The sequence below is a fragment of the Polypterus senegalus genome, chromosome 3 (genome assembly GCF_016835505.1).
Source record: "Polypterus senegalus isolate Bchr_013 chromosome 3, ASM1683550v1, whole genome shotgun sequence".
NCBI lineage: Eukaryota > Metazoa > Chordata > Cladistia > Polypteriformes > Polypteridae > Polypterus > Polypterus senegalus.
Window position 1 is genome coordinate 85,572,601 of NC_053156.1, and position 1,084,220 is coordinate 86,656,820.

The 1,084,220-nt window shown below is 38.9% G+C and overlaps 2 protein-coding genes and 1 long non-coding RNA gene across 11 annotated transcripts in view; 2 read left to right on the forward strand and 1 right to left on the reverse strand.

The window, feature by feature from the left end:
- The first annotated feature begins 34,300 nt into the window (after window positions 1-34,300).
- sash1a (SAM and SH3 domain containing 1a) lies at window positions 34,301-954,227 on the forward strand. Of its 9 annotated transcripts, none has more exons than XM_039747549.1 (20): window positions 34,301-35,876; window positions 861,816-861,944; window positions 872,189-872,239; window positions 872,582-872,631; window positions 889,052-889,092; window positions 891,554-891,640; window positions 891,778-891,890; window positions 893,045-893,146; window positions 909,921-910,053; window positions 915,566-916,464; window positions 919,694-919,768; window positions 924,777-924,929; window positions 929,256-929,391; window positions 930,587-930,756; window positions 930,875-931,084; window positions 933,795-933,945; window positions 936,972-937,100; window positions 939,830-940,821; window positions 950,759-950,890; window positions 952,154-954,227. In XM_039747549.1, the coding sequence occupies exons 1-20, from the start codon at window positions 35,406-35,408 to the stop codon at window positions 952,412-952,414; spliced, it is 4,485 nt and encodes a 1,494-aa protein (XP_039603483.1). In that variant the 5' UTR covers window positions 34,301-35,405; the 3' UTR covers window positions 952,415-954,227. The 9 variants fall into 9 exon arrangements, with proteins under 9 accessions (XP_039603483.1, XP_039603484.1, XP_039603490.1 ...); XM_039747550.1 differs by having other exon boundaries at window positions 924,780-924,929; XM_039747556.1 differs by having other exon boundaries at window positions 34,309-35,876; window positions 915,566-915,948.
- Window positions 791,107-832,886, reverse strand: LOC120525341. Its single transcript, XR_005632941.1, has 2 exons — window positions 832,764-832,886; window positions 791,107-791,290 (listed from the first exon to the last, which is right to left on the reverse strand). It is a non-coding gene; the product is annotated as an uncharacterized LOC120525341 (long non-coding RNA).
- Window positions 954,228-979,656: 25,429 nt separating the features above from the next.
- Window positions 979,657-1,084,220, forward strand: part of usta (uronyl 2-sulfotransferase a) — a 396,647-nt gene continuing 292,083 nt past the window's right edge. The window contains exon 1 of the mRNA XM_039747559.1: window positions 979,657-980,272. Coding sequence (XP_039603493.1) covers window positions 980,047-980,272 — 226 coding nt within the window. The 5' untranslated portion in view covers window positions 979,657-980,046. The remainder of the gene's footprint in view (window positions 980,273-1,084,220) is intronic.

A 1,084,220-nucleotide genomic window follows, 5' to 3' on the forward strand; every position in this document is an offset into this window, starting at 1 on the left:
CATTACTAGGCACTTTCTGGATGGTAGCCCAGCCATTTTAGAATGCTTGGTCCATCCAAAGTCAGTGACTCAGAAGAGCCAGAGTCGACACCCAAATTGTAAACACTATTTACTCCTTGTTCTACCTGTCGATAAATTTTAGATGAAGCAAATAGGATTTTAGAAAGAACAGGAGATGGACATTCCAAAAATAGCCAGAAATACTGAAGCCCAAGTTGAGGAAACACACTAGAAAATGTTTGCCTTTTAATCTTTTATCAACACTAATCACTGCAAATGTTTTTTGAATATCCACAACTTTGGACAACCAGGAAATGTAAAATCCTGGTAAGTTGTGACAGACGAGTATCAGCAAGAGTGACAGGGAGTTGGTTTGAACATGTGCAGAAGAGAGATGCTGAGTATATTGGGAGAAGGATTCTAAGGAGGAAAAGAGGAAGGCCTAAGCGAAGGTTTATGGATGTGGTGAGAGCGGACATGCAGGTGATGAGTGTAACAGAACAAGATGCAGAGGACAGAAAGATATGGAAGATGATGATCCGCTAAGGCAACCCCTAACGGAAGCAGCTGAACAAAGAAGAAGGAGGAAATATAAAATCCCAACCCTAATGGTGTCAATTGCTGACACCATGCATTGTCACTTCCATTTCTCATTTGTCAGAAACAACAAAGCTAACAACACTACACAAAGTTTTCCAAACTGGTTTCACCCCAATAATAAAAAATGGCCTGCTGCTATTCCATACAAAACTTGCCACCCATCTTTTTTCAGGACTAGGACAATCAGCAAGGCCCAGGACAGTTCAGATGGCTCACCAATCCCAGGATCTAACACTCTTAATGCTCTGTTTTTCAAAGCGATTATCAGACATATTCCCAATAGCTATCAGTCCATGCTCGTAAACCGCTCTCTCTCTATCAATCAGTCAGTCCATGAGTTTGGACATTTCTCGATGCTCTGGACGTATTCCAGGTTAGTGTTCTAGCAGTCTGTGTGACCCCGCGACCTTATTGCATGTAGCTGCCTCCTCTTGGTTTGACTTTCTCACCAACCAACATGTCACTGGCATTGTAGAATCCTACTTTTAATTCTTCCATTTATTGATGGAATGTTTATTAATGTGTCCATAGACTGCATAATACACTAGAGCAAAAAATGAGTATAAGAATCTGCAAACGCCAGTGGTGCTCTCACCAACCTCTCCCAACTCTGTCCCATTTCCTGGACTAAACTTTTTGCTTTGGGGCCGATTATGTCCATGTTGAACTGACTAATTTGTGAGTCTCGTGCTCTCATAAGTTCTTATGCCAAAATCAGTGTCATTAAAATAAATCATGAACAGGAACAAACCCAGGACAGACCCCTAAGGGACTCCACTGATGACATTATTTCATGTGCAGCGTTCTCCTTTTCTCTCTACCCTTTGTCTCCTGCCAGTCAACCAACTTGTGGGCTATCTTTGATTCCTACATCTTCTAGTTTTAGAATTAATGTTCTTTAAGTAAATGATGTCATATGCTTTGGTTTTCTTAACTATTCCAGTTGCTCGTTCAAAAAAAATCTACAATTGGTTTGGCAGATCTTCCTCTCATAAGCCCATGCTGGCTGTAATTTAGTATGCCATTTCCATACAGGTGCTCTTCTAATTTATTTTTATTACAGTTTCCATAATTTTCCTTTTACAGAAGAAAGCCATTGGGCTGTAGTTACTGTTTTGTCTTTCTTGAAAACTGGAGTCACATTTGCCAACTTTCCAGTCCTCCGGTACTGCTACTGCTGCCACCTGACAGTATAAGGCAGTGTTTCTCAACCGTTCTTGTGTCACAACCCACTTTTTTCCCCCCAGTGTCTTCATGGCCCATTTTGGGGGTTGTCACCCATGATGAATCGAGTGTGATCATTTGGGTTCTTGTCTGCCATTGTCAGAAATGGGGAGCGTGGTCCCCCTTAATCAGTTGAGCATGATCAACAGAGTGGTGGGGTCGAGACATCACCCTTGGTGAATCAAGCATGAACATCAGAGTGGCGACCCTCCTTTACCTACTAGCATTATAAACAATACCAATTCACAACCCAGCAGTGGCAGCTCAGGACCCAGGACCCAAAAGTGGGTCTCTACTTAGTGGTTGAGAAACACAATGGCCCCCGTGTGCTCTACATAAGCCTAACTGCAAGGATCTCACCTGGATAGGAAGGCTGGATGGCCTGTTTCCTTCTCATCAACCTCCCAGTTGCCATCTATTTGTTATCCTCTTCCACCTTCAGTCTTCTTGTACTGTTTGCCAGAGTGGCCCCTGCTTGGTATAAACTCAGTGCACACTGGGCAAGAGCAGACATCTGTTACCTACACAATGTAGGGCAGCCATAGACCAAACGGTGGCCAGACCAGGCCAGATTCAAGTAAGAAGTCCTCCCAAGACTGAGATATACCAACACAGAGCCAATGAGACTTCCTGAGGTGCTGTCAGTTCTCTGTCCAGAAGGCAAGGATCTTTGCCTTATTTCCCATGACATAAGACTTCCGGCCACAGCAATGCTGAAGAGTCTTGGATTGAAAATGAAGATCAACATGAAAGAAAAGTTGTAAATAGCAGTCAAAAATGACTAAATAATGTACGGTGTACGTATCAATGTAATCTTAGTGTTTGAGAAACTCAATGACAGGTAGCCTTGAGAATCGACACACCCCGGAAGTTATAGCTACAGGGTCCGAATCTCAGCTTGGTCAGTCTTTGTGTGAACTTTGCATGTCATCCTTGTATTTTCATGGACTTCAGATTTCCATGATGTGCATGAGTGTGTGGGTCCTCTGCTAGGTCAGCCTCTGCCTCGAGTTCAAACTAGAGAGTTGGGCTCCACCAGCTGTGACCCTAAATTTTGATTATACAAGTGCAGAATATAGAAAAGTGTGAAGGTCATAAAATCAGACATTCAACCAAGGAGATGAAATCACAAGGTGGTCCAGGGTTACAAAGCTGCAGGATTCACCAAGCTTTGTGCTTTGGTCACGTCACAGCAGAGCTCCTTGCCCTGTTACAAAGTGGATGTCGCCCATTGTGCTTTCTCATGGCCCCTCCACAGGTTACTGGATTTCTACGGTGGCACCCCAAGCTAACATAAGTGCTGGGAGGACAGCGCAACGGTGCATCACTTAAAATTCACGCTCAGATGACCCTTCAGCTGACCTCTGACATGATCGTTGCCCCCGATGTTTGTTGTGCCATTGCTTGTACAGCTCTAATGTGAAATAAAGAAGTGCATTTCTAGCCAGCCCACCTGGATAGAAGCCCACTTTAGTTCTCATAGTAATTCCACTAGCCTGATGATATAAAGAGAGTGCATTAAAGAAAAGAATCCATTCAGCCCGACTGATGAGGGTGTATGTGGGAGGATTCTGCATGCGGCCATTTGTGAAAACTACATGCGAGTGCTTAGAGGCCATTGTCACCGGGAATTACGGTGCAGAGAGATGTAATGCACAGGGGAAAAAGGAACAATCTGCACCCTGAGAATGAGAGCTGTCAGAAAACTGCGGAGGATGGCTGGGGCCTTTTATCTTCAAGGGGAGACCCTAAGTAACCGGTCTCATTAAACTGTCAAGTGAAACCGAGGCGTGAATAGGGAGGCACAATTTAGGAGGCAATTTAAGAAGCCGACAGAACTGGGATACCTGTGGGTGCTCGGTTAGAATACGGAGGGGGAAAGCTTGATTGTTGATGACAACAGAGAGGGCAGAGGTGGCATCTCAATGGCTGTGTCACTGGGAAGCCTTCCTCCTGGGGTCTTAAAAGCCCTGAGACAGGGGTGTCAAACTCCAATCCTGGATGACTGTAGTGGACGCAGGATTTTGTTCCTGCCAATTCATTCGTAGCCGGTTACTGCTGGAGATGGAACTGCTGTCTTTTAGTAGACTTCCTCTTTAAGGTTCAGGACCTTTAAATGTTGGGGAATTTTTTTTTTCTTAACAATAAAGAGATGTAAAGTGAGCCAAAAGAAGAGCAGCTAATTTGAATCCGATCAAACAATATCTGCTTCCATAAAATGTTTTAAAAGAAAGAAGTGAATGTCTGTTGAGGAAGAAGAAGCACACTGACAAGTTAAACAACAGGGTCCCTTAAATCCAAGGACTAGCTTTGTGTGGAGTGAAAATGGAGCCCCCCTAAAAAAAAAAAAGAGACCCCCTTGTTATCTTATCATCTGTTACGTCACTTTGAGTGGCAGATTAAGAAAACCAGAAACAACTACTGGTTCTGAATCTTAAAGTACAGCTCAGTCAACTAAAGAAATCTGTGCCCTTAGCAGCAGTAATTGGTTACTAATTATGAAAACGGTTGAGTTTCAGCCTGGATTCTCCCCTCGATGGCCTTCATATATAGCAATACAGTGTGTTTAATATAATTGATGTATATAAAGTTATAAACGCTCTAACAGTAAAGGCCGCTGACATAAAAAGCAGAGGGGTGACGGCCCCCTTTGCCATGCAATCCAGATTGCCATTTTTCCGTCATTTTGCCACAGTCTGAATTAGGAGTCCGATTAGTGCTAGATATGCTATATAGAGTAGACGCAGACATGCTGCGACCCATATAAACCACTCACGTCTCCTCAGGCTTCCCAGGACCCTGGCAGCTCCACACTTGTTGATTTTTACATTACAGATTTCTTGGGAGACTCTCGAGCTCAATACGATTTGTGCCTGCCTCACTAAACCCCGTCTGGCTTTCAAGTCGGAGCCTCCAAGTGAGATCCAGGACTGCGCCTAATTGATTGCCTTCTGTCAAAATACTGGGCCCAGGAAACAAGGTTATTGATGCCAATGTGTCGGACTCCTCATTGGTCAGGTTGCCAGTATTGATGAAGGTTTTCACCCTGAAATGTGAATTGCTTAATAAAGCACTTTTGAGGGATTGCTACCAATCAATGGCACTATACAAAATAAAGATTGATGGGCTTCAGTAAAGTAATTAACATGTTGGATTTTAGCAGTAATTAATCAGTTATCTAGTCACTGTGATGTGAGAGTTTTAGCTTCTTAACGTTTTAAAGACAACCCATGTATTACATTGATGTGTTCGGTCTTCTACAGTTAAAGCATGCTTAGTGTGGAAAAAAACTATTTCAATTACAACAGACAAGCAGTGAATGTATTCTCTTTACATGACCTCTGAAACCTGCCTAGGCCCTGTCCACACCACCACGTTTTCTATGTTTTATTTAAAAAATGCAGACATTACTCTCTGTTTTTGGCTTTCTTCCACACTAGCCCAGCGTTTTCAGCTCATAAAGACTTGAAAATGCTCTCCAGAGCCATAAACCTCTGAAAACACCACCTCAGCATTGCAATGTAGACGGGTGAAAAGGCAGACTCTAAACGTGATCTGATTGGTTCAAGCTTATTACATAGCCTGTTTCTGATTGGATCCTGTTCATCACAAACTCTCATTCCCATGTTCATTCTTCATGACAGACACCATATTCCAACACGGCAGACATAGAAGCTTTGTTTTTTTTGCTTACCTGTATGCATCTAAATTGCGTTTTGTACAGTTTAACTCTGTTTACATGCTCAAAATGCAAATCATTTACCAGTTGCTACAGTTCTGCCAGAAGTTCCTTAGCCGGTGGAGCAACCTACCCGTTCAAAGATGCACTCATGCCTAGTGTTGGTGAATTTCTACATCATGCGTGTTTATGATCATCTTAGTTTGGAAGGAGATGCTTTCGTACATAATGTGAAAATGCCAGCGTGGATGGAGATCTTTTTGGTAGAAAATATCATCTCTCTCTCTCTCTCTATATATATATATATATATATATATATATATATATATATATATATATATATACTGTATATATATATATATATATATATAATCCAATGTCTGTCTGTCTGCTTTTATTGAGAGAATTATTTAACAGATTTAGATCTGTTTTTTTTTTTTATAATTTGCTTGAATAGTCCAATTGATTTTGCAACTTCTCTTATTGCGCTATGGATCACAGTTCGCTTGCAGTACCAATTTAGTTGCACGAATCCGAGAGAGATGCAGAGGGGGGAGCGTTCCCACTCACGCGCCAGCCTCAGGGCATATCTTATATCCGCTTAGCTAGCGAACGAGAGAACTACTTAACGGATTTAGATCAGGCTTTTTTCTTGAATTTGCTTGAACATTCCAGTTGATTTTGCCACCTCTCTCACCTTCTCTCATCGTGCTAAGTATCATAGTTTGCTTGTGGTACCGATTTATTAGCGTGAATCCGAGAAACACACAGCGGGCCGAGGTTCCTTACCTCTGCTTAGCCATCAAATGAGAGAAGTACTTAACGGATTTAGATCAGGTTTTTTTCTAGAATTTGCTTGAGCATTCCGGTTGATTTTGCGACTTTTCTCATCGTGCTAAGCATCATAGTTCTCTTGCAGGAGCGATAAATTTGCGCCAATCCAAGACCGAGGCTGCAGGCCAAGGGGAGGTAGGAGTGTGACATCAGGAGTTGGGAGTTGGCCTACCTCTGTGTTTTGGAGTGTACCTTGCCTCCGCTTAGCTAGCGATAAGTTTTTGTTTATTGATTTTTAAAGTCTGTCCTCTTTCACTGCTACGTGAGCAGAGCTGCGGGGGACATCTAGTTTTTAAATAAAAGCGACAGCCAGTGCCAATCCTGGCAGGAAACAGAAATGGAGGAGGCACTCGTCCATCACTGAGGTAACTCACAGACACACTCACACACAGTAGAACTTATCCAAATCTAATGTCTTGGGTGGAAACCCAAACAGACAAGAAGAGAACATGCAAACTCCACAATGCAAGATTAGCACCCTGGATCCATGAGGCCACCATGCCTCCCCACTGCATCATTGTCTTAATTATTAAGCAGGAGACAAAATTACCCAGAAATGTCACTAAGCAGTGCTTCTTCTTTCATAGCTGGACTATTCATTATGAGCAGAATGTGAAGGCTAAGAGAAACTCTGTATGTGTTGAGCTGTTCCTTCAGGGTACACTCGAGTTCTCTGCATAGTGGGAATACAACTTAATTCTTTTCCAGCGTAACTGTAGGTTTTTCACAGTTCCAGTTCAAATTGTTTTGTTAAATAGATTGACGACAGTGAAATTCTGCTTGTGTATCTGAACTCACCTCAGCAGCAGCTCATTCCAGAAGACACTATGAGAAAAGTAAATGCCGAAAACAATAAGGTCTCTCTAAATTTCACAAATCCATTTTTTGGCCCCAAAAAGAACTGTCACCCATAATAGTTTTATATATTTTGACATTTTAAGTAAGCCTGCGTTTTGAGATTACGTTATACAGTATGTCATGGAGCATAAACATTAACTAGGTCAGTAAGCAAGTGGGAGAAAACCATTTCAAAAAAAGGAGGATTTTATACTCGGCTTGAAGTGCAAGAAACATTTATGTCATACTAGCTGTGCCACCTGTCTAAGACGGGCAGAAATCTAAGTAATTACTGTGTGGTTTTATTTCATACATGGGTTATCCATTGTGTCTCGTATAATAATACGCACTCGATTTCTTTCCTTTGAGGCATCTTTTCCTGTTCGGAATTGAGCTGCCCATATTTACTGCTTCATCTCAGCGTCGCTGGCCGAAGTGACCACTCTTATAATCAAATTGTTTTGCTTGGAAGTGGCAGTGGTCGCAACCTCATTGACCTGGTTTAGTGACTCCAGCCACGTTGTGTCAGGGCTTTGGTTTCCCAACATGCGTGCTGATTTATCATTATTTTCACTCACACGTTACAGCTATAAACCTCATTCATGTTGGCTGAGCAGGTGCAAGAAAGCTGGATAACAGAATAGGCCCATAAGACCAATGTCCTTATTTTTAGAAACTTACTTAGTATTTTCATTATAATTTTTGATTTTTCTGGCCCTTATTCTACATGTTTGTGCCTACATTTAAATTTTTCTTCCTAACCCTGGCAACCAGACAGGCACATAGTTACACAGACACTTGTTATTTTATGAAGGTGAATAAGCAGATTTCTGGCAGGCAGTTGCTCTCTGTTTGACATATTCAGCATTAATGTTTGCAGTGCACCATCTATTGGAATGTATTTTGTATTGCATTAAGTAATAAAATGCATTGCATTTTTCATTCCAACAGATGGCACATGACAAACATTAGCACTGCTTTTACAAATCCCATATCATATAGCATGTGACAGACACTTTTTCTGTTATTAAGGTATATTAGCCATCAGTTAAACCAACATTAGTGTAGTATTGTAAGCGATAAAGGACACAGTAGTGTCACCAATAATGCCAATGCTGTATGCCAATTAAGCCACTCTGAGACAATTACTAACTCTATTTTGTCACCATCTGTTTCAATATTACAAGAATAATTTTGGTACCTTGTACACTTGTGTCATTCTCACTTGGGAGACAAAGTCAGAGAGGCGAAATTGCATTGGTTTGGACATGTGCAGAGGAGAGATGCTGAGTATATTGGGAGGAGGATGCTAAGGATAGAGCTGCCAGGGAAGAGGAAAGGAGGAAGGTTTATGGATGTGGTGAGAGAAGACTTGCTGATGATGGGTCTAACAGAACACGATACAGAGGACAGAAAGATATGGAAGAAGATGATCCGCTGTGGCAACCCCTAACTGGAGCAGCCGAAAGAAAAAGAAGAAGAGGTAGACTTGTGTCATTCTCTAACCTGCTTAATCCAGACCAGTGTCACCCTGGGCTCGAGCCTATTCCAGGTAGCAGAGGGTGCCAGTCCATCATAGGGCAAACACACATACACCTAACACACATTTGGGCCTATTTAGCATTACCAGTATACCTTACATGCATGTCTTTGGACAGTGGGAGGAAACCCTACTGGACCACAACAGTCAGTTAATAAACATCTTTTAGATTAAGGATTTGGGCATGGGTGCTACCATTTTCTGATCAAATGTGTACAGCAGCCATTTTGTTGCTGGCAATGAAGCCGATTACTGTGTCATGTAACTTGACGCTTCAAGATGCCTGACATTTCTATAAAAGATGGCGTTCAAGCTGTTGGAGTCTGTTGCAGAATTCTTGTGTTTATTTTGGTTATGTGTTCTCGGATACATTAAGGGTTGCTGATTTCTTGCTTAGTTATTTTTGGCCACAGAACCACCTCTCTTTTTGATCCTAGTCATTTCAGTATTGCATAGCCTTCTTGGCATGTCTGACCCTTTGCTACTTTTGCTGATCTTTCTTTCTTCTACTCCCAAAAATGCAGTTAATGTACTGGTCATTTACTGTAGTCTGCATTTTGGTGGAAGTTTTATGAGCATGTGCACAATACCATTTTATCTTCACTATGTATAAACAAACATTATGATAGAAATACATTTAAGGATGGACATGACAAAAATATTTTCAATAATTCAACAAAATGTCTGATGCATTTATTCCAGCTAACATGCTATAGGATTGCCGCTGGGGAGGGATTTTGTCACTTTTAAGTTAAAATTAATATCATTTACCATATAGAATGGTGTGGTCAGTGGTGTCAAAGGCTGTGCTTAAATCTAACAGAATGATGACTGTAGCATTTCCCCGATTACTGTATAGCAAATATCCGAATGTTGTTCACATTTCAGACTCCTAGCTCCCATGCCTTCTTAAGATTAACCCAAAATCTATTCTGATTTACAACTTTTATATATATATATCTATACTAATAAAAGGCAAAGCCCTCACTCACTCACTCACTCACTCACTCACTCACTGACTCATCACTAATTCTCCAACTTCCCGTGTGGGTGGAAGGCTGAAATTTGGCAGGTTCATTCCTTACAGCTTCCTTACAAAATTAAGCAGATTTCATTTCAAAATTCTACACATAACGGTCATAACTGAATCCTACTTACGCATATATACGCCATAGCCTACAGCTCGGTCGTTTATATCGAAATTCTACGCGTAATGGTCATAACTGGAAGCAGTTTTTCTCCATTTACTGTAATGGAGATGAGCTTCAACGCCGTGAGGGCGGAGTTTCGTGTGACATCATCACGCCTCCCACGTAATCACGCAGTACATAGAAAACCAGGAAGACCTCGAAAAAGCGCTGAAGAAAACATGCATTATATAATTGAGAAGGCAGCTAAACAATAAGAAGCGAGCGAAAGTGACATATACAACCATATTCATGAGTTCTGCTACTCGAAACAAAGCACGATGTAAACCTACACTTTAAATTAAGTTCATAGACAGGCTGCGCTGGCGCTTGTAATTTAGTGCCTGCCCATATAAGGCCGTCCGTCAGCGGCAATCCAATAGCAAACTGCCACGGGTAAATATTCACGGGTGAAGGACTGTGCTTATGGAGAGGAAGATGAGATGGTCAGGGTGGTGTTTGACACAAACTCAGCTAAACTGCGAGAGAAAGTTTTAAGTGCCAGGACTAAGGTAACATTAAATACAGCCATGGACATAGCACGAGATGGCACCAGCACAGCTGGGAACCTTCGATGCATGTACACCGAGCGGCTCACGGAACTGACGAGTGCACAGATAAAAGCAACAGTTCCAAAGAGCGCTGAACAAAACCGAATTACACAATTGAAAAGGCAGCAAAAATATGAAGCGCCTGATAAGCATATTCATAAATCCAGCTACTGCGGAAACAAAGCACACGTGGAAAAAGTCAATGTCCCGCTAAAGGAAGACAGTGTAAAAAACCCGTGCATGCAGTGTGTCAGGTCTCAGATAAAGAAGAAGACGAGCTGTTTATTGATGCAGTAAGAAACGAATCGATGAATGAAACCTGTCATCTTTACAACGATTGACAAACACGGAATGTAACTTGAACACAACACATCCTACAAATACGAACCTGATTGAAAGAAATAATGATAATCAAATCCTTGATGACAGCAACACTCAGTAACACTCACAAAACAAATACTGTATATTGACAGTCATGTTACGTTATTTTTAAAATGTTCCCTTTTCTTTTCTAGCTTTTTAACACACTACTTCACATGATATACGCTGGTATATATATATGTATATATATATAACCCGATCTACATACTCGAATAATGGATACTTTATTCGCCATCAATGATTGTTTTGGTAAAGCCATACTCAGTGTATTCATTAGATGAACGGTAAAAAAGTAAGAGCGAGGGGAGGATGACTTATTGAGGCATGCAGGCTGTAGTGCGCGCCAACTCTATCTGAATTGCGCGATCACATTTGAAAAATATATCTTTTCAAGTTCTATTTAGTCCATATGTGTCAAACTCAAGGGCAGGGCCACATCCGCCCGCGAGATCATTTTATATACTGTATTATTGTTATTAAAGCCCGGGTATATGAAGCGCTGGTAACACAATAAACTACAGATCCCATAATGCAGCGCTTCAGCTGCCTTGCCGAACACTTACGCGCTAATCAAGTCTACCTTATGATGCTGCAAGTTATTGCGAAGCTAGCTCACACGATGCTGAAGAGAAAAGTTGATTCTGAAAATAGAGCCTTTAAAACCGATGGGAGGCTGAGTATATGTTTACTGAACCCGTGTGTCTCATTTGTGGAGCTAATGTGGCTGTAATTACAGAATTTAATCTAAGACGGCACTATGAGACAAAACATCAGGGTAACCTGAATGCAATGCAGAAGATACAGAAAGCAGAAGAATTAAATAAGAATCTGACGCTTTTACCGTGCACAATCACAAAGTGATTTCAAGTGAAGCTGCTTTTATGGGAGACACAAACCACTTGCCCCACTTTCCCTGTTGCCAAGTAATGTTAAACCAAGTCGTCACTACGGTGTTCCCAAATCGCACTTTGCTGATAAACTGAGCGCACTGAGTTTGCACGGCGCTTTGGTGACTTTGAAGAACAAAAAAAGTCCGTCTACATGCGGCTCGAACCTTGTGCATGTTTGGTAGCACATATCTGTGTGAGAAGCTCTTCTCAGTGATAAAGACTAACAAAACAGCACACAGGAGTCGCCTCACTGATGAGCACCTGCAATCCATCCTGAGAATCTCCACAACACAGAACCTCACACCAAACAGAAACAACTTGTTGCCAAAAAGATGCCAGGCGTCCAGCTCTAAAATGACATATGAGCAAAGACAACTGAATGATTTGATTTGTTATTGCTGAAAGGAACACATTTTATTTATATTTCTAGGTTTTGTTATGCAGCATGTTCATATTTGAATTTGTATAATTTTGACAGGATATATTTTTATGGAGAGCAAAATCTTTTGGGATATTTAAAATCTAAGTTTATTTTTTATATAAAATTACATAAGAGTAAAGAAATTTGAATGTTTGTTCTTTTAATGTTTACTTTATTTCTAACTTGTATAATTTAGACAGGATATATTTTTATGGAGAGCAAAATATTATAAGTTGTTTAAGGTTTGAGTTGATTTATTCAGGAATAATATTCCTGTCTGTTTTACCATTCCTACCAAAGATATTTCTGTCGACTAAATAAAAATTCCTTCTATTTAAAATTTAAATAGAACTTGAACAAATACGATAGTTCATAATATCCACGCAGACTTGCACGTAAGAGCGGGAGCTATCCGTTTTAACAAGCAGCGTATTGCACTGATACGAAATAGCTGTGTGTGTATATATGTAGATATGTATGTATATGTATTGTGAACTTGACCCAGGACACAGGCAGACAGACATCGTTATGCTCACCACACACTCGTTTATTTATACTATTTACAGATTGTCCCGCGCTCAACTCCCCAGTGCCTCTTGCACCGATTCAATAGCTCTAGGCCTTACAACGCTCTGTCTCTCTTTCCAGGCCTTACAATCCCTCTTTCTCTCTCTTTTCTCTGGCGCCTCCAGTCCTCCCGCTAGCTCCGTCCTCTTCCACCCGACTTCCGCTCCAGACTGAAGGGAGGCGGCCCTTAAATAGTGCTCCCGGATGAGCACCAGGTGTTTCCGGCATCCACTCTTGGCCACGCCCCAGCGTGGCGGAAGTGCCGGCTGTCCTCCCGGCAGCTCTCCGTTCGCCACAATAAGTCTTCCCCCCGGCACTTCCTGGTGTGGCGGAAGTGCCGGGCTCCCGGGATAATTAGGCACCGGGCGCCGCCTGGCGGTGGCCACGGGTCCCTACAGGGCTGGGCTTCAAAGCCCTGTACCCGAGGCCCCTGTCTAACCAGGACGGACGCCCCACGGTCTGGAGGAGGCACACGCCTCCTCCGGTCCTCTAAGCGCCCCGCCGGGCTCCACCCCGGCCGAGGCCACCCGGGATGAACCGGCATCGGGCGCCGCCTGGCGGTAACCACGGGCCCCTACAGGGTAGGGCTTCCATGCCCTCGACCCGTGGCTCCCAATAGAACCAGGACGGACGCCCCTCGGGTCTGGAGGAGGCACAAGTCCTCCTCACGTCCTCCTGGCCCCGCCGGGCTCCAGCCCGGCCGGGGCCACAGTGCCCCACCGCTAGCGAGGACACGTGGGTCGAGCGGCACAACCCGAAGGGCAGCACGCCCCCGGTGAGGGTCCTACTATGCCCCCAGGGTCCAACACGGCACCCTGGGACATCCGCTTCGGCACCCCCGCCGGCGCAAACGCGCCCCTGTGGTCTCGCCGCGCCGCCCCGCTGTTCCCCGCAGCTGGGACACTATTGGCCTCTTGGCGTGGAGCCCTCCAGCGGAGCGGCCCGTTTCAGGAGGGCAGGTCCCTGACGACGCCGTCCTCAGCGCTCGTCGGGGCTTGGGCCTGTGGAAAAAAGGAAAGAGGGCCAGAAGCACTGCCAGGACACTCACCCCGAGTGCCCTGCCGGTCTCCGTACCGCAGTGCTCCTGCCCCCTCCGACAGCCCCTGACTTGCCTGCCAAGTCCTCCGTCGCAGGTTCCATGCCCGTCCGCCTGTTGTCGCGGCACGCTCGCAGGCGGCTCGCCCAGCCGCCCAGGGATCTCCTCTGCCCGCACAGAGGGCGGCCTTTTCGGGCAGCGCACCAGCGCAGCGCCCTCCTGTCCGAGGAACCGCATTCACCCTCGGTTCCTCCCTCTCTTCTTGACGTTGGCGGTCTGGGTCTGAGCATGGCAATAGCTCAAACCCAGCCCGTCTGCGTCCCTGCAGAGCGACGGGAAACAGCCAGCGGGCTTGGAGCGCAGGGCGCTAGGACCCGGGGCACTTTGCAGCCCTGATCCTACCAGCCCCTGCGGTATGCGACCTCCTCGCCTCGCCAGCCATCTGCACCACCGCGTCCGCTGTTGGGAAGTTGCCTACTTGGAGCCGGTCTTCCCGTAAACGGTCACGGCCATGTTCGGCGAACCCCTACTTGCTTCTGGGGGCGGCAACACTCACCACCCCCGCAGTGCTCCGCCCGGCCTCCGGTTCCAGCGCGCGCCGATCCTCCGTCTCACCCGGCGTCTCTCCCGGCCGACCGCCTTCCCCATCAGCTCCTCCAACTGGCGGCGATAGCACTCAGCATCTGCATCATAGACGACTCGGCGGGCCGAGGATTCCCCGACAGCGCCGAGCCGCTGGTGGAACAAAGAGACAGACGCCGGTGAGCTTACCTGTCGATCAGCTGCACTCGGCGCCTGCCTCCTGTGGGCCACTCCTCCTGGCCCAATCGGGTCTCTTCTCCGCCGGGACTGGCATTCCTTGGACCCGCCTCTATCAATCATCGGGCGGGTACGCAAGACACACCGGCCAATCCGTGCCTGTCAGCGGCGGGACCACCCGGCCCGCGGCCATCTTGTCTCCCTGCGCTGGAGTACGGAGGCGTGCCTCCTCACGCGTTGTAGCTGCGGCGATTCCTCGAGCCGCAGCGGCTCCGATTCCGCAGCCTCCTTTGCTGCCTCCGTAGCCGCACTGCCGACAGCCCGTGGCCCGCGCGCTCCTGCCACGGAGGCGGATCCGGTCTGTCCCTCCCTGTGGAAAACAAGGTATGACCGACCCCGAAGGGCCGATTATTGCAGGGCAGGGTACTCACCTCCCGGATCCCGTCTTGCCGAGGCCCCCCCTCGGTGTGGCCTTTTGCGTCGCCCCGCCGGCCTGGCTGTCCGTGTCGACAGCGCGACTTTCGGAGCCCGCTGCGCTCCGGCGATGTCTATTCCTCCTCCGCACCTGGGATATCCATGCAGCGGTCGGCGGTTTCGAGCAAAAGCGCACCGGTTTTGCCGGGCCACACCTGCAACGAGTGTGGAGTCCCCTGCTGTGCGGGTCATTCACAAAATATTTATCGTTATGGGGCCCCGTCTTGCACCAGACGGTTGGCCCCGTTGCGCCATTGTGAACTTGACCCAGGACACAGGCAGACGAACATCGTTATGCTCACCACACACTCGTTTATTATATACTATTTACAGATTGTCCCAGCTCAACTCCCCAGTGCCTCTTGCACCGATTCAATAGCTCTAGGCCTTACAGCGCCTCTGTCTCTCTTTCCAGGCCTTACAATGCCTCTTTTCTCTCTTTTCTCTGGCGCCTCCAGTCCTCCGCTAGCTCCGTCCTCTTCCACCCGACTTCCGCTCCAGACTGAAGGGAGGCGGCCCTTATATAGTGCTCCCGGATGAGCACCAGGTGTTTCGGCATCCACTCTTGGTACGCCCCAGCGTGGCGGAAGTGCCTGGCTGTCCTCCCGCAGCTCTCCGGTCGCCACAATAAGTCTTCCCCGGCACTTCCTGGTGTGGCGGAAGTGCCGGGCTCCGGGATAATTAGGCACCGGCGCGCCTGGCGGTGGCCACGGGTCCCTACAGGGCTGGGCTTCAAAGCCCTGTACCCGAGGCCCCTGTCTAACCAGGGCCGGGCGCCCCCACTCGGTCTGGAGGAGGCACGCCCTCCTCCGGTCCTCTAAGCGCCCCGGCGGGCTCCACCCGGCCGAGGGCCACACGGGATGAACCGGCATCGGGGCGCCGCCTGGCGGTAACCACGGGCCCCTACAGGGTAGGGCTTCCATGCCCTCGACCCGTGGCTCCCAATAGAACCAGGAACGGACGCCCCTCGCGGTCTGGAGGAGGCACAAGTCCTCCTCACGTCCTCCTGGGCCCCGGCGGGCTCCAGCCCCGCCGGGGCCACTGTGCCACCGCTAGCGAGGACACGTGGGTCGAGCGGCACAACCGAAAGGGCAGCACGTCCCGGTGAGGGTCCTACTATGCCCCAGGGTCCAACACGGCACCCTGGGACATCCGTCTTCGGCACCCCGCGGCGCAAGCAGCGCCCCTGTGGTCTGCGCCGCTCTCGCCCCCGCTGTTCCCCGCAGCTGGGACACTATTGGCCTCTTGGCGTGGAGCCTCCAGCGGGCGCCCGTTTCAGGAGGGCAGGTCCCTGGCGGCGTCGTCCTCAGCTCGTCGGGGCTTCGGGCCTGTGGAAAAAAGGAAAAGAGGGCCAGAAGCACTGCCAGGACACTCACCCGAGTGCCCTGCGGTCTCCGACCCGCAGTGCTCCTGCCCCCTCCGACAGCCCCTGACTTGCCTGCGAAGTCCTCCGTCGCAGGTTCCATGCCCGTCCGCCTGTTGTCCGCGGCACCGCTCGCAGGCGGCTCGCCCAGCCGCCCAGGGGATCTCCTCTGCCCGCACAGAGGACGGCCTTTTTCCGGACGCGCGCACCCAGCGCAGCGTCCTCCCCTGTCCGAGGAACCGGCATTCACCCCTCGGTTCCTCCCTCTCTTCTTGGACGCGTTGACGGTCTGGGTCTGAGCATGGCAATAGCTCAAACCCAGCCCCTCTGCCCCTGCAAGCGACGGAAACAGCGCGGGCTTGGGCGCAGGGCGCTAGGACCGGGCACTTTGCAGCCCTGATCCTACCAGCCCCTGCGTGTACGACCTCCTCGCCTCGCCAGCCATCTGCACCACCGCGTCCGCTGTTGGGAAGTTGCCTACTTGAGCGGTCTTCCGTAACGGTCACGGCCATGTTCGGGCGAACCCCTACTTGCTTTCGGGGGCGGCAACACTCACCACCCCGCAGTGCTCCGCCCGGCCTCGGTTCCAGCGCCAGCGCCGATCCTCCGTCTCACCCGGCGTCTCTCCCGACGCGACCGCTTCCCCATCAGCTCCTCCAACTGGCGGCGATAGCACTCAGCATCTGCATCATAGGCGACTTCGGCGGGCGAGGATTCCCCGACAGCGCCGAGCGCTGGTGGGAACAAAGAGACAGGCGCCGGTGAGCTTACCTGTCGATCAGCTGCACTCGGCGCCTGCCTCCTGTGGGCCCTCCTCCTGGCCCAATCGGGTCTCTTCTCCGCACGGGACTGGCATTCCTTGGACCCGCCTCTATCCAATCATCGGCGGGTACGCAAGACACACCGGCCAATCCCGTTGCCTGTCAGCGGCGGGACCACCGGCCCGCGGCCATCTTGTCTCCCCTGCGCTGGAGTGCGGAGCGTGCCTCCTCACAGCGTTGTAGCTGCGGCGATTCCTCGAGCCGCAGCGGCTCGACTCGCAGCCTCCTTTGCTGCCTCCGTAGCCGCACTGCCGACAGCCCGTGCCCGGCGCGCTCCTGCCACGGACGCGGATCCGGTCTGTCCCTCCCTGTGGAAAACAAGGTATGACCGACCCCGAAGGGCCGATTATTGCAGGGCAGGGTACTCACCTCCGGATCCCGTCTTGCGAGGCCCCACCTCGGTGTGGCCTTTTGCGCCGCCACGCCGGCCTGGCTGTCGATGTCGACAAGCGCGACTTTCGAGCCCGCTGCGCCCGGCGATGTCTATTCCTCCTCCGCACCGGGGATATCCATGCCGCGTCCGGCGGCGGTTTCGAGCAAAAGCACGCGGTTTTGCACGGGCCACACCTGCAACGAGTGTGTGGAGTCCCCTGCTGTGCCGGGTCATTCACAAAATATTTATAGTTATGGGGCCCCCGTCTTGCACCAGACGATTGGCCCCACGTTAAGCGCCATTGTGAACTTGACCCAGGACACAGGCAGACAGACATCGTTATGCTCACCACACACTCGTTTATTATATACTATTTACAGATTGTCCCGCGCTCAACTCCCCAGTGCCTCTTGCACCGATTCAATAGCTCTAGGCCTTACAACGCCTCTGTCTCTCTTTCCAGGCCTTACAATGCCTCTTTCTCTCTTTTCTCTGGCCGCCTCCAGTCCTCCCGCTAGCTCCGTCCTCTTCCACCCGACTTCCGCTCCAGACTGAAGGGAGGCGGCCCTATATAGTGCTCCCGGATGAGCACCAGGTGTTTCCGGCATCCACTCTGGCCACGCCCCCAGCGTGACGGAAGTGCCGGCTGTCCTCCCGCAGCTCTCCGGTCGCCACAATAAGTCTTCCCCCCGGCACTTCCTGGTGTGGCGGAAGTGCCGGGCTCCCGGGATAATTAGGCACCGGGGCGCCGCCTGGCGGTGGCCGCGGGTCCCTACAGGGCTGGGCTTCAAAGCCCTGTACCCGAGGCCCCTGTCTAACCAGGACGGACGCCCCACTCGGTCTGGAGGAGGCACACGCCTCCTCCGGTCCTCTAAGCGTCCCGCCGGGCTCCACCCCGCCGAGGCCACACGGGATGAACGGCATCGGGCGCCGCCTGGCGGTAACCACGGGCCCCTACAGGGTAGGGCTTCCATGCCCTCGACCCGTGGCTCCCAATAGAACCAGGACGGACGCTCAGCGGGAACACAGTATATATATGTTTATATATATGTGTGTGTATGTGTGTATATATATATATGTATTTGTGTGTATATATGTGTGTGTATGTATATGTATATGAATAGATATGTATATATATATGTTTATGTGTGTGTGTGTAAATATATATATATATATATATATATATATATATATGACAACAACACTCATCACTCACAACAGTGACAAAACAATAACATTGACAATCATGTTACGTTATTTTCAAAATGTTTCCTTTTCTTTTTCATTGCTTCTTTAACACACTACTTCTCCGCCATGTAAAGCTGGTATTTTACTAGTATATATATATATATATAATTCTTTTCACGTTTGAAACAGAAATTACATATTACCACAGAACATATTATAATACAGGAACTAATCACTTTGTTTGTGGACGCCATTTTTATATCGTCTTTATGAATTGTTATTATTTCTGTGAGAGTTACTTTATTGATATTGAAAAGAAGTAAACACAAATACGCCAATCTATCCCATAGAAGTGCGCTAAGCCATTCGCCATCAGGCACATTCTGACAGAGAAGTTTTATTTATTCGTCCACGTGACTGTCGCGGAAACTGCCACATTATAACTTTTTTTTTTTAATTGCCAGTACTTGATAGTAGAAGAGATGAGGAAAACAGCTTTGCGTCTTTCTACTTTTTAACTGTGCTGAGCTGTAAACAATGTGAAGACGACAATCAGTGGCAATGGGTTGTGAGAGCAAAGTGGACGATCAGAGGCGCGGAATATCAGGCTGCTCTGCCGGGTTGAGAGCTTTGCAGTTTTGGGCGGTGTCCTCTCTTCTCGTACTGTTTGTGACACTTCGAGTGCCCCATCAGCTCCTGCGATAGTGGAAATGATTGCGAATGAGTGTGATCGGCGCCATCGAAGCAAAGCTCTCTTTGTAAATTGCGCTTCACGACTACTTACTGTCCCTTAAGCCTTAAGGCTTAAGGTGAGTTCAGGTCACTAAAACCCCACAATATTCAAGTTTGCTTTTGTAATAAATTCTTTTAAGAGGATTGAGGGTTTACATCTAAGAAGATGTACCGACCTCTTCATGTTAAGTTTTGGACTTGGGAATTGTTTGGACCTTCTGCCCATTAAGCACAGAAGGACAGCGTCCACATTTCTCAGAATACTTTTTCTCTTAAATCATAGGCACATAGTGCAAGGTTGTCAGGCAGAAATTTGCAGGATCGCATAGAAGGGATCTGCTACCGAGAGATGATCCAAATACATTTAAGCTACTGTTAGTGCTACTTAGCTGTTGTGTTATAACAACAACAACATTTATTTATATAGCACATTTTCATACAAACAGTAGCTCAAAGTGCTTTACATAATAAAGAATAGAAAAATAAAAGACACAATAAGAAAACAAAATAAATCAACATTAATTAACATAGAATAAGAGTAAGGTCCAATGGCCAGGGGGGAACAGAAAAAACAAAAAAACTCCAGATAAAATAAATAAAATCTGTAGGGATTCCAGACCATGAGACCGCCCAGTCCCCTCTGGGCATTCTACCTAACATAAATGAAACAGTCCTCTTTGGTTTTAGGGTTCTCATGGAAGGACTTGAAGATGATGGTCACGTAGACTTCTGCCTTTTAATCCATCCATCATTGTTGGAGCATCATGAAGCTTTGAGTTGGTGGAGGTGGCACAGGCCACCACCACAAGAAACCAGAAAAAGAAACAGAAGAGAGAGTGGGGGTCAGTACGGATTTTAGAGCCACCATGAATAGTTATAATGATGAATTGAACATACAGAGTATCAGTATTAAGTTAAATTAAGTTATAGAAAGGCCATGTTAAAGTAATGTGTTTTCAGCAGTGTTTTAAATTGCTCTACTGTATCAGCCTGGCGAATTCCTATTGGCAGGCTATTCCAGATTTTAGGTGCATAGCACCAGAAGGCCGCCTCACCACTTCTTTTAAGTTTTGTTCTTGGATTTCTAAGGAGACACTCATTTGAGGATCTGAGGTTACGATTTGTAATATAAGGTGTCAGACATTCCGATATATAAGATGGGGCGAGATTATTTAAAGCTTTATAAACCATAAGCATAACCTTAAGTGAAAAAATGCTGTCCTAGTGATCTAATTAATATGCGATTTAAAATTCAGATTACAATCAACAATTACCCCAAAGCTTTTTACCTCCGTCTTGACTTTTTAATCCTAATGTATCCAGTTTATTTCTAATAGCCTCATTGTATCCATTATTGCTAATCACTAAGATTTCAGTTTTCTCTTTATTTAACTTGAGAAAGTTACTATTCATCCATTCTGAGATACAACTCAGACATTGTGTTAGTGAATCACCTTTAAAACGTACTTTAAACTATAGCGCCTTTAAAACGTACTTTATCCAAAAGCACTCCAGTACTGTTCAATGTATCTTTACTTCTTACATGTTAATGTTTTACTGTTTAATAATTTATATACTACATTTTATTTTTTTTCCCTTACACTCAGTGAGCGAAGCCACTGGGTAATCAGCATATATATATACTGTATATATTGTGAAAGGCGCTATATAGCGCCCGACCCGGCACAGACCACGCAGAGGCAACGCGTGTACAACAACACACAGGTTTTATTTTCTTCAGCCGTGGCACACGCCTTCCCCGTGTCCCACAGGCCCAACACAGTCCCAAACACAGTCCCAAAGCACAAACTCACAATTCTCCACCACTCCTCCCAGGCAAGCTTCGTCTCCTTCTTCCTCCCAACTCTGGCTCGCCGAGTGGTGGTGGCTGGGCCCTTTTATAGCCCACCGGAAGCATTCCAGGTGATTAACCACCTGGTCCCGATTGCACCTCCGGGTGGGGCTGAAAGCTCGTCCAGCCGGGCTGTGGGAAGCAGGCAGCTCCCCCTAGCGGCCACGCCGGGCCCCAACCAAGCTGTGGAGGACTCCATCTCCCATGGAGCCCTGCGGGTGGTTGGGGAGTCACCGACGGCCAGGGAGGCTGCCACCAAGCGTCCCGGGAGGTATTGGACTTCCCATGGCGGCTCCCCCGGAACATAAGCAGCAGAGGCGTCCCTACCGGGCATGGGACCCGGCTGTCCTTCACAGTTCCCCTCCCTCAGATGAGGCTTGTGGGGATCATCGGCCTGCCCGAGAGGGCCGGTCCTCTCCAGGACAGGGAGTCGGCATCCTTGGCTCCACGGCTGTGCCCTGTAAAAACATAATGAACAGGTCTGGGGTGCTGCCCGACGCCCCTGCCACTCGGACGCCCTCCTTGGACAAACCCTCCAGACATGACCAGCGTGACCACAAGAAAAGCACAACCGCACCCCTCCAGCTCGACCCTTGCGGGAACGGAAGCAGGCAGGAAACTCCTGCCCCCTCGCCCACTCCGGGAGGGCTGGTGACGTTAAGCCCCTCCGCAGCGTAGCCCTCCTGCAGTGCCACACGAACGGGCTTACGCTGCACCTTGTCAGGAGTCCCCGACCTCTTTGTCCGGGTCCTCCTCTTCCTCTGGGGTGCACTGACGGTCTGGGTCCCCTTATGGGAAGAAGGGAGACCCTGTGCCGCCTGCACCCCTTTAGACGACTGCGAGACCGTGCAGGCAGAGGGGACGGGTTGTTTGGCAGCCGACATCCACCAGCTGCCTCTCCACATGTTCCTCTGCCACAGTATCGGTCCACACGGCGCGTCTTGTGTAGTGGGCGGGCGACCTGGCAAGCAGCACTGATCATATCCGCAGCCGTTGCGCTCCGCCCCTTTCCTCTACGGACCAGGCTTCACCTACCTGAACCGCTGTGTCCTGCAGGCAGGAGGCTGACGCCCCGCCTCCAGCCATTTAACAACGGCCGCCATCGGGGCGCCGATCTTCCAGTCCAAGTCCTCCTTCGTCTCCTGCAGGACCTGAAAAACCTTAACTAAGGACTGCAGAGGAAGGAGAACATGTTTCAACTCCTCTACAGCCCAAGAAAAGTTAATGCGTTCGGTCGGCGCTGGACTTGAAGTCCCCTTGTTTCCTCCCACCGACCGCGAGCCAACAAGACCCTGCGGACCCTCCGCAGGTCCGTTTGGGAGTCCGAGAGGCTCGGGAGAAGGTCCGTCACCCCCGCCTGCGAACTGTCCTCGGCGGGCGGCTGACACACTCCCCTTTACCTGTTTCGGAGAGGAGCTCCTGCTCCTCTAGCTGAGTCACCGCATCGGGAAACTCCTCCGGGTTCTCCTCCTCCGGCTGACTGGCCGGCCCGAAGGGAAGACACAGCCCAGCCTCGCTCTCCCCGTCGCTCTCTGCGCCGTCACGCCACGAACAGAGGCCATCTGCCCACCAACAGGTGGTTCGTCCCTCGGGGTCCAGGAGGTAGGCTGACGCAAACGCGGAAAACCCTTCCCGTGGCCCTTCCCTCTTGAGCCCGTCACCTACCTCCGGTTGTGACCCGTGGAGCGGCTGGCATGCCGGCGTCTGGAGGCTGGCTTCTGTGTCCGCCCGGCTTTTTCCCCATGGCGCGGTGCCTGTAGGAGATCTTTGGCGGCCTCAGTTGCGCTGTGCTGTGCTGCGCTGGCTGGCTTGCTTGCAGCTGCGAGCGCGTTCTCTCAGCGCTGTGCTGCGCGTGTCCGCCGGCAAGTCGTGCAGGCGCGTGCCTCGCGCTTCGGCCTCGGTGGCGCGCTCTCGTCGGGAGCGTGCCCTGCTGCAGTCCAAAGGCCGCTCTCAGCGCTGTACTCACAATAGAGCACGCTCTCTGCCTCGGGAGCGCGCTCAGCACTGCGGTACGGTGTGCGCTCCTGCGCTGAGCTACACGTGCCCCCAGGTGTTGTGCCGGGCCGTTACACACAATTTTATGCAGGTCCCGGTCCAAATGGACGGCCCGGAATCCTGCCAACTACGCCAGATGTGAAAGGCGCTATATAGCGCCCGACCCGGCACAGACCACGCAGAGGCAACGTGTACAACAACACACAGGTTTTATTTTCTTCAGCCGTGGGCACACGCCTTCCCCGTGTCCCACAGGCCCAACACAGTCCCAAACACAGTCCCAAAGCACAAACTCACAATTCTCCACCACTCCTCCCAGGCAAGCTTCGTCTCCTTCTTCCTCCCAACTCTGGCTCGCCGAGTGGTGGTGGCTGGGCCCTTTTATAGCCCACCCGGAAGCATTCCAGGTGATTAACCACCTGGTCCCGATTGCACCTCCGGGTGGGGCTGAAAGCTCGTCCAGCCGGGCTGTGGGAAGCAGGCAGCTCCCCCTAGCGGCCACGCCGGGCCCCAACCAAGCTGTGGAGGACTCCATCTCCCATGGAGCCCTGCGGGTGGTTGGGGAGTCACCGACGGCCAGGGAGGCTGCCACCAAGCGTCCCGGGGGAGGTATTGGACTTCCCATGGCGGCTCCCCCGGAACATAAGCAGCAGAGGCGTCCCTACCGGGCATGGGACCCGGCTGTCCTTCACAATATATATATATATATATATATATATATATATATATACACTCACCTAAAGGATTATTAGGAACACCTGATCAATTTCTCATTAATGCAATTATCTAATCAACCAATCACATGGCAGTTGCTTCAATGCATTTAGGGGTGTGGTCCTGGTCAAGACAATCTCCTGAACTCCAAACTGAATGTCAGAATGGGAATGAAAGGTGATTTAAGCAATTTTGAGCGTGGCATGGTTGTTGGTGCCAGACGGGCCGGTCTGAGTATTTCACAATCTGCTCAGTTACTGGGATTTTCACGCACAACCATTTCTAGGGTTTACAAAGAATGGTGTGAAAAGGGAAAAACATCCAGTAGGCGGCAGTCCTGTGGGCAAAAATGCCTTTTTGATGCTAGAGGTCAGAGGAGAATGGGCGAATGATTCAAGCTGATAGAAGAGCAACTTTGACTGAAATAACCACTGTTACAACCGAGGTATGCAGCAAAGCATTTGTGAAGCCACAACACGCACAACCTTGAGGCGGATGGGCTACAACAGCAGAAGACCCCACCGGGTACCACTCATCTCCACTACAAATAGGAAAAAGAAGCTACAATTTGCACGAGCTCACCAAAATTGGACAGTTGAAGACTGGAAAAATGTTGCCTGGTCTGATGAGTCTCGATTTCTGTTGAGACATTCAAATGGTAGAGTCAGAATTTGGCGTAAACAGAATGAGAACATGGATCCATCATGCCTTGTTACCACTGTGCAGGCTGGTGGTGGTGGTGTAATGGTGTGGGGATGTTTTCTTGGCACACTTTAGGCCCCTTAGGGCCAATTGGGCATCGTTTAAATGCCACGGGCTACCTGAGCATTGTTTCTGACCATGTCCATCCCTTCATGACCACCATGTACCCATCCTCTGATGGCTACTTCCAGCAGGATAATGCATCATGTCACAAAGCTCGAATCATTTCAAATTGGTTTCTTGAACATGACAATGAGTTCACTGTACTAAAATGGCCCCCACAGTCACCAGATCTCAACCCAATAGAGCATCTTTGGGATGTGGTGGAATGGGAGCTTCATGCCCTGGATGTGCATCTCACAAATCTCCACCAACTGCAAGATGCTATCCTATCAATATGGGCCAACATTTCTAAAGAATGCTTTCAGCACCTTGTTGAATCAATGCCACGTAGAATTAAGGCAGTTCTGAAGGCGAAAGGGGGTCAAACACTGTATTAGTATGGTGTTCCTAATAATCCTTTAGGTGAGTGTGTATATATATATATATATATATATATATATATATATATATATAAATAAATGATTTAGATACGAATATAAGTAACAAGCTGGTTAAGTTTGCTGACGATACCAAGATAGGTGGATTAGCAGGTAATTTGGAATCCGTTATATCATTACAGAAGGACTTGGATAGCATACAGGCTTGGGCAGATTTGTGGCAGATGATATTTAATGTCAGTAAATGTAAAGTATTACACATAGGAAGTAAAAATATTAGGTTTGAATACACAATAGGTGGTCGGAAAATCAAGAGTACACCTTATGAGAAGGATTTAGGAGTCATAGTGGACTCAAAGCTATCAACTTCCCAACAGTGTTCAGAAGCCATTAAGAAGGCTAACAGAATGTTAGGTTATATAGTACTCTGTGAAGTACAAGTCCAAGGAGGTTATGCACTGGTGAGGCTTCATCTTGAGTACTGTGTGCAGTTTTAGTCTCCAGGTTACAAAAAGGACATAGCAGCACTAGAAAAGGTCTAGAAAAGAGCAACTAGGCTGATTCCAGGGCTACAGGGGTTGAATTATGAGGAAAGATTAAAAGAGCTGAGCCTTTACAGTTTAAGCAAAAGAAGATTAAGAGGTGACATGGCTGAAGTGTTTAAAATTAAATTAAAATTAATTAAAAAATAAGTTTAATAAGAACACATGACACAGTTGGAAACTTGTTAAGGGTAAATTTCGCACAAACATTAGGAAGTTTTTCTTTACACAAAGAACGATAGACACTTGGAATAAGCTACCAAGTAGTGTGGTAGACAGTAAGACATTAGGGACTTTCAAAACTCGACTTGATGTTTTTTAGAAGAAATAAGTAGATAGGACTGGCGAGCTTTGTTGGGCTGAATGGCCTGTTCTCGTCTAGAGTGTTCTAATGAAGTACCAACCTCCTAGATGACAAAGGACACCTGTTTAAAATGCTGCAGAATGACTTGCACTACAATGCGTTATGAAACACACACTAAAATCATTCTACCCACCTGTTCTCCAACTGTACAAAGAATGTGAGCAATTGAATGATCTAGCTATACACGTAAAGTGCTTTGGGGAAACGTTTGCCATAGACACATGCTATATGATATAAATGCTTTATTTTGTTCCCTTTGTACCAGTCAGTTTTTACTTTGCTGTTTTCTTTTTGCTCATTAAGAGCTACTTTACCGTAGGCAGACTCGTACCTTACCATGCACAATAGGATCAGGTGAACACATCAAACAACAATGCCTATATTTAGCACTTTAAAAAAAAAACAGTCTAGTGTTAGGATCTGTGAGCTCTTTTTAACACATTCTTCCAATTACTACTAAAATTGAATTAACTTAATGGCACTCTTTTGTTTCTATAAAGCGTTTGTAAATTATACATTTTGTACTTTTCCACCCAGAGAAAAAAATATTCAATGTAATTACTTAATGACATTTAATCCTCATAGGAAGTTCAAAGTAAATGTAAATGTTTTAATTTTTAAAAACTAAACAACTATTGAGCATACATTTTACTATAATGTAAATATTCTGCTTTATTTTGGAACCTGGCAAGGGATGGGCTAAATAAACTAATACTACATTATCTCTGACCTTTTGGATCTGTCTGTTTCTGCTCTACTGGTACCTGGCAGTTTAAATGACCGTGTGCATCTCCAGCCACACTAGCACCATCACAGGTCTCCTTCACACCCACAGATAAACAGTCTGTTGAGGTAACATGTCTTAGTGTGCCAAGAGATGGATTAGTGCCATATCCTCCCTTTCACCAGATGCTACCTGGGCAGGTTTCGCCCTTTCGGCCTGTGAGCTCCTAAAATTGGATCATACTGGGCAGGCCAACAGATAGATGTGTCAATTACTGTGGTCTGCTGTGCATGAATATGCCACTCAATGGATTACCTCTCCATCCAGAAATGGTAGCTGCCTTAATGTGACAAAATTCCTCCCCAGCGGCAATCCTATAATATGGAATAAAAGGATTCGGGCTGTGTACGGATTACTGAAAATATTATTGTCTTGTCCATCCTTAAATGTGTTTCTATCATAATGTTTGTTTATACGTAGTGAAGATAAAAATGTGTCTTCAGAGGTATTCTTTCTTTTCTTGTAACATTTGTGCAGATCACATTTACAGTTAGTCACCTACATAATTGACTCATATTGCTATGCATTTTTTGCCCCTAGACAAAATCCTTTTAGTTAATTTCTCTGTATTATCAATGTCTGGTGTTCTGTCCTACATAGTGGGTCCCTTACAGGACACCGCAGTGTCTGCATATCTGCATTCTTATTTCATTGAACGTTCTGTATTGTAGACTGGTGCCCCTGAAATTGATTAAGTGGGTTTGAGAATGTTCTGCATTTCAAGCTTGTTGGGTCAGTAATTTATACTGAAGTTTGTGTTATCAACCTCAGGCCTAGGGGAACCTGGGCCAGGCACAAGCCACTGTTGCTACAGGGTGTAGCCACAGCAATATGGTGTAAAGCATAAAAGAAACAGACAGCAGTCCTGAGTCTCAGACCATACTTCTCTGTCCTCTCTTTGTTTATTCTCCTTTTCCCAGAAATATGTACAGTATATGCTTCAATTTCTGCATAGATCAACATGGCAAGCAGTGAAAACAATGGTGCAAGCCAATTTCCTCTGCATAATAAATAGTGTAAAAACATTTACTTTGAGTCCTTGATTAGAAACCAATTTTCAAAGGAAGCAGACAGTTCTGTATCCCTACATTTTGTGTAGATGAGATACTAAATCAAAGCAGTCTGACTATTCAAAGCAGGTGACTCTTTAGCAAGACAGGTAAATATGTATGTCCTTGTAGATAGCCATCAGTAATAACCTGTAGCAGAATTTTCCAGAAATTCTGCCTTTTCTTTAAAACACTGGTTTATAGCCCATTACACTAAGCAACACACAGAAAAGCCTTTTCTTAGAATACTGAATTCTAGCCCATTACATGGGCACGATATAGCAAACAGAATGAGTGAAACTGAGAAATGTTTAATGCAAGTGGATGACACTGACAGTAGACCCACATGAAGAAGGTGATGCATTCTAAATAAAATACAAAATACACACATTAGTGCGGAAAAGATTAAGAAGCCATGATTCCTCAACAACTTATTTTCTTAGTAAACTATTGAAAGGAAAGCCCTCCATGAGGAACACTGGGCACAGGAGTACAAGCTACAGCATATTTTATTACCTGAGTCCACAACACCAAAGCATTAGTTCTGAATATTTAATTAATTTAATGTATAACTTGTAACTGCCCCAAAACAGTCAAACTGATGTTTTTTTTTCTTCTATGGAAGGAACCTGCTGTGGCACATGAAAAGGTGAAAGCTCAGAGCCCCTGGCAGCACATCCCTCACTGGAGTCCATCTTCTCAGCTCTATTACATTAGCTACATTATATTCAGTACATCTCCGGGTCTACTGGGCCCAAACTGGAGATCCGCCCTGGCACTCCCTTTATCTCAGTTTCGATTTTCTTTTTTATTTAATTTTCATATTAATAAACTGTTGGGAGTGATGCTGCATTAACCTGTTACATAGGTGGGTTTATTATTAAAGCACCCACCTGAAGAAGTAAAGAAAGAACTCACACTAGACTGAGGCATTATATGTTAGTCCCACTCATGAGCCCAACTACTTTTGCATTTTCCAGCCTTCTAACTTCCATCTGGGGTTATGAGTCTTGATTATCGTGTAGGTTTTATTTTGGTTAGCCCTTTTGTATCAGTGTGCTCATATTTATAAGTATCTCAGAGTAGAAAATTGGTCCTAACAGGCTCCAAAATTTCAGAGTGAGGCAAATTTGGTCCATTCTTGAGTGGAGAAGTAAAACCATTTTATCAATTGCCCCAATTTAGGAAGGGACTCCTAGCTTCACCAGGATTTAGAAGAGCTCTTTAGGAGCTGCCAGAAGAAAAGCAGAATGTTTTGATAACACTGGACAATAATGGACTACTAAAAAAAGATAACAGTTTGACAGAGATGAAGTAATATTCATAATATTATAATAATCTTGTACTAGCCATCCCCCTGCTGCTCCGCCCACGTAGTAGTGAAACAGGACACGTCACGCTCCCCCCTCCCCTCTGCTCGCTGCCTCTCTGATTACCGCGAATATATCGCTCCTGCAAGCCAACTATAAGTCTTAGCGCAATGGGAGAAGTCGCAAAATCAACCAGAACGTTTAAGCGGAGTTACGCCCCGAAGCAGACGCGTGAGTGAGGAGGGGCTTGCCCCCCCCTCCCCGCAGCCCGATAAGTAATAAATCGGTACCGCAAGCAAACTATGATACTTAGCGCGGTGAGAAAGTTACAAAATCAATGGAATGTTCAAGCAAATTATAGAAAACAACCCGATCTAAATCAGTTAACTTGTTCTATCGTGAAAAGCGGACAGACAGACGTTGGATTTTATACATAGAGATGGTACAGGATCGACCCATCTACATAAATTAAACTGTAATCACTTATCATTTTATTCATTTCGATGGTTTGGTTGCTTCTTTGTAGTTTTCCGTTTCTTTAGTCCCACATCTAAAAAGGCAACGGTGCCACCATAAGGGCAGCCATTTACACAACGTTTGTGAGAAATGATTCATAAGCGGACATTTACTAGCCAGAGAAAGCAAACTCTGGGATTAAATTAAATGCACACTTGCTTCAAAGCATGCTTGTTTCCTTTTAGGAGTTATTTAACTTTGCTTTGTACAGATTCCTTCCATTGATTTCACTTTATCTGTTCTTTGACATCAAGTGAAACCCACAAATTTCATTCATTTACAGGACTAAAGCAGAATTTATTTTGATTTTGGTGATGGCCAAGGCGGCACTATGAATAGTTTAAAGAGAATAAAAAAGGCTCCAATGGGAAACGAGGATTTGATCACAGCTGAAAAGGGGGATGCAGTGAAACTTAAAAGCAGCACAGCAGAAGACTGCCGTTTCTTTTTAAAGTTCCGATACGGATTCATTAGAATATTTTATCTTAACAGAAAAACTTGAATGTTCAATCTGCACAGCATTAAAATTTTTCTTTCCACTAATGAGACTCATTTTAAGAAGTTAGAGCACAAGAATTGTCATCCTGATGGCCACTACTTCAAAACCTAAGCACTTGGAAAATGTCTTGCAATTCTCATGAAGTGTGTCTTATTCGCATATTTAGAAAAGCAGCTGTGCACCTGACAATTTTATTTCATTTATATAGCCTTACTTAATCGGCATACCACATAATTTAAAATGGCCATGCACTCATTTCCAAAGACCCCCTTCACCGATTTGACACCAGTCAATGATGAGGCTCACCACACAGGCATGTAATCAGAACTGGGCAATTAATTATTACAAGTTAACCAAACACCACTTACCACCATCTTTGGGTTTCAGGAAGAAACTTGTTCTTCCCAAGAAGCAGTTTGTTGACACAGGGATAAAATGAAAAACAGCTCACACGTAGGGCCTGGAATGGAGCCGAGATCTCTGACAATATAAAGAAGCCTGCGCCACCATACTGCCCCACTGTCAGCACTGAAAGAAAATGAACAAACGTTTTTAAAAAGTCCACAAATTTATTTTTTTTTTGAGAGATTTAAGGACCAGGAAACCTTTTGAAACATTTTGTCACTCAAGCTCTTCTCACTTACAATTAATAAAAAATACCCAACAACTCATATTACAGAAAGAGTAAGGTTTAGCTTCTTCTAAACACACATCCATCATACCAGGCAGGCTGTCACTAGGCCCAGTGGCGAGGCTAGGGGCGGACGGGCGGAGCGGGTGGTCCGCCCTGGGCGGCACATTTTTGGACAAAAGGCGCAGTACAATTCGTGTGTAAGCAGCAGGGTTCAGAAAAATATCAGTCATGAATGAGAAAAGTAAAATTCTCTGATTTTTATCCACAAATGCTTCAAAAATAATTTTCAGACTGTCCTTCTGTGACGGCATCAGACACAGCAGTTTAAATTTATGAGGCAATAACAAAAACATCAACATTACACCGATAAACCACTAATTTACAATTTATAATTTCATTTCGTTATCAATCCGAATGTGCTCTTGCTCTGCGCAGAAATCATCCCCACCTATCACTTGTACACTACACTGGTTGTGGTCTTCGCAGCATAATTATATTAAATTAATAATTAGAACACAGCTTATACAGTGCGTCTATACTATATTCTTGCCTAATTGATGCTTATAAATAATTATGTGTGAAAAACGATTGCTGTCTCTCTATATATGAATAAATCTGTGCAAAATTTCTCCTAATTTTTCTCTCTACGTCACTTTAATTTTCTGTTTAAATAGCTTAACATATTCAGATATGTTGGAGGGCGGCAAACTGAAGCCCCGCCCTGCGCGGCACGAACTTAAGCTACGCCCCTGAAGGGGCCTACATTTGTGCAAAAACCCCATATACCAGTCCTAATGGCTAGAACAAATACGCCAGCCTGGATCTGAACAGTACCAGGCTGCTAAGGTGATCTCCCACCCACCCTACTATGTTTCAGGCACCACTTGAGCTCAAAGCCTCACTGGCACAGGACTTCGGGAGTTCAAGAGCACACTGAGCCAGGGCCACATGAGGCAGCTGACTCAGTGCTTCACACAGAAGAGGCTCGTAACCGGACCACAGACTGAACATCTCAGAGTTTGATTTGATATCATTTACAACAAAAAAATGGGTTGCAACACCATTTTCATTGAACATACACTAAAATCCGATTTCTCGACTTGGCCTCACAACCTCCTTGCTCTCCTCTTACTCAGAGTGTGAACCTTCCTTCCAACTGAAATTCTCTGTTAGTTGACATGTTTGCACTCAGCAGTTCTTCCTTAAGTGTCAAGATTAAGCAGAGAATCCTCGTTTTTCCTCAGGGTAATTTATTGAGCAAGCTCAAGATAGAAAGAAATGGAAGAAAATGCATCTTCACACATACAGTGGATTCCGAGAGTATTCAGGCTCCTTCACCTACTACACGATTTAATTTTAAAGGGATACATTTGCTATTTTGCCCTTCAACCTTCACACAATATCCCATAACGGCCAAGTAAGAACATGTTTTTCAGAAAGGTTTGCAAGTTTATTAAAGGTCAAAAACTGAAACCTCTCATTCATATACTTATTCAGGGCCTTTGCTGTGGCACTCCAAACTGTGTATCCTGTTTGCTTCGATTATCCTTGAGATTTGTTGAGAAGAACTTGATTGGAGTTCAACTGCGGCAAACTGAATCGATTGGGCATTGTTCAGAATGTCCCACAGTTCACACCGCATGTCAGGGCAAAAAATAAGCTGTGAAGTCCAAGGAATTCTCTGTAGACCTCTGTGATAAAATTGTGGTGCGGCATAGATCAGGGCAAGGGTGTAAATGTTCCCAGGAGCATAATGGCCTCGATAATATTGTGAAATGGGAGACATCTAGAAGCATCAGGACTCTTCCTAGAGTTAGCTATCTGTCCAAACTTAGTAACTGGACAGGAAGGTCTTTGGTCAGTAAGGGGAGCAAGAAGCTAATGATCGCTCTAATAGAACTTCAGAAGTCCTCTATGAGGTGGTAAAACCTGTGAGAAGGACTACCACGTGAACAGTATTCCAATCAGGCCTTTAAAGTGGCTAAGTCCCTCTTGGAGTTTGCCAAAGGGCACTTACAGGACTCCGAAAGCATGAAGAAAGAGATTCTCTGGTCTGATGAGACACATACTGAACTCTTTGGGCAGAACACCAAGCAATATGTCAGGCACTGTTCATCAGCTGCCTAATACCATCCTCACAGTGAAGCATGGTGGTGGCAGCATCAGACTATATGGGTTGTTTCCCAGTGGCAGAGACGGGGAAACTGAGCAGAACTGAGGGAAATGATTGAATGCAGCCAAATACACAGTGGGCTTGAAGAAAACTGCTCAAGAGTGCACACAACTTCAGACAGTTCACCTTTCACCAATGAACCTATACAGGCAGCCAAGACAACACCAGAGTGGTGGTCCAGGCTATCACCCCAATAGAACATCTGTGGAGTGACCTGAAGATGAGGGTATACAGACGTTTCCCATCCAATCCACCAGAGTTTGAGAGGATCTACCAGGAATAATGGAATAAACTGCATATAATCCAGGTGTGCAAAGCTTGTAGAGACCTGAACCTGTTATGGCTGCAACAGAGGTTTCTAAGTATAAGGGTGGAAACCTTGTAAAACATGTTTTCCCATTGTCATTATGAGTCACAGAGTGTTGATTGATGGTCAGACAAAACTTCACATTTATCCAATTAAAAATAAATCTACAACACAATACGGAGAATGTGAAGAGGTCTGAATATTTACTAAATCCACCAAAGCTCTAAATTAGCTTTTATCTCGCCATTTAGGAATCGATTAAATACATTCTTTACAGAACCTATTTGAATTTAGGGTGCTGCAGCACAGCTCCAGTAAGAGTGGGTCCAAACCTAACGAAGCCCCTCACCGTGCGGAGTTTGCATCTACCATCGCCGCCGCGAGGTACTCGGGCTTCTGGCCACATTCAAGGTTGTGTAAATTAACGTTTATTCGATCGGTTGGAGAGGAGGCAAAACAACTGTCACACCTGTATTGACCTCGAACCCCAATTTTTTTTAAATGAAATACGTAATGGTGTCAGTTTAGGCGGGATACCACTAGGTGCCACCGACGCTACAAGAGAGTCACTTACCGTATGCAGCACAAGGCTGGGGCATTTCACGGTTCATTTTAGTACTCTATAAAACGATTATGCTAATAGTAAAAACGATAAATACCAGTGCGTCTGTGTTTTAGAGAAAATAAGAGAAAATTGTTTTCTACAAACAGAAGGAACAAATGAAGTATCTTTTCAGAAGGAAAGCTTTACGAGCACGCCGAGAGTTTGCGGCTAATCTTCGGCGACGTTCAACGCCAGGCGGCAGCCGGGCACGCGCGAGCAGCGAGCGAGCGCGCGCGTTTGTGTCTCTGAGCGCATGCCCGTCGTTTGCACGCTGGCAGTGAGAGGGGGCACTAGAGCCTCATCCGAGAGAGCGTTACACGCGCTGAATGGGCAGCCCCCCGAGTGAGACGACACGCTGATTGTAGCCCACTGTACAGGAATGGCATAGCTCTATGAAGGGTTTGTGGCACAGGATGAAGCGTGAACGCTCCCGGGAAGTTTAGCCTTTATGAAAACTACTAAGAATGGTGCGCGCAGAGGCTCGACAGCGCTGAAAAGCACGCGTTAACAGGATCAACGTGCAGAAAGGAAAAAAGGAGACGAGTTTAGTGGTTATTAGAATTGTCATCCTAAACAGTTGCAGCGTTTGGAGCTACACAAGGAACAACCAGCTGGGGGAAAAGCAGACTACCGGTGCTTAGTTTGTGCTAACTGTCGAAACATCCAAATGTCAAAGAGGAACTGACAACAAACCTTAAAATAAGAAGCCGGAGAAATAGGAGCGCGCGCGTAGACGCACCTTGCCGGTCGTATTTCTCACAGCGAGAGAACTGAAGCGACCCCCACGAGACAGCAGCGTGCCGGTGGGATGCCGTGCAGCGGTTGGGTATCTGGCCTATAAACTTTCATCAGGTACCACGTGGAAGCCCGCAGATCAGTGATGGGAAACTTTATTTTTTTATTTTTTGTTTCATCGCCTGTGCCAGCCTGAATTGTGTGAACGGGCTTAATTAGGGCGTCTCGCTGTTTATCCAATAAGTTTCAGCTGCTGCGCTTAAGTAAACGTGCCAATTGTTGAATTGCTGTCGGATGATGGATTGTGCGCTCGTTCGGCACAGTTGGCAAACTTAAACATTCCCGGATCGCCAAGAAGCAACCCGCTCGATTTATTATCATCATTAGCAGCCTCGTTTGAAATGCTGATGCGTGACAGCCTTGGGATTTAATGATGTTTTACTAATGCGTTTGATGGTTGATTTGGCAATGGAGCTTACAACTCTGAGATGAGACCGGACTTTGGGAATCCTTATATCTGACTGCCCGCTTCCAGCTGCTGCTACTTCAGCTTTATTCGCTGTCATTTTTCGAGCTCCATAAAATGCTGTCGAGGTTTTGGTGAATTGGGATTTGGATGAAGCTGCCCTTGCTACAGTAGCTAGTGTACGGGCGTCCACTCCGTGGCCATGAGCACCAGTATTGTGTACGAGTGGCTGCGTACTCTGCAGCTTTGCCAATACGCCGAGTCCTTTCTGGACAACGGCTACGATGATCTGGAAGTTTGCAAACAGATCGGGAATCCGGATCTAGATGCCATCGGCGTGCACATCTCATATCACAGACAGAAAATTCTGGACGCTGTGCAGAGGCTGAAAGATGAGGAGAAAGAAAGCACAAGTGGACTATACTTCACCCTGGAGCCAGAGATGCCCGCCACCACGGATATCTACACTAGGCACATGGCGGAGCATTATGAACCCAAAATGAGAGGGTCTAAGTCTTGGACAGAAGCTAAGGGTCGGCCCCCCGTCAGGAATAAGCCGCAAGGGACCCACAAGGAGCTCGTCACGTATCCCAGACTGAAACTGAAGATCATGATCAGAGACAAGCTCATCCGGGATGGGATTAATTTGAGTAAGCCGCCGTACTCCAAAAAGGTAAGGGTTCTGCCACCTTTTGAGTTCCGTCTTGGTTTGGTGCCCCCTCTGTCTTCCATCGGCATGCGCTTAACAGTGTCTGATGGTGTCTTCAGATCCCCTGGGACAGGGATTTTCAAATTCGGTCCTAGGGACCCACTGTGGCTGCAGGGTTTTGTTCCAGCCAGCTTCTGTTTTTAATTGGACTCCTGGGCTAATTTATGTGAACTGTTATTTCCCAAGTTCTGTGTTTTGGGAACTATATAAATTAGAAAACTAAGTTTTTTTGTTTAAAAAATATTTTAAGATATACTAAGCACTTATATGGGAATTTTTTTTTTCTTTTTAACAATATTTTCATTCTACTTTTCCAGGTGTTCAAATTGTTTGTTTAATCCATTACTTACTACCCTATTTAGTGAGTCTGATGCTAAAGTAGTTGCTGCCTTTCACGATTCAGTGTTGTCGGCATGGGTGTCTGCTCTGCTAGTTTTAAGTGTCATTATTAAGATACAACGAAGGGAGCAAACTATACAGAGAATGGACAAAATATAATGAAATCAACAAAAGAGAGTTGAGCATTTAAATCTACAACAAAAACAGATTTCTAAAGGTCTTAAATGTAAATATCATGCTGCTGTGCATTTTTTTTTATGTAGACTAAGAGATGAGGGAAAATACCAGCTAATTTAAATGAGATCAGCGTTATCAGTTGTCGCTGATTATGAATCTGGATGGGAGAAAAACCTGCAGCCACAGCGGGTCCCCAGGACCGAATTTGAAAGCCCCCTGCCTTAGGATATCACGATGACGCGGAGACGGTGCAAGTTTTCTGTCACTGAAAGAAGTTGGCACCGCGTGTGCGAGCGTCACTGGAGCTTACTTAAATAGTCAGATGCCAGTTAATGTGCAATGATGTACCGCCGATTTACGTTGTTGAAGCTTACTGTTTCAACTGAAGTCATTTTTTGGAGGAGGTTTTCGACCCTTTTTTGCGCTTTCAGGGAAATGTACCCTGATGGTCTAGTTTGTTGATTTGACGAAGATGCGCCCCTTATTTGCCTGTTTCAGGGCTCGGTTGGCACTCCTGATCAGGTAGCCGCTTCATGTTGTGACAGTTCGCCAAACTGATTCCAGGACTAAATTTCTTTTTGCTTTGGAAAAAGACTGCCGTTTACTCGCGCGGAGATAACTTTGTAAATAAAGGTGCGCGTGCGGGTTTCCTAAGGTCACTGTCGTGTACTGTAGCAGCATCCTGCCGCTTGCAGCATCGTCCTTCTGTGTCGCTCAGTGATTGAGGGCACTTTGACGAGCCGGGGAGCCAGCCAGTGAGGTGCGGCGTCTGGCCCTGTGCAGGTCCCCTCCCGAAAGTGTTTAACGTGAATCCAACAACTCGATTTGGTTCCTTCGTGCCGTCTTTTAGTGACTAATCGGCTGCAAACCCGAAAGGTCATTGAATTTCCCTGCCATTTCAAAATAAGTAGACACGGGAGCAAGTCCGCCAGCTGGAGATGTAGTGTTGGTAAGCAATGAAAGCTGCGTATTAACCACCAATTCGCTGCTGTTTTGCATATGCGGTCAAACAGATCTGAGATCTTGGTACGCAAAGCTTAATAATGGGGACTATGTTGAAATGAAGGTAAAAATCACGTTGAACAACAGGCCGATATGTAAGTTATGCAAACCCGGCGAGTTCTGCAGTGGATCTCGGCATGAGCACGCAGGGCTGCTCTGGAAGTGAGCGACTGGTGAGGGACTCTTACGGGTTCACTGACGAAGTCATCACCCCGCCCTTTGAAATAGGTATCAAGTTCAAGTCCGTTCGCGGGTTAAAAATAAACCGCATCTGATCTTTCGGAATGTGCTCTGGTAATAAATTCTTGAAGCCGTTCAGTTTGTTTTGGTGCGCACGCGGCGATTACGACCTTGCCAGGGGCTTGGGAAGCGAGCGGATCTGTGAAGCCGCTAGCCGTGCGCACCCGACAGCCTTGGATAGCAGGCAGGCCAGCGGACGTGAGCAGTAAGGAGCTGCAGATAAACGGATTTCAGCAAATCTGACCAATGGTGTTGAACGAGAGGGAACAAGTGAGCAGTGCCGTTGCTCATCAGTACTATATTTGATTTCAGTTGCAGCTTTCAAAGTTTTTCACAGCCCAATTATGGAAATGTTGAAAGCTCTCCTGAATCGCATTCATTTTTTTTTTTACCTTTTAAGTAAATGTGTTTATTCCCATGCCTTGCCCTGCTTCCTTGAAAACTGTACGGGAGACAGTGAGCTGAGATAAGGAGTGTACGCTTCCTTCTTGGTAGTTCACCGCTTTAATCAAGTTAGTGTTTCTCATCTGGATTTCCTTGTTTTAGTCTTGTGAAGCATTGTGCAAACACTTAGTAAGGAGAAATAAGTCTTAAGATGACAAGGTTACGGGTATGAAAATACTGTACATATGCAATGGGAATTGGGTTTGTCTGTGCTCATCCATATTATTCCATGTGCTGTTCACAGTAGTTTGTTGTGGCCTGCCTTCAGTTTATTTATTTAGCTTTTTGTTATTTACCGCCCTGAAGAGAGATGTGCACAATGCTCATTAGTTCTTTAACACACACTGCCTTGGGTGACTGAAGCTTGACCCCCTTGTTCATGGGCCCATCCTGTGAATTTGGACACAGATGGTGTGCTTGAGGATGAGCCTTGCATTTTTTTTTTTTTTCTTTTTTGCTGCACTGGGATTTATGATTATCTGAGCAGCAGTAGTTTGAAATGCTTCATCCGGCATTTTTGCCTGGTTTGACTCTAGGAGAATCTTGTTAGTGCTGACCTGCAGCTTTGTGTGTGATTCAGAAATCTTTGCCTTTTAAAGTTCCATTAGGAAAAATGCCAACAACACTTCAAAAGTTTGTTGAGGGACCTTTATATTCAGTTCTGGCACAAACCTCATCCAGTACCCTCGGGACAAGTGGGTTGCTTTTTGAAATGTGTCTTGACCTGCAGCATACTAAAACGTAACGTTCTCAATCCTGACTATTTATTTATTTATTTGTGAATTTTTAATATTCTTGACACTGCACTTACCCAAAGACCTAGAAGGGCAACAAATATACATGCTGTTATCTCAAAGCAGGTTATTTTCTAACATGCTTAATCTTAAGGTTCCTCTTGGCTCAGAGCAGGCAGTCTTGGTTCATTTAATTTGAATTTATTTAGAATTAACTGGAGTCTATTCATGTAAGGAAGAAAATTATTCATTGATTATCATTACAATACACTTCAAATGATTCACAAAAATATACATTACAAGAGAATTAAGCAGGTTGTATTTTCTGCTCCACAGTATTGACCACGTGTTTAAGATCTCGTGCCATACTGCATTGAAATTCTGCGTGGATGTGTGTGGAATGTTAAACAAGATTCTTCACCTAGTTCAGTGTCCACTTACTATTCGATTAGAATGGGAATTGAATCAAAATAAGTATCCTTTCCAAATCCTAAACACTTTCTATGCATTCATATTGATACAAAATATGTTTAAGACACTTAGATGGATTTGGAATGTGAAGTCAACTGCCAGAAAAGTCTCTGGTAACTTTCACTGTAATTTCATAGGAGTTCTTCCAGAATCCTTAAGCATAAATCTCCAGATCTGTGATTTCTTTGTATTCTTATTCACATCATTCCTCTGCTTTGTACCTGATGAGTGGGGGACTTGAAAGAAAGTTGCTCTGTTAGTGTGGTAGAAGCTAGGGTGCATGGGCACAGCCTCTGCCCAATCCTAATGGGTCAGTGCCCTTGGCATCTTACAGCAGGGCAGTGTCTATGACAACCGCGGACACAGTCATTGAGGCAGTGCTTATGCTTCCTCACCTTTCCTTCCATTTAGGGCTTGAGCATTGAATCAGAAGAGGCCCCCAAATTGAACTTACTGTCCCAAGAGCTGTGGCTCAAGGACTGGACATAGGACTACATAAACATCTCTAGTTTCTAATGACTGCTGAGAGAGATTTCTAACGGTCACAAATGTATCCAAGCTTTGATTTTGAACTTGCTGAAACTGTGAAAACGTCAGGGATGGCCTATTTCTTTCTTTAAGATATTTAGTATCTTGTACAATAATGGCATCAAGTCCTTTTTAGATGGTTATTTTCATGATGGGAAGGCAACTGTCTCCCTTAAACCTATCTTCAACTACTCAAAAACTGAGGCCAAAATAGCAAAGAAACCCAGGCGGACACAGATTTTGTGTTTTTATTATTTTATTTTTTATTTATTTTTTTATTTTTGTTACACAGTATGTTTCAAGTCCAAACAATGTCCAGCGAGTTCTTTCACCTTTTGAGGTCTTCCCAGACATGCTAGCAGTTCCTGTGAAAAGTTTCATGTTGATAACCCAAAGACACAAATAGTTCGAGCATTTGGGAAACATAGGTACCCAACCACCTCCAGAACCTTTTCACCTGGGGATGCCCAAACCATAGGTCCAGGGTGGTGCAGGGAAACGGAAAATTTTCAATTGACGTTCAATGCACGAATAAACACATTTAATGAGAAAATGTATTGCACAGGATCTGCAATTAATAATGGTAATCAATGCTTATTCAATATTCATTTTATGTTTTGAAGAAAGCAATTTCTCTGCACATTCTGACAGCCTATTGTGGAAATTCTGCATTGCTTAACGTAACCTGTCAAGAGGAATGCCAGCAACTTCCTCTTCAGTCCTACTTTTTAGTCCAGCAATGGTTTTAGTACGTGTGCAGTACACTTGGCTTTTAAGAGGTCCCCACTGAAAAAAATCACAAATAGTGAGATTTGGGGATCTCTGAGTCCGTGGAATGTCGCTTTTGCGTGAAATGATGCACCTTCCAAACAATCGTTGAATAACTGCCATCGATAGTCGGGCAATATGCGAAGTGGCTCTACCATGGGGACTTTTTTTTTTTTTTTTAAGGCTGCACTTGTTTCTTTGAATTTGCACACATTTTGTAATCCTATGAGCAAACAGGATGCAATCATGACATCTTAAATAGTAATGACACCGAATTTCCCAACACCTAGTTCCAAAATTTCCTGTTTCCTTACTCCACCCTGTATAAATAATATAAAATTGTATAAAACATTTATGTAACATAGTTTCTCATATGTATAATACTGGCCGTTCCCCGTGGCTTCGCCCACCACGTAGTGAAACAGGACAGCGAGGAGGGCCCTGCCCGGCTCCCCACTCCTGACGTCCCGCTTGGATTACCTCGACTATATCTCTCCTGCAAGCAAACTATGATTCTTGGTGCTATGAGAGAAGTTGCAAAATCAACCGGAACGTTCAAACAAATTCTAGAAAAAAAAAAATCTAAATCTGTTAAGTAGTTCTCTTGTTCACTAGCTAAGCAGAGGTAAGATACTCCCCAAGGCTGGCGCGTGGATGAGGAGGTATCCTGCCCCTCGGCCCACTGCGCGTCTCTCAGATTCACGCAACTATATCGGTAGTGCAAGCAAACTATGATATTTGGCGCACTGAAAGCGGTCTCAATCCACCAGTATGTTCAAGCAAATTTATAGAAAAAAAATTGAAATCCGTTCTCCCATGGAAAAACGTACAGACATTGGATTTTATTTCTAAATACATACAAACACTAGGGGGTACTATTTCCCCAGCCCCCACCCCCAACCCGCTTGCTTCACTAGCCAGCCACTTCGCATCTCTGCTGCTCACGTTGTGAAGAGGGGGGCTGAATGCACTCCAAGGAGACGCAGTTGCTCCTCCGAAACCCTCTCTTAAACAGAGATATAATGGGAAGCGAATACAGTTTATTTTATTTTCTTTAACCTCATCTTTGCTCGATCAGCTGCTGGCTTGCTACTGCTGCCATGCCGCATGATCTGCATCTCGCGCAGCGCTTTGAACATTTAAAAGCCTGTACAGCAGCTGTCCTACTGTCTTTTATTTCCGGCCACGGGCATGGTTAAATCCCTTGGCACAAAGTCTCGTCTTGTGGGATGTGGGTTCTTGATATTTTTTTAGTTTATAATTTAAAAATGGAATAAGAATCAATGAAAATTTCAATAAATTCTAAAAAAAGAATGTTACCAAACATATATATGTAGGTTTTAAAATAAGCCTAACAAAATAAGCGTGCCAAAAAGGTCACAAATTCGTTACAAAAAATCGTGCACTTTTAGGTGTATGTATGTATGTATGTATATATTGTGTGTGTGTGTGTATATATATATATATATATATATATATATATATATATATATATATATATATAATATTGTGGAGGATGGCGGCTGTTTATCCCGCCAATACCCCAAGCCGCCAGGTGGAGCCCTCCTTGCAGCATGGAGGTCCCCAGAAGACCAGCAGGGCATCATGGACAATGGAGTTTTTATGCACCGCCCTGCTGGATGCCATGGGGGCCACGAGAGGGAGCTGCAGGGAGGACTGAAGAGTTTTGTGCCCTATGACCCGGAAGTTCGTCATAGGAAGAGCGACGGGCTTCCGGGGTGAGAAAAGCATTGTTTACCCTGACCCGGAAGGAATAAGGACTTATGGACTGTTGGATTGGGAACACTTCCGGGTCGGGGAATATAAAAGGACTTTGGGAACTCCCAGGCAATGAGCTGAGTTGGGAGGCAGGGTGGCTAAGCGTCTGGGAGAGTGGAGGAGGATTATTATTATTATTATTATTATTATTGTTATTGGAGTAGTTGGGAGTGGAGGGTGCTTTGTGCACATTATTGATATAATAAATATCATTATTGGACTTTTACCTAGTGTCTGACGTGGTGTCTAAGGGTGCGAGCAAGCACTTAATCTGTTAATATATAGATATAGATAGATAGATAGTGAACTTGGACCCGGACACAGACAGACAGACGGACATCTGTTTATTTACAATAATCGCGTGCACAAACTCCAGCACCGATTTCCCCCAATGTCCAGGCCACACAGTCCTGTGCCTCTTTTCCTCCTGGCCGCCTCCAGTCCTCACTCCAGCTCTGTCCTCTTCCACCTGACTTCTGCCAATGACTGGAGGGAGGCGGCCCCTTTTATAGGAAGCCGGATGGGCTCCAGCTGCTTCCCGGCAATCTCCCGCAGACACACCCCCGTGTGGCGGAAGGGCCGGCTGCGCACCGGAAGCCGCCCGGGTGTCCCCTGTCGTCTTCTCCCCGGCACTTCTGCCACACCAGGATAATAAGGCACTGGGGCGCCGCCTGGCGGTGGCCACGGGCCCCTACAGGGCTGGGCTTCCAAGCCCTTTACCCGAGGCCTCCAGTATAACCAGGACGGACGCCCCCTCGCAGTCTGGAGGAGGCACAAGCCCTCCTCTCGTCCTCCTGGGCATCCGGCCGGGGAGAGAGAGATATATATATATATATATATATATATATACACACACACACACAGACACCCCCAAAAAATTACAAGTTTCTTAGTGAGCTTGCTCTTGCCAGTAACCCTGTGAAAACCAAGTAATGGAGTGAGCAGTTTGTATATACTGTTCACGTCTCCAGCACTGCTGACATTAGTGGTACACCATCTATGGGAATGTAGAAGCAATGCCTGCTGTTAGGATCATCAAACAAATGACTCTGTGCTTGCTTTCCATGTGCCTTTGTCTGACATATCCCAATGAAAAAACTGCAATCCTCTACTGTACCCCCCCCGCCACCACTTGTAATGACCTCCACAGAAACATTTCATTGCATTCAGATTGGAATGTCGGTGAAATATAATTATTTTCCCTACCCCTTTGTCTAATATAGATGTTATTAGTGTGGCTGCTTCATAATATAGGAATTGCGTCCCCAATGTTATCAGTGTCTATGACAGCACAAACACAGAAGCAGTAGCACAGTATTGAGAACAGGGCCTAACAATTGAATATTCAATGAATGGAAGTCAACCCTTCATTCACTCCTCTTCAGTCTGTGCCAGAAATAGGTGATCACTTTAGAAATCATATTACTGTCTCTTGATTTAAAAAATATGCCACAGATAGATCTTACATGTAGGACATGTTTTTTTTGGGGAGGATTGTCTGTTGATGTTTGGGGAAAGGGAGTTAGGGGGGAAAATTCCTATTAATTCTAGCTTCATCAAGCCATTCCATATGCTTTCTGAAGGAGCTTTTTAATTCCAGACTCCACAGCACAGAATCTCTTCTGGCAGCCCTTGTGCAAGGTAGGAAAGCACCCTGGACAGGATGGCAGGTCATCGCAGGCCACATGAACGTTGCATGCCTACTCATCTCGAGTAGGTTTAGATTCTTCTGTTAACTTTGCATTGATTGCTTGGCTGAGGAGAGAAACTTATAACATTGGTGGGGGGCACGTTACTAAAAGAACACGGAGACAAACAAGGAACTGGCGGTTGAATCCTTCTCTCTAAAAATGGCAGGCAAATGCACTGATCCTTGTTCACTGTGCTGAAGCCATAAATGAACGGGGGGGATTGGAGGTGAGCAAAAACAACCATATTTGGAGTGCTTACAGTCTGGGATCTGTAATGAAACGAACACTTCACAGTGAAGCAGCCATCTTAACTAAAGCAGTCTATGGCCGTATTGTAACATGAATGTTAGTGAAAAGGAACAAACCGTTCAGCTCCAGTGGAATTTGTTGGTAGAGTAGAGAAAATGTGAGGGGGCGGTGGGGAGTTTACTTGCTCTTTTTGCCGTTGAGGGTCTTTATACTATACAGGATGAAACCAGCGTAAGAAGCAAAATTGCACTCTAGAGAATGGCAACAAGAACAATAATTAGGCCTGTTCCCATGTTTTGAATTGCTTTAAGTACTTTTTAATCTCTTCCCCCCAATAATTCCATGAGAACGGGAGCAGCCGCTGATCTCCAACACAAAGAAATAAGCTTAGAAAAGCACCCCTGGAAAGCTGTGTGCTTGGATCCTTCTAACCTTGGTACGCAAAAATCCAAACAACTGCCTTGCATTTCTAATCCACATACAGACTTGTGAAATTTTCCTTTTTAGTTGTCATGTGTTTCATTCTAATGCAGGATTTTGATTTTAATACTGGAAAAAATAAAATCCTCTACTTTAAAAGAAAATGGAAAAATACTGTAGGACCTCAAATGAGGCAGAAGTGTGATTTCTGCTACTGAGGTCCCGTGTCCTCTTGGACGTCACCTTGCCATAGACGTATCCTCTACTGTAAAGGTAATTTTAATCCTAACAGAGTCCACTTTTTCTGACACGCCCAGTTTCATGTTTTTTCTGGTGTCAATAAAAGGAGCCAAGTCTGTAGTTCTGATTACAAACGATAACGGAGGAATACTAAACCTATATGGATGGTTTAAACGTAAACATGGAGAAGTTTGAAATTTTTGCAGAGGAGAAGTCGTTTGACAAATGATTGTTTAAATGTGTCTGGCCAGGAAGACATCAAGTACTTCTACATTCTTAACCAAAATAGCCAAATGTAGCCCAGGCCCATGAGTGTGCTTTCATTTCCACATCCCCACTCACCTGGCCAGTAGGCCTCCAGGCATGTTTGCTTTGAGTCTGTGGTATGGTGTTTTTGTTTTATTTCCCATGCTCCATGCATTTTCTTCCTAAACTAGAGGCACAATAATGAGTGGTAATGGAGACTGACCCCAGGGCCACAGTGGGTAACGCTGCTGCATCACTGTTGCAGAGTCCAAAGTTCAGAGCCCAATCTGGTCATTGCCTTTATAAATCTCGTATAATTTATGTTCAAGACCCCCAGACACTAAAGGTATCGCTGTTTTCGCTGTTCTTCTGAGGTTTTGGATACATGGCAGCTCTAAACTTAGCAGTGTGGTTGGTGGTGTGTGCTGAAGAGTGTCTTGTAATGTACCGGTGCCCTATTCCAGGCCAATTCACAGTGCCAGGATGACCCGCTAAAGTTATAAGCACATCTGTAAAATGAATGAATGAGTTTGACCCTGAAGAGGAGAGGATTTTTGGTAGATAACGTGAGATTGTACCCTGCTGAAACAATTGGTCTCCTCCAGATGGCCATGCACCTATTGCTCATTACTTCTGTTTGTGGCTCTTTCTGTAGAATGTTCTTATGGTGCTTTTGAGCCATAAATACATTTTATGTCATGGTATCTGGATAAGAGTTTTATTCCTCTGCCCATTTCTGTTCTACACAATGCTAATAATGCTTATCCATACAAAAGCAAAAAGTTAATTGCAGAGGCTCTGCTATAATGCAGAGTCCAACTCTGGTGCTCCATCACAGACCACTTAAAAAAAAAAAAAAAAAAAAAAAATCTGATTACCTAATATGTATATCTTTGCGATGAATCAGGTAAAAACTGAAGCATTGACGACTGAAAAGTAAATTTTTAAAAAAGGGAGCCTGATGTGCAATGTCAGAAGGAAGAAAACGTGAAATGCTCGTCGTCCTTCACCTCCTAGGAGACTAGAGTTTAGCTTGCTGATGTAATCCACTTTGGAACATGTAGAGAAGTTAGTAAAGAATGAACCGGGGGGGAAGGCAATAGGTTAATGGCTCCCATTTGCTAACGTCTGCCAGTACTCAGTATTCACTTTAACAGGGTAGCAGGTTGTTTCAATTGTAAAACTCAGTTCAGGTTTTGCACGAGTAATGGCTCAATCTTCTTGTCTATATTCTGTTTACTTGCTGTGGCAGAGATCTCATTTAGCGCCGAGGTAGAACCCAGTGTCTTGGGTTTATGTCCCATCCCTGCCGTTTTTAGGGCTGGCAGTGTCAACCCTGAGTGATTCCTTGCTTGTGACACATTTGCAGTACAAAGTCCACTTATGACTGTGGAAGGCGAGTGATGTGAGTGTTGACGGAGATCTCCGAGGAAGGCCGGAATAGTCTTTATTCAGTCACAGGTGAGTACTTGGATTCCACATTGTACGTCCAAGAGGGGCTTCAAAGAAGGAAAAGTCATCTTTCCTGTTTTCTAATGGATGCATGCTAAATAAAGAAGTTTTCCTAGGTCAGCTTCCTGCACCCTGTCTTACGACAGACGCCTGTATGAATAACCTGCCGTTATAACAAAACAGCTTTTAATCCTTAGCAGCTTACAAGCAGTTATGAGGGAGCTGATTGCAGATTGGGTATCCCTTAAATTCAAAGCTAACACCACCTGTAGTCGGGCAGTAGGGCCTAAAACATTGGTGCCAGATTGTCACACATGTGCATCCGAGGACCACCCTCCTGGCTCAACACAGGCATGCAGTACCCCTTTGAGGTGAGAGGGGGCAGTGTTGCTAACAGCCTCATCTTTATTTCGCCTCCTTTGCAGCACTGGGAAGATGCACCTTGAGGGAAAATCACTCTGGGGGCTATGGGGGCCCTTCTAGCAGCAGGGCTATGGGGGCCTTCTAGCAGCAGGGCTATAAAGGTCCTACGCCTACTGATGTTGCCGTCTCATTTGGACCCGGAACTGCTCTCAAGAGCCAAAGCCGCCTTCTCTTAGCAAAGAAGACTGCTTATTTGATTTCCACTTTGTGCCCTCGAGCACTGAATTTTGATTTGTAGAATTAAAAGGGGCGACCCCGTTGGCACCCCAATACTTGTTGGTCTTGGCCATCGACAGCTATAAATAATAAACCATCTTGTTCAATCCCAACTAGTAATTTGTTGCTTGACCCTGCCAGTGGTCCACTTGTAAACCAATAACCTCCCACTCTCAAGCTGCTTCATCCAGTGCTGGATGGCGGAGAGCTGGAGCCTGTTGTGGCAGAGCAGCTGGCACAAAACAGGAAACGTTATTGGACAGGGCGCCAGTGCATTACAGGGTTGATTTGCACAGCAATAATACAAAGTCATAGTTTTACCTTGAACACCGCACTTTTCAGAATGTGGGAGGAAAATGTTAATACAGCAAATATGTGAAATAAATATATACTGTAAAGTTTGCTGAAGGCTTCTAACCTGAAACACAAAACTGTTGGCATTCCTTTTGGGTGGACCTTTTAGTCTCTTTCTGGTTAAAGTCCTTTTAATACTTTTATCCTAAAGTAGCAGTTTAGTGAAGTTTACATATTATAAGGTTTGGCTGAATTGGGTGGCATGTCCACTTTGGGTAATTTTCCTGTGTTCTCTAACTGACATTAAAAAATGAAAGTTAGGAAAGGGTGAGTGTATGCAGTTAATATAAACGGATGATCACTGATTGCAGGTTTCAACCATAATTCTGTTTCTCTCCCTGACTTAGTAATTTGCTGGTTTTGTGCTGGGTGGGGGTTTGTGCTTATGATGTGAATTTGCTCATAAGCTTCTGATTACAAAATTACTGCCAGGGGAAATGGTAGCAAATGGAAATCGATGTTGAAGGCTTTTTTTTTTTTTTCTCTCTCTGTGTATATTGGGGTGGGGGATTTTTATTTTTCTTCACAAATTTATTGTGACTTATTACAAACTGTATCTTAGTCTTGCAAGATAAAGAATAAATAAGGTTGTCCTGTGGTGGCTGCAAATAGGTTGTGGGATTTGGATGCGCACTGGTTGCATGTATCAGTGTTTCAAGTTGAGAATCCACGCTGGGCATCATCTTTTTGTTTCATAAATTAAAATAATAGGATTATCCATAAAAAAAAAAAAAAGAAAAACTGCATGCTTTCAGATCTGTCCTCATATTTATGTAAATCGTATTGGTAGATTATGCAGTGCTTGCCACATGAAGGGAAACATTCAATGGCTGGATTCAAAGGGAAAGAGGAGCGATCCTACTGTGCAGATTAGAGCTCCAATTCCATCTCAGTTTCCGAGCCCTGCATTTATGTTCTGCTGTTTTTAAAAAGGAGTAGCTCTCTCGAATGGGGCGATTCAGGCCTGCTGGGAAGAACAGTACACTGTCCTTTTAAAAAAGAAACCCCTTGTTTGCTGCTCAGAAATGCAGGTTCTGGTCGGTTGTCACCAGTTAAATTAAGAAGCGTAGGGGCATTGGGTGGGCTAGAGAGACCAAATCTGGCCATAAAGCCTCGCCTGGCATTGTCCTGATCGGCCGTTGGAGTGTTTTTATCAAAAGAGGCTGACTTGATTGTTTAAACACTGTGTGCATTTAATGCTTAAAAATGTATTGATCTCTTTGTAATTATTGGTTGCCCCACAATTGTCATTTAGGTTTATTAATTCATTAATGCATTTATTTATACAGAAAATACTCACAATATTACATTTCGCTGTCTATATATTTAATCTATTACTACCTACAGTGCTATGTAAAAGTTTGGGCACTGTATCAATTTATAACTTGCTAAGCTTTTGAGGCAGCATCTTCATTTTTAATTTATTTTATGCAATATGGAAACGGCAACATTTCAGTAGTGAAATGTTTTTTATTAAACTAACAGAACCAATTTTAATGTGCATTTAAACAAAAATAGGCAGGTGCATAAATTTGGACGCCCCAAAGGAATAAACTAATCAATAATTAGTAGAGCCTCCTTTTGTTGAAATAACAGCCTGTAGACCCCTCCCATAGCCACTGACAAGTCCCTGAACTCTGGCTGGTGGTATTTTGGACCATTCTTTCATAGGAAATGCCTCCAATTCAGTCCAGTTTGATGGCTTCTGAGGTGTGGATGACCAGTTTCAAATCAACCCATACATTTTCAATGATGTTCAGGTCTTGGGACTGGGATGGCCAATCTAGAACATTGTACTTTGTGCCTCTGCATGAGTTCCTTGGTAGATTTTGAACAGAGCTTTGGATCATTGTCGTGCTGAAACATCCAACCCCGGCGTAACTATGAGCAACTCTTGAACATTCTTGTCAAGAATCTGCTGTTACTGGGGAGGAATTCATGCAGCCCTCAACTTTAACAAGGTTTCCAGTACCTTTACTAGCCACATAGTCCCATAACATGATGGACCCTCCACCAAGTTTTACAGTAAGCAGCAAGTTCTTCTCCTGGAATACTGTGTGGTTGTTTTTTTGTTTTTTTTTTTTTGCCATGCATGGTGCCTCTGGTTGAGACCAAGTTAGTTATTTGGTAACATTTGTCCACAGTATTTTTTTCCAAATAGGTTTTTCTTGTCCAGATGCCCTTCTGCATACCTCATACGACTCTTCTTAGTCCTTGTACAGTACAGCGTTCCACAGTCCAGCGCACTTTGCACCAGGAACAAGGACACCATCAGCAACCAGATGTTCTTGTAGCTCTTTGGAGGTGGTCTGTGGTTTGTCTGTGACTATTCTAACCAGCCTTTGGCTGTCTTTTTCAGATATTTTTCTTGGCCTACCACATCTTTCCTTCACAAGGACTGTTCCTATGCCCTTCCATTTCCTAACTACATTTCAGACTATGAAGACAGACAGTCCAAACCTTTGTGATGATTTTTGTACCCTTCTAATTCATAACAACAAATCGCCTTTACTTTTAGGTCAGTAGAGAGTTCTTTAGAGGTTCACATATTGCCACTATCTAAGAGAATCAAGAACAATTAAAACTAACAATTACCTACGTTAAATAACCTTTTTCATGATTAGTTGCATCTGTGTTTGTCTTTGTAGCTTAAGTTCTAATGAGCTAATTAAAGAAATGTTGTTGTCAGCAGTAAATGACTACAGGTCTTCAAATTAATGCAATTAAAAGAGATCCTAAACTTTTGCTAATCACATTTTTTGCATTTTGTTTTATTTCATACAACTCAATAATGCTAAACCGAGTCTGATAAACATACCCTTGTCTACATTTCTCTATCAAAAAATGGCATATTGCTGTGATCTTCTGTTATGAAGACAGCAAAATATCATGCAACCTTTGAGGGGTGCCCAAACTTTTACATAGCACTGCATGTTCCTGTTTTAAATCCGCTAATGTGAAGGCCTAATCTGCACAATTTATTCTTTCAGTGTCTTTGTGTACATACTACTGTTTTTATAATGGAGCAAGCACATCAAAGGCTTTCCTGGATGTGTCTGTATTGGTTTTCCAAATGTTTTACTGGAACGCGGTCAACTCGGGTGTGACATTGTTCCCGGGTAAATGGAACGCCACAAAGGCACAGGAATTCTGTCTTGGGGAATCTTTTTTTTTCTGTTCTTTGCCAATCCTGACTGCTGCTTCTTGGTTATCCTGTTAACGCTTGAATGAGCCAATCGGGTGAACTGGCTCATCCCTCCTCGTGTCTAGACATTTTCTATAGTCTGTCACTCTCGACACAACCCACTGCCTGACATCAATCTGTGGACCTGGAGAATCCTCTTAATTTCCCTGTGAGCCAGTGAATGTGAGTCATTTAATCTTGTGCTCCTCTGCCCATTCTAAGGATGACTAAAATTTTTGACCAGTCATCGGGCCTGTAAATCTTCAGTACAGATAATGCAGTGGGGCCAAGACTGCAGATTTCCCTCCCAATCGGGCCATTTATGAGTAGCGTCTGTGGGGAAAACAATTGGCTTTCACGGATTGCTTATTTTTTTTGTTTGGGTGTCTTTAACAGCACGGTATTTTGGGCTATTTTTTTCAAACCCCTACATTAAATATTTACCACGTTTTACATTAGCACTTGTGTGTGTTCTTTACCATTGTCAAATCTCCAAGGGAGTCCAAGCCCCCTAACCACCCTTCGTCACTTTTGATAGTATGTACCCAACCCTCTCTCTCTGATGCTGCCCCCTACTGTCCAGTTTGTCATTTTTCTTTCCTCACGTATTGAGGTATTTATTTAGGTCAATTCAGTATTTTCAAGCTGTCCTTGGGCTGTGCATACACTGGCCTTCTCTTAGCCACTAAGGCAACTAAGCGTCCTCTTTTTAACCTGCGCCGTACCAGGCTGAAGATGAAGCTTAGCATGGTGTTGTGCATCGAGAGTGCATGAAATTCATGCTTGATGAAAAAGAGAACCTCAGAAAGGTTACAGGGATTTGGTTAGCATATCTAATTCTGCTGAATTCTCATTTTAAATCAGTCTTGCATGCTCATAACAAAATGGTAAAGATTCATAACCGAAACTGTCCATTGCAAATGAACAACATTTAGATTCTTTTATTTTGTCAGTGACATGATTTTGTAGCATATACATGTTGCTTCATTCTTAGTTACACCATCGTTTAATCTGATAATCATTGCAAAATGATACAATTTTATAAACTGCAATGTTTTTGTTTTTTTTTAAATGATGACAAGTAATAATACATTTTAAATTCAATTCTCATTACTCTTTTTCCAGCAAGAGACAAAAAAATGGTATTAAAGGTTAAAGAGGAGTGGGGGGGATGTATCTAATGTTAACATTGGCAGTTGTAATTTTACCAATTCTAAGTTCGTAAACCTCAAACACTAAAGTAGTGGAGAGAAGTTTATAGCAATATATCAGAAAAAAATATCAAACTTGAAGATATTGTACGATCAGCCCTAGTGTGCGCCTGCCCTCGCATACTGCGAAGAGTTTATAAAACATCAGTCAAAATAATAACTGGAAAGAAAGCCCCTTGTCATTTCTGACAAAGTTATGCCATTATTTTGCAGGGTACATGCAAACAATGAGAATGATGTATTAAATTGAATTAATTACACACCTCAATAATTAAGTGAATTTGACCCCTTTTATTGTTTTGATTCGTTCATATTTTTTTTGCAGTTGTAAAATATTAAAAATACTAAATGTTTTGTAATTGAGAATATGCCAGTAAAACAGAAGCACTCGTTATAAAAATGGCCAAGTCTGCTCTGGTAGTCGTGACGACGTTCACATACAAATGTTTGTGGTTACATTCAATGCTTAAAAAGTGTGGCAAGTGAATCTCTGTAAAGTGCATTTATCTAAAGTCGTGTCTGTGACACTAGATAAGGTTGTTTAAGTTTCCCAAATGTCATCGACTACCCTCGTGTGTAGGCAATGGCAGTGATGAGCTAATTAGAGACTGAATATGTGAAATACAAATCAGTACACATGACACTGACCAGTCGTATTGTGCACTAATTATTAGGACATAATTCATACAGTGATATTCAGACGATAAAATGACAAAGTAATACTTAAAGGTCCGCCGAAAGACTAAACAAAGGAAAGCACTCTGAGGGGGACAAAACCCTGACCATGAGATGCCCCAAGCACCCACAGCCTTGGCACCTTCTATCTCCCAGGACATTGTCATGTGCCCAGGATGGACCAGAGAAATGAGGGCACAAAGAATAAGGTTTAGTGCAAAAGTGCATTGTGTGTTTTATACCAGACAATCCATGTCCAGATTAAAGTGCAGTGCAAAATCTTCAATAAGTGTGAATCCCAATGTGCAAGTAAATTCAAAATGTTAAAAGCACAGAGTTAAAATCGGCTTGTGTGTGCGTGTGTGTCTCACGCTTTCTCTGAGCCCCAATGTGTCCCTCATTCCCATCTACTCGGTTCACTCCTCTTGGGTCTGCTCAGTACAGCCGAGACGCTGGCAAGCTTAATCGTCTGTCTTCAGCTTTCATCCCAGCTGTCTCAACCAGTTAACTTGCTGGGACACTCGGCAACCCTCAGCCTCCATGAGATGACCCCTAATGCCTTCTACTACTCCTGCTCCTTCCAATGCTCTGCATGAGCGGCCTGTCCCTGGAGCGTCGTTTCTCGCAGTCCCTGAGCGTCCACCCCACCTGCTCGATCACGTGATTTTTTTTCTCTTTGTTCTCCCCAAACTTAATTTTTCTGTCCTTTTTCTTGTCTTTTTCTTGCCCTTTGCTGACCTTTTATACTTTTGTTGGATGTCGATAACATTCTCTGACCCAAACACCAAATCAGAGTGTCAGTAAGGGATGGCTAGGGTGATTGCACTTGCGCGTGAACAAGCAGTCGGCCAGTTTCCTCCCTGAACACACCTGGTGGCTGCACAGCTTTCCACTGGGTCGCGCTTCCTCCCTCACATCTTGAGCCACACTGTTTCTATTACATTGCAGCACCACAGACCACTGAAGTACTGTACTTTTGAAACTGTCTTCTTCAAAATTATAGAGAGGACGCATTTGACAGGATCTGTGCTACAGGCCTTAAATATCAGGGTTCTTTCTGCACTCTCACTCTGATTGTGTTATGACCCCTGAAGAAATGCTGCCCATAAAGTGCCAGTTAACAAGCGCTGGTATTCTGATCTAAACTTCAGTCAGTACCATAACTGATTAGCCATCAGTGCCCCAATCGGCTTGAACTTAAAGCAGCACACGCAATCAAAGCAAGATGTTTTTATCAGTAAATTTGATTGTCTTTGTCCATTTTCATAATCATAGTGATTTTCTGTAATTAGTTGTCCATCCTGGTAAATTGTTTTGAATAAAATGTGTTTCCGTTGTTGGCACTAGACCCTATTTATGAGTGCCAGTTGGGGCATTTTGCTGTCAGCTGCATGTTGTTTCTCTACAGAATTTGGAACTTCATGCTGGTTTGTTTTGTGGAATTTCCAAAGTGCACATTTTTGATCCTTCCCTTTGAAGGAGTAAGAAACCTTTAGGACACACATGGTGTAGGCTGCACTAGCAGTTTTTAAAGTGGACTGGTCTATTGTGCCAAAACTGCCGGAAATGAGCAACATGAAGTCCATTTCCAGCTGTCGGTAAGAAAACCATATAAGCAAATGCAAAGTAAGCATGCCCAAAGACCTGCCCAAGCAAGCCCCCTAAATGCTCCGAGCGTCCTTATTTGCCTTCTATTGGAGGTGGGGGAGAAAATGAATCATCCCTTGTCAGCATGGGCTTCCTGTGGTGACCCCAGAGGTCAAAATGCAATCCAAACGGTAAAACATTCTCGACTATAAACAAGATCTTGAATTTGGTTTCCTCTCACATCCAAACAGATCAGTGTGAGTTTATTGCTAGGTTCACACAGCACAATGAAATTACCTCCTCAGAATGGTGACAGTAATGCAATACTAAGAAAAGACAGCAAATTGGCATAAAAATCTGTACGCACACATTTTAATGCAAAGTCTAATATATATGCAACACCAAAAACAGAATTTCTTGTTATGACTGGCTGTTTAGTAACCTTTTGATAAAAAACTGGTGCAAGTGCAGTTATCCTAACGGATTTACCAGAAGAGAGACATGCGGATTTGTTAGACGCCGGGCTCTGTAATCTTTAGAGAGGGTTGTATGTGTCTTGAACAGAAGGCAGCTGGATGCTGGCAATACTCTGAGCCGCCATCACCGCCCTCGTCAGTGCTTTACATTCTTGAGCCAAGCAGGTGCCCCACGTGAATGTAATGTAGCCAGCGAAGATGGATGCCGCCATGAACCTGAAGAAGATAATGAGACCAGATGGTGAAATCCAAGCTTTCCACAAATGTCTGAGGAGGCAGAGGCTTGCGTGAGCCTTCATGATGATCTCGGACATGTGTTGTGTTCACTTCATCAGTGATGGTCTCTCCCACAAATTTTAAAGTTGCTTACTCTCTCCACAGCATTCCTTCCACTGCAGAAAAGATTTAGTGGTGTGCTTTCTGAAATCTGATTGTTGTCCACTTTATAAGCAGGGAATCCTTGTCTCTGCAAGCAGTGGAGTCACTGAGGGTGATCAGGCCTATGATGGTGAGATCACCAGCTAATTTTTATGTTTCATTCTACTCCAACATCTAACAAAGTCTTTTCAACAGTAATTGTGATATGTTGAGTTCTCTATAGCTCATCAGTGATGGTGCAACCAAGAAGTGTTAACCTGTTGTTCACATCCTTACTGAGGTAGATGGGAGTGTGGCCTGCCTCCTGCTTCCTAATGTCTGTGACCACTACCCAAGTTTGACAGACATTAAGGGAGAGATTATCGTGTCATAATTCAGATCGCTTTTCTGTAAGCTGTTTCATCTGAAGATGGATGTATATCAGTTTAAGATGGGAATGCAGCGTTTCTAATTCAGTTGATACGGAAATGGTCGAAAGAGCCTGCAGATATGATGATGGAAATTAGTATGATTTTAAGTTTGCTACACTGCAGCATATCGTTGGCGTAGGAGCCAAACATACCGTAGTTTAAGTAACGTACCGTCAGCTGGTGTAAAACAAGTGTGGCTTATCAAGGTATTAAAGTGATGTAGATATTTGGGAATGGCAAGTGGAGTAAATTATGATGATGGGTATTTTAGGCTGCTGTAATGTGCTGCTTTCCGACGTAACTGTAGAGCTGTATAGAAAGTCATCATCTGATTGGAAGACACTATTGTCAAATTACTTGAGTGTTGATGTGTAATAAAAAAAAGTTAGAGCTTCTGCACCCTAGATTTGAGCAAGTTCTTTTAAATTAGCTCACCCTTTATATTGAATGTCTGCAAGGAGCCATTGTCTGTTTCAGCTTCACTGTGCAACAGTGGTCTTGGCTCTGATGCTCTGTTGAAGGACATAGTAATGCAGCACAGCCATTTTGACTAATTTGTCAGCTTAATGTATACAATTATTTTGACCAGAATATTTTGGGAATGTTGAAGTCTGAGTAGGTGTCAAAAAATGATTCAACAATATAGAAAAGCTATCTCAAAGACGATGACAGACCACCAAGGAACCTGGGGTAACCAGGCGTTGGTGCCATCTGCTGAACAAACTTGGAGAATGGCTTACTTTGTTATTCGGTGTAATTGTCTTCTATTTAAGAAGATGCCCTCATTAACAGCTTTCTTAAAATGATCCTTTCAGGTGCATTTTATGGATGCGTCTTCAGTTGCTCTCTGGCATATTGAGATGTATCTCATGCATGACATTTGGAGGATTACAGAGTTCTGGCTGTTCAGGGCTTTTTTCTAGAAAATATAAATCCTTTTCTTTGACGCAGCATGCCTTGCCAAGTTGTGTGGTTCTTGCGGTCTGCAGTCTGCTATTCCTGGAGGCCAGATTTAACCAAAGAGCGTTCTGTTCAACACAAGTCACAAGCAGCTGGCTGCACTGTTTCTGGAAGTGGTCTGCTGGCCGCTTTCCTCGCGGCACCCAAACTCCTTTTCCACGGTGGAGACGGGCCTCCATGTGCGTCGTTGTTGTTGTTAGCACCTCTGGCAAACAGCTTTACACGTTTGAATTGCAAACCACTGATGCTGTAAGCATAGATAATTACGCAGTATCATAATAAGGCAAATTGCTGCCCTGCAGATGTGTTTTGATTTAACAGATTTTCCTAATGATGGTTTGTAAATTCGTATTGTCTGCAGATTATCAAGGACTGTGGCAAGTGAAAAAATGAAGGCTTATCACTCAGCGCGCTTACCATCTTTGGGATTTATTGTTAAATGCAATTTTTTTTGATTGTACAAATATATGTATGTATATATGTGTTTGTGCGTGTGTAATAATATATTTATTATTTTGGCTAGGTTACAGTTATTTTCACTTCTTGGTTTAAAGAGGTTGCATCGCCTTGCTGTGTGATGTACTTTGTTGTTTTTTGGGTTTTTTTGCTGCTTCATTACTCCGCTGTGTGTGTGTGTGGTTTTTTTTTTTTGTAGGGCCTTTTCCAAGTTGAGCCATCACAACATGGTTGTGAGATTACAGTAAAATACATAAAAAGACTGTTGCAGAATTGCAGTTAGCAGTGGTCTGATAAAAGTATATCTGTCTGTGCTTTTCCAGTTCAGGTCATTCAAGTCAATCCTGACATCACTGAGTATATGGCAGCCGCCAACCACAGACTGCTCCAGACAATTGTAACCTACACACAAGCACTTGCAACACGTCATGTCACGAGGCCACATCTTTATTCATACTGTGATACCTGCAGAAAAGCCCACATGAGCACCGAGAGAAGGTGCAAAATGTGCACAAACCGTGGCCGGCCTGGGGGTTTGTAGCCAGTCTGCTGAAGATGCGAGGTGGCCATCCTAATTACTGTCTCAGTCTGCTGCTCATAAATCATTTTTTTCTTTACATATGAAAATTCATTATTTCTCTTGGAGTTCATTATAACTGGGGTCTCAAGTTCAACTCTGTTCAGTAGGTGGGAATTGAATATGAAGAGAAATTCTAAGGGTTGATCCATAGTATACTCCTTACTCTTCTGAAGCCTTTTTTGTGATCAAATTTTTATTAACAAAGTATAAATCAAAAACCATTACAACAGCTTAATGAAAAGGTACATCATAATATAGCAATAAAACTGCCACCACACCCACACCTGGCCTTATATGAATAAAGATGGCTCTGGAGTGGAAGGCGCAACAAAAACAAAGGGGACAAAAACTCTTCTGAAACATTAATGGCTCCTTTTACATTTTTCTATTATTCTCTTAGTGGACACTAATATCTGTGACACTTTGTGACACTACAAGACTGTGTTTTTTTTTTTTTCTTTCAACACCTCCTGTCATTTTTCATACTCGTTGGATCACACACTTAGCTAAGGTGTGAGACTGTAAACCTGTAAAGCACAAGGTTCAGTCTCCCACCGCCATCCCCCAATGGCTCCCAGTGTGCCTGCCCCTACTTGTTCAAAAATACTTGAATAGCATGTAAAACATCCAGAATAGTAAGATAACCACAACAAAACATTTCCACACCATTCTTTTAATCCAAATTGAATCCCAGAGTTCTGGAGCTTATCGTGGCAGCACTTGATGCCATGCAGAAGGCAGTCATAGGCTGGGCACCAGGCCACCACAGGGTCAACAACAACATTTATTTGTATAGCATGTTTTCATACAAATCATGTAGCTCAAAGTGTTTTACAAGATGAAGAAAGAAAATAAGATTAGGCAATACTAAGTAACAAAGAATAAAGAAACAAAACAAAAAAAATCTCCAGAGGGCTGAAGAAAAAAAAAAACAAAATCTGCAGGGTTTCCGAGGCCACAAGACCACGCAGGCCCCACACACAAGCCTCCACACACCCACCCATACCCACATTTTCACGGTGATGATTTCCAACCAAATAGTTAACCAAACCTGCCATACTTATGTGAAGGGTGGTGTTATAGGCTACTTTGAGGAAAATCTGCAAGATGTGAGGCCAGCATGTGAATTGTAGACGTGCGATTCAAACCCAGAATGCCAAATCTCTGAACTGATAGCACTGAGCCTTCACAGGAAAGTGTGGAGTAACATGAAATATTTGTATATGCCCCTTGTTGTGAATAATAAATCTCACTCTGGTTATTCTGGCGCCTACCCAGGTGACTTACACAGCCATATCTCCTTGTACAAAAAAAAAAAAAAAGTACAACTTGGAGAGCAGAATGTAAACGGGCGTCAGATTTATAATGAGCTGTGAAAAGGGAGTGGCGGGATGGATCAAATATCAACAAAACAAAAAGAATAAATACACTAAGGCGTATGGATGACATTTTCTTTTTATTCTTCTACATCCCAAACTACGTTGTAGTAGTAATAATAATTAATTACATAGTGCTTTTCTAGCCTACTTGAAGCATTTTACTTAGACAGTGGGGATCCACTTCAAACACCACCAATGTGTGCCATCCAACTGCATGATTCAATAGCTGCCATTGTTACGCCATGTCGTTACACAAACCAGAGGGTGAGCGCCTCCTGGTGGCCTCATCTATAACTCTAAGTAGGGCTGTGCAATATGACCAAAATCTTATATCCCGATATTTCATTTCATATCCCGATATCACGATATAGTACATTTTCTTTGTATTCAGTGAATAGTTTATATAATCACCACTCCTTTTTTTTTCATTTAAATTAAAAAAATCAAAAATGAGAAGTACTCAACTTGTAATTATTTCTGTTCTTTTATTTAGAACATTTGAGCAAATGTTTGACTTAGAATGTAAACATAAAACGTTAATGTATCAAATATAAAACACTTTTCAAAAACAAATTACTAAAGGCCCAATATAAAATACTGCTATATAAAATGCCTGACATAAACAAAATGTGAACTGTAGCAGCAATAACTCTCACAACATATATTAAATATAAAAGGATCAAAGCACTAACAACTAAACTATATAAGGCCAATAAACCCTTTAAACAAAATAAATACAAGTCTAACATTAACTGTCAAAACCAAATGTAAACATTGTACTTCAAACTGTAGCAGCAATAAGGCTTACGACAAAAATATATTAAATATATAATATTAAATATAATATTTTTAGGCTACATTCTAGTAAAATGTTAATTTGCACATCGTAGTGTGGCAAATCTGCGGTAACTCGTTAACGGAGATTTGCCGTGTTAATGCAGTTGTGGCGTAAACGTAATTTTAACAAGATTAACGCTGACAGCAAACGCTGCGAGAAAATTATGCCTTAAGCAAATTGTTTTGGTAGCAATTAATCTTCCAAGCTTTTAACATACTCGTTTAAATAGTACCTTTACAACTGTAATATCCTATGTGGCCTGCCTCTCAGTTGTAAACTCTCTGCATGCTCGCTCACGTGCTTTTTGCGGAGGTGTAGAAGAGGTTTGTCGTGTTGGAGTCTGTGGTAGCGATCGGTTTGCAGCATAATTTGCACAGTACCGTTTTCTGGTCCGTGTCAGACTCTTCAAATCCAAACCATCTCCATACTACAGAGGTAGCCCCTCGTTTAGGAACAAGGTCCTTCTGTGTGGAGCTACCTGGTGTTGCCTCGTCTTCATCAGCCATGCTAGTGTGTCTGCATCCACGTGGTGGCCATCAAAACAATGAAAAAAATATTGCCGTAAACCGTTTATTTTGCGACACCACGAAACAAACGATAGCGTAATGTGCAGCGATAGACGTTTTTATATTGTCATCCGATATATATCGTTATATCGAACAGCCCTAACTCTAAGTAGTAACCCAAGCTTTTTGTAGATGTTTTCCCATCCAAGTACTGGCCAGGCCCAAAGATGCTTAACTTCTAGTGGATTACCTATTGAAGAATAAGTGTGCCAGACTTCAAAAAAATCGCTCCGCTAGGGTGTTGGCAAATTTTTAAACTGGCTCAGTATGAACAGGTGTGATGGTGTGACTTGCAAAAGCCCAAAGCAATTGATATGGGCTGCTTCCCTGTAAGTGGAGAGGAAGAAACTGTATGGATGGCAGTAGGCAAATGATGTTAATTAGTCACGTGTCGTGTCACTGGTGGCCATAAAGCATGGATCATCAAACCTTTCAAATCAGTCAATTTTTTTGTTCTTTGTGTACAACACAACTTTAACATTATTGTTATACAGTATATAGTAATTTTATTTTCAAGGAATGAGAATTCCATTGAAGTGACAATCTCTATAACAAATAGGAAAAATGTAGGATATCCTTGTAGCACAGGACACAGAGCAGCCATGTTTTCCCCAAAATAGGATGACCATAATTTCATTGTACACCTAATTGGATTAAACAGTTTTGTTAACTTGTCCTTAGGATGTTGGAGGGAGACTAGGCCACATGGTGAGAAGCCATGTTGAATATGCCAGCTCCAAACTGGCAATAACGGAGCTTAGAAGTCAAACCAGGGTCTCTGAAGCTGTGAGCTACTAGGACAATGTCGCTCCATAATAAAATCAGAGAAACTTTGTTATGCAGTCTGCTTTATGGTGAGCGATATACCAGAATGAAGCACCCCTAACGGCAAAGTCTATAGTCCTAAAGTCGGACACAAGTCAGTGGGCATTGAACTGAGGGGGGGGGGAGGTTGTACCTCTTAAACCACCATTCAGAATTCATTGCGGTTCTAAACTGTGAATGAGAGAATAATTTAATCCGGTTAATGTTGTTTTGTTGGCGGACATTAAAGCCCCTAACAAGTGCCTTCATTGAATACAGTGCTGTATAACCTTCACCCTCCTCCTCCATGGTTTTCTTTCTTTTTTATTCTATCGTCCTTAATTAAATCGGGTCCTGCCATGTGCCATGTAATCTGCCACCCATTACCTAAGTGAAAGAAACTGACAAATCTCAGTTATGAATTTTGGATTTTTTGTCCTTTAAAAACCTAATGCGGTATAGAAATAAGACTGAAAAGACTTAATGTGATTGGTTGCTGGAGGGAGGATTAAGCAGAGCTGTGAACCAGACACCTGTGAAGATGGGCAGTAGAGGGTCTCGTGTTAATGAACAAATAAGCCAACAGGCAGCTGGCAAATCTAAAACAAATACGTAAGTGTGACTTTAAGGGGCTGTGATTTTTCTGTTTTGGTTGTAAAGGGGTGGAAAAATGAATTCAGACCACGTTGTCCATGGCCTGGAGCCAAACCGCTCTTCTAGTTGTTAGTCTGTAGTGGCTGTGAGAGGCTAGTACCTCGCTTCAGTTTCCTGGTGTGTCTGTATGAGTCAATTTTACAAACGTCTCTTTGCAGACTTTGAACAAGCCCAATGTTCTCTTTTCCAGATTTTGAAGAATGATGTTGGTCTGCTTGAACAAAATTTGTCAAATACTGATTTTTATGGCTAAAAAGATGAGTGAAAAATATGGGAAGTGCTAAATGTTATTGTTTGAGCCAACTTCCAGCCTAGTAGTGGGCCCCTGATCTGATGAGGCAGTGGGCATCTGCTTAGCTGGAAATGTATGAGCTGAACATCCCGCTGGTGAACCGCAGGAAAACAGTGTGGGGAGTGAACACTAAGCTGGGGTGCCTTAGAATATAGAGAAGAAATGCTGCCTGGCATGGGAATTAAATCACGTACTTGTCCTTGTGTGCAGCCTGGCTTTGCACTAAAATGCTTTATGGTTTATTTGTGGTATATCTGGGGTGCACTGCAGCTACCATGTGGCAGTGTTGTGTGACTGACCAGGTGTGATCCCGGCGCTCATCCCACGGCTAGTTATAAATGGCTGTTTTCTGCCATGGTTAGAGAAACCTGAAAGAGAGAAGTGCGAGAGATGATGTCTCTGGACTGGTAGAGTAGCTTTCTAGATGTAATAGTGAATATCCTCTCTAGTGAGGCCCATGCTAGGGATGCAAGCTTTTTCAGCTTTCCTAATCTGATATTCAGTTATTGCTTTTAATTCGTGAAAGTACCAATTTCATGGCTCAGTTCATTTAGGTTTGTGATTCTGGACTGTTCCTGCGGATTCCATCATGATGTACTAGGCTGCCAAAGGCGCGGGTTCTCAACTGTATGTCTGGTTCAAGGGTAACTGTGTGAAAGCAGGTTCAAAGTGACCAGATGGTATAATAAACAACCAGATAATATCGCTTGATGTAAAAATCTGCAAGCTGTTTCTGCTTCTTAGTGCAAAGAGAAAATGCACATGTTTGCATACCGATTTAACTCCTAAAACCAAAATCACTTTCAAGGAAACGTTTCCCATATTGCTGACTACATGTGCCTTTCAACCTCTTTTTTTTTTTTTTTTTAAAAAAATAGCCCTGCATTTACATTTTTCAAATGGACGTCATCCATTCCCAATTATTCTTTTTCGGGAGGAGAAACAGGAGTGTGTTTTGGCATCCTGGTTCATGCCGGATTTAAAAAAAAAACTAAATTTAATGCCAGATCTTGACAATTTGTGGGAAAATTTTTAAGTACTATTAAGATCTGTCCAAATAGGTTTGGGTTTCTGTCTGTGAAACGGCTTCCATTGCTGACTTCATGTTAATGTGCTTATGAGATCGCAACAGCTGGTGTGACCTCCTGCATTCTAAAATATTCCATGTCCAAATATTGAATTTATTATTACACTTCGCGTTGGCTGCTTAACGATGTTATCTGGGTAATTCTGAAGTTGGGAGGATTTCTCAGAGGCCAAAGAGTAGATCTTGGAAGACTGGGTTATATTTTCTCAATAACAATCTGAAGTCAAAACATCTCTCGACCTATGAAAACTTTAACATCTAACACAGGTGTGGTTTGCTTAGGTTTCTAATCCAGGCATTATATTAAAAAACCTTTTGAAAGGGCCCTGTGTTGAGAGGCTGTGTGTTAGGCTTTGTGTGATGATTAACCGCACTTTCTGTCTGCAGATTAAAGTTCAAAGTGGCCGTTCACTGTTCAGCAGGGATACTGTAACCCAAGCTGGAGCCCCGTTTATGATGGGCAGATTTTGTACAGAATGGTAACCACAAGGTTCGTCTATAGTACTTTGTCGTTTTATTTATGGGGACAGATCAACTGGCTTCTCCACCCCTAAACAATAAAGTGAGCAAGGCTGCAATTTATCAAAGACGACATTAGCCTGTTCTCCTGAAAATGGCTTCTCTGTCAATGTTGGATGCTTCAGTTTCCATTAGGGTTTTCCTATTGCAAAACTGTTGTGCACTGCATTAGCTCCAGTTAAGTTGGCGCTTAAGATGGCACACACTCCCTCTTCATTCTGTTCATATTGATTTCCTTTGGGAGAAATGTGAGGTTGCTTTTGATTGGCTGCAACATTTGCTGTCTCTTTTTTTTTTTTTGTGGATTAAATTAGTTGACTATTGCATCCCTTCACATACATGATCACAATGGCTGAGCTGCTTTAATTTTGCTTTGCGGTGGAAGAGCAGAATTCTGTCAGAAGCACAAGAAATCATGTAATACAGTTAAGCTCTGTATTTTCCTACTGTTGGCTGCCACGGGGGGATTCACATGAATGCAAGGTACTATAAGTCGGGTCTTGGAGGAAGCTTGTGGTATAATATGCTTGGTTGTAAATAACAACTAAACTTAATCCAGTCGATGCAACACTTTTTTTTTAATTTGCCTTTCTGCAAATTCGAGTGACTGTTTCCTGGTTCACTTTTTCAGCCGTTACAGGTGTTTTCAAGAAGATGTGTGAAAAAACAAACATGTCGTCAGTCAGCAGCTCATATGTGACTGAATTATGGTAGTAGTGTAACCTCAAGTGAACCAAAGGTGCACTTGCACAAAGTTTTGTGTCTGCTTACATAATGGTGTGCTACTTAATGAAGCAATAAATCAACTAACCCAACCCTGACTTTTTGTAAAAGTAATGTTTGTAGTAAAGCATGTCTTACCAGAGAAGAGAATCCTCAAAGTTCTTATTTGCAGACTCCTTGCACTTTTCTTATTGCTGGAGCCAGACTGATTATTGATTCCTGCACAGTGTCCACCTTCTACTAAACACCCATGCAGGCATTGTCTCTAAACACTAGAAGACCTCCATACCCAGCCCCACCTGCATGGTAGGACTAAGTGGATGTGGCTTTGTCATAATCGATTCTTTAGTGAGAAAGATCCACGTATTCTCACAGGACCAACTGTATCTTGTAGTGACAATTCCACTTTTGCATATACTGTGCTGATGCAGAGTCAATAACCAGTTCTCCTCGCTTTCAAGTGGAAATCACTAACAATTTCTCCTTTTGACAACACATATGTGATCTTGCATATCCATCTTTTGACTGTTCTCAAACTGGCTTTTTCTTTTTGGCTCCCATTTAATTTGTACTGTAGTTCTGACAAGAAAACCCATAATCGGAGTCGTCACTGCATATCTATACAAAGTCGCCCATTATACTGTACATCTAAGACCAGTATGCATGATGTACTGGTTATAGCCATGTTCTACAGCACTTTCTGGAACAATGTAATTATTTTAGGGGAATGACTTAAAAGAAAAGATGTTTGTGCTAATGGCAATTGTGTAAGCTGCCTTCTTCAAATCTAACAAGAAATCTGAAAAATCTAAAGGCAGCAGCCCAGGTTAAAATGATACAGGGTTTTATCATGATGGTTCACTGCTTAGGGGAACATTAATCATTTATAAACTAGCAGAAATGTAAAATAAAAGATATACCGCTTGGTATGCACAACATATATTTAAAATGCATTAATATCTTCTTATATAATACGGTACCATGGCTGTTTATTTGTCTGTCCAGGATTTTAAATCTCACCTATAGCTCGCAAACCATTTGAACTATTGACCTGAAATTTGGTACACATATACTACGTGATGTCTACTATCCGCTTTCGGGGTGAGGATTGATCTCCAAGGCTATTCCTCTTTTTTTTATTTTTACTTTATTTTATTGTAGAATCAACTCTCGGGCAGGGCGCCGTTCTCATCCCTACCACCTTTGCCATCACTTCCTCTACCTCTTCATATTTTAAATCATTCTTGAGGCAGATTGAAGACTTAAGTGCCAGCTTAAGTGAAAAATTAAGGAAAACGTACTAATTGCAACATGAACATTGACTTAATCAGTTTTAACATGAAAAGATGCAAATAAAGAAGAGAAGAAGCTGGCCACTAGGGTGGAGAAAAGAAAGAGCTGCTCAGGAAGCAGCAAGCGCATCAACCTCTAAGCAAACGAATGCAAAACGTACAGGGATAGACTGCTCAAGTCAAGTGTATTCTGCAGTGCGCCGTTACTGGTATTTAATTTATAAAAAAAAAAAAAAGGTTTAAGCACAACTTAAGTAGGAACTTTATTCTCTGACCTTTGCATTAGGGGGCTGCAATTCATCTCTCGTAGTGTTAATTTGAATTGTTAAAGTAGATCTTTATATTTGTGTGAATCCATAGCATTTTTTTCAGAGTAGAGATCTGAAAATATCTTTTTGACTGATCTCACTCCTCTCTTGTGTAAAAGGTTTAGCTCCTTTCACCAAGATTGTAATCTTGGGTGTATACATTTAAAAATGGAAGTAAAAGATCCAAGCCACTGCCATTTTCATTCTCTAACTCGCTTTGTTCGGTTCAGGGCTGCAGGCGGCCCGAGGTTAATCCTGGCAACGTTAAGTGTGAGGCAAGACCCAACCCTGGAAAAGATGCTGATCCATTGCAGGCCCAACTCGCATAACAGTCTTTAAGTTTGTTTCCTCTGCTTTGAGTAACGTATTTTAAATAACAGTTTGTTCTTTGAAGATTTTTCATGCCTCATTTTGTTTAACATTGTAATGTGATCAGTCATATCAGTCTTTTAATTTGATTCTTCTTTAAGCTTTTTCTTAAAAGTGTCTTGTTAGGAGCAGTAATACATTCTCTAAGATTCAACATATTCATAGGGTGTGATTTGAAATGCCAATCTAACAATTGTACAATTGGATCTACCATTTTTCTTTTATGTGCCATTGGAAATAATGTGTGACACTTTAATCTTCAGTGTCGTATCTGCAAGTGATGATCCCCTACCCAGAAGAAAACTTTATTTTGTAGGTGATAAAGAATTTGTGATTGTTTTGAATTTTAAATTTAAAAATGCAATGCAAACCTTTTTTCTGTTGTAACGTTTTGACTTTCCATTCATTGCCTAATGTTTTTTTGAAAGGCAGTACTCTGTCCTTCCTGCCTGCAGTGTTCTTTATGAATTCTCTAAAAGCTGTTCAGCTAATGGAAAAATAATGAGACCTGACTGGTGGGGAAGGTGGGGTTTACCTAACTGTAGAGGCGTTGGTGCTAGACTGACGAATCTCACATCATGAAACCATCGTCCTACTCCACTTGGTGGTGTTTCTCCAGAATCGGGGCAAAACCCCATTTAGGGAGACTGGACCATGGAAGTAGTATGCAGCAATATCGCACATGAAAAATGTCTTTTATTGGTCATTTCAAATGAGAATGACACCCCTCTGTGCTTCACGTGTGGTCTTAAATGGATGAGGAGCTATAGATGTTTGGACGAGAGGTACTGTTTCAGAGAGGCATTTGTAAATTGTGTTTCTCCTTTCTATTCTTCCATTGCCTTCTTGGTCTTTCACATGAATTGGACAAACCAGTTAAACATGAAGTGTCATTTGATGAATCATTCAGGACTACAAGCAACATTTCCTAGCTAGTGTCCCTGAACTGGCCTTTCAGTGGTAATAAGGGTGACCTTAAATCACTCTCCGTCCAGTGGACTTTTTTCTGCAAGATCATGGCTATGATGCTGGTACTTTTTGCCTCTGCGTGTGGCAGTCTTCTATGTTACTGCACATAATCTCCTGGAGGTCGTTTTTTAAAAAAAAAAAAATCTCACAAGCAAACGTCTGTATTCTTTTGTTGTTTTCCACATGATCTTTCTTATTGTAAACCTCTAAGGAGCATTTTTTTTCAGTTTTTCTCAATTTGTTTTATACAGGTTTCTCTTTTCACTCCGAATAATAGCTGAGTAATAGATAATCCAACTTGCAAAGTAAGTTAATTCAGCACAAATATATAAATGCTCTAAACATTTTGGGTTTACAAATATGTTAGTGTTAATACAACAAATAAATGGTGCCGCTTCATCTGTCTGTGCCCTGGAAAATAAAATACATGGCTGCATGTCAGGAGAATGTCTGCTTCTAAGTGTTGATATATTTTAAAATGCCCAGCCTTGTTGTATTTTATTTATTTATTATTTCTTTTGCTCGTGGTTCTGAAATTGACCCCTGGTGGAAATCTTTCCTCTTTTTGGATATTTCTATAGATATTTTGCAGTTTGTATTTTCTTTGAAATCGAATGCTTAAAGTCTGCAGTCCAAGAGCATTTCTGGCTTGCCGGGAGCAAACTCTGCAAAAGCAGGCAAGGAGCTCCCAGTAGAATGTATTTCTCTTAGAAAGATAGCTGTGTTTATTTACAACATGCCCTATGCAACCCCAGGTTTGATTATGTGCAAACAAATTTTATGCTTGTTCCAGTTTGGTCTTGACAAGCTTAAGTTCTGTACCAAATACTGATGCTCGGAGCAATAACTGCTGAATTGGTGCTGTCCCCTGAAAGCACAGGGGCTTCTAAACGCGGAGGTCTGAATTGTCATTTGGCTTGCTGCTAATTGCACTCCCTGTGTGGGTATTTTAAGCACGTTGTCCACGGAGTCTGTTGCTCGTCTAACTTTATTTATTGTGGTTCACAGTAACTGCCTGTAGATACTGACTTGTTAAAAACCAGCTTGTGGCCCTCGGCCTTTTCCGGTAAGGATGTTTACAACATGCTGCACCCACAGCTCATCAAGCACTTGCTGTTGCAATCAATTCCCAGACATTTTAACTGCATTCCTCCATCACGCATGCTTCCTCACACAGACACATTCCCATTGATTTGCTTAATGGAAGGCCTGGAAAAGTTGCTGCTCTCCACCCAGACCTCTGCCCCATTTGTCCTGCTTATGGGCTGTTGCAACTTGCAAACTTTGCGATGAAATCGTTTACATTTGTTTTTCCAATTGGTTCACAGCAAGTGACGTATTCATGGTTACACAGTGTCAGTTGCAGGATTTGACCCTCCATCCTCGGGGTATGAAGTCCAAGGCCTTAGCCACTGTGCCACACTGTCCAATTCTTTAGAATGCTTAGCTTTCCCAGTGATATTTGACTTGGAGTCATCATTCAAGTTGAGCAAGAAGTACTTGGAGCAGTGTGACTTTGAGAGTGACAGGTTTGTTCTCGTATGCTACTTACAAAAAAGAATACGTAGGGTGGGATGGTAGCACATTTGTGTTTGGCTCTGCTGCATCACGGATTCATTGAATCATGCACTGCATTGTCTGTGTGGAACTTGTGCATTGTCTGTGTGGAACTTGTACATTGTCCAGAACTCTATTTTGTTTTTCTTCCAAAAGATGTGTAGGTTAGGCTAACGGGTGATTCTTAGGGTAGACTGGTGGCCTTCAGGATGTTTTTTTGCCAGCACCTGATGCTTTCAGAATAGTCTGTCGCCCTCTACACCTCTGATGTGGATTAAGAGGGTTAGAGAGTAGAAGGCTGCTTTCTTTACAATCCAGTTATTATTGGAAACAAATGGTGCCTACACAGATGCAGAATAGAGCGAGGACAAGAGCAGTTTTACAGGTGTCCTCCCAGTTAGTTGGTTTTCTGACGTTCTAGAGACTCGGAGAGCTTGGTTAACAGTGTAGTGTATGGGAAGAGCAGGAGAAGAAATGAAATGAAAGTTCTTTTCTTAATATAGGTGTCCCGCATAACTGCACCATCCAATGTTGACTATTAACCCGTTGTTTTGATTGTATTACCACCTTGGTAAGTTGGGATGTTCCATAATGTTCATGATGTAAGGCAGTGCAGACTCTACGTCCAAATTATTGAGAGGGCTGTTCTAAATTGTGAAGTTGTGGTAATATCCCATTTGCACTTAATGGAAAATTCCTGTGCTTAAAAAATGTACCCTTTTTTGTCTATTCATTTTGTTTCCCTCTTTTTATCCTTCAATCTCTCTGTCTGTCTGTCTTTATTGCGGGTTGTGAGTCGTCTCAGTCTCTCCCACATGGCTTGTCAGGCTGCAGCTTGCAGGGATCTTAGCTTGCTTTTCCTACGAGGACATAAAATCCGACATGGAAGGAAACGGAATAAGAGCCGAAGGTACATTCCTCTTTCGTACGTCGGCAGAACTGTCAGAAAAATGAATTCTTCTGTGTTCTTAACCAGGCTTAATAATGATTTATTTTTCTTTTGGGTCAGTGCCCAGGATTTTAAAACTGGAAACCTCTGGGGATTGCCTTTCCTATTCTGCCTTGTAAACGTTTGCACAAATGTAAACGCAGAAAGCTTGCTTCAGACCGGCTTTACCATTTCCACTGCTAAGGGGAACACAAACACAGATTTTTGTTTTGAGTGACATGGTTTGCAAATCGAGTCACATTGTTGTTATTGTGCTCCATTTAAGTTTGCCACACAGAGTGTGGCATTCTTCCCATTCGAGCCTCAATAGGAGCATGAACTGTTCATTTAATGAATATTTGTGCAGTGTTGCTCTCTGTTACATTGTACATAGTGCTGGTTGGCGCCCCAGACTTTGAGTACTTTTTTTCTTATTTTAAATAACAGTTTTGATTTAGCAGCTAAGAGCAATGCTTTGGGACTTTGCACCCCTCGTACTTGAATGACGAAAATCTGGAAGGACTTTAGAAATTCTAGTAATGTTTGGAAGAGAGGAGCTCAGGTTGTTGTAGCCTGTTTAGCTGCTGCAGCTGCACATGTGTAGAGAGGCACACCTTGTGTGCACCAGCACATCCCAGTGGTGTGGAATAGCTAGTGAAACAGCATTGGTGATGCAGTCTTCCTTGGAATATCGTTCAAAGCTTTGTGCAATTCCCTCTGGGATGAAAGTGCGAATAGAGGGCCAAGAAACTTGGAAATCCAAATTTAAAACAATCAAGTCTTAATTCTTATCTTTGTGTTTTGTCCATATTTTATACATAGATTTAGATTTCATATATACACATAAAATTATTCTATATAGAGTATAAGCTCCATTGTACTGTATATACCTTCTGCCTTTTACCTTCTACTCGGAAGGTAATACATGCTGTTTTCACTATCCATTGTCTGCTATTGACTTTCCACCAGAATGCTGCCTTTCTGGAAGTCTTTGAGCTATCTAGCCTTTGGACCTTCTCTTTCAGTTAAGTCCACCTCAGCAGAAGAAGTTAAATGACAGCCAGCGAGCACGCCCTTGTTCCTGCTGTAGCAGAGACTTCCGTTTGATGATTTTAATGTGCTGCATTGATGACGTTAAACCAGCACTAAAAGTTAAGATGGATTCTGCTGCCTGTTAAAAATGTGTAGGATTAACAATTGGGTCTGAAAAAAAAAAAAGACCCTAGTTTTTGGGGGAGATGGTATCCCCTGCAAAATCGGTACTTTTCAGGCAGCTGCACATATATACAAGATGCCTAGTATTTAGGGGTCTAGCCACTCCACACTTCTAATTTAGAATGTCAAGCATCAAAGCACAGAGGAGAAAGTACTGGAATAACTGCCTGGCTATATTTAAGTTAACTCAAGTTTTGCCTTAACTACTATACCAGGCTGTTGAGGCTCCGGGATAGTGACCAAACATTGTTCACATTCATAGTATAGCACTGAAGTGCCATGCTTTTATTTATCTTAATTTGGTATTTTATAAGTTGGGATCTTTTTGTTGTATAATTGTTTTAGCTTGCAAGGCATTATATAAAGTCCCCCTTTTTCACATGGTGGTCCTCTACAGTTGTGTGTTGGCTGGTCCATGTGCCCACACTCCCAATAAATAGACCTCGATTGCCTTCCTTTACCTCCTATAAAGACTCCTTCACACCCCATGGCCTCATTTCCTCCCACCAGATGCTCTCTTTCCAGTTGCTGACATGCCATGTCTAAGCACAGCTACAAACTGGCTGGAAGCACTTAGCCTGGAACTGGCCTTGAATACTTCCTAGAGAACTCCATCAGAAATGGTCTTGACAAATACGAGTTGTATTCTCCTAGCACTCCTCCTAGTGGCCACATTAGTCCCTGCAAATGTAGTCTATTAAAGTGCCAGGCATCTGCCGGGTAAACCACCCAACCACTCCTGCTTCATTATCCATTGTCCCAAAATGTCCATTCATTAAGTGACCACTTCTGGAGTTCCAACCTCTGCTGCTCTTTTCTTAAACCTTCTGGCATAGCGAACCCTCTTGGAAGTGATTCAAGTCTATTGATGCTGCCACATTAATATGCATTGCTAGTGCACTCTTCTCCAGGGTGACCTATTGGCCCACATCTGTCCTGCACAGGCTTAAAATTTCTACGTTTGTGCTCTCAAGTGGATTGCAATCCCCCAACATCCAGAGAAAGAAGAAATTTCCATATATTGGCTCCTTGCCTAAATAACCTCAAGCTGTCCTTGTTCCATTTTCTTACATATAGCAACCTTTACACACCATTGCTACTTACAAATAACAAAGAGAGAAATAAATATCCCCTGTTTAAGTTCAAAATTTGTCAAAAGTTTACAAAATTCCACATTTTGAACAGCAGAACTTGTTTGATAGTATTGTCAGAAGAAATTTAAAGCTCAGTTTAAGCTACCTTTAATTCTTTCTGCTGTCTTGGTGCTTGCCACATTATTGCTGTACTTGAGTGAAATGCACGCGCCTGGCAGCATTAATCGCCTGGGGACTGGGCACCTCTCTGTCCACTTACAAACCTGACCATTCAGCAATTCAGAAAGGACCGGATAGCAGGAGCAGGCACAGAAGGTGACCTGAGTCACCCTGGCTCAGGTCGGAGTCTGACTGTAACTTAAGAGCGGGGTCTGGTTGTTGTTGGAATAAGTGGTCATGAATATGTTTATATCTCTGCATGAAAGAAATGAAAGTCCATGAATAGAAACTTGGAAATTAAGCATAATTCAGGTTTGTGTTTATTATTTGCTATCTGCCCACAAAACATTTTAGTTGGCTTTTCTTGAAAATGTACTGAACTGAGATACAATCCAGGACTAGAGAGATTCACTTTATTTTAGTTTTTCTGCACTATATTTTAAATTCTGAACAAATCTGTCACAGAAAGCCTTGCTTTTTCCTACTTTATGGCAAATAAGTGCACCTCCGATTCCTTCCAAAGAGCACTGCTTCTGTCTGCCCCAAACCTAAACTTTGCTGCCTCTTACTAAGTATGGTATAAATGCTGTAACTGGATGAAAGTTAATAGGTAACTGTTTTAATGTGCTTGGAAAAGAGGAAAAGAGTCAAACATGGTTCAGTATTTATTACCTAGGAACCTACCCGTGTTATGGTTTGTGATGACGGAATCATCAATTCGCTTTACATGTATCTTGAGGATGCCAGAAACCAGAAGCTCTGGAGGAATAATTCACAGAGATGCTGGGGGAAGAGTGTGGAAACTCTCCACAGCTAGTTCCAGGACTGGGAATGAAATCCTTGTTCCTCACAGCAGTGTTAATGTTTGCGTTGCCCTCAGATTACATTTTTCTTGACCCAATTAAATGGCCTCAATGTAAAAAAACAGTCTTTGTGGTAACATGATGCTGAAACAAAGTTTTCTTTAATCTTTTTTTTTTTTTTTTTAATAAGTGCTTTTCAGACCCGCAGCTGGGATTTCAGTCTGTGAGGAGATGGTTTCATTAAGGCTCGAGCTCTTTGCCAACTAGACCCCCTGCCCTCCTTTATGGCTAATGGGTCATATGGACTTTCAAAGGTGATCCGCGATTTTAAACATTAGCTAACCTGCTTGGAGGACAAAGTGTGATGGCTCAGTGTAGTGCTGCTTAGTCAGAGCGAATGTCATCCATACACTCCAGTGTTGTGTGTCAAAGCAGAAGAACAAAGCAATAAGCCCACATTCTGGAATGAGAAACCGTACGCTTGGGATGCGCATGAATGAATAGAATCTGACCTGGACACTGATTATACAATACTTCAGTTTCAAATAAACATTCAATTTGGGTTTTTACGTAAATGAAAACCCAGTTTTATCATACAATTTTTAAGTTCAGTTTAATTCCCCAAGGCTACTGCATTTTGGATAAACCCCACTGTTCTTGCAAATAAGTGAATATTTCAGATATGTGTTTGGGTTTTGTGTAATTGTATAAATTTAATTGATTTCCTGTCTCATTTGTCGAGTTATTGATTTTGGAGGCAGGCTACTGGGAATCTTGAATGCAGCTGACAGACTTCTGTACTCCACTTTTCTTATGAAGTTGCGGAGCCTAGACAAGTGAAACTGTAATTTTGGGATTCATGCAGGTTAGATATAACTGATCAATGGAAAGGAATAAAGCGTATGTGGTGAAGAGGTGTTTCTACAAAAAGAGGCCAGATCAGGCCTCTTCTCACTGCTGGCATTTCTTTCCAGGTTTGTCTTTATCATTTTGTAATCATCTGCTTAAATATGGATTTAATAACTACCAGTGTAACAAATTAAATCACCATTCTTTTAAGGCAACATTCATTGAAAAATAGAATATTCCTTCTTGCGAAGTTCAGTAGAATTGTTTTATCATTTTTAATAGAAACTAAGAAAGAATATACTAAAACGCCATGCTGTTCAATGTAGGATATCAAGGTTTTGTTAACCGTGTAGCACTTGGTTTTCCTTTGTTTGTACTGAAAACACGTGACAATAAACTTGACTTAATGGTCAACATCAATACATTTTACAGGACTCAAACAGTGAGCATGTACACCGCTTAAATGCAAATGGCTTGCTCCTGCTTCAAAATGGTGCCTGTGTTTTAGCGGTTTCCAGCCCTGTATTTATTTTTATCTATTTATTTTTATTTTTTTTTTATTGTTTTAGAACTTGTGTTTTTTTAAATGGTAACCGCACAATATACAGCATGTAGAACTTCTGTCTCACAGCTTGAGAGTTAGATTTCAAATCTGGCTTTGCCACAGTCAATGTGGAGTTGCACATTACCCCCAGGTCTGTATGCTGCTTTAATTTTCTTTCCCCGTCCAAAATACATGCACGTTAGGTTAACTGCAACTAAATGGTGCCCGAGTATGCGGGTATAAGTCTCCTATGTGTTGGATTTGGACTTGTGTCCCACCCAGGTTTGTCTCTTGTCTCTCACCATTGCTGCCCAGTACCCCTGGAGAGACTGGCAAACTGGGTTAAGAGACCTACCCAGCTGTAACATTCTCAAATCCACTTATCCCACTTAAAGTTGTAGGGGGGCTGCACCCTACTCCCATTGGGACCAGACTACTATGGACAGGTCGGGGCCACTCAGAGGCCACTAATGTGCAAATCCACATTCACACTCGCGCAGGGGCCAGTTTAAACGTGTCTTTAAGAGTTAAAAAAAAATAAAACCCACAAACCCCATTTGAAGACTTCCTACTGATAATAGTGAGGTGCTGAATTATAATCCAGCGTGCTGGGACTGAGAGGCAGCAGTGCTAACCACTTTACCTCTGTTAACATATATCACTGTCAAACTGCTTATACCAGTTCATGGTCACCGTGTGGCCTGTCCCTATCCTGAGTGGAGTTGAGGTCTTTCTACAGTATGTCCTGGACTACGGATTACAAGAGACAGTCAAGCACACACTTATTATTTATTTTTTTAACACCTTGCCTGCTGGCTTTTCTTATGCCCCTTAAGGGTCTAGCCAGAGTAGGTAGTGAAATATGACACTTACTGTACCTCTGTATAAAATGATACACCTGCACTTAACAAATAAGGAAGGAATGTAGCAAACTCAGAAAAGGTTATTTGTAGCACCAAAAAAAAAAGTCTGGTCTTCATATTTTTCATTCGTTCTAAACATTGCTAGGCGTATGGAATGGCTTTTTTTTTTGTAATTTTTTATATTTGTGGCCTTAATAAATCTCTGCCAGCATCTGAATTTTCTTGTCGGCAGCACACTCTTTGCCTCCTGTATTTCACAGGTTCCCCTAAAGCCTCACGTCTCTTTCTGGCACTTGACCTTTTGAAGAAGGTCTGTCCCCGCCGCCTTTAAACACTTTGTGATCAGTGCCGTGAAGTGACGCTTGAAGAACTTGAGAAATTGCTTTTTTGCTGGTCCATGACAGATGAGTTTTGGTGGCAGGCCTCATGAAGCAGCAGGTTAAATGCTCTTTCACTTTCCTACCTGTTAGAACATGCTCCTAGCTTGAAGCTCCGCAGGCAGAAGAATTTTGATTTCTGGGCACCTGTGAATGTACGTGTGCGCCATGCCCCTGGACAGGAAGAGCTAGAAAGCTAGCAAAGTCATTGTGGCCCTGACGGCAATGATATTGAAAGTGTCAAGTTACCACCTCAAGCATGGATATGACCGAGTGTTTTGCTTTTCCAGTTGTGGCATTATGTATGGATGTGGAGTTTGTTTGTTTTTTTATTTTTTTTTTTTTTTTGTACCCCAAGCGTTTTCTCTATCTGTTTGGTACAAGTGTGAAGTGACCTGATGACCTAATTCTGAGTGATTTAACAACAAATGATGAGTCAGACAGAACACCACCAAGTGCCTTGTGTGATCTTAAGAAAGCTACTCCATCATCACATGTGGTGTCCATGAAAATGTCCATTCATTTTCTATTGTGATTACTCGGTTCAGGGTCAGTGGGCCTGGTGTCTGCTCAGGTAATACTGGATGCAAGGTGGACACTAGCCCATGAAAATAATGACCCGGATTTTGGCACTCGCACGACTACATTATAAGGTACTGATCTCCTCTGGGCCACAAGATTACCTAACAGACGCTTATACCGACAATTGCATGATGGACCTGATGGGTGTCCTTGTGTGCTTCTTACAGTGATATATTTAATGAATGTTGTTTGTTGTACTATTATCCCTCATTTATGAGGAGATGTGCAAGTAAGTTTGTGGATAGATGACCATGAAGTTTAACTTGTGTTGTTAAGAGGGTCTAAGATGACAGTTGCTATGAAAGGTAGTATATAAAAGTTTGTCTAAAATAACTCCTCAGCCAAACCTGGGATGAGGATTAAATCGGGCTTCTACCAGAGACCTGTGTCCGTGCTGTAATTAACAGGTCTGTCTTTTTGTGTCTGATTCAACATGTGTTTGGTGACTACTAAAGCTTTGGCACTGTGGACCTGCCCCCTATGGAGACCTTGATGTCCATTGGAGCCAAAGGTCAGGAGAAGGAGGACCGATGGATTTGGTTTAGAAGTCATCCAATGATGTCGGTATCCTTGCTGGAGAATGAGAATTCCATGAGGCTTGGTACTGGTTAGAAAGTTGCAGCTAATAAGTGTTTAATTCCTGCCAGCTGGCAGCCATTTCTGTGTGGCCTCCCCTCATGCCCCTGAGCATTTCTCCACCTTTTTTGCCTAGGTGGATTTAAAAGGATTGACTTTGTTTCCATCTTCCACCTCATTTTCGACTGTATTTTATTTTATTAATGCAGAAGTGAACTGTTGCCCCATCTGAGGTTCATTCATGCTTTGTACTTGATGCCACTCAGGACTGGCTCCAGTCCTGACCTTGAATCGGCTTAATTGGGTTGGATAATGGAGAGTAAGGCAACTACTGTGTCATGCAGACCTGACAATCCCAGCAGAAAAACTTCAATTTCCAGTAAGCAAATGAGTGAGTGAGTGTGAGTGAGTGCAAGTCTTATAATGCCCTCATGTACCAAGTTTTAATTGTTGATGTTTATTTGGCACCTTTCATGATGACCATCATAACAAGGCCCTATAAAAAACAAATAAAAGGATAAATTGTTACTTGCATATACATATCAACTTAGTAGAAATTGAAACTGAATTGTTTTTTATTGTGAGGACACTTTATTGCTTCTGGAATAGCTAGTGTCAAAAGTGGGTGGTGAAAGCTGGCTGCAAACTTGAGACTTCCTGTTTAAACGTTGACCTTTTTTAAGAATCACTCCTAGCTTAGCCATACATACTTTACATCATACACAGCCTTCCCTATTTGCATTGTAGTTGTACCAGCCTAATGCCATACCAGGGAGCTGTTAAGTTAAATGATAGAGGGTTTAGGTTTCTGCTCATGCTACTTATTCTACCACTTTGCCCATATTCTCAGCCCCTGTCCTCAATCCTACCCCTCGGCAGGGGTCACCACCAACATGGGGATGTTGCTGTCCTGTGAGTCACTGAATTATAAGATAAATAGGACCCAAACCACTCTATACGATTCAGATTAGTTGTGAAAAGAACCTTTCACTTTCTAAACTAGTGCACAGAATATTTACTGCCTGGTTTTTTAAATGTTGCTTATGATTTATGATTTACCTCAATGATAAGGTTGCCCAGCTCTCTTTTTATATAGCAAGATGCCCATCATTCTATTCCCGAGACACCACTGCATCTCCTTTCAGTGATGCAGCGAATGCAGTCATGATGAATGAGGTGCCAGGAAGTTGGTTTTTGCCATGTTTGTCCATTTGATGACGGGAAAAGCAATATATGCCCCAAATAACATAACACACACAAAACATCTTGTCATTTTCTGACCCAAATAATCCAGACCAGGGCTGCAGGGTTGCTGTAGCATTCCTCAGTTATCAAAGAGTGCAAGGCAGGCACAATCCGTGGGCAGGATGGCAGTCCATTGCAGGGTGAACACACACTGGGGCCAATTTAGCATCGCCGGTTCACCTAACATACAGGTCTTTGGAAAGTGGGAGGAATCTGGCTTACCTGGACGAAGCCCATGCAGACACAGGGAGAACATACAAACATCACAAATGGAGGGCCTGGGACACATACACTAGACAATTTGAGACACCTGTGCCAAGAATATTCCACATTTCTTGGTTGAATGCAACTGCAGGCATCTCACTGATTTGATGTGATCTTATCGACTCCATCATGTTTTCTCCTGTTATGCCAATATCTGGTCATTAGTAGCTGGTTTTAAATAAGTGAAGTAGAATTATTATGTGCTATTCTTATTTGAACTTTAAATTAGAGATGTTAAAAGCAGTATCTTAAAATTTCCCCTTTGCCAGTCACTTTATTATGGTAGAAGTATAAACACAAATTACTGAACAAAACAGGGTGGGTTTAAATTTTACTTTGAAAAGTTGTCCGGGTGTAAATGGGGTCGAAAAGGTTGGGAATCCCCATTTTTAGTGGAATTGGACAGTTGCTACTTTCTCTTCTTCTCACAAACAGCAAAGCCAATATATAATGGTGGCAGACTTAGCAATGAGCTTATTGATTACTTTCTGGGTGTCGAAGAAAACCAAAATACTGAAACCCCAAAGTGGCTTGAGGGAAGATGCTGTTGTTGCTAGTCTCAGTCCAGCTTTAACAATGCTGTGTTCATATAAACGTCAATACTACCTACAGACATTTTTGAGTTTTTTTTGTTTGTGTTGGTGAGTTTTGTGTCTTCTGATGTAGACATTCTAGAAAATCATCAATGACTGAGACAAAAGTTTCTTCTCAGGCTCTCAAACACTATTCGGCTTTTTTTTTTTTTTTTTTTTTAAATCCATGTTGTGCATTCAACTTCTGCTTTTTTTTTCTGCTGTTCTTTTGACTCAAGGATTTTATTTTAAAGTACAGGAAATCAAATATTTTTCTATCATGTGGTGTGCATGCTGTATAGCCTTTTTCTGAAGGATAAAATACTTTGGAATTTTTTCACTTTTAGTACAGTACCTTTATTAAAAATCCAAGTGGTTTGACTGTTGGAGGCCCTATCATATTTCCAACAAGATGGGGTGATGTACATTTTAAACTGGTCTTTAGGTCATCATTTTTAATTTTTCTCTAAGGAATATAAATCCTAGATTGAAATGCACGTTTAGGAACCTACAAGATTTATGAAGATATGTTTTATGAAGAAAAATTATTCAATTAAAAACTGCTATAAAAACATGTGGAACCCTTTCTAAAATGTATTTATTTTGTTCATATACCGTGTTAACAGTGCCAATTTATTTAGTTCCTTTACAGTAGTATGGTTTCTGTTGTGTTCTGTGTGTCCTGTGGCTGGTTCCCCAAGTGTCAGAACCTCCTGATCATCACCGTCAAGGGACTGCCCTAAGCCCTGTAAAGGCTGACAACTCCTTTTCCTGGTTCATGTTGAATGTACCCATGGATACCTTGGATTTGTTGTTTTTTTTTTTTTTGGAACCTGTGCTCTGTTTCTTGTTTTTGGGCTTACATTTGATGGTATTGCCTTCTATGCCTGCTGTGTCTCTTTGAAGTTTATTTTTATCATAGGGAATGTTTGTGAGAATGCATCTTGTTATTCCTAAAGGGTCTTTCTGGCCAGTTTCGTTAGTAGCCAAGGTGTAACAGATATTTACCCCACTAGTGGGTACCCTGAGTATTTTGTGGGACTTAACGTGCTTGTGAGCTCTTTAGTTCATAACAAAAACACAACCCAACAAACCGCACTCCTATGGATGTTGTGATTTGGAGTTCCATATGTGGTGAAAAGGTTTGAGGCCTCCAAAATAATCCAGAAAAGCAGGGGCACGACCTTCAATAGCCAATCCAGAAGAGGCTCAGCCAGTCCGAAGTGCCTAGGTGTAGGCTTCGGCCTAAGCAATTCCCAAAAATGGGGAACTAGTTTTAAAAATTCAAAATAAAAGTTTCCAAATTAACAAAAATGCTTTACAAGCAACAGGAAATGGCAGGGGGGGACTTTTTGGATTGGGAAGACAATCCAAACAGTAGTCTTGATAAACTGAGAGTTTATTTAACAAGAGTAGAAAAATCTAACAGAATGCTCTAAAGAGCAGAAAAGTATAGGCCCAAAAAGGCAATCCAAAGCAAACAAGCCAAAAGGCAAATACAAAAACAGGGCAAGAAAATCCAATTTCAAAACTTGCAATAACAATACTCCCTTTAAATTCCAATACAAACTTAATGCTCCACTGCTGGTTCTCGCTTCTGAGTGCGAGATTAAAGCCAGAAGGATGATCCAGCAGCAGTGATATCAGGGTGGTCCCACCTCCTGGGACACATGAAATGGCAGCACATTTAAAGTTACAGCACATTATTAACAAATTCTAAACAAAACTAACAGAAATTAACATATAAAAGCATGAAAAAAACCCAAGTAAAAACAATAATAAAAAAGAAAATAAACCCAAGCCAAGTAATAAACCCTGGCTGTAGCATACAAATGAACAGGCACGTTGTTTCCTCTCACCAGATGATTTCAGTTCATGTTGAGGAGCTCCTTCATTTGCTTTGCTCCGTGGCAAATCTCATTGTGAAAGTTTGCTGATGACCAGTGAATGTAAACAGTCAGTAAGTCAAATGCACTGCAAGAAACTGAGTTTGAATATTAACTGAGCTATAAACTAATTCTCCACTTGAAAACCAAAGCCCCAACTCTTAGTGAAGAAATCTTAATTTTAAGACTATTTGTGGGATGATCAGAGGGTTTTGAGCCTCAAAAGGTTAATCGTGAATATTAATCCACATTTAAAAAATCTCCAAAGCTTTTCTAAGCAATTCAAGTAAAATGTTTTGTTTTGCTTGTGCAAATGCTTCAGTAGCTCCCCTATCCATCATTGGCATAGTGTGTCCCATGGAGGTAGACCTTCAGATTGTGGACAGAAGGAGTGTGGTATCTCTTCAGTTTCTCAAAGGGGCTTTTGCAATGTATTCAGTGTGAGTGGGGGTGATGTTGTGCAGAAGAATGAAAGGGGCAGCTTTTCTCGCCCCCTTTTTTTTTTTTCTTCTTGATTGACCTGCTGTAAATGCCAATGCAAATCATCATGATCTTGACTGATTTTATGTTGGCCTTTTGAGCCATTTAATCGATAGCAATTACACTTGTGCACACGATCTTCTAGGCACAGGCCCAGACCCTGTTGTTGTTGGAGATTTCGTTGGTTTTGATAGTTTTTTGAGTCCTAGGGATGTACCCCATTTTTGTAACCCTTACATTTCTCCCAGTCTGAATTGATCAGCCTGAGATTCTCCTTAGGCTGTTGGGTACAATGATGCTTTATTTCAGGAGTCAACATTCTTCATACTCACCTTGCTCGTGTTTAGCTGTTCATAATGAGTTAATTCAGTTGATGCATAACTAATCCATATAGTGCCTATTGTCTTGCACACTTGCCACGTTTTGATTCTCCTTGCAGTTCACTCAATGGTTGCAATATTTTTATCTGTTGTTAATTATCAAAGTCTGGTCAAGCCTTGTGTCCTCCTTTTGAAGGCTATCTTGCCATAATGAAGTTCTGTAGTCCATGTTTTGACTAGAACAAGGTCATAATTGTATGACCCGATGAGACTGAATCTCCAAAGTTGGATTGTTTTCTGCCAGTACAAGGCCAATGACCACCTAATACATGATGGTGTGGTTTCTGGCTGCTTTCTTAATTTGGTCCTGAAGCCATAAACGTACGAGAGAGAGCACAAATGCCAGAAACCTTTAATTCACATATTTTAGTGTATAGGGTCTAATTGTTGGCGATTTACAAAATCCACACTGTAGAATACTCCTTTCAGGCTCAAGCATTTTTGAATACCCTTTGCATCTTTTGCCTTGATGGATCTAAATCTAACAAAATTGTGTTTTGTGGATCTTTCAGAACAATAGTGAAACGTGTTCTTGAGGGTACATCTCAAAATTTAATGAATATTCAGGGCAGAGAAAGGGAAGCACCTTTCCCCAGTACAAGTTGTGAAGACCTGGAACAAATACTGAATCATGTAGCTAAAGTCGATGTGATGTTTGGAACACTGCTTACCAAATACAGTATGTTCTTTATTGCTTGTCCATTTCTTAACTAACTACTTTAAAATCATATGAAATTGAAACTTTTGACATTGCAGAAGAAAATATTTCCTTCAATTAAGTTCGATCGCAAGCTATTTGAACCTAAAATCCTTAGGAAGTTTTATTCTTTCTTCATCTTTATTTGAATCCTAGATTATTTATTTAACTTTAGTTCAACAACCCTCTTCTACTTCATCTCCTTGTTTATTTCAATATTACATTAGCTAATATTTAGTTTGCAAAAAATTTTATTTTGGAATGGTAGACAGGTTACAGTTTCTGAGTCCTGGGTTCAACTTCTTTTAACTGCAGAGGAGTTTATTTAGAAAAGCAATAAATGTTTTTGTAACTGATTGCAATTTATCTCTCTAGTGAGAATTAAAACCGCATCTTTGCAAACATTTTTATGAAGCTTAAATCCAAAGAACAAAAATATGCCCCCCTGGATCTGAAATAATTAGCTAATCATAGCTAGTATTTGATGCATTACTTCAGATTTTTTTTCCTTTTATTGCCATGTTTTCATTTCTGATGAGATTCTGTCTGAGTTTTCAGCAGGAATTGGAAATTAAAATCATTCTTCACTGAATAAGTGCCAGACATCTGTGAACGGGCTGTGCAGAATTTAATGTGAACACTTTCTCACAAGTACAGTATTTAAATGCATGATCCGTTAGAAGCTTGCAACCTGTGACTCTCCTTTAAAAGTAAGGCAGATAAAAACTATTTGACATGGGGAGCTCTTGGGCATCTTGGGTAGTAAAGATATTTCTTTTAGTTCAGTATTTTCATTCATTATTTTATATAGTGCCTTTCACAACAAGCCAAATTTAAAAAATGCTTTACAAAACCGGTAGGTTTGTACTATGTTTACTGGCAATTGTTGAGTTTGCATGTTTTCTGTGTATATTCTGGTTTGCAGCCGAATTATAAAGCCATCGTTGCTAGGATAACTATGAGGGAATTTCTCATGATGTAGGTGATAGGCTGCCATCATGTACCCAGTGCATGGGATGGAGGAGGATTCCCTGTGGATAATGTGGTTTTGGAAAGTGGGCAAGCAATACCATTAGAGCATTGCAGCAATTTTGATTAGAATCTGCCCGTCAGCCCAAGAAAAGCTCATCAATTCGATTCAACTAACTTTGAGCTGCTTTGAGTCTTTCTGTCTTCCACACTACTGGAAATGCTGTGCATGTGTCTGTTGTTTTTCACAGACAACAATTTTTCAGTGTAAGTATAAAATTTACCTTCTACAAGTTCCATCTATGTGTTCTGTTATTGAAGAACAGATTTTAAAATAAATGCTTGAATTGACTGTACTATTTTTTTTTTTTATTATTTTTGTTTTTTATAATTCTGAACATTTCAATCACAACACCCCTTACTCTTTGTGTACACTGAAGTTTCATCTCCTTCAGTCTTTTCTCATAGTTGATACTTTGTAGTTTTAGAAACCTTAGTTGCTCTTCTTTGAACTTTCTCTGGTCCTGCTGGGTGTATTTTTTGTAATATGGAGGCCAGAACTACACACAGTACTTAACATGAGGCCTCACTGTTGAATTATATTAGCTTATGTTATAACTTCCTTTGACTTGTATTTCTGCTAGCCGCCTTAATGGCTTCTGTTCAGATCTGGATATACTGTAGATTGTGAAGTGTCCAGCATGATTCCTTTACTCAGAAGGCTTGTTTTTAAGTTTTAAACCTCCTTTTGTCTAATATGTATCATGTATTAAATTTAATTTGCCATGAAATTGCAAAGTCTGAATTCTGTACAGGTCATTCTGTAATTATTCATTTGATTCTACATTGCCATTCCAATTTAATTTTGTATCATTTGCAAACTTAACCATCTTAATTATATAAAAATCATTTATGTATAAACGTAGCAGCCCCAGCACTAATTCCCGAAGTATGCCACTTTTCACCATATTTAGGAAGTTCTTCTTTCCATTACCTTTTTGTTCCCAGTGTTTTTAATACAGTTTTTTACTTGCCTCTCTTCTTCACAGAACTCCAGAATATCAATGAAACACGATCACCCCATGTGAACCCATGCTGACAGCAACAGAAAAAAGTACAGAACAACATAGAAGGAAAAAATAAAAAAAAGAAGAGTTCCATTTGGGACGTGTAAATATCTTGGCACCCAAAGCAAATACTAAATAGTGCACAGAATGTACTGTATATGAGAGTCATTTGAGCGAGGGATATGGTAGAGGGTGCAATGCACTTGGCCTCAAGCAGAGCTTTGGGTGGAACCACCTTGTAAAGTTATCTAGTTTAACTTTTTAAAAATTTTCATACTTAGATTCAAAAACTGCTGTTTTTTCAGTATTATAATGTGAGTGATACGCAGTAATATCTAACCTTGCAGCTCCTTGTCTCCGAGGTAAAGGGTGCTACCTTACCAGCTCGGGGAGGTCTATGGTTCTTGCTTTTAATTTAGCTGAAAACCTTTTACCAATAGTATTTTAAGCTTGTTATAAATATCGAGCGGTAACTCTGAATCATGAAGGCTGTACAGAGTTAACACTTTTAACTCTGACATGACATGGGGCCGGGCTCTGGCAATGTGTTATTACAGTAGGGAAATTGTTGTCTGTAGCCAGAATGCAAGAATCAAAGTACAAGCTACTGGAAAGACAGGGTGCAGGGCTGGGTACAGAGGGAGGAGGACAGGAATTATCATCTTGTAAGAAAGAATCAAGCTAGTTTAGATACACTGACAAGCCAAGTGAAGTCGTGTTTTTTTCCCCCCTCTTTAATGATTAGGTTACAGGATGTTAGTTAACACTAATCTTTGTACTAATGGCATCAAGGAAATTAAATAAGTGAGAATGTAATTTGATTTTGCATTGTCAGACTCTATTTACAGGTTTCTGGTGGGCCTTTTGTATCCAAAACTATCACCTTGCTTATTAAAGGCTGGAGTTACATGCAGAAAAGTTGTTTCTTTGAGATAATCTGGATTAGATTGCACTGTTTTGATCTTTATTAAATGTTGAATTCAGTAAAGACATCTCCAGTAGTCCAGTACTTTGTTGTAATCCCCTGTGTATCTGTTAGATAGGTCCATGAATGTGTCACTCTTCATGCTTGTCCAGGTTGGCGAGTTGCCCTGGACTGGACCGTGTGGCTTGTTCTGTCATGTTCATCAGTGGTGTAGTAGAGGCCTCACTATTTGAATTATACTGTATTAGCTTATGTTATAACTTCCTTTGACTTGTATTTGTGCTATCTAACATTCTGTTAGCCTTCTTAATGGCTTTCAACTGCGTAACTCCATAACACATTACAGTTTTGGCAGCTTACCATTGTCCTCTTCAGTCATGAAATTACTGTTGTTCAAAGGGTTAGTGAGCCTCACATTTTGCTGTGCATATTGGAACTGTTCCAGCTAACAAGCCAACATGTTTACAGGTATTGTTATGAATGTGAACACTTGGTGAATGATTTTATTGTAGCATTTTTAGTATTCTGTCTAAAACAATACTGAACTCTGTGCAGTGGGTCTTTCGATTTGCACAAACAGTTGACTCTGAGAGCTAAATATATTGTTCAAGGTGTGAGCCAGACAGTTGATACTTGGCATAGGTCACTTACGACAGTAACAATGTACTATTCTGTAAGAGTAGCAACATGAATGAAAGAGTGTGGACTCTCCAGTTTCTAGTCTTCCACGCAGATTTATTAACCTTTTACTTATTAATTTCAAAATTGGGTCCGTACAGCATTCAAGTTGGAAAGCCCTTCTTATTTCTCATCTTTTTAAATAACATGGCCTGTAATTATCATTTGACATTGGCTAACTCTTGAATGCAACTGTCACGTGTAATGGTGTCCGCTCCCTCTACACAGAGTCTAACTTTGTCTCTTTGTAAAGATTGGACATGCACTATGGTTAAAATGTGCAAATTATGTACAATAGTTATGCACATTGGCGTAGATATTTTTAATTATGATTTTCTTTTTTAATGGTTTTAATTCAGCTACTTAAAACACATTCATTAACAATGTAAGAAACTGAGTTTAGGTTTAACATTTGCTCAAGTTGCTGATGAAGCTCTAGGTATCGAAATGAGCATTGATGTTTGCCCTCTAGTACACATTTAGTAGGTGAATTTGTAAAATGGTTGAATTTAAAATTTAGTCTTGCGTTCTAAAGTGTATGGCAACAAACTATCCGTTATACTTGCGCAGTTTTTGTTGGCAAAGCTTTCACATTATTATGTATGGAAAGCGAATCCACTGCTGTACAAATTATTAAATAGTGATGCTGCATTCAGTGCAAAAAATGGCAAAGGGATTTGCTTGTCCAAGTTTAAATTCAGCTGAAATTAGTCCTACTGTAATACTTAAATAGTTTTCTTCACTCGAGCAATACAATAATGTCCTTTTTAATTTTGTTATTTCAGCATACCAGTATTGCCATATAGTTTAACATCCAAAAGAGCAGGGTATTCATTGACATACGTGAAATGCAGATCTATGGTAGTGATCTTTTCATAAAAGTAAAGACCTATATACTGTGTTCATTTAAAGTAAAGATATGCCTTAACAAAACTTCATCTTTAGGGATCTATGTTTAACTTGAAAGAATTGACAATACAAATGGCTGGAAATATATGCACAACTGCCTACCTCTTCATATTTGTGGGGTGAGATTCAATGATCAAAAGCAAGGAAACAATGCATTTAAGTTGAAAAGTAGCACAGCAGAGAGAGGTCTACCATCAGTTTTAAGGAGGAAGAGGAGGAAATGATTTTTCATTCTTTGAAGTGAAGCGGTTTTGGTAGTTGAATGAAGCTGGAATCCTGATTTTTTTTTTTTTTTTCCCCCCCCAATGTGGTTTTCAGTTTAATACACCTAACAATGGCAGATGCACCTAAAAGAACAGAAAATGTTATTAAAGATTTCCCCTTCTGCTGTTTTGGGCTACAGTACCTCACAATCTTGACGATAAGCAGAGCCTATGAGTGGCACTATATGACTGGTTACACTTACTCCAACATCAGTTCATTTGTGTTTTCTCATCCCATCCACCATAGCCGCCTTTTAACTTAAATACCATAGTTATCCGACTCCCCTACCCACTTCCACCGCCAGGCTGTTTTTAAAATAAGAGACTAAATAAAGGCTTGCTAAACAGTTCAATCATTAATTAAGGTTGCTTTAAATTGCACTCCTGCCTTGCATTGCCATCAGAAGTTGGATTTCTGCTTTGTCTGGAGTTGGTGAGAGTGAAACATGCATGTGCTTGTTAGGCTGAAATGGCTTTGCAGAGCATCATTAAGTGTGATTGAAAGTGATTGATTAGTTTTTATTGTGTGTTTAACTGTACACAAAAGTAAAGACATACTGCTGTGCACATTTTCCCTGTCTCACTAAGTACATGTTTTTGAACTACCACCATTAGATCATGATAATCGGTTAGATCTTTGGCCTGGAGTGTCTGGAAAATTTTCAGCAGGAAGTGGCTACTTCAGACCAACATGGCTATTTGAATTATCTGAAAGCTGATGAAATTATTGAATTAATAGTACTGCATTTTCATAAGTTTTTAAATGCATAAGTCAGCTTTCCACAGGACTTTTGAAATTATACTTCTGTTGGCCCCTCTCTCTTCCTCATTCTCTCTGTTTGGTCACATTCAAAGTCCGTTTTTATGCTATTTTGGTATCTTCATTGCCAAAGCAGAGTGAATATACCCACTGTTACTAGGTGCTGTAACCTTGAATGAAACCTGCCATAATAGTGCTCAAAAATGAACTTTTTATATCATAAAATTTTAATAAAAAAGGGTGAAGGCAAAAAAGAAAATCGGGAGTGTGCTCCCCTCGACTTTCTTGTATACTGAGATAAAGGAAAAGTTCATCAGAACCACTTTCAGTTGCGCAATATTACTCAAATATCATCATATGTCTTTGTTTCTCATCATAACTAATTGATAATATCAATGCACAATTATTTATCTCTATGTATAATCAAATATTACATTAAAATTATATTTTCGCACTTAGGGAGGTCAAACGGTGGTGGTTTTTTTTTTTTCATGATTACATATGCATTACTTGGATTATGTGCAAAGTAAAAAGAGATATAAAAAGAGAGTCCCTTAAAAACATTGAAAAAGTGTTAATATTGTATAATATTTGTTACAATAAATTCCTATAGGTAAAAGTACATTTAGTTACATTTAATGATGATGATGAAGTAAATCAAAAAAAAAAAAAAAAAATATCACAAATTTAAATGCATTACCAGGAACATGATGGGGACGTAGCTGCTTATTGTTCTCATTACATCTTTATATTTACATGACATGTTCCAGGTTTACCCGTTATTAACTGATTATGTATAAATTAAAATTAAAATTGATAATTATTGAAAGAGTATGCATTATATTGAATACAGTTTTTAATATTGTCTACACATTTATATTTCCATGATAGAAAAAATTTGTATAAATAAAATATTTCAGGTTGAGTAATATTTCTCAAATTTCATATCTGTTTGCTTTTTTATCATTAAAAATATCTATTCAAAATTTGAATCCTCTATCTGTAATTATAACCATAGTATACTTGAAAATTTGCAAAAGTTTTCGGTTAAAGTACCACTTCCAGTTGCCAGAAGTGGTCTAAAAGTTGATGGGATTCTGTATTTTTGATATAAAGCAGGTGTGTAAAATCTCCTTGACCTATAGGTACAATACAATCCAGTTTATTTTTGTATAGCCCAAAATCACACAGGAAGTGCCGCAATGGGCTTTAACAGGCCCTGCCTCTTGACAGCCCCCCAGCCTTGACTCTCTGAGAAGACAAGGAAAAACTCCCAAAAAACCTTGTAGGGAAAATGGAAGAAACCTTGGGAAAGGCAGTTCAAAGAGAGACCCCTTTCCAGGTAGGTTGGGCATGCAGTGGGTGTCAAAAGAAGGGGGTCAATACAATACACAGAACAGAACAAATCCTTAATACAGCATAAAAATAAAAATTTTAGAAGTACGGAGCAGAATTTAACAGTAGATGATATCACATAAGAAGATTTGGATATTTTTAGAGTCCTGGAGACCTCATCCATCAAGCTGCCTCCCCATTTGACCATTCCACGGCTGAAACGCTGTTGGCCAGCCAATCCGATGAAAGGACCCCTTTTTCCCCATGATTCCTGTGATCCTCCATCAGGAATGCCTTTACCACAGGCAGGCAAACAACTTGGCAGGTGGGCCGTGGCACCAACTGCCACATTTGAGTACCGAGAAAGAAACAGAATAGGTGAGGGTTAGTATTCAAATTATAACAATCCTGTTACTTTATGTTTTAGTGCTAATGACTAACAACAGAGATGCAGTCTGTACAGTTAATCAGCAGCTCTAGTCAGGATATGCTAAACTGAAGTAGTGAGTCTTCAGCCGGGATTTAAAGGCTGAGACGAAGGGGCATCTCTTATGGAAGCAGGAAGACCATTCCACAGTTTAGGGGCCCTGTAACTAAAAGCTCGACCTCCCACTGTTATTTTATTAATCCTTGGAATCCTAAGCAGACCGGCATCTTGAGATCTTAATGTGTGCTCAGGTTTGTAAGTCATGATAAGTTCAGACAAGTAAGTCGGACCTTGGCCATTTAATACTTTATATGTTAAAAGGAGGATTTTGAAATCTGCCCTAAATTTAACCGGAAGCCAGTATAAGGATTTAAGAACTGGAGTTATGTGTTCATATTTTCTTGTTCTTGTAATTCTTGCAGCCGCATTTTGGATTAACTGGAGGCTGTATAAAGAACAGTTTGAACAGCCAGTGAACACCGCATTGCAGTAGTCAATCCTACTAGAGATAAATGCATGAATTAATTTCTCACAATCCTGTTTATTTAGAAAGCGCCTTAATTTCCTAACATTTTTAAGATGGAAAAACATGTTTTGGACAACTTTGTAATATGTGCTTTAAATGACATGCTAGAATAAGAGAACTCCTAGATTGCGGTCTGATTCAGTAAAATTAATTGGGATTCCAACTGAGTTAAATGATAAAATATTGCTGTGATCAGCGTCATTGCCTCCAACAATTTAACATCTCTGTTTTATCTGTATTTAAAGACAAGTAGTTGTCATTCATCCACTCCTTTAATTCACTAACACAACTAATTAAAGACAACATCGGAGAAACTTCATTTGATTTAAATGAAAGGTATAACTGGGTGTCATCTGCATACAAGTGAAAATTAACATTATGTTTCCTAATGAGAGATCCCAGTGGAAGCATGTAAAGTGAAAACAGTAAAGGTCCCAGTACTGAGCCCTGCGGACACCATATTGAACTTCTGTGTATAATGATGGAGTACTGTCAGCACATTTCTGTACATATTGGAATCGATTTGATAAATAAGAACTAAACCAAGCGAGCACGGGCCTGTAAGCCCAACATCATTTTCTAGCCTGTGCAGTAAAATAGAATGGTCAATGGTGTCAAATGCTGCACTTAAGTCCAACAACATAATTACAGTGGAGTTTCCTTCATCAGAGGATATCAGAATGTCATTTACAACCCGTGTTAGTGCAGTTTCTGTACTATGACCAGTGCGAAAGCCAGACTGGAATTTCTCAAATTGTAATGTGTAAGGTGTGACTGAAGCTGACTGGCGACTACTTTTTTCTAGCATTTTAGCGAGAAATGGTAAATTTGAAATAGGCCTATAATTATTTAGTATGTGTGGGTCTAGGTCTGACTTTTTAAGTAAAGGTTTAATGACTGACACTTTTAGTGCATCAGGTACGCATGCAGTAATGAACTATTGATAACGGTTAGAATAGGCGCTGCAAGAACATCCATTGCACTTTTTACTAGTTTTGTTGGCACTGGATCTAGGGAACAAGTAGTGGGCTTCATTTTAGTAATTAAAGTTAAGACTTCCTGCTCAGTTACAGGATTAAAATTACTAAAGTGCTGAATGCAATGTGCGGCACGGTCTGCTAAGCTAGTATTTGGTTTGTACTGTGATGCTGAGATCTGGGATCTTATATTTTTAATTTTCTCATTGAAGAAGTTCATAAAGTCTGTACTGCTAATATCTGTTGGTATTTTGCACTGTTGATCTGAATTCCCATTTGTTAATTTAGCCACTGTTCTAAACAGTACCCGAGGATTTTTATTATTGCTATCTATTAATGTAGAATAGTATTCTGAGCGAGCTTTAAAGAGGGCTTTTTTATATTTATTAACACTCTCTGTCCATGCAATTTGAAAGACATGTAGCTTTGTTGTTCTCCATCTGCGCTCCAGTTTTCAACACTAATTTAAGAGCTCGAGTGTTTTCATTAAACCAGGGAGAGTTTCTATGTGCTTTGATCACTTTTGTTTTTAGGGGAGCCACTGTGTCCAGAGCATCTCTCAAGGTCACATTATAATGTGATGTTAGCTGATCTAAATTGTTTTCCACGTTTACATTTGATGTTAACTGATCTAAATGGTTTTCCACAATTACACTCGACTTACTCAAGGTATCTATAAATTTTGAAGCAGAATTACAATCTAGATGTCGCACTGTCTTTGTTTTAATCTGTGAGTGTGTTGGCATGGGCAGAACTAAATCAAATGTAATTAAGAAGTGATCGGAAATAACTACATTTAATGGAGTAATATTTAAATTTTGAATTTCAACTTTGTAAGTTATAATTAAATCTAATGTGTGGTTATGATTATGAGTTGGACCTTTGACAATCTGACAAAATCCTACTGAATTTAACAAATAAGTAAAACATTTGCTAAAAGTGTCAGTTTCCACATCAATGTGTACATTAAAATCCCCCATCAGAACTATGTGATCATAATTTATAGCCAAATCAGATAGAAGGTTGCTAAATTCAGTCATGAACAATGAATATGGCCCTGGTGGTCTGTAGACTAGCACTATAATTGTGTTGGAATCTGTTTTAATATTTAAAATGAATGCCTCAAAGGATGTAAAGTTGCCTAAATTTTTAGAAGTGATTTGCATTTTGTTACAATGAATTATTCCAAGGCCTCCTCCTCGACCAGAATCTCTAGACTTATGAAGGAACGAGTATCCATCTGGTGACGCCTCAGCTAGGGAACAGTGTCACATTTACTAAGCCAGGTTTCAGTAAGAAGACACGGATCAGATTTTGTACTTAATATAATATCATTTACTAAAACAGCTTTAGTGCCAAGAGATCGAATGTTCAATAAACCGCATTTAATACTGCATGTTTTTTTCTGAACTGGGTCAAAGCGTCATGGTGTTTACACACAGACAGACATAATTTCAAAAATGGTAACTTTAGACTCGTCAAGATTCATCTAAATCTCAAGGTCAGATTTTTTTCAAGATTTCTATACTAATGTACGCAAGAAAGTAAGAAGAAAAAGGTGCAAGATCTCCTGGCACAGTTTTTTGGACCTAACTGCTCTGGTTTTCATTCTGTCTTTGAAAAATGCGATTGCTAAACCACATGCCTTCCTCAAAGCACACGTCTCAGTGACACTCTCACACACTCACTACTCACTGTCTGTCCATTTCTTACCACTTTGGCTACAACCTGGTGGGCCTTCATCCAGTTTGACTTTTGATTCTAAACTCCACAAGCACTATTTGGACACAAATAAATAAAATTAAAACCTGCTCTTTTAGTTTAACTAAGATGTCATTCCTAGAAATGAATGGGACTGTCAGGAGCTTATGAAAAAATCTAGGGTGCCCAGGGTGTGCCTGTGGTGTCCTTAACCATTTGCTTTACTTAGTGATAAGTATATAAACATTTACACATGGAAGTCTGTCTGTCTGGCGTGGAAGTGCAAGGCTACAGCAAGAAGTTCAAAGAGCTGGCAAAGCGGCCCCAAGTTAGCAAGTTGGAGGAAGAAAGAAATACAAGGCTACAGCATAAAGCTGAAAGAAAGCGACTCCATTGCCAAAGTCAGACTGCTGAGGAAAGACAAACTCGCTTAGCTGCCAATACACAAGCACGTCCGCAAAACAAAACCACCAACTCTGCATTTCAATTTTTTTTTTCCTGCCGATTTTAATAGTTTCTAGAAGCCCGAGAATTTTTTTTTTTTGAACAGGCCATTCCGCCTAACAGAGGAAGCCAGTCCTATCTACTTAATTCTTCTGAACTCTTCTTAATTCTAGTTGTTCTAAAATATCATCAACTTGATGGGCCTTTTATACCCTGGTGACCCATGTCTACCCAAGTATATGGGCCTACTTTGGTTTTAAAAAACTCTCCAGCCTACATTGACATTTTCTTACCTCTCCCTATATCAAACTATAAAGCAATAATTTTATTTTGTGAGAAGCCAAGTTTTTATATGAGAAACGAGCAAGAAGTCCACGTATGAAGTTTAAAATTTATTGGGGTGACAGAATTCTGATTTCTCCTGCTCACCTATTCTAAGCTTGTGTGCGACAGCCTAAGTTTACAGAGTAAGAGATGGAGCAGCTCCTAGGGAGTTATACGCAATGAGATGAGGGTGCGCACAAAAAAAAAATCAGCTGCTGATTATCACGCAATGTATATCACAATGTTTGCTGATTACGCTACACTCGGTTAAAAACAAGTATCTGTTGCAACTGATTATCACTAAATATACTGGAATTAGTTCACTAACATTAGGGAGCCATCTGCCATCTGGGAGACCATGAATTACAAAATATGATGTTTCATTTAACTCTGTAATTGGCTAAAATAATTAGCCTGTAAATGGATTAACAGATTCAGAAAATGAATGGATGGATAAAAAAAACTTTAATTCCTTGGCACATTTTTATCATTCCTCATCTCTCAGGACTGAATAAGTCATGAATTTTGAATTTATTTTAAGGGCGAGCAGTTAGAACAGGCTCACTTTACACACGTTAAATTTAATTCAGTGTGACAATATGGTCACTCTTAATGTTGATTGTGACAATAAAGATATTAGCCTTCTGTACAGAGCAAAGCACTGACTTGCAAGTTTGCATTCTATTATTGAAGGATGGTTTTATCTCCCAACAGGTTTTCACCTTACAGGCCTTTTGAGTGATTAGTTCAAGTATTGCCACTGCATCTGCACGCTTGTTTAAGGTGAAAACCTCTGTGAAGACCGGGTATCTTTCTGTGGTCTAGTAAGGGTGCAGTCTGCAAGCTCCTGTACAGCTTCACTAGTCATATAGCTTCACATTAGTGTGGGTGGGGGTGGCACGGTGGTACTCTTATTAGTGATGCTAACCCACCGTTCCCAACCTGGTCACTGCGTGCTTGGACTTGACACATTTCTCCATACCCATGTGAGGTTTTCTCTGTGTATATCCATTTTTTCTCTCATGGGGTAATAGGAATTGATGATCTTTGAAATGACCCCAAGTCAGTTGGTGTGTGTGTGGCCATAACGATGCCCGGAAAATGAGTTTTGCATAAAATATTAGAATATGCTTTGGTACCTGTAAATGTGAGCTGCTTCAAGTATTTCATGAATGATTGATGAATACAGTGCCTTTCATAACCAAATCCTATTATTATCTGTTGCCTTATGGAATAGTTCTGGTAGATTTTGTTCAAATATTTTTATGCTCACTTTTATGTATTCTTTTGACAAAAACAAACCACTAACTTGAGCTAATTTAAAGGTAATTTTAGATGTACTCTCCAGGCATGATTCAGTGTATTTGGGATGGAAGGTTGAATTTTAATTAGGTAAAGCAATAACGGAATATTGCAAAGACTCCTAAGGGATGATATCTGTAGGTGGGGATGAGGCTTTGTTAATAAAATGACTAATATAAGTAAGGGAATTTCGTATGTCTCTTCTTTCCTTTATTTGCATCTTCGGCTCTTGTGTTACAAGTAATATGCAGTTTTAGGCACAAAAATGCAGGAATCCAAACTTGCTCAAACCCCCACCTTCCAGCAAATGCTTTGAGGTAATTGTAAACTAAAGACCTGACTGCTTGGTTTAAAGAAATATGAGCCAGGAGAGAGGTGCTTCTGACACTGACAGTGTTAATGATAGCTAATGCTTGAAATGCCCAGGATATGGGGATGCAGGTCAATGCTGCCTTTCAGTTCCACGGGTGTTTTTCTTTTTATTTAAACACACATTGCAGCTCATTTTCCTGCTGAGGCAGCGGAGGGTTTCCAATGACTAAAAATAAGCACTCTGTGTTGCATGTCAGTAGAAGGATTTTCGTCTTAGCAGCAAGGCTGATTCATTTTAGTAGCATATAACCTTGGGAGTCTTTGAACAACATGGCTGGAGAATTAACTGAAAAGCAATAAATGATAGAGTAGGCGTCTGGGCTTTTCCAGTATGTTGGTCACTGGGTGTTACTTATTACAACACTTGTGATAAGAACAGGCCATTCAAGCCAACTAGCTCACGCTCCTTTGTCACCTAGATTCTCCATAACAACATCGTCGAGGTCTGAATGTCCCCGTGTACCCTGCTTTTTACTGTTTTAGTCAATTTGTGTTGAAAATCTGAAATATAAAAATGAGTGGCTAAAATAGAAATGCAAAGATTGTTCAAAGGTAAGACTTCATGCTTGACCATAGCTGATTTTTTTTTTTTGAGTCACTGAACTGGGTCCATCTACTCCACTTTTGTGGCATATTTGGTTGTGTAAACTCCAAACGGTTAATGCCTAAGCCAGTTTTCTCCCAAACCTGAAGCATTTTGAGCTACTTTTTTGTATGAAAATGTGTTATATAAATAAATGTTGCTGCTGCTGTAGTTAAGCCAACCGTCCCATTGTAGGTAAGCGGATGACTTGCAGGGGTTTAGGAGACATAGCTGACGTAGGTTTTAAAGGTAACTTAACCAGAGTCTGACTTATGAGAGTTAACAGTTGTTCTGCTGACACAATATGCAAGTGATGCTAACTCATCACAGATATTTCTAGAGCCATTTGTTAATTATCTGACCTTCCAAAGTTTGAAATGTTTAAGACCTCTGCAGTTGTATAAGGTTAATCAAGTTTAGTAGAGAGAGAGAGAGAGAGACCGTGTGCCCTATGGGGTAGAGTGCCAGACTTCAGCCTACTGGAGAAAAATGCCACAACCAAAACGTAAACCCAGCACCGCATTCTAGACTAATTGTTAGTCATACTGCGGCTTTCTAAATGCAAGCAAAACCATTTTATTGTTGTAAGTTAGGTACCATTGGTTAGTTACTGGATATTGCAGCTCTCAGCTTGTATGTGTGTATGTCTGTGCTCAAGTGTATTTAGCGGCTCATAAACACTACGTTTTCTGCTGAAGGATGCTACCCTGTGGCTTTGCACAGGCCTGTGGGCAAGAATACCTACTGAAGGTATAAAGCAGAATCAGTAGGGGTTCATAAATCCCAGCATGCACATCTGCACGATTTAACCTCCTGTGTTTTTGTTTTTACTTTAATTATTAACTAACAGAAATACGCTTACGAAATTTGCATTAAAAAGCTTTCATTCTGTGTTTTTACAGTGAGTTTTGAGGCATTGCCACCTTTGTAATTTTAAAAGTGCATAAATCCTTCCTTACTTGTACATACATCTGCTGGGCTGTTCTGTTAATACATTACTGTTATTTCAAAAGAAATGAAACCTATTTTGGGGGGCTAACTCGTAGTCTTCTATCAGCAAACTGCAACCTAATTCTGCTGCCCCAGTAGGAATAGCACTGTAGTCCAAAAGTTAAAGCTACAATCTGAAGGTGAGATGATAACTGCTATTAAATACCCACTTGTCCTGCCTTCCCCCAACAATATACAGTAAGTGTGTTACCCGGAGTCATTTTTGTAATGAAATATTATCAAGCAGAGCTGTGGGGATGTCTTGGCTGTTTGGTTTTATTGTAAGATATGCAATGGACGTTCAGCCAAGAGGATTAGAGGCCAAAGGTCAATAGGTTAACTTTGATCAGCTTCCCAGATCCTGTATTGCCCTGTATGGTCATGCTTAGTTGTATTCACTCAGGAGCCTTTGGCTGTGCTTTGTGTGGTCAGTGATATCAAATGAGTGTCATAATTTTAAAACTATCAAATTATTTCTTAAGAACATAAGCTTCCTAACTGTAACTGTTTCATATGCATGCATTGCCTTTTTTCTTTTTTGCATTTTTCTCCAGTAGAAAGATGATAATAGAGCTATGATGACCGAAATGTTGAGCTATGAGGATCTGCATGTTTTGTTTAAGAACAGGTGTGAGGGATTTGTTGACAAAAGAATAAATTTATTTGCAGAATGAGACCTTGAAATGGTCTGTGGCAATTCAAACGAGGACAAAAGACTAAACCGAATTCTAGACAGAAGTATGTGTAAGGTTATTATATTTAATTTTCAATTTTGTTTTGCTGCTTCTAGGCACCAGAGTATACAGCACATTATTAATATGCATTTACAATATTTAGGCAATGTGCTGCAGTGATGATTAAGGCACTGGACTGTAAAGCAGAAGGCTGCCAGTTCAATCCCCTGCTGTTGGCTAGCTCACCTAACCTACTTCTGCTTAGATTATACAAGGGACTGTGATTTGCAAATCAATGTGAACTTGTATGTTGAGTAGAACGGAGTATTTGAGGCCAGTAGTCATTATGAAAGAGGCAAAATGAAGTAAGGATTTAAAAGAAAAAAAACACCAGGCTATAAACTGTCTAACACACTGAAGCACTTGATGTCAAAGTTTTAAAACACAGTACAACACCACAACTATACATGCCAAAGTGTAAATTCCATTTATCCAGACGAGAGGCTCATGCTTTTTTTTTAAAAAAAAAAATATGCTTAGAAGATTTCTGTGTTTAAATATCATCTGGTGATGTTTGTTACTGGCCTACAGAACTAAAAACACTGACAGATAAACTACGAAAAAGAGGATATTCCCATGAGAGAACCAGAAATGGAACTTTATAGTACTACTGCACAGTGTGTGTGTGTGTGTGTGTTGGGGTTAGTGCTAAGAGAGGCTTTCCACACACCAAAAAAAACCTAAATGGTAATGAGGGGCAATCTGATGTGACTTATGTAATCACAATGGGCTTAATACCATTGTTGTCAGGACATGTATTTTAACAGAATGTAAAGCATGTATTTTCACCAAGGTGCAGATTAACCTTAATTAATATGTAAATAAAAAGCACTGTTTGAGGCTTGTGCTTGCAATATGTTTCCTCTTCTAGGCTGACCCTAAACACAAAGGTTATTTGCTTATGATGTTCTCTGGTCATCTCCTTTCTCTCACCCCACTAAAGCCAAACAGCTGCTAACTGCAGTGTGCTCATTTGCCAGTCCAATGGTGGGGACTTTTACTGCCCGAGTGTTTTAGCCAAGATGCTAATTAACTGTAATCTGGAAGGAAAGTGCTGACCCAAAGGCCAGTGCACCCAGCTGCTGTGCCCATGTCTGTGGATATCACTTCATAGATTTTTTTTTTATCAATTCATTTTGGCACTTGTGGTCTACTTTTACATGCATTAAAAACACCACCCAGGAAGCAAATTCGCTCAGCTTTGCATCACGTCATGTAGCCTTTTAATACCAATTCTGGGTGTTTTACTGTGGTGGCCAGTTGTGTCTAGACTGGGAGTTACAATATGTCCCAGGTGATTGCGACAGCTACTGAACGTGGAAATCCACAGCAGTATACAGTGAATTATAGCAGCCAAGTGACATGGAAGTAAATTTTGACTGCATACATGACAATACTACTACATGTAGGATGGATTATCATTATTTTGGCCATGATGCCGTGATTTCACAGGAGAGAAGCGACATTTGCCCATTTTGTCTTTTCTCTAAACATGTTAACTCGATTTTATGATCGCAAGAGCCTAAAATTTCAGCATCATTATTTAACTTCAGGTTTTTTACTTTTCACATATCAATAGTATCCACTTTTGATTAAAATTAGAATGGGCTCCGCGTACGTTTTTATTTAGCTCAGCCTTACTAAGTCAACATAATTTTTATAGAGATGAGTTTGTGTTTCTGTCCTATGGGCTGAAAGTGCTTTCCCTGCTGATCTGCCTCTATCCACATCCTCCTTGTGAATCTCTCTGATGTGTGAACAGACTGGAATGCATGTTTTCGGGGCAATCTACCTACTAGCTGTGTATTTGTGCCTGTGATTTTTATTCTTGAGACACTTTTATAATGACCTTTTCTAATTACAAGCTATTTGAAGTCCATCGTTCTCCAGGATGGATTGGTAACGGTCTCAAATGTTGTCCATTTATAATCCCTCTTCCTTGGAGATCAACGTCAGAAGTTCTAAATACACAAAATCTACACTTAGGTACCTATAAGCATCTGACAACATGGTTCATGTTATGTCAAGAAAGTCTGAACAAGTATGGCTTTCATTGAAAGAAAATGGGCACAATTTGTGGTTGCAATGCTATTCCACAACTTTCTTTTTGTTTATATTATGTAGAGAAAAGCCAAGCAAAATGACACCTTTTATTGGCTAACTAAAAAGATTACAATATGCAAGCTTTCGAGGCTCCTCAGGCCCCTTCTTTAGGCAAGATGTTTATATTCTGGATATACCACACAAAAGTAGACTTATTTGGTTGTTCTAGACAGTTCTAAGTTTAACAAAAAACAAACCCAGCATATCGCCACAAGAACCTCATACAACCTTTAAGCAGGATGGAAAGATAGTAGTAATTTCAGGTTGTTTTACAGCCTTGATGTCTTGCAATTGCTGAGTCAATTATGAGCTTCACTTTATACCACAGTATTCTAGTGGAAAATTTGAGGTCTTCTCATCAAAGCCTAAAGCTTGGCCAAAAGTGGCGCATACAACAGACTGACTAGCTGATTATAAACAATACAAATTTTGGAAAGGCCAGACATTGTTGTTGTGGGAAATGTAGATTGCAGTACAAAAATGAATGTCCTTAAATTGATGACCTAAAGCAGTGTTAAAAGTAAATGATCCGTAATTCCTGTAGTACAGTGTAAAAGACGGATCAACTTCAGAAAATTATTACTTAAAGATACCGCTGGTAAAGGTGCCGCTACAATCTATTGAATCATGGCATGTACTTATTTTTCACGTTTTGTTGATTTTAAATACTGACAATATTAAATCTGTTTGATGCTTACAACCAGAAGTTGAATTAATCTTGGTACTCAAATGTTAAAGTATAAAACGTCTGGATGGCCCCTCTAGGGTAATGGGCCTCACTGCTCCAGTTTAGGGAGAGGATGTGTAACGTTACTGTTCCTAGTTTGCCTGTACCAGGTTTGATGTTCACACTGTATGTAGAAGAGAGGCTCTTAATAGGAAGGGAGACAGGTGTGAAACAGAGAAGGGGAAAGCACAGAAAGAGCATTTATACAAAAATAAATTGTATTTGAAAAAAATAATGACAATGTTGTATTCAAGAATGTTTTGGTTTAAAATGTTCAGGCATTATAAAGTGCAAGTGCTCTTCTTCTGGACCAGGCTCATCTACTTTGCCTTATGGAATGTATAAGAAGTTTGGAACTGCAGGCCCAGTCTTGTAAAATAAGCGAAATGTACAGAGCTTTCATAGAGTTTCAAATCTCTCTAATGACCCGATTTTCTCTTAATTAGCTAGGGCAGACCATTGCTTTAGTCTGTCGGGTTTCTTATGAAATTACCACACTGTTTCTCTCTCTCTCTCTCTCTCTCTCTCTCTCTCTCTCTCTTTCTTTTGTGCTTTTTTGAAAAGATTAGTAATCACTTGGAATTGAGATCAGCTCAGAAGTGAGCCAATGTTAGAACTGGCAAAATGCCCCAGGTGACATTCCTTACAGGTTTTGCAGCTTTGCAAGTGTCTGTTGGAAATGTGTGTCATAGACATTCAGTGGTTTAGCTAAACTATCTTTTTTTTTGGTGTAGATTTATTAAACTTTTTTTGCCTCTTTTGAAAATGGAATGTTGTGCACACCGTTTTTCTTTCTTTCTTTCTTTCTTTCTTTCTTTCTTTCTTTCTTCCATACAAAATGTAAAGAAATTGAAAGCTGTTATTTCTGGACATACAAGTATAGGACTAAACTATAGTGTTATTATGGTCAGAACTTGGTGTAAACTACGAGTTCATGGATTATTTGTGCCTTGTGCCAAAGGTACATACTGCTGGTGTTACGATGGTGCGGAAAACGAGTGACAGCCGCACTCCTCAGCATTTATTTGGTCTGGATAGTATCTCGGTGATTGGACATAAATCAATATACATACTAAGCAACAAAGTTTTCCGTTTCTCAGACAGATATTTCCAGCAGGATAAAACTCAAGTCTCAAGTTGTTTGTAGGAAAGTAACTTCTGTTTGTTTCAATGTCCTGCACAATCCCCACATCTCAGACCAACAGAACACCTTTTAGATGAGGGGGGAAAGGAAGGTTGTGTGGCTGAAAAATCTGCAGGAATAACATGTTTTATTTGATCACAAATAATTATGTGATAATATTGTGTCGTCATGGAGTTTTCAGGACTTTTAATACAGATTGTGTGTTGGATTGTGGGGGTACTAGATGGTACCCAGTAACTTCCATCTATCCCATCCATTTTTCCAACCCGCTGAATCCAAACACAGGGTCACGGGGGGTCTGCTGCAGCCAACACAGGGCACAAGGCAGGAACCAATCCTGAGCAGGGTGCCAACCCACCACAGGACACACACAAACACCAAGCACACACTAGGGCCAATTTATAATCGCCAATCCACCTAACCTGCATGTCTTTGGACTGTGGGAGGAAACCCACGCAGATACGGGGAGAACAGGCAAACTCCATGCAGGGAGGACCCGGGAAGTGAACTCGGGTCTCCTAACTGCGAGGCGCCACCGTGCCGCCCACCCAGTAAATTGGCCATTTAAATATACAATATGTCTTTCTCTTGAGAGCCTGTTACAAGTGAGCACTTGGAGTCAATAGTATGAACTGGTACTGGAGACAAATGGGGTGAAAAAAGCAGATTCCTCTCATATACCAAAGACCTGTTCATCAGTAACATTAAAGTTTCCTTTTATACGCCCTACAAGGGACTGGCATCCCAGCCACAGAGGGGCCTTGTCTTGGTCCAGACCCATTCATGTAGTGGAAAATGATGTTTAGTAAATGGATGACTTCAACATTTTATTATGCTCTAAAAAAAACTTTAAGCCCAAGGATATTAATTGGATGGATTTCATAGACCAAGTAGTTTGTAAATTAACAACTACACTAGTGGGCAACAATGAACTTTTTTAAATTTCTATGTAAACGTGGAAATGCGCATGATGCAGTTTTGAGTCCCTCATGTTTCTTTTATCATGTTCTGGTAAATGCTCATTACATTATTAATTGCAAATGGAGAGAAACCAGAGTCATTCACGTATGTTCACTATTTATAAAATTTAGACCTTGAATAAATGAAAAACTAGGATTATTCTTCAGCATAATAATATTGTGAGCCAAGGAAATTCACCGGGTGATTTTTGTTCTCCTGTAAATTACATGAACTACTAACATTTTTCTTCATACTGCGCCTTATCTATCAAATACTTGGCCATGCTCAAAGCTGATAGCATCTTTTTTAGTTTTTGGAGTGACAACTAAAAACCATCCAGGCAAGGCAACAACATTTCATCATCCCTTAAGCAAAAAGACCTTTAGTCCTACAAATGTAATCCTCTAATGAATTAGAATTTCCATCCTGATGATGTTTCCATCAATTTGGAAGAAGTGGCAAAAAAATTTTGCTGTTGTGCCAAATGAAACCCTTGCATTTTATTTTTGAATGAAATAGATATGGCAGTTACTACTGTATCCTTGGTATGTTAACTGCTGAATGATGAAGCATTTGGCATTCAAAGGTCTCCATGTACCAAAATAGTGCAGAGGTTTGCGTGGTCACTATTGTCATGTGTACAGAGAACCATGAAATCCTCATAATCAATATGTAACATCTGTTATGAAACTTGAGTTTCAAAGCACAAAGTCCCAAAAACCCACAAAAATGCCCACTAGAGTAGAAAACCATTAAACCTGGCTAGTGACAAGGGCCATCATAGGATCTTTATTAATAAAAAGATTTTATTCTTCACAAAAATGTAATTGCCTGGAGAAGGCAAAGGCAATTCAAGGCAAGCAAAGTTCCAATTCAAAATGAAGAGAGTGGTCCAGAATAGAGCAAATTGTTTGCTTTTTTTTTTTTTTTTAAATATATAAACTAAACTATCTCCAAGAAACACTAACAAACTCTTGGTGAATTCAAGTGAACCGCAATGGTTTGTGGGTTATCCTTTCGTCTGTATAGGGCTGAGGGCACCTCCTTGCAGTTATGGGCTGGTGGTTCTGTCTATTAGAGAAAGAGAGAGCAGTTGGGAGCATGGTGAGTTGCTGCACCCACCACACAATGAACCACCTGGATTGGGACCCGAGTACAGCAGGTGACACCTCAGCACCACACAGGAACAGCGTGAGGTTTTTATTTTATAGTGGCTGGAGTGCCAATTCTGCTACCAAACCCCATGTTTTCCCTGTAGGGTGGAGGACCTTCTTGCAAGGCTGGATGCAGGTTAACGTCATACCCAAGAAAGAGCAATTGAAGGTTAAGGGCCTTGTTCAAGGGTCCAATGGAGTAGAGTCACTTTTGGTGTTTATGGGATTTGAACCCCAACCTTCTGACTTGCCAGTGCAGATCCCAAGCCTCCGAGCCACCACTTTGGCCTTGGGGAACCTCCCACAAAATACAAGATGCATAACATCAACATTGGGAAATAATAAAACAAAATCAAACGCTCAAAAATGAACAAAAAAAGGCAGAAGAACTTTATAACACAATCATTGTCTGTTCAACATGATGTCAGTAGTAATTTGGTGAATCTACTTTTGATTTCAATATACTGCACATACATTACTGTACCGGTTTGTGTTCAGTCCCTTGGAGTAGCTTGTCAGTGCAGTATCTATCTATCTATCTATTGCCCCATGTAAAGTTGGGATTGTTGCATGCTATTTCCTAATTAATCATGTTAGTGTATTTATTTTATCCGTCTGGAACACTAGATCATTCCTTGCACTGACGACATCTACGCCCTTAGATGCCACTAGACTAAGAGGAGCCACACTTTGCTAAATTCTTTTAAAACCACAAGTTAAGGTGCTGAAACTGGCAACTTTATGCTTCATGTTCATGCACATACAGTTCATTATGTTCACTTGTACACATTTATCTAGTCCTTAACATATTTATTTAAAAAGATTTAATCTATCTGTACTTTATAACATGAGACGGAAAGTTTTTTGTTGCTTGATTTGCAATAAAAGATTTTGTTGACAGAGCATTTTGTGGTTTACAGTTCCGCAGAGAAATCTATGCCGTGAAGGATTAAGAGCAGACCCTGGCGGGGTCCCATCTGTGCTATTGTACAGGCGTGGTTTTCATCTTGCGGTGAGAAGTAACACAACAAGCCGATAAAATCTAAATTGCGGACATTAAACTTGTGTTCATACAAAAGCCAGCATTCAGGTTTTGAGGCGACTGTGCGTAAATCTGGCAAAACCAGGCACCTCATCGTTCAAAATGCCACTTCCTCAGGGCGAAAGCTTCTTGTTTAGCAGACCTTATTACTAGTTTGCACTGTAATATGTTCCTTGTAAAGTTTTATGAACCTAAGCCATTTCAGTTGAATTACAGGCCTCCCGCTGGATGTCATTATCAAAAATGCTGGAGTGGTAGCTGCTCAGGCTCGCAGAGTTTTGCTGCCAACTCCTATAGCCTGGACCGGAGGGCATTGCTCACCAAGGTGTTTTTTTTTTCTTTTTCTTTCAAGAAAGAGACGTGAGTTTGCGGCCCACACACTTTGCTGATTAGGAGTGAGTGCTTGCCTGAAGGCAACCACGAGAAGTTTGTGGTGACTCTTCATAAGAATTCAGGTGTTGGGGCAATGACCTCAATCATTGTGCACAATTCGGAACATCCATCCAGCCATTTATTCATTTTCTAGTTCAGTGTCTTGGGGAGCAGTAGTGTATTGTGGCTGCCTCGGGTATAAAGCAGGAACCAGCCCTGAATAGGGTGCCACCTTACTGCAGGGCCGATTTAGAGTCACCTGTTAATCCAACTACGTAATCCGTTCTGATGGTGACAAGAATGAGAATCAAATCTGTGTCAAATTCATGATTTGTTCAATCGAATTCCTTTTTGATGAAGGTAAGGAATGTCATTGCACCATGCCAAGCAGCCAATCAAGGCTCACTGTCTGGCCTTTATTACCAGTATAGTGGTGCTGAGCCTGTTGTCCATTTAGATGTGCAGTATTTGAAGATATTGAACACCAGCAAACAAACAAGCAAAGCAAAAGCAAGCAAATGCAGACTTCGAACATCCACCGGCTGTGTTGCCTAACATCTTGGACTGATGGAGCCTCTTGAAATGCTTCAGTCATGTACAAATTCTCCTTTGCTGATATGCAATCAACGTGTTGGTTGGGTGACTACCACTCCACCTATCTTAGCACTCTCTAAAACAGGTCAGCTTTCCATCCATCCATTTTCCAACCTGCTGAATCTGAATACAGGGTCACGGGGTCTGCTGGAGCCAATCCCAGCTAACACAGGGCACAAGGCAGGAACCAATCCCAGGCAGGATGTGAACTCACCGCAGGACCCACACAAACACACCAAGCACACACTAGGGCCAATTTAGAATCGCCAGTCCACCTAACCTGCATGTCTTTGGACTGTGGGAGAAAACCAGAGCGCCCAGAGGAAACCCACGCAGACATGAGGAGAACATGCAAACTCCACGCAGGGAGGACCCAGGAAGCGAACCCGGGTCTCCTAACTATGAGGCAGCAGCGCTACCACTGCGCCACCGTGCCGCCCCCAGGTCAGCTTTATTAGAATAAATTGAATATAGAAGTTAAGGTCTTGAAGTGATACATCGGTGGCCATGCAGTCCTCTGCTTTTGTGTAGGAGCTTACCCCATCTCCGCAGCTGCTTTGCTATGGCATCCCTCCTGGCAGTTTGGGCCCTATTGTTTTGTGCCTGACAAGATTTTAATTTTCAGCTTGGCTTTCTTCTTGTGGATTGTTACTTGCAGGCCCATGCCACGTAGAAGAAGAAATATGTGTGTTTCCGTGTTATCACCCATGCACAAAAATGTGTAGGCTGTATTTGGATGCAAGTACAGGAGGAATTTTGAGAGAATCAGTAAATTTTTTTTAAGCTGTAATTAAAGTGTATTGAAACCTGCTGCTCTGTAGCTGTGCTCAAATTCTCTTATAATCTCAAGTGGCGCATAAGAGCCATTCTGCGGGTCCTAATTGGAGCACTGTGGGCCGTGCTAATGTGTGGAGCTTCCAAAGCAAAAGATTCTGAAAATAAGAGTCGCAGCAAAAATACCATACCCTAGTGTGGGAATCTGCTTATGGGGTGCATGTTCCTTTTGTTTGATGACAGATTTAGTAGGCTTCAATATAAGGGACATCAATACCCAGATGATTACAGGGAGGAATACTGCAGCGTGACAACATGACGAAAGAAAAGGAGGGTTGCTTACACATACAATGGAAAAGGCAAAATCTACCCAACTTATTTGCCTTTGCTTTGAGTTTTTAGTTTCCCTCCACGCATTGCCATTGCTGCGTTGACCAACCGGTTCTTTGCAAGTCTTATTTTGTTTTATTTTTCCTACTGCACTTTTTATACTTTACTATTTACCGGTTTTCTAAGATTGTGAAAAAATTGTTTCTCTGCTATGTTATGAGTCCAGGGTCTTGCATTTGATTCAGTCACTGTTCTTGCTGTGTCCACTTGAGTTTTTTCAGGGTACCTGGGCACCCACATCCTAAAGACATTAGAGTTCATTTTAATAGGTTATGAGTGGTGGGTTGCTTCCTCTTATGCCCCTGATATTGCTAGGTGTCATCTCCTTGCAATCTTAGGAAGTGAAAAGTGGATCTGTTGTTTTCTCTGTTTTGAAGAAAAGTTTGTAGATATATTTATATGACTGTGTAAGAATTTGCTGGGCTGGCAAAGAAGAAAGGGGCTTTGGGTGAATATGTATGAAGGGCTCAGGTATATTCATATTGTCAAAATGCAGCCCACTTTTGCAACTGGAGAGTCTGTCAAAGAATTAGGCAGATGGTCACCAGGCGGTGTTGTGTTTTTTGGATTTAATGTGGGAGAGCGCAGTCTCAAGGACTGGGCAGGAAACCGAGAAGGCTACCAAAGCTGTCGGGTGGCAATTTAGGACCCCCATATGCTACTTGTGCCACCCTAATAACAGTTAGCTGGTGCAAAGGCTTGCTTGGTGGTGAGACTGTGTGGCCAGAGAGTGGAGATGGAGAGAAACAGCATGTTTGGGATGCGAGTGGGAGAGAGATGGTGCTTGTAACCCTTGGTGTTTAGTACGGTTTGCCCAGAGAGGCAGGAGAGTTTGGATTAGCCAGGAATCAAAGTAAAGTCACATCAGAGTTTTACATTGTCATTGATGTCTCCATTTCAAAATATGGTTAAGATGGCAACACATGTTGATAGTTCTGCATGCAGGGTGTGTGTCATAGTGTGACAACACTTCAGCCGTTACATTTAATATTAAGATTCATTTTCCTTGAAATTTGTGATAATAAGGATAAGAACTGTTCGTGGGCGAAGACTTGTCTTGAGCTATTCTTTTTTTAAGAAATAGTTTAGGTTTTCATATTTTTGTTTTTTTTTTTTTTTTTTAAATCTAGTGACTGTAACTTTGTTTTCCTTTTTGTTTGTTTGTTTGGTGTTTTTTTTTTTTTTTATTCTGTGGTGTACCCAGCTCTGATAATATTTTGATCTGCCATTCTAACTAAAGAATCACTGCTAAGGAAAGTAACTCTTGTTATGCTTTTAATCGTTTCCATCGTAAACTGAAAAGTGTTATTTATACACTTAGGTGTGCATTATCTTTTTATTAAATTTTCTTTGAACACCTGAAACTATTTGGTGCAAATGTTTGCAATATCAGGCATATAATTTCACATCACTGTATGGCATGTAATATGTTATATTTTTAATATGGATGGTGCATATGCACTCTTTTTTGTTGTATGTAGTGGCTGTTGGACAGGCCGCGTCCTTCTCAGAGAGCTGTGCACAAAGATAAAGCACTGTGAGTCGCGCTAATCCTCTTCAGACAGCTGGCCAGTGCCCTCAGAAATACTTCAGATGCTTACCTTGGACTGAAATCTCTACACCATTACAGGCTTAGTTTTAGGGAACCAGTGACTTTCACGAGGCTTGGCGCACATTTGAGGCTGCCTTATCAAGCATCTTCTGTTCCTGCAACTATATCGAAACATTAATGCAAACCGACTCGCGGCTCTGCATTGTTTAGTGAAATAACAATTAAAAGGCTTTATTCTCTACCTTCATGTCAGATCTTCTAGTTTGTAGTACTAGTAGGAATGACATGAAAAGGTTTTTCTTTAAAGACTGCATATTTCCTTTTAGAAAGGGGAAGCCCATGGGGTACATTTTAAGTCCATTTTTAATTAAGTGGCGTAATGGCTTTAAGATATTCTCTGAGCAGCTGAGCGCAAGGATTTTTATTTATTTATTTATTTTTTTTTAATTTTCTTTCCCCTGCATAAACTCGACCTTCAGTAAAGAAAATGAAAAATTTGTGCTGTGGGCTTATCACCCACAAAGCCTGCCCAAATGGCATTTCGCTGAGCCTTTATGCATTTAATTTCATTGAAAGGCCCTATAACCATTACCTCAGCATTAACAGGATCGCTTCTGTGTAGGAGTGGGGAGGGCAGTGGGGCTGGAGATTCAGGTCCTGATGATGGCCATTTCTTATTAACCTGTTAATTGCTCTTACAGTGGGTACCCATAGTACTAGGGGTTCTGTTCCAGGGATGTGGGGTTAGCACCTGACGTGAGGACTGGGGGATGCAATGATGGCCGTTCTCTCCCCATTCATTTTACATGACAAGCTCCGATACTCCAAGGATGCCACTGATATTTACCCCACTGTAAGACCACAGTAATCGCCCTGTCCACTGATGGGGGTAGATTGGGACTTTGTGTGACATTTTACCTTAGAATATTGATGATACTGATTTTAATAAACCAGATTAGTACAGTGGAACCTCGGTTCATGAACGTCTCACCACGTACAAATCGGTTTACGACCAAAAAGTTAGCCAAACTTTTGCATCTGTTCACAGCCACACACTCGGTATATGAACAAGCCAGTTTCCTTTTCAGTTTGTGCACGCCGATGATTTCCACACGTGTTCAGTCTCTCCTTGTGCATTCCCTGTGCAGCGAGAGAGAGACACACACACACACATATATACATACAGAGGCACACGAGAGAGAGAGAGCGAGAGACACACACGCACACACAAGCGAGAGAGAGAGACGGCTGGATGCATAAGGCCGAGAAGGCAGTTAAAGAGTGCACCGGGCTTGTTTGTAAAGAGACAGATCCGAGCATTGTTTTAACCTTGTTGTATTTAATGAAGACTTTTTTTTTTTATTGGATTTTAACCTTCACTTCTGTTTACAACAATCGGTTCATAGCGTGCATTGTTGCAACGTTACTTTTCTTGGTTGTTAATTAAATTACGGATTTTTCAAATGTTCATTTTTTTCCTTGTGCTTAAAACTCATTTAAAAAAAAAAAAAGTGTTTTTAGCGAGCGGTTCCTAGCGCTATAAGCGCAAACTCTTGCAGTGTTAGTTTTCTCTGTTGTGCAAGGTTTTCTCAGTGTTATTCAATGTTTTTACATTTAGTTTACTATTACGCTCTGCATTCTATGGTGTAATTAACTATATTTGTGCTTAAAAATCTTTAAAAAGATATATATTTACACACAGTTCGTACGGTCTGGAATGGATTAATTGTATTTACATACAATCCCATAGGGAAAATTACTTTGGTCGTAACCCGATTTGGTCGTGAACCAGAGTTTTGGAACGAATTATAGTCGTGAACCGAGGTTGCACTGTATGTTGTTAATGAGTATATTAGTACAACATGCCACAGGCGATTCAATTCTTCATACCTTTCTACATTTCTGTGGATGACTAAGGCACTGTAAAATCCTTGATTTCTCTTTTGCTATTATCCTTATAAGGTTTGGTTATGGTGGGTGCAGATGGGTAAATGTTTCATTTTTGTTAGAATTATTTAAACGTAAAACCAATAAAAAAATGTCTGATTATTCTATTCTAATATATGTCATGTATTCTAATGAATCATTCACGAGTCTAACCCGGGGCATACACCAATTCAATTCTTTTTAGTCTGGACTGTCATGAAAACCCCTCAATAACATCAAACCACCAGCCAGTGTAGAAGGACATTTAGAATACACTGAGAAGACCCAGATTTTTATTGAATGAGAATTTGGCTTCCGGACCCTGAAGATGTGAGGCAGCAGTGCCAATCAATGCACCACCGTGCTGCATGCAAGGACATTAAAGTGTCTTAACTTGGATTTGTGCTCCATCATGGTATACTCCACCAAAAAGACATTGGAAACGGAAGCTATTATGTTACAGCTAACAAACTGAAAACAATCTTTAAAGAGCCACCATATATATATTTTTTTTTTTTTGTAATCTTATGGCATCTTCTGCAGAATGGTACATTGATAAATATCTTTAGAAAGGCATGTCCGTTATAGAATAGTTAATGTTACTTCATGCATCTGTAGAGATGTAAATCAAATGTTGCCACTTATAACAGTCATCTTTTAGGGCTAACGCATTTCCAAAGAGATTTGCAATGGATTCATCCCAAATACCTGTTCAGAGATACAACACATCAAAAATCTTCATTTTATAATGACCCGTGTGCAATGCTCGCTGGTTGCTTATCTTTTTATTGCAGTTTGTACGACTGACACAATTCATTAAACCATCAAAAAAATGCGATTAAGTGTCCAGCTTTCTAAAGATCATTTCAAGAATATATGTGTTTAATAAAAGTTTTTTTTTTTGTTTGACTATATATCAGTCGGGGTGGAATGGGATATACTGAATTTTGTATCCTTTCCATTTGACAAGCTTACATCATTTGGAGATTTGAGTTACAGTATAAGATGCTTTTACTAATTACTTTTGTTCCACTTTCCAAACCAAAATTAAATCTAGCTTCTTTCCCAGTGTCCCTGGTTGAAATTCACAGTCCACCAAATTCATTCCTCCAAACTTTTCCAGAATGATAACACATTGTTTGAAAATCGCCTGATTTCTTAATAGCAGCCTGGGGGACCTGCACAAGTCAGACACTGTTGGTGCATTTGCATTCCTACTGCAGTAGCTGCTATGGAGTCATAGTGTCCTGAAATGTGAAAAGACTACAGGATGTTCTGGGCTCTGGCTTTCAAAAGATTGGTTTGAATTTACAGACATTTGTTGGATGAGCTATTTTCTGTCTGTGATTATGAAGGAGCTAATTGATTAGTAAGATCATCTGCCTGATGGGGGTGTAGCTAGGTGCACATCTGCACAGCTACTCATAGGTTAATCTGAAGCGATGGCTCTGTACAGCTTGGGGGACACTGGGGAACATTTTCTCCTCATGGTTGAAATTTATTAAGCAAGGTGCCATGCGCTCTGCAGATATCATTGCTCAGATATAACAAGGGCTCTGTTTAGCTCTGCTGAATAGTTTTTTCTTTCTGCAAAATACTTATTTGCAGTGATGTCTTACATAGGTCTATGGCAATCGCTAAACAGTGGGCATCCTCGCAGACTTGAATCCATGTTCACCAGACCCCTTTATTCCTCTAGTAACATTGCTGATGACAGAAATCACTACTTTAATCCTAGCTTAAGTGAGCCAGTGTTTTCCCTCTTTAGCTCACACACAAGTGTACCTGTATTGACATTTTAAAGGGAAAGCCACATACAATCAAGCATGCAGTCTGCAAGGCAGTTCCTTAGTGGCCCAACGAGTTATAAAAGATTTGCCTCAGGTTTGGCATGTTGGAGACGTCCTAGAGATTTTGTAGGCATGATGTGGAGGATCCTTCCCCAACAACAAGGTGATCCCTCTCGTTTATAGACATGGTTGCTGAGCTTTACATATTCTAAAAAAGAGGGAGACCTAAGGGTGCCATTGGGTTCAATTTGGATTGTACTGTATTTCCATTCAGTTTGTGGGATGAAATTAATGAATTAAGCCTAGTTTGACAACCAAGGTGTATACTGGAGAACAGAAGGGTGGCAACTGCAAATGTGGGAAGGGAGGGGTGACTTAAGACATAGGTGCATAAATGGAGGCACATATCATGCAAGCTGGTGACCCTCAAACTTGTCTTCTGATTGGCTTGTGACTTTGGGTCTGCCAGATCTCTTCCTATCAGAGTTTCTTCCATTTTCCTTTGGATTGTGTAGAACACCATACTCCCTTTTTTATTATTTTATTTTTTTCCCTAAATGAAAGGTCTTCACTTCTAAGTACAATAATTCATTTGTCAATTGCCATTTTCTTGTCATTATCTTTGGAATATTATCTAAGTAGTACTTAAGAGGGTGTAGTAACAGTCTATTTAATTTTCTGCTTTAACACAGACAGAGGGTCTTTAAGTAATCAACAGAAATTGGGACACCTGTGTAAATTGTTTGCTTCAACTTGCAAGGCTTAGTTAACTTTAATTGCTGCTGAACATCTGTAGGTTGTAACCTATTCATTTTTCTCTGAAAAAGGCCCATTTGCAGTATTCTAATTTTCCTGTTTTGAGTTTTTTCCGAACCTAAACTTCAAATTTAAACCTCTGGCAGTTTTATTACTTACATTTTCACCATATTTGGCCATTCACTACATTTCAGGTGATTAAATTTGAAGAAAGATTGGAAAAACTGATATGTTCTAAAACTTGTGACCAGCAGTGTGTGCGTGTGTGTGTGTGTTTATATAATACAAGTTTTAGAACATCTCAGTTTAGGTCAGTAAATGACCTAAAATGACCATACCCTTTATACAGGTATTTTGACAATTAAACATCACCCATCCTTTGCAATGCATGCACAGTTTGCCAGTGTAATATGGTGACATTACAAGTGTTACACTTTGCTTTTTGTTTATAACATCCACTTAGCTTTTTCTGACATGCGTGTGAAACAGAAGTATTATACTTAGGACTGTCACTATTAAGTGGGAAGTCTCTCTTGGTGTGAGCATTTATGAAATGTTGTGTAACAGGGCTCTGGAACAGTAAGAAGAATATTGTTCTGGAGATGTTTAACTGATGTAAACTATGTATACAGCTTAGATGGTGTTTTATCTTGTTAGAGTAATTATATTGCTCTACTTTCCCCTTTTGTATTATTAATATGTAGCCTTTGTCAGAATGCCTAATCTCACAGACTTACCACTGTTTTATACGGTATTATTGTATGTAACTTCTCCCCACCTTACCTTCTATATCTATAACCTCAGGCAATTAGATGTAGTAAAAAGACAAGCAGCAGTTACATTACAATTTAAAATGTATTATTGGTAATATTCATAAATAATAACAATATGCAAAGTACATTTGAATATTTGCAACCATACAACCTGATTGGGAAAGAATCAGGTGAGAAAATGGTGATGTGTAGTTTCAGGTGGCACACAAACTAGTTTGTTATTTAAAATGTCTTTAGTTAAGACATCATTGGTGCTCCGCTTTCTTCAGAACAGGCCGCAAGCCTGGTCAATATAGCTGCTGAGCTGTGCTCTTCATTGTGTTATCTTCATCATCAGAGGTTAGTAAGAGATCAGAGGTTAGTAAGAGAGAGAGATTTCATTATCACAGATTAGCAAGAGAGAGAGAGTGAGATAAAGCAAGCAAATTTATGGGTTTTCTGTCCAACCCCTGCAGCCAATAGGACATCATGGTACTTAAAGGCCTCTGAGACAAGCCAATTCCAAACAGCCATACCTCAGACGAATGGGGGAATAGAACATCTTAACACCTGCCACTCCCCCAAGACCATATGTTAAGGTAACCTGGCTTCCTTGCGGGGGTTGAAAGACTCTAGCAGAGAAACATTTGTGTCAAGCACTTCCTTCCCCCAACTCTGTCGTAAAATTCAAAGAGACTCCGTTGTAAAAGGGGTTTAAACACTAAATTACATTGCTTTGCCTAAATTACAAATAAAGACATACAAAATATTTATCAAGTTATATGCAAAATCTTACAGTAAGTGACAACAGATGGGTATTCTGGGTTTTGAAAGAAACTGGTAGATACTTTATTAATCCACAAGAGGAGATTCACATACTCCAGCAGCAGCATACTGATAAAAACAAGCCTAATTAAATAAAAATGCAGTGCAAGTTAAAAAATGCAAGGTGGAGAGTGCCAGGCAGGTATAACAGACAATAACATTGTATAATGTTAACGTTTACACCCCCGAGGTGGAATTGAAGAGTCGCATCCTGTGGGGGAGGAACAATCTCCTCAGTCTCAATGGTGCAGGACAATGACAGCAATCTGTCGCTGAAGTTGCTCCTCTGTCTGGAGATGATCCTGTTCAGTGGATTCTCCATGATTGACAGGAGCCTGCTCAGCGCCCGTCGCTCCGCCACAGATGTCAAACTGTCCAGCTCCATGCCTACAGTAGAGCCTGCCTTCCTCACCAGTTTGTCCAGGAGTGGTGCGTCTCTTCTGTATGCTGCCTCCCGAGCACACCACCGAGTAGAAGAGGATGCTTGCCACAACTGTCTGATAGAACATCTGCAGTATCTTATTGCAGATGTTGAAGGACGCCAGCCTTCTAAGGAAGTATAGTCGGCTCTGTTCTCTCTTGCACAGAGCATCAGTATTTGCAGTCCAGTCCAATTTGCCATCCAGCTGCACTCCCAGGTATTTATAGGTCTGTACCCTCTGCACACAGTCCCCTCTGATGATCACAGGGTCCATGAGGGGCCTGGGCCTCCTAAAATCCACCACCAGCTCCTTGGTTTTGCTGGTGTTCAATTGTAGGTGGTTTGAATCACACCATTTAACAAAGTCCTTGATTAGGTTCCTATACTCCTCCTCCTGCCCACTCCTGATGCAGCCCAAGATAGCAGTGTCGTTAGCGAACTATTGCATGTGGCAGGACTCCAAATTGTATTGGAAGTCCGATGTAAATAGGCTGAACAGGACTGAAGAAAGTACAGTCCCCTGTGGTACTCCTATGCAGCTGACCACAATGTCAGACCTGCAGTTCCCGAGATGCACATACTGAGGTCTGTGGTATGCAAGTTCGCAGTGGAGGTTTAAAGAAAGTTCAATACTTGTCAGGAAACAAGTGTAGATGAGCCAGCAAAGAGGTAATGTGGCCATAGCAGACTCTGGTAGAAGCATGCTGAGGCTTTTGTAAGTTGTTGAAACTAAAATACGTTTAAAAATAGAATTACAGAAATAAAGCTGAGGAATGAGCCCACCTAGAGTGGCAGGGTCAGACTTGGGAGCACGGATATATACAGTAGATTAGAAAATGAAGTTTTGACTCTAGCAGGAATGTAGGGTTTACAGGTCAAGTAATTTAATTCCAGGCTTGGTCACAAAGGATGATGGGATCATTCTGAAAACAGGAAGGTTTATTGAGAAGGAGTCAATTTCCTTAAATTGGCAAGGTGATCACACAAAATTCAGTTAAGACAGTTACTGCAGTGCTTGCTTCTGGTCAGCTTTTTGTGCTTTGTTGTGAGTTTTTGTGAGGTCTCAAGTTCCATACAGTTCATATATTCACATTGAACACTAATGCGTTCCATGTGCCATTAGCCTGTCATTACAGATAATGGATTAAGGTAGTTTATGGTGTGATATTATTTTTTCTTTTAACCACTTCTTTTCTGTTCATGCTTTCTTCAGAATTTCTCTGAGTCTCTAGTTTAACATGGCCAATTTAGGGCCAGGCAGCGTGCACCACCAGGTTGCTACCCATCTTTAGTCTTGCACCAGCTGCAGATGAGCTCAGCACAACAACTGCTCTTTAATATCTCTGAATAATCGGACATGACAAGCGGGGATAATGGGGATACATGAGAGAATAGACAGTGAAAGCCAATTTCTTTCTTTAATTTTTCAGATGTAGATTAACCTGCATGCCCTTTGAACTCCTCTTCTTTTCAGCTGGCAGCTACTTTGTCCTTTTACTCTGCAAGGCAGACAGACTTGCAAATTAGTTTTTTTTTTTTTTTTTTTTGCCAAGCCTGTATAGTACAGTAGTTTCCACTACAGCAGTTGCTGACTGTAGCCTAATGATCAATGGAAGCTCAGTGACACTGATGTGGCAAGCAGGACATACAGAGTGAGGAAGGAGTGCTAATCTGGGCAAAGATTTAGTAATTTGGGTGGGGCCCTAGGCAGGGGTAAGCTTGGGGGCCCCGTACATAACCATAATTAATACAAAATCCACACACACTAAAGTTAAATTGTCATGGGAATCCCTGAATGTAAGAAACAAGGGAAAGAACTAGTTATATCGCCAAGTTTTTAAAATGTCCCATCTGATTGTAAAAATCCCAAACAAATCATTCTTGAACAAGATTGCGCTGCCGATGCTGCATTTTCGGGTGGCACAGTGGTTTGTGCTCCTACCTCACAACATGTATATCGCAGCCTAGAAGCTGTTTGGTGTAGTTTGTACTCGCGTTTGCATGTTGTTTGGAGTTTATTTGGTTCTTATCTTTCATCTGATCCTGACCCTGCACAGGTAAGCTCCATTCCTCTGCAAAATTCTATTCAACCTTGCCAACTTTGAGCTTGTTAGGCTTGTATTTAATTTTGTGCTGTGTAATTTACAGCTTGCTGTCCCTGAGAATGTGCTCAACAATGCTAGCAGTGGCAGATCCAGATTTGTCGTCATTGCAGGCAGTGCTAATTTCAGGGCAGGATTTTAAACATCTGGCATGTTGCTGTTGCCGTTGTAGTATTCTTTCACAACGACTACGTTACTTTTGAAAAATGAGAATTTATTTAAGACCAAAGTTAGCTTTTTTTTTTTTTTTTTTTTTATTTATTAATTTTATTACAATCAATACATAGCAATCAAGTTTTACAAAAAAAGAATTATGCTAAGAACAGATCGATCCCCACCCTTGAGAGAGAGAGCAAGCCAAACGGTGTAAAATTTAAGGCTTTTAAAAATACCTAAATCAACAAATTCTCTGTGCTTTATAAAATCATTTCAAAATATTACTGATTAGATCCTGCCATGTTTTGAAAAAAGTCTGCACAGATCCTCTAACTGAGTATTTGATTTTTTCCAATTTTAAATAATATAACACATCAGTTTCCCACTGACTTAAAAGAGGAGAGTTTGGGTTCTTCCAGTTTATCAGAATAAGTCTGCGTGCCAACAGTGTAGTGAATGCAATCACAATTTGTTTGTCTTTCTCCACTTTAAGACCCTCTGGAAGAACCCCAAACACAGCTGTTAATGGGTTAGGAGGGATTGTGAGTCCAAGACTGTCTGAGAGGTAATTAAAAATTTTTGTCCAGAATAATGTTAATTTGGAGCAGGCCCAGAACATGTGACCTAGTGAGGCTGGGGCTTGGTTGCAACGTTCGCAGGTTGGATCATGCCCTGGAAACATTTTGGAGAGTTTTAGTCGAGACAGATGTGCTCGATATATAATTTTGAGTTGTATAATTGTATGTTTTGCGCATATGGAGCTCGAGTGAATTCTCTGCATTGCTACTTTCCACTCCTTTTCTGATATATTAATTGAGAGGTCATTTTCCCAGTGTCCTCTTGGATCTTTGAAAGGAAGGGATTGTAAAAGGATTTTATATATTGTAGAGATGGAGTCTAACTCCTTGAAATTGAGCAATAATTTTTCCAGCGTGGATGAGGGTGCAAGATGAGGAAAATCTGGAAGGTTCTGTTTAACAAAGTTCCTGATTTGAAGATAGTGAAAGAAATTTGTAGCTGGAATGTTAAATTTGGAATGTAATTGTTCATAGGATGCAAAGACGTTGTCTATATAAAGATCTCTAAGCAAGTTAATTCCAAATTTTTCCAGATATTAAAACTGCATATGTTTGTGAGGGTTGAAAGAGGTGGTTCTTTTGCAGGGTGCCACAGAAAGAAGCTTCTCCGTCTTAAAATGCTTTCTACATTGGTTCCAGATTCTAAGTGAGTGGAGCACAATTGGGTTATTAGTGTATTGCCGATAACGTGTGTTTATTGGAGCACAAAGCAAGGAATACAAAGAAGTACTGCAGGATTTTACTTCTATTGCGGTCCATGCCTGTGTATGTTCTATTTGTGTCCAGGTTCTTATCGACTGTATATTTGCCAGTAATAAAACTGGAAGTTAGGTAGAGCCATGCCACCTTCTGCCTTTTGTCTTTGTAGGGTCGCTCTTTTGATGCGTGGATGTTTAGAATTCCAAATAAATGAGGTTATTGTTGAATCTAATTGCTTAAAGAACGATTTATTAATGTATATTGGTATGTTTTGAAATAAAAAGGAGCTTAGGAAGAATATTCATCTTAACAGTGTTAATTCTTCCAGCTAGTGTGAGATGAAGGGTTGACCATCTATGCAAGTCTTGTTTAATTTTTTCCATGCAGACGACGAAATTTTGTTGATAAAGAGCTTTATGTTTACTTGTGATGTTTACCCCGAGGTATTTAAACTGTTCTGCAATGATAAAAGGAAGGGTGTCTAATCTAATATTATATGCTTTGAATTCACGGAAAGAGTACACTTTTATTCAGATTAATTCTGAGACCAGAGAGCTTTTGAAATTCTGTGAGTGCTGCTAAGACTGCAGGCACAGAATTTTCTGGGTCCGATATATACAGTACCATGTCATCTGCATATAATGAGATTTTCTGTTCCAGTCCTTCTCTGCTAATCCCCTTTATCTGATCAGTATTTCGACAATGTATTGCCAGTGGTTCAATGGCAATTGCAAACAGCAGTGGTGACAAAGGGCATCCTTGTCTTGTGCCACGCTCTAGTTTAAAGTAGTCTGAGCAAATGTTATTGATGCAAACTGAAGCTTCTGGGTTAGTATACAGTAATTTAATCCATGCACAAATGTTCGGGCCAAACCCAAACTTCTCCAAAATAGTAAAAGGTATTTCCATTCAATCATGTCGAATGCTTTTTCTGCATCCAATGATAATAATATTTCTGGGGTGTTTGATTTAGTTGGTGAGTATATTACATTAAACAGGCGTCGAAGATTTGAAGATAAGTGTCGGCCCCTAATAAATCCAGTTTGGTCTTGTGATATTACTGAGGGGAGCACTTTCTCCATCCTTCTAGCTATGATTTTAGAGAGTATTTTAACGTCGTTATTCAGAAGTGAAATTGGTCTGTATGATGCACATTGTAATAAGTCCTTATTTTGTTTTGGAAAGACAGTGATTAGTGCTTGGCGAAAGGTTTGTGGAAGAGATTGGTTATCTCTGGCTTCTGTAAATGTTGCTAATAGGAGGGAGCTAGCTGAGCGGAAAATTTCTTGTAAAACTCTGCAGGGTAGCCATCAGGGCCTGCTGCTTTTCCACCTTGGAGTGACTTTATAGCATCCAGTAATTCTGATAATGACAGAGGTTTATCGAGCTCCTCCACACTAATAGCGTCAATTTGTGGTATCTGTAATTTATCCAGAAATGCATTAGATTGTATATTGTCTTCTTTAAACTCAGTAGTATATAGGGATTTATAGTAGTCTCTAAAAGTGTACATTATATTTTTGTGTTCGATGATTTTATCTCCGTTCGTGTTAGTAATTACGAGATTGCGTTGCGTACATCTTGCTTGTGAATTTGTTGCGCTAAAAGCTTATTAGCTTTCTCTCCATGTTCATAATAATGATGTCTGGATTTGTAAATTAGTTGTTCGGTTTCTTTAGTTGTCAAGAGGTTTAATTCTGAATGTAGAGCCTGCCTCCTCTTATGTAGAGTCTCGCTTGGTAGTCTGGCATGTTCTTCATCTATTTTAGTAATTTCGCTTTTTATCTCTGCTACTTTCTTCGCTTCGGATTTATTTCTGTGGGAAAGATATGAGATAATCTGTCCTCTTAAGAAGGCCTTAAGAGTTTCCCAGAGTATTCCTGCAGAGATCTCAGGGGATGTATTTGTCTCTAGAAAGAATTCAATTTGTTTGGATATAAATTCAGTACAATTCTCGTCAGCTAATAGAAGCGGATTGAGACGCCATCTGCGGGGTGAGTGTATGGGGCTTAGTAATTTCAGCTCCAAGATCATCGGAGCATGGTCTGAAATAACAATAGCATCGTATTTACAAGATTTAATCTTAGGCAAGAAGTTATTATCTATAAAGAAGTAATCAATCCTTGAGTAGCAATGATGTACTGGTGAGTAGAAAGAATATGTTCTTGAATTTGGGTTTAAAAACCTCCAGGGATCTGATAAGTTGTGATCAGTTATAAACTTTGTAATTATCTTTGCGGTGTTAGTTGCGTTCCCCTGTGGAGGAAGTCTTATCTAAAAGTGGATTTAGAACACAATTAAAGTCCCCAGCCATTATAAGTTTATGAGTGTTCAGATTGGGAATGGATGCAAATAAATTTTGTATAAATTCCTTATCATCAACATTAGGTGCATAAACATTTATCAAAATCATTTTACAGTTAGATAAGTCTCCCATGACCATCACATATCTCCCTTCAGGATCCAATACTACATCTGATGCTACAAATGGTACTGTTCTATGTATGAGAATTCCCACCCCTCTAGTTTTCTTTGTAAAACTAGAATGGAACATTTGGCCAGTCCAGTCTTTTGCAGCGGAACTGATCCTTACTTAGTAAGTGGGTTTCCTGTAAAAATACTATTTTAGCATTTAGACCTGTTAGGTGAGAAAGTACTTTCTTTCTCTTTAATTCGTGATTCAGGCCTTTAACATTCCAGCTTACGAAGTTAACTGTCCCATCATGGAGACACTGATTCTGAGTTTTTGGTGTCATATTATAGTCTTAACTGGAAGTGAAATAGTTTAGGTCTTAATTTCCTATTCCCCCAAGAGTTGTTGCCATGCAGCTTATTATTACGTTGATAGTTATAATTATAAAGATTGAGATGATAGATTAGATATAGATCAAGCCTGCTCTCTTTCTCTTCCCCTTAACCCCCACCCTCCCTTTTTGCCTCCCCAGGTGAGGCTAAAACCCACTTCATGCAGTCCCAGTCCTCTGACATACCCAGAGACAGAGCACGTCCAAAGCACATCAAGCCCCATGCAGTGGCGCTTTAAGGTTAAAAGATAGAGATATCTGTTACCAATATAGTCTTTAAAAGAGGAAAAAAAAAAAAAAAAAAAAGAATTTTGCACTTAATATATATATATATATATATATAATCTTCATCAATTTTAGTGCATTAAGATGATATCCCCAGATAATAAACCCAGGTGATGGTGTTAAAGATGTGTCCAAAACAAGCATAACAAGTCTTAATGCAGTAATAGCAATAACAGTAAACCAAGGGTATGATATTGAACAGTCTCATTTAGGGTACACATGAAATAATTAGAAAAGAAAAAAGAGGAGGAAAACGTAATTAAGCACAATAAAACATAAACATTTAGCGCCCTAGTAATACTAAGTAATGATAAGTAAGTAATAATAATAATATAAGAATGAGAATATATGCTGATAAAGTTAGCTTTTTAATTTGAACATTTTCCCATTTGTCAAATCTGTTTAAAAGCAACACTTTGTATTTGATGTCCTACTAAGTTGCATCATTCAGCAAAAAATATAAGTGTCGATTTTGAGGTTATGTGGCTCCCCTCACGATGCACATCAGGGGATCCTTTTCTGAAGATTATCTATTGTGACAGGGGCTTGGCGCCCTTACCTAGCCGGGACGCCCCTGCACACTATATTCAGGGAGAACAGCCATGGACGTTGCAATACCTCCCACTGAACGCTAGTTGGCCACCTCCTTGGGGTGAAACAGTATATCGGGTTCCCGCAGGGCATCCTGGGAATCGGAGTTGGGTGCAGCCCTGTTGGGTCCAGCAGGTACCACCAAGGGTTGCTATATTTGGGACTCCTGAGCCCGTGAGGGCAGCCAATCCATTATACCCGGAAGTAAAGCAGGAAATGAGGGATCAAGCACCTGGAGCACTTCCGGGTTAATTATAAAAGAAGCCAGCGACCACCACTCAGTGGCCAGTCGGGTGGAAGGAGGACGAAGCTTGGTGAGGAGTGGTGGAGTGAGAAGAGGAAAGTGTTTTGTGTGCTTGGGACTGTGTTGGGCTAGTGAGACACGGGGAAGATGTGTGTCACAGCTGAAGAAAAATTTTATTTAATTTTATACGTGCCTCCCTTGTCCAATCTGTGTCGGGTCGGGCGCTATATCTATATCTATGCCCAATTGTAGACCATCCCTATCTGCTAGTATCCTGACAAAGTGGCAGGTAGAGGTATTTGAGTGCTTTTTCCACAGTTTCCAGTATATTTGTTCTTTAATGGGTTGGCACTCCAGTCTCTTCTACAGTCTTACTGGATCAGCCTTCTGCCATAGTGTCCTGACAGGTCTAACTTTAATTATACAGTATTTTTAAAATCTCCACACGCCTCCTTGGCCTTTTTGTTCTCATGTACTGCTTGTATTCCAAGTCCAAATTACCACCGGTGTGTTTGTAAGACAAAGCTCATCCCGGATGGAGATACTGACATGTTGGAGGCATTAATCAGTCAGTGTGAATAGAGTTTCAGTTTTTGAATTATTATAGTGGGTTTTATTAGTTCTAAAAAGCAATCTTTTCCTGTTTTAGTAAGATTTTGCATAAGCCGCTATGAATTGAAGCAGCTTGGGGAGATTTGGGAGGAAGCTGCTGTGTGTGATGGGTCACTGCAGGAATAGAATTCTGATTAACAAATAGGCTGCAATATTAAATATGAACTGCAGCCAAGCAAGGAATAATCATTTTACTGGTATAGCAGTAACTGACAGATAAACTCAAAGACATTGTTGATAAATTTGCCATTGTTATACTTTTGGGAGTCTTCTCAGGTAATTGCTTTTTCATACAGGCAGTCCTCCTCTTTTTTTTTTTTTTTTTTTATTAGGCAAAACCCCAGGCATGCTGCTGGAGTGCTGTGGTAACTCTAAAGGCATGAATGCTTTTTGTTCTGTCAATCTATCCTTCTTTCTGCTGCTTAAGTGTTACTGGTTTGGGAATGGAGCCTATCCTGGCAGCAGTGGGTGCAATGCAGCATCCAGCCCTTGACAATAAAACATAACCTGCACATCTTTAGGATTTCTACCACTCAAATTGAAAATAAAAGAACCCAGAAACATTGGGAGCTGTGGAGTGAATTACATGCCATGCTCTGCTACTGACTGCTTCTGGATCATTTCAATTGAGAGACGCTCCATTCTGCTATAATGTCTTAATTGTGTCAGGCTAATAATTTTATCAGTTAAGATTAATGCGACCAAGTTATTTGCTTGTTGCTGTGGATCTTTCACACCTATTGTCCTTACATAAATTTAATGGGGTAATTTTAACAAATGGATACATATACAATTTTGAAATGAAAGTCTAACTTGCAGGTTGGCAGCATATTTCAGTGACTTCTTTTTGCAAAATTCAAATCGGAGAAGCCATGAGGCAATTTAAGCCTCTGCCTGTCTTACTGTACTGCTTAAGCCATGTGCATCACTACATCAGCTTGGCAGTTCATGTCGACTTGAAATAACGATCATTTTCTGTGGCTTTTTTCTCCTGAAGTTGATTTCAGATCTAACCGTGCCCTTGAATTCTGCATTTTTCATGCCCTACTACTTCTTGGTTGCTGTTAAGGCTTCAGACTCGCCAATGTGATGTTTGTGTTTTAAAGAGTAAATTGTTAAAGTTAATGCAGGTAATCACATTTGACACGCTGAAACCATGGAGCTGCCATCTCCTTTGCTTTTCTGAATTTTTCTGTCTTTGTTGCAAGCAGGGCTAAATGTAGTGAGGACGAGGGGCGTTTTGTGTATTTCTTGCAAGTAAAGCAATTTCTTAATATGATGAAAAGCCGTGAGATCCTTCACTTTCACCTTTGTAGCAGAGGTATGCTTGCAATTGATAAATGGACTTTGATGCCTTTTTTTTATTATTTTTTTTTAATATATTATATCTACTTCGTTAGCTGGCACATTTATCCTCAGCAGCCTACAATCCACCAGTGTAATTGTTTGTTTTACGATGTGAACCCTGGCAGGTTTAGTGATTTGCTCAGGTTAGAAAGTGAGTCCGTGAACCAGCAACCAGAAGCTCTATAGTCCAGTGCTGTTTACCATTTCAGGGGATATTTCTGAATGTGCAAAAGCAAACAAAGGGCTAGAGTGTTACACATTAGTGGTGCTGTATAAAGCTTAGACCTTCTGATGAGTTTTTGTGCTCGTTTTCATTTGTTTTTGTGCCATTCGTGGCATTGCTGCTGCCTAGCTCTGGGGACATGGAGTAGAAGTACATTTCTAGTCTGGTCGCTGTCTTTAGGGAGGCTGTATGCTTATTTTTATAAATTAAATAAATTAAATTTATAAATATATTTTTTTTTTTTTGAGTAGTTGATGAACTTAGCAGGCACATCTTTGCGATGTGGGAGGTAATCCTGTGGACACAGAGAACGTGCAAAATCAACACAGATACACTGGATGTAATTAAAGGATGGCAAACCTGCAAGACCGCAGCAGTGTACCATATCTTTGAGAAAATAGCATTCGCTAGTTTCAGGAATGTTGTTATTGTAAGCAGTGCTGTTGTCTTTTTAAGGTGTTTGGGGATCTTATTTGATGTACAGTACAGTTAATGTGTTCTCCAAGTATTCTAGCCATACTTTCCAAAGATGATAATCTTCTAATTTTAATCTTTTTCTGTTGCATGTCCTGCACTTGCCTCCTCTTTTCCAATCCAACTGTCTTAATGTATACGTATAGATCTTTATACAATAGTGTTATAGGGTCATTGTTGCGTAAAAGAGTACAGTACATTGAATTTTTCACTTGCAGGCAGTAATTAAAACGCAACACGTTGCCACTGTCCGGCGCCATGACTTACTAGAGCTACCTTACCTCAAAATCTCGGAACATGTTTGCCATTAACAGATCAACAGACTTTGGGACGCCGGTTTCTGTGTACATCGTATTATTCAAGGACAAGAACCAGAGCCCTTCTAGATAGCCCTGGGTGGAACCTCCAATCAGCCGCAGGCAAGTCTGTGTGTGTGCGCGTGCAGTTGTTACATTTCGCAGCAAAGGAAACTGGGAAATGTCTTACAAAAGCAGTGCATTGGTATCAACTCACCAGCAGAAGAAGAGCAAACATGGCTTTATGAATAGACACTCCGTTAGCTCCACAGACTATGTTGCTTACTTCTTTCACTTTATGCAAGATCTAAACTGTGCAACATCATGGGGTTTTTAATCACTACAGCAGATATGACATGATCTTGTTTCACTATATATTTTTTTTTGATTATCATTTAATGAAAAGCTACATTGCTGGGTTGCCGTCCTTTACGTAAAATGGGTTTGTTTTCAATATTATATACTCAAACAGTTGTGCCTATTTATTTTACATTTAGAGCATAAATGTTATTTACGGAATGCCTTTTATCCAAGCCAGCATAATTCTGGAATTTTATATTGCAATGTTTGCACATTTTTTGCAGTTGGAGCACCTGCAGTATAAGTGATTTGCTGAGAGCCATTGAGTCAATCGCAGGATGGGCCTGGCCTGGAGTTTTGAAAATTAGCCGCTCCACCACACTGCGTGGCTTTGTTTTATCATTGCAGATTCTAGTACTTTGGTGGAATTAGGAGCCTTGCTGATTGCGTGTGTACCTGCTGTAAAGTTGACCGGGAATCCAAGCACAGAAAACACTAATTTGGTTCTACTTTGTGATTTTTATATCCATATGGCATTTTCACAGATACTGCACCACTACTGCATGTTTAAACTGGATAGAATGCACATTTTTATTCCTTTTCCAGTCTCATTTTTCTTATATTCATTGTCTAGGCAGACTGTTCTCAGTTTTATGTTTTAGCCTCCTTAATTTATATTTTTCTTGTTATTGAAATGACATTGAAACCATGGCTGATGTCCTGCAGACAATTCAGGATTCACTCTGTCCTTGGGCAGCATCATCTAGTAAGCAAGCTGTTGCCAGTAGCGTTCCAAGGACGCTAATTGGAATAAAATGTGAGGCTGATTGGATTTTTGAATGGGGAATAATGAGTTGGGGTGGTGAGGGGGGCGACTACTTACTTTGGCTTTCTTCTGCCAGCTCCATGGTGCCAGTCCCGGCGCTTAGTAAATATGCTGCTCTGAGTGTTTTTAGAAATCCATTATTTCAGTTGCTGTGGAAAGTCTGTGAGTTTATTTAGCTGCTTAGTGTTTGGGTTGATATTCAGTACATTAGAAGCAATGACTAGGTGGGCCTTTATTCATTATGTAATTTGTTGAGGGTAATCAGTGTTTTTCTAACTTAACACACTGTATTTCTTAATATGAAGAAAGGTTATACAGGAGGGCTTTGTCTCCTTGTCTTTTTTTTTTTTTTACAGTACGGTATGTTTTTAAGAGTCTGCGGCACTGTAGTAATATAAATCCTGTATTGCAAAGATGTCAAGTAGATTGAGCTTGGCAAATATTTTGGATAGGTCATATATTTTATGACCCGTTTCCATTTCTTTAAACTGAAGTACCATGATTCCCTGCAATCATTTCCCCAGAACCTTACAGAATTTATATTTTTTGGTTTAATACAAGCAAACAGCATGTGTGTACCCCCGTGGAGGCTCACTCAACTAAAGTATTGAATGTGCAGAACAGCCCCTCTTTGCGGGCTTCACTCTCACCGGGAGTAAAGACGCTTTCATTGTGGCATCTAATTGGATAGGAGTCGCTACAGAAGATGAAAAATCTGTCAGTCTTTGTACTGTTCTGCCTTATTGCAGGATCCGGGAGTTCACTTGCACACATAATGTAAAGCTGTTGATAAACGGTGAAGGTTGTTTCTATTTATTTATATAGTTTTATTAGTAACTGTGCAGAGTTCTGACTGGCTGCTGTTTTGGTGGCAGTCTGGGAAAGCTGGATGTCATTTTTGTTCTTTTTTTGGCTGCATGCATAAAGTGGATGTACGTTTTTATTTTATGAGATTCCTACACATGTTAAACAGTCTATTATATAAAGTACTACAGTATATTTACTGTTTTGTTTTCAGTTTTGTTGTTGCTTTGAAACCATAAAACAGCATCCAGCATTTTTGTGCATAATGTTAGTGTCCATATGTTAAGCTATGAAGCCTGCATTTGAAAATATCAGGGCTGGGAAGTTTGTTTTTTTTTTTTTAAATTGTATCTCAGATTAAGGAAGTCTGGGAGGCAAAGAAGAAGAAAAAAATTAAGGCTGATATGGCACATGGGCAGGAACTTCATTTCTTTAATGGTCTGATGCTGGCTTTGTTTCATTCACTGCATCACACAGGGGTGAGAGAAAGTGTGACACATGCACTTCCCAGACTGTTACTCTGTCTGATCCGATGGTGTGTGAAAAGAAGAGAGAATACATTCTCTTTGTTGGTGTTCTTTATTACTCATACCTGTATGAATTGGCACATGAAAGATGGATGCATGTGCCTCTCATACCATTGCTCGCGCATTCACTGCTGTGCCTTGTGACTCAAGAAAAAATGAGACATGGCGCCTCCCCTAGCTTTCCTTCATCTCCTCTGCACTGCTGTGCCAGTCTTGAGTATCCAAAGCAAATCTGCTGCCCCACAGCATAGACACCTGCTTTTTCAGTTCCAGCCAACCTCTCTGAATGTCCTGCTGACAGAAAGAGAATGTGAGCGATTGTGAAGATGGAGTTAACCAGACATTACGAAATATGTGTTGTCACACACGTGTGCCTGGGGGACAGTTTGCAGGCTCAACTAGTGTTTGTCAGCCAGACCAGGGGTTGGCACTCTCCTCTGATCCTCTCTCCTCTTGTTCCTCTGCAGCCCATCTGAAGACCCTGATACTTAATGACATCACCTTTGAGCCACCCACTGTTGACCTCGCTTCCGGCCAACCCTGATGACATCATTTCCGCTACCAAGACTTCCCCTTTCTGCCACATCAGTTCCTGTTCCGGCTGTCCAGACTGCACCTCTTCCTCCGACTCACCATATTTAGAGAGTAGTCTGAATCTGTTAGTCAGTTCAGTTGTGAACTCCGCTCCTGTAAAGACGTCTTTCTTTTCATTTGTTTTTTTTTTTTTTCTTTTTTCAGTATACTCCGTGGCCATCACCAAACCTTTTTCTGTCTGCTGACTTTTTTTTTTTTTTCTTTATTTTTTTTTTAATGAAGCAGTGCTCTGTTTTAACTCTGCTTTGGATGTATACAAGATGTGCTGTAGCCTTCTGTACAGTGCCTGAGTCGCCCACAAAACAACATTACTGTGCATGGGAGGGTATGTTGTATTTAAAGGTACTAATAAAGATACCTACCTGACATATTAAGGTGCTATGTGATATTTTTCACTTAAGACAACACAAAGCAATGAAATATTACTTTATAATATATTACATAGGGACATCCTGCTGTGTGCCTTAATGGCTTCTTGCATTCTAACTTTGGGTGCACAGACTGACTGCTACTGTCACTAAAGGGCCACTTAACTGCAAGGTTAAAAGTCATGAGAACATAAGAAATTTGGTAAATGAGGAAGCCATCCAGTCCAGCAAGCTTGTTTGTTTAACTAATAGCTAAGCTGTCCCAATATCTTACTTCTTAAAAGTTTGTCAAGGTTTCTGCTTTAACTCCATGTCTTGGTATTTAGTTCCAGATTCCCACAACTTTTTTTAAAGTGCTACCTGGCTTCAGTCCTAATACATTTGTTTTACAGTTGAAAGAATTTGGCTGGGTCTTCTTTATCAATGCCTTTTGAGAATTTTGAAGACCTGAACTAATTTATTTCTCATTTGTTTCCGCTAAACAATGGTCTTGTGCCTTTATGAAAGAAACAGTTGGCGGAGTCTCCAATTGTCTATCACCCAGTTACGTGACTGAGTGCAAGGTAATCGCTACATATAAAATCTCGGCTCTATTCACATGTGTCAAATGTTTTTCTATTTTATTTTTCTAATGCGGGTCTCTTAGTCTGTTGCCTAAGAGATGGGGCCATGGTTAGGTGTGAATAAGTACTGCTTGCTACCGTAAGGTATTCAGGTATCATCACTACAATAGAATTTTTTTTTTTTTGGGCAAGATCCATGTACCTTGAAATAAGCAATTTACAATAGACTTTACTGGAGAATTCTGCTCTCTAAATTCTACCTTCAATATTTGTGCTCAATATGGGGGAATTTCACTGCCACAGGTCTGGCTCTAGCTTTTTGCTGCCCTAGGCAAAGGTGAAAATGTCATGACAAAATTGCAGAGTCTTGAAGAGAACTGCCAGACATATTATTGCTTATCAAAGATTCAGTGGTGGAGGGCCTTGAAGTTTCACACGAATCGTCCACGAACATCAGGCTGAAGAGTGGGTGGGGGGGTGTTTTTGCACCTAGACGTTTTTGTAAAATCAAAGAGCGGAGAGAGTGGTAGTGGTGTATGGCTAGGAATATCAGGGACTAGGCGAAATGGACCTCCTGAAGCAAATCTAAAATCTAATATAGTTGACAAAATTCCGTCCACCAAAAACTTTGTTGCCCTATGGCAACCACCTAGTTTGCTTGTATGTTAGAGCCGGCCCTGCACTACCAGTACAAATAAGAGGAGAAAAATCATGATACTAAAGTCAGTTCTGACTGGGAAATCGGCCTGCTCAAGATTTTCTAATCTCCAGCACCGTCATCCCATCGGTAGCCTTCAAAATGTAATATGTGTCATGAGAACACCCCCCACATCTTTGAAACTAAAGTTACGGGAGTGACAAATGTTCTGTCACACTGGAACACATCTTTCAGCAGGCATGTCTTTTTTTCACACTGCAACTGCACTGCATTTTTCACAGTAAAACAAATCTGGAGTATGTTAACATTGGCATCTCTCAAGCTCCATTGTAAGGAGGATTACTAAGTGTTGAATTATATCAATTTTAGTGTAGTTTAAAAGTGCAGAAAGAGAGAGAGGTTAGGAGCACACGCTGATACAGTGCATTGCCGCACTCGCCACATGACAGACCAACTCGGGATCCCAGATTAGGACTCAAGTGCAGCCATGCAATGTGTGACACCTCAGCATCACACAAATTAAGATGGAATGGACCAGTGCGAGGTTTTTTATGGTGGCTGGAGTGCCATTTCTGCCACCAACCCCCATGTTGCTCCCTTTAGGTTGGAGGGCCTACATCCAAGGCTGGATGCAGATTAACGTCATACCCAGGATGAAGGATAGAATTTAATTATTTTCAGTATTTTTTCCTTTTGCTTGCTATCTGTCATTTGATGGACTATAATACTGAACCAAAATTTAATTGGAAAAATTGTTTCCTGGCTATATAAAACCTCTACCCAACAATCTGGCTTTATTAATATTACAAAAGTGATCATTTCTAAAACAAGTGTAATTTAAATTATGTTCTTAACACTAACATAATACATATTTCAAATCTGTTTAGCTCAAGTCAGTATTGTGGAAGGCCTCAGCCTGCCTTTGCAGCATCAAGCACAAGCTTGGAACTAACCCTGGCTGAGGGATGCTGGTCTATTGCAGGGCCCATTCGCTAAGACACCCCAAACATTAGAATTGTCAGGTAACCTAACATGCATGTCTTTGGGGTATCTGCTGTTGCCTGTTATGAAGCTACCAGATGAGTCTGTTATTGGCTAAGAGGTCATTTAAGCATTCTTTCTTTTTTTTGTGAATTTTCTTATGATGATAAAGGGAATTTGATTTGACTGGCCAGAGAACTTTGTTTTGCTGCTTTCCTTCAAGCAACTTAGCTTTGATATTTTCTGTAGCACAACGGAAAAGTCACTTTGTTGATTTAGTTTTATAGCCTACTATGCATGTGTGGAAGGGGGTTAAGAGCACATATCCTTTTGAAGTGAAGATTGCTTCTTCCTGGCTTTTCACATTTATTTAGTTCCCGTGTCTAGATGCTGTCATTTCAGTATCCTAAGTCGGCTACCATTTTTGAGTGTGTAGATTGTGCAGCTTCACGATTCCAAGTGCTCTCCGAGGCTCATGGTTCAATGCCCTTGGTCAGTACAGCCTCTCATTCAGCTCTTTCCTGATGGATCACAAAGCCGCTTTTGTTTTACGATCAACATTTTAAAGCTGCTGCTTAGGGATACCAGGAGCAAAATTCTCAGTTTTGCGCTGGTTGTGTCTAACTGCCTCTCCGTGCCCCAAAGCATTTAGAGAAACTCTCAGATCAAAGGAAAGTGAAAGCTAACTAGTGCTAAAATGGTACTAAATCAGATCTGACTCGATTATCCACTCAATTTTGTCATTTGAGGAAAGCAAATGTATTTTTATACTGGTTTTGTATGCATGACATTTGGAAATATGAATCTCCTCCGGTTGCGACATCCAAGCTTTCCAGAACGCACACATCATCTAAGGCAATTCTGGCAAGGGGGTCTGTCAGAGAGAAGAATTATTTATCTTTACTGTGGTTCATACTGAATCATTCTTGAATGTGTTCATTTCCTAAGCTAAATTCTCTCAGGTATTGCTAAGACTGTGTATGCAGATGTTATGGACTAGGTTGAGGTGGTGTGTGTGTAGGATAAGAGAGGATCTTTAATACAAATTTTTTTTTTTTTCATTATATTTTTGTTAAGATAAAGCAAATTTGTTTAAAGATCATTCTGTTTTTCTTCTAAAACTTTGTAATTCTCTTTAGTCTTAGCTTATATATAGTTGTACTTTCACAGTATCAAAGCCCAAAACATTACAAGTTTAGCTCACTGGCTGGTATGGATTTAAGGCTGTTAGTTCATTCACCTAGCCTCTTGTTGGTCCAAACCATCACCATGCAATGCCCTTTGCTGTGTTTTTTTCCTTGCTAAGTGATGGTCACTCGCAGCAAGCATTGTTGTTTTGATCTTACTAACAACAGTTTAAAAGAAAAAAACGTCAAATCTTAGCTGCAGGATGAAATAGCTAGAATCCTGAAATTCTGAACTGACTGGTAACATTCACCCGACTGTCGTCAAGGAAGAAATATCATCCAGCAGCTTTCTTGAGGCTGAAGTCTGCATGGAAGCTTATTTTATTTTCGTGACAGCCTAAGAAATGAATTTCTTTGAACATTCTTTTATCTTTAAAAGTTTTGACAAGCAGTGAATGATAAGTGCCATGAACTTCTTGGGTCTGAAATGGGCTCTAGGCTGACCCTAGCTGGCTGACTAACTGACTGCATATCAGCTTAGAATTGTATCTAGCAGTGATGAGCTTTGTCTGCAGCACAATGTGTGTGTGTGTGTGTGTGTGTGTGTGTGTGAATCTGTTGCAAAGGCATTAGACCTTAAATCAAATTAAATCTTAGACCTAGTTCATTGGTTGGAACCCAATCGGGTGCCCAGAATTCCAATTCAGTTTTAAGTGAATAAAGAGAGCAAGGTGGCTGAAGAAGTGCAGCTGTTTCATACTTTGTCAGATTTTTATTGTTCTGGAGTAACCAATTAATTAGGGCATTATAGTTCTTCCCGTTTTCTCATGTCCTGTGCTGACAAATGTCACTACCAGCCTCTGATGGCACACTCTAGCAGTGTTATCTATCCTTGTTATCAGTGATGAATATGCTAACTGTGATTTCAAAAATACACCTGAACATGTCTGTCAACGTGCCATGACCTTAGTCCAATATATAATATGTTGTGCACTGTATACAGAAGTTGGTTTCCCCTTCATGTGAATATATTTCCCACTTGCTGATTTCCATCGTTCACAGAAAAAAGGAAAGTGGCATTGCTGTTCCTGAACTAGCTACAGTCACTGAATAAATAAACAAGTAAAAAGAGCTTTTGGTCCTTACCTAACATGCCTTATGGCAGTATCACCACAATAAACAATGTCTTCTGTTTGGACATTCAATCAGAAACACCTTAACTGCTATCTCTTCTGATTCTGATGGGAGAAAAAAGCATCTGCACATAAGGACTTACTAGGTGTAGTTTTTTTTAGTCCAGACTAAAATGTTATGACATCGCATAGAGTCCCAGAAAAATTCACAAGGGACTCGCAGGTAAATTTATGGATCTAGACGTCCCATTAATTTTTTTCATCTTTTCAAATCTCTGTATCACGATGATAAAAATAGAAACAAAAGTGGGAGTGCAGTATTTGCATTCAAATGGCAGAACTGGGAACTGGTGAACTTGTAGAATTAGTTGTCTCTGTGCTTCGCATAACTGACTCACAGCTCCCAAGTACCAAGTTCAAAACGGAGGTCAGTCGTGGTCTTTATCGAGTTTGCATGTTCTCATTCTGTCTGCTCATCTTATCCTCCCTCACCCCAAGATGTGCCATTCAGTTAGTCATCGATGGCCCCATTATGAGTGACTGTGACTGGGTACATGAGTGTGTGGTGAGATAGATTGGCACCTCGACTGAAGCAGCCATGTAGCCCATATCAACCAGGCAATGCATAGATAGGATTTCAGAGTTGTTATTTAAATGTACTGTATATTTTGTACTCATGAAAGGACCCGTGTTAATGATTCTTCTTCACCCACTTATAAAGTCATCTTAAAGGGAGTTTGCAAATGGGGCACCAGAAGAGAGAGCATTACCGCATATGGTTGTACCTTTGTTGCTAAACACATTGCAATGACATGTAGGTTGGGTTCATTCAGAATTACCCTGGCGTGAATGAAAGGTGATGTGTGTGTGCTCTGTGGTGCACTGGTGTCATGTCCAGCTTCAGCTTTTGTCCTCTCTTTATTGCTGTTCTGATTATTGTTGTTGTTTTTTTCTGTTCTTTAATGACAGTGGTTATGGGTAAAGCAGGTGCTCAGAATGGGCGATAGCTTCAGCTCACACATTATTCTGCATAACTTAAGAAACTTCATGTTATGGTTAAATATAAACTTGCTTGACCAGCGTCTCCCAGAGGCATTGTTGTCAGTCCCTGCCTCACAATGCATCGGAAGCTGACAGGATTAGCGTGCATCAGTTTAGTAAAAAGCCGCGTAGCTTCTATTGCTTTCAGTTAAGCTTTGCTCTTTTATTCAGCCAAAAGGACTGAAATATGGCGTGACCACCCACTAGACAGGTTTTAATGTGTTCCCTCTGCTTAAACCCTTTCATTTGCAACTATGTCAGAGCTGTCATATGGTGGTGTGCAATTTAAGGAAGCACAGGGTTGAACCTGTGACCTTTGAGAGTGACTGTTCTATGTACTTGGCATAAAGGTCAAGTATATTGGACTAGGGTGAAAAGTGCAAAGTCCAGCGGTTAATGGTTCACCGGTTTGTCTTTTATCAATGCCAGAGTGTGCTGGCTCAGGGGTCTCATTTGTAAGGTATCTGGAGTTGCAGCAGCACCACCCTGCAAAGCTTTGGCCTTCCTATCCTTTTTTATGTGTAAATATTTACACACTGGCCTCTCTGTTCTGTGACTAAGAATTATTTGGGAATTTGTTTTGAGTTGATGGTAAAAGTAAAGAATATTTAAAATATTTTGCTTTATTTTATCCACTTGTGAATTTGACAAATGCATATTTCAGGATAAAGTGTAAAGCAGGTAGCACTTTTCAAAACTATGCAACTGTTTTATATTATCTATGATTAAACATTTCTGGAAACCTTGCAAAATATGTTCATCTTCTACAATATGAAACATGGGAGATACTCTTAAGTTAGCGAGTTACCTGCTGAGAATCATTTTAAAGACGATGATGATGATGACAAAGGAATTGAGTACTTTGTCTTGTTTATAGCTATTGGTGGAAGGAATCGTGAGAAGGTTTTTGTTTATGGCAATGAGGGGCCTCAGGTGGGTCATGGTCATTACTTTGTTCCTAAACCATAGTCAACGTGACATGAACAATTGGCCATCTTAACAGTGGTAGACTGCTGCTTTCTGTTTAAATGGGTGAGCTCTTTGTCTGCATTATTCCCCCCCTTTGAGACTTTGAAAGCAGACAGGCATGATATCTGAGTTCACACTCCTATGCTGTCCCCTTAACTCGTTCAGGCATCCATCAGAATGCAAGTTTGACTCAACATCTCCAGCACCAGCAGCTTCTAGTGACGCCCTTTCTCTGTTAATGTCCTGGCTTCTAGTATGGAAATTTTTATTAGTCAAAAATGAACCCATCCAAACAATTGTAACCCACTTATCCAGTTTAGGGTTGTAGACAGTTTGTGCTAATCCTGGCAGCTCTGTGAAGTGGGTGAGAGCCAAACCTCAATGTGGCACTAATACATCACAGAGCAAACTGAAATGGGGTAATCAAACTCCGAACTGGAGTCCGTGCCTGAACTGACATTCACTGGTGGGGCTGACTTCAGCTTGGCACAACGCTGCAATAGTAACCAGGGGCTTCAGAAAGTGGATGAATTAATAAATGGAGCCTTGTGAATATTAATATAGCTTGGTAAAACATGCATGCCAACAGATAATGGTCTTGGTTTGTTCAAAAAAGGTAGAAGTCACTTGACAGGCCACTGAACCCAGGGCTGCAGCGACTTTGCTTTGGAATTCAGACTGAAGCATTAAACTCGTGTAAAGGAACATTGCTTTGAATTAAAGTACTTCACTCGCACTGTAGATGCACCTCTGACCGTAAATATCTAGCAATAAAATGTAACCTGTTGTAGTTTTCTTTTATAAATTGGCATTGCTTGCATACTGACTTTTTTTTTTTTCTTTTAGTCACTTTATATGTATCCTATTTGACTTTTTGGGTATTATAAGTGGTTATTTTATTTAAAGCAGTGGTAGGAGGTACTTTTGGTGGCACCTTGGACATTATTTGAAGGTAGAATTGTTAGAAAACAAGTAAACCTTCTTGGTCCTGCAGACTTGGATACACATGGGGCATAACTCAAGTTTTATTTTCACACATGGCTTTTTTGTTGTTGAATAGATCATTTATGCCTTGACTCACTGTGTGTGCTCAAACTGCTAATAGACAATTAAATATTTGGATTTTGCAAGTGCCTTAAATACATAGATCAGTAAAATATATTTTTAATATCATTGTTGAACCCACTGTAGCAGGAGGTAGATGGTTGATAGTTCTGTCTTCATGTGGAAAACTATGGAATTAAAGGAGGGTTAACATATATATTTTTAGTTCTGATTTTAACAAAAAAAAAAAAAAAAAAAAAAACGCTTTTAATGAAGTGGTGGTGCCATATGTTCCCTGCTTGATGATGGCAGATTTGGCATGAAACACAATGCGGTTCATTTGCAGTGACTGCTTTCATCTCCCTGCTGTTATGCCAGGTGACTATACAAATACGAGATTGTAAAGCTGAAAACTGCATGTGAAGGATAGATTGATTACTGGAAACATATCGGAATGTAAAATTTCAAGTGCTTATTCTCCATTATAGTCTGGTCCCTTTTTCGCCTGTCCTTTAAGAACTCTGCTCTATTTTTCCTGAAAATTTGGCAAATACAAAAAGGTAAATGCTTAAGTCGTGTCTTTTGAAAATTTACAGTATGCAAATTTTAGACATGGGCATCTTGGTAACTTTTTAAGTTGTCATTTGTATCCATTGCTTTACTAACACACAGTATACACACACTTATTCTATGTAAGAAACTACCATTTGTCCCCACAACTTGGGGTGCAAGGCAGGGACGACCCATGGAGGGGATGCTTCTCAGTGCCTGGGAATGGTCCTGCACCTTCCCTTACCCACACTCACCCTCCTGGTGTCCGTTTGGAGTCAGTGAAACATCTAACAGTGTTGGGTGTGTGAAGACGCAGGAGTCATGGACACTCTGCATATGCAGAAAGGGTCTGCAGTGCTGCATCCTGTGCCACCATGTTATAAATGTATATGATTTAGTCACACTGGCTTGTGCAAAAATATTGGCTTGCTTTATAGAATTATGTGTGCTGAATCCTTGTCTTGAAATTCCCCTACCAAAAACATCTCTGTGAGATAATCGACTTCCATCAATTTTTTTTTTTTTAAAGTTATGTTTGTTTTATGGTATAAGTATTTTTCATGCTCAGAATATTATTATGATCTAAAAAATGGCAGTCTTCCCCGTTCTTAATGTTACTTGATTTTTGGGTTGTTTCCAACTCCGCTATTTGATACACATTTTTTGCTCTCAATCAGGGCCCAGTGTGCTGGGGTGTCTGCATACAGTATGCCCAGCAATGGACTGGTATCCTAAAAAGTTTCTTTACCTGTTGCTCCTGCAATAAGCTCCATATTGAAGAAAGAAAAAAAAAAAAATTGTTTCTCAACATTTTGTGTCCGTCATCCCTACACAGTTTATCAGTTTAGGCACATCTAGTGCACACAACATGGCATTCAGTCATAATGGATTCAGCTCTTTACAGTTCCCTTAACAGAACATTTGGCATTTTAGGGGTAACATGATGGTACGTCAATTTTCAGTTCCATCTTTGTCTTATAAAATACATTGCATTTATTTTTGTTTGCCAGCTCTCAATAATAATTGAACTAGAAATGTGCATTCAAATTGTAGAATACTGGTGGTGGTTCAAAGCACTGTAAAGTCAGCTAGAAGATAGCCAGGCTGAATGTGCCATATTAACAACTTCTCTGATTAGACAGGGAAAAAAGTGCTTAGTGAGTGTCTTTTAGGTTCCATATCCTGAGGTACTCGCTCTGTCGGCCACCCTGACATGGCTACTGTTCTCTCCTAGCCACATTATCATAGCTGTAATTCTATAAGTGGACATGGTTAAGATGGCTCCGAAGGCAGGGGACTAATGCTAACTAAAAGCTGTCTGACCTTTGTGCCCCCCGCCCAGACTGTTCTGCCTGCTTGCATATATGACTTCAATTTTAAAGCCACTGAAGCACTAAGTGAGCAGACTGAACCCTCTTCACCGCTGCTGGTGCTATTCACAGTGTCAGCACTTTTTCTTTTAACGTGGGCTTCAAAGAGCTGATAATTCTTTTTTGGTGTAATTAGTGGAGTTGCACAGCCACAGTTAAACATTCCAATTATCTAATCAATTACTCTAATAATTAGTCCTCCCAATTTCCTCCAAGACATTTTTTTTTTTTTTTTTTAAAATAACGTCTGACGGCAAATTTTTTACAAGCTGTCACTAGCAGGGAATTTTGGTGCCTCACTGGAAGCCAAGCGCCTTCTGGTAAATGTGGGTTTTTAATATCTTGGCACACTTTGGGTTCTGCTTTGCTGTGGGGCTCGTGGATGCAGAGCTCTTTGTGTCGTGGGTCCCTTATCCGCTGATAGGCAAGGGGAAATTGTGAATTAAAATGGCCTTGAATGGCAGTACCCATTTCTTTAGACTGACCACTGGAGAAAATGTATTTAGTGAGCTGTCACATTGTATTTTATGGGGTGGGGTTGAGGGTGCGTTCCATATCTGAAAGGAATAAATCACTTTTAGTGAGCAATGCGACTAGTCATGATGTTGGATGTGCTATAAATAAAAAAAAGCACACATTCTTAATACCCAGGGGCAGGAGAATACCACTGTAAACTTGGCTATCTTCAAACAACTGTTATGATACTCTGACTCATGATGAACTTATACAGTCTGTAAGATTTTCCAGACAAACTCTGCACTTAGTGGGATAGTTGTTGCCGTTTCTGCCCTGAAGCCTTGTTCTTGGCTTTCTTGAAGTGCCAAGCTGGCCATTTTCTCAGCACAGACCTTGTAATGGACTGCTAATCCTTCCGTATTCTTTCATTTTTATTCTGTAGGCCTTTACATTTCTTTACATCTTTGAGTGTATATGTTTCAAAATACAACCTCACCAATGAAATTGCTGTGTGGCTCACATATTTCATTGTACCAAATTTCCTTTCCTTTTTTTCTACTCCACCTCTTACATGCCATGTTCTTGTTCTACTGATCTTTAAGCCATCTTTACACTGTAGCATTTGGTGTCGGATTTTATTTATTTTTTGCCTTAATGTTGACGCTTCTTTATTTGCTGCCTGTACCTGATCCCTGCATTTACACAGATTTGAATTGACAGGCATATACAAATGAAGCGGAGCCTAGACGTGAAGTCACGTTTACGCTAATGGCGTGACATGAAGTAATATGTGACATATTAAAGAGCTGTGCCATCCTGCACAACCACTGTTTTTTTACTCCTCCATTCTAGCCAGTGGTACTGGAACATTAGGAATCTCACGGTAGATTCAAAGACCGTTTTGATCCATAGGCTGTAAGACTATTCAACAGCTTCCTGTACATTCGACTGTTTGAATGTACCTGATAAATCACCTAGTGTGCTATTTAATGTCTGCTGCTGTTGGCATTGTGCTGCTCTCACTGGCCTGTGAGAGACTAGTGCCTCTGCACACATGATGATGATGATGAACATGCACACTCTTGCTATCCTGATGATATCTGAGCTCCAAGGGAGTACTTTTCATGACACAGTGGGACATGCATAATAGTTAATGCTCTAGTGGTGCTTTTTTAAAATTCGATTATGGGCATAGGTTGAGCATTAATGCCAATAAAAAAGTTCTTTTTTCATTCATTCATTGATGCTTCCCTACGAGACACTATACAAGGGTTTGGAGTTTATCCCAGAAGCACTGGGCACAAGTCAGGAACCAACCCAAGTACAGGCTAACACCAATTGATGTTACATAAGCATCCATATAAGCTAGTGCTTCACAAACTCGGTCCTGGGGAATCCCTGTGGCTGAAGATTTTTGTTTCAGCCAGCTTCTCTTTTTAATTGGACTCCTGGGCTAATTAAGTGAACTGTTATTTCCCAAGTTCTGTGTTTTGGGAACAATATAGAAATTAGAAAACTAAGTTTGGTTTTAAAAAAAAAAATTTAACGTACCAAGCAGTTATATGGGAATAGTGTATTCTTTTTCTTTTTAACAATATTTTCATCTTGGTTTTCATTTTACTCTTCCAGGCGCTCTAATTGTTTAATTAATCCATTATTTACTAATTAGTGGGTCTGATGCTAAAGTACTTGCAGCCTTTGATTATTCAGTGTTGTTTGCCAGTGTGTCTGCTCTGCTCATTTTTAATTGTCTTTAATAAGATACAATGAAAGGGGAAAACTGTGCAGAGAAATGGCAAAACATAATGAAATCAACAAAAGAGAGTTAAGCATTTAAATCTATAGCCAAAGCAAAAATATTTCTAAATGTCTTCTAAATGTAAAAATCATGTTGTTGTGCTTTTCTGAATGTAGAATAAGAGAAAAATAATCCCAGCTACTTAAATGAGATTGATGCTATTAGGTGTTGTCACTGATTAGGAATCTGGTTGGAACAAAAACCTGCAGTCACATTGGGCCCCCAGGACCGAGTTTGGGAAACACTGCTATAAGCAAAGATAATAACATGAATGCAAGAGGGAATATTTTTTCCCCTTTTAATTATTTGTTGCTTTCACAGAAACTATTTTTTAATCCCCTTTCAGTCATAATCCATCCATCCATTTTCCAACCCGCTGAATCCGAATATAGGGTCACGGGGGTCTGCTGGAGCCAATCCCAGCCAACACAGGGCACAAGGCAGGAACCAATCCTGGGCAGGGTGCCAACTTCAGTCATAATGTATTGTTTTAAATACATTTTTTATTCTTGTACTAGTTTTGCCTGCTCATAATGTAAAATTAAACCTGCCACCTTTTTGGTGGCACGGATACCAGAATCTGAAATGAATATCTGTCGTCGTTCAGTTTAGGCACAAGTAGATGATGCCGCTATGAGAGTAAAGAGGAAAGAATTCCAATAGCTTCAAAAATCCAATTTGAACCTCGTGACACAGGTCACATTCTGAGGTGTCTGTATTGATATCCACATTTAAATTTCTCTGTCCTTTCTGATTAAACAATCTTTTTACTGTTTGCCCTGCTAAGAAGAAAAATGTAGGCCAAAAAATTTGAATTGGTTGAAACTTGTCATGTAAATGGTTTAAAAATGTTCTGAGCTTCGGCCAGTTGTTTCTCAGATGTATGGTTATGTAATGTCGTTCAGCACTTACTTTAACGTTACTCCACTTTTATTTTCAAGGCCCTAAATAATAAATAAGAAGTCCATGTGAGTTAATTCAATGCTACAAAGGTAAAAGTTAGAAGCATAATGTTTAGGTTGTTGACTTTTTGTTTTCTTTCATGTAATATATTAACTTATTTTTACATTTTGAAGATAGTATGCATATTGACAAATCCAAACCCAAACTACTTCAGATAGGTGTCCAGCAAAGTATGCATGAATGCCTGTTAATAATAATAATTTTAAAAAATTACAGAATTGAGAGCAAATATTGTGGGCTAAATCTTGTGTGACACTTGGAACTGCTATATTGCGGTCTGGGCCTCGCAATTTAAAAAGCTAATTTGTAGCCCTTAACAATCTATAATTTAGTCACTGGCTGAAGTCCTTCAGACAGAGCCAGGCTACTGTAGGTGCAGTTGATGCTCCTTCCAAAATGTGCTATATAACTTTAGGCTTGATTAGGGGCTGCAGGTTCTGCACTGTCCTCAGTGCTGATGTGCCAGCATCATATGATGAGGAGGAAATCTGAAAAGCAGTAGAGAGAATGGAGCTGGATCATTCAGTCTTGGGCAGAGTGTGCATGGGTCACTTCCACAGGCTCTTTGGGTCATCCCAAACAAGTCTGTTTACCTACCTGAGCTCTTTTCTTCAGGTGAAAGATTTTCAAATAATTGCACAGTAGACATTTTGGGAGGGCAGTCAGTGTACATACAGTGGTGTGAAAAACTATTTGCCCCCTTCCTGATTTCTTATTCTTTTGCATGTTTGTCACACAAAATATTTCTGATCATCAAACACATTTAACCATTAGTCAAATGTAACACACAATGCAGTTTTTAAATGATGGTTTTTATTGTTTAGGGAGAAAAAAAAATCCAAACCTACATGGCCCTGTGTGAAAAAGTAATTGCCCCCTGAACCTAATAACTGGTTGGTCCACTCTTAGCGGCAATAACTGCAATCAAGCGTTTGCGATAACTTGCAATGAGTCTTTTACAGCACTCTGGAGGAATTTTGGCCCACTCATCTTTGCAGAATTGTTGTAATTCAGCTTTATTTGAGGGTTTTCTAGCATGAACCGCCTTTTTAAGGTCATGCCATAGCATCTCAATTGGATTCAGGTCAGGACTTTGACTAGGCCACCCCAAAGTCTTCATTTTGTTTTTCTTCAGCCATTCAGAGGTGGATTTGCTGGTGTGTTTTGGGTCATTGTCCTGTTGCAGCACCCAAGATCGCTTCAGCTTGAGTTGACGAACAGATGGCCAGACATTCTCCTTCAGGATTTTTTGGTAGACAGTAGAATTCATGGTTCCATCTATCACAGCAAGCCTTCCAGGTCCTGAAGCAGCAAAACAACCCCAGACCATCACACTACCACCACCATATTTTACTGTTGGTATGATGTTCTTTTTCTGAAATTCTGTGTTCCTTTTACGCCGATGTAACGGGACATTTGCCTTCCAAAAAGTTCAACTTTTGTCTCATCAGTCCACAAGGTATTTCCCCAAAAGTCTTGGCAATCATTGAGATGTTTCTTAGCAAAATTGAGACAAGCCCTAATGTTCTTTTTGCTTAAAAGTGGTTTGCGTCTTGGAAATCTGCCATGCAGGCCGTTTTTGCCCAGTCTCTTTCTTATGGTGGAGTCGTGGACACTGACCTTAATTGAGGCAAGTGAGGCCTGCAGTTCTTTAGACGTTGTCCTGGGGTCTTTTGTGACCTCTCGGATGAGTCGTCTCTGCGCTCTTGGTGTAATTTTGGTCGGCCGGCCACAACTGGGAAGGTTCACCACTGTTCCATGTTTTTGCCATTTGTGGATAATGGCTCTCACTGTGGTTTGCTGGAGTCCCAAAGCTTTAGAAATGGCTTTATAACCTTTACCAGACTGATAGATCTCAATTCAACAACAACATTTATTTATATAGCACATTTTCATACAAACAGTAGCTCAAAGTGCTTTACATATTAAAGAATAGAAAAATGAGAGACACAATTATAAAACAAAATAAATCAACATTAATTAACATCGAATAAGACTAAGGTTCAATGGCCAGGGGGGACAGAAAAAACAAAAAAAAACTCCAGACGGCTGGAGAAAAATCTGTAGGGATTCCAGACCATGAGACCACCCAGTCCCCTCTGGGCATTCTACCTAACATAAATGAAACAGTCCTCTTTGGATTTAGGATTCTCACGGAAGGGCTTGATGATGATGATGGTCACGTAGACTTCTGCCTTTTAATCCGTCCATCATTGTTGGAGCATCATGAAGCTTTGAGTAGGTGGTGGTGGCCTGCACCACCACAAAGAAACCAGAAAAAGAAACAGAAAAGAGAGTAGGGGTCAGTACGGATTTTAGAGCCACCATGAATCGTTATTATGAGGAAATTGAACATATAGAGTATCAGGATTAAGTTAAATTAAGATTAAATTGAAGTTATAGAAAAGCCATGTTAAAGTAATATGTTTTCAGCAGTTTTTTTTTTAAAGTGCTCTACTGTATCAGCCTGGCGAATTCCTATTGGCAGGCTATTCCAGATTTTAGGTGCATAGCAGCAGAAGGCCGCCTCACCACTTCTTTTAAGTTTTGTTCTTGGATTTCTAAGGAGACACTCATTTGAGGATCTGAGGTTAAAATTACTAGTAATTTACAATTACTTCTGTTCTCATTTGTTCCTGAATTTCTTTGGTTCTTGGCATGATGTCTGGCTTTTGAGGTGCTTTTGGTCTACTTCTCTGTGTCAGGCAGCTCCTATTTAAGTGAATTCTTGATTGAAACAGGTGTGGCAGTAATCAGGCCTGGGGGTGGCTACGGAAATTGAACTCAGGTGTGATACACCACAGTTAGGTTATTTTTTAACAAGGGGGCAATTACTTTTTCACACTGGGCCATGTAGGTTTGGATTTTTTTTCTCCCTAAATAATACAAACCATCATTTAAAAACTGCATTTTGTGTTTACTTGTGTTATATTTGACTAATGGTTAAATGTGTTTGATGATCAGAAACATTTTGTGTGACAAACATGCAAAAGAATAAGAAATCAGGAAGGGGGCAAATAGTTTTTCACACCACTGTAGTTCTAAATAAAACAATGTTTTTTGATGTGTGTTGTTCTTATTAGGAAGAACAAAAAGAGTCTGACTGAAAACAGATGCTGTTGTGCTTTGTAGATTTAGTCAAATATGATGTTAGAAAAGAAGTGCTGGGGAAAAAAGTATAACTGATGAAACAAATCCTAATTCTCAGAACTCAACCATGGTGGGATGAGTTGAGAGATTAACAAGTACTTGATAGCTCCTTTTCATGCAGTGTTTGTTGGGTCAGCACTAAATGTTTGATCTCGAGCTTTTTCTTGTAATTATACTAGGAGGCTTTGCTCGCCCACCCCCATGTTTTGGTTTACCGGTTATACAATACAATAAAGAGATTATTTTCATAGGAATTGTTATTTGCATTATTTTAACTTTAAAAACTTTTGTAAAAACAATACTTGTAACCACGCTCGGGGCCGGAAATAAAGAACATCTAAGCTGAGCAACAGCTAAGGAGATGCTGTCGGATCATCTGCTGCTGGCAAGTTGCCTGCTCTGATTGTCGCATGTCATTGTTTTAAGAGCTTGGGAGCACATGATGCATGTCTGCCAACAACTGCTAGGTTACATGTCCATGGACTTGCTTTAAATGATAGCTCACTGCCTTGTCTCGCGTGACGTTGTAAAAACAATACTTGTCCTTTATTTCCAGCCCCGGGCATGATTAAATCTCTTTCTCACAGGACGTAGAACACTGCTCGCGTTGTGAAGGGGGGGCAGCTGCTATCGTGCTGCCCGACGATCATTTTAAAGCCAGTACAGAAGCTGTCCTTTTTGCCACTTTGTCTCTGCTGCTCGCGTTTTGAAGAGGGAAGGTTATGGTGGCTGAACGCACACAAGAAGTGGTCGGATCATCTGCTGCGAGCTGCGTGTTTTGCTTGTCACTTGTCATTGTTTTAAGAGCTGGGAGCAAGTTAAAATGTCTCTTTTTTATAATGGAGAGAAATTGCTGCCATATATATATATATATATATATATATATATATATATATATATATATATATATATAGGAGAATAGAAATATCTATGAATCGAAGGTGTTGTATATCATTAACTTGACAAGTTCATGGATGGAGAAAGTGGCTTGAATTTTTATAGGACACCCTAACAGAAAAAGGTGAGCAGCGAGCAGGTCCTTCAGGCTTATCATACTAGTATGTACTTGCTGAACTTGTTAGCATGGTCATAACCCAGCAGAGAGACACTAATTTAACCATTTTCAGATGAAGTTGGGCTTTTTTGGTTTACTCCATTAGAAACCTCTTCATGTTCTTACTGTAACAGCATTTTCATGATGGGCTTTTGTTAACAGTGTCTACCCAAATAGGAATTTATATAATGTGTGTTGGGACAACATGGTGGCATACTTTCTAGAGCTGCTGACTTGCACATCCTGGTCTTGGGTTTGTCGTCCTCGTGTACAAATGCATGTCTTTAGCCACTTTGAAAAGGACATGTAGGTTGGGTTTTATTGGTGACACCAAATTTGACCAGTATGAGTAACTGTGGGTGTGGCCTGTACAGGATAGGTTTACACCTGTTGCCACTAGGGGTAGGCCCACTGCAATAGGACAAGCAGTTTCTAAAAATGATATGGATATTTTATGATGCCTTTGCTTCTAGCATAGTGACACCTTTGGAAAGAATGTTGGACTAGATCGGAGCAGCTTGCCTTTTGGTTCCGCCAAGGATATATTATTAGATATTTGTCTTTGATGTGACCATTAACTCAATTTTTTATTTCTATGTGAATTACAATGAATTTTCAACAGCTAAGTAGTTGCAATGAAATGCTTCTTTGGAAGGCACAGACTTGGGTGATAAACAAGAAGAGCAGAGCATTTCCGAATTGTGTACAAGGTACACACTGCCTTATAAGATCACGTTACTAATTGGCATAGCCTTTTCCTTTAAGCCGGTACATTGAATAAGTTATGTGTGGACCTGCTGGGCAAAAGACTTGTCAGATTACCTGAATGGATGACATTGTGTTTGACAGATCACCCCCTGTGGAAGGCTTAGTTTCCTTTCTGTCTTTGCCTAGATCATCGCATGACTAACAACTGTCAGGAAGCCTTTCCCATCAAGATAATCGGCCTGTCTCGCCCTTGGCTGGTCCTTCTGTCTCCCCTGAGAACTTTTTACGTGCATCCCAAAGCGCAGGGATGCTGCGGAAGGCTGGACTGCAGTGATGGATTTTTGATTCAGCCTCCTGTTTACTCCATTTTGTGTCAGCAAGTCTTCATGAGTAATGTATACAACATGGCTTTCCAAAGCCCTTTAATTATAATGTATAAATGGGCATTTTTAGGTTGGCTTGTGTTTTGAGTCGCTGCACACGAACAACAAGTATTTTTGATATAATCTTCCATTTACTCACCTCAATTACTAGTTAGACAAAAATAAATAAAAAGTGTCACATTTTCCCCTAAATCAAAATGCAATTTCTTCAGCTTTCTTGTGGGTTGTATTTTTCATTAGAATAAGAATAATTAAATTAATGTGTGGTTAGTGGTGAGTAATGAGAACAAAATTTAGCTGCACAGAAGGTTCAAAAGAGAAATGCCATGCTGGTGGTGATCAAAAGCAGTGAACAGAATGCAAAGTGCTTCACGTCCAGACTGCTGTAAATGGGTGGGAAGAGATTTGTGGTGAGAAATGTGCCTGCAGAACTGAGACGCAGTGAAAATCCAGGCAATGATGCAGGGTGACAACTAGTAATTAGGACGTCTGATGCCTCTGGTAGGTAAGGAGCATGCCAAACTGTGCATTTTTGTTGGGAGAACCTGGATTGTTTCCAGGGCGAGAGGTTGTGTAATACAGTGATGGGATAGAGCCTGTTTTAGATAACATTTGATCCCTAATTGCTTTTGTTGTCCATGTGTTTTTTTTGGGTTTTTTTTTTGAAAGAAAAGAAGTGCTTAAAAGTGCAAATGGAAGAAGAGTTAAAATTTGTATTAACAAGGAAAAAAAAACAACAGTTGCGTTCTGTTCAAAGGAGAAAGCTGCTTTAGCTCACTTTAAGAATATGCTTTGGCAAGTAGCCAACATAGGAACCTTTACGCTTATATTTGAAAGTGATTTCTGCTATTTGACTGAAACAGGAAAATAAAATAAACTGTGAATAAACAGTTGACTAAGAAAAACAAAACAAAAGAGTGCAGGATGAGCTGGAAATGGAAACCATACACATATGAACCGGTGTTGTGTTACTCAATAATGCGGCTGCAGCCATCAGTTTTCTTTAGCCACTATTGTGAGTACTGAAAAAGCAAGCAGTGTGGCAGAGTGGTTAAGGCTTTTGACTTCAGACCATGAGGTTTTGGGTTAAAATCCCACCAGTGACAGTGGGACCCAGAGCAAATCCATTTTACTCACCAGTGCTCCAATTGGAAAAAGAAAAGAAATGTAACCAATTGTATCTCATTTGGATAAAAGTGTCAGCCAAATAAATAAATGTAAATGAAAACGGTGGGCACCAGGTGGCAACAACACTGAAGGGAAAGCAGTATCTTGATTTACCGACTTTGCTTTGGCAGTGTATAGTCACCCTGTTTCAGCAGTAACAGAATGCCAGAAGATGATGTATACAGCAAGTTTAGACATTCACCTCCGCCATCTGTCCATCCAGTTACCAATCCCGCTTTTTGGGGTCAAAGCCTATCCTAGTAGAACTGGATTCAAGGCAGGAAGCAGTAATGGACAGCACCAGTCCCTTGGCGCGTGACCACCAACACCCCCACTATCGCATGTTTGGGACCACCTTAGAATTGTCAATTAGCCTGATGTTAGCTTTACATCTTTAAAATTTAGAAGAAAAATATCTACAGAAATTGGGCAAATGTACAAACTTTATGTGGACAGTAGTTCAAAGCAAACTCCTTGATTTGTGAACTGGTAACATTTATCACTGTGTCACTCACCTGCACTACCTTCAGGTTTTCCATATACTACATCACAAAACACTTTATTGAGCAAAAATACAGAATTAAATATACAAATGGATCAGTACCATGATGTGTTACAGCAGTAGTTTTTTGTTTGTTTCAACGCTGTTTTGTCTTTGTTGCATTTAATTTTTTGTACAGTGCATTGGACTTGTATGTGGAAGTGCACTTGAAAATAAATTGAATTGAGTATATCATCTCCAGCAGACCCCTGTGACCCTGCGTTAGGATATAGTGGGTTGGATAATGACTGACTGACTGATAATCATAGCCACAAAGGGAGTGTATTTGATATTGTTCTTGGTTATATTACATTTTGCAGAATAGGCAGAAACCCTTATCCTGTGCAACTTGACAGATTAGGTTACATGACAGTTGTTTCCATATATATGATAAAATCTATGTATATTACGAAGTTGGACTTGAAAGGAGATCCCTACAAATGGTAGGCAAAGACCAAACAAAATTAAATGTACATTTGTTGCATATTTTAATTGACAAAGCCACATACAAAGAGTTTATAATTATGCCCATGCTGAAGCAGCCTGTCCGGGTTTCTGCTGGCATCTCATTTCTGGTGGACGTGACTTTGGTGATTCTAACAATAAGCCTTTGAGACTCTGCCAGCTGACATGTAGCCCACTGTTTCTGTTATAGCTGATTTTAATAAGCTTTCAAAAATTCATTGTGATTTGAGAAAACCAAAACTACAACATATTGGATTTTCTTCCAAATTTTTACAAAGGGCAATCAGACATTCCTTCCACATCAGTATTATTGGTTTGCTTTACTTGTTGTTCTTAGCTGCCTATATGAAATTCCTTTGTGGTTTTTCCCGGCAGAATAAGAGATATGGTTAGTGTACGTACAAAACCATACAGACTTTTGGAGAAAAATTACATATGTTATGTACAATTATATATTATACTAGTTATGTAAGCCCGTGCTGTAAAAAGCCTGGGTTCCCAGAAACTATTGAAATCGTTCGGGGAAAAAAACTGAAATGTCGAGATGTTGGTTAATTGAAAGGAACTACTCTGGGCGTCTTTCTCCCAGGAGGATTTGTTTTGCTGACGTGCTCACATTGCTTGTGCATTTGCATACGTGCTGGCCTTGCTTGTGTTATTAATGCCTAAGCTAGTTTTCTGTTTCCTTGGGGGCAAAGCCCTTACCCCGACTCCACCTCTCGCTTCTGGGCCGGACAGACACAAACTGACCCACACAAACACACTAGACGTTTATGTATAAGATAATAGGCAGTGCAGTGGTTTGTCTTGCTGCTTTACGTATCTGGGGTACAAAGTCTGTAGAATGCTAGACTTTTCTGAGTGTATTGTTTCGTTAGCCCTGGGTGATAGTTTTGTCTGCCTGTAGTGCTCCTCATCTTTTTCAAAAGGGAGTCCACATAAAACCGTTGAAGTTTCAAATCTCATTCTCTCTATTCTCTTTCTACCTTGAGCATGTCTCATTATTAACACTCTTGGTGATATTATTGATAGACCCTGGGTTACTGAGATTCATGTTTCCTATCATCTCCTCCAGCTGAGGTGAGTCCTTGCAAGATGTACAGTACCATGAGCTTCTCCTCTTCCTACTCTCCATGTTATACGTTCAACCTGGCAATATGACCTCTCATACTCTGCCACTCTATTCTGAAATACCAACATATTGTAAATTGTTACTGATTGCTCCAAATGTCCAAATCAACATATTCAGTTAAAACTTATTCCTATCATTCCCCTCGCAAACATTTTTTTTACTTGTTGAGTCTGATGATTGACATTTATTGCTCCAACTGTTCATTAAATGCTGTTGGATCGTTACTTTGTGTCTACTGTATATCTGATTTTCTAGCTTTCCTACTTGGATCTTCTCTACTATGTTATTCTCTGTTCCCATTCTTGCCTTGCATCTCTCTTTACCTCTCTCACTTTTATTCAGATGAGATTTAACACTGGCCTCTTATTAGAAAGTCCCTAACTCTTTTGCTAATTTCTGCAAGTTTTCCTTTTATATAATTGTATACTTCTTAACCAGTCTGCTTCAAGAATCAGTGGGTCTTCAACCTCTGATAATAAGAAGTAGAGGTCTTTTGCTCAGCTTGTGAGTATCTGTGTGGCTTTCTTTGGCGACCCAGGGGACTCGTTTTTCTTCATGGTCCTCAACTTGATATCTGTCTTATATATAATAAAGAATGTGATCACAAACAAAAATGTTTTGAACTCTTTTTGTATCACAAAGTCAATTTACATCGCCTGCATAATACTAAAATGATGCTTCCTTGTAACCTAGTAGTGTAATAACTAGTTACAATTAGGACAAAAACTTTTATACTCCATGTGGTCTTGTGGCTGAACCGTAAAGCACAAGGTTGCCAGATAAGACTTCACAACTGATTCAATATGTGACCCTGAACAAGTCCCTCCTGTTGTAGGAATAAGGAAACAAGAGTCTGTTACTTGTTGATCTTTAAGACGTTTGGGCAAAACAGTATAAATGTAACACACATTCATTTCTGCTAGATTACTGTAATGCAGGACGGCCCTGATCAGGCAAAAGTCAAAGGAAGACATGAGTGAAATATTGAAGGGATTCTATTGTAATTAGTCTGTCAAATGCAAACTTAGAAAACAGTTCACATAAAACTGAAAACTTCTCAGCTGCTTAATGATTTATGTCTGAAGGTGCTCACTGGAGATGGTGCCCTAAATTGAGACATTGGCCTCCATTGAAATGAGAGTTTCAGTAACCTACAGTAACTGGTGCTTTTAATACTGTTTTCTTGATCTCTGCACTTTTAACTTTAGTCTGCAGCACTTTTAAGGAAAACAGCACCTTGTTGACAAAAATGATAGAATAGAGCAATGAGCTCTACGAGCCTTCTATAATAAATCTGACATTAAAATGCATTTGCATATTTGTTAACTCCCTCTTCCTCCCTGCTCATTTTCTGAAATGGTCTCTTGTATTAAAACTAACATTTTCACTGAGATGCCTGATAGATTTTTAATAATCTGGGAGCCAATTATTGATGATTCTATGAAATTGTAGCGACACCTGATTTTTGTCATTTATACAGACTGCATTGCTATTCATATAAAATTAAAGATGATAATGAAAGTTCCTAAATGATCAGGTAATATTTCAAAGAGATAATTATTACTGTTCTCTTTTGATTTTTGTTTGCTTTGTGCCTTTTCAAATTATGCCATTTCCAAAAACCTGAAATAAATGATATGCAATAGTAATAATAGCAGTTCTCATGAAGAGGTATTTGCCTTTAAAAAATATTATCATTAATTTGATAGAGCTCCCTACCTTTGCCATAGTTTAAACTTTATCTGCTGGTAACAAGCCTCATGATTCTCTCCTGGTGATCATTTGTCAGGGCTGACTGGCCTTCAGTTTTAACAATGTTTATATGGACAAAATGCTGAATCAGATGAGTACGTTGAGCCAAAGAAAGCAATCAACTAAGTGGTGCATTTCCAGACTTGGAGAAGAAAAACAAAATCACCTTCATGCCACTTCCAGATTGGTGATATTCAGTAAAGCTAATCTACTTATCTGGACCAGTCATAATTTTCTCCAGTTCCAGATGGGAAACATTTATCAGAATCTTTCAGTTCTCTAACTGTACATATCCCAGGTTTATTGTTGTTTTTGGGGGGGATTGCTGGAGGTTATCCCCCACAACATTAGGGGTGGACCACAGGAGCCACGCAGAACAAGAGGGGGCAGTCTATTGCAGATCTTGCTTGTGGTATAGTGTCAAACGTGCAAGTCAATAAGTCAAATGGCTTTGGGTTATGAGAGGAAGATTGAATTAATCATACAGGCATGTGGAGATTAGGTAGACACTAACATGTGTCTTGTCAATATCATGAACTTTTGAATTACACAGCATATACTTTCGAGTTGTGCAAATTTCTTTCCCTGATGTCCCAGCTACTGTGTTTCAGATACTTCCCAAAATGTTCCCTTGAAATGTTACTAAAGCTGATCATATCATTTATAATCTTGTCTTTCCGTTGCAGCATATAATTGAGCTTGTTTGGCGTGCCAGTCATTTGCTGACTTAAAGAGCCATTGTTTCTTTGTCCTTTTAGCTGTTTCCACTCTTCAAAGACTACAGTAATTAGAAACTCCAGCATCTCCAGTCCCAGATCTCTAACCTGTGTGTGGCAAGAAATGCATGACTTGGAGGCCATATGTATGTTCTAGGAGTGCTCAAAATGGGTGTGTTTGCATTGGTCAAACCCAGACTGATCAGATAGCCTTGTGGATGTTCTCATTCCCTTTTTCATGTTCTTGGTGATTTGCATGGTGGTTATGAAGGACAACATGAAACAGTACAGAGTGCTTTATACTAGTCTGAATTTACACACATACACATACAAAAGTGTCTAGCTTGGGATGGGTATTTGAGTCACTAATAGACATGAGATGATGAACAAACGTTTTAAAAGTATAAATATCCAGAGGTAAAATTTTGAGAAGAAGGTTATCTCTGTAGTCCTTGAAAATCAACAAAATTTCTGATTAAAGTGAAAAGAAGGCACATACAGTACTCATATATAGAGTTGTATTGCCTTTTGGGCAAATGTACTGTGAATAACGCTATATAGCGCCCGACCCAGCACAGACTACGCAGAGGCACGTGTACAAAACACACAGGCTTTTTATTTTTTCTTCATCCGTGGGCGCACGCTTTCCCCGTGACCCACAGGCAATACACAGTCCCAAAAACACTTTAGTCCCACACAACAACTCTTCACCTTGTACCATCACCACTCCTCTCGGGCAACCTCGTCCTCTTCCTCCCGATTCTGGCCCTTTAGTGGTGGAGGCTGGCCCGTTTTATACCCCACCCGGAAGTGTTCCAGGTGCTTAACCACCTGGTACCAAAGCACCTCTGGGTGGGGCTGATGACTCGTCCAGCCGGGTTCTTGAGTCTTGGCAGCGCCCCCTAGCGGCCACCCCATCTCCCAACCAGGCTGTGGAGGACTCCATGTCCCATGGAGCCACGCGGGAGAGTGGGAAATGAATATTGGCCAGGGAGGCTGCCACCAAGCGTCCCGGGGGAGGTATTGAACTGTCCATGGTGACTCCCCCGGAACATAAGCAGCAGGGGCGTCCTGGCCGGGCAAGGGACCTGGCTGTCCATCACAGTACCTAACAGTTGAATAAGATATGGAAGTGGGGGCGATGCCATTGCTGCGGTCTGTTATGTTATTCATTCTTAATGCGACCTTGTTGGCTGTCATTGAGCCTTTCAGCTTTTGAACCTTTATGTGAGCTTCCATTTAAGAAATGTTTTTGTTCCCATTGTACCAGGGACTCTCTTGTTTAATTATCTTAATATGGTGCTTTTTGGGGTATCATATAGGCAGATGAATCTAAAATAAGGCTTCAGATAAAATTACCTTTTTGTCAGGGTTTCCTTTTTCACTTTTTAATAAATAAAAAAAAAAGAGATGGAATTTTGGTTTGCAATTTCCTCAGCCTCACTCTTACCTGAAGAGAAGGAACATCACAGGCTCATAGTTGTCTATTAAGAATGAAATCCATAGACCTAATACTTTACTACCATTTAAATTTGAGCCTTAAAAGTGTTTTCCATCACTTCCAATGTCATTTAGACATTATTAGGATACTAATTTTTGTATTTGACTACTAATTGTTTCAGATTTGAAACAAAGTCAATTAGCAATAAAATGAATTGGTTATCACTATATTGAAATGGTAAGTTGTGTTCTCCAATATGATGTGTTTTATAGAATTGTCCTACCTTGGCTGTCCTTGCTCTTGAGTGTGGCTTTAAAACGAAGAATGTTTGGCAACCTGTATTACATTGTGTATTTCAGGGAGACTTAACAAGATCAGGATACATTTACCACCGTTTAAACTCTGAATGTAATTTAAAGATGGAGTACGGGCAGTTTAATTGACTTGCAAAGCGTCACACAATTTTACACAAAAGTGAGAATTGAACTGTCATCCTTGTGGATAAAGCCCCGTTCCTTGCATGCTGTAATACTCTAATTATTTGCTTTTTTTTGTTTCAGACTTTTTTCTTTACATATAAGTATATCCTTGTAGATTATTTTAAAAACTGTAGAGGAGTATATCCCCATTTTCTCTTTCTTCATAATGATGGATGATTGGTAGGTGAGACACACACTCTTTCCAGTATTTGATATTGTGGAGAAAGTTCTTCTATCTGAGTTGAGTACAAGTTTGAGGTTTTCATATTTTTTGCAGATTGACTTGATTCTGGTAAATCTGCACATTTAATGAACATATTTGTGTCTGGATTCAAGCAGGCTATCTAAAGAATCTGAACAGACTCAATGAGTTAACTGTCACTCATGTTGCTCTGTAAGCGGTTTGCCGTATTGTAAGACACCCACTGTACATCTGAGGTTTCAGGTGGTTTATTTAGTTGCTATGGCAGCAGTGCAGCAACAGCAGGAGACTGGACAGATTTTATGCCACTCAATTTTTGATGTTTCAGGCACATAAAGGAGAGAAGAAGCAAAAAGAACAGTCTTGTGAACTTTGGTGATGCAATGTGATTGACCTGCCAAATTAACTTTTATCACTAGACAATTCAATACAAATCGGAGTGATTTAACCTGACAGTCTTTGCACCCTGTTAAATATATATTTATGAAACATACTAAAAGGTGTATTATGTCGCTCCAAACACAATTCAACACGTCCATGGAGTTTTAATTCAGTTTACACCATTTATGTATATAGCTTATCTTTATTTGCATTTTTTACAGGCAAGTAGAAAATTAACTATTGTGGCAGACGGCTGGGGGTGGTACCCAGCCGGGACGCCCAGGAGGAACAAAAGAGGGATTGCGCCTCCTCCAGACCACGAGGGGACACCTGCCCTGGTTACACTGGGGACTTCGGGTGCAGAGCTTGGAAGCTCAACCCTGCGGTTGCCCGTGGTCACCACCAGGCGGCGCCCTGGACCTCAGCACTTTCGCCATACCAGGAAGTGCTGGGGGGAAGAAGACTGGGGACACCCGGAGGGCTCCTGGGTGCGCAGCCAGCACTTCCGCCGCACAGGGGAGTGTCAGCGGAGGAGTGTCGGGAAGCACCTGGAGCCCATCCGTGCTTGTATAAAAGGGGCCGCCTCCTTTCATTCGAGGACTGGAGTCGGGTGAGGAGTGGACGAAGTCTTGCTGGAGAAGAGTGGAGGTGGCCCGAAGAAGGCAGGCACTGGAAGGAGAGGCCTGGACTTTGGGGTTCGGTGCAGAGGCACTGGGTTGTGCACTAAAGTAAATATGTAAATAGTGTAAATAAAGATGTGTGTGTTGGGTGACAAAACGTTGTCCGCCTGTCTGTGTCAGCGGCTCGTTTCACACTATTAACTCGAAACTCATGAATCCACTGAAATAGGAAGTTTATACGTGACAACATCAGAGCTTTGAAATGTGAATGCAGCTTCTCTCACTCTTTCCTTCTCTTTCTCTGACCAACTTTGAGCTGTTTTCCTCCCACCAGTCTAGTGTCTCCTCCGCTATCCCCCAATTGCTGCACTTGGAGTGGCTTTAAACCCAAAACAGGGCTTTCTTTTGGCCAAGCCCCAGACTCCTTCATTGAGGCAGTGGCAGCCTTCCTTTTTCCCCACCCTGTAGTAGCTAGGCAGTGTAGCCTCCTTTGGACTTTACTTGTTGGCCCTTCTTTTTCTCACTCTTTTGCTGGTGGCTTAGTCACATTTGTTTCTGACCCATACTGTCATGGGGGTAGATTGCATGCTTCTACCCATGGCATCGTTCTTTTACACTCCGCTGTTAACCCTTTCTGTTGCCTTTCCATGGCACACAGTGGCCTTTGTTCTTCCGTGCCAGTATGTGCTGAACTTTTCCTCGTTACTGTTTTCTCCATGAAGGTCAAATGCAGCACTAATGCCTGCCCTGTGCCATCCTGGTAGTTCACCAGCCCTTTGCACTGTCTGATTATACTTTGTAGTGAGTGACCAGTTGTATAAAGGCACAACAGGATCTCTGTTCCTGGAGTGCTTCATTGCGTTACTGATGGTCTGCCTTCTGGATGGGAGGATGCCTCACATTCAGTTCTGCTCTTTGGGTTATGGAGCACACCTCCAAAACAACAGAGGAGGATTCTTCTTTCCTGTTCATTTACCCAGCCTGGCTCACTTTCTCTTTCGCCTGTAATTGTAGCCCACTGTTCCACTTTTTATTACGGTTCATCCTTACTGGTACCTCTTGTTTCCTGACTCCTCAGACCTCACTCTCTTCCATCTTTTAAGCCACTTCCCTGCCAAATTCGGCACCCCATCCTTCCTGTTCCTCCATCGTCCATAGTGGCTTCCTATTCATCATAGTATACTAATAAATCATGATGAAAGATGAGAGTTGTGCAGGAACCCAATTCTCATTTTTCAGGTGTGTTTTATTTAATACCTTGAAGCATTTGTTTTGCTCAAGTTTCCTCAGTCATGAACAGATTAAACTATATGGTATCAGTTTTAGTGTAAATTGTTTTCAACTGCCCATCCTAAATATAGTTTTACTTATATTTGTCTCCGTTTTATATCAAAGAATTCTCCATTATGGTGTATCAGCACTTGATCAGGTTGGGGGTCAACAGTTCCAGCTTACATTCTCTTGTGGCTGGTTTTAGTTCCACTGAGGGCATAGTGCTTGATGTGGAAACTTCGTTTACAAGCAGAGAATGGCTTGGGGCATTAGGACTTTTAACACATGCTGCCCTTTGTTTTCCAGCCCCTACTTGCCAGACTGTCAGGCATGTGAACATTGGGTGTGTTACACAATTTTGGAACCATCAGCAATACTTATGAGGAAAGATTTGCCCTAGAATGGAGGAGAACTGTCTGGAGGACTACTGACGCAATTTCCTCTCCCAGGTCATCATCCTCATCTCTTCCTATTTCTCTGCTACACAGCACCACAGGAAGTCCATTTTCCCACAGGACCAGACTTCTGACTGGGTAACATCCCACCATGAAAGGCAGTCTTTCACTTATTCACTATGAAGAGCCATTAAATCACAAGACATGATTTTTTTCCACAGCTTTGTGTTTTGTTTATCTTCATTTCGCCACTGGATATTAAATGGGGTTTTCCTGTAGTTTTCAAGATCTTTCATGTGTTTTTTCTTTCTTGTTTTGCAACTTTCCATTGGGGGGAAAAAAAAACCAAAACCCCAGAGTACTCTACTTTGTGATGTCTGTGAGCCTGAAGTTAGCTGTTGGGGCTCTGTTGTGTACAGGCAAGTGCAGACCACCTAAGAGATGTCCTGGGAGCCTGGCCCCTTAATAGAATATACAGGCTGTGTGGTGCAGAGACAGCTGGCGCTTCTAGTGGCCCACATTCTTAGAAAGCCTCTTCAAATTATTTAGACAGAGTTGTCTGTTTATAGAACATGTAAGAGCTTACAAAAATAAAAGAGAATCTTATTCAGATACAAAATAGTAGTGTGCACAGAAGCCATCTGAGGACCTTGAAATGTTTTATACATGACAAGATGAGTAGAAATTAGTGAGATACTGTACATGGTTTCTATTTTTATTGTGGTGTTTTCTTAAGGCTTTTAGTGCATATATAATCTATCAGTGTAGCTTAATGGATCGGACAGTGGACTTTAACACACAAGGCTTGTCCCTGCACACACATCAACCAGCTGACCCACTGTATGTTTCACCTTCTTTTTCATTTTTTTTAGCAGATTTAGTGATGACTTTTAATAGCATATGTTAAAATTGAAGTGTGCCATGGAAGTTTTTTCTTGGGCTGAAGTGCAAGAAATCTAATTACCATCTTAGTGCCGGAAAAAGGAGTAGAGACCTGTGGAAGTCTCCTCTGATGTTGCGGCATAGTCTTGAGAATTTGTCCTTTGACAAATATGTGGAGGAATATGGTCGAATATAAAGAGGAAATTGTAAAGACGTGTTTTTGGTATCCTAGCGCTTTGAGTTAAATTAGCACTCCATTAAAATGAAGACGGGCAGCTTCAGGCATGACTGGTTGAAGGCTATAAACTCTGGGTCTTGGCCGAGCAACAACTGTCAAGGCTTTCATTAGAGTGAGAGCAACTCAGGGATGTGAGCAGAGCGCTCTTTAATGCAGGCTGCTCTGTGTGCATGGCAGACTGTTGGCAGTCAATCAGGAAACCATGTACAATAAATGAAACGGAAGGGGTTCTGGTTATCCATTGTGTCAAAGCGTAATGCAAATCAGAAGATGCACAGCCTGGAAACTGAAAGAAACGAAGAGGCAAGGAGACAATTAAATCACAAAAAAAAAGACAAGACAAAGGGTGCTTAGAAGAACGCCACTAGAAGCTGTGTGCTTCCTGCTGCCCTTGGCAGATAATTTGGGCAGTTTTATTGGGAGGGATCTGGTAGAAAATCCCCACAAAGCAGCTACCTAAGCACAAAGTGTACATCAATTTGTTTTGCTTAATAAGCCCTATTTATGTGTTTTTCTTAAAACTTTTGCAAGAACAAACCCTTTGAGGGTTTTCCAGACCAGCTGAATGAACTTAGAAATAGTGAATAGTTTTTTTTTTTTTTTTGCAGAACAAATACATGGCTCCTTTCCAAGCAACTTGTATTATAATGCCAGTGTTAAGATGTAAAATGTAGGGTTTCAAATGTTCCTGGGCCTTACTTTACCTTTGTGAAATTGAGATGTGAATCAGGCAGGCCTCTTTTAATGGATTTCTAAGTTAATGCTCATGCATTTTAGCTCTGTCTTAAGAGAAGCAGGAATGGAAAATATTTTTTTCTATTCTCTTACACTCATACATCCATTTTCTAATCCACCTAATCTTCATCATTTCAGTGTGTTGTGCAGCATATTTCAGCAGAATTAGGCCTGAGGCAGGTATTTAAACTTGATGAGGCACCAGCCTAGCATAGAGACCTCTCATTCATTCCCTCATACCCCCTTGTATGTAGCCTCCAGTTAACCCAGTAGGAATAGCTCACAAATATGATGGGAGAGCAAGATGGCACATGGAGAAACCCCAACACAGATATAGAGAAAATATGCAAACCAGGGTTCCAACCGAGGAGCTAGAACCGCAAGGCAAAGGTTGTTATGCCATATGTTTTATAATGATATTTTTAACGTGTTACCTGCTGCAATTTATTAGTCTAATAAAGGACTGGTTCATTAAGTACTTGTATTATTAATTCAGGTTCAAAGATGCTACATTATATTATACAATCCTCTTCAGTTCTTGGCTCTGAGTAGTGAGCTAAACTTGTTCAGGATAGCTTAAGGGCTTACTGCAGAGACATGCTTATTTTGGAATCCCTTGACATTTTCACATTTGTTCCTGCATTCTCCACAATGGCATCCATCCTTTGAGTAAATTGCAAATCACAGTTGGCAATGCCGTGGTTCCCACAATTTTTCCGGCTGGAATGAAGGGTCACCAGGAAGGTTTTTGCTCTAAACTGGACCCTGATTTTCTGTTGTATTCAGATTATGCCTAGGATGGCTTCCCAGTCGCACATAAATAATGTTGTGTGTTTAGGCGAAGGGTCTTCAAGTTCTACCGTGTATCATTTTATGGCTTTCATTTGGGCATGCGTCTCATTGTAGATTTTTTTCTTTTTGAGGATGTCATCCACATAATTTGTGAATGACCAGGGCAGATTAGTAAAACTCCTCATCAGAGCAACACACTGGCCCGCTGGAAATCCATCCTGCAAAGGAGATAATTGATGGTCCTTTCTAAGAAGAAGTTTACTTGGCTGCAGTACATTTTCCAGAATCCATTGCATAGAATAAGTGAGAGGGGGAAGGGGTATATGGCCCACAATGTAATGTGTTATAGTTTTATTTTTTATTGGCGTTTTAACCTTGATTCTGTTATTGTTTTCCTGTTCGGTAAGCAGACCATCTGGGTCGGCTTGAATTGTTTTAACCACTTGGTCAAGATTAGAACAACACTAAGGCACTGAAAGAGGGCAGCTTTCACTCATTTCTTGCAGAGGGGACTGTTTTTCAGGGCAATCGTAAAAATGCATAGAAATGTTATTCATCTGTTAAGTATATGGTGCCAGTCACACTGTTCTGTTCCACCTGAGCTAGTGTGGTGGTGAGGTGTCACCCATTGCATGGCTGCATTCGGGTCTTAACCTGGGATCCTGAGTTGATTTGTGATGCGGTGGTTGCAGCAATGTGCTGTATCAGCATGTGCTCCTACCCTCTCTCTCTCTAGCAGTTCATATTACTTTGCTATTTTATTTATAAATGCCTTACATGTGGAACATATTCTAATAAGAAGCCTTTAGAAACCGTCTCTGTTTTGTGCTTCACCATTGTGTGTGGAGTTAGAACTGTGTGATGAGGGCCTGTCATCTGCTCCAGAATACAGAGGTGTCATTTACCTGGGCTGGACAGAGTTAAACATGTTTGTGTGGGTAGAACAAGGATGCACAAATTTATTTAACGTTTGGCACGTGTGCATATATACTGTCTATTAAAAAACTTGAATAGTAAATATAGTCTGCCCCATTATGGGCTAGTCAAAACCTTCAAGTTTGATTTCCTATTTGAGACAGAGATTACTTTAAGGATATTGCAGAAAGGAGTTTGATGTGCTGTTAATGATGTTGACTTAACTTGCCTGTTCAGCACTAGTGAATTTTAAACTAGTAATCAGGTTATAGTCAGACGTAATTGTTTACTTTTATTATTTATTTTGGTTGTAACATAACAAACTATTACTTACAGGGATAGTGATCTAAATTAACTGCTCCTTACTTTCAACATTTTGCTGTGCAGGGCAATCTGGTAAGCAGAATCACAAACTGAACATGCAAAGCCAAACACTCCTGCTAGAAAAATTTTGCATGAGCCAACTTTTCCAGCAAAATTCTTGCAAAGAACACAAGCCTGTTTTGATGTCTTGTAAATTGCTGCGTCCTGTACTCCTTTGAAACTTAAAAGGATGAGTCACTATGAGTATGAGACATAAGAAGGCAACCTGAAAGAAGACATCTGAAGAATCTCCCTTTGTCTCAACTTTCTGAAAACCACAGTGTCCACTTAATAAAAATCTTCGGTCATTTTTTATATGGATCAAGCTGTGAATGCTTTTAGTAAAGAGAAGGAAATACATACAGTACAGTAAACCAGAAAAGTAGAAGTGAATTTAAATGAGACCCACATAATGGCAATTCATTCAAAACCTTTGTATTCATTCAAAGAATAACTAATTCAAACAACTTGACTAATTTCCAGTTTTTATTAGGGTGCACATAATTGAAGTTGTCAAAAATATGAAAGTTTTTCCATCAAAGGTTGAGTGAGAAGGAGATGGGAATAGAAAGTTTTAGTTAAGCACTCTTGCAATGATGATGTGTTTTTTTTTTTTCCTCCTCAAATATATTGGACTAGACAATTTGCCATTTATCTTAGCAGATCAATTTAAATACCTAGGGATAAATATTACTAGTAAATATAAATGGCGTACCCTCCATCTTACATTAGCATGGAGAATCACCATTGTTAAAATGAACATCCTTCCCAAGCTGCTTTTTCAATTGCAAATCATCCCTGTATACATTAACATAATGTAAGAAATTAGATTTAATCATAACCTAATTTATTTGGAATTTGAAACATTCACACATTCAAAGGTTGACTCTACAATGACCTATGGCAGAAGAGGATATGGCATTTCCTAACTTTCAATTCTATTACTGGGTGGCAAATATAGAAGCTATAAAGACCTGGGCATTGACACAGATTGATGAATATTCACAATCCTGGTCTGCAATAGAAATAAAATCTTGCAGTACTTCTTTATAGTTCCTGCTTTGTGCACCAGTTAATACAAATTACCAACAATACACTAATAATCCAAGTGCCCTTCATTCACTCCGAATATGAAACCAAAGCAGGAAGCACTTTAAGACAGAGAAGTTTTTGTCTGTTGCACCTCTACATGGCAACTGCCTTTTTCTTCCCTCTCAAAGCATACACAGTATTTAATGTTTGGAAAATGTCCATGATTAAAATACTTAGACATTTGTACATTGATAAAGTTTTTACATCCTGCAAGTAATTGCACTTCACATTTAACTTCTCATTAACACAATTTACACTAACTTCAAATTAGAAGCTTTGCTAAATGGAATCTGCCCCATTTTCATCACCTTCCGCAAATTTCTATTCCAGAAGAAATATTGATCAGTCTTGAAGACTCAGATAACATCTTTACAATATATAAAAATATTTTAAAATCCCATCCTTTCAAAGATCCCAGGGTACAGTGGAGAAAAGACCTTTCACTTAATATTTCCGAAAAGGAGTGGAAGGGAGCCATGCATAGAATACACTTCGGCTCCATATGTGCAAAGCATTGAATCATTCAACTTAAAATCTTTTATTGAGTACATTTATTTCATTTAAAATTGTCCAAAATGTTTCCAGGTCAGGTTCAACCTGTGAACGTTGCAATCGTGTTCCAGCCTCACTGGGCCACATGTTTTGGGCCTGCACCAAATTATCAATATTTTGGACAAAAATCTTTGCATGCCTATCGGACAGCCTTGGTGTGTCAATCCCTCCTAATCCACTAACAGCTGTGTTTGGTGGGCTCCCAGATGGGCTTAAAGTGGAGAAGAACAAACAAACTGTAATTGCCTTTACTTCACTATTGGCACATAGACTTATCTTGCTCAAATTAAAGAATCTTTAACCACCTCTTAAGTCAATGGGTAACTGAGGTTATATACCATTTGAAATTGGGGGAAAAAAAACAAATTCTCACTTAGAGGATCTGTTCAAAACTTTAAAATATGGTAGTTTCTGATCAATAACATTGTAGAATAAGCCTATGTGTTACTTTTAAATATTTGCTTTGTTTGTGGTCTCTCTTCTCTTTCTGTTGGGGGAAGGTTGAATTTTGGTTTAAGGTTGACTTGATTGTATGGAATGTTATTTGCTTTAAAATTAATTAAAAAAAAAAAAAATAGTAATTTTTTCAATACCTGACCACACTACTGGTTCTGTGAGTAAACCATGGTGTACTGTAATCTTTAGCAACAACACAATTTTTCTGACCTGACTGCAGTACTAGGTACCATGTACCGTGTTAGCCATTATGCATGCAATGAGAAGTCAAGTAAAATGACACATTTTATTGACTAACTAAAAAGATTACAATATGCAAGCTTTCGAGACAACTTGGGCCCATTCTTCAGGCAAGATGACTCCGACCTGACTGGTAGGAGCCAAGAAGTAGAAATGCATAATACTGCCATCTAGTGGGAAAAACTGACTTGCTAATAAATAATTTGTGCAGACACTGGAGAGAGAAAATGATACAGTGAGGCAAATTCTTGAATGGCGTGTACTGCGTCATCTAATGTACTGGGGATATGCTGAATGATAGGAAGTTCAATTAAAATATAAAAGTTCAGCAGATTTAAATAGGCAACCCTTTTAATGCCCTGAGAACAGTTCAGAAAATGCATGGATATTATCAAGTATGACATTCTTTATTATTAATATTTTAAAGGGCAGCTCAGCTAAGTATTGGTTTAAATGACAGTATTTGTCAGCAGTTGCTTTATGGGGCCACAGCTGTAAGTTTAGAGGTCATTATCTCTCAATACATTTCTCTCATCTTTTTATTATCATATCCAGACAGCAGCAGAATGGTGTTTGTCAACTTGATTCTATTAATGAAGAAGGACATTTGGCAGTTTAATTGTGTTTGTAATGGGAAGATGGCCTTGGTATTTAATTAATCATTGTGCAATGTAAAACAAATTAACATTTAGCGTTCTGAAAATGGAAGAACATCACTAGTCTGTTTAATTCTGCCATGCAACTCTATTCATGCTGATATAGGAAGGAACTGGGTGGATAGCTGTTTGCTTTCAGTGGGTCCTCCTTGCTCTTCCTATGCTTTCTCATTTAAACAAAACAAAAGTCCAGTTTCATTAGACATAAATGAATTCACTGATAAAGTTCTATTTTTATACAAGACCTCCTTATTGAAGACCATTGTTATTTATTTTATCCCTGCAATACAGTGTCTTTATTGTTTTCAGGAGAAAGTATTGTCCTGAAGAGGAAAAAAAAGCCCATATCCTCTCCAAATACAGACCAAATAACTTTATTTTGACAGGAAGTAGTGCAGCCTTGCAATATTTCACTTCTCATTTTAGTTGCAATTACTTATACGTACATTTTAGTTCTCATTGTCTGGCAGTATTTACAAAGCTTTTTCTTTTTTTGCCTCCCTTTCGATAACAGATGTCTGGCTGGGGTCTACTCCAAATGTTCACTTGGCCAATGTCTGTTCCTGATTTTTTTTTTTTACATTTTTTGGTGAGGTTTGTCATTACATTTTGTTTAATGTAATATAGCAGCAGGTAACATTTGTGTATAGCAGACTAGACCTAACCCCAAGATAGACGAATAGGGCAAAAATTAGTAGAAACTCACCCCAGTTCAGCACAATTTATTTATATATAATATATAGTGTAATTTAAATTTTGTGTGTGTGTATATATATATATATATATATATATGTGTATATAAATAAAATGAATGTAATCCTATTCAGGTAATAATATTGCAATACATCTTTAGCTTAGAAGAAGAACATGTTGTTCTATCATGACATTAGGACAATTTTTCTAAGTATTTACAGCATATATTTATACAATTCCCGTATATGTGATTATACATGTAATAAATATAAAGAGTTGTTATGTTTATATATAGGTAAGATTATATATGCATTTGTGTATATACATGCAAAATCAAAAAGTAAAGGCAATTTGAAAATTGTGCAGTAACCACAATGGATATAAGCTAATGTACTACAACATGTTCATGATGGCTTATGGATAGTTTGGACCTGCACAATGCAGCACTCCACCACTAGTCTACTTAAAGCCAAGGTCAAATGAACAGTGGCATTCTGCTGTAGGATTGCACCTTTGTTAAACTCTACTAGCAGTAGTGTGGTTTCTTTTGGAGGAGTGAGAAATACCTGCTGAAATTCTCTGAAGCATGTTGGCTCAATATGGACATTAACACCGAATGACTCAAAAAGAAAACTTTTTCAATAGGTAGAGGGGTTTAAAGCAGGGAGAACAAGTATAACCAACAAAGCTTGATCTCAAGCCCACATCAATGTGGAGAATCAGAGAAAATCAATGAATTATGCTGTCTGCTTTTGCTGCACATTAGGATATTAACTATGGATCTGCACATGTCAAAGTGCATAATGAGTTGGGGTACCATAAAATTTGTACAAGGTGGGCACCCAAACGGTTTGCTGCTCGGCACAAGCCAACATCCTTCAGATATTTTGGAAATTTTCAGAGTCTCCATGATGGCGCACATTTGTGGTTTTTTGTGTTCATGTGCTTTTGGAGTTTGTGTCACCATTGATTTCTGGTTTGATTGGCACAAAGGAAAATTAATAAAATGTCTTCTCATGCTTTTCATGAAAATAAAGTAAAGGAAACTTGAGTAGAAATCTTGTTATTTTGCTTTTTCTTTTTTAATTGAGGTAATAAAATAAAGCCTGGGTTGAGAATTATGTCACAGCTCAGCAGACTATAAAGTTATCTTCAAATTCTCTGACTGAATTGTAGCACTTTAGAATGGGGATAATCATGTAAAACTTCCTTCTGGGAAGCTCCGGTTTCCTATAGTGTATGAATAGAGCAGAACCTATAAATATGTCTTGGGCATATATAAAAAAAAAAAAAAGCCTGAAATCCACAAAGAATCCAATATGGAGATTGGGACAAGCTGCAAACTCTTCTCAGATATTTTACTCCATTCTAAAGAACCCAATTGCCACAATAATAATGAACGATGCTTAATTTATTGTCCTTGTTATGTCTGGTTATTTGAATATGCTTCAGTAGCAGGCAGTTCAAAGTTGTGTTTTCTCTGTAAATACATGGATGTAATTTCTGATTATTTGTATTACAGTTTTCTGCTGCACTATGGCAGGCTCTTTAGCACTACTGCCTTTACAGCACCATTTCCCAGGAGACAAAGTTAATATCTTAGCCTGGGAAAACTCTATACAGATGGTGACCATTCTCCCCTTGTCTCACCAAGATGTTCAGTTTAGATTAATTGGAAGCTTTAAATTGGTTTTGGTGTGAGTGATTATGGCTTGTGATGGAGTGGTGGACAGACCAGAGGTGGTTTACTGCCTAGCTAAAGTAGCAACTGGCAACTTGGATTCTGATCCTGTGATTTAACTGGTTTGGTAAACAATTGTTATTGTTTTTGAATGATGCCATTAATGAACACACGTGGGAAATTTCTAACAAGTGAATACTTATTTAACAAATTACTTCAAATTCCACTGCAATTCAGAGAGATGGGCAATTAGTACACATAGCTCCTTTAGAGTTGGGCTTTATGTCAGAAGAAATGCAACATTCAATGATTCACTGCAGTCCACCTTGGAATTTTGTCTTTGCTTTGTTTTTAATGCTATCCAAAGTAATACAATATGTATCTTAATATGTATATTTCAGGAATTTTCTACTTTAAAATGAATAATCGGTCTGCTATTTTACATTTTGCACCTCCTTTGTGGGGGGATGAGACCTGGCGACTATTAGATGTGTCGCTGCCAGAAATGGCGATCTGTTTATTTGCGTCCTGTCACTGCTTTAACTTGTTTGCCAAGCTCTTTCATTACACTGGGTATATTAATTAAGACACAGTGTCGAGCATGTGGTGCTGTTTAATTGGGGCGCCGTGTGAAAAGGAAGCCGCGCTTTTTAGAAAGGCATTTATCTGCCCCAGTGGGATTTATTCTTTTCTAGTTTCACCTTTTGGATTGCTTGGTGTTTTTGAGTTCAGTGAGGTCATCCCTTACACTTACAGAAGCAGATGATATGCAGAGGCATGTTATGACACTGTTCTCATTTCTGGGCTCATCCTAGGACCATCTTTTAACCAGTGTGAGGGCATTCCCATTTCTGCTTTGGAAATTCACATGGGGGGATGCCACTGATGCACTTTACCTCCACCTGTCTGTTGTTGGGTTTCTGCTCACAAGTCCTCCATTGTTATTCATTTTATTTCTTTGATATGCAGTGTCCCTTTTCTGTTTGAATTTCAGCAATTAATGCAAAATAAAGGAATTGAAAGCAAACAGAAGCATACAGCTTTGAAAAATATATAATAATATAATTTATAATTTATTCTGCATTAGGTAATTTGAATTGTGTTTTGAATAAAACATGGTTTTGTAATTATTTTTATCTCATATATACTGTTTAATTATGGTATATTTTACAAAAAAAATCATTGGTTGGTTCATTGACAGCCTACGTGGAATCGGGTTTGGATCATGCCATTTTTGCTAGCAGGTTATGGATACTATTTTGCTATTGACCCCATAACCCTAAATTGGATTAAGAGGCTTTGATGAGGGATAAATGGATTCTGCCATTCTTAGTAATTGTGAGCTTGGTGTGGCTACTTTTAAATCGGTTTGTTCCTTATGCCATGATTTGTGTCACACGGCTGTAATAACTATAGCTGCCCATATTTCTTTTGATCACTTTGATCTCTAGTGGCCATCTTGTACAGATTGTTTAAGGTTGTATGTTGATTAAAACTGCTTGGGAAGTAAATAAAGTAATTGGAACATAACCTATATAACGACATTTTGTAACCTTTTTACAGATTCTTGCATAATGGTAGAGAGTTTTAGCCATCAATTAAAAGGCTCTGGGACCATATCCTGAAAGGTCTACAGCAAGTTTGATTTGTCTGGCACATTTCAATTTGCATTTATTTAACATACAATACATGAAGGCAGAAAGTTAGAATCAAGACTCCGTTTAATTCGTTCAGTAATTTTACTTAGAGCCACAGGTGTGCCACCCTATAAATGACAGATGGCAATGCAAACCTATCTTAGGGCAGAGATCCACATGAGCCGGCATTGAGACAACTTGACTAAGCTTCAGTTGGCTTTAGTTGTTTTCATGAACAAGTCAGTAATCCAAAAGAATAATCACTAGACCGAGCAGAGATCTGCATCCCCATTGAAATCATCTGAAAGACTCAAAACAAGGTTTTGCTGCAAAAGAAAATTAATAAAAGGAAAGAAAAACTATAATTATTCTGATCAATACTGTTTCACATTAAAAGCACATTTAGGTACTGTGTGTGTGTCTGTCTGTGATGCTTTGGCTTTTTTTCAATGCGGTTTTTTAATTAATTTAAACATGGATAAAACCTTGTAAAGCAAATGCATAACAGTAATTACTTGTCTCAAATCATGAAGACCTTTTGAGGGGCTGGTTCCGGACTGTATGAGTCCTCTTGTGGTAGACCACCTTGACCCACTGCAGCTTGCTCCACAAGGCTTATTCTCACCTGGGCAAAGCTGACAGCACTGTAAGAATTATGTTTTTTGATTTCTCCATTGCCTTAAATACCATCCAGCCATCCCCCTTAATGGATAAACTCCACGATATGCAGGTGGATGAGCCTATGGTGTCCTGGATAATGGAATATCTGTTGGGTAGACTGCAGTTTATGAGACTCACTCTGGATGCCCTGGAGGTCATAGCAAAAGAGGGAATTAAAAGAAAACTGAGTGCCGTCAAGCACATCCTTTTTCTGACACGCTAACTCTGAGGACTTTCAGGCAACAGCTGCAGTACACCTGCACAATGCCTCACTGTGACCGTGGCATCTACCTGTCTGCAAGAACTAGAGAAAGCAGGAAACAGCAGTTGGAGACTGGTTAGAACTTTGGCAGGAGTGGTTGGGAGTGGCATTGAAAAATCAGTACAGTGCAGACTTCTACACCCAAGCAGGCAAAACCAAAATCCCAAAACAGGTGGAAGTTAATTAAAAACAATGCAATCAAGAACAGCAATAGTGAAACAAATCACAAAAAAAAAGCCTTGAAATCAATATTGACAGTTTGAACAGATAAACTAAGACCTTACTCGAGGCCTAACACTGCCATGAGAGCTCTCCCTTTTTAATTCCTCTGCTCTCTTATCATATGACAGTTGTGATTTTAAACATTACAAAGCAGTGGACCCAGATAGGAGTGACCAGGGGCAGGTGTCATCCAAAATGAATGACTATCGGTCAAAACTCGCCAATTCCTGGTGAAGTGTTACATCTTTATTAGCACATTTGAGTAAGAATTTCACCGTACACTTGATAAAAATACTATTACTACTTGTCAAAAGATTGCTGGCCTAGAATGAGTTAACCTGGAACTATCATGACATTCCTGTATTTGTTGTTTTAGGTTTTGAGTTGTATGTTATTTGTATGCAATAGTTCTTATATTGTAGTCTAGTGGTGTGTTTCCGTTGATATTGATAACCTCCTGTTCAGCCTAATCCCAAGATCAGTAGGACTTCACAACTACCTAGGAGGAGGTTGGCTTCCAGCAAAACATGGATGCACTGAGCCAGCCTAATGCAGAATGTATCTGTGGCAGTAGGCACGCCGGCCTGAGAGTATTGCAATGTGGGTACAACTATATAAACCAGTAGATGCCAACTGAACTGTGTGTGTGGCACACATGACCCACAAATACGCTTTCACGTAATTTAATGGCTAATGCAAATTACATAATTTGACAGAGTTTTTAAACTGAAATAAGCCAACATGATTATCCGATTTCTTTGATAACTTTTACATTTATTCTCAGACAAAGTTGTATGATCATATATTTTCTTTTTTTTTTTTTTCTTCTCAGCAGCTGTACCTTATTAAGGATGGTCATAGCCCTTCCTTGATACAAAAGCAGCAATGTGCTAATATACCATAATTGGCAAGTCTGAATGAAAAAACACAACAAAGATGAAAATTATTAAGCAAAATATAAAATAAGAACTTTGAAAAAAATGTAACTTTCAAAAGCAGCAAACCAATCCTGAGAGGGTCTGCGAGTGCCAGTATTCTGACACACTGATACACCAAACACAATCAGTTTAGTTTAAATGGTATCGGGTATCATTGTCATACAAAAAAAAAAAATGATATGATGCTTACAGAGTCAAAGTGAAGCCAGAGTTTTGTAGTGTTGTCAATCTCATAGGGATGGATTGCAATTACTGGCCCATAATTAATTGGTATTCCTTTAAAACACAAATGGCTTGTGTAGTATCCTTTGAAATGTGTTGCTTTTAGTGCTTATCTCCAGACGGTGCCTTTTGAAACACGCTTGTTATGGGCTTGCTGCCTGCCATGCCATGTCCTTTTTGCAATAGAATGGCTCCCCTATGCTGTTTTTTGTTGTTCTGAACAATTTCCAACTGCATGTTGTGTCCTGTTAAACACTTTGCCTTTCTGCTCAGTATTTACTAGTTACTGTGTTTTGAGAGACCACTTTAATCCATAGTGTTAGAGAGCCGTACTTCTGGGCAGCCAATGTATATAGGAGGAACTAAAGATTTGCTACATGTGAATGTATTTACTGAATCAATTTCCTAACAATATTGAAGTTTTCTTGCAGAAGCAAAATAAAGCATATATTTGGTTTGCTACATGGTGTATCTTTGTTACCTTCAAAAAATAAAAAATAAATAAATTGTGGCATGCCATGTAAAACTAAACCAATCCAACCAAACCCATAACAATCTATTTACTTTTTCTTCCATATCATATGCTATGAACATGCCAATATACCATTATGTGGAAGCCAAGGAAATGAGAACTTATTAGACATCTTTGTGCCATTGTTGGCCACTCTGGGGAGTTATAGTGGCATATTCAGAGAACCGGGCAACACTGAATGATTTAAGAAAACATGTCCTCATCTCAGGCATGACTTAAATAAGCATGTAGATACACGCCATAGGTAAATATCCTTCAGTGAAAGCATCCAAGCAGCAGAGCTGCATTCGTAATTTACTGGCTACTTTCAGACCAGTCTATCGTATGCTTGCTGCCTAGTTAGATTGCAATCACAGTAAAGTGGGTAATCAAAGCTAGATTTAATCATGCAAATTATTTTAATTAAGTGCATTATTAATACTTAAACGGTAATGTGGGACAAAAACCAACAGTCAGTCTTGTTATACTGTATATACAGTGCATAAAAATGATGTCTGTTGTGACATCCATCATAATCGAGACTCTTATTGCAGGTCCTTGGACAATCCACCATATGCAGTGTGTGAGTGTGCATATATTCTATAATTTATAATATTTTTAAATCACATTTCTAGTACTGTAACCCATCTTAGAGGCACATGAATAGATGTCTGTTTTTGTAAAGCCTTCAAAAATGAGCAATGTCTGCCCTACAGTAGAATGATAAACAAAAAGAAAATGGCAGGGGCAGCAGTAATTAAATTGAAAGACAATACATTAATAATTTGCCCTCTGCCAATGCACTGCCATGTATGGACCTTGTTTCCCCCATCACTCCCATAAATGTGCAGGTAAAACTGGAGATTCTCAAGTGCCCCCATGTCCCATTGAGTGTGTTTTTGCCTCAGTTCAGTCTTATAAGGCTGGTGTCCTGTCCAGGGTGGGTTTTCTCCTGATCTAGAACTGTTTAAGCAGGCTACAAAATGAATAGATTAGTAATGAGTTCAGCTTAGTTTATAATCTCATTTACCTAGTGCAACTAAATTCTTACTTTTAGTTCTCCCACAGGCAGGAAACAATAGGCAGAAACAACATGATAACCTGAACGCAACATATACTGTACAAGAAAAGTTCAAAATGCAGTTTTCAGTACAACTGGCTGTTGAGTAGCCTGATGACCTGTGGATTAAAACTGTCCCTTAGTTGATAGGTGTGGGTGCTAATGATCCATCCATCCATTATCCAACCCTCTATGTCCTAACTACAGGGTCACGGGGGTCTGCTGGAGCCAGTCCTAGCCAACACAGGGCGCAAGGCAGGGAACAAATCCCGGGCAGGGCGCCAGCCCACCACAGGCTATTGATCCAGTACTGTGCAAAATGGCTGCTCTCTGATATTCTCCTCCAGTGCGTCCCTATCCCTCAAACTATATGATTTAAATTCCTAACCCCACTCCAGAGAAACTGCACGTAACGTTTTCTTTCAAATCTTTGCTTTTCATAATTCTTACTTTATTTCTCAGAGCAACCATGATGTCGGATAGACACTTTTACCTCAAAGACACGGACATGTCTCGGAATCTGTCACACTTCTCATTTATTTTAAAGAGGTACAGTAGCTTGATTTGGTTTGGATTTGGCCTGTAAGGAGCAGAGCTGTCTACCAGTGCTAAAATTCAAAGTCCGTTAATTTGGGCTTTTGTAAATACTGTTAGAGCAAACAGCTGCAGAAAAATCCTTCTTGGGTACTCGGCTCCTTTGTTTAGTATCTTGATGCATTATGTCATGTCAAGCCAAATGGGCTGGGAGTCAATATGGCACTCCTTTCACTTGTCCTTTTACAACGTGCAATTTCACCCTAAATATGTATACGTGTTAAAAAATATATATACACACACACAGTACTTGTTTTTCTTACACTCAGTGCTTTGGTAACAGGCATAATCCACCAAAATAAAGATTAATGGAGCAACATTTGAAAGAATCCTTTCTGCGTTCCCTCTTTTAGCTGATTGTTTTAGTGAGGAATACCTGCCTTTCCCCCTCATGCTTCTCATTTCACAGAGAGGAGCCTAATAGGAGTCAGATGGCATGGTTTGTTTAAGAGATTCCCCTAAATAATGTGTCTGGGTCTTTTGCAGAGCATGCATACTCCTGCTAACAGGCATTGGGTGCATGGATTTGCCAGCCAAGATTTTTCAAGTATGGGGTGTGTGTATCAAATATCCATTTTGTGAAGAGCACAATGCAGGCAGCCATAAATAGTGCTATTTATTGCTTTCCCGCATGTCAATTGGATTGCTGTGCAGTAATGAAATCTGAGACCCCGGCAATGGCTTCTTCAGGCTTTATACTTGCAGCACAATGGACAGCAATTCGAAGAGAACACATTATGTCCCTATTAAACAAATGAGTACCAGACTTAAGACTGTCACTTAGAGAGGTGTTGAATTCCACATGCAGTGTCATGAGTGCCAGTATGTTGTGCCATTCACTTACTCCAAGTCTTAGCACACCAAAAATAGCTGAGGACTTTGGCTGCTGATCTCATGTGTGTGGCCAGATGGCTCGCTTGATAAGTATTCATTTGTTTTAACCCTACAGTTTGTTTCAAAGATCTTATATAAAATTGTCTCCATGGCTAAACGTAACCAGTGAAGCCATCCAGCCAGAGAGTGTAGAAGCATGCGTTATGGTGTTAGCTTGGCTGAGCACACTGTATATAATGCATATCAATTGACTTGGCATTAGGGTCTAAGGGACTAATTTCAACCAGACTCCATCCAGTACTCCAGTACACACAATCTCGAAATACAGAAAGTGTGTGTAGGTAGTGGGTAGATGGTTGATTTTGGGTTGGAATCACTGCATAATCAAATTTTATTAATTACTTCTGTGTGTGACAATATTAAAAATGTGATCAACAGCACAGTTAACTGGCCTTAAGTTAATGAATGTGCACTAAAGGAAGGACACCAATTGTATTTTTTTTAATATTTTGAAACTGGCAAGTCCTTTTTTTTTTTTTTTTTTAACAAAATGTACAGTGCTGAGTTAGTTGAATTTATTATACTGCATATATAATTTATTTAATATATATGTACATATACATGCACAAATACCTGGTAGAATGTCAGCACCGTGGTTGTGCAGCAAGGAGACTGGGGTTCTCATCCCAGGTCCTCCCAATGTGGAGTTTCCATGTTTTCCTTGTGTCTGTGTAGGTTTCCTCCCACAGTCCAAACACCTGTGGTTTAGGTGGATTGGAGATGTTAAAATTGCTCTTTGGTGTTTATGTGTGTGTGTCTATGTGTTCACTCTGTGATGGACTGATGCCTTGTCTAGGGAATGTTCCTGCCTTATGCTTAATGGGATAAGCTACAGCTTCCCTGTGACCCTGCACAGGATTAATGGATGGAATATTGATAGCCAGTGAAGATGAATGAGGGAGTTACAGGCTAGAGAAAATGAATGGATAGGGATGGGTATGAGCATTGCCTGAAGAAACGAGAGGGAAACACAAGTGTAACCTGGGCAGCAGCATTTCACTTTCAACCATGATGCTAAAGGTTGTATCATAAGATATTTGACAATTGACATGAACTGTTTGACTGCTTAAGAGTCTTACAGTCACCCTGACAACTTTATTGGGTGGTATATTTAACATGCTACCCAGATACATGCAGTGTTCTTATCATCAGGGTGAACAAGTGAAGATCAAAAGGCTATTCTTGTTGATTGCTGATTTTCCAGATGTTTGGTGGAATCTACTACACACATGTTGCTATAAAGACACCATCACAGAATGAATTTGCTTTAGTAAACAGAAAGCACTTTCCCTCAGTTAATATACAACTAATATGTGATGCTCAAATGTAGCGTTGTTGTGAAGTTGCTAGATTCATCCCTCAAATATTTTATTCTGTCAAATAGTAGAGTGGGATGCACACTTCAGGGTCTTGCTGTGTGTGATGGTTGGCTTCTTGGTAAGCAAGAATTGATAAGACCACAATTAAGTTTAGTAGATCACAAGCAACTTATATAATCTTTATTTCACGTGATAGTGGGTACACTACAAGAGAGGACATCGAATGAAAGGCACCCCACACATGATTGGTGTTGGAATGGACCATTGGTTCATGATAACGTAGATAACGGTGCTTACCCTCGTCTGGTGGCACACTGCTGTATAGCCCCACTAACTTTACTGCATTTGTGGTAGCTTGTGCAGTACTGCACAACATAGAGCAGAAACATGAATGGCTTCAGGACATCAACACAATGGCATTTCAAAGACATTTGGATGATATTCGTTAAATATAAAGAAACTGGTATTGCAAAATTGACATGTGGCAAAATTATTTTAATTTTCTTATCTCACAGTTCTGTGCATTTAGCCTGCGTCAGTTCTTGTTTTGTACTGGTAACTGGGAACTGTTTGATGTCACATTATTATTGTTCCCTCCATTAAGCTGCTCCCACTATTTTTTTTGTAATTCACCTATTCAGTCAGTAATGCCTCACATTCCCTTTTCGTTTTCTTCCTTTTTTTTCTTCCTCTGTTCTTACCTGGCTTGTATTAAAGAGGTTGCTGAAGAACATGGCCAGGTTTATATGATGATTGGATCATGAATATTCAAAAAAAGGTATTTTTACAGAATATATGGTTACTGACCGAAGGTGATGGGAAGAGATTAAAAGTGTGCGTGTGAGCAAATGATTTCAAGTTATTTGATTTATTTAAAAAAATGTGGTATGGCATACATATGGTTTTATACATGAGGCTCCAATCTGGTGACGGTGCAAAGGTGATGTTGAGGCCCTTGTGTCGGCAGGCAAGCTTGTAGCAGACCCATTTTGATGTGCCGCTCTTCCTCTGGGTCATTAACTTGTGGAATGTTGTGGAAACAGTCTGATTTACTCGCAATCACACAAAGGCACACCCCCAGCTTCCTTGGATGATTTCTCCCCACAAACTTGGTGGAATTATCACATTTGGTACACCTAACATATTCAACTTTTGGACTGAAAGGAAACCGAAATACCCAGAGAAACATTGAATATGGAAACCGTATGCAAGGCTGGAAATCAAACTTTGACCCCTGGAGGTGTGAGGCACCCAAGTGTAGTACTTCACATCTATTCATCCATTTATTTCCTGGCAACAAAACTGTAATGTTATTTGCCTTGCAAAAAGCTTCAAGTGAGCACTTATGATGAAAGGTACCGTGTAACACTGAATAAAACATTTGTGCTGATTTGTCAGTTTTTACCTTACGTTATTTTTTCAAGTTGTTCAACGATACTGTCCAATATACTTTTTAAGCAAGATTGTTTATATCAAAAGCAAAAAAGACAAGGTGTTCTAGATTAGAATTAGAATATAAACCCCACAGATAATAGAAGGAAGGTGGAAGCCATCAATGTCAGCTTTTAGAAAATGCAGGGATCTGGAGTCTTGATGGCTGAGGATGATGCACCTGTCAGCAGCCGTGAAATTCAGCACGCCAAAAGTAAGTGGCAGAGGTACGGTGCTGGTGTGGATTTCTCTCATGTTTTATTAACTCCAGGCCTCCCATCAGACTCCCATGTTTCTGCTGCACCTCTTTGAAATGTAAATTACTGCTTAGGCATCCAAATGGGAGAAAGAAAAAGCGTATCTGTCACCATGGCTTCATGGATGTGTGCAACATGCAGTTATGTAGCCACCCGGCCTGTCGCTGAAGGTGCTGTTTGTACTTTCCAAAAGGGATTTTTTTTTTTTTTTTTAAATGTTTTATTGAAATGTTGCTGCAGTCACATGGCATCCTTGGAAATTGTTACCAAGGACAGAGTGTGCTGTCTAATGATTACTGTCATTAGTCATAATCGCTCCATTAAACTCGGCCTACAGTAAAATTACAGCATGTTTAAATCAATGGCCACATTCGGTGGTGGCTTTTGTTTAAGTCAAGGTTGGTCTGCAAGTTATTTTATTCCAATCTTCTGGCCAAATCATTCCTGTAAGCTTTTTATAGGTAGAGCTTACTGTAAAAGTGTTCTATTTATACCCAGTCTGCCATTCCTGTGGGTTTGCCGTCTGCCACTCCCCCACTGGCCTCTGCTAGTATATTAAGGTGAAGACATCTGCATGAAGGAAAATTGATGTCACAGGCTGAACATTTGGTGCAAGTGCCAGTCTCTATGTGCCTTTTTCCTGGGTAATGCAATATATATGGTATGTTTTCAAGGGCTGAGCGAACATTAGTGCGGGCATAGTGCTGGATGTGACCTGACAGCTCTAACACTGACTGATTGCTGCAAGAATTGGAGTCTCGTCACCTTTTTTTGACATTTTCCATTAAATATTACAGGTCACTGAGGTATAAATCTTATTTCAAAATCTAAACTTGTGATGACAATTATGAAGAGACCATAATACTTTTTCATGGCGCTGTATTTTATTTTCACAACTGTATGGAGGTGTGACACCATTAATATAAATGAAACATGTGCTTCATTCTTCGCTGCTTTTCCAAATTTGGATTTATACAGTTTGAGCTCCTTCAAAAAACAACTGCTGCTATCTACATATTTCTTCATAACAGTTCCTTTTACCAGATTTTCTGTCAGTTTCTGCCTCATGTGCGGATGAGAACAGCAGGGCTCTGTTAGAAGTTGTGCAAGCTGAGCTGCTAAGTCTGTCTGGGGTGGATCATGTGCCACAATGTTGTTCACCCCTCCAGGGACAAGGTAGTCACTGCTTTGTTCACAATATGTTGTGCAGTTTCCACTCTTGATCAATAAAGTATCTGTCTATGTCTTCATTTAATGTCTGTCTATCCATCTTATATAGTGCCTTTCACATTTGCCTATGTAGTAATTCATCAGAGTCTATATCTATCTATCTATCTATCTATCTATCTATCTATCTATCTGCACAAACAGGTTACATGACTTACTCAAATTCACACTCTCACTCAGTAGCTGACATTGACCCTTGTGATTTAAAGCTGGGGGTTTCTCAAAGTTGTGTTTGTTAGGTTGATTAAAAATTCCAAATAGGCCTAATGTGAGTTTGGTTGTGTGTGTCAGTTAGGAACCAACTCTGGATGTGGCACCAAGCTGACTTGTAGAGAATGCTGATAGAAAAATGAATGGCTTCAGTAGCTTTGAGAGTGTTGTGTTTAGATCAAAAATTTAGTGGACTATTTATTTATCCTTAGGTTTTTAATTGAGGCATGAGGGATGCACTACAATTTGTTACTTTTTTAAATTCTAGACTAATTTAGGGAAGGCATAGCCCAAAACTGAATCGGGTCGAAGTATAGTATTATATAGTTCTGTTTAGCTGGCACATTTCGCTGAAGGCAAGTCACAAGGTCAGGATACGTTACAAGTGTTTTGCAGATTTTTTTCTTTGTTTGTTTTACAGATGAACCATGACAAGAGCCTAAAGTGAAATGCAGGTTTTTGAAGGTATGAAGCAGTAGCACCTCCTGCTGGATCTACTTTAATTGAAAGCAATAAAGTTAGTTGAACAAAATGGTGTTTGAAGCCAGTAGGCAGGAACAAGCATTTTTTGGATAAAACATTAATCTAAGGTGACTTTAAAGATCAGGGTGCAGTATAGTTGTTTGCATTTGGGAAATCTGGTGTTTTAAATGACCTGCTTTGGGTCACACAGCGAGTTGGACATATAATGTGCGTATAATAAGCGAGGTGTCTTATTTGTTAAACCTAATTGCCTGCCCTGTTAAAGAAAATCGGAAGATGTTTTGGTGCGTAAAAGGTGTTGATTTAAACACCACAATAGAATGAAGGGAGGCTTTTGTCGTGGCTATATATATTATGTGCTGTACAGTCACCCAATCATCTGCTGATAGGAATGCTGCTCGAGAATAGAAAGAATGAAGAACATGAGGAGGAGTCATACCCAGCTCTTACACTGTTTTTTTTTATTTCAGATTAATTTCAGAGCAGTACTTATAATCAAAGTGAAACGCTGATATAATTTTCCGTAAGCAGTTGTCTCACTCGGACAGTGCTGGAAACAAAGAACAAGTTGAAGACATGGCAGGAATGTGAATGTGCCATTTCAAATGGTGAAATAGCCATGTTGAAAACAAGATTTATTTTTGATGTGCAAACATTGGGCAGTCTTTCTAACTGATTGTGGAATAAGACTGCACATCAGGAAGGCTACCATGACCTAAGGGTAACCTTTAAGTAACACCAGTAAATGTAAAGCTGCTAACGATCACTCCCTACACCTCTGTAAGTTGATTCCAGGTTAGAAAAGATCATTTGGTAATATTCAAAGAAGTCACCTCTCCACTTTGTATTTTTAGTTCTTTAATATGATTCATTATTATAGAAAAAATACACATAGGAAATATTTCATACTGTTGGCTTCATTGTCTGTCTTAATATGGAATCGTATAGACTGTTGCAGGCACTGATTTTCGCCTCACTGCTGCCCAGTGTTTGTTTAAGCAAGTTACAGGTCCAATGTGGCTCTTGTAGCTTCCAGAATAAGTAGAAAATATCTCTTTTAGAATTTATCCCCACCCAGTTATTTTCTTAACATCTTAGCAGAAAAATGTCTTGTTTAATGCTAGCTGTGCACTGCCTAGTAGCTCATCCATTTTAGTCAGGCCTCCTGCATGTCTAGTTTTTATTTTCATGATGGAAAACTGGGATTGGAAGTAAATAAAGATAAATAATTAAATAAGTTGTCTCTCCTCCTCCTGGCACCTTCTGTTCTTTATGGATTGCCTTACATCTCATTGAGTATTAAGAAAATCTAAGCAGTATTCTGTATGTGATTGACAGTTCAATTAAAAGATTTTTTAAATAAACATACTCTTGGAGCAGACTGCTTCAGTCCTGACAGTCCATTTTACAGCTTTATTTAAGGCAATCAAACTTTTTTTTTTTTTTTGCGGGGGACATGTTGCCAGAAACGGTTTTGACTGCTGCTAAATCCATATGTATATTTTTTAAATATATAATAACTGTTTACTAGAAAGCTCATCTTTGCCAGTCTTGGACCAAATCATGTTGGGACCTTGCAGACTGACAACCTGTAATTACACTTTGCTCTAACTGTAATATCCGGTAGCAGGAGATTGCTGTGGTGGCATTTCACTATCCCACACCCTCTCAGCTCCCCACCCCTCCATGTCTGAAGCAACTTTTATTAATTGTTTCCTACCCGCTTCCTTATTCAGCACACTAAAATGCCATAAAGGCAGACTGTTAATCCATTCTTCACTTTCCCATTCCATCATATTCCTGTTCATGGTTTTAAGAAACTTGAGCCAAGCTCAGTAACAAGGTACACAGCAGAAGGCTGTCCGAAAAGATGCCAGTGCTGTGGCCCAGGCAAGGAATATTTACTTGTAAAGGCTTAATAAGGAGAAACTATTCCAATATGCCATGCAAGATTTAGTTTTTCAAGGTACACATGCAGTACATCTGTATATGTATTTCTGGAAATGGATGCAATGACTGAATAGATTGCAGTCAATCATGAGATAACATTCTCAAACCTGTTTGTGCATTGCGGCATCACAAAGTGGGAGCCATGTAATTGACTGTGGGACCTGATCACATACACACAAAAATATGCATATCCTTGCACTTGCACTGAAGTTTTTTCCCTTGTGGGTGTGTGAAGGATTGTCACAATTAAGAGAATGCATATACACAACAGTGTGTTAAAAAATGTAGTTCAGCAAGCATAATGAGTTTTTTATGAGTAATCTGGTAGGTGCTGACAGACAGCCTGAATTTGGGGGAAGTGGTGGGAGGATTAAAATTTAGCTTCAAACATTTGCATTATAAATGTACTGACTGTGAGGTTGTGATGTTACCTGTATCATTCATTTTTACCTTTTGTCATAGGACTTTATTTTACCTGCTTATATTTCATTTCTAAAGCAAAATGAGGTACCTTTATTTAAAAAATAATGTGCCAGTCATACTGTACTGTAGTATTATACTGTAATTGCTGGATATGTGGTTGTCCCTGAATTTAAAATTTCTGATGTTTCTGAAAATGGTAGCTGCTTGGTAAAATCAGCCTGGATAATTCCTGACATTGCTAAACTGAAGCGATTTTGGCTACAACTCTGATAATCTTGTTAGGTTCTAAAAATGTAATATGGTGTACTTCACTGACACTGATATAAAGCCAGTATATGCCATTCTGATACTTATACTCGTTCTTTCAAGGCCCAAAATAAGGGGCTAGCAGACTAACTGCATTGAAGACCCTTAACATAATAAGAAATCAAAAATACTAATTAACATTGCGTATTGTTCCAATTAACTTTTGAAAGTGTTAAAAATACACATTAAAAACAATTAAACCTTCTTATGTAGTACTGAAGTGTACAACATCTTTCACATAATTTGTTTAAGCTGAGCAGACAAGTCCAGTTTGCACAGGAAATCTAAACTGCCGTGAGTAGCTGTGCAAGATGGTTTGTGATCTGTACAGCAAAAGGTTCTCTAGGTGCAACCTACCCACAACCTTGGCTACGTGTTGAACATTAGGCCTAATTGGGGTGGTGAAGTTGACTCTGCCAGGCATAACTGATAGCTTTATTCTAATTGCCTTCAGTGGTATGGAAAGGGGTGATGTGCATGGCTGTAAAGTTTAGTAACCTGCTAGTAGCTCAATGAGAAGTCAGAAGGACGAGATACATTTTGTCTGAGAGTCCTCTAAGTGATTATCGCTGTAATTACGAACCTTTAACATTTGTTCTTAACCGGTCAAGATAAACAAAGCAAATATTCAAAACTGTAAAATAACCAATGTTCCTATTGTTGGTGCCAAAAGATGCAATTAACTTGTTTTTTTGAAAACAGTAATAATTTGTGTCCCTTTTGATTCTAGACAGTGAGCAGATGGTTGCCTTTCTGTAAAATAAGTTTGTCAGTGGACGGTCAGAGTAGGTTTACACTGGACTGGTTCCAGTTTAGTTATATATATATATATATATATATATATATATATATATATAGACAATAACAAGACAATTGGATTTGAGAAGAGGTTATCCGCTTGACTCTGAAATAACTTTGAATAGATCAGGAGACTAAAACTTTTCCCTGAATTAGTAAAATTAGTGTTTAGCCAAGAGAGTCTCATAATGTTTGTTTCTGTTGAAAGTGGGGACCCATTTAAAAAAAAAAAAAATCCCCAAATCTATTGACAGAGTAGCAGCACTTTATTTATATTCTATTCCTGGCTTACGCTCCCAAATATTAAAACCTGAGAGAAGCTAATGGACGGCACTCTGCTCCAACAAAGTCTCTGACATTCAGGTTTTCCTCTTCAATGCAACATAGCAGGAGGCAATCTTCTAGAGTCGTGGTTCTCAACCTGTGGTATGCAAAGCATTACAGGATGGTACATGAAGGGTACATTAAAAAAAAAATTGTGTGGCAAACATGAGCAAAAGCAGAGAAAGAAGTTGCAGTAACACCTCACTAAGCTTAAACATCCTGCTGCATTCTCAAGGCAAAAAAAAAAAAAACTTTCAATATTGACACTTTTATCCATTTATGGAATGGTTTCAGAAATGAAAAGTACACAATTTGTGTTTTCTTTGAGAATGAGATGAAGTGGTCAGTCAGCTGTTAGTTGCAGTTGTTTGACTTTGTAGTGGTGGCTCATTAGAATGATGGCCGGATCTGTCACCTTTTAACAGAGCACCATTCGTAGCCTTGATAAATTAGCACAGGCTTTGCACTCATTCTCTTATTCAAATGAACATGGCAACAGTTGTGCTTCCAGCCTCCCATCCACTATACGGCCATGTTATCCAGGTCAGTTTAACATGTGCTGGCATTTCATTAATGGAAGCGAAATAATCCCAAAGATGCACAGTTAGCAAGACTTCCAAAAATCAAATTAGCAAACACTAAATTTATGTTTGTTGTTCGTTGTGCTTTTGAAGTCAAATTAAGATTTATTACTATAACAGGTAAAATGTCAAAAACGTAATGAATGCACTAACAACACATAGCTGAATGGTATGGGAGCAATTGGGATGCAGCCTCTAGTTTTAACTAATAATTGCGGTCCAATTCAATGGCAAATTCTGGATACGTAATTGCAAAGTCTAATCAGTTGTGCGAGGTGGCTTGAATATAACAGAACAAAAGCTGTTTTACAGGAGTTCAGAAATTATACTAATCTTAAATCAACACGTTGAATTTAATAATAGTAATTTTATTTCCGCAGAGGTAGTCTGAATATTTTAACATGGAAGGAAAATACTTTGAAAGTTAAAAGAATCAAGTAATTTGTAACATTTGAAATTTGAGTTGATCTGACACGTCCATTAAATATTCCATTTCAGTGAGTGGTACCCCTAGCTGTTGTCTCCTCCATGCACTGATGCACTGACACAACAGCAAATGTCACAAACCTGGCAAAGTGATTTTGTGATCAACCTGATTTGAAAGGTGTTCTCTTATAAAAGCAGTTTTAAATAATCAGTGTAAATGAAAATATCCTGAATTGTTTTGTTGTTCGCAAGTTGCATGGCAATGACATCCTCATGGTGGTTTTAATATGTGCACATTTTAAGATAAATCCGGTTAGCCAAGATGTTTGTGACATTATTTATTGTATAAACCCCTCGCTGAAGTCCCCCAAAACCAACGAAAACTTTCTTGAAATTGAAAAAAAGTGTTTTTTTTTGTAAATTTAAAAATATGGAAATTGTATGTTTTCTAATTTGTATTGCATATCAAGCCACACTATTGTTTGTACATTAAAAAATAATTAATAAACGAAATGTTTGGTGTACATAAAGGTCAGTAACCCCTTGTTAAAACTGATAAAGAAAAAAAGCAAATAAAGCTATCACCTTTAATTTACTTAATACAAGTTCAGTACTTGCCAATTTAAGACTGTGCTAAAATAATTTATAAATTATGCTAAAAAAAATTTCAGTTCCTGGTCGGTGGTACACCAGGGGATAAAATGGTGAGCCGGTTACATCTTTGTCTGCCATCTCTTTTAATTATCTCTAAGGTGTAGCAGCATTCTGGTAATATTGCACATTCCTTAGTTTTCAATTAGGTAAGAATGCATTTTCTAGAAATTGCATTCTAAATCTAAACTGACATTTTATTCTCCCTCTCTCTCATTGCAAATAAATGTCAGTATGCCTAAAACGTCCTGCATTTCTGGAAATGTATCTCCTGTGTCACTCTTTGCAATTTTATATGAACAATTAGGCTCAGAGACCCAGCAAATTATTAATTATTGATTAGTGTTCTCTCTGGCTGCAGTGTCAAAATTGGGGTCACTGCTCTTTTTAACTTCTATAAATTATTTGCATAAACATTGATTACATTTGCAGATGTTGGTAAATGAGTTGGGTTAGCAGATACCTTTGAGTCAGCAATATATGTAAAGTTTTACCAGGATTAAATTCAATTAGCAAAGGGTTTTTATTTTAAATAAATGGTAATGCTTTACACAAAAGAAGTAACTATTGCAGATGCAAATATACAAGTGGTTTGGAACTAGAAAGCACATTTTAAGAAGCTGACTTTGTCTGAGCTGACTGATCACTGTGCATGAGTAGGCAATATATCAATGTGTTTTAAACAGCAATCAAGGTGCTGTGTTTTATACTGTAGAACACGGTGTAGTGGAAGAAACGTGCCTGAGATTTCAAGAGTACACGAACGACCAAGTTGGGAGTAGTGTGTGAAATTTTTGCTTTCAAAAAAATTATTGAATTACAAAGAACAAGAGCTATTATAAACTGAGGGCTGTGGAGTGTGAAATATGAACAAAGATTAATTCTGTCTTATGCAGAAAAGACATGAGGAGGAGGTATGATAGAGCTGAAATTTATTTTAAAGTAATTTTGTAGATATAAACAGCAGTTATGACTAGGGATGTGAAAGGAATTAGAATACATGGAATCTGAATATTCACTGTTTGAATACTTAAATCAATCTTCAGGCATTCTTTTATACAAATTGCATCACTGGAATTTGGGAAGAATATATGGCATTAAAAAAGAAAAGTCATGGCTAGCAATATTGTTACTGTTGTGTGCAAAATCTGTAATGGCAAACTTTCCTACAAGAGTTCAGCAAACTGAATATTGTAGCACATGAGGCTGAAGCATCCTACATCCTCAACTCGATAACCAAAGAAAACAAGCAAACTTGAAGAACTGCATTCACTACTCCAGTCTGAAAATGTGATTCAGCCTGAAACAAAGTAACATCAGAACTGATGGTGTCCCTCAAATTGGAGAGGGGATGGGTTTTGGGGAAATCATGAGCTGCATTTAAACACAAAAGCTTAATCAAATGTAGAAGACCCATGGTTTGCTTTACCTTGCCAGGTCTTGAATTTCAGCACTGGAGTTCAGAAATCAAAAATTATGTTTACAAATCTCATAGTCCAAAATATAAACTGACCCAAAATGAAGTAAATGGTTATAGTTGTTGCTTATTTTATTATTATTGTGAGCAAATAATAACACTGGAAATGTGAATATTAGGAATGAGCTATTTGATTTGTATTATAATGGCCAAACACGGAAAACAGAATACAAACATTCGTAGATATGGGGGTGGGGGGTTGTAGTAGTTGCCTCTGATATTAGCCTCATCTTTTTTCCCCCAAATTTAACCAAAAATTAGTTTACCTCTTACAGATGATTTCATATCAATTTCATTTAATTGGCCACAGCACCAGAAAAGGTCCAGAGGAGAGTGACAGGGCTGATTAAAGGGGTATAGGGGATGAATTATGAAGAAAGGATAAAAGAGCTGAGCCTTTTCAGTTTAAGTAAAATGATTAAGAGATGACATGATTGAAGTGTTTAAAATTATGAAGGGTATTAGTACAGTGGATTGAGACTTGTATTTTAAAATGAGTTAATGAAGAACACGGGGACACAGTTGGAAACTTGTTAAGGGTAAATTTCGAACAAACATTAGGAAGTTTTTCTTTACACAAAAAATGATAGACACTTGGAATAAACTACCAAGTAGTGTGGTAGACAGTAAGACGTTAGGGGCTTTCAAAACTCGACTTGATGTTTTTTTGGAAGAAATAAGTTGACAGGACTGGCTTGCTTTGTTGGGCTGAATTCCACATGGTGCAATGTATATTAATCCATTATATAACAAATACCGTTGATGAAATAGCCAAAGTCTCCAGAATCCTCACTCTCACCCATGTTGAATCTAAAATTAGTCAGATTTCTTTTGAAAACTGGAGACCTGGCAAATCTGACAGATAGCGTAGAGGGTGCCTAAGAATAGACCTGATATTTGCTCTCCCTCCTTCTTCCACAAACACCAGTGTGGCTTTGAAGTCCAATTGAAATGTACAGTATCACTGTAGGAGTAATATAAACACTTCACTCTGCCATTGTAACTGTGGAGTGTTACTTTTTCCCTGTCCTATTGTGGTGCCAGATTTTTTGGATACTTTATAGCAATTGAGTGCATGTTGATGTACCCTTAGATGTGCGCATGTTTGGCAGCTTGAATTCATCAAGTGTTTTGTATTCCATTAGAAAACACGCAGCCCTATCACATTTTACCTGCAGACACGTGCCTTTTAGAACCTCAACCCCTGTCTCCCCGGCACTTTTTCCTGATTAAGAGACTCGTGTTGATCTACCTGTACAAGCAGTGCTGCTGATACAGAAGAAAAGAAATGCCTAAAAATGTTGTGTAAGGAGAGATGTTCATATTTCTATTATCATCTATGTTTAATATAATGGGTAAATGATATTTCCTTGACCTTAGGGTAGCAGCTTCCTACTGAAAGCATTCACTTATGAATTCTAAGAAATGCTGGATTTTTAAAAATGTTTTATTATGTAAGCAAGACTTGTGGATTAGTGTTGCTTTTTTCAACATTTATATTTGATCTCCTTTGCTAAATAGCACCGTCTCAGGGGGGTCATTGTGGAGCCACTTCACTGACCTGGTCTTGAACTCTTTGGACATGTGCCTTCTTCCAGCTCCTCTATCACATCAGTGCATTTGTGCATAACTCTAAATGGGATTATCCGTTCACCCAGAAAGGAAATCACTCTGTAATAGGAGAACCAGAGCAACAGTGCACCCCAATTTATGTTGCTTTTTCATCACACTCTTTAAAAATACAGCATAATCCACCAAGGCAATCCTTGTGAAACATGCTGACTTATTACCATCACAGTTGTGTTATTTAATCTTCATTAAGAAGCCTCATTAAATTTAGCTTCACCAGAGGTTGTCATTTGTCACACTAGTGCTTCCAGATTTGGCCCATGCTCTGTGTATCTGTATTAATATGGTGCTTAATACTATTGACTGATTAGTTGATGTGTGAGAATGCATTAAATTTTGCTCAGAAATAGGATGCTAATTCCATGTTATTTTTAAGATAAAATTTAAAGGAACACATTACCTGAAAACTATTTTTTTTATATCATTTAATCTCCGAGATTCATGGAAAACAGAGACAGGAAAATTCTGATTGCTTTGGGTTTCAATATGAAGCCAAGATGAATAACTACAAACAATATCAAATTACTTGTGTCATGTGTTCAGTTGTATGCTCTAAATACACACATTGTAGATGCAATTTTCATGACATAGAAGTGCATTCAAACAGTTTTTGCGTTGAAGACTTGCCTCACCCTTATTCATTGGCCATCATATTTATGTTGATAATGAGAAGCGACGACTGCAGTACTTGTGAGTTTTTGAAACTGCACCAGCGGATTGACTTTCTGCTTGTTGAAGTATCACTGATATGTGCAAATACGAGGCATACTTTCCACCTGGTAACATTATCACTCATTTTTCATTAACTTTTAATCTCTAATTGTACATGTCACTCAGGTCATGCCCTGAAATGTTGATGTCACACAAGGCATTGTAACCACCAGGGGCACCACGCAAGCCCAAACCCAAGACACAGTAATACCAAGTACACTTTTGAGTTAAAATAATATTTATTCCAACAATGTATTTCACAATCACCTCTCCAGAAATCATCCAAAATAAATAATTACTACACAATTCTTCCTCCATTATTTGATACTGGCGGGACACAGTTATTTGGTTGTTACGCTGGCCAATTTGTCTGTAATTCCTCTCTGGCATCCCATCTAGATGTGAAATCGCCCCTTTTCCAGCCCTGTCCTCCTGTAGCATATACAGTACATTTAACTTCAAATACTTGTGTTTGGGGAACTGTGAGCATATAACCAGATATGCGACACAAGTCTTTTTTTTCTTTTGTGGACATTTTGATAATATTTGAAGTTAATCAGGCCGCCATTTAAAGCCTGATATATTAGGAGTTTTGTTATCTCCACTCCTCATGAAAGTACGAGATTGAATATTTCTCTTGGCCATTACTACAAACAGTGCATAGTAAGTAACAAACAAATGTTATATTTTTTGAATGGAGTATTTCTTTAAGAATCTAGGTCTTTAATTATGTCATTATATAAGTGATGTGTGCATAATACAGACTCTGTTAGCAAGAAAGTGTTTGCACCATTTAACCATTTTGACTGGTTCAGTACATTAGAGCTGAAAATATCTTGAGCAAAAAATCAAGATTCTGGGATATCTTGTATAATTACAAGTTCATAACAACCCTACAGAAGCTGTGTGTATATATAATGGTTTAAGTAGTGTGTGTAATTCCCATTTGCGTTCCACTCTTTTCTCTTGACACACAGTTTTCCTAATAAGAATATTTATTATATTACGCACTGATACATGAATATCCGTGTACTGGATGAGAGGACCAAAGAGCGAGATGAGAATACTATCTTCTTGTACCTTGTGTGCACCAAGCCGTTCTCGACAGCAGTCTTTCGTGACCAGACTACCTTGCGTGAGTATGTCTCCATCAATCATAAGCTTTAGTGATCGTTCAGTAACTGCTGTCTGTTACTGCTCCCATGCTAAGCACTAAAGTTGTTGAAATCAATTTCTTGGTTCATGCCATTTCAAATATAACTCTCTTCATTACTCTCCTGGACTTGGTAGAAATGAAAAAACACTTTAGCTACAGAGAAGTCATTTTTTTCTGACCATTTCTGCCCTTGAGGGGAGAAAGACAAGCAAAGAAAGTAATATTGCATTAAATAATCTACAATAAATTGAACATTACAGATATGTTTGCTGTCTTTCCTTTTTTTTTTCTTCTACTGAATGTGTTTTATTTGAACATTACAGAGGATGAGATGCCAATAAAAATAGTAAAGATAATTTAGTCCCAGCTCACTGTACAGGGAAATAAAGGAACATTTGGTGAAATGAGACAATCCTCCATAGTAAAAAAAAAAATAATACTGTCTTCAACTTTTGTCACTTTATTGATATGAACAAGCTGATCTTACAAGTAGATTGTTTTCTTAAAATCCTTTTTTTTGGATGGACTGAAATAATTTCACCCACTTATGGTTCTTGGTTAAACTCTAAGCCACCATGACCCAGACTATGAAGGAACAGGCAGAGAAAAGGAATCAAAGAAATTATAAACACCCGCGTTAAAACTGTAAAGAGCCACAGGACTAGTAATAAATTTGTCTTTCCCAGGCAAAATAATTAATGGAATTACAGTATTTACATTGTTTATAAACCCAACCATCCATCCTTTGAGGTCAGAGGTGTTGGGAGCCAGTGGTGGTAACAATGAATTGAATGGACATCAGGCTACACATTATCAAAGATACCATAAGCCTTTTTAACATGAATAAACAATTACAAATCACTGTAAGAAGTGTCAGTATTATTTCTTTAGTCTTGATATCAATGCTATTTATCATATTATTAACAGTAACACTAGAATTACCAGAGCCTACGAAAAAACTCGTAAATCCGTCCCACCTTAAATCGCTTCTTAAAACCGTTCTCACCTCTCCGCCAGTGTCTTTTGTCCTCTAAATGTGCTGATAAAAGAAAAGGTGCAAGTAGCCGGCTATTCCATCCCCCCACTGACTTAGAACGTGCACAAACTTCTCCCAGCTCATGCCTTGATTGATTATCTGGCAGTGAAGTGGAGTTTTAGAGTGAAAATAATAGATTGTTATTTGGAACACACGCATTTCCTGTCTATTCCGTTTCTACAGTAATCTGTGTAAACACATTGTTAAAACAGAAACATTTTTTATATTCTACTAGTAGATGACAAAATGTAAGCATAAACTATATAATGTATGAAGCCTGAAGTCCAAATATCAAAGAAATATTTTCAAAGAAAGGTACAAATCTAACACAACAATTGCGCTTTTATTCAAAAATATAACTGCAGAAACAAAAAGCCGCCTTAACATGCGACGTTGACACTTGTTTATTATGACTGCCTCCATGGCGCAATAGAATCGGCTGCCGACTCGGAATCAAAAGGTCGCAAGTTCGATCCTGCACCTCTCCTTTTTGAGTAGTAAACTGCTCTTAGTCTTACTATTTTAGAATAAAAACATACATCTAAGCGCATGTAAGGAACTCCCTGAGACTGACACGTGAGTGAGGAGGACACCGCCCCCACTCCCCTCGGCCCGCTGCATCTCTCTCAAATTCACGCAAATAAATCAGCACCGCAGGTGAACTATGATACTTAGGGTGTTGAGAGATGTTGCAAAATCAACCAGAATGTTCACGCCAATTCTAGAAAAAAAAAAAACAGATCTAAATCCATTAAGTAGTTCTCTTTTGAAAAGTAAATAGACATACCGATAGACAGTAATTGGATTTTATATGGAGAGAGATGAGTGATTATAACAGTGTTAGCCTGTAGAATCACTGAAACTTTCTGCACATTAGCAAGTCCATGAAATTAAACTTAAGATGCAAAATGTTTGGGCTTTCTATATATTTACAGAGCTTTTTTTCAATTTTATAAAACAAAAGACTTTGTTCTTTAACACAAATATATGGATTTCACGGGGTAAGTTCTGAAGTTCTATGCTGTGAAAGTGTAATGCTTATATTAATAATGAAAATGTGTTTTTATTAAACTTAGTCAAACTTTTTATGGTAAATTTAATAAATTCCCTGCGACTATGTAGAAGAAAAAATTTTAAGGGCAAGGTTTCTTACATTAAAAACAAACAAAAAACAACTCAATAGCACTTCCAAACTCTGTATAGATTTTTTTTAGGTTTTTTTTTTTATGAAAAATGTTTTAAAAAGTATTTTTTCTTGTTTCCCTTCATACATTTCTAAAATCATTACCTCATCCCTTTTGGACGTATTATCAAATGTGCGAGCACAACATGGCCATGCTGGGCTATTCTCCTGTTCTAGCTGGTTTTCATTTATCTTTGTGTCTTCTTTCTAGTACATATTATGATGTATATATTGCCTAGACATTCTATACAATGCCCGCCTTTCATATATTGCCAGTAACATATAAAATTCCAGGGTTCTTGGTCCTAGTTTTCTGTCAGGTAATCCAAAAATCACACAAGAATCATCAAATACATGTTCTTTGACTTTCTTTTGAATTTCACCTTGGTAGATCTTTGGGATACTGCAGGTCTTTTCTGCTTGACTGAATGAAAATTCATTCCTCCAAACTCCAAATACCTGTGAAGTCGGAAGTATTCTGATGTGGCATGGGTCAACATCACAGCTTTTGCTTCACATTTACATTTAGAGGACTTTATCAGGTGAACCCTCATTGAAATGCAGTATGTTCAATTTAGCAGCTGAATTTGCAAGAGCTATCCTTGTTAATTGGATTTAATTGTTTTTCTTATCTACTCAGTTTTTTTTTTTTGTAAGTCATCAAATTGAAATCAGAATAAAAAGTAGATAAAGCCTTTCATAGCACATAGCTGAGATGTTATACTGACAGTAGGCACAGCTACATTTGCTTTGGCTTGATTTATTCATTGGTGCAGATAAACTTTGTCTTTTCATTAAAATCTGTCAGCGGGAGAGATTACAGGATGGGCATTTTAATTACAAAACAACTCTTAAATAAATTAGACTTCCTGTTAAATTATATTCACATTTGTGCCTCAGAGACATCCATATGCAAGAGTCTACATAACCGAAAATTAAGCTTCTTTCAAATAAATGAAAATTAGCAAATGTACATTTTTAAAAACAGAAATGGCTACTTGCTTAGCAGGTCAAATGAAGCATATCTTTAATTATAAGTCAAGCTAGAATGAGCTGTGCAAGACAGGGAGCTAGCTCTTCCCAAACTGAGAGAACCAAATGCTGTTGCCCTCGATCAGCACACACCAGGCTATTCTTTGATTCTTTCCTTTTCCGTTATGGTTGATGTACATTGCCACCCCATTCACTTGGCTGTCCCTTACTAACCTCACACCAAGACTTCTTTTCAAAATAAAAATGCCCCCACAATTCTTAGCCCAAATATGAGGCAATTTATTTTATTGTATTTATTTTCTTTCACACTTGTGGCCCAAAAAGATGACCAAAATCATGAATTAAACATGTGTTGTAAGTGTAGAATTGGCTTGAATCTTAAAGCAAGTTGTACTTCATATAAAGGACGCATGCGTCATGCCTTGTTGTGCTCTTGACACCATAAGTGATTTTCTAGCAAGTACCTTTTTAGCTGTTCTTGAAGTGTGTTTAGGGATGTGGTCATACTGTGTCTTTTGAACTAAATACAAACAGATTCATCCAAGCAGAACACTCCTCTGAAGGCCTCAGTGCCTGGGTTTACTGAATTGTAAATGACAGTAGGCATACGCTACTAATAATCAAAAATTATAACTTATTTCTTAGTATGGTTCCCAAACTTATAAGTTGTTTTAAATGTATGTAAAAATGAATGGACAAATCTGGCACTTTCCAGTACAGCTGGCACATTTGCCACCTTTACTTTCATGACTGAGCAAGGCTTATGACCCACTGGGCACCCTCATAATCTTTATCCTGGTTTTTGCTCTTTATTGATGAAATTGGACCATGTGAAAAATAGTTAATTTTGTCTTGCAAGGCATCACTTCTGTTTCATTCACACTTGAGAAATGTCTGCTCTGGGCAGATTTGGGGTTATTCTCATTATTTTTGGAGTGGGTACATGAAGGGTTGTCATGAGGCAGCTCTGTAGGTACTTGCTATTTAACTGTGAGAGAAATTTGACAGTCTCCATATACAACTGAACTCCCATGAGACTGCAGTAAGTTCAAGGTCAAAATATTTGTATGACAGCCAGGGAAGTCAAATAAAGGGCCCACTAAGAACTGCCCGCTCACCAATTGTGCACATCACAGGGGATGTGCAAAGCAAACTACCGTAGAATACCCGCACAGACATAGGGAGAATGTGGAAACTCCATAAGGACAACATTCAGGCACAGGAATCAAATGTAGAAGCTGTACCCACTACACCACCATGCCACCAAATCTCTGCCTGGATTCCTTTAACGAATGGATACATTATGATTTGGTGATGGTCACTACTACTAAAATGTTCTTTAACTTAAGTAACTGCCTTTATTTTACAGCCATTATTTTCTATTTGCTTAAATGTTATTTTTTTTTAGTTTTAAAATGTATTCAGTAAAGGTCCTTAAAATAAAGTCTAACATTTTGCACATTACAGTATATTATGACTAAAAATACCTTTATTAGAATACATTTAATTTCATTCGACTTTCCATTTACTTATCCTCATGTCAAGGTGAACAGACAAGGCCCTCCTGTTTTTAGCAACAGACATCCACTCCCAGAGTCTACCATTTCAGCAAGTGTCCTGGATTTGTCTGGTGAGCTGTGCCTACCGTATCGCCCACGGGAGTTGCTGAGGACGTTCTATCTACATTTTCATACTATCTCAGCTCCTTTTTCTGTAATGATTCTACTTTGAATTTCTCTCTTGTTGTTGATGGTCCTGAAATTATGTATAGGAACTATATTCTCGGCTGTTGTGCTTTCCAATAGTCCAGCCTTAATATCAAACTCATTGAACATCACAGAAGAATGAGAGAATATTAATTTTGGCTCTTATTTTAATCAATTAATTTATTTAGTTTAAAGTTGTGGGGCCTGGAGCATCACGTGGCACTTACTTCAAGGCAGAGACCAACATGCGATCATATGGCCTTAATCAATTCTGCCTTTGAAATTTAATCTCTCTTTAAACATGCAAGACATTACTTTGTAAAATATTGTGCAAAACAGTTTAATGTTTTAATAAGTTTTAATTTTTGAGTCAGATTCACAAACATCTGTTAAATAGACAACTTTCTGCAGGCTGGGCTCAAAGATCCCATCTAATTTTAATTTGAACTTTATTAATCCCAAGGGGAGATTGATTTTGAGCATAATTGACTTATATATACATCACATAGTTGTGACTAATTGGTATGATTGTTGGAAAGACAGTGAAATATTTACCTTTGCCATAATACTAAGTGACATTTTATTTAACATATCTTAATCAATAAAATATTTTGTAGTAAAGACGTTAGCAGGGACAAGGGAAATGGCAGAATGCCACACTGTTGGTCAGAAGAGGTACTGGGTATGCCCTGTAGAATAAACAAAGTGATAGAAAATGGCAAGCTCTGTATGTGTGCTGAATGTCCCACAGAGCCAGGAGCACAAACGCAAACGGACAGGTAGAAAGCAGAAGCATGCAATGTGAGCCTAAAACAGCAGTAGAAAGAGAGGGGCCTACACCTCCTGGGCGCTACAGGGCACTATGCTTTCCATTCAGCAGAACAGGCAGCTGGACAGCTGCTTTGAAGTCCCAGCCCTCTAATGGTAACTAAAGGGCCAGGGAGAGAGAAACTAGGAGCCACTAGAAGGCACTTGAGCATGGGATCCTTACAACAAAAATAGTACAATCTTTAATACAGAAAGTGATTATGGAATGGGAGTTTAAAGCTACCTTGGAGCCAACAGACAACATGGGCTGGGATTTGTACAGGCTGTGAAAGTAGTATGGAACTGTGAGTTGTAATCGGTCAGATGGTATTATAAAAAGGATGTCTCCTTACAACCCACCATCAAGAAAGAGCTCAAAATATAGAAAAGGTACAACTGACCGATCAGAGCACAGAGCAATCAAAGTACAAAATATGCAAAAGAATTAACAAAACTCCAGCTGCAGCCCTGGAAATACTTAGATGGGTCTTGTCCCCATTTACTTGGTGTGCCGGCCCATCATCTGGCCAACCACAAAACAATAGACTAATTCTTTTGTCTCTTTTCATATAGACAGTGACTGGGCCAGTCTGCTGAACAGTGGGGCTGCAGATGTATTAATATCATTTTATTTGTCATTCAGTCACCTTTACTGAAGCCTCCAAAATGAGAATACAGTGACATTTTTGCTCACATTTTTTACATTTTTAATGAACGTCCCACAGCTAGCAGTCTGCTTTGCTTACTCCAAAGAAATTCACCTACCCAAGTGCACCATTTAAACTGATGACATGTATGTGCCTAGGATTCTTCTCATTGAGTGTTATTTTCCAATAAAACAAAGTCCCGAGTTCCCAGCATTAATGCAGAATCCTGTACTGAAGTCTTATTCTCATTTTTTTTATCCTAACCAGACTGGTGCTGGTCAAAGTGATACAGTACTTCAACTTTAGGAGACCACTCTGTTTTCCTTCTTTGGCATCCCTGAGAGGTAGAAACTTGTTAATGATTTTTTGAATGAAAGGTCACTGGCCTACAGTTTGTGTCTACTGAAGCTGAAAGAATATTAGAAGTGATGCCCTTATTGAACCAAAGCCATGCACTGTGTTTTTCCTTTTTTTCCCTTTTCCTTCCTTTGAATTTGCTGAGGTAGAAATCACATCTTGTTGCCTTGCTGACTATTGATGGATGGCAGTACATAAAATGAGATTAATACTGAAATACCACTCTGGTTAGAACTGGAAGTCAAGTCAGTGAGTGATATTGGTAAAAAAAAAAAATAATTGTCAAAAGTTTTTGAATAATGAGATCTACTGAAAGGCTGCACCACAATAAATTTTTAATTGGGGACCAAATTTTTTTAATTCCAGCCAATGATACCAAGGTGATCGAAGATAGATTATTGGAAAAAGTCTGGTATTATTAAAAGCTCATCCAAATAATTTAAAAATAATAATAAAAGTCTTTCTGTTGGTTTAAGGTGATAAATCATTGCAGCAGCAGTGATAAGCATTTTATGGCTATATTTTGCCAAATAGACATTAATTTTCTGAATAAAAATAATTGTAAATAGGGTGTAAAAGGACAACAAGATCTGCTTAGCAGTAACCTTTAAGATCTGCTTAGCAGTAACCTTTAAACATAAGTAACATAAGTGAATGCCCACTTGAATTTCCAGCCTTGTAGCATTTATAGTATAGCCCAAAAAAGTTCAACTTTAGCAGATCCTAAAATGTCTCATTATCTTTCTGTGCACCCAGTGGTGCAAAAGCGGAGCAAGAACAGTTAGTCACAGAGTGAGCTGACAAAGACGCAGCTGTGGGAGATGGTCTTCTAGCCTCTCTTAAAGACGGAGAAGTGAGAATAGGAAATGATTCTCCAGACTCCCACTCCGAGGGGTGGTTGGAACACTGACTGAACTGTGCAGATCCCCAGGGGGTACTTGCCGCTTGTGGGCGTGATTACCAGTGGAGCGTTTTCTCACTAGCGTGCTGACAGGGAAAGAGAGAGAGCGCAAGAGAGAGAAAATACTTAGGCTTACTAATCTTCAGCTCAATTTTACGGTTTCAATTAAAAAAAAAAATTCCGCAGGGATCTAAGTTTAGTAGGCAATTTACATGACGTGCCTTAAAGTAAATGGATATTCAGGCTAAATGTTGTGTGTTGAGGATCTTCTTCATTATCCTAACCCCCAATCAATAAATTTTAAATTTGAGACACAGGACATGGCTACATACCGCCAGATGGATCTTTTAAAAGCTTTCCCTGAAGGGTAGCCATTACCCCTCAATTAGAAGTGGGCAGTAGCTGGGCTTTAATGAACCAGATAAAAGCCAGGAAGTGGCAGGGTGAGTTGTTAAAATGTGCTGAAAAACACACTTAATTAAAACAATAATTAGCTTTGTTGATGAACTGATTTTTTTTTTTGTTTTTCCCAGCCATATAAACCTAATAAGATGATAATTTTTGACAAAATAACTAACCTATCCCAGTATCTCATCCAGACACTTTGTAAAGGTTGTCAAGATTTCTTCTTGAACTACACTTTATAATTTGTTCCAGGGTTAAAAAAAAGTGGTGCCTGGCTTTTATCTTTAAATGTGCTTTCCTTCATTTCCACGGGTGTCCTTGAGTACATAATTCACTGTTTAATTGACAGAATTCTGCCAGATTAACTTTATCAGTGGCTTTCGTCATTTTGAGGTCTTCAATTAGGTCTCCTGGTAGCCAATTCTGCTTAAGACTGGAAAGGCTTCATTCCTGAACCTGTCAGATTTTGGCCCAACCTTTATCAAGACTGTACTTGGTTGCTCAAACCTGTTCTAAAAGTTATGTCATTTTAGTAGTGTGATGATCAGAACTGTTCATCAAACTCCATATGTGGACTCTGTCAGATCCCTAGAATGTTAACATAATGTAATTCATAGTTAATAGTGTTTACAGTATATCCTAACAGGTTATTGACCTTTTTAACAGCTATTTGAAATAGTGGATAAAATCAGGATCCAAGGTAAGCATTACATTCTGTTGTGCATTAGCCTAACGTGTTGAGCAAATAGTGTTGAGGAAGTCAGTCCAGTGTAGTAATGAATTGGTTGGTGTAATGCAATGCACATTCATAATAAAGTTATATAATTTGATATTTACTGAACAAATTAACACATTTGGTTTGGTGATTTTGAGTGAACTCACCTTTGTGTCTCATCAGCATGTCAACAAGCTGTATGTTTAACATCGAGACACCAAAGAAAATGGTTGGGCTTGCAAAATCTGATTTTGTAGTGTAAAGGTCAGGTGATACTCTCACAAACATGAGCATGTAGAATGGATAGAAAGGATCACAGCTTGCAGATAATTAACTGAAGTCCTGGGTGGAGGTAGGCTTAGTATGGGAGAAATGTCTTGATTGCAGAGTAACAGTGCTCATTTAGTAGTACAAACTTGTGCATTAAACTCTTGGCCTCAAATAATAACATCCATCCATTTTCAGAAGCTGCTTTTACCAACTGAAGGGTCACAGTGAGCTTATTCTTTCAGAACTGATCGCAAGTACACCCCAAATGACATGCAAACTGATGTCACCTACTGCAGTGTAGCACTATAGGGAATGCCAGCTAGGGTATATTGTGAAAATTTATATAGACTGTATTATTTATAATGTATCATCAGTACTACTTCACAGGTCCGAAGTGCAGAGTTCAAATCCACACCTTATCTCTTTGTCCATGTAAGTTTTTTACTGGTACTTTAAGGGAACAGAGGGGATGAGGAGGTGATGGGTACATATTGCATCAAGGAGAGTGAAGATGGTCAGTTGGTAGTGGATTTTGAGAAAAGGATGAAGATGGCTATGGTGACTACATAATTTAAAAAGAGGGTGAAACACAGGGTGATGTATAATAGCGGAGAAAGATGCACACAGGTGGATTATATTATTTGCAGTAGAGTAAGTCTGAAATTTGAAGAGTACAAAGTGGTGAAAGGAGAAGGTGTAATTTGGCAGAATAGGATTGTGGTGTGTAGATTGATATTCGAGATAAAGAAGAGGAGGAAAGTGAGGGCAGAATCGTGGATCAAAAGGTGGAGGTTGAAAAAGGGAGACTGTAAGGTGGAGTTCAGGGAGGAAGTAAGACAAGTATTAGAGGTTGGACACTGAGGAGGGAGAAAAGGACCTGTACCAATTGGCTAGAGAGTGGGACCAAGCTGGGAAAGATGAGTAGCATTAGAGTGATAAAGGATAATGATGGAAACATACTCACAAGTGAGGAGTGTGTGTTGAGCAGCTGGAAAGAGTACATTGAGAGGTTGATGAATGAACAGAATGAGAGAGAGAGAGACAGAAGACTGGATGATGTGGAGATAGTGAACCAGGAAGTGCAATGGATTAGCAAGAAGGAAATAAGGACAGCTATGAAGAGGATCAAGAAAGGGAAGCCTGTTGGTCCAGATGGCATACCTGTGGACGTATGGAGGTATTTAGGAGAGATGACAGTCGAGTTTTAAACCAGATTGTTTAATGCAATCTTGGAAAGTGAGAGGATGCCTGAGGAGTGGAGAAGTGTACTGGTACGGATTTTTAAGATTAAGGGCGATGTGAAGAACTTTAGTAACTACAGAGACGGAGATTAGACAGGAGTCCCTGTGGACTATGATTTTTGTGCATGACACTATCATCTGTAACAAGGGTAGGGAGCAGGTAGAGGAGACCCTGGAGAAGTGGAGATATGCTCTAGAGAGGAACAATACAGAATGCATATGTGAGAATGACAGAGAGAGGTCAGAGAAATGGTGAGGATGCAGGGAGTAGGTGAAGGTGGATGTGTTTGAATACCTGGGATCATCGGTTCAGAATAATGGAGTGTGTGGAAGAACAGAGTGCAGGCAGGGTGGAGAATAGTGTCGGGAGTGATTTGTGACAGACGGGTACCAGCAAGAGTGAAAGGGAAGGTCTGCGAGACAGTAGAGAGACCAACTATGTTATGTGGGTAGGAGACAGAGCTGGAGATGGCAGAGTTAAAGATGTTAAGATTTGCATTGGGTGTAAAAGAGATGGACACGATTAGGAGCAAGCGCATTAGGAGGTCAGCTCAGGTTGGACGTTTTGGGTGACAAAGTCAGAAAGGCGAGATTGCGTTGGTTTGGACATGTGCAGAAGAGAGATGCTGGTTATATTGAGAGAAGAAAGTTAAGGATGGAGCTGCCAAGCAAGAGGAAGTGGTGGGTGTAATAGACCAAGATGCAGAGGACAGGAAGATATGGAAGCAGATGAGCCACTGTGGTGACCCCTTTTGGGAGGAGCTGAAAAAAGAAGACCGTGACTTTGGTTATTCATCCCATGACATAGTGGGATGTTGCAATTATTAACTGATTGTTAAACTGTCTGAACCCAAACCAATATTCATTATGTGGTAACCTATTGTACTCAAGCAATATTGAATCTGGCCAGAGTCATTTCAATGTTAATGTATTGTAACTAATAGTGGTGTAGTGGTTAAGGCATAGTATTTCAAACCCTAATGTTGTGTGTTCAGATCCTACTACTGACACTGTGTTACTATGAGCAAGTCACCTGCCTGTGCTCCAACTGGATAAACAAATAGAGATGTAACCAATTGTATCTTAGATTTTGTAAGTTTCCTTGGATAATGTCTTTAGCCAAATAAGATGATGATGATGATAATGATTAAGCAATGTTTTAATTTAGAAATGTCAGGGTAACCCCCAGCTATCAATATGTCACCATTCTCAAAAACTGTAAACTGTGTCAGAAAGCCTGACAGTATTCTACCAATTAATATTCTAAGAGGAACCAAGGAATGATGTGTAGTACAGAGTGTTGATACTGAGTAAAAAAAGAAATGCACCATGTTCCCAAAATCTTTCTCGAATTATTATTATTATTACTTTTTTACCATCTTTGTAAATCAGCAGGTAGTTTAAAACAAAGCAGACAAGTTTTCAGCTCTCTGTTTGAAATCCAATATAGCTTTGTAATACACACTGCAAAATTAAGAACACCTTTAACCAAAAATTCTGACCTTCATTGTACTTGATGTCTCATGATGAAGGTCGACACTCTCATCACTCAGATCACTCTGTTGGACTTGGAATGAGTGTTATTGTTAAATAAAGAATAGTAGAAAAGTATTCTTTTCAAGTTAATGGGACTTCCAAACCTGAATGGTCACATTACATCTTTCATCGATAATGGCTTGGTACATCTAGCTTTCCTTCCATTTCTAGTTTACTAGTATCTTTGGTTATGGGGGTTTAAAGGTCAAGTTTTAAGTGATGTTCACAAGACAGGAACCAGTGTAGATTAGGCTTCCTGTCTTTCTGAAGACAACTGAATTTATTTGAATTTCTTTTATTCTGTCTGCAGATGTTTTCTACAAGTTTTTCAGATAAATAGCGACCAGTTATTTAATTTTGAATTTCTTACAGTATGTCTACTGCTATGTGTGTTTAACTGAGACTGAGGTTGGCAGGCAGCATCTGAGCTCAGGTCTGTCTGTCTCTCATTCTGTCTGTCACATGGAGCTCAGACTCCAGATATGGCAATCTCATATGGCATTACAGCAGAGGGACTTACAGTCATGAAGAGTTTATTCATAGTTTAGACAGAGGAACTGAAAAGATTTCATTATGAATTTACTTTTGAGATAAAAACCTCACTTAATTAAAGAGAGGTCTGTTTATTTCAGTCTCCATCAGGCTCTCATCTTACTGCTTTGCCCTCCAATGTGTCTTGGATTGGGACTGTAAAGCATAAGGTCACAAGTTCAAGTCCTTTGATTTAGTCTCTGATGAAGTCATCTCTCTGTCCTCATGATGTGCAAATATATGTCTGTGAAGATGTTATGTAATGTAGCTAGAAACCTCGGAATGTCATTAATCATGAAAAGCATGCAATCTTGTCAGGCGATAATTACTGATTGCCCTGTCCTGTGAGAAGACATTTGTACTGTTGTAAAGCCTGAGTGTTCCTGCATTATTTGTTAAATCACCTGACATAACCTCCTCTGTCACTGCCATTTTCTGCCTGCTCCTAAAAGGTAAAAATGAAGATCATGTCCAGTTATGATTACAGAGGGATTTCATTTTGAAGCTCTATTACACTTTCCCACTACCATGATGTGAATTTAGTGGTTCAGAGGATGGATTGATGGATATACATTTGAGATATGTTGATTCCATTGTTGTTCAGACTACTTGTGTATGTGTATGCCTGAAGTACAGGCTTTACCCTTAATCCGTGACGCATTCTCCTTATGTCTGTGTGGGCTTTACTCTGGTTCTTCTCCCACGTTCTGAAGATATGGGGTTTAGATTATTTGATAACTCCAGATTGGCCCGGTGATCATGCCTGTGTACATGCATATATTGTGATGGAGTCACTGACCATGGTTTCTGCTTTGCACCATGGGCCGCTAGATTAGGCATCAGCTCCATGAACTACTGAACTAGATAAGCATGTTAGAGAAAGAAAGAAAAGATGGAGGTTTTGATCTACGTCATCCCCTAGGTTAAATATATCGTGTAACATTCTCTGTTTGCTGACATATTTTGACCAAAACACTGACCCAAAAATCTCAGGCAGTTCAAACAAGGGAAACTTTAAACCTGCAAAATGTTATCTGCATTAGAAGAATTTTATTGTACTTTAAAAAATGCATAAATCTATGCATCCTGCACTGCCTTTGTATTTCGACATACATTTATGAATTGAGACATTTCCATTAATACTACAAAGACCGACTTTTCCATCCAGGCGATGATATTTCTTAACTTTAATCTAATACATTCAAACATATTTTAAGTAGTTGACCGGTAATGGAAAGGCTAAAGATTCAAAGCACTGGTCCATGATAAGCCCCTCTTGCTTTAAAAGCAGCGAGTAAGAACAAATCTTCAATTTGGGTTCTTTTTAAGCTGCTTAGAAGCTTGTGATGTGTGCTATCAGCTGGTATATTTTGGTCAGGTAGGTGTGAAGGAATAAAAAAATTGAAATCAAAAAGTATTGCTTTTCCTTTTAACAGGGTCACTGAAGTCTTTGGTAACGTGCATTGTGATAGGTCTGTACTATCATGGTTGGGTGGACTCAGAACTGGCAAGCCCAGGGTGCTGGTCTCTTTCTTTTTGTGTTGTGTATATTGTATTGTTTGACGTGTGTGAGTGCATATGGATGTCACCCAATTCCATGTGTGAGTACCACCAGAAATCGGGATGTCTGCCCCCTTATCTAAGGTTTTGCTCTTTGTGCTGTTGCCTTTAGACCTTTTGAGATGTACAGTATGGTGTTCTCTGTGCATGCTGCCCTTAGTGGCTTTAGTTTTCTACCATACTTGAACTAACAAGGGCATTGAAGGTTTAGGGCTTGGACAACATAAAGGCAGTGTTGATATCTGATTAATGTGCTGTATCTTTGGTTATTTGGCACCAAATGCCAGCCTCCATTTAGGAAGGGCCAGCATATCATGTGTGTCTAAGTAGAGAAATCCTGTTGAGGAGGCATATATAGTAATTAAATGTAGCCAGACAGAAAATATTTGATATTAGCCAACGCCTGCTGTAGCATACGGTGTAAGAATAGGAACAGAAAATGGTGAGAAAGGAATTCAGAAATAAAGAAAAAATAAATACTCCATGAAAGACACAGTTGTGAATAGGAATTGTGAATGTGAATTGTTTTGGTGGAGTGAATGAGTCGAAAGATCTAACCCTAGAAAAAGCCACGTACAACTGACCGTGGTTGAAGACTGGTTATTAGAATTATTGTGAAGAGTAAACCGCATGTAGGCATAAGGAAGGCCACACTTCTGAAATTTGACGACGTAAATATAATCAATAACATCTATCATCTGATAGTCCTTTGTATTGTTCCACGCGCAGATCTTGTTGATGTAATCTGAGATAACATAAGCATCTACGACGTACTGTTGGAATAGTTTGCTGCTGGAGTGCAAAATACTAAATGTATTCCTCATTGATAATCTGTACTGTACGTGTAAAATTGCTATTGAGTAAACCTTATTCACTTGGTGGTTCTTTTATCGGGAACATGTTGTAAATCTTTTCTGCCAGCCAATGTCTCCGTAAGGGAATAAAAGCGGGTAAACCATTGGATTGGAATTCATATTGAGCGTGGAAATCTGTTTACAGAAGTTGCTTATGGGATAGATGCAAATCGATTTCATGCATGTGTTTGTATGATTTAGCAAAGGGGTTGATGGTTCTGAGCACGGAATCTAGCTGGAGAATAAAATTTTCACCAAATGCAGAGTTTGCTTTATTTTGTAAGCTTACTTCAGTAGCTTGTCAAGAAATGCCACGTTGGCTGCGTAGGGGCGGGACCGGTTTTGAAGAGGAGGGCTCGCTGGCAGCTTGAGGAAGGGTTTGGAAGTGGACGAATAGGAATCGAGAAATGCCGTGACGGCTGCGTGTGGGCGGGACCAGTTTTGCAGTGGAAGCAGGACAAACCAGAAGAGAAATATATATAAGAGATTACTGCTATGGCTTCTTGCTGATGGAGTTCCAATCTCCTGATCTTTGTTTTGCCTTCAGATCGAGGAGTGTTGTGTGGCTACATGCTTTCATGTCAACCAATTTTTGCTGTTAATCATACATTTAGTATCATTGAATGAAACATTTAGCTCATTCTTCCTGTTATTATCCTGCCATTAATTTTATTGTATTTTCTAGCAAAGTTTTTTAGATACTTTATGGCCTGGCATGTGGAGGCAGCCTCTAAGGTTTGAATCCTTCCTAAACTTGCATTTTCTCCCTGCTTGTTTTTTTCCTTCTATATGTCCTAAGCTTCAAGTGTTGGATTAACTATCAAGTTTAAACTGGGCAGTCAGTGTGTGTGCGTGGTACCTGCAAATGGCGTGTACCTTGGCCAGGGCTGATTCTTGCCTTGCTCTCTTTGTGACAAGGATAGTTTCTAGCCCTCGGTTTGACAGTGTTATGTAACAACAACATTATGTGAGTAAAAAACCCTCAATCCTTTAGTACAGAACTTTTTTTAATAACACTATTGACCAAAAGAATGTGGATATCCCTCCAAATTGAGTTCAGCTGTTTCTAACCTCGCCTATTATTAACAGGTGCATACAATCCAGGATATAGTCATACAAACTCCATTGATAAACACTGGTAGTAGACTGGGTCAAACCGAAGAGTTCAGTGACTTTAAACATGACACTGTCGTAGGATGTCACACTCTTGCCACAAGTCAGCATGTGAAAATTCTGCTCCAGTCAACTGTTAAGTGCTATTATTGTGAACTGGAAGTATCTTGGAACAACTACATCTCAGCCGCAAAGTGTTAGACCACACAAACTCAAGGATCAGAACTGCCGAGTGCTGAAGCGCATAATAAGTAAAAATTGCATTTTCTTTTTTGCATCTCTCACAACAGAGTTCCAAACTGCCTAATAAAGCCACATTCAATGGCTTTTCATGACCAGTCTTCTTTACACAAGCCTAAAGTCATGTGCAATACCAAGCATCGCCTGGAGTGGTGTGACACACAATGGCATTGGACTGTGGAGCAGTGGAAACGTGTGATGAATCTACTTTACTACCTGGCACTCTGACAGACGATTCTGGGTGAGGAGAATGCCAGGGGAACACTACCTGCGGGACTGCGTAGTGCCTACTGACAAGTTCGTTGGAGGAGGGAAAATGTCTGGGGTTGTTTGCCAGGGTTAGATTCCTCAGTCTCAGTTGAGGGCACAGTTGATGATGCAGTATACAAAGACATTTAACCATATAGTGTATTTCTAAATTTCTATTCCATATAGTGTATTTCTAAATTTGTATTAAAAAAGTGACCTGAGGAATTAGAAACACAGATGTTAATGGTGGGCCATTACACCCTTAAAATATTACATTCCATTGATAAATGGGGGCTGACACCTTGGAGAAATTCAGCTCCTCCTGTATAGTTTACTACATTAAAGTAAAATACAAATTTCCGAGATTGTAAGTTGTTATAAGTTGTTACTGAGTGAATCTAAGTTACAGCACCATATGTGTCTGCTCAGGAATGCTGTCAGGGCTATGCCCTCTCAACTTACTTGTACTTCATAAAATAGCAGCAGTGGGAATCGGGCCCTGAAATACAGTACAGCCTTCTCGGCTACTCTATGCTCACAGAGCCCTCTCTTGGTACACTGGGAGGGAAGGCTGCTTCAGAATGCAATGGTCCTGAGTTTGAGTAATGCTGCAGCTGCCATCTTGGGGATAATGAGTAGCAAATTGTTACCAATAACACAACTTTTGAGTCAGCAGCGTTAACTACCTCCTCATCATACATATCTGCCCTGAATAAAGTCTTAAAAAGTTTGAAATAGTGCTTACCATGAAAGACTCTGTGTTAAATATAAATTGATTGGAGAGATTTTTCTTTTTAATATAAAAAATGTATGTTATACTCCCAGCTCAAGTAATTAAAATAAACTGATGCAAAGATTGGACAAGGCAAACTGTCTTATGGGGCCATCTGGCCACTCGAAAACATCTGGACTCTAAAAAGCTCTTCTGTGTAAAGTGTCTATTCATTAACAGTGGAAGATATTTTCTGTGCAAGAGTTCAAGACCAATCAGTGCGTACTTGCACAGGAGGCTGGATCAAGCAGCCATTCATCCTTTTCTTTGAACACATTTAAGCCTGTACAGGGTGACCTGCTCCCCTGAACCTCAGTCCTTGCTGGTGTTCGGCTTTTATTTCAACTGGTGCAAACTCATGGAATTATTTATTTAGCTACTGTATATTGTAAAGCACAACCTGGCAACTATAGCAAAGAATAGTTTTAAAAATGCGAAAATGAGATTAAAACCCACTCTAAATGTAATGTTTTACATGAAGCTGTCATACAGCTTAGGCTCATTTAATGATTGTTACAATTGCAATTAAAGGGATCTCTAAGATGTTTTGCTGTGTTTCTCAGAGCTCATTAATGAAAATAGTTAGTGAAGATGAGCCAACTGATATCTTAATTTGACTCCAGCTGCAGTTTGACAAGAAGTGGAATTTTTCTGGCTAACTCTCAGAGAAAAGGCACTTTCCTGACATCCTGATTTATGAGTATAGTGTTTTATGCAGCAGAAGACAGACTATCACACCTTGTGAGTTTATAGGTAATGCTGCTAGAAATTAGGGGAATGGAAATTTGAACAGCTATAAGCGTGCATTTAAAAAATTGGAGTTGGCACAACCCTTAAGTTCGAGGGCAAGTACTATGAAAGCCATTATGAGGATTGCAACCGAGTTGGGTATCGGTCCAGCCATCAATTGTATATACCCAATGTTCCTTGGGAGCCAGAGCCTATTCTGACAGAGCCCTTCAATTGGAGGGCCTCCAGTCTATTAGAGGACATCGTCCAGAATATACCCACACTAGCTAACACTTTGGCCAGTTTCACCTACGAACTTGACAGTACATTTTTTGGATGTGACTGTAGTACTTGGTGAAAATCCCTATGAACATGTTAGTTAAGAATCAATGCAGGTCCTTGGACTTAATGGCAGCACAGGATGATGGCAGAAAATAAGGAGAAGTGCTGTAAAAGCAGAAACGGAAAGTAGCATTTTTGGAGTAATAGTGATAGTCTTGAAACCAGCTAACCTCATTTGTCTAAGGAAAGACTGAATTAGATAATGAGATAGTTTAGGGTTTTGCTAACTAGATAACACAGAATGGACTAACAATGCAATTGTTTGAATTGTTATAATAAGAACAAGTCATGAGTTGTTATACAGTATGATAAAATATAATATTATCCATCAGTCCATCCATCCATCTTGCACATCTGCTTCCTCAGTTAGCATGTTTTTTTTAATTACTCATTTTTTAAACTCTTTAAATATTTATTTACTACTACTATTAAACAAGCAGAATTTTAAGTGTTTAGTGTAGTTTAAAACATACTTTAGAAAGTTTTAAGATTTTACAACATTAGAAATGTTACATAATAATTTCCTTTAAACTTGTACAGGTATATTTAGATTTATAGGTAAATACACCGTACTGTATGTCCACAATTATGCTTCCTTATCCATTAATGTTTTTGAACCAACCCACTTATTCAATTACAGGATATCAGGAGTATTGAGGCCACTTTGAGCCATCTATCCGTCTCGGAGCACATACCCATATACCCTCTTATCATACACACTCCCATCCACCTAGCATGAACATCTTTGAGATTTGGGAGGAATATCCATGTTAAAAGAATTAGATTTAGGAAATTACACAGCGATTGTGACCTGCCCACTGGCCTTGGAGAGTTTTGTAGCTTTGAAGCACTTTTTCACCTTGTCGTTCTTGACCCACACTACTGTAGCTGTGGTGATTTGCTTTGGATTGTGAATCTGTGCTCCCAGTAGATCTTTCATTTATTTTTCAGGCGGACATGACTGACCTTGTTGTCAAATCTCTACTTTTTTTTTCCCCCCAAGATTGACAGTTGTCCACTCCCTTCTATAAAGACCACAACCACCGTGCATCACTTTAGAATTGATGTTAGATAAAGAACAGACCAACCATATCTCCTTGTATTTTCGCTGGGCTCCTCAACTTTAGCATTGCCCCTAAAGAATTTGCCTCGTCTTAGCTTGGTGATTTTGGTCTTTAAGAACAACAACAACAACATTTATTTATATAGCACATTTTCATACAAACAGTAGCTCAAAGTGCTTTACATATTAAAGAATAGAAAAATGAAAGACACAATTATAAAACAAAATAAATCAACATTAAGGAGTCTTTGCCTTATTCACACTTTAAATGTGCAGTGCTTTTGGGTTGTTCAACCAATGAACTGGTGTTTTATTGTTGCCCATATAATTCCACAGAATCCCCCAAAGCTCCCTTTACTGAATTTTTTTTTTTTTGGTTTCTTAGTTTGCCTTCTCTTGAAAAGGTCTGAGTGATGTAATATGTTGCTGTCTCCTCTTGTACATTAAGAAAACAATGCTCAGTGGCATTTTCTTGGCATGGTGGCTCTGCTCTCTCACAGATCCAACGTCAAGGGTTTGAAGCGCATGTCCAGCTGCCATCTGTGTGGAGCATTCCCACTCTTCCCATTTTTTTGTTTTAATCCTGGAATCGCATCACATGCTTGTTTGTTAATTTAAGTGAGCTTTCCCTTGTCCTTACTGTGACTAAAGTCATTTTTCTGTGCCTGATTTAGTCTAAAGCTGCCATAATGCAGTAGTGTTCTTATGAAATGAATATTTTTACATTATACGTACCTGTATTTTATATCTGTAAATGTGTATAGTAGGTTAAGTATATGAGAAAAAATTAACAAAACATGACAAAAGCAAAACATTAAAGCATTAAAATAAAAGCTGTTCAAGGCTCCAAGTACTTTAGAAAAACAAAGAATATATTGTTTGAATTTCATCTGTATTATTCGTATACAGCATTTTCAGTTAATAACAGAGATTGGTAATTAGTGTGTTTGCTGAGGCTTGGTCCATGGATCAAAGCACTGATCTTACATACCCAATGACTGGCAGCTCATTGGTTCACATAAGTAGTTTATCCTGCAAGCAGAATGAGGAGCAATCTTCATTAACATTCTGTTAAATAAAAAAGAGAGAGAGCCTCCTAAATCAAACGTAAAATGATCACTGACTAGTGATGTATACAGTGGAAGGAGCTCTGCAGGGTCCCTGAGGAGCAACGCGATCTCTACATTTAATGCACTTGTTTTACAGGTTAAAGTGGAAGGGCATTTTTGTTTTCACCTTTTAAGTGGGGATTCTTTTGCCCAAAGTGAAATAATTGGTTGAGCAATTTTGGTGTGAAAAGGGTACTAATGAAGAAGTGTTGCAAATCCCACAGTTGTGTTTTGCTTTCCTTAGCTTCCCAGTTCAGAATGCCAAGCCATGTCTCTGAAATTGTTTTAACAGTGATTTATGACAGAAAATGAAAATGAATGTTACCTCACATTTATCTTCATTTGCAATGCAGACATCTTATTTACAAGTAAAATCATAAACCATATTTTCTATATAATGGATTGCTTGGTTTCCGGAACTACATAGACAATTAGAGGCTAATGTATGCTTTATAAATTGCCAGCCAGGCAGTCATTATGACAGCAAAGGAAATGCAGTCCTGCTCGTGCAGTGGCAGCTGAACAGTCTGATTCTCGTACGCAGAGTCTCATTCACCAGGGGCTTGCTGCTAATCCCCAGAAACCATTTCACACAGTAGTGGTTTTGGTTAATCCCTGTAGAGGCCAATCTCGTTTAGGCATATATTGGGCATGATAAAGTGGGGGAAGGAATCTCGGGGACGACGTCACTTGAGCTTGCCTGAAGAAGGGTCCTGAGAGCTTGCATATTGTAATCTTTTTAGTTAGCCAATAAAAGGTGTCATTTTGCTTAGCTTCTAACTACATCCAATATGGCTAACACGACACCCTAGTACTACAGGGCTTTGCTTTGTAATGTAACGCAGGGACTTCAGTTGTCTGTCTGACTATTGGATTTGCTGCTGAACCAAATCTAACCTTTATGTGGACTCCCTTTTTAATTAGAAAGCTTGTTTTTAGTCTCACTATGTTGTCAGAAAAGCGGAGTAGTATAGATTTTATTAAAATGTTAGAGAGAAAATGTCTTTTACAAAATAGGAATATGCCTCACAAAATAGTTGAGACTTGATCTACCAAATATTTTACAGCTTGCCTAATACCTGCCTGTGTATGTTTATTAAAGAAATACCCTAAAATGCATAGTAAAGTTCGTTCTTGACTTCACAGGTTAAACAAATATAAGCCATCTAGCTAGCTAGACATTAGAGTTTGGAAATGGCAGAGCTCTGCCCTGATTTAATACACCGAATGGAATATAATCCAGAAGCTATAGCTGTATTTGTGGGTCAAACTTAAAGTCATGTCTTAAGGCATGATTTCTGACTACTGCTCTTCACTGTGTCCACCTGGATCTGCTTTCACTCTTTTGCTGCAAATCTCTGAAAACCATCCAGCCATTCAATTTGCAAATGTTTTATCCTAGGCAGAGTCACAGGGGACCTAGTCCTGCACTGCCAGATGAGGTCCTCTTTGCCTCTAGAATTCAGGCACTCTTGACCAGTTTGCTGCCCAGGGCCTACTGTCCAATCAAATAACTTCATGCAGATTTTACACATTCCATTGGATACCTTTACTTTGGAAAACCTCATTTTATCCTTCAGTTTTCCTTTCTGTTTTTTCAGTGATGTGCATTCCTCCAAACAAAAGAAATCTACTCTATGGCTAACTTAAAAATTAACAGTTATCATGAGACACTGTATTTAGTGAGATATTTATTTAAATAGGTAGATCGATAGACAGAACTTTATTTGTCCCCAGTGGATATTTGGCTTTTTACAGAAGCTCTTTAAATAAATAAATACATACATACATACATAAATAGGTCAGTAAGTAAGTAAATAAATAAATACACACACACACTTTGGTATGCTACAGAATGAGTATAATGCAAGAAAATTCTAAAGAGAGAAAATTTCTGACTTGGCACTCACAGTCCCAGTGAGGCATTATGCAGGTGTATTGCTGTTGGTATAAAGGAGCCCTTGTAGTGTTTCTTGACACACTTCTGCTGAATCATTCGTTGGCTGAAAGTCACTCAGTGTTAGTGTGTCGTAGAGAAAATGTGCAGCATTATTCGTAATGGCATCATTTTTTTTTTTTTTTATTCTTCGCTATGACCTCAGGGGGTACAGAGTGTGCGCTCTGACTGAGTTTGCCCTTTAAGTTAGTTTGTTGATTTGGTGGGGCTGTCTTGAAATGATGTTGCCACCCAGCACACTACAACATTAAGTAGTGAATAATTAAATAATAAAGGTTTCTTTGGGCATTACAGAGTTGTAGAAGATATAAAGGATGTATTTAATTCTCCTACAGTGTTTCTCTGTCCTTATGGTGGAACAGCATTATGGTATGCTTATGTAATAAGATATGCTTGTATTTGCATAATAGCATTGGTTATTTCTCATGATTTTGCTTGTTTTTAATTATTTTTCTATTAATTCATTCATTTTTTTATACCTACTCATGCAGTTTATTATCTACGTATGAGTGAGTGTATGAATTACGTCTGAGTAATTATTTTCAAATTATATTTTAAAGCCAACTTCTTTCTAATAATCACACACTAGTAAAACTTACTCAGAATGAGTGGTTTCTATAAAGGTTTTCACATTTTAATGGAAAAAAATTGGTGGGGTGTAGTTCAGGTTTTAAAACACGCAAATAGTAAAATAAGTTCACAATTAAGAGCCATAAGAATTCTGTCAAATGAAGGAAGACCATGCTCAGTCCTGTTTGGTGACATGTATATTAAACTAAAAAGTCTTAAAATTAAGACTACAATACAAATTTTACATACTGCAGTGAAAATTTGATTTTGCATTAGGATGAATTAAGGAAACATGAATTATGTTACAAAAACAAATTGAAAAACATTAAAATGACTCAATAAATGCAAAAAAAATAAAAAGAAAAAATGAATAAGAAAAAATCAAATGAATCAATAAAAGTGTAGCCTCTTCCTTACTCGCACTACTATCAGGCAAACACAGGACCAGACTCGGCTTTTTCCTGTCCTCCTCTTTCCCTGGTCCAGATTTCTGGCTATGAGCAAACCTACATTGTCAAATCTGGGGACACAGAGCCACCATTGACTCACCAATCTAACTGAAGTGCATGTCACTTTGGACGATGTTTTTAAAGGGGCAGGCACATAAACATACAAGCTAATAAAAAATACATTCACATAAGATATATGATAGGCTGTGTTTTACATTTAAATGTGTTTGCAAGCTTACTGTTAAAACACTGTTTTCAAAAACTGATACCATGAGAAGAATTTCATCCATATACAAGATCAACTGGTTTACTGAGCAGACTATAAAAACAAAATGTCTTTAATATGAGGAGAGAGTCCAGATTTTCAGCTTTATCAAAGGCATTGTTAAAGTTGGTCCAGCAGAATGTTTAAATTCTGAATCAAATTCTCATCAACTTTAGAGAAATAGAGGGAGAAAGCATTCAGGAAGAAATTCAAGAAGCATTTATTCAAAGGTAAGGCTTGTGGGAATCATGAAAAAGCTACCAAGACCAAGACTGGAGAGGTCTTAAATACCTTAAAGAAATACTATATGATTTTAGTCAACCTTTGCTAAGATTGTGAATGCTTCTTACTGCAGTTTGCAAAGTGGAAAATGATGAAATGACAATAAAAAGAATGGGCCTGAGCTTCTGTTCATCCTTAAATTTTTGAATACCTGCCTTTTCTAACATTGATTCAGAAAGACCAAGCCTAGCCTGGCAGCAGACACACAGCAGGAGTCAACTTGGGGTTCCGGGTTTTTGATGGGTGGGCTTATACGTCAAGCTATTCTAGGCTGACGTGCTCTTCTTTAATGTATGAGAAGAAACTAAAGATGTTTGGTGTGATTGTTCAGTCTACGCATAGTAGCAGGGTTGGTGAATTGATCCCAGGTATCCTGTAGATGCGATGTAGCCCACACCAATATGTCACTGCGCAATCCTTATGCATTACATAACATTCTTTGTTCAACTTAATCCAATTCATAGCTGTGCAGGACTGGATCCAGGGTTGGATTCACTGAGTTGATGGCAGGACCTAGCCTTGGACAGATTGCTAGACCATTACAGGGTCCACTTACACTCAGTTCCATATGGGGGGTCCTGGGAATTGTTAATTAACCTAACATGCATGATTTTTGGGAAGTGGGAGTAAAAGCAAAGGTAAACCATGTAAATTCCACAGAGACACTATGGTTTAAGTCCATAATGCTGGATCTGTGGGTTAGCAGAGTTGACCCCTGGGACACCCTTGCTTCCCCTCCCTTACATAGTTGAATAAAGCTTCAAATTAATTAATATGGAAAAATCTGTGTGTGTTTGGTTTATGGGTTTGTGTCCTTGCTGGTCACCTTGTCCTCTTGTAAAGACTGCTGTACTGCACGCAAACATGGAAGAAAGCCTGTCTCCACTGTACTTCATTAGGTAATGAGTGCCTCGAAGTGATAGTAGACTTTCTCTGCACTTACAGTTTGTTTTCCTGGCTTCAGCGGTCTTTGTCTTGTGAACCCCATATATGTAATTAGAGAGGCTTTTGGAAATTAAAACTTGGACTTTTGTTCAAGCACAAAAATTGCATTATTTTAACTAGAATGGAGGAGGACAACAGAAAAGCATGAAGTCATTTTCATAGATGAGGATGTGGAGATGAAACCCCTTGTGCTCAGATTAACAAGAGCTCAGTTAGAAAAGCTGTGAGCATGGTTCTTGTATAATCAGCTGGTAGCTGTTGTCCCAGTGCATTTGGGGGACAGTCCTTGTGGGCACTGCCAGTCAGGAGCAACAAACAGAGAGGGTGAGAGATGGGTTATGTTTAGTGGAGTGGAGGTGGAAGTTGTTTATGCTGCTCTCCTGCCAGTTTGCAATTTCTGACACCTGCTAAAAATGCTCAGTCTCCCTGGGATTGAAAATATTAATCAGCAGCGTGTGCACCATTCGGCTGACAGCTATCCGCTAAGAGCACAGATAATACACACTTTCTTTATCATAAAGCAAAAAGTGCCAGGATGATGTTCATCTGTTTGTTTGTCCTTTTTGTCTATTGACACACTGCTTTGGCCTTACACAATTAAATGAATTCACCTCTTTGTCTCTATTTTTTAGCCTCATGATTTCCTTAACCTTAAATGTACAAATAATAAAGAAGCGCATGCAAGAAAGGCAGGTTCCTTGAGACCAGTTAGTTGTCACAGGCCAGTTATTTAAATGAAAAGCCAATTTAGATGAAGAAAACAGATCTGGAATTAAAGGGGCTTTAGGTTCATGCTGAGATGAGGCCCTGACTAAACATGAGATCCAAAGAAACCACACCATAGCCCAGCAGTCAATAGTCTTTCTCCAGTTATGTGATAGATACTCCTTGGAGTTTGTATTAGTTTAAATGGTACACATACTGTATTTGTTTAGCTAATGCCTACTGGGATGCAATAATATTAGTGGAGCAGCCTACTAGCATCTAGTTATTTAATTACAGAATGTGGCAAAAACCACATTTTTAGACTGAGTACCTACAATATAATCTGTAAAATTAAATGTGTCCAATTTAGGAAAAACAAAAAAAATCATATAGTGATTTAAATATTTGTCAAGCAGCACCCTCCACATCCATTCATCTGTCTTTCACTGATTTTTTTGTTGTCTTATCTGTCTGTCTCTGTGATAGCATTTGTAGTAGGCAGTCTAGTCTAGAAAATAAGGTGCTAGACTTTAAACCACAAGATGGCCAGTGCAATTCCCTTCTACAGCTCACTGTTTGTCCCTGACAAAGACACTTAATCTGCTTTTACTTTATTAAAAATAAAAAGTAAACAATTTTAATTCATGCTGATCTTGCAGGTCACCTTTTATAAAGGTGGCAGCTAAATGTAACATTAATGGTCTGGGATTATACATTGAAATAATAATATACTGTATATACATTATATTGTGGATGTGTGTGTGTATAAAATTGAAATAATAAAGCAGTCAAAATTACAATAAAATGTAATATCATATACAAGTTTCTTATATAGATGTGTCTTTAAATTAGCTTTAACAGCAGCAGTTGAAGAAGTCTATCTAATAGAAAGAGGCAGAAGTTCCATAAACGGGGAACTGCAGAACTAAAAAGCTCAATCACTGAGCAACGTGCATTTAACGTGTTAGACAGCAAAAAAGTTCTGCATTGAATCACCTTATATTATCACAAGGGGTGTAGCATTTTAGCATGATCAAATTATAGATAGGACCACTTCCGTTAAGAACTTTATATGTTAACCAAGGAATCTTATAAGATATCTGATATATAACAGGCAGCCAGTGCAAGGAAATAAGTGAAGGAGTTAAATGTTCCCAAGGTTTAGTATGCGCTACAGTTGTGGCTAATGACATGTTGCTATCTGTTTAGCACATTGCCTGAAGCACCAAAGAGTAGGGAATTACAATAATCAAGTTGAACGGTGATAAAAGTATGGATAAAGTGCAGGTACTCCTGCCAGAAGTGAGACGCGATACTTCAGACGTGACAAGACCGAAGCCTGGACCAGAAGTTGTGCTGCATATTCTGTCAGATAAGGTCTGATCCTGCAGATGTTGTGCAGTGTGAACCTGCATGAACAAGAAACAGTAGAAATGTGGTTAGGAAAAGATAGCTGCTCCTCATTTACCACCTCAAGATTGCGTACTGACCTGGCAGGCATTAGCAGCAGTGAGCCAAACTGTACGGAGAAGGAACGTTGAACTGACTGGCTGGCCGGGATCACAAGAAACTCCGTTTTTGCAATGTTTAGCTGTAGATGGTGGCCCTTCATCCAGGTTAATAGCATTTTGTGTCATGCCCATCATGTCTAGGATTGTATAGTGGTCTATTAATTGCCAAAAATTACATTCTATTTGTAAATCATTTATCCATAACTAAATAAAAATAAAAAATGAGTATAAAAAATAAAACTGGAAAGGAATTCAATTATAAAAAGTATCAGAAGGCAGCACTGTATAAAACAGCAGAGAAACGAGACCTACATACCAAAGCAGTGAAACACTTAACAAAAAAAAAACAACAAAATTTCAGGGTTCTGTCCTGTTGGGAAAGCTTGGTATTGTTCATAGAGCATCTTTAGAAATGATAACCTAAGAGAAAGAAGATCTTAAACCGGAGGCATATTAAGTGTGCAGTATAACTATGTATGCAAACACACACATACATATATATATATATATATATATATATATACATATACATATATATATACATATATATATATATATATATACAGTATATACTCATTTTTCTTAAGCTATTATGCAATGTACACTCATTCTATGCATGTCCTGTAATTATGCTGTGCTGCTGAAGTGGTGGACTGCTTGAGAATTTCGAGGAGTGGGTTTTGGGAAGGCTGAACTGATTATAGTGCAGGCCTGATGTTGTTCTAAAAATATCTGGAGTGTTATTAAAAGGAAAATAAATTTCCCTGGGTGTGTAACTATATACTTGTAGTAGACCCATGGTACCACACTATCTCCTGCCAGCAGACCTTCAGGAATTAATAAATATTTCATTGTTTCATTTTACTTTAGGCTCCATCCTTTGTAATCTTAGGCTTTCCTTGTAAATGCATCAAGGTTCATATTTAGCAACGACAAATGTACAGTGTGTGCTATATATGAAAATATATAAAGGTTGCCTATGCTTGCATATCACAGAAGCATGTTGAAATAATTATTCTGTAGTCATCATATAGTGCTGTGTGTAAATATACACTCTCTGAATAGAAATATAAATTGGGATGAGTCAGTTGCTTCACAGCCTCATTAGACCAAGGGATCCACGGTCAATGTGTGATTTTGTCTCTAAATAATCACCTTATTTTATTCATCTTATTCTGCATTTAGAAAAATGCAATAGTGTGAAATCTACATTTATTAGAAATTTTTTAATATTTGTAGAAATGTGTTTTTGCTGTAACTTTAAATGCTTCAACCTCTGTCATTTTCATATTACTTTAATTTTTTTGGAGTTTTCTCTCATAATGGCAGCCTTATAACAATAAGCAGAGTAGACACCAGAGCAGGTGACAGAAAAAGCAGCAGCTACTTCAGTGGCATTGCCGTTGGGGGACTCACTGTCAACGGCTTAAATAACCAGAGTACCTGGCAGAGGGGGATTGTAAAGATCATCAAAATCTTAAAACACTATTATCGCCCAAATGTAATGTACTGTACGTAAATGCTCGCTACGTTCCAGTGAAAGTTACTGCTTAATTTAAAATTTAATTTATACATTAAAATTTAATTAAAAAAAGGAGTTCAATTAAATTAAATGTTTGTTGACATGAAAACCTGTGATCACATTGGGTCTCCAGGACTGAACTTGAGAAGCACTGCCATCGAAGGTGATGGGCTGTCCATATTATAGCTATATATACTTATTTGTTTTTGTTTTATCAGCTTGCCTGTGTTTTTAAGTGAATACAGAAGCAGGGTCTCTGGCAGTCTGAACCTTCATAGTATTGCCAGTTTTACATAAATAAATTATTATGCATAAAGTATATAAATATTTTATCAATAAGATTCTTCACATCCTGTGTAGGTAATGTATTTAGATAGATAGAATTTTATTTGTCCCCAGGGGAAAATTAGGCTTTTTACAGAATGCCTTTAAAAAATAAATACATAAATAGGTAGATAAATAAATATGTAAATACATTTACACACACACTTTGGTCTGAACATACACCAGAATGACTATAAAGAAAGAAAAGTTCTGACTCGGCTGTCACAGTCACATTGAGGCATTATACAGGCATATTGCTGTTGGTATACAGAAGCCCCAGTAATGTTTCTTGACATACATTTGGTGAACAAATCATTGGCTGATGGTACTTAGTGTGTCAGAGAGAGAGTGTGCAGCATTGTTCATAATGACAGTCAGCTTTGTTTTAATCCCCTCCTTCACTACGACCTCTAGGTGTTCCAGAGTGTGCCTCAAAACCGAGTTTTCCCTTTTAATTAGCTTGTTGAATTGGTGAGCCTCACTTGAAGTGATGTTACCAGCCCAGCACACCACAAAGTAGAAAAATCACATAGGCCATCACAGAGTTATAGAAGATATGAAGGATGACACTTCCCAAATTAATGGAATGCAGTCTCGAAAGGAGAAAGGGCCTGATCTGCACTTTCTTAAATACAGGATGAGTCAAAATTATATTAAGATTAAAGGTACTGCTATGAATATACATATATACAATTTTTGTGCCACATATGGTACACGTGTTGAACATGATGGCGAGCAGGTTGAGACATTCCTGTAAATCATCTTGCACATATGAAGTATGTTTTGTGAATAAATTGTTTCCGCCATTCAAATGTTAACATAATTTTGACTCGCCCTCTTGTTCCTCTGTGTTCCAAGACCAGTCCAGCCAGACATTATTGTGGACCTCCCAAGAACTTGTAGGAATGGACCACCTCTACATCCACTCCTTGAATACTGACTGGAGATTGAGGCTCTTTGGTGTGGTGAGAGTCAATAACCAGTTCTCTGGGTTTTGCTGATATTAAGATGCAGGCAATTCTCTTTCCACCAAAAAACAAACTTCACCCCCATACTCTGTCTTATCCCCTTGATTGATACACCCCATTAGTGCAGAATCATCTGCAAGTTGTGTCAATATACTTCTGACCTGCCTTCTACATTATGTGGAGTTTCAGTTTTATCCCTCATTTAATTCAAGTTCCCTACTTTCCTCCCTTAGCACAAAATGTAATAATAAACATAATAATAATACTTTAAATAAAAATAATAATTTATTTATGTGCCAAGTTTTTCATGTCCAGAGTATTTTTGTGTAATGTAATGTAAAGGTGAGTGTGTATGGGTGTGTGAGGGGCTGAAATGCCACTCTTATTTTATTTGTTCATTCAAGCTAATCTTAGTTTAACAAAACGGGTCATGGAGGCTGGTACCTGTACTAGTGCATCAAGTACATGGATGTAAATAACTGTGGACAGCATCCCAGCCTGACAGGGCACACTAGATTAAAATATGAAATATGATTTTGGACCTACTGTATTCCGCTGTCTTCAGTTTTACTGCTTTCCTGGAAGCACAGATGCAGCCACATCTCCACAGAGTAACAAGCATTTCGGTTGTTCACAGTGTGTAGAATAACATACCGTACAGCACGCACCAAATGCACAATGTACAAACCACCAAGAAAACCACTCTTTTATAAAATGATGACCTTGGGGAAATAATTGGAACAAAAAATAAGTTTTAATGATACAGCAAATGGATCTTAAATGTAGTTCTCTGTTACTTAGTTATATATGCCTAAAGTCCTGTGGCTTGTCTTCTGTTAACTTCAGCTACTAATAAAAAACTATCAGAGTGCTGAAGAGAGGCAGAGAGAAGAAAATGACATGTTTCCTGGAAGTTTCTGCTCATTTCATTCTGTAATTGGCTTTAGCTATTTTAAAAAAGATGTCCCTGCTTGTCTTACAGTAGTTTATTTTTATTTTTTGTTTCTCTACTGCAGCACACTCAATACAGAGGTTAGCGCTGCTGCCTCAGACCCCATGTCTTGAATTTGAGTCCCGTGTGCCATTACTGTTTCTGTGGAGTCTGCAAACTCTCCTCATGTCTATGTGGGTTTGTCTCTGAGTATTTTAATACTCATAATAATAATTCTGATTTTCTACCACATCCCATTGACATTTTTATTAGCAGCTCTATAATATCCCTGGATAAGTAAGTTTTGAGTATGTTTGTGCACCCCCATAATTTGACTAGCAATCCATCTCCATTACATTCCATTACCTAATTTGATGATGCTGTTTCTTTTTTCATTTTTCTTTCTCCCCTTTCTTTCTGTCCTGTGAAGGCTCATTTATCCTCTGCTGCCAAGTTGAGTTTATGTGTGATGAACTGTGCCCTCCACGGCATCATCGAGGTGCCTGACTGTTCTGCTCACCTCTGTATGTGTATGCGGCGCTGCCAGGCAGTACCTGAATCAACCATGAAATGTACTCGATTGTAGCCTGCACCTTATTATTTATTTAAAACTGGCCAGTAATTTTCTAGCTGCGGACCAGCTATACCATACACATAAAGTACAGAGTTCCCAGAAGAGGTGGACGGCCAGTTGGCTGAGGTCATCAAATCTGTGACTTTGCCCGTTATTATTAACTGTCCAGAGGTTTCTTTCTTATAGGAGTATTGTCAAGTGAAGCTTTTATTTTTCTCTTCTCCGTTGTTTATTCACCATAGATCAATTATGCCATTCTGGTTTGTTTATGTTCATATCCTCTTGGATGTGGAGTCACAGCTTTTACAATTAGAAATCTGAAAACCTACCCTAAATTAGAATGTACCATAAAGCATAGATCTTGTGTGCCACAGCCTGGTCTTTGTTAAGTAGGGTAACACAACTAAACAGCCCAGAAAAAATGCATGCTGAGAAAAATCATGTGGTGACAAACAAATGTAAGTAAAATGTGCAGAGTGGCAAACTCATTGACATTCTAGGTGTCACCTGTCCTTTTCTAGCAGATATTCACAATTCATGTTTGCCATTACTATAGATTTCATGATTTGAGGTTAAATGATTTGCTTGAGGTCCCACACATAGACGCTGCACTACAAAGTCCACCATTGTAGCCATTAGGATTCATATCTCAAGAAAGAGTCTACAGTGTGGCAGTATGCAAAAATTCTTTCCCCTTTATTATACATTTTTGAGCTCACATAATCCAGTAATCGGACGGGGGCAGAGCCCACTCTGGCAATGTCTGATCCATGTACAGTATACCATAACATTTAACAGAAAGTCTATGCCCTTCCAAGTGAGTTACAATTCTTTTTTTGTGCCTTTTTTATTGTATGTTTTATACAGACACACACACACACACACACAAAGGTGCGTTTGGTTTTGGTTGGTTTTGTTTGCACCTCATAATTAGAGGCCTAGAAAATATGCATTGTCTGGGTTTGCTCAGTGTTAAGGTGTGTGGGTGGTAGACAGCAGTTGCTTCCAAAGCTGCCATGTTTCTCAGTGCTTCTAGGACAGATTAAATGGGCAGCTGGGGGGCCGAGAGACTGAACGGACTCCTGTGCAATAAAAGACGTAACACATTGTTTTAAAATTTCTAGGTGAGTATAACCAACATCATTTCTAATTTCTGAGATCACCAGCCATGCCACAGAAAGCCTAATTAAATGGGAAATGTGAATAATGGCAGTGTTTCACATCTGTAAAGAAAGTGTTTGGAACAAATCTCAGAGGCCACACTGCAGAAGTGCTTTCTAGCTAACAAGTTTGTTCAAAGCCAATGTGTTATACTGCTTGTTGTGTAGTCCATTTGTCCATCTTGTTCCTAGCTTTCAATGTTCAGACCACGGGTCCCCAACTCCGTTCCTAGAGGGCCCCAGTGACTGCAGGTTTTCATTCTAACCCTTTTCTTAATTAGTGACTTGTTTTTGTGGCTAATTAACTTCTTTTGAATTTTTTAATTGGTTTGTTTTTTAAGATTTGTTCCCCTGAATTTTTTCATTGTTCCTCTGAATTGCTTCATTTCTTTCCTTAAATGGCACCCAAACAGAAATGAAATGTGAAGTGAGTGAGCCAACAGAAGGCCACCTAAGTCAGGTCCTCAAACTCCAACCAGTTGCTTAATTAGTTTCTGATTCTTGTTGTTATTAAACCCGTTCTTTAATTCCATGGCTTGTTGTTGCTCTCATTGTACAATAGCAGACATTTCTGAGAATTGTTGATTTTTCTCTTTTCTAAGGGCACTGTTAAGATGTTTGGGAACCTGAGCTGATCAACATTCCTAAATCCTTTATCTTTGTTTATTTTCAGATATTGTTTGATGGACACAGTTTGCTTGTCATGTTTTGGCTCATTTTGTATCTCATTATTGTTTGGCTGCTATTTAAGGAAAAAGAAACAATTAAGGGGTCTGAGTCTTCAAGAGCAAGTCAATTAGAAAGAATTCAAAAGAAGTTAATTAGCAGCAAAAGCAGATCACTAATTAAGAAAAGGGTTAGAATGAAAACCTGCAGCCATTGCAGCCCTCCAGGATTGGAGTTTGGGACCCCTGGTCCAGATGCTGTTGGTGCATTCAGGGTAGACAAGATTGCCACACATGTCAGGAATGTGCTGACATTTACTTTAGTTTTGACACTTTTTTAATTTATTTTTATTTTACATTTTTATTATGATGAAGTCATCCTGCCACCACAAGTATACTTGCTTCTAAGGCTGCCTCCATTTTGGAGCTCCTAGTAGCTTTGATTCTGCAAGGTTTGCTAGGTTTGCTTTTAAAAAGATGATATAAAAGATGAACGTGCACACCCCCTGGTACTTGATTTTACCTTACTTGCTAACAAAAGACCACGCAAGGAGCTAACACTCAGTGTTGAAAAGATTCTGGTTTGGACCATAACTTTGCCCTTAAAACATTTTTAAGAATTTAAGAAATGTGTGTATATCAACCTCTGCTCACCACATCAACAATTGATTTGTTTTCTCTGTTAAGAAAGAGAGCCTTCGGCTACATTCACACTGCTGCTCTTGAATACTTGAATTGACATTGCTAGCCAATATAGCCCAATTGCTATGTGCTTTTAGATGGAAATGGAGTACCTTTACCGAGTATTTTTTTCTGAGAGTTGTGTGGACATAAAATAAAGACATAGTAATTGTGCACTGCTTTTGATATTCTGAAACAGTTAAATTGTTTTGCATTTAAGTCAGCCACATCTTGCTCCCTCCAGTCCTGGCATGTTTCTTGTACCTTTTGTATAATTGGTACAGTAGTGGTAACTGCACTCAATGCAACAGTCGTGAGATTTCATTTTCCCTTTCTCTTCATTGATGTCACAAACTGAACAGTTAGCAGTTGTCCTGCACTGACGGCAATAGTGGTCCTAAAGCTACCATGCTGTTCATGGTATGCATAGATACCATCAATGTAACAAATTTCTCTTTATTAATTTTGTGAATGCAGTTCAAATTTAGGATACCAGTAGATATGTGTATACTCATATCAGGTTTGGATTATTTACAAAATTCATTTGAATAATCAAACAAAAAATAGATAGATATATGTCAAAAACCTAAGTTAGCAACAATGTTTAAGTAGTCTTATTTCTTTTCTGCACTTTTCCTATAGGACTGTAGTGCCCTACTGCTGCACACGCTGTCTAACCCATGTAGAAGCATACCTCTCTACTGTAAAGCTGACTGCTTTCTAAATTTGTTTGTCTTACTGTTTGCAGAAACTTGAGTAATGGTTGAGGGGAAGTCCTCCATGGAACAGCACCAGCTTGGCTGGCTCATTGATGTGATTATTTTCTGCTGGATTTCTTAACTTTGTTTATCTACTAACCTGATCCAGCATCACTGCTACCCCTCAGAAACCTGCTCTGATCAGTCAAGAGTGTTTACTAGCACTTCACGTGTCTGGTGAGGTAGGATAACAGGCTGATGTTTACTGTACACTCTGAGCTGAGCACAGTTAAGTGACACCAAGTTTCTAACTCTTTGGCTATTTGACTGGAGCATTTTTTTCTTTGCAGCTATGTATTGACAATCCTATTGTGTTTTTGTAATTTCTTTAGCCTTAATTGTTAAACATGGAGAGAATATATAATGCCTACAATCAATCTGTAAACAAAATGACTTCTTCAGTCCATAACGAGACCTATTATCATACAGATTATTCCTTAGGGAAAACTGAGCAGGCAGATTTTTAAGATAAATGACAGCCCAAATCAAAGTCATATCAAATGGGATTCCTGCACGGAGTGCAAAAAAAAGTTAGTTACCCTGCCATCTCTAGAAATATCCAGCTCCCTTTTATTTATGTTTGTGCGTGCGGGCACATCTGGCTGGCTATCAGCTTTATTTATTAACCATGCTTTTGGTTGGGAGGTTTAGCGGTGGTGATGTGGGTTACCTGACCATCTCATCACCAACTCAATAAGTGGCCTTAAATTGGTGTTTCTGATGAAGACTTGGATTTGTCTTTTTTAATACTGTCAGCACTATAGGGGAGCCAGCTTAAGATAAGTTGGTAAACAAGTATATACAGCCTCATAAAAGAGGAGTAGTGGCAGATAAAGATGAAAATAAATGCATTTGACAGAAGACATTTACAAGTTGTGCCTCAGTATGCAGCTCCTTCATACCTCGTATCTCAAATGCTCTGCCCTTCTACCACTTGCAGGCTAATTTCAGCAGTCCAGCTCTTCTTTTCATTTTTACTGCTCCTTGCATTTGTGTACAAAGTATATAAGTGAAACAAACTAAAAGTTCAAAATGTATCTATAGTAAATTCACAAAACCTGCTAAAATGTTTCACATCCATTCATTGTCGGAACTCTTTTTGTAGTATAGATTCACATGAATTCAAAGCTTTTTTCTCTTTTTTTATTATTATTTTATTGTTTTATTGATTTTATTGTAATCATTTAAAACAGATAGATCAGTTTTTACAAAAAATAGGATTGAAAACAAATCAACCCAACACCCTGGGAAAGAGATCATGGCCAACGGAGTAGGTGGATAAAAAATAAAGGAAAATGAGAAGAGAATCTTTTTCCCCAGTGCTTTAAGAGCTTATTCTAAAATATTATTGATTAAATCCTGCCAGGTTTTGAAAAAGTTCTGCACAGATCCTCTAACTGAGAATACATTTTTTTCCAATTTCAAATAGTATAACACATCAGTTACCCACTGACTTAAAAAAGAAGAGATAGGATTCTTCCAGTTTAGCAAAATAAGTCTGTGTGCCAATAGTGTAGTAAAGGCAATCCGTTTGTTTTTTCCTTCTCCACTTTAAGCCCATCTGGAAGAACACCAAACACAGCTGTTAATGGGTTAGGAGGGATTGTGATACCAAGGTTGTCTGAAAGGTAATTAAAGATTTTGGTTCAGAATGATGTTAATTTGGTGCAGGCCCAAAACATGTGACCCAGTGAGGCTGTGACTTGATTGCAGAGTTCACAGATTGGATCTTGGCCTGGAAGCATTTTGGACAGTTTTAAGCAAGACAGATGTGCTCGATATATAATTTTAAGTTGAGTAATTGTATGCTTTGCGCACTTGGAGCTTAAGTGAATTCTGTGCATTGCTACCTTCAACTCCTTTTCTGATATGTTGAGTGATAGATCGTTTTCCCATTGTCCTCTTGAATCTTTGAAAGGGAGGGACTAAAAAATAATTTTATATATTGCAGAAAATCAGTCTGAGTCCTCCAAAATAAGCAATATTTTTTCCAGCATGGAGGAAAGTGCGAGATAAAGGAAGTTGGGCAGGTTCTGTTTGACAGAGTTTCTAATTTGAAGGTAGTGAAAGAAATGTGTTGCTGGAAAGTTAAATTTGGAATGTAATTGTTCTCTGCATGAGAACCACCTTTTTCAACCCTCACAAATACACACATTAAAAACATTTGCGATTAAATTGCTTAGAGATCTGTACATAGACAACATCTTTGCATCCTATGAACAATTATGTTCCGAATTGAAAACTTTTCTACTGCACGCATCTGTTTTAATGTATACTAGCCGACAACGGAATAAAAACGGAAAACGGTGAGAAAGGAATTCAGAAATCAAGAAGAAAGAAATGCTTCTTGAAAGACACAGTTGTGAATAGGTGTTTTGCTGGAGACGACCGATAATAAATCGAAAGATCTAACCCTAGAAAAAGCCACGTACAACTGACCGTGGCTGAAGACTGGTTGTTGTAGATTAACGCAAATCTTTAAAATGTAATGCAAGACGGGATGCTGGGGTGGTGTTTGAAGTAAATGTCAATGGTAGCATGGAGAATCTCGGAAAAAGCTAGAATTTCAGTTTCACCACCATAAACTCCAGATGTTGCCATGTATTGATAGTACTCATGACTTGTTGTGATAACTCGACTTACGTTGTAAAGAGCAACAGGAAGAACATCTCCAAATCTGTCCCAATGTGATGTAACAAAATCTACTTCCCAATGTTGTAGTTAAAGTGCATTGCCTTCGTCAATCATTTGTGTCAAGAAATAAATCACTGCTAGGAATAGGCAATGGCTGGATCCCGGAATAGAGATGACGTTGTTCAAAAACCCTTCGACAGAGAAGATACTGTCGTTCATTTTATAACAAAGGCTTAGGAAACAACTGTCGCAGTATAACGAAAATAGCAAGGAGCGAAAGCAATAGCAAGGAGCAAAACCAATGCCAATGGTCAAGAGAGTACCTTCCTGTAGCAGGCTACGGAAAAGATTCCCCGGCGCACACATGGCCGAAGTGAAAGGGCGTGCAGTCAGGCTAGATATAGGGCGGTGATGTGACACCAATGGGGTCACGAGGGAGGAGCAGGGAACGTGGTAGTCCGAAGGAGGACTAGGAATCAAGGAAAGTGGCGTAGGGGTGTATGGGAGGCCACAGGCAACATGGGGAAGGGTTTGGAAGAGGAGGAATAGGAATTGAGAAATGCAGTGTGGGCTGCGTGGGGGACCAGTTTTGAAGAGGAAGCAGGACAAACCAGAAGAGAAATATATATAAGAGATTTTATGTTGGCCCTATCAGTAGTGAACCCCATGACAAGGTGCATGATAAATGCCAAGCTATGAAACAGTCTGCACATTAGTTAAATGTATCGCTGATGGTCGCAAAATTAGTCGGAGGCAGTGATTGAGGAAGACTTGAGGTTTAAAATAATGAGTTTTATCCAGTATGCCTCACTGCCTGCAGAAACCCATCTTGGAGAAGGATTTCCATTCATTGTGAGTTTATATTTGCTGATCCACCAAATTGATTCACTTTTGGGTTGTGAGGGGAAACTAGAATCCCCACAAGAACCTGCAATAATGTGCATTTTCCATGCAGAAGGTACTCCAGCATTTGAGTCCAAATGCTCTACCTATTACATCCATCTGTCTGTTTGTCTATCTGCCATTAGCAGTTTTCAGTTGCAAACTTGATGTAATTTTTGCAAGAGACCCCTACCATCTACTGCACCAAAAACCTGAGTTCTTTAGATAATCTCTTAAGTGGCTTACTCTGCTAGGAACTGGGTGACTGTTGGTCAAGAGTTTAGCACGTGGATCAAGTAGGAGATTCACACAAGTGGTTCAGGTTATGTGAAAGTAATGTGTATTTCTTCATCCTATGTGTTTTATTATTTTTAAATACAGTATACTTTAAATATATTTAGAATTCTACTTTTACCTTTTAAACATTTGCCTGTCTGCAGATTTGAGAGCTGAGCATCGAACAGCCATGGTTCAATGCCATCTCAATTCTAAAATCGGCCCAAAATATATTTCATAGCAGTTCCAACTGACTGACCATATGTAATATCTCACTGGCACCCCCACCAATATTACAGATATTATAGAAGAGGTCAATAAGAAGCATATGTGCCAATGTCAGAGGAAGGCCTTTAAGATCCTCCAGTAACTGGAAGGACAATCAGTCTTAACTTGACTGTTATAAAAACCTATTAAGCTTCAGCTTTATGAGACAAGTAAATTTTCTCCTACAATTTAGCAGGAGGCCACAAAATACAAAAAATAAAAGCAGAATTTTAGCAACCAAAAGAAGGAGTGGGGGGGTACGTCAAAGATTTTATGAAAAAAAAATGACCGTGATGTATTCACCCTTCCATTTATCATCTGAATCCACTCCACCCGTCAGAGAGCTGTGGTAGGCTAGTGCTAGACATAGTCATAAGCATCAATTACTCTATTCCATAAGTTCTGTTCACTGAATTATACACTGGCAGTGTGCATTATTTATGCTCACAAAGCCATGCCAAGCACAGAGGGTGTAGGCCTGTGACCTCAGTTAAATCAAAGATGATTTAACAGCAGTTACTCTGTGAAAAGTTCAAGTGTCCCATCTCATCTTGTTTCTACTATACAGTAGGGGTCCAGATCAGTTGGTACAAATTTACATATACCGTATATATGCAGTATGTGTGTGTTTTTTATTCTTCATTTCTTTGTATTTACACCACACAGATTTTCTTCATCAAGCAGAATCACGACTGCATGGTGCTTAGTTTTTTTGGAAGTTTTTTCCCCCCAGGGTTTATGCTTCTGGGCTATTTGTCTTGAATAACTTCTGTAAACCTGCTCATGGTGCCGAAACATCGTAATGTGATCCATGTTGTTTAGCACATACATGCAAGTAAGAACTGACAGTAATAACCCTAAGATCCCATGAAGCTGTGCACTCTTACAGTACAAAATAGCAGTAAACAGTTTTGTGGTGTACAGAAGTGTTCTGAAATCCTATGTTCATCCATTTTGTCCAGTTTCAGGGATGCATTGTGGAGCACATACCCACACTGAATCATATGCACATCTTTGTATTACCTTCAGGAAAAGAGAAATACTGTACTCAGTCTGAGATCTCAACCCAAGACTCTGTATACATATGAGTGATAAATGATTAAAAACTCAGATGGAGACTTCAGCAGTCGTGTTTTTGAGGTCCCAAAGACATGCATTTGGGATGTAAAGGGGAAACTGGAGTAAAAGCCACGCAGACATGGACAGAATGTGAATTAATGCATCCAGCAACCAAGCAAAAATCTGAACTCTGGTTCAGAAGTGGGATAAGACAGAAAGTGTTAATCATTGCAACACCAAATCCTCCTTTATGTTGAAGCTCTGTTGTTATTTTTATTTTAATAACAGAATATTAAGTAATGAAATGTTGGGTGCACTGCGGCCTGTTTAGATTATGTATTAAGACTGTCTAATTTCTGATTTATGTGCATCTGGTGCTTCACTTAAACTTTACCATTAAAAACGGTGGTGTGCCATAAGTGATAGAATTAATGCTTTGTGTTTCATTGACTTGGCCTGAGCTGGAATAGACATTCGTCTGTGTTCTGTGAGGATATTGTAGGCAAGTTACAAAATGTTTATTGCCTATTTGAAGTTTCTCATGAACATTTTAGGTAGCTCAACAAGTCCTAAATTCCAGGTCCATCTGTACAAGTGATGCTATATAATGTAATAATTCATATTCACATGTAGAAAATAGTGATAGCGTGAATGTGCCCTGCAGGTGGCTGGGATAAGATGAGCGTTTGCCTGTCACCTTTCATTTTCATTCATCATCATCATTACTAGGCAGAAGCAGTAAAAAATGTGGAGCATAGTGATAAATGTCTCTTGTCCATCGTGTGCAGACTCAGCTTTCAGCTTGCTCATCCATTGGAGGCTGCCATCACAATGATGTAAAAATGAGATGGCTGGAACACATAGGCTGTTGCATGTATTGAATGGTCGTCTTCCACAAACTGCTGTATTTGGCAACTGTCTGTAATTCCTAATTTAACTGTAAAGTTCCCAAAACAGGACATAATGACTCATTTCAACTGCCACCTAACTGTTTAAAAAGTGTAAATCTGCCAGACCAAACAATTAGCCATCAAAACAATAGAATTCCTCTTTAACACCAACTTCATGCTTATAAAAAAAGACAAGAAGACCAAGGTCAAAAATGGTATGACATACTGTTCAAAGAAACCCGAATTTTCACCAATTGAAATATCAATCCATAGTCTTACACACTTCTCAGGTTCAGATTTCAGAGTCCAGAAGAACTGGTGCCCAACTAGGCAGTATCAGGCATAAGGCCATCATATACAATGAAAGCATAACATTCTCACATCTGCTTAAACCAATTCATAGTCATGAGAGAATAGAACTTCTCCCAGCAGCATTTAGTATTAGCCTGGACAAGGCACACTGGCTCTTAACAGAGGTTTGTCCTCCTCACTGACACAGCGACGAGGCTGTGTTTTAATCAAACACGCTCACACACAAGAGGAAATCCATGTGACCACAGGGAGAACATGTAAACTGCAGACATGCAGTGCCGGAACTAGGAACCATTTGAACCTACGACTTGGCACGCATATGAGTATTAAAGAACTACAGGCTCCACGGTGACTTTTTTGTTTTATAGCTATGCTTCAGCAGTCATGTTCTTGGGCCTAGAAAACTTGTACGGTATTGCCAGCTTTATTGTTGTCTTTATTGTCTTTATAAAATAAAATAATCCAAATCAGCTTTCTAAAACAAGAGACAGTACTTGGTGAGCTCATTTTCAATAATATAGAGACAGACCATGGAACTGCTGTCAAAGTAAGATCTGATTAACTAATTTGTCTTTTGCTTGGTTCCTGTACTAGGTAAACCCCTCTAGGTTACCTTAACATTTGCGTTCTTTTTGATGCATTTTGCATTTCCCAATTCTTTTTTTTTTTTTTTGCCATTTCAAATTAGCAACTCTGCATCTTTTACATTGTCCGTGATCAAATAATCTGCATGATAACTGTGGCTGTACAGTAAAGCACAATTGAGATCTCACAAGAAAAGCAGTGGTTTGATAAAAACTCCTAGCCTTTGTGGGGTTCAAGTCTTGATTGCTGTACCCGTAAGTGTGGCACACAGTGATGCACAAATTGTGACAATGAGCTAACACCGTTTAGTTCTGTTTTAATTACTCATTAAATGAGAGTGTTCCCATGAGATAGATCTGTGTTTATTAGAGAAAAGGTCAAAACAACACATTAAAAAAGGAACACAGAAGGCTCTTTAGCATTTTGCTGCCTTGCTGCATTCTGGGAGCAGTTTTGTAACTAAATTTAAGATTTTTCAAAGCAGAAAAATTATTTTTTTTAAATGTTAGTTTTCCTTCAAGATCAAGCAGCCAACTTCTACTGATTAACAGTGGTACTTAGTCTTTGTTGAGACATGAGATTCAAATGCAGCTTCCAAAAGATGGTGCATCACAAACATTAACATTTCTTTTACAGATCTTATTCCAAAAGATATATTACAGAAGAGATATACAGTACAGCACATTGCATGGTGCACTGCAAGCATTAACACTGAGGTGTACGTTCATTAATTAGATTTCACATCTATCTTAAACCAGTAATACACCTAGTTGCTTTATATTGTACCTTTCTTTCAAAAGTCATCTTTATGGATATTGATTACTTGTGTCTACGATTGTTGAACTAGTAGTTGATTTTGTTATGGTAACCGTGCAATGCTAGAATCAGGAAATTTGTGTCCACCATGTTTGCCATACATACACAAGGATGACAGCAGGCAGCATTAGCACTACAAAAGGATCTGTCTCAATGTTGGAAAATGCACTTTGGAAAGGTAATTCAGCCTTCAGTACTGACTCAGGGCCACTACCATAGCAAAATAACAGCTGCAATAATGAAACAATCATAGCACAAGTAATGTTTTATACTTAGCAAGCATTAAAGAATCATTCAGCATTTAATCCACATCAGGCTGTGGTGAAACTGAAATACAGGAGAATGAGTGTAGCTCCAGTGTGTCGGAAACTTGCACGCACCCACTCAATTACCATCTCTCTCACACTCTCTCCATCTGTTTCTGTGTTAGGTGAGACCTTTCCAGTACTCCAGCCATTGCCTTCTCTAGGTGCTGTTGGAGTGTGCAAAAGTTTGAAAGGTTACGGAAGGCTTCAGTTCAAACAGGTCAGCAGTTGTAGTGTTCTCACATGTCTGCACTTCAGTTATTTTGGGGTTCTCAAATGCCATGGTGGTGTTACACCTTTTAGAACTTTAAGATAATTTTTCGGTACAGTAAACCAATCATGTCAAACTAGGAACTTTTGTCCCTCTTTTACTAGAAATTTGTGGAAACCAAGAACTCCTAGCAGAACTCAAGAGGTACAGACTGATGAAATAGTCAAAACCAAAAACAAGAATGAACAATGAAAAGGAAAAGCAAGTGATGCAACATAATAAGTGGAAATAATCTATATTGTATATGAAAGAAGAATAACCTGTAAGCATGTTAAGTATGGGTTGCAAGGCCTATTGAATGCGCATACCATAGATGTTATGATTAAACCTCATTGCCTGTGATGGATACACTAATCTAATGGTCAAGTAATTGGATTGTAAAGCCCAAAGTTTCAAGTTCACTGCTTGCTTAATGTCTGCTATCCCCCTGAACAAGTGTGGAAAACTTGCCTATACACATAAAATGCTTAAAAAATGATTTTCACTATAAGTATAACATAATTGCCCAAGGTGACCAGTTGGCATTGTCCGTTTTATTTCTTTAATGGTCCAAGGCCCTAGAATTTCTCATTAATTTTAAGTTTTGTTTTCCTGTTTTCTGCAGCTACTTTGCCTTAAGCATCTGAAATGCAAAATGCTGTTGTGCTTCTCTGAGAGGTCTTTTGTCCTTGGCATGAAGTTAATATAAACCTGAATGCTCCAGCATGAACTGCTAAAGGCTCTCCTTTCAAGCAGAGGTGGTAGCATGTCCTGATGATCAACTAACAAAGCAATCTTGGTCAGCTGCACCAGGCTGGGATTACTTAAATGAAATGCAAGGATTGAGTGTGTGCTTTTTAGATATGTGTTTTGTTGATTACATAATAAGAAATTAAAACCTGTTGTTTTTTAAAAAAAAAAAAAAAAAAAAGTGTCTAATTTTAGAGTTTTGTGAAGATTAGATGACTTTAAGCTATGTCCTGATATGTAAAACTACATACTTTCTTTTTCATGTGACTGTATATGCTGTTAGACATGTCAGCTACATATTGCTTGGATAATCTGGGGTCATTGAATATTGTAGAAGAGTACCATGAAACTAACATTGAGTGGCTTGTTTCGAGCTCCTCCCTGAAGGCAATGACACTACACCTGATTTTTCTGATCAGTAGGATTTCTGTGCAAAACTAGTGGAAAGAAAGAGAAGATTGTGTGGGCAGACCTGGGACGTGCTTTCCCAGATTTTTCAGCTTGTACACAAGAGACCCTTGAATTATCTATCAAAGAAAAAATATTCCAGAGTTGCATATCCTTCAATTTTGGAATGTAGCCATTTAGTCTGTCTGTTTTGCTGTGCTAGAAATGGCAAGGAAACTTCATGCCGAATTTTACAAAGTCCCTTGAAAGTTCAGTTGTTAAAAGAAGTAACAAAAAGGAGCCTACTTTTTTCCCTACCACGTTTCCTGTGCCTCTGTTTTTACTTACTGCTAGGATTAGTAATGTAATCTGCTGGCTAAATGTAATCACTCAAACCTCATTATTTGATACTCTTACATGTCATCATGTTGACAGATAACACAGGCTAAAATTATGTTCATGACTTTCCGAACCAGGAGTTATATTTAAACATTAAACATAAGATTTGAAACATGATGAAATGATAGAAGGAGACTAAGAGTGAGAATATGTGGCCTGCTGGGAAGCGAGTGGAGCAGCATGAGAATTATTGGATGCCAATCAACCCTGTCGGAAATGCTGATCGTTAATCCGCAGCAGACAGCATCCTTGGCAGTGCTTCTGTAGAGCCACGTTGACAACTGCCAAGGTGTGCCTTTCTGTTTACCATCTGTGCTCTGAGATGGGTAACATCCATTTTAATGCTGAACATCAAAGTGTGTTCAGGTGATGGTGTCCTTGACAGTAAAAGTCACTCATCAAATTTTACTTGAAGACCCTCGTAAGTGTCCTTTGCCATTGTGTTCATGCCAATTGAATGACGACGTCATGTGTAGAGCACTATGTGAATATTCATGTTAAGTTGTTCTGATTTTTAAACATGATGTCACAGCCTACACTATGTAAGAATGGGCACGCTTAACTAAATGTTTTACTGTAGCAGCATTTGAATTGCCTGCAAATTGCTTTGTGGTGATGTTTAGTGGGTAAGGCACTATGCACAATGAAAAATAATTGAATTCTAAAAAAACCCTTAAACAATAAGTTTGTTTTTCGTGAAGTTAGTAGTTTTTCCAAAATTGCAGCTTGCTGCCATTTTAGCCAAATTGGTGAATTGTTAAGTGACTTTACTGCTAGTCTCACTGCTGCTGCTGTATAGTTGATTAGTAAAATTTCTACATTGTTCCTGACCTGTGGTTAGCCCTCTGGTTGGTGTAAAGAAACCTGGTTGCAGAGAGTCTCTTACAACAAAAGTGGTCCAGCACTCCTCTCCTCCCTGAACTACCAAACAGTACATTTGAAAACTGGACTTTCACTTTCACCAGAGACTCAATTAATGTTCATATTTAATAGATGGTTGCCCTCCTCCACTGTGCTGTTTGTGTGTTTTCATTCATTTTTCATATCCACCTATCCAATTCAGGGTCATGGGGCTAAGATAAATGGAATTCACTAACCTTGGCTCATGGTCTTCCCTTCCTCAGCTGTATTGCAGCAACTAGGAAGTAAGGCTGGATTAGCACCTCAAAGACAGCACACTTTCATCAGGTGCCTATGGCTGCTGAATGGAGAGCCTGTGGGGATGAACAGTTTGGGGGAAAAACAGGAATGTGACTGGAAATAATCCTTTTTCTCCAAAGATAAAATGGCTGTATCAGTTCTGTGCAGGTTTATAAATGTTTAGGGGGTTGTGTGTCCATTTTTTTTATTCCGCTTATGTTCTGTTTGAGTTCGCTTTCTGTTTTTTTTTTTTTTAGGAAAAAGGTAAGTTGAGTTTAGTTTCAGCACCAGAATGCTAACCTGTTAATCAGAAGTCTACCTGTGTCTTCCTGAAGGCCAGCAAGTCTGTTTTCTTTGATCCTGCCTCTCTTTATTTTATGTTGGCTTCATTAAATATAAGACCTGTCCTCTCAGCAATGGTTATGCTCCACTGCAACAGATAACTGTCTTTTATCTTGTTATGTCTTTGCTTAAATTTTTTTATGTAGCACTTTGAGGTTTACTACAAATGTAAAGTGCCTTATAAATAAAATGAATTATTATTATTGTTATAACTGGCCTGGATGTTTGTTCATCACAAATAGACTATAGGTAGGTCAGACCACAAATTAGAGGGCCTAGCATTGCTATTCTTTTAGTTGTTTTTGATCCACTATTCTTTCATGCCTCTGCATATGTTTAAGTTATTTTGTCTAAATAAGCAATAAGCAAGTCTGTTCATTTAAAAAAAAAAAAAAGTCCCCTTATTTTAAACCACCAAATGAAAGGCTGGTTGATTGATCACATGAATATTCTTATTTCAAAGTTGGGAGGAAGATGAAATGGGTACCCTGAAGTTCTAAAGATATTGATTCATTAATATTTGGAAAAAAACAAGTGTTTATTAAAACAGATTAAATGTTCAAATGGGAAATCAATCACCTTGCTCTTAAATAAGATGGCAGCTACAGTGCTAGGAACTGCCACACATACAGTGGCATTGCAATAACAGGACAACATATCTGGAAATGAGCTCAGCTCTTAGTGCAAATGACCTCATAAATAATGCAACAAAAATAACCGCAAATACTGGCAAATGCTGATTTCATGAAAACAAAACATAGAGAAATATTCCAAATGGTCAAACATGGTCTCAGACGTCTGTAAATATACAAGCACAAATGTCAATATCTACAAAGACTCTGCCCCATCTTGAAAAGCTCTTTATTACGTCTTGATCTTCACAACAACCCTCAAAAATAACCCATTTGTCTGACATTTTCATATAGGAAACCGTAAGTAGGAATCATAGATCCAGAAAGTACTAAATAGATAACACAACATCTTAGAGACTGGAAAAAATGGCTCATACTGTGTATGAGGTAGAATACGGAATGCAAAGCACTGAATTACAGAACATATGAATAAGTAAACAAATACCATCTTATACTGATGAAAACATCAAGTCAAAGTAGAGAGTAATAATAAAAAAAGAAATCTCACAAAAAAGTATGAACATAAGAGGACAGTAATACAGCAAAATCAAAGTCAAATGTGCATAAACTAGCTGAATTAATCTACAGTAATAACACAAAAACAAACTGTCCTAGAAAGTAAAAGAGAGCGTATGACTTGAATGATCCTGAAATGATGAGGATGGGAGAAGATAACAGGCATGTTATATAAACCAACCAAAAGAGTAGCAGTCATGAGTCATCAAAGGAGACGGTAAGGAAAGGTCCTTTGGAGCTTCAGGTAAGTTGCCACCTTCAATATTAGGAGATGATGGTTAAAAGCTTTCTTTAAGTCATCTTACATATTATAAGCAAAAGGTCTTTATCAGGACTTTGATCACATACTGTATATAAAAAAAAAAAATAACAGAAATAGAATAATATGCATTTAAATAATACCTGTCTCTAATAGGAACTGTTTATTTGTGTAGTGTATAAGTACAACGGTCCTGATACTCCAGGTGCTTTGTAGATAAATGGAATGAAATAGTGAGAAGGTAACCAATATTTTGGGTTACCAACAACAAGAAGAGGTCCGTTTAAGTTACCTCCAGGTCCCATGAGTATTAATGTAAGTAGCCTACATTTAAGAAGAATGGAATCCAACATGTAAATGAAATCTGATCATAATTAAAGTAATATTAAAATGATGCATAGATGCCCGACTTCAGAAAAAGTTAAAGAATAACAATGGTGCATTCTTTAAACTGAGGTAAAATTTGAGGTCAAGTCACCATTACCCACGATATAAGTGCAAACATACATGCTGAAAGACTGCAGTGTTTAGTAAAGCCTCATTTTTCAACACATGCCTCCTTCCCAGAGCCACGCCACAAACACATATTCATTACTGTTGATAATATTATATAATATTATCATCAGTAGCAGACCTGGAAGAGTGAGCTGTTCGTTCTTCATCTGTGATGCTCATGTGGCCATTCGTGATCTTTTCAGTCTATTCATAGACACTTTGCCAAGTCAAAACATTGCTTCTATACTGTGTTGAAAGCTGATGATGGATCTGTGCTCCTTTCACACCTTCAGCCAACAACAAAATAAGCATACGCTGCTCTTTTCTGATGCAACAAAAAGTGGAGAATCCATGTTAACAGTATAACACACCAACCATTAATCTAACCAAGATTTTACCTGTGTACAGTAACTGCAATCCAGACAAACAAAGCTCACAAATGGATGTGTAACTACCGCTACAGTCAACAGTATGAAAGAGGTAAGACATTATTGCTGATCCCTTTTGACTTAACCTCATATAATATACAAAAGCAAATTACATCAATGAAAAAGATAGCCAGACAGCAGATGACAGCAGTACAGAGTTTTGAAAAACAATTGTGGAGGTCAATACCTTATTCTGCCCAGCTGGGGTACAAGTGTTTAGTTTATAAATGCTGAATGCCTTCCTGCACAACAAGGGTCTGAAAAACTGATTGGCTGTCCAATCTAAATATAGCACAGTTTTGTATTCCCCTATCAAGCATCTCACGTTAAATCTGCGTGTTTTTCTACATTTACTTTTTTGAGTGTAAAGCACTTTACCATTAGATGGTGAAGTCATTCATTCACATTTTTATGGCTGTTACTGAGGAAAGTTTCTGTTGAAGTGCAATCAAAAATATGTAAGTACGAAGTCTTTGAAATTTCTTTTGAAATTTGATTAGAAGAAAATTCCTTTTTTTTTTTTAGCTGGGATTGTAAAGCACTTCGGAAATGTGCTCAATGTGGAAGGCACAATATTAAAGCTTGATTTCTAATCCTGTATTAAGGAGTGAATAGATTTTGATGAACTCACTTATTCAGAGTATGAACCTTAACATGGCACTAGTCTGTTGACTGGATTAATAAATCATTTAACCTAATTTTTATTTTTACAAACTGTATGTACACAATGTACACTACAGACACATAGTTTGCATTATGACTGTAAGCTTCTTACAGCCGTCCGAGTCTGCACTAAGTAGAGAGCTCAATACAAAAATATGTTGAATTGAATTAATAAATGAGTGAAATGCAAACAGGGTGTTTTTTTTTTAATAGCTGCTTTGTCTAGCCTTGGAGGACCAACTCCTTTGTGCACTGCGTGTTCATTCCATAATTAAAAAAAAAAAAGATGATTTGAGAGCTACAGTATGTATGATTTACCATACAGTATATTGAATGAGAAGTGACTGGAATCCCATCTAGGGCTGGCTTGGTAGTTTCAGTCTCAATGTCTTTGAACCGGATTAAGCGATTTTAATAACAGATGAATGGACTAAGTGACAAGGCCACAGGCAGTCTGCTAGTTGTCTCTTAAGGCAGTGGTGGTCCCTTAGCTTCTCAAATAACAGTAGTCTGGTAGGGTTAGAGATGTGTGAAACAAACAATCTTTTTGCACCACTCAAGGTGAAAATGAATTCCTTATGGAATTAAAAAAAAAAAAAACCTGATAAACAAAGCAAAGTGTCTTCCATGGGACTATAGCAGGTACACAATGACTAACTTGAGCTTCCAGTGCTACCTTCAGTGCTGTTTCAGGGTGAGGAGGGTAAAGAAAAGATGAAATGGTAAGTCAGTGTCTCTACTTTTATATTAACTTATCTATGGTACTCGTGCAGTGAATGCTGTTGCTTTTCTCTCACCGATATCATGGTGTCCACGTGTAATCCCAAAGACTGGCTTGAGGGTGTGGAGCTAAAGATTGCATCAGACAGTCCGCTGTAAGAAGCAGCATCTCTGAGGCTTGTGCTGTAATATTATGGGGTGGTACACCAGCTACTAGCCATAAAAATTATTTTGATGAGATAGAAGATGACTAATTGTGGCATTGCAGGAGGAGCCAGATTCCCCCTGCATTCCAATGAAAGTGCATTTTGCTGACCCTTTTGTTGGGTTTAGAGACCCCAAGCTCAAAACTGACCAGGTTTAACAGGCAGCAGGTTACCTCCAAGCATAAATGGTTTGGTTGTGTTGTTTAAGATACAAAGGCATTAAAAATCAATAGGAGGGGGAAAACTATTGGCTGACTTTTGTTACCTTTGTAAGCATTTGTATGCCGATGTATTATTTTATATTAATATATTTGATGGTTTATTCCAATTTTAGGATTTCAAGAAGCCACAACCTCTCATAAGACATTAGCACAAGGCAGGATTCAACCCCAAATGGGGTGCTAGTCAATGACACACGGTGGTCCAACTAATGTAATGTGCATGTCTTTGGGATTTGGTAGAAAACCAATCACCGTACTGTACCTAAAGAAGAATCTATGCAGATGCAGGGTGAATGTGCAAACGTCACACAGACCGTTAATCAGGCTGTAATCTGAACCCAAAACACTAGAGCTGGGAGACTGTGGGCTGCCATGTTGGCCAGTGCAGAAACAGTTTAAAGTGCTCTTCTTCCTAAGGAGATGTATGATTTGTTAATTGATTGTAAGTCAGCTGTGAGCTTTTACAAGTAGAAAATAAATGCTTCTTTAAATTCTAACAAATTATGTGTTAATACTGCTGTTATGTCTGTGGGCTAGATTTTGAGCTGGCAACATATCAAACTTAATAGCCAAACTGGTGTAAAGGTCTGCAATCCCTCCAGGGCAGAAGATTTAGGAAACCAACCGCATATGTTGAGCCTGCTTAGCCAATTCTTACTCTAAGGTGACAAATTGTTCTCTCTGTCCATTTTTTGTCCTATACTGAGTGAGTGTCCACGCAGTATGTCGGGGATGTGAGTTGTACATTTCTATGAAGTATCTTTTACCTTAAGAAGGGGTGACAAAGGTCTCTGTTTCTGTGAAAGTCCCAGATGACCTTGTCCATACCGTGGGCTTTCTTTGACTGCTTCTTGGTCGTAAAGGGTGTAAACAGGTACTGTATCACTTTAGTTTTGTTTGAGGTAGTAATTTTAGTTGATTGCAAAATTCCAGTTGTAGGTCTTGTAACTCCTCCCTCCAGTCCACTCCACTTGAGTTTTCTTTTAAAAAACAGAAATAATATAGAGTGGATTACCTGTGTTTCTTGACCTCTACTGTACTGTTTGTAATAGATGAAAGATAAATAATAATTAGTTTAATTGGATAGCAACTTTCAATAATGTAAGATATAAAGGTGAATATTCTGAATTCCCAAAAATATCTAATTGAAAATTGCTGATTCTTACGCCTCATGGTTTTCCCCTGAGCAAACATGTAGAGATGATGTGTACTTCCATCTCAATGCCATGTAATTCTTCATTATGTCTTAATTCATCACATTACCAATTTTTGTTTGGCTTTAATCAGTGGCTCATACATACAGTGATACCCTTTTTCCATATTTCATTTTGCCATAAAGTACTTGACATTCTGTGCATATGGAAACATATTGAATTGATAGCTGCCAATAGAAAGCCATGTTTTTTATTGAACTCATAAGATTGTTCTTGTGGTTTTCCTTTCCCATACTCTAAAGTGTCCATCATTCATGCTGTAACATGCTCATTCTCCATTCCAACTTCTCTACTGCCCAACATTATTAAAGGAAGGGAGCACATAGAGAAGGAATCAAAAAAGTAAAGTAAATGCTGTCCAGGAAACCTGTCTGCAAACTGCAAATGGGAGACATTGAGGCAGGCAAGTGCTGCATGGCAGTTTTAGTCAAAGAAAAGGAGATGTGCGACTCTGAAGAGCAGTCCTGATATGGGCTCAGACCTACCTTAACTTTAAACTTAACAGAATCCTGCCAAATATTTTTACAGTTTTTAATGTAAGACTTTGTTTAGCTCATTACTATTTGCTACATTTTATCTCCATTTATCTTTTACCATTAGAGGTTCACACAGTGCCAGAGCCTGTCCTAACAGCACTTGGATGGAACACCAGTCCACCACAGTGGACACTTGTGCACACATCCACACACACTCCTTCACACCCAGCTATTTTGAAAACGACTGTCATACAACATTCTTGTTTTTGGAAGGGAAATGGAAATCAACATGTCTACCAGAAACCCTTATGAGCAAGGAACAGACATGTGAAATCCACTCAGACGGATACTTTATACTGAGGAGTAATCTCAGCAGCTGTAAAGCAACAGCACTTGTCATGTCTTCCAATATTTTATATATTATTTATAGTCAGAATAGTAAACCTGCAACTCCACTGTAATTAAGCAGTACATTTTAGACAGCAAGATGCACAAAATGCCATTTTTGTTACAGCCCTAGAGTAAATGCTAGCACAATTCTAGCAGCAGAATGCGCAAAGCAGGTTTGCACTGGAGGCATTTTGAAGTTTTTGTGCCACATAATGCACTATTAAAGAGAATACTATACTTCTAAAAATGCAATTCAGCAGGACATTTTTTAGTACCTGTTGTCAAGTTAAGTTTAAAGTACCAGTAATACTAATTCAAGCAGCACAATCAATAAATGCCAACAAAAATATTTATATAAAGTACCAAATTAGTAAGCTCCTGGGTATTTAACTGTCTGATCATAGTGAACTGTGTATTGCATGCAAAACTACTAAAAGAGCACAAGAACAGATTTACACACATAGCTGCATAAAGAGAAGTATGTGCAGCTTTAATAGGAAATACTCAATAAATTCTGTGGGATCTGTGGCTTATAGAATTTTTTTTTTTTTAATTTTGCATAATATAGAGGTCAATTTTAAAAACAGAATGATAAGTAGAATATTGTGGATTATTGGAAGTTACGTTGACAACAACATTTGGAAAACTTGATAATGCGATATATAACTGACCGTGGCTGAAAACTGGTTCTGGCAAGTAAATGCCAACTTTTTCTAAGGTTTGCTCTTCTGAGTCTTTCTCTTTTAGCATTTTTCTGACAGTCATTTTCTTTTTCTTCAATCAATCTATTTGCTCGTATTTTTCTTTGTCTTTCTGCGTTTCTTTTGTTGATGTTTACTTGTTGAGCTGACCGTTCTTCCAGGAGATGTTGCTTATATAGGATTTGATTGTCTGTGTCTTTTGTCCTACTTGACGTGTCCTTTTTTTTGGGTGGCATGTTGTTAGTAGATACGTCCGTAATATTTTCTCTTACAGTAATACTGGCTTGTATGTGTCTGTAATATGCGTCACTGTATTGTGTGTCTTTAATTTTCTCTCGCAGTTTGTATTTCCGTAAAATGCCTGCAATTTTCTCTGACAGTAATACTGGCTTTGTTGTCCGTAATATGACTTTAATTTTCTGTCACAACATTGGACAATCAGCAGAGTGTCCCCAGCAACTGATGTAATGTGTAGCATGTAGGTGATAATCGTGCCCGTGGCGTCTCCCCAGCAAGTACTGTTTAGTTCCTCAGCAAGTATTTTAATCTGTGGTGGCGTGCAGCTGATTATTTTATGTGTGGCGTCTCCGCAGCAACGGATTTTATGTGCGTGGCCGCGACTACCCAATCAGCACCCTCCCCAGCAATGTTGTCCTTTATTTCTTATCATGCGCGGCCGTGGCAAGGCCATTCAAAGTGTGCCCAGCTTCCATTGTGTATGCTTTATTTACTTATCATGCGTGGCAGCAGCTAGGCCATTCATTGTGTGCCCGGCTTCCAGTGTGTGTGTGCGTGCGTGCGCGTCCACAGTGCCGCGTGCATGGGCGGTGCACGGTGCGATGCAATGTGCGGCCCGCACATGCGCTTTTCACCAAGAGACACACACACACGGACACATGGACGCACATGGGTTTTATTAAAGAGGATAGTTAATTGTGAGAAGATGCATAGCCTCCTTCCGCATTCCAAGCTGAATGAATCCTTCCAGTGTTTTACTGCACTCTGTCTGCGCACTGTCCTTTGAGTGAGTGAGTGACTGGGGAGGTGTGCACACTGTAGAAGGGTCTTTCAGTGGATTTCGCCACATTCAGGGCCCGCTTCCTGCCTTGTGCCCTGTGCTGCTAGGATAGGCTTTCTGTCTCCATATCTATGAATTAAAATTGTATAGTTTTTTTTTTTTTTTTTATACATAACTTCCAGGAGTGAGCCCTAATCTTCAGGATCTCATAAGAGCATATTTGATTTCTTAGTTCTCTTTTTCTTTGGGAGGACTTCTAGTCACATGCAGGACTATATGGTAATAATCTGTAAACATGATTTGCCATTTGGTGTTGGTCTTCTTACTGATTGGGACAGTGCTTCTGAAGAAAGACAAAGTTGTTTAATTTATTTATTTATTTTTTGTTTTGTTTCGTAACTCTCAAGCTTTTTTTCTTTATTAAAATGTTTTTAATCAGAGTTTTATTTGAGCAAATTAACCAGCTATTTTTATTATACTTTTATAACGCTATGAAGAATGCATGTTGGAGAAGAAGTAATCAAGCATAAAGATTGTTTTATAATCAGGGTTCAAATAGCTAGTTAACTTTACTTTTTTTTTCATGTTCTGTCATCTGTGCCACAATTTGATTAAGCACTAACAGTAGACCAAATGATTTATTTTACATTAGGTACTGTATTATTAAAACCAATGTACCAAAATTTGAATCTAACTTTATTTGACATGGCAAATCAGCCACTGCAGATCTTAAAACTCATTGAAGGTCAACAACACAGTGATGCTTGAAAGATCATTTTCATTACTGTCCTCTGAAATAAAATAAAGCAACATGACAAACGCTACGAAACGACACAAAAAACATTATTACTTACAATGAAATGGACTGCACAAATTCTATTTCAATAATAAATCCCTACATTTAATCATCTAACTGGCACACATTAAAATACAGGGAAAACATGCATCTAATGTGTACATCTCAAATAAAGAACAGGCAGTTTTAGTAATTTGCAACAAACAATTTGTATTGGCTTGGCAGATGACAGGCCCTAATGCCTGAGTCGCTGCATGTCTGCTCACTGAAGCCCGTCGATTGCTCCACTCCTCCAATCCTCCGTAATTTGAATGAGGAATGCGTCTCCTCATCTGCTCAGTAGGCCTGTGGTTTGTGTCAATGCAGGAAGAAGAGGTGAAGCTTAAATGTCAGAGTGACAGATTAAATAAGTAAATTATTTAGTATTTTATGTGAATCATTTATTTAGAATGTTTTCAGTATGTGATGCAGCATATATTATAGGATACTCATATGTGTTTTTTATATAGTTATGTCTAGGGGCAGCATGGTGACATAATGGTTAGCATAGCTGCCTCACGGCTGCATTTGACCTGATCACCATCTGTGCAAATTTGAAACTTTTCCCCTGTGAATTTTTTTTTCTCTGCCTCTGGTGTCCTGATTTTCCTTCTCCACTTCATCAATCAGATTATGCATGCTAGGTAATTATTATCTCTGGTGTACCCCTACTATGCGTTGATGAGTGTGCCCTGTGATTGACTGGCATTCTTGTCCATGGCTGGTCTCTACTTTGTGCCTGATATGGCCATGATAGGTTCCAGGCCCTGCAACCCTCATTTAAAAAAATAAGTAGTTTATGAAACATGTGAATTCAGTATCCATGTAATGGATGTTCATACATGAAGTAATCATGCCTTCATTGGCATTATCTAAAATCCAGAACAAACCGTAGTTTTCAGTTTAAACAACAGGAATGATTTTCAACCTAACAAGTGCAGGTTTTCAAATAAGTCAGGTATACACACACGGAGTCCCCTCCTAGCGACATAGGTTAGCTCCAAGGGCAGCTCGCCTGCGTTCCTCACGTTCTTTATGTCTATTCACTCTCCCTGTCACTCTCTCAGCTACTTTACTTCCTCCTAGAAACTGCAGCAAGTTTCATAAGGGGTAGCCATTCATATTCTACTGGTGGCTTTAATAGTCAGTGTATTGGAAAGTCACTTCTAGGACCCAGATTGCATAGTTATGTCATGTGCCCATCACACCACAGCATCATCTTAGTTCTTCATTACTTTGCTTAGTGTTTTGTAATTAAAGACATGACCCCCAGATGTACTGATTTCTTCTCTGAAAATGTTCTCAAAACCTTGACCCCTTTAGAATACACTTTGAATGAAATATTGGGACAACTCTGATCTTAGCTTACCAAACAAGCACAGTCATCTGAACAGTAGTCTGTTATTTGTCAAATGTTTCTTTTCATGGTCTAGGATGGCCACGGTGAGATGGGCAACCCCACTGCAATGCACAGTAACAACTCTCTGTCACATATTAGAGACCACTTCTTCTTAGAGTGTCACAAAACGGTGCACTCAAAATCCTGTTTCTGTCAGACAGATTTAAGCCAGTTATGTGGGATTCTGTTTTTTTTCTTTGAATGGGGGGCCTTCTTCGTCCCATTCTTAGCAATCTGGTTACACTCTTGATTACAGTACATGCAGATGACAGCATGAATAAATGGTGGGTGGGTGTGACTGTACCCTGTGAGGGACTAGATTCCTGTCCAGGCTTGGTTTCTGACTTGTTCTTATTTCTGCTGGATGAGACTCTGTCTTTGCAATGCAGAACTTGATTATGTGCAATACAAAGAGGATAAATTGATATATAAAAAGCAATGATGAGTTGCAGCAGATGAGCATTGGAGGTGCCACATACTGCTAGTGATACACCTTTCATCTTTAATGTAGTACTGCTTTCTCTTTTTATCTACAGTTCGGCCATAGACCACATTCTAGACTAAAAATCAAATTAGACACCTAAGAGAAAAGGTTTTCCTGTACCATATATTCATGGAAGCAGCTTGAACCTGTGCTGCATTTTGTGTCTGTGCACTCGGACACCTCAAACATTAGCCATTGAAAAAGGACAAACAGGCAAAACTGGACCAAAATGTGTGGAAATGTAAAGCAAAACTGTCCTGATTGTCATGAAATGCTTGCTGGTTGTGTTTCAAATGCCAGATTCTTCTTGATTGTCCTCTGTTTTTATTTTGCTGCAGTGGCATGAAGGGTTTTGTGCTTATGTATGCTGTGTGAGATTGAGAACTATTTGCTCATTTCCACCGTCAGGATATTAGCATGTCATTTCCACCCTCATTTTAGATTTTGAAGACTACTACAGGGTACTGATGGGATTGCAGATAATGACACAAAATAGATATAATTTGACTTCAGAATGTGTTATTTGCTTAATGTATACTCTTATGATCTGAGCCAAATGGTCCTCTCAGATTCTGACTGCCTGGATGTTTGTCGCCAGTAAGTTTTAGGCCTTACAGTATGACCTGAAGCCATCTTTAATATTAAATGATAAGTTTAGTATTTTTCAAGTTGAAATTATTGGTTCACATGTATGGCATATACAGTATTATTTTGACGCATGAGGTTGTGCCCTAAGTAGGCATTTTTCTACATTTTTTGCAGTTTTAAATATGTTTAAAGGGACACAAGTCAAAACATGAAAACAAAAGCCTTGCAATAAATCAATGTCTTTCAAGCCAAGAGAGTTAGAGTAATGATGTGTGTCTAGATTTTTGCATACATTTTATAAAAAGTCATATCCATGTCATTTTAGGATTGTTAAAAAAAAAAAAAAAAGCAAAGCATTTTGGGAGATTCAGTTATTGTAATAGGAGGCTGGCTATGTGCTTTTACTTCACTGTTTATTTCCCTCTTCAGCAACCTTTCAGCTCCAGGAGCATTGTTTCCTCTAGCTTATATTTTCTATTCAAAAGTCCTTGGCACTATTGAATGTTAATGAAAGGATGTGAGTTGCTGTCTCTGTTCTATAGACAACGAGACAACAATCGCCAAAATATGGCAAACTTACAACATCTCACCGTTTTTTCACTGCACCTGATAAGAAGATTTAAAAAGAAATCTAAAAATCTCTGGGTGCTTCAGCAGAGCTGCGATTGTGGATATATAGTGATTGCTGCTGGATATCATATTAACATCGGACAACACCATCAACAATTTCATTTGTTTTTTTATAATACCATAATGATTATTGAAAATAATAAGTTGATTTAAAATTGCTACAAATCACAACTTTAAATCTCATCTTCATATGGGATTGAGAAAATGTCTACTGAGAAGAAACCTTGAAAGTTACTAATCACTTTTACTCACTTGTGCTCCTCGGTTTTTCTATTATTACCATATCCTCTGTCCGAGCGACTCCGGTACTATGACATTCGATAACTGATTCTGTTTCATCTTGCTTTAGCTCTATCTGCCTTTTCCATTTCCAGGTTTTTTTTTGAGTATCTGTACAACACACCGCAGAAAGTGCATAACGCTGTGTGTCGATTAGCATTGGTAACTTAATATTACCCCGTTGGTGGTCTTGACTCTTTCAAAGGTCTATTGCTTAATAAAAAATTCAATGTAGCACAATGAGTTTGCTTCCTATTTATTGTCAGGTGTCCATAGTACATTGGAGCTCTTATTTGCACACTTGATCAAAATACACCACACGGCCACTCAGCGTAAATCTTTCTCTGTAAGCTATCTAAAATATAACAATACAGAATGTGATAGGCAAAATGTGGCACTTGCTACATTCATCACACCTTGTGGGTTGCATGGTTCATGATTTTAAGTTAGATAAACCATATACAGTATTCAAACATATAACATGAATGGGAAGGCATTTCAGTGCCTTTTAGACACTTTGAGTGGTTCTCATACAGCCTGCATGGCATAGAGTAGATGACACAGAATATAACCATGAACCTGCCGGTGAAGAGCATGGTGCTGGTAGGCGGCATGCATACAGACATGGCAGACCTGAAAATGTGAAAGTAAACCACCTGTCTTCTTTCCTTGATACTGACAGGGATCTAGGATTGCTATGTGACTGTTGCCGGAAGAACTGATATTTTGTGGAACAAAACCTGTATGTTGGATTCTATTTGTGGAGAAAAATGTAGTTCAGGATGTGTGTTCAATATGAAAAAATGGCATAAAAAGAGGATTTCAGTGTGCATCTGCCACCAGAACTGGCACATGTGTTGAATCATGTACGGTCCCCATATTTTAACGGCAGATCAGATTAGATGAGCTCATGTCAGTCTGACAGCCTTGCTGCTGTATCAGACACTCCGTATACCTTTGTGCATAACATTATTTGTAATAAGCCATAATGCAACAAAGGCGTTGTTAAAAATAATTTGGAGAGTCAAAATGAAGAAAGTATGCAGACTGAAGCTATGGTGAGGCTTAGGAAAACTGGTGATTGGCGGTGCACCAGTGGAAAATGTAAAACTTCTCTCATGATGTCCACTGTGAGTAGGCAAACAAACAGGAAACATTACCTTAAGAAAAGTATTACTAAGAATCTGTGATAAAATGTGACTTTTGCTGTCATAAGCATGCTTTAGAAATGTGGCAGGCACGTTTTCTTAAATTGAAACCTTTGACACTTCAATATTTGATAAATTGTAATGCTTTTGTTTTCATGCTTGGACTAATGCCCACTGAGTTTCATTTTAAAACAAAAGACCAAGTTAGGTATTTTTATTAAAAAATGCTTCACTCTAGAGCTTAATTTCATCTGGCAAATTAAATATACACAGTGATTGTGAGTAGGTACCTTTACAATGCCAGACACTTTGTGTATTCTAAGCAATGACTAGCATTTCCAATATTAAGTTATTCATTAAATGTAAAACATGAATAGCATTAGTTTAAAAAGAAATGAGATTACAAGGGGTAAGAATATTGTGACAGCTCTTTGCAAAAAGAGCAAATAGACAAAGCAAGAAGGCACATTTAGTAATGTGAAAGCAGCCCTTTTAAGTTCTGAGCAAACTTGTCATCAGCTTCTGATTCATCTTTAGATCAAAGTCTTATGTGTGTGTGCCTGTAAATAATTAGAGAAGTCTGGAAAAGGACCTGCAGCTTTTTAAAGCTTTTGCATTCCCCCATGGTGACCTGCTCCAAGCTCTTGCCTTCTGTCCTTACAGCTGTGATGGTTATGGCAGAGATGCTGTTGCCTTCAGATAACTGGTTGGCGTGCTGAAGAGCCATGCTTGACACACCCTAAGGGACAGAAATGGGCATCTGTGTAGTACTCCAGCCCAAAGCGAGACTAGTTGACCTGGATTAGGAGAAATCGCGAGAGTGTGCATGATTCCAGGGATACTCTGACTGCAATTGGTGTGGTGTGATGTAGGATTGTAAAGGAACAGCACCTTATCCACGGTTGTGTTCTTCCTTCCTTCCTTGTGGCCAGTGCCATTGGAATCGACCCTAGATGCACTTGTAAAAAAAAAAAATCAAAAATATGTTCAAAATACTGTGTTCAAAAATAGATTTTTTTTTTTAAATTTTTCACTTACTGGACATTTAAAATTTGAAACACATTGTCAAAATAATCACAATATATTTGGATAATATGCATTTGCTTTTTTTATTTTGTTGTGGGTCAGATGAGGTCTGAATGTTTAAAACACATTGAAAATGTGAAAGGGTTTGTGTGTATTGTTTTCTAAGCTGTTTTTTTTTCTCCAAATACACTTTGAGTGACCCCGTGCTGAGTATTCTACCTGGTTTTTATTTTTACATACTTAGTAGCCTTCAGTGTGACATGAAGCCCTATCATGGTAATCCAGATTCGGTAATTTTGAAAAGTTTGTACCTGGATCAGAGTGATTCAGTCCAATTTTCTTTTGAAAACTGGGACAAAAGTAAGATGCATTACATGATCCTGGATAACAAATAAAGGGATTTCAAAATCTGGATCCATATTAAACCTTTTGAACAACTGGGGCCTGGTCATTACCCACTTCTAGAGATATCCTAATGTTTACTCCCAGCATCAGGATTGGTCGTGGTGTTTCAAAGGATCATCTTCCAGAACTCCCCATAAGAGATTCCATGTACATTCTAAGTGGCCAGGAAATACCCATGTAGTCTGCTGACTCCAATCGCAAACAGGGCCGTGAGTAAGATAAGTGTCATCAGTTATACCTATTGTCGGACTGGCAGACTCCTAATACTTTACCTTTTCTCTGTATCTATGCCCTGGAGTACATGTGTCTGCAGCTTAATTAGCCACTGCATGGCAGCTCTGACTATCTGAAAGTCATCCAACCCTGATAAACTTTGAATCGAATGCCTTCTAGTTGTAGGACTGACTGACATTATCCATTTTGCTAGGCTGAAACACAAGCCATTGGCTTAAAAAGCCACTACCAGACATTCTTAATATCAGCTGTAGAGCCTCAAGCCTCCTAATATGGCATGTCTTCAGAATTGAACCACTGTGTCTTAACTGATTCAATGGTCAGTCACAAGCTAAGTGACTTCCCAGAGATGGTTCTCAGAGGTATCATGTAAATAACCAAACCTGTAACTCAATGATTGTCAGTCTTGATGGGCAAAACTTTGCTCTAGTAGTAAACTAAAAAGATGAGTTTATGTGCGCCCAAGAAACCAATGGCAAGTCATCTTTTCCTTCCTTTAAAAAACACTTTAGGGCCCTGTAGCTTAGGGTGTGGTTGTAACAAACACTAGAGCAAACAATCCCTTCTACTGCAAAAAGTAGCTGCTCTTGGATTGTTAAAAATGGAAGACCGTACATTAAAAGAGTTGGACAAGGGTGCCATTAATCCAAACCTTGCCTATATAGTAAGTGTCAGAGCAGAGACTGTGCATAAAATTCAAGTGTTCACTTTGTTAATGATGGGAACAGACTGATCATCAGCTCACCCAGCGGACCTCTGGTTGCAACTGAAGACGCTGTGTGTAAAAACTTCGAAGAGAAAACTGCAGTACCACTCACCACCAGAAGATGCAACCAAGGTGAGAAAGGAGAACTCCTGAACAAATAAGGAGAAACATGCTGAACATTCTTCCATGTGTCTGAAAAAAGTCAACTAGGAAAGGAACATCAAACCATAAATACACCTGCTTTGACCCCAAGAACTGTTAATCATAACTTACTAGTTATGATAAAGCCTGCTAATGTGTTATGGTACTGATCTGTCACTTTAACTGAAAAGTATTAACCTTTGTGACCAAAGGGGAGATGTCAGTGAACCCCAAACCCAAGACACAGTTAAACACTAGAAATTTTTGGAATTAAATAAGAGATTTATTCTTGTACAGCATCTTTTCACAATTCTCTCCAGTAATCATTCATCAATACCAATACAAATTAAACAATAACCAAACAATTCTTTCTCCTTATGCTCTCCTTGGGTGTTACCTGCTGCATGCTGAGCACAAAATTATGTCAATGCCCCACCAGCCAATTTGTGTGCCTCTTGTCCCAGCCAAGGATGCACATTCTCCTCCTACACCTTGTAAAGGATAAGTTCTTGCTGTTATAAATTTCTTCCCAAATCTAGTACGGAAACAGAGCAGCATCTCGCACAAGCACAAACTGCTGTGGGGGTGGGGAAGGATGTAAGCTAGTGCACAGTAGCTGGGATTATATCAAAGCTGCAGTGCAGGCAGTATAACCCTAATAACCAGCTAAAGAACTTCTCCATCTTGACCACATGAATCTAAAGATCAGAATTCATAATTTATGTGCTTTTTCTGTAGGAAAGAAAACGTTCAACTAAGCTGTGGCAATTTATTTTGTGGTTATTGTCCTTCATCTATAAATATGTATCTACTATATATACATATCTTTCTAAATATGTGTGTGTATAGATATGTATGTATGTGTGTATATATATATATATATTAGTAAAAGGCAAAGCCCTCCCTGACTCACTCACTCACTCACTCATTCACTCACTCACTCATCACTAATTCTCCAACTTCCCGTGTAGGTAGAAGGCTGAAATTTGGCAGGCTCATTCCTTACAGCTTACTTACAAATGTTGGGCAGGTTTCATTTCGAAATTCTACGCGCAATGGTCATAACTGGAACCTATTTTTCTCCATATATTGTAATGGACGTTAGCTCGATGGCCGTGGAGGGCGGAACTGCGTGTGACATCATCACGCCTCCCACGTAATCACATGAACTGACTGTGACCGCAGTACATAGAAAAGAAGGAAGAGCTCCCAAAGAGCGCTGAAGAAAAAAGCCGAATACTTTATTCGCGAGATACAAGTATGTAGATATGTAGATCTGTATATATATGTATATATGTGTCTGTATATATATATATATATATATATATATATATGTGTATATATGTGTGTGTGTGTGTGTGTGTGTGTGTGTATGTATGTATGTATATATATATATATATGTGTATATTGTAAAGGACCGAGAGAGACAGTAGCAAGGGTTGGGGTTTTCCGGCCCGTATATTGTACAGTTAAACAAAAACAGGTCAAAATCACAAACTAAACAGTTCATAACGCGACGCCGACTCCTGGCGTCGCGGCCATTTTATTGGGGAGGAGCGGAAGTGGAGGAATGTCGGGAAGGACGCAAGGGAGGATGGGAAGGATGACGTCAGGGCAAGATGGCGGAGGAAGGGCGGAAGTATCGCGACTGCGGTCATCCATGCCTATGGTGCAGGGCGGTCTTTTTCCTATGAGGAAGCAGAGGGAGAAAGTTAATACCCCACCATTCCCTGGCGGCGAGTGGTTTCCCAGGTGCTGTCGAATCAATCCGCGGCCTCCTACTGGCGTGCGCGACACGATCCCCCCCTTAGCCCAGGACCGTCAGGTCGGGCGGACCTAACCGAGAGGTCGTGAATACGAGAGAGGGCATCGGCATTGGCCTGAAGGGTGCCCGCCGATAAGTGACAGTGAACTTATACGGCTGTAAGTCCAGGAACCACCTGGTGACCCGCGGATTCGACTCTTTGTGCAGGGACATCCACTGAAGTGCAGCGTGATCAGTCACCAGAGCGAACTCGCGACCCAGCAGGTAGTACGGAGGTGGGTCACTGCCCACTTAATGGCCAAGGCCTCCCTCTCCACTGCAGCGTGCGGGTCTCCCGGTCCATCAGTTTCGGCTAAGGTACATCACAGGGTGCTCGACACCATCGGCGCTTTGGGCTCAGCACGGCACCCAGGCCTGTGTCCGAAGCGTCGGTCTGGAGAATAAACGGGAGCCCAAAATCGGGCGTCCGTAACACAGGTGCCGGCGTTAGGGCCTTCTTTAGGTCACTGAACGCGTGTTCTGCTTTGTCGGTCCACACCACGTATAGGGGCGCCCTTTTTGTCAGGTCAGTCAAGGGTGCTGCTCTTCGAGAAACGGGAACAAACCGGCGGTAGTAACCCGCAAGCCCCAAGAAAGCCTGCACCTGTTTCTTGGTACTCGGACGGGCCATTCTAAGATGTCTTTCACTTTGGAGCTCTGTGGCGCACCTGTCCTTGTCCCACGAGGTAGCCTAAATATTTGGCCTCCTTTAATCCAAAAAAACACTTCCGGGGGTTTATGCGGAGGCCGGCTTTAGCCAGTGTTCGGAGGACAGCTGCGACCTGCAGTAGATGCTCCTCCCAGGTGCGGAATAGATGACAACGTCATCCAGGTAAGCGGCACTATAGGACTGGTGGGCGTCAGCACTCTATCTACCAGGCGTTGGAAGGTCGCCGGGCCCGTGCAGCCCAAATGGGAGGACCTTGTACTGCCAGTGCCCGCTAGGGGTGCTAAAGGCCGTTTTCTCCTTTGCGGATGCCGTTAAAGGAATTTGCCAATACCCTTTGTCATGTCAAGGGTAGTCAGATATCGAGCCGTACCCAGCCGCTCAAGGAGGTCGTCAATGCGGGGCATGGGGTAGGCATCGAACTTGGAGATCTGATTCAGGCGTCTAAAGTCATTACAGAACCTCCAGGAGCCGTCTGGCTTGGAGGCGAGGACAATAGGGCTGGACCAGGGACTATGGCTCTCTTCAATTATGTCCATGTCCAACATACGTTTCACCTCCAGTTCGACCTCTGCGCGTTTTGCCTCCGGAGTCGGTAGGGCCTCTCCCGGACGATTACCCGGGCTCCGTGACTATATCGTGCTCAATCAGCGGTCCGCCGGGTGACTCGCTCACTACCTCGGGGATGGCTCGGAGTGTTTGGGCTAACTCCTGCCGCTGCTTGGGGTCAGCTCTTCACCGAGGTTAAGGGCAGTTGTGCTTGCGAAAGGGAGAGTGACCTACGGAGCTGGGAAGCTCCTCTCTATCTCCAGGGCTTTAACAGGTTGACATGATAGATCCTCTCACGGTCGATCGGCGGTTGGGCTGTTTTACCAAATAGTCGACGAGTCCTTTCTCTCCTTAACCTCGTAAGGCCCTTGCCAGTGGCGAGCAGCTTCGAAAGTGGGAGGTCGGGGCGAGCACCATAACTTCGGTCCCCGGCGGAACTCCCTGAGGACGGAGTTGCGGTTGTAACACCGGCCTGCGCTGCTTGCGCACGAGTCACGTGCTCTTTTAGGAGGGGCCTGATCTTTGTGAGTCGGTCGCGCAGTTGCGCACGCTCAAAATATTAGAGGAGGGAAGAGCCTCGGCCTCCCAGCCTTCTTTTAGGATGTCGAGGATTCCCGGGGTTGTCGCCCGTATAGTAATTCAAAGGGGAGAAGCCCGTAGAGGCCTGGGGTACCTCCCGGTAGGCAAAAGCACGGCGGGAGGAGCTGGTCCCAGTTCCTGCCGTCGCGCTGACTACCTTGCGGAGCATCTGCTTAAGCGTCTGATTAAATCGCTCGACCAACCCGCCAGTTTGCGGGTGATAGACTGACGCTTTCAGGTGCTTTATCTGCAGTAATTTGGCCACCTCCTTGAGCGTATCCGAAGTGAAGGGCGTACCCTGGTCCGTGAGGACCTCCTTGGGTATGCCAGCGTGAAAACAAGTTAACCAGTTCCCGTGCGATGCTTTTAGTATTAGCGGAGCGCAGGGGAACCGCCTCTGGGTACCGGGTGGCATAGTCCACCATGACTAGGATATACTTGTGGCCACGGGTTGAGGGCTCCAGGGGTCCCACCAAATCGACCCCTATCCTTTCAAAGGGGATGTCCACGAGGGGAATAGGGACTAGAGGAGCACGGTCCCTCCTAGGAATCTGGCGGGTCTGGCACTCCGGACAGGATTGACAGAACCGCCGGACCTCCTCATTGATCCCAGGCCAGTAAAAGCGAGCTTAATCCTCTCCAGTGTTTTTCGCCCCGAGGTGGGCCTAGGAGGTGAGCATGTGCCAACTCGCATATCTCCCCCGAAAGGTCCGCGGAATTAGCAACAACTTCCGCACCTCGCCCTCATGGGTAGCCACTCGGTACAACAGATCATTTTCAAGGACAAAGAAGGGTTCCCGCGGTGTGGATCCGTCCGCTGTCGAGCTGTTAGGCAGAACAATGCGTTCCGGCAAAGCGCAGGGAGTCATCATTCCACTGCTCCCTCTTAAAGGAGGCGGCGTGGACCGAAATTGATGGTCCAGGCCGCCGAGGGTCTTGGGGCCTGGGCCCGGGGAGAGTTCCCTGGCTAGTCCCTTCTCCGGCGGAATCTTCCGGGTCAAGGTCCGTAGCCACGGAAAGGTCCCCCGAGACACCAGCGCCCATAGGGCCTGCCCTTGTGCACGGCGTGGAGGCCGCGGGAGGGTTGCCTTTTCCCCTCATGACAAGATCCAACGAGGCCCCGGGAGCGGCGAATGGCTTACCGCTGATTCTTTTAGACCAGTCTTGTCCCAGGATCACTGGGAAGGGGGTCAGGTAACACAGCGACCGCCATTTGGATTGGTTCCCCTTCCAGGTAAGATAGCAGTGAGCGAACGATATGACCTAGTCCCCCCATGTACACAGGTAACCAACAAATGTTGCTTTAACCACTGTTGCGGTAAGACGAAACGGCGAGCAACAATGGTAATGTTGCTGCCGGAATCAAACAAAGCCACCACGGCGTGCCCATTTAGCAACACCACTCCCGTGATTCGGACTCGCCAAGGGATGCGGCGGGTACAATACCTCTCCGCTGATGTCCAGCTGCAGTCCATAGGCTCCGGGCGATGTGATGGGGCAGTTTGGCAGCAGGTGGCGGTCTCGCCACACTTGAAACAGCGGCGGACCCGCCTCTCTTTGGCTCTGGCTGGCGCTTCTGCAGCGCGTCGAGGGGGCTCGGGGGTGGCCGCCCGTCCCTGCCGGTTCCCGCGAGCAGGCTTTTCTGACCCCCCAAGTCGGAGGACCGCCAACTGACGCTCCAGGACGTCGAGGAGGCCCGACATATTTTGATAGGCGTGCCCCCGGACCTGCTGGGCGAGGGAACTGGGCATTGCATTGACCAGGCCTTCACAGGCCACCCGCTCGACGACTTTCCGCCCGTCGGGGCTCTCTGGCCGTAGCCAGCGGCCCATCTTGCCCCAGAACTCGAGCGCCTGGGCGCGAAGCGGCTTTTCGGGTCAAAGACCCAGTTCCGCCATTCGGCCGCCTGCTGGCCCGGGCTAATGCCGTAGCGGGCCAATATTTCGGGCTTGAGGAGGTCGTAATTAGCGGCCTCCTCCTCAGGGAGGTCATAATAGGCCCGCAGCGCGGGTCCCTTTAGGTATGGCGCCAAGATGGACGCCCACTCGGACCGCTGCCACTCGTTCCGGGTGGCCGTCCTCTCAAACATGCCCAGGTAGGCATCGGCGTCCTCGAAGGGCCCATCGGTACCATAGGAGGTGGCGGCTGCCTGGGCGGGTCTGGTCTCGCCCGTTGGGCTTCCACTAACCTGGCCTTCGTGGCCTCCAGCTCCCGGTTGGTAGCGGCTTGCGCTTGCTGCAGGGCCTGGAGCTGGGCGTTCATTCCCTGCAGCACGGTGTTCAGGTCCTGTCCCTCCGTCATTCCGGGATCTTTATCCTGCCGACTACGCCAGTTGTAAAGGACCGAGAGAGACAGTAGCAAGGGTTGGGGTTTTCCGGCCCCGTATATTGTACAGTTAAACAAAAAACAGGTCAAAATCATAAACTAAACAGTTCATATCGCGCGCCGACTCCTGGCGTCGCGCCATTTTATTGGGGAGGAGCCGAAGTGGAGGAATGTCGGGAAGGACCGCAAGGGAGGATGGGAAGGATGACGCCAGGGCAAGATGGCGGAGGAAGGCGGAAGTATCGCACTGCGGTCATCCATGCCTATGGTGCAGGACGGTCTTTTTTCCTATGAGGAAGCAGAGGGAGAAAGTTAATACCCCACCATTCCCTGGCGCAGTGGTTTCCCAGGTGCTGTCGAATCAATCCATGACCTCCTACTGCTAAGTAGCGTGACAATATATATATATATATATATGTAGGTATGTGTATGTGTAGATATGTTTATATGTATATATATATATGTGTGTGTGTGTGTGTGTGTATATATATATATATATATATATATATATATATATATATATGACAACAACACTCATAACAGTGACAAAAATTACATTGACAATCATGTTACGTTATTTTAAAAATGTTTCATAACTTCTTTAACTCTTTAACACACTACTTCTCACTGTAAGCCTTGGTATTTTGCTAGTATGTGTGTGTATATATATATATTATATATATACATAGATATATATATATATATATATATATAGATATAGATATAGATATAGATAGATATAGATATATATATAGATATAGATAGATATAGATTATATCTATATCTATCTATATCTATATATATATATGATATATAGAGATATATATATAGAGGTATATATATACAGTAGATATATATATATATATATATATATATATATATATAGAGAGAGATATATATATATATATTTTATGTTTGTGTGTGTGTGTATATGTATGTGTGTGTGTTTGTGTATATACATATATATATATACTCTGTATTTCCAGCTTTTTATCCTTACATTATAAATAAATTGTATTCTTTTGTTTATTGTAACAAACATGCTTGGGTTATTTGTTAAAAATAAGTCTTATCACCACAACCATATCACAACAAAGAAAGTGTAAGAATAAGCATCAGGGGCTATAACCAACATTCCCAGAGAGAGGTGAAGAAATTCATCCATCCATATTTGAACCCAGTTGATCCAGTTCAGGGTCCCCTGAACTATGAATAAAAAGTGGAAAGCAAGGAGATGAGAGGGTGTAAGCCAGGCCTTGTCCCAGTCGGATAATGCTCCTTTGTCCATCCCCACCGGGATTTCAGTCCAGCCACTCTAGCTTGACACATCAGCCTCCTAGCTGAGACAGGGAAGGAGCTCACAGAAACCAGAAAGAATCTGAAATGGTCACTTGGGTCACATGGTAAAGGTGGATAACTAGCCATAAATGAAGAATGGAGCGAATGGCACAATGGCTTATACTTTAACTGAAATGAGCTGAAAATTCAGTTTTATCCTGAATGATCTTGCATTTCTCTTTTAAACTGATTTCTTTTGTAACCATTTTTTGTTTTTTTCTTTCTTCAAAAAAAACAACGGTGAATAAGAATGTTAGTGTATTTGTTACAGATGACAAACTTTAAAGCTGATATCTTACTAACAGTTTGTTATGTAGGTGACCATTTGGGCAGGTTAAGCAGTCGCCCCCAGTATTGATATTTTAGGACTAACCATCAGTATTGTCAGTAAAACAGACTGTTCCCTTATCAAATAAAAATATTAAAAATGGTGTTTGTAAGGAATGCAGCCAGAAAACACACCAACACTAAGGCTGTTCGTGGCACCCCTGAACTGGATTAAGTGGTTTTTGAAATGGCTGGACTAATACAGCAGAGGCTGTTGGGTTTGTGTTATTATTTATAGCCCTTGTGTATATCTCCTACCAAAATTATTTGTGATGTTTTTGGCCCAATAAATGTGGGCAAAGGCCAAAATAAGCCTCAGTGATAATTGTTGGGAAAAGTTTGAGTTACTGTACAGACTCACTGTGTCAACACTAAGAGATGTACACCATTAATTTAAAATGGTCTTGGCATAACACAAAAGTCCATTACTTGAAGTGTTTCATAAAGGAATGAAAAACGTACTAAGAAAGATTGTTCTGCCTTCTATTTTTAAATATATTTATAAATATTTTTGTGTCTCCCGGGCACGCCCTGTCTCTCAAAGAACTTTTCCCTTTCTTTGAGACAATTAGAGGCAGCTGTTGTCACGTTTCTACAGATAGAATCTGTCTAAAGCACACAGTGGTCTCTCATTTGTTGGCTGCAGCGGGAAGCAACTTTAATCTTCCATGTCTGCAGCAAGTGACCCACTCTGTGCACTGTTGTCATAATCTCCAAATTCTCTTTAGCTTAATGTACTTATAAGCTTTATTGAATTTCATGTGGAATTCTTGGCCTCAACTAAACTAGAACTCCAGCTTCTAGCTTGCTATTTATTTCAAAGATGAAATTTGGTCATTTTTAAAATAAATGGTATACATATATTCAAAGGTAGCTGTGTGTGTGTATATATACTGTATATATTGTATGTATGTATATGTGTGTGTGTGTGTGTGTGTGTATGTATGTATATATATTTATATGTGTATATATATGTATATATGTATATATATATATATATATATATATATATATATATATATATATATACACATTTACATAACCAAGATTTACAGTATGTAAATCAATTGATGAATAAATGTTTACATTGTTTTCATATTACCTACTAAGTTTGAAGTTAAGGAAAGTGTGACTAACAAGGTATAAAACAAACAGTTACTTGTTATTACTTGACATGAAAATAAATACATTTTCTTATTTTAAAGGATCATGAATACTCTGCAGCTCATTTCACAGAAAATCTAAAGTCTAGCTGTTCAGTTTCCATTCAATTCAGTTACGTTTTTGTATAGTGCCAATTAATTGAGATCAAATGTAGGTTCTGAAGTAAAATGCAAAGTTTACTAATTATACTGTATAATGAGCACATAAAGACAGCTACCCCTTTTGAAAGTGGTCACCTTAAATGGAGCCCAAAAATATCTGTCCATTAATTTGTTCTTGAGCTGAGGCAGGTTGACATCGGAGGTGTGGAAAACAAAAACCCCAGTCAACAACATGATAAAATCAGACACAGTCACAATCTCAGAAACCTCTAACATCTGCTGTCCATCCCGTCCTAGGCATTCTGTAATAGTCTGTGCTGGGATGTCTAATATAACAACAGAATTTTTCCATCTGTCGAATCCAGGTCTCCCAGCATCACAGGTGTCTTTTCCTTGGGCAGGAAAACCACTTAGCAGTAGAGTAGTGGCACCAAGTGCCACAGCAGAATACAAGGACGTAAAACAGAATACAGGGCAGTTAGTAACAGTTTATAAATATTGTGTTACTTACATTTCTGTACAAATGACTAACAAAGAAAGTTGCAGTATGCACAGCTAATAAGCAGCTATAGCCAGGTTATGCTAGATTAAAGTTGTGAATTTTTCAGCCCCAATTAAAAATCTGAGACTGAATGGACATTTGTTACTCTGTATTAGCAGGCAGACCATTCCACAGCTTCTTGGCCCTGTAACTAAAAGCTTCATCTCCCAGTGTTATTTTATTATTCCTTGGTATCTTTAGTAGCCCTGCATCTTGGGATCTCAATGTGCACTCTGGTTTGTAAGTAATGATAAGATGAGATAAGTAAGCAGGTCCTTGACATATTATGGCCTTTAATGTTAAAAGGAGAATTTTGAAATCAGTTGTAAGCTTAACTTAAGTGTAAGAACTTGAGAACTGAAGTTATAGTTTTGGACCTTCTAATTCTTTTGAACTAACTGAAAGCTGCATGAAGAACAATTTGAAAATTCTGTGAATAATGCATCACAATGGTCTGTCCTACTAGGAAAAAAAGTATATTAAAGATTTTTTTCAACACCCTGCATATTTAGAAAACATCTCAAATTTCCTGCATTTTTTTAGATGGAAAAAAATAGTTTTAGATATTTTTGTAATATACGTTTTATAAGACATGCTAGTGTCAAAAATAAGCCCCTGGTTGCATGATGAATCAGTTAAAACTAATGCCAATTCCAAGTGAGTCAAAAAGTGACAGAAATTTTGGTGCATGTTGCTTCATTCCCCCCAGTAACTAGCATTTCTGTTTTTTATTCCGAGACAAGAAGTTCTCATCCACACACTACTTTAACGCACTGATGTAATTAATTAAGGACACCTTCAGAGAAATGTTGTTTGTACAGTTTGTTATCCTCTGCACATGAGTGAAAATTAGTGCTGTTTCTTTTTTTTTTTTTAACACTAGAATCCCTAAAGCCTACAAAAAAACTCGTAATCCCTGGCCACCTTAAATTTCTTCACACCTCACCTTCAGCATCTTTTGTTTTGTAAATGTGTCGATCAGCACAAGCAGCCTGCTATGCTTTTTAACACTGTCAGCCTGTGCAGCATGGAAGGCTTGCGGCTTTGTTGCTCTGAGCTTATGCTTGGATTTTCTACACACTAATTTAAGAGTGTGAGTATTCTCATTATCTCAGAGGGAGTTTCTGTATACTTTAATCACTTTTGTTTTAAGGGGAACCACTGTATAAAAGTCTCTTTCAAAGTCACATTATGATTAGATGTTAGCTGTTCTACAATACAGTATTCTCCAAAATTGCCTTTGAGTTTCTTAAAATATATTTAAATGTTAATGTTGAGTTACAATTTAGATGTTGCACTGTCCTTGTTTTAATCTGTGTTTGTACTGGTAAGGGCAGAAACATTATTAGTGATCAGATGTAACTTCATTTAATGGAGTAATATTTAATTTTTCACTCTCAACTAAGTAATAATTCTAATGGGTGGTTATGACTATGAGCTGGGCCATTAACACTTTGGCAAAATCCTCCTTAGCTTAACAGCTGTTTTGCTAAAAATGTTAGTTTCTACGTCAGTGTGTATATTAAAATCTTCCATCAATACAACATGATCATAATTTATATCTTTATATGCCAAATTCAGTCATGAACAGTGAATGCAGCCCAGGTGGTCTGTAGGCTAATATTACAATTTTCCTGGCATCTGTATTAATGTCTAATTTGAGTGCCTCAAAGGATGTAAATTCTCCTGATTTTTAGAAGCCGTTAGCAGTTCATCAAACATAATTATCCTAAGGCCACATCTTCAACCAATACCTCTAGATTTATGAAGGAACGTATAACCATTTAGTGCTGCCTCAGCTAAAGGAATAGTGTCAGATTTACTAAGACAGATTTCAGTAATAAGGCATAAATCTGATTCTGTACTTAAAATCATTGCATTTTATACTACAAAGATGGTTTTGAGCTGGCATTATACTTTTTGTTTTAATTTGAAGTAGGTTATGAATACAGGGGCCAATAGTAGAGTATATGATTTTTAACTCTTGGTCTAAGTATGCTTTTAATTCCTCTGGTTATTAATTGATTTTGATTCTACTCTTCTACTGTAGGTTAAAAACTAGCAAGTGCACGAAAGCCTGAAATCCAACATTCTTGTATTCAGCATTTGAGTTGAATGTCAGGAAGGCCTCAAGCTGCTTCTTCCATACTGTAATTCATCTTGAATTTTAGCAAAGTTCACATAAACAGTGAAGGAAACTTACTTTGATTCAAAGATATTTAACTCTCAAAGTCTACAGTGATTAAATGATTATATCACTTTAGCAACACATATTTAAGTAGGTAGGTACAAAAAAAAGTAATTTCAATCCAGGATCCATTGTTGCCAGCTGTGACAATAAAACGTCTTAACTCTTTAATAATATCTTTGTTAGAGTGTTGTGCAAAGAAGAGCACAGTATAAACAACTACACTGTCTTTCAGGATTGTGATGGAGGATTGGCTGTAAAACACTTTGAAAACCACCTGTCCATTTCCTCCAAACACATTATTTTACTACTGGGCAACTAGGAGCTGAAGCCTGTCCTGGCTGGACAGCATTGGGTAGAACATAGGCACTAGCCCTTGGTGGAATCCAAACACATTGCATAGCACACTAATACGCAGATCCAGACTTGCTTATTAAAAGTCAGTTTAGGGTGACCAAGAAACCTAATATGCATGTTTTGTGGAAATGGTGAATAACCAGCATACTCTGAGAAAAGCGATTCTGATTACTTGGAGGATGTGCCAGCTCCACACTGGCCATGAACATGTCACTCACACTTCAATAACATGAAATGTAATTAAATAAGACAGTTGAGTCTGCCATCAGGTTAGACAGAAGCAGGAGGAGTCAGTTGTATTATTAACCAAGCCATGTTATGAGCTTTGAGTCTCCTGTCGCAGTCAGTTTACGCCTTTCTGACTAGCTTATTTAATTTTCTGTAGTCTAAGGGCGGCTTGTAATAAATGTGCTATAATTCTAACTGTGCAGAACACACATATTTACTGTACTATTTGTGTCCCCAGAAGAGAAGCAAACGGCTCCTCTCTATTAGTTATGCCCTCCCTGTCACTTGAGTGCTAAGATTAGCTTTGAGTAAAACAGCATGAGACTGCAATGGGAGTTGTTGTGCCAGTAAGATGTTCTAAAACAGAAAGTGTCCGGGGATGATAACAGAGTTACTGTCAACATTCACATCTGAAATTAGCAAGTTGAACTGTCCAGTGTCTTCTCCATGGAGTGCCCAGAAGCCTCTTGCAGAGGAGATTCTATGAATTCCCTGAACCTTATCTTTATTCATTAAGCACCCTTATTCTACAGTAGCCTGCCTCAGGTTCTAGCACCAGTTGTAATGAAGATGCACACTTCAGTCTTAACTTCATATGTCACCTTTAAACTGAAAGTGCTTTCAGAATAAAGTTCAGCCTTAATTGCTAACATTTAGGCCTTCTTATAACTAAGTCATTTTCTTAGGGTAACAAATTATTTGACATTTGTTCCATCACCCTTATGGTCCCCGTTTACACCCTTTCACTGCCATATCTAGTTTTAATGCATCGGTTTATGTCCCACTGTGATTCTATGTGATTTCTGAATCATATTGTGTCAACCCTAATCTCCATATCCAGACCTCTCGGGCTACATTATGATTCTTCCTTCAGTTTCTGTTCCCCTTAAGTGCTTCTCATGCCAGCAGTCGGCATGTTACACATTTTGAGCAGAAATCCCTCCCGATGTTGTCCAGCAGAATCGATGCGCATTACCAAGTGTGTGTTGCAAGCAGCAGAGCTGCTGAGAGGTATCATGTATTAATCAATCAAAGCCGAGATACACGACCTAAAACCTGGATTCATTAGGGATTGTTTTGTTTGAATTTCACAACCAGGGATTTGACACTGAAGCACCCACTTGTCAGAATATTGATTTAGGAATAATTATACGCTGGTTAGCAATTCACCGCATGTGTTTGGGGTTGTTGCAGCAACATCAATACAGCAAATGTGTGCTTACTTTACCGCTAACCCTTTTTTTATGGCATTGTTTTACTTTTAATTAAATAGTAATACTACAAAAGTGGTTCAAATAGCTGACAGCATGCACATTTTTCCTTGGAAGTAATTAAAAATTGACAAGATTTTTGCAGAGTACAGCTCAACTGCCCTGCCAGTTAAATCCTTCACATTGTGGCGATTACTGTTTTACTAGACCTTGGCTACAGCTTAAATGATGCTATCAAGCACAAACATTTTTTGGGGTGCATTTCTGCCTTTATGCTGTCCCAGGTTCAGAGCATGTGCATAGTGTTTGGCCTAATTGAGGAGCGGCTGTTGGTTGTGTACTGCAGCTTTCCAAATGGACAGGGCTTTCAGCTTGTATTTTGCTTCCTGGAACCTGGTTACACCAAGTCCTGGACACACTGTACAGTTTGCTCATTCTCTTTGTATGGTCTAGTGGATAAAACATTAAACTGTAAACCCCAGGGTTGTTCATTTGGCCTTCCTCCCTTCAAACTTCATGAGTTTCATTAAATTTAAGTAATTTAAAAGAAATGGCATATTGTCCTGTATTATGAACCCTTGGATCTTCTTCACTTTAAGAAAGAGTGGCAAGAAGTGTAGCTGCGTTTGTTTCTTCCGTGCTCATGTGTTTTTTCTGGGTATAATTTCCTCTCACTTTCCAATGATTTGCACTTTAGGCAAACATGTGGTGACTATAATTGGCCCTAATTGAGTGGATGTAGCCTGCAGTGGACTGGCATCCCATCCAGAGTTGGGTCTTTTGTAATACCTAATGCTGCCTGAATGAGCTCCTGCTCTCTGTGACCACTGGTTTGGATAAAGCAGGTCCAGAACACAGACCAATGGATGTTTGAGTCATTCTAGTACTAATGAAAATGAGCCTGCTTAACACCAGAAACTCGTTCTCTTTTATCTCCTCAAACAGGAATTAAGCAAAACACATTCTACAGAGTCCTCATATTTGTAAAGATTGCAGTAGTCAGAAAGATAATGTTCATGTAAATGAGTAATACCAGATAAGCAAGTGATTGTACAGAGATGTGACTCCATGTTCATTCAAGAAGGCTTCCAACTATACTTGACTTTAAAGAAGGGTGGTATTCACTGACGTGATGAAGATAGCTCAACTGTCATTTACTTTGAGATATAATGTCTAAAGAGATACTGGCATGACAGAATAATAGACATCAAAGGTTAAGTGTAGAACTGTGCAGAGCAGTACACAGAGCACAGAGAGTGGACTAGAAAGCAGTGAAGAAATGGGATATATTGGTCATCTATATGAGTAAGCGTGCCCTGCAATGGACTGGTGCTCTGTCCTTGTGTTAGTTCCCACCTTGTGCACAGTACTGTGGGACAGGCCCTTGCCTCTGGATGTCCGAATTGCATTAAGTGGGTTGGATAATGTATGGAGTGGTGGATTGATTCAGCGTATTCTCCAAAGAAGCACATGTGCCAGATATCAGGAAGACCAGACAGGCCTGAGAAGATAATTCTAACAGTTAAGAATATTTGTTTGCTAGACTGAGATGGATTCCATTTCAGTGTAAATGGATGTCACAAAAATGTTTTCATCCAAGGACTGGCCACTGGTGCCATGTCTGTGTGTTACATGGCTGTTTACAGATTTTGCATGGCTACCTTTTGTTTGCATGGAATGAATTAAAATTCTTTTCTGTGCATGAGATGGCTTTTTGCTTGTGAGAAGAGGCTGCTAAAAGCATTTGTGCCAATGAGATGGTCATCGTATCTTGTGTAAATTACATGGACACTGACACCATTTCCATTCATCAGATAGCTGTTTGTCGACTAGAGATGGTCATAGAAACTAAATTCCTGTTTAGTGCATAAGGTTACATTTCCTTTCAAAAGATGGCAACCATTGTCATTTATATGCATTAGAAGGCCCCTAGAGTCACTGGAAACAGCCACAATGCAGTATCTTTTTTTTTTTTGTTCTTTATTTCGCCTTATATAATTTCTTGTATTAGGAATTTGTTCGTTTTCGCATACCCCTTGGGGTCAGAGTGCAGGGTCCGCCATTGTACAGCGCCCCTGGAGCAATTGAAGGCTAAGGGCCCAGCAGAGTAGGAACTCTTTTGGCAGTGGCAGGGATTTGAACCGGCAACTTTCAGGATACCGGCGCAGATCCTTAGCCTCAGAGCCACCACTCCGCCCTGTGAGATGATCTGTTAACTCCATAACCTGACAGTATTAGCTGAAAAGTAACCTGTTTCATATTAAAAGATACATCTTTTTTAAGCTTAAAGTGGTCTCTGATTGAATTTGTATGTTGGTTATTTGTGGAAATGAAAGCCCAATTATGTCATTTCTTTGCATCAGGTAGACATTTATTTGCACAAACTGACCACCATTGTCATGCTTATTTATGAAGCTATGACTGTTTTAGTCATTCCTGTAAACGAAAAGGTTACTAATGTCCTTTGTGCTTCTGAGATAGCTGCTATATATTGTATTTGGAGTAGTACCTCTGCTACTATACATGGAGAGGAGCGAGTTTATGTAGTGTGCTGGTGGAGTCCCTGGACTAGCTTGGGGGATAATGTCTGACAGAAGTTCTGGAACCACTTTGAAGTAGCTGGAAGGTGTTGTTAGAGGGACATTTGAAAGTGTAGTGTGACCTACTTAGTCTTATATTGTGTAATCCTCACCAGAAAGTATGGAAAGGGGATGAGATGACCAGTAATTAGTAAACCTCAGTTATGTTACATCAAGCCTTAATGACACTTTTTTTGTAGGGGCAAGTTATTTCATTTTAAGTATTACTTTTTAAGCTAACTTCTGCTAAGTCATGGTCTTGGGAAACACTATGAAATAATCACAATCTACCACATAAAGCAAATTGGCCCATGCTATATGACTAGAGTTTTGTATCTTGAGGTACGTGTAATTACAGATGGGCTCAGCCTTCTGGAATTTATCTTAGTAAGTAAACTGACACCTGCTTTAAAAGTCTTTTGAAACATTCTCAGCCGCTAGTATACTGTACGTTGAACACACATGAGGTGGCTTCAAATTTAAATTAGTTAATGAGCTAGGTGCAATGTTAAGATATTTCAGATTATAGTTTAAATGATGAAGTTATGGGGACATGAGAACAAACTTTTGTTCATTCATTCATTCATTACTTTATCTGTTAACACATTTTAACATGAAAAATAACAGGCAAATCATTATGCTTCTAATGTTCTTTTTATTTTTTCATCTTCCTTTCACTGAGCTTTTTTGTGTTTCCTTCTTTGTGTTTTAATCTTATAAACTTATTAAATTCTGTATTTATGCATTTTTACCCTGTTAATGATTTTAAATATTGTATGTTTATATATTTTATCATTGCCGTTTCTGTAAATCTTTATAAGTGATCTGAGCCGTAACTTGGTGAAGTATATTCTGTAAGAATAAAATTGAATAAAATACATTTGAAGATACAGATACTGCACAGCTGTCAAGCTGTGTTTGAAGCTGTTGTCCTTTGAGGCGCTTATCACATAAACTGTTGACTCTCACAAACTTGTCTTCTGTCTCAAGCTGTGGCTTTGAGTCTGCCAGACCTGTTCCTGTCAGAGCTTCCTCAAGTTTCCAACATATTTTGAATGATGTAGGAAACTGGACTCACTGACATCTTGGCTTTCTTTGCAGTTTCCCTAAAGGAAAGACCAACACTTTGAAGTATTATAATATAGTCTTTCCGACTTTCCTTGTAAACCTTTTTACACTATTATTGTAGCAATTAACAGTGCAGTATTATTTGAATAATGCCTTAGAGCAGGGGTCCCCAGCTCCATTCCTGGAGGACAGCAGTGGCTGCAGGTTTTCATTCTAACCCTTTTTTTCATTAGTGACCTATTTTACCTGCCAATTAACTTCTTTTGAATTAATTTGAATTGACTTGCGCTTGAAGATTCGGACCCCTTGATTCTTTCTTTTTCCGTAATTAGCAGCCAAATAATAATAATGAGATACAGAATGAGCCAAAACATGACAAGCAAACTGTGTCCATCATACAATATCTGAAAATAAAGAAAGATGGAGGACTTAGGAATGTTGATCTGCTCAGGTCTCCATTTTAACAGTTCTCGTAAAAAAGAGAAAGAGAAAATCAACAATTTTGAATAAGTCTGCTATTGCGCAATGAGAGCAGCAACAAGCCATGGAATTAAAGAATGGATTTCATTAAGCAACTGGTTGTAGTGAAACTGGTCAGAGTCTGAGGCCCTGACTTATTTGGTCTTCTGTTGGCTTACTCAATTCGGAGGAATGATGAAGAAATTTAGGGGATCAACTCTTAAAAACAAGTCAATTAAAGTGAACAGAAAAGGAGTTAATCAGCAGCAAAAACAGGTCACCAATTAAGAAAATGGTTAGAATGAACACCTGCAGCCACAGCGACCCTCAAGGCCTGGAGCTGGAGAGGTTATATCAACACAGTTTGTTCCAGCTCTGCTTTTATGCAGACAGAGGGTTTGAATTTAATTAAGTCTGGACAACTGTTTTGTTTGGATTAACTTTCAAAGCTTAATGAACTTTTGTTGCTGCAGAAAAGCTGTAAGATATTAACCCATTACTTGTTTCCTAATAAAGGCCTTTTTGTATATGCAGTGCTGTGTGTCAGGGGTCTGTGGTGGTGCAGAGTTTTTAAATAAAAAACAGTGCAGCTCAGGTTTGTGGGTGCGTTCTGCAATGCTGTGCAGACCCCAGAGTATTCAACAGGGGAATAAGCTGATTGTTGGCCAATATGCAGATCAGCTCAGCAGTTCCTCATTGACGCTCTGTGGGTTGTTAGGCAAAGCACCTGCAGAAAGGATAAGTATAAATTAGGATAGAGAAATAATCAAAAAAGCAAAGGTAAGACGATCAAGAAAGAATTGAGAAAAGAATGTGTTGGAAGAAATCAAAAGTTGCTTTGAAAAAGGACAAAGAATAGACCAGAAATGTGAGCTGGTGTAGTTGACAGGAGGCAAGGCAAATCAGTAGGTGGCCTCTTGGGGAGTGAGGGGAATGAAGCTGGTGGGACAACAGAGCTGGGATTGTGACAGACTGAGGGGGCTGGGACACAAACCATTTATTGGATGACTACTCTTGCCTGTGTCTCTGCCCAACTGCTAAGGCCTGATGGGTGAGTGGGGCAAGACGAGGGAGAGAGGCACTGTGGCTCATTGGTGACTTGGCATAGAAAGAACCCGTTTATTATGTCCAATGTTTTATTCTTCATTTTAACTTTCTTTGTGTTATTATAGATGGATTTTAACTCTTACTGAGCACTTTGTATTGAAACATGTATTAGATTATTTGTTTATTTGCTTGAAGAATGTACTGCATTTGAAAGGTGTTATATAATACATTTTTTTTATTTGGACATTGATTTGTGGAATACATTGCACTATCCACTTATTAGTGCACCAGTCTTATTGTTTGCGTCCTCATTGCCCTAGCCATCCCGGTCATGACTATCAATGACCTGAGTTGAAGAAGGTGCCAAGGGTACATGTAACTCAGGCATTACAGTATAACTCTCACAATTATTTTTCAGTGTTTGGTAACCTACATTTTTTTAAACCTTTGGCAGCTTAAGGATTTGTGCCATTTCAGGATATTCACTGGACTAGAACTGCTTAAATTTCAACAAAAAGTGGAATAATTGAAGTGTTCAAAAAACATTTGATCAGTAGCGTATATCTTATGCATATGTGTGACCACACTTAAATTAATAACAGTCTATAAAAGAAATGGATGTACCCTGTCAGGACAAGAGGACACATTGACCTAATCCTCAGGAGTGAAATTGGTTTCAACACTGCATTTAACATTGACAATGCTGTGATAGTTTTCTTTATTCTTATTTTTTTTTAATAAGTGTAAGTTGATATTTTATTACTGTTCAGCAAGTATCGCAAAATGCAATACTAAATTTGCCATTTGATATTCTAGCATTGACATGAGATGAATGAGGCAAAAGCAAATCAGAGCAAAGCCTTACGCCATTTTAGCTGAACATGCACCTGTGATAAAAGAACACTAATGGCCTTTTAAAAATCTGTCATTGTGTATTATGTCAGGGTGACATGAAACACATGCTGCCACTATTATGGATGCTTTTAAAATCTCAGTACTTGTGGATATGTAAGTGAAATATCCCACTTTTATAAATATATTTTTTGAAAGCCTTGTTTGCCATCAAGTACTCTTCGCTTGTGGCATGGATTTCATGTGACTTCATTTTGCACCCCTCTGCCATAGAACATCATTACAGTTTCATCAGCCTGTGAAAGGGAGTGGAGATGGTTGTTTTCATCCACTTTCTTTAAAACCAATGCAATCCTCCTTAATCAGCCACAGACAATCTGCTCCTTTTTTATATTCCTTGAGGCATTTCCCCTCTGTTTTATTGATTCCTGGGTGGTTGTTCTCTGCGTTTACTTCTGCTGCTCCTTGCACATCAAAAAATGCTCCTTTGTCATTTTATACAAATATTTGCATCATGCACATTATTGCAGAAAATCTCTTCATTCTGCCTTTCGACATCTCTTTGCCTAGACTATACTTTACTTTTGTTTTAATATTATTTATTTTTACCTTTTGAGTTGGATCGTCATTACTACAGGTACCTGGTACCCTTCTCTCTTACCGCTCCTTTACTAAAGCCACTGTAGTTCGTGTTTTCTGCTTCTCCCTTCTTAGACTTTTGTTTCTGTTGCATTTGCAGGTATCATGTGACAGAACACACGCTACCTTTTTTCATTTGAAATTTTGAACTACATCTAAGAGGTTCCAAAGAAACAGAAATAAATGTCTTTTTAATTTTAGTATTTAGGCAGACATCATATTGTGCAGAATACGAGGTATGCGAGGGGAGGAAAATGAAAATCCTTCAAACAGTAAAAAGCAGTAAAATAAAGTTAGACCCTCATTCAAACTCTTCCAGATCAACAATAAAGTAGCACAGTGCTCTTTTTATTAGGGTTAAGACAATGGAGCCATTAAGCCATAAGTCTAAAGGAACTGAAGAGAAGGAGCTTTAAATCCTCATTTCAAGATCCCCAACTCAAATTCTACAGTGGAAAGACATACAATGAAATTGTGAGAATGACCAAAAGATATTGACCCAAAATGATAAATCAACAAGAATCAACTAGTAGTAGAAAATGTGTGCAATTTTTACATGTTACTAGGAAAAATATTTACATATTTCAGACTCCTCTGTAATTTCCCAGGCATCCCTATTGCGATTGGGAGATGTAGTGTCTCTAGCATGTCCTACAACAACAACATTTATTTATATAGCATGTTTTTATACAAATGATGTTGCTCAAAGTGCTTTACAAGATGAAGAAAAAAATATAAAAATTAGGCAATACTAAATTAACAAAAAATAAAGCTAGGTCTGATGGCCGGGGAAGACAGAAAAAAACAAAACAAAATAAAATCCAGAGGGCTAGAAAAAAAACCAATCTGCAGGGGTTCCAGGCCACGAGACCACCACCCCACCCTGGGCATTCTGCCTAACATAAATGATCTCAATCAGACCTCATGATTTACAGGCTTCACATGGAAGAATTAGATGATGATGATGGTAGGGACAGCACAGTGCTTTGATCAGGTGGTGGTGGCACAGATTGCCACCACAGAAAAACGAAAAGAGTATAGATTGTGGAGTCATGATAAAAACGATAGATTAATGCATATACAGAATAATCAGGGTTATACTAAAATGAAGCTATGAGAAAGCCGTGTTAAAAAATGAGTATTTAGCAGTTTTTATTTATTTATTTATTTTTATTTTTTTAAGTGCTCCACTGTATTAGCCTGGTGAATTCTTATTGGCAGGCTATTCCAGATTTTAGGTGCATAACAGTAGAAGCTGCCTCACCACTTCTTTTAAGTTTAGCTCTTGGAATTATAAGCAGACACTCATTTTAAAATCTAAGGTTACGATTTGGAATATAAGGTGTCAGACATTCTGATATATAAGAAGGAGCGAGATTACAACAACAACAACAACAACATTTATTTATATAGCACATTTTCATACAAACAGTAGCTCAAAGTGCTTTACATATTAAAGAATAGAAAAATGAAAGACACAATTTATAAAATAAAATAAATCAACATTAACATCGAATAAGAGTAAGGTTCAATGGCCAGGGGGGACAGAAAAAACAAAAAAACTCCAGACGGCTGGAGAAAAATCTGTAGGGATTCCAGACCATGATACCGCCCAGTCCCCTCTGGGCATTCTACCTAACATAAATGAAACAGTCCTCTTTGGATTTAGGGTTCTCATGGAAGGGCTTGATGATGATGATGGTCACGTAGACTTCTGCCTTTTAATCCGTCCATCATTGTTGGAGCATCATGAAGCTTTGAGTAGGTGGTGGTGGCCTGCACCACTACAAAGAAACCGGAAAAAGAAACAGAAAAGAGAGTAGGGGTCAGTACCGATTTTAGAGCCACCATGAATAGTTATTTTGAGGAAATTGAACATATAGAGTATCAGGATTAAGTTAAATTAAGATTAAAATGAAGTTATAAAAAGGCCATGTTAAAGTAATGTGTTTTCAGCAGTTTTTTAAAGTGCTCTACTGTATCAGCCTGGCGAATTCCTATTGGCAGGCTATTCCAGATTTTAGGTGCATAGCAGCAGAAGGCCGCCTCACCACTTCTTTTAAGTTTAGCTTTTGGAATTCTAAGGAGACACTCATTACAGGTTACATTACATTACAGGTTACGATTTGGAATATAAGGTGTCAGACATTCTGATATATAAGATGGGGCGAGATTATTTAAGGCTTTATAAACCATAAGCAGAATTTTAAAGTCAATTCTGAATGACACAGGTAACCAGTGTAGTGACATTAAAACTGGAGTAATGTGTTCTGATTTTCTTTTCCTAGTTAGGATTCTAGCAGCTGCATTCTGCACTCGTTGCAAGTGATTTATGTCTTTTTTGGGTAGTCCTGAGAGGAGTGCGTTACAGTAATCTAGTCGACTGAAAACAAAAGCGTGAACTAATTTCTCAGCATCTTTCAGTGATATAAGACGTCTAACTTTACTTATGTTTCTTAAGTGAAAAAATGCTGTCCTAATGATCTATTAATATGTGATTTAAAATTCAGATTACAGTCAACAATCACCCCTAAGCTTTTTACCTCCGTCTTGACTTTTAATCCTAATGTATCCAGTTTATTTCTAATAGCCTCATTGTATCCATTATTGCTGATCACTAAGATTTCAGTTTTCTCTTTATTTAACTTGAGAAAACTACTATTCATCCATTCTGAGATACAAGTCAGACATTGTGTTAGTGAATCAATAGAATCAGGGTCATCAGGAGCTATTGATAAGTACAGCTGTGTGTCATCAGCATAGCTGTGGTAGCTCACGTTGTGCCCTGAGATAATCTGACCTAACGGAAGCATGTAGATTGATTTGCATGTAGATTATTTAAGGCTTTGTAAACCATAAGCACTATTTTAAAGTTAATTCTGAATGGCACAGGTAACCAATGTAGTGACATCAGAGCTGGAGAGACGTGCTCAGATTTTGTTTTTCTAGTTAAGATTCTAGCAGCTGCAGTCTGCACTCATTGCAAACGATTTATGTCTTTTTTGGGTAGTCCTGAGAGGAGTGCGTTACAGTAATCTAGCTGACTGAAAACAAAAGCATAAACTAATTTCTCAGCATCTTGCAGAATTATAAGGGGTCTAACTTTTGCTATATTTCTTAAGTGAAAAAATGCTGTCCATGTAATCTGATTAATATGTGATGTAAAATTCAGGTCAGTGTCAATAGTTACCCCTAAATTCTTTACCTTTGTCTTGACTGACTTTTAAGCCTAATGGATCAAGTTTATTTCTAACACTCTCATTATATCCATTTTTGCCAATCATTATGATTTTCAATTCCTTCTTATTTAGTTTGAGAAAATTACTATTCATCTATTCAAAACCACAAGTAAGACATTGTGTTACTGAGATGAGAGTCCTAGATCTGCTCAAGGTGTCTTCTCTTGTCCAGTGTGTTGGAATGTGTCCAGAGTCATTTGCATTAAATGTCCACACATTCTTGACTGGCTTCTTCCAAACCAGAAAAGCTTCTTCTCTACTACAAGGTCCACTGAAGTTCTCAAACTTTTCATCCAGTCATAAAATTTGAGCACAGAAATCTCATTATTGCTCATCAGAATCCAGTGCTGGGGACCACAGAAGAATCTGAGATAAATTTAAAAGCTTCATGATTAGGTGTGACTTTGCCCGCACTCTGGGTGCATTGTCTACATTACAAACTAATGGTTCCTCCCTCCCATTCACTAATAAAGGCTTGAATGCTATCTCACTCTCCTTTACTGAGTTGTCAAAACAATCACCACAACGTGACTGCATGAAAATCATCCTTCATGGCCTAACCAAAATTTCCATCAAAACAAATAGCCTCCTGCTGAAACTGCCCAAAATGTCTTTTCTTCAGACCTGCTAAGGCACCAGTCCTGTTGTGGCTACGGCTCCTAGCAACGCTCTTTATAACAGAGGTCTTTAACAAGGACCATTTAGACTCTGTGTTGTTGACTGCATTGATGTGCTTGAAAATTCATCCTGAACAGAAGCATCAACTATTCACTTTCAGGGTCTGACATACTGATGTTCTGTCCACACGAGACAGTTTATCACCTCTGTTTACTCAATGTTATCAAATGACACAAATGCAAATCATTAATTGAAACTGAAGCAACCTTTTGTTTAAACCTAGAGTTACTTGGCTCGCACATAAACCCAAAATCGATTTGCCTCTTAGACTCATAGCATTCAGGTTGCTCATCCTTATCACAGTTTTACAGGCATCTCTCTGTTATTTCCCATTTAAGCAGAGCAGCAGAGTGTAGGAAGTTCCTTTCCATGTTTTAAAAAAAAAAAAAAAACTCATCCGAAAAGGTATAATATTCTAAATAAATCAGATGTGTATATTGTAATGAAGGTGTTTGGAAACTATTAGAAGAGTTAGGGTTAAAAAAAGTTTAGTTTAGGTAGGTGCATTAAGTCACCACCAGTATTGCCAAAAGACCGTTTTTAGAGTTCTGAGGGACTCTTGGTTGTTTTTCCACCTCTCTTATTAGGTTAAATTAGATAAACTTTATTAATCCCATGGGTGTAGTACTAGGGTGTTGTGCCATGTTAGCCATTATGGATGTAGTGAGAAGTCAAGCAAAATGACATGTTTTATTGGTTAACTGAAAAGATTACTTGAATTCAGATTTTTAGAGTATCCGGTGTCTCGACCAATCTTTTCTCATCTGTTTCTTCATGACCCGCCAATTCCACCTAGGTGAGCTGAGAGCTATCATTGGAGTGGTGACTTTTCCCAAGCCATTAGCAATAAAAAGTAAAGAAATACTGCAGTAGACTATAACTAAGAGTGTGTTTTTAGGTGTAACAGAATCCTTTTAAAGAGAAACAAAGTTGCAATAACAGAGGATGAAGAGGGAGGTGGAGTTCACAGTGAGTTATGGACCATTGTATGGGTCGGCAACTTTGGCACTGCAAAGGAAGCAGGCAGATATGCGCGTTCCCTGGCATCCTCTACCACCCTCACCTATGAATCCCCTTTGTATAGTCTTATAAGGTCTCAGCTTACATAGTTCCAAGGATCTCTGTGACATACTAACCCCTTTATCCACCTGTGTCATGTTAGTGTAAGAGGGGCATTTCCTGGCATTGTATCTTCTTCTTCTTCTTTCGGCTGCTCCAGTTAGGGGTCACCACAGCGGATCATCTTTTTCCATATCTTTCTGTCCTCTGAATCTTTTTCTGTTACACCCATTACCTGCGTGTCCTCTCTCATAACATCCATAAATCTCCTCTTAGGAAATGCCTTTAACTTTGCAATTATTCTTATAGAGCTGGTTATGGATCTACTGCCAAACCTAAGCATGGAACATCTCACTTTGGTGTTTTTTTTTTTTTTTATTTATTCAGGAACTATAGTCAGTTATTCTATTTCCAACACACTTGTTCCTGAACAGGGTCGCAGGGGTTAGCTGGAGACTATTCCAGCTAGCATAGGGCTCAAGGTGGGAACAAACCCTAGACAAGGTGCCCACCATCGCAGGACACCCACACACCCCAACTACACACTAGGACTAATTCATCTAACCTTCATGTCTTTGGACTGTGGGAGGAAACCCATGCAGACACGGGGAGAACATGCAAACTTCATGTAGAGAGGACCCAGGACATGCACCTTGGTCTTCTTGCTGTGATGCACCAGCACTACCACTGCACCACCAGGCTGCCCAGAAACTATAATATATGTTTAATTATTAACAGTGTTATTCATTGGTCTTTCTTGTGTTAATAAGGTAAATTCCAGAGTGAGCATTACTCAGAGGCTTTAAAATAAGCATTTTTTTCTTGGAATTTTTCTGGCTGATAAGATGTAAATGAACTGCCATTTATTACTGCACCATTGAGATGAAATTTTGAGTGCTTTAACATTTCAGTAACTGACCATGTTGGGTTTAGAATGGAAGTCATTAGTCCTATTGCAGACCTTTAAATGGAAGGCCAAAATCTCTACACAGCACCTTGAAAATCCAAGTTGCTTAGCAACCCAAGCCCACTGAGACTTGTGCTGTTTAATAAAATAACAATATCATAATCTAATTTCAATTCACATATATATTTGAGATGTAGAAAAGAAAAAGGAAAGAACACACTTTGTTGTGGGTTTGTGGTTCATGCTGGTGGCTCAACATTCCTCCAGCGCCAGCATTTGTGCAAACATAAAATTCATATGGCATTATAATATATTATATAAATTTCTTTGTTTTAAAATATTATTTTAGTCAAATTCAGGGCCACGGGGTATCATAGAGATTTACCACTACATCGTAGGGCCTGCACATTTACATTGAGCAATTTTAGGAATGCCAATGAACCTAATGAGCATGACAATTTACAAATAGCAAAATAATTGTAAAATAGCAGTTATTTAATAATAATTTTCAAAACATTCAAGGATGGAATAGTCCATGCAGTTTTTCCATGTAAATTTTTTGTCCCATAATGGAAAATCTTACGAAGCAATCATCAGTACAATTGATTGTACTGTAAAATAATATACAAACAAATGCATTTATTTTTATTTTGTGCGCAAATGAATGTAGAGTAAAATGAACAGGAAACTGATTGACATGAACAACTTAAATAATACTTAATTTGAAACTAACCAAATTGGGTCAAATGAAGTAAACAAGCTGCATAGATAGATTAGGTTGGCTTAATGCCTCCATCCACATCGACCGTTACAGATCGAGGGGTATGTGTGCATTTGTGTGTCTTCATTTCTTTCTCTTCATCATCCAGCATGTGCTCTGCTATGGCTGTCCGCTATCTTCACTTATAAATTTCTTTGAATGTGTGTGTAAAATACATGCATATTTAAATAAATTAAGTATCTCAAAAACTACTCATGCAAATATTTTGCAAAAAAATAGGCCTGGTTATATGACTCGACAAAGCAGCCTGCAAAAACTGCTGTTGAATTTAAGGATTTCTATGGTAGGTCAGCCGATTTTTGAAGGGTATTGAAAGTACTGGATCAAAGACAATAGGCCTAGAGTCTGTCACAAGACAAACACAATGCAAATTGTTTGTAAAAGATTGATCAAAATTTCAGAAGTTACATAGGTTTCTACAGACACAAACAAATACCATGCTAAAATCAACATTTCTCAACATTTTGGGAATCATAAAATCAGTATCTAAACTTCACTAAATAACACATTTTGGACCTTGTCACCAAACATTCATTTGGTAAAGACAAACATTGGAATAGTTGGTATGACAGTTGAAAGAATAGGTGTTTATTAATACAGACCTAGATAGCGCAAACAAAGCAAGGGCCCACTCTAGTAGCATAGTGACACCAACACAAGTGACAGTATTGGGAATAAATCATAGATTGCAGCTGTGCTGTTTTAAGTAAAGGGGTGAACTTTGTTTTAAAGCATCCCATAAGAGTAGTTAGTCAAGGTTATCAGGGACCTTGGTTCTAAAGCAACTGTATATTCATTTGTGTATGAATGTAATTATTTGGTTTAAACAGATCCCTTTTTTTTTTTTTAGGAATTGGTGTGTGCAAATTTCAACTTTGGGGAAAGTGATGGAAAATTTCAGTTTGGTTTGTCTCGCTTTACCTTCAAAGCATTAAATATCCAGGCCCTTTGATGCACCAGTCTTTGTTACTACCTTCATAATGCTTTCAAAACTCTTTCATAATTCAGTTTCTTTTTATGTAGCACCTTTGTAAGTTCCATGCAATTCTGAATTGAGTATAGCAGCTTTTGAAAATAAATGGATGGATTTAGTGTACATCTGCTCTCAGCTCTGCGCGGTCACAGTGTTCATCATGTGAGCACTATTTAGGAAGAGAACATTATAAATGAAACCAGTTACTGTTAAACTTGAACATATCATATTTTCAATTTATTTCTTACTTGTGTAAAAAAATAGTGCTTGGCATCTTTTCATTTGTTTACTTAAATGTCTTTCTCAAACTTCTTTATTTAATTATAAAGAAAATTAACAAGCATATGGAAACAATAGCAGTGATTTGCTGCCAACAACACTGAATTACTAATCTGATTTTTTTTTTTTTTTTGCATTCTTTGTTTTTCTTAGAGGGATAATCACACCATCAAGATACTTTTGAAGCATGCATGTTTATAGGGGCTTCTGGCTAGTCACCAGTAACTATGAAGGTGATGCCTTTGTCACGAATGAGACATTATCATGTTACAGTAGCTCCAGAACTAAGTTAGACTGTTATCAGCACATTGGAACTATGCCTCCTGTTGTCTGACATGGAGACGGATATCGTTAATAGTAGAAGATGAAGTGATTTTTCTTCAACATAGCTCCAATTGGAAAGTTCATTTCACTTCATAAATCTTTGGAGAATGAATGAATGAATGAATGCTGAGCTACCCCCCTACTCATTATGAGCATTGGCCTGCACTTCACTTGGGTTTATGTGTCTGAGCGGCTTGGCTTGTTCTGATGCTGTGCGATGTTTCGCCATTCACTTCCCAGCATGATTCAATGGCACAGTGGTTTTAAAGCTGTCATCACCATTCTTAAAAATATTGAAAAGGAATCTAGCCAGGCTTCCTTTCAGATGAGACATTTTTATCAAATTTTTGGATGAATGAGTGATGAATTACTGTATTTATTTATTGTGAAATCAAATGAAGATGGAAACTCTGGAGGATTTCTCCTTACAAAAGGATGAGTGAATCTGGAGGAAGCCACCCAGTCTCATACTGGAGTTAAAGCAGATACTTTGGTGTTTGTTTTAGGCAGGCAGAATGAGAGTTTGGAACAAATTAACTTTTAGTTTTTAAAGTAAGTAGCCTCCTGCTTTTTACAAAATGTGTTAATTTCAAAGTGAGATTTAAGGTTTCCTTCCACATGCTAAAACACGACAGCTAGGTAATTGTCATTTCTAAATTGACCTTTTATGAGTGATTGGAGTGTCCATGGTTAGTTCCTACCTTGAACCTGGTGCTGTCATAATGGGCCCAGGCTTTGCACAACTCTGAACTGGATTAAGCATATTTCACAATGCATAGTTAGGAAGCTTGCTTTATGGATCAGTTAGTCAAAGTGAGCCATCCTTTGATAGGGCAGAGCAGTGAAGGACTCCTATTGATGTCAGGCAACTGTACAGGGTTTTTTTTCTATTTTTTTATTCAAACTTTTGAAGTCTCTCCCTTAAAATTGAAATGATTTAGTTTTAATTAATTTATATCGTATTTTCACTGGTTCCACTTAATCTGTCCAAAATCCACAGGCTAAGATGAATTATGATGCATTTCAATTTGATTTTCCTTTCAGACCACTAAGGTAATTTTACAGAAAAGAAAAGTAGAAATAGAAGGTTTTGTTCACAAGGGTAAAAGACCAAGAATCTAGATAGAACAAGATTCAGTTGAAGTAAGGATATGACTTTTAATATCTTTGAAAATATCAATGAGTGAAATTCATTTTTTTATTTGAAGAGCAGTTTGTGACCTGTACTTATTTTGTAATATGACTTTTTATCAGGTGTACTTTTTTATTTTTATATTCATATAATTAAATGCACCTAACTTATTGTTATATTTTCAGTATGTGTCCCTTTTTTTAACTCGATTTCATAATACCCCTTTTGGTCATTTCTTGGCATATTGTGTCTATTTGAATTTGCAACATTTTAAGTACTGACCATTGCTCACCTATGAAGAAATATTTAAAAAAAATAAATAAATGCACAAATAAATAAAAGTACTGTTAAATGTGAGCATAAAAAAATGAGTATGAAATGTTAGCATAAATAAATGTGTCACAATTTGTTTTTTGTGGCTTATTTATTTAATTTTATCTGTAAATAAACCACAAAAACATATTTTGTGACTCATTTATTTATTTAGGCTCATGTTTCATGTAGTTTTTATTTATTTGCACATTTATTTAATTTTGTACAAAATTTTCCTGCTTATGCACCAAGTCTGTCATGAATAGACACTGCATTGATGTACTGTGCCACATAGTGAGCCCAGTTGAAGTGAAGCCAGTGCCCCCTTCTCATGTACAAGCATCATTAAATATCTGCCAGATTTCTGCAGAAATTGATTCACTTAACTTTGATTTGAACGCTTCATTGCCCAGTGGTTTTTTTTTAAATTACAATTGATGGCTGTGTTTTTCTTTCTCCAGTAAAACTAATACCTGGAGATTTTGATATGTTTTTCCTATTGTCAACTGCCCATATGACATTTTATATCGGCAGCATTTTGTAGTGGGCAGCACAGTGGCGCGGTGGCAGTGCTGGCTCCTCACAAGTCCTGGGTTCAGCTCCCACGCCTGGTAGTTGTCCTTGTGGATTCTGTGTGTGTCTGCATGTTTTTTTCCTTTCGGTACTGCAGTTTTTCCTCCCACATCCTGGTAAATTTTAATTGCCGCACTCTCATTGGCCCCAGTGTGCGGCCTGGGTGTTTGTGATTGTGCCCTGAGGTGGACTGACACCTTATACTGCGGTGTTTTTGGCCTTATGCCCAGTGCTACCCAGATTAGAGTCCTGCAGTGCCTGCTCCTGAACTGGGTAAAGTGGGTTGGAGAATGTTTGTTTCATTATTTTCTGATTTTGTTATGTATGACCATTGATGTGTTGAAATACCAAAATATTGTAAAGTGTAATACTTTTTATCAGATTGTAGTTTGATGTTGCTAGTGATATAAACTGAACTAAATTTTCTCTTAAATCTTTTTTTAGCTATTTTAATCTACTGTATATGTTTACTGGTCAATTATTTCCAAAGTCACTGCCTCTGTGTTTCAGTTTCATTAAACAGTCACATCATTTTAATTGAAGATATACAATAGTTTATGAAATTTTTAATATTTCTTCATTATTTCCTTATCTTTATAAAGCAGAGTTTCAAATTCAGGAGGCAGTTTAATGCAGACTACCTAACTAACTTGGCTTAGAACTAATGTAATGAGCACTTTGGCTTTTGCTCTTATCATTTATATTTCTTTTCTGGTGATGATTATGATGGTAACAGACTGAGCAGGGCAGACTTTCCAGTCCCATGTGAGGAGTTCAATTCAGTTTATTCATTTTATGGCTCCATTTTTGATATAATGATTTAAAAATGAAATAATGATTAAAACAAATGTAACATAAATGCCAAAAAATAAGATCCATAATGTACGTAATTTGTGCAAGAATATACAGCTACAAACATATATGTTGTGCTCTTTTTATGTCTGTGTTCTGGTTACATAATCCGTTTTCTGAAGGTGTCTGACATCCGGTTCATCATTTGTGATGCGAGACAAAAGGCCACAAGTTTGCTCTCAGTAGGCCATTCCCTATTGGTGGCACCTAGGAAACATCCGCACTGATACCCAATCCACCCAAACTGTCTTATCTCGATCCAAAACAGCAGCGGCTATACTTTGAGCTCTTCCTGGAGGGTCACTCTGTCCCATATTGTGAACTCCATTGTCCTTCACAGAGGTTTCTTTGGGCTACTTTAAATTTGGAGATGCCCATTTTTATCTCTGCTCCTTGACTGAGATGTTTTCTGAAGTCATGGGTTTCCCCTAGAAAGGGGGTAAGGGAGCAAATGGAATATTTGAAAAACTTTAGGGTCTTCTGTTCTCATGATGATTAAGGTGGAAGAGTGAGAAACCAATGGATTGGTGTCATGGCAGCAGATGGTGGTGGAGAAACAGGAGTTAAGTGACCCTGGACATGGCCCCTTGCGCATGTTCCCTATTTTAGGTAGTGATATTTGTTTTGAATGTGACACATTTTGCTGTCTGACAACAAGTAAAATTACCAATTACTTAGGTGTTTTCACCTGTCGTGACAGCCTAAACAGTCTCGTGTCTGATAAACAGTAAGCGCCAGAACAAGATAATAAATATGCCACAAGTATGACATTGGGAGAATAGAGGAGGAATGAATTCTCCTGTACTAGGAAATAAATGTATTGCTAGAAAATGGGTTATGTGTTTTTTATGACATTTTGTGAAACTGATATAGTGTAATGCTCAGAAATTGCCATAGTCCTCACACACAGGTTCACAAATTCTTTTTATTATGCTGTGTATGCTTCCTCTTACTGAGAATAGAATGTTGATGCTTGCAGTTTATGTGTAATAATTCATTTAGCCATGCAGTAATATTGCCGGTGTGAAATCGGCTTCACTCAGGTTAAATTAAAGCATCTCAGAAGCTCCAGTGAGACTGCATAGGTATTACAGTGGGGTCTTCACAATGGTGATTTAGCCACGGACTTTTGCCCTTTTTTCTTATCCAGTCTGTTATCAGTAACACAGTGCAGGTATAATGAGAAACCAGACTATAAAAGATGGATGGAAGGTTTTTTTTTTTTTGCTTTTCTTCAAATTTCCTATCACAATCTAAAGAGATCATTAAATTTTACCTGTTCTGCATTTTCCTAGAAACTCACACACTGTAGTATTTACTGTATGTTACTGAGATATGAAAACCATATGTCATCCTGTTCACATGCAGTTCTTCATGACCCTGCTCACCCTGGGCACAGTCTGGTTTCCAAACTGAGGTCAGGTCATAGGTATGCTAGTGTCAAGGCTAGAACTTCTTGGTTCAAGAACAGTTTTTACCCCTCTACACTCCATCTTCTCAATAATATGTGTCATAGTTAGAATAAGTAAAATGTATAATAACATACTTTAAACATCCAACAACACACTACCCAGTAATGTACAGTACGTGTTCTCTTTTGTATTTGTTCTGTCTTGCAGCTGTTGTGTTTCATGTGCCTGACTGGACAGATTAAGTAAGATTTCCTATATACATCTAGAGAAAAGGCAAATAAAGAATCACTAACCTTTCTGACCACTATACATCATCCTGCCTGTTTGTCATTGGTTGATATTATGGAAGTAAAGGGACATAATGAAGCAATAAATTGACTTGAGAAATCAAGGTACTTTGCCCATACCATTGCAATCTTTTAACACACACACACACACACACACACACTTACTTGTTCCAGTAAAATCAAGTACGAGACAGCTCCTGACATAACCTTTGCCATTCATCCTCCTAGCTTCAGAACTGAAATGCTGTTGAAAGGCTTGTTTCTGAGTTAACAATTCTGCAACTTAAAAACTAAGCTCAAACTGTTAAGTGCCCTTCGGTTGTTCAAACCCCTTGCAGACTTTTAAATTGCAAAATAATTAACAGAAGAAACAAGTCCTTGGAAGACATCTTTCTTATTTGTAGGATGTTGCATGCACAAACTAATATCATTATTGGGTTTGAGAAGACGTTCACTAGAACTTAAATGTGTGTCTTCAAATGCTAATCCTTAAGGAGTCCTCTAGTTAGGGGTCACAATTTGCTGTTGTGATTATCAAATCACTTTTCAAAGCTAACTTATATATTATAATAACATTAGTACTCTGTGCTCGGTCCATTTAGTTTTTCTCTTTTTCTCCTCTCCTCTAACTACTTGTTGGAGGGCAAATGCATTGTATGGTAAAATACTGCCCAATAAGCACATGCACTGCCTATGAATAACGTCAACGTACTGTATAAATACATCTTTTGACCATTCTTAGTAAATACCACTATAATGTATTCATATACTATACTGTATATGAGAATTTTTCATATTAAAATCTATTGTATTTTTAAACAAAACAGAATGATTAAATGTGCACTATAACAATACATAAACTATTTATACACAAAATCAATATCCATGCCCCATATATGTAAAATATATAACCACATCACTAATCCACACAACCCCTAACAATTAAGTAATTACAGTCTAGGATGATAGCAAGGAGTCTGTCTAAAATTTTATTAATTTTTTTGACCCACAGAAGATCACCCAAATTGTTACATTCTACCATCATATCCACTACGCAGAAGGTTAAAGTCCACATTCTTTCTTACTCCATCCTGGACACTGAGAGAATACGGCCTTTTTGTGTTGCATTTTCAAAATGCCATACAGACAGAGGACATACCCTCCACCTGCCCAATGAATCTTCCAAACCTGTTTTTGCAAACAGGGTCTTTCGATGCCTGGAGTGTTTCCCAGCAAGCATAGGATGCAAGGTAGAACAATCCATGGATGGACTGCAGTGTGAACACACACACACTAGCAATTTAGCATAGCCTAACCTGGATGTCTTTGGACGTGGGGGGGATACAGATATTTACCACCTATCAAGCAACATATGTAACGTAACATGCACTGCGGCACAGTGGGTAGCATTGTACTTCACCCCTAAAGGTATAATAAGTATTTTAATAAAAAGTCATAAGCATGCTTTATAAAAATCTCAATAAAAATCAGGCCAACACCTTAGATGTAATCTGGTCTGTTGTGCATTGGTCAGCATTGCCATTGGCAAAATATAAAGTCAGCATGTGGGTGAGCTTTAGTGAAAAGCTGTTTGTTTGTTTTTTCTGCAGCCTGTCTTCAATGATTCGCTCTCTGCTGAATTTATATGGTAAAGAATTCTACATTATTGATCTCCAAGTTAAGGTTGTTATTCATATACATTACCTGGCAGAACTTTTTTCCAAAAAAGGTTTTAGATGTCTTGCTGGGCCATCTTCTGATAATTACTCAGTTAAGATAAAATGTATTTTTGTTCTGTGAGTTTTATTGTCTATGGTGATAGCTGTAATAGTTCAGTAATAGTAATGTTTAAATAAATAGAGCACTTACCTCCTTTTTATCTGATCCTTTACACCGAGGAACAGTAAAGTTAGAAACCAAAAATAATTGCATTTTAAAGTACAATCACAATATTGGACAAAAATCACCTTCTTCCAAAATTATAGAGCCCTACCTTCAAGTGATGAGTTGTGCTGCAGAATTAAGTCAAATTCTTTCACAGTTGACTGCTTCCTTACTTTATAAAGGATATGTGGTGCGACACATCTGCTGAGTGATGTCTGTTGCATAATTTGTTTTTGCTTAGGTTGAGAGTGAAAGTGTAAAAAGGGTCTTCCTCATCTGTTGAGAAGTTACATTTTTTAATATTTTGACAGGTTCATGATCGTTGTTGATAATTTTGAGATATCAACATCTTCTAGATTGAGAAAAGTTGGGTAATTCCAATTCTTACATCAACCTGCATGAGAAAGAAAACCATAGAGTGACTGTAAAGTCACAAAGCTATAAATTTCCACTTTACAGAATTCCTGCTGTAACCAAAAATCTCATATCAGCCTGTTGATCTGACTGGTGTCCGATCTTCTAGACAACAGTCTCTTTAGTGTACCACAGTCCAGCTTTACAGCTGTCTTGCCAGGTCTCTTAGCAAGACTACATTGAGCCTGATGATCCAGTTGCACCTGAAGGTCTACCTAATGTATTTAATTATGTTAAAATGAGCTATTTTACACGTAACAGTGATTTCAAGTGTATTCAGTTTGTTGTTTTTCTAGACCGAATGGCAAGAAGTTATTGGCTTAGTGTTCGAGTCCCATTACTTCACTGTGATTTTTTTTTTCAGGCACTAGATAAAATAAATAACAAATGAAATATTACATAATTTGAAATCAAAGTGGGAAGGTGCAAGTATTATACCTGTATAAATAAAAGCAAAGCTTTATCTCTAACCAAAAAATCTGTATAGCACCAATGTTATAGAGTGAGCAGATGAGGCAAATTTTTCTTGTGTACTGTAGTTATGCTGTCATGACATCTTTTATATAATATACTCGCCAGATCATTCATGCCAGTAACCTTTAAATGGCCTCTTTAGCTTGTTATTGTCTCCAAGGGAGAATTAATTAGGGTGAAGTACAGAGTAGCCTGAAGCTTCTGTGCAGCTGTTTGCAGCCAGAGGACAGCAGAGGGAGAGAGCGAGAGACAATAAGGAATGGTTCTTTAATCCATTTTAATTACAATATATGTTCCTTGAGTTTGCTTTAAACTATTTGCAATCTGGGTAAGCCACCTTACATTAAAATATTCTAAAAATGTATAAGTGTGAAAATAGATAACATGCACAGTATGTATGTTATCTATGTAAGCCAATCTCTGAAGGAAGTTTTTGTGCACAAGTAGGCTGGATTTTGAAACATATCCACCATGCAATGTAACACATTGTCAGACTAATATGTCCTTTCAGATGTTCCCAGAAAATGCCTGAACAGCCCTATTATTATAGATGCCTGATCCTTGAAATTCTTTATAGGTTGACTTGACTGGTAATTTTACCACCTCATGGTTTTTTATCCAATTTTACTCATGACACAACAGGAAATGGGGTCAATCATGTCATCAAAGCGGTTTCCACATCCCAAGAAATTCTAATTTCAGCCATTGTTGGGGCATATTCAAGATGGATCAGCAATAGGGCAAATGTCTAAATATTTTAGCTGCTTGTCTATGTGATTCATGTCCTCTGAAAGCTTGCCTTTGCTTGTTTGACAGTGTGACTGCTATGGGTTTGAGATTTGAGACTTCTTTTAAATACTTGGCTTTCTCACATTTTACTTCAGAGTGAAAAAAGGAGTGGGAAAGTCAGGGGAAGTACAGGGCAGTGCTATCAGATAATGCATTAATTGAACCCCTAGGGCTGGCAGAGGGTAATGTACTATAGTGTTTAGCCTCTTCCTATATTGTTCATCATATATATGTGTGTTTGTATGTATGTTTTCATATCCAGAGGGTCCTAAGTTGCACAAAGAATACTCTGAAACATTCTTGTAAACACTCATTATTCTTCAACTTGAAAGAAAAATATTGGAGTCTTATAAAGCCAGACCAAAAAATGGGATAAACATTACTTGTGTGTCTCCTGGAATTTAAAAGAATTAACTGGCATCTCCATTAGTGCTATCGAACTCCATGAATGATCTATAGCATAGAAAACTCGGTCAGTAGTGAACCAAATATACAGTAAGTTGCTAAGCTGTCAAAACTTTCTGCTGGCATGAGACACTTGACTTTGCACTCCAGCGTGAAGCATGCAAATTTGTGCACCGGCTTGCAGTTGCCGGTAGCTGATCCCATACCTTCCAAGTGCTACCTCTCTGAAAGTGTGGTTTATCTGTCATTTAATCATCTCTAGAAAACAAAATTGCATCCAGACCGCTCACCATATACAACCCCAATTCCAAAAAGGTTGGGACAGTAAGGAAAATGCTAATGAAAACAAAAATGAATGATTCTCTGTTGCATCAGTCACAGCAGAGTTCCAAACTGCCTCTGGAAGCAACATCAGCACAAGAATTGTGCATTAAGAGTGTCATGAAATGGGTGTCCATGGCTGAGCAGCTGCACACTACACACAAATTACTATACACAAGTCCAAGTGTCAGTTGGAGTAGTTTAAAGCACGTCGTCATTGGACTCGGGAGCAGTGGAGACGTGTACTCTGGAAGGCCGAATCATGCTTCTCTATATGCCAGTCTGTCTGATAGACAAATCTGGGTTAGGTGGATGGCCAGGAGAGGACTACCTTCAGGACTTCATAGTAACTACTGTAAAGTTTGGTTTAGCAGGGATATGATGCCCCTCCATGTTTTTCAGGGTTTGGGCTCATTTCTTTGGCCACATTGAAGGGTGCTGTTAATTATACAGTATACATGGACAACATTGTGGCAACAGTTTTGGGAAGGCCCTTTTCTACTCCAGCTTGACTGTGACCCTGTGCACAAAGCTGATCCATAAACACATGTTTTGATGAGTTTAGTGTGGAGGAACTCGCGTGCCCTGCACAAAGACCTGACTTCAACCCTATTGAACACTTTGGAAACCAATTGGAACACTGATTGTGAACCAGGTTTTCTTGTCCAATATTAGTAACTGACCTCACAAATGCCCTTTTGGCCGACTGGATGCAAATTCCCACAGACATGTTGTAAAATTTTGCGGACAGGTTTCCCAGATGAGAAGAAGTGTTTTTTTTTATTGGGTCTGTGAGCGTGTGGGGAGTAAGCACCATATTAATATTTATAGTTTTGAAGTGGGATATCCAACGTGCTCTTATTGGTGTGGTACTCAAGTGTCCACAAACTTTTGTCCTTATAGTATATAAAGGATCCTTCTGTATAAAACAATGTATAAAATGTTTATATACACAGAAAAAAATTAAACAATATAAGTACAAATCTATCCAGCCATTTTCTCTAAGTGCATACGCCAGTTCTTGGCCATGAGAACGGGAGCTTATCCTGGCAGAACTGTAGTTAACAGTCTGAAAGAGTGTCCGCCATCTACACTTTCCAGAATGCAGATACCCTTGGCCTAATGTAATGAGTGAGGACACCAATGGAGATGTGCTGACAGAGACAGTTGCATGAGATCCTTTCACCTTTCCTGAGGTCCAATAAAAAGCCATTTCTCTGTGGGTTCCAAGTAGTCACTGGCCTGTGCCTCAAGGAAAAGTACAAATTGAAAACAGCCTACGTAGCTAGATAAGGATCCCCATAACCATTTATGCAGGTTTGGAGAGAGTATTTTTTTAAGTTTGCCCCTGTTTTGTGTGGTGCTTGGGTAATGCCAAAGAAGTAACTATATTTTGTAAAAATAATCTTGAACCTAGGTTTGTCTCTATATTGTTAATACATTTATCAGTTCCCAAGTGTCTCCATTTGCCTTTTAGATCAATTTAAATGTAATGATCTTACTATTGTAGACTGGCTTGATAGTGTTACTTTGAGGTGCTTTTTATTATTTGTTTTGGAATTTTCTTCTGAATTAACTAAACATAATTTTGAGGCAGTAGTGAGTGATATGCGACATACAGTGGACTTGTTCACTTTTGTACAGTATTGTTAACTTTGAAACCAATCATTTGATGCTAGGCATTACAACATTTCTTTTTTGTATTGCACCCAGTTCTGTAAAATAAATGAGCAGACCTTCACAGAGAACAGCATGACAAAGACATTGGGTAGCAATGCTTGGATTGGTAAATATTGCTTTCAGGAGTTGACAGGCAATTTCACAATGTAACATTCCTGTGGTTGACTCTGTGTAAATTTGTCAGGGAACTTTCAGAAAAGCAGATACTGAAAAATGTTAAAGCATGTCAAGCTCCTTCAGTCTGCTGGCAAAGCACTGTGCATGGCAGGTCTGCATACGTAATGGGGCTGCTTCATGTCATCTAGCGAGCGGGGTGCAAGGACAGGAATTGAGGAATCCGTGTGGTAGTCTGAAGGAGTTTATAAAGTCCCCCATAACCTCATGTTTGACATCCATCTAACACTACGCTCCATTCATCCACCAACATGTGTTTATATAACCAACTTGCAGCCTTTCAGAGTCTATTAATGTCGGGGATATCCAGCAGGAAAGAATTGTTAGAGCAAGGGCACCAAACAGATGGCACAGTGATGTAACGTCAAAGAGAGTGAAGTGGCTGCACATGCCAGCTTAAAGGCCAGAGAATATCCAAGCCTGGAGCCCGAGACGAGAGGTACTGTGATGAGCTAGGCCTGTTTAGGCAGGCCCAGGGCTGCAGTCAGTTTATTCATAGTTTGTTTGTTCTGTTTTCGAGATCCTTTCTCTGTTATTTTTGTTGAGTAAAAACATTTTTTTAATTATTTTGTTCTTTGGTATTTCTTTGGCTGCAGACATGGGGCTATTCCAATGCCCCCCTCTCCTAATGTACTGTTTTCAAGGTCAGGTAGTTCTACTCATGATTCATGCTGCCAACACATTCCACATCAAATAGCACATGCAAGTAATATTTTTCCTGTACACCTAAGATAACCCTGTATCGAATATTGATGTTTCAAATTTCATCCTCCTTTTTTTATTTCACTTGTGGTGTGAGGTAGTTTGGTTAATTTTAACATTCATTTTTTTCTGGTTATCTTATCAATATTGTATTGGAATGTAAGACATTTGACAGGTGACAGCAGACTATTTGGCCCAATAACCTTGTTTTGTTAGCAAAGTTTTTCCATTATCACATCTAGATACTTATGAAAAGTAGATAAGGTTTCTACTTCAACTACACAGCTTGATAAGCCATTTTTGTGCATAAATCATGGCTGCTGTGACACCACAACTGAGAAAGTGTAGACACAGAAACTGCTTTATGGCAAAAAAAAAAAAAATAAATAACTGAAATTGTGCCAGTGGTGACACCCACAGCAAGAGTTGTCATAAGGGTAAAAATAAGCAGAAATAAAAATAACGCTGCAAGTCACTTAAATCTTGACACTGTTGTTGCAGGTTTGGATGAAAGACATGAGGAAGCTGGCGGTTGGGCCGAATTCTTACCAAGTGCTGATAGATTTCACTTTCCTTTTGTTGTTCTAGCATTTGGGCTTATAAACACACACGCACCCAGAACATCCTGTTCAGGTCTCGGCGACTGGTCCCTCGAACATGACAGTTTACTGAATTTTTCCAGACCCATTCTTGTGATAAATTAGAGGTCAGCAATTGAAGATTTATTTATTTGTAAATGAGTGTAAAAAAAGACCAGTATTTTGTGTTGATACTGGGAAAAAAGCTATAAAAATGCATATTATTAGGTGATCTGTCAGTGCACGTGCAGTGTATATTTTATTCTCCTGTGTTTTGGGGCTTCTGAATTGCCATTCATAAAATATGTGATGGCTTCTACAACTTTTCGCATTGTGCTTAATGAACACTAGCCCAGGTAAGTCCGTCACTCACATGATGCATGAGGCCTTGTGTTTGAGTGTAAGTAAATCAGCCCACTGCTCATTTCTGATGACCCCTCGTATCCACAGGACTCTATTTAAAACCCATTCATCTCGGAGACAGGAATTAATTACACCTGGGCTCTGTTTGCACAGCCTGGCAAAGGGATTGCTTTTACATAAAGACTTAATATTCAGCCCTAAGGGGGCAGCCAGTACAGTTATGCACATGCTGATTAATTGCAATCAATATTCAATTATTAGGAATGCAATAAAACAGTCATTAGGCTGCTCCTCATGAAGTCATGGAGGCCATAGTTGAGGGTTTTTTTAGTAGCTCTTACCACAAGGTGCTGTGTGGAGAAATTTATTAAAACTGTAAATTAGTAAACACCGTACCATTTAACAAAAAGGATGATCTGAGTGATTCTATTAACTATAGACTATTGAGTTTAAAATATGTAAAGAGGGGAAAACTGTAATAATCGTTGCCATTAAAACTGAGCAACATACAGTATATCAGCTATGGGTGTATTAATGAGTAGTCATCCTTGGTTTAGATTAAGCAGTAATAAGCGAACATTCAAGGCACATTGTGCAGATGGATGCAAACTAGGCATAAACAAAGGAAGCAATGAATTTAATTGTCAAAAAAAGTTTTCTGAATTGGATGATGTTAAAAGTAACATTGATCAGGTGACGGTTCTGAGTCTCTTTTAAATAAAATATATATATGATCTTCATAAAAAAGTAAGACTAAACAAGGATGCAGATGACGCCAAACTAGGCAGGGTTCCTAGAGTCAGTGGCATCATTACAGTCAGACCTGGGCAGATATTATATATGGTAGATAAAGTTTAAAGTAACTAAATGTTAAGTGTTACATTTAAGATCCCTCTAAATAGGGTCTGTAGCATGACAGTGACACCACGTGACAACCACTTTTGAGTGTTTCTATCCACAATCAGATAATGTGTAGGAGCATTTTGAAATGCTAATGGCATGTTAGGTATCAAGTACACATCAGGGCTGCTTGTCTTTAAGCTATAAATTCACTCGTGAGTTCTCATCTGGAATATAGTGTGCAGTGCTGGTGTCCATAGGACACAAAGGACATGATAACACTAAAAATAGTTCAGAGTAGAGCTGCTTCATTTATGTGAGGACGGAGTGGTATGAGTTGTGAGGAGAGAATGAAGAATCTGTATGGTAGATGCCAGCCATTACTTTAATATGAATTCCTCAATAACAACACGCAGGCATAGATGGAGGTTGTTTAACTTCACACTAGCATTTGAAGTTGATCAGTTTTGCACTAGCTAGTAGGAGAACTTCCAGCATAGTATTAATTCACATGAATCAACATACAGTACTTCATGTGGAATAAGTTAACAGCACTCAGTATTAGACAGTAGAACTTGGCACATCAAGTTATCGTCATTTAACAGTGCTAAGCTAAATGGCCTGCTCTTTTCAAAACTATTCTTGTGTTCTTATTCTGAATACTGTATGTATGCACTTTCTTGTAGCTGAACAACATCTATCATTAATAGTACACTATAAAATGAAATCCAAAGTTCATGTGCTGTGTGGAGGCCTTTCAAGCAATGGAAATCTCTGCTTTATATATTTAATGCAATTTGATCAGCTGAGGAGCCATTTTTTAAATCATTTAAATTGATGCAGGTTGTTACGTGAACTGGGCAGTAAAGACCATCTGCTATTATGAGTTCTTTGTGCATGCGCTTGAAATGTGTGAATCTCTCTACACACAGCTATTACTGCGACTGCTGCTGTTTGTGTATGGTTTAAAGAAATATAGCATACAGTCAATGAAAATGACACGTGCACCTGGCATATCAGTTAGAGTGAAGTTACCAGATATAGCCAGAATGGCCGTTAATGATGGTTTGCAACACAAACTATACATTTTATTCTTATTTTATTATTGTTATTATTATCATGATGATGAGAGGGATTTTCTTTTTTCTGTTATTTGTGGCTGTTTTGATAATTCCTTAAATAAACAACCAACTTTCTTTTTTGTTAACATGATTATTATTATTTGCAGTGTTAGCCCCTCAAGAAAAGCTTGTTTGACCCTGACAAGTACAAAAAAGTCCAGACAGCACGATGGATTATTATTGTTTTTAAATAAAGCAGAATAAAACACAACACAAAATGTAGAAATAGCTGTTCACAGTTCATTTCACAGAAGTGCAATGCTCTTAGTCCATCAAACATTTGACATAACAAATAAGAATAGTCTTTGCTAAGACCTGTAACCCTCAGTTCTGACACCACCAGGTTGTACAGAGTATTTTATATTCTTGCCTTTATATTTCTTGCTTTCCTTCTTTTCTTGTTCTGTTCTGAAATACCGTAAGTCTTTTTGAAACCAAATTAAGTGCTTCTGGCAGTTGGGCTATGCTGCAGCTATCACAGTTGTTGCTAAGCAGTACTTCACATGGTGCAGTTTCTCTTTCTAGCTTACTGAATACTAGCGAGCTGTCAATAATTAAAGTACATTTTAAGGCAGGTTAATACTACTTATTAATTTTGTTGTGCATCTTGGCTCAATTTCTCAGCCTTTCTTGTTTGTAATTTTTGTATGCCATGTGCTTCCTGTTTTTAGCATTATGCTTGCTTTAACAAATTATGCTTTGTCTTGGAGAGGTACTGCCTACTTTTTGTGGGCTGATTCCTACCTCTTGGGACTATTTTCCTGTTCCCAAATTTTTGTTGGTTCTACCAGATCCATTTACCACACCACAGTGAACGTTCTCTGACCCTGGCACTGTGTGGAATCCAAAAGGTAGAATAATACAGAATGGCGTCCTAAAGCCTACGATGGGCACTCTAAAGAGAGGATCACACAGATCTATCCAGCTATCCTAACATTACTGACATGTCAATCATAAGAACAAATATTGTAACATACCAAATACTGTGTGTGTGTGTGTGTGTGTATGTAAATACATGAATGTATACAGTATATTTATGTATGGGTGTGTAAGCAGTATATATGTATGCATGTATATGTACATGTACAGTATACAGTGGTTTCAGAAACTATTCAGATCCCTTCACTTTTTTCACATTTTTCTTTGTTGCAGCCTTGTGCTAAAAAAAATAAAATTTAAAAAAATTTAATGTATTTAAATTATTTGACAATGTGAATCGGAATAAAAACCAAGCCATGAAGTTTAAGGAATTGCAGATCTTAGAGACAGTATTGTGTTGAAGCAGTCTGTGTGTGTGTTTGTGTATATATATATATATATATATATATATTGTACTGGGCACAAATAAAAATAAACTTGAACACTTCTAGCAATCAACAGAAAGACATTACAGAAACATCTCATAAGGTCTCACTTTTGGTTCTCCTTAACAAACTTAAATATTTACGTATTTGCAGTATTCTATCAAAGCTGATAATCTGTCCAGCCACTCACACATTGTTCTAATGAAGCCAACAGAAGAGTCATCGAAGTGAAGAAGGACACTGTAAGGTGTGGATAGAACCCCAATATTATCTTGAGTTTGAATGTTGACTTGAAAAGTCCTAATATGCCTCTAATATGTGGACTCTGCCATAATGTAACCTGTTTAGTTCTTGTTACTGTCCCACAACTGATGCCTTCTGGAACAAACTCTGATCATAAAAACTCTAAATTGGTCAAAGCAGGAGTAGAAGATGGATGTGTACATGTTGTAACATTCACTAAAGATTCAATAAATCCAAAAGTTACGCTAGGGTTATTAGCATTGGCCTTATAAAAGTGTTCATGAGTGAGCTGTATATGGTAGGCTGGTACCCCATCCAGTTTTTGCTCTCATCTTCTGTAACCCTGAGAACTTTATGCTACTTTTTCTTGATTTTCCATTTGTTTCAAGGTGCCTCTTTTTATATGTTTGTGTGAATCTGTGTGCTTCTTTCTTTATTTGTAATTGATTTGAAGAACCATGGCATATGGTAGTTTGAAAAGTTTATACTTCCTCTTTTTTTAAGATGTATATTTTCTGGGTGATATATTACTTGCATACGGTTAAACTGTTCAGAATATACAGTATAAAACCAACTAGTAAACATTGAAACCATGGACACATTATGTAGGGCTAAGAAATTGCCAAGTATCATCCATCATGAAAACCCACCCAGGAATTTTCAAGATGGACAAATTCACAGATACAATTATAGTTTTAATATCTTTCACAATGAATTACTGAGAATGATCAGACAGTGAAGCATTTCTGGTCATTCTGGGGGAGGATAAATGAGAATGGGTATCTTGTCATGGGGTGATGTCTTCATTTTTTCTAATTGGTCGTTTCATGTGAAGAAGACAGCAAAGGGAATTGTACAGTGATAAGGTAATAAAAATGAATTGTTGACTCCTGGGTCAACAATAATGATTTGAAAGCTTTAGGTCGTCTGTCATGTGTGAATTTCCTCGTTTCCTCTTAATGTGATTTTCAAACGTCTTTTCACTCCCACTGATTGATGCAGCTTTACAAAATGAGGTTGCATTGTAAAGATGAATGATAGGCAGACCCTCCTGAGAGTCAAATTACTCAAGCTCCATTTTTATTATTTATAAGTATTAGATATTTAAGAATAATTCAGTTTTGAAATAATTATATTTCTGTGAACATTTATTTTTCCACAGATGGAGCTTTATAATAGATCTAAGCTACTCAAGTGTTACAAATAGAAATCAGTTTGCACCAGGGCAGAATTCGTCTGAAGTGCCATATTATCATGCCTCCAGGAGGTCACAGTGGTCTAGCATTCTGTGTATTTACAAAAGGAACTCATTTTCTACTCTGCTCTGACTAGTAACGTTGTGGCTAGTTTGTGTGGAAGAGGTGCTTTTCAAATATAGGTTGGTTATTTTAATACAGATTTATTTAAATCTATACAAATAAGCAGTTCAAGTGTCCCATCTAGGATTAGCTTCTGCCTTATGCCTGATGCCACCATGATGAATCCTGGCTCTTCACTCCCTTCAATTGTTTGTATCCCTCTAGCAAGATATAACTTTACTCCTCATTGCAAGGAATGTTTCCTGTTGGCTTTCAGTGAAGGGAGAAGGTAGTTAGTCCATTGATTTGTGCGTAAGACAACAGAGGAAAAAAGCACGTCAATAAAACACCTGCTATAATAGTAAGGAAAAAGTGCAACAAGTGGGTTTCAGCCTTCCAAATAATGTATTTATGTATGTCTAGAAGAAAATTAAGTTTACAATACTGAATGTTGTACTCACTGTAGTTTTTTTTTTCTTTTTTTTATAATTTTGAGTGTTTGAGGGGGTTGTTGTTGTTTGTTAGAATATTTCTTTTTTCCTTGAACTTCTGCAAAGTTATATTTCCCCTTGGGACAAATACAGTAAATATTAGTCTATCTCAAAGTAAGCCTGCTTAGTTACAAACAAATGGGAATGGAGAATGAATTGAAATTGTTATCTCCATTATTGGAGCCATGAACTTGACACTTTGGTTTAAAATGAAGGCAAAGTTTTATACTTGTTTGTTCAGGAAAACTGCTGTCGGATCTGAATGTGAATGACTGTCCTTACCATAGCGGCCCAAGAGGCAAGAAGTGCTAAGACGCCCACACTCTTAACTCACAAATGGCAAAGCAACATTGCTTCTACATTTTTAATGTCACACAAAATGGTCTCTGTATACTGTTTAGCTTTGTTACCTCTCTGGGTCAAATTTGGCTGCTTGTCCAGTCACTTCTGTGTGGAGTCTGCACATTCAACTTGTTTTCTTGTGAGTTTTCTTCAGGTATTCTGAAGGTGTTTCTTCACATATTCCAAGTATATTAAAGTGACAGTTGGCCTTTTATAGGTCTGTGTGTGTATAAAAGTGTGCCCTATGATGTTGCTACCTGTCAGTCCTGCCATTCTGGCTGTGAATCTATAATGTAAACCATTTGGAATGAAAACATTTAGGCAATCAGATTGTTAGAAACAAGACCTGTCCATTTTGGGGAAAGAGAGCCTGCTCAGCTATATTGGCCATCGGTGAATTCAATGCTTGGTTTGCTGTTAATGACTAAATTGAGCTGGTGGATATTGGATGATATGGATATTCCCTCTGGACAGTAAAATAAATCCGAAAGGTTGTTTGCGTTTTAGAAAATGCTTGCCTATGTATCCAAGAGTGAATGAGGCCACATAGCACATTTTATGCCAGCCTGTATGACTGTTCAAAGAAATTAACCCGCCTTCTAATTTCTTGGGTAACATAATCCCAAAGTGTAGTACAAGTCTAGTTTAAAACTGTGATTAAAATTCATATTTATATACTCTGAACTTCAGAAAAGTTAAGTGACTTACTCAATCAGTGGTGGAGACTGACTGCTGCCTTGTGGTTTCCAGTCCTGTTCCATAGCCACAAGACCACACTGCCCGCCAGAAGCTTTAAAATTCCTGCAGGACAGAGGAGATACTCCTCTGTAAACATAGTTGTTTTAGAAAAATAAAGTAAATTAGTTTCTAAATTCTTTCATACAAACACAACCAAGCTCATTTTCAAAGTTCTTAGTAAAACATAGCGTTAGAGTTCAAGGAAGCACTAGCCCAGTTGTTAAAACCACACGCTGGTGATGCATTGCAGAACTGCCAAAAAATGCTTTCCCCATTAAGCTCATTCTGGACTACGTCAGGAACTTCTCAGAGGCATCCCATTGCACTCAGGACTCTTGGTTATTTTAATGAGTGCAGTAACCGAATGCTGGATTTTTGTTATTTGGTGGTTTTAGGAATTAAGCCTGTGCTGAAACAATCAGCAGCACTTTTGACTCAATAAGAAAGAAAATGAAAGAACGAACTTTGACCTTCTCAGCGGTCAAAAAGGTGAAGTACTGTGTATCATGAAGCTGCCGGTGTTTAGTCTTTATCATCAGCTGACTCTGCAACACTTAGCAACTCTGCTAGGACTCCAGTGTTACACATAGCAACCCAGATGCTCTGCAGTTGTGATTTGTAAGTTAGTTTTGGTAAATTAACTGCTTAGATAAAAATACTGTTGGAGGCAATCACTTTTTATACATTTCATTCTGACAGTCAGATAAGCACACAGTTATTGTCGAATAATTCAAATGTAATTGAAGGTTGACAGGGTCACCCAGAGAAACTGCATTTAATTTTAGGAAGTAGTAGCTGATGGCTAAATGTTTCAAATGGAAAACCTGTTTCATTTTTTGAATGTAGGACTTTGAATAATCATCTTCTGATTGTCATTCCATTCTCATTAATTTAAAACTGAATCCAAAATATGGGCCCTCACCGTAGGTCAGTTGTCTTCTGCCATATTTCGAAGGAGTTTGAGGGTTAATAGTAGGTTAATACTGGAATGCTGGCTGAAACTGTAATCAGTTTTAATTTTCTTTACTTTTATTATCATATTTCAACATGAGAAGTGCAATGGGTAGCACCACCACCTCATTGATGCCGGCCCTGAGTTTGAACCCTGTGCTCAGCCATTGTCCATGTTGAGCATACATGTTTGTGTACCATGGGTTTCCAGCGTCATTCTCCGAAGACATGTGGGGAAGATTAACTGGTAAATCTAAATTCACATGAGTACCCATAAGCGCATTTAACCTAACCTAACTAGTCTTTAAGGAAGTGGGAAGAAATCCCATGTTGGCACGGGGAGAGCATGCAAACTCCACACTAACAATATGCAGGTGGGAAATCCAAATGCAAGGTGCTACATCTGTGAGACTGCAGTTTTATATTCTGCACTACCATGCTTCCCTGCTCTATAAACATTTTTTTAAGTTCCATTTCAGTAACTAATATAAAATAGATACTAATTCATTATTGCATTTTATTTTCCATCTTTTACATATTTCTCTATGGTGATAAACCGAGTTCCTTCCTTGTGATGTTCTAGTTGTCAAATCAGTAGTATAATATTTTATACAGAGGGCGATGGTTTAGTCACATCATTAATCCAGTGGGATGTGTAAGATGAAAGTTTGAGAGGGGGATGCATTCACTTGTAAAAAAAAGCTTCAGTGCACACTTGGCTCCAACCTGTTGTAAATTTTAAGGTGACTTAGAAGTTAAAGGTCTTTAGTAGGGGGTGTATTAACTGGTGAAAATGCTTAAACATACGTTCAGCACCAACCTATTATAAATTTTATTGAGCTTAGTGGTCCTGTTTTATGGTCTGACAAAGAAAGTTATGCCCTAAGGGGCTGTCTGCCCATTTAAGTCAGACTGCAAAAGAGGCTTAGGAGTGAATACTAATAAAGCAAATGCCAAGAAGAAATAAATCTTTTTCATTTAACTGTATCGTTTATTGTTTTTGTTGTTAGTGATTTCATATTTTTTATGTTGCTCATCTGAAAATACACAACTAAAGGATTTGTCCTTTTGATTTTGGAGGGACAAAATCATAACAGTTCCTTCCTTGACTAAAGTCCATGGAGTTTAAGCTAGTAGCACATAAATCTGTGGGCAAGATGAAAGCTACTTGTACTACATTGCTTTATTTGTAAAATTAAAAAAAATGTTTGATTTGAGGGTTTTTGCCATTTTTATGGCAGCAGGCACTTTAGCCTTTTTATATATAGTGCATCAGAGGCTGAGACTTTGAACCCAACTGGTTGGATGCCTTTATAAATAATGAACAGTAGCGGTTAAGTGCTAGCATAATCCTCTGGGGCCACTTTGTATGAGTTTAGTGATTAATGCTTTAAAACAGGCACATTATTCTGAAAGGGAAAATAACAGGCCAAAGTGGTGACAGATTTAGATAATTTGTGAAATGCACGCAACAGCAATACATATTTTACATAAAAAGGTCCAAATGCAGAATTAAGGTGAGACTTGGGACTCACAATTTCATGTGAACAATTTATTTATTTTTTTTGCTCCTTGCCATACAGCAGAAGTAGACTGCAATATGAAGATGCCTTCTGATGGCTAAAGCACAAAAGAATCCAATAAATTAGTAGAAAAGTTACATTTTACTGATGCCAGTGCAATTGACAACCTTAGATGTGACTAACAAATTAAACCGTGATTACATAAAAGGTGCCAGTAGCAAAACTAGTTTTATTTCATATTTCACTTTAAATGTATTCTTATTTATGCACACTTTCACTTATGAGCCTGCAGATTATCTGATAATTGCAACAATATTTATGAATACGATATATGACAAATGAAATGCGCCAAACACACAGCATAATGTCAAGAATGGTGAAAAGAGTCACAAAAGCAAACTTGAATGGGAATTTAATGTACTGCCTGTTTGTCTTTTATTTCTTTTTTTTCATATGGCAGTATTTTAGAACTAAACGATTATAATGCCTCAGGGAGAGAGAGAGATCTCTATCATTCTGACCATATGAGTAAAATATAAGAGAGAGAGGGAGAGAGATGCAGACACCACACAAAATGAGCAGCTCAAGCCATTATTAGCGGCCATATAACTGAATACCGACAATCACTTTACCTTAGCACACTCAAGAAAACATCTCTGCAGTCAGAGCCATGGGAAGGGGAACGACTCGAAAACCAAATACTCATCCAGACATCACAGCAAGTGGTGGCTTCTATTTGTGATCCCCTCAGCAGCATGTGGTTTTTCAGGGCTGCTGTCCCCAGCCACCTTTTTGACCTCCCTGCACCATGTAGGCTCTCCTAGTTGGCTGCCACCGGCTTCTGCTCAATTTATCCTGCAGCACTTTAGCTCCCCCAATTTCATACATCCTCCCAAGGACCTCGTCACATAGGCTCTTGTCACTCAGCTCCTACCACCGGACTAAGGCACACTATATTATATTTATCGAAAAATCAAGATTTTGAAATAAAACTAAAGCTTTAGCACTGAACAAAATATAGTACAAGATATTTAACTGTTGCACAATAAGTTTATTTGGGAAAAGAGCTTAAGTCAAAGTGCTGTACCATGCCAATTGGAACACATCATTAAGAACATGAAAATTAACTATGTTCACAAATCATATGCTTTGCTCCCAACTGAGGCAGTCTAAACAAGCTACATAAATATCAGTTTTAATAATAGCAACTCAAAATGTCACAGCAGTCTGAAAACATATCATGGAAATTCCATGCCTAGATACTTTCAGACACACTTAATTCAGTTCAGCAACTCAGAGTCCAATGTGTCTCAGTGATAGTGGGAATTAAGCAGGAGTCCACTTTGGACCCAACACCGGTTCATTAGAAGGCACACTCAGGCTCACTTTCCAGGCCAGATGAGAGACGCTAATTAATCTAACATGCACATCTTTTAGATATTGCAGGAAAACTGAAATTCTTCAAGGGGACCGTTTAAATGAGAAGGTGGCACATGCTCCAAAGGGATGGGAACTGGGTCTGCATTTGAACCCTGGGCTCTGAAACTGTCAGGCAGCACAGTCAAATTTTGGGTCACTGTTTTATTCCAGCAATAATTACGCTTTACCAATGTTGTATTAATGAAATATCCTAATGTACTTTACTTGACCTGCCATTCTTTTATTGTAGCTTATAGCAAGATGGGCAAACATTAGAGTAAAGTAGTGTAAGTTACCACTCCTCCAGCCATTGTTAACCTATGCATTAGACTAGTGTTGAGTCTGTGGAAGTCAGTACGTATTCCAGAAGCTCTGGACACAAGTCAGGAAGCAATCCTGGACAGGATGTCAGTTGCACAACGCACACACTCACCAGGCCATTTAGGTGTCAGCAAGTTACCTAACTGCTTGTCGATGGATTGTGCAAAATTTCTGATGCAAATGTGACAAAGATATATAAGCTGTGCACATTGCAGTGACTCCACCACATCTAAGGCCTGTCAGTAACATAGCTGGATCCTATTGAACAGTTTAGATTCAACTTAATGTGATAACTAAAAAATGACCTCATTGAGTTAGCCTTTGCTGCTCTGTTACTTGGCAAAAGAGTCACGGACTCCCCTTCATCCTTAACCTCGGGTGTCTTAGAGTGCAACAGCTGACATACCTCACTTATTGTTGCTCTTGACAGGCCTCCATCCACACCAGCTAACAGGAAACCAGGCTAGGCAATCCTAGAGGCTAAATAACGTTTTCAGATATCCAGAGTCTGAATTTTCAACCAACCTATAGTAATTTGTATTTGTGCACAGATAGTGGATATGTTCATGTGTCCACAACCATATATGTTATTTATTAAATTTGTAGCAGGAAATAATGAGTATGCTTTAATTTACATTTTTTCCTTTTTTTTAATAGCTATGGGCTATGTTTTGCACATATAAAGCTCAGGAACTTCATGCTGGTTAAAATTCCATTCTGGGGGAAAAACTGTTAGAAATTGAAAGTGTTTCACAGTCTCTATTTCAGTATGAATATCAAATGAATTGCATTAGCAGCAGTAAAGCAATAATAAAAAAAAAAGCTTCAGAACAGTGGCTGATAGCTTGTTATGTTCATTATTGTGCAGCAAGTATAGAAGAACTGAAATTTGAAATCGTGAAAGCCATTATTATGTGGACGGAAAAATTCTGTAGATGAAGGCAAGCCCCTTGTAAACTACAATCACTTTTTGCACATTTTTTTTTTTGTTCTTTATTTCTCCTTATACAATTTCTTATATTAGGAATTTGTTAGTTTTCGCATTCCCCTTGGGGTCAGAGCACAGGGTCAGCCATTGTACAGCACCCCTGGAGCAATTACAGGTTAAGGGTCTTGCTCAAGGGCCCAGCAGAGTAGGATCTCTTTTGGCAGTGACAGCAACCTTCTGGATACCAGCACAGATCCTTAGCCTCAGAGCCACCACTCCACCATTAGATGTAGTCCTGATTTATGATTAACCGGACATGGACAGTGGTTCAGGGTGTTTGCTTCTGGGTAAAAGGGCCTTCTGTCCAGGATTTACATGTTCTTTTCCCAGAACTAGACAAAGCATATGCTGTAAACTGCCCCTTTGAATAAGACCAGCTGTGCTTTCTGGGAATTAAATGACAGGATAGTACAGTTTTAAAAAAACATTCATAACATTTCACAAGTACAGTGAAATTCTTAGTAGCATGTCTGACCAACATGCAGCACTTCATTATGATCAGCAAGTATCAAACATGATCCATACCTTGAAATTTGTGGAAGCAATTTGTCCAAAAATAATATCCTGAAAATCTTAGAAACAGTTGATTATTGCTAGAGGCACAGTTGTGCTAAGAACTGTCATTATGTCTTTAATTGTCTACGTATGAAATAAAGTGAACATCCAATGAGGACATTCAATGAGCATCCCATGTCTGCTTGTTCTTATTCAGTGTGCTCAACAAGTTCTTAATCAGATAATCATAAAATATAGAAAGTGATCCTTTTTAGCTCCCATAGAATGCTGGGAGTTAAGTTACCTCAATGTAAAATCAATTAGTACACCTTCTCGTATTAAATGCTAACAAACTGAAAAGGACTTGTTTCCTTCTGAACCATGTGTTCATGCTGTTGCAGATTTATTCCAACATTTGAACCTTCAGAAGAGCTTCATAGTAAAGCTTTAATTGGAAAAAAAATATCAAGCTCAACTCAGAATATTATCTGTCAAGACCCAATATGAGCTCCTAATATGAAAGACCAGCTAAAAGAAAATGCCTTCAAACTGTGCATATAAAAAGAATGCTGTTGTTTTGCAATAATTCACACTAATATCTTTGAACATTATTACGTGATGGTGCCTCGATTTTGTCCCACAATACGGTATCAGTACATACATTTCACTCTCTCTCAAGCTAACATCCGTTAAAGCTGTTCATTTGCAACAGTAAAAAAAATGACCTACCTAAATACGGTAAATGTGTATGTAGTGTGCATAACACACTATAGGATTGTGTGTGAGTAGCTCAACTCAAACAGTGTCATTTAAAAAAATACGTTGAATCAGTTCATTTTCAATAAATGCTGTCTCTTTATGGACCCGTTAGCTTGTTTCAAATGGTGACAAGGATTGAGAAATGCTATCACAAATTAAAACATTTCGTTTCCCCAGGGGACTATAAAGAATATTACTGCAAGGTATATGAAGGTCTGACTTGGTAGTCAAAGTAAATGCACTTACAGTCTCATCTTAATGTCACTTTAGGGTATACTATGTACACATTCATTCTCAGTGTTTCCATCAGTTTGCCAAAATGGAATGTGTAGGCAAAAAAATGCACCACTTTCAAAATGATGTGCAAAAAGAGTGTATTTAAAAGGAGAAATTCTGTTTCGGCCCAATATGACAGAATGTGGGTGTGCTTTTGAGTGGGCCCTACTACTAAAAGGTGCCTATTTCAGACCAAAGTGTGTAGCAACCTTGAACTTATTGCTTTCTCGATAATTGCTTCATTGAAATGGATAGAAAAATGAATGACAGATCAAGGGTTTACAGCCACAGCGAGGAGGCCATGCTAATTAATTTAGATTTGATAAATCCATCCAGCCATCCATTTTCCAACCTGCTGAATCCGAACACAGGGTCACGGGGGTCTGCTGGAGCCAATCCCAGCCAACACAGGGCACAAGGCAGGAACCAATCCCAGGCAGGGTGCCAACCCACCGCAGGACACACACAAACACACCCACACACCAAGCACACACTAAGGCCAATTTACAATCGCCAATCCACCTAACCTGCATGTCTTTGGACTGTGGGAGGAAACCGGAGCGCCCGTTGGAAACCCATGCAGACACGGGGAGAACATGCAAACTCCACGCAAGGATGACCCGGGAAGCAAACCCAGGTCTCCTAACTGCGAGGGAGCAGCGCTACCACTGCGCCACCATGCCGCCCATTCAGTAAATCTGCTTGTCAAATATGGAAGGAAAGTCTCACCAAAATCTTGTCCAATGCAGTCCATTTCAGTCCAGTGTTATGAAGCCTGAATATAATGGAGCAAAGTGTACAGGACTGTGGTTTACTTTTTGCTTAACACAACATTCTTAAACCCAATAAAACTAATTCAGGGTCATTGAGGGGGCCGGAACCTATTCTAGCAGAAGTGGGCAAAAGTTGATAAACAGTTCTGAAGAGGTACCAGTGCTTAATAGTGCTCACTCCCACATAAATCCAGAGTGGCTTGTACAGTATATTAAAATCAAGCCAATTGCTGTTTTTAGCTGCTAACAGATTGCTTTAGGCTTTTACTTGCAGATGCTGGTGACATCTGCTTTGTTTTCATTCTTAAACAGTACACTGATGCATGTCTTGCCAATCTCTGCTTGATGTTTTGACGCACTCGTAAACAGAGTGACAATTAGAAAGAAAAAGAGGCTAGTCTAATGAAAGAGCAGCTTCTTTTATTTTCTGCTCTGTGTTCAGCTACAGTATTATCTCTACTAGAAAGTGTCATGGTGGAGCACCATATGAATATTGTGTGGGATCTGCTTCTTGACACTGAGGCTCCTAATTTTATCTCATTAAATCATTATCTCCCTCAATTTTAACTTGAGATGATGCCTTTCACAGAAAAAAAGTATTTTACCATTCTTTACAAAACAATTTGCAATATTACAAATAAAAATGAGTAAATATAGAGTGTAGAAGGAAGCTGACAGAACAAGTATGCAGAAAGGGCAAATGTAGAATCAGAAAAATAAAATATCATAAAGAGGAGACACCATTGAATGATCTACAGATGTGTGTATTGCATTGTACTCTGCATGATGAGCACCATAAAGAAGCAGCAGAACATGAGCTTCGATATAAGGCTGGTGGGAAAACTCCAGGATTTTGCACTTAGACAGTTATTCTTTGTGGGGTTTCTATACCTGTGCTACACAAGTCTGGAAAGGTCTTAAGCTTGTCACATGTTGCGTCCCTGCCCTGTGCCTTTTGCTGTCAAGATAGGCTCTGGCCATCCATAACCATGCAATGATCAAGGGAAGGCTGAAGTAAATCTGTAGTAAATGAAAAACCTGATTTAGAACTTTGCATAAACAAAAGTAAATATGCAGTTCATAAGCCCAGTGACTAGAATACAAACTTTTTTGTTATTTATTTAGCAGACATCTTTTCTTAAGGACACACACAAGACTAGCTTGCATCTGTCAACCCCCATTAAGAATATACATCCATCCATTTTCCAACCCGCTGAATCTGAACACAGGGTCACGGGGGTCTGCTGGAGCCAATCCCAGCCAACACAGGGCACAAGGCAGGAACCAGTCCTAGGCAGGGTGCCAACCCACCGCAGTAAGAATATACAGTAATGTAATAATGAGTAGCACTGTTGCTTCAGAGATTTGGTGCACCCCTGCTTATATCTTTGTGGAGTTGTGCATTCCTCCCCATGTCTGCTTGTTCTTTTTTTCCCCCCCAAGAGGCACTCAGTATGTCTTAGGATAATTGGTGATTCTAAATTGGCTCTGTGTATGTGTATGGACTGACGCCCTGTGGATGGCTCTTCCCAGCTTTGCTCTCGATGCTTCTGGGTAGGCTTTAGCTCTCTGTGACTCTCAGTTGGATTTAAGAATGAACAGATTGACAGGCAAATGGTTAAATGACATGCACCAGATGAGTCTAGACACTTGCAAGTCTCAGCTACTTTCATTAGCCAAGGGCCTCTGAGCACTGTAAGTTGTCTCCTTGGCCAGGTGACATTCTCCCCAGATGTTTGTTTAGCCACATCTCTGACACGTCTTGGACGTTCTGTCTTAAGTGTAGATGATCCTGAAGATAACATTGGTCACCCAACACTGTTAATATTAGATATGCACAGCCACGCACAACACCAACCACATCATCAAGTTTGCGGATGATACAACGGTGCTGGGACCGATAAGCAGGGATGATGAAAGAGCATACAGAGATGAGGTGAAACGGTTGTCACCTTCTGGTATGGAAACTGCAACATATCCGACCGCAAGCGCCTGCAAATGATAGTGAAGACAGCAGAGAACATTATTGTGGTGCCTCTCCCTTCACTACAGGACACATTTTACAAACGCAGCGTCCGCAAGGCCTACAGCATTGTGTAGGACTCCTTACACCCCTCACATGCACTTTTCACACTTCTGTCATCCAAGAGAAGATATTGCAGCATCAAAGCCAAATCTGCCAGGCTGCAGGAGAGTTTTTACCCCCAAGCTGTTAGACTCTTTAACACCAGGATGCCCCCTGGGACCTTCCACACTGCCTCAACCATCTCTAAAAACAGAACTTTTATACATGAAAACCACTGTCTTGCAAAGATGAGTGTGCATGTAGAAAAGAACTGAAAACCTCATACTGACCTTTAAGTATTTTGACACTCTTGATATCCTTCTGCTGTGAAACATTCTGACCTGTCATAGTTTACACACGTCTTAAACAACTATTATCATACACTGATAATTTCTGTATTATCTATATCTATTATTTATTATTTATTTATTGTATTACATATCTTACACATCAATATTGCTGCTACTTCTTTGTCTTCTCTTTGCACCATGTCTTGTCTTGTTTGTGTTTTAATTTTTTTAAAATTTTAAAATTTGAATTCTATTTTTAATTTATTATTTGCACATCATGTTGTTACACTGTGGACCTTGAGCTTCGCAATTTCGTCTATCTGTATACTTGTATATGGTTGAGATGACAATAAAGTTCACTTTGACTTTGACAAACCAACTTTTTAATGCTGCAATATTTATGCATATATTGCTCAGCATGCATTTCTGAGTAAGTTATTGGAACCTGAAAGCCATCAGAGACGTGAGAGTGTCTATAATGCAGTCAGATGTGTCTGATTACTCACTGTATCAAAGTAAGTCGCAGATGGGGGCTGTACTGGTAGACTTTGGGTTTAAAGGCTGGCATCCTAGCCAGTATACCCTGCCTGGCATGGCCAAACTTACAGAAATGACTTGTATTCGTATTTATTTTCTCTGTGAAGATATTGCCTGGTGGCATGGTGGCGCAGTGGGTAGCGCTGCTGCCTCGCAGTTATGAGACCCGGGTTTGCTTCCCGGGTCATCCGTGCGTGGATTCTGCATGTTCTCCATTTGTCTGCGTGGGTTTCCTCCGGGTACTCCGGTTTCCTTCCACAGTCCAAAGACATGCAGCTTAGGTGCATTGCCGATTGTAAATTGTCCCTAGTGTGTGCTTGGTGTGTGGGTGTGTGTGCACGCCCTTCGGTGGGCTGGCGCCCTGCCCGGGGTTTGTTTTCTGCCTTGCACCCTTTGTTGGCTGAGATTGGCTCCAGCAGACCCCTGTGACCCTGTAGTTAGGATATAGCAGGTTGGATAATGGATGGATGGAAGTTATTGTCTATGATTGGTACCACCTCCCCCACAGTCATAATGAAAGCAGAGAGGACATTTCTCTTACTAAATCCCGTCTTTCTTTTTGAATTGACCTCCAGTATCACCAGTTTGTTGTGGTCTGTGTTGCAACCAATCTGTATTCGATTTACTGGCCACTGGGAAAAGCCTTCCTAGTTGACAGTCTCCTAGAATTACAAGGGAAATCATCAGCCCTTCATCAAGTGAGCCACTGGGGAGCTTTTTCTTACCAAACGTTTGCAATGTTTATTCCTTAGTTTAGCTTTTAGAGGAGATAATGGCACACATCATCAGCATGAAGGGGCCGTGAGAGACTCGCTTGCTTTTTCAATGCATCCATTTCCCAAAGAAGGTCTGTGTCATTGCAGAATTGAAATGCTGATGAGGATGCTTCATCTTCCCCTGGGGTTTCAGTTCTGCTCTGAGGGTTAGGAGGTAGAAGGTTAAATTTCCATCTGACACATCTCTTCAACTACCTTAAGTTGGACAAAGGTGAACAGGCTTATTAGGTTCATAATAATTACATGTCCTCTTCTAGCTGTCACAACCATGTCACCTTTCAATTAATTCAGTTTTGTGCTTTTCAAGTCATGTAGAAAGTATTCAAGGTAAGAAATGCAAAACTTGCATCCACTAATATTCTGGCATTTCTTGCAATATGTGTAGTGAATTTGAATTGTAATGGGTTTAAGGTCAGACTCTGTATCAGGAAAGGAAGAGATCTGAGAATATATTTCCAATAGTTCAATAAAAATAAATGTGTTTAACCTTTTTGTCAAGTAATAGCTTGTAAGCAATATGCAGTACACAAAATAAAGATTAGGCAGGCAGACTCAAGAAGAAACCTCAGGGAATGGCTGCCTTTCCTTTGATTTAATATCTGGATACAACTTTTTAAAGAGGGAGCACAATGCCAGTCTGAGTCTCTGCTTCATATTTTATGAAAGAGTTAAAAGGAGATTGATGAGCTATATTTTGTTCAAATTCCTATTCCTGTCAAAAATGTTCTTTCCTTCTCATAAAATATTTATGAAAGTCAAAACCAAGCACATACTCATGCTAATATTGTCAAATTTGCAGCCATCAGCCAACCTAGCTTGCACATGGCCAGGAAGTTAGAAGTAAGAGACAACCATAGTACCTCTTGAAAACTCCACAAAAAGTGACATGGCAGACGATTAACTTGGATTTCTGCCACTCTGAGATATCAACTCTAATCATAGTATTTGTGTGCTGTCCCATTGTCAGGGGCATGTCAGTATTTAAAATTTAAGATTTTTGTTTTGTTCTAACGGTACTTTTTATTTCTTGTTGTTTAGATGCTTCGTTCTCCCAGTCATGTCATCAACTTTACCATCTTGTGCTTTTCTTTGAGTGCTGGTATGTTTTGTAGGCTTAAACTGTGGATTTCTTTTTATTTTCCTGGGCACTGTGCACTTTGGGGCTGTGTGGCACAAACAAGTGCAGCGCACAAGAATAGAGTGGCCGGACTATAAAAGATGGCAGTGCTCACAACAAACAAAGGGGGACTTTTGTGAGAGATTTTGTGACTGAGCAACACATGAAAAGAAAACTCTAATAAGGATTATGTTCGATAGTTTAATCAATGTAAGACCAGTATTCTTTCTTTTCGTTTTGTAACCAAGACTATATTGACCAGAACATTCACCATTTAGATAATGAGGTAACATGAAATGTATCTCTTTCCTACCTTCTGTAAAATGTATAAATAAGAAGTTCTTAATAAAATATTTGCCAAAGACTTAATTTATAAATATTTTGGAATGTTTAGATTTCTACAGTATAGTGGATAAACTGGACTGTACTCAGTCATTTTCCAACCTGCTATATTCTAACAGTGGACTGTACTTATCAATATGTTGATTGGTACAAAATGTTAAGCGATACAGATATGTATTAAAATGATCCTAGCTTATTTAAGACCATAGCTCTGCCATATTTCTCATCTGTATAGAGAATGTAGCTGTTAACATGTGGGGTCCGTTGTTTCCATTGCTATAATAAAAAACCGTCTTTATTGGCTTATTGCAGTGGTGATCTCAGCTGTTCTTTAGGACTATTTAAGAAAATTTCCTCAACAGTTGGGTTTTGCCGTAGTAACATTATCGATGATCTCTGTGTGCCAACTCTCAAAGACCCTTGCTAAAACATTTCTTCATTTAGAAGGAAGAATGGGAAATACTAAAGTCACATGCTTGTAAAAATGTATACAATTTTTTGAGTTAGGCTTTTATCTTTAGCAGGACAAGCCCAGGCACACACATACACATTGACGTTTTTTATTTTCTCAAGTATCATCTCAGAATTTTCTTTTTTTAGTTGCTGTGTTAAGGTTATCTCCAATCCATTTAGGTTTTTTTTCCATTTTATTATTGTGACACTAAGTGCATCCTTTGAAGACCAGGTACTTTTTGGGACTTGGTGTTCTTTTAATCATAACATATTTTTACCCACACCTGCATGAGGACAAAAAACAAAATAACCATTAGAAAAGCTAATTGCCTTTTAAATGGTGACTTTTAATACTGGCTTGCATTTCCAAAAAATAAACAGCTGTAGAAAGAACAGAAAATGACAAAATCATCTTAACAAGAGCCTGTGATTGCTTCAGGCAGTCTTTCAAAACTGACTCCAGGTTCTGCACTTTTGCAGACATCATTTGGCTCACTGGCAGGACAGCGGGGGGGTGGGAGGGAGCATGGCCGGAGTGGTGATATCACAAGCTGTGAAGAAGTTTGTTTGGCTCTTTGTTTTAAAAAAATGTCCATCCAGTCAAACCCCAGCCTATTTCTTAATAGCAAAATGTCTCTCTCTCAGTCTACTCTCTTTGGTTACCAGCAGATACATAAAGTTTTCTTATTTCCAATGTAGTTGCATCTTTTCCCTTTAGGGCAGATTTATGGCTGCATATGCAGCCTGAATGTGTACTTTTATTCAATTATGCATATAAGTAACAATTATTTCTATAACAAGAAAAGTACATACATGTATATGTAACTAATATTTGTAAGCAAATGTTATTCCATTAGGAAAAACTACACACCCCAAGGCATTAAGCAGCTTCAGACCAGTGGCTTTAACTAAATTAAAAAACAACCACTTAACAAAGCCCAGGCCCATCTAGACCCTCACCAGTTTACATGCGGAGCAAAGAGGGGGTGAAGGACGCTACAGCAACACTTCTGAATTTACTGAATGTGCACTTGGAAGGACCAAAATTGATCTCTTGTCAGCTTTTAATACAATTCAGCACCACATTTTTGGTGATTAACTGACTGATCAATTCTGTGTGGGCTCTAACTTGGTGGGGTGAATTCCAGACCTTTTAACTAACATTTCACCAGAAGTGTGTGCTAATGGCTGGTCTCAATTCATCTATCGGGTGGCTATGAGGATGCTGACTGTAACCTTTTTTGTTTATTTGGCATGAAAATGACCACAGGAGTTCACACAAGAACAGACATATTCTGAAATTTACAGACAGCTCTGTGAATGTTAATCTTTTGTAAAATAAGGAAGCCAAGCATCGAGTTGTTGTTAATTAGTTTGTCTGATGGTGTGATTGTTCCTTTTCACAGCTAAATATTTCTAAGTCAAAGGATTTGGTTGTAGATCTTGGGCTCCACTCCTTCTACTACCTCAGGTTTAATTAAAGGAGGGACAGTGGAGATGATAGAGTACTACAAATATCTAGGGACAATCATTGATAGCAGGCAATACTTTGATCTTAATACAAAACGGCATTTCATTCTTAGGAAACGCAGTTCTTTTAAAGTGGTAAATACCACAATGATGCTCTTTTATAAGTCCTTTATTGAATCTGTTGTTACATCTTCTTTTAGATGTTGGTTTGTCAACCTTTATATCAGGAATCTAAAGAACATTGTAAAAAGTAGCAGTAAAGTTATTGGTTTGCAGCAGATCTCTATCACTGAACTGCATTACAAACAGGTTAGGAAGAAGGCCAACTTAATTCTGTCAGACAGTAGTCAGTTGTTGCATTCAGGCTACAGATTTAGTTTCCCAAAGGTAAAGAGTAACAAATTTAAGAACCCTTTTATTTCCAGAGCTTTAAGCATTTTGAATTCTTTTACTTGTAGGGATGCCTCTAAATGGTAAATTCTGAATTATTGTTTTGTATGATGTTAAAGGTTATTATTTATTTTTGTACTAGGCTTGACAATATGTACTTATGATAATGCTAGTTGTCAGCCATTGTGTCTTGGCTTATTTCTTTGTATCAGTGTAACAATGTCTTAAGTTTTTATACTTCCAGCTGCAAATGAATTTTCTTCTGGAGTAATACAGTCTTCCTAACCTAATCAAGTCTAAGCTGAACTAAGTTCATTGGTATATAAAAGCATTGTAACACACACCTCACAGAGGCTTAATTTTGAGTGATTTGTTTGTTGATTGCACTCATTTCAAGCCCTTCTTCATACCATCCAAGTCCTGTTATCACACACCAGCTGAGTTTTACAAATTCAGAGGTTTGAGTATAAGGTTAAAGTTTTCCTCGTCTGCAAACTTTTTCATATGACTGTATATGTGTGTCTGTGTATATATAATGTAAGCTTTGAATTACTTTTAATCATCTTTACCACATTACTGAATATTGATCTGATCACAATTTTTTTGTGCCATCTACTTTAGTAGAGAATTTTGCAGCAGTATCTTTACATTACTTGTCCCCAACTACAGGCACTTTCCATTATACATTAAAGTATGCCACAAATTTTATGAAGTATTTTGTTTTCTAATACTTGATGAAGAAGGTGTGTGCATGACATCCTCTCCATATCATCTCAGCTTTTCATTTGCATGCTTTGTTAATTCTGTCACTGAAAAGCAAGTCTCTGTTTGGTGCCATTTTAGAGTTTTGAATATAAACTGTGCTGTGTGTTTTACAAAACCTCTGCAAATCTGACAGAAAGGTGAATCCAGTAGAATACATAACCTTTAGGGAAAAAGAAATTCTTAAAGCGCATGGAAAATGTATCAACTCTGGGCTGGGAGTCTGAATCTGTCCATTGCACCAAGGTGACAGCAGCATTAATCCCTGTGTCACAATGTTGTCTCCAAGTTGAATTACATTTAAGCTTAAAAATCAGGATGTGACATAAATAATAAAATTGTCTCTGAATTTGTTACTGCGACTTTAACTGCATTAAGTATTTAGTTGTCAAAATGTTAAAAGGGAGACGTGGCTGTGTAGTGCCTTACCAGTACAGTGCAAACATTAAAGAAGATGAAAAAGGCCATAGTGACTCTCTGCCACAAAGGTGTCAATTTACCTCCTCTGTCTTCATGCCTCCAGTCCACCACATCAGAACCTGCCACAGTGAATTTCATGGGTTAAAACGTCTTCAATGAAAACACATTCAACTCATCTTCAGCTTCATTATGCTGTGTGTGACCATAAATTAAATCCTTTATCACTAAATTCAAGTCCTACCAAAAAATGTTTGGAGAGGGTTGAAAGTAGGAAAAATACATTAAACAAGCCATTTGTTTTATTACATAGAGAGAGTCAGATTTGTGGAACCATGGGTTGTACAGCGATTGTCTGCAATGAAGGGTAGTTGAGCTTCTGAATTTTACGAAATTCATTTGTTCTTTGTTTCAAAAGGAACATTCTTTGATTTTTGTGTTTTGAAGTATCGATTTGTTATTCTGTTCGCCTGTGAATCTCTGTGAGGGAAAAAAAGGAACTGTATTTGCTTTTATGTTTCCTTTTTTTGATCTAATAAGGAAGAATTTCTGTTAAGCAGAGGATTTACGTTGTCTCAAAATGCACGGATAAACAAGGTACTTTGTAGTTGACTCTGAAAATCTTCAGAGAGATAAAACAAGCAATGAATAAACTTAGAGTTTACTCTCTAAGAAATACAAAGAAATTGTCTAAAATAGTCCTTGGTTATTAGAGAACAAGCCAGGTTTAGATGAAACTGCATTGTGTGCTGAATGGGTTTTTGAATAACTGTTCAATCCTTTGTGTAAATAAATACATAAACAACCCCTTGACTTACCACAGAAGACGATATATCAAGGGAAACTTGAAACATTATAAAGATATACATTTATATATAGTTGTGCTTGAAAGTTTGTGAACCCATTTAGAATTTTCTATATTTCTGCATAAATATGACCTAAAACATCATCAGATTTTCACTCAAGTCCTAAAAATAGATAAAGAGAAACCAGTTAAACAAATAAGACAAAAATATTATACTTGGTAAATAATATACTTATTTATTGAGGAAAATGATCGAATATTACATATTTATGAGTGGCAAAAGTATGTGAACCTCTAGGATTAGCAGTTAGTTTGAAGATGAAATTAGAGTCAGGTGTTTTCAATCAACGGGATGACAATCAGGTGTGAGTGGGCACCCTGTGTTATTTAAAGAACAGGGATCTATCAAAGTCTGCTCTTCACAACACATGTTTGTAGAAGTGTATCATGGCACGAACACAGGAGATTTCTGAGGACCTCACAAAAAGAGTTGTTGATGCTCATCAGGCTGGAAAAGGTTACCAAACCATCTCTAAAGAGTTTGGACTCCACCAATCCACAGTCAGACAGATTGTGTACAAATGGAGGAAATTCAAGACCATTGTTACCCTCCCCAGGAGTGGTCGACCAACAAAGATCACTCCAAGAGCAAGGCATGTAATAGTCAGTGAGGTCACAAAGGACTCCAGGGTAACTTCTAAACAACTGAAGGCCTCTTCTCATATTGGCTAATGTTCATGTTCATGAGTCCACCATCAGGAGAACACAGAACAACAATGGTGTGAATGGCAGGGTTGCAAGGAGAAAGCCACTGCTGTCCAAAAACATTGCTGCTTGTCTGCAGTTTGCTAAAGATCACGTGGACAAACCAGAAGGCTATTGGAAGAATGTTTTGTGGACGGATGAGACCAAAATAGAACTTTTTGGTTTAAATGAAAAGCGTTATGTTTGGAGAAAGGAAAACACTGCATTCCAGCATAAGAACCTTATCCCATCTGTGAAACATGGTGGTGGTAGTATCATGGTTTGGGCCTGTTTTGCTGCATCTGGGCCAGGATGGCTTGCCTTCATTGATGGAACAATGAATTCTGAATTATATCAGAGAATTCTAAAGGAAAATGTCAGGACATCTGTCCTTGAAGTGAATCTCAAGAGAAAGGTGGGTTATGCAGCAAGGCAACGACCCTAAGCACAAAGTCATTCTACCAAAGAATGATTAAAGAAGAATAAAGTTAATGTTTTGGAATGGCCAAGTCCTGACCTTAATCCAATCGAAATGTTGTGGAAGGACCTGAAGCGAGCAGTTAATGTGAAGAAACCCACCAACATCCTAGAGTAGATGCTGTTCTGTACGGAGGAATGGGCTTAAATTCCTCCAAGCCAGTGTACAGGTATGATCAAAAGTTACCAGAAACGTTTAGTTGCAGTTATTGCTGCAAAGGGGGGGTCACACTAGATACTGAAAGCAAAGGTTCACATACTTTTGCCACTGACAAATATGTAATATTCAATCATTTTCCTTAATAAATAAATGACCAAGTATAATATTTTTGTCTCATTTTGTTTAATTGGTTTCTCTTTATCTACTTTTAGGATTTGAGTGAAAATCTGATGACATTTTAGGTCATATTTATGCAGAAATAGAGAAAATTCTAAAGGGTTCACACAGTTTCAAGCACCACTGTACACTTAGATAATTATGGCTTAAGTTCCCATGTAATGCAGCAGACAGTAGTATTTTGAGGACCTAAAAAAGTCGACTTGATGTCATTTCAGATAAAATAGGTGAAAAGGATTGGTGGGCCTTATTGAACCGAGTATCCTGATCTCATCAAAACTGCTGTAACGTGGAAACCAAATGCGACGTTAACTGCCCCAAAGAACGTGCATCTTTTCTGCTGAGTTACTTGCAGTCCCCATCAGCTGGGTGCTCAGAGGCCCCCTTTTTTCTCTTTTTTGATCTGCTGAGTGCCTATTCATTCATTACCTCATGACCTTTCTCATATCAGTGCCTAGGGAGTAATTACTTGGTGACATTACATTATTAAATGTTATGTATCGCCCCCGTTTATCTACACTAGTACTTGGAGAAGCTCTTCAGTTATCAATGTTTGGAGTCCTTCTAAAGTACAACTGCTCTAGGGCCCATTGTCTGTTGCTTGCCGTTCTAGCCTTGGCAACACCTTGCTATCCATTCAGTGAATAATATTAAATGTTTTCCAGTTACTTTGGAGAGGAATGCTCAAATGCTTCAGTAGCAGCCAATAGATTTCATTATTCCAAAGTATTCAGGATCAGACCTAGAGTCTTCTTTATAGTGGGAAGAGCATAACTGAGGTACCCATGTATAAACGGTGCATACACACAAAAATGTTGCTTACGCCCGTCCACACTCACATCGCGATGTACAAAATCTAAACTTGGTGTAAAGCCACGCACATTTTCACGCCAGCTAAACCCTTGATGTATGCAAATTCTCCGCTTGGTTTTGCAAACTGGCAGCACCTAGCGTCAAAGCAGTGCTACTGTCCTGTGTGGTTTCCCTTTCTTTTTTAGATCCACATCCCTGAAGCGTCTTTGTTGTATACACTGAAATTAACCGCATATTGTTTATTAGTTTAAGGCATCTGATTGCAATTAACCTGTAACAATATAATGGGTCCACGAAATGGCCAAACTATTCCAAATACCATAGCTGCTTTAGTGTTGTTACTCTCACTGCACCTTCTTCTTTTTCTTCTTTCAGCTGCTCCTTTTAGGGGTTGCCACAGTGGATTATCTTTTTCCGTATTCCTCTCACTGCACCACTCTGAGTATTTATCCCACTGTATCTGAGTGTGGAATCACAGCTCTACAGCAGCTGATCGGAAAGAGAATTATCAGTATACAGCATCAATCACACGCTGCCTCAGCCATGCGCTATTTGAACTGCCTCCATACGAAAAATGCTTCATAGCCTTTCCTGTATCGACCTCACAGTTCAGAAACAGTTTCATCCCAAGAACTCTAAATGCACTCAATCAGTCAATCAAGTGCTCCTTCTATAACTGTTTGTACTTATAAGTACAATTATCTCACTGTAAACTTGCGATAGTTATACTATTGCACAACCAGAGCCACTTTATAAAGTGCATATTTACATATGATGACAATATCATTTTTTAAGATGAAATGCAGGAAAATGTTTATTACATTATACATATAAAATGTTAACATCATTTAAATAATCTATATTGATAATAATTAAACATGTGAGGGCACGGTGTCGCAGCGCTAGCAAGGAGCTGGCGCCCCGTTCAGGGATTTTTCCTGCATTGCACTGTATTCTTGCTGGGGCTGGCACGACACTGGAAGGATAGATGGATAGAATAATTAAACATATACTATGAAGATATTTCAATGTTAGTTAAAAGTTTTGAAGAATCTGCGTTCTAAGCTTACAAATAGCTTAACATCTATTACAGAACTAAATGTGTGGCGATTGGTTACTTGGAGAGAAAAAAAAAAGGAAGTACAGGAATTTGTGATGATTAACTTTAATAAAAATATTAATCAACTCTGCTTTCATTGCTTAAAATATTGGCTTGGCTCATATGGGAGTGATGTTAACAACTCAATATTGTGACACATGGAAAATGAACAGAATGTGATTTTGTTGCAAAATCAAAAAACAACAAATATGCAAAGCAAGGACTCAGCTGGAGCTGAATCTTACATTTCACAAGGCCTGTGTGTTCATGTAACACTGCAGAAGTTCAGTCAGAACTGGCATGTTAACCCCAAACTGCCCAGTGTTTGTCTCCACTTTTCTGGTGGGTATAATGTCCTTTTTAGGATTGACCTAATCGTGTAAGCTGAGGCCTTAGATTTGCCAGAGTTTATGTTCACTAACGATTCCTGGTTTGTTTGACTCTTATCTCCGTGGAGACGTGTACCTTCAAGTTCAAGCACTTTTACCTCCGTGGAGACGTGTACCTTTCAAGTGAAAAAGATATACAATATTTTCCTAATCTCCATAATTATTTTAGACAAGGTGATGACTCAAATCAATTTTAAGTTCTAATCAATTCTATTGTTATTCTAATTACAGATGTTATGTTGCAATTAAGAACACAGTGACATGAAATCCTGTAGACTCCACAGCCCAGAGGGACCACAGTTCATCGTGTGGCTGTAGGTATTACTTAACATATACAATACATTTTTTTAAACACCTGAATATGGCCATAATTATGCTAAATCTGAGGCTGACTGCACCAGGGAAAGCTTCCATTAACATAATAAGTTGAGCTCATTTTGGTGTGGCAATCACCCAGAAAATGGTGACAAAGAAGCCTTTACTTGATTAATGCTTTGTACCTTCCATTTCCTTTGCTCACCTTGTCATGAAGGTCTGTTTTTGCTCTGAGCTCAGTCTGCTCTGTGGGAGCCTAAACTCCTGTACAGTGACAAAATTGAGAATTACTTCTGAAGAACTGTGCATGATTTTGCAGCCTGATTAGAAGGAACAGATAAAATAAGACTCAATTAGGTGACAGCAATCTTTATCAGTTAATCAGCCAAATTATATGTAGCACTTTAATAACGAGGCTCTATTAGTCAAATGACAAACAATTGTACGAGAGCTTAAGTAGCAGCATGAGACCTCCAGTTTGCTTCTTTATTAGGAGGAGTGTGAGTCAGGAGGGCCCCATAAATAGTTCTACATTCCCCATATGCCACATTTTACACATTATGTGCAATCACAAAGATCTTACCTGAGGGACCAAAAACAAAAAGACCTGTTAAATGTGTTAAACATGTTCAGTTAAAGTAAGGACTGCAATGAATGCTGTGTGACACTGATACAAGGTAGTGGTGAACACCATGGGTTAACTGGGGTAATTTCATTAAATGGGGTATCGTAAGAAGAGAGCAAACAAAAGGAATTCTTTTCAGCCTATTGAAATGATTGTTCATGCCTCTCTCTGTGTCCCTGAGGAATATGCTTCACAAAAGGAGTTATAATCCTGTTTTATTATATCATTTCAGGCTTTGGCTTTTGGCGGAGTTGTTAGACTAAGCACTGCGAGTTCCATCCAGCTATTGGTTTGGCAGTGTCTTGAAGCTAGTGGTGTCAGCTTCATTTTGGGCAGCATTTGAGCTGACATGACTACTAATGAGGTGGTTTGGCCTTGATGTTTATTACTTTGCCTTTCAGGCTAAATTATTTTGATTTGCGGAGGTATCTTACTGAATGATTCATCTTTTATTCTAACTGCAATGAAAAGAAGGTCGCTGTAGAAAAGGAAGTGATGACAACATGAAAACAACTATGGGAAGTGCTGCCGTCTCAAGCAGTTTGTGTATGGGACTTGGGCCAGCCACCTGAGTGGTTCTCATCCTGCAGTCTGATCAGACTTAGCTGTGTGCTACTCTCAGTTCTACTCGCAACTGACATCCTCTTTAAGAACAGGTCTTCAAGAAAAACAGGCTAAAAAGAATGACTGTGCTGATTACAGGTGAAATGAAAAAGAGGATGCATAATGTTTGTCCCAGGTTTCAATTTGAGCATGAAGGTGAACGTGAAGATGTGCATCAGGCTGTTAGATTCCGAACAGCCCTAGTACTGATATTGGGAAGTTTTCCTTAAAGTTGGTGTGAGACTGTTTCAAGGAGCTATTTAATTTGTATATTGCCTTCTGTTTATATCAGACAATGTTTCCCTACGTTAGATCAATTTTTTTTTTTATTAAAGGAGTGAAATAATATTCTCAATTGAAATATCACTCCACTGCAGTCCAGTTTTCCTGGTGAGGTTTTTGGTAAAATTAAATGTGAATCTAGTATTCAGTACATTTGATAATGTTCATTGCATTTCATTGCATCATTTTAATAATAATTTATTACTTTTCCAGGTGCTTATTTACCTCTGTGTTGACACTTAGTGCCATGAGAGGTAATAGGAGCCACATGAGTTAGTGTTTATTTTGTTTGGATGTACAAATTTGCCACCCGCATCTCCAATGGCAAATTCTGAACTACATTTTTCCAGATGAAGCAAATGCACACTAGTACAACACAAGTTTTTAGAAATCCATTTGCTAGCAGTATCTCAGTAGAGTTTCACATTCTCTGAAATTTTACTTTCTATAGTATAGGAATCGTGAAAAAAATTGACCACGAGAGTTTGATGAATCTTAACGTTTAAGGCCCTCCTGAGTCCGAAAATGCCATTTTTGAAATTATGGCTATCTGTGTGTAAACACGATAACTCAAGATTTTGTACACCTGCTTTATATCAAAATAAGAAATCCTATCAACTATTGGGCCACTTCCGGCAAGTGGAAGCTGTACTTTAACTGAATACTTTCATACATTTTCAAGGAAATATACTGTAAATGTGTACACAATACTAAAAACTATATTCAATATAACGCTTATTCTTTCAGTAACTATTATTAATTTTATTTTAATTTATAAATCGTCTGTTTCACAATAATGTGTAAGCATTGAACATGATATGTAAATATAAAGATGTAATGGGAACAATAAACTCCTATGCCCCCGTCGTGTTCCTGGTAATACATTTCATTTTATGATTTTTTTTTAATTTCTGCTATTATTGTCATAATTAAATGTAGCTAAATGCAGTTGTACCTTTTGCAACAAATATTATATAATACTGACACTTTTTTTCTATGTTTTTAAGTGACAATAACTCTTTTAACTTAATTGTAATCTAGATAATGAAGCACTATTTGCAACCTCCCTAAGAGCAAAAATATCATTTTAATGTGAAGTTTGATTACAAATAGAGAGAAATGATTGTGTATCAATATTATCAATTAGTTATAATGGCAAACAAAAAGATATAATATTTGAGTAATATTGCGCAACTAGAAGTGGTTCTGATGACCTTTTTCATCCATCTCAGTATACGAGAAAGTTGAGGGGAGCACACTCCCGATTTTTATATACATTTCCTTTTCCAGGTACTTTGGCTTTCTTTTCCCTATGCCAATTCTTTGCATGCTAGATTAACCGGTTATTCTTCATTGGCATCAGTATTAGTGACTCTCTGTCACTAACAGGTGTTTCTGGGTATATCTCTGGTGCTTAGGACACTTTAGATGAACCCTTGGATTAGTCTCTGCACTTCCAGTCTTTATTTTAGTTTGAAAAGGAGCTCTGAAAATATAAATCTTCTTAAGTCACTTAAGTATCTGGGCTCAACTTCAGAAGTACAAATCGTGCCCATCAAAGCTCTGAACAGTCCGTGTACTCAGCACCAAAGTTCCACTGGCTGGGGCAGCAGTCAGTAAAATTCATCTTCATTCTTAGCCTCAAACATGTCCTCTGGCACTGGCTTGGCTGCCCTAGGGATGAAGCTTTAACCTGTGCTAAAAGAGAAAAGGACATTCTACAGATAGCAATTAAACTTAAGTCCTCATGCATACAGTATATATGAATTTGAGCATCTTAGGCTTGGCAATATGCTCTGAAAGTTATGCCAGTGAAGCTGTGGGCAGCACACATAGATGGCACTGGCCTGTACATGTAGTGTAACCACAGAAGTAGTTACAAGTCCATGTTCCATGTAAGCCTGTAAAGTTTAGAAGCACACATTTTAAGCTATATCTGAAGCTTTTTTTTTTTTAAATAATCGGTGACTTGTAATTTTAGTAGGGCTAATGTTGACAAAAAAGGAGTGGCTTTGGTTTTCAATGTAAGCTGTAAGTTTTCTGTGCTCTGGCTGGCATTCTGGAATGGCTGCAGAAGCCTGGGCATTGGATTCATCCATCATGATGTCCTTACGAGGACCTGCATAAACAGGGCCAAGTCAAGAGTACAGACAAATTCAAAAGTAGCTTTACCATACCCAGTATTAATTACGCTGAACCAATAAATTGAAGTTTATGTGTAGGCGATTAGGATGGTGGCTGCCACCTTAAACATTTTGTGTTGGATTGGAGTTTGGCAGGCAGCCTGTGCGTGGCCAGTGCTTTTAAAAGCTTACTCACTGCATTTCAAAAGGCACTATATGTAGTTGTATCATCTGTTTAGAGCTCAAGGGTAACCCTTTCAGTTGATTTTTCCAACTTGTCGATAATTAGAACCTGTACATGGATATTTTTTTATTTATTATTTTAAATTCCACTTTAAAAGGCCAACAACTCTGCTTGGTCATCCCTAGTGGTTGTTGCCTTCTGTGCATGCTTTATAATGGCCTTCTGATAGGTTTGCATCTCTTAGGCTTGCCCTGACTCGGTGGTGATATTATCCAGGCTGCCTTAACCTGAACGAGTGTCAAGCCTGCTCTTGATGTGCCCTGTGAACACAAAGCGGTTGCCACTTTAATATGCTGCACAGTATGCTACTAGGCTTTTTAGCGAATCAGTAAGATAAAACAGTCTGTCACATCACATCCTTTTTAACATCATCTTGTTCTATGAAGACCAACCAAGGTGACAAAACCAATGGATATGTATGGCTATTTTATTTATTTATTTTCTCCCCTCTCTGTTTTATTTCCTTCCACTTCTCCCAGATGCACAGTGATGACAGCGTGACTTGGCAGGGTGATCCAGTAGCTGCATTTTTAAATTCAGAGCTATGCTTGATAGTTATCCCCATTCTCTTCCCTTTGATTTGTTTTGCTATTTCTTTAATATTTTTGAGAAAGATTCTGAACCCGTTGCTGTTGATCCTACTCAAGGATTTTAGTACATCTTGTAACGATGGAACACAGATTTGATAGAAAGTAAACTTGTGATTTGTGGGATAGGTGGTATTGTCATGGCGTGAAGAGAAGACAATGGTCTGTCTTGACCCCTGGATTTGGTCAGGGTCTGTTGGACACAGCGATACTTCAGTGAGGGAATTAGTGGTAGGTGTTTTTTTTGGTTTTCCAGGCAAGGGGAAAAATATGGAAAATTTGGTGCTCTGGCACATATACAGTAGTTCATTGAGCAAATATTTATGTATATTGTTGTGTATGCAACAAAACAAGAACCTTTGCCATAGAAAGCACACCTCATGCAGTATATTACATGACATAAGCTGAATTTGAAATGACATGCAGGCCAAACCAGCTAGCATTCTTGTGGAGGAAAATAATGAGCAGTACAGACTGTAAGATTTCAGCTAATGGCTTTCAGCTTCTCTTAGGGAGTAGTTATACCAGCAAAGCAGACAGACCTGCACCGTATGCAGTTTATGCCATTTTGTCAAATGCACTCGAAGTCACATTCTATTATTCCCAAGAGTTTACTAAAGGGAATATTCTGGAACTACACGAGTGCAGGACTATTACATGGTGGAATTAGCAGGGGAGCACTACCTCCTGTACTTGGCTACCTGCAAGTGCACAGGTCATGAGAACATTGAGCCCTCCGGTAAACTGGAGAAGGCCGGGCAGAAAGTGGCAGACATGATTTCCTTTCCAATCTTTAAAGTTTTTCATTTAAGAAGAAGCACAGTAGCATTTATCATTTAATGGGACTTCTCTGTTCACGTTTTTACACACAGAAAGATTAAATTAATACACTTCTCTTCTAGGCTTTGTGTCTTTCACCTTCTACTTATGTGAAACTTTTTTTTTTTTTTGCCAAATTACCACCAAGCCACAAATATATAGACTGCACTCCTGAAAATAGACAAAGATGCCATTTTGCGTGAATCTTTCTTCTTTTGAAAATAAAATTCAATTTTGATGTGATGTGAAAGGTGAGCATGGTGGAGCAGTGGTTAGTGCTGCTGGCTCTCAGACCCAGTTTATTTAAGTTTCAGTCGGACCCCTGGTGTTTGCTTGTGTAGACTTTCACTTTCTCCCCATTTCTGTGTGAGTTTTTCTCCCATCACACCAAATATATGTGTATAAAGACTTAATTTGCCATATGTGAGATGTCTGAGCATAAATGTGTGAGTGTGTACAAGTGGACCCTCTGATGGATTGATGCTCCCATCTTGTGCAGGTGCTGCCATGATAGACTAACAACCAGTGACCCTGAATTGGATTAAGCGTGTTTGAGAATTTATGCCATGGAGGTAGTGTGAAAGCAAAGAAATCGATTTTATATTTTCTTGAGGTAAGGATAGGGAGACATCAGGGGCAGGCGGCACGGTGGCGCAGTGGTAGCGCTGCTGCCTCGCAGTTAGGAGACCCGGGTTCGCTTCCCGGGTCCTCCCTGCGTGGAGTTTGCATGTTCTCCCGTGTCTGCGTGGGTTTCCTCCCACAGTCCAAAGACATGCCGGTTAGGTGGATTGGCGATTCTAAATTGGCCCTAAAGTATCTATCTATCTATCTATCTATCTATCTATCTATCTATCTATCTATCTATCTATCTATCTATCTATCTATCTATCTATCTATCTATCTATCTAGTGTGTGCTTGGTGTGTGGGTGTGTTTGTGTGTGTCCTGCGGTGGGTTGGCACTCTGCCCAGGATTGATTCCTGCCTTGTGCCCTGTGTTGGTTAGGATTGGCTCCAGCAGACCCCCGTGACCCTGTGTTTGGATTCAGCGGGTTGGATAATGGATGGATGGATGGACATGAGGGGTCCCAGTGCATTGTTGAATTATAAGTGCATTCTCTTTCAATGATTTGCACTCTGATAAAAGTTGTATAAGAGAGTTTTGTTTCTACTATCAAGCCCTCATGCTCATTTAATCTGCCAGCTCCTAACTAACAGTCCACTCATTGATCGGAACTTAAAAAGAGCTCTTCATCGACTGTGACAATTCTCTTTTGCCTTGAGTGTTGCTCTCTGTCATTCTGTGCTTCAGATCCTATCTTTTTTTTTAATATTCTTGCCACTTAAAGTAAATCGTAGCCAGAATAGCTACCATTGTTTTTATCTCTTTCACTCACTCTCAGTCCTCTCACTTCATTCTGGGTTCTCCTTTTTGCTAGTTCACTTAGTTTCATACTGTTAACTTGTAGAAGATGAATAATGAGCATTAATCTAAAAACTCTCTTCTGCTGGGGTGGCGGCAAAGGCCATGTTGGATATGTTGTAACAGTGTGTGTGTGTGTGTATATATGCATGCAGTATTATTCAAGAGATTTGGAACTGCTGCTTATCATCATTATCATTTGTAAGCTTTGATTTTTAGCAAATCTCTAGCCTCATTTGAGTGTCTTTAATTCAGGAGATTGTCCTTCTGGAAGAAGACCAAAATGCAAAAAAAAGGTTTAAAGTGCTGCATTGCTTTATTTTTTTAATACCAAACAGGCTGCTTGCTTTGCAGTTCAGGACCTTTTGCATTCAGAGTTTCAGAAGAAGACTCTTTTTTTAATTTTAAACGGAAAGTACTTTGCAAGTGCCAGCGTTTTCTTGCTTTCTGGCACAAAATAACCCATCCTTCCATCTGCCTGTTGTGTGCTACCATAGTCTTCAGGATCCATTGCAATTTATTCATTTTATTGTTGAGAATTCAGGAAAAAAACTGAAAAACTTAATTACTAGTTTAAGATGATAAGCACTGTTTCGTGATAAGTGCACAGTAACACCAACAGCAACTTGCACAAGAAAGGAATAAACCAAAAACATTTTGGGAGCAGGAGAAAAAGAAAGATCTAACCGATTCAACCATCCACTGTGGCCAGTAGGCCCATAATGCTTATCTGTAGGCCCATATCTTACCCTTGAGGCACACCACACACTTTAACATTCATTGGCAAATGCAGTAGAAACCTGCCAGATCCAGGGAGTGTGTTTGCTCTCTAGTGATGTAGTCTGGGGTTTTTAATCTCTGAGAGAGATCACATTCAAGACTCCTATTAAATATTTAATGGATTGTCAAGTGAATAAACCTCTCAGTCTCATACTGGCACAAGTTTGTTTTTGGTCTGTTGTAGACCTACATAATTTCATGTTTCCAGTTTACATTATGGTGACAAGTTCATTCACTGTCATGTCTAGGAGCTACCTGTTAACTGATAATTTTGGTGCAGCATGTAAGAGAGAGAGAGTTGCTCTTATTTCATCATATTATGTAAAGTTATGCTGTGAAGGTGACTGAAGTAGCAATAGTCCCAAGCTTGCATTTTATGTTTTATGCATAAATATATATTGAACATATTAGGGATGAGCTTTAATTATCATGAAGCGCATTTCATGGCGTAAAGTGCAGGGGCACCACAAATAACCATACAGACAAGAACAGATATTCTGCTTATCAATTTATTGTCTGGGGGCTATGTCAGATGTTAAACTCTAGTAATATCTGTCTATCCATTTATTCACTAATTTACTGAATGTGCTTAATCCAGTTTTTAGGGTCCTGAAGAGTCAAATTCAAATCTGAATTGAACTGACACTGGGCCACTTTAGACTCGCCAGCAGCCATCCTAACCTTCGCATCTTTGGGATCTTGGAGGGGAAGCCCAGGCCGAAAGCAGGAGAATCTTGAAGTTCTGCACAGATAGGGATTCATAGCCTGTCGTCTGGAGGTGTGAAGCGTTAGTAGTAGCCCACTGCACCACCGTGGGCTCACAGTCAAGTTAGTGTAGATACAGTCAGTGTGGATCTACTTGTATCTATCTGTGTCTGTGAGTTTCTATACAAATAATCTGTATAATAGTAAAATTTACTAACATTCCCTAAGTATAATGTAGTATATCAAACCAATGAAGTCATAGATTTCAAACATATATGATAAAAAATAAATTACAATAAGGCAAAATGTATTTTTGTGCATAACATCTGTATATCCATTTTAAAATAAATTATGAGAGTAAAAGGTATGGTTTTATTAATAATTGATAAGTGACATGTTTACAGCTATCTTCACTCCAAGCAATAAGAATTCTGTTCTGCATTAGTTGAATCTGACTATATTATTTACACAGAATGAGTGTAGCCATTGTTGCATTTGTGAATGGGGCAGAGCTAATAACCCAAATTTCATTACTTATATTCAGTAAACTGAACTGAAACAAAAAAGCATCTACTGCGTGCATAACCCTAAATGAAATAAAAGAAAAGAATGATGCTAACAAATTGGTTCAGAACACTTGTAGAAAATGTTAAAGAGGGCCATGAAGATTTGGAATTTGCTGAGCACATTACAATACCCCTCAAATTAACAACTGCACTACACCACCAGTAGCTGTACTTTCTGAAGATTAGTTTTCTTAGGTACAGTAACAATGTATGTATACTGTACTTTGAATGATAATATTCCCAGTCCCAGTCAATCCAATTCAGGGTCTTAAGGCACAGCACCAGTCCATTGTGGGGCTCACTCTTGCACACACCCATGTTCTGACTCGTCTTTCTTGACTTTCTTTGGGATTTCAAGAGGACCAAAACATTGTGAATTTGTGGGGTTGTGGGAAGGAGTTTCTGTTTGATGCTCTCGTGGCTATTTGTTCCCTTCAAACGGGCTTGGAATCATACACAGGAGTTTTTTTAATGTAAGTGGTTTAGCCTGCTTGCTTTGTTTGAGTAACATTTTGTTTTCTTACTTTTTTTCCACAGTAATTAAAAGTGATGTACAGTATGTGCTTATTATTTATTTATGTGCCTCTGTGGTTTTGGTTGGATGTTTTAATGAGTCTGCGGTTTATGTCATGTAAGAGATCAGACGGAGTCTCTCAATAATATTAAGCAATCCGAATAAGTGATTCTCCTGATTCATTGATTGATCAGAATTCTTGTACCTGCAGGTATAATGGGGCGGCTAGGCTTTGATTAATATTTTCTTGGATCTGTCTCTGTATTACAGCTTTTGTTTAATGGCTGCTGCACTTGCTATAATCCAGATAACCCTGCAATATGTATTTCCTTTCTGTGTGACTTGACTGAGTTTCATTTTGTGCTTATTAAGAGCCCTCTCTTTTGGTTTCATTAAACACCCAGCTATGGGAGCAACATTACACTACACTACACTACATTCCTTTAATGTGGGAAGTGACACCCTTCACATCTTCTATAACTCTGTGATGGCTAGTGCGATTTTCTATGCTGTGGTGTGCTGGGCTGGTAGCATCACTTCAAGAGAGGCCCACTGAACCAACAAGCTAATTAAATGAGTAGACTCTGTTATGGGATGCAGTCTGGAGGCAAAAGAAATAGAGAATTTAAACAAAACTGGGTACCATTAAGAACAATGCTGCACATCCTCTCTTTGACACCCTAACCTCTCTTTGATAGCAATATGACTGTGACTGCCAAGTCAGGAGGTTTTCTTTCTTTTTAATTTTCTTCCTTTTCAGTCATTCTGGTGTGTCTGTCAGACTGTCTATCTTTTGGTTTTGAAAATATATTCTCTTACCACTTTATTTACATAAAATTTTAATGTTTCTGTTGGTGTATATTAAACTGTTTTTTATTCCTTTTTTAGAAAAAAAAATACATTTTTGCTTATAGTTTCTTGGGTGTATATTGTACTTCTGCTCTCCTATTCCTAGTTTAGCTCCTTAGTTGTTCACTGTTTTTTAAGTAGATGATGGTTACTCTATGAGGTATTAAAATATTTTGTTAAATTTGGCTTCAAGGAAAATAAAAACATGAGATATTCTTGTTCCCATATGTACATGAAAATTTAAAGGTATTGCTTTGAATAAAACCTATGATCCTGCTCTGTTGAGCTGTGCTGTCCGTCTGTCACAATGCCATACAGTGTCCACCACATTCTTGGTTTACAGGTTGAATATTAAGGAGAGTTGCTGAGTTTCTTGTCTCCAGCACACACAACCTTTTCAATAACTCGTAACTTTATCCTTAATCGTGTGATTTTCTGTCTGGATTGGAATGAAGGTATGCAGATTCAGTGTTGCTGAGCCTTCAGTTCCTGGAGATGCCAGCTAAACCTTGGGGGGTCAGTCAGCAGCAGTTGATGAGAAGCTGCTTCATGATCACCATTGTGCTTTCTCAGCTATTCAGCTTTTTTTCCTGCTGCCTTTAGCTCATTTGACCAACTGCATGTATAGTTTATAGCAGACAGGTTAAAGCTGTTCTGACTGTAGTAGAAGTGTTTTTCAGCTAGTAGATATGAATAAATTGCTGATACTAAAGATAAATTATTCTTCGGAGCTTGAAAGACGCTGTAATTCAATGCCTTCAAATACAGAAATAAACTAGACAATTTTAAAAAAAGATACATCTGGGCCATGTAGTTTAAAACTGATATTGTGAAACTGTTAACTTGTTAATATTGAAATATATGTGGAGGCATATTCAGCCAACATAAAGGCAGGGAGGTATTTCAATGCCACATTTGATTCAGGCCTTTTCCTGTCTTCATTTGACTTTACTGAGTGATTCCTGCTTAGTTTCCTTCCCTCTACTTAGAAAGATGCACATGTTCATAGAAATGTACTTTCTGTTGATATCTTTCCTTGTGGCACAATGGCACTACCTCCTTACTGCAAATCAGTTGCAGGTCTAATCGTTTTCATGTGGGCTTTTCTCTACGTGCTCCATTTCCTTTTTTTCATCCCAAAGACATGAAGGCGTGCCCTGCAGCAGTCTGGCGTCCAGAGTAGGTTCTTCCATTTTGTGTGATGATGCTGGGATAGGCTCTGACCTTCTGTGAACCTAAAATCTGGATTCAGTAGATTCAATTAATGGAAAGAGGTATTTTTTGAAATTGCACATCCACAAAAGAAATGACATTTCCAAAGCATCCTAATTTGTGTTTAAAGAGGACAGTATGTGATGAGAGTCCAAAGCCACACAGCCCTTCTGCTGGTGCAATGAAGCAGCCAGAGAAGTTTCTTTAGGTCCCCTTCAAATGAAGCATGACTGGCTTCAAAATGAAACCAAAGATGTCATGCCTGGTGTTTCGGATTCACTTCCAGTGTCCGTTAAAAACAAAACGAGAAGCCCGTTTCAAGTCTCATAACAACTATCTCTAAAAAATGTTTAGGAACACTCTGCTTGTGTAATCGGCTTCACAGTTCAAATTCAGCACTTAATTGAGAGGAGACATGTTGGCCAGCAATAGCAAATGGTTCATGTAGCTCTGAGTTTTAGAGTAAAAGTGACCATTAACTTTTAAGATGTAATTGCTAGTAATATTCTTAAATTCCTGTCAGTTAAAGGGGTGCTCCACCACAGGGCTTAGGTTAACAATACAAGAACATTGCAAGACTTACCTTAACCTTCATAAATTAAAATCAACAGTTGTGCACATGGCTGCAGCATCTGGCTGGTGAGAATGGTGTATTCTAACAAAGGACTGATGAGTTACTTCAGGAGCTACTGTATCAGCTGGTCCAACATCCTGTAAATAATAGTAACTATTATATATATATATATATATATATATATATATATATATATATATATACTATAATGTCAATGTCTATTTATTTATATAGCACATTTATAATAAACACAGGAATGCTGTGGCCAAAGTTCTTTACAATAATAGAATAAAAGAAAACAAAACAAATAACATAAATAGAAATAAAATATATGAACATAAATAAAATAAATAGAAGTAATGTTATATAATCACAATGAGGAAACCATCAGTATTACTGAAGGACTATAAGTACAGATAAAGTAAATCAACATGGCTGCAGTACTTTGTAATATATTTCAGTAACACTGAGGTCCCTGTAATGTTAACAGTGTGCCAATCTGGGAAGAATTATCAAAAGCAAACAAAATGTCGTTCAGTGGACCTAATTTTTGTAGCTATGCTTGCACACATATGGAACAGTTCTACAGTAATCTGGGACTTTTCTTCATCAAGGGTGCATCTGTTGTAAACTCTGCCTCAGACAGATTTACAAATATTTGGTGAAGTTGGAAATAAGTTGGGTAGCTTTGTTCCTGCCTTGCCCAAATCAGCGGCTTAAGAAAATGTGCTGCCCAGACTCAAGAAAAATGGTCACCCAGCATGCAATGCAAGTCATGACGATGTTTCATACGGCATCAAGTTTGTCTACAGTTGGCCAGAGTCGGCAAAGCTAATATCAAAAAAGCTTCCCTGTGACCCTGTTCAGGACTAAGTGGATTAGAAAATGATTGACTTGTTCAGAGAAGCTGTAGAGATGCTGGGCCTCTTGCACAGGGGTACACACACATGATCACTAAGATAATAAAAACAACTTGCTAGATAGCATTAATCACACTCTTGCTGGTCTGGATTGGCATATGGATGGTACCTTGTTATGAATGCTAGACCACTTCACACCAAGCATGTCCCTCAAACCCTATGCCGTTGATCATCTGAGATTTATTTTTAGGGAACGATCTTGCCAGACAGGTCGTAACAGTTACAATCAATCCTAGGAAAGGATCTGCACAAAATGAAGTGATTGAGTTGAATATTGCATTTTCTTTATCCACTAACTTTTGTACTTTTCATTAAACAGCTGGTTTGAACTAAAAAGCTAAGCTTTTCACTATTTCCTGCTTTATCTTTATTCAGCTGGTGTGGTGCTGCTCTTCTTCACACTGTATTCTTCCCGGCTCCAGTCCTTGAGGGCCATGCTACCCCTCACTTTTCATTTCTGCTTAATCTCCCACTTCAACTGATCTCATTACAGCATGTGCTCAGCATTAAAGGATTTCAATTTTTTTTACACCGTTAATTATTTTAAAATATTCCTCCAGTCGGCTATAATATAAAACATTTCACAGCTGGAATGAAAATTATACATTTTTCTGAATTTCTGAGAGTTAAGTTTAAGGAGTAATTGATAGCATGGATGAAGCAACATGCTGTGAAGACACTTTGTGCCTTATGGATCAGAAAATAAAAAAGCCTGTTCTGTGTGTTACTAAACTTTTTCATTTTTATTAAATTCTCATTTCCGAGTATCCTTCCAGCTTTCATTTTATTGAACATTTTTTTGCTTTTCAATCTTCATTACAAAAGCATTCAGACATAATACACAGGAGCTCACATGTGCTGTCTCAGTGTTTAAGGATTTGTCATTCTTCGGACAGTTGCCCCCTGTACAGAGAAAGTGATTTGACCAGAGAGTGAACCCCGGATTCAGGAACTATAACTTTAGCAGCAATCCTAAACAGTACCACCAAACTGCCTGTTTTAGATTAGCTTGTTTATCTTTATCTTTGCTGGTCACCAGCCTCATCAGAATACCCTTCCATGCTTTTCCCTTTGATTTTTCCTGGGATGTAGACATACTGTACCCCTCTCCCTGCATTTCAAGTGTATTTGTGATTCATGTAAAACTTCTCAACCTTTGGGCAGAAGTGTGTCATTTTGTCTCTGGTTGTTGAGTTTTTGTTTGGTCTATCTGTGCTTTTCGCATATTTGAAGTAGATTTTTCTGTCCTGCTTAAAAAATCAGGAGTGGTCTCTCCTAGACTTTCTCATATATTCAGATATACTGATGGATATTTGAGGAGTAAACTGCAAGACATTGATTATATTTTTATGTTGTGTACATTAAAGAACCATCAACATCAAATCAAATTAATAACATATTGAACAAATATTATAAAAGTAAAGTTGAATAAATCAGACTCTGCAGCCGCATGAATAAAAGGTAAAGTACCACTTACGGTTAGCGGAAATAGCCCAGTAGTTGATCGAATCTATGTTTTGTACCTATACTTGTATGCAAAATTTGGTTGACCTAACTGAAAGTGTACTCAAGTTATCGTGTTTATACACACACACAGAATTCCAAAAATGGTGTTTTTGGACTTGGGGAGATCTAAAATGTCGAGATGGAATTTTTTGGAGGATTCCAATACTTTCTCGTATACAAAGTATAGGGAAAGTTAGGGAGGTCTAAAATGATTCATCAAAATCTCGACATTGAATTTTTGGACAATTACAATACTTTCCCTATACTGTACTTCGTACACGAGAAAGTAAAAAAGAAAGACAAGCAGATGTGAGAAGATCAGCTAATCCATGTCCGCTGAACCTACAATCACGCCTATGTAGTACAGCATCAACATCATTATCTTTTTTACAGGGAGTGCAGAATTATTAGGCAAGTTGTATTTTGGAGGATTAATTTTAATATGGAACAAACACAGTGCTATCAGTCAATCCAAAATGTTAATAAACCTGAAACCTGAATGTTTCACAACGGAAATGTGAGTGTGAACATCATCAGGGGAATACATATGTGCGCACAATTATTAGGCAACTATTAGTGTGCAGATTTATTATGCAACTAAAGGAAAAATGAAAATTTTCCCATCTCACTTGTTTATTTTCATCTGTTATAGTGAGAATAATAAACAAACACCTCAAAATTTACAAATAAACATCTCTGACATTTAAAAAAAAAATCAATCAATCAATGACCAATATAGCCACCCTTCTTTCCAATAACAGTCATAAGCCTTTCCATTCATGGAGTCTGTCAGTTTCTTGATCTACAGCCTCCCAGACACTCTTCAGAGAGGTGTATTGTTTTTCTCCCCCATAAATCTAGCGTTTAAGAAGTGCCCACAAGTTCTCGATAGGGTTTAGGTCAGATGAGGAAGGGGGGCCATGTCATTATTCCTTCATCTTTAAGGCCTTTACTGGCTGGCCACGAGTGAGAACTTCGATGCAAGTGATGGAGCATTGGCCTGCATAAAAATCATGGTCTTTTTCCTGTATCACTGTTTGAAGAAAGTGTCAAAATACTCACTTGCCTAATAATTGTGCACACAGTGTATATCTTTTCAGTGTAATGGTTGACTTGACATCAAGTTGGACACTTTATGTGGTATTACACTCCACCTAAGAGCTGAAGTGGAGAGCACAAGGGCACCTTATGTGAGTGTGGTAGTCAGATTGTCTCTGTGTTGAGATTTGACTGGCCACACTCTCAGTGCTTACAAGGATAACCCCCTACTTTTCCTGTGGATCAGATACTACACAGTTTTTATTGTACAGAGAGACACATTAGGGGCTACCTAAGGCCTTGAACTTGATTGTGTCATTTACATGTAGTGCTTTCTTCCAAATGAAGAGCTGGACTCAAATGTATGTGGTTTTATCTGAATGCGGCATTGGAAATTGTATTGATTTATACTTCAGCAGTGGTCTGGGGTCCAGAGTTGGAATCCTGAGCCTTGTTGCTGACTATGCACATTCAGCCTGCATTTGTGTGAGTTTTTCTTTCAGCTACTCCAGTTTTCCACCCACATCACTAAGACATGTATGTTAGGTTTATTAGTGATTTTAAATCGGCCTGTTGTTAGCAAGTGTGGATGTGGTGGTTGTGTTGCCCTGCTACGGACCACCGTCCTGTCCAAGGTTGGTTCCTGCCTTTTACCCCCATACTACCAAGATAGGCTTAATCAGCCCCAGCACACTAAATTGATTTAAGTAAGCTTGACAATTAATAGACAAATGGGCTGTGCAGACTGGGACTATTGGTTTTCAGGAATATTTGGTCACAGTCAAGTCCATTTACCTTCAGGTGTCTGTAGGCCTTGCTGGCCATTTGGATCCTTAGTGTAAATGCTTAGTGTTGCTTATCCTTCCCAGCCACCACTCCATAAATATGTAATAATTATGTGTCCAAAGTATGCTTGGAGAATTACATAGTAAAATGGATCAGCCTCCATTTGTCCATTATGTTATATTTTACTGAATATTTTAAATTGTTTTTTATTTGAGTGGATTATTGAATTATAAATAGAAAGGTTTTCATATTTATAAAATATATTCACTTTTAGGTAAAGTGGCTTGCTCAGGATCACACGTTGAGGTTTACAATCCAAAGTATTATCCACTGCTCCACATTACACATCATTAAAGGCTGGTGCTTATGGGGTTTTTATTCATGTGCGCATTTAATTTTGTTTGTGTAATTTGTGCTTTGTCCCAAGCTTTTCTGCTCAGGCATTCTTTGAAATATTAAACTTGGACTTGAGTCTTTCGTAATTGCAGGTCTGAAGTTCGTCAGGCACACCCCTTCTGGCAAAAAGAAGGGATTTCCCAGTCCCCAGTCATCTTCAGCATTTACATCTGTGAATGACACCAAGCCCTGGTACCGCGGGCTGCAAGACTCTGCTTCTTGATTGCCATGTAGGTTTTTATGTGTCCAATCCACCTAAAGTTAATTTTGGTGCAGAAATTTCTTTTCCTACAGTAATGTTCTATATTCCTTTGTCTGCACATTAGGAAAGGCTTAAGGATTAGGAAATGTTCAGGTTGTTTGATAGCAGAAGGTTCACGTGGTTCAGTGTCTGGACTGGAAAGTACACCTCTGCAGGTCCACATCCCACTAATGACGCTGTACGTCTATAAAAATAAGTATAAGTGACACCACAATATATAATATAAAATTAACGTGTTTTAGCATTACATTAATACAAAAAAGTTGTAATTTGAGCATGGTCTATATATACAATAGATGGTTCACTAAAATTTGAGTCTGTGCTCTTTTACAGTTGCCCACATATTCTATATTGTTGGATTTTCCATAATAACCGTGCTATTGAGCAAGATGGATAACTCCTAAGCAATTCATCTCCAAAGTGTGCCTTGGGGCGCTGTGCTTTTTAATTCTTAATACCCTCATATACCAGAATAACTAAGAACAGAATTTTCTTTTTAATAATTTGATTTCTCTTGGTTTATGTCTTCCACTCTTGTACCCCTGAAATGGATAAAGTAGGTTCAAAAATGGATGACTGTATATATTTACTCTTCTTTGGTACAGAAAAAAATAAAACTCTAGAGCATAGTAACTGTGAGACTAATGGAATACATTTAAACTCAACCTGTTGACAGGTTTCATGTGAGATTTTGAAGGCAGTTGGACATAAAGAAACGTTGACAATGAAAATAGCCTCCAAATAGAAAGAAAAAAAAAACAAAGAGTGAGTGAGAGCAAGTCCAGTTGTGTATGATCAGTTTCTCTTTTTCATTCGTGTCAGTAATGATAGCATCCCATTGTGAACGCACACTGTGAGCAATTTGCTGAAGTGGATCCGAAGCCGGTGCAAGTATTAAGATGGAATGCTGTCATGGGACAAATAAAATGGAGGCTTATAGTTATCATTGTCTGTGCAAAAACACTTTGATCTGCTTAGTGGGCCATAAAGCCGTAACAGCCCTCCCCACACCCACAGCTGCTATCATTTGGCCCTGCTAATGTCAGTAACTGCCTTTATCAAATGAGGAGCATTGAATGTGCCATTGTCCAAAAGAAAATATTCTGGTGCCTGGCAATAACCTTCCTATTGGAGATTAATTGGAGTACTGCTTTTCGATAAAGCCCAAGGTCTGTTTAATAGTATCTAATGACTGATGTGTTCTTTGGGGTATCTCTGGCTTGCCATCAGGCCCCAGTGTCATTCAGATGCTTTGTGAAAGAAAAGAGACATTTCTGATAATCGAGCTGTCGGTAAAAAGAAAAGGAAAAGAGTTTGATTTATGGGAACATCATTGTAGTATAAAATGAAAAGCATGTCTAGTTATATTAAATAGCTGATAGAGTCTGATTCTCCACCCCCTGCCCAATGATGCAGACGCTCATGTCAATTACAGGTTGCACAAAGCTGCGGACAGATTTCTTCAGACTAGAATCTGAACAGTGATATGTATTGAAGCGGCCAAACAGTGTGCGGTGAGACAAGGTCAAACTGATAATTATGTAGCAGATCATCAGTACTGTCATCTTATAGAATTAGCAGCTGCCTCTGGGCAGACCTATCCATTTCTTAAGGGAGGTTCTCTTATTAATAGGAGTAAAAGACTGTGACATTCTTGGACGGGAACTGGCAGCATTGGGTGCACAGGAAGAAGCGGCCTTGGTAAACTGTATAGCCAGTTTAAATTTACCCGTTAACCCATGCCATTATTCTTTGGAATGTGGGAGTAAAAGCTGAGTAACTGCAGGAAAATCCATGTGTACAAAAAGAAGACAAGCAAGTTCCATGTAGATGTATTTATTTCTATCAATCTGTCTACTTTCCATTTTCAAACCTAGCGATGTAATGTAATCCAGCGGTATGGGGAGGTAAGCCCTTTCGTAGTATAATCAGGCACATGACATTTTCAAACTTCAGGGTTGCAAGGGAATTTGAACCTTCCCCAAACCCACGAGAAGCCAAATCTGGAAGTGGTGCTAGTCCATCAGAGCATTCATATGAGATAAATTTAGGGGATGTAAGTTAACCTAAAACACACATCTTTAAGGATGTGGAAAGCGAAGAAGTCACATGGACTAAATGTATACAGTATATGTTGTCATAATTGGTGGCTATGAGTCTGAGTGTGTGTGTGTGGACATGGCATGTGAAAGACCAGCATCCTGTTCAGGTTTAGTTCCTACTTTGCACCTTATGCTGCCAAGCTATGCTCTGGTGGGCTATAACCTTAAAATTGAATAGAGAAGGTTTAGTAAATGCACATATGGATGAATGCTTTGTATTGTTGTTTGCTTTGCAAAACCCTCTGCAATGGTGTGGTCTGTAAGAAGGTGTAATCTACTCATATATATATATATATATATATATACTAGCAAAATACCCGCGCTTCGCAGCAGAGAAGTAGTGTGTTAAAGAAGCAATGAAAAGAAAAGGAAACATTTTGAAAATAAGGTAACATGATTGTCAATGTAATTGTTTTGTCACTGTTGTGAGTGATGAGTGTTGTTGTCATATATATATATATATATATATATATATATATATATATATATATATATATATATATATATATATATATATATACACACACATAAACATATATATACATATCTATACATATACACATATATATACATACACACACACATATATATACATATAAATACATATCTACATATATACACACACAGCTATTTCGTATCAGTGCAATACGGTGCTTGTTAAAACGGATAACTCCCGTTCTTACGTGCAAGTCTGCGTGGATATTATGAACTATCGTATTTGTTCAAGTTCTATTTAAATTTTAAATAGAAGGAATTTTTATTTAGTCGACAGAAATATCTTTGGTAGGAATGGTAAAACAGACAGGAATATTATTCGTGAATAAATCAACTCAAACCTTAAACAACTTATAATATTTTGCTCTCCATAAAAATATATCCTGTCTAAATTATACAAGTTAGAAATAAAGTAAACGTTAAAAGAACAAACATTCAAATTTCTTTACTCTTATGTAATTTTATATCAAAAATAAACTTAGATTTTAAATATCCCAAAAGATTTTGCTCTCCATAAAAATATATCCTGTCAAAATTATACAAATTCAAATATGAACATGCTGCATAACAAAACCTAGAAATATAAATAAAATGTGTTCCTTTCAGCAATAACAAATCAAATCATTCAGTTGTCTTTGCTCATATGTCATTTTAGAGCTGGACGCCTGGCATCTTTTTTGGCAACAAGTTCGTTTATGTTTGGTGTGAGGTTCTGTGTTGTGGAGATTCTCAGGATGGATTGCAGGTGCTCATCAGTGAGGCGACTCCTGTGTGCTGTTTTGTTAGTCTTTATCACTGAGAAGAGCTTCTCACACAGATATGTGCTACCAAACATGCACAAGGTTCGAGCCGCATGTAGACGGACTTTTTGTTCTTCAAAGTCACCAAAGCGCCGTGCAAACTCAGTGCAGTGCGCTCAGTTTATCAGCAAAGTGCGTATTTGGGAACACCATAGTGACGACTTGGTTTAACATTACTTGGCAACAGGGAAAGTGGGGCAAGGTGAACTGGTGCATTTGTGTCTCCCATAAAAGCAGCTTCACTTGAAATCACTTTGTGATTGTGCGGGTAAAACGTCCGCTGAAGTGTCAGATTCTTATTTAATTCTTCTGCTTTCTGTATCTTCTGCATTGCATTCAGGTTACCCTGATGTTTTGTCTCATAGTGCCGTCTTAGATTAAATTCTGTAATTACAGCCACATTAGCTCCACAAATGAGACACACGGGTTCAGTAAACATATACTCAGCCTCCCATCGGTTTTAAAGGCTCTATTTTCAGAATCAACTTTTCTCTTCAGCATCGTGTGAGCTAGCTTCGCAATAACTTGCAGCATCATAAGGTAGACTTGATTAACGCGGTAAGTGTTCGTCAAGGCAGCTGAAGCGCTGCATTATGGGATCTGTAGTTTATTGTGTTACCAGCGCTTCATATACCCGGCCATTAATAACAATAATACAGTATATAAAATGATCTCATGCCGGATATAATTACGCCGGGCGGATGTGGCCCGGCCCTTGAGTTTGACACATATGGACTAAATAGAACTTGAAAAGATATATTTTTCAAATGTGATCGCAATTCAGATAGAGTTGACGCACTACAGCCTGCATGCCTCAATAAGTCATCCTCCCTCGCTCTTACTTTTTACCGCTCATCTAATGAATACACTGAGTATGGCTTTACCAAAACAATCATTGATGGCAATAAAGTATCCATTATTCGAGTATGTAGATCGGGTTATATATATATACATATATATATACCCGCGATCGCAGCGAGAAGTAGTGTGTTAAAAAGCTAGAAAAGAAAAGGGAACATTTTAAAAATAACGTAACATGACTGTCAATATACAGTATTTGTTTTGTGAGTGTTACTGAGTGTTGCTGTCATCAAGGATTTGATTATCATTATTTCTTTCAATCAGGTTCGTATTTGTAGGATGTGTTGTGTTCAAGTTACATTCCGTGTTTGTCAATCGTTGTAAAGATGACAGGTTTCATTCATCGATTCGTTTCTTACTGCATCAATAAACAGCTCGTCTTCTTCTTTATCTGAGACCTGACACACTGCATGCACGGGTTTTTTACACTGTCTTCCTTTAGCGGGACATTGACTTTTTCCACCGTGTGCTTTGTTTCGCAGTAGCTGGATTTATGAATATGCTTGTATGTATCGACACTTCATATTTTTGCTGCCTTTTCAATTGTGTAATTCGGTTTTGTTCAGCGCTCTTTGGAACTGTTGCTTTTATCTGTGCACTGCGTCAGTTCACGTGAGCCGCTCGGTGTACATGCATCGAAGGTTCCCAGCTGTGCTGGTGCCATCTCGTGCTATGTCCATGGCTGTATTTAATGTTACCTTAGTCCTGGCACTTAAAACTTTCTCTCGCAGTTTCGCTGAGTTTGTGTCAAACACCACCCTGACCATCTCATCTTCCTCTCCATAAGCACAGTCCTTCACCCGTGAATATTTAGTGGAGTTTGCTATTGGATTGCCGCTGACGGACGGCCTTATATGGGCAGGCACTAAATTACAAACGCCAGCAGCAGCCTGTCTATGAACTTAATTTAAAGTGTAGGTTTACATCGTGCTTTGTTTCCGAAGTAGCAGAACTCATGAATATGGTTGTATATGTCATTTGCTCGCTTCTTATTGTTTCACTGCCTTCTCAATTATATAATGCATGTTTTCTTCAGCGCTTTTTGAGGTCTTCCTGGTTTTCTATGTACTGCGTGATTACGTGGGAGGCGTGATGATGTCACACGAAACTCCGCCCCACGGCGTTGAAGCTCATCTCCATTACAGTAAATGGAGAAAAACTGCTTCCAGTTATGACCATTACGCGTAGAATTTCGATATAAAACCTGCCCAACTTTTGTAAGGAAGCTGTAAGGAATGAACCTGCCAAATTTCAGCCTTCCACCCACACGGGAAGTTGGAGAATTAGTGATGAGTCAGTGAGTGAGTGAGTGAGTGAGTGAGGGCTTTGCCTTTTATTAGTATATATATATATATATATATATATATATATATATATATATATATATATATATATATATATATAGTGTATATATATATATATATATACACTGTATATATTTGGTATCATTCTTTCAGATTTTATCAAACTTTAATGTGATGTTGTTAGATTTTCAGATTCTTGTTCCGTTTTTAAATTGTAAAGTAAAAAAAAATATCAAGAACCCACGTCCTGCGAGACAAGACTTTGTGCCAAGAGATTTAACCACACCCGGGGCCGGAAATAAAAGACAAAGAGTAGGACAGCTGCTGTAAAGGCTTTTAAACGTCTGAAGCACCGTGAGATGCAGATCACACGGCACAGCAGCAGCAAGCCAGCAGCTGATGGAGCAAACAGGAGGTAAAAAAAAAAAAATGTATTTGTTTACAATTGTATCACCGTTTCGGAGGAGCGACTGTGTCTCCTTGGGGTGCGTTCAGCCCCCTCTTCACAACGCAAGCTGCAGAGCTGCGAAGTGGCTGATGCGTAGTGCAGGCCGGGGAGTTGGCGAGTGAAGCGAGCAGTGGGGAACCCCCTAGTATAAAATAAAATTTGATGTTATTGTTGTATAATCAGTACATTTTGGAATTTGGCAATGTACGGCTAGCTTGATGAGAATTGTCCAATTACTGTATAATTATTGATGCAAATGTGGCAAGTTGACACAGTGTTTCCTTTATGTCGATATTTTTGTAATATCTTTAAAACAGCAAGAGAGAGAGACTGGTATATAGCATGCAAAAATGTTATTAGATTAGATAAACTTTATTAATCCTTTTGTGGAAATTCAGATGCATACAGCAGCAGAAACATAAAAAACAAGGAGACAGACTCATAAGACAGATAATATAGCCAATCAAACAATTGATAAATGAATACAAATAAACTTAATGATCACATTGGGTGGTAGTATTGAATTTCCTAATAGCAGTGGGCAGAAAAGACCCTCAGAGGTGCTTTTTAACACACTGTGGTGGAGGAATGAGCTTGTGGCTGAAAGTGCTCTAAGACAGTGGCTCATGGAGGGGATTTGTCATGTCTGTTTTATAATTTCCATGTGCATTATAAATGAAATATGTCACCAAAAAATCTTGTAATAAAAATATCTGTCCATTACTGAATGAGCTTAATCCAATTCAGGATTGTGCTAAAGGATGATGGGATAAACTGGTAGACTGTGTGGTTCAATGACTAAGAATGAAGCTTCCCTCAAGAAGCAGTTAGCAGACATCTCTATTCTGCTGTTGCTGAGGCTGGGGGTGATCTTCCCTGTGCCAATATGCTTCCAGGTGTGACTTTTTGGAGCCGTGTAGCATTAGCACAGACATTGAACATTATTTTATATCATTGCTTTAAGTGTGACAAAGGTAACTGACTGCACAAGATAAAGGAGAAAAAGCGAGATAGCAAATCAGTTTATAGTAGGCCACAGCTAATCCTACAGGTATTTCAGGCCAACAGTGCTGAAAAGAGAGTTGAGGTCAAGAAGAAGCTGTGTAGAGTTTTGGGTTGTCCTCTTGGTAAACAATAGTCAGTTTTCACAGGAGAATTTAGAAGGACACAAGCAGTGTTTGTCATAAAAGATGCCACATCAGCCAAGTCACACTTATTTTTGAGTCTCTTTGTCTAGGTAATCATTTTCATAGTCACGTGAAGTTATACTACCAGACTGTTTAGCAAGGAACACATTTTTTAATACACAAGTGCATTGGGTGGTGTTCTCTCTCTTGTCTGTTATATTGGGAGTATTATTTAAGAAGAAGATGTGACAGAAAAATAAAACAAGGAGACAGAGTAGAGGCGAAAGTGAAAGCTCATTATGAGAAGAGTTTGACAAGGATATCCAGAACAACTTTCAGGCCACTTCAGAGGTGCTGGCAAACCATTTACCGGTACGTTATTCAGTTCAGGCTGCTGGTGTGTAGTTCCGTCTGTTCTTATTACATATGTCGAAGCCTTGAACTGAACTTGGAATATAATCAAAAGGGGAAATAAATACATTTAGGAGATTCTAAACCTTGTGGAAATAGCCCTGGAAGTGAAGTAGGCAGCTGGTGATGCTGCTACATTGAAAGGGTACCAAATTTACTGCTGTGGATTATTTTTGGTTAAAAATACTTTGATTAAAAGGACACTGGCAAAGTTGGAGCAATTTCATAAGACTCAAAGAATGTGTTAGTCTCCCTCAATTTTAAAATTGGAGACGAGGGGATGTATTTAAGTTACTGAGGATCAGAATCTTTCACCACCAAGGGAAAGAATACATTGGGTTAATGGAATGGACAGGCAGATCCAACAGGAGCAATGAAGTTTGAAGATCTTGGCCCAGCATTGTCCATTGCAGAGATATTTTAAGCAACATGAGGGATTTATTATTCCTATCTACATGTGCTTTGTACTCTGTGGTAGCTTGTGAGAGGTGCTTCAAAAGTATGGCACCCTATAGGTTCTGCCGCATGCTGTTTGGTTTCTGTACAATGGTAATTGTGAGTGTATTCTTGAAATGCTTTTTATTTTGTTGTATTGGTGATCTTCATGAACAGCACCTCAAAGCGTGTCCAGTATGAAAACCAGACTGCTTCATGTCTGTTACTTGAGGATCATGACAATAAACTGTAGCGACGGACAATGCTTATGTCCCTGGAGGCTCTTCGGCGCTGCACCTAAAATTAGACTTTTAATTTTGATTTCTCCAATGTTGTGTTTCAAACAGTTGTGTTAAATTTTGCTTTGCAGCTTTTGGTAATGGGAGTGTTTTATTGAAGTTGGGAGTGGGAGGTTGAGTTGGATATGACCACTAACCAATGCTGCTTGGTGTATGCGTCTGGCACTGGGACTAAGAGGTGGAGGCTTAATTTGAACATTGCATTTAAAGTAGTTGTCTGCATTACTTGAATGTGCAGTGCTGCCAATATTAAAAAAGTAAGTGATTTTCTTGAAGAATAGAGTGTCTGTTTGTCCTAATATATTCCGTGTACTGTATGCTTTTATACATTTATGCATCTGTGGTATATTTCTGAATTTTCATGTATGCCCATGCATGTACAGTACATACCATGTTTGCTTTTGTTTGTGTGTGTGATCTTCCCAATAATTGAGACTCCAGCTTCATGATTAGTTTACTCTTTATATTCTCTATTCTGGAATCTGCCTTTCTAGGACCTGGCTGGATAAACCTGACAAGGATACAGCCAGGCCCTAGGGATCTACAGAGCAGTAGGATCAGTCAATGCTATCATAATTAAAATGTCTGAAATGAGCATCGTGGTAACACCAGAAAGAAGTGTGTAATTTGTAACTGGAAACTTTTTATTAGTTTTATCTTCAGGTTTAATGTAATTAAAATAAAAAAGTTGTATCTGCCACTAGTAAAATGGTTACTGACTTTAATCATCTTCTTCCAAACAGACACCACCTGAAGGCTGAATGTATCTGGATTTTTTGAAAAGAAATGTTTGGCTCATATTCAGCTCTTTCAGTTCAAGCTTGTTTTATGATAAAAAAAGGTGGAAAAAAAATCTGAGGAAAACCTTTCAGTTACGTTAGGCAGACTGGCCCTCGTGCAGCTTACCCGATGAGAAATTGATTTCTCACAGCAGAACCAATTATTGAATGGCTTGCATTATCTTTGTCAAGTGTCTCCAATACGGAATCATGTGTGGATGATTCCCTTAATATTTATAGACAGTTGTTAAACAGTTTCCAATCAATAAGCCCCCACTTAAGCAAAAAAAAAAAAAAAAAGTCTTTTGTTATCTAAACCCGATGCTGGAGAATGTCTTTCTCTTTATTTACTGAGTGTCCTTCGCCCAGCAGTGCAGTACAGTATGTATCTGATTTGACTGTTTTAACTTTAATTAGACCATTAGCAACATGGCCTCAGGGCAGAGGGTCCACATTTAATCTAATACCACGGGGTGGCCAGTTTAAATTCCACCTTTGTTCGTCTCTATGTGATTCTGAAATTATCATTTTGTTTGTATGTCTGGTGTGGTCATATGGTGAGTATTACTTGTTTGAAACAGTGTGAAAGGTGCTATATATATAAATATATAGGAATGGCTTGTCATTTTACTGGAGGAGATCTATTCTGCTAAAACTGTCTCAAACAGAGGAAACCTTAAGGATGGTCATGTTAAAGGTGACAAAAGTGACCTAATATGTTAAACCTATGCCCTCTTGATCTGCATATGCTAGGCAGTCTGCCGTCAGCCTGTTAAAGGTTTATTGCAGAGGTGGTGTCAAGAGTAAAACTTATTATGGCTGCAGCTAATTTTTATTTTATTTGGCCACGTAAAGTGACGTGTCATGTGGCTGTTCACCAAGAGAGTGTCACTGCAAGAGCGAGAATCTTCAGTATCTGAATTGTAAGAAATTAGAGTTGGGCATGTGGGATGACGATGATTAATAAACAGCAAAGTGGTTCGCACTGCTGCCTCCTTGCTTCAAGTCCCAGCCAAGCAATGTCTTTGTGAAGTTTGTGTGATCTACCTGTGACTGGATGGGTTTCTTTCCTGGTAATTCAGTTTTCATTCCACATTCTAAAGACATGTATGTTATGTTAATTAGGAACCATTCAAGAGTAAGATTGAGTGTGGGTGGGTGTGTGAAACAGAGCGATTGACTGGCAATCAAATGTTAGTTCCTTCATTATGAGTGATGCTTCTGGGATAAGCTTTGGACCTTGTGGCTGAATTGGTTTAAACAGGACTGAATGTTATGAGAAATTCATAGACTAACAACATTATTTTGCTTCTGCAATATATGAATAAGTTACATGGCATTTCAGTAAAAAAGAAAGAAGTCAGAATTCACTATCTTTATAAGATAAGGTAACTGTCAACTTTGTATAGGCCCCATAAAAGAGAGTGAGTGTGTGTGTGTGTACGTATGTGCATGTGTGTCATGTGATGGCCAGCGTCTCTACGTTTGCCTCCTTTGTTGTGTCCAAATCTGCTAAGGTAGGTTGTGGTAACCATGACGTTGAATTGTGTTAAGTAAGATTGAAGATGGATGGAAGGATCTGGTCACAAATATGGATGGTGTCCTAGATTAGGGCTCTGAAGTAAGAGGGAGAGTAGGTGTGGTGCAGGGCTTTTATTGCATTGTTTTCTTTTTTAGCTCTGTTTTGTATAATTATTTGATGTTCTGTTTGAGACCTTAGGCTGTCATGACATATTTTAACAATGTCCTTGCGCAGGCAATTAGAAGATCCAGTGGTCCAAGAGTGGCATTGGTCTCTAGCCTAGCAGTTTTATTTCCTATGTATTTGTGAAGTGTTAGCATTTCCACACTAATGGGGATCTTCTCTATGGAGGAATATTTCGGACAAAATGAAATAAATAAATAAATGCGTAAATAAATAAAAGTACTGTGAAATGTGAGCATAAATAAATAAATGTGTCATGAAATGACAGCCTTAATAAATAAATATGTCATGAAATGAGAGCATAAATAAATAAATGTGTCACGAAATATGTTTTTCGTTGCTTATTTATTTATTTCTTGTCCGTAACATTCCTGCAAACCGTCAAGAAATACGGCTTGAAATAAAACTGTCAGTTTCACTCATCAAAGTTGAGAGGGTGGGCTCTAACACGCCCTCTAGTTACTGATTGGTGAATCGATAGCACAAGAATTAATTAGAAAATGCTTACTACTGCCGATTAAATGGATTCTGCCGAAGATATTACGTATTTCAGAGAGAGAATTGAAGATTTATCGGAAGAAATTACAATGTTGGCGGCCCTTTTAGAACTGAGTATTTGACCCTTGTTTTACGAGTAGAAAGTCAGTTGCATATTCGCAGCTACTTTTTCAAACAACTGTACAGCACTGATCAGTGGTAAAGTTGTTCAGTTCAAAATATTAGGTGGAGCTGCTTTGGGCATTCCATGTCAAAGTACCTAAACTAATACAGCCGTTGCAGCTTACCGTATATCAAACTGGCTCATTCGTCTTGTGATCGTCTTCTCTGATACATCATACAGATCTGCAATCTGTTGTACTTTTAAACCGCATAACAGAAGGTGTTCTATTGACTCAGCTGGAATGTCAAAGGATGGACGTCCAGAGCAGGGTACTGCATCACCTGAACTGCAGTGTAGTAGAGTCTGTTCCACAAGTTCTTCGATAATTTCAAAATAGTTTCATCTATATCGGAGTCTAAAAGGGCCGCCAACATTGTCATTTCTTCCGATAAATCTTCAATTCTCTCTCTGAAATACGTAATATCTTCGGCAGAATCCATTTCATCGGCAGTAGTAAGCATTTTTCTAATTAACTCTTGTGCTATCGATTCACCAATCAGTAACTAGAGGGCGTGTTAGAGCCCACCCTCTCAACTTTGATGAGTGAAAGTGACAGTTTTATTTCAAGCCGTATTTCATGACGGTTTGCAGGAATGTTACGGACAAAATGAAATAAATAAGCAACGAAAAACATATTTCGTGACACATTTATTTATTTATGCTCTCATTTCATGACATATTTATTTATTAAGGCTGTCATTTCATGACACATTTATTTATTTATGCTCACATTTCACAGTACTTTTATTTATTTACGCATTTATTTATTTATTTCATTTTGTCCGAAATATTCCTCCATACTTCTCTTTGGTGTTTATTATCAAATGTACTGTTTAAAACATTGATACATACCAGTAACAAACAATCGGCACACTTGGCAGAAACTAGCCACCTTTGTCATCATCCATTCCACGACATCAAGTTAACTGTTGTAAACTTCTAGTCTTCCTTTGTTGTGGTGATCCTTTCCCTGGCACACATTGTTTTACTGACTTTATTTTTCCCAGTTATGCATCCCTGATTGTCTGTTTTATATTGTAGTCTTGATTACTCCATAAAGGGCCTTGTGATGGCATATTAAATATGGAGAAAGTTGACAAAAGGAGAGAAAGATATGGTGATGCAATTGTTTGTGTTGCCATCTGGGAGCACCAGGAGATTGGGATCAAATGCCAACCCTGTCTAAGTGGAGGCTGCAAAGTGTGCCTTTATGCACATAGACGTTTTCTTGCTTATTGGGTTTCTTCCTGTAAGTACATCCAGCAGTTGTGGATGAGGTGGAGTATTGACTCTAAGTTGGCCTGGTGTGTATGGAAGTGTGCCCTGTGATGATCAGTGTGCCTGATGCTGCCAGTATGGGTTCCAGCTCAATGCTAGATCAAAGCTATTATTTCCCTTTAAAAGTTGCAATGTTGTAACTCCCTGTTCTGTTTCCAATGGTAAAGCTCATTACTGGGAGGAAATGAGTGCCCAGGCAGTGGGAGCAATTGGAAGATGACAGCAACAGGGCAAAGTGCCAAGCATAATGCGTTTCTTCATTGTTACTTAACACTCAACACATCCCCAGAGAAGTGAGCCATTGGCCACATTCCTCAGAACTTCAGAGCATTTATTTATTTTTTCAGTTTTGGATGTGAATGATGAATCTGTGATTTATTAGTCAAAGTTATCATTATTGTTTCATTAAGGTGCAGTCACCTTTGATGTTCATTGCCATCTATCACTGAGACGCTCCTGGCTGGCAGGCAACATGTCCCACTGTGTGATTCTGCAGGGTAGAACATGCATGTCAACAAATCTTTTGCTGCCCCAGTTGTGCAGTAAATGTAGAAGGAACAAATGGGAACTTTGCTCTGACTTGTTTTCTGATGTCATTCTCCCTTTTCCTTAGGAATTCAGTTTCTCCGTTCTCTTTGTTTTCCCCACATTGAATCCTGCTTTGACATGGCAAATGGGTTCAGCCTCCCTTTTGCATTACACTTGACACAGAAGATTTCAGCAGCTCTTGGTCATATCCAGTTTGCTGTGTTGGGCATCCAGGGCATATCTCCACACCAGTGATTATACGTCAGGAACCAACCTGAAAGGAATGCCAGTCCATTGTAGAGTATTTCTTACACACGTTACTTTCACATTTTTTCTTTTACATTGACCTCAGACTTCAGTTGATTCTGAATGAATAAATAATGTTTGCTACTTTTAATCTTTGGACCTCTCACCCTAGGTGACCTTCATTAAACTGAGGCCACAGATTCCTTCCTTTTCCTTGTGACTGAGGGAAATAGACCAGGGTACATCAGAGAAATGTTGGTTTTAATGGCAAATGAGAAGTTAACAATGTGCACTTGGAGCACAAAATACAATATAGACAATAAAATGCAAAATAATGGGTGCTCTGTCCATGTCAAAATGCCCTTCCACCTTCTGGGATTGGTCCTCTTTCATGGCGTCTGTGCTGAAGGGGAGGAGCTAGGTGTTCTCCGTGGGTGGTTTAGGTTAGTGCCAGCACCCCTTTCACCCCGGAGTGGTATGACTTACCTCATCAGAGCCTGGAAGGTAGTCCCCTAGCCCACATGCGTGACACCCTGTTATATTGCAGAGTTGTTTTACATGAACTGACTCTCCTAGACTGTCTTTATAGTGGCTTATTGTGTTGACTCATTCTAATGATCGCTCTATTCACATCAAGCATTGCTTTCAATTCTTGATTCTTAATTGACATGTGAGTGTTTAACACAAATAACGGAGTTGGTACTGTAGCATGTGTTTCTAAATTAGTTGATTAACAGCTATTTCTGATTAATTTCCTTATCATTATGCCATGAGAGTCATCAGTCTGTTATAAATCCAGTTCAGAGTTGCCCTGGGGAAGCCTCTAATAGCAGTTTTGGGTACAAAGAAAAAAAAACAAGTTAGCATTTCTTGGCACAGTTACCTGGATGATTTAGTTACCAATTAATGTAACGCCAATATCTCAGAGGTCCAGATCTCCTTATTTATAGTTTATTTCAGATTTAAAGATAATCAGCTAAGATTCCATATATTGATGAATGCTGTCGAATAAGGATGGTTTCTGTATATTATGTATTTTTTTAGGAGTTAGTGTCATTATGGGAGTATTTTCTAAAAATGTCCATCTATCAACCATTCTTTACCATATACAGCATGTCACAAGCAGCACAACACCATCATAACGTGCTTTAAATCACATCTGAAGCCCAAGTTTTTAAGTATACAGCTGCTGTGGTGCTTGATGGTTTATTGTCTGCTATATTTTTTTATATCCTCACAATGTGGATAACAAGACATCTACTCTGCATGCAAGTGTGTTTCTCTCACCTTGATTTTGTTCTTCTAGGTGCTACTTCAAGCGTCTTCTACTTAACTGAATTAATTGAGTAACACCAATTTACTTTTCGATCTGCCTCTTCTATTAATGGTTTGTAGTGCTAGACAGGCTAGCAAAAGGAAAAATTTCAAACCGTTAAAACAATTAACTAAAACAAAAACATTAGGAGAAGTAAAGTATTACTCATGAGAAAGGCTGACAGCGATATACTTGATCATGACATGAATTCTGGAGGAGAAACAAACCCCTAGTGAGCCATGGTCAATCACAGAAAAGCAGTTCCACCCAGACGCAATCTGGGCTTTCTAAAAATAGGCAGACAAAACTTTCTGGGCCGATGTCCAAGACTGTAGCGGTGATGTGTGAAGTGCCTGCAGGAAGATCACTTTGTAATGATGCCACCTTTCTCATATGCTCCATTCCGAGGAGAAGATGCATGGTTGAAGGTTGAAGTAGCACCCAAGGAACAAACAAAGGAGGAAGAAGGCAAAGGAAGTTAGCCAGAAGCTATTTTCACTTTAACTCTAGTGATAACTAGACCAGCAATAATGTATCATGAACCACTCTGACTAAACTGACGTAATAATGCTCTGGCCATGCTCTAAGGCAGTGGTCTCAAACTCCGGTCCCGGAGGGCCACAGTATCTACAGGTTTTCATTCTAACCCTTTTCTTAATTAGTGACTAGTTTGTGTTGCTAATTCACTTCTTTTAAATTAATTTTAATTAACGTGCTCTTGAAGACTCAGACCCCTTGTTTCTTTTCCCTTAATTAGCAGTCAAACCATAATGAGATACAAAAAGGAACAAAAACATGACCAGCAAACTGTGTCCATCAAACAATATCTGAAAATAAAGAAAGATGTTGATCTGCTCAGAGATCTAAAACATTTTAATAATGCTATTGCACAATGAGCACAGCAACGAGCCATGGAATTAAAGAACGGATTTAATTAACGACAAGGCTTAGTGCCTAATTAAGCAACTGTTTAAAGTCAGATTGGTTGGAGTTTGAGGCCCTGACTTAGCTGGTCTTCTGTTGGCTCACTCAAAGAAATGAAGAAATTCAAGGGAACAAATCCTAAAAAACAGTTCAATTGAAAAGAAAAGGAGTTAATTATCAGCAAAAATTGGTCACCAATTAAGGAAGGGGGTAGAATAAAAACCTGCAGCCACTGTAGCCCTCCAGGGTCAGAGTTTGAGACCACTGCTCTAAGGCCATGGCTCCCAAAGCTGGTCCTGGGGATACACTGTGGCTGCAGGTTTTTGTTCCGAACAGATCCACAATCAGCGATGATAACTGGCCTCATTTAATTAGCTTGTCTTTCTTCTCAGTGTGATTTTTACATTTTAAGGCACTTAGAAATAGTTCTGTTTTTATTGTAGCTTTAAAAGCTTAACTCTCTTTTGTTATCCTTTTATTTGGTCTTTTTTTTGTCTAGTTTGCTCCCTTCATTGTATCCTAATAACTGAAATTAAAAAACAAGCAGAGGAGATTCCCGGGTAAAAAAAAAAAAATTAAACAATGAAAGGCTGCAGCCACTTCAGTGTCAAACCCACTAATTAGTACTTAATGGATTAAATAACCACAACTCCTGGAACAGCAGAATGAAATCAGGATGAAAATATTGTTAAAAATAAAATAACGGCATTAACCCCTATATAAATGCTTACTACATTTTAATAAAACTTTACCAACTTTAGTTTTGTAATTTCCACTTTGTCCCCAAAACACAGAAGCTGGGAAATAACAGCTCACTCAGTGCAGTGAAGAGTCCAAGTAAAAACAGAACCTGCAACCACAGTGAGTTCCAGGACTGAGTTTGGAAACCACTGCTGTGAGGTGTTTATTTCACCAGTGTGTATTAAACTTTTAATTGTCCCTATATTGTTGTTTATTGTATGCAATGCTTTTTGAGTTAATATTACTAGGGTTGCTTTATGCTTTGATGTATATAATGCATGTTACTGTCGTTCAACCATTCTTTAGTGTCTTTCGTGTACAATGTTACCATAGGATGTTTTTGTAAGTAAATAAAATAAATTCATAGTTCCTACCAAAGTCAATTCATCGTTTTTATCGTGTCCCTATAGGGTTGCAGAAATAGTAGGATTTTACTTTAGCATATGGGATCACCACTACCAGGTGCAGACTCTCCACATCAAAGTGGATTTCAAAGAGAGAGTGACTGCAAGGTGGAAAGAGATTAAAGGGTGGAGCAGTCTCTTAAACCACAACGGACCATGAAGAAGTGAAACAGCAGAGAAGAAATGCTAGCCGAATACGCTGTGGTGACTGTTCTGATGGTGTTTACTGTAGCCAAAACAGCAGGAAAGTTTATTTAGGAATGCAGAGGTAAAGTAACAGTCAGCTGGGAGCTGTTGTTAATGTTATCTTCAAAAGAAATTATTTTATAACTTAGATTATCAGAAAGTGCAAATTTAGCAAGTAATAAAGAATAAGAAATAAAATTTATAGTACTTGTAGAGCACAACTATAGTGCCTAATTGAGTTTCAAGGCGAGATGAACAACTAGGCCCGCAGTCAAGTGGGCTCGTACAGCCATGGATATCTGCAAGGAGAGTAGATAGTCTAAGAGTAATTCAGCTAGTCTGAGTGGCATAGAAAGTGCTGTGTGCTGTCATAGTTTCTAATCATGGAGTCTTGTAAAGTAAACTTCACAGTTAAGGCCATCATTTTTGTGAAAATAATTAAACATTTTCGATGTAAAATACGCAGCATTTTGAGACTTTTTCTAACAAGCTCCTTTAATAAAATCCTATCACAAAGTACTTTACTAAGGACATTAACCAAATGGTGTATTTTAGATACAGTACATTGCATATATAACAGCCTGTCCTTTTTATAGTGACTTTTTTAATAAAAGATACACTTTACTAGGAAGCTGAAATGTGTGTCTGGTGTATAGCAGCTTTCATGATCAATTATTAATATAGTGCTTTTCACAGTGAAAACTGTAACAAAAGGCCCTCATGAGAAAGTTAATTGAATAGTTTTTTTATTTTCATTTATGTATCACATGATGTAGTCTGTCTTTTTACAGTGACTTTCACATTGAGCAATATTTCTAGATAAACTAAATCAGCTCATTTTTATGTTTTCATATGAAGCATCTTTTATAGCCAGTCATGATTTTTATAGTGCCTCCCATTGTGAATACTATCACAAACGGCTTCACTTGGTAAGCGGAATCAGTTTTTCATTTTAGACATTTTACACTTTGTGCTGTGCAAACAAAATTACAGTTCAATGGATTGCTTGTAAGGTTTTTGAATGCAATGAAAAAGACCTAGCTTCTCAGTCGGGATTTTGTTGTGGAGCCAATGTTATCTCAATGATAGCAACAACAGTGCGCAGGTTAACTAAATCCTCCCCACCTTACTTTAGCCATTGCAGCGTAGCAGCTCAGCACTTAAAGCTGTTCTCTTTCAGCTCATAGAGTGATCAGCTCTTCTCCCTGTGTCTTCATTGGGTTTTCCTCTCACAATAAGCAAAATGTATTATTATTATGATTATTAATATTATTCTAGGAGCATGTGTGTTAGGTTAATTGGCCACACAAATCTGAGTGACTGTACCAAAGAATAGACTGGTGTTGGCTCCTGCATTGTGTCTGTTGCTACTGGGGATAAGCACCGTGTACTGTGAACTGGACAAGTGGCTTAGCACTAGAATTACCAAAGCCTACGAAAAAACTCGTAATCCTGGCCCTCCTTAAATCCCTTTGCACCTCTCTGTCAGCGTCTTTTGTGTTGTAAATGTGTTGATCAGCACCAGCAGCAAGCAGCCTGCTATCCCATCCCCCCACCAACGCAGAAAGGGCAGAAAGTTCTCTCAGCTCAAGTCTGTTAACCTGCATGTGAGTTGCCGGGAGTTGTATAGGGTAAATAATATATTGTTATTTGGAATACATGCATTTCATGTGTGTTCCATGTCTACAATAATCTATGTGAATACATTGTTTAAACAGAAACATTGTTTTAGTAATAAATAACAAAATGTAGACATGAAGTGTATAATATGTGAATCCTGAAGTCCAAATATCAAATACACACTTTCAAAAAGGTACAAGTATAACAAAACAGGGTTGTTTTTATTCAAGAATATAACTGCAGAAAAAGAACCCACGTTAGGGTACGACATTGACACACCCTTAATACAACCACTTTGGTGGCGCAGAGGTAAGAACTGCTGACTGGTAAATAAAAGGTAACTGGTTCGATCATGGATATCTCCGTTTTAAGTAGTGAGCTGCTCTTATTCTTACTTAGTGAGCTGCACTTATTCTTACTATTATAGAATAAACACATGCATTTGATTTGAGTCTGTAACAGCCTGTAAACGTTTTTTTTTTTAATTCAGTTTTATTCTCCCACTCATGTTCACACTCACTCCGATCTGACACTGCTGTTTTCACATAAAGACGTGCTATAACAGAGGTGAGCTCAGATAATGATGAGGGTTCTACATCGGAGAAAGAATGCATGTCAAACTTTTCGAATGTTATTTACCTATTTACCTTGATTTATTTAATTATCTTCCTACAGCGAAAGGTCACAAGTAGACTACAGAGAAATTTGCAGTTTCTTTTTCTGCAGTTATATTCTTGAATAAAAGTGCACTTGTTTTGTTATACTTGTATGTTTTGTGAAAGTCTTTATTTGAACTTCAGGCTTCACACATTATATACTTCAAGTCTACATTTTGTCAATTATTACTAAAACATGAAAAACTTTTCCGTTTTAACTATGTGTTTACATAGATTGTTGTAGACACGGAACACACATGAAATGCATGTATTCCAAATAACGATAAATTATTTACCCTATACAACTCCATGCACCTCACATGCAGTTAAACAGACTTGAGATGGGAGAACTTTCTGCATTGGTGGGGGGATGGGACAGCAGGCTGCTTGTGGTGATCAACACATTTACAACACAAAAGATGCAGATGGAGAGGTGTGAGCGGATTTAAGGTGGGCTGGGATTGCAAGTTTTTTCGTAGACTTTGGTAATTCTAGTGTTAATAGGTAGATGGCCATATATACTAGAATGAGAGATGACTGAAAATAGGCATTATCACCATCAACCATAATTTTGAATCATTAGATGAGTTAACTTATAAATTTTTCTGTTGTTTCAACGTCACACTAGCCCAACAGTGCAGGCTAAAAAGGAGTTTAGCCGTGATAGTAGCTGTTCACAATTTTCAAGGTCAACTGAAGTTTGTTAAATGAGTCTGAGTAACTCAATTTTATAACCTGAAAGCATCAAACTCCACTTTAGAATGGTCAGTAATGGGGAGGCAGCTAGCTGGCCGAGGTCTTCAGAACTCTGACTCTGACTGTGTCTGCCTTGTCTGGCTCCTTTTCTACACTCCGGCAGAGGATCTACAATTAACTGATGGACAGATGTTGTTGTTTTTTCATTTATGTTAATTCTTTTTACTTTTTTGTGATGTATTTGAAGAAATCTGTATCCTTATACATGATAGTTCTTTATTTAATGGTATACTCTATTTTTCGCAGTGCTCTGTGCTTGTACTTGTGAGGAGCTCTGTTCAAGGATAAATTAGGCCATCTGGCTCTTTGAAGAGGACTACTTATGCTCTGTTTTGTGTATTGCATTTACCCCATTTTTCAACACCCAATGAATACCCAAACTTTGTGGAAGGGAGTCTTTATCTGAATTGTCCATTTCCAAGATTTCTTCCATTTTTTTTTTTCTACAAGTTTTTTTTGGAAGTTTTTTTCTTGTCTTCCTGTTAAAACCCATTGATGCATTCCTTGTGTGATTTTGGGCTATACAAGTTAAATTGTTGTTGAATTAGATTCTAGCAATTTGTATCTTGTGTTTTGAAGTGTGTTCTGCATAAAAGCATTGTGTAGCATACAGCATATCTGATTCTGTCTGTGCAATGGCACACACTCTAGTGTTTTAATTGCAGATTACAGCTGTGGTCTCATTAATGTGATCCTCCCTAGGTTCATCCATCCCATGAGAGAGATTCTGCCTTAGGAACAAATTAATGGTTCTTTATTCCACAATGGTAAAACAATTTAAAAAAATGTATTTTAGCAGATGGTAGATACATCCATACATGTCCTCTGTGCGTTCCTTGATGCTATTCCTTCTGTTGAAATGGGGTTGGTCAATGTGTAGGTCAGCTGTAGGCTCCAATTTTTCTTCTCAATGGCTGTCTCATATCTGACATGTTATCTAGCAGCACCTCACATTAATTGTCAATTAGAGTACATCCTTGCTTTTAATTATTGATTGGCTGGGTCAGAAAGTGCCTTTTAATGGAATGTCTGCATGTTGCCGCTGCTAATTAAGGCCATTTGTATTTTTGTAACCGAAGGCACAAGAAGGGCTTTTGCAGTATATGCAAGTGTGCACTCTTGTTGGCTCATTTTTCTTTTCTTTTTTACTGAAAGCCAGTGGTTTAAGGTTGTGGGCTCTTCTTTACCTTTTTTTCTTTAAAAAGGCATTGCCTGTTGAACTGATGTGCTGTTATCATAAAATATGTCATATTTTGCCTATGAATTACCTAAGTTTAGAGGTTGTGAGCATGAGCTAATAGCACATTGCCGCACATAACGAACCCCCCTGGATTGGGACCCAAGTGCACCGGGTAATACCTCAGCACCACACCAGAACAGTGTGGTTTTTTTTTTTACAGTGGCTTAAGTGCCAGTCCTGCCACCAACCCTCCAGGTTTTCAGTGCAAGTTGGAGGACCTGCTGGATGCAGATTAACCCAGAATGAAGCAATTGCAGGTTAAGGGCCTTGCTCAGTGGTCGAATGGAGTAGAGTCAATTCTGCCATTTATGGGATTCAAACTGGCAACCTTCCGATTGCCAGCACAGATCTGTAGCCTCAGAGCCACCACTCTGCCTTATATCTTATGAAAAAGAAACAATCTGTCTATCCTTTTCAAACCTGCTTATCAGGTTCAAGGTTGTGGATGTTGGGGCCTATCCTGGTAGCACTGAATCCAAGGAAGGAACTGACTCTGGGTGGGGGTGTATTTCTATTGCAGAGCACAATTACATGCACACACATACATTTACTCATACCAGGCCACTTTAGAGTTATAAGTTAACCAAACATGTTCAGCTTTGCGATATGGGAAGGAAACCTGGAGAAAAAACTCAGTTTAAGAGAATATGAAAACTCCTCAAAGTTGTGCAGAATAGGTGCTAACCATGAACAGCTAGCAACTCTGCCATTAAATGATGATTGTAGTTCCCATGAGCTGCCATGAGGCCCCTTTGACTTAAAATCCAGTCTGTTTTACACTATTGGGAATTCTTGACCAAGAACACAGGGACACTAATGGAAACCTGTTAAAAGCAACTTTTCTACAAACCTTGGAAGGATTGTCTTCAAATAGGTAACAACAGACACATTATGAACCTTCAAAACTTAATTCAGTTTTGTTTTGGAATAGAACTGGCAAGCTTGTTCAGTCTGAATGGCCTGTTCTTGTCAGAATTGTTCTAAAGTTCTGAATTCTCATGAACATCCTCTTATACAACCAAAAGATGTTCACTCTGGATCATTCTAAAACAGGGTATTTGAGCTAGTTTGAGAATTAATACCGAGGCAGGTATAGTTTATCTCAAATAGCGGTGTAGGGATTGCAATTCACAAATTTCACCAGTGTTTCTGCAAGAGACGCAGAAGAAGAGTTGCAGTTGTTGGGACAGAAAAGAATGCAGTGCTCCAACCATTGCTTTCAGTTATTGCTTTAACATTAAAACAAAAAAAAAACGTTCTTCACAAAGTAAACACGAATACAAAATTAAACAAGCTTAAAATTCTCAAATGTGGCAGCAGAGATGGAGCCTGTCCTGACAACATTGTGCACAAAGCAGGAACAAGCAGTGGAGAGAGAAACAGTCAATTGAAAAGTGGCACAAAATGGCTAAGACTCAGATTTAACTCGGATGCAAAGGAAATGATAGGGAAGTTGCAAGTCTCTGGAGTAAAGTGAAAATGTCTTCTCATTAAATCAGAAGGCAAATGCATTATTTATTTGTTTATTGATTTAGTTATAAAATGAATGTCCGTAACAATTCTCCATAGTGCACAAGCTGATAAGCACAGAAGCAAAGCCCAATAGCTTAGTATTACAGGTATACTGTATATTTTAATTAATTGAACTATGACAGCACTTTATCTGCTTGAAACGGAAACTTCTTAGAATACAAATGAGACTTTGAATCTTGTGTGCAGTAGGATGATGAAAAACTTCAATATCTGAAGGATTAAAGAACTTGTTAGTCCTTACTCCATAGAAACGCACGCACTTAGTCACAATGAGTTAGTTTATAGTCATCAGTTAACAGGCACCAATGAATAAACCCATATAGCCGTGAGGACAACAGGCAAACAGAGAATGGGTAGGCTGGGATTTGAGCCCACAAGGTAATGGGCAGACTTAGCCCACATAACTTTTGAAGGGAAAAATGGTTCTTCATGAGAACATTTACTTCAGCTAGGTGGTTCTGTTCATAACAAAGTGAAGACAGGTAGCCAGTGCTAAACAAAATAGACAACACACACACTTGTTTACTTATTCAAAGTCATGCCTGTCTGGTGAGCATCTATCAACGCTGGGTGAAAAAGCTGGATGTGGTGGTACTGTGCATCCCTCAAGAGTTAGCAAATGATAACAGCTCATTAAGGGTGAGAAACAAGTCGTGAAGTGGTTAATTCATCCCTTTTGTGCTCCACTTAATTCCTAGAGTTCCGCCATGGAACCCTTTAACCTCATGAAATGACGTTAGTCATACGAAAGAAGGTTCTTCTGCTCCACTGAGCTTTACTCTACGGTAGTTTCTTCACTTTCACGCTTTGTTATGGGGGATTTTCCTTAGTAGTCAGCCTTCACTCAACTCCTTGTTGACTCTGAACTCTGTGAGCCTTTTTTTTTAACCCAACCTTGGTGTTACTTCGGGGCCAAGACACATAATAATTAACTACACTGTATATATAGTGCGTTTCCAACCTCCTCAAAGCACTTTACATAGTAAGTGGGCAACCATTTTAACAGACACTTATGTGTAGCATCCACCTGGATGATGTAATGGTAACCATTCTTACGCCATTGAAGGGGTGAGAGAGGTAGTTACTCAGTAAGGGATGGGGTGATAAAGGGGCCAGAATGACTATGTTGTGGTGTACAGTTTAACCAGGATGTCAGAAAACACCCTACTCTTTTCAAAAGATGTTCGGGAATCTTTTTTGACCACAGGGAGTGAGGACCTTGACTTTCTTGGTTAGATTGTCCTATAAAACTCCTGGGCCCTTATTGTACAATTTACCACATGCACCCCAAGAAGGAAATAACTTCTCACCCTTTTAACTAACATTGGTGTTGTCCTTGTCCTATGTGTGGTACCTCTGCTGCCATCTACTGGCCTATGGGAGTTTTATGTAGATATTTTCCCCAGATTATATCATCACCTTCTCAAGGTACCTGCCACCCACACTTGCAGAGGTATGCATTATTGGACTTCCTAACTCTTGCATTCACTCACTTGGATGACCTCTTGCCTTTTTGATCTCCTGATCTGCTCATTTCTTCCAGGTGAGCCTAAGGTTTTTAGAGAGAGAAAATTCATTAGTGGTGTTATTTGAAGTGGATTTAGGAACACAAGACTGACAGTCATAAGTGCAAAAACATGGTCACACAGTTATTGATCAAGCAAAATCAAAAAGTAAGATGCCATCAGGCCCATGCTACAAAAAAAAACAGTTAAGAGCAAAAAATGGTCATTTACAAGTTTACAAACAAGACTTTTAGGTGCCTACTAAAGTACTAAACCAATTAGCAAACCTGTCATTTTCAGCTAGTGGTAAAAATGGCCAACAGGGAGCATGCGCTGATAGCGCAATGCCGCACCCACCACACGACTAACTATGTGGATTGGGACCCAAGTGCAGAGGCTGACACCTCAGCACCACGCAGGAACAGTGTGACTTTTTTCTTAGTGGCTGGAGTTTAGTGTAACTGAAATAAATGCTTCTTATATAAAGACATGCGAAGACAAACCAGAAAAAATTCACTTGAGAAATAGAAACAAAAAATAGCTCTGACAATCACAGATATTTGGATCTCCATCTTTGCCTGCACCTGTTATAGGAAGAGGTTCGCTCAGTGGCTTCACCCTCCTGTTTATCTGGCATAACTTCATTTTACCCGAGTTGAAATCAACATTTCATTCCATCATCTAAGGCCCCCTGTAGCAGTTTGCTTTCTCTGTAGTGACATCTCTTTAAATAATGGAGCCGCTCCCAGTGTCTCAACATTAAATCTGAAAGTATTTGAATTACACATACACTTCTAATGCCACATCAGCTGTTTTCTATGTAGTCTTGTCATTTTTCACATAAATTGTGTTTTTTTTCCCTTTTGCTTCCTGCTGTGCTGTACAATAATATGTTTATATTGCTTTATTGATATGCCTAGCACACCCTGACCTTTTCTGTCGTTTGCCTGGTAACATATGGGGCCTGTGTCTCTACTGCAAAGATGATAATGGATAGGAGGGGTCAGGTCAGATAATGAAAACCTCTGGTACATTAACTTTCAATTTCATGTATGTCTAAATTCTATTGTGAAGACGGATAACTGCTGAGGGTTGCCTTGCAAAGTTCCACAGTTGACTGTAGAAAAGCTACTAACCTCCTTGCACCACAGGAAAACACCTTTTGCTGTACATCATGATCTGCCATAATGTTTAGCTGCCAAAAATTCCGAGAAAGACACTCTGTTTGTGCTGAGATCATTGACCGCCTAGGGGCGTTCACATTTTTACCCATATCAGTACAATTATTCAATGTCTCCATTATATAGGACAGTGCTTTCCTAGACCAGTGGTAACATTTCTCAGATAGCATGCTTCAAAACTGAAGGATTTCTAATATCTCTCTATTATAAAAAAAAATCCTGTGGAATGAATGACTAGTAGACTATACGTGATCTTCACGTTACGATCATGAAAGACAAATAAAAGAACCGTGAAATGAAAGAGAATGGGCAAAAAAAAAACAGTAGTGTATAAGGAAGCAGCACACACAGATACAGGTGTCTCAGTGCATATCATTTAATGCACAAAACGTAAATTTACACAATAATGGAACATAGACATAGCCATTTAGTGATATTTACTGACTAACTTTAATTTTGCTGAAAAGTAAATCAATGGGTGAGGAATCCTCTGTCTAGTGTCACTGTATTTAAGGTGACAATGTCATCAATGAAGAATCGCAGCTTAAAGTTGGTGAAATTACATGAATGAAAAAGTGATGCACAGTTAATAATCTAGTTGGGGCAAATGGCAAGCTTCAAGAAGCTCCACTGGAAACAATGTAGTCTTTTGTCTATTTGATCTTTGTTTTACTGCAGCATGTCTGTACTCCTCTTTAAAAAGTCATTGTCTGTTTCTCTGTAATGGGTTAGCGTACAGCTTTGGAAGATGGGGACTAGTCTGTTATCTCTGTCTCTTAATTTCTATGACCCACGTTTCCATATTTAATTACTTGCTGTCACTTGTCCAAGTACACAGAGTTCCTTAATGTAGGGGGGCTCTAAGTGATCCTTCAAATAAACATTATGTTGCCTACCTTTTGAGTAGGCTGTCTTCCAGCCACATAACACTTATTGTTGAAGCAACTGCAAAGACATGCTGACTGCTGACGAGATAGGGAAACTACATAGATTGTTGTACAGATTTTCTTCCATTGTTCCAATAAAAATGTAATGAAACTGGATACCTCTTAGCTCCTTCTCCTTGATGAACTGCTGTGTGCAATGAGGCCTCTTGAAAGCATATGATGAATACATTATATAAAAGAGAAAATAGCCAGCAGGGCAGGCTTTGGCAATGAATATAAATTTACTAACAAAAGATATAAGTGATAGATATATTTGTAAAGAGATGAGTGACAAATAGCCGGCAGCTTGAGAAATGCCAGGATGATGCACTGCTCAACCAAGCATGCCGACCGGCACCTGCTGTAGTGCATTTTACAAATGTGATCGAGCTGTTACAAAAGCTTTAGGTGCAACTGTGCAATCAATGCCATTGTCAGAGCCATGCATTTGATAAGAGAAGGGAATACGATCCAGCAAATGTATTATTACTTCACTGGCCTGTCGCGTCCATTGATGTGGGACCTGAAGTGACTGACAGTTTTTGTTCATAGCCTTGCCATAGCTATCTGGAAATATAATTAACTGAGCAGCTATTCACTTTCTTTCTGTTTTGTTTTTTCTTTTCCAGGTAAGTGAGCATTTTCTGCTTTGAACATTTGGAATCTTTGATGGAGTTGTCGAAGCTTATAACCTGATAAAGGGTAATACCAAATTTTGTTTTATTTTGAAATGAGAAAGCAATCTGAAATTTTAGTATTTGCATTTATTCTCTCTATTATAATGGATATGTGGCCTGTTGGTGGGGCAGCGATAAAGAGCTTTATCGGTGTTAAATGTGAAAGACCTTAACTGAATTAGCCTCTTTGGCCTGGCATTTAATCAATTCTTCAAATGCCTACAGTGGGTGTGTGTCAATATTTCATTGAAACCCAGAGGACGAGTCCTGTTACTGCAGGTGTTTCCTTACTGAGAAGTGGGCAGAGGGCATGCATCTTAAGAATCCCACCTTATACCAGCGCCTTTCTGTAAACCATTGTGGGTCACTTCTGCTGTTCAGACAGTCCAGGTCATGAGAAGGAACGTTTTTTATTAAATCAGTGGGTAGTTTTGAACTCTCTCTGGAAAGGAGAAGTCTTATTCAGCCTTGAGTTCCAGCCCAGAAATATACAATATTTGGTTTAAATGTAATGCTTCCACATTTTTTTTACAGTTCAAGTATCATACATTGTATTTGTAATCATTATTATCTTAACATGCAGGTAGCACTTTTAAGTTGTTTGAAGGTTAATGTGAATTTTCCTATTGTTTACCAAGTTTTTGATGCTAGTCTTGGAGTTATCGTGAAGGCACTGTAGCTCCCAGGCAATGTAGTCAGAGATTAAACAATCATCTTGTTAGTACAAAAGCCCAATGGTTTACACTACATTTGACCATTTTGACTTTGAGTGTACTTGTATAATACATTCTAATGTACATGAGGAGTGATGTTACTACTTCAGATGGCGTGAGAAGGCAGACCTCCATGGCCAGGTGTTCAGATGTTTAGCTTGAAGGACCTGATGCTTGGTCATATTCTGTAGATGAAGTGCTTACTGATGAATCCTATAGCTGACCTGCCAAACGTCATCTCCCCAATATACCTGCCCTCTCTGCCAAATGTACATAAAACATAAAAAATTAATAAAATGAGAGGAGACAATTCACTCCATCAAGCTCCTTTGTTTAGCTAATAGCTAAGCTGTTCCAAATATCTTCTCCAGGTACTTCTTAAAAGTTATCAAGGTTTTGGCTTAAACTCCATGTTTTCTTCCTTTCATTTATAAAAGCTGATATTTTGCCTGCATATGGACTATGTGGTAAACGTTTACATTTCTTAAGGCTTTTGTGATTTTGAAATTGTGAGGAGTTGTTTTCTGTGTTGTTCTTGTCTTTGTTTTGAGTTTTACTATTCTGAATGAGTATTTACATGTTTTTGTATTATATGTGAACAATGCACTGCTTTTCTTTACTGCAGATCCAGCCAATTATTTGGATGACTTTGTTAAAACATACTTCAGTAGTACCTTGAGAAACGAGTTTAATTCGTTCCGTGAGTGGGCTCGTAAGTCAAAATGCTCGTATCTCAAATCAATTTTCTCCATTAAAATTAATTGAAATGAGATTAATTCGTGCCAGCCCCCCAAAAAACACCCCAATTTTTTGTTAAATGTTTTCAACATAAGAAAAATGTATTATAATGAACAAATATTGTACACAAACAAACTAAAACCTAATACATAAAAGAGAATCTAAAGAAATAAACAGATGTTGGCAAAGCTGATTAGTGTATTGTAATGTCTTTCACTTCACTTTTGCTTAACTTAATTTTCTTCTTCACTAGTTTTTTCTTTTTTGCCATACTTTTGTCACACTTTTTCAGGGTGTTTCTTTTCTTTAAAGTTCGAAACTTCTTCCCACATTGCAAACACTTCCTTTATCTCACTTTTAGAGATAACCTCCTCCGCAATACCGATCTCCTGCAGAACCTCTGTATGTTGCCGCTTCTGTAGTTCCGTCAACTGTTTCTTCGCCAGTTCCTCGGAATGTGCGGCGACAAGCTCTTTAATGGCTCGTATTTTGAATTTTGGCTCATAACTCAAGGCAAAAAATCGACCTAGTGACGGTTCGTATCTCAAAAAACTCATACGTTGGGGCACTCATATCTGAAGGTACCACTGTACTTTGTTTTCAAAGCCGCCACATGACATGCTTTGTTGTTATGATCCTGACAATTCAAAAATCTTACAAAATGGGGTGCGGTCCTTACAAAAAGCATTTCACCTGCAGCTCACCCAACAGAACAGATCTCACCACCTCGCGTAACATTGTCCCCAACTCAAAAGGCCAGCTTATGGCCTGCACAGTCTAAGAAAAAGAAATGGGACTGAGTCTTAACACAGGGTGCAGTGGATGAAAAAGGCAGATGAAAAACTATGAAACAATGTCTAGCTGAAAGGTATAAACAGGTTCCTTTTCATATTTAAATGTTTATTTAGAAAATTCAAAAATATATCAAGAAAAATGAAGGCAGGAGCAAAAATACAACAAATAGGATTGTAGCACAGGTAGACCTAAACGCAAACAAGTCCAAATAAAAGAAACCAGAAACAGAAATGTATATTATTGGCAGCAATCCAAATACCGAAAAAAGCACAAACTAAGAGTCAGGAACAATCTCAGTGCAGGAACAGCCGCTGTTCTGATCTCACTATTACGTGGTAATAGATATTCAGGCAGCTAAACTCCTCCCTTGATCAATAAGACGACCCGGAGATTGACTTGACACGAGGTGTACAAATCTCCAGTTTATTAATAAAGAGCAGGTGTGAAACTACAAGTAAAAAAAATATAATATTCAGCATGCAAACATTTTGACAACAGATTTAAACTACAAGTAGCAGTACAGAATGGTAACATTTTACAAATATAAACTTACCGGCTATGCTACCATAGGACTAAACAGTCAGGATGAACTTCACTCTCTGTGTCCGTGGCAGATACGTTACCCACATCGAGAATGCCCCCCAATGCGGCTCAGGAAGGACAAACATTACAGAGCATGCATACCTGAACACAACAACCACCCACAAATGGAAATGGTCAATAATTACGCACTTTACCCTTCCCAACAAACATGGCAGCCGCCATTTCATCAGCTGCTTGTCCTTAAATATCAGCCTTAAATATGCCGACTACAAGTAACATGACTTAACTTACATTACACATGAATACCAAATTATCAAATCATATAAGAAAAATGTGTACCTTCTGTGTACCTGGGCCCCAGTTTTAGTGTTGTGTAATGCATGAGACATTTATTTTCCCTTCAAAAAATCTTCTACCAAAAAGAAAAAAGGAAGAAATTGTAAGCTAGATACACAACATACTGTACCCTGATATGTAGAACCCTAAGAGATCCACGTGATATTTGGCCTCCTTTTATTATAATTCTTTGTAAGATGATAAATCTGTTTAATTATAGAGATTGACAGTCACTGGTTCAAAAGCCCAGCCTCACATTGCTAAGTGATCTCGGTATGTTTTTGTCTTTTGTGGGACAATTTGGCACCATTTTGGATTCTTTCCACTCTGCCACACACATTTCCTTATTTTCAGTTTCCATGCTTATCAAATAATTCCTTTTTTCTATTTGCTCATGTAATCTCTTATTTCAAAGTTCAGTGATAATGTACATTAGGACTTTCAGAACTTCCGATTCCTGGCTCTTTGTGGCTCTGTGGGCTGAGAGACCCTGCTGCTGATTTATCAAGCTTCTGTCCAAACAACATTAGCAGAATCCTCCATTTGTACCCTTAAACCCGTCCGCTAATGCAAGTCATCTGGTCATGTCTTCCACTAACATTTGTTGTAATAGTTTCAGAACCCTCGATTGGGCTCAAACACTGGAGCAACCTTCCCAAAGATATTAGATTTAGATACAGTGACTCTTACAAAAAATGGAGGGGTGGTTGTTTATTCCAGATGTTACAGATCTTTTAGACACATTGAGAAAATAATACCCCACTGTAAGACAAATAAGTCTGGAGCTGGGAATACATTTCCTGGTAAGAAAAATGGATAAAGAGCACATGGGGGAAGAGAGAAATAAAAGAACTATGATACGTGTGAATGGGGTAAGAAGAAGCACAGTCATTCCTTAACTTTAATGTGAGGCCCTGCAAATGAATAGGACAGGTAGTATTTGAACTTGATCTGAGTTTCCTCATGACAAGACATGTGTGTTTAAGCATACCATCAACACATATTAAACTCTCACAATCAAGCATAAGAATGAAGGTGAGACCCAGGGGCCTATGTTATGAATTATTTAACCTCTAGAGAAATATATTGTGGTAGCCGGCCCGGACACAGACAGACGGACACGTCAATGTCACCCAACACACGTTTATTTGCCATTCTAATATTTACTAGTAAGTGCAACACATCGCAAAAGTCCCCACAAGTCACCAGGCCTACACAATGCCTTCTTGTCTCTTCAGGCCGCCTCCTTGCCTCCTTCAAGACCTTGTCCTCTTCCACCTGACTCTAGCCATCACACGAAGGGAGGTGGCCCCTTTTATAAGCACTCAGATGTGCTCCAGGTGTGTTCCGGCAATCTCCCACCGACACGCCCCAGTGTGGCAGAATTGCCAGCTGCAACCCTGGAAGCTCTCTGGGTGTCCCTGCTAATCTTCCCCCCAGCACTTCCAGGTGCGGTGGAAGTGCTGAGTTCCAGGGCTCCAAAGGCATAGGGGCGCCCCCTGGCGGTGACCACAGGCCCCTACAGGGTTGAGCTTCAAAGCCCCCAAAGGTCCCAGGGCGGTTGCCCCCACATGTTCTGGGGAAGGGGCAAGCCCTCCTCCGGTCCTTCTGGGTGTCTTGGCTGGGTCGCCACCCCAGCCATCTCCGACAATATAAAACACACAGTTTAACAGTCTATTTAAGTTAATAATCCCAAACACTTGGGGCAGCAGAAACTCAAGAAAAATGAAATGGGATTGAAGCACAGAAGGACTCTGCCTATGTCACTTTTATAAAATGCACCATATAACCATCATATAACAACTACAAAATAAATGGGACAAAATAAGAAACCTTTAATTATGGCAAGTGATTAGTGTCTGTATTGCTGGACAAAAGGGGATAGATAGATAGATGAAAAGTTGTGGATGGAGGGCTCTGCTTGTGAAGTGCTCTGTTTTTCATAGCGACCTAAGTGTGTTTTATCAAATTAGCAAATCATCTGGCAACTGCAAGCCATCTGGAATGTGAAGTCTCAAACGCTCAAACATCCACAATGTGTGTATCATCTGGCAGACAGGTGCTCCATAGAGAGTCATAGTTGCAGTTAAGTAATGAAAAGAAAGAAATGGAAGTTGAGCAAAAACTCCAAAAAAACACAAGCAGCAGCACAGCCATTGATTTACTTAATCTACTGTTTGTGGGATCGAAAAGAGAAAAAAAAAAATGTATTCACTCTGAACGTAAGTCATGTCATGTCAGTCAGGATAGACGTTTATAGCATTAAGAAAAATACATTTGTAAAGAGACAGGCAGATAAATAAATAAGCAAATATGGTGATTCACATTCAGGATCCTGCATTTTTTCTAAGCAGCTAACTAAAAAATGTTTCTGTTCTCAAGGGCTGGCTGTGTATCTGTGTTTATTCCTGCTTGAATTTACCAATCTGCTGGCTGCACAAAAATAACATTCAATAATCTAGAAATGCATCAACACCACTCAATCTATAGCATTGTAAAATAAACACAAAGTACTCAAGAAGCGAGTGTTTTGTATTAGCAATAAAAGAGCACACATGGCACCCCGATGTAAATTATTCATTAGGTTTGGGGAGTTTTGAGGGGGGAGTGGACTGGAGGTTTTTATTAGGGTTGTGGAAACATGCAGAGGCCACCATGATGCTTGAGGGCAGGTGACCCAGCAGGTGCCTGACCCTCTGCCAAGAGTACAACAACAACACTGCAAGATATGGCACTTCATACAAGTAGTGTACCTCCAAATGCTTTTCTTAAAATAAAATAAAAGGTACAATTAAAGAGATGAAAAAGAAATGTAAATAAATACAAATGAAAGAGTCCCTAAAGAGTTTAAGCATAAATAAATTACCTAGACTATAAATCATTTTAAGCCTCTAATAGCTTTAACAGTTATGAAGGCAAAAGTCAAAGTCTGATTTGTTAATGAGTTTATTTTTCAGCATCTTGCAATAATATAAAAGATCAAACTCGTCATTAAATTAAAAAAAAACATACATAATATGTGATTTTAACACTTAGCTTGATGGTCAAAAGCAAGAGAGAAGAAGAAAACAAAAACTGGAGAAAATAAACCTCTTGGGGTTCAAGGGCTAAAAGACCACTCTCCTCCATTCACACCACCCTCATTGATTATTCTATTATGTTTTCTGAACTTATTTATGTGTTCATTTCAAGAGCTTCTGTAAAAAGTCCAATTTCTCCTGGAGACGTCTATCTATCTATCTATCTATCTATCTATCTATCTATCTATCTATCTATCTATCTATCTATCTATCTATCTATGCATCAATGTTATGATACACTGAGATTAAAGACTTAATTTACCGTATCTCATTAATGTGTGTAGAAACCACATCCTTCTTAACATCAAAGGCAACTTCAAGGTACTGTGGCTCGGTGGCAGTGGTGCAGACCAACACATGTTAGTGGAAAGAGAAAACAAAAGACACAAGTAGTGATTTGTACATATGTAAAACATTATGTTAATTATTAGGACTGTCTTATAAAAAGCCTGCTGTTGCTAACAGATATAAAGCTAAAATTTATGTGTATGCAATATTAATTTAAAGCATCTTACCATAGATATGCTATAAATTATGAAAAGGCCAAATTACAGACGTGTTTTTGTTGTTTTTTGTTAGCAGTTTTTCAAAAGATGCCAGCCTGACATATTTATATTGGTGAAAAATTTAGGTCCAAGATTGTTGAGAACATTAAAAGGAAATGAAGAGAATTTTAAACACGGTCCTAAAAGACACGGGCAGCTGTTGTAATGAAGCTAATACCAGTGGCATGGGTTAACGTGTGTCCTACTTAGTTAAGACTCTTGCTGCTACATTGTTTAAGAAGGTGCAGCTCATTTCTATCTTTTCTTGGTAGACATAGAAATGTCAGCATTACGTTAATCTAGCTGAATAAAAAATAAAGCCTGAGGTAGTATTTCAGCAGTTTTTAATGATGTAAAAAACCTTGGGCTTTGTTTCTTAAATGAAATAGGATACTCTTATTAATGTACTTAATATATGCTTTTAAAAGTTACCTTTGAATCTATAATGATGCCTACATGTGTTTCATTGTGCCTCTTGATAAAGTGTATCCCTAAGATCCTCACCTTTTTTATTTGTATTTTTTACTTTAGCCAATAACTACTTACCCATTCTGTTGTGCTGGTAAGCTATTCAGTAGGGGACTGAGAGCCTCAGGGTCATTTTGAAGCTACAGTATAAAAAGTATAGTTGCATGCCCTCCGCATAGATGTGTAATTTATCTTAGGTTTAATTGTTTTCTAAAAATGGTAGTTGGCAAATTGAGAATAATAAAGAGACTAAAACTGGTACCTGAGGTACACCATATGTAATATCATGCCTTTTGGATTAACTATCACTAATATTTACAAAAATGTTCCCCCTCGAATGTACTAAAACTAATTAGAGCACAACCACAAAGTCCAGCAGACTGTCTAAGGCAGGTATGGACACTACTATGGTCTAAGTATGAAATGCAGTGCTCGACTATAGGAGAGCAAAGACTGAGATGTGATTTGCATTTACATTAATCTGTAGGCTGTTAACTACTTTTATGGCAATGTTGCAACACATGAGTTTCCTATGAATTTTAGTCACAGTCTTCATTTACATAATAATATAGTTTGAGGGAGTCAGCCTTTTGCTCCCATGAATCCACTCTTGTAACATGACAAGCCCAGTGCCTTGCTCCAACTATAGTCCACGACTTGTCTCTGCATAATCAAACCAGTTTCTTTTTGTCATTAGTCATAGAGAAGCTTCTCTGCCTGATGTCTCATGTTTTATGTACCACAACAGAATGGAAAAAAGATAAAGGGCAGAGACTGTGGCTGTACTTGGCATAGCTGTTATCGTTTCGTACAGCGCAGGTGCTCCATCTGGCTGCATGCTATTGGCTGTCACAAGCAGGGACAAGCATGACTGTGCTGGAAGGCTGGCATGCAATCGGTGAAATAGACATGCCCAGCGGTTTTCAGTTGTGTAAATTGACATGGCCCAGCAACATAATCAGCAACTTCAGTCGGCAAGTCTTACACATAATGTGACATCTAAAACCGGACTGGCACTTTTCAAAAACAGAGTTTTTATTTGAGTAATTATTTACTTGCTGAAATGCTTTTTTTCTAGAATTTTGCTTAAGCAAGGTAGGTTATAGAAATGTCTAAAATTACTCCGCATTGCTGCATTATATGCACTGTACATCCAAATGAGTATTCATTTTATGTCAGCTCTCATGCTCAGAGCAGTTAAAATTATTTTTAAGCAGATATTTGCACACTAGAGGTTTTTTATTTTTTAAATCAGGAAACACAGCAGTCTATTAAGCAGTTAGCTACATATGTCTAGAACTATTTGGATTATGTCCTGAGGGTGAATTTTCCTTTAAATAACAACGGAGATCACCAGTTCCATCTAGCCACTCTACCATAAACGTCTGGTTGATGCAGTGCTGCTGAGAACGTTGTGCTTCCAACCGATTTTCCCATCTCTGCTGAGGACTTCTGAAGCTCTGTTAGAGTGACCATTGGATTTTTGGTCACCTCTCTGACCAAGACCCATTTGGACTGGTTACTCTGACTGGATGACAAATTCTAGGAACAGTTCTAGTGGTTTCAAACTTCTTCTATTTCACAATTATTGCGACCACTGTCCTCCTGAGAACATGTAAAGCTTTAGAAATGTTCTTATATCCTTGCCCTGATCTCTATGCCTTACTACAATTTGAACACGGAGTTTTCAGTGAGTTTCTTGGACATGACATGTTTTTTTTTTTCCTGATATATGGTGTGAATGTTGAGACCTCTTATATTTTTAAACGATGTCCAGTCAATTCAGTTTGCCACAGGTGAACTTAAATCAAGTCCTGGACACCTCCCAAATATAATTAAAGAAAACAGGATGCATTTGATCACAATTTGGAGTGCCACAACAAAGGGTCAGAATTACTTATTGAAATGAGAGATTTCAGTTTTTGACATTTTGATTAGGAAACATGGCACGTTTATCCATTGTGACAGATTGGGGGCGCTATCGCTCCCATGAACCCTCAGATCAAACGTCAGACACCAGTTAAAAGTCCAAAAGTTGAATTTATCATAATGATAAAGTGCACAAAGCACCCTCCTCTCCACAATACTCATAAATAATAAATCCACAATACCAGTAATCCTCCTCTCTCCCAGACGCGTTGCCACCCAGCTCAGCTCGTTTGTCTGGGATTTCCCAGTGTCCTTTATAATCCTTGACCCGGAAGTGCTGCTGAACCCTCAGTCCATGTGACTTCCTAGCACTTCTGGGTCAGATCAAAAGCTCTTCTTTTTCATCCTGGAAGTACGTCATTCCCTCTGTCCCTGTGACCAGGACGTACCTCCGGGTTATAGGGCAAATACAAGTCTCTGAGCCTCTAGCGGCATGGGGGTATTGGCTGGGATGAACGGCCAGCCATAGTCCACACCATTTCAAAATGAAATCTACAACACAGAGTGTAGAGAAAGTGAAGAGGTCTGTATACTTTCTGAATCCATTGTATATATTGTACATACATGAGTTTAGGTATAAAATGATTTGTATTTCCTCCTTGTTACCTAATTGCCTAATGCAGTTCAGGGTCACTGTAAAAACTTGAACCTGTGACAGCAGGATTCAGCCACAGGACACACACATAAAGGTCAGTATGCCAGTGTGGAATCTCAATGTAACACACACTGCATGTCTTTGGATTTGGGAAAACCAGAGTACTTGGAGGAAAACCCCTATACATTAGATATGGGCAGGAACTGAGACTCCACACAGTGCATGCTTTTCAAATTCGCATTAGTACTCATATAATAAAATTGAAATACGATTAACTGTACATAACAAAAAGATTATGTGAATAATAATTAACTGTGAAAATAAAGAAATCCATTATAGTAACTTTATCTGTAGGTAAAAATATAATAAAAGCCTAGGAGACACTGCAGTAGGTTATGTCCCTCTCCACCACATCAGTGGGCCTGTTTAATATGCACAAAGCAATAGGTGCTGGCAAAATTTAAATATATTGTTACAGTAGTGCTGTAGACAGATGATGTGCTTTAATCAGAGTTGGTCAGTGAGCCAGCAATGGCAAATGAGCCCAGAGAGTTCACATACAAGAAACACCTCTACTGCTACAAAATAATGAAGGCATTGAAAACATGTCTGACAGTCCAGTGCCACACGTGCTGGACTGCTTTCCTGCCGCTTAGTGACAGTGAAGAGAGAAACCGATCAGAAAGTGGAAAGAAAAAACTGTCCTAAAAGATTAATTGCCTCACAGGCTGATTATATTTCATTCTCTCGATCAGGAGTCTGAGCCCTCGAGGGGTCGCAGTGTCTTCTGCTTTTCCTTTTGGGCTAATTGGTTTTTATGAATGTGATTAATTGAAAAACATTTCTAGTATTGTAGGACCTAAATATCTTAAGTCTGTAGCACAGCTTTTCCTATCCTTGATTCTAGTGGACAGTGAAACACTTTAAAAATGTTTGCTGGACAAATAATTAGATCCATTAGGTTAATTGATGACTTAAAATAGAATTCAGAAGGCACAGTGAGGGTGTTAATAGAATGGCACCACTTTAACATGGACCTCTGAATCCAAAAAGTGTCCTGCTATAAGAACTTGAAATTAAAAATCCAGAGTGCTAGTTGGGATCAATAGTTTCACCACTGTAAACTAACACGCCTCTTTGCCATCCATCAGGGGTGTGTTCCTGAATTGTTTCTGAATCTACATCAGCAGCAAAAGGGCCAAAGTACAAACAGACAATGGATGGTCTTATAAAGTGTAGGCATTGGCACAGGAGAAGCACACAGTTACAAAGAAATATATAGAGCTGTAATATAGAGTACAATGTTCCATGTGGCCTTCCTATTTAGGTGACGAACTCTTAAGTAACACATGGAGAATCCAGTTCAATCCCTTCTTGACTGCCTCCAAATTCCGAAGTCTTCCACACTGGCATCTCTTCTTTCCACAACTTCATCCCTTTGTCTGACTCGGCAGTTAGAGTGAGGCCACGTGTAGGAACCTGTAACCGTTCCTTAGTGCTCCCTGCTGGTCACCACCCCACTAACCTTACAAACATTAATATTGTCATGAAAAATGCAGACAGCTTTAAAAAAATAAAAAAAAAAAAGACACCATCAGGAATGTTTACAAATCAGTCATAAACAGAATATGCAGTATTTCTGGCCGGATTGATTAGAAGTAGAAGTGGAAGAGGGGCGCGGTTTCTCAAAACAGGCAGTCAGAGTTATGAGATATTTTAGAAAATAAAGACATGAGAGACATTAGAAAATAAAGATTTAAATTTCAAACCAGTGTTAGGTTAACAGAAGACGCATAGACCCAAGATTTAGTCCTGGGACTATTCAGAGTGTCACAATAATTTTCATAAACCATATTTTGTTTGCTGAAATGAGTTGATGATGAACCAGAAAGAGAGAGTGATATCAGCTCTCCTAACGTTGACCTGTAAACCCTGTAAAGGGGACCGAAAAAGGTGGACAAGACACATAATAATGTTCCCTAGCTTACACTTTGCATCTTATGGATGGTAGTCGGTGTAGTCACTCCGGAAAGCTTTCCCCTACTGTTAGTAGCACATACTTCTCAATAAACTGTAATAGTGTATGTAATGAGAATGAATTGAATTGATGGTTTAGTCACTGTTTCCTCTTACTTGTGCTCAGTCGTAATACTGTCTTTTTAAGTCGAGATCCCAACCTATCCTATTTTCTAGTGTTTGTTATTCCTCCAGTGTTTTGAGTTTATTTCACTGGTGCTCCGTTCCCTGTATACAGATCCTTAAGAATTCCCAACACAATTATCTTTCACTCTCCGTCATTTTAAGTCAAGTTCCACTAATAATATAATTCTTTAAATTTACTTAGCACTTTTCTCACTACGCTCTCCACGCAGGGAAGACCCAGGAAGCGAACCTTCAATCTCCTCACTACAAGGCAGCAGTGCTACCACTGGCCGCCGTGTTCACCTTAAATTCCGATGTTCATAGAATGCCTGAAACTCCACTAACATTATTTCCTGAAATTTATCGGTGGTTATTCCTCTTGTTCAGTTGGTATTTGACTCATTACACTGTCATTAAAAATGAGTACTTTCTTTTTTGACGGGGGAAAGAATGGCAGTAAACGATGCAAGTGGAGCTATAGAGCCGGTGTGTTTTATTAATATCCAGTGGTTTAGGTTTAGTTTATTTATATAGCACATTTACAACAGCCACACGACTGACCAAAGTGCTGTACATTTAGAAACATCAACATAAAATAGAAATATACGATTTAGCCAAAAGAAGCACAGCAGAAACACATAAAAATAATTTGTATAAATATATCTATACATATACATATATCTACACTTACACACATCTAGGTAGGCAAAATAAAGCCTAGTAAGCCAGAGAGAACAGATGTGTTTTTAAAATAGATTTAAAAATAGTCAGACTAGGAGCCATTCGGATTTCAATAGGCAGATCATTCCAAAGACGAGGCCCAATTACCGAGAAAGCACGGTCACCTCTACGCTTGAGTCTGGAGTGTGGAATTAAAAGAAGGTTCTGATCACCGGATCTCAAACTTCTCAGGGGGGTATATTGGTGAAGCAATTCAGATAAATAGATGGGTGCTTGTTGGTGTAGTGTTTTAAAAACAAATAATAAGATTTTAAAATGTATTCTAAATTGAACAGGCAACCAATGAAGGGACTTCAGAAGCAGTGTCACATGATCCATTTTTTTCTTTTTTAAAAGAAATTTAGCAGCTGCGTTCTGGACCAATTGAAGACGGGCAATTTGGGATTTGGAGATGCCATAATAAAGAGAGTTGCAATAGTCGAGGCGAGATGTAATAAAAGCATGTATGGCCATCTCCAGGGTCTTGTCAGTGAGATAAGGTTTAATTTTTGCAAGCGCGAAGCTGATAAAAGCTCGATCCGATCACGGCAGAGACTTGTTTGTCAAGTTTTAATGAGTCATCTAACAGGACACCCAGATTCCGAACCTGTGAAGACCTGAAAGCTGATAAAGGTCCCAGGTCAAATTCCGGGGCCTTCATATGTTCAGAAGGGCCAAAGACTATCACCTCAGTCTTCTCTTCATTTAAAGATAAGAAGTTTTGGGATAGCCAAGATTTAACTTCATCTAAACAAGATAACAAGGCATTCATAGCTAGGGGATCATTTTTCTTAAACAATACAATACAATACAGTTTATTTTTGTATAGCCCAAAATCACACAGGAAGTGCCGCAATGGGCTTTAACAGGCCCTGCCTTTTGACAGCCCCCCAGCCTTGACTCTCTGAGAAGACAAGGAAAAACTCTCAAAAAACCCTTGTAGGAAAAAAATGGAAGAAACCTCGGGAAAGGTAGTTGAAGGAGAGACCCCTTTCCAGGTAGGTTGGGCATGCAGTGGGTGTCAAAAGTAGGGGGTCAATACAATACAATACACAGAACAGAACATTTCCTTAATACAGCATAATAATAAAAAATTTAGAAGTACGGTTTAACAGTAGATGATATGACATAATTAGGTTTGGATATTTTTAGAGTCCTGGAGACCTCATCCATCTAGCTGCCTCCCCATTTGGCCATGCCATGGCTGAAACGTTGCTCCGATGAAAGGACCCCTCTTTCCCATGATTCCTGTGATCCTCCATCAGGGATGACTTTACCATAGGCAGGCAAACAACTTGGCAGGTGGGCCGTGGCACCAATTGCCACATTTGGGTACCGAGAAAAGAAACAGAATAGGTGAGGGTTAGTATCCAGTTATAACTATCATGTTACTTATGTTATAGTGCTAATGACTAACAACAGAGATGCAGTATGTACAGTTAATCAGCAGCTCTAGTAAGGATATGCTAAACTGAAGTAGTGAGTCTTCAGCCGGGATTTAAAGGCTTCTTAAGGAAAGGCTTCTTAAAAGGTAAAAGTGTAAAAGTTTATTTTGGCACACTTGAATTATGTGATCATTAAGTGCTCTATAAGGCAGTCGCTACATGCAATACTTAGCAGCTGCATCATTCTTAGACAATGAAAGCAGTAGGTAAGGCGACTGGCAGGAAACAAAGGAAAGTTCATTCAGGATGGAAACCTCGGCCCATTTTTTCACACAGCTAGTGTAAGGAACAAGACAGACTGACTTTGGGCAGAATATTTCTTACCAAATCAAATATGCCGTATGAAATGAATGCTACATTTTCATGTATTAACTTTCTTTAAGTCCTATTCTTTCTTTAATGAATTTAATATTTTAAACCTAGGAGCCTTTTTTTTGTGTCTTTGTACTAACAAAGTAGCTCACCTGGTAAATGTGTTAGTGAATTTGTCTCTTGGTAACGCTTTAATTTTTGATGGCTCAGTGTTTTTTGGCTGATGATGGGGAGCCAGAAAAAAAAATCTAATTTGAGATTTCCCATTTTACCTTGATATATGCACACACACACACCCCTTTGAATAAAATATGAATAAAGCTAAAGTGGCTTTAATAGATGTCACTTTGACAGGCCTGAAAGCCTTTTGAGTGTAATGACTTTCTCTCGGCCTTTCTCAGAGCCTTGACTGGAGCTGGCTATGGAGCACAATAGCCCCAGGCGGGGATTGCTAAATCTGCATGGGTACATTATTTAAACTCTGGCCTATAATCTGCTCCGCTTTGCAGAGCGAGGATTTGAGCTCCTCTCCCTGTCGTGTTTTGCTCAATTTGTGAAAGACATCCCCTCCACTTCATTCTTTTTGAAAATATGTAGCCTTTAGCCTTATATTTGACATTTTACATTTCTTTAAATATAGTATAGAGAAACATACAGCTAGCACCTTCTTTGAGGGGTCTCCCTTATTGTCTTTGGTTGTGTCTTGTGCTACACTGTCTTCAGGGAGATGTCCGCACGAGAATCCTGTTGGAAATGCACAGTCAAGGTGACTGGTCTTGTATTTCTTTCAGGGTCCTGTAAAATGCCTGCTGCCAATGTCACGTTATAATAGTTGTAAATCTGTATGAACCTTGTGATTGCATATTAGATTAAAACTTCCAATTTACAAAGGATTAAAATCCTACAACACCTTTGTCACATTCCAGGTAATTGAAATTTAAGAACTGCAGGATATATTAATTACGGTATTTTTATCAATGGAAAAATAAAATAATCTGACTTGCATGCAGTCACTGTGGGACCAGTTTCTCTTCTAGTGGCATTAGACAGTTCTCAAAAAAGAAAAAAAATTGTTTCTGGTTCGCCATTGTTTAACATATAGAGGGCTATACGTATTTTATTTTATTTGCATGATGTCAGTAACTACAATTTTCTAAGAAATTGTGACTCAACGTGTTATCACATTTAAAACATTTTTATGGTTGTATGGCAGCTACTGCTACTACTTCATAGCTCCAGACTTTTGCGTTCAAATCCCAGTCCTGGAACCATTAAATGAGAGATTTTACATTTTGATCCATGATGTGATTTGATTCATATCTTTGAAAAAGATCATCAGGAATTTAGAATGTGTAGTTTCCTTCACCTCCACGGTTTTTTGCTTTTGATTTCAGGCCCATTCAGTATATTTTTAGGGTTTCCTCTAGTTGTACACATCCCAAAGATGAGCAATGAATCTAAATTACCTCAAGGAGAGTGTTTGCGTCACGTGATGGACTGGCACTCTATGCTGGATGGGCTTCTATGATGCGGCCAGATCTGCTGTGGTCAGCGCAGTTTAGAAAACTGATGAATATGTGGCTGTTTTAACATATTTTAGTATGTCAGCGCCAGTAGTTTTGATTACAAAATTGCATTTTATTGCTAACAACAATGTTTAAGCACACAAAAATCAGATCCTGAAAATAAATGCTCCTGAGCAACAAACACTGCACAGGTGGACATTTTATTTCAGAAGTGCACAGCAAAATAACAAGTTTATTCTTCATATTAAGTAGATGCCAGATTCCTGCCCCATTCACATCCCTCCTTTTCTGTTCTGTGAATGTGCACTTATAGTTTTTATACTGAAGCACTCAAAAGCTCACATCTTATTATGAATGTATCACCTAAATTTAGTAAGACATAAACAGCTTGTTTAACTGATTGCACATTCTTCTCAGGCATAGATCTAGATTGAAGGGATGTTGGTTATATTTTTGATCTTCACCCATCAATTTTCAGAGCCTATCCCAGCAACAAAGTCCAAAGCAGGAGCCTGCCCTGGATGCCAGTCTGTCACAGAGCATATTCACGCTCACCACCATGCCACCTGTTAGTACACGATGCCTGACAAATTGTCTTTTTATTGTGTTTCATTTGGTTTTTCCCATTTTCTTCTTTTATTTCTAAAACATAGAGTGTAAAGAAGAATTCCAATGTAGGTTTTATATCCTAATTGCTAAGAAATACCTGAAAATTGCCAAGAAACTATGCACTCTCCGAATAGGAATGCCAAGTCTTCTTTTATACCTGATGTGTGGCATTTATTAAAAGAGATAAAGACAAGAGGTAGCGAAATATGTCGGTAGACAAAGCCAACAATACTAAAACCCTTTGATATTCAATACGAGGCTGGCAATGTAGCGGAGTATGAGATGGATTGCATCAAATAAAATTTGCATATTTTTCTACTGGCAATTTCCTAGCCTGTAGCTGAAGTCAGAAGAATTTAAAATTAGACTACCTGGCAAACAAGGAAACATTAAGTATGCTTCATATTAAATGGTGCTGCCCATCCCTCCATCCTACTGCTACCCATGGATCAATGCCATCAGTACCCTTTGGCACCTGTTGACCCCACTGCAAGTCCAGCCTCTTGAGTATGAGGATAAACTAAATACAAGAAACTCTTTTTCTTGACGGGACTGGAGCAGTGTGAAGGGCCTGAGCTGCATTCTCTGCAAATTATTAAAAAACAAAGTTACATTTCTTCTTATAAAAATCCAATTTGCCACAATTAATTGGAGTCAGTGGGTACCAGTGAGAGTGTTTCAGTACTTTAGTGATATTTTGCTAGTCTTTTTGAAGTAAATGCAGCTTGAGAACACATCTTAACCAGAGCTGAGGTCGAGGCAGACTGGAGAATACATTTCTCAAGTACAGACTTTACTCTGATTCATCAGCATTCTTGACTGTTACTGCACAAATAATATGTTTCTAAAACTGTTTCTGTGTCTTTAAAAAAAATTAATGTGTTCAGTTTTGTATTTGCCCCCAAAGATCGGGAAACGGGGCATACCAGGAGCATGGATGGCTTCTTGTCTTGAACTCCATGTCATGTGATTTATTTTTTGCTTCACTCTCCACAGTCTCCTCACTTATTCATTTTATTGCTGATGGAAACAATCCTGTTTTCTGCTGCTATTATGTGACAAACAAAATATTGGAAGACATCATAGAAATTGGATCACCGCCTAGGGCATGATTGGTACAGTAGGTTTAATTGTTGACAGATGGTGGGTGGCGAGCAGGAGGTACTGTGCTGTGAAAAAATATGTACCCCCTTTCCTGACTTCCAGTATTATTGCAGATTTTTTGATACTGACTGTTTTTCGGTCTTCACCATAACCTGATATTAGATAAAAGGCCCTTGAGTGAACAAATTGCACTTTTTCAACTTATTTTTCTTATGAACAACTGCCATTCTGTTAAAAACATAATTAAACCCCAGTTAAATCACAGAAAAATGTGTTGATATCTGTTAATCTGGAAAGGACAACAAAACTTTATGTAAATATCTGGTACTTTAGTGAACCCCAGTGTGTATCTAGAAACAGTAGTGAATTTTCCCAGGAGTGGTCAGCCTGCCAGAATTACTTCAAAGGTTCAGTGTAAACCTATTCAGGAAGTCACGCTAGATTCTAAAAAATCCAAAGAAAAGCATGCTTCTCTTAACTTAGCAAAGATACCACATTGAGAAAGATACTGGACTTCAAAACTACTGTTAACCCAGGGAAGTCCTCGTCTTGTTTGACAAGAAGCAGCTTGGATGATCTCCATGAGCCTCTAGAGAATGTTCTGAACAGATGAGACAAAAATATAACTTTTCTGAAGTCATTGACCCTTAATGTCCAGGAAAAAAAGCAAACACAGCATTCCATGATAAGAATGTTTTGCCAAAAGTCAAACATGATGGTGGTAATGTGATAGTGTGGAGATAGTTTGCTGCCTCAGGTCCTGTATAACTTAATACAATTGAAGAAACCATCAATTATGCTCTGTACCAGAAAATTTGTTAGATGATTGTCTGGTCATCCATCCATGGACTGAAGATAAAACACTAATGAAAAATACAAAAGCAAATTCACTTTAAAATGGCTAAAAACAGCAAAACGAATATTTTCAAATAAAATTCTAAAGCTAAGGCAGACAGACCTGAACTGAGCAGGTCATGAATGAAAACCTGCTTGTCCATCTAGAAAGAAGCCACACTGTGTCTCAGTTTGTTTTTTTTGCTTTTTTTTTTTAATTGCTCACAGAGTCATGTGAATCAACTGTTTGATTCTTAGTAGAATGAATTTGCATCAGCCCAAGCAACAATGGCGTGACAGTTGTGTTACAAAGCTCACTGTTGATTCCAATCAACATGTGAAGATGGATGATTGGCATGCATTGACTGGACTAGACCAGTTTGGCATCTTGAAAATAAATTAATCAACCATGTTTTTTCATGGTTGGTTTTGGTATAGGACATATGATTGAGCGGGAGATCAGAAAAATGAGTCAGCTCTTAATTAGTCAAGCTATGGACTGCTGAGTGTAGTGGATTAAAATGTTGAACTGCACCAAACGTGGGAAATTAGTATGTTTGGATCCATACTAAAACTGAAACCATGACTGCACTGGGCCACTGTAATCAGAAGCAACACCTTGGAGGCCAGAATTACCAATAACAGTCACTCACCATCTGCTTTGTTTTACTGCTTAATGCAGCAAATAATGAATCAACACCTTGAAATAAGAAAATACTCTCTGTAAGTGGGTATCTGCAACAGCCAAGCACCATCTGCTATACAGGGGTATACATGACCTGGGACACACAGCATATGGCATCCATGGATAATGTAGTGAAAGCTATACTAAAATAGGAAATAATAAATATCAAAAATAATAAAGACAAGCCTCAAATTTATAATGAAATATAAGGTGCATTAAAATAAATCTTAATAGGCGAGAGTCTGTACAATAAAAGAGAGCGCAATGCCTACTGGCAATTAATGTTGTTTGTATGCAGCCTGTAGTATTCCTAGCATTTCTTTGACATTATTGCTTTAAGAATTATTGTTCCTTTTTATGCTGTCACAGTTAAAATGGAAATTAGCAGATTGTACCAAGTGGACCAGGAGAGAAACAAAACATATAAGCGTTTAATCAGAATGGGGTGAAAAGTGAAATGGGCGAAGATGTTTTGGTTTTGATTTGACTAATATGCAATCTGAAACAAAAGGCAATGGAACACATGAGAGTAGGGGTGCAGCCGTGATGTCACACTTCAGATTCTCAACAGTCGTCTGCTTTTTATGGGATTAATTGACTGATATTTTATTTTTCCTGCTGCTGATAACCTAATACTGTGGTGGGCTCGTGCCCTGACCGGGGTTTGTTTCCTGCCTTAAGCCCTGTGTTGGCTGGGATTGGCTCCAGCGGACCCCCGTGACCCTGTAGTCAGGATGTGGTGGATTGGATAATGGATGGATGGATGATAACCTAATACACAGTGACCATTCCTCACTCTCTATCATGACTAATCTTCCTGGGTTCCTTCTATGCAGCTCCAATGTTCTTTTCCTGCCTCATCCATTGCACATTCATGCCATCAGTTCCACTTCATTCCTCCCACTTGTGATCAGAGGCCAGCATCCTTTCCAAGATCACAGGGCCAGTGGAATTAAGTAAGTCTGATAAATTCTGCTCATTAGGTGCTTCATGATCTCTTGCTCTATCTCTTTTATTCACTCACGAGTACATACCCTCAGCAAAGCTTCTCAGGATGACTCCTTTCCTTCTGAAACTACCTTGTTTTCCACGTCCGCATGGCCCTACCAGAATTTTCATACCAGAAATACCACTGGTAGTAAATATTCTCAAATGAATGGAAAACTGGAAATGAAATATGAAAATAAAGTCAACGTACATATTGACCCATAATTAAGACACTTTTGTGCTCTGCATTCGCATTCACCTCCTTCATGTTAACCGCTAGCATGACTTGGGCTCTAAATTCTATGTAAATACAGTTAAGCCCAAGTCAGACTTAGCGTGACGTGTAATTATCTGCTTTACTGTGTTAGGTCTAAAAAGCTCTAAGTATTCTGCTGCCACCTAGTGAATGAAATAACATCATGCTGCAAAAAATCATGAATATTTCTATGCATTCTGACACTTTATGGTGACTCATCAATGTTCATTAGTAGGATGGAGTCTTCAACGAAAAACACAATGGGCAATGTAAAGCCATAAATTCAGTTTTATGAGAAACTGAAATTAAACCATTGTTCAAACCGAGCAATAGTGATATCGATGTAAATTGGTCATTAGATGTTGTCATGAACAGTGAAACTGACACCTGTTTGATAGATTCTCACCTGCCAAGGTTTCTCTGATGTTTGTTTTTGGTGTCCTCTTCATAATACTCCTGATAATCCTATACCTCTGTTTTGCCCATTTACAGGCAATCCCAGTCTAAAGATATCTAATTATGATTATCTTGACTCTTCACAATTTGTCAATGATAGTCTGGTTGCAGAGGCAGTGTCAGAAAAGTCACACTGAACTATTTGTTTGTCACAGTAGCTGGCAGCCTGTCACTGCAGATGATATGGGTGTTTTTCAGTCTCCTGAAACTGCAGAGTATAGTGGTGAAAGCAGTCCAGAGATGAAACCGGTCTACAAATTGGTTGCTGCAGACACCCGTTTTCAGCAAAGGTATGAGAATGTGTAATTTTTACTCATTATGAATTACCTGCACTTCACTAATAACAGTAACTATGATGAAGTCAATCGCCCAGCAGTGAAACTGCATACACTGTGAGATGTGCATCGGGTGATTATCCAGAAGGTATATGTTCCCAGTTATGACATAAGTATCGATGAAAGTCTCATGGATTACAAGGTAAAGCTCTTGTGGATATAGCATATCACATCCACATGGACACGATTCAGTATCACGTCGTACATGCTGTGCAAAGCAAGCTCTGAGTAAATCTGGAACATGATACTTTACAGCGGTAGAGGGTTCAAGTGGAATGGCAAATACAGTTAATACAGAGTCACTACATCGTCTGTGGCAGACCCATTGCTTGACCAGGGTTACAGTATAATCAATGATACCTCTCCTGAACTGATTGAGATTTTACTTCAAATGAAAACTGCTGCATATGGCTCTGTATGACCAAACCTGTCTTGTGACTCCAGTTGCATCAACGTGTCAAGCCGCAGTGAGGTGCAGTCCCTATGTGGCAAAATGATTGTGATCAAGTGGAAGGATAAGAAAGACTGCTGCCTCCAAAGCACTGTTCATGATGCAGCAGCTGCCAATGTTTATGTCAGGGGATATGTGGGTGTTACTATACATTTGCACTGTGGTAGTCTACAATAACACAATGAGTGGTGTTTATCAAGCAGGTCAGGCTCTGACGTTCTACCCTGTCATGTCCAATCAACAGAAAAAATATTACAAATTTTTAGACATCAGCTTCAACAGCACCTATGTGCGTTGGTGACATATCCCATAAAGTATGTGTACTAAATCTGCATCTGTACAGCAGTGGAAACTAGATATACTTTTCCTACTGTGATTATGTTGACATTTTGGTATTCATGTGTTTCTTTTACACATAATAACAGTTATGGTGGCTGAAACAAATTCAGAGCTTTTGGCTCGTTTTTCCGGGGGTAAACATAATGCTGAGGAGGTTAACAACGTTTTTGGTATTTGTTTGTTAAGGCAACTTTTATGCTATACTGAAAGAAGAAGACTGTATATCCAGCTTGTTATTTTGTTAGTTTCTGGAGTCTCTTCTCTCTCTTTGCTCTAAGGTTTTTAAATTTTGTTTGTTTAGGTGAAGTGTTTCTGTTCTTCCCTTTCAATTTTCTTCCTCTTTTAGAATTTTTTTTTTACTTCTGTTGTATTTAAATCTAGCTATTGTATATCAGATTTTAGGTTTGTGCAGTAATTTATTAAACAGATTATTAACATTGTTTTCTTCTATTTATTAGTTCTTATTTTTTAATACAACAAAGAATACATACATATTTTATTTCAGGTGTTAAGCTGCTCCTAGATAAGGTAATTAAGCTAGGTGAGGCATTCTGAGATATTGGTTGTTTAATTAGCCCAACCTGCTTTGGGTTGTTCCAGAACTCAGATGATTACATACTGTAACATATGCTACCCGGCAGGGCCCAGGACCTCAATGTAGCCATCTGGTTCACAATCACTTTCAACTTGAAACTCACCCTGCCACTACAGGATGCTCATCTAGTTGAGCTAAATCAGCATTCCATCACCTCCAATGGTGATTATTGCATGTGACTGAAGACGAAACATTTCACTTACAAGTGTATTTAAAGTGTTCCCTTTGAAATGTAGCCCTGTGTGATCGGCCTCAGGGCATCAATGTAGCCAAATGATTTGCAGGCACATCTATAGGTCCTTTTCAGAGTGGAATTTGCACCCCAGGTTCCCTCATTGCTCAAGATAAATAACAATTGAGCTGAACAGATGAAACATTTGATAATATATTAAACAGGAATTGGCTATCTTCCATTTAGAATTTACTTGGCCTCCAGCGACCCCATATGAATTCCCCTTTGGGACCCAATGGGTATTGGTCAGTTTAGTCTGTCATTTTGACATTCACCCCAACTGGAACCTGTTTTTGCTAAAATCATTTGGATGATCAGAACAATTATAGCTGATTGTCAAAATTAAGGACCATGCAAGAGTGTAATCCCTGTGCCGTGCCAATAAACAGATTGTCTGAAGGGGTGTGTAAGGTCTGAGTACCACTCACACAAATGAACTCCTCTGCCCTCCCTTATTCCACCATTCTAATGCTGAAACAATTATAACTGTTACATGCATCACAAAATTCTTCTGTTTGCTTGCAAATTGCATGTAGACAAACAAGATATATTATAAATTTGACAACTGAGAAGAGATTGGGGGAGGGCTAGTGCATAGCAAAATATATAAATGTAACTAAATTTGGAATACATCTCCTTGACAGGCCATGTGCTTTCTCTGCTGGGAGCTGTCAGAAATTCAGAAGGGCCACACGGCCTGCCATTAGCTCAGTGACAAACACTTTGGATGTTTGGCGAGCTTTCAGATGTGATTGTCTGGAGCAGATGTGCACGCAATTGCTGGACACTAAGTGCATGCATTTTTCCCCGGCTGGCCCTGTCAGCACGGAAAGATTCGTAAGGTCAAGGAAAGAGGGATCAGACCATCCATCAGCATGGATGGGTTTGCTGTGCTTGGGAGTTATGTTTTCTTCACTTCATTCTGTTGTTGCTATTCAAAAGTGTGACTTGGCATAAACTTTCCTAACTGCAAAATTGTGCAGATTTAGCATTTTCCTTTATGTGGTAAGTAATGGGCAGAGAATAACTGGTTTTCATTCTGGAGCCAGGGACATTTTTTTCTATTTTTTAATTTTGGTGCAGATGTGGCACTCATGTCTTTCACTCTATGAGTTAACCTCACTGGCTTTCTCAACCTTAACCCTTACTCTGTTCTGGTCATTATTCAATTCATTGTACAGTGACCTCTTTCACTAAATAGTGCTGAATGAATGAAATTGTGTACACTAATTCTAAGCTGAAAAGTGTCAGTACAATTTATTACACATCCAATGTTCAATATCAAGAAAACGTCCACCCGTCTGTTTCCTGAAACCTGTTCGGTTCATTGCAAGCTAGAGCCTATCCTGTCCGCACCTTGAAGAGACATTTCTCTTTTCTTTATTCCTAATTTCTTTTTTTTAAGGAATATGGATGTAAGATAGGTGTATGTACAGTATGTATGCATGATACATAACATTAGATCATATCACTTGACAAACAAGAGTCCATCAAGCCTGTTTGTTTAGCTAATAGCTAAGCTGTCCCAATATCTCATCTAAAGTTTTCTCAAAGGTTGTCAGTACTTCGGGCGGCACGGTGGCGCAGTGGTAGCGCTGCTGCCTCGCAGTTAGGAGACCCGGGTTCGCTTCCCGGGTCCTCCCTGCGTGGAGTGTTCTCCCGTGTCTGCGTGGGTTTCCTCCGGGCACTCCGGTTTCCTCCCACAATCCAAAGACATGCAGGTTAGGTGGTTTGGCGATTCTAAATTGGCCCTAGTGTGTGCTTGGTGTGTTTGTGTGTGTCCTGCGGTGGGTTGGCACCCTGCCCAGGATTGGTTCCTGCCTTGTGCCCTGTGTTGGCTGGGATTGGCTCCAGCAGACCCCCGTGACCCTGTGTTCGGATTCAGCGGGTTAGGAAATGGATGGATGGATGTCAGTACTTCTGCAGATTTTTCACCCCCAGAGTCCCCCAACTCCCTGCGTATAGAAGAACTTCCTGGCTTCAGTTCTAAATGTACTTCCAGTTCTGTGTTATTTACTCAGAAAGCTTAAACCAAAAAAAAAAAGAAAAATTACTAGTCAAACTGGTGGTGTTTGAGGAAAATATGCAAAATAAGCTCCCCTGGTCTTCTAGCAGTGCTGACTTCAAATAATTGGATCCCAGATACTACTGCGGCCTGAGACACCTTATGTGTGAAATCTGTCAATGACTCTATAAGAGAATTTTTTGACCTTTCTGACCAATAAATTTGTGTATTTGTCCTGGACAGCATAGAGTTTTATGTTTAAGTGTGTCATGCAGTGAACCTTCTGAATAAGATCCTTCTTCATACCTGCTGTTACTGTAGTGCCTTCATATCACAGAGTTGGTGCCACCACTAAAATGTGTTAATTAATTAATCTGATAAGTCACCTCAGGTACTGCCTTTCAGCACAAGCAGGGACAGGAAAAGTACATAACTCCAAATACTGTGTGTAGACTGGTGAGTTTCTGAATTCTGGTTACCTTCAAGTTATGTTTGGGAATTTTATGTGGAAGTGTTTAAACAAACAGTCTTTTGTGGTTTAAAACTATTAAAATAACCTTTGGACATTTTGTTATGTAAATGGCCATTTCATACACAGCTGTTCTTATCAACACAATGTATCAATTGTTTTGTGTAGTTACGCTGTGGTGGTGTTGTCGATAGCAGTATCCATTGATTTCTTAGCTGCTTAATCCAAAACAGAGTCATGTGGATCAAACGCCTGTCTTGGAAGCATCAGGTACAAGGCAGGAGCAAATCCGGGTGGGGTGTCAGCCTGAAGAAACTTCACACACATCCACACTCACCTAGTGAGCCAATCTGAAACTGCCAGTTAATCTAAAAAGCATCTGTTTAGGGTGTACAAGATAAGATGGACTACCTGATGGAAAACCCAAGAAGACTCAGGGAAAATGTACACACAGCAAGATCTTGGCCCGAAGTCAGACCTATGACTCTGGAACTGCAAGGGCAAAAATATAAGTAACCAACATCTGGGCCATGCTGTCAGAGGACTTGATCCCCAGTCTATCACTCATTTGTCCACCTTTCCAGTATCCCCAGAGCATTCTCTCTTTTTACCTGCAGCCTCATTCTCTCTTTCACTTTCTTGCTTTACAAAGGACCCCTTGACACTTTATGTCTCCCAGCTTTAGTCTCATTGAGTCACTGGCTTGGAGAGGCTTTAAATCCCATCTCTGGTTTGAAGTGGCCTATTTTTGGATACACAAACACCAAGCTTAAACTCTGTCTTTCAGCTCTTGGTTTCTTTTCAGTCCTGAGCCTTATCCATCTCTTAAAGGACAGAGTTTCTCAGTCAGTCTCTGCTCTTTCCATTTCTTTAGACGGTGTCACGCTTGCACATATTGAGCCCATCTTCCTGGCTCTGGTGATGAAAGCACTTCCACCCCACTCCTCCTTCTTCTATAACCAGGACAAAACAGCAATGAGGATGACTAAACCTGCCCTGATGCCTAGAGAAGGCTCTGCCCAGTACTGCCCTATAAAGCCGGCCCGCTCTTGGAAGGTGGTGTTAGAGGTCATATTGACACCCGAGAAGGACAGAGCTCCTAACACTTTGTTGCATCATGATTTGATGTCTGTCTTTTTACTTTCTCGTATTCGAAGTATAGGGAAAGTATTATAATCATCTAAAAATTCAACCTCGAGATTTTGATGAATCTCGACATTTTAGACTTCCCTGAGTCCGATTTACTTTCTCATAGGGAAAGTATTGTAATCATCCAAAAATCTCAACATTTTACGACTGTATTCATGCAGCTGCAGAGTCTTACTTATTTTACTTTTATAATAATTGTTCAGTATATTATTAATTTCATTTGATTTGTTGTTGAGGCAGTTTACTCCTCAAATATCCTTCATCCATTTCTGAGTATACGAGAAAGTCTAGGGGAGACCACTCTTGATTTTTTTGTTGTTGTTGTTATTAAAAGGTTTTACCAGGGTGGTACCCCAAACTTTTCTGGCTGAATATTCTCTAGTTTTCCTGGCCACAATTACAAGGGGCAACATGGTCTGAACAGCCTGAAGACTATTACTGGTGTCGTGCCAGTCCTCCTTTTTAATCTCAGCATTAAAAAGGGAAACATGGTCCCTTTTTTCTAGTCTTGGAGGTGGTGTGACCTTTTGTCAGCCTTGCCTTGTCCCTTCATGACACTTTTCTCCAAACAGAGGATGAGGGACTCACTGTGTTTTCTGTATTTCTTGCCTTGGGGTACTTGTGTTCTTATTCTTCCAGGGTGCATATGTAATTTTTTGCTCTGATGACCCTAGAAGCTCTCTTTTCAGGACACCTCATCTAAAATGTTCTGCTACGTTCTGTTCTGAGTGTTTTATTCTGAGTTTTTTGTTTTCTTTTCCCTCATTTTCTTATTTCATTTGTCTGGAATTTTCCTCTCTGATTGCCTATCTCCCTTTGCTGCTGTGGTGGTAAAGATTGGTTGGCAGCCAGACACCCCATCACATTATATATTTTTTAGATTGATAGATAGAATGACTGTAAATATATGTATGTCAAAAAAGTGATTGCTTAGTGTTGTTATTTGATCCTGTGACATTGTGGTTTGAAGCCTAGCTGCTTAACTTTTCCCATTAGAGCGCTCTGTTAACAGAGATATCACTGGAGCCAGCAGATTTGGTGGAAGATGTGGAAACAGTCACAGAAGAGGAACGGTCACATTCAGGCTGACATGTCATCAGTCTTTCAAACAGCTTAATTTAACTTCTTTGTTTCACTTGTATTAGATTTCAGGCATCTTAATGAGATAAGATCACAGCTGCCGTGTGGCTAAGGTTGTAAAAACTCATTCGTTGTGGAGTGACTGGAGGTATTTTACTGTGTTTCAGGAAAAAAAAAAGATTATCCTGTGCTCCTTTATCATGTAATCTGTCATATTTTGAGCGGCATCAGTTCAATTCTTGTATTTGTAAGTGTCAGTTAGAAAACTTTGAGAAACAGCTGCTAACATGAAATAGTGCAGATAAATAACTCTTAATAGTTGTTGGAACATAAAAATTTTGTGTGTCTGTCGGTTGTCCTTTCGAAAAACTTGTAACAATGCCAGTTTTTTCAGGTTTGTGATCTATTCACAAGTCAGACTGTGGTAAAGGGAATTTTGTGTACATTTGAGGAGCAGCATAATAGTGTGGTAGCTCTGCCTATTCATGGATACGAGGTCCTAGGATTGAACCCTACACTTGGCCATTGTCTGTGTGGAGTTTGCATGTGCCCTGTATGTGTGCATACATTTAATACTCCAGTTTTGCTCCCATCTTCCCACATACTTGCTGATCAGGTTGCCTGACGGTTCCAAATGTATCCCTTTGTGAGTGTCGGCATGTTTACATGAGTGCATTCTGTGATAGGTTGGTGGACGTTAATGGAGAGTTAATTATTTCTATAAGTAAATTGCAGGCAATCTTTTAATATTATTTTAAAAATAAATGATCTAGATCATATCTACATGAACTATATGATCTACAGAGTAACATATAATGCAGGATGCAATACAGCATTAAAATTTTCTGAAACCATGTAGCAATGGAAATGAATGAAATAGGAATGAATAGAAGTTAATGAAATTAATTGGAAATAATGTTTGTGTGGATTTGTTTCTGGCTACTCTGTTTTTTCTTCCATTGCTCATACAAATTTCCTTAAGCTATTTTATGAGTCGCGTTTCCTCATGTGTAGTAAGTGAGAGTGGATGTGTGTATTCTGTGATGAACTGCTGCCCCTTTGAAGGATACAGGTAGTTCTTACCTTGAAGCCAGTGCACCCAGAATAGGCGTCAACCCACTGCTGGTTCAGTAATAGAGGCATGAACCATTTTTCCATTAATCTCCATAACATGCATTTTGAAATAGCAAAATAAATAAATGGTAATGGAAAAGTGATTTTTGAAAAAAAAAAACTAAAATTTTGCAAATAAGTTTATACCCTTGCTTGAGGTGACTTTTCGACAAAGCAGTAATTCTCAAAACTGCAATGTAAACACTTTTTTGCATTTAGGTCACATGATATGGCATAAATTTTCAAATACCTGTGCAAATGTGATGTGGCGAATGCAACAGCATCATGAGCACTACTGGGTGACCCAGTACAAATGTCCCTCATGATTAATCTGTTGTCAATGACCGCCTGCAGAGCAATAGATGACCAGCCTTTCCTGTTAACATAATCCTGGTACCTGTCACTTGGTGCACAAATAGGGATATGTGAGTTATCGACTGCACCTTACACCTCGGATACTTGGTGTGCCTCGTAATTGCACTGCAAAATCTGGCATGCCTCTTCCACATTTGGTAAAGTGATGTATTGCCTAATTAGTTTGGAGCATATGGCCTGATACACCCCACATACACATCTGAGAACAGTGGTTTTGCTACCACCAAAGGTTACGGCACCAACCCTATAATCCACACAGGTCTTCTCGGTCGGGGCTGGCTCCTTCATGTATGCTATAGCAGGGGACAAAAGAGAGCCTATTGCACTGCATAATTCAATGAATGTTGAGCTGCTCATCCTAAAGTTTTTTACCCACTGAGGACAATTTCAAAGAAATCTCTAATACATGGCCACTGCCAAGTATGGGAGGTAACTTTCCCTTTATTGTATCCGCTCAATCTTGTGGCCTCAGATTAAAAATGAAAACAGCAATTGTCACACAATTGAAATGACAGAACCAACACCCATCATATTGGTCGCCATTTTTAATTTTAGGTAATAAACGTTTTTCACATAAAATCACTCAATTGAATCACAGACAATCTGCATTTATTTTTTGCCAAAAACATAAGATGCATCACTTCTATTTTGCGCATAACTACAGTATAATGGAAACGTGGCTACAAATCCTGAAGAGTGAGGTTTTTTGATTGGGTCGACACATGTTTCAACTGGACCTTAGATTGCAGGCAATTTGGAGGGAGCCATGGATTTCTGATCCTCAACATAAAGAAAGATTAAAGCTTAGAGGATCAAAAACCCTAATAGCAGTTGGTAGGTTGTTGGCAATGGGTTTCAGGTATGGAGATGTGGGACAAGATTGCCCTTTTAAAGGTAGCAGAGAAGCTAAAGGGCAACTAGAAAGTTCCATTCCAAGAAGTGGTAATGTAGTGTGCACCATTCTTATTATATATTTGACATACAGCAGGCCTTTATCCAAGATGACTTATAAGATCAGGATTCATTACAACTGTTTACAAATACTTTTTATACTTGTAGCACAGACAGGTTAAGTTACTTGCTCAAGATCACATGGGGAGTCACAAGAGGGAACTGAACCACCACACTTGGGGATTAAAGTGTAGTGCCTTAGCCACTACACCATATTTCCTATTATAGCAAACAGCTAGACAAACCTTCCATGTAGAAATCCAGGCTCGTCTTTTAAATGTCATGCATAAGCACACTGCCATATGTTCTTAATGCATCACCTGCCTTTGAGGCAGCAGCTCTTGCTGAAGGAGGCTTTTACGGCAATCCTGGACATATGTTTAAGACGCGCTCAGCAGAACACACTGATCCATCTGTACACACTGCAAGTGGCAAAAACCTGAAAGCCTCTGTAGAATTACAGTTCACTCTGAATGCAGGCTTACTTGATGGGCATTTAAGGAGCAACAGATTTATATTTCCTGAAGCCTTTTCTTTGTGCAGATCAAGCTTCTTGAAAGAAATTAAAACCAGAAGACAGTGCCGCCTTTTTGGAAATGTGTTTGACTTTTCCTTTAAAGCAGTTTACAAGGTGGAGAAAAAGGGCAGCTATGCAAACACAGACGGGCTCTGGAGAAAGATTCAGGGAGCAGTCATCAATGATTAAGAATTACACACATTGTATTGTTGGCTGTCAAGCAGGCATCGTGTCGGCATGCCAGACGCCAGCACAATTATATTCTACTGTTGTACGGTTAATTAATGCTGCTGGGATTGCTAGGCAGCTTTTAGAAAGCTGTATACATGAATTGCATGTAAATGTCAGTGTACTGCCAAGATAAAAATGACGACAAAAGGTATACTGTCATTTTGCCACAGAAGATGGAATTGTGGAGAAAAGTTTACTGAAGTAGGCTTGAGGACATACTCATGCTTTTCATGATTAGTTCTGGATATTTGCCTCCACCTTCAAAGCATGTGCAACCAACTCATTTTCTGTTTCATCCAACTTGTATCTGTGCACAATTCATGCCATGTGAAATTCAGTCTGAATGCAATTAGAACGTGGAAAGCACATTTAGTACATAAAAGAGAAAGTGAGTTTTTCTGGCCAATTTAAAAAGTAAAGCTTTTTAGGAACCTCACAGGAAGAATTAAATTGAGAGTTCCAAAGTGGAAGAATTACAGAACTCCTTGAGGGTTCACCGAGACCTACCAAGAACTATTCCTGGCAACAAAAGCTTTGCACTGTAAGGAGTGAGTGAGGAGTGTTCTGGTGTATCAGAGGTGTATGCTTTGGTTGCAGACGTTTGATGATTAGACAGCACATGACGGTCAGCTGAGTGCTAATGCAGTTGTTGCATTTACTTAGCACTAGCTGTGCTCCACCCTCATAGTGGTGAAACAGGAAAGCTTTAAAAAACAATAAAAAATTAAAAATAAAATATAATAATTTGTATTGAGAAGAATTTATATTGATAGCTTTCGTATCTGAGGGCCTCTTGATATACATTTTTTGTTTTGCTATCGGGGCAAATATTTAGCTGTGATCTCTTCACCAAAAATGTAAAAAGTTGGCAAGGTATCTCTGGCCAAGTGGAAGGTAGGTACGCTCCAACATCAAACATTGCCACTGTATCTGATCGTGTTCAGCCCTGACGGGAGAGCATCCCCCATGTGGGGAGAAGAGCACGAGGCCATGATATCTCTTGCTATGAGCAGCTACCCTCTAAAACACACGTAGCTGTGATCTCTCTCTCTCAAAAAGTCAAAAGTTACTCCTTAATAATCTTTAGATGATGATGTCTCCTGATCAAACAGATATCACTAGCTAAGCGAAGGCAAGGTATGCTCCAACACATGGTGAGAGGTAGAGCTACTCAAACAGAGGCTGGTGCGTGAGTGAGGATGGCTCTGCCCAGCTCCCTACTCCTGAGGTCCCCCTTTCCTTGGCCCACAGCCTGTCTCTCAGATTTTTACAAATAAATTGGTGCCTACAACCGAACTAGGATACTTAGCACGATGAGAGAAGTTGCAAAATCAACTGGAATGTTCAAGAAAATGATAGGAAAAAACCTGATCTAAATCCGTTAAGTAGTTCTCTCATGAAAAACAGACAAACAGACAGACGTTGTATTTGATATATAAACTGCTCAAAAAAATTAAAGGAACACTTTGAAAACACATCAGATCTCAATGGGAAAAAGAAATCCTCCTGGATATCTAAACTGATATAGACTGGGTAATGTGTTAGGAACGAAAGGAATTCACACCGTTTGATGGAAATAAAAATGATCAACCTACAGAGCCCTGAATTCAAAGACGCCCCAAAAATCAAAGTGAAAAAATTATGTGGCAGGCTAGTCCATTTTGCCAAAATTTAATTGCAGCAACTCAAAATTGTACGCAGCACTTTGTATGGCCCCTGTGTTCTTGTATACACGTCTGACAACATCGGTGCATGCTTCTAATGAGATGACAGATGGTGTTGTGGGGGATCTCCTCCCAGATCTGGACCAGGGCATCACTGAGCTCCTGGACAGTCTGAGGTGCAACCTGGTGGCATTGGATGGACCAAAACATAATGTCCCAGAGGTGTTCTATTGGATTTAGGTCAGGAAAGTGTGGTGGCCAGTCAATGGTATCAATTCCTTCATCCTCCAGGAACTGCCTACATACTCTCACCACATGAGGCCAGGAATTGTCGTACACCAGGAGCCACTGTACCAGCATAGGGTCTGACAATGGGTCCAAGGATTTCATCCTGATACCTAATGGCAGCCAAGGTGCCTTTGTCAAGCCTGTAGTGGTCTGTGTGACCCTCCATGGATATGCCTCCCCAGACAATCATTAACCCACCACCAAACTGCTCATGCTGAATGATGTTACAAGCAGCATAATGTTCTCCATGGCTTCTCCAGACCCTTTCACTTCTGTCACGTGCTCAGGGTGAACCTGCTCTCATCTGTAAAAAGCACAGGGCACCAGTGGTGCATCTGCCAATTCTGGTATTTTATGGCGAATGCCAATCGAGCTGCATGCTGCTGGGCAGTGAGCTCAGGGCCCATTAGAGGACATGGGGCACTTGGGTCACCCTCATGAAGTCTTTCTGGTTGTTTGGTCAGAGACATTCACACCAGTGGCCTGTTGGAGGTCATTTTGTAGGGCTCTGGCAGTGCTCATCCTGTTCTGCTTTTCCCAAAGGAGCAGATGCCAGTCCTGCTAATGGGTTAAGAACCTTCTATGGCCCTGTCTAACTCTCCTACTGTAACTGCTTGTCTCCTGGAATCTCCTCCATGCCCTTGAGACTGTCCTAGAAGACACAGCAAACCTTCTGGCAATGGTACATATTGATCTGCCATTCTGGAGAAGTTGGGCTACCTGTGCAACTTCTGTAGGGTCCAGGTATCACCTCATGGTAACCAGTAGTGACACTGACTGTAGCCAAATGTGAAACTAGTGAAAAACAGTCAGAAAAGATGAGGAGGGAAAAATGTCAGTGGCCTCCACCTGTTAAAACTATTCCTGTTTTGGGGGTCATCTCATTGTTGCCCCTCTACTGCACCTGTTGTTAATTTCATTAACATCAAAGCAGCTGAAACTGATTAACAACCTCCTCTGCTACTTAACTGACCAGATCAGTATCCCAGAAATTTCATTGACTTAATGCTATACTCTCATTAAAAAGTGTTCCTTTAATTTTTTTGAGCAATATATATATATATATATATAGAGAGAGAGAGAGAGAGAGAGAGAGAGAGAGAGAGATATTTTGGAAGATCTAGAATTTGTTGCTTTTTTGTGTAATAGGATAATTAAATAGAGAAAATCAATCATTCAAGCAAAGGAAATGATTGCATGAAGCGATTTCTAAATTTTAGAGATGGAAACAAATGATCAGTCTTATACAATACTGAATTATGTTTACCAGTTGTTTTGTCTTGGCAGAAAAATATATAACTCTACTTTCCCCTTTTGTATTATTAATATGTAACCTTTGTCAGAATGCCTGAAATCTCACAGACTTACCGCTGTTTGTCAGGTATTGTATAACCTTTCTCCACCTTCCCTTCTGCATCTATAACCTCAGGCAATTAGGTGTAGTAAAAGACAAGCAACAATTTAAACAATGTAATTTTGATAATATTCATAAATAATAACAATGTGCAAAGTACATTTGAATATTGGCAACCATACAACCTGATAAATGGTGATGTGTAGTTTCAGGCGGCACACAGACTTGTTAGTTACTTAAAATGTCTCTAGTTAAGGCATTGTTTTTGGTCAGCTTTCTTCAGAACAGGTTGCATGCTTGTCTCAATATGGCTGCCGAGCTGTGCTCTTCATTTTGTTGTCCTTTTCAGTTCATGATTTGTGATGGTGTTTCATCAGTTTGGTGAGAGAGAGAGGGTGAGGGAGTGAGCAAATGTATAGGTTATCTGTCCAACCCCTACAGCCAATAGGACGTCATAGTAATTAAAAGCTTTTGATACAAGTCAATTCCAAACAGCCATACTTCAGACCAATTGGGCAGAGAACATCTTCACACCTGCTCTCCAAACCATATGTTAAGGTAAAACTTGGCAGTTAGGCAGCCTGGCTTTCCTATGGTGGTTGAGAGACATCAGCAGAGAAATATTAGCCAAAATAGTTTGAGGCACTTCCCCCAACCCTGCCATAAAATTACAAAGAGACTTAGTCCTAAAGGGGAGAAGGGGTTCTTAAACCATCAAACCATTGCTGTTATTATCAATAATGTAACAGTAACATTACATTGCTTTGTCTAAGTTACAAATAAAGACATACAAAATATTTATCAACTAGTATGCAAAATTTCACATCAAAACACCAGTAAATTCTGATTATCACCTGAGTGAAGTATGACATACAAGTTGGTAAGATAATGGGATATTTTGTTAGGATTCATGAGAAAGGTTCATACTTGAGTTGTGCTGGCGATCACACAAGATAGTTACAATTTTTTAATTTTTTTTAGCATTTAGCTGCAGGAAGGAAACTAGTGAACCATCATCCATGCACTGACATCATTTGGCAGATAGATGACTTGCTCATAGATGACCTGCATCGAGATGTGCCATACAAGTGATTTTCAATAGTATATTATCTACTTGTGCTTCTTTCTGAAGCTTACTGGATATCGTGTAGATAATTATTGGGGGACTTTTGACAAAACAAGCTTTATTGGGTTAAAAGGACTGTATTGTAATGAATGTTTATTGGCTAAAAGAAGCTGCAGAAGAAGAGCAGAGATCTGGAGTGCAAAGTTTCTGTCATAAAAACAGCAAAAGTATTTTGACAAAAAAGACCATTCAGCACAACTCCTGAATCCCTACTGACTTAAATTTTTTTAAAGTATTATCAAGTTGAGATTTGATGGTCCCCAAAGTGTTACTGTTTACCACACTACTTGACAACATATTCCACACATCTGAAGTTCTCCAGCTATGGAATACTCTGTCATGTTTGTGTGAAATTTAGTCAAAACAAGGTCAACCTGTGTGTGAGGAGATACTCATTGTGAAATATCAGCAAGGGATCACTCTACCGACTTGATAATTTTAAACCTTATGATTTATGATAATTTTTAACATTTCATGTTATTAATACCTTTATTATTGTTACAATGATGTCATCACATCACCATTTAGTGTGTTTGGTCCCTTTAATATGGTGTGGTTGGATGTATGTGTCTGTGATATACAGTAAACTGTAATATGACTGCTCATACTCAGCAAGCATCCAAAGTTTAATGTGTAAAAGGAAACACCTTGTAAGTTGGAAGCCCTTAAGTTATCAACTGAAATAATATTTGGGAAAATTCTGGTTTTGTGTTTTGTTTCAACTTTGAGTTTGTCCTTAAACATTTTGACAAAAGATATATAATTAATTTTTGTTTAATGACTTTAGCTAGAATCAGCAACTGTTGTTTTGATTTGCCCTTAAAGGAAAATCTTATTATTTTCCATTACTTGTTAATCAAAATCTGTCTGATAGGACCTGCACAACATCTTATTTGAACTCACAGTAATATTGTGTGTTAGCTTAAAGTAAATATAACAAACAGTCTTTCATCATGGCTCATACTAGAGGTATTAGAATACAAGTATATTTGTTTCAATTAATCAATATAAGGTTTTTGAGATGACGCACACTTTGAGTTGAATAAATACTGTATATGGAGTTACAATGATAATCAATAAGCCTACCACAAAGTGCGACTGATCATTTCTGTAGCAGGGCTTTGATGACAACTCTCTCATTTTGTTTAAATGTTGCTTAATCCAGCCATGCTGACACTGTGGTGGGCCTGATTTGAAAGCAACAGAAAACTAAAAGAGGTAGCGCACAAACAGTATGAAGGGATGTGGAACTAAGGGGTGGCACATGCAATAGCAAGAAGAAGAGCAGCTCTCAACAAATCCTTAAAGAGAACAGCCTGTCTTGTCCTATCGCATACATAAAATATTTATTATGTTTTTTTTCCAGGGTTATATTATACAAGTAATACAGCTCAAATAATTTAAGCCTATTGCAAAATAGGTACATGTAGTAAAAAGTCCAAAAAGTTCTTTTTTCCTTAAAACATATAATGTTTTCAGATTGTCATTATGTTTTCCCTTTACTTTTTTTAGACTACGTTAATATATCTAACATTACTGTTATATATATATATAATGTATATTTATATATATATATATATATATATAAAAAATATACTGTATATGTGCATGTATATTGTGACAAAAGGCACTATATCAATACTCAACCCGACATACACAGACACAGGAGGCACACTGATAAAACAAATAAATGTTTTCTTTTTCTTTGCCTGTGGGCAACGCCTTCCCCATTCCCACAGACAAAACACAGTCCCACAAACACAATACTTTTCTTCTTTTTCTTTTTCTTTCTCCACCACGCCACTCCGGCAAGCTTTGACTCCCTCCTGCCAACTCTGGCTTCCAGAAGTGGTGGCTTTTGGCTCCTTTTATAGCCTACCCGGAAGTGCTCCAGGTGTTTGATGACCCATTTCCAGCTGCACTTCTGGGTGTGGCCGAAGAAACGCCCATACGGACTCAGGAACCACTGCAGTGCCCGCTGGCACTGCTGGAATCTGAGGCACCACTGTTACTCATGGGGGCTGCCCTCTAGTGTACCTGGGGAGGTACTCTTCTGACCATACTTGTTCCCCCGGGCCATACAAAGAAGAGAGCCTTGGCCATCCGCCTATATATATATATATATATATATATATATATATATATATATATATATATATATACACGAGGTGTGGCAGAAAAGTAATGAGACTGATTTTTTATTTACCAAAGTTTTTATTTTTTTCAAACATCAATGTTATCCCCTTCAAAGTAGTTCCCTTGGGCAGCTACACACCGATGGAGACGTTGTTCCCACGGTTGGTAGCAGCGCTGGAAGTCTTCAACCGGTACAGTCTTCAGCATGTCCGTGCACACCATTGCTGTTCAGTGTTCTCCTGATGGTGGACTCATGAACATGAACATTAGCCAATGTGAGAGAGGCCTTCAGTTGCTTAGAAGTTACCCTGGGGTCCTTTGTGACCTCGCTGACTATTACACACCTTGCTCTTGGAGTAATCTTTGTTGGTCGACCACTCCTGGGGAGGGTAACAATGGTCTTGAATTTCCTCCATTTGTACACAATCTGTCTGACTGTGGATTGGAGGAGTCCCAACTCTTTAGAGATGGTTTTGTAACCTTTTCCAGCCTGATGAGCATCAACAACTTTTTTACTGAGGTCCTCAGAAATCTCCTTTTTTCATGCCATGATACACTTCCACAAACATGTGTTGTGAAGAGCAGACTTTGATAGATCCCTGTTATTTAAATAACACAGGGTGCCCACTCACACCTGATTGGCATCCCATTGATTGAAAACAGCTGACTCTAATTTCACCTTCAAACTGCTAATCCTAGAGGTTCACATACTTTTGCCACTCACAACTATGTAATTTTTGATCATTTTCCTCAATAAATAAATGACCAAGTATAATATTTTTGTCTCATTTGTTTAACTGGTTTCTCTTTATCTACTTTTAGGACTTGAGTGAAAATCTGATGATGTTTTAGGTCATATTTATGCAGAAACATAAAAAATTCTAAAGGGTTCACAAACACCACAAGCACCACTGTATATACAGTATATATATATACAGTATATATATATATATACACATACAGTATATATACAGTATATATATATATATATATATATATATATATATATATATATATATATATATATATTTATTGTGAGAGGTGGCCGGCTTGTCATCCCAGCCAGTACCCACAGGCCGCCAGATAGAGCCCTCCCTGCAGTGTGGAGGTGCCCCGAAGACCAGCAGGCAGTCATGGACTTTGTAGTTTTTATCCTCAGCCCTGCTGGATACCACAGGAGCCGCAAGAGGGAGCTCCAGGGAGGACCGAAGATTCCTTTGTGCCCTATAACCCGGAAGGGTGTCAGAGGAAGAGCGATATGCTTCCGGGATGAAGAAAAGGACTTTTTACCTGACCCGGAAGTGATACAAGATCACATGGACTGGGATTGGGAACACTTCCGGGTCAGGGAATATAAAAGGACTATGAGAGCTCCCAGACGGTGAGCTGAGCTGGGTGGAAGGGTGGCAACACGTCTGGGAGTCGGAGGATTGGATTATTGTGTAATTGTGATTGTTGTTTGTGCACTGTGGCGATTTAATAAAGTCATCATTTGGACTTTTACCTGGTGTCTGGAGTTGTGGACAGGGGTTCAAGGGAGTGATAGTGCCCCCTATCTGTCACAACACACATATTATTATATATATATATATATATATATATATATATATATATATATATATATATATATATATATATATACACACACACATATCCAGACAGACTGTGTACAAATGGAGGAAGTTCAAGACCATTGTTACCCTCCCTAGGAGTGGTCGACCAACAAAGATCACTCCAAGAGCAAGGTGTGTAATAGTCAGCGAGGTCACAAAGGACCCCAGGGTAACTTCTAAGCAACTGAAGGCCTCTCTCACATTGGCTAATGTTCATGTTCATGAGTCCACCATCAGGAGAACACAGAACAACAATGGTGTGCATGGCAGGGTTTCCAGGAGAACCCCTGGAGGAGACCGGGATGACAAGCCAGCTAAAGATCACAGTGTATATATATATATATATATATATATATATATATATATATACACTCACCTAAAGGATTATTAGGAACACCTGTTCAATTTCTTATTAATGCAATTATCTAATCAACCAATCACATGGCAGTTGCTTCAATGCATTTAGGGGTGTGGTCCTGGTCAAGACAATCTCCTGAACTCCAAACTGTATGTCAGAATGGGAATGAAAGGTGATTTAAGCAATTTTGAGCGTGGCATGGTTGTTGGTGCCAGACGGGCCGGTCTGAGTATTTCACAATCTGCTCAGTTACTGGGATTTTCACGCACAACCATTTCTAGGCTTTACAAAGAATGGTGTGAAAAGGCAAAAACATCCAGTATGCGGCAGTCCTGTGGGCGAAAATGCCTTGTTGATGCTAGAGGTCAGAGGAGAATGGGCCGACTGATTCAAGCTGATAGAAGAGCAACTTTGACTGAAATAACCACTCATTACAACTGAGGTATACAGCAAAGCATTTGTGAAGCCACAACACGCACAACCTTGAGGCGGATGGGCTACAAGAGCAGAAGACCCCACCGGGTGCCACTTATCTCCACTACAAATAGGAAAAAGAGGCTACAATTTGCATGAGCTCACCAAAATTGGACAGTTGAAGACTGGAAAAATGTTGCCTGGTCTGTTGAGTCTCGAGACATTCAAATGGTAGAGTCAGAATTTGGCGTAAACAGAATGAGAACATGGATCCATCATGCCTTGTTACCACTGTGCAGGCTGGTGGTGTAATGGTGTGGGGGATGTTTTCTTGGCACATTTTAGGCCCCTTAGTGCCAATTGGGCATCGTTTAAATGCCACGGGCTACCTGAGCATTGTTTCTGACCATGTCCATCCCTTCATGACCACCATGTACCCATTCTCTGATGGCTACTTCCAGCAGGATAATGCATCATGTCACAAAGCTCGAATCATTTCAAATTGGTTTCTTGAACATGACATTGAGTTCACTGTACTAAAATGGCCCCCACGGTCACCAGATCTCAACCCAATAGAGCATCTTTGGGATGTGGTGGAATGAGAGCTTCGTGCCCTGGATGTGCATCCTACAAATCTCCATCAACTGCAAGATGCTATCCTATCAATATGGGCCAACATTTCTAAAGAATGCTTTCAGCACCTTGTTGAATCAATGCCACGTAGAATTAAGGCAGTTCTGAAGGCGAACTCTTTTTCCTATTTGTAGTGGAGATGAGTGGTACCCGGTGGGGTCTTCTGCTGTTGTAGCCCATCTGCCTCAAGGTTGTGCATGTTGTGGCTTCACAGATGCTTTGCTGCATACCTCGGTTGTAACGAGTGGTTATTTCAGTCAAAGTTGCTCTTCTATCAGCTTGAATCATTCGGCCCATTCTCCTCTGAACTCTAGCATCAACAAGGCATTTTCGCCCACAGGACTGCCGCATACTGGATGTTTTTGCCTTTTCACACCATTCTTTTTGATTGGTTGATTAGATAATTGCATTAATGAGAAATTGAACAGGTGTTCCTAATAATCCTTTAGGTGAGTATATATATATATATATATATATATATATATATATACACTAATAAAAAGCAAAGCCCTCACTGACTCACTCACTCACCAACTTCCCGTGTAGGTTGAAGGCTGAAATTTGGCAGGCTCATTCCTTACAGCTTACTTTCAAAAGTTAAGCCTGTTTCACTTCGAATTTCTACGCGTAACGGTCATAATGTTCAACAACGTCCGCCATGTTGAACTTTCTTATTTATGGCCCCATCTTCACGAAATTTGGTAGGCGGCTTCCCTGCACTAACCGAAACCAATGTACGTACTTATTTCGGTGGTATGATGCCACTGTCGGCCGCCATATTGAACTTTTCAACGGTCTTTGTTACTTTTGGTTCCATCTTCAATAAATTTGGTACGTGGGTTCCCAACGCTAACTGAATCCTACTTACGTACATATACACATCCATAGCCTGCAGCTCTGCAACGGTGTGATGCGCCGTTGGGTCCCACGTTGTTAGCTGCCTGCCTATATAAGGCTGTCTGTCGCTCCAGTCTCTACATTCCCTTCCTTGCTACGCCACGGGATTCACGTCTCCCTGCTGATAACTACAGCCTTTTCATTTAATCCACGGCTTCTCCGCTGTTTTATTGTTCATTTATTATGATTATAGTTATTGTGTAGGTATTTTAGACTTACTTTACATTGTTCAGGTACCCATTTTCTTTATCGTTCCAACTGTACCTTCATTAACATGTCTATTGAGGTGATCACCATCGATCAAAGAACTGTCACTTACTGAGTGGTTTCCATGCCCGGAGATGGCCACCACGGGATATTCCGGCATCGGGCACCGCCTGGCGGTGGCCACGGGTCCCTACAGGGCTGGGCTTCCAAGCCCTGTACCCGAGGCCCCCAACATAACCAGGACGGACACCCCCTCACGGTCTGGAGGAGGCACAAGCCCTCATCTGGTCCTCCTGGGCGTCCTGGCTGGGGACCACAGTATACCTGTATATATATATATATATATATATATATATATATGAAGCAGTAGCAGGAGCAGATAGTTTTGGAACAATAACGAAGGGCTTCATTATGCACAAAGATAAACACAACAGTTAACTCTTTACACAGCGAAACACGTTGATGCTGAATGAGCGAGATGAGACTTCCTGGTTAATGCAGCAGAATCGAATTCGGTGCTCCGTCGCTGAGCCAGTCAGCACACAGGAACTTAACTGCGTGCTCTGATTGGGTAGTTTCTCAGCCATCTGCCAATAGCGTCCCTTGTATGAAATCAACTGGGAAAACCAACTGAGGAAGCGTGTACCAGAAGTAAATTGTCCGCAGAAAGCCGCGAAGCAGCAAAAAATCTGCGTTGTATATTTATATTTGCTTACATATAAAATCCGTGGTAGAGTGAAGCTGTGAAAGACGAAGCGCGATATAGTGAGGGATTACTGTATGTATGTATATATGTGTATGTGTGTATATATATATATAATATACTGCTCAAAAGAATTAAAGGAACACTTTTTAATCAGAGTATAGCATAAAGTCAATGAAACTTATGAGATATTAATCTGGTCAGTTAAGTAGCAGAGGGGGTTGTTAATCAGTTTCAGCTGCTGTGGTGTTAATGAAATTAACAACAGATGCACTAGAGGGGCAACAATGAGATGACCCCCAAAACAGGAATGGTTTAACAGGTGGAGGCCACTGGCATTTTTCCCTCCTCATCTTTTCTGACTGTTTCTTCACTAGTTTTGCATTTGGCTACAGTCAGTGTCACTACTGGTAGCATGAGGCGATACCTGGACCCTACAGAGGTTGCACAGGTAGTCCAACTTCTCCAGGATGGCACATTTGTATTAGTATACTGCTGCTGGATTATGTGAATTTCCCCTTGGGATTAATAAAGTATCTATCTATCTATCTATCTATCTATCTATCTATCTATCTATCTATCTATCTATCTATCTATCTATCTATCTATCTATCTATCTATCTATCTATCTATCTATCTATCTATCTATCTATCTATCTATCTATCTATCTATCTATCTATCTATCTATCTATCTATCTATCTGTGTCATTGCCAGAAGGTTTGCTGTGTCTCCCTGCACAGTCTCAAGGGCATGGAGGAGATTCTAGGAGACAAGCAGTTACTCTAGGAGAGCTGGAGAGGGCCATAGAAGGTCCATAACCCATCAGCAGGACCAGTATCTGCTCCTTTGGGCAAGGAGGAACAGGATGAGCACTACAAAATGACCTCCAGCAGGCCACTGGTGTGAATGTCTCTGACCAAACAACCAGAAAGACTTCATGAGGGTGACCCAAGGGCCCCATGTCCTCTAATGGGCCCTGAGCTCACTGCCCAGCAGCATGCAGCTCGATTGGCATTTGCCATAGAATACCAGAATTGGCAGATGCACCACTGGTGCCCTGTGCTTTTTACAGATGAGAGCAGGTTCACCCTGAGCACGTGACAGAAGTGAAAGGGTCTGGAGAAGCCATGGAGAACATTATGCTTCCTGTAACATCATTCAGCATGAGCAGTTTGGTGGTGGGTTAATGATTGTCTGGGGAGGCATATCCATGGAGGCTCACACAGACCGCTACAGGCTTGACAAAGGCACCTTGGCTGCCATTAGGTATCAGGATGAAATCCTTGGACCCATTGTCAGACCCTATGCTGGTACAGTGGCTCCTGGTGCACGACAATTCCTGGCCTCATGTGGTGAGAGTATGCAGGCAGTTCCTGGAGGATGAAGGAATTGATACCATTGACTGGCCACCACACTTTCCTGACCTAAATCCAATAGAACACCTCTGGGACATTATGTTTTGGTCCATCCAATGCCACCAGGTTGCACCTCAGACTGTCCAGGAGCTCAGTGATGCCCTGGTCCAGATCTGGGAGGAGATCCCCCACAACACCATCTGTCATCTCATTAGAAGCATGCACCGATGTTGTCAGGCATGTATACAAGAACACAGGGGCCATACAAAGTGCTGCACAATTTTGAGTTGCTGCAATTAAATTTTGGCAAAATGGACTAGCCTGCCACGCTATTTTTTCACTCTGATTTTTGGGGCGTCTTTGAATTCAGGGCTCTGTAGGTTGATCATTTTCATTTCCATCAAACGATGTGGCATCCATTCGCTCCTAACACATTACCCAGTCTATATCAGTATAGATATCCAGGAGGATTTCTTTTTCCCATTGAGATCTGATGTGTTTTCAAAGTGTTCCTTTAATTTTTTGAGCAGTTTATTTATATATATATATATATATATATATATATATATATATCTCTATGTCCTTGAGTGGCCCAGCCAGAGCCCAGACTTGAATCCGATTGAACATCTCTGGAGATCTTAAAATGGCTGTGCACCGACGCTTCCCATCCAACCTGATGGAGCTTGAGAGGTGCTGCAAAGAGGAATGGGTGAAACTGGCCAAGGATAGGTGTGCCAAGCTTGTGGCATCATATTCAAAAAGGCTGTAATTGCTGCCAAAGGTGCATCGACAAAGTATTGAGCAAAGGCTGTAAATACTTATGTACATGTGATTTCTCAGATTTTTTATTTTTAATAAATTTGCAAAAACCTCAAGTAAACTTTTTTCACGTTGTTATGGGGTGTTTTATGTAGAATTCTGAGGAAAAAAATGAATTTAATCCATTTTGAAATAAGGCAGTAACATAACAAAATGTGGAAAAAGTGATGTGCTGTGAATACTTTCCGGATGCACTCCACTCTTCTCCATACTTAAATGTGGCACTTGGTGCCATGACCCACCTGCCAAGTTGTTTTGCCTGCCTATGATAAAGTCGTCCCTGATGGAGGATCGCAGGAATCATGGGAAAGAGGGGTCCTTTCATCGAATTGGCTGGCCCAGCACTGTTTCAGCCGTGGAATGGCCAAATGGGGGAAGCAGCTTGATGAATGAGGTCTCCTGGACTCTAAAAATTTCCATATCTTATTATGTGATATCATCTACTGTTAAATTCTGCTCCTTTCTTCCAAAATTTTTATTTTTATACTGTATTGAGGTTTTGTTCTTTGTATTGTATTGTATTGTATTGACCCCCTTCTTTTTGACAGCCACTGCACGCCTAGCCTACCTGGAAAGGGGTCTCTCTTTGAACTGCCTTTCCCAAGGTTTCTTCCATTTTTTCCTGCAAGGATTTTTTGGGAGTTTTTCCTTGTCTTCGAGAGTCAAGGCTGGGGGCTGTCAAAAGGCAGGGTCTGTTAAAGCCTATTGCGGCACTTCCTGTGTGATTTTGGGCTATACAAAAATAAACTGTATTGTATATATACGTATATATGTGCACGTTTAGAGGAACTAAATTAGTTTTACAAATGGCTGTTTGTTACTGCCCTAGCAAACTTCCATTCAGTTATAATTGCTGATTGTGAGTAAGACCTGTTTTACTTTTATTTTGACTTTGTTACCTTCTCTCACTTCACATTCTAAATGATGTGTGCCCTGTTGTTTTGTGGGGACCACCAGCTACTTACACCTTTTTTGCCAAGTGAAGGCATTCCTGGTTAGCAAGTTTGTCAGAAATAGCAATGGAAAGGTCAAGCTGGAAAAACGAACAATCTAAATCACATATTCCATGTTTAGGAACAGTGTGTTTTGACTTGCTAATCCACATTAATAAAAGAACAACTGTCTTATATCTGTGTATCTGTACGGTTCATATGTCTCTGTCATTCCAAAAGATGGTGCATCACAAACATGTGTAGTAATTCATTTTATTACTACACACGTTAGTGATACGCCATCTGTTCCAATGACAAAGGCAATGCATTATGTTACTGCTTGAATTACAAAATACATTCCAATAGATGGTGCTTTGCAAACCTTAACACAGAGGTCTTTCAATTGACATTACTTTCAATTCTTCAGCAAGAAAAAAGATGGCAACTTATTGAGAGTAGATTTTGCGCAAACATTAGAGGTCTTTCTTCACATTGAGAAGCTTAGACACATGGAATAAATTATCAGGTAGTGTGGCAGAGAGTAACACTTTCGGGACATTCAAAATTCAGCTTGATGTTATTTTGGAAAAATTTAACAAATATGATTGGCAAGCTTTGTAGGGGTGAATGACCTGTTTTCATCAGAATTGCTCTAATATTCTAATAGGTGAGGGAATTTTTTTATTTGATAATTAGGGACTGTTATTGAACAAAATTGAAGAAAATAAAGCAAGCATGCAGTCTTCATGGGTACTATGGCAGATAGGTAATAAGGAACTAGAGTGAATGCAAGAGTTAGAAATAAGTAGTGAGCCAAACAGGAGACCTTTCAGTTTATCAGGCATGTTTGGAAAGGTGGAATATGATTTTGGATCGTACCAGTAATAGAGGTTGAGTGTGAAACCCTGTGTTAGTTTCTGTGTCCTAATTTATTCTCAGTTTAGAGCTGTTGGGCAGCAGCACAGACAGTTATGCTTTCCTGGGTACATTATTGTTCCCTTGAGACATCTGGAGGTCATCTGATTACAGTCAATTCTTTGCATTTCATGCTGAGCTCTTAATTAAAGAATAGAATCTTAGTCTCATTATATTGTGCATCAGTAGAAGTTTTGCTCCTTCTGTAATCATGAGCCTGATGAATTGCACTGCTACCTTTAGGCCACCCCTAACACTCAACTATACGTGCCAAAAGCATCCGGGTGAGCAGCCTACTGACGCAGTGCTGCATCAATAAATAATAGTGTCATTTTGTCCTAATAATATATTACAAAAGTGGCCTTGTCAAAAGATCCTTAGCACACATTAATAATAGATATGCTTTTTTTTTCTCATAGTCAAGTGCTTAACTCAGTTTTTCCTAAATAGCATTTGGCCCAGCAGTGGTGAATACAGTATCCAAAGAAGGAAGCTCCCACAGATGTCAACTGAAAGTGGTATTTTCTCAGTATATACTGTAAGTATACCACTTACAAAAGTTTTGACTTTGTCAGTTTTTTTTTTTTTTTTGACAATGCTTTCTGCATTTTTTCTGTATTAGCCAAAATATACAGCCCAGTACCTGAGCCTCTGTTATTCTTGATACTATGTCCTTCGGGTCTCTGTAACTGTTCACTTACTGTGCTTAAGGTGCTTACCCTATCTGATGACAGAATACAGTACTCTGTGATCTCAGCAGTAAAGAATCACCACGTTGGACTTTTTACTGGAAGTTACTGGCTAACATAAAAACAACAACCATATCGGCCACATAATATAAAGAATGATACAATGGCCAAGAAAGCAGAGGGAGTGTGCATTTGATCAGAAAGTCTTGGAGGGACTTAAACATGTTCAGAGGCTGTACCTCTATATACAGTATATGTGACCTCAACATAACGGTTTGATTTAGTTACTATGTGCAGTTTTTATTTCTGCATACAACTTAACTGCTGTTAATGTTGGTGTGGCACAGGCCCCAGTTTTTAGACACCATCAATTTTGTTTTGGCCTGTTATCTAACTGAAGAAAGCAAATCTTTGAGAGTGAATTAATGTGGGTGTTAAATGAACTCAAGACTCAAAGACCAAACCGCATTCCTTATTACATTTACAAATCTGGAGTATAGTACACATAGGGATGCTTGTACTATTGTAGCAGCATAGAAAGAAAACTAACAACAGTACATATCTCAGCCAGCAAGTATCTGAATGAGCTTGATGGGGCCAAATGGCCTTTGTGTGGCTTTGTGGCATGATGAATTAAACTGGGGCTGTCACTGCAGAATTGCAGGTAGGCCATCAAACCCATTAGGGAGCACTTGGTAAGCACATAAGAACAGCACAACACTGCACTGACCTCAACATTTCACCCCATGTACAGAGACATGGCATCCTTCATGTATTAGCTAATGATGTCTTTAATCATGTGTAGACAACCAGTGGTCATCAAACATTATTCATGACATTCATTATTATCCACTTTAATAATAGGATAAGTGTTTGTGTGTCTATCTGTGTATTCATCTGAAGATGGTGCATCACAAACATTTTGACTGAGGAAGTGTACTGCATTTGTCTTCAATAGATGGCTCATCACAAACATTAACACTACTTTTATGAATTCCATACCAAATGGCACATAACAGAGACATATGGATTGCATGGTGTATTGTAAATATTAACACTGAGGTCTATATTTATTACTTAGATTTCAACCCACAGCTAGTATTTGTCATAAATTGTTTTTAAACATGTTAGAAATTTGTTTTGAACTTTGGGGAGTTAGTTTAGCATAACAAGAAATGCAGCCATTTGCAAGGTACTCGATGGAAATACAGTAGACTACTCCAGGATTTGAACATACATCCATTTTCTTAACCTGCTTATGCTTATCCTTGGCAGGGCTACAGGGCAGCTGCAGCATATTCCAGCAAACATCAGTTGCACAGCAGGAACAATCCCTGGACAGAGCACCAGTCCATCTCAGGATGAACACACACACACATACACAGAGACAGAGGCCATTTTAGCATTTCCAGTCTTCTTAACCTGTATATCTTTAGATTGTGGGAGTAAACTGGAGCAAATGGAGGAACCACATGTGGGCATTGGGAGATGAAATAATTTTCACTCAGAGATCACCCAGGATGTAAACCCCAGTTTCCTTACTGGGAGGCAGCAGTGTTACCACTGTGCCTGCCAGGTACCCGAACCCTCTCATTCCATTAACAGGTTGCTGAAATATGTAGATGGCATACATATGGGATTCTCTTTGCTGTTGAGGTTCCCTTCCTCCGAATATTCCTCAGTTTGTTATAAGCAAAGGACTCTAGTAGGCACATGCCCTCCCAACTGATCTTGCATATTTCTTCATTGCTCTGGTGGTTACCTCCTCTATTTTTGGATTCTGTCCAGTTATGGTGTCAATAAGAGTTCTAGGCTTCTTAGAATATTGCCTGATTTAGTAGTTTATTTAGGTCTAGGCTCAGATAGAATTGGACTAACCTTGCAGATGTGAATCTATAAACAAACTGGCAGGGCTTTGGTATTTCTCCCTTACTTGTTTCATGATTTAGCAGAGGCTTGGAGCACTTGGACAGATTTATGGGCAAGAGGCTATTTTTTATATAATTAGGTTGGCAAGTACAGCACAGTGCAGGTCACTTCTGTCACATTGTGGCATGTGTGTGTGGATAACGACGCTTTGGCTTTTGACTTTGAACAAAGCACAGCTTGTACAGAGGCTGAAATGTTAATAAGAAAACTTAGAGCGGGTGGCCAAGTTGCAAACTCAAGGAGAATGAATTTGTATTAAATATTGGCATATTTTTAAATTCGGGACAAATATTTTGCTGTTTATACCTTACACAGAAAGGGAAACTACAATAATGTCAGCAAGTATGTCAGAAAGGTATTTGTAGTTTTTCATATCTGAATTATTCAAATTTGAATAATTGGACTTCAGGTATTGTGGATTTTAGTTATTTTGCACACTGTAAATGCAGTCTGGATAAAAAACAATGTCTAAAATGTGTTTTCAAACTAATTATTCTGTGATGGACTGGTGCCCCATCTAGTCTTTGTTGTTGCCTTGTGTTGATGTTGCCAAGGTGAGTATCAGCTTCCCATTAATTCATTTTCATGAAGTAAGTTCAAAAATGAATTTTACCTGATGCTGGAAGGATAACCTTTGACCACCAACCATGAAACTGGAATAAGTGGGTTCAAAAATGGATAGATGGATCAGTCAATATTTTAAAAGTTGACTGGAAGCAAAGCTTACATTAGGTTGACAACATATTTTTAAGCCCACTTAATTTAATTCAGGGTCATGGAAGGTTAAAATCTTTTCCAGCAGGAACCAGGGCCTGTATGAGATGCCAGTCGATCTCAGGGTTGTAAATGAATAATATTCAAGGTTATCCATTCAATATTTCCCTTGTGTTAAAACAACATATTGTATTTGCTATTTTAGTTGCACAAGGTGAGAGCAGTAAAATATAACATGAGGCAGAGTTAGCTGTCAATAGAAATGGAGGAAGAAGTGATAATGAAAATAATTATTTAGCAGTTTACAAATGCATCCTTTCATCTACTAAGCCCAATTTTCCTGGAGCTGTCCAGTGTGAAGAATTTATATTTCCCTTTTTTGTGTACATATCTTCTCAGTAAAAAGTAAAAAAAAAAAAGCAACCTTTCCCTACTACAGGTTTCCAAGTGGAAATTATTTAGGTTCTTTGACACTACAAACAAGTTTTACAAATATTCACTATAATATGGCCAAACGGCACATACAGTTCCAGAAAACTGTAATAGTAAAAGGTTCAGGCTTTTACAATTACATTTTGCAATAATTCAATCCAACCCTATATTAAAAACTTAACATCTCCTCATTTCTCTGTAGGGTTTATATAATAGAACACAAGGGAAAAGTGGGAGTACTGTAACACCAGCATAACAAAAATTACTTAGGAATAACTTTTTACATTTTCAAAGTAATACAAGCACTCCCTATGCAAGTACTATATATTTATATATATATATATATATATATACTAGCAAAATACCCACGCTTCGCAGCGGAGAAGTAGTGTGTTAAAGAAGTAATGAAAAAGAAAAGGAAATATTTTAATAATAACGTAACATGATTGACAATGTAATTGTTTTGTCATTGTGTGCTGGCATATATATATATATCCTTTGGGGTGCGAGCAGCTGTTGCTGTGGGTGCCAGAATCCATCGAGGAAGAAAAATTAAAAACATTATTTGTACAAAATCTTAATTTATCTATCCATTCCTAAATAATTAAATGGGCAGGCTATTTCGTATCAGTGCAATACGCTGCTTGTTAAAACGGATGACTCCTGCTCTTACGTGCACTTAGTGCTGCGTGGGTATTATGAACTATCGTATCTGTTCAAGTTCTATTTAAATTTTAAATATAAGTAATTTTTATTAAGTCGACAGAAATATGTTTAGTAGGAATGTAAGTTAAATTTAGTCAGCATTGCATACATTTTTCACCATAGAAATTTAAAGACTAAATTCAACTTCCATTCCTACCAAAGATATTTCTGGCGACTAAATAGAACCTACTTATATCCAAATTCGAGCTATTGAGCTGTCGCCTGCCTGCCTGAATAAGTCACCCTCGCTCTTACTTTTTACTGTTCATTTAATCATGGCTAGTCGCGGAAAAATTATAACATGGAAGGAGGATTACACTGAGTATGGCTTTACCAAAACAATAATTGATGGCTAATAAAGTATCCATTATTCATAAAGCTTCAATTGGTGATCTGTTTTTCTCGTTAACCTCATATTTTTCATACTTCTTCTCAAACCAAGGGGGTGCGAGGGTAAAATGAATCGGGAAGCGCTGATATATATATATATTGAATATATTGAAATAGTTTTATTGTCAAATAATGCAAACAGTACGCGGCACGTGTTTCGCCCTAATTCTGGGCTCATCGGACAGTACACACTCACTGCACCCCCTCTCAGGAATCGAACCTCGGATGTTAGCGCCAGGGTGTGTGGTTCATTTATTTGACAGTATGTAGATCGGGGTGTGTGTGTGTGTGTGTATATATATATACAGTATATATATATATATATATATATATATATATATATATATATATATATTACTTTTGAGAATGCAACGTATAGTTTTGTCCAGGAGGAAAGCAATGTTGCCTCAAATCAATGGCAACCTTTTGTAGGGTGTGTTCCTGAGACTTATTAATTGTCATCGCGAAGCAGAGCCTTACTGGAGATTTGAGGCATTTCAATTGAAATGGGACATCAGAGGATATAACGGTAATGCCAGGAATACATTCAGAGTGTGGCGCTCTGCTGTTTTTTTGTGTAGCTGCCTTCACACAGCTTCTCCGCTGCTTTATAAACGAACGCCATATAAGGCCATCGTTTCTCCTTGCTTCGAGGTTCTGTACTGTTTTATTGTTCGTTTATTACGATTCTTATAGTTATTGTGTAGCTATTCGAGACTTACTTTACTGTTTAGGTACCCATTTCCTTTATTTAATCCACGGCTTGTACGTTATTTTTTGCTCGTTTATTACGATTATAGATATTTATTGATTCCCTTCTTTAGCTGACTGCCTGCTCATATAAGGCGCTCTGCTGGTTTTTTGTGAAACAGCCTTTACACAGCTTCTCCACTGTTTTATAAACGAACGACATATAAAGCCATCACCTTGTCAATTATGTAATGCGTTTTTTGAACAGGTTTGATGCATGGAAGTGATCACTGTACTGCATTCAGTAAGTTCACGTGAGCTGCTCTCTTGTGTGATGTTGCGATGTCCACGGCTTTATTTAATGTTAGCTAAGACCCGGCACTTAAAAGTTTCTGGCTGCACTCCGGTTGTAATATGACGAAGCTGCGCGAGCTCACTCTTGAGAATGCAACGTATAGTTGTCCAGGAGAAAAGCAATCTTGCCTGAAATCAATGGCATCGTTTTGTAGGGTCTGTGCCTGAGACTTATTACTTGTCATCGCGCAGCAGAGCCTTACTGGAAATTGGAGGCATCTGGAATTGAAATGGGAGATCAGAGGGGATAAAGGGGACGCAAGAAATACATTGAGTGTGGAGAAACTCTAGAGACAGCGTGTGTATTAACTTGTGGATTTTTCTGTGAGTATTTGGTGGCAGCGTGACGAAGTTGCTTCCTCAAGACCACGTTAGCCGCGGAGCGCAGCTCAGAGCGAAATGAGGTGAATGGGAGGGGAGATGATGACGTCACTCCCCCACCCGCCTTAACTGTCAATCCCCCCACAAACACAGTCTCTCGGAATTTGCATAAGCACAGCCCTTCAACAGCAATTTTAACTTAGTTACAAAGTGATCAAAACTCTCGTTTATACCCTATGTCCTCTCATTAAACTTGTATCCCACATTAGCCGTGGGCATGACAAACGCCAGCAGCAGCCTGTCTATGAACTTAATTTAAACTTTAGGTTTACACCGTGCTTTGTTTCCGAAGTAGTCGCACTCATGAATATGCTTGTATGTGTCACTCGCTCGCTTCTTATTGTTTCGCTGCCTTCTCGATTATATAATGCATGTTTTCTTCAGCGCTTTTTGGAGCTCTTCCTTGTTTTCTACGTACTGTGTTGACCGTCAGTTCACGTGATTACGTGGGAGGCGTGATGATGTCACACGAAACTCCGCCCCCCACGGTCATTGAGCTCAACTCCATTACAGTATATGGAGAAAAATAGATTCCAGTTATGACCATTACGCGTAGAATTTCGAAATGAAACCTGCCTAGCTTTTGTAAGTAAGCTGTAAGGAATGATCCTACCAAATTTCAGCCTTCTACCTACACGGGAAGTTGGAGAATTACTGATGAGTGAGTCAGTCAGTGAGTGAGTGAGGGCTTTGCATTTTATTAGTATAGAAGATTTTAAAAATAACGTAACATGATTGTTAATGTAATTGTTTTGTCATTGATATGAGTGTTGTTCTCATATCTATCTATCTATCTATCTATGTTGTTCTCATATCTATCTATCTATCTATCTATCTATCTATATATATATATATATATATATATATATATATATATATATATATATATATATATATATATATATATATATATAGCAAAATACCACGCTTGGCAGCTGAGAAGTAGTGTGTTAAAGAAGGAAAGAGAAAGAAAAGGAAACATTTTGAAAATAACGTAACATGATTGTCAATGTAATTGTTTTGTCACTGTTATGAGTGTCGCTGTGATATATATATATATATATATATATATATATATATATATATATATATATATATAAAATACCCAGCTTCAGTGATGTCATGTGTTAAAGAAGTTATGAAAAGAAAAGGAAACATTTTAAAAATAATGTAACATGATTGTCAAAGTAATTGTTTTGTGTATTTGGTGGCAGCGTCACAAAGTTGTTTTCAGTAGCTGCATCAGAAAATGTACCATGACGTCTGACACGCCTCCTTTTTATTGTTTTCTCACAGCTTGGATTGCTGCTGTCATATATATATACATACATACATACATACATACATACATATATATATAATATACATATATATATACACATACATATCTTCATATCTACATATCTATATACATATCTACACACACAAATTATATATATGTGTGTATGTATGTATGTATGTGTGTGTGTGTGTGTGTGTGTGTATATATATATATATATATATATATATATATATAATCTAGATAGGGGTGTGTGTGTGTATATATATATATATATATATACACATACATATACTTGTGTGTATGTTTGTATGTGTCTATATGTGTGTGTATAGCTTTGGTCACTGAGTGCAAGGGAAAAATAATGAAATATAGTCTATAAGTTATTAAACAGTAAAACATTAACGTTTTAAGAAGTACAGGTACATTGAGCACTACTGGAGTGGTTGGGTAAACTACATTTTAAAGACTGTGTAACAAAACAGGTAAGTAACTAACAGCAGCTAAAATGTATATGGATCATCTCTCGGTAGTAGATCCCTTTTGAAAGGCGCTACACGACGGCTGTGGTATAGAAATTACATTTTCTATGTGAACGTTCAAATTTGTGCCTCTGGTAATGTGCCTTACCGGCAATTAAAGAAAATTATTTTTGTGTCCTCTGCCGTGTTAAGAGAGAAAGGCTTTGGTTTGGGATAAAAGGAAAAAGGTGTAAAGAAAGGAAAGTTGCCTTTTTCTTTTATATAGTATAGAGAGATGTGTTCGCTGACGTTATGATCGCCTTTTGGCGACAGTCGCGGTGGGTCTTGTGTAGACTGGTGAGACGCCCCGCCATTAATCGGCTGTGATGGCACGGTCAGTCCTCCACTCGTATGCGTGTTCATAATCCGAGCTGAGGACCTGATAATCGTATACGTGCAAAAGAAAGTGTGAATCGCCTTAATATTATTTTGCCGTGGTGTAGAAAAGGGGTCCGTGTTTGCACTTGTCTGGGCTATAGCTCAGGGGGCGGATGAAAAAAATTAAAAGTGCTCACTTTGACTTAAGGCAGAAGCGCAGTCAGCGTCTCAAAGGCCGGCACAGCTATGCACGCGCTGGCTGCTCGACTTTTGCTGGGCAGGAGACCCCTTTGTACACACGCTCATGATATCAAAAGTCTCAGCTCTTTGGAGGTAATTCATATATTATATATATAGCAAAATACCCGCGCTTCAGCGGAGAAGTAGTGTGTTAAAGAAGTAATGAAAAAGAAAAGGAAACATTTTAATAATAACGTAACATGATTGACATTGTCATGAGTGTTGCTATCATATATATTCCTGCCTAAATAAGTCACCCTCGCTCTTACTTTTTACCGTTCATTTAATCATGGCTAGTGGCGGAAAAATTATAAAATGGAAGGAGGATGGCTTTACCAAAACAATTATTGATGGCTTAATCGATTATTCATAAAGCTTGAATTGGTGATCTGTTTTTCTGTGTTAACCTCATATTTTTCATACTTCTTCTCAAACTAAGGTGGTGCGAGGGTAAAATGAATCGGGATGCACTGATCAATGTAATCAGTGTACCAGGAAATCATGCATTGACAAAAGCTCCCCTTTGCTTGTAATGCAAAGTGTGATTAAATGCATTATTTTTCAACGCGTTATGGAGCACATGCATCGAAGCTTCTCAGCTGTGCTTGTGCTAAGAAAAGGAAAGATTTTAAAAATAGCGTAACACGATTGTCAATGTGACCTTTTGTAAGTAGTGCCTGGAGGATTCAGTGTGTTGAAACTCTAGAGACAGCGTGTGTATTAACTTGAGGTAAATGGGAGGGAGATGATGACGTGACTCCCACCCGCCTTTAACTGTCAATCCCCACAAACACAGTCTCTCGGAATTTGCATAAGCACACCCCTTCACCTACAATTTTAACTTAGTTACAAAGTGATCAAAACTCGTTTATATCCCGCGCCCTCTCATTAAACTTGTATCCCGTATTACCTGTGGGCATGTGAAACGCCAGCGGTAGCCTGTCTATGAACTTAATTTAAAGTTTAGGTTTACACCTTGCTTTCTTTCCGAGGTAGCAGCACTCATGAATATGGTAGTATATGCCACTCGCCGCTTCTATTGTTTCGCTGCCTTCTCAATTATATAATGCATGTTTTCTTAAGCGCTTTTGTAGGTCTTCCTGGTTTTCTACGCACTGCTGACAGTCAGTTCACGTGATTACGTGGGAGGCGTGATGATGTCACACTAAACTCCGCCCCTACGTATTTGCAGCTCTACTCCATTACAGTTAATGGAGAAAAATACCTTCCAGTTATGACCATTAGGCTTAGAATTTCGAAATGAAACCTGTCCAACTTTTGTAAGTAAGCTGTAAGGAATGAGCCTGCCAAATTTCAGCCTTCTACCTACACGGGAAGTTGGAGAATTAGTGATGAGTGAGTGAGTGAGTGAGTGAGGGCTTTGCCTTTTATTAGTATATATATATATATATATATATATATATATATATATATATATATATATATATATATATATATATATATATGTATGTATACTGCTCAAAAGAATTAAAGGAACACTTTTTTATCAGAGTATAGCATAAAGTCAATGAAACTTATGAGATATTAATCTGGTCAGTTAAGTAGCAGAGGGGTTGTTAATCAGTTTCAGCTGCTGTGGTGTTAATGAAATTAACAACAGATGCACTAGAGGGGCAACAATGAGATGACCCCAAAACAGGAATGGTTTAACAGGTGGAGGCCACTGACATTTTTCCCTCCTCATCTTTTCTGACTGTTTCTTCACTAGTTTTGCATTTGGCTACAGTCAGTGTCACTACTGGTAGAATGAGGCGATACCTGGACCCTACAGAGGTTGCACAGGTAGTCCAACTTCTCCAGGATGGCACATCAATACGTGTCATTGCCAGAAGGTTTGCTGTGTCCCCCTGCACAGTCTCAAGGGCATGGAGGAGATTCTAGGAGACAAGCAGTTACTCTAGGAGAGCTGGAGAGGGCCATAGAAGGTCCATAACCCATCAGCAGGACCAGTATCTGCTCCTTTGGGCAAGGAGGAACAGGATGAGCACTGCCAGAGCCCTACAAAATGACCTCCAGCAGGCTACTGGTGTGAATGTCTCTGACCAAACAACCAGAAAGACTTCATGAGGGTGACCCAAGGGCCCCATGTCCTCTAATGGGCCCTGAGCTCACTGCCCAGCAGCATGCAGCTCGATTGGCATTCGCCATAGAATACCAGAATTGGCAGATGCACCACTGGTGCCCTGTGCGTTTACAGATGAGAGCAGGTTCACCCTGAGCACGTGACAGAAGTGAAAGGGTCTGGAGAAGCCATGGAGAACATTATGCTGCCTGTAACATCATTCAGCATGAGCAGTTTGGTGGTGGGTTAATGATTGTCTGGGGAGGCATATCCATGGAGGGTCACACAGATCACTATAGGCTTGACAAAGGCACCTTGGCTGCCATTAGGTATCAGGATGAAATCCTTGGACCCATTGTCAGACCCTATGCTGGTACAGTGGCTCCTGGTGCACGACAATTCCTGGCCTCATGTGGTGAGAGTATGCAGGCAGTTCCTGGAGGATGAAGGAATTGATACCATTGACTGGCCACCACACTTTCCTGACCTAAATCCAATAGAACACCTCTGGGACATTATGTTTTGGTCCATCCAATGCCACCAGGTTGCACCTCAGACTGTCCAGGAGCTCAGTGATGCCCTGGTCCAGATCTGGGAGGAGATCCCCCACAACACCATCTGTCATCTCATTAGAAGCATGCACCGATGTTGTCAGGCATGTATACAAGAACACAGGGGCCATACAAAGTGCTGCGTACAATTTTGAGTTGCTGCAATTAAATTTTGGCAAAATGGACTAGCCTGCCACATAATTTTTTCACTCGATTTTTGGGGCGTCTTTGAATTCAGGGCTCTGTAGGTTGATCATTTTCATTTCCATCAAACGATGTGGCATCTTTTCGTTCCTAACACATTACCCAGTCTATATCTGTATAGATATCCAGGAGGATTTCTTTTTCCCATTGAGATCTGATGTGTTTTCAAAGTGTTCCTTTAATTTTTTTGAGCAGTTTATATACACACATACAACATACAATAAAAGTTAGAAAAGTTCACTAAGTTCAAAAGTCTCTCTCTGTTTTTAAAGATGAATAGATAAACAAGTATAAAACAAGTAAAAAAAAAAATCTTAATTAAGCCAGACAGTAAATTACTGTAATGTCTGAGAACCGGACCTGAGAGAGAAAGAGGTTGCTCTGATGTCTTCAGGCTGTCGACAGGGGCGAAGCCACCTAGAGAAGCTGCCCATAAAAGGAGCCTGTCCAGTACCTGCATAGACAGCACAAGCATTTTAGTGGGGCTTCTCCGCTGCTAAAATCCATTGACCTCTTTGACGTGCAGCAAGTCTTGGAAAGGATCCTGGCTTATAACACCTTTTGGACATGAAGAGGTAAGTGTAAGGCAGAGCTGTGCATTCATTTTAGCATTATTTCGATGTTACTTTAATATTTTCCCATTTTAAAATAATTAATAATACATTATATTGATCCTAAGTCACGCTCTTGCTCTCAAAGACTATACATGGGCACTACAGAGTGCAATCGCAACACCATCACTTGTGTTGAGTAACATTTGACAACCCTAACACCAAATATGTACAAGAAAGAAGCTTTTCAGTTCCTGCTTTGCTGTTTAGGGATTTTTTTTTATTTGTGCCCTTGTTTTCATTAGATTTTTGATGGACTGCTGGTTAATGGAAAATAATAACAGTTAATAATCCTGAATCTTAAAGTGAAGCCAATTAAATTTAAAGCAATATAAGTCTGTTCCATTAGCCATAGTCCCCAGAGCTCCTCTAGGATTTGAGTTTTCACCCCTGACCTGAATGTTCAGGACATATCACCTGTCAATTTAAGCAATCCTGCCTTGTCCATCATAAGAACTCAAGTAGAGCCAATATAACACAGCAGGAATTAATTCTCTCAGACAACTTTCTATTGTGCAGTCAGACATTTTAAAATAAAATAAAAAATGATGTGTGTTCACAGTGCATTCATTCATTTTCTCAGCCACTTACTTTTCTACTTCATGCAGAGGTGAACTACGGCAAAGTGTTAATATGACTCACGGAAATTCAGCACTTCAACAACAATTCCATTTTAACAGCCTTTCTGTTTTTGCTGACAGGGCTCTCACAGCTAAATATACAGTTCAATATCATGGCACGTAATAATCCTGTACCTTGTTGAGAAATCCTCGATCATCGTGTCACCTCCATCACACCCAACTGATAAATGAGTCGAATGAAACACAACAAATAATTCACTGTCAGAAACAAACAGTACCACTTCCTGGTTTTATGACATTATATGCCTGCTGCTACAACCATTATATCAGAGATTTCTATCAACCAATGATTTTGAGGATTCTTTTTGATGTGTTTTCGGGATTTACTTCTTCAATATCAAATTTGCGATAGTATTCATCCTTAAAGAAAACACAGCTCTTTGAAGGAAGTATCAATTTTTGAGGTAATGCAGCTTCATTATAATGTGAGCACTAGCTGTTTCTTTCTCAGTTTAAATAAATGTCAAATTGAAAGAAGGGCCCTTACTAAGTTTAGTCAAGTGAAACCAAGATGGAGAGTGCAGGCAAAATTGCCTCAACGAGGTCCCTAAGCAATGTGTGAAAAGAAATTCTATTCATATTTTGTCTTCTGTTTTTGGCAGGGTGTAGACATTGTGAACATTGTGTACAATATCTATCTATCTATCTATCTATCTATCTATCTATCTATCTATCTATCTATCTATCTATCTATCTATCATATAGTGCCTTAATCTATCTATCTATCTATCTATCTATCTATCTATCTATCTATCTATCTATCTATCTATCTATCTATCTATCTATCTATCTATCAATTTCATTTCCTGTCAGATTGTCCAAGGACATAAATGAATCATTTCAAACATTCATTGTGAATAAAGTAAACTTTTATATAAGGATTTTTTTGAAAATGGTCCTTGTCTTTTTATCTTACAGGCAATCATTATAGCATGTCTCATGCAGCAATTTTGACATTCCAGAAGATTAGCGTGAGGGACACTGTCACTATGACTATTTACACCCATGAGCCACATGTAGCAGATAGCTTACTTAATATTTTGCAGTTTAATGCCACCATCCCACCCCCACCTCTTATTGTACATTCACCATTTAAAATTTACAGAGTACAGTAGCATTTTTACTTGCATCTGCCAATCAACATGCAACACATCACCACTGTGGTGCTATAATCACGTGCATATGTATTCCAAAAAGGTATGCACATTAAGTTGACTGGAAGCTGTAAATCAGGGGTCCCCAACTCCGGTCCTGGGGGGCCATAGTGGCTGCAGGTTTTCATTCTAACCCTTTTCTTAATTAGTGACCTGTTTTTGCTGCTAATTAACATATTTTGAATTCATTTTGATTGACAATTTTTTAAGATTTGTTCCCCTGAATTTCTTTATCGTTCCTTGGAAGTGCTTCATTTCTTTCCTTAAATGGCACCCAAACAGAAATTATATGTGAAGTGAGTGTACCAACAGAAGACCAACTATGTCAGGGCCTCAAACTCCAACCAATTTCACTCCAACCAGTTGCTTAATTAGGCACTAAGTCTTGTTGTTAATTAAATTCATTCTTTAATTCCATGGCGTGTTGCTGCACTCATTGAGCAATAGCATACATTTCTGAAATTATTGCTTTTCTCTTTTCTAAGAGCAGTCTTAAAAACGAAGACCTGAGCAGATGAGCATTCCTGAAACCTTCATCTTTCTTTATTTTCTGATTTTCAGATATTGTATGATGGACACAGTTTGCTGGTCATGTTTTGGCTCATCTATATCTCATTATTGTTTGGCTGCTAAGTAAAGAAAAATAAATAATTGATGCATGTGAGTCTTCAAGAGCAAGTCAATTGAAATGAATTCAAAATAAGTTAATTAGCAGAAAAAACAGGTCACTAATTAAGAAAAGGGTTAGAATGAAAACCTCCAGCCTCTGTGGCCTCCCAGGACCGGAGTTGGGGACCACTGATTTACAGCTTCCAGTCAACTTAATGTGCATACCTTTTTTGAATACCTATGCACGTGATCATAGCACCACAAACCCCGGCTGTGAGTGGGAGTGAATGAGTATGAGCATCACCACATCCGAGTTTGGTTTATGCCCCCCGCCAGATGCTTTTGCTGGTTTAAGTCTGACTACTCCTGTAATGAAAGAAAATGTAGATGAATATTTACTGTGTATGTAAAGAGGTTCAGTCTCATTATGGCAAATAAGAGAAACCCTGTATGAAGTGATAGTTGTTGATGCCCTGCAATTGCCAAAGCCATATTGTAAAGTGTAGTTTATATTCCTCTTTATGGCTTTACACAATGCTCTTGCTTTTTTCTTCTAAAACAGTATTTCAGCTTGTGTTATCTGCCATGAATTGAAACAGAAACATGTTTACGTCGTTTCTGCTACCTAGCTGGCCTAACGATTGTAATCAGAAATGTTGCTTTGTAGCTCCTGAATGAAGCAGCAGGAGCCCTGGAAATTTTGAAGTCAAGAAGAAAGTTTGAGCATGTGCAGTGTACAATTTTAGGAACAAGCCATTTTGTATAATAAAAGAGGTAAGGAGCCGCACAGATAAGATGTTAAATCTCGCTCTCCTCATGCTGCTGCAGTAGGCAGCACAGCTGCTGTCACAGGATTACTAGTAAACCCATTGTTTCTGTGCAAGGAATGGGAGTGGGGGGTGATTTGCATTCTGAAGCATTTAAGTCTGAGATGGGCTTTTAAAAAGCAGCAAAATGTAAATCTAAAATGTAAGGGAAATAGGAAAATGGCTAATGATTCACTGTCTGTTTATGTACATGTTTATGGTAGAATAGCTGATCTTTTCCAGTCTTATATAACCAACAGATGTTGTACTATAGGGCAGTGACATTGAGGGGTCCTATTAAGAGTGCTGGGTATCCTTTTCTGATTTAAACCATAAATGTACAGAAATGGATGTTCTAAAAGTGTAAATCTTGCACATTCAAATCTAGCTATTCTATGATACTGTACGTGATCATAGAAGATGCAGATTTTATTTTTTTTCTCCAGCCGTCTGGAGTTTTTTTTTTTTTTTTTTCTGTCCACCCTGGCCATCGGACCTTACTCCTTTTCTATGTTAACTAATGTCTTATTTTAATTTCATATTTTGTCTTTAATTTTTTATTTTTCTCATTATGTAAAGCACTTTGAGCTACTTTTTGTATGAAAATGTGCTATATAAATAAATGTTGTTGTTGTTGTGATCACCCAAAGTGGTTTGCAGATGGGTTCTGAGAGGGGTCAATTAGTTGTAAACTCTTTCAACTAGACGAGCAGTCAACTTTTCTCATAAAAGCTTTGCTCAAAAAGGTGTTTGTAAGTACAAACACACACATAATTTAAAGCCTTTGTTTCAAGCCTCTGAGCAGCTGAGCATAAAAGGTCAAAGGCTTGACTATTTTGATGCAGCGCACTTGCTTTCCCTTGACACTCCGAATATGCCTATGAATGCTGATCACCTCCAAGCTTGCACTTGCTACCAGCACAGTGTCATCCTGTGACTGACAGCTGATCGGTTCTCGGGCCACACGTCTGAGCCTCATTAGAAGGCACAGAGAGGTCTGCAGCCCCGAGCAGCAGGCCTTACAGTAATGTCACCCGATAAGAAGCACCCATTCTCCAGGTGTTTGCCGTGCCGTCGTGTGCTTATCTGACCGTCAGCATGTGTGGCTGTGTGCTTCAGATGAAATGTATTCCCTTGTTCAGTTAACCTTTGGATGCTGTGTTTGACCTGGACATCTGCCACAGGACGCCAATGTCACTGGCGCTACTCGCCGCACATTCTTCATCAGCTGGTCTCACCGTAGCCTTTTTTAGTCCCTGGGGATTTTCAGCTGCAGCCAGCACAGTGTTAGTAAAGTGAAGATAAGGATGAGCAGAGCATGTGCATCTGTGCTGCGGAGCTGGCTCTTACTATCAAAATGTTCAAGTCACATCCGGACCTTAGAAATCAGATTAAGGAGGGCAGTGAGTGGCTGCACGAGGTCGTCAAGTGAGTCGGGGTGAATATCCTCTTCTGAATGGACAAGAACTGCTGCTGTAGAAAAAAAAGTGCTGTACATTAAGGAAAAAGTGAGCAGCGTCAGTCTTTTCCATTAAAGGCAAGGGCCAGTCGTGGGAGAAAGCTCTGTAAGGATTAAGAAAAAATCATTTATTTTAAGACAATCATTTTAAAATTAGTTCCTATACCAGACTGCTGAGTACATTATGGCATGGAAGCAGACAGGGGGAAATTTTGTGCAATTCTTAGAAAGCATTTTTTTAAAAAGAGAACTGAAAATAACTGCAACTCTTCAAAGCAGCCTTGATAAACATAACTTACTTGACCAGGCAAAAGCTAAAGGATCCAAAGGTGTAATAATAGTGTTAGTGTACAGAAATCAATTTTCAGGTTCAATTAGATTTCAAAATCTTAATGCAAATGCTTTACCCTAAGTTTCAGAGCCCATGATTAGGACTGCCAGTGTAGGTTCAGTTGACCGGGATGAAGGACAATAAAAAACGCAAAAAAGCAGCATGAAGGCAACGTGCAGTAGTGGGGCAGATCCCCAGGGTCTAGTCGAGTGCATGGTGGGGTGTCAGAATGCTTGTGCCTTCTATTGATTATTTATTTTGGTGTCCCAGCTTTATGTGGAGAGACTTTAGAGGCTGGCAGGCCTGTGACCCAGAAGTTGGTTGATAGTAGGCTCTGGAGTAGGAGCAGCATACGTGGTCCTCCGCCATGAATTTATTTCAGTAGCATGTCTGCCCATTGTGTAGCAGTGCCAAGGTCTGTCTGACTTAAAATTTCCAGCCATGTGGGTGAAATAAGGGTATAACAGGGAGATTTTTTTGTTCATGCCAAGTTTGAGGAGGCTCTCTTTACAAAAGAGTGCACATGTAGGTGCATTGTTACAGTTTTTCACAATTGCTAACACACTAAAATGACCTGCATAGCACAATTATTCAAACTGACACACAGAGAACAAAACCTCTTCTCAAGTCACTAAAACTCTAAACACATTTCCTGCTTTACACACATTTTGCAATTCAAAATGGCACTTTCTAAATGCACTGAACACCGTTCTCTGCATAAGACACAACAATCTGACATAAAGTCACATGTTTGCCATTACAACACACTGCCATTCAAAAGGACAGAACATGAGCTAATTGGCCAATATATGTGCCACCTGGCCAAACACCTCAATGGTTAATTGTTACCACTTCAATCAGGAAGTAAGCACTATAAAAAGATCACAGGTGAGCACCTTTTTTTCAAGAGCAATGGAAGACATTGCAGAGAGAGGAAGAGGAAGAGGGAGGGTGAGGATGAGAGGGGGAGGAAGAGTGAGAGGTAGGGGTAGAGCTGGTATAGGAGGTCATGGGCGAAGAAGACAGCAACTGTCAAATGAAATCAGAGCAACCTTAGTTGATCATGTCATCAACCATGGGCTGACAATGCAAGAGGCTGGACGTAGAGTGCAGCCCAACTTGAGCCGTTTTACTGTCGCCTCTGTCATCCGGACATATAGACTGGAGCACAGGTATGCAACCAAAATGTCTTTCTCACTGTGTAGTACACCCCATGTCATAGTGTATCAGTTGGGTGACACCTGTGTACTTCATGAATGGCTAATGTCATACACTAACTGTACAAGTTTCCTGTCCAATTTACTCTACTGTGGAGAAATCTTTAGGCTGCATTGTCCAAGCCCTATATTTTTGTTTTTTGTTTTTGTAAAGAACTGAGAGATGCAACCATGGTGGAGGAAGGGGCGAAATGTTCACGGGGTACAGGAATCTGCCATTGTAAACTTGGTCTTGGAGAATAATTAAATCAGATTAAGAGAAATTCAAAGCAACATCATCCAAGACAACACCATATTCACCAACATTCAACGAGTCAGTCTGTCCACATTGGCTCACATTCTCAAGCGAAACCAAATCAGCCTGAAACAATTGTATAAGGTGCCTTTTGAGAGAAACTCTCAAAGAAACAAAGATCTCAGACGAGTATATGTGGATGTAAGTACAATATTGACTGCAGCACATTACACGCAACATTGTTTCCCAGTGTACTGGATAACACCATATTGACTGATTTTAGTTCATTGTTTTCAGGGAGTACTGGAAATGGATGCTCATGCAATCCCACATGAGTTCATCTTCATAGATGAGGCTGGTTTCAACCTAGCAAAGACCAGAAGAAGGGGAAGAAACGTCATTGGCCACAGAGCCATTATACAGTAGATGTTCCTGGCCAACGTGGTGGGAACATCACAATGTGCGCTACCATCTCCAATATGCATGGTGTCCTCCACCGTCATGCCAACCTTGGACCATACAACACAGACCATATTCTAACATTTCTGGACAGACTCCATAACATTCTCATTCCACCAGAGCATATGAATTATGCAGACCATGCAAGAACCGGTATGTTGTAGTATGGGACAACGTGAGCTTTCATCATGCAGCCCCAGTCCAAAATTGGTTTGCTGACCACCCACTGTTTCTCGTGCAATACCTCCCACCATTCTCACCATTTCTGAACCCCATAGAAGAGTTCTTTTCGGCTTGGAGGTGGAAGGTATACGACCGGCAGCCCTATGTGCGCATGCCTCTTGTGCAGGCTATGGAAGAGGCATGTGATGAAATTGATGTGGGTACGATTCAGGGATGGATAAGGCACTCAAGGCGCTTCTTCCCTCGATGTCTGGCAAGGGAAGATCTTGCCTGTGATGTGGCCAGACCCAGCTGAGAGGCAGGATGCTGCCTAATTATTCTTGCCTCTTTTTTTTCTATATATTTCTTCTGCACATTTTCTTTTTCAGTTTACTGTTTTTTCTGAGCATATTTTTGTTCGCTCCAATGTAAATATGTCTGCTGTGCATATGTTGCACTGACTTGTTTGGTGAAAAATAAAAAAAATAAATGCATGTGTGTGTATCCGCAAATATTTCTGTGCATGTGAACACTCTAATTTTCTACAATTTGGACTATTGTAGTATTGTGGCAGAGCATACTAAAGATGAGAGTGCTATTCATTTTGCCCAACAGTGTGTAGTTGGTTAGACAAAAATCTGGTGATATGACTGACATGTGTGCCATTTAGTCCAGTAGTTTTATTATGATCATTCTATATGTAGTTTTGGTTGCAAGGTTTCATTTTGCAGGATATGTGAGGTGTTTTGCTCTTTGGGTGAGGTGTTTTGTGAATTGTGCTAAATGATTTGTAACAATGAGCCTTGTTGTCAAAATTGTGCTTTAGCAATTGTAAAAAACTGTAATAAAAAAATAAAAAAACTCTGTACACTGCATTATGAATATTGGATTCATGAAGCAAGCTAAAGAAACTTAAGTATATTTGGGATGTAGTTTTACGTGGCACGGTTGTCTAGTTCTTTTCTATAAGAAGGGATGGGAAGATAAAAAGCTGTTCAACCTGTGATGGGGGATAAAAATCAAGCTGATGACACATATTTCAAATACGTTTAACACACAGAAGAATGCAGAGCAGAAGAAAAGCAAACTGTGCAGTTATGTATTCAGAAATGTCTTAATAAATGGAATAATTAATCAAGCTTTTACCAGCCCACATTTTATATAGTGCCCTTTAATATGAACATAAGTAGAGAATAAATCCTATACAGAAAAAAACCCTCAATGTAACAAGAAGGAAGGCAATGAGTTTGTTTTAAACAAACAGGAAAGGTGAGATTTAAATGTGTAAGAGACTTTTAATTGCGTGCCCCTTATTAGTCATGAATAGTAAACTAAATGGACCCATCCAAAATCAGAATTTAACTGATATAGCAATAAGAATATTTATCTTCCCAGGTTTTATGTAGTGTATGTGCCATAAATTAACAGTTCGAAATTAAAAATACTGTATTCAGATATTAGCCCATTAGTTGGAGTCTAGAGAGGAGTGCCATTGGGCCTCCTCATCAGCTTTCTTATCTCTGTAATCCACAGGCATTGTAAACACTAAAAGAATCTGGAAAGTTTAATCTCTGAGTGGATGTGTAATTACTGTAAACTTGCACGTGCAGGTGCTTGCTGGTGTCTGCTGCCCCATTTCATTTTCAACATCTGTTATATAAGGTAGGTCAGCGTTTGAGTTCGTCTAACCAGGCAAAGTGAAAATAAAATGCTGGAGTTGGCCAACCTGCTTCATTCAGCCGACCACTCAATCAATCAGTCAATCAGTATTAACTGTATATAAAGTAGTGTCCTTACAAGTATGGTATCTTTCATGCCAACACATTCGAAGCTTTAATTGATTTGGTGTTGAATGCCTGTGTTACCCTTACTGCTAAGGTGAAAAGAAAATGCTGCTGTGAACCAGCCTGGCTTGATAGATCAGTCAGTTTTAATTTTCTGTACAGTAATTCTGAATGCAAGTAGCTCCACAAAGTGCTTTTCTAAACTTTGCTGAGTTTATTATTAATTTTATCACATCCCGCATAGATTATTGTAACTCGCTGCTGGCAGGTGCCCCTTCTAATCTTATATCACAGCTCCAGCTTATTCAAAACTCGGCTGCAAGCGCCCTTACTTGAACCAGCAGCAGTGAGCACATCACACCCATCCTGCTCCGTCTTCACTGGCTTCCTGTGTCTTACAGAATCGAATATAAAATCCTACTAATAACCTACAAAGCCTTAAACTGCATCAGTGACCTTCTCCATCACTATGTGCCTGTCCGCCCACTAAGGTCCTCTGATTCTGGTAATCTTGTTGTGCCCCACACTAATCTACACTCCATGGGTGACAGGGCCTTCAGCTGTATAGCGCCTAGACTCTGGAATGACCTACCGAAATTAATCAAGTCAGCTGACTCCATGAATTCTTTTAAAAAACAACTCAAAACTCATCTGTTCAGGAAGGCTTTTAGCTCTACTTGACTTCATTCCCCTTCTCTCAGTTTACCTCTCTGTCAAGATGCTCATGTAACCTGTGTGTGTGTGTGCTAGACCATCAATTATATTTTCTATTAGGCTTTTCTCTGAATTTACAGTCTTAATCTTCTTTATTTATTTGGTTTGTACAATGCTATGTACTGTATACCCTGTCGTTCTCTCTTAAACTCTGTGAAGTGCCTCGAGCATGGGAAAGGCACTATATAAATAAAATGTATTATTATTATTATGATGATGCCATGCCACACAAGTACAGTATATAATACTGTTTGGTTAGTATTTCAAATTACTGCTATAAAGTTTTTATATATATATATATATATATATATATATATATATATATATATATATATATATATATATATATGAGTACGTGATGAGCACAGACATTTGTGTGGGTAGTGGTTCAAAAGGGAAGAAGGACCGCTTTACGGGACAGGGTTTTATACATTTCAATCCTGGGCACAAATTAGTGTCCAGTTGTATTTCTTAGTCTTTAATTTCACAAGATATTTAAATGCAAGTTCGGAGTTATTGTAATATTTACTAAATACCAAAACTATCTGTGATAATCGAATATACTCAGCTATCACTGACAAAGGGCAATAATAATAATACATTTTATTTATGTAGTGACTTTCCCATTAGCATACTAATGAGTATATGTTTTATTTTCCTAATATAACACATATTAACAAGACAAAACAGCAAATACAAGAATTTCCTTCTAGTTACTTGAAACACCATGTGGATTGTAACAACTAGAGTTCACATCATAGTACTTTTTTTTTTCTCTCCATGAAATGTCTTTGTATTTCAGATATTCAGGAAGCTGTTAAAACTTTTCTTTTGGTTATCTCGTATAACCATTCTTTTTTGTGCCTTTTTTCAAAAAGGAAAAGTAAATTATGAATTCATACAACCTAAAGTGTAATGTAATATTTATATGCTGTATACTATATGAATTAAGGTCTTCCAGTAACAAAAAAATAATAATACCCTTTTGCTTCATGGTTGTTGTTAGCTTATCTCTTTTATTTGGATGCCATGATTAGATTAATTACAAAGACTTCTTCTTTATTAATAGTGGCATCTTTCTCAGTAAAATCAGAAACTAAGAGAGCTTTTCTTGACCCCACATATTTCTAAGTTTGGACTTAAGTCAGTTGAGTTTGTGAAACTTTGTTCATCAGTTCCTCTTAATACAGACATTGATTTTCGGCAGTTGAAACGGTTTTAGGGATATTGAATAAGCATCAGACTATTTGAACATACCCAGGATTGTCTGGGCCCTATTATTTGCTCAGGCGTATGCAGAATTAAATTCTCTCAGCTCTGTCAATAGACCTGAGCTGACTGCCAAAGCTGTTCCCTCTCACAGCTAGCAGACACACCTGCACACACACACACACACACACACATGCTTTGCCACAGTGGCTACCGGTTCTATGATGCTTTGATTGGTTGCAGTGTGTTTGACTTGATAGGCAGGAAACACCATGCAATGTGAAAATGTTATTTTATAAATCTCTAATATGGGTAGCAGATGATAACAGTAACAAGCCAACTGAAAGGCTGGTATTACATGCTGTTTTATACTCACTTAAACTTTTCCTTGTTACCAAATGCATCAATTACCACATATAACCCTGTAGGTATTTGTTGTTTTTCCATGAATGGAAACATTTAAGCCTTTTAGTTTTTTTTTGTTTTTTGTTTTTTTTTATTTATAAATCAGTGGTCAGTGGTTGCTCGTGCTAAACTAAAAGATCCCAATCACTTATTTTCCCTCTTCTTAAGAGCAAAGAATAGTTATTTCATCTGAACATAAAGCTCGTACAAGCTATGGCACTGTGCAAGTATTTGCTTTTGCATTTGCATAACTCCCATCAGCCATCAGTCTTTCTTAATATGCAATGTGCACACTGAGTATCATCCTGTCGAGAAACACTTGTCTAGCCCAGCCCTTTTACAACTTCTGTTAAATGTGGAATGTTTCCTTATGAGCTCTACATTCATATTTACATATTTAATACACTTAAAAGCTACATCTTATGCAAATAATTATTTATATTTATATGTCTACACCACATAGATTTAAATATTATGAGACTTATTTCCACATTATGTAATACAATTCTTTAATTTAAGTACACTAGGGGGCTCTGCCCCCTGCTCGCTTCGCTTGCCCATCCCCGTGTTTGGTTTATCGGATATACAATACAATACAATACAATTTATTTTTGTGTAGCTCAAAATCACACAAGAACTGCCACAATGGGCTTTAACAGGCCCTGCCTCCTGACAGCTCCCCAACCTTGACCCTCTAAGAAGACCAGAAAAAACTCCCCAAAAAAAAACCTTTGTAGGGAAAAAATCGAACAAACCTTGGGAAAGGCAGTTCAAAGAGAGACCCCTTTCCAGGTAGGTTGGGTGTGCAGTGGGTGTCAAAAAGATGTGGGTCAATAAAATACAATACACAGAACAGAACAAATCCTGAATACAGTACAAAAATAAAAATTCTAGAAGTACAGAGTAGAATTTCACATGAGATAATATTACATAATATGATTTGGATTTGTTTAGAGTGTGGAGACCTCATTCATCAAGCTGCCTCCCCCATTTGGCCATTCCACATCTGAAATTGCGCTAATCTGATGAAAGGACCCCTCTTTCCCACGATTCCTGCAATCCTCCATCAGGAATGACTTTACATTAGGCAGGCAGTATACAATTTAAAGAGATTGTTTTCTTGGGAATTGTTGCATATGCATTATTTGCACTTTTACTTTAAAAACTTTTGTAAAAACAATACTTGTCCTTTTTTTCCAGCCCCGTGCGTGGTTACATGTCTTTCTTGCCAAGTGTATCATGCTGCTCGGGTTGCGAAGTGGGGATAGGTGGCTGAACGCACGCTAAGAATATGCCTTTGGATCATTTGCTGTCTTTGCTGCTTGCGAGCTGCCTCTTCTGCTTGTCACATGTCGTTATTTTAAGAGCTGGGAGCACATGATGCTTGTCTGGCAAAAGCAATCCAACAACTGCTGGGTTAGATGTCTGTGGTTTTAAATGATGGCTCACTGCCTGGTCTCGCGTCACATTGTAAAAACAATACTTGTCCTTTACTTCCGGCCCCAGGCATGGTTAAATTCTTTCTTGCAAGACGTATAACGCTGCACGTCATGGGGGCTGTCACGCTGCCCTTTGATCTTTTTAAAGCCTGTCCAGCCGCTGTCCTTTTTGCTACTTTGTGTCTCTGCTGCTCGCGTTGTGATCACTTCTCTGTGATCATAAATATACACCTCACCAAATTATGCTTTCTTTGAAATTAAACTTGCCGTTGCTTTAACTGTTGCGGGTTATTGCGTAAATCTACCTTTTGTGCATTGAATGATGCGAAAAGACTTTGTTTTCTGCTCTTTGCCTTTCATTTCTGACCTCGCTTTGTCCTGCTATTTTTTCAGTTACACCTGGTCCTGATGATTAATTTTCTATTTTTTGCGCTAATGCGATATTTTATTCGTTGACATTTCATTCATATAATATTGTCCTTTATACGCTTTATATGCACTGAGACACCTGTATCTGTGTGTACTGCTTCCATTTACACTACTGATTTTTTTTTTTTGCTCATTCTCTTTCGTCTCACGGTTCTTTTATTTGTCTTTCGTGATCTTAACGTGAAGATCACGTATCGTCTCCTAGTCATTCATTCCACAGATTTTTTTTTATAATAGAGAGATAACCAAAGTAAATATGTGCTGCTTGTATGAAGACATTACAACTGCATTCCATGTCTTAATATAATATAAACCAACATGTTCAGCACGCATTTTAATTATACATTTTTGTAGAATTATAGCAATAATTATCGTAGACCATACTCTGTTTCTAGATGGCATAATGAACAGTAGCCTGCCTAGCATTATTAAAGCACGTTGTTTAGCCCTGCTTTTTTCTGTTTCTTACAATGAAAAGGAGGTTCGCACGTGCTCAGAAGTGGACGATTAGGTTCTATTGGGAGAACTGATGAGCCATTCTAGCCAACTCTTTATGCATGTCATTGTATAATGAGGTCTGTTGGGAAATTAATGAGACTGGCATTAAAAGTAACTTTATTGTAAAAATGATTTCATATTTATATGTACAGTGTGTGTATATATAAATACAGGGATAGAGTTTATACATTGTTTATACTAGGGGGCTCAGCCCCCTGTTCGTTTGAATCGCCAACCCTCGAGTGGGTGCTATGCGCCAGCTACTTCGCTTCTCTGCTGCTTGCGTATGTGGATTTCACTTTCACCAAACAACAATTCTTTTAATTCTCGTGGATACGCCTCTTCATTGGGAAGAAACACTACTTTTCCCTGATGGCAACACGAATTAGCAGATCTACAAGTCTCCCACTTAAAGTTCAAAGCCGAATAATAACTACATACTTCTGTATATCACCTATGTCCATATACTCGATCTCTTTTCGCTGTTCCATTATTTCACCGAGTAATAATTTCCATTTGTTAGAGGCAATGTGATCTTTACTTTCAGTTTTTTGAGACTTTTGAATTTTAGTACATTCCTAATCTCTAACCTGCTCTGCACTTGTATCGCGTCAACGTTTTTGAACCTCTTTACAACATTCTACTTTGTCTTCTACTCTTTATCTTTTATTTCTGATCCCGCTTGGATCTGAGAGTGCAGGATCTGTGTCTGACAATAGCGTTCACACAAATGAGAACTGAGTGGACCATGGGCGTGGTTGTAAATGTTTGAGAGGAGGACAGGACTTGTCAAAATCTCATGGCAAAAAGTCTTGTCTTGCAGAGCGTGAAATTATCTCTTGCGGTAGTTGAAATTATCTCTGAGAAAGTCTTGTCTCAGGATTTCCTTTTATAATAGAGAGATATGTGTCTCTATATCAGGGGTGCACACACTTTTTTGGCTTGCGAGCTACTTTTAAAATGACCAGGTCGAAATGATCTACCCACTTTAAAAATTATATATACTGTATGTATATATATATATATATATATATATATATATATATATATATATATATATATATATATATATATATATACACTCACCTAAAGGATTATTAGAAACACCTGTTCAATATCTCATTAATGCAATTATCTAATCAACCAATCACATGGCAGTTGCTTCAATGCATTTAGGGGTGTGGTCCTGGTCAAGACAATCTCTAGGGTTTACAAAGAATGGTGTGAAAAGGGAAAAACATCCAGTATGCAGCAGTCCTGTGGGTGAACATGCCTTGTTGAAGCTAGAGGTCAGAGGAGAATGGGCCGAATGATTCAAGCTGATAGAAGAGCAACTTTGACTGAAACAACCACTCATTACAACCGAGGTATGCAGCAAAGCATTTGTGAAGCCACAACATGCACAACCTTGAGGCGGATGGGCTACAACAGCAGAAGACCCCACCGGGTACCGCTCATCTCCACTACAAATAGGAAAAAGAGGCTACAATTTTCACGAGCTCACCAAAATTGGACAGTTGAAGACTGGAAAAATGTTGCCTGGTCTGATGAGTCTCGATTTCTGTTGAGACATTCAAATGGTAGAATCAGAATTTGGCGTAAACAGAATGAGAACATGGATCCATCATGCCTTGTTACCACTGTGCAGGCTGGTGGTGGTGGTGTAATGGTGTGGGGGATGTTTTCTTGGCACACTTTAGGCCCCTTGGTGCCAATTGGGCATCGTTTAAATGCCACAGGCTACCTGAGCATTGTTTCTGACCATGTCCATCCCTTCATAACCATCATGTACCCATCCTCTGATGGCTACTTCCAGCAAGATAATGCAGCATGTCACAAAGCTCGAATCATTTCAAATTGGTTTCTTGAACATGACAATGAGTTCACTGTACTAAAATGGCCCCCACAGTCACCAGATCTCAACCCAATAGAGCATCTTTGGGATGTAGTGGAACGGGAGCTTCATTCCCTGGATGTGCATCCCATAAATCTCCATCAACTGCAAGATGCTATCCTATCAATATGGGCCAACATTTCTAAAGAATGCTTTCAGCACCTTGTTGAATCAATGCCACGTAGAATTAAGGCAGTTCTGAAGGCGAAAGGGGGTCAAACACCGTATTAGTATGGTGTTCCTAATAATCCTTTAGGTGAGTGTGTGTGTATATATATATATATATATATATATATATATATATATATATATCTGTACTAATAAAAGGCAAAGCCCTTACTGACTCACTCACTCACTCACCACTAATTCTCCAACTAACCGTGTAGATAGAGGGTTGAAATTTGGCAGGCTTATTTCTTACAGCTTACTTACAAAAGTTAAGCAGGTTTCATTTCGAAATTCTACACGTAACGGTTATAATGGTCGATAACAGTCGACAACATCTGCCATGTTGAACTTTCTTATTTACGGCCCCATCTTCACAAAATTTGGTAGGCGGCTTCCCTGCGCTAACCGAAACCGATGTACGTACTTATTTCGATGGTATGATGCCACTGTCGGCCGCCATATTGAACTTTCCAACGTTACTAATTCTCCAACTTCCTGTGTAGGTAGAAGGCTGACCCCATCTTCACGAAATTTGGTAGGCGGCTTCCCTGCGCTAACCAAAACCGATGTAGGTACTTATTTCGGTGGTATAACGCCACTGTCGCCCGCCATATTGAACTTTCCAACATCACTAATTCTCCAACTTCCCATGTAGGTAGAAGGCTGAAATTTGGCATGCTCATTCCTTACAGCTTACTTACAACAGTTAAGCAGGTTTCATTTCGAAATTCTACGTTTAACGGTCATAAAGGTTGACAACGTTCGCCATGTTGAACTTTCTTATGGCCCCATCTTCACGAAATTTGGTAGGTGGCTTCCCTGCGCTAACCAAAACCGATGTACGTACTTATTTCAGTGGTATGATGTCACTGTCAGCCGCCATATTGAACTTTTCAATGTCACTAATTCTCCAACTTCCCGTGTAGGTAGAAGGCTGAAATTTGGCATGCTCATTCCTTACAGCTTACTTACAACAGTTAAGCAGGTTTCATTTCGAAATCCTACGCGTAACGGTCATAACGGTCGACAACGTCCACCACGTTGAACTTTCTTATTTATGGCCCCATCTTCACGAAATTTGGTAGACGGCTTCCCTGCGCTAACCGAAACTAATGTACATACTTATTTCGGTGGTATGATGCCACTGTCAGCCGCCATGTTGAACTTTTCAACGGTCTTTGTTACTTATGGGCCCATCTTCAAGAAATTTGGTACGAGGGTTCCCAATGCTAACTGAATCCTACTTGCGTACATATATACAGTGGTGTGAAAAACTATTTGCCCCCTTTCTGATTTCTTATTCTTTTGCATGTTTGTCACACAAAATGTTTCTGATCATCAAACACATTTAACCATTAGTCAAATATAACACAAGTAAACACAAAATGCAGTTTTTAAATGATGGTTTTATTATTTAGGGAGAAAAAAAATCCAAACCTACATGGCCCTGTGTGAAAAAGTAATTGCCCCCTGAACCTAATAACTAGTTGGGCCACCCTTAGCAGCAATAACTGCAATCAAGCGTTTGCGATAACTTGCAATGAGTCTTTTACAGCGCTCTGGAGGAATTTGGGCCCACTTATCTTTGCAGAATTGTTGTAATTCAGCTTTATTTGAGGGTTTTCTAGCATGAACCGCCTTTTTGCGGCCATGCCATAGCATCTCAATAGGATTCAGGTCAGGACTTTGACTAGGCCACTCCAAAGTCTTCATTTTGTTTTTCTTCAGCCATTCAGAGGTGGATTTGCTGGTGTGTTTTGGGTCATTGTCCTGTTGCAGCACCCAAGATCGCTTCAGCTTGAGTTGACGAACAGATGGCCGGGCATTCTCCTTCAGGATTTTTTGGTAGACAGTAGAATTCATGGTTCCATCTATCACAGCAAGCCTTCCAGGTCCTGAAGCAGCAAAACCACCCCAGACCATCACACTACCACCACCATATTTTACTGTTGGTATGATGTTCTTTTTCTTAAATGCTGTGTTCCTTTTACGCCAGATGTAACGGGACATTTGCCTTCCAAAAAGTTCAACTTTTGTCTCATCAGTCCACAAGGTATTTTCCAAAAGTCTTGGCAATCATTGAGATGTTTCTTAGCAAAATTGAGACGAGCCCTAATGTTGTTTTTGCTTAACAGTGGTTTGCGTCTTGGAAATCTGCCATGCAGGCCGTTTTTGCCCAGTCTCTTTCTTATGGTGGAGTCGTGAACACTGACCTTAATTGAGGCAAGTGAGGCCTGCAGTTCTTTAGACGTTGTCTTTGGGTCTTTTGTGACCTCTCGGATGAGTCGTCTCTGCGCTCTTGGGGTAATTTTGGTCGGCCGGCCCCTCCTGGGAAGGTTCACCACTGTTCCATGTTTTTGCCATTTGTGGATAATGGCTCTCACTGTGGTTCGCTGGCGTCCCAAAGCTTTAGAAATGGCTTTATAACCTTTACCAGACTGATAGATCTCAATTACTTCTGTTCTCATTTGTTCCTGAATTTCTTTGGATCTTGGCATGATGTCTAGCTTTTGAGGTGCTTCTAGTCTACTTCTCTGTGTCAGGCAGCTCCTATTTAAGTGATTTCTTGATTGAAACAGGTGTGGCAGTAATCAGGCCTGGGGGTGGCTACGGAAATTGAACTCAGGTGTGATACACCACAGTTAGGTTATTTTTTAACAAGGGGGCAATTACTTTTTCACACAGGGCCATGTAGGTTTGGATTTTTTTTCTCCCTAAATAATAAAAACCATCATTTAAAAACTGCATTTTGTGTTTACTTGTGTTATATTTGACTAATGGCTAAATGTGTTTGATGATCAGAAACATTTTGTGTGACAAACATGCAAAAGAATAAGAAATCAGGAAGGGGGCAAATAGTTTTTCACACCACTGTACGTCCATAGCCTTGATGTTTATGGATGTTTAAACTCTCAAAAGCTGGATGTGAAGTTATCGATGAAACCGGTTGTATACTTACAACGCTTGACAGATGCCGATTGTCTCTTCAACACAAGTCCTCCAAATACTGTCGTAATTGAAGCAAACCATGAAACTCAAACCGATTATGACAGCAGCAATCCAAGCTGTGAGATTTGAAACAAGATTACTTTTCACATGGCCAACTGTACGTTGCATGCTCAAGAGTAAGCTCAGCTCACAGCTTCGTCATATTACAACCGGAGGGCCGAACTCACAATGTGGTATACAAAGAGATCCTTAAATAATTATTGGCATATTTTCCCTCAGTTTAAAAAGGTTTAATTTTCTTCTTCATAAAAATTTTAAGGCAGTACTTCGCCGCTGCGAAGCGCGGGTATTTTGCTAGTATATATATATATATACTGTGTATACTTTATACATAAAATACATGTTGTCGTACCTTGCATAACTGAATAACCTTTATGGCACAATAAAAATTCAATACATTTATGGTCACTTCAGTATTTAATAATCTTCATGTGGGAAAAGGCTGACTCACATAAATAAGTAGAGCCGAATAATGCAGTCAAGGAGGTAGCACACTTCTAATGCTTAATGATCGAGTGTCTCACCCGGAACGATGCTTCAGTGTGTCTGCCTTTGCTTTTGAATTAAGCTGAGTGAAAAATGACGGCTGTCCGATTAACTGCAATTTTAGTTCCCTCACCTTTCACTTTCTCAGATCGCTTTTTAGAAGGAAGTCAGTTTCGTAGTTTTTATGAACAGTTTGAAAGTGTCTTTCCATGTTTTCCTTCTTTGGAATAGCAATGATAGATTGACAGATCAGACAAACGCACTTCAATTATGACATTGTGAGAAAAAAAATCCGCTTCCAATTCCACATCCAGCCCATACCCTCCCCAAACAATTTTTTTTTAAATCCCTTGTTTATTCGATATAAATTGGAAGACTAAATAGATCACAGCCGGAGTTTTGCAGTAGCTCGCGCGTTTGATCGTGCGTGCGGGATGATCAGTATGTTATAAGAAAGGTGATCTCAGACTGGCCGCCCTGTATGTTAATCAAGTGGCAAAATGCCACAGGGAGGATATATGATAGACTAACATTAAAAAAAAAATGAATGCAACGCGATCTACCGTTTGATCGTGATCGATGCATAGGGCACCCCTGCTCTGTATGTTTATAATCAAACAATGGCAAAGTCCAGTAAAGCTGTGTTATCACAGCACCTAAACCCACAGTAGGGACTAATCCTAGTGAAGAAAACTCTTTAGAAAGCCATCTATTGTTGCTGTTCTCTGTGTCCCACTACTGTTAAAGTTGAAGTGAGAGTGAGTGTAGCTGGCCACAAATGATTTAAGTGAGTGCCTGTCTACCCAGGCTGGAGAAGTGGCATATATCTTGCAAGATATTACTGACAGCTTAGCAGAGAGCTAGACAGTGTGGGCAGACAATATTAGCCTCAATGAGGAATCAATTTTTAATTCAATTTATATTTAATTTTTTTTTAACCAACATTCATCTGAGATGATCACAGGGTTTTAGCATTTTGGCTTTTGGGGAATTCAGGCCACATAGAAAAAGCACCACAAGAGAGTTTCCAACAGCTTCACTTGCAGTTTGCGGAAAGTCTTTTTTTTAACATTCATTTAGCCCAGATGAAAGCATTAAATCAAACATAGTCCCAAAAAACCAAGGGTGTAAACTGTTTATCAAATAATTCCAACTAACTCCCATTCAGATAGTTAAGTGTATCTGAATGTATTGGAATGATAAAACTGGGAAGACGCTAGTGTTACCTTACAGGGGCAAAAGACTGCAGGGGTCTCTGCCCTATAGGTCATTTGCCTTAAATGGCTGCACAGTCATTGTTAAAACACTTACACCAAATATAAAGGAAGAAGCAAGCATAATGTCTTATATTACCTTTCATATGAAATCACCAAGTCTACACAAAAATATCTTCTAAATTGCACCTACAATTTGGTGGTATAAAGATGACCCATTTTAAGAGTTATATACAGTATATGTCAGTCCAAAAAGAAACAGAACTTCTTAAATAAAGAGCCAATGGGCCAAAATAGCAGACTTTTGATGGTGGTGTTGTGTAGTGGTGACCTTGACCTTTAAAGTCTCTACTTACTCAATCACACCTTGTCAGTTAGTCACCGAGAACACGCAGTAGGGTGAACTTGTCTCCTGTGCTTTTTGCTATTTTTTTTATCCAGTCTGAAATGTGATGGATGTTGAATAGCAATGTGTTTCCATGAAATTGTCAAATGTTTACTGAGGCTTTTCATATGTTGCATGACTTATGGAGAGAATTGTTTGAACTGCTCATAATGTTATGAATGGTACCGACTACTCAAATTGAGTAGGTGATTTGATTCAAGTCAGGGAGACAATCCCAAAACTGGACAGTGATCATGCTGAGAAAATACATGCATAAAAATCCTGGCCTAACTGTCCACGACGTTGGTGAAGCTGTAGGCATCAGTAAAATTTCATGTCACAAAAAAATTTGTGCCACATCTCTTGACAGATGAGCAAAACGTGAACCATGTGACAGTCAACCAGGAGTTCTTAGAATGTTCACATGACAATGAAAATGTTTTTGAAAAAAGTCCTAACAGGTGATGAAACCTGGGCATGCAGCCATTGGGGGATATTTCTTTTTTTTTGTTCCCGAAGTTGAAATCCACCCTGAAAGTTTGCCGAGTTCAAGCGATAGAAAATTTGCCATGTAACTTATGCAGTATTCCACAAAACAAGTTCCAGAATGCATTCCAGAAATCGGGGGAAAAAAATGTGAATAGATGAGGGGAATACTTTGAAGGAGACAAGTCTGATTATGTTGTAAGTATATTAATATATATTTTTTAACTTGTGTTTCTTTTTGGACAGATTTCATTTTTTTAAAACTTTGCATCCTTTATTAATTTGCCACAAAACAGAAAGATTTTTTCCAGGCTTTATTTAAAATAGTGGAATTCTTTATGATTGTCATCTAACAGTGCAATTCTTTGAATATGTTCTTGGAACTCGTGCTGTTTATAGTTAATGGTTTTTTTTTTCCCCCTTAGACACATTTTTTCATGTGCATGAGACATAAATGTTTCAAATGCTGAATTAACAATCTTCGTTTTTATGTGAATGTTTTTATTTTGCATTTTTGAGAAACATTTGCATTTTTTTGTTTATTCTTAGGTGTATCACACTGCAATTTCAGGGGACAGTCTTGTACATAAATTCTAATGCAGCACCATTATTCCTTTGTCCAAGATTATGGATTTGTAGTGTAAAGAAGAGTTGGCGTAGTACTCTCGGTTCTGAGTTTCTGGTAATGACCCATAGCTTGCCATGTCTCAATTCAGTTCTCAGTCTTAGCGTTTTAACTCCAGTTGAACTATTGCGTTCTTATCAACGAGTGCTGGTAATTCTTGTTTGACGACAATAACAGCTATGCTTTTTGTTTTTTTGATAGCTGTCTAATTCTTGATAGCTGTCAAATTTTGTTGAGAAGCCTGTTTGTTCTAGTTTCTGTCAAAAACCATGAACATCTCCTGGGGCCTCATGCATAACGCCGTGCGTAGAACTCGCACTATAACATGAAGTAAGCACAAAAGCCGAAATGTGTTTACGCACAGAAAAATCCAGATGCATAAATCTGTGCGTTCACCAACTTCCGTGTTCTTCTGCTACATAAATCACAGTCAGTGAGAAGAGTAACGCTCATGCACGCGCCTGCTGTCCTGCTCCAACTCCTCCCAGAATTACGCCTCTTTGAATATGCAAATCAATATAAATAGCCCTTAAGTTTAGTGTTCTGTGAAAAGACAATGGGAAAAGCAAGAGGGTAAATGGAAGAATTTCTGTGAATACCAAGTGGAGGCAAGGAAAAACATACTATTTGTTGGTTTAAACAGTGGTATGAACAACAAAAGGAAGCTGACCAACTGACATAGTGTGTCGGAGAAACTCGAAAACACAAGTTCACAAAGTCGCACAGTGCCCGAAATAAAAAAGAAGTTGTCAGATATCAAAGTCGCTGTGAAAAGGTGAGTCATAGCCCACCATCTGAGTGTCATATGAAAGCTTATTAGGGTACAGAGAAAAAAAAAGGCACACAGTGGGGAAAAAGCACGAAATGCCAACTTCAGTCTCGAAATTTCCACTTTAATCACGTAGTTTATTTCGTCATTAAAGTAGAACATCATAAACTTCATCTTAAAATTGTTTAATTAACCAGTTTCTCAAATCACATCGTAATTAAAGTAGCACATGAAATGCTTTGTTTTGTATGTGTTCTTCTATGTGCTCTATGTGTGTGAATCACTACGTGCTTCTTAAACTGGCTTTCTCTTCCTGCGACAGGACACAGAATCCATTACATTCGTGATATTACAGCTCTCTGAATAACTAAAATACTATCATTTTCATGATGATAGGAGTTAAAGCACGTTATTAAACATGGGAACACAGTGGTGCAGTGATTGTGTGCAACCTTCGATGAAATAATTTATTGCAGCAGTACTCAGGGGCAGCTCTAGGCCCTGGGCAGAGAAAGAATCAATGTCAATATGGTACCTTATGCGCGGTGGATGGCCACGTCCGTTGCGGACACTGCATAGCCGCCTCGTGATCGTGACACAAGCGTTTAACTTTTTCCGAAGTTTGCCGCTGCGTTTTTAGCTGTGTAGTTATTTTCTCTTTCTGTTTTATATTCAATATAATATTGGTGTGGCGGCCCCTGGGATTTGGCGGTCCTGTGCAGGTGCACAGTTTGCACATGCCTAAGGCCGGCCCTGCAGTACTGTCTCTTTCAAACGTACTAACCTCCAATTCCTGTCCTTTTCTTTCTCCAAGTAATTGATCGCCACACAATCGGCTCTTTAATAGATGTTAAGCCATTTGTAAGCTTATAATGCCGATTCTTCAAAACTTTTAAGGCACATTGAAATATATTCATAGTACATGTTTAATTATTCTATCCTTCAAGCCAGTCCCAGTGAAGCATACAGTGCGAGGCAGGAACAATCATGAGCGGAGCGCCAGATCCTTGCTAGCGTAGCAACACCGTATCCTTTAATTATTAACAATATAGATTATTTAAATGAAGTTAAAGTTTTATCTGTATAATATAATAAACATATTTTGCTGCATTTCATCTTAAAAATGATATTCTCATCATATGTAAATATGCGCTTTATAAAGTGGCTCAGGTTGTGCAATATTATAACTATCGCAAGTTTACAGTGAGGTGATTGTACTTTTAAGTCCAAACAGCTCTACAGGGAGCAGTTGATGGACTGATTGAGTGCGTTTACAACAACAACAACAACGTTTATTTATATAGCACATTTTCATACAAAAAAAATGTAGCTCAAAGTGCTTTACAAAATGAAGAATAGAAAAATAGAAGACATAATAAAAAATAAAAATAAGTCAACATTAATTAACAGAATAAGTAAGGTCCGATGGCCAGGGTGGACAGAAAAAACAAAAAAAAAACTCCAGAGGCTGGAGAAAAAAAATAAAATCTGTAGGGATTCCAGACCAAGAGACCGCCCAGTCCCCTCTGGGCAATCTACCTAACATAAATCAAACAGTCCTCTTTGTATTTAGGGTTTTCATAGAAGGACCTGATGATGATGGTCACGTAGACTTCTGGCTTTCAGTCCATCAATGTTGGTGCATCATGATGCTTTGAGTAGGTGGTGGTGCGCAGGCCGCCACCACAAAGAAACCGGAAAAATAAACAGAAGAGAGAGTAGGGGTCAGTATGGATTTTGGAGCCACTATGAATAGTTATTATGATGAATTGAACATATAGAGTATCAGTATTAAGTTAAAGTGAAGTTATAGAAAGGCCATGTTAAAGTAATGTGTTTTCAGCAGTGTTTTAAAGTGCTCTACTGTATTTGCCTGGCGAATTCCTACTGGCAGGCTATTCCAGATTTTAGGTGCATAACAGCAGAAGGCCGCCTCACCACTTCTTTTAAGTTTAGCTTTTGGAATTATAAGGAGACACTAATTTGAAGATCTAAGGTTACGATTTGGAATATAACGTGTCAGGCATTCCGATATATAAGATGGAGCGAGATTATTTAAAGCTTTATAAACCATAAAGTCAATCCTGAATGACACAGGCAACCAGTGTAGTGACATCAAAACTGGAGAAATGTGTTCGGATTTTCTTTTCCTAGTTAGGATTCTAGCAGCTGCATTCTGCACTCGTTGCAAGTGATTTATGTCTTTTTTGGGTAGTCCTGAGAGGAGTGCGTTACAGTAATCTAGTCGACTGAAAACAAAGGCGTGAATTAATTTCTCAGCATCTTTCAATGATATAAGAGGTCTAACTTTTGCTATGCTTCTTAAGTGAAAAAATGCTGTCCTAGTGGTCTGATGAATATGCGATTTAAAATTCAAATTACAGTCAACAGTTACCCCTAAGTTTTTTACTTCCGTCTTAACTTTTAATCCTAATGGATCAAGTTTATTTCTGATAACCTCATTGAATCCACTATTGCCAATTACTAAAATTTCAGTTTTCTCTTTATTTAGTTTGAGAAAATTACTATTCATCCATTCAGAAATACCAATAAGACATTGTGTTAGTGAATCGAGAGAGTCGGAGTCATCAGGTGGTATTGATAAGTTTAGAGGTCTTGAAACTCTTTCTGAACCGCGAGGTCCGTACAGGAAAGATTTGAAGTGTTTGCCATGTGAGAAGCAATTCAAATAGGAAGCATGGCTGAGGCAGCATGTGCTTGATTCTGTATACCGAAAATTCTCTTTCCGATCAGCTGCTCCGAGTGGTGCAGTGAGATTAATATGGAAAAAGATGATCCGCTGTGGCAACCCCTAACGGGAGCAGCTGAAAGAAGAAGAAGGTGCAGTGAGAGTAACACCGCTAAAGCAGCTATTGTATTTAGAATAGTTTGACCATTCCGTGGACCATTATATTGTTACTGGTTAATTACAATCAGATGCATTAAACTAATAAACAATATGTGGTTAATTTCAGTGTATTTATAAAGCCGTGTCAGGGACATGGATCTGAAAAAGAAAGGGTAACCGCACTGGAACAGTAGCACTGCTTTGATGCTAGGTGCCTCCAGTCTGCAAAACCGAGCGCAGAACTTGCGTATGACAGGTTATGAGGTACCGTGGAAATGTGTGTGAGTTTACGGCAAGTTTAGGTTTTATACATCACGATTTGAATGTGGAAACGTTTTTACGCAGCATTTCTGTGCATACGCACCATTTATACATGAAGCCCCTGGTCTGTTGCTAATAACATGTTTCACTTTTTTGTCAGCAGGCTTTTCGAAGAATGCACATGGAAGTTTAAAGGCAGCCAGCAAACATCTCTAGTGCTTGAATCTTGCACATTTGGTACATAGAAAGGTTTTTCACCTTTCTCCTCATCATGCATGGTAGCAGAAATGGGATTTTAATGTGTGAATTTTGTGTGAGAGCTGGATAGCTTGATCACAAACCATAGTGTGACACATCTACTGTAAGGCTTCATGGGAATTACTCTTATTATAATGTCTGTGTGTATATAGACAGTGGACATCTGTAGATAGTTAAGGCCACGGTCCTCTTTCTGATTATTAGTGGCGTTGTAGGTAATTTACATGCTTCAAAAGTTTAGGAGACTTGTCTTGATATCCCTGCCCTGTCACCGTCTCTATGCAGTCTGTTTTTTCTGCCACATCCCAAAGACGCATGTTAGCTTAATGGGTAACCCTAAACATGGCCTGTGTGGAAGAAATCTACAGGTATCTCCCACTGGGTGCCTTGATTCAGGCAATAAAATGCAAGCGGGAGAAAAGCGTCAATCATTCTTCTTTATCATCTGAGTCTTGCAAGAGGTAACCCTTACACTACCACAAGCACCTGGTGTCGCCTTTCAAGCTCTATTTTGACACTTCATTGATTAGATCACAATTAAAGGCATTTCATTACATAATCAGAAAACTGTTAACATGACTGGGTACATCTAGTTGCTAACAGGACATAACAAAACCACATTTAACCTGGTCCATTAGGCTGATTGACAGTCCGGTTAGCTTAGGAGTGTGTGACTTTTCTACATGTTAAAGACGTATGCTACATGCAGGACGTGCACATTTAGTTTCACTCTCAACATTTTATGTGACTAAACGTTTCCTTCTTAGTTTATCAACAGGATACTTAGGCTGAGCATAACAACAGAGCAACCAGCACACTTTAAAAGATGACTTTTTTGATACAAAAGCTTGCTTTTTCTTTTCTTCTATAAAGTTACTTAAAATGCCTTTTCTTAATAATTCAAAACTTTATCATAATATTAAAATCACCCCTTCAGCCTTTAAGCATAAGCTCAGAAGAATATGAGACTCCGCACAGACCCAGAAAATCATGAAGCATGGATTCCTTTTAACAGTGCACCTGCATCACATACTAGGTGCACATTGAACCCGGGTTCAAATTCAACTCCTACACTTGGCATGTATGAGGGTGTGTGAGTTTGTGAGTGTGCCTTTAGATGAACTGACATCCAGCCTAGAGTTGGTTCTCTGCATTGCACCTCATTCAGCTCTTCAGGAATTCCCATAAGCTGATGAAAGGATGGACTGAATAAAAAAAAAATATCTCTTGCTTTGGAAAATGTCTTATGTGTGTACTAATGTAACTGATATGTATCTAAGATGACTAACTGGTTACTGGGGCATAAAGGCTAATGGGAGGTGAGCTGTGTTTATGCATAAATATTAATAGACTGATCACAGCGTGCTGCCCAAGTAAAAATAAATAATTAAACAAATGGTCATGTACATTGATTGCCTGCAGAAAGTCAATAAGATTTATTTTCATGAAAGGAGATGGTATTCACTTAGTTGCTTTTATTTTTTTTCCTTTTTTAGTTATGAAAGGAAATGGAAATGAGATTCATTTATTCATTCTATAATTCTTGCCAAGGTCTGAATGGACAATCCTTGAGAACATTTGCTAACACATTCAGTAGGTCCTTTGGCACACATTCTTTCTCACTGCTACTTATTTTAGAGGGAAACTAAATATATGCCCCTGATTATGGCACTAGACATTTTTTGCTCTTTCTTTCTTCCTAGCACTGGCCAAACTGAGGCTACAGGTCTTTGGTGTCCTTTATTTCCCTTTAAGGTTCACTCTGTAAACCCAGCACCTTTTTTGTAGAGAATAACCCTTAAACAAAGTTAAAACCAAGGCAAAAGCATAAATGTTAAGACTATTTCAGGTACCTCTAGTCTTCATGAGTGGAAGTGTAACTTACTGTAATGAATAAAATCATCTGTTTGCCCATTTTGTGCCCTTGAGGGTGGTGTGCCCATTGTTGACTCATTTTATGACCCTGAGCAAGTCCACTAATAAGTGTTTTTACGAGAGTTCAGGTGTGGAATGAGCAGTACCATCATTGTAGGCTGCTTTGGATTTAAAGCATCATATAAATAAGAGAACATAAATTGTCATCTGGACTGATAGGCAAAGGCAAAGACAATGAAATTCCTGCAACAGTGTTGTTGTTGTTGTGTGTGTTCCTTCAGTGGAGCACAGTGGTGTAGTGGCTGTCAGTCTTTGTGGTATTAGATTGACTGGCAACACTAAATCGTCCCAGTGTTCCTAAGTGTGCCTTGCCAAATGCTAGTGCCCTTCTGAAGGCTGGTTACTTCTTTGTGTCTGGTGTTGCTGGAGTTCGCTATGGCACTCTCTGGTTCATGAAATGGGTTTATGGATTTTTTTCCTTTAATAAACCTTTTTGTTTCTTGCTGGAAGTCACAGTATTGGGCACAACTCTGAACAGGGGTGGTATTTTGTCTAGATACTGTTTGGCTTTTCCCTAGTATTGTGTCCTTTGTCTTTAGCTTATTTACTATTGTAGATAGTGAAGGATCCAGCATTAATTGTATTTTTCTATTTTTTTTTTACTTCTGAGATTGCTGCTGTTACTTTGACACAAAGAATGTCATGCTAAAGAGTAAAGTCATAAGAACGGAGGACTGAAGAGAGAGCTGCCTGTTTTAAAACATACAGCCTCCGTCAGTCTCTAATGAACTGCACAAATGACAGAGGATGCCATCATTCAAGAATTGCCAACAATTACATTTAAAACTGGGAACTGGCAAAAGAGGTTTTTTTTTTGCTTTTCCCAAAAATTAAATTTGTGTTTTCATCTGTATGCTGCTTTAGTAGAGCAGCACTGTTGTTGTTGCCCTTCTTCTTCCTCTTCTTCTTTTCCCACTTCTGTGTGTGGTTGATGTGCTCGAGCAACCTTCTCCATACAGCTCTGTCCTGCACCTCCTCCTCAGTCAGACCCTTTTCCTTCAGATTTTCTTTTACTTTATCCATCCACCTCCACTTTGGCCTCCCTCACTTTCTCTTCCCTTGTACTGTACTTCTGCAATCCTCACCTACTTCTCTGGTACTCCTTTCTCTATCGTGCACCTCGAGGCTTCTTGACATTGCACGCTGTTATATGCCTTTTCTGAATCGATAAATACTATATGCAAACCTTTCTGTTCTTCTTGATCCTTCTCTGTGAGCTGTCTCAATGCACAGCCTGCATCAGTTGTTTTTCTACCTGGCATAAAACCAAACTGCTTCTTCCCTATGGTGGTCTCTTTCCTAAGCCTTCTCTGTATAACCCTTTGCCAAATTTTCACTGTGTGTGACATCAGCTTTATACAATACAATACAATCCAGTTTATTTTTGTATAGCCCAAAATCACACAGGAAGTGCCGCAATGGGCTTTAACAGGCCCTGCCTCTTGACAGCCCCCCAGTCTTGACTCTCCAAGAAGACAAGGAAAAACTCCCAAAAAAACATTTGTAGGGAAAAAAAAAATCAAAGAAACCTTGGGAAAGGCAGTTCAAAGAGAGACCCCTTTCCAGGTAGGTTGGGCGTGCAGTTGGTGTCAAAAGAAGGGGGTCAATACAATACAATACACAGAACAGAACAAATCCTTAATACAGCATAATAATACAGATTTTAGAAGTCTGGAGCAGAATTTAACAGTAGATGATATCACATAATAAGATTTGGATATTTTTAGAGTCCTGGAGACCTCATCCATCAAGCTGCCTCCCCATTTGGCCATTCCACGGCTGAAACGTTGCTCGGCCAGCCAATCCGATGAAAGGACCCCTTTTATCCTTTTAAAAGAATCCCTTTTATCCTTCTATAGTTTCCGCAATCCTGAATTTCACTCTTCTCCTTATAAATCGATACAGTCACATTGTTCCTTCACTTCTCTGGTATTCATAATTGATCAAAAATGGATGACTGTAAGAAAGTAATTTTAAAAATAAATGGGCCATTACACCTAAAACAGTTATGGCCTTTGTATTCAAATTTTAAAAGTCTGCTTACATCAAACAACTGTGGACATGGTGACATCTGTGTGAAATATACGGTTGTTGGTTTCTTTTACTATAACATTTGATTTTTAACTGTTCCTTATTCATGGTGTTTTGTATTTATTGCCACACAGTATTTTCTTTCCTTTAAAAAGAGCTTCAGTCATTTACAGTCCATCTATCTTTTCATCAGTCCAGTTAGGCTCCCTAGGGCTGGAAACCATCCAACAGCATCAGATACAAAGGCAGGAGCCGAGCCTGAATCAAGTACTAGTTGAACTCAGGGCCCACTCAACCACACTTATATAATCTCAGTTTTAGTTTCCAGTTAACCTAACATGCATGTGTGGGGACTAATGTATCTAGAGAAATGAAATGTGGATGCAGGCAGAACGTGTAAACTCCACACAAATTGCATGGGCCAAAATTTCTTAGTTTCTGCAAACTGTGAGGCAGCCACGTTAACTTCTGTACTTCATTGACACTCTGCTTTGAATTTAATTCAGTTCAATCTTACATAGCTTGCCGCCACTTTGAAGCTCAGCACAATATGCAATATTATACGTATAGCAAAACTGTAAGTCAAAAGAACAATCGTCATAATTCCTTGGCATATGTGCTCATTGAATTTAGCCTAATCAGTGCCACAACATGACATGTTTGATTTATGTACCTCTTTTATAGTACTGGGTTGGAATCGTCACCAAGCAGGAAGAAACCTTGCATGAGATACCAGACCATCACTGGGCACAGTTACAGTATATACACACCTATTCTGGGCCAATTAAGTGTCACCAGTCAATGCAAGCAAAGATAAAATGGCATTACTCAGAATGATGCTGGCATTGAGACCATAAGTCATCGAGTCATCCATTTTTAAAACCGTTTTCTTCACCACATGATAGTGGAGAGACAGATTCAATGCCAGTTGGATCAGACACATTTACTTTATCCAGACCAACGAAACAGGTAGAATATGTGTATTTCACACCATGTCGCTGGCAGGACCTGATGATGGCTCATCATAAATAATCCACCTTCTAGTCTTATTTTTTTATTTATTTTTTTTTTCATTTAATTGTTAAGGATTTGCTAAGTCTATACCAGCAGTATCAGCTACCCATCACACTGTAGACTCACTTACATATTAACACCAGGTCAGCGTAACAAGAAAAAAAGTACCATCATGGAGTTTGGCACTCTTGGTGCCCAAGGCTATCTCACCGTAAGCCACTCACCCACATTTTTGATGCCTGTTCACAATCGCAGAGTATACTGACTCACATACTCGCACCAAGCCTCTACACAAGTAAGTGCCATGGCACAACTTAGCACTGGCAGTGCCCACACTGAATCACCATTATGTATATACTCTGTGTGTGCGTGATCAGATTTGAGAATTGCCTCATTCCAGACCTGACAGCCTTCTTTGTTTTGCTTGTCATTAACCTTCTCATATTTGGGGACCAGTGGCCTGAAAGCTCTTGGCAGGCTATAATTGCATTGAATGTTGTCGCTGACATTTGGGGTTTCATTGAAATTCTGTGGTCTGTAACAAATGGGCAGCATTCACTTTCTAAGGAGTTTTGAACCAGAGTTGTACAATAAAACAGAGAGACAGTTTCACATGAAACACAAAATTGGTTGAATATAAAAGCAGACTTGTTTGGCTCTGGGCGTTTGGTGATGAGACCCTTATGTCAAGTTGAATAATTGTAGGGAAGAATGAATCCTTAGTAGAATACTGGTTTCCAGCACTTGCAAAGCAAATCCAGTCTTGCCTAGAGGGTAATACCTGGAAATATTTCCACTTGCATCAAGAGATTTATTTCTTTCTCTGTGCAGGTTGGGGCAAGCAGCATGCTAGTAGTTGGGCAACAGAAACCAAGCAGCTATTTATTAAACTGTAGTCATCCTTATTTTTTTTGATTTTTTTTTCTCTTTTATTCCACTTTTGATGTTCTTGCTGATGACTGAAGTAACTGAGTACATTTAGTGTCATACACTGGACATACTGCAGCTATAAGAAGTACACTTTTGTTTGTTTGGCTATCTATACAATCCAGTAAATGAGTGATGCGCTCTTGAACTCTCTTCATTTGTATTACCAGCCATTTTTCATCTCCCATACATTTTCATCAGATACTGGCACCTCTTTTTGCAGCAGACGTAAGAACCAACAAAACACCAATCCACAGTGTTTGCTCACACTGGGCATTTCTCAATTTGACAGTATTGCTTAGGACTGAAGGGCAAAGGTAAAGTCACCAGGTGACACTCTTGGGACTGAACCTGGGAATCATACTGAGGTTCGGGTTACCAAACTGTTCCACCATGTACCTCACAATTGTAGTTTGTGTTCACTTTGTTGGCACCTGTCTCTAATTATTCTCTTCAAAACCTGCTGTTGAGTTTTTATTATGATATACAAATATTCAGGCCCCTTCATTTTCTGAACACTGTTTTGTGTTGTAGATTTAATTTTAAAAAGAATAATTTGCCATTTTTTCTGATCAAGTAATATTGACAAAGTGAAAACATATTTTCCAGAAAGGTTTGCACATTTAATAAAAATCAAAAGCTGAAATCTCTCATTAAAAATAAGTATTCAGACCCTTAATACAGTACTTTGTAGGAGCCCCTTTGGCAGTATTTATAACTTTGAGACTTCTTGGGTGAAATAGGTTTGGGTAATTGATCTCATTCTTCCTGGGAGATCCTCTCACAGTCCATTAGATTAGATGGGAAGAGTCTGTATCCTGCTATCGCAGGTCTCACCAAACATATTCTGTGGGGTTCTGGGCCTCCCAAGGAAAGTCCCTAAGCCACTCCAGCATTGTCTTAGCTGTATTCTTCAGATCATTGCTGATTTGTGAACCTTTGCCCCAGTCTGAGGTAGCATGCACTCTGGAGCAGGATTCCTTCATAGACCCTCTGTATTTGGCTGCCTCCTTCCCTCCATTCTAACCTTTCTTCCAGTTCCTACTGCTGAGATGCCCCCCACAGCATGATGCTGACACCGTCATGCTTCACTATAGGGATGGTATTAGGCAAGTGTTGAGCAGTGCCTGACGTAGTACTTGAAGTTCTGTCCAAAAAGTTCAATTTTTGTTTCATCAGACCAGAGAATCTTTTTCCTCTCAGTGTCCTTTAAATGCCATTTGGCAAACTCCAAGTGGGCTGTCACATGCCTTTTACTTAAGACAGGCTTCCATCAAACCACTCTACCATTCTAAATGTTTAATTGATAAAGTGCCTCCAACATCTTCTCCTATCTCAGTAGAGGATTTCTGTTAGAGTTTGTGAATATGCTGGTTGGCTTCACTCTCCCAGTTGCTCTAGGGATCCTCTTGAACCTGCTACCACCAATGACATACATGAGGGATGAGACAGCGGATGAGGACACAATACATAAACATAACAAGGGATAGGTGTAAAAGTGCCTTGATGCGTTTATTAAAACCATCAAAAAAAACAGCGTTCAAAAGTGCAGTGCTCTGAACCTTTTAATAAATAAATAATCCAATAAAAAGGTGTTCAGCGGAGGTTAAAATCAATCATATAAATAATCCTTTAAAAGCGAGGTTAAAACATGGCAGGAATCTATCCTTTAAAGATGCAGTCCCCAATGCATCCCTTTGAGAACGTACGTCTCCTCAGCTTCCCCGAAGCGGGTCTTTGCAGCCGAGGAGATGATTAACTGGTAGTTTAGCCCCCCTTCTGTGCCTGCTCCTAGACTCGGACCCCTTCTTGTGATCTGGCAGGACACTACGCCAAGCCTCGGACCCCTGCTAGCAGTCCATGGCTCCCCCACAGGATGCTTCACTGAGCCTTACAATTCTCCTGCAGCTGCGCCGCCTCTCTTCGGCCTTATTTGGCAAGTCGCTCCAACTGAGCAGTGCATCACTCAGCCGGAGTGACCTCCTTCAGCCCCTGAGCATAGGCTGCACGATCCCCAAGGGACTTCCACATGGCTGCCTGTCTTCTGTCTCTCCCTCTTGTCCACACGCTCACATACACCGGCTCCCTCAGCTTCCTGTCTTATTCTCTCCAGTCATTTAACCTTCTCTTTTTTCCTTTTCCTTTTTTTCCTCTCCAGTCTTCTGCTCTGTTCTTTCTTTCTGTTTCCTTCTAATCAGTCTTCCTTTCCATTTGTTCTCTTTTTTTCTCATGTCTCCTCCCCCTTAAATGCCTCTGTGGGTGCAAGCCAATGAAGCAATTGAGGCGGACCGCACTCTCACTTGCAGGTGTTTCTCGCTCCACTTCCCTGACCAACCTCCCGCAGCTGCACAACCACGCACACCCACGGAGATTGAGCCGGCCATTCGATAATTTCTCTATTTGAAAATGGCCCACTAATTTCCTTGCCTCGGCTTGCTATTCCACAGAGTGACCCTTGGGTTCTTGGTCACATCCCTCACCAAGACCCTTTTGTCCAGTTACTCCAATTGACCAGCTAGCAAACTCTAGAAAGAATCCTAGAGGTTGCAAACTTCTTCCATTTTCCAATTTTAGAGGCCACTTGAAGCTTTACAAATGATTTTATGCTCTTGCTTAGATCCATGCTTTACACACTTTAACTGTGGAGGTCTGCAGTGAGTACCTTGGACTTTGTGGCTTGGTCTTCGTCCTCATAACGCAGTGTGAAATGTGTGGCATTGTACACACGTGTGTGTGTGTCTTTCTAAATGATGTCCAATCAATTTGGTTTGCCACAGATGGACGCCAATCAAGTTCTAGAAACATCTCAATGACAAATAAAGTAAACAGAATACACCTGATGACAGTTTGGAGTGCCATGGCAAAGGGTCCAAATACTTACATAAACAAGGTTTTTAGTGTTTTATTTTTAGGACGTTTGCAAATCGCTCTGAAAACATGTTTTCACTTTGTCATTATGGGTTGTTAAGTAGACAAAAATGTGTCAATTAAAAATGTATTCTGTAACATAATAAAGTGTGCAGAAAGTGAAGGAGTCTGAATACTTTCTGAATCTGCTGTAAATAACCCCGTTTTTTAGCAACATTACGGCTAATTATATATGAAATTAACAGTGTAGTTCTAACAGGCCACACTGTGATGGGCTAGGCCAGCGGTGCAGTAACCATCCCTAAATATAGTAGGACCTTTAAGGTTGATTGGTGACATCTCACCAAATCCACACTCGCACTGACACCAATTTGCCCTGAACCCTTCTGTATTAAACAACATAGTCGGGCTGCTGTTAAATATGCCAGTGCTGCAACTGTCTTCACTCTCATAAAGCTGCTCAACCTGCCTAACATGCAAGCTGCCTTTCCAGCTAATAACTAATTTGCTGGTCTCTAATTGGCATCACTCCATCAGTCAATCTTTCTTTCATATGGCAATTGAATGGCTGATTGAAATCACTTAGAGTCAATCTTGATTTGACTTATTGTGACTGATCTGGTGGAACACTCATCCACGTGAATGGAATTGTCTTTCCTGAAATAGACTTCGTCTCTCATCGTAGAGAACAAAGTGTCAGGAAAGCAGTCTGATTCTGTTACTTGTAGAGCTCTTCATGTCTTGTATTACCTACACGCCCTACTTCCATAAACATGTTGAGTGGGCACAGTGAACCTATAATCTTATTCATCACAGCTTCTGTACCATCCTGCCTTTCATTTGTTTTTTTTGGATTCCAGCATCTTCTCTAAGACATCAATGAGAGTGTTCCTCTAGTCATGTGTGAAAGTCCCATCTCCTGCATATGTGAAGTAGAGACAACATAGCAAGAAAGAATTAAACTATTGAGTTCAAGACTGTTCTTCAGATACCCCACATATTAACACACCTAGATGTCTCTGATGCCAATTCAAGAGGCATGGTGAGACATGTTGATTGCAATCATATAGTACGTGAAGGTCAGCAAGTCAGTTCTTAGCACAGTCAACAATAATAGCAGGTCAGGGTATCATCAGGCTAGTCTCATTTATGGTAAGTAAAGATGACAGTGTATTATTCTTCTGTTGTTCATTACTAGTAATACTGGTGGTCAAGATTTCACATGGTATTTATAGTTGGCATGGTGGCTGTCGAATTGTATCTCTTTTATGAAAATTATTTCAAAGGCTGTCCACAGTGTTCAAGTACCCTCTCTTGTCCTTTCAGTCATATTTTTTTCTGTGGGGTTGCTTTGACCTTCATTACCACAGTGACTGGTGGGAGTCCACAGTATACTTTTTATTTCAAACCTGAGAAGCCTATAGACTGGCTTTTTGTTGTGGAGACATTTCTATTCACAGTAGAGCTCAGCTAAGCCTCAGTTGAGGTCATCCAGCAGCCAGTGACACCCTGGTGACACATTTTGAAACAGAGGTTCACTCTTCTCAGCTCTGACTGGCCCAGCTTTGTTGCTATTGTTTCTAAACAAAAATTACTTCTTTTCCTTTGATGTTGGATCCCATCGACTATGCTAAATCTCGACAATACACTGCACCAGCATGTTTAGGGAGAGCTTTTTCTATTGGTGCAAAATAAAAGACTGAAAGTCTTACAAGGTTAGACCCTAAATACTTTGTACGTTTTCCTTTTCTCATGTAAAAATTTATACAAGCACTGGTCCAAAGTGGGAATTCAATTCTCTCTTTACCGTTTTCCTTTAATAATGATTACATCAAAACAAGTCTTTTTTATGTATTCTACACAGTTGCAGTGAAGAATGAAATGTCACATATAATTTGGCTAGACAGTGTGAGCATTTCATGGCGAAAACATTCTGTGGTAATAAAGGGAAGAAAAATTCAGTTTCAGCTCCGACAGGTCTAACTTTGTTGAAAATGGACGATTAAATTGGGACACTTTGTCCAAGTTTAGATTGTCTTATCAGACAGCCTCAGCTCATCGAGCAGCTTCACCATCCATGCATTTCTGAGTCTGGGCAGCCAGCTGTCTGTGGCATGCCTCAAGTGAATTGGCCTATTTCCTTTCTTTCTGTGAATTATGCTTCTTCAAATAATTACCTATCGAGGTTTCAGCTGACCCTTGGGGTCAGCCTCTTGGGGTCTTTGAGGAGTAAAAGACACAGGCTTGATTGATAGAGTTGAAAACTCTTGAGGGAGAAGTAAAATACAATTTGCATCACAAAACGCTTTTATTTGCTCTCTTTGTTTTATGCTCTTAGCTCTCTCTTCTAATTTTCATGACAAGCAGAGATAGTAATTAAAAGAAAGGGGAAGAAATGCCCCTTTTCTGTGTCTGAGTCTGTTGTTTGCATTACTGCAGAAGAAATTGTTTTGCGGCTGTTGGATGAGATGAAAGTGATTTGCAATTCCACAGATGAGTTACACTTGCTGTTTGCTGCGTAGCCAGCCTTGCCATTTTGTAAATTTCTTTAACTTACAGGCAGTTCTGAGGTTTGATGTTGTTCACAAAATGATGCACTTGACACCAGAGAATGCTATTTTTGCGAGCATCCATCTTTATTGTCATTAAATGCAGTATCTTCTATGTGTATGTCATGTTGCCTTGGTGTTATGACGCCCTCGTAGGTTGTTGCAGGACACTATGTAGGATAATGATTACAGCATTGGGTCAAAAGGATTTTCACTTTATACTCAAATTGGCTTGCTGTGTAAATCCAAGGTATATAAAGAGCACTGGACCTCAAAACTAGCAAAGTGCCTCAGGATGGTGTGCAAGACGAAAGGCACTATATGAAAAGGTCGGTTATTTCCAAATGAAAATCCTAAATCTCTTAATGGCATGTGGACATTTGCAGACTGTCTGTCTTCAGTCTTGAGAGCAGATCAGTGCTGTAGCACCATAGTTTATAGTTAGGCATTTAAGTGAAACTCTCAAATAAAACAAATGAAAAAGAAACCTACATATTTCACACAGAAATAAAGCTTAAGTTAGATCCCTTCAATGGGATGGAGCACCAAAGAATTCCCTACATGACCTCTTGTTCTTCGGCTATCCTTTGTCCCGTGAGATTTTATAAAGAAATGTTTTAATGGGTCCCCAGGATTACAGATGCTCACAGACTATTTCTCCTGCCTCTTCCAAGACATATTATTTTTTGATTCAGCCTCTCCTTTAACTGGTATGCCAGACTCATGATGTCATAAGACATTGAATATAACAATAAATTATTTTCTATAAGACCTTTCTGTAGAGCATACCATTATTTAAACATACAGAACTACAGACACATTTTTTTGAAATATAATTTTTGTCACTGGAAACGGAGCATGGCCAAGTGATTCAATCAGAACTTTACAGTGCAGCAGCGGTGGGACTTAAACTGGAATCCTTCAAAGGATTAACTTATCAGACAAGGTGTGAAACTAAATTCAGATTACTGTCAAGAGAAGGCCAAAAAGGCTGATAGGGTGATTTGACAGAGACTAATATTCAGCAACTAAACGTCAAGCTTCCAGAGTTGTGCTTGAAATCCTATTAGAGGCGGTTCATATTTGGATTTTTGAGATTTTGTTTAAAGATCCTAAAACAAGCAGTAAAGCACAATTTAGTCCAAAATACGATATTATTAATAATGATATTAAAAAAATATCTAACTACAGTAAAAATGCATGATGCCTTTTTCCACGCAATTCACAAACATAAATGATAAAAGTGGTGTTTCCTCATCTCTATTAAATGAGAAAAAAAGGATTGACAGAGACCTGGCTTTTAGAATAGCATTATCGAACTCTGAGAAAGATGCAAAAACATAAACTGAAAATGTTTTTAATGCCGAACAGAACATCTAACTAACCTGGCAAGGCAGGCAGGCAGTTGATGACACCGTTCAGTTTTTTCATTATGTTGCACAAAAGATTTTAGCCCGTTTCTAATGAGATGTTCTGAAATGCAGCATGCTTTGCCCAGACTGAAAATAAATATGTACTTTGGATGGCTTATCTGAAATTCTAATGGAAAGATCCCTTTACCATTGATCCCTGAGTAAATTCTTTGAATTTGTAGATGGAATCTAGAAATACTACCTCTACCTTTATCAAGACACTCCAGTTTAAATTCAGAGATAAATGTTGAAGGAAGATGAGGAAAATTTAAGCTGGTTATTTTTCACAAGATGTGTATCTCACATAAACATAAAATAGTGTGTTGCTGGAATGTTTTCTAAGAAAATGTAGTTCAAAGGACACTTCTCTATTATCTACATGGAGATCTCTAAAAGTCTGGATATCTATGAACTGCATAAGCTAAATACTAAATATATAAAAAAAAATCATATACAGGGTAGCTGGCAAAAGTTTTTCTGTCTTAAATATAAGTGGTAAACCAATAGTTTTATAGTAAGTTATCAGTTATTAATGTTACTTGGAGGATTTTGAACAAGATTTCTGTTCCATGTAGCTTTGGTTTCATGGAATTCTGCACTTTCCAATGTCACAGTTTGTATATATATTTTTAGTTATTGTCCTAAAAATAGGCTTATGACCACGTTTAAGTTAACTGGTTGTGTTCTGCCATTGGCAGTGGTGCAGAGTTAGAAGATGAAAAGGACCAGGGAATGCAAATGTAGCAAAAGTACAAAGCATGGATCTTTCATCAAGCCAGAGGGAGAAACATATTCGCAGTCTATTCAACAAAAAGCTCCAAAGTCTTTTAATAAAGGATTCACACAGAGAATTCACCAAGTACCCACCAGCTAAGGCAATGGATTCCACCTGGCATCAGCTTATAAACCAGTGGGCCAATGACTTCACTCGTGGCAACTTCTGGGGACACGCCCCTAGCAACAGTCACTAGTGTCCTAGCAACGGGACCTTATAATATTACATGAAGACAACATGGCGTTTGGATAAGAAATAAGAAAACAAAATGATGCAAAATTTCAAAAAAAGCAATGTTGAATGTGCATTAACTGATGTTAAACCTACACTCAAGGAAACATCTAGAACAATTTTGAAAATTAAGCAAAATCACAACAGAATGACATCTCGTTGAATCCACCTAACCTCTCAGTATTTAGATTTAATGAAGTTGTTGTGCTTGAGCCTCCAGACTTACTGTACTAAGCACATTGGGAGTTATTCACCAAAGAATGCTATTGTACAGAATAATAAAGATACAGCAGACTTTGCATCCTATATCAATAGATAAATAGTGCAATTTTGTAGTTAAAGATATGTACAGTAAATAACAAGAGTTGCCAGTTCAGATCACTATGTGACCCTGAGCAAGTCAATAAACCTGCCTCTGTTAGAGTTGTAATACAGTATACAGTGGTGTGAAAAACTATTTGCCCCCTTCCTGATTTCTTATTCTTTTGCATGTTTGTCACACAAAATGTTTCTGATCATCAAACACATTTAACCATTAGTCAAATATAACACAAGTAAACACAAAATGCAGTTTTTAAATGATGGTTTTTATTATTTAGGGAGAAAAAAAAATCCAAACCTACATGGCCCTGTGTGAAAAAGTAATTGCCCCCTGAACCTAATAACTGGTTGGGCCACCCTTAGCAGCAATAACTGCAATCAAGCGCTTGCAATAACTTGCAATGAGTCTTTTACAGCGCTCTGGAGGAATTTTGGCCCACTCATCTTTGCAGAATTGTTGTAATTCAGCTTTATTTGAGGGTTTTCTAGCATGAACCGCCTTTTTAAGGTCATGCCATAGCATCTCAATTGGATTCAGGTCAGGACCTTGACTAGGTCACTCCAAAGTCTTCATTTTGTTTTTCTTCAGCCATTCAGAAGTGGATTTGCTGGTGTGTTTTGGGTCATTGTCCTGTTGCAGCACCCAAGATCGCTTCAGCTTGAGTTGGCGAACAGATGGCCGGACATTCTCCTTCAGGATTTTTTGTTAGACAGTAGAATTCATGGTTCCATCTATCACAGCAAGCCTTCCAGGTCCTGAAGCAGCAAAACAACCCCAGACCATCACACTACCACCACCATATTTTACTGTTGGTATGATGTTCTTTTCTGAAATGCTGTGTTCCTTTTACGCCAGATGTAACGGGACATTTGCCTTCCAAAAAGTTCAACTTTTGTCTCATCAGTCCACAAGGTATTTCCCCAAAAATCTTGGCAATCATTGAGATGTTTCTTAGCAAAATTGAGACGAGCCCTAATGTTCTTTTTGCTTAACAGTGGTTTGCGTCTTGGAAATCTGCCATGCAGGCCGTTTTTGCCCAGTCTCTTTCTTATGGTGGAGTCGTGAACACTGACCTTAATTGAGGCAAGTGAGGCCTGCAGTTCTTTAGACGTTGTCCTGGGGTCTTATGTGACCTCTCGGATGAGTCGTCTCTGCGCTCTTGGGGTAATTTTGGTCGGCCGGCCACTCCTGGGAAGGTTCATCACTGTACCATGTTTTTGCCATTTGTGGATAATGGCTCTCACTGTGGTTCGCTGGAGTCCCAAAGCTTTAGAAATGGCTTTATAACCTTTACCAGACTGATAGATCTCAATTACTTCTGTTCTCATTTGTTCCTGAATTTCTTTGGATCTTGGCATGATGTCTAGCTTTTGAGGTGCTTTTGGTCTACTTCTCTGTGTCAAGCAGCTCCTATTTAAGTGATTTCTTGATTGAAACAGGTGTGGCAGTAATCAGGCCTGGGGGTGGCTACGGAAATTGAACTCAGGTGTGATACACCACAGTTAGGTTATTTTTAACAAGGGGGCAATTACTTTTTCACACAGGGCCATGTAGGTTTGGATTTTTTTCTCCTAAATAATAAAACCATCATTTAAAAACTGCTTTTTGTGTTTACTTGTGTTATATTTGACTAATGGTTAAATGTGTTTGATGATCAGAAACATTTTGTGTGACAAACATGCAAAAGAATAAGAAATCAGGAAGGGGGCAAATAGTTTTTCACACCACTGTATCTAAATGTTAAAAAATACATTTAGATAAGTGTCAAGTGCCTTAAGATTTCATTTGTTAAAGAATGTTATACAATAATTAAGAAAGAGGAGTCTTCATGTCCTTATGTTGGTAAGCAAGTGGTGTGGCCTGTTTTTAAGGCTTTAGACTGTGAATCACAAAGTTGTCGGCTCACTTACTGCGTGAGCCTTGTTGTTTGATTCTGAGCAAGTCTTAGAATTTGGTTCCTTATTTGTAAATCATGCTGTGCTCACTATAGAAAGGCATCACCTGAAATAAAGGCTGGCTGCTTATATGCAATGGGAGCTAAGCCTTCTACCCGTGCACACTTCATGCCTTTTAGGCCGTTCCTGTGCATTCCACACTTTGTAGATAAAAGCAAACTTTAATGTTCCTGGGTGAAATGTACTCCAGAGCACAGGACGTTTTGTCACTCGTTATAACTTCAACCATTCAGAAAGCAGACCCACTTTTCATTCCCCTTATTCTTGTTGGAGAGCCCCAGTGGAGTATTTCTTGCCAAACTAGCTGCGAGGCCACAGTGGCCACAGTTATGCATAAAATCTAAGTGAAGCTTCACATGTTTTTTGTTGCACTGTGCCCTTCGAGTACCCTGCAAGCTTTTCTGAAGGTTTTGTCAAAATCTGAAGATGAGCATTCTCTTCAATCAAATGTGGCTACTTGTGTTTCTATTTGCCTTTTTAAAGATGTTTTGGTACATTGCAAATGTTTTCGTTTAAAACTTAAAGGCTTTATCATTTTTTATTAGTTTCACAGGCTTCCTAGAATTAATTGGATGCCGCAGGAAAACCGAGAAAAAGGGTGAGAGCAGAATGTATTTACTGTTGAGATCAAACAAGGATGTGACTAGTATGGCAGCCCAGTGAAGAATCCTGAGCAAATCTCTCTCATGTTGGCTTTTATGTAACAACAGGGGTGCCTTTCCCAGATAGCATGAAACATGATAAAAAATGTAAAAAAAAAATCATGCTACAGATCATGCTGTTTAAGGAGGGCAAGAGAATTGCTGGTCACGCACTTGATCAGATTTCTTTGTAGCTGTGAGGTGCTGGATTCAGGGTGGCTTTTGTTTCGAATTCTCTTCGAGTTCTTTTTTCCACTTGTTTGTTTGGTCATGTTGCTCTCTAAATTGATATGCCGGCAGCCACTGGTAAAAGAAATGAAAATGGCTGTTCTCCTGGATTGAGACACCCATTGCATAAATAATACTATATGAAGATATGATCACAGTGCTCATCTGGTGTCCACCATCTGTTGGTTCCTTGTTAATACATTAAATAAGATTGCCACTTGGGCAAGGGGACCTTGGCTTACAAGATTAATAGTTTGTTTCCCTTGTCCATAACATTGCTCATTGGTAATGGGTGGCAATTTGTGTGAAATATAAAGAGATCAGCACCTGTAGAAGTATTGCATATTTTCATGAGCTACGTTGAAACATGCCAGCTATCCCAGGAGTCTATTGGTAGATTGCTAAATTGAGCATTTGTGTTAGATTAGCAGGATCAAGAATCCCCAGAAGATCGATCATTCAGTTTTAACTGCCACTGGTTTGCCACTGGTTTTAACTGCCCAGGTTTGTGTGAAGATAACAGTAAAGCGGGAAAACACCACTGTGTACCCATTTACATAAAGGTGTCATGTACCTTTGTATCATCGTGGTAATTAGCTTATTAATTATGCAGAGATTTGCTACTTTCCTAATGTAATCAGTTTGCAAAGTGTGAATCGGACAAATTGTGGAAAATTTCTCTTCATCCAAGTCAAATGGGAAACTGTCGAATGCAGTCATGACCAGACACAGATGCACACCGCTTGCTACTGATCTGCTGTTCTGATGTGACAAAAGCGTGACACGCGTAAGTGGCAGTGAATAAGCAGTGAGGCTGTGATGTGCAGGTCAAGCATTTGGTTGACGATGGGGTTCGTTCAGTTTTCCTACATAGTAGAATCCAATAACATATGTATGGCGCTCCTTACTGCCTCACATTTGCTGCTGTCATGTTTCAGTTTTCCATCTGCAGTGCTGTTTGGCTCAGATGTTTCTTTGTGGCTTTGATGCAGTGTGCAAAGTTATAATTGTAATGAATAAATAGATTGAACAAGCTACCTGATATGCTTAACATGCAGTTAACCTTCCAAGAAACATATGGGTAAGTACTGTATATTCAAGAGAACGCCAATGTATTTACAGCAAATTAACTTTAAGCCATGGCGCAAAATGGAATGAGATGTGTCCAGTGTGGCTCTTCTTTATCACTGAATATATGGGTTATTTTAAATGTCACAAATACACCAAATTTAAATAATCTGATCTGGCATATGTTTTCCATCTGACTTGATAATAAGTGGGGATTACTCAGGGCTAGATGGTTCTGTCTGTGATGTGCTGGTCATCAAAATCTCTGACCTTTTGGATTGTTGGCAAATCTTGTCCCTTTCCATTTTAGCTAGCCCATTAAGTCAGTAGAGGCGTGTGATAATTGGCATGGAAAAGATGGATGAGATTAGTTTACAACTGCAAGAACTAAACGAGTCTGCAAAAAACAGTTTTTGATTTAGAAAAATGAGTTAAATTAGAAACTATCCATTAAATTCCTTGCAGGGGATCAGGAAGCGTTCTTAATGGGAAAGCAAACTAAGTTTTGATATGCTGTGAAATGGGCCAATTTTCTCTGCATATAGATGCCATTCCGTATTTATAATAAATACATCAGCGGGATTTTCATGATTGGTTAGGTACTGGCTGAGCTGTGCCTAATATGACATGATAGAATGAAATATTAAGTGTTCGACAATTCAGTTGTCAGCAAAGCAATATTCTGCTGATATCAGCAGCTCTGCTTGCAATATGTGAAGCCATAGTGCAGCACCATTGCAAGCAGCACTGCTGTATTCCAGCATTTGGGCCCGTCTTGGATTTGGGGTTCAAACTAACTCTGCCTGGGGTTTGTACTTTTCATTTTCTCCATGTGATTAGTCAAACTGGACCAAGGTCTTCCAGACTCTTTGAGTCTGCTCTGCCCTGTTGGTCTTTTTTTCAAACATTGCACACAACTTTTCTGATAGTTGAATCTGAGTCTTATTTGGATGGTTTGGCCATTAGATCTACAGCCTTTTTCTCTGAGTTGAATTCTGCGTATCACACAAGATAGTATGTGCCATTACCGAATGATTACAGTGCATCATTGTGGTCCTTTCTTGTAGGAGGTAATGGTTTATCTTTGCTGCCCATGAAGCCTCTAGAAATTTTTTTTTCTTTTTAAAGTAAATGGCATAGGGCCATTACTAGAGAACTAGAGAAGGAACTTTCCTCTATTTCATTTTCTTCTGTTAACATACCAGCATCATTGTAAATTCTACCAGTCGTAACAAACTAAATCGGTAGATCTGTAGATAAGATTTTCTTAATCTTCACTTTAAACAATGCAGCGTATCCAGCTTCCATCAATTACAAGCCCACGGTGTTCACTTTCCAGAGTTTCCTTCACACATGGGAGGCTTAGCTACTGCTCTTCATATGGCAAGTTCTGTGGGTAGGAGCAGACCATCTCCTTAAGGATGTCATTCACTGCTTCTGTGAGCACTGTAGTGTACAAGCCAAATTATTGATTTCCAAAAATTGTGTTCATCATAATAGACTACAGCTGGGCAGTTGCTATTCTTACTAGTGTTTTTAACGAATGAGAGAATTTGACATTTGCGCCACAGTCTAATGAGGACTACGGTTGGCTAGACATATTCATTATCCTGAAATATGCTGAATTGTCTGTCATCATAGACCGTTCATAACCATCAGGGCACAAGCTGTAGAAGGGAGTTAAATTAGAAACAAGTGCAGTTGTAGATGAGACACAGTCTGATAGCGTTCGGTAAGCAGTTACACAATAATGAAAAACCTCTTCTGCCATATAGCATGGGTCAAGCTGGCAGACTTTACACCAAGTTTGGCAGCCGGGATCAGTGAAGCTTGCAGCTGCTTATTTAGAATTAGCTGTCCACATGGCAAACACTTATCGGTACACGGCACAGACTTTTAAGATGTAAGAAGATGCTTTTTTTTTATTTTCATTTTTAAAGGAAAAACAATTTCAAGCTCTATTAGTTTGAAATTAAAATTTATGATTAGAGTCTCTTAATGTACTGATTAAAAAAGTATAGACCTCAAATCCCCCCTCACTCTTTAACCCTCAAGTCATTCTCTCCCATGCTGCAGGAGACAATTGAAGAACTCATCTGTTCTCGCGTTGCCTGAAGATGGCTCAGATGTGTCAAGCTCATGAGATTACTTTTTCATACATATATAATTTTCTTTGTTTCTGCATTCGTTACCTGTCATTCAAACTCATACTGATTTAGATTTATCTAACATTAATGCCAACTACAATGCTATATTTTTGCTAGTTTTATGATGGATGCATGTCAATGTTTTATTATACTCCTACATTGTGCTTTGCTAGTCCATCCATTTGTTCCTGTTGGACAGAATGCAAGTCAGAGATCAACACTGGATTGGGCATCAATGATTTTTTTAAATGAATTTTGATGTATGGAATAGTACAGGCTTAATACTTGTTCACATTGTCATTGCAAAAAGCTTCCGCAACCCACAATTCGGCACTGAAAAAGCACATTCACAAAACAGATAACTGCACAGTGCACTCGCTAATATAGATTCAAGTGCCTTAAGGCATTTTCTTTTAGCAGAATCTCGTCTTTTGGACTTCACTTTTTAAGACTAGCGTGATTGGGTAAACTTGAGTGAAATGGTGCAATGGCAGCTTAAGCATTTTTGAGACATTCCCTCCAGTCACTTACTCCATCATTGCTGCATTAGTTTTTTTCTTTACCACTGGTGTGCAGTACATTAAGTCTTTATTGTTTCTGAATGACTTCTTTTTAGGTGAGATTTGATTATGAAGCTGGAAATTGGAGGTATGATGATGAATTTTGTTAGTGCATATGCCCCGCAAGTTGTGTGTACAATGGATGAGAAATAAGATTTTTGGAGTGAGATGGATAAAGTGATAAACAGTGTACCCAAGGGACAGAAAGTGGTGATTGGAGCGGATTTCAATGGACATGTTGGTGAAGGGAACAGACGAGGAGGTGATGGGTAGGTATGGTGTCAAGAAGATGAATGGAGAAGGTCAGAGGATAGTGGATTTTGCCAAAAGGATGGACATGGCTGTGGTATATACGTATTTTAAGAAGAGGGAGGAACACAGGGTTACGTACAAGAGTGAAGGAAGATGCACACAGGTAGATTACATCCTATGCAGAAGAGTCGATCTGAAGGAGATTGAAGACTACAAAGTGGTGTCAGGGGAAAGTGTAGTTAAGCACCATAAGATGGTGGTCTGTAGGATGACGTTGGAGATCAAAAAGAGGAAGAGAGCGAGGGCAGAGCCAAGGATCAAATGGTGGAAGTTAAAGAAGAAAGACTGCAAGGTTGAGTTTAGGGAGAAGGTGAGACAAGCACTGGGTGGTAGTGAAGAATTACCAGACAGTTGGAACAGGTGACAGCAAGAAGGGTGCTAGGCGAGACATCTGGACAGAGGAAGGAGGAAAAGGAAACCTGGTGGAATGGGGAAGTACAGGAGAGTACACAGAGGAAGGGGAAGGCAAAGAAGTGGGATAGTCAGAGAGATGCAGAAATTAGACAAGAGTACATGGAGATAGGGCGCAAGGTGAAGAGAGAGGTGGTGAAGGCTAAATAAAAGGCGTATGATGAGTTGTATGAAAGGTTGGACACTAAGGAGGGAGAAAAGGACCTGTATCGATTGGCTAGACAGAGGGACCGAGCTGGGAAAGATGTGCAACAGGTTAGGGTAATAAAGGATAAAGATGGAAACGTGCGTTGAGCAGATGGAAAGAGTACTTTGAGAGGCTTATGAATGAAGAGAATGAGAGAGAGACGAGTTTGGATGACATGGAGATGGTGAATCAGGAAATGCAACGGATTAACAAGGAGAAAGTAAGGACAGCTATGAAGAGGATGAAGAATGGAAAAGCTGTTGGTCCAGATGACATACCTGTGGAAGTGGAGTGGAGTTTTTAACCAGATTGTTAAATGGAATCTTAGAAAGTGAAAGGATGCCTGAGGAGTGGAGAAGAAGTGTACTGGTGCCAATATTTAAGAATAAGGGAGATGTGCAGAATTATAGTAATTACAGGGGGATAAAATTGATGAGCCACAGCATGGTTAAGGGAACGAGTAGTGGAAGCTAGGTTAAGAAGTGAGGTGATGATTAGTGAGCAGCAGTATGGTTTCACACCAAGAAATAGCACCACAGATGTGATGTTTGCTCTGAGGGTTTTGATGGAGTATAGAGAAGGCCAGAATGAGTTGCATTGTGTCTTTGTGGACCTGGATAAAGCATATGACAGGGTGCCTTAAAAGGAGCTGTGGTATTGTATGAGGAAGTCGGAAGTGGCAGAGAAGTATGTAAGAGTTGTACAGGATATGTACGACGGAAGTGTGACCATGGTGAGGTCTGCGGTAGGAGTGACGGATGCATTTAACGTGGAGTTGGAATTACATCAGGAATCGGCTCTGAGCCCTTTCTTATTTGCAATGGTGATGGACAGGTTGACAGACGAGATTAGACAGGAGTCCCTGTGTACTATGATGTTTGCTGATGACATTGTGATCTGTAGCGATAGTAGGGAGCAGGTTGAGGAGACCCTGGAGAGGTGGAGATATGCTCTAGAGTGGAGAAGAATGAAGGTCAGTAGGAACAAGAAAGAATACATGTGTGTAAATGAGAGAGAGGTCAGTGGAATGGTGAGGATGCAAGGAGTAGAGTTGACAAAGATGGATGAGTTTAAATACTTGGGATCAACAGTACAGAGTAATGGGGATTGTGGAAGAGAGTTGAAAAAGAGAGTGCAGGCAGAGTGGAATGGGTGGAGAAGAGTGTCAGGAGTGATTTTTGACAGACAGATATAAGCAAAAGTGAAAGGGAAGGTCTACAGGATGGTACTGAGACCAGCTATGTTATATGCGTAGGCACTGACCATAAAGCAGGAGACAGAGCTGGAGGTAGCAGAGTTAAAGATGCTAAGATTTGCGCTGGGTGTGACAAGAATAGATAGAATTAGAAATGAGTACATTACAGGGTCAGCTCAAGTTGGACGGTTGGGAGACAAAGTCAGAGAGGCGAGATTTCGCTGGTTTGGACATGTGCAGAGGAGAGGTGCGGAGTATATTGGTAGAAGAATGCTAAGGATAGAGCTGCCAGGCAAGAGAAAAAGAGGAAGGCCTAAGAGAAGGTTTATGGATGTGGTGAGAGAGGACATGCAAGTGATGGGTGTAACAGAACAAGATACAGAGGACAGAAACGGGAGCAGCCAGAAGAAGAAGTAACAAAGCTAGGACCAATTCTAATAAAGAACATGCAGTGATTATAACACATTGGTTCGAATTTGTTCCATCAACCTTTTACCCACACTGGATAAGTCATTAGACAATGGAGAGATGGATGGGTAGATTCAATATCCATTATATAGTCTTTGTGAAGTCTGACATATTCTCAACATTAGGTACAAGAAAGGAACCAAAAAGTGCATGGCAGGGCATGTTAACACATACATTTGCACTATGTCACTCCACAGTCCTCATCTTTGAAATGCAAGAGATTAAATGGGAGAAATATGAAACTCAACATTGTGATGAACTGAGTCTGTAGACCCTTTTAAAGCAGTGGTTATTATAACTGTCTTTAGCTTATTGTGGTTTTCATCACTTCAATGAGTGAGAACTCAGAGGTGGAGTGTGGCATAGCTGGTCCACAGCTGCTGTCAAAAGGCCAGTTTTAAATAAATAGTCACCACACTCGCAGCTTAGTGAGGGGGCGTGGTTGTGTGGCTGAAGCGGTTCCTGAGGCATTCGTGATGTGGGTGGTTCTCAACTCGGTGCACAGGTGAGAAATCGTCCGCATCCGTAATTATTCCAAGGAGCTGCTGTTTGTAAGGGGGGAAGAAAGAAGGAAGAAAAAAAGGAAAGAGAGGTAAAAGAAAAAGAGACAGAGGTTGCAGGAAACAGGAAGCAGTATGGAGAGAGAACTGGAGAGGGCGAGAGCGAATGCAAACGTGTGTTCGCAGGCTGGCAAGCAGCTGGACAGTGAGCCCTAGTAGTGGTGTTTGGCTGATACTCGGTGGGGCAGAAGGAAGTGGTCGCTCCAGCTGAGCGAACAAGGAGCTGGAGTGACCGGTGAAGGATGGCTGGCCGCGTAAGGCCGGGAATGCAGCGGGAGTCGGGACTTGGGACGTGGATTCCCCGGCATGAGGAGCTCTGGTCGTTGGGGATCCCAAGTCGCTGTTTGGTGGAGCCTATCGGAGCCAGAGATGTTTGAGGCGAACCAACCAGTAGAAGTAGGTAGAGAAGGTCAGCTGCAGCTAGGGTGACTCTCCTGTTGCGGGGCCCAGATGGGAGAAGCAAAGGGGCCGCCAGGTAAAGACTACTTCCAGCGTTGTTTTAACCTCGTCATCGTTTTAAAGGATTGTTTTTTTTTCTGTGGTGTTTTTAACCTCCACTTCAGCACTTGTTTTATGGATTATTTATTTAACTTTTTGGAAGGCACTGCACTATTTATTTGAACATTGTTTTGTTTATTGATTTTTAATAAAAGCACTTGGCACTTTTTTACACCAACCCCTTGCTTCATTTGTTGTGCCTCACTGTGGAGCTCATCGGTGACATTGCCGACGGTGTTGAGTTCAAGGGCTCCCGAACAGATGATGGGAGCATGCAGCAAGCTCGCATCCTCACACGGGGTAATGCCACACCAGTGTTTAGTGCCTCACCTTCGGAGTTGCCTCCTCCCTCGAAGGCCTGTGAGTCAGAGAGATTCTCTGGGTTTGAACTGGCACTACACAAAGGTGCGTGTCCGATACTATTATTTTATCTGCTTTCAAATGGAAGCGGCCTGATGGTAAAGCACGTGCCTGACGTGATTGCAAGAAAGCAAGAGCTGAGCACTGCGAGTAAGAGGCTGCCAGCAGAGAGAAGACAGTAGGTGAAACCTACTTGAAGAGGTGAACGAGCAGCTGGCATGAGATAGTTACAAACAAGTGCGTACACAAGGACAGTAAAGTTTAAATTAGTGGCACTGCATCTAATCAAAGGAGAACATGGTATGTGTGACTCAACATCGTTTTCTATTGGGAATCCCCATAAGATGTAAATAATAATTGGGTATGCAAATGTGGTAGTGGTATAAAACTGAAGTCCACACCACCACGGTCACATCTTTTGACCGGTCTTTGGTGAGTAGATGCTTATTTTTGCTGATCATGTAGCACAGGGAGTAGAGCGTTTAAAGTTTGTAGATATTAGTGAGGACAGCTTACTTCCGATTTGTGTATACTTTTTGGGTTGAAGTAATCCGTGTTTGTGGGTGCTCACTTTTTCATCATTGTCTTTGTGTATGGTTTTTTGTCCAGTTTTTTTGTTGCTGACTTTTTTGTCCATCCTTCTTGAACTGTCTTTTGAAGAGGAAGAAGATAGAAAATGATTTTTGTTTATTTTTGTTGGATTTTCTTTTCTTGTAAATTTTTGCTTTGGAGCTGCTGTAACTGTTGTATGTATATGTATATATATATATATATATATATATATATATATATATATATATAGCACCTACACTTATTTTTCCATTTTGTGTTAATGTTGCATTGAACTGTGCATGTTTGCAAGGCATATTTGTGTAAATAGTTATTGGCACATCTGGAATAAACCAGAATTCTGTTTTTTGGAACAGTCATCATTTTTCTCTATTCTCCCATCCCCTGGTCATTCAGTTACAGTTCCATGTGCCCATATTCTGAAACTGTGCAACGGTGCCATTGTACTGGGCACCACAAACCTGCACAATGACAGCACCGGCAATCAAACCGAAACCCCTGGATCTGGGAAGCAGCAGAGCTAATAACTGCTCTACCCGGCAACCTGTGGCTGTTTGAAATCCACCACTGAAAACTAAGTTTTTCACTGAATATTGCATTTATTCATCATGTTAATGTATTTTTTCCTGACTAGAAGTGAAATAATTAAAAAAAATAATCTTGCCTACCGACCTATTGCATTTACTTTTCAGCAAAAGCTTTTGCATATTATCAACTAGCAAAAAACAAGTAATTAAAGCAGAAAGAAATGCAGGTATCTAAACTGTTTCATTTAGTTTATGGCCACATGAGATTGTTGCCTTTCCCGACAACACTGGGCAAAGTTAGAAGCTAGCTCTGGATGGATAAGACATACATTGTAGGGCCTGCACACACTCACACACATATCATCAATTTATTTTGTTTGAATTGCACATTGGTCTATATGCATGTTATTTGCAAAGGTGGGTAGGGTAACCAAATATTGTACTCAAGTAAGAGTAGCATTACATCAAAATAATATTACTCAAGTAGAAGTAAAAAGTAGTCATCCAAAAAATTACTCAAGTAAGAGTAAAAAAGGTGAACTTGGTGAAAAGACTACTCAAGTACTGAGTAACTGTTTGATCATAATGATTTATTTTTTAGAAACGTTGTAATTATTTAAAAATAAATAACGTATTTACAAAATAAAGATGCACAATTAACACAAAGTTCCAAATCTCAGTTTTTCACAACAAAGCTTTTGAAGCCAATACCTACAGTAGGTAACATATATGTTTGAACAGTGCAAACTACTTACAGTGACAAGATATAAAGTACACTGACAGTATAATACTGCATATTCACTTTCCCTCCAAATAGCACAGCTGATAGAAAATAACATTAGAACAAGGCAGCTTGTGCACGTACAAGAAGTCTCACTTTACCTTGACTATCTGTGTCTGTGCATGTTTAGTTAAAATGTGCTTGTTCTTCACTCCGTGAAGTGATGGTTAAGCTTCAGCAGGAGTTGGCTGTCATTTTTCACGTATTCTTTCTTTTCCTGTCCGCTGTCTGAGAGGAGTTTGTGCCGCTATGCCACCACCATAGACATATATAGGTAGACGCCGCATTCACTGTGTTGCCCAGTTGACACGATACGCCAGCGCATCTGCTATATTGCGAGTGACAAAAGTGCCATTTAAACTAATACATGTAGACGTGGAAACCGGGTTTTCTGATGAAAAAAAAAACAGTATCGTTTACATGCAACAGATTTTGGCGAATCATTTAAATGCAATTATTTATATCCATTTATACACTAATAATGTCAATTATTAAATAATAATAATAAATTATTATTATTATTATTAAATAATTCCTCCCATATAAGTAACATTTCTCGGACTGCCTTCTTCCATCTCCGAAACATTTCTAGACTTCGTCCTGTTGTTACGCAACACAGTACTGAAGTATTGGTTAATGCCCGAGTCACCTCACCTTACTGTAATGCTATTCTATCTGGCATCCCACAAAAACGTATCCATCGCTTACAACTTCTTCAAAATTCTGCTGCCAGGATAATGACCTGCTGTTTTAAATTCACTGAACATATTACACCTATTCTCTTTCAACTTCACTAGCTCACTTTTAACTACAGAATACAATGCAAAATACTGCTCTTAACATTTAAAGCGCTCCACAACCTTGCTTCTCCCTGTTTTGCTCATCTCCTACAGACTTACTCTCCCTCTTGCTTACTCAGATCCTCCTCTGCAGCTCTATTTTCTGTACCACACATCAAACTTTGTTCTATGGGAGCGCGAGTGTCTCTCATAGTGCTCCTCAACTCGGGAATTCTCAGCTCGATTCAATAACACATTTTAAAACTACCCTCAAAACTTATAGATAAGATTATAAAACGGGACTTTCTAATGGTCAAATATAACCAAAAACAATTGTTCAGCCTTACCTATGAAATGTAATCCCCCAGGATCTGGTTTGGAGCGTACAGTGGTTTGTACAATCCCAAGCAGCACATGCGTGAGGCATCTTTATCTATTACTCCACTCCACAGCAGTGCCACTCGCAATATGACAGCGACATTGTCGTATGATGCTGCTGGTCATGCGGCGTTTAATAATTCTATGTCTATGCCCGCCACAGTTTGTGTGTGGTCATGTGACTTCATGGCTACGTCGGATTTGTGAAACGAAGCCATGTGATTATTGTTGCTACATCTGATTGGTGAAACAGAGTCTTGTGATTATTGTTGCTACGTCTCTGAAACAGTCATGCAGTAGATCCACTGGCGGCTTCTCTCTGGCAAAAATATAACGTATCTAATGGAAAAAAAGTAACGAGTTGAGTGTTGCCCAATGTAGCAGAGTAAGAGTAGTGTTTCTTCTTCACAAATGTACTCAAGTAAAATTAAAAAGTATGGTGCAGTAAAACTACTCTTAGAAGTACAATTTTTTTTTAAAAAGTTACTCAAGTAAATGTAATGGAGTAAATGTAACTCATTACTACCCACCTCTGGTTATTTGCCAGTTCCAAATTGGTCCAATGTGAGTGAACAACAACAATGTATTTATTGTATAGCACACTATCACACAAGGAATGCTTTAATGGGCTTTTAAAGACCCTGTTTTTTTGGCAGTCAACCAGCCTTGACTCTCCAGGAAGACAAGAAAAAAAAACGTAGGGAAAAATTGAAGAAATCCGTGATGAACTGGCACCTTGTCCAGGGTTGGTCCATGTTTTGTGTCCAGTGCTGCTAGGGTGGGCTTTGGCCCTTACAACCATGATTTGAATTGTTTTGAGAGTGTTATGTTACATTTCATCTAAACAGACGAAGAACTAATAAGTCAAACTAAGATATAAAGCACTGCACTGAATTTTGTCTATTATAAACATAAATATTTTAAGATACTCAAATTCTAAGTTAAACAAGCAACCAGAAAATAATGAAGAATTTTATAAAATTAATATTTGTTTTAATATGCTGCAAATGAGGTAAATCATTCCTTTGGGAAGAACAAGAAGTAATTTGAATTGTAATAAAAATGTAAATATTCTAAAGAAAATATTACAATTAAACTAGAGTGATTGACAGTGCATTCCTTTCCATTACTTTAGTTAATTTGATACTGTTGCATTTATATTGATATTTATTTCCATTGCTTTCTTTAGTGATTTGACAAAAACACACCATGGAGTTACACTGTATTGTTGCTTTATGTTTTGATGTTTCTGCACCAGTGGGACTAGCAGTAAACATTCTTCATTGTACTCTGAGGTACTCAATAATGACATTGAGTTGAATAGTGCCGGACGTGATTTTTACAATGAATATTATAATTAAGCAGGTTTGTGTAGGCAATGGATGAATTATTGTTTTTATATATTTTCAAATGCCTTTATCCAATGTACTGTAGAGAATACTTTACAATAAATTATGATTCAATATTTTATGTTTTCTCAATTGAAGTACAAGCTGTTATATCTCAGGTTCAGATTCATGTTTTTTGTCTCTTTTGATCATTCTTGATTCCTTTATGTTGATTATTTTTTATTTTTGATTTTGTCAGTGTATGTAAGCTCCCTTTGTTATATTTCATGTGTTTTATGGTGGTCCACCAGCCAGTCACCACCAGGAACTGCCTGTCACTTTCACCTACTACCCGTCCTAGGGCATAGGCCACCAAGGGATCACCAAGCATCTCTACCCTGGGCCTTTCTCTCCAGCTGGTTCCAAGTCATCCCCATGGTCTTGATATCTGCCTCCAAATACCGGCACCAGGTTTTCTTTGGTCGGTCCCTTTTACGCTTTCTCTGGGGATTCCATGTTAGGGCTTGTCTGGTGATATTACTTGCAGTCTTTCATAGGATGTGTCTTATCCAGCCCCAACGCCTTTTCTTAATTTCTTCTATTGGCAGCTGGTTTGTTCTCTGCCATCGCAGTTGCTTATGGTGTCTGGCTAGTGGATTTGTGGACAATCTTTTGCAGGCTGCTGTTAATAAAAACCTGCAGGTTCTTGATGGTGGCATCTGTTGTTCTCTATATCTCTGCTCTGTATAGAAGGACTTCCTTAATTTTGGTGTTGAAGAGTTTGACTTTGGTGTTGATTGGCATTTCCTGGGAACTCCAGATATTCGACAGTTCCACGTCTGCTGCTCATGCTTTCCTGATTCATGATCTCATGATGGTGTATGTGCTCTCCTACTTGTCAATGACACTGCCCAAGTAAGTAAAGCAATCCACCTCCTGTAGTGCTTCACCATCCAGCCTGACCAGGTTAGTGCTGACTGTGTTTATTTTGAGGATCTTGCTCTTGCCCTTCTGTATGCTGAGCCCCACTTGCGCAGAGTTGGCTGCTATGTTGTTAGTCTTCTCCTGGATCTGCTGTTGCGGGTGTAGCAGAAGTACTAACTCGTCCAATTGTGTACAAGGTGTCCACTGTCCTCTCTGTGCTGTGGTGGTCTTCATGATCTAGTCAAGCACCAATAGAAAGGGAAATGGCGAGAGTAGACAGACATGTCTGACTCTGGTCCTCACTTCAAATGCCTCTGTGAGATGCCCGCCGTGGACCACTTTGTAGTTCAGTCCCTCATATGAGCTTCTTATGACAGTGACGATCTTGGCCAGTACACCATAATGTCTGAGAAGCTTCCAGAGGGTCACCCTGTCCACGCTTTCAAAGGCTTTCTCGTAGTCAACAATGTTGATGTACAGGGACAGGTTCCACTCTATCGACTGCTTAATGATGATGTGCAGCATTGCAGTCTGGTCTGTGCAGGATCTATCCTTGCGAAATCCAGTTTCTTGGTCTTAAAGTTTGGTGTCAACTTGGTCCCTCATCCTGTTCAAAATAACTCTGTTGAGCACTTTTCCTCTTACCTACAACAGTGTGATCCCTCTATAATTGGTGCAGTTGCTAAGGTCACCTTTCTTTGCAATCTTAATAAGATTGCAGTCTGCTGGCAGTTGTTCCTCTTCCCAGATCTTCTTCAACAGTGACAGAAGCATCTCCACTATAGTCTCTATCTCTCACTACAGTGCCTCTGCAGGAATTTAATCTGGCTCTGCCTTCCTAGTTTCTTCTCTAGTTGGTGTGTTGCAATCTATAGGCAGGTCCACGTCAGCCTATTCGATGTCTGGTGTTTTTTGTGGAGCTGGCATATTAGAAAGTTCTTTGAAGTGTTCCATCCATCTATTCTTCTGTTGCTCATCACCCATGATCGGTCTTCCCTCTTTGTCTCTCACAGGTCACTCTGGTTTGTTGTACTTTCCTGCTATTTCCAGGTCCTCTATATATTTTAGCTTGTCTGTTCTGATGCTCTTCTTTGCTTGCCTGTTTTCTTCTGTGTGTTCTGCTTGTGCTTTGACCTTCTCTGCTCTTGTCCAGCTGTTGTTTATCACCATCCTCTTTACTTTACTCTCCTGGACCTTGCATTACCTGTCCACTGAGATCCACTCTTTGCGCTTGGTACTTCTTGGGGCCAAGCACTTCCTGACATGTTGACATTACTGTCTCTTCTAACTCTTTCCATTTATTCTCCAGAGTATTCTCCTCTTCTTCCAGTAGGTCTAGTAGTAATTGAAACTTGTTGCTGAGTGTGGCTCTGAATTCTTCCAGCTTGCTAATCTATCTCAAGAGAGCTGTGTTATACTTATGTCATGCTGTGCGTGCCATCATCCAGTTTTGCTTCAGCTTGGCCACAATAAGGGGTTGATCCAAAGCCATGGACGCTTACTCTTTACTCTCACATCCTGCATTGATCTTCTGAACTTTGCACTGATGCAGATGTGATCAATCTGGTTCTCAGTTATGTGATCCGGCGTTCCCCAAGTGGCTTTGTGGATGTTCATGTGGGGAAAAAAATGTCACCAAAGACAAAGTTGTTCAGTGCACACAGGTCTGCCAGCCTCTCACCATTATCTCATTCATGTCCCTTAATCCATGGCCTCCCATGTGTTGTCTTTTCTGATCTTTGAAATCTCCCATCAGGATGATAACGTCTCTCTCTGGGTACTTCTCAATGATGGACTGCAGTCTGTTGTAGAACTGGTGTTTGTCTGCCATCTCACTGTCGTTGGTAATCACATAGCACTGTACGATGTTCATGTTTATCTTCTTCTTCTTGGTTCAGAAGGAAATTATAATGATCCTTGAGCCATGGGCTTCCCATCCTATGAGAGCTCTCTGAGCTACTTTTGGCATTTTGCTCTGTATTTGAACTATTCTTGAGGTTTTTGTTTTTGGACTTTTGGCTCTTTTTACTTTCTTATTGTTTTTGACAAATTCTTTTTCTATTTGCTCCATGGAGATTCATTTTTATTAAAGAGCAAATTTTGTAAAGAATGTCTCATTTTCTTTGCAAATATTCTATGATGCCCCTTTTTGTGTCCTGCTGGGGCTTTTGACAGGATTTCCTCCTCTAGTGGGCATTTTTTGAAGTGCTTTTAGGACTTTGTTGGTTTGGGACTCATAGTCATAGCAAAAGTATCTTAATTAACTTGCTCAGAGCTCAAGGCAGGAATTGGCCTGGCAACTGTGCTGTTTTAAACCCAGTGTAATGCTGGTCAGTGCACCAAACGACCGTCCTGTATCCTTTTTCCTTACCTTATTCAATGTCTGTTCTTATTTCAAGTTCTTATATTTTCTCTCTCTCTGTGTCATTCATATATATATATATATATATATAAAAGCGTCACGGTGGCGCAGTGGTAGCGCTGCTGCCTCGCAGTTTGGAGACCTAGGTTCGCTTCCCGGGTCCTCCCTGGGAGGGGGAAGTGTGACATCAAGAGTGGGGAGCCAGGCGGGGCCCTCATCACTCACGTGCCTGCCTCCGTTTGAATCACTTTACCTCTGGCCATATTTTGCAGCGGACCTTGCCTCCACACTATAAAAAATAATGCATTAAAAGTACTTAAAAAAAATAAATAAGGCAACAAATTGTAAGCAATATTTTTGATTAATTTACTCAAATTTACCTAAAATAACTGAGCTTGATTAAATATAAGTAGTGGCAAAAATGGTTTTATTTTACTCCAATTTTCATTTGAATGCTAAAATTCCATATATCTTTATTTATTTGAACATACACAGATAGTCACAGCAACGGAGTTATACTTTCAAAGGAAAATCAAATCAAATGTCTGAGGATAATTTTTATTGAATTACTGACATTTAAATGTCAATGAAAAATTTCTTTTCTTTTTTTAAACTTTCTTCAAAAAGTATACCTCAATCAAATAATGTCCCAGGAATGAGTGGTAAACAGGAAGGAAATATAGAGAGTGAAAGAGTGAAATCCTGAGGCAGATGGTGCTCTTCAAACACTTCCTGCATTTACGCCAACATATCTGCTTAAATGAATGGCCGCCTTTTCCACTACTTTTCAGTATGCGATAGCGAAAATCCTGAAATAAAATAGGACGTAGGAAATTAAACATCATTTAATAAATCAAAGTGTTAAAAATTAACCAGAAAATACATTACCTATGTAGAACACTAATTAAATAAGATGTCAAATAATACCATGACGGTTGGGCAAACGTCTTTTTATGTTGATTACAGGTCGTAGTTTAGGACAAACGCCATAGCGCTCTCAAACTTATCTCAAGGTGTCATTTTCTTAATCTATGTAAAATAAAAATTTTAAATGATAAAAAAATGAACATACGTAACTATCCGAGAAATGTGCTTGCTTTTTAAAGCAAACCGACGAGGTAGGTTGTTAGAAAGACGTCATGTTGCCCAATTGAAGGGAAAGGTTTCGTGAAAACAACAAATGCTTACGTTTGTAACTATATGAAATGAAATGGTAGTTATTCATTACGGAATTAATATGCTTTATACTTACATATTCGTAGTAAAATAGCTCTTTTTATGGATAAGTGTTGCAGCTTAATGCGTTGTTGTAAAGACCAAGAAATCGATGTGAGAGGAAGTGCCATGTCATTACATTTTGATGTGAGAGGAAGTGCTGTGTCATTAAATTTAACTTAAATGTGCTCAATTCATAGTATAGTTTTTTTTACTTAGAATAAGTTATAAAAAATGTTTACATTTTAAGAAAAATAATAAGTTAACATTATTAAGTTTTTATTGAATTAGAATTAAGTAATCAATAAAAAGGGTAAAACCCATTTTTATTAATTAAAGTAATGATTATTTTGCGTATAGTTAGCTATTTTTATTGTTATTTTTCACACATGCAAGATTTCTTTTTTACAGTGCACTTAGCTAGCGATACCTGTTTGTTTATTGATTTTTAAAAGTTTGTTCTGTTTCACTACTACATGGGCGGAGCTACGAGGGATGGCTATTTGAGCATCATTTAAATGCCACAGCCTACCTGAGTATTGTTGCTGACTATGTCCATCCCTTTATGACTGCAGTGTACTTATCTTATGATGGCTGCTTCCAGCAGGATAACACACCTTGTCATAAAGCTCAAATCATCTTAAACTGGTTTCTTGAACGTGACAATGAGTTCACTGTAGTCAAATGACCTCCACAGTCACCAAATTTCAATCCAATAGAGCACCTTTGGGATGTGGTGGAATGGAAGATTTTCATCGTGGAAGTGTAGCCGACAAATCTACAGCAACTGTGCATAGTGCTATCATATCAATATAGACCAAAAACTCTGAGAAATGTCTCCAGCACCTTGTTGCACCTTTAGAAGACAGTATAGAGGGGTTAGACAAGTTTGAGTGCGATTAAAGTTAAGGTGATCACAGAACTTCTTTTATGTCAGCTTATCTTGGTAGTCCCTCCTTTTTGGCAGGTCTCGACCAGCTAGTGAGCGTGTCTTTCTCATTTCAGGACCTGGGGCACTGCACTGTTATTTCCATGGCACACCAGTTGAAAAACACATGTATAAGAATGTAATTATCAAGTTGTTGTGTTGATGAACAATTGAGGACAGTATTTATGGAGTTTTAACACAAATTATAATGTATGCCCATTTAAGAGATGTTTATTCTTTCAGTTCAATCAGTCTTCAGCAGTGCATTCAAAGTCAACAGTCGTTTTGATCATTTCATTTTTACTGTGACATGTCTTTGTCTTATATACTATTCCAATTTGAGAATTAACACATTGCCCTTGTTTACGTGATGCTTTCTTTTCAATTTGCCTTTTAGAATGGCATTCAAATTCCGGTTGTACTTGCTCAAGTAGTATTTGTTAAAAGTTCAGGTTTAAGGTCATTATTTAAATTTAAACTATGTCATTATTTTTTCAAATTCCTTTGTGTTGATTCTACATTAAATTCGTGATTCAGTGTGTATTTACTTCATGATTTATATCCTAATTTTATAATTACGTGTTTTAATGTTAGTTGTAATTAATTGCAATAACTACATACATTTATGTGATTAATTTTTTTAATTGAATCCAACCCCTAATATATATAGTTTACATACAAAGAATATACAGTATACATAAAATGCCTTGTGCAATATATATTTCCTGTTGCAAAATGGTTTTGTGCTTATCTTGCATGTCTTTTCCCCTCTTTGTAATTATTGTATCGTGTGAACTCTTACAAGAATACTCCACCCAATTTTTTTTTTTTTAAATATGTTAACTTACTCTGTGTAGTTTGTAGTGGTGGCTGAGAAAAAATGTTAATCTCATGTTTTTATACACGAGGAAAAAAAAATTCTGATATAATGCAACATCATGGTGACCCATCCTATCCAATGGCAATTTATGTGAAATAAGGCAGTGGGAAAAAAACATAATCCACATGTCAGTTATCCATTTGTATGCTTAAAATATGCAAAATGCTTTCACTTTTTTGGCCTCCACTGCAAACTGTATGGAGTAAGTAGCATAAAAATATATTATTTGGAGTGTAGTATTTCTTTAAAAAGAATTAGTTCACTGAATTCATGCACCAAAGTCATCATGGATTGTTCTCAGATACTGTACGTTCTCATGCCACATGAGCTGGAGCACTGAAGTGCAACTGTATTGAAGACTCAGCTTTAAGTCTTGCAGTGTGTGAAGAATGTTAAGGCCCAGGACCTCCCTAGTATTCCTTCTTGATTTAAATAATTGTAACACTGAGGTCTACTACTTGACATTGTCATCATTCTGTTCCTGTGCAGTAGTCCTCATATTTATTAACTAGCAGTTAACTCTTCTTTGACACCATGAGCTAGTGGTGTGGATTGAACCAACAAGCAAGTGCCCTGAGCTACATCATGTATGAACTTTAAAGAGTCTGTGTGGTTACATTAGCCTTACTTCTGAAATTAAATCACTACAACATTAGTTATGCACATTTCTAAATAGTTACAATAGAAGTTAATGCAATCTCCGCTTTTATTTTGCTTGGTCTAAATCTTTCTGAGAAAACTTGCAACACGTGTCTGAGCATTTGTGTTGGCCTAATCAAAGTTCCTTTATTTGTTTTTGCAGTGTGCTCAGCTGGGGCAGCAGTGGGGGAAAAAGAAATAAAGACGAAGAGATACCAGTTCTCTGTTTCTGGTTCATGAATGGGTCTAATGAACAATCAATTTGTTACTCATCTATAGGACAAAAATCTTAACACTTGAAATAAATATGGAATAACTGACTGTTTCCTCTGGTATTAATTCCAAGAGTGGAATTCCATTTGTGTATAATAGTGCATGTGCCAATGGCAGCTTTTCTGTTGTGTCTCATTAAGTACTAAGGTCCACCTCGTAACAGCACAATAAACACAGTATTGATTGTGTAGGACAGGCTTTTTAGAATTCTGATGACATTATCTTCAGAATTTGTAGCAGCCCCCTGTGTGGACAGTCCAACCTGATTTTTGCTTCATCCTTTCATGAAGGACACAATCCTGGAGTCCTTGGTATTAGAGTTACAAGTAAAGTACATTACCAGTAATATTCTGGTAATTGAAGGAGAGCGATGTGAAATGATTTGCGTAGGATCCCCCAGTGAAGCAGCAGCTGGAATACGACTTCTTTTATATTTCAAGGACAGCTTGTAAGCCTTTGGTAGAGGGTCTCAAGCCCTATATGCAAACCCTTAGACGGTAAACTTCTTGTCTCAGACCTGTTTCATTGACTAAGCTTCATTTCATTAATTTGATTTGTTTTGAGCACTGCTGCCAAGTGTTTTTTTCTAAGGAAATAGCCCATGGAAGTTCAGAGTGGAACAGTAAATTTGTCATGTCTTTGATTTGCTTACAGTATTTTGAGAAAGAAAAGTCCCTAGCAGTGCATGATGGAGCTTTGTTTGCCAGTTCTCCTACGGGCTAATAGGCATCAGCCCAACCTGCAGTGCTCTAGGGGCCTTGATGTTCTCCTTTGTAATCAACTTTTTATTAAGTAAAAACAAACTAACAGGATATATCAATTATAACCATAACATGAGTGACATCAGTGGCTAAATACCCATAAGCTCACATCTGCTCCAACATACCTTTTACGTAACCTTTTCTCAAGTGCAGAAAATCAGAACATCAGGGTATGGTGTAGTGGTAAAGCACTGGACTTTAAAGAGTGACGCTGCCCACTCAGTCCTCATTTCTATATCTGAATAAGTCTCTTGACCTACCACTGGACCAGCTGATTAAAAAACAAAAATGGAAGTTACTATACTGAACATCTGAAGTTAGGATGGTGCTCACTCTGGGAAGGTGCTGTTTAAAAAATGTAGCTTGTCTCTCATAAAATAAAAACAAATCAAGAAACAGTAAAGGGCTAGAGTCCCAGGAGGCTTCAGCTACCTTCCTTTCCTAAACTGTCCACCTTAACAAAGTTAAAAGTCTATTGAATGTGAGGCGAAAGACTAAATCAATACATTTTTGAGTCTTGAGCCTTAATTTGCCATTACCTTTGGTGGTGTAATTTAGAGATTTATGTGGTGGATAGTATTGCAAATTTGATTTTTACTCACTGCAGTGCTGAAGCCATAAAATGTGGTGCCAATTTCTACTTCAGGGCTAATTTCTCATTTTAAGCAGACTAAAATAGCCATAAATTCTGCTTCTTTTCCTATGTTATCATTCTGCATTTCTGACTTGTGGTTGCATTTCTCCACCTTCTGCCTGTCTCGCTGTGTCCATGGCCCTTCATTCTTCCCACATGGTCTGTAATGTTGAGCCTCACTGTGTGAGTGATGTCACCATCCTTTCAAAACAGAAGTGACGGGTGACACTTAGGCTTGAGTAGTGTTCATTTACCATGGTGTGGTGTTTGGCCTAAAATCTTTTAGTGCTGGTTGCCTGGCTTTTTGGTTGGAGTTTCATTTTTTGGTGATTTTTTTGTTGACTTCTGTCTGAAGGGCTGTGCACTATGAACTTCATTTCACGCCTGTTCCTGCTTATTTAGATTGGAGCGCACAAGTCTAGAAGGCAGTGTAATGTGGAAGGATCAACTCAACGCTGAGATCAGTTCTCACAGCAGATTGTAGAGCACAGAATAACCATTCAGTTAACCTTTTATTGGTCTCGCTTATCTTATTTCATATTGATGGGAGACTTAAGCTTATCCCATCTGCACCGGTTACAAGGCAGGAACCAATCTTGAGTGTATCCCACCGGAAAGTACTTGCCCATTATATTCAGAGTCCCATTTCAAAGGCTTAAGTTGCCAAGGATAAAAAGAAGCGAGTTTGAACATTGCTTCATCTCAGCTTCTTTTGATTTTCCCAGTAAAAGTTTTACATTAACATTTGCAGGCCTAACTGTTTACTTTCTCATATATGAAGTATAGGGAAAGTATTGTAATCGTCCAAAAACACCATTTTTGGAATTATGTCTGTGTGTGTGTGTATGTAAACACAGTTTCACATAGGTCAACCAAATTTTACATGCAAGTATTAGACAAATAGATATTAGATACAAAATGTAGATTTCTATCAACTTTTGGGCTATTTCCGTTAACTGGAAGTGGTACTTTACCTTTTATTCATACAGTCCAATTTATTCAACTTTACTTTTATAATGTCCAATATATAATAAGTTTTATTTGATTTGTTGTCGATGGTTCTTTAATGTACATAATGTAAAAATATAATCATTGTTTTACGGTTTACTCCACTTATATCCAGAGACCACTCCTGATTTTTGCTCTAGTAATTATCATTCTTAGAAATGAGCAGTTTTCCTTTTTATATGCACCAAGTCTATTGTGATATCCTGCTATGTTTATCTTGTCCACCTTGTTTTTTCTTTGTATAATGTTCTGTTTGATGGTTTTGTTATTGTCAGCTCCCTGATATAACAGTTTCTCAAACATAAGCAGGTGACAAACCTCATTTCCCTCTTTACTACAATAACAATTTAAATTGAAATGAATTGAGACCCGAATGTCCCTTAGGTCCATTATATGGCCCATGAACCTCCTCACTCATTTAGGACCAATATTGACAATAATCCATGTAACAAACTTGTCTGTTAATGAAGGGAAGCCGGAGAATGTGCAGACTCGACTTAGATAGCTAACTAGTGAATGGCTATGTGCTGCCATGTAAATTAATAGCATAATAATAGCTGTGAGAGAGAATGTACACTATATAATGCATCAATATATGTGCTTACCTGATTTTTATTCTTAAAGAAATAGCTATTGAAATACCACATTAAAAAAGTATCAAAAAATAGAATACCGGTACAGTGGAACCTCTGTTCACGAACGTCTCTGAACACGTACAAATCGGGTTACAACCAAAAAGTTCGCCAAACTTTTGCATCTGTTCATGACCACGCACTCAGGTGACGAACAAGCCAGTTTCCCTTCCGGTTCATACGTGCCGATGATTTCTGCACGTGTTCAATCTCTCCCTGTACTGTACATTGTTCTCGGTGCATCACGCAGAGGGACTCTCCCTCAAAACTGTAACCTCCTCTCAACCCAGCTTCCTCCTGTGGTATAGCGGGTCCACAACTCCTGTCAAAAAGGCCTGTTTTAATAAATAATCACGCAAGGAGGCATGGTGGTGTGTGGCCGAAGCGGTTCCTGAGGAGTTCATGATGTGGGCAATTCTCACCTAAGTGCACAGGTGAGAAGTGGTCCGCATCCGTAATTGTTCCCAGGAGCTTCTGATTGCCACGATTACCATGCTTCTTCATAAATAGAAGCGCGAGTCGAACGGGAGGTTGCAGGAGAAGGCAGGAAGCAGGAGGAAAAAGCCAGAGCGAGCGAGCTGCTGAGCAGGGAGCCTGGGTGTTTGTCTCAGTGTTATTCAATGTTTTTACATTTAGTTTACTATTACACTGTGCATTCTATGGTATAATTAACTATTTTTGTGCTTAAAAATCTTTAAAGAAAATATATTTAAATATAGTTCATACGGTCTGGAACGAATTAATTGTATTTACATAGAATCCTATTGGGGGGAATTACTTTGTGTTACGACCAGAGTTGTGGAACGAATTATGGTCGTGACCCGAGGTTCCACTGTATATGAATCTTTAGAGGCTAGAGTAGGCCTTTTATTCCATCAAGCTTACTGGGTTAGCTAATGTCAAGGTTGTCTGAATGTGTTCCACAATCATTTTTAACAGACTCCTTATATGAAGAAGTGCTTCCATGTTTCCATCTAGGAAGTACTTGAGTCAGTACGGGTGTGTATTCTTGAATCTGATCCTTCAGTGTGCTGGCATCTCATCCTTGAATGAGCCTTGACTGGTGCCTGAAAGTGCTTGGAGAGGCACCAGCACTCACAACGGTACACTTAGAAAATGGAAAGATACATTTGCCTTATGCTTTGGGGATGGACTTCGACTCCTCGTAACTCTAATTTTAAAACAAGTTGGGTGGGCTCATTATCTGGCCAGTCCTTTGGTGACAGTCTACAGGAAAGTGTGAAATACCTGGCTTGTTTATTTAATAATATTATTTTGTTCTTTTATCTGCATCATGATCTGAAAAAAATGTACTGAAGCTGCAAAGGTAATGGCCTTTCATCTAAATACCTTTGGCAAAAAAGGCTCTTATTGGCCTGCTGACGTCTTCAGAATATAATGATCTGTTTTTGAGCCATTCCCATTGCACATTGAATTTCCTTGAAAACACAATTCGATATGCCGTCTTTGCAATGTGCTGACAGAAGCAGTTATCAGTGTAGCTAGTTATATTAATGGTTTGGGGTGACACAATGGGTGACTTTGGGCAGACTTGTAGATTGAATGTAAAATCAATTTCAAGTATAACAAAAGCTGTTAATGGAAAAAAATAGCCCAGTCGGATATGTCTAGATTTTAATTTAAATAGAAAAAGAAAAGCTTAAGATATATGAAATTATTCAGTTGCAGAAAGACACTGAAAGCTATTTGGGTTTTCTTCTGTTTAATATTTTGGAAAATCTTTCAGAGTTTGACTTGTACCTCCAAATGAGCTTTTATTTGAAGGTGGTTTGTTGCTCAATATGTTAAAGTTCCCCTTGAACCGACAACACTGATCATTGGAGCCAATAAGTTGATTATCATCAAGGGATTCCCCTTTTTTCTTTAAAATTAATTGTGCTGGTAAAGTAAAATTAATCAGTCCATTTACTAAACCCACTTTACCCCATTTATGGCCTTGTGCGGGGTGTTGAGCCTGTCCCAGCAATGAATCAACATAGGAAACATCCCTGGATGGGACATCACTCCATAACAGGACAAAGATATGCAGTTTTGACACAGCATGTACTCAGTAGTCAATTTATTTGTTATTTTAGTTATTTAAGTTGTCAATGAGCAGAGCATCCGAAGATGTCCTGATTTCCAGAGATGTCTCAGGTCTTATAAGTTTGTGATTGAGGGATGAAAGACATCTGTTAAAACTACACTACACTAGTGCTTGTTCCGGCAGATATTTAGAAGTCAATACATCTCTCCCAGTCTTTACTTAGATAATATGGTTAGTGCTAATGAATCTAAGAACTGTTTACACAGTCAAAACATTCAAATATGACATGAGTCAGAGAATATGCCCACCATGTGTATTACAGCAGTATAACATAAGTCAGTACAGTCGATTCCTGTTAATCGGACCACATTGGGACGTGATCATTTTGGTCCTAATAACCGGCTGGTCCGATTACACGAACATTCTCTAAACATGTGCAACCAAGATGGGGTGTGCTATAAGGAACATATTAAAATGTCATTATGACTTTTATTGTGCTGCATACGCGTATGGCGAACGTACAAACAAGAACCACATACATGTACATGTACTGTTGCTTACAACATTGTTTATTGAAAAAGAAATCTATAAATTCTTCGAAACGATCTACACGACACTCAGCATGCGAAGCACAATAAAAAAGGTTACATTACCAAATTCCAGTCAACGTTTGAAGAACTTGTCTAGTGTGATCTGACGCATTCTGTTTACGCACTGCACTTGTTTACGCTCGACACCATGTCACCGGCTACTGGGCGGTCGGTTTTAGGAAAGAAACGGCAGGCATGTTCACCCCCATTGGTTTGCACTTGGTACAAATTTTCCGACTTCTTGACCTTTGATAAAAGCATAAATTCTCCTGGGGAGCCCAGGGATCCTCCCGATGTTGCTGACCCTCTTTACATCTGCTTTCCGCGGGAGACTTGTGGCTACTTTTTCTTATTCTCTGTCACGTTTTTTGGCCCGATTAAACAGAATCTTGGTCCAAATAAGCGAACAATCTTATGTAATATGATCTGGCTTGTGTAATATGAACAAGGCTTATGTAATATGATCTGTTTCAGTTCTTTAGGATTCGGTCCGAATAAGCGGCTAGTCTGATTAACTGGTGGTCCAATTAACCGGAATCGACTGTATTTGGAATTCTATAGGAATTCTTCAAAAAGCCTCTCAAATGCCTTAGCCACTTGACTGAGTTGGACTGACCTCCCATGCGCATAGTGGTGGGTGTTAACATTGTGGTAAACACCCCTCCAGGACGGAAACAAACACTGTAGAGTGGAGCTTACACCTCATCGTGACACAGTGCTTCTTCGCCTTGACCTGGCCTTCTAACAGGCTAACTATACTGTGTATTAATGAAGCACAGGATGTTTGCAAACCCATTTTTGAAAAATTATTCACATAGTTTTTATTTTTTAACATGTATACATACTTTTAAGATGTATATAAAGTGCAATTAATTTACACAAAAACATGACCATGGTTTATATGTAAAGGATGGTGCTGAAAAAATAGCCAAGTCTTAGTGTCAATGTCATTACCTGGGAATGTGAGAAGGGTGGGTACTGTGTCCTTGCAGCTGCAGTGCCATTTTTGAAAGATCTTTTACAGAAGTCAGGGGAGCCTACAAGGCAAGGTATTTGTACTTGCTAATCTTGGTGCCAGGGAGTGGCAAAGTCTTGATTAACTGTACACATGACAATAATGACTGTACACATAAATCTATTAAGAGTTGTATTCGTAATAAAAGAATGCATTTCTTTTTTTGGTATACTGTATTAATCCTGAGGGGAAATTGTCTTTTCCCTTGACCTTTTGGGGTCAGAGCGCTGGGTCAGCCATTGTACAGCACCCTGGAGCAATGTTACCATGAAAAGGTATTTTATTATTAAAGAATCTTCCTGACTAGGACTTCACTTGAAATGATATTCACTGGCAGCAGTGTAAAGTCCCTTTCATCGTAACCTGTTCTTGTAAGCAGACCTCAGGCCTTGCATCATATAACCAGTAATACATCACTTTTTTCACCAAGTAAAGGAGCTCTTGAAATAGGATGTTGTTCTATACATCTCCCACGAGTCGGCTTGAAGGAGCTAGTATGAACATAATCCACAATCAAAATATGCTCTTCCAGTGAATATGGCTTGTCTTATCTGTGTGTTTGCTGGAGAGAGCACAACTACTAAAATGAAATGCTAGCAAAAAGCCCCACTATTTTGCCTTATACAGTTTCTTTTATTAGGAATTTGTTAGTTTTCGCATACCCCTTGGGGTCAGAGCGCAGGGTCATCCATTGTACAGCACCTCTGGAACAATTGCAGATTAAGGGCCTTGCTCAAACAGAGTAAAATCTGTTTTTGCAGTAATGGGGATTCAAACCTGCAACCTTCCAGATACTAGTGCAGATCCTTAGCCTCAGAGCAACCAGTCTGCCAGCACTAAGTTTAACTGACTTTGCTTGCTGATGCATAACCAGGATGGGGCTTCTTGTTTGTGCAGGATCCTGTAATTGCATGTGATGGTGCAGGTCGGCTCCTTGCTCTCTCGTCTATAATGGGAGCCTCTTGAACCCGACACCTTCAGTACTGTAACCGAGATGAGTGTAGCAGATGAGGACAAAACACACCAAGGGATGGTGAAAAGTTCTTAAGTGCTTTGATTATTAACTCAACAAAAACAAGTGTTTAAAAAGTGCAGTGCTCAAAAGTTAATAAATAATCCATAAAAAGATCACGGTGTTATTGGTGGTTAAAATGATCAAATAAACAAATCCACTAAAATGAGGTTAAAATTCAGGCAGCAGTCTTCTTTAAAATTCTCAATCTTTAGTGCTTCCCTTTAAAAATTGATGCCTTTCCAGCGTGTCCTACTCAGACCTCACAGCACAGACAGACATCCACCAACAGGTGCAGACATTCTTCAATCCTGGCCTGTGTCCCTGCCTCCTGATCCTCAGTGTTCCACGGGGAGCCACTCTGTTGAACCCTTGAAGCAAGGCTACTAACCTGAAAATTGCTCTGAGGTGCTTCACAATGGCTGACCATGTGCTCTGACACCGAAAGGTTATGAGTTTCTACTTGGGGATTAATAAATTATATCACATCAAAGAAAAATAAATCCAAATTACTAAAGTTTCCATAGCCAAAAAATAAACACAGAAAGTGGGATTCACTCTTAGATGCATAATTTTTTATTTCCAAAAAAAGAAGTAGAAACCGATGATGCTGACTAAATGGTTTTGTTGAAACAATTTTTGCCCCAGTTAAACCATATCAAAGCTAAGTACAGCATGCCTCATAAATATGCAGTGACTTTCGGTGACTTTCTAGTGAATGCTTGTTAAGGGCAGTTATGGGGACAGCATCACGTTGCTTCCACTCCACACTTTGGCTGGTCTTGGGCTGTTTCCTTTGACCTTCTAGCAGCATTGTGTATTTGGTCCTTTTTTACTCTTAATTATTCTTACATTAATGAGGGTTTCATAAACATGTGACATTGTAGATTTACACTTAATCCACGAATCAGGCTCAATGTCTTCCTCAAATGCATTGTAACTCTAAAATCAATACAATGTTTAATTTGTAGCAATCAAAAATAGTTTCACATTTTGGCCCAGTGGTTAACACTGCTATCTCACAGCTCCCCTGTCAAATCTTTGTTCTCCTCATGTGCAGTATGTGTGAGGTTTTCTGCAGTCCCACAAGTTTTGGTACTACATGGCAATACTTGTGGTTTCATTTAACCTGTTTAGGCTATATAATGTGCTAGTGAGACCACACCTGGTGTATTGTGTGCAGTTTTGGTCACCATGCTACAAAAAAGACATAGAAACACTTGAAATTGTGTAGAAGAGTGTAACCAAGTGCATGCCGGAACTTATGGACATGTCTTACTCTGACACAACAACAACAACATTTATTTATATAGCACATTTTCATACAAAAAAAAATGTAGCTCAAAGTGCTTTACAAAATGAAGAATAGAAAAATAGAAGACACAATAAAAAATAAATATAAGTCAACATTAATTAACATAGAATAAGTAAGGTCCGATGGCCAGGGTGGAAAAAAAAAAAACTCCAGACGGCTGGAGAAAAAACATAAAATCTGTAGGGATTCCAGACCAAGAGACCGCCCAGTCCCCTCTGGTCAAGTCTGACAGACTCCCAATAGAGGAGGCTACATAGGGACCTAGACGGATCTTCAAAATTCTCAAAGGCATGGATTAAATAGATCCAGTGGAATTATTTCAACTAAATAGCGAAGTATGTACTCAAAAACATCAATGGAAATTAAGAAGAACTGCATATAAGACTGTAGCTATGAAGCACTTTTTTTACGCAAAGAGTTGTGGGAATCTGGAGCAGACTACCGAGACATGTTGTTGAAGATAAAACCTTGATAACCTTTAAGAAGAATCTGAATGAGGTACTGGAACAGCTTAGCCATTAGCTAAACAAATGGACTTGATGCACTGAATGGTCTCTTCTAATTTGTCAAGTTTTTTATGTTCTTGTGATGTTAGGTCTAAATTTTTATAGTCAGTTTTATAAGTGGAATGTTCCCTCAGATCATATTTCTCCATAAATAGACTCCTAAGTGTATTTCAAAGTTTATTGATTTCTTTAACTTACATTTTCATTAAAAATTTTTTTGGTAATTTTACAGGCAGATAATAAAGAATTCACAAGATCTAAATTTCTAAGTAATTATACATCATATTGTTGCCATTAAACCTTCAGATGATGGTTTATCATTTCTTTTTAGTCAAGGAAATAAATAAAAAGGTGATAATATTTTCTCTAAACATGATTCTGTACACTTGTTGTGTCTGCCTTGAGTATTCTACGCTATGCAGGTTTTGCCACTGTCTCTCCAGTGGGATGACATCCCCACTTTCTTACCTCCAATGAATTGAACACACCCTCCCATTCACCTTACTTCTGGAGTTCGACAGTCCTCTTTAGTTATGGAGGAACCTGACTATAGAATTCTCTGGTGGCCCCTGGTGTCCGCACAGCTCTGAACTTCATGGCTGCCTGCACTCCCAACGCAGAAAACTTGTAAACCACCTGCGACACCGGAATGGCTTTGCTTTTGCTGACAGCCCCCTTTTTGCTTCTTCGGGGGCACTGTATACTATTTAACGGTTAATGTTTGCACAATCTGTTTGTTGGGATAGTCTTCATTGGAGGTATACCTTTCAAAGTGCCCTTTTGGAGACATTTGAAAAATACAATTAAAAGTCTGCCACCTTTCTCAGATAGTCTATCTGCTGGACTTGCTCACAGAGATTAAAAAAGGTTTTTTTTTTTTTTTTGAATAATTACACTTTTTAGTAAAGCTAATGACAGAGGAGAAGGCAGATCTGTTTCCTGAAAGACTTGTTTTTGCTGCAGGTAGTTTAGACTGGCATTCTTTAAAATGAGCACCATGTTATGGAAATGTTGCAGCTTGTTATGTTGGAGTGAACCTACAGTATTTATCTTGCAAAAAAGGTTCAAAAGGATAGATTGCGTTTATAAAGGTGTTAAATCTAGGTAAATGTTTTAAAATGATAGAGAAGATAGCACTGTGAAACAATGAAGGAGACTTACAACAGCATAAAAGGTGGAGTAACTGCATTGACTTCTATTTATTTTCGGTTCACTCTTTATAAAGAGCACAGCCATTTATCGTTTAAAAGATTGAAAATAATATTACAGGAGAACCAGACAGCCATGAACACTGAGTGGGACTGACATGTACTTCGTGAGGTGTTTATCTGACATTTAGATAGTGACAAATAAAAACCTTAAAGTTTTAATATTTCTACCAGATGCCCTGTCACTTCTCTAGTATTTTCAATTTAAAAAGAAATCCATTCCTCTTCTTATTTTGATGGTTTTAGAAACATTTTAGAAACCAAGAAAGTATTTTGCATTTTTATTAGATTTTTATGCTACTATATCACAAAAAAACTTATGAAGAGTCTGATGTACTTAGACAGATATTCATTTTTTGTTTTTTGCTTTCACTAAAGTACACGCAAGACTTGCGACAAAGGGGCATTGAAATAAGGGGTCAAAACTTAAATAGCAGTAAGTGGCCTTTGTATAAGTAGGATCAAAGTCATAAGATTTGAGTCTCCTCTCCCAATATAGGGTCACAGGTGCTGGAGCCTTTCATGAGAAATAGAGTGTCAGTCCATCACAGTGCAGTATAAAGTAACATGCATGTCTTTGGGAGGGAGGAGAAAACCTCAAGTACATGTAGAGACAACCATACAAATACAGAGTTATGTGCAAATGCCACACAAACACTTTTCATTTGAAATCTGCTGTGTGTAGGTTAAATAATAATAGTAGAAGTCCTTATGAGTGACAGCTTTGAAAACATTAACACATAATGTCTCTCTTGTTTACCCAGTGTTTTGAAATGCTGCATAATAAGCCTTGGCAGCAACTAAAACTCAATTGTCTGGGAGAGTACCAGAGACTTTTCACAGCAGAGACGAGGGTTCCTCATTTTGGTTCCTTGGTGTTCTATAGTGGGCGCTGGTTGCTAAACGTATCTACCTCCATGATTTACAGTGTTGTAGGTTCTTAATTATTTTAGTACTCGGACATGTTTGAATAATTGGGTATTAATTGATTGATTAATTAAGCAGCCATTGACAAAGGTAGGACTAGTCTCACAGTTACAAATGTGAATGCACACAGATGGGGGCAAGTGGAGAGACTAGAACCCTGTGTACATTTTGTTAACTTGGATACTGTCACATCACTCAAGAATATAGACGGTGTAAAGGTAACAAGAAGGAGATTACCCTTAAGGTGCCTACAGACACTGCCATTGGTCAAGATTTCACAACTTTTAGAAAATAAAAAAAGAGTTTGCTTTATTATGTTCTTATTGGAGTTATTAGTAACACTGGGCAAGCTGGTGGCACAGTGGTTTAGCACTGGCACTGACTGATACAGGGTCCTGTTCTTGAGTCCCAGTCTGGCCACTGCCAGTGAGAGGTTAGCAGTTTCTATTAACATCTCCAGTACATGAATTTTGCACCTTTTTCCAAGAACTCGGGTTTTCCTCCCTCATCACCAATAGTGCATATATTTAAATCTACATTGCCTTCCGCTTTGCCTCCAACCCTGCAAGGACATTTCCCATGACCCTGAAGTGAATTTGGTAGTAGGGGGTGCTATAAAAGGAATCATTGGATTGTTACCCAATAAAACTTGTATAAATAGCTCAATGGCTTCCTTTTATGATATTCAGTCATCTTCAAAGTTCAGCTGCCAACTTAGGGAGGTCCCAACTCTGTAAATAACTGTTCTCGCTACTTAACCCATATACAGTACCCTGAGGTCTTTTGACTTTAGATAAACTTTATTAATCCCAAGGGGAAATCTTGATGCATATAACAGCAGAAACATACTGAATAATGTACTGTATAAAAATAAAACAGTAGTTATACAGCTTTGTGTTAATATGTTCTTTAAATCTCCTAAAGATTTTTAACCCCAGATTCCTACTGTCTTAGGTAAACTGTACTTTCCTTATTGTGCCACTCTGTTATCATCATGTACAGGGTGAGCCAAAAAGAAGTACATTTCAAACGTTTTTCTACAAAAACACTACAAGATACATTTAATTACGACACAAGAAAGGGTATACAAATTAGATTTTTTTCACTGTGTTTTAAAAATGATGTCTTCAAGGTGGTTGCCATCATCAGTGATATACTCTTTGAGATGATTTCTGAATGCTCACATGAGTCGTTCGGCTATTTCAAGGGGAATTGCAGCAATTTTGTGGAGAATAGCATCCTTGAGGACTTCAAGGTTTTGAGGTCGGTGTGTGTTTACCTTCGACTTGAGCTTCCCCGGAAAAATCTCACGCAAAACTTGCATGGATCTCCGTGCCATATGACCTGTTGCTCCATCCTGTTGAAACCAGGCATCCACCACATCCATTTCTTCCAGTTGGGGCCACAAAAAGTTCTCAATGTAACGTTCTAAAGTGACGGTAACCGTTACTCCTCCCTCCTCTAAAAAGTAAGGGCCTGTAATGACAAATTCTGCAATGGTGCAGCAAACTGTAATACACTTACTGTGCAGGGGTCTCTGATGGAGTTCACAAGGGTTGGTTTCAGCCCAATAGCGAAGGGTTTGCTTATTTACGCAACCATTCAAATGGAAATGTGCCTTCGTAGCCACTGCACATGAAGATAGCATCTCGATGAATGGTTTGCAGAATGTTGGCTCACAGCTCTACGGTCTCCCAGTCTCTCCCAGTGAGTTCCTACATTATCATCATTTGTTATGGTTGGAAATTAAGGTCGTCATCCAAAATCCTCCTCAAAGATTTGCGTTGGAAATGCCTAAGGAAGAAGCAGATTTGCACACTGAACATCTCGGAGACTACAGAATTGATGCCCTTACAGCTTGGATGCTTTCAGGCGTGCGTACAGTCCGAGGACGCCCTGGAGATTTCCTGTTCAATGTTATACCCGTCTGTCTAAATTTAGCCACCCACTGAAGAATTGTTCTCCGATTTGGGATGTCACCGTTAGGAGGAATTCTGAAGTGTGTTCGGAAGGCGCGTTGCGTAGTGATGATGGATTTGTTGGTTTTGAAGAACGCTTCGACGGCGAAAGCACAGTGCGCACCAGACCAAGGCATGTTGCCAACTGAAAACTACAAGGGATCACTTATCAAAGGACCCAACCCCTACCCACTCGGCTGCCTCTACCTCACGCAATGACCTTGAGAAATGTGGTACTTCATTTTGGCTCACCCTGTACCTTGGCTGTTCCCAAACAATCAGTTACTATCCTTAAACTGAGCCCACCAGAAGAAGCCCCAGGCAGAGTCTGCATATACTTAGAGATATTATGTTTCTTGGTCTGTTCTGCCTAGATGTACCTTAAGACTGTTGATATTAACATGGTGGGCAGGTTTCTCAGCATGTTTCCATTTTGATCCTCAAGAGGACAAGTGGATGGAAAGTGGAGTGGAATGAAGTGAAGCGATGGTTCTATCAGTTATATCATTCACAAAAAAACCCAAAACAGCTTTTCATCCAGTCTTCCCAAGGACCATTATAGTGGTGCTGTAAAGCTCCTTCAGTGTGTGCTACCATAGCAGGCAGAACTAAACAGTACCACTCAGTTCAGATGACATTGTCTCTGCAACGTGCACATAATATTGTATTACGTGAGCATACTAAAAAGCCTAGTTCTTAGGAAATTGGTGCTGTAGCGTTGGAACCATTCCCCTTTCTCACTTCCTATTTCAGCTGCTCAGCTTTCCTGTGCCCTGTTCCAAGCAGACATTTCCTTCATGAATGAGTTGTATGTCGACATGCCCACCATGCACACAGGCCTTTGTTTACAATGGTGCACTGTAAATCCAGACCTTTTTATCATTTCATATTTATTGTCATTATTGCATGTTGAAGTTCATTATCGGAGATTCTGTTGGTAGGATTTCAATGAAATTATCAAGGGCCCAATTTCTCAGCAGTGAACATTTCTGTAATTAAAGTAAAATTTAAAGCAGTGCAGCTTGACAATCGATGAAGTGTTCAATAACTCCTGGCGGAATCCATTTCTTTTTAATGTTTAGCTTTGCTTGAATAGTGAAGGTAATTTCCTCTGTGTTCTCTAAATTCTGGAACATATTACTAGTCTACAATAAAAATCAATCACATTAATCATAAATTAAGAAATTTCAATAAGGGAAGGTGCTTTTAAGGAGAAAGGTAATATTGTTGAGCGAAGGCTTTGCTTTCATGTTGGTGGAGCGATAGGCTTTTTTTTCAGAGAAATGCAGCTTTAACTGCCTCAGGGTGACCTAATAGCCCCACTCAGCATGGAGACTATAGTTTGCACTGTTTATAATTAAATACATTGCCACTTTTATATTGCTTAATAATTCATCACAGTGGCTCAGACCTTTGAGCATCACTGGCATTGTTGGGGTTTTCAGCAAGTTAAAAGTATTGATACTGTTTTTGAATTTTTCTAGATTATTGCTTGTTTTATCATAGAGGTGACACAGTGGTCCATCAGTGTCGACTGCTACTGTATCCACATGCCTCCCTTTTTCTCATATCTGTAATGCCAGGCAACAAGAAAGAGCACCAAAACGAGTAGGAGAGAAGGGGTACGCTTGTATTCATGCATTACAGACTCACATTCCGTAACTTCAGGTTCCTAAATGTGCCCAAAATAGAAGCAAAATAAAATTAGTGTGACAAAACAGTACCAATACGATTTAGATGGATAGCAGCTCGTGGGACTGGATAGGCAGCCAGCCAATGTGCTCTTCATTTTAGTAAGCTGAGCTCGCATGGTCTCTGGATGAATGGAGCGAGAGAGCTCTCTAGGCTTCCCTATAGGCTCTGAATTTGTGCCAGCCTTGTGAATCCTTGATGTACCTTTTGAACCAGGGGGACGACTCCTCTGTCATGTTCAGGCCTTCTAGTCTTTGACTAATCTAGTTTCGGAACGACTTATGTCCTTGAAATGTCTACCAACTTAGCTTTTCACCATAGCTTTTAGGCCATGTCTAATTCAATTTTTTTTTGTCCTTGCATTTTTATAACTTTCATGTTGATGTCTTAGTTTATACTGTTTAAGGGCTCACAAGAAAGATGGGCTTCCAGCCAAGATAGAGGATAATTTCTTGCCCGGACATGATACCAAAATGTAAGGACAGATGAGCTTGCTGGCTAGACGAGGAAGCAACTTTGCACACAGCCAGAGTAAGATTACTGATGGACCAGTGGGAGCTGGGAGCAGTTCCATTCTTCATATTGCAGGTGGCAGTGGTCCTCTTTTAGCATTCCAGTTTGGACCCATGCAGAGGTGCTTGTGTGTTACAGTCAGGAAGGACTACCTTGTTGAGGTCCTTGGGTGCCATTAGAGGGTGCTGTATGAGGAGGACCTTCCTGTTTTCCATGGGCACCAGAAGCATTCCCGCATCCAGCTTGAAAAGGAGCCCACCACCTCACCTTAGGCAGTTACAGGCAACATTGAACTGAGGGTCCAAGGAGGAAGAAATCTATTTAATTTGGGTATGTTTTGGCTGGCATTTGTGTTCAAAAGTGTTGGTGAAAAATAAAAAATATTTTTTTAACCCAGAATTGTTTTGAGTAACTTTGTGTCTGATGTTTGGGGTTCAGTGGCGTCCCCTTGTGATTGCAACTGGTTCAGTCCTTGTGGTGAATAGAGCAGGTTACATGTAAATATGGTAAATGTTTTCTTTATAAATACACACTTAATCATTACAAAGATGTGTGTCTTAATATTATATAAAATAATCATACTCAACAATTGCTTATAAGACCATCCTCAGAGTATTGCTTTAAAAATGGCCTGTGCTAAACCCTCTGCCCTTCCATTTCCTAGTTTAAACAATGCTTGACCAACCTATTTATTTGCCTTCCCCATACATTGATGCCCCTCTAGTTCAACTGAAATCTGACACAGCAGAAAAGGCACAATGTTCCATAAGCCCTAACCTATTGAGCTATATGTTAAGCCTTCTAATCTCCTTAATCTTACCTGGACAGTTGACTAGATGTGTAGAACTTCAGAGAAGACCATCTTGTCAATTTGGTTCCTTAGCTTGTCTCCTAACTCCTTAAATGTGGACTGCAGAACTGACAGCCATGCCTTTATGTATGTCATGGACAATGAGAACTGGGTCCACCGCTGCACTGTCCTTCCAGGGAGGTCTCCCACCTGTGTTCTGAGAAAGCAACATACTGTGCAAGGTTTTCTGTCTCTGGAGCAAACCTGCCTGTCACCTCAGAGTTTTTAAAGTCACCCTCCAGCTCTGCAAAGTCTTGAAAATGGGTTGACACTTCCCATTCTGGGTTTTACGGTCCTGGACGGTATGCACTCTTTACTTCCTATCTGCATCCCACAGGGACTTGCTTATCTGTTCCTGTCTGATCTGTTGTCTCCTCCTGCACCACCTTGGGGTTGCACATAATCTCCATTAAAGATACCTGGGCCAGCAGGCTAGCCTCATCTTCCTCTAGTTTAGAGGCCTTGAGCTGAAGATGCTGGATCAGTTGGCATCTCCTGCAAACATAGCCTTCAGGTAGGCTTGACTTGTCCAGACCACCCACCAAAAAGTCCAACATCAAAAAGAACTTGCATTGTACTGACCTCATTTTTAAAATTTGGATTAGAATCGCTTAACTGCTCAATCCCTTTTTATTAAGTTTAAATTAAAAAACTAATATCAGTTTTAGGAACTACTGCAGTTATTTAACACCTGCTGGCCCCCTAAGATTCTGTAATACTCTACTCTCTGCTGTATGTCTTTCTTTGAAGTTACTAAACTTTACTTTTCCTCTGTAAGCTTCCCTAGCCGACTGTTTTCCTAACTCTGCACCCCTCTTTTTACTTCTGTGTCTCTGCCTACACTATTTGTGCGCCTTTCAAGTAATTAATACTTAGGTTTTTGCCCATTTACTAGTGCCAGCATTTCCTTGATATGTGCACTGAGAACTGTTTTATCACGTAAATCCTTTTTACACCCTAATTCATCTTGCTAAGAAAATTTCACACTCTCCACTGCTCCACTTTACTTCTTCACTTGCTATTCATCCCACTGCTTGGCCTGCCCCGTTCCCCTCAGTACAATGACTGTTTACCTACCGTAGAGCCCTTCTCCTTTTTCTTCTATACTTTCAGGGTTGCCATCAACATGGTACTTAAAATAAATGTTTTCTTTCTTATCAATGAATGCATACAGTATGCCTTTGCTTTCTACTAGTGTTAATGCTTTCCAGTACAAATACTATGTACTGCTCTATCCAGTTATTCTTTATATACTGTATGTTAATTTCTTTCCACTATGGAATCACAGTTAGTCTTAATTATTCATTGCTATGACTCTGGTTAGTTACTCACTGAGTTGCCAGCTTTGGAAACTGCTTTGTTTCCTCAATGTTGCACCACACAAGAATCTTTTCCAAGCATTTGGCTACCTGTCTGGGATTTTAAAAAGCCAAAAAAATTTTAAGGGAATAAAAGCTATGACAATTCCCACATGACTGCTTAGTGGCAACTAAAAAGCACGATGCTTTAGGAGCATATGTTGTGTGTTTGAGTAAATTAAAATACTCAGCACTTCTTCCACTTCAACATGTAAGGATGATGTCAGCAGATTGGTATCGGTCTCAGCTTCTTTTATGGGAAACATGTCCCCTGAGATATGAGAGGAAATTGTGGAACTTGGACGGTGGTGGAATCATGGGCACAGGTAAAAGAGCAAACTGCATATGGATGATGCAAATTAAAAAAAAAAAAATGAAAATTGTGTAATGATCCTTGGTAAAAATCAGCTACCCTCAAAGAAAATAGGACATTATTGGATGGGCTCCACTTTGCTAAGATATCCAGAAGAGTAGACAGGTTTTGTTAGCTTTGCTGATGTCCCATGCAGTTCATTAGGGCTTATCAATGAAAACACTTGATTTGATTGACCGACAATGAGGATCATCTCAATGGTTTTTGATCTCAGTGTGGACATGCATTTTGGCTGTGATAATTTATGTTGTTGTCTGTTAGCACGTTCAAAAGAAGAGTCTTAATTACTGTTGAGATGTTAAAAGCAACTATTAAAAAATGTAATTAATTTTAAGAAAGCTTGAAATTCAAGTGCAACACAGAGAATTAGGGACCACTGGTATGCAAAAACCAAATACTTTTGTGTCAAACCGACAAAGAAAAGAGAGATGACAGTCAAATAGTCATATCCTTACAATCTTAAGAAGCCAACATAAGCGGTCATTGACAACAAAAAGAAAACAGCAGACGAAAAAACAAATATCACAATGTAGTACCCCATTCTAGTCACCCTGCTCTAAAATCAAGATTGGAGGTCATCTGAAATACTGTTAATTCTCCAGGCGATTGCTGCTACAATCTACTGAATTGTGGGGTGTACTTACATTTTCACGTATGACTTCTTTAATGGCTTACTCTTTGTTTCAAATGTATAATAACAAAGTAGAATCTTGTCAAGTGTTGTTTGTGACCTGAGGTTGTATTTCCCTTATTTAACACTTTTTAAGGACTAGATGACTGTTATGACCGGATGTTAAAAGCCATAGAACTGGGCAAGGTTGCACTACTCTTTTAACGTCACTTTGTCCAGCATGTGCCATATCACAAAGTAAAGACTCATCAAAAGATATGATTTTAAAGTTTTCCCTCATATGCCATTAGTGTTTTGACTGGCTGTCCTGCTATGTATGATCCTGGACTGAAAACTACAGATTGACACAATGGCTAGCTTGATGTTATTATTTGTGCTCTCATAAAGTGTAAAGCGCCTGTTGTCACTGTCATGTCTGAGTGCCTGCCTCTGTGAAGCAACTCCGCTCCCAGTGGACTGACAGAATTGAAATTTGGTATGTTTATCTTGCAAGGAAATATGTCAGAAAATCTCATTGCAATATCTCAGACCGAATGTAATGTACATTTTGAAATTTCAAACCTTCCCTTTGAAAAAGTTTGAAATGTTCTGTGCGATCTCAGTTGCTGGTCATTTACTGGTTCCGATTTACTGTACCCCTTGAGACAGGTTATTAAGGATATGTGTGCAGATCTGTCTCATTGAGGAAGTAAAAGCACGACTATTCAAAATGCTTTAAGTCTGAATACATGAAGGTACTGAAGGCATCCCAATGCTTACGCCATGCACACATTTTGCATTCTAGTATTATTTATTGTTATTTATAAATGTTTATTAATATTTCCATTAAAATGTATGCTTTGGCAGTACTGGATAGCGTCTAGTTATGCCAAGAAAGCACTACTAAATTGACTCCAAGCCCAGAGGAAATAATCGAAGAGATAAATGAAGGTTCTGAAGGACTGAGGATGAATGACAGATTGCCAAAAGAACTTTTAATGCTGAAACAGTGCATTTTTAGAAATTAACTCAATACAATGAATTGTTTCAGCCCAGTGCTTCATTAGCCCAAGTCTAAAGCTTAATGTGCAAAGTAACTTGAAGCAGATTGTTTAAAAAAAAAAAATCAGATACTGTATCTACAGCATAAAGCCTATATTTTTCAACTGACATCAGATCTAGCTGTCATTTTAAATGTAAGAAACTTAACAGCATGATATTAAAAAAAAAAAAGACAGATTATTATAGATCGGAAGGAACATTTGGCAGGTCTGTGCCACAAGATGACTTTTTTCTTGTTGTAATTATCTTGCTGGAGACGATTATGTTGGAAACTTGTACTTCTTCCCTCCATATCATATTACACTGCCAAATACATAATCATTTTTAAGCAAGCTCCAGAAATCATGTTTGTTTGGAGGAAATTCCTCATAATACAGACTACTAGTCAAAGCGTTGGCCTTGACCCACGCCTGCGTAAGTAGGGATGCGAGGCCTGCTAGGTTCTGTTCCTTTCAGCCTCTTATTTTAACAAGTTCTGAAGTGATCTCAGTTCTGGTCCTCTTAGACAAAGCACCATGTGGGTCCTTTCACATGCCTCTCCACCTTTCACTTATTTTGCCTTCATTTGCTCCTCTGCATCTTGTAAAGCGTTGGAGTAGGAAATGACCTCAGGTAACTACTATGTAAATGACAGGTTTGGCTGGGAATCATTGAGTGAGAGCACCGCGGCGGATGGTGAAGAGAGACACAGTGTGGGCATGGAGAACACAAACAAGGTTTTGATAGCCTCCTTTATTAGCTCCCTAACTATTTTGAAAACAAACAGGTGAAATCCAACCATGTATTAAACTTCCCACCCACTTTTACTTTGTAGTTCCTACAGTGAATACAACTTCAGCAGGCTCATGGTATGATTAAAGTTTGCAGGATCTTCTCTAATTTATACAAAGAATGCAACATAACTATCCAAGTAATGCTCAGTGTCAGTTTTTAAGCCAGATAGCAGCTATGGAGATCTTGTTTTAGTGTGTCAGGAGCCAATGCAGGGCAGTGTTTTCCAACTGTTTTTCTGTGGTGGCACACTTTTTGTAGGCCAAAAATCCCAAGGCACACCACAATTGTCCCAATTGCAAACACATTAAATCTATACACATGCTAAGCTGTCTGCAAAATGGCGATCACAGAGCTGCTTTTATGTCGGCTTCTCTAAGTAGTCGCGTCTTCCTCTGACAGGTCTTGACCACCCAAGAAGCATGTCTTTCTCAGGTCAGGTCAAAGAGGCATAACACTGCTATTTCCATGACACAGTAGTTAAGAAACACTTGTGTAAGAGTATAATCATCAAGTCATTGATGGTGATGGACAATTGAGGACATATTTATGGAGTTTTAACAATAAGGTTTAATGTGTACCCATTTAAGAGATGCTTATTCTTTCAGTTAATTCAGTCTTCAGCATTGTATCCAAAAGTCAACAGTTGTTTCATTTAATTTTTACTTTGACACGTCTGTGTCTCATATACTGTGCCAATCTGAGAATTAATACATTGGCCTTGTTTCCTTATTGCCTTCTTTCCAACTTGCCTTTTAGGAAGGCATTCACATTCAGGTTGTACTTGCTCATATAGTATTTAGCTAAAAGTTCAGGCTTAAGGTCATTATTTAAGTTTAAACTATGCCATTAATCTTTTTTAATTCCTTTGTGTTGATTTTATGTTAAATTTATGATTCAGCGTGTATTTTCTTCATGATTTATGTTTTAAGTTTACAATTACATGTTTTAATGTTAGATGTGATTAATCATGATTAATTGCATACATTTATGTCATTAATTAATTTTCTGAAATGATTCCCAATCCTAAAATATATATGTATACATATTTGTAATGGGTGACATGTAAGGGTTGGCATCCCTGGGAAGGCCCAGGTAGCAAATGGGCAAAGAAAGTGGCAGGGTGTTCCCTACCTTAGTCAGGAGGATGGCAGAAGATGACAGAGCAGAAGTGGGCACGTTGGCATCCTCCCAGGGTTAGATCAAACAACAGTACCCAGCCGGAAGGCCAATGTGATGGAAGAATTTGGGTCAAACTGCCAAGACTACCGACTCTCTCGATATGCTAGATGGCAGCATCTCTGGGTCAGGATTCCCACATGGGCACCCTCTGGGCATGCTGGGACCTATAGTTCTGTTGGGTTCCATGGGACAGCTGGGTGTAGTCATCCCAAATTTATGGGACTTCGGTTTTACCCGGATGTGCTTCCATTTGGCTATGCCCTAGCACCAGAAGAACTTTTGGGTCCAAGATAAAAGGAGCTGCTCAACCTCATCCAGGCAAGTTGGAGTTAGGTGAAAGATTGGAAGCATGGAGAAAGAGAGAATAATTGTTTTATATTATTGTGCCTTTGCTGAAGCCTTTTTTCAGGTATTTTGTATAACAGATATGTGTGTTTCCTCCCAGGACATGTATCTGTGCAGTTTTCTTTGAGGTTTGGAGTGGTCATCTGGCCTCCCTTAACACTGAATTGAATTTAGTGGGTTTGAGAATGTGGTTATACTGTCTTATTTTCTATGTTTGTACTCTGTTTCTTAAGAGCAACTTACTGTAAGCATGGGGATAGCACTATATAAATAACATACTGTATATTTATTATTATTTTTAAATTAACACAGCAGCTATACAAATGCATACTTTCTCAACTCAGTCCCCTAAGTTTTTAATGCATTTGATCAAGACTGGAAAAGTTTTTTTGAATAATAAATCACATATAAACCACATAACCATAAGGTGCATTTCTTTTTTATTTATTTCTGGAGTGTTTTTTAGTATATGGAGAGCAGCATGACAATGACGACTGTCTAACAGTAAATGTGCATCTTGAGTGCATACTTTAGATATTCTTGATTGCTGAGATGTTTATTATTATTTGTCTGTTAATACGCAAGGACTAGTCACTGAAAAATATGAACATACCATAGCAATATGGTTCTTTTTTTATATACTTGATTTTATTGAAATCGCACAACATTCCATACAAATAGATCAATTTTTACAAAAATAGGATCAAAAACAAATCAACCCCCACCCCTGCAATATGGTTCTTTTGAGAGGCAATAAAAACAACATTACTGTCCTACTGAGCAAAATATTTGTTAATACAGTAGAGGAATAGTTAATACTCTTGATGTTGCTATTAAGTCCCAAAAAAAGAACCAAGCTCAGCAGGTTTTCACTGTCCTCAGATGATTGCAGTGCGGGCTGCACCTCCAAAGAGTGTCTTCATTGGGCTGCAAAGCTGCCTCCTGCCATGCAGTAATCCAACTACGGGACAGGAGAGTGGAGTGAAGTGGAACCACAAGATTTAGTTGAGGTGTGTCTTCAGTGGTTGTTAAGGGCAGATGTTTAAACAGGTCTTAAATCAGGAATAAAGGGCTATAAAGTATACTTTAGTGTTCAGTAGGCAGTGACAAAAATTAAAAGATCATTACATTACTAAACTCTTACAAGCAATCAGTAGCTTTAAATGGTTATCACAATTTTTTAGCATACTGTAGCCCAAAGGGCTTGCTCCTTTTATATATTTCTGTTGCCCATTTTTGGGACATTTTGAACTTCTGATTGCTTCTTGTTTGTTCACTGCTGGCACATGGCTGCTCCGCTGGGATGGCAACTGCCCCATCTGTATGTTACTCGTTTATTTTAATGCCTCTTTCATTTACCTTGTTAGAATACTAACGTAATACTAACGTAAACTCCTTGTAAAACAAAAGGTGGTAAACCGTCAAATTGCTGAAAGCTAAAAATGTGTAATGTTCAGAAGAAGGGCATAATAATAATGAGTGCAGGGAAAAAAACATGCACATAATGGCATTGAGAATTTTGGCAGGACTTTGAATTCGCCTAACACCACAACTGTTTTTACGGTTGCCATTATTTTTATGCTCTAATTCTAAATAACAAAATTATGCTCGATAGCTGAAGAGGGAATTTTTTAATTGCTGGCCAACTGTCCAAAATCTTTAACAAGTACAGCAGGAGCCTGTCATACCCGCTTGTTTCTTTTTGCCTTGACTTTTGCCTGCCAAAATTCTATTTTTCTCCAGCCTCCTAAGGTCTAATCCCTGTAAGGGTTAAAGTCCCGCTGTAATGACAGGTTTCAAAACAGATGACTTTCCTTATTTAGACATGGAGGTGGCGTGTGTGCTTCTATTTTGCTAATTAAAAGAGGGTGGATGAGGTGTAAAAAACACCCTCAAGAAGTGCTCCATGCTGGATTTGTCTAGTGGTCCAGGTGAGAGGAAGTGAGGCTATTGGCACACCCCTGTCGGGCATTTCTATGGCTTTGTGATGGGCCATCTGTTTTGGACCCTTCAGAGAGTTACCAGCTGCTAACTTGGAAGGAGTTAAGCCAATTCTGCAGTCCGTTATCTACTTGAGAAATTCTGTACATTTAAGACTGGTTGTGATGTGTAGTCTGTTTCTCCATGTTGCATTTTGAAGTGGACCTAAGGGGCTGAACAAAGTACTTGGGAATAATAGCCTCTGTGAAGGGTGTCACATAAACTAGAAATTTTAAAGAGTGTATTGTTCTACTCTATAATGGCATGCCTCTGACTGGGATAGTTTCTCTATTATCATGTCTTCCCCAAAGCTTTTGGGACAAGTGATAAATCAATCAAGTAATTTTTATTTTACACTGAGCACCTCCACAAAGTGATTTACAGTACAATAATTGGTGGGACAGTGCCGGGTTTATTTTGAAGAGATCAGGAGAGTGAGCAGAGTGACGGCTCTGTAGCGCTCTCTTGCTGACTCTTCTGGAGTTAAGTGTAGAAGGCAAATTCTAAATCTTATTTTTATTGCAGCAGATGGCAGTAATTAATATTTAGTGTGGCCAATCCATAGAAATGACAAACTCTCACAAGATCTTTGCTTGAGGGGTATGCTCCTAATGGGTGGCATAATTTACAGCACAGACTAGGGAACAGGGCGAAACAAATGGCTTAACATTCATTTTGGTTTGCTGGAATAGTGCAATTGTTCTGTCCTACTTTCCTGTGTGCTTGCGTGTTTTAAAGCATTTTTTAGTTTTTTTTTCCATAAATAGTATTTTTTTGCCTTGACCATTTCCAGGGTAAGAGTGACATGACTAATAAAAACATATGTACTCTTCATTATTAAATAATATTCTGTATTTATCTGTTGACCTCCCACTTACCAAAATCTACTTTATCTGTTCTTTAATCACATACTGACATTTTCTATATTATATTATATTATATTATATTATATTATTAGTGAATCCCCAGATTTATGAGGCAGCACTGTAATGTACATGAACATGTGCCCTCAAATTACATTAAAGTCGGCTTGGGATTCTGTAAAAATATAAAATCTTATATATAAACGTCTACACGTAGAAGTGTGCGTGTCCGTCTGGCCTGAAACTGAGATGTGGAGTCAGGGTAAGGGCTCCACCTCCGAGGAAACAGAAAACTCGCTTAGCCATTAATAACACAAGAGAGGCCAGCATGTCAGCAAAACGATACCTCAGAAGAAACACAAAGTCACTTAGCTGCTAACATCAGCAAAACGGTATCCCTTTTACTTTTCCTCCCGCCGCTAATACACAAGTGAGGTGAGCACATCGGCAAAACAAATCCTCCTGGGAGAGAGATGCCCGGAATAGTTCCTTTCAATTACTGACATCTCTACATTTCAATTTTATTCTGACGATTTCACTAGTTGCTAGGACCGCAGGCTTTTTACAGCACAGGCTTACACAGCTAGTAATGTATAAAATGGTCAGCATGGTAGCACAAGGGTTAAGGCTACTGCCTAACAGCTCCAGGACTTGTTCATGGGTTCATGTCCAGAGTCTGCTACTTCTGCTGGTGAATTTACACATTCTTCCCTTATCCATGCCTGGGTCTTGTTTGTGCCTGATTTTTTTCTGGGATGGTTTCCCACCCTAGCAACCCTGAACTGGATTGAGAAGTGCATATAATGGATGATTGAATGCATATTATCTCTTTCATGTCTTATTGTCTATCTACTTGTTGAGCAAGGCTGACCAATCTTCTCTGTTCTTAGCAACAACCTCCATTTCCTCCTAGAGAATTTCCATTAGGTATTAGCTATCAGACATCTTGTTAAATGTAATCCTCGGTCTCTGGTGGAAGATACCTAGGTGATATATTCATCTAATAGTACATCTATGGATGTAAATGATAGACTTAAGTCTCCCAAACTTTTTTGCTTATTTAAAATATTTACTGTACATTTACGGTAAAGTGTTTATTCAATCACACCATAGCTCCAGAGCTGTATGGAGCAGAAAGACATAACTTTTGCTGATTTCTCTGAAAGGTCAAGCATATGATGGTTTGGACGTGTTATAAGTCGGGGCAGTGCTCATTAAATTCAGCTGCCAGTGAACACCCTTGAATTACCATCTGGTGAGCCTCCAGAACTACAGTCCAAGAGGTTGTGGTCTTAATGAGTTGGTCAAAGAAGTATGGCGACATCACAGTTTTGACAAGTAGATCCAGATGGCTGGATAAAATAAAGAGATTTTGTTAGAATAGTCAAGTTGGTGCACATGTCTTGCAAAGAAATAAAACTATAAGGCAAGACAGAAATTATGATCAAAAGAAAGTATACACAGTAGTATAGTGAAAACATATTTGCCTTCTTCCTGATTTCCTCTGTAACTGCTATTTTTGACAGTGAATGTTTTCAGGTCTTCAATCAAAATCATATATTAGAGAAGATACACCTAAGTGAACAAACAGCATATTTTTTCTGCTTGTTATTATTTATTGAATCAACAAAATTATCTAACCTAAACTATATAATCTCTTATATATATTTCTTTACTGGTTCGTCCTGCTTCCACCTCAAAACCGGTCTCGCCCACACGCAGCCGACGCGGCATTTCTCGATTCCTATTCGTCCTCTTCCAAACCCCTCCCCATGCTGCCAGCGGCTCCTCTTCAAAACCGGTCCCGACCACACGCAGCAGACACGGCATTTCTCGCCAAGCTTCTGAAGTACGCTTGCACAATAAAGCTAACTCTGCATGCAGCGAAAATGTACTTCTCCAGCTAGATTCCATGTTCAGAACCATCAAACCCTTCGCTAAATCATACAAATACATGCATGAAATCGCTCAGTCCAATCCAACAACATCTGTATGAATGCTTTTCGAGGAAATCCCTAGGCAGGATTTACGACGATACAGTGCCCTGACATGTCACACCAATGTTGCAGCAATTTTCATCGGAGAAGATGGCGAACCGCCTGCCGAAAGGGACATTTGCATCTGTCCCATTGGCAACTTCTGTAAACAGATTTCCACGCTCAATATGAATTGCGATCCTATGGTTTACCCACTTTTATTCCCTTACAGAGACATTGGCTGGCACAAAGATTTACAACATGTTCCCGATAAAAGAACCGCCAAGCGAATAAGGCTTACTCAATGCCAATTTAATGCGTACAGATTAGCAATGAGGAATACATTTAGTATTTTGCACTCCAGCGGTGAATTATTCCAACAGTATGTCGTTGATGCCTGTGTTAAAACAGAGGACGCACGTCTCAACTTTCTCAGATTAGATCAGCAAGATTTGCACGTAGAACAATACAAAGGACTGTCAGACGCACTGCAAGCAAACGCTCAAAATAACAACGTACGTGCAGGCAAAATGATCATATTACCGTCCACATTTCCAGGAAGTCCAAGATACATGCAACAAAACTAGCAGGATGCCATGGCCATAGTACGTAAATTCGGACAGCCTCACTTATTTATCACTTTCACATGTGATCCTGCTTGGCCAGAAATTCTACATGCACCGTCGGATACCCAAAGACCGGAGCACAGACTTGATATTGCAGTACGAGTCTTTTGGATTAAGCTGTGGGAATTACTTAGAGACATTCTACAACAACATCTTTTTGAGGTTGTTATTGATTATATTTACGTAATCGAATTTCAGAAGCACTGCCTTCCTGATGCCCACATGCTGTTTACTTTTCATAATAATTCTAACAACCAGTTTTCAGCCACGGTCAGTTGTATATGGCTTTTTCTAGGGTTAGATCTTTCAACTCATTATCTGTTGTCACCACCAAAACACCTATTCTCAACTGTGTCTTTCAAGAAGTATTTATTACTTCTTGATTTCTGAATTCCTTTCTCACCGTTTTCTGTTCCTATTCTTACAACGCCGTATGCTGCGGCGGGCTTCGGCTAGTATTATATACTGTCCCCCGCAGCTCTGCCCACATAGTAGTAAAACAGGACAAACTTTAAAAATCAGTTTAAAAAAATATATAATTCTGGCCAAGCAGAAGGTAGGTACACTCCAACGTCAAACACTGGCACAGTATCTGATCGTGTTCAGCTTTGATGGGAGAGCATCCTCCGCGTGGGGAGAAAAGTGTTTGGCCATAATATCACTAGCAATCACCAGCTACCCTCTAAAACACACGTAGCTCTGATCTCTCTCTTTCTATCTCTCAAAAATGTCAAACGTTACTCCTTAACAATCTGTAGATGATAATGTCTGTTGAGCGGAGGCAGGGTACGCTCCAACACGTGCCAAGAGGTAGACCAACTCGAATGGAGGCTGGCATGTGAGTGAGGAGGGCCCTGCTCCCCTTCCCTTGATCCAGAGCCACTCTGTCTCGGATTTGCGATAAATCTATACCGCAAGTGAACCATGATACTTAGTAAGATGAGAGAAGTCACAAAATCAATCAGAATGTTCAAGCAAATTATGGAAAAAAACACAATCTAAATCCGTTAAGTAGTTCTCTTGTGAAAATTGGGTAGACAGACAGACAGACGAAGTGTGTGTGTGTGTGTGTGTGTGTGTGTATATATATATATATATATATATATATATATATATATATGCACTGTATATAAGAACTGGTTGCTCGTCATAAACAGTGGACTGGAAAGGAAACCAAAAATCATGGATGTTCTAACAGACGTGCACTGGGCTCTTCCATCTTATAGAATAGATAGGTAAGTAGGACTGGAGTGCAAGTCACAGGGCAGCACTCCAGTTACATACAGTAAATAATAATAACAATTATAATAGTAAAAGTACATTTTATTTACAATATATAGTGCCTTTCCCAGGCTCAAGCCGCTTTGTAGGAAATTCAGCACATTCTTTGTGCACACGTGTCCGTATGTCTACAAATGGAGCACAGCGAGGCCATCATCATGACTGAGCCAGCAGTGTTATTTTACAGTCCAATGTATAGACTTCTGTTTGCCAAAATGTCAGGGTGCATACATAAGCCTATAAGCCTATTTGGTGTCCTTGGACTCTGCAAATAACAGTGAAAGGCTTTCATCTCTGACTCCAAACAAAAAAAAAAAAAAGAAGCAAAATTCCCCATCCAGTGTTTTAGAATGTTAAGCAGTAGTTAGGTGGTCCATGTAGATTCTTTCTTGTACTCCTTGTGGAGTAAAGGAATACAGTAAGGTAAAGAAAAGAAGAATGCAGCCAGTATGACAATTCGAAGCCATGTTAAGAGACAGGCTTTATGTGCACTTCTGCAGACGCCAGCTGATCTGTCAGACAAATCCCTTGTGACCTTCTGTGACCTTTGATTTTCATATCATTCCATATTTTCATTCTGTAAAGCCATCCGTTCGTAGGAGAGAGGACATGTCTGTCAGCCTTTTTCTCATTGGGTATCACTGACTAAATCCATCCCTCCATCTGGACAGCTGTTTATATAAATCTTTGCAACTGATTACACAATAGACAAATCATGGTATTGTTCAGAGATTATGAGTGTGCTGTGATTTTAAAGAAGATGCTTCACCATTAGTGCTAAACCTCAATCTGTGTTCCTCTGGCTCCCATTTCCAAACCATGATGTATCATGGCATCTTGTTCTGTGAAACCAGTTTTATTTTTAGCCTTCTATTTTATCTTGCTTTGTAAAGGAAGAAGTTAACAGGAAATTCTACCTATTTCTCCACGCCTGAGTTCTACTTATTGCAAATTCAATAATCAAATGTGTTTCATAGTAGTCAGATAAAATAAGTTTCAAACCTTTCTGGTTTTCAACAGCAATGCATCAAAGTCATCTGCTGTATTTTTTTTTTTACATAAACTTTTGAGCAGACAGACGTCTAGTGCTTCCAGTAGTATGGTGATACTGTTACTTTGTCCTTAAAATCTGCACGTCCCACTTCCTGGTGCTTTCACAGAACCTCACATCATCACATATGGTTACCAGTGATATAACTGGAATCTCAGCATCTAAAGCAGACTGAACAAATGAATTCATGCAGGGCCATGGTGGCCGTAGGTTTTCAGTCTAGCAGGTCACTTTATCACAGGCTCGTTCTTGGCTGCTTTTTAGATAGATGGATTGAACTTTTTATTTGTCACAGGGGGAAATTTGGCTTTTTACAGAACCTCTTTAAATAAATACATACACTGATTGATAAATAAATAGATATACATACACACTTATGGTCTAAACCCATGTCAAAATGACTGAAAAGGAAGAAATATTTTAAAAGAAAGAAAAGATGACTTGCAAGTCCCAGTCCCAGTGAGGCATTAGGCACATGTATTGCTGTTTGTATAAAGGAGCCCCCGTAGCGTTTCTTGAAATACATTTGGTGAATAGTTCATTGGCTGAAAGTCCTCAGTGTTAGTGTTTCAGAGAGAGGATGTACAGCATTGTTCATAATGGCACTCAGTTTTGTTTTAATTCTCTACTTCGCTACTACCTACAGGGGATCCAGATTTTGTTCCAACACTGAGTTTGCCCTTTTAATTAGCTTGTTGATTTGATGGGCCTCTCTTGGAGTGATCTTACCAGACCAGCACACTATAGCATGGAAAATCACACTGGCCATCACAGAGTTATAGAAGATGTGAAGGGTGGCACTTTTCACATTAAAAGAATGCAGTCTCCTAAGGAAGAAGAGTCTACTCTGCCATTTCTTAAATAGTTCCTCTGTGTTACGAGACCAGTCCAACCTGTCATGAATGTGTACCCCCAATACTTGTAGGATTGGTCCACCTCTACTTCCATGCCCTGAATATTGACCAGACATGGAGGCTCTTTGGTGCAGCGAAAGTCAACAACCAGTTCCATCCTTCTGCTGATGTTAAGTTGCAGACAATTCTTTTTGCATCAAAAAATAACTTTATATTCTGTCTCACCCCCTTTATCAAAACACTCCATAAGAGCAGAATCATCTAAGTGCTTTTGCAAATGGCACAACCTGGTGTTATGTTTGTGGTCAGAGATGTACAGAGTACAATCCTAACTCCATTATTGATTTAATTTAAGGTTTTCTCAGTTTTGCACTTTGCAGAGTTGGGAACATTGTAAATCTGAGCATTTGTATTGCCGTGAATTGCTCCCCATGACTGCCTTTAACTTCTAGTGACTCCATTACTCATCTGGCCTTTTTTGAACCCACTCAATCTAGTTAAGCTTCCCAAGGGCTGGAGCCTGTTCTGGCAGTACTGAGCACAATGCAGGACCAATCCCTAGATGGGACTACAGTCGAGCACAAAACTGCAGCTCACTGAAATGATGGATCACCAAAATTAATCTGATTGTGAAACCCAGGCAGTCTACATTGAATACGCTCGGGTACAAATGATAATGACTGCACAGTTGTCTTACAGGGCTCATTACCATATAAATTAATTAAAGTGAATTCTCCAGTTTAAAAAAGTATTCACATTGGAGTATCAAAGTTGAAGAGTATGATTCTGTGAATTAAACATTTGTGATAGAACTCGGGTTTGCAAAGTGTCATTTAAAACCAAAACCCAAACTGTCAAGTTATCTTTGCTCAGATCTTAAGAACTGTGAAGCATGATGCCCTATTTAGCATTGAGATCCACAAAGTCAGATGTGTGTCACAGGTACCAAGAACTGTTCCAAGGTTGCTTACTAGAGGGGGGAAACACCATCAAAATACCTGATAAGATGAATCTTGATAAACAAAAAAAATAAAAGGTTTATTTTCACAAAAGACTATGAAAGCCCCAAATCTCTGAAGAGCACAATGAGATGTCTGAAGAGACAGGGCAGACACATCAGAGAAAGTCCCAAAACAGAATCCAAAAAACAGAGCAGAGGTTCAAAATAACAATGAACACAGTCCCAATGCAAAACCAAAGATGTAGTTGAAAAGCATGAATCCAGAAAAGCAAAAGGCACAGTAACACAAGAAACTCTCCTCTCCATGCATGTTCAATGACCTGCTAGGAACCATGGGAGGGCCTATTCTTTATCCATTCCGTCCCTTGGGGAGCCATCTATAAAACACAAGGGACATAAACAAGGACAAATGAACACAAAGAAAAATGTACATAATAAACAAAATAAACATTAATACAAATAAATGGCATAAAATAACATGAAACACAACTTTGACCACCAGCCAGGGGGAATAGGCTGGCTGATCCATGACAACATGGCAGCACACATTGAAAACCAGTGACCAGTGTAGCTCGCCTTGTTAGTCTGTAGACATGCTTAATGGTACCTTTTCGGATTTGCTCAGCCTACAAAAAATATTTTGTTGTTGTTAAATTTATCTTGTTTAATTTATCTTCAGTGTACCTTGTCAGTCATCTCTTGATGATGTCAGTCACTTCCCTGTACTGTTCAGCCATTCTGGTGATTCTGTATCATTTCTAGGTGTATGAATGCCAAGTGGCATTTCCCATAATGGCTGCCCTGTTTAGATTGAAGGCTGCCTGATCCTTGTTATAAATAAAAACAAAGATCATTGCTGATGAAAAATAATCTCTTTGTTCTTAAATTTAAGTGAAGCTTTAGGTTTCAAAGTGGATATGCCATTTATTTGTATTAATGGATATCTCATCAGATCTGTCTCTACTGCAAAGAACCTTGGCATCATTTTTGATTCCTCCCTTTCTTATTCCACCCACATAAATCACATTAAGAAACTTTCTTACTTTCACCTCCGTAACCGTGTTCGCTGCTTCCTCTCCTTTTCTAATGCTGAGAAACTTGTCCATGCTTTTATCACATCCCGTATAGATTATTGTAACTCGCTGCTGGCAGGTGCCCCTTTTAATCTTATATCATAGCTCCAGCTTATTCAAAACTCGGCTGCAAGCGCCCTTACTTGAACCAGCAGTAGTGAGCACATAACACTCATCCTGCTCCGTCTTCACTGGCTTCCTGTGTCTTACAGAATCGAATATAAAATCCTACTAATAACCTACAAAGCCTTCAATAACCTCGCACCAAACTACATCAGTGACCTCCTCCATCACTATGTGCCTGTCCGCTCACTAAGGTCCTCTGACTCTGGCAATCTTGTTGTGCCCCACACTAATCTACACTCCATGGGTGACAGGGCCTTCAGCTGTATAGCACCCAGACTCTGGAATAACCTACCGAAATTAATTAGATCAGCTGACTCCATAAATTCTTTTAAAAAAACAACTCAAAACTCATCTGATCAGGGAGGCTTTCAGTTTACCTCTGTGTTAGGATGCTCATGTAACCTGTGTGTGTGTGTGCTAGACCATCAATTATGTTGTCTGTTAGGCTTTTCTCTGAATTTACTGTCTTAATCTTCTTTATTTATTTATCTGGTTTAGTACAATGCAATATATAGTATACAGTACCCTGTCGTTCTTTGTTAAACTCTGTGAAGTGCCTTGAGCATGGGAAAGGTGCTATATAAATAAAATGTATTATTATATAGTGAGTAAAAGTTTGGATTTACCCTTTAAGCAAATACTTTCATGCCCTCCACTAAGGTTTAACAGCACATCCCCCATTTGACTGCTTTTCTTGTTATTCCTGGTGAAAAAATATAACCCTTCCACTTCAAATTAAAAAAAAAAAAACTGGTACCTGGGACCAGCTCATTTTATAGAAAGATTTAAATAACTGGGACACCACTGAAATGAGATGAACTGATAGACCCTCGGGTTTGACTTTTGTCACATGTTGACTAATAGGACCATGCAGAAGAAACAGTAGGATTGTTTAACGAGTCTTGAAAACCAGCCACTTCTCCTAATCTGTAGCCTTCTAGCCATAATCAGGGAGTGAGACAAAAGAAATGATGTCTTCACCTTGTCTAAACACTGCCCATGTATGTAGATTCGTATACAGTTTTGAATTCAGTAATAGCACAATACTCGAGTATATGTGTTCTTGTTAATTAGTCAATGTTTTTCATTTAAAAGCAAAGGAACATTTTAATCTAATCCACCTCAAAGCTAGCTGGGAGCCAGTGAAGAGATGCTAACACTGGAGTTATTTTGAGAGTTTTTGAATAACAGACGACAGTTGTGTACTTAATGAAAAATGACAAATAACACCCACTAGTTAGTGTGTGAGAAAAGCTGAGGCCAGTTTACACTGCATGACTCTTTCAACAATTTTCAGACATAGCCTTGATTTACATAATCTTATGAAAAATCACAGAAGGTTGTAGACAGTTGCAGCAGTTGATTTTGTAGAATGACACACTCAGTGACTCGGTTACATCCGGACTAGACTGCATTTTCTTTAAAAAGTTGCTCTTCATTTCCTTCCACGCAATCATTTTTGAATTGTTTATGAAAATATTTTCATTCATACTCAAATGCCTGAAAACACATATAACATATTCGTCCACATACACTAGGTGTGCACGCAGCGTAGACGTCTTTCAACCAGGCATACACTCTTCAGAGTTTTTGGCATGATTTGAAGCCCGTTTTCCAGTCACCAACTGATTTTCTGAGAATCTCAACTTCATCAGAGATTGTTTCAGGTGCAGTATGAGAGTGGTTATTGTGCCCGATTGCCTTTCAGGGCTCTCGCACTGTCAAAAGAATGTCAGAAATTGTAGTGTGAACAGTCTCACTAGCAGATCTTCTGATTTGTAGCAACCTCAGTGAGTGTGCATTGTACATGCATAGTCTGAGCACCCATGTCGTGACATATCATTCACACCAAACATGCTTCTACAGATTGAGAATAAATATGACTGGTGTACTTTGAGTAGTTGCTAAAATACAGTTCAGAATGATTTGAGGTAAGAAACGCAACAAGCGCCATGGAGAGCAACTCTTCTAAGCCCACTGTGTTAGAATAATGTTTTTCTTCCATGAAGGATGGTCAGTCATGGAATGAGACATTATAACGAGCAGGACCCAATTAATGAAGATCCACATAATAAGCAAGAACCAACCAGAGTCTGATGGAATCTGCACTTTTCCAAAAAACTTAATTCTCGCCTGTTCACACTGAAATGCTGCACTGGTGTTTTCAAAAAATGTTCAGTTTTGGTGGTTAAAAATACTTAACGTAGTGCAAAGAAAAGCAAAAACAGAGAGAAATGTTTGTTTTTAAGCAAAAATATGAGGACGGAGCCTCAGTCATAGCACTCCATAAACCTCAGAGAGGTGCAGTCTCGTGTCTGTGAGTGTAAAAAGCCAATGAGCATTCAGCCGTAAGTGCAATGCATGCTGTGTCCACAAACAGTGAGGAATATTGGTGTCTGAAAAGAAAAAAAAAAAAGTTAACAATTAAACGCTCCGCACTGTGCAAATGGAAGAGAGGCTAATTGAACTCTATAGTCAGAATCGTTGTGTGCTCGATGTTTCTTGTTTATCAAATCATGACTGAGTGGGGAAAAACAGAGGAATTGAGATTGCAGCTTATTCTTGTATGTTCAGTGTTTAATGGCTGCCAAAATGAGGTGACTTGTTTGTACTTTCGTGGCGCTACACACAAGATTTTGAAGAATGATGAAAGAGAATTGTTTATATGAGTGCTGTTTGTTGGGTTTTAGTTATACTCATTTCATTTATAAATGGAGGAATTTTGTCACATTTGGACGATAACTGCCTACTCTCAGAGTTTGTGTCGTTTAGGTGATTTGCTGAATCCTCCACTTTTGCCATAGATGTTGGGGATTTTGCCTCCTTTGTTAATGAACTGTACTGTAATGGAGCATTTTGTTACACTTGGATCATTGTGGGTTGGAAGAATTCATCTTGGATGTGGTGAAATGCGTTCCTGAGTGGAATGCTAACAAACCAGAGTATTTTCACAAGACATGTGGCTAAGCCACCTCAGCCTCCTTTGGGTAGTTTTGTGGGCTGAGAGGAAACATTAAAAAGTTATGAACAGTGTACTAAAGCATGTGAGAGGTTAAGCGGTTGTTTTTTGTGTGTTTGTTTTCATTACATTTCTTGTCACTGCACTTATGAACATACTGTTTTGACATTTTGTCAGGCACCTTTGTCATGAAGGGTTTTCCTCTTCTTCCTCCCATCAGCCTATTCATCAGGTGACCTAATCTAGTAGAAACCATCCTGTAATGGAAAATGTTTGCGAATGAGACAAAACTCAGACTAACACATTCAATAACAGGAATTTGGAGGATACTATTTCACCCTTTTTAATGGAAACTGCTGAAGAGAAAAAGCAGAGACCACAGAAAGAACCTCAGGCTGTGGTTGAATTGGGGCACAATTATCTGCGAGGAGGTAATTCTACCCCAGTCCTCCTCTTAACATACCCACATTTTGTGTGTAGACACACATATCCACACATGAACTGCACACCAACCTGACTAATTGTACACCCACATTATTAAATGAACAAAGCTGACAAGTACAACTTAGAGTGGGAATAGCCTGGAGAAATAGAAGAGAGGGTGGTCTTACTAACTTAACAAAAGTACAGTACTTGCTTTTCAGTTAGTTTATTGCCTTTCTCCGTTTACATTCCAGTTTTCTACTTTTTTAGATTTTCAGTGTGAAATCTTTTCCATGAAACTCTGCTCTGAAATTGTCTTAATATTGAAATTGAGATTAAATCTTAAATCAGATGCAGTTTAAAAGTGATATAATTTATGCTTTTAATCTGTGATAAAGCTTTTCATCATAACAACTATTCATGGTGGCTCTAAAATCGGTACTGACCCCTACTCTCTTTTCTGTTTCTTTTCTGGTTTCTTTGTGGTGGTGGCCTGCGCCACCTCCACCTACTCAAAGCTTCATGATGCTCCAACAATGATGGACGGATTAAAGGAAGAAGTCTACGTGACCATCATCATCATCAAGCCCTTCCGTGAGAACCCTAAATCCAAAGAGGACTGTTTCATTTATGTTAGGTAGAATGCCCAGAGGGACTGGGCGGTATCATGGTCTGGAATCCCTACAGATTTTATTTTTCTCCAGCCGTCTGGAGTTTTTGTTTTTCTGTCCCCTGGCCATTGAACCTTACTCTTATTCGAAGTTAATGTTGATTTATTTTTTATAATTATGTCTTTCATTTTTCTATTCTTTAATATGTAAAGCACTTTGAGCTACTGTTTGTATGAAAATGTGCTATATAAATAAATGTTGTTGTTGTTGTTGTTGTTGTGATATTTCACATTTACCCAATTGATGTCAATGCATTTTTTCATCTGCCCTTCCCTAAAGGGTTGTAATATTATTTTTTGTATTAGTGTTTTGCTTTGCACTGGTGTTCACTATGCTCCATCTATTTGTCCATTTTTGTACCAGCCTTTTCATCACAATATCATGCAGAACTGAGGCATATCCCAGCACCAATTGCTGCACGGCTTAAACCATAATTCACACTGATTCACAATATGCTAATTTATAGATCTTATGTAATTAAAATGTCTTTTGGCATGTGGGGAGAAAACCCCACAAAACATAGAGATAGCATGTGAACTAGGAATCAAACCCAGGCCCCATAAAGTCTGAGGCAGAAATGCTGACCACTCCAGCACTATGCTGCCCACAATTAAAAAGTCATCCTTCCTCATGTACCTCATGCACCTCAGTTCAGGGTCAAGATGGCCAGAAGCAATTTAAGCACAGTCAAGCACAAGACAAGAGCCCTCAATGGACAAGGCACATACCCATGTCTTGTTGCACTCATGCACACGTGCCTACACTAATTCACATGATGTGAGTTTATAGTCCTCAGGTAAGAAAAACCAATTGTGTTTAAGATGTAGAAAGAAAACTCAGGCACCAGAAGAGAAGCCCATTTAGACCCAGACAGAACATGCTGGGCATGGGGTTCAAACCCCATTTTCTGGAGCTGTAAGACAACAGTGCTAACCCCTGTACCTCTGTGCTGTCCCAATAGAAAAATGGTGTAATAAAAATTTGTTTCACTCTTAGGCCCCCTAACTAACACATTGTACTATCCATCAACTTAATACCTTACTTTGTCCAGTTCAGTTTGTGTGGGGTTGAATCCTGTGCCAGTCCATCAACAAATACATTTACACTATGCATACATCAACACTCACTCAGGCCAGGACAGCTTAAAGTATTTTCTTGTGTTATAATCCCAGTTTGACTGCTTAGTCCAGAGAAAGACCACAAATCCATTAACTATATTCTATTTTATTATGTTCTCAAAGACATCATCAACAACATTTATTTCTATACCACATTTTCCACCAAACAATGTAGTTCAAAGTGCTTTACAAGATGTCAAAGAGAAAGTTACATGAAAAGAAAAACAAATAAGATTAGGCAAGAATATTAAAGAATAAGTAACAAAAAGAAACAAATCTATGTGATCTTATAAAGCAGATATATGACTAGTAGAAAAGTAGCATTCTTATATACAATATCATGATGTAAGGTGATAATATCAGATGGCTGGCAGGACAGAAAAAAAAACTCCAGATAAGATGGAGAAAAAAACAAAATCTGCAAGGCTTCTAAGGCTGAAAAACCGCCCAGCCTCCACTGGGCATTCTACCCAGTGTGGAACTTGACCCGGACACACACAGAAAGACGGACATCATTTGTTGCACCCAACACACGTTTATTTACACTATATTTACAACCAAATTCAGTGCACGTCCCAGTGCCTCCAGCACCGATCCCCCAAAGTCCAGGCCTCACAGTCCAAATGCCTTTCTCCCCTTATATAGGAACCCGGATGGGCTCTAGCTGCTTCCTGGCATTCCTCCGCAGACACGCCCCAGTGTGGCGGAAGTGCCGGCTGCGCACCCGGAAGCCCTCCGGGTGTCCCCTGTTTTCTTCCCCCTAGCACTTCCTGGTGTGGCGGAAGTACTGGGCTCCAGGTTTTTTCAGGCACCGGGGCCCCCAATACAACCAGGGCGGGTCGCCCCCTCGCGGTCTGGAGGAGGTACAAGCCCTCCTCCGGTCCTCCTGGGCGACCCGGCTGGGCTCCACCCCCAGCCGCCTGCGACACTAGCTTAAATGTTCTTAATTCATTCCTCTTTATTTTCATGCTTTAAATAAGAAAATTTGAAGAAGCTGAAACACCCACCCACCTGCATGGTGCCTTGATCAGATGGTGGTGGCACATACTGAAGGAAAAGTCAGCAGAGAAAAGTAGAGATTAGTACAACCTGTAATTCCCTGAAAAATATGATAGTAGTCTATAAATAAAACTAATAAAACTAAAAATAGCCATAAAAAAACTAAATTAAAACTGGGTTTTTAGTAGGTTTTTTTTTTTTTTTGTTCTACAGGATTAGCCTGGTGAATTTCTGTTGGTAAAGTTATCCAGATTTTAGGTGCGTAACAGCAAAAATCCACTTTATCACATCTTTTAGGCTTGGCTCTTGGAATTACAAGCAGACCACCATTGGAAGATTTAAGGTTATGACTTGGATTGCAGGGGTGACAGGCATTCCAACATATAGGATGGAGCAAGATTATTTAAGGTTTTTAAACCATTAGTAGTATTTTAAGGTCAATTCTAAATGCAGTGAAGCTAATAAAACTGGTGAGATGTGCTCATATTTTCTTTTCTTGGTTAAATTTCCTTTTCCTAGTTAAGATTCTGGCTGTTGCATTCTGCGCTAAAAGCAGCTGATTTATGTCTTTCTTCAGAGTGCATTACAGTAATCTAGTCGACTGAAAACAAAAGCATGAATTAATTTTTCTGTGTCTTGTAAAATTATGAGAGGTCTAGCTTTCGCTATATTCCTTAAATTAAAAAATTCAGCCCTAGTAATTTGGTTAATATGTGATTTAAAATTTAGTTCAGCTCCTCCTTGAACCGTCACCTTATCGTGGTGGAGGGGTTTGCGTGTCCCAATGATCCTAGGAGCTATGTTGTCCAGGGCTTTATGCCCCTGGTAGGGCCACCCAAGACAAACTGGTCCTAGGTGAGGGATGAGACAAAGAGTGGTTCAATAAACCTCCAATGAAAATAAAACTTGGACGACGTTTTCCCTTGCCCGGACGCGGGTCACCGGGGCCCCCCTCTGGAGCTGGGCCTGGAGGTGGGGCTCGATGGCGAGCGCCTGGTGGCGGGCCTGCACCCATGGGGCTCGGCGGGCACAGCCCGAAGAGGTAACGTGGGTCCTCCTCCCCATGGGCTCACCACCTATGGGAGGGGCCAAGGAGGTTGGGTGCAGTGTGAGTTGGGTGGTGGCGAGGCGGGACCTTGGCGGTCTGATCCTCGGCTACAGAAACTGGCTCTTGGGACGTGGAATGTCACCTCTCTGAAGGGGAAGGAGCCTGAGCTAGTTCGCGAGGTCAAGAGGTTCCGGCTAGATATAGTCGGACTCACCTCGACGCACAGCTTGGACTCTGGAACCAATCTCCTTGAGAGGGGCTGGACTCTCTACCACTCTGGAGTTGCCCCGTGAGGCGCCGAGCAGGTGTGGGCATACTTATTGCCCCGACTTGGAGCCTGTGCATTGGGGTTTACCCGGTGGACGAGAGGGTGGCCTCCCTCCGCCGGGTGGGGAAGGGTCCTGACTGTTGTTTGTGCGTATGCGCGAACAGCAGTTTGGAGTATCCACCCTTTTGGAGTCTCTGGAGGGTTGCTAGAGGGCATACCTTCTGGGGATTCCCTCGTTTTGCTGGGAGACTTCAATGCTCGTGGGCAATGACAGTGAGACCTGGAAGGGCGTGATTGGGAGGAATGGCCCCGATCTGAACCCGGCGGTGTTTTGTTATTGGACTTCTGTGCTCGCCACGGATTGTCCATAACGAACACCATGTTCAAGCATAAGGGTGTTCATATGTGCACTTGGCACCAGGACACCCTAGGCCTCAGGTCGATGATCGACTTTGTGGTCGTGTCGCCGGACTTGCGCCATATGTCTTGGACACTCGGGTGAAGAGAGGGGGAGCTGTCAACTGATCACCACCTGGTGGTGAGTTGGCTTCGATGGTGGGGAAAGATGCCGGTCAGACCTGGTAGGCCCAAGCGTGTTGTGAGGGTCTGCTGGGAACGGCTGGCAGAGTCCCCTGTCAGAAGTAGCTTCAACTCCCACCTCCGCAGAACTTCAACCCGTCCCGAGGGAGGTGGGGACATTGAGTCCGAATGGGCCATGTTCCGTGCCTCTATTGTTGAGGCGGCTGACCGAGCTGTGGGCGCCTGTCGTGGCGGCAATCCCGAACCCGTTGGTGGACACCGCGGTGAGGGATGCCGTCAAGCTGAAGAAGGAGTCCTATAGGACTTTTTGTCCTGTGGGTCTCTGGAGGCAGCTGATAGGTACCGCAGGCCAAGCGAACGCGCTTGGTTGTTGCTGAGGCAAAACTTCGGGCATGGGAGGAGTTTGGAGAGGCCATGGAGAGCGACTTTGGACGGCTTCGAGGAGATTCTGGTCCACCGTCCGGCGTCTCAGGAAGGGAAAGCAGTGCAGTGTCAACACCGTATATGGTGGGGATGGTGCGCTGCTGACCTCGACTCGGGTTGTGGGTCGGTGGGAGGAGTACTTCAAGACCTCCTCAATCCCACTAACATGCCTTCCAATGAGGAAGCAGAGCCTGGGGACTCTGAGGTGGGCTCTCCCATCTCTGGGACTGAAGTCACCGAGGTGGTCAAAAACTCCTTGGTGGCAGGGCCCGGGGTGGATGAGATCGCCGGAGTTCCTTAAGGCTCTGGATGTTGTAGGACTGTCTTGGTTGACACGTCTCTGCAACATCGCATGGACATCGGGACAGTGCCTCTGGATTGGCAGACCGGGTGGTGGTCCCCTCTTTAAAAGGGGACCGGAGGGTGTGTTCCAACTATAGAGGGATCACACTCCTCAGCCTCCCTGGAAAAGTCTATTCGGGGTTCTGGAGAGGAGGGTCCGCCGGATAGTGAACCTCGGATTCAGGAGGAACAGTGTGGTTTTCGCCCTGGTCGGAACAGTGGACCAGCTCTTCACCCTTAGCAGAGTCCTGGAGGGTGCATGGGAGTTTGCCCGACCGGTCTACATGTGTTTTGTGGACTTGGAAAAGGCATTCGACCGTGTCCCTCGGGAATCCTGTGGGGGTGCTCGGGAGTATGGGGTACGGACCCCTGATAAGAGCTGTTCGGTCTCTGTACAACCGTGTCAGAGCTTGGTCCGCATTGCCGCAGTAAGTCGAGCCCGCTTCCAGTGAGAGTTGGACTCCGCCAGGGCTGCCCTTTGTCACCGATTCTGTTCATAACTTTTATGGACAGAATTTCTAGCGCAGCCAGGGTGTTGAAGGGGTCCGGTTTGGTGGACTCAGGATTGGGTCACTGCTTTTGCAGATGATGTTGTCCTGTTTGCTTCATCAGGCCGTGATCTTCAGCTCTCTCTGGATCGGTTCGCAGCTGAGTGTGAAGCGGCTGGGATGAGAATCAGCACCTCCAAATCCGAGAGCATGGTCCTCAGCCGGAAAAGGGTGGAGTGCCCTCTCAGGGTTGGGGAAGAGATCCTGCCCCAAGTGGAGGAGTTCAAGTATCTCGGGGTCTTGTTCACGAGTGAGGGAAGAATGGAGCGTGAGATTGATAGGCGGATCGGTGCGGCATCCGCAGTGATGCGGGCTCTGCATCGGTCTGTCGTGGTGAAAAAGGAGCTGAGCCGTAAGGCAAAGCTCTCAATTTACCAGTCGATCTACGCTCCTACCCTCACCTATGGTCATGAGCTATGGGTAGTGACCGAAAGAACGAGATTGCGAATACAAGCGACTGAAATGAGTTTCCTCCGCAGGGTGTCTGGGCTTTCCCTTAAAGATAGGGTGAGAAGCTCAGTCATCCGGGAGGGGCTCAGAGTAAAGCCGCTGCTCCTCCGCATCGAGAGGAGTCAGATGAGGTGGCTCGGGGATCTGATCAGGATGCCTCCTGGACGCCTCCCTGGTGAGGTGTTCCAGGCACGTCCAACCGGGAGGAGGCCCCGGGGAAGACCCAGGACACGCTGGAGGGACTATGTCTCCCGGCTGGCCTGGGGACGCCTTGGGATTCTCCCGGAAGAGCTGGAAGAAGTGGCCGGGGAGAGGGAAGTCTGGGCCTCTCTGCTTAAGCTGCTGCCCCCGCGACCCGACCTCGGATAAGCAGAAGAGAATGGATGGATGGATGGATGGAAATTTAGTTCAGAGTCAATAATTACCCCTGAATTATTTACCTCTGCCTTGACTTTTAAACCTAAAAGATCAAGTTTATTTCTAATATCATTGCTATTTCCATATTTCCACTAACATTTCCGTTTTTCCTTATTTAGTTTGAAAAAGTTACTACTTATCCATTCAGAAATACTGCTAAGACATTGGATCAGAGAGTCAATATCATCAGGGTGATCAGGTGCTATCGGTAAATAAAGCTGTGTGCCATCTGCATAGCTGTGGTAGCTCACCTTGTGCTTTGAGATAATCTGGCCTAATGGAAACGTGTAGATTGAAAAAGCAATGGACCCAGAACAGAACCTTGTGGTACACCATAAACAATATCACAATATCACAGGTCTCCAAAGTACAATCACAACAACTAACAAAGAATTTCCAACCTGTTAAATAAGATTTAAACCACACTGCCCACCTATAGGCTAAGGTGATTTATAAGAATACTGTGGTCTATGGTGTCAAATGCTGCACTCAATTCAAAGAGAACAGGAGCAGATGTATAGCCTCTGTCCACATTGACCCACACATCATTTCGGACATTAGCCAGTGCAGCTTCTTTTGTATGATTTGTTCTAAAAACGCAATGAAACCTGTCAAGAATAGAATGTTTAATCAAAATAACCATTTAACTACTTAAAAACTGCTTTTTCTAGAATTCTACTTAAGAAGGACATATTGGTTAGGTTAATTGGCGATTCCAAATTAGCCCCAGTGTGTTTGTGCATGTGTACTGTCTATGTGTATTGTGTATGGGCTCTGTCTTAGACCAGCTTCCCATCCAGGGCTACTTACTGTTTTTGTTTCCACACTGCCAGGATAGGCCCATTGTCCTGAACTGGAATAAACAGATTTGAGAATGTAATCTTAAATTATATAATTACAAATAAATGAATGGACTATTTTCTGTTAAATATAGTGCATATATACTATATATACACATATACATGTTATATCCATTAAATTTGAATGTTAAAAGTTTCAAATGTGAAATGAGGTCGCTCCTGTCTCCCAGCCCCCACCAGAAAGACTCCGATGGAATCCCATCAGCCTTTATTTACTCGAGGTCTAATAGGCTTTTCAAAGAGAATGAAAAGAGTGATGTTGACTCTGTATGCCTCAGCGAGCAGCATGCAGGCAATCAGCGACGCTAACCTCACGTTTGATGTCGCCTGTTGTGTGCTTTTTATTTCTTCATGTTTCACGGATGAAACAAAGTGCACACCGGGTATCATAACAAAACATTTTCCTGCAATTGGACTGCAATGATCTGTAAACCCAGCACCTAGCAGCTCTCCTGCTGAAATGTTGAGCCGTCTTGTCCTAGTCATCTGAGTTCATTCCAGGCCAAGGTTACTAAGGTTACGTGACTGAACCTGTAAAAGCAGTTTCAGTTTGTAAATATGATAAAGTGGAGTATCCAGTGGTCTGCTGTGAATCATGCCATATATTAACAGCTCTTTTGTTCTTGCGCCACTTTTGCTTATACTGGCAGCACAGTGACACAGTAACTGTCTTTGCTGCCTGGTTGCTTCACAAACTGTAGTCTGATTTCAAGGCTGTTGAAGGTTTGCTTGTTCTCCTAGTCAGTTTTCCCCTTTACAGTTCTGTTCCTTCTCTTATCTCAAAGATTTGTGCCTTAAGCTACTCCTGTGCTACGTGTCGCCCCCAAATGTGAAAAGTGCCTTATGCAAATAAATATATACTAGGTGACCGACTTTTAAGTTGACCACTTCTTAAGGCAATTCAATATGTAGATCAATTTGATATTTTATACAAACTCATTAATTTGGTTATATTGCATTTGAGCGGTATTACTTTAATACTCGTAGTTTCTGTTATTTTTGTGATGAAATTGAAACTTTTTTTCTATATTGAGGTCGCCCTTTTGAACCCCCCTGATATTTACTATGCAGTAAAGCATTTGTACTCCATCAACATTAATTATTTCCAGAGACATAATTTTGTCTTATTTTCCAGCGCATCACGCACAAAAGCAAGGGAACGATGGGAGCACCAGAACTCTGCTCACATCATGTCGCTTCGTACCGCAAGCTGCAAGTAGTAAGTCTGTGATAAGCGGAATACCGCTACGCTTTCCACTCACGGGACGGAAGGACAATCCCGACCGCTTTTATATAGTATGAAAGAAGAAGAAGATATCGTATAGTCTGGAGTAGAAAATCATCTTTTACCTGGAAAAACGAAACTACAAATCCCATCGTGCATTGCAAAATGGACGGGGCGTGTGTGAAACTCTGCGCCTGCGTAGCATTCATGGGACGGAAGGACAATCCCGACCGCTTTTATATAGAAGGATGCATTTAAAGCAGTTCATTAACAAGCATCCGATACATACTTTTAACTGTTTTCTCATGCTATAATTGTGGCAGATTTACAAGGGAATAAGGGAAGCAGGCCTTTAATGGTAGAGTTTGAGGTGAATAAATCATAAAATCCATTGTACTGTACTTGGGAGCAGCACAGTTGAAAGATTGATTCTTTTCCTCTCTTGCAGCTCCAGAGTCCTGAGTTCAAAGCCCAGTGTGATCACTGCACGTGTGACATGTGCCTGATCTACCAGTATATGCGCCTGTGTGGGATTCTCTTCCCCTTTTGTAAAGATATTGGCCCACTGTAATGGAGGGTGTTTATGTATGTGTGACTTGTGCTGCCTCTGATGGTGCTGAGATAGGCACAATCACCATGAGCCTGAATGTGCGTTTGATGATCGGCACTACCATTAAGCAAGGGTGCAGATAAAGAGATTAATAGGATCAGAAATTGGATTCTACTGCCATCAGTTCTAGAAAGAATTTGAGGAGTTCAACCTTCTGCACCATTATAAACTTCTCAGCCTTTAACACAAAGTCTCAGACCTGCATAATAGTAGTGTCTCACAAAAAAAATGTATTTACCGGTTGCCTTGCTTTAATACGTAAACATGTTTTATGTATACTGGATTGTCACTTGCACTTGTACTCCCCTGGGGGATTCTAAACCCAGTGATTTCAAGACCAGCACCTAAGCTTTGACTTGCATCTTTGCTGGCAGCTTTCATCCACCTCATTGAAGTTCTGGAGCATACTGGAATTTGGGGTTAAGAAAAAGACAGGGTGATAGATAATGCTGCTTTTTAATGGATTCAAATCCAACTCCTGGTGGATGTTCATATTGTGTTTTCATGTTTTTCTTTTCTTTGTGTCTTTTTTATTTTTATATTTTGTTCTTTTGCGCCCAAATACCCAAAGCCATGCTTGTTCAGCTAACTGATGGTTCTGAGAGTGTACCTGCAACAGCAGGCCCTGCAGATGACTGGGCACTCTGCTGTTTCCTGCCCTACACCCAGTGCTGCTGGGATAGGCACTGTGACCCAGAATTGAATTTAAGCAGGTTTGAGATTGTCATGTGTAATCTAGGAAAACACTGAGAAGACTTGCCAGAAATTGCCTACAGGTCCTGAAGTGGATGAGGAATGACACCAGGAGTATCAGTCTGGGAATGCTTGTTAGCACATTTAATATCATTGAATTTGTAATCCTTTTAATACCTGACCTCACGAGGCAATAAACATTTAACTTTTCTGATATTTGTGCACCTGAAAGAGATGACTTTCACTCTTTTTATTTTCTCCCTCTCTTCTTCCTAGGTAAGTGACATTTTTGCTCTTCGCACCTCATTTGCTATTCAGAAATGGTAGAAGTAAAGGTGTCTGGTAAGTACTGTTTATTGGTTTGGCTTTAACATTATTGCATTGCTTTTCTGTGCCAGAAGAATGCTGTTTGAAATTTTCTTTTGCACGTTGACTTGTGTGCTGTACACACCACATACTGTGTGACTGCCAGGGACCTGAGTGTGAGGTTTAGTAGTAGACTGGTAGAAGAGTCTTCATGGTTTTGTGATATGTTTTGTTTAATAATTTGAAGTAATGTCTCATAGGATTTGAGGGTTAGACTCTACATTTTAATGATGGTCTGGCTTTGAAGCCTTGTACAGAGCAACAACTACTTGTTTTGTTGGCTGTGCACTGGAAATCCAGAAGTCGAGCTGACAGGCTCTACTTGGTGTGCACAAAGCATAATTATAACCGGATAACTTTGGGAAGAAAGTGAAAAATGCTAACAATCAGTGCCATCCAATGTCCTGAGCTTATTTCTGTCTACATACCTCAGAATTAATGCCTAATGTTCATGAATATGTCAGACAGTTATACAGCACTTTGTAGTCAAGATGACATCTTCATCAGAGAGCCCTCTACAAGAGAGCTGTCATCTGTAAATTCAATACAATAGGTCCTGCCTCATTTCTTCTCAGTTCTGAGTACCTCATAATAATATGTCCAATTTCCGGATTTACTTCTCATTTTAGAGTTTCCTAAAATGTTCTTGGCCTGCTTCCTCCAGCTCACCCCAGCCTACACTACCCCCAAATTAAAGTTACATTAAAGAGGATAGGCAGACAGGCTTGGTTGTGAGTTTTCTGATCTTACACTTGCAGTAGGATCACTTGTTCATTTCCCTGGAAGTTAAGGACTTCTTTTTCTTGCTCTGTACGTTAGCTATTCCTATTTTTATATGGGGGTCACTGCTTTTTTTTTCTTTTTTCCTAGACTTCTCTAGTAGAGGTTTTGGCATGATTGTTATGACCAGATGCCATTCCTGACACCAACTCTCCCCATTTATCTGGATTACCCAGGAAATTGGAGGATCTTCCATACATGTAGATTCCCTGAGTATACACTGTTGCTTCCCTTCTCTGTTTGATAAGAACTACGGCCTCCCCTTTCTTCAGTTCTTACCCCAACCCTTAGGGCCACCATGTCAAAGCTGCCACCTCCTAGTACTTTGCTGTTTCTCCTTCCAGTTACTTGAAACACTTCTTTCAAATAATGAAGGGCACTGGATAGATCTTCTTGTCCTGTATCTACTCATGTATCTACTGGTGTAAAGCAGCATAAAGCCCTTTAGGGGCTCTGAAACACTTTGCTTCTCTTCCTTCAAGACAGATTAACATATAATAATTCCGCAGTTTGTAAAAGTCCTCACTCTGATTATTCTTTAATTCTTTATATGAAAACTGTTCCTCTGTTGGAGGCTCTTTATTATTGCACCCAGACAGACACGTCAAAACTGAATCGATAGCAAGGCAGGTCTTCTCTCTTCTGCAATCTTCTACTTCCCAGCTAATGCAGCTCAAATGAAATGTGCTTGAATTTGGACCTTCTGAATTAATTTTCTCCTTCCAGCACAATCCTCATCTGATTTCCAAGGGCTTGGCATTTATGATTGCACTTGTTCAGTAGTGAGTGCACGCACTAGAGAGCAGTCAGTCCTGTACCAGCTGGTGGTAACCAAACGTTTCTAAAAATGTTTTTATCATTTGTTGTTTTGTTTTTTTTTTCTTTTTTGTTTGTTTTTGGTTGACTGCTGCACATAATGAGGCGCCAAAGATAATTGGAAAGCTTTGTTTGTCTCTGGTAATCAGCTTTAAAGACAAAGACTCTCTAGCTGGCAGGGCTCGTTCAAGGCCTCAGACAGCCGTCTGTCTCACTTCATGAAAGAGCTGGCCTTCAGACCATTCCCAGGCACTCCCCCTTTGCCTGTCATTAACATGAGATTGTATTTAGAAATCACTTTTGCACTTCTGACTGGATTCTACTTTTTCGTTACACATTTTCTTTTTTTATATAATTTTTAATAATTTTGCTTCTTATAAACAAAAGAAACTTCACATTGTATTGAACCTCAGAAGTGAAAGTAGGATTTTCATTTTGAATTATTTCATTAATTATGTTTCATGTCATTACTAACATAGTGTTTGTTACCTGAGGGCTGAACCGCTGCTTTTGTTTGCACAATAATTGGCAGTTGTTTCTAGACACCACTGTCTCCCAGCTGCTTTGGTTACAATATTGTTATGAAGAAGCAGATAACTGTGACTGAGGAAATGAAGAAAGGTGTGCGACGTAGATCAGGAGTGAACGTCTGTTAGTGTAGGCAGGCGTGTTTGACCTCTATAATTGCACTTTTTAATGATCATCTGTGGAGTGTGGTGATCTTTATTCATTGGATTCCTAAACTGGGACATGGGTGAGGGAGCTGCATGCTACAGCAAATGGGGGAGCAGCTGATGGTGTGCTAGAGGAATAATGCTCTCCTCCACCGTGGTATGGTGGTGTGGGCGTTGTATAAAGTAATCCAGGAGATTTACCCTTGGGGAAGGGTTAGCTAATCCAGTAGGCTGGCCTCCCTTCCCTAGTTCTTTCCCACGTTGTACTGGAGACCACTGGTACAGGCCACAGCTCCCCACAACCTGAAAATGGTTAAGCAGGTTAGATATTTAATGGAAGATTAAGTAATCCATCTTTTTATTTATTGATTTTGATTACCAAGCAGTCATATTTGCCTTGTAATAACTATGCCTCTAGTTGGGCATATAGACCCATATTTGCCAAGTTAATACTTTGCCTAGTTCAATAAAAAACATGTTCTCTGCAAAATTTTCCATCCAATCTACATACCTTTGCTTTTTAAAGAATCCAATTTGTTCATTCTCTGTTTCCTCTTTGTCCAATTCCATGTCGCTGGGGCCAGGGCCTATCCCAGTATCCTATCTTAAAAACACGTGCTGTTGTGTCTTTCACATTTTCATGTTAAAATAACTGATGGACTGGTGCCTTCTGCCTCACTCCTGATCCTGCCCTGGTGAGCCTGAACTACAGTAAGCGAGCTGAAGGCTTGTTTATTGTGTTTCCTGCCTTGTTTTTATTAGTTTCATTGTAAATTTCTTGCGTGCTTTTGAAAGACAGCTTTCCACAAGAATTCATTCACCAGCTCTGCCATACTCTGGATGTATAAGATTATTGCTTACCAATTATTTCCCATGCTCAGATCCACTTTGTTTCCTTTGCAGCATGACCCAGAAGAAAGATTTACAGAGGACTGAATAAATAACCTGCTAGCATGAATGTAGGTGTGTGCGCAAGTGGAGAACACAGTGGACTGGCATCTTGTCCACGGGTGGCTCCTGCTATATACTCATTGAGATGAGAAGATTAGAAAATGGATGGATAGATGAATGAACGAGAATTTGCAGTCCCTATTGCCTCCTTTCTGTATTATTTGCAATCACCCCATGCTTCTTTGTGAATTTGCACATGCTCTGTTGCTAGGCAACAGGTAACCATGGCATAATTTCTGGTTGATTGGTGGTAGTGTATGTGGATCCATCCTAGAGGTGGCCGATAACTTATTCTGAAGAGTTTAGTTAGGACAATCTTTTACTTGTCATTTCAAAACAAACTGTTTGTGTTGTAGTCTTTCACGCATACGTTTTGGATTTAGATCTTTACCTTGTGCTGAGGACAAACTATTACTTGGCCAGTGATTTCACCTCAGGTCTTCTTGACAGTAAATCTGTCTTCACAAGAGTAAATAGCCCATGGATTTAGGTTCAGGAAATAAATTCAGTGCCAGAGAGCGCAGTAATCTCCAAGAAATGCGGTCCAGGGGATGGTCAATCTTACCAAGAAAGCAACATGACACCGAACATGAATTATGGGTGTCTGAACAAAAATATTTTTTTTAAAAAACATGTCACTCTGTGCATCATGTGTGACTATGATGTAATTTGGTGTGGGGCCTTTGGTCTTCAAAGAGTGTGAAGCTTCCTGGTTTAAGATCAAAACGGTGATTTATCCATCCATCTGTTCAACATGATCTTGCTTAATGTAGTTCAGGATATTGGAGGCCGATGCCAACCCCAGTAGCATGAGATACACGTGATGTACAAACTATAGACAGGCTGTAACTACCAAATCTGAATTCAGCAACCCAAAAGTGAAAATCATTCTCTTGTCATTTCAATACTAATGGATTAATATTTGAAAAATTGGCAGATAAATTTAAAATGCATTTGTTCAGGAAGGCATTTAAGTTACTCTGCCTTTCTGAACCTTTCCTTCATGGCACCCTCTCTATTCGGGTGCTCAGGATGATTTGTGTTTATGTCACAAACTGTGTTATTTGTTTGGGGTTTCCTTGTAGTATTTTTGTAGTTTATGCTGATTTATTGTTTTTTATTGTAATGTTTTGTGTATCATGTATTTATCTGTATGTAGTGTTTCATGTGAATAGTACAGGGTGAGTCAAACTTATGTTAACACTAATGGTCCTGCTATGTATACATGTGGTGCATTCCTCTAAATCATCTTGCATATATAAAGTATGTTTTGTGAATAAATTTTTTCCCACATTCAAAGGTTAACATGATTTTGACTTGCCATGTATTTATTTTGAGCATTGTATATGCCCTGTTTCTTATTATGAATTTCTGTGAAGCACTTTGAACGTGGGAAAGGTGCTATATAAATAAAATGTATTATTATGTGTATTATTAGACAGGTTAAATAACCTATAATACAAACTGGGCAAATTGATTACATTTTGAAACAGACAAGTGTCTGACATTGCTTAGCATTCTCTCACTAGGACATATGAAGCCTATATAATATATTTGGCCACTTTTTAAATTTAGTTTTAAAAGCTTTTGAAATGCAGAGTAAGAGTACACAATAATGTGTTTAGTTAGTAAGACATTTCTTTTTTTATCAGCATTCTCTTTTCATCCTTGTAGTTTTTGGGGATTTATGTGGTCACCTGCAGTGTTGCTCAGTTGTTCTGCTACGTTTTCAAAAATTGTAATGTTATAAAAAAAACCAAAAAAAAAAACCCAAATGTCTTGCCTTTTTCAAACCCAAACAAATATGCCTGCCAGGCTAAACCTAGCCATTGATCGCTATTTTGGAATGGCCTCCTGGTCAGACTAATTGATGCCAGATCAATACGACTGAGGAAGCAGCAGTTTGTGGAGTTCTGAGTCTTTTATTGTGCGCACAAGGTGTTTGTATGAGTGCAGGGGGCAGTGAAAATCCCCTGCTGAGAAAAAACAAAACACCACCACCAATTGCGGCACATATTTCCATCAAATACATTTGCAGCATATGTCTGAACTGGTGCCGGGGCCTCCATCTTATTATGCCAAGGAGGAACCAAATGGCCAAATGCTGTTTTATAGTTTTCTTATTTGCAGGAGAGAGGTTTTCCACAAAATGTGCAAGTGGACACGGCTGTTTTGATCTTGGTCTGAATGCGCTTGTTTCACAGGTAGTTTAGCTTCAATGTTCTTTTCCTCTAGGGTGAAAGCTTAATAACTGTGAAGCACCCATGCCCATCTCACCACCCCCTCCACCCAATTATAAAAAAAAAATGAAAAAAAAGGTTTGTTTGCAGTCCATAAAACTAGCCTGCCTCTAGAAGCATGAGATGACTTGTCTAGTTAGAGACTAAGCTGGCAGCTTACCAATTCACATCCAGCTTCTCGCACCAGTGTGCCCTTTTCAATTGTGTTTATCCTCCATGCAGGCATTAAAAGTTGCCTTTTTTTTTCCTCAGCGCCAGCACAGGCCTATAAAATCACTTAAGCATGCCAGCCTCCCTGCTAAGAAAATGAGGTCTTGAGATAATTCACATAAAACCTGATTCAGTAGGAAGCTTGTGGAGTGAAGTATAAAAAAAAAATGTCAAGGATTAAAACAAGGTGAAGCGGCACACTACAGTTTATATCATGAGTGTGTGGAATGGCAGGTAGGCAAAGCAGTCTCATTATGTAGTTCTGGCTAGTACTGTGAATCACAATATTAAACCATAAGAAAGTTCAAAGTGTTTTTGGTTTTTTTATTTACAGGTTAGATAGTAAAAAGAGGTAAATTGGAAGGCAAGCTTATACAGAAGGACATACACATTACATTGCATTTATTTCTTTAGCTGAAGCCTGTATCCAAAGCCACATTCACATGATGGTTAATTCCTTCTGGAAACACTGGCAAACTAAAAGACTTTCTAAAAGACATACGGAGGCCATGTTGGGGGCCTTACATTGCAAACAATGCACTTAGTCTGAGTGTTTAAAGCTGGGCTCCAAAATGCAAGATGAGGTCATTTACTATCAAACTTGGAGTGCTAGTTCACCACAGTGCACACTCGCATGCCCACCTCCACACTTACTCATGTCACCAAGCCTAATCTGCACATACACATGGAAAATGGACTACCCTTAGAAAATGCACATAGGCAGAGGGACAAGCACCAGATTTGAAGCCAGTCTCCTGGATCCACAGGGCAGCACTGAAAACCACTGCCTCACTTAATTTCATTAGTATTATTATTATTATTATTATTATACACTTTACCAGACCTTTGTTTCCCACCCATCTTGTCATTGTATATTCATTTACAAAATAAGTCACTTTAGAGGACTGCACTTGAGCAGCAAATTGACAGAACCTCAGATTATTTTCTAATCATTATGTCAGGCAATTTAACCATTAAAGGCACTTTACAATGTAGAAGTGAACTGCAATTAACAAGCCATGCTTCAGCAAATATTTATCCATCCATCCTCATCAATAATATATTTAGAATAAATATTCAGAAATAAATCAAATATAAAATAATTGCATGTTAAAGCATTTAAATAGTGAAAGCACCTATGCTACTTGACCAAGAAATGAGGCAGCTCTTTTATCAATGAACAGTTCTGACAAAAGGCTTTGTGGCGTCTAAATGGCTTCAGCACTTGGACAGCTCCCTGCTGTTAAACTCCTCCCCTTCTTCTTTATTTAAAATACACCTGCTACTAAAAAACTACCAGTAAATGTTTAGTAGCAGTTGGAGCAAGAACAACTTTCTTTGGCTGCTGCAGCCCATCTGTTTGTAAGGTGAAAATCTGCACACAAACGGCTTTATCAGTCACTTATTCATGGTTTCCTCTCAAGACAGATAAATCTGAAATTGATTGTATTCTTGTTTGCTTAGTGAAGTACACTATGATGGCATTCACTGTAAAAGGTCCTGTGTCAAGTAAAGTATGAACGATTGATTTAATTTGATGTTATTGTGATGGGAGCTTTAAGAGACAGAAATGTATGAACAGAGCCTCTAGGTGGTAAATCTAGACTGTGATTTTAGTAAATGGCCCTGCATTAAATTGCATTGTTGTTTTATGTGTAAGGCACCTCATGATGGTGTCTGCTCTGAAGAGCCATAAGTAAAATTAAGATGGAGTGACTGATTGATACTGTATACTAGTATTCACTGCAGATGCCTTTTTAGGGACTTCTTGATTCCTTGAAAGTGCAGTAGGTGATCAAGGGGGAAAAAAAACCTTTGAAATAAGAACTAAAAGTGATGTTAGTTTTTTATTAATACAGCAATGGTGAACCTGTGATATATTCAGCTACTTGATCCATATGTCTGTAACCCCAAATGCTTATAGAACAGGTGGTAGAAGAGAGAAAAGCTCTTCTGAATTTCGGCCTGGCCAGGTCAAGCAAAGGTGACACAAAAGTTCAGAGACTGAAAAGATCATCTCTGTATTATAAAAAAAAATCCTGGAAAGGAAAAGCAGGGCGACGATACGTGGTCTTCTTGGAAGTTCTCGGAAGACGCTTAAAAGACCCATGAGACACAAACAATATCAAATAACACTCAGTCATGTAAAGGCACATAGCACATAAAGATCCTGTGCTCTCCGCACATATAAAGCATATAAGGACAATGCGTTCTATATGAAATATCAACGAAAGAAGAAGAAAGAACAGCGCGGAGAAAAGAGACCCAAAGGCATTGGAGAGAAAAAAAGGCATATACTGTAACAGATTATGAAAGCAGTGGAATTCAAAAGGCTCAAACAAACGATGACGTGATACACATGCAGAGAAAGGTAAAGAATATGAAAGCAGTAAAATTCAAAAGTATTGTAGCGTCCTAGCCAGGTTGAAGCCTTTTTTGTTTTAAGTGACTGTTAGGTCCAATTGAGGGAGGGCGGAGTACAGCACGGAGGACTGATAGCAGCACTATGGCACTTCCTTAGCATGCGTTCAGCCGCACCCGACAACGCGAGCAGCATTATACGTCATTTGAAGGAGATTTAACCACACCCGGGGCCGGAAATAAAGAACAAGTATTGTTTTTACAACATCACGCGAGACAAGGCAGTGAGACATCATTTAAAACAAGTCCACGGACACCTAACCTAGCAGTTGTTGGATTGCTGTTGGCAGACATGCTTCATGTGCTCCCAGCTCTTAAAACAATGACAAGAGACAAGCAAAACATGCAGCTCACCAGCAGCAAAAAGCCTGCAGAAGATCAGAAAGCTTATCCTTAGCGTGCGTTCAGCCAAACTAACCTCTGCCCCCCTTCACAACGCGAGCGACGGAGATGCGAAGTGGCAAAAGCACAGCTGCTGTACAGGCTTTGAAATGAGCGGGCAGCGAGACAAGCAGAACAGGCAGCTCGCCAGCAGCAAAAAGACTGCAGATGATCCGACGCCATCTCCTTAGCGTGCGTTCAGCCGCATCCCCTTCACAACGCGAGCAGCATTATACGTCCTGTGAGAAAGAGATGTAACCACGCCCGGAGCCAGAAATAAAGTATTGTTTTTACAAAAGTTTTAAAGTAAAAGTGAAAATAATGCATTATGTAACAATTCCCATGAAACTAACAATCTTTTTAAATTGTAAATCCGGTAAACCAAACTCTAGGATGGGCGAGCCAGGTGAGCAGGGAGCCCCCTAGTATTGAAATAAAAAACTCTCACTGCAACAGGAATCAGAATTTTATCTAGATTCCAACCTAGTCTGTGCTGCTGCCCATCTAAATTGACTTTCGTCAGCCCTGCTCTTCCAGCATTTTCACTGCACAGAGGCAATATGCCACCTTCTGCACAGCTGTGTGCTGCCTGTTATGCCTTGGTACTTTCCACATTTTCCCACTTAAAAGAGTTGACAATTAATTTGGACCCTCTTGCCCTCTAGGCTCTATGCCACTTGAGCTTGGCAGGCTGAAATGGATCTGAAGCCTGACCAACAAATAAAGTAAAAGAAATGGGCTTGTACGTGAAATAACTAGCTGCAACCCCATTCATTTAATGCAGGAGATAATTTTTTTAATTCCATTCAAGCTCAAATGGGGCTATAGCCTATCATGGCAACTCTAGGTACAAGGCAGGAAAAAAACTTGGACAGGATCAACGCTGGTTTCACTTATACACACACTCAGATTCAGCTAATTAACAATAGCCTTTCTTCACATACATTTTTGAGAGTGGGAGGCAAATCAGCACGCTAGGAGAAAAATTCACACAGACCTCTGGTGAATGTGCAAATTTGACACAGACATTAGCCAGATGCAGGACGTGAACTCGGGATGTTGGATCAGTGAGGCAGCAGTGCTAACTGTTGCAGCATTCTGCCCACCCATTTTTATTATTATGATGAAGATGTTTGGTTATAATAAATCCTCTTCATCTTATACAACATTTTGGAAGGAAATCTCAACATTGTGTTGGAGGGCTATGTTCAGTTTCGACCACCTTGCTAGGAACAGCAGAAGTAGTCCTGTTCTAAATATGTCTTGACTTAATAACAAGACCCTGACTGGTTTTCATCTCATCCAGTGACTGCCCATCTTTTTGAGCCGGTCTCCTTCTTTAAGTTATCAACTCACTATCTGGCTGGTTTTGGAAACTGGAGCAGTGTAGCAGCATTACTGATCGGGGTCCCATCGTGCCACCTGTAAATATACATCACTGTTTTCAAGACTGCAATGGCACAAAATGTCAATGTTGGTGAAATATTGACTCCAAATAGGCCTGACCTGAGAGGATGTGTACCCTGTGTTGAACTGCTGCTCATCAGAGATTGGATCTTGTCTTTTTACACCTGCCACCCTTGAGCTGAATTAAACAGGACAGCCTAGTAATGCAGTGGCAAATGTGCCCCATTTTGTCCCAGTTTCTAACACTCACTCTGTGGCATGGGCTTGCTGTTATGTTTTTGTGTTTGTGAAGCTTTCTCCCCGCGTCTCTACCTTTGTTATGGTGCTAGCCTGTTAAGGTGTGCCTTATAATAGCCTGATTCCTGCCTTGCTCCCCTAATGCCTTTTTGTGCCCCAGATCCTTGTTACCCTAAACTTGATTAGCAGGATTAGAAAACAAATTGGAGGACCAAAGGCAGGGATACATAAAAAAGCAAACTTGGTATGGGATTATATCAAAGTGAGACCAGTGAGCAAAGTCCTTAACTCCATTTATTTGATTTCTCAGTACGAGTACAAAATTTGGTCTTATTTAGGAGTGTAATTTGTTTGTTTAGATAGCGTTAGATCTGGCTTTGGGAAAGGATTACATTTGTAATTCATTTCTAAATCCAATTTAATTTTCTTTATCTGTGATTGCTTATTTGATGCAAATATAGCACACTTCACTTTATTTGATACCCCTGCAAACCTTAGAAAAATGTGAGATGACTGCATTAGACTTCTTGTGTTTTCTTTGTGTAACCATCACTAAAAGAGTTATACAGGATGGTATGATACAGGTAATGTTTAATATATATATGTGGTGTCTTATTTGATAAATACTGGCCTCTCCAGTCCCAATGGAGCACTGTAAATAATACAGAGTTTTTCCACTAGACCTCACAGCCTTTAGATTTCTTCTCCAGGAACACAAGTGGCAGCCTTGGTAGAACAGAGGAATATGCTGCTGAACTGTAACTCCATCAGAGCCCCGATGTAAGTGGATTTCATTTCTTTAAAGAGCTGACATATTGCTTTTGCAAAGTCTTTGGTAACCTGGCCAAGCTTTTTGAGCCTTTGGGATGCTACATGCATCCCTCTTGTTGTCTAGGGCCATAAGCAGCAGATTGATCCATGTCAAGTGCATCATTACTAAAAACTTCTGGACCCAGGAATTTAGGCCATTTTCTTTCCAATTCTGTAATTTGACTAGATCCACTAGAAAGTAAGAAATACAGACTTGAAGCAGGGCTTGAAGCACAGTCTATAAACATCTGCTGAAAGTGTTTCAGTGATACAAGAGAATATGGGGGTCTGGCACCCCAGACTGAGAAAAGAGAACTAGCCCACAGCTGTTAGCCTGTCTTCAGGGGGATTTCTTTTGAGTGACAGCTACTTTGGAGAAACTGCCTGCTCTAGGGCTTCATTATGAGCTGCTACGAGAAAAAGGAAATTAATTTGAGGCACGTCTGCTATCTGCCTTGCCTGCCTGACAGGTTGCTTTTAATTTTCATATGTAGTCATTGGCGCATGTAGGATGGCTTCCTCACACATTTTTTAAGAAGAGCTCAATTTCACATTGCTGAAGAGCCAGCAGGGAGGCTCACACCGCATTGCTTGGGAGGACGTAATTTTTAGAATTAATTTATGAACTTCAGAGTGACCACCAAAAGAGAGTGGTGGGAGACGGCCTAGGGCAGGGCTTTGACTCCCTCATATCACAGCAAGTGCTGCAGAGGTCACAAGATCAGTTGTTGGGAGCCTCATCTGACATTCACTGGTTTCATTCATCATTCTTTCCATCCCTGGCACAAACCGTTAGTTCAATTCTTTAAATTAAAGGTCTGATGTTTCCTGCAGTGCTCAATCCTCCCTGCTCCCATTAATCAGAAAGAAAACTAAGGAGTGGAGGCATTGCTGCTTGGCTCGTTCCCTTCTCTTGTTTAGTCACACTGTGTTTAGTTGTAGACAGCCCTTTGATGTTGTACTCTGTTTAAAAGGGGCTATAAAATGACAGGCTGGTTGATTTGATTTGAACCACAACAGAGGTTCAGATAATTGTGGATAGACCTGATGGGGTGTCATTTTTTTCTTATAGCTTTTAGGATTTTTCTTATTATTTTATAGACTTCATGATTAAAAATAGGCATAGGTAATCACAGCTCTAAACAGGACGAAAGCACACTTACCTGTCAGTCAAGCAAACTTTGTTTCACAAGGTGAGTTTCACCTCTGGCGGCTGTCAAGAGTTCCTCATTTAATCATCCTCGACTCACTAAACTTCTGCAATTAAAATTATAAGACATGTTTGGGATGTGAGCAGATCTTACATCAGCCTGCCTTGGGAGATCGGGGCAGATCCTGCACTTTTGCTGGTTTAGTTTTTGTTTTCTTTTTCACTGTCACCTTTTCGACTTAGGCATTATATTTTAAGCACTATTAATAATTTCAAGCTTTATGTTATATTGTTTGTTCTATGATGCTGTTTCTCAGCAGTAGGTCTATATATCTATCTATCTATCTATCTATCTATCTATCTATCTATCTATCTACCTATCTATCTATCTATCTATCTACCTACAGTGGTGTGAAAAACTATTTGCCCCCTTCCTGATTTCTTATTCTTTTGCATGTTTGTCACACAAAATGTTTCTGATCATCAAACACATTTAACCATTAGTCAAATATAACACAAGTAAACACAAAATGCAGTTTTTAAATATTGGTTTTTATTATTTAGGGAGAAAAAAAATCCAAACCTACATGGCCCTGTGTGAAAAAGTAATTGCCCCCTGAACCTAATAACTGGTTGGGCCACCCTTAGCAGCAATAACTGCAATCAAGCGCTTATGATAACTTTCAATGAGTCTTTTGCAGCTCTGGAGGAATTTTGGCCCACTCATCTTTGCAGAATTGTTGTAATTCAGCTTTATTTGAGGGTTTTCTAGCATGAACCGCCTTTTTAAGGTCATGCCATAGCATCTCAATTGGATTCAGGTCAGGACTTTGACTAGGCCACCCCAAAGTCTTCATTTTGTTTTTCTTCAGCCATTCAGAGGTGTATTTGCTGGTGTGTTTTGGGTCATTGTCCTGTTGCAGCACCCAAGATCACTTCAGCTTGAGTTGGCGAACAGATGGCCGGACATTCTCCTTCAGGATTTTTGGTAGACAGTAGAATTCATGGTTCCATCTATCACAGCAAGCCTTCCAGGTCCTGAAGCAGCAAAACAACCCCAGACCATCACACTACCACCACCATATTTTACTGTTGGTATGATGTTCTTTTTCTGAAATGCTGTGTTCCTTTTACGCCAGATGTAACGGGACATTTGCCTTCCAAAAAGTTCAACTTTTGTCTCATCAGTCCACAAGGTATTTTCCCAAAAGTCTTGGCAATCATGGAGATGTTTCTTAGCAAAATTGAGAGGAGCCCTAATGTTCTTTTTGCTTAACAGTGGTTTGCCTTGGAAATCTGCCATGCAGGCCGCTTTTGCCCAGTCTCTTTCTTATGGTGGAGTCGTGAACACTGACCTTAATTGAGGCAAGTGAGGCCTGCAGTTCTTTAGACGCTGTCCTGGGGTCTTTGTGACCTCTCGGATGAGTCGTCTCTGCGCTCTTGGGGTAATTTTGGTCGGCCGGCCACTCCTGGGAAGGTTCACCACTGTTCCATGTTTTTGCAATTTGTGGATAATGGCTTCCACTGTGGTTCACTGGAGTCCCAAAGCTTTAGAAATGGCTTAATAACCTTTACCAGACTGATAGATCTCAATTACTTCTGTTCTCATTTGTTCCTGAATTTCTTTGGATCTTGGCATGATGTCTAGCTTTTGAGGTGCTTTTGGTCTACTTCTCTGTGTCAGGCAGCTCCTATTTAAGTGATTTCTTGGTTGAAACAGGTGTGGCAGTAATCAGGCCTAGGGGTGGCTACGGAAATTGAACTCAGGTGTGATACACCACAGTTAGGTTATTTTTTAACAAGGGGGCAATTACTTTTTCACACAGGGCCATGTAGGTTTGGATTTTTTCTCCCTAAATAATAAAAACCATCATTTAAAAACTGCATTTTGTGTTTACTTGTGTTATATTTGACTAATGGTTAAATGTGTTTGATGATCAGAAACATTTTGTGTGACAAACATGCAAAAGAATAAGAAATCAGGAAGGGGGCAAATAGTTTTTCACACCACTGTATCTATTGTGGGACCTGGCCCGGACACATATATTTACAGCCATATTTACAGTAATAAGTGCACAACCCAGTGCCTCAGCACCAGTCACCCCAAAGTCCCGGCCTCACAATAATGCCTTGTCCTCTCTTCCGGTCGCCTTTTGCCTCTACTCCTGAGCTCTGTCCACTTCCACCCGACTCCAGCCCTTGTCTGAAGGGAGGCGACCCTTTTGTAAGCACCCGGATGTGCTCCAGGTGAGCTCCGGCAATCTCCCACCGACACGCCCCAGTGTGGCGGAAGTGGCGACTGAATCCCCGGAAGCACTCATGGTGTCCCTGCAGGTTTTCCCCCCAGCACTTCTGGGTGTGGCGGATGTGCTGAGATTCAGGGTCCCCAAGGCATTGGGGCACCCCCTGGTGGTGACCACGGGCCCCTACAGGGTTGAGCTTCAAACCCGTGGTCCCCATAGCAACCAGGGTGGTCGCCCCCACATGATCTGAAGTGGGCGTACGCCCTCTTCCGGTCCTCCAAGGTGTCCCCAGGCATCTGCCACACTATCTATCTATCTATCTATCTATGTATCGATTTGGTTTGTGCCTTGAGCCCAGTCCTGCCAGAATAAGCCTTGTCCTTGTGACCCTATAAGGCCGTGGATGACATTTCCAATGCTTTTCACTTAACAGGCTGCTCATGGAGCACAGCAGTAGACTCAGAGATGGTGTGAAATTATTAACTGAATTTGAATTTGGCTTGTTAAGACAGTATTTTGTGCCAGATTCAAAGCCACATTTATCTATAAAAACGTAGGTTTAATATATAAAGTTCGAACCACAGATTAGACAGCTCATACAAGATGTGTCTGGAGAGCCCAGGATGGAGGTTACTGCGTGGTTTAATCGACTTTTCTTTTCCCTGCTTTAAGACCTTTAAACTGATTTACAGCTTTTTTTTTTAAACTCCTAGGGGAGTTCTCCTCTCAGCTTTATGGCTTACGTGACCCTTGAAGTAAGGAGGAGTAGGTTGCTTTATCCCCTCACTTTATAAACTGCCTCAGCATACTTAAGAGGCATAAGAGGGAAAAATACAATAAAGAGAAATTCTTGGGCCAGCTGTTCATATAAAACATTCTCTGCTCATACTTCTCTCTGTAGTTCCCATACGTCTTGCATTTCTCTCCTGACTTGCTTTCTTGCTTACAGTTGTTGGTGTTGTAGGCACCTGTGTACTCTCTAATCTTGAATTTATATAATGCATTTCCTAATGGAAGTCACCCACTGTACTTTTCTGTTTTCTCTTATTCTCCATCTTGTCATTTACAGGGCAAAAATGCAGTATTTAAGACCCCAGTTACCTATTCTGTATTCATATTCATTACTCTAGAATTCACAATGGAATTCAACACAAGGCACTTGAATTGTGTATGATGATGATGAGAGGTTGGGAGTATCTGCTGATTACAGTATGTTGCCGCACCCACCACACGGCGAGTCACCCAGATTGAGATCTGAGTGCACCAGTACAACAGATGACACCTCAGCACCACGCTGAACAGTGAGAGGTTTTTTTTTTTTTTACAGTGGCTGGAGTGCCAATGCTACCACCAACCCCCAGGTTTTCCCTGCAAGTTGGAGGACCTGCTGGCAGAACTATGCTGTCATGAATAACATAAAAACATAGCCCAGCATTCTCAAACCCGTCTAATCCAATTAAGGGATGCTGGGGAGGGGTTCATTCCCTGGTCATGGTGCTATTCCATCACAGATCCCACTTACACACTCAAGCACACTCTCAATCCCACAGGCTCAATTTGGAATTGGCAGCCAACATCATTTGCTTACAGGAATCAGAAAAAAATCAAAGATACTGTACATCTGTGGGAAGTTGGTTTAGCTAAGCAATTAGCATTTGTGTTAGCTTGTTTGTGTTTTTGTGGCTGCTGTTCTTCAAAGAGAGTAGCACAGTGACACCATGGTGTGCCATGCTACATAATAGGTCCAGCTTACCAAGTTCAAATTCCAAGGCTAAATCCTGTCTATGGGGATTTTGTATCTTCCTCTTGCACCTGCAACATCGTATGGACATCGAGGACAGTGCCTCTGGATTGGCAGACCAGGGTGGTGGTCCCCCTCTTTAAGAAGGGGGACCAGAGGGTGTGTTCCAACTACAGAGGGATCACACTCCTCAGCCTCCCTGGAAAAGTCTATTCGGGGGTCTTTCGGATAGTCGAACCTCGGATTCGGGAGGAACATTGTGGTTTTCGTCCTGGTCGTGGAACAGTGGATCAGCTCTACACCCTTAGCAGAATCCTAGAGGGTGCATGGGAGTTTGCCCAACCAGTCTACATGTGTTTTGTTGACTTGGAAAAGGCGTTCGACCGTATCCCTCGGGGAATCCTGTTGGGGGTGCTCTGGGAGTATGGGGTACCGGACCCCCTGATAAGGGCTGTTCGGTCCCTGTACAACCGGTGTCAGAGCTTGGTCAGCATTGCCAGCAGTAAGTCGAACCTGTTTACAGTGAGAGTTGGACTCCGCCAGGGCTGCCCTTCATCACCGATTCTGTTCATAACTTTTATGGACAGAATTTCTAGGGGCAGCCAGGGCATTGAGGAGGTCCGGTTTGGTGGACTCAGGATTGAGTCACTGCTTTTTGCCTAAGATGTTGTCCTGTTTGCTTAATCAGGCCTTGATCTTCATCTCTCTCTGAATAGGTTTGCAGCTGTGTGTGTAGCGGCTGGGATGGGAATCGGCACCTCCAAATCCGAGACCATGGTCCTCATCCGGAAAAGGGTGGAGTGCCCTCTCAGGGTTGGGGGAGAGATCCTGCCCCAAGTGGAGGAGTTCAAGTATCTCGGGGTCTTGTTCACGAGTGAGGGAAGAATGAAGCGTGAGATCGACAGGCGGATCGGTGCGGCATCACTGGGCTCTGCATCGGTCTGTTGTGGTGAAAAAGGCAAAGCTCTCAATTTACCAGTCGATCTACATTCCTACCCTTACCTATGGTCATGAGCTATGGGTAGTGACCGAAAGAACGAGATCGCGAATACAAGCAGGTGAAATTAGTTTCCTCCGCAGGGTGTCTGGGCTTTCCCTTAAAGATAAGGTGATAAGCTCAGTCATCCAGGAGGGGCTCAGAGTAGAACTGCTGCTCCTCCGGATTGAGAGGAGTCAGATGAGGTGGCTCGGGGATCTGATCAGGATGCCTCCTGGGAGGCCCCGGGGAAGACCCAGGACACGCTGGAGGGACTATGTCTCCCGGCTGGCCTGAGAACACCTCGGGATCCCCCCGGAACAGCTAGAAGAAGTGGCCGAGGGGAGGGAAGTCTGGACATCTCTGCTCAAGCTGCTGCCCCCGAGACCCGATCTCGGATAAGCAGAAGAGGATGGATGGATGGATGGATGGATTCCTGCACCTGCAAGGGCTTATTCTTCAGGTATCCTGGTTTTCCAAACACATCTCAGTGATGTGCAGGTTATGTTGCTTGCTGACTCTTTAAGATTTGTTAGCCTTCTGCTGCCAGTGTAAGCTATAGCACCCTTCGAATCCCCTAGAGAATGTTGTGTTATATTATGTTAACTTCAAAAAAAAGTTTATTTATTGAGGACTGATATCTACATTCCACCAGATGTTCTTGGGGTAGGCCCTGGCTCCCCAATTACACATTTTTGAAAACGGTTATTTTTTAAAGCAAAGAAACTTTTTAAATTAAAAATATTTAGAGTGGTTAAAGATGAACTGCTCAGATATTTATTGTAATTAAATATTTTTCATCAAGCAAGGCAAATGTTTTCTGAAATGCTTTGTGACAATGTGTATGCTTAAAGATGCCATAGTGTAAAATGTAAAACTTGATGGATTGGCTGCCGTTCCTTAGGCTGGGGGTGACACTGATGTGGAGATTTCTGACTGGACTGCTCAATCTATTCTTCACATAACTTTTCTTGCTAATGTATGTCTTGACACAAGGCAGCTTATCTCAAGGAGTTGTAAAGTGAATGTGCAGACAAACCCACATCGTGGCAAAAAGCAGCGTCTTTTCACTTTTGCGTCTCTCCAACTTGAAGTTCTTCCAACAGCATGATGTGTCCCTCTTCCTCAAAGCACATTAAGCTCCTTAATTACATTCACTTCACTCTTCGTTGTTTCAGTCTTTAATTCCGTTTGATGCTCTGAACACGCCGATTACCTTGCTGCTCAGTGAACTGTGTCCCGTCTAGAAACCGGCTCCATGTTACTGTGCTGTTGTATTAATTATCTGATTTTATTGCTTTCCTTCTAACAAACCCATTTCCTAATTCCACAAGCTGGAGTTTGTTGTTGTCTCTAATGATTTAAGGTTGAGAAATATGGAGCATTTCATGTTTTTGATTTCCACTTCTCTTTTTCTGACTTTGAGAATAAACCATTTTGCAAAGCTCCGCAGAGGGAAGCAATATTGCATTTTCTATTTCCTAGCAGAATAGCACCAGGGAGGCGCGATAATGTTTGCTGTGACTTGTCTGTGTCTGCCATAATGAGATATCAGCTCCACTGACTGTGTACTCTGAGGAGCCGATAGCTCTGATCTTCTCCCAAGTGCCCCCCTTTGAATCAGACTGGCTGTTGTGTTTTACATGTACAGTTATTTAACTGGGCCATTCCTGGTAGTCTTCTATTTCTTATTTCATTTCCCAAACTTACACTTTTCAGCTTTTTGATCATTAAATTGGAGAGCCCAGCTGCTTGGATAGCCATGTCAAACCATGAGACTTGCTATGAGTTATTCAACCCAGTGGAAGTGATGGGGTCCCATATTGTATTCTGATTTTAAGATGCAGGCCTGCACAAGACAACCTGAGCTAAACCATAGGGAGTGGTGTGGACACTCTGTATGTGTCTTGAATGAGTAGCCATTTGGGGGCAGTAGGCTTTTTACGTGTAGTCAGGGCCTTGATCATTTCAAACAACCATGTTATCATCAGAGGTGCATTGTTCCCAGGATTTCATTAGGAGATGGGTTTTCCATGTGACTAAATGAGTTTTAAAGTAATTGGCAGGTCCAACAGCAACTCTTAGTCAGCATTATAAGTGAACATTCAGAGTGGCGAGAAAAGGGAGCTGAAAGGGAAAACAAGGTGTTAGCCCCAATCTGCTATAGGGATTTACATACCTGAGGATCTTGACACCATACTCATTAAACTGAAATGTTTTTGCTCTGTCAACAAGTGACGTGGTTATGCAGCAATGGAGTTCAAGTGTTTGCTGGGAGTTTTATTTTTATCTTCCAGTAATGATGCGGATGACTTTTGGGGACCATGGTTCCATTCTTGAGTCGAAAGTATAATGAGCAACATGGGTTGGCTGGCATCCCGACAGGGACGGATGGTTCCTTACCTGGCCAGGAAGCTCTTTTAATGGAAGGATGTGGGAGGACAGACATCTTGCCCAGGTTGGTTAGTTGTGCCATTCTGGCCAGGGGGCCCTTTTAATGGACGGATGGGAGAGACTGCTTCCCACATGGTGACATCCCTGTTGAGGTTCTTGGGTGCTGCTAGAGAAGTTGCTGGAGGCAGGCTCTCCTTTCACAGGGAGGTTCTACCTGACAATGGAAGGGCTCCCTGGATGAAATGTGATAGCGCTGGACGTTCTCCCGGTATAAAAAAAGCTGCTCTGCTTAACCCAGGGGCCCAAATCAGGAGGGTACATGAACAAAGCTCACCTGGGTAAGTGGAGAACAAAAGAGTCTTATGGCTGAAACTGTGGAATATTTTAAGGTATTTGTGGCAATAAATTTTGTTATTGGAGTCTAAACATGTGTCTGTGCAGTTGTGTCTAGGGTTCAGAGTGCATCAACGCCCTTTAATGGTTCACAAACGAAAACTGGTAAAGTCCATCCTCATGGTAGACTGGTATCATTGTTTAATGACAAATCCTGCATCACAGTTTGTAGCTACTTGTAGTAGATGAGGGCTAACTTTGGATGGGTTTAGCAGTCTCTCAAAGCCATATGGAGATCAACCTTGTTGGATTTCAGGAAAGTCAATCAAGCAAATTAAATGAATGAACTGCAAGCTAATATACTTTCAAATCATCTCCTCTGTGGTGATTTAGAAACAGTAGCCTTGCACTTTTGGGCTTATTCAGGTACATTTAAGTGTCACACGGTGATGGATTCAGAGTGATACAAGCCTCTTGGGTTCTGGAAGACCAACCTGACATTTGACAGAAACAGAAAAGTAAAAAGTAAGCCAAGTGAGCAAAAACTCATCTATGTGCCTGTTACTCACCTTGCTTGTTTTGTAACTGCATTTTCAAATATTCCAATATTCAAATATGTGCATGTGGCCTATTATCTGTTGGCTCACCACCTGCTAGTAAATATTGATGAGTGCAGGTCAGCTGCACTGCTTGGTACCCTGCGTGCCATATAACCCAGTCAGACAGTATGGTTTAGGGCCTAAGGCACTGAACTTCAAACCACAAGGCTGCTCATTTCAAATCCTAACCAATTCCTTAGCCTGCTTGTGCTCCAGCTGTAACAGAAAATGTCTGTAAACAGTTGTCCCGATCTCTTAAGTCTCCTTGGCTAAAGGCGTTAATCAAATGTACAATAACCAGCTTTCTGCCATTTTATCATAAAACTTGATTTATTGCTTCAAGGTCATTTCACAAAGCACATTTCACACCTGCAAGATGACTATTGACATATGCACCACATATCTACCCTAATTTGATGTGATTCCTTTACAGAATAAGCAAGCCGGCAGGCAGTCTTGTCAAATCAAAGATTTGAGTGAAATATTGCTGTAAATCAACTGTTCCAATTACTCTAGACAGACCAAGTCATGCGCTGTCATTGAATTTGAAAATTATCAATACTGACATTCCTTTAGTCATAACAATTGTTCAGATTTTTTCATAAAAAAAAAAACCTTACCAAGAGAGTGGAGGAAAGGAAATTCTAAGAATTTTCCAATACTAAATTGTTTATGGTTTCATTACTTAATTACAGAAGGAGTCCACCTCTGTACAGTGATGAACACTGACCTGCCTTATTGCACTTTCAGATAGATAGATAGATACTTTATTAATCCCAAGGGGAAATTCACAGGAGAGCACACATCCTAACTGTATGTCTTACCATGTAGTGCAGGGGTTCCCAGCCTTTTTCATGAAAAGGCCTCCCTAAGGGACTTACTTTAGACTCCCTATCACCATCCAAAAATTATATATTCCCCATGTCTATAATAAACTGCTATACAGACCTACTAACTGTTAAGTGTGTGTAGTAAAACTAGACTGCTCAAAAAATTTAAAGGACCACTGTTTAATCAGAGTATAGCATGAGGTCAGTGAAACTTCTGGGATATTGATCTGGTCAGTTAAGTAGCAGAGGGGGTTGTTAATCAGTTTCAGCTGCTTTGGTGTTAATGAAATTAAAGGGGCAACAATGAGATGCCCCCCAAAACAGGAATGGAGGCCACTGACATTTTTCCCTCCTCATCTTTTCTGACTGTTTTTCCACTAGTTTTGCATTTGGCTACAGTCAGTGTCAATACTGGTAGCATGAGGCGATACCTGGACACTACAGAGGTTGCACAGGTAGTCCAACTTCTCCAGGATGGCACATCAATACATGCCATTGCCAGGAGGTTTGCTGTGTCTCAAGGGAATGGAGAAGATCTTGAAGCACTTGTTGCAATTTGTCCTCCATTCTTTTAGCTACAAGTGCTTCTCTGTGAAGTGTGCATTGTGTTTCCATGGCATCTGGAGTTCTGGCCTTTAATACTGTGACGACTCCACTATGTTTGCCTATCATGGCAGTGGCGCTATCCGTACAGTCCCCCAGGCAATAAGACCAGTCAGTTCAATTTGTCTGCATGGATGCATCCAAAATTTGAGAAATGTCCTTACCTGTTATGTTCCCCTGAATTCCATTGCAGAATAAAAGCTCCTTAACAAACTTTCCATTTCCAATCAATCTGACATAGACAATAAACAGTGCTGCCTTTGCTACGTCTGTGTTTACATCCAACTGCAACACAAACCAAGGGCTGTTTTTCACCTGTTCCTGTAATTAATCTGTCATATCCTCAGCCATGTCAGATATCTGTCTACATACAGTGTTGTCTGACAAACGGACAGTGTCAATTTTACAGGTAGCTTCTTCACCAAGCAATTCCCGAACTATATCTTTGATCACCGGTAATATCAGATCACACTGGCAATGCAATACGAAGCCAAAAAACATGCCTTCAGTGCCCTCTCCAAAACTATTGCTTGCTGTGCAACAGTGCTCGCTTATTTTCCTTTGGAAAAGTTCTCAGCATTAGCTGGATGCTTTTGTTCTTGTCTTTTCAATTTAGACAGCTTTAGAACATTCAATTGACAGAATTTCCTGACAAATAATGCATTTGGGGTGATCAAGTCCTTCATTTTTCTTAGACAGCACAAATAACTCTATGTATGAAGCTTCATACTTTCTAGATTTAGATTTTGCTTTGGAATATGACTCATTTGATGACTTTAGAGCTGAACTACAATACGGGTCTCCTTTGGAGTGTTTCCTTTTTAAAAAACAGTCTATCATTACAAATGTATTACCAATCAACACACTATGTCTCGCTTGCTGTGAACTGCTTTAATGCCATAATACAACATGTGAAAGTCTGTGGTAGCCTTTGACTTTCATTTGAAAAACAAAAGTTTAGTATTAGGTGTAATTGGCAAGCGCACTAACGAAGTGACCAACAATATTATTAAAACACAAGGTGAACTAGAAAAATGCTTTATTATTTGCAACTTTTTAAATTATAAAATCATGTGATTTTGGTTTTTTTTCCCTCCCCATTTTGCCATGGACCCCCTGACATATCCCTGCAGACCCCAGGTTGTGAGTAGGCATGTCAAGCTTACCTCATAAGAAAAGACCCAAGAACCATAGAGGACTCTGCCCTCTCAACACCAGAAGCATTCAAGAAGATATCTCACAGTGTGTGACGTACACGTCAAGGGAGGTTATGCTGAAGTTATATAACACACTAGTGAGGCTTCACCTGCGTTTCAGTCTTCACATTACAAAAAAAGACAGAAGAGCAACTATAGTAGGGTCGAGACGTATGACTTATGAAGAAAGATTAAGGCAGATCAGTTTAAGCAAGGAGTGTAAGCAAATGGATATTAAGAGGTGACATGAGTGTTTACCCGGGTTGGATAATGGATGGATGGATGAGTGTTTAAAATTTTGAGGGGAGTTAGCAAAGTGAATACCTCCTGTTACTTTAAAATAAATTCTGCAGTGAAAACACGGAACACTAATGGAAGCTTGTTAAGAGGATAAAACTGCAAATGTTCTTCTAGTAAATCAGGGATGGTTGGTATATATTTTATGCAAGGGTCAAATGAAATCAACTTTGAAAAATAGATTAGCAGGTTAGTATTATGTGCACGAGTGGATTAGTAATTCTAGACTTGTAAGTCATGCTAAATATTTAGGTAGCCCACTTTGACAACAGCAAGCATGCAGGCTAAGCTGCTTTAACTGAAGCCTGCCTTTTTCGAACCAGTGGGTTGTGAGTCGCCTTAACCTATCCATGCAACATCAAACACAAAGCAGTAACCAGTCCTTTGTGGGACTCTTGTTAGACCAGTTTAGAGTTGCAAATTAACCTAATTTAGACATCTTTGGGATGATGGAGGAAACTACATGCACATAGTGATCTACTTGGGCATTTAATCACTAATCCCTACATCCTTCTGCCAACCTTTTCTAATTCAGTCAGTGAACTTGATGTAGTGACTGATCAAATCCAGGCCTCTACAGTTGGAGTGTTTGTATTGAATATTTTTTGTTCGTATCCTTGGATGTGCCCCCACATGTTGTGCATTTTACAATGACAACCTTTATTTACTAGCTCTGCATGGCATATGACAAGCAGAGCCAAATGCTGTACGTGTGCCCATACCAAAAAAGGATTATGGGGAAAGTGGATATGGAGACTGCGGTAGAAAAGCCTTCATAAAAGTTCAATGTGAAGCTATAGTTAATGTGCATTAATGATAGTTTACCACACAACATGGCACTGGAGTCTGGAAACGTGTTGCATGTTATTTGGAAATGCTATTAGAAATTCTGCGATCCACATTACAATGACAGACTAACTATTACAACTACCAAAATTACAAACACTACACAGTTGAATGATGGGGTCAGGAATTTGTTTTACCTTGCTTGTTCCCATAGCTTCAATGTTTTTTGACCAGTTTGATGGTCTTTGTGAGGCCAGGTAGCCATGAGCGATTCTTGCCTTTTAATTAATAATCCTGCAGCCATTTGTTTAGCTGTTAGAGTTTGTAAAACTCAAATTCTGTGACAAGCTGTTAAGTCTGTGACTTTTATTGTTTTCTTTGTCAGATGATTTAACGGTTGTTAGGGTGCTAATGCCTCACATCCTCAGAGTCCTGGTTTTGAACTCCAGCCTGTCTGATTTGGTTTTCTCCAGCTTGTTCCAAACACACATATGTTGGGTGTACTGATGCCAAGTACGGAGTTGTTTCCTGCCTTGCGTTAGGTGCTGGTGAGCTTTCTCTAGCTCCCTGTGATCCTGAATTGGATGGGTAAATAGATGGTTTTATTTCTGTGCACTTTTTAGAAGACAAAAATAATTTTGTCCTGAGTGACGACATGTTAACTGTACTAGCTAGTGGTTTCCAAATGCTTCAGCTAAACATAAATGAATGATCCCTATGATCTTAGGTAGCTTGTTGCTTTTTTCTTTTTGAAATCTTTGGTTTGTTGTCAAATTCATAGTACCAAGCTCTCCTTCCTCTCATTTTCATAGAGGACATGTCATTTTAGTACTAAACCCAATAATGTTTCTCCGAGCTGATTTAATAGTTTAGCTCTGGGCTCGTCTGGCTAGGCTTTACTGCTTGTTTGACTTTTTACATTTTTTCCACTTAAGATGGTAGAATGATTTATAGGGCTTAGGGGAATGTGGGACACATGCATCAAATTAAGACTATAAATCTGGAAATGGGAGCAGACAGGTAAGTGTCATGAAAGCCGCCTTTGACAGGTTAAACTGACGTCTTTTTATTCACTTCTTATAATCGTGGCAATTCTGTTTCTCATTTTTAGCTAAACTTTGTCTTGTGAACATATGTGTCCTCAAATAACAGAAACGACAGCCAAGTTCAGCTCATCGTGAATCTATCGTCAGGTTGTACTGCCCAGACAAAAATGGTTTTTAATTATTCACATGTTATTTTTGCCAAAGTCAGAACTGTTGCACTGTCTGTGTTGAACGTGTCCACGAACTGTGTGATTCTTAGCTGCCGGGTGAGACAGAAGCAGGTCAGCTGGGTTCAAGTTTCTTTTTTCTTCCATGAGTGCCTATCGACTTGTTTTGTGTCAATGTCTTTCTTTAGGCAGCCAAAACTTTAGCCCCAATTTTCTTTACACTGAGAACAGATTTGGAAGCTTATACTACCATTTTAAGCAATGGTAGGCGGCACAGGCACTGCATAAGAGCTTGTAATCCACTAAAAATGTTATTGTAAAGGAGGCAGCACAGCTAGAAAAGATGACAACAGGCTTGTCTTGAATAAGAAGGGATGGCATCATATAATATTTAAAAATAATTGTTTCCACATCAATGATTGTGTTCTGTGATTGCCCAGCGCTGTCCAGTGTTGGTTCTTGTCATGTTCCTGGTCTTTTCCTTTAACCCCTCCTAAAAACCAAAAACGAGATTAAGCAAGGTTGAGAATGCTTGGATGATAGCAGCCTTACAGTGCAAGCAATCAAAATAAGAAATTAAATGGATAGGTGAAATTAAAAATGATTTCATGTTGGAGGAGCAGTGAGTCTCCCAGCCCCAGGGTCTTTGATTTGGATACATTTTCTATACTTATGGAATTAAAATGCATTGATAGAGTCTCCCAGCCCCAGGGTCTTTGATTTGGATACATTTTCTATACTTATGGAATTAAAATGCATTGATAAGGTCCTGTACAGATGTACGTTCAAAGGGCTCAATTTCTAACTGTAGATTCCATAGTCTATGTGTTGTAGGGAGATGCTATTGTCTGGCAGCACACCTCCTTTGACAGACCTGGAGAAGATACAGAGGAATCTGTCACTGGAGGTTGGCAGTCAGACTCTATTGGGACATTTCTGGAGACAGCTTGAGGCCAGAAGGTTGACTCAGTGATCGCAGGTAACTTTGTCTGCCAGTGCTTTATGAAGCAGCTTGGGTATTTCTGATAGTACAAAGGTCATGGAAAGTGGCCTATTATAATAACTACTACACAGAGTTTATAAAACTAGAAAGCTGATAAAGCATCTGTATGGTCTGGTAACTCTAGCTGAGATTCCATTATTATAACTTTGTTTTATTATTGAAAAGTTGTTTTTTTTGTTTGCTCTGTTTATCACTTTCATCACTTAACAGTATAGTCATATCTAGTTTTCTCTCCTATGTTGTTGGGTTCAAATTCAATACCTGCCCCAGTTACCGTCCGTTCAGATTTTGTACATTCTCTCTGCATACATTAGGTGTTCTCCTTAGTGTTCTCATTTCCTGCCCCAAGGCTTTATTGGATAAAATCAATAGGCTTCTAGCATTTTGCTCAGCTAATAGCTGTGCCAGGCTTCGTTCGGACTGGGTTAATTGTTTTTGAGTTAACATGTCTACAGATTTGCATCTTGACAAACAGGCACACATTACTTCAGAAGTGGTAAAATTGTATTCAGCAAAGGCTAAAGCACAATAAAATTTGGACTCAGTCAGAAAACTTTACTCTAAACATACAGGCAGGGTGGTTAACAAAAAAGTAGCCCTCTGCATGGTAAGGAGCTGTGTCCTGTTTGCAGAACTAGCAGACTTAGGCAGGTGAAGCTACCAGGAAGTTAGTTTTGTTATCTGTGTGCTTGCTGGAAAAAAGACGTCCCATATTCAAAGACATATGCTACTTCATTTGTGGAGCTGTATGTTGTACAGACTCCTTCAGTTTGACACATAAGAGACACATAGCTGTATCCTGAGCCTGTGTCCAATGCAGTATAACACAAAGTACAGTGGAGGGATGAAGTGTTGGAGCACAGGGTGGGATACCTGATTAATATAGAGAAGATATCTGCAAAAAACAAAATATCAGAGCAAAAGAAAAGTCAAAAGGAGTATCAAATCCTCGAAAAGAAGATAACACTTTGGAGAGAGAATTCGCTGAGGATCTCCTTCCTCGGAAGCAGGTTTGTTAATGGAATGCTGGCTTCCAGAGGCTGGTTCATATAAATACTTCTCAGACTGGCAGGTGGACAGAAGTGACATCAATGGTCATTGACTTCTTCCTACATGTAGTTACTGACTGTTACCCCGTTACGCTTACCGTGGGTTCTTACCTGCACAAAGCAAATTAAACACCCAAATCGCATGTGTAGGAGTTTCAGGAAACTAAAAGTGAGAGAGTGAGACCCAAAAAGCTTTCACATATACTGAGAGTCACAGCTGAAGAATCAAGAGACTGTTAGTTAACTTTTTAAAGAGTTTGTTAAACATTTGTCTTAAATTAACAAGCTGAATTATACACAAAAGATGGAATTTCCAATCCGTGGGATACCACACTTAATGGAATACTCTACCCAAAGTGGTCATTTATTTATGTTACTTGTCCTATTTGTTTGCAGTTATGGCCACAAATGTTACAAAGGTATCAAAATACAATAGGTATCAATGGGAACAAACACTGAACAGCAGCAAATAATATCAAAATGTCTATGAAAAAATTCTAAAATTACCCAGCGTTCTCTTACATATCCAGTCATAGTGTTTTTCCTAAAACATTGTTAAATACATGTAAGCCATTTCCAGGGTATAATTTGATTTTTATTGCATGCATTGTTAGATAGCCCTACTAGTGTAAGCAGTGTCATCATACACTGAGTTTCCAGTTTATCCAGTTCCCCTCCTTAGTAGCATGTTCCACATAGTTAAGCTTTCAGAACTTTATGAATTTTTCTGGTATGGATTTAACAAGATGCTGAATGTATTGTTGAGGAATATTTTACCATGGGAAAGTAATAGCATTGTTCATTTGCTACAGAATGGGCATCTGCACAGACTTGCTACCAATGGACCTTTCTACTTCAACCGAAATATGCTGGATTAGGATCTAGAGATTGTGTTGGCCAATGAAACGATTCACAGAACAATTCGGTAATGATATGTGCCTTAACATATGGTACTTTTTCATACCAACAGTGACCATCGGAGTGTGGATAAACTGCAGCCATTAAGGGATGAACTTGGTCAGTGACAATAGGCCTTGCCATTCTGCAAGGGGTATAAGGGGGCTATAAAATTATTCCTCATACCATCCTACTGCCACCACCAGTCTATAGTGTTGACACCAAACAAGGTGGCTCCATAGACTCCTGTTGCTTGTGCCAAATTCTGATCCTTCCATCAACATTGGATTTGTCAAACCAAGCAACTTTTTTACAATTCTCAACCATTCAGTCTTTATGCTTTTGTATCATATGGAAGTATAGCATGGTCTTTAGCTGTTGCAGGCTATTTGAGACAGAGTCCAGTAAGTGTTGCAATCTGTGATGACATTCTTCACCTCAGTGTTGAACGTGGATGTGATTTCCCTAGTTTGGGCCTGTCTATATGCCTGTATGATTCTGGCCATTTTTCTTTGACTCCTCTGTTCCACAAGATGTTTTCACCGATGGGATCACCTATAAGTGGCAGATTCTTGCTTTTCACACCAAATTTGTTGAACCCTTGAAACAATTGTGCATGAAAAGTGCATGATGACAGCCAACTAGGAGATGCCAGAATCCACACAACCAGCACCAAATAGCATGTCACGTTCAAAGTCCCTCATTCATTTTGCTCTTCCCAACGCTTAACTGAAAATTAACTGAATCTAGAAACAATGGTCTGGCATATTTATACCACTAAGTAATATCACATGACATATTAAACATTGGTGTGAACCTAATAAACTGGCAGCTCCGTGTGTATTTGGAAGTGTCTTATTTCAGGGATTTTCTAAGTGAGTAGTGAGGCTTTGAAGTTGAGTCTGAGGGAACCAAGTAGCCATTACAGACAGGCCATCTATGGAACTGTGGGGTCATAATCCAGTATGTAGGAGCAGCATTTTCAGCTAGCAGAAATTCTTGCAGGACACCTGCTGAGGTGAAATCATGACTTCTGTTGTAAGAATGATGTATATCAAGTGAAAGAATTTGTGCCACACTTCATACAATTAATTATCCAAGCTCCTGGGCTTAAAGAGAGATTAAAAGGAAATGAAATCCAGTATGCCTACCACCTGGAACCCTCAAATACATCAGACTCCACTACCCTGGGGCTTTTTGTCTGAACACAACAAAATTGAATATGGAGCGATTAGAAAAGAATTAAGTGCAACAGTCATTTGGAATTTCTTTTCACAGTAAACTTTCTTCTTGTAACAATGTTGGCTTTTATTCCTGCTACTGGCAAAAGAATTTTGTAAGCATAAGGAGATCTGATTATTACCGAGACAAAATATTTTGTTGTAATAATTACTGAAAAAGAGTTTGTTCTTCCATTTCATTTGCACATTTTCCCCAAGCAAAAACTGTTAATAACTTTCATGTTTGAGGGTGTCTTAATGATCCTAATTTAGAAAGAGATGACTGCTAACCACAGGCAGTACTATAAGCAGCCAGCTTTGAATAAATTGAGAAATAAAAGCAAAAAATTAGTCAGTCACTCTTAAAAGCATTTATAGGTGCGCATTAGTAATGAACTTTCAGGATTGCGGCCTGGTGAGATTAAAGTACAGGAGAATGTGAATCAATAAGTGGACACCTTTGACTCGAGAAACAGAATAGGCTGGGAGGTTCAAAGGACATTTTTACATCAGGACAGATTATGCTTGTTATTATCTACTATCTGGCAGACTGTTGATCCAGCACTTAAGTCCAAGTGCAGAAGTATTTGAAATGAACTTTAACAGTGTAAGTGCAGCCCACAGTACCTGCAACATCATTCTCAACATGCTCACTCAATGGCGTCATTCTCCATATACACGTTCAAAGATATTTGTTCCATGTACTGTACTGATAAAAAGAATTGTGTTTTTCATTCCAAAAGGTGTTGTATATGAATAACACTTTTTAATGTAATAAAGAAAATTTAAATACAAAAAAATGTTAGGATATAAAGGCTGATAGGGAAAGCCCATTTGGAGCCAATTGACTGTCACAAGAGAGAAGCAGTGGATAGCGTGACCGTGGGGGTCTCAAACTCGAGCCCTTGAAGGCCAGCAATGCCATCTTTACAGCTGTTAACAGAATGTTACTGCTGGCTAGAAAAATGAGGCTTTATAGATAAGAACATTCTCAAACCTGCTCAATTCAATAATATACAGTATATGTATAATGCTGAGCCAGAATGATGTTTATAACAGAGGGTGACATGCAAAGCTAGCCCATGTATTGCTAAACAGGCATCATTTCTTCTCTCCCTTTCTTTGTCTGCACAAGCCATCGTTTGTTCCCCCGTTGTCTTAAAGACAATTATGAGTGTAACTCTAACCCCTGTGGGACAGTCATGTTCTACAAGAAAGCCCATCCTATGCAGTCATGACTTTATTGATCATTCCTGTTTGTTCACATTTCTTCCCATATTAAATTATTTCTATTTAGACTTTTGAAAATGTATTTTAATTTCTCAGGGGCTACTTTTAGTTATACCACCTACAGACAGTATACAGACAACCCCCAAAATTTGTGGGGGTTACATTCCTAGAGCACCCACGAATTTTGGATGTGGTCAAAAAATGCCTATTTTTATAGTTTAAACCCTAAATATGCCCCCAAAACACTTTAATTTCATTTCAAACTCAGCTTAATACATTACCCTAAAAAAAGAATGTAAAGGTAAACCTGTATACTGTACAGTACTCTACTGCTATGTCTCCCACATTGCTAGAATGTAAAATACTGATGTTACCCCTATATGTACTGTAATTCATGCTAGTGTGTTTTCTTTGTTATAAGTAGGATAAATACATAATCATTTAATTTAATAAAAATACAGTAAAATGTACGGGTACTCACCAATAATGAATGATATTGATTGAAGATGATGATGAATTAGCTGTGCAGTACTATGAAAGTATGTAATGAAGATAATGACTGCACAGCAAAGCAGAGGATTTACAGCTCCTCAGGTGCCACCTCTTTTTCAGGCGCTTCAGGAGGAGTCATATCTTCTGACGGGTCTTCTTCTGGTGGGGTTTTGTGCTGGCTTTTCTTTATAGGTTTGAGGAACATAGTGGTGGTGAGGAGGGTTTTTTATATCTGAATGGCAGTATCGATGCCATTATTTATTTTGAGAGCCTGAACCATATAGGGATCCCATGCTTCAATCATCTCTTGCAACTCCTTCACTGTCCTAATAATCTGGGACAGACGTTGCAATGTCAGGCCGTGCTCCTCCTCCTCTTGCTCTGGATCTGTCACTTCCTCCTCCTCCTCCTCTTTGCTGGCAGACTTTGTTAGCTCCAACAAATCCTCGTCGGTCAGGGGTTCAGAGTGGGCATTGATGAGGTTGTTCACCTCATCTTGAGTGATGTCGTCAAAACCTTCACCACCAAGTGGCCAGTGCCAGTCTCATGGCCTTGTCGACAGCCTCATTCTGAATTTCTTCAGGTGATGAGCCCTTGTAGTCATGGACACACTCTGGCCACAGCTTCTTCCAGTATGCGTTGAGGCTTTCCTTTTTCATCTCCTTAAGAGCAGCTTCGATGACTGGCAGGCACATTGTGATCATAAAGTTATGCCAGTAACCCTTTAATGTAAAATTCTCGTCCATGTTTTGTGGCCAAAGACATTGTCAAATGAATTAGGGCAGCGTTTCTCAACCTTTAAGTATTTGCGACCCGAGTTTTCATAACAGTTTTAATCGCGACCCCCCCTAACATTTTTTTGAAATGTAGATGCATTTTTTATTATATCTACTTAACTTTTATCGACATTTATCTAACTCTATATTTATTGTTCTAGTATCAGAATGTAGTTTAAGTTAATTTGTTTTGGTTTCAACAGATTTTTTTTTCATATTCTTGTTTTCTTTTTTTCACATCTTCGCGCCCTGCTTTTTGCTACTTCGCATCCCACAGGTTGAGAACCACTGAATTTGGGAAAAGAACTACTTTGCTTCAACTTGTGTTTCAATTTGTAGATAAATATATTAATTACAATTTCTGGTAAATGACTCTGGCTAATCTTTTGCCTTCTTTAACAACAGACCAATATAAATCTCTGCTATTTAATATGACGATTGTTCTGGGGCGTCTCCTATTTGTCCTACTGAACTTGGTGAGATCATACCAAGCAACAGCTGCAGCCAATGAATTTTATTTGTGAGCATTAGTGAGTGGACTGCAAGCCCCACTTTCATGTGGCACTTAGTTGTTGCTTGGCAACAGAGCCTGCTGGGCAATCAGTGCATGACAGCAGGATGGACACCTTGTGGCTTCTCTGGATATTTTCCACTACAGATTCCAGACTTGCACAGAAGCATGCTGTTACTTTGATCCATGGCTTTAGAATGATTTTATAGCGACTGCTAGACTCCACTTATAGACAGACACGTAGAAGGATCATTAACATCATGCAAGGCTGTGAAATTAAATTTGCCTACTTATTATATAGGCATGCCAGCTTTCTTGAAAAATTCGATTGATGGCATGGCGCATAAAGAGTCATATTGGCCATGACAATTAATTGTTTAACAAATAATTGTAATTAAGGATTTCATGTAATTGCTTACATAAATGTCCAATTTTTAAGTGTCATTTATTGACAAGGGCTATACTTGCATAATATTTTATGAGCTCTGTAAAGTGAATAAATAAAGAATAATTTCAATAGACTAACCACATTGACAAAATAAATAGCTATGCAGCTAGAGTTCTGTGTCTCTAACCTTCTTTTTATTTTTCCACACGGTAATGCTCTTTGCTTATTTTTTCCTTTTGCAGATGCATGCTGACACAGGCCTTCATTAAAATACATTGTTGCAGTGATTAAGTGTTGTATAATCATAAAGCTGTACTCTGTGTGCTGAAATAATATTCATCATAAAAGAGGATTTTTAGGATAACAATCAGTCGTCAGCAAGGCTGTGTTACTTACCAATATGACCATAAATATCCTATAAACAAAATCTATAATATTGCCTAACTACAAACAAATGCTGAATTTTGACTGCTTGGAGATTCCGCTTGTGAGGTGATGTCAGGCCTAAACTGAAAACTGGCAAAATTGTTTCCTTGGATTTTTCATCCCAACACCTTCTAGAAAATATTTGCTTGTTGAAACAAGAAATGTATGGGGGGTGAGGAGAGAAGATAATTTATTGAAGGGCATAAGGCAATATAAAGCTGACATTCATTCATATCCTTAAGTGTGCCAGGGCACCTACACTTTTATAGAGTTTCTGGTGCATCAATCATCAGTGTCATTGAAATTAGTGCTGTAATATGATGGATTGATGTTTGATGTTCAAAGGACAAAGATACACATATTTATGAAATTCCCTCATGCTATCCGTGATAAGGAACTATGAGACTGCGTACCCTCTTATTCTTTATCAGGAGATTTACCTAATCCACACATCCCTTTTTCTACAACCAGTTTGTGTTACATTAAGGGTTGCAGGGCAGGAGTCGCCATATCTTCATTTACTATTAAATGTAAACTTGGGTATAGCTATGCCTTTTCTAGTGACAATTATGAGCATAGGTGCCATCCGTGTGGGAGCACTAAGGAAATATCCTCCCATTTGTAAAGTTGGGGGTAATCTGGAGCAATGCTAGAGAAAACTCAGAATGTGAAAAGTGAACTGAAAAATCGGTACTGGCTGCGATTCAATCCAAATTTTGCTACAGCCACTAGTTAAAGGCATGGCAATTCCAATTTTTCATTTAGATCTGATTTTTTGCCTTGCGCCATCCCCCACCATAACCTGTCGTCTATGAGGGAGGAGTGAATGCTTTAGATTCATCAAAAATTTTGATCTCTGGTTTTCAATGGTTTTTGATCTTTTAGGGTCCCCAATACCGATAACATTAACATTTCTGTGTGTGTGTCTGAGTGTCACACATTCTTGAGGATGGTCAAGAATTAAAACAGCTGGACAGAAAAGTACCAAACATGAAATGTAAGCCTGTTATGAGATGATGATGTGCTGATTAGTTTTTGAGCCCAATCATGTAAGAGAAAGAGACACTCTAGAGGAACCCTCAAATATCGTAATTCTGCAATTAATTATGAAGTCTTCTCGTCAATTGCTATCGTAATAACCTATTTTATAATCAAAAAGATCAGTATCAGAATGGTCAATAATTACTGAAATATTATAAAATAGTTTGGGTAACTTGGCTCCTTGGGTGCAAAGCCTACTGATTCACACGTCCAATTTTTTTTTTTGCTATTCATATTAATTTTGCAAGCATTTTAGAGCAGTATAACTGTATACAGATATCTGTCTTCAACATTTAAAAAAAATAATTTATCAGACAAGTGCAGCCTAATGGACAAATATAATACTAGCCACATGCTCATGATGGCAAGTTTTCAATGATGCTTTGAGTGGAATCATTACTTCTAAATCTGTATTTAAAAACCTGTGAACACGAGAGATGAAACAGGACTGGTAAGTGCAAAGATGTGGAAGAGTCCGATGCAAAATAGAGGTATGGCAATTTCAGAATGTCAAGGTACCCATTCGACTGCTTGTAACAATGTCTGTCAGTAATAATCCTTCTTGCAACATTTCTCAAAACAAGTAGTAACTTGATTGTGTTTTTTCTCTTTTTCTCTTTACTGAGCAATACTGTATAAACAAATTTTAAAAATTTTGGGCAGTCTGGTTAAATACAAAGCTAACAGGCAGCTTATGATGATGATGATAGGACGATCATAATCTTACTATGCAGCCCCCATAATCACATAAGTTAGTTCGATCCCTGAAATAAACTATTGGCTTAATATACTGAAAACATTCAAAAGAATCAAAGATCAAAGTATAATGTATAATGATATTGTTAAACATATTTACATGATTCCTGTTTACTATATCCTCACCAACGTATGAAAAGAGCACAGTATCACCATGCAATCAATCACAATATCAAGTGTTTTTCCAACAAGAGACCAACTATGGAGAATTTTTTAAGCATTTTATTGATTTTATTGAAATTAAATAACATTCCATGCAAGCAAGTCAATTTTAACAAAACTAGTTTCGAAATAAATCAACTCTCACCCATGAGTAAGAGAGCTAGACCAGCAGAGTAAAACTTTAATTTAGTAAAAATAAGAAAATTGGGATTGTGACACCAAGATTGTCTGAAAGGGATTTAAAGATTTTGGTCCAAAATTGGTTAATTTGGTGCATGCCCAGAACATATGACAAAATGAGGCTAGAACTTGATTGCAACGTTTATAGGTTGGATCTTGCACTGGAAACATTTTGGACAATTTTAAATGAGACAGATGTGCTCGATAGATGATTTTAAGTTGGATAATTATATGCTTTTCACATATGGAGCTCGTGTGAATTCTGTGCATTGCTGCCTTCCACTCCATGTCTGAGATGCGGAGTGAGAGATCCTTTTCCCACTGTACTTTGGGATCTTTGAAAGTTAGGGACTTTAAAATGTTTTTATATATTACAGAGATACAGTCTGAGTCCTCAACACTGATCAGTGTTTTTTCCAGAATAGAGGTAGGTGGGAGGTGAGGGAAATTTTACAGGTTTTGTATAACAAAGTTTGCTATTTGAAGGTAGTGAAAAGAATGTGTTGCTGGTAAGTTAAATTTGGAGTGTAATTGTTCTTAGGATGCGAAGACGTTGTCTATGTACAGATCTCTAAGTGGTTTAATCCCGAACTATGGAGAATCTTTTAAGTGAGCCAGGAGCAAATGTGACTGGTATTATAAATCAAGTCATAGATGGTAGAGGATGATATTTAATTGACTTTTAATTCAAGCTTCAGTGTAAGGCTCATTTGAGAGATGTTTATACTTTAAATCAGATCAGCCTTTCGCAATGCATTCAAAGCAAGATTGCTATCTTTTTGTTGTGTTGATCATTTAATTTTAATGAATGCTACTCCTTTATAAGGATAATGGTGACAATGATAATTATTATTGTCATTGTTATTGTTGGATTATTGTTTACATTGCAATCTGTTATTTTGTACCCCCACTTCACAAGGTTTGTGACAAGTCCGAACCCATGAAGGAGAAGTTTGGACAAAAGTTTAAAAAAAAACAAAGCGTATAGTAAGAGCAAGTATTTTGAAAATGGTATCAAATCACCTGCAAAAAAACAAAACTTCAAAATACAATCTGTTTGAAATTATTAGATGATTAATAATGCCATTCTGCAACTTAATATTCAAAACATAATAATTCAGTTTCATTAGTCTTTAAATTTTGTTGAATTTCTTAGTGTCGCTTGACTAAAAGTTTGCACTCACGATGCATCATTTGTTAGTGATAAACTAGTATTTCGTTCTCCATGAAAAATCCTACTATTCCTTCCATCCATGAGGCACCGTCAATGTATTTTTCACTGCACTTCGCTGCTTTTAAATGAACTAAATTCTATATCAGTTTCACATCAAAAATCAATGTGCTCATGTTATTCTTACTTTTTTAAAAATGCTTTTTTTTAAACAATACATATGTGTTCAGAGAAATACAGTAATCTCATGCTAGAGCTAAACCCTAACTTCCACATCACAAGATATTATTTAAACCACTATGTTATTTAACTGCTAAATGACAAATTATGTTGGTGTGCTGTTGTAATTACCTTGACATCACATAGGCTCAACTGCTCACATTCAAGCGGTTATATTTCATATAAAGAACACATACATTTGATTTGTGTCTGCAAGACCTAACATTTCTTATTTTGTCATTTATTCACACAGATCGTTGTAGACATGGAACACACATGAAATGTATGGTATTTCAAATCACAATATATCATCATCTATATAATTCCTTACAACTCTTTCCTAAATAAAATCTTCAACACAGACTTGAGCTGAAATTGAAAATTCTGCCTTGTACGATGGCTTCGGCTGGCTGAATGGGGGATGGCTAAGTGCAGGTTGGGTGCCACTAATTGACACATTTGCAAAACAAAACCAGCAATCGGCTGGTGAAAAGGACATTGGAGATGCCTCGTGCATGTAAGGAATAGTAGGGTTTTCATGGAGAACCCAATTTTTGGCAAGTGTGCTAGTGTTAAAGGAAGCAACTTTATCACTAACAAATGATGCATCACAAGTGCCAACTTTCGGTCATTTTTGCAAGCCAAGTACATAACACAATAGTTCACATGTAAAATATTGCATGCAGAGGTCATACTGTGCATTTTTCATGCCTGTATCTGTACCTCAATTAGTGAGAGTGATGAAACAGATCCTAATATCTCATTTTCCATTTGGGTTCATTTAGAAATGACACGTTCCTATTTTAAGTAATATATATATATTTTTCAGTTTTAAAAATTTTAACAAAATACTGTTATAGGTTGAATATAGCCTGAAACTTTTTTTTTCTGTGTAGAACACCTTATGATAGATGTCCAATAAAAAAAGCAAATCTTCCAGATAACTGAATCACTTCTTATATTAATATTATGCTTTTGAAGTCCTGCCACTTATCGAGCAATTGTCGAGAATTCCTTGAAGGGAGTTTATATGTTGATTGGCTATAATGACACCTCTAATGGCATCTAAAGAAGGGGGTAGATTTACACTTCTGTGACCAAGCATATCTTATGGCACTAGCTGAAAGCCAAATAAACTCAAAAGCAGACTTTCCCCCTCTTCTGATGGCTTTTCAGTGTCATTTCAGCATTTCTATTAAAATTCAGCCTACGGTATTTTATGTGCCTTAAGCGTCGTCTTGCTTAACATGCATGAATCAAGTGAAGCAACCCGATGCTCAATAAGGCTTCTCTAGGCTCATGGATTCCATTTATTTATTTTTCTACTTTTTTGCATTTGGAAAAATAAAAAAAGATGAAAAAAATGTTTTATTCTCTTTTCAACTTGAATTCAAGTGACTTCAGTTTCCACAGGGGTTTCTTGACATGAAAAGCCTGAATCTAAGGATAACTGCCATCAGGTTTGCAGGGCACTTTACTGTAACCCACCATCACATGCAGCCTCCCAAGTAAAGATGGCTTGTAAAATAGCTCAATGTTTTATTGCGGACAACATGGATCTCTGTGTGATAAATCCTAGTCAGTTTATCCAGTGGCTTTTGACCTGGGTGAGCATCCGCTTTTAACTAAGGGCCTTCCCTTTGGTATTTGGGCACTCCACCTGAGTGAATTTTGGGGTTTTTCTGACCAGCAGCACAGTCTGGAGTTCTTGTATGATACGAAAGAGGATAAGTTTGGCAGACTTCTTATTGAAAGCCAAAAATGTTACTATTTTTCTTTCATGAAAGGTAATGGAATTTTACATTTAAAAGAGCAAATGAAGGGCACCTCCCTGCCATTATTAAGAGATTGCATGCAATACAAGATCAGGAGGGGGCAGCCTATGGTGGGGACTCATCGATGGATGGTCCAGAGGAGCCCTACTGCTCATTGACTCATCATCGACTCTTCTTTCACTAATGCAATGAGACTTACTTGGAGCAATGCAATGTGTGACTACAAATGTTTAAAACTCGATGCAATACAGAGAGCAACAGTGTGGAACATGATATTTGTCAATTATTTGTAAATTTTCATCATTTGTGAGCATTTATTTAGAGCTAAGTTGAGGAACAAGTCGAATGGAGTCAATAATATGATCATTTTGACTTATTCAGAAGTCACTAGGGAACAATAACTGCATAATGGCATGTTAACATGAAAATATGAGATGAAAAATAAACAAAAAGCACTAATTGAAGAAAAAATACAAAGAAATTGTTACACTAATTTTTCATTAACTACATACAAAAAAATTACAAAAATAACACCAAAAGTGTCTTAAATCGGAGATGAACCTGACACATCCATTCACCCATTTCCAAACCTGCATAATCCAAATCAGGGGCATTGTATGTTAAAGATAATACTAACGGCATTGGCTAGACCTTTCATCTTAATATCCTATAGACCTTTTTAGGCAAACCCTACTTAAGTTATTTTTGTTAGTTTTATTATATTGTTGTGTGTAAAAATACTCATTAACTCATTTTGTAAACTTTGAATTGTAATGAGCATGTAGATTTACTTTTCTAGTGCATCGTAAAACAAAATGAAAATCTTGAAGTACTGTAATTAAGAGGTATTTTTCAAAAGGTGTCAATCTAGATTTCCTTGTAATAATTTCATTTTATATTACCTGCAATCCCAAGTCTTATTTTATGAAGCTGTCAGAGACATTCATTTTAGCGTTAACAGTCGTCTGTGCTGGGCACACTCCAAGTTTTATATCAGGCACTGTGAGCTCTGCATCTAAGTGATATCTGCTTTGTTAAATGTTAATGTATTCCTTATTTAAGCAGAGCACCCAGGACTGTTTTTGCTGTAGTTAAATCCTTTATTCATTCCACCTTCCGCCTAAAAATGAAATGTGGCTGCTGAGGGAACAAAAAAAAAAAAAGAAATCATTAGCAAAGCCTTGCAGGCAGATTTCATCTGTCAAGAGTGACTTCAAAGAGTTCATTGAGCTGCCATCAAAAACACAAGTTGGCTTCCAACATGTGTTCATTTCATCGGCCAGGTTTAATTAGCTTCGAGATATTTTCATTTTAGAACATCATTCATTAGCGTAATCATCCTAATAACTTCATAACATGGAAAAGCAATCTATACTTTTAACAAGCAGATGCTGCCAGCAGACATTGCTCTTTACTGCCAGGGTTGTTCTTGATGACCTCCAAACTTTTAATTTTATTGAATATTAATATATTTAGATTAAAAATCAATAACTTGGATGAATGTTTAGTTTTTTTTGGGTCAAACAAAACATTCTAAATAATGTGATAGTCAAAGGTGAAAATGTATATGAAATATAATTTTTTCAACAGTATGACTTAAATCAAAGCTTATTCCATCAAAGTGACATGTCACTAGTGGCCCTAGTTTGAAACATTTACTATTGATCTCTTATCCTGACCCTTGACCCCTACTTCCGCCACATTATCTATTGCACTTAATTTTTGCAATTAGCTCATATACTTTTCAAATCAACAGTATCTATCTATCTATCTATCTATCTATCTATTGTTGGAAAGCCAAATGGAGTCTCAGGATGTTGAGGTGCCAAAACAGCAAACCCCATTTTGTAAAGAAAGCAACAAAAGAATAGGAAGGTGCATGGAGTAACAAGTCGATAGATGGTTGCTATAAAGCCTTACAGGGTCCATAATAAATGTTGATTTCCAGTGGTCCCTATGGTTATAAAGAGACCTGGGCAGAACAGATAAGCTGCCCTCTACAGGGCAGAATTGACATCAGAGTTCACCTGAATGGTCCTGCTCCACCCTAAGGGAAACAACACAGATGTAGTTTGTGATGATCTTTTGCTGTTACCCTTCTCTGTTTTTACCTGCTCGAAACCATGAAGCTGCTTCTGCCGAAAGTATGTGTGTCTCTCTATCTACTGTATCTATTGTATTGTGTCTTTTAAATGAATTTTTGAAATCTGACTTTATTTTTACTTTGAATTTTGTCAGATCTCCACTTTGTAAGTCCAGTGGGGCTGAGAAGCTGGACAATAAACCGTAAAGATTCTGCTTTAACTGGCATCATTGACTGCCAGTGTGACTAAAAGCATAAACAGTACAACATTCAACAAATAAACAAAATAATGCAATATTTGGATTGTTCCAACATCGTGTGCTGGTGCTCTTGTAATGTGATTATTGCTGAACATGGCATGCCTGATGTTGTTTCAGTTTTACTATTTTGTTTATCTATGTGAAATAAAGCAGTTCTGGATGCACTTTAGAGGGCAGCAGTTAATGAGTGGGTTTCTGATGTTTTTGGGTGAGTGGGTTCGTGATCTGTAAGTGTTTAAGGACAATGGAGTTTGGAAAGCCATGATTTTACCTTGCAGAAGTTTTGAACAATTACTTTGAAATGCAATATATCTTAGAAGCTTGTTATTTGCTGTTCTTGTTTATATTAATTATGTCTAATTACTACTTCCATAACTTCTCTTTTTGGCTTTTATGAAGTGATGTTGCATGTACAATTAATTCTTTTCATGTCAGCTGTAATCGGCAATCTGGTTGTATTGCTATAGAAAAATGTTCAGTAAATGCTATTATGTAGTTCTGAACACCGAATTAAAACACTTTAAATGATTGCTGGTTCTGTTTGTCTTGCATGGCACCATTATTCTTTGCTGCTGTTTAGCCTGAAAGGCAAGGATTTTTAACGCTGATAATATTAGCCAAATTGGAAATGTATTGTTTTGGGTTCTTTCTTTTCTAAGAGTGAGATTTTATTGCGAAAACTTTCCTAACTGGCAGTCAAAATGTTATTACTGTAATTTTTATTACATACGTAGTCGAAACACAAGAAAGATGAAAAGATGTCAAAATGTTAGGCGACTACCTGGTAACCCTTTTAATTAGCCTCAAAGTGATTAAAAGACCCTATGAAGGGGTCTTCAGAAATCCGATTGACTCGGCATGCCAGAAAGTGATTGTTTTGTTTTCTGAATCCATTAACAAAGTTCTCGTTTGTAAGGTCAGAATGATTTTCAGCCTGAGGCATAATGATGTGACTGCTGCCGCCGCTCTGTGATAATCTTGAATGGAACTTGGCCGCAGCAATATTGAAAGTGACAGTGAGAAATGTCATACTTCCTTAGTAAAACTCGGTCATTGAATTGTCTCTGAAAAAGATTTTCAAGTTATACAAAAATGTACCAAGTTGGGTCAGCATTTTCCACTGCTTTACCGTAGTACTCCTTCATTGAGAATATGATTTATGGCCATTAAAAAAATCTGCTTCAAGCTTTTCCTTTAATGTACAGCTCAGGCTTGTTAACTGTTATTTTACGCAAACTGGAACCTTTGTCAGAAGGCAGGAAGCCTGCTTACTCAAAAACCTGTGCTCTTCAGTATTAGTTATAGTTCTGATAACACACTGTACCCTCTTGGACGTCTACACTGGGTAGTGAGAGGACAAAGGCCCAGCTTATGGTGGAAGTATAAATTTAGTCAGAGAGTTTAAATAACCATGGTCACACAGAAAGACCTCAACTACTGCTACTAATGGGAGAACCCAGAGTTGAGGTCAAAAAAATCAGCCAAAAAAGTAAGAACTGCAAAAATAAAGAAAGAAGCAAAGCATTGCTGCACAAGCTTGAAATCCAAGTATAAAATACTGTTCAGTTATGGCGTAGTTAGTTTGTTGTTAGTTGATTACAGGCCTCAATGACCCCTGCAAATGGACAATGCATGAACAAAACAGCTTATAAACTTTAAAATAAACCAGAACTGAAGCGTTTTCATAATAGTATGCTCAGTTTAAATGTGATGGTACCTGTGAAATATATTATAATATACTCAGATGTTACTGTATATCTGAATGTTTTAAGTGTCTGGCCTCTTAGAAGACACTCCTAAAAAGAGCATCAATGAAGTAACTTGTTTCATTTTAGCATTATACAATACTAGCTGTATACAGCCGTGCTGGAAAAAGCACAGTGTCCTAGAAACTATTGAAATCGGCAGAAAAAAATTGAAATGTCAATGTCAGGTAATTGAAAGGAACTACGCTGGGCATCTCTCTCCTAGGAGGTTTCATGTTGTTGATGTGTTTGCATCGTTTGTGCAATAGCAGGTAAGCGACTCTCTTTCTTCGGAGGTTCCTTTTGCTGGCATGTTCACCTCGCTTGCATATTAGCAGCAGGAGGAAAAGTAAAATGGATACCGTTTTGCCAATTTGCTTGCCTCGCTTCTGTATTAGCCGCTAAGCGAGTGACTGTTTCTTCAGAGGTTTTGCTTTGTTGATGTGCTGGCCTCGCTTGTGTGTCCTCAGAGTTAGAGCCCTTACCATGACACCACCTCTCACTTCCGGGCTGGGCAGACACACACACTTCCACGTATATAAGATGAACTTCATATAAAAGTGCTTATTTCTTTAACGGTTTAGATAGATAGATAGATACTTTATTAATCCCAAGGGGAAAATCACATAATCCAGCAGCAGTATACTGATACAAAGAAACAATATTAAATTAAATAGTAATAAAAATGAAAAAAAAACAATAATAAGACTGCTTAGTGTTATGTAACAGGAGATACAGCTCAGTTCTTTCAGTCACTACCCAAAGCTTATGGCCATAGGCAAGGGTAGGAACGTAAATCGACTGAAGAACTGTGGACATTCCCTTTTGGCTAAGCTCTCTCTTCACCATGACTGACCAGTACCATGTCTACATAACTGCTGAAGCCACTTGCAATCCGTTTCTCTATCTCTTGGCCCATGGTTTTTAATGTGATCCTTGCAGCTGCCAATTAATGAAGTCCTTTGTCAGGATTGAGAACATGATGTTAATAAACCAAGGCATAATAGTTAATAGTTCTAAGGACATTATTGTTCTTTATCACCCATTTTTAAATCATTAGATGAGCATTTATTGTGTAGTAATTTATTCCTAAACTAAGCAAACACGGTCTATCTTAATAGTATCTTGCTCCTTTATTATATATTATTCATTATGCCTTTCTATAGAAAATCCCATAGCTGTATACAAGTGTACTTTATTAAAATTGAAGCATAATGATATTAAGTCGTTTCCATTGTAAGTCCAAGCCAGGTTCTGATTCAACCAGCACCTTATAGTGTGAAGTCTTAGCCACTAGGCCAGCACCTAAGTATGTATATTCATTTACAGTCACCATATCCTATCCTTTAATAGATCCTGTGAAGTTAGGTAATTTTCTTTTGCTGAAATCACATACACATGCCTTTGGCCTTGTTAAGGACTAGATGTGAATCTTCACACCACTTATCAGACTCCTTTAAAACTCTGCAATGGGGCGCCTCATAACCTTGCCGATGATTGACCAGGCTGCAGCCATCAGGAAATGTAATTAAATGTCTGTCAGGGTGTGAGCTCACACAATTAATAGTATACAGTATATGAGGTGGAGTACAGGGGACAAAGCACAGTCCTGCAGGTGCCACTGCTGTGTCAGAAATACAGCAACCTTCTGTATGTCTATCTGCTGTAAAATGTCACCTGCTAATTTTAAAATCGAATGTGAAATACTTGTGCTCCTATGTAAGAATAAGCTGTGCCTAAGGTTTTAATTACACATTTAGCTCATTTGCTTTGTTCAGTTTTTTCTCATCTTGTTGCTGTGGCCTATTTTTTTACAGATAATCTGCTGCTACTACTCTGTTCCCAAACATTGCCATCTGAAAACTGCACCCTATGAACTTTGATGAGTTGTGTGCAATTGAAAGTCTTGTGTTGCTAGTGACAGGAACTTTTAGTCCAGATCTCAGATGGATTGGTAAGATGTGCCAATGAAGACGTGGAAATAGTGGCTGAGCAGTCAGAGGATGGACAGCGTTGAGATCCCCAAAAGTCTCACCACATCTTCAATTGCTCATCTGATTCTTCTGTGATGATAGCAACTGAACTTCCTCTTCTGTCTGAGTCTGTGGCTCATGTAGGGGGAGAAGGCACTAAATGAAACAGGCACTACTTTATAAAATCTTCTGTTAACACCTTTGTAGTGGTAAAAAGGCACAGGAGCTGTATGTCTTAATGTAGCTGAGCTTTTATACTATGTTTTTTTCATTATGAATGTGACAAAAGTGAGTGGAAAGATTTTTGGAGAGTCTCAGATGACCAAATCCCCTCGTCAACACCCGCATTTTGGTTTTCTACATAGCAGAATACAGAAGGTGAGAATGTTTTTCCCTCACCATCAAAGAAACAGGGACTTTAAGGGATTTAATTAATGAACTCGCTGCAGAGTGTGAAAAACCCTCTCCGATGTTTGAACAGGATCCTTCTGATGGGCTGTGTTGACTTCAAAGAAATAAAATTATCAAAAGCGTTACCCTCGAGTTTTCACTGAAATTAAAAATGAATGAAAACATCTTTATAAAACAAGCAAGATTGCTCCTCAAATTTACTGCAGCAGTGAGTTAGAATTGAAAAAGATTCTTACAAAGACTCAAATGTGTCATCATTTTATTTATTTATATCCAAACAGTATCTAGAAGTTGCCGCAGTGGAGTCACTCTGATGTTTAAGTTCTTCACATCATGCAGTTGAGTTTCACATGGTCTTACAGGAATTCAGATAGTTGAACGGAATGGAGATGCCCATCATATCTCAACCTCGGTTCATCATGCACACCATCAGTAATGAATTTGATTTAATAATCTGCTAAATACGATTCTGGTCAATTAGAGGTAACTGAAAGCAACAACATCAGTTTATTTTGCATGAACCCTATTAGAGTGAGTGCTGTTAAAATGCAATTTTGAAGAAATGAATTAATTTAGTTCATGCTCCTAATAGCTGAAATGTTGAACTCTTTAATACTCAAATGTACAACTTGTCTCCCCTTCTGATTCACTCCTTGATCCACATTCTACAAGTCTGGAATTAATGTATTGTACCTGTAAAGAACATCAGGATGGTGGTGTCAATACTTTATGAAATAATTTGTATGCATTAGTGTAAGTTAGGCTAGGGTGGAATAAGGCAGAAAATTCACTTTCACAGTTTAAGAACATGAATGTCAATCGCTGCTCTTCCGGTCTTCACTTTTTCTTCACCATGAGTGGAATTCCACTTTGCTCCACTTTGCCACTCAACTTGTCTGTTGATCTTCTGACTGTCATTAAATTAGGCCAGATTTCCCCCTTGGGACAAATAAAGTTCTGTCTATCAAACAAAACATCCTAAAAAAGTGGAACAGTCAAAGGTGAAAACATAATTCATATGACAATGGAAATTGTTAGATAGTATAATTTAAAAGATAGCTTATACCATCAAAGTGACATGTCTATCTATCTATCTATCTATCTATCTATCTATCTATCTATCTATCTATCTATCTATCTATCTATCTATCTATCTATCTATCCCTTTTGTCACAATGCAGTCATTACTGTCTTGGCTGTACCATTAAACAACAACAAAACTTGGTTCATGCTACGCTATTTTTGTTCTGTTAATGTGGGTGACACATATAATGTCAGATATGAGAAAAGTGGAGGTCTGGTGCCTATTAGTTGTCTCAGAATTGTTAGCCTGTCACGTTCATGTTTATATCAGGAAGGTCGCTGACCTCAGGGAGCAAATGTACCACTGGTGTTGTCATTCTGAGTGACCTACTCCAATTGACAGACCGGTGGGAGGAGAATTTAATTTCTTGTGTAATAAGGCTGCTTAGCCATAATACAGGGTGATCAATAATCTGGACAAACCCATTGTTCCCAGGGTCAGTTCACCTTTGTTAAATGCATCATATGCCAGCAACTCTCAGTATGCAGCCTTTTCTTTTGCAGTTTGACAATATTTTTGTATTTATATAGTACCTACCAAAAGAAGCTTCAGAAAGATTTAGCAAGGAATACGCCACCTAAAATGTATCTTTTTTATCTGTTACATAGCCCATGTTAATTGTAGTGATGGCAAGGAAAGCAATTTTAATCTTATGTTTTCCTGGAGAACAACAATAACAAACTACAGATGTAATAAAGTTCAAAAGGGGCCAGTGGGAATCAACACTGAACAGCAGCAAACATTAAAACATTTAGGAAAAAAAAATGTAAGTTCCTCATGTTGCATTATCAACAAGTACATGTCAGTTGTCCAGTCGTACGTTTACAATGTCTAAAACTCCTGGATTTTTTTGCTGAAATACCTTTTAAATAAATGCTTTTTTAAAATAAGTGTTGTGCACAAAAATGTAGTGTATTCAAATAAATTTGAGCTTTTCAACTGAAGGCAGGGCTCGTCACCAATGAAGTAACAGAGCTGTGTACTTTTGAAACCCCAGCTGTCACATGGGACAAGGTAAGACACTGGAGCTCATTCCCAGTCAAGTCCTAGAATCATTTCCAGGGGTCTGGGGGGGCCCTTTTTTGCCTACAAATACTCCAGGCTAGTGCTCCCCAACAATCCTCAGAGCTCCTACAGTCCTGAGACATCAGTAGTAGCTAAGAGGCTAGGGCTGCAAGGCAGCTCTTCAGCTACCTTCTCCCTAAAGGCAGCAGTATGGTCCTTCTCCTCAAAGGCAGGAATCAAAAGCCGCCCCATGGAGGTTACGAGGGCACATAATGGCGTGGGTCATGTTTGAACTGGACCTCTGTCCTGGCTGTATTTTTCAGCTTCTTTCACGTGATTTTTTGCTAATCATTTTCCTTTGTTTCATTTTGTGTCAATGGGGGCATCGCCAGTTACTCTGGGGCACTGCTGAGATTTAACAAAAGGGCTGCCTCAGTCTTCCACCCTCCTCTTAATTCTTGTGTTGCTAGCTCTGTTGAGCTGTTATGTTTGGTTTCTCTGGTTCTGGATTTTTTGGTTTGTGTGCTTGGATTTTTATTTGTACCATATATACTTGCGGATAAGTTCTGAGGCGAGATTGGAGGAGGCAAGGAGATGTTAAAAAAAAAATTAAGCGTTGCATTTTTGAACTGGTGCATAAGTCTGGGTCTGATGTTATGATAGATTTTTCGGGTTACAAGACCAGACTTATACGTGAGTATATACGTTAGGTTAAATTGTTGTGACTAAATTGCCATTGAATACTGCTAAATTAGTTTTAGTGAGTTTTAGTGTTTTTATTTCCTTATGAGTTTTGTATTAGCATTTACTGTTTTATTTGTTCTTTTTAATTAGTGCCACTGTTCTTAAATGTTTTTCCCTTTATCTTTCCTTTTTAATTTGGTTGGATTTGGTTTTCTTGTTTAATTCATTTGATAATTTTTTTCTTTCTATTTATTAATTGAGCTAAAGAAATGAATAATTAGTCTGTTAGTGTCCACCACTTCTGACCCGTTGATGGCCCATGGTTTCAGACAGTGTCCTGCGGGTCCTCTCTGTGAGTAAGCAGTCTGATGCCAGCTTCCTTGGCTAGTGACCCTATGCTGCCAGCTAGTGAGCCTTTGGCCAGCTCTTTAAGTCCTCGTTCACACTCCTCAGCAGTGCTCAGGATGCTCGTTTCCTACCCTGAGATGTCTTGTTGGAAAGTTGTATGCTTAAGCCCCTTTCTTCTTTCCTGCACAAGAACCCCCTTGCCTTATTGTCCTTACAGTGTCTATAATGCCAAAGCAACTCTGCCTTCTCAACAAGGTGTGTCGGTTCACTCTTTCTCTACTGGTATGTGTTGCTGTCCCCTCAGGTTGTCAGCTGTGAGAGTTTTTTTCCAGGCCTGTGCCACCTTAGCACTTGCATTTGTTTTACAGATACTTTTAACCAAAGCAGATACGTCACTGTGATATCCACCTCCCCTGGGGGGTTCAGGAGTACATAGAAGTTTTTAATACCTCTTAGGGGGCATTACAGTAGATTCTGAAGCACACAGAGTAGCAAAGAGTAAGTCACATGCACTGTGTTGCTTATATAATAGACTGCCATTGACCTAGTATGTCATTCTCAATTCTTTTCACAATTGTTAGAACTGAAGCCATCACTAGCAGCAATTGGACACAAGGCAGGAGCTCTTTCTTTATATCCATCGCATGGACCTCACAGAGGACCAGTTTAAAATCAGCAATTAACCAAGCATACAATTCTGTGATATGTGAAAGGAAATGCAGAGACCTGAAGAAAAATCACACACAGGTACAGTGAGCACATTCAGACAAAAACCCGAGATGTTGGATCTGTAAGGCCACCATGCTGTCCAGCACTGTAAAAATTAATTAATGAAATGCGCAATACCCAAGTTAAATTTTAGACAGAAGAAACAAATGTGGCCAACACTGTTGGAGTTTCAGTAAAGCAAAGTTATCAAAGTAGTGAGCGAACCAAAACTGAGGAATGCAAAACTTTCATACTTCCAAAACTGTTGGTTCCTTATTTTAATCTGCTCATGGTGCCTTTCTTTCATAGAGACTTCACATTCTCCAGATGAAGATAGTGTGTGTCATGTGCCTAAACAGATGGTGGCCAGGGTGTGGAGTATGCCAGCACTGTGTACTCAATAGCAGTATGCATGATGTATCAGCCCCAGGCCTTGAATTAAAGATGCTACCAGTGCATAATACTCAAGCAAGTGTAACAAAAGAGCAAAACTCTAAGTAAAGAATAAGCATTATTGGAATAATGGCAAAAGCAAGTTAAGCACATCAAAGACACATGTAGACACTTAAGGACAGTGATAATAAGTTGTCCAATTCAGTGTGTGCCTGTGGCCCAAGACCTTCTCCAGTTTCACAACTTACATTTGAATTGACCAGTCCATCTGAAAACTGAGGCAGCTTTACTCCCAGTTATGCATAATACTGCCAGCAGCTGAGACTTTGCTCATGCATTTAAATAGGAATATTAAAATTGCCGCTAGGAATCTAACCCTTCCCATGGATGATTTATCAGTTCACATTAAGAATACTTTTATTTCCTTCTCTGAATATTAATCCTCCGATTCATCACCACTGTCTGGGACTGTATCTACATTAGGCGTGCTAAAATATTTGACCTTTTCGGCTAATAATAACGGCGGTACTGACAGGATTTATCGTCGGGAATCTCCACAGGTATCATGAAGGCTTTTATTCTTTTTTCTGCAGCTGGATCAAAGGAGCAAAATGCCAGCAGGCTATTTAAAGCAAGTCCTATTTTTATGTGACCATGTTGTTTGATTGTTGGTACTAATGTGTAGGGTGTTTGTGCATTATGGAATTCCATCAGGAGTCACCCAATACTTATCCTAAAAGGCATAAAAGTTCATGCCTGTGCATTATTATCACATGCAAGTTAGAAAAAAAAATCATAGAAGAGGATCAAGAGCACAGAACATTAGCTGCCGAGCCCTGGGGCGAGTGCTCAGCATGTAGAGGTGCGTTTGTAGGGTGTGCGACATTTTGTGTCCAAGAGCTGGTAAAGATTCAGTCAGTCAGTATTTCATTTATGTAGCGGCGTTCATAGCTAACACTTTTAACATATAATGCATGCATTAAGACAGATGTATATTACTGTAATTCTGTGGTTTTAGAGCATTCTTTCTAGTATTTGGGTTGATTTGTTAATTTCTCAATGATTTCATCATTGTGATATTTTTTTTGCTGTTGTTGTTTTTGTTGTGGTAACACTTCAGTGACGCTATATTGATTTAAGTATTTTATTATTGTATATTTTGCGTATTGTTTACAATGGCATAGATTCCAGACTGCCAGAAGTTGCATCATGTGACATCAGGTTGGCAATGCTCTTTAAGATGGCGTCATGCTTACAGTTGTATCCAAGTTTTTGGACTTGAGAACAAATGTATATAGTAGTTAGTTGTTAAATCTATCTAGAGCAGTGGTGCCCACACTTTTTCGGCTTGCGACCTACTTTTAAAATGACCAGGTCGAAATGATCTACCTACATTAAAAATTATATATATATATATATATATATATATATATATATATATATACACACTGAGTATACTTTATACATAAAATGTATGTTGTCATACCTTGTATAACTGAATAACCTTTTTGGCACAATAACAATTCAATACATTTATGGTCACTACAGTATTTGGATTTAATAATCTTCATGTGGGAAAAGGCTGACTGGCATAAATAAGCAGAGCCGAATAACGCAGTCAAGAAGCTTTGAGTGAAAAATGACGGCTGTCCGATTAACTGCGATTTTAGTTCCCTCTCCTTTCTCTTTTTCAGATCGCTTTTCGGAAGGAAGTCAGTTTCGTAGTTTTTATGAACAGTTCCAAAGTGCCTTTCCACATTTTCCTTCTTTGGAATAACAATGATAGATTCATAGATCAGACAAACGCACTTCGATTGTGACATTGTGAGAAAAAAATCCTCTTCTAATTCCACATCCATCCCATACCCTCCCCAAACATTTTTTTTTTATAACCCTTCTTTAGTCGATATAAATTGGAAGATTAACTAGATCACAGCCAGAGTTTTGCAGTAGCTTGCGCGTTTGATCGTGCGTGCGGGATGACCAGTGTTTTAGAAGAAAAGAGATCTCAGACTGGCCGCTTTGTATGTCAATCAAGTGACAAATGCCATAGGAAGGATATATGATAGACTAACATTCAAAAAAAATTTTTTTTGAATGCAGTGCGATCTACCTGCACTACTTTTGCGATCTACCAGTCGAATGCAATCGACGCATTGGGCACCCCTGAGGCCTCATGTATAAAAGCCGAAATGTGCTTACGCACAGAAAATTATAGATGCAGCGTTCTTCCGCTCCATAAATCCCGATCAACGTGAAAACTAACGCAAGTGCACACGCCCTTTGTCCCGCCCCGTCTCCTCCCAGAATTACGCCTATTTGAATATGCAAATCAATATAAATAGACCTTAAGCTCAGCGTTCTGTGAAAAGGCAGTGGCAAAAGCAAGAGGGGAGATATAAGAATTTCAGCGAATACCAAGTGGAAGCAAAGAAAAACGTACTATTTGTTGGTTTATACAGTGGTATAATCAACAAAAGGAAGTTGATCGAGTGACACAGCGTGTTGGAGAAACAAGCTCAAGTTCACAAAGTCGCACAGTGCCCGACATAAAAAAGAAGTTGTCACATATCAAAGTTGCCGTGAAAAGGCGTGACGTAGCCCACCGTCTGAGTGTCACATGGAAGCTTATTAGGGTACAGTGAGAAAAAAAGGCACAGAGTAGGAAAAAAGCACAAAATGTTAACTTCAGTCTCGAAATATCCACTTTAATCATGTAGTTTATTTTGTCATTAAAGTAGAACATAAACTTCATGTTAAAATCATTTAATTTACTAGTTTCTCAAATCCCATTGTAACTAAAGTAGCACGTTAAATGCTTTGTTTTTTATATTTGATCTTCAATGTGCTCTATGTGTGTGAATCACTACGTGCTTCCGTTCTTTCTCTTTCTCCAACAGGACACAGAATCCATTACATTCGTGATATTACAGCTCTCTGAATAATTAAAATACTGAGATGTATACGTGATATAATTTTCATGATGATTGAAATGAAGGCATGTTAGAACACGATGGCGCAGTGATTGTTCATGTCTCATACAAGATGCAGCTGCGCAATGCGCGACCTTCGATGAAATAATTTATTGTAGCAGTATGTCTCTAAAACGTACTAACCTTCAATTTTTCTTCAAGTCCTTACTATTCTTTCCCCAAATACCCAATCGCCACACAATCGGCTCTGTAATAGACGTTAAGCCATCTGTAAGCTTACAACGACAATTCTTCAAAACTTTTAAGGAACATTGAAATAACTTCCTAGTACGTATTTATTTTCAGCAAATATACAGCGCGAGGCAGGAACAATACATGAACATGCAAGCGGTGCGGCACCGTGTCCTCGCATGTTTAATTATTAACAATACAGATTATTTAAATGAAGTTAAAGTTTTATCTGTATAATATAATCAACATATTTTGCTGCAATTCATCTTACAAATGATATCGCCATCATATGTAAATATGCGCTTTATAAAATGGTGCAGGTTGTGTAATATAACTGTAGTGCAAGTTTACAGTGAGGTAATTGTGCTTATAAGTACAAACAGTTCTACAAGGAGCAATTGATTGGCTGCATTTATAGTTCTTGGGATGAAACTGTTTCTGAACCGCGAGGTCCGTACAGGAAAGGCTTTGAAACGTTTTGCTGTGGCTGAGGCAGCGTGTCCTTAAAGCTGTATCCTGATAATTCTCTTTCTGATCAGCTGCTGCTGTGATTCACACTCAGATACAGTGATATAAATACTCCGAGTGGTGCAGTGAGAGTAATATGGAAAAAGATGATCTGATGTGGCAACCCTTAAAGGGAGCTGCTGAAAGAAGAAGAAGTGAGAGTAACAACGCTGAAGAAGGAGAAGTGAGAGTAACAACGCTGAAGCAGTTATGGTATTTGGAATACTATGGCTATTCCCTGGACCATTATATTGTTACAGGTTAATTACAATCAGATGCGTTACACTAATAAACAATATGCGGTTAGTTTCTGTGTATTTATAAAGCTGCGTCAGGAAAATAAAAGAGTAACCACACAGGGACAGTAGCACTGCTTTGACGCTGGGTGCCGCCTGCCTGCAAAACCAAACTGAGAACTTGCGTACGACATGGTATGAGGTACCGTGGAAAAGTGTGTGGCTTTACACCAAGTGTAGGTTTTATACATCGCGATTTGAACGTGGAAACATTCTTAAGCAACATTTCTGTGCGTACGCACCGTTCATACATGAGGCCCCTGGTCTAGAGAGACAGGACTTTAGAGTGTGATTTTGTTTTTTTGTTTTTTTCCCCCGGCCAGGGTTCATAGTCTCATTTCATGTCTGTTTTGTTGCATTTTTTGCCATTTATTTATGTTAATGTTGCCTTTGTTGATTGTTATACATTGTTCTATGTTTTTGATAATGTCTTTGAGCCACATGTGTCATGTCCCATGTGTTGTGTAGATGGTCCCGCAATTGGCAAGGCCACCTGCCAATCACTGTGAAGAACTGACATTCGTCCTATAAATCTGGAGTGTCTTCCAGTAGTCCCTGGCCATTCATTTTGAATGTGCCTAGATGTGGTGATTGTTACAGTGATTTTTCTTTGCCTTGTGCTTTTTGTGATCTGCTTGATTGCTTTACCTTTCACTCTGTATTTCGACAGTTCTTGGTATTTTGTTTTGGGACTTGTTCACTTGACCTGCCTTGTGTTTCAGGCAAATCCTTTATGTCGTCTGTGCTTTATGGGGCTTCACAGTGTGATGGAGCAATTTGTGAAAAATAAACCTTTTTATTTTTAAGAAAATGCTGTGTTTGCCCTTTTATTTAGCCAAGGCTCAGCAGTGCATTCCCCATCTAGTGGCCATTATTTAAGCATTTTTTAGGACTTGAATGCCTTTGAACTATAAGTTCATAACAATTAGCTTTTGTTTTGAATTTTTGTGTTCAGATTTGTTTTTTCAACCTGGCTTTTTGACCCCAGCTCATTTTGAGTTTGTTTTTCCCTCTCCTCTCCTGGTCCAGCTCCTTGTTACCCTTTTTCTCTGCTCTTTTGTTCATGAAAGTAGAACATTGAAAGAATCAACTTGAGAATTTTAACAAGAATGCTCAAAAACCGTGAAATCACAACGCCTATTCTTACAGTTGTTATGCAAATGATTAGTTTAGTAATCACACAATGAAATAGATTCATAGATGAGGAATTGCTACTTTATTTGTCAAAAGGGGAAATTTAGCTTTTTATGGAAGCTCAAGGAATACAGACATATAATGTACAGCAACAACAATACCCCTCTCAAATACAAAGAATTGCAAAACAGAAGAAAAGAGTTTAAATATTTTTTTTAACCACTAGTCTATACCAACTCCAATTTAGTTCGCCCATATTATCCTCTTATAGCAAACTCCAGTACAGAACTTCGCCAATGCAATTTGTTTCATGACCACCTCTCTAGCTGCATTTTTTGCTTGTTGTTTGGTTTACGTTTCCACCATTGTCCTTTTCCCTACTTTTTACAAGTTCCTAGCTAATATTTCCCCTAAGAAAATCCAATTTTACCCCATGTGGAACTAGTAGATGGATATCCTGCTGTACTGCCGAGTTGCTACTCTCAGAATCTTACTACAGTACCTCCAAATAGTTATTAATTAAAACTGCACTTATTTACTGTGCTGCTGTCTTGTGTCCTGCTCCCCAAGTTATCTCGGCAGCTCAAGTGCCTATCTGGTCCTCCTACTCACCAGGAACAAACTAAAATATATACCACGCCTGAAATGAAATGAGGGAAGGCACTTGAAGTTTCTACATCGTCTTACAAGACACAGTGGGCAAGTCCAGTACACCTTGGACAAATTTTTCTATGAAAATGTGTTGCACTCTGAAAAGAGTTTGTAGTCTGTGTGTAAAACTTGTATGAACTTCACAATTTGTAAAGTGCTCAAGTAGTGTACACATGGCCCCCAATAACAAAAGCAAAAATTGTATATTTTTTTTAAGGATCATTTTCTCTGTAAGTGTTAACACGGCACATAATGACATTTAAATGAATTTTAAACTTGGTCATTATCACTAACAGCATTACTTTCTTTCTACATTTCTATTCTTTATCAACGTTTTTTTTCTTATTTACATGTTCAGGTCAAGGTGGCCATGGTAATAAGCTGAAGAGCATAAGCTAGAATTCTCCTTTTTCTTAGTTTTTTTGGTGTCTTATCAGTGAGAAACATATACAGTAGCAATCCAGTAAGAGGCGTTTAGGGCCCATTTGACACATCTTGATGCAGTGGAGTACTTGCTGCCCTCTGAACTCCATGAAGTTTCATAGTCCTGGAGCGTATGTCCTGTGACTTATTGAAGAAATCTAATCTCTGCTGCTCTACCACCTCATTTGTGGTAATGGTCATAATGAGCATGAAGCCATACTGGTGAACAAAGAGTCTTCATGGCTCACATGAATTGCCTTGTATATCTGCCAATGCTCCAAATCCACTGATGAATCGCATTATCACCCTGCTATTATTTGTAACCAAGGCACTTAAGGTGATTAAATGGCTGCAACGTGGATGACCTTAGATTGTTAATAACAGACTCTCATATCACCCATATCCTGTGCAGCAACTCATCGCTTAAAGTGTCAAGGAGTTACAAGGCCAGAAGCATAGCATCATCTGCAAAATGCAAATATTAATTAACTAAGCTACCTGCTCCTCATTGTTTCAGTTTACCTTGGAAAGGTAAGATCCACAATTGTTTAATCCTTATTGGACTCATTAATTTCTGATTCTTCTACCCATAGTTATCATTTTAAACCATGTCCACCATTTAAGTCTATAGGTGAAGATTTCATGGAATTCTGATCTATACTTTATCAAAATTGCATGATGCAGAACCCACTGGACTGTAGATTCCACCCCAACCTGCTAACCAGTCCAAGTCTACTTTCACTCATATACAAGACATCAGGATGTTCGATTGGAGGCATCCGGAGAGAGCAGGCCATAAAACCTATCATCTCTACTGTGTGACACTCAACAAGAGGGAGTTTCATGGTCACTGGCTCATGGTCACTCATTGTCAATAGCAGGATTTGAACCCAAAACCTCAGGGTTTGAAGTCCAAAGCCTTAACCACTACACCACACTACATTTTCTGTTGAAAAATCTATCTATCTATCTATCTATCTATCTATCTATCTATCTATCTATCTATCTATCTATCTATCTATCTATCTATCTATCTATCTATCTATCTATCTATCTATCTATCTATCATATGGAAGTGGGAATTGATCCATCATCTTTGGGAATTCAAGTCCAGCGCTTTACCCACTACTCTGTGTTGTCTGAAGTTTGAGTTTTCTGGCTAAGAATGGAAGAACCGTTGAGAAGAGCTGTCTGGTTGTAAGGTGTAACAGCTCCGATATTTATCACAGGGCACATGCAAAGTGTTCCTTTGTGATGCCAACTGGTCAGATGACACTGGCTCGTTTGATATCTTCTGGAGAAGAAAGGGACAAGTAAGGAAGAACAGGTGATGTCAATCATCTCTGAGTGGGCTTTCCTCCATTTTAGTAATCAGAATGGAAACTCTTATTGTATTGCATACTGTGCAACTCTCTTTCTATTCTCCCTGGTATGTCATTAAATCAGGCCTTGTAACACTATTTGTGATCCTCATGTGCATGACAGGTCAGGTTGGGGAGTATGCACAGGTCACTTGTGGGAAGAACTGTTGGCTATTGCGAGATTACTCTCTCCTACTTTGTGTGCTGCAAAGATTTCTGAAGGAGAAATGTATGCCTGCTTCTAGAAGCAAAATATAAAATGTATAACTGATGGTGAAATTACAATCTAATTAAAATGAATCTCTCTATTATAAAAAAAAAAAATCCTGGAGAGAAACACTAGGGCGACGATACGTGATTTTATAAGATCACGGAAGACACTTAAAAGACCCGCGAGACTAAAGAGATTGGCCACGAAGCGTCTCGCGGGGACCCTAAACATGAGACTTTGTGAGATTGACTCAGGACCGTCTTGTGATAATGTAGAACATGAGATTCTTGCAAGACACGCCATACTTACAACCAAATAACAGCACGGGGAGGAACACTCAGTCACACACTCAAGTCGTGTTTTGGCTTTGAGCACACACAGATCCAGGGCTCACAGCGTATATAAAGCATATAAGGACAATACGTTATAAATGAAACGTAGACGACTAAAAGTGTATAAGGACAATACGTTATAAATGAAACATAGATGACTAAGTGAAGAAGAAAGCAGCTTGGAGAAAAGAGACTCAAAAGTGTTGGAGAGACAAAAAAGAAAAAGAATAATCTAGGTGCAAATTCAGAAAATAAGGAAAGTAATTATCAGCCCGGAACAAGTGGAATTGAAAAAAAGCACGTCCAATCTGGACGTTGGCGCTATACACAAGCAGAGCAAGTTAGAGATTATGAAAGCAGTGGAATTCGAAAAGCTCAAAAAGAAATAGTTGGTGCGATACATATGTGGAGAAAGTTAAATAATATGAAAGTAGGTAAATGTGAAAGTTAAAAAAAAAAGTACAGATCGCAGGAGTGCAAACAAACGGAAATTATTACATGAAAAAGGGAAAATAATCACCATGGACCAGGTGTCATTGAGACAAAAGCAGGATAAAGCGAGGTCAGAAATAAAAGACAGAGTAGAAAACAAACTAAAACGTCATAACGAGCTTAAAAAACAAGGGGGCCAAACGCATGCAGAGCAGGTTAGAGATAATGAAAACTGGAATTCAAAAGACTAAAAAAATGTAGGAGCAAAACACATGCAGAGCAAGATACAGAATATGAAAGCAGAAAAAGCCGAAAGTGTCAAAACAAAGAAAGTAAACATCGAATTAACGCAAAAAAAGAGAAATTATTACTCAGAGAAATAATGAAAAGGTGAATAGAGATTGAATATATGGACATAAGTGATATGTCAGAAGTATGTAAATATTGTAAGGCTTTGAAGTTTAAGTCAGAGAATTTCAAAAACAGAGTTTACCTCACATGCTTTTTTTGGTTACTTTGCAAAAAAAAAAATTATTAACTGCTGATGATGTAGATCTTTTTGTCTGTGCTGAAATTCCAAACAGAGAAACCTATCCTGAATTATGGTACAAAGTCATTAAACACAGGTCTCACAGACCTCATTAAAAAGATTCAGCACATTGGGACTCGAAAGATTCCAAATATTAATTTTACAGAAGTTCTGAAATAAAAGTGAAACTAATAAAATAGCAACAATTCAAAGAAAAAAAAAATCTTAAGTGTCTATCCGGGAAAACAAAAACAGGGGTTGGCGAGCAAAGCGAGCAGAGAGCAAAGCCCCCTAGTTAATTAAAAAATAAATAAATAATATGGTTGATATACCAGAAGCCAGCCTTGGACAGAAAACCAGAGTTAGGCTGACAAACCCCTAATGTGTTTTAAGAGATATGTTTTGCTCTATTATTGGAGCAGCCTGACTGAGTTCAGGCTCCTGAGGGGCTGGATCCTATCTGAGCAGCATTATTACTGAGGCAGGGATCAATCCATAACACAAAGTCAGTACAGCAGTCAGCACACTTATGCACACAGTCACACACAGTAAACCTAAACTGTATATCAGTGGAATGAGGGAGAAACCTCACATCAGCATGTTGGGAACTGCAAACCTCCACACCAACAGAGATTTGAGCTAAAGTCTCCGGAGATGTGCCATCCTGCAGTTGCTATCATGTGACAATAGACTGAATAACATTGGGAATGTAGTCTTCCAGCGTACAGTGTATGTGTGTGGTAATTTGAGGACACAGCTGCACACGGCCTTTTCGTGGAAGAGAACATGGTGCAGACTGCTGCAAACAAGCAAGGAAATGAAGCTGTTTAAGGTTTTCCTCCTTTTGTTATTAATGGGCACTCTGATGAGAGGCTGGGGCTAATTTATATCAGAGCTTATTGTGCCAGAGCTCTTCATCATGTGGCAGCCGTCCCCTGGGAGTGCAGCCTAGTGGATCTCCTCATCATTTCCAAGGTGAGAAGAGCTGGGACGCTTTTGAACGAAGGTCATTCTATTTCAGTGGAGGTCGGCGGGCCATCCATCAGAGCCTAGATGTAATATGTGACTGAGTGGAGGTGTGAAGAATTAACAGCTGAAAAAAAAAAAACCAGAGGCCTTGAGCACTCAATCTGCCAAATTTCACCTAATTTTCTTTCTGGTGACATATCAGATAAGAGTGAAGTTGTCTTTGCTTTGTGGCAAATGGGCTATCGAAATGCTCATGATTGTTAAGGTTCACCGTCATTGTTTGGCCTGCTCTCTCCCTCTTTGCTTTCTCTGAAACATCCACAGTCAAAAGGAGCTTAAATGAGATGGCTATATATTGTCTTGCCATTGAATTTACTTGTAATCTAAAGCTATTGTGAAATGATGACATTTGTGAATTAAAATGCTCAACTGTTAAAACTTAGGCTCCCAGTACAGCCAGGATTGAAAAAAGCACATTCAACAAATGGGTTTATTTTTAATTATCCTCCACCATCTTTCCTTCTGGGATGGCATGGTGGCACAATTGTTAGTATCTCTGCTTCTAGCTCAGAGCTCACTGCTGCCTCTATGGGTGTTTGCGCATTCTCCCCGTCTCCATATGGCATTTCTTTTGGTACTTTCACATCCCAGAGACATGTGGGTTAAGCCATTTTCATATTGTAAACTGGCAACCTATGACATGATTGAGGGGCTATGATGGGCTCTCTCGCCATCTGCCTTATGTCTGCTACTGCTGCTGCAGTAGTCTTTGCCCCCCGTCACCACCTCTAACCTTGCTTACGTCATTTAGATAATAGAGGGATGGATGTCCCTTCTTTTGGAGTATTAGATGTCTCCCCAGACACATTGCAGATTCATCAGCTGTTTGTTTCTACCCAAAGTTGACTGCTCCTGCAGTAATGGATGTACTGTACATTTATTATTTTTTATTACACTTAGATGTTCCTGGGATGCGGTGATATGATGAAGCAGTTGTTAGTGCTGCTACCTCATTGCTAGAAGTGCTGAATTTGAATGCCAGCCCAGTTGCTCTCTGTGAAGAGTGTGCATTTTTTCTCATGTCTGTGTGTATTTTTTTTTCCATCAGTTACCTTGATTTTCCTTCTATGTCCCAAAGATGTACTTATATGTGTTAGATTAACTAAAATAACATTGTCAGACTCCCAAAACACAGTTCAGTGGTGCAGGAGACCAGAGCATATCCAGGAAGAGGCACCAGTCCTCCCTGGGATCCGCTCACACCTACAAGAGGGGCAATATAGAGATGTAAGTTAATCAAACCCATACGTTTCAATGGATGTGGGAGGAAACCCACATACTGTAACTGTAGGCATGGAGAGAAGAAGTAGACTCTACATCCTCAACAACCCAGCTTGAGATCTGAACCCAAGATGCTGGATAATTGACACAACAGCACCAACTGGGCTGGTCTGAGAATGTGATATACAGTAAATGTGTGCAGCACGCTGACTTCTTAAAACAGGGACACTCCATAATATTGAATTTAGCTGACTAATAAACGAGTACAATTTATTTCTAGGGGCACACTGCTCAAAGGTCATTCTGTGCTGCCAAGTTAAATGGTTTATAAGATACCCCAGTGCACCTTAAGATAAAGAGAGCAATGAAATGATGCTTGGATAATTTCAGAGGTGGCAACATCCAGATACTGCGTAAGTATAGAAAGAAAACTGCATCAGACAGGAAACACAATAGATTATAATAGAAATCTGTTAAGATTGAGTTTGTTTTGCCTTCTCAGGTGGCCCATTCTGCTGATGCCATCATTTTGGTGTTACTGTACTTAGTTTTATCTGCCACTTTAATGTGGAATGCACTGTCACAGCCTGCTCTACGTGTTAGAACTCCCTGTAATGGGCTCTGTTAAAGTGCTTGATGTTGATAGCATGGTGTGTGGTTGTAGCTGTCCTGTGATGGACCTGTGTTCTATCCAGTGTTCACCTGTATCTTTCTTCAGTTTTACCAGGATGGACTGTGGCATTCTGAGGCTGGCTACAACTGGTTAAAAAATTGCTAGGCTACTGACTTATATAGCACATGTCCTACGTCTGGGATAATACAGAGAAAACAAGTTAAAAAAAAAAATCTGATATAGATTTTCAATTTCAGGATGAAGCTTATGAAATACAGTATATTGTGCAGTTGAGTGCTTTTCTTGCAGTGCTATATAATAAAGAATTTCAAAGAGACACAATCATATAAAGAGTTGTGAACCCTGCCTGGGAATCCCTGTTTAATTAGAAGAGTCTTTTGGTTATAAGGTGTAACAGCTCAGATATTTATCACAGGGCACATGCAAAGTGTTCCTTTATGATGCCAACTGGTCAGATGACACTGGCTGCAGGTCGCTGTCTGGTTTGATATCATCTGGAGCAGAAGGGGGAGGGAGTTAGGAAGAACCATAGGTGAAGTCAATCATCTTTGGGTGGGATTCCTCCATTTTAGTAATTGGAATGGAAACTGTTATATTGCATACTGAACAACTCTCTTTCCAATCTCCCTGGTATGTTGATAAATCGGGCCTTGTAAGACCATTTGTGATGCTCATGTGCATGTCAGGTCAGGTTGGGGAGCATGCCCAGGTACAGCTCGTTGCTGCACTCACCACACAACGAAACAGCTTGAAATCCTTGTTGGCAGCCCCCCAGGTAAACACGTGGTCCAGTCCCACCCTCCAGAAATGACCCTCTATCTGCCTAATCCAGGTGTTACTTGGACGTCCCCTTGGCCTGGTTCAGCCACTCGGGTCTTCTGGGTATCGCTCCACATGGCCGTAGTGCCGTAACTGATGCTCCCTCACAATGCAGGTAATGTGCCTCATTCAGGACTCCATCAGCAACCACTCATTCGACACAAAGTCATCCAGTGGTACCAAAGGATTCTCGGAGGAGACGCAGTACCAAAGGAGTCCAGTCTTCATCCTGGGTCACTGGATAGCATCCAAGTCTAGCAACCATACTGCAATACAGGAAGCACCAGGACTCTAAAGATTTGGACCTTTGTCCTTTTGCATAGATATCGGGTGCGTCATACACCCCTTTCCAGCGACCTCATGACCCCCCATGCTCTCCCAATCCGTCTACTGACTTCATAGGAAGAATCACCAGAGACATGAATGTCACTGCCAAGGTAAGTAAATCTCTAAACAAGGTCGATTTTTTTCTCTGCAGACAGACACACTGCTGATGGCTGTGCCTAAGAGGTCATTAACACTAGAATTACCAGAGCCTACGAAAAAACTCGTAATTCCGTCCCACCTTAAATTGCTTCTTAAATCCATTCCGCCAACGCCCTTTGTCTTCTAAATGTGCTGATAAAGAGAAGCTCGGAGCAGCCGGCTATTCCATCCCCCCACCAATTTAGAACGTGCATGAACTTCTCTCAGCTCATGCCTTGATTGGGTATCTGGGAGTGAAGTGGAGTTTTAGAGTGGAAATAATAGATCGTTATTTGGAACACACGCATTTCATGTCTGTTCCGTTTCTACAGTAATCTGTGTCAACACATTGTTAAAACAGAAAAACGTTTCCTCATACAGAGTGGAGTTGCCATTAAGCCGTGCACTGCAACTCCTCTCGATAATATCCAGAGATGAAACACCTCCTTCTGGGAACACTGGCAACACTGGCAACACCAGCACATGACAGGATGAACAATTTAAAACTATTTCTGTTCACCAACTGAGCCATGTGCTGTACATAGGATTTCTTTTCTGTTATTCTCTGTCATTTCCTTAAAACCATTTTTTATATTTTTGGCAGGTGGGGTGGTGTAGCCCACCCTGGCCACATCAGACCCAAAGCTCAAACTCAATGGGAAATCAGTTCTCTTGCACTCACAATTTAAAACCATCAATTAAGATGGAAGAACACAGGGTGATGAGTACCTTTAACCTAATCGTGAAGAAGCTTCACCTAGAACTGTAAGTAACTGACTAGAAGGTAGCTAATTATCACTAAATTGTTGAAGTTATAAACAACAACATTTATTTATATAGCACATTTTCATACAAATGATGTAGCTCAAAGTGCGTTACATGATGAAGAAAGAGAAAAAAGACAAAATAAATAAGAAAATTAGGGAACACTAACTAACATAGAATAAAAGTAAGGTCCGATGGCCAGGTAGGACAGAAAAAAAACAAAAAAATCCAGACGGCTGGAGAGAAAAAATAAAATCTGCACGGATTCCAGGCCATGAGACCACGCAGCCCCCTCTGGGCATTCTACCTAACATAAAAACATAAGAAGGTTTAACAAACAAGATGAGACAATTCAGTACATGAAGCTCATTGGGTAAGCTGTTAGTTAACTTGCACAAAAGTATCTTACACAGCTGCCGTGATGTCTCATTTTACTAAGGTACCCAGCATATCTTGACATGATCTCCTGCCTGTGTAAGCATACATCAGAAAACTGAAAAGTATCAACTCAGATGAGACATTCCAGAGATGAATATCTGGTCATAAAGTAAAGTATTCTGTGTCTCTGTGGCTAAATTCAGCAGCAGTGTGCCCCTTCATAGGCTGTGTAAGTAGTTTGTTGTTTTGGTTCTTCAAAAATGATCATGTAGCTAACAGAACCAATTATATACAACTTACTGTAAATCCTCAATTTATTGAAGGCTAACAGCAGGAGGATGAAACCTAATGCAGTAAACCAGGTCAGGCAGGCAACAGTCAGATATTTGATTCAGTTAACAGCATTTGGCTGCAGCATCACGAGAAGCTTCAAATAATTAACTTTTCAGTGATAAGATGTTCTATGACAAGCTGGCACCCTTGTGCCTGACGATTGCTGGGATAGGTTCCAGTTTCCCCAAAACCCTGCCCTGGGTAAGAGGGTTAAGAAAAAGAATGAATGGATGATTTTAATGTTGAAATGAAAAAAAAGAGTAGAAGAAAAGAATAAAGATTACAAATAAGGATAATTATTACACTGTGTGGCCACCAGGGGGCATTCCAGCTGCCCAAACACCCAACACAAATGTTTGGCACTCAACAATACGATTTATTTGTCGTAAAACGTTACAGGGAAGATTCCCACAGCACAATCGCAGTCACATTATTAATTAACAGTAATGCTCTGCAGTTTGTCATCTTCTCTCTCAGCCTCTCTCCCTGCATCTTCAGCTCCTTCCAGCCAATTTTGTCCTCCTCCCCCTGACTCTGGCTCCTGGAGCTCAGGCAGGCGAGTTCTTTTATTTGAAACCCAGTAATACTTCAGGTGTTCCATAATTGTGGCCCAAGAGCACTTTTGGGTCCCGACAAAGTAGGGCATGAAAGTCCTCTCTGTGCCCCCTGGCAGTACCCATGGAACCTAACAGGGCTGAGCTGAAGAACTCCAGTTCCCATGATACCTTGTGGGAAACCGTGGTGCTACTGCCACCCAGGGGGTGCTGCCATCTTGTGATCCAGGGTAGGTAATGTCCTGTGCATGCTGTCTCCCCCAGTCCTTCAATTCTGAGGGAATCCCAGCTGGGTAAGATTCCTGGCTATCCCTCACAACTTTTTAAAAGTTTCATGTCAGCTTTGGTGACCATACGGGAAATGTGAAGCCTTTCTTGCAGGGGGTTATGGTTCGTACATGCTTGGAATTTCCTTTCCTTATCAATCTGAATTCAGACAACTCCCTCTGCTGCTCAAAATACACTTCCAAAATATTTATAGGTAATATATGGAAGCTCTCAATGTAAAAAACACTAGTAGAAGATTGCAAAGATGCATAAGAAAGTCTTAAGATTTGACAATATGAGTGAATGAACTGTGGCTAACTAGGAAGCCATCCTTGCAGTTTTGTGACAGTCAAAAATGTCCTAGTCTGGCTTTTGAATAGGTTTACAGCTTTCTTGGATTAGTTTGTTACTGGAGAGTTGGCTTAAGTGAACACTTCAAAATTTATCAGTTCTGATGATGAGTGTTGGTGCTGTCAGTGTTTAAAAGAAGGTGGCATGGCAGGCAGCCATAGAGCTTGCTCTCTTATAGAGTCAGTTTTCCTCTCATGTCATCAAGCATATTTTCTTAGCCTAACATTTTTCTATTTGAGTCTTTCATTCTGTGCCACGTTATCTAATATTATTAATCTGTATTTGTGTAAAATTACAGATATGTATTTGCGTGTTTAAACCATAAATGGGCTACCTTTATGTTTCATTTAACTTGATGCTGTGCCACTTTTAGCCATGCAGTCTTTTTATTGTATCTACTTTGAAGAATCTGTAAATATTCCTTACTGATGTCATGATCTAGATAAACATTGTTCTTTTTCATTTTGTGCAATTTTAAAATGAGTACTATTTTTAGTAATGTTGCTTCTTTTATCAATATTGTCGTTATGTCATGTTGCTGCCTGGTTGCTTAATTTTTAATGGCTGCCATTTTGTGCATCGTTTTACATTGGTGTCACCATATACTGTAGTTGATAGCAATGAAGCTTGATGCTAGTCATATGAGGTGCTGAGATGGCTGTTATCAAATATAGTGACACAAACTTTAGGTTAAATCAAACAATTTTGCCATAGTCAGGGACGTGACCACTTTTAAAAGCAAAATTAACAGGACTTGGTTTGGTAACGACTTCTGAATTTTTACTTTGGGTTTTAATTACCATCATTACTTAGGTGCCTTCATGATTCTGTACAACAACCCTTGTCTAACAAGACCCTTTGGACTTTTTTGGACAGTTTTCCAAAAATAAACTAAAAAATAAGCACAAGATACCGCTGTATGTTATTTTTTTGGTAATAGGATGCACTTTGTGCCTGAGGCTGGTAAAATTGGCTTTGTCAGAACCAATAATCATGTAAGAAAGTAAAAATAGTCCTAAGTACATGATGTGCTATTGAATCCCTGAGAGATTTAGTAGCAATAAGGAGGTCAAAAAAGAAACTCCTACCCTAAAATGAAGAAAGTTAAAACATTAGAACACTCTAGACGAGAACAGGCCATTCAGCCCAACATCCTATCCACTTATTTCTTCCAGTCTAACTATCTACTTGCTAACTTATTCCAAGTGTCTATCGTTCTTTGTGTAAAATTGTGCGAAATTTACCCTTAACAAGTTTCCAACTGTGTCCCTGTGTTCTCATTTTAAAATCCATCCATCCATTTTCTAACCCGCTGATTCCAAATACAGGGTCACGGGGGTCTGCTGGAGCCAATCCCAGCCAACACAGGGCACAAGGCAGGAACCAATCCTGGGCAGGGTGCCAACCCACCGCAGGACACACACAAACATACCCACACACACACACCAAGCACACACTACGGCCAATTTAGAATCACCAATCCACCTAACCTGCATGTCTTTGGATTGTCGGAGGAAACCGGAGCGTCCGGAGGAAACCCACGCAGACACAGGGAGAACATGCAAATTCCATGCAGGGAGGACCCGGGAAGCGAACCCGGGTCTCCTAACTGCGAGGCAGCAGCGCTACCACTGCGCCACCGTGCCGCCCTCATTTTAAAATACAAGTCTCAATCCACTGTACTGATTCCCTTCATAATTTTAAACACTTCAATCATGTCACCTCTTAATCTTCTTTTGCTTAAACTGTAAAGGCTCAGCTCTTTTAATCTTTCCTCATAATTCAACCCCTGTAGTCCTGGAATCAGCCTAGTCGCTCATCTCTGGACCTTTTCTAGTGCTGCTATGTCCTTTTTGTAGCCTGGAGACCAAAACTGCACACAGTACTCAAGACGATGCTTCACCAGTGCATTATACAGGTTGAGCATAACCTCCTTGGACTTGTACTTCACAGAGTACTATATAACCTAACATTCTGTTAGCCTTCTTAATGGCTTCTGAACACTGTCGGGAAGTTGATAGCCTAGAGTCCACTATGACTCCTAAATCATTCTCATAAGGTGTACTCTCAATTTTCTGACCTCCCATTGTGTATTCAAACCTAATATTTTTACTTCCTATGTGTAATACTTTACATTTACTGACATTAAATTTCATCTGCCACAAATCTGCCCAAGCCTGTATGCTATCCAAGTCCTTCTGTAATGATATAACGGATTCCAAATTATCTGCTAATCCACCTATCTTGGTATCATCTGCAAACTTAACCAGCTTGTTACTTATATTCCTATCTAAATCATTTATATATATTAAAAATAGCAACGGCCCTAGCACTGACCCCTGTGGAACACCACTCTTAACATCAGCCAATTGTGATGAGGTTCCTCGCACCATCACCCTCTGCTTCCTGTGTCTGAGTCAATTCTGCACCCATCTAAAAACATCACCCCGAACTCCCACTTCTTTTAACTTGATGCCCAACCTCTCATGTGGCACCTTATCAAATGCTTTCTGAAAGTCCAGATAAATAATATCATAAGCTCCACTTTGATCGTATCCTTTTGTTGCCTCCTCATAGAATTCCAACATGTTAGTAAAACACGACCTCCCTCTTCTGAACCCATGCTGACTGTTCAGAATAACTCCTGTCCTTGCCATGTGTTGCTCAATCTTATCCTTAATAATTCCTTCCATTAATTTTCCTGTGATGCATGTTAAGCTTACTGGCCTATAGTTGCTTGGATCTGCCCTGTCACCCTTTTTATATATAGTAATGGGATATTTGCCATTTTCCAGTCCTTTGGAATCTCTCCTGTGCGCAGTGACTTCCTAAAAATATGTTGTAAGGGTTTATATATCTTGTCACAAACTCCACAAAGAGCCATAGCAAGGTTTGGGGCAGCCACCCGTATATTAGGTTTCCTGGCTACAAATTGCAAATAAATGATAGCACTGATGTGCAAAAAACCAAGTCCAAAGCAGACCTGAGGGAATAAGGAAAAGGTGGAGGCTTTTAAAGGAAAAGACAGGAAGTGAAGTCAGAGGGGTTGGGCTCAGAAGGGTCTTAAGCCATAGGCTCGAGCACGGACGTGACATCTCATGGGCCGGAGCCGGCAAGGTCTTCTTCCATAGGCTCGGACCTGGAAGTGACGTCAAGAGGGCCAGGTGGAATCTCCCATGAATGGTCTGCAGGAAAGGGTGAAAAAGAGTCAATGTACTCTGCCACATCCCGGTCTGATTCAGAATTGCCCTTACTCAAGCCCTTTAGTTACCTCCCATGTGCACGTGTGTGACAATGTACTCACTAGCCTTCTTAAGAACTTGAGGATAAATATTATCTGTTCCTGGTGATTTGTTTGATTTAAAAAAAAAAAAAATGAGTTCACACGGACTTACTTCATTCACCTTACCTTGTGTATTGTAAGCACTTGTGTTTACAAACTAATGAGTAAAAAAAAAACCTGTAAACAAAAAGGTAAATAAATAGATAGAACAAACAAGCAATATTAGGAATATAAAACAGACTTCTTTAATGGAAGGTGAAAAAGCACTAACCAAAATCTTAGAGCTGTTAAAAAAGATCAGAAGAGCTGGTAATATGAACACCACACAAGCCTGTTTTTCCAGTGAGTGAAAAATGGCCTGCAAAATCAGGTGAGCATAACCAAATGACATCACGTGCTACCTAAGTGGCCATCCCCCTGTGCGTTCAAGGTGGCCATCGTGGAGGTCAGGAAGAATGTAAAATTAACAGCAAAAGAATAGACGATGGAAAACACAAAACCTGCCTGAAATGTCTTCTGTAAAACATTTGGACTCCACTCAGGCTTCGAGTTTAGAGAATGATTGGACTTTTGGAAACAAGCATTCAGTGTTTGAGTGCAAATTAGTAGTGTTAATTCTACACTTGATTATTCTACCTTTATTCTAGAAGTACACTTCTTTGTATAGTTTTAAAAAAGCATTATCAGTCTTTCTGCTTGTGATTGCTTCTTCTCCATGACCATAAACCCAAGAGATACATAGCTGGATGGTGACTTTTTATAGTTCACAGTCTCCTAATGTAACGGATGGCTGGCTCTCAGAATGAAAACAACTGATGGAAATGGCCGGCACTGAAGGCCGTGTTGAATAGACTGGAAAGCTTTTTACTGCACACCTAGCTTTCTCGGCATATTGGCTGGTACTTTATTGATTTTGTGCTTAGCAAAAAGATGAAAACTTTCATAAGTGAGACAGTATGGTATTCATTAAAGAATGCATTATAGACCACAATGTCAAACCTTTCTGCCGAGTGTAAATTAGTGCTGTCTTCCAGACATATTAGCCAGACAGCTACAGCCTCTCCTTTTGTTTCTAATTAAAATAAGGCTTAATTAAGTAGTCTTGAATGGCCATTGGCATCTTCGGAGAAAAGATGGAATGGCTGAGAGGCTTCCTAATGCTTGGAAACAAAAGAGAACAGGATAATTAAGTGATCAATCAGAGGACGCAATCCTTAAGCTGGCCCGATGGCGTACTAGCTTTGTAATGCATTAGAATGCTACCCGCAGCAGCAGCTCTCATAACCTGACTTGCTTAGCTGATACTGATCCATTATGGTCATCATTGTCATTAGTGATGTCCGTTTTCTCCTATTCTCCTTGCCCATGGCTCTTTGCATGGATGTGAACATAAGTGTCTTACTTTATTTTCATTTACTAATGGAATTTTTGGTTGCTCTCTTGATCTTCTGCCTTATTAATTGCTACGCTTTGTGAGCACACTTAGGTGTCCTGCTCCGAACTGCAGAGCATTCTGTGCTTTTTTAGAAAGTAATGCATTCAGCCAGTTACCAAAGTATATCTTGCATCATTTGTTCTGAACACCAGCATCTCAGCATAGGCAGCATTGGATCTTTCAAGACCACTAGTCCATGTAAATTTTCTAAACAGAGATTAAGAAAAAGGTAATTTAAATATTGAGAACTTTTCTTTCTTTTTCCATACAGAAATCTAAAGATTTCATTGAAAGGTTTTTTTTTCAGTGATCAACATGAAGAACTGGATAATATCCCTCTGAATCAGGAACAGGCTGGTAACTCACCCTAGAGCAGGTGCCAGTCCAGCACAGGGCATACAGTATTTACTCAGAGTAGGGTCATCAGTTAATTTAATGTTCATGTCTTTGGGATAAAGAAAGAAAGATAGTGACTGGACTGAGACTCGTCACTAGAACATGTGTTATTCAACTCAAGAAAATCCATGAACCCAAATTGACAGCAAGTTTATGTATTTGTTTAAATTACTTAAAAAAAAAAAAAAGACCAATTTCTCCCTGTCTTGATGTGCAGTAGTTAGTGTAAGCACTTCTGAAGACAGTATTGCATGAGCATGTTAGGAGATGTATCCACAAGCCTGGCACATCTGGAGGCTTCAAGTTTCCCTTTTCCTTTGTTTAGATATAAGACATATCTACTCAATGAGACTGAGGGCCAGTCTGGACGTGGCTCACCCCAGAACTTGACTTTTCTGTTAGAGTTATTAATTCATCAGACCAAACAGTTTTTATCCATGGCTTTCCATATCTAAGGTGTTTCCCAGCAGTGCCAGTGCTAACCACCATTCCTGAACTGGTTCACCTATTCCCTGTTTCTTTGTTCTTATCTGCAGAACATTTTAATTTTTTGAAGCTACCATTGAAGCTGTCTAGAGCTCTCCTCTCCCCAGGTATCCTTACGGTTTTTAAGTCCCATCTCTTATTCTCTCAAAAGACTTCCCATAAGATATATAGGGGAGCATTGTTGCCTGCATGTCTGATCTCTACCTAACCACCCAGTATATTGGATTTACAATACGGAACTGTTAAAGAAGTAATCCTGTAGCATTTACGTGTAAAGATTACTTTTTAATTGGCTGGGTGTCCCTGAAAAACGACAAATCTATTAGGAGGCCTTATTGGTCTAATGTCGCTGCCTTATCCTTCTGAGTAATTACAGAGGGCGGTTATTTGGGGACTTAATGGTTTAATTATTACATTGCTTTTTTTTTGCTTGAGCAATTGTAGTTCATTAAATATTCACTTAGTACAGGTTTACATATTAAATGGTCTTAGAGTCACTCTAGTAATGATTTAATGGGACCGAGCGGAGTACTAATGAAAAGCGCATTTCTGTTTTCAATCAACATGCTGTTGTGTTGGGAAGGCTCAGGTAGCCCACCTTTATGTTTTTGTTTTCCTGCTTTCCGATGATTATGATTTTATTCTACAAACACTAACATTATTTCCTAGAAGTCTGACACTGAGAAATATGGTGTCCCAGTCCTGTTAGTCCAATGTTAAAGATTCAGCATCCTAGATTTGACTCCCATGCACATTCTCCCAGTGTCTGTGTGGAATTTCCTCTTGGTATTTCTTGTCCCTCTCCCCATTGCTATACAAATTAGATTAATCACCCATTCTAAACTGGCCAAATTAGAGTTGTGGTGCATTCGTGAGTGGAATCTGTGATAGCCTGGCATCCTGTTAGCAGTTCCCTTGCCTTGTGCAGAATTCCCCAGGGATTAATTCCCTCCACATCGTTGAATTGGATCAAGTAGTTAGGGGAGAATTTTATGGGATTTCATTGGTTTGAAATGGAACTTAGATGAAACATAGAGTCCTAGGGACTCTGAAAAGGCTGGATACTGGTTTCACTCTACAAATGGGTGCTGAAAATTGGACATTAGAGTCTGGAGAAGGGAAATAACTAAACCAGAACCGAGCTAGCGCATCCCATACGGTTGGATTATCAAGGTCAGTAGCCACACCAAGCAGTGCCACACTAGGTGAAGGACTATGATTTGTGGGGTATGCATGCCATGTCTCCATGAACCTGAGTCCTGTTCTAGTGTAAGGGTGACTGAGCCACTCTGGTGTTATCAGACTCTGCAGAGTGTTTGGCATTAATTCCCGGTGTGCCACATGCTTCTAGTATTCATCCTCAGGATACATCTGATTTCTTCCAGAAACATTCCACCAACTCATTGCCCTCTTGATGATTCTATTAGCATATCGAAAATTATTCTGAGATCACCCCTGAATCCCACCATGGGCTTCTACAGTAGAGAAAAAATGTTTGCTTATGTTTCTGGAGGGGCCAGCTGACCTTTTTGCTGGTGCAGAATATTAAGAATGATATTTTTTATGCTCTGTCAATGAGGAAAAGATGCTTCCCTGATTTTTTTTTTTTTTGTGACTTTGTCACTTTTCTGTAAAGACATGTCCTTCATGCGTGTTAAATTCAGCTCCGTGATTACTTGGAAGATGCTGGGCAGCACAATCATATGCGCTGTCAGGAGCATGCAGCAGAATTCTGCTGTGATAATCTGTCTGTAATATGTGAGTGTCTTGGCACTTCACAAGGCAAAGCAATCACGCAATGCATGAGCACTACGAAATGGAAAAAATCACAGGCTGTAATCCAGGATGTTGAGATGGGCTGAATGGTGCAGACAGACTGTTCATAAGGATCTTGAATCAAACCTAATGGCAGACAGTGTGGCCTCGCAGCTGACGTTGTGGACAGTAACCCATCTGACTAGCTCTGTGACCTGTAGCCAGTATGCCTGCTGGCACCCCAAAATGTGAGAAACAGAATTGTTAAGTATCCCAGGCTTGGAAGTCACCTTGGGTGAAGGGGCCTGCTGAATTTGCTTTACATAATAACAAAAATAAATACACTGGAGTGATTCATTCGATATATTTGGCATCATAACCGACAAATTGCCTGCAGACTTCCTCTTAGTGACTATTTCACTAATGCAGTGGCTAATTCCATTAAAAGGTATTTGGCCTGTTTTCCTTTCCGGTTCTTCACCTGTGATCTGCCCTCATTTATGGATGGCTGAGAAGAAATTGAAATCCTGCAAGTAATTTGTCTTCTTTTCCTTCAAGCACATTTTTAAAGGTAATTTGACGAGGCCCTCTTAACAACCGTCACGCTTATAGTGATATTTTAAAAGAGCATTACATTTTAATATTTCATTTTTTTTTTTTAATGTGGAGCCTTTTGTATAGAGTTCTGTCATGCAAACTGCTCATCCAGTTCAGGGTTGCATGGAATAAGTGCTCAGTCTAGCAAGGTGGGAACCAGCTCTGGGTGTTTGTTGTCCCATGATGCACTGCCACACACAACAGACACGGAGAGGGTATGCAAACTCACAGGCTTAAGGCTTGAACCCAAGGATTAGGACTCTGTAAGAACCATGTTTGTGTCATTTGGATGTGTTTTGTGCCAAATGAAGAATGTTAGGGTTGATTCATTTTGATGTTATTTTGTCACAATTTCATGCATTTGTTTTTCTACGTGCAACTACCATTTTGTGTTTCTTATTCTGAGCGCTTGTCATGTGAGCAGCACCCTCAATGATATGTTAGACCTGTAAAATTAAAAGGGCCAGGTCAGACTTCAAATAAAAGCAGTTGTTTTGTTAAGAAAAGTACAATTTTCAGACTTCTGACTTTGATTTTTGCTTTTCGTTGTTTTACTTGAGTGTTTTTCATTGTTCCAACCCTGTCTGCAAGTGGCAGTTCTCCTGAGTAATCCCTCAGGCTATTCTGCAGCTTTTAACTAAAAGAAATTAAATCATAATACCTCGCCTTCAGAGCTCCTATGCACTAGAGCTAAGCATGTTTCTACTGTTGTGGTGGTTTTAACATAACCAAGCCGCAAACTGTGAACGTCAGCTTAGGGCGGAGTGGTGGCTCTGAGGCTAACGATCTGCGCTGGCATCCCGAAGGGTTCAAATCCCTGTCACTGCCAAAAGAAATCCTACTCTGCTGGGCCCTTTAGCAATTGCTCCAGGGGCGCTGTACAATGGCTGACCCTGCACTCTGACCCCAAGGGTATGCGAAAACTAACAAATTTCTAATATGAGAAATTGTATAAGGTGAAATAAAGGTAAAATAACGAACAAAAAAAAAGTGACAAGCTGCGGGTGGTTACATGCAACAGAGAAATGACAAATTGTCTGTTAAGGGCTGACCAAAAGTGGAGTCTGAGAACAGACAGACATCAGTACAGTGAAGCCCCAGCTGATCTGACCAAAGCGCTAAGTAAAACTGAAAGTTTAAAGCTGTAATCAAGTTGTAACCAAGCAAATCAGCTACATTCTTTGGTCTTCAAGAGTGCCTTGTATTTCGCAAAAATTAGATGTGTGTTTGTACATTTATTGCTAAGTGCGATTACATTATGCGTTGTACCACCTCTTGTCCAAAAGGTGCTGGGTGTCATTGCTGTTAACAACATGTCTCTGCACATAAAAAAAAGTCAGAGCAACACAACGACAGCAGGAAGCAGGCAAAAAGTTCAACTTAGTAAATCAAACAATTTGTAAAAGCAAAATCTATTAAATCAACCAACAGCAGCTATTTAATGTACTGTAGTGGAAAATTAAACAACACACGTCCAGCCCTGGAGTCATAATGGCCACCAGCCATTAAGTGTTTTGAAGAAAAATTATGTTGAATAACAAAATAACCCAATTGAGCAGCATGGGCAAGAGCACTGTGTGATTGATGGGTTCTTTTTATTCTTCTTGGTATTTTTTGAGGACTAAAGCTGCATGGTTGTTTAAGTCTATATGTTTATTGTGTCTGTCACCTTGACCATCACGGGATCTTCTGAGTATCCTGAACTTTGGGGGGGGGAAAAAAAACAAAAGCTGTATATGTGTGGTGCATTATAGATTACAATACTGTACATTAACATTAGTAAGTATAAATAAAATAAACAAATAGAAATCTTAGTTTTGAAGGCCTTTTGGCAATAACTGTAACAACCAGCAGTTGCATGAATGTAAGCATAGAATGAGACTTTTAAACAGAGACAGCACCTTTTAAACCGCCTTACCTGACAATAAAAGATATTCAAGTGAATTGAGCGTAAACAGTAAAGGAGTCACAGCCTCATATTGCTAACAACAAGGATCTTTTTCATTTGCAAGTCTTTAACTAAATAACACTCTGTCAAGTGTCTTCGGCTTTGATTTGCTGTGTGGTAGGATGCAATGTTGCCACCTGGCCTGAACACACAATTTGACAGAAGCTGATGGCAGGAACAGGCAGAGAGAGAATGATTTGTGGACCTTCTGTTGGGGTGGTAGATGTTGCCAAAAATAATTAATATGAGGAAGAATATATATTTAGGACAACAGAGATAATTGCTGCAATATTCAGTAAAAATGCTTTAGGTACGCTGCACTAGAAAGATAACCCTTTAATAAAGGTACAACCCATCAAGACTTTTATTTCAAACAAATGAAAATTGTACTGTTTTTTCAGAGTCCTTATTTTCTGTATATAATGCTGTGATGTAAATTGGCTTGCTTGCTTGCTAGTTATCCACTACCGTATAGCACTTACCCTTGGCTTCTGCTCTGTTGCTAGCTACATGTAGATATGTAGCCATTGGACAAAATGGTAGCCCTTTCACTCCTCTGCCTGTGTGAGTGTGTTTGCATGATGCCCGCTGCAGTAACTAGTAACTGTCCGCTACTTCTGGCTGTATGCACATACATGTGCGTGTGGACAGGAGTAGAGACGGGCCTTCTCACTGAGCCCACCAGGGAGCACAGGGGTTTAGGAAATTAGAATTCTCAAACCTTACTTTCAAAGTACAGCTTACTGTTTTGGTTGGGTTCTGCCATCATTTCAGCCATTCAGAGTGAAGACAATAGGGGATGCTGTATGCCATACCTGGGTTAGTGATAGTTTGTGCATTCCTAAAAGCATCTAAAAATGTTTCTAATGTTGCAAAGTCTCTCATAATTGCTATTTTAATTTCAATCAGTCATTCAGTCATTTTCTAACCCGCTTAGTCCCGAACACGGTCGTGGCAGTTCTGTTCTAGCATATTAGATGCAAGTCAGGAACAAACCCTGGGCAGGGTGCCAGTTCATCAGAGGGCAAACACACACACACACCAAGCACACACTTGGGCCAATTTAAGCTTGCCTATTTACCTAACTTGCATGTCTTTGGACTGTGGGAGGAAACCAGAACAATCATAAAAATATATAAAAAGCAAAACCAGTGACATGGCAATATTTTTTGAGTGGTCTTTGATAAAAGAAGAAATCAGCTGCCATTTAGTTGGTGTCATATTTGTTTAAGTATTAGTACAAAGTAATCTGTTAAGTAAGGTATCTAACTTATGTGTTGCTGTTAAAAACAAATGAAGATGACATTTACAGTATATACAAAAATGCCAAATGCCTGAAACATATAACAAGGTAGGGATGGATGTTATTTGTCAGAATATTTGACCATACATAACTGTTTCTGACAAAGTATTGAACTGGATTTATGCCACACTTCATTTGGTGGCACATATTCCAGCTCAAATCCTGCAGCTCTTGCGGGACTCAATATAATACTTCAAGGAGCGAGACGTGGTTTTGGTGCTGAATTTGGAACTCAAGTGTTAACCGGGCAAGATGAAATCTTTACAATGCAGATGGATATGGGTTTAAGAAAAAAAACCCATTCAGCTGTCTAAACCCAAAAGACATTACTGAAAAAAAAGGCCTTCCACGCCACTATCGTTATCAAGGAGTTTGAAATAATAAGTAGTTATCTAAATCATGTTATCCAGGCCCAGCTCTATTTTTTGGTACCTTTGAGCACAGCAGAGTCTTCTGGGTTCACAAATGGCTCTGCTCTCAAAGTGGACTTAACTGCGAGTACTTGAGGCTGTGAAGATCTGTGCACTGCATCAGCATGCTGCTTTAGATTTGTGTGCTTACAGTACTCAGAATAGCTTATTTACTGAAGGAAGCAAGGAATTTATTATTAATAGTAAATACAACAGGACGGGTCACTGAGCAGGCCTGGAAAATAACAGCAGAACTAATTAAGTACACTTCCTTTTATTTTTATGTAAAAACAATATGAAAATGGGCTCAGGGCATTTAAACAAATATTAAACACAAACCATACAACATTTACATACACAAGCAAACATATTCAACTCGAATAAGATCTAATCCAGGAACCTATATACTGAGTTTAAGTCAGCCGCATGGGGATCCACATAAATCAAGATAAGGCTATAAGACAACAAAAACTCCAGTTGACGGTGCTCCATGAGAGTATACTGTATTACTGAGCATTTCTCTGACAACTTTATCTGGGAGATTTCAAAAATTATAATATGTTTACAGATATTTTTCAAATTTGAAGCACAGACAAATTAGGTGACTTGCTCAAGGTCACACACTGAGGCAAACCTTGTGCTTGCTATCCAGTACCTTAGCATTAAAGTAGGCCTCTAGTGGATCATGGTTCTTTGGACCAATGAAAGTCAGAATGTGGCTGACCTCCTCTTCTTAGAACCCTATATTAAAAAAAAAATTGCACTAAATGCTGAAATCCTGTAAGATCAGCTAGTAACAGAAAATAAAGGATAAAAGAGCACATTCAGAAGAGAAAGGCCACACAAGAATGATTTCTCAGCTCCCACCCTGCTGATAAATTCATAGGAAGATCATCAAACTTAAACTGTTCCCTTAGATTTCTGGGTCCAATATCTGACTTGGGCCCTAACTTACAGCTCCACTTTAATGTACCCTTCAGCTGCTTTTTAGGGGTATTCAGAATAAAACTCTCTATGCTTGGCTTCAGTTCTTAGATGCCTGTGAACCAACACGTGTGTTTCAGTTCCTGTATTTAGTCATCCTCCGACTAGGCCAGCAGTCATCCCACCAGTAAGACAAGCCATTGAACAGAAGAAACTGGTACAGCTTTCATAAAGTCAGTTAGAGGTAGCAAGACATTTCAACTGGGTAACAAGACTAAAATAGAATGTTCTCTTGTCAAAGGACACCAGAGGAGTCCTTAAGAACAACCAAAATGAAATGATTACAAGGTAGGCTTCCACGAGGTCATGCCTCTGCACACATTCATTTGTCCTTTATTGTGGTCATGTTAATGGTAGCTGATGCCCCCTTTAAGCATTTGATCAATGGGTGGAGATAGATTTGTTTGTCACTTTGCTGAACTCCTTTTCGTAACGCGTGGTTTCAGCAGCAGGCCAGAGGTTGTTGATTCTTATACAGTAACAGAATTTAAGTCGAGCATCAACTGGCCTCTTAATATCTCTACAGTACCTCCACACCATAGCGTAATTGGTGTGGTGTAACCTCATCTAACAAGAGGCTGCAGCCTGGGCACAGATGGTGAGCATGTTTTAGCCTCCAGTGTTCTAACTAGATAACTTTGTCAAGGCGTCTGGTGGTCCAGTGTAGTATATTATAGCACGCCTAAAGCAAGGCATCATCCATTTAAAAACCCAGTTATGCAACAGTAATAAGACGAAAGTGAAAAGATGACAGTGTTAATAAGGTTTCTGTAAAACAGGGTGGGGGGGGCATTATCTGGGGGAAGATTTGATCAGCTGAAATCATGATTCAAACGCCGATCGATCTTCACAACAAAAGAGGTTAGTGTTCTTGTTCCAAGGGTATCCATTACTATTATTCTGTTGTTTAAGGTCTCAGCTTTATAAGCCCTGACTGTCTTTGTCTGTGTCTGTGTTGGCTGTTCAAAATGAACTTCTCAATCTGTAATGTGACAGATTCTTTTTCAATTTGTCCCATCGACCCTTTGTCGCTCTTAATAAAACCACACTGAGGAGACCGTCTTCATCGTTAAATCTAGTAAACAAGATCTTGGGCAAACTCAAAGCCAGCTTATTGGAAGTATAATATCCCAGACACTTGACCCCGGGGTGGATTCATTTTGAGTTTTCTTTTAGACCCCTCTCTGTATAGTAAAATGGCAAAAGTATGTGTTGAACTGCAACAAATCTCATTTTATATTGCATCTTTTAGAGAGCTTACCATTACAAGATGCTTTAAAAAGCAACACCCCACCCTCCATGCCATCTGATGTTCCTTTCATTTTTCCATTAGCCTGTTCTGATTCCATACACAAACCTGGAGCCAACTCTGGATGGGAAGCCGGTCCATTGCAGGGCACACTCATCATTGTCTTGTCAATTTAATCACCAATGGAAATAACATTCATGTCTTTAATATGTTACAGGAGACTAAGTACCTGCTGAAAAAACGATGCAATGCAAGTCCTTAGACCAGTGGTGCTGACCAAGTGTTATCATGTGTTTTATGTTCCAAATCACTGAAACACAAGCTTTTTTAATATTCTTGAAGCACACAGTATGTAATAAATCATACATGGCTGTTGTGGTGATCAGCTAGAATTGCACCGAGAGGTGTGAGTCGTAAGTTGTTCCATGTGATTTCACCATTCCTAATGGCACTTTTTACCCAGGAATGTGGCCCATACCATTTTAATGAGTTCAATTACAGTCAGTAACAACCTTGCCATTCCTAGAGGGTCTGATATTCACTGAATCCTTCTTCCTGGCCAAGCCCAGTTCACATTTTCACTCCCCAAACTTAAGGTGTGAGACGTGTGGTTGGGAGGAATCAGAAAATGTGTGAAGCAATATGTCGCCCCAACTAGAACTGAGAAGACTGGGCTGCACAGCAGGACAGGAGTGAGCACTGCCGTCTAACAGCTCCGATGTCCTGGCTCAAAGTCTGAGCCTGATCCCTGTCTGTGTGAAGAGAACTGCAATGTGAATTGCCTTTGTTTTTGTGGGCTGCCCATTGGTTACATCCCAAGGATGTGCAGGTTATATAAATTGGCTCTGTGTGAGTCACTGCATCTTGCACTCTGATCGGCTGGCCTCTTATACAGGGGTAATTCCTGCTTTTCTCTGGCCCCCTGTGGCGTATTGAGTGGATTTGGGCATGGATGAGTGGATGGTCAAACACTCAGTCTGCACACTGAAGCTTGTGAGGTCTAATGACAAAAGTGTTGGACAGAAAGCTACTATGCTTTCTGGGGTTTCATAATCTAAATCTTTTTGAAATACACTTTATAAAATAAATGTCATTATCACGTACCATTCTTCTGTTAAGCCATCCGAACTCTACTGTTTGGACCTTAGCTCAGAGAATGGAATGTGCACCATAAATGTCCAGTCACTATATTAAAACCTTTAATATTAAATAATAATTATTTAAAAAAAAAATCTAATCAATGCTTTTTGTCTCAATTCTTTGTTGAATATTTCTCTATCCTCATTCTGAAGCTGTGCCTTTATAGTTCACCAGCATTACATCAAGTGCTAATCCATCAGACTGCCGACCTGGTGCATCATTCAGAGATGCCCTCAAGGCGTCTGAGAGTCCCCAAACGCAACTGAACAATATCGATCGAACACATGGCCTTTCTCACTTCGTGCGTGAAGGCGAGGGACCTTCCCGGCCCCCGCAGTAATGAAAGATGAGCTTTAGAGTTCCTAGAGAATTTCAGACCTATCACAATTGTGGCCATCGTAGCCGGCAGCTCAGCTGGCAGCTGTACTTCTCATTCTCATCCAGCCAGAGGTGACATGAGCTACACAAAGAAGCAGATGAGTGACTCGGGCTTTTGATTTTGCTTTCCTAATGATAGCTTAGACGGTATTCAGAAAGATTTTTTTGTTGCTATGGGACCATTTGGATGGAAACACTATGCTTTCAAGCTGGCTGCTATTTCCTTTTTTTGGGTATTTTTGCTGTTATCTTTAGATTCATATTGACTTTTTGCTTTTTTTTTTACTGCATTATGCAGCTGCTCTTCATGTCAGAAGCTTAAAGCAAGTAGTGAGTAAAATTACTCATTTGAGCCACTCAAACATGAAAACATTAGCTACGGCTGAATGTGCATTTTATTGCAATGGTCTTCACTTTAATTGATAGACTGAAAGTGGGAGGGTGGCACAGTGGTTTACATTACTGTCTCACGTCTTCAAAAGTCAGTCAGTCAGTCATTTTCCAACCCGCTATATCCTAACACAGAGTCACGGGGGTCTGCTGGAGCCAATCCCATCCAGCGCAGGGCACCAGCCCACCACAGGGCACACACACCCACACATCAAGCACACAGTAGGGACAATTTAGAGTTTCCAGTACACCTAACCTGTATGTCTTTGGACTGTGGGAGGAAACTGGAGCACCCGAAGGAAACCCACGCAGGCACAGGGAGAACATGCAAACTCCATGCAGGGAGGACCTGGGAAGCGAACCCACGTCTTCAAAAGTACACATCTGAATCGCATCCCTCTGGGTAATCTGATCTTACTTTCACATCCCAAAAAAATAAATTTTAATTTAATTGAAGCTCTAATATGGAGTGGGCCCGGCAGGTGCAGTGGTTAGCACTGCTGCTTAATGGATCCCATGCCAGGTGGTTATCTTTGTGCAGTTTGCCTGTTCTCCCTCTGTCAGTGGACATTTTCTTTCCTTCCACATTTCCCTAAAGACATGCCGTTTAGATTAATTGGCCCCAGTGTGAATGCAGATATGACTCTTTCCTGTCTTGTGTCCAGTGCTGCTGGAATAGTCTCCAGTTTTAGCATGTGCATAGTGCATCCATCCATTATCCAACCCGCTATAGTGCATATTGTATATAAATATGATTTGTAAAAATCAAGGTAAACAAATTCAAAGCTGATTTTTACTTTTTGGTTGAATCTCAATTGAATCCTATTTAGTTCCTATATAAGTTTAAAACTGTAGTTGTCTACATATAAATATACTGTATTACTGTGTGTATATGTTTTAGAAGAAGGCTATAGAGTGTCTCTTACCTTCTTTCATATATATATATATATATATATATATATATATATATAGTAAGATTTCTAAACTTTTGGGACTCCCCCCAACGGGACGACCAGCCGAAGAGTGTCCTGAAGCGTGATCGCCGCATCAGAGAAAGACAGCTTCTTTGTTGCCGGGGCAACTCCAGCCTCCCAGCACTGCAGCGGCTCGCCGCAAAAGCAAATTGGAGCCAATTGCATTTGCACTATAAGCACCTGTCGTCTATGGGTGATGCAAGAAATGCATATTACTTGGCTATGACTCTGCCTGATTGCTGTGTCTGTGTGGAGGAGAGTGGTAGATCATGCTACAATAAATAACCGTGGTGTTCCTGTTTCAAGCTGAATGAAGCTGGTATTGTTTTGGTGTGCAAGACAGTGACTCACACATCACAATATCTCTTTCTCTCTCTCTTTCTCTCTCTCTCTCTCTCTCTCTCTCTCTCTCTCTCTCTCTCTCTCTCTATATATATATATATATATATATATATATATATATATATATATATATATATATATATATATATATATATATAGAATCTATATATATAATTCACTAAGACAAGACACCCATGGAAAGCACGCCGGAAGGGGCGTGGATTCACTAAGCCGCTGTCAAGTAAGACACCTATGGCGCACGCAGGAAGGAGACACGCCCACCAATTTCAAGACCATTGGATACGACGACAACTCGCAGAGCCACGCCCACCAACTAGGACGCGACGACACAGAAAAAACGGCGTCATTTATATTCGTCTGTCTTAGGGGGCACATGCACCTCCGAGCCACGTTGACTGTTCATCGAGGCATGTTTTTCGTGGAGGTGAATCGCCATATGCAGCATGTAAAACGTTTTGCGAGAGGTATCCCATGGGATCCTTAAAACAATCCTTTACAACTGAGGTTAAAGCACAATGAAGTAAGCAGTCTTTAAAAACTGAGTTTTCGGTTACGACGCACGACCGCGTGCACCATATCAAACTGTTTTACACACTACATACAGCAATTCGCATCCGTGACAAACATGCGTCTTCTTAGATGCTCCTGCAGGGACACGGAACACGTGAGTCACAGGTGCATCTGGACTGTGTAAAGACGACAACGACTCAAGAGACGACAACGACTCAAGTGAGGAGTTGGAGGTGGGCACAAGAGCAGGCAGTGCATACTGAATGAGAAATCAGCAGACTAGCATGACAGAGGGAGCGGAATGGACGTCGTCCTCCTCTCCTCCCGTTCCACCCTCCGCGGTCTGCCAGTTTTCAGTCACAGACGATTGTGTGTTGGTTCGTTCCGTGCATTGTTACAATGTTGCTTTTCTTGCTGATTTATTACATTACCGATTTTTCAAATGTTAATTTTCTCCCTGTGCTTAAAAATCATTAAAAAACTGGCCTGATTATGCAGCGTACATCTTGGCTAGTTTTCTATATTTCGGCATAAATATGACCTAAAACATCATCAGATTTTCACTCAAGTCCTAAAAGTAGATAAAGAGAACCCAGTTAAACAAATGAGACAAAAATATTATACTTGGTCATTTATTTATTAAGGAAAATGATTGAATATTACATATTTGTGAGTGGCAAAAGTATGTGAACCTTTGTTCTAAGTATCTGGTGTGACCCCCTATTCAGTAATAACTGCAACTAAACGTTTCTGGTAACTTTTGATCATTCCTGCACACCGGCTTGGAGGAATTTTATCCCCTTTCCTCCATACAGAACAGCATCAACTCTGGGATGTTGGTGGGTTTCCTCACATGAACTGCTCGCTTCAGGTCCTTCCACAACATTTCAATTGGATTAAGGTCAGGACTTTGACTTGGCCATTCCAAAACATTAACTTTATTCTTCTTTAACCTTTCTTTGGTAGAACGACTTGTGTGCTTAAGGTTGCTGTCTTGCTGCATGACCCACCTTCTCTTGAGATTCAGTTCATGGACAGATGTCCTGACATTTTCCTTTAGAATTCTCTGATATAATTCAGAATTAATTGTTCCATCAATGAAGGCAAGCCTACCTGGCCCAGATGCAGCAAAACAGGCCCAAACCATGATACTACCACCACCATGTTTCACAAATGGGATAAGGTTCTTATGCTAGAATGCAGTGTTTTCCTTTCTCCAAACATAACGCTTTTTATTTAAACCAAAGTTCTATTTTGGTGTCATCTGTCCACAAAACATTCTTCCAATAGCCTTCTGGTTTGTCCAGGTGATCTTTAGCAAACTGCAGACGAGCAGCAATGTTTTTTTTGGAGAGCAGTGGCTTTCTCCTTTCTCCTTCTGCCATGCACACCATTGTTGTTCAGTGTTCTCATGATGGTGGACTCATGAACATGAACATTAGCCAATGTGAGAGATACCTTAACTTGATTAGAAGTTTACCCCAGGGTCCTTTGTGACTTCGCCGACTATTACACGCCTTGCTTTTGGAGTGATCATTGTTGGTCAACCACTCCTGGGGAGGGTAACAATGGTCTTGAATTTCCTCCATTTGTAGACCATCTGTCTGACTGTGGATTGGTGGAGCCCAAACTCTTTAGAGATGGGTTTGTAACCTTTTCCAGCCTTATGAGCATCAACAACTCTTTTTCTGAGGTCCTCAGAAATCTCCTTTGTTCTTGCCATGATACACTTTCACAAACGTGTTGTGAAGAGCAGACTTTGATAGATCCCTGTTCTTTAAATAACACAGGGTGCCCACTCACACCTGATTGTCATCCCATTGATTGAAAACAGCTGACTCGAATTTCACCTTCAAAATAACTGCTAATCCTAGAGGTTCACACACTTTTGCCACTCACAAATATGTAATATTCGATAATTTTCCTCAATAAATAAATGATTAAGTATAATATTTTTGTCTCATTTGTTTAACTGGTTTTTCTTTATATACATTTAGGACCTGAGGTAAAATCTGATGATGTTTTAGGTCATATTTATGCAGAAATATAGAAAATTCTAAAGGGTTCACAAACTTTCAAGCACCACTGTAGATACAGTATATATTTATTTTTTGCTCAAAAAACTTAACGGAACTCTTAAATCATACATTGGATCTTGATGAACGAAATATTCAAGTAATACTGTGTAATTCATCGAGAACAAAATGAGGTAAAAGCGGTCAATGAAAACCAAAGTCACCAACCCACTGAGGACTAAATTCAAAATCACCCCTAAAATCAAAGTCATGAATCGAACTCACAGGTTGATCCAACATGTGTGAATTTCATCACAGCAACTCTTAATGTTACTCAGTAATGTTTTTGGCCCCCACTTACTTATTTGCACACTCGATAATGTCCAGGCATACTCCTAAACAATTGGTGGATGGTGTCCTGGGGCATCTCCTCCCATACCTGGATCAGGGCATCTGTGAGCTCCTGGACATTCTGTGGTGCTACTTGGCATTATCAGACACACTGATACATAACGTCCCAGAGGCTTTCAATTGGATACAGTTCTGGAGAGCATACGGGCCCATCAATGGCATCAATGCCTTTGTGATCCAGGAACTGCCCACACATACTGTCACACAAGGCCAAGCATTGTCCTACACCAGGAGGAACCCAGGGCCCACTGTACCAGTGTAATGTCTCAAAATGGCTCTGAGGATGTCATCCTGATACCTAACAGCAGTCAGGGTACCTTTGCTTAGCACGTGGAGGTTCTGTGTGAACTTCCAATGATATGCCTCCCCAAATCATCAATAACCCGTGGCCAAACCAGTCATGCTGGGTGATGTTGCAAGCTGCATAGCATTCACTGTGATGTCTCCTGGCCCTTTCATGTCTGTTACATGTGCTCATTATGAATCTGCAGTCATTTGTGAAGGGAATGGGGTGCCAGTGGCGCACCTGCCAGTTGTGGTATTCTCTGGCAAACGCAAATCGAGTTACATGGTGAACGGCTGTGAGCACAGGTCCCACAGGACATCGGGCCCTCATGCCACCCTCATGGGGTCTAATTCTGACATCTTGGTGAGAAACATGCACACCAGTTGCCAGCCCCAGGTCATTTTGTAGGGCTTTGGTGGTGCTCCTCCTGTTCTTCCTCACTCAAGCCCTCACTCTGCTACTTGGTTGATGCCCTTTTCCTGCCCTGTCCAGCTTTCCTTGTATAACGTCCTTCTCCTGGTATTCTCCTCCATGCTCTTGAGATTGTGCCGGAGGACAGAGGAAACCTTTTTGTGACAGCACATATGGATGCGCCATCCTGGAGGAGCTGGACTACCGGTGCAACCTGAATTGCTAACAAAAACAAAACTAGAGAAGAATCAGTCAGGAAGGATAAGGAGAGAGCAACTGTATGTGGCCACCACCTACAAAACCATTCCCTTTTTGGGTGTTGTCTTGCTGTTGGCTTCCAGTGTAGCTGTTGTCATTCGCACCAAAGCAGGTGAAGTTGATTCACAATCGTTTATGGTTTCTAAATGGACAGACTGATATCCCTGAAGCTTAATTGACTTCGATAGTAGACTGCGATGATTAAGTGTTCTATTAATTTATTTGATGTATGCAGAAAAATAGGACTTGCACAGGGTGGCACTGCCTGCAAAACAAAATGAAAACTGGCTGAATAACACACATTTTAGGGATTTGGGAGGATTCTTTGTTTTTGATGTTTTGTTTTTGTTGGGCTCTTTATCATATTTTCAGTGTGGTCAGGTGCTGTACTCTGAAGACTATCACATATCATTTGCTGCTTGTTGTCTATGTCTCAGAAGGCTGATTATTGAGAGGCTTGTGATGCAGAAGACTCCTCAAACTAGCCCGATGATTCTTTAAATTACACATAGGCTCCATGTTGCAAACTGTGTGTTTTGCTGTTCCTTGTCTTGTTATACAGTTCCCTGGGAGGCTTTGTAGACCAAAAACCGATATATAGCCTCTCAAATTGAGCTGTAATTATGTTGTGTATATTTCAGCCTGCATGAGCTCGGCTAACCCCCCAGGACCACCAGGTAGCCTAGCGCTCAAAAACAGATCATGAAAATTGCCTTCAGAGCTCTGCCTGCTTTCTAGCTCTCCTGTTGTTTGCCAATCAATACACCCTTAACGGATTTATTAAGTTCCAGAAAATTAAAACGGATTGAGACATCTGGCGTGCCTTTCAGGTTCTACTTGCTATGAATAAAATATAAAGGAAATTGTTGACTTCACACGTATGTCAATGTGCAACGGCCTTTTTAAAGTGTTAAGATATAGAGTATCCTTTATTAACTTGTTTGACAGTAGTTTAAGATATTTTCTTTCTGGGGTATTATGGTGGCACAGTCTTTAGCACTGTTACCTACCTACTATGGAGACCTAGTGTTCCATTCCAATCTTGGGCATAATGTAGCTTGCATTTTGACACTGTGCCGCTAATATAGTTTCCTCCTCGTGCCACGTACAGGATTTTGGGTTGATTGCCATGCATGCCTCGTGCTGGACTGGAATGCACTCTGGTGCTGTGGTGTGTCATGTACTAGCTCATGCCCAGGAAAGGCTTCTAAGTTATCCTAAAATGGAAATAGTGTGTTAAAATTGTTACACTGATTAAGCATGAATGCAGGCATTAATTAGGCCATCAGTTTTTTTTTTTTTGTTTTTTGTAAGTCACAGTTTATTGTACTGTATAAAGCACTTCACAAAAGGCAGGTGGCACAACACTGTTAAGATAAAGCTTTGAATACGCTGACTTTTATCACAGGGCATCCATAATACAGCAAGAGAAGAAGTGTTTATATGACACAAGGAGGTAACTCTGTTTATAAAACATCATTTGCACATTCAGATATCTGGCTAGCTCTGAACATTCACACACTGAGAGGTGATTGCATGGCCTTACAATGCAGTAGAGAATATTACAATGCTCTTGGTTGGCAATTTCAGCCATACTGGAGATTCTTAGCTGGACAGCCTGTAGAATGGAGAGTAGCCATGACAAAGCTAGGGGAAAAACCATTCAGACTGTAATTCAGTAATAATTTGTCACTGTATTACAGTCTAAAAGAGTTAATGCAGCAAAGAGGCAGGCAGCGATTGTATGGGAAGACAACCACAGGCAAAGGTATCCAAAATAACTTTGAAGAAAAACAAAATCTAAATGTTTAGAGAATAAAAAGCTAAAAAAAAAACCTACACTAAATTCAGAAATCCAAGCAAAGTGCAGTCCTGTGCTTAAGCAGTTAATTAATCCAGTGCCTCTGCTTATTGTTCCCTGGATCTCTAAAAGAGATGCTGCTACATAGTTATTTCTGTTTGTTTTTGACCCTTTGGATGCCATGTAACAATGATATCATTATTCCTCTGCTTTGGATTTTGCTGTCTATTATGCCATGTGTGGATAGAGAGGATGCCATGCTTATTTGTGTGTGACATCACAGGGACATGTGCACATGTTTCTGATGGCCATCTTATTTAAGAAAAAGCCAAAAGCGCGGCCATTTTCTGAAATTTGCTTGGGAAAGACGTTTTGATGGCTAGAGAAGATTCATATATCCATCCATCCATCCATTATCCAACCCGCTATATCCTAACTACAGGGCCAATCCCAGCCAACACAGGGTGCAAGGCATGAAACAAACCCTGGGCAGGGCACCAGCCCATCACAGGGCGCACACACACACACACACCAAGCACACACTAGGGACAATTTGGAATCGCCAATGCACCTAACCTGCATGTCTTTGTACTGTGGGAGGAAACTCATATATCTTCTATTTATATGTCTGCATTCATTCTAAACTATTTTGGTTAATTTCTTGTTTTTAGTTGTTATAAAAAAATGATTTATATTTAAGGAGTTTTTAAAATGTTCCATAGCGTTAGCCTGGTGGTAAAGTATTCCAGGTTTTGGTGCATAATAGCAGAAGGCCGCCTCACTACTTATTTCATCCTTAGCTCTTGCAATAATAAGCAGACAGCAATTAAAAGATCTAAGGTTATGACTTTGAATGTAGGGGGACAGAAACTCTAAATTATAGGAAGAAGCTTTTTATACTATTAGTAGTATTTTAGGTCAATTCTAAAGGGCACAGTTAACCAAAGTAACAATACTAGAACTGGTGAGATGTGCTCAGATTTTCTTTTTTTGCTTAAGATTCTTGCTTTTGCGCTGTGAACTAACTTCAACCAATTGATGTGTTTCTTAGGTAGAGGAGTGTGATATGGTAATCTAATCTTCTAAATACAAAAGTGTGAATTAATTTCTTAGCATCTTGCAGTGTTAAAAGTAGTCTAACTTTTGCAATGTTCCTTAAGTGAAAAAATGTCTTTAGATCCTCTCGGGAGACTAGAAGTATCTAATGATGAACTAACTATGACAAGCATATTACCAATTAGTACATCGGGAGAATTCTTTGAAAAAAAAAATAGTTGGGCTGTCACATTTATCAGTAACATGCCAACTATCCATTAAAGTCATGCTCGCCTCTTTTTCTGGAAGTCTGGTTGAGCTAGCATGATACTGGCACTGCCCTATATGGAGGGTTAATAAGCTGCAGTGAGTTCAGCAGCAATCTCGGCCCATTAATTCTTTTTCAGTTCCGTCATGGTACGTAAAAAACATGAGACATCAGGAATGCATCAGAAAGATAAGCCTCTGTTCTGTTTGCAAGGTTAATAAAACACCAACGTTCCGTTTTGTTACATTCTGTGCATTGTGTTTCTGGGTGATTGGTTATCATCTCTCCTGTACACACAGCCCACCCCTCTGAGTAAAGACAAAACCAAAATGATCTAATTTGACCGAATTGAGTCTCAGACTAGATGGAGTGAGTATCTGAATATGTCACATTAGGTCTACTGCCTCCAACTCTCTTGGTTTCTGTAAATGAAGGCTACAACTGGAAACTGCTGGAAAAGTCATTTAATGTTTTTGTTGATTTTGCATTTTGCAAATTTCTATATTCATTTTATGTATGATGGTCTGTGTAAGGCCATGAGCCAGTACTTTGATAAGACAGAATTGGTGTTGCTGATACAAGCCCATTACTTTACAGTTCTGAGTTCCTTTCCAATTCATTTAAACCTCTACATGCCTATGGGGAGGTGAGCTCTCACATATATGAGTCCTAGACATTCATTTTAATTTCACTTTTAGGATGAACGTGCATTACGGTGATGGTGCAAATGACCAAGGCACTTACACACAACCCAATTCAACCCTCGCTTGTGTTTTGCTTTTTTAAAGGGAGGGGCATTTTGGAAGAAAATGATTATAACTTACCTTGTGATGGTCTGGCACACTGTTCAGGGTTTGTTCTTGCATTGCACCCTTCATTGGATGGGATATCCTCCAGCACCCCCTGTGACCCTGTTCAGGATTAAGCGGGTTAGAAAATGATAGGCTGAGTATAACTTAATTCTACTTAGTCATTGGCTGCATTATTATGAACATATCTTCTGAAGTCGACAAAAATTATATACTGTACATGTACTATCACATATAAACATCTCTCTCTCTCTATATATATATATATATATATATATATATATATATATATAAATTTTTGTGCAAAACTCACAAAGCACACAAAGCAGTGGTTTCACACTTAAATCAACATTAAATGTCTGTTGCTGCCTGTTGTTTCTGCTGTTGGCACCTGTTTGCAGTTTGTGGCAGCAGCAGCTGTGCGGGTGGGCGGCTCGACGGCTAGCAGGAGTGCACCGTGGGCTGACTGCCTGGCTGTCTTTGTGAGAGAGGTGTGTGAGGGTGGCAGTTGCAGTGAGACGCAATATGGTTTGTACCTCCTGTCATCGTAAGTATCTGTCCTCCGGGGGGAACGTTGCCATATCTGCATCAGCTACACGAACATGGCTCTTCACTCCTGATGTCATGCTTTCCCCTCCTCTCGGCCTGCATCCTATCTCTTGGATAGGAATAAATCGCTACCACAAGCGAACTATGATACTTTGTGCGATGAGAGAAGTCGCAAAATGAACTAGAATGTTCAAGCAAATCATAGAAAAAAACCTGATCTAAATATGTTAAGTAGTTCTCTCGTGAAAAGCGGACAGACATACATACAGACAGATGTTGGATTTTATATATATAGAGTTCAAAGAAAACATTTGTTTTGTTTAATGACAAGTGGATATTAACAAATGACAAAATAGAAAGCAGTGGACAAGCTGATGGGGTAGTCAGAAAGAGGGCTATTTTATGTTGCGTAATATCAGGATTTAAATGAACAATGAGGTGTGGCTGGGTGCTAATTAAATATTGGCCGAGTTCTATACATAAACATTATTTTAAATAACTGTAGCAGAGGAGCTTAGGCAAGTGTGGACGTGGAGTTAATGCCAGGATCCCCCTTCAAGGATTCAGAGAAAAAACTGGCATCATTTTATGTTGATATACAGTATCCGCTTATCAATTACAATATAAATGTGAGGTCAATATCGTGGGTCCATGTCCCTGGTGTAATTGTTGTCGGGTTAAAACAAGAGTTCACAGTCAGTTAGGCATTCAGTTCTTTCTTTCTTATGTCAGCTTCTTCCTTTGGGTGGTTTCCCATTTATAAAGTAATGATGCACAGTTTGATTTTGATTTGACCGTTTATATCTTCTAGGTAAAAGTGGACAGTCAGGGTTAAAGGTATTTGGATTGCACAGGTTCATTTGCATGCATTGTGACGTTGGCTAAGGTTCAAGATATTGAATTTTTCACAGTTGCTCTTGGAATTGTGGGAGTTGGTAACAGTAGACTCATTTTTTTCAAAATGTGATATTAGGAAAGCAGAAGATAACTCTTATGGCCATCAGTGCCAACATCATTCAGTTATAACAGGAAAAGATATTGTTCATTCATTCCAAATATAGAAATGTGTGAATGCACAGTGTCTGGGGGATGGACACAGCAAAGAACAAGCTGAGGCTCTCAAGTCATTTTGAAGGATGTAAAATAAATGAAAAGCAAAAACACACCAAAATATCTTGAGCACAAATCAAAAACAAATGAACAAGAATACAACATATTACTGTGAATCACAACGCGTGGTGGTGTAATCTTTGAGGGTCACCCTGCAAGTATATGCGTTGAATTAGCTTTTAATTTAAAAAAGCAGCATGATGTGGTTTGTGATCTTAATCCATTCTATGTGAGATATCTCAGCTGTGAGTGTATATTATTCTATATCACGCTCATTGCAGAGTATATGTATAAAACAAATTTATCAAGATTATTATTAAATATCCATAATCTATTCCAGTATTGTTTCCTGCCTTGCACCAAGTGCTCATAGTAAAAAATCCAGTGCCTTTCGCAACATATTAAGATAAGCAGGTTTAGAAAATGGATAAATTGATGGGATTATTGCAATAAAAATGGAATGCAATCAATGAGTTAATGTTTTTGAGATATGACAGTATTGATAAAACCCAGTAAACGCCAGGGGGCACCACTGAGCACCAAACCACAGACACAGTAATGTCCAGCACGATTCTGGGTTTAAATAAAAGCTATTTATTAAACTAAATTGCCCTTACAATAATTACACATACAAAGATCAGTCACAGTACAATCAAATTCATCCTCCTTCCTTCTTCCAAGACTGTCGCCTCCTGCCGCCCGACTCTGACTCTCTGATGTCCTTTTATGTCGAACCTGGGAATGCTTCCAGTTCCACAAGGTGTCTTCTTGGAAGCACTTCCACGTCCTCCTCCGACAGTGCCTTTTAACGGCACCCAGGGTCCCCAAAATGGCTGCACTTTCGAAATCCAACTCCTGTGTATCCCTGCAGGTGTCTAAAATGGGACACCTTGGGAAGACCACTGGCACCTGTCGTATAAGGGATGGAACTGCTCCTGGCCACCATCTTGCACTTGTCCCTCATACATACGTCTTCGGCCAGTCAAAAAGCTGTTTCCTTGTCCAGCTGGTGTGCTGGTCTAACCTTCCATTATGGCCTTCTGTCTGGGTAAGAAATTATCCTCCATTCCAGTCGGGTTGCCTGTTTTTCTCAGGCACTTCAATGACTCCCCCCTCAACCGAGCCTCGTAGGGGACAGCGTCCATTCCCATGAAGGGAAAAGTCAACTGTTGTGGCAACTGTAGGCTGCCCACTCTGCATGAAGAAAGAGCATATGGTTAACGGGCCCAGCCGGCTGTCTACAATAACCCTTAGGTTATATCTAAAAGCAGAACAGAATGTTTAGACGTGTATTTCTCTTTGGAGTCAGTACACAAATGGACTAACACCAATAAAGACCACGTGGTCTCTAGAAAGTCTGCCGCTGCTTTTATTTATCGAGTGTGGAACTTCTCCAGGCCTGTTGTCTTGCATGACATGTGAGGAGTCTATTTTTATCCCTTATTAGATCAATATCCACTGCATTTTAAATGCTGACTTTTGCTCTGTAATGCGTGTCTTGCTGGGGGATTATCTGTCAGCTGCAGTGCTGGCATGTGGCTGTGATTGTGACTCGTCACCTGACCCAATGCCAGGATCTCAGGGAATCACTGAAGTGTGATGATTTAGTGCCTTCATGGATTTATGAGACAGAATTTCTCTTGTCAGCCTAGATATGAGGCTCTCTTCTTACTCAATAATATTTTTCTTTCTTTTATTAGCAATAAGTAGGTTGGACAGTTTGGCTAATTTTGTTTTCCTGTGTTCAATGTCCAAATCTCTACTTTATGTGTACTTTAAGCCATGATTATTCATTTTTTGAAGCATTTGTGTTTCAATAGCAGAAAAAGAATATAACAGATTGTGTCTGAAAATGAAATTTGCTTCCAGTTGTCATTGGCACTGTGGTCACAAACATCCTTTTGCAGTCCAGGAAGAAAAGAATGAATCCTGACAGGCGTTCTAAATGGATGTATGGCAGAGGTGAACGCCAAACACCTCCTTCACCAATGAGCACATTGCCAGGAATCCTGATCCTCAACATCAAGTTAGTAACTAAATGCAGAAAAATGTTCCCTAGAGTATTTCAAAGCATTGATAACCAATCAGGTCAGGCCCTTCATTAAGCATTCACCCACATACTCACCCTGTTAACCTCTCAGATGTCAGCCTTTGAAATAAAGCGATTATGTGTTTGTATATGACTGTGAAGTGAAGGTAATAATCCATCCATCCATTCATTATCCAACCCGCTATATCCCAACTACATGGTCACGGGGGTCTGCTGGAGCCAATCCCAGCCAACACAGGGCACAAGGCAGGAAACAAACCCGGGCAGGGCACCAGCTCACCACAGGGTGCTCACACACACACGGGACAATATAGAATCGCCAGTGCACCTAACCTGCATGTCTTTGGACTGTGGGAGGAAACCCACACAGATTGGGAGAACATGCAAACTCCACATAGGGAGAACCCGGGAAGCGAACCCGGGTCTCCTAACTGCGAGGCAGCAGTGCTACCCACTGTGCCACCATGCTGCCCAAGGTAATAAATCATGAAAATTAATTAGTTAATTACCAAACAAAGACAAATACTGTAAATAATCAATAAGATGCCAGCTGAAGAGAACGCAGACAATCTAGAAAAAGCTTGGGTTGCTGCTGGTATAGGCGCTGGTGAGGCCATCACAGGGAACTTTCTCTGTGGTCTGTGTGTGGATTCCAATCCCCATGGTAGTGACGGAGACACTATTCTGGAAAAACTGGCTCAGCACTTCGAATGAGACGTAAAACTGATGTCCTGGATCTCTGTGGTCATAAGAGATGTACTGGCTAAATTGCCCATTAGGGTCTGGTCATTCTGGCCTCCTGATCATATCCTGCCCCTTATTGGCTACCTATCCCTCTTAGTACTTAAGAGCTACTGTGTGGTAAGTGTCATGGTGGATGGAAAAGTGCTATATAAATTTGTGTGTGCATTCATTCATCAATTCAAGACAGTACAATAATTTGTCTTTATGTCAAGGTTCATTAGTGTGCATGAGATAAATTAACAATCTAACTCCAGGTCACCCTGACTGAGAGTAGAGAAAACCAAACACTTTGCTCATATCACGTCCAGTGCTTTTGGATTAAGATAGTATCACGTGAGATTAAGGGTCTGAAGTAGAAGAAGCAGACCATGATACACATAAGGACCATGTGAAAATTATGAGTAGGGCTGAGGATTTAGATATTTAGCAGAAAGCAAGACAGTAACTTGTGTGCCTTTGGATACACAGCAATAACTTGTGTGGTTTCTGGATGAAACGGCTAACTAAGACTGAGATCATGGCTCTGTCTTGGGGGAAAAAAGTGGATTGCTCAGTCCAGGTGAGATGGAAACATCTGCCCCCAGAGTAGAGTTTAAGTATCTCTGGATCTTGTTGGAAGAAGGAATTGTGAGATCAACAAGTGGTTTGGAGCAGTGGCAGCTGTTCTTCATGTCGAGCCTCAGAGTAGAGTTTCTGCTCCTCTGGATTAAAAGGTGTCATAAAGCTGCAGGCAACTCCCCATGGAGTTGCTCCTGGCTGGTTCCACTTGGCAGAGACCCTGCAGCAGATCTAGGACAAGATGGAAGGATTGTGCATCTCGGTTGGCTTGGAAATAACTGGAAATTCCCCAGAAAGAGGTGGAGCCTGCAGCTGAGGACAGGGAAGCGTGGGCTGACCTGCTTGGCCTGCTGCCACTGTGACCCTCATCAAGAGAAGACGTGTCTGAAGATTTGATGAGATCTGGAAACTTGATTATGTATATAAAATAGCTAGTTATTAGAATAAGGCAAATTCTTGTGTACATGAGGCAAAAAAACAGCTGGTTTAAGACAACAACTTGAACAGGATGTTTTAGAACAATACAGTTACTTTGTCTGCATTGGGATAATTAGCTATGAAAATAAGAGTGACTCATGCATGAGAAAAGTGAGCTGTAGAAGTGCAACAAATAAGATAATAAGCCACAGGACAGCGACAATCACTTATGCACGTAAGATAGCGAGGTGTATAAATGAGACAATGAGTTAAGAGTGAGGCATAATATGCTGTAGAAGGAAACAATGACTTGTCTTTGCAAAGATTAAGCTGTAAGAGTGAAGCAATAATTTGCATGCACCAAGAAATTATGCCTTGGTTTGTAGAGTTTATAAGAATGTGGAAATAATTGATGTGCTGTGGCAACTGAGACATTAAGCTTTTGGAACTAGAAGTGCTCTCAGCATATTTAGCTGCAGGAGCGAAACGCTAACTTCATTGCGTATGTGAGTTAATAAGTAGCAGGAATGAGGCACTAAGACATGAATAGAAGAATGATGAACTGTGCATTCAAGATTCTACATTTTTGAGTCCATACAATTTAAAATGAGAAAAGCCGCTGGTAGCACAGGTCTTTGTATGGTACGATCTTCATCAAAGAACATTCTCAAATCGTATGCCAGCAGCATTAGGTGTAAGCAGGTAGCAACCATCTGCAGAGTGCCAGTCTACTGAAGACACATTCAAATAAAACAACCTGAAATTGCAGATCTTTCTGTGAACAGTGAAACTGCCTTTCAGTTTTCAATATATTACATATTAGATTTCTACTATTAGAATCTTTCCTTAATTTTTTGGGTTAACACTGGAGTCAGAGTAGCAGCCTTTGGCTTTTAAATATGTCATCAGTATTGATGCATGCACAGTGACCCAAAGCAAAGAGGAAATTTAACATTATGCAAAGCATCATTAAGGAGGTGACAAATCAAAGAACTCGGATTTCTAAAATATGGAGAACCGGGAGAAACAGAAAAGAGCAAACTCCACACAGACAGAGTGTGGCTTTCAAATTCAGAACCCTGGGACTGTTAGGCAGATGTGTCAATGGCTGCACCACTATGGCTCCCCTAAAATATATATTTATACTGTATATCTATAATATCTTTTGGAATATGCACTGTCTGCATAATAGCTCCCAGGTACTAACCCCGTGGTATCAGTTAGTCTGTTTTCAAAGTTTTACATCTCTGTATTTCATAAACTTCCAGCTCTGGGGTGGATAAACAAAAAGGCAAACTACTTCATTATACAAGATAAATGTTCGAAAATTATTCATAATTACTTCTCATCATTTTATTTATTATTTTCTTTTGCCAAAGAATTATTTAATAATTGAAGCAATGTATCCCCATCAGTCGTCATGCAGTAAATGAAACACTTCCACCCTGCAGCGCTGCTGTCTGCCGAGTGCCGAAGAGCCTTCAGGGTGATGAGTGGGGAGCTTTTAAGTGTATACGGCCACGAGGGAGTTGTCCAGAGGATCCTCAAAGATCTTTAACAAGCTTAATCCTCCTTGCTTTTCCTTCGTGACAGCTTAATAAATCATACATTTACAGGCTCCTGCTCATCCCAGTCTCAATTTCTTGTTACTTTATCAGCAATGCTTCTCTATTCACAACATACCTTCCAAAATGGTTTTACTTTCTAGTGATATATTAATGAAAAATTAGTTTTCACCCACATTTCAATGCATAATTAATTGAAATATATACATCTCTTGATGTCCTTTTGAGTCTCATTCACATAAGGTCAGCCTGTCAGTCTGAATCTTAAAAGTCACGCATCATTCAAAGCTTGTTAAGTTGAGCTGCGAGTCCCAAGCATTTATTGTGCTGAAAATTGGTTCAGTTGAACGGACAAGAGAGGTCACGCAATGTTTCTTTATTTTTGATAATTTGTTTCATGGTATGGCGTAACCTCAACTAACAGATTGAAATGCCACTGCGAGGAAGGCAAAAAATGAAATGGAACAGAAAGTACGTGATGATGACCTCTGAATCGTCACACAATTGATAGCGTGCATTGCGAACTTCCGGCACCCAAGCTCAGCAACACTGTGGCATTGTCACAAAATGGCGATATTCACACAAGAAAACAATATGGCATTTTGTAAGTCAGGAAATAATTTCAAAAATATCCAGAGAATACAATATATAGCTTCACTATATAAATAAACCAAATAATGGGCCAGAACAGATCAAAAAAATTACACTTTAGAAAAATTGAAATAAATTAAACAAAAACATCATCGTAAAACTAATTGAAATCACAGGTAATTGCCATCCAGAATTTTCACTGATGTTTCTTTTTGACTATGAATCAGTGACAGAATAAAGAATACTGTACAATAAGAAAAGAACATTTTAAATAAAAAAACACTGAAAAGCAATGTCCGTGCCTTGGTAACCTTTCAAATATCACATTCAATTTCTTATTTATGAATCTACCTTAATAATATAATAAAATGCTAAGGCCTGAGTGTGCGTCCAGTCCCTCAGAGCAATATGATTGGCCAGTTTGGCTTTGGTGACATGATTGATAAAGTAAGTGCCAGTGTAATACACACAAGAACGAGTCAAGTTGTAGGAAACAGACTTAGAGTTGCCATCAAAGACAGGAGGTATAAAAGCAGGCAGGGTGTGAGTAAGGTGCCTCAAAATAACAGAGTGTGAGAAGCAGGCCTAATGGGAACACAATGGAGAGAGGGAGCACCAGTCAAGAGAGGTCCAGACACATTAGGGTACTGAGGAAAGGTCCTGAAGGTGACACCTGTATATTTCAAAATGTATTCTATTACCTGGCTTTGACGGGTAACGTGGCTAGCTATTTGTCGTACAGTTAGAGAAAATATGCTGTGTATCTCAATTTCATGACAACGTCAATAATTTCAGTAGCGCGTTAAGATCTTTCTGCCTTTACCTAAGCTTATGATAACTTATTGCAGTGCACTGCATTGTATGGCAGTGTGGAGTACAGTAGTAGCTAAGGCAGTAGACTGTAAATTAGTAAGTCACCAGTTCTGCTTCTGCCGCAGACGTTCGGAATAAGTCACTTAACTCTTCTCTACTCCAACTGTCAGAAATGTACATGAACAATTGTAACATATTCTGACTTTGTAAAATGCCTTTGATAACACCATTAGCCACGTATGCACTTCAATTTACACTTGTTCATCGTTCATCCCCAACACATCTCAGTACCAAATGTTGTTTGTTACCTTGTCATCCATGAAGTAAGGATGAAATATGGACCTAAAACTGCTGTCTTTCAGTTTAGAACTGCAGTACACTGATTCTGGAGCTGTCTTGTCCTCCCTCAGTTTCACTCTCAATTCACAGATGTTGTTTTTTTCTCAGTCCAAATGGCAGTTGGCAGCAGCCCCTCTACTTGTCTGTACCCTTCAGTTGATTAAACTGCAGTTAATAGGGCATACAATGCTTTGCCTTGTACTGCTCCAAGTTCTTAACCACACTGCCATACCTTTTGGCAAAATCAGATCTTCACCCCAGGACTTTGTTGCTAAATTTGAACTTCATTTTCTTCAATTCATTCTAGTTTTCCTTTCACTCTCTAGAACCTTAAACTTCAGACTCTTTTAGTTTGTTGCATTTTTTTGCATAGCCTTTGTCGTTATTTTCAGTTTGTCTCTTCACCTTCCTCTCTTCAGATCTATCTATCTATCTATCTAAATAGAAATATATAAACGAAAGTAAATAGACGTATATAAACGAAAGACCTGTGTGTGTGTGGAGCAGTCAACCACAGCCATGGGAGTTGGTGTGAAGTCTATGGAAGATATAAAAGCTTATACAAGTGTGACTTACACTTGGTGAGATGGCGCATACATGCACTTTAAAAATTTTTCTGCTCTTGCATGCACCTTACTTCTCATTCAACCCAAGCAGACAAACTCAGCTGCGTGGTACATTACCTACCTGGTAACGTTCGGCAGATACTGTATCACATAGCTGTGATCTGCTTCTCGAAGCTAAGAGGACAAGGCGGATGTTTGCCAATTGGCCAACCAACCACAGGTGTTACCTGGTAGGAAACCATCTAAATAATCAAATTATGATCAGACCTATGCATGTGATACTCCAATCTACACCCTCTCAAATAAGAGAACTAGGCGCCCTGGCACAATGTCAGAGGCTTCACCTCTGGCACTGACATCCAAGGTTCTATCCCTGTAAGGGGATGCAAAAGTGTGTACACCCGACGAGCGCCAATAAGGGCGAAACACGAGTCATGTACTTAAATTCTGTATCATACATACATATATATATATATATATATATATATATATATATATATATATATATACACACACTGTATGTGTATGTGTCAAGTCTCACTGGGAGTTACTTTTACTGAGAGTCCAAGCTGCCACATTGTACCAAAGACTTAACCAGTTATAACAATGTACTGTATAAAGTACTCGCCCAGACCTCCTAAGATAACCAGCATAGCACTCAGCAGTCAGCTTGACAAGCAGATGAAACTGGTACAGTCAGTTTCCCTGCCTGTAAGCTGTAAATAAAATATATTTTTGATTTGTTTGTGTCCGACACTGTTATTCCCTAAAACAGCTTGGGTTGTATTCTTCAAAATATGCTACTTTCAGCATATTGGAGTGGAAGGGGTTTGCATCAGATAGATCAGTTATGGAGGACAGTCATCGTGTCTTCCTTTGAAATGATATTTGTTTCACTTCAGTTTCATATTACTACTTTAGCTGTGGTTTGAAAAAGGAAGTGCCTCATAGCACCTCAGCAGTTGGTCGTCTTTTAAATCATTTTTGTCAAAAGCGTTACTTGCTAAATGGTGGGGAACAAGTCAGCGGCCCATTGGCTAGGAAGTGGAGTGAAACCCACACACTGACATATTCCAGTGCCTACATGCTAAAGGACATTGGAGAAACATTTCCCCAAACTGTATTTGGAGTTTTTCTTCATCTTTTTTTTTTTTGCCTCACATTGGTAAACTGACAATATTAAAAAACTAAACAAAAAGATTATATTTTTATAGATGAATTTTATCTGTAATTTAGACCCGAGTGATTACTTCAGTATCAGGTCTGTGTCAGTCTAGACTGAATTGCCTGAAACTAGTGCACTGCAAGTTGCTGACAGGCAGGCCTACTTTTTGTTTGGCATATTGAAATAGGAATATACATACAGTGTTAACGTCAGACTGGACAGACACAACAGATCCTGGATCAGGAAATGAAACGACATTCTATGGAGTATTCACGTCAAAAATATCAAGCAGGGGCTCATTTTACATGGGACAAAGAAACCAGCAAGAAAATAAACAAAAATCATCAGACCAGAAGTACTGACTAACTGTGAGTCAATAGCCAAACTAACTTAAACAGATCTCTTAACAAAGTCCACATGAGCTCACACAAAGATGGAAAGTTATTCGTTCTCCAAAAGCTAGGGTACACTGAGTGCCACACTACTACATTAAATAGATAATGATGTTGTGCACCGTGTCATTGTTTATCACATGGTAGCAATTATCCTGTTACCATCAAAAAAGTTCTCAAAACAGCATTTGCGTGCAGCCAGAAGTTTCAAGAAATTGGCAAAATGATCACATTCAAAACGCAAAAATAGTGAGATATAAAGGAACAGAAAGAACTTTTCTAGTCTAATTTATGAAGTCCACACCTACTGTTTGCTACATTTTTTTTGCACAGTGACATTTCTGGATGCTATGCTCTTCGTTTGCTAATCATTGCCGATGTGCCTGATAATGGTTTATCTGAGCTGTAATAGGAAGTGAAGACATGATGCTACAGCCAGGTTAAATATTGTATCTAGAGAGAGATGGCAGTCAGCTAATTCTCTAACACAACAATTCGTGATATGTATTTTAAAATATAATGTATAGTGAGATGTCAGATGAGTCTTTTCAGAAATGCCTCCATCAACCCTCACATTGTGATGTCAATCTTAGTTCTGTTTAGTAATCCCCATTTATAGAGGTGTCGCTCTTCATTTTTTATGTGCCAGTGCACACCCATTGTCAAAGAGCGTTGCAGAATCTAGAATAGGGTGTTAACTTTTGAGAGAACATGTCATAAATGTGTAGAGAGGCAGGACATTGGTTCGTATGAAATTCTGCAACCTTCATCAGTAGGACTAATTCTTGGCAGCAAGCAGAACCTTGCTTATTATACTACCGATTGCAATTACACGTGTGACCTTGTTCGAGCGGTAGTGCATTAAGTTGACGAGTGAATTTGAAAACAGTAGTTGGGCAGGCTGGGCCAGCAAAGAGCAAAACACACAGAAGCAAAACAAAAAGTCTGTCATCAAGCAAGAACTGCACAGGTTCAAATCAACAGCAAGTGGCGCACAATAAAGCACACCACAAAAGCAGTAACGGTGACTTAGATATGGTTTGTCATGAATTTTGGCAACTTTTCTAATTTTACTGCTGTTTAATAGCTTTTTCTCTGAGCCTTTACTATATATTTTCTTTTTAGGTTTTGATTCTTGCTGATGTTATGTCACAGCCAGGGGTTTTCCCTGGCTTGTATTTATTTGTTGCTGTGTTGCCATTTTTTAATTATTATTTTTCATTGTTAGATGTTATTTCCGTTAGATTTGTTTACTATTTATTTGTATGCTATCCCTTAAAAGATGCATCTATTCTTTGTGTTCTGTGGGTGGCACCCCAAAAGGGCAGGGCCACCCTGACATCATCACTACTAAGACCCCCCCCCTCTCTTTACATTAATTGAATGAAAGAAGAGGACCTCCGCAGTGGCACATTGTGTGTATTTGGAGTCTTTATGTAAGTATTGTTTCATTTCTGATTTCTGGCTTATGGACTTTTTTTGCTTCTGTTTTTGGATTTTGCTGTAGATAGGGTATTTGGACTTGTTTCCTTCATATTGTCTTTCAGGCAGATCCTTGGTTGCTGTTTTGCTAATTTTGCCTTATTTTCCTCTTTTTGTTAATAAAGCTTTGTTTATAAAGATTACTTGCTTAGAACTGTCTACAAGCCAGAGTTTTATGTTTCTTTCTCTTTTATGAGACATTTTGATATATTTTTGATATACTTTAAAGCTATCTCCCCATTTTTGGGGCCTCTTTAGGCCAAAGCCTACAGGTAGCAGTTGAGGGACTAGGTGAATTGTTAATGAGCCTCTTCCGGGTTGGTCAGTGAAGGTCCTGGCCTGCTTCTGTATTATTTTTTGGAGGCCTCATGCCCTTTTCACCATGTCTGAAACTCAATCTGAGCACAACTGAATTTAGTTTTACTTTTGCATTTTCATTGTGTTTTGGGACTTTTAGTTGTATTGTTACATTTTTTGTTTACTGCAATGCCATCTTGTTTTTTCGTAGGTGCTGCAATTTTTCCCCGTGTGGTTAATGATCTGTGTGGTTTAGGGTAATGGGAGATAGGCAAAGTAATCATAAAGTACAAGTAAGGAGCTGATATAGTAATCCCCTAAAATTGTCTATAGAAATAAACTTAACTGAACAGTTTAAGTAACTGGAAAATATCAGGCAGGACAGCGTAACGCAGCCTGTCCATAAAAATTTTGCTCATTTATTATTTGTTAGAAACATGTTAAGTATCAGTCTGCCCCTTTCGTTCTTATTTATTATTTCAGTTTTTTAACATTTTTTTTCAATGGGTTCAGAGGAGATGGGTGGTCTTTTGGAGATGTGGCGTATACTAGTGCAGCACATGACGTCAGTGTGGTGACATTTAAAGAGCATCCAAAGTTTAATACCACTTACAGTGATGACTTGCAACAGACATGGCATTCAAGCAACAAAAAGGAAAAAATAAAACTTTTAAGGAAATATATTTTGTCTTTGAAAAACTTGCTTAGTTTTGACCTTTTGATTCCGGTTATCATTTTGGTGAAAGACCTTATGACTGTGTAACAGATCCTTTCCCTTACCTAACTATTCTGTAGAAAAAAAAAAACTCCCTAAATTTCAGCTCTAAATCAACATCATTTTTATTTAACAAACAAAATAAAGTTGCTACTGTTGTGATCCTGTCAGTAAAGGGCCAAAAAGGCTCAAGAAAATTACAAGTCAGACCAGCCATTCACTCAGGTCTCGCTTCTCAGAGTAGGCCACACTGCAGACAACCTAACCCCTGCTCAGGCCAAAATAGGGTAAAGGCATTTAAATATCAAAATATCCAAAAAAATGAAAATAGGAGAACTATAAAACATCTGGTCTCAATATAATCCAAATGAAGTTCATTTATATTTAGAAATGCATTTGAAAAAACAATTGAATAAAAAAATGCAAGCCTGGAACAAAACAGATTTGGCAAAACCTAAAAGTGACTAAATCTAAGGAAACACCAGCCAAAAACAGTACCTGATACAAGGAGTCAAAAGCCAGAATATCCAATTATCAATAGTAAGTGGAAATCAACAAAATCAGCATTTATAATCAATGCAGAGTCTGCTGTGAGAACTACTATAGTGTAGCTGCATAATCAGGTGGCCAAACCTTCTTGGGCTCCACATACAGGAGACAGGACAGAAAACCATAAAGGAGGAAATGACTACATATAATGATAACAATACAACATTACACAATAATTCATAAACAATGCCAAATCAATAAACAACTTATGTTGCATAAATTTAACAAAGACCAATCAAAAACAGAACTAACAAAACAAAAAATTGAAAGACAACAAAATATTCTAACACATGCCCTCTTAGGCTGAACTAACATTTGCTACACATATTGTAATTGGTTAACGTGACACATATTTAAGGAAATCATTTCACCAAAAACTATAGAAATAGTGAATAATTAACCAAAAAGTGTACTGAAGGTTTAACCATGCACACTTTCAAATCTCAACGCAAGAGTAGAATAGAAAATGGTGAGCTTTGTGTGCTAGGTGGCCTGTCCGCTTCGCTTTTCTTCTGATTCTTACTCAGTGATCCACAACATTACCCACATTTTGATATCAGAGTAACCATCGGGTAAATTTACATATATGTCTTAAAAAGATTTCAACAGACCTGTGCAGTAATGTCATCAATTACTTTATAATGTTGTGCCACGTGAGATGCACCCTTTATTGTTGTTAGTTATTTTACAATTAATAGAGAAAGCCTTGCTTACCTGTACAGTACTGAGAGAAATGGTGCTTACGGCAGAGAATGGCACAGCATAAGCTATGAGGCACAAGGTCAAAACTCAAATCAGATTTGCATGATAAGATGATAACATCCACCAATCTTTAATTAATCAGCTGCCTAATAAAGGTTAGTATTATTTAGATCCCATGTTAGCAAATTATAATGTAAAGAAAAATGTGTCAATGGTCTTATTGTAATTGGCAGTAATCCTATACATTTAGTATATTTTCCATATTTTAAACCCAAATCAGTGATATATGAGTATGAATTACAATGCTCTGTAATGGCCATCTTAATGGCTTTGGCTTGCTCTCCGGTTAAGATTTCCCGTGTTTTGATGGCACAGTTTCTAAGTGATACAAGTAAAGGTAGAGAATTCAGATTTTTGTTAGCGTGGGTCTTATTCAGTTTATTCTTATATAGTGCTTTCCATTTGGCACATACACTACAGTGCTTGCACAGATTCATAAAACCATTTCAGGTGACTACCTGTTGAAGCTCATCGAGAGAATGCCAAGAGAGAGTAAAAAAGTAATCAGAGCAAAGGGTGGCTATTTTGAAGAAACTAGAATATAAAACATGTTTTCAGTTATTTCACCTTTTTTTGTTAAGTACATAACTCCACATGTGTTCATTCATAGTTTTGATGCCTTCAGTGAGAATCTACCAATGTAAATGGTCATAAAAATAAAGAAAACACCTTGAATGAGGAGGTGTGTCCAAACAGGTATATATATGTATGTGTACATATATATGTGTGTATATACAGTATATATATATATATATATATATATATATATATATATATATAAAATATAATATATGTGTGTGTGTATGTGTATGTATATATATAGTTAAATAGAGTTTTACCAGGTCTGTAACTTTTGTTAAACTGTAAAGCAAAGTCAAGATAAGAGAGGTTCTTTCAAATAAAATGTGTAGCCATTTGAAAAGTAAATGGGGAAAATGTGAAATAATCAAGGTAACAACATCCTTTGAGAAAATAAACCTTTAGGGGGTTAATCGTTCTCTGCAATAAGCTTAGCTAGAAGCCAATTGACCACACTTTCCCTTCCAAGTTCTTCCAGTATAATATGTCACATGCAGAAGCAGTATGACGCTACATTAATAAATTAATGATTGAGATTTCCGACTACCCTGACATCTTATATGCTTTATATTGTGTGGGCTGAGCCTGACTAAAATGAATGAACTTCGTTCCTGGTGAACATGAGCAGTCATGCACTGGCCACCGTACTGCCAGCACTGATAAGAACCTTGAATAAATGATCGTTTTATCTGTTCCAGAGGGATCCACTATCACTCTGGCAATCTTTATGTAAGTTGAACTTTTGCCATGTCTGCTGAATTACAATCAGCAGCATTTCAATGTTAACAGTGTATCAGTTTGAACAGTTTAAATACCACACACAAGTATTCCCCTGTGCATTATCCAACATCCTTTTTATGCAATACAAATGTACTGTAGATTACATGTCTGATTCTGAAAGGACAGTAGACACAGTGAGGCATGTGAATCATAACAGATGCAAAAGTTGACATGCTTATGGAATTGCAAGAAAATGCTCCCTGGAGCTCCTCCCTTAGCCCCGCCCCCACTCCACTGGCTACTTGTCATTTGGCCACACCCATACACTGGCAGCATTATTCAAATAACAAGAGAAAGGGGAAAATCAAAAGAAATATACACAAATGTTAAGGTTTGAATTAGGGTTTTGTCATTTGCTTGTTTCTACTTTATGTATGTCACCCTGTTTTAAGTTTCTTGGGATTTCTGCCTTAGCTTTTTACTGCCCAATATTCAACATTGACATGTTATCATACTTATTTTGCATCATGATAAATACATTTTTTTTTATTTTTTAATCTTACTCTCTGTTTTTTTGTTGGAGTTGTTCTTCTCTTGTTTCTTGCTTCTGTTGTGGGATATGTGTCTTTAAAGCAGCATAAAAGTACAATAAACATTTCAAGTTAAACTAAATCTACATTGATAATCTGAAGAGTACAGTTGTGCCCACAACACTAATCACACAGCTGTCATGTGATGGGGGCCGGACAAATAAGAAAGAGGAGTTCGGTAGTTGCAGTGTCCTAACATTCCATAATTTTAGCCATTTATAATAATAATGCATTTTATTTATACAGCACCTTTTTAATGCTCAAAGCACTTCACAGAAACTCAGAGTGAACAACTGGGTATATACAACATTGGAGAGAAACAACATCTGCACTTAATGAAGATAAATACAGGAAACACAAAGCTTTCAATTTGAATAAGAGAGCTTTTCCAAAATCTGCCTTTCAAGAACTTAGTTTTAGCGCTTTGTGAACTCTTTTTTGTCAGTATTCACTTTATGACCTTTGCTTGTTTTTGAATTAAACTGTTCTCTTGTGCTATTTGCATAATTTTAATATTTTATTTTGTCTCACTGGTTATGACCTTCTCCCTGTCTCTGCCTGCTCTTTCCATTAATCTTTTGGATTAAGCACTTTGTTACTAAACAACATTATTTTACTGTTTCCTCTTTTTAGGTCCACATATCCTGATCTGTATTCCAAACAAAGTTTGTGGGTATTGGGGCTGTGCTGTGTACAATAAAGAATAAATAGATTATTCAGTAACTATCAGTACAGTAACTTGCTTTTCATGTCTGAGACTTTACCAGTAGAGGTAATAAGGCATGCTGCATTAATCTGCTTAGTCAATGTTTAGCACATCATAACTTATGAAATGGTGCTGCATCTGTTTGTGCGGTCTTTTTGTTTTGGTTTGGTTCTCTCTAAATTAATGTGTGTTAGCATAAATGGTCTTGTATCAATAATGCCCGGACAGACAGGCTCAAGACCTGTGCAACTCTGAATTAGATTAGTAGATACGAGAACTGAAAGAATGATCTGCACAAGGTCAACCAACACATTACAGCAAAGCTGGCTCATTGGACCAGAACATTTCCTACTGTCCTCCTCACTAATGACCTTTTGTCTGTCGACATTCCTGACAAACTTTACATTGTCGATTAGGTTGGAACTGAACACATTTAAAGGGAGTAGCAGTGCCTGCCTAAAGCTCGAGGTAAGTACCACATGTCTGACACTACCGAGTCTGCGCTTACTGTGATGACCTGCCATCAATTCCAGCTTTGGACCTAATGTATGAATGAATCGAGTTTGAGCTTAGTAATTACGCACCTCAGTGCTTAACTTTACATGGTACTCAGTGTTCGGTGTGAGGAGAACTTGGTCACAGTTCTGATTTGAACTTCCAGTAAGAATTTACTTGAACAGAAGTCATCAGATTCTCTGTTACCTTGTGATCCAATGCTCAGTGATTTTCCTTGCTTGTCAGCTCAATAGTGGCCTATCAGTGGTCGGGAGCTCCTTTGTTGGGATTTATGGTTCAAGTTTATTGTCATGTGTACATAGCATAATGAAATTCTTACTTGCATGTTGTCTCAGAACTGTTAAAAAATAATACAGTGTCAACAAAAAACTCATACATACAGGCAGCACTATAAATAACAAGCAATATATATAGACAGAAGGGGAGATGCCACACAGTGGTGAAAATGGCCTTGTCCCAACTTTTTTGGGATTTGTTGACTGTTGTCTGTATCAACATATTTTTCCCTTAAAATGATACATTTTCTCAGTTTAAACTTTTGTTCCGTGATTTATGTTCTATTCTGAATAAAATATTAGAAGTTGGCACTTCCACATCATTGCATTCAGTTTTTATTCACAATTTGTATAGTGTCCCAACTTTTTTGGAGTCCGGTTTGTATATATATCTTAATATTTTTGTAGCTTTTTTTATTTTGGTGCCCCATCTAAACCTGTTAAAGGCCAGCTTAGGGTATTTAGACTTGGATGAAGGTTTATTGAGGCCTTCACCCATTTTTGTTCTTAATTGTAGCAGGAAATCATAAGAGATGTTTCTGGATAATTCACAAACAAATTTTGTGGTGCTGTTTACTATTTTTGGATACCATTATTTGTTTGGTCACCGTAAGTATTAGACAATGGTGTTGAGTTTCTGTATTGGCTGGTGTTTTAAACTTGCTTTTCCTTTTGGTTTCTAACCAAAATTCTCTCTTTCCTCCTAGTCCTAAACCAAATAATTTTTCTGCCAACCCATTTCTTCACTGGTAGAACACCGAAAGCCAGAAAGGACTAAATACTGTGTTATGTCTATAGATCAATGAGATTGCACTAGCAGTGGTCATTCTCTGATATACAAAGTAATGTAGAGGTATGGTCAGAAATTTGCTTTCTTAAATTTTTTTGTTGTACTTTATGTAATCATCACAAATCATTATGGGGTGTGTTTGTGTGACATCCTATTTGCTGGAACACATGGTTTTGACTGCTATCTTTTTAATATGTGCCTTTGTAAAAATAAATAAAGACACATCAGGGAGAGAAGGTAATTTTCTAAGGCAATTAAATTTTGCTTTTGGTTTTCTTGTTGTTTAGTTTCTGAACTTTTCTACACCGACATGATGATTCCTGTTTATTTTGATTTCTAAAAGCTATTTGCCCTCAAAAAGTATCAGTGCCATTCAGTACAAAAAGAATGTGCAATTGTGATTTTAATCCTAAATTGCCTGACAAATGTACAGTTATTGATTATGTGACACAAGATGAAGCGGGCTATGAAAATGTAATGGTATGGTGACACACATTTCACAAATTGTAATGCACAACTCACGCAGATTTTGTGACACAGTACTTGGCAAGTGGTCCTTTGGCTGTGTATTCAAAATAACTGTTTAAATAAAATTAAAACTGATGCCATATTTTGCTGAAGAGGGAGTTCGTTTCAGAGCTTTGTCAACAGACTTGTATCCATGAGAGATCATTTTAGTATATTTAAAGCTTCCTTGAAAACAAAAGACAAATTTAAAATGGCTAAAGAAGAAAGCACATTATTGTGCTTGATATATGGTACAGCAGATTGCAGATGATAAAATCTTTTGATCAGTTAAAACCAAGAAAGTACAAACCAGACCTTCAGTCCAGTGTCATCATCATTATTCTAGAGTTAATTTTAAGACAGTAATCACTGATTAGCCATATCATTATCCATAACTGAATCAAGTCAGGAAGTCAAGGTAATGAAATCACTTAAACTCCAACATCTAAGGCATATTTCTCAACTTCAAAGGGGGCGATTGGGCTGGGCACCATAGCAAAAAAGCAGCCATCTACAAGAATATCAAACTTATCCACTGAAATGGGCAGCAGCAACTGCAGTACCAAGAGTTAATTGTTGCTCTCTAACTTACCAAGTGAGGTGGCTTCCCCTTTTATTCATCTGTAGAACATCACTATGAAGTTCACCTTTCATGCCATATTTTTCTGTCTTCTTAACAATGTGGTGGCTGTTTTTTTCCACCAGCCAGCTGTTGACATAGTTAGGCACAGAAAAAGAATAACCTTTAATCCCTGTCTTAGATTATCTTAATGCCATCCTCAGAATCAATTCTGGTGCCGAGTGATGTCTTGTAAAAAGTCCATGGCCCCTTGTCTCTGGGGACCTGTAGTGGTGCGTAAAGAAACTGAGCTCCTCAGCATTGCTTTTTGTTGAGGGACAAACAAATAGCCATAACTGTTTCTGAGCGTCCTGATCTTGATGGTGTTGTGTAGTGCCCTCTAGTGTACTGAATGATTGCTGCTGGTTTTGTCTCATCTCAAATGTACAACCTCTGCATAATCGTGGTGTCCTCGGAATGCCTCAAACCAGGCTAATAAACAGGCTCAAATCGAAGCTCTTTTGGTGCCTCTTATGCCAAACAACACCCTTGGATTTAAACAACAAGACTGCTAGATCAGTTCTTGAAGCTGTCTAACTATGTGACCACATGCAAATTGCTTAGCCTGTCTGTGCCCACAATGTTAAAAAATAAATAAATCTATAAACAGTTGATATTGTAAGTTGTCTAATAATAATAATAATATAAAATGCCTGAAGGCTTGTAACAGAGAGTAGACACAAGCAAGACTGCACCACCAACTAGGTTTGCTTCAACTGACATAACATTTTTTGCCAATTTGAATTTAGGTAGGTGACAGTAATTCTATCTGTAATTCACTCAGAATACACACAAAACTATTTGGGCAAGAAAGACTTAATCACCTGTCTAATTATTTTTATGCTCTTCCATCTGCTCTGCTTATTCAAATTGTATTTGAATGTAATTGGGTAGTATCCGTTCTCTAATGCAGTGAATGTGTGCTTATTGGCCTTATTGTTTCTTTTAATTACCACTAAATGGAACTTGTTGCAGTTGCACAGGGCCATCATCACCCAGGGCTCTGACAGCTGCTTTGGCATTTATCTGTGAAATAGATATTCCCTTTCCTGAATTTTAAATGCCTCATAAAGCACTGTATATTGCACTCAGAGGTCTCTAAATTGATTCATTTCTAGCTATACAAGATTCACATGCAATAAGAAAGCCTGCATCAATACGTCTCCTCTGCACAAGCAGCACTCTGTTGGGGTCTGTATGTGGTGTCCACATTTTTTTTTCCAGGCCAAGACTGATTCACCTGCGTCAAGGCATTTTGGGAAGGGTGTTATTGAGGGATAAATGCCCCTTGGCCCGGCTGGGCTTTGAAAGCAAATATCAGCTTCTTCCATTAATTTGTTACTTTATAACATTGCACGTGACATGTTTGTAAGATCCATGGACATTCTGAGTGTTTATCTTTCCAAGAATAATGCTAAATACACATTTTGCTTGCGTTCATGAATTGTGTTCTTAAGGAGACTTGTGAACTAATACTTGTTATTAAGAGAGCCATTTCTTCTTGTACATCTGTTTAGCCATCTGTTTTTTGATGGACATATCCAAATTCAAGAAAGATCAGAGTCCATTCCAGCAGAATCCTGTGCAAGGCAGTAATGAATACTGGACATGGCTCTGCTCCACCAAAGGACATCACTCGTTGAGAATAGCCAATCATCCTAACTCTGACATCTTTGGGATGTGGGAGAATAAGCAGAACATCCAGAAGGACTGATGCAGACACAGGAATATCATTCATACTTAGCTCGGAAGGTACCTGGACTTGGAATTTAAATCCAGGCTCCTCAGAGATAATAAGTAGCTGCACTGAATCATTCAGTCTGCCTAACTATCTATTAAATTCTGATTGAAAACCTAAAACATTCTGTGTAAATCATAAATTAAATCAGGAAAGGGACACATACATTTTCCAGGCCCTTTATTTATTTATCTGTCAATCAATGAATGTGTTTGTCTCAATAACAGATAGGAAATCCCAGAAGAAAAGGCTGTTATTGTAAAACAGGGCGTGCGACTGACTGCTGGTTAGCCACACTAAAAAAGTCCCAATGGTGACAAAGCAAGGGCATTTCTTGACAACCCTGCTTCTTCTAACAGGCTGGTAGTTCAGTAATAATAATAATAATAATTCATTATCATTTATATAGTGCTTTTCAAGGTACTCAAAGTGCTTTACACAGTGAATGAGGAACTGCTTCAACTACCACCAATGTGTAGCTTCCACCTGAATGATGCAACAGCAGCCAATTTGTGCCAGTGCACACACCACATTCAGCTCTTAGGTGGTAAAGTAAAGAGAAATAGTTAGCTAATCAGAGACTGGGGATGATTAGGGGGCCAGAATGACCAGGCTTTGGTGGACAATTTAGCCAGGACATCGGGAGATACCACACTCTTTATGAAGGATGCCCAGGGATCTTCTATGACTACATCTATTTACATCTCATCTAAGGAATGGTGCCATTTTTATAGCACAGTGTCCGCGTCACTGTACTAGGGCATTGGGTTCCACAATCAGACCACAGGGGGGGCTCTTCCAGCAGCAACCCTTCCAAGTACTGGTAGGGCCTGAACGCGCTTCGCTTCAGATGGGTGACCTGTTCTGAAGTGCAATTGTCACACTGTTTCTTACTCTCTGTGATGAAGGGCTTGAGTGTGAGTGCCCAGCCATGGATAAGAGACCATTCCAAAGTCAACTACTTTTTCATAATCAGCGCTGCTGGTATAGTTTCTGGTTTTCTTTACCCTGCAATAAAAAAAGAAGTTTCAGAAACTGAACATATTGATGAAAGTAGTACATTTTATTATGCTAATGCTGAATGCAGCAGAATTCATTTCTGTGTGGCTTAATCTAATTATCATATTTCTGGGTGATCTGAGCTAGCTACTGCCTTCAGAGAATTAGTACATTTTCTTAATGTCTGCATGGGTTTTCTGAATTAGAGATGGCACTCCTGGTGGTACACTGCTTCACTGTGGCTCTAGGAACATGGGTTCAAACCTTGACCTGGTATTGTAAGTGTGGAATTTGTGTGTTCTTGTCATAGTTGTGTTCTCTAGATGATGGACTGAAGGTGCACTGGTTAGCATTCACAGCTTCTAGCATTCGGATCTGTCTACGTGGTATTTATCTGCTCTTCTCATATATCTGTACTCTGGTTTTCTTCTAGTTTAACTTAGCTAAGTGCCTGCAATTCTCAAAATGAGAAGGGTTTGAAAATTGTGTGAATTTCGTTTATTTTATCGTTGTTTTCCATTAATCAAAATGGTTACCCAGCCCTATAAGCCTTTGCACACTGGAAGGCTGATTGAACAGCAGTGCCCAAAATAAAAAAGAGAAAATGACAGAGAAAAAGCAGCACATGCTCAAGCCTTATTCGGCACACAGTCGCTCAGTGATTGCAGCTTGCCCCTTGTCGACAGCACTTTACGCAGATTTTCGCCTCACTGATTTGTGAACAGCTCCCCGATGAATGTTGCTCTGACCTTTTGTATCACAGCTTCCATGGATTCAGGGAAGAGGTGCCATTTATCGAACTTGTAAACATATCTTCCATATTGTATGGAAATGCTTATAGAAACAAAGACATGAAATATAGTAGCTGGCAATGAAAACATTTCAGAGAGGTTAAAACTGTCTCATTATTTTAAAGATTATTTTCTCATTCCTTTATTTTGCTATATTTTAATTTATGGAAGATGAGCAGCTCAATTTAGCTAAAAGCCTGTGTAACAGGAAGCACATTTCTTTCCATTCAATTACAGCACAACACATTCAGGCTGTGAATATTTTGTGCATTATCATATTTCAAGGGGAAACCAGGGACGGATGAGTCTTTCTTAGTGGCTCTTGATGGAAGCAGAAGTACTAAGTAATTGGTTCTTTAATTTTAGTGTAGTTGACCGTTTATTTTGCACATTTACATGTTCTCCCTAAACATGGGGTTTTCTCCAGATACTTTGGTTTTCCTTTGGGATATCCAAGATTTGCAGAGTATGCTTATTAGGGTCCTGTGTGACTAATGTGGGTATGTACTTGAGTGTGCCCTCTGAAGACCTGGCACTCTGTCTAGGGTTGGCTCCTGTTTTGCACTTGACGCAGGCAAAATATTCTCATAACCTCATTATGCTGAAGTTGGACTAAGAAAACGTAGGTGGATGTATCAGTGCCCACTAGAGTTTATCGCAGGACACCGAAAACTTTATTACACTACATGGTTGAAATCATTAGTGCAAAGGATTCCAGTCCCAGACAGGCAAGTTTGCCATCCTGCTCCAGTCTTGGCCAGGTTCCCAAGATCCCAAACTACCTCTGTATTTACTGGAGCAAGGTGGACTATAAGGATGTCAAAGTTTGGTCTTCTCGAGTCTCAAAGGTTCCTTTACACTTGTGGGTGTAAAAACACTACATTTAATAATAATAATACATTTTATTTATTTGTAGGCACCTTTTTAAACACTCAAGGACACCGAAAAATAGATATACACAGATTGTAAACAAAAGTAAAATACAAAAGTTAAAATCAGACAGAGCAATTGTAATCAAAGAGAAAAAGCAGTCTTAAACAAATGAGTTTTAGGTTTAGATTTGAAAAGTGAAAATGATTCAATATTTCTAAGCTCAGGTGGTAGTGAGTTCCAAAGCTGGGGAGCAGAGCAACCGAATGCTCTGTTCCCCATAGTGGTAAGACAGATGAAGGGGTCAGTCAAGAGAATGGAGGAAGAGGATCTAAGGGTGCGGGAGGGAATGGCAACATGGAGGAGGTCAGACAGATATGGAGGGGCAAGGTTGTGGATAGCCTTAAAAGTTAGTAGTCGAATTTTGAATTGAATTCGGAACTGAGCTGGAAGCCAATGAAGCTGCTGCAAAACGGGAGTGATATGGTGAATAGAGGGGGTTCTAATAATGATGCGGGCAACTGAATTCTGGACCAGCTGAAGCTTATAAAGATATTTGTGAGAAAGACCAAAGAAAAGGGAATTGCAATAATCCAGAAGAGAAGTGACAAGGCTATGAACAACGATAGCAGAGGTGTGGGGAGTGAAGGAGGGCTGAATACGATTAATGTTACACAAGTGAAAATATGTAGACCGGGAGATGTTATTGATGTGGGACTGAAAGGATAAAGTACTGTCAAGGATGACACCCAGACTCTTAACCTGTGGAGAAGGGGAGACAGAGGAATTATCAATGACAAATGAAAAATGATCAGTTTTGGATAATGTTGATTTTGTACCAATGAGGAGAACCTCAGTTTTGTCACTATTTAATTTAAGAAAGTTTGAAAAAAACTAGGATTTGATTTCTGCTATGCAATCAATAAGTGAGGAGGGTGGAAAGGAAGCAGTAGGTCTGCTAGTGAGATAGAGCTGGGTGTCATCAGCATAACAGTGGAAGCTAATGTTATATTTACGAAAGAGTACATTTGTACTCTTAATGCTGGCACACTTGGTGGAATGCCCAAAATAGCTTACCCTCCTCTTTATTAGGTAACCTGGCATTAGCTGCTGCTGGGCAAATGGATGGTCACATCCTCCTTTCTGCTACTACCCTAGTGTTGAATATTTGTAGATATTGTCTATTTTTATTTTTTATCTGGGTGGCAGTAGCTGTTGCCCCAATATTACTTCTACAGGCAAGTTTCTTCACCAGGTTTCATTATTCTTTTCAGAATTTAAAAACAGACTTCATTGCATTGTTTTAATTTGCAATGAATTCTTCAATAAGGACAAGGAACTTATTAAGGGTAAACATAAGAATATTTCACACGGGAATAGGTTACCAAGTAATGTGGTTAACGGTAGAATTTTGGAGACCTTCAGATTTTATTGTCTCTCGGAGGTCGATGAAGACATTTTAAGGCGCTGTGTTCAGCAGAATGAATGTTCTTGTCATAACTTTTCTAATATTCATTATATGAACTTGTCATTTGTTCATTTTTTCAATTCAGAATTTTAAGATTTGTAGTAACATATGTTTGCTTTGTTTTATATTATTCCATTTAACATTCTCAAACTTCTATATTCCATTTGAGCCTATCCCAGTAGCATCAGGTATGAGGCAGGATCCACTGCCAAACTCACGAATGTCTGTGTAGAATTACCAATTGACTTAAAACACTCTTCAAGATGTAGGAGGAAATCTGGAATATCCTTAAAAGGCTCCTCATGCTCTTTGTGTTTTCTATACAGTTTATTGCTAAGCAAAGCATAAAAACAGAGGAACAACCTAAAACAAAAAACCTAAACCCAAACTTAGCTTGACTTTTAAGGCTGGCCTAACTTCTTGAAGCAGGCACCTGTTAAGTTACAGGAATGGAGGCACGTCATCAGAACCAAATTAGTCTCTGATACAACAGGATCCTGGCTGTGCGGTTTGTATGTGGCCGAGTTCTTGGCTCTTTCAGGTGTTCAGGTCATTGGCTTCACAGAAGGTCCAAAGGCTGAATGGATTGATAAACTACAACATGACAGCACTCAGATGGTAGACCTTCCTGGCAGACAGCCATGGAGCTAACAGCAGGCGGTGTAGGCTGCTGTTTTTTATTATCTCAATTCAGATATTACTTGTAGAAATTAGTGCAATTAATGATGCAATTCCGTATACTATCCTTCTTTCCTCACTTTCTCTCTGTAACCAAAATTATTGTGTAGATTTTTGGTGATATAATTTATCATATGCTCGACCTTCAGCTTCTTGTTTGAATATTTACTTTTAAAAAGAAGCCTTCTTTCCTAGCTCATAGAGCATCTCATATTGTTAATGATTTGTTTAATTTCATTTTTAACATATTTATTATTTGTTCTTTTTATAATTTTAGTGTTATTTTTGTGATAGCATTAAATCATATTCTTTGTTGCCTCTCTATGAGCTCCTCAATGTTGTGCCTCTGGATTTCACTGGCATCCCCACATTGTGCGTTTTGACGCTGTGATGCCATGTGGTTGTTAGGCACAACATACAGTACCTGTACCATATGACCTGGAAGCCATTAAATATATGATAGCCACTCGTATCAGCATGTGTCCAAACTTTAAAACTTTTAAAGGAAAGAATCTCTCTCACAATAATAACTTATTATTAACAGCATACAAGGACAGCAGACTTTACTTTTGTGCTTAGTTCCGAGTTTGGCTGTAACTCTGGTTTTTCTGACTTTAGTTGCTGACCCTTGTTTGTGTGCTAGTTCTTTTTTAAAACTCCTTTAAAATTGTTTTCACCCCTGCCACTACAGAATAAATTACTAACACCTAGTAAAATGTAAAAATATTTTCATTTGTGGGTTAGCTAAGTCTGTTGGTACATTTAAGTATAGCCCAAAAATCAGGCATGTCTGTGAACTTGTGAAGCATAAATCAATGAACGGTACTAACTATTGACTATTTTTGTTTCAGAGCCCTTTTGAGCCCTATCACTCATGTTTTGTTTTCAATAGCAGGCCCCTTTTCAGTATTCTGGTATGCCAAATGTTTAAAATAACTGGAAATCTGAAAAGTTATTACTGTAATTATTTATAATTTTCAATCGGTTCTGTTAGGCTGGCTTTCGAAGATAAGATCTAATGGAGCAGTGCATCACACAAATTGGGTGACAGCTTTTATACCCTTAGGTTTTTATACCAGTGTCTCCTCCCAATGAACTTATTGGATCTAATTATTTTTCATTGAGTCACTTTCTAACTGTGAAATGTGCAGAGCATTTATGTTACACTTAGAGGAAAAATGATTTGAATTCCTCAAGGACTCCTTTACTTTTCAATTAATGAGCACTTTTACACACTGATTACAGAAGGAGATGAGCACAGAAACCGAGCTGCTAGACAAGAAGAGGTGTGTATGAAACGGAAGGAATTACTAGGTGTATTGAGACTAAGTCATCGCCTCATTCCCCTGAACTGCAGAAATGTTCTCTTCGCATAGTACACGACAAATGGCCCCATTAAGAAGTGCACTCGCTGCATACCCTAGATTTAGTCACGATGGGGTGCCTTGTTAAACTTATAACTGCAGTAGGTGCAGATGTTATAACATGCCTTTCTTTCTGTCTTATTTTGAACATCTTAATCATCATAATTTGGTTAATACCTATATTAATGAATACCAATTGTTACATGATAAGGACAAGGTTCCAATGATTGCTGCGAGCACCTAAACCAGGAGATGCTATAATGCGAGAATGCAAAAACAGAAATCAAAGGAATAAAAATCAAAAGCCCAAAGCGTAACTCTTAACTGCCTGATTTCCACCCAGTTTTCGCCACTAACTAAGAGAGGGAATCTTTTAATGGAAATTATCCACTGAGGGATACTGGATATCAGCAGCATGGCCATGTTTAACTTGGAGTGACATGAACTAACCACCGGATTGACCCGTGAAGCCAAGGAACCTAACCACTCAGAAAGCACGGTGCATTAAGACACTGCTGAAACTGATGATTATATAATAGTGTGGCTAAGAGTCCTTGTGATCACATGACAAAAAACACAAAGAAAAAAAAAATCCTGAAATCTACAACATTGTTCACAGCTAGTATAATGACAGAAAGCATTAACTACATGTTAGGAGTTATAGCACTCTCATAGTTTTTTAAAATCTGGGTATGATACAAAATCACCTGCAGAACCTTAAATACACATTTTTGTCCTACTGATGGAGATATACCAGAAAAAAATTTTAAAAGTAATGATTTTCTGCATACTTGCCATATCTGCACTTGGACTCTGCCCTTCTTTGAAACAAGGGCATCATGTTGCCAGCTGCATTAGTGGAAGGAGCATGTTTAAAGCTTCTTTCAAGGGTTTTTAAAATGTATTACCATCAAGAGCGCCTCCTCAGCAATGGTGAAGATCAAGATTACATTCAGCCTCATTCTGATCAGCACAATGTGTGTTTGATGCATTCCTGAATTTGATGTGCTTTTAAATAATTGTGGCTACAATTAAGGGGAGCAAATTGATATTAGACTTTTCGTACATCTTCTCTGGGTTGCACTGTATAGACTTGACTAGAAAATGCTTGAACTGGAACTGCCACCCAGCACACCAGAGGTGCATGCAGTCTTGGTATGCTACCTCCCGAAGTCTATCCACTACTCTGGCCTCCCAACCAGGCAAGGATCTTTTGTTAAATTCCCACCAAGATGCCAGTCTGTCCATGTTCATATGTTATGTCCAGCTCTTGGCTGATATAAGAAATGTCCTGTCCCTAAACATTCACTGCTCTGGCCTCCTGGCCAGGTAAGGGAACAGGGTCCATCTCGGCCATCCACTATATTGTGTACATATAAATGTTTATAGTTAGAAATCCACAAAGGGAGAAAATATGTCACATATCTTAAAATCAAACGAAAATGCCATTAACAGACACTTGAAGAAGAACATCCAAATAATAAAGACTTTAAGACCAACACCCTCCGAACCCCACCTTACTAATCCACCCCTCTAACACTCACCTGCCCCTATTCTTCATTTGCTATATATTACTTTTGATTCCTGCATATCTAATCATTTTCCACTGATGATGACACGTGCTAGGTGTTGAAAGCTCAGGAATTAAAGACTGTTATAAGATATGTGACTCATTTTCTCCATTTGTGGATTTCTAGCTATAAAAATGCAAACACAGACCTTCGTTTCTATACATATAAATATATACACGTACCAGCCTCTTTATTAGGTACACCTGTTCATCTGCTTGTTAACGCAAATATCTAATCAGCCAATGACATGGCAGCAACTCAATGCATTTAGGCTTGTAAACATTGTCAAGATGACCTGCTGCAGCTGAAACTGAGTTGGGGAAGAAAGATAATTGGGAAGACGTGGCATTGTTGTTGGTGCCAGACGGACTGGTCTGAGTATTTCAGAAACTGCTGATCTGCTGGGATTTTCACTAAGGTTTACAGAGAATGATCCAAAAAAGGGAAAATATTCAATGAGTGCCAGATCTCTGGGTGAAAGTGCCCTGTTGATATCAGAGGTAAGATAAGGATATCCAGACTGGTTTGAGCTGATAGAAAGGCAACAGTAACTCAAATAACCACTCGCTATAAATGAGGCATGCAGAAGAACATCTCTGAATGCACAACATGTTGAACCTTGAAACAGATGGACTACAGCAGCAGGCGACCACACCGAGTGCCACTCCTGTCAGCTAAAAACAGTCAACTGAGGCTACAGTTGGCACAGGCTCACCAAAATTAGACAACAGAAGACTGGGAAAACACTGCCTGGTATGAGGAGTCTTGATTTCTGCTGCGGCATTCAGATGGTAGGGTCAGAATTTGGCCTCAACGACATGTAAGCATGAATCCATCCAAGCTGATGGTGGTGGTGTAATGGTATGGAGGATGTTGGCACACTTTGGACCCCTTAGTACCAATTGAGCATCATTTAAATGCCACAGCCTACCTGAGTACTGTTGCTGACCATGTCCATCCCTTTATGACTACAGTGTACCCATCTTCTGATGACTACTTCCAGCAGGATAACACTCCATGTCATAAAGCACAAATCATCTCAAACTGGTGTACTCAAATGACATCCACAATCACCAGATCTCAATCCAATAGAGCAATTTAGGGAGGTGTTAGAATGGGAGATTTGCATCATGAATAAGCAGCTGACAAATCTACAGCAACTGTGTGATGCTGTCATATCAATATGGGACAAAATTCCTGAAGAATATTTCCAGCTCCTTGTTGAAACTATTCCATGAAGAATTACAGTAGTTCAGAAGGCAAAAGGGGGTTAGATGTACCTAATAAAGTGGCCGGTAAGCGTATATGTACAGTATATTTATATGCAGTATTCTCCTATGGCATCATTCTTAAAAGACGCACTTAGAGCTCACGTTTAAGTATGTTTCAGAGTAAGAGTTGTGCTGACTATCGCTCATGCCTGTGTAGCTTTTCTCTTTCTACTTTGTATTTCATTATTCAGACACAAGGGAGACAATACAAAGGTCACTGTATATAATACATGCCACAAATAAATCCCAGTGGCTTTCATTGGTTATACTCAGTCCATCTCTAAAAGGTGATGTGGCTCGATAGTCATTTTTTAAAAAAGTGATATGATGGCTATTTGCTCAGCACATATGACTGATGGGTCTTGCTGTGATTTATAATTATTATGGCAGTGAAGACAAAGACTGAAACATGTCCTACAAGTGCGAAGCAATTGACTGTGCAGTGATATTCTAGTGCTTTACTGCGCTCAAATTACCATTTGCTATGTTTAGAAGTGTCTTTCTTTGGTTAAGTACAGCACTCATTACCATGACATTTTCACCAGCCAATCTGTCAATGGGCTGCTAATTTAGGGACCTGCCATCACTGATTTACTCTTTCGGAAGTCTGTCATCAGAGCTGAACACATTAACATTCATTATGTCGGATGAATGACATTTGGGGAGTGGTGGGGGTAGAACTTTACATCTGCAGCCAATATGAAACATCAGATGACTCCATTGACAATCTATCTCTTTTCTGGTTTATGACCCTTCATGTATGACAACATAAAAATGCTCCTTAACATCGGAGGTTAACCCAGGTTAACTGTAAAACATCCATTATGATACAGCCACTCTGTGACATTCATCCCAAAGAACTTGACCTGATATTCCAGGTGACCTTTGGAAACAAATGCAACACCTTAACTGATCTGCTATCTGGTTAATGAAACTAAGCTGTCTGCCTTTGGCTTTCAGTAGCTTTTAAGGTCACCAGTGTTAAGGAAGCAGAAGAATGTGCAGAAAGCGCAAAGATTGGCACTCTTGTGATTTAAAATGTCACTTGGACGGTTTATTCATTTTGCATTATACACTGTACATTTCTAAGTGTGTACATTGCTGCCTTTGAGTCCAGCAGTATCAGAATGATGGAGAGTCTTTCAGTTCTGTAGTTTCAGAAGTTGTCTTTAGATAATAAAGTAATTTGTTTTCGGTGTGAAGTAGGGATGAGCACAGGTAGTTTTTCTGGGAAAAGCAGAAGCAAAACTCTAGCTGCTCTGCAGAGCATATCAAGCTACAAGACTTATCTAATAAGGTGCCCACCCTGAATGCTCCAGGGGTTCCTCCTTGACCAGCCTGAATTATTTTTGCCAGGCTAGTGAGACCTCATGTCAGTTTGCATGTTGATTCTAGACTGGCTGGTCTGCCACATTTCATGTGTAAGGCAGTTAATCCTGAAATTGGCCTAAAGTTACAATGTGCTTCTGCCCCCTGGTGGTTCAAGTCATGACTGCACCCCTAAGCATTATTTCATTTAAAGGGCCAGATGCTTAGAAAGCATCTTCATTATACACTACTGCGTGCATTAAGAAGTCTTTGCTGCTTCCTGTGCCAGGGTATAGAGAGATAACCTTCTCCCCTGTTAAACACTTCTGTCTCTGTCAGTTACTTCCATATCTCGTGCCCATATCCATTCTGCTACTGGTAGCTATTTGCTAGTCATACATCCTTTCACGCTGACTTTTTGCTGCATCGCCTACAATAGAAGCCTTTAGCAGGAGTGCCCAGACAGACATTATTTCTTTATCTATTATGCCTTGTTGACAAGAAGCTTTTCTGGTAATTGGTTTGCTGGGTTTACATCCTGAATGATCTTATTTGAACTGCGCTAGCAGTAGCTTCATTCCACATCTCAGATGAGAATCTCAATCAATCATTGGAAGGTCAACATGTCACATTCTTTTGATGACACTTTTGTGATAGCGTTAATATGATTAATTTATTTAGGATGTTTAAAGGCTGTTTTGTGAAAAATCTCAACATATGTACTGTCATGGGTACTAAGAAATATGAAATTGGATAACCTGTGCTCAGTCACATATGATACAAAGGCCTGCTGTTCTCCTAGAAGTAGTCCCAATAGTGAAACGTATCTGCTGTACCGTGCCTTCTTTCGAATTGCTTTTAGTTTAAATCAGGAACTGTGGAAGCTTATACCTGAAGCGGATACAGACATGAAGACATAGAACATGACATATAATAAAGTGGCCCATAGTGAGGCACTAAGGAAAAATAGAAGGAGCAGAGTCTGTTGTACCCAGCAGGTGTGAGATTTCGGAGGGGGACTAGAAAACAAGGACATTGTCAAAAAACTGAAGCAAGGGTCAGAACCAGGAGAACAATCGGTAATCAAAACCGGGACAAAACAGGGAACTTCAGTTTTTGTATTATATCTTGCCTGAAGAAGGGGCCTGAATTGCCTCAAAAGCTTCCATATTGTAATCTTTTTAGTTAGCCAATAAAAGATGTCATTTTGCTTGACTTTTCTCTATAATCAAAACCAAGAATTATGAGAAAAAATCTGCTGAAAGTTCAAGAAGAACAGAAACAAAATAAATACATTTTTCTAAAAGGTTTGAAGGATTTTTGAATCCATGTACTCAGATGAGGAAGCATACCGCGGATGACCTTTAATCCCATCGTGTTATGATTGACAGGTCACAACCTCTGAAGACACGCCCACTCCAAGATGGTCCAAGTACCAGGAATCAACAATAGTGCCACTGTAATGCTGTCGATTTAATGGCCCAAATCATAAGCATAAGTATATTTAAAAAATAAATAAAATCAATGTATTCCTAATGGGATAAAACCCCAACAGATTCAAAACATATTCAGAATAGGAGAGACTGACAGAGTCTGGATGACTCCATATCTGACAGGTCAGCTAACATAGATTTTTAATTGTGAAGTTGCAGATTCCCTCTCTACTACTAACATCCCATGAAACCCTCAATCAGTTGCTGAGCATACCAGTTCTGCAGTGTTTTAAATTTGGAAACAATTTTACCATACCGTTACAGTATTTTTTATAAATGTCAGTCTGAGGAAAAGCATCAGCTAAATACACCAATGAAAATATCAAGCTCCACAATTTCATTAAATAACAAGGGCAGTTCTAGTTTTGTATTGTTTTGGGCTGTTAATTGCAAGTCTCAAATCCATTAGAACATAAGAAGGAGACCATCAAATGTGTTTGTTTAACTGATAGCTAAGCTGTTCCAAGATCTCATTCATATACTTCTTAAAGATTTTCAATGCTTCTCCTTCAACTCCATGTCTGGGTAGTTTGTTCCAGATATCCATGTGCCTTTGCATTAAGAAGTGTTTCATGGCTTAAGTCCTAAATGTACCTCCACTTAATATTCAGTGGTGTCCTTGAGTATGTGATTCACTGGTAAGGTGAAAAAGCTCATCTGGACCTGCTTTATCAATACCTCTGAGAATTCTGAAGACCTGGATTTGGTCCCTTCCCAGTCCCCTTTGGCTCAACACTGAACTGGTTTAACCCTCTGAGGCTGTTGAAATAGGATATGTCCTTAAGTCCTGGGATGCGCTTGGTTGCTCTCTTTTCCCTTCATCAGTTCTTCCATCCATTTCCGAACCCATTTTCTTCATTACAAAGGTATTGGGGCCAGAGATTGTCCTACCAGTATCAGGCGTAAGGCAGATGGGCACCAGCCCACCAAAAAGCACACCTATACATGATTGATTCAGAGTTACCAATGAGCATAAAACTGAAAACAAAAAGTCCAAGTAGGCAAAAGGAAACCATCAGAAGCAAGGGAAGAACATGCTTTCCTGATACAGACAATGATCACATATGAGATTCAAACTCAGGGGCTACAAGGCACCAGTGCTACGACCTCACCGTTGTAACATGGCTATGTATGGTAAATGTTCAAGAAACTTTGCATCTGACATCTAGATCAAATCGTTTATAGTGCTCTTCAAGAAGTACAGAAATCCACTTAAATTCGTTCCATTTTTACAAATTTGCAGAATTGCAAGCTTCTTGTTTTCACTTAATCAGCCCATTTCTCTGCTAAAGAACAAATCGAAACCTCCTTAATCATAGAGTGTGCGTTTAATAAGTGGTCTTCTGTTTATCTGGTCCGCCACCCCACTGGCTGTCAGGATCCCGTTGAACGCCTGCCCCTCCTGTGCTTTTTTACACATTGTAAGCATAAACACAGCTGCCCCACATTAACAGCGAATGCTTCTGTAAATGAGGCAAGCAGCTAAACACCAAGCAGACGTTAACCTCCCTGTTCATGTTTTCACTTTTCAATTTACTTTTTTGACACGGCCTCCTCCACACTAGTGGATGCCTTTTATCTTTATTTTTCATATGGGCAGAAGCAACATGGCTTCCCATCTGCCCTCACACATGCAGCGTTAGCGTCTGTGGTGCTACAGATATATGTCTACAAGTCACAGCCTTGACAGCATCAGTGTGAAAAAGTAAACGTGCTTCATTCCTTCATTTTGACTATGGATACAAGGGTGGTGCAAGCTAAAAAGATGCCATTTGTACCCTGCCACACTCTGCCAGACGAGATCTCATAAAGCGTCTAAACAGACTGACATGACATGACTATGATTGCATTAGGGGGATAAAAAAAACTAATTAAAATACTTTGTCTGCTGCCCATTAATTATGCACTAAATGACTCTTGGGGTTTTAATTGAAAATCTTACTGATCAGCTTGCCTTTTAGACAAGGGGAAATCTGCTCTTTGATCGTTAAGTAGGCCCGGGTGTCTACTCTCCCCTTTCTATGTAAATAGCAACACTCGTTATACTGTAGTAAAGTCAGGCTCAAAGAAAACCCTCACCACTTTCACTGCCTCTTGTTGTGTATTGACAGCTGGTACCAAGTCGCTCACACAGAGACCACTTTACACTTTCTGTCAAGGGGGTGGAGTGTAAAGCTGCAATGTTCTACTCAAGGTCACACAATGACTAAGCTGTGTCTGAGCCAGAAGCCTGTTACAGAAGAATCTGTCTCTTCAGTTAACAGCTGCCTCTTACCTGGCTTTGTTTTATACAGAATTTAAATAAAACTGGCACCAACTACAATTGTGTTCCAGATTAGGCCTTCCTCGAGGCATGGATCCTTGTTGTGCGCCTGTTGTTACTAGGTGAGGCTCCCACTCTCCGTGTCCCCCAACGGGAACAAACTGTTTTGAACACAGGAGGATGAGTTAAAATGGCAAATGCACACGGCTATTAACATTTTTGTCTCTCATAATCATTCATTTTTATTAAATATATACATTCCATACAGTTTTGGTGCTTTCATTTAATTCCTCGTGTTTTACAGTGGCAGTGAAGCCGTTTGTTTTGTCTTGGTAGAGTAATATTTTCCTCTACTTTCCCCTATTGTATTATTAATATGTAGCCTTTGTCAGAATGCCTCAGATCTCACAGACTTACCACTGTTAATAAGGTATTATAGTATATAACTTCTCTCCACCTTCCCTTCTACATTTATAACCTCAGGCAATTAGGTGTAGTAAAAGACAAGCAGGAGTTAAATTACAATTTAAACAATGTATTATTGATAATATTCATAAATAATAACAAAATGCAAAGTACATTTGAATATTGGCAACCATACAAGCTGATAAATATTGATGTGTTCAGGCGGCACACAGACGTGTTAGTTACTTAGTCTCTAGTTAAGGCATCATTTGTGCTCAGCTTTCTTCAGAACAGGTCGCATGCTTGTCTTAATATGGCTGCCGAGCTGTGCTCTTCATTGTGTTGGCCTTTTCAGTTCATGGTGTGAGATGATCATTCATCAGTTTGGTGAGAGAGAGAGAGAGAGTGAGGTAAAACGAACAAATTTATAGGTTTTCTGTCCAACCCCAAGAGCCAATAGGACGTCATAGTACTTAAAGGCTTCTGATACAAGCCAATTCCAAACAACCATACTTCAGACCAATGGGGGGATAGAACATCTTCACACCTGCCCCCCAAACCATATGTTAAGGTAACGCTTGGCAGTTAGGCAGCCTGGGTTTTGTGTGGGGTTTGACGCACTAACCCCCAACCCTATCGTAAAATTCAAAGAGACCCATTACTAAAAGGGGGGCGTAAATATGAATGCTTTTCACTAATGTAACACTAATATTACATTGATTTGCCTAAATTACAAATAAAGACATACAAAATATTTATCAACTTATGTGCAAAATTTCATGTCACAACACCGTTGTTTCAACCAGTCATTAAATTTGCAGAGTCATCTTGGAAGACCAATCAGTTACAAATTATATTTGATGAGGTACAGTAAATGAGAGCATGCACAGAGTAGGTCTGGGCAGGAGTGGAAACTGGTCAAGGCACCAGCAGAGATGTGTTTTGGGGGCTTCAGCCTCGATTTATTAGTTGAAGGGGTTCCTTTTAATAAGAATTCTTTTAGATTCTCTGTCCCTTTCTCTCTTTCACTCTCATCCAGAGTTTTCCACATCTGCCGCCTACACTACTGACCTTCTTACGACTCACACATTCTTCTGGGGACCTAAAATGTGCATACCTACAAGCATGGTTGCCGTTATATGCCTGAGCAGCTGCCATAATCTTTGCACATTTGCTGCTTGAAAATATCCTTGTTGCTTTGCCTAAACTATCCTCTGTGGGGGAGGAGTGAAAGCTTTAGATTCATCAAACATTTCGATCTCTGGTTTTTCAAGGATCTTGATGTTTGGGGGTTCCCTGATACAGAAAACATTGATATCTTGATTGATGGCTGTTTGCCTGTCTGTGTTTGTGTGTCACAGTTTCTTGAGGACGTTCTAGAGCTAAAATGGCTGAACAGAAAAATACCAAACTCGAAACTTAAGCTTGGTATGAGATGACGATATGCTGATTAGTTTTTGAGCCAAATCATGCAAGAGAAAGAGGAACTCTCAAATACCATAATTCAGCAATTAATTATGAATTCTTTTCATAAATTGCTATTGTAATTATTTTATGATCAGAAAGATGAGCATCAGAGCAGTAAATAATGACTGAAATGTTATAGAATAGTTTGGGTAACATGGTTCCTAGGGTGCAAAGCCTACTGATGCTCACGTCCAAGTGTTTTGCTGTTTAGAGTGCATGTGCAGTCAAGTCTGACTGACTGATATGTGTGGAAGGCTGAAGCAATCCATGCGGACATCTAAGTGGTTCCTTTCTGTCAGTATCCATATACTGTATGTGGAAAGTATGAATCCGTCTCTAGTTGTGCATTGTGAAGGGAGTAATATATGCCGAGCACAGTTTTACTATTTAACACATTTTCTTTTATTTTGTAAAGATTAAGTCGAAAGTATCACCGTGCTGGAGCAGGTATTAACAACCAACTGAATATTGAGACAGGCTCCGTTCTTCACTGGTGTGCCATCTGTCAGCACTTTATATATTACTCCCATGTTTATTTTCCCATGCTATAGTCCTCCCATACATTGAGAGTTCAACCCGAAGCTTTAAATTAGCTCAATGTAATGTGAGTGTGCCCTGCTCTGGATTGGCATTGTAGTCAGGCTCAAAATGACCATTCATGTGCCCTTCTCTCCCACCACTTATGAACCCACTTATTCCATTAGAAGTCACAGGGTGTCAAAGCCTGTCTCGGCTGCTTTACGTAAAAGCCAGTAACCAGTCCTGGAAGGCATGACAACCTGTCACAAGACACAATACGTCTTGCAAGATTTATATACATTTGCTTGTCGGCCTGTCTTGCACATCTTTGGGGTGTGGGAGAAAACTACAGTACCAACAATTGACCCAAGCAACCACCAGACACTGGTTGGCCCAAATTTGAACCCAAGATGTTACAGAGATCAGCCAGCCATATGAATCACCACACCACAGCAAATGTCCGCATGCATACATTTTGACACCAAAGGTTTTCAACCAAAATCTAATATTGGATCAAAGGCACCTGAATGTGTGAACTGTTTAGGCCTACACTAACAAATCTTTCCTACAATTCAATGCTAGTCTTTCACATCACTAGAACTTCTTTTATGTACTCTGTATAATTTATGACTCTGATGGGACAATGTTTAAAAGCTTATACAGCAAGTTAAGAGGTCAGGTCATCTAGGATGGCGATAAAAGCCTACACCATGCACAACTGAGGCTCACAATATTTTAAGACTTGCTCAACCACATTATAACAATCCAATCTGACTCCATTTAAATATCACAATGTGTACTTGCCTGAGATTATATCTGTCAGGTAACCCATAATTCACAGCTGTCACCAAGCACTGTATTAAAACATTTGTGTAAAATTTTGCTTTATGAATTAATGGATTTGACACACTGCCAAAATTAGTTGTTATTTTTTTTTTGTTTTAGGCAAGTGCACCGTCTGAGGAAATCCGATTCATAGATAAATAGTCACATAGTTACTCAGTAAACTGGGATTTTATCGATCCCTGAGGGATAATTCCCTAATTCCAGCAGCAACATGGAACATAAAGTGCAAAACAGTACAAATTAAAAATGCTTAATATTAAAATTTGTGACTTAATTAGTAACAGCTTCTAGAACAGGGATTTTCAACCTTTTTCATGGCAAAACCCCACCAAAAAATAAAATGTTACAAAGTACCACTGGTTTTGTTTTCTCTCTTAAATTGTTAAGTGCTGAACTCCAATTAAGTAAAGATATAGGTGATATTTATTTATTCAATGCCCACCCAAATATTGTATTTAGGATGTTTTAAAAAGGTATGACAGATACATTTATGTGTATTTTTTAAATTTTCTTATGCACACCTAATGTTTTTAACAAATTATTTTTAAAGTATGAACAAGTTTATGATTTTGGTATGTAATAAAAATTAGAACACCTGAAACTTCTATAATTTTGATTCACAAACCATATACAGTTCAGAGCTTGAATTTCATGTGAGGCAAAGATAGGAATTTCCCTTCAGAATAACAACAAATATGGTGGGAGAATTTTAGTGTTTTTAGACAATAATGTGATCATCGTGGACTACATGATTTATCTTATCAAGGACACATATTGTATCAATTCACGTAGAGTTTCTGTCTGTGAACTGAAACGTAAACACCAATTCTAAAAAATCTCCACATTATAATGTCATTATCATTTGGATTGGTGATGTTTTGTCTTGTATGGGCCAGTGGTGATGCTCTTTTCCTCTTTATGCTCTTTATTATGTACACCTTAATAAAATGTCTTAAATCCCATACATTTATAACTCTGTGGTCAGGTACTTTAGCACTTCCTCGCCCCTTCGACTTCTTTATCTCTAGCCTCAGGCAATTAGACAAAGTGAAAGAACACTTTGAGGATAATTACACTTAAAATGAATGTGTTATAGATAATATGCCCCAAATAATAAGCAAAAATAAAATGTGACAAATACACTGTAGCATTGTATCTTGCGTCCATAGGCGGCTCTTGGCGTATCTCAGTCTAGATTTGTCCCTGCTGTTATGTGGCCTTTGAATGGAATATTGAAAGAGGCCACATGCCTGTCTCAGTATGGCTGCCAAGATAGAGTTGTCTTCATCATGGAAAAGTTGTAGTGAGAGAGAGATGGCTGCCACTTCATGACCAGATGGAGACTGAGAGATGTAAAGTGATCAGTGCATACCATTGCAGTCCTAAATCCTGGACCAGTGGGTGGAAGCAACTCCCTTGGTTTGTCTAATCCTGTTTCAGCCACAATCCACTTGTGATGACCAATGTAATGAGTCTTCTTGTCTAGAGTCACGTTTCATGCTTGATCCTGCTTAGCCCAAAATCCCATCTTCCATGGGGGAGGTTGCTTTTTCTGTGTTCCTCTTTATTGTCTCTCATCCCCATGCTTTCTGGAAGGTGAATAGTGCAAAAACCTGCTTCTTCTCCAGAGTCATACTTGTCCTCTCCAAGTTTTCGTCCTTGGAGGATGGAATGTAAAGCCCAGTCTGATCATCTCTCTAATCTTTGTAGCGTCTACAAACTAAAACAATGCTTCTGACATGTCTGCACAGCAGCACTTTAATAGCGTTGGTATACCCCTACATATGCTTGATTGACATTACATCATTCAATTCCCACTATGCTAGATATTACAATACACAGAGAAATGAAATAGCAGCAAAAGAACGTAACAAATCAATGTTTAAAAAAAAAAACAATTGCATTTGTGTACCGTTAACTCTCTGCATATTTTCATTTTGGACCATCTTTCAACACAATAACAGTAAATACCAAAATAAAAGTATTTTCTTTCAAAACTCTTGGAACTGCTGTGATACCAGCGCACTTTTCAAATCAGGTTTATCAGAATCACTTTATCATTCAAGTTTAAATCAAATCTTGTTTATTTGCCTCAGTGTATGAAGGTGATATTAGTGGGTTAATATTAACATTTACTTAAGAATAAAAGTTAATCGACAAGTTAAATTAACTCAAATTTCACTCCTGATACCCAGATTTTCTCTTCTTTTTTAAATGTGTCCCAACTTTAAGTCTACTTTTGTGAAATCAGACTTGTCAGTGTAAGATTATTATTTCAGAATTCCTTTAAACCAGCTTTGGTTGTGTTGTTTTACACTGTTATTTGTTATGCATCTGTACTTATCCAGAATTTACCACTGAACTGGGCAATAATATAACTAGAGGCTGTGTCCCATACCATTCAAATACAGTATGTGTCGTTTGTGCTTTCCCCAAATTTGAAACATTTTATTTGTTATAGTATTGAGCACTGATTTGATTTCAAGAGCACATAAAACAACATAAATACAGTGTTGCAGGAGGCTGATTCAATTTCGGCAGTTAAGTATTCTGTTTTGGCAGTCCCACTAACTGCACGTCTTTAGTTAATATGAACGTTTTTCCGAAGAGCTCACTAAATAAGGTTTATTTTAGAATGACTATTTGTAACAGCCCCTTTCATTACTATTGCCAATAAATATGTCCATCCAACAGTGCCTGCTTCACACCTACCATGGCTGAAATGAACACCCACTCCCAACAATCCTAAACTAGACATATTAGTTATATGTCTAGGTTTTTAGATGCAGAAATGTGGTCATGTTTATTATAATTAGAGGATGAATATGAAGCATCCATGCATTCACTTGAGGGTATGTGTGTTGATGTATGAAAAATCTGGCCATTATTTAATCTCCCTCCCTTGGACATGCAGATCAAATATTAATCTCAGAAAAAAACGTCTTTTTGCTTTTCTACTATGTTTATCTCGTCTGTAGTGTTTAACGTTTAACCACCCTTTAACCACAGCAGCTTGATCCCATATGGTGTGGCAATGAGCATTGAAAGTAATTTTTATATAGTGTTTTTAAGGATAAATATTGTTTTGAATGCTATCAAGCAATTTACAGCTTAAACAGTTCAGTAGAACCTCAATGTATGTCAGTTAGCCTTACATGAATTCAACTTTAGATTGAGTGTTAGCTTCTGTGATTAAGGTCCAACAGTCTCGAAAAGGCCTAATTACTTGAAGAATGACCTGGAACCTACAGACTCCAACAAAAGCTTCATTTAAACAGTCTCCATTTAAATTTTAAATTATATTAATTTCATTTCAAAATTATTTCCAGAAAAATTTTACAAGTATAAATTCATTGAAATTTCAACAATACCAAAAAAACAAAATAAGCAGTGAGATAAAGGAAGACCAAAGTCCAAAATCCTAAATGTAAAATCCTTAACACTGATACAAGAGTTGAAAAGGAAAAAGGATTAAAGAAAAAGCACAAACCTAAAAAGAGGAATCGCAACCAATAGAAACAGGGTAGCTAGCTAATACCTCGACAAAGAGCCAAGGCAACAGACGGAATATAAATAACACATAGTTATAGGGAAAGGGACTGTGGTTAAATTACAGCAGATACCAAAATCTTAAAGAATAAACAAGGGAGTGGTTTAGGAACTACAAACAAGGTAAAAGAAAAAATAAATATTAACAGAGGCAGAGTATAAAAACAGGAAGAAAAATGGAAAATTGAAAATGAGCATGAAGGATGCACTTTCTTCTTATTTGGTGCAAGGAGGGATTCTCTTTCTCTCATTCTGTCTCATTTGCCATTGTATACTACAAGAAAGAGTGGCGCTCACAGTTCCCTCCTTTCACTGATATTAAGTTGTTTTATCTGCTTCATTTGAGTTTGTTCTATGACTGGTTCAAGTAATACAGTAGGTCAAACTAAAATATATGAAAGAGCCATACAGTGCTTCCTTTCGATTACTTTGGTTTTTCGTATACCTCCAGCCTATAAACCAATTCAAAGGATTACACTCGGTGGGCACCCTAAACCTAACCTAAACATTAGAATGCAGGATGTAGTCTGCAAAAAAACAACAAATCAACTTGGTTGATTTTTTTAAATGTTGGGTTACACTCTTTGTCAAAACATTTAAAGGAAGCCCGTGGAACAGTGCAGTGTTGTAATAAGATGCCAATATTTATCCTTGTTGTTGTGTGCTGATAGATGCTACTCCCAAAGGATTGAATTGGCAATTTAAGAGCTGGCAATAAAGATAACAGATATGGTGCACCACTGATCAATGTCATTTTCGCTGACATAGGGGACCTCACAATCCCAGAGCCTAAAACCTATCTTTGGTTTACGTATCTGTTATCTTGAGCTCCCATCACAGTAACTGCATGTGCAATTAGGCCTCACATACTCGCAACTGTAACCCTACTTTTGCCCGTCCCCATATGTATAGGTGTGTGTATGTATTCAGGTAGTCACCTGAAATGGTTTTCACTTCACAGGTGTTTGAGAGAATGCCAAGAGAGAGTAAAAAAGTAATCAGAGCAAAGAGTGGCTATTTTGAAGAAACTAGAATATAAAACATGTTTTTAGTTATTTCACCTTTTTTGTTAAGTACATAACTCCACGTGTGTTCATTCATAGTTTTGATGCCTTCAGTGAGAATCTACCAATGTAAATGGTCATGAAAATAAAGAAAACACATTGAATGAGAAGGTGTGTCCAAACTTTTGGCCTGTGCTGTATGTGTATGTGTGTGTGTGTATATATACAGTATATATATATATATATATATATATAGTGGAGATTTTCCCAAATAATAAACATCTCACACAAAACAAAGTGTTGGGGACAGTCCCCGTATATTGTCCTGCGGACAAAGTAGCAAAATAAATGATCAAAATGTGACCAAAGAGGTAACAGTTGACAAAGTTTATCATTCAAAATGGCGTTTATATACAGAAATGTATTATGGGAATGAGAAATGGTTGGTAGGAAGTGACATGGCAACAGGAAGCGGAAACGTCATTTGATGGAAACCGGTAGTGATGTCTTTTTGAAGTGTCGGAAGAGATGTCAGTTCATGAGACCGGAAGTAGTGATATGTAGACCATTTTGGAAGCTGGAAATGTTGGTGATTAATTTTCTTCGGCCTTTCTGTGGAGAGAAGAGATTCCGGTAAGTACCACGTGACAACCCTTCATCTCGCGATATTTCACTCACCTTTAGGCTTTCTGACTGCCTCCTAATCGCACGTGTGTAACAATAGATACAATATAAATATATATATATATATATATATATATATATATATATATATAATATGTTTGTGTGTGTGTGTTTTCACATACAATATATATCCTTTGATCATCTAGAATTTGAACCTGAACTTTTTGTGCACTACTGCAATTTCCAGTGTTTGAATCATTCCAAAATAATGATATAAGAACTAGGTACAGGCAGCACCTGGTAAATACAGTATTTTGCCAGGACTAAATTACTTAAGCAATTTGCTTTATTTTGTTTCTCCTACCCAGTGACAAGAAGACAAACAGAGTCGCTCAGCCTGAACAGTGTTAAAGTAGCTATCATTACCTCATGGCAAACAAATTGCATGCTGTTCAGAGTAAAGCGTTCTTTTAATTGTAGTGTGTAAAACCAATTATCTGTCTTGTCAGAGACTCTTCCTCTAATTATGGTCTGTAAACTCCTGACAAGTTCCTTTCTTGGTGCACATCTCCACACTTAAGAACTCTTTTGTGTGTCTGTAGCAGATTCTCAGATGACTTTGTGTTCTGATTTGGATGTTCTGCTTGAGTTGAACTGTAATTCTGTCTTCTCTTACATGGCACAATGCAAACTGGTGACAAGTCGCTAGCATAATAAAAGAATGCAAACAGGTAAGAGACAGAATGTCACCATCAAGGTGGCATCCTTGTCCGCTTTCCAAGGTTTTCTTGAGACTTGTTTGATCAGTCAGTCAGAACCTATTTTGTAAAGTACTTTCGTAGGTTGAGCTACCACAACAGGGTATGGTGGTGCTTTGGGTGCTATCATGGCCCAGCTCCAGGGCTATATTCAAGCAGACTACAATGTTTTATTCCCACATCCAAAAGGTGCACTTCCCAGGATGACTGGTGACTGACTCTAAATTAGCCTGGTAGAGTCAGTGTAGATGAGTGCATGACTATGCCCTGAGATAGACAGTCGTGCACATTAAGGCCTTATCCCTGCTTCCTGTGTACATCACAAAACTAGTTTAGATGAAGGAGCAAAAGAATGAATGACCTTAAAAAACAATTCACATTGCAGTCTGATATTGGATTATTAATATTGTTCTTGTAGTTGTTCTGTTTTTGGTAGGTTCATAGAGTCAGTGCTGTCATACGCATAGAGCACAGTGATGTTCTTACTGGCATTGCTAATCATTTGTAATAGGCCTTTACTCGAGGCAACTTAGATCAGGATGCGTTAAAATTATTTACATATATGGTGTAGGTCTGGCTAAATGTTTTAGCCGGAATGAGTTTGCCAGGGGGCAACACAATATATATTTTTAAATTGAAGGAAAGCTAGGTTAAATGACTTGCACAGGGTGAAACAAGAAGGCTTGTGATTGGTTGAAATCTTTTTCTAATGTTATCTTGTAAAATTAAGATATTATTACAGACATGTACATTTATTTCTATAGCACAAGCACGTTAAATAAGTTGCTTAAAAGCACCTCTGCACTACACTATCTGTCGAAATTGGACTGCAGCCTTGTGATTTACAGTCCACTGCTTAGCTTCTGGGCCACACTGTCTGCCTGGATTAGGACTTTGCCTCTGGCTTTCACTGAAACATTTATGGAAAGTGCACTGCTGTTTTAATCCTTATACTGTAGTTAAAACTTTAATTATTCTTGAATTTGAAAAAGTGATGCCCTGTCCCAATGCCAGACTGGTGTACCTATTATAAAGTTCACAACATAAGAAACGCTTGCAGCATGTGCGGTGAAGCTGCAGCTGGCCGCCTGCCGCAGCTCATTTTTCTTCAGTAGTGTTGTTTGTGATAGCAAATAATTGTCATTTTGGCTTTTAAAGGATATGTTCAATATTTTTCAATTCAAAGGTATTTCTTCACAATCATTGTGTATATTATTTTGCCTCAAAAAACTGTATTCTAAAGAGAACCTTTTTTTTTAAAATAAATTTAATACCTGTTTTTGTGGTTTAAAATGGTTTTCAAGGCACACCAGTTCAAACGTGAAAACAAAAGCCTGACCAGGAATGTCCACTTGGAAATGGAAAAGGTTTACATTTAAAGAAAAATACCTTCCAAGTTTCTGAAGTATGTTTGTGACCATATAGAAACTGTAAGTAATACATTTTATCACAGACTCTGGGTATTGTTTTTTTGAGGTAAAGATGCATTTCCTGGTTTTTTTTTTGTGAAGTATGACCCCAAATACGAATCGTATTCTCTCATTTTTAAAAATGTACTGCCTCTATATATATATATATATATATATATATATGCTGCACCGTCCTCCACTGTTTTGAGTGAATGTCAGAAATCTGTCAAGAGCTCCTGGACTAGGCTGTCACAATTGTCTCCCGGTATGTTGTTGGCTTCACTCCTGAGAAAGCGCTGGGGATCTAAAGGTAAAGCCGCCAACCCCTACACTCTGATATGTAAGTTTAACCAACTGAAAAGCAAGCACTTTAGGCAAGAATTGGGAGCTCAGACAGTGTAACTGTGGTGGTCGAATGCTTGTGTATGAGCTGCTTCCCTTTACTACATGGGTCAGTGAATTCGCTGCTGTCAAGATGAGCAGTGTGTCTAGTTAAAGTGAAGGTAATTGGTGATTCCTGCTGTAAGCTGCCATTCCCGCCCCTGAAATTAGTCATTTGGACTTAATGGTCATAGTGTGTTTTAAGACATTTTTAAACTGGAAAGCCTAATTGAAACAAGACATATTGTGCCTGCCGCTCTTATCAACTATCACAATAAAATGATGACATTCATGCAGTGAGACACGGGTGTTTCAGTTCCTCCCGCGAGCTACCCTAGCACCCCATTACTGACTCCTTCTCGTGTTTAGGAATTGAAGGTACACATCCTTTTGCTCTATAATATTTTTCTTTCCATTGACACAGTAATGAGCTTCATTTCTTTTGCATCAACGACATCCTATATTTCACTGACACTATTTCCTGTCCCGGTCTTCTTTATTTAAGTCTTTATTTATTGTACTGCCTTCAGCTCACTCCTCTGCTTGCATCTACAGTATTGATGGGCTTCTTCTGCTCTTGATATGAAGGGCTGTGTGCAGAAAATGGTACTGGACACCATTTTAGATCATGTGGTCTGGAAGCTAAGGCATTGTACTTTAAACCCAAAGCAAGTCAGTTAACTGAGCTGTTAAACATTTTAAAAATAAATAAACAAACTGCCCTGTGTAATTCTAAAAGCTCCCTGGGATATGCATTTTACTATAGAAGGCACTCTAAAATAAAGGTGTTTCATTTTTCCCCCCAATGGTTCATTTTCCAACTCCTAAATTTAAAATAATTTTTATACATTATTTAACAGCTTTATGTAATTAAATTGACTTATTTCAGATTTCTATGCAACTGACAGCATACTGTGTATACATTAATATAATTTAGGTTAAGCTGTTCGGTTTTTCTACGGTGGACTGGCTCCTTGCCCGGGGTCTGTTTCCTGCCTTGCGCCCTGTGTTGGCTGGGATTGGCTCCAGCAGACCTCTGTGACCCTGTAGTTAGGATATAGCGGGTTGGATAATGGATGGCTGGATGTTCGGTTTTTGATTAGTACCTCTTCAGGACCACCATTTGGCAAGTCTGGCTACCGTTGGCACTACTGATCACACTTGATAACAGTGACTTGTACTACACCATCCTTATCATTCAACCTTTTCATCAAAAACTGTGCACTGCTCCGTCTTATTGACATTTGGAGCAGCCTGTGACATAAATGAATTGACAAACATGTGCAACTGTCTGAGATATTTTTAGAGAATTAAAGCAGAAAGGCCCAGAACAATGACCAGTTGAATAGCTTATAATATGTGAACCCCTGACTTCAACTCTTGCCATCATGCAAACTAAAAAGCTTGAACTCAGATGTGGAGGGGTGAAATTGGTTCACTGTGTTGCATTGACCTCTGCGTGACTGAAAAGCTAGCATGGGCCGAGTGTCCTCTGTGTTAGCCGTTCTGCAGGAAACACCGATTTGGCATTCTGCACAGAAGGCATCCACAATACTGCACTCAATAAATCAAGGGGCCAATCAGAGTCTGTATCGAATCCATCTTCTTTGTTATAGTCTCAATAAATCAAGGAGCCAATCAGAAGTCTATATAGAATGCATCCACAAAGTTATAATCTTGATAAATTAAGTGGCAAATCAGAGTCAGTATGGAATCCATCCACAGTGTTATAGTGTTGATAAATCAAGTGGCCTACCAGAATCTATAGCAACTTAGTTCTTTCATGTGTTTGTGCTATATTAATAAATAAATAGATAATGTAAAAGAAAAACACATGTTTAATTAATTGTTTAAATATATACACTGAAATATCTGCTTTTAAGTGTCCTTTTTTTAATCATTTAAAATAAATAATATATAAAATGCATATCCCCAACCATATTTTGAACATATAAGTCCAGCCCAGCAGTGGATACCAGTCTGACACAGGATACTCTTATAAACACATATACCATGGCCGTTTTTCAGTTTATGTAAGGTGTACGTAGGTTGGTATCGGGAAATTTAAGTTTCCACAGAAATCCTTCATGAAGCAGAGAGCTGACTTGCAACAGCAGAGATCCTGCTCTGCCGGGGTGGTAAGACTGGGGTCCAAAATGTCCATAAGGGGCAGCAGTAAGACAGAGAGAGTAAAATGTGGCCTAAGCTGAAACAGGCCTTGTTCATTCAGGACAATAGAGGTGACAGGTATACCTACCCTTTGTATTGGGAGGATGTGAGGCCAAGAAGTTATGAGATACGTAAGTGGAATATCTGTGTGGCTGCCCTTCCTGGGGGTCTGCAATGAACTGGTTTCTCAGCCAGGGTTGGTTACTACCTTCTGTTGGGTGCTCCCAGGATGGTTTTGGTTTGCTGTGACTTTGAATGAAAAAGAGTGAAATCATAAAATGAATATGCAGAATGTTTCATCAACCTCGAGCAAAACACTTTAAATGCCTGTGCTCCACCTGTAAATAATATTCTGTGGTGGTACAGAGACGAGACAGATGCCAAAAAGAAATGTGTCACCAGCCTTTTGAATCCCATTTATTAAACAAAAGTAAAATCGGTAAAATTATAAACAGTGCTTAAGTGCCAACAGAGGCCTTGCTGCCCAGCGCTCTTCTTCCTGAGCTTATCACATTCCCTAAAGACTTGTCATTTAGAAGTCTCTGGTCCAAATGAAGACCTTATTCCAGTCGCTGGACCCAGCGCATCAGAAGGGGCTGGGCCTTGATCACCCATTAGGGCGAGATCATCGGTCCTATGTCACGTGTGACATAGAGGTGTGGGTGAGAAGGGAGAAGGCGTTAGTGTTTGTCCCAGGGTGGTATCTTTTACCTCGACAGAGCCCTTAAGGTATCCGCATGACAATCCATAAATAATCGTAATTTTTTCTGATCTTAGAAGTCACTTTGGGAAAAGCTAAATATGTGATGATGATACTAATAATTAAAATGAAGAATGCTTCTTAAAGCAGTTCATAGTCCATTTTAATCTTTACAAAATGTAGCATCATCTACAAGGACAAACAGTGCTTTTTCAGGCAGAACACATGCCTGTGACAGAAGAAAATGAGTAGATGAGCATACCTCTAGAGGCTCCAGGCAGAGTGCTAGTGACATAGGCTGTCTGTAAGTGTATATCATCCTCCTCACTGATGACCAGTCCAGCCAATGACTGATCAGTCTGAAGTGATGACCCCTGAACTCTCCGACTGCTTCAACTTTATTTCAGCAGGCTGGTCTTTAACAATCAGCTTTGTTGTTCCTCATCACTGTCCTGGATGGTTTTTTTGGAAATTGTATTGACTGCTGACATGTAGCACGGTAACTGTCAAGGCACTCTTCTGCCTGGTTGATTCATGACTGCCACTGTCTCCAGGGGATGCTTGTCAGTTCTCATGATGACTGGGAAAAGATCTGTTGGGAGGTTAATCGGTTACTATCCATGATGGCGATGTGTTAAGTGAGGAAATCTCCAGGAAAGTCCAGAAAAGATATTGCCTGGGAGTGAAGCGCTCAGTCCATTATAATGATGCTCACTTGCTAGCCTTTGTCCTGCTTCATAACCACATTTATTATTATTTTTTTAGTATATTATTTAATTTGACTCAGGCCCTAATTGTCTGTTGTGGGGCAAAGAGGGTGGACATTTTGTCTGTATAGTGTTACTTCATCTGCCAATAGGTCAGCCAAAGATTTGCATCAAAGTATACAAGCATTAGCCAGAAGATCCGGTCTTTGGTCAAAGCACACTCGGAATGGCATTTGTGTGTTTTGTCTCAAAACACTTGACTGGTTAGTCCATATGGACAGGCTAATAAAAATGTGAAAGGCTTCAAACTCCTCCTGTGAAGAGGCAAGGAGAGGCAAAATTTTGAGCTTTACTGGCCCAAATTTTAAAAAACCCACACAAACCTAAAGAAAGTATTGGAGGAAATTAGCCTTTTATCCCAATATAGTTTCCTTAAACACACATCTCTAGGATAAGGAAGTAAAACGAAAGGCCCTAGCGAAAAATACATGCAGACACAGGGAGAACACACACTGCTCACAAACAGGACTCAAACCCAGACCTATAGAGCTGTCACACCACCAGTATTAACCTCTGTGTACCCATTCTGCTCTGCTGTTGTTGTTATTATTATTATTACATGACATTTTCAAACCAACTTAATGCAAGTCATAGTCAAAGGAAGGCCATACCCTGTCCATGCAGGATTAAGCACAAAATGAGTGCCAACCTTGGACAGTACATCAGTCCATTGAAATGCTTTTTAGAACATTAATTTGCTTAATCCAATTCAGACTTGCATTATTAGGATGATGATAACGGTGTGGCCTGCTTTCTTCAAGCCCACTAAAGCTAACTTAATGTCATGCTATGACTCAAGCCTGTAGCACTGGGTGCAAGGAAGGAAACAGTCCTGGATGGGCACACACACACACACACACACACAGAAACATGCAGACTTGACATGTACAATGACCAGACATGAAACTCAATGAATTGGCAGCAGTAACCACAACACTTCTGTACGGCTCATTATTATTGTTTTTTACTTAATATTTACAATATGCCTTTACTAAGGATAGCATATCTTCTTCTTCTTTCAGCTGCTCCCGGTAGGGGTCACCGCAGTGAATCATCTTCTTCCATATCTTTCTGTCTTCTGCATCTTGTTCTGTGACACCCATCACTTGCATGTCCTCTCTCACCACATCCATAAACCTTCTCTTAGGCTTTCCTCTTTTCCTCTTCCCTGGCAGCTCTATCCTTAGCATCCTTCTCCCAATATACCCAGCATCTCTTCTCTGCACATGTCCAAACCAATGCACTCTCTCCTCTCTGACTTTGTCTCCCAACCATCCAACCTGAGCAGACCCTCTAATGTCCTCATTTCTAATCCTATCTATCCTTGTCACACCCAGTGCAAATCTTAGCATCTTTAACTCTGCCACCTCCAGCTCTGTCTCCTGCTTTCTGGTCTGTGCCACCGTCTCCAACCCATATAACATAGCTGGTCTCACTACCATCCTGTAGACCTTTTCTTTCACTCTTGCTGATACCCATCTGTCACAAATCACTCCTGACACTCTTCTCCACCCATTCCACCCTGCCTAGACTCTTTTTCACCTCTCTTCCACAATCCCCATTACTCTGTACTATTGATCCCAAGTATTTAAACTCATCCACCTTCCCCATCTCTACTCCTTGCATACTCACCATTCCACTGACCTCCCTCTCATTTACACACATGTATTCTGTCTTGTTCCTACTGACCTCCATTCCTCTCCTCTCTAGAGCATATCTCCACGTCTCCAGGGTCTCCTCAACCTGCTCCCTACTATCGCTACAGATCACAATGTTATCAGCAAACATCATAGTCAACGGGAACTCCTGTCTAATCTCGTCTGTCAACCTGTCCACCATTGCAAATAAGAAAGGGCTCAGAGCCGATCCCTGATGTAATCCCACCTCCACCTCCATCTGTCACTCCTACCGCAGACCTCACCACTGTCACACTTCCCTCGTACGTATCTTGTACAACTGTTACGTACTTCTCTGCCACTTGTGACTTCCTCATACAATACCACAGCTCCTCTCCAGGCACCCTGTCATATTCTTTCTCCAGGTCCACAAAGACACAATGCAACTTCTTCTGGCCTTCCCTATACTTTTCCATCAACATCCTCAGAGCAAACATTGCATCTGTGGTGCTCTTTCTTGGCATGAAACCATACTGCTGCTCACTATTCATCACCTCACTTCTTAACCTAGCTTCCACTACTCTTTCCCATAACTTCATGCTGTGGCTCATCAATTTTATTCCCCTTTAGTTACTGCAGTCCTGCACATCCCCCTTATTCTTAAATATTGGCACCAGTACACTTCTTCTCTACTCCTCAGGCATCCTCTCACTTTCCAAGATTCCATTAAACAATCTGGTTAAAAACGCCACTGCCATCTCTCCTTAACATATCCATGTTTCCATAGGTATGTCATCTGGACCAACGGCCTTTCCATTTTTCATCCTCTTCATAGCTGTCCTTACTTCCTCCTTGCTAATCCATTGCACTTCCTGATTCACTATCTCCACATCATCCAACCTCTTCTCTCTCTCATTCTAAAAAATGAATATTCATACAATCCATTCGAATGCTTTTCAAGATGGTGCAGAGATAAGAGACGATTGAGATTAGCAGTTTAAGTTTAGTGCTTTAGTTTGTGTTAGACCAAGATGACAGCCTAGTAGCACATCAAGAAGTTACAGAAAATGGAGGGTTAGGAGGACCTGCACAATACTGGGATGTCTCCTTTAATCTGGTTGTCTACATGCCAGGGTGCCACATGCCAAGACAAGCCCAAATTTGAGCCGTCATGCAGTCTTTCCGCCCAGACAAAATTGTGCTCTCCTTGCAGAATCTCTTGTTATCACTTACTTCACAGAGGTTTACAAAGGACTATAAATCTCTGGGTGTTTTTAATCTTTCTGCCTGCTCTGACATTTATTCAATTTTGATCTTCTGCTGGTAAAACCGTGCATTTTCAATTCTGATTTCCATTCCATTGGAATTATAGCGTTTCATCTAATAGGGATTCAGTCATTGCGTGGAAGAATTATTGGGGATGGAGCTAAAGATGATTTATTAGATACTCAAAAAAAAACAACAGCAGAAAGCGTGCTGATATTTTCAGGCACAGCAGGATCGCTTTGCTTTCTTCTTCAGAATAGAAGTGTCTCGAAACTGTCTTTCAAGTGCACGGAGGGCAAAAGTTTTAGTTGCATGCAAAGCAACTTCACTGAAAAGTATAAAGGCCTGACTATTAAGTTGCATTTTTGAAGCTGTGCTTTTGAGTTGAGCCTTTAGTCTGTTTCTGACCACTCACCTGAACATCCCATTTCTAGCCTGCGTTGTATTCTGTGGATACTAGGAAGCAACCATGTATTTTTGAACACTGAACCGTTTTAGTTTATGGAATGGTTTTAACAGATCAAAATCAAAATATGAGACCTTAAACTAGATCAGAGTCCAGAATATTCACAGATGTCAGGTGATATGTTGCATTTAATAAAAATAAGCTTTTTCCAAAAGTTATTATATGCTTAAACAGTTTTAACATCAAGATAGGCAAAGTAATTTATTGTGGAGGATGCACTGCTGTCTCTCAGCTGTTGAATCCTGGGTCCTACTGCCAGCCTGGTCCCTCTATGTGTGGAGCTTGCTTGTTCTCCAATGTCCCCTTGTGTGTGAGTTTTCCTCCACACACGAATTTTCCTGCAGGTTGGATTAACATGAAACTGTGAATTAGTCTGCTGTGTGATGGTTTGGTGTCTTCTTTAGGTTTGGTTCAAATCTTGGCCCAATGCTGCTATACTCTAGCAGGTTTGAAAATAAAAAGGAAAATTATTTCTTGGTGGAAATATTTGTTTTAATCTCATTAGCATTATAGCAAAAGTCTGCCAGTTCAAAAAGGGTGTTTAAAATTTGACTTGCTGGTATCAATTAGTAGAGCGATTTTATTTTTTAATACTAAAGTTTTAACCACTGTAGTTTTCAATATTGTAGTTCTGTCTGCCCTGTAGTACAACTTGTGAAAGTAAAGGCTGCTGATGTTTCTATGTAAATTAAACTTGATTACACCAAAGTCTACCCTTAGAGCTTGGAAGACTCCTGTGAATCAGCTTGAAGGTCTCACCAAGAGAAGTAGGAGTGAAGTTTATCAAGCCTGTCCAATTACTTTTACAAGTTGTGGTAGGGGACAATGAAACATCTTCCTATATTACTGCAGAGATTTAATGGGGGACATTCAGTGAAAGAGCCTGTTTCAATTCCTGGAGAATCTGAGGCTGACTCTATTATTAGGCGTTAGGGTCCTTTCACGTCTACAAATTGATCATTCGTTTTGTGTAATGTTGTTCAGAGTGGAGTATTTAACTTACTACACATTAGTTCAAAATGGTTGCTCCCCAGCAGATTTGCTCCAACACAAATTCATTGCTGTGTGCCCATCTTGTTGGCCATTCTTCCAACCCTTAACCCACCCAAGCTCTTTGCCCATCCTGTCCTTTGAAACATTTCTTCTCTCCCTAGCACACCTCCTTTTTCTTTTGCCTTGCTGTGCGCCTTCACCTGGCAAACCCTGTAGCAGCGGATTTAGAAAATTCAAGGGTAGCATCAAACGGAGGTCCAAGTACGGTGAAGCTGATCTACTGTACTATTGCCCATGTAGAGGTGCCTTTTTCATTTTATCAGTTTTAGAGCTGCTGTCTCCCCCTCATTGCTTGCTTGATTTCTCAGAATTCATGATTAGGGTCACTTAGCTGATTTTCCATTTAAAATAATGTACAGTGTGTGGACAAGCATCAGTGTAAAAATAAAGAAATACATGTTAATGTTAGTGTATACTGCATAAAGTACTTAAGCTGGGTGTTCATTACTTTTCTATGAATATTTAAATGAAGCATTTATTATGTGTAAAATGCCAGCAATTGTTCCTTGAGTGACAGTTTTAAAAGCAAGATATATTTTCATTAATTTTCTTTGTGATATTTTTGTTTCTATAATACAGGATGATGGGGCTGTAATGAGGTGATATTGTCTTTCAGAATTAAATGTATTCATAGAGATGACTAATACATTTTTTTTCTTATACATTCCAATTAAAACGAGTGTGTTTTTTTTTTTTGTATTTGCACTCGTATTGCTAATTTGCTATACATTATAAATGTACAACTATATTGTCACACACACAGTGTGTATATATTGTGGTCAAAATAAGTTGCTGCAGATCCCGGAGGAAGTATTGTTTCATTCAAGAAATGAAAAAGAAAGGGCCATTCTGCACACTTTGCATCTAATAATTACCTAAATAATTAAGCCAATCCATTGTGGCAAACATTCTTTAGGTTTTTCTCTATCCTTTGGCTCAGACAAGTCAGAACTGGACACCTCTCTCTGGCAGCGGTGGGCTTTAAAGGCGTAATACCAGAAGGTGTGAAGTCAGTTGCCCCTCACTGGGTGTCCTCCCGTCACTGCAGAGGGCAAAGAGGAGGAGAGCGCCCCCTTTTGGCATGTTTGTGTATATGTAGGTGCCTGGAAAACTATGGTTGTCTATATTAATGTCCAAAGGTGGTGTTTTATTCGCATGGGTCCAATACAAGTGGTGCACACTAGGATTCAAACTCACTTTGTTTATTTTTTCATTTAAGGAAAACCAATGTTACAGAATAAACCAAATTACAATACTTACTGTTAGGTAACATAACCTGACCATGCAAAAATTATAGATATTGCTGAAGGTTTAAATTCAGGATTTTGAAACTTTCTGTTAAAGCTGCTACAGTTGTTGACTTTAACTGTAGGGTGTGCACACAAGTTAAGTCGGTTTACTCAGGGTCACGCAGTGAGTGAGAAGCCATTGTCTTAGGAGCTACAGAGTATGTCTTTCTGTAGGATGTTGTGACCCATTGATCTGGTCTATCTATTAATTCAGTGGTCATCTTTTACCCTGATAGGCTCCTGCTCCCCCTGACTCTGTATTAAGAAAAGGAATAGATTAGTCTTAGAGATAAGCCTTCAAAATGTATGGTGCTACATCAAGAGATTTTTTTGCTTCACATTTTAGATAATAAATAAATCCACAATCGAGTGGTGCTCATTCTACACTTGATCTTTATGAAAAAACAGATAGAAGCTGTTAACAATAGCTGAACTAGTTTACCAAGGCTCTGTTTTAGTGACACAATAAAAATAACTTCACTCCATCCATACATCCAATTTCAAAGCTGTATGGTCCATTCCTGGATCTCAAGGGGCCCTGAGTCCTATCCATGTAACACTGAGCAGAAAGCAGGAGCCAACCATGAATGGAGTGGCAGTTCACTGGACAGGACACCCATGTGCACGCGTACCAATCGACCTAACGTGCACACTCACTGCAACGCAAACTGCATAGCCAATATAAAGTAATCAGAAGCTATGTGTGTACCACAGTTGTATGTAGACTCTGTTCAAGATCCTGGCCTGGTCACTGCCTGTTTGAGGACTGCACACGTTTGTGTCTCGGAAAGGGTCCTGCCTTTTTAATCCAGCCTCATGCTGGTTAGTAAGTGGGTAAGTGAATATGCTCTATAGTAGACTAGTATGACATCCAGAGGTGGTCCTAGGCTTTTGTCCCTTTCTGTCTGCCATGATGGGCTCTGAATTTACTCTGAATCCTTACAATTTCCTTGCTTAACGTTTTAAACAACTGGTTTCCCTATCTATGGCAGGCATTAGAAATTTAGAAAAGCACACATCCTTTAACAGGATATGTCTTTTATACTACTACCAAAATCCCATTCCTGGTTCAGGTGAAAGAGTTCAAAGTCCCCTCTCAGTGAGCTAAGGTTAGACAAGGATGAGACCACCAATGGGATTACGTATTTTAAACCCAGCGAGGATTTCCACAACACTATGGATGTGTTCTCTTCTGCCCTAACTATCAAGCTTATAGATAGTGTTTATAATCTTTCCTTACCACATATCCATTAACTGCATTCCATATTTTCTGGACATTTCTGCCATTTCCATCATCCATCTAATAGTTCTCATGCGCTATCTAATTTATTTGAAAAATGAGAAGCTCTGAATATTACAAAACCTGCTTTCATTATGAATATCCTTCCGCCACTCCATTTTCCGACATATAATCAAATTCTAATTCATGTGGTGGGGTGCTGCCTGTTCCAGCAGCATTGGGTAATATCCACCCTGGATGCAGTGCCACTTCTTCAGAAAATCTCAATTCTCCTCCTCCCCTCAACAACCAAAAGGTGTTTTCAGCTGTTTTACTGCTTTCCTGGTAAAACAATGAGCCAGGACAGATTGAATATACCAGTGGAGATTTCAGCTGATTAAAAAATGGAAAATGTGAGTTAAGTGAGTTATTGGCAAAGTTTAAAACTCATCATTGTGTCTAATACTAGCAGTTAGGAGTAATGATTCATTTAGGACTTTGCCGTACAGGTCATTTTATTCATTATTAGCCATGTTACCTGGCTTTTGTAAGACAATGGCCCTCACAAGTTCTTGTGCCGTCGGTTAATCGGTGTATCAGAAGTGAGTGAATATGTCAGTCAGCTTTGCTTTATATACAGTATATACTGTATATATAATATATATATATATATATATATATATATATATATATATATACACACACACAGTATAGTATATATATGTGTATATATATATATATATATATATATGCATATATATATACTGTATGTATGTATGTATATATACAGGTATATGTATATATACACTGTATATATAGACTGTGATTGCACAAAGACATATAAATGTATTACATGACATTTCCAGGGTATTTTTAAATTATCTTCAATGGTTTACATATTATTATCAGAAAACGGTGTTGGTAATTTTGTCAAAAGTCCTAAAGACTGAGTTGCTTCACTTGCTGACTTATTGAGTGCTGGGAAATGTAGTTCCAGCCTGTGCAATATCTTCACATATTGTGGTGCTAGTCCATCCATTTCTAGCCCTCTTATCCAGCTAACTCTGTACCTATTGTGGCAGCAATGAAGTGTGAAATGGGAACTGACTTTGGACAGGATGCCAGTCCATCACAAGGCACTTTCACCCACATCCAAAGTTTTCTTATTATTATTCATAATTCTGTATGGATACACTCAACAGGTTTTTTTATATTAGTGCATAACTTCAAATATTATAATTTCATGTACATGTAACTCCTCGTTATTTTATGATGTAAGCTCCAATCGTAACCCTGTTTTCCCCTTTTAAGTCTTTATTGTGTAGACCTTAATCAAATGTCTAAAATCTCATACACCCACCTCTCTGTGACCAGGTACTTTAGCACTTTCTTCCCCTTTCCCTTTTACATCTGTAACCTCATGCATATAGACAGAGCAAAGAAACAAGCAGGAGTTAAGTTATACATTTAATTATGTATTACTCATAAAAATGCCCAAAAATATGGAAGCAGGATCCATTGTGAGTATTTACAAACCATATCCTTACAGCCTAAGTAACAGTGACTCTAGCGTTCATAGGCGGCTCTCGGCTTATCTTCAGTCTAGCTTGCTTTGCTACCACATGGCCTTTTAATGAAATATTGAAACAGGCCACATGCCTGTCTCAGTATGGCTGCCAAGACTGAGTTGTCTTCAGCATTGTCATCTCTTCATGGCCAGATATGGTGAGATAAAGCGGTAAGGCAAGCTGATCAACTTTATACCATTCTTACCACACAGCACAAACCAATGGGGCATAGTAGTACAGAATTACCTCCGAAACCAATCATAAACAAACATAATTTAGACCAATTCAGGTACAACTCATCCCCCAGTTGCTTTGTTTATTTAGTTTGTAGCCTTCCTGCAGGAGAGATGGCTTGTAGGCTCTAAGTCCCAAACACAGTCACCCTTGTCAAGCTGGAGTGATGCAGGCTCCATCCTCCATTTCTCGTCCTGAATCAGTCCTAAAGACTTTGTTGGGGAGGTTGTGGTTAGGCAACCATCAAAGCACTGCTGTCCTCATCAATGAAGTAAAACATGCCTGCTGAAACACTGTCTAATATTATATTTGCTTTGTCTAGTTTACAAATATAGACATACGAAATTGAATGCTACAAATCAGTCTGCCACATATATTACATTGTGGAAAGGCTTTCATTTCGTCTGCAAGGCACCAGGGGCCTCATGTATAAACGGTGCGTACGCACAAAAATGTTGTGTTAAACCTGTTTCCACGTTCAGATCGCAATTTATAAAACCTAAACTTGGCATAAAGCCACGCACATTTCCATGGTAGCTCATACCCTGTCGTACGCAAGTTCTGCACTCGGTTTTGCAGAATGGCGGCACCCAGCGTCAAAGCAGTGCTACTGTTCCTGTGTGGTTACCCTTTCTTTTTTAGATCTACATCCCTGACGCGGCATTATAAATACACTGAAAATAACTGCTGTAAAATGAACAGACTTGAAACACGTAGAAGAAGGTTTGGGGCAGCCACCAGTATAATATTCCTAGCTGCAAAGGATTATTTAAGTTTCAAAATTGTTGATAGTACGAAGTCCAAAACAGACCGGAAGTGATATTCTCCTGGCATTAGTCTGGGCACCGGAACCTTAAGTAGGGTTCTTGTGGGCATCAGAACCGGAAGTAACGTTCTTGTGGGCATCAGAACCAGAAATGACATTCTTCTGAGCGCCGGAACCAGAAGTGGTGTTCTTGGTTCAGATAGGTTTTTCCCGTGGCTGGTCTGGAGAGATAACAGGAGAAGTGGCCTGGTGTGGAATTACCTTTACTTGGTCCACACAACGTCCCCCTACTCGCACGTGTGTGACACCACATATTGTTTATTAGTTTAAGGCATCTGATTGTAATTAACCTGTAACAATATAATGTTCCACAGAATGGTCAAACTATTTCAAATACCATAACTGCTTTAGTGTTGTTACTCTCACTTCACCTTCTTCTTATTCTTTCAGCTGCTCCCGTTAGGGGTTGCCACATCAGATCATATTGTTCCATATTACTCTCACTGCACCATTCGGAGTATTTATATCACTGTATCTGAGTGTGAATAACAGCTGTACAACAGCTGATCGGAGAGAGGATTATCGGTATACAGCATCAAGCACACGCTGCCTCAGCCATGCTGTCTATTGAACTGCTCTCATAAGGCAAACGCTTCAGAGCCTTTCCTCACGGTTCAGAAACAGTTTCATCCCAAGAGCTCTAAACGCACTCAATCAGTCCATCAAGTGCTCCTCGTAGAACTGTTTGTACTTATAAGTACAATTACCTCACTGTAAACTTGCAATACAGTTATAATATTGCACAACCTGAGCTACTTTATAAAGCACATATTTACATATGATGATATCATTTTTAAGATGAGATGCAACAAAATATGTTTATTATATTATACAGATAAAACTTTAACTTCATTTAAATAAACTATATTGTTAAAAATTAAACATGTTCATGGATTGTTCCTGCCTCACACTGTATGCTTGCTGGGACTGGAGTGACACTGGATGGATAGATGGATAGAATAATTAAACACGTACTCCGAAGATATTTCAATGTTCCTTAAAAATTTTGAAGAATTGGCGTTCTAAACTTACAGATGGCTTGACGTCTATTACAGAGCTGATTGTATGGCGATTGGGTATTTGAGAAAGAAAAGTAAGGACAGGAATTAGAGGTTAGTACGTACTGCTACAATAAAATATTTCATCGAAGGTCGCGCATGGTGCAGCAGGCATCTTGCGCGAGACATGAACAATCACTGCGCCACCGTGTTCCCATGTTTAATAACATGCTTTAACTCCTATCATCATGAAAATGATATCACGTATACATCTCTATTTTAGTTATTCAGAGAGCTGTAATAAAATGTAATGGATTCTGTGTCCTGTCGGAGGAAGAGAAAGCCCGGAAGCACGTAGTGATTCACACACATAGAGCACATAGAAGATCAAATACAAAACAAAGCATTTAGCGTGCTACTTTAGTTACGATGGGATTTGAGAAACTAGTAAATTAAACAATTTTAAGATGAAGTTTATGATGTTCTACTTTAATGACAAAATAAACTACGTGATTAAAGTGGAAATTTCAAGATTGAAGTTGACATTTCGTGCTTTTTCCCCACTGTGTGCCTTTTTTTCTCTGTACCCAAATAAGCTTTCATATGACACTCAGACGGTGGGGTACTTCTTTTTTATTTCGGGCACTGTGCGACTTTGTGAACTTGAGCTTTTGAGTTTCTCCGACACACTATATCACTCGATCAACTTCCTTTTGTTGTTTATACCACTGTTTAAACCAACAAATAGTATGTTTTTTCTTGCCTCCACTTGGTATTCGCTGAAATTCTTCTATCTTCCCTTGTACTTTTGCCATTGCCTTTTCACAGAATGCTGAGCTTAAGGGTGATTTATATTGATTTGCATATTCAAAGAAGGCGTAATTCTGGGAGGAGTTGGGGTGGGGCAGCAGGCGCGTGCACGTGCGTTAATTTTCACGCTGACCAGGATTTATGTAGCGGAAGAACGTGAAAGCTGGCGTTCGCACAGATTTATGCATAGACATATATAGATAGACGCCACATTCACTGTGTTGCCTAGTCGACATGATACGTCAGCACGTCTGCCCTAACGCAAGTGGCAAAAGTGCCATTTAAACTAATACAGGTAGATGTGGAAACTGTGTTTTCTGATAAAAAAACAATAACGTTTAAAACAGTATCGTTTACATAGAAAATATTTTGGCGAATCATTTAAATGCAATTATTTATATCCATTTATACACTAATAATGGCAATTATTATTATTATTAAATAATTCCTCCCATATAAGTAACATTTCTCGGACTTCCTTCTTCTATCTCCAAAACATTTCTAGACTTCGTCCTGTTCTTACGCACGGTACTGCAGTTTTGGTTAATGCCCGAGTCACCTCACTTATAGATTACTGTAATGCTATTCTATCTGGCATCCCACAAAATCTTATCCATCGCTTACAACTTCTTCAAAATTCTGCTGCCAGGATAATAACCTGCTGTTCTAAATCCACTGAACATATCCCACCTGTTCTCTCTCAACTTCACTGGCTCCCTGTTAACTACAGAATACAATACAAAATACTGCTCTTAACATTTAAAGCTCTCCACAACCTTACTGATCTCCTCCAGACTTACACTCCCTCTCGCTCACTCAGATCCTCATCTGCAGCTCGACTTTCTGTACCACACATCAAACTCTGTTCTATGGGAGCTCGAGCGTCTCTCATAGTGCTCCTCAACACGGGAGTTCTCTTCCCTCTCATACGCATCAGCTCGATTCAATAACACATTTTAAAACTGCCCTCAAAACGTATTTTTTCAAACTGGCATACCAATTGCGAATTTTGCACTGTTACTGCCAATTATCTTTGTTTGTTTGCTAATTATTGCTTTTTGATTTATCATTCTCATGTTTTAGTTTTACTAATGTTGTTTAATTTTATTGTAAGGTGACCTTGAGTGCTAAGATTATAAAACGGGATTTTCTAATGTCCAAATATAACCAAAACAGTTGTTCAGCCTTACCTATGAAATGTAATACTCCGGGATCTGGTTTGGAGCGTACAGCGGTTTGTACAATCCCAGGCAGCACATTGTTCATTACTTCACTCCACAGCGGTGCCACTCGAAATATGGCGGTGATGTTGACATACGATGCTGCTGGTCATGCAGCGTCTAGTAATTCTATGTCTATGGATTTATGCATCTGGATTTTTTTTGTGCGTAAACACATTTCCGCTTTTGTGCTTACGTCATGTTATAGTCCAAATTCTACGCATGGCGTTATGCATGAGGCCCCAGGTTTGATATCAATTCAACATGACATTCAACATGAAGTTAAATACTATTTGAACATGTTTTTCATTTCAGGCATAATAGATATTTACTATTAATAATGAATACCATCAAATATTCCTATTGCTTTCAGTAAACAGACTGAGCGTCTACTCAAAATAAATACAAGGAACGAATGTATCATCTGTCTTTAGTTAGTCTACTTAAAACAAAACCCTCAAGTTGATTTCTCTCACTTCCATTGACCACAGGAAACTGTCCTTTATTTTTGCCTAGCTCTTGTTCACATAGCCATTTTTGTCTCCCACTTTCTCCCAGATCAACTTTAGCTGAGTTGACTCCCTACAACTTCAAAAGCCCCTTCTATGGCTAGTCCTGTTGGATACAGTTTCAGTCCCCTTCTGGAAAGGGAGCAGAATAAGCACTGATGTATTTTGAAGACATTAATTCTTGTTTCATTGTGTTCTTCTTTTCCCCCAGCTCAGTTCAAATAGAAATGTAGGGCATATATTGACAATAATAGATTATAGGATATATCTTTTTAAAATCAAAATTAGGTTATTAAAGAATACAAATGGCAGCAGAGAATACAATAAAACTACATTTTAGTGCCAGTTTAAAACTGTCCTACTGTAAGTCACCTGTCTGCCCAGGCACTCTGCCAGTAAATGTTGATGTGCTGGCACTTTAGTTTACTGTAGTGAGCCTACATACGACAATGGCAACAACATTCAACCCTTATACTGTGTGTATATATAAAATATTTATATGTGCACAAATATGTGTGTATGTATTTACAGTATATATTTTTGTTTGCTTGGGAAGCTAACAGAGTTTGTCTTTCTAGCCGCTTAGTTGTTGGTCTGCCTTCCCTATTTAAGATGAATGTTCCATCTGCTAAATTGGTTCACTGCCACAAATAATGAAATACCAAAGCAATGGAAATTGTAATTGATTAAAAATATATATATATATATGTATGTATCAACTAGATGCTTATTTTTAGAATTTTCTGCCAGAATGTAGCTAGCTGAAGGGTGCTTTGCTATAAAAATGGGGTGATTGAACTCCAGAGTCATGGTGAGAAATAGTTGATGGTGATTAGGTTGGAAAAGCAAGTAGCCTGAGAGCAATGAGAGCATAAGGTGCAAATCCGTACTGATTTACATTGCATCTCTCTGCTGTGTTGTGTTTTCTGGGAATTGGGTATTGCTCTGGACACAGGGGTGAATGAAGGCTTCACAAGTTTCTTACAAGTACTTCCCATTGTTTTTAAACATGTTAACTTTTTCTGGTATGTGCGATGATGTGATACCAGAGCAGGTATGGCATTCTATGTGGCAAACACCAAATTTAGACTCCTGTTTTAGGCAGTATATATTATTAGACATATACTATTAGTTCATGCTTTATATAAAATGAGTGATGGCTGCACCACTTATGACTGATAGAGTATTGAACTGCATTTTTGAAAAGCCTGAAAATGAATAGATGGTGTTATTGTTGTCCTGAAGCATGGAACAGTTTTGTGGTGCTTCTTCGTAGCTCTAGAGTTCAAAATCCCAGCCTGATCACTGCGTGCATAAAGTTTTCCATGTTCACGCCATATCTATGTGGAGTTTTCCTCAGGTAGGCTGTTTTACAGTAAATGCTTTAAATGAGTAATAATGTGTGAATGTTTGTAATGATTGCTGGCCTGACCATGGGTGATTCCTCCCTTTGACTCTAAAATGCTATGAAGCCATTTAAGCATGGATGAAACAAAGGACTGTGGTCCCTAACAGACTTTGTGTTCAAGTAAATGGCTTCAAGGAATAGAAAAGTGAATGAACAGACATTGCTCAAATTTAGTGCCAAGATATGCCTTGCCAACAGAAGTTTTAAATAGGTTGTTTTAAATACTGTATAATATGCCTAAGTAGAAATTGCACTTGAGGTTAATGACTATCCTGGGTGAAGTGGTACTGAATTCCCAGAACTTTTCTCTGCAGCTCAGTAAATGCAATTCAGTTTAATTTAGATTAAATTACATTTATTCATTTAGATGCACAAATTCTCTCTTTCTTATTTTTGGTTACCTGCACAGCATCTAGCAGGTTTTTCAATAACCTGAACAGTACTAGGCAGGTCCCTTAGGACTAGATGGTCCTCTCCTGCCTTTGCACTGTTAATTCCCTATCTTCATTTAAAAAATAATAATAATACTTTGTCGGAAGGAAAACAGAGGAAACAATTTATCAGAAAATCAAAGGTGAATGGACTCGGCCACATGGGGAAATGCTGCTTCCTTCAAAGGAACAGTGGAGAAATCATCTGTGAAAGGCACTATATAAATAGCATTTATTATTAGTAACTCTTACTCAAGCAGGCATGGTGATCAATGTGTCCGTCTGAAGCGCAGTCAAAGAGATAACCATCTACACCACTGCTCAACTAGTCTGCTGAACAACTGGCCTGTAGATAAGTAGACGAAGGCTCAAACTCATCACTTCCCATCAGCCCTTGCCGTGCTCTTGGAAGCAGACAAGCCATATACCAAAATGAACAGGAAAATAAGTAGAATTAAATGTATTTTTAATTCAAGTCAGCTCATTTTATTCTTACACATCATTTTTCACTGAAAAAGGCTCAGAGCACCATCGTTTTCAGGTTGTTAGCATGTCCATAATGTAGTTACCTCAGACTCCATCATTGTGACAGGAACATCGGCCCACTGCAGGTCTTCAGTGAGGCTAGCTGGCATTTCTTATTAATGGCAGATTTGGAGCCTTCCTTTTCGAGAGCGCAGAGAGAGTGCACAAGACTGGAGTGATATCTTTCTGCCTGTGCATTTTGTATTTACTGTATGTAAACAAAATAACAGAATACGGGTCCTCCCTGCGTGGAGTTTGCATGTTCTCCCTGTGTCTGTGTGGGTTTCCTCCCAATGGGCAAAGACATATAAATTAGGTGGACTGGCGATCCTAAATTGTCCCTAGTGTGTGTGTGTGTGCGCCCTGCCCGGGGATTTGTTACTGCCTTCCGCCCTGTGTTGGCTGGGATTGGCTCCATGAGACCCCCATGACCCTGTGTTAGGATATAGCGGGTTGGATAACAGACTATCCATCCATTCATCTGCTAAACCTGCTTATCCAGAGCTGGTTAATGGTGAAGCTAGAGCCTGTGTCAGAAAGCACTGGGTGCAAGGCAAGAACAATCCCTGGATATGGTGCCAGTCCATCACAGTGTGAACACACACACACATAGTAAGGCCACTTTAGCAATGCCAATCCATCTAATATGCATGTCTTTGGATTGTGGCAGGAAACCCATATGTACAACATGCAAATACGGACATGCATCTAAATTGGTCTTGTTTGAATCGGTGTAGCTTGTGGCAGCCGACAGACTACTTTTGCTCCCTATACAACTGCAGTAGGCTGTGGCTCCTGTGACACTAAGTCGAACTAAACCACTTTGTGAAATGAATGAGTGGGCCACTGGCATACAGTGGTTAGAGTTGCTGCTTCACAGCTCCAGGAAGCTAAATTCAGATTCTGGCTCAGTTGGCATCCTTTCTAGTGTTGGTTTCTGCCTTGTTTTCAGTGCTTCATAGATGGGCTGTAGTGGAAGTTCTGTAGATGTAATTTTCCTATCATGTACCGTTTAATTTCAATCACCTACTTATGTGATTTTTTTCTCATATTATAAGTTTACATTTACATAAAACTGGAACATTTGTGGTAATCCAAAAGCAGCGGCACTGCTGTTGGGAATGCAGTTCAGATATACCAACTACCAGCAATGTTTGAAGGCCATGCGGGATCCTGGTCAAGGGGGGTTCCACCTCAGTGTCCAGAATGCACTCGCCCCTTAACTTTCTTAAATAGTGCTCTTGGCAGCCATCTATGTCACCTAATGGATTGACCGGCTCATCCAACTGTTGTTTCATTTGTGAATGGGACGGCCATGCTAAATAGTCTCGCTACATTGAAATGAACTGATCAGTCCATAAGCGTTTGGTTCCAGAAAGAAAAAGTGCCACACGTAAACCTCTTGTTAACCCAACAAAGATATTTTTAAATCCTAGTCATATAAACTCGGACTGACCACAAAATGTCATAAAAGCGATGAACAAGGAAGGTGAAGGATTTGAATATTTGAGACAGATGTTACCACGGATAACTAAGGCCAAGATTAAAGAAGGCATTTTTGTTGGCCTACAAATCAGAAACGTCATCAGAGATGAGCGGTTCAAAGATCTGTTAGTGGAGATGGAGAAAATCACATGGAAGGCATTCAAGAATGTTGTTCAGAATTTTCTTGGCAACTACAGAGCATCAGGCTTCCTCCAGCTGGTTAACAACATGCTTCAAGCACTGAAAACCGTGAAGTGCAACTTGTCACTAATGAGCCATTTTCTGTATTCACACTTGGACTTCTTCCCTGCTAATCTTGGTCCAGTCGGTGATGAAGATGGAGAAAGGTTTGACCAGGACATTACAATGATGGAAAAGCGTTGTCAGAGAAGCGGAATCCATCAATGCTGACCGACTGTTGCTGGACACTGAAACGAGAAGTAGCAGATGCGAAGTACAAATAAAAATCCTTAGCATAGCATTTTTAGCTCAATTGAACTAATGCAATGTGTTAGCAGTATTAAGCGATTAAAAACACAAAAGAACAGTTTCCCCCAAATTACTTCATGATCCAGCAGTAGCAACACCAGGATTTCTTGAAAGGGTGAGCCTTAATTTGTCACAAAAGGGCATAATGCTATTATTATTACTGTTAAATATTTATTTATTCATTCATTCATTAAAGAATGGTGAAAATAAACTGCCTGTTTTCTGATGATACATACGACATACCAGCCCATTGCAGGGTATACATGCCCAAGTATTATCTTTTACAGTTTTTACCAATATCATTAAATGATAGCAAACAGACAGATTGCTGCTTTTGCCGTCAGTTGTAATTTGTAATTTCTAATCTTTGAATCTACAAGTGAATCTGTCTTCAATATGATAATGATCAAAATGTCAAAATACCATCTTTGTATGTCCTTTATTACAGCTACTTACTGTTACCTATTGCATCAATGAGCCACAAAACTGCACACCTTACTGGCAATAACAGAAGTGGAAATTTTCTATACCAGTTGCATTGGTGGCTAGTGAATATCAGAGTAATCTGTGACTTTAGCTGATACTTCAACATGTGATGGTGGAGCAGTTGTAGATATTAAAGTTCACTAGTACTAGCATTGTAGCAGCACACCCATTGCTAAAGTGAGCACAGCTAGTGGCGGTTTCACTTGCTATAAGAGTTAATGTCAATTTTCAGTTCCAACATCAAACTCTGGCACATTTTGCAGTTGTTTGTTTCCTTTTGCTAAAAAAGCAGAAAAGGATTGTTTGTCAAGACATGCTTCATGGTCATCTTCAAGGCCAGATCTAGGGGTGGGGGATGCTAAGAGAGACTATGCACAAGTTTGCATACAATAGACATAGTTGCTGTTTGATTCCTGCCATGTATATTCACATCCTCTAAACTCTAAAGGACTCCACTATGTGATAATCCGGACTGCATCAACAAGAAAGGCAAATTAACTCGGCCCCAGTGTATCTTCTTGTGATCACATGTTCCTCCAACAAGATCTACCTTAACTATTAAATTCAGTACGTTACTAGTTGAAAGCCTCCTGTTAATGTCACATGTTTTGAGTGGCCGTTGTTTCTAAAATTTCAAGTCAATCTTATTATTATCCAGTATAATACTTTTTACGTCACAAAAGTTTTAAAAACACATGAGGCTTCTTAATACCAGCTGAACCAGCTCAAGCAAATTTGAAGACTTTTTTTATTTAGGATAGCATATAACTGCTGAGATTGTAAATTTAATCTAGTCTTTTAAACTTTTAAACTTTGTGATTATTGCTCTTGTTGTAGCACTTTGAGATTTTGTCAATGAAAAGCGCGTTATAAATAAAATCTATTATTATTATTAAACATTATTTGAATGCCACAGCATACCTGCACATTGCTACTAACCATGTGTGTCTCTGTATGGCCTCAGTCTATGCTTTTTCAAAAGGATATTTCTCCATAAAGCACACATGAGCTCCAGCATGTTCCAGAATGACATTTACATTGGTGGAGATGTTTATGTATCAGTGGACTTTATGAGCTTTGTTCTGCATTGGTTCCTGCCATGTGCCTGATGTTGCCATGATGGGCTCCAGGCCCTGCTACCCTGAACACGATTAAACAGTTTTGATAATGGAGGAATGGAGATGTATATATTGCCAATATTTACACTTGTATATTAGAACATATTCATATATTGTAAGTAATTTCAAATGAATTCCATGACTCAAGGGTGTCGACTCTTTTGAGTTCGCTGTCTCAGGTAATGGGCTGCTGTTTCCACATTCTCTCACTTTTCTGTCTCATTCTCTGTCTCGCTGTCTCTCCCTTTCTCTACCTTAAATTACTTTTCAAATAGTCATTTCCCTTTCTTGCAGGTAATTGCCCAGGTCTGTCAAACAGGCCTGTGCACTTCAGTAAAATGCTAGAAACAGTAAAAATCCCTGATTGAAAAAAGAAATTGATTCGCTTTTCTTTGCTGAGATGATGTCTGGCTTAAAAAAAAAAATGCCTCGGTTGCTGAATTTGTTCTGAACAGTGGTGAATTGCTTTAGATATTGCATTGTCCTTTAGGGTTTCTAGATATGAATGCATTTCTTTTGCACCTTCATTCTATTAGCATGTTTCTGTACATAAAATGCCATATGCCTGGGACGAGACGTGAACCTAGTCTGGTCATCCCGTAACAAAATTGACCAATCCACCTCACAATTTTTCCCCTCAGCTTTACAGTGTGAAATTGTCTTTGCACCACTTTTGCTGACCTAGAAATTCAGAAAGGATAGTATTTAGTATATGGTCAAATAGAATAGGTGTTTTTTTAAAAATGATTTGTGTCAGTTTTATAAAGACCTCCACAACAGTGCTATGAAAGGTACTATGTAACATAAAACCTGATATTGTCTTTTGTGAATGCTGCTGTTTCATTAGTAAGTTCTGCTCCTGTCCAGTGTACATTCCCAGACCTTTTAATTAATTTGTCCAGTACTTCATTTTTCACTCGACTCTTCCTGATAAGGGCCACAGTGCATCATGTTAGACTGGACTGACCAGGACATCATATCTCTAGCAACATTTTCCAGTTCCTCCTGGGAAATTTGAAGACACACTCAGGAAAATCAAGAAACATAATCTCGGAAGGTGACCAAGGGGCATCCTACCTACACATGTAAACAGCCTCCACTACCCCCTCTTGATATACAGACGCAGTCCTTCGAATCCAAGGTCCTCCAGTCATGCTAAACTCCTCACTCTGTCATGGAGACTCGTGATCTCATTCTTCTGGTGTCCAATCAGTTGAAATTTCTGTCCAAGGACACAGCTCCAGTTTCATCAGCATGCTCTATTTCAGTGTCTGCAAAATGTCTACCACTTCATAAATAAGTTTTACTTTTGCGAAGTAGCTGCTAGTGGCAATCATAATGTCCATTTCTGCTTACATGATAAGTTGGGAAACATGGCAGAGGGATGTTAAAAATGTTTTATTTTTGTGAAATTTATACTATAAAGCCAAAAAGAAACTGGCAAGGAGTTCTTCATCAAGATCATTTCTTCTTTTCACATAATTTTTTTCAATCTTGTTGTTACCGGTTTTGTGGAGTACACAAAGTGCATCCTGGCAAAGCAGAGTTAGCTGTGTCGTGTAATACCTGATTCATTCTCAACAGTTTGGGAAGTTAACAAGAGATTACATAACTGATAAATCAGTGAGCCCCTCAATGAACGTCTGTCCACCCCTTGCTAGTTGGGCATCCAATCAGGACAAAGGAGAGCATGTGGTTTTCAGGCTTAATGGAAATTGATTTTACTGGGGACCAACACTAGCATCTGACAAAGCTCACTTTAAACAGTTGATGTGTCTGCAAAAGTTAAAATATACTATTTAAGAAGCCCTGTGCAGCACATTTAACAAATTAAAAGATCTCTTACTTTCGACGTCCACTTCAGCCAGCATTATTGGGCTTGTGTTCTTCTGCCATTAGGAATATGTTGAGTCCTTATTTGCACCTTGGGCTTTTAGATTACCCTCTGGACCTCTTTCACACTCTGTTAGGCTGCTGGCCTCAAGGGTATTAAGCAGTGTTGGACTGAATGCAAAGGCCGTCTTGAGACATGGCATATCAGACCGACTCTACCAGCAGGAGGTTTAAAAAGATATTGTAAAACTTATGTTAAGGAATCAAAGCATCTGTACGTTATCTATGCTGTTTAGTCTAATTCAGGGGGCTAGGGGCCTATCCCAGCAGCACTGAGCACAAAGCAGTCCAGGTGAAAATACCAGTCCACCATGGATTAAAAGAATTCTGCAAAAAAATGAGTTAATGAAGAAGGGTTAATTCAAGCATTACTTGTGGCAACAGTCTCACAGCTCAGGTTTTTGCCTAGCAACAGAGTCAGCAGAGAAGTCAGAGCATGACAATACTGGAAATATTATTACAAAGTGCTTAGTAACATTTCCCAGGGAGGCTGCTGTTCTTTAAAAAATAAAGATAAAATGGTGTGACAGGGGGCACTATCGATCCCTTGAACCCTTGTCCAATACGCCAGACACCAGATAAAAGTCCAAAAGTAGACTATATTTATTCTGCACAGTGCACAAAGCACCCTCTCCTCCACAATACTCTTTAAACAATACAATACACAATCAATAAACTCTCCACCACTCCCAGACACGTTGCCACCCTTCCACCCAGCTCAGCTCCCCGTCTGAGAGCTCCCATAATCCTTTTATAATCCCTGACCCAGAAGTGTTCCAATCCCCAGTCCAAGTCACTTCCGGGTGTTATAATACATGTTTCTTTAATATTTGTGTCACTATATCTGGACAATACTGTTATGAGTTTCATTCACATGTGCATGCTAAGTTTGTCACACAGGGGCTCAGCATTTAGAATTGCTAGCCAAGCATAGACTAGATAGCCAAAGACAACTGGAGGATTGTATAGTCAGCCTAAACACAGAACAGTATTTCTGTCCTCTGTCAGCACAAAATCTTCTTTCCTTGTTGGGAGAATAAGAACTGCAGTGTGAGCATTGTCCTATTCTTGTTGGAGGTGGGGTTACGTCTTTCCTGCCCTTGTGTGGAAACCAGAGAAGACCTGCAAGTGAAGCGACATTATTTAAAGGCTTGGACAACAGCCAGACCCTTTGAAGCACGTGTCGGCAAAGTTCTGAAAAACCTCCCAGCGTGGGGACGAAAAATGGCAGACTGTGTTGATCCAGATTCCCACCTGGATAAAGTCATTGTCATATGCTTCCCGTCTGTAACCGCGTCAACCGTCAGTAAATGTAAGCTAAAGTATATTTTTCTCATGTGATTCTTGTACCGCCGTAATCACGATAGGAGGGATATCGCCTTTTCTGTCATATTACTATATTGTTTAGTTACTTAATGGGCCGCAATTTAAAAAGAACACATTTCCAGAGAGCTAATGCCTCCTAAGGAAACACCGGGTCAGATCAAAAGTCCTTTTCTTCACCCCGAAGCACGTCATTCCCCTTGTCCATGTGACTCGGACATACTTCCGGGGTGTAAGGCAAATAAACGTCATTCCTTCCTGCTGCATCTCCTAGCGGCCCCTATGGTATCCAGCAGGGCTGTGCATAAAGACTCCAATGTCCATGATGCCCTGCTGGTCTTCGGGGCACCTCCATACTGCATGGAGGGCTCCACTTGGCGGCGTGGGGGTATTGGCCGGGATGAACGGCTGGCCATACATCACAATGGTCTTCCCAAATGTGCAGTTATTTTTGAGTTTGAATTAGTTTTTGCTTACAACTCTGCAGCCCCATTCCATTTCCGTAGGTGGTCTTTTGAGGATCATAATATATAATTTATAATATTGCATATTTATCCATCCATTCATCTTCTATCAGTGCAGGACCCTGTGGAGCCGATGCCTACCTCAACAACAAGCTGAGGAACCAACCCGTGAACAGGAGTGCCAGTCCATATTGGGGCACACTCATGCTAACACACACATTCACTTACCACTGGCCATTTAGAGCTGACAGTTAAGTGATAGATGTGTAGGGGGGATGCTAGAATATGAAGAGGAAAGCTCATGCAGACAAAGTGACGTAGTGCAAATCACACACAAACTGTGCCCAGAATATTTTTCCAGTGCAGTTGTTTGGAGCTGACAGGTGGCAGTGGTAACCTCTATACCACCGTGCTGTTCCTTAATAGTTTATATTAAGACTGAAAATCCATCCATCTATTTTCTACATGTCACGATCTCAGGAAGCCAGCCCTGATTAGCAACACAACTTGATTTGCATTTACACTCTTTCAGTATAGAGTCACTAGTCAACTCAACAGGAGGAAAGCCCAAGTTGAACGTGGGTCACATGTTCAGACTCCATTCAAATGGCAACCTGTATGGGAAATGAACCAGGGCTGAAGGCCTAGAAGACTGCATTACTATGTTGCTCATGGCTGAAAACCGAAAAACTGCAACATGAATGATCGTCCTTTATGTATGCACCCAGAGAAAGGAACCTTTTTGCCTGGTAGCGCTCCATTACATTTAGTTTCATCTCATGTGCAGTTAATTGCATTTGTGTATTTTCAGTGATACCGATAAAAAAAAAAAAGCTTTTGTAAGGTTGTGCTTGGGAGCTTGCTGCGGTGTGCCAGACAGCTAAGTGTGAACAGCTCACATTAAAAATCTCTGAAAACATAACCACATTAATCACAGCTGACAGAATTAATTATTCATATTAATGCTTTTAGAAAGATGCTACATAATACATTCGAAGGATACAAGATAAAGTGATAATGTTTTAATAAACTACTAGAGGGACCCTTCATTTTTTTTCTGACTGATGGTTAAAAAACTGTTTGAAACCTTTGATTAAATTATAATTTAATTTTGCCATGAGTTTTTTAAAGAAAACTTTTGGTAGAAGCAAATTCTTTGAACATCGGACCATTAATGAGCAACTTGCAGAGTGGGGGCTTTCTGTGCAGTGACTAGTTTAGAGTGCCTGTCTCATCAAAGCTGCCCATGTGTGTCTTTAGAAGAATTCGGAGCCAGCCGTGCAGAAGCCCAGTTTACTGTTCTTTTATCAGTTGTTTATTGGTCTGCGTTTTGTGCCCTTACAGCAGATTTTGTGCTTTTACGGTATTTAACAACTATCCAGCGAAGTGTCCACCTATCTCTGTCAACGGGCTTTGACTTACGGCAACTTGTTTGTGTTTTTGTTTTTTGGCTGATTCAGTTTGTCTGTGTTTGGCGTATACTTTCCCAATTTTTGAGACTGCGCCCTGTGATTAATAAAATAATTTAGCATTTTTTTGTCAGTTCACCTGCAATTCTGGCATCAACTATTTGACCTATTTGGAACACTGTTAGCTGCCTCATGCTACTTTAAAACTTAGTATTTCAAAGTGCTGTTAGACTACTTTTATAGTGGGTACATAATGCTAAATGGCAATCAATCTAATATCACTTTTGCAGCTCCTTTTGAGATTGCCATTCAGGCACTTCAAAATGAAAACCTTTTTTATATGATGGTTCAGTTATATTTTCTACTGTCTGTAAATGTTTACTGTAATAAATGGTTTAAATCTGACATGGCCTGCCAATGTAGTTTTCATTGAGTTGGTTGTTTTTTTTTTTATTTTTAATTAAATATTTTAATTGAATCAGTCTTGTTTAGTGGCTTAAATTTTTTGGACACAGTCACATTTGTTGGATCAAACTTATAAATGAAACTCGGCCATATTTGAGGCCTTAACTGCATATATATTGTGATAAGAATGACACTTAGACATAATAAAGGTTTGGGGCAGCCACCTGTATAATGTCCTTTGGCTGCAAAAAGGTATTTTAAAGGTTAGAGAGTTGTTCACTCAACTGAGTCCAAAACAGAACTGTTGAAGAAAGACAAAATGGTGGCTTTAAAGGCCAGTGTAGGAAACGACTTCGTCAGAAGTGCCAGAACCGAAAGTGACGTCATCAGAGGCGTCGGAACCCTGTGAGGTTTTCCGGAGAATGGTCTGCAAGGGATCGAGAGAGACAGTTAGTGCACCCCGCCACCCCCTGGTCGGACATGGAATTGCCATTATTCAAGCCCTTTAGTTGACTCCTATTCACATATGTGTGACAATGTGTTGACAGGACTTCTTTCACAAAGATTTACTTACAAAATCCAGACACAAATGATTTATTATCACCTTCACATGGATCAATCAATTACACTAGATCCACCAACTGCCCTTAAAAAATGAGTCGAGGGCTCATTTTTAGTCAAATTAATGTGTAATCACTCCCAGATCTTATGTACTTGGAAAAGAAGATCCTAGAGGTTGTCACAGTTGTGGCACATTTAGATGCTTTAAGTCCAATCTGCAGAGTCGGTCTGTTTAAAGTTCAACCAGACCTAAAATGCACACACAATTCCCAGCGTTTTCATCAGCATACTGTAAGCAGCCCCTGAGTCTTTGTTATTTCAATAAGGTGTGTGCATGAGTGCGTCCTGTGATAGACCACTGGTACCCCAGGACCGGTTCTAGTCTTGCACACGGTAGTGCTAAGTCAGGCTACAACCAGGCAAGCATGCGTTGGAATAAGAAGGCATAGGTAATACATGATGGATGGACTAGCTTTTATTCAAAGAAGTTCTTAGTTACACCCAAGTTAACGAGAAAAAGCTAGCTCACTCTTTACCAGTGACATTCATCTAGGAACATTATATTGAATACTGAGTCCATTCACATATTCCTTGTGATATTACAGTTCAGCAAATATTAGTAACAAAATAAAAAAGTCTGCCACTACCCTGAAAAACAAAATCTGCATTGTGAATCTCTAACTGGAGCAGAAAATGTCATGATGAGTGTATTTGTTGCTGGGAAGTTCAGAATCAACCTCATCAATTTAGGTAGCAGTCAAAAATGTGCATTACTGTCTCTCCTCAAAAGCTGACTGGGTTTCTGCTTTCAATTTTACCAATAAAAGATTCTCTGTGGTGTACAAAAAAGTTTTCGTGGAAATTTTGCTTATATGGAGTCCCTAGAAGCAATAACTTTAATTTGACACTGCCTTTCTGACTGAGGGCAGGATACCTACCTGCGGGGTAATCAGGCTCAGCAGCATTCACTGCACCACTGCATTGCTTGGGAAAGGTGAGAATAGAAACTTCTGAGTTTTGGCACATCCTATTACAAAAGAGTCTCGTTTTATATCAAATATTTAAGGAATGATATGGAATTTAGACTTCAAATACAGTGCAACATGGCTACAACATGTCGCCAGTGAGGAATCACTCAGATGATCCTTCCCCTGTCTCTCATATCATCCTCCCTGAGCTGACAGAGGTGAGGTAAAAATATTTGCAATACAATAGAATGCAAGCAAATCTTTTGTCGATTAATTTACTTTAGAAAAAGTCAATTTCCCGTAATTTCTAGTTTTTGATATCAGTTTCTCTTTCTATATTTAAAGGGTTCTAATTGTGCTACAGAAGAGTCAAGTTTCTTCAAAGCCGGCACTTATTGTATAGAAGTAATGAAGAAGGCTACCAGTCCCAAGTCTGGCAGCACCCATATATTTTTGGATTTTTGATTGAAGCCGATACCTTTTTTTTTATCAATATACCATTAAATTCATATAGCCAAGATGTTGCTAGTGTTTCTAATGGCTATTACTTGCCCTCTTCTCTCAACACTGTAATAGGTATCTTTGTATGAAATCTTCAGTTTCCTGGCAATCTGTATACATGTAATAACCATTATTTAGCAAAACAAGAAATGGACTGACATGTTTGTTGAGAAAGCTGTTTCACAATTGAACCCAGAACTGAACTTTAGGAATGTAGGTACCTTGTAACCCAAGTGAACAGAATAACAGGTTTCAGTGGTGCTAATGCCATTATGAAGGTCTCTCTAATAATTGAAGTAAACAGGATTAATTAAGGAAAGCTAAGAGGGTTTACCATTAGGACACCAAAGGAATGGCTGCTGAAAATGGGGTTTGCAGGCATATGTGAATAATAAACTAAAAATCAATTATTTCAATATAATAGCCATTAGAAACATAATAGCTTGTCTATATTTTAAAATCAATGTAATGGTGTCTTGATAAAAAAAAACAGTTATTAATTTCTGTCACAAACATGAAGCTTTCTGGGTGTGCCCAGACTTTCGACTGGTGGCATGTACATCAATGTATGGAGTACAGATCAAGAGAGTTTGCTCTTAAGTTATATAACTCACTTGTGAGGCCTCATCTGAAGTACAGTGTACAGTTTTGGTTTCAATATTACAAAAAGACATAGCAGTGCTAGAGAAAGTCTAGAGAAGGGCAGCTAGGCTGATTCCATGATGGATTGGTATGAGCTATGAGGGGTTGAACCTTTTCCATTTAAGCAAATGGAGATTAAAACTTGATGTAACTAAGGTGTTTGCATTTGTGAATTGTAGAAAGCAGATGATGACATTTTGAATGTTAAGGATATTCTGTTAAAATTACTGCCGAAAGTAAGGCAGACGTTTTGTAGTAAGGTAGTTCTGCTCACTAATGATGGCTTCGGAGAGGGATGATATGTTGCATATTGATTAGCGCATTCAAGTAAGAATTTCACTGTACTCTGTACATGTGACTGTAATGACTCTATGAACCTAGGATGCTTCTGACTTGAGTACAATGGGACATGAGGACAGTCCCATGAAGAGTTGTTGGGGCTGCATGGTGCTCCTTCATGGTGATGGGAATGAGAAGCATAAACGGAATTGGCTTGATGGATGTGCTGCAGATTACATTTATTACGCAGTTGCAGTAAAGCACTAAAATGCAAACAAGGCTTTAGAGAGCAATATTTCTTGTTTTCCAAACCAAAAATAAAACTTCAAAAAGCTCTTTATAGTAAGTTTCATAGTTTGCAACTGCAAAATTACCAGAAAATGGAATTTTTGCGTCATTGTTTGTGAAAATGCAATTGGAAACATACCTGTTTCGATTATCACAAACACTGAGTCAATGACAGAGACTGAAAGATCAGCACCTTGTGGTTTTAAATCCAGTGCCTTTCTTAGTTGACCAAATACAAATTATACTTTATATCTAGGAACAATTTAATTTAGCTGTTCCCATACAATTTACAACAGTAATGTTGCTTTGTAGCCAAGGTTAGTTTAGTGCAGTCAGTGCTGTGTCTCCTAAACTTCAAATTTGCGTTCTGCCAACATTGCCAATAATGTCTAGTGGTAGCCATCATCTGTTTAATGGGGCAGAGAGTGATGCAGCCAGAATGAGTGCATAATAAAATATTACGCAAATTAAATGAAGTGTATGTTTTCAAAAGTCAATGGTGGTGTTCAGTGTAATGTACTGGATACATCGCTTCAGGAGATCGACAGCAATGGAGTGTGAATGTGTGAAAACAATATTACATTTTCCTTCTCCAGCTGTGGTTAAGGTTAGGGTAAAGGAGAGCATCCAATTTTACTAAGTTCAAGTCATAAATACTATTATATAGGAATATGCTACAGTTTTTACATATATGGACCACTACATTTCTCAGTAGTTACCCACATTGTTCATAATTTGGCTAAATACGGCCTCAAGTATAACTTTCTCAGCAGTTAAGTAATCAAATACTGATTATAGTCATTATTCATAATTTTTCTGAGTTCGCAAAATGACTGAGAACAGTTTTAAGATGCACTTCAGTGACCCCTGAGGGTCACACTGGACTGACTGGGCCAACAGAAATCAGGCACAAGCTCCACAAGATGCTTACATTAGTTCCCTGCAGGGGCACAGGACACAGCACATGAGTCGGATAAAATGGCCTATTATGAGGAATAAAAAATAAATGAACTTCAGAGAGGAGAAACAATTTCACAGAAGCCGAGATGTATTTATTACAGGTCACAGAAGTCATCCTCCTCAGTATGATATGTGATTACCAGTAAATGCTGCTCATTTTTATATATTGCTTTCTAATTCATCTCCTGTGCACTAATACCAGTCCCATCATCCTTTTGGTCAACTCAAAAAAAAAGACCATTTCTATCATTAAATAATTTATACTCCCTTGAAATGGGATTTCTCCTGTTAGATTACATAAAAAATACAAGATAAAAAATGAGGAAATATGAGGTACATAAACCAGATGCAGTTAATCTTTATATTAACATTATTTTTATTACATAATAATCCCAGACCCACTTAATTTAGGATTGCTGAATGCCTCAAGGATAAAGAGGTGGGTCTTGGAAAAGTTAGGATGGGAGGAATGGTTAGTGTTCTGGTTATCTCAATGTATAAGAAACCATGAATGGTGGCCAGGATACTAGATGGAGATAATGGGAGAGTTAAGGTAAAGGTGAGACTGTAGCAGGGACCTCTTCTGGATCTGCGAGTCAGTAATGGATCAGTATACATGCTTTTCATGATTATGATGGAGGTGTGGTGACCATTGAAATGAGGGAAGGATTGCCATGGGAGCTCTTGTATGTCAATGATCTTGTATTCATGACAAAAAAGTGAAGCAGGACTGAAGCAGAAGGCCTCAAAGTAAATGCAGGAAAGACCAAGGTGGTGTTTGGAGGTGAAGGAGTTGAATAGAGAAGAAGAATTTGAATTTGTTGATGAATGGCTATGCAGCATGTGGAGCAGATGTGTTATGAGTAAATCGATCCAATGGTTCCAGAAGTGGGTGTGTAAAAAATGTAGTGATGTCCTGGAGAAAGTGAGTGTGACAAAATACTGATGAAGTAAGTGTGAATTTAGATATCAGCAGTGGATTTGTTTTGTAGAAAGTAGAGACGTTCTACTACTTAGTGAGAGTGCCGTCAGAGGTGTGGCACTGCAGCGATAGTCATGGTGAGAGGTATGCGGAAGAAATTATGGGAGCTGTACCACATTCTAACTTTTAAAGGAGTTTCTCTGGCTTTGAAGAGTAAAGTTTATGAAAGCTAGATGATGAGTAGTGTGCTCTTCAGGAGTGAGATATGGTCAGTGAAGATGGGACTAGAAGCAAAACTGGAAATAAGAACGATGAGAATGATTAGATGGATATGTGAAGTGTTGCAGAGTGAGAGTAAGGCATATACCAAGTTAACAGAAATACTTTGTGTGAAGGTGATAAGTGTTGTGCTGAGGAGAAGGACTAAGGTAGTATGGACTTGCGAAATGAAATGCTGAAGATGTTTGGGTAAGAAGGTACACTAAAATTGAGGTGGAGGTGGTGAGGCCCAGAGGGAGGTCAAACAAGATGAGTCAGAGGTGGTATCAGATAATATGAAAAGAATGGGTCTCACCACAAAGGATGCTGTTGGAGAGTGGAGAACAAAGATTTGGGGTCAAGGAGATGAACTTAGTAAAGCAGAAAAATTGCCACTAAACTGACGACAATGGCAATAAGGAGGAAGAGAATTAGCCACATGTAACTTAACAGTTAACTTACAATTCACATTTGCTTTAAATATATTTCTCTTCCTATTTATTCCTCTGAAACAACACTTAAGCTGTTTAACAAATAAACTTCTAGATAAAATAAGTTGCTATTTTGTCAAAGCTGAAAAACAACCCATAAGTTACATTAACAAATAGAAGCAAATCGTAATACCAGCATGTAGCTGAAGGCAGATGGTTGTTTGTAAATGGCTGCTTAGGTTACAGCCCAGCATTCACTCTTTTGTGAATGTTACCCTGATGATTAGCACACAGATAAGCTATGCTGCTGGTTATGCAAAATGTGGAGGCAGAATTACACAAGATATAATGCTAGCAAATGGGAAAAACGAGATCCCCTTTGCTATGAAAGAGTGTCCTGAAGATTGCTGTGTTACTGGCAGCTCTCATCATAGAAGCAGTGCCAGCAGAGAAGACAAACCAAAAGCATTCTCTTGTAAAAGCCAGACTTACTTATGAATTTCAGCTCCACATTGTGCCAGAGTTGCACTTCCAGCTACAGCCAAATGGGCTGCACTGCAGAAGACCCCCAGCACTTCTAGGAAACATCCATCACCTCTGAACACCACTGAAACAGCCAGCGCATCTCAGAGAACTAGCATAATACAGTATTGACATTTTTGTTTTTTGCTGAAATATCTTCAGTATAATTTACTGCAGAATTCTAATCCAACATCTAATGATCAAGCATTCCTGATAGCCTAGTATATTGATAGTACATCATTTATTTTTATTATAAAGTTACACTGAGATCTAGCTATTCTGTCATACAAGATTTTGTCAGATTTCTACTGATAATCAAAACATATTCTACCTTATACCATGTGTGTGGCTTTGACCTTTTCTGTGAACAAACCTGCAGCCAGTCCTCCACATGAGCAGCATCTGGGAATCCAAGGAACAGTCAGATGGAGAGACATACAGATGGACAAGAGGCTATGCATGTTTTTTTGTTAAGTTTTTGTTGGATAAATATGTTTGTAATGTGCTATCGGCTTGGATTATGGGCTTGTCGAATGGAATGGATGCAACACTACAGTCACCAAAATGTAATTAGTCAGGAAAACGGAGAGAATAGCTTTTTTGCACATCTAATTCAGAAATAGGGTTACTGGGCAGGAGCTGAATTCTGATTTGTTAAGTTTGAAGTTATTGTATGGAATGTTGTTTTCTTCAAATAAAATCGATTACATACTGAGGAGGATAACTTTTGTGACCTGTAATAAATACATGTCGGCTTCTGTGAAATTGTTTCTCCTCTCTGAAGTTCATTTATTTTTTATTCCTCATAATAGGCCATTTTATCCGACTCCTGTGCAATGTCCTGTGCGCCTGCAGGGAACTAATGTAATCCATCTATCCATCCATCCATCCATCCATCCATCCATCCATCTATCCATCTGCCAAACCCACTTATCCAGAGCTGGGTTGCAATGAAGCTGGAGCCTATCCCAGAAAACATTGAGCACATGGCAGGAACAATCCATCTCTGGACAGTACACCAGTCCATCACAGAATAAACATACATAAACATCAGGGGCCAATTTAGCAACACTAGTCAGTATTACCCACATGTCTTTGGACTGTGGGAGGAAACCAAAAACCAACCAACCAACTCTGGGAGAATATGCAAACTCTACGCAGGTAGCACCCAGAACACCAACCCCAATTCCGGGTCCCTAAGTAAATAATATATCAAGCAATGAAAGAAGGGTCCCGTTCGCAATAGCCCATTCTAATATCCATTTTGTTTCTGTATCTCTTGGAGCCCACATTGGCAATGCACTCTCCTATGAGGCTAGATTAGCATCATTTAAAATGATGTGCTTTTTCAAGGAAAGAGAATATACATGAATATGTAGAGATAAATGCACACCAACACTGGGACTACACCTCACATTGGCCTCCTAACGGTGTAAGGCAACAGCACTAACCACCATGCTGCCTCTCAATATGATGTATGTTGTGTATATTAGACCAGTGCTTTCTGATGATTCTGCATATCAGATTAGGTTAGGTAGACTTTTATTATGCTAGAGGAAAATGTGTTTGCGGCAGAAAAGTACAAAACATCAGAGTGAGAGCAACCTGCTGCTGGTTGCTACATACCGCCAGTGCTAAAACATTGGTGTAGTCTTATAATTTAAAATTTCACCAGTTCAAACAAAGAAAAGGCACTATTGAGTGGGGATGAAGGACACAAAGCGTAATGTTTATTAACAGTCTCTGTGACTCACCCAGAAACACTGATAACAGACTGATGACAATTCAGCCACTGAGCATGTCCTAATGAGGCAGGTCGTGTGGTAAGGCGGCTAATGCAAAGCTTTTTAAACCACAAAGCTACCAGTTCTATTCTCCCTGCTCCATCTTTCATTGTTTAATTAAAATAATCCAAAGCACCAAGCCACTAAACAAAAGTAATTAAATGAGAAAGTTACCCAACATCGAACCAGGGCCTTTACTATATTTAAGACATTTGGTCATAACGTTTTAGTCAGACTTCACAGGGACATGGCTACAAACGCAAGTTCCAGTTCACATTTGTTGTTGCATGTACATAGTGCCATGTTACTCTAATTTGCATCTCCTCAAAACCGTTGTCAAAATACAATGGTAACATTTATACACATACATACTGTACCTATATACACAGAGTTTTCTATGCTACAATATATCTTACAACTGCTGTTATTATTGTAGCTTTGCTTGGTTTACCTGTAATAAGATTCTGAGCTGAGTTTGATTCTAGACAGCAGAGGCGGCCTTAGGGGTGTGCAGGATCCACGTGGGGCCGGTTACATCAAACGGTGTTACTAGTATAAACTTGCACATGAATTTAATAAAAATAATGTTAACATGCACAGGATTTTCTCATTACAGTATTCAGCTAAATTTTTGCAAGATAACACGTGGACTTTATCAAAATACAATACAATCTATTAAAAAAGTGCAATTCATAATTCATGACAATACCACGACAGTGCGAAATGCGATGCGGTGTCATTCGGAAATTAGCAGGGCTTCTTCTAGAAAAGTACCCAAATTGCAAGTATACTCTGAGTCTCGATATGCGATAAGGGTTCCTCTTAGAAGCATCTCAAATATATATATATACTGAGGAATGTGACACACAGATCTCAAAAGCAGGGCCCCTTTAGGTGCGGGGCCTGGGGCGGTCGCCCTGCTGCTCTTGCTAGACAGGACCGTTTTTGGTGTGGAAATGCACAAAAATAAAGAGGAGGAAGGGAAAGGAGGACTGGCCCAGGATGGTGATTGCTGGGTGTTGGGGGTTTTGGGGGTTGTATATTTATTGTAATGAGAAATGAGTGAAATATTTTAAGAGGCTCACCCACCCTGCACTAAACCAGTAGTATCTCTTTCCTTGCCTCAGAAGGCTTAGAAGTTTAGATTGTTCAAAAGAAGTGGGTTGCATTATATTTATATTTATTACATTATCCCATATTAGTTATTATGAATGGCTGTGAACTTTGCACAAGGCAGGTCCTACAATAAAACCTTTTTGGTTAAAGATATTTTCTAATCAATCAGATAACATCAGATTATACAGTCATCCCAAATCCTGTCACAGCAGTGTTTGGTGAAGCACCAAATGACATCTAGTGATAAACTGTTGTGATTTCCTACAATACATTGTTAGCACATCGACTAATCTCGTTCAACTGGAAGAATTGTAATGTGCCCTTCATACCTCAACAGGAAAACAATATATACTACATAAGGCTAAACAAATTGAATTTACTTTCTATGGAGAAGTTTGTTTATTAATGTTATTCTGAAATAAGTCTGCTGGGCTTCTGCCATGTTTCTGCTTAACTCCTGTTTCTTATTATTATGGGGAAGTATAACATAAAGGGCTTTTTGTTACTAATTAACTCTGTATTGGGTCAGACTGCGGCCTTTGGTGTTTTTAGAGTTGCATGTGATTAATGAATCTTCACTGTTTCTGTGATTGAATGGGTTGACATTATTTTTGATTAGGCCATTTATTTTTAGATTTTGATTACAGCAAACAGTGATTGTATATTAACTGTTCAATTTTAATACATATACTGTATCTGGAAATTAAGAAAATATAAATACAAATAACTGCCCTTTCCTATTTTTTTATTCCTGTAGAAGAAGGTGAGGATAATTACTCCAAACACTATGGAGCTTCAAGTTTCTTTTCTGTTATTCCTAAATGACAGGCAGTCGCAAATGGAATTAATGAATATAGACGCATCCAGACAGGACTACACACCCTTCCTGTTGTGGTAATAGCACGAATTTTGTTGGAAGTGAAATATAATTTGTTTTGCTGATTTTGTTGCTCTGAATTTAAGTTTATTTGGATCATTTCACTCATCACTACTCACTACATTATCTATCTATCAATCTCCTATGTGCTACAGTATATCTAGCTATTTTTTATACTGTATAACTAAATACACCAGTTAAAGGTTGATTCCCATAATGTGTTGAGACCAATTCAAGGTCAAATTAGAGTGGGAGTAGATCTTGACACCAGTGCTTATAGTTTGAGGCAATACAAATAAACTACCTGATAATAATTACATATGATCTATCTGATCATATTCTTATATACTGATCCATTACAAGCTTGCAGAAAAAACTCGGTAAATATGGATGAAAACAGGACCCATTCCTGGAAGGGAAGACAGCCCAGTTGCAAAACACTAATGCCAAGTCTTATGATCGATTCAGAGAGGCCCGCTCTTATCCTGCTTGCACCATTAGGTAAGGTTGGCAGCATCTCTGGTAGCCTATCACAGGGCATGTCCTATAATATGTAGAGGACAAATCCCATTTTCATTGTCAAAATATATGCCTATTTAAGGACCAAGTATGAGAGTCAGCACTTAAAATTCAACATTTTATTAAATGAAACATCAGCCCCTTAATACAATTTAGTTCAATTATGCAACTTGCTCTGATGCCCCCATTTTGCCATTGGATAAGGGGAAGCTACAGTTAAACAAAGTTGACAAGTGGCTTTGTGTTCACAAAGGGCTTGAAATACTTAATGCTTCTTTTGAATATGCTTGGAAATAGAATTATTTATTTATGATTTTGACATTTAAGCTAATGGCTGGCATTTGGAGTCACCCAGCCTTAGGCATGTACTGTATGATCTGCAACACTATTTCTATGGTTTGCCGCAGTCCAACATGCAACTAAACTAACATTAAAACAGAAATGAAAAAATGCCACAACAGTGAAACACAGAATTTCATGTAAGTCAAGTGTAATGTCTAATGAATATCTAATTTTTAATCTTAACAGATAAAAGGTGCTAGTTCTGCATTAATTTCCCTTAAGTTTCATTCTGAGGGATTTCAATTTCCTTTTGTAAGTGTTAGGTACTTGTCGAGGCTCCCTCTTGTTTGTGGCCATCATATCAGCTCTGTGTGTGTGTGTTACTTATATCGATGATGATACTGATCGTTGATTTATGTTCGGCAGTCTGGATTAAGTAAAAATGCAATGTGCCACATCTAAAGAGTTTTCCTCCCACATTCTAAAGCATGTCCAGGTGAGGTTAGCTGTAGATTGGACCCATATTGGTGAATGTGCTTCTGTGTGTGAGTGAGCATCACAATGGACTGGAGCCTCATCCAGGGTTGGTTTATGCCCTGGACTTGATGCTACAGGTATGGGCTGTAGGCCCTTCAATTATGAATTGTATTTATGTGGTCCTGTAATAGAAGGAGAGAGGAATATTTAGAAAAGTGAAGTAACTGTTATTACAGGAATATCAGTGTCCTCCTCTGTTCAGGGTAGTTCATCCTTCAGTCGATAAGCTGTGGAACTACTAAGAGGTTATTCAGTAATGATTGGTGGGTCTAAAAGAGTCTGTCTTGAGTGAGTGTGGACAAGTGTACTCTTAGGCCTGATATCTCATCCAGTGATTGATTACTGCTGTCAGGCATGTGTTTGACATCTGTTTCATTTTTGAATATTAGTCATTCTTACTGTTGTTTCGGGATGTCACCTTTTTTGTGGTCTCATTTTTTTATGGGTGCCACCATTTTGTGTATCTGGTCGTCATGATACTACATGGTTGCTGGACATGTGATGCACATCCCGCGTCACCTGTGACATGCCATGATATACTGTCCTTTTTGAATATTTCATAGGCTAAACAAACATAACAGGGTGCTTTTCTGGTTTTGACCCTTTTTGTTTTTGAACTCTGGTAAATGTCTTTGTTCTTAGTGAAAGATCACTCAAGCTTTTGTGAAACAACAACAACAACAACAACATTTATTTATATAGCACATTTTCATACAAACAGTAGCTCAAAGTGCTTTACATATTAAAGAATAGAAAAATGAAAGACATAATTATAAAAAATAAATCAACATTAACATCGAATAAGAGTAAGGTTCAATGGCCAGGGGACAGAAAAACAAAAACTCCAGACGGCTGGAGAAAAATAAAATCTGTAGGGATTCCAGACCATGATACCGCCCAGTCCCTCTGGGCATTCTACCTAACATAAATGAAACAGTCCTCTTTGGATTTAGGGTTCTCACGGAAGGGCTTGATGATGATGATGGTCACGTAGACTTCTTCCTTTTAATCCGTCCATCATTGTTGGAGCATCATGAAGCTTTGAGTAGGTGGAGGTGGCGCAGGCCACCACCACAAAGAAACCGGAAAAAGAAACAGAAAAGAGAGTAGGGGTCAGTACCGATTTTAGAGCCACCATGAATAGTTGTTATGATGAATTGAACATACAGAGTATCAGGATTAAGTTAAATTACGATTAAAATGAAGTTATAAAAGGCCATGTTAAAGTAATGTGTTTTCAGCAGTGTTTTAAAGTGCTCTACTGTATCAGCCTGGCGAATTCCTATTGGCAGGCTATTCCAGATTTTAGGTGCATAACAGCAGAAGGCGCCTCACCACTTCTTTTAAGTTTTGTTCTTGGAATTCTAAGGAGACACTCATTTGAGGATCTGAGGTTACGATTTGGAATATAAGGTGTCAGACATTCCGATATATAAGATGGGGCGAGATTATTTAAGGCTTTATAAACCATAAGCAGAATTTTAAAGTCAATTCTGAATGACACAGGTAACCAGTGTAGTGACATCAAAACTGGAGAATGTGTTCTGATTTTCTTTTCCTAGTTAGGATTCTAGCAGCTGCATTCTGCACTAGTTGCAAACGATTTATATCTTTCTTTGGGTAGTCCTGAGAGGAGTGCGTTACAGTAATCTAGTCGACTGAAAACAAACGCGTGAACTAATTTCTCAGCATCTTTCAGTGATAAAGAGGTCTAACTTTACTTATGTTTCTTAAGTGAAAAATGCTGTCCTAATGATCTGATTAATATGTGATTTAAAATTCAGATTACAGTCAACAATCACCCCTAAGCTTTTTACCTCCGTCTTGACTTTTAATCCTAATGTATCCAGTTTATTTCTAATAGCCTCATTGTATCCATTATTGCTGATCACTAAAATTTCAGTTTTCTTTATTTAACTTGAGAAAATTACTATTCATCCATTCTGAGATACTAGTCAGACATTGTGTTAGTGAATCAATAGAATCGGGTCATCAGGTGCTATTGATAAGTACAGCTGTGTGTCATCAGCATAGCTGTGGTAGCTCACGTTGTGCCCTGAGATAATCTGACCTAACGGAAGCATGTAGATTGAGAATAACAGCGGACCCAGGATAGAGCCTTGTGGAACACCATATTGGATATCATGTGTCTTCGAGTTGTAATTCCCACAACTAACAAAATATTTTCTCCCTGTCAGGTAGGATTCAAACCAATTTAAGACACTGCCAGAGAGGCCCACCCATTGACTAAGGCGATTTCTAAGAATGTTGTGATCAATGGTGTCAAATGCAGCACTCAGATCTAAGAGGATGAGAACAGATAAATGGCCTCTGTCTGCATTTACCCGCAAGTCATTTACTACTTTAACGAGTGCAGTTTCTGTGCTGTGATTTGTTCTAAAACCTGACTGAAATTTATCAAGAATAGCATGTTTATTTAGGTGGTCATTTAACTGCATAATGACTGCCTTCTCTAGAACTTTACTTAAGAAGGGCAAGTTAGAGATGGGTCTAAAATTTTCAAGAGCGAGGGGTCAAGATTATGTTTCTTAAGTAGGGGTTTAACTACAGCAGTCTTAAGACAGTCTGGGAAGACCCCAGTATCTAGTGACGAATTTACTATGTCAAGAACATTATCAATTAGCACGCCTGATACTTCTTTGAAAAACCTTGTTGGTATCGGGTCAAGGACGAGGTGGAGGGTTTTAATTGAGATATTATTTTTGTAAATCAGGTAAATCTATCCTAGTGAAAGAGTTTAATTTGTTTATAACAGGATGTTGGGGTTTAGGGGATCCTTAGTGTTGGGGAGATATACTATGTTATTTCTAATATCATTAATTTTTGATTGAAGAATACAGCGACAGCCTCACAGGTTTCACTGGAAGCACTTAGGAGGCATTCCTTTGAGCTACCTGGGTTTAGTAGGCGATCAATTGTTGAAAATAAGACTCTAGGATTACTAGCATTGTTATTTATAATATTAGAGAAATAGCAGCGTCTCTCAAGACGGACAGTGTTATTGTATTCTGTTATTTTGACTTTTAATATTTCGTGGTGGATAGTAAGTTTACTCTTCCTCCATTGACGCTCAGCTCTACGGCATGTTCTCTTTAAATCAGACACTCTTTGGGTCTTCCATGGTATACCAATGCTAGAAGATTTTTTCACTGTCTTTTCAGGTGCAACTATGTCAACAGCAGCTCTCACTTTAGAATTAAATCTTTCCACCTTACTATTTACATTGTCCTCGCTATTATAGCTGGCACTATAAACGGACTGATTGCTTAAAATGTTTGTAAGTTTTAAAGCTGCTGCCGAATCAAAGAAGCGTTTTTTAACAATATGCTTCTCATGAGTGTTTTTTATCATTATTTCTATATTAAAAAGTAGAAGAAAATGGTCTGATAGACCAATATCAATGATCTGTTTTATATCAACTTTCAGTCCTTTAGTAATCACTAAGTCTAATGTATGACCTGCTTTATGTGTAGGCTGATTTATGAGTTGTCTCAAATCAAAAGAATCCAGGAGGTTCATAAATTCTTTTACTTTTAGATCACACTGATTATCTATATGAAAATTAAAGTCGCCAACTATTAGGAGTGTGTCATAATTAGTAATTAAAATTGACATTAAGTCAGAGAATTCCTCAAAAAACGACGCGTTATATTTAGGAGGTCTATACACGGATAGTATTAGAACTTGAGAATCTCCATGAATAACAACGGCGAGATACTCAAAGGACTTGAACTTACCAAAACTGACATCTTTACATTTTAATCGGCTCGAGTAAATGTTAGCCAATCCGCCCCTTTTCCCTGGCGGTTTGAATGAGTAAAACTGTAATCCGGAGGCAGATTCGATTAAAACTGACGCGCATCTGAATTCAAGCCACGTTTCATTTAGTGCAATAAGATCTATTTTTATCACTAATAAGATCGTTGATAAAAAACGTTTTGTTAGTTAAAGCTCTGACATTTAATAGTGCCATATTTAATGTTTCGGAGGTGCAGAGATGAGTACTATGTGCGTTATTGTTATTTGGAATAGGAACTAAATTATTATTATTAGCGCCGCTCTGTGTATATTTTTTGTTTAATCTGCGATCTGTTTTTATAGTTTTAATACATTGTTCCTCTAAAATAGTGATTTTAATTAGATTATTGGAGTTTATGCCGTATTTCCTAGGTTTTCTACGTGCATTGAGATTGCTTATTACAGTATTAATGGTGTGAACTTTAACGGAAGACTCTATTAAACATTCATCATGTCCTGGCACAGCAGTATTATTTCGGAAGGGGTTAAGAGCAGAGATAGATAGTCAAGAACACAATCCCAGGACTGACTTAGTTTAAGTATAGCCTTTCCTTGGGGTTACCCCACAATTCAGCAGTAATGTTTGGAACTTCCATCTTGCAATATAAGTCGCATCTACACCTTACCTCAAACTGAGGTACTGTATTCATGTTTATTTACCATGTGAGAACCACACATGCTTTTCATTCCATCTACCTATATATTTATTTATGACCCTGCATGGGACACCAGTCTATCGCAGGAAACACCTGGGCACACACTTACCCTCCCTCACACTGGGCCATTTTAAGAGTCACCACTTGACCTAGCATACATGTTTTTATTTTAGATATTTTGGTGCACTTTATAAATCCTGAAAGGGAAATTATCTTTTCATGTGACCTTTGGAGGTCAGAGCGCAGGGTCAGCCATTGTACAGAACCCCTGGAACAATTTTCAGGTCAGGGGCCTTGCTTAAGAGCCCAATGGGGTAGGAACCCTACTGGCAGTAATGGGATTTGAACCGGCTATCTTCCAGATACCTGTGCAGATCATTAGCCCCAGAGCCACCACTCTGCCTTAATGATACCTTTGAATAGTGAGTACTATATAACTTCAATAAAATTCAAATAAAACCCCATGACCTTGACCTGAACTAAGTGGATTCAGTAATGGGTAGATGAACTAGGCTGAAAAATATGTAAGTACAGTGGGAACACAGAGTCCAAGCAAATAATACGCTGATAAGGCCAAGGCAAAATTAAGGATGACAAACCTAAAAGTAGAAGCAGAAAGCAGACTAACACTAAGTTAGGAACCTCAAAAACATTGGGGCAGCGACATCAGTGAATCTAACAGACACATCTTTGGGATGTGACTTAAACCAGATTACCTGGAGAAATCCCAGCCAGGAATCAAACCCAAACCCCAAGAGCTGTAAGGCAGCAACCCTAAACACTGTGTCCCTTTGCACATCTTGTACACTTTCACTTTGTCTCAAATGGCCAGAGACACAGGGTATTACGTAGCGAGACAAATTCTTTTAAGTGTTAGTATGAAAGAATCTGACAGCTGTTGCCACACATTCGAGAAAATCAGGGTCCTTGTCAGTAACACCCTGGGCACACAACATGCTGAACTTGAGCTGATCTACAACACGGCTAACTCAGCACTGAAAATGTGTTCTTGTAAACTACCCTGATAAATTATTTTTAGATGTTCATTTTTATTAATGGACAGACAGGAAAGGGGGATGTCATGTGGCACAGTCTCCCTATTTCAAAGGAGGAATAAGTCTAAATCTAGGCTGGAATGCCCTCTCTGTGGAGTTTTATTTGCTTCTTCTATTTATCTGAAAATTAAACCTTACAGTGTGAACGCTGGTTGTCTTGTCATGGACCACCTCTATCCAGTTCCTTACTTCTGCTTATTATATAGTAATAAGCTGCTTATTAGTAGCTTATTATAATAGCTTGTTATCTATCTATCTATCTATCTATCTATCTATCTATCTATCTATCTATCTATCTATCTATCTATCATATTATTTTCAGATATCTAATCCATACTAAAGTATGCATCTTGGTGTTCAAACCAAGTCACATCATTCTTGGTTTGGCTCTTATTTAGTTTTATTATTGGATGGGTCAGTGGGCGCGTTCATTTGGCCGCCAGTGACAGAGTTAGCCCTTTAGTCTTCCAAATGGCTAGATGCCATATCACAGTATTATCTGACCAACTGCTAATCAGGATGGCTGATTTTACGTTAGTGATCTAATTTATCTTAATTCAGCCAGTAAAAGGCAAAAGAAGGCTTTAATAAATGCATGGTTTATCTTCTTCTAATTAAAAGACTTCCTTAATCACAATCATTTTCTTAGACTGTGGGGAATATTTCATAACACATATTAATTGTGCAGCTCATTGTAACAGAAATTGTGTGGCACATTTTTGTTTTAGGGGAAGCGTGGCATCGCAATAGTTAGCCCTGTTGCCTCAGAGATCCATTGTCTTGGGTTCAAATACACCCTGTCATTGTCTCTTGAGTTTATGCCTTCTCCCTACAGCTGAAAGGTTTCTCTCTTTTTTTTTTTATACCTCTGGGTGATGTATTTTTCTTTCCTATTCCCAAATATGTATTAGTTAGGTTCATTAGTAATAACAATTTGTGTGAGTATGCATGATAGGACTGGCACCCTGTCCATGGTTGGTTGTGGACTTCCAGTGTTGACAGAATCAACTTTGAATAGGATTAAGTGGGTTTCATTTTTTTTTCTTTCAATTTATAACCAATTCTCTGTCTAGATTTGCTCAGTTTAGTAAAACAAATGTGTCAAAGTTACAATAAGATGTTTAATTATGATAATATAATATATACAGTACAGGGAGACCTTTTAGCTCCCTGTCAAGAGCACAGACAGACGTTTTTCAGTCAGTAAAGCACCATCTTCATTATTATTATTATTTTTATATTATTTATTATTATTATTTTAATGGGCAGCACAGTGGGTAGCGCTGCTGCCTCGCAGTTAGGAGACCTGGGTTCACTTCCCGGGTCCTCCCTGCATGGAGTTTGCATGTTCTCCTCCTCTTGTCTGCGTGGGTTTCCTCCCACAGTCCAAAGACATGCAGGTTAGGTACATTGGCGATTCTAAATTGTCTCGTGTGTGTGGGGGTGTGTGTGTGTGTTTTCGCCCTGTGGTGGGCTGGCATCCTGCCCGGGGTTTGTTTCCTGCCTTGCACCCTGTGTTGGCTGAGATTGGCTCCAGCAGACCCCCGTGACCCTGTAGTTAGGATATGGCGGGTTCAATAATGGATGGATGGATGTAAAGAATAAATTGAACGTTTGAACCCTAACCGAGACTTTGCAAAGTGCAAATTATAGTATGCTGCATAGAGTCTTACAGTTTTGGCTTTGACATGCTGCCTGCTTTCTCAGGGATTGCTGTGGATCAATGCTTACTGGAGCTGTTGGTCAGTTTGGAGGGTGGGCTGGTCCTTGACTTGAAGCCAGGTTTCTGGGGCTCTGAAACAGTACTATGAGGCACTTTGCCACTGTGCTGTCCAGTGTCACATTTATTTAATTTGTTCTTTCAGTTGCTTTCCAAATGCAATTTTTTCAGAACAAGACTACAGGGTGAAAATGTCAATCTTGTTATCATCAGAAGTTGATGGTAAGTCACATTCATGCACACCCACTTGCACTAATACAGATCTGATACAGGGGAGCTAATGGAGGGCATCAGAGTACCTGGAGAAAAGCCATGGGGAGCAGTCTGGACTTGGAACCCAGGTCCCTGGAGCTAAATTATTGATGATGTTCCTTGTTATTATTATTTTTCATATTGTTGTCATCACTGCAGTATCTGGCCTTGTGCACAGTGCCATTCCCACAATCCTAAGTGGGTTTAAGAATGTTGTTAAAACAGGTGATATCTGGCAGGTCAGTGATGTCTGTTTTTGCTGTTTCTTGATTGAACATTTCCTGTTTCTTGTAAAGTTGGGCAGCAACTAGCTGGTCCATGTCCACGTTATTCAACACTACAGGCTGCTCTTTTTTAGCTGCCACCGCTTAAAGATGGCAGAGAGGCACTTTTCAACAGCTTATTTTCCTCAAACTTAATATTCTGTGTAACTTGAAAGTGACAACTGAAAAAGCTTCATTTAGAATTCATCTTCTTCACTGGAGCTGAAATACTTGACTCTGTTTTACTTTCATTTTGATGCAGAAGCTGTTTTTAAAATGAATTTCTACTGGCTTAGCAGAGAATAGTACTCATATCACTTTACTTTGTAGATCAAAAAATGGTGGCCACGAGGAAGCAAATGTGTGTGAAGTGCTCTCTATTTAGACAGAGCGAGAGCACTTACTTATTGAGATGAGGCGCAGACAGCTGGCTGTGTGGATTTTACCAAAGTCCATTACTATGGCTGCCTTTTAGAATATTAGGTGTTCTTTCTGTTGTGCTAGACAGGATTGTTCATGCTTGATCAGTTTTCATACAGCATCATCACGACTTCCTTCTCTTTAGGTTAACTGATGCTTTGTAAAACACTTCTTTACTTTTCCCAGTACAACTAGTGAGCTAAATACTCGACTTTTTTCGAGTTTGCTGTAATTCCATCCACTATCCTTTCACACATCCTTAACCGCGGCTCGTTGCCCTGTGCATGAGGTAGGTATTCAGCCCAGAAGTTGGCACCAATCAGTTATAGGGCACACTAATGGGCCGGGTGAGAAGACGTTTAAAGGAGTAAACAGTACTTCTTTTTATGGCATTACATGTTATTAACTGTGACCATTTTCTGCAGAAACAAAGTTGGGAACCATCTGCAATGTTGAAGTACTAAGCATCACAAACATGGATTGTGCTCATAACTGATTGATGAATTTTTTTTTATACAAACAACATCCATGTAACTCTCTTTAGAATAAACCGGCTTGGAAAGTGGGTGGATTTACTGATATACGCGTATGTGTATTTACATTGAAAACCAGGATATTACATTTCATTTTTTTTAATGTTATTTCAACTTTTGTAGTCAAGAACAGACTACCAAAAGTGCATAATTACTGTTTTACAGATGTGTAGATTTGTCAGAACATTTAGCAGCACCACAGTATATGAGCCTTGAAACATTACATTTCCATAATAATTTGTAGCCTGGACACAGCTTTGGAGTGTGTATTCTGCATGGTAGCAAATAAAACAAAATGAGCGTGATGTCAAACTCCGAATAGAAACGAATATACTAGCGTACTTACTGATTTTGACATCCTGATGCTGAGGTTTTTAAATACATTTTGACATCTTTTGAAAAGTAGCATTATTGGCATCCAGCATGCATTCCCACCTTGCACCAAGTGCTGGCAGGATAGGGTCAACCCTGAAAAGAACTAAGCTAGTTGAATAGTTTTATGACTGTGATATTATTAATTTACACAATTGAATGATTTTTGATTGTTAAAATGCTAAGAATAGATATTGTGCCCTCCAGAAAGTAATTTGTCCAGTAAATAGCCAAGTTACAAATAAATAATGAACATTTAAAATGTATAGAGAATACAGACACCATCATTCCATATCTACACTTTTATGTCTTACTGGAACTCTCATCTCATTTACTGTAACCATTTTTCTTGTTGAATGTTGCGGAAGCAGCAGGCCAAACAGGTCAGCCCAGACTTCCCTGTCCCCAGCTACGAATTCCATTTTTTTCTGGGTAATTCCCAGGTGTTCTCAAGCCAGTTGTGACATATAAGTCCTTCTGCTTGTCCTCGGTTTGCTGCAGGATATCTGCCCAGTAAGATGTGCCCAATGTTGCTCCAGGGGAAGCTACCTGGGAGGCATCCTTCCAACATGCCCAGACCACCTCAACTGGGCCCTCTCAATCCAGAGGGTCAGAAACTCTACTTTGAGGCTCTCTCAAATCACCTTGATGTGGTGGTGGGCCTATGCACCTTAGTGATGCTCAGAGCTAGGCCATCTGCAGTTTTGTGCTTCTGGTAGTGTTTCCCTTGGCAAACAGGTTTCGATTGAAGAGTTCACAGCAACCCTAATGATGGTACAAACTAAAAAACTGTGTACCCTGCCCAGGATAGGGTTACTGGGACCCATTTCTGAAGCCAGGCATTCACTGGTGAGCATCTGATGGTTGGGCAATCCACATAAACCAGCCAAGATAAGCCCAAAACAGTGACATGGAGCCATTTTATGGGCTCTTCACCTGCAAGATGAAGGATGAGGGTTGGGTGTGATGCCAGTTTAGTGGTAGGCATAGGTGGAAGATATAAATGATTAACAAATTAATCTAAAAAATGTGAAATAAAAACATCTATAGACTGTCCCAGAGAGGCAGGACTTGTACTTGCTAATAGAAGACATTGTGTTCACACAGACCAGTAATATTCTTATGAATTTTTATGAATATCCTCTGCGGAAAGGCAGAGTAAATATTAGTAGTTAAGTCCAAAGTTAAGAAAATCTAGACAAGACTACGGTAATCGGCTCTTATTTTGAAAATTAATTAAATGGCATGTTGGAAAAACAGCTATTTATTTTCTGAAAAAGTGTGTGTGCCAAAAAGAACAAGCTAAATATCTGCAGAACTGGTTGGTGTGGCCTCTTTAGAATATCCATGTTTTGTCACTGCTGAGATTACCTGCAGCCCTTGGAGTGAAGTTAAAGAATGATGCCGTGCTCCAGGAGATTCCCCGAGTGGAGCCGAGGTGAAAAGTGACATTGGCATAGCATCTGAAATATTAAAGAGGTATTTCATATTGATTAAGTTGTAAGGCGAAATTAATCAAGTCTAAGTGCGGTTGTTTGTTTTATGGCCTGAAGCAGCAAGGAGGTGACACCGGAGCTGTTTGTCTCCTGGGGGCCATAAACCGCCTTGATGATTTGTAGCTGTCTGTAGAACTTGGCAGATGTTGGCTGCTTCCCTTCACCAGGTATCTTTTACACTGAATCTTAAAAGGTTAGGTTCATTAGCTGGATTGTGTAATTATGCTTTATTTTTTATCATCTTTCTATTCATTTGTGTCATGAATTACTTGGAAATTGTCCATTCTGTAAAAGAGACCTCAAAATCCCTAAAACATGAGTTGTTTGCCCAAAAACACAAACACCTCAAAATAGGCAGGGAATGACCAAACACTCAAAGGGCAGAATTAACAGTGGCACTGAACTAGACTTTGTAAATCGCTGAAGCCAGCCGGAAGGCAGTACATCATCAGAGTAGGGGCATCTGATATGACCAGATTAGGAGCGAATCTTCCGTCTGTGACTGAGGTCGGGACTCTTCAGTTGTGCCCAGGTGGCTTAGATAGGAGAAAGCATCTGACAGACAGCACTTACTGTAGCTCTCTTGTCATCTTATTAAAATATTATTTTCAAACATGAACAAATATGAACAGTTTGGTAATCCCTTGTTCTCTCTGTCTCAGTAGCTACAATATTCTGGCAAGTTTTTAGCTTTATGAAGATGTTGTGGTTGACCATCAGGTTTGTCTCATTTGTAGCTTGTCTCTGAATGTTTAAATTTAAAGGAGACCTTGTCTTATTGCTTATTTAATGTCTGTTATTCCAAGTACTTTACAAGCCAAATTACTTTTATGTGTATTAATAAATGGAAGCTAAATCTGTATATAAATATGAAAATATAGCAAAGAACCACATTGCATATTGCATAACAATTTAAACGCCTTAGTATTATGTTAAGCCCCTGAAAAACAAGTCAAAAACGTAAAATTTGTTCAACATTTAAAAGTGTTATTACATGTAACAGAAACCTGTAAATACCAAAACAACTTAGATATGGTAGGAAGAATTTGTCTAGTGTCCACAGCTGTACTGACGCAGACTTAGTACTCATCCTTCATGTGATATGTATTGACACAGTCGCCAACACACTGCCCAACGTCACAATCGGGACAGCATGTTTCTTTGTGCAATTTTTGTTTTAATATTTTTTCAGTTGTTTGCACATGAGAGTGTAGAATGTCAGCGCTTGATCAGCATGATCAATGCTGCCAGTTGTGTTATTGTGGGTTACCACAACGCAAGGCTTACTGACTTCCACATTTGCCTGTCGCATTTGCGTTGTGAACAGTGATTGAGGGCTAAAGTCTTTCTTGTTGTTCTACTCAACTACAATCATTTTGCCTTTTTGCCACATAGATACTGCCACTTGCTGCAGTGTTAAATTGCTGAAGTTGCCAAGCATATCATTGTGGTTTTTGTCATACAGTGCCATATTCATCAGTTTCACTATCTGTTGTCTGATGGCCAATTCAAATTGTCACTGCCATCACTCCATTCAACAAATCATTCAGTTTCAGTTTGTTCTAAAACTGACTATATAGTCTCTCATTTACATGTCATTATGTTTTTGGTGAAGACTCCATCCCACTCATGAATATTGATGAATTATAAAAACAGTATCAAAACATATAGAAATGTTCATAAAGTTTTTGCAGCATAATGTTATTTCATCCACTAGAAGATAGCAGGATACTGTCCCGAGCATTACTCGGGCTTAAAAATGTAAAGCGGATCATTAAACATCACCCGAGTCTGATATGTGGTTAGTGGTAATTACAGAACATAGAATTCTGAGCCCAAGTCACTCTCAGGGTTAATGCCAAGGAAGTTCAATAATAAATAATAGAAAAATACTAATTACTGATTATTTATTGCTGCACAGGAGCCTAATAAAATTAACAATAATAAAGTTCTTTAATGCTTTGTGGCAGCACGATGGTACAGTGTTAATGCTGCTGCTCGCAACAAGGACACTAGGGTTCACACCCAAACATAGTGATTAACTAGGCCAGGGGTGGGCAAAGTCAGTCCTGAAAGTCGCAGTGGCTGCAGGTTTTTGTTCCAACCCAGTTGCTTAATTAGAAAGTATTTCTTGTCGATTATTCAATTTCATTCCTTGTTAGTGCTTTAACTCTGCCATGTGAAGTCATTCTTATATCCTACATTTTTTTCCTTTCTAAGGATATCATTCAAATGATTTGAAGTCAAAACCAGATGATTAATTTGCAGTATTTCACTTTTATCTCTTCAGTTTCCTTCCAAGTATTTAATTAAACCCAATACTGCATGAGAAATACATACTGGAGTAAATGGAAACAAGCTAAATGGAGAAATACTGGTTTCTGTTGTCATTAGCATCTTATTGTTAATAAGGAGCGATTTTAAAACCAAGAATACAGCTGTTTAAGACTAAAATAAGCAATACGGGGTCAAAATCTTAATGAGTGGAACAAATAAAATGAAGCAGGAGTGTTACTTGAGCAATAAGCACTTCTTATTAAGCAACTGGGTTGGAACAAAAACCTGCAGCCACTGTGGCCCTCCAGGACTGACATTGCCCACCCCTGAACTAGGACTTCAAAGAAATACTCTCCAAAAGTAAGTAAAAAAAACAAGAACATGATTTAATCACAATAGTATTCATCAATAATGTCCAGATTCTCCAGCTTCCTCCTAACCTTACAAATTGGATTCAGCAGAATCGAAAATAGGCCAGTGGGTGTCTAACATGCAAGTGAGATGTAAGTGAGGTGGCCATCACCTTTGTTGCTCTTTTGTAAACACAGTACAGCAGTTATCCAACAATTCATTTTCTAACACTCTTATCTAGTGTAGGGGCAATGGAGCCAAGTCTGCATGAGGTGGCAGTCCATCACAAGGTGCACTCATTCATTAGTGCACTAAGATGATATCTCGACTGCCATTTACAGATGTTGAACAGCTGCTGAGTGGGTTTGTTGTAAGTAGAATTGATTTTTCACAATGCTCTTCATAATGTTCTTCCCAAAAGGTCTACATAACAATTGATTCAAAATGCAGGGGCACAACTGTTGACAGCATCAAGTAAGAGAAGACATATCACTTCTGATCGTGAGAAATTGCACTGGCTTCCTGTCAGACTCCAGAGTTTCAGAACTGATTTTAGGATTCTTTTATTAGTTTATGGGTCCTTATGTGTTTAGCTCCATGTATATACTGGAGAACTTCATTTTAGTTGTGCTTTTATTTTAGCAAACCCATCAGTTTATTTTAAAAGTTGGAGACAGACTACATTCATGTATTACGTACCCAAATTATGGAGTGCTTTGCCATTGCAACCAACAGACCATCCTACTCTTAGTATTTTTAAGTCTAATTTAAACGCTTAATTTTATTGTAATATTTTTGTTTATTATACCGTTATTTCATTGACTTTAATATATTTGTATAATTGTTTAAAATTTTACATTTTTGATATTAAGATGTAAGGTAGTTAAAAGAGATAATAATACATTTTATTTAGATAGCTCCTTTCTTGTGCTAAATGCACTTGCTGTATATTACTGATCATGGCAGTGGAGAGTGGTGACGTGTTGCATGTTGCTGTATTCTGTACATGGGACAATGCTTACCCAGTCAACTTAAAACAATCATCCATCCATTATCTGACCTGCCATATCCTAACTACAAGGTCATGGGGGTCTGCTGGAGCCAATCCCAGCCAACACAAGGCGCAAGGCAGGAAACAAACCCCGGGCAAGGGTGCCAGCCCACAGCAAGGCACGCACGCACACACACACTAGGGACAATTTAGAATCAGCAATGCACCTAACCTGCATGTCTTGGACTGTGGGAGGAAACCAGAGTACCCAGAGGAAATCCACGCAGTTACCGGGAGAACATGCAAACTCCACGCAGGGAGGACCCGGGAAGCGAACCCGGGTCTAATAACTGTGAGGCGGCAGCGCTACCCACTGCGCTACCATGCCACCCTATAAACAATCAGTTTACAAAAAACAGATAATACCATCATTTTAGGGAAGATTTTTTGGTGGGGGTGCATGGGGGGGCGACTACACCATATTAGGGTGGTGGTTTTAATATTGTGGCTGACCAGTATATATAGATATGGTATTATATTAATCACTGTAGTGCTAAATATTTAGTACTTTATGAAAGGTCCACTAAGGACTAAATGGAAAATTTTCATTTAAGTTGTTTTAATCTGGTTACTGATTCTACTCTGGGGTGGCACAGTACTGTACTAGTTAGGACTGCTCCATCACAGCTCCAGAGTTCTTCCCTTTATCAGAAGAGTGCAGTCAACATGGATTGACAAAACTTAATTGGCCACATTTAAGTGAGTGTGTTTGTGTGTGCAGATATATCCCTTGTGATCAAGTGATGCACTGTCTCAGCTGGCCCCTGCCTTGTTTCTAATGTTACTCGCAAACTGGAATAAGCTGGTCAGAAATGGGATGGATGCAAATATTGTGCTAGTGTGGTGTTTGCATGTTCTCCCTATGTCAGCGTGGCTGTATACCCCAATGATGTGTCAGATTGTTTGGTGGCTCTAAACAGACTTGATGTGAGTGTGGCTGGCTGAGTACCTGAGTGTGCCATGTTGATGCTGCTGAGGATGACTCCAGTCTTGGTGACCATAAACTGAATTAGGTGGAATTGAGGATGGGTGTGTGGTTGATTTTACTCAATCATGTAGTCAAGCAGTTTTTATTTTTATTTTTTTTTTATCTTTTATTGAATTTATTAAAAGCATGTAACATTCCATACAGTCAAGTCAAACTTAGCAAAACTAAATTCGAATCAACCCCCACCCGTGAGAAAGAGAGGAAGGCCAACAGCCAGAGTAAAACTTTTGAGAGTGGTAAAGAGAGAAAGGAGTGTTTCTCTTCAATATAAATGCTTATTATAAAATGTTATTGATTAGATCCTGCCAGGTTTTAAAAAACTAGATGAGAATTTTATTTTTTCCAATTTCAAATAGTTAATAACATCAGTTACCCACTGACTTAAAAGAGGTGGGTAAGGATTCTTCCAGTTGAGCAAGATAAGTCTACGTGCCAATAGTGAAGTAAAGGCAATTACAGTTTGTTTGTCCTTCTCCACTTTAAGCCCACCTGGAAGTACCCCAAACACAACTGTTAATGGGTTAGGAGGGATTGTGACACCAAGGCTGTCTGAAAGGCATTTAAAGATTTTTGTCCAGAATGATGTTAATTTGGTGCAGGCCCAAAACATGTGACGCAGTGAGGCTGGAACTTGATTGCAACGTTTGCAACATTTTGGACAATTTTAAATGAGACAGATGTGCTCGATAAAAAAGTTGAATAATTGAGTGTTTTGTGTTTATGGCGCTCAAGTGAATTCTGTGGATGGCTGCCTTCCATTCCTTTTCTGAAATGTTGAGTAAGGGATCCTTTTCTCATTGTACTCTGAGACATTTAAAACAAAGGGACTTTAAAATGGTTTTATATATTTTAGAAATGCTGTCTGTCTCTTCAAGACTCATCAATATTTCTTCTGGGAGAAATAGGTGGGAGGCAAGGGAAATTGCACAGATTTCATTTAGCCAAGTTTCTAATTTGGAGATAATGGGAAAATTGTATTGAGCACAACACATCAGTTTATATTTTTTAAACTGATTTTTTTACTGTGGTCCCATACAACAACTATGCTTGTCACTTAAAAGTTACATTACATAGTATTCCCAAACCCAGTTAATCTGGTTCAGCATCACGGAGAGATGAAGTCCATCTTGGCAGCACCAGCTGCAAGGAGAGATGCAACCCTCAGTGCTAGCTAGCCTTGAGTCAGAAAATTGCACAATATAATTTTACATGTAAATATATAAATGTTACAAAATAGAGATTAATAGGTTTCAGTGGTGGCTGCTTTCTGTTATTTCTGCAAATGTAGTTATTCAGTTTATGAGCAGAATAATAAATGTACTTATTAAAAAAGAACTGTAGTAATGTTAAATGACAATCATCTTGGATTTAAACTGTCAAGAACTTCTGTCTCAAATGGGCTTGACTTTTTTTTAAAAGAAGCAAGAAACTGTTTGCTCATGCTGGGGCACAATACGGAAATTTGACTTTTACAAAGCCTTTTGATGTGTTGAGAAGCTAATTGTCAAACTACGAGAAAAATGTGCAGACAGGCGCAGAATTATAACCAGAAAACAATGTATGATGACACCAGGATCTTCTGTAGAATTAAAGATCAAAAAGTGGACGTTAACAGAGGACGATGCAGCAGCCACTGGTTCCATTAATTGTGATGAATTATGAGGATTCCCCCTACACCCATGTGCAGGTTGGTCTTTTGAATTTTCTGTTTACCTCCAACATTGCATTGACATGCAGGGGGCCCCATGTGGGGGTGTGACTGAGTCGTGCCAGCGATGGATGGATGCCCTGTCCAGGGAGAGTTCATGCCTCAAACCAGTGGTGGGCAGCATCAGTCCTGGAGGGCTGCAGGTTTTTGTTCCAACTCAGTTTCTTAATGAGAAGTCAATTATTGCTGATGAAATGCTGATTGCTTAAGTGACATTTTGATGCTTCATTTTAGTGGTCTAGCTTGTTAATTAAACCCCAATTTCTTATTTCAGTCTTTAACAGCTAAATTTAGTGTTTTTAATGGCTCCTTATTAGCAATAAGATGCACATGACAAAGGAGTCAGTGGTTCTCCATCCAACTTGTTTCCATTTACTCTTGTGTTGAATCATCATGCACTATTTGGTTTAATGAAACATTTAAGAGGAAAATGTGGCAAACTGAAAATTATCCGTTTTAGGCTTCAAATCATTTAGATGATTTCCTTGGAAAGGAACAAAATCTATGATGAAAGAAACTAATATTGCAGACTTACAAGCCATAAAATTAAATAAAGTCTGAAACTGGCAAAGATTGGGGTCAAATTAAGCAACTGGGTTGGAATGAAAACCTGCAGCCACTGCGACCCTCCAGGACTGATGTTGCCTACTCCTGCCTTAAACCATACGCTGCTGGGATTGGCTTCTCCTCCCTGTGTATGGAATACTATTGGTACGAAACTAAATTAAATAAATAAAACATTGATTATGAGATGACAAAATAATCATGAAAAGAGGCATTCTGAAATAAATAGCACCAACATTAAATGAGCCATTTAGAAAGACGCAGTTTGAAAAAGTCCTATTGTTAAATTAAATCAGTCTCTAAAAATAAGGCCGGTTGGAAATAAAACCTGCAATAATTAAATTAAACAGAACTACATTATTGAAACAAAATATGATGAAATTGTATTTCTTAGAAATGAGATGCTTTTCTCGCAGTAGCACTGCACTTTTTCCAGCGATTATTACTTCATTATGCAGTTTTGTTCACAATTTAATGACTCATTTATATGTATTGCTGCATTTTTTCATGTCATTATTTAATTCATAATTACCTTTTTATTTATTTAATATGGCACAAATGGTATTCCATACCTGCAACCCTGTGTTGTATTAAGTGGGTTTGAGAATGTTATGTGAAATATTGAAGACAAAAATATTTTTAAGAAATGAGTTGAATTTCCAAATTGCATTAAATACATTCCCAGGTTGACTGCCAGGAATAAACAGTGGAATGAGTCAGAGAGATATGGGCCGACATGAAGTTTAATGAATAAAAATGTGATCCTAAGAGCCACAGTGTATGCCTTTGCAGAAAGTCGTGGCTGTCATGGTGAAATCTTCAAACAGGTGATGCACACAAGCAGTTCCAAAGGCTGGTAGGATGCTGGGTTACATGGTACCCATGCTGTGTGGAGAACACGTCAAGGGAGGTTAGGATCGCATTATGTAATGCACTTGTGAATCGAAAAACTGGGATATTCTTTGCAGTTCTGGTCTCATTATAACAGTACATAAAACCGCATGCAAAGGGGAGCGACTAGACTGATTCTAGGCTGCCAAGGTCAAGATTGAAGGAGTTGGATCTTATAAATTTAAGCCAGTGGAGAGAAGGAGGTGTCATGACTGGTGATTTACTGGTGTCCTGTCCAGAGCTGGTTCCTGCTTTGCACCCAGGACTGCTGGGATAGACATAGGCCCCCCCAAAAAAACATGATTTGTCTGAAGCAGTTGGAAAATGTTATGTTATGACATAGGTGTTTAAAATTATGCAGAGAATGGGTGGGATGGATTCCAGCTATGACTGCTACAACTAGAAAACGAGGACACAGGTGGTCATTTCTAATATACAGTTATGAACTCTGGTCATATGCATGGACAGGAAATAGTCGCCGTGTCACAAATTGGATTAAATAGTTCAGACTGAGAAGAACGTCCCCCTGTGATGGCTGCAGTCCAGCAGGGGTCATGTTAATGGACTGGAGAAGTGCAGAGAAGTGCGTGGCGCAATAGGGAACAGGAGAGGATGAGGAGTACGCCAGGTCTGCATAATGACATGTGACTGACTTTACAAAGTAGTGGCAGTGCCGTCTATATCGCTCTGCCGTGACACTAAAAGGGCAGCATGTGAGAATTGAAAAGTCCATCCATCCATTTAATTTCCATTACAAGAGTGTGGCTTCTTCAGCAGCATCAGGCCCCATGCAGTGTAAACTCTGAAAGGGAAACAATTTCAGGATTTATGGAAGAATAGTTTGGACAAATTTAAATAAAATATATATGCAAATAAATTTATTGTTTATATGCGACTTTAAATAAATAAATGATATGTAAGCATAAACACAGTAAATATGTCATGAAATACCTTTTTTGTCACTTATTTCTTTAAGAATCAATTTTATTAGTGGTGGTTTTTATCAGCTATTTTTATTTTATTTATTTATATTTTATTTTATTCCATTTATCAGGTATTTATCAGCTCTGAGCCCTTTCTTATTTGTAATGGTGATGGACAGATTGACAAATGAGATTAGACAGGAGCCCCGTGGACTATGATGTTTGCTGATGACATTGTGATCTGTAGCGATAGTAGGGAGCAGGTTAAGGAGACCCTGTAGTGGTGGAGATGTGCTCTAGAGAGGAGAGGAATGAAGGTCAGTAGGAACAAGACAGAATACATGTTGTGTCAATGAGAGGGAGTTCAGTGGAATGGCGAGGATGCAAGGAGTAGAGTTGGCGAAGGTGGTTGAGTTTAAAGTTTGGGTTTAACAGTACAGTGGAAGAGAGATGAAAAAGAGAGTGTAGGCCGGGTGGAATGGGTGGATAAGAGTGTCAGGAGTGATTTGTGACAGACAGATATCAGCAAGAGTGAAAGGGAAGGTCTACAGGACGGTAGTGAGACCAGCTGTGTTATATGGGTTGGAGACAGTGGCACTGACCAGAAAGCAGGAGACAGAGCTGGTGGTAGCAGAGTTAAAGATGCTAAGATTTCCACTGGGTTTGACAAGGATAGATAGGATTGGAAATGAGTGCATTAGAGGGTCAGCTCAAGTTGGACGGTTGGGAGACAAAGTCAGAGAGGTGAGATTGCGTTGGTTTGGACATGTGCAGAGGAGAGATGCGGAGTATATTGGGAGACGGATGCTAAGGATAGAGCTGCCAGGCAAGAGAAAAAGAGGAAGACCTAGAAGAAGGTAAAAGTACAAAAACTCATTCAACTTTTTTACTTAAGTAAAAGTAAAAAAGTATAGGCTCTGAAATATACTCAAAATATAAAAGTAAAAAGTAGCCTCTAAAATAAAGATTGTACAAGCAGTTTCTGTTCAGTGCTGACTAAAAACTCACAGTGTATTTATACAGCTTGAAAAATATCAAATCACTGTAACTTCAAATTACCAACAAAACAAAAACTGTATACTGATAATGAACATTCACATTGCTCCAGTGCTCACTTTTCAATATCAGCATGCCAATTTTGTCAGAAATTCCTTTATTTTTACAAAACTACCAAAATCTTTAATTCAACTTCAGCAGAAGCTGGTTCTCAGAGTTCTCTGAATCAAGGCGTACCCTTTTGGGTGTAAAAATTAGTTCTGCAGTGCTAAAAAGCCTCTTACAGGAAGCTGAGGCAGGTAATGGAGTGTTGAACTTCAGAGACAACTTGCATATTACTGGGATTGGGAATCACTTTTGATAGCCACATGCCCGCCCTTGTTTTCACAGTCGAGTCCCCGCTCCATTCTTCTTTCTTGTTGCGTCGTTTCCGTCTTGTTACATCCGCCATGTGTGATTTGTGCTGATTGATACTCTGTTGGGATTGTCTTTCCTATACACCACTGGCCCATTCATTTAGGTTGAAATCAGCCTTTATGCTGAGAACATGAAAGGATGACAAATAGAAAAATACTTAATTCCCCACAAATGCATTAAAACTAAAGTAACGGGCTTGTTTTTAAAATGTAAGGAGTAAAAAGTACAAATATCTGTGTTAAAATGTAAGGCGCAAAAGTAAAAAGTTGTCTAAAAAATAAATACTCAACTAATGTACAGATACCTTAAAGTTATGCTTAAGTACGGTAACAAAGTATTTGAAATTCGTTACTTCCCACCTCTGAGAAAGACCATCTAATGAGGTGACCAAAGAGCCTGATGGTTAGTCTAGCTAAGTTCCAGAAAACGTCTGTGGAGATGGGAACAACCTTCAGAAGGTATCTGGGATTTATGGCAGAGTGGCCAGACACCGCAAGAATGCTCACAAGTTTGGAAAAAGGCACCTAAAGGACTCTGAAACTGTGAGATAAGATTGTCTGGCACGATGAAACCAAGACTGAACTGTTTGGCACCACTTGTCACCTGTACGATACAATTCCAGTAGTAAAGGATAGTGAGGGTAGCATCATGCTATGGGGTTTTTCAACATCAGGAACGAGGATACTACTAGCCAGGATTCAAGGAAAACTGAATGGAGCTGTGGCGGATGGCGGGAATGGGGGAGCCAGCCTATCCAGAGTGTTACCCCCAGCGCATTAGGTGGCAGTCCCCCTGTGTTGCAGAGGTGCCTCAGACTCCCGCAGGGCTTCATGGGAGTTGGAGTTTGGTGCAGCCCTGTTGGGATCTGTGGGCGCCACCAGGGGGTGCTACAGTTGCTGCTGAGCCCTGGACAGCAGCTCTTCCTCCACACCCAGAAGTGCCTCCGGAAATAGGACATCTAACCTTTCCTGGTGCGTTAGAAAAGGAGCCAGCAGCCACCACTTGGACAGCCAGAGTCAGGAGGAGTGGAGGGGAAGAGAGGAGGAAAGGAAAAGAATTAAATTGTGTTGTGCCTTAGGACTGTGTTGTGGCTTGTGGGGAATGGGGAAGACATTGCCCACAAGGGAATAATAAAAATAAAATCACATATGCTTTGAACTTGTGTCCTACACCTGTCTGTGTTGTGTTGAGGTGGCAGTACGCCCCCTAGTGGTCGACACAGCAAAGTACAGACAGATCTGTAGTGAATACCTGCTGCAATGCATACTGGACCTCACCAACCAACAGGACAATGATCCCAAGCACAAAGTAAAACAACACAGGAGTGGCTTAGGGTCAACTCTGGGAATAGTTGAGTGTCCTATCAAGACTTCTCTCTGGGGAGACCTGAAAATAGCTGTCCACTGACGGTCACATCCAACATGTCAGAGCTTGAGAGAATCTGGAAGGAAGAATGGCAGAAAATACCTACATCCAGCTTTGCGTGGCTTCTAGCATCATGCCAAAGAACATCCCAGGCTTTTATCGCTGCCAAAGGGGCTTCAACTAATTACAGGTTAAAGGGTCTAAAAACTTGTAGCAATGTTGTATTTCATTTTGTTATTTTTATTACAGTTGGAGAATTTCTAAACTTTTGTATTGCGGTTTGTGTGATGAGTTAAACAATAAATGTAAATGATTTTAGAACAAGGCTTTAACATACCAAAATGGGGAAAAAAGTGAAGGGGTCTGAATAATTTCTGAAAGCATTGTATTAAGCAGTGTGACTCTGGGCTCCGGTGTTTAAAAGTGGTTTGGGTGCCATCACTGCAGTGTTTGCATTTTCTCCCCGGCAAATCAAAGAGGTGCAGGTTAGGCTCACTTAGGATTCTAAACCTGTGACTGTGTCATGTAATGGTCTGGCATGTCTGTTTTTGCTAAATACTTCCAAGATGGGCTCCATCCCCCCACAAATCTATATTAGAATAAGCCAATTTTTCAGTAATCTTTCTAAATGTATTTTAAAATGTCATGACAAATGCACAGGTCCACACTGTTGGCATGTCAGCAGTCGTAAAGAAAAAGGATCCTTCTGTTATCCATCCAGCTACAAGGGGGCTGTGGGCCAGAGACCAACCTGAAAGAAGAAGGTGCAAGGCAGGCCCACTCACCACAAGGTACGCCCGTTCGTTTGATGCCACTTTAAATCTATCCAGTTATCGAGCTTGCACGTTTTTGGGATGTGCGAGGAAAACCAGAATAGCCTGAGGGGAAAACACCGGAGCAACAAGGGGAGAACTGTAGCCTCAGAAAGCCGGTATAAAACCACATTGTGCGATACTTAAAAAAAAAAAAAAATCGAGAATAGAAATAACTCCATTCAGCAAGGAAATAAAAAACGTTCTTTCGCTTAATTCGGATATACAGTAAAGACTGAGACGGAGGCGCGCGTACCTGTTCAACCTGTTTGTTCGGGCGCGTCCCCTGTCGGAGCATGCGCACTCCACTTCTCTGCAGACGCCGCTTTATCTCGTGTGCTAATCCAAGTGTACCCGAATGCTATATCCGCTTTTTGGTACCAACTTCGTATTGCAGAAGCGATCATGAAAGCAATCGGCCAGTCAAATTTTCGGAACAGACGAAATAGCCACAAGCGCATATACTTTTATGCACGCTCGGATATCCCCGTTAGTTAGTAGGACTACGAGAACTTTTCGTTTTTACGTTTTAATATGTTCTTTGTGTCGTCGCCTTTTTCGCTTGGGCTTCGCTAATTCTGCTTTGCGGACTACTTACTGCTCCTCGCGACCCCAATTGAATTAAGCAGGTATAGTAAATAGGTTTTTTTGTCGAGCGGGTATTGCCAACACCAGAGTCAATTTCGTTATAAAACATTTTTGGGTTCTAATAATCTGAACTGATAGTGCCCTACCGATACACTCAGCAAACATTGTGCTGTATCTGCCCAAGGAAGAATGAACGACTGCTGCGAGACTTGTCTAACGCAGCGCACCATCCAATTTTATACCCCGACACGGAGAAAGATGCCGCACGAGGAATCCTCTTAGCTCGGTTCTTTTGCGCCATCTAGTGGCCAAATAGCAGGCTCCGCGCTCCTGGCCGAATGCTGCCTTGCAGCGGGGTGGCCGGCGTGCTCAGTGTGATTAGCTAAGTGGAACAGCTCATTAATGAGCGCCTGTATTAGTGAAAGCGGGTCAGCAGGAGTCAATGAGCACGCTTCAATTCCGCTCCCGTGATTACCAGGCACTAAACTACTTGTCACAAATTTGCATATAAATTGCTTTAATATAATGTCCCTGGTTATCCTTAATAGCTACTTACTTAAAATTCAAAAGTGTTTGAAACTGTAAAATAAAAGGCCTAAAGCAGGGGGAGGGTTGTTTCCAAAGCCCTGGCATTGCCGGACAGGTATTTTGTTTTTTTTGCCTCCCTGCCTCCTTGTATCCATTTTAAGCACTGCACTGAATACCAGCAGTGAACTTTAAAAGTGTCGGAATCTGATACATCAGATGTGGCAAGCTTATTAAAGAAACATCAGTGTTTAATTGCATATAGCACCTCTCCCCATGGACACTTATTAAGGCACAAAAACAAATTTTCAGCACAGAATCTTGAATGTATTTTTATATAGCACTTTTAATAATATGTTAAATGTCAGAAGGCTTAACAAGTTATCACTGCAAACTAGCAAAACTTGTTTGGCAACTGTGAAATAATCACACAAAGCTATAATTTAAGAACACGTGTGCAGTCTGCTTTTTATGACTACAGCTCGGTGGCACTACAAGCAATGAAGTCCCGTGTAATGTGATGCTTGAAGAAGGCAACCCGTTGAAAGCTGACACTCCTCAGTCAAGTTCAAAGTTGATGTCTCACAGATCTAGAAAAGCTGGGTGCTCATCGCCCATCTGAGTCAAAAGTTTTCCTTATTCTTCATTTTTTCTCTTTTATTTGTAGTGATTGGAACAGTCCATTGTGTATAAGCTATGCCCATTATGTATGTGCTAAACATGTCGCCACTCTCCTGTGCCATGATTGAGTATTATTAGTCAACCTCAAAACTTATGTTTTCCTTTCCTGAAAAAACTGCATTTGTCAACCCGAGTGCAAAGCCATCAGTAGCCTGATTTTTTTCTAATTCTGCGGCAAACCTGCGTAATCCAATTCTGAGTCATGTGGAGAAAATATATACATTTTACCTAGAAAATTTTTATTAATCTGTGACATTGGCTGCTGACTTTGGGAGGTCTGGACCCCTCTTAGAGAAGCAGCACTGATAAATGATTATGTAAAAGTAACGAAAAATAAATAATATGAGGAATGTCATTTTACAACAAAAATGGCATACATGCAAATAGACTTCAGTCCACAAGAGGCATAACCATAAAAAAAAATACCAATTTTTTTTATTGAAACATTTTTTGTAATGTCCTTTAATGTTTAGGAGGTCAGAACACAGTTGCATGCCATGCATTATACGTTGGAGCTGAAGAAGATACATTTAGTTAGTTGTTTGACAACCTGTCTCCCCTTGATGATGATGGCAGACTGGCCCGTCTCACTTGAAGAATGTTAGTTATGAAAGAAGGACCACACCAAGCTGCACACAGGTAGGGGAAAAAAAAAATGAATTCCAGGAAAAATCTAGTCCTAAAGGAGCCAAGTGTGTATCCACAAGAGTGATTTCCCAGCTTCTTTTATAACATGTTGATTCCCTGAATGCATTGCTTTATCTTGGTGACTCCGTACATTTCATGTTATAAATAATCTTGTCCTTGAACCAGCTACAGGCATAATTTACAACAGAGGTGTACGTGTCAATTGAATTCTTGAAACCAAAAGACATCTCAGTCCCTTTTTCAAGCAGTTTTTATTGCTCATGGGGACAAGGAATTTGTTAACATATATTTTGAGGTTTCATGAATTGGACCAAACAAAATGTCAAAACCTAAATTATGATTTATCAATGTGACCATCCCACCATCTTTCTCAATATAAAAGTCACAGACACTCCAAGTGGGGCTCAAAATCAAGCAGAATAAGATGCAGTCCAAAAGAGATGGACAGTGCAGCCTGGTAGCATCTTGTCAAGAGCTGAAAGTAGAAGTTTGAAGGGCCAATCCTCACCAGTGATGCACTATATGACCCTGAGTAAGACATTTAACCTGCGTAATGTGTGCGATCTAAATCTAAAAAATAAATTAAAAATTACTCATTTGAGATGATACGAATGCCCCTGAAAGACACTGCATTTGTTTAACTTCATTTCTCTGACTGGTGTGCCAAACGTTTTTCACTGTGGTCCCTCTCAACCTTCACAATTGAATGTCACTCTTTCTATCATTTCAGAACTTGCTTGTCCAGAGTGGTGCAAAGTGTGACTCCTCAAGAGCAAATAAAGAGCAGCCTCTCAGCCTCCTGTTGTTTTATTTGGTCGTCCTCTAGGCAGCAATTTTAAATCCCTCAAGGGTCTCTCTTAGCTCATCCATGCCACCAGGCCAATGTCGTAGCTTTGATTTAGACTGTCGAAGTGGGGTGTGTGCGATTTTGAGTCTTGGGATTTTTCTGTCGATCTCCAGTGAGACATAGTCATTGAAGTATGACGTTCATCAAGCTGACTGCCAGCTGGCATGAAGGAATGCATCTGTAAGCAATTTTGGAAGAATAATGGGAACTTCTTTGCACTGTTTCTGAAATGTAATTGTGCCCGCTTTGAATAACGGAGAGGTCTTTGTAGCATTGTTAGGTGGTGGTGCTGTGCTGCATTTTACATTAATTTTAAGTTAGAGGAGTGGCCATGGACATTGATTTTTGATATTTGGTAGGAGTGGGGATAGAAAGCAGTTAGTCTGAGTAACTTTTGTCAGACACCATGGCATTCTGCTTTAAATATTCAGACTAATGTTTTCATTGATTTATTAACTGGTACCTTGAATTGTTTCAAATTTTTTGCTCTATAAAGTATAGTTAAATTGTCTCTGTATATGTGTGCCTTGTAAATCCAGCTTTCACATTTTGGTAGACATAGTGGAACGTCTCTGTCCTTTGGTTTTATTTTTCATCAATCAGAAGACTGCAGGTTGCAAAACATAACACAGTACTCTGAAATCCGCATAATCCAGTTCGTGCTTGTGGAGTCTGGAGTCTATCTAGGCCACAATGGATTTATGGCGGGAACCAACCCAGCCAGGGCGCCAGTTCATAGTAGGCACACTCACACCCTCACCCACTGGCACAAGTTGGGGTCACCACTTTTCCTAATAAGTGTGCCTTTGAGATGTAGGAGGAAACCTGCAGTGCCCAGAAGAAAACAAATACAGGATGAGATTGGAAGCTTGGACACTGCAGCGGTTAGACAGCAGTGGTATTTGCTATGCCTCTGTCTACCCATTGAAAAAAATTATATCTCCTCATTATTTGTAATGGCAACAGGACAAGCAAAGAATGTTCTTAAGGTAGAAATTCTTTTAATGAAGCAAGAAAATGCAAACCAGAAGAACTCTCCAGTATGGTGTTAATCAACTTCTGGATTAGGGTGTTAAACCTGCCTGGCAAATAAAGCAATAAGGACAAGTAACCAACCCATACAGCTGTGGTTCTCAACTTGTGGGGCGCGAAGTAACAAAAAGGGGGGCGCGAAGATGTGAAAAAAAGAAAACGAGAATCAAAAATATGAAAAAAACATCTGTTGAAACCAAAACAAATTAACTTAAACTACAGTCTGATACTAGAACAATAAATATAGAGTTAGATAAATGTCGATAAAAGTTAAGTAGGTATAATAAAATATGCATCTATATTTCAAAAAAATGTTTGGGGGTGATTTAAAACTGTTATGAAAACTCGGGTCGCAAATACTTAAAGGTTGAGAAACACTGCCATACAGCCAAGACGGCACATTTGCTACCTCCATGCTGACATTTCTTGCCAAAAATGTGTAGCACTCCGTAAAGCAGCTGTGATACCTTCTACCTGTGGGGTAAGAAGAGATATTCTATTTTCTACATCACTTTAAATTATAGATTTGTTTGCTTACTGTAGTTGCTGCTAAAAAAAAGCCATTCTCATAGTTAAACATGAGCCTACTTATTCCAGTTTAGAGTCTAGGGGGGGACTGTCTGAGCCTGTCCTGGCAGCGCTGAGCAAAATTAGGAACGAGCCATGGATTGGGTGCCCATCTGTCACAGCACACACACTCGCCCCCTCCATGCCATTCTGAAGATACTGTTCAGCCTAACTGCATGTTTTTTGGGATGTGGGAGAGGCGTTTCATTTTACTCTGCTTTATCTCTTGCTGCTTTGATGTTCAGACTTCATTGCTTCATGTACATCTTCAGACACATATGTCCAAGTCATTCTCTGCTTGGTCAGTAATTTACTTTTTAATACGGCTCACAGTCTATAGTACTATTAAAATTTTTTCCAGGCTCTTTTTTTTAATGTTTTGTCGAGTTTGTTCAACACAAAGAAGTCTTATGAATAATACTGTGACTAGATGGGTGCACTTTGGAGAACACCATGTACCCAGACCAGACACCAGTGTACATCCGATTCTGGTTAGTAAGGGTTATTTAATGACAAACATTAAATAATTACAGGGCAGGAGAAAGGGATGGAGAAACAAATACAAAAAAATGATTAAACTATGCCCATCTGGTCTTTCCTATATTTTTAGATCTCACTTTGAAAGAATATAATCATAAGACTCTCTTTCCTCCCTCCCTCCATATCTCATCCCAAAAGCCCTTGTCTCCAGTCTGTACTGAATTGCTGGCTTATCTAACTGAGGCCTGTGATTCCTAGAAATACTTTGGTACCTCTCCAGACAATGGAAAGTACTTCTGGGTCACCTTCATTTCTACATAGCCTCTGGTAAACACAGGCAATTTTTCAGAAGGCTCTGCAGGAACCTTAAAAGCTGCAGCAGAGAAATGCTGCTGCCCATTGGTAGTTGGGGGAATACTGCACTTCAAGAGCCCCCCCAAAGCACCTGCCTGTATGGCATCCCAGCCAGGATGGGTACTGCTGCACATTTCCACTCTGTGTGTGCCTATTTCACCTTACAGATATCATATTGTGTGGTGTTTCCTTAACATATTTAGTTTAGAAATAGAATTTTTAAAAAAATCAGACCTAGACCAGTTCTTGGAAGCTTCAATGGGTGATTAAAAAATCACCTAAAGGGTTAAGAGGGAAACTGAAACAATGCAAGGGAGGTTAAGTTTTTCATGTAACACTCTAGTGAAGTGTATAAGAGAATCTAAATTTGTGCCCAGGTGTAAGAGAGTGGGAAGGAGAATGTGGATGTGTCTTGGGGCTGCTGCTTCCTTGAGGAATTTTTGCTAATTTGTTGTTTTTTTAATTAATTAAATTTGAATTTTAATTTGTTAATTGGGCCGGTGAAAAGAGAGTTTGGAGAGTGAATTCATAGGTAATATAAATCTCCCATTTCTTCATCCATCCTTCTTGTTTCTGAACCCACTTTCTTCATTATAAATGCATGGTTACCCAAAGTCTAAGACAACATAGTCAGGAGCGCACTCACTCACACATGCCAATGGGGATTTACAAACTGGTGTAAACTGCTGCATGTGTAAATCCACTCCTAAATAGTGAAAGCGTGCAAACTCTGTACACATAGTCATAGAACCAATCGTAAGTCCCTGGGTCCATGAGGCAGCCACCACACTAACTACAGGGCCATTGTGCCACGGTTTAATATACAGTAGTGTTCTTTCTCAAGACATTCCTCAGCTTTTTTCACTTTCCTCAACTTTTTGTTCACTAGTCTCTCAGGGAGGATAGTGTTTTTCAGGGCATCAAGGCCACGAAACTGATTGTACTAAGATTTTTCTAGCTGACCGAATTAAAAAAAAAAAAGAAGGTAGTCCTTAAAAACAAAAATAAGACCTGTACTCCTAGACAGAGCTGATTACAAACTAATCTTCACCTACACAAATCAGCCTGCACCCCAAACCTGAGAAGCAGATTTTGTGGCTTGTAGAGGAGGAAAAAAAAGGAGCCAAATGTTAAATTTCACTAAAGTGGAAGAGTGCAACCTTTAAAATAATGTTCCTAAAACATATAAATATTGTTTTTTTATATTATAAACAGTATTAGCCAAAAATCTCAAAAAAAAAAAAAAAAAAAATCAAAGTGAATCACAAGAGGAAACAAACCAAGTCCACAAGCCAAAAACTGAAACCATAAACAAGGGTTGAAGAGGTGAAACCAGATCAAAAATTCAGCTTCAGCTAATGCCTCAGTGAGGAGCTGAGATCATACAGACTGAGGGTGGTCCCTCTGCTGTAGCATTAGGACTCGTTTATACTTCACGCTCAGAACGCGTATGTGCCCGCATCATGGCTGCCACACGTTCCCACCGTTCATTTGACACGTCCTCTGAGCAGGTCCTCGGAAATTAATGTGACGTGTGCGCGAGTTGCATTACCAGCAAAAAGACGAGGGGGTGCAATGTGATAAAAGTTGTAATGTCACGTCAGAGTCTCTGTTTACTATCTACATGTGATAGAAAGCCTTTATGAGGAAGCTATGGGATCGATGTGTTCGCTTCGATGTTTGATGAATGGTCCAATATGGTGAAGCAAAATGCATTTGTTGTGCTTTTATATTCAAGTGTCGCATTTTCCCGATCGTAATGACACGATACATTTTCAAAGTCTCACATACCATCTTCTGTACCGTCTTTTTTTTTTTTGTACCTTCACAACATCATCTGAATGTACAGCAGCAGCATATCTGAGCCACAGAAAATTAAGGGCATGGTTAAAAGGTCTGTTTTGTGATTAAAGTAGAAATTTACCATTAAAGCAGACCGTCGTAAATGTCATCTTAAAACCAACCCAGTTGTTAATTGCTACCTGCTTCTGGGGCTTCCTCCTGAACTGACAGCAGCAATCACCTCACAGAACACATTAAATGTATGACATTCCAGTTCTCTGTACATTCAGAATCCTTAGATTTATACTTGATATCACTTTCATGATGAAATGCATTAAACTATGTATATTACATTTTACTGTAAATCACTAACTTTGTTTAAATAATGAATACAGATAATAATTACACACTGTGGCAGAGTGGTAATGCTGCTGCCTCGCACGTGTTCCCTACCTGGTGTTTGAATGTTTTCCTGGTGGGTTTCCACAGAGTGCTCCGGTTTCCTTCCAAAGACATAAAGTTTTGGGGATTTGGTGATGCTAAAATTACGCTAGTGTGTGCTTGTGTTCACCTTGCGATAAGCTGATGCCCCGTCTAGGGATTTTGTTTCTTTTGTTGTACCCGATGCTTGCTGGAATGGGCACACACGTCCTTTTCATAGATATTGTGGCAAGGTGTCCTCGGAATTTAATGGGTGTTCCAGGCAGTTCACAACACAGCGAAGCCAAACATTTTATTGCTATGATGATATCTCACACTGCCTCCTGGTTGATTCTTCCAGATTTACGTAAGTACAGGTTTAAACAGTAAAACGCTTGCGTAGCAGTAGCGTCTACTGGAGCATGCGTCGCATGAAGTATAAACCTGGCCTTAGAAGGCCCCACCCCATGAGGCTGAAAATGCAGTTTACATTTCGAAAGAACAGGTCTGCAATTAACATGACATGAGAATGCAAATTAAATTAAAAGAAAAAATATTCAAAGAAGAATGCACTAGGAAGAATTAAATAAATAATAAAAAAAAGACACTAGAGTCAGGGGTCAAACCCTGGCGACCCCATCACAGATTAATTCGTGAAAACTGCTTGTCCTTACAGTAGGTTGTCTGCAGATAGCCAAGTATATACAGTAAGTGTCAGTCAGTGAGTCTGTTGGGCACATTTAGCTTTATGCAAATAATTTCAAAACAAAACAGAATAAGCGCCAATTCTATGAACAACTTGAGTGTTTCTTTAAATGCTGATTTTTAGAAACAGTACTAACATTGTATGTTATATTTAAAAACTGTAGGCTTGTGATCCACTTTAATAATTCCTTGTTAATTTGTATTTGTTTATCCTCTTGAATAAAGTAAATACTTGGGCGTTTTATAGTGTGTTTAGCATGAAGGAAAACCCTGCCAGGAATTTCCAAGAAATGGGGTATCTATTTATTTGACTTTGTCATGACTAGTCATTAGCGCTATGACTGCATTGCTGGGGATGACACTGTAATTATCCACAGCACGCTAAGATTTTGTAAATGAAGGCTACAATGAAAAGTGCGATGTATGCTTTAGCCACTTATCTCTTCAGAAATCTCTGCATACGGAGAAACCATCAGCCATCCCATGAGCCGAGGTATCTGCATCTTGACTGACTATTGGAAGCAAATGTCAAGACAACAGTGACATTGTGCTTTACTTCACCTTGGCGACACTCTGTAAGCATGTTGCCAATCTGCTGTCGTCAGAAAGTTTGGTTCTTTCCTTTTTTAATTATTATACTCACACACCACTTAAGTTTGTGTAAAATGCATGACAGCTCTGATGCAGTCTTCCAAAACAAGGAGCAGATGGTGGTATTTTGAGGATTAGCTAGTTAATGATGTTGACACTGTGGTATATGTATATTTACAGCAGCAAAAAAAGGTTTGTACCGTAACTTGGAAGGCAATTTGCAGAAGCTAAATTATTGCTGGAAATGAAAATTGAAAAAGAAAATTAAAGATTTGGCAGATACGAATGAGCGCAGAGTCTCCCAAGACTGCATGATTTGTGAATAATAATCGAGGCAGAGTACAGCGTCTGCAAATAAAGCTGCTGATTTTTGGTCTGTGGATCAGAGCAGCCATTCTCGGGAGTGGGGGAGGGTCTGGATGAATGTCGTCTTTCTGTCCAAGGTTATTGGAAACAGCCATACAGAAGAGCCAGAACACAATGTATGTTATTTTCCTTAAAACAGAAATTTATATTATTACCAGGAAGAGCGCATAGTTAGTGGTTTAGTTATTTTTCAGAATACAAATGGCAGACAAATCCGTATAACTTTTTGCTGTCTTGATTCCTCTCAAAATGCATGCATTAATCGAGGAAACTTGCTGCCATTCACTAGCTGATCTAATCTGTAAACCAGTTAAGAAATCAGAGAATATGGTATAGTCCACGAGTGGCAGAGGTGTTACCACCACTGCGTCACAGCTTGGAGAACCTGGGTTTAGCTCCTGGCCCAGTATCTTTCAGTGATGAGCTTGCATAGCCTCCCCATGACTGGTTGTCTTCCCATTTTAAAGGCAAGGCAGATTTTAGATGTTTCAGTATCTTGCACACTATGACCCACTACTGAAAAAAGTGGCTTCAGCAGATGGATGGATGGGATAATCCACGTCAGGGGAATCACTTGGACATTACATATGCAGTGTAAGGGATGGTGACAGAAACACTTGCCCATGCTACAGGCATGCTCACAGATGTCTTGTCTTCTACATATTGGTCATTTCAAAGTGTGAAGAATTTAGTTTTTCTTTCATCCAAAAATGGTGTATAAATAAATATTAAAGGCAGCCTTACAGGCTAATCATTTCTTTATTGTCACAGGAGAGTTATGTAGTTTAAGAAAGGGCACCTTTAATTTGATTTCAGAACTGCATTTAGATAAAGTCAAGTCCACATGGCTGTGTCGCTCAGAGAAAGCAGTCATATTGAAGGGCATGGTGATAAAGGAAGAGGCAGTCATGTCAGCTACGTCATGTGAGGGTTTCTGTGTGTGGACTGTATAGACGTGACAGCCTGTTAGCAAGGACCACCTGACAATACCGTCTGGCATAAAGATTGTACGGCTTCATTTAGAACAAGGAGTGGTGCATCACCAGAAGGGAAATAATGGACTCTCACCACGCACCTCTGCTTCTAAGTGTTGGCAAGAATGCCAGAAAGTGGAGTGTGTCCCCTGTTACAATTAGCCAAAAATGATCTATACTTGGTTTACCGCACACAAGAGGCACTTTTGGACATTTTGAAAATTATTTACCGAACTGCAGTTTGTGTGTTCATCAAAAATAAGACGAGGTATTTAGAAGAATGCTGCCAATGTGCGTTGTCAGGTGACAGAGATGACACATAATACAGATGTTACTATTGTCAAAGATTACTTCCCCACGTATCATCTTCTCCTGGTCAATGAAAATCTTGAAAAGCCTAAGCCACCTCCATATCCACGGCATAAAGCATAAATGAAGGCTACAGGTTCAAAAGGAGAGTTTATGGGGACCTAATGTAGGTTTTCGTGTCCTCAATGGCTGCAGCATTATCCAGCAGAATTCTTTCAGCTCAAAGATTGTGACTGGCAGCAAGGAGGCAGTCAGGAGCACAGAAAAATTTGGGGTACTACCCTGGTAACCCATTCGATCAAAACAAGTCCCACAGAGACAAATAAGTGCATAATAATAGGAATAACATTGAACTCAAAAGATGCTTGAACCATGTTAGCCTGCATTCTCTGTCAGTTGCTTTTTAGAGTGGAGCGATCAGGAGGAGTAGGACTTATCAGTGAAGTTATAGCCAGTTGTGCATACTCAAAGTGGGCTTCTATGGGCTGTGTAAAAAGAAGAGGAAACTGTTAGTGACAGCGTCCCCTCTCAACCTGGAGTGGTATTGCTTGCCACAATCGAGCTTGTCGGTGGACATCTAGGCATACATACAGTAAGTGACAGGGTGAATCACGTACTTGAGGACCCCAGTGGAAATTAAGGGGAAGTGCATTTAGGACTGAAGTCAGAAACACTGATTTATGGAAAGAGTTGTGGGGACTCTGGAACAAACTTCAGTGTTATGTAGTTGAAGCAGAAGCTTTGACAACCTTTAAGAGATATCAGGATGAGATATTGGGACAGCTTAGCTATTAGTTTATAAAATAAAAATCAAAAACAAGCTTAATGGACTGAATGGTCTCTCCTCGTTTGTAAAATTACTTATATTCTACAACAGTAGACATAGGAAAGGGAGCCGAGATCAGCACACTAAATGTGACTGCAGAGTTAGACATTAGCTGAAGGGTATCACTGCAGAAGATGCTTTACTTTGAAAGTGGTGTTGAGTTAAAATGTTTAATACATTGGAAAATTAAAACAACTTGTATCTTGTATAAAGAGAGCATAGTGGATTCAACCCACTCACGTATATACATTTTCACCCATTAATCCATTACCATGCATCCTCTTCCTAGATACAAGTTGTTCATTGGGATTACCTTTCTGCCTGATTCCTTCATGCATCACTTTTACAAAGCTGGTCATTCTAATACAGGGATGCCAAAACCTTTAACAAGAAGCAGTGGCTCCAAGGCAAAAATGAGCCCTGGAAGAGATACCACTCAGTTAACCTATTCTGTATGTTTTTGAGATGGTGGAGGAAATCAGAGCACCTGGTAAAAAAGCCACCTGATGAACATGGCGAGAACCTAAAAAAACCTGTACAGATGGTGAGGGGTGGGAAATTGAACCCATGTCAGTAGAGCTGTAAAGGCAGAAGCTATAACCACTGAGGTGTTATGCCAAATACATCTCTCTATTATAAAAAAACTCTTGGGAGAAGGTCAAGTCACGTCATACTTTGAACCTTTGGTAGCAAGTCCCGTGAGACGGTGACTTTTGCAAGTCATGCCCTGCTTACAACCATTTTCAAACAAAACCACGGTCATCTAAGCACTCAGTTATTGGAATGCTTTTGGCAGACACAGTGCTCTCAGTGCTTAAAAATGTTATACATTCTAGATGACACATCAACGACTAAACGAAAAAGAAAGAGCAGCACGTCGAAAAAAGACCCAAAAGTGTTGGAGAGAAAAGAATGCAAAAGAGAACGCAAAAAACTACAAAAATCATCTATGTGCAAATTCTGAAAATAAGGAAAGTAATAATCAGCCCATCCCACAAGACTAGACTTCGTGCCAACCATGCCTAGGGCCGGAAAAGACAAAGTAGAACATCGTAAAGAATTCAAAAACATTGGTGTGATACACATGCAAAGCAGGTTAGAATTTATGAAAGTAGGAAAATTCAAAAGTCTCAAAAAAATGATAGTAAAGATCGCATTAGTGCAAACAAATGGAAAATATTACTTGGTGAAATAACAGAATAGCAAAAAGAGATCGAATAGTGTTTGAGGATGTCTGCGGGAGGTAGCAGCAGCAAACTAGCAGCTGATCGAGCAAAGAGGAGGTAAAAAAAACTGTATTTGTTTCCCATTGTATCACCATTTAAGAGGGGTTTCGGAGGAGCGACCGCATCTCCTTGGGGTACGTTTAGCCCCTCTCTTCTCAACGGTGCATAGTGCTGGTGGAGCGGGGGGATTGGTTGACGAGCAAAGCGAGCAGGGGGCAAAGCCCCCTAGTAATGTAACAAAAAAAATTATTTAAAGGTGAAAGCTGAAGTGTGGGTTACCATCAAAAAAGCTGAAAGGCAAAAAGAAGACTGCATCATTGCATATTATTATAATTATAGTTCATCTCTCATATCTTCTATAATACATGCACAATTTATTTATGTATTCTGAGTGTTTTGTTGGCATGAGTTAGTGGTTATGAATTTGTAATTCATAGCACAGCTTATCCTTATAACTAGCAAACTGCCAGTTGTGCCCCATTGTTGCCCATCAAGGGAGGGTGTGAGGATTTGAATCAGACCAATGTGGAGATTCATCTTTGAAAGCAAAATCTTTTAAGTTATTCATTTGAAGTATGTAAAGATGATGTCCCAGTACTGACTGACTATTGAGTTTGTGCTAACATGAAAATGGCCAAAAAGAGGATTTGAAAATCTATATTTAGAGGCCGCAAAACTGTTTTCATCCAGATCTGAGCTGGATTCATTTTCAAAGAGTCAGCATCAATTTTCTTTTTTATTACATGTTGTTTAATATTATGATTTACAGCTGCCAAGCCAATGTGTAAAGCAATTTTCTGTAATTTTCTACATTATGGCTGTCCATTTCTGGCAGCCTTCTGTGGAATGATTGCAGCGGTTTTTTCCTCCTTTTTTTTTTTTTTTTTTAATATAAAGTATTTATAGAGTATGTGTTTTTTGAAAAACATTTCTCAAAGTCAAGCACTCTGCTTAAACGTGGCATCCTGAAGAGGAGGGCCACAGCTCGGGATGCTTGGCTCTTGGTAATAATGGCTTTAAGATATTTGCAGTTTTTTGACATCTGTGATTACAGATTGTGCGTGCCGTCATTTAGTTTAAGTAATGCATGCTTGGCAGTTGAATCATGACTTTGTGAGAAAGAGACGCCACCCTCTTCTCTGTGTTGCGTCAGCATAGTCAGCATGCAGGCCACTTTTGTGACAGTTTTTTTCTCTCAGTCAAGCCTGTCTCATCTGTTTTTACCTGTTGAATGAAAAATGGAGGAAGTAAAGGGGCTTTTGTTCCAGCTGAGTTTTACCCATGGATCACAGGATGCATGTAACAAATGTTTTCCACCAGTGTAAAGGAAGCTGGTAGTTGGAGCGGTGAGTAAGTGAACGTCTGTTTCAATAAGTTCAGGGACACTCCGAGAGCGCGGCTTCTTTGAGGTGCTGGAGCTGCTTGACTCTTTCTTGATTGTCTGGCTGCATTCCTGTCAGGCACATTGCTGAGGCCAGGCAGTATAACGCTCTATCAGACAGATGATGTGTTATGAAGTGTAATTGTACAATGCAGTGTACGTGCTTGAACTCAATAATGTGACATCTGCCAGCAGACGCCGTCAGTGTTGTCTCGCCTAAAGGATTTGAGTCCACACAGACACTTTCTCAGAAATTGATCTGCAGAGTTTTAGGAGTCACATGATATTTAGAGGGAAACATGGTGGCACTGGTGAATCATGGCTGAAGGAGACAGAGTTTAAATCTTGGCTCGGACACTGTCTGTGTTGGGTTTGCCACTTTCTTCCGGTGTCTGTGTGGGTTTGCTTTTGGCTCTGGTTTTCTTCCTATATCACAAGACATGAAAATTAGGTGGACTGGCAACTTAAAATAGGTTTTGTCTGGAGTGTGGATGCACTCTTCATGTGTCTGAGCAGCTTCAGAAAATAAATAGATGGACATGTCAAATACAGGTCGATCACTAGCATGTACAAATCATCTACAAATCTAATTGTTTGTGAAAATACTTGTAGCTTATCAATGCAACAGTGATTCACTTTTTCAGGTTTTGTCATGTTCATGGCATGCTTCTTCGATGCATGCTGGATGCTCAGTACAATGTCTTGGAGTTGTCATTTGCCAACAAGAAATCTGTATGTATGGTTACGGTGTGAAGTGACCCTGCTGCAAGCAACATGCTGTATGTTAAGTATGATTCAGATTTTTCATTAGGCAAACAACTGTGGTGGAATAAAGCCCTGTACACCCGATGATTGCTACGACAGCTAGCCAGCCCTGTGAATCCTCCCCATGGTAAGTGTGTTAGAATAATGGATGGATGGAATGAGGCAAACAAGTCCTAAAGAAAAATGAGCAGAGGCAAACATTTGTAATATAGAAAGAGCACATCCAAAAATGGCATCTAAGGATCAAATTCTGGTTGAGGTAAAGGGATACACACTTAACGCATTAAATAAAATTTTTATTTTCACTGAAAAATTGAACGTAATCCCTAAGTGTTTTTTGTTGATTGAACAGCATACAGCACTGGTGTTTTTTTTGTTAAAGCTTCTAGTGGAAATTCTTGTGAACAGAATAAAACGGAAGAATGTAACATCTTAAATATTAACTCGCAAAATTCTCGTAGAACATGAAAGCAGCAGATAAATTAGGGGACATGACCTGAAGGAGGCAGCAAGTGAAAGGAGGGTGGTGGGCAGAGCAAAGGACCCACCCTCATAGGCTTAAAAAGCAGAAAATGCATTAACAAATGAGCTAACAAGCCTCAACCGACATATTAATCTCATATTAAGTCAAGATTTCTTGATCTAGTCCAAGATATTTGAAATACAATGCATTATAACATGCAAGATGACACAAAAAGCAATGCACAAATTTAAATATATCTGTACAAGCATAACCTGGCAGACCATTTTCTAATACAGTATATGTGTTTTTGAAATGTGTTAAAGTATGAATACTTAAACTATGGCTAACGAAATTCCATTCTCCATTTCTGTACGTAATGCCTTATACAAGCATTCACCTCCTGAAGAGTTCATATTCATTTTTTTGCGTGTTTCAAGCTGAATTGAGCTCTGGGTAGTGTAAATCTGAAGTCAAGAAAAGCCAAAAAAGAGGTGCATAGTATAAAAAGTAGGATATGGCACGCATGACCATAAAAAACTCCTCCACATACTTATTCTTCTGCCTGTGCACAGTAGTGGTGGACAGCTGCACAAGAGCTGCTCCGAGTATGAACTGTGAACACCAAGGAACTTTCAAAAGAACTCCAAAGAAATAGTAGAAAGGCACAGATCATCAGAGAGAATAAGCAAAAAAAAAATGAAAGTCAGTAGTGATCACTGTGTACATGGCCATATTGATTGTTAGCAAGTAGAAGGTACAGTAGATTAGGTTGATGGGCAACTCTTAAGTTTGTCTGATGTTTCTGCTGAATTGTGCTTGCTGTTGACTGGTATCCTTTTCCAAGTTCCTACCTTATGCCCAGTGCTGCCATTATTGGGTTCTGGTTCCCTTACCCCTTTGTAATGTAGTGCATTAGGATAACAAAAGAGAATAACATTATTTATGTAAATGATAAGCTGAATTTAATGTATTTTCTATAATTATACTGTACATCATTCTGTATATACTATATGGTGGATAATGTATTTTCTTTAGAAACTGTTTCTGTTCTGAATTTTAATAATTTTGTTTCATGTATAATGATATTGTAGTGGACTCATCACCATCTAAATCATGACAGTGCACAGAAGCAATCAAGAAGATAGATAGATAACTTTATTTGTCTCCGGGGAATTTAGCTTTTTACCAAAGCTCTTTAAAAAAATAAATACATAAATATGTAGACGAGTAAGCAAATAAATAAATATATGCACACGTATTTTGATCTGAACACACACTGGAATTATTATAAAGCAAAAGAAAGAACAGTTCTAACTTGGCTGTCCCAGTCCCAGTGATGCGTCATCCAAATGTTTGCTGTTGGTATAAAGGAGCTTCAGCAGTGTTTTTGACGCACTTCTGCTGAATAGTTTGTTGGCTGAAATTACTGTGTTAGTGTGTCAGAGAGAGGATGTGTAGCATTGTTCATAATGGCACTCATTTTTGTTTTAACTCTCTCCTTTGCTACTACCTCAGGGGGTCCAGAATGTGTCCTATAACTGAGTTTGCCCTTTTAATTAGTTTGTTGATTTGGTGGGCCTCTCTTAAAGTGATGCTACCAGCCCAGCTTACCACAGTGTAGAAAATCACACGGACAATCACATAGTTAGAGAAGATGTGAAGGATGTCATTACCCATGTTAAAGGAAAAACCGCCTTCTCTGCCATAACTTCTAGAATTCCTCTGTGCTCTGAGACCAGTCCAACCTTTCATTAATATGGACTCCTAAGTACTTACAGGATTGGACCACCCCTACATCCGCTCCTTGAATAGTGACCGGACATAGAGGCTGTTTGGAGATGAACATCAATAATCAGTTCCTTGGTTTTGCTAATGTTAAGATGCAGACAAGGCTAATAGGCCGTTTGGTTCTATAGCCCAAGATGTAACCACAAGTTAATGGAGTTTGTGCTTAAGCTTTGTAACTCACTAGTAATGATTCACCTAGAGTACTGTGATCAGTTTTGGTCTCTTTATTACAAAACAAAATAGCAGTGCTAGAGAGAGTCCAGAGAATAACAACTAGGCTTATTCCTGGATTGCAAGATATGACTTGCAGTATGAGGAAAGACTGAAGGTGTTGAACCTTTCTAGTTTAGGCAATTGGAGACTAAATGGTGGCATTATAGTAAAAATATTAAGTATAAAAATATTAGTACAGTGGATTCCAGCTGTTACTTTAAAATACATTCTTCAACAAAAATACAGAGACAGGTCAGAAACTTGTTAAGGGCAGATTTTGCTTAAATGTTAGAATGTTTTTCTTCACTCAAAGAAACACAGACACACAGAATACGTACCAAGTGTGGTAGAGAGCAGCTCTTTTAGGGATTTTTAAATCTCAAATTGATGCTATTTTAGACAATCTAAGGGAACTGGATGGATGAGCTTGGGCTGACAGCCTGTTCTTGTTACAACTGTTACATGTTCTTCCTTTCTAGCTGTTAATGTTATTGTCTATTTTTCTTAATTATTGTACTGTGTACAGTATGAGCAGCACAGTTTTGAGCTGTAAATGTGGCTTACTTTATTTATAGACAAACACAATGTGTATGTGTTAAATTTAAGATATAAGTGATAGTGAAAGTGGAACACAGGGTGAACCATATGGAGAGATAATCAAGTTGGCTCCATAGCAGCTGTGAACTACATAATTAATAGATTCCGAATGGGACAAGTCGTTTCAGCTCCACTCAAAAAGACATGACAGAGAGCAGCAGCATGGTGGACATTCCTCATCTATCAATTCAGATATTACTTACAACCTTTGGTACAGCTCCAGATACACCCCTCTTTCCCACTGTAGTTAGAAACTCTGGTAATTTCTAGGCTGAAACTCTAAGTGGTTTTCTAATTTCTCTTTGGATATTTACATTTCAAATGCCTTGTTCTACAGTTTATATAGCATCTCATATTCCCAGTTCAAGCTAAAATACTTTTATACAGTATGTGTGTCTAAAAGTGAGTTAAGTCTATGTGTAAGCATGTTGATAAAAGCCACAAAAATCACACGTGTCTGTATACTCATTTAAAGCATACATAACAATACTAATACTAATGAATGATTATCTTTGCTGCACCCTATCTAAGCCTCATTGGGCCTGAATGAATGGTTGTCAAAGTGTGCTGCACCGCGTCCTGTGATTGACTGGCTACCCATTGGGACTCGGCTTCTACTTTATCCCTCATGCTGCTTCAGCTTTCCTTCACCTTGTACTGGATAAAGATGGTTGAGAAAATTGATTTCTGGATGTAAACATGAATCTGCTTTCAAGCCCACCTAATCCAGTTCAAGGTTGTGATGGCCTAGAGCCTGTTTTGGGACCAAGTTAATTAAAATTTACAACCTCTTTTTGTGTATATCATTTGTTTCCGGCACCCCTCCAGTGCTTTTGCCTTGCCCCAGATTCTACTGGGACAGACTTGGGTGTCCCTGTCACACTGAATTATACTGGACAGACTGTATAACGGATGAATGTGCTTTTGGTGGAGTGTCGTGTACTGTATAGAAGTTGGAAAATACTGAATGTTTTTAAGTAGCATCAAAATGTTAAGGTGTTTCTTCATAGCAAGTAAACACAATCTTCTGATCTGAACAACAATGATCAAAACTGGTCATTTTTCCCAAACTAAAATCAATATGCAGATGTGTTTTTCAAATGTGTTTTCCATTTTTAATACAGTATAATGAGGTGCTGCCAATTTCCATCTGTTCAAACATTTGAGTGCGTGATTTGAATTTGACCATCTTGTTAACCATATTGATAGCTCTTCTGCTTCTGTTCAGGTTAGTATTATGTGTCAGTTAAACAAGACAATCTCCGTGCATACCATCTGTTCATATAGAAGCCCCTTTACAATTTGGACACGTCCATCCTAAACTTAAGCAAGGGATTTGTAAAAGTAAATGTTTCTTCTTTTATCTGAGACTGCACTTTGCTATAATTCACTATAGTAAGCTGTAAAATGAAAGTACTAATTCCTCTGATTGCTCATAGCCAGGAGACTCAGAGCCTGAGCCATTTAATCTTTTAATGTTTGAGTTGCCCTCAATGCCTTCATAACTGTTGGGTACTGCTCTCCACATAGGCCACCTTGCCTGCGCACACGTAGACTGGCACGTTCTAAGATGGGTAAGGATTATTCTTAACAAAATATTTTTTTTGGTTCATTTCTGCTCATTCTTGATTTTCACATACAATGCATACTGTTGCCTCTTAATAAAAATTGTTTTGTCTTAAAGTGTAATCCAGAATGAAAACACAACTCTATTAAATTCTGAAATCTAATATTTTAGTCACTGTCATGCTAAAAATGTTGCCAATATATTAGAAATAAAATTTGATAATATCTCCCATCCTTCCATCCATTTTCTAAATAAATGTTTCCTCATCTGGCTTATGTGCAGATTTATTCCCTATTCCTGCAACAAATGTGCCCAAGGCATTAGCTAATACTGGAGGGTATAGCAGTCCATTACAGGACCTTATCCACTCAAACCGTGCTCAGAAAATGCCAGTAACATGTTAGAATTACATCAAGAAACACCATTTTAAACTGGCCTATTGAACCCAAGGTAGCAAGCACAGGGTTTATCATATACAGTAAATGTGACAGGTTTGATCTCTCTGGTAAAATTGTACATTTGCAGACTCATAGCCTTAAGAGTTTTACTAGTTTATCTAAGTGACGCATATAAAGGCACTGTTAAATTTCATTGCAGTTAGTGGAAGAAGAGTTCATTGTGAATAAAACCTGTTAAAAAGAACTAAAACAATGAAATGCTTATGCAATACAAAGTATTTGTTATGAATAAGATAAAGCAGATAACTGGTAAAAGTGCAGTCATGGCAAAATTTGATTTTTAGTGTACATAAAGGAAAACATAAACTCCTTTCAAATGGGGTCTGTGTCTTTTCCCTCTCGTTATATAGGCATGTTGTAACTCAAGGTTATTAAAATTGTAGCATTCGTTTATTCTGTTAAAAAAGTCTCACACAGCTAATAATAGTTTTCCTTTACACAGTTCTGTTAATGAACACATAGGAGAATCAACATGGGGAGTGATCTTTTCTTATTAATCATTATTTTTAGTAACCTTCTGCCATTTTTCTTATTAGGATAATATCCAAGGTTTCCTTAAAGGTAAGCAGAATTTCTGAAGCACTGTATTAATATATATATATATGCACTATATTAATGCACTGAAAAATAAATGCGGTCATCATGCATCTCACTATTGTGTTTTTATCTCATTCTTTCTGCATTGATATCAGCAATATGCCATCTTCATCATAATCAGTATTGGGCCTGGGCTTGGGCTCCACACAAGTTCCTTCTTCCAGTCAGAATAGTGCAGTGCTCTGTCTTTAACTTTTTCTTTTGAATTAAGTGTCTTCCAGTAAGCAAATCACACAACAGGGTGGGAGAGAAATAAAAGAGGAATCCTGAAATGATCTCTGTGCTCTAGCATTGAGCACACTGTCCTTGTGAAAGCTTTTCGTTGCGTCTTTACTCTAGAGTCTAGTGATTTACTGTTTTTTGGCCTTTAAACCGTACCTGACTTTTTGATTAATCATAAATAAGTATTTGCAAAGATACAATAAAAAAAATGTAAAAATATATTGGTACAATAGAAAGTTGTATTGTGATCAAAATAATTTGTGGTTTTATCGAACGCTTTGAGATCTAACGTTAATGTGCTGTGTTTATGCACTAGAAAAATTAATGTAAAAAGTTTTCAAAAGGGTATGGTGTAATTTTAGCTGACTTGTAAATCCATTTCAGGTGTGGCTCACGTAGCAGGTTTGTAGAATAAAGACTTTGATAAATGCTATTTTTTTTTTCATCTTTTAGCATCAGTCTACTCAAGAATTAATTAAGAATTGCTACAATGCTGTCTTGCCAGTATGTTCCAAGCATCTTTGAGTAGCTGATAACACAAGGGGCATTATGGGAACTTTATAAAAATGTTGATTGGTATAGTGTTTCACATCTTTATTTTTTTTTAAATGCAACTCATTTTAACAAATTAGTTTAATATGTGCTACAAGGCTTCACAGCAAAGTTTGGCAGGTCTTACTCTATGTACTTGGATATCTTGTCTGAGGAATGAAAATTATAAATTGGGCACATGTCCAGACACCGCATGAAGCTACCGGCTATAATTTCCTTCCTCTCTTGCCCTGGCCGAGAGACAGAGAGAGATTTATTTCTTATGTGTTTTTTTTAAGAATTCTTTTTTCAATCTGAAGTGCTGAGTTCTCTAGACTATCTACATATTAAAGTCTCTGTCGATGTATATGCAGTATATTTTCATTTCAGTTAGATGTTACTAAACTTTTATTTGCACAATTGGCTATTGTTTATGTTATTTTCTCTTAAATTAAATTACAGTTTTGTCTTCTAGTGGACTGGCATCCCAACAAGGGTTGGCGTCTGTAATGTGCTCAATACTGCAGACATAACTTATTGCCCTATGTGCTCCTAAAGTGGTGTAAAAGAATTGAGAAATGGGTGACATCAACAATTACTAGCTTTAGGAAAGTACCTCAAAAAATGCAACAGCCCAATTAGCTTAAATATTTATACAAACAAGTTCTTAATATGGTTCGTTTGTTTGCTTTGTAGGGTCAGTTATTTCAAAAATGTCAAGAAATTGGGAATAATCTGAGATAAGGGAGTGGTTTAATGGAGAAGTACGGTAGCACATGCTGTTGCCTTAACTGTGATCCATTGTAGTGTAAGGTTAATCATGAACTAATAAAAGAATTAAACTTTTGAGGCTTAGTGAAACTATTATTAGTTCTTGCAGGGAGGGACTTTTTGTTTACATTTTTCTACTTATTCTACAGTATATTTATAAAAGTGTAGATCTGTCAAGTTTACATTTATAAGAAAATGAGAAATATTTTCATCATTTAAACCATTTTCTGTTGCGTTTGTCTCAAAAATCGTATTCAGATTGCAAAATAATTAAACTGTAATAATTAAAAACTGAAGTAGATCACAGAACAAGCCACACAGAAAGTTGAAAGGCTGCAGCTACATCAGTGTTAGACCCACAAGTTTGCTCATTAGTAAATAACAGCATAAATAACCAGAATACTTGGAAAACTGGTGTGACAGTTAAAAAAAAAATTGATGTACAAATATAAATACTGGCTATACTTCTAACAACAAAAAAAAAAAATCAAACCCTCTTTTGTAATTTGTTGACTGACTCTAAAACATAAGACTTATATTTGAAAAACTTAAATAAGATAGGAGTCTACTTAAAAGCAGGAGTTGGTTAAGATGAATGTTTATGACTACAGTGGGTCTGCAGCAGTGAACCTGAAAGGCTACAAGTGCATACAGTATTCCAGATTTCCTTGTCCAGAACCCCTTTAAATTGTGATAATTAGTCTTTTACTGAATGGTGCATCAAAGCTTTTTGAAAGTTTGTTTTCATAATCTGATTCAGCAGATGGGTTAGCCCAATTGTGTCCTTGGCCTTCCTGTTATGTGAACTTTTAACCTCTGCTGTGTCCAATAAAACTACAAATAGAGCACCATTCAGCCTCTGGATGCTTTCCACTCATGTAAGCACTGCAGAAGAGCAATTTAGGGATCTAACTACAGACAAAGAAAGGATATGACACTCCCATCCACTACTTCCCACTCGTAGCTATTTCCCCTGTCAGCTGTTTGCTTATGGCTCCTGATTCCAAGCACCCACTGGAGACTATTGTATAGTAGCCAACACTAGGACAATTGTGACAATCAGTTACAACTAGATTAAGCAGATCATTTCAGATGATGAAAGCATCTCTAGTTCATAGACATGTTAGTGGTAGAGTAACGTTCGTGCTATTCAAGCTCACGGCACTCATAATGGTGAATATCAGGGGAAGGTATAAACATTTTCACAAAGCTACTCCATGGAGATTTATTACAGTATTCCATACTGTAATTTCAATTTAACTTGAAAAGAAACTGTAAAGATGTTGCATTTAGAATCCAAATTTAAAATGTCATAAGCTATCTGACCCCTTTTGATATTCCATTAATCATGTCCAGATCATTTAAATCTGCCATATATTTTGAGAAATCTTTGAAACAAAGTTCCTCAGTACATTCTGGCCTCTGTTGGCTCTGAAACATAGTATTCCACAACATTAGCATGTCTGCCTTATTTTATAAAGTCTGTCAGTCCACAGTTCATTCTTTCTACTCCATCGTGTTTATCCTTAAGTGGTCAATTTCATTTCCTGCCATGCCACTTAAATGCTACATGACCATTTTCTGGAAAACCTTTACAATTCTTGTGGGTTTCTAGAGATTGGCGATTCACAACTTTTGGAATGTTTACAAGTGGAAATGATGAATGTAAACCTCCTGCCAGGTCTGGTCAAGCCTCTGGTCACCCCAGCTCTTGCTCAGTGGTTCTCAACCTTTTTGGCCTTGGAGAACTATTTTTGTCTGTTTTAGATCAATGTTGAACCTGATAACATTTTCCCCCTAACAGCGATGCGGTACACAATCATTCAATCCAGAGTTTTTAGCCCAATGAAAAACTTTAGCATTATCAATGTGCTTACCCCTTTTTGTAATGAGCACCATTCAAAATGGAATAGAATGACGAATAACTGTATGAATGGTACTGTATAACTCACGTATGCAGAGAGTGGTCATCTTCGTGTAACCAGCATGATGATAAACATATACAGTATTATGATATGTGAATTGTGCATGGAGTGTGGAATAGCGTGGACTACTCGGCCACCGAAATTACTTTTTCTCTTTTTGTTTTATTTTTTTTTTTACCTTGAGCTGGTGATCCAGCGACAGCAACCCAGTGGTTCAGAAACCTTCTAGTTTATATTACATAAACTATTTTCAGATTTATTGTTAAAAAAGATTTACTGTGCTAAAACAACCTCACTAATCATGTAGCCTTACTGGATGGTTTGCTGTATCATCACATGCTATGAAACATCTTTTGTAAGCTCAGCTCTTCATTTACAGTATATCTCTTAATGTCAGTGAAATAATAGAAGTTAGAATATTTGGTGTGTCAAGTGCAGACTTGGCTCACTGTTTGGGCTACTTGCAGTGGAGAAGGTAGGCAAATGGATGTTACTGGGAGTCACCAAACTGTTATAGTATGGACATAAGACACTTGTTTTGAGAGTGTATTACTAATACCTAACCTAGTAATGTGTTCACAGATGTTTCTGTATGAATTAGTATTGCACACTTGTAATAAATGTAAGCATTTATGCTTTGTCAACCTGCAGGGTTTTTCTAAGTTGCACACATCTCTTTTTTCATACTGTTCAGGGCAATACCGTTTTAGAATTTTAGCCCCTCAGTTCTTGGTTTCAAGTTTGATTGTTGACTTGTTTTTCAACACTGTGGAATCTCATGTTAATGTGGGTTACCTTCTAATATGCTGTTGATCCAACTGATATTTCTTACTCAGTCCAATGTAAATGTATATGTGTGTGCCCTGTGATTTACTCAGAAGCGTTCCAGTTCTGGTCTGCATTCTCCTCCTTCTAGGATAAGCTCCAGCTCACCATCATCCTTACCAGGAAAAACCATGCATCTGTTCTTCCATTTTACAATCATGCTTCTTTTATTTGAAGGAATGACAGATCATAAAGTGGGTCACTTTAAAACTCACCATTTAACCTGTCCTTCCTGACTTCAGGATGTGGCAGAAAGTCAGTGTATTTAAGGAAAACCCATGCAAACATGGAGTTAATGTGAAAACTAAAGTGACCGAGATGAGGTTTAAACAAAGAATCCTGAGGCTGTGAGACAGCAATTCTCAAAAGAAGAGCTATGGATTTTCAGTTTGTTATACATGCATGATAGCTCAAAAAGGATCATTACTGGCAAATGTTGGAATATGTCATCTTAGAAGTTCCTGTATTTGGATGACATGTACTGTATAGCTATTAAATTTTTTGCATTGCAGAAAAATTATTTCAGGGAATTGCCAATCATTAGAAGAAGTCAGGGAGACTATTTTTTTCTCTCACAAGCGTGTACACTTGCCCTCAGTGCTTTTCTGCCAGGTTCCTGCCAGATGAATTCATCTTCTTGTGTCCCCCCTCTCCCCTTCACCAATCAGATATCTTGAAGGCTGCCATCAGGGACTGGAACGGATTGCTTATCTGCCTCTGCAGATTGCCTGGCTTCCTGCTTTTGTAGAAAATCGCTTCAGAAATGGGAATCTGCTTAGATGAACAGATTAATGTTGCTTCCATGAAGCTAGTTCATTGTCACCTGAACTGATGAGAATGCAAATCCAAATTTCTTAAATTATGGCCTGCATTCATTTTCTTTGTAAATGTATTTATTTATGGCCCTCTCACTGGAACTCAAAGGCTTTGCTTTTTTATTTTTAATTTATATTCATTAATCGTGTTTTGGAATTTGCTGTTCCAAAACAGCGGGATTAGCCTTTCCACTGAATTGCCATTTCTCAGCTGTGTACATATGCAAAGATCACTTTCAAAAAGCTCTCATTTCTCTTTGCTTGATGACTGATTTTTTTTTCCTCAAAAACTAATTTTTAATTTCAAATGTTATATTTATTTTTTTACTTGTGGCTCTTTCGGTGACTTTGTCTCAAGGTGAAAATGTTGCAAATTCTATAGAAACCAAATGAATTCATATCAGATTCAAACTTTAAGCAGCTGCTGACTTGAGCTGGTCAATATTGCAAAGTATTTACCATCTATTTTCTCAACCCGCTTACCCTGCTCTGAAGCCTTTCCTTGAAAGGGATGCCAAGAGTAATAAAATAAATCTGGGATAATACATAGAGTTTGCAATCCACATAGCACCATATCTTTTGACTGTGAGATGGAACCATAGCCGCCAGAGTAAGCCCATAGGAGGTTAAGCAAATTCCACACAGAAGGCTTTCAAACTGAGAATCAAATGGGTGTTCAATGCTATAACATGACAACATTACCCACAAAATGCTTCCCTTGAGTTCCCTCCATGGATTTCTTAGATTCAGTTTTATGTAACAGAGTTGAAGTACGGCTCCTAAATGATAAACCACTTCATTATAACATACTCAAGCACTGATTCATGGAGCCTAAGTTCGCCGTTTGGTTCACTACATTTTGTGGATGTACTGGTTTCTTAATACTACCAGAGCAGACTACTGTGTCTCCCCAAGAATGGAGCTGACACATCAGAACAGAAAGCAGGAAAACAACAAAAATACAAAACACACTGAACAACTAGGAGCATAAAATAGCACTGAAACAGAATCAGAACCTGACCACTGCAGTTTCACTTTTTATATTTATATCTGGGTTTTATTTTCACTTCCCTAACTCGTGCAGTAATATATTTTTTATGGTAAATAAAAGCCCTGGAATACAGTTGCATAATTTATTCTGTTCACATCTTTATTCCACCTTGCAGTGACACGTGTTTTACAGCATGTTACACTCATTTACTGTATATGCTGTTATGTGTGGGTGCTGCTATTGAGGTTTAAGAGAGTTTACAGTTAGATGTTTTATTCTGTAAGCAATGTGACAATACTTTTTTTGCATATAAGGATGCACACATTCTTTGACTTTCTAGGCTGCACTGTGTATGTAACCACTAGCTGAACATCTCTGCTCTAGTAGACTTGATTTCTTTGAATTTATCATGTCCTTGTTAAAAAAAAGCAGCTTCTACTGGATGTATCATATTGCACCATTCTGTTACAACATATTATATTATAATGTCAAGTATCCTTTTGCTGCTGTACATAACTTATAATAATAATACATAATAATAATACATTATTTTTTTATTTTTTCTCCAGCCATCTGGAGTTTTTTTGTTTTTTCTGTCCCCCCTGGCCATTGAACCTTACTCTTATTCGATGTTAATTAATGTTGATTTATTTTGTTTTATAATTGTGTCTTTCATTTTTCTATTCTTTAATATGTAAAGCACTTTGAGCTACTGTTTGTATGAAAATGTGCTATATAAATAAATGTTGTTGTTGTTGATAACATCACTTCATGAGAGACCCACCAAATCAAAAAACTAATCAAAAGGGCAAGCTCTGTTACAGGGCACACTCTGTACACCCAGGAGGTTCTTAGCAAAGGAGAGAATTAAAACAAAACTGAGTACAATAATAAACAATGCTGCACATCCTCTGACACACTAACACTGAGCACTTTCAGCCAACAAATTATTCAGCAGAAGTGTGTCAGGAAACACTACTGGGGTTCCCTTATACCAACAGTACTGTAATACATCTGCTGTAACCACAAGAGGGCACCCGAGAGCCCCAAACCACACACCCATCAATACACCCACATGTTAATGAACAAAATAAAGGATATTTATTCCCAAACTGCACCTTTACAGACCTCCTTCCAGCAATGTACCACAATTATCTAAAAATTAGTACAGTACAGTACATCTCTTCTTCCATCCTCCAGCTGAGTGTTACCCGCTGCTTCTTAACTCTGACTCAATCATGTGTGGCAGCAGACCCCAAGATGCTTCCGGTGCCAAGTTCTATCATCTGAGAAATTGTTCTGGACATTAGAAAAGAGGACAGTCTTCCCCCAACAGCGTCCTCTGTCGATACTAGGGACCCTGACAGGGTTGCAATTCTGCATTCTAATTCCCAAGCATCCCTACGCGTGTCCCAACTGGGTACCCATATGAGATTACCTGGACGATTAACTGGAAGTGTGTCATTACTGAAGTGTTCAATGTGTTTTTGCTAAGAAATAGCAGCACACTGATGTGTTCGGCAGTCAGTCCCATGCCCAGCATGTTAACAGTTGGCCAGCTACTGATTACCCGCTCACTTCTTGTCATGGTTAAGATATATTTTACATATCAAGTCTATCAGAGACTGTGAATTGTAGCATACAAGGGAAACGCTCTACTGGGACAGGGTTCCCGGGGTTAGGTGAATTAGTGGTCACAGTTCCTGTAACACATGAAACCACTGGTGTGTTTTGTTGGAGCATTGCATGTCTATACCATACATGTTATCTGTCAATTGTTATCTACATAGTGGCACATTACTGCTATCTGATTCTCAATAGTTAACGTCTGATCCTATTGGCTGTAGCTAGCTAGGCTTTCACTTCCTACATCTTCACAATAAAATGGCTCAGGATTACTGAATAGCTGATGAAAGCCTTTTTTTCACCAACCACCTTGATAGGTAAGATGTCTCCCCTCCATCATTTTGAACCCCTTCGGCATGATTTTCCTCTGCCAATGTGGTAGGTTGCTAAAGTATAACCTTAGCAAGCAACATGCTTGTTTAATTTGCTTTTTTATTTCAACACAGTATTAAACCGTTTACAATAAACTACACCTCTATTTTGCTCAAGATGCTCCCAAGCTATGTTTAGAATGTTTCATTTGCACTGATGACATCTGTTATCTTTTGTTATTTAACCAACCTGTTAAATGCTGCCCTTATGTGTCTGTTTAAATGAACAACATAACTCAAAGTAAATCTACTGTATATTTGACATTGCAATGTTGCAAGCAAGATTGGATCTAGGGGGGCTGCTAAAAAGGGGCTATGCCAAACCTGAAGCTTGATGTGTCCCCAGACCCCAGACTGGCTCACATACACCTAAAACAACATGCCTGCACTCCATACAGTTTCTCTGGACATCTGATTACCTAAATGAAATACAAAAGTAAGAGTTTGAGTTTTATTTTCAAAATATGTACAGAAACATCCTCAAAATGCCAGGGGTTGCCCCCCTTTTCTCCCCTACCAACTCATCGGTTCCTGATATATACTATATATCACTATGTTAGGAACTCCAAGAGGGTTCTTTGCCCCTGTGCTCTTTGCCATTTTTGACTGCAGCCCTAGGCAAAGCAAGCTAATACCTGCTCTGGCAATAAGTCAATTAAATTTACATTTACTGTATTTGCATAATTAATGTGATTATTTGTTTTTAAACCATTAACTTTCCAAATATGACAAATGAAATCCCAGGACTGCCTTTAGATAAGGCAAGATAATTCATATACATAAACTTATGTAATGTCAGCGAGCACCCAGGCATATGAATATTAATTACCATGTAATTTTATCTAGAAGCTAAAAAAAAAATGACGTGACACTGCAGGGAATTACTTGGCCCGTCAAGCTTATACTTATGGTAATATAAGAAGATTAACACCAAAACTTTTCTTAAGGTTGAACGATGTGTTAGCTTCAGCAACATGGTTGGTTGACCTCATCCATACTTTAATACCCCCGTAATGAGTTGCCGCTCTACGTCAATTTTAAGAGATTTCTAATGGCGTACCGTGAATTGTGTTTTTCTGTACTATATTTTTTAAAACAATTAAAATACTAACTTTCCCTTGTGTGAAAGTACATATTTGTGATTTTTTTAATTGACAATAGCTGAGCCGGGCAAACCATTAGGCGACATAAGCGTTCAGCTAGGGCGCTCCTTGTCAACTAAGGGGTGCGCGCTCCATATTCCGGGAGACCCCGAACTTTTTGTTGATACCGTGTGGGCAACTGTTACCCGCGGGTGACCGTTTATTGAAGTGAAAGTGCGCGCGCTCCGTACACTAAGCAGCGCGCGCTTCTTCCTAAAATGATACGTCGCCTCACCGCACATAGCCACACGGTGACATCATCTTTCAAGCCACTAAATTTGACCAATAAGAGGGCAAAAGGGGCGGGGCTTCGAGGTAAGGTGTTCTTTGAGAGATGCGCTCGAATTTTTTTACTGTGTGGTTTTAAGTTTTCCTGGAAACTTCGCGTTACTGTATTTATAAATACAAATAAAAAATTTATGTCTAAAACAAATTAATTTGGACAAAAAGAATAACCAAAATGTGTCTGTTATTTTCATGTGCATTACATGCAAGACATAACCGTCGGGATATACGTCGTTAACATAAACCAGTTGACGAAAACATGGGGTTTAACATTTTTAAACAAATAAAACTATAAAGCTGTATTTTCATAAATAGACAAAGCTGTTAAGTTGTTATTTCTTCATCGTTTCTGCTACCTAAAGTATAGTCCCAGGACTGCAAGACGTGGCTTTCAAGTAAAAACTTTTTAAGCACTCCTCTGGAGAATGGGAGACGTGTTCAGTGCAGTTTTTTCTCTTTCAAATTGATAAATTACTGTGCAGTCACTCGAGACGTTGGCACGTCACAAATAAATTGATAAACGGCGAATAACTGCTGGCTGGATAAAGAAGAATATACTGTATGAAGTTAATCCGAAAATGAAGAGGAGACAAGACGACGACTGTGAGTCCAACCTTTAAGGTTTTGATTTTTTGACACAGATTAAAAATAATAATAAAGTAATGCTGCGTCTTGGAGGCGTGGAGCAGTCTGAAGTTAGTCGAGGTTGACGTACGTCAAGTGTTGATATTGCGCAGTCTGCTGCAAATTCTTAGGTGTGATAAATACATTTTGAACCAATTCTTTTAGTTACTGTTTTTGACACAAAGTGGTAGGTTTACTGCCTGATCATGGATGTCTATTATAACTTAAGACACAATAGTAGTGGAGTTTGTTAATCAGTTCGTCAGCTTTAATTTATACAGCACCAAGAGGATCATTATAAAGAAAACAATGTACGTCCTCTCACATTTTTGAATCCTTTATACAGTATAAGGAATTCGGACTTATCACGTTTAACATTTTTTTACCACACTGTTTAATATGAAGTGTTACATTTTGGCAGCATAATCAAATCGAGACTAATTTGGCAGTTTTGTACTGTATTTACCTCCTTGGTGCCCTTTAGTTAATCTTTTACGAATGAGTAACAGTCTGCCTCCCAACCAAGGCTCTTGGGATTGGGTAATGCAGATTTGGACTAAACAGATTTATAAAGTGGGTTGATTGATTGAGAAAATAGGTGTTTCTTTCCAAACAGAGAATGCGTAATTGAGTAATTGTTAGTTTTTGCTGTTTTCTCAGTGCCTTCAGTGGAGGCATAACATAAAATAAAGAATGAAAGGAGAATTTTGTCTCATTCAGAAGAAATGCCTTAAAGTACACATATAAAACAGTTATGAAAAATACAATTTAGTACATTCATTTGTTTATCTTTGGCTCAAATAGAACTATTTTGTTTGCTTTTATATGTTTGCGAGAGAACATAAGTAAATCGAAAGTTATGTATACTAAAGGCCTGAAAATGAATTAATGAACAAAGACCATTCAGTCTGTTTGATTTATTCAGTTCATGAAATTCTTCCTGTTCTCTTATTGCTAAAGAGAAAGTTCACATATTCTTTTTTTCATTCATTTTCCAGGCTTGCTTAATTCATTACATGTGTTCTGCCAGCAGCACTGGGCACAAGGTAGGAACTGAGATGGAAAAAAAATGTAATTCTAAATCATATGCTAGCTTGACAGCACAAGAAAAAACTGACTGACACTGACCCTCGGTCCCCTAGACCTGTTCTACTTGCTTATTCTGTTCTGGCATTTTTAAACATTCCATTCCGTGATCTGAAAATATCAGACCTGAAAGCTCTGAGTAACTGTGGAGTTGTTTTTGCTGAAGTGATTAAGCTGACCAGGTACCACTGTAATTTCAGTTAATCACCAATCATTGCCTCTCAGTGGTTGATGCTTTTCTCAGAACTCTTGTGCCATCTTTCAATCAACAGAGAACATTCTTTCTCTGGGAGGAACTTCATCTCTGTTTGCTTTAGAGCATTATTAAAGAATAACAGCAGGTCTGTACTCAAAATGTTTTAACCTGCTGTCTTGTATAATGTGAAATCACTTTGTCCCTGGGACATAATGCTTTCATTTTACAAATTAATTTGATGCTGTTCGGTTTTGGCAGCTACTGTAATTTGGTCTGCCTAAGTGACCTCACGAAAGAGACCTACCACACTTCTGAGCTCTGGTATCCTGGGGGGTCTTTGAATGCAGGCCTACGGTCCACTGCCTAGACTTCCTAGAATGTCAGAGTGAATAGGGGATTTATCAGTGCCACAGTGCTAATAGGAAAGAAAAATCACCTTAACATCACCTTGTCAGAAAGCCGAAGCTTATGAAGCAAAGAAAAATGTTTCTTAGCCCAAGGGAAATGACATGCACTTTTCTTTGACTGATAAAAATGCATCTAAAGTGGAGTTTTGCTGGAGTGGGATGGCACAGTAACTGAAGCTAGGCCACTTAAATCAGTCTTTGCTTTGTATAGTGCCTTTCACAGATGGTGCTATGGTCAAGAAAAGGACATTTATGATAAAGTGATACTTGTAATGTTAAAAGAAAATTGCTTTCAGTATAAGTAAAATTCAAACGAGCATAGTAGGATACTCTGAGAAAATGTTGAACCTCCCATTTGTGATGATCCTATATCCTACCACCTTCTTTTATGGTATCCAAAAAAGTCTATGCATGCAAAATACTTGGCTGGGATCTTCCGTCATCAAGACATTAATAAAGAATTTGTTATTTGCCTTCCTAACCAATAGAGTCAATACCTTATTCCTAAATATCACTAAGTTGTGCAATTGTGCTTTGTTCTTTTTCCTACATGTCACATTGGAAAACTTCTTTATGTTTATGTATAATATGAAAGGTTATATTTGCATCTCTGTGTATGGAAATTGTCTTAAAAATTGCATACTGAGATACGTAAATGTGAAGTGCACTGTATGACAGAGGAGACAAATGATGGATCAATTGACAGAGAGTTATGCAGTGTATTGTACTGATTAGGGTGCTGGATTTTAAAATAAAAGGCTGCGAGTTAAATTCTGACTTTGCAAAATTTCTAAAAAGTTCATAAACTGCTCAAAAAAATTAAAGGAACACTTTGAAAACTCATCAGATCTCAATGGGAAAAAGAAATCCTCCTGGATATCTATACTGATATAGACTGGGTAATGTGTTAGGAACGAAAGGATGCCACATCGTTTGATGGAAATGAAAATGATCAACCTACAGAGCCCTGAATTCAAAGACGCTCCAAAAATCAGAGTGAAAAAATTATGTGGCAGGCTAGTCCATTTTGCCAAAATTTAATTGCAGCAACTCAAAATTGTACGCAGCACTTTGTATGGCCCCTGTGTTCTTATATACATGCCTGACAACATCGGTGCATGCTTCTAATGAGATGACAGATGGTGTTGTGGGGGATCTCCTCCCAGATCTGGACCAGGGCATCACTGAGCTGCTGGACAGTCTGAGGTGCAACCTGGTGGCATTGGATGGACCAAAACATAATGTCCCAGAGGTGTTTTATTGGATTTAGGTCAGGAAAATGTGGTGGCCAGTCTAATGGTATCAATTCCTTCATCCTCCAGGAACTGCCTGCATACTCTCACCACATGAGGCCAGGAATTGTCGTGCACCAGGAGCCACTGTACCAGCATAGGGTCTGACAATGGGTCCAAGGATTTCATCCTGATACCTAATGGCAGCCAAGGTGCCTTTGTCAAGCCTGTAGCGGTCTGTGTGACCCTCCATGGATATGCCTCCCCAGACAATCATTAACCCACCACCAAACTGCTCATGCTGAATGATGTTACAGGCAGCATAATGTTCTCCATGGCTTCTCCAGACTCTTTCACTTCTGTCACGTGCTCAGGGTGAACCTGCTCTCATCTGTAAAAAGCACAGGACACCAGTAGTGCATCTGCCAATTCTGGTATTCTATGGCGAATGCCAATTGAGCTGCATGCTGCTGGGCAGTGAGCTCAGGGCCCATTAGAGGACATGGGGCCCTTGGGTCACCCTCATGAAGTCTTTCTGGTTGTTTGGTCAGAGACATTCACACCAGTGGCCTGCTGGAGGTCATTTTGTAGGGCTCTGGCAGTGCTCATCCTGTTCTTCCTTGCCCAAAGGAGCTGATGGGTTATGGACCTTCTATGGCCCTCTCCAGCTCTCCTAGAGTAACTGCTTGTCTCCTAGAATCTCCTCCATGCCCTTGAGACTGTGCAGGGAGACACAGCAAACCTTCTGGCAATGACACGTATTGATGTGCCATCCTGGAGAAGTTGGACTACCTGTGCAACCTCTGTAGGGTCCAGGTATCGCCTCATGCTACCAGTAGTGACACTGACTGTAGCCAAATGCAACACTGGTGAAGAAACAGTCAGAAAGGATGAGGAGGGAAAAATGTCAGTGGCCTCCACCTGTTAAACCATTGCTGTTTTGGGGGTCATCTCATTGTTGCCCCTCTAGTGCATCTGTTGTTAATTTCATTAACACCACAGCAGCTGAAACTGATTAACAACCCCTCTGCTACTTAACTGACCAGATTAATATCCCATAAGTTTCATTGACTTTATGCTATACTCTGAGTAAAAAGTGTTCCTTTAATTCTTTTGAGCAGTATACAGTATATATGTCAACATGTAAGAAAATTATATTTTGCTTGTGTGTGCATATGAATGATTAATTGACAGAGAGTCATGTAGTGTATTGTACTGATTAGGGTTCTGGATTTTAAATTAAAAGGCTGTTTGTCAAAATCTGACTTGACTGTGCAGAATTTCTAAAAAGTTCATATATGTGTAAACATGCAAGAAAATGAGTGTGTGTGTGAATATGAATATATATATAATATATATATATACATATATACTGTATATATATATATATTATATATATATATACACATATATACTGTATGTATATATATATTTATATATGTATGTATGTACAGTATGTATGTGTATATTGTTTAGGTTCGACTTCCAGTAGATCGAGGAGGTCATCATCCTGCTGTCTATGCCACTGTGAAAAGATCAGACTCGACACACTTAAAAAGGTTTGGGGCAGACACCCGTATATTATCTCTGGCTTCAATGGGTTGATTTAGTAGAAAGAAGTGTCTTGGTTGGAGTCCAGACATGAACTTGGTTTTGGAATATGGCAGTTTTAAGGAGGAAGACCAGAAGTGATGTAGGAGAACTGGAAGTGACCCCCTTCTGATGTCATCTCTGGTCCTGGAACCGGAAGTGGCATCATCTTAGGCACCAGAACCGGAAGTTGCATTGTTTTAGGCACTGAGACCGGAAGTTGCGTCTTCCAGGATGGTTCAGACAGGTTTTCTGCTAAGACAGCAGGAGAAGTTTTAGTGCATTCTGCCACCTCCTGGCCTGGTATGGAATTACATTCACTTGGTCTATACAACATCCTCCTACATGCACGTGCGTGACAATAAATCTATACTAATAAAAGGTAAAGCCCTCACTGACTGACTGACTCACTGACTCATGACTAATTCTCCAACTTCCCATGTAGGTAGAAAGCTGAAATTTGGCAGGCTTATTCCTTACAGCTTACTTACAAAAGTTAAGCAGGTTTCATTTCGAAATTCTACGTAACGGTCATAACGGTCGACAACGTCCGCCATGTTGAACTTTCTTATTTATGGCCCCATCTTCACGAAATTTGGTAGGCGGCTTCCCTGTGCTAACCGAAACTGATGTACTTACTTATTTCGATGGTATGACGCCATTGTCGACTGCCATCCTATTCTTAAGTCACATTTGGTAAAAGTGTCAGTCAATGAAACATATAGATAAACATGCATTGAGGAGTATGTTTATATTAACCTTTAATATTAAATTTGTCGACACTACCCATAGACTGCAAATTGATACACTGAATATCATTTTTCTCAAAATATCTGAATTGCCAAGAAGTGTCATCTTCCCTGTCAACATTTGCCACTGAAAAAAGGATGACATTTACATCAAGCACATCAGTCTGCACAAAGTCTTAAAATACGTATTTGGTATTTGATCAAACAGCACTTCATTCACCTTCAGCAAAGGGGCATTGCAGGAGGTGAATGCATAAGCAGATTTCCAAAATGTACTTTCTTCCTGGCAGCAAAATCTCACATTTGAACAGGCATTAATGTGCAACCATTTTTTGTCTGTAGTACTAACAACTTCAAGTGTACACTATCAACTGATTTATTGATAATTTTAATTCATTCCTAATATGTGTCTATTTATCATCACGTTTAACCCAATTTTGTTTGTAAGTCAGAACTTGAAGTACAAAAATGAGTAATCAGCAGAAATGCATAATACTTGTTTTACAAAATAGTTTAAATTTTTTAAATAAATGACAGTGAAGCAATATTATAGTGCTTTAAATCACAAAACAAAATAAAAATCAAGCAATTTAAACTAAACTGAACCACAGGGATATACAGTATGTACCTCATGGAGTTGATAAAGACATAATGTGCATTCTGGCAGTTAGGGATGGTGATAAACTCAAACAAAAGTGCAAAATGGTTGAAAGTGTAAAAACAAAAAAAGCACAGCTGCAAATAGTAATAATAATACTGTAGTTCTTTACATTTATTCAGTGCTTTTCTTACTACTCAAAGTGCTTCAGTGAGTGGGGAGCCACTTCAACCACCTGGATGATGCTACCACAGCCATTATTTGCACCAGTATACTCACCACACATTAGCTGTTAATTGGTGAATTGATGAGAGATATAGATAATTAGAGATGGGATGATTAGGGGAACAGAATGACTAGGCCATGGAGGCCAATTTAGCCAGGACATCGAGATCCACCCTGCTCTTTGCGAAGGATGCCCAGGTATCTATTATGATCACAGAGAATCAGGATCTCAATTTTTCTTCAGCATCAAAACAAGTTTACTTCTTTCATAGGTAAAAAACAGAATTTGCTAGATGAAAAATAATTTATGTGCTTGCTCATATCTGCAAAATTGCCATAATCCAATACCGCCCAGTCACAGACCAGACTATATTTTTTTCCTGCATTCTTTGTAAAGCTTTTGTTTTAGTATAATTATGGTTAATTGGATTAATTTAATGTTTCCATTATCTTACATGTATAATTACAGTGCCATGGAAGTTTTTACATTTTGTTTTTACACAACATTGAATCCCAAGAGGTTTAAATTGGCTTTTTGGATACAGATCTTTCTAATGTCAAAGTGAAAACAGACCTCAACAAAGTGGCCTAAATTGATTGCATATATAAACGCAATTAATATTTTTATATGGGGTGAATATTTTTGATAGTCACTATATGTTGATTGTACATATTGTGGAATAAGTCAACAGTTTAGATTATTGTCCACAGGTGCTGTAGGTCAAGCTATTTTTGCAGTGCTAATGTTTATTCTTTTAAAGTTTTTCATTAGATTTGAATGGTTATTTATTTTTTTTTGTGTCTTTATATTTTGACTTTTACATATTGTGTTCATTTTCTTATTTTGGTATGTTTTCTTTGTATATTTGCCCCTTGTAGAATGTTTTGTCGTTTTTAAATTAATATTAGTTTTGTATTTTAATTAAATCTTTTCCTTTACATCATTTGTATTTAAGTATCGCTTCTGGTGCTTTTTTTTCGTTGAATTAAGTGAGTGTTTGCTTTGGCCAGTTATTAGTAATTAAATTGCGTGACATTCACAGAATAACTTAATACAACAATTTCAAATGAGCTAAATCTAATTCTAGGTCAGTGGGGTTGACATGTTTTTTTCCCTAGCGGTGTCAGGTACAAGGCAAGGGTGTCTCTTATTAGCTCACTCATATTCCTGTTGAATATTTATAGCTTTATTATATGGCCTGAAATCCCTTCTTTTAAATGAGTCCTATGAGGCACATTACCCCTTGATGGTGGACAACTGTTCGTCTAAAAAAGCCAATCATTCCTTTTACTGTTTTGGTTTTTTTCAATGATTCATTTAAAAATAATTCTTCCTGAAACATTAGTTTACATAACATGTGAACAAAGTGCAGTTACAACCTCTCAATGTCTAATGATGCCATGCCTATCCTGTATCCCCTAATCTCACTCTTTATACCTTTCACCCCCTCCAACAATCTTTTCATATCCTCTAAATGTCCTCTAAAGTCTACATTGTGCCTTGTTGTGTCCCGTGAGGATAAAGGTGTGTGACAGGGTAATGTAAATGTGCTTAAATTGGTATGGGCTGAGGACTTATCTGCATTGGCAAATGCACAAAAGTTTAGTTTTCATTGTTTAGGTAATAGTATTATTTTTTGTTTGTTTATTTTTCAGAGCCTAAAGTACATCGTCAGGATAACAGTGTGAGACTGGCATGCTAACACCTAGTGGAATATATGTCAACTTGTATATACTATAGTTGTGTTGTCTTCTGTGTGTTACTTAAGGAACACTTTGGACGCTAGAAGTTCGTTGTTGAAGTCCATATATGCACCCCTACACTGTAATGTCCTAGTTAGGTTAATACTTGAATTAATATGAAGAGGAAAGTTGACCCTATCTGAAGTAAAATTCTTGTTGCAACACCTACCATAGCCTTTGTTGACTTCACCAACAATCTGTATTTTTCCCCTCACAATACTGATTTTTGAAGTGGCCTACTGTAGTGAAATCTAATTGGCTTACTGCTCTATTAGCAATGTAGTAATGTAATGACATTTCTAAAATAAAATTTAAAATGTTATCATCACAAGAATAAAAAATAAAGGCCTTCTTCTCATAGTGAGCCTGTTGGGCCTTTTCCAGTCATCCCCCTTCATGCTCTCAAAAGGCAAAACATCTTTTACTTTTGGTCTTCAAGATGTGAAATAAGCAGATTGACAGATTACAGACATTCTTGTTGTTTCCAGATAATGTACAGCATTTCTTTTAGCTTTGTGGGGGTGTCACAAATATTCAGTCAGTGATAAGTTATGATGGACTATGTAGATAATGTCCCTTCCTGATAGATCTACGGTTTAATTTTTGTGGTCTCATAATTATGACTTGCCTTTTCAGTTGTAACCCAGGCACAGCTTTTCGCCTCACCCCATATCTGTTCATTTTCTTACTTTCTCATTTGACAAACTGTGAAATTTATTTCAAAACCAGTCATCAAAACTTCTGACCGCAGCACAGACAGCTGCACTGTAATTTTCGAAAACAAAATTTAAGTTAAAATCTTTTTTTAGCTGGATGTTGGCTGTTCAGTCTTGTAGGGCTGTGTTTTTCATTCTAAGTGATCTTTTGGGTAGAACATATATGGCTGAAACACCACTGTGTGCCTAGTGAGTATGTTAACATAAGTACGATTTTTGCAATTACAGTATGTAAATATTTGTCCCGAAGATCGATAATGTGGATCAGGGATTTTTTTAAGAATGCATTGAGATACTTAAATCAGAGCTGATATAAATGTCTATCCCAGGAGTGCCTTGTCACCTTCTCTATAGGGAGTTTGCATTGTTTTAATAGTTTATTCAAGGGAGTCTTGTATTGTAATTCAAGTTCTCCTCATTATCCTACATCAGAAGTGTTACACTGAAAGTTAGTGTCCTTAAAACATTTCCCCCCAACTAAAGCACTGCTTAAACTGTTTCTGGTAGTGGTATAATTTGCAAGTGAACGTTAATGGTGTCGAAATGGTACTACTTTTTGGCCAGCTTACTTATAAACTGAATTAGCAACAACCAATTCAGAGATTTATTTTCCACTCCATGGATTTCCATAGAAATTATTTTTCAGTGTACCTGCAAGACATGCTGGGATAGTATTGTATTTACAAGCGAAGCCATTATACAGTGAAAACTGTTGTTTTTTGTTTGCAGTTTTGTTTTATTTTAACAATCAGTACATTTTCATGTGCTTTAATAACCCAGTTACTGTATTTCCATAAACATGGTCTCTAAAATGCCATGTAAATCTTATTCCATTAGAGAAACCAGGTTAACAAACCTAGATTTCTCCACAAGTAACTCAGTTATTTGGCCATGTAAACCCTTAAATGGGATACAGTTATGGATTTTGTAGTCTGTGCATGTCAGTTTCACTGTGTTCACCTACATACGCGTTAGCTTTCAGTAGCCACGATTAGAAGTGTCCACAAAATAAACTTCTTGAGGTAAATGCTCAGGCAATCCTATTATTTCTTCTCCTGGTTGAAATGATCTGTCTCCACATTTTAGAAATTGTTAAATACCTGTCAATGAGCTCAATGTACAGTGCTAAACTCAGCAGCACAAAAACAGTAGGAAAACAGTTGGGTAAATAGTTAAAAATAATGTGCGTTATGCAGTGTGATTACTTTTTAAAGTAACAAATAACTTAATGCAGTAGTTATTTTATTTAAGTAAAAATATCTGTGTTGTTATTATCCCAGCAGCAGTGTACAGCAAGAAGCACATAACTGGTATGACACTCCTGGGCAGGGCTCAATTGTACAGCCAAGCAAAAAAAAGTGTGCTACTTGCAATTTTGCAACAGAAACATTACAATTAAGTGTCAGTGTATTTTTAATTCAGCAATTTGCTGTAAAGATGTTGTTTGTGAATTTCCCCTTGGGATTAATAGAGTATCTATCTATCTATCTATCTATCTATCTATCTATCTAACTATCTATCTATCTATCTATCTATCTATCTATCTATCTATCTAACTAAAACAGTGTGATCAAGTGATCAGCGGCCAGTGTCCATCCATACTGCGAACTATTGGTTTCTCAAGATGATGATGTGAAAAGGGTTATTTACTTTAGAGCACATGAAGTACTAAATGTAATTACAAGATAATTATCACAGGCTTCATGCAGTGTTTGATGTTGATGATGCTTACCTATTTTTTTCCACAGTTTAGTGATGTTGGAGCATTTTGCCAAGGGTGAACTTCAGAAGCATACTTGTGCATTTGTTTTTGCTTTAACCAGGATACTCACCTTATCCTGGTTTTGTATGTATATGTGAAGGCACTCAATTGAGTGGTCTGTCAATTAGATCAGTTATTAAATCAAAATAATATAAACAGCCATGGCAGAGCAGAAGACAATACAGGGAACAATGGCAGATGTCTGAGGAGGTCCTACAACTGAGCTACAACAGATGCAATAGGGCAGATTACTGGGAGTAGTTTGGCAATTAGAGCATCATTTACTTGGAACATCACCTCTCTCCTACAAAAAAGAAATCAATGAATATTGTATTTTTAATTGTGCACAAATTACTGAAATGAATAGGTCAATGGTCATTAAGACTCCAGTTGGCTGCTATAAGTATGCATCAGTAATTAAGCTAATTTCATTACTGATATAAGTATGTAGACATATTTTACAGCTGTCCTCATTTTTTAATTGCATGTGTATATTTATTTAAAATGGAAAGTTGCATTTTATATGTTGGTTTTCTGCAGCTTTCTTCTTATTTTCCATTGTATTTGTTTGACATTTTTGATTTTGTATTAAAATCAAAAACGGGTGTTTTATCCAGGATTAGTTCATGTCTTGCACTCTGCATTTCTGGTGTCAGACTTATGCAAAGTGAGTATGCTATGAGGTAGTGTCACCCCTAATATTGTCATTTGCTACCACAAAAGACATAAAATAACTAATTTTAAAGCAAGTAAATTTTCTTCCGTGGAGAAAAAGCCAGAGGGAAAAAAGCCAGCACTAAGTACTAGAGGTTTACAGTGTAAGCAAATCTCCCTGTGTTTTTAAAAATCCAAACAAAAAGGAACTCACAAAAGAGAATCAGGAGATGAATCATAAGTAGAAGTACCAAAGCATATTTTTAATTGAGAATTCAAAATAAACTGTTGCCAAAACCAAAGTTAAAAGGAAATCACTATTTTTTTCATAATGGAAGCATACAAATCACTCACAAACTCTCTTTAATTTTCACAGTCTCAGATGAAGATGGATCTGAGGGATCAGTTTATAAATCGGCACAATGTCCTGGACCAGAACCTAAGCAACCAAGGTTATTGTCTTGACAACGTGACCCTTAAAATGGTGTGTCATAAAACAAAAAATAAATAAATAAATTAACATATAGTTAATATAATTGACTTGAAAGGAATCACATAATGATACCAAATTACTTCTTAATATCCAAAACCACAAAAAATGCATACAGAAATCTCAGGATAAATTTATTAATGGCCTAATAACATGTTTAACAATGTCTACATCGTAACAGTTTGAAGTGAAAAAAAAAAGATTTTTGTAATACAAACAAGGTCACAATAAATTGCAGGCCAAACACATGCAAAAGACTTTGGAACATTTGACAAGGAGCCCAAACACTAGACAGAACTAAAAGAGGCTTCTGCTAAGGCTAACGTAGCACAATACCATAGTACTGATGAAAGCCAACACTCCACTTTTATTTGTGCTTTTCCCTAATGTGAGTGCAGGTGCATGTGTGAATGAGCCCTATTCAAGCTTTGTGCTGCTCTGCTGTGCTGTCACTACAGAGTCTGGCCCTGCCACCCTGAATTATATAGAATGGGTAAAGATAAGCAATAGATATTTCTCTTCCAGCACATGACTACTGTATTATTATGGTTCCCACACAGCCAGGTGAATAAAGCTAGGATTAAGCAGTATGTGAAAGGTGGGCTCACAAGTCGAGCTTCCTCCTAAAACCCATTAACTACCTGGTAGCAGATGAAAAGGCAATGCGTTTCAAGAGACTTGTCGGTTTATCAATAAGTCCAACACATCTAATTCTCTACTTAGAATTCAAAGAGGATACCATTAATTGATAGATTGAGTTATCGATATCCCACACCCATCATTAGTCATTACATAAGAAGTTGATTCCGAGGGACTGTCTTAAGTAATCAATAAAGTTTCATTATCAGAATGTTCTTTTTGTGTGTTTTTGGATATATTTTGCCAATAAGGCCTTATTCAACCGCAGAACAGGAAACCTTTGTTAAGCTATTCCAAAATTGCCACTCTCATATTCATAAAAAATGAGTGTTAGGCAAGCTTTTTCAGCTTTTTTTAGTCTACAGTAAAAATGTATATTTAGGCAGTAGCTTCCAACTGTGGCCCACCATTTGACAAGAAAGAACTTGTTTGGTATGATAACCATCTTCACTTTGTCAAATGTCATCTAAAGTCTGGATTTGCAGATAGTGTGGGCAACTAAATGAGTGTAAATTACAGAATATGCAAAAGTTATTAGGTCACACATAACTAACCTGGTCTACGTTCCTCTTGGAGATAATGGTACCTCACATCTTCCCTAGCATGCCGTCTTTTAAAGTGCTTCAGTATTACAGTATGTACATGTATATTTCAGTAAGAGAGCCCAGACACTCAATATTCCACTATATCTTTCAGACTTTCACACTAATGAGTGCAATTTGGTTAATTTCATCCTCATTTTCATTGGTTTCAGGATTCTTGGCAAAAGCCCATGCTATTATGAATTAATAATTAATTAATTAAATTAATTTCCTGGAGATGTCTTTCTTTTTCTTCTTTTTTTTTTTAAGGAAAGTGGCAGTTGACGTTTGAGTGTTATAATTGGGAAGGCTGGGCATATCTATGGGTTGCTACATGTGAAATATTAATATTATAAAATTAAAGACTGATGCTCTAAGTTTACACTACAATGATGTCTGGAACACAAAATATAAAATTTGTGTAGTTTAGAGTGATTCCCTACCTTATATAATAACAGTTAAAAAAAAAACATTACTGTAAGTCAGAGAGTTCTTTAAACAACAACAACATTTATTTATATAGCACATTTTCATACAAAAAAATGTAGCTCAAAGTGCTTTACAACATGAAGAATAGAAAAATAGAAGACACAATAAAAAATAAAAATAAGTCAACATTAATTAACATAGAATAAGTAAGGTCCGATGGCCAGGGTGGACAGAAAAAACAAAAAAAACTCCAGATGGCTGGAGAAAAAAAATAAAATCTGCAGGGATTCCAGACCATGAGACCGCCCAGTCCCCTCTGGGCAATCTACCTAACATAAATGAAACAGTCCTCTTTGGATTTAGGGTTCTCACGGAAGGACTTGATGATGATGGTCACGTAGACTTCTGGCTTTCAGTCCATCAATGTTGGAGCATCATGATGCTTTGAGTAGGTGGTGGCGCAGGCCACCACCACAAAGAAACCGGAAAAAGAAACAGAAGAGAGAGTAGGGGTCAGTACGGATTTTAGAGCCACTATGAATAGTTATTATGATGAATTGAACATACAGAGTATCAGTATTAAGTTAAAGTGAAGTTAGGAGAAAGCCATGTTAAAGTAATGTGTGTTCAGCAGTTTTTTAACAATCCCAACAAGAGCACTTGATGTTGCCCTAGAATGCAGAACCTTTAAGTTGTGCCACACAGGCTAGAGGGATGCCAGGGTTGGAAACAAAGAATCACAAGGGTAGCAGCTTACATATCGCTTGTTTTTCAAAACAAAATTTCAGACTTTAAATAGGGACATTCTCAATGATGCATCATGGTCTCTAGACAACAAGTTTAGCCTACTTTAGCCTTGTGTGGAAATGACCCCAATACAGGATATAAATGAACGCTCATGTCAGTAGCCTAAAAGCTTGGAATCGGAGGAAAGTAGAACAAAAGTGCATATAATCAAGTCAGCAAGCTGCTGTGGCGCCCAAATGTCGGAGGTGTGTGTTTCATTATTTATATTTGAAACTAAAGTGGTTTAGTTTAAACCACCCAGTATCATGGGTGGTGCCTGTGTTGGAAGTAAAATGATAGCCACTGCTTCTTTGGCATTGACAACTTTAAATAGAAATACCATTGTTTATAGGCTCATTCATTTCAACTCTGTTTTGCTTGATATTTAAATTACATTCTTTTATAATAGGTGAGTACAGAAAAAGGCATACCTAGTGTTTTGGGTGACTTTAACTTTTAGAAGCAGGATATTTAGGTAGAAAATTGTGTTTTTTGTTAAAAAAGAAACCACACACACTCAAACCTTAAGGGTCAGTGAATGTATTGCAACACTATTGGACCCCAAATTTTTTTGCTGTGTATTTTCTCTTGGGTCTCACTCTGTGATAAGGAGCACAGATTTGAGCAGGAAAGACTAACTTTGTCACAGCACAAATAAAGGTGCTTTGAATAGAAATGTCCTACAGGATATGTGCTTTTTAGATAAGTATATTCACACAAAAGGAAAGTAGCAGTGTTCTATTTTAAGAGTGAAACTGTGCTGTTCATCGGTGTGATGGTCAAAGCATGCTTCATTTGAAATACTTCATGCTTGTCAAAAACTGCACAATCTTCTCATAGCACTAACACACGGTTCCTAAGACAAATCTGATTCAGAATTGATTGTAGTTAGTATAACTGGAGTATTTGAAGGCTCCTAAACAATGGCAAATTGCAGGGTACTTAGAAAGCTCTAGTAGTTGGTCCAATTCCATGACATTGAGGCCATGCAAGTCAACAGGGCCTCAAGCCCTGGGTTTCTCATGTGTAGCATCTGGAAATGGGAAACAATAGGGTGTAAGTGATGTCTGTAACTAACTTTCAGAATGACTACCGTCGTCTTCTTTCCTGGACCTTCCAAGGAAAAGTATAAGTGGGTCTGCTTGGATTGATATATTTGACGTAAAACTGTAGCTTAGGTACATCCTAAGGTGTGTTATTTTGTAGCAATGGTACAGTGACCCTTAACTAACCAAAATCAGCAGCGTATGATGGCATAGAGTGCCTGTGACTGTACAACTTTTGAGAAAGACTTGTATAGTAAATACAAGCTGTTAGCTAGAGGGGACTGTCTTTGGTAAAGAGGGTGTGATGAGGGTAAAGTAGGTCAGCTACCCTCTTGAATAGTTTGGGGTTGGCTATTTTCTATTGAAGATAGCCCTGAGGCATGCAAATGTTTAATTTCCTTTTAGTGTGCTGCTCATGTGAGACACATACATTCAATGGCATACAATTTGCTTCTCATTACACTTCAGCTTATTCAGTTGTGGACTGCAGTATTTACTTATTATAATGTGGAATGCCCAGGGGAAAGGAGACAAGCATAACTGAACTTGGACCCCCAGAGGTTTATTTTTCCCAGGGCTGCTTTTGACTACAGTTTATATTTTCCTCTGCTTTGTTGTTAACTGGCCATATCTCCATTATAATTTTAATTGAACTTTATCTCACCATGACTTATGTATGTTAATCAGTGAGATTTATTTGTGTATAATGATTTGTTTAACTCAATTTGTCTCTTTATGCATGTACATGTTGTTTGGTTTGGTAATTTATTTTTATCACACTAGCTGTAAATATGTATGAGGGTTCTGTGCTTGCACATAACAAAGGATCCTACAGAAGAATAAATTGAATTGGGAAGAAAAACACAGCTTTTTATTGTATAAATTATGAGGTGAAACACCTAACAACAGTTTCTTGAACCTGAGCGCAAGTATCAGCCTGGCATTCACCTTAAATCTGCATTGATTTTTATTGGATACGCAGTTTTCATTCCATATCACAAAGACATAGGGTTTAGTCTGCCAGGTATTTCCAAAAAGGTCCTATGTGAGTGAGTGAGCCCTGCAATGGCTTTATGAGTTTAGTTCCTTCTTTGTGCCTGGTGTTACATGGGTAGATTCTCACTTCCCACAACCCTGTAATAAAAAATATGATGTGATTAGCACATTACTAAATGATGCTGTGATTTCAAAATATTGACTCCATTATAATATTTCCCTAATTTTTGTTTTATATACTGCATATTTATATTTAAGTATGTATCTACTGTATATATGTTTATTTCTGTAAAGCAAAATCAATAGTGCTAATAGCTGTGGCAAGTGGTATCAATATCGAGTGTTTAACTTATGAGTAATAATGTTCACGCATTTACATCCCGACACATACATACATCACTCTGAAGGATATCTTATTATGTTCAGACTTGCCCAAAATATTTAAACCTATTGAAAATTCAAACTCAAAACTTTGACCTTGCTATATTCATATGTTTGTGTTTATATGTACTGTATATGTTTGTGTGTGTGTGTATGAATTTATTTGCAGGGTTGACCACAAAGTTTTGCACCACTTTTTTTTTTAATGCTAGCAACTTATTATAGAAGTTTTCAAAGATTCTGACAGCTGAACACACCAGTGTTTTATGTATTTTAAGTTCCATAGTTCTTTTAATGAGTTGATTCTTGAAAACAATCGCTAATCTGTTGTATATACTCTTTTATTATAATGTAATGTAATCCTTCCCTAATACATTCAGTCTTTGTTACTGCATACTAAAGCACCCAGATAGAAAAAGCTGGACACTCACTTAAAACACTCTCGGCACTCATTGAGTGTCTGAGATAAACATCTTCATACTGTGTATCTGATCTTCCTTTTAATGACCACAAGCCAATTTTTTGTATTTTTCTTTCATTTTCTCATGTATTACTTTAAAGGTGGCCATTACAATGCAACGTTTGCTTTATCTTTGACATATGTGAAAAGGTGTCTGGTTTTCCTAAATATCATACCTCTCTGATTAATTTTCTTTATATCACTGTGTAGAGTGAAGTGGCATAGAATTGCAGTATGTTCTGTCTCCTGCTTGACTCCAGCATTAAATTCAAAGGGTTCACCTATCACATTCCCTATCTTCACATCTGCTTTTGGTCTTTCTCAGTAATCTTAGCAGCTCTGGAGAGATCCCTAGCCTTCCCAACACTCGATTCACTCTGTTAAAGGCTTGCTTGCAGTCCGTGGCCAATAAGTATAGATCTACAGTATATCATGTCTGAAACCTTTTTGTCTGTTAGGATTCAGCCTATACTGATACTCTTTTAGAATATCCTCAGTGTGCCTTTTCAATCTCTCATTTATCATGCCAGATAGGATCTTGTAAGTAGCGCTTACAAGTGATGTCTCTATCATTTTCACATTCCATTTTAACGCCTGTGTTATACAATGTAGAAGAAAGGACTCATTATTCCATGTTCCTGTTTTCTAGCATGGTTTCAGATTCCCATACTGTTTGTATGAGGTAGTGTGTCGCATACAATCTCTAAAACTTTGTAAATTCTGCCACCATATTATTCTCCACAGGTGCTCGATTGGTATTCATTTTCCATCCAACCACCTCCACTTCCTGAAACAAAAAGCATTTTACCGCAGTTTTTTCACTTCCATCCTCAGATTCCTCATGTTACTGTCTCCTACTTCTGAGTCTATATCCCTGTTAAGAAGGCCCCTAAAATACAAATTAGTCAGTCTCTTTTCTATCTTTTGATTATTCTCCAATCTCTTCTCCATGATTGTTCTTAAAATCATTAACCCTATCTGGAAGAGACCATAAATTTTAGTTTCAGTTTGATGATTTTATTCTTTTATTTTAGCTATTTTTTTACACAGTTCTATTGTCGTCTTCATATATACAGTACCTTTTATACATTCCTTTTTAAGTGTTGGTATATTTCAAAGTTGCCCTGGGTTTCTCTCAGAAACATATTCTGCCTGGCTGAATTCTTTTGCTGTATGGCCTTTTCTCTTCTAAACCACCCTTTGCTGCACACTTCAATACATTCACCATTCATTTTTCATTTCACCTCTGCATCTCTCTCCTCTTCATTTTCTTCCAGTTTATTCTCAATTTTAGACTTTTACTCCTGAACTGCTTTCATTCTTTACAGTTTCTTCTTCTCGTAACTTTTTTTTTCACTGTACTGTGGCCAGCCTCACTCTGTTTATTACACTTAACAGGCCATGATCATAATTACCGTTCTGACCTCTACAGCTCTGTTCATTGTTTTATGTTTAGGAGATATCCATGTTCCCAAGTACATTTTGTGGTCAGAGTAAATATTCTGTTAGCAAACTGACCAAGTTGTGTGTGGTCGTCTGGATAAAAAACAACCCAAAGACTCCCTAGCAGTTTTACTATATTGGTGAACTTTATGCTGCATCAGCTAAGTGGGCTGGGACAGGTCATATCTTGTCCAAAGCAGACGTGTAGTCGAGTGCAGCTGTGGCACAAACTGAGCAGGACAACTGGAACATGTCTGAATGTATGATAGATTGTTTTGTAAACAAACAACATATATGTACCACAAAGCTGAGTTTGTCTTCTTGGGTTGCATGAGAAGTAAGGTGCATGCAAGAGCAGAAAAAAATTAAATGCTCATGCATGTGCCATCTCATCGAGTGCAAGTCACACTTGTATAAGCTTCTGCATCTTCAGTAGAATTTACACCAATTTCTGTGGCTGTGGTTGAGCGTGAGCAGAATGGATTGCTTTACACACAAACGCACACAGAGGACTTTCATTTATATATGTCTAATTTATGACTGTTATTGTGTGCTGATTTTTTTTTTCTTAACATACCTTTGCACTAAAACCACCAATCACCATTTATAACGTCATATCTTTGAAACTCGATACACACCATATCCAGTTCAAATTGTTCCTTCCCCATCTGAACTGTTTCTTCTATAGTCATATGGGTAGTAGTTATAATTACATTTATGAACTCTATAGAGCCTTTTATTCATTCCTATCGACTGTAGAAAACTTTTCCATATTTTCTGCAGTCTTTATATGTCCTCCTTTCCAGCACGCTGTGAAACATAAACATTTCTGGTTTATCAATCCATTCTCTACCATCTCTTGCAGACCAGCCAGATTAGAAATAAACTTCAGTACTTTGCTTACCACTTGCCTCATTTCTACAGGTCTTAGCATTGTCTGAACATTCCCTATTCCTACTATCAAATCATTATTGCCTATCATTCCCAAGGTTGTTTTCCATAAATTTTACCATCTATCCAAAGCTACTGTATAAGTTCCATAGCAGGACAGTTTTTACAGGATAGAGTTTTTAACCTCATATCCAACCAGTCTCTCTGCACTGGAAGACCTTAAAGTTTACTGATTTTGCCAATAGGTTCCAGTTTTAGAGTATCAGACACTTGTCTTTGTTTTCCATCTGCTACCACTGAGGAAATGCCAAGGCTTGCAGCAAGATCTCTGCGAGTAATATTTGATGGGAGAGTTTATTTGTTAGTTGGCATTCCTCAACATTTACAAGGAATTAACATGCTTAATCATTCATCACCATTTGGTCCCAAATATACATGTAGAATAATTAGATGTATTAAATACACTCCTCAATCCTATGCCAGTGAGAAACAAAAGCATGTACCCCTTTTTTGTACCAGTCTAAATTCTGCATTCACAGCCATTCCTTATCTTCATCTGTAATCTTGTCATTAGTCCCAAATCTTTTCCCAATGATTTTATCTCTCTGGGCCTCAAAGCATTGGAAATACAGCTCTGTGAATGATTCCTTATCCACCACAAGAAATACAGAGACACCTTGTTTAAAACACACATCATGATGCCATTTTGAGGCCCAATTTGTGATGCAGTAGTAGTAATTTGGAAATTTTAAATTAACCACCAAATAAGGAAAATATTGCATGCTGCAGAGTTTGTGGATGATAGGGTATTTTGAGGCCAGGTCACCACCCGGTGGTGTATTGTCTACATCTTCAAATCCCTGTGAAAGCAATGTGTCTAATTTGTAATGTATGCAAGTGCTGTGTACTGTGTTGTGTTGTGCATTTACACCTACAAAGGCAACACTGTGCAATTTATGTACATTTCCTCCTGCTTGTTTATTATAGCTCATTTTGTAAAGAGCTTTTTTTGTAACTTTACCTCAGTGCATCTGTTAGGTAGCCGTGTAACTTGATTTTGTAGTAAATTCTTACTTGCTGCAACCAGCCATTTTTGTACAATACTGTACTTCCTTCAGAGATCCTGAATTGGAACATGAAGTGCTCACTGCCATTGTAAGATAGCAGGAAGTGATTTTTCATTTTAGGACAGTAATGATAACAACTGATTAGCTTTTCATGTTAGAGTCATCACATGCATCTGTAAAAGTTTACAAATGACTGATGACTCCAGTCTGAAATCATTATTTTAGCAGGTAGCCAAATCATCCTGTTCATTCAGTTCTTGATAAAACTTGGCAAATGATGTATCCAAGAGAGCAGTTTGGCTGCACATTTCGTGTTTAACTCATACTCTATGTGAAGAAGTACATTTTTTTGGTTGCATGCATTTTTCTGTAGTTCCCAGCAGATGTCCTCGCAGCATCCTCCTGATTTTTCTTGACTTCCCACTGATGAAATGCACTAGCTTAGTGCAAGCAAAATGTATAAAACAAACACAAAAGTGTGCAAAAATGGAAGATGTTACCTTATTTAAGTTTGATGACATAATTAACTAATCTCTGTTTGATCTTCTCTACTAGTTGCCATTGTGCATTACGTGCTTGAATTCTCTTTACATTTGCATCTCACAGACAACTCTAATGCTGGCACTGCAGTTAAGTCATTATATTTATTTGCAACTCTGGCTGTCCAGTTTACACTTTGGCATTTTCTGCTTCTATTTCTTTTTTCTTTGTCTTGTCTCAGAGAGCCTAGAGGATTGGGTGCTATAAAGCCAGCCTTTTTTTGGGTTGCCTGCAGTTCTACACTTACTCTTTGCAAATACGATGAAGGGGGTGACCTTAAATGTAACAGATGGATTAGCTGTATTCCCACACTGTCCAGCTCAGCGGCTGAGTTCAGCATTTTATAAGCCTGATGCTTGTTAAATGTTGCCTTGGGGTATTATCAAAGTGTGTGCAGTGATAGTATCTGAGCAGGTCCGCACTCTTTGATCCCACACTCATCTCGCATGTCTTCCAGCAGCGCTCCCTGGGGGGCAAATATAATATGAGTCATCTTTCTGATTATCTTAGGTTTGAAAGCTGACAAACTAGCTCCCACTGAAGAGCTTGGTGCTTGAATATCAATTCTCTAAATTGCCTTGGAAAAAAGTGGAATTTCCAGTTCACTTGATGGTGAGATTTTTCATAAAATGCACAAAAGCTGGCCATAATGTTAGTTTTTTTTTATTATAATACATATTTCTCAGTAATGCATAACAATACAACATATGGTGCTTTAAAAAAACTTTATGGAATGTTTGGATATGAAAGAAGAGAATTTACACTTGGATGAATTATCATGCTTTCATGATCTGGACTTTGCTTTATATTTCTTCAGCTTTTATTTGTTCACTAACAATAATGTACATATAATTTCAGGGGCCAGGAAATTTAGTGTTTTTGAAGACATTATATTTTAAAACCCTCTTGCCACAATGCCATTTTGTTATTACAGGCCCATCATTTCTTGTTGTTCGTGATGTAAGGAAGCCAGGCTGTTTCCAGACAGGACGACCAAGAGTGTGCAATGCATGTTGTCAATACCCCATTGGTTTAAAGGGCAATGCCGTACCCTTCCTGACTTTCCAAGTTTGTGGATAAATCAAAGATAAATAAATCACTTGCATTATTATTATTTTAAGCTCTCTCTTATCACTTTCCCTACCTTCACATCTGCTTTTTGGTTTTGGCTACATTTCTCGAAGTTCAATTTTACCTCCCATCTTGGCCTTTGTTTATTTAATTGTTGTTCTCCTGTTTACAACATTTTCTAGTTATTATAGGTATGAGTCATCTTCATATTCAATCTTGCTTCAAACTACTGTCGTCATATGCAGCCAGTACACTTGCATTATAGTATTATTAGGGTCAAAAGTGGCCAACATAATTCAAAGAAATTAGAATCACTTTCATGCAGGGCTGCCTTTCATAATGAACCTTTTCAGAAGTATTCCTAGACTGACACAAACCTTTATTGTATGTTGTAGCATGATGACACTGCTCTTGACACAGGCAATAGTTAAGCCATAAACTTTTGTTTATAAAAACAAACCATGTTAGGTTTAATAAAATTACGACATAAAAAAGGATAATTTAGCAAAGCTGCAAAAAATTCTAAACTTTTCATTTCTAAGGCAGTTAATTGCAACATCCAAAACATTCATATATAATCCAGTACATTAATATTTTTGGCTAAAGCCTTTAATCAAGGCAAGTTATAGGACCAGACCAAAGTACAATTGTTCACATACAGTATATTTTTTTACATTTGGTGCACAGACAGGTCAATAAGTTGATCAGGGTTCCAAAGCAGGTTGTAGGCCATCAACCTTGTGGTTTGAAGTCCCTGAAAGTCTTTGCCACTGCACCACACCGTTATTCTATCAAGACTGAAAGCTTAGGCAACAAATGAGGAGCTCCTATAAGTAAACTATGCACAGCTATTACTGGAATGTTTTATCTCTTTATCATTAGCATGGTCCAATAGGTCAATATTTCTCAACTCTTAATCTAGAAGAGCACCCCTCACACTATAGCCTATTGTTTTCTGCATTAAAGTCGATTAAGTACACATCTGCACACCACAGCTTCAGTCCCTGCTGCCTTTAGTTTAACAATTTGCATCCCCAGAAATACTTTGGTTTATGTACTCAGCCTGTTTTATCCAGTTTTATGACTGCAGGGGTCAGTAGCCTATTTAAGCAGTTTCAGAAATATCTCCAGAACTACCAATTGACCAAGTTCCAGTCTATTGCAGTACTGATTTAATAATGCAGGGACTATTTACTGTCTCCAGTCAAAGTAACATGCACATCTTTAGGGTGGGAGGAGAAAACCATGTGTAGACATTGAGTACAAGTTTAAAATCCATGCAGGTCATCCTTCATCCATAGTCTACCATGTTTTCAGAAAGCAATGTTAAGCAGCAGTAACAGTGCAACTTAAAAATGATAGCAAAGAGAACAAATGTGACTGATTAGCATTAAATATACAAAGTAACTGAAAGAAGAGAATGTAAAGCAATATAAACTTTGAAAAAATCAATCACAGAGTTAATATTTATTCACATTTGTGACTCCCCAGACTAGTACTACAAGCTTTATACTGTATCATTACTCTATAAATATGTGCTTGGATTTCCCTGAAGGAATTATATTTTCATATCTTATGTCTTTATTTAATGTGCCAGGTAGAACCATGCTCATTAAGAATACCTGGATTATAGAAGAATGAATTAAAATAATTAAATTACTTTAATTAAATAATTAAAGGCAGCACAACACATTACACTTTGTTTATTGGCTCTGTAGAGTATACTTGTTAATTCTGACTGTTATCCTTTGTAGTCACCATGGTGGTTTAAAGTTACAATTTACAAGGTTTCAACATAAAAAACATTAGACGTATAATTTTCTGAGTAAGGTGTGACATTCTTCACTTTTTCTCTGAGGACTCTTTATTTTATCATGAAACCTCAAAGTGATGATAATTGCAGAGTAAGCAGCTTTCCTTTTCACAAAAGCTTGGTGCTTTGTTATTTCATGATTAATCCCTTCAGGGTGAGGAGGACCCACTTTGTTCGTTGGAGGGAGTACCAGAAACCTTTGCTAAAGCCAAAGAGTTATGTTTTTTTTTTTTGTTCCTTCAACATTTCCTCAGTGTTAAAGAGCCACATCAGTTTGGTTTTCAATTGTGGCATGCACCCTCGTTTTAGGCTGTGGCTGCTCAGGGGACCTTTGTGCCAAGGAGTGGGTAGGGGAGTTTGGCTTTCTGATTTTCAAGTTATCCAGCAGGATTATACCGTTTCATCTGGGATCAACTTCCCACTTGTTTGGCTCTCTCTGCTGCCAGCCTGCCTTCTACATCTTATTGCCCGTGAGCTGCAGAAGCAAAGTGATGCCAGCTGACGGCTCAGCAAGACGTCAAGTAATCTTATGCAGCTGGGAATGCTGGAAAGTTAAACATGTTTTGATCTTACAGCTTTCAGTGTTTAGGGTAAATTTCTCAAGATTTTATTTAAAATAGCACCCTTTGTGGAAATCCCCAGAGCATGATTTACAAAACAAGAGTCAGCTGAGTATTAAAACACTGTATCCTGTATAAGGTGCACAGCATCAAAGGCAGTCATCCATTCATAGTTGCTTCTGCCTGTGACAAGGATGAACCTCTTAAATGACATTTTGGAGTGAACTATGATAGCAAGCAATAGAAAGTTTCAGTATTTTCCTTACATTCCAGTGCTGTTCATCACACCATTAATAGTTTGAAGTTTGATTCGTGTTTCTCTTTTTGGAATAAATGTTAATGACTTGATGCAGCAGACACTTCTAAAATCTCAGGGCCCTTTGGATGACTTAGCCTAAGTTGTTATATTTCTTTAAATATCTTCTACGGGGATTACAAACGGCAAAAAAAAATCAAACTAGCCTGCTATGCTTACATTGAATACATACATGTTTGAGACAACTGGAACTGGCAGGATTTGGTCCTCATACTCTTAAATGTTCATGGCATTTTGCCCTTAAAACACAATTCCAGTAAAATTTCATCTGCTCCTTTCTGTTGTTCTTTGTGCTTCATGTGAAAAACTGGTAAGAGCTTATTTCATGCTGAACAGATTAAAACACGGTTAAAGATGTCATGTATCAAGTGTTACTTTTGTATTTCCTTATTTAAGTGCTATGCACTGCGCTTATATTTCTATATTTATTCACCGTGGTTTAGTAAGTATTTTTGTATCATTGCGGACACAGTAAAAATCACACTTTAATGAAGAAAGGTGAGCAATGAACAAAAAAAGGAAGTCACAAGGACCCTTAAATGTACATCCTAGTGGTTGAAGAGCATGAAGAGCTTGGTTAGGCTGCAAAACACAAGTCTGCATGTGCATTCTTGCTTTATCTTAAGTAAATAATTTCAAGTGCTGAGGTCCTGTTGTGAAGCTTTTAAATAGGCTCATGGCTCGTATAAAATGATTTGGGGTGGTGATCTCCAGGAAGCATGCAAAATAATATGAAGTTCATTATTGTAGGCAATTAAATAATTATTTATGGCTGCCAGGTAGCCTACATGTTTTTACATTTGGGGCAAAAAGTCACAGTGTTTGAATTTGTTGTAGTTTGAACATTTGCCAGAGGTTTCAGGACCCTCATCTCCCATTTTTATGTTGGCAACAATCTGTCCTTTATCTAAGAACTTGAGTTGCAGTGGTGCTGAAAGAAGTTAAAGTTTGCTGTACCTCATAATATTTCTACCACTTCCTTTTGACTTTTGCATGCACCATCATGACAACGCCTACAGTCGTAGAGCTTAGTTGTCATCAGCAGTGTTCCTGTTTAAAGACTTTTCTTACAGCTGCCAGAATGTGAATGAGCCATCAGGTTACTGTTGCAAGTCAACACTGGCTTCTCAAAATAAACCATATCCCCCTCCAGCCTTGGTCTCTCTAGCCCGCCAGACAGAGATGCTCTCCAATGCAAACACTAGACTGGAACCTGTCTAACTTGGCGAGGATAGCAAAAGAAAAGCATTAAATAAAGCCTCTCTGCAAATTTAACGTTTATAAATGAGTCTTTTCTCTGGTGGACAGGTGTTTTATTTATGATTGTTTCTATTGTGTACCCTATACTGTATGGATTGGCCCCAACTCTCTGCTACCTTAAAGTGCAGACAAGCAGGTTAAAATAATGAAGTGATGGATGTTTCCATAAATGTTTCCTCTTTTTTAATATAGTGTCTTTCATATTCTCTGTCACTTAAGTACGTTAGAAAATGAGCATCATCAAATAGACTGAAAGCTGAAAACAGCTTGCAGAATAAATGATGATAACATAGGCAGAGCCAAATTTATTGCTAAACATGAGAATCGGAAAGGCATACTTTTGAGGAAAGAATTCTTCAGCAAACATTTTGAAAATAAATGTCTGTTATTCGTGATGGATTAACATGCCTAACAATGTATTTATTCATGTAAAAACTTCATGTATTAATTATTCCCATTGATTTTTTGTATATTGAGTTGCATGGTGACATTGTGGTTAGCACTGCTGTCTTAGACTTCCAAAGTCCTGTGTTCCGATCTCAGCACAGATTCTATCGGTGTGGAGTTTGTACAGGTATGTAATCTCCATATCTGCATGTGTTTTTCTCAAGGTCATCCTGTTTACAAAGTCTGTCTCCCATATTACAAAGAAAATATGTCAGATTTATTGGTGACACTAAAACGGCCCAGTTTGAGTGAGAATGTGTTGTCAGTGTACCATAAAATTTGACTCGCACCACCCGGGGTTGGTTCCTGCCTTGTGCTCAGTATTGCAAAGGTAGACATTACCCTCTCACCACATGATGCTGAACTGGATAACTTTGTTAGAATATTGAAGCTTTATATATATATATATATATTTATTACATTCATTGGGTATTTGAAATCAGTGTTTCTTTCTGACATGTTGGTTTATTGACATGCTTAACCTGGAAGGTTGTGTATAAAATAGAGATTGATGGAGCCATTGTTGTTGTTTATATTATTTACTATGGGACATTTCTGAGCCTCTATGGAGTTTGTAATTTTTTTTCATCTCAATTGCTAAACTATTCTTTTCTTTTGTTCTGCCCCTATAATTAAATTCCAGAATAAGAAGGCATGAGCATTATTGTGCTGGGCCTTTTTAAGTCCTCTGGGGTGTGATTACTATAGAGTGACCGGAAAAAGCCGATTAGCACTACTCAGATTTAGTAGGCATCAATTGTCAGTGTGCACAGAGAAGACTGTGTTTGAATCGGTGCTCTTGTGTGTGCCTGTGACTGTGTGTTTGCACTCATCATAAGTAAGCAAACCAGAATGTCATGAATTCTGTTAAATGTTCGTTTAACTCGGTACTTGATGCAGCGTTGTAGGCTTGAGGTCTGAATTAGTCTGATGTCTGATGAGATCTTTCAGAATTTTACACTTAAAATGGGGATGCTTTGACTTTCTTTTTTAGCCACAAAGCCAGCATGTCCATAAACAGGAGGAAAACAGAACAGGCACTGTACTCTGTTGCCCCAAGGGACGGAGGGCCATGCAATTTTACAATGATTATAAATGACAGTTCATTAAAAGAAGATTTGTGATGTAAGCCTCCTCAATGACCCCCCGTTAGTTACACAAAGTAAAGCAATTCAGTCCCTTGGCTCATTATTTTTTTCTCCTGCTCTGATCTTGGCTTGCCAGGGGGTTTAGACTCAATCAGGCTCTTCTAATCCATTTTGGCTTTGGTCATTTGTGGCTGAGCACAGATTCATCCCCCTGTAGATATTAAAGAGGGTTTTCTGAGTTATGTCTTCTTAATTACAGTAAGCATAGACAGACACCCATTCCCAGACCCCAACTCATGTTATGCTTTTGATTGTCTATACTCTTTATAGTGACAAATGTAGAGCAGAAGCAAATTTTACTTGAACATTCACTTCAAGTGTAAGAGAAGTTGACTGTAGTTTCCTAAGGGTGTGGAACTAAGCACTTTGTGGTTTCATCCGTTTAAATTTTGTAAACCCTACCCCTGTTAGTCACATTTCAGATTCATTGGAATCTGCAGAAGGGAATGTGCCAGTTTACAAGTAAGGCTGCCCACTAACTCCTGCAGGAGGTCAATCACTGTAGAGGCACATTCAGAAGATTGTGAAGGCAGCCAACAGTCATGATAGTGGCATGTGGACAACTGTCTGGTAATGAGCACTGACAGTGCTCAGAGAAAACAGAGGAATGATAGAGCACTGTCATGCCAAACTGCTGTCTAAATGAATAACTGGCATCTTCAAGTGATCATGTGAGTGATGGAAACTGCCAGTCATGATAGTGGTAGTAGCGTTTAAATGACTGACTGTCGACAGCTCTGAGTGGAGGTGTAAAACATTGTCATGGCTTCCTTGACAGGGAACCCATTGCAGATATGATGGTACAACTTGCACTTGTACTTGACTTTTGTAATGGTGGTAATGTCGCATAGATTATCTATGGAGGTATGTGCAAAGAAAATGGGGAGATCAATTTGTTAAGCCGAATGTTAGCTTCAGATGGGCAACTCACAGCCCTGGTAACAGTTCATTTTCATCACAAACCATGTTCGCTATGGTATTTTTTATTGCACTTTCACTCTCTCTGGCCACTTCTGCATTCTTGTTTTTATAGCTGCACAGCTTTTTCTCTCCCCCTAGCATCTGGAGTTTGTTTTATTAGAAATGTGAATAAGATGATTAACTAAGTCTCAACGGGCTATTCGCTTTCTGTCATATAACAGGTTATGGGTTAGAAAAAAAAAAGGAAAACAAGTAGTATGAAGAACTGGTTTTTGTTGACAGTTCAGAGCTCATTCCTGAAGGTGGATTAACATAAGAATCCTAAACGTATGGCTACACTTTACACAGGGTGGGGCACGCTAAGCAGGCAAAGCTGTTCGCAGAATACCACTGATAAAAGGATGCAGGTAAAACAACATTTATTATGCAATCTGAACATGTGCATCACACCCAGCTCTCCAGTGGGGGTAGCCAAGACAGCACTCTGACCAGGGTACCAGCATATAAAAGAGACCATTATCTGAAATTGAGACAATTTACTGATACATTTATGATATTGACGTTTGCCCCATGGCATAATCACAATTATGACTGAGTATTTCAGAATATGAACAGAGTTATTGTTTGTACCAGTCCATACCATGATGCCTCCTTGCAGAGGTTGAAACCCGTTGGTTTTCTTCTAACATACCATCTTCATTTTGTTGGCCCATCTATGTGATCATTCTCTGATAATTTCAGTTTCCTCACACGGTCTAAAGATATACTGTTAGGCTGAAATTTGTACACTCAGTGTTGCCAGGAAAGGTTCCCTGTGACCATGTCGATCTAGAAAATTGATGCTTGAATAAATTTGCCATTTAAGAGATATGGTCTGAATTTATTTCACTCCATTCCAAACTCTTTTTATTACTAACATAATATTTTCAATCTCATTTAAAATGATTAACCCCCCCCCATATCTATTTTCCTTTGCATTTTAGTCATCATCATGAAAGCTGTCATGTTCCGCCTCCCCTGTGTGGTTTGGCTTTGGCCTCACCTCTGCAGTGCTCTTCGTCTTTGGCAAAGGTTCTGTCTTAAGTGGCAAGTCTTCTGAAGCTCATTTAAATCAATCTGCCTTCCTTATTCAGACACAATCACAACTTTTTGCTTCAAAATGCTCTTCAGTCGTGTCTCTTATCTCAGCTTTTGCTCACTTTGACTCATCTGTAATGTAAGTTTCAATTTTTGGCACAAGTATTTATTTTTCCTATTTCTGCCTCTTGCCTAGTTTTACTCAACATGCTTGTATGTTTCTTTGATCTTTTTACCTGATCAACCTACTGAGCATTAATCAACTTGACAATCTTGTTTGCTTTCAAAAATCCTCTTCGAAATGTTGCCATTAGCAGGTTTAATCTCTCTTTATCAGGTAAAGTCCTGCCCAATATCAGTCACTAAATGATAGGACAAGGATGGATTCCAGTGCTGGCAGGTGACATGAGTTCACATTGCCACAACAGAGATTAGAGAATAAACACATTTGATACACCATTTGGGAGTCTGCTACTCTGTTCTCACTGCTGATGACAAACTGGCAGTTTAACTATAACGGCTAAGGTGCCGGACCTAAAATTCAAAGTTACCAGTCCACTGCTCACCTGACTCTTTGTGTTTCCTTGAGTAAATCACCTAACTGTACAGCTTGGAAGCAACTGTAATGTACTTTTGTATGTGTAACACATCTTGGGATGGTGTTCATTAAAGAAAGGTGCCACTTAAAATAAGTTTTAAACTATGCAATTTCTTACTGTGTTCCACGGGATGGACAGCATGCTATTCCCGTAGTTAGCACTACTGCCTTACATTTCCAGGAATCAGGTCTTCTTTTCTCACCCTGTTGCCTGTCTGAATGGTGTTTGCATATTCTCTCGAGGTCTATGTAGTTTTTGTCCCAGCGAACTGAATGTTAGGGTGATTGGCAGAGCTAATTTGGTTTGGGGTGCACAAGTGGTCCTTGTGACCAAATGTGCCCTTTTCAGGGTCCTGATTTGCATCTGATGCTTTAGGGATTTGGATTTGGAGGAGTATAATTGGGTCTGAAAATTGATGGATAGACAGACATAACAGAGTCCACAGGGATCCACCATATATATGCCCCTTAACTTTTTTCTTTTTAATCCTAATGATTATCACTGTATTGATTATAGAAAAAGAAGCACAGTAATTATTTTACTGACTTTGATCATAACCATCAGGTTTAATCCTTGATGGTCATTACTAAAAGATAAAACAACATAATGCCAACATACTCAGTTTGCTCACCTGATGTTCTCTTGCTAAAGCTAAGTAACATCTTTTAGCAAAATCAGAAGAAAATCAATAAACAATCCAAAATGACAATACCAGTTAAGAAGTAATTTTTTTATTTTTACAGCCTGTTTTTTCTCTTTCATTTTCATTACACTGCTGTTCTTAAATGTAGAAGGAAGTGCTGATCCATTGGGATGTGCTCCTCCGGCTTTGGGGTGAGTTCCTTTCTTTGACTTATGGGAATGTGAAAAAATATATCAACCATCTGGAAAATCCAAGCCTGCCAAGAAAGAAAATGGCTGTGTGTTACCTCAACATTCACAATAGGTTAAAGAATTGTACATTTTTTCTGCTGTTTGTTCTAGGTCAAATCTGACTGCTGAAGATGTATTAGATATTCACACATACTCTGGCAGCCAACACATCTGCTTTAGCTCCATTACCCCTCAAAAGTGGAAAGCTGAAGTTGTTTGTTTTCATGCCTGTCCCTCTAATTTTATACTCCTACAAACACCCTTGATTGATGCCATCCGGAGGCTTTATCTCACTCTCTATTTCAGTTTTCATATTATACCCATCTAAACTATTGCTCATTGTGTGGCCACATTTCACCAAGTGACTTGTCCAATGTGACCTCACTGGTGACATCTTAAGCTCGTCCTTTTTTTTTCTTACAACTTCACCCCACACCACAGTCTTGCACAGTTTGCCCAACAGGTTTGCCTGTGAGGTTTTTCGACAAGACATGTGTTCCCTTGCTTGTATAGGACATTCTATCCTGACTAAGTAATGTCTGTTCTTTGAAAAAACAGAAATTGATGTTTGATTTGTTTTAAAGTAATCCAGCAATGTTATATTCTGGGGTATTCAGGAGCATACATACAAAATGGGAAGTCACAATAACTTACACTGCTTTCCCAGACCTCCAGACACTTGTGTGCAAATTCCAGCTTAGTCACATCCTGCGTAGAATTTAAACATTTTTCATTATATGTGGATATTCATCTTTGCTGCTACATCCCAAAAGTGTATAGCTTACCTTGATTTTCATCTATAAATGTGTGAGTGTGTCCAGCGTTAGCTACCAGTCCTGATAGGATAGGGCTTCCCATTTTTTCTGTATTTGACTATGAACAGATGGATGGATAGTTCAGACTGACATTGTTTTTTTATTAATGTTGAATTGATATTCACTTCAAGGACATGATAGTACTCCTGTCTAGATTTGTACCCCTTTTCCAGCTTATGCTGTCACTCCATTTAGTGTGAAAATGGCTACTTGGATTTCGAAGTGGTTAACCAGAGTGTACGCTGGGGTAGATGGTGTTCTTCTGCTATATACCACAAAATGCATCATGCAGGCTGGTTATCAATGAACCAAGCAGCATTTATATTAAAACCTTAGGTCTTTTTATTTAATAAATCCATCACACTCATACCCTAGCATTTATGCTGACTTGGAATTTAGTGTGTTACAAGTTTTTAATACATATAAATGACCATAAAAATTGGAAAGTGAAAGATAATTTGATGACCTGAATTGTGGGATCGTATTTGCATTTTCTTTTCTACTCATTCTTAAGCGAGTGCATCTTTGCAAATATGTTTTGTAAGCCTCATGAAGCTAAAAAAAAAAGATGCGCATGTGCTGATATTCATGTTGTTGTTAATTCTAACCAAAAATAACTTGAACAGAAAGTTGAAAATGACCACATCACATGTGGGAAATAGAAGGTTCTGACAAATAACATGAATTTAATTTACCTCAGTTTATTTTTGTATTCTTCACTTCCCATTAACAAGCTCAGAGCACTGCACACATTTACAAACACAATAGGTAAAGTCACACAGAAAATAACTTTCTCACTAATAGCATAAACATGATATGCAGTGCATGTGCATAATTATTCACACTCACATTCACATTCTGCATATATATTATATTATTTTTTAATCAGGTCTTTTACATGACATTACAGTAATAGTCTATAGTAAGTAATAATTGTGCCATTATTTTAAAACCAGATGATGGTGGTGAGGGAAGCAAAACCTGTTAGGGTAAAGAAACTCAAAGCCTATTTGACTTAGGCCAACTAGCTCGCTGTCTTCTCCCTGTCCATTCTGCTGTATCAGCTAATGTTTGTGATGTTTGAGGATTTGATCCTGCCTCTGTTATTTGAAGGAAACAGCATTACCTTAGCTTGTGTGTCTTTGGAGACTGGCATGTGTTTATTACTCAGTCTAAAGAGCAGCCTACGACCAGGGTTAAAGTATTAGTGTAAAAGCACCTTCAGTGATGGCAGCTATAAGATTTTAAACAATAGAGATGTTTAGAGAAGCTAATTTCAGTAATATGAATTACGGTATTCAGAGGTTAGACTGTATGGCCAAGTTCATGCCCACATGATCCTGGCTAAATCTTTAGTCTCCCAGTGTGCTGATGTTTAGTGTAGTATGCATCTGTTTATGCAACTGCTGATGGAAGGACTGTTCGTAGATGGCATGGTCTGTGAAAAGCATTTCTCAACATTAAATGAACTTGCTTAATTCTGGCTAGAATGTATTTATAGACTACTTATTATCAAGTATATAATATTACTGCCTCTCTTTTTCAAGTGAAAACGTCTTTTCTTGGTACACCTAATAGACTTTGCAGAACTTTGCAGACACTATAATATTAATACTGCGGTGGGCTGGTGCCCTGCCCGGGGTTTGTTTCCTGCCTTGCGCCCTGTGTTGGAACTCTGTGTTAGCTGAGATTGTCTCCAGCAGACCCCAGTGACCCTGTAGTTAGGATTTAGCGGGTTGGATAATGGATGGATGGATGGATAATAATAATAATTACATAGATATATTTTTTCTTTATATTAATATGTTATTGTGTTTACTATGATCAGCTGGTGTGAAGATGGACATGATGGGAGGGGCATTATAGAGGGAATGATATGAGCTAAAGCTTGAAATAAATAATGAATACAAGTTCAATCAAACATTCTGCTTCAGTTTCTTCTAGACATAAAGGGATCAATGCAGAGCTTCGCTTAGGTCGCTTTAGTGTTTTAATTTGAAAGAACTTGCAAGCAGACAGGTATATAAATCCTGTATTATCAATAGCAAAAAACTTGTGGTACCGTAAATGCTTCTGAAGCTGCAGTAGAGTCTGTCTGAAAGGTTTGGAAATGAGTCTTAATGATCAGTGTTAGTCTGTTGTTGGGTGGTTCATGCTGGTTCATACTGGAGTAGTAGATGTTGCCATCCAAACTGGAATCAGCTGACAGGCATCAGTGACATTCACTGGTGTAAAGCCTTCTGTTTTTGTTGTCCCTTTTTTGGTGATTTTTGTGTTACATTAATATATATAAAACATACCAAAAATAAAACCAATCAGTGTATAGTGAGGCATACGTAGGAGAAGACAAAAAATATTAAGAATAAGAAAGCTCGTGTTTTCATTAAACCTTTCTAAAGGATTTTGGACCCTGTCTACAAGGTTGGAAGACTCCTCGACCATTCAAGATCACAGTGCTCAAGCACCCAAATGGTCTGTTTATTTGCCTCCATTTGAACTCTCATGCTATTCTTCTTCTTAAATCACTGGTTACAGCCTGCCAGATTGAGGCCTTGGCACCGTCACACCTGCAAATTTCACGCTCATTGGTAGATGCTTTCTACTGAGGCCATTTCTCAGTCAGTTTCTGGAACCAATTCAAGGGCCAGGAATGGCTTCCATAAAGTCCTCCGACAGCTTTAAGTTTGCCTTGATTTCTGAACACTGCAATTTGTTAATAGGGCAGGCTCCCTCTTCCTCTCCTTCCTCAGCTATTTAATGGAAAATACAGGATTCCTTGTATTTGCCACCCTGTGGTTTAGGGAAACATTTCTAACTTCCTTTTTGGTATAAACAACTTTCCTCATAATCAAGTGTTTCCAGAATAATCATTTCTGATGCTCTCTTAAAACTTAAATCAATTCCTTTAATACATTGAATTTATCACTTCTTTGTATTTGGGGATCTAATGGTTGTCTATTATGCCCTTTAACAGATGCTAACCCATATTTTTATCATTGTGGGTCCTCCCAATGGCTCTAACAAGTTTCCTTTTTTTTTGTGTTCTTCTCCACCTTCCCTCCACCAAAACGACCATGCCTTGTCAAGACCGTGCTTTCTCACAAGTAGCATAATGTAGCTGCATACACACACACACACACAGGAAGAGTGGAAGTTTGAGCAGACACACAGATGCCGCATGAAACAGGATTTGACTAATCGCCTCACCCAGAATCCAGCACTAGTCAACTGAAGCCGCTGAGAGGTAATTCTTTTTAGAAGGTCCTTCACTAGATCCCCCTCCTCCAGAGTTAAAGGGGTAGTAGCAAAAGGGTTCATACATAAAAATGATAAGACTGTGGTTTTGCTGTGCAGACAGGTCTCCTTTGATCCACCAAGGGTATCTTATTTGGTAATCACACAAGGGAACTCAGGAGTGTAGGGATGCCTGAGGGTCCCAGAAGCTGTCAGAATATTTAGAGGGATTTCTTCATCGTGCAAGTAGTTCTAGATGGTGTCAAATGATGAGGTAAGGTAAAGGCTCAACTGAAATAAAGTTAATGTAGTCTAGCAATTTGGAAGAGTGATGGAGAGAGAGGTTTATAGATGGCTATTAGAATATTTAATCAAAACTATTTTGTTAAGCCATTTATCAATGCAGCAGTATGATGGGACAGTATATGAGCTGTCTCACTGCTCCAGAACACTGAATGCTAATTAATTCCTAGACACCCACATATTAGGCTAGTTGGTGACTCTAATTTGCTCCCATTCGACTGATTGGTGAAGCTACTCAGCATTAGACTGGTTTTCTGTCCTGGACTAACAGAGCACCAGGTTCCAGGCTTGTGCATGATTCTGCCAGGACATGTTCCAGCCCCCAAGACCCTGAACTGGATTAATTGCGCTTGATAATTAATGGACATAACGATGTATGCTTAAGCAGATAAATGCAGTGTTTAGTCATCATTGAATTCTGTAAAATATCTCAGCTGTAAGATATCCTATTTTCTTTTGTTTCTTTTCATGGAAATACTCTAATCCTCATCCATCATAGAGACTGGATGCCTTGGAGCAAAGCTGTAGCCAGGCCAAATTTGCTTTTGGTTATATTTGTAGGTCAAATGTGAAAAATATTGAAAATTATGATGAAGTTACTAAGACTGTTCGAAATATAAGGCCAAACAATATCAGGTAAAAAATATATATTCTAATTATTAGGATCATAAAAGAAATTTAAATGAAAAATTGTTTTTCTATAGTGGAAAGGTGCCATATACCATTCCTCCATTCTTTTTCCTAAGCCATGTATCCAGGGCAGAGCTGCAGGGCAGCTGGACCCTATCCCAGCAAAATTGAGTACATGGCTGAAACACTGGGTGCCAGTTTGTCACAGGGAGAACATACACACACACACACACACACATATACATATACACACATCCATCCATTTTTCAAACCCAAGATGACCTGAGCAGGGTCATGGGGAAACTGGCCATACACACACACACACACAAACACACACACATAGCAGGGCCAATTTAGCAATGCCAGTTCACCTAACTTGCATGTCTTTGGCCTGTGGGAGCCCCCTGGAACATCCAGAGGAAACCCAAGTGACACAGGAAGTACATGCTTACTCTATACAGAGAACACCCAGGATGCAAACTCTGGACTTCTTACTGCAAGGCAGTAGCAGTAACACTACACCATAGTGCCGCCAAGATGCTATATACCATGAGGCTGAAATAATTGATAATGAGGCAAGAAGTGAGCTGATCTACAATCTGATATGAGAAGTGCAGGGAATTTTCAGTGAATATGTCCCCTTCCAATTGCTATGTAAAAAATGTTTAATTGTAGTGCTTGAAATGTTTATAGTTGGAATGCTAGCCTTCCTTTTAGAATTGGCCTGTGTTTAATCTGGCTTATCTGTCTTGTGTTATAATATGTTTCCTGGAGTGATTAGATGTGGTTTTCTTAAGACACAACTGTGACACCAAACGTGCAGTTTCTTTAACAGATTATAGACAGCAGCTCTACTTGGCCAGTATACTGCAATGCTGACAAAAAATATTTGAAAATCCAGCAGAGGGCAGGATTGTGATAAGAGGAAAGCCTAGTTCAAGAAATTCTGCTGCAAAATTAGAAATAACTTAGTTAAAAAAATAATAAAATTAAATATTAATAAATCAAATTAAGTTAGACACTTTTAGTTATACAAAATTTTTAAACATATTGAATTTTGCGTTTGATGAGATGAAGGTACTGAAAAAGTGGACCATTTTAGTGATGTGGTGTATTCAAGACAACAATGAAACTTGAAAGGAGTTCAGTTAATGAGATTATTAAACCAAATTAAGCTCTAATCAAATGAAATGTAGAAGACTTGAATTAATAAAAGGGCCGTAATGGTTTCCTTTCGTCTGTCTGTCAGCAGCTTGTTTGTGCCTATGAGCAAAGCACTAACATAATGTAACTGCTGTTTTTCCCGTTTCTGCATTTACAATACAATATCAGTCATGGAACACATATTAGTACTTTCTTGTTGAGTGCCAGGTCACTTCTCAGCAACAGGGGTGGTGGGAAATTTGGAATTCACCTGGGAGGAATGCAAATACAACACAGAGGACAGACACTTGGGCATCCACCGATGCTGGTGTAACTCGGAAAAACCAGCCTACATAACAGCACAACTTTGGCCTTTAGAGTGAAATTGGAGTTTCTGGAGGAAACTGTTATGGACAGAGAGAACATGCAGATTTCACACAGAAGATAACCCAGAAAGGATGTCAAAATGCTGTAAAGCCACTCACTTCAGCATAGAATGAATGTTATTTAATGCCTCTTTTTTATTTGTGCCCTATAAATGAAGCCTTACTTTGTTGTTGATTTTTGTTATTATTGACTCAAAATCGAACTGCCTTAATAGGGTCCTGCAGTCTCATAATCTGCACCAGTCTTTCCTAATATATTATTGAAAAGCAAAATCTGCCGGGCAGTATTGGTTTAAAGATTTAAAATGAAAAGGCACCAATGTGCTATGAAAATCTGTGGCTCGACAGGACTAAGTTTGACTCTGCCTGCTTTATAATGAAGGCCTCCAAACACTTAATTTTGAACTTCATAATGGAGATAGAGCATTAGCCGAGAATTCCTGCTGTGAAATGCATTTACAAAATTATTGTATTTAGCATATAGCAAGTGCCATAATAATCAGTGTTGATATTTTTGAAGCCAGGGTGGAAAAGGCAGTGGAGAGCCGTTTTTTGAACACCCATCCAGGATGGTTAAGGTGGCACGGATCTTTTGTAATAAGCTTTAGGTTTTATCATGGGAACATTGATGCCCTAGACTTGAAGTTTAAAAGGTGTCCGAAATGACATCTGTCTGGCAAACAAAGAAAGTTTGGTGTGATTTTTATTGGCCTCTGTGTATCCTGAAGAGCAGAGTGTGTCAGGCATCGCTACACTCCCAAATGCCAGCAGTGATTACTGAGTAGCACATTCAGATATGCATGTATTGTGTATGATTTTTATTGTTTTAATTAACACAAGCAAGTTAATAAATGAGGTTAAAGAAGAAAATCCTACAGGGGGCGTCAGTCCACCGTTGGGCACATGCTTACACTCATATACACCCTCACTGGTCCTGCTGAAAATCATCAACCAACTTCATACCAAATCTTTGGGGTGTGAATGAAAACACAATACTCAAAGAAAAACTGTCCAGACAGAATATGAAGAGTCTACATAGAAAGTGATTGGGCCAGGATTTGAATTGAACAGTGAGGCCATCCATCCATCCATTATCCAACCCGCTATATCCTAACTACAGGGTCACGGGGGGTCTGCTGGAGCCAATCCCAAACAACACAGGGTGCAAGGCAGGAACAAATTCCCGGGCATGGCGCCAGCCCACCGCAGCAGTGAGGCCATAATGCTTTATTTTCTTGTCTTCTTTTTTTATTCTCTATTGTGGATGGTTTGTATAAATATATCCTGTGTACCAGTTAAATAATGAAGTAATGAAATACTGAGGCTGAAAAACATTGCATTCTGCTGATTAAATCCTGTTCAAATAATTGTCAAGGAAGGAATTTAGAACAGTGTCCACATCTTTACTGTGGTCTGCTAGTGTCGGTAATAAGTTATACTGTATTTGTAGTAAAATTTTATTAAAAAGAAAAAAAAAGTATGGCACCCCGAACTGTTCATTGGAGGTGTTGTGTGATATTTCAGCTGGCCAGCAGATGGCATTTCTGGCTGTGGTGGTACTTGGTTCTTCTGGTGGGCACGTTTTTTGTGTCCTGTCACGTGAAAAGGAGTCACATGAGTTTCTTTCACAGACTCTGTAAAGACAGAGACATGTTGTGATCGACTTCAACAAATGTGAGCATTAACTTGCCAAGAAATGTTGTTTTTAATGAGGCTGGCAGCCATTCTTAACAACCAGCTGGATGCTTGTCTGTGCCTTAGATATTAGTCATTTCTTTTCCCCCTTAGCAGGCCCATTTTAATGCCAACATTAAAGTTTCTTTCCAACTTTAAACTAAACACAAGGCATGAAGATGTGCCAGTGGCTAGGGTGCAACATGCATGTTGTCTTTTTGTGGCTTCTGACCTCAGATTTTAGCCTCATGGCTGTTTTGAAAGCTGGTTAAAGTTATATTTCCAAAGGTGATGCCAGCAAAAGACTAGCTGAAACTAGTATCCGTTAACTTCATTTTACCAGCTCACTTCAGGATAATTTACAACTGCTTTCTGTAGATTGTTGCCATCTATCCATGCTAAGTAGGGAATTGAACTTTTCACCATTAAAGCAAGTGAGTATTTGTGAGCCTCTCCTGCCAGTATGAGGTACAGGGGTAGGCACCAGCTCTTAGTGGAGCAACTGTCCATCACACAGGACATACAAATCTGCAAATTTAGAGTCACCCTTCAACCTAACTTGTACATCTGTGGGATGTGTGAGGGGTGCTGGATTACCAGAAAAAAGCCTTACACAGACATGGGGAGAACAGGCAGAATTCTCACAGACAATGCCCGTGCAGGGATTTCAACTCTGTCTCCTGGAGCTTTGAGGCAGCCGTGCTATCCACTATAGACCATAGCAAGAAAGCATGTGTAATGTCTATGTATATAAAGTACATACAGCCCTGTCTACTACATATCCATCCACAAACGCATGTAAACCAGTTCAGTTCACAGCCCGGCAGCACTGGTGTAAAGCAAGCTGATGCCTGACATTGTGCCACTTTATTGCAGGGTATACTCTCACATCAGCTCACTCAGAGCACAGTAATTTTACAGTTAACATTGTGCTGCTTTTGGGATATGGCAGGAAAACTAAGGTAGTGGAAATTACCCATGAGGACATCAGCAGATAGTACAACCTCTATACAATAAGTGGCTGGGCAGAGAGGTGAGTTTATTTGAATTATTTAAATATTTATGTTTTTATTATCACTATTTCAGTTATTAACAGTCAGTTTTATTGTCACTTTTTCAGTCCCTTTCCTAGTGGCATTACAAACAAGAACCAGTCCTGTATATGATTATTATTATTAGTGGTAGTAAAAGATTGTTAACGGTGGTGGTGGTGGTGGTGGTATTATTAATAATATTTCCTTATGATTTTTTGATTCCCCAGCTGTGACCATTTGACCTTGTGCCTTTTTGTTGTGTAGTGCTGTTACTAATCAGTTTCTTTAAGAGTAATTTTCTACTATAAGCTACTGTATTCAATAAAAGTTTAATTGATTTTCAATGACCTAAGAACACCATGTTTTTTAAAGACCACCACGAGGGTCTTTACATTGCAACACATTTTGTTTCAGTGTGGAGCTCAGATTAGGTTGCTTACTCCAGAAGGATGAGGCAGTGGCAGGGGTTTCAACATTTGGTCTTGTCACTCCTTTGCCTTGACCTTACTTACTAGACCCAACTGGTGTTTCACAGATAAAGATGTTTTGACTGATTCACTGTCTCAGTATACATTTTGGCCAGCAAAGAAACTATGTTATTGTTTTGAGGTGACTTATTGTTTTTTTCCCCTAGTTTTTAGTTTTTATACCCATAGTTGAGAACTTAGTTCACAAAATAAGATCATCCCTGTATTTCCTTTCAACTTATGAGTGATTAAAGCATGTTGTGGTCCTTTTCAGTAGAGGTATATGAAACGAAGCTTGATTGGTGGCTTAGTTGCACTTGCTGTTCCTGGAACAGGCTACGGTCCCTTAGGGGGATGTATGCTAAGCAGGTGTTGAAACTGAGGGGGTTATTCTTTTTATTGTGATATGCAGAGCTTTTTTTTATTGATTTTCAGTGTGCAAGAGGGGAAAAGTTTGTCGCAATTTAGCTTTAGTTCAGCTCACATAGGTCCTGTTTCAGTCAGACATAACAGGAGCTAGGTTTTACTAGGCTTAAAAGTTCAAAGAGGCTATTGGGAGTGATGTATTCTGCACACAGACATTTTACCTCTAGACATGAGGCAATGTGAGTGTTTTACAGGATCTCCACAGCACAGGTGACTGTTTGGTCTGACCCAGCAGAAAAGGTGCAGTACGTGCTAGAAGTTTTGCCCTTCAAGCCTTTAACTAAACACAGAGCTTGTGTTTCTGAGAGAAGTGTCCTGTTTTCCTAAAGAATGAAGAATCATCTCCACAGCAAACTCTGTGCTTGCCAAGCATTTTCTCAAAGGATTTAGTTGAGACTGCTTTATCGGGGCTCTCCCTGCTGGGATGTGTTCATCAAGGGCCAGCTGGCAGTTTCTGTAAAATCTCCCAAATTCACTGCTTTTGCTTTACATAGCTAACTGACACAGAAATCGCTTCTTCCTGCTCATCTGCCTTAGAAGATGACAGGCACATCTACTAGCATGAATGAATGAATGATTCTTTTGCGCCAGTTACCACCTTCACACCTGTGCATGGCAGCAGGATCTCTTCATATTGGCTGTTAACTTCCAAGTCACTTTAGCTCAGCCTGTTTCAAGTGAATGCCAGTAATCTGCAGGTGCTTATTGGAGTGCATTCACAAATTAACTTGTATTTTTACAAATCAAAGTCTTGATGCAAATGTGTTCATGTTTCATTTCACAGCATTTTCTGTCTGGGTAACACACTGGTAAAAACTGATCAGTCAGGCTATTGCTTAATGTCCATCTCCTTAGTATTTTAGGCTACAGAGGTTACACTAGTTAAAGATGATGTTTAGGTTTGTCAGGTCTTTACTGACACATGTACAGAGTACAGTTTAATTCTTACTTGCATGTGCTAATCAGCATACAACACATCACCACTATCTGGAACCATGATTAGTAAGCACATTTACTTTAACCTTGAAACTTCTGTCTTCCTTTCCTGAAAAAGACTCAGAACTCAGTTAATAATTTAAGATATGTCTTTGTTTAAGAACCTATTTGTTTATTTATTTAAAGAGTTTCTCCCTGATTTATATGCAGTAACAACAAGGAGAGGCCCTCCCTCTTAAATAGAGCCTCTCATTTGTGTCCATAGCAAACATAAAAGGCTCAGGAGCTGTGTAATTAGAAAGAGGTGTGTGCAAGTGGATTTAATCAGCTTAACCCATCAAAATATATACCAGCAAGCAAAGCGAGTTCAAATCTGAGAGGATTGTAGGTATGTCTAATGCTTGCCATGGTGATGAACAGTAGTCACGTGGAGTCATGTACTCTGCCATATGTTGCCAATCTAGTCCTTATAAACCTGTTAAGCACAAGGTCTGAAATTCTTCCAGTGTCAAACTGTAATGATGATGACTAATGTGTCAAGTAAAAAGGGGGTAATATATGAAAATTATATAATGACACATTTTAAACATCAAATCAGTCTGAAATTTTATGTAGGATGTACCAGGATTTATAAATAGAAACAAAATAGATAACCTATATTACCCTCTGACCAAAGACAAGTGCTTTAGAGGATCACAAGGCATTGCAAAATTGTTTGATGTGCTCAAGGATATCAGTGAAAATTAAGAGGAAGTATACTGAACACTGATGCTAGGAAGCACTTCTTCACACAAGGGGGTTTTGGATATCTGGAACAAAGTCCTAAGATATTAAATTAAAGTGCAAACCTTTTAAGAAGTATCTAAATCACATATTGGACAACTTCTATTAATGCAGAGGAACTACTGTATAAGAAATGATGGAGCTGATTGCTTATTTTCTTAGAGGCTGTGCTCCTTTAATATAGGTGGTGATTTGCTTTTTCTATCCTACTACTCTGTGATCGCCAGTGTGGTGTGCTGGGTCAGTAACATTACTTCAAGTGCAACAATTTTGCAATACAATACAAATTTTTGTATAGCCTAAAATCACACAAGGAGTGCCTCAATGGGCTTTAGCAGACCCCAGCCTTGACTCTCTAAGAAGAAAAGAAAAAACTCCCAAAAAAAAAAACTTTTGGTGGGGGATTGGGAATGGAAGAACCGTTGGGAAAGGCAGTTTAAAGAGAGACCCCTTTCCAAGTAGGTTGGGTGTGCAGTAGGTGTCAAAAAAGGGGGTGAATACAATACAATATATAGAACAGAACACAAGTAAACCTCATTATAACAGTGCAATAGAAATATTGCAAGTACAGAGCAGAATTCAACAGTAGATCACGTAATAGGATTCGGATTTGTTCAGAGTCCTGGAGACCTCCCCCATCAAATTGCCTTCCCCTACTGGCTATTCCACAACTGAGTCAGCACTGGACCAGCCAATTTGATGAAAGAACCCCTCTACCCAACAATTCCTGTGATCTTCCATCAGCGATGACTTTACCTTAGGCAGGCAAAACAACTTGTCCGGTGGGCAGTGGCACCAAGTGCAACATTTGAGTACCGAGAAGAGAAGCAGAATAGATGAGGGTTAGTTACAATTATAACTATCATGTTACTTATGTTTAAGTGCCAATGACTAACAACAGAGATACAGAATGTACAGTTAATCAGCAATTTTAATCGGTTATATGCTAAACTAATGTACTAAATCTTCAGCCAGGATTTGAAAGCTTAGACCTTATAGTAGCAGGCAGACCTTTCCAGAGTTTAGGGGCCCTGTAACTAAAAGCACAACTTCCCACTGTTATTTTATTAATCCATGGAATCATAAGCAGACTGGCATCTTGACTTTTCAATATGCGCTCTGGTTTGGAAGTCATGATAAGCTCAGATAAGTTAGCTGGACCTTGGCCATTTAAGGCTTTATATAATAAAAGGAAGATTTTGAAATCTGCCCTAAACTTAACTGGGAGCCAGTGTATGGATTTAAGAACTAGAGTTGTGAATTCGTATTTTCTTGTTCTTGTAATAATTCTTGCAGCAGCAGTTTGGATTAACTGGAAGATGCTTGCTTAGCAAGTGGCTTACTTTTTAGAAGATGACATCCTTGACTAAATGGAAACACCCCTATTCCATTAAGTAGTGCATGATGTCACAGCAACCTGAACCACAGTGGTAGCATGTGATGATGTCACACACAAGTGAAGAAAGATGAAAACCATAAGAAAAAAAAACATTCTTTGCTGAATTGTCCGAAATTCATATCATAGTGCAATGACAAATGGCCAGTGTATCCAGAAGGTAGCAATAGGCTCTTCCTCTTAGAAAGTCTCCTCGAAGCCACAATTTCGATAAAATGAACACAACAACACAAATAATAAGTTTATACTTAGCATTTATTGATAATCTTTCAAAATACAAAGCCACAATCTGGCTCTGGAGGAAGACGCAAGATAAAAGTCTACAAAGATGAAAGCAGTAGTTAGTAGCGAATCTCTTTGTGCTCCTGTTTTTATCTTCTCCAGATGCTGGCAGAGTGTGCAGAGGTTTGATGTTTAAGGTTATGGAGGGACACATTTCAGAAGCCTCAGCGTTAAGCAGGTCATAAGAACATAAGAAAACAAAAAACTTGACAAATGAGAGGGGACCAGTATGCAAAGAGACTACCACCCAATCCATTAACCTTTTTTTTGTATAGCAAATCACTAAACTTCAGGATAATTTTGCTGTAGTACAGGATGATTGTAATGGACAAGGCCCCAAGTTATGACAAATTACAGTCTTAATAATGAAGCAATCCAAAAAAAAAAAAAGATCACAGTATTCCTCGATAAATGTACGAACAAGTGAGTCATGGTGCTCTTCTGTTGAGACTGTTGGCAGCCAGTAGAACAATTACAGTGAAATATTGAACAGGAAATTGCTGCCATCACCCTTAAAATTCTTGCGGATACCTTTGCTAATATGGAGCACAGTATCGATCTGCTTTGCAAGAAGGTGACCATTTCCAACATCAAATGTGACTGGATTGTTACACATCTATCAAGGTATGCACTGTATTCATTTTTTTTCTATTGCTTCATTATTACATAAGTAATACATCATAACTCGGGGCCCATCCAATACAATCTCCCTGTGCATTCAACCAATCAGTGTCTAGCATATGAAAGAGTAATATTTCCTAAAAAGACAATTTATGTGAATTACAAGATTATTAGATACACAGATATCGGTGATGCATTTAATACCATCACTATTCACCTGTGCTTACATTCATATTTTCATGTTGCTATCTCTCTTAGAGGTTAACATGAAGCTTAATCTTTACACAGTAGTACTGAGAACAAGGCAAATATCATTCCTGAATAGGGTGCTAGTCTGTCGCACACATCCAGTTTTGACACATAAATTAACTTAACACTGTCCTCTGAAGAGCTATGAACCAATCCAATATTGGTTCATGCTTTGTGCTTCATAATGTTCAGATAAGCTCTATCTTGTTGGAACCCTAAAACTGCATTAAGTTAATCCAGTAAAAGGTTGGCTTACATTAGCCTAACCCATCTGATTTGGGGTTGTGAGTACCCATTTTTCTTGTATTTATTTAATACTTTTGTAATGTTTTGCTGAGTGGCTGGCGCATCATCAGGAGACTGGCTTTCAATCCTAGCCAAATTACTATCGATGTGACGTTTGGCAGTCTGTTTCCCCCATGTCAAGGACATACAGGTTAAGTTAATTGGAGTCTTTAGTCAATGTGCCTTGTCATAGACTTCCCTTGTTTTCAGAGTTAGTATTTGCCTTTTACTTGATACTGTGGGGTAGGCCTTGACCTCCATGACCCTAAAATTGGATTAAGCAGCCTCAGTTAACAAGTAGATGGTTAGCATAGCTCCCTTTAGGAAAGGTAATGTGCTAAATAAACACAGAATGAGAAGTGTTTGGCAATTGCATGTTTAAGATATGCAATGTAGTGTTCAAATACTGCTTTATAGCACAGTCACAAAACTAATAATTTAATAACATTGCTGTATCAATTATGTAAAAGGACTGATACAACAATCTTCCGGCTGACTGAACAATGGCATGACTGCTCGCCACTGCTCTCTGGTAACTCTTTAACTTGACCGACTTATCTCCACCCAGACATCGTATTCCTCCCTCGTCGGAGATGCATCCACCGCGGGTCCCACCGGAGTATCCAAGCTGACAGTTCGAAAATAAATAAACTCCATCTGGTCCAGTTCTTGACGTCCTCAACGTAATTTAGGCAGAGTTGCTGACTACAGTGCGTTAGCCAGCTAACACCGTTGCTAAATGCTATAACGCCATTGTTAACTTCGGTCTGCTGAACATCCACTCACTCATGAGCAAGGGGCCTCTCATCCACGACCTCCTCACTGATCGTAAGTTTGACTTTTTCTGTCTAACTGAGACATGGCAACAACCCCATGACTTTTCCCAACTTAGTGATTCCACTCCCCCGGGGTTTGTTTACACCTCTCAACCCTGTGGCTCTGGCCGTGGTGGAGGTCTCGCGTTAATGTATCATGAGAAATGGAAAGTCTTGCTGTTATCTGTTTCTACCTTCAGTTCTTTTGAATCTCTTGTATGTCAATTAAATGGACCTATTCCTACTATTATTGCAACTGTTTACCTGCCCCCTAAACCAAATAATGACTTTCTGAATGACTTTGCTGTTTCCTTACACACTTATCTACTGGATAATATCAATGCCCCTATTACTAGAGACTTTACATCCTGCCTTGAGAGTTTTGGATTCCAGCAGCATACTGATGTTCCCACTCATTCCAAAGAACATATCTTGGACTTGATTTGCTCTTCTGGAGTTACCCCGCTTGATTGTACTGCGGATGAACTCCCCATAACTGATCACTTTCTTATTTCATTCAATGTTAAACTTGCACTTTCCAACACTAAGCGTTTCCGTCTCATGTCTTTCCGTAATATTAAGAATATTAACTTAGACTCTCTTTCCTCTAGTATTGATTCCATTATGGACATTGATAATTTATCCACTCCACTATAACACTGGACTTAATGGTATTCTTAACTCTGTTGCTTCATTAAAAACTAGATCTGTTTCTTTCTCCTTTTCTGCTCCCTGATTCACGCCTGAACTATGGCTTTTGAAAGCCAAAGGCTGGCAACTTGAATGGTTATATAAAAAAAACTGGACTCTCTGTTCACTAGGAGATGTACAAAAAACATATACTTTATTACAAGGACTGTATTGCCCAAACTAAACCTAATATACTCTCATTATTTCTTCCAATGAAGGAATCACCAAGTCATTCTTTTCACTACTTAACGATATCACACAACCCCCAGATTCTTTACCTTCTCACCTTTACTCAACTGAATTTTGCAATTCTCTTATGTCCTTTTTTAATGAAAAAATCCAGAAGATTCACCAGTCTCTCTGTACGGATTCCTCCAGTACTTAATTTGAATTTCACCCACCAACTCACGCATTTTCCTTTTTCAGCTTCCTACCTTCTCAGAAATCTCAGATCTTGTCTGTAAGTCTAAACTATCCACCTGTCAACTGGACCCCCTCCCTACAGTTCTAGTCAAAGCCTGCCCTCCTCTCTGGCCCCCCTTATCTCTGCTATAATCCACTCTTCTCTCACTACTGGTACTGTTCCTCCATCTTTTAAAACTGCTGCAATAACCCCAGTACTGAAAAAAACCTGGTGCCGATCCGACTAATTTCAGTAATTTTCATCCTATTTCTAATCTTCCCTTCATTTCCAAAATTCTTGAAAAAATAGTGGCTATTCAACTTCATCCTCATTTATCTCTAAATAATCTGTAAACAGTTCCAGCCTGGTTTTCGTCCCCTCCACGGTACAGAAACGGCACTTATAAAAATTACTAATGACCAACTTATGGCTGGTTATTCTGGTTTAATTACTATTCTCATCCTCCTTGATCTGAATGCAGCCTTTGACACTATTTGTCACACTACTCTTCTCAATGGATTATCTTCGATTGGCAGTACATACATACCACTAGACTGGTTCAGATCCTACCTCTCAGGCCGCATTCAGTTTGTTCAGCTTAAAACATTCATATCCCAACCCACCGCTGTTACTTCAGGTGTGCCCCAGGGCTCTGTCCTGGGACCCCTCGTTTTCATTATTTACCTCCTTCCCCTTGGCAATATCTTTCGTAAATATAACATTAGCTTCCACTGCTATGCTGATGACACCCAGCTCTATCTCACTAGCAGACCTACTGCTTCCTCTCCACCCTCCTCACTTATTGATTGCATAGCAGAAATTAAATCCTAGTTTTCTTCAAACTTTCTTAAATTAAAAAGTGACAAAACTGAGGCTGTCCTCATTGGTACAAAATCAACATTATCCAAAACTGATCATTTTTCATTTGTCATTGATAATTCCTCTGTCTCCCCTTCCCCATAGGTTAAGAGTCTGGGTGTCATCCTTGATAGTACTTTATCCTTTCAGTCCCACATCAATAACATCTCCCGGTCTGCATATTTTCACTTGTGTAACATTAATCGTATTCGCCCCTCCCTCACTCCCCACACCTCTGCTATCGTTGTTCATAGCCTTGTCACTTCTCTTCTGGATTATTGCAATTCCCTTTTCTTTGATCTTTCTCGCAGATCTCTTTATAAGCTTCAGCTGGTCCAGAATTCAGCTGCCACATCATTACTAGAACCCCCTCTATTCACCATATCACTCCTGTTTTGCAGCAGCTTCATTGGCTTCCAGTCCATTTCCGAATTCAATTCAAAATTCTCCTACTAACTTTTAAGGCTATCCACAACCTTGCCCCTCCATATCTGTCTGACCTCCTCCATGTTGCCATTCCCTCCCGCACCCTTAGATCCTCTTCCTCCATTCTCTTGACTGTCCCCTTCGTCCGTCTTACCGCTATGGGGAACAGAGCATTCAGTTGCTCTGCTCCCCAGCTTTGGAACTCACTACTATCTGAGCTTAGAAATATTGAATCATTTTCACTATTCAAATCAAAAGTTAAAACTCATTTGATTAAGACTGCTTTTTCTCTTTGATTACAGTGCGATCCTAAATTGTCCCTAGTGTGTGCTTCGCGTGTGTGTGCGCTCCCTGTGGTGGGCTGGCACCTTGCCCTGGCTTTGTTTCCTGCCTTGTGCTCCGTGTTGCCTGGGATTGGCTCCGGCAGACCCCCGCAACCCTGTAGTTAGGATATAGCGGGTTGGATAATGGATGGATGAATGCTCTGTCTGATTTTAACTTCTGTATTTTACTTTTGTTTATAATCTGTGTTTTGTGTATTGTTCGGTGCCCTTGAGTGTTTATAAAAGCACCTACAAATAAATAAAATGTATTATTAACAAAAAAAAATACAATAAAAAAATAATGCAACACTGGCTGACACCACCAGGGGCTACCAATTTTGATAGAGGTTGCAAATTAGTTTCTTATTGGGATGCAGATAAGGAATGTGACGACGCACCTCATGTGATTCTGTCTTATCCATGGACCTCTGGGCCAATTGTATTGCATCTGTTGTTTTTATAGTGTGCCATTTGACCAGTGTGGTGCTGAGGTGTCACCTGCTGCACTCGGGTCCCAGTGTAGGTAGTTCATTGTGTGGTGCATGCTCCCGACCTCTCTCTCTCCAGTTAACATGGCCACATGTCTGCCATGCTTAAAGAAACATGTTTATTTGGGAGACAGTGTAAGACTTTTGATGAGTTGAGTTGCTTTTGAAGTGATATTATTGATGGCCAGTAGTCACTTTGCCCATAATCTACAAGAATGAGTAAAAAAGACAGACACAAAACCAATTAATACAGAGGGTCGTTATCAAATATCCTTTAGCCAGAACATTATCTGTTCTATATAGCCTTTGTCATTGAGTATTTGTAAAAGGAATGTTTGCTGATTTTCATTTTCCTTGATTGTCAGTATACAGCTCTCAACAAAATGCTATATGCAACTCGTAAAACTCTTAACAGCTTTCCAAAACACCTCAGTTTCAAATAGATCTTTTTTTTTTTTTTTGTTTACTTGTGTGTTCTCATGACCTTAGCTTTTAAATACTCATTTTGGACAATGGACACAAACCAGAAATAGTATTTGAGTCAAGCACACCAAAAGAACAAAGGGCATTCCAGTTTAACTGTGGGTTTCCTAGTTTTATCTGAAGGAAACTCCATAAAGAGGTCAAGTGATTTGTTGCAGGTCACACAGAGGATGAGTCAGGGTTTCATGTCCGTTAAATGAATCACAAGGTCATCATTACAGAAAACTGCAAGCTAAGCATAGTAGAGCTGAAATGAAGAGCTTGAGAAGACAGAAAATTATACTTGTCAAATAAAAAAACAAGTTGGAAATAGTTTTTATAAAGTGTCAAATTGTAACTAAAACTAAAATGAAAATCATAAAGTATGAAAACCAGAGATTATTCATTTCTTATTCTGGCTAATACAGTTAAGTTGTCTGAGCCAGTCAATAACTCATTTTATAAAAATAACATGTTGTCTGCTTCATTAATATATTTGAATATTAAAGTACTTCTGGTTTTCATTGTACAGTATATAAAATTCCTCTCAACTTCCCCAAGGTTCCTCTATAGTGGGTTACAAGGAAAGTCAAAAGATTTAGAGCAGTGTACACAGATTCTTTTGAGTGAAGGCCTCCTTCTTGAAAAAATAAAATGCAGCATCATCCTTTGCCATCTTCTTTTTATATACAGCAGGAGTGGAGGAGGTTGTTCACCTCATTTCACATTGTTTTTTTTTTGCTGGCTGATATGGGATCAAGGGTGGGATTTAGGGTGGAGTGGAGGCTCTGTTGCTTAAGGGTCTGGGCTGGTAACTGAAAGGTTGCCAGTTTGAATCCTGGCAATGACAGAAGGAATGCTATTCTGTTGGGCCCTTGAACAAGGCCCTTAACCTGCAATTGCTGACCCTTCACTCTGACCCCAAAACCCTGTGTGTCTCTGGAGAGTAAGTTGGAATATGTAAAAAAAGACAAATTCCTAATACAAGAAATTGTATATGTTGAACAAAGGATTCAAAAGCACAAAAAATATGTCCCTTGCAGCCCATATGGGTCAGGATAGTCCTGCATGTCTGTGTTCTTCCCCCTGTTCTAAACTGTAAGATCCTTCTTTAGCAGTGTGATTTTGCTTTTAGGAGGCTTGGACTAACAGTAATTTGCAGCTCCTACATACTGTATATGAGCATTTATAACAGATGCAAGCGGCATATGTTTTCCAGAATCATCCCTTGGCACATGTAGGTTCTTGTCAACATTCAGTTGCCACACATTACTCAAGACTCTCTTAGTAAACTAATAAATTAGTGAACATCCTCTCTGTCGGGTAAAAGTTCGTAGACAGTTTATAAAAGTGTTGTTTTGTGTTCTTATTTCAGGCAGGACCACCACATTGCCCTTTTTTTGTTTACATTTGGTTTTTACTATTTTTATAATAAACAGAAAGGAAATAGTCAGAATACAGTGGAATAGACTGGTGTAAAATTGAGAGGGACATCTACCCAGGATGATTTCTGTCACCTTGTGTATTATAAGGACGGGATAAACATCCAATAGAGTATCTGACAGTGAAAATTATTTGAAAAGACTGGTAATAAAGGAGTAAGGTGTAAATATTGGTATTCTGCAAAATAGAAAAATAAAACACTGAATGAAAACATTATTAGATATGCCTATGCCTCCACCCTAAATGAATGCTGATGCACTATGTAACAGACACAGATGCTCGTGTAGTAACGCTTGGCATCCTAAAGGATGCCAAAGAATCCAAAGAGTACAAAATAGAGAGTTTATTCATACAACACAAGGGATGGATGAAATGAGGAGAATACAAACAGGCCATGTCTACTTGAAAGGGTGGTCCAAATACATATCTTAAAATATTACCATAGTACTCCCATCTCTCGCCTGTGAACCTCTCAGTACAAAGAGCTACAAGCCTGAGGCTGCTTTAAAGCTTTTGTTGACATCACTTCTGAGAAAGCCTGGAATCACTTCTGGGGTTTGGCTGATATAATCAAGCCACAGTACTTACTCTCAAGTGACCACTAAGAATACTTCATCCCTAAGACTTCCAAAACCCTTAAAGGGACATATCTCTTAGGCAGACTCAGGGCTGGAAATACTTTCACCCTCCCGTTCTGGACAAAATGCTATGGAGAAACAGCTGATCACCTGTCATATCTGAAGTTTTTTTTTTAAAGGGCAATAGGGTGACATGGATGGCTTGGGTTTATGTGCTGCATCTGTGAACCAGAAAGGTTCCCTACCTTCTACCAACCTTACAAGGGTCTGACACTGCTGAGTCATCTTCTGTTTCTTGGAGGAGTGTTACTTTCCTGGGGGGCTCCTGTTTATTGACTTTCCAGGACAATTAGTACATGCATATCACACCATGACAATTTCGGATTTACTTCACTGGCATGAAGATCACTGTTTGTCTGTCTATTTCTGTCTCTCTTAGGGTCTTGTGTGATTTTCCCATGCCGTCCTTTCCAGCCTGACAATTCCTTTGCTTATGACGCAGTAACACCATCATACTTGCCTATGTTGCTGTTTAAAAGAAGCAGGCAGATACCAATGGAAATCAATGCTAAAGTTTTTAGCAGATTGAGCAACCAAAAATGTTGCAGTGGGGCAGCAGGAAGTGAAGCTTGTGTGAAGAGTCAGAAATGAATTAATGTCGTGTATTTCTAGGAGTTTAAAGCATGTAGGAAGGCCTGAAGTTGGATTTGCATTCTTCAGGCACTTTAATCCATCCCAAACAGGAACATTGAGTTGCTTTCATGTTGGTAACTTCTTTTGTCACAAAATAGGAACAAGCCACAGAGACGGGGGTGTCAGAGGTCTGGTGGAAATTGTGCCTTTGGCACAAACCACACTTCTAGCCTCCCATGAGAGAGAGCGCGAGCCTGCAGCTGTGTAGTCTCTCTCAGTTGTTTTGTGGGTACTGCACCTGTGCTGGTCTTTGATACCACATGGAAGGCCTTTAATTTTCCTCGGCTCTACCCAGTGCATTGGTCTGGCAGATAAACCAGGCAAGTCTGCCTTCAACATCTGTCACATCAGTTTATAACAAACATTCCACATTTTTCATCCTTCTTATTGCAGAAAATTACAGCAGAGGAAGGGAAGCCTTAGTCACGTGGCATGTCTGCCAAAGACATAACTTTGTGCTGTAGAATTGGGCTGGGAAGGCTGGGACAGCAGGCAATGCATTTAAAAAAAAAGAAGAAGTTTAATTGGTGGTCAGTATTAGCCATGAGTTCACATTAATAGAGAAGTGGCTGGCCATTTGTCAGCAACATTTTGTTCTTTTTGTTATCTTAAAAGCCTAGTGTTTGTCAGACAACATATAAGTTAAAGAGTTAAGGCTGCTCGAGTGTAAAGTGACCTAAAGAGGCTGCCAAGCAACCAGTGGCTGCATGAAAGAATTTAAAGAAAGCTCTTGAATTGAGCCCCCAGCGATTTTTTTTTTCTTCAGAGCAAGTCATGTGTAATATATATGTATTTTTTGACTTGGGGGGTCTTTTATCCAGTCATACAACTTTGACTTACTGGTTGCTTTAAATTATCAGACATAATCAGAGATCATGTTACGCTATTTTTTGCAACATATTTGCTTTTTGGCCTGCACGTTAAAGGCTTGTGTAACTGGTAATTGAGGGAGCTGCAGAGTGTGGTGGGCAATGGTCATTAAAGTTTTTAGAAAGTGAATGCTGTCTTTCAGACTATATAGACTTTCCCAGCAACATTCTGGGTGTCTGCTGCTCTGCTCACTGTCCAAATTAAATAGAAGTCTGGGGATGGGGGTGCTCTAATGAAGGATCTGGCTGGCACGTGTTTCTCTCCTTGAATACCTCCCACCGTGCTGAACGTCTCATCTCACAAGGTTGTGCACAACTGAGGCCTTGTCCAGAAAGGTTTATGTAGACACAGAGAAACAACATCTGTATTTATTTTAGAGTCAGGAAGACCTGATGTTTGCAACCAAGAAGTGGGACTTGAGACCATAATTTTGTAGGATTAGACCCCACCACTACCTCTCCATTATTTCACCTGCCACTCATGTTGCATTGCCTATTGTGTTTTGTTTAACTGTGCATTTAAATCACTTGGGTAACACAGTGCTGTGCCTCACCGTTCCATTAAACTGTGTTTGAATCCTGAGCTTGTCGCTATTGGCATGGAGTTGGCATGTTCTATGTTTCTGTATCTCAGTAACTCTTCCTGTTAGATTAACTGGAACTTGACGTTATCCCTATAAAAGTAAGCAATGTGAAGCAACAATTAAAAACTGCATTTTGAACTTTTGGGTGCCGATCCAGTTCCACCACTACTTCTCTCGGTTTGGCAAGTCTCTTATCCTGCCTTTGTTTCAGTGGTAACTTGTAAAGTGCCTTGGGATGATATCAGCTAACCGAGGACACTATTCAAAATAATGATTGTCTGTTTGTTACTACAAGTGAATATACTCTGCAGATAACTGATGTCAAGGTTTGTCCAGTGTTTACAGAATAATTTCCTTCCACATCATCCAGGACCTGGATTTAACGGATTAAGAGATGGATGAATGTAAATCATTTTATGATAATAATTACTGTATATTTACTATGAAAGGCACTATGTACAATAAATGTATTTTAATCAATGGCTTGACAGCACCAGAAGGAAATAAGCTTGCAGGTATTTTGCTCCCAGCTACAGGATAGTTTCTCTTTTGGATATTTCATCAACTGTGATGGACTGCTGCCTTGTTCAGAGTTGACCCGTGCTTTGTGCTGCCAGGTAGGCTCCTCATCATGAGAATGTTATGTTACATTTAGATGACGTCAAGCATTCTGCTGTAAAGACAAAAGTGTAAGTAGGCTGTTGATATAGTGGAGTATTTAATAAGGGGTCTCTGTCAGCAGGATTAGGAGACATGATTTATCCTGTGTTGGATTCACAGACGTTAGTCCAGATAAGGTTAAGATGGATTAGAAGCACAGTATTTCATGTAGTACTGCTACTGGGAACAATAACATCAAATGATTTTCTGTGTCCAGCCTTTGCCGAGAGCAATGCGAGTGAAGCAGTGGGTCACTGACCTCACCTAAAGAGTTAAAAATTAAGTGAGTAGATTAGCACTGTGTGAGCCAAGAAAACCAAGTCCAAAAAAGAGAGCTTCCTGATAAATTTCATTTTGCAAGGACTGCCAATACCCTTGTTTTGGCTAAGAGACCAAAAGAATAGGTCAAACAAAATCCAAAAAGCAGTTCGGGCACATCAGATGGAATGTATTTACGGTACAAAGTGTGAAGTGACTATGCTATCTGAGAAAACTCCAGTAGTCATCCATCCAACCTTCTATGTATTTTCTGTACCTGCTTAATCGAATACCTTAGCAGTCAGTGCCAAACATGGCAGCACTGGTTGCAAGCCACACACCTATTCTGGATGTGTTGGCTGTCCATCACAAGACAAATACTAATACAAGGTCGATTTAGAGTGGGCAATCCACATAGCTCACACATTTTTGGGGCATGGTGGGAAAATCAGTACGAGTAGAGGTGAGTCCTCCTGAGCTGTTGGGCAGCATTTCTGACCACAGTGCCACATTGTCACAAAATCAAAAGCATTCATGAATCTCGTTAATTAAACATACAGTTATTATGGAAAGTAGCATAAAGAACTGACCAAGCATGTAGCCATTAAAAGAAGCTCTATTTCCTGGGATCATGACCTTTCAATGTGACCTGGGGCTCATCTGTTTGTTTATATACACCATTTATGTCTCACATGTGTGTGAGGGCCATGCTTTTCTTGAGGTGTTTTAGTGCTGTCTGGCAAATCTGCTGGCTGCACAAAGGGGAGGCTTAGAATTACAACTGGCAGCTCATTGAAATGGATATTTGACGAGCAGGCTCTCAATCAACAAACCTCCTATTGTCTCTTAATTAAATATGTTTATTAAAACAAAGACTCAGAGGTTCTGTTTACGCTGATTGGGGCTGGTTTGATGTCCTGCAGGTAGCATGTCTATAAACATCAGCAGGGTTCAGATCAGTGCCAATAGACATTTGCTTCAGCTAATGAGATTCGACAAGTATTGTCTTTAAGCACCTGAGGCTTGTTGAGATTAAAACAAGTGGGAAAATTATTTATAAGACAAGGAGAAGGAAGGGAGGAATTGAAATTTATTGACTATTACTAATTATACTTTGCAGAATCTGCAATATTTGCACTTGTGGTTCATTTTTGTTAGTGCATTTCTATGTCAAGGTCAGTTCAGGACTGTCCTACACTTGGTGTACAGGGTCAGTTATTATTGTATATTTATCTGATATAGCTTAAAAAATGTAAACACTTTACAGTTGTTTACATTGGTTTTATACGGGTAAAATGGCCTACAGAGGTGGGAATTAGTGGAGTAAGGCCTGCTAAGCCACATTGCCAGCCTCAATAATAATTAGGAAATGGCTAGAAAATGGAAAGATGTCAGATGTGTATTAGTTAAATTCTCAGCTTAGCATAGTGATTGATAACTTTATCTGCCTCATTTAAAAAAAATATTTTAATCTAATTGTAAGGTTTTATGTAGAGAAAAGCCAAGCAAAATGACACCTATTGGCTAACTAAAAAGATTACAATATGCAAGCTTTTGAGGCAAGTCAGGCCCCTTCTTTAGGCATGCAAATAAAAGGTGTCATTTTACTTGGCTTTTCTCTACGTTCATAATGGCTAACATGGTACAACACCCTAGTACTAAGGTTTTATGTGAAATTTTAAACAGGTTCTGTGAATGGATGTTTGGACAGACTAACCTGATGTGAAAAGTGTGCACTAATTAAAGCCAATGATATAGACGATGGCACTATGTGGAACTTTATAAATTTGTAATAAAAAAATCAAAAAATGAAAAGTAAATATTTGATGTATTGTATTTGATTTAAGTTAAGTGCAATTGGTGCCATTTGTACAATTGAATTCTAAATAAACATTAATAGCTCGAATAAAAAGAAAAGTTTATTTGATGGCAGAACTTGCTAAGCTTCACCTCATCTGTGACGATGTGAGTGTCTGTAAATTACATGTATTATTTATATTAAGGTGGGCTGAGCAGCATAGAGGTTAGTCCTTCTTTTCCCCATTCCATCAGTTTAGGATCAATTCCCAGCCATGTCACTATCAGGGTAGAGTTTTTGGTTAGGTTTTCTGTGTCTCTGCTTGTGGGGTCTTAGAGAATGAAGATCACTGTTTTCCATATGTTGTGGACAGTTTGTATGAGCTTCCTTTAATTCCAAACAACTTTGTTACGGCAGTAAAATACAGTTTATACGTCAACATGCTTGTGCAAGTTTTTTGTAGAGTTTCAGCTTTCCTCTTGCATCCCAAAGGCATGTAGGTTACGTTAACTGCTGACTCTAAATTGGCCGTTATTTAATGTGTGTATAAAGGTATCTTGTGATAGACTGCCATCCCTTCTAGGTCAGATTCCTGCCTATTTCGCTATGCTGCCAGAACCGACTGTAAATTAGTCTGTGTTATGTTGGACTGGTGTCTTATAATATTCTGCTTCAAATTGATGGATGTTGTTTGGGGCTCAGCCTAATTTTTTATACAATGCTGTCTTTGCTCTGATCTGCTGAGCCACACTATGTTGTTTGACTCAGTTATTTTTTCCTAATAGCTGTGCAAAGTATTCTATGATTTTAACTCAGTCCTAAAATGAATGTGGGAAGTTAATTAACTATTGTATAATATGATACTACAAGAATAACTTCATAAGAGAACATAAATATTAATGTGTGCAATAATGCAGATAATGTGCACACCACACTGTATCTTCCATTTCTAATATTTAATAATACATTTCAAATAAAGAAAATGTCATGCACTGTTACAAAATAATAAAAAAAATCAGATTGATTTTCTATGAGGCAACTTTGTGGTAGTACAGACAACAAGCACTATGCCTATCAGAAAACTAAGTCAAAAAAAGTCTAGGGATCAAGGAAGGCTTTAGTGGATACAGGCAGGGATGGGATCCATGCACATCAATTAGATTGTTATGGCCCAGTCAGGGGTACTGTATGATGATGCTAATTCAAGGAGTCAAATTTGCTTTCACGATGATAATTCTTTCATATGCACAGACAAAAAAATACTTTACACAGCTGAGTTTGCTGATACTAGCCCGGAGGAAGAGGGAAGCAGATGCCTGATGGTCAAATTCTTGTTTGGCAAGAAGCAGAGTCCAAGAAAACTCTTTAGATAGATTAGTAGGGCACAATGGATGTAGTGTAAGTGAGCCCCAAGATGGACTGGTATTCTGTAAAGTGCTGGCTCCTGCCTGATGAGAAAAGGCTTATGTAACTCCATTACAAAATGTAACCATGTCTGAGTGACATCAACTTCTGCAATGAAAAGATTAGACTACCCAAGATTCTCCTTTGTCTTAACAGACTAAGACGCCTGCTTATCCGTACCTCTATGGGGAAGACACCATGAACCAGTTTCGTGCCCTGATGTACTAGCATACACCTAGAGTTTCTGCGTTCACCACATTTATGTCTGTTTCTCAGGCTTCCTGCAACTGTGAACAGGGAATTGTGGGTCGAGAAATTTTTAACGATGTTTTACTGTAATACTTTCAAAGAACAGGTCGTAATCTATTACTTTGCATTTGACAGTTCATTTTCAAGTTTGAAGTAGCCTGAAGCTAAACGTGAATGGGGTGCACATCCATTAGTAAGCGCACTCATTCATACACCCACAATCACTTATATCAGACCTATTTAGAGTTACCAAATAACCTAACTTGCATCTACCGTATTTGGAAAACAGGAGAAAAACTGGAACACCCAGAAAAATCTTCAGACTTGGGGAGAACATGCAAACTCCTCATCAAGACTAGGGGCCTCATTTATAAAACTATGTGTGGATTTGAGCATGAAAACATGCATACAAGCCAAAACAAAAACACCAAAAAAAAATCAAAATTACTAAGCCTGGTGTAAGCACATTTTTATGCAATTTAACCTTTATTAATCACAATCACCTTGTAAATGTGAATTACGTGAACATACCTTTAAATGCCGTCCTGATAGATCCACATATGAAGAATGCTAATCAACCTAGTATATATGCAATCATGATGCTGTAGAGCATCCTCCCACCTGATGCATTGAGACCCTGCCACCTACATTCAAGCGTATCTGGCTGTGCTCCACAACTGAGTGTGCAAGATTATATGTGGCATTATAGTGTCTACTCTGTGTTCTGGGAGTCAGAGAAAGGTGTATGGCACCAGGGTCTGAGTGGGTAGCCGCTATTACTTGGTGATTTAGACAGTCACCTTACCAACAAGCCATTTACCACATACAGCACCATCAAATCTGGTACATCTGGTCAAAGTTGTTTTGTATCAGAATCACAGATTGACCCAGGCCACTGAGTCACCACATTTATCAGTCTCGTTTTAGCATCACGGATGACTTGTGCATTAACAGAATGTCACGGCCCACCAGTTAACGAAAGCAGCTTTATTCTTGCTACGTGTCCTTATTGGAATCTGATTGCAGTAAAGTACTCTGATTATGTTAGGAAAACAGGACACAGCTTCAAATTGCCTTTTTATGCTGACAGAGACATGTTATGTTTTATGTTTGTACACCCACACCATATGAAAACTGGATTTAGTGCCTCACGCATTGGTTAATGGCTTCCAACATAGCAGATATGATGGATTGAAGCTTGGCTGAGATACTGTTGACCTGTCAGCGAGTTCCCTGAGGAGTGAGGAGCTTGTGTGTATGCAAGCTTTATAAATAAGATGAGAACCCACAACCATGGACCTGTGAGGCAGCGACATGTACCACCATTTGCTTGATCATATTACTTTTTTCTTTCAATAAACATGAGACTATGCTGACGAACCATAAAACCTGAAATTGGATAACAATTTCACACAATTTGCTCATTTCATTAATAGAAGATGCTGTATGGTTTCCACAAATTTCCACTAACTTTTTTGTTTAAACTGCTGAAGGCTTACGAAACCAAAATTCTCAAAATAACTCATTTTTCACACTTAAATGTTCAAATACCTAGTTACATTTTATGCATGTGTGTAAATTAACAGCTTATAAATTAGTTTTTTTCTTTAATTTGTTGTAAGATTACTAAAAATGTCTTCCTCAGTAGACAAAATTGGACATTGATATTTTTGTGTATCAGATTATAGGCTCACAGGAAACTCATTTCATTAGGCATAAAACAGGAACCAACTCTCTGGATGCCAGTAATTTGCAGATCAGCAGAGGAGGAAGTACTTTTCTTAATACTATATTTTTGGAGTTTTTCATGCTCTGAAATTGAAAATTCAAAAAAGCAACCCCTAATTTTTTCACCGTGAAATGTAAAACTTTTCTACTGGCTTTCTTCTGTGAAAATCTAATTATCAGCATTTTTAGAGGGCTGTTTCTATCACCATCTTTCTCTTGGTCCTTCACATCACTAGAACTGCTGTTCGCTGGATGTTCAAGATTTTTTTTTCCCAAGGACGCTCTGGCATCTGGAGGCTTGTTCTCTGCAGCTGTTGCTATTTTCCAGGCCCCACTTTCAGGGAATGTATTCTGGCAGTGATAACTGTCTGGGAATTCTAGATAAATGTCCGATTTCTTCATCACACTTAAATTACTCAAATAGTTTGCCTAAACGTAAAGAATAAAACGTGTTTGATGTTTCCTTTCGAAAGGGTCTGGCTTTGGTTATCATGTTGGGGAAGTCAGATGTCAGTGTGTTCATTTTGGCTATATTCATACTTTGGTTTTGAAATATGTAGCCAGATTGTTTTACTCCTTCGTCATTTTGAGTGAATTAACTCTTCAAGTCGGAAACTATTATACAGACATACATTGTAACATCAAAATAATATGCAGATTTTAAAGGATTCAAGCAGAGTGCAAATGTATAATTTAAATACTAGGTGGCAGTCCTTCCAAGAAAGCAATGAATCATTTATTGATAACAATGGTTTAGCTTGTTTCCTGTGTTGGTTTCATTACAAAAGGGGGATGGGGTGGTCTTACATATTCTTTCTTTTTTGTCCTCAAATGAAAAGGAACAAGGAGCTGAGGTGGGAACGAAAAGTCAGTAAAAAAAAAGGCCTGTTTACAGTTATTAGCCTTTCTCCCAGCAGGACAGGCCACTTCAGAGCCCAATGTAAAGACCTCCTGATGCTTTGGGGGATGAGAGGGGTGAAAGAGGAAGGGCCACGGCAGTAGCGACAGCTCTGGGTGTCACTCTCCCACTTCCAGCTTCCTGTTGTTTGGCTCCAGCAGGGCAAAAGCCAGCCGAATGCAAGAGGGAAGTGGCATGCCTGGCTAGCAGAAAAAAGGAAAAAAGAAGGATTGAAAGGAAGAGCAATGTTTCTTTAGCCCAGGAAAAAAATCATCCAGCTGTAGGGACAGAATGATTTAAAGTGAGGCAAAGGAAAAGGGCACTTGGAAAAATCTCTCTTAGTTTTTGGATTCAATGAGAACGCTGCTTACCGTTTTGTGGAGGAATGTGTTCTACCATGGCTTGGGAGCTTGTAAACTTTGTTGGGACTGCTTTTGCTCTGTCAGCTGGGTTTTGAGTTAATCGGCTGCATTTTAGCCTTATGGACGGAATAAGCTGAAGAATACTCTGTGGAGTAGCATTTTCATTGGAGGGAGCTGAGCGTATATTCCTTTAGAGTCACATGGTGAGTACTTTATACTGAGAATGTGGAGAAATCCCTTACACTTTAGCTTAAAGCAGTGTGGGCCTATCTCCTTAATTGCATATAATTGTATATTTAGAGGAAGCAGACAACTTGGGTTTTGCTTTAGCATTAATTGCTATTTTTGTAACTGTATTGTATCAGAGAATTATGGAGAAATGCATTACGTTCATTCAACATAATCTGTTCCACAAACCTCAAATAAATGGGTTTGGAAAATAGAATTGTGAAACTTTTTTTAGCCATTTCTTATCCCTTTCTCTTTCTTTGGTTACTCTCTACAAAATAAACATAATATTTTGTATGCAACAGGCTATATATTTAATTTATAGAAACTTTTTTTTAATAGGGAATGGACCCCACTGCTGGGGCTATAAAAACTCAAAGATCTGCATTTGTTTCCATTACTTTCGTAGTTATAAATAAATATATTGGAAGGCACCATAGGAAACTGAAAGAATTCGTATTATTGATTTTCCTTAATTTTCATTCCAAGTAAAACCTAAATAAGCAAGTGGTGATAATTAACAAGTACTACAGCATTTTGTATTATTATTATTATTATAACAAAGTCAAAACTGGGTAGATGCATCAGGATTAACGTTACTTCCAAGTCTTTGAATCTGCTTTTTAAAGGCAGTCCCTTAAATATTGTTGCTTTATTATGTATCTGAAATTTTATTTCCTCACAGTTATTGATAAATTACACACGTACATGTGTATATTTAGGGAAAAAATACAAGTACATTTTTTATTTTTCAATATAAAGAAGTAACAGTTCTTTGATCTTTTTTCGGAGTGAAGTAACGTTGTGCTCATATTTTCTTAGGTTCAGTCAGACTGCTACATAATTTCTGTAACTTTTATATTCAGTATATATAGTGTAGCCCAGTCTTTCCATTTATTCAAACCACTTAGCCAAATTCAAGGTGAGATAATGTGGTTACAGTTAAACTTCATTCAGACAGCAGCTTCAGGCAGAAGACAGAAACAAAGCAGGAAAACTTTAGAGGCAACAGTCAGCCTACTGTGCATGTCTTTGGGATGTGGGAGGAAATCTGAGTAACCTTAAGAAAACCCATGTGGACCCAAGGTGAACATGTGCATACTTCTCACTTACAGTGATTAGACCAGTATTAAAAAACAGGAATCTGAAACTGTATGCCAACTTACATACTGCATATAGTAAATGAAGGGCGATGAATTTAACAAAAAGGAGAATTTCTTTAATGAAATTATATATGCAATAAACCTAATCTGTAACCAACTTGTGCTTGTGGAATTATTTGGATACAAATGTACACTCTTAAAAATCAAGGTGCCAGAGTAGTTCTTCAAAGAAAAGACCCATCCACACGGAGGTTCTAGAAAGACCCTTTACTATAGTTATTTAGATCTAAAACAGGCTCCACACATTAAATAGTCATGTACAGAAGGTAAGACAACTGAAATAATAATGGGTCATTTTTTTTATTGCTGCATACAATCACACAAACTATGTCCAGGTTTTCTTGATCTGTTATTGTCCTGCTCGGTAGTCTAGCATATGTTATAGGTTCAGATTTGTTTCTACTTATTATAGAGTTTTTCTAAAGCACATAGAACCAACTTCATAAGCAAAGAATTATTCCCAGAATGAAATGGTGCTTTGATGAGCAATAGTCCTATGAGGAACCACATAACCCAGAAAAGAACCATAAAGTACCAATTAAGAAACATTATTTTTAAGAGTATAGATGTCCAGATTTTCTTCATTATGCATAGGTTCAGGTTATTTTGAAAGAAAACTCTAAATCTACCAGGTTAAAGTTCATATGGATGTGTGATTCAGTGTGTGCCCAGTGCCAGACTTGCATCTCATTCAGAGCCAGTTAGGGCTTATTACTCTGAATACTCTGTCTACCATGTTCCTAAATTTGATTTCATTTTTGAGCTAATCAGACAGTAAATGGATGGATATAAATTCAAATTATTAATGAATGTTTGTTATCCATTATCCACTGTAACTAGTCTAATACTGTAAATAGTGAGCAGATATTTCCAAATGCCTGAACCATTTTAGTAAAAGTCACAAGTTTACTCTATGTCTTCACATTAAAATATATTCAGTATGTCAATTTCCAATAAGGTTATTACATTTTCTGCTATGTAAGTCTTGAACCCTCAGTTTGTCTTTTGCAGAGACATTTTCATTGCATATTTTAAATGATATTAAATCATATAAGTAAAAAATAATGTAACTATTAATATAAAAATGTGCATAGATATATGTCATTGATTGTGTTGCATGGTGTTTTTGTGTTGAATATTTAGTTTTGTTTTAAATTTATTTGAAAATATACAGTCTCTAAATGTGAAGTATGGTATATAAAATTAACTGAATGGAATGTATATTATGGATGGACTTTATTTAAAAATTACTATAAACAAATTTTCTGGACTTGCCTATTGCCATGATTAGGAGCATGTGTCATTTCAAAAATGAGCTTTGTGATCATCATCTGCAATCACCCAAACATTTTAAGAACCCACTTTTCCCCCAGTACATCTACTGGGGTGAATGATGACAAATACACCCAGTGCTAGACATTTCTGTGTATTTACTTCTGTCACAGTATGCTGGTGTCTAATCAGTCACACACTACGTGTGTAACTTGCTGTGAGAATTAGGATTTTAACTGCAAAATTAGTAAGATCTTACTGTCATCCGCCCATTTTAAATGCCGCTTCATTCTAAGAATGTGTAGCCTAGCATGAAGGGTGCAGGACAGGAGCAACCCAGTCAATGGCAGAACGATCATATGTATAACCATATTCAGTCTTATTCGTTTACAGTCATCAGTTGACAATACTACAGGGCTTTGATATGCGGGTCAACGGTTATACTCGGAGAATTCGCACATTGACACAGAAAAACGGGCTCCTCCAGAATGGCGCGGTTTAACTCGTGTGCATCTGCCATGGGCTGGTGATCCACTGTGCCTTCAGCCTTTTGGTATACATGTATACTCATATTGGATGAAGTAAACTTATAAAATTGATGCAGTAATACGGTACTTTGGGTTGAGCCTTTTCTACATCTATTCTGCGAAGCCACTTTAACGGGGTGGCATGTCCCGGATGATTAGTTTTAAATAACTTACCAACAAAATAAACCAGAGACAACTTGATCACTGTATGGAAACCGTTACACATTGCAGTAAACTGATAAAAACGATAACTGAAATGATTAGACCAATGTGTCGCACGTTTAGGATGCGAACAATACGAATAGACTTCGAAGGGTTCGGTGTATGTAGGTAAGCCTGCTGCTCCGTCCATCGTTTTTAACTGCCCAATAAAAATGAATAAATAAAAAAAAATAAAAAGTGCGCGGATGGATGTGCTGGAAAAGGAAGGATGCCCTGAGACTATGTGAAGTATCCACGAGGATCCTGTTCTCTCGTAAGAGGACTCCTCTGTGTTTGGCAGTTCTCGAGGCACAACCCGTGCAGACAGATCTTTTAATTGCGCAATTGCTGCTCGTCATTCACTATGTGCCCACTGTATCTAGGAAACTGGAGGACATGTCTCTCAGCAAAGCGACGGGGACTTCCAGTAGTTCCGAAAAACAAGAATAGGAAAAAGGGTAGCAGCAGTCCGTCTAGCGTGAGATGAAAATAACCACCTCCTCTCCGGTCAAGACGCACGAAAATACGGTGCCTCCTGGACATGACGTCACAAAAACAGGACACGCCCCACACGCAGGCGACTGTGAAAGAAAAAAAGTTGCCTGCCCTCACCGCTCACTACACGCATGTTTCTGCTTGTTTAAATTGAGGTATGTCCAGTTACAAAATTGATGCAGGTATTCCAGTCGATGACTGTCACTCAGTCGGCCTTGTAGACCATCACTGATGCCTTCTCTACACTTGCAAAGGCGCTGCTGGAGGTTCAAAGACTGGTGGGATTGGGTCCACTCCCCTTAAGGATGCCTTCCGTGTTGAGCTTGAATGCTCTACCGAGTTAAAGTTGATTTCTGTTAATATTTCAAAGATACTGAATCATTGCCCTATGCTGGAAAAGCCAGAGTGGTAGTCCATGACAGTATGCCACCTTGTTGCAGAATCCGTTTACTAACATCAGTTGACTTTCTGGAAAAAATTGGTTTCCGAATTGGATGGATGGGCAAAAGTATTGATAATTTCAAAAGATGGTTACAGAGCTTGTCTTTCTGTAAGATAAGATAACCAGGCAATACAGACTTGTTACTAAAGAATTGGACCTCAACAGGTGAACTAGTTCCTGATGTCAAAGTAAAATTAGTGTGTTATTTTAATTTACTTATTGACCAAGACTCGCAAGAAAAATGTATGTTCTCGAAAATTGAGTTAACTGGTAGCTGACACATGGAACAGAACTTGTAGCTGCCCATCAACGTGTTTAACTGCAAGGAATATTCAAAGCCTGGGCACTTCTGAAACATTTTAGTACATGAACAAAGCACTTCACCATGGCTCGCTTTATATAAAATAATTAGGTATTAAAAATAAACATATTTACTTTAAAGTAAATTGTGAGTAATTTTTCAAAAATGAATACTTTCAGAGTGATTTACTGTACTGAAAATATCCCACAGTGATTACAAATGGCACCAAGCCGCCTCAAAATTCATTCTTACTTTCTTGACAGAATAACAGTCATCTGAAATGAGAGATCTGGACTGGGTATCATTCCCTTCTGTACACCCAGAGCCTTTGTTTTTCAATTGGAGAAAAAGGAGACTTAAAATTTGCCTAAAGCAGTATGAGATGATCTCTCCACCCAGAATCCTCAGGTCTGCCTTTTGTATTGCTTGTTATTTAACTCTATGTATGTGTGTGTGTTTTGGTGATAGTGTTAGTAGTGTGTGGCAAATAGTTTATAAAATCAAATCCTAACAAACATAATTTGGTTGTGAGGAGCTCCAATTTTAATTCAGGCACACCCTCAGGAAAAAAACTCTTACAACCAAATCCTGAAAACTACTTAGCTGTCTATTAAGCATGTCTCTGCTTATCCCTGGGTAAACCCACACTCCGCTGAATGAAGTAATAAACAATTAGAGGTGATGCAAGGATTGTGTTCGCTCTTAGCTCACAGCTGAAGAGGACTGAAGCTGGTGGTGGTTAATCAGATCCCAGGTGTGAATGGTGTATTAACAATCAATTACTGAGGCCACAGCAATACAAAAAAATATATATACACACGCACACGCACACACACACACACACACACACACACATATATATATATATATATATATATATATATATATATATATATATAGTGTGTGTTGAAGCTGCTTATTTTGTTAGTCCCTTAACTGGATTTGTGCAAAACCACGATAGTTTTTATTTCAGAGGACTCTTAGGTTCTTCTGTTGTTTTAATTCCTTAGATCCACATACCAGCTCTGCAAGTCAAAACAGGTTTCATTCTATGTACATCTTAAGAATATTTTACAGTTGTTAATAGTACAATTGATTAAAAGAATAACCATCAGTTAAAAGTATTAGGAAGTGATGCTGCATAGAGGCACACAGACCTCGTTGAAAATTCTGTGATATTTCTACTCAGATATACACATTGTTTCCAAATGTTGCAGACATTGCAAGTGCTTTCCTTTTGAAAAAGGGTTTCTCAATCCTGTTCCTTAGGGAACACTGTGGCTGGCCATATTAAATCTTTTTACAGTCATTTTCTAACTCAGGACATTTTTTGGATTTTAATGAAATCCCTTGCTTAGCCAAACTAGGTTACCTTTCAACTGGCCAGTCTGGGACTGATTCTAGATTTATGTCCCATGCTGCTCAAATAGATGCAGCAGGTTTACAGTGACTCTGAACTGAGTAAGCGGGTTAAACAATGGAGGGATTTGTAGTTTGTCACATTTTAAACACATTCTGGAGTCTATCTCTTAACTCATGTTAATTTTCCATTTTATTTAATAGTTAGGATTTTGCTCTGTACTTTGTTTTAATGAATTATTTGAATGCAAGTGAACCACATTTTAACAGGGGTGTAAGTAAACAATCCAAAGTAAAAATGAGGCTTTATTCATAAAATAATATGGAAGGAAACATTTCCCTGTTAAACCTAATAGAGTGAGTCTACACTGTTGTAGAAAAAAAATCCTTGCTAAATATAAAAATGAAAAGTAAACAAAAGTTAGAAATTTCTGGATTTAAAAATAAAAGTAAAAAACAGGAAAATGGAAGATTTAAAAAGTGAGAATTTAGTTACTCAGAGTTCGGTAAGACTGACGAGCAGTATTCATGAGGTTGCCATAGGTTCTGAACTGAGGAAGACTGAGTTAGCTGCAAACAGATTGCTAAAATAAAAACGAGTACTGACAAAATAAGGACAAATTGAACTTTTGTCATTTTATTTTCCACTCTACATTACCCAATGTTAGAATTGCAGAGGGGAAGAGCTAACACTAGAGGTATTAGGTGCAGGAAAAGAACCAACTCTACATAAGATACCTAACCACCACCACCACCTCTTTTCACACATACCAAAAGTCACTTATGGACAGCCTTGTTAGTGTGACCAGTTCAACTGACACATTTACATATATATCTTAACATGTAATGATATGTTGGCATTTAATCATTTGCATATAATTGTTATTAAAGGTAGCACATTGCAAGTGCTTTACTTGACATTTGACTGAAATAACTAATGTCTGGTTTTATTTGCAAATTACCTTTTTCTCACCCTTCTTAGAGGTGATACATTGTAATGTTTAAAATAGTTTTAAAGTTGAACATATTGACAAATGGTTCTTCGTTTTTTATGCTTTACATGTAATTATACTGTATACAATTATAATAAATAACACTTCTAATGACTGTTTTAATTTACCTGTTAATTATCTGTCATTGTGTTTTATGAATTACTCTGCATCAAGGTACCAGCTTATAATGGAGGCATTCATGTCACTGTTTGCATATAGCCTCTATTTACAAATGTTGCAAGTGTTAACTGTTACAGTATGCACACAGATAACAGTCAATAAAATAACAATATACAATAATAATATAACAAAATACACTGTACATGGGTTAGAGATGTTAGAGTAGAACTGCATAATCCACACTTTAAAAAGTTGTTATAATCACACCTTTTTGGCCACAAAGACTGTTCAATGTCTAAATACACTTAATCTGGTTATACGGTTGTGAGAACGGAGCTAATTCTTGTAGCATTTTGTGCAAGGCAGGAGCAAGCTTTGAATAAAGCACCAGTCTCATGCCCACATCCACCCAGCCAATTTACAGTCACCAGTTAAATTAGCAGATCTAAATGTAGATGGGGATTTTTTATAAACCGTGTGTAATCCTTCTTCCTTTGGCCTGGCAATCACTATCATTTTGACCAGAATCTCACCAAAAATCTTAAAGAGAGATCAAAACACAGACTATTGCTCTTGTCCCAGCACGATCAGATGTAATCATTTTGCATTTTCTCTTGACACACATTTTTCAGAAACAAACATTTATCAGTCTGACTGGTATTTGTTACAGGTTACTGAAAAAATCAACTAGATGCTTTATATTTCAATCCTAAAAATACACATTGACAGATGAAATATTATAAACCTAGTAACCTATTGTTTCGGGTATTGGAAACTAAAATTGTACACATAAAGTTTAAATGGAAACCGGGTGGTAAATAATGACGAGGTGTAACTTAATCGAGTTCTGGCTGTAACAGTGTTAAGATGTTGGGCAGAATAAATGATGATGAGATATCACACAATTTATTAGTAAAATCATCCACCGATGGTACATTTCAGACATAATGGACGAATGTTTCGAATTAAATCGTATATTATGTATGTATTGTTCATCTTTTGGTGAACTAGTTTTTATCCACAACCCATTCAGTACAAATGGATTTTCTTTAAATATCCATCCATTTTCTTAAAGTAGTAGCAAAAATAAGCATGTGTTTGTTAAACAGTATTTTCATCAGCTGCCCGCAGCCGTGCTTTCAAGAGCCTGAAAATCGTTCTGAACAATCCAGCCAGACGCGTCCTGCGCTGATCTGCCCACTGCCCCTCCCTTCAGCATAGTGGTCTCTGAGTTCCCATGCAGAATTGGGCCCCGCGACTCGTCGCGCACCTTTTGTTGCTAAATGATGGTTCGTTGGGAAGGGGGAAAAGCAGTCATGTGCGGCTGGGACTTCGCACTTTGTCAAGGGAGAGGGGTGTTTTGACGATATGTAATAACGCTTAGTATTAGAGTTACGGTTCATATAACTTTATCCCTTTGAAGGTTAGTGATGTATAAGTATAACTGCTATTTCAACGAGGACTTAGTACAGAAATAACTTTTTTTGTCTGGTAATATAGTTTTAATTTTGAAAACCCCTACAAATAGTAATTGGTTCAGGCCCGCTGGCTCTCTGTGTGTTGTTGCTCTTACAGCCGCGCTAAAAAAAAGTTATGTGCAGGAATGTCAGCGGTGGGATGTTGAAAACTTTCTTTGTATTTTACGTGTGCCAAGCGGCAAGGGTCAGTCATTCGGAATAAAACGTGTACATTTAGTAACCCTGTTTTGACTTCCATGTTATTTAATTATTTCCATCAATAAGAAGTGGAAAAGGAGGAGACGTTTCTATTGGAGTCGGGCTTTCTGGATTCCCTATCCGGTGGCTAGCGCTTGCCAAGGCATGGTGAGGCTGTGCGCGAGTCAAACAACGCAGTCGTGTGCCGAGAAAGCAGGGCATCGGCGCCGTGGAACTGGATCTCCCTGCATTAACATTTATGTTAGCTTTGTGAAGGTTCTCTGAGACTTTAAAGTGATGGAAGACGAACAGACCGTCGGAATCGCCGACACCTCATCGGATGCTGACCTGCCCGACAACTTCTCCAAACTGTGGACAGATGTAATGGGCATGCTGGTAAGTAAGCACAGGGGTGTGTTTGTGTGGTGGGCGAGCACAAGTGCTGTCTGACTCAGGCTCTTCACTCGTGTGTCACCAAATGGAGCTTAATTTGCCCACAATTAAAGGGGCTAATCGTGATATGACAATGACATGTCAACTCCATCACAGCAGGAGTGAAGACATCCTGGCTTGAATTTGCCCAACCAGTACTGACTATGTTTTCAAAGGGAACTGACTCTATCGAGACACAACACATGGTATGTATGTTTTCCCAAAATCGAACCCGTGCTGTGTGCGACCTCCGCGGACGTACAAACGAAGCTGGGATCAGCGCCAGGCTCTTTCGTGTGAACTTGTCATCTTAGGCGATTAAGAGCGGACGCCCGGCAACAGACCGAAGCATTTAACTCATCTAAAGTTCTCCAGCAGCGCTCGACAATAACACAGGCGTGCTGCTACTCGATTGCAGCGCTGTCAGCATTTTCGGCTTGGGCAGTTTTTAAAGTTTTGTACGTTGTTTAAATGGATTTCAATTTTTCCGACTTTAGAAAGTGCTTGCGTTCGTTCCTGACTGCTTTACGACACTTTTCCTCATCTTGGATTCATTTTTACCGTTAAAAAAATTGGAATGTTTTTTTCTTATAATTTAATGGGGCTTTTAGCTTCTACTTTTAAATATGAGACTGTGTATTTCCTGCTATTTTTTTCTCTAGTAATTTTCTTTGTTTTACATGCGTTCTTACCTACTTGATATCATTTGCCGTTTTTGTCGTTTACCACTTTATGTGCTGCCAAGTGTTTATTAATTTCAAGACTTTGAGCATTCATTATATTTCCGTTGTTTCGTGTTAAGTTGTTGTGTCTAAAGGGTGTTGATCACTGGGAATGAGGTTCTATGAATCCAGGCGTGCTGGGTTGTTTGTTTTGAAAGATCCCGACCTAAAGCTACCATCCATACTAATTAGGCAAATCCGATTCATGACTGGGTGAGGAGGAGGGGCGCGACATTGTATCGGGTGCTGGGAATGTTTCTGCCCTGCAGAGCAGACCTTTCTGACTTGATTCACAATCAACTGTTACTCTCCGACAACTTTCAACTGTCATTTTAGTTTACTGGGGACTGGAGCTTTGTACCTAAGAATAGCTTTCAGTTTACCAGTGAAGTTAGGGTTTGTATGATTTTACATAGATGTTTAACTCAGTCATTATCATTGTATGTAACCATTGTCTTTTTGCTTTTCAGCGATACTAAAGTTTTACTCCTAAATTCACTCATTAGAAGTTAGGTTAAGTATTTCTATGTGCAGCAACACTTAACAGTTATAGAAACATACAAAACAAAAAAAGTTTTAACTGGAAAAGTGACTAGACATCTATTGACGTCTGGCATGAATACTAGTCATACACTGTAAAGTCTGCAAAATGCTTATTTCTATTGGCTTTTCCACTTTTTAAGTTATTGGTGTTGTTAGTGTGGAAAATCAACATGCCCTCTAATAACTTGGTCTATAATATTTGGTACGCTCAAAATGTTTAAGCTCATTTAGTTAATTGGTTAGTCATATTTTAATGTTGTGGCTTCACACTAGCTGGAGCACCCTAGCCGAATCAACTCTAGTTACTCACAGTTATCATTACCTTCTTATCTTTGATAGCTTGGATTTCTAGACTTTGTACCATATGAATAATCAAATAGTTTGAGTTACAGACCTTACGCTATCCTTAGTTGTGTTTCCATCATTAGCTTGGTTTTCTTAGTTGTGACCTCCTCAGCTTGATTTCCAGAGTAGGAGCCATATTTAGGCTCATTGATTGTGGCCTTATTGGGTGGGGTTAGATCTCCCTCCTATGTTTACATACACCTCAGTAGCTGAGGTTCCACCTCTCTCATGATCCAAGGGTCAGGTCCTTCCCCTGAATTATAAGCCTAATTACTAAATACATTTTTAATTAATTTAAGTAAGTAATTTAAGTAACTAAGTAATTTGTAAATTAATTACTAAATACATTTCTTAGTTGTTGTTTCACAAGCCATTGTTTCTTCCTTCTCAGTAGCCTACATTATATAAAAGAGATGTTACTAGACAGGGTTTCTGCATTTTAGATCAGTCTGTTAATCAGACCCTCTAGGTTTGTGGCCTGTTGTCTAGTCTGGGATTAATGCATCTGCTTCTCTTACAATAGCCCCCACGTAATAGCCTGGTTTCTTGTCTGACAGCCAGTGCAAAAGCCTGGAAACTGGAACCTGTCAGAAGGTCACTGGATTTCATTCATTTATTATCATGGATTGACCATCCCAGAAATAGACAGTAAAAGTGAGTTCTCTTGTTTATCTCTTTGAAACATTAGTGGTCCTTTGATGTTTTCAGAGATGGTTATCAGGCTTATCTTTTATTAAATATATCTCTTAAGAAGAATTTTCTTTCTTTTTCTTATCTACATATGCTAGTCCTGCTCTTGTTCCTTATGGTTTGCCAATACAAATTGGTATCATTTTTAACAACAGAGTTCCTTTTAGTTGAACAGACAGACAGAATGGGATGACACAGGCAGGCCGTTCTGGAGTTTGAGCTCGTAAATTTATGGTTCTAATTTTGATGTCTTATTCTCTTTTACTTTCACTACACTTCACAAAATAGTTGAGGGTGTTATATTTATAACATGAGTAAAGTAATGTGGTGCATTAAAATGATAAAATTGTCTCAATATAAGAAGTAAATGCAGTAGCCAGAGTACCCAAAAAAGCACCAAAAGCTTGTGAGCATATTAGTTATTGTTACCATTCCAATTCATGCTGATAAAGAGGTAAGCAGTGCTGCCTTGTGAATTCATTGTCTGGATGCTGTTTGTATTTTAGTTTGCACATATTTCCGGGGTCTGCATGTATTTTATTGTGGGTACTGTAGTTTTATTGCCATATCCCCATATACACTGAGGTTACGTTAATTAGATGTCCCAAAGTGCATCAGTTTGGAAGTGTAGGTGAGTGGGCCCTACAATGAACTGATACCCTGTCCAGGGTTGTTTCTTGCAGGAAAAGGGCCCAGCTTACTATGACTATAAATTTCATGGCACTGGTTTGGTAATGGTTATATGTTATATAATTTTTGTTTCCACCGCCATAAAAGTTTTAACTTTGCCTTGGTGATTAATATCTATCTGTCTACTTTACAAGCAGACTAGGACCTTTATACTGTTGCAGTATTGTAAGTGATGTGCACTCATTTGGCAGGCAGTACACTTAGAAATTTAAATGAAAAAGTAATAGTACAGTAGGAATCCTAAAAAACACCCTTCAATACATATCTATTAGAAGGAGCAATGGTCAGGAAACAAGCACTTTATTTTTCTTTGGAGCCCTTGACTAGGTAATTAAAAAGCATTTACAATGCAGGCATGGTGACCTAGTGGATGGAGATTTTACTGGAAGCGACCTGTTTAAGTGCAGTCTCGTAATTTATTATATAATCATAGGCAGCCCCTTAACATGCTTATACTCTAGTTTTAGAAATAATAATAATGTTAGAAAGTCCTTGCTTTGTACAGTTTATAGTATACAGTATATAAATTGTTTTAGAATTATGTTTAGAATTTGTAATGGCATATGCGGTACTCTAGTGTGGAGACCTTGAATGAAAAAATGATACATGGCTCCTTGGCCACTTGGGGAGTCTCTCCACCATTAATAAACATCTGTTTTTACGAATTTCAATTCCATTACTAAGCTCTCACTAGATTATTCCCAGGCACCCCAAGTCTGTTTCATTTTCACTGTTGAGTTCCACTTGTCTTACTTTCTACTACTGACTTTTTTAGATTTGCTGTGGAACTTATTACTTTTGGTTCTTAATTTGCCCTAAATGGCTCCTGTACACACCATTTAAACTCACCATTAATTCAGAAAACTTGACAGGAATAACATAAAAATATCAATTTTTTAAATTGCTAAAATTTAATTTGGGTATACCACTTTACTTTTCCAAGATCGCTTTCAGTAAAGGTAACATGGATAAAAGGTTTTAAATGCTTGCACTAAAAGCAGTATTGCAGTTCCCAGATTCTGCAAACCTGTAGTAGCTGACTAACATAATTCTAAACAATTTCTTAATTGGAGCTGATTCTTGCTATTGCTATCAAACACTATAAGCTTTGAGACATGCCTTATAGTCCAGCATTGATGCATTTTCTTGATCCTCATCCTGAGGTTTGTTTAAGTCTAATTGCTGATATATACGGTCATATTTAAGTGGAAAGATTGGTTTGAGATTTTGTTATGGGATTGGTTTTCCTTACTTCTTGAATACTCCCAAATCCACTTCCTTGTTGTGGTTTGTATTGTTTTTTGCACTATTTACTTTGTACCTTTTTGAGAGAAATATTCAGCCATATGCTGTTTTCATCTATTAACCCTTTGGCCCAACCTTGACCATGTACACTCCTACTCCTTGAATCCTGTTTTTGCTTGTTTTTTATTGTCTGTTTGTCTCTTCATCCTCCAGCTGTCCTGCTAAAGCATTCAGATCTAACTTTTAAGTGCTCCCAATAGTGTCTCTTGCCTACTCATGTTGGCAATAATCCTCAACTATTAAACATAGACATTGAAGGGTAGGAGAAGATGACATACACATGATTACTTCTGTTTGTAACGGCATACATTTTATGCTAGAAACATCACCCCGTTCCTTTTCAAAGCTAATTACTGTCATTCTGTTAATTGATATACTGGTAAGCAAACTGATCACTGGTACTTAACACTTAAGTTTGTGTTGTGGAACAAGGCAAGCTTCTTTGCAATTATGTTAAAGAATGATGCTACACTTAGATGATTCCAACATTTTATACTCGCACAAAGATAGTGGTAGGGTGGATTTTTCTTATCATTTTCTCTCTTCATTGAGCAAGGGAATACTAGCTTTTTTCCCTCTTTCACTTTCCAGATACTCTGTGTCCATGTTGGGGCCATTGGTGAGTCTATGTTAGTGGCTAAGGGTACATATGTTAAGGTGTAACTGATCATACCCTGCTGTGTACTAGCATGCAATAGCTGGTTTGCAAATAAGTTGTGCCTGATGGCTGCTCAGCTTGGATTATCTGAAACTCAAGTTGAATAAAGTGCACCCATTTAATAAAATAACTGTCCCTGACCACAGATACATAGGTAAATGCCAAGGAAAATTACAGGACCAAAAAAAGAAAATACAGTGTGCATAGTTTATATAAGCTTTGTCCTTGCACATGTAAAGCTTATATATGAAGAATTTATTGACACCTCTTAATTGTCTCAGTATGAGCTTACATTGCTAGAATAGAATTTTATTTGTTACTGTTTGCTACATGATTAAGCTCCTACTTCCCACCATTGTGAATTGGATTGGGAGGATGGGATCATAGACATTTGCATAGGACACACACAGCATAGCTTTTTTTGAGCAAATGGGAATTCCTGACCCTCAGTTATCGAACACATTATCACTAATTTTATGGGCAGTGTTTCATCTAAACTGAAATTCCCTTAAACATATTAATAATTCAGCTGTTTTCCGTTTAACAAAGAAAGACAGTCTTAATTTTATAGAAAGAGAGGATCACTGACAGACTTTCAGCCTGGTTTTGATTATTATAGGAAAGGAGGTTTATTTGTGATCTTTCAGCATCTTTATGTAGTACAGTAATTTGTGAAATCCATAATGATGGTGGTTCACATTAAAATACATATAATCTATTACAGTTTTTTTTTTCTTCAGGCAGTTTGATTATGGTGACAATAGTGATGAATCAATGAACTAGTGATTCTTTCCCTTAGCTCTGTACCTTGATGGCTAAGCTGAGAGCTTGTTTCATTTTTTTTTAATGTGAAGGTCTACATATTTTTTAAAATCTGCAGAACAAACTGTACAGTGTTTTTTTTTTTTTGTTGACTAAATTTAACTTTTTGGTCTGGATTCAAGTCCAGATTTTGGTTGAACGTGCTACATGAACTAACACAAAGGTTCAGTCAGATTTTGTCTAAACCTTATCTTTCTGAACTGATTTAACTAAGTACTCTACTCTATGTGGTTTGTAATCTTAATAGTCCATTTTAGAGAGTGTTTTACCTTCAAGTTTTAAAAATAATTGTACTGCACAGTTTACTGTCTGAGCTACAATCTCTTTTGTTGTCTAGACTCTGTGACTATCAAGGGTCCCTGTATTACAAATTATAACCCTGAACTAATTTTCTTATCAAAGAGCTATCTTCATCTGCTTGGTTGTTATTTGATAGAAAAAAAAATAGGTAAAAGGCTATTGAGGTTACCTAGTAGAGTGCACTGGTGTTCTTTCTCCTTCAGAAATAAATTGTACAGTGGGATAAAAAAGAGTTTTTAATATGTTTCTTAAAGTCCACTGTATATGGAAAAAGCAGAATTCTCCTGCCGGCACACTCCTTCAGGTTCTGCATACTTTTATCTCTCTGCTTTGCTGTTTTTATTGTTGCTACCTGTACTCTCCATTTGTATAATGTAGAACATTTTAAATTCCCCTTTTTCTAGTAGGATTATTTTATTTTTCTGCTGCTGCTTTTCTCAGTCTTCATTCTGTCATACTACATTATAATTAAAGCATTTTAGTTTGTCTTTCAGACCTATTATTTCAAGAGTGTAACATTGGAAGGGAACTTGAATTAGTTATCATAAAATTGAATTGGCCGGCTGACCTGTTTTTGCCAGGTAGGAAGCTAGATTGAACAAGTGACTGGTGTGTGTGCATGGCTTCATCTCTGCCATCTGAGACATTCAGTTTGTCATTTAGCAGTTTGGTTTTTGCAATGACCAGTAACAAACTTTGGAAAGCAGTTAATAGTAGGAAACACTTTTTGCCAGTTCTTCCCTATCCCAGTTATGTTGTTTTTCTATTCGAAGTATTAATGTTTGAAATATTGTTCTTCAGAGTAAGTAGCTTAGGAGACAAGTAATTGAGTGTAATTAAACAAAAAAAGAAATAAACTTGTCTGATTTCATCCAAATTATTATTGCTTTTTGAAGATTTTTGAGTTTCATATATAGATTCCTTAGTGCCAAACAAAACATACCAGTTTGGAAGATATGTGTTCCAGACAGTTTAAGGGAGGTGTTTCCTGTTTTTGTGCCCCCCTTCCCACTCCGACATTGGAAAATGCATTAAATGTATAACAAAATAAATTTTAAGAAAAAAGAGAAAATAAAAACCTTTAAAGTAAACAGTTTTACCAGCTGTAAATACCAGGCCTCCTCCTTGAAGTCTGGCTGAAAAAGCCACTTTGTTACTGTGGCATGAAAGGCAGCTCAGAGAATCTGGTTCTGATTAAAATTGCTTGCCTTGTAAACAGCTTAGATGCGTGACTTGCTCCATTTGCACGGATGGATCTTATTGAGGACACTGACGAGGAACCTGAGCACCGAGCAATGAATTTAATGAGAGAGATTTTTTTGACCTGGCTGGCCCTTGTTTTTCTTTTTAATAAAAACTAATATACTGCTCTTTGTTTATTTTAGTTTTAAGCTTATTTGTTAACTTTCCAGCAGAACTTCCACCTGTTTTTTTTATTTCAGTGTAGTCCATCATCAAGCATAAAGAAAATTTTAGGACTGATTTCTTTGTGCAGTTATTGATGGTTTTAGTAAACATAGTAATGCAAGGCAAAATGCATCATGTATAAATTATTTTGTATTAACTATTTGGCATGTCATTTCTATGTACTATTAAGATTAAGATTGGAGTGAGAAGACTCTTTTTTAAGATGAAATAGTTTGCAAGGCAGTGGGAAAATAGGCTACACTTTGAGTATTTGGCATAGTCAATGCTGTAGTTAAGTCGGAAAAAATATGAAATCATGGCATACTAGTACATGTTTGAAAAAAAGAAACAAGGTATTCAAATTAGTAAGCCGAGTGCCGCAAACATTTTGCTAAGGGTTTGAGGTAAACTAGCAAATGGTGCTTTATTTTGAACCCACCTCAAGAGTAAGTCGTATAAGGAGATAGCACAAACAAGCATTAAGTAAATATGTCCTTGTTCCTGGCACAGTGAGTTAATTATTTAGCTTTAGGTAATTTTTGCCATTTACAAGGTTTCAAAACATTTTTTAATCTATAATTCTTTGTATGCTAGAACTATGGATACATTGATCTTTATATGGGAGTTGGAGTAGGATATTAAAATTATTTTAATCTCCAAACAATTATTTTATTTCATGAAAGCATGGGTGCATCTCCATTTTGTATGCCACTGGTTTAGATCTCACTTATGGCTCATTATGTTGAACATTCTCATCATCTGTAGTATGTCACAGGTGTCAGCAGTAGTTTGTCAGTGTTACAAATTTCCAAGATCCCCTCATTGTGATCATTTCTGTTTCTAGAATTTCTCTTCATTCAATTAGACATACAAGTTTAGCTTTATTTAGTGACATTAAGTGATTAACACCTTCCCAAAACATGAAGAGCATAGAAATGACGGCCTTATTTTTTAAAGCTCAAAACTTTAACTGCTTGGCTGCATTGCCTACTTTAAATGGTATGCCCTTTCTTAGGCCATTGCTTTTGGGGTCATGTGATTTACACCTACTATTTATTTAATCATGCACAAAGCTCTCTTGCTGTGTTCAAAATGGTATGTGTATGAAGCATTTTTTATTTTAATTGTACACTTTTTTTGTTATTCCTGAAAAAACACCATAGGCTTAATGACTGTTGGGTTGGTTTTTTATACTTAATTGTAAGTGGGGACGTTGTGATACTAGAATTTTTGTATTCAATACCAATATGAGTGAAATTTTGACATACTTGATACCTTTTTTTGATACAACAGCAAAAGCAGAAATTCCATTCATTGGCCTTTTATTAATGCACCTCCATTACAAAATGAACAATATTGTGTTTTTTCTGTAGTTGTATTAAATTTATAAATACAAACTGTAGCAATAGATTTAAAATAGTGGTACATCCATTAAGCAGTTACCCAACTATGATTGTAAGTAAACAATTGTTGGCAATAATAAATATCAAAGTACAATTCAGGGCTTGAGCTTTTTAATGTGTGGCAAAGGGAGAATCTCTCAGTGTAACATCAAATGAGGGTTTGTAATCTTGGGGGAGATTTAATCTTAGGGTTCTTTAAAGGAAGGTACAGTGCATTCGGGAAGTATTCACAGCGTATCACTTTTTCCACATTTTGTTATGTTACAGCCTTATTCCAAAATGGATTAAATTCTTTTTTTCCCTCAGAATTCTACACACAACACCCCATAATGACAATGTGAAAAAAGTTTACTTGAGGTTTTTGGAAATTTATTAAAAATAAAAAAACTGAGAAAACACATGTACATAAGTATTCACATAAGTATTTGCCATGAAGCTCCAAATTGAGCTCAGGTGCATCCTGTTTCCCCTGATCATCCTTGAGATGTTTCTGCAGCTTAATTGGAGTCCACCTGTGGTAAATTCAGTTGATTGGACAGGATTTGGAAAGGCACACACCTGTCTATATAAGGTCCCACAGTTGACAGTTCATGTCAGAGCACAAACCAAGCATGAAGTCAAAGGAATTGCCTGTAGACCTCAGAGACAGGATTGTCTCGAGGCACAAATCTGGGGAATGTTACAGAAACATTTCTGCTGCTTTGAAGGTCCCAATGAGCACAGTGTCCTCCATCATCCGTAAGTGGAAGAAGTTCGAAACCATCAGGACTCTTCCTAGAGCTGGCCGGCCATCTAAACTGAGCGATCGGGGGAGAAGGGCCTTAGTCATGGAGGTGACCAAGAACCCGATGGTCACTCTGTCAGAGCTCCAGAGGTCCTCTGTGGAGAGAGGAGAACCTTCCAGAAGGACAACCTTCTCTGCAGCAATCCACCAATCAGGCCTGTATGGTAGAGTGGCCAGGCTGAAGCCACTCCATAGTAAAAGGCACATGGCAGCCCGCCTAGAGTTTGCCAAAAGGCACCTAAAGGACTCTCAGACCATGAGAAACAAAAGTCTCTGGTCGGATGAGACAAATATTGAATTCTTTGGTGTGAATGCAGGGCATCATGTTTGGAGGAAACCAGGCACCACTCATCACCAGTCCAGTACCATCCCTACAGTGAAGCATGGTGGTGGCAGGTGGGGATGTTTTTCAGCTGCAGGAACTGGGAGACTAGTCAGGATAAAGGGAAAGATGACAGCAGCAATGTACAGAGACATCCTGGATGAAAACCTGCTCCAGAGTGCTCTTGACCTCAGACTAGGGCAATGGTTCATCTTTCAGCAGGACAACGACCCTAAGCACACAGCCAAAATATCAAAAGAGTGGCTTCAGGACAGCTCTATGAATGTCCTTGAGTGGCCCAGCCAGAGACCAGACTTGAATCCGATTGAACATCTTTGGAGAGTTCTTAAAATGGCTGTGCACCGACGCTTCCCATCCAACCTGATGGAGCTTGAGAGGTGCTGCAAAGAGGAATGGGCGAAACTGGCCAAGGATAGGTGTGCCAGGCTTGTGGCATCATATTCAAAAAGACTTGAGGCTGTAATTGCTACCAAAGGTGCATCGACAAAGTATTGAGCAAAGGCTGTGAATACTTATGTACATGTGATTTCTCAATTTTTTTATTTTTAATAAATTTGCAAAAACCTCAAGTAAACTTTTTTCACGTTGTCATTATGGGGTGTTGTATGTAGAATTCTGAAGAAAAAAATTAATTGAATCCATTCTGGAATAAGGCTGTAACAAAAGTAATGTGCTGTGAATACTTTCTGGATGCACTGTATCATAATACATTACTAGACTTATCTTAACTTGAACACATTTGAAGTTGATTCTTTTACATTTTCTCTCTAGTACTGTAACTGTAAAATACTGCTGATACTGATATTCATGGTAATTCAGGATATTTAAATTTAAGCAACTCTTTGAAGCTGTTTTTGTAATAACATGATCCACTCTCAAGTTTGTAACATTTACAACTGTAAGATGTTATATTTGCATCATTAGCTGGTTAAAAATATTACTAAAGAGTAATATTTAACAGACGATTAAATTAATTCATATCTCAATGTCAAAAACTCTTGGTGTATTCATTTTACAAACCAGTCCTTCCTTTTTTAATATTTATCTGAAATTTAAAGCTTCCTGTGTGAATTCAAACCTGTCAGTTTTACATGAATCCTTTATTTCAGAACTCCTCTTAAACCGCCTTTAATTTTGCTGTTTTCAAGGTTTCTTATCTGTGTACAAATCCTAGAAATAGAAAATTGCTTGGGCTGTTGCTACCTGTACTCAATAGATTTACAGTATACAGTAAATGTGAGATGGTATTACATTCTACTGTCCTATTTAAATATATGACATATGTGATTTTTTTCTGGATTGTACTGATGAACTTTTGTTTGCCTTCAAAAGCCAAACAAATGACACCAATTTGGTGTGTGCCGATTCATATTTAGCAATGAATTATGCTGTTTTTCTTGTCCTCCTAACTGCATATTTAGCGAATACTCATTTTTGCTAACACTGTATATGTCATATTAATAGGAAGATGTGCCTTGTCCATCGAAGCACTGAAACACTAAATAAATTTTATTTTGGTATTAACAAATGGAACAACTCTTGCCATTGCCTATGAAGACAAGCCAAATGACCACTCTGTTTGAATCTTGTCTCGATGTTTACTTGCTGCAGCTGTTGTTAGTGCTGCCAGTCCTCCCACATCACAAAGTACAATGAAGTGTATTGAAAATTGATGGATGCTTGGACTGATGTACATTTGTAGTGCTCATAATATTCAAAGAATGAACTTAAGGCCATCATTCATTTATCAGGATTGTACAGGACACTATTAAAAGCAATTGAGTTTGTTATCTTTTCATCTTCTCTTACAAATGTGTGACAATACAAGTTAAACAATTACACCTCATTTGATCTGTATCATTATTTTGCTTTCAAAGCACTCTCAAATCTGCTGCTAAACAAATTCCATAATGGGGTAAAAGTGGCAATAATACAAGTCTGTGTGTGTGTATTTTATTTTTTTTTGTTTTTTAATAACATATGTGATTCATGCGCTTGCATGCTGAAACTCTTCTGTGCAAACAAAAGCTTTTCCAGACCTCTGCTCTTTTTCTTTTTGACATGTGTTGATGCAGTGTTGTATCATAACCACAGTGAGACATTTTTATATATAATTTGTACTCATGTTTTTCTCATGTATCATTATGCCTTCCAAAGTAATTTGTCAACTTGAAGTCACATGTGAGCATGTTACTGACTTTCTTGGTACTTAATGTCTAAAAGTGTGATTATCTTTGTCCTGATGACCAATATCAAGACAGAGTTCATTCTGTACAGTCCTTCTGCATCAACTAATATTATTGCAAATAATCCGGAACCTTTGACTCCATATATTAGGTCTCATGTCAGATATCTAGGTGTGATTTTTGATACTGAATTTAAATTTGCTGATAATAGCTGTGGTAAAGACCTGCTTTTTTTAATTTAGAGCTATTACTAATGTCAAGCCATTTGTGTCATGTAATGACCTGCAAATGCTTATTAACGCTTTTGTCTACTCACACCTAGATTGCTGCATTTCTTTTTATGCTGGTGTCTGTCAATCATCTGTGTCCTTCCACCAGTTAATTCTAAATCCAGCTACAAGGGTTTTAACTGGCACCAAACAAAAGAGATCATGTGCAACTTGTCTTTGCCTCCCTGCACTGGCTTCGGTAGAGTATAGAGTGTAAAATATAATTATTAGTGTTTAGGGCACTGAATGGGAATGCACTTTATATATATATATATTGTATTGCTGAGATTCTTACTCCATATTTACCATCCAAGACTCTAAGGTCCTTGGATCAGTTATTATGTGTTCTGCAGACACGTAGGATGCTTATGGGTGACCATGCTTTTGCAGCAGTGGCCTTGAAGCTTTGGAATGCTCTTCCTTATGAAATAAGAGCTGCTGATTAGATTAGATTTTAGATTCTGTGAACTGTGTTTTTACTTGGTATAGGGTTTTTACTATAAAGTCAAAGTGAACTTTATTGTCATCTCAACCATATACAAGTATACAGATAGACAAAATTGCGAAGCTCAGTGTCCACAGTATAACAACATGATGTGCAAATAATACATGAAAAATAGAATTAAAATTTAAAAATTAAAAAAATTTAAAATTAAAACCCAAACAAGACAAGGCAATTGTGCAAAGAGAGGACAAAAAAGCAGCAGCAATAATGATGTGTAAGATATGTAATATAATAAATAATATAGATAATACAGAAATTATCAGTGTATGATAATAGTTGTTTAAGACGTTTGTAAACAATGACAGGTCAGAATGTTTTATAGCATACGGATATCAAGAGTGTCAAAATACTTAAAGGTCAGTATGAGGTTTTCAGTTCTTTTCTACATGCACACTCATCTTTGCAGGACAGTGGTTTTCATGTATAAAAGTTCTGTTTTTAGAGGTGGTTGAGGCTATGTGGAAGGTCCCAGGGGGCAGCCTGGTGTTAAGGAGTCTAACAGCTTGGGGGTAAAAACTCTCCTGCAGCCTGGCAGATTTGGCTTTGATGCTGCAATATCTTCTCTTGGATGACAGAAGTGTGAAAAGTGCATGTGAGGGGTGTAAGGAGTCCTGCACAATGCTGCAGGCCTTGCGGACACTGCGTTTGTAAAATGTGTCCTGTAGTGAAGGGAGAGGCACCACAATAATGTTCTCTGCTATCTTCACTATCCTTTGCAGGCGCTTGTGGTCGGATATGTTGCAGTTTGCACTTTGGTCAACCTGTGGCTTTCTTAGATGTGCTATATAAATAAAGCTGACTTGATATGATTTGCCGTGCTTTCTACAGCTTGCAGGAAAAAAAAATCACCAAAGTCACCTACTCAATTGTAAAATAAATGTCAGAAATATGTATCATGAATAACTCAATACAGTGTCACTTGGCAGACTGATTAACTGATTGTAGGCATGCAATAATTAGTGGCATAGTTGATAACTACTCCCTACCCCTGTACTATTGACCTGTTATATGAATTTTGCCCCCCCCCCTTGTTTGTGTATATACTGTATGTATATATATATATATATATATATATATATATATATATATAGTGACAGGTGGCCGGGCCCTAACCCGGCCTGGATGCCTCCTTAATGGAAGGATTGAGGGAGCGGACATGCACAAGGCACCATCTCCTCCGGAGTACTAGATGGCAGCCCACCTGGGTTACAGCAGTGTCTTGGATTCCCACAGGGCTATAGGGGAGTTGTAGTTCGGCACAGCCCTTTTGGGTTACTTGGGTATCACTAGAGGGTACTGCAGGATTGCCAGAGCCCTACTCTATTGGGCATCCACCACACCTTGGAGTACTTCAAAATAATGCTGATTGGCCACCTGAGGTGCTCTGAGGGGCAGCATAAAAGGGACTGCCTCATTTCACCCAGAGAGCCAGAGTCGGGAGGAAGTGGGGAGTGGAGGCAGAAGGAGCAAGAAAGAGAGACAGAAGGTGCTGTGTGTGTTTACCTGTTGGTGCTTTGCTGTGCCGTTTTGTGCAGCTAGGGAACGAAGTGAAGATTTTTCTATAGTGGAATAAAAGCCTGTGTCGTGCTTGGAACTCGTATCTGTGTCAGGTTTAGGGAGTTGGTATGGCCCCTTTTGCCACCAATTTATAATATGTATATATATATATATATATACACACACAGTTTAATTAGCCTAATTATGAAATAATAGCTTTCTTTTTAAATATGTCGATTTAAATTGTGCTGATAGGAAATACCTTTTACAAAGGTGAGGAAATACCATTCATTTGTTATCTGAAGGAGGAAATGATTATTTCAGTACTATATCTGTATTTTGTTTGTTTATGTAAAGATATAACTGCAATAGAAATATGGTATGTTTATTTTCCTTATATCCCCTGAAGTATTTTCAGTTACTGCCTTCTTAATCTGAATAATCTGGCTCTGTGGCTTAAAAATGTTTATGTCTGGTTGAAACAGGTAGTTTTCAGCCAATTCACTTCAGCTGCAGAGATACATGCAAAGGTGCCAAGCATAGTGGATTGGGGAATCTGAAACCCGTACATAGGAAAGTAATCCTCCTAATTTGTGTTATAGAGAATTAATTATTGAGGACACTATGCACTGTAAATGTTTTGAAACTTTTCCCTTTGAAACATTAATAATAACCATAAAGAAGGAGTGGTAGCCCTGTTAAGAAAAGGCAATTCTCAGATTTCAAAGGCTCTTGTTTCCTTAACCACTAACTCTCATTTTACTTTTGTGTTTTGAGGAAGGTGTGTTTGGTAGACAGGGTGGAGAGGATGACCTTTGAATAGAGGTAAAATGAAAATTGAAATGTACGGAGGAAGAGAAAAAATGAGAAGCTGTGTGAAACATTTTGGGCAGGGCAGTTTACAGTAAGTTGGAGACCCTCTGTTGGCAGGTAGCAAACACAAGGCACTGCTGATGGCCATCAATTGTTTTCTTCCTCTGTTGTCATTAACAGGCATGTTGTTTGAGTTTCTCGTCTTGGATTATAATTAAGACTAATTTAAACAACCATTCAATCTCTGTGCTTTAAAATGTTTTTTTCACATCTTAAACAAATAATCAAAACATTTGTCAGATTCCAATATTTAGTTCAGATAAACAGAATACTTAATGACATACAAAAGTACACTGAAGAAATGATGTTTGTGTAACTGAAACTTATCTTAAGACCATCCTTTATTAAACTGTAACAACATTCAAGCTACCCATCAGTCTCTCGTATCAGCTTTGTGCTGTATATTTTTATTGCCCTACTGTATATTTTTATTGCCCTTCCTTTCTTACAAAACTGATTAACCTAAAAGAGATTTGTTGATTGTCTTGAATGAATATGAAGTGTTGGTCCACAAACTGTAGGCAGGGAGCTAAATTTGGGCACTTGTACCTATTCCATAATTCTCATTATGGGTACCCAAATTTCCCATCCATAGGTGAGACTGGGAATGAAGATTGACTTGTCAATCCACTGTCTTGTCCAAGGGCTTAAATCATGTCTAACCACCATCTGATTCGCTAGACAGTCTTACAATCAACTGTAACCCTCACTGAAGAGTAAAGCCTTTGGGCCTTAAATTACACCACTTAGTGTACTTGCTTCTCATTCACCTTTAGAATGAAGATGACCGTAACTTCAGATTTGGAGGTGCTGGTTCACTCTCAGTCAAGCCATATTTACCTGTAATCTTCGGTTTTGTTCATAGATCACAGTAGTATGAGGCCAAGAGAAGGATATTTTCTGCAAATAGCAAAGATGAAAATTTCATTTCCCGAAACCTGCTGCTGTCAGAATCTGTACTGTGTCTTAATATTCTGTCCAGGAAAACCATGATTAGGAGAAAAAAGATGAGACACACTTTTTTGCTGAGACTTTCAATGAATTTAACTTAATGCAAAAATAACAAAACTTTTAGCTGTGCAAATACAAGGATTTAGTAGCATCCAGTAGCAGCCCTGGGACAGCACAGTTTTCCAGGACCTTCATTAAGAAAGTACAGGAATGCAGTCATAAGCCAGAGTTCGCAGAATGTGTAGATGGGATTTTGAAATTCTTGCAGTGGCTCAATTATTCATGACTTTCCAATACTTTTTAGTGATACAAAGAAGGTTGGAATTTGAAACATTTTGAAAAGCTTAACTACTAGAAGAAAATAATAGTTTTACCTGAGACTTATTGGTTTTATGTGTGATAAAAATATGATATGTGTGCAGGGAAAGTGACAGTGGTGCTGCAGCTGTAAATATTTGGACCCTATGACAGACTGTAGTATTAGAGTAATGCAATGATGCAAGAAGACTTTGATTTTTATAGTTGAATGAAATAATTTTCTGATGATTTGTATACTAAATAACAGATAAGTGCGGAGCATGGTTGTTTCCAAAATTCTACAATTAGAGAACTAGCATGTTAAGTTACCAACTCTAGAGCTAATTGCTAAGCCGTACTATGTATGTTTCCTGAAAAAATGTTATTGATTATGTTAGGCCTTCTTCCTCTAATTTTAGCTGCATTTGTGTTTGATGAGCCAACAAGTTCCTTATTAACAGTCTACTGAGTGACAAGGCAGTGCTGAAGAAGTAGCAGGAATTGTTTGTTATGTAGCTTTAAATTATGGTGGCCATTTTGCCACTTGAGCGCTGCATTTCTTCAGGATACTTTTCTGAAGCGGGGTAGGCTGTTTTCAACACCTGTTAAACTTTTAAGGGCTCCTGAACCACAGCAAAGATTTATATATCTCTTTTTGGGTGTATATGCAGAAAGGAGTATATATTATAAATACTGTATACTGTAAGTGTGTATGTGTGTATATATATATATATATATATACACAGCATACTGTATAATAATATTGTGTGTGTGTGTGTGATAGAGAGACAGACAAGGTAACTCATCAAAATGTTTTTTTTTTTTTGTCGGGTAGGTGAGTAGTTTTACTCAGTCTTGTTGCATCTTGATTTTAAGTAATCATAAAAGAATGAAGATGTGAGTCATATTTCTGAGCAGACATACTGTACAAGCAAATACATATTGCTGAGGAAACAGTTGATATAAAATTGATTAACCGTGTTTTGAAGCAATTTTTAAAATTACAAAATTATGTGGAGCCATGTACCTGTTGTGACACCAGTCTGTGACAGGGCACCCATGTGTACAAATGTAGGCTAGTTAACACTGTGTCAATTTAGGATTATCTTTTAAAGTACGCTTATCTCTTTATAATGTGGATAGGATGCTGAGATGATGCACAAGATTGGTTGGGGAATGTTCAAAGAACATATTTGAACTAAGGTTCATGTAGTTGTACTGCAGCAGTGCCAATCATGTGAAACAGGGTTTTTTTTAAAACAGTGTGAGGGAGGTTAATATTAAAAAGTTAAACCAGTACGTAATAAAAAAAAAAAATGCATAGCATTACAGGGTCTTCAAAACTATGTCCTCAAAAAATGTATCTTTCTGCTTGTTAAAAAGAAACATAGTCCGTATTCAGAGGGAAAAATTAAATTGTAAGTAGCCTTTGCTGTATGTGTTTAGTTATTTAACTGCAATTCTTTCTTAAATTGCTTTAAAAGTAATGATTATTCTTAGTATTGTATTAGTAATGTTTCATTATCTTCTATATTTTGAATAGTTTGATGTAGTTTCTTGTTGCAAAAAAAATATTTAGCAAATGGTAGTAGTTTAGGTAGGTTCTTGCAGATTTGGACAAAATATTACTAATCTGCAAGTGCAGTTTGTCCTGAATGAATGTCTTAATGGCTTTGCCTGATGAAAAAATAAAGTGTTCTGAAAATGTGCTTAAGCAAAAGTATACCTTGACATTAGATATGTTATTTAGTCTGAGTTTATGCAACATTAGTATTCCAAACTGTACACTTCTGGTAGCTGTTATTTCACACTGCTTAACTTGGTATAAAAATATATTTTTGAACACTTTTTTTTTCCTTCTTACTTCCAAAATATAGAACTTTTTGTAGAGTGCCAAAACAGCAAGAAGGAAATAATTTGGAGTTTTTTTGATTATGTATTCACCCTTTCTACTTTAAGTATTTACTTTAACTTTTATTTTCTGGTCTTGCTAAATCTCTCTTTTATTAGTAGGTTAATTTGTTTGACTAGCAAACTTTCTTATTATAGAACACCAAATTATTCTATATTCCTGTTCATAATGTTCATCATTTGTGTTTTGCCTAAAATTGGGCAAAAAAAAAAAAGAGAGACAGTTTTTTTGGTGTCTTTTAACCTGTCAGATTGTGGATTTTACTGAAGCCAGTGATTATTGTTTCTGGCACTCCAAGTGCTTCAGACACTGTACTTTCATCTTTAAAAAGTTCTATATATGGTATCCTCTATATATACTGTTTGCGTGTGTGTGTATATATATATATATATATATATATATATATATATACACACACTCACCTAAAGGATTATTAGGAACACCATACTAATACGGTGTTTGACCCCCTTTCGCCTTCAGAACTGCCTTAATTCTACGTGGCATTGATTCAACAAGGTGCTGAAAGCATTCTTTAGAAATGTTGGCCCATATTGATAGGATAGCATCTTGCAGTTGGTGGAGATTTGTGGGATGCACATCCAGGGCACGAAGCTCCCATTCCACCACATCCCAAAGATGCTCTATTGGGTTGAGATCTGGTGACTGTGGGGGCCATTTTAGTACAGTGAACTCATTGTCATGTTCAAGAAACCAATTTGAAATGATTCGAGCTTTGTGACATGATGCATTATCCTGCTGGAAGTAGCCATCAGAGGATGGGTACATGGTGGTCATGAAGGGATGTACATGGTCAGAAACAATGCTCAGGTAGCCTGTGGCATTTAAACGATGCCCAATTGGCACTAAGGGGCCTAAAGTGTACCAAGAAAACATCCCCCACACCATTACACCACCACCACCAGCCTGCACAGTGGTAACAAGGCATGATGGATCCATGTTCTCATTCTGTTTACGCCAAATTCTGACTCTACCATTTGAATGGCTCAACAGAAATCAAGACTCATCAGACCAGGCAACATTTTTCCAGTCTTCAACTGTCCAATTTTGGTGAGCTCGTGCAAATTGTAGCCTCTTCTTCCTATTTGTAGTGGAGATGAGTGGTACCCGGTGGGGTCTTCTGCTGTTGTAGCCCATCCGCCTCAAGGTTGTGTGTGTTGTGGCTTCACAAATGCTTTGCTGCATACCTCGGTTGTAACGAGTGGTTATTTCAGTCAAAGTTGCTCTTCTATCAGCTTGAATCAGTCGGCCCATTCTCCTCTGACCTCTAGCATCAACAAGGCATTTTCGCCCACAGGACTGCCGCATACTGGATGTTTTTCCCTTTTCACACCATGCTTTGTAAACCCTAGAAATGGTTGTGCGTGAAAATCCCAGTAACTGAGCAGATTGTGAAATACTCAGACCGGCCCGTCTGGCACCAACAACCATGCCACGCTCAAAATTGCTTAAATCACCTTTCTTTCCGATTCTGACATTCAGTTTGGAGTTCAGGAGATTGTCTTGACCAGGACCACACCCCTAAATGCATTGAAGCAACTGCCATGTGATTGGTTGATTAGATAATTGCATTAATGAGAAATTGAACGGGTGTTCCTAATAATCCTTTAGGTGAGTGTATATATATATATATATATATATATAATCTAGAATGATCCACAGAAGCTTACTGTATCAGACATATTGTTACCCAGATGATCCTGCAACTTATTTCCTTCCATGTACAAAATTAAAACCAAATTACTTTTTGCTCTCTCATTGACAACATTATGCCTATTACTATTATTCTAATGAACTTTCTGTTGTGTTTCTTTTATACACTTAATCAACAGCCATTTTGAAACAGAATGCATCCTTGAGCCTCTCATCCTATATCTCTTGATTTGTATGAAATTAGCAAATATGAATCTGTTTTACCTGTATATCTTTGTCTACCTTGATGCATGGTTCACTTTCCTCCTTTTTTTTTTTGTTATACTTTTTCTGTAAATCTCGACTATTTTCTGTGCACTGATTTTTCATACAATGTGACTACATTGTTTAGTATAGTGATGAGACTTCAATCATTTGTAGCATTTCATTCTTTAGTATTTTCTTGCAAGAAAAATAATTTCTGTGCTTATTCATCTTGTCTCCCTGCTTCTTCAGTATTCATCATCAATTTTGTATGAATACATAAAAAAAAGTAAAAAAAAAATCTTTATTTCATACTGACTAACTTTTAAGTCCCAACCAGTGCCTTCCGTTCAGTGTAACTTAATTTATGTTATTTTGTAGTACTTATAGAGTAAGAGGTAAAATTACTTTATTTGATCATTTTTTAAAATTTATTTTGGTAAGAGCAACTTTCTGATCTGAGAACCATTCCGATTATGTTTTATAGGTTTACCATAACATATTTTATTCAGACTTTCTGTAGTGGAACCATTGGCAGTTTAAGTGTCCTGTCTTGCACTCTGGGTCCACATAAAGGAATGACTTTTGGGGAGTGAACTAGAAACCTTGTGGTTTACAATTAATCAGCTTCTGAATTTAAAAGCATCATTGAAGTTTTCAGTTCCTTCTTAGTGTTTTTCTGAATCCAAATTGGTCTCACCAAGCTTTAATTCGAATACATTATATTAAGTTTTTTTCTTTTCAGTAAGGTCTTTCAAATTAATGTATGCATCAGTGATATTTATAAACAGAGTTAAATCTCATTTCTCAGAGGTAAAGATAAACAAGAGTATTTAATGCATTTAGCTGCCCAAACTTGCTGCAAAGATTCATCTGCTTTTTTTGAAAAAGTGTGAAACTTTAGCTGTCAGACTGCCAATAATTACTGTTTCTTATTTTTCACAGAATAATTTTCTATAGTGTCTTGGGTGGCTTGAGAAATTTCAAACTGATAAGCCTATGATGAGTCTTAGATGGTAAAAGATTTTTGGTAGGGGAAAGCACATTTTTTATAATATGTTCTACTAAAGTCTTATTTTCCCTTCAACTTCATGCTTCTTTATGAAGAGCAAGCAATTGACAGAATGTCAAAACAATTTCAGATTTCAACCACCAAGATTTTCAATCGCTCTTAAGGAAATATGTTTTTCAAGATGAAAATTTGTGAACAATTCTTTGTAAACAAATATTTACTTGGTTTTTCAGTCTTTCTTTTAAGTAGGGGCTGATTTTGAATTTTGTTTCTGTGAAACTGAATGGTGCTGGCCTCAAGAAGCAGGATTTCCTTCCCCCCCGCCATTCTCTTCCCCTTTGTAATATACTATTCTCTTGTGTGTTGTTACACATTATGGCTAATTTCCTCTGTTTCTGTTTTCTGAAGCATAGCAAATGGTGGCCAGGACCTTTATTTCACACTGTTGCTGGAGGCACAAACCTCATGACAAGAATTGTTTTATTGAATTTTTATCTTCTGACTGAATACAATAGTAGTCATCGTTTAGCTCATGGCATCCATGAATCTGTCTGTTTTCTCTGCTCTACTGTAAGGATTATCTCTGTGGCCAGTCGATTTAAAGTGTATAGGCCCTGAAGGTATTTGACTACATAAGTAAATTTATTATTTTCCCGACAGATTATTGGAATTCTTTTAATAGTTCACTGGCCTTCCATTCATGACTGTCAAGCCTCTTTTAAGCCAATAGGAAGTTGCTTTATGCCCTTCTGTCCCAGGAAGAGAAGAGTTTCTTAGCCACTTCCTTTTGGATATGTTACACCCATCTTATTTAGGGACAGATATGCAGAATTTGGAGGTTGCATCTTACCATTTTCTAAATATGCTCGTTAACAACTGCCTCTGTTGAAGAAATTAACTGTCATCTTGCTTATATTTTATGTTCAACGGCTGTTTTCCTTTGTTGCATAATGTGCCCACTATAAGGCATATGTATTGGCTAAAAAAAATAACTGCTTGCTAATTGTTTCTTTAATAGCACATATGGAAACAAATATCAACTTAGTGGACATGTTATTTTTATACTCTTTCATAGTACCAGGCAGGACACCTTTTTCCCTCCAGGATAGCATGTATTCTTGAAGACTTGGATTCAAAATGGTGCCAGAAACATTTCTTAGAGGTTTTGGCCCATGCTGATTCAATAATATCACTCAGTCTCTGCAGATATTTCGCCATCCCAGATTTTTGATAAGGTGCATTATTTCATTATTTGAAAAAGGGCAAACTGTTGTCATAAAGGTATGAACATGGTCAGAAGTAATTCTTAGTTACACTAAGACATTCAGATGATGCCAAGTTTGTATTTACTGACTTAATGTGTGTGAAGAAAACATTCTGTACATCATTTAAATTGTATTCATCAGTTTGTATCATTGGCATAAGGCATAATGAGTCCATGGAATCATTTTCTTTGATGTCATATTCTGGCTCCTCTCTCTCTTATTCACAAATATATATACTATAATATATAATATATAGAGTCACAGCAATATGATTGGTTGTTTGTAGAAACAGGATATTTTCCATTAACAAGCCAGTGAACCTAGTGAAGTGACCACTGAGTGTATTATCAATGTATCAATGAATCTATGTATCTATGCATACATCACACAATCAAAAATCACTAAAGCTGGACAGTCCAAACTTTTCTTGTAATTCCTAGGTAAAAAAATGCAACAAGATTATCTGTCTTGGTTTACATTAACATTGATCAAGTTTGTTGACATTAAATTGGCCTTTTTCATAATATTAGGAGTTTTTTAAATCTTCTGTAAGGTTTCATATATTTTCACTTTCCATTTTCTTTTATTTGTAAAAATAAAGTTCACTAGAAAATAGCGATCTACAATCTGAACTTTGGTAGTTGGCAAAAAAGAACTGAAACCTAACATCCTAAAATTTAGTAGATAATACTCACTTTGAAATTCATACCATGGCTATTTAATACATACATGCCATATATATATACTGTATCCTGTGTATGTGTGTATGTATGTATATGGAATTTCAGCTCATCTTCTCTAGCAAAACATGCTCACATACTGTATATAATAACTCTCACTAACTGTACTGCATCTGCTTCTCTCCCCTTTGTCTGACCCTATACTGAATTTTCAAAAATCTTGTCCCACTATCAGCTGATAAGTTATTTAGTGCCTCATTCCCTTTTAATGTGTACAAACTTTTCTTTATACAATTGAGCTAACCTCTCACATGTGTTCTCATGAGACGGAAGTGGTGTGCACCCTGGAAAATCACCAGGCTCCAGTATCACCTTTCCCATGCCCACTTACACACCCATTTTTAATCCAGACCCACTTAAAATATACATCTCCTCATGGGCCCTTCGAGGAGAGATGACCTCAATGCCATTCACCTCCCTTCAAGAACACTTCAGCACTCTACCACTCACATCGTCCTACACCTGTTTATTTGTACCTGAAAAGAAGTAGGTATGTGCCATTTCATTGATCTTTATTTTAAATGCATAAAACTACTGTAACAGGGCATGTTTAAATTAGATTCAACTGGTCACCAAAATAAAAACTTTTACTTCCACTTAGAAAGTGGCGAGGGCACCTATAAAACTAAACTGTTGTTAAGTGAGTTGCATCTTCACACAGAAACATTGCAGTTTTTTGCAAAGACATTACCTGCTGGTTTTGTTAATATCTCATGTACGCTCCAGTCATCTGGTGACAACTAGCAAGGAAGAGTATCATGCAATTATGTGGGAAGAATTGAACAAAACATTGTATGTATGTATTTAATCCTACATATGCTGAGGACAAAATTTAATCAGCCAAGTTTAGGGTCATATAGAGCCAGTAATTATTGCAACAGCACTTGGTTTAAGACAAAAAACATCCACTGGTGCTTTGCAAGGCTCAGTCACACAGCCAATCGAAACATAGTACGCTGCATGCAATCTAGTAACAGAAACCTATAAGTGAAGTATCTGTTTAGGTTTAATCTAGTTATTGGTTATAAGTATTTTGAAATGGTGTGATCTGGTGGCAAAGCCACAAAAGTTCATACCACAAGTCTTTGGGAGCTTACATCGAGGATGGAGAAAGGGGGTGGATGTTATTTTCTTCACAGCACGTGAAGGACTAAGCCTATTTTCTTAATTCACTACAAACATGCCTTTGTTCTACTGTGCCTAATGTTAGAACTGGCTTAAATAAAAAAAATCAAATAATAACTGACAGTGGTTTGTTCTGCCTTGTGCCCTGTGTTGGCTGGGATTGGCTCCAGCAGACCCCCGTGACCCTGTGTTAGGATATAAAGAGGGTTAGATGTTAGATGGATGGAGGCATAAAATAAAGACTAAAAAGTAGGGCTGGTTATTAACACTGATATCCAGATTCGATCTTGATTTTGATTCACAATGTCCTGATTTGATATCGATGTTGATATCGATTTTACCTTGATTGGAAGTGAGATTGCTCCTGGTGTGACTGGCATACAGTGTTCTTGACTGGGCACCTGTGGCAAATGTGTTGCAGACGTTTTTTATGTAGTGACATGTGATTGTCACATACTGCTACCCTGGATGAATAATTGTCACAAGTTAGGGCTGTTCTCTCTACTGGCTTGAGAGATGTGGTGAATCTTTGCTTAAAATCTTCATATAACCTAGGTACAATAATTTCATTCATTTGTTTTCTGGCTGATATAGTATGCCAAACCTGTATCATTTGCTGTATGCCCTCGTTTTCAACAACAGTGTAGTGTTTTATATCTGTACAGATAAAAACTGTTATAGATTCTGTTGCTTTGTTTTTTTGGGCACAAGGCAAATTAAATGAACGCTTGGAGCGAAACAATGTCTCCAGTGTAGATTGTTTAGACTATTCATCGATTGAGATAACATTTATGGGTGATATGAAGATAAATGACTTCTTAAATTTGTTGTATTACAATAGAACTTAACTTCTGAGTTGCATGGCTTACATAAGGCTTTGCTTTTATGCAGTTGTTCTTTACCGACGCACTGTTTGAATCCATAGTAATTCCATTCATCTGATGTCAAAATCAGTTGAGGAGGACACCCAATTTTGTGTGAGATAGTAAAATCCTTTTTTCTGTAGAAAGCCATAACCAGGTGCATTAGCGATATCCACTGGATTAAATTACAAAAACGAAGATAAGCAAATATCGTAATATAGTAATAGAGAATGGCAAAGATTTATTAGATCGTTCTTGAGACTTTGGAATCAATATTGAATCGGGTAAATGAAAATTTTTACCCTAGTCTATTATAAAGTAACATTTCTCTATACTGGTCTCTTGTGGCCATTTGCTTTTTGTGTCTGGATAGGTTTTTAGTAAAAGAAAGAGCATCGTTCAAATGAACAGTGCAAATAAGCAATTGGCTGATTAAATAGTAAGAAAATCTGTAATAGACGTATACTAATTTACATATTAGTAATAGACTAATTTGTATTGTGAAGTGGTTTAAAATAAAAAATACTTTACTGTTTGCTGTTAAGTGTTCATTCAGTTGTTTCTGTTACACATAACTGTTCGGTAAATTTAATGGAATAATGTATCATGTCTAGACAACAGTTTATTAGAACTATTTTTTGTTAGAAAGTAATCAGATATTTCAGATTCAGTGAAAAATATCAATACAGTATGTTTGAAGGAAATATATTTCGATAAAAATGTGTTCAGTTTCCATTATAAATTTTAATTGTGCGATGAAATGAGATTACATTTTTTAATTCACCAGCAGCCCTAACGTGTTTGTGTGTGTATAATGTATGCATTGCATAGTAGGTGGCAAGCTATAGTATAGGAGAATGTTGAGCTTTGACAGTGACAACTCATGTAGCAAACCTCCTACCATTCTAATGTGGCACTATGGTGTACTACACAGTAGCTCAACATTCTGTTATAGTGTCAGTGTTGTGTCGTCCAAGATTGTGGATACAAGGATATATCTGATTTGTATGTGTTTCTAAGCTCTTTGGTGTTCAAAATTTAGGTTCTGTTCTTTAGATTTCTTTAGTCTCTTTTTCAGTTTCTCTTGTGGCTTGCCATTTCTTCATAATCTGGCAGAACAATTGTCCTACATCCTAGCTTGTAGGAATTTATTTTGGCGCTACAACTAGCATATCAACAACTCAAACAGTTTGATAACGTTTCATAGGAGCTTTGCTCCCATACATTTCTATGTTCTTATTTACTAGTTTGTTTTTGGTATCCCTTCAAAACCACATATTTGAAGCCATCAAAGCATCTTTTTTTCTGCATATGGAACAGATTTAAAGTCCTTTCTATCCTGTTCTGATGCAGAAATACCCTCTCCTACCTCCATTAAACTTTGTGACATACTATACAAGAACTCTAGTTAATCTAACTCTAGCATTATGGACTTGTTTTAGTTAGTTGATGCTTTATGCAGGAAAACTATTTAAAGGGAACTGCAGTAAGCCAAACACAGTGAGGACATCTGCCTTTATCAGAATCAGCTTTACTAAATACCATTATGGTACTGGATTTACTATTATTATTATTTACAAAGTTGTTACATTCAACAGCCCATAGCTTGGCAAATGAGATTTTTCTATTGCTAGTCTCTTCAAAATGTCAAAGACCTGTTTTGCAACCCTAAATTCTCCTTCAACTTTTCGGCTTGTACTCTATGGAAACATCATTCTAGGTCTGTTTGTGAATTGCTGCTTTTGACTCTTTTAAATCTTATCCACCCTCTTTTTTTCTTACACTAGACTGTACCTATATTTTTATTTAATTCTTCTGTAATTATCTTTTTTCCATGCACAGTCACTTGAGATCTACTGTACTGTTTTTTCTTATGAACACTTTACCCTTTCCTTGTAACTTGTGGTTGAAATCTGTACCTGGTAGTGTATTTTATAGAGCTACGTTTAAGAAAAGGATTGTTTAAGAAAGATTTCAACCAACCAACACTGTCATAATTGTTAAACCAGAGCTTCCAGAAAGTGTTGCTTAATGTTCAACACAGTTTTACAGTGTTTTTGTTTCACTTTGCTCTGAATCAAACATCAGCTTTGGTAGTTTTGTGATCAAAAGTTTGCAAACGAGTAACCTTGCAGTGTGCACACCACTATGTTTGACATTTTCAGTGATTTTCAGTTGTAGCGTTAATTTACATAAGAGATTTGGAGGCAGTTGGTGGCACACTCCCGTGAAGCTGGTCATGTAATAGAACATGCCCAATGACTCACTCCCGACTAGTCTTTAGTTGTACGGGTGGGCACTATGTGTATGAGGGTTTACAACCAATGAATGGTTATTTGGAAGTACTGTATAAGGAAACAAAGGTGTTTTGAACCACATAAACAGAAGAGAAGCTCATCTGTTTGATGTCGCATGCTTTACGTACCATTAAAAAAAAAATGAAAAAAGAAAAATGGGCCAAGACTGCATTTGAAACTTTCCGTACATGTTAACTCTATGTACAGCACTGGTTCTGTAAGACAGCACATTAGTGGCTGTCAAATAAAGGAGCAACCACAACTGCGCAGAAAGGTTAGCACTTTTGTCAGTAAATTGTACTCATTCAAATTGATATAGTCCTATAAACAAATCATCAATTGTGTTTGGAAGTTTGACGTACCTAATGACTAGAAGGCATGCAAAAAATAACATTAGCTTTTGTGTTACAGAGGAGTCTTTCTTTCTCTTGTGTACTTTCTCCCCTAACACTTGAGTCCTGTTTTGTTGTTTTTGTGCTGTTGAGTCTTGCCATTCTGTGGTTGCACTGTTTTAAGCCATGTCAGTAGATCATTTGGCTATAGTATATCTTAAGTTTTAATTACTTGTATTTAAGTGGTGGTTGGAGCAAATGAATGGATTTAACTTCTGGTTTAACACATTATAAAATGCCTTGTGCAGCTGCTCACTATAGATGTTCCATTTGGCAAACACTTGCAGGCCTTTTATTCATTCATAAAATCATTAAAATGTTGTTTGACAGTAATAGGCAAACTCTTGTGACATCATAATTTATTATTCACATGCTCTAATACTGTTTACTAACCTTAACCTTACCTCCTCTCTTTATATCACTTTAATCCATAATAAGTGAATCTGTATAGCAGTACATTTGCAAAACTTAAACTCGGCTTCCATTGTGTCCTCTTGTCCTTTTTATAATTATAAATGCAGATTAGAGTCCACTGTCCACAGCCAAGGAGAGGAATAAGCAGGTCTTTAAAAAGGATATACATGTACTTAAAACCTTTGTTGTGTCTCCTCTTTTTCCAAGTCTATTGTAGAATAAATCAACAATTAATGAAAGAAACTTATCCTCTGCTAGGACAAGTTTGATAAAGCCTCTTTAATTCAAGAAACCAGGCAGGAGGAAACTTGTCCACTGGGTCTTTTAATGGTCCTTTCAGCAAATGCTGAAGAGGGAGTATTCATCACAGCAGACTGTTACAGAATGATCAAAAGAGTAAAGAAAGAGGTCCGTTTTATAAACAACTGAATTTGCATAGCAGTGCTGAATTAATGCTTACATATCATACTCCAATTGGTTAAAGCATATGAAGTGTTTTAGCATATAGCACAACCACAGTGAAGAAATGTCTTTCTCCATTACATCCTTATTCTTCAATATCTCATAAATTCAGCTTTTATTCTGTTATGAAAACTGTTTACATGCTAACTAGCAAGTCTTACTAAGAGCATGAAAGAGCATTACATCAGCCAGCTTCTTGAACCATCCCCCTGGAGCATTCTGCTTGTTTACTTGACCATTTCAGCAGTCTCCTCATGACATTTCTAAAACAAATGATTATATTTTTCACTGTGTACTGCAATCCGAAATATTTAACTTTTGTAACCTCCAAATTATTCTCTTACACTTTTCTGGTTAGTTAGACCTTTAGTCTTCCTTCACGCCTCATACACTTCATACCTTAAGTACACATACCTTAACAATAACAAATCTAGAAAGTAACGAAAAGGAGAAGAAGCATTGGTTTCATGTTTAGGTGTTGTAATAAAATTGAACAAATTGGCAATAATCAATGAAGTAGACCTATTAATATGTATTTTGCAAACATCTTTTATTTGATTTGTACTGCGGGAAGAAAATCCCAAATCCCTAGAAGAAGCCTTTGTGAACATGACAATTCCACACACAAAATAAATTAACCTATACTTAAAATGCAGTACAACAGCTATGATGAGGACATTATGCATCCCGTGTAATTTTTCCTCTCTCATTTATCCCAGACTGGTCCGTGACAATCTAGAATGTTACCTGGAATTGCTTAAGGAAAGATGAATAATTTTGTTACTAGAAATCCCTCGTTCTTTCCAGTTAAATGTGTTTATTTACTAAATTGCTTAGCAATTGACTATTGCCTTACCAAGTTTGGTTGTTGGCTTGCATCCATTACTGCCACTTGCTGGTGGAGATTTGATTTGAGAATGTTCTATTATTTATTTATTTATTTTTATTATTATATTTACTAAATTTTGCAGACAGTGGCATGTAGAGACTTATGTATTAGATATACTGCTATCATTAAAATCCTTACTTAATCTGCAACACTTGATAAAATCCATTGCCAGTGTTCTGGTAAAGATTATATAAACAGCCGTGCTGTATCTGTAATTTGTAAATCAGTTTGGATAAATGAATTGGCTAAATAAATTAATATTCCAGCAAGTTTTATTTTTATAGAATTGGATTATGTTTTGTCGGTTCTGTCAATATAGTTTTATATGAATGTTTAGTGATTAATATATCTGCTTAAATTTGAAAAATGTAAGAAGGTGAGCATTTTTGTCAGGTGCCATCTTTGCAAAACTGACAGGACAAAGGCATAACTTTATATTTCAAGGTGTCTGATCTTCTTCTTTTGTATGAATTATTCACATTCCTTAGTCTACACCTTTTCCCTTTTATTTAAAAAGTGAGAAAAAACAAAATTACAAGTTAACCCAGTAAAGCAAGTGTGACTTCTGGATAAATTAAGTAGTCGTGCCATAAAAGTGTTTTTCTTTTTGAGTCAGAAGAAATACATCAATAGCAATGTCTGGCATAATGAGGTTTTAAAAATAATGTACATGCATAGAAATTTCAGGTTTACATATTTTAAACATTGTATGAAAAATAAGTTTTAAACTGAATTTATACAGTGCTCTAAACAGCAAATTAATTTGTTTTGCTATCTTTTACATTCTGTAGAAATCTTTTGTATATTTAATGTATTTTTCTCTTTTCCCATTCCAGGATGGTTCATTGGGTAACATCGATGATTTGGCCCAACAGCACGCTGACTATTACAACACTTGCTTTAGTGACGTGTGTGAGAGAATGGAGGAGCTTCGCAAGCGTAGGGTATCACAGGAAGTTGAAGAGGTGAGGTGGAATTGATAATGGATACTTTATAGCAGTAAACATGTCTCTCTTGGCACATCTACATTACATCTAGTGAAAAATGCTTTTTATTCTTTATTTCCATTGGCAGATCGCTTAACTCTAGGTTTTATGTTAATGGGTGGAGTGGCTACCCACACAAATAAAACTCTGCCCTTTGTAAACATGTTACAGTTCAATAAGGGAAAAGCAGACCTTATTGGAAACATATGTGGAGAACACATGGCTTACGATTATGGTGCCCTCTCATGACCTAACATAACTTTATTATTCAACTATGTAAAAAATGCAGAAGTCCGCTCCATTTACATAGTGTGTTTGTCATACCTGTTAACCGTATTCTTTATCCTGTTTATCCCAGTCAAAATTTTATACTTCCAGAGCAGCAGCGAGTGTTAGATAGGAAGCAGTCTTTGATAGAACATTTCATTGTAAGGTATACTATATCTCTTACAAACTTTGGGACTTGTTCACGGTGGATTTATACAGAGTTGTCATCTGCCACAATTTACAGTATGCTTTTGACGAATAGATACAATTTCTAGATTACAAATGTTAACATAACAAATTAAATCTTTCCAATATTATGCAATGTATTTTTTACTGGTTTTAGGAGCTAGCATAATGGAACAGATGTCATAATTTATGATAATACAGCCTTGCCCAGTGAGATTGCTGTAAAGCATTTTCTGGTTATTTTCAATATAATATGTGATATACAGAGAGAGACAATGACATGTAATAAAACAAAATCTTTGGGTGTCCATAGTTATTTCGATTGCATTGCTTTTAGGTATACTAAATACTGGCATATAGTTGCATATCAGGAAGTTTAATTAAAACTTATAAAAAAGTTAACACTTATGATTAATTTTGACAGAATTATTTGTTACATAACTATATATATGAAAAATACTAATACTGCATGTATACCATTTAATTGACCTTTCATAATATGTGGTCACTTATTTCATGCTGTCTGAGAGTGAATTAACAATTCCATTATTATTACAGAAATGCATACCATGAAAAAACCTGCCATTTATGTTTTAAATTATGAGATCAAATTTACAAACATAAATTAGATCTTTGTGTGGTTTATTAGCCTTATACTTTAAAAGTAAAGAAAAATTTAACACAATTTTCATCCCTGAATAATTGAATTTAGGGTCACAGGAAGCCACAGTCTAACATCATACAATTGGGCATAAGGCTAGAGTTAGCGTTCAATTACAGTAATATACAGTTAGGTCCATAAATATTTGGACAGAGACAACTTTTTTCTGATTTTGGTTCTGTACATTACCACAATGAATTTTAAATGTAACAACTCAGATGCAGTTGAAGTGCAGACTTTCAGCTTTAATTCAGTGGGTTGAACAAAAAGATTGCATAAAAATGTGAGGCAACTAAAGCTTTTTTTTAACACAATCCCTTTATTTCAGGGGCTCAAAAGTAATTGGACAAATTAAATAACTGGAAATAAAATTTTCATTTCTAATACTTGGTTGAAAACCCTTTGCTGGCAATGACAGCCTGAAATCTTGAACTCATGGACATCACCAGATGCTGGGTTTCATCCTTTTTAATGCACTTGCAGGCCTTTACTGTAGCAGCTTTAAGTTGCTGTTTGTTTGTGGGCCTTTTTGTCCAAAGTTTAGTCTTCAACAAGTGAAATGCATGCTCAATTGGGTTAATGTCAGGTGACTGACTTGGCAATGCAAGAATATTCAACTTCTTTGCTTTAATAAAATCCTGGGTTGCTTTGGCTGTATGTTTTGGGTCATTGTCCATCTGTATCATGAAACGCCGCCCAATCAATTTGACTGAATTTAGCTGGATGTGAGCAGACAGTATGTCTCTGAACACCTCAGAATTCATTCGGCTGCTTCTGTCCTGTGTCACATCATCAATAAACACTAGTGTCCCAGTGCCACTGGCAGCCATGCACGCCCAAGCCATCACACTGCCTCCACTGTGTTTTACAGATGATGTGGTATGCTTTGGATAATGAGCTGTTCCACGCCTTCTCCATACTTTTTTCTTGCCATCATTCTGGTAGAGGTTGATCTTGGTTTCATCTGTCCAAAGAATGTTTTTCCAGAACTGTGCTGGCTTTTTTAGATGTTCTTTAGCAAAGTCCAATCTAGCCATTCTATTCTTGAGGCTTATGAGTGGCTTGCACCTTGCAGTGCACCCTCTGTATTTACTTTCATGCAGTCTTCTCTTTATGGTAGACTTGGATATCAATACGCCTACCCCCTGGAGAGTGTTGTTCACTTGGTTGGCTGTTGTGAAGGGGTTTCTCTTCACCATGGAAATGATTCTACGATCATCCACCACTGTTGTCTTCCGTGGACATCCAGGACTTTTTGTGTTGCTGAGTTCACCAGTGCTTGCTTTCTTTCTCAGGATGTACCAAACTGTAGATTTTGCCACTCGTAATTTTGTAGCAGTTTCTCGGATGCGTTTTTTTTGTTTTCGCAGCTTAAAGATGGCTTCTTTAACCTGCATGGAGAGCTTCTTTGACCGCATGTTGTCTGTTCACAGCAAAATCTTCCACATGCAAGCACCACACCTCAAATCAACTCCAGGCTTTTTATCTGCTTAATTGATAATGACAGAACGACGGACTTGCCCACACCTGCCCATGAAATAGCCTTTGAGTCAATTGTCCAATTACTTTTGAGCCCCTGAAATGAAGGGTTGTGTTAAAAATGCTTTAGTTGCCTCACATTTTTATGCAATCTTTTTGTTCAACCCACTGAATTAAAGCTGAAAGTCTGCACTTCAACTGCATCTGAGTTGTTACATTTAAAATTCATTGTGGTAATGTACAGAACCAAAATCAGAAAAAAGTTGTCTCTGTCCAAATATTTATGAACCTAACTGTACCTGTCTACACATGGAACAAAACCAAAAGCACTAGGAAAATAACTAATTCATACATGGAAAGAATGTAAAATTACCACAGAGAGAGTGAGTGGGCATGGGGTGCTCAATCTGAATGTATTTTTTAATATTAATTTTCCTAGACTGTTTGTGCTACCTCAAATGATTAGGGACCTTCTTTTAATTCTTATCTGGGCCTTTGTCAGCATAAAATTAGCTTTGTGTATGCATATCCATTTTCCTTGTGAATACAGGTTTCTTTTCACATCTTGATGTTAGGTACATTGTTCCACTGTAATTGAGTGTGAGTGTGTATTATGACTGTAATAGACTATTTTCACTCTCTGTTTTTCGTTATATCAGATTTAATATCTGAATCATATTATAAAAAATGTATGTTATTTAGATTAATGAAAGATTAAGAAACTGGAGTCACATACCTATAGTGAATTGAGGCTTGGCTAAAGTTATTCTTAAGAAATGTTTTTCCATGGATAATTATATTGTTTTCCAATGGAACTTAGGTTATGTAGTTTATATATTTAAGTATAGTGTCCTCAATATTATTAAGGTTAGGTATGGATTACTATTTAGTCATCTTACTATAAATTCATAAGGAAAATAATATGTGTTGGGCAATTTGTTTGAAATGATGACAAGACTAAACCATTTAATTTTGTTTTGGGGTCCCATGATAATCCAGATGGAGATTTAATTTCAAATAACATAGTGTCTTAACTTTGAGCACTCTGGCCCAGAAAATCTAGGCATCTGTGTGTACAGGCAGAAAGCCAGGAAACAAAGAATCATCAGTGGTGAACAAGGCTACCTTGTACCCACTCAGCTTTTTAAAGTAATCCAAAATCACACAGAGTAAAAACTGTTCTCATTTTCAAATAGCTCTGCATCGTTCAAAATACTGGATCCTCCTTCCAGAGGTTTACAGTATTTTTTTAAATTAGGATTTGGGTGAAAAAATAAGCATTTATAAATAATGGTGTGCCTTGCAGTGTCATAAAATGTCACATGTTTAGGGTTAAAGTTTGTGTTAAAATTTGGCTTTTTATTTTAAAGGCAGAACAGAAAAAGTAGGTCATCACAAATACTTGATATAGAGTTGAAGCCAACAGTTACGTTTGAAGCCTTGTATATTAAATACCATCCTGTGTTATTCTGATGTCACTTGATCACAGTGTCAGGATTCTTTTTCAGTATATAGCCACTTTGTTAAGATGAGTTAAAATCATATATCAAAAATAAGTGCAGTTTTCTTTTTAGTCATTCCTAACATTGAAAAGTAAGCCATATCATAAAATTTATTGCAGTAAATTACATTTAAAGAATTAAGATAATTTGTGTTGTTTTAGCATTCTGTCTTCTCTTCTGTTGTTTGCTTAACATACAGTTTTCATCCTCTGATTATAAACAATAACTTTATTATTTTGAACCTTTTTTGAGCTTCCTTTCAGTTATTATCACAGAGACAATGTACAGTGTAAGTATATAAGGATATTTGAAAAGGTTAATCTTTGAATAAGAGAATTCTCCTGCCATTGGTACTGTATATTTGGGAGCTGCTTGTTACTATTCATCATTATGCTAGATAGTGTGTATTGGAGAATAAATCAAAAAGTTGGTCATTTAAATACCTAGTTCTGACACTTACAATTAATCCTCACTTTTTCTAAACAAGCTTAATGATGTCCAGATTTTGTTGGGTTCTGGCTGATGTTTTGAAATTAATTTTTGATTTTAACCTGAGCCTTCAATGAAGACTTTAAAGGCCTCGGCATTTCTCCATTGTCACAATTACAGACTGCAATATCTGAACTTCAAGTCACTTTGCTGTTTATTTCTCTTTACTGTTGTCTAGCATTTAACATACGCATATTTTTATTTTGTATAAAATGGTTTTGGAAGTAAAGGATGAACTTGCGTTTCTTCAGTGTTGCCAGATCTGCATGAACCAAACCATCTTCCGTATTCTACAACTAAGACATTTGTATAAGCATTTTTGTTAATCATTTTTAAATTGATGAAATTAGACTAGTTATACATTTTCTGTCTGATATGTTAAGAAACAAGTATATACTGTGTATGTGTATATATATATATATATATATATATATATATATATATATAGTGACAGGGGGGCGCTTTCGTCCCCTTGAACCCTCAGACAATACATAAGACACCATGTAAAAGTCCAATAATATGACTTTCTATTAATAAATAGTGCCCAAAGCACCATCCTCTCCACAATACTCATCTAATACACTACAATAATCAATCACAATACAATCCTCCACTCCCAGATGCATTGCCACCCTTCCACCCAGCTCAGCTCAACATCTGGGATTTCTCATAGTCCTTTTATATTGCCAGACCTGGAAGTGTTTCCAATCCTTCAATCCATGTGACTTCCTATCACCTCCGGGTCAGATAAAAAGTCCTCTTCTTCATCCCGGAAGTACGTCATTTCCCCTGTTGCTTTACCTAAGACGTGCTTCCGGGTTATAGGGCACATAACAATCCTTGGGCTTCCCTGCAGTGTCCTCTAGGGGCCCCTGTGGTATCCAGCATGTCTGTGGATGAAAACTCCAATGTCCAGAATTCCCTGCTGGCATTCGGGGCACCTCCATGCTGCAGGGAGAGCTCCACCTGGCAGCCTGGGGGCATTGGCTGGGATGACTGGCCGGCCATAGTCCACAATATATATGTATATTCTCAAGACTTAAAGATAGCATGCTTTCATTCTGAAGGGAAGGGAAACCAGCATCTAAGTACATTTTAAAGACTTTAAAATGCTTTTACAGTGGATTCAGAGTGTTTCCAGACCCAACCACTTTTTCATATTTTGCTGTGTTGCAGTCTTGTGTTAAAATCATTTTGATTCATTTATCCCCATATCAAGCAACACTTGATACCTAACACTGACAAAGCAAAACTGGATTTTAGATTTTTTTTTATTTATTAAAAATAAAAAAACTTAAATTTCCTGACCTGGGAAAGTTGTAATCGGGGCAGGAATTGTATTTTTTCCTTTCTCTGTTAGGGTTTGGAAATTTTAAGAAGCTTTCCAAGTATTTTTTTTTTCATTTGCATTTAATTCTATTTTAGCATCGCTGTATTTTAATATTATAGCATGTATAAATGAAAATATTACTTGTAAGAATTTGTAGTTTTGAATAATTACTATGTATTTTCATATTTTATCAATGTATAAATGTCATTTTTTTTTATCAAGTAGTTTAAATATTAGTAAAAATATAAATAACCAAGTTAAAACAAATTAATGACACTGATATGGGTAGACAGTGATTATAATTATGTAGGCATTTCAAGCTTTTGCTTAGAATGGCATAGTACTTTGCATGTGATTGTACACTGATCTTCCTAATAGTTTGATTATGGCATGTAAGGATTTATTGATTTTGCTGTAGCACCTTGTAACCGAGATGCATCAACTTATAAGAATTTTGTGCATATTGCTTTGAAAGAGTGATCTAAAAAATTAGTAAAAAGCGGAAAAGCTGTCAAGAACAGTAGACTTTCAATATGACCATTTAAGGTCTGTTTTTTTTTTATTGTTGCCATTTCCTTTTAATAATGGAGAAATAGTTTGCCAAGAATTGATTACTGCAAGGAGAATGTTTTTTTAAAGGATTTTATCCTCACCATCTGCTTTTTGCTGTATTAAAGAGAATAACAGGAACCATAGAAAGATTGTGAGTTATTTATTTCATAATGTTCTTTTTGGACAGCATCTAAACATGTTAAGTAGCAGAACTATGGAGATCAATGGTTTCTTTGAAAATATGCAGTATGTCACATAACTCAGGAGCTTTCAGCAGATGCTCATGTTTATCATTTTCATCTTGTTAATCCTGGTGTTTATTTCTGCCTAGGCTTTGTATACACATATTGAAATGAGAAGCATTTTGCTGTGCATTCAGTTTCAAAGAAGTCATTTTAAGTGATGTTGGGACAGGCTCTGGCTCTCCATGGTATAGTCATTTAAAGACCAGTTTCAGAAAATAAATGAATGGATGTTTAAATTAACTCAGCTGTATGACATCCACTCTCTGGAAACACTCTACTGCAACAGCTCTTCCTCCATGTGTATAAAGTTTATTTTATCATCAGCATTAATATCCAAATGAAATTCTTCGTTATTCTTAAAATGCCTAACATTTCACTTTCTTTACTTGCTTTATTACAGTTTAACTTTTTTCAAGAATAAGTTTATTAACTAACATTTATGGATTTGTTATGCAGCTAATGTTTGTTTAGCTTGAGTGTTATAAAATCCGTTACTCCAGTCCATTTCTTTTGTAATGTCCTTTTAGTTAAAGATTGAAGAGAAATCGTGAAATGCACAATAAACTAATTATGACCTTTAAAAATCCGATGGGGTGGTTGCTATCATTGCAAGAGGGGCTCCTTTAAGCTATGATAAGTTAATTCCTTTTTGCAGGTAATAAAATGCTAAATTGTAGTTTCCCTAGTGTTTCTGTGTAAAGTCGGTCTGGTTGTTGTAACAAGAACTCATTTAGCATATACAGCTTTAGATATTCTCGCATCACTGGTCTAACAATCCAAAGATTTTACTTGGAATTATTTGTTCACGTATACCAGTATGATCCAAATAGTGAAAGGTTTAGAAAGGTTCTCAGTATATATGCAAGGTTTTTTTGTGTGTATTTTTATTGTCTGAAAGTGAGTATATTGGTAAGCAACAGTGACAGAATGCTGCATTCATTAGGTTTATGTGTTTTTATTATTTTGCGCAGTAAGCCTGCATCACAACGACTCATTTAGGAAATAACATTCTGTTGATTGTAAATTCAAAAATTAGCAGAGCAAATGTACAATGCAAGAGTACGAACATATGTTTTAGTGCATTTTTGCTAAGCTGATAGATATCATGCATCCTTGTTCAAGGTGCACCCTTTCCCTAAAGAAAACAGCATCTTTAAAGCAGGTTGTGCACAGTCATGTTTGCTGAAACTGCACTTCACAATTTCCACCTTGTTTTTGAATTTTTTTAGTTTTTTAAATAACTAACCCTTAAAAATAGTTTCATTGGTGATAAATGATAAAGCTAGATTTTCACACTTCCATCACTTGAGGCTATCAAAATTCAGTCATTCTGTTAAATGTCACTACATTATATGTGATAACAACATTTTGTGTGTGTTACAAGGCAATTCTTTTTTTTTTTTCTTAGTCAAGAATACACCTACACAAAAATACTCTGGGGTACTTCTAGGTCTTGATATGAGAGATTGTTGACTTGGCTTTTTTACACATGGCCTTATTCAAGCAAGTACAGGGACATGAAGAGTCACACCAAATTTTAACTAGATTTGTCCCCTTTTAAGATTTTTGTCTGTTGCTGATCAATGGCATACATTTATATTCTTGCCTGGAACATCTTAGTTGTCCAGGAAAAACTGCATGTGTGCATTATGATAGATTAAAATTACCAGAGCTAGTGCAAGACATATTTTAATATTTTTAACTTGCTAAGATTTGTTTCAGACACCTGGATACTATCTGAAAAATAATAATTTGAAGTCAAAAGCACAGAAGCCTTTTATTTTTACTAATGTGCATTGATCAGTAATAAAGAGTAAAAACAGATATTCTGGAGCTGTCCAGGAACAGAGTTGCTTACCTACCTTCTGCTCTAATGCAGTCATTTCTTACAGTTTTAGTAAAGCCCTTAAGAGGGTATATTCCTGTTAACTGATGACGATATGTGACTTGTGTTTCACTCCATTCCCCTGTCTCTCATTTCATACTTTGAATAGTTACTTGGCACCTAATTTTTCATACCATGTAACAAGGTTGTTTCACTATAGTTTGGTAGACATGTAGTTCTCAGGAAGCTTGTTATCATAAAACATCTAAAAACAGCTTCAGGGTGGTACCTAAAATGGTTACAGCTGCCACTGTGCAACTGTTGACATTATTTGTACATAAGTGTCTACATGGCCTCTCAAAAACTTGAACACTGCCACTGGTTCAGTCTAAACTAAGCTGTTTAATATGACAACAGTTATAATGGAGTATGGGATGCTGCTTGATGTTGATGGCTAGAGATTTGGTTTTATCTACATATGTAATCAGGTCAACTTGAACTGCTACATGACTAACCAAATTAAGCATCAACTGTAGCAATGCACCAAACTGTGCCAGATAGTAACGTTGATGGCAAATCTGAGATTTAATAGCAGGAAGTTGTTCACCTCAATTCCACCAGTAGCTGCTTTTTCAACCTTGCCCATCAGCCAATCAGTGGTGATGTTAAGCAGAACTCTGAGCTATTATCTGCAGTAAAGGCAGAAAATATGCAAGTATATTTGCAATTAGAACAATTTTGCTTGATAATGTGCGATGTCGTGTTTGCCATATGGCAAATAATGTTTCTAAGTACAGTGCACCCTAAGTGGTAATAAAACTAGTTTGTTTGATTTCACTCTGTTAATGTTTCCTAATTTGTTTTAATTAAATAACAATCAAACCATTACAGTGTAGTGAAAAAGTATTTCCTAATTTCCTTTTTTATTGTAAATTGTTGACTGAATATTTTTATGTCTTTATCACGTAATCTTATATTATACAAAGGACACCTGAGGAACAAGTAACCTTTTTGTAAACTTGTGGTGTTTATTGAATGAATAAAGTTGTTCATATCAAATGGCACTGTGTGGGGGGGAAAACGTGATTGTCTCTTACACCTAGTAACAGGTGGCACCAACTTTAGTTGCAACCAGACACTTTCCACAACTTGATAATAGTCTTTCACATTGCTATGGAGAAATTTTCAGCTTACTCTTTTTGCACAACTGCTTAAATGCAGAAGCATTGCTAAGTTCTCAAACTATTCAATTCGAGTCCTGCCACAGTGCCTCTGTTGCATTTAGGTCTTAACCCTGACGAGGCCTGTTCACTTTAATTTTACTTATTTTTAGTCATATTTTTTTGGACATACTTTTGTGTTTTTGTTTATTGTAGAGTAACGATTTGTGAGTCTTTACTTGTAGCCTCACAAATTATACTATTTTAAGATTGATATAATTGTGTGTAATAAATGACTGAATTTAGAATTTTTACATCGACATTTTGAATCTCTTTGATGACTGTGCCTCCACGATACTGTATTGTATATTGTCCATGTATTGCAATATTTTATCTTTTATTGTGTCTCAGTTATTTTGTAAAACATGTTTGTAAAGTGTTGTTGCTTACTTAAAAACATACAAGTCATGCATTACATTAATATTGTGTGTTTTTTTATTTTTTATTTTTTTGTGTTTCTTTATCAGGAGAAACCTGATGCTAACTCTTCATCACTGCAGTTGCGATCCCAAGTTGAAGTGAGTAAAGATGTAACAAAATTTTGTATACTACATTTGAAATGGAAATGATTTGGGAGCTAAAGTCCAGTTAACTTTTACTTAGTCTTTCTTTATATTTTGGCAAGATATAAAATGTGGATTATATCATGGAGTGGGTGATGACATCTTTAAATGTACTTAATTCTTGGATATGATGGCACTGTAGAGTTGCCTTCAGCGTTCCACATATGAGGTGAAGATCTTTATTGAAGGACTATAATGTATTTCCTTATGTCCTAAGTGTTTGGCTCCATATCGCTTCCTTTAGCCCTTTGATTCTAATCTTGTAATATTTGTATGTGCTTTAATATGTATTTACAGGAGTCACTTGGCTTCAGCAGCACAGTATCAACACCGGAGGTCGAGAGGAAGTAAGTGTCTCCTGACAAATAAGTTAATAAATACTGCCAGTCTGCATCTGCACATTCTTTACACAATTAATTCTAAATTGGAGGATTTTTTAGTTGTTTTTTGATTTGCACTCATATTTCTTTACTTTTCATCTACAGCACGTTACATTTTTTGTAATACTTGACCACAATATTGACTTTTATGTGGATGAAAACGTCTGTTGAAATTGTGCTTATTGAGAATTGTTTTTACTTTAATAGGTGCTGCTGTTTTTGACTGAAAAAATGTTCCTGCCTTATTCATTGTCTGTTCATTTTATACACATATTTTAAATGAAATAACTTTCTCTGTGTTTACAACAGTGTTAAAGCTATAGTTAAGCACCTTAAATAATGCCCCCAGTATGGCTAAATAATTGAATAAGGCTACTCCTTTATCTGTTCTGAGGAAGTCCTAAGTGGGATTTAGGACTGTACTTTATTATTTACATTTAGAAGAAAATATATTGGCTAATTGAAGTTTTGAAGAAAAACAATACAAAATCCTCCTAATTTGTTTTTATTTTGTGTATGCTCATTTTCTACTACCAAAATGCCTTACATGTTTATAGAATAATAATGATGATGCTGGAAGTGTTACTTGTAAGTCAGACATTGCATTATTTGTAATTACATCAATATAAATTGAATCGCCTTGAATCTCCTTATGTTAAGGTCCTTGACATTCGTGATTCATGCCAACAATTTACCTCATGCCCTGTAACTCACTTAACACTTAGAAAAGGATATCCATGACTAACGTGCAAATCATAGCATCCCACATTATTCAGACCATCAGCTTTTGCATCAGCACAGGAAGTCTGTACAATCCCGTTTCCCGCTGCCCTTGGGGGCATTTTTATTAAATAGCCTTCGATAAACAGTGTGTTTCCGTCCATTGTTTCCGTCCATTGTTCGTTTTACTGGATGGAGCGGCCTGATAATGAGAAGCAAAATTAGAAAGCAGAAAAAAAAAAACCTTCAACCTTAGACTGTTCAACTTTTGAGTGATATTTGTATACGAGTCACTCTATTTTCTAACAAAGAAGATGTCAACATTATATTAGTGTGTTTTTATGATCCTATTCATTTCTGATTTAATTTTTAGCTCAGATTAGCTACTGCCTTTCAGAGCATTTTTTCATAGGTATTAATAAAAATTGATTTAGCACGGTAATGTGTCATCAATGCTTATTTGAATTAAATAATAAAACCAACCATTTTATGTTGTGCTTTAACCATCTGGTGTACCATTTTACATAGAGTTTTTGGGCAAGTAATCCAAGTCATCATAGTTGATTTTACAGACTTCTGTATTCACTCAAAAAAATGTCATATGTTTTTGCTCGTATATATGTAATATTACCTTATGGGTTTAATGTTTTTGTGCTAGTTCCTATTGGAACGAATATATTCTTTAAAGGAACATGACTGAAGTATTAAATTATTTACAGTTCCATTCTTAATCTTTTCAAAAATGTGACTAGGCTGCTGGTTCTTCCTGTTAAAATGAACTTGTATGAAAGACATTTTACAACATTTATTTAATTCTGTTGAATCCTAGCACCATCTTATGTCATGGCAGCACCATTTCTTAAAATAATTTTGTTTTGTTTTTGTTTTAGTTTTGTTTTTTATTTCTTTTGATAATAGTAACCAGTAGTTCTAAAGTGTGTTTACTGCCACAGTCTTTTTTTTATTTTTGATAAAGCATTTCATAGGGAATATGATACATTTTACATAATATGTGTCTCATTCTTTCTTACAATAATAAATATTTTATACTGGATGTGGGTGTTAAATATGTGACGCTTTTTGACAGTAAGCCACAGCATACATTACATTTTTATATTATATACCATGTTTTTTAAAGAATACCGAAGCTTGCAGTATATTGCATTTCGTGTACAGTAATATTTGTACATGCTATAGCCAATATATATTTAAAATTCAGAAGGATTCTTACTGTTCACATTAAAGTATGCTCAGTATTGAAATTTTGCATGTTAAATGTCTGCCCTTTATGGTGAGAACAGCCTTATAATGTTTTTTAGATAAAACTTCTTTATAAAATTCAATACAATTTTCAAAAATATATTATGCAGTTACACTGTATTTTAACTCAAGTTATTTAAAAATAAAGGCCTTCTTTAACTAAGCCATCACTGTCATTCATCTGTGATGGAACCCCAATTTTTATGTCATGTTAATAGGTACTGTAAATTATGCATCTTGCATCAAGCACTAGCTTGGGACAAGCTCTGAATTTGACAGCCAGTCCATTGCAGGTCCATACTGAAACATACCTACACTCAATCATTTGGAAACAATTTCTAGTCACCAGTTAACCTTACATGTACTGTACATGAGTAAACACAGAAAAATCAACAAAGAGATTGAAAATATACACAGTGTTCAGGCCAAGATTTCATCCCCGGCATATGGATCTTTTAGGCAGCATCGTTTCACTTTGAAATGCCATGTTGTGGTTTTTAATTTGAGCAAATGTAGTAGTTGGGTGATGCTTTTATATTGCCAGTTGACACACGTGTGTGAGGGGTGTGCGTAGTGGGCAAAAAAAAAGAAAAGAAAAAGCTTGGTATGCTGAATCTGGCTACTAAAACAATCTTAACAGTATTTTTGTGAGAGTAAGAACTGCCATACCTCAAAAATAAAAAACAGCATGCAACGTAGATTTGTTTGAAGTTTATTAATTCCTAAATTCAGCAATTATCCACATGTAAACACTGAAATTATGGTTGAAAATTTGAATTATTTCAGAGCTCCAGACTGTGACTAAAATGATCACAAATGCAACCAAAAGTGGGCTTTGGTGATTATCATTTCTGCTTAGTTTGCCAGTGGCAAATGAAATCAACTTTAAACTAATTATATTGTAACAGATGCAGATTTTTTATTTATTTTTAAATTTATTTATTTATTTACTTTATTTGTTTATTTTTTTATTGTTTAGCGGATACTCTGTTAACATATTGTGTTAACATTGTTGGTAAGGGCTCCCCTTTGGGTATCCGTGAGCCTTTTAAAGTTTAGTTTATATACTTCACGCATCCGCGCAGCGTGTGAGGGACAAAAAAGACATTAGACTTGGAGACACAAACTCGAACATATGTCTAAGTACACTGTGCGGCTGACACGGCAATCATGTATTCCAAAGTGGTGAATTTCAACCAGAGTCTGGTTATGCTTGTGCCAGAATAGTGAACAAGGGGTTGAATATAATGTAACCGGTTATCAAAATGCAAGGAAGGCAAAACATTTGAAATTCATCATCCCATCATGCGTCCTGCGGAATTCAGTAGTGCCTTCTGATCTGGTACAGGCACACTAAGGTGCGATTGTCACAAATCTCCTAGTGTTCACGCATCTTTGCATGCCATTTTCCTTTTGATTTAACACATGCTTCGTGCAAAATGCTGGCCTGTCTGTCAGTAAACATGCATGTGCAGCCACCTGTCCAATGTTTCCTCATGTACTGGGATATCATGAAGACTGTGTTTTAAGATTGCAGTTGTACTACAAGTTATATTGTTGTTTTACTGGGGTGCTCTGTGATTAACAGCAGACACTACACTTTGTTAAAATGGTTTTGATAAATGCCACTAATTTCTTCAATGGGAAATCATCAAATTAGAAACATGGAAAATAAGATTAAGTAAAACAAATTATATTAATAATAATATTTCATTACTTAACTCTATATAAAGAAATTTTAAAGACAAATTGTTAAAATAAATGTACTAATTCCACTTTTATGCCACATGGGGTGTCTTGCTCTTAATCATTTACTCAGGTAGTTTTTTAATGGGGGAAAAAACACTTCCACAGGAAAGGCTTTGTGGTGGAGCTCAAATTTCATCTTTGTTATACAGTATGAGTGATTAAAACCTTGTGAATGAAATATGTTAAAAAAAAAACTGCCATGTCCACCCCTTTAAATTGGAGTCAGGTTGTTCTCATTTTCACAGCAGGTATCATTATCCTATAAAACTCATTTTCCTGTATATTACATGCACAGCTGATCACGGCAGATTAAAATGGATCAAACTGTGAACACTGTGTAGTTTAAATGCTGCACAGTGTATCTAATAAGCCTATCAGGCAGTCTTCAAGTGCATGTTCATATCTACTATGCCCCTGCATCCCTTCCACCAGAGGGAACACTCATTTCCACATCTGAGCATTTGCTGTAGAAATATGTGCCCCTATAAGCTGCTTGCATAATGAACACTGTATAGCTAAATTTGTTCAAAATGTATTCCAAATGACTCTTATCAATTTCATATTTAATGTGCCTCTCCATCCCTTCCACTTGGAGGGGGACACTCATTTTCACAGTTGAGCCTTTGTTGTTGAAATGCTGTTCTGTTTACAAAATGAACACTGAATAGCTAAAATGAGCTAAATCTATTTAAAAGAATCTATGAAGTCTTTTGTCACATTTTTCTCTACTGTGCACTTTTGTCCTATCCACTAGAAGGTACATTTATTGTTCCAGATGGAGCAGAGCTGTAAAAATGTGTGCCCCTCTGTCTGATGCTTACAAAATGAACACTGGACAACTATAATTCTTCAAAATATATTTTAAAAGGTTGTAGAAAGTCTTTTGTCATCCACTGGTGGGCACTCATTTCAGTGGCGAGAGCAGAGCTATAGAAATGAGTAGCTTCTGCCTTCTTTGATTTTGCCTCAAACTGTAGCAGCTATTGACAGTTGTGTTCTCACAATCGGATGGATATCAGACAGACCATTAAAGAATGGGAAGTTGCAGGAGTTTCTTCGGAACACTGGGTAGAATCACTTGCTCAGCATAAAAATGTGGTGCCCCAGGATAACACGCATGTCTCAACCTTGGAGGATTTAGTCACAATTAGCATAGAAGGCCCATCACTTGAGCAGTTTCCTGCGCCCTGTGTCAAACACTGCCTCACTTCAAACAAGAGTAAAAGAAGACCAAATCAAACTGGATGGCCCTCTGACAATGGCATTTTCGTCGCCAGTGACGCCAACTCAGAGCCTGAGTAAAATACAAAGTTCATAATGACTGTACATAGATTGCAATGTACCCAAATCATCAAGACAGGCATAAAAACACAAGGGAAGGATGCATTGCGCATTAGAAGGAAAATAATTAGGCACATATACATAGAGTTTAGAAAGGTAAGAGATGAAAGACTAATATTTTACATATTTGATTATTTGGCATGTAAATCAAACCTATTGGCTACCATTTTTTTTTTAGGAGCCATTGGCTCCTTGAGATGAATTTTTGTCTGGATTACTTATTTGCATTTGTGATGTTACAATACAAGATGTGTGAGATATTTCCACCCTCAGTAAAATGAATACTGTGGTTTTGTTGGAATGTAGACTTTTGTAAAAGTTATGCAGACAAGAAAATAAATATATTGTAGAACAAGAAGAGTAATTTAAATAAAGCAATATGTGAACTGGGTTGCAAAGGGACTGCACTGTAAAAGATTGCAAGTTTAGTACCTTCCACTGACTGTGTAACCCAGAGCAGGTCTGCTGGGCAGATGTTGAAGACTTCTGTAATAGGGATGAGTTCAAAACTAGTTTTAAGAAGTTTACTCTTTGATGCTGTCTGCAGGCTACATAAATAAATCAAATGCCAGTTGTTCTTCTAAAATCTGTGTTATGATAAAGGGGGCATGATTTAAACACTTGTGCTATGCTTGTAAGGTGCCCTGGAAGTCATGTTCACTATGAAGGTACATTGATAAAATACTTTACTTTCCTATTCTATTCTTGTCAGAATTACATCAGTCCTACCTAGATAATCACTTTATAGTGTAGACTGGATTTGAATTCTTATATTTTACTGTACAAAGAGGGAGGGTCTGGTAAAAAAAAAAAACTAAAAATTGATTGTAGGTTTGCCGTTGTATAAAATTGGCACTGTGTATTGAAACATTTACTGTGTTGCTAGTACTGTAACAGTACTGTACTATAATACAAAGAGTCAATTTTTATGTGCAACTTGCCTTCATTAATAACTGAAATGGTCAGTTTTGGAAACTGTAGTTATTAATTGTTCTACTGATTTTTTTTTTTTCTCCCCTCTGTTAGGTAGTTATTCGTTGGCTCAATGTTGAAAGCTTCAGCCTGTGTTTTTATTTCCACTTTGTTATGTGTTTTCTTTTAAATTCCTCTTGATAGTCGGAGATATGATTGATTTTAAACAAAATTAACTATCTTGTTTATTTTTTCATTATTTCCTAATATAATCACCTGATCAAACACATCTTTGTACAGCTCTGTTTCCTTAGGCTTTTAAACATCTGTATGCTAAAGAATTTTAGAATGGGTTTCAGAATTAAGATATCTGAGACTCCTTAGTTTTGTATACAATCTTGGGAAAGATGCATCCTTTAAACAAATGTAAATTGTCCCGTGCACACCCAATTAAATCTCTGATCTTTCAACGTGTTCGACTACTTTTGTATGATGTAAAGAAAAAAGAAACCATATGAGCATGGGCATTGATGTACAGAAACGTTTTGATAGGCAGTTGCTTGAAAAGTGTGAAGAAGCACTTTCTGGGGAAGACTTTCTTACAATTCAGTGTGCTGGGCACAAATCAGAACCCACTTGTATTTATTTATTTGTTTTTTTTAATTTTTTAGGAACTTTTAGACATAACCGAGGAATTACAATATTATCAGTATTGGCAAAATATTTTGTCCATAATTGCTCTTTATGATTAATTAACAGGAAAGCTGTTACACCCATATTCTACACAGTATATAGTTTATTTTCCTGATATAACACATCTTTAGTGGGGCAGAGCAAGTAGAAGAATAACCATCTAATTACAATTGCAATAACCAAGTGCATATTTTTATTTTAAAGGCAAATGTTCAAAATTATGGAACATTAAATCAGTGATGTTCACAAAGAATTACTGTCGGATATATGTTCTCGAAACCACTAGATTACATCGTCGGGTTCCAAACTGTTTTTTGTCTTGTCATCCTTGTCTCCTGTATGTTTTAGACTTTCATCAAGGAAAAGTAAAATGATGCATACATGAGACGGAAAGAGTAAGCAAGCATACAATATTAGTTATGAATTTATTTTAATAAAAATAAATGCAAAATAAATAATAGTTCACTTTCATTTATTAGATAGAAAACCCAACCCCAATTTTGCCCAAAACTCAGTTCTTTGTCTGGTCCCACTGGCTAGGTAGTTACTTAATTTCTACAAGCAAAAAATGGCACTTGTGAGTGCAAAGGGGCTGGGGAATGAGCAAATTGAACCTCCACACAGCACTTCCTTGAGCTGAAGAGTAAGTAATACTACCATCATTTCCATTTCTTTCCTTTGCTCAGTATTCAAGAGAGTGACTAGTCTCACTGCTCCATTTGTATTTGTACTACTTATTGGTTACAATAAAAATTGTTGCAGGCAAAAGCCTATTTTAGTACATTTTTTTAAATATCATATAAATCGTAGTTGTTCAGATACCAAACAGTGAATGAGGAAAGGGAAGTTTTAAATTATTTTTCATAGTAAACTGTTTTTCTGTATCCCTTCATATTTACTGCAAGAAACAAAATGTGTTAAGACAAGAATGAATAGTCAAGATCTGTAGGCCATGTGTGCATCCAGGAAATCCAAATAAAATCCCACTGCCTTGAACTCTGAAGTACTCCATCCTGTCTCTCTACTTCTATGGGGTGAGCATTGTTCTGATAATAGTTTTGAATATACGTTACGTTATACCAGCTGTAAGGCAACACAATTATGTCTCTGCTGAGTGAGATCCACAAACAATGTTTTTATAATCTGTTTTTTAAAACAAAGTTCATTACAATACATTATGTATAGCCTAGTTATGATATTTAGGTCTCCAATTAGTCTTTAAATGTTGCTTCCTTACAAATTCTAGGATAAGTTAATGGTCTGCTCATATGTTAAAACCAAATATTGTACCTTTTACCATTTCAATTAAACTTAAAAATTAAACATAACATTAAAAGCATTAGACAATGCAAGGTTTGAGTAAAATTATTAGGTATGCTGACAATTTAACAGTGCGAAGCCACAATAAATTATCATAAGAGTTTGTTTTATTCAGGAAAATTGTAATTGCAACTGGAAAACATAATGTAAAAGTCTTTTTGGATGACTTTTAAGAAGAGTGGCAAAGACCTTGTTTGTTTTTATAAGTGGTGTATCTGAAAGATGGTCAAACATAGTACAGTATATGATGATGAACTGTTAACGGTGAATGGTAACCAGTGTCCAAGGAGCACCACAAAACTCCAAGTCAATAACAAAGTTAAGTCAAAACCAGATTTCAAACTATATACATCTTTGATCAAGAACAATATCACCTGCAAACTCTTTGATTGTTTTCAAACAAAATTACAATTTTCCTTAATCACTCAAGTCTGTATCTAGCACTTTCAGATCTACAGTTCAGCAGCTAAATTTGATCTTTCTAATCTAATTACAATTGCCATAACCAAATGCATCTTTTTATTTTAAAGGCAAATGTTCAGAATTATAGAACATTAAATCAATGATGTTCACAAAGAATTACTGTCGGATATATGTTCTCGAAACCACTAGATTACATCATGTTAATGTTTGAGCAGCTGATGTGAATGAAAGGAAGTACAATCCAGGCTCCCAATTTGTTATTAAGCAAATAAACAGAATGTTTACAAATATGATTGGTTTTGTCACTCCCTGCCCACTAACTATAACATAACCATTCATAAGCATGGAATAGCTTTGCAGTAATTTGCAGTGCTGCCTTACAGATCCAGGGATCTGGATCCAAATCTCTCTGGGCAGTGCTTGTGTAAAGTTGCATGTTCTACCTTTTTCTGTACGGGTCTTTAATTGAGTACTCCTATTTTAAACTCACCATGCAAAAATGTACATGACAGATTATTTAATGACTCAAAACTGTCAGGATATGAATGATTGTGGTTGTGTAATGTGCTCTGCAATTGATTGGCATGTTGTCCTCTACGTTCTCCTGCTGTGAGCACAATTTGCTGGGATAAGCACCAGTTCCCTTCAGTTCTGAAATTAATTAGCAGATTAGTCTTTATACAGTTTTAGAATTATTACTTATGATCATAGTATACATCGTGTATAAAGAAAGAATTCATATAAGAGGCTGCACTTCAGTAATTTTTGAGTTAAAGTTATACTTTGCTATATACAAATATTTCTTTCTTTCTAGATCAATATATATATAATTTATGAGCTAAACATAAATATTTTATAAATTTAGCAAACAGATTAAATTTACTGTAGACAGCAGGTCTCCAAATGTCTTTTATGTACCTTGTATATAAAATTATATTTCATTTACATTTTTAGTGAAAATGTTTTTATTCGAAGATACAAATCTCACCACTGAAATATAATTCATATTTTGATGACTGAAACACTGGTAAGTTTGTGACTTACTGAGGGTTATAGAATCAATAGTTGGAATTTAAATGACAGCCTCATGACTCGATCTTTGCAGGCTTATGAGAAAAGAAGGAGAATAAGAAATGAACAGGCACAGTTTTTAGCACACAAAAATGGCTTTTTTTCTGTTCAGAGCATATGTATTAAAAAATAAAGAGAAACTTTTGTATTAAATCTGAGGACAGTCATCAGAACGGAACTTCTTATGGTTGGTTAGCCTTTAGAATTGCATCTCATACAGTAAGCAAGCAGTGATTTTGTAGAGATGTACATACAGTATATAACTTTTGTATTGGTGTAATAAGAGTGTTATACAGCATTATTATATATTGAGATAAATGTAATAATGTTTGGGCATTATTGCTAGGCAGCAGTGGGTGGTGCAGTGGGGTTTGGACATATCTTTGTACAAGTTGTTGGAGTGGACTCTCAGTAAAAAGACTGCTGTGTAGTTAACATAATTTTTGGCCTCGGTATCTATCATTGAATGTCTGCCTGTCATCAGCCTCAAATTACCGGATATAATAAGCATGTCCACTAAATATCCTGAGTATATTGCTGATAAAACTAAACAGACATGGATTCAGTGTTACATATTTGTTTTTTTTACTGAAAATATTGACTTTTCCTAGAGGTTGTGATTAAATATAATTTTTAGGGTAAATACAGGTGAAGTTCATGGGTAAAAGTAGAAAAGTTGTTTGCTGACAAAGTAAATAGCCTCTGTATGCAACCCAATTACCACAGTACATTCATATGGAAATTTTCACAGACTGTGTTGACAGCTGCTGTAGCAATAGTTATTTATTTAAAGGCATTTTTTTGTATAGGTTGGTCTTGTGTCAAAATTTTCATTTTTCATTTCAGCTTCTTTTAAGGGAATCATGTTGTATAATCAATATTTCAGGGCCAAATTCAGACATGTTCTTGGAGTTTTTCAAGTAATATATCAGTAGTGGCCCTAGTAAGGCAAGTCCTTGTTTGTGTACACTGAAATAGTTTGAACCCTCTTTAAGAGCCAGTGTCATGGCAACATAGTGACATGATAATAGAATGGGGGCCCTTTACTTTCCTCCTCTTTCTCACAAACATGCCCATAAGGTCAAAGCTTAGAAGCATGAAACCTTGTTTTTTTCAGTTTTGAGGCATGCAAATTTAACAAGAATAGTGAAGGCTTATTTTACTCTGTAATTCTTTCTTACTCATAGGTAAAGTACCAAGGATTCAATGTATAGCATGTATAGGAGAAAGCAATGTTTTCTTTTTTGGCTTTGGTGTTGCTGTATGATGGGACTGTCTGATAACTCAATCTCCTGGAGAAGAGAAACTTTAATTGTATGTTTCTCCACACTTATTTTTGTATTCACATTCCCTTTTTATATTTCTCTTTACAAGTTTTGTTTTAATGGGCTAGTTATAATCAGAATATTATAATCAGAATCAGAATAGAATCAGATATTTCCTTTCTGTTTTTTTATTTTTTTTTCTATGCATATTTGTACATGTTAAGGTAAAATTGCAATGCTAGACACTAATTATGTCTGTTGTTCTTTAAAGAGTAATAAAAAAACAAAATAAACTAAGAGGGATCATTGTGATTTTTTAAAACAGACACATTCATTTTTACCAAAGGGTGAATAATGATGAAGTGTGTGTGTGTGTCTGTGTGTATATCATACAGTACATGTACTTTAATGAGAATGTAGTTGCACCATCTGTTCTGTTCTAGAACTTGCATAGCATTTTTTTCCAGACAGTAACCTGTAGAGGAGTAAGGTGAAAGTGCAGTCTAGTCTAAAATTTAGACCAACTGAATTTTGATTCATTTATTTTTTTGGTTCCTTTTTCCAGTACACAGTCACAGGGAGCTTGAGTTGATCCCAGTGGTGACAAAGAAGGGTTTTGAGTTTGTTAATCTAGAAACCCCTTTTGACAGAAGTGGTAAATTTAGCTATTAAACAGGAAGATGAATTTATTCTAGGCTGCTTTGAGTATTGTCCATTAAAGACGTGAAAGTTATTTTTACTGTTGATGTGTTAATAGTTGCTAAAGTGAATGATGGATTAATACAAAGTGAATCTGGCTTTTATGTTTTATATATACTTCTGCACTATTGAAGTACTGGGTGTCCTTTGCGTACTGAGAATGTACATTGTGCATTTTTTTTTTTACTTTTTAAGAGTGTGGTATGTTTGTGAAACTCTACAATGTCAGAAAATCTACACATGCATACATAGTAGACTTTTATGGTGTAATTATGAGTTGTACAATTGTCTTGGAAATATAATTTTGGTTTGGTGTTATGTGTTAGAAAACAAAGTTTAAAACTTAAATATTTCAATTAATCAGGATTATGAAAAATTTATGTAATCTGTTTTATGCATTTTTTTGGTACATAAAGGCAACTTCTGCTTGGTGTCTGTGTAAGTTCAGTTTAAAGGTATCAAATATGTGTGTTTGTAGACGTGGTTTTGTGAAGACTCACTGTTTTGATATTCAGGAGTCTACCACACTATATGAGCAATGAATTTGATCACTAACTTTCTGATTGCCTTGCCCAGTTGGATCAATGGTCAATTTATCATGATTTGCATTATTTTCCACCTCTGTGAGATCTCTATTATAACCTGTGGAGCAGAGTAAAGAAATATATGATGCCATGTTTATCATAAGGCCCAAAAAATGAAAAAACTTAAATAGAATTTTGTAAGAATTACTTGACAAAATAATTGTGCATGGTTAGTTATAGGTAAATCATTTACATCCCCAATATTGTGTATGCATCTATGTTTGAAATACAACAAAAAGATTCTTGAAATGACACCATTATGAAACAGAACAAAAAAAAAACAGAGGGAAAGGTAAGATCACATGAGAATCTCAAAGTGCAAAAGTGTAAAGCCAAAACATCAATCTACTGTCCTTCTGGCCCCAACCGTATGGGTTTTAAATCTAGTGCCACACAAAACACTCAGTTTCTTTTTAGACCCTGGCCTTTTTTTTCTTTTTTCAACCACTCTCCATATGACTGTGACTTGAGTTGTTCTTTGGCGATGAAGTCAATTGCAGCCAGGCTAGAACAGCTTCTGGTGACATTTGGTATCCCTCTACTCCCGAGCCTTCTGTTTCTTTTAAGAGGCCACCTCTCTAAGGCAGCTTTCTAGAACTCTTTTTGAGGAGCAGCATATACAGATAAACGTACCCTGTAGTGGCTTGGTAAGTCTTGTTTTACCAACCTCTTTGTCTTTTCCCTGGCCTCACTTACTATCTGATCACAGACATTGGCATTCCTGCTAACTACCGAGATGGTTGCCCTCTAGCATCTTATAGAGCATTCCTGAGCTTCTGTTCTGGCTATCATTGTCCTTCTTATACTCGTGCTAATCCCCTGCCTGTCACCCTTTATGGATTCACACATGCAGGATATTCTGGAGATTACCAGCCTCTATGCTTGTACCCTGGCATCCACAGAATCTACCAAGCTGCTTGTTTGTCTGTCCGTATAGTTTGGAGTTCAACTGTGAGATGCAGATAGGGAACTTAACAGTAAGTTCCTCATCATGGAAACTGGAAGTACAAATATTTTTCAGAATAATTCTGAGCTATTAAGAAACATTTATTTGCACAGAAAACTTTAAAAACTTGGGACCTGTTGCAGAAAATTATGACAACAACATACAAGTAAAAAAAATGTATGAACATTCCTAAGAAGGGAGGTATGGAACACTGAAGAATTCTGTGGAAGCCATTTGAGTTGAATATTTCAAATAAACGGGTTGTTGCATCGCAGACGATGGAGAATATGAAATGGTGGTACATGTAAAAATTACTTGGAAAAGTAATCTGTAATTAGAAGAAAAAATCTTTACCCTCTATAATTTTGTTGAGAAAATAAAAAGTTAAATTTTTTAGAAGCACTAAAACTGTGGATGCATGGAACAGCAAAAAAGTTAATTGAAATGAAAAACACAAAAGCACTTCAACAATCGAGGGAAGATGTACCTTTTATAACTAAATGTCATAGAATGAAAGGCAAGAAAAAAGAACAGCATTAGAATATTTGCATCAGGATACAGAAAACTGACGCACAAAAGATAGAGATGTGGGGCACATTTGGATGCAAGTAACCATCTTGAGACATTTTAACAACATTGATGCTTGGGTCTTTTTGTTTTGGGAAAAGTTAGTTGAAGAGAAGATAGGCAATGCAACTTAAATAGCCTTTGATTTACGTTTTTGACTTTTGACTTTTTTGATATACGTAAACATATCAAGGTGCAAACAAAGCTAAATTTAAAAACTATTCCCATTTCAGTGCATGTTTAATGAAAGGATTTACCAACTCTACTATAATAAACACATCTTTCCTGCTCATAAGCCTTGTGACAAGGAGTTTGATACAAAATGTTACAGCATGATTTAATTTTGTTAGTTAACAGAACCAGGGATATGACACACTTGTGAATTATATTTGTTTTATAATTTAGCTTACATGTACACAACATGCGTTAAAAGTATACTCTGGTATTATAAGCATAATTGTTAAGTTATTTTATTTCAGAATTACTTTTTGAGTCAGGTCAGGTCGGGAAGCATGCACTGGTACAGCTCGTTTTCACACCCACTTCATAACAAAACAGCTCAGGATCCCGGATGACAACCCCCCCAGGCAGACACGCGGTCTGATCCTATCCTCCGGAAATGACCATCTATCTGCTACAACCATGTGTTATTTGGGCATCTCCTTGGCCTGGTCCAGCTTCTCAGGTCCTTAACAATGGAGATCCCTGCGAGCTTTATCACCCTTGGGAAATCACGCCACATGGCCGTAGTGCCATAATTGACACTCCGTCATAATGCAGGCAATGTGCCTCATTTGAGACTCCATGAGCAACCGCTTGTTTCACACAAAGTTAAACTAGTGGTACCCAAAGATTTTCCAAAGAGAGACCGTACCAAATGAGTGCAGTCTTTGTCTCAGGTCAATGGATAACATTCAAGTCTCACAATCATATAGCAAAACAGGAAGACCCAAGACACTAAAGATTTGGACCTTCATCTTTTTGCAAAGATATCGGGAGTGCCACACACCCGTTTCCAGTGACTTCATAACCCTCTATTCTCTCCCAGTCCATCTATATCTCACAAGGATCATGAATGTTACTGCTGCGGTATTCTTTTGAAGAAAAATATTTCACTTCTATGCTCCCTGCCCTGGTTCATCTTCTGTTCAGGACTGTCCATGCCACTGCTAAAGGAATGTGAACATGGCTGTGGATCCAGCACATCATACTTTCAATTCCTATTCATGTAGTATTTGAAAAATAATAATTAGTTAATTTTGAATGTTTCATAGGTAATTCTTTAGACTGGACTTAAAGAAACAGTTTACAGTTATCTTTACCATAGTAGGGGACTTAGTGTTACATTCACTAGCTGTTGAAAGAATGGATTAGAGTCATATCTTGAGAAACTTTTAAAAATACTGGTGGAACATTAATCTAAATTCTAAATGGAAAACTTGCCAGTCTAAATAAATGTATTTGGCTACAGTGCTTGTACATTTCTTTCAGTTTTGTGTTTATGTTTGACTTATTCTAAGGGGTTCTCTTCCTGAAGGACCAGAGTTAGTGTCCAATACCAGAACTTTTTTTTACAGTTTTCGATTTGTTGTGTATGCCATTTTATAATTGATTATTCTGTGGATTCATTCACAGTGTGTGCTTCCAAGCGATTTAGTAAAGTTGTCCATGCTGTATTCTTTGTTTTAATCTGTTGTTATTACTATAAATGAACACATCACAGAATATTTTTACAAAGGAACCATAGTGCAGTATCTTCCAACAGAATCACAGCAAATTTTGGAGAGCTCTGTGCACTTTTTATAGTGATCATCACCAAAGGATAGGTCAGGATCACATAGTGCAGTAGATAGCACAGAGTATGCATTTAGGCTTTTTACCCTTAGCCTTGTGGTTTCAAGGCCAGCATACTGTAGTGGTCTTAGGCGTAAATCAGCATGGGTATTCTGGGGACACTCACTACTGTAAGTCTGAATGATAAAGACCATATTGTATTGTTTTACATTTTTATCATTTTATTTTTTTTTAGGTAAAGAGAGTTTAAAATTCTCAGAATCAAATGACTAAGCTCCAATATCCTTTTAGGTTAACAAATTGATATTTTTTCCTGTTGTGCTTGAACTCTCATGAATATGCTAGTATGTTGTCTTTCAGATGGCATGCTGCACTTATCAAGTGGCGAGACCAGACAGTGAGCATAGTGCTTTTTGCCACAGTGATGTTGCTTGATGCTGCAATTTGTTTTGGGGAATGTAAAAGTAAAGAACAGTAGGTCTAGCAGTAAAGTGAGCAGAGAAACACAGCAATTTATTATCGACAGTAATGCTTTGTGAATAAACACTGCTTTTGTTTCCTTTTGAACAAATCGTGATGATGCCCCCGTGTGGAGATTATAAGGATAGTTGAATATGCTGAATTCTTGAAGCATTAGGTGGTTAGCAACCGGTGTCATGCAATTTTGTTTTGTTTTTTATTTTGTAGGCGGGGTGGTCAGGGGATTTTGCTGCTGCGAACATGTGAGGTCAGCAATTGCAACTCATTTGACATATATGTGAAAAGGCCCCATTGTTCACAAAATAGTCAAAGTGATTATTTAAAACAAGCAGCAAGCTTTTTTTCTGCATTAAGTTTTTAAAAGTTCTTTATAGTTAGCAAATGGTTCTAGCACCACCCAAACATTCTTACCTCAACCCAGCAAACACTCCAAATTTATGTCATTAGAAAATTGACAAGCTCAGTCAGAAGGGGAAGCCAGCAAGCTGCATTGCCTAAAAGGATGACAATTCTAAAACTGTTTTTCTATAATATGTGAACTTTTTTTTTTTCCAATTTCTTAGGACACCACTTCACAAATCAAGCTCTGAAGATGGATCTGTAGGTTTGTATCCTTTAGTTAAGTTTAATGCTATGCAGCACAAGCCCAAGAACACTTTTTGTTTATCATTTTTAAGATATGTTTAACACATTCTTAAATGTGACAAGATTTATATTTGTTTTTTTTGTTTGTTTTTTTTTTGAGTCCAAATGTGATACACCCAGTCAGCACTAACCCCCTGCCTTATTTAAAAGCCATGCTTACAAAATCCATCAAAATTTCCATGCTGTAATTGAAAGCAGAACTCCAGCTTGCTTGCTGTTTACCTCCTGGTGTCTAAGTGTATACCCTTCAGAATTTATTTCCCTTCCATTGTGGATGTGTTTTTGCTGCTTTCAGTGCTTTTTAGAAAAAAAAGTTGGTTTTTTTTATAACTTTTTTGCTGCATGTGGATTTGGCAAGTAAAGGTTGTAATCATACAGTAACTGATGAGTAGATATAATCTAGATTCCATTTTTTGTGTTACTGGTACTTTCATGTTCCAGAGGCTAAAATTCTGGTGTGTGTATTTATCCTTGTCTGCTTTCCTTGTTGTGTAGCTGGCACAACTGGAGAAGACAGATAAAAACTTAAAGTGTGTTAAAAATTATTATTTACAGGAGGTAGGATAGACATAATGGAAAAAGCTGGAGCTCATCTACCTTCTCTTGAGCCATATTTGTAGTTGCTGCAAACCTTACTATGGGCCTCTTAATTGTAAATTTTTCCATATGCTGGAAGCTAGCTTGCAAATGACTGAGCTGGTACAAAATACTCTCCTCAGTGTAAAGCAACACTTTATGGACCAATCCCTAATATAGCAGGACTTGATTTAACTTTAGGATTAATAAAATGCAGATGCCAAAGTAAAAGAAAAATTAAGATGTGCCCATTACTATCAAAATAACATTAATTTTGGTTGAGGCAATAGACAATATTCATCTGCATATTTGTAATATATTTTATTTTTAATAAACAGGTACTGTGTATATGCAGTATTCAATAGAGTCAACAAGTTAATCAATCCAGTTAACAAATAACCTTAAATGTAAAGCTTATTTCATAACACCTTTTGTTGTGCTCCTGTTTCAAAGGTCCTTCACACATAAGGTAATTGTTCTGAGATTGAATTATCAGGTAAAATGGTACACTCGGAGAGTATGCATTTAGGCCACTAGACCTCACTCACGTCGAACATGTGTTTTTCAGGTGACTTTATTTTTAATAACAAGTTTTGTCACACGTGTAGCACAGGACTAGGGCTACATGTGCACATGTGTAGGCCTGTTGTTGCTTTAAATATATATGTGTATGTGTATGTGAGTCTCACTGTATATACTATATATATATATATATATATATATATATATATAATATATACTATATATATATTATATATACTATATATATATTACATATATACTATATATATATTATATATATATATTATATATATATACTATATATATATTATATATATATATATATATATATATATATATATATATATATATATATATATAGTTATATACAGTGAGACTCACCCAGACACCACCAGTCAGAAACCATATCTTTATCAAAGTCACACATTTATTTTCCATAAACAAATACAGGTTTCAGTCCCAAACACTACACAAAGTACACAGCAATAATCTCCCACAATGAACTCTTCTTTAACTCAGTCCTTAGCCGCCTCTATTCTCCTCCTGGTAGCTTTTATCCTACTCCCACTCTCGACTCTGGCTCGTCGACTGTAAGGAGGTGGCGGCGTTTATTCTCGCCCGGATGTGCTCCAGTTGGCTAGTGACAATCTTCTGGCAGCACTAACTGGTGCACCGGAAGCACTCCGAGCAGCCCTGGCAGGTTCATCCGCCATCTTGCCTGGTGTGGCGGAAGTAACAGTTCCCAATCCAGCAAGGCTTAAGGCGCCCCCTGGCGGTGGCCACGGTTCCCAACAGGCCAGAACATCTTTGTCCCTTTCCCGTGGTCCTCTCTTTGTCCGGAGCGGTTGCCCCCTCGTGACCTGGACGCTGTTAATGTCCCTTTAATGTATATGTGTGTGTATGTGTATGTGTGTGTGTATATATATATTTTTTTTTATGTTTAAAAGGTAATGTTCCTTTTAGTTTTGCTTAATTAAGCATTTATAATTGACTAGTGCCTCTGTTATTTAATGAATAGGACACAGTCTTTAAATTAAAACAGTTTGGAGGCAATTGGGTTGTGGTTTTTTTTAATTCACTTTGATTGTATGTTCTGTTACAATGTTAAGATATAAACTAATTCTTAGCCCCACGCCTCTTTAAATTATGGGATACAGCCTACACTGCTTCCTCTATTCTTTTGGCAGGTTTAAGGGAAAAACTTTTGAAATTTTCTTTTGCTCATTAAGCAAAACTCATAATGTTGTCACATACACTGTATGAAATTTTTTAGGTGTACCATTTTATATATTTTGAATGCTTTAATTCCTTTTTCTTAAAAGGAAAGAGTGATTGCAAGAAGAAAAACAAATCTTTTTGGCAGAACTTCCGCAAATCACAAAAAGGTATCATGCGGCAGTCATCAAAAGGTAAGACTGAAGAACCTATTTAGAATGTTTACTTTTTATTTTATGACCCGATTAAAATAATGGTGGGATTTCAAATCATTCACTTTTCCAGCATGGGTGGGCACTGCTATAAATAAAATATCTTTGTTTATTTCTAGGTGAAGACATCGGCTATGTGGCTAGTGAGATCACAATGAGTGATGAGGAACGGATTCAGCTTATGATGATGGTAAAAGAGAAGATGATAACAGTAGAGGAGGCACTTGCAAGGGTAGGTTCTTGTCCATTTTTCTGCATTCTTTTTAGCTTGTCTTGGTAAATGCTTTCTGTTTATATTTTATGTTATAGTGTTAATTTTGCAGGCTTACGAACAATTTCAAATAAATCCTTTAGCAACCTTTTAATAAATAGCAAAGATCACATGAATTTTAAGTCATATTTTTCATTTGGTTGATTTACTGTAGAGTTATCTTATGCTTTGTAGTGCCCCTCTTTTCTAATTTCTTCTAAATATAATCATTGCAAGTCTGCTTATTTAGGTGTGTGTAGCCATTGTACTGATTAGTATTAGCCTACTTCAGTATGGTGTAGTAGTTAAGACTTTGAGATGGTGGGTTCAAACTCCACTACTTACGCTGTGTGACCATGAGCAAAGTCGCTTCACCTTCCTGTGCTCCAACTGTAAAAAAAAAATGTCAGTGTAACTAGTTGTTACTTATATTGTAAGTTGCCTTGGATAAAGGTGTCTGCCAAATAATTAAATATTAAAAATAATTTTTGCAGTTTTTCATATGAGACTGCATTGAACTTTTCAAGCAGACATTTAATATATTGCATGTGATTTATATTTCCATGAATATCATTTGATCCTTCCTGAATCCCACTATTGCCTGAAAAGTATTATGGTAAAAAGTAGCAAAAATCTGACTAAAACAGTATCATCTCTTTAATCATTAATCACGCATCATGGCTTTAGATATTTATTTTCTTTTTCTATCCATTTGATTTTTTCAATAGAAGACTGAGATTTTATGTTAAAATTGAAAATTATTTTATGATTGCACTCTTTTTTTTTTTTTTTCGCTAGCTTTAATTTTCGGATTTACCTCTTAAGTTTCACTTTCTACACAAGAAAAATGCATAATAAAAAAGGTGGTCTGTCACAAACAATTTTATTCATATAAGGCTGTCAATTCCAGTTTATGTTGAATGTCAAAAATAATATTCAGCTGAGACCACACAATATAGCTTCAGAAAATATCTTGAAAAACAAATTTTGTAATGTTTTTATAACTTTGCAGTATATTTGTACATCCTTAATTCTGTATCAGTATTGATGACAATGAGCAGTCACTGTGTGCATAATTAACTGGCATTCTTGCAACAGCCAATACAGCTGAACTTTCCAACGTGTTTTGTTCATAGTTGAAAGAGTATGAGACCCAAAGCAGGCACTCCAACAGTAATGATAACATAGAATGGGCTGATGGATCGAGTCCAAATGTCATTGATTCCTCTCACTGCAATGTAAGTATCACATTACATTTTGTCTACATGGTTCCATGTAGAAAAGCTATACTTCTTATGACAAAGCTCTTAACAATGCATTTTATATTCTTTATTGGAATATGAGCTAGAAATATATTACCATAATTAACAATTTCTACTTTTCCAATATACAGTAAATGTAAAGCTACTGTACAAATGTTTGCTTATATGAATATCTCCGCATATAATGTGCTGTGTAGCTATCATTGTAAGTGAAGATTCTCTTTAAAATGTATACATTTGTATTTTTGCATACTATCATAAAACTGCAAACTGCATATTAACTCAGTACCGCATGTGTTAGTGTGAAAGAACACAAAGAAAGCTTAGTAGAAAATGTAGTTCAAAAACAATTATCTTAAAGCAATGGGTAGGTTAAACTTAATAGATCCTGAGTCTGTACAATTCCTTATTGTTTCAATAATCTCCATTCAACAAATTTTTGCGACTACTAACTTGTTTTTATTAGCGCCCCCCCTTTGAGTTGGGCTAGTGCTGAACTCCTATCATATTGAAGTAATGATAAATATGATGAATAATAATTTGAAGAGAAAAATTAAAATAAAACAATGAATTTATTGCACTCTGTGTTATTCGATCTGAGTTTGCACTTTATTTACTTCTGTATTTAGTGAGTGGTATAATCTAATAATATAATTCTTGCATTTTGCCTTGAGAGTAGTTGTAGCGCTCTGCTCTTCCCCTTGGTGAGAGGAGTGCTGTGCAAGGACTGTGCAAGGAAGTTTGTACTATTGTATTGTGTTTCTGAAATGGCAGTGATAGATTGGCCATCTAGCTCTATGAAGAGGATTATTTGTATTCTGTTTCTCCGTCATTTGGAGAATCTAGTGTGTATTGTATTTACCCCATTTTTTGACATCCATTGCAAGTCCAACCTACCTGGAAAGGGGGGCTCTCTCTAAATTGCCTTAAGATTTCTTCCATTTTTTGTTTTTCTCTACAAGGGTTTTGTGGAAGTTTTTTCTTGTCTTCTTGAGGAGACAAGGCTGGTATACTGTCAAAAGCAGGGCCTGTTAAAGCCCATTGAGGCATTACTTGTTTGATTTCAGGCTATACAAGAAATAAATTGCTGTTTTTGTAACTTTTGTACAGTTAATCTTCTGGCTTTAAAGTGAATGGCTAAAAGCAGGTTAAAAACTCTAAATACCCATATTGCCTTTTCATAAATAAATTTAAATTCAGGTAAAGTATATTTTTAATATGACAAAATATAATTACTTCAAATAACAGAATTAATTTATATATGATCATCATTATTCCATTGATACCTTTTACTTGATATGAACACAATTGGTCTATCATGACTGGTTGTTTAAACCTATCCTAGGGTTTACTTCTGGGCATCCTTTACAATCACTTTAAATCAGATTGGCCCTAAAATTTGCTTGGGTCACCAGATCACAGTACCCTCCACGTTCTTGTATTTTTTTTTAATATATAATTTGAGCTATGATGTATTGTTAAAGGGCCAAGAACAGATTCTGGAATCTCTGCCCCTTCCAGTATAAGGCAAGATCTCAACTCTCTACTGCTTAGACTCCTTATTGCCATCTAGTGGCAAATATAGCTGTAAATGGTTGGTAAAAAAGGCTTTCTACACCATTACTGTCTATCTAGATTTCTTACACTGCGTGGCTGTCTTTCTTGTTTGTGAGATTACTCCTTTCAGATCTCAAAAATTTCCTTCACAAATCCAAGACATATTTCTACTTAAAGCACATCTCTGGCTAGCACTCTTTTGCTTTCATGCCAGTTTCTTGGGGATTTTTGTTTTATTGCCCGTGATGCTGCATGTTACGGGTTCGTGACAAGGTATAGTTTTAGGAATAAAAACCATGCATCTCAGGCTCTGTGGGTGGACGTGGCCGTGGAAGCTGGGCAGCCATGGGGTGTTCAGTGTGGAGGAGAGGTAATTACTTGTTAAGGTGTAGGCACGGTCAGCTCAGCTGTTCCATAGCAACATCAGGGCATAATTAGGATGCTGTAACTGCACAAGTATAAAGAGAGTGTTAGGGAGAGATTAAAAAATCAAGAGAAAAGTGTGTGGGGTAGAAAGAGGGGATCAGGCAGATGAGCTGGTATGGAGGACAGGAGGCCCTAGTCCAGAATTGGCCCCACAGGGAGCAAAAAGACCTCATTCCATAGGCGGGTCGCTTCTGCTGAACTATTGGGGAGCAGTAGAAACCAAAGGGGCTTCACAGATAGTCCTCCAGACACCAAAGGATGATGGGTTTCCCAGCAGTGATTGATTGTGGTGACTGGGGACACAAGTCATTTTAAGGTGTAACCACACATACCAGAGTCTCGGCTTTCAGATGAGTAGACCTGTTAGGTGAGCTGAGACTGAGAGAAGGAAAAGATGCACTGAGACTCGAGCGAAGGAGAAGTACCACATTTTTTCCTTTTGATTTTAACTTGTTAGTGGATTAGTTATTTGGATTTTTAACCCCCATATGGACAGTACACAGTTTTTATGAAGATTTTTTTGTTGATAATGTGTGTTCATTTGCACTAGTCCATCTCAATCAATGACTATAAATATTCCAGGCTCAGGGACATTATGCCAGCCGTGGACAACCCAAGCATCACACTGTGCCTCTTCAAACAGTACCAAAGAAGTTCAGTATGCGTCTGAGGTCACTGGATAGTGTCCATGTCTCGCAACCATATAGCAAGACAGGGAGCACCAGGACTCTAAAAGAAAACATGGACCTTCGTCCTTTTGCTTAGATATCAGGAGGGTCACACACCCCTTTCCAGCAACCTCTTGATCCCCCAATGCTCTCCCAATTTGTCTATTGACTTCATAGAATGAGTCACCAGAGACATGAATGTCACTGCCGAGGTAAGTAAACTTCTCGACAAGGTCGACACTCTCTCTGCAGACAGCTGATGGCTGTGCCGAAGAGGTCATTAAAGGCCTGGATCTTGGTTTTTATCCAGGACACTCGCAAGCCCAGACACTCCGGTTCCTTGCTCAGTCTCTTGAAATCCCCGATCAGAGCCTCCATTGACTCCGCGAAGATTGCAGCATCATCAGCAAAGTCAAGATCAAAGAATCTTTCTTCATCAACAGATACCCCAGAGCCACTGGACCCCATGACCTTGCCCAACACCTGGCCCATGCAAGCATTGAACAGAGTAGGAGCAAGAACACACCCCTGATAAACCCTAGAATCAACTGGGAAAAACGCAGAGGTTCTGTCTCCACTCCACACAGTACCAGTGTATATAGGAAGCCATGATATCCAGCAACTGTCCCACAAAGTCTCAGGGTGTCCCACAGGGCAGCTAGATCAACACTTTATGAAAATCGACAAAGGCTGCAAAGAAACTCTGCTGATATTCACATTTGTGCTCCATGAGAATCCTCAGTGCCAGGATGTGGTCCATGGTAGACTTCTTAGGCATAAAACCAGATTGCCACGGTCACTGGTGGGTGAGCAAGTGATAATGGATCCTATTGAGGATGATCCTAGCAAGGATCTTACCCAGCACTGAGCAGTGTTATCCCGCTGTAGTTGCCGCAGTCCAGGCAATCACCCTTGCCTTTCCATATAGGGATGATGTCCTATTTTTCAGTCAGTTGGGATGACGTCTGCCTCCCAAATGCAAGCAAGCCTTATCACCACCCTGGAGAATTTCACCCCGGATACCACAGATTCCTGTAACCTTCTCTACCCTCAGTTGGTTCACCACCTGTGCAATCTCAATGAGATTGGGTGGTTCACAGCTAATTGGAGGATCAGCCTAATGAACTGTGGGCAGGTTCTTCTTCAGGCCGAACCACAGCAAACAAAATTCTATTAAAAAATTATATATTATTTCTATATTTTTTATATTTTCATACAAAGTATGTAGATCAAAGTGATTTTACAAAGGCTAAAGAAAAAATTTCTGAAAGAAGAAACAACAAATTAAAAATAACTATATGACTAAATAAATGAAACACCAAAAATATTTAAATCATACAGATATGCAAGTAATAGATAAAATAGAGTCCACAATTATAGATTTGTTTTTATGTCCGATTATACTTATAAGTGATATGGTCAGATGGCTAGGTAGGACAGGGAAAAAAACTTTAGCTGCCAAGAAGCTGGAGAAAAAAAAAATCTTCATAGTTTCCAAGGCCAAAAGACTGCTCAGTCTTGTGGTATAGTGGGTCCATGACTCAAAACAAATGGCTGTTTTAATAAAAATCCATTGGCCAGCTTGTTCTCCATGGGCGCACTTACACAGCTGCAGAGGGTTGACGCACAAACAAAATAAAAATGTAAAAGAACAAAAGTTAAAGGATGGGGAGAAAGGCAGGGGCTTGAGTGAGCCGGTGCTTATAGAGAAGCAGGAGGATGGGAATGGTACCCCAGGAAGTAGCATGTGGCCAGCACTCAGGAAGGGGGCACGGAGATCACTGTTGTTGAGCAACCAAGGGAGCAGGAATGATCGTTACACTCCGTAGTGTCCTCTTGAAGTGTGGACCCAGCAAGCGGTAGCGGTGAGAGGATGGCATGCTTTCACCGTGTTGGGCTGCAGTGGGTGTAGGAGCACGGACCACTGGCTCCCCCTGTTATGCCGTGGATTGAGCAGTGGAAACACAGGCCAGATTTGAAAGATGTATGTGCCTGTTAGTGGACATCACTCCGTGCTGCAAGGTCTGAGTAGGATAAGCCTGAGAGATGTCAATTATTAAAGGGAAGCAATGAGGAATGAGAATTTTAAAGAAGGCTACTACCTGAATTTTAACATAGTATTTATGGATTTATTGATTTGATCATTTTAACCTCGACTAGAACTTGGATGTTTCAATGGATTATTTATTCATTAACTTTTGAGCACTACACTTTTTTACACTACACTCATCATCCCTTGCTTGGCATGTTTTGTCCTCATTTGCCATGCTCATCTTGGTTATAGTACAGTTACGGTGTCATGTTCAAGTCGCTCCTATTATAGTAAAGGGAGCAAGGAGCCTAGCCGCACAGTCACAAGTCCCCACTGGGAATTCCATCGTACACAAACGTGGTTAAGTAGTTCCTATTGTTTTTAAGCTTCGTCCTAAAATATTTCAAGGATCGAAAATTACAACTGGGAATATAAGAAGATAGGCACTCCAATATGTAAGAAGGCTTAAAATTTTAAAATTTGATTCTAAAGGAAATTGGTAACCAATGTAACAGTGCTAAAACAGGTGAAAAGTGCTCAGATTTTCTTTTTCCGGTTAAGATTTTGCTGCATTCTGAACGAACGACAACCATTTATTACATTTTTATGTAGTCTAATTAGCAGTACTAACAAATGGCTGTCTTCCTGTTAAACAAGATTGAAGGCAATTTAGACACTGCCAGAGAAATCCATTCATCAGCTACAATGATTTTTAACCTAAGACCTTAAGTTGTAAGTGTTCATTTACTACTTTAAGCTGTGCAATCAGTCTATTATGATTTGGTCTTAAATCTAACTAAAATTTATTAAGAATAAAATGTTTATTCAAGTAGTCATTTAACTGCTGAAAAACTGCTTTTTCTAGAATTTTACTTAAAAAGGCAGCTTAAAGATGGAATTGTCAGACAGAGTAGTCAAGATCATTTTTTTTTACATAAGCAATGGTTTAACTAATGCAGCCTCCAAGATGCTGGGAAGACACCAGTATATAATGAAGAGTTTAAATATGTCAAGTACACTATCAATTAGCACACAGGAAATGTCTCTGAAAAAGCCTATTGGGACAGTGTCAAGGACACAAATACAAAGTGTCAGTTGAAAAATTATTCTTAACATTCATTTGTACCTGTTTTAGTGAAGGAATAATAATAAGGGAATTTAATGTGTGACTAGTTACTCTTGATAAACATAGATAATGGCCATTAAACAGAGAAAGAGCTTTGTAAAGTCCATTCATCTTTTTAAATTTTCTTAATTCAGTTTAAGGTTGCAGCAACCACAGCTAATCCCAGTAACTGTGGATGCCAGAGGTGAGCCTTTATTAGATGGGGCAGCAGTCCATTACTGGGTACACACGCACTGTGAGGCACTTTACAGTCAGTTATTAACCTTGCACGTATATCTTATGTTTGTTTGGAAGAAAACCTGAGATAGAACACAGGGTTCTGCATGGGTTTATTGTTGTGAGGCAGTAGTGTTAAACTATAATTACAGTTAATTTAACCTTATGACAGTAAAATAATCATTGTATTGTTTATTTAAAAAAATGTGGAGCAGTTTTTTCTTGACCGCTTAATCAATAACATCCATTGATAAATGTGGTTTAATTAAATTTCAATCAAGTGTTGAGTGTGTTAGATTTAGGAATTTGAAGATAGAAAAAAGGACTGGGAGTTGGATATTACAGAACTTATTAAATGGTTGGCAGATAGCTATTAACCAAAGTTTGCAACATTTTAGTTTGGGTGAACACTGAAATTTACTACTTTGCTAGATGGCTCCTGAGGTAAAGAAGGAGCATAAATGGACTAGTCATTCATTTCACTAGGTTATATTATCATACAGATGAGGTTATTCAGTGCAGGTGCTGAATATTTAGAACAAGACCAAAAAAGCTGTGCCAAATGATGGCTTACAAAGTAATTTAACTTTTGACTTACACAAGGACTAGCTGTGTCCTTTGATTTTAGCAACCGAAAATTTCCTTGCATATAAAAAAGAGAAAGGAGGCCACAAATGTTTTAGGACATGGATCAAGAAAAAGTGTAAAGATCTTATTGTATCCCACAGTGTATAGCCATTCTTATGTGCATTGTTATAAATGTGTGTACATCTTCCATGATGAAAAGCTTTGCAGGAAATATAAACAGAATAATACACACAAAGCAGTACCTGTTAAGGGGAAAATGTTAAGATTAACAGCTTGTCTGTTTTCATTTTTAGTCCTGTACTCCCTGGCGGCATGAGTTATAAAGTTATTTTTCAACAGAAGTGAATTATCTTTAAACTCATTGTATATGTTCCTCTAATTATGACCTTTTATTAAAGATCATTCCTTTTTTTTGTCTTTAAAATTGTTAAATGAGACAAAGGGTTAAACTGAAAGTTTGTGTTAAGTAGTAAAGCTGTGCAGTAACAGTATTAATCACTCTGTCAGTAACTAGAATGTCACTTTTTTGACATGTGACTTCTGCATGTTGGTTTATGTTGTATGAAATAATTAAGAAAATCAACTTTGTATAATCATTTACAGTGTGCTGAAAAATACTACAAAATATAAAAAGTACTATTTTCTGTAGTATATGTATAATGGATGGAAGGTTTGAAAATTCTTCGTGTTTAAAGCTGTCATGTAGGTTTTGATGTACTTCCTCATCTTTCTGGGCTAATAAATCATGGAAAGTTTACATTCTTCATGTCTTAGGAAGCAGTGAGCCATGTTTAAATGATGCCTTCATAACTTAGACTGAAATAGAGCTCTCTGATGGCTTTTTTGGGCAGGTGCCAGTTTAATAGAAGAGACCATAACAGAACATCTACAGAATCGTGTGCAGCAAACCCACATTATGAAGATGTTTAGCACAAAAAATTACACAATTATTTATATTTCAAGTGAAACTTAATTTTCAAGAGACAATTTCCTATGATTTGGTCAGCATTAAACTGATTTTAATAGGCATTTTATAGTTCTTATAAAACCATATTTGGAATATTGGATATTTCTTAAGATATTAAACTAAATAAAACAAATGGAAACACTACATTGAAGAGCAAATAACCTCTAAGTGTATCTCTGGCCTAAAGAACATGCTCTTACAGTAAATGAACTAAACTTCTTCATTCTTGAACAGAATAGGCTAACTGGGGAGTGAATCCAGCTCCGTTCTCGGAGGCCTTGATTAAAATAATCTGGTAGAATTCTCCACTTACATGCTGAATCACCTACTTTAGGACACAGATGGAAGTTAGAGAAGAGTACATTCAAATCTGGAAAGCACTTCCTTAAACGAAATGTTATGAGACTATAGCATCAAGAAAAAGCTACAGAGCCGCTTCCCACTGGATGAGGTATTGTGGCTATGTAAGCACTGCTATTTTCTTATAAGCAGCTTATGGCTTATAGAATTGTGAAAGGGAGAATGTAAAATGATTTTGTATACAACATATGTAACCTTGCTTATATTTTGGTCTCTGTTTGTAATGTTTGAAACTTTACAGGTTGGTCATGAACTTTGGTATACCCTGATGCAAGTTTCTTCTACTAGTTACTAAACTCAATGTCCAAAATAATTTTGATAGCCACATGTTTGACTTATTTAAAACTGTTTGAAACTGTTGAAAATTAATCTAACTGGGAATTTAGTTCTGGATGAGAAGATGTTCACAGCACAAGTTATTGTCGCTCTTTTGAGTTTCAGTTGAAGTCCTATATAGCAGGCTAAGAACTCAGTGGTCTATTGCACTGTGCAAAAATATGTATAGATAAAGTTAGTGTACATCCTAACTCTAAACCTGCAGCCTAACTAAATATGATTCCTATCTTGTCACAGTTAGTTTTATCAAAATATATTTTTATAAATGTTAAAATTGTTTCCCTATCTTAAAAGCCACATGCGAACAATGATATTTGGTTACCCTATGTTTTTGAGCTATATAGTAATACTGTAATATCTGAAGCAGGAAATGAGTGAAATGTTATCCTCTGACATGTGTTGCTTTTTAGATAGCATATCGGTAGTAAAGGTTCTACAGTAGGCTGGCAGCCCATCTAGGATTCGTTTGAAGTTTGTTCCCTATATTGGCATTTTAGGGTTGGGCTAAAATGCCAGTACTGTATAGGTTTAAGTTGAATGAAATGATTTTAGGAAAGTTCTATTAATAGTATAAAGGCTTCCCAGAATAGTTTTTAAAAAGTTTTCACAAGTTATCTTTGCATATTAACTTTAAAATTTGCTGGTCTTTTTGAAGTTTCTTTGTCTAGTCATAGTTTACATTTTGAATGATCTACTATATAATAAAACACTAATGTGTGTTTGACCAGTTCCTCCAAATCAGGGGTGCCCACACTTTTTCGGCTTGCGAGCTACTTTTAAATTGCCCAGGTTGAAATGATGTACCTACATTAAAAAATAATATATATATATATATATATATATATATATATATATATATACATATATACACTGAGTATACTTTTATACATAAAATGTATGCTGCCGTACCTTGCATAACTGAATAGCCTTTAAGGCACAATAACACTTCAATACATTTATGGTCACTACAGTATTTGGATTTAATAATCTTTTTGTGGGAAAAGGCTGATTGACATAATTAAGTAGAGCCAAATATTGCAGTCAAGGAGCTTTTGAATTCAGCTGAGTGAAAAATGATGGCTGTCCGATTAACTGTGATTTTAGTTCCCTCTCCTTTCTCTTTCTCAGATTGCTTTTTGGAAGGACATCAGTTTTGTAGTTTTTATGAACAGTTCCAAAGTGCCTTTCCACATTTTCCTTCTTTGGAATAGCAATGATAGATTGACAGATCAGGCAAACGCACTTCTATTGTGACATTGTGAGAATAAAAATCCTCTTCCAATTCCACATCCAGCCCATACCCCCCCAAACAATTTTTTTTTAAATCCGTTCTTTAGTCGATATAAATTGGAAGGCTAACTAGATAACAGCTGGAGTTTTGCAGTACCTTGTGCGTCTGATTGTGTGTGCGGGATGACCAGTGTGTTAAAAAGAAAAGAGATCTCAGACTGGCCGCCCTGTATGTCAATCAAGTGGCAAATACCATAGGGAGGATATACAGTATGAATATAATAATTTTTTTGAATGCAACGCAATCTACCTGCACTACCTTTGCGATCTACCGGTCGATTGCTATCGATGCATTTGGGCACCCCTGCTCTAAATAATCTAATTGTTCAGTTTGGCTTTGGTGACTTGATGAAGGAGTAAGTGTGAGTTACACAAGGAGGAGAAAACTGCATGGTAGGCATGTGGAAAGTCATTTCCAAAGATAGCAAGTATAAATATGGACAGGGTGCAAGAAAACCACCCCAAAAATAATGACAGCAACAAAGAAGAAATGTTTATGGAAACATACTTCAGAGAAGGGGGCACCAGTGAAGAAACTGTCATAATACAAAAAAAAGTAGCTGAAAGTACATGTAGGGCAAAAGATAGCAACTATTTTAAAGCATTCTATTACATGTATTTGACAGGTGGCATGGCTAGTACTATATTTAAAAATAAGCTAAAAGTTTGAAGTACAAAGGGGCTATAGAAAACAATGACTGATGGAATAATGCCTTTAATTTTTAACTTACCAGTTGACTTGGAGGTGGCAGGGAGGTGTATGATTTGTGCTTATAGAAAAGGGCTGGCATTGTCTCTTCAACCCCACTCCATAAAGTGATCCAGTAGAGGTAGGGTTGATCCATCTGTACTGCAGTGTTTAACAGAGTAGCATGTTTAATTTAGAATATTTATAACTGGTTCACATCTTTGTGATTTAAATTCATTGGACTAGCTTACATATTTTCTATCTAATTGTGTATACTAGGGTTACAAGTGATGCTTCATGGTACATAATATAGATAGGACTTAATACAGCACATTCTTTGGCCAAACTTTCCACATAGAACGTACATGCTTGAAAACATAAATTCCGTTCTTGCACTCTCATTCTAGATTACTGTAAACAGCTCAGCTAGGATAACTTTCATAATAGAGTGTCCCTAAAATGCACTCTCTATTCGACATGATTTTGTAGTACATTCTTCCCTCTAAGAGCTAGATGAGCAAATGCTTAATGTTTGTTCATCATTCTTTACACACAGTGTCAACTTAGCATTGTCCCAGGAGCACATCATTAAATTGCTTCAAAAATACAAGAAGTCAGTATTCAAAGAGAAGTAAATATGGGCCACAATATTATTACCAACAAAGTTCCATCAGAGATTTCAGACCTGCAGTGTTTGTATGCCTGTATCTGTTATTTTTTTATCGTGTAATAAAAACCGAAAGCTTTACTTTCATTTAAACAAGTATCTTGACTTTATTAATTATGTTGATAGATTCTCCTGCAGAATCTCCCTATTCTTTTCATTTTTGGTGATGTTGATCATTTTTAACTTTTTTTTAAAACCATAAAATGCATCTCTCCATTTTCAGAGCTAAAAATGGATGTCGTGGTGTGAAGAAAGCTAATCCTATAAAGGTGGAAATTATCTAGATAAGATGTTAGTTCTTGACTTAGCATGCAAATGCTGTGGTGGGTTATATTTGCTGCTCAGCCTTGATTGCATTTCTTTATTCAGCAGTGAAACATGGAGAACCTCAGAAATAATATAAATATTGCACAGATGTCAGCCCATCCTTGAATTAATCCAAATGGGACTGATAATTTGTCACTGCTCCATTCACAGTAGAATTTTTATTGCTGTCCGTGTATTTTTATGAAAATGAGTGGATGGTTAGAATTGAAGGAATGCATCAAGAGCAGAGCTGAGAACTGCTGTTGCAGTCTGTATAAAATACATTTTAAAAATAACTGTTACAGTTATACTCATGGGTACATAGCTATATGATTAGAATAAAAAAAATCTCTTTAGTTGATTTTTATGAAATGACAGAGGGCGGGCTTTCTAAGCAAATGCTCAGCCTCCTAACAGTTAAGTTATTTGTGTTTAAGCTTGAGGCTGCATCTGCAACTCCCTCTCTATTCCAGGGTCAGACCTCATCTTGGCTTCAGTGGATTCTCTGCAGCTCTTTTCCTCTTTTGCAAAATTCCTTTGACAGTAATTAGGGATATAGAGGCCAGCAAAGGGTCAGATAGCCTGCATCAGTGAAAACAGGGATTGTTTGCAATGCACAACACCCCTTTTCTCTGCTTGTGAATAGGAGGTTTGCAAGAAACTGGCATGTGGGGCTGTTGTTTCAAGTCATGAGTAGGCCGGGGGACTTGCAGGAGCAGCAGTAGTACACGCTAGTGAGGTTCACTTTGGTTGGTGAAGGTGTTCGTCTGCTTTTGCAGTGGATTCATTTGAATGTCATGGAGATGAACGTCAAGATCCACTAAATGCCGAAACCAGTAAGTAACGTGGACTGTGGAAAAATGTTATGGTGCTAGTGCTATTTTTTTTTTTTGTGGATGATTTTATGGCCAGTGGCTTTAAATTTTTTTTTGAAAAAGTAAAACAGGATCACTTATTAAATAACATTTGGTATCCTTTATTTCAATGGTTTTCCTTAGAAAATCATACCATACAGCTTGCATTTATTATATATCCCAACATATCTCAGTGGATGCAGTGAAAATGTTTTGTTGCTTTTAAATGTAGTGTACAAAATAAAGATATTGTATAGAAAACAATATTTATGAGGATCTCAACCATATGATGTCTGCAATTGTTTTATATATACCTTTTGATATACAGTATTAATGTTATAGTAAACGGAAAGAGGAATGTAGTGTACATATGTAGTGTATGTGGCATTTCACTGTTACATTTTTTTTATAATTCATTTAAGGGTACAGGACACATTTCACTATTGCCTTTGTAAATATAGTACTTCCTGCTACTTGCTTTCTGATGTGTTTGTAATTTCATTAGACATTTGTCTGTTTGGATGTGTAGGCATATTGTAATATTGGTCTTAAGTCCTACTATGAGAAGTATTATATACTCTTAGTTATTATATAACTAAGATTACTTTTTAAATCATACCTTTTGCCTTTATGGCATTTTGCCTGTTACAGTGGCCAGAACTGCGTGGTATTTGACATGCAGTACAATGAGTGTACTTAAATGCAGTGCCTATCTTTCCTCTTAACTCGTATCACATAGACATTTACTGTACTACACTGCATCTGTTTCTCACTTTATCTACATTATATCCTCAATTGCCTCTTCTCTGTGATCTGAGATCGATGAAAGCTATATGCGTTTTAAGCAGCTGTGATAGCTGTTCCAGAACATTAGATGTAATGTTAAATTTGTTGTTAAATATTTAAAATATATTTTCAAATATAAAAACCAGTCTCATTGAAAACTCCCTGCTTGTACTACCTTTTTTACAGACACTTTTTTAAAGAAGGAAAAGTTTAACTTAATAGGTAATATTTGTGTGGACTACATGAAGATGCTGGTGTTAAAAAAACAGAGTAAGAAAGAACTTGTTTAAGTTTGTGTTGTCACCATTTTTCATATCCAGCTCTTTTATTTCTCCTATGATGGAAACTCCCTTTAGTTCCTCTGTAAATAAATAGCATTTTTGCTCTATTTAGTCACTTGATTAAAAACTATCAAAATGATGTGTACCCTCAAGGGCATGTAGCTGGTAGTCTTCCAAAACAATTTAACTCATTGACTGTTTCATTTTAGTTTATGTTATTTTTTAATTTTTGATAACCTAATTCAGCTTTAACCCCTGCTACCCCCACCCCCTTTTTCTAGAACTGCTTTCCTGGTACACTGTAAGGGGGTAACCAAAATAGAGTCAATAAATATAAAGAACAAAAACATTTCAGATGTTCTGTATGTGACAGAGGATGTTACTGCCATTTACCACTGATGTATAGGATAACTACTGATAATTGTATATATTTTTGTAACAAAGATGATGTTTCGATTAACACAACCTTATCAGGCAGTTTTCAGATGTGAGGTATGATGTGTTTTTCAACACTTTAGGACAAGCAAGATGTTGATACATTTAAGTTAACATTTAAGTGCTTCACAAATAAAATAGGACAACAGCAAGGCTAATTTTACATATCTCTAGACATGTGTGGGTTTTTGTATAGATTATTTTCACATGAGCTTTCAGTTGTCTTACCGTAAATCTTCTTTGTGGTCTTTCTAAGAAAGAAGTGAAAGGGGGGCAGGAGAATAGCTTTTGCCTGAGTTGCAGAATTGTTAACAGTAGCCAGTATATATTTTAAGAGAACTATCAACTTGTAGTATTTTGATGACTTGAAATTTAAGTGAGTGGCACTTTTTGGTTTTGTGGTACTTTCATTGTTTCAAGTCATACAGTTTGTCTTCCAGTGTACCAACAGTTCTGTTTTCACACATCTTGAAGGTTGTTAAGTTGCCAAAATACTGAGTAACCTCAAGAGCTGTTTATTAAGGAGCCATTCTGGAGCCAAGCTTGTTTGTCCTATTTTTCAGAGACTGAAATGGCCTTTGTTCTCATTCCTTTTAAAACTTGTAGAAGATGTATATGCAGTGGTTGTGTTGTTTTTTTTATTGGAATACATGTTAGTAATATATACTGTACATTAGAATGTTAAAAAAACTTGATTCAGAGTCTCCCTTATAATTTTATTTATATTGAGTTTAAATAGAGTACTTCTCAACAAGAGCAGTTATAAGCAGATAAATAAAGCAAAAACTATTTTACTGAATATAATAAATAACCATGAGCATAACATATGTTGTATATATTGTGCATTTTTTGTGCCGAACTGAGAAAATGTAATTTGATTTAATGGGCACGGATAGAAATGTTACTTAGATAAAGTCCCTTTGGAAATAAATAAGACTTTATTTTGGAATGTTACATTAAGAGTGGAGGAGCCTCACAAACAGAAAGAGTTTCAGAAAACTGAAGTATATTGGATTAGACTAGCCATTAAGCTTTATACTGTAACTATCTACTCTTGCAATTAATACTGAGGTTAATTGTATCTAAGAACATTATTCTTCTTCTTTTCATAATTTTTTAGGTTCTGATTAAAAGTAATAATGTACATTTTTGTTAATGTGTCTTAAAAGAGGAAAACTGTTACTGACAGGTCCTGTATGAGAAGAGCAGATAACATTGGTGTGCCATTTCCTCATGATTTTATTTTATTTTTTAACTCTCACAGAGTGTTGTAAGTTGACCACAGTGCTGGCAGCTGTTAGTGACATTAAAATTTATCGGTGCGTGATTTGTGATTGCATCCACAATTTCATGTCTCCTTGCTCTGTAGCTGGATACAGTATAATCACTGTGCATCCTTAAGGGGGAATTCTTTTGTCAGCAGTATCTCAACATGGAGACACCTGAAACTTTTCCTTGACCGAAGTTATCCAATCTGTAAATGGCCTAATAAAATAAAATTAAGCAACAGTTCGGTTTGCTTTCTCTGTAATCTGGCTGTAGATTGGTAAATTGCCAGTTTGCTATGAATTGAACAGACAAGGCAGCTGTCTGCTATGTGATGTAATGTTTCTATGGAAATTAACAAAAACAGTAAAGCATTCAGCTCTAAACGACTTTAGTTTTTTGCCAAAATAACTATACTGTGAGCCATATGGGCTCTCTGATGGAAAAGTTCTCAGGATTGCTTGAAGAATCATCTTTAAGCAAATAGTCTCAGGATATCGTATGGATAGTAAACTAAAAAAATGTGTGTACAGAATTAATGTCATTAGATTAGTATTTATCCTGTGCTTCAGGTTGTTTCAATATTTAGAATTCTAAATGAAGCCTGCCATAATATTGCCACATTATGATCGTAATAACAACACAACACAATGCATTGAATTTTGATCCCTGTGGGCTTCCACCAAATTCATTTGTTTATAGTGATGGCTTTGAGGGCTATAAGTACAACTTTCAGTTTTAACTTCATGTGTTAGTACCTTTAACAAGTATGACAACTGCAAAACATTGTAATGTGGACTGTTTGCTTTCAAATCAAGTTTAATTCTCTGTATCTGTATCTGTATTCTGCTTAACAGCCAATATAAGACATACAGTACTTCTAAAATATTCTACCCTTATTGTGTATTAAACACAATTACAATTCACACATTTGGGTGGTTATTTTCTTGACCACCTGTGACCTACATCACTATTTGGGAGATGAGAAAAGAACATTTAAGTGTCCCAAGTTGCTTTTCTTCATTAAAAATTAGCTCTGGGGATCATATGAAACAGTGCCAAATAGTATCAGACACATGGTATAATCTTCTTTTTACCCACTGATGTTAAATTCAAACTTAATTACTTTCTTCCCCTTAGGGATAGTTAGCATGTGTAAAATATTTAGGATTAATGCCTAATTAGAAAATTGCCCTGTGGCAAGGACCATTCTATTGTATCGTTTTCCTTATATGATTTTTCTTTCAGTACAGTTTGTGATGGAACCCAAAGAACCAGAAATTCTTGGTTGTAATGGCTATTGAAAGATCACACAGTAATTCAGTTTTATATTTTGCCATTCAAAGTCAACTCCCATGTTCTCTTTCATATGTTCTGTAAACATACAGTGAATTTGTAAATGAAGGATTGAGCTTGCTTAATGCCTTTTAAATTGAGCTTTTGTAGCTGCTAATACAGTGTAATTTTAGAGATTTTCATTTGCAGCTGTTTACTGTAGCTACACATTCTTTCACTCTCAGTTTCATACAGATACTGTACCATGTTCAGATCAGAATTTGCTGCCTAATGTGTAGAGTTTACATTTTATCCAAATTCTGGTTTCAGTGACCGTTACAGTTTCATCCATAATCCAGAAACATACAATAACGGCATTTGATTCCAGCCAGTCTAAATTGATATTTTTTCTGAACTGAAGTAATTGAATACCTAATTTTCCCTTTTTGATGATCAAAACTCATTATTATTCAATAGTTGAAAACAAAGTATTGCAAGGTCATTGAACAGCGTGTCTGAAGAGTGAAACTGGAAATGCTTACTTACCTTGGGATATGCCTCACTGTGAAAGGTACTATATTAAACCAATTTATTGATGCATTTTTAATTTTCTGGTCCTATTTTAGTCCTGTGACCAATCAGACGATGAAGCAGAAGAATCCACAAAGTTCAAGCGACTGCACAAGCTGGTAAACTCCACCCGCAGGGTGAGGAAGAAGCTGATTAAAGTTGATGAAATGAAAAAGCCTACTGCTGAAGGTACAAACATGGATAACCAGCTGTATATATGTTTGAATATTTACTAGTTTCCTGAGTTATGTTTAAATTATATTAAAAGTTAAAATATAGAGAATGTTAACTAATTCCATTCCCGCGTGAGCCATGGCCTATATCCAGGCATGCCAAATAAATTTCTTAAAATATCTGAAGTGTTTAATGAACATTCTTATATATAAAACACTTTGAGTTGAAGTTAATTAAATTAAAACAGTGAGCCTAAAATACACCTTCATTCTGCCAACAATCTTAATCTAAACAGAAAATTACTGCTACATATACAGTATGTATGTTATACTGTATGTTAGAGTTGTTACTATTATTGTAATGTTTTATTGGATTGATCAATATCTTTATTGCTAGTTTTAATGTATATATAAAAGTGTGAAAAGTGTATATGTTTTCTTCCTAGCTTAATTGATATGTAACTTTGTTTCAATTTGCTGCCTTATGTAGTAAATACTATCCCAAGAAGCTTTACAAAGCAAAATAAAATTTCAAAGCAGTACATGCAAATGATTTCTGCACCTGAGATTATGGCCAGATCATGAGTTAGGAAAATGCATGGATGTAGAACATAAAAAGAAATATCATATAATGCCCACAGAATATTACAAAGGTGCTAGAGGGTTAATGGAGTATAGGGGAGTTTGAAACATTAAGGAGAGGAGTATATGTATTAATATTTATTCTTTGAGTTCCTATATCACAGAGAAATGAACAGTCATTGAATAATACCCTTCTTATAAATGCATATATATTGACTTACATATATTCTTAGTTAATGTTAACCTATGATAGATGTCGATATAGTTTGTTCATATAAAATGCGCATAACTGACAAAAGTAAATACTGCATAACTTCTCTTACTACGCTACTGGACCTCCATGTATTGCTAAACCAGCTTAAGAATTTTTGTATAGATTCCATCATGATGTCCTTAATGATGCTGGAATAATGCAATACAATTCTTTGGCTAGGAATTATTTGATTTGGCATTTTCATGGTGGTAGTGGAAAATATGGTGCCCAATGTGGAATCTTTTGTAAGTGCTCAACTGGTTGAGATGTAGTGACCTGGTAATTACACACAATTTACTTTCATGCCCTGTCTGTATAAGCAGTGCCACACTGATAGATCCAGTACAGTCAGAATAGAGAATAAGCCCCTGATAGTTGGAGAACCCTCTGCTCTACCACGCAACATTGAAAAGTCATGACAGCCCAACAGTGTCCAGAGTCTTCAGCATTTCTGGGTGAATCTCATCCATTCTGGGGCATTGCTTCTGCTGAGCTGCTTAACTATCTCAGTGACCTCCCTCAGGCAAATGGGTAGTGATGCCTCATTAGCTTCTGGCTCTGGCTCCTCCACAGAGAGCATGTCTGTCAGGTTCAGGAGCTCCTCCAAGTGTTCCTTCCACCACTAACTACATCCACATTCTGTGTCAGCATTTGTCCACCCTTGCTGAGAACAGTCTTGGCGAAGACTGCCTTCTCCTTCTAAGCTACCTGAGAGTTTCCCAGAGCTTCTTTAAGCCTGATCATTAGTCACTTTTCATGGTCTCTGCAAAAAAGAGGAACCTATGGCATTCAGGCCGCAGCTACTGGCAGCCAATTCCAAAATGGGGGCTTTGAACAAAGTCTGTTTTGGACTGTATATCCTCAGATCCTCTGGAATGCCGAAAAAGCTTTTTCATGTGTGGAAGTTGAAAGTGTTTTTTGACTGGGGCCTCCCTGAGACATTCCCAGTCCACCTTCACTACTCACTTGGGCTTTCCAAGCCTGTCCAGGCACTTCCCCCACCATCTGACCTAACTCACCACCGGGTGGGGATCAGCTGACAGCTCTGCCCCTGTTTTCACCTGAGTGTCCAGAATATATGGCTGCAAGTTTAAAGATTATAAAATCTAACAAAGATCATTGGCCTCTGGTGCCAAGTACATTTATGAGACACCTTATGCTCGAGCATGGTATTTGTTTTAGACAAACCATGCCTAGCACAGAAGTACAATAACAAAATCATGCTTGGGCTTAGATCAGGCAGGCCGTTTCTCCCAATCTCACCTCTTCAGATGTCTCCATCATTAACCATGTGGGCACTGAAGTTGCCCAGCAGAACTGTGGAGTCCCTAGCAAGGACTCTTTCCAGGATTCCCTCCAGGCACTTAAAAAAAACACTGATATTCCTGGCTACCATGTGGTGCATAAGCATATACAGTAGTCAGAGTTCACAACTTCTTGAACATCAGTCGCAAAGAAGCAGCCTTTTCATTTTCCGGGTCAGACTCTAAAATGGCATTGGCATTGACGAGGCAGTGGCTCTGCCACCTGATGTCTTTTCCCATGGACAGCTGCAGAGTAAAGGGGAGTCTAGCCTCTTATTAGAGGTTTGGTTCCAGAACCCAGTGAGTGGGTGGACACGAGCCTGTGTGGTAATGCTCCACCTCTAGGGATGGGAATCGAAAACCGGTTCTTGTTGAGAACTGGTTCCCACTGTTTCAATTCCTTGGAATTGTTTGCCATTTTTGCAAACAATTCCCCTATCGATTCCAGTCGCCTCGAATGACGTCACCACATTGCGTAGCGTCATTTACCCAGCAGGAAACATGCAACCTAAGCGGCACAAACGCTCAAAACACGCGATAACCTTAAATGAATGTCGTGTTTTTGATCCGCTCCGGACTAGTGAATCTCAACCCAGCAGCAGCGGTAACGTTTGCACGTCCTCTCCCATTAATACGGCAGGTAACTAATCAACTAACATTGCATATTATGTTAGCATGATTTGCCTTATTGCAAAACCTGCTATTACTGTGCATTGCATTTAGATGACCATGACGAGAGAGACAGACTGAGTCTGGCCGGCTCAGATGCTGGCAATTCTCGCTGCAGTCTACCGGTAGCTTCTCCTTTCACAGAGTGTGTGCAGGCATCCTCCACCCCGTCTGAGAGGGTGTTCTCCACAGCTGGAGAGACCATAAGTCCAGAAAGATCACGTATCCTTCCTGAAAAAGCAGACACAGTATACTTATATTTCTGCAAAAGAATTGTTAATTCTCCATAGTTGATGGTTGCAGAATTGCACAGTTCTATTGGACTTGAGTTGATTGTATTTGTTGCTGGCTGATGTAGTTTTATTTTTGAGTGCTCAGCTCATATATACTTTTAAAAAGGAGAGTGTAAATGTTACTGGACATTCTTGTGTAATTGCCACAAAATAATTTATGTAATACTTTGTTATTGCTACAGAAGAATATTTATTTTATTATTATTTTACATTTACAAATTTGTTTCTGGGGACCCCGTGGCACCCCATCGAGGAGCCGTAGGCTGTGGATCTCTTAAGATCTCACTGTTGGGTTTGTAAGGTCATGCTACTCCTATGTTTCTATCTTGTTCAAAGATAAGATATAAAACAAAGTTCTAAGCTAATTGACCTGTGTGTTCTCCTTTTTTAAAAATAAGAATCGATAGGAGAATCGATAAATAATCGAATTGTTAAACAGAATCGAAAATAGAATCGGAATCGTGAAAATCTTATCAATTCCCATCCCTAGACCACCTCATCGAACAACTCCGGCACCCCCACCCCCCTCCCCCAAAAGGGGGGAACATTTCACCTCCCAATAGTTTATCTGCCTAGTTTCCATCCCATCCCTTGCCTTTGACTGCCTCCTAAGTCATATTGCTTCCGACCCCTATTCCTCATGTAGGTGGTGGGTCCACAGGAGGGATACAGTGGGATGCAAAAGTTTGGGCAACCTTGTTAATAGTCATTATTTTCCTGTATAAATCGTTGGTTGTTACGATAAAAAATGTCAGTGAAATATATCATATAGGAGACACACACAGTGATATTTGAGAAGTGAAATGAAGTTTATTGGATTTACAGAAAGTGTGTAATAATTGTTCAAACAAAATCAGGCAGGTGCATAAATTTGGGCACCACAAAACAGAAATGAAATCAATATTTAGTAGATCCGCCTTTTGCAGAAATTACAGCCTCTAAACGCTTCCTGTAGGTTCCAATGAGAGTCTGGATTGTGGTTGAAGGTATTTTGGACCATTCCTCTTTACAAAACATCTCTAGTTCATTCAGGTTTGATGGCTTCCGAGCATGGACAGCTCTCTTTAACTCACACCACAGATTTTCAATTATATTCAGGTCTGGGGACTGAGATGGCCATTCCAGAACGTTGTACTTGTTCCTCTGCATGAATGCCTTAGTGGATTTTGAGCAGTGTTTCGGTCGTTGTCTTGTTGAAAGATCCAGCCCCGGCGCAGCTTCAGCTTTGTCACTGATTCCTGGACATTGGTCTCCAGAATCTGCTGATACTGAGTGGAATCCATGCGTCCCTCAACTTTGACAAGATTCCCAGTCCCTGCACTGGCCACACAGCCCCACAGCATGATGGAACCACCACCATATTTTACTGTAGGTAGCAGGTGTTTTTCTTGGAATGCTGTGTTCTTTTTCCTCCATGCATAACGCCCTTGTTATGCCCAAATAACTCAATTTTAGTTTCATCAGTCCACAGCACCTTATTCCAAAATGAAGCTGGCTTGTCCAAATGTGCTTGAGCATACCTCAAGCGGCTCTGTTTGTGCTGTGGCGGAGAAAAGGCTTCCTCTGCATCACTCTCGCATACAGCATCTCCTTGTGTAAAGTGCGCCGAATGGTTGAATGATGCACAATGACTCCATCTGCTGCAAGATGATGTTGTAGGTCTTTGGTGCTGGTCTGTGGGTTGACTCTGACTGTTCTCACCATTCGTTGCTTCTGTCTGTCCGAAATCTTTCTTGGTCTGCCACTTTGAGCCTTAACTTGAACTGAGCCTGTGGTCTTCCATTTCCTCAATATGTTCCTAACTGTGGAAACAGACAGCTTAAATCTCTGGGACAGCTTTCTGTATCCTTCCCCTAAACCATGATGGTGAACAATCTTTGTCTTCAGGTCATTTGAGAGTTGTTTTGTGACCCCCATGTTGCTACTCTTCAGAGAAAATTAAAGGAGGAGGGAAACTTACAATTGACCCCCTTAAATACTCTTTCTCATTATAGGATTCACCTGTGTATGTAGGTCAGGGGTCACTGAGCTTACCAAGCCAATTTGAGTTCCAATATTTAGTTCTAAAAGTTTGGAATCAATAAAATGACAACGGTGCCCAAATTTATGCACCTGCCTGATTTTGTTTGAACAATTATTGCACACTTTCTGTAAATCCAATAAACTTCATTTCACTTCTCAAATATCACTGTGTGTGTCTCCTATATGATATATTTAACTGACATTTTTTATCGTAACAACCAACGATTTATACAGGAAAATAATGACTATTAAAAAGGTTGCCCAAACTTTTGCATCCCACTGTATATGACCATTTTGATTTTATTTGCACTGCTTTGTACTGTATATGTGCTTTTACTATACATACTATTCCTTTTCAAATTTGTGTTTTCTTAACTTTCTTTTCTGCATTCTTCTGTATTTTAGAACTATGTTTTGAAGGCTCTCCTACTTGTGAGGACAACTCTGCACTATATACGGGAATACAAAAGAAACCACTTCGTCAAGAGGATTCCTCCTCTTCTCTGCAGCAGCAGCTTTCCCACGAAGATGACTCTGACAGTGTAACCACTTCACCCTCTTCTAGTAGCTTGGACACCTGGACTGGCCGTAGACTTGTCAAAACTTTTGGCAAGTCAAGCAGCAATCATGGGCTTATGAGACCAACAAAAAAATCTAGCTGTGGAGGTAGTGGATCCTCCTTTTCATCTGGAGTAGAAGGCTATGGAGAGGATGAAAAGGTACAGAAAGTTTCTCGCTCCATGACAGACGGTGAGATGAAGAAAGCACTAAGCCCAGTGAGCCATGGGGTAAGTAATGAGAGCATTTATGGGTTTTATGGCTTGACCAAGCCCAAACACAACCTGTTGGTTTCTTTGGAAGAGATCCATAGTGTCAAAAAACAGGTTCATCTTAGGAAAATAGATGGTAACTACTCATGTTCCAGAAATTTCCTCTACCAGCGCCCTGCTACCAAGGTGGCAGTGTCCTCTCCTCCCACAGTATCTCGTGACCTTCAGCTACTACGAGAGAAAGCCAAAGGAAGTAGCTGTGGAAGCATAAACTATGGCTTTCCCAACCGCAAACTGAGGGGGCGAACAGCTGTCAGTGAATTCAATATTACCTATGTAGTGGAGCGAAGCCTTTATGGACATCTGAACTGGTCCCAGCTTGTACGCCCTGTGGCAGACCGGACGCTAAGCAAAGCTGACCGACAAGATCTTCGTCGATGCCTTCTGGATGAAGAATGGGAGTCAGAAAGAAAGTGGGCAGCGACTGTGGACCGTTGCACCAAAAGGGTGTTTTTGCGCTTTCAGCAGAAGTCTGTGAGTCTGTGAAGGGGATTTACTTATCCCTTTTATTAGCCTTGATCTTTCATTTTCTTTTAAGGCTGCAGCACATTGGGCCTACAGTACATATGTGCCTAAAGGTTTAAAATTTCATAGGTGACTTTAAGGTGTTTAGTGAGTTTTGGCATGAATAATAAATATTTATTGATGAGACACTGCTAAGGAAAATTGCAAAAAACATATTCTAATTATGCATGGCTACTATATCAATTCTAGGGTCAGTTGAACATATTATGTCTCTCTCCCCAGAATAAAACTAAAAATTACTGTTTATATAAATAATAATTTGTTCCTGAAGAAACACTTGTCTGCTGTTGTGAAAACAATAGAGGCCTGAAAGACCAAATGAGGCTCTTTAAATTACCGTAAAATACCTTTGAACCGTTGAAAGTTGGCTTCAAACATGATAGCAGAATGACTTATAAGAACATGATCTTAAATACTTATTTTGTAGTGTTTCTTCAGCATTTTGATACTTTTAACAAGTTACCATTTCCTTAATACTTTAAATTAGTTTTATGACATAGATGTAGGTTTTTGTAACCTGCAGCCTTTAGGAAACTGAAATTTCTTGTGCTTTATTCATTGGAAGTGGTCACTATGCTTTACCAAACCATACATTTTTTTTAATTTGCTCCAGCTTTATCTTTTATCCATGATATCTGCATGGTGACTGATAGTATTGGACTCATTTCTCTCAGTGTTTTTCTGATGACACTTTGCATGATCATTCCATTGAACATTCAGGTGTCATTCACCAACAAGGTTTAAAATTCCACTGATTGTTTTCAAATTTTCTAAAGGGTGCAATCATACCACTTCTGTACCACATGGACCTGTAACTAGGAAGGTTTAATTATATTTAAGGTGGACACTGATCTATTGACTAGTTAAAACTGATCTATTGATTAGTGTCTATAGACACTGATCTATTGACTATTAAAAACTAGTTTTGGTAAAAGAAAAACTTCCCAGCCCAATAAGTAATATTAATCCATCTCACAAAATACCTGTACTGTGTATATTTACAAGTAGATTTACTAGTTTTCCTTCAAATCTTCCACAGTGTGAGGCTTGTTCCGATAGACTTTTCCTTTGAACATACCCCAGAGGAAAAAGTCTGGTGGTGTCAGATCCGGTGGCCATGGTGGTCAAAGTATCTTTGAAACTACCCTGTTGCCGAAGAAGGACTCAATTTCTGCCAGGCTCCTTGCCCATTTGTGACACATTGCTCCATCTTGCTGGAAGTAACTTTCCATTAACTTGCAATCATCCAGTTGATTCTGACATCGTTCAAACGAATTGGTGACCCAATGGGTTTGCTCCATGAACACATGCTGCTCAATATTGTACATCACTCTCCTGATGAGAAGTCGAGTGACTGAGTGAAGGGGTATGGGTGATATGTACCTAAAAGTTGCAAACTCAGGTTAAACGTCACAACAGCTGTCCGGCACCTACCTCATCGCTGTGACACAGGGACATCCCAGCTTGTTCAAAGCTCCATATGCTGAGGAGCATGTTGCATGTTGTTTCATTCAGATTGCTTCGTCCTAGCGAGAGTTATTGCAGAATATTCTGGGCCTCTTCCGAGTGAATCTCCCTGTAGTTAGTCTGTTCGTGATCAGCTGTTATGAGTGTTTTTTGCACTATGTGACTTTTTATTTTTAAGAGAATAAATCACAAACAGAAAGTAAGGCACAGTTTAAACAAAGTACAGTCAATAAAATTTTATAAATGTTCCACAAAGAAAACAACTGAAATCCTTGCAGAGAGAATTATACATTTTCAGTTTTGGATAATATGAGCCTTCACTTTTCCATTGATTTATGGGAGGTTGGTTAGAATTCATCCTATTAAACAAAATTATTATTTAGACAAACAACTTAATGAAGGATATTGCAATAGATTTTCATTACATAATATTATGCCAACAGGTGATAATCTGGATATTTTTGATAAATGGTTGCTAATAATTTTAGATCCAAGACACTCTGAGAACTACTGTATCTTAATATTTTAATCCCAAATGGTCTTATTGTAGACTATTTCCAAAGAAGAAGAGAAGAGTACTTTGTTGTTGGCTAATTTACATTCTTTGTCTGAAATTTGAATTGAAAGATAGCTTTCCTATCATCCCATATGGTCCTCTAGAAGTGAATTTATTGAAAGTAGTTGATGAGTCTGTATCGTCATTAAAACTGGACAGTTTAGTAAAAGATACTGATGGAAGATGTAGAAAGTTGGTCCGATTACTTTTGACAAACTCACTAGCTTGTATATAGAAAAAGTAGTTAATTGTTGGAAGATTATATGTAATAGATAGTAGTTCAAGGAACCACATAGATGAAATCTGTATAAAAATCACAAAAAATGTGCATATGCCATAGCTTCTATAAATTAAATATGATATAGTTTAAAGAAGGCTGGAATGTATGATTATTACGTTGAAGGGAAGCGGATAACACCATTTCTACATTAAAGTATGTCCTAACTTGGCTAAATGGTGGAACAATGGATTGTTAGTTAATTCACAGTAATTAGTATTGTGTGTAGCACGGAGCAAATCATAAAGATGGGATTTTAAACATGCTTTCCTTTCCGTAGGTATCTAACAAGGCATGGTTTACTTGATTTCTGCCTTCTTCCAAAGTCTCAGTGTACATGGTCATATAATAGAACCGGCAAACCATCAAAATTTATGAAAAAGTGGATATTTTTTGTTAACAGTCATTTTTTTTTCTATTTTTTGTTTAAGTCTGTGGTTTACAGGGTGAATTAAAGTTGGCAAAATGTGTTGTGTGCTGAAAAAATGAGAATCTACTGTCATCACAATTAAGAAAAATATGACACAGTGTCACCATTGTGATCCTTAGAGAAATGACATCATTTGACTTTGCTGTTCCTTTAGGACATCCAAAAAACAATGTCTGGGTTTTTTTAATGCACAAACTGGTGATGTTTAAACAGCTGATCGTCTGTATCTTCTACACCCTAGTCTGGATTTAATTCACAAGCTATCATTACAGTTTCTGCAACATTGTTCTATTTGAGCCTTTTCATGCGCATAAGTACATTTATGCAGATCAAATGAATGAGTTTCATTTTTGCATAGCATGAATCATTGTGGTGGTGACTGATGAAAACAATTGTTTTTCTCTCAAGAGATTTCTTAAGATTTTATATCTCTTTTTTTTCTTTTCAGAGAACATGTAGCTTTGGAGGATTTAATCTTTCAAATAGGTCATTGCACGTTGCTTATAGTGGTTCTGACACACAGGTGAGTGTTAATGACAGAATGGTTTATAACATAAAAATCATTTTAATGGGTGAATAAAAACTCTACACTTCAGTTTTATTTCCTTAATATTAATGGTACCTGCAATTCAGCTTAATTTGTTACTGCTTATGTATATTCCCTATTTTCCCTACATTAAAAGCTAAATAAACTAAATAAAAATATATAATACTTTGCATATGTTCACTCCCTTTAAGTAATGATTTGTTAAAGCATCTTCTGATTTGATTTCAGCTATAAGTTTGTTTTAATTGCTCCCTTTCAATTTAGGACAGTTTCAGTTTTATCCCATATTTCTATGAAGAAGAGATGACATTCATTCTCTCGAGCTCAGCCCTTTTCAGCTGCACCCACAGATTTTCTATAGACCTGAGATCTGGGCTTCATCTGGGTCATACTGTGACACTGTTTTTCCTTTTCATATGCAATTATTTAGTTGAGTTGAATGTGTGCTTCACTTGTTGCTATGTTAAAAGATAAAATTCTTGGTTAACTTCAGCCTTCTCACAGTAGGCAACATGTGTGTAACTTCATTTTTTGCTAAATACTCACCAGACCCCCTACCCCCTCCTGAATTAAAAAGACCCATATTATGATGCCACCACCACCAGCTAGTTCGGTTTCATGACAGGGTGAAGATTCAGAGTATTACATTCATGGGTGTGAATCACAGTCGTATTATTTGGATGGTTACTTACCAGGTAACGCTCGGCGTTGGTCAGCCAGTCAGCAAATCCACCTTGTCTTCTCAGTTATGAGAAGCAGACCATAGATATGTGATACAGTACTTTCCCAATAAGTAAGCGAACCAGCCGCTTTGGCACAACGTCAAAGGCTTCGCCTCAGGTGTTGATGTCTGAGGTTTGATCCCTGTAAAGGAAATCAATTAGAATGAAACATGTGTCGTGTACTCTTTGCAAAATTTGGCAGTTACTGTATTACACACATACACACACATATTTATCTCCAGAGGCACTGTACATTGGCTTACCCTGTGCTATGACCTCCAAAAGGTCACACAAAAAGACAGTTTCCCCTTGGGGATTAATAAAGAGTACCAAGAAAAAAAAATGATATATGGGCTGCCAAATAATTAACATTTTTAATTGAGATTAATAGCAAAATGTCACTCAGCTAATTGCATATTTAACCATGCAAGTTCAACATTGTCCAATAAGTCCTTGTGAATGTTGTAGTAAAAAAGACAAAGAGATCATAAATCTTTGGGGCACCTAAAGGCTAACTGTGTAATGAAAAGGAAACATGGGTTCAAACACATTAAAAAGCAAAAGAAAACTCTGTATCGGCACAAGTCCCAAAGTAGACTGTTTAAGATGGGAGAGCTGAAAGGCCTTATGGGCTCCTGGGAGGAAGAGGCGGGTCCAGGAGGGCGGACAATGGAAGGACGTTAGAGATGCTATAGCTGTTAATCTTCCGGTCGGCAGAGAGAGGAAGAGAAAAGGCATCATTCAACATCATTCTCTGGTGTTCCAGCAGGACATTACAATTATCTGAGCACTTAAGCTGTCCCACGTGCACATATGCATGACAATGTGAATTCTGTGTAACTTTTTAACTGCTCAAACTACAAAGACTTGTATATTTACAAGTGTCACTTGTCAAATGTTCACAACACAGTCCAGCTTCACAGATATAGATGATGGAGGTATAGTTTTGAAATTCCCTGTGAGCAGCCTCCTGAATGTTTTGTATAGTTTTGTCCTTCTGTGTAAATTTATAGAAGTTGGGAGTGCCTTCCAGATGAAGACGTTTTCCAACCTAGATAAAATCACACAAGCAAGTGGGCACAGGACAGGAACATAAATCCAAGAAAAATGCAGTGAGGCATTGAAAAAAAAGACCCCACCAACTGCTATCCTGCCATCTCCTTTTGACACACTTATGGATAATGCACTCCTCTCGTTTCATCGAGCAGCCCTTGTAGCAACCGCCACAGCTGCCCTATGACACAGTACTCCTGGGGTTGCCTGGATTTGTAGTCCATTTAAGTAGCGCAGCTACAGCGTTGTTTGTGTTTTTCAGCAATAGATTACAAACCAGGTAAAATAATTTCCATTTGATTATTGAGGACAAACGCACAAATAGGCGGATCTGCAAATTGTGAACCTGCAGGTTGGCAAGAGCCAACTTGTAAACCCTTGATACATGACACAATTGTTCTTTGTGAGGGTTAAATGTAAGAATTGTCAGACTTCATTGAATGGTGTCTCTCATCTCTGTTATCTTCAGTTAGTTTTAGAGGTTTACAGTCTGAAATGGTGGTGATTAGTGCTTTAGGTTTTGTTATATTAATAGACATAAGTTAAGTTATACATTCATGGACTATAGTCTGCCATAGATTATGCTCTCTAAAGATTTTGTTTAATTGCAAACCTGTTAATCAAAGCAAATGCTTAACTATAGTTATTCTATGATATTCACTCATATACTGCATGTGTCAGTATCTCCAGGCTAGGAGTTTTCAACCTTTTTCCTTGGTATAACACCTCAAGGAATTTAAATATTTTGAAATATCCCTATTTTCCTACAGTAATAAATTCTTAAGTACTAAACTCTTACAAAACTAACAATGAGACTTCTTAACTTCCACCCATCCACCTAAAATTGTATTTAAGAGTTTTAACAAGTGATTATATAGAATGTTTTGTCTGTCTTTTTGGTATGCACATCAGATTCTTTTTTAGTGATTTATTTTTTAAAGTAAAAAATATTGGGATGGTTTGATAAGGAATAAAAATCATACCAAAACTTCCATACTTTTTAATATTAAAAAACAATTATACAGTTACATATGAGTGCATATTGAAAGAAGCAAAAAATTAGCTCTAGTTACATTCAGCTCCAGGTCAGCATAAGAGGAAAATCATTCATTTACCACTGTTTGGTAATCGCCATCTTTAAAAATAAACACATGAATAGGCTGAAATTAGGAGCAGACCTTGTTTTTATTATATGTAATTTTTTAATAAAAATATGGAAATATTAGACTTTCTAATTTGTTTTCCTTATCAAACCATGCTATTGCTCTAACATTGAAAATAATTCATTAAAAGGATTTTATTTGCGTATGAAAAACTAAAAGACATACACAACCAAATAAAAGACTTTAAAACTCTGTAATCACATGGTAAAATCCCACATTGAATATTAGAGGGAGGGGTGGGAGTTAGGAAATCTCACTTTTAATTGTGCTTAATGATAGTTGAGTACTTAACCATTTATGATTGATAGAAAATGGGGATACTTCAAAATATTTGAATTCATATAGGTGGTACACCAGGAAAAAAGGCTGGAAACCCCGGGCCATGTACCATTTACTCACATATATGTCGTCTGGTGTAGTTAAGCATTTGCTTTGAGTAACAGGTCTACTATAATACAAAATCATGCAGAATTACTGCTGTTAGCAGTAACTGAAATCCAAGGTTAATGCTCCACTTCAAAGCATTGGCTTTATATTACTTGGGGGACCTTATCAAATGGTACAACATTTTAGGGGGGCCTTGACTTAACCTATGCTATTCCATTAAAGATGGCTGAGAAAGACAAAATTTATGATGGTTTCTTTGGAGTTAAAACCTCTACCAGGTGTTTTAAAGTACAGTATTGTTGATACATGTAAACTTAGCGCAGGCAAATTTTAAATGTCACATAAATACAACAAACTTGGCTTATTACATAAACATACCTAATCCCACTGTTAAAAACTCTACGGTGGAAATCAAAATCTGTGGCAGACTGTAGTCCATGAATGTGGAACTTGACTTGCGCCAATGAATGAAATGAAATCTAAAGCCTGAATTAGCATTATTTATTACAAAATATTGTACATCGCATCATTCTGCAAATCTCTTAAAATAGCTGAAGGTAAAGTGACTGTTCTCTGCTGCTCGCGTATGTGGATTTCACTTTCACCCAACAACAAATCTTTTAATTCTTGCGGGTTGACCTCTTCATTTTGAAGAAACACTACTTTTCCCTGATGGCAACATAAATTGGACAACCTACAAGTCTTTCACTTAAAGTTTAAAGCCGAACAATAACTACATACTTCTGTCATATCACCTATGTCCATATATTCGATCTCTGTTCGCTGTTCTGTTATTTCACCGAGTAATAATTTCTGTTTGTTAGCACTAATGCGATCTTTGCTGTCAGTTTTTTGAGACTTTCGAATTTTAGTACTTTCATAATCTCTAACCTGCTTTGCACGTGTATCACGCCAATGTTTTTGAACCTCCTTACGACATTCTACTTTGTCTTCTACTCTTTGTCTTTTATTTCCGACCCCGTTTGGAGCTGAGAGCGCAGGAACTGTGTCTGACAATAGCATTCACAGCATTGAGAAGTGAGTGAACCGTGGGCATGGTTGTAAATGTTTCAGAGGAGGGCGGGACTTGTCAAAATCTCTTGGCAGAAAGTCTCATCTCGCGGGACCTGAAATTATCTCTTGCAGGAGTTGAAATTATCTCAGAGAAAGTCTCGTCTCAGAATTTCCTTTTATAATTGAGAGATATATACATATTTTTCTATATACACTAGCCGTTCTATTTGTCCAAGACAGATTGAAATCTAAGTAATCAATGCAGACCTCAGTGTTATTGTTTGCTGTGCAGCATCTACTGGAATGTATTTTTTATTGCAGGTAGTCATGAAATGTGTTACATATGTCATTACAACAGATGGCACGTCACAAACATTTGCAGTAATAAAAAGCATTACTACAAATGCTTTTGATGCGCCGTCTCCTGGAATGACAGAGACCTACCTACTGGAAGGACACACAGACATACGTAGAGGTGGATAAAATAAGTATGAGTTTTTTCGGATAGCAGTGTTAGAAATTTACATTAATTAATTACATAAATTTAATTTGATCCTGTTAAGCCATTTTCTGTGTTTTATCTGAATTAATTTGGAACGCTTCATTCATTCTTTGTTTTCTTGTTGTTGTTGTTTTTTTGTAAAGCAGAGCAAAGACAGAGAGAGAGAGGCCTTTTACAGAGAAGTAGTGAAGTCCCCCACTACTTCTCGAATATCACTTGGCAAGAAGGTGAAATCTGTGAAAGAGACAATGAAGAAAAGAATGTCCAAGAAGTATAGCAGCTCTGTATCAGAACAGGTTGTTCTATTTTTCTATCTTACATCTTTATCCAACTTAAAGGTGTCTTTTATAAGCTGAACAGGTAATTCCAATACCCAGGATAGAACCATGAGGGTAATTATTATTACGTGATTATTAAATCAGATCTGCTCTGTATATTCAGAACTCCCTTGAATTTAACTTTACAAAGAAGATTATTTATCATAATGGGCATTCTGCAAACTTTTCCATTTGTAACATTAAATACATTTTGGAAACAGTTTGCCTCCAGTATGTAACAGTTCTTTGAGAATTCCATTGCTTTATAAGATCACAGAATCAAGATGAGGTAATGTGTAGAAAAATGTAAATGCGTAATTATGTATATTGATAAAATCATCCATCATAACACCATTAACACTCAGTGAATGCTTAGATGATTTAATCTTAGTGTCAAGCACTTTTTTACTGAAATAATTTTGAAAGTGTTTTCTCGCATAGTTCCTGCAGAGTCACTGCAGTGATACTGTAAATCTTAAAAATTACAAGCAACGTTGTGCTTTACAACAGCTGCAGTTATAATCTTCAAATAAACCATTTATTGCATCTATTATTTATTAGAAAAAATATAAGGATACAATATTGCCCTTTATTTATTATTTTGCAGGATAACAACAACATTTATGTACATAGCACATTTTGATACAAATGATGCAGCTCAAAGTGTTTTACAAGATGAAGAAAGAAAAATATAAAAATATGATTAGGTAATACTAAGTAACAAAGAATAAAGTAAGGTCCAATGGCCAGAAGGACAGAAAAAACAAAACAAAAAAAAAACTCCAGAGTCTGGGAAAAAAGAAATCCACAGGGGTTCCACAGATTGCCACCACAGAAAATCAGATAAAGAGCAGCAGAGAAAGTGAGGGTTAGTATGGATCGTGGAGCCATTGAAAAAATTAAACAAAAACAAAACAGCAAAATATTTCCATAGTGTTAGATACTCTAACTACAAGAATGTTTTGTTATATGTCTATTCTTATCTAATATAACAATGCCATTCTTTGCATAAATATTTTACTGTTGAAGTGCAGGTGAGGTATGCTATATATCTTGTTTAGGGTCACACAATGAGTCAGAAAAAGAAAATTGCTGACAATCTTGTACTTTAAAGTTGATTTGCTTAAGGCTAGCTACTCATTTTGCTGGAGAGCGACTTGTTCAATTACTAATCGGATAAAGTGACCTTTAAAAAGATGGCATTCTTCATAGTCTTGCTGATCTGGATTAATTTCAGTTTACTTTTGCAAGGTGGTCCACACTGATCAGAGTCTCAGGGGGCTTACACCAGTTTCCAACTATAATGCAGTGGCATAATGCTGTACTATTTACATATGTGAACACACAAACACAGTAGAACAAAGCAATTTGTAATTAAAGTAACATAAACCATAATAACAGAAATTTGCTAACTTTAAAATTGAAATATGCCCAGTGGAGGAGAGGAAAGGAGAATGAAAACCGTAGTCAGCAGCATTTTTGAAGAAAATAAAACTCTGGGGTTTACAAAGTCACAATTCTGGTGACCTTGGCCAACTGGCCACCCACCTGGGCATTCTGTAATATTATAAGTACCAGCTGGGCAGACTAATAATAAGATGTAGTCCTTTTACCCTTGAGTTCAATGGCTGCTACTATATCTGTCACTTCTGTTGGGTACAGGTAGTAGCTTGGCATTACAGCAGTGGTACCAGGTGCCACACAGAAGGATACCAAGAAGAGAAGCAGAAATTCAGATGTGTGGGGCATAAGCAATTTTAATGTCATTTTTTGTAAGGAGGAGGATTTTGACATCAGCCCTAAACTTAACTCGTAGTCATTGTACAGATTGAAGAGCAGGACTTACGTAGTTATACTTTGTAGAGTTTGTAGTAATTCTTGTAGCAGCATTGTCAATTAACTGAAAACTTCAAATGGATTGACTTTAGCAACCTTTGAATAAAGCACTGCAGTGGTCAGTTCTAGCTGAAACAAATCCATGAATTAGATTATCTGTATTCTCCATGCTTAGAACACAGCTAGGTAGAATACACATAGTATTTTTTTAGAGCTCTTTCATTTGTTCAGTTTATTCATTTTGATATATCTAAATATTCCATCATCATTTTCTCTGTGCTACTCCTGGTGCTGTGCTTGAACAGGTGCACCTCTAACCATCAGCTTCTTCCAGCAATACTTGGGGAAGTTAAGACAAGGACAGTTAAGATGTCATTTTTACAGTGTGCCCTGAGTCTCCAACTCAGTCTTGTCCCAGTGGCCTCTACATCATGCACCTACCAAGGGGGGTGTCCAGGGGCCATTTTAACTACAAGCCCAGACTATTTCAACTGGCTCTTCTCCATCTAGGGAAGCAACAGTTCAGGCAAGAGCTTGCCAGCAGAAGGGGCCTTAGCTGCCTTGAAAACTTATACATATTGTAATCTGTTCAGTTAGCCAATAAAAGATGTAATTTTGCCTGACTTCTCATTGTGTCCATAATGGCTAACACTGTGTTCAGGAAATAACTGCTGAATAGTTTCCGTTTTAATTTTATAAGTAAATAGGAGAATATTTTTCCTACTTGTGAATAATAATGAACCTATAAAGTTTCTTGTATGCATATTAGTAGTGTCAAGGCAATAACTATAGATGTAAAATTAAAAAATAAATCTGCCATAGTTTTTATTTGTTTTGGAGCTTTGCATACCTTCACAAAGTTAGCTTGTGGCCCCAGAAAAGGCATACATGCAAAAAGTCAGACCTCAAAAAGTATATATTAAAATTGCAATTTAAGAGCCAGTTACCAAATTTACAACTTGGGGAAATTTTGTATGTAATCCCGTAATAAAATCATTATTTGTAATTCTCATAAAATTCCAAAGATGCCATAAGTTGTAAAGTCAGCTGTTACGGTAACTATCTGAAAACTCACATATGCAAAGTTTTACTTGAAATAATTACTGCATAAAAATACATTGGTCACTAAGATTGAATGTATTTTGTAGTCCAAATTTGCATGTTTTTATTTTTATAAACATTTTTTACACATTGTATCAATATTTCTTCCAAAATACCGTTATTGTGAAATAATAAAAAAAGATATTCCTGGTACCATACTCAATACATGAGCACTGATTAATTGCTGTAGTATTGTAGTGCCATCTACTGGCCAAACAATAGCACATTCATATTAGTAAATTCATGTTCAATTGACCGTCTTTGCCTACAAACTGTTACATTAAATGTATTTACATACTTTAAGAGATTTTTTTTTTGGTAAAATGCATAAATAGCTTCACTTTGTAGTTAAAAACAGTGTTTCTCTTATTTTCAAACACATAGGAGCTTGTCAAATGCAAACTTAAAAATAATCCATAAGCATCCTCTAGTAATGCAATCCTAAGAAACATCTTCGTCTTATCAGTGAACTAATACTACTGTAGTTTAAACACAGCTGTACAGCAGTATCTTGCATTTATGTGTGTGTGTGTGTGTGTGTGTGTGTGTGTGGGGAGAAAATCTTCAACCCTAAAACTACAAGTTAAAAACACTCATCTTAGTTTGATGTAAAATGACTAAATATGACTGATTACTAAAATAAGTACAGTACAGTATTTCCAGCATAATGTAATATACAGTATATATTAATTAATTATAAATATTAGAAGCATGTAAAGTTGGAAAAAGGAAGTATAAATAATAAATAAATTACATTTTTGTTTTTTGTTTTTTTTTTAATTTTCTTTGGTTATGTGACCTGTTTTTTATTAATTACATAGAAGAATAGGAAGACAACGGTATTAATAAAAATGCATTTCTTGTAACTATTAACAAATCTTCTACAAATCAACTATGAAGTTGCAGATAACTTTAATTGAGTTCTGCACAGTATGCTAAAAATGGAGATTTTGGATGAGGTTGTGATCGCTGACACACAGTTCAGTGCTAATTGGCTTAATAATTTCATGAAGAATCTATACAGGCAATGTTGCTAGAATTTAAAAAAAAAAAAAAACATACAATCAGTCATACAAAATAAATAGGAAATGTGATAACTATGAAAAATGTTGAAGGTGTTGTTCTGTAAGCCTTATAACCAAAGCAATATATATTTACCATTTGATCACAGTGCCTTGTATTAATGAAAGTTTCCTCTCTTTTTATTTTAAAGATTGTTTAAAGAAAAAAAGCATCATAATTCATTATTTTATATTAGTTACCAGTCAATTTCTTTAAATAGCTGTAAACTGCTGCTAATAAACTTGACCTTCCAAAGTCACTTGGGCCACTTAACTCGAATGATATGCTGTTTTTTCTTATATGAAGGAGTCCAGCCCAGATGGGATGCCCAGCTCCCCACAATCTCCCCAGCCTGACACTGATTCCTTAGAGAAGCCCAAACTGAAAGCAGGAGGGTCCGTGGAGAGCCTGCGTAGCTCCTTAAGTGGTCAAAGTTCAATGAGTATGTATACCCTTTTTCCTAATCTCAAGTATGTATACTATGAAAGGACCAGATAGTTTATATTTGTAAAATATGTATGAATATGTGTGTTCAATAACTGTTCCTCACCTCTTATCTACCAGCTAGTGAGATCATATTTTTTTAAACCATACTTTCACAATTTAAGGTCCGTCTGTAAAGATATACCATACATCCTTATTTATACATATATGCAAGATGTTCTTTTATTTGCTTATATGCCCTGAACAAAGCACAGTTTCATGCTTCTAGCTACACGAGCAAAGAATCTTGCATACAAAGCAACAGCAGCGTTAAGGAAGAGTCCACAAAGCAGTTTGTAGGTATTAGGTTTCTATGTAACTTGTATATAAATGTCCCAGATTAAGGACAATTTATCCCATTTTTATTTTACCATTCTTTGTGCACAATAATATTTTTTGACTATAATTTAGTTTGTGATAATTAATTCTGAATATTTCAAAGCAATGGAATAGCTCTTTGTTTCAAATAATAAGGTCTTAAACTATGCTTTGGCAATACAATGATAGCATAGTTTTAACCCTGCTTTTGTGTTGCAGTACATCAGGATGACCTTCAGGTGGCACACTTTTCACACATACATTGACATAGGTAACATTTCGGCAATTGTTTCATTAAAACTGTAGAACATTATAAGAATTATGGTGAAAATAGGCCACTGAGGTCATCTAAAGCCTATCTGCCTGTATGAAGCCAGCCTGCAACAGGATGTTGCTAACCAGTTATGTTTTGCTGGACAAAAGCCTCGTTCAGATCATTTTAAGTTTGGAACGTGCATGGATACTGTTTGCTGACTTTAATTCCCACATGCAAGTATCCATCTTTGAAGTTTCTATATCATTAATCTGTGTTTTAGATTTCAAGTAGATGATAATATGCTGAGCTGTTTATCTGGTATGAATTTAAGCTATTTTCATTTCTCAAGTTTTTAAAACATCTGTCTAGTTAGGAGAGCCAGTGACCACCACACATTGCGCTTGCGGTAGGATTTGAATATAACATGTTGGGGTTGGGCAGTTGGATAAAGTTTCTGCCTGCTTTTAACATCAGTCTTTAAATAAAGATTTCTTTTAAATAGGAAATATATTTAACAATCAAAGCTCATCACTTTGAAGATGCAGTATTTCCAATCATCTCACGGACCTTTATGTTACAGGTGGACAAACTGTGAGCACAACAGACTCTTCTGCCAGCAACCGAGAAAGTGTCAAGTCTGAGGACTGTGATGATGAGGAACCTCCTTATAGGGGGCCATTCTGTGGGCGAGCCCGGGTCCACACAGACTTCACTCCAAGCCCATATGACTCTGATTCACTCAAACTGAAGGTGACTGTTATCTCTTTTTGCTTAAAATCTTGTTTTGGCAATGCATTTGTATTTTAACATCATCCTTCCTTTTAAGGATGAAAAGTCTTTAAGGGAAATTTTAATTTTTGGTTTCCAGAAAGGTGATATTATAGACATCATCAGTAAACCTCCTATGGGAACTTGGATGGGCCTTTTAAACAATAAGGTGGGGACTTTCAAGTTCATCTATGTTGATGTGCTGAATGAAGACGAAGAAAAACCTAAACGGCCAACGAGACGGAAAAGAAAGGGACGTCCTCCAAAACCAAATTCTGTGGAAGAACTGTTAGAGCGCATTAACCTTAAGGTAAAGTTTAAGTAAAGGAAAAATTTGTAGTTCATCATAAAAGAAAATTATTCCTTCTTTCACTCTCAATTTGCAGTAAAAATCTGTCATTTTAGTAAAGGCTCATTTTTTCTTAGTTTCCCATATACAGTACTTTTCTAGGTGTGTTTCTTATGCAATACGAAAAGCACATACTGCAGTCGCCATGTCAGTTTGTCTGTCCGTATGAAACAACTCTGCGCTTTTGTTGAAATTTGGCGTACTTAATCTTGAAGGATATTTATTAGCAATTTTCAGTCTTTGTTGTGATATCTCGAATACAAAAATTTAAAACCTTCCTTAGAAAAGCATTGGCAACTTTTGCAAACCTATCTGTCTTAGCAAACGAGAAATGTTGTGTTCAACTTGTTTTCAACCTCTTTTCTGACAGCAAAATAAATTACCGGGACCTCTTTTCTCCTACTTAGTTAGTTAACTGTAAAAGTATAAAAAAGAGACATTCAGAAATTAATTTACGAGGAAAAGAATTATGTAAGCATTACTCTGTGAGCATTTTCTGCTACAAACCTTACCTAGGTGAACAAATACTCAATATTTATGTTACCCTAAAAGCAACCTCACAGCTGATTAGCTGCACATTATAGTGATTTAGTATTTCTCCAACACTATAATTTGTCAGCAATGCTCCAGACTTTCTCTCCATTATGATCTGAAACTTTCTACAGTTTTACTCTGGGATTCCAACAGAGGTGTTATTTCTACATGTGGTACTCCTTTCAAACATGCTTTGTTTAACTACTGTTAGTCACAGACCCTTCACAACCAACAGCTAACAGGCCTTCAATCAGTGACATTTTACATCACTTTACATTTATTTGGAATCTGAAAGTTATTGAGTCACAACAAGCTTATTTGGGCTGCATTTCTAACTATCTTGATATTTTAAAGTACTGTTAAAAAGTATGTATTTAATGTAATCTAATTCATGTAATTGCATTCACAGTTAATTAAAAAAAAAGTAATAATTCTTAAACTTTATAATACTCCAAAGTTCCAATCTGATAACTAAGTCCCTGAATGCTCCTGACTGTTATGCCATGTGTACATTTTGTTTGTTGCTTTTAAGCGACATCACTTTACCATTTTGCCATACGTTTTCCTATGGCTATTAAGTCTCTCTTCATCCATTTGTAGTAGGCAATAGAGAAGCATACATTTCACAGAGACTGCATCCGTAGACCTAACGTGTGTTTCATGCTTACCAGTTCATTGTGGAATGTTGCAATACAATACATAAAACTGTTTGCTTCAAGCAATAGGAAATGAAGCAAATTTTTAAATAGTGTCTTTATAAAGAGATTATAATTGAATACCATATTCACTGCTTAGTTTTTCAATTTGTGGATCTAAAACAAAGTTAATGAAAGGTGATTTTCCTTTTTATACTTCTTTATTTAATCAGGATACACATACTCTTAAAGTTAGGATTTTAAGAGTTCTATAGATAGTCTTCAATTGTTTAGCGTAAGGAAATGAAAACTTTAATTTTAATTTAGTGTGATGATTTTTCATTTTTTTTATCAGGTTATTCAAATTTTTGTGTTCTTAGTCTAGTAAGATTAATAACGATGAATAAATTAATAAGTAAGGATAAATGTTAATACACTGGCTATTTAAGAAACAACAGGATGTACAGGCTTTCAAATTTAGGCTACTGTGGTGAGACTGAATCCAACTGTCACAGGAGGTGTGGGAATTGTTTGTGTCTTAAAATATACAATATCCACCCACAGTGACCACAGACACAACTCTGAAGGGCTTTGCCATTTGCAGTTTTGCTTCTTTCTGTTCTTTCATGTTCTTTTAACAACCGGTATAGATCATAAATAGAGCTAAAGGTGAGAACTGCGTATTTTCCATACAGGTTTACTTTGCTTACAAACTTGTGGTCCAAAGTTTATATTCCACATTTCATTTTAGATACATTGGCAAAAAACTTTAATGACTATTCAAACATTTCTGCTTATGCTACAGATTTTTACTACTGAAACCTCCTTGTGAACATTTAGCCTTGCTATCTACTTATTTTTAATCAATTTAACTAATTTATTAACAAACTGCAGATTTAAGTAACCAAAGGCTGGACACATCTTGACTCATGAACATTGGCTTTGTGCAGGAATTCTTGCTACATACAGAATTGTATCCCAGGTATACTAAATTAGCCTGGAACATAGTTTTAATAATCCATCCATTTTCCAACCCGCTGAATCCGAACACAGGGTCACGCACATTGTATAAATAGTTTCTATTTAAGTGTCTCAATTATCATTAAATGCTGACACTAAGAGCTTATAGTCGTGTAGCTTTACTACCAGTTTAACTCCAGAAAGCACCCCACTTTATTAATCGAGCATGTAGTTACCAAGTGGGTCAGTAAAATACTGTATGTGTAGAGGAAAGCCAATGTTTAAAGTACCCACAAATAATCTTTAAATAGTTCATAGATACTAACACATTGACCATGGCAAACTTTCTGTTTTAGAACTCTTCATTTTTATCAGGTATTTCTATTAATAAGACAATTTAGTGGATTAATTTATTTCACTCAGGATGAAGGTATACACTTATCAAAGTTAACTTCCTTATTAGAATTATAAAATTCTTGGAAAATGTTTAATGGGGTCAGCTTGATTTATTATTTTGCTGTTCATGTTGACTTCTGTCACAGGAGCACATGCCAACATTTCTTTTCAATGGCTATGAAGACCTGGACACTTTCAAACTATTGGAAGAGGAAGACCTCGATGAGCTTAACATTCGTGACCCAGACCACAGAGCGGTGCTGCTTACTGCTGTGGAGCTTCTACAGGAATATGATAGTAAGCAAATTTGCCTAGCCAAAGATGAACAACAGTGTCTTTCATGCAATTTCAAATAAATATCAAAGGTTCTGAAGTTATTCGCTCAGAATAAAATTAAGGAGAAAAATTTCTTGTATACAACTTGAAGCAGACTTGAGATTTTTGTGCACAGAGTACAGGACTGTGTATCTTTTAAATAAAGATGATACCTGTACCATTGGGCTGACTTATATTTGAACAAGATACACGTTAATATATCGGAAAGACATAGTTTAGTCGAGGTCTGTTTAAACTGTATATTTGGAATATAAGTGTAGAAAGAATGTAGGATAATTTAAGTAATATTCTAGAAAGTTGCACACAACTTTAAATGATGTTTTAGAACAGTTTAGACCTTCATATAAACTCAGTACAACTTGCAGGTTTTGAGGGTGTAGAATAGATCAATCATTGCTAATGGCTTTGCAATAATAATAATGGTTATGGTGACTGTTCTGTCACAGGGGCTAACATAAATTGAAGGTACGGCATGAATTATAAATTTCTGTTTTTAAACTGAATCTAGCACAATAAAAGAAAACACCAGTTATCCCTGTATGGTATCACATTCATTTATTAAAGTATGACAGTAGGCTGTCTGTTGTTATGCTGTTGTTTTTTGAAATCAGCTTTGCAGAGAGATGTAAAAACTTTAACCAGTAAACTGTAGTAGCAGATCTGTGTTCAGTAAGCAGTGATGCAGTGCCAGTTATCAGAATTCAAAATTAATTATGAATATCTTATTCCTGGCATAACACGATACATTTCTGTAGCATTTCTCTTACAAAGGATATTACTGTTTGATGAAATCTTTTGTGAACGTGGGTGAAAAAAATTCAGTCTAATTTATCTAAACCCACTTTCAAAGATTTGAGCTAAACAAATTCACTTTTGTGCTGTTTATCAAGTGTCCTAGCTCTACAGGAATTAGTTTTGAGTCGCTGTGAAGTCCCTTACTGGTGGTAGTTTGGCTTTTATTTTACATTTTAAAATGCTACTTCTAAATGTATTGCACAAATGATGCTTGAGAGAAAGATGTCATTCGTATTCACTGCTATAACAAAAAGAGGTGTTAATGTTATTCCATAGGAGCAACACTTTGTGGAATATACTATATATAGTATGTACATAATTGTGTTTAATGCCATGAACTACCCTTTTAATGAGTTTATGTACATGTGTAGTTTACAGAGATCATTAACAAAATTTGTTTATGACCTTGTAATGGTTAATCAAAGCAATTCAATGGCTCTTCAGCACACTTCACTGCCTCTGCTTCCCTGCGTTTAAGTGCACTGGAATTTAATTGTGCTGATTCACTTGCAGTATTTGGCTGTGCCAATGTGATTCCAGCATATGCCACCAGGCCTGGATTGTGCAAAAGAAATAAACCAGTTTTGAAAGAGACAAGAAACAATATATAAAAAAGGCAGAAGAGAAGTGACTTGGATCAGGGCCTTAGTGTACCTCTTAACATCACAGTTCTGTGTTCATGGACATTTGATGCGGTGAAAAGTACAGCTTGGACCACTTGAGCAATTTCAGTAGATAATCAACATGCCACTTTATTAGTATAAAGTGTTCAAAAGAAAAAACTGTATCTTGCCTTCACAAGCAGTGGATTTGCAAACTCCCTTATTATGAAATACATAAAAGCTAAATAATATTAATTATACTTGTTCACCAGTGCAATCTCCAGCTAAACATGCCTTTCAATTTTCTGACAAATTTTAGTAATACTAAGAAATATGTACAAAAAGAGTTAAATAAAATGTTGAAATTGCCATCCAACAGGGAATAAGTAAACACAGGGACAGTAGTAAATTAAAAGACATTTACTATGATTCTGGAAAATAAATGTTACCAAGATTAAAAGTCTAAAATAATATATTGCAGTCACCTATAAATATTTACCTAAGAGAGTTCACAGACATTAGTGACCATATTTAATGTACATACTCCTGTACTTGATTTTCACTTCATCGTAATGACTGCATATTATTAATTATCATTTTTATATAAATCATGTAATTGTACCATCTTTCATAATTACAGTATTGTCTAGTTGTCTTGTATTATTACTTTAATAATTTTTTTATTATTACACAAAAAAAGCTGAGAGGGGAAAAAAACCCTTTTGTTAGCAGACAATCGGCATATTGGACATGAAAGTGTATTTCAGTAATATACTTGAATTGAATTGGGAAACAACGGGTAATTAAACTAGAAGAGGCAACGAGACATAGCATGAAGAATTAGCTTAAAAACTAGAGCCCTCAAGGATCAGTGCTGAGATCTTTATTTAAAAATATTAATTCAAGTTTAATTATCAAATTGGTTATATCTACAGTTGAAAGTAAATATGCTGGATAACCAGATACTAGAGAGACAACAAAATCCGTACAGCTGAACCTGGTCAAAATTCATACTTAGACCGACATGGCAATGATGTTCAATGCAGATAAAAGTCTCATACATATTAAGTTTGTATGCTAGGTGTAATTACTCAAAGCAGGTTGCATCTTTTTAAAATAAATGATTAAAAGCAGAACGGGAGTTAAGTTTAGTGCATATCAGGTAATAATCATGGAGCATATGAGGCACCGATAGAAAATGCTTAAGTATAAACTTTATACAAATGATAGCATGTGCCGTAGAACTAAATGCATAAAGAAAGGTACAAAAGAGTGTAATTAATAATAATCCCTGTGGACCTTTTAAATTTTGACTCTAGAAATATTTGGAAAAATAATCTAATTCTATGATGTAAAACATATTCTGTAGACTTATTTAGCCTAGCTGGGCATGGCTGTGCAACCTTACACAGGTCGTTGCAGTAATAGGATCCATCTCCCCATAACACTTTAATAATGATAAAAAAATATGTTGAGAAAACAGAGTAGTGAAATCTGTTAACATTCTTTTAGGTACAATAAATACATCAGGACAGATGTAATCAGCAGATTTTTATTTGGTTCATTTGGTTTGCTTATTTTCTCCTCTAGGTAATAGTGATTTGGAAAGGAGCGGCCACACAGGTTCTCAGGAGAAACTTCTTTTGGATGGTCAAGGCACGATGGGGGACTCACCTCGAGACTCGGGCTGTTACGAGAGCAGTGAAAATCTGGAGAATGGTAATGACTGTCCCAAAGCCATATGACTTAAAAAACCACAGGTCTAAACCATTTTTCTGTGCCAAAGGGCCTTGCCTGCCTTTTCTCTTCTGCCATGCTTCAGTGTAGAGAGGAATCTGCTGCTGCTTCTGCTTACATGCTTGTTCTTCATTCTTATACCGTCATCTTTATATTTCATACACTTTCTTTCTGCCAAATTGTTCTGCTGGATATGCCTCTCTTCATTCTTTATTACTGTGCAACAAAGGCTGTTTCACTAACTTCATCCATGAGGCATTGCTCCGTAATATTTCAGTTCATTTCTTACAAGGTGAAAGTAAAGGACCAAACCTTCAAGCACTGCGCTCTTGAGCAGCTCCAGACCAATGTCGTACAGAAGAAGCTGCTTGCAGCCATGTTCTGCCTAGTCTGCTTGTAAAAATAAACCTTTTTTTTTTTTTCTAAAATATTTTCAAGCACATAATGGACCATTGACGGTGGAATTTAAAAGTATTACCAGACTCTGTATTATTACCTTTTGTAACTGGAAAATTTTAATATTAATTTTAATGAAGAGCTTTAAAATGTTTCTGACCATTACATTTTGATTGCCATGTTTGAAAGAAAGACAAAAAGTTCCTTGAATTCATCATTTTGCAAAATGTTGCTAGCTATGACATTTTAATACTAAAGACGTGAGTAGTGAACAAGGCTTTTATTGAATGTTTCCATCCGACATTGCATCTCAAGTATACCAGAAAACATTGAATTGAATTTTGTTATTTGAAACTTCTCCTTGTAAATTGTGTTGTATTTTTTAATTGGAAAACAGAACTGCACACAATTGTAGTGCCTGAGCGAGAGCATTTTTTAATTGATTTTTTTTTTTTTTATATATAAAGAATAAATATAAGAAAACAGATGTTAATCTATATAGAGAGCTGATTATTTAAAAAAGTGACATAATATTCTGCTGAAGTTTTCTCAGTATTGTGAATTTATTAACTAGGTAGGTATTCATCATTTTGATCAGTCATTTAAAACTGTTGTCTTTAGACTACCATAAAACCAATTTCTGTTAGTCTGTGTCCTTCACAAACAATTCAAACTGTTAGTCTTCCAAGCTTTGTCTGTATAGACTTGGCAAGATGATGTTTGGTTGTTTTAAGCACTGCTAGTCCTGGAATAAAACTAATTTGAACCATGTGGAATCTGTCTTCTAGCATTTTTTTCCTGCTGCCATTTCACACACAACAGTTTCAAAACTGCTTATTTTAATTCCGGGTCAGGGGTTGACTGGGTGCAGAGCAGGAAACAGGCCTAGGCATTGTCACCACCCCACTGCAGGGTCCACTCACAGGCGAACACTCACACAGGAGCCAGTTTGGAATTGTCATTTCACCTAACCTGCACGTTTGTGCTAATGTGGGAGGAAAACTGCTGCAATTTCTTATATTTCTTAATTCTGTTTCCCATAAGCTATGTGTTGCATGATTGCTTTTTCTCATTTTCTCATTCATCCTTTTTGTTTGTGTTGTGTTATTTACATTGATCTTATTGATGTATTTACTTAACTTCCCCTCCTCCAAACTATGACATTTTCAGAAGGAATGCAAAAATGATTACACTGTGACCCTCGTGACGAATACTGTATGTAGTGACTGCTAACACTTTAGTTTTGATACTGCAAAAATGCATCTGTTACTTATTTAACTTTTATATGACAAAGGCTTCTTTTGGTCTCAGGCTTATAAAGCATAAATAAATAAGCCTTTTTAAAGTAAATAATTCTTTGTTAGAGTCTTGTTACACAAAAGTAAATGAGTAATAAACACATAAACTAAAGTTTTGGACTTTGATTTGGGAGATTTGCATTGGAATACTTTGTGTTCCCAAATTCCTGCTACTTTAAAATTAATGTTATGACTATTTTTGCATGTTTAGAAAATGTTTTTTCCTACTATTGGGATTGTTGATTGTTTCACATAACTGACCTCTTGACTTAGTTTTTAGAATGAAATTAAAATAGGTTTGCTCCCAAAGAAATGAAATGTTTTCTGGTAGAGAAAGTGAAATGTGTCGCTGCAATGTGCTATCCTGGTGATGCTCAGAGTGTATACCAAGGTGCCTGACATACATTTTTTTGCATACCTCGCGGCCTTTCAGTTTTAGCACCACTATATTATTTTAGAGGTTTTAGGGTTTTTTTGTACAATATAATACTTGCAGTCCTTTTTTCAGAGGCGCAAGGATCTTTTCAAAAGTTGTAGAGATGCTGAATGTTTTGTGTGACCAATATTGCAGTACATGGAAGTTTAAGTACGGCTTTACTGGTCACACTACAATCCAGTAATCATTTACCAACCAGTCCACTTCTGTTTAGCCATTTAGACATGTTGGATTGCTGTGTTGTCTTGTGGCTGACAGCAGTTCATCATGAATTAAAATCTGCTGACTCTTAAATCCAAATCTGTTCCTCTTTGGAGAAGTTAAGTTATATTACCAAGTAAAGAAGATAACCAGTGACATTATTCATGGGTTTAAATTTGCAAATACAATTGTTTTCCTTCATCTTCATAAAGTTTGACCAGCATTGTTGCTTTGTTTCTCATCATATATGCCTTTCTTATTACCATTGTTCAAGATGTGCTGAGGTAAGCCATGCTGTTTACAAATTTATTATGTTCCACTGTGAGTGTGTGTGTGTATGTATTTTCAGCATAATCAAGAGCAATAATTGTCTGTTTCAGGTAAAAGCAGGAAAGGTCATTTAATGGTCAAATCTGCGGGGCGTGACCGACAGTCAGCAGAATTCCTTGTACTTCCACGGGCAAAATCCTCTGAGCTATTACAACAGCATGCCAAAAAGGAACGCAAATTTAGCAAGCGTCACTTTCTGAAACCATCCATTAAGCCTTTCAGCGTTCTGAAAAAGAACCGGCGAAGCTCCCAGGTACCTGTGAGTCGCAGTTGTGAGAATTTAGATGGACCGCATTCGGAACAGGAGGTGTGGAAACGGTCACACTCACTCGGAGATCTCCATCACACTGGTGACAGAGACCAAAAGAAAATGTGCAATATGGGCTTTAAGGTCATCAGGCCTTCCAGTGTGTGCGTGAACCCCGTTTTTGAGCAGAACAGCTGTGGTCATTCACTTATTAAAATCAAAGAGGGTGAAGCTGGGGCAAAATCATCAACGCTGACTAGTGACTTTCCTTCTGAGCTGAATACAGACTGTACAAATTTACAAGACAAAAGAGAATCTTGTACTAATGCACAGCCCAGTCTGGCTCATTCAGAAAGAATGGGGGATCCAGTGTCTCTAGACCAGGACCTTGAAAGCAGTGAACCTAAGACATATTCAAAAAAGTCCTCACAACCACCTCCAGTCCCTGTGAAGAAGTGCAGAGATCGCTTGGTCAATGGAGTTTATCACCCCCCCTTAAGCCTCTCTAACCTGGATGCCTCCATGTTTCCCTTAAAAAAAAGTAATCCTTCCAGCCCCATCGACTTTGGACAGTCATGCATTCCTGCAGAAGGAGACGTGGATCCTCCTCTTGCCAGACCACCATGGCTGTCTGATCTTCCTGACACTGCTTGCCCTCAAATGCATGGAATCAAGCTGGGGGCAACTTCTGGAAGGAAAAGTCTTCATGTGAGGGGAGCAGACTTAGAAATGCTATTGGAGCACAGGCTGGAGGCGGAAGGCATTGACCTCACAGAGGAGCCATATTCCGACAAGGTAATTTTTGAGAATATTACAAGTGATGAATAAGAAGTATGAAGCCAGTGGTATTAGTCATTTATTTCAAATGGTCTCTAATGTGGCATCTGTGACTTCTTATTTAAGTCTATGGTAACCATGACTCTTTTTCTCATTTCATTCTGATTTAATGTATTCTGCTAAAACAAGTAATCGATGCCTAAAATAGTTACAACCAGTTTCTTAACTGAGATGCAGTTTTTAAAGTTAGGGCAACACACCTTTTACACAGACATATTCTGCACCTTGTTCTGAGACCAAACATCAAAAACAGAATTTTCGTATCAGTGTATATTTTATGTTTCTTAGAAAATCGATATGTTTTGTCATTTTTTTTTAATGTATTATGTGAAAATGCCTATTTAAGTCAAACAAATACATTAGTGGAAGTGTCTGCAGTTTAGCTGTTGTCTGCCTTGTTTATGGTCCGTATATTGTTAACTGTATACAGTATGGTTAAGGAAAAGTGAAGCAATAGTGAACTTAAAATTCTAAATAGGTAAGTTAATTAAACTAAAACTAAAAAAATAAGAAAGGTAAACTAACCAAAAAGATGGACATTGATAGAAAGTGGTTAGATGGAAATCTTATAGGCCTCCAGGTCCCCTACTTAATGTTAATTTTAATTTCAGCCTGGTCTGATCTTGTTTATATTTTTGATTTTTGGGTTTTAGTTGCAGTAATGCAGTTTATTCCTTAAAATATTTATGGAAGAATATGAGCCACAACCTTTAATATATATTGTAGTTCTATATCGGGGTGCCCAATGCGTCGATCGCGATCGACTGGTAGATTGCAAAGGTAGTACAGGTAGATTGCATTGCATTCAAAAAAAACATTTTTTTAATGTTCGTCATTTGCCACTTGATTGGCATACAGGGTGGCCAGTCTGAGATCTCTTTTCTTCTAACACACTGGTCTTCCCGTACATACGATCAAACGCGCGAGCTACTGCAAAACTCCGGCTATGATCTAGTTATCCTTCCAATTTATATCGACTAAAGAAGGGATTTAAAAAAAAATTGTTTGGGGAGTGTATGGGCTGTATGTGGAATTGGAAGATGATTTTTTTTTTCTCACAATGTCACAATCAAAGTGCGGTTGTCTGATCTGTCAATCTATCATTGCTATTCCACAGAAGGAAAATGTGGAAAGGCACTTTTAAACTGTTCATAAAAACTACAAAACTGATGTCCTTCCAAAAAGCGATCTGAAAAAGAGAAAGGAGAGGGAACTAAAATCGCAGTTAATCGGACAGCCGTCATTTTTCACTTGGCTGAATTCAAAAGCTCCTTGACTGCATTATTCGGCTCTACTTATTTATGCGAGTCAGCCTTTTCCCACAAAAAGATTATTAAATCCAAATACTGTAGTGACCATAAATGTATTGAATTGTTATTGTGCCATAAAGGTTATTCAGTTATGCAAGGTATGACAACATATATTTTATGTATAAAGTACACTCAGTGTGTGTGTATGTATATATATATATATATATATATATATATATATATATATATATATATATATATATATATATATATAATTTTATTTTTTTTTTAATGTAGGAAGATCATTTCGATCTGGTCATTTTAAAAGTAGCTCACAAACTGAAAAACTGTGGCCACTCCTGTTCTATATAATGAACACTATTGTCTAGTGCTCCATTAGGCACCCAAGTGAACACACAACACATTTTTTACTTCATTTATTGAATGATCAGAGTTCCCCAAAAGTTAACAAATATTTTCCTTCTTACACAGAAATTTCCATTAAAATTTGTATTTTGGGCGGCATGGTGACACAGTGGTAGCGCTGCTGCCTTGTAGTTAGGAGACCTGGGTTCACTTCCCGGGTCCTCCCTACGTGGAGTTTGCATGTTCACCCCATGTCCTTCGGGTGCTCACCCCATGTCCTTCGGGTGCTCCGGTTTCCTCCCACAGTCCAAAGACATGCAGGTTAGGTGCATTGGTGATCCTAAATTGTCCCTAGTGTGTGTCCTGCGGTGGGCTGGCACCCTGCCCAGGATTTGTTCCTGCCTTGCACCCTGTGTTGGCTAAGATTGGCTCCAGCAGACCCCCGTGACCCTGTGTTAGTATATATTGGGTTGGAAAATGACTGACTGACTGATTTGTATTGTTGTTCTTGTTGTCTAAATACAAGTGGGCAGTACTACTGTATGTCAGTCATCAGTAACTACTATTGTTTTAGCATAACAATTTAGTAAAGCGCAGTAAATGCTTTGTAGATTATGGTCATCACTGATTCGGGGGAGTCCCTGAGCCTTGCAGATAGCGTTGTTGCCCTTTCCAGACTGAGAGATCGTAACAACATTTTCTTTGATCTACTCGGGTATTTCCTTTGATATGGGCATTATGTGCCTGTTGAGTCTTTGTGCAGGGATGTGACTCTGATTGTAGAAGTAAAACTAGTGGCTGTAATCAAGCCTGCCTGTGTCCAATAGAACAAAACATTTATTTTAGTAGCACATGTTCATACACTGGATGTAACCCAAAGTGCTTTACAAGATTTTAAAGAAATATTTACAAAGAAAAGCAAATTAAAATTAGATAAGAATATCGATTATATAGTATACAAGTAATATTTAATACAAACTTAACATACTGTAGCTCTATAATTAATAGTGTCCTTATGTACAGAATTTGGTTTTAATTCTCTAAAGATCAGTCTAATGGGAAGAAAAAAAACAACATCAGAAAAGTTGGAATAAAAAAACAAGATCTGCAGGGGTTCCAAGGCCACAAAAATACCTCCCATCCAACCTAACATAAATATTCTTTAAGTATTGTAAGTATTTTTTAGGCTTTGTATTTGATGCAATGGGTCTTGTGGGAAACTGTGGTATCCACTTTCTTTCAGACATTACAGGCAGCTACATGGAATTTTGATTAGGTGGTGGTACAAAGCATGACCACAAAAAATGTAAAGAAAAGAGATTTATTGCAGATTCATTGAAAAATACAAACAAGAATATAATGGAAAAATGCAGTCCTAGTAATCTGGTTAATGTGTAAAGTTTATTACACCTAAATTCTTTACCTCCACCAAGACTTTTAATGCTAAGGGATCAAGTTTACTTGTAATGCTCATATTATTTCCATCTTTACCAAGGACAAAGATTTAAGTTTTTTTCCCAAGTTTGTCTTGAAATTACTGATTATCCATTCAGAAATGAAGTAAGACATTGGATCAAGGAGCTTAGAGCGTAAGGGCCATCAGATGCTTCTAGATAAGTAAAGCGTTGTGTCATCTGCATAACTGTGGTACTTCACCTTATGTTTTGAGATGATCTGGCCTTATAGGAGTGTCTAGATTGAAAATAACAGAGAGCTCAGAGTAGATCCCTGAAGTACAATAAAAATGATTTACCTGTTGACTGAAACCAATGTAATTCGCTGCCAGAGAGACCCACCCATTGACTAAAGTGATTTATAAGAATACTGTGGTCTGTTGTGCCAAATGCTGCACTCATGGCTAAAACAAGAACAGGTACATGGCTTCTGTCTACAGTTTCTGACTTGTTCTAAAAGCTGACTGCAACTTACAAAGAACAGAATATTTATAAAGTCATTTAATTATTGAAAAACTGCTTTTTACTAGAACGTTACTTTAAAAAGTCTAGATAATTTTTCTTGAGCAGTATTTATCTAATCAAAGTTTACTATGTCAAGCATGCTATCAATTAGCACATCTGAGGCTTCTTTAAAAATTCATGTTGGTATTTGATAAGATACACAAGTTGGAGGGTTTAAATTGAGAAATGATTCTACGGAGACTCAGGTAGGCCTATTTGCGTGAAGAATTTAATTTGCTAAAATGAGCATGCTGGGGCTGAACAGAATTAACTTTGGAGGGATGTATTATATTACATTTAATATTGTTTTTTATGTTTAAAAAATGTATCAATAGCCACAAAGGTTTTGCTAGAAATTTCCAGGGGACTTTTCATTGACTAAGCTGGATTTAGAAAATGATCAATAGCTAAAAATAAAATACATTTCAAACACTTATTCTACAAAAATGCTACAAGATAAAATAAATATCATTACAATATAAGAAAGGGTATACAAAATAGATTTTTTCACTGTGTTTTAAAAATGATGTCTTCAAGGTGGTGGTCATCATTAGCGATATACACTTCGAGACGATTTATGAATGCTCGCATGACTTGTTCGATCATTTCATGGGGAATAGCAATGATTTTATGGCAAATAGCATCCTTGAGGGCTTCAGGGTTTTGAGGTTGGTGTGTGTACATCTTTGACTTGAGATAGCTCCACAAGAAGAAATCACACAGAGCGTGATAAGGTAAACGTGAAGGCCACCCGACATCACCATACAGGGAGATCAGCTTCCCCAAAAACACCTCCCAAAACTTGCATGGATCTCCATGCCGTATGAGCTGTTGCTCCATCTCTGTTGAAACCAGTCATCCACCACATCCATTTCTTCCAGTTGGGGCCACAAAAAGTTCTCTAGCATTTCAATGTAACGTTCTGAAGTGACGGTAACCGTTGCTCCTCCTTCCTCAAAAAAAGTAAGGGCCTACAATGCCAATTTCTGCAATGGCACACCAAAGTGTAATACACTCACTGTGCAGGGGTCTCTGATGGAGTTCACAAGGGTTGGTTTCAGCCCAATAGCGAAAGTTTTGCTTATTTATGTAACCATTCAAATGGAAATGTGCCTTGTTGCACATGATGGTATGAACGGTTTGCAGAATGTTCGTGTACAACTCTTTATGGCTTTCCCACTCTCTCAGTGAGTTCCTGCTCTACCATCATTTTGTATGGATGGAAATTAAGGTCCTCATGCAAAATCCTCCTCAAAGATGTGTTGGAAATGCCTAAGGCAGGAGCATATTTGCACACTGAACATCTAGGAGACTGCAGAATTGATGCCCTTACAGTTTGGATGTTTTCAAGCATCCGTACAGTCCAAGGACGCCCTGGAGATTTCCTGTTCAATGTTTTACCCGTCTTATTGTTGACATCAGGTCTGTCTGTTCACCTGAAACAACTCTTCTGCCCATGGATGAGTTTCATTGAAATTTGATACAGTTATTCTTCAAAGATTAGCAAAGTATGTTGAGAAATGTCCCATAACGTTTTGCCCACTTTCTTCTCTAAGGCAATTGTGTAAAGGAATCTGTCTTGTCTGAATGCTGTGAAAATTAAGGTGATCCAACATAATGTGAATTAATTGTGCATCAGCTTAACATTGTCGAGCTTTAAAGAAATAAGACATTAACAACACACTAAGTTTCTCAATCCAGAAACCTCTTTTTCAAAATATGCATGCTTGTTGTTAGATCCACTTGTCTCTCAAAAATTGTTAACTATTGTGCCATTGGTTTGAAAAATGCAATCCATTTCATTAGACGTTCATAGCTGTTTGCATACCATGGCTGTCTAATGGAAAGAAAAATGCATGTGCATTACAAAACAAGGACCTAATAATAGTGTACTGCAGGTATTGACTGACGTTCAGATCTCTGACCATTACAGATATAAGCAATACATCTTGAAAGTTTACTACAATTAAGGAATTCATAACTTTACATCTTTTCTGTTAATATGTAAAAGGGCAAAGTTTTTAATGTGCAACCTTGTGCTGTGTTATCCTGCACAAATTTAAGTTAAACATATATAAAGTAGGACTGGTGGTTAGTGCTGAAGGAAATGGAGGAAAATGGTCTGCTGTTTTCCCTGCTAACATGAATTTCATTTACATTTTTTAAACATGTTGGTTTAAAAAAAATATATATATATATATATATATATATATACACACATATATATATATATATATATATACACATATATATAATATACAGTATATGAATGAAACTGTTATATCAGTCGAAAAGACAGTAAATTATCCTGACTTCATTTGCAATAAGTAATCAGTTACCTAACTGTTCCCCACTGTTAAATAAATTACTCAAGCATTAATTTTTCATTTACATTAATGGCTTTTATATTAGTCTTTATGCTAATACGAGATAAGAGAGATCTCATATACATTTAAAATTAGGAGACATGTATATGTGTGTGTGTGTGAATGCAAACACACACTTGTTTAAAAGTACATTTGCCAGTAAAATAGCCTGGAAAATGATTTTCTAAAGAGAGTGAGAGCCGTAAGTCTGCTGTGTCCTGCCAGCCTGGAGTGCCAGGAGCAGTCTGTCAGGCAGAGCTCTTCTGAGAAGCGGGGTGAACTGGCCCTTGCCTACATTCTTGTGTAGATCAGCCTTTCCCCTGAGGTTCCATCTACCTGTGGCCCTCTACTGGAATTAGAGGGTTCATATGGTTGATGTGCAAATTCAGTATAGTAAGTACTAAAGCACAAACACTGTTAAGCACCTTGCAGTATGCATGTGTGGTGAATCCTGAATTACCTGATTTATTCCCAACTAATATTTGAATGTCGCATTTTGTTAATCTGTTTTGATATAAGATGATGAATACATTCTATTCGGATCCTAAAATTTGGTTTCCTTGTAGACTGTAGAATTCAAGGATTTTATTTCAGGAACTTTATATCATAAAATCACATGGAATACAAAACATGTCAAAAGGCATATGTCAGAGTATTATAAAATTGCATAAAAAAGAACAAGAACAGAACAAATAAATGAATAAAAAAACCTAAGCAAAATTAAAAACTTGCTTGAGTAAGGAAAGCCTTAGGCCCTGATCTGGGCACATTTATACACTTGCAGGTACCTAATGTTGCTTGGGTGTGAATTCCAAAGCTTAGGAGCACAAGAGCTGAAGACCCAAAGGTTCGTTCCTGTGTTTTGCAACAACAAAAAGATGGGCATGAGTAGAGCAAAGAGCTCTATTTGACACATAATGATTGATCAAACTGTAGAAACACCTCAAAGGTTAAACACAAACGTTTAAAATGTGTATGTTTTTATATTAAGAACACATGTTGTGACATGGTAAAAGGGTAAGTGGTTGAAATCTGTACCTTTTGAAGATTATTTATAGATTGCTTTGGCAGACCACTATAAATAGCATTACAGTAATCTAAGCAAGAAAGGATAAAACCATTACGGTTATCCCTTACAGTTTGCAGGGGCTAGGGGTGCAAATGTGGAAATCTGCAAACACATTTTGGGTCCCTCACCACACTTCCTAATATTGTGCTGTAAATCACAAGCCTTACCAATAACATTATCATCAATTATTTAACAAGTTCTATACAGTACAGTTATAAATATAACACTGAAAAAGTAAAATGAGATGTAATTACTGCACTGTATACTATATGGTACTGCTACAGTGACAATGGAGTCTTCCTGTCCACTGATGTAGCTGCAGCAACGGCTTCATGGATTTTATGTTTTTTTTTTCTCAGTATATGTTACTGTTGACTAAGGAATAATCCACCCAAAAATGATATTTCTTAAATGTTACGTAACCCATGACGTTTGTAGTGGTGGGTAAGAAAAATGTTTAATCTCATGAATTTATAGAGTTAGTACATCTTGAATAATCAAACTTAATGGCTCCCAGCAGTGATTAATTCTGGACAACAGCAAACAATATGAAAAACATCATTGGAAAAAAAACTCTCACATAACTTGTGTTGCATAATCCACATGTCTGGTATTAATTTGTATGGTCGAAATATGCAAAATGTGTACTTTTTTTGCTATAATATTAACAGTTACATCTGAGAAAGGCGGTGTTCATAAAAAAACAGGAAAGATGTCATTTGTGCAATGCTGAGAGTATAACAAAATAAGCTAAAGTGTCCTTGTTTCCCCATGGGATTAATAAAGTTTATTTAAACTAATATAACCTAATCTTATTGAATGCCATATAAAGTTAGATATAATTGGCATAAGTATGGAATTGTAAACCTGCATTATGAATAATATTCCCTCAAAGAAGTATATCTCTCTATTATATAAAAAAAATCCTGCAACGAGACGAGACTTTTTGGAAGATTTTTTCAAGTCCCACAAGACTTTGGCCATGAGATTTTTTCAAGTCACGCCCTCGGTCATCTCTGCTCTCATTCATGTGAATGCTTTTGACAGACACAGTTCCTGCTCTCTCAGCCCTTATAAATATTAACGTTTTCCTCACTTTTAAGTTCCCAATAAAAGACTACTTATTATGTTCAAATCTTCTTTCATCCTGAAGGGTTAGCAACAGAAAAAATGAGTGCACGGGCAATCATAGCATCGAGAAATGATGAAGTCAAATGAATGAATGGCAAAATTGCCGATTGGTTACACAGCAAATTTGTTAAATGCGTAGCAATACACTGTGCTGAACCAGTTGGTGGTGATGGTGTGGAAGATGAAAACATCAAATTACAATATCCCGAAGAATATCTACAATCGTTAACACCGTCTGGTCTTGCACCGCACAAATTACTGTTGAAAGAAGGATGTATCCAAGAAAGGTAATGTAGTACATCTTCTGTGGATAACATTAGACAACAAAGGAGATCTTGATATGCCATTCGTATTAAAACGTTTACAGTTTCCTATTAGAATAGATTTTGCTAAGACAATTGGCAAATCTCACAGCCAAACATTCGAAAACGTTGTTTTATTTAATAGAGAGAAAGAAACAAAATTCAGTCACGGGCAGTTTTACGTTGTGTTGTCACGATGAAAGTCCAAACGTAGAATCAAAATTCAATGCTATACTGACGAAAGTGTAAATCAAAAAGTGTTTTTACTGAAGTTTTACAGTAAAAGTGTAAGTTTAAAAAGTATTTGCGTGTTAATTTCAAAGACAAACAAAACAAAATTGTATTACTCAACAAATAACTCTAATGCAACATGAAACATAATTTACTTTCAAATTATTATGTTTTACAATTTTTTACTATGGTTAATTAGTCACTGTAATGTAAAATAGTTAGTTCTAATATGCATATGTAACAATTCCCATGAAAATAAAAATCTGTTTAAATTGTACATCCCCATCCCCATACGTGAGTGGCAGAACCGCAAAGAGGCTAGCTTGTAGCGCAGGCCCAGGGGTTGGCGAGTGAAGCCCCATGGGTATAGAAGAAATAAAACAACCTAATGATGAGCCTTGAAGGTATGCCATTTCAAAAAGTTACAGTTGCAAATCTAGAATTATTCAGAGCAGTGTAGGTATCTCATATTCCTGCACAAGATGCCAAGCAATGTAGTAAAATCTGTTCATGACCAGTGTCAAATGAAACTGAATGGTCCAATAAAACCAAACAGAAGATGATCCACTATCACAGTTCAACAGCAGATCATTCAGTACTTGGACCTAAGTGGTTTCAGTGCCGTGAGTTTCTTGAAATCCAGAGTGAAGTTTCACAGAAATGGTTGACACGTGATGCTGTAGTTCATTTACAAAATATTTTTCCGAAGTGTTACATTGCAAAAGTAAGCTGAGAGACAAGGTGATAATTAGCAGAAATAAATAAATGTAACAAGGCCTAGTCGAACGGCAGACAGCAGCTGCTATGTCATAGTGGTCTACAATAACTATCTGGAAGCTGCTTTTTAGTTAAATAAAAAAGATTTGTTGATTTAATGCTTCATTTTTATATGATTTTCAACATCTCATTTATATGCAAAAATGTCTCACTCATTTTTAAAGCAAAATTGGACAGTTAAAATTCACAGGATTAGGGCACGTAATACATTACAAACTATTCTAGCAAAGTGAACACATTGTGAAATGTTTTGCATAATTTTCTGCCTTTTGCTTTACTTCAAATCTGGAACACCAGCTTCATTCCAAACGAAACATAAAGCTTGGAAGCTTAGGATACTCAGTGTTCCCTACAGACTGTTTAACATCTTATCAAATTACAGTAGTTGGCTTTTTATTTTCATTGGTTTGTAAGCTAATATATACACACTCTTTGCTCCCCTTAGCATGGCCGTTATGGTATTCCAGAATCTCTGGTTCAGAGGTATGCTGAAGATCTTGAATATCCACTGAAAGATGTGGCTTCAAACATGGACCAAGTTCGCATGAAACTGCTGCGGAAACAACACCGAATGGCAGTAAGCACCTGTTTCCTTCTCAAGTTTGGCTCAGCTGTAAACGGGTGTAAAAAAAGAATGTGGGATTACTTCCTTAGTGCAAAGGTTCCTCTTCTTTTAACTTTTTCACCACACTCACAGTTCGGGACAGACAACAGAGAACCCTTTCTTTTGCTTCAGTCTCCAAGTCCCTAGTGATGGCGGGGGCCACTAGAAGAGCAAACAACCTGCCATAGTGACCCCTACACCAGCATATCATGCTAGCTAGCCAGTAATGTCCTAGTGTGGTCAGCATCCCCAGATGTCCCTTGTTCAGTTTTTCCTGAATTTCCCTGCTGTGATAAACGTAACATTGACTCACAAATGCACTTTCCTTACAGTAGCACCTGTGGGTGCTCACATATGCATAAACGTTTAATTTCTAAGCCTCCACCAAAGGCTGCATTGTTTCCCCTTTCACTTCTTGAAATTCAGTGTCTTTGGTGCTGTCACTTCACAGTCTGCAGCATTACAGAGCAGAACTACTGCCTCAGGTCAACTCCTGGGTCATATATTGGCCTGCTCTTCTCCAAAAAGCCAACTTGAAATGGATCACACTTCTTCTTCCTTTTTCGGCTGCTCCTGTTAGGGGGCGCCACAGCGGATGATCTTCTTCCATATCTTTCTGTCCTCTGCATGTTGTTCTGTTACACCCATCACCTGCATGTCCTCTCTCACCACATCCATAAACCTTCCTCTTTTCCTCTTCCCTGGCAGCTCTATCCTTAGCATCCTTCTCCCAATATACCCAGCATCTCTCCTCTGCACATGTCCAAACCAACACAATCTCGCCTCTCTCTTTGTCTCCCAACTGTTCAACTTGAGCTGACCCTCTAATGTACTTGTTCCTAATCCTATCCATCCTCGTCACACCCAATACATATCTTAGCATCCTTAACTCTGCTACCTCCAGCTCTGTCTCCTGCTTTCTGGTCAGTGCCACTGTCTCCAACCCATATAACACAGCTGGTCTCACTACCATCCTGTAGACATTCCCTTTCACTCTTGCTGATACCCGTGTCCAGCCTGGTTGTATTGAGGCCTCAAGTGTGATTTTAGATGTGTGCTTACAAATATAGCAATAAAGAAGAAGCACATGCGATGGAATACGAATGCAAAGATTCTTTAAATTTGTCAGAAAACAATCTGTTATGTTTGAAATTTGTAGTGTTAAAGTGTTTAAAGTGTTTACTTTTGTTTTTCTATCTGAATCTCCTCAATCTCTCTCTCTTTTTTTTTTTTTAGATCCCTTTTGGAGGTCTCACTGAAATGTGCCGAAAACCTTTGTCGCCAGGATACATTGGCACAGTCAATGACTGGCTAGTCTCCGCTGGTCTTCCTATGTATAATAAGTTGTTAGTGGCCGCAGGCTATGACACGCTGAACAAAATCACAGTTCTGTCAGAGACTCATTTGCAAGAGGCTGGCATCAAGGATAAGCGCCATATAAGCAGACTGTTAACAGCCGCCAAATTGGTAAACCTCGATGAAGCTCCGTCTCACTAGCAAAGATGGGGACTTTTTCTTTCAGTTGAATTTGAATTTATGCTATTTGTCATGTATTAATGTTGCCAAGAATTCAAACGGGAGGCCTTGTGAGGACTGTTACTTTTTTAAAACTGCAAAAAGGGGTTTCCGTCAAGATGGGTCAAGTCAGATGGAAATTTGAAAAACTGCCTATGATGATATTGCACAAAATTTGCAGTTTAGAAAAATAGCTAACGTTAAGTGCTTGATTGGGACGAATAAAACCAATAAAAAATGCCTGATAGTTAGGCCAGTGCGAAGCTGTCTTTCATTCCTGGTTTCCACAGGTAGAGATTACAGAAGGGAGGGTATGAACGAAGTGGGACTCGCAGTTCTGTCTCTCTCTCTGCCTGCCTGCCTGCCTGCTCTTTTAACATTGTCTTGATCTCTAAGCGTCATTTTCTTTTGCCTTACCAACAGCTATGTAAACATATTTTTTATCCGTATATATTATTCTGTCCAGCTATCTAATTCAGGTTCCAGTTGCATGTGTCTGAGGTCCTGCGACGCACCTCTTTTAACTTTTTAACATGGAGTCGGTCATGGTGACGTTTCATGTTTTGGCAAATTCTAACAACTAATTCAGCTCATTAGTTTCTGCCAAAAGCCCGAGCCAGCTTATTTGATTTAGACAGAAATGTGTTGTCATGGTGTTAAGCCAAACTGCATTATAGACAAACACAAATGTTTAATGAACTGGATTTTTAGTGTTTTATTGTCTTGTCTTTTTTCACTATTTTAACCTTGTGGAAACATCTAAACTTGAAATAACCACAGAAAGCCAAACCTTCTTAATATGGACTGTTCTTGTTGCCAAGTCTGAATTTTGCTCTCGTCCCACAGATGGGGATAGTTTTTGGAGCGGGTGAAGTCAATATTTAGTTGGCGGATGCCACTTGATCATATCTCAGCTTCCTTGTAACATGTCCCATGTTGTATTATGTCATGTTTCTCTGTATGCAGACTCAAATATAAATCCAGGTTTGGAGAAAAACCACAAACGTTACATTAAGTGGACTGCCTTTGCCTATGCTACACATTCCATGTTCTCTCCATCCCATCCACCTTAATGGGTCACCGTCAAGCAAGCGGACTCCACTTCTCTTTCTCTTGGCTCCTTCCAAACACAAGTCCGTCTGAAGAAGAATCCAAAAATCTCGACATACAGGAAAGTGAGCTGTGACTTGAGGAGAGGTGTTAATGGAGCAGAAGTAAATCGACTACGCTGAAAACACCAACTTTTACTGAGTAATTCTGTATGCAGGCTTTTGAAAATCAGGTCTTCAGATTGCTTGCTGGTTTCCACTAAATAAGTTTTGTTAAAAGACACCGCTTGATGTTTGGTTTTCCTACCTGGAAGTCTTCCGAGTGAATTGGCAAAGCAGACCAGCCTTCACTTCTCCCACGTCTGTGCACAGTCTTACTAATTTGTGACTTCCAAATCATGTAGGTGACCTGTCAATTAAAATCTCTGGAGAAATTTATATAAAAACTAACAAATGTTGCACATTCTGTATATGAAATTGATATTTAAATAACTTATTTTTGGCCATTTTCTTTTTCATATCCAATGTAATTAGCTGTATAATATTAGTGAAAATGCGCTGCTGCAGAATTGCTTTAGCCAGTGGAAAGCTACCATATGAAATGTAAAATATACCTGTGTAAAGATTATTTTATGCTGTTTTCGGCCTTCAAATTATTGTTCATAAAGATTTTTCCTGTGTATTGAAACTGAACAAATGTCTATTGGTCATTCTGACATAATAAATTTTCTTTGGCATCAATGTGAGCTTGGCTGCTGCTGTTGATTCATAAGGCTGTCGGGATCTCGTCTCGTTTTAGTCCTCTTTCAAGAAACATCAAGTAAAATGTGGTCATGGAAGTCTTGAAGGTGTCTGTGCTGACACATTTAGGAGGATCGTAACTTTTCTGTGTGTTTGATGACTTCGATAAGGTCGGTGAGCCTGTTTAGAGCTTTAATGAAGCGTTTCCTCTCAAAGACAGGAATGATTTCTTGTGCAGTGATTTGCTTTTCTAATTTCTATTAAGTAAAGCTAAGGGGACTCCTCCATTCTTGTAGTTAATTTCGACTTTATTATTTGACCTTAGCATGTTAATTTCAACTTGTGCTGTGTAGTTAATTCCGATTTTAGCATGGTGTCCTCTTTGGAGGAAACAAAGCAGCCAGGGAATTGTTGTCTGTATTGTATACCCACAGAGAGGCTTTCAGACTTATTGAGTAACATAATCCAGGCAGCGATATCTGACCCAAACAGAAATTTACCCAAAGCAGTAAAGAGATTTCCGCATTCTTGTTCTGCATCTAGATCTACTCGAACGATTGAGGAAGTATACAGTACATGCAACAAGCGGCATCCACTTCACAATAGCTGCATGCCTTTAAAAATTCTGTTTGTTCATGTGATTAGTAATGGGAGCGCATCCTTGGCTCTTTTCACTACAACTTAGGTCAGCACTTTGACATCACAATTCAGTAGTGAGATTGTTCTGCATCATGCACATTCCAAAGGGTCTTGAGATGTTGGCTGTCTAGACAGGGAAATGTAGTGTGATGTGGCAGCTCAGGTAGTACACGAGCTTCTATTGGTGAGGCCTGTTGTATGTTCAGTGAAGAAAGTAGGGTTGTGTGGTGTACTGGTATAATAAAACCCTACTTTTGATATGATACGGTACCAACATTTCAGTAATGTTCAGCCCTTTAAGTAAATGATAGTTTTCTAGGACCTTACCTCCTAAATGTAGTTCTATTCACGACCCAACACCCTCTAACTTCTGACTCTTTGACAGTCTGGAGACTCACTCCTTGTATTAATGTGGAGTGTGACAATGATTGTGCTGCACACCAGGGAGTTAGTTGGTTGTGAAGTGGGAGAAGTTAGCCATTTTTTTTGCTTTGGTATTGTTTTGGTACTGGCACCTTGATCCGACACCTGGTATCAATACCAAAGTCAAAATTTCTGTAGCAGAAAATCTGCTTTGCTACCAGGCTGTGGTCATGTTTACTGTTGAAGTCCGTTTGAGAAATGGCAACAGTACCCAACATGCTTAATCTGACTTAGCAGTGCAGGTGGTGGAGCCCATCAGGCACAACAAAGAGCCCACTCTGAGCAGAGTGCCAGTCCATTACACATGTGGGGGCATTAAGTGCAGGGCCATCTTAGAAATGGCAGTTAACCCAACATGCAAAGAGAAAGAGGAATTCCAGGTCAGGGGTTCACAACCAGGCTGCTGGAACTGTGAGGCAGAAGTGTTGTTACCTGCTGTACCACCCCATGTCAACTTATTAAGTGCAAACCTGGAGACTCGCCTGGATTATTGGGTTACAACTGAAAAGGGAAAGCAAAACTTGAAAGTAAAGAGAGTGAGGGCAGCAGACATAATAAAAAGGAAGTGAAGGAAGTGAAAAGCATCGTGGAGGTGTTAAGGATGGAAACTGAACAAATCCAAACTGATGGTGTACACATTAAGTTACAGATTTAAAGGCACGCGCTATGCTGTTGGCACCCAGGATACCTCAGGTATAAGAAGACATCCATGTGGGTGTCCAGTAAAGCAATTTGAGCTGAGTGTTTAATGACTAGACGTTAACTATTATGACATGTTAAACAAGGTGGCATGCAGAGAGGCTGCAGACAAGAAAGCAAAGGAATTTAACTGCATAATCGCGTGTGTACTTGTGAGAATGGCGTGGCTATACAAGACCCAGAAAACTGAGTTGTGAGCTGACTGTGTGTGAAGACCACAAGAAGAAAAGACAGAGTGAAGGTAATACTTTCATATGAAATTTGAGAAATGTTTGTGGGAGCAACTTAGTAAAAGAGGAAAACAAGCCATTTCCCCTGAGCTATCCTAACAAGAGAAGGAAGGGAAAAAAGAGCTGAAATCAGACTCACTGGAGAGCCAAGGAGGACAACAGCGGGCTAACTTTGGAAGGTTTAGTGTAAACTGAAAGAATCCAACTGCTGCTCACTGTGAACATTAGGCAGTAAGCAGTTGGCTTGGGAGTTTTAAAAATCTGATTGTCATTTGTAGTATTTTATGAACTTTATGAAACTGAAGCACAGCCAGACAGAAAGGAAGCCCTGCTTTCTCATTTGTTCTCATTTTTACCACAACTCTGACGCTTGACATTCGAGTTTCACTTCCTAATATTTGCCCCAGCAGTCTGTTTTACTGAGTAGCCAGCAGTGTAGCAGAAAGAATACACATCTCTGAACTGAACAGCTGAGATGAGGGGCGCTATATGAGGCAAAAACTGATGTGACTGTTTAAGGCCTGCATACATAGTGGTGGGCCACAATTGTCCTTATGAAATACTGCTGGCTACAAACTTAAATGTGCTCAGGACTGTTGACCTCCGTTAAGAGTACAGGCTTTGTGTATGGAAAAACAAAAAAATTTGTGATAATTTACTTGGTCGTCTGTGGATACTGCAGCCAGCTGCTTTTGAGATGAAACGTGGAAAAGATCCTGACAGTTCATGAAGGTGACGAGCTTCACCATTATGGAATATATAAAATACCACAAATGTGATTCATCAACATGGGTAGTTAATTCTGCTTCCATTCGAGGAGAGCATTTTGGCCGGAATTATAGCAGGGGTCACAGCACCTGCCCTGTCTCTCATATGGAAGCCCCACTTACACCCTGAAGAGACCCTCCCATCTCCCAACTGGCATGATCAGCCAGCCCTTTTCTTCACTGCCATCCAAAGGAGTGAAAACCATGGACTTGTGGGATTAGAGACCTCCTAAATGTCTTGTACTGCCAGCAAGGTCTTCCTTTTATAAAGCTGTTAAAAAAGGTGGCTGGTAAAGTAAGATTTCACTTTGAAAATGACCATATTAACTTAAATGAGCATGTTTGTTATTAAATAATGTACATCATGTATCCATCCAATCCCCTAACCCACTTTCCCCACATTCAGAGGGCCGACTGCCATTGTGATTTGTGTTGGGTATTTTGGACATACAAGGTCACTTTCTGGTTGCTGGAATCTCCCGGCTTCCTGTTTTCTAGCAAAGTTTCACATAAAGAATTGTTTGTCACAAACTGTTCAGATCCATCACATGCTGCACTGAAGAAATATTTTGCATAATGCAGGCTGTACCCATCCAATTACCGACCACACTAAACTCCATTTTGTTTGGGTCATGGTCTGGGTGCCCAAGTGTGTCCACCACAAGGCAGGACGAAACCCAGGACAGGACCTCAAACCACTGGCACTTTTGCATTAGCAGCCGGAACCAGTACAAGGCTGATGGCCATATCTTGAGAAGTGTGATGGCCCAAGATGTAAGGCATGTAATCAGAGATGAAAGTCACCAGGACATGATGGGCAGCGGACAAGAATCACAGGCTGGTAATTAAACCGACCTCTTCCTCACACTGTCTCTCTATAGAGTAGAGCTCAGGGTAGCAAATATTCATGGCGCTCTATGATGGACGTCTCAGTTGATTTGTCACCATAGCAACAGTACAAATATGACACAGATTGCACTCTGTGTTATCCCTTCTTGGGCACATAGTTTTTGGCATATATTTTGATTAGGGCATAGAATTAGGATTGTGTTCTGGTTTTCGACTTTTGTATTTTGACTCCTGATCATCATCTTGCTCGTTGATTTGGGTGACCTGCCCATTTTTGTTCTCCCAGTTTTGACCCTCTACTTTACTGGACCACCATCTTTATTTTGTGATTAACAGGCACAGTAATAATTATCAGAGACATAAAACCTTAAATAGGTTTAGAAATGTGCATAACAACATGGCTGTGACAATGTAGCAACAGTCACAAAACTGCTAGGATTATAGCAGATTGCAAAATGGCACCACCAGAGTAAAGAAAAAATTAATAAAGCAGCAGAACAAAAGACAAACATTCACAAACAACTGCTCACATTGGTTGTTTTTCACAAACTCTTGCAGTGCTCTCACCAGCACATTGATCAGACCACACATACACAGTGTATCCATGTAGCTGCCAGTGTAGCACTTGGAGAACATCGACAAGATGCCAGTTGAATTGTTTTGCCCAGTTTCCTGAAGCTTTATTGATGTACGCTTGTATGCCAACTTCTGCCGTGCACTAATGTCACAAAGTACTCGCAGCTGGTGCCCTAAATAAGCTAATCAGGGCCTTGTGTGTAAAACCTCACTTAGACTAATTTCTGGAAGACTGCTTACACTCAACTGTGCCAGGCCAAGTTCCTTTATAAATCTCAAAATCAACTCTACACAATCTTTTAGCTACTTCTGGTCACCAGCCTTCTTTGAATATTTGTCATCTAATCACCATGTACACTTAGCCATTTTCCTGAGTGGCATCTCTCCTACAAGAATATGGGAGAATTCAGAAAACAAAACTTCAGTGAATGTGAAAGTGGTGTATTACTGACTGAAGTGGAGAACCACAAAAACATTCTGTTCAAGAGAAGGGAGCAAATCATAGCAGCTGAGCCGAGATAGCAATAGTACTGTGCCATCATTCAAGATCCAGAACCCTAACAGCACACAGTGTGAATCAATGCAGACTGTTTGCGCAGTGAACTACAAGATATTAAGAACATTTTTATTAAACTGGTAAAAAAAAAAGGAATTTAGCCAAGTAATTGCCAATATTGCAATACTGTTTATCTTCAACATACAGCATCCAAATAATTTGGAATCGCTATTGTGTGTTGATTTCCCTTTTTTCTTAACCTACCTCAGGTGGCAGAGGCAGTCCGTGTTTTTGCTCTATAATTTGCAGTTCCAAACAAGCTATTACAAAGTGGCAAACCTTTGTGGGGATGCAAAACAGTGGGCTGCCCAACAAGTCAAGACCTCGCCATCTACCTTTTACTTTTAATGATCCACTCTATCATTATTATCATTCATTTAGTGGACACCGTATCCAAGGTGACTTACACAGCAACTTACAATAATATAACTTAGAACTGATCGGTTCTATCACTGATTGTGTGCAGAGTGCCTTTCATTATATCTCCTGTCTTGCAGTGTACCCACTATCACCTAATAGAAAGATGACACAAGTTGTCTGTAATACGAAATTAAGTTGCAATCGTATCACTTAAGTTTACTTACCAAGAAACCAATCATCACTCAGAGCATGACCCGGACATCTACTTCCCACACTGCTATATGATAAAATAAAAGAATCAGGGTGTTCAGCCAGGTCAACTTGCAGCTACGCTGGTCAGACACATTTCAGCATCACATATTAATTGTATATTAACTGAATAAAACTGCTTTCTGTTTACAAAGCAAATTCATTCAGTCAATTACAACAATTACATTAGGAAAATAAGTTATTGCTGCAAATTGCTTTTTGATCTCAGCTTGCTCACCCTGACTGTAAGTAAATTGATAGCATCTTACTTATACCATAACATACAGGTGGCATGATCGGACAGCCAGTTTATGCTGAAAGGCGCCAGTTGCAAAATACCCTGCATTGTTAAACCCTGTAATGGAACAGGGACTGTATGATATCTGTATGATGATCTCTGTAATATAGGCTCAAATTCAGCACACAACTCCAAGAGGATGTCTGTATCGGCTTATAAACCAGTCATCATCATGAGCAAAAAAAAATCATTGTGATCCTTGAAAGCAAGCTACTTGTGTGTCCTGCCATTGGTGATATCCTCCAAAAGAGCTAACACTGCCACTGGCAGTTATGTCATACACCACGCAGCGCACCCTTCTTAGGGATTAAATCAACAGGCCACACACTGAAAGTAATTGACATTAAGCACATGCTTTAGGCTTTATTGCCAATGCTGAAGACAGCAGCACTGAGAGGACATGACAGTTAACTAAAGAACATCGGCGTGTGTCTGACATGCCATTGAAATGAGCAGTGAAAAAAGATCTTCTGTTCACTTTATTGTCCTGCTGCCTGGAGTTGCTAAAATTCCAACAAAGTTTGTGTAGGACTTACAGATGGTCAGAATTTTCCGTAACTTTAAGCTAAGTTCCACGCCAAGTTTGTGTTCTATAAATCCTGAATTTTCTGGCAGAAGTGACTTGAGGGCCATCCATGAACCACTCAGACTAAGGAAAGATTTTAATAAGGAATAAAACATGGACCTGGCCCCCCTTGAATAGCCAGCATTCCAGCCGTGACCTTTTTTGTACTTCATTACCAGCACACGCTCCTGTTACTGAAGCGGCCATCTGAACCTGCTAATTTTTCATGAAGGACTTGTGTAGGACCAGCAGTGACAACATGTAGACCATGAAGACAGGAACCGATGTGGCCAAGAGTCAAACTCTGCTCCCCTCAAGCACAAATCGTAACTTACAGACTCACGGTCATTTTAGTTTAGTTATTACGGCCAAGCTACTACGTCCAGCTCCATTTTGCTCACATCACACGTATATTTCTATTTAATTTAAATTGTTTATTTGTGGTCTAACATCTAGAAGTTTGAAAAATCCTCAAATTTTAGTGCGTTCCCTTGGTCGCGTTGGCTGAACAGCATTAGTCAGACAAATTAAACGATACTGAAGTGCGGTCAGCTTCACATTGGGTCTTCCTCATGGCTTCGAGAGCTGCTCTGTGTTTTAATGTCACAATGATCAGAACCGCTCACAGTACTCCAAATGCAGCCTCACTAATTTGTTATACCAGTCCTTGTTTCACAGTCTACTTTTTTTTTTACTACATAACCTACAGTTTTATTTGCCTTTTTAATCGCACTCTAAATCCTTTTTGGAGTTTGCTTCCTGTAGCTCAGTTTCTCCCATCTTGTATTCATAACTGATGTTCTGTTTGCCCACATGCTGCACTTTGCACTTTTCTACTTTAAACTACATTTTCCAAATGTCCACTCAGTTCTTAAGCTTGTCCAAGTCTTTCTAAATTGCTTTTGCTGCCTATTTTTGTATCTTCTACAAATTTCACAAGTTTACTAATTACAGCAAAATCAATGTCATTAATTGAAATCAGAAAAAGTAATGAGCCAAGGGCATACCCCTGAGGAACTCCACTGATGACCTCACTCCACGTAGAGTATTCTCCTCTTATCTGTACTCTTTGTCTCCTGCCAGTTAACCCACTTGAAATCCAGTTCTGTACGTTACCACTGATGCCTACAGCTTCTAGTTTTAAAATTAATCTTTGGTGTGGGTCTGCATCAAAGGCTTTGATCATAAGCTTTGCTTTTCTCTACCACTCCAGTAGCCTGTTCAAAAACATCTAGAAGATGAGTTGGCCTCTTGTATGCTACATGCCGAGTGTTGTTTACTTTATTATGTTCATATCAGTCATCTACAAGTTTATTTTGAGGTTTTTAAAAGGGCAGGCTCAGTTAAAGCACGCACTTTGGACCCCCTGGAGGTCGTAATGAAGGAGAGAATTAAAACAAAACTGAGTGACATTATGAACAATGCTACCCAACCTCTTTCTGACACACTAACACTGAGGACTTTCAGCCAACTAATTCTTTATCATAAGTGCTGGGGCTCCAACAGCGATATGTCTGCAAAACGCCTCACTGGGACTGTGACAGCCGAGTCAGATGTTTTCTTTCTTTTTAAATTGTCTTGCTTTATAGTCACTGTGGTGTGTGTTCAAACCAAAATATGTGTATATATGTATTTATGTACTTACTTATCCACCTATTTACGTATTTATTTATTTAAAGAGTTTCTGTCAAAAGCCAAATTTCCCCACAGGGACAAATAAAGATCGATCTATCTATCTATCTATCTATCTATCTATCTATCTATCTATCTATCTATCTATCTATCTATCTATCTAGTTCAGCCTTATAACATCTATAATTTGTCATCTTGTGGATCAAAGTCACATTTGCAACTTTCCAGGCTCAGCAGGTGACAGAAGGCATGCACTTCATAAAAGCTTATAAATAATTTTCTTTTCTTTTTTGTTTTTAACATCACTGCTAAAAACCCATCGGTATTTAAAGCACTGAGGAGCTAAAGCCCATAGGCCTCTAATATTTGAAAATTTGTAACCTTCCTGTTTACTTCCACTTTGAGACACTACATCTATTTCTTCTTTAAAAATATGTGGGTGAAGTATGTATTTAGTTCATTTTCAATCATTTACTCTTATTCATCAGTCTTTTCATGGAGGTGACCTTTGGTCACTTTCAGACATGTGGAGGGTCCCAAATGCCCACTATCGTACTCTTATTTACACTTACCAGCCTGTCACAAAGCTGAGGCCGCAATCCACAGCTCCACTTATGGCCACCGTCAGGGTGGACTGCTACTGTAACTAATACTTTCACTTTTCTCATATCTTTAATGCCAGGCAACAAGAAAGAGCACCAAAACGAGTAGGAGAGAAGGGGTACGCTTGTATTGATGCATTACAGACTCACATTCTGTAACTTCAGGTTCCTAAATGTGCCCAAAATAGAAGCAAAATAAAATTAGTGTGACAAAACAGTACCAATACGATTTAGATGGATAGCAGCTCGTGGGACTGGAAAGGCAGCCAGCCAATGTGCTCTTCATTTTAGTAAGCTGAGCTCGCATGGTCTCTGGATGAATGGAGCGAGAGAGCTCTCTAGGCTTCCCTATAGGCTCTGAATTTGTGCCAGCCTTGTGAATCCTTGATGTACCTTTTGAACCAGGGGACGACTCCTGTCATGTTCAGGCCTTCTAGTCTTTGACTAATCTAGTTTCGGAACGACTTATGTCCTTGAAATGTCTACCAACTTAGTTATTCACTGTAGCCTTTTGCCGAGGTCAAATTCATTTTTTCTCCCTACGTGTTTACAGCTTTCACATCGAGGTCCCCAGTTCTAAGTTTATTCTGTGTAACCACCAGGGGGTGCCAGAGAGCCCTAAACCACAGACACAGTAATGCACCACACGTTATATGAACAAAATAAAGGCTATTTAGTCACTCAAGCACCTTTAAACACAAGCCTCTCTCCAATAATAAGCCACAAAATCACAATAAATCAATACCATTCTTCCTTCTTCTGTCCTCTGCTATATGTTGCCCGCTGCCTCCTGACTCTGACTTGTCCATGTATGGCAGTGGGATACTTTTTAAGCCAGATCAATCTGTCTCCTTGAGGAAGCACTTCTAAACCATAGACAAAGAAGGGTGGTCCTCCCCCGACAGCGCCCTCTATTGATCCCAAAGGACCCCTCATGGACTTCATGTCCCTAGCACCCCTGTAGGTGTCCCAACTGCATTCTAATACGAGGACCACTGCCACCTGCGCATGGGGGATGGAACCCCTACCAAGTTCCGGCTTGCACTGGTCCATCCATCATTTTATACCTGCTGGGCACAATGTTATCTTTTCATCCAACCAGCCAATCCATCCGTCGTTCGTCTCAGGCCTCCCGTCTAGGTAATAACCCATGCTCCACCATGGCCGGGATGCCTGTTCTTATCCTACAACTGGTTCTGGCCTCGTTTATAGTGAGTAGAGCAGCTTACTGATGTTTTTCTAATGTCATGCTTTACCATTAATATTAAAAGTAAAATAAGAAAGCAAATAACACAATCCTAATATCAACATCTACATAACCTTTTTTTTTTTAAACTGGATTACAGAACCTTTGTGGATTGCTTCAGATGCAAGCCTTTTTTAGTTTCTCTTTTAAACTTTTATATTTTTTTTTTCCACTCTTTTTATTTTTTTTTGTAAAGTGGACATGTTAATCTTATGTTTTAACATCAGTTTCATTCATCCACTTTAGTCTTTTGATTTAATTTGGTTTTTTTTAGATATATTTATCTTGGGCCAGGGTCAGAAGCTCTCTGAACTGACACCACCTGTTATTTGTAGCTTTATTTTCCTATTCTGTATTTTTTGTGTGTGTGTTCTGACCCTCACAAGCACTGCTTGCCACAAATTATAACCTTTCTTCTGGGGTGCATTTGTGGGTTTTCAAAGCCGATTTCAAATTTAACCATGTTGTGATGGCGGTTGCTTAGAAGATCAGTAGAGACCACATCCCATATAGCATACGCTGTATACACAGACATTCAGACTCTCAAGACCCCTAATACTGCTGAGGAAGACAAAGAACAGCTGACCCTGGAGTAGAGGAGCATGCTGAAGGACATCAGAGACATTGAGAAAAGCAAAGCAAGTGATTGTGTTAAAAAATGCTTTAGTTGCCTCACATTTTTATTCAATCTTTTTGTTCAACCCACTGAATTAAAGCTGAAAGTCTGCACTTCAACTGCATCTGAGTTATTTCATTTAAAATTTATTGTGGTAATGTACAGACCCAAAATTTGAAAAAAGTCTCTGTCCAAATATTTATGGACCTAACTGTATTTGCATCCATTCCCAATGTAAACACACATATAATTATAATGGCTGGGGACCTTTTTAATTGTATTTTTAAATCTGGACCTAGATAGGTCTCCTGCCACAGGGACGATGACATCTAACACTCAAGAGCATATTCCTTCTACTCACCAGTGCATCTACACTATTGGCATGTAAACTGAGCTTGCTCAACTGGAAGAATCCTAATTCACCTATTTTTAGTTAGTGGATAACTGATGTTATATATTATCTAAAATTGAAAAAAATAAATCAAATTCTCACTTACAGGATCCGTACAAAACTTTTTCAACACCTGGCAGGATCTGATAAATAACATTTTAGAATAAGCATTTAAATTGAGGAAGTGGATTCTCTCCCCTCTTTTTCTATTCTATCTATCTTTATTTATTTACATATTTTTACTATTATGAAAGTGCTACTCTGCTGACCTAGGTCTCTTTCTCATGGGTGGGGGTTGATTTATTTCAAACCAGTTTTGTTAAACTTGACTTGCATGTATGGAATGTTTTTTTGATTTTAATAAAATAAAATATAAAAAAAACATGAAGCATAGAAAACATCAATGAGTTTTTATCCATTATCTTGGATAATCAGGAAATGAGTGGTGCTGAACTTTATACTGTTGACCCACCGTTCGGTCATCCTGTGGTGGCAACCACCCAAGCAACACAGCTCTTGTAAAATGAGTTAAACACTAAAAATAAACACCAGAAATGGATTCAGCAACCCAAAAATATATAATTGCATGTATAAAAACCTAAATAAACTCCCGACAAAGGGGGTAAAAAAATGAAAAACAAAAAAACTATTCCATTTGGTGCCTTCATTTCACTGTCCTGGCTGCAGCACTGCTCCTTTGAGATGAGGGATTGTGCTCATGTGAATACATCCACCATGGTGAACTATTGTATTATATTTTGTTATTATATTATATAATATACTTTATATATATATATATTATTATAGTATTATAGATAATAAGTCAACCATGGTGAATGATTCTAATTTACATCAGCTGATAGACCTCTTATCAGGAGGACATCCCTTTTCTAGACCTGAGCATTCTCCTAAAGAAAAATTGTCAGATGTTCCAATGAGTATTTTGGGATTGCCGCATTATTTATTTAGGATTTAACTGCTGGCCTGTTGTGGTCTATTTAGGTACTGTAAAGTGTAAACAGCGTCAGTCAAATGGGCACTGACCTACACAGCATCCCACCAAGTGTTTACTGTGTCCACATTCACTGTTATTATGTGACTGGTTTAATGCTGGGGTGTTTTGTTTTCTTTAGTCCTTAGGCCAAAAGTTGACCAGAGTGCCAATTATCACCCTGTATGGCAACTGGGAACTGGCAATGCCAGTGTGACATTTTTACATTAACTTTTTTGGAAGCTGAACTAAACAGATTGTGTGCCCAGACAATGCCAACTTGGTATGCCTTTCAATTTTCTTTTCTTTCTTACATTGTCAAGGAAAGCCACTGTTTGTGCTGTTAGGCATCAGGTGGGGGCCGGTAGCGTCTTTGGACAGGGCGGCTGTCCACTTCAGGGTATGGTCACACACCCACTCATAATGAACTAGCAAAATACCCGCGCTTCACAGCGGAGAAGTAGTGTGTTAAAGAAGTAATGAAAAAGAAAAGGAAACATTTTGAAAATAACGTAACATGATTGTCAATGTAATTGTTTTGTCACTGTTATGAGTGTTTCTGTTTATATATATATATACTAGCAAAATACCCACGCTTCGCAGCGGCGAAGTACTGCCTTAAAATTTTTATTAAGAAGAAAATTAAACCTTTTTAAACTGAGGGAAAATATACCAATAATTATTTGTTAAGGATCTCTTTGTATGCCACGTTGTCAGTCGCCCTCCAGTTGTAATATGACCAAGCTGTGCGCTGAGCTTACTCTTGAGCATGTAACGTACAGTTGGCCATGTGAACAGTAATCTTGTTTCAAATCTCACAGCTTGGATTGTTGCTGTCATAATCGGTTTGAGTTTCATGGTTTGTTTCTAGTACAACAGTATTTGTAGGACTTGTGTTGAAGAGACATTCGGCATCTGTCAAGCGTTGTAAGTATACAACCAGTTTCACTGATAACTTCACATCCAGCTTTTGAGAGTTTAAACATTTCTAAACATCAAAGTGTCCACTACTGAAATCGTCACCTGTGAATCTAAGATGTTTAAGAGGCATTGGCGGTTATCCAAAGGTGTAAAATATTTGGCCATTTCAGTACACTTGAAATCGACGACCGAACAATTCAGCGACAGCCATCAACTCACATGCAGATGCATAGGTGAAGGGCTTAAGCATTTCACTCTTCTAGTGCTCCTGTGTAGAATAATTATCTCCTGTACCGTCATCAGTCCACACCTTGAACCTGTCCCAGTCATTCAATACATAAGACACAAAGTTCCTCCGGATATCAAGAGTGAGCCTATGGCCGTGCAATATGTAACAAAGAGAATGGAAAAGGCAGGTGCCATCTCCGGCATGGAAACCACTTGGTAAGTGACAGTTCTTTGATCGATGGTGATCACCTCGATAGACATGTTAATGGGGTACGGTTGGAATGATAAAGGAAGTGGGTACCTGAACAATGTAAAGTAAGTCTAAAATACCTACACAATAACTATAATCGTAATAAATGAACAATAAAACAGCGGAGAAGCCGTGGATTAAAAAAAAAAAAAGGCTTTAGTTATCAGCAGGGAGACGTGAATACCGTGGCGAAGCAAGGAAGGGAATGTAGTGGCTGGAGCGACAGACGGCGTTATATAGGCAGGCAGCCAACAAAGTGGGAGGCGTTGGGATGGGGAACCACACGGTGACCGAGCTACAGGCTATGGGCGTATATATGTATGTAAGTAGGATTCAGTTAGCGCTGGGAACCCGCTGCACAAATTTCTTGAAGATGGGCCCATAAGTAACAAAGACCATTGAAAAGTTCAATATGGCGGCTGACAGTGGCATCATACCACCGAAATAAGTACCAAATTTCAGCCTTCTACCTACACGGGAAATTGGAGAATTAGTGACGTTGGAAAGTTTAATATGGCGGCTGACAGTGGCGCACACCACAAGTAAGAACGTACATTGGTTTGGTTAGCGCAGGGAAGCCGCCTACCAAATTTCGTGAAGATGGGGCCATGAATAAGAAAGTTCAACATGGCGGACGTTGTTGACCGTTATGACCGTTACGCGTAGAATTTCGAAATGAAACCTGCTTAACTTTTGTAAGTAAGCTGTAAGGAATGAGCCTGCCAAATTTCAGCCTTCTACATACACGGGAAGTTGGAGAATTAGTGACGTTGGAAACTTCAATATGGTGGCCGACAGTGGCATCATACCATCGAAATAAGTACATACATCGGTTTCGGTTAGCGCAGGGAATCCGCCTACCAAATTTCGTGAAGATGGGGCCATAAATAAGAAAGTTCAACATGGTGGACGTTGTCGACCGTTATGACCATTACGTGTAGAATAAAAAAATTAAAGGAACACTTTGAAAACACATCAGATCTCAATGGGAAAAAGAAATCCTCCTGGATATCTATACTGATATAGACTGGGTAATGTGTTAGGAACGAAAGGATGCCACATCGTTTGATGGAAATGAAAATGATCAACCTACAGAGCCCTGAATTCAAAAGACGCCCCAAAAATCAGAGTGAAAAAATTGTGGCAGGCTAGTCCATTTTGCCAAAATTGAATTGCAGCAACTCAAAATTGTACGCAGCACTTTGTATGGCCCCTGTGTTCTTGTATACATGCCTGACAACATCGGTGCATGCTTCTAATGAGATGACAGATGGTGGTGTGGGGGATCTCCTCCCAGATCTGGACCAGGGCATCACTGAGCTCCTAGACAGTCTGAGGTGCAACCTGGTGGCATTGGATGGACCAAAACATAATGTCCCAGAGGTGTTCTATTGGATTTAGGTCAGGAAAGTGTGGTGGCCAGTCAATGGTATCAATTCCTTCATCCTCCAGGAACTGCCTGCATACTCTCACCACATGAGGCCAGGAATTGTCGTGCACCAGGAACCATTGTACCAGCATAGGGTCTGAAAATGGGTCTAAGGATTTCATCCTGATACCTAATGCCAGCCAAGGTGCCTTTGTCAAGCCTGTAGCGGTCTGTGTGACCCTCCATGGATATGCCTCCCCAGACAATCATTAACCCACCACCAAACTGCTCATGCTGAATGATGTTACAGGCAGCATAATGTTCTCCATGGCTTCTCCAGACCCTTTCACTTCTGTCACGTGCTCAGGGTGAACCTGCTCTCATCTGTAAAAAGCACAGGGCACCAGTGGTGCATCTGCCAATTCTGGTATTCTATGGCGAATGCCAATCGAGGTGCATGCTGCTGGGCAGTGAGCTCAGGGCCAATTAGAGGACATGGGGCCTTTGGGTCACCCTCATGAAGTTTTTCTGGTTGTTTGGTCAGAGACATTCACACCAGTGGCCTGCTGGAGGTCATTTTGTAGGGCTCTGGCAGTGCTCATCCTGTTCCTCCTTGCCCAAAGGAGCAGATACTGGTCCTGCTGATGGGTTATGGACCTTCCATGGCCCTCTCCAGCTCTCCTAGAGTAACTGCTTGTCTCCTAGAAAACTAGTGAAGAAACAGTCAGAAAAGATGAGGAGGGAAAAATATCAGTGGCCTCCACCTGTTAAACCATTCCTGTTTTGGGGGTCATCTCATTGTTGCCCCTCTAGTGCATCTGTTGTTAATTTCATTAACACCACAGCAGCTGAAACTGATTAACAACCCCCTCTGCTACTTAACTGACCAGATTAATATCCCATAGGTTTCATTGACTTTATGCTATACTCTGATTAAAACGTGTTCCTTTAATTCTTTTGAGCAGTATATATATATACAGTATATATATATATATACACACACACACATAAACATATATATATATATACATATCCATACATATATACATATAAACATATACACACATATATATATATATATACACACACACATATACTTTGTATATACAGTATATATATACATATATATATACACATACATCCACATATATATATATACATATATATATATACATATGTACATATACACAGCAAAAAAAGAAACGTCCTCTGACTTTCAACTGTTTTTACTTTCAGTAAACTTAATATGTAAATATTTGTATGAACACTAAAAGAGTCAACACCATAAGACATAAACTAAAAATGTTTCACAATGTGTCCCTGAATGAAGGGAGGCTCAAAATCAAAAGTACCAGTCAGTATCTGGTGTGGCCACCAGCTGCTTGAAGTACTGCAGTGCATCTCCTCCTCATGGACTGGACCAGATTTGTCAGTTCTTGCTGTGAGATGTTACCCCACTCTTCCACCAAGGCACCTGCAAGTTTCTGGACATTTCTGGGGGGAATGGCCCTAGCCATCAATCCAAATCGATCCCGCTCCAGGGTACAGGCCTCGGTGTAACGCTCATTCTTTCGACAATAAACATGAATCCATCCATCACCCCTGGTGAGACAAAACCGTGACTCATCAGTGAAGAGCACTTTTTGCCACTCCTGTCTGGTCCAGCGAAGGTGGGTTTGTGCCCATAGGCGGCGTTGTTGCAGATGATGTCTGGTAAGGACCTGCCTTACAACAGGCCTACAAGCCCTCAGTCCAGCCTCTCTCAGCCTATTGCGGACAGTCTGAGCACTGATGGAGGGATTGTGTGTTCCTGGTTTGACTCGGGCAGTTGTTGTGGCCATCCTGTACCTGTCATGCAGGTGTGATATTCGGATGTACCGATCCTGTGCAGGTGTTGTTACATGTGGTCTTCCACTGCGAGAATGATCAGCTGTCCTTCCTGTCTCCCTGTAGCGCTGTCTTAGGCGTCTCACAGTGCGGACATGGCAATTTATTGCCCTAGCCACATCAGTAGTCCTTATGCCTCCCTGCAGCATGCCTAATGCACGTTCACGCAGATGAGCAGGGACCCTGGGCATCTTTCTTTGGGTGTTTTTCACAGTCGGTAGACAAGTCTCTTTAGTGTCCTGCGTTTGTAGAACTGTGACCTTAAACGCCTACTTTCTGTAAGCTGTTAAGGTCTTAACGACCATTCCACAGGTGCATGTTAATTAATTGATTATGGTTAATTGAACATGCATGGAAAACATTGTTTAAACTCTTTACAATGAAGATCTGTAAAGTTATTTGGATTTTTAAAACATTATTGTTGAAATACACAGTCCTGAAAAAGGGACGTTTTTTTTTTGCTGAGTATATATACATATACACACACACACACATATAAACATATATATACATACTTATATACATATATACACACATATATATATATATACATATGTACAGTCTTTGGGGTGCGAGCAACTGTTGCTGGGGGTGACAGAATCCATGAAGGAAGAAAAATGACTGTTTGTACAAAAATCTTAATTTATTTATCCATTCCTAAATAATTAAATGGGCAGGCTATTTCGTATCAGTGCAATACGCTGTTTGTTAAAACGGATGACTCCCCTCTTTACGCAAGTCTGCGTGGATATTATGAACTATCGTTTCTGTTCAAGTTCTATTTAAATTTTAAATAGAAGGAATTTTTATTTAGTCGACAGAATATTATTCCGGAATAAATCAACTCAAACCTTAAATAACTTATAATATTTTGCTCTCCATAAAAATATATCCTGTCTAAATTATACAAGTTAGAAATAAAGTAAACGTTAAAAGAACAAACATTCAAATTTCTTTACTCTTATGTAATTTTATATAAAAATAAACTTAAATTTTAAATATCCCAAAAGATTTTGCTCTCCATAAAAATATATCCTGTCAAAATTATACAAATTCAAATATGAACATGGTGCATAACAAAACCTGGAAATATAAATAAAATTTGTTCTTTTCAGCAATAACAAATCAAATCATTCAGTTGTCTTTGCTCATATGTCATTTTATCAGAGCTGGACGCTGGCATCTTTTTGGCAACAAGTTCGTTTATGTTTGGTGTGAGGTTCTGTGTTGTGGAGATTCTCAGGATGGACTGCAGGTGCTCATCAGTGAGGCGACTCCTGTGTGCTGTTTTGTTAGTCTTCATGACTGAGAAGAGCTTCTCACACAGATATGTGCTACCAAACATGCACAAGGTTCGAGCCGCATGTAGACGGAGCTGGAGCATTTCTGCGGGAATGGAGGGAATAAACTGTGGGCCTGCAGTATCGTACTTTGCCTTCAGTGTGCCATTACACTGCAGCTCAATCACCTCCATCTGAATCTGCACAGGTGCAGTTTCCACATCGACAGCAAATGGGTTGCGTAAACAACTCAAAATTCTTTTTGTTCTTCAAAGTCACCAAAGCGCCGTGCGAACTCAGTGCGCAGTGCGCCAGTTTATCAGCAAAGTGCGTATTTGGGAACACCGTAGTGCCAACTTGGTTCAACATTACTTGGCAACAGGGAAAGTGGGGCAAGTTGCACTGGTGCATTTGTGTCTCCCATAAAAGTAGCTTCACTTGAAATCACTTTGTGATTTTGCACGGGTAAAAACGTCTGCTGAAGTGTCAGATTCTTCTTTAACTCTTCTGCTTTCTGTATCTTGTGCATTGCATTCAGGTCTTTCAGGTTATCTTGATGTTTTGTCTCATAGTGCCGTCTTAGATTAAATTCTGTAATTACAGCCACATTAGCTCCACAAATGAGACACACGGGTTTACCGCAATGTCAGTAAACATATACTCAGCCTCCCATCGGTTTTAAAGGCTCTATGTTCAGAATCACCTTTTCTCTCGGCATCGTGTGGGCTAGCTGCGCAATAACTTGCAGCATCATAAGCTAGACTTGATTAACGCGTAAGTGTTGGCAAGGCAGCTGAAGCGCTGCATTATGGGATCTGTAGTTTATTGTGTTACCAGCGCTTCATATCCCCGGCCATTAATAACAATAATACAGTATATAAAATGATCTCGGGCGGATATAATTACACTGGGCGGATGTGGCCCGTGGGCCTTGAGTTTGACACATATGGACTAAATAGAACTTGAAAAGAAATATTTTTTCGAATGTGATCGCGCACTACAGTACATCGAGCCCGCGTGCTATTGTGGTTTTGCCTGTGTGCCTCAATAAGTTACCCCCCCTCGCTCTTACTTTTTTACCGTTCATCTAATGAATACACTGAGTATGGCTTTACCAAAACAATCATTGATCGCGAATAAAGTATCCATTATTCATAAAGCTTCAATTGGTGATCTGTCTTTCTGCTAACCGATATTTTTTCATACGCCTCAAACCAAGGGGATGCGAGGCTAAAATGAATCAAGAAGCGTGTGTATATACTTAGTGCATCCCCTCTCGGGAATCGAACCTCGGCGCTACAGGCTGAAGGCTCTACCATTGCGCCACGGCGTGTGGTTTATCTATTTGAGCGTAGCAGTGTAATTCGGTTTTTGTTCAGCACTCTTTGGAACTGTTGCTTTTTGTCTGCGCACTGGGTCAGTTCACGTGAGCCGCTGAATATGGTTTTATATGTCACTCGCTCGCTTCTAATTGTTTCGCTGCCTTCTTAATTATATAATGCATGTTTTCTTCAGTGCTTTTTGTAGCTCTTCCTGGTTTTGTACGTAATGCGTGATTACGTGGGAGGCGTGATGATGTCACACAAAACTCCGCCCCCCACGGCTTTCGAGCTCAACTCCATTACAGTAAATGGAGAAAAATAGCTTCTAGTTATGACCATTATGCATAGAATTTCGAAATGAAACCTGCCCAACTTTTGTAAGGAAGCTGTAAGGAATGAGCCTGCCAAATTTCAGCCTTCTACCTACATGGGAAGTTGGAGAATTAGTGATGAGTCAGTGAGTCAGTCAGTCAGTGAGGGCTTTGCCTTTTATTAGTATAGATCAACCTAACACCTAATGCCTTTGAAATTTGAGAGGAAAAATCAGAGGACCTAGAATTCCATGTAGCAGATGCAAGATTCAACTGTATTGGTTACATCTCAACAATAAAAGTCTCCAATAAAAGTAATTATAAAAGTATATATATATATATACAGTACTGCTGAACGCGCGCTAAGGAGATGCGGATGGATCAGCTGCTGGCTTGCTGCTGCCAAGCTGCATGTTCTTCTTGTTGTGCTGCACGTCAATCATTTAAAAGCCTGAACAGGAGCTGTCCTTTTGTCTCATTGCTTTCTCTCGTGGGACATTAAAATGTCTCTTGCGGGATGTCAAAGTATTTTGCGAGAAGATCACATCTCAACCCAAGTTTTTTTTATTATAATAGAGAGATATAATGTTAAGGTTTGTTGGTCTGTCACATAATTACTCTTGAACTACTAGGCCTAGAACCTTGACCTTGTTCCTAATTGAAAATTTATGACCTGATATGTGCTGGTGAATCAACAAATTTCAGGTAGCTCCAGCCTTGGCAAAGCGAGCTGGGCTTGTGTGTTTCCTACGGCAAACTGATCGAGAAGGTGACATGGCAGAAAGAAAAAGAACAGCGGCAAAATCTGATGAGCACAAAGCAAATTATGTGATAGGAAGAAGACGAATGGCAGCTGACCGTCATACTACACAGCAACCTGTTGGTACTTACAAACTACTGGAACCTTGATCTTGGTTGTAATTGAAAGCTTACAGCATGAAACGTTCTCGTAAGTCAAAAAATTTTAAATCACAGCATCTGTGGAAAAATAAAATGATCAACAATGTGACAAGGAATCTGCTGAGCATCTTACTGGTGGGCAGAAAAGTTTATTGTAATAGAAGTTCGAATCTGACAAGTCCAACTATTGGTAATCCCCCAGGACACGCTACATATGTCTTCTGGATTCATAATCAAGTATAAGTAATGTGTTTAATAATCACTGACTGCACCAAAGGACTCCATAATAGGAAGTAAGAAAAAGAACAGCAGCAACATATGAAAAAGCTGTATGTTTTCATGGTGAAATAAAAACACGTCTTCCCAAAATGGAAAGGTTCAGCTTTCCCTATTCGAACCACCTTATTTGAGAGTTGGAGGTCCGCGTATTTCCTAGTATCATATATTTCTCCTAGAATTGTGACCTTGACATGTCAGAAGGGCTTGTGTGCCATTCTAATCCTCAGAGCCATGTTGTCTGTTGCCAGGTGGGTGCCATGTACGCCTTATAGAGTTACCCATGATACACTTGTCCAAACAGAACATCAGAATATGAATTTCCAGACAGACTCCTACAGCTGGGCCTGCTGGCGAAGATACCCATACCCATAACTACTTTATCTGCCACTAGTCAGAGGACAGGTGCAATGCTATTTGAATGAGGGTCAAGACCTTGGCAAGGAAAAATGACTTGTGGCACATGGAATGTAACTTTTATGGCAGAGGAGCTTGAATTTGTGTGAGAAGTTGATAAACAGTGGCTAGATATAGTCATCTCTGTACATGGCATCAGACTTGGGGGAGATGGCATGGTGGTTTCTCTCCCTTTATTATAATTAGTTTGCAAAGAATTTGAATATTCTTACATAATGTTGCATAACTTTTTTAAGTACTTTCATATTTTGGTGATGTCATCAAGGTGTCATTTTGTATTTCTGCATTGTTGCTTTCATTTTGTTTGTGGTTGCTATGCCTGTCGTCGGTCATGTGATGTTGAGTTCAGGTCTTTATAAGATGATGACACATAGAACATGGCTTCCAAGCTTTACAATATAAAGCAAAACATTCTGCTGCAATCTTTTAATTATGAAAAGGATTGTTTAGTCATGGTTAACCTCATTTTACTAACACTTCCAGTTTGCATTTTGGTCTTGTTTATTATTATTGGTTGACATTTGATATGACCAATTCCTAAGTTTCTGAATCTCCTTTTGGCTAAGCCCTATTAATGGTGTGGTCTAAAGTCCCTTTCTGTTTGCATTAAGGCTTTTCGAACATCACCCTTGTCACAGCACTCTCTAGCAATAATGTTGCACCATGTGAGAGGGCAGCGTATGGACAATCACAAGCACACAACCAATGAACAAGAAAGTCACTGTAACATAATTCAAGTTACACTGAGGAAAACTTTTTACATGTAATTCAGAGTATTCCGGCTTTGAGACCTCAGATTTGGTGTTCACCTACTCACTCAGTTGTCCTATTGGGAGACTGCAATGCTTACACTGAAATTGTTAGGAAATAATCTTATGACTTCCCTGGAATTTCCATTTTAATTTTTGGAATTTTTCAAATGTGTATCTAAACTTGTTTATTAATGTTATTATTATTGCCATAAAATCACCACATATGACAATTTGTATTCTGGTTTTTAGATATGTTTCCATCATTTTATGCTAAGCTTTGCTCATTGGGCATTATCTTGGTGAAAGTTGGTATGCATATTGCCAATCAAGTAACAAGGAAGCCTCATGACTTTTCCCAGCCTATTTAAGATGTCAACACTTTGGATGAAAGATTATCCATCCATCCATCCATTATCCAACCCGCTATATCCTAACTACAGGGTCATGATTATTGAAAACAATTTGTTTTGTTGGAGTATCCAAGCAGTAAAGGATTTTTGTGATGGAAAATCTATTTTGCTCCCTGATTTCAAATGTGTCTTGCATTTTGGATTTGATGCTTTAAATTCTTTCTTGGTTTATGAATTCCTGCCTCTTTGTGATAACAATTTAGCCTGTCCCTTTAGTGCTTAGTATGCCCCATTGCCCTCAACTATTCCAACTAAAACATATTTTCTTTTAAAAAACATGGTGCCTCTGGACGGTCTTAGGAGGAACTGACAAAAATACCTGGTGGAGTGTGACTGGGAGCAATGGCTGTTCTGAGCTGAATTTAAGCAGCAATTTGTTATTAGTCTTCTGAATTAATCTCCTCCATGTCTGAACACAACATACTGTAATTAATAAGTGTATCTTGTACCAAAGGTCAATGATTGTCTATTTTTTGTCTCATTTAATCTGAGTCCTATGTTCTGGATACCTGGGAAAAGAGAGATATGCTAAGCTGTGAACTGATTATTGATTGGTGGTGAGGAGGCTCAGGTAGACAGAATCAAATTAGTGAGGTTGAGCCAGGAAGGACTAGAAGACACTTCTGTTTGGGACAAGCTCAGTCCTCACCTTTTGGCCATATTTCAGATTATGGACACGGCCACCTGATTTATAGTAATGGTTTCAATTGCCAGTCATGTGATGGCTGCTGTTGCTTGATAATGTCATTAATTGGGGACTATTAAAGAGTGCTTCCAGGCAGGTTCACTGCCCTAGTTTGGACCCATTAATATGCATTAAAGAAGGAGTTTGACCTTAATTCTCATTTTGTGCATTACGCACATTATACATTTTGCTTATTGTTAGTTTTCCTAGTATCTCAATCTTTTGCCTGTCCCTAACAAATATTTGGTCCTCTACCAGTACTTATTGATATTGCAGTATATTCCTTCCATACCAGCAATCTGAGCCTTCAGCTGGGTTTTCATCCCACATCACCAAAGAAATACTAATTAGGTTGACTAGGGGTTCTAAATTACTCCTGTGCTACTATGTGTGTTAATGCCATGGCACTTTGGACAATTTTTCCAGTGAGTTTCAGGTGTATGCTTTCTTTTACATAATTTTAGCAAGTCAGAGGGAGTCAGCAGCATATTTCTGTGACACCGATTGCACAATGTGACATGGCCAGTGACTACCTCCATCAAGTCTGCAACTTGCTCCGACAAAATCTAATAGATTTGATTTCACCTTTAATCATTGGGCCAGGCTTTGTGTTATGAGAGCGGGCAACCAATGAATGCTCATCTGGAAGTACAATGCATGTTAGGCAGCCTGTAATTTTGGCTGTCATAATGAGAAATGAGCACGATTGTGACAGCATTCAGTTGGTAAATTTAACCTGCCTTGTGACATTCAGCAACTATACCTGGCAAGTCTGACACACCCAATGGCTGGAAGTCACGGACTAAAATAGATTTCAATTTTAGACTGGTTGGGTAAATCCTTTTTCCCCATTTTTACCTATTTCTTTGTTTGCCTGCTTTTTGTTATATTAAAATAAATTCTGTATTTATAAAGATTTTTGTTTGGATTGTCCTTCAAAGTCAGAGGCTTTATAGACTTCACTCTTCCTTAAAAGGCATTTTTGTATTACAAAACTGTTTAGTCCTGAGCCCTAAATTGGGCCTGTATGGGCCTAGAAGTCAGCTGTTTGAGTTTGGGGTAAATTCAAAAAGGCACCAATGGGTTGACCTTACTTTTTAAAAAAATGTAACAAATATAACTAAGCTACACAGATCTGTTGGATGTATTTTACTTTTTCAAGATAAACTTTTTAGAAAACAAATGCTACTTAATGATCACAGAAGAAGAAACAGCAATGAATTAGCTGCCCCTGTCATTTCCTCCTGTGCCTTGTCTCTCTTTGTTAACTGACACTATTTCTAAAAATGAATACTCCTCCTAACTTAAGTCATTGTGTAATTAACTGTTATGTTCCTACTGTCATTTTGCAGTTAGAAAGGCAATTCAATGTGAAATTTAGTACGGCATTAGAGTTTGAATTTGACAAACATGCATGGAGTACTTTTCATTTTGCACTTTAAGCTAACCAAATACCTGTAATGATCTCTGATACGGAGGACACATGCACTAAATACTAATTCAATAACACTGAACTGTTTAAGGCGGCACAGTGGTGCAGTGGGTAGCGCTGCTGCCTCGCAGTTAGGAGACCTGAGTTCGCTTCCCGGGTCCTCCCTGTGTGGAGTTTGCATGTTCTCCTCGTGTCTGCGTGGGTTTCCTCCCACAGTCCAAAGACATGATCCTAAATTGTCCCTAGTGTGTGTGTGTGTGTGCACGCCCTGCAGTGGGCTGATGCCCTGCCCGGGGTTTGTTTCCTGCCTTGGGATTGGCTCCAGCAGACCCCTGTGACCCTGTAGTTAGGATATAGCGGGTTGGATAATGGATGGATGCATGAACTGTTTAAATAGCAATGGCAATTTAAAATATGTAACACAACAAAAACCTCAATATCTGGAAAATTTTACCGTTTTTTTAATACATTCCTACAAACGGTAAATATGTTTTTCTGCAATGACACAGTAAAGGTCTAATACATTATAAGAATATACTTAACTTAGATGGGATTTCCAGTTCAAATGCAGGTCTTAACTGGAGCAAAAACTTATCCATTGCAGCCCTTAATAGATCACGTGCCATGTTTACGAAGTCAGGGATAATGACAGGTGTAACAACATGCTGAAGGTGACAGAGTGAGTGCTGGAGAACAAGCCTGTGGCCTTGAGTTGCCAAGTAGTTTGTACTGATTGACTGTCTCCCTTCACCCGATTACATTCAAATTTACTTTTCCATTTCTGTATGGTCGCCATTTCCTTCTAAATTCCAAAGTCACGCGTGACTGTCTGTCTGTGTTGTATCCTACATTCGACTGACTTCCCACCTCACGCCAGATGCTGCTGCCTGGCACGTCTGATTTGGAATGAGCAGATACAGACAGCTCATGGTCGGTCGGTCGATCTGCCACCTGAATAGGGTGAATGTGAAATAACTCTGAATGAAATGCCTTGTAAGCCGCCTAATTCTCGGAATTAATTCAGAATGAAATTACGTTCGTCATATCCATCTGACTTTTGCAGCCAGATGTCTCGTGTATCAAAACGGAAAAAACTTAGAATCTCATCTCGACGTGCATTCATAGCCGATGAAAACAGCTAGTTACCAGTTATAATATGATGCGATGAGCGAGAGCCCCACGCGTTCTTTGAAGTTTATTTTCTTCAGGCAGACGTTTTAGTTTCCTTGCACACTCCAATGCTTACAAATTTGCCAAAGTGTCTGGGATTTTTTCGAGGCGCTGCCAGGTCGCGCAGGCGCCCCTGAGCCGCTAGATGTCGCTTCGCCGTTACAACGCGTGGCAGCCGCTTTGCTTTTTGTAGTGCAGCTGCTCAACGCTCGTTCACCGCCTAGCTCGACCGCCCGCCGGTAACTCGACACCACAGCTGAGGTTTAAAGTCAGTGCAGGATGGTTTCTTAACTGCCCTCTCCGAAATGCTCGAGCCTCACAAGGCACCCACGGAGGCTGACAGACTGCAGATAACAGGCTGAGAGGAGTGGCACAGGAGTCAGGGAAGACGACACGAAGAGCGCCCTTTCGTTCGCTCGCTGACAGTTAGACGCGCGATGTCGACTTTCAGATGAGCCAGCGCGAACTTTTCACTTTTCACAGGCTGATGGATGACCATTCACGGCGACTGCGTGTGAGCAGGAGATGATGAAGAATTACAACAACAGTAGCCGCCACATAAGTGCACCTCCGAACCACAGCAGAGATACGAAACCCCTCGGCGGCTGGCTTTCCTTGACCTTTTTGCGCTTCTCCCTGCACGACTATGGCTTCTGCATGGCCACCCTGCTATTCTTCTGTATGGGATCTCTGTGCTATCAGCTGAACGGTGGACCCCCTCAAATCCTGTTGGAAATCAGGCGCTATCTGGGTAAGAGGACTGTGTTCACATTTTTGTTTCTTTATTTATTTTTTGGTGTAAGCGCCACACGGAAGGTTTAAGAGGAGCAAGTCTCGTGGGCGCCTTTTCGGCAGGCGTGTAACAGCAGGCTTCGCTGCTCCTTTAAACTATTTTTTAACATCCCTTCGGCATTGTTGTGAACTTTCCAGACATTTCTTTAAAGTGGTCCACATAGTTGTGCTTTCGGGCAAACTTAAGACAAAAAAAGAAAGTTGGAAGCACACGGCAGCATCCTCTGGAGGGACAGCTGTGCAGTTAAAGTACTGTTTGTGACGTACGGGCGCGTAAGAAATGTGGGCGACGTGGGCGCGCGGTATAGGCGTCGCGCAGCTGCACGTAACGGGAGCGCGCGGTATCGCGTTTACCGCGGTATTGTCGGCACTCACCTGTTTAAGTGGTCGGTGTTCTGTCAATTTGTGCTGCCTTGTCGAAAAATGCTACACACGCAAAATATTTACACGTTTAAAAGTGAAAACACCAAAATGAACATAATATTTTTACGGTATTACTCACCATCAGCCAAGTTTTTTTGGTAAGGTTGCACAATGCAATCATGCTTGGCTTACTATCAGAACAATGCTGGACAAAAACACATAGATTAAATTGGCAAAGGCATTGGATTGAGGCGTTGTTGATGTTTCCCCTAATGGCTTAAGTGCCAAATAATAATTTTAGTAGGGTCCGTTTCATTACATTTTATTGATTTATTTAAGAAACATATTTGACTGTTGTTTTAGAATGCATGTGTACTGCGCATGTGCAGAGGCATATTTTGATAGGTTGTGTGGTTTGACAGAACACCAGCAAGCATCCACAGTAAATGAAGCCTCAGTAGTGTCAGGTTGCGGCCTGTGTTGTTATTCTTTACCTTGTTATGAGTCTGATGGGCTGCACAAGATGATCAGTATTAGTTGGTGGTGATACATTTCTGTCAAGTTAATCTGTGTTAATTCTTTTTGCTTTGCATTGGTTTTTATGCCTTATCTTTTTGTCTTCATAAGAATTACTTATAAATGTTTTGAAATACAATATAATACAACTTTTGTTTATATAGTGCTCTTCACTATGTGCAATACAGAGTGCAGTGAACAAATTATCAGGGAAAATATAGATTATGATAAATATAGAAATCAGTTTTTTTTTCTGCTGTTCCTGACTCACTAGCCTTGTTTCCATTAACCTCCTTTAATGCACATGTTGAAATTGTGAAACAAAAAAATGGTAATGGAAAGACGTGAATTTTGAAAAAATTCAAAATTCGCAAAAAAGTTTAAATGCTCACTTGAGGTGGTTTTTCAGGTGATACAAAAAAACAATAATTTGCAAATGCAATGGAAACACTTTTTCACATTTAGGTCATGTGACGTGGCATACATTTTCAAATACCTGTGCAAATGTAAAGTTGCAAAAACAACAGGATCATATTGATTACCAGGTGACCCAGCACAAATGTCCCTGATCATTAATCTGTCATCAACGACCACCTGCAGAACAACAGATGTCCAGCCTTTCCTTTTAGTATAATCCAGGCACCCGTCACTTGGTGCACAAATAGGGATATGTCAGCCGTTGATTACACTGTACACCTGAGGTATTTTGTGTGCCTTGTAAGTGCACTGTGAAATCTGCCATGACTCTTTTCACATTTGGTAATGTGATGTATTGCCTCATTACAGGGTAGTCCAGATCTAATTATGGAATTTTCATTACGCTATAACTTATTAAGTTTATTACATAGAGAATTCACAACTGAATGGAGGACAAGTGAGACATTACATGAAAAATCAGTGAATAAATTCAATGTAAGTCCATTTTCGTTTATTACAAGATATTTTTAACAATTTTTTTGGCTTGCATTGTTTTCCTGCATTGCATTAAACGTTGCATAATTAGATCTGGACCTCCCTATAGTTTGGAGCATATGGCCTAACACACCCCATATACACACCTGTGAAAAGTGGTTTTGCTCACACCAAAAATCTCAGCAACAACCCTATACTCTTCACAGATAGCCAGTTTATAAAGCGCCATGGCTATGCACTTCTCAGTTGGGACTGGCTCGCTATTGTATGCTACAGCAGGGGACACATAATTCCATGAATGTTGAGCTGCTTATCCTAAAATCCTTGGTAAAATCACTGCAGACAGTTTAAAAAAAATCCCTAATACATTGCCTCGGCCAAGTATAAGGAGTCTCCCTTCTCCTTATTGTATTCACTCACTCCGTTGCCTTTGATTAAAAACAAACACGGCAATTGTAGACGTAATTGAACTAACAGAACCAACACCCATCATTTCAGGGATAAAAACAAACTTTATTCACATAAATTCACTCAGTGGAAACGCAGACAATTCGCATGTGTGTTTTGTTGACATTGCAGAAGTATCGCTTTTATTTTGCGCATAACTGTAATGGAAATGCATCTAGATGTGATATAAAGTTCGACTCATCTTGATGTCTAGGTATGCAAGATGTTTAGGTTTTTTGGAGTTCCCTAATATTTTGTTCCTTTGGACTCAAAAAACTAATTTTTTAGGCCATTTCTGGACCATATTTTGTGCTGGTAACTGTGCCCTTAGAATTTCACATGCCCCATATTAAAACATGGCATATTTCTCAGTCCATTGACAGAGCAATGTGCAAGTCACTGTAAAGTGTATGTACTTCAGTACATTAAAAATAACTAATACTCTCAATTCTATTCAAAATGGGCAATATCAGACCAATCAGATATTCTATATTTATGAAGCAAACGTGTCAGTTTAGAATACAATTTTATGTGGCAAATGAATATATATCATGAATCTGAAGAAAGAACATTGAGTTGAAAAATACTGAACTTATCCTTTAAGAACTAGGAACTGTTTAGGTGAGATATCAAGGGTCTCGTTTCCTTTGATATGACTACCCACTTACGCTCATTTAACAAAGAAATTCAGAAAGAACTTAAATTTCTTAAAAAAATATGTACAGTACAGGCCAAAAGTTTGGACACACCTCCTCATTCAATGTGTTTTCTTTATTTTCATGACCATTTACATTGGTAGATTCTCACTGAAGGCATCAAAACTATGAATGAACACACGTGGAGTTATGCACTTAACAAAAAAAGGTGAAATAACTGAAAACATGTTTTATATTCTAGTTTCTTCAAAATAGCCACCCTTTGCTCTGATTACTGCTTTGCACACTCTTGGCATTCTCTCGATGAGCTTCAACAGGTAGTCACCTGAAATGGTTTTCACTTCACAGGTGTGCCTTATCAGGGTTATTTAGTGGAATTTCTTTCTTTATCAATGGGGTTGGGACCAGCAGTTGTGTTGTGCAGAAGTCAGGTTAGTTGGACGATCATTTATTTTTCAACAGGACAATGACCCCAAACACACCTCCAGGCTGTGTAAGGGCTATTTGACCAAGAAGGAGAGTGATGGAGTGCTGCGACAGATGACCTGGCCTCCACAGTCACCGGACCTGAACCCAGTCGAGATGGTTTGGGGGGAGCTGGACCGCAGAGTGAGGGCAAAGGGGCCAACAAGTGCTAAACACCTCTGGGAACTCCTTTAAGACTGTTGGAAAACCATTTCAGGTGACTACCTGTTGAAGTTCATCGAGAGAATGCCAAGAGTGTGCAAAGCAGTAATCAGAGCAAAGGGTCGCTATTTTGAAGAAACTAGAATATAAAACATGTTTTCAGTTATTTCACCTTTTTTGTTAAGTACATAACTCCACATGTGTTCATTCATAGTTTTGATGCCTTCAGTGAGAATCTACCAATGTAAATGGTCATGAAAATAAAGAAAACACATTGAATGAGGAGATGCGTCCAAACTTTTGGCCTGTACTGTATTTGGTTCTGAGAAAAACAATCTGATATGCCAAGCATATTGTTCTATTTCCCATGGAGGATAAAGGGATATTATTTAGCTTATCATTACCAAAAAATAAAAAGAAGCCAAAAAAGAGTAAGTGTGCCAGGTAATTTATGCAAGCATAGGGCTGCTTGCGTATCATTCAGCACCATAAGTAAAATGTGATCTGAGTGCCTGCGTATGGCTTTCTAATTTAATTGTGTTATCCTTTATTCAAGCAGCATCAAAGTGGTTATAGATACCATTGGAACACAGCAGTGAAAGTGAAAGTGCATAAGATGTTGTTTAAAGTACAGAAGTAGTATAATATTTTATTATATGAGTGGCTTTGAAGACTGTATTTCTTGATACGTTTTTTTATAGTTGTCATGTGTATGAGAAGTATACACCTGTTTTATAATAATAATGATACATTTTATTTATACAGAGTCTTTCACATGCTCAAAATATTTGTATACAGTATTTTAAAACCACAATACCCAGAATCCAACCACTCTAATAATCCCACTTTTCCCAATAGTGGCTGTTCCATATTCTTTCAGGTAGAATCTGGCCACCTTATATACAGTATAATTAAAATGAAGTTCTTTGTTTTAATAATCTTTGTTTATCATGGTGTTGGGAGTGTGGTAGTGTGTTGCATTTTGTTTTGACTTGAAAGTTTGAATTTCACTGGACTCTGTATGTGTGACTTGTGGCAGATGACCGGAGATCTTGCCCCACTGGGATGCTTGGAACAGGGAAGGGCAATATATTCCACTGAATGCAAGGGGGCAGCCTCCCTGGATTCCATCAGGGCCACGGATACGGAGCTGGGAAGCTCAGCCCTGTGGGGGTTCGTGGCCACCACCAGGGGGTGCTTGGATGGTTCCTGAGCCAAAGACAACAGCACTTCAGCCACACTAGGAAGTGCTGCCGGAAGACCATCACGGAGCACCTGGACTACATCTGGGGCGGGATAAAAGGTGCCACCTCACTCCATTCGGGGAGCCAGAGTCGGGTGGCAATATACGGAGCTTGCAAGAGCGAAGTGGAGGCGGAAGAAAGGACAGAGCGGTACTGTGGTGATCTGTGCACTGTGTGTGTTGTGTTGAGAAAAATAAACGGTGTGTATTTTGGACATTTGGAGTCCCTGTCTGTCTGTGTTGAGGCTGATCTTTCACAGACTGTATGATTGCTATTAGTGCTAGTTCATTGGCACAGCTGTTAATTTGTGAACGAGGCATACTTGCCCATACTTTTGTAATCTGTGCTCTGCCACGTTTCTGTGGATTAACTAATTTAAGTCACTTGCAGGCTAGTACAGTAAAAGCATAATAAGTAATAGCAAAGAGAGTGAAACATGCTGACACTGATTGCAACTTATTCACTGTTTCTTCCCATTCAGGGTTCCTACGAGAACAAATCTGATGAACACTCTTTATTGTCACAAACTTTATATCAGTAATTGAGCACACTGATCACAATTTTCTTTAAGCTAGAAAAACTTAGTAAAGAATAATGGTCCTCAATTAGTCAAAGTAAATATACTTTTCTAGGTGTTCTTTTGGTTCATCCTATTTTCCTGTCATGTTTGCAGTCAACACAGACTATGTCATATTCTCAGCAAATCTTATAGTTTGGCCTCCATGCCCATTAGCTAGAAATCCATTGCTGGACTGCTTTTTTTTTAATCAAACCATTCAGTGCCAGAGCCCTTTAGAAAGATCGATTGATATTGGGTCCTGTGTTCTGGAGGAGTGCAGTCAGCTGTGGGTGGGATTCTTAATACAATAAGGAGCATCATTCATATTGTTCAGCAAAGGTGTGGTAGATCAAAATTATCTTTGGTAAATGTAGGATAGTAAATGAAAAAGACAACACAAAATTTATTAACCATTTTGTTCAACAACAATGCAATTGATTTATTCAAGTCAAGTTTTTTTGTTTGCCATCTTCAACGTTATGACTATATACCTCCATTGTAAGCAGTGTTTGCTATGTATTTATCTCTCATGTTGTCGGTGACTAACAGCTTACGCTTCTGCTATTCTCTGGAAACCTTTTTCTGTGTTAAAGCTGGATCTGTGGGGCAAAAGTCATATGAGCAAGTGTATGTGATACTATATTGGGTATAAGCACAAAAAAGAGATTGTGTATCACCATACCCAAGAGTGTATTATTTTGATAGGATGAATGCACATCACACCTATAAAGTTTCTCTTTGAAATATCTGAGCTGCTCTTCTTGAAAAGCTCTGTTTATTTTTAACTGCCTGAGGTGTTCTCCATCACTGCCCTGTCTCTGTCAGGTTACTACAAAGTCCAGTGTACCTGGGTGGGCTTAATTGGTGCCACATGTTTGATTCCACCAAATGAAAATATCTTTATATACTTGCATTTTGGAATTAGCTGCCTGTTTTGCCTGTCATGTTATACTGGACTTATGCTGTTAAATCTAGCTGAAGGATAACTTGTGATGTGCACAAGTCAGGTATCACTGTTCTCACCTACCAAAACAGTAGCTTTCAATTTTTCCCATGCCACATTAAAATTTTTGTGTTTATACAGCATGGGCACGGGAGTTCCTAAATTCAAGTTGTACCCACTATTTTTTTTTTTTTTAGGATCAAATTTTCTATCTCTGTAAAGAAATGTCATTAAACTGATATTAATATTATGTTCACATGCTATGGAAGATTTTAAAGTTGTTATTTGTGCCATCACATCACATTGTTCCGTGCAAAATGCTTTTTCTAGTTTTGGGGGAAAGGTGAAGTTGCCATTTGATTTACTGTTGAATTGTAGTTTTGTGATTTTTTTCTTTAAAATAAAAAGAAAGATAAACACATGAGAAGAGTACTACGTCACTCCACATAGAACAAATGTAAAAGGCAGTTTATGGTGGAGCTGGGTGTTAGTTTGTTCTTTTATGATAATGAAATGAAGCAAGAGGCCAGGGGATGATTTCATTTGAAAAAAATGGGTTATTTATGCAATTGATAGCTACTTTTTGGAAAGGTATTCGTGTGTAGATCCCCACTGGGGAGTGTGTATTTTACAAATATCTTATATATCATTTTTATTGGAGATTAAATGGTATTGCACTGTGGTTACAATTAAAGAGCCTTAATCTTTGCTGTACGTCTTGTTGACCTGTTAGTGGGAGATGATTTTGGAGATCAGCATATAGGAAAAATAATTTGTTTTCTATGTGTAAGGTTATGTCACAGTGCGAGTGTTTATATGATGTTACAGCTAGTATAGTCAAAGATCCAGATAATTACCAGTGTAAAGCTGTATATCCAAGTGACCTGAAAGAATATTAAAAAAATGGTACAATTGTTAGGTGCTGTTGTAGCACCGGGGTGAGAATACACACAGCACGGTGTTATGGCACAGGCTCTCCTTTGGGCAAGAGCAGGTAGGAGGTCTTCTCCATAATGCACTGCTTCGTAGAATGTAGCTGACAGCAGACACCCTAAATGGAATGGAGGTCTGGCTGAGCCCATGATGAAGCCAATATTATTTTAAGTAGATAGATACATCAGGAAAAGAGATTACAAAAAATAGCCAGAATGTCATACATGGAGACGATATGGGTATACAGTAATCCCTCGCTATATCGCGCTTCGACTTTTGCGGCTTCACTCTATCGCATTTTAAATGTAAGCATATCTAAATATATATCACGGATTTTTCGCTGGTTCACGGATTTCTGCGGACAATGGGTCTTTTAATTTATGGTACATGCTTGTTCAGTTTGTTTGCCCTGTTGATTTCATACAAGGGACGCTATTGGCGGATGGCTTAGAAGCTACCCAATCAGAGCATGTATTACATATTAACTAAAACTCCTCAATGATATACAGATACAGTGGTGTGAAAAACTATTTGCCCCCTTCCTGTTTTCTTATTCTTTTGCATGTTTGTCACACAAAATGTTTCTGATCATCAAACACATTTAACCATTAGTCAAATATAACACAAGTAAACACAAAATGCAGTTTTTAAATGATGGTTTTTATTATTTAGGGAGAAAAAAAATCCAAACCTACATGGCCCTGTGTGAAGAAGTAATTGCCCCCTTGTTAAAAAATAACCTAACTGTGGTGTATCGTATGGTAGAGTGGCCAGAAGGAAGCCACTCCTTAGTAAAAGGCACATGGCAGCCCGCCTGGAGTTTGCCAAAAGGCACCTGAAGGACTCTCAGATCATGAGAAACAAAATTCTCTGGTCTGATGAAACAATGATTGAGCTCTTTGGTGTGAATGCTAGGCGTCACGTTTGGAGGAAACCAGGCACCGCTCATCACCAGGCCAATACCATCCCTTACAGTGAAGCATGGTGGTGGCAGCATCATGCTCTGGGGATGTTTTTCAGCTGCAGGAACTGGGAGACTAGTCAGGATAAAGGGAAAGATGACTGCAGCAATGTACAGAGACATCCTGGATAAAAACCTGCTCCAGAGCGCTCTTGACCTCAGACTGGGGCGACGGTTTATCTTTCAGCAGGACAACAACCCTAAGCACACAGCCAAGATATCAAAGGAGTGGCTTCAGGACAACTCTGTGAATGTCCTTGAGTGGCCCAGCCAGAGCCCAGACTTGAATCCGATTGAACATCTCTGGAGAGATCTTAAAATGGCTGTGCACCGACGCTTCCCATCCAACTTGATGGAGCTTGAGAGGTGCTGCAAATATAACACAAGTAAACACAAAATGCAGTTTTTAAATGATGGTTTTTATTATTTAGGGAGAAAAAAAATCCAAACCTACATGGCCCTGTGTGAAAAAGTAATTGCCCCCTTGTTAAAAAATAACCTAACTGTGGTGTATCACACCTGAGTTCAATTTCCGTAGCCACCCCTAGGCCTGATTACTGCCACACCTGTTCCAACCAAGAAATCACTTAAATAGGAGCTGCCTGACACAGAGAAGTAGACCAAAAGCACCTCAAAAGCTAGACATCATGCCAAGATCCAAAGAAATTCAGGAACAAATGAGAACAGAAGTAATTGAGATCTATCAGTCTGGTAAAGGTTATAAAGCCATTTCTAAAGCTTTGGGACTCCAGCGAACCACAGTGAGAGCAATTATCCACAAATGGCAAAAACATGGAACAGTGGTGAACCATTCCAGGAGTGGCGGCCGACCAAAATTACCCCAAGAGCGCAGAGACGACTCATCCGAGAGGTCACAAAAGACCCCAGGACAACGTCTAAAGAACTGCAGGCCTCACTTGCCTCAAGTAAGGTCAGTGTTCACGACTCCACCATAAGAAAGAGACTGGGCAAAAACGGCCTGCATGGCAGATTTCCAAGACGCAAACCACTGTTAAGCAAAAAGAACATTAGGGCTCGTCTCAATTTTGCTAAGAAACATCTCAATGATTGCCAAGACTTTTGGGAAAATACCTTGTGGACTGATGAGACAAAAGTTGAACTTTTTGGGGGCAAATGTCCCGTTACATCTGGCATAAAAGGAACACAGCATTTCAGAAAAAGAACATCATACCAACAGTAAAATATGGTGGTGGTAGTGTGATAGTCTGGGGTTGTTTTGCTGCTTCAGGACCTGGAAGGCTTGCTGTGATAGATGGAACCATGAATTCTACTGTCTATCAAAAAATCCTGAAGGAGAATGTCCGGCCATCTGTTCGTCAACTCAAGCTGAAGCAATCTTGGGTGCTGCAACAGGACAATGACCCAAAACACACCAGGAAATCCACCTCTGAATGGCTGAAGAGAAACAAAATGAAGACTTTGGAGTGGCCTAGTCCTGACCTGAATCCAATTGAGATGCTATGGCATGACCTTAAAAAGTCGGTTCATGCTAGAAAACTCTCAAATAAAGCTGAATTACAACAATTCTGCAAAGATGAGTGGGCCAAAATTCCTCCAGAGCTGTAAAAGACTCATTGCAAGTTATCGCAAATGCTTGATTGCAGTTATTGCTGCTAAGGGTGGCCCAACCAGTTATTAGGTTCAGGGGGCAATTACTTTTTCACACAGGGCCATGTAGGTTTGGATTTTTTCTCCCTAAATAATAAAAGCCATCATTTAAAACTGCATTTTGTGTTTACTTGTGTTATATTTGACTAATGGTTAAATGTGTTTGATGATCAGAAACATTTTGTGTGACAAACATGCAAAAGAATAAGAAATCAGGAAGGGGGCAAATAGTTTTTCACACCACTGTATGCTTCCCGTGCGCTGCTTGATTGTTTGCTTGTCTCTGCCCTCTCTCACCCTCTCTAACATTCTCTGCGCCTGACGGAGGGGGTGTGAGCAGAGGGGCTGTTTGCCCAGAGGATACGGACGCTCCTCTACAAGATGCCGCTTTATTGCGGTGCTTCAGCATACTTAAAAGCACAAAAGCACACGTATTGATTTTTTGATTGTTTGCTTTAATCTGCTCTCTCTCTCTCTCTCTCTCTCTCTCTGACGTTCTCTGTGCCTGACAGAGGAGGTGTGAGCAGAGGAGCTGTTTGCACAGTGGCTGTTTGCTTAGAAGATACTGACGCTCCTCTGAAAAATGTCGCTTTATTGCGGTGCTTTGGCATACTTAAAAGCACACGTATTGATTTTTTGATTGTTTGCTTTTCTTCTGCTCTCTCTCTCTCTCTCTCTCTCTCTCTCTCTCTGAAATTCTCTACTCCTGATGCGGGCACTCCTTTGAAGAGAAGATATATTTGCATTCTTTTTATTGTGAGAAAGAACTGTCATCTCTGTCTTGTCATGGAGCACAGTTTAAACTTTTGATTAAAGGGTGTTATTTCATGTCTAGAGGGCTCTCATAATGTTAACAGTGTGGGAGAGTTTATAAGGGCTTAAAATATATAAAAATAACCTTACAAACATATGGTTTCTACTTCGCGGATTTTCATCTATCGCGGGGGGTTCTGGAACGCAACCTCCGCGATCGAGGAGGGATTACTGTAAAAGAAATTCACGCAACACACTTAAAAAGGTTTGGGGCAGTCACCTGTATATTATTCCTGGCTGCAAAAGAGTAATTGATAAATACAGAGATGTTCACTATATCGAGTCCAAAACAGAACTGATGAAGGTTTGTCAAGATGGCGGCTTTAAGGGCTAGGACAGGATGTGATGTTCTTCATTAGTCAGCCAGAACCGAAAGTGATATTCTTCTAGGCGCTGGAACTGGAAGTGATATTCTTCTAGGCGCTGGAACCGGAAGTGACGTCATTTGTTTTAAATCATACAGGTTTTCCCATGGCTGGTCTGTAGAGATAACAGGAGAAGATTTAGTGCACCCCGCCACCCCCTGGCCTGGTGTGGAATTACCTTTGCTTGGTCTATACAACGTCTTCCTAGTCGCATGTCTATGACAGGGCAAATGCTTTCAAAAGCAGAACCCAAAGACAGGTAGCAGCAACAAAAAGAAGGGCAAAGTCACTAGACAAAGCTCAGAAGATTTCCAAGAACAGAGTGAGGGTCAAAAAATCCAAAGAACTAACAAAAACTCCCAAATTGAGGAAGTGGGGATTGCAAAGGCAAGAATGGAAGTGTTCAAGCAAAGTCACTACATTAGACTTCACTTTTTAGGGCTCCAGTCCTTCCATCATGTGACTAACTGACTAGCTGCTTTTCCAAGCAAAAGACCCACACAGAAGGGGCCATGGGCAAAGGGTACATAAATAGAAGGGCTCGGGGAGGAGTCCTGCCTATTCTTTACATTTTACTGTATTTTCAAACAAACGTGTTGCTTGCATTGTTAAAGCTAGTCTGTGTCAGAGCGCCATTTAATTTGGATCGATTGGCAGTTACTTATCTGCGGTTCCATTCTACCATAACAGTATACCACGTTGATGCTGCACATTTCAAAGACATGCACAGTGGGAAAACCTATGATTTAATAGCCACACTTATTCTGAAAGTATTATATTGTCACTCCTGGGTTCACCTTCTCTTCTCATATTCACAACTGTGCACATTAGTCTCTTTTCCCTCTCACAAGCACACAAAGAAGAATTTGTGAATGTCTTTTGTTGAAGGAAAACATTCGTCACCTAGTCATAAATTTTAGATTCTAGCACCAAAGAAGCGTAAATAATTAGTTTCAAGTTATTTTAAAAATCCGATTGATCAATGTGACATATATATGACATGGCCGTTCCCTACATTTTAAATTCTTGAGGTGTGCCATTGTGTACTGCATTAGAAGCCTAACTAAGGGAGTTGCTCATCTATTTAAACAAATTGTTGGCTTGGTATGTGCTGTTTCTTGTGTGTTGATAAGCAGGGTTCTTATAGTTACTAAATTATTAAGCTGTAAAACAGGATTAAGCAAGTCCCCTCCTACAAATTAACTTTTTTTCTCTAAGCAAGTCTCTTAGAGAAAAATCACCAGCAATCCTTTAGTAGGATTATGGAAGCAAGTACCTCTTTCACAATTTATTGGCAGATTTTAGGATGAAAGTCTTAGCTCAATTATAGATATAGATACAGTGCATCTGGAAAGTATTCACAGCGCATCACTTTTTCCACATTTTGTTATGTTACAGCCTTATTCCAAAATGGATTAAATTCATTTTTTTCCTCAGAATTCTACACACAACACCCCATAATGACAACGTGAAAAAAGTTTACTTGAGATTTTTGCAAATTTATTAAAAATAAAAAAATTGAGAAAGCACATGTACATAAGTATTCACAGCCTTTGCCATGAAGCTCAAAATTGAGCTCAGGTGTATCCTGTTTCTCCTGATCATCCTTGAGATGTTTCTGCAGCTTAATTGGAGTCCACCTGTGGTAAATTCAGTTGATTGGACATGATTTGGAAAGGCACACACCTGTCTATATAAGGTCCCACAGTTGACAGTTCATGTCAGAGCACAAACCAAGCATAAAGTCAAAGGAATTTTCTGTAGACCTCCGAGACAGGATTGCCTCGAGGCACAAATCTGGGGAAGGTTACAGAAAATTTCTGCTGCTTTGAAGGTCCCAATGTGCACAGTGTCCTCCATCATCCGTAAGTGGAAGAAGTTCGAAACCACCAGGACTCTTCCTAGAGCTGGCCGATCATCTAAACTGAGCAATCGGGGGAGAAGGGCCTTAGTCATGGAGGTGACCAAGAACCCGATGGTCACTCTGTCAGAGTTCCAGAGGTCCTCGGTGGAGAGAGGAGAACCTTCCAGAAGGACAACCATCTCTGCAGCAATCCACCAATCAGGCCTGTATGGTAGAGTGGCCAGAAGAAAGCCACTCCTTAGTAAAAGGCACATGGCAGCCCGCCTGGAGTTTGCCAAAAGGCACCTGAAGGACTCTCAGATCATGAGAAACAAAATTCTCTGGTCTGATGAAACAATGATTGAGCTCTTTGGTGTGAATGCTAGGCGTCACGTTTGAGGAAACCAGGCACCGCTCATCACCAGGCCAATACCATCCCTTACAGTGAAGCATGGTGGTGGCAGCATCATGCTCTGGGGATGTTTTTCAGCTGCAGGAACTGGGAGACTAGTCAGGATAAAGGGAAAGATGACTGCAGCAATGTACAGAGACATCCTGGATAAAAACCTGCTCCAGAGCGCTCTTGACCTCAGACTGGGGCGACGGTTTATCTTTCAGCAGGACAACAACCCTAAGCACACAGCCAAGATATCAAAGGAGTGGCTTCAGGACAACTCTGTGAATGTCCTTGAGTGGCCCAGCCAGAGCCCAGACTTGAATCCGATTGAACATCTCTGGAGAGATCTTAAAATGGCTGTGCACCGACGCTTCCCATCCAACTTGATGGAGCTTGAGAGGTGCTGCAAATATAACACAAGTAAACACAAAATGCAGTTTTTAAATGATGGTTTTTATTATTTAGGGAGAAAAAAAATCCAAACCTACATGGCCCTGTGTGAAAAAGTAATTGCCCCCTTGTTAAAAAATAACCTAACTGTGGTGTATCACACCTGAGTTCAATTTCCGTAGCCACCCCTAGGCCTGATTACTGCCACACCTGTTCCAACCAAGAAATCACTTAAATAGGAGCTGCCTGACACAGAGAAGTAGACCAAAAGCACCTCAAAAGCTAGACATCATGCCAAGATCCAAAGAAATTCAGGAACAAATGAGAACAGAAGTAATTGAGATCTATCAGTCTGGTAAAGGTTATAAAGCCATTTCTAAAGCTTTGGGACTCCAGCGAACCACAGTGAGAGCAATTATCCACAAATGGCAAAAACATGGAACAGTGGTGAACCATTCCAGGAGTGGCCGGCCGACCAAAATTACCCCAAGAGCGCAGAGACGACTCATCCGAGAGGTCACAAAAGACCCCAGGACAACGTCTAAAGAACTGCAGGCCTCACTTGCCTCAATTAAGGTCAGTGTTCACGACTCCACCATAAGAAAGAGACTGGGCAAAACGGCCTGCATGGCAGATTTCCAAGACGCAAACCACTGTTAAGCAAAAAGAACATTAGGGCTCGTCTCAATTTTGCTAAGAAACATCTCAATGATTGCCAAGACTTTTGGGAAAATACCTTGTGGACTGATGAGACAAAAGTTGAACTTTTTGGGGGCAAATGTCCCGTTACATCTGGCATAAAAGGAACACAGCATTTCAGAAAAAGAACATCATACCAACAGTAAAATATGGTGGTGGTAGTGTGATAGTCTGGGGTTGTTTTGCTGCTTCAGGACCTGGAAGGCTTGCTGTGATAGATGGAACCATGAATTCTACTGTCTATCAAAAAATCCTGAAGGAGAATGTCCGGCCATCTGTTCGTCAACTCAAGCTGAAGCAATCTTGGGTGCTGCAACAGGACAATGACCCAAAACACACCAGGAAATCCACCTCTGAATGGCTGAAGAGAAACAAAATGAAGACTTTGGAGTGGCCTAGTCCTGACCTGAATCCAATTGAGATGCTATGGCATGACCTTAAAAAGTCGGTTCATGCTAGAAAACTCTCAAATAAAGCTGAATTACAACAATTCTGCAAAGATGAGTGGGCCAAAATTCCTCCAGAGCGCTGTAAAAGACTCATTGCAAGTTATCGCAAATGCTTGATTGCAGTTATTGCTGCTAAGGGTGGCCCAACCAGTTATTAGGTTCAGGGGCAATTACTTTTTCACACAGGGCCATGTAGGTTTGGATTTTTTCTCCCTAAATAATAAAAGCCATCATTTAAAACTGCATTTTGTGTTTACTTGTGTTATATTTGACTAATGGTTAAATGTGTTTGATGATCAGAAACATTTTGTGTGACAAACATGCAAAAGAATAAGAAATCAGGAAGGGGGCAAATAGTTTTTCACACCACTGTATGCTTCCCGTGCGCTGCTTGATTGTTTGCTTGTCTCTGCCCCTCTCTCACCCTCTCTAACATTCTCTGCGCCTGACGGAGGGGGTGTGAGCAGAGGGGCTGTTTGCCCAGAGGATACGGACGCTCCTCTACAAGATTGCGCTTTATTGCGGTGCTTCGCATACTTAAAAGCACAAAAGCACACGTATTGATTTTTTGATTGTTTGCTTTAATCTGCTCTCTCTCTCTCTCTCTCTCTGACGTTCTCTGTGCCTGACAGAGGAGGTGTGAGCAGAGGAGCTGTTTGCACAGTGGCTGTTTGCTTAGAAGATACTGACGCTCCTCTGAAAAATGTCGCTTTATTGCGGTGCTTTGGCATACTTAAAAGCACACGTATTGATTTTTTGATTGTTTGCTTTTCTTTGCGAGCGCTCTCTCTCTCTCTCTCTCTCTCTCTCTCTCTCTCTCTCTCTCTCTCTCTCTGAAATTCTCTGCTCCTGATGCGGCACTCCTTTGAAGAGAAGATATATTTGCATTCTTTTTATTGTGAGAAAGAACTGTCATCTCTGTCTTGTCATGGAGCACAGTTTAAACTTTTGATTAAAGGGTGTTATTTCATGTCTAGAGGGCTCTAATAATGTTAACAGTGTGGGAGAGTTTATAAGGGCTTAAAATATATAAAAATAACCTTACAAACATATGGTTTCTACTTCGCGGATTTTCATCTATCGCGGGGGGTTCTGGAACGCAACCTCCGCGATCGAGGAGGGATTACTGTAAAAGAAATTCACGCAACACACTTAAAAAGGTTTGGGGCAGTCACCTGTATATTATTCCTGGCTGCAAAAGAGTAATTGATAAATACAGAGATGTTCACTATATCGAGTCCAAAACAGAACTGATGAAGGTTTGTCAAGATGGCGGCTTTAAGGGCTAGGACAGGATGTGATGTTCTTCATTAGTCAGCCAGAACCTGGAACTGGAAGTGATATTCTTCTAGGCGCCGGAACCGGAAGTGTCATCATTTGTTTTAAATCATACAGGTTTTCCCATGGCTGGTCTGTAGAGATAACAGGAGAAGAGTTAGTGCACCCCGCCACCCCCTGGCCTGGTGTCGAATTACCTTTGCTTGGTCTATACAACGGTCTTCCTAGTCGCATGTCTATGACAGGGCAAATGCTTTCAAAAGCAGAACCCAAAGACAGGTAGCAGCAACAAAAAGAAGGGCAAAGTCACTAGACAAAGCTCAGAAGATTTCCAAGAACAGAGTGAGGGTCAAAAAATCCAAAGAACTAACAAAAACTCCCAAATTGAGGAAGTGGGGATTGCAAAGGCAAGAATGGAAGTGTTCAAGCAAAGTCACTATATTAGACTTCACTTTTTAGGGCTCCAGTCCTTCCATCATGTGACTGACTGTAGCTGCTCAGTAAATTTTTCCAAGCAAAAGACCCACACAGAAGGGGCCATGGGTAAAGGGTACATAAATAGAAGGGCTCGGGGAGGAGTCCTGCCTATTCTTTACATTTTACTGTATTTTCAAACAAAACGTGTTGCTTGCATTGTTAAAGCTAGTCTGTGTCAGACAGCCATTTAATTTGGATCAATTGGCAGTTACTTATCTGCGGTTCCATTCTACCATAACAGTATACAACGTTGATGCTGCACATTTCAAAGACATGCACAGTGGGAAAACCTATGATTTAATAGCCACACTTATTCTGAAAGTATTATATTGTCACTCCTGGGTTCACCTTCTCTTCTCATATTCACAACTGTGCACATTAGTCTCTTTTCCCTCTCACAAGCTCACAAAGAAGAATTTGTGAATGTCTTTTGTTGAAGGAAAACATTCGTCACCTAGCCATAAATTTTAGATTCTAGCACCAAAGAAGCATAAATAATTAGTTTCAAGTTATTTTAAAAATCCGATTGATCAATGTGACATATATATGACATGGCCGTTCCCTACATTTTAAATTCTTGAGGTGTGCCATTGTGTACTGCATTAGAAGCCTTACTAAGGGAGTTGCCCATCTATTTAAACAAATTGTTGGCTTGATATGTGCTGTTTCTTGTGTGTTGATAAGCAGGGTTCTTATAGTTACTAAATTATTAAGCTGTAAAACAGGATTAAGCAAGTTCCCTCCTACAAATTAACTTTTTTTCTCTAAGCAAGTCTCTTAGAGAAAAATCACCAGCAATCCTTTAGTAGGATTATGGAAGCAAGTACCTCTTTCACAATTTATTGGCAGATCATTTAGGATGAAAGTCTTAGCTCAATTATAGATATAGATACAGTGCATCTGGAAAGTATTCACAGCGCATCACTTTTTCCACATTTTGTTATGTTACAGCCTTATTCCAAAATGGATTAAATTCATTTTTTTCCTCAGAATTCTACACACAACACCCCATAATGACAACGTGAAAAAAGTTTACTTGAGATTTTTGCAAATTTATTAAAAATAAAAAAATTGAGAAAGCACATGTACATAAGTATTCACAGCCTTTGCCATGAAGCTCAAAATTGAGCTCAGGTGTATCCTGTTTCCCTGATCATCCTTGAGATGTTTCTGCAGCTTAATTGGAGTCCACCTGTGGTAAATTCAGTTGATTGGACATGATTTGGAAAGGCACACACCTGTCTATATAAGGTCCCACAGTTGACAGTTCATGTCAGAGCACAAACCAAGCATAAAGTCAAAGGAATTTTCTGTAGACCTCCGAGACAGGATTGCCTCGAGGCACAAATCTGGGGAAGGTTACAGAAAATTTCTGCTGCTTTGAAGGTCCCAATGTGCACAGTGTCCTCCATCATCCGTAAGTGGAAGAAGTTCAAACCACCAGGACTCTTCCTAGAGCTGGCCGATCATCTAAACTGAGCAATCGGGGGAGAAGGGCCTTAGTCATGGAGGTGACCAAGAACCCGATGGTCACTCTGTCAGAGTTCCAGAGGTCCTCGGTGGAGAGAGGAGAACCTTCCAGAAGGACAACCATCTCTGCAGCAATCCACCAATCAGGCCTGTATGGTAGAGTGGCCAGAAGAAAGCCACTCCTTAGTAAAAGGCACATGGCAGCCCGCCTGGAGTTTGCCAAAAGGCACCTGAAGGACTCTCAGATCATGAGAAACAAAATTCTCTGGTCTGATGAAACAATGATTGAGCTCTTTGGTGTGAATGCTAGGCGCCACGCTTGGAGGAAACCAGGCACGCTCATCACCAGGCCAATACCATCCCTTACAGTGAAGCATGGTGGTGGCAGCATCATGCTCTGGGGATGTTTTTCAGCTGCAGGAACTGGGAGACTAGTCAGGATAAAGGGAAAGATGACTGCAGCAATGTACAGAGACATCCTGGATAAAAACCTGCTCCAGAGCTCTTGACCTCAGACTGGGGCGACGGTTTATCTTTCAGCAGGACAACAACCCTAAGCACACAGCCAAGATATCAAAGGAGTGGCTTCAGGACAACTCTGTGAATGTCCTTGAGTGGCCCAGCCAGAGCCCAGACTTGAATCCGATTGAACATCTCTGGAGAGATCTTAAAATGGCTGTGCACCGGCGCTTCCCATCCAACTTGATGGAGCTTGAGAGGTGCTGCAAATATAACACAAGTAAACACAAAATGCAGTTTTTAAATGATGGTTTTTATTATTTAGGGAGAAAAAAAATCCAAACCTACATGGCCCTGTGTGAAAAAGTAATTGCCCCTTGTTAAAAAATAACCTAACTGTGGTGTATCACACCTGAGTTCAATTTCCGTAGCCACCCCTAGGCCTGATTACTGCCACACCTGTTCCAACCAAGAAATCACTTAAATAGGAGCTGCCTGACACAGAGAAGTAGACCAAAAGCACCTCAAAAGCTAGACATCATGCCAAGATCCAAAGAAATTCAGGAACAAATGAGAACAGAAGTAATTGAGATCTATCAGTCTGGTAAAGGTTATAAAGCCATTTCTAAAGCTTTGGGACTCCAGCGAACCACAGTGAGAGCAATTATCCACAAATGGCAAAAACATGGAACAGTGGTGAACCATTCCAGGAGTGGCGGCCGACCAAAATTACCCCAAGAGCGCAGAGGCGACTCATCCGAGAGGTCACAAAAGACCCCAGGACAACGTCTAAAGAACTGCAGGCCTCACTTGCCTCAATTAAGGTCAGTGTTCACGACTCCACCATAAGAAAGAGACTGGGCAAAACGGCCTGCATGGCAGATTTCCAAGGCGCAAACCACTGTTAAGCAAAAGAACATTAGGGCTCGTCTCAATTTTGCTAAGAAACATCTCAATGATTGCCAAGACTTTTGGGAAAATACCTTGTGGACTGATGAGACAAAAGTTGAACTTTTTGGGGGCAAATGTCCCGTTACATCTGGCATAAAAGGAACACAGCATTTCAGAAAAGAACATCATACCAACAGTAAAATATGGTGGTGGTAGTGTGATAGTCTGGGGTTGTTTTGCTGCTTCAGGACCTGGAAGGCTTGCTGTGATAGATGGAACCATGAATTCTACTGTCTATCAAAAAATCCTGAAGGAGAATGTCCGGCCATCTGTTCGTCAACTCAAGCTGAAGCAATCTTGGGTGCTGCAACAGGACAATGACCCAAAACACACCAGGAAATCCACCTCTGAATGGCTGAAGAGAAACAAAATGAAGACTTTGGAGTGGCCTAGTCCTGACCTGAATCCAATTGAGATGCTATGGCATGACCTTAAAAAGTCGGTTCATGCTAGAAAACTCTCAAATAAAGCTGAATTACAACAATTCTGCAAAGATGAGTGGGCCAAAATTCCTCCAGAGCGCTGTAAAAGACTCATTGCAAGTTATCGCAAATGCTTGATTGCAGTTATTGCTGCTAAGGGTGGCCCAACCAGTTATTAGGTTCAGGGGGCAATTACTTTTTCACACAGGGCCATGTAGGTTTGGATTTTTTTTTCTCCCTAAATAATAAAAGCCATCATTTAAAAACTGCATTTTGTGTTTACTTGTGTTATATTTGACTAATGGTTAAATGTGTTTGATGATCAGAAACATTTTGTGTGACAAACATGCAAAAGAATAAGAAATCAGGAAGGGGGCAAATAGTTTTTCACACCACTGTATGCTTCCCGTGCGCTGCTTGATTGTTTGCTTGTCTCTGCCCCTCTCTCACCCTCTCTAACATTCTCTGCGCCTGACGGAGGGGGTGTGAGCAGAGGGGCTGTTTGCCCAGAGGATACGGACGCTCCTCTACAAGATGCCGCTTTATTGCGGTGCTTCGGCATACTTAAAAGCACAAAAGCACACGTATTGATTTTTTGATTGTTTGCTTTAATCTGCTCTCTCTCTCTCTCTCTCTCTCTCTCGACGTTCTCTGTGCCTGACAGAGGAGGTGTGAGCAGAGGAGCTGTTTGCACAGTGGCTGTTTGCTTAGAAGATACTGGCGCTCCTCTGAAAATGTCGCTTTATTGCGGTGCTTCGGCAAACTTAAAAGCACACGAATTGATTTTTTGATTGTTTTCTTTTCTTTGCTCTCTCTCTCTCTCTCTCTCTCTCTCTCTCTCTCTCTCTGAAATTCTCTGCTCCTGATGCGGGCACTCCTTTGAAGAGAAGATATATTTGCATTCTTTTTATTGTGAGAAAGAACTGTCATCTCTGTCTTGTCATGGAGCACAGTTTAAACTTTTGATTAAAGGGTGTTATTTCATGTCTAGAGGGCTCTCATAATGTTAACAGTGTGGGAGAGTTTATAAGGGCTTAAAATATATAAAAATAACCTTACAAACATATGGTTTCTACTTCGCGGATTTTCATCTATCGCGGGGGTTCTGAGCATAACCTCCGCGATCGAGGAGGGATTACTGTAAAAGAAATTCACGCAACTTACTTAAAAGGTTTGGGGCAGTCACCTGTATATTATTCCTGGCTGCAAAAGAGTAATTGATAAATACAGAGATGTTCACTATATCGAGTCCAAAACAGAACTGATGAAGGTTTGTCAAGATGGCGGCTTTAAGGGCTAGGACAGGATGTGATGTTCTTCATTAGTCAGCCAGAACCGAAAGTGATATTCTTCTAGGCGCTGGAACTGGAAGTGATATTCTTCTAGGCTGGAACGGAAGTGACGTCATTTGTTTTAAATCATACAGGTTTTCCCATGGCTGGTCTGTAGAGATAACAGGAGAAGATTTAGTGCACCCGCCACCCCTGGCCTGGTGTGGAATTACCTTTGCTTGGTCTATACAACGTCTTCCTAGTCGCATGTCTATGACAGGGCAAATGCTTTCAAAAGCAGAACCCAAAGACAGGTAGCAGCAACAAAAAGAAGGGCAAAGTCACTAGACAAAGCTCAGAAGATTTCCAAGAACAGAGTGAGGGTCAAAAAATCCAAAGAACTAACAAAAACTCCCAAATTGAGGAAGTGGGGATTGCAAAGGCAAGAATGGAAGTGTTCAAGCAAAGTCACTACATTAGACTTCACTTTTTAGGGCTCCAGTCCTTCCATCATGTGACTGACTGACTAGCTGCTTTTCCAAGCAAAAGACCCACACAGAAGGGGCCATGGGCAAAGGGTACATAAATAGAAGGGCTCGGGGAGGAGTCCTGCCTATTCTTTACATTTTACTGTATTTTCAAACAAACGTGTTGCTTGCATTGTTAAAGCTAGTCTGTGTCAGAGCGCCATTTAATTTGGATCGATTGGCAGTTACTTATCTGCGGTTCCATTCTACCATAACAGTATACCACGTTGATGCTGCACATTTCAAAGACATGCACAGTGGGAAAACCTATGATTTAATAGCCACACTTATTCTGAAAGTATTATATTGTCACTCCTGGGTTCACCTTCTCTTCTCATATTCACAACTGTGCACATTAGTCTCTTTTCCCTCTCACAAGCACACAAAGAAGAATTTGTGAATGTCTTTTGTTGAAGGAAAACATTCGTCACCTAGTCATAAATTTTAGATTCTAGCACCAAAGAAGCGTAAATAATTAGTTTCAAGTTATTTTAAAAATCCGATTGATCAATGTGACATATATATGACATGGCCGTTCCCACATTTTAAATTCTTGAGGTGTGCCATTGTGTACTGCATTAGAAGCCTAACTAAGGGAGTTGCTCATCTATTTAAACAAATTGTTGGCTTGGTATGTGCTGTTTCTTGTGTGTTGATAAGCAGGGTTCTTATAGTTACTAAATTATTAAGCTGTAAAACAGGATTAAGCAAGTCCCCTCCTACAAATTAACTTTTTTTCTCTAAGCAAATCTCTTAGAGAAAAATCACCAGCAATCCTTTGGTAGGATTATGGAAGCAAGTACCTCTTTCACAATTTATTGGCAGATCATTTAGGATGAAAGTCTTAGCTCAATTATAGATATAGATACAGTGCATCTGGAAAGTATTCACAGCGCATCACTTTTTCCACATTTTGTTATGTTACAGCCTTATTCCAAAATGGATTAAATTCATTTTTTTCCTCAGAATTCTACACACAACACCCCATAATGACAACGTGAAAAAAGTTTACTTGAGATTTTTGCAAATTTATTAAAAATAAAAAAATTGAGAAAGCACATGTACATAAGTATTCACAGCCTTTGCCATGAAGCTCAAAATTGAGCTCAGGTGTATCCTGTTTCTCCTGATCATCCTTGAGATGTTTCTGCAGCTTTATTGGAGTCCACCTGTGGTAAATTCAGTTGATTGGACATGATTTGGAAAGGCACACACCTGTCTATATAAGGTCCCACAGTTGACAGTTCATGTCAGAGCACAAACCAAGCATAAAGTCAAAGGAATTTTCTGTAGACCTCCGAGACAGGATTGCCTCGAGGCACAAATCTGGGGAAGGTTACAGAAAATTTCTGCTGCTTTGAAGGTCCCAATGTGCACAGTGTCCTCCATCATCCGTAAGTGGAAGAAGTTCGAAACCACCAGGACTCTTCCTAGAGCTGGCCGATCATCTAAACTGAGCAATCGGGGGAGAAGGGCCTTAGTCATGGAGGTGACCAAGAACCCGATGGTCACTCTGTCAGAGTTCCAGAGGTCCTCGGTGGAGAGAGGAGAACCTTCCAGAAGGACAACCATCTCTGCAGCAATCCACCAATCAGGCCTGTATGGTAGAGTGGCCAGAAGAAAGCCACTCCTTAGTAAAAGGCACATGGCAGCCCGCCTGGAGTTTGCCAAAAGGCACCTGAAGGACTCTCAGATCATGAGAAACAAAATTCTCTGGTCTGATGAAACAATGATTGAGCTCTTTGGTGTGAATGCTAGGCGTCACGTTTGGAGGAAACCAGGCACCGCTCATCACCAGGCCAATACCATCCCTTACAGTGAAGCATGGTGGTGGCAGCATCATGCTCTGGGGATGTTTTTCAGCTGCAGGAACTGGGAGACTAGTCAGGATAAAGGGAAAGATGACTGCAGCAATGTACAGAGACATCCTGGATAAAACCTGCTCCAGAGCGCTCTTGACCTCAGACTGGGGCGACGGTTTATCTTTCAGCAGGACAACAACCCTAAGCACACAGCCAAGATATCAAAGGAGTGGCTTCAGGACAACTCTGTGAATGTCCTTGAGTGGCCCAGCCAGAGCCCAGACTTGAATCCGATTGAACATCTCTGGAGAGATCTTAAAATGGCTGTGCACCACGCTTCCCATCCAACTTGATGGAGCTTGAGAGGTGCTGCAAATATAACACAAGTAAACACAAAATGCAGTTTTTAAATGATGGTTTTTATTATTTAGGGAGAAAAAATCCAAACCTACATGGCCCTGTGTGAAAAAGTAATTGCCCCCTTGTTAAAAAATAACCTAACTGTGGTGTATCACACCTGAGTTCAATTTCCGTAGCCACCCCTAGGCCTGATTACTGCCACACCTGTTCCAACCAAGAAATCACTTAAATAGGAGCTGCCTGACACAGAGAAGTAGACCAAAAGCACCTCAAAAGCTAGACATCATGCCAAGATCCAAAGAAATTCAGGAACAAATGAGAACAGAAGTAATTGAGATCTATCAGTCTGGTAAAGGTTATAAAGCCATTTCTAAAGCTTTGGGACTCCAGCGAACCACAGTGAGAGCAATTATCCACAAATGGCAAAAACATGGAACAGTGGTGAACCATTCCAGGAGTGGCGGCCGACCAAAATTACCCCAAGAGCGCAGAGACGACTCATCCGAGAGGTCACAAAAGACCCCAGGACAACGTCTAAAGAACTGCAGGCCTCACTTGCCTCAATTAAGGTCAGTGTTCACGACTCCACCATAAGAAAGAGACTGGGCAAAAACGGCCTGCATGGCAGATTTCCAAGACGCAAACCACTGTTAAGCAAAAGAACATTAGGGCTCGTCTCAATTTTGCTAAGAAACATCTCAATGATTGCCAAGACTTTTGGGAAAATACCTTGTGGACTGATGAGACAAAAGTTGAACTTTTGGGGGCAAATGTCCCGTTACATCTGGCATAAAAGGAACACAGCATTTCAGAAAAAGAACATCATACCAACAGTAAAATATGGTGGTGGTAGTGTGATAGTCTGGGGTTGTTTTGCTGCTTCAGGACCTGGAAGGCTTGCTGTGATAGATGGAACCATGAATTCTACTGTCTATCAAAAAATCCTGAAGGAGAATGTCCGGCCATCTGTTCGTCAACTCAAGCTGAAGCAATCTTGGGTGCTGCAACAGGACAATGACCCAAAACACACCAGGAAATCCACCTCTGAATGGCTGAAGAGAAACAAAATGAAGACTTTGGAGTGGCCTAGTCCTGACCTGAATCCAATTGAGATGCTATGGCATGACCTTAAAAAGTCGGTTCATGCTAGAAAACTCTCAAATAAAGCTGAATTACAACAATTCTGCAAAGATGAGTGGGCCAAAATTCCTCCAGAGCGCTGTAAAAGACTCATTGCAAGTTATCGCAAATGCTTGATTGCAGTTATTGCTGCTAAGGGTGGCCCAACCAGTTATTAGGTTCAGGGGCAATTACTTTTTCACACAGGGCCATGTAGGTTTGGATTTTTTTTTCTCCCTAAATAATAAAAGCCATCATTTAAAAACTGCATTTTGTGTTTACTTGTGTTATATTTGACTAATGGTTAAATGTGTTTGATGATCAGAAACATTTTGTGTGACAAACATGCAAAAGAATAAGAAATCAGGAAGGGGCAAATAGTTTTTCACACCACTGTATGCTTCCCCGCGCTGCTTGATTGTTTGCTTGTCTCTGCCCCTCTCTCACCCTCTCTAACATTCTCTGCGCCTGACGGAGGGGGTGTGAGCAGAGGGGCTGTTTGCCCAGAGGATACGGACGCTCCTCTACAAGATGCCGCTTTATTGCGGTGCTTCGCATACTTAAAAGCACAAAAGCACACGTATTGATTTTTGATTGTTTGCTTTAATCTGCTCTCTCTCTCTCTCTCTCTCTGACGTTCTCTGTGCCTGACAGAGGAGGTGTGAGCAGAGGAGCTGTTTGCACAGTGGCTGTTTGCTTAGAAGATACTGACGCTCCTCTGAAAAATGTCGCTTTATTGCGGTGCTTTGGCATACTTAAAAGCACACGTATTGATTTTTTGATTGTTTGCTTTTCTTTGCGAGCGCTCTCTCTCTCTCTCTCTCTCTCTCTCTCTCTCTCTCTCTCTCTCTCTGAAATTCTCTGCTCCTGATGCGGGCACTCCTTTGAAGAGAAGATGTATTTGCATTCTTTTTATTGTGAGAAAGAACTGTCATCTCTGTCTTGTCATGGAGCACAGTTTAAACTTTTGATTAAAGGGTGTTATTTCATGTCTAGAGGGCTCTAATAATGTTAACAGTGTGGGAGAGTTTATAAGGGCTTAAAATATATAAAAATAACCTTACAAACATATGGTTTCTACTTCGCGGATTTTCATCTATCGCGGGGGTTCTGGAAGCATAACCTCCGCGATCGAGGAGGGATTACTGTAAAAGAAATTCACGCAACACACTTAAAAAGGTTTGGGGCAGTCACCTGTATATTATTCCTGGCTGCAAAAGAGTAATTGATAAATACAGAGATGTTCACTATATCGAGTCCAAAACAGAACTGATGAAGGTTTGTCAAGATGGCGGCTTTAAGGGCTAGGACAGGATGTGATGTTCTTCATTAGTCAGCCAGAACCGAAAGTGATATTCTTCTAGGCGCCGGAACCGGAAGTGTCATCATTTGTTTTAAATCATACAGGTTTTCCCATGGCTGGTCTGTAGAGATAACAGGAGAAGAGTTAGTGCACCCCGCCACCCCCTGGCCTGGTGTCGCATTACCTTTGCTTGGTCTATACAACGTCTTCCTAGTCGCATGTCTATGACAGGGCAAATGCTTTCAAAAGCAGAACCCAAAGACAGGTAGCAGCAACAAAAAGAAGGGCAAAGTCACTAGACAAAGCTCAGAAGATTTCCAAGAACAGAGTGAGGGTCAAAAAATCCAAAGAACTAACAAAAACTCCCAAATTGAGGAAGTGGGGATTGCAAAGGCAAGAATGGAAGTGTTCAAGCAAAGTCACTATATTAGACTTCACTTTTTAGGGCTCCAGTCCTTCCATCATGTGACTGACTGTAGCTGCTCAGTAAATTTTTCCAAGCAAAAGACCCACACAGAAGGGGCCATGGGTAAAGGGTACATAAATAGAAGGGCTCGGGGAGGAGTCCTGCCTATTCTTTACATTTTACTGTATTTTCAAACAAAACGTGTTGCTTGCATTGTTAAAGCTAGTCTGTGTCAGACAGCCATTTAATTTGGATCAATTGGCAGTTACTTATCTGCGGTTCCATTCTACCATAACAGTATACAACGTTGATGCTGCACATTTCAAAGACATGCACAGTGGGAAAACCTATGATTTAATAGCCACACTTATTCTGAAAGTATTATATAGTCACTCCTGGGTTCACCTTCTCTTCTCATATTCACAACTGTGCACATTAGTCTCTTTTCCCTCTCACAAGCTCACAAAGAAGAATTTGTGAATGTCTTTTGTTGAAGGAAAACATTCGTCACCTAGCCATCAATTTTAGATTCTAGCACCAAAGAAGCATAAATAATTAGTTTCAAGTTATTTTAAAAATCCGATTGACCAATGTGACATAAATATGACATGGCGTTCCTACATTTTAAATTCTTGAGGTGTGCCATTGTGTACTGCATTAGAAGCCTACTAAGGGAGTTGCCCATTTAATTAAACAAATTGTTGGCTTGATATGTGCTGTTTCTTGTGTGTTGATAAAGCAGGGTTCTTATAGTTACTAAATTATTAAGCTGTAAAACAGGATTAAGCAAGTCCCCTCCTACAAATTAACTTTTTTTCTCTAAGCAAGTCTCTTAGAGAAAAATCACCAGCAATCCTTTGGTAGGATTATGAAAGCAAGTACCTCTTTCACAATTTATTGGCAGATCATTTAGGATGAAAGTCTTAGCTCAATTATAGATATAGATACAGTGCATCTGGAAAGTATTCACAGCGCATCACTTTTTCCACATTTTGTTATGTTACAGCCTTATTCCAAAATGGATTAAATTCATTTTTTTCCTCAGAATTCTACACACAACACCCCATAATGACAACGTGAAAAAAGTTTACTTGAGATTTTTGCAAATTTATTAAAAATAAAAAAATTGAGAAAGCACATGTACATAAGTATTCACAGCCTTTGCCATGAAGCTCAAAATTGAGCTCAGGTGTATCCTGTTTCTCCTGATCATCCTTGAGATGTTTCTGCAGCTTTATTGGAGTCCACCTGTGGTAAATTCAGTTGATTGGACATGATTTGGAAAGGCACACATCTGTCTATATAAGGTCCCACAGTTGACAGTTCATGTCAGAGCACAAACCAAGCATAAAGTCAAAGGAATTTTCTGTAGACCTCCGAGACAGGATTGCCTCGAGGCACAAATCTGGGGAAGGTTACAGAAAATTTCTGCTGCTTTGAAGGTCCCAATGTGCACAGTGTCCTCCATCATCCGTAAGTGGAAGAAGTTCGAAACCACCAGGACTCTTCCTAGAGCTGGCCGATCATCTAAACTGAGCAATCGGGGGAGAAGGGCCTTAGTCATGGAGGTGACCAAGAACCCGATGGTCACTCTGTCAGAGTTCCAGAGGTCCTCGGTGGAGAGAGGAGAACCTTCCAGAAGGACAACCATCTCTGCAGCAATCCACCAATCAGGCCTGTATGGTAGAGTGGCCAGAAGAAAGCCACTCCTTAGTAAAAGGCACATGGCAGCCCGCCTGGAGTTTGCCAAAAGGCACCTGAAGGACTCTCAGATCATGAGAAACAAAATTCTCTGGTCTGATGAAACAATGATTGAGCTCTTTGGTGTGAATGCTAGGCGTCACGTTTGGAGGAAACCAGGCACCGCTCATCACCAGGCCAATACCATCCCTTACAGTGAAGCATGGTGGTGGCATCATCATGCTCTGGGGATGTTTTTCAGCTGCAGGAACTGGGAGACTAGTCAGGATAAAGGGAAAGATGACTGCAGCAATGTACAGAGACATCCTGGATAAAAACCTGCTCCAGAGCGCTCTTGACCTCAGACTGGGGCGACGGTTTATCTTTCAGCAGGACAACAACCCTAAGCACACAGCCAAGATATCAAAGGAGTGGCTTCAGGACAACTCTGTGAATGTCCTTGAGTGGCCCAGCCAGAGCCCAGACTTGAATCCGATTGAACATCTCTGGAGAGATCTTAAAATGGCTGTGCACCGACGCTTCCCATCCAACTTGATGGAGCTTGAGAGGTGCTGCAAATATAACACAAGTAAACACAAAATGCAGTTTCTAAATGATGGTTTTTATTATTTAGGGAGAAAAAAAATCCAAACCTACATGGCCCTGTGTGAAAAAGTAATTGCCCCTTGTTAAAAATAACCTAACTGTGGTGTATCACACCTGAGTTCAATTTCCGTAGCCACCCCTAGGCCTGATTACTGCCACACCTGTTCCAACCAAGAAATCACTTAAATAGGAGCTGCCTGACACAGAGAAGTAGACCAAAAGCACCTCAAAAGCTAGACATCATGCCAAGATCCAAAGAAATTCAGGAACAAATGAGAACAGAAGTAATTGAGATCTATCAGTCTGGTAAAGGTTATAAAGCCATTTCTAAAGCTTTGGGACTCCAGCGAACCACAGTGAGAGCAATTATCCACAAATGGCAAAAACATGGAACAGTGGTGAACCATTCCAGGAGTGGCGGCCGACCAAAATTACCCCAAGAGCGCAGAGACGACTCATCCGAGAGGTCACAAAAGACCCCAGGACAACGTCTAAAGAACTGCAGGCCTCACTTGCCTCAATTAAGGTCAGTGTTCACGACTCCACCATAAGAAAGAGACTGGGCAAAAACGGCCTGCATGGCAGATTTCCAAGACGCAAACCACTGTTAAGCAAAAAGAACATTAGGGCTCGTCTCAATTTTGCTAAGAAACATCTCAATGATTGCCAAGACTTTTGGGAAAATACCTTGTGGACTGATGAGACAAAAGTTGAACTTTTTGGGGGCAAATGTCCCGTTACATCTGGCATAAAAGGAACACAGCATTTCAGAAAAAGAACATCATACCAACAGTAAAATATGGTGGTGGTAGTGTGATAGTCTGGGGTTGTTTTGCTGCTTCAGGACCTGGAAGGCTTGCTGTGATAGATGGAACCATGAATTCTACTGTCTATCAAAAAATCCTGAAGGAGAATGTCCGGCCATCTGTTCGTCAACTCAAGCTGAAGCAATCTTGGGTGCTGCAACAGGACAATGACCCAAAACACACCAGGAAATCCACCTCTGAATGGCTGAAGAGAAACAAAATGAAGACTTTGGAGTGGCCTAGTCCTGACCTGAATCTAATTGAGATGCTATGGCATGACCTTAAAAAGTCGGTTCATGCTAGAAAACTCTCAAATAAAGCTGAATTACAACAATTCTGCAAAGATGATTGGGCCAAAATTCCTCCAGAGCGCTGTAAAAGACTCATTGCAAGTTATCGCAAATGCTTGATTGCAGTTACTGCTGCTAAGGGTGGCCCAACCAGTTATTAGGTTCATGGGGCAATTACTTTTTCACACAGGGCCATGTAGGTTTGGATTTTTTTTTCTCCCTAAATAATAAAAGCCATCATTTAAAAACTGCATTTTGTGTTTACTTGTGTTATATTTGACTAATGGTTAAATGTGTTTGATGATCAGAAACATTTTGTGTGACAAACATGCAAAAGAATAAGAAATCAGGAAGGGGGCAAATAGTTTTTCACACCACTGTATGCTTCCCGTGCGCTGCTTGATTGTTTGCTTGTCTCTGCCCTCTCTCACCCTCTCTAACATTCTCTGCCTGACGGAGGGGGTGTGAGCAGAGGGGCTGTTTGCCCAGAGGATACGGACGCTCCTCTACAAGATGCCGCTTTATTGCGGTGCTTCGGCATACTTAAAAGCACAAAAGCACACGTATTGATTTTTTGATTGTTTGCTTTAATCTGCTCTCTCTCTCTCTCTCTCTCTCTGACGTTCTCTGTGCCTGACAGAGGAGGTGTGAGCAGAGGAGCTGTTTGCACAGTGGCTGTTTGCTTAGAAGATACTGACGCTCCTCTGAAAAATGTCGCTTTATTGCGGTGCTTTGGCATACTTAAAAGCACACGTATTGATTTTTTGATTGTTTGCTTTTCTTTGCGAGCGCTCTCTCTCTCTCTCTCTCTCTCTCTCTGAAATTCTCTACTCCTGATGCGGGCACTCCTTTGAAGAGAAGATATATTTGCATTCTTTTTATTGTGAGAAAGAACTGTCATCTCTGTCTTGTCATGGAGCACAGTTTAAACTTTTGATTAAAGGGTGTTATTTCATGTCTAGAGGGCTCTCATAATGTTAACAGTGTGGGAGAGTTTATAAGGGCTTAAAATATATAAAAATAACCTTACAAACATATGGTTTCTACTTCGCGGATTTTCATCTATCGCGGGGTTCTGGAGCATAACCTCCGCGATCGAGGAGGATTACTGTAAAAGAAATTCACGCAACTTACTTAAAAGGTTTGGGGCAGTCACCTGTATATTATTCCTGGCTGCAAAAGAGTAATTGATAAATACAGAGATGTTCACTATATCGAGTCCAAAACAGAACTGATGAAGGTTTGTCAAGATGGCGGCTTTAAGGGCTAGGACAGGATGTGATGTTCTTCATTAGTCAGCCAGAACCGAAAGTGATATTCTTCTAGGCGCTGGAACTGGAAGTGATATTCTTCTAGGCGCTGGAACCGGAAGTGACGTCATTTGTTTTAAATCATACAGGTTTTCCCATGGCTGGTCTGTAGAGATAACAGGAGAAGATTTAGTGCACCCGCCACCCCCTGGCCTGGTGTGGAATTACCTTTGCTTGGTCTATACAACGTCTTCCTAGTCGCATGTCTATGACAGGGCAAATGCTTTCAAAAGCAGAACCCAAAGACAGGTAGCAGCAACAAAAAGAAGGGCAAAGTCACTAGACAAAGCTCAGAAGATTTCCAAGAACAGAGTGAGGGTCAAAAAATCCAAAGAACTAACAAAAACTCCCAAATTGAGGAAGTGGGGATTGCAAAGGCAAGAATGGAAGTGTTCAAGCAAAGTCACTACATTAGACTTCACTTTTTAGGGCTCCAGTCCTTCCATCATGTGACTGACTGACTAGCTGCTTTTCCAAGCAAAAGACCCACACAGAAGGGGCCATGGGCAAAGGGTACATAAATAGAAGGGCTCGGGGAGGAGTCCTGCCTATTCTTTACATTTTACTGTATTTTCAAACAAACGTGTTGCTTGCATTGTTAAAGCTAGTCTGTGTCAGAGCGCCATTTAATTTGGATCGATTGGCAGTTACTTATCTGCGGTTCCATTCTACCATAACAGTATACCACGTTGATGCTGCACATTTCAAAGACATGCACAGTGGGAAAACCTATGATTTAATAGCCACACTTATTCTGAAAGTATTATATTGTCACTCCTGGGTTCACCTTCTCTTCTCATATTCACAACTGTGCACATTAGTCTCTTTTCCCTCTCACAAGCACACAAAGAAGAATTTGTGAATGTCTTTTGTTGAAGGAAAACATTCGTCACCTAGCCATAAATTTTAGATTCTAGCACCAAAGAAGCGTAAATAATTAGTTTCAAGTTATTTTAAAAATCCGATTGATCAATGTGACATATATATGACATGGCCGTTCCCTACATTTTAAATTCTTGAGGTGTGCCATTGTGTACTGCATTAGAAGCCTAACTAAGGGAGTTGCTCATCTATTTAAACAAATTGTTGGCTTGGTATGTGCTGTTTCTTGTGTGTTGATAAGCAGGGTTCTTATAGTTACTAAATTATTAAGCTGTAAAACAGGATTAAGCAAGTCCCCTCCTACAAATGAACTTTTTTTCTCTAAGCAAATCTCTTAGAGAAAAATCACCAGCAATCCTTTGGTAGGATTATGGAAGCAAGTACCTCTTTCACAATTTATTGGCAGATCATTTAGGATGAAAGTCTTAGCTCAATTATAGATATAGATACAGTGCATCTGGAAAGTATTCACAGCGCATCACTTTTTCCACATTTTGTTATGTTACAGCCTTATTCCAAAATGGATTAAATTCATTTTTTTCCTCAGAATTCTACACACAACACCCCATAATGACAACGTGAAAAAAGTTTACTTGAGATTTTTGCAAATTTATTAAAAATAAAAAAATTGAGAAAGCACATGTACATACTGTAAGTATTCACAGCCTTTGCCATGAAGCTCAAAATTGAGCTCAGGTGTATCCTGTTTCTCCTGATCATCCTTGAGATGTTTCTGCAGCTTAATTGGAGTCCACCTGTGGTAAATTCAGTTGATTGGACATGATTTGGAAAGGCACACACCTGTCAATATAAGGTCCCACAGTTGACAGTTCATGTCAGAGCACAAACCAAGCATAAAGTCAAAGGAATTTTCTGTAGACCTCCGAGACAGGATTGCCTCGAGGCACAAATCTGGGGAAGGTTACAGAAAATTTCTGCTGCTTTGAAGGTCCCAATGTGCACAGTGTCCTCCATCATCCGTAAGTGGAAGAAGTTCGAAACCACCAGGGGCCTCATGTATAACGCCGTGCGTAGAACTCGCACTATAACATGGCGTAAGCACAAAATCCGAAATGTGCTTACGCACAGAAAAATTCAGATGCAGGAATTTGTGCGTACTCCAACTTCCACGTTCTTCCGCTACATAAATCCCGATCAGCGTGAAAACTAACGCTCGTGCACGCGCTTTATGTAACGCCCCTACTCCTCCCAGAATTACGCCTCTTTGAATATGCAAATCAATATAAATCGCCCTTAATCGCAGCCTTCTGTGAAAATACAATAGGAAAACCACGGGGGATAATATAAGAATTTCAGCGAACACCAAGTGGAGGCAAAGGAAAAGCATACTATTTGTTCAAATAAACCGTAGTATAATCAACAAAAGGAAGTTGATCGATTGACTTAGCGTGTTGGAGAAAGTTGAAAGCTCACATTCACAAAATCGCACAGTGCCGGAAATAAAAAAGAAGTCACATATCAAAGTCGCCGTGAAAAGCCGAGTTGTAGCCCACTGTCTGAGTGTCATATTAAAGCTTATTAGGGTACAGAGAAAAAAGGCACACAGTGGGGAAAAAGCACGAAATGTCAACTTCAATCTCGACATTTCCACTTTAATCACGTAGTTTATTTTGTCATTAAAGTAGAACATCATAAACTTCATCTTAAAATCGTTTAATTAACCAGTTTCTCAAATCACATCGTCATTAAAGTAGCACGTTAAATGCTTTGTTTTGTATTTGATCTTCTATGTGCTCTATGTGTGTGAATCACTACTTGCTTTTTAAATCGGCTCTCTTCCTCCAACTGGACACAGAATCCATGACATTCGTGATATTACAGCTCTCTGAATAACTCAAACACTGAGATGTATACGTGATATCATTTTCATGATGATAGGAGTTAAAGCACGTTATTAAACATGTGTTTCACTTCGATGAAATAATTTATTGCAGCAGTACTCAGGGGCGGCTCTAGGCTTGTGGTGGCACTGGGCAGAGGAAGAATCGGTGGCTCCTTCGCCCGCCCGTCAGTAAGGTAGCTTATGCACGGTGGATGGCCTCGTCCGTTGCAGACACTGCTTAGCCGCCTCGTGCTCATGACACAAGCATTTAACTTTTGCTGAAATTTTGGCCCTGGGCAAAGGGTACATAAATAGAAGGGCTCGGGGAGGAGTCCTGCCTATTCTTTACATTTTACTGTATTTTCAAACAAACGTGTTGCTTGCATTGTTAAAGCTAGTCTGTGTCAGACAGCCATTTAATTTGGATCAATTGGCAGTTACTTATCTGTGGTTCCATTCTACCATAACAGTATATAACGTTGATGCTGCACATTTCAAAGACATGCACAGTGGGAAAACCTATGATTTAATAGCCACACTTATTCTGAAAGTATTATATAGTCACTCCTGGGTTCACCTTCTCTTCTCATATTCACAACTGTGCACATTAGTCTCTTTTCCCTCTCACAAGCTCACAAAGAAGAATTTGTGAATGTCTTTTGTTGAAGGAAAACATTCGTCATCTAGCCATCAATTTTAGATTCTAGCACCAAAGAAGCATAAATAATTAGTTTCAAGTTATTTTAAAAATCCGATTGACCAATGTGACATAAATATGACATGGCCGTTCCCTACATTTTAAATTCTTGAGGTGTGCCATTGTGTACTGCATTAGAAGCCTAACTCAGGGAGCTGCCCATTTAATTAAACAAATTGTTTGCTTGGTATGTGCTATTTCTTGTGTGTTGATAAGCAGGGTTCTTATAGTTACTAAATTATTAAGCTGTAAAACAGGATTAAGGAAGTCCCCTCCTACAAATTAACTTTTTTTCTCTAAGCAAGTCTCTTAGAGAAAACTCACCAGCAATCCATTGGTAGGATTATGGAAGCAAGTACCTCTTTCACAATTTATTGGCAGATCATTTAGGATGAAAGTCTTAGCTCAATTATAGATATAGATACAGTGCATCTGGAAAGTATTCACAGCATCACTTTTTCCACATTTTGTTATGTTACAGCCTTATTCCAAAATGGATTAAATTCATTTTTTTCCTCAGAATTCTACACACAACACCCCATAATGACAACGTGAAAAAAGTTTACTTGAGATTTTTGCAAATTTATTAAAAATAAAAAAATTCAGAAAGCACATGTACATAAGTATTCACAGCCTTTGCCATGAAGCTCAAAATTGAGCTCAGGTGCATCCTGTTTCCCCTGATCATCCTTGAGATGTTTCTGCAGCTTAATTGGAGTCCACCTGTGGTAAATTCATTTGATTGGACATGATTTGGAAAGGCACACACCTGTCTATATAAGGTCCCACAGTTGACAGTTCATGTCAGAGCACAAACCAAGCATAAAGTCAAAGGAATTGTCTGTAGACCTCCGAGACAGGATTGCCTCGAGGCACAAATCTGGGGAAGGCTACAGAAAATTTCTGCTGCTTTGAAGGTCCCAATGTGCACAGTGTCCTCCATCATCCGTAAGTGGAAGAAGTTCGAAACCATCAGGACTCTTCATTGAGCTGGCCGATTATCTAAACTGAGCAATCGGGGGAGAAGGGCCTTAGTCATGGAGGTGACCAAGAATCCGATGGTCACTCTGTCAGAGTTCCAGAGGTACTCGGTGGAGAGAGGAGAACCTTCCAGAAGGACAACCATCTCTGCAGCAATCCACCAATCAGGCCTGTATGGTAGAGTGGCCAGAAGGAAGCCACTCCTTAGTAAAAGGCACATGGCAGTCGGCCTGGAGTTTGCCAAAAGGCACCTGAAGGACTCTCAGATCATGAGAATCAAAATTCTCTGGTCTGATGAGACAATGATTGAACTATTTGGTGTGAATGCTAGGCGTCACGTTTGGAGGAAACCAGGCACCGCTCATCACCAGGCCAATACCATCCCTTACAGTGAAGCATGGTGGTGGCAGGAGATCTTAAAATGGCTGTGCACCGACGCTTCCCATCCAACCTGATGGAGCTTGAGAGGTGCTGCAAAGAGGAATGGGTGAAACTGGCCAAGGATAGGCGTGCCAAGCTTGTGGCATCATATTCAAAAAGACTCCAATTAAGCTGCAGAAACATCTCAAGGATGATCAGGGGAAACAGGATACACCTGAGCTCAATTTTGAGCTTCATGGCAAAGTCTGTGAATACTTATGTACATGTGATTTCTCAGTTTTTTTATTTTTAATAAATTAGCAAAAACCTCAAGTAAACTTTTTTCACGTTGTCATTATGGGGTGTTGTGTGTAGAATTCTGAGGAAAAAAATGAATTTAATTCATTTTGGAATAAGGCTGTAACAGAACAAAATGTGGAAAAACTGATGCGCTGTGAATACTTTCCGGATGCATTGTATATTTTGAGAGTATAAGGTCACTTTTTAAAAGCGATTTTAGATTACTCATAATAACCTGCAGCAATAACTAATTAGACATCCCTTTGTTTGAAAAATGTAAGAGTGTGACCTTGAAGCAGGTGGTAAAGTATATCACTTCAGCTTTGGTTCATGATGACTGCAGCCTCCGAGGGCGGTGCTCTTGGCTATTCTGTAGTCTGTAGGAAAAGCTAACATGAGTTTACTTCCATAAAGAAATTTTCAGCAGTGTGGATGAAGGCCTCCCTTCCACTTAAGTCACTAGCAGTTAGAAAATTGAATAACAAAGGCGCAGCATAGCAACTTAAGGTGTTCGATAGATACTTTATTAATCCCAAGGGGAAATTCACATAATCCAGCAGCAGTATACTGATACAAAGAAACAATATTAAATTAAATAGTAATAAAAATGAAAAAAATTAAAATAAAATTAATGTTCGCATTTACTCCCCCGGGTGGAATTGAAGAGTCGCATAGTGTGGGGGAGGAACGATCTCGTTAGTCTGTCAGTGGAACAGGACAGTGACAAAAGTCTGTCACTGAAGCTACTCCTCTGTCTGGAGATGACACTGTTAAGTGGATGCAGTGGATTCTTCATGATTGACAGGAGTTTGCTTAGTGCCCGTCGCTCTGCCACAGATGTTAAACTGTCCAACTTTAATCCTACAATGGAGCCTGCCTTCTTAACAAGTTTGTCCAGGCGTGAGGCATCTTTCATCTTTATGCTGCCACCCCAGCACACCACCGCATAAAAGAGGGCACTCGCCACAACCGTCTGGTAGAACATCTGCAGCATCTTACTGCAGATGTTGAAGGATGATGTGGAAGAGATCAAATATAGATACATGTCTTATATCTAGAATCTTATATTAAGTTTAGAATCTCTTACTATTAGATACCAGGAATGAGAATAACCTTTCTTATTTTTCTTTTAATGTCACTTCAAGAAGAGGGAGCATTCACGTAAGCAGTCTGATACAGCATGGTCAGAATGGTCAAAATATCAAAGTACAGAGGTCTGTTTTATAAGCAAATGACTTTACATAAAAGTGTTAATCAGGACATGCATTTACTCTGGATGGTTCATCAGCATATACCCAAAAGACATATAAAATAAAAGTAAATATTTTTCTGGTTCTTCTTATACCTTTGAGTTGAGGTACCACCCTTGAAATTTCTGTGCATATAACAACTGTCCATTCTGATTGTGTAAGACATCTGCTGACTTCTTTGTCTTCCTTCAGTACATTTTGTATATTACATCATCCATTCTTTACTTGACCATCTCAGTATTTTTCCTAAACCCAATTTTATTTTTCATTTTTCAGTATACACACTGCAAACAAAAATACTGTTACATTTGAATTTTATTATGTTATATTTAAATTATTCTGAAATTATTCTCTCACAATGGTCTGGGTCGACTGTATGCTTCATGTTCATCCTGGGAATCTCTTGATCATGGATCGTTGTAACCAAGATGAGTCAGGCAAATGAGGACACACATTCTGCCAAGGGGTAGGTGCAAAAGTGACAGTGCTTTTGTTAAAAAACATCTAAATACAGTGTTTAATATTGCAGTGCAACAATTCTTCAGTAAATAAATAATCCTTAAAAGTCAAAGTAATCATGGAGGTTAAAAATCCAATAAATAAATGTCCATATTTGAGGTTAAAACAAGCAGGAAACAGTTCTTTAAAAAACTCATGAGCCCTGGTGCATCTCTTTAAAATGGATGTCTCCCCAACTTACCCTGTTCGGGACTCGCTTGGAGAGATGTCATCCAACATCCTTCAGTCCTACCCATGTTCCTACCGCCTGCCTCATGGCATTCCATAGGGCGCTGCTAAGCCTCCACTCCTTCGACTCCTGCTGCCATTTCCGGCCTGACAGGGGAATCATCCAGAGTATTTGTGGTTGCTTCGGCTCCCTGGTTGCTCAGCAAGAGCCACCTTTACTCCCTTCTTGAACACTGGCCACATGCTCCACCCCCAGGGCTCCATTGGCATCTGCCTGCTTCTTTCTATTTTGCAACCTGCTCGCTTGCTTGCTCTTGACCCTCTCTCCATCTGTTAACCTCCGCTCTCTGTCAAACCTCTGTGTTCCTTTTTGTGATTTGTTTTTCATCTGTTTTCCTCTCTCTGCTGTGCAGGCTCTTTTTTTATCTGTCCTTTCTAATTGGGTGCAGGTGCGACATGCTGCACTCCCTCCCAAGACACAATTGAGGCACCCAACCAATCCACCTGCCTCCACACGTAAATGCGGTGCAATTGGCCAGGTACCCCAATTAACTGCGGAGATAAGCATGCTTGTGTATCGTGCATCTGATTCCGAGCTTGCATGCTACCCGTGACGTGATTATTTATTTAAAATTCTCCCGCCACCGTGGACCACTCATCACATACCTTTCTCTACAAGGCCCCAGTTGCATAGGAAGATTACCCCCTTCTCCCATCTAGTGCAACTGGTGGCCTAGGTCTGTGGCCCTACACTGCAGTAACACCAAATAATAGCACAATAATATAACAGAATGCCCTCCTGGTAACACAACAACAATCAATCTGACACTTCTCACCCTTATTATAAATAAATTTGCCCATTAATCCCGTCTAAACCAAGGTGTCAGCATTCATTCCAATAGGTTTTGCATAAGTGTCTGAAAGTGAATTACTTTTATCTCCACAAATTTTAAAAAGTGCAGTTTTTGTCTTAATCTGAAAACCTGTCAGACCGTTGTCTCTGTAAAATTCTAACCTTCCAGACACCTTCTTAATGAAGTTGTTGTAAAACACTGCATTTAATTTCATATGTATTTACTTTCAACAGGAGGTGATAAGAGGATCTGTTTCTTTTTACTCTCAATTCATGTCTGAGTTATATGCACCACTGAGCTCAGTCAGCCTTGGAGGAAAGAAGGTGATGACATCTGTCTATTGATGCCTTTGTCAGTCTTCAAAAATCCAAGAGTGTCTAAAACACAGATATGTTGTGAGGGGCTGAGAGAGCCAGTGCGCCCACCTTAAATCATACTGTATTTCATTTGTTTTCTCACAGCATTGCTTCTGCTTATGTGTAAAGCAAATATTGGAAAAGCAAGGTAGCAAATTCTGGAATTATGTTTTTCTGTTTTGATGAGCATTCACGAAAATATGAAAGACTGTTTGCTAGTGTTGTCTCAAAAATATATATTTTGTAATTAATTTATAAAAGTTCAATTTATATTAGACACTCTTGATGACAAAAAGAGGGTTTTTAATGAAGTTTAACTCTTACAGAGGTCTGCAAGTTAAGCAGTATGGGTAATGAATTTGAATTGAATGTGCATGTCCATAAAGCATGGTGAGTAGCACATTAAATTTTGTCTTCTCTGTATGTAGAATGAAATGGTGTGTCAGTTGTGTAGGTAATTTGTAAGCATAAAAAAAACTTTGTTTTAACAGGATCATTAATTAAAATTAGAGGGTGGTATAAAAATGAAGATATTTTTCCATATACATATACAGTAATCCCTCCTCGATCGCGGGGGTTGCGTTCCAGACACCCCCGCGATAGGTGAAAATCCGCGAAGTAGAAACCATATGTTTGTGTGGTTATTTTTATATATTTTAAGCCCTTATAAACTCTCCCACCCTGTTAACATTATTAGAGCCCTCTAGACATGAAATAACACCCTTTAGTCAAACGTTTAAACTGTGCTCCATGACAAGACAGAGATGACAGTTCTTTCTCACAATTAAAAGAAAGCAAACATATCTTATCTTCAAAGGAGCCGTCATAAAGGAGCGCGTCAGGAGCAGAGAATGTCAGAGAGAGCACTCGCAAAGAAAAGCAAACAATCAAAAAATCAATACATGCTTTTAAGTATACAGAAGCACCGCGATAAAGCGGCATTTTGTAGAGGAGCGTCCGTGTCCTCTGTGCAAACAGCCCCTCTGCTCACACCCCCTCCGTCAGGCAGAGAGAGTGAGAGAGATAGAGAGAAGCAAACAAGCACAGCGCGGGAAGCATATCTTATAGCATTGAGGAGTTTTAGTTAATATATAATACATGCTCTGATTGGGTAGCTTCTAAGCCATCCGCCAATAGCGTCCCTTGTATGAAATCAACTGGGCAATCAAACTGAGGAAGCATGTAACCTAAATTAAAAGACCCATTGTCCAGAAAGCGAACCAGCGAAAAATCTGTGATATATGTTTAGATGTGCTTACATTTAAAATCCGCGATAGAGTGAAGCCGCGAAAGTCGAAGCGCGATATAGCGAGGGATTACTGTATACTTTGTATATATATATTTATATATATTAGGTCAAGCTGTCTTTACAAAGTGAATGAAATACATAATGGAAAAATTGGTGATCACGTTATTAAAAAGTGACTTAAACATTAATTAAGCATACATAAGATTCTCTTATCTGCTTCAGCTCAGTCCAGTTTAGGGCCTTAAATGGCTTGTCAGACAGAGACTATTTGTATCAGTGGATACAGAGCAGGAATTAGACCTGGATTGGGATGGCACTTCATCACAGGACCTTCTTCTAAATACACACACACACTAGGGCAGGGCAATATGTCCAAAAATATTTATCAGGATATATATATTTGAACATTTGCGATAACGATATATAACTGATGATATGATTGACGCGAGACAAAATACTTTACAACTCCACAACTTTATTAGTGCAAAAAAAACCCTTCAATTTATTTTCACTTAAACAAGCAGCTGTTTTTATGTGCATTAAAGCTATATAAAAATTTTAACAGTGCAAATGCAAATTCCTTGCTGACAGTTTAACCAAAAGGCATTTCCAGTGGAAATGGGCCGACATATCCTGAGCATAACCATGTATAATATCCACAAAACTTAAAAAGAGTTGCTTTGCAACATTAAACATAACATAAAATTCAAGCCTACAGTGTCCATAGTCTCACTCAGTGTGTTGGTTATAGTCTCCGCTATGCAGTTAATCATATTGCGGGTTGATACAAAACTAACTCTGACCTCTTTAGTGACCTGGCAAACATATTTAATGTAAATAATTAATTGTTTTACATCTAAGCTATCTGTGGTTTCATCACACAGAATACTGAAAAACTTTTCTGTGTGTATATTTTTCAGTATGTTAGATTTTATTTCTGATGCTAAGACATCCAGCAGCTCTTGCATTATTCTTTCAGAGGTGTAATGTGCATTTTTACCAACATTAAGACTTTTGAGTGTTAAAGGGAGAGCCTGTTGGATATTCAATTCACACTTGAACTACGGCAGGTACACATTCTCGACATTTCTACATTATTCTCGCCGTTTATCTGGAGATTAAATTCAACATGTTGACATTCTCTTAGTTTGTCATTAAAGTAGAACATCATAAACTAAACTTCATCTTAAAATGAATGTTTAATTTACTAGATTTTCTCAAACCCCCGTCATAAATTATGTAACAACATGTCGACTTTATTTTCGCCATTAGCGTCAAGATTAAAGTGGAAATGTCGAGGATAAAGTCAACATCTCAACTTTATTCTCGACATATAGTTTTTTTTCTTCACTTTGTCCGTATTTTTTTTTCTTCACCATGGCCCTAATACACTTCCGTACAAAACCCTAAGCAATTCAGTGACAAAACTTTTGCTCAGGACACAGTATGTGCTGCAAGGGTTTCTGCACACTTTTTGCAATATGGACGCAGGTCCAAATATGAGTAAATATAAGAACAGCAGATTGGGTCACTTTAAACAGGAACCACAGTGAGTGCTACAAGGATTTTTGCACACAGAACACACCTAATGCTTATACAATTGTATGTGTATATATTGGTTTGCTATGTACTTTAGAAGAAGAGAGCTGCTGTATGCTCAGCCGCACTATACAGACTGCGCTGACGCTGAGAACAGAGATATCACTTCCTGACGCCTTTTTTCCGATATCTGACAGGCTGGTTTCACTAGACTTTTTTTTATTTTATCAGACCTCCTCTTGCCCGCCCACCTCCACATCCTCTTTGCTTGTAAACTGCCGCTCCCACTTTTAGCATGTACAGCCCCCTCTCGCCCGCCCTCCTGTCCATACTCCTTGCAACTGTATTAAGCTGCTACACCCCCGCTATTACCATGTACAGCCCGCTCTCGAAACCCCACCTCTTTATAGTCTTTGCTTGTGAACTCTGCTCCGTCTCGACACCAGTTATTAGCTTTAGCAGTATTTGCCCACCCGCCCGCTCGTCCATTGCCATCTCTGCAGATCATTAGATCTGCCTGTGCCTGCAGATCTGCGGCTGTCATCTCACATTATCATGCGAGATGATAGCCGGGCGCTGAAGTAAATTAGCCGGGCGGAGCACACGGCTAAAAGACGCTAGGGAGAACACTGCATTATAATTAACTTGCCTATTGCAATGTGCAGGCGATTGTCCGAAGCATGAAAGTCTGGTCCAGTTGTTGAGTGCGACGGCTTTCACAACGTTGGCCCCGTTGTCAGTCGTCACATACACTTGTTTTTCCTCCTGAAGATTCCACGAGCTGAGGAACTCTTTTAAGCCTTTGGCTATATTTTTCCCTGTATGGTTCTCAGGGGGGAAAAAACTTGTTTCAAGGCACTTGTTTTGTAGCTTCCAGTCTTTGTCCACGTAGTGTATTATGAGGCTCATGTCCTCACATTCGGCTTGACTACATGTCCGTGGTGGACGCAAAAAACTCCATCGAAGATGATGCATTTGACACCTCATTAGGGACCTCTTCATATAAAGCAGGCAAGGCGACTTTAGAGAAGTTTTTCTTGGTGGGCAGCTTGTAGCGTGGATCGAACTTTTTATGCGTCTTTGTGAAACCTTCTCTTTCCACACTCTGAATAGGCATCATATCCATGGCTAAACAATGTGTCACTGCATTAGTTAGTTCCCCCCAGCGTTTGCCTCTTTTGTCATAAGGCGTGCAGCTATTTAAAGCTACGCCGATTGTTTGCTGAGTCAGCTTCTTTGGTCTCGCCACCACGCTAATTGAAGCGGATGCCTCTTCACGTGCTTTAACAGCTTTGTTGTACTCCAACAAGTGCTTCTGCTTCAAATGATTAAATAGGTTTGTGGTGTTTCCTCCCTTCGCCACGACGGCCCGCTTGCATGTTCTACAAAAAATTGTGCTTTGTTGGGTATCTGACGGGCGAAAACCAAACCAGTTCCACACCACTGAAGTTGCACCATTTCTACAAACCAATTCTGTTACATCTGTTTCATTCAACTATCCGCTTTCGCCCTTCTCATTCTCCGTCGCCGCCATGCTTTTTCCGCCATGTGCGTTTGAAACCAAAGGCACTGCTTGCATGCGCGTTTTACCCATATTCTATCGCGATATTTCATTTTCGTATCATTGCCTAACATTGTACCGGTATTACCGTGAAAGGTATAATATGACCCAGCCCTAACACACACACTCCCTCACATGGAGCAATCTAGATTTGGCAGTTAAATACATAGATGTCTGTGAGATTTGGGTGGAAAAAATAACCCACTGACAAAGAAAGAATATGTATTTTACAGATCTGAATTGATGCCAGTACACTGAATCTGTCAGGCAGAAGCACTAAACACTGTGCCACCCATTGGTGTATTATTATTTTATGGAGGTCCATCAATAAAATGTATAGGCATAATGTGTTTTACTAAACAGCAGCACTTTTACAACTATTGAAGGTGGAAAAAATGCAGCATTGACGGGCACAAAAGTGATATTGGAACTACATGGAGAATGATGAGTAATGCATTTGGTAACATACTATATATCAGATGAACAATAACGCATGGCAAATCTAGGTTGAAATGCATGGAAGAGGAGAATAAGCAGGCAGTATGTAAAAACTAACAATGGAGTGCACTGAAAAGACCAACAGATTAAGGAAAGCAAAATGTGCCATGTCCGTTTCATTTGCTTGACTTTGTTTCCCTTTTCTTCTCTCCGCACCTTCACAGAGTCATCATTTGGTATGTTCAACACTTGCCTCTCCCTGCATAGTGCCAGTGACCCACAAACCCATCTTGCATGTTTACATAGTCAGCCCTTACCATCTCACAAGGTTATCTGTAGCTGGTGTCATTGTCCACACATTTTGAAGTAGTTGATCTAGGACAAAATAGTAGAAGGAGTTGGTGGAACATGACGTTTTCTGTTGCTGCTTCACAGCTCAAAGATCCTGAGTTCAAATCTCAGTCCAAGCAGCAACTTTTTTTAGAGATTTATGTTTATATGAATTTTATCTCAGTACTTCAGTTCTTTTTTTCCAGTCCCAACCTTGCAAGCTTACAGCTTACAGCTCTAAGTTGGCAACATATGAGAGAGTCTGCTCTGAAATCAACTGGTGTTTCATCCATGATTTGTTTCCGCGTAGCACTCAGTGCCCCAGAGTAAGGATTATCTCCCTGAAACTCTACCTTGGAATGAAAAGGTTCAGAAAATGGATAGATGAATGTAAGGTGTATATTTGTAAATGTCTTAATTAAATTAATAGGTACTAACTTATTATAATTAAAAAAAATTAATGGGCGCCAATATCAAACTGAAACATACAGCTGCAGAAAAAAGGTCTTAGAACCCTTGGGAATTACTTTACCTGGTACGCCGTGTGCTTAAACTAATAACACACAGACAATTGCAGTTTTTATCAGTACTGAATGGATCCTTGTTAACATGTAAAATTCAAACTGGAAAAGTATGCCAGCAGTTGAATTTTAATAACTAGTAGAACATCCTTTAGCTGCAATTGCCGTTATCAAACATTTCTCGTAGCTGCTGATTAGACTTGCCCTACAGTTATTAGGAAAGTTAAACAATTCCTTTTTACAAAAGTGTTTTAAGTTCAGTGATACTTCTGGAAATCCTTGCTTGAAGAGAACTCTTCATGTTATGTCGCAACATTTCATTTGGATTAAGGTCTCTTACATGGAAACAGTGCTGAATTAAAGTTGAATTAAATCAAGTGACCTAAAGTAACAAGTGCATTTGAGCTATTTGGAAGAGCCGCTGAAGAATGTGGAGAGGACATCAAGAAAAGATTGGAAAAGCACTGGTACAGGCCGAAGGTGATACTGGATGGATTAATTGTGTAACATTTCAGAATACATTTTATATTTTGTTGCATGTTTCATGTTTTTTTTTTTTAATATTCTTTACATTTGAGTTGAGCTTACCACTGTAGTTTATTAGTAAACTTAAAAAACATGGGTTTTATCATTTTTGTAGAAAGCAGGATTAATTTTAGTGATATGACAAAGTTAAAATGATTAGGCCAAACTAAACAGCCTAACTAAACAGATTATTGCTGGAAATAATCAAGGGAAGTAAAGGTAAAAGAAACGAGCATCTCAGAAAAAGAGCGGATCTCGGCCATACAGAGCGTACACTCTAGCTCTATATGTGCCAAGTCTTCCGTAATTTAACTAAAAAATCTTCCTTCAATCTCACACATCTCATGTAATATTGTCTAAAACTCCAGGCAAGATCGAACTTGCAAGTGTTACCATCTAGCTCTAGTATCACTAGGGCATATAATTTAGGAATGCATTAAATGAACATAATTTTGGACCATAATCTTTACCTACTTCTTAAATAGCCTTTGTGTCATAATCCCTTCTAATCCATTGACAACAATATTTGGTGTATTGTTAGATGGGATTGAAGTGCTAAAGGAGAAATTGATGATAATATCTTATATAACACTACTAGCACACAGACTTGTCTTGCCCAGACTAAAGAAGAAGGGGAAAGTTCAAAACCTTTTTAAAACATTCCAATAATTAATTAATTTAATTTTAGAATAAACATGTCTGGTCTGTGATTGACTCTCTTATGCTTTTAATTGTGTTAATTTAATTAATATTTGAAAGTTTAGATGGGGTTTTCCTGCTTGTGTATGTCTTCTTCCTTTTTCTCTTGAGTGAGGGATGAATGTTGCTTTGTTTTTTTGTTTTCTTTGGATTTCTGTCTTTCTTTTGTTTTCTCTGAATTGATTTTGAAGTAAACTGTATCTGTTTAAAAAATGATTAGTATTACATGGATCCTTAGAGACATCAATGCCAGTAGATCGAGAACCTGCAGAGCTGGAATGAGACAAGATGGATAAATGTGTTTGAAATAAAAATGAATAAATACTAGAAACATTATGATGTACAAGAAGCCAAAGTGGTGGCATCAATGCAATGGACACAAAAGGCATCAAGGTACTTGGGCAGGAATAAACTCATAGAACTGTGGAGTAAAATATATGAATAATAGTTGCAAATCTACTGCCACGTAAAGAGATCATGGGATTGTGTCCCGGGTCTTCTCTGTGTGTTAGCAGTTTCAGTAGTGGGAAAATTGCTATATAAATGTAAGGAGTTATTATTTATTATAAAATTAACAATAGTGATTTGCAATGGAATGTGCAGATTGTAGGCTGATGAGCTGGATCAAGCTCAAGGAGCGTTGCAACAAAAAGAAGAGAAGCTGTGTTTTCAGTAAATAATATATGTGTGCTCTAGAAATTTGAATAGACAAATTAGAGAATATTTGTATTTGAGACAAAACTGAAAAAATAACCCTTTATATGGTTCATGGATTTCCAGAAATGTTTTGACAGAGGACTGTGGTAGAATCTAATACAAATTCCAAAGCACACTCTGGGAGACTGAAGGGAGAATATGATATAGGGATGCTTACTTTCTTCATTATTGACATGCTCAAAAAAGATGATTAAGAAAGTGGAGAACTATCGGGAAAGGGTGAGAGTTGGAAGTGGAATACTAAAAAAACTGCAGTTTGTTGATATGGGGCTGAACACTGAGGATGAACTACAACAACCGTTAAATACTAAATTATGACATGAAATTCAATATGCAAATGGAAAAAAATTCATGATATTTTGGAGGGAGTGTAAATTGGGGGGGAAAAAATAAACCTGTGCACATGAGTTGGTTGCTCTAGTTGACTCACTCAGTTCAGATAAAGGGGAGGTAAACAAGTTTTAGACCATAATAATAATAAAAAGCATAAATTAGAATAGTACATATGGTTACATAGTCCAAAAACATGGAAGTTAAGGAAAGAACTCTTGGCTTGAAATGTACAGTAGGTGTAATATCAAAATAGTCAGTGATTACCTCTGCTACTTAATGGTTAAAGCCTTCTTTGTTTTAATCTTGCGCCTAATAATTGTCCATGTGGAGTTTACATGTTCCTATTGTGTATATGTAGGTTTTTCTTGAGGAATTGTGGCCCATTGTGAGTGGACCTGGTGGTAGAATGATGTTTGCTGTCAGAATAGGCTACATTCCCACCATGATTCTGGATTGGATTGAGCAAGTCTGAGAACATTATGTTTTGTTATTAAATGTAAGTCTTAAAAATGATATATCCATAAGTCAAGAAGGTAGTTTTTAAAACATATGGCAAAGACAGAAAGATATTGAGCATGATTTTACTGCAATAGGCACAGTGTTGCAGGAACTTTTTAAGTGGAGAATACCTAGGTAGAAAGTACTTGAGTAATGAATGTCAACTGAGAAAAGTGCAAAAAGCCTACAGTTTTCAGCCAAGACTAGCTGTGTAGAGAGGACTGCTGTAGTGAAGATTTCTGGATTTTTAAGATGAATTGTGTTATTTACTTTCAAGATAAAAATTAAATTTTGACTCGTAATACAACTCAATCATTATGCAATTCATTCACCATTCTTCTGTTTTTGTTCTTATTACTTGGTATCCATTAATCTTTAATCTATTCCTATGTATTATTTAAATTATTTTGCATGCTTTGTTTTTATCTGTTTTCTAAAGAACTATATAATAGTGACTAGTGTGACAATATAGTTTAAAATGATGAGTAAGAGATAAACATACAATTGTATTCTTTTTAAAATGCACAGATATAAATAAATACATACTACATGTGTTTATTCTGAGCAACTGAAAATTATTAGTATAATTTAAATATTCTTAATGATTAATATCAACACTTTGTTTTATTCTAGGTAGCAGTCATCTGTCAATTCGATTTTCTAAATATGCTGTATATTGTTCACCAGTGGGTCCTGGGCAGTTAGAAGCTAGCCCAGCATCACTGGCTTCAAAGCAGGAACCAGCCCTGGACAGTGTTGTAGTCCATCGTAGGACATATTTATGCCTACACCCAGACACATGGTATTTTCCATGCAAAGTTGGAAAGAAACTTCCCACAGAAGACATCCCATTCAGGAAAAGAAGTGAAATTCAAACACTGCAATGCAGTAACATAGCTCCTGCACCTCCATATCTTCAATATGTGGATGAATAAGCTGTTTAAGTACATTTTGGTAGATTAATTAAAACAGCAAGATTGGTTGCATATTAAGAATAATACAGAAGTAATATTTTCTCATTTGACAGCTGAAGTAAGAGCATATTAGCTGAGTGAATACTACCTTCATGTTTATTCTGAATCATGATGTGCATATGCGTTTATTTTGTTCACTGCTGTCCTCTAAAACAAAGAAATTTCCACTTTATAGATGGCAAACTAATCTGAAAATTTCCTGTTATATTTGATACTAGAAAGGGTATCTGAACTCTGAAAGTTTACACTGAAGACATTATAGTTTGATCATAGCAAATGTGGAATCCAGTGTACTAAAAGAGAGGCCAAATGTATTTATTCTGGTGTCCATTATGGATTTTTAAGGGGGAATTTTAAGAAATTCCAGGTGAAAGGTCGCCATAATCAGGAAATTTCAAGGTTTTCATTACACATAACTTATAGTTTGGCTGATGGAAACAAGCTGTTAATTTATGCCTAGGAATGCATTTCAGGAGGCCTGAGCTTGTTTTTTCTGCCCCAAGCTTCCCTTGTAAGGGAAACTGTGTTAAAAACAGTTCACATAACTTAGAAATAATAAAACAGAAAATCTTAAAGGAGGCTGTGTAGGCTGCTGGTTAAGAAACAGAGCCTAATACACGGAAGTATTTGGCTCAAAATGTAATTAGGATGCCAGTTCTTGGTCCATGTAAAGAAAAAGTCCTCTCATAAGGAACTAGCACTGATACACAGTTAGATAATGCAGACTTTGCAAAGCTTTGTGTTAATGCATTTTATTATAGCCCTAAAAACCTAAATTTGTTTTGAGAATTTTAAGCTACTGAAGTCTGTATACTTTTGTTAACTAAATAGCCTTTACAGCAGAATAACAAGCACACAAAACATTTTAACAAATTTGCATTTTGACTGCTAGACATAAAGGTAGTTGTAGTAGTAATTGCAACATGTTGCCAGTCTCAGACGGTATGGTGGAGAAGTATGCATTAAAACACAAAGCTACAATTTATTGCATAAAATCATTAAACCAATTACTTCAAATACTGCTTACTCATGTGCAGTTATACCCACATTACCTGAATCTTTGTGCAAAAAGGGGCAGCTACCACAGCTATTGTGAGGGGTATCAAAATGTACTAATGCTTTTTACAGAAAATGGGAACAAAGTTCAAGGTTATTTTTCAAACAAGCTGTGCATTTTCTGAAAGGGGCACGGTTGGTGGTACACCCTATTTCTGATGTAAAAAATAGATTACTGCTCTTATAGACTTTATCCCCCAGCAGTTGTATTCAGTGTCATTTCTTGCATTTGATATTCTTCAAACCCATATGAAAGTACAAGAGCATTTGATTTTTACTTGATTGCTCTGCCATGTTGACTCTTTTGGAATACTAATGGAATTTGATCTAACTCTTTAAATGTTTCCTGCCATAACATTTTCCCCATGTATTTTTTTCATTCAATAGTACAGTATTTGCTATTCATGGGATACAGAATCTCTTGGTTTTTTTTTTCATATGCTGACATTTAACTTCCTGGGTTTGCTTCCCGGGTCCTCCCTGCATGGAGTTTGCATGTTCTCCCTGTGTCTGTATGGGTTTCCTCCTGGTGCTCTGGTTTCCTCCCACAGTCCAAAGATATACAGGTTAGTTGCATTGGCGATCCTAAATTGTCCCTAGTGTGTGCGTGTGTGCCCTGCGGTGGGCTGGCGCCCTGTGCTGGCTGGGATTGGCTCCAGCAGACCCCCGTGACCCCATGTTAGGATATAGTGGGTTGGGCAATGGCTGACTGACTGACATTTAACTTGTTTAATTCGTTTCTTGGTGGGATAGATTTGAGCTTCTGGGAAGATGGACATTGTTGTCCATCTTGGTTTTCATCTGTACAAAATAACACCTTTTTAAATTTGAGAATGCAAATATCGTTTACTAGTATCCAACAACAACGAACTGGTGTTTGGTTCCTACCAATATATTCAACAGTCCATGCAGAAATTCATGCATTTGTATACAGAGCAGGCATATGTTGTTACTTCTCAAACAGTTCAATCAATCAATCAACATTTATTTATATAGCACATTTTCATACAAAAAAATGTAGCTCAAAGTGCTTTACAAAATGAAGAATAGAAAAATAGAAGACACAATAAAAAATAAACATAAGTCAACATTAATTAACATAGAATAAGTAAGGTCCGATAGCCAGGGTGGACAGAAAAAACAAAAAAAAATACTCCAAAAGCTGGAGAAAAAAAATAAAATCTGTAGGGGTTCCAGACCAAGAGACCACCCAGTCCCCTCTGGGCAATCTACCTAACATAGTTGTATCCCCCTACTGACTCCCTCCGACGAAAAAAACACATTTTGTCACCCTGCTGTGGAACCAAAAATCCTCAATTTAAAAACTCCTTAAGTGTGTTTTGTGTAGTAAGCAAAATACACACAATAAGAAATATGTATATGCTGTATCTCTTGCCTTAAATGCAAGAAAAGTATTGGATGTTCACAAATTTACCAAATGTAGTTTTGCTTTGTAGAAAGAAACATTTTAAGATTTTATGTTTGTTTTGCATTATTTATAAACCCTGCTGTAATAAAAAGAAGTGCTGACTTTGTAGTTTGGCTGAATGAGTCAGCAGTTCAAATATAAATTACTTTTATCATTTCTAATTTTTAGAGTCATGCAGGGTTCAAGACTGCTGCTTTACCTCTGTATGAACATGTTGTCACATCTCAGCCTAGTCACTTCCTAAGCAGTGTATTTATGTCGTACCCACATATGTTAAGAATTTCTCTTGAGTACTAAAATTTCCTTCCAGAACTCTACTATGGACTGATAGCCCATTCAGTTCTATAGAGATAGGCACCAACTCCTCACAACTATGTGAGATAATGCACATTTTCAAAAAATATAGATTGGTCCAACAATGAAGTCTATGCATTTTAATTAAAATCTGAGGCCAGAGTTGTAAAGTGCTGGGATGGATAGCCTATGGTTTGGCTAGAACGATAGATTTAATCATCTCTGTCTTGTCAGAAGCAATTCCAGATAGATTTAATCATCTCTGTCTTGTCAGAAGCAATTCCAAAATAATAGCACACAACTTCAAAAACATTTTAACAATAAATTAAATGAAAGGTGACAGGAGCACTATTGTATATATATTGTATATAACATCTCTTTAAAAGAATATAATAACTACCTAGCATTAAACCTGAAAGCAAACAGGGTGTGAAATTGAGATGTATGTGCATTTGTAACATTTGTTATGTTGATTAAGAAAGTGATTTTATAATGTGCTGCTCAGCACTCTTGTAGAGTGTTTCCTTTGACTGTTTGTTGAAAAGTCCAGTACTAGTCCATGTCTTATCGCCAGAGATGCTGACATTGCTGACATTGCATAGCTGGGCAATGGAGTGTCCAAGTCACCTGATCGTAAGTTCACAATTCCTACACATGCTTCCACATTAGACAATAAATAAATGTAATTTGATTAAAGAATAAATGATTCACCATGTGCACAATTCAGATATAATGATGTTGTTTGCAGAAAGAAAATATTTCACATCTCTTTGTAGTTAAAAACAGCTTTGTTATATAAATTATTTGCTTGATCATGTTACTTAGCAACATGTAGGAAAAACTACAAACTGGGCGTGCTTGTAATTTTTCATATTCTATGAAAATATTTGTTTCAAAACTGAATACTAAAACATTTATAAACTTTCATTTGGCTCAGGCACTGGATTTTAGTGAAGATGTTTTAGTTAACTTAGATTAACAGGTGACTTGATAGAAGTGTTTCAAATTTTGAAAGGAATTAGCATATCACATACCAGCTGTTACTTTAAAATTAGTTCTTCAACAAGACAAAGGTGGTACAAATGGAAGATAACTAAGGGGAAATAGGGCTATAACATTTTAAACTATGTCTAATACAGAAGGCAATATTTACTTAAATTAAGTTACAGAGTAATATACTTGGAAATTATTACTTTGGGTACAGTTAAAATAGAGTAAAAATATTTTATAAAAAGTTAAAATATTTTTAAAAAAGTTAAAATACATTTTTAAAAATATGCAATATATGGAACAGGTTACTAGAGAAGACATATATGAGCCGTGCTGGTCTGAATGACCTGTTCTCCTCTAAACACCTGTCTTTTTAAGTAGGTATAAACTCTCACAAGTTTCATAATTGTACATATTTTTTACCTCTGCCATAAGTTGAAAGATGGGCTAGTCACACATGTATGACATATTTATAAAAGTAACCAAACCTTAAATTGTATTTTTAATATGGTATTCACATCTCCCAAAATGTGTAAACAAATCTGAATTTAACAACTTTTTTGTTAATATTTGCTGCTGAAATCTGTAATTTTTGTACACATGCATGCATTGTTTAGGCTGATGTAAACAGTTTTCCAGTGTTGTGGTTTTTCTACACAAAGGCAAATGATAAGAAATTTGTGGTCATATCAAAATGTATAATGTAACATCAGTTTATACATCTGTTCACATTAGTCTCCACGTGTAATAAACAGTACATCGACATTAATGCAGTAAGAAAGAAAGGGAAATTGAATATAAAATAAATTATACATACTGTACATATTTACTGTCATTTCTGATAAAATTAATGGATGTGTGCATGAATGTGCAGGAATAGTTTCTGCCTATTACCCAATAGTGGGGTTGGGTGAAATCGGGGATTACAAACAGAATGCATTTGAAGTATGATTATATATATATATAAAAACACAAAAAATATGTACTATAGCTAGATTATTTTAGAGCCAGTGGAGACAGGTAATGCGTGCATTTAAGATAACATGACAATATCTGCTCTGTTCAGGTCTGATTTAATCCAGCTGTCAGTATACCAATTGGTAGCACCCCACTTAACCAAAAAAAAATACATTTTTTTAAGGCAAATGCTGCCATCAGTCTTGATGTGTTGTGCTTGCCATAAACACTACAGAGAACAGGTAGTGACACTACACAGGTAGGCTACTAAATCATTTTAGGGCTCAGAGGTTACTCTACAGTGATTCAGCCTCGTTGCATATGATCATTGGCACTCAGTAGGAAGACTGCTTATCATTTGTTTAAAATGTGTACTTGTGATAATATTACTGCAGCTGCTTAATAATTTCCTGATATTGTTACAGTATCAATAGTGAATTATCTGCCTAGTTCTTGCTACCACTTGGAAGAACTCCCTATTTCTTTTCCTATATAAAGAATGGGGAGTCTTGCTTGATTAAAATTCCCCAACATTAAAACAGTTACATAGGTGATACCAGCCATCTGGACTACACCATTACAATAAGTGTGAAGTATGCAATGGTGACTTTACTTAATCAATCAACACTTATTTAAAGTCAATAAAAGCCATGGATGAACATGCCTAAGCATGTGTAGAATGTTAACAGCTTTCCTTTTCTGATTTGCATCAAAGCTTGTGAATATCAGCATATAGTTGTTTCAATGGGTAAATGAAGAGCATCACTTTTAGGTTATTTTTGTACTCCATATTTTTCATTGAAGGTCTCACAGTGCTTTACATATTTTCAAATGTAAAACAGTAAAATAAAGCACATTATAATCAATACAAAAAAGGTAATATGTAAATTAAAAATGTATCCATTATTTAAATACCTGTAATTAAATGTGTTAAATGAATTAAGACAAGCTAATTGTGCTAAAAAGACTTTGTCCTTCTAAACCCTTGTGAATGATGGTGATGCCACTTGTGACAGGCTGGGTGTGCTACCAAGGCAAATATGGGGTCAGTCAGAACACAAAATTAAGTAAACAAAAGCAATGGGGAACCTCAGCTACATTTTTTAGATAACATTATGGTATAAAATTTGATAACATTTTTTTGACCCATCATATTTATTTAGAAATAGGTAAGTTTTGTGGTCTATTGTCAGCACTTTCTGTAGTCTTGGTGAAACTTAAGAACAGTGGTCAGTCACACTGCACTTTATAGTATCACACATCTCCATGAATTAGACATGCAGTAATTAGTAACAACATGGTCATTAATAGTCTGAGGACAGGCATTGTGCAGACCACTTCCTGGTAGGTAAAGCCGCAGAGGAAATGTAGTGATGAGTGCATGAATCCCTGTGAAGCTGCTGAAGCTTCTTCCTGATTCTTCTTCAGAAAAATCTGAAGATTTGAAAATAGTCATCTGGTGGGTTACTGAAATTATAGCAGCCATGAGCCTAACACTGCGCAGCTACCCTCGCTCTTGATGATTGCATACTTATAATCAGACAGGTGCAGTAAAACACTAAAAGCTTAAGAAAACTCTGTGTGTTCATTTTAATCTTATGATCATCATGTTGTCATTATGAATATTTTAGCAGTGCACCAGTACTTACCTCCACTGAATGCAAATGGACTTTTGCTCTTTACATCGATGTTTTGGGTAGCTCAATATACTTAGGACAGTTACTGCTGCTGCAGTAGTTGAAATTAATTTGAAATATTGGCAGGCTTGCCATTTTTCAATGCTCTCCTAAAGCTGCTCATTTGTAGTGTTGAAATGCCAACAAATACTGCTTCCTACTCATCCTCCAGGCTTATGTAGTTTATCAATGCCATTACGATTCCCTGATACCCCTGATTCATAATTATTTTATGTGATAACTTTTTTATACCAAATAAATTTTTCTGTGAGGCAATATGAAAAATTAATATTTTTCCATCTGTTTAAGGTATATGCTTGTTGAGCTGGGCACACATAAGAAAGTTTAGAGAATGTGCCTACAGTATGATAGAGTGTTAATGACACGTTATCAGTTCCAGTACAGAAGAATATTATAGCATGGTGTTTGCTTTATTGTTATATAACAGGTTCCACACTTTTGAGCTCTTAATTTAATTTGATTTCAGCCGGAAAAGTCAGACTGCTCCTGGTGCTTCAGTGATATTTGAAACTTAGGACGTCCTCATTCACGTAGTTGTAAAGCTTCAAAGCACTGCTTTGAAACAATGTGCTTCATTAAACTGATTAAAGCTTCTACAGGAATCCCCAGGAAAATGTGGTAGCTGTTCACAAAGAGATTATACAAATTAAGGCACACATCACCAAAATTTTGGTAGGGTTTCGGTATCACAAATTAGACCAAGCACAGATAAACCCAGTGTGCAAGATATGCTTCGGCCAAGTACCTAGAAAAAGTTAATACAACAGATCTATTCCACCGCATCAAAAGATACCATCCATTACAATATAATGGCTACCAAGCATTCAAGCAGTATGTTTTGTCAAAGTTTGCTGCCTTGACTTTATATAATAAAGAATCAAAAAAGCATAAGGACATCACAAATCACTCATCCATGTCATGGTGAAAGACATGATGACAGTGAATATTGTCTTAAATGAAGGCTTCAGGAAATGTTTTGAAAGTTCTTGACTTATCAATTTATTGGCCTACAACATACCACAGACTTAAGTATGGCTCTGAAGTCTGAGTCTGCATTAACTCTTACTATACACTGCATTCATGTGGAATGGAGACATGGTAAATGTATGGTGTTGAGAATAATTGCACCACCCACCCCATGTAATAGTATGAGGCCCTTAATTATAATAATATAGACGGGCTCAATGGAGCAAAGGTTATTTATTGTTTTACTCTTTTAGGTGAGATTTGTGTTATTACTCTTTGTGTTTAATTTCCCTTTTAATAAATCCCTCTTGCTTAGATACTTTTTTCCTCCTTGCGTATCACGATGTGTTTTCTCTCAACCTGAGAGCTTTCCTACATTCTACCCTCTTCAGGTCTTTATCAATGTAACTTTACATATAAAGTATTTAATTTAGAATTACTATTAAGTAAGATCATTGAGATAGGTCTGATGATTTGGTACACTTATTAAAATAAGAATAAATGTAAAATAAGCAATATATGAGTAGTATCCAAACTTTTTGATAAGGAGAATCAGATTGTTACTGCATCTTGCAATATGCAAATACAGTCAACTTGAAAACCCAAACAGAAAACATATGTTGTTAAATGAAGTTAAAAAACAAAAGTGAAAAGCAGTTTGAAAATTTCAAATCTAAAAAATTAAAAGGGAGGAGTGACTTTCATATTTGTATTAATAATTTATTTATTTTTGGCATCTTGTCTTTTAGTGACAAAACATAATGGACATATTGAAAATGCCTTGACCAAAGAAAACTGCAAACCTATTATAACCAGGTCAAACCCTGTAAACGTCTCATTATCCCCATATTTCTTTGCATATAGTGTTACATAAAATTAGTTAGACAGGGAATATGTAATGTTCAGTTTTAACCTTAACCCTATTCATGTTGAGGAAAAGGGAAAAAAGGACTACAACAATGGTTGACAACTGCCCCATCCTTGTCAGTCATCAGCCATTTAATAGTCTGAAATGTGTGTCACTAAGGGTGGTTAGCAGTCTAAACAGTTTTTTATCTATGCTGTCAATAAGACCCTGCAAAAAAGTAGCTCTGTTGTTGCTTAGTCTTCAGTAACTCCACCATGAGACTTCATGCATGCTTACTTTTTTGCTCCAGTTAAGAGCAATATTTTCTAGGTTCATAAATTCCATATAAAGTTAAAAATGAGTCCTAGTGTTTTATTTTTTCTTTTATAAACCATTTATTAGTATATTATAAAGTGGCTTGATTCTTGCAATAAGTAAAATAATGCAGTGCAAGTGTTTGAAAATATGTGTACATTGAAAAGTGTGTTCATGACACAATCAAAAATGAGCAGGCAGTGGAGTTTAAAATGAGCGGTTGTAACATAAAATTCTCAGTGCCACTTAATTTAATTCAAAGTTGTTAGTGCAGGGTGATAGATAGATAGATAGATAGATACTTTATTAATCCCAAGGGGAAATTCACATATTCCAGCAGCAGCATACTGATAAAGAACAATATTAAATTAAAGAGTGATAACAATGAAGGTATAACAGACAGACAATAATTTTGTATCATATTAACGTTTACCCCCCTGGGTGGAATTGAAGAGTCACATAGTGTGGGGGAGGAACGATCTCTTCAGTCTGTCAGTGGAGCAGGACAGTGACAGCAGTCTGTCGCTAAAGCTGCTCCTCTGTCTGGAAATGATCCTGTTCAGTGGATGCAGTGGATTTTCAATTATTGACAAGAGACTGCTCAGTGCCCGTCGCTCTGCCATGGATGTCAAACTTTCCAGCTTCGTGTTTACAATAGAACCTGCTTTCCTTACCAGTTTGTCCAGGTGTGAGGCATCCCCCTTCTTTATGCTGCCTCCCCAGCACACCACCGTGTAGAAGAGGGCACTCACCACAACCGTCTGATAGAACATCTACAGCATCTTATTGCAGATGTTGAAGGACGCCAGCCTTCTAAGAAAGCATAGTCGGCTCTGTCCTTTCTTACACAGAGCATCAGTATTGGCAGTCCAGTCCAGTTTATCATCCAGCTGCACTCCCAGGTATTTATAGGTCTGTACCCTCTGCACACAGTCACCTCTGATGATCACGGGCTCCATGAGGGGCCTGGGCCTCCTAAACAAAGTCGCACCATTTAAAAAAGTCCTTGATTAGGTTCCTATACTCCTCCTCCTGTCCACTCCTGATGCAGCCCACGATAGCAGTGTCGTCTGCAAACTTTTGCTCATGGCAGGACTCCGAGTTGTATTGAAAGTCCGATGTATATAGGCTGAACAGAACCGGAGAAAGTACAGTCCCCTGCGGCGCTCCTGTGTTGCTGACCACAATGTCAGACCTGCAGTTCCCGAGTCGCACATACTGAGGTCTGTCTTTAAGATCCATGCTACCAGGTATGAATCTACTCCTCTCTGTCAGCTTGTCCCTAAGGAGCAGAGGTTGGATGGTGTTGAAGGCACTAGAGAAGTTCAGAAACATAATTCCTACAGCGCCAATGCCTCTGTTCAAGTGGGAGAGGGATTGGCGTAGCATATACCTGTAGATGATGGCATCCTCTGCTCCCACCTTCTCCTGGTATGAGAACTGCATAGGGTCAAGCACGTGGTGGACCTGTGGCCTCAGGTGGTAAAGCAGCAGCCACTCCATGGTCTTCATCACATGTGATGTCAGCGTGACAGGCCGGAAGTCGTTCAGCTCACTAGAACGTGTTACCTTTGGGACTGGGGTGATGCAAGATGTTTTCCAAAGCCTCTCGGGACTCTCTCCTATTCCAGGCTCAGGTTGAAGATACACTGTAGAGGACTTCCCAGCTCCAATGCAAAGGCCTTCAGCAGTTGTGGCGATACTCCATCTGCACCCACTGCTTTGCTGGCACAAAGTCTCCTCAGCTCTCTGCTTACTTAAGCTGCTGTAATTGTACCTGTTCTGGTAGCATTGTGCGCAAGGAAGGAGGTGACACACCCACATACATAAACTTTAACCTCACATGTCTTACTGTATGGCAGAAGAGCTGGAGTACCTTGAGTAAAGCTCATGCAGACACAGGGAGAACGCACAGAATTTATTAAGAGAATGTCTGGCCATGGGATTCAAACCCATTGTGCTGGATCATTGAGGCTGCTGCACTAACCACTTCACCACAATGCCATACACCTTGTAATTGTTAATTAAATGTCCAGTTGTAACCTAATTTTATAATCTACTGTAGACTAAGAAAAGAGTGGGTTACATCCCAGGTGGCAGTGTGAAAGGAGCTCATTTTTACTTTAGTTCATTTATGTCAACATTTATTGATTTAGTTTTGCTACATTATTTACTATTGCATGAGTAGCTATTTTATTTTTATTCCTTTTATGCCATAATTCTTGACTGGTTTCAATTCCATTTTTATTTTTCTCGCGAAATACTTGCCATTTGCCCTAGAGGTATAAAGTTATAATTAAAAGAAAACATTGACACGGATTGTGTCCTGTGTCATGGTGCCAATGATAACATACAATTTATATGGAATCATTCGTATCATACTGTCTATAAAAAGGATGTAATTCTTTTAGTAGTGAAACTGTCTTTTCAATGCCTTGTATCCCTTTTGGCCCCCTAATATATTTTAAAAAAGGTTCAGAGTTCTTAGTTTATTTTTTAGAAAATCTTTGAGATGCTTTTTTTCTTAAGCAGACTGGGAGGATATGTTGCTTCTTTATCTTGGTGTGGAGATATTATAGTATTTTTAACTAGAAACCTTTATTTTCAGCTATGTTTCTTCTAAATAATCATGAGTCAGAAAGAATTTTCAGGCCAACTTCTTCCATTACTCTGTCATCCAGTTCTGACCCTCACATGCCCATGGTCAATGATTTTGGCAATAGACAGGGGTCAGCATAGGCACTCTGACCAATCTGTGGCTCCGTAGCCCAAAGCACAGCAAGCTGCAATGCACTGGATGATCTGATACCTTTCCCTAATGTCAAATATTAAGTATTTCAGCAGGGTTAGGGGTAAGGTTAAGGTTAGATAAATGCTGCAGCATTTATTGTGTGATTAGCCTTTGCTTCATATAATGAGCCTTGGGCACCCATGACCCTGTTGCCAGTTTACAGGTGGTCCTTCCTTGGACCACTTTTCGTAGGTACTACTAACTACTCCATACCGGGACACCCCACAATACCTGCTGTTTTTGGGCTGCTCTAACCCAGTCATCAAGCCATCACAATTTCTCTTTTGTCAAAGTCCCTCAGTACCTTACACTGGCCTATTTTTCCAACTTCCGACACATCACCTTCAAGAACTGAATGTTGACTTGCAGCCTAATATATTCCACCCATTGACAATGATAACAAGATCATTGCCTTTGTAATGAGATAATCAATGCTATTCACTTCCCCTATCAGTGGTTTTATTGGTGACGGTTAATCAAGTGACTGATACTCGAGGTTTTACTGTATTTGGATTTTTCTCCCACTTCCCAAACATATGCAGGTTAAGTTGAACAGTGACAACAAATTATCCAGAATGAGTGAGTGCTGGTATATGTGTGTATGACTTTTAATGAACTGTTGAAATCTTCATCATTGCATATTTTCCCCCTTCGAATCCATATTAATTTGAAATATTTAGAAATTGATGCATAAATGTATATAAAAAGATTGTGCTTCTACAACTAAAGCACCTAAAACACCCAGATCTCCACATGTGTATTGCTTACCTCTATTACATCTTCTATTATAAAAAGATGTACTAAAAGGTTTTTGTTTCATGGACATTTACAATTGATTTCCAATTGTATTACTTTTACTATAAGGAATAAAATGTATAACTGCAGCATATATATTTACAATAGGTGTATAAAATAAGTACTGTAAATAATAAATATGAATGCTGGTGTATTTTAACTTTTTCATAGTGCTGTCAATAATAAATACGAGTGCTGGTGAATTATTTTTTATTATCTTTTTCATGTCTGTTCATGTAATGGAGTGGCTTCCACCCAGGTTTGAAGCTGGCATAGGGTTCATTCATCCCACAACAATTAACTGGAAAGCTGTCTAGAAAATCAGTGGATAGATGGAATGATATAGACTACATTTTAATTAACCACAATGAAACTTGTGCGACAGGAGAAAAAAATACACAAAGAAAGAAAAGAGGAGAGTGTACATACTTCACACAGGTAGCACACAAGCACAGGATCTGAACCAATATGTTGAAATCTAGAGGCAGCATCCTTAACTTTGGCACCATTGAGCTGTGCTAGTCAATAATAAATTAAATAATTTAATAATGTTTTAACTTCTTCTGTTTCCTAATGTAAAGAAGGGCTTGCTCTTCAATGAATAACTCAGTCGTAGTTGACATTCAAGCTGTGTAAAGACCTAATAAGCCATATTGGGTTTATGCCAGGTGGTAGTCATGCAAGTTGGAGTTGCACAGCTGTAGCATGCTGCTGCTTTTGGGCAATGGTGTTAATATGTGTTAACAAGTTAACGCCTTTAATAATCTGAGTGCTTATGAACACGTTTAGCTTCAAAATATAGTGTATTCCTCACTTTCAATATGGCCAGCCATAGCTGTAAAAAGTCAAAAAGAAATAATCCACTCCACTTCAGGTTATTTTCCTGGAATGGAACTGAACCTAGGAGCATAATGTACAGAGAATCATTATTATACTGAATGCAAGATCTTAACATACTTTGATCTCTTTTGCTTGGAAAGCTTTAATTGAGGCAATAACTTCCTGCTGGACATCCTGTAGCTAACCACCTACTATATTAAATTGCATTTTTTCTAATTTTTTTACGTACACTACAGTCAACAGTATATGTATAGTATACAAGATTTATTCTAATACAGGGATACAGAGGACCAGAGATTATTCCATCAACATCATTAGGCACAACACAATAGGAAACAATATTTGACACTCTTACAAGTCTTCAGTTAGCTTCTCACTTACATCTTTGAACTAAAGTAGACTTGTTATAAATATACCTCTGAAAAGTTTTTTATTCTGGTGTTCCCTTTTTTAACTTTATAAATACATCTTAGATTAGTAATGCAGGTTTGTAGGGCATATTCATGTATGCCATGATTGTGGAAAAAAAATGAAATTAAAAAAATTCCAAGATTGTTATTACCACTAATATTCAGTTATGAAAATTAAATCACATTTTAAAACACTCCGGTATTAGCATTTCCAGCAATTAAAAATAAAATTGTAATTTGTTGCAAAATGCAATTATCTTTAATTAATTTTTTATAATTACATTGAATCTATCACCCCATTCTGATTGTTAATATGTGATAGTCCATCCATTGTCTAGCCAATTTATCTAGCTTGTAACAAAAATAGAGAACAAAGATAAACTCTATAAACATTGAACATATCCCCCCTACTCACTCAAATTTAAAGTAAATCTTGGGTTCTACAAGCGACTTCTCTGAATTTCTGACAGGACATACAATGAATTATGACAGACTTTTAATTCTTGATAATTTTAATTTTCACTTGTGCTGTCCGAGTAATCCTGTTGTTAAAAACTTTTTCAACCTCATTGATTCTTTTAATCTTGTTCAGATTAAAGGCCCCACACATGTGCATGGACATACATTGGACCTTGTTTTATCATAGGCTTTACCTATTTGTAGCAGTGAAATTGGTGATTCTGGTTTTTCTGGTAACATGCCTGTTAACAGCATCGAGGCTTCCTTAACTTGACAAATAGGCAATGTTTGTAGTGAGACCCACTGCTCTCACATAATGAACTACACCACTACTAACAAGTTTTCCACGGCTTTTATGGATGCTGCGCATTTCCTGTGGTAGAAATTTAACATCTTATTAAACAAAGAAATGTCACTAAAGAAAGAAATGTCCCCTAACAGGAAAAATCAATTATCAGCCAAGAGAAAAGCTGTTCATTGTATCTTATTTACTCCTCTGCAAAATGTCTCAGAGGGAACATTCTTCAAAAGCAGTCTGTTACAGCAAGGTCAGAATGGTCAGCGAAACAAAGAATAGAAGTTCATTTTATAAACTGTTGAATTTACATACAGTTTTAATCAATGCATACATTTTACTCTGGTTGGTTCATTGTTTTACACCCAAATGAATTATATAAAATAAAAGTCTATTATGTTATATTCTGGTTTTTCTTCTACTTTTGAGTTGCGCCACCACCCTTGAAGTTTCTGTGCCTATAACGATTGTCCATTCTCATTTATAGAACATCTTTTGACTTCTTAGTCATCTCTTAGTTATCATTCAGTACATTTTGTATATTACGTCAAACTTTCTTCTGGTATATTTTTATTTACTTGACATTTCAGTATTTTTCCTAAACCAATTCTTGTATTTCAGTGTACATTTTGTTGTTCACTTGACCTTTATCTGGTTTCCGACATTTATTAACCCTTTGTGCTATTTCTTAAATACGAATGCTATATTGCCCCAAATTTATTCTTCCACTTTCGCCCCACAAAGCAGAGCACTGATAGTTTATTCACTTTGTTTAATGATACTTGCTCTAACATTTTAGACTCTGTTGCTCTGTTTAAGGTTAAGCGCTCAAAACCTAAACCTGAGCCATGTTTAAATGATGCCACTTGTACACTTAGGCAGGTATGTAGGCGATCAGAGTGCATGTGGAAAAAGACCAGCTTCAGGTGTCCTTTGATATTTTAAGGACAGTTTGTCTAATTACCAGAAAGCTGTGAAATCTGCTGGAATAAAGTATTTTTCAGGTGTTATCTCAATCAACTGTCATAGGTCTAGAGTTTTATTTAACACTATAAATGCTATTGTTCACCTGTCTGTTCCTACATGGCTCGAAATGACATCAACATTCTGCAAAGATTTTCTTTAATTTTTTTTTGTTTGATGTGTGTTAATAAATTGCTAATGTTAGATTCCTACAGTACACCCTCTGTTGATGACCCTTCAGTCCCTCTTACTTGATCGCCTGTTTTTCATCAGTTTGAGCCTGTATCTCTCCCTTTTTTGGCAGAAATCAGTAACCTTAAACCCACAACTTGTCCTTCAAATATTGTTCATGCTCGTCTCCTTAAAGATGTTTTTGAAGTGGTTGGGCCTAGCATCTTGTACATTATAAATAGTTGTCTTGAGACAAGTTCAGCCCCAGCCTGTTTTAAACATGTTGTGATGTAGTCTTCAATTAAAAAAAACAAATATGGATTTTACAGACTTTTTGAAATTCAGACCCATCTCCAAGTTACCCTTTCTTTCTAAAATTCTGGAGGAGGTTGTCTTTCTACAGCTGCCAACTTTTTAAAATGAAAATGGCAAAGTATTTCAGTCTGGTTTTAAGTCACACCATAGTACAAAGTTTGCACTTTCGCTGTACATGTAGTCCTTAGGATCCATTTTTTAAAAGTATACTTTTTCTTTTCATTGCTATGCAGATGATACACAGTTATATCTTACACTGAAACAGATCAAAACAAATTTTCTTAGACTTTTTTTGGAATGTATTGATGTCATTAATTTTCTTAATTTAAATGACAACAAAACCGAGACTGTGTCTTTTGGACCTTCTGATCTGACTTGGGCATTATTCTTGGTCACTCCGGTCCTCTGACCATAAACTACTTATTGTGCTGAGATCTAGATTTAAGCTTAGAGGGGGCCATGCTTTTGCAGTAGCTGCCTCTAAGCTTTGGAACAATCTACCTTTTTATATTAGGTTAGCACCAACTTTGGTCACTTTTAAAACCCGCTTGAAAGCCTATCTTTTGCCTTACCTTTTAAAGTTTTTATTTTTTTATACTGTTATACTATTTATACTATTTAATTAGTTTTGGTGTCTTTATTTACTGTATCTGTATATGTATGTATGGAAGCTGTATAGCACTTTGGTCAAAGTCTGTTATTTTAAATGTGCTCCATAAATAAATTGACTTGACTTGACATTGAAGTTTGTCTCTGAACAAAAAACCTTATTTATACACTCTGCTTACATAACAAATGTTCATATTACAGTTATATAATATAAAAGAATACATCTTTTCAGCTACAAAAATAAGGCACCTTGATCGTACAGTATAATACTTCACTGATTTTTTTTAAACCACAGAAATTATGCACTGGACTTGTGCTGTATGTATCACATGCCTTAATCTAATTGGTTAAGCCTTATTCCCCACCATCCCTGACATTCATCTCCTCTATACATACAACCTGTTAGCTATGTAGACAGAAAGCACTGCACATCGGTACGCGCAGTTGCTTTCAATTACGTTAACATACAAGTACACGTAGCTTCTTGCTTTGGCTGGTCAGCCTGAGGTCTGCATGTATGAGATGTACAACCTGCTCGTTCCAGAGCTGTTTGAGGCTGTATGTGCAGCATCTGACCTTGTCTGGACCAGAGGCGTAGCTAGGATTTTCAGCGCCCAGGAACAACTGAAGATTTTGCGCCCCCTCCTGTTTGACAAAATGCAACGAGGAAGGGAAAGAAAATTTTAAAAACTGTATTTAAAATAATAGTATTTTAAGAGAAAAATTTCATGTGTCTCCGAAAATAATAACCCCGCCTCGTGTTCTTTAAATTCTAAATCCATCATTAGTTTTTGTAAGAAAAAATTGTTTTCCGCATTTAAAAATGATTTTAAAGAAATTATAGTGCAAATTATAAAGCAAAATAATTCTATATGTATAAAAACCTTATTACTTACAATTTATTCGTACGAAAATATGATGGGGAAACGTCTGGACTTTTGCTGCCATCTACTAGAATACTTCACCACAGCCCAATCAATTTTCTATCAAACACATAAACACAAATCACTTGGCACATAGAAATGGCGTTTGTAACAACTTAGACAGTGATACACTAAATGCCTCATGTCAGTCACACGACCTGTTTAATAACGTCAGAAATGTTTCTGGGTGGGAGTCAAGCATGTTAGAGTAGAGGAAGGGATAAATTATTGTCTGTTGGGTATATAGAACTAATATGTGCTTCGAAATCAGAGACAAAAAACATAGGAAAAAGATATCCTCATACTGATGGAGTGATGGACTGAGTATGCAAATGTTTTTTATTTACTTTTTGGTGCATTTAATAATGAAAAACATTTCATTCTAAAATTTCGTAACATCAATTTAGTGCCCCCTGGAGGCTGCGCCCAGGGCAGATTTCCCCCCCTTGCCCCCTCCTAGCTATGCCACTGGTCTGGACAAACCCCTCTTCTTTTCCTCAGAAGTTTGAAGCAGCGGTTTATGTTTTCTTTCATAAGGGAGATACAGTGTATTATATATTCAATGTAAAATGTATGGTTGTTTCAGATTTGAATAAAAAGTGTAAAAGTTATGTGTTCCCATTGTTGATGAGAATAATTAAACTGCTTGAATGGAATTAATTTTTGAGCAGCTTGTTACAAAGTGACTGGCAGCCTTGTCTATGCATTCTGTATGTAATGTCCTAAAGTGTTTTGAAAGAACTGGGTTCAAACAATGATGGTGAGCTCTGATTTAATACAGGAGTATAGTTTTTAGAACCTTGCTCTGTTACAGGGATTTGTCACTCATTTTTAATTTAGAACTGCAAAAAATGAATTCCTAGAGTGGCACTGATGGGCAAACTCTCCATGTTTTGCAAGTCTTTTCTGAAGTTGCTTGTTTGCTTTTAAGTTCTATTCATTGCCATTCATTTTAATGTAATCGAAATACTCTGTTACAGATTTCAAAATTTTTGGTTTAACATTTTCTTAATTTACAGGTTTAAAGGTGTTTTTGTAATGATTTTAATGGTTTGGAATACAGTATGTAACATATTTCCCAATTCTCTGTATTTGCATAATGGCAGCTACTGTATGTTGTTTATGGTTGCTATGCCCGTTACCAATTATTTTTCATCAGTGCCTACATATGTATGATGACGGCTTGCTGCTCTGATTTTCAAAATTTGTATATCATTCTCAAAGAAATACTAGCGTTCAAGTGTTTAGTTTTTTAAGTAAATAGTGTTCAGGTAGACAGTACTTTTTACAAGTTTTCCCATGTAAAATTTACTTTCCGTGAGCAATCTTTTAATGTCTTTGTTCAGACACTTGTCAGTGTAAATGATTATTTTTTCCCATCTTGTCTTTTCATGGCTCGCCTGTACACTGGTTCTGTGAGCGCTGTGCAAAGTGATGGCAGAAGCTCTGCATTTTTCCCAGTTGATTCTGGGGTGTGTCAGAGGTGTGCTTCCTGTTCCTACTCTGTTCAGTGCTTATATGGACTGGGTGTTGGATAGGATTGTGGGATCCAGCGGATGTGGGGTATCCGTTGCTAAAGAAAGATTCACTGATCTTCACTTTGCCAACGATGCTGTGATCATTGCAGAGTCAGTGGAGGCTTTGATCAGGCCTTTCTAGAGACTGAGTGAGGAGTTTCAGTGTCTGGGCCTGCAAGTGTCCTGGATAAAAACAAAGATCCAGTGTTGACCTCGTTATGAGGTTTACTTACCTCTCTGGCGACATGCATGTCTCCGGTGACTCAACCTATGAAGTCAGTTGACAGATTGGAAGAACATAGGGTGGTCATGAGGTCACTGGAAAGGATTGTGTGGTGCTTCTGATACCTCTGCAAAAGAACAAAGGTCCAAGTCTTTAGAGTCCTGGTGCTTCCTGTATTGCTATATGGGTATGAGACATGGACACTATCTGTGACCTGAGATGAACACTGGACTCCTTCGGAGTCTCTTTGGAGAATCCTTGGGTAATGCTGGTTTGACTTTGTGTCGAGTGGTTGCTGATGGAGTCCCGAATGAGGCATATTATATTATATGCATACAATATTTAAAGCTGCTGGTGCTAACTTAAAAAGTGAATGTGGACAAGGTATTTAGTGTAGAACCTGAGCTGATAAAGGAATATGGAGATGTTATTTAAATTCACCATGAACAAGTGAACAAGCAGCTGCAGCTTAAGCACTGCACTGCACTGCACTGCCTTTAAGTTTGCCCTCAGCCTTGGCTACTGTAGTATGAATGGCCACAGTGCTTATGAGTCCTCATTGCGGGTTTTTTTAATGAGTGCTTTGGAGGGTGGTTCTTGTCTATGATGTGGGCTTGGCGGGGCTTGTAGTCCCTGGGGTCCTTGTACTTTTTTGGGAGGGCCTGTCTGCCAAATTTGCCACTGTTGCTGTATGAAAAACCTGACATGAGGGTCTGTCTTTATCTGAAAACTCTGCTTCATTTGGTGTGGGAAAAGGTCTCAGTGGCTTGTCATTAAAGCAATCTGTGTTTTGTGTTGTGCCAGCTGACTGGTGGGAAACCCAGCTTAAATATGCTGCTGACACTTACTGGCTTAAAACCAGCAAAGGAAAAAGTGTCTTATTTTCAGAAGCTACTGAAAGAGTTCTGTGTAAAGTGAAAAATTCCAGTGTTTGAATGCTCTTCTAAATTCTGCCAACTAAATGCTTTAACTCTCAGACATGCTAATAAGAAGCATTCACAAGATGATAGAAAGAATTTTATTGATACGCGGTAATGAACTTTAAGTAGGCTTCCTACTAACCTCACTATCTCTTACAAAGTTCTCTGACCATTTGCTTGTTGTGCATTTATTTACCATGTACTTATGTTTGGCGTTTCGGGTCTCAAATGATCATGAACTGGAATGGGGTAGATTCAGAAAAAGGTTCAGATGGGTGAACACCTCTTTGAATTGGTTATTTACTTAGGTTTTAAAGCTACATGGCCTCAGTTTCATTTAGTTTGACCTTCTAGTTATAATGCATGTAAATGAGCAGATTTTCTTAACCCTACTAAAGAAATATTTTATAGTCTTAAGAAAGGTAAATGATTTTGTCAGTGAGGTTGATGGCTAGGAGATATTTACAGTTCCAGTGTTCAATGTATTTTGGCAAATCCAGAATTCAGATGTTTATATTTGATGTTTTTTGCTACTGATTATGATTGTGTTGTTAAACCAATTTAATTCTAATTGAATTACATTTGTTTGTTTGTTTGTTTGTTTGTGTTTTTTTTTTTTTTTTTGGCTCTCATACAAATGTAATATTTTTTAATGAAAAACATTTAACTGTGGTGTCGTTTGAGCAAATTAGAACACTGCAGTTCACTAATTATTTTTTATCTTACAAACAGAATAATTTGTGCCTGATGTATTTTCTTTTTTGGTAAATGTGAGATGCAATTTATACATTTCGAGGAAACCAGCAGCAGAGAATTGTGGCAGGAAAGAGTAAATGAGCTGAATAAGCGTGTGGTTAGTAAAACTGCAAGATAAATCAAAAACAGAGAGCAAAACAGCAAGGAAAGTGTGTGATAATAAGTGAAATGCCAAACATAATTCAATATAAGGTGCAGGGCAGTATATGAAGGGTAATAAAGTTTGACTTTTTCACCAAAAGATTAGTTATTCTAGTCAGTAATAATTCACAGCACTTTGTGGCAAATCTGTGTCCTGACTTTGCAGACCTTCTTGTTTTAATAGATAATATATGCACTCATTGTGTATCATTTCTTCAGAATGCATGGCAAGAATTTTGAAATATTTTTGGCCACAATATTTCATCAAATTACAATGCAGGAATTGAACTTTAATGTATGCCACATGTGGAGATTCCCCCCTGTGTAACAATTAAAATGGGGGTTTAAAATCTTGGGAGATTTGCACATAGGATGTATAAAGAATGGTGTCATCGTAAACTACCTGATTTATCTTAGCATGTGAACATTCTAAAATGTATTCTGACAGTTTCAGTTGTGGAGGGTGGAGTGGTGTGGAGTAAGTAAAGAGAGAACCAAAGAAAAATTGGGGTGCCAAACAGACCACCCAGTTTTAGTGCAATTGTCCAAAAAGTAGAACAGAAATTCCAATGGATGTTTTTCAAATGTTGACGAGCAATAAGGAAAAGGTATCACTGAAAACCACAGAAAACAAAAACAGCAATAAAACAGTACGAGGAAAGTTCCAACAAAGAAAATTTTTTACAATGTTTCTGTTTGGGGATCGTGGTGCAAATGTGCACAACTGAGCTGCAACCACAGAACTAACTGCTCCGTGGATGATTCATTCAAGCATTTCAAGGTCACTTCATTGTAATGAAAATATATGCTGCTGAATGTACTTCGTAGTAACGAGAATTCTATAGACTTGTGTCATATGGGGAAACTGTCAGAAACATAAAAATACTTCATTGTAATACTCTCTCACCGCGGCCTCTCGCCTCTCTCTGCGCTGCTGCAAAGCCCCGCCTGCCTAGCGCTCTGAAAAGTGTCCTTAGTGAAGGGGGCAGCCTTTTTGCTTAGCCCTTCAGTGAGTGAGTTTCCATTGCCGGCAGTTCTCTTGCGGCCCGGCAGTGGAACATGGACCCGGGGTTGGGGTAAATGAGTGTGTGGTTGCACAACAAAAACAGTTAAAATATCTGCCTTTTTATCCTCAATTGCTTTTCTAAACAATCAGCTGTCTCTAGCGTTTCTACTGCAGGAAGCTTGTGCATGCGGGATAAAGTTCCCTCAACTGAGATGCCTTCCTCCACTGGCCCTCAGCTTTATGCTGTCCTTACCTTCTGGTCTGTGGCTTACTTGCATGGGGGCATGGCTAAGTTGTCCTCCATATGCAGTTATTCTGAGTTAGGGAAGAGAAAAGATACAGTTAGCTTTGTTACCCCTTCCTGTCCCACTAGGTTAACTTGTCCGAGCATGGAAGGTGATCCTCAGGTGCCCATGCGTGATACTCTCCAGTACCTAAAAAAAATATTGCTTAAAATCCATGCTAAATATAAAAATTCAAACATTAGTATATATCCACTGTTGAACAGGGGAATTACAAGATCATTCAGGATATTTCCATTTAAACAAACTCTTTAAAGCTGTTTTTGTAACAACAAGCTTTTAAAGTCTGGTTTGTCAGTGAACAACATTGGTAAGTTTGTAATATTTTCTATTGTAAGATTTTATTTTGGCATTATTAGCTGGTTAAATAATATCACTAATGAGTAATATTTAATAGATGTGTTAAATTAATTCAAATTTCAAATGGCGGAAACTCATTGTGCTTTAGTTTTCCAAATCTGCCCCTCCTTTTTGTGTGTTTGACCCAGCTTCAAAATATTCTTATGTGAAGTCAGACTTGAACTGCCTTTGTTTAATGTTTTATGTGAGTGATTACATTTTGTTATTGTTTATGCCTGTGTAAAGGTCCAGATTTAGAAAATTACTTGGGCTTTCATTACCTGTGCTCAAAACTGTTATAACTGTGAGGCAGCATTACATTCTTCAATACGCCAAATTTATGCTAATGACTGGTAGTTTGCCTTCAAAATCTGAACGAATGACACAAAGTCAGTTTTTGCAGATTCACATTTAACGATGAAACGTGCTGTTTTGTTATACTAACTGGGTGTTTCTGTGATCATGTGTCTCTGTTAACATGGAACGTGCCAAATTAATAGAGATATCCCTTGTCCTTTGAAGCATTGAAACATTAAATACATTTTATTTTGGTATTAACTAATTTCATAACTGGATAACAGTGGCAATAGCACAAACCTTGGCTGTGTGATTACTTTTTTTATGACAAGTACGATTCCTGTATTCCCACACTGAAATTCTCCTGCTCAAGCACAAAGCATTTCCACCCATGACTTCTGTTGTTTTTCTTTTTGACATGTATTAATGCAGTGCTGTAGTATCTCCATTGTGAGCTATTATTATAGATAATTTTTACTCATGTTTTTCTTGTTTATTTTGGTGCCTTCCAAACTTTCTTGGTAGTACCGTCACTGTGAAAAACCTGGTGCTGTTACGTTCTTGGAACTTTGGTACCGAATTGGTACTGAAGTACAGTATTGTGTTTTGTGACATCTTTTTTTGTAACTACAAAATGATAGAAATAGAAAAATAAAGCCTTTATTGTCATTGTAAAAAATTACAATGAAATTGCGAGCGCCACTCCAGGGGCCTCATGCATAACGCTGTGTGTAGAATTCGCACTAACATGACATAAGCACAAATGTGCTTAAGCAAAAAAAAATCCAGATGCATAAACTTGTGCGAACGCCAACTTCCACGTTCTTCCGCTCCATAAATCCCAGTCATCATGAAAAGTAACGCAGATGCACCCGCCTGCTGTCCTGCCCCAACTCCTCCCAGAATTACACCTCTTTGAATATGCAAATCAACATAAATAGCCCTTAAGCTCAGCCTTCTGTGAAAGACAATAGCAAAAGAGGGAAGATTGAATAATTTCAGCGAATACCATGTGTCGGCAAGGAAAAACATACTATTTGTTTAAACAGTGGTATAAACAACAAAAGGAAGTTATTAATCGAGTAACACAGCGTGTCGGAGAAACTCGAAAGCTCAAGTTCGCAAGTCGCACAGTGCCTGAAATAAAAAAGAAGTTGTCAAATATTAAAGTCGCCTTGAAAAGGCGAGTCATAGCCCACTGTCTGAGTGTCATATGAAAGCTTATTAGGGTACAGAGAAAAAAAAAGGCACACAGTGGGGAAAAAGCACAAAATGTCAACTTTAATCTCGAAATTTCCACTTTAATTATGTAGTTTATTTTGTCATTAAAGTAAAACTGCGAGGTCAGTACAGGAAAGACTCTGAAGTGTTTGCCGTATGAGAGCATTTCAATAGACAGCATAGCTGAGGCAGCTTGTACTTGATGCTGTATACCGATAATTCTCTTTCTGATCAGCTGCTGTACAGCTGTGATTCACACTCAAATACAGTGATATAAATACTTCGAGTGGTGCAGTGAGAGTAATATGGAAAAAGATGATCTGATGTGGCAACCCCTAACGGGAGCAGCTGAAAGAAGAAGAAGGTGCAGTGAGAGTAACAACATTAAAGCAGTTATGGTATTTGGAATAGTTTGACCATTCTGTGGACCATTATATTGTTACTGGTTAATTACAATCAGATGCATTAAACTAATAAACAATATGCAGTTAATTTCAGTGTATTTATAAAGCCGCGTCAGGGATGTGGATCTAAAAAAGAAAGGGTAACCACACAGGAACAGTAGCACTGCTTTGACGCTGGGTGCCGCCAGTCTGCAAAACCGAGCGCAGAACTTGTGTATGACAGGGTATGAGCTATTGTGGAAATGTGCATGGTTTTACGCCAAGTTTGTTTTATACATCGTGATTTAAACGTGGAAACATTCTTACGCACATAAACGTGCGTATGCACCGTTTATACATGAGGCCCCAGGTGAGTACAGAAAAACAAAGGATACAAGTTTGGTGGGGAAAAAAAACTACAACACATAATACACACAAGAAGAACAACATAAAAATAATATAAACAAAACAGTTTAACAGTATATTATATGTAAAATATATGCATAAAAAATGAAACTAGTATTAATACAATAAATAATGAAGAATACAATTTCACTGGGGAGTAGCTGCACAAGAGCAGCAACAGTATATATGAGTCTATTTCCCAGCATTGACCAAAAATTGTTTGACCTACCTTAATTTGCTTATTGAATGTATTTATGGCCATTGGAAAGAAACTGTTTCTGAATCTGTTGGTCCAGGCTTTTGAAGATCTATATCACGAACCAGAGGGTAACAGTTCAAACAGGTGGTGAACAGGCCATGAAGGATCCTTAATGATATTTGTAGCTCTGATGAGATAGCAAAAGTGGGCAATGTCTTCTAAGGAGGGCAGAGTTTGACTCTCTAGAGAGCCTACTTGTCTTTTACCATACATCCTGCATATCATACTGTGATACAGTTTGCCTGGATGCTCTCTATGGTTGAATGATAAAAAGTTTAAAATAGTTTTTGCTGAAAGTTGTTTTCTCAGAAAGTGCAGTCTCTGTTACACTTTTTGACCGTTGCTATGGTGTTCTCTGAGATGTGGGTTCCCATGAATTTGAAGGTGTGCACCTTTGCCAAGTGGTATCCGTTGATGTAGAGAGGAACCTGTTCTTTGCTGTGCTTTCTGAAGTCCAGAAAGAATTCCTTGGTTGTGGTGTTGTGGATTTTATATTTTATTTTATGTTTTTTTCTCACACAAATAAAAATTAACTTCATCTTACAAGGATAGTTAACTAATTGTATCACTTTAAAACATACACTCATCTAAAGGATTATTAGGAACACCATACTAATACGGTGTTTGACCCCCTTTCGCCTTCAGAACTGCCTTAATTCTACGTGGCATTGATTCAACAAGGTGCTGAAAGCATTCTTTAGAAATGTTGGCCCATATTGATAGGATAGCATGTTGCAGTTATGGGGATTTGTGGGATGCACATCCAGGGCACGAAGCTCCCGTTCCACCACATCCCAAAGATGCTCTATTGGGTTGAGATCTGGTGACTGTGGGGGCCATTTTAGTACAGTGAACTCATTGTCATATTCGAGAAACCAATTTGAAATGATTTGAGCTTTGTGACATGGTGCATTATCCTGCTGGAAGTAGCCATCAGAGGATGGGTACATGGTGGTCATGAAGGGATGGACATGGTCAGAAACAATGGTCAGGTAGCCCATGGCATTTAAACGATGCCCAATTGGCACTAAGGGGCCTAAAGTGTGCCAAGAAAACATCCCCCACACCATTACACCACCACCACCACCCTGCACAGTGGTAACAAGGCATGATGGATCCATGTTCTCATTCTGTTTACGCCAAATTCTGACTCTACCATTTGAATGTCTCAACAGAAATCGAGACTCATCAGACCAGGCAACATTTTTCCAGTCTTCAACTGTCCAATTTTGGTGAGCTCATGCAAATTGTAGCCTCTTTTTCCTATTTGTAGTGGAGATGAGTGGTACCCGGTGGGGTCTTCTGCTGTTGTAGCCCATCCGCCTCAAGGTTGTGCGTGTTGTGGCTTCACAAATGCTTTGCTGCATACCTTGGTTGTAACGAGTGGTTAATTTAGTCAAGTTGCTCTTCTATCAGCTTGAATCAGTCGGCCCATTCTCCTCTGACCTCTAGCATCAACAAGGCATTTTCGCCCACAGGACTGCCGCATACTGGATGTTTTTCCCTTTTCACACCATTCTTTGTAAACCCTAGAAATAGTTGTGCATGAAAATCCCAGTAATTGAGCAGATTGTGAAATACTCAGACCGGCCCGTCTGGCACCAACAACCATGCCATGCTCAAAATTGCTTAAATCACCTTTCTTTCCCATTCTGACATTCAGTTTGGAGTTCAGGAGATTGTCTTGACCAGGACCACACCCCTAAATGCATTGAAGCAACTGCCATGTGATTGGTTGATTAGATAATTGCATTAATGAGAAATTGAACAGGTGTTCCTAATAATCCTTTAGGTGAGTGTATATTTTGCTCATGTGGACAGGGTAAATCTTAAGAAGACAGTATGTCAAAGTGTCCTGCTTTCCTGAATTGCACCAGTATCAATCACAGTAGCATCTGTTTAAACAAAGAAGAGATGCCTCAAGCTGTATCGATTATTTCATCATCTGTGGAAAGATGGGCACTTAAGACTAAAATTGGTTTACAACCTAGGAAAGTAAGACATGCCGATGCTTCAACCTGTATCCGATTACTTTACAACCTGTGAACAGAATAAGATGCCGTGAGACTAGAAATTGATAAACCAATTTACAGCTAGGGACAGGAATGCTCTTAAAACATCAAATGCTTTATTGTTGGGAAAACTGATGTACTTAAACAGAGTAAAGAGTTTGAGCAAAGTTATCATATTGACTGCCAGCCAATCAGGTGTATGTAACAATCACATGTTGCAAAACTCCTGTAGAATTCCAAAATAAAAATGGGTGAAACAATGAGAAGAGAGCGATATTAGTAGAGGACAGAGCGACGTAAGAAGAGGGCAAGATCAACGTCAAGAGGAGAAGACAGAGCGACGTCAGGTGAGGCCACCGGCAACATGCGACCATTTTCATCTGATTGTCAGCTAAGGTATTCCATAAATATGAATTACTAAATCAACACTGCCCTGGGACCTTTATCTTTGACATCTTTAACATTTTTATAAGCTTTTTCTAAAGATTATATATAGCCAGACTTTTCTATCCACATTTTCTTTTATGCTTTACTGGTATTTTTGTTCTTTAATAAATACCATGGCTTTTAACTTTCTATACTTTGTCTTCATATCTAGAGTGATTGAAGTAATAAGGTAAATTGTGTGCATATCTATGTATGTGTGTGGTAATCTTAAGGTGCAACAGTAGACCAACCTGGTAACAAACCTGATGAGTACACTTAAACAGGTAAAGGGTAAGTAGCAGGAAATATCACGATAATACATTGGTTTTTGTGGTGTTCAGTTCTAAGTTATTCACTAATCACCATTCGGTCATTCTCTGGACCTTGTCTCTGTAGGCTGACTAATCTCCTTCTGATATGAGTCCCATTATAGTGGGGTCATCTGCAAACTTAATGATAGTATTCGAGGGATAGGTTGGGGTCCAGTCATTATCAACAAAGAGTAAAGTAGTAGCCTCAGCACACAACTTTGTGGAAATCCTGTGCTAAGCAGAAGGGAAGAGGAGAGATGAGGGCAGAGTTTAACCCTTTGCAGGCGGTTTGACAGAAAGTCTTTTATCCAGGTGCAGGTAGAGGAGGGGAGGCCTAAGTCTGTCAACTTGCTTACCAATATATCAGAAATTATTGTATTAAATGTTGAACTGTAGCCTACAAAGAGCAGCCTTCGCAGGATGAACACACATACCCACCAGTATTCAGCAGAACCTGAATAGTTAACATGTTGCAGAACAGCAAATATCATTGCAGTGTTTTTGTAAAGTACTGTTTGCTGCTGCTAGTTTCTTCTGATTATATGCCATGAATTCTGTCTTTACAGGTTTATTATGCAAAACTAATTTTATTTTATTTTAAACTTGGAATCATTACATCTTATGTTGTGAATTTTATTTTTATAGTAGGTAAGACATCCCAACTTGGTAACATATATGTTATGAAAATAGCAGTCATGAATATGTAAATGCCAAGTGCAATAAAGGCTTCTCAGACATTGCTGTTTTACCACTAGTTACTAGTTAGCAAAAAATAGCATGTCTGGTAGATTCTGTTGTGGTGTTGGTTCAGTCTGCAAAATATACTGTCCAGTACTTTTCCATACTTTGGGATTTTCTCTTAGGAATAATGCTGATCTACTGCCCAAGTGTTTATTGCAGTTTATTTAAAGCATGTTTTTACTTATATACTTTTCTTTTGACTCTCCAACCATTATGCTGAGGAATGCATATTTTACACACTTTGTATATCACTTTATATAGTATAGCATAAAAATATGGCATTATATCACAGCATCTCCAGTAGTCTATTATTTTGAGATTTTTGCAAAAATAATTCAACCCCAGGACTAAAGAAGAGAGAATTAAAAGTTGAGGTGCAATAACAGTCTTTTGCTAACAGTTTAATTGCATATTGAATCACAATCTTTAACACATTTTGTTACAAAATAATGCACTTTTGATTGCTTTTGTCCATTATCAGTTTTGTAATACATGTCCAGAGGTGGGTAGAGTAGCCAAAATTGTACTCAAGTAAGAGTAACATTACTTTAAAATAGTATTATTCAAGTAGAAGTAAAAAGTCATCATCCAAAAAATTACTCAAGTAAGAGTAAAAAGTATTTTGTGAAAAGACTACTCAAGTACTGAGTAACTGTTTGAACATAATAAATGATTTATTTTTTAGAAATGTTGTAATAAGACAGACAAAAATATAAAATAATGTGTAAAATCTACTATTTCCAAATAATAAAATAAAAAAATGAGTAAAAATAACTAAAATCTTTACAAAATAAAGATGCACAAATAACACAAAGTTCCAAATCTCAGTTTTTCACAACAAAGCTTTTGAAGCCAATACCTACAGTAGGTAACATGTATGTTTGAACAGTGTAAACTGTTACTATACTACTGTACTTTATACCAGGGGCGCCCAATGCGTTGATCGCAAAAGTAATGCAGGTAGATGGCGTTGCATTCAAAAAAAAAAATTTTTAAACAGTCTATCATATATCCTTCCTATGGCATTTGCGACTTGATTGACATACAGGGCGGCCAGTCTGAGATGTCTTTTCTTCTAACACACTGGTCATCCTGCATGCACGATCAAACACGCAATCTACTGCAAAACTCTGGCTGTGATCTGGTTAGCCTTCCAATTTATATCGACTAAAGAAGGGATTTAAAAAAAAAAAAAAGTTTGGGGAGGGTATGGGCTGGATGTGGAATTGGAAGAGGATTTTTTTTTCACAATGTCGTAATTGAAGTGCATTTGTCTTATCTGTCAATTTATCATTGCTATTCCAAAGAAGGAAAATGTGGAAAGGCACTTTGGAACTGTTCATAAAAACTACGAAACTGACTTCCTTCCGAAAAGCGATCTAAGAAAGAGAAAGGAGAGGGAACTAAAATCGCAGTTAATCGGACAGCCGTCATTTTTCACTCGGCTGAATTCAAAAGCTCCTTGACTGCATTATTCGGCTCTACTTAGTTATGCGAGTCAGCCTTTTCCCACATGAAGATTATTAAATCCAAATACTGTAGTGACCATAAATGTATTGAATTGTTATTGTGCCATAAAGGTTATTCAGTTATGCAAGGTACGGCAACATATATTTTATGAATAAAGTATACTTCGTATATATATATATATATATATATATATAGTGATCTCTCGCTATATCGCGCTTCGACTTTCGCGGCTTCACTCCATCGTGGATTTTAAATGTAAGCATATCTAAATATATATCACGGATTTTTCACTGGTTCGCGGATTTCTGTGGACAGTAGGTCTTTTAATTTAAAGTCCATGCTTTCTCAGTTTGTTTGCCCAGTTGATTTCATACAAGGGACGCTATTGGCGGATGGCTTAGAAGCTACCCAATCAGAGCATGTATTACGTATTAAATAAAACTCCTCAATGATATATGATGTGCTTCCCGAGTGGTGTTTGATCGTTTGCGTTTCTCGTTCTCTCTCACACTCTCTGACTTTCTCTGCGCCTGACGGAGGGGGTGTGAGCAGAGGGGCTGTTTGCACAGAGGCTGTTTGCACAGAGGCTGTTTGCCTAGAAGATACGGACGCTACTCTAAAAAATGCTGAAAGACTACCCCACATTAATGCCAAAGGTGCATCGACAAAGTATTGAGCAAAGGCTGTGAATACTTATGTACATGTGCTTTCTCAATTTTTTTATTTTTAATAAATTTGCAAAAATGTCAAGTAAACTTTTTTCACGTTGTCATTATGGGGTGTTGTGTGTAGAATTCTGAAGAAAAAAATGAATTTAATCCATTTTGGAATAAGGCTGCAACATAACAAAATGTGGAAAAAGTGATGCGCTGTGAATACTTTCCAGATTCACTATATGTATATGTATATGTATAGGTATGGCCACCTGGAGGGAGGAAGCAGTGCGTGCTAGGGCCCAATGAAAGAGCGTTAACTGTGGCACTCTAGGGGCTAGTTCACCCCATTGAACATTCAGGTGGATTGTGGCGAGCAATGCAGGTTCCCTCCCCAGGCTTCCGAGGTGTAACAACATGAGCACGAAGGAAGAAAGGAGGAGAGACGACCTCAGACGGTTGGCCAAAGGAAGCTTGTGGCTGCTGAGTCTCCACCGGCTACGCGAGCAATGGGTGAGCCAGGAGAATGAGAAGGAGTTTCGACTTAGATCAGGAGGAGTTAGTCTGTATTTTAACCTCAGATTTTTAATGGATTTATTTATTGATTTTTTATTCTTTTCACAGTGATTTTTATGGATTTATATATGTACTGTTTTTTAGAACACTGCACCTTTTGACACTTTTGTTGATTTTACTTTTGTCTTGACTGGTTTTTAATAAAAGCACTTTTTCCACCAACCTCTGGCCTCATCAGTGAATTATCCTCATATGTCAACTCATCTGGGTCATAACTATCGACGGTCTGTCTGTTGGGGACCGGCATCATCACATACAAAGTATGGTGCAGTAAAACTACTCTTAGAAAGAAGTTAAATTTTTTAGCAACAGCAACATTTATTTATATAGCACATTTTCATACAAATAATGTAGCTCAAAGTGCTTTACGTGATGAAGAAAAAGAAAAAAGACAAAATAAATAAATAAGAAAAATAAAACAAAACTCAATAACATAGAATAAAAGTAAGGTCTGATGGCCAGGGAGGACAGAAAAAACCCCAAAAAAAAAACCTGCAGACGGCTGGGGAAAAAATAAAATCTGCAGGGGTTCCAGACCATGAGACTGCCTAGCCCCCTCTGGGCATTCTACCGAACATAAATGACCAGTCTTCATTGTATTTAGGGTTCTCATGGAAGGACATTGATGATGATGGTCATGTGGACTTCTGGCATTTTATCCATCAATGTAGGAACATCATGGTGCTTTGATTAGGTGGTGGTGGCGCAGGTCGCCACCACAGAAAACTGGGAAAAGAACGGAAAAGAGAGTAGGGGTTAGTACGGATTTTGGAGCCACCATGAATAGTAATGATAATTAATTGAACATTAATTGAATATACAGAGAATCAGAATTAAACTGAAATGAAGTTATGAGAAAGCCATGTTAAAGTAATGTGTTTTAGCAGTTTTTTAAAGTGCTCCACTGTATTAGCCAGGCGAATTCCTATTGGCAGGCTATCCCATAGTTTAGGTGCATAACAGTAGAATGCTGCCTCACCACTTCTTTTAAGTTTAGCTCTTGGAATTCTAAGCAGACACTCATTTGAAGAGCTAAGGTTACGATTTGGAATATAAGGTGTCAGACATTCCGATATATAAGATGGAGCGAGATTATTTAAGGCTTTGTAAACCATAAGCAGTGTTTTAATGTCAGTTCTGAATGACACAGGTAACCAGTGTAGTGACATCAAAACTGGAGAAATGTGCTTGGACTTTCTTTTCCTAGTTAGGACTGTAGCAGCTGCATTCTGCACTAGTTGCAAACAATGTATGTCTTTTTTGGGTAGTCCTGAGAGGAGTGTGTTACAGTAATCTAGTTGACTGAAAACAAAAGCGTCAACTAGTTTCTCAGCATCTTTCAGTGATATAAGAGGTCTAACTTTTGCTATATTTCTTAAGTGAAAAAATGTTGTCTAGTGATCTGATTAATATGCAATTTAAAATTCAGGTCACAGTCAACAGTTACCCCTAAATTCTTTTAATCCTAATGCATCAAGTTTATTTCTAATAAGCTCTTTAGATCCATTATTGCCAATCACTAAAATTTCTGTTTTCTCTTTATTTAGCTTGAGAAAATTATTATTCATCCATTTAGAAACACAAGTAAGACATTCTGTTTGGTAAACAACAGAGTTGGGGTCATTGGGGCTATTGACAAATACAGCTGTGTGTCATCAGCATTGCTGTGGTAGCTCACGTTGTGCCCCGAGATAATCTGACCTAACGGAAGCATGTAAATTGAAAAGAGCAGCGGACCCAGGATAAAGCCTTGTGGAACACCATATAGAATATCATGTGTCTTTGATTTATAATTACCACAATTCACAAAGAATTTTCTACCTGTCAGGTAGGATTTAAACCAATTTAAGACACTGCCAGAGAGGCCCACCCATTGACTAAGGCGATTTCAAAGAATATTGTGATCAGTGGTATCAAATGCGGCACTCAGATCTAAGAGGATGAGAACAGATAAATGGCCTCTATCTGCATTTACTCTCAAGTAATTTACTACTTTAATGAGTGCAGTTTCTGTGCTGTGATTTGTTCTGAATCCCGATTCAAACTTATCAAGAATAGCATTTTTATTGAGGTGGTCATTTAGCTGCATAATGACTGCCTTCTCTAGAATTTTACTTAAGAAAGGCAGGTTAGAAATGGGTCTAAAATTTTCAAAAGCAGAGGGGTCAAGATTATTTTTCTTGAGTAGGGATTTAACTACAGCAGTCTTAAGACAGTCTAGGAAGACCCCCGTATCTAATGACAAGTTTACTATGTCAAGAATATTATCATTTAGCAGGCCTGATACTTCTTTGAAAAAACTTGTTGGTATTGGGTCAAAGACGCAGGTGGAGGGTCTCAGTTGAGAAATTATTTTATATAAATCACGTAAATCTATCCTAGTGAAAGAGTTTAATTTGTTTATAACGGAGTACTGGGGCTTAAGAGGATCCATAGTGTTGGAGAGATATACTATATTATTTCTAATATCATTCATTTTTTGATTGAAAAATACAGCAATAGCCTCACAAGTTTCACTGGAAGTATTTTGGAGGCATTCCTTTGAGTTACCTGGGTTTAGCAGACGATAAATAGTAGAGAATAAAACTCTGGGATTACTAGCGTTGTTATTTATAATTCTAGAGAAATAGCAGCGCCTCTCAAGACCGACCATGTTATTGTATTCTATTATTTTAACCTTTAATATCTCATAGTGGATAGTTAGTTTAGTTTTTCTCCATTTATGCTCAGCTCTCCGGCATGCTCTCTTTAAATCAGACACACTTTGGATCTTCCATGGTATAACAATGCTAGAAGATTTTCTAACTGTCTTTTCAGATGCAACTATGTCAGCAGCAGCTCTCACCTTAGTATTAGATTTTTCTACCTTAATATTTACATTATCCTCGCTATTGTAGTTAGCACTGTAAAAGGATTGGTTGCTTAATAAAGTTATATAACGTAAATGTAACGGAGTAAATGTATCTCGTTACTACCCACCTCACTCCATTTTTTTCTCACATCTCAGTGACATGCATGTTAATTTAACTGACAAATCTAAATAGGCATTGCATGAGAGTAACTGTGGTTGTGTGCATGAGTGCTACCTGTGATGGACTAACATTCCTTCTAGAAATGAGGCTTGCAATCCTTTGGTGTATACATTTTCTTTGAATGTGTAATTGCATTAGACTCGTGAAGAGATGTGTGTTGAGATAACAACAAACCTGACTACGTAGATCTGAATCAATCCATTTCCAAGTTCATTGTCTGAAGAGCTGGATCTTATATTCTATCAGTAAAATACAAAGCAACTGATGATACCACAAAAAATCCAAACACAAGAAACATAAGAGAGAAGATTTCTCTGGTATAAACATATGTGCAGTTTTACAGAGCTCAGTTGGGATTATGTTTGTTCAATACATTTTTGGATTACCTTCATGTAAAACATTAAATGTCTTGAAATTTCAAGGTTATACAAATATAAAAACACATGGAAACAAGTTTGTTACCTTTATTCCATACATCCATAGTTTCATTTTTTAACCTACTTTTTTCACTTTGGGATTGTTGGCCTTGGTGTTAAGTACTTTTTAATTCTGTTGTTTCCATACATGTATCTTAACAATTTTTTTTTTTTGCAAGATTTAAAGGAGTATGACAGCATACCATTCTCAGCCCTATGTAATGCAATTCATGGTCTTGGGAACAAATACCTATTTTGGTAGAATTGGGTATAAGACAAGAAGCAGTTCTGTGTATGGCACCAGTGCATTGCAATGCTTACTTTTATTGACGCTTGTTTACCTAACCTGCATGTCTTTGGGGATGTGGAAGCAAAATTCATATGGACATGGAGAGAATGTCAAAATGCCACACATACAGAAACACAACTGGATTCAAACTAATTGCCTGAGATTCTCTCAGTTGTCGCAGTCGGGGGCAGTAGTGCTCCCTTGAACCCTCAGGTACCACGCCAAACACCTGGTAAAAGTGCTACAATTATTCTTTTTATTATAACAATGTGCACTAAGCACTCTCCACTCCACGCTATTCATAAATCACAATAATAAATCAATAATCAACAATCAACATTCCTCCACTCCCAGACGCGTTGCCCTCCTACCACCCAGCTCAGCTCGCCGTCTGGGAGCTCCCTCAGTCCTTTTATATTCCCTGACCCGGATGTGTTCCCAATCCCTAGACCATGTGATCTTGCATCACTTCCTGGTCAGGTAAAAAGTACTTTTCTTCATCCCGGAAGCCCGTCGCTCTTCCTATGACGAACTTCTGGGTCATAGTGCACAAATAAGTCTTTGGTCCTCCCTGCAGCTCCCTCTTGCGGCCCCTGTGGTATCCAGCAGGGCTGAGGATAAAAACTACATAGTCCATGACTCCCTGCTGGTCTTAGGGGCACCTCCATACTGCAGGGAGGGCTCCATCTGGCGGCTTGGGGGACTTGGCCGGGATAAACTGTCGGGCACAGTCCACACAGTATAATAACAATCAGAGTATAAATTTTAACTACACTGTACACTATATTCTGCTTATTGTTTGGGAGTCAAATCCTGTCCAATGACATTTTTATAATTCCTCAGTTCTGTTTCACCACAAGCCAGTGTGAGAGACTGTCAGTATTTCACTCAATTTACAGCCTTGCATCAATCCATTGAAGAACTAAGAATGTACTTGAGCATTTTAATATCTTTAGATAGTTTTATTCATAAATGCAGGTTTTAAACAATACAATCTATTCATTCTGAGAGCAGGATATAGAATGATCTTCAAGAAATCTTGGTCATCAAATGGGCAAAGTGGCATTGGTGTTAATAACTGTTAAGAGATTAATATTATCAACCCTGGGTTTATTTCATTTTTTTTTTAAGTAGAAGATGGTTTACTTTACTACTGTGTATCTGGAAAGTCCTATATTCTTATATGCAAACAATGATTTAATATTGGAAAGAATGTCATTAAAATACTAGGAAAGCTGTGTTTTAACATTTTAATGTGCTAATTATCTGTGTTGGCCCCAGTACCTTTGGCCCTGATAGTTTTCTTCAGAATTTGGAAAACAGTTATTTGCGTACAGGAGATAAGAATAAATGTACACAAGGTTTTTTTTTTTTTTTTTATCAGGATCCTTACTTTTATTTTGAATACTAAGAAAATAATTTTGTCCTTAAAATCTGATAATGCCTCAATTAGCAAAGCATGTTGTCCTTGAATGTTTATAAAAGGTTTTGTCTGGGTTTCATTCAGATAAAGTTCATTTTAAATGAGAACGCTAGGTCAGTATGTATTTATTTTTCATTTCTATTAAGAGTTTACACAAAAATTCATATTTATGTTCTGGAAAAATTAGGTGATTATAATTGAAAGCACTTGTCATATGCTTACAAATTGAAGCCCTACTTAAAAGCCCCATGCAGCATTTTTATTACTTTAAAGCCTTGTTGCTAAAACCAGTAAAGCTACTTATTTTCAATACTGTTTGTGCTAAGTCTGCTCTGGGATTCCAGAAGCATTAGTTTACCTTATAGTGGTAGCTGTACAATTTAATGACAGCACTTGCACTTTATGTAGGCATATTTAGACTGTTAATATATTAAAAACTCTTCCCAGGCTACCATTAGGATATAAATGTGATAATTTAATTATAAACTTTAATTTCTTATAAATATCTGCATGTTGGCTTTCATGCCATTGGTACAGTTAATGATTCATTCAGTTGTCAGTCTTTGCTTTGTACATTAACTACTTTTTTGGCCTTGTGTTGTTTCAAAATTACCTTTAAAGCCTCACTCCTCACTAAAACCTCAAAGCTGTTTACACTGCAATACATCTGCATAATTACTATTGTTCTCTGTGTTTCCCACCTTGCTATTACAAAGCCTAGATGGTTCACTTTTAGTGAATGTTTTGAACTGTTATTTCATCACTCCCATGAGTCTTCAAACCCAATCAAGATGCCTGGATTTCCTGATAGGTTATATTTTAGAACAACTGAAATGTTGCTTATACTGTGCTTAAACTTATAAGGCAGTCCTAATGTATCTTCTTTTTTTGTATTGGGTCACCTATATTTAAATGTTCAGAGTTCTCTAAAGATATTATTCTTCCATTGTGCACAATGTTTAATTTATTATTTGAAGAAGTAAAAAGAAGAATATAGTCATAAGTTGAATATCTTTGTGGTTAAATTATTTAAAATACTGTACCAGAAACAATAGGTACACTCCACATTCTCTTATACATAAGTGGTGGCACAGTTTAAAGCATATGTCTGTCTATTTGTAGTAAAAAAAACACCAAATTCCACATCTGAAACATGCCCAACAAAAGATAAACAAGAGTACAATGTCAGCATGCAGTTTATTGAAAATGTACACCCAAAAATGTACCCTTGAATGTGTAGTATTCAGCCAGCCTTGCTGCTTTGTTATACTGACTCAAGAAATAAACAACAAAAAAGTCTGTACTAGACAGTTTTAACTTAATTTTTTGGAGTATTCCTTGAAGCAATACTGGATTATGGATAAATATTTTAAATTTGAAAGTGAATAAGTAAATGATTGCTATATTATATATGAAAGTATTAGGATTACTTTTAATCATTGTTTGTGCAACTTAAATGCAACTGGGCTTCTACGGGCTAGCCATTAATCCATTTCACACATTCGGGCAATCCCAGGAAGTCATCAAATACATATATGAAAAATGCCAGGTAAAAAATATAAGGAAAGTTGACCCAGAAATTTTGTAGGATGAGACCTTGTGTAATTCAGCTAAATTTCCAACATTACAACCAAAAGTTTTTCTAGATTGTTTAGCGGATCTTTGGTTTTTTTAAGTCAATTCAAGCCAACGAGGAAACTGTTAAGCTCTCTTACTGCTAGTTATAGCTGTTTGCCTCCTTTCCAGATGCTATTTTCTCACAGTGAACATTGGTGACACAAAGGCAAGTTGGGGGGAGCTTGTGGTTCTCATTGCACCGTCCATGGAAACTGAGTATTGTGCAGGTGTCAGCAATAGTAAAAACTGAGTATCAAATATTTTTGTATTTGAATCTGGTATTTTACATTTTTTGAATTTATGATGATTATTATATTTTTAGTTAGTTTGTGGAATAAGGGGTTTTTGGAGGGCAAGTCATTGACCAGTTTTACCAAAAGAAGGATAGCAGTGTTAAATCTCAGATCAAATCCCACTTGTAGATCAAGATCCAAAGAAGATACCAAAGAAGATGCACAATTCAAGATTTTATAAGAAGATGAAAACAAGTTTTTCTTCCAAAAGAAAAAGTACATGAATAGTGATAACAGTAAAGCATAGTTCAATTGTATAAGGAAAAAATAAATCATAATAATCCTGCAAAATGCAGTAATCCAGGATAAGTCTGAGAATGTGAAAAAAATTATTTGAAATAATATCGAATTAATCAGATAAGTTGCAAAAACTAGCAAGAGCAAAGCTTTTTTCATTCTTACTCTTCCAAATAAAGCCAAAAGATCTAAATGGAAAATACGTAATATTGTTGGGGAGATGGGGTGTTGTGGGATATAACCCAGTTGTTACATTTTATAAAAAAAATCAATTTCTTTAACCTGGCTTTTCTACTCCAAACACTACCCATTCCTTCTGCTGTGAAGACTTCACAAAAAGAATACCATAAACGTCTCTTTTCAGAAGAAACATTGCTTGTAATGTTTTCTTCCTAGCAAACACAGTGCACTTACATTTGAAACACGATTTCTGAAAGATTATGCTCCCCAATTATTCACGGAAGTAGTTTGTATGATCCTAAAACTAATCTACTGTTTAAGCCCAGGAGACCTACTGCTTAACTCTGGCACATCACCCCATTAGATGGCAGTTTCTTTCTAAACAGCCTCCAGGGCAGACTTAACCCTAAAACGGTATTAATCCTTTCCCTTAGAGCTACTCAAGATTCACTGTTTGTTTTTATTCTTGTTAAGCTAGGTTAAATAAAATGTAGCACACTATATCATTTAATAAAAACTATGCATATTTTAAACAATTCTGAAGTTAACAATCAGACTGACACATGCAGTCTAGCTGTTCATTTGTGACTGCTGTTGACCTAAAACGCTGAAGTATATCACAGAGAGTAAATCTCAATAAATTCTTTGCATGCTTTTCCCAGGAAATCTGAAAATGTATAAAATTGTCTTCTGTCTTTCTGTAGTTCTGAACTTGACAGTGTTCTAAATGTGAAGATTCATAGGAAAAATTCTGTAAGGAGGAAGTATTAATACTAAGTTAAAAATTTATACACTCATCCATCCTAATATGAACCCATCTGAACATAATACGATGCATAGAAGTGTATAATCCTGGTAAGTGTCTCGCTCACAGGGTTGGGTATTGACACTGATGTCTCAATTCGATTTGATTTCACTCCGCAATGTCCTGATTCAAAATCGATTTTATCTTGACTGAATTGACGTGTACTGATATATTTGAAGTTGTGGCTTTTTTAGAGAATAGAGAAAAATTAATATGACATTTTTTAGTAACACTTTATTTGAAGGATGTCTACATAATGACTTTATAACATGTGCATAAGCTAGGAAAGACATTTAAGAAGAAATACTTGATTAGTAATGAACAGTTAACAGTTTGGAAGATGTGGAATAAAAAAATTATTGCTCTTTAAAAAAAAAAAAAAAAACAACTTTTTCGCAACACTGCATTTATTTAAAATTCTCCATAATATAACTAACACATGTAAGGCCAAATCAGAATCCACGCATATTATGGAGGGCACTTTGTTTTAATATAATACAATGCCATCCACTTTATAAAACATCTTTATCATGTTGCAAATAATATTATAAAATAACCAAATATTACTTTTTAAATAATTAGTATGTCATTCAATAACCAATTTGTGTGTTATGAATTTCCATATGGACACCCTTTCAACTAAACTCTTAACCAAATTTATTTCCCTATTGGACAGTTATCTTGAAGTAGTTGAAGTAAAAGAAACAGAAAGAAACAGTTGGAAGCCTCATGTTTTTCTATAATTCCACAAGTTACACATATTTTCAGTTGCTCATGTTTAACAGTTGTGTTAATCAGTTTTTGAAAATGTGTCTTTACATATCCTTCTCAGACAAAAAGGAAGTGTTTTAAAATGAGAATCTAGTGCTGATGCTTGTTGACAGCGGCATTGGATGAATGGAGGATAAAAGAAAAAGAACCATCCATTGTGACTGACAACGCCACAAATATGATTTGTATGGTGCAGTTTATGGAGATATTCAAGTCGGCTGCTTTGAATATCTGCATGCCCAATTTGATGCTGCAGGTTGCTTGGCTGGATGAGGTGCGTGGCAATCTTTTTCCACCTTAGCAGTACAGCTAGCCACGTGCTTAAAGAGAGGCAATGTTTATTGGACTTGCCAAAACACAAACTTCTGATTGATGCAGTCAGTCAATGAAACATTCATTGGAAATTCTAGAAAGGTTTTTGGAACAACAGCCAGTCATCTGAGTAGCCCTGCATATTGTATCAGCAGCAGTTGAATCATTTAAATGAAAAATAACGATTAATCAGAAAATCTGTATTTTTACCGAGGTCTGCTTACTCATGATATGCTGATCGTATATGCAGTTAAAAGATGAACTAGTATAAATAAATAGCACTTCATATAAATATTTTTGTTACCTTTTAGTTTATGTTATAAATATTATTAAAGTTATTTTGAGTTATAAGTAAGTCTTTAGACTGTGAAGGTGGCAAAGTTATCAATTGTATCATATGTCTGTTCTAACCAGAAGTCTTTGTGAATTTTGTCTGCAGACTGATCCTTAGAAAGTTGAAAATGATCCCTTTCTCTAAAGATGCCCATGTTTATTCTTTACGATATGTGTAAATTCATAGTAGTGTCTAGTTTGTTTGGAAAGCCTGACAGGTTAGAGATTTCAAACCTTACCTGCAGATAACTGTTCTTGCTTTCTGTCTGCATGTGGATGTAGTAAAGTATGTCAGGAAGCCATTGTGAAAACAGACAAATAACTGCTGAGACAGGCCAGTGGAATAAAAAATAGGTTAAATACATCCTGAAAAATAAAAAGCTTAGAGATACAGTATATTTATCTGTAGATATTGTGCATGTTTTTATACTCTTAGACTACAGAGTTAATCAATTTTACAAAATTTTTTTTCATCAGTGGGTTGTGATGTTCAAGGATGTTCACTTCATTCTCAAAAGTTGATTTTCAGGTTCAGCTTACAACACCTGAATCCTATGGACATTGAAGCAAATCTAATATGTAGGACTGCGTATTATAACTACTCTTTGATGTTTTAGATAATGAGTAAAAAAAAAGAAAATATTGTACAAGAAACGGCACATGGAGCATTTGCATCATCAAATTTTAAGACCTAGTTTTCTGTTGTTATAATTATTATTATCTATATATATAATTCACTAAGGCAAGACAACCATGAAAAGCACGCCGGAAGGGGCGTGGATTCACTAAGCCGCCGACAAGTGAGACACCTATGGCGCACGCAGGAAGGAGCCACGCCCACCAACTCCAAGACCATTGGATAGGACAACTCGCAGGGCCACGCCCACCAAGTCGGACGCGAGGACACAGAAAAAGTGGCGTCATTTATATTCGTCTGTCGTGGAGGCCACATGCGGTGCAGGTCAGGTTAATGCCATGTTCATGTCATGCACCTCCGAGCTACGTTGACTGTTCATAGAGGCATGTTTCTCGCGGAGGTGAATCGCCATATGCAGCGTGCGAGGGGTATCCCATGGGATCCTTAAAACATTCCTTTACGACTGAGGTTAAAACACAATGAAGTAAGCAGTCTACGAGTTTTCGGTTACAACGCATGACCGCTTGCACCATAGAAAACTGTTTTACACACTACATACAGCAATTCGCATCCGCGACAAACATGCGTCTTCTTAGATGCTCCTGCAGGAACACGGAAGACGTTTTCCTGCCCAACAACACTCCTTTTCACCGGGCCGCGTCTACCCTCGCTCTCTACGCATTCACACTGCCTACCCATGTGCCCTGACGCAAAAACTCACCGACCACCCAGTTAGCCCCTTTCGTCTGTGCAAGGAGTCCAAAACACGTCTAAGCCACGTTGACTTTTCATTATTCTTTTCCGTTTCGACACCAACCGCGCCCACCATGAAAACCATGCGAAAGGAACAACGAAGCCCCGCCCACAAACTCTACCCCTCCTCCCACGTGCTCAGGAACGCACCTCAGACCACTGCCTGCCAAATCAAACAGCTCATTAAACACATACTCAGTCGCTTTGGTCTGTGCTGCGGTCCAAACCCAGCTGTGAGCCACGTTGACTATTCTTTTGCCCTCCATGGCTACCGCTTCAAATGTATTTCATGGAAACAACACTTCTTTCAATGTTATAGAAATTCCTGCTTCAGGTAACTTTTTGTTTCTGTCAGTCGGGTTTTTTTGGAGAAATGTCATTGACGAAACTGTTGCTCATAGCAAACTGTTTTACACGCTACATACAGCAATTCGCATCCGCGACAAACATGCGTCTTCTTATGCTCCTGCACTTTGTACACAAAACCCCGTGGTCGGGTGTCTTGGTGGATTATATATAGAAAGGCAGCCAAAACCGCACAGAGCAATGAAAAGTCTTCGTGAGTCACAGGTAGAGTTACCACTTTTAATACAAACAAATAAGGGACCCATACTGCAGCGGGGGGCACATCCCGTATTTTATTCTGTGGGTGGTGGTGCATGGCAGTTCTTACTTAGTGGAGCGATTTGGATGCTTATTTCCGAAAACGAACGAGACTCCCGCCTGCTAAATAGTTACACGACCCAACAGCGGTCGGCGTCCAAATTCTTACAGGGACAAGTGGCTTTCAGCCACGTGAGATTGAGCATTAACAGGTCTGTGATGCACTTGTATGTCGGGTACTGCACGCGCGCGCTACACTGAATGGATCAACGTGTGTCTACCCAGCGTGGGTAAGCCGTTGAACCCCATTCGTGATGCAGACCGTGGCTTGCAATTGTTCCCCACGAACGAAATTCCCAGTACGTGCGGATCATACGCTCGCACTGATTACGTTCCTGCCCTTTGTAACCCCCCCCGGGTGACTTGGTGGATTATATATAAAAAAGCACCCAGAACCGCAAAGAACAATGAAAAGTCAACGTGGAAACCGACTGAGGCGGTGTTTGGAAAATGAACAGTCAACGTGACTCACAGGTGAGTGTGGACTGTACACAGACAAAAGCGACTCAGGTAGGGAGTTGGGGGCGGGCACATAAGCGGGCAGTGCGTACTGAACGAGCGCCGTTCAACCCCGTCCTTCGGGGCGCACCTCCGGTTTTCAGTCACGGACAATTGTATGTTGCTTCGTAGCGTGCATTGTTGCAATGTTACTTTTCTTGGTGGTTTATTAAATTACGGATTTTTCAAATGTTTATTTTTTCCTCTGTGCTTAAAAATCATTTAAAAAGCGGCCTGATTATGCGGCGTATGCTACGCCGCGGGTTGGCTAGTTATTATTATTATTATTACTAGTAGTAATAGTAGTATAAAAATACCCATCCAAATTTTTGGATAGAAACAAAACATGTATTTCAAAGTTTTTTAATAGAGAAAATCTCCTTATTGGCAAGCATCAAGTTGTGCTGGTGCTGCAGCAACTTCTTTAGGTGTCTTCCTGGTGTACCTGACTGGCCAGGCTGACTTTGGTGAAGAGGTTCATGTGCATGTGCGGCAGTAACGTCTACAGACATCAATGTGACTGCCAAAGCTCTCTCATTTTGTTTCATTTGTCTTTCTTAGCTTTTACAATGCTCTCATTATCTGAGGGCTGAACTTACAGTATAAGATGATGGGCTGGGACTCCATCTGCAATAATTTTAATTGATGGTACATGTATATTGTGAAAAAAATGTACATTTATCAGTGTTAGGGAAATGCAGAATAGAACTATTTGTTAAAGATAGTTTAAAAGTATACAGTAATTAGTTCTTGAGGTAACGTGCACTGTGCAAGCTTGGAAAAAAGACAGATACATTGTCCCTTCTCAGTACAAAAGAATACTTTGTCAAGGAAGTCATACAGGATATCACAGCTTTTTTGATAAAACTAATCAGTGTACTGCAAGCTCATGGAATAACTATAATCTTAATTACAATTTACATGGAATGAAAAAAGATAATAAGGTCATATAAAATTAATATCTCTATCCTACTGAAACTTCTGTGTTAGTATGTGAGTTTGGGCTTTGCAATAATGCTGCAGATTTCTGAAGTGGTACTGTTACCATTAAAACCAAATATAGTGGTCTGTAGTCTCCAGAGGCAAAAACATCACCATCATTAAGCTGATACTGCTGTGGGATGATGGATATATGAAGGGCTGTCCAAGGAATAGAGCAATACATAAAGGGTTAGGGCAACACAGGAGAAGAAGAAGGTGAGGGGTATTGTATGGAATTCCTGCATGTTATGGGAAATGTTTTAAGAAAGACAGGAAGACTGCAGTGCTAAGGCTGAGAGAATCAGTGGGTAGAGCCTTGTGCAAGGCCCTGGTATCAAAGAGGAGTTTGGCTTGAGACCAGGAAGAGAGATGTAGTTACTTGGTCACTTTTGCTGGCTCTCCAAATAAAGTTCCTGGTCAATATGGGAAAGTCACTATGTAAAAAAAAATGTATCATTATTATTAACAGCAGCACTTGACACAAAGATTATCAGAGTGAACATCCGCACTGTATATGTATGAATGTATATGTATATATATGAATGAGTAGAACAGGAAGTAAGCCATAAAAAAACACCCCTGCTTAAGTTTTGTTCTTTCTACATGTACACTTTACTCTTTAATTGCGGTCTACTATTATTTAGGAATATGCTGGTATTATATTGGGATAAATTATGGCATTATACTTGTATTCCTTAATTATATTTATATTTAAATTTGATTGCTAGTGATGGTGTTGGCTATAACTGTGAAATGAGAGGTTTTGCTAGAAATATTTGTATGATGATATGCGTGATACATTATCTACATTCATACATCACATGTTGGGTGTTTGTGCATTAGGATGCATTGATCTTGACTGGCAAACCAAACAGAGCTGCTTCCTGATTTCCTACTGACATCTAGGCTAATTGACTAAAATTAAGTCATGTCTTAATTGATAGACTAAAATAAAAACTTAGTTAAAAATGGATAGAAACAACATTTTTAATCTACAAGTGGAAATGAGATTACAGTGAACCCTCGTTTATCACGGTTAATCCGTTCCAGACTGTACCGTGATAAATGAATTTTCGCGAAGTAGGATTCTTTATTTATAAATCGAATATTTTCGCAGTTAGAGTATAGAAAACCTGTTTACGACCTTCTAAATACGTTTTTTAACATTATTAGAGCCCTCTAGACATGAAATAACACCCTTTAGTCACCATTACACTCGTATTACCCAATATATTAGACTAAATAAGAGAAAATAAGACATATTAGGTGTTACAAATATCATATTACTAGGCGCACTCGCCTTTTAAGGCGACCGACTTTTATTCTCAATTTTTGTGCGCTTCATGTGTACAGAGAACACATGAACATCAAAGAACACAAGAACATCAAAGTGCCCATTCATAACATCTCCTGAAAACCTAAGTTTTTTTTTATCCCCTCAAGTGCCTGTCCAAAGTCAATCAATCAATCAATCAACATTTATTTATATAGCACATTTTCATACAAAAAAAATGTAGCTCAAAGTGCTTTACAAAATGAATAGAAAAATAGAAGACACAATAAAAAATAAACATAAGTCAACATTAATTAACATAGAATAATTATTTTATTATTATAATGCTGCTGGATTATGTGAATTTCCCCTTGGGATTAATAAAGTATCTATCTATCTATCTATCTATCTATCTATCTATCTATCTATCTAATAAGTAAGGTCCGATGGCCAGGGTGGACAGAAAAAACAAAAAAAAAAAACTTCAAATGCTGGAGAAGTCGTACAATGTCAGCCCGAATCTGTACCGCTAAAGACGGAGTTTCATGCACTAAATAAGCTATAGATGAGAATAAGCAAGCACAATCTCCCCTGATATTTACTACGCGGTGAGGCATTTGTACTCCATCAACATGAATTATTTCCAGAGACATAATTTTGTCTATTTTTCCAGCGCATCGCGCACAAAAGCAAGGGAACAATAAGAGCACCAGAACTCTGCTCACATCGCGTCGCTTCGTACCTCAAGCCACAAGTAGTAAGTCTGTAATAAGCGGAATACCGCTACGCTTTGCACTCACGGGACGGAAGGACAAACCCGAACTTTTGTATATAGTAGATTATTGTACTGTACATTTAATTGCACACAAACACACACAGTTCTTACACACAACCACTAGCCTATGAAGGCACGACCTCAGTAGGAGAGTCTTCAGAGGTGGTGCAGTATCTTCAGCAGGTGCGTTGTTGTCTTCTTCCGCTGAAGGAGTACTAGGAGTAGGCAGTGGGTGTCTGGGTGCGCGGCTGAAGAACATTTTGAGAGGCAGTTGCTGGCACTGTCTTTTCATATGCGTGAGGAGGCTTTTGTAGGGTATTGCCATCTTTAATCATATCCAAGAGTTTCACCTTCTCCTGGATAGTAAGCATCATCCTTCAGCGCTTAGTTTTATTGTCAGAAGGCTTAGAAAAAGCAGCACGTTTAGGAGCCATCGTAGGGCTTAGATAAAAGTTCTCAGAAAGCGCATGTGTAGTGACGTAAGTGTGTATGAGAAAAAAAAACGCAATAGAGTGAAGCCGCGAAAGTCGAAGCGTGATATAGTGAGGGATCACTGTAATTGGTTTTACAAATTGGTGTATGAATAATTTATAGAGCTCTGACATTTATGCATTTTTTCTGTTATCCTTGTTCCACTGGTGACAGGATGTGTACTTCTCAATGAAAACTGAGTGCATGTTTATTGACCCTGCTTCATGTTTAGTATTTCGATAAGGCCTAGTTCTACTTAGACCTGAAGTACTTCAGAGCTGCAAATGGCTGGTCAATAATCAGGCAGTGAGTATGTATGGCACTGGCAATAACAGCCTACAGGCATGCTCTAGATTTGTAATTCTGGCAGACAGTGCTTTAATTTCTATTACATTCATGTGGTGTGAGCTGAACTGAAGCACATGATTAATGTAATCTCAATTTCAAGGGCTATGTGTATCAGATCAGGAGTTAAGTCATAATTATTGTAAAGACTTCCAGTTAAGTGTGCATTGAATTAAAATGTCACAGCAAATACACAACAGATTGTGTTAGGTAACTGGATGAGAAGCCCATAAGCAGTCTGATCTAGTACAGTTAAAAAAGTGGATTTATGTTTCTTTCTTGCTTTGTTTGATTTGTGTTTAATGTTCTAAAGCTGAATCTTTAAGCTATCATATTTAAGCATCCTCTTTTTTTTTTTACAAGCTGATGTAGCAGCAGGGATGCAATACTAGCTTCTTTGACTCTATGTCCCATTTTTTGGTGGGGTGTAAATTAAATTCATGAGCAAAATTTCTTAGATTCTCCACAATCAATCTTAAATTTATCCTTATACAAATCTGATCAGGGAGCAAAGTGACACAGTGTGTAGAATACTTGCCTCATGGATCCAGCATCTTAGGTTTGAATCCAGTGCCCAGTTGTCCATGTTGAGTTTGCAATTCCAGTTCTCCCTATGTCTACCGTATATGGCTTTCCATATGCACCATATTGGAGTGGGGGGATGGGGGCTTTGTAATAGACTGGCAACCTGTTCAGGAATGTTTCATGCCTCATTGCTAGTGTTGCCAGAATAGACACTAACTTCTTGAAACCCTGAATTGATTTAAGAATATTATCTTGAACATGTTTTCTAATTTTCTTGCATACATAAAGGCATATTATATTTTAAAGGATAGGTTGGGATTTTAAAAGTCAGAAGTTATTTTTCACAATCATGGTTGAATATTAATTTGCTATGTAACGTTTAGTTCTGAAATGAAGCTTTTTTTTTTTTTCAATATCCATTTTAAAAATACCTTGTCTGTTCTTGCAGCTTGCAATGGGACTAAAGGATACACAAGTCCATAGGTGAATGCAAAAGCCTTTAAACTTATGAATTTGTCTACTTTGAAGCAGCAAAGATTTAGATTTAGAACTTTTTTCTTGAGGTAAGAATATACTTCCTGTTCACTTTTCTGCTCACAGCCTCTGTTATGGGTGAAATTATGACAACTCAACAAGTATTAATTTTGATTTATTTATAGGTGCATTTCAATGCACTCAAGGACACCATACAAAACACATTAATAGCAAAAATCACAATATACATAAAATACATTTAAAATTACAGTACAATAAAACCAGTATTAATAAAACATTAAAATTAAAATTACAAATATATGAACAGATTAAATATATGAACTTGTGCTGTATGTAGTCAGACATGGACTGGTCAAATGCTGTACAATTATAGGGAGTAACACCAAAGCAACAGATAAGATCAAGAATATGACCTTTGGAGTGAGAAATAAAATCTACAAATTGCTGCAGACCAATACTTTTGAGACATGATACAAAATCCCTCATAAAAATGTTAGTAAAAGTGTCTATATTTATGAATATTAAAATTACCCAGCAAAATAACATTAGAGGACATAGAACAAAGGGAATTTGCAAACTCAAGATAATTCATTTAAAAGGTTCTTATTCAGCTTGGTCGGTTGATAAACAGTGGCAAGTACACTGTATAGTGGGAGTAGGTCCATTGATTTGTAAGACAGCGGACTCAGATTAGCCATATTGAGACAAAGTTTTAGAGTATTGCGAGACTGCCATCCCATCCAGAGGAACGGTGTTGGCAGATGTAAACAAACCCAGGAGGAACAGCTTGAGTAAGCTGCAAAAAATCATTGAGTTGTTGCCAGGACTCAAGTCAAACAAAGAACATCAAAATTACAGTCAGTTAGGAGCAGATTGTAAAGTTGAGGACCCCATACTGGTGAGTGAATAGACATTATGTAGCCCAAAGACAAGTTTGTTTTTCCCAGGTGTTGCGGTAGCCAACCGTGCCAAGTTTGCTAGCACAATATGGTCAACAGTCTTTCCAGATTGCTGTGAAGGTCAAGGAGAAGTAGACCAAAAAGATCATATCGGACTCACTGTGAATGTTTTTTCTGAAGAGAATAATGGAGAATATCCAGGTATCGATACAGTCAGTGTGGCTCAGAGGGGTGAAATCAAAGTTGAAGAAATTGTGCTGCCATGTATTGAAATATTAATGTTGCTTCTGCAGTTCTGTTTCTGCAGCACTTATGTTCTGCCATAGCTTTTAAAAACAGACAGAAGAGTGCTCACACCTGCAATAGACTGGTATCCCATGCAGGGATTGTTCCTGCTTTGTGTCAAGTGCTTATGGGAAAGGCTCCACCTTTCCCATGATCCTGATCTCTAAAAGTGTGTTTGGAAGATGGATGGATGGATGGATGAATGAATGGATGCTTATTTGTTCAGTTCTTGTCACAAGATTGCATACTATGTGCCTGCTCAATATTCTCTCTCACTGAGGTACATATGTGCACTATTAATCTAGCAATAGCAGGAAATCTTTGTGACATAAGAGATATATGCTTCTTTGTGCTTTTCAGTTATTATTGTCTATTTTTCTACGGAACAGAGACATCTCTTCGCATCTGCATATCAGCATTCAATATTGTCAAAAATGGATGCTTGGAAATGACTTTCCGTGGAGGAATCCATATCCTTGGAGCTGGGTTTCTCATTCCTGTTCCGCAACAGGGGAGTCTCAGTGGGGCTGAAGCATTGCCCCACCCATTGTGACTTGCACAGCTGGTGTCCTTTTAAAATGTCTGAATTTCACAACAATGGTTTGCTTTTTCACCTTCTTAAAACAATATGGATATTCTGTTTTGAAATATGCGTATAATCTCAAGACACGGATCAACACTTGATAATATTTTTTTGTTTGAAAAATGGATTTATTCAGTAAGTTTTAAGGCTTTTTCATTCATCCTATGGACAAATGTACTCTCTAGCCCCATTGAAAGCTTCAAGAACAAACAAGATGTTTTTAAAATTTCTAAAAAAACTCTTCATGTTAGAAAAAAATTTTATGTGGCAAAATAATATATACTGTACGATTAAAATAACTTTGACTTAAAAATTTACCAAGCTTAATAATACACTTCAGGTGTTGTGTGGTTAACATTCATTTTTTAAAAGCTTATATTTACATGACTTTGCTATTCAGTTTTATATCCGGCATATTGCGAACAACGCACCTTCCTGCTTTATACAGGCTGGCCAGGATCGCACCTCCCCATATACGACAAGAAATCGGTTCCAGATTAGAAAAAGATTAAGTAACTGATGGACTCCTTGCACTCACTTCACCACCACCAGGAAGTAAATCACCGAATACCTTCTTGTTTAGGCTTTGCCACAGTGGAACCCCTCAATCCAAAGCAGTCCCCAACACATAGGCTCGAGAGATGGCGAGAGACTGACGTAGCCCTCCCAGTGAAAATCTCTACCTACACCTCAAGAGCATCTACCCAATGGAACATCCCTCTCTAGGAAAGACTGGGTTGCGCTTAACCGAGTTGGGTCAAAGATGGGCAAAACAAGGGACAACCTATTTAGAGGGGGCATCACAACAAGCGCTGAATGACCCTGTGGTGAGCCCACCCAAACAATGGACCACATTCTCCATGAATGTTCCTGAGGCCCTACATGCACCGATGAAGATCTTAAGGATGCTAATTTGCAGCACTTACCTGGATACGGCAGTGGCGTGATAAGATATGATAATGGTGTAAATGTATAACATATATCATTTGCATAGCAAATACTGGATGATGATGTTTCCCCTAAATTAGCTTTGAATAAAAATCTAAAGAAAAAAAAGCAAAACTGTGATAGCAATAATTCAGTTTGGTGTATTTCATTCTATTTAGAGAAACAAAATAAAATAAGAATCTATTGTAATGATTGACTAGGACTTTTCCTATTGACTAGTATACCTTAGATTAAGTTTACCTTCACCAATGGTGTCATTGTGCCCATACCATAACTGAAGTGAATGTCTCAAACACACATATCCAGTATGTGTAGCAGTACAACATTGAAAAAAACAGTTGTATTTAGGTGGATGTACACTAGGCATTATTATATTAATACATTATTTGATACTGAAAATTTTATTACTTAACAACATAGTATATGATTGTAACAGTTCTTGAAAAATCTCCCAGACAGACATTATGACTCAGTGAGAAAAAACATTATGTAAGTAAAAATAATGGGGACAAATATACTGGTGGCATTTATTATTGTGTTTTTTACACATGGGTACCAGTGAAGATTTTTTTTGATGTGACAGTGGGATGTAACACTGTACCTACTGTTATTTAAATTTGATGTGTAGTTAGAAAAAGAGCCACCCAAATTGATCAATGCAGAGAAGAAAATCCAGTAAGAATTGGCATTTTTCTTGCAGTTAGTTAGTTTTTGATTATCCTAATATGGTGTTAAAAGAGACCACTCAACATCTTTGGAAAACTGGGTGGAGAGTGATATATTTGATTTTCTTTTATAATTGGGTGTAGTCATAACAGGTACAAGTTATTTTTTTGGGATACTTGTGTTGCACAACCACATACATTTTTTTTTATGAAACTGATTCCTAATAAAACTCTTACGAAACTGATCCCTAATACAATAGACTTGGGCATACTATGTTCCTACAGAAAACTGTAGTCCTATGATGTTCTAGTGAAAATGATATCTTGTTCTATAGCCAAAAGCGGTTTTCCATTACTTGCTTTCTTTTCTGCAGACATATCCTCTATGGTGATTTGTTTTGGCAACAAGCTCAAACACAATATCTTGAACCTGCAAAAGGTTATTGCTTAGGTCAAATGAAATGTACTTTTATTGCTTGAGTTGCACCTTCTGAATAGCCTGTCTACATCCCTAAAACCTACACTCTTAAATGAGTTTTCTGCATAGGAAACTTATCATAGCTAAACAATATTATAAAATATGTTTTTTATAACTCTGAAAATTAAATTAGCTTTCAGTTTTTTGTTACTTTTTTAGCCTCTGGCAGTTTACTACTTATCCACTACACTTTTTAATTGCATACATTTCAATAAAAGCAGAGAAAATGGGGTTGTTCTAAAACTTTATTGTTAGTGTGCACACCTTGACACAATAAATGTCAGTTGTTCAAATTATTTATTTATTTCACTGTATTTTTGTTATTCCATGAGCTAAAAATATTTAGTGATAGCAGTACTGGTGCATAAACTTGCAGTGACAATATATTTTATGGTACAGAAATAGGGATGACACAAATCACTAAGAAAAGCAGTATAAATTAAAAAAATATATATAAATCAATGGATATACAGAAATATAAATTTAAAAATAAATAGATAAATATAAGATATGAAAATACAGCATGTTTCAGAAAGAACAAGTATCAAGCAATACAAGGAAGTGAGCTGAAGACCTTCAGTAAAATGAAATTGTCTGAGCAGAATGATTGTGCAGATGCTTATATGCTGGATTCTTTGGGACAGCTGAATCAGTTGACAGTATTCAAGTTAACAGTTTAACTGTTTACATGTCTGGTGGTATGGTGTGAAATGGGTAATGATATTCAGGTTGACTCTGTGCACTTCCTAGCTAAGACTGTTTATTTAGAACACAGCCCACCGTGTGATTAATAAGATTGAGTGGTATTGTCTTTCAATTCTTTGCTTTTGAATCTTTAACTAAGATTTGGGTTTAGCACCTCGGAGCAGTTATTTTGGTAAAAGGCACTTTAGCAGCAAGACGTCATCTCCTCATCCCTAAATTAAAATTCTGCATTTTGTTTTACTATGGCAGAACAGGATGTTACTGAGTTTGTACTCAATGAAAAGTGATATGCAAAAATAAATTGGATTGAACTGCAAAAAGCTGATGCTAGGGAAAGCACTACTCACAACAAAACAGAAACAAATTAGAAATGCAAGTCCAAAGTCAAAATACAAATGACATTTTATGTTTCATGTTGGTTTTCTGCTTATAGAGAAAACAGTGGAAACAGTAAGCACTATGTTTATTCTCTGAACCTCTGTGTTTCCACAAATTAAATTTAGATTAAACAATCAACATCAACACATATTTTCTTTTTGTGTCCTGTTGAGTTGATTATTTATATATATATATATATATATATATATATATATATATTGTGAAAACGCTATATAGCCCTTGAACCCTCAGGGATGACTCCAAACAACGGGTAAAAGTCCAATACTTTTTATTTTGACTCACAGTGCACCAAGCACCTTCCACACTACTCATCCAATACTCGACTATAAATACTCCTCCTCGCCCAGACACTTGCTCCTCTACCTCCCAGCTCAGCTCAGTGTCTGGACTAAGGCACCGTCCTTTTATAGCCCCTGACCCGGAGGTATTCCTGTCCCGACAGTCCATAGTTCCTTACTCCTTCCGGGTCAGGGCAATCAGTCCTTTTCTTTAACCCGGGAGCACGTTATTAGTTCCTGTCACATGACCATGGCGTACTCGGGTCATAGGCATGAAAGAGCCCATAAGCCCCCACAGTGACTCCTGATGGCCCCCAAGGTATCCAGCAGGGTTGTGTAAAAATGCTACAAGGTCCATAATGCCCTGCTGGACCTCGGGGCATGATCCTGCTGTCGGGAGAGCTCCTCCTGGCGGCCTGGGGGTGCGGACCGGCATGGAAAGCCGGCAATCCTCCACAATATATATATGTTTGTGTGTGTATATATATATATAATACTGTGAGTGGCCGCTCAGGGAAAAAAAGATTGGTTCATAAATATATACATTAGTTCAGATATATATATCGGTTCGGATACATTGCTTTGAATATATACATTGGTTTTAATAGATCCGTTCAGATATATATATCGGTTCAGATATATACATTGGTTGGAATACATTGGTTGAGTTATATACATCAGTTTGAATACATCTGTTCAGGTATACAGTAATCCCTCGCTATATCGCACTTCGACTTTCGCGGTTTCACTTTATCGCGGATTTTAAATGTAAGCACATCTAAATATATATCACAGATTTTTCGCTGGTTCGCGGATTTCGGCAGACAATGGGTCTTTTAATTTATGCTACATGCTTCCTCAGTTTGTTTGCCCTGTTGATTTCATACAAGGGACGCTACTGGCGGATGGCTTAGAAGCTACCCAATCAGAGCATGTATTACATATTAACTAAAACTCCTCAATGCTATAAGATATGCATCCCGCGCGGAACTAGATTGTTTGCTTGTCTCTGCCTCTCTCTCACCCTCTCTGACATTCTCTGCGCCTGATGGAGGGGCTGTTTGCACAGAGGCTGTTTGCTTAAAAGATACTGACGCTCCTCTAAAAATGCCGCTTTATTGCGCGCCGCATATTTAAAAGCACAAAAGCACACGTATTGATTTTTTGATTGTTGCTTTAATCTCGCTCTCTCTCTGACGTTCTCTGCGCCTGACGGAGGAGATGTGAGCAGAGGGTCTGTTTGCACAGAGGCTGTTTGCTTAGAAGATACTAACGCTCCTCTAAAAAATGCCGCGGCAAACTTAAAAGCACAAGTATTGATTTTTTGATTGTTTGCTTTTCTTTGCGAGCGCTCTCTCTCTCTCTCCCTCTGAAATTCTCTGCTCCTGAAGAGAAGAAGATCTATTTGCATTCTTTTAATTGTGAGAAAGAACTGTCATCTCTGTCTTGTCATGGAGGACAGTTTAAACTTTTGACTAAAGGGGGTTATTTCATGTCTAGAGGGCTCTAATAATGTTAACAGTGTGGGAGAGTTTATAAGGGCTTAAAATATATAAAAATAACTACACAAACATATGGTTTCTACT

Excerpts from the sequence above, each read along its gene's own strand:
- sash1a (XM_039747549.1), top strand. The coding sequence starts at position 35,406 with ATGAGCACCAGTATTGTGTACGAGTGGCTGCGTACTCTGCAGCTTTGC. Across the intron at positions 919,769-924,776 it reads ATAGTGGTTCTGACACACAG|CAGAGCAAAGACAGAGAGAG; the intron begins GTGAGTGTTAAT and ends TTTTTTGTAAAG. Across the intron at positions 931,085-933,794 it reads TAGAGCGCATTAACCTTAAG|GAGCACATGCCAACATTTCT; the intron begins GTAAAGTTTAAG and ends CTTCTGTCACAG.